At 36.7% G+C, this 1,153,433-nt stretch overlaps 4 protein-coding genes, 2 long non-coding RNA genes, 3 other non-coding genes and 4 pseudogenes across 13 annotated transcripts; 8 read left to right on the forward strand and 5 right to left on the reverse strand.

Moving 5' to 3' along the window:
• Positions 1-3,541: 3,541 nt before the first annotated feature.
• Positions 3,542-142,013, forward strand: GTF2A1 (general transcription factor IIA subunit 1). 5 transcript variants are annotated; one of them, XR_013485430.1, is made up of 14 exons: positions 3,544-3,972; positions 10,769-10,870; positions 26,907-27,114; positions 32,060-32,124; positions 33,942-34,026; positions 36,170-36,303; positions 41,945-42,265; positions 42,879-42,968; positions 47,916-48,293; positions 52,781-52,868; positions 80,657-80,815; positions 82,986-83,104; positions 137,489-137,635; positions 141,907-142,013. XR_013485430.1 is itself a non-coding variant. In XM_020976321.2 (9 exons), the coding sequence occupies exons 1-9, from the start codon at positions 3,943-3,945 to the stop codon at positions 48,021-48,023; spliced, it is 1,140 nt and encodes a 379-aa protein (XP_020831980.1). In that variant the 5' UTR covers positions 3,542-3,942; the 3' UTR covers positions 48,024-51,276. The 5 variants fall into 5 exon arrangements, 3 of the variants coding, with proteins under 3 accessions (XP_020831980.1, XP_020831979.1, XP_020831981.1); XR_013485431.1 differs by lacking the exons at positions 80,657-80,815; positions 82,986-83,104; positions 137,489-137,635 and having other exon boundaries at positions 141,907-142,009; XM_020976321.2 differs by lacking the exons at positions 52,781-52,868; positions 80,657-80,815; positions 82,986-83,104; positions 137,489-137,635; positions 141,907-142,013 and having other exon boundaries at positions 3,542-3,972; positions 32,063-32,124; positions 47,916-51,276.
• LOC144456349 (uncharacterized) lies at positions 4,459-5,479 on the reverse strand. The gene is made up of 2 exons (XR_013485432.1): positions 5,283-5,479; positions 4,459-5,006 (listed from the first exon to the last, which is right to left on the reverse strand). It is a non-coding gene; the product is annotated as an uncharacterized LOC144456349 (long non-coding RNA).
• On the forward strand, positions 29,324-29,468 carry LOC144456435 (small nucleolar RNA SNORA79). The gene has a single exon (XR_013485528.1). It is a non-coding gene; the product is annotated as a small nucleolar RNA SNORA79 (small nucleolar RNA).
• Positions 99,967-252,838, reverse strand: TSHR (thyroid stimulating hormone receptor). Its single transcript, XM_020976319.2, is given in 11 exon segments — positions 99,967-100,378; positions 100,381-101,633; positions 103,264-103,452; positions 125,570-125,647; positions 138,652-138,720; positions 142,449-142,526; positions 145,107-145,181; positions 148,654-148,728; positions 169,456-169,530; positions 179,004-179,075; positions 252,648-252,838. Coding segments are annotated over 11 exon segments (2,289 nt in total). The 5' UTR covers positions 252,818-252,838; the 3' UTR covers positions 99,967-100,223.
• On the forward strand, positions 214,155-215,435 carry LOC110200918 (ADP-ribosylation factor 1 pseudogene; annotated as a pseudogene).
• Positions 252,839-279,982: 27,144 nt separating the features above from the next.
• Positions 279,983-787,237, forward strand: CEP128 (centrosomal protein 128). Its single transcript, XM_020976328.2, is given in 26 exon segments — positions 279,983-280,194; positions 299,194-299,349; positions 302,703-302,850; positions 304,093-304,137; positions 304,139-304,180; positions 330,505-330,632; positions 331,826-331,946; positions 334,403-334,494; positions 337,445-337,517; positions 347,814-347,930; positions 384,671-384,757; positions 385,852-385,926; positions 389,549-389,654; positions 393,936-394,096; positions 411,604-411,954; positions 433,855-434,505; positions 437,293-437,457; positions 462,805-462,981; positions 468,244-468,315; positions 494,943-495,135; positions 688,210-688,259; positions 717,331-717,354; positions 746,532-746,609; positions 771,766-771,877; positions 786,543-786,637; positions 786,639-787,237. Coding segments are annotated over 25 exon segments (3,201 nt in total). The 5' UTR covers positions 279,983-280,194; positions 299,194-299,344; the 3' UTR covers positions 786,672-787,237.
• On the reverse strand, positions 381,710-382,474 carry LOC144456227 (ribose-phosphate pyrophosphokinase 1-like; annotated as a pseudogene).
• LOC144456452 (U6 spliceosomal RNA) lies at positions 689,561-689,667 on the forward strand. Its single transcript, XR_013485539.1, has one exon. It is a non-coding gene; the product is annotated as a U6 spliceosomal RNA (small nuclear RNA).
• Positions 744,310-744,421, forward strand: LOC144456485 (U6 spliceosomal RNA). Its single transcript, XR_013485569.1, has one exon. It is a non-coding gene; the product is annotated as a U6 spliceosomal RNA (small nuclear RNA).
• Positions 787,238-915,849: 128,612 nt separating the features above from the next.
• Positions 915,850-929,291, reverse strand: LOC110200915 (uncharacterized). The gene is made up of 3 exons (XR_002322337.2): positions 929,134-929,291; positions 925,810-925,929; positions 915,850-916,055 (listed from the first exon to the last, which is right to left on the reverse strand). It is a non-coding gene; the product is annotated as an uncharacterized LOC110200915 (long non-coding RNA).
• Positions 929,292-1,006,854: 77,563 nt separating this feature from the next.
• On the forward strand, positions 1,006,855-1,007,666 carry LOC110200914 (ubiquitin thioesterase OTUB1 pseudogene; annotated as a pseudogene).
• An 80,699-nt stretch (positions 1,007,667-1,088,365) lies between these two features.
• Positions 1,088,366-1,104,890, forward strand: DIO2 (iodothyronine deiodinase 2). Its single transcript, XM_020976325.2, is given in 3 exon segments — positions 1,088,366-1,089,388; positions 1,098,982-1,099,561; positions 1,099,564-1,104,890. Coding segments are annotated over 3 exon segments (1,056 nt in total). The 5' UTR covers positions 1,088,366-1,089,166; the 3' UTR covers positions 1,099,818-1,104,890.
• Positions 1,104,891-1,148,871: 43,981 nt separating this feature from the next.
• LOC110200913 (large ribosomal subunit protein eL43 pseudogene) lies at positions 1,148,872-1,149,174 on the reverse strand (annotated as a pseudogene).
• Between the last annotated feature and the right edge of the window lie 4,259 nt (positions 1,149,175-1,153,433).

The following is a 1,153,433-nucleotide window of genomic DNA, read 5'->3' on the forward strand; positions in this document are numbered from 1 at the left end:
TAGTCAGCTCTTAAAGTTGCCTATCTTCTTTGCCCTACTCCCCCAGCCTCCCCAATTATCTTAAGATCACAGATTTGTTGTAATTGTTGATTTCTTCCTTCTCTAAGAGTACCAATGACATCATGAACATGATGTCTTGATTTGCTCATGAACTGGATTTGAGACAAAGCTGTACAAAGTCATCAGCTTTGCTATCTCCTCCAAAGTCGTTGGGGTCCAGTAAAAAGACAAAGGTCAAGACAACTGGCAATGGCCCCTAAGATCACAGATTTATAATTGGAAGTGGCCTTAGAGTTCATTTAGTCTAAACACTTCATTTTGCAAATAAGGAAACTGAGGCCAGAGAAAACCAATGACTTTACACACAACTAGTAAATGTTGGGGGAAAGCTAGGTAGCACAGTGGATAGAATGCTGGGCTTGGAATCAGGAATCATCTTCCTGAGTTCAAATCTGGCCTCAGACACTTACTGGCTGCATAACCCTGGGCAAGTCATTTAACCCTGTTTGCCTCATTTCCTCATTTGTAAAATGAGCTGGAGGAAATGGCAAACCACTCCAGCACCTTTGCCAAGAAAATCTCAAATGGGGTCATAAAGACGAGGACACAACTCAGCAACAAGAAGTATTTGAGACAGGATTCAAACTCAAGTCTTCCTGACTTATCCAACATTCTATGCACAGAACTTAGCTAACACTAAAAATGATTTAATTCCACTGGGATAAGAATCCAAGATGTATTGTTTACCAAATGATTTTTGAACTTGTTATATACTCTGAATCTGTGGTGTGTTGGACAGAGCAATGGACCTGGATTCTAATCCTAGCTCTTCTATTCACGACTTTGTGACCCTGAGAAGGTCACTTGACATCTTCATGGTTTCATTTTCCTCACCTGCAAAATATAAGAGGATTACTCTAGATCTTTAAGGTTCCTTCTAGTTCTAAGTGCTATGATCTTATAGTTGATAATAGTGTTATATTTCAGATAATTTGCTACTCTGATTAGCTGAGATCAGAATACAATAAAACACATTCAATTACTCCTAGAAGATGATAGATGGGACTCAGGCTTTTGGGGAGTTCTGCTTCTGTGTAGTTCAGCCTTGCTGTGACCAATTAGTTGGGTAATGATTCAGGGGAGAGATTTGGAGAGTGATGAGAGTGAAGTGGCTTGGTTAGTTGAGTATGGATAAGACCTTAAATTCATAACCTTCATTTCTTCTCTTCAACGAGGTTTTTCAGTAAGTTTTCCCCTTCAGATCCCCACATTTTGTGATTTTTTTTCTCTTTTAAGACTGCTCTTGCTGATTCATTTAAATTTGATTTCATTTCTATAAAAATGTCATTTCAGCTTTGCTCAGTGCCAAATATGATCCTTCCCCCAATTCCTTAGATCTACTAATTGTATGATTCAAAATCATACACAATGATTAATAATATAATGTCATTGTGTAGCATTATGAAAAAAAAATCTGAGTTTGGTGGCTTTCTGGTTATTTGCATTCTGGATCAATGGGGCCTTTGACTTCTCAGCTTTAGGTAGAAGGGGAAAGTCAGGCTGTAGTGCTTCTACCCTAAACATTGTTTCTGTCTTCAGATAATCTAGGATTTTTACATAATGTCATTGTTTTCTTAAGGCAAATACCTAGTACTTAAGCTACAACTTAATAAGAATGCCAGTCTATGAGGCCATAATAATGACAATGTTCCTTTATATACAGTAGATTAATGAACCAGTCAAACATTTATTAAATGCCTACTATGTGCCAGCTAAGCACAAACGATGCAAAAAAAAAGATAAAACGTCCCCGGCTCTCAAGATTACAGTCTAATGGGAGAAGATAACACGTGAGCAACTATGTACAAACAAGCGATATACAGGATACATATGAAATAATGTACAGAGGGAAAGCACTAGAGTGAAGGGGAATCAAGAAAGACTTCCTGTAGAATGTGAGATTATAGCCAGGACTTGAAGAAAGCCAGAGAAGCCAGGAGGCGAAAATGATGAGGGACTGAATTCCAGATATGGAGGACAGCCAAGCGAAAACGCCTTGTCGAGAGACAGCGGATTGTTTGAAGAACCGCAGAGCTCAATGTCCCTGAATCGCAGAGTATTTTTTTTTGCGGGGGTGTTTCAGAGATAAGAAAACTGGAAATGTGGGGGAGAGGGCAGGTTATAAAGAGCTTTGAATGCCAAAACATTTTTTTAAGTACTTGCTGTAGGCCAAACACGGTGCTAAACAGACAAATTACAAAACAAAAAACAAAAAAAACCCCAACAAAGACTCCCTCTACCCTTAAGAGACTTTACATTCCAACAGGGGAAGACACACCGGGAAGAGGGGGCCTGGGAGATGCACTCTGGTCCCCCTAAAGTGATGTTGAGCAGTTCTAGAATGGGGGGGGGTGGAGGTGGGGAAGGAGTCGAGGTTGCTCACGTGGCTTAATAAACAAGAAATTATTTGGGGTGTAAATCCTAGAAATGTTAAGATCAGTCAAGATTGATATTAAGTGTCTTTTGATAATGCCAGAGAACTAAAGAAATTAATATTCCAAGCCAAATACGCCGGTAGAGTAACTGAGTAACTGAAATCAGATAGTCTGAAGCTAACACGATATTATTAGTAATCGGACTTAAGCCATATCAGACAAATCAGGTGGTCCGTGCACACACACATACATAAAGTAGCGACCCTCCCCCACCTAATTTAAAAATTATACAACCATAAGTGCACAAAACCCCAGACCCCGTTTCCTTTTGTGGAACCGCGTGCAGCACATATTTTCGGGAGCGAATAGGGCAGGAGATTCTTCCGGAGAAGCGCGAACGTGTTGCTCTGGCCGAGAAGCAGCAGCGAGAGCTCACACCAGGTGTGTCTCTCGGTTTCTGGAGTGATGACTCCGCAGATCGAAACTTAAGCCAGCGCCCAGCTCGCTGGGACAGGAAAGGGAGTCACGTGATCAATTAATCACTGGCCTACCCCAAGGCCAGAGCTAACAAGGCTTTAAGTGAGCGCCACTTCTGAAATTTCGCCCAGCTGATATGGCGTGCCCCTGGGGACTAGAGAACGGGCGGCCGATCCTAGACTCGCTAGCTGCTTCGATTGAAGCTCCCGCCTTTTCCTTCTGCCGGTTCAGCCGGGTTTTGTTTTTTTTATTTTTAACTCTTATCTTTCCAAAGTGAGAGACACGAAAAGAAACTTCCGCCTGGGTCACGGCGGAGGCAAACCACGTGACCCCGGCACGAGAGGCGATTGGGAGTGGGGGGGGCGGGAGTAAGTCGGTCAATTTCCCAGCTCCCCAGCCCCGGTTCCCTCCCCACCTTCGCACCGTGCTGAGACGTCGTCCGACCGCGAGTCACTTTGGCAGCCTCGCGCGCCCCCACGCGTGCGTGCACCCGGCCGCTCTCGCGGTGTCTCGCGCCGCCTACCTAACCCCCCCCATCCTTACTCCTCCTCCTTCTCCTACTCCGCTCTTTCCCTCCTCCCCTTCCCTCCCCTCCCCTCCCCTTCCTCCAGCCCCTGTCTCTCGACGGTGGTGGCTCGCGCAGCTCGTTGGCTCACTATATAAAGGAGAGAAGCGGGCGGAGAAGACGGCTGGTGGCTGCAGCCCGTGCGGCGGCGGCGGTAGCGGCAGCGCGGGGGGCGGCGACCGGTGGCGGTTTCGCTCCTTTGCCCCGGGCGGGGGGCGGGGAACGCTCCCCTGGACCCCCGGAGGGTCGATTTTTTTTTTTTAAGGGCGATTCTCGAGGATCTCAGCTCCTGGAGGACTCCCCCCCCTTCACCGCCCCCCCCTTCCCCCTACTCCACCTTCGGGACTCGATTTCATTTTTATTATTTTTTTTTAATCTCGGTGATCTGGTTACAGTCGGGGTCTCTTTTGTTTTTGTTTTTATTTCTTTTTTTTAATTTTTTTTTTTGTTGTGTTGTGTGTGGAAATGGCGAACTCGGCAAATACAAACCCCGTGGTAAGGATGTGACTCGGTGACCGCCGGCGGCGGCCACGGCCGGAGCTGGGTGGCGGCGGGGGCGGGCGCGGGATGGGGGCCCAGGAGCCTGAGCCGGGCTCAACTCTTTTCCCCCTTCCCCACCCCCACCCCCAGCCTCCTCCCGCTGTCGCCGCCGCCACCTCTTCCCGCCGAAGGGAAGACCTGGGCCGAGGGCGGGGGGAGGGGGGGGCTGGGGTGGAGGCAAGAATGGGGGGCTCCTGGGGGGTGCAGGGTGGGGATCTTTTCCCTCTCCAGGAGGGAAGGGTCTCGAGAGGGGTGGGGAGAAGTGGGGGAGACGAGAGTAGGTGGAGGGCTCTGAGCCGTGCTTTCAAGGGTTTAAGGAAGGCTTTCCTCAGATTAGTCACCACTCGAGCGAAAGAAGAGGCTAAAAACTTGAGAAAGGGGAGGGGACGGGGGCAGATACCTTCTCCTTCCGCCCCTTTCCCCCCAAAAAAAACCGCCATAAAATGCTTTTGGTGGAAGAGAGTTGGTTTTGTTTTAAAAGGTTGGGGGGGGTAGATTGGTGGTAAAGGGAGGAGTTTAGAAAGGAGTCCGATCCTCTGGGGCAACCGAAATCTATGGAATCCCTCCCGACAAGTGAGGCAAGAGAAGTGGCACCGGGAAGCCCGAGAGTCCCGAAGCCCGAGCTGGCCCGGAGCGGGCTCGTCCCGCTTGGCAACACTCAGCTGTTCGGTTCCCGTCGAGGGGGAGAAATCCGGGTCTTGGGGAAGAAGATTAATCTCCCAGACCCCGCCCCGGTCCAGTTTGCTGGGGGTGTGGGGGGGTGTTTCTTTTCTTTTTTTCTTTTATTTTCTTTCTTTTTTTTTTTTTAACGAGGATGCCTTGGATTAGCGCAAAGTGTGAGGCGACCTTTGAGTTTTGTGGTGGTTAGTTTCTTTGGAGCTGGATGGGGCCATTTTACGTTTTCAAAAGAAGGTTGAAAAGCACTTGTCCCAGCTTCTTTAGAATCGTTAAAATGGCGAAGGGGAAACAAAATCCCGTCATACCTTCGACTAGCAAGAGGAAAAAAAATTACATTGACCCAAGGCACCCCCTTTGCCTTAAATGCTGCCTTATTCCCCCACCCATCCCCGTGTCCCTTTTATTTTTTTGTTACTTGCAGTCACATAGGTTTGCAAAAAGCAGTCACATAAATAACCTTTGCAGTCACCAGTGCAATGTGATCCTCGATCCACCCGACTCTCCTTTATTATAAGACTAATAACAATAAAAAATGACATCCCCCTCCCCAAATGCTGCAAACAAACCCTCTCTGCCCAGGACTGTACCGTGGAGACTTGGCCCCCTTGTTTGCGACTCTCAGAGAGAGATCGATCCATCATGGCTGCTGCAGCTTCCCCTGCTTTTCAGTCCCTGCTCCTTGTGGTCCTCCTCCCTTTGGCTGCCCTGTTTATATAGAGCCATTGCGCTCTCTAATATAGACTCTGCCAGGATGGGAAGGTGCTTTTCAGTCCTACGTCACCGGCTCTCCATTTAAACACCAGATCAGGCTTTAAATAGTGAGAGCTGCGGAGAGCGAGGCTGGGAGGTGCATGCTCCGGAGTGAGAAACTGATTCGTGCACAGCATAGGTTTTTTTTTTTTCTTTCCTATGTGGCCTCTTCTTGCACTTTAATTTTGCGGCTCTTGGGTCCACTCTTTTAAATTGCTCGTCGACGCTGGTTTTTGGTGCTGTAACTTGTTTTTCTTTCTAGTTTTTAAACAACAGGAGTCTGGTCTTTCTTGATGACTTTTGTGTATTTTTTACAGAGGAAAGAAGTAAGAGGCCTCCTCTCTGCCTTCTCCTTCCTAGTACCCCAAATTTTTCCAGAGTATTTGGAGGTGGGAAATAGGACACATTTGTTATAACTTATATGGAAAATATAGGACAGGCTGTGTCCAGTGCTGCGTATTTTAGCATTTTTGGTTACAGATAACTTCAAAACATGTTTTAAAAAACCTGAGTTTATGTATTGAAAATTATACTTTTGAAATGTGGAAGAGATTCTAGGTTCCTATGGCAAATCATAAATGTAATTTGCCTTCCATACCTTTTCATTATGAATGAAGAGGTGCTTTGGAGTGCAAACACTGGATTTTAAAAAAAGTTAACAGACTAACAGATTGTTGAATTGATAGATATTAACATTATCCTTGTTACACAAGCAGTTTCAATTTATTTTACATTGTGTTTGTGTACAGGGTACTAAGTGTGTAGGAATGGATTCTGTCATTACCACTACCCTTAAATTTAGATGGACCATACAGGTATTTGTGCTTTATGTAATAGAAGAGTGTACCAACAACTGTGTACATAGAGTTTTTGTTAATAGAACCAATTATCTGAATTAGGGGAACTGATTAAGAGGAACTCTAATAATAGTTGACAATTACATAGCTACATGTATTATTTCATTTCATCCTTCTGACAGCTTTGTCAGATAGGAAGTACAAATATTTGTACTGTTTTATTAATGAGGAAACTAAAGTTCAGGGTTTCATTGCTAACAAGAATTGGATGGATTCTGGGCATGAGAGCTAGATTTGTAGACAAGATGACATTTTTTTCAAATCACACCTTTGCTACTTAGTATAACTGCAGCTAGCCATCTGTCTCTTCATCAGTAAGAAAGTTGGACCACATGACCTCTAAGGGACCTTTCACTTGTAAATCTGTGATACAATACAGCTTGCTCCCTTCTGTAGTAAATTATTTGGTAATGAAAATATTCACCCTCCAATTTATGCAATTGTAAAGTTTGGTTTTAAATATCTGGTTTTCTAAAATATGGTATATCTGTATTTGCCTGAAGCAGTATGTTTGATACAGTTTGTAGCTTTCATTCAAATTGACTAGGAAATGTCTTTAGAAATTATCCTTATTCTGAATGATCTCTGAAGTACCTGAACACTGATATTTTGAAAAACCTCTTTGGCATATGAACAAAGGCAGCTAAATCATTCTGGACAAATGTTCTCCCTCAAAAAAAATAGGTTCATTGAAAAGTATGTACAAAATGAAGAAGTTTATAATAATAGTGAAGAACTTTTGTACTGTTGTACTTTAAAAATTAAAACCATTTTCTAGGTCTAAAAGCTAAAATTGTCTATATTAACTAATTTATAATCAGATTTTAATATAGATGGGGAAATTATAATTTATAATTTAGCATACAGTTCAGTAATTTCTTCATATAATACAAGAAATAAACAGCCTCATTGTGATAATCTCTTTGTAGCAGGATTTTATGGTGAAAGCAGCTTGGGCAAAGGAAGCTGGAATTTAAGAAATTAAATCTCCATATATGTGGATAATACAGTAGAAGAGGTACCCAGAGTTGTATTTATGAGAATGCCTTATGTTGAACCAGTCCACATCCTTATCAAAGACGTTTTTTTCTAAATCAAGGGTACTTAACCATTTTTGTTTCATGTACTTCTTTAGCAGTCTTGTGAAACTTATGGGTTTTTCAGAATGTTTTTAAATCCACAAAATATAGGATTATAATGGAAGGCCAGTTATATCAAAAGTTAGACATTTCAAAAAAAGATCATATGTTAATCTCTCCTAGATGGCCTCTTGTGACCAATAATATTTGTAATTATACAATTAACAGGAATATTTCTAAACAGTTGCTCTGGGGGTTGCGTATGGGATAAAACTCCTGACCTTGGCACCATCAACTTCATGTTTTCTCTAACTTCTTCCCTAATCAAGTTTAAAACAACTAAAGGTCTTTTTCAAAAGAGAACCTTTTAGTAAGTTTAACAAACTGCCTTTGAAAAATGTGTGTGGAATATGTTGTGATGATATAATTCAGTTTCATATATGTAGAGGTGAAAAGGGACCTCCAGGGGCATCTAATCTAATCCCTTCATTTTATAGATGGGGAAAATGAGGCCTGTAGAGGATAAATGCCTAAGTCTGTGTTATAGGTGGATAAGCCAGTATTCAAACCTTAGACTACACATATAATAGTTTTTCTTCTGTATTATGCTACTTCTACTAATAATTCAGCTATTATATTAAAATAAAAGGACCTTCCACTCATACCCCCTGTTCTCCTTCCAGCTTTTGATTCTACATCTGCTATGAATGAATGAAAAAAACAAATCATTAAGTGCTTACTATGTGCAAAACACTGTGCTAAGTGCTGGGGAGACACACATAACAGTAAGACATCCCCTGGGTCACGGAGCTCACATTCTAACTGGGAAGACAACATTTGTTTAAAGTTTTAGCTGCTAGTCAGGTAGAAAGGTCCCATGGTATTTAGGATACAGCAGCAAATCAGATGGTAATGCCTCTTTTTAAATGTCATTTCCATTGATAAAATTGTCTTTTTTTTACGTTAAACCATTTGACAGTGACAAGGATTTTTGGTGGCTATAACTTTATATGCTGGATCTTCAGTAGCTATGGCAGGACCAGTTGCCAGGCTGCATCTCCATGTGTGTTGCTTCCCAGGATGATGGTTGTGAGCAGTGGGCTGGTGGAAGCATTGCTATTTCCAAGACTCTTGGGTTCTGGGCCTTGGGCTGTCTCCCTCATGGGTCTGATGGGAGATGATGGTCCAAGTGTGGTGCTGGTTTGACTTGTATGGTACATGCTACCACTTTTTCTCCCTCTGGGTGCTTTGCTGCTTCAGCTAGGCTGGCTTGCCTGCCCTTTAGAGGGCTAGGGAGGCACAGATGATTGGAAACAACTGGCCTATTTTCCACTGGAGTTGCTTACTAGGATGATGCATGTGAGGACCAGTTGTCTGAAGAGAGTCCCTTGAGAACAGAAACTGGGTTTTGTTTTGTTTTGCCATTCTTTGTATCCCCAGTGCTTAGCACAGTGTCTAGCACATGGTAGTGCTTAGTAAATGCTTATTGACCTGTACTTATCTGTCTGTTGGGTTAAAGTTGGTTAGTAATTGATGGTGGTGGTAGAGAGAAAGGAAGATGGGTCCCTTTTCCACAGTGGTTTTTTCCCCTCAGTGGTTAGAAGGGCTAACCTGTAAGCAAACCTGGTGGTTGGAGAACACTGCTGTTTTCCAAGGTTCTTAGGTTCAGAGTCCTAGGAGTAGTAGGTACCCGTCAGTCTGAGAAGATGGTCAAAGTGTGTCAGTGGTTTGTCTTGCCTGGTACATGGTAAATCCTGTCTGTTCTTCAGGCTACCTCATTTTATCCTGGAGATAAATTTTTCCCCTTCCATTTTTGCAAATGGGAAAATTGAGGCACAAAGTTTAAGTGGTAAGCTAGGCATCACTTCTCCAGATTTAAAACTCAGTGTTCCTTTGGGTTTGGGCAAGTGCATGGTTTTGAGTTTGTTCTGTTTTGTGCTTTCTGAATGGAACTTTAGTGTGGGTAAATTTGACTCCATGGATTAAAAGTAATTTAAAATTCAGTGTAGATGTTAAATGAAACTTCACAAAACAAAGATTATGTTCTAGCTGTCAAATACATTCCTGATCATTTTTTGAGTTGTACGTATCATCCTTGTCATATTCTGCATGGGGATACAAAAAACTATAAGGCATAATCCCGATACCTTGCCCTTCAGGGCAAATTGGACTTTCAAGAATTCACAACCTAGTTGTAGATATAGGATTTAAGCATAGAGAGTAATAATGTGAAGTTTAACATGTTTTATCTGGTGAGTGGTAGACTATTTAACATTTCCTAGCCCTTTCCTTCCATCTTTAAAGTGTTCTTCCAACAGTAAGCTTATGTGATTCCATAAATCTTTTGTTTGTATAATAGACAAAGGGCATCTGGGGTAGTTGATAGTGATCTGCCTCAAAGCCAGGAAGGCTTGGGTTCAGGTCTCACCTCTAATAACATCCTGGCTTTGTGATCCAGGGCAAGTCACTTGGCCTCCCGGTGCTGTAGACAACTTTCATAGAACTTAAATTTCAGAGTAGCTGCTCTCTTGTATTGATAGAGGTGGGTTTCTTTTAACCTTATGTAAAAGTGCACCAAATCCACAGGTCTGAATAGGGATTCTTGTTCCTACCCTTACACAGTAGGACATCAGAATGGTCACATATCCCCCAGGATTTGTTTTCTGGGATATTGGGACAATTTGGGGAAAATATGGCTGTCTTAGATTATGATACTATGTGCCTGCTATGCCCTCCTCTAAGTAAAAGAGGAAAGTGGAATTGATTCTGAGGTGTGTAGAAAAGGGCGTATACTTCTGAACACAAAGGGGAAGAAAAAAAGGCCAACTTGGAAGTCATTATGGGTGAAAGGGAGAGGGTAAGGTGTTAAAAGAATGGGAATCCAAACCAGGATGCCAAGTGGGGTTGGCATTGAGTAGTCTGCCTAAAGCTATCTGGAAACAAAGGTCAAGTGGTTATGCTTTCAGGCCCTGGGTCTAAAACCCAAAGGTCAAAGTGAGGGGCAGAGGCTGGCATGAAGCTTTGGAAGGTTGGGAAGGTAGGTTTTTGTGGGGAGAGTACACAGTGTCAAGGTAAAAGTAGAACAGTGACAGACACTAAATCTGCAAATTGCAGATCTGTTGTTGAACATCCGAATTAGTATTTGGCATTGAGATGCTAGAATTTTTATTGTTTGTACTGTTATGCAGATTACTTACGTGTTAATGAATTGTTTCAATTTAACTCTCAAAACACTTTAGAAGGAGACTTTACTGAAGGATTCAGCAAATAATCTGTGGGTGTAGAATTTACCCACTCTGTTAGAAATTTTATAAAATGACTACCACATTAAATCCAGTACATACTAAGTGAATTTATGTTCTTCAACAACTACTTTTTTCTTTGCAGCCCAAATTATATAGATCTGTGATGGAAGATGTCCTCAATGATGTCAGAGAAGTTTTTCTGGATGATGGAGTAGATGAACAAGTCCTTATGGAATTAAAAACAGTGAGTTGTCAATTGTTCAAAAACATTTATAATCACATCATAGTTTGCCAAACATATTAGACAGATTTTTACATTCTTAAAGGTGATAAGCCATTATAAATGTTAAAGTCATGTTAATATTGTTAAATGTTATATAAATAAATAAATGTTAAATATATCTTTGAAAAATGCTTTAATTTTCTGAAGGTTATATTGATGTTAAGGTGTGTTAAGATGTTATAGTTTGAATAACATCTCATAATTTTGATAGGGGGATTTTCTCTTTTTTTTTTTTAACCTAACTCCTTTCTAAGGTTTTATGAAGGTCAAGTGATATGTTTCTCATGTCTCTGTTCAATTTGGGTAGCTCTAAAATGAAGATTGTGATTATGCCTGGGCCATTTTCTTAGGTTTGGACAAGTGATATTGGGATATTTTCATTTAGCATTTATATATTCCTGCCAGTTGATAATAGTAATATGATACCAAATACAGGTTTTTTTTGCAGTATTATTTATAATTCACGTATCCTTAGCGCATAACTGACTGGTGAATGATGATATGCTGGCATGTGACATAAGAACATATATTCTCTATAACTGTCTTTATCTTGATGTATAAATACCAGTTCAGTAAACAAATTTATTCAGTTATCTATTATGTTCAGTGCATATGGTACTATTAGTTGTTTTAGGAAGTACAAAAATAATTGACATTGTTCTAGTCTGTTATGTAGCAAGTGAGGAATAGGGGCCGTAAGTTATTTTTTTTTCCCCCATAAGATGAATCTTATTTTTATGGGGTAGTGAAACATTTGTGTTAGTCAACAAGCATTTAAGTGCCTACCATGTGCTAGGAAGTACTGGGGTTTAAAGAATGAAACAGTCCCTGCTTTCAAGGGACTTGTGTTCTATCAAATGAGATAATAGTAATGTTCTTACCTGTAGTGTCTAGTACAGAGTATACACTATATAAATGTAGCTATTATTGAGAAAGATTATATGTATGCGTGTGAGTATAGATAAAGTAAATAGAGAATGAATAGTTAGGGAGGTTACCAGCTATTGGATCAATATGAAAAGGCTTCATGTGGAGGGTGGTGTTCAAGATGCATCTTGAAAGGAGAGGGATTCTGTGAGGTGGAGGTAAGAAAGGAATGCATTCCAGAGATGGGTCTGGCCAATGCAAAGGCACAGAGAAAGGAGATGACAAAGGGCAAGAAGGCCAACTTGCCTGCATCACAGAGGGTGGGAAGAGGAATAAAGAGCTTTAAAAGCTAAACAGAGGAGTTAATATTTTATTCTAGAAGCAGTAGGGAGTTAATTGAAAAGGAGAGTGATATAGGCAGATTGACTTTTAAGGAAAATGACTTTGGCCTCTCTGTGGAAGTTGGACTGGAGTCCATGGATTTAAGGCTAGGAGGCTGTTACAGTAAGCTAGGCTAGGAGTGATAAGGTTGAGTGAGAATGATATGGTAGAAATGACAAGATCTGGCAACTGCTTGAGTATGTGGGATGAGAGAGTTGATAATGCCAAGGTTACAAACTTGGGAGTTTGGAAGAATGGTGGTGCCTTTGACAGAAATAGGAAAGTTTGGAAGGCATGAGTTTTGATCTGTAGATACTGAACTTGTATTATATAGTATGGTACTTGTGGGCAGCCATCTCTATGTTCATGTGTTCATAAGACTTTTAATCAAGGAACTGGTAGTCATTTGAACCTTTGGTCTGTTAGGGGAGATTATAGAATGTCAGGCTCTGGCCTACTTGGGCTTCAGAGTTGGAGTGGTAAAGTTTGCATACAACGAGGTCAGAAAAGGCTGCTTAAAGGACTTACCATTGGGTATGCATTGCCTGTTTGTCTTTTTTCTGCCCACACATTGACTTGGGCAAGTAGGAGAAATTGAGAGTCTAAAATGGGGAAAGAGTCTAGCTTTCTCAGTCAAGAAGACAGCTACGTGAGTCAGCAAATTCTGAGCTCTTGAACTCATTTGTACCTTTTGTAAGTGCATGGTGGGGTGGAGAGAGTAGTTAAGTCAACATCATTTATTAAGCACTTACTGTATGGTTGGCAGTTGTGCTAAATTATGAGAATACAAATGCGAGCAGAAAAAAAATAGTCCCTGCCCTCAAGGAACTTACTTTCTAATGGGGGAACACAACACATAAAAGGAAACTGGAAAGGTAGGGAGGAGGGGAAGGGAAGAGAAGAGATGAAAGTATCCAACTCTAGGGTATTATACAAAAGGATCTGTAGAGTCTGGAGTATAGCCTCCTTAAAATGGAGGCTCTGGGAGAAACTAGCCAATCAGAGGGAAAAACTACAGGATTTGGAGGGTTTCTGGGAGTGGAGTGAGAGATTTCTGGGGCAAGAGTGCAGCCTGGAGAGGAATGAAGACATGGACTGGCCTGGGTACCCTCCTTTAAAATGGAGGTTTGGAGAAGGAACTAGCCACTCACAAGGAGTTACAGAATTTAAGGACATTGGTTCCTGAACCCCATCCTTCTCTATAGCAGAGTTTAAAAGAGAGAGAGAGCTCAGTCCCTGGAGCTAAGATCCTGTCACCTCTGGAGATGCTAGGCCTTAGAGATGAGACTGGGAGTAAAACAGGGGAGAATTCCTACTGGTCTTAGGGTACGGATTCTGAAAAAGACTATAAGTAACTTAGCCAAAGATTTCAGCTTAACCAGAAACTGGAGGCAGCAGAGAATCATGCCAAGCAGAGCAGCAGGCCCAATGAGCCCAACAGAGCAGTGCCCCTAGTCAAGACAATTTAACCAATGAGAAGCAGCATAGGGCTATCACAGGAGGACAAATAGGAGCTTTCCTTCCCATGTGCTTCCCCTGTGAGGACCTCATCTTGTGGGATCCCGGTACTTTTTTGGTTTCCTACTTAATGTTGTGCTGTTTTCAGTAATATGCTTCCTAAGTTTATGGTGGACAGCAAATAGTTTTTACTGTGCTGTTTCGTTAATTACTTTTACATTGAAATTATTTTATCTTCTTGCTCATTGTTTATTAAAAGGTAACATGTCAGTGGGAGTCTTCTGTTCTATATGTAGTTTTAGGAGTCCCAGACCTGACCTGTCAGTATGAGTTGGGGCTAGACTGTAAGGTCTTTAGAGGTAGAAGATGGTGAGTGGACTGATGAGAGTGAAGACAAACAATGGCAAATGCTCAAATTTCATGCAGATACTCGGTGGACCTGGATAAAAAATAGAATGGGCTTGTTTGAGATTCTTTAAGTATTAGCCCTGTTGTAGTAGTAGGGTTAATTCTTTGCATTAATACCATTTTCACATCTTTTAGCTACATTTTATAGGTAAATTTTTTTGGGCTTGAGTTTTTCTGAGTTATTTAATATTCAGTTCTCATAGCCTAATTCTCTTCATAACCTTCTGCTACATCTTTTTGTGAAGCCAAGGAATGATCTACTTCTCAGTTGGATTAAGGAATTTCCCTTATGGAATGAGAATTCATGTTTTATACTAGTGATACTCCAACTGTTGTTCTCCCCATCAAATTATCAGTCAATAAGCTTTTAATTGCCTGTTAGATGTAGGTGCTGTATCTCCAGTCTCTGAGGATATAGACTTAAATGAATCCCATTTAAGAAACACAACTGTCTAGCTTCCTTTTTTCCTTCTAGTCTAAAGCAGTAATACTTGAAGATACCTTCAAAACTGCCATTAGTGATATTGACTACTCTAGATGTTCTTGAGAACCTAGTATACTACTCTGATAAAGAAATTACAGGTATGAAAAAGCCACAGTGCTCTTTAACCTGTATGTATATTTACATATAAATGAGTTTGATTCTATAGGACGTAAATTCTTTGAGGAGAAGGGGATTATTTCATTTAAGACTATATTTTCAGAGACGAGAGAAACAGATTGCACAGTGGTCAGCTATAGATGTCTCCTTGTGTAGGACAGATGCCTTCATAAAATAGGAACTGTGACTTGATAGCCATAGATATCAGTAAAGCTTAAGCCTAGAGTTATCATGTGATAGCTATCATAAATATTCCCTTTCCCCCAGAACCACTATCAAGTACAGAGAGACCTTGTGTTTGGATACCTTCCTTAGCCATCCTCTCCTTAGTTTTTCCTTTTTTCCACCTAATGTCTCACTCCACTCCTTGTATCTCTTAATTTCACTTGTTCTAGACCTCATCCCCTTTGGGCCAGGCTCCCTTTGTCTTTTAATACAACAATTAGCTAATCAGATAAACCCATTATATCTTTTTGTTTGGGACCACAAATGTGCATTATTATAATAAGGCCCTTCTGGAAATAAGTAATTGTTTTGTATTTCTAGTGGTGGCATTGTTTAAATAATGAAAAATTATAAACAGGTCGAGATGAGGTTGTTATAATGTATCTCTGGAATTAGTCATATACGTGCACTTTAATGAAAAATTTATTCCTTCAAAAAGTTTATGTGAGAGCAACCAGGAACTCCATAAAGGCCTTAGCCTTATTGTGACAAAGAGTGGATTCTGGGCTTTTGAATGCCCTGCAGAGGGCAAATTATCTAAGGTTCTGTTGAAGTTGGGAGAGCTTTGAATATGGGCCTGATGATAGCCTTTCTCCAAGGACCAACCTAGCTAATTATGCAAAGGTGTTTTTTTTCCTACAGAAAAGATAAAATTACAAAATGGCCCACAGTCTATACAACTTTACTCTTTTTCTATAGTAAAAGTAGTAGTATCAAAGAAAGGGAGACAGACAAGTGAGAACTGTATAGTTTTTAAATTGTCTACAATCATTAATTTCTGCTACTCAGTGTGAAATTTTTGTCCCATTGAAGAATAGTGTTGATACACTATTGGAAGAACTGAATCACAGTGATACTGATTTTATTGCTACAAAGCCATAACATAAATAATTTACATCGTTTAAATGGAAGGATAGCTCACAGGCTGTCCTGAGAGGTGAATGAAAGATTTGGCAGAGTTTGGTCAGTCCTGTTCCTGAAGGCAATAAGAAATGTTACATCACTGTATGCTTGTTTATCTTGCCCAGCATTTCTTGTGTGAGTAAGCAAACAGACCATCCTGAGGATAAATAACAGCTTATATTCCCACATTGCTGCAACAGATGAATAAGTAGAGAAGGTCTAGGAAGAACTTAACAAATTCCTCTAAATTAAGCCATATTTACCGTGGTTCCAGTGCAGAGTTAGGTGTTGTATTTGGATGTGGTGTGTATAAATTACAATTTAAAATAATTGGTTCCTGATGATGGAAACCATTTCCAAACCAGCTGCCTACATAGGCTAATCATTAATAACATTTTTTGAAAAAGGATAAATATCAAAAAGCATATATTCCACACAACTACAGCAGTTTGATCTCATTAAAAAAAGATGTGAACTTTGCAGTATGGAAAATTATCAAAAGTACAGATATTGACTATCACCAGTTTTTTTTAAGTTCATGTGATTATGTAAATGATATAGAAACAATATCATAAGCAGCTCTCTTTTTCTCTTCTATGGTGTATATGTTAACATTAGTACAGGATATGAACTTCTTTTTAAAAGGAAGGTAGATTGCTGATAGACAACAGAACTACTTAACATGTTTCTTTATCAAGGAAGTATTAGAACTAGTAAAGCTAGAACAAACAGTTTTCCTAGGGAATTGAAGCCTCAGATAAGTGTTTTCTTTTCACTTCATTACTATTTTGAATATGTTCTAATTATGCCAAGTTGTCACAGCAAGTCAGCCACAGCACAGAAAGTGTCATCAAACAAACACCTGATCTTGTTGTCCAGTAGATAGTCAGAAATCAAAGGCAGTTATCCAGAATTACAGAGGACATTGAATAGTGGTGTTATCTTATTAAACAATAAAAAGCTGGTTGAGGGTTAAGCTGATGTGTACAATCAATAAGCATTTATTAAGTACCTACTATATGTGAGGCACTGTGTACAGAGCTCGGCAAGAGACTCAGTCAGCTAGGCCAGATCATTCTGAGAACGTTTGTAGATGAAACTAGGGGGATAGTAAGAAATTAGCATGAAACTAAATAGATCTGCTTTCATACCTATAGCTGTTCATTTTTATCAATGGCCATAATGGAATATATTTAGAATTTAATTATGTCAATAGCCAATGTATAGAGTATTTAGCCAGGTCTCCTCAATCCTGTGAATTATTGTTTTTTCTGTTTTTTTTTCCAACAAAAATGCAAAGGTTAATATTTATACATTTTAAATTTCATCGTTTTAATTTTAGCCCATCGTTGTAGTGTAATCTTTTGGATCTCATTGTTTTCATGGGTCCTGTTAGCTATACGTCCTAATTTTGTCATTTGTGTTTTTGATGAAAATATCATTAAAAGCTTTGTCAAAGCTATATGAGGCAGAAGGTAGATCCAAATGACACGACATAAACAAGTTCTTTCAGGTTGATACCAGTGACTTAATAATCTTTTGGAACAGTTTAGCTAGCTACCAGTCTACTGTACTATTTTTATCCATTCCACATTTATCCATCTTATTCACAAGGAAATCATGTGAAATAATATCAAATGCTTTGCTGCTTTATTTATATTAAGATTGTAACATTTCCCTGTCTGGTAACCCAGCAGAAAAAGAAATGAAATTCATTTGGTGTAATTTGTTCTTGGAAAACCAATATTAGCTTCTAATTTTCAGCACTTTATTTTGTAAATTTTCACATATCATCTATTACAAAATTTTTGACAGGCACTGAGGTCTTAACTCATTGGTTTGTAGTTTTCAGAATTCACTTAAGAATCGGGACAATCTTTATCCATTTCTCGACCTTAAGCACCTCTGTTTCCATAATACCAAAAAAAGATTGCCCTATATGGTAATTTTTTTAAATCTCTAAGTTCTCTGGAATGTAGTTTGTACATGTCAGGGAAATTGAATGTATTCAAAACAACCAGGTAAGAAGGTAAAAAGAGAAAACACCTGAAGCTTTAGTCTTAATATTGTTTCCCTCAATAGAATAGAAAGAAGGATAAATGTTAAGTAGTTCTGTTCTCTTTCCTGTTGTTGAACATGTCCTGGGGTATAGCATTCTACTATCCTTTAAAAAAGATCTTATTTTGTCCTTAACACCAAATAAAGTGGGTATTTCCATATATAAAGTAGGAGAGAAAAAGGGAATTTAACATGAAACTGATATTTCTGTTATGTGCAATTTACTTTTCTAAGTATATACTTTCAGTCTGCAGCTTCCAAAGCTGTCGTGCTTGCTGTACTTCTTTCTGGTCTTCTTTTCTGTTTTTCTTTTACTCTATCCCTTTTTCCTTTCACCCTCCTACCCTCACCCCATTGAAAAGAAAAACAAAAACAGTACCTTCATAATAAATATGCCTCATCAAGCAAAACAGATTTTCGAATTGGGTTCTCTTTCAGCATGTTGAGTCCATCAGCTTCTCTATCCAGAGATGGGCAGCATGATTCATCATCAGTCTTCTGAGATCATAATTGGTCATTGCATTGTTTAGAGTTCTCAATCTTTCAAATTTTTTTTCTGTACAATGTTATTATGATTATGTAAATTGTTAAAAGTTCTGCTTATTTCATTATGTATCAGGAAATAACATCTTCCCAGGTTTCTCTGAAACAGTCCATTTCATCATTTCTTATGGTGTAATTATATGCCATTACATTCATTTATATCGTGATTACTCTAGCCATTCTGCAGTAGACTAGCATCTCCATAATTTGCTGCAACAAGAAGAATTGCTATAGATATTTTTATACGTGGGGTGTTTTTCCTCTTTAATGTTTTTTAGCATATAGACCTAGTAGTAGTAGAGCTAGCTTAAAGAGTACTCACCATTTAGTGGGTTTGGGGGTATAGTTCTAAATTGCCTTCCAGAATGGCTGGATTAATTCTTAATGTGATTAACATTCCATTAGCATGCCTGCTTCCCCAAAGGCCTTTCAACAATTGTCATTTTCCTTTTTTTGTCATCTTTACCAGTACTATCATTTTCTTTTTGTTTTGTTTTGCTTTTTGCTAGGCAATGGGGTTAAGTCACTTGCCCAGGGTCACACAGCTAATAAGAGTCAAGTGTCTGAGGGCCGGGTTTGATCTCAGGTCCTCCTGACTCCAGGTCTGGTATCATTGGTTTCTTTAAGAATGACTGGGCACAGGCAACTTGTAGAATAGAACATCAGGCCTGGAGTCAAGAAGACCTAAGTTCAGATCCAGCCTCAGACACTTCCTATTTTTGTGACCCTGGGCAAAGTCATTTAACCTCTGTTTGCCTTGATTTCCTCAACTATAAAATGGGGGAAATAATAGTACCTACTTTGAAGGGCTGTTGTGAGGATCAAATGAGATACTAGTTGTAAAGCACTTGGCACAGTGAGTGGCACATAGTAGGCATTATAAATGCTTATTCTCCCCCCCCCCGGTTTCCTTGCCCTATCCATAGTATAAATGTTCTTGTCTTTTTTTTTTTTGGTGCTAGCTCCTAGTGCTTCTTGACTCAGCTATTCCTGATTATTCACAATGGTAACTTACTCTGATTTTGACTTTACCTAAATGTTGTTAATCACTTTTCTTCCCCATGCCTACAGAAATAAGATGGCAATATCAGGTTCAAGGAGATGTAGGTTTTCTTTTTAGAAAGCATGAGAAAGGAAAAATCATATGTACAATATATCTTAAAGTGATGTACTTTTTTCAGAGATTCATTCTGGAATTGATTTGGAAAACTGAATGATCTGGTTTTACCAAAGCGAATTGGAAATCATAACTTTTTGCCATGCAATTATCAGCACCCAAACCAAGCCTTTAACTTTTATTTAAATAATAAGCTTATGTATTATTTGCATGAAATTCAGATTTTGCAAAATTAGCCAGCAGATCAATACAAAAACATTTAAGAATATAAAGTCAAAACCCTAACAGGAACTATTAGGCCATTCCTTTTCCTGAAAAAATACTCTGGTCCCTATCAATCTCTTATTGCCAGAGGGAACTCCCTTTGCCTGGGATACCTCTCTTCTACTTATCTGTGTGACCTTAAACAAATCTTCTTTCTGGGCCTCAATAGTTCTTATTTGTAAAATGAGGGGGTAGTTTCTATAAAACTTCCATAGTGGATCTGTGAATCACACTCGAGTGTAGGAGTAGAAGTCTTTCTATGGTTCTCCATTTGATGTTCTTCTCAGACATATCTTGAGTGATCTCTTTTGTGTTCTTTCTCTCAGCTAGCTTTCAGCCTGGAGTCAGGGAAGTCAAGAATTCAAATCCAGCTTTAGACATTTATTACCTATCTAGCCAAGTCATTTAACTTATATCTGCCTCAGTTTCCTCAACTGTAAAATGGAGATAACAATAGCATCTGCCTCTCAGGGTGGTTGTGAGAATTAAATGAGCTAATGTTTGTGATATGCTTAACAAAGTACCTTGCATATATTAAGTACTTAATAAATGCTTGTTTGCTACCCTTTCCCCTTCTCACATTCAAGTCATTGTTAATAATATGCTTTAGACTACTTAAACCTACTGTGTTTCTTTGTGTTGTCCTTTTGAGTCATCTGCGGTATTGATTCTTCTGTGATGATGGTAATCCATGTTTTGCAATGTATAGCATCACTCAGAAAATATTGGTATTTTAAAAATAGGTTTTTATGAAAGGGATCTATGAAGGCATTGTGAAGTTTCCCAGATGTATTCCAGTTATTGAGTTTGAGCTCAGCTTATTGATTATCTGTGTTGTTGTGTGTGTATGTGTGTGTGTGTGTGTGTGTGTGTGTGTATGTATGTGTATACTGGTGGACTAACTCAATTGGTTGTCTATCCAGCTGCATTTCACATTTTGTCAATATATATCCAGAACCTAATAGGTACACATAGTAGGTGCCTAATGAATGTAATACTGATGAGTTCCTTTGGCAGTTGGTTGTCTTTCTGTTTTAATTTCTTGCTTGATGTTGATTTTCAGGGAATTTTAAAAGTTACCTTGTTGAAATCATCATGGAATTCTGTATCTTAAAATATGTGTACAGGTACAAAGATGCAAAGTTATAATGAGACAGGTTATCTGAAGAAGATTGCTTCTGGTAGTAGCCTTGGAGCCTAACACGAATCAGTAGTATGATAAAGCAATCCAAAAAGCCAATGTCATTTAGACTGCATTGAAAGGCGCATAGCATTCAGGATTTGAGGATTAATAGTGCCCCAGTGTTCTTTTCTGGTTAGATCACATCTGTAATACCATATTCAGTTTTGGACTCCACATTTGGAAAGGATATTGATGTGTTGGAGAATATCTAGAGAGGAGTGGCCAGAATGGTGAAGGGCTTGGGGATCATGCCATTCGGGGCTATTCTGAAGCAACTGAGGATGCCAGAATCGAGAAGACTTGGAGAGTAAGGGGCAGCTAGGTGGTGCAGTGGATGGAGCACCGGCCCTGAAGTCAGGAGGACCCGAGTTCAAATGTGGCCTCAGACCTTTGTCACGTACTAGCTGTGTGACCATGGGCAAGTCACTTAACCCCAATTGCCTAATTAAAAAAAAAGAGAAGACTTGGAGAGAAATGACAGCTCTCCTTTCAGATATTTGCAGGGCTGTCATGTAGACTGGGGATTGGACTTGTTCCACTTGACCTCATGAGGCAGTAGTAGGAATAGTACCTCAGAGTTGCCAAGAGGCAGATTTAGACTTGATGTTCAGAGGGGGGAATTGTAAAAATTAGAATTATCCAGAAGTGGAGTGGGCTGCCTTGAGAGACAGTGGTTCCTCTTGAGTTTTCAGGTAAAATCTGAGTATGTATGTATAGGAGATGCAAGTGTATTTGTAATAGATGTTCTGAGATTCTTCCAAACTCTGATAGTTGTAGAAGACTTCTTGTTGGAGAAGAGGGCCTTTAAAGCTGTTTCTGTTCTACTGAATTAATGTTTATCAATAACTGACATAGGGCTTTTAGAATCTCCATATCTTCTAGTAGTGAGACTGAAGAAGTGCTCTGCTGTTAAAAATGACAAAGTCTATTTCCTTTTAATGATAGTCTTGTGGATTCTCTCCACCCTTCCTCAGAATGTTTTTAAGTGTAGAAAATAAAATGTATAGAATTACAAAGGAAGCTGATTATATTGAAATGTAGTTAACAAAATATTTTTTAAAAGCAAACTCATGGCCCAGGGTAAGAACGGCTGGTCTAGACACAAAAAGATTTTAAAGAGATAGGAAGGTAGGCATGTGGGTCCTTTTCTTTTTGTCAGTGAGAATAATTAAGATGATTTAATTCAGTGTTTTTAAGACTTCTGATTTTTGAATTTACTGCCTCCAGAATGAAACAAAATTCTGCATGTATTTGGGTGGATCCAGCCAGTCTTAATTTCTTTTATTTGCATCATTGGAGAAACTGAGCCATTCTTATATTAATTTTTATTTTCTTCTTTGGTTTTATTTATGAGAATATTAACGTAAATATTAACATAAATTCCCCCAATAGTCTTATCACCTCCTTGGTGACTGAAAAAAGATCACATGTTTAAGAGCACGTAATATTTTTTTTCGTTTTTGTAAATGATTTTAAAGTTGTGTTTATTAACATCTTCATCCCATTTTCCTGCCACTATACCATATAATCTCTTGAAAACAAAAATTGGAGGGCACATAAAATGGACTATTTTTTGTATCTATTAGTGCGATGGTTTACCGTGGTCAAACATTGGTGAACCTTGGTATACATAGCCCGGCTAGCCCTTGGGAGATGCCTTATACTACTGGAAGCTTTTCTAGAACCTGCAGGCTTGGATGCTGCTGACATGTGCTACGAGATCCTTCAGTCAGACTTCCTGTCCTCTGATCAATCCTCTGAAGGACAAGCACTGTTACCTTTATTTCATAGGTGAAGGAAGCAACACTCAGCAGGGGCAGAGTGACTTTTCCAAAATGGCACAGCTAGTTAGAGTTCAGCTAATTGGGTTCCAAGTCTAATCCTATTTTACCTGCTCCACATTGCCTTCTTATGTAGTTATAGTAATACAATACTCTAGCTATTATTGTTCATCACATAGATTTTTGTTGGCTGGCCTTAAATTTAACCAGTTTTACCGCTGGTAACATTGTTCCTACAAGGCCAAGTCCCCTCAGGACAGAACTTGATCCAAAATTGGAGGTTATCCAAATCAAGCTTTTTACATGTTCTTTAGTCATGTATAACCTTATGTTACAATTTCCAAGATTCAGGTTATCTTGGAATAATAAAAATTTGTGTATCGGTAATTTTTTTTTGGTGAGGCAGTTGGGGTTAAGTGACTTGCCTAGAGTCACACAGCTAGTGTTATGTGTCTGAGGCCACATTTGAACTCAGGTCCTCCTGACCCCAGGGCTGGTGCTCTATCCACTGCACCACCTAGCTGCCCCCTAGATAATTTGTTCTTAACTGAGTAAATGATGCTTCCTGACCAGAGATGATAAATCATTTAAATGCTTTTTTATTTGCCCTGAGCTAAGCACTGAGGATACAAATGCTAGAAAGCAAAGACTGTACCTGCCTTGGAGGAGCTTAACAATGTTAATCTCTGGAAGGGGTGAAGAGAACAACACATGTAGGAGAGCTGAGAAAAGAATAGGAGAGTATGAAAGGGGTTGGAAATGATTGATAAGAAGTGAATGGAGACCTCCTTCTGGGTATGATAAAGTGAACTATAATCTTATTAATGATTATTGATTGGAAAAAATTTTAAATAAAATGGAAAAGCTTTTAAGTACTTACTATGTACTTATACACTGGGTTAAGCACTGAGGATACAAATACAAAAAGCAAGGTGGTCCCTGGTCCTGAGGAATTTACATTCTAAAAGGGGAAGGACAACACATAAAGGACCTGTGGCCTGGGAGAAGTATTTTGTTTAGGAAAGTCTGAGGGCTTGAAAATGGAGCCATTGAGCATTTAATTGACATGTCTTCTACCCCTTTACGCCAATGACAATATTGATTTTATTACTATTCCCAGAGCACGAGGTAGAAATCAGGAGGAAGTGGCAGTGTTAGCATGACATAAAGATGCCCCAGTATTAGTCTTGTGGTGGATCTGAGTTGGGCTATAAATGATGGAAGACTCTAATTACAGAATTATCTTGGCTCTTGCTGCTGACTCCTCCCTCAAAGGAGTAGTTCAGACCCTTTCTTTACTTCCCTTGCCCTCTAATTATGCTCTCATTCTCGAATCATAGCAGAAGACCTGGCACTCTGCTTCACCCAAAGGGTTGAGGTTGTGCAACATGAGCACCTTCGGTTCCCTCCCTTTGTTTCTCAAAATTTCTCAACTTCATATTCCATTTCTTTTCCTTTCCTTAGGTCACCAAAAGATCCTTTGATTCCCTACTAGAATTAATTTTCCTTTGTCCATTCTTGAACTTTTCCTTTTCACCTCTTATGGACTTTGTTCTAGCAACCCTTTCTTGTGTATCTTCAGTATTTTCCTCTCCACTGATTGCTTCTGAATTTCCTTGTTTCCTAATTCTTAAGGGGTGTGTGTGTGTGTGTGTGTGTGTGTGTGTGTGTGTGTGTGTGTGTGTGTGTGTGTGTGTGAAAATCTTATTTGACTTTTTTACCCTATTCAGGTACTCGCCTGTCTCTCTGCTTATGGAGTGTTGTTGTCTAAATTAATACCCAGCTTCTCTTCAGCCTCACTATGCTATTGAAACTATTTTTCCATCTCTCATCAATGACTAAATCCAGTGGTCTTTTTAAGATTCTCATTTTTCTTTACCTTTCTGTAGACTTTAATTGTGTTAACTCTCCCATCTGATAAAATAACTTTGTTTCTATTTGACTTTATAGATAGCACTGGCCTTTGGTTGTTCTGCTACTGTAATTGTTCCTTTTCTAGCCCCTCTGTTGGCTTCACATCTTCCTTACTCTTGAATATGGGGTTTTTTTAAGGGCCTGTCTTGGGTCTGTACTGTCCTCTCACAATTTCATTTACCTTTATATAAATGACTTTCAAATACCCTATTCTTTCTTCTTTCTGAACCTTAGACACATGTTACCAAAAACCTACAGGAAGTGGGTCTAAATTTCCAATCAGCACCTAAAACCTAAAATGCCCCACTTGGCATATCCTTTTACTTCAGATCTGTTGCTTGTCTATAGTATCACAATATATCACATCTCTTGTGTTCTACGTTTTGAGATTATGTTCCTTTTCACATTCCATCATTTGTTAAATGCAGGTGTTGCTGACTCCACGATATCTCCCTTTTCAATTACCTTTTCTCTTCCCACTTCTAATATCAGAATGGTAGAACTTATCTTTCTCCATATGAACTCTTGAAACAGTTTTCTAACTTCCACATTCTCTTTCCTTTTGCAATCCATCCTTCTTATGGCTACCAGAACAATCTTTTTCACACATAGATCTAGCCATTTCTCTATTTCTCATTGAATAAAATTCAAAACTCGTCAAGTGGCACTCAATACCTTCCCAAGTGGCACTCAAGACCTTTCATACTCTGGTATTATTATGTATTTCTACTGTTACCTTACTCAATCAACAAGTATTTATATTAAACACCTACTAGGTGTCAAGATACTGTGTAGGCACTTTGGATACAAATACAAAAGTGAGACACAGTCTTCCCTGCCCTAAAGCAGCTTGTGTTCTGCATTAGGGATGTACCGTGTTTTTTACAGATGAATACATTGTGTTTTGGAGGAGGGAACAGTCATAACTAGGGCATCCAAAGAAGGTCCCTTCAAGGAGGTGGCACTTGAACTGAACTTTGAAGGAAGCCAGTGTTTAGTAGAGGCTGAGATAAGAGCATTCTAGGCAAAAGAGGCAAGAGTTGAAATGTGTGTAGGGAAGAGCAAATAGGCCAGTTTGGCTAGAGCCAAACCAAAGCATTGAGAGGAAGTTAAATGTAATCATGACTAGAACATCTGTAGGCAGTTTTTCAGGGCTTTTAATTATCAGACACAGAGTTATATCTTGTCCTAAAAATAGTGGGTACTTGATAATGTTTCTTGAACAGGAGAGTGACATGGTCAGACCTATGCTTTACAAATATAATTTTGGCAGCTATGTAGAGGATGGATTGGAGAGCAGAGAAGCTAGATTAGAAGAGAGAGCTGTGAAGACACTATTACATCAGGCTGGGCAAAGTCTGGTAGTTACAGAGAGGATCACAGATGTGGAAGGTAGAAGGGTGGTATGTAATAAAACTAGGTGCCTGGAATAATGTTGAATCTCCATGCAAATAGAGGAATGAGGTTAAGTAGAAAGATGGTTATGTTTTGTGAAATTTGAGTAAAAATATGTGATGCTTTGTGAATCTTGTAATAATCTACTTTATGTACTGGTCTCCTTGTTTTTCTGTTCTCCTGTACTCTCCTTCCTCTGTGCCTCTTGTAGTAATCTGTTAATGTCTTATCTTTTTACTAGACTGAACGTAGGGACTAGATCTCATCTAAATTTCCTGTCTCTCCAGTCACCTAAGATAGTTATTTTGTACCTAGTAAGTCAGAAAATGTAGAAATGAAAGCTTACCTTGCAATAAACTTCTGAAGGCATAACTGTATTGAAGTATAATAAAATAACTGATAGAATCATTACTCTATATCTTTATGAGGTTTTACATGTTAAGTATATTGTATTGAAGGAGTAAGTAAATTATGCAATCTTATTTGAATTTTTTGTATTAAAATTACTATTACATGTTGGAACTAAAGAGGGAAAAATTTGAGTTATGTGTGACCCTTTCCTTTCCCAATAATGCTGAATAAATAGGACATTAACCTTTAATAATTTAGTTGTAGATATTTCTTAGAGAGAATGACCAAGAAATTACCAGTATGCTTTAAGGTTGAAAAAAATAAGATATCTTTTAATACAGTCAATAGATTTAAAACTCTAGAAGGAATCTTGGGGTCTATAGAGCCCAGCCCAGATGAGTTTCCCTTTTATCTCCATTTATTTGAAGAGTGTGAATCTGTAGTGTGACTATATTTATTGTTAGAATTGACAGTGTACTGTAGAAGTGCAGGGTATTTGCTTTTTTATTTTTCACTAGGTGCATTTAGTCTTTTTTCTTTTACCTTAGTTATGGGAGAATAAACTGATGCAATCTAAGGCAGTGGATGGATTTCATTCAGAAGAACAATATTTAATACAAGTGCAGCAGCAACAGCAGCAGCAGCAACAACAGCAGCAACATCACCATCATCACCACCATCAGCAAGCACAGCCCCAACCGACCGTGCAACAGCAATCTCAAACGCAACAGGTCCTTATCCCTGCATCACAGCAAGGTTTGTATGAAGTTGGGTTCAGGCTTTTAGATGTCATCTTTATTTTTTCCTCTTGTAGGAGAAATCAAATCTGAAAGAGTTAAACCAATCAGAGTTAAATGGTGCTTAGTGAAACTAAAAAATGGCATGGAATATTAATGTTGGCTGATGTCCCAGTTTCCTTCTTTTGGCTAGTTATGAGCAACTATCATAATGCCTTGCACTTAGTGGGTACTTAAATATTTGTTGAATCAAATTAATGCCTAGTCTTATTTCAATAGGATCAAGATTTAGAGGTGGAAAGGACCTTATAGATAATTTATTATTATCCAAAGATAATCTTTATTAGTCTAGCCCTTCATTTTATAGAGAAGGAAACTGAACCTCAGAAAAATTTATATGACTTGTTAAAGGTCATATAGCCAGTATATAACAGAACTAGGATTCAAGCCTACGTTTTCTGATTTGAAACTGTGACAGGTGAAATCTGAAATAACTGAGGATAGAAAAGTTTGAGCTTTGAAACATAGATTTATTAAGCTAATGTATGCCAATTGCATGACAAATCAGGACCAGGTCTATTCAGTTTGGCACTGGACCCCTGAATACAGGGGAAGATTTTTATGCGTTAAAAGAAAACAATAGGATATAAACCCGGATGCAAGATTAGGTAATCTGATTTCTAGTTAGAAGAGAGATTAGGGACTTTCCAAGTTGGGAGGGGGAGAGTAAATAGGTCCAACAATCAGAAATAAAACAGTTTTTTAAAAAGGTGTTGCTACACCTCCGGGGTGTCTTTATTCAGTTAAAGGAACAAGGAAGCAGTAACTGATTGACAGGTGTGGAGCCAGTTTTCAGATAAGACCTATGGGTTCCTTGAAATGTATAATTGTGAGAAAACTCCTTGCATCTATCTTTGGAGCTGACCATTTTTTCTGGTCACCATAAACTAGGTCTTCAGTTAAGGTACTCTAAGCAACAGGTAGAAGGAGTCCAGCGTCCCAGCAGGGTTCAAATAATGCAGTGAAGTTACTCACAGTTCCCATGATTGAATAAAGTTTTCTCACAAGACAGAAATTTGACTAGACCCATAATTGAATAGAAAGGGAACTGAGCTAGCTCCAGGAATTGAGTCACAAGTTGGAGTTAGGATGGCTCACTCAATTCCCACAATGTCCACAAAACTCAACGCTCATTCCATTACACTGTGCTCTTGATTGCCTGTGTAAATAACAAATTATTATTCCACACTTGAAATACCCCCATGCCCAAGCTATGACAGAAATAATTTAAATTTTTCCTTGGAGAAAGATTTGCTGTTCTTATTGCTCTGGTAAGTCAGTTACCTATTATAAGTCAGTTAACCTCTGGCCTTTCCTTTCCTTATTTGCAAAATGAGTAGGTTGGGATACATGATTAATAAGTTATATTTTATAAGTTCAGCTATTTTCCGGTACTTGGTTTCGATAAGTTGGGCTGAACTTTAATAACGAGATGTCCTAGTTAACCTTATGCCCTCAATTTATGTTTTCAGTATTTGCAACATTTCTTCTTAGTCTTTTTTTTTGTCAATGGTGAGTTTTATTGTGCTAAACTGTCTCCACATTTATTTGACTAACCACAAAAATTCTAAATATTGCTTCACATATTGCAGACGTATTGCCTGTTATTTATCTTAACCAATTCAGATATTAAAGCATGTGTTCATCCTAAGTCATTAAACCCCAAAGAATTTTATGTTAATGGAAAAGGTGTACAAATTTATAAACACCTGTGAAGCAATATGGTAACTGCACTTCAGAAGAGTGATGGCTTTATCAGTTTTAGGTAACGATTTAGATCACAGCACCTGTGGTGTTGTTTTTTTTTCCATCTAAGTCAGCTTTCCTGAATTGACTGTGACTGAAAAAAAATTTCACCTGGTGAGCTATCTTTTGGTGATGTATTTGACCTCAATTGGCTAACCTGGTCTTCAAGCAACAGTTTAGCTTGGGTTATACTCTGCTGTCACAGGCTTACATCCATACCAGATAAGGCTCCAGACTAGGACTTCAGCAGAGTATTTTAATGTAATAGGTAGGCTTAACAATCATTAGATATGGAGAAAATCAATTTATTCATTTGGAGAATTTTATTATCCTTAGTTTACTTAAGGATAGAGGGGATTTCTTTTCCTAAAACTAGTAATTTTCATTTGATAAGCTTGAAGATAATTTTCTGCTTTCTGGCTTGATGACTGTTCCTCCTATTGCCTAGAGCTCTGGCATTAGGATTTTATGTCATCATACATTAAAATATGACTTTCTTCACTCAGAGAATATTTGGGATAAATGGGTTATCCTCCTATTCTCTGCAATTTGCAGAGTCGAACACTTTAAATGTGCACTGCTACCACAAAATACTGGTTAGGAGTTAGTGGTAAATTTGAAGCTAGATGATAAGCCAAATTTTAAGATTTAAATGTCTTGATGTTTGACAAGGATATATTGCCAATGTTTAATGGTACTTAACTTTGGGCAGTAATTTTTAAAAATAAGTTTTTTGGGGCAACTGGGTGGCACAGTGGATAGAGCAGAACCTGGAGAACCTAAGTTCAAATCCGGCCTCAGATACTTGACACTTACTAGCTGTGTGACCCTGGACAAGTCTCTTAACCCTATTACCTCTCAAAAAACAAAACCAAAAAAAAAGTTTTTAAAGAAAAAAATAAAAATCAGTATAACTGATCAAGACATCAAACAAGTCTTGAAAATAAGTGCAGTGTTCAATTAAACCCCAAAGAATTTTATGTTAATGGAAAAGGTGTACAAATTTTATAAACACCTGTGAAGCAGGTGGGGGGTTGGGGTGTCTTCTCATATTGCTTCTTTTGATCCATACTTGTTCTTTATAATTTTGCAGCATTCACTTTTGGGGAGGGGGGGAGAGAGAGAGTGTATGTTTTCTTTCCATTTACATTATTGTAGTCATTGTGTATATTGTTTTCTTGGCTTTTACTTCACTCTACTTCTGTGTGTTTATCACATTCAGCATTTTTTAAAGCACAGTAGCACCTTTTAAAGCACTGTTACATTCATGGATCATGCTGTGTTTAGCCATTTCCAAATTTATGGGTATCAATTTTGTTTACAATTTTTTGGCATCACAGAAAGTGCTACTGTAAATTTGAGGGTACATGGGGAACTTTAGACAGTAATACCCTTGTTTCTAATATTCTCTTGCTGCTTATTCTGTTTTCAAACCTAGATAGAGCTTATTGTCACTGACTACTCTTAGATGATGTGGTAGGGCATGACTTTTCAGATCCATTCTTAAATCTCTGTCAGTGGTTAGATCTTGAATTATAAAGACCAAAACCCTATTTTTGTGTCTGTGAGGTATACCAGTATAAGTTATAGACTCTCAAGAGTTTGGAAGGACCTCTGAGCTGAAGTCCCTAAAGCATGAATCTTTACTACAAAATGTCCTTTATAAGTGCACCCCCAAGCACAGCTGGAAGACTTCCAGGGAGGAAGAGTTCGTTCATTTATAAGAGGCAGTCCATTTAACATGTAGATATTTCTCAGTTGCTAAGAAGTTTTTCTTTCTATTAAATCAGCATCTGCTTTTCTGTGGCTTCCACCCTTTAGTCCTAGTTCTGCTTTTTAGAACTGAACAGAATAAAGTTAGTCTCTTTTGCTACTTGACAGCTTGAAGACATCTGTCGTGTTTTCTTCTTCAGGGTAAATATTTCTAATTCAGCGGCGGGACTCCAAGCCCGGTTTGCTTTTATATCCAGTCTAGCTTGTCGGTATATTTCTTAAGTTTTGGTACCTGGGACAGGAAAAGATATATTCCGAGCAGATCGGAATACACTAGAACTACTCCCTTCTGCTGAGAGCAGGTGAACATATACACATTTTATACATGTGTGTTTGTGTATTAAAAGAAATAGTGACCAAGCTTCCACCAACCTTGAATATCTAGAATGTAGTTATTTGTTAGCTGAGAAGTATTGTAAGACCTCAGAGGGAAATAGCTATATTTTATTCCATAAGAGCTATACATATTTTATATTAGAGTTGGGACTTAGGCTTGTTGATAACATGAAGTGAGTGGACATAAAATCAGAATTGCATATGAGAATGAGTAAGGGATTGGGATTATTAGCAGATAAAATAAAGACTGAGTAATGATAGCTAACAGGGAAGAGACTGTAAGAATTGTAAGGTAAATAGTCCCTTTTATATAGCACGTAGCCGTTGTGGATCATCACTGGATAACTGCGTCATATAATAATAAATTTTCCTAATGACTTTGACTAATCAAGGAAAAGTTAAAAAAACATTTTCGATGTACCCTGTGCTATGTAAGAATGTAGGGAGTTATATGTACTGTGTTTTAAGCCTTTTTTTTTTTAATCAAAAAGGAGGAAAACTTCAGTTGCCTAATCAGTGCTTATTAAACAGTTTAAGGAACTCTGAAGAGGTCGTGAGTAGGAAAAAGTTTAAGAAGCCTTGGCCTAAATAGCTACTTTGGGCATAACACTTTATTCTCTGACAATGTTACACTATGTAAAATTAGTTATCAGATCTAAATTATTTTAGAATACTAATATTGCTGGACTGTTACTGAACTCTCATATGATTTTCACACAAGAATCAATTTTGTTGCCTTTGAGATTTGTGCTCAGTAGGAAAAAATTGATGTTTTCCCAGCTGCTCTGCAATACTAATCCTACTTTTGTTTTCTTTGACCACTAGTGCACATTTTTTATTGATGTTTTTTGAACATATTTTTGAGTAGGTGGGAAAATTATTGGTTTTCATAGTATGTTGATAAAAAAAATTATTTTTTTTTAGTACTTTGCCATTTAAAAATAGTGAAAGTTTTGTGGACACCTTTTAAGATTCCCTACTCTTTATAATGTTATTAATTCCTTAGATATGAGTTCTTAAAGCATAATTGTTTTTGTTTTATGTTTTAGCAGCACCACCTCAAGTTATTGTACCAGAGTCTAAGTTGTTACAACATATGAATCCCTCAAGTATGGTAAGATTCACAGTTAACATTTTGATCAATTATACCTCAACCTCCTTCTAAATAGGATATATATAACATGGTGATATAAATTGATATTAGTAAGAGAAAACAAAATAAGAGATAACCATTAAGGAATGGTTACAAATAGATTATTTTTTAGATTTAGCAGTGGATTATTATGTATATGAGTTGAGTTTTGAATTATATAATCCTCTTTGGCAGAACGTAAAATCTGACTCTTTATGGGAGGCGATAACTATTTCAGAAATTTATTTTTCATGTGTGTGTCTGTTGGGACGAGTAATCTAATAATTAACCCCAGAGAAAGCATGGTGGGAATTCTTTATTTTAAAATTCTGATGTCATCCAAAAGGGGTGTGTGTGTATGTGTATCCTTTGTCCTTAATTTAAGTTTATAAATATGCACTAAATTTTAGCAAACCCTCAAATTATTTTTGCGCCTAGTAACTACAGGTATGACTTTTTTTTTTTCATATTTGGAAGTAGTTGAATTCGCTTTTCAGCTAGCCTCACTAGCTATCTTTGATCCCACCTATCATTGTTTTCAGGCTACAGCTTTTTAGAAAGTGGTAGTGTTTAAGTGAGATGAATGGTAAGAGGTTATTATAATTGTACGTGCATACTTACACATGCATGCATGCATACATAAATACTCCTTATATGGTACGCTTTTGATTACTGTCCCATCTTCACCCCCCTTCAGATGTGAGTTCCTTGAGAGTAAAGATTGTGTTTTTGTCTTTATTTGTATCTCCCATGCTTAGCGTGTCTGTCACTGATAAGTACTTAACATAAGATTGTTAACATACTATTGGCTAATGCCTAAAGAGCTACTGCAAAGATTGTCAGACTTTCTAATTTTTTTAATGTGCTATTTCCTTGTTGAAATTCATAAAAAAGGATTATTTCCTAGTATTTTGTGACATAGATCTCAATTACAATATTTCTTAATACTCATGACCTTTCCTTTAGTGTTTACAATAAAATTAATTTAGGTACTCTTTAAGTTATAAACACTTCTCTTATTCTTGTAAATACAAAGACCAACTACCCATTCTCCTTGTCCAGCATACTATTTTTGATAGCAACCAGGTTGTTTTGTTGTGTTCATAGTGCTAACTGCTAACTTCTTGGAGTTTACCTCAAGATTGTGATGCAGCCATCTCTCCTCAGTCATTTGCTTTTCACAACTCACAGCTCAGTTGAATTTACCAAGACAATCTTTTTCAAATGTACATAATTTCCATTTCTAACTTTTTTGTCTGGCTTGGGGGGTTTTTAATGTGTGTTTTGTGAACCCCTTTTGGCATTTTGTTGAAATCCGTGGACCCTTTTCAGAAATGCAAAAAAGAGACTGATTATATTGAAATAGAAATATTAAAATATTTTTTAAAAATTTTCTGACTCAAGGTGAGTTAGATTTCCTGTTCTAGCTCCTTTGTCCTTTCTCCTTCCTTTTTTTCTTTTCCTCTCCCTTCCCGTCCTTTCAATTATAAGTATATGAACAGGTGTTATACCTGTACCCAGGAAAGGGAAATCTAGATGTTTTGAAGTATATTTATCTTGATTAAGGATCTTCTATCATGAGTTTAAATTCTTTGTGTCTTTAAATTTCTCATGTCTCAATAAAGGTCTTTGTTATTCTCCTCAAAATAAACTTGTTTTTCTTCCAGAAATAATCTTCAAGATAGATTTAACTTTGTCCATTTTTTCCCATTTTGGTTTCTTGTTTGAAATTGCTTTTTCTGTTGTTTGGTTGTGCATTTACAAGTTGAGACCTGATTTATTTTTACCTCCTCCCCCAGAGTGCTGCTGCCACTGCTGCTACCTTGGCACTGCCTGCTGGTGTTACTCCTGTTCAGCAGATAATAACTAATTCAGGTAATTCAGGTAATTCCAAATGATAGGTCTATTTGACATCTCAAAAAATTACACTATCACCTAGTCTTGATTGATGATTTTATGTTTTCATTTAATTAGGAGACTGCAAGTAATTGTGAGCTTTTAGTGCCTGTTATGCTTTCATTATAACATTTCATTTTTTCTCAATATAAACTGTTCATGGAAATAGCAGAGAAGAATGTCTAGCGTAGTATTGAGCACTAAGATCTGAATGTTTAGTTCTTTAGATTTTAATATGTTTTACCCTGTGTTGTACGTGTAAACCATATTTGTAAGTATGTAAACCATAGTTTACCGTATTTAGTGTTACTATTCCTGCTTAACTAATGTAAAAGGGGAAAAAAATTACACTGTATTTATTTAATCAGTGTCTGTCAGAGGCAATTTATATAAATACGTATATATAAAATTATGTGCGTGTATATTTCTAAGCATTGGAAGCATCCCCTATAAATTCATATTCTCCCTGATCCATGTTACGGCCTTATTGCATTTTGCCTGGTGCACAGGCAAATTAAATATTGGACCTGGAGTCAGGAAGAATTGAGTTCCAAGTCATTTAATCTCTGCCTTCTTCAGTTTACTCATCTGTAAAATGAGGATGATAATAGTATTTTTCCCGCAGGGGTGTTGTGAGGAACAAATGAGATAATATTTGTAAGGTGCTACATAGATGTCAGTTATGTTGGTATTATTATATATCATTATACGCAATAAGCTCTTAATAAATACTTGTTGGCTGATTTTATAGTATTTAAGAAACAAAGACATGTTCTTTTACCAAGGTAAGGCAAAGTACAAAGTATAGGATAGAGTTTTTGATTTGGTCAGGCAGAATAATAATGTTTAATATTTAGAGGTATACCCTTGGAGATGATATCTTCTTCAAAACTAAGGTCATATCTAGGGTATAACAAAAGGATCACATTCTTGGCCACATAGCTTTAAGGAATAAACGTTGTTAGTTTAGTATGCCATACAAGAGGCAGCATAGAGTAGACATCCTTGGTCAGAAAGACCTGGGTTCAAGTCCTACCTCTGGTACATACAGTACTGGTTATTTGAAGTTATTAAGCTCTCATGCACCAGGCAGCTTGGTAAGACTGTAAGTTGCAAAACAGCTGTCAATTCTGTTGTAGTCAGAGGAGATTTGGAATTCCTGACCAATGGAATCACCAGTCTGCTAAAATAAATATAACCATGTATGTGTGTGTGTGTGCGTACGCATGTACAATGGACAGGTCTGTTTCTAAAGTTCTTAAAAGTTTTCTCTTACAAGCATTTTCAATAATCCTGTCACTTTGATCTTACTTTTAATTTATGTTATTTAGGAAGAAGGGCTCACTTAGATGTCGGCCTAACTGTTAAGCTGTTAGGATTCTATTTTGAATGAAGCTGTGTTTCCACTCAACCCTCTAGTAGTCTGAAAAATGTACCTACTTCTAAAGTAATGCTAGTAGGATCATAGGATTGTAGAGCAGGACTTCAAAAGTTTCTAGATCCCTTCTCAGACTAATCTTTCCAAATGCATAAAATAAAGTTTAAGGTTTACAAAGAAAACCAATTACACTGAAATGCAGTTATCAGATATGTATATAGATATCACAGGCTGTAGGTTAAGAACCCCTGCTTTAGACATCACCTAGTCCAGCTTCTTCACGTTTCAGATGAGGCAGCTGAGGCTCAGAGGAGTTAAGTGATAAATAGCAGAGGTAGGATTTTAAAATCCAGTTTCTGCCTCACTGTAGATTCAGTCTCTTTAATAACTAACTAATAGAATAGACTCTGTATTTCAGTCAGCAGTTTGGATCCTGTAATCAAATCACACTCTTAATAAAGCCCTGTTGGAGGGCATCGAAAAGATGAAAACAAAAGAAAGTACTGTGTTTAAAGCAGCACTGGAATTTTAACAAAAGTGAGAAGGGGAAAAATATAAGAGAGAAGAGTATATATTAAGTATAAATGATAGCACTAAATTCAGTTTTGGGGCATATTATCAGCTAACTAGCATATTCTGAGAACTTTTCAGTGACGTCTATTCAGTCTAACTTGTGATATGCTGTAAAAATCATTACTTAAAAGGTAACTTGAGAGTAACTTGTTGTTGTTGTTGTTGTTGTTGTTGTTATAGGTCAGATTCTACAGGTAGTCAGGACTGCCAGTGGTGCCCAGTACATCCTTCAACCACAGCAGTCAGTGGTTTTGCAGCAGCAGGTTATACCACAAATGCAGCCTGGGGGAGTACAAGCTCCTGTTATACAACAGGTAAAAGAATCTTTAATAATAAGGAATACTATGCATGTATGTAGCGCCTACAAGTGGTGTTAATTCTCACTGGCATTAGAATTTAAAGATTATATTAGCCACCCTTCCTCATTTGGCATATAAAGACACCATGGCCTGTTCTGCTAAAGGCCTTGCCTAAGTAAAAGTAGGTTGTTGTAGCAGAAATGGAATTAGCTTGACAGGTGTCCAGAAATCCTTTTCCATGGTCTATGTAGTATGTCTCCATCAAAGATATAAAGGCAGGGTGGGATCCTTAGTGGCAGAAAGGAAACTGAGAGCCCCATGGCTTTCTTTTTGTCTTCAGACTAAAGTTTTAGGCACTGTAGAAAAAGACTATTCTTCACAAAGAAAAAATGTCACAATGACATTATGAAAATCTTCCTATGTACTGAGACTATATTGAAAGTTTTGAGATTCAGAAACACTTAGTATTCAATTCAAATAAATCTTAAATGCCATCTCTATTCAGGAGATTGTGCTAGGTGCTGTGCATATAAAGATGAAGAAGGTTAGAGGGAGAAGAAATTCCATAAATACTTACGATAAAATTTAAAGTAGATCAACTATGTGGAAAATGTCAAGAGTGGGTCTGTGAGGTTGAAATGGAGGAAGAAATCACTATTAATTGAGGAGATCTTGGAAAATTTCAGAGAAGGTAGTACCTGAGTTTGTCCTTAAATGTAGAGAATGATTTCACACGGTGAGAAAGTTAAGGGAATCTGATCCAGGTATGTAGGCAAATTCACGTAAGAATGAGATGGCAAGCCAGAATTGGGAATAATCCAGTTTGAGTAGAGTTTGAGCTGAGCAGAAATATACCAAGACCTCTATTAGGAAAAGAGCTTGGTGATATAGAGGCCAGATGAACATTTTCAAATTGTTCTTTTCCTGTGGCTTAAAATACCCTTGATTTCTCCTTGTTTTCTTCAAATTGTATGTCCTCATTACTGCTTCCCTAGATTATTGCAACAACCTCCTAATTGGTTTCCCTGCCTCAAGTCTCTCATCGCTCCAGTCCTGCCTACTTCTACTGTTAACCATTGCTTCCGAAGTAGTTTTCCTCAAGCTCAGACTTCTGGCTCCCTTAATCAGCTGAATCCAGTGGCATCCTATTGCCTCTAGGATAAAATATAAACCCCTTGGTTTGACTTCTAAAGCCATGCACAACATGGCTCCAGCTTATCATTTCTCTCTGCATTGGGCACTACCCCCCTTCCCGTACTCTCTCATTCTTCCAAACTGGCCTTCTCTCTGTTCCTCACATACAGCAAGCCATCTCCTCTCTTCATGTACTGGCCATCCACTATGTCTGTAATGCACGTAATTTCAGCAAGTAACAAGCATGTTTTATCATTTCAAAGCTTTGGCTTTCCTTATTTCATCGTATTTACAAAGCTTTATATGCTTGAATTTCTTATTATAATCTGTCATGTTGCTGCTGTATTTTTCTGTTTGGTTTTGTAAAACAGGTTAAGACTACAAGTTTTTAGTTCCAGATTTTCTCCCCATCTCATCCTCCTCCCACCCCAAGATGGTATGCATTCTGAATATCCCTTCCCCTAATCTGCCCTCCCTTCTATCATCCCCTAATTCTCTTACCCTTTTCCCTTCTATTTTCCTAAGGCTACAAGTTTTTAGATCACATATTTTAAATGGGGAGAAAAATACACTAGGTGATAGAGTTCTGAAAGAGTTCTTGAATTCTGGCTCGATAGCTGTCGGTTGAAGATGGTATTTTTTCCAGTCTTGTAGTGTTAGAATCTATCTTCTCTGTTTAATATGTGAATGAAATGTGCATGAATGTACACTGTTGAATTAATTTGGGGGCTGTTTATTTTGTTGTTTAAAGAACCCTCCTCCTTTAAGACGTAACTCAAGCACCATCTTTTTCTTTCTAAATTTTATTTGTTTTTAGTTTTCAACATTTACTTCTCTAAGATTTTGAGCTCTAAATTTTCTCCCACTCCTTCCACTTCCTCTTTCCCAAGACGACATGCAATCTGATATAGACTATACATGTACAGTCATATTAAACACATTTCCACATTAGTCATGTTGTAAAGAAGAATTAGAACCAAAGGGAGAAAAAACACAAAAAAGAAGAAACAGCAACAAAAAAGAGCCAATAGTATGCTTCGATCTGCATTCAGACTCCATTATTTTTCCTCTGGATATGGATAGCATTTTTTTTTCCATCATGAGTCTTAGAATTGTCTTAGATCCTTGTATTCCTGAAAAGAGTTAAGTCTGTCAAAGTTAGTCATAGCACAGTATTGCTGTTGCTGTGGACTGTGTAAAATGTTCTCCTGATTCTGCTCATTTCACTCAGCATCAGTTCATGTAACTCTTTACAGGTTTTTCTGAGGTCCACCTCATTTCTTATGGAATAATTGTATTCCATTTCATTCATACACCGTAACTTGCTCAGCTATTCCCCAATTGATAGACATCCCCTCAATTTCCAATTCTTGGGGACTACAAAAAGAGCTGCTATAAATAGTTTTGTACATGTGGGTCCTTTTCCTGTTTTTACGATGTCTTTGGGATACAGACCTAGTAGTGGTGTTGCTAGGTCAAAGGGTGTGCACAATTTTATAGCCCTTTAGGCATAGTTCCAAATTGCTCTGCACAATGGTTGGATCTGTTCACAACTCCACCGATTAATAAGTGCCATCTTCTTCATGAAGTGTTTCCTGATCTCCCTCAACTGCTAGTGCCTTTCTCCCAAAGTACATTGTATTTAATTGCTTACTATAAGTGTTTATTTGCTTCAAATTTATGTTCTGTAGGTACTTTTCATCTTTCCCATTAGAATATAAGCTTATTGCAAGTAAGAGTTTGTTTTATTCATGTACTTTGATCTCCAATACCTGGAAGAGAGTAGAAGCTTACTTATTGTTCAGCTGTTGACCCAAAGTAATCCTTAGGTAATCTTTAAATTTAAGCTCATGCCCTTGTCCCAGGAATTTCCTGTATTTTATGGCCAGATTCCCAGATATTCTGGTGGGAAAATGTGGATCTAGCAGATAATCTTGAGTATTCTTGTACACAATTGCTTTTTCTTCTATATTAGTTATGTGGATGAAGGTATAAAATGGCATGTTTATCAAATTTGCAGGTTCATAAAGCTGGAAAGGATAGTTACAGTATTGACTGTGAATCATATCCAGAAAGCTCTTAACAGAATAGGATGATGTGTCAAATTTAACATAATAGAAAATAATTAAGGATCATTGTAAAGTCTTAAATAGATTTTATACACACACACACACACACACACACACACACACACACACACACACACACACACATAGTTTGTTAAACTATGTAATGTGGAAGGTAGAAAAAGGAAACATGATGTTTAGCTGCATGAATAAATGCAGTGTCCAAACAAGGGAGGTTATTAAAGTCTCACTGCCCTCTACCATAGTCTGTACATATCTGGAATACTGTGTTCATTTTTAAGTACCACATTTTAGGAACCAAAAAGTAATTGGAAATTACAAAATTTCCTCTGTTTCCCTGGCAAGGTAGCTGCTTAGGGTCAGGCCCTCCCTCCATCTGAAGCCCTGAACTAGAACTAGGAATTGAATACAGATTAGGGACTAAGCCACATCCACTGCTGTAGTCTGTTGCTTTGGTCCATTTTGGGGGGTCTTCCTGAATCCTTGTGGCTTGTGCAGTCACTCACCTGGAGATCATTGGCTTTAGGCCTTGGTCCTTAAAGCAACCTAGACTGGAGTTTAAGCTAGTTCAGGCCTGTCTCCTGGGAATTGGCTGAGTTTTCTTATTCAGTCACCTACCACAAAGTCTAGGGTTTTAGATTTTGTCTCCTAGAGTGTCCAGTCCTAAGTTAGCACTGATCTCAGGCCCTGTTTTCTGGACCTGGTGTGTTATTTTATAGGGAGAAGGATCTTGGTTTTGGTAATTCTCTTTAATATGGCACTCTTCTTCATTAGGTGATATCATTTGTGCCCATGTGAATCACCAATACGGGTCTTACTCAGTCATGTTTGACAGTGGAATTTTCTCCATCTTGTTCTAAATACATGTCCATGGTGGATAGTAGACCTCACTCTATTGTTACGGGGGTGGAGCTTGATAAATTTTGGGCAGAAGATAAATATTTAGGAGTTTAACTTAATAGTGGTGTTAGGTCAAAACTGCAAATGGAAGAAAAAAGGGGGGGCGGAAGAAAGCTGAGAATAGTCATAGAAAATATCCGTTTAGAACTAAGAAGAACAACCACTGAAGAAAATTGAGGACAACGTAATAGTTAAAATTGTTAAACTTGAGGTGACAAGACAATAGGAAAGTTGCTTAGGATAAGGGAGATAGCATATTTGTAAAAAGTAAGTGAAGAAGGAATAAGACATTCAAGAGGAAAGAAAATGGGAATGATAGAGGGCACAAGCTCCTAGAGAAGATAGGAAGAGATTAAAAAAGTAAGTGCAAGTGGCCAAGTTTGCTTTTGCAAGGAAGAGGGCAACACGTCTAAAATATAACTCAGTATTTTCCCTCCCAAGCCCACCCTCATTCTAGCTCCTCCTATTTCTGTTGAATGGACCGCCATTCTTTCAGTCACCTAGGAGTCATCCTCAACTCTTTGCTCTTACTAGCCCAGTCTATATCAAATTAATTGTCAAGACGTGTCGGTTCCATATTTTGTCCCCTTCTAGTCATACCACATTCATTTTAGTATAGGCCCTCATCATCCCTACTACTGAAATAGCCTCTTCCCAAATCTCCCTGAATCTAGTTTCTTCCCTTTCAATCCATATTCCACATTCCTGGTAAATAGATATTCCCAAAATTCAGGTCTGACCCTGTCAGTCCCATGTTCAAAAAACCTCAGTGGCTTCTCATTTTTATTTCCACATTTTCCCCAGACTTACCTCTTCAGCTTGTCCATCTTCTCCTCCCTCTTTCTCTTTCTCGTCATCTTCATCTTCAGATGGAATGTCCTCAGCCCCATCGACTTGTAGCACCAAATAAACAATAAAATATAAATCCCCCTTTGGTATTTCTAATATTCAAAGCCCTTGATAATCCTGCTCCAGTCTGTCTTTCCCACAGTAAAACTGGTCTGCTTGCTGTTGCTTGTGTATAACTTTCCATTTCCTCCTTCCATGCCTTGGGTTAGCTGGTGTCCCCTGTGTCTGCAGTGCTCTCCTTTCCTGCCTTGTTCTATTTCTCATAATAATATGTGGCTCCCTTCAAAGCTCATCTGAAGTTACACCTCCTGCAAGTGGCCGTGTACTAGTTGTTAGTGTTTTCTCTGCCAAATCACTGTGTGTTTATGTATCTATTGAATTTATCTGTGAATGTATTGTGTGATACGAAGGAAGGGCAATGAGGGAGTTTCTGATAGATGTTTTTAATCTTTCCTGTAAAGTAGACTCATTAATTCACTGAGATTAAAAAAAAAAAGATGAGGCAAGGGGGCATACGGGAAAATACAGAGGAGGTTTGGTCTTGGGAATGTGAAGGAATGATTTAAAAGATTTCTGCGTAGCTCTGAGGAGCCAGTTGAGGTTAGTATAAGTTTGTTGTGGATCCAGGTATCTTGGATGAAATAAGTACAAATGAGGTTTTAATATTCCATTTCTTTGTGTGTCAGGTTTTGGCTCCTATCCCTGGAGGGATACCACCACCAACAGGTGTCATCATACAACCTCAGCAGATCTTATTTACAGGAAACAAGACACAAGTCATACCTACCACAGTGGCAACTCCCACTGCAGCACAAGCACAGATCACGGCAACTGGTCAGCAGCAACCACAGCAGCAGCCTACCCAGCCACAAGCTCCTTTGGTGCTACAAGTAGATGGGGCTGGGGACACCTCATCTGAAGAAGATGAAGATGAAGAGGAAGATTATGATGATGAAGAAGAAGACGATAAAGAGAAAGATGGAGGAGAAGATGGACAAGTTGAAGAGGTAAGTCTGGGGAAAGTGGAAATGAAAAAACTTGACTGATGATGATTTTATATTTTTCATATAGCCTATGTATAGCTTTCGTTTGGAAGGTCAGTATTTTAAAATGCTGATTACTTAGAGAGCAACTTGTAGAATAACATTAAGTTCTTCATAGAGCTATAGGATTGAGATGGAACTTGCTAAAATGAAAACAGTTAACATATCCTTTTCTTTGAAGTTTAGATTGCTATTCAACAAATTTGCACAGTGACTAAAGTGTATAGTGATAAGATTTATGGCAGTTAAATCATAACATTTATATCTACAGATGTAGTTAAAATACATCAGTTCCAACTCTTGAATTCATAGAATAGCCTAAATATGCAACTTCTGTGATAGAGCAGACAAATGATAGTGCATTGTTTCACTAGATTACTACAAATGAAATGAAAAGAAACCTTAGATAAACAAAATATCTTACATGTGAAGAATTTTCCTAGTCTCCCAAATTGCTGTTTTTGGCAATTAAAATCAGAGGTGTATACTTTCAGAGAGCTTCAGTTTGCTGAGTGTTAGTAGGGTTTAATGCTAGTAGTATTGATTGATGATAAATTAATATAAATATCTTTTATAGGAACCCTTGAATAGTGAGGATGATGTGAGTGATGAAGAAGGACAGGAACTGTTTGATACAGAGAATGTTGTTGTGTGCCAATATGATAAGGTAATGAATTTAACAAATTATAGGGATTGTTTGTATTGAAATTTCTTATCTTGCCTTTTTCCTACTGCTAATGCTCACCTATTTGATTTTTAAGAGAATAAAAGTAAAAAGACCTATTAAATTGGTATTGCAGTAGTATAAGCAGGTGGTAATGAGGGGTCTGTATGAGGTGAGGTGGCAGTTGTAATAAAACAGGGAAGAAGTTTAGGGAAACTTAGTACAAGTGGAATTTAAAGACCTAGTTAACTAGATAGAAGAGGAAAGTGAGAGAAGGAAATGCTTAAAGATGACTGTCAGGTAATGGGCAGTTAAGAGTGGTTGCTATGGACCAAAAAATAGGAGTATATTGAAGAAAAAAGAAGATTAGTTAGATTTTGTTGTTAATTTTTTCAGGTCCTACTAGACCTTCCAGGTGGAAATATGTTGGACATAGTTAAAAATACACATCTGGATAATCTGAGAGTTAATTTGCATACAAATGAAACCTTGAGAGTAGAGGAAATTTCCATAGTGGAGTGTGTGTGTAAAGGAATAAGAAATTGTTGGGGAGTACATTAAGGGGTCAAGAACAGATTAAAGAGCCAGCATCCAAGATAGAAAAAGCCCTGGAATGGTAGAACAAAGTAATATTCTTTCCCTAAAGCTAATAGAATAAAGAGAATATACAGGAAAGAGTTAGCCAACTGAGTCAAATGCTGTTGAGAGATCAGCAAGTGTGAAGACTCAGAAGCCATTGGATATGACTTTTGAGATATTTAGTAACCTTTGCAAGTATGGTTTCAGAGTGATGAGGGCAGAAGCACAGTTTTAAAGATTTGAGAGTAATTTGGGGAGTGAGGAACTAGAGACGTCATTTATTTGGTGCTCATTTCAGGTGCTAGGCACTGGGAGACAGTGATGGGGAAAAGTTAATGGCACTTGGGTGTAGAGTGGTCAAAGGAAAGCTGTTTTAAGATTAGGGATAGCTTGGCTGTGATTGTAGGCAGCTGAGAAAAAATTAGTAGGGAAAGAGAAATGCAAAGATACATGAAAAAGACAACAGCAGGAATAAAGTCCTGGAGGATGTTGAAAGGAATGGGATCCAGGGGAGCAGATGGGTGAAAATTAGCCTGCTTGAGGGGTATGACCAGCAAGGAAGTCATGTGGCCTATGGGCAGGCAGTTTACCTTGCCAGTCTTTGCCTGTCCATAAAGTGGAAATAATAATACCGTACCTTCCTCACAGGGCTGTAACGAGGCTCATGTGAAATACTGTATATAAAGTACTTGACAGACTTTAAAGTGACATAGATGACAGCTCTATGACCAGTAGAAAGGAGGAGATGATGGGTGAGGGAATTGAGGTGTGAGGACTATAGTAGAGGATTTGAAGGAGTGCACAAACTATCCTGGTCTTAGTTTTTCTCGGTTCAAAGCACATATATTGTGCATTTCAGAAACAAAAAACAAAACTTGAAGTTGGCTGCAGAATTGCAAATGTATTGTCAGCTTGTGGTGTAATAAAATATTGGATTTGAACTTAGAAGACATAGGTTTGAATTCTACTACTACCCATGACTTATACTTTCTGAGTCTCTTGGCTTTCCTCACACCTGAAATAAAGGGGTTGGATCATTTCTGGTTCTAAATCTTTTTGACAGTCATACTATTATCTATTTCAGAAATGTTACATGTATTTCTTATCACTATTTGGGAAAGAGAAATAGGGGATAAATTATTTTAAATTATATTTTAAATTTTCATAGATATATGAGCAGTTTTAAAATGTATTTGCTTGTTGTTATGCTTACTAGTGTTAATATAATGCTAACTTTCTATAGGATTTTAAAAAAGACTTTTTTGACTTCATTTGTAATTGATGTCCAACATTTGGTTTGTATTAGGATATTAGTTATAGAATATAGTCTGCTCTATTATGGTCCTGTCCCTTTCTTTTCTTACCTGGTGTGTTAGAAAAGTCGGTAAACCCATACAACTGAAGAAGCATAGAAATCTTCTAGAGTAAACTTCTCACTTTACAAATGAAGAAACAGGCCTAGGCTAGAAAGGTTGTGACTTACCCTAGTCGTGTAGGTAGGTAATGATAGCTAGGACTAGAATCCATGTTTCCTGACTCTAATTCCAGTATATTTTTCAGCTGTTCAATGAATTACACTACTGAGGTCAAATGTCTTTAATGTTTAGGTGTGTGGCAATCATTTCAGTATGTTTTGCTCTGCTTTAAGTTAATTAGGATACTTTCCTAAGTGTCAGTTACTGCAAACGTACGTGTGTGTGCGCCTCCCCTCTCTTTGGCCATTTCACTGATTTTTCCACCAGAGGGCACCCAGAAGTAAATGAAAGACTCATAGACTAAAATGCTTGGTATCATTTATATTCGATCAATGAATTAGACTGCTGAGGTCAGAAGTTTCTCATGTTTAGGTATATGACAATAATCTCAGTATATTTTGCTCTGCTTTAAGTTAATTAGGATACTTTCACAAATGTCTATTACTATACCTGCAATTGTGTGTGTATTTAATACATACATGCATATATACTCACAGCTAGACTAGAAATTGACTCAAGAAGACATAATAATAGAGAATATCTATTTGAAGAATTGTCGTGTAGAAGAGAAATTAGATGCTCTGAAGTTCAAGGGCAGAATTCTAGGCCCAGTGAGTAGAAATGTCTAGGAGTTCAATTTCTTATAAGAACATTGATGTTTCAAAAAGGGAAAAGGAGCAACCCTCCGTTGACTTTTTTTCACAACAATGCCATGTTGGAAGGGGATATTTTACAATGCTAATATAATTCTGGCTTGGAGTCAGGGCAGAAGGGTTTTTAGGCTTGAAAGGGTAAATGAGTAAAATGAGTCAGTCAGTTAGGGAGGTTGTTTGGAGTCGTCAAAATAAAGTTGTTTTAAGTAGTGTGGTAGCAGTCGTGGTAATGGAACAAATAAAGGACATATTGAAAGAAAAATGGACAGAACTTAGTGACTTTTTTGGTGACATTTTTGAGGTGCAGAAGAAAGGTAAGTGATTTAGTAGAAAATCATAGGATTTAGAATTGGGAGGGAGCTTTAAAGATCATTTAGTTCAATTCCTGCATTTACAGTTGAGAAGATGTTAGATGACAATGAGTGAAAATAGAACCAAATTTCAGCACCAGGTCATTTGGCTCAAATCTAGTCCTTTTTTCCTGTGATGCCTTCTGTGATGAAGCAGGAATTCGGTGGTCTGTGAACTGTAACTATTTCAACATAATTGGTTTTCTTTGTAATATTCTATATTTTTTGTGTGCATTTAAGGAGAGTCCTTCATCAAACTTCACGAAACTGGCAAAAAAAAACACATGCAAAAAAGTTAAAAACACTTGCTTTATAAGAAGGGCACTAAACTAAAAAGTCTGTGGATCTGGCTATGCTATTTAATAGATTTGTGCCTGAGGGCTTATTTTACCTCTTTGAGCCTCTGTTTCCAATTTCTTTAAATGAGGATTATAGTGCCTCACAGGGTTGTTATGAAGAAATTGTGTTATAAACTTGAATTAGAAGTGACTTGTTTTTATTTATTATGACTCCTAGGTTAGGCATAGTGACAAGGAACTGAAGTAGCATAAATACGTGAGATCTGTTTAATTTTTTAAATTTCTACTTCCTATTCCATCAACATTTTTATAAAAAGTAGTTTGAATTAATTGGTTTTAGATTTGCTTCTTTTATTTTCCTCCTCTGCTGAAGTAGTCATAGAAGATAAAGAAAAGTGCCCTCTTTTATTCTTTAACCCTAATTCTTGAGTTAATTTGAAGATAGCTATAATTTGCAGGAATTTAATAAAATACATTTAAATGAGGCAGTTGAAGAGCACCTAAAGATAGAAGCCTTATTCTACATTTAGGTGAGAAACAGATTATCATACACCCCTATTTTTGTGTGCAAGGTCATTTGTGAGAAAGCATTTGCCAGGCTGTGATAATACAGTTGGTAGAAAGCTTAAGATTGACCAATAAATTAAAAGCCTTATGAGCTATAAAATGAAGATCATTTTAGCATAATTGACTTTTAAAAAACTTATTGTTGCTTTTTGTTTTTATACCACACTACTTTTAAACTACTGCCCCTAGTGGCTTATGCTTAGTAGATTTGTGCCTGGGGGCTAATCACTTGACCTCTCTGAGCTTCTGTTTACATTTTTTTAAATAAGGATTATAGTGCCTCATAGGATTGTTGTAAAGAAAGCATGTTGTAAACTTTAAAGTAATGAAATGTTACTTGTATTTATTGTGGCTCCTAGGTTATGTATGGTGAGAAACAGATTCAACATAGATGGTAAAGATCTATTTGGTTTAATTTTTAAAATTTACACTCCATTAAAATTCTTATAGTAGTCAGAATGGTTTGATTTTAGATTTGCTTCTTTTATTTTCTGTTCTTATCATCTGGTAAAAATAATTATAGTCAGAACCCTTTCACCCTCATTTTGAACCCTTTCTTATTTTAAAAAATAAAGGCATTAAGCAAAAACCAACTAGACACAGTGGCCATGTTTGACAGCATATACTTAATTCCATATGTATAGCTCATCCTCTTCTCTACACTCCCTGCCCTCCCCCCCAAAAAAAAACACACACACTGAAAAGACAGGAGAGGTATTTATTACCAGTTCTGTGGGGATCTAGGTTATTCATTACATTAATCATGATTTACTTTTTTGGTGGGGCAATTGGGATTAAGTATCTTGCCCAGGTCACACAGCTAGCAAGTGGCAAGTGTCTGAGGCCAGATTTGGACTCAGGTCCTCCTGACTCCAAGGCTGGAGGTCTATCTACTGTGCAACCTAGCTGTCCCTCTATGATTTACTTTTTAAATGGAATACAGTGTCTTATTTCTCAATTAAAAAAATTCTTTCATCATTTCTTTGTACCTTTATTTTTGTCTTACCCTTTTTGTTTGTTTGTTTAGATCCACAGAAGTAAAAACAAGTGGAAGTTTCACCTCAAAGATGGCATTATGAATCTTAATGGAAGAGATTATGTATTTTCCAAAGCCATTGGAGATGCTGAATGGTGAAGAATTTCCTTTTTAAAAAAAAAAAATTTAAAAAAAAATAAGAAAAAGATTCTTAAAGCTGGACTGGTTGAAAACTTAGGACATATACTTCAACCAAAATTTACTTCTGCATGTCAGAAAAGTATGGTAGAAGCAAAGCTACTGGAACAAAGATTGACCATGACAACGTAGACACTACTTCAGACTGGCAAGCCATGGAACTGTAGCACCTGGCGTTGTTGGGAGCTGAATTTTTGTTAGGAACATCATAATTATCACTTCAACATACAGGTACCTACAGCCAAATTAGCATGTAAGGCTTTGTTGCCATCTTTCTCCCTCTAACTTGTTAAATCAGAAAATGTTTCTCGGAACAAATTGAAGGAACTCTTCCCTTTTGATAGAATGATCTGGAACTTTGTGTGTGTGTGTGGTCATTATATTGATTAAATTTGTGTGGGGGCTTTTTACAAAAGGGAAAGAATTATGGTGTTGAATTAAAATTCTCTTGTATAAGGAAGAGATTTAAAATTCTATTTGATAGGTCTTAAGTAATTTTACTTGCCATTCTCCCTCAATGATATTCCTTCTATATCCCTACCCATTCCTTTTCTCAGCATCTGATTAATAGAGAAAAGAATTTAATCAGTGATAATATTCATAGGATCATACACTTAGAGCTAGAAGGAATGTTAGAGGTCAGAACCTTATTTTATAGATGCTGGAATTTGAAACCAGGTCCTTGGCTGGATTTGGACTCACTCTTGCTGTTATACCACATTGCTTCCCAATTAGGTTACTTTTTGGAGACCACATCTTTATTTGACCTAAAATTTCATATGGGTACATCCTCTTAAAATTAAGTTTTTAAAATCTGTTCAGTATAATTCAAAAACATTTCACAGGAATTGAGAGGAAACAGTAGTGGTAAGTTTAATTTCCTTAGGGAGGGCCTATCTCCCTTTCCTCATCCTTTTTCCCCTTTTAAAGCCAAATTGGCACCTCAGGAATAGTTTTACTTCAAAGGGTACCATCTGATTGAAGTTGTATATACATGTGCAAATACATTGATTTATTCCTATAATTAGGCTGAAATTTGTCTTGGTGAACTTAATCTCCAAGCTTTTAGATATCCAGTGCATTTATTATAGTTGAGGATGAGGACACTGATTTTATTAAACAGCTTAGTTACTATAAAAAAGATTCTTGTGGTTATTGGGAAAGAATAGCAAAATTTGATAAAAATCTGATTGTCAAAGTTGAGGTAACAAATAAGTTTTTTTGACAAGTGACTTTTAGGTAAAACCTTTTTTTGCTTAAGTGTGAATGTCCTTCTTGTTTACATGATGGCCCTACTTTTAAAACCAGGTGACGGGCAATGTTAACAACCACTCCCGTTTGTTCAGCAGGAAGGAAGGCAGTGGGGTTTGGGGTTAGATTAGCAGTCACAATTCAGTGTCCCACCAGAGACTCAAGAACAATGTAGCTGAAGTGCTGTAATGTTTACTATGTCAGCTATTTAGGAGAGGATCAGTTGATATCATTACCAAACTGAAAGGACATTGTCTTGGTCTCTGTTCCTTTTGGATAATTAAAATTTTGTCATGGTTTTGGTTAACAAATTTCAAGTGTATTTAATCTCTTGTATATTTATTAACTGCTTTTCTTTTTCCTCTCCCATCTTAGCCTTCCTTTTACTTGCCTCTCAGTATATTTGCAGCAGTAGCTTACATGAAAACCTTAAAATTCATTGCAAGGAAGAAAACTGTGATGAGCCATTATATGGGTTTTTTACACCACTTAGATCTCTAAAATTGTCTACTCACCAGAGAGCCTAATCAAATTACTGCCCCTCTTGTCCTTGCTTATATGTTGTAAACCTCTATAATTATAAAGTTGTTTTCCAGTCACAATAATAATTAAGTGCTGTTTTGATGTAAAGATTTTAAGTATGATTTTTATTTTGATCTTTCTTAATTTTAGGATATAATCTAAGTCTTTTTTTATAAAAAAAGTTTGTTTTTAATTACCACTATGCTAAAAGCACATGTGATTTTTTTTTGGAGGTCATTTATATGCTGGGGTGGGTAGGGGAACCAGACTAGTTGTTACCCTAACTTTTTTTTAAACGTCAGGTAGTAAAGCTGCCAAATAGGTTTGTTTACCCAAAAAAGAAATCAGTCATCTATCTGGAAAAGTTTAGCAATGCTGCACACAATTGAACAAATGAAACCTTTTAGCTACTTAGCAGTTTTTTGGGGGGGGGTTCCTTTTTTTTTTTAACTACTGGAACCCACATTACAATATACTTATTCTCTTTTATGTCTTGGGTCCTCTGTGGTAGACAGATATCTTTTTTGTTCATATTAACAGCATTATAAACTGGCCTGTCACTATACTGTATTTTGTGATATGAATAACTACTGCTTTCAGAGTAATTTTTGGATTATTTTGAAGCAGGTTAATAACCATTTGTATTTGCACCTGTGTCTTACATATTAATTATGACATGCTTGGCAAATGAGGGATTTTGTTTTAATTACCTGTGAAGTTTTTTGAAAGCCAGTCAAACAAAATGACTTACCAAATTGTGCTCTTACATATTGCTACTTCAAGTGTTCCTTTTAAATCAGACTTTTCAATTTTATTTTGTAGCAATTTGCTGTAAGAATGTAGCTTGCTTACCTTTTATCGTACTTGAATTTTAATCATGGTTTTAAACATTGTAATTGAACAGACCATTTCATTAGGTTCCATAGAAATTGTCATTCCTTTGAAGAGGACAAGGAGTTCCCACTTTGAGTTTTAAAATTAATATAACTTGTTTATTTGAAGTAGAAGAAATAGTTCAGTATTAATATTACAGAGACAAGAGGTTTCAAAAGCGTTAAGTTTAGATTTGCACAGATGGTAACAGCACCTTTTAACTTGAAAAAATGGGGAAATATCTTTTAACATTAATCATCAGCTCTAATGGACATTTGCATAGCAACTGGATAAAGTATAAAAATTTGTGCCTTTCAGTATACAGATTCTTGGTTGGTGGTCATTTGAATAAGCCAGGCCACTTGAATTCCTGAGAGCACGTTTAATTTTTGCGGAGTTCCAAATGTATCTTTAAAAACTCTTAATGTGCAATTAATTTCTAAAATCAAATAAGTAAAATGTCTGCTATTGAGGGGAATAGACATATAAGGAACTTTATATTGGACTGTTATATTTTTAATGTTCAATTTTTGTTATTGCTAAGTAATTAAATTTCATCCTAATGTTACATCCATGTTGTCCCTTGCATTGAAATCGTAGGCCACATTGACATAGTCTTCTAAGCAATACATCATGATTTCAAAAGTACATGGTGATTTTACAGTGTGTTTTTTGAGGAGCATATTTCTAATATTCATTGTTCTTAGAAAACAGTATGAAAACATGATGTGTACATGTTTTCCTTTGCTAGAGTGTAAAATGAAAAATCAAGGTTTGGCCTTTTCTTTTTTCCTTTTTTTTTTTTTTTGGCCTTTTTTGGGAGTTGGAGGGGATGTAGATTCCACTCTGTTGAAAGTATTTCATGAATACCCAATAGCAATAATGTCACCATAAACCACTTCCATAGGGGAAATACTCATAATCCCAATACAGGAAAACAGACAAATAGGTTCCCATAGGAGTTCCCTTTTTAAAAATTAGCAATTTCTTCCACTTGAAATAAATTCCTTTATTTGCAGATTTCACACTGAATTTTTTTCGTTGTTGTTTAAAAGTTGTTGTGCAATGTTAATTGACCCTTTTTATTGGCATTTTAATTTTTTTGGCAGAAGCCCCTCATCACCTGCACCAATTTCAAATTAACCTGTTTCAGATTTCCAAATTCATTGGTTAAGTATAGGATTCACACACACAGAATTTTTGATTCTTATCTCACTATTATGCTAGGGAAGTGATATTTAAATTTATGTTCATTTTTATATAAGGTTGTTTTCATTTACTTTCAGTCAATTACTGTGGGTTTTAAAAAATTATTTTGGCTTATGCCTATTATGAAGAACAAAAGGAACTTTTTATGGGAGGAACTATTTTGGGTTATTTACACCTATAGTCCAGTGTGTATCAAGGTACCCATGGACTACAATATTTTTTTGGTGGGGGGAGGGGCTAATACCCTTTTTTTTGCTGTTCTAAGCTACAATTGTCAACTGCTGTTGTACATACTATTATGTGTACGGGGGTAAATATATTTATTATGTTTGTAAAAGTCATTCTGTACAATTACAGATCAAGGTTGCTCTTCTGTGATATACAGGATATTATGTTTCAAAGGCCATGCTTGGAATACAATTAGAGAACTTAGTATTTTGATGTACTAAGACCTATTTTAAGTTTAATATTTTGCCTTTGCAAAAACTTTAATTAAAGATGTTATTTAAAAAAACTAGTTTTTTTTATTTTGCTTGTTGAATAATAAATTTTATTTTGACACAAAGGCTACTACATGAAGTTATGTCCTTTGGTAAATTGGGCAGATACTTCAAGTGATGGTAAACGCAGTGAACCAATTCATGATGGGAAAATATAAAACCCAATGTAATTAGTGAGAGAGAACACCAACCTGAATAAGTAAGAAGTCTGTATTTACAAATACTGAATAATTTTTAAGTGTCTTCAAGTACATATTGAGCTTTAAAAATGGAACCATATTTAATGAATATGGCATAGAATCAAGATCTAGAACTGAAAGAGGGACCTAGGAAGGGATCTAGTGCATTCCTCTTTTTTTATAGATGGATAAATTGAGGTCCGAAGAGGGAAAATGACCTTACCCAATGTTTCACAGACACAGACATTGGCAGAACTGGGAATTGAAACAAGGTAGGGATTTAAAAAAAATGTTATTGATATCTTTTTATCCCTATATTTCCTGCTATGTCCTTTCCTTACTCCCTTCTGATAAGCCATTCCTTAAATAAGGAAGGAAAAAAAAGTTCTTCAGACCCAGCCAGTCTATCACATAAGTCTGGGGTTATGATACATAGTATTCTGCCACAGTGTACCCCAACTTCTGCAAAGGAGCGTGGGGGTTAGGGGAGTGAAGGGCTTCTGGGAGAGAAGTGTGAGAGCATCTTCTCATATCTCTGTTTATTATTTTGCAGTGTTCAATTTCAATTTTGTTCTTTTCGTTTACGTTGCTGTCTTGCCCCTTCCTCACTCCAGATATTGTATTGAAATGCCTTGTACCATTTTAAAGCACCTTTTTTTTTTTTTTGGCTATCTAATGGGGTTAAGTGACTTGCTCAGGGTCACACAGCTAGTAAGTGTTATGTGTCTGAGGCCAGATTTGAACTCCAGTCCTTCTGACTCCAGGGCCGGTGCTGTATCCATTGTGCCACCTAGCTGCCTCCTTGAAGTACTTGAGCTTGAGCATCTGTATTTAAGAGAAAATTTGTTTTCTTAAAACTTATTTACTCTTCTAAATTTGTTTATCCAATCTTTTATAAGTAACAACATCAATTCCAACTTGGTCTAAGTACAGTTCTACTGTATGACATTACATTTATGTTAAATGACAAGATTTTTTTTTTTGGTCATTTTATGAGTATGTTAAATACAGATCAAAAACTGGGGTTTTTACCATGAAAGTTTTTGTTACTTGGACCAGTATTACTACTTTCTCCTATCTTGGTACTCAGCAAAGTTTTGTCTTCCTTTAACATCCTCAGATATTGGTCCAGAAATCTGGATAATTCATTTCTCCAAATAGAGTTATAATCACATAATACTTAAACACTTCTGCTTTCCCTACCCTGCAAAAAATAACTGTCTTGCACAAAAAATGGTTTAAAAAGCTAATGAAATCACTTATATTAACCTGTTCGTGGGTTAGCCATGCTCTTGCTTTTATAATAAAAATCATTGGGCATGGTAAATTAGTCTCAAAAGTAATCTAGTAAGATTGAGGAGCAAGAAAAGCTTTTTGCAGAAAGTGGGTCTTTATCTGAGACTTCAAGGAATGTGGAAGGTGGAGATGAGGGGAGAGTTCCAGGCACTCAGGAGAGTCATTGAAAATTCCCGGGGTTAGGAGTGTCTTGTTTAAGGAACAGCAAGAAGGTAAGCGTCACTAGATCACAAATACATGAAAGAGTAAAGTGTAAGAAGACTGGAAAGGAAGAGTCAGGTAATAAAGGGCTTTAAAAACTGAACCTGATTTTATATTTGATCCTGGAGGTAATAGCAAATCGCTGTAATTTATTGAAGGTGGGGGGGAAGAATTATCAGATGGATGACTTTGGAAAGATCAATATAATAATTCAGTGAAAGATGAACTGGATTGAGGAGACAGGGAGACCAACTAGCAGACTATTGTAGTAGTTAAGACTTGAAGACATGGGGGCCTCCTCTAGGGTGGTGGCAGTGTCGGAGGAGGGAATGAGATGTATATGAGATGTTCTGAAGATTGAAACTGCAGGACTTGGGAAGTGATTGCATATGGGGAAGGGGTGAGAGGGAAGAGTTGAGGATGATGCCTAAGTTGCAAGTCTGAGTAATGAAAGCTGGGGGTATCTTTGAAACTAATAGGGAAGTTAGGAAGAGGGGGGAGTTGTTTGGAGGGGAAGAGAGATTGGGTGTTGGACACAATGAGTTTAAGATGTCTTATGAGATACTCAGTTTAAGTTGGAGATGCAAAACTGAAGGTAAGAAGAGAAGTTAGGGCTGTACAAATTTATCTGGGAATCATCTTCATAGAGATGATAGTTGAAGCCTCAGAAGCTGATGAGCTCGCTATGTGAAATAGTTGTAAGAGGGAGAAACAGTGCCCCAGGCCAAAACCTTGGGGAACACCTATGGTTAATGGATATAACCTGGGAAAAAATTGAGCAAAGGCTACTGAGGAATAGTCAGAAGTAGGAACAGGAGAGAGCAATGTCATGAAAACCTAGAGAGAAGAGAGTAATTGACAGTATCAAAGGCTGCAGAGAGGTGAAGGAGGCTGAGAATTGAGAAAATTTTTGGTCCTTAGATTTGAAAATTAAGAAATCACTAGTAACTTTAGAGAGAGTAGTATTAGTTTAGCAGTGAGGTCAGGAGCCAGACAGCAGAGTTAAGAGAATGAGAAAAAAGTGGAGGCACTGATTTTAGGATTTATTTAGGGTAACCTCAAGGGTTATCATGGAAGAGAGAAGAGATACAGTACCATTTCTAGTTGGAATAGATGGGTCAAGTGAGGATAAGGGAGACATGGACATGTTTCATAAGCAGTAGGGAAGTATGCAGCAGACAAGAAATTGAGGTGAGAGAATGAGGTTAATGGAGGGTGCAGTCTGCTGGACTAGATGGGATAGGATGGCCTTTATGCAGGTAGAGGCTTTTTGCTTTTATACTGAGAAGGGTCACATTTTCATGTGAGATGGGGTGAAGACAGAGGTAGTAGAAGGCAACTGAGTGATGTGAGATAAGTAAAATAACAAGCAAATGGTCTTGGGGTTTTTTTTTCAGTAAATACGGGGCAAGTTTCTCAGGTGTGAAGGTAAGGAGAGAGAACCATGGAGGTTTAAGGAAAGATGAAAAGTTTTGGAAATACTGCTATGATGAGTGGGATAGTGAATTCAGTAAATAGAGAGGTGCCACATTGAGGGTTCATTTGAGATTATGTAATATAAATTTGGTGGACCTGATCAGCACCAGCAAGTTTATTATTTTTTCCAATTTTCAGCAATATGTGAGTAGGAACAAATGTAGCAGATTGTGGGAGCAATCTAAGGTTGAGGCTTGGCAGGGCAATATAAGTGATAGGATATAGGGGCAAGGGATTCTAGAGAAGGATACAGTACAGAGTTGAACTGATTGACCGAAAGGTCTAAATGGGGAAGTATAGATTTGATGGCCTGGGAAAGAACTGATGGGTATAAAACTTGGAGGTCACCATGAGGACAAGGAACAGAGTTAGGATGTACAGAGCAGAGGAAGAGTGGAATGAAAAGTTATGATTAGAAGAAGGAATTTAAATGCCTCCTGTATAATCTTGTACAGTGTTAGGTGCTAGGGATTCCAAAACAAAAATTAAAGTTCCTGCCCTTGAGTAATTTGTATTCTTTGGGGCAGATAACATCAAGTACATTGAGTACTTTGAAGCGGGTAGATCCTGAAAGGTTTTGCGTAGAATACTAAGTTGAGCCTTAAAGAAGGCAAGAGATTCTCAGAGGAAGAGGTAAAGAAGGAGTGTGTTTTTAGACATAAAGAACTAAAGGCATTAAAGTGGAAGATGGAATCTCTAGGGAAGAGCTAGTTTGGCTGGAATATAGCTTGTGACTGTGGAATAATATAAAATTAGACTGGAAAGCTAGGTAAAGCCAGATTATAGAAAGTTCTGATTGCTAGCAGGGAACCTTTGAAGACAAAACGTTGGGACACCCATATAATAGCAAGAGATAAATGATGATATAGCAATGGAGACTGAGGAACCACATCTCTTGAGAAAACTGAGAATAGTGACACAAGATAAAAGGAAGATAGAGTATCCAAAAGAAGAGAAAATACTTGACAGTCAAAAGCTACAAACGGGTAAAGCAAAATGATTAAAATGTCATTGGGTTGAACAGTTAAGTGGTAATGATACCTTTGATTCATACTGACTGCCTAGGTCCTTACTGCCTGAAAGCCAGGTATGTTGCATTTCATTCTTCTGGGATTCTCTGGGGGCTTTTCTTAAGGGGGCTTTAGGAGTCTAGGCTCTCTACCATTGGCTCCAGCCCCTATCTGTGTTGCTTCCTCAATTGTAGGGATGGGTACCCTGCACTCCAGTTCCTTTTAGCCACTTAACAGTCAGATTAGCTTTTACAAAGAAATATTTATTTCAAAAGTATAATCACAAATATACAAATTTAACTACCCAGTGCATGGGGCTTAATTTTCCCCTCTGGACTACCTCAGTCTCTAAGGAAAGGAAGGGATTTAGACTTATAGTTTTACTCAGTTTCTATAGTAGCAGAGTCCCAAGTTTTCATGTACAAAGCTCTGTTGGGCTTATGTCCCAGGTACCCAGGCTTCTCAGGGCTTCCCTGTTGTGCTGGCTAGCTGGAACTCCTGGAAAGTACATTACCTCCAGTACTTGAAGCTAGGAAGAACAAATGAAACAGTAGAGAAACAGAAACACCTCCGACTCATTTGTTGGAGTCATGAGGTAAAAGGGCTCCCCCTACTACACTCCGATTCAGTACAGTAAACATTTATCAAGTGCCTGCTAAGTTCGAGGCACTGCTTTAAGCTTAGTATATAATTAATAAAAAAGAAACACGTATAGCCCACAATGAGGTTAAAATCTAAAGTGGGGGAGACAGCACACAAAAGGAGGCAGCAAGCATGGGGGACAGGACGCTAGGGGGAGTACTCATTGTGGGGTGATCTTATTTAGTAGTGATCTGAAAGTGTGCTTTGTGTCCTCGATTAGGAAGGCATTGGGAGGAGTTGGATACTCCATCTTCCAGGTCGCCAAACCAAGGGGAAAATTGTCCATGAAGGCTTGAGTGAGTTAGTTATAGTGGTGATGAGATTATCCTGAGAGGGGCATCTTGTTCCATGGAGTTAAGTTGATGGTGCTGTAGGTGAACTGTGTGTGATCTTTTCAGGTAGTTTCAGTTTCAGATATTCTCTGATAGTTTTCCAGAATTGTCTACAGATGTAGAGAGAGATATGGTAAAAGAATTATCTAGAGAATGTTATATACAAAACAACATCCTGTTTCTGATGTCCATCACCTGCAGTATCTTGAGCAAGTCCCTCAGTCTCCTTGGGACTCTGTTTCTTATGTTAAATGAGGACTAGATTGGGGGCTTTTCCATCTTTTTGCAGCTTTACATTTTAAGTCATGGAAAGACCACGTTACTAGAGGATGTTTGATATACCATTCTATATGGTGGACATCAAATAAAACTGAACTGATAAGTCATGAGGAGAGATGGTTAAGATCAAAGATTCATAGTTGTAACAACTTAGAAATTATCTAGTTCTCCCTCCCCGCCTCCCTTTTGCAGATGAGTTCAGGAAGTCACACAGATGATGAGTGGCAGAGCCAGGATTTGAAGGTGGGTCTCCTAATTCCAAATCTAGTGTTCTTTATACTGGTGAAAAAAACTGGATGTGAAATTATTTCAGAAGGTGGTGAGAAATAACTGTTGGGGGGTTTTTCGTGAGCATTACTCAGAGTATGTGGAACTTTAGAAGTCTTCACAGGATCATAGACTGAGAGCTGGTAGGAACTTGAGAGGCCATCTAGCCCGACCTTCTTGGTGTCATGTGGGAGGAAATTGAGGTTAAGTAGTTAAGAGATTGAACCTAAAGTAAGAAAGTGCAGAGGGGGTGATGAGACCTGAACCCTTGAAAGGAAGTCTCTGAAAGCAGCCCCCAAAAGAAATGAACAGAGTCTCTTCTAGAAAGGTACTCAGTGTATAAAGCAGCTAAGCAATAGGGCAGCCACTTTCTCCACCACAAAAGAAATGCCTAAAACAGAAAAGACTCATGAGCTCCCACTGACAAATATTTAAAACATGATAAAACCCTTTTCTCTTATTATACTGTACTGAGAAATAAGGAACACCAGAAAACTTTTGGGGTTTTTAAACAAATATTTTACCCCTTTGACCTGCACCAGCTGTACAACTCACAAGTCCAGATCTACTGCAAGCCAGGATAGGGTTTGGGCTTTCTTAGTCTTCATTTATAATATGCTCTCCTGAAAAGTTGCCATTGAGATCACCTTGTTCTGAACAACCAGCATCCAAAAACTCTCGTGAAACTGAATAAATGAATGTGTGAGTTTGCCACCAAGGCACTCGTTTTGGGATCAGTATTTGATCACCTACGCTCAGAGAAAGAAATACAAAGCAGAAGAGGCATCTAGGGCCCCGAGGCCCAGTTTCAGACATATGCTATAAGCAAGCACATATTCTCACTGTTACAAATGTGTAGTCACCATTGCTGTTAGGGGAGAAAGGGAGAGAGAGAGATTTCCTCCCCTCAATCACAGGAATTCTGAAAGAGGTATCCAGTGATTGGGGAATGGCTGAATAAATTATGCTATGTGAATGTAATGAAATATTATGTCATAATACTAAAGACTTTTGAAATTAACCACTGTGAATAACAATAAACCAAAAAAAGGTAAGAATAATAAAAACAGTAAAACAATCACTACGACAACAAAACCAAAGGCAACAGTAACAGCAAGAAATCCATTTTATGCATAGAGTAAAAGAAAATGGTCATAAAAGATCAGGAAAACAAAGCTGTAGTGGGTACTACTATGATAAAGACAATATACACATCTTTTGGAGTTAAAGGTCAATCTGTTGATGAGAGGAGTTATAGCTCCAGAAGATCATTTACTCTTTTATTTGTTTCAGCTTAGTTGCATTTTCTTTCCTTTTGCTCGTTTGTATACTTAGATAGCTAGACTTATTTTCAAAATTTTTTGAATAATTTTTTTCTAATTACATGTAAAAACAATTTTTAGCATTTTTTTTTTAACATTTTGAGTTCCAGATTTTCTCCCTCCCTTTCCTCCTTCCTGAGATGACAAGCAATTTGATATGAGTTAAACATTTGCAATCGTGCAAAATATTTCCATATTAGCAATGTTGTGAAAGAAAACATAGACTTCCCCCCCTTCCAAAAAAAAAAACCCATGAAAAAAATAAAGTGAAAAATAGTATGTTTCAGTCTGCTTTCATATTCCATGAGTTCTTTCTGTGGAGGTGGATAACATTTTTCATCATGGATCCTTTGGAATTGTCTTGGATCATTGTATTGTTGACATTAGCTAAGCCATTCACAGTTGATCATTGTATGATACTGTTGTTACTGTGTATGATGTTCTGATGCTCACAGGACTTGGAGGTGACTTTGTGAGTTCTTGGATCAGACGTCTTGGTTCCTACTTTGAATGGTCGTGGAGGAGTCCCTTGCAACTATTGCAACACACTTATGAAAAACAGCCGCTAATGAGATAATTGGCCCAGGCCTGAACATTTTTTTCCAGGTATATAAAAGTTGTTCATGCAGTGTAGAACCAAGGAGAAATGGAAAATGCCTAATTAGAAATCCTTCAAGTTGTTTTATATTTTGATGAGGTTTAAAGTAACAGCCTCCCAGCAGATTTTAACAATAGTTATGTTACTGAATTCTGTTTTAAGTTGTTCTGCTAATGCATAATATGATTCTTTATGTTTAGCATTTCACAAATTACCTGTTCCATGTTACACTAATTATACATTTCCCTTTTGGGGAAACCCTACATACAAGCCATGGTTTAAATTATAAGCACATTTTTCTGCAGGGTGCCAAGATAGGAGGTTATTATGTGAAGAGGGTGAATAAAAAAAGGGAGCCTAACACCCCTTTCATTAGAGGGTAGGTTCCCCTAGGACTAACCACAGTTCAACCACATACCTGGGTCTAGAGCAGACGTAGTCTTTAGTGGAGAATGGAGTGGTAGTGAGGCCCAGTAGTAGTTCTTCAATGTTAGAACTGCATGTAACCATAGGTTGTCATCCAGCAGTTCATGCTTTAAATCTTTCTCTGTTCTACTCTGAATATTTGCAATGTTCATTTTGGCTTTTAAAAAAGGGACTTTTTCTGGTAAAGATGGCAGAGTAAAAGATTTGAAGGGAATCACACATTTTCTTTAAAAAAAAATCGCCAAAGAGGGAGAAAAGTGACTTAAGAACCACATAAGAAAATAAAAATAATCTAAAATAAAAAATAAACAAAGTGGCAACAAATTACTGATAATGGGAAAACATTATGAACAAATAAAACTGTGTCATCACCAGAAGTGACCCAGTTGGAAAATGAAAAAATGTAAGAGTCATTCTTTGACAAGGTATATTTTTTTAAACTTAACATTTTTATTGCATTAATTTTCTAATATTTCCTTCTGCCCCCATATTCAGTCATTCCTTATAACAGATTTTAAGAAAGAAGAGCAATTCAGCCAAACAAAGCCATACATGTCTCATATCCAAAAGAGAATGCAATATTCTGTCCTTTATAGTCTCTAAACTCTGCAGCAAAAGGAGGAACTATTTTTTCCAACTTTTCTCTAGGTCAAGCTTGATCGTTATAATTATATAGGGTTTACCTTTATTTTATTGTTCTTTACATTTGCATTATTGTAGTCATTGTGTAGTATATATTGCTTTCTTGGTACTGCTTGCTTCCTTTTGCATCACTTCATGTGTTTTTTCATGCTCCTTTGAATTCATTTTCGTATAAAATCCTGCATTATCCTTTGTTTCTCATCGTGTCTTATGTCATAGTAATATTCTATTACATTTTTGCACCAAAATTTGTTTACTCATTCCCCAAATGGAAGATGTTCGCTTTGCCTCACCCAACTCTTACTGATGGCTCCAAGAAACTGTAGCATGGTGCAGCAGCCACATCCCAGTAAAACCACCTCAGCAGGTGGGCTAAACCAAGTTGAAGGTAATCAACAGGCCTCAGACCCATCAGTGAGTTAGGGGTTGTCTACCGCAAGCATGTGAAGACTTCCCCCAGTGAAATGGGCAGATGAGAACATTTTGTTCCCAAAATCATAAAGGCGGCTGAAGCAGGCTGTGTGGAGCACTTAGACCTTGATCAGACGTTGGAGATGCCAAGCTCATCCACTGGCCTCTTGTCTTGTCGCTGACTTTGATGACTCTGGAAGAGAGTGAGGCTGAGGACTTTGTGCAGCACTGTCTCATTTTAAATCCAACTCATATGTGAGTCATCACCCTGTGATGTCGTTGGTCCTCTTCGGAAATGAAGGATGAACAGCAACGACAGTGGCAGCAACAACGAAAACAACATTTTCAGTTCTTCGCTATGACAACAGATGCTGTTACGAATATTTTGATGTGTGTGGAACTTTTGTTTCTCTCACTGACTTCCTTGGGGTATATGCCTGCTAAAAGGATCTCTGGATCAAATGGTATGGATGTTTCAGTCTCTGTTTTAGCATAATTCCTGTGTTTTGGGCCAATTTACAATTTCATCAACTGTATATCAATGGGCATGTCTTGCAGCATCCCCTCTCAATATTGACTGTTCCATCTTTTGTCATATTTTCCAATTTGGTTGAAAATAGTTGGCAGTTCTTCTGAAAATTGTTGAGAGTTGATATCATTTAACCACTCATGCTTTGAAGAATGGTTCTTGGTCTTATATATTAGTATTGAGTCTCTCTACCCTTTCTGAGATATTTTTTTCCTCCCTGTGAGAATGATTCCCTGACTGCCTAAGAGTAAATCGTCCCATTCTTATAGTTTCCTAGTCTTTCATGCCCACTTTCCTCCACACTACTCCTGTGTTCTACTCCAGCCTTGCCCACCTCTTTCACTGTGCCTTTTTGTAAGGTCTGGAATTCCCCTGTTGGGGGAACCCTGTACCTCCCCCATGACCATGAGGTGTTCTTTTTATACCGAAGAAAGAGGCCACAGAGCTCTAGATTGATTATAAATAGTAGTTTAATCAATCATTATGAATATTTACAAACAGGGCAATCTTCAGTCTAGGGTGGCAGCCAGATCGTTCTGTGGATCCCTGCCAAAGAAGCCGCAAAATCCCCGTGGTAATTATAGAAAACCGACAAAGGCAGGAGGAGCTAGAGATTGCATTACTACTGATTGGTGGATATTTTTGGTTTATTGTTTAGTAAGGAGCTTGGGAGGAGTTAAGCCAGTATTATGCCCAAACATAAGTTTGTGTGTTGATCATGTACTAGTCATATATGGGTCACAATATTCTTGTTTTGGCTTTCATAGGTCATAGTATCTTAAGTTTTGACTCAGTGTCTAAACTATAATTCATTATCCAAGTTATGATGGTAAACAACTCACCATGTTTGGGCTTCCACCTTTCACAGAGTTTAAGTTTTTATGTCTTTTCACTTATTACTGTATTTTAGGGCTTTTTCCTAATATAAACCCTACAGTTTCAGAATTCCCATTCCATAGCTAACAAACTTACTTTTATTTTAGGGGTCTTTATTTCAGGCTCCTTTCTTACTTATGTGTAGCTTGTTTCATATATATTTGTTAGCGTATTTCATTAGATTATAAACTTTTTGAAGGTAGAGACAGTCTTTTGCCTTTTTTTGTATCTCTAGCTCTTAGCACAGTGCCTGACATCCTGTTTTTCCTGATGGGTCACCTTATGTTGCTGTCACTACCTCTTCTGAGATCCCCAACATCCTAGGGTTAGGATGTGAAAGAAATATCGTGAGGGATCTAGGGAAGCAACCTTATAATAAGATGTAGTTTGGGGGCAGCTAGGTAGTACAATGGATAGAGCGCCAGCCCTGAAGTCAGGAGGACTTGAGTTCAAATCCAGCCTCGGAGCAAACACTTGACACTAGCTGTGTGACCCTGGGCAAGGCACTTAACCCTAATTGCCCCCCCCAAATTTTTTTTTTGAATAATAAGATGTAGTTTGATCAGGTGAAGAGGTGCTTAATAAATATTTACTGAGATTGATTGATTCTCAAACTCATATAGACCCAAATTCTCAACATGACATAGAATCCTTAGCTACTCTCCTCTATTACTAGATGCAATTTCTGTAATACCAACCCTCTCCTTCCTCACTATCCTATATGCTGGTGCGTTGCTCTCCACTGCCATTTCTAGATACACTTTTTGCCACCATCACTCAGCCGTCTCTTTTCCTTTGAGGTTCACTTCATTCAAATTTATCACCTAATCCAGATCTTATTAGTTGGTGTCTACTAGGCCCAAGACATTTTCTTTTATCTCAAGGAGTTCAAAACCTGACTCTCAGTCTTCTCCATCTCAACTCCTGCCCTTATGTTAAGGTATCTGTTCTTGAAAAAATGAAGGTCAGCACAAGAAACCAGGGGACCCAGAGCAAAACCAAGTACGGCTAACCATTTTACCCAAAAACTGAACGGGGGCTGGAGACTGGTTCTAGCTAAAGCCCATTTCAGGAACTAAAACTGGAGAGATAAACTAAACAGAGAAACACTGATCAGTAGCAAAAATTGTTGCAAATGTGGAGATTTCCCAAAAAGGAACAAGTAATTCTACAGCTGACTCAGAGGAAAAAAATAAATTTTCCACAAGAATTATGAGTCCCTAGAAGAAATGAAACAATATATTTTTTTAAATGAGATAAAAACTTTAGAAGAAAAACTGGGAGAATAAGTAATCTAGAAGATAAAATGGTAGATCTCAAGAAATAGGCTCAGCTGGTGAGGTGTAGTCTCTGCTGCTGGGGAGCTAAGGGTCTCTTGAGTACGGGAGTTCTGAACTAAGGCGATTCAGGCATCCACATTAAATCTGGCAACAGTATGGTAAGTCTTGAAAGTACAGGGCAACTAGTTTGCTTAAGGAGGGGTAAACTGGCCTGGGTCAGAAAAATAGTGGGTTAAATCTGTGATGATCAATATCAGCTTCAGTCCATGAGTGGCCACTGAACTTCCAGTCTGAGAGAGAGAGGAGACATAATCTCAAAAAAGAAAAGAACTCTGAAAATTAGTAACACCAATTAGAAATCAATGACTATGAGATGGAAAGAAATATTGTAATAAAATTTTAAAAAGCTAAGATATCAGAAGATATTGAAAACTACTAATCTGGAAAACAGTTCAAGGAACAATAATTTAAAAATCATTGGACTCATGGAAAATCATGGTTAAAAAGCCTGGACTCGGTTTTAAAAAATCATAAATTAAAATCACCCAGGTCTACTAGAACCAGAGTGTGACGTAAAGAGAGAAAGAATTCACTGATCACCTCCTGAAAAGAACCTTAAAAGGAAAAAGTCTTAGGAATATCAAGGTCAAAATCCAGAGCTCATACATCCAAGAAATAAAAAATACTGTAGGCATCCAGAAAGGAATAGTTCAAGTCAGGATCACCAAAGACCTGGCAGCTTCTATTATAAATGGTGGAATATCTTGAAATACTATATTCCAAAAGTCAAAGAGGACCTTCTCTCTGTTGAGAGAAATAAGAGTGTGCAAACACAAAGAATGGGGTGGAGGAAGTGGGCATCAGATGAAATTCATCTGAAAAGTACAAAACAGGGTTGAATGTACATATACCCATACACATGCACATAAACACACGTGGAAATATGTCAAACTTAGCAGAGAAACAAGCAGAGAGAGAGAAGAGAATTATAAAGGAGGATAATACTGGGGAAGGAATACTTTATAATGGCCATTGTAGAACTTGGCCCTTGAGCAGTCACATTTAGTTTGCTAAGATTTGGAAGACAGTAGGAAATAGCTTCAGGGAGACTGGAGGCTGGATCACCTATGGCCATGCGATTAGGAGTAGCATTTTTCCTTTATATAGCTACAACAACTTAATATGTTTTAAATGGTCTGATTTAGCAGTTGCCAGGGATTTGTGTGGCATTTGTTTCTAAGGGTAAAAGTGACTCCTTTATTCACAGTTGGTTAAGACCTAGGGCTTCCTTCTCTCCTCCACCCTCCCAAGACCATGTGAATGGGAGAAACCATTTTGGGTCTTTAGCCTTCCCCTCCCCCCAAATCAATCAACAAACTTTTATTGAGCTGGGAATCAAACATAAAAATAGAACAATGACTGCCCTTAAGCAGCAGTTGCAGACACCTATGAAGATTGGTGTTTTAAGTGAAAAAGGCAGGCAACATCTAACATATGATAGAATTTTAGAGCTGCCAGAGATTTTAGAGGTCATTGAGTCCAACCTCATTTATAAATGAGGAATCTGAGGACCAAACAAGTTGGATTTCCCAAGATCATTGTAGTTAGATAATGGCAGCACCAGGACTCTCCTAATTGGGCACTCATTCCACTTCTCTTTGTAATGTTGGGGTGCTTGGGTGCTTAGGTTTGGGTGCTTGTACTTGGGCCCCAATTTCTCCCTAGCCTCAGAAACACTGTCCCTTGATAATCATTTAAGATCAATTGTGCCCCAGTAAGGGCCAAAAAACCTGAATTAATCTTTTTCTCTCTGAGTGAACTAAAAACACCCCTTCCTGTGTCAGCAAATTCCAGGACCAGATAGAGCTGATCAGTATTCTTCCTGTTTGTTATCACTGGGCCCAGGATGTCTGGGACCAGATACTCTCTTGAATAATGGGACTTTTCTTATCTTGAGTTTCAGTTGAGAACTGACCACTCCTTCACCACTCCCTAATCCCACCCTGAATCCCCTAGTTAGCATATTTGACATATGTTTTATTGCATTTTATCCTATGTAAACTTTACCTGTACCTCTCTAAGGTTGCAGGATCCTTTAAGAATCCTTGCCCACTGAAAAGCGCAACAATAAATCTTTGCCACCTTGAATTAAAGAATGCTTGAGTCTGTGAATTCATTCCAGACGACCTGTCCTGTACTCGGTCTTTGAGGGGTTTCAACCTCTCAGCCCGCAACATTTATGGCCCCCAACGTGGGGCTAGTCTGAAGTCTCAAGTCTTCGATTCAAGGTAAGCCTCCCCCCTCCTCTCGCCCTGTAGTTGGGTCGTCCCTCAAACACCTAGGAAGGCTTGCTGGGGCTGGGTTGAGCCTGCAACAGGCTGTAGCGGATTTCCCTCTTGACAAGGGACACCTTGTTGGGAACTTCTGCGGGGTTTTTCCTCCCTCACCAGGACGCTGGTCGAGGCAAGTAAACTACAGGAGCAAGTCCTTCTTTTTTTTTTTTTTTTTTTAAGGCTTATAGGCAAAGAGGATGGGCCGATCTCCCGCTAGGTTGTCTTTTATACAATTGGAGAAAGCTCATTCTCCAAAACCTTAAGAAAAATTTTTTGCATGGTCTCCATAAGATCTGGAGAATCACAAAAAATTGTCTGTTTTGGAGTATCCCTGTCATTATCATGTTATCTGTTCTGTGTTTGTGTGGTGTGTGTCCGTGTGTAATCTGAAACCCTTTGCAGCCAGGGCTCTGGAATGCCATTTTTTTTTCTTCTTTCTCTCCCTCCCTGATAACAGCAGCTTCAGAGGAGTGGGTGGATGTACATGGAATTATTCTCTTCTTCTGGGTTCGTTTGTTGGGCGTTCCTGGCTCTTTAATATTCTTTTGACATCAACTGCTTTTTCTGCTTACTTGTTTTTTCTATCCTATGTGGTGTTTACTGTCTTCAAGTGTTTCTAAAATCTCTTATTAATACAGGGTTATCTAGCCTCTTATTTAAGATATGCACAGAAGAGATTACACAATCTCTGGCCTAAATTTTTCTAATGCTTTCTCCACAGCATTTTAAATCCCATGAAGAAGATACTTGATGTATTTAAATCTTATGATTTCAGATATAAGGATACCAATGAGTGGATAGGTCTATCAACTTTTTTTTCAGAGGCTCAGAGCTTTCTCTCAGAGGTGATGCTTAGCAAGACTTAAAAGGTTAAGAACAATTTAAGTGAATATTTTATTTTCATCAGCAGGATAGGTTCCTTCCTATCACACCTATCCTACCAACACAGTCCTCAGCCAGCATGGATATAGATGGTATCAAAGAATCACCCAGGCCACCAGGCTCCATGTAATACTGGCATTGCAATGATATGCATTATTCCCTCAGAGTACGGAAGCTATAGTGGCAACTAAATTATACAGAGACCATCCTTTAGTTGATGAGTGTATACTCTTTGGCAAATTTTATCTGACCTTCAAATGATTCCCTATATAGAAGAATATTTGGATGCTTTATGTTTGCCAACACTTCAACTTCTTTCCTTGATTTTTTTCTTTCTTTACTGGACATCCTTGAGACGTTAATTTCCTTAATAATATTGTTTATAATATTCCCTAGATTTAACAAGAATGGCTTTTCCAAAGGATCCTTCCTCAATCTTTTAGAGTTTACAGTATTTATCCATGATTCTTTTTTTTTTTCAGGCGATTGGGGTTAAGTGACTTGCCCAGGGTTACACAGTTAGTAAGTGTCAAGTGTTTGGTTTGAGGCCTGATATGAACTCAGGTCCTCCTGACTTCAGGGCCGGTGCTCTATCTACTGCGACACCTATCTACTGCGACACCTAGCTGTCCCACATGATTCTTTTCTTAAGGCAGCATTATACATGAGTAGGTATGTGATCCTGGGTAAGTCATTTCACTCTCTTTTTTCTTAGTTTCTTCATCTGTAAAATGAGCAAGGCAATAACGGAATTCTGATTCTTGGGCCAGGTTTCACTCACATCCCATAATGTGAGGCAGGCCAGCTTCCTGGTGGCTGCAGCCTCCGTCCTCTGTCTCTCTCAGAGTTAGGGGTTCTTCATTGGTAGGGGGGTAAGGGTGGGGGTGGCTGCTGGACCAGGGTGAGCTCTGGCCCCGCTGCCTTGCTGCTCTGGCTCCGCAGAGTCCGACAGCGGGGGCACAACACATGCCCAGCCTGGGGCACCTCTCCGGGAGAGGCTGGAAAGGGTACCACTTCCCTTCTTATCTTAGATGTATTGATGTAGTTGTGCAGAAGCTTTTTGGTTTTAAGTAATCAAAGTAATCTATTTTATCTTTTGTAATTGCCTTTTGTTAAGACTACGTCTTCTACCCCAGATCTCTCTTTTTTTTTTAAGCCTCTTTCCCTTTAGGGTTTTATTTATTAATTCCTTTTTCTTAAAAGAAGCTAAGTTTGGAAAAGAAGGCTAAGCACAATTAGAAAATGCCTTTCAAAGTTTATTACAGCAAAGAAGGTAAAACAAGTATACAGACAGTTATTTTGGGTGGGTGGTACAATGATCCTGACTCGGTAGGGTAGGAACTTCAAAGTTGATGAATTAGGGTCCCTATGGAAAACATTTCCTAACAGAGCTATCCTAAATGGAATGATACCCTTCAGGAGGTAGAGGATGTCTCCTCATCAGAAGCATAAAAATGGAAGATCACTTGTCAGAGATGTTTATGGAAAGAATTATTAGTTTGCTCTGTGTTGGAGGGCAAGTCATGTTATCCAACATCTCACTTATTCATGGGCTTTGTAGGAATGAGGGAGGAAAGATTAAACAGTCTAATAAAGAGGGGAAGTGAACTTTAGAGGCTAGGCTCTCTCTTGACATAAGCCAAGGATTAGTACATAATGGTGCTTCAACTTCTGTTTCAGGAATTCTGGCCCTGCCAACCCCATGTCACTTCGTCAGATAGAGGTAGAGTAATTCATGAAAATATCTGTCTCAATACAAAGACAGATAGGTACTACTTAACCCTCCTTTCCCTTGAATTCTGAGCATGATAAACTGATGAAAGCTGTCACTGTCTCAAAGTGAAATTTCTCAAAGAAAATTAATCTTATGCTGAAATAAAACTGACTATTAGCTGTGTCTAGGGAGATTTAAAGTGAAATTTCTCAAAGAAAATTAATCTTATGCTGAAATAAAGCTGACTCTCAGCTGTGCCTAGGGAGATTTCCCAAGGGAGTTTGTTGGTTCTGTTAATGCTCAGTAGAACTGGATAATTGTAATTAGGGAGAGAAAGATACAGCTACTTGTTTGGTTAACTCTTGGGATGTTGAAAAACTGAGGGGCCAGTGAATCTTTTTTATGTTAATTTTTTTTAGCCATTTTCACGAAAGGGTTGAGTTCATCAACTATATGTAATTGAAATAAAAACGTCAGTCATCTGCTATTAAAAATTCAAGAAGAATTTGCCGAGTTATCAAGTGACACAGGTTTGAAACTTGAGTTTCCTAAAAAATTGTTAAATGAATTTTGGCTTGGGATTAGGACAGAATTTCCAACAATTTCTGAAATGGCCCTAAACATACTTCTGTCGTTTTGTGCTATGTATTTATGCAAAGCGGCGTTCTCAGCATTGATGATTGTAAAATTAAAATATTGATCAAACTCTGAAAAAAATGTTGAAGATGCTCTAAATCCTGCAGTATCAAATATTCTGCCAAGATTCAATTCTTTATATAAAAAAGGCACATCCATCTCATTAGTATGCAAATTTGTTCTTGTCTTTAATAAATGGTAAAATTATATATACATATATGCTAAAGATTGTTTTAAAATAAATTTCTTTATGATTTATTATCAGTGAATGTTTGATCTGCATACTTATTTTATATACCTAAATAAACTGGGGTTGCCTAAAAATTTCTCAGGTGAAAAGGGGCTGCGAGTGGAAAAAGCTTAAGAAGCACAGGTCTAAGTGGAGTAAAGTTTTGGGAATGGTCAGAGATCTTGAAAGACTGGACTTTGAGGAAAAAGGGAAAATCCCTAGATCTCCTCAATAGTTGGTTAATTAATACATTTCTCTCAGTTACAAAGCTAAAAATGTGTCTGAAACTGAATTTGAACTCAGGTGTTCCTGACTGCAAGCTTCATGCTCTATCCATTATGTATTCAGCTGTCTCCTGTGGAGAGTTTAGCAGCTTCTAGAACACCTAGTTTGAGGTCAGCCAGTCAACTGGCATTTATAGGTATCTACTATGTACTCAGAATTGGTGCTAAGCTCTTCCAATACAAAGAAAGTCAAGAGGTAAATTCTCAAGGAGTTCACATTCTAAGAGGGAGGAGAGGTAGACACAGTAGGCAAACAGTTATGTACAAACAGGATTTGGATTTTATACAGGGTAAATTGGAGATAATCTCAGTAAGGTACTAACTTGAAAGGGAAATGAGATATCAGAATTTCAAATTTAATGATGAGGTGTGGGTTCAAGTCTGGGCAAGCAGAGCCAGAGAGAACTCGGGAAAGAAAAATGAAACAGAACTGGCTCTGATGTCCTTTCTCCTGGTAGCCACACTGAGAACCAAAATCTCTGTGACACACCTCAGATTCCTTTGTGCCACCCCGTCTTAGCCTACAGTGTTATGCTGAGAAAGCCAGCCCATTCAGTACTGAAACACCCTCTCATGAAAAGTGACTTACTCTTGCTGTATTGTGGAGGGGACGAAGCTCTTGAGTATCTTTTTAGGAGTTGAGAACAGAAGGAGAGTGTAGGGAGGTGGTAGCTTTGGGAAATGCCTGGGAGGAGTGCTTGCTGCTTAATGTAACTCCTTTTTATTTACTTTACATTCCACTTTAAGTAAATTTACTTTACTATGGTATCTTGTAATTTATTCTGAATCTATCAGAGGACATTCAGTGGAAGGGGGCTCGTAAATCATAGACTGAAAGAGGGAACTCAGGTGCTGCTGATATTTCTTAGACTTTACTTCCATGTTTGTTAACTCCAAAATTCTTCTGTTTGATCATAATCTTTTATCATTCTGTTTTCCCTCTGCTTTACCACCCTTTACCCTGTTCTTTGTCCTTATCATGGGTATCTTTACACCTCAGTTCTTTCCCAGGCCGTAATCCCTGTACTGGCTACATTTTTCTTCCTTCCTTATAGTCTTAAACTCTTGGTGAATCAGTTCAACGCCATACTGCTACACTTGAGTCCCTTCCTTCCTTGTCCTACTGCTCATCATATTTTATGCAACTCCAGACTTGAATTACTTCCATCATCTGCTGCTGTCAGTCCTTCAAACTTCTCATGCTGTTGAATGGTATTGGAAGAAATCACAAAACTGTGTTGATGGATCTACTCTAAATGTATGTTGCATAATCTCTTGTATGGCAATCCTTTTGCATCTCCCTAATCATTCCTCTCCCAAGATTAGCTCCTCACTAGAAATCTTACAGTGTTGGAGATCATTTGGCTTTGATTTTGGCCTTCTCAACACCCTCAGCTACCAATCACACCCTTCTACTGGAGGGGCTAGAGGGTGGAGCAATGAACTTCTCCCAAGGCCTCCTTTTACCTAGGACTCATTTTCCCAGCTAGCCTTATTTAATATCAGCTACTACTTTGCTTGGGTGGGAATCCATGAACATCATGGCCCCTGACACCAGCTGATGTGGTTTGGGGTTGCTGGGAACCCCAAAATGTTAGGGTACAGGTGACATCTTCCTGGAATGAATTCATGCACTCAAACCATAGTTCCAGTCAAGGGCCAAATTCTCTTGTAAGGCCAATAGAATTGGGCAGGGTTTCTAATGAACCTGCAAATTGATGAGGATGGTGCTGATACTTATATAAAATGGGACTGTGAGAAAGGATCTGGGTGGGATTAAGGAGTGGTAGGTAATCTGGGGTGGGGGGGACAAGTAAAACAGTGAAAGGAATATCAATTAGGCTAATTAGATGATCTAGTTGAAGTTAAGGGCAATCCTGTATGTTAAGTATGTAAGTAGTGTGGGGGGTGGGGCAGGGGAGGGCAAGTATGAAGGTGAAAAGAGTATCAAGGAGGCTAATTAGGTGATCTAGGTGGGCTGGGGTGGGCCAGCCCCTTGAGGGAGGCAGAGGCGCCAGTGATCTGGGCTGCTGAAATGTATGGGACTGATTGCTTTCAAAGATATGGTCTTTTCCTTTTAGGGGTCCAGTTCCTATCACCCCATCACAGCTACTCTTTTGTTAGCCTCTCTTCCACCACTTTTTTTGAGTTTTCTTTTGTTAATTTTGTTCCTCCATTAGATTGTAAACTCCTTAAGGGCAGGGACTGTCTTTCTCTTTCTTATTTGTGTCCCTAGAGCTCCGCAGGGTGCCCAGCACAAACAAGGTACTTAATAAATGTTTATTAATGAGTCAGTTCACTTTCTGACTCACCACAATGGCTATTCCAAAATATCCTTAATAAACTCAAGCCTTAAATCCAACCCACTCCTCACTCTCTCACCTGAGGTCCTTAACCCATTCCTAACAAGAAAAAATGAAAGTCATTTACCAAGACTCCCTCTTTAATCCTTTTCTTTGTTTCACATTACTCAGATACCTTCCCTACCATCTCCTCTTTCATCGTGTCTCACATGGAGTTCTGGCTGAAGCAATCCCCTCTTCATTCACACTTGATCCTGTCCCATCCTGCCTCCTCCAGCTGAGGGCCCTCTGTATTATTCTATTTTTGTTAATTTTCAATCTCTCCTTATCTACTCCTTCCCTGCTTCCTACAAACACACTCATGTTTCCTCCATCCTTAAAAACCCTCACTTGATTGAATTATACCCGCTATTATCCTAATTTTCTTCTTCCTTTCTTCACTAAATGCCTTGAAAAACTGTTTACAATAGGTGCCTCTATTTCTCTTCTCTCTCAATTCTAAAGACTCTGCAAATTGGTTCTTGCCTCATCATTCAACTGAAACTGATTTTTCCCAAGCCACCAAGGATCTTTTAATGGCCTTTTCTCAGCATTTCTTAGCCTCTCTTCAGTCTTTCAGTTTTCATGATCCCAGGCTCTCCTGGTTCTTCACCAACTTAGTGCTCTCTGGCTTAACTCCTGCTTCTCAGTCTCCTTTGCTGGGTCTCCACTTAGGTCATACCCACTAAAGGACTGTACTACGACCTCTTCTTTGCTTTCTCACTTGATTTTATCAGCTCCTAACTGTAATTATTATTGTTACATAGATAACTGATGAGTCTATATATTATCTATCTAGCCCTAAACTCTTTCCTGAGCTCCAATCTCACATTACCAGCCGCTTCTTAGACTTCTCAAATTCTATGTCCAATACTAATGTACTGTTGGTGGAGTTGTGAACTGATCCAACCATTCTGCAGAGTAATTTGGAACTGTGCCAAAGGGCTATAAAATGTGCATACCCTTTGACCCAGGAATATCACTAGTAGGTCTGTATCCCAAAGACATTTTTAAAAAGGGGGGGAAGGGGTGTGTGTTGAGAACCTATTATTTGTACAAAAATATTTATAGCAGCTCTTTTTGTAGTGGCAAAGAATTAGAAATTAAGGGGATACCTATCAATTGGGGAAGGGCTGAACAAGTTGTGGTATGTGATTGTAATGGAATATCATTGTGCTATAAGAAATGACAAGCAGGATGATTTCATAAAAACCTGGGAAGACTTACGTGAATTGATAAAGAGTGAAGTGAGCCGAACCAGGAGAACATTGTACACAGTAACAGCAATATTGTACGATAAACAACTGTGAGTGACTAAGCCATTCTCAGCACTACAATGATCCTAGGCAATTGGAAAGTACTCAGGATGAAAAATGCTGTCCTCCAGAGAAAGAACTGATGATGTCTGAATACAGACCAAAGCATACTGTTTTTCACTTTCTCTTTTTTTAGTTTGAGTTTTCTTCCACAAAATGACTAATATGGAAACGTTTTATATAATTGCACATGTATAATGTATATCAGATTGCTTACTGTCTCAGGGAGGGGGAAGGGAGGAAGGGAAGGATAGAATTTGAAATTCAAGTCTTTAAAAAAAAGACAATGAATGTTAAAAATTGTTTTTGCATGTAATTGGGGGAAAATGAAATACTATTTTAAAAAGATTCCGTGTCCAATAAACATCTCAAACTCTTCATGTCTAAAATAGAGCTCATTGGGGCAGCTAGGTATCACGGTGAATAGAGCACTGCCCTGGAGCCAGGAGTACCTGAGTTCAATTCTGGCATCAGACACTTACTAGCTGTATGACCCTGGGCATGTCACTTAACCCTGATTGCCTCCAAAATAAAATAAAAAAAGGTCTCATTAATTTTCCCCTTCCAGAACCTCCTCCTCCTCCTAACTTCCCTATTACTTTGGAGGACACCATCATCCTTCCAGTATTCCAGATTTAACTCCTCACTTGAACTCACCCCACATATCCAGTCTGTTGCCAAGTCTTGTAATTTCTTCCTTCAAGATATTTCTTGTGTAGATCCCCTTTTCTTCACTCACACAGCTGCCATCCTGGTGCACATCCTCATCACCTCAAGTCCAGACTACTGCAATAACCTTCTGATTAGTCTCCCTGCCTCAAGTCTATCACCATTCCAGTCTGTCCTCTACTCAAATTGTCAGATTGATTTTCCTAATACACAGTTCTGATCATATAAATACTCCCCTCCCCCAATTCAGTAAATTCCAATAGATTTCGCTTACCTCCAGTGTCAAATATTAAATCCTCTATTTAGCTTTTAAAATCCTTCAGAACGTAGTTGTTCCTCCCTTTCCAGTCTTCTTACACTTTATTTCCACTCTGTGTACTCTATAACTACTCTGCCTTTCTAGGTTGTCCCTTGCATATAACCCTTCATTTCTTGACTGGATGTCCCTTTTGCATGCCTAGAATGTTCTCCCTCCTCACCTCTGCCTTCTGACTTCCCTGGGTTCCTTCAAACCTCATTACAGATTCCCTCACCAACTGGGAAGGCAAGCAATATGATAGCAATTATACATGTGAAATTATGTAAGAATAGCCATATTGAAAAAAAAATCAAGAAAAATAAAAAAAGAGAAAACTACATTTCAATTTGCACTTAGAGTTCTTCAGTTCTCTCTTTGGAGGTTGATAGCACCTTTCATCATGAGTCCTTTGGAATTATCTTGGATCATTGTGTTGATCAGAGTAGCTAAGTCTTTCACAGTTGATCATCATTACAAGATTACCAGTACAATGACCATCCTTCTGCTCACCTCACTTTGCATCAGTTCATATAGGTCTTCCTAGGTTTTTCTGAAACCATCTCTTTTCTTATAACACAAAGTACTCCATCACAATCATATGCCACAACTTGTTCAGCCATTCCCCAATTGATGGTCATCCCTTCAATTTCCAATTCTTTGCCACTATAGAAAGAGTTGCTATAAATATTTTTGTACACATAGATCCTTTTCATTTTTCTTTGATCTCTTTGGGATACAGGCCTAGTAGTGGTATGGCTAGGTCACAAGGTATGCACAGTTTTGTAGCCCTTTGGGCATAGTTCCAAATTATTGTCTAAAATGGTTGGACCAGTTCACAACTCAATCGATAGTTCATTATTGTACCTATTTTCCCTTATGCCTTCCAACATTTGTCATTTCTGATAGGTGTGGAGTGGTACCTCAGAATTGTTTTAATTTGTATTTCTCTAATTAATAGTGATTTAGAGCATTTTTAAATATAATTCTAGATAGCTTTGATTTCATTTGCTGAAAAATGCCTGTTCATATCCCTTGACAATTTATTAATTGGGAAATGGCTCTTATGTTTATAAATTTGACTCAGTTCCCTATATATTTGAGAAAAGACACCTTTATCAGAGAAACTTGCTGAATTTTTTTTTTATATGTAACTTCATGTCTATGGTCCCTTTTAGGTCAGTGTAGTTTCCCTGGTGATCTCTTTTTATTAGTTTTATTTTTGCTTTTACTTGGTCTGAGATCATGATTGCTATCATCATTGAAGTAGATTAGGTTCTGCTTTAGCCCTTTATTTTAATTCTGTATGTTTGACTTTCTGTTTCAGGTGTGTCTCTTCTAAACAATGTATTGTTGGATTCTGATTTCTAATCCATTCTGCTATCTGTTTTTATTTCATGAGTGAGCTCATCACATTTACATACACAGTTCTGATTACTAACTGTATATTTCCTGTCATCTTATTTTCTTCTGTTTATCTTTCTCTCTCTCTCTCTTTTTTTCCCTGTCTCTTCTCTTTCCTCTCTTTTTTTAAGGCAATTAGGGTTAAGTGACTCACCCAGGGTCACACAGCTAGTAAGTGTCGTGTTTAGTCTGAAGCCAGATTTGAACTCAGGTCCTCCTGACTTCAGGGCCAGCGCTCTATCCACTGTACCGCCTCGCTGCCCCTTCCTGTCCCTTCTCAAAAGTCTGTTTTACTTCCAACCACTGCCTCCCTTAATCTACTCTCCCTTTTATTATCCCTTCCCCTTTTTCCTATCCTCTTCCTCTCCTATTTCCCTGTTGGGTAGGATAGATTTTTATACCCAATTTAGTGTGTGTGTGTGTATGTTCTTCCCTCTTTGAACCAATTTGATGAGAATGAAGTTCAAATATTGCTTCCCTCCCCCCTCCATTTTTCTCTTCATGGTAAAGCTATTCCTTGTGGGCCTCTTTTTTTGTGAGATAATTTCCCCCATTCTATCTCTCCTTTCCTTCTTCTCTCAGTGCATCCCTCTTTCTCATCCCTTCATTTGTTTTAGATCATCCTAACATAATTGAGGCATGCTCATGCCCTCTATGTAGACTACTTCTAACTTCCCTAATAATGATAAAGTAGTAAGAATTACACGTATCATCTTCCCATGTAAGAATGTAAACAGTTTAACTTTATTGAGTACCTTATGATTCTTCTTTCATCTTTACCTTTTTATGCTTCTCTTGCATTTCAAAGTTAAATTTTCTATTCTGGTGTTTTCATCAGGAATGCTTAAAAGTCCTCTATTCATTAAATATCCATTTTTCTCCTGAAGGATTATACTCAGTTTTGCTGGGTAGGTTATTATTCTTGGTTATAATTCTAAGTCTTTTGGCTCCTGGAATATCATATTCTAAGCCCTGTAGAAGCTGCTAAATCTCATATGATTCTAACTATTATTCTAGAGAATATCAATTATCAACATCAGCTATCTAGAGAGAACATTCAGTTAACCATAATTCCTTTATTAGTCTCCAACTAAGGAAGCCTTCAAACAGTAGTATTTGAATTTAACTGATGTTCCAGGCATTAAGTGTCTACTATATGTCAGGCACTGGGAAGAAAAAGACAAAAAAGAAGTAGTCCCTGAGCTCAAGAAGCTTGAGCTGTGCTGGTGAAAACAACATGAATAGAGTAAGGGTGTGGGCATTAGGCACACCCGATATGTACACGTATATGTATATATATACATACACATATATGTACACACATATACCTATGTGTGTATGTGTGTATATATATGTGTGTGTGTGTGTGTGTATACATACATACACACACACACATATATAGGTATATATCCATACACATATATAACGTACTATATATATTACTGTAGTATATAGTACGTTAGTACATACATATATAGCACTATAGTACATAGTACATATAGTACTATATACACATCTGTATAATATATACATACGTAGTATGTACATGTACTATACATTTGTTGTTGTTGAGTTGTTTCAGTCTTGTCCAACTCTTCACGACCCTATTTGGTGTTTTCTTGACAAAGATACTGGAGTGGTTTGACATTTCCTTCTCTAGTTCATTTTACAGATGAGGAAACTTAGGCAAACAAGGTTAAGTGACTTGCCTAGGGTCACACAGCTAGTGTCTGAGGATATATTTAAACTCAGGTCTTTCTGTCTCCAGGCCCAGAGTTCTATCCACTTAGCTGCCCTGATACTATCCATAGATAAGTATATTTAAATATGATATATATATATAAAAGATAGATGTGTTATATAATATAGTATTTTATATATGTATATATGCACTAGATAGATGTTATATAGTATTGTATATGTACTGTGTACTATAGTATTATATATAGTACTAGATAGATGTGCTATATATAGCACATATATACATATACATACACATATACACACACAGTATTTACTTATCTCTATTCAGGTTGTTTTTACATTGAGAAGAGCTCAAGCTCTTTGTGGTCAGGAACTAATTTTTTTTTTGTCTTTTTATTCCTAGTGCCTGGCACACAATAAGCATTTTATTCCTGGGGAGTTCAATTAAATTCAGATGCTACTAAGTGTTTGAGGGCTTCCTTGGTTTCAAACTAACAAAGGAATTAGGTCTAATTGAGTAGTAGATAGATAGATAGATAGATAGATAGATAGATAGATAGATAGATAGATAGATAGATAGATAGATAGATAGATAGATAGATACTATATACATATATGTGTATACATATGTATATACACACATACACGCTCACGCATATACCTTTGAAAACTGTTTCTGGGTCCCCTACAGAGCATCATTAACACATGTAAGATACTTCTGTCTCTCAGACTCATTGTTTTCCCTCTGTAAAATGAGGAGGTTAGATTAAATGATCTTTAAGCTCATTTCTAAATCTAACATTCTATGACTCTCTATTTCCCTATTTCCCTACCTCAAAGTCTGTTTTTCAAGCATACTACTTTCCCAACTCATACTCCCACTGGTAGGTCTGGGCCTCAAAGTGAAGTTAGCTACATCTGCCCCCAGATGTAGAGGTTCTAGAGGACCTTGAGGGTTTGGAGATGAGGGCCTTGGTATTAAATACACCCATTCCAGACATGCCCATGCTTTTAGTAGCAAGTTTTGCATTTGGGTTTTTTTTTTCCCTAGTTTTCTTCATCTTGACTGAATAGAATTTAGCAAGGGCTTGATTTTCCAAGCATTTTTGTTGGGAATATCTTACTTGTGTTGAAGAGAGTGGATATTCTGAATAAAAAGAGTGCAAATGGATTGGATTTGGGAGTCATATAGCTAATCTGTTGAGGATGAATGGCTTCAAAGGAGCTATTCAGGACACTGATGTGGAGGGAGACTTTGGATTCAAATCAGGACCCCAGTGGAAAAAAAAAGTGTGAAATCAGGTAGCATGTTAACTCATTAGAGAGGACTACATTAAAAAAATCAGGTGGCAACCTAGCCTGCTCAGAGTAGTAGGTTCAGGTGTCTACCCTGTTCCTTTACCCTCCTCAACACTGTTGATTATTTGTTGGGTGTTTAGCCAATCTGTCAGGACTTCCTGATGAGCTTTAAAACACCTGGTGTGACTCACTCAACCCTGGCAGGAGGGGAGTTATTTTGCAACTAACTGGGCAAATTAAACTGGACTGATGTCATCTCCTCTTCTCTTTTCTCGCTGGAAGAACAAAACAAACTGTCAGTTATGCCAGTCACAGCTCTGCTAGCAGACATGAGCAAGAGCACTTTGTTTATCTATAAAATGAATTACAACCATTGGTTAGAGGCAGAGATAGAGCTTGGACATTGAAAGGCTGCCTAGACTGGTGTCATTGTTATATAACAGTACCGTGTACAAGAGAGGCTGTATGGTGTAGTGAATAGAGAGGAGGCTTTGGAATCAGGAAAATGTGGGATTAGGTCTTTTCTGTGGCACATACTGGCTATGTGACCCTGGGCAAGTTACTTAATCTCTCAGAGTCCCAGGCACTCTATGGCTATAAATTGCAGGTACCAATCTGCATTGTTCAGATTTTCACATTGGAAGTTCCTTAACAGCACTTCCCGTCTCGCCTCCCCCTTCCTTATTCCCCAGATGCCACAATTATGTGCATAATAATGTTTGTGTAAGCGTAGGAATCAACTGAGTCAGTCACTCCATCACACTTAATTTCTGATCCATTTACCAGGTGATTAAAGCTATTTTGAATCCATCAGTTAATCAAAGGTATTAAAGTAATTTAGGGTTTGTTATGACCTCTAGATCTTCTATAAAATAGCAATCCATTTTGGAACCCAGTGTTAGATTCTCTGTCAGCTGACAGGAGAGACAGTTAGTTCCAGCCAAGCCTCTGGGAGTAAGAAATAGGACCTCAGTCTTCCACCCCCTCCTTGACTAGAAGAGGACCTTATGAACTTTGAAAGTTGAAAGGATTTGGACTTCTCGTCCTAGGAGCATCCCCAGACCAGCTGATGACAGTGTCTACATTGGGAGACGATAATAATAATTTATATTATTTTTATATTTGCAAATTTTTTGTATAGCACTTTTATAACACTTTATTTAGCACTGACACTTATATAGCACTTAGTATGTGCCAGGCATTGTACTAAGCACTTTACAATTATCGTCTCATTTGATTCTCACAACAACCCTGGGAAATGGGTACTATTATTATCCCCATTTTACAGATGAGGAAACTGAGGCAAAAGTCACACAACTAATAAGTGTATGAGGCCAAATTTGAATACAGGCTTTCTTGATTCCAGGACCAGAACTACATCCACTGAACCACTTAGGTGTACTGAAGAAAGGTTGCTTTAGGATTCTACAAAGAGCCCAGCAGAAAACTACACCCTGCCTAAGGGAAACTTTATGAGTACTTCCTGAGAGGGAGAAAAGGACTTCCAGCAATCAGGCTCTGTGAGGTACTGCTTTGTCACATGTGCTCGCTAAGCTTGAGCCTACTTTCCCCTGTATTCGGTGTACTGGTGGCAGAATGTGTCGCAGGAAGAATGTTTTGAATCTACTGTTCTTCTATATCAGCTTAGTAAATACTCCTTTCTAACAGCTAATTAAGTCTGACCAACTAATATATATCAACTCACAATCAAGAAAGCAAGTATACCAGTGGGAGCTCATGAGCTACTGAATTAGAAAGCAATCCTAGCTCCTCTTCTGCATTTAGTTGAGTATATATGTATATCTCTTTTCCTTTCTCCTTTCCCTTTCCTTCTTTCCTCAGCTATTTGTAAAGCCTCATCAGACAGCCATTTTGCTCTCTTGCTCTTCTCTTTTTTTGGAATGTTTTTTGTTGCCGCTTTCTGTGCACTTTTGCAAAATTCTGTCAATAGTTTTTCAGGCACTCTGTCTACCAGATCTAATCCCTTAAATGTATCCATCACCTCCACTTCATATCCATGGGGGATTTGATTTAGGCCATACCCATATGGTCTGATGGTTTTCTGTACTTTCTTCAATTTCAGTCTGAATTTTGCAATAAGAAGCCCATGATCTGAGCCTCAGTCAACTCCAGGTCTCTTTTTAACTGACTGTATAGGTCTTCTCCACCTTTGGCTGCAAAGTATATAATCAATCTGACTTCAATATTGAGCATCCGGTGATGTCCATATGTAGAGTCACCTTTTGGGTTGTTGAAAAAGAGTGTTTGCTCTGACCAGTGAGTTATCTTGACAAAACTCTGTTAGTCTCTGCCCTGCTTCATTTTGTACTCCAAGGCCAAACTTACTTATTATTTCCATTATCTTTTGATTTCCTACTTTAGCATTCTAGCCCCCTATTGTTGACTGTGACATTTTTTTTGGGCATTATTTCTAGAGGATCTTGTAGGTCTTCATAGAACTGTTCAACTTTGGGCTCTTCAGCATCAGTGGTTAGAGCATAGACTTGTATTACTGTGATGTTGAATGGTTTGCCCTATATTCAACAGATATCATTCAGTCATTTTTGAGATTACATCCCAGTACTGTTTTTTTTTACCTTTTATTTACCATGAGGGCTTGTAAGGGAAACTGAGGAGGATAGCCCCCTGTGTAACCGTGTTATGACTTAATGGTGTAACTGCCTCATGACCTGACATAAAGATAAAATGGAGTCATCAAAGCGTGGCTAGGATCAAGGAGACTGGAACATTAAGTAACAACTAAACAATGTTACCTGGGAAACCAATTTATCTCAAGGAACATTTTTCTTGAGAAAAGCGTGTGATTGTCCAAGGAATTGATCACTCCTTGGACAATTACGCAACAAACAGGTAGTTGGAGCTCTGATCAAGCTCCAGCCATTGTTAGAATGTGTATGTACCCTGGATCTGAGTACTCACCAAGGAAATATACATAAAACAAAATATGAAGATTGTTTTTCCCTGGTTTACATGGATATAAAAAGGATCATTGGAAGGGGAGATTTTTTCTACTATGCAAAGTTGTAGTACAAAGCTTTGAATTTCTTTCTGACCATCGCAACTGAATTTAAGAACAAACACATTTTCTATCTCTGTTTCAGGAGAAGCCCAATCAAGAGAAATGAAATATAGAAGGCATTTACAGTGTCTGACACTTAGTAGGAACTTAATAAATATTTATTGACTGGCTGGAAATGAATACTTGTTCACTAAAAGTTGGAGGCTAACATGGATGGTTAAGCAATATTAGCCTATGGCTCATGTTGTAGAATAAACTCAATTAAAAAGAGGAACAGCTTATACTTGGCTCTATGATTGCTCTTTGAATGTGCCTACTAAAGGCCACCATGGACACAGCTGGCTGGCTGGTGATGTTGGGTAGGAAACACTAAAATGATAGGGGAGAGAGGAGCAGGGTCTTAATCTTCCTTGGAAGGGACTTTTAGAGAAGAATCAGGGCTTTTATAGCACTGATGAGTGAGAATTTGGTAGGTCTGACACCTGGTCTTGAATGTTTAGACCACCAGGAATACCTCAGGGAGAACCACCCCTCCTTTCCCTCCCCCAGTGTATTAGAAAGGCAAGCAAGGGAGCTGAATGCATTTCACAAATCTGCCGTTAAGTGGAAGTATGTGTCACATCTTAAGACTACTTAATGTGTTTTTTCCCCCAAGTTCCACTGCTTGATGATGACCCTTCAGTTGGCAGACACTTAACTTCCCAGAAGCACAGACTCTCAGACTTGACTGATTTTTTCTGAGTCAGTGCCAGCAATAAGCACCCTGTGACGCAGGTATGTTTAATATTTTCTTTTCCCCTTTAAAAGGTCGTTTGTGCCCTTTGACCTAGCTATGTACACTGCTAAGCCTATACTCAAAAAAGATGAAAGAAAGAGGAAACAGTCCTTTATATACAGAAGTATTTATAGCATCTCCTTTTGTGGTGGCAGAAAACTGGAAACCAAGAAGATGTCCAACAACTGAGGATGGGTTAAGTGGCGGCGTGTGAATATGGTGGAACACTATTATGCCGTAAGAAAAGAACAAACAGATGATTTAAAAAAGAAATTAAAAGACTTATATGAACTGATGCAGAGTGAAGTAAGCAGAATCAGGAGAACAATTTATACTGTAACATTAATTTTATACAAATGAACAATTTTGAGGATGTTTATAAAATGGTGAAGAATGAAATGTGCAGAACCAGAACAATGTATCCAATAACAACAATACTAGGAAAACAAACAACTTTAAGAGCTGTAAGAACTATGATCAATACAAGGACCATTCATAATTCTGGACTAGTAGACTGATTATGAAACATACTAGACATTGCAGAGAGGTGACAGAAGTATGGTACAGAGGGAGACATACATACACACATACACACATACTTGTGTACTAGAATTGAGAAAATTTGTTTTGCTTGACTATGTTTATTTGTCACAAGAAATTTTCTTTTTTTTTCTTCCCAGTGGGGTAAGGAGAAGGGGGGGAAGAAAATAGATTTATGTCATTTTTTTTTAAATAGGCAGGCAGCATGGTGCTGTAGTTGTGAAATGCTACGTGAACTTTCCAGTGAAGTCATTTTATTATTTGTTTTACTTTGTTGTGAGATATTGCATAAAGTGGGGATAATCTGAAAATGTCATGTAAAAGTGAAACATATCAGTAGGACTGGAAAAAAAGGGGGGAAAGTAAAAGGGTCTTATTAATCTTTTACATATCCCAGCAGGAGCTTGTCTATGAATATTGACTTGACTTTGGGTCAAAGGTTGCTGGGTCTCTTCTGTACATGGGCTGCCAAAGAGAGAATACACCTGTTCTATTTTGGGCCACAGTAACACTTCATCTATCTGAAACTCAGCTCTCTGGGTAATTTAGAATGAAACCAGAAACAGGAAATAAACAAAATAGGCCTTGGTACAAGAAAACAGATGTCAAAACTCCATACACTGAAGCCCTTTATTCTATAACTCAGATCCTGTTTACTTTTATTTTATACACAGTTCTAATAACATTGGTTATTTGGTTTCTAAACCCACAATAATTTAAAAGTAATCAATTAGAAGCAGGGAGAGGGCTAGCACAGGCAGGTTTACAGATAGCAGAAAGAAGTGACAGTTGCCAAATTGAAGAAACAGAAAAACTATGCAAAGTAGACACTATTCAAAAAGCATAGTAATCTGGGGGAGGACATTCAATATAAGAGCAAATAGCCTTATAAATTTAACGGGGAAATTAGATTACTGAATCAATTCACAACATAATGATTGGTTATAATGACCTTGAATTGTTAGGGAAAGTTTTAATTACATTCACTGTAGTCTTTTTAATGAGGTTTCCATCACAATGGTTTAAAATTAGTGATTAAAAGCTCCGTGGAGAATGGGACTGTTTCTTGGTGCCTCTTCTTTTTAGTTTGTATTTAAATATCCTAATTGTTATGTTAGGTTGAGTGAGAAAATGGGACTGAGGTTGAGCTTTGTCTGACCTTGGTGGCATCCTCTTTTTTTTTTTTTTTTTGAGACTGGGTCTCCCTGTCTCTGAGTATGGAAGTTCAGCGGCTATTTGTGGGCTGATTCCAATACTCTTTACCACAGAAGCTTTGATCTGCTCTGTTTTTCTGATCTAGGTTGCCTTATCCCCTCTTAGGCAGCTTGACAGCCCTCGGCTATTTGCCACATTGGTGCCAGACTTAGTGTGGACACCTGATCTGCTTTATCCTTACCAGAGTTCAGAACTTCCAAACTCACTTGAGCCATCCACCTTCAGCCTCCCCAGCTAAAGGGATTACAAATGTACAATGTCCCATCTACTCTTGGTAACATCCTACCTAAACAAATATAAAGACAGCTATTTCTTAAGCTTCCGTTGGCATGGAGTACTTAATTCTACCTTGGCTTTGATACTTGAACTTCTGCCTAATGTCTGTGGTAGCTTCCTTTACCTTTAGCAGGATAGTTTGACTGTATGATGGGCAAATAGGGCAAAAACCACATCCACAATTTTTGGAGCTCAGGCGATGAAAAAAGAAACTCCCTTGAGTAAATTGAGGATAGTTCCTTGGCTAGTATCTGGGTGCTGACTTCTAACCAGATGAAAACAGTCCAGAAGCCGTACCAGCTAAAATGACTTCACATTGTAGTTTGGGCCACTGAGAAGACCATACACATGCCAGAGGTGTGTGCTCATTGTTTCCATCTCTTCTTCAGAGGGAGGCTGCAAATGGTAAAAACAGGTAGATAGTCTAGTATCTATTCCTCGGTCTGGACCAAATAAAGTATTGGTCACTGTATTTCATTACTTCAGCGTTTGTTGAAACTATTAGCACTTCTCCTACCCTAGCTCCTTTTCTGGCAGAATGCTTAAGGAACAATTGATAAATCAGAGAAATATCTCAGGAGCAAGCTGAGTGAGGTGGTTCCATCTTTTATCAGGGGGTAAGTCTTGCAGAACTTCTTATTTTTACACACACACACACACACACACACACACACACACACATACCTTCCTATTGGTTTACTTAAGTAACATTTATGGTGACTAACCCTGACCACTCCTTTCTTTGAATCTACTGTGATGGATGTCTCCAGCTGAGATGGGTTCTAATGCTTGAATTTGGTGCTGGCCAGATAGTGAAAATGAAATTAAAGTTTTGTTTCTTGATCTTTAAGTTTTAGTCTCATTTTAAAAACTGTGGCCTTAAGAAGTACCTATAGAAAGGTGTATACATTGAAGGGATGTATCAATGTAGAGGAAAAAGTTGTTGGGGACCTGTTGGATCAGCCATCCTTGGCCAAACTGTAATTACAACTGGTACCCAGTTGCCTTCTAGCTGTTTGGAATTGGGGGTAATGGAATGGGGCAGAATGACTTAGCTTTTCCCCACCTAATGCCTGTCAGAACAATGAGTCCCAGGAAAGTGAGCACAAAGAATCACGTAACTGGATTGAGAAGGTGACTTTCAGCTTTTTGTAATTACAAGGGTTGGATTTCTGTTTTTCTAAAGTGACCCCCCCAAAAAAAACCCCCACTGAATCTTCCCTGCTAATCATTCCTGACAGAACAAGTAGATCCTATTGAGACACGTGCCTAGGTTGAGAAGATGACTTCTTTGTTGTTGACAGAATTAGGATCTTTTGAGTTCAAAACTGCTTATCACTTGAAAAGAATGTGTTTAGGGTGGGGAATGGAGCAGGAATTGTATTTCCACCAGCTCTTAGATCCAGCATAAATCTTGAAATACAGATGGTGTAATGTTGCCTCCAAACCTCCGGGGGATAAACTGAGCCACATTGGGAGTGCTAATTAATATGTGACTTGACAATGTAGCTTCTGCCAATGACAACTAGGATGATAACGACTTCTACCACCACCACGACTGTTGTTTTTGTTCAGTTGTGTCCGATTCTTCATGACCCCCTTTGGGGTTTTCTCAGCAAAGATGCTGGAGTGGTTTGCCATTTCCTTCTCCAGCTTATTTTACAGATGAGGAAACTGAGGTGAACAGGGTTAAATGATTTGCCCAGAGTGACACAGCTAGTAATGTCTGAGGACTGATTTGAACTCAGGTCTTCCTGACTCCATGCCTGGCACTCTATCCACTGTACCACCTAGTTGTTGCTGCCTAGCCGCACCACCACTGTTGCTGCCACCGCCGCTGCCGCCACCACTGAAGGCAGCTAGTTGGCTCAGTGGATAGAATTCTGTACCTGGAATTGGGAACATCTGAATTCAAATCTAGACTTAGACCGCTCTATGACCCTGGGCAAGTTACTTAAACTTCTGTCTGCCTTACTCCACTGGAGAAGGAAATGGCAAACCACTCCAGTGTCTTTGCCAAGAAAACTCCATGGACATCATGGTTCATGGGGTCACAAACAGTCAGACACAACTGAATAACAAAAACAACAACACTACTACTTTTATGGTGGGGCTTAAAAATACGGGTCTTATGAGCGGCCTCATTCTTCTGTCTAGCTCTCTTCTTACTAGAACAGAAACTCTGGATTCTTCTTCTCCTGCAGACATTCCACCTCGCTTCATCGGGAATCTTCCATTCCTTTTTAGTAGCTATAAAGGAAGTCCCATTCGGCCTAGGACAGGTATCAGTTAGTGATTCATTTCTGCTTTCTTTTCAGAAGTGTTTGCATTTCCTATATCTTTCTTGTTACTATGAGAAATAATTCATTTGGACCTCTACTCTATGCCAATCAGTACCAATCAGTTTGATATGATTTCATAGGGGTAATGATTATCAGTTCTATAGATTAGGCCCGAGTTCTATATTAGGCTGCAGATTGTAAATTCACTTGCTTAATCAGAGGAGGCTAACTAGAGGCCCTCCACCCTTGTTTTTCCTTGTCATGGTGACCAAACCCAGTGTGATGGAGGTGACTCAGTTACATGGAAAGTCCTCCAGCTTATTTTTGTACCTCTGGACCACTCTGTCTTGTCCAACATAAGCAGGTGACCATTTTATGACCATCTTACCACAACTTAGTCAATGGAGAATGCCCCATGCTCCACCCAACCCGAAACCCCCCTGTTGACATACCATTTCTAGCTGGTACATAATTTTTTTGCCTGTAAAGCAAGATCTATCAATCAAAGGGATTCTGTTCAGGTATCAAATTTGGTATCAAACCTTATAAAAATAAAGCCCTGGAAGAAGGGGGCATCTCTGATTGTGAGGAAGAGCTGAGGTCCACTTCATTGGAGGGGACCATGGACCCTTTAATAAAGCACCATGGGCTCAGAGTTCTGACTCAGTCTCTTTTACTATAGGTTGGACAATTTTAATCTCCACATTACTGTAAATGTTTATACTCTCAGCCTATAGAAGTAATTTTGTATTCTGGTTGTGTATGGTTTGTGGTTTTTTTGTTTTTTTTTTGAGTCAGGGTTAAGTGACTTGCCCAAGGTCACACAGCTGGTGTCTGAGGCTGGATTTGAACTCAGTTCCCCCTGATTTCAGGGCCGGTGCTCTATCACTGCACCACCTAGCTGCCCCATTGTGTATGTTTGTTAATGAACCAGTAACTCCCCCAATAGTCCATGTGATTGATACTTCTTATTAAATATTTGCTCCCTTCCTCAAGAAGACTGGATGTTTTATTCAGTGGAGGTTGGACCACCAAATGCCTTATTGCTTTAGTTTCTTCTTCTATAAAATGGGAATAATTATAGCACCTATCTTCTGGGTTGTTGTGAAAACAAAAGGAGATAATAGTTGTAAAGCTCTGCAAATTTTAAGGCATTATGTAATATTAATTATTATTATTATTGCCAAAAAGATATAGAAGACGCTAGCTCTTAATAGATTTGAGACACTCTGTTTTCTTGAACAATTCTTGTGAAAGAATGTTGAAACAGAATCTATTAATTATCTTCCCCTTTCTCTAGCATCTATAACCTTTTTGGTAAAAGCATAGGTTACTTTATAGAGCTAGGATAAAATTATAACAAAATTCATCTAGAGGAACAAAAGGTCAAAAATCTCCTGGCATTTAATTTTGTAAAATGGGAAGGATGGGAGCCTACCAGTGCCAGATCACAAACTATACTATAAAGCTGTAATCATCAAAACAATTAGGTACTTGTTAAGAAGTAGAGGTTGATCAGTGGAACAGATTAAATACATAATATACAAAAGCAAAAAAGCACAATAGCCTAGTGTTTGATAAGCCCAAAGATCTTAGCTATTGGGACAAGAGCTATTTGACAAAAACTAGGAAGTAGTCTAGCAGAAATTAGGTAAAGACCAATATTTTACACCATATACCAAGATAAGCTCCAAGTGTGTACATTACTTAGACATAAAAATTGACATCATAAACAAATTCAAGAAGCAAGGAAGAAATTTCCTGTTAGATCTGTGGGTAGAGGAAGAGTTCATAAGCAAACAAGAGATAGAGAAGATCACAGAAGGTAAAATGTGATTATATAAAATTTAAAAGATTTTGAATAAAACCAGTGCAGATACAGTTAGTAGAGAAACAAGTAAGTGGAAAAAAAAACTTTGCCGCAAGTTTTTCTGATAAAGATCTCATTTCTAAATAGGGAATTGGTTCAAATCTATAGAAATAAGAACTATTTCCTAGTTAATAAATGATCAAAGGATATCAATAGATAATTTTCAGAGGAAGCAATCTAAGCTTGAAATAGCCATCTGAATAAATGACCTAAATCACTATTAGAGAAAATAAAAATTAAAACAGTTCTAAAACTCTAAAACAAACCCATCAGATTGGCAAGGTTGATAAAAAAAGGAAAATGTCAGATGCCGGAGGGGTTGTAGGAAAACAGATATTAGTGCACATCTGTTGGAATTTTGAATTGGTCCAGCCATTCTGGAAAACAAGTTGGAACTCTGCCTCAAAAGATATTAAACTGTGCATACCCATTGACTTAGCAATATCACTACTAAAGTTGTGCCCCTAAGACATTAAAGATAGAGGAAAAGGACCCATATGATAAAAAAAAATGTGTAGAATATAGTGAGGTGTGTGTGTGTGTGTGTGTGTTAGCATGAAATTGGAAACTGAGGAAGTGACCATCAATTATGAAATGGCTGAACAAATTATAGTGGAGAGGAGGAAGGAGAGTGTACCAAGCACAGGGATAGTCAGAGAAAATACCAAAAACTGAGGGGTTGTTTGAGAAATAGCAAGGAGAAGGGTATCACTGGCTTGAAGATTATGTGGTGGGGATTAAGGGATAAGAAGACTGGAAAGAGGGAGTGGGGATGTAAAAGACTTTGAATGCCAAACAGAGGATTTTATATTTGATCCTGGAGGTGATATGAAGTCACTAGAGTCTATTGAGTAAAAGGGTGACGTGGTTGTACCTGCTCTTTATGAAAATCATTTTGGTGGCCGAATGGAGGATGAATTGGAGAAGGGAGAGAATGGAGGTAGGGAGACTCACCATCAGGCTACTGCAATAGTCCAATAATGAAGTGCTGAGGGCCTGTACCGGAGTGGTAGCAATGTCAGAGGAGAGAAAGGGGAGTATTTGAGAGTTGTCGCAAAGATGAAATTGGCAGGCTTGGCAACAAATTGGATATTGGAGGGTAGGGGTGAGAGATAGTGAGGAGTCAAAGATGACATCTAGGTTGTGAACCTGAGGGACTTGGACAATGATATTGCCCTTGACAATAACAAGGAAGTTAGGAGGCTTGGAGGGTTTAGGGGAAAAGATAACAAATTCAGTTTTGGACATGCTGAGTTTAAGATGTTTACTGAACATCTGATTCAAGATGTCTGAAAGTCAGTTAGAGATGCAAGATTCTAGGTCAGCAGAGCAGTTAGGGCAAGATAGGAAGATGTGAAAACTATCATCATAGAGGTATTAATTCATGAGAGCCAGCCCCTAGACTTTTATCCTTGATCCTATCCCCTCACACATTCCCTAGCAGATTGCCTCCACTATCATCCCCTTCCTCTTATATCCAAACTCTCTCTTTCTAAATGGTTCTATCCCTATTGCCTACACACAAGTATTTCTTCCCAGTCCTTAAAAAAGCCCTCAATAGTCATTACTATCCTCACCAGCTATCATCCTATATCTCTCCTGTCTTGAAAAAGGCTGGGGGCAGCTAGGTGACGCAGTGGATACAGCACCGGCCCTGAGGTCAGGAGGACCTGAGTTCAAATCCAGCCTCAGACCAAACACTTGACATTTACTAGCTGTATGACCCTGGGCAAGTCACTTAACCCCAATTGCCTAAAAGCAAAAAAAAGAAAAGAAAAAGGCTGTCTGTATTTATTACCTTTATTTCCACTATCCTACCTATCTTCTAAACCCTCTGCAATCTGGCTTATGACCTTATCACTCAGCTGAAACTATTGTCCAAAATTACCAGTGAGCTCTTAAATTGCCACATCTGACACCCTTTCTTAGTTCTCATCTATCATGTCTTCTCTGCAGCGTTTGAAACCATTGTCTCCTTCTGAGTATTATCTTTTCTCTGGGTTTTTATGATGCTATTCTCTCTCTTTTTTCTCCTCCTACATATCTGGCTGCTCCATCTCAGCCTTTTTTGCTGGGTTGTAATCCGTATCATGTTCCCTATTGGTGTATCTCAAGGCTTTACCCTGAGCTCCCTTTTCTTCTTTCTTGTGCTCTCTCAATTGGCAATATTATCATCTCCCATGGGTCTTATTAATATCTCTGTGCAAATGACTCCCAGAAACACACACAAATGCGTTTATGTAGATAGGTCTATATCTTTGTCAATATATCTATGTATGTCTTACCTCGCTCTCTTTTCTGAGCTCCAGTCCAACATCAACAAGTTAATGTACATTTTGACCAGGATGTCCATAGATATCTTAAACTCTTCATGTCCAAACTAGAAGTCATTATTTCTCCCCCTAAACCCACCCCTCTTCCGAACTTCCCTATTTCTGTCAAGAGCACCACTATCTTTCCAGCCACCTAGGTTTACAACTTTGGTGTCATCCTTTATTACTCACTCATCCCACATATCCAATCAATTACCAGATCTCACCATCGTCATCTCTGCCTTGCTCACATCTGTCCCCTTCACTCGTATAGCCAACACCCTAGCCTCATTACAGACATGTCCCAACTTCCCTTTCTGGTATTTTTTCATATTAATCCCTTTCACACACTCTAGTCATGAAAGGGAAGCCAAATTGGCCTTCTTTCTATTCTTTACACACAGCATTCCGTAGCTCATCTCTATGTCTTTGTGTTGGCTGTTCCCTGTGGGTAGTGTGCATTACCTCTCCACCTCTGCTTCTTGAAATTTCTAGTTTCCTTAAAGACTCTTCAGCTCAAATGTCATCTTCTGTATGAAGCCTTTCCTGGGCCTTCCCAATGTCAATGACGCCTCACTTCCTCAGGGTTGTATTGTATCTGTTTTGTGTATTTCTATATTTGTATATATTGTCTTCTGTCAAAAACAAGGTGTGAATATAAAGTTAACAAGACTGGATTTCATTTATAAATTTGTTCCAAAGTTACTAGTAAAGTAGCGGTTCCCCAAATGTTTGAGTGATGTACAGAATCACTGTATAGCCATCCAAGGGGATAACCTTGAAAAGGATTGTATGACTTGTTGCGCCTTTATTTTTAAAAAACAAAAAAAGAAACAAACAGAAGCGAACTACTTTTATACCGTGATGTCTCTGTGATTTCCTCAATGTGCAAACTCTTTAAACAATGTAGATCACAACTTATCCCCAACTTCCTATCATGTATGACTTTATTCATGTTTTCCCATTAGTCTTCCATGGATGGTCCATTAAAATCCTGGGTGGGGATAGGGCTGGGGGTAAGGGGAGAGAAAGTTCCTCCACATCTTCTGACTTTGTGTGAATATGGCAGTGGTGCAAGTGGACCATCTGCCGATTATCCCTTGCTCTAATTAAATGCAGCCCACCTCCTTTTCTTGTAATACAATTCTTTGATGATGGTAGCCTTTATATGGCTTCTCCTATGCAGTTCTTGGGTGTTAATATATTGCAGTCTTTTCACACCTTCCATGTGCCTTTCCAAAATTCTTCAGAGGTAATGGAATTCCATGACTCCGCAGTCACAGAGCATCACCAAAAAACTATTGGTCTTTAAAAGGTGGGTCCTTGGGGTCATCAAAAGCAGTGAACTTGCAGCTGATACCTCTTATAAACGTTGTCTCACCCTTTTAGAATGTGAGCTCCATGATAGCAGGGACTGTCTTACAATTCTAATGTCTTCAGCACTTCGTACAGTACTTGGCATATGCCAAGTGCTTAATAAATGCTTTTAATTCATTTATTTATGTACAATTTATGTACAAATGCAATCCAGCCAACTCTATTCCTCTTTTTCTGGCTTTTTTAGCTTCACTAACTTCTGAGTATGAATCCAGATCTTCTCTGTCTCCAAAGTACCTGTCCATGGTCAGGTTCTTTTTTCTTTGCTTAGTCATTATTATTTTTTGTGACTTATTATTCCATTTGCAGTATCTATCCAAGATAAATATATTCATGGACCAGATTTGTAGGTTTTCCACTTAAGTGTCTTGAAAATAGGCATTTTTCATCCATGTCTCCTAAGATTCTGTCCTGTATCATGTCTCCTGTCCTCTGTTCTCTTCTCCTTCTACTTTCTCACTTAATGACTTCACAAGAAGCTTGCGTGGGTTCAATTATCTCTATAATGAGGATTCCCAGATCTATATATCCAATCTTGGTCTCTTTCCTCAGCTTTAAGGGTCACATCACCAACTGCCTTTTGGATCTTGAACTGGATGTCCTGTAGGCATTTAAAACTCAACCTGTCCAAAATAGAAGCCATCTTTTCCTGCAAGACCTGTCCTCATCTCATTTATCCTCTTAACTGCTGAGCACATCGCTGTTCTCAGTCACACAGGCTCAAAACTTCAGGGTTATCCTTGACTTCTTCACACTCACATCACCTACAGAAGCTGTTGTTGAGTCTTGTTTCTACATTCACAACATCTCTTGATATACATCACCTTCTTTTCCCTTTTAAAAAATTGAATGGAATGAACTCTCCCATAAAATGGAAGCAGATAGCAGAGTGGATCAAAAATCAGAATCCTACAATATGTTGCTTACAAGAAAAACTTGAAGCAGAGAGACACACGCAGAGTAGAGGTAAGGGGCTGGAGCAAAATCTGTTATGCTGCAGCTAAAGTTAAAAAAAAAAGGGGGTAGCAATCCTTAGACAAAGTAAATTTAATTAAAAGAGATAAGGAAGGAAAATACAGCTTGCTAAGAGGTACCATAGACAATGAAACAATCCAATTAGAAGAGCAAGGAATAGTTTATCTGTCAGATCTATGGGGAGGGGAAGAATTCATGACCAAACAAGAGATAGAGAGCTTACAAAATGGAGAATAGATCATTTTGATCATAGTAAATTGAAAAGCTTTGGTACAGACAAAACCAATGTGACCAAGATTAGAAGGAAAGCAGAAAGTGATTTAGAGGATTTTTTTCATATGGCTACATTGATTTCTTCACGAAAAAGCTGCCTGTTTATATCCTTTGACCATTTATCAATTGGGGAATGTCTTATATTCTTATAAATTTGACAAAGTTCTTTATGTATTGGAGATATGAGACCTTTATCTGAGAAACTGTCTATTAAAATTGTCTCCCAATTTTCAAGTTTTTATGCCCCAGTATATGGCCGGTTTTTGTAAAGATACCATGTACTGCTGAGAAAAAGGTATATTTGTTTCTGTTCCCATTCAGTTCTCTCCAGATGTATGTGTGTATGTATATGGATGTGTATGTATATATATGTATGTGTGTATATATATATATGTATTTATACATATACACATATATATGTGTGTATATATGAAATTTAGTTTATCTGAGATTCTATTCACTTCCTTAACTTCTTTCTTATTTATTTTTGGTTAGATTTATATAGTTCTGAGAGGGGAAAATTAAAGTCCCTCACTACTGTCTATTCCACCTGTACTTCATCTAACTTTTCCTTTAAAATTTAGATGCTATAGCATTTGGTGTGTATGGTTTAGGATTGATATTACTTCATTTTCTATGGTACCTTTTATTGTAATATATCTCTTTATCTCTTTAAATTTATTTTAGATTTAAGTTTATCTGAGATCAAGATTGCCACTCTTGCTTTTTTTTTTTTTGCCTCAGCTGAAGCATAATAAATTCTACTTATTCTAGTTATTTTCTTTCTTAAGTTTTTGGATCTCTTTTTCCACTTGGTTTACTTTCTTTTCATAATTTTTTAAAATTTTCTTAGCTTCCTCTTATTTTTTCCTTAATTTTTATTCAACCTCTCATATTTGATTTTAAGCCGTTCAAGCTCTTCCAAGCACTCTTTTTGGACTTGTGACTATTTGACATTTTTCTTTAAAGTAGTATTGGCTTTTTTAGCTTCACTAACTTCTGAGTATGAATCCAGATCTTCTCTATCTCCAAAGTACCTGTCCATGGTCAGGTTCTTTCTCCTTTGCTTAGTCATTATTATTTTTTGTGACATTATTATAGTCAGGCTCTAGTCCCAAGGTGTGTGTGGGGAGGTGATGCCTCAGGCTTCAAGGTTTTTTTTCCCACTTAATAGCATTTTATTTTTTCTAGTTACATGTAAAGATAGTTTTCAACATTCACTTTTGTGAGATTTTGAGTTGCAAAATTTTTTCTCCCTCCTCAAGATGGCAAGCAATCTGATATAGGTTATATGGGTACAATTGTATTAAACATATTTCCAGATTAGTCATATTGTGAAAGAAGAATCAGAACAAAAGGGGAAAACTGCAAGAAAGAAAAAACAAAAACAACAAAAAAAGTAAGAATAGTATGGTTTGATCTGCATTCTGACTCCAGAGTTCTTTCTCTAGATGCAGATAGCATTTTCCATCATGAGTCTTTTGGAATTGTCTTAGATCATTTCATTGCTGAGAAGAGCTAAGTCTATCAAAGTTGGTCATTACACAATGTTGCTATTACTATGTACAATGTTCTCCTGGTTCTGCTCACTTCATTCAACATCAGTTCATGTAAATCTTTCCAGATTTTTCTGAAGTCCATCTGTTTCATATGGAACAATAGTATTCCATTACATTCATATACCACAACTTGTTCAGCCATTCCCCAATCGATGGGCATCTCTTTAATTTCCAATTCTTTGCTACCACAAAAAGAGCTGCTATAAACATTTTTGTATCTGTAGGTCCTTTTCTCTTTTTTAGGATCTCTTTGGGATACAGACCTAGCAGTAGTATTGCTGGATCAAAAGGTATGCACAGTTTGATTGCACTTTGGGAATAGTTCCAAATTGCTCTCCACAATGGTTAGATCAGTTCACAACTCCATCAACAATGCATTAGTGCCCCAGTTTTCCCACATACTCTCTAACATTTATCATTTTCCTTTTCTGTCATATTAGCCAGTCTGATAGGTGTGAGGTGGTACCTCAGAGTTGTTTTAATTTGCATTTCTCTAATCAATAGTGATTTAGAGCATGTTTTTTACATATCATGTCCTTTGACCATTTATCAATTTGGAAATGACTTATATTCTTATAAATTTAACTCAGTTCTCTATGTGTTTGAGAAATGAGGTCTTTATCAGAAACATGTGCTGTAAAAATTATTTTCAGCCTTCTGCTTTCCTCCTAATCTTGGTTGCATTATTTTGTTTGTGCTAAACCTTTTTTATTTAACATAATTAAAATTATTCATTTTACATCTCAGTGTTCTCTATTTCTTGTTTGATTGTAAATTCTTCCCTTCTCCGTATATATTATAACAGGTAAATTCTTCCTGTGTAAATCATGTACCCATTTGGATGTTATCTTGGTATAGTGTAAGATGTTGGTTTCTACCTAGTTTCTACCATGCTGTTTTCCAGTTTTCCCAGGTGTTTTAGTCAATTAGTAAGTTCTTATCCCAGAAGCTGGGGTCTTTCGGTTAATCATATACTAGATTACTATGGTCATTTACTACTGTGTCTTGTGTACCTCTTCCATTCCTTGTGTATGTATTCCACTGATGCGCCACTCTATTTCTTAGCCAGTATCATATAGTTTTGATGATTACTGCTTTATAAATAGCCAAAGTGAATTTCTTGAAGCACCAGGTCTGGCCATGTTATGCCCCCTATTAAATAAATTTTATCTCCAAGATAAAATATAAAATCTCATTTGGCACTTAGAGCCCTTCACAACTTTGTCCCTTTCCTACCTTTCATCTTCTGAAACTTTGTTCTCCTCCTAGTGCTTTGCAGCATAGCTGCACTGTCTGTCTTACTGTTCCTTGCACACACACGCCTACTCTGAGTCCTTGCCTTTTCGCTGACCTGGAATGCTCACTCTTTCCTCACCTTTGCCTTCTGGTTAGCTTTAACCCTCAGCTCAAATCCCTTTTGCAGGAAGCCTTTCCTGTCCCTGTAACCCTAGTCCCACCATACTGCCTTGCCCTCTGAGATTACTTTTGATCTAGTCTGTGACATGTTGTGTATGCACAGAGTTATTTGCATATTGTTTCCCTTATTAGAATGTGCTTGATAGAGGGCAGGTACAGCGTCAGCAGGGCCTTTCTTTGTATGCCCTGGGCAAGACAGTGAATGACCCATAATAAGAGCTTAAGAAATGCTTACTGATTGACCACCAGAGAGTTAGGCTGAATACATTTGAGTGATGATGACAATCATTAATAAAAACCAGCCTCATTATTTTATAGCCATAACTCATATTTATTTATTAGATTTCTGTGTACAGTTCCATTGTCAAAATTGGTAACCGTTTGATGTAAGCTCCCATACCTTCACGAGCTTATCAGAAAAACGATATGTAATTTACTATCACTGTTTTCACAAAATGACATTTATAAGTTAAACATAGGGTCTCTAGCTAGCCAAGGGTCATCATTTACAAGGAAAACAAGCAAGACCATTATTGGCAAAGGTAATTCATTCTTCCTAGTTGGACATTTGCTCTTGTGGTCTTTAGTTATAAAACACCCATTAGACACAGAAAAAGAACCCTGGAATTAGAGAGAGGAAGATTGTACAATTCAAGGCGATACATTTTAGAAGAGGGAGATTTAAAGCATGAGAAAAATGTAGCACAATCATTTTTAGTCAAGATTCTATTGTAGTCACATTTTCTAGGGCTATGCTTTAAAAGCACTGGTTCATATATTTAAGATGAAAACTTGTTATTTTATTGAGACGAGACATTGTAAAATATCACAGACAAAGAACGTACAACACAAAGTAACAATCAATTAAATAGATTTTATGTACTTGCTTGCCAGCTTGGGAGTAACTAATGATATTAGATACTTAGAATTTTCCTATTAAAATGTGAAAGTCTTCAAATAACCTGGCACTATGAAAATTGTAGTCAGATTTGATAGTTGCAAGTGGATTCATTTGGCACACTAACTTGGCACAATACAGTCCGAGAGCAACAAAAAACTTATATTTTATGTTAAGAGTTAATGAGCACAGAGAAAAAGATGACTTCTGTGCTTGGGGTCTTTCAGCAGAGAATTAGAGTACCTATGTACAGGCAAACAAAGTGACGGCATTTGTTGATAAAGATCCCTAAATTGTGGGCAATTATAGAATCTTGGTAAAGAGAAGAACACTTTTATACAAGGTCAACTATACCTGGTGGGATTTTTCAGGTTCCAAGGAGAAGCCAACACTATGTATAGATTTTTTAACATCATGGGTTTAGGCGGCATTGTTTACTCACCTTTCTGTTACTTTTTGATTTGGTTCAAATTTTGCCTCAATTTTTGAGGATATATTAGCTACTTGGACTGGGGATGGAGGTAGGATGGGAAGGCTTTGCGTGTCTCTGTATAGTGAATTACTCTGATTTACCATTATCTTTTACAATTCACATTATTCAATTAATGTGAGTACTTCAGGCCAAAAAGTTTTGTATGATATCTTTTTTGTCCTAACAGTCATAGAACAATTGTCTTCTGTAGACTAGATGCCAATTTAACAATTCGGATTCAGTTCAATTCATCATTAGAATCTTCCCTATCTGGTTTAGTAATCTTAAGAACCCTGTAGCTGAGGTGGAGTGAAAGGAAACCTGTACTCACCTGCCCAGAGCCCTCTGAGAAACAGAAATTTGGCTTAAAGGAAATGTGATAGTCTTGTCTTTTTTCTTTTCCATTTCCTTTTTGTGTGATTCTCTTGGATGGAAATAGGTGTCCGTAGGAGCCTCGTCATAGAGTCTTAGAACTGGAAAGGACTTCAGGATTGATCCAGTCCAAATACTTCATTTTAAAAATGAAGAAACTGTGGGTCAGAGAGAATTAAGGGACTTGCCTAAGGTCACACAGCCTGAGAGTGGTAAGGTCAGGACTAGAACTCAGGTTTCCTGACTCCTGATCCAGTGTGACTATTTCAGAAAGCAAATAACTTATATTCCCTTAGTCTAGGGAAAGGAGAAGCAATGAGAAAGCAGTCAGGGCTAAAGAGAGATGGCATTGGTAAAATCAAGTTAACTTTATCTTGTAGAAACTTAAAAAAGCTTTTCATAGGAGTAATATATAAGGAAAACTATGTATAGTGGGCCAAAGTGGTACTTTTGTGAGTACCATAACAGATACTTGTTGCTAATCAGATATGGTTTCTGCAATTCCATTCTTTTCTAAGACACTCATGAAGAAGATAGGCTTTTAGTCATAGAAACAAGCCTGCATTATTCTTCTGGGCAACACAAAATGATTGGATCCCTGGTAGGTCCTTGTAGAGATGAATAATGTAAGTGATTTCAAGGAGTGGCTAGAGTCAGAAAAGACATCTTGAAAAAGGTTCTCCCTCACAGCCCCATCCTCACTCTGTTATTCATTGCTCAAAATAACCACTCTCCTTATGGTCTTATGTTTTGACTTTAGGTTCAAGTCAGTTTCAGTTCTTTGTGGCAGTACAAAGTACCACAAAGCTAAAGCAGCTTAAAGGAGCATATAATGAACTAGGTGGCATCAGCCACGTCATTGGACGATGTCCAAGTGCAGACTCCACATCACTACAGGTGGCATCAGAAGTGGGAGGATCTCCACTGTCATAGCTCTACTGACTTTTGCTGTGTCCTCTTTAGAGAACTTTGTCTTCAGACTTGTTTCTGGAACAAATTAGTTGGGAAATCTCCCAGAGGATGGATCATTTTGCTATCACCTAAGTTTGAGATGTAATCTTAGTAATACTTCCTTGTTCTCCTAAGGTGATATCTTATGGGGAGAGATTAGGTTAAAGTCATTCATGTGCAAAATATATATTTATTTATTCATTGTAAGAAATGCAGGAACAGAAGGGAGAGGGGAAAAGTGTGGCCCAGAATTAGAATGCTTCAATTAGGAAATCAGGATTCTGTCAGTCAGATTACCATTATGAGATGTTGTAGAGTATGAGGATGAGTTTATAGAACTGTCAGTTTGCAGTCTACCTTGAGTTGGTTCTGCTTGTCTTTGGCCTGATGAACATTTTCAGATAGTTCATAGTCATCTTGCACATTGGCAAGAGCCTTCCCTGCCCCCCGACAACCTTTCTGGCCATTAATACCAATGCTATTCTTGGCGAGATTGTCTGCCCTCGGTAAACTTGAGCCTGGTGCTTACAGATACCAAATTTACTCAGTAGAATGAAAACATCTCGCCGGAAAGCCTTGGTGAAGATGGCATAGAGGAATGGATTGGCACATGAGTTAAGCGGGTAGAAAAGGACCAGCAAGATTTTTGAATTGCTAATAGTGATGAGGGGCTTGTTCATAACAGCTGACAAAGCATAGAAGGAAATTGGGGCCATGCACATGAAATCAGTGAAGATCAGCACAGCCATCCTCTTGGCAATTTTGGTGTCTTTGTCACCTGGGCTGTACTGGGGATTTCGGACAGTGATGTAAATTTTTACATAGCAAGCACAGATGATGATAAAAGCAATGATGTTCAGCAGCAGCACCACAATGATGTAGGTAAGAGCAAGGGGAGTCTCTGTGTCCATGGGGAGGCAGATACTGACTTTGACATAACTGCTGACCCCCACCAGTGGAAGCAGGGCTAGGAGGAAACAGCAAACCCACCCACCTAACATGATTATATATGCGTGCCGTAGGCGGATCTTCCTGTCCAGACGCATGGCAAAAGTGATGGCATACCAGCGCTCTAGTGTGATGACTGTCAGTGTGTACACAGACAGCTCACTGGCAAAAACGGTGAAAAATCCAGCTGTGTTGCAGCCAGAACCAGTCTGCCAGTCAATGGCATAGTTGTAATACTCAGAGCGGGTGTAGAGATCAACAGAAGCAATAAGGAGCAGGTAGATCCCCATACAGAAGTCAGCAAAGGCCAAGTTGCACATGAGAAAGCGTGGGACAGTGAGTTTGTAATGGCTGGTAAGGATAATAAACAAGACAAAGAAGTTGCCAAGGAGAGCCAGCAGGTTGACAAACCACACTATAATTCTAAGAAACTTATATCCCATTATATCTTCACAGGGATTGAATTCATCTGGCTCTGGGGAGCATGCCACGTCTTCATTTCCTCCACACACTGTATAGTCATAATGACTATCAAATGCCTGTATAATAAATTCTTGAGGGTTTTTAAGTTCTTGGCCAAATCCAATATTCTCATCCTCCTGTTCTTCAAAGACATAGTATTGGGAATTGCTCTGGAAATTCTGTCTTGTGGAGTCTTCCTCATACACTGCATTTGTGTGGTTCTGTTCCTCTGAAGAGTCCTGGTAGAAGGGACCATTCAAAGCCCTGACAGATTTCTTCTGGCGCAAGCTCTGAATGCTGCTCTGGTTGCACATTAGCGACTCGAGGATTCTGAAAGGCAACAGAGTTCATTGACTTGATTCTTTCTAGTGATCATCCCAGAAGGAAGATGAATTATGACCTCACCCCACCTGTTCTAACAACAAGTACAGTTTTCATTTTGTCTCATCTCTTAATCTGACTTCAACTAATTTTCCTGGTGTAGAGTAAACTATCTGGAGACTTGGCTATTCCTATCTATATTGGAGTTGAGGAAAAGCCAACATGGTTCACTTTAGGGTTCATCTCTCCCAAATGCCACCTAATTCATCTGCCACCTAAATAGATTTCCCTGATCCCTCCAGTTTTCCTGCTGCTGTTACAGCTAAATATGTCTTCCCTGCACAACTTTTCATTTTCCTATTTGATCCTGCCTCCATAGTTGGGCCCAGATTTGTCACCAGCAGGATAGATCTGTATAGAAGTAGGGCAGAGAGTGAGTACAGAGGAGGTAAGGAAGGAATCATGGTAAGGAAGAAAGGATGAGAGTGTAAGAGATACAGGGTAGATAGGAGAGGAAGAGGATAATCATTGTGTGGAGGGGGAGAGACTTACTCCTTTGAAGCATGACATATGGCCTGAAATTAGGATAGCTGCTTAGCTTGCTTTGAGGAATTAATCCAAATTGTTTGGACATTCTTCATCATGGCTGCTTGTCTTAAATGTAATGCCCTAAGGGACAGTGACCATGCCCATCTAACTTGCTTTGTATAGTGCTGTGTACAAATGAGCTGAATCAGGTGATGCCAACAAAAACGAGTGACATTCCATTGTGTCATGATAATTGCGAGGCAGTCACAAAGTTCTGGGCCTTTGATATCTCAATTGAAGATGAGCAGGTAGTCCAAATCTGTTTACTTATGACACTCATGTTGTCTCTTCTACTCACAGAGCACAATCTCAAGCATCAAGATCATAGTATCATAGCTTTAGAGCTAGAAGGGACCTTAGAGTTCATCTAGTCCAGAGGTTCCCAGACTTATTTGGCATCCTGCCCCCTTTTCAAAAAAAAAAATTACTCAGCGCAGTCCTGGAAATCTACTTTCTTTAACCCTTCAACGGTTTTTTTTTTTGAAATTTGCATCATTTCAAAACAAAAAAGCTTTTTTTAAAAAGATGCACCATAAATTTAATAATTTATTGTAAATTTGTGGGTTTTTTCCTGCATTGAAATTTTGATGATGCAATCTTGCATCATTTAACTATAGTATTGTATTATAAACAAGTCATTACATGCACATATTCCTGCTGATGCATGCTGGGCTTCTCAACAATGCACAGCAGCTCACCTGCCAACATTTGCTTTGTTAAGACCTATCAGCAGACTTGACTACTGATGGGTTATAACTTGTGTTTTTTGTGTTTATTTGGAAAATAATATAATCACTATGACTTTAACTCTTTTACACAACAGATGAAACATATACAAATGGTTTTTCAAAATTTTCTTCTCTTCTTTCCTTATGCTTCTGCTGCCCCCTTATTTTTATTCAATGCCCTCCAATTGCACTCAAGGCTACTACTGCCGGCCCTGGATGCTTCCAGTGCCCCCCAGAGGGTGTTATCACTCACTTTGGGAATGTCTGCACCCCTCTTTCTTTAGATAAGGAACCTGCAGGCCAAATTCATGCCACACACTTACCCTTTGTTTTTCTTTCTGTTCTTGAAAGCACAGCAGTGACTTGGATAGGAAAGGTCAGCCCGTATCAGGTGAAGGAAACTCAGAGAAAAGGGAAGCTTCTTAAGAGTCCAAGTATTTCTTGCTACCAGTTCTTTCAGATGCTCCAGACCCTTAGGTGGTAGGGCAGTAACACTAGTGTAAGAAATGTCCCTGTGAGTTTAAAAGCAGATCAATAAGGAGGCTTAGTTAGCAGGGAGACTCTGTGTGTGTGTGTGTGTGTGTGTGTGTGTGTGTGTGTGTGTATACATGTCTTTAAATTTTTTTTAATTAAGCATTTAACAGCCAATAAAAAGATAATATTTCCAAGTAAAAAGTAGAATAGAAAAAGAGAATTACGTGTGAAACCATGAATCTTTATTACTTGCAGCTTGCTTTAATATAGATATATATATATATATCTATATAGATATAGATATATATATATCTATATATATATGCGCATATATATTCACAGAAATGTCAGAGTTTGAGATTGGAACTTAGGTCTTTTGAGACCAAATTTCAAGTTTTTCAAAATCTGTTTTCCTAGCCTTCAAAGATAATCTATGGGAATCTGTGTTTGGCTGGGGATTTCACTTCTGGTTTCCCCAGTTCTTAGGCTGTTAACCTTCAACTCACTGGTCAAAGCTTTGAAAAGCCCATGTTGGCTCCACTCTCAAACTTCTCTTTTAGACCCCGAAGCTAGCTTCTTTCATCCTTCCTTGGAGATTTGAATGCTCTGACAGAAAGAAGTTGTGTCTTTCTATTTCTCCTGTCTCTCAGTTTTGCTCTGCCAAATTCTACAAGTTGGGTCTTTCAGCCACGCTAGTTTTTGAGGACTAGACACCTCTTTCCTCTGGGCCTTCAGACCACTGCCCTCCCCACCCTCTGCTTTAAACTCCACCACACCAATTTAGGCTTCTTTTTGTTGTTGTTGAGTTGTGTCTGACTCTCTGTGACGCCATTTGGGGTCTTCCTGGCAAAGATGCTGCAGTGGTTTGGCATTTCCTTTTCCAGCTCATTTTCCAGATGAATTACTTAATAGAATTAAGTGACTTGTCCAGGATCACACAGCTAGTAAGTGTCTGAGGCTAGATTTGAACTTAGGTCCTCTTGACTCCAGAGCTGACACTATCCACTGCACCACCTAGCCACCATCTAGGCCTCCTTACTCTGAGGCTAGTTCCTCCAGGCTAACTTGCTCTTTTTGTTCTTTTGTTGGAAACACCTGTGTTTTCAGATGGTCTCAGCTTCATCTCTTTACCACAGACTGATCTAAGTTGACACATATCACCTTCTCCCCAATTATTGGACAAGGCCATTTGCCCACATGTCATAGCTATGTCTCATGCTATAGAATTTTTTTTTTTAGCAAGGCAATTGGGATTAAATGACTTGCCTAGGGTCACACAGCTAATAACTGCTGAATGTCTGAGGCCGAGTTTGAACTCTAGTCCTCCTGATTCTACAGCTGGTGCTGTATCCGCTATACCACCTAGCTGCCCTTAGATTTCTTTTTTTTTTTAAAGCAGATAAACACATTTATTGAAGCCAATAGACCCTCACTATTTCCCTGCCAATCTGGCTGACCATGGCTTTTTTACTCAAAATACTACTGTTCAGTAGAGAATCTGATCAGTCAGTGCTAACATTAATACATTAACTCTTTCAGGTAACATATTTGCATTTTAGCAAAAAGCCTTAGGTTCAAATACTGATTCTGACATTTATTAGATAAGTAGCCATGGACAAATAACTTAACCTCTCTGAGACTGTGTTACTTTATCTACAAAACAAGGACAATGATACCTGTATTATCTATATCAAAGAGTTACTATGAAGTTCAAATGAGAAAATGTAGATAAAGTCTTTTAAAAACTTTACAATGCTTTACAAGTGCTAGTTATGTTAACCAGCATATTTAGAGACAGTACCCTAATTCTTTACCTCAGTTTCCCACCTGTAAAATAAGAGCTTGGATTAGAACACTTTGTAGGTCCTTTTCAGCTCTAAATCTATAATTCCATGATCCTATGAATTCAGATAATGTGTATTTTAGACACTGTGTCAGTCTGGAGCGAAGTCATTTTGGACAAGTCACCTTTTACTTCCCCCACTGATTATTCTATAAACACATGGTTCTATTAGGAAAGATCTCACCAAAGCAGATAAAGGGCAGGTGTATGGGTATCCCCTTTTTACATAATCAATCAATAATTATTTATTAAGTGCTTACTCTGTGCACAGAACTGTGCTAGGTGATAGAGAATCAAAGACAAAAATAAAACAGTTCCTGCCCTCAAAGAGCTTATATTTTATTGGGGAAAATGACAGAAACATTGATGATACCAAAAAGGCAATGAGAGTAAGTAATCTGCTTACACAGTAAGCCAGTAGTGGAGATATCTGTAACAAGAATCTGAGATTTGGGTTCTCTGGTTCAATATTTTAAGGCAGCTCATCCTTAAAATCTCCCGTCAAACACCAAAAGTCATTTAACTTAGAAAGATCCTTATGTATTGGCTCGCTGGACCTCAGTAAGAATCAGCTTTATGAATTGAGATGAGTCATCTAATCAGCTTTTGAATTTCTGTGACTTATACAGTATCTGGGACTTCCTTCTCTTGGGAAGAAATCTCTTCTACCTATAGAGGGCATAGACAGCACTTGTAGAGTGGTATCTATGACCTCCCCATGTTCTCTTCCTAGGATAGTAAACAATAAGGTTGATCAACTTAGAGAGTCCTTGAGCTGGGGCTGCATGTTTAAATTATGTAATTATGCTTAATAAAGATCACAGATAACTGACATTTAACCAAATTCAACTGGACATTCACAGCAGCCTCCCATTTTGTGTATTGACTCTAGAGTGTCACAATAGATCATTTTAACCTCCATTTTAGAATCCTCTAACAACATTCTGGGGGAAATGATGGAAGGCCAAAAAGCATGAGAAAGAAATTATTAGTTGAATATACAGGTCGCCTAATGCCCTTGAAAAGAGAGCTGGATTTGGAGTTAAAGGAGTTGAGTTTGAATGCCACCTCTACAATGTGGTACTCGTGAGACTTTGGGAAACTCATTTCACCTTTCATCAGTCAAATGAGGGAGGTCTGATTATTTGCTAGGCACTGTGCTAAGTGTCGGGGATACCAATACAAAAAGCAAGACAAAAATCTTCCTTCAAGAAGCTTACATTGAATAGTGTGGTGGAAAATGTTTGACAACCAACTCGCTCCTCCCAAATTATGCCAACATACTTTTAACTTTAGTCTGTATCATTAACATTTTCTCTGTTACTTTCTTAAGACTAGGCAATGAAGGGGGCAGCTAGGTGGTGCAGTGGATAGAACTCTGGACTGGAGCCAGGAGAACCTGAGTTCAAATCTGGCCTCAGACCAAACACTTGACACTTTACTAGTTGTGTGACCCTGGGCAAGTCCCTTAATCCTGATTGCCTAAAAAACAAAAAAAGAGTATTTTCAATTTTTGGGCAGCTAGGTGGCAAAGTGGATAGAGCACCGGCCCTGGATTCAGGAGGACCTGAGTTCAAATGTGGCCTCAGACACATAACACTTACTAGCTGTGTGACCCTGGGCAAGTCACTTAACCCTACTGCCTAGCCAAAAAAAAAAAGACTAGGCAATGAATAAAACAATAAATTGAGACTTCATTTGTAGCATTTGTGAGGTGTAAAATGCTCACACTGTAAATTTCACAATCAGCTCTCTGGCTCCAGCACACCCCTGATTATATTCCAATCGAAGAAAACAATACATATAAGAGAGTGGTGGCTAGGAAAGGGTGTTTTGGTCTTAGGATTTACAGGGATGTTAACTAGAGTAATAGGGCAGCCCACTGACATGGTCTTTCCAGAAGTAATGATAATGTTGATTTTTTTATAATTCTGTAATCAAAGAGGTAGAGATTATGTGGTTTTTCATCTTTGTATCTCCAATATTTAATCTATCTGTAGCTTTTGTATCTCTATATATGTGTATATATGTATATTTATATTTTTATATATGTATGTATATATTGTAAGTTCCCTAAAGGCAGAGACTTGTTTTTATATAGTACCTTGTATGTAGTAGACACTTAAAAAATTTGAATTTTTGAATTTTGTATTTATATATATATGTTATTTTTCCCCAATTACATGTTAAAACAATTTTTAACATTTTAAAAAAAGTTTTGAGTTCCAAATTCTATTCCTCTCTCCCACCTTCCCCTCTCCCCAAACAGTAAGCAATCCATTATAGTTTATACATAAACAATCATATAAAACATCCACATTAGTCATTTTGTACAAGACTCAAATAAAAAAAGAATGAGAGAAAGAAAAAAAGAGAAAAATAGTCTGCATTGAATTTGTATTTTTGAAAAGAGCTGTGATTATCTTTCTGATTGCTTTTAGGATTCCATCTAAGTAATGACATTTATTATTAAACTCAATTATTCAGGTGATTCAGAGAGATCAAAGAGGATGGTAACTAGGAAAAACTATGGGACCTTGGTAATAAGATCATTGGTGACTTGGAGAGAGGAGCTAGCTTCCTTCAGTGGAGTGGTCCACATAAAAGCCAGATTGCAAGGACTCAAGGCATAAGTGGGTGGTGAAGAAGTGGAGACAGCCAGCAAGTGTAGGCTATTTTTTTCTAAATATTTAGTAGTGAAGGAGAGGAAGGAGAAGGAATAATAGCTTGAGGGAGACAGGTTAAGGGAAGTTGTTTTTTTTTTAAATTTTTTAATTATAGGATTCAGAAAAAGAACTTTGTACTCCATGAGAGTTTGTCTCTAAAGAGTGTTGTGTACATAGGAAACAAAAATCCATCTGAGCACACTTCTTTTAGATTGAAGCTTAATGCATAGGTCATGGGAACCATCTCAAATTATATTGAACTGAAGTGAGTAGAATTATATACTTATAGAGAAAAAATTATACTATTATGTAAAGGACAAGATTGTCACTCATTCTGAATACTGTAAGGGAGAAAATGAACTGTTGATTTTTATTTTTCAGATGAGAACTAATAAAGAGTACAGAAAACTCAGAGAGTACAAAATAAAAATTTTTTAGTAACATAATAAAACTGTTGGAAATTAAATGTGCCATAAAATAGAATACAGTTCATTCCAAATAATTTTTTTGCTCATCTAGTGTACAGTTTTGGGTTATCGATGTCACTACTTTCCTTTCTCGGCACAAATAATTGGTAATTGACTTGTGTGGTATGTTCATTTATTTCAAAATAATTCTTGAGAACATAATATATGCAAGACACTGTGCTATATGACCTAGAGGATAAAAAGAATAATTATTTCACTCCTTGATCTTACAGTCTAGCAAGTAAAATACGATGAATAGAAACAACTATCATACGCGAAATGATGTGTATATGTAATAACAGAGAAAATTGGAGGTAATGTGGAATAGTTAAAGCATGCTGATTTGTAAGCACAAGACTTCTAAGTTCAAATCCTGGTCAAGTCTTTCCAGGTTTTTCTGAAGTCTTCCATTCCCCAACTGATGGGCATTCCCTCAATTTCCAATTCTTTGCCACCACAGAAAGAGCTGCTATAAATGTTTTTGTACATGTGGGTCCTTTTCCCATTTTTATGATCTCTTTAAGATACAGCCCTAGAAGTGCTAATATAAACCCCTCCATTTTTTTTTCTTTTTCGTTGTGCAGTTGGGGTTAAGTGACTTGCCCAGGGTCACACAGCTAGTGCATATCAAGTGGCTGAGGTCGGATTTGAACTTGGGTCCTCCTGACTCCAAGGCCGAAGCTGTCTCCACTGCGCCACCTAGCTGCTTTTCTGTGATCTTCTCATGTCAGATATGAAGGACCATGTTCAGTGGAGGGAGAGAATACCTCCATTTGGGGGATCAGGCAGGATTCATGGAAGACCTGATACTGAGCTGGGGCTTTGAGGAATTGAATTTTTTTCCTCTCTGATATCAATCAAGTAAATATTTATTACGTGCTTACTATGTGCTGCGCACTATGCTAAGCACTTGGAATACAAAGAAAGGCAAAACCAGTCCCTGCCTCAAGAAACTTATATTTGAATGGGGAAAACATAGAAATGATCAGGTACATATGATATATACAAAAGTGTATAGGGAATACCACTGGACTTAGAGTCAGGGGACCTGGGTTTTCATCTTGCATCCAATATTTACCAGCCATGTGACCTTGGAATTTAATTCTCTTAGCTTCAGTTTCTTCACTGGCAAGATGGATATAATAATGCTTGTACTACTCAGCTCATAGGATTGTTTTGATATTTTCAAGTACTTAATAAACCTTAAAGTGCTTTAGAAACAATAATAATAACAGTAGTTATAACAGCGAACATTTGTATAGTGCTTTAAGGTTTATAAAGTAATTTATAAATCTACTTAACTCATTTTATATTTAGAAATGTAACCTATTTAATGTGAGCTACCTGTGTGGCCTTCAGCAAGTCCTTCGACTTCTTGGGTCTCAGTTTCCTTAGTTACAAGATGAAGGGTTTGGACTAGGTTATCTGATGTCCCTTTAGATCTAAATCCTATGAATCTTCCACTCTTGTGGTGGAGTTTATCTCACTAGCTGCTATGCTTCTTACTCCCCATCCTTTGTCCCAATCCACTCCTCACCTCCATTCCCTACCTCTGGGAGGTGCGTCTATATCCCAAAGGGGTGGCAGAGCAATATCATATATTAAAAAGATATACCTATTTGAGAGGCTCAGAGGGCAGCTAGGTGGCATCATGGATAGAGTATCAGGTCTGGAGTCAGGAAGACTAATCTTCCTGAGTTCAAATCTGGCCTCAGACACTAGCTGTGTGACCCTGGGCAAGTCATGTAACCCTGTTTGTCTCAGTTTCCTCATCTGTAAAACGAGCTGGAGAAGCAAATGTCAACTCATTCCAGTGCCTTTGCTAAGAAAAAACATTAAAGCACTATTTATATACCAGTTATTATTAAGTGACCATTTAGCCAATGGGTACTCATTTGCATAAAATATTACACTTATTCAACTCCAGTATTCCAAAATACTCAGTAGGTTATAATGGCAAACCTTATATTTACATATATTGCAGTATAAGGAGTTTGGTTTTTTCCCCCCTTTGGCTCATAATTTATTGGTTGCTTTCATTGCCCTATAGCCAGGAAAACTCATATTTGAACCATTCAGTCCAGATATCATTACTATATATTCCTTGTGGCTATATGTTGTCAGAACGAAGGTTTCTGTGTCCTACTGTGGACCTCCCCTGCTTTTAAAACATTTCTGAAAGACATCTCTTCACTCTTTTCTCCAATATTTTTATGCATCCTCTCAGCTATCTATTCCAGTGTTTTGCAGTTTATGTTGTTCAACTGTTTATAGTTATCTTTGATTCTTCATGACCCTTGTGGGGTTTTCTTGACAAAGATAGAGGAGTGATTTACTATTTCCTTCTCCAGCTCATTTTTACAGATGTAAAAACTGAGGCAAACAGAGTTAAGTGACTTGCCCAAGATCACACAGCTAGTAAGTGTATCTAGGGCCAGATTTGAATTCAGGAAGATGAGTCTTCCTGACTCCAGGCCTTGCGCTCTATCCACTGCACTACCTAGCTGCTTGTGTTTTGCAATTACTCTATAGGATTGCCTCAGCCTTTCACTCTGCATCAGCTGTAGAACTCTGACAGAGGGTGTGTGTGTGTGTGTGTGTGTGTGTGGTTTAAGCGTCTGCTTTCTTTTGGGCTAAAATACTCTAGTTACATTCTGAGCAACATCATTCACTTGGCATATACCCAGCTTGGTGCCAGAGACTTTCACAGAATAAGGTCTCTTTGTTTCATACTTCGCAGTGCATTTTATGGTTGGTGAACTGTGTAGTTGGGCTGCCAAATCTGCATTGTGTGTTACCCCAGCAGGGACTTCTGCCATTCTTTATAACCTTTACAACACAGGTGCTCTGAGTACTCAGCTTGGTGTGCATGGAAAAGAAGCATTGAATTGAATTATATTAAATTAGATTAAAAGAGCTCTTTCCTTTGGAGTTTATTTTCCCTTTGTGTGTGGTCTTTGCCTTGAAAGACTAGGCAAAGTGAGGATAAACGCAACAGGGATGCTGACCTAAAAAGTAGATGATCAATTAAATTTCTTTAATTTTTTTAGAGGACAATTAATATATTTTTGGTAGAGCTGCAAATTTGTCCAGCCAGTGACTCTTGTTCACTAAACTGTGCATTCGCCTTGATCCGGTGACAAAACCGCTAGCCTCTATTCCAAGAAGATAAAATAAAAAAGAGAATGACCCATGTATTAAAAAATGGGCCGGCTAGGTGGTGCCATAGTGCACAGATCCCTGGGCCTGGAGTCAGAAAGACTTACCTTCCTGAGCTCAAATCCAGCTCCAGCCACCCACCAGCTGTGTGACCCTAAGCAAGTCATCCAACCCTGTTTGCCTCAGTTTCCCCCGTCTGTAAAATAGGCTGGAGAAGGAAATGTCAAACCATTCCAACACCTTTGCTAAAAAAAAAAAAAACTCCAAATGGGGTCACAGAGAGCTGGATACAACTAAAAAAAAACCAACAAAAATGTTCAAAAATATTCATGGCGTCTCCTCCCATAGGGCCAAAGAACTGGAAGCCCAGGGGGTGTCTATCAATACTGAACACATTATGGTATAGCGAAATAATCAATATTAGTGTATAGAAATGACAAAAGGGACAGTTTTAAAGAAACCTAGGGAGACTCGCAGGAACTGATGCAGAATGAAGTGAGCAGAACCACAAGAACAACCCACACAATAACAACACTATAAATACAAACAACTCTGAAAGACTTAAGGGTGCTGATCAACACAATGACCAACCATGATTCCAGAGCACCAATAAAGAAACATGCTACCCACTTCCTAACAGAGAGGTGACAAAGTCAGGATGCAGAATGAGACAAATATTTTTTAACAAGTCTAATTTGGGAATTTGTTTTGTTTGACTTTATGTATTTGTTACAAGGGTCTCCCCCCCACTTTTTTCTTTCCTTTTTTCTTGGTAAATAGTATTTTATTTTTTCCAATTACAGATAAGATAATTTTCAACATTCATTTTTTATAAGATTTTTAGTTTAAATTTTTTCTCCCTCCCTCCCTCTGATCCCCCTTCTCCAAGACAGTAAGCAATCTGATATAGATTATATATGTGCAGTCATGTAAACATATTTCCACATTTGTCATGTTGTGAAAGAAGAAACAGAACAAAAGAGGAAAGCCACAAAAAAAGTGAAAATAGTGTGCTTCAGTCTGCTTTAAGACTTCATAGTTCTTTCTCTGGATATGGATAGCATTTTCCATCATAAGTCTCCTGGAATTGTCTTGGATTGTTGTATTGCTGAGAAAAGGTAAGTCAATCATAGTTTATCATCACACAATATTGCTGTTACTGTGTACAGTACTCTCCTGGCTCTACTCACTTCACTCAGCATCAGTTCATGTAAGTCTTTCCAGGTTTCTCCAAAATCTTCTTGTTTATCACCTGTTCACAAACTAGTATTCCATTACACTCATATACCACAATTTGTCCAGCCATTCCCCAATTTTTAAATTTTTTTTTAAATTTTTAAGCAGTTAGGGTTAAATAACTTGCCCAGGGTCACACAGCTAGTTAAGTGTCAAGTGTTTGGTCTGAGGCCAGATTTGAACCCAGGTCCTCCTGACTTCAGGGTCGATGCTCTATCCACTGCGCCACCTAGCTGCCCCATTCCACAGTTGATGGGCATTCCCTCAACCCTCAGTTCTTTGCCACCACAAAAAGAGCTGCCATAAACATTTGTGTACGTGTAGGTCCTTTTCCCATTCCCATGATCTCTCTGGGATACAGACTCAGTAGTGGTATTGCTGGATCAAAGGGTATACATAGTATGATTGCCCCTTTGGCATAGTTCCAAATTTCTCTCCAGAGTGGTTGGATCAGTTCACAACTCCACCAACAATGCATTAGTGTTCCAATTTTCCCACATCTTCTCCAACATTTATCATTTTCCTTTTCTGTTATATTAGCCAATCTGATAGGTGTGAGATGGTGTCTCAGAGTTGTTTTAATTTGCATTTTTCTAATCAATAGTTATGTAGAGCATTTTTTCATATGACTATAGATAACTTTAATTTCTTCATCTGAAAACTGCCTGTTCATATCCTCTGACCATTTATCAATTGGTGAATAACTTGTATTCTTTATAAATTTGAGTCAGTTTTCTGCATATTTGAGAAGTGAGGCCTTCATCAGAAACACTTGCTGTAAAAATTCCCATATTTCTGCTTTCTTTTTGATCTTGATTGTATTGGTTTTCTTTGTGCAAAAATTTTATAATTTAATGTAATAAAATTAACCATTTTGCATTACAATGTTCTCTATTTCTTGTTTGGTAATAAATTCTTCCCTTTTCCACAAACCTGACAGGTAAACTATTCCTTGCTCTCCTAATTTGCTTATGGTATCAACTCTTTATGTCTAAATCATGTACCCATTGTGACTTATATCTTGGTATACAGTGTGAGATGTTGGTCTATGCCATACTATTTTCTGGTTTTCCCAGCAGTTTTTGTCAAATAATGAGTTCTCATTCTAAAAGCTTGAGTCTTTGGGTTCGTCAAATAGTAGATCACTATAATCATTTACTGCTGTGTCTTGTGTACCTACTCTATTCCACTGATCCACCACTGTATTTCTTAGCCAGTACCAAATAGTTTTGATGATTGCTGCTTTATAATCTAGTTTTAGATCTGGTACAGCTAGGCCACCTTCCTTTGCATTTTTTTTCATTAATTCACTTGATATTCTTGACCTTTTGTTCTCCCAGATGAATTTTGTTATTATTTTTTCTATCTCTATAAAATAATTTTTGGTAGTTTGATTGGTATGGCACTGAATAAGTAACTTAATTTGAGTAGAATTGTCATTTTATTATATTAACTCTGCCTATGCATGAGCACTTGATATTTTTCCAATTGTTTAGATCTGACTTTGTGTGAAAAATGTTTTGTAATTGTGTTCATATAGTTCCTGGGTTTGTCTTGACAAGCAGACTCCCAGATATTTTATATCGTCTATAGTTATTTTAACTGGAATTTCTCTATCTCTTCTTGCTGAGCTTTATTGGTAATATATAGAAATACTAATAATTCATGTGGGTTTATTTTATATCCTGCAACTTTGCTAACATTGCTAATTATTTCAAGGAGTTTTTTTTAGTTGATTCTCTAAGTATGCCATCTTATCATCTGCAAAGAGTGATAGTTTTGTTTCCTCACTGCCTAATCTAATTCCTTCAATTTCTTTTTCTTATTGCTAAAGCTAACATTTCTAGTACAGTATTAAATAATAGGGGTGATAATGGCCATCCTTATTTCACCCCTGATCTTATTGGGAAGACTGAGTGTGTATAATATTCTTTGAGCCAAATATGATGAGAGTAAGGTTCAAACAATACTCACTCCCTCCATTTTTTTCCTTTACTGTAATAGGTCTTTCATGCCTTTTCATGTGATATAATTTATCTCATTATGCCTTCCCCTTTTCTCCCAGTACAATCCCTTTCTTTTTTCAGCCTCTAATAAAATTTTTATATCACATCAAAGTCGAGTTATACGTACATCCTCTGTTTAAGTATACTCCTTCTTACTGCCCTAATAGAGATACAGTTCTTAAAAGTCACAAGTATCATCTTCCCATGTAGGGATGTAAACAGTTAACCATATTGAATAACATGTTTTTTGTTTTTCTTTCCTGTTTACCCTTTTATGCTTCTCTTGAGTTTTGTATTTGAAGATCATATTTTCTTTTCAGCTCAGGTCTTTACATTAGGAAAGTTTGAAAGTCCCTTATTTCATTCACTATCCATATTTTCCCCTGAAAGATTATGCTCAGTTTTACTGGGTAGTTGATTCTTGGTTGTAATACAAGGTCTTTTGCCTTCTAGCAAATTATATTCCAAGCCCTCCAATCCTTTAATGTAGAAGCTGCTAAGACCTGTGTAATCCTGACTGTGGCTTCTTGATGTTTGTATTATTTCTTTCTGAATGGTTGCAGTATTTTCTCCTTGAGCTGAGAGTTAGCCTTTGTACCTCCTTTTCCATTTGACCAATTCTATTTTTTAAGGAGTTGTTTTCTTCAGTCACTTGTTGTGCTTCCTTTTCAAAACCATTGACTCTTTTTCCATAATTCTCTTGCCTAACTCTCATTTCTGCTCCCAGTTTTTAAGTTTGTGTTTTGATCTTCTGTCGCCATAGTAGCTTCCTATGGTTGGGGCTCCTTTTTGATTTTCACTCATTTTTAAAAGTTGAGCTCTGCTCCAGGGGTACAAGGGGCATCATCCCAAGCTTCTTGCACTGGAGGCCAGAGACCTGGTCACTGGCTTTCTGTACTGGGGCCTCTTGGGCTAGCAGCTTGTCCACTGTGCTAGGGTGGTCCAGCCTAGTTGTCCCTGTTGTGCCCTGGTTTCTGGAGCTTGCAGTTTGCCTGCTATGCTGGGGTTGGAGGCCTTACAGATGGCCTGCTGTGCTACTAGCCTGCTGAGGCAGAACCAAGGGGCTTCGGTTACTCATCTGTGCTGTGGCTAAGAGCCTCCCATTGGCTTGCCCAGACACTTGCCTGTGCTGGGCTGTGCTTCCCTTTTACCCCAGTGAGACAGAACTTTGCTGAATTCCTTCTAAGTTATCTTGGGCTGGAAAATTGTTTCACTCCATCTTTTTGTGATTCTGTCACTGCAGAATTCTTTTAGAGGCTTTATTTAATGTTGTTTCTGAGGAAAACTGAAGAGAGCTCAGGCAACTCCCAGGCTTCTCTTCACCATCTTGGTTCCACCCTTTGCTCAATTTAATTTCAACATTTATTTGGTGCCTACTCAGAAGGCATTGTTTGAACTCACTGCATTATTTACTCTAGGTATTTATATAGTCAGTACTAGTTTAACAGAAGTTAAGTTGTTGTGGGCTGAGAGGTTGAGAGGCTGTGACCCCTCAAAGAGTGAAGTACATGGGTCATCTGGAATGAATTCACAGACTCAAGCATTCTTTAAGCCAAGGTGGCAAAGTTTATTGTTATGCTTTTCAGCGGGCAAGGATTCTTAAAGGATCCCGTAACCTTAGAGAGGTACAGTTAAAGTTTATATAGGATAAAATACAATAAAACATGTGCCAAATATGCTAACTAGGGGATTCAGGGTGGGATTAGGGAATGGTAAGGAGTGGTCAGTTCTTAAAAGAACATGCACTTCTTGTACCTACTGCACAGGCGTTTTACCCAGAGTTCATTAGGAAAAGTCCACAAGGGGGGCCACATGGAGGTGTGGTTTTAGGCCTGCTATGTCACTAAGTCAACCAGAGTTCAGGGTAACTGAGAGTTGTCCAGTCTGCCACCAATCAATGTCTTGTTTGACAAGATAGATGTAGGGAGTATACATATGTCTTAAGTCTAGAATATAGTTAATGAGGAGTCCAGGATGTAGATAATGAGGTAGGGCAGTAGGATAGTATAGTAGTGGGTAAGAATGTCTTTATGACCCAGTGCAAAGCCAGTTTAAACTAATAAATCCTTCAGGTGCTGTTTGGAACTGCACCAGGGAGAGAGATAAGGGTCTTGCTGGGGCCCACTCATGAGTAATTGCTAAGCACACGGTCCTTGGGCTGGGGAGAAACTGTCAGGGATAGTGTTTCTGAGGCTAGGGAGAAATTGGAGTCCAAGTACAAGCACCCAAACACAAGCACCCAAGTACCCCATCAAAGTGACTTGCCCAGGGTCACATAGCTGAATGTCTGAGGCTGGATTTGAACTCAGGACTTCCTGACTCCAGGCCCAGCCCTCTGTCCACTGAGCCATCTAGCTGCTTCCATATGGACTATTTGTGTCCAACCTGTGATACAGCCTTCTGAGTTTGTATTGGTCTGATCAGCCGCAGTCAGGCACACTGTACCTTAACCCTGACATAGTAATATCATTTTGATCTTCTTTAAGTATGAAGGACAACAGCCAACCAACTGGTCCTAAGCAGAGGTAGAATAATATTTTGCAATTTAAGAGGTGTTACCTGCTTCTTCCCTCCAAGTTTCCTTTTTTTCCCCCAGCTTCCCATGAGAAGTGAAATCCCCCAATTAGAGTCACATCTGTGGATTATATGACAAAGTGGATCCTTTTCTCTAAAAGATGTCCACTGTTCAAATGTGTATTTTTAAAAATTTATAGGCAAAAATATAACCCACACTGGGGAGCTAATTATTTTCTTGAGACTTCGAAGAACTGGACTGAGGTTTCAGATGAGCTATTTCTTACCATTTGACTTTAGATTAAGTATATTTATGCTAATATGGTAGCTCCCGATGGTAGCATTTATTTTTTAGGAAACACCTAAAGTGGCAATGTTACAAAATAGTAAAGATTAATTACAAGTTAAAGCAGGTATATTATTTTGAGACTTGTGGACATAAGATTATGAGGTGAACATGATATGAAAAAAGTAACAATATAGTGCATTAAAAAAACTGTCTTCAGAGTGAGGAGGTCCTGGTTCCAAGTCTGATTCTGATACATATAGACTAGGTGACCCTGGCCAAAAACATTTAAATTAATAGTGTTCAAGGAAATTCATTGAGACCATAAGCTTTAGACCAAACACTGATTTCCATTAGTAGAGGGAATTTCTTCACTGGGGTTAAGATTATAAATCCAGTGCTATACCCCAACCCATTCCACCCCCCCAAAATCATGGTATCTTGGAAGGAGCACTGGACTGGCCCTATTCTTGCCCCTACAGATTTCTTTACTGAACTCTCACAGAGACTACAATAACCAGCACTGGGCATCAGCCCTGCAGATTAGATGATAAAGAGAGAAGAAATGCTTCCAAAAATCCAGGGTTTAGTACAGGATGAGGTACAGGACATATGCATGGCAACAGTGGAAGGCAAAGGAGAGGGACAGGAGCATGATAAGGCCAGAATGAAGGTGGCTGCTGAAGACTAAAAAGGCTTTCATTTATTTATCTCACGATTTTTCCTTGGGACACCTCTAAATAGAACCTATTTCCCAAATAATAACAATAATAATAATAGCATTCATATTCTGCTTTAAAGTTTGTAAGTCATTTTTACAGACATATAATTTTCTTCTCACAACAACCCTGGGAGGTAGGTGCCATTATTAGCTCCCTTTTACAAATGAAGAAACCAAGGCAGACAGAAGGTAAGTGACTTGCCACAGTCACACAGTAAGTGTCTGAAGCCAGATTTGAACTCAGGTTGGTCTGATTCCATGGCACTACTTAGCTGCTGCATAGTATGCATAGATTTCTTCCAAGGTAATATGAAACCTCTGAAAGATTTCATTATAATTTAGATCTATAATTAAATTGTAAAAATCAGACTTTGTTTTGAACACGGAAGGAATGAAAAGAATAAAACAAGGGGCATTTTCACTTATCTTAGAAGTCAGTACTTTGAGACCCAGGATTTTCAAATTAGCCTCAGCAGATAAGTAGAAATGAAGTACAATGGTGTATCTCTAACAGAAAATCCAAGGACATGATTCTGCAGACAGTATCATTACTGTTTGTAAAATTAAGCCCATATCTAGGATTTTCAGAATTCTAGTGTTACAAAGGCAGCATAGGATAGCGGAAAGAACACAGAACTCTGAGTCAAAAATCCTGGGTTTAAGATTAATCATGGAGATATAAGCCAGTCACTTAACCTTTTTAAGCCTCAGTTTTTTTACCTGTGATAAAGGGGTAGCAATACCCGTGGTAAAAATCAAATGAGATACAATGAGAATGTCATAAAAATGTAGCAATAATGTTCTAAATAAAGGTGAGTAGGTGTTGTTATAGAAGGCTCATTTCAGTGTGCTTTTGGTGCAGCCACCAAATGCATCACTTTCAGAGGGAAAACACTTTACTAAAAATTGAGTGTAAAACTAGTTTGTTTATGGGAATTTAAGAAGTACAAGACAAAATGTGGTGGGAAAAAAATGGCATCAAACTCTCAAGTCAAATTAGAGGCTTTGTTTTGATAAATAAAATTAGACTACAGATCTCTGTGCTTTAGCATTAGCCTCTGCTTTAAATTAGTCTCTGTTTTCAAGAAATGACCTTGAAAAAGTATTTTAAGCCAAATGTGAAAATTTAGCTATTTTTGTTTATTTTTATAAATGACTGTGATGTTCTGTTTTCTTTACTGAATAATAAAGAGTAAGACACAATTTCCCACTTCTCTTTTCCCTTTGAAGGAATCTGAGGTTTTGTTATAATTTTAGCTGTAGGATGACTATTTCTCATATAGCCATTTAAAAAGTCAGTATCAAATCAAAAATATCTTTTCAGCTCTTTTCATATACAAGGCACTGGGTTAGATGCTGTGGAAGATACAAAGAAATGTAAGATACAGTCCATACTCTCAAGGAACTTGCATTCTAACTGGGGAGACAAGATATAACCCTGCAAAAACTTACTGAAAAGTATGAAAACATATGAAGATTCTGTAATTTCTGAAACTTAATTAGTGTGTGTACACCCTTTAGCCATAAAGATCACAACCACCTCTGTAACTCTGCCTGTAGGAATTGCTAAAGGCAAGAAATTCATCACCCTTCAGCCAATTGGGTTATGGGCTTCTCTAAATCTAGGTAGGCTGGTCCTTAGTGAAGAGAACCCAACCCATGGTATTATTTTTCTGTTCAGGACTCAGAAAACCCATAAAACCTCAGGCCTGGAAGTGATGTAGGAGGAAACAGCCTACTCATCCCGTAAATGTGAACCTTTTCTGCGATATTTCCAGACTAGTTGTTTATAAGATGTTTCACATTCTCTTTCTATTTTTTCATTCTTTCTATTTTGTTTTTATTATTTCATAGTCTCTCATGACTTTGCTGGCTTCCCCTTGCCCAATCCTGATTTTCAAGGAGTCATTTTCTTCCTTAAGATTCTGAATCTCCTTTTCTCATTGGTTGACTTTCTCTTCATAATCTTGTTTTTCTTGGATTTTTCTTTTTCTTTTTTCTTTAGTTTTTCCTCAATCTCTCTCATTCGGTTTTAAAAATTCTTCTATGAATTCATTTTGGGCAGGTGACCATTTGATGTTACTCTTTGGGGTAGGAGAGGATTTCTTTGCTTCCTCCTCTGAAGATGAAGCCTGGTCTTCTCTATTCCCATATTAACTCTCTGTGGTTAGAGTCTTTCTTCCTTTGCCTGCTCATTTTTTTTATTTGTAGCAGCTTTTTTTTCGTAATTACCTCTGGTCCTGGCATATGGGGGATGGTGCCTCTGGCCTCAGATCCTCCTTCAGTTCTCCCTTCTGTCCTGGAACCAAAACCATGACCTCCAGCCTCTTGTAAGTGCCCACAGCCAGCAGCGTCCTGCCCCACTGCTTCTGCCCTCACTGGGTGTGTGTTGGTTCTTTTTCATCACAGCACAGCTGGGACTGGTGCTCCTTATCAGTAAGGGTTTCCTCAATCTTCCCCAGCTCACACACTCACCTCCCTTCACTGTTTGGGAAGTAAAATTCCTGTGGCTGGGGCCAAGGCAGCCTCCCACCTCCCAACCCAGCTAACACCAAGGCTCCTCCTGTTGTTTAAGTGGAACTAGCCTGGAAGTGTTTATTCTTCACAGGGACCAAACCTCATCCTGGGATTTTTCTTCGGATCTTCTCTGATTGTTCCCAGGAGGACTACTATTCTGTCCCTACTCATTTATTTTACTGCTCTATGTTCACTTTGAGGCACTATTTTATCTTGTTTGTGGGGGAAGTCTGGAGAGCTTGGACCTACTCCACTATCTTCTCAGAATCTTCTTCTCCATAGGGATTTTGTGGCAAAGGTATTGGAGTGATTTGCTATTTCCTGCTCCAGTGGATTAAGGCAGAGGTTGTAACTTGCTCAGGGTCACAGTTAGTAAATGTCTTCCTGACTCCAGGTCCAGCACTCTATCAGCTGAGCCACTTAGCTGCCTCTATAGCCACTGCTGAAGAATTCATCACCTAGTGACTAACCTGGTGGTGGTAACTGAGTCTGTCTATAGACAGTTCTGCTATAACTTGACATGTGCACTCCTAAAAATCACTGCTCTGATAAAAACTGTGTAATTTAAAACTACAGGGCTTGTAAGAAAAATGGTATTAGGGTACATTCGAAAACTTCATCAATGACATAGGGAAAAAGACATAGGAATCTAACAAAAATCACACCCCTTAGTTAGGAATGATTAAGAAATACATCAATACCATAACAAATAGTAGAGGTGTTTATAGCTTTTGCTTGGCCTATGCTCGTAGGAGGGTAGCCTCAAGTGAATTGGAGGGGTGGGGGGGATTGGAGTGCAAGGATATAGACCAGCTCTCTTCTTTCAGAGCTCCTACTACACTTGAGCATTTAACTTGAAAAAGACATGAAGTTTGCTTTTTGAAGTAGGCTAAGGGTTGCTGCTTGTGAGTTATTGTGAAGTGGTGGAAGGAGAGTAATCTGAAATCAGATGGAAAGTTGAAATAGTAGAAGTGGACAAGTGTGGCTCATTATCCTCTTACTTTCTCTCATAGAAATCATGCATAAGCAAACTTGAAAGTTCCCTTATGCTCAAATTATTCCCTAATATATCAGTCAAGATGGAACACATTTGCCTTTTCAAAACAATGTAACAGCAAAACTGACCATACTGTGTTAGGCTGGTCCTTAGATAGCAGAGAATCTGTTTTTGTTGTTGTTATTGAGTTGTGTCTGACTCTGTGTGACCCCATTAGGTGTTTTTTTGGCAGAGATACTGAAGTGGTTTGTCATTTCCTTCTCCAGTTCATTTTACAGATGAGGAAACTGAGACAAACAGAGTTAAGTGACTTGCCCAGGATGACACAGCTAGTAAGTGTCTGAGGCCAGATTTGAACTCAGGTCTTCCTGATTCCAGGCCCAGTGCTCTTTCTAGTTACCCGGTGTTAACTAGTTATCTAGAGAATTTGTTACTAGATTTTAATTCAGCCTTCAAGTTTAGTAACTCTTGCAAGAGCTTGCAGTACATTGGCATATCCCTAGAGGATCCAAAGTCACCTCTATACTTGGATGATACATTCAAGTATTACTTTTTTGGAGGAAATTCTTAATTCTGGTTAATTAAAATTAACTTTGCTCCAAGAATTAAAAAAGTATCCCTTTAGATAGTAAAACACCTCTGGTATTATAAAACTAGGTATCATAGAAATATCTAAAAGTCTGCAGTATTTCTCAAAACAAGGAAATTTTCACTGCCAAATGCACTCCCCTTGTAACAAAATGCTAATAGCTGAAACTTGAAATGCAGTAATCTCTAAACCCAATGTCATTGAATCTAAAATGTAGCCATCTCAAAAATCTTATAACATTGAAGTTGAAATGCAATATTCCCTAAATCCTATAAGTTGATAGTCCTGTCTTCCCCCTCCATCCCCATCCCTCTTCAGCAGTATGGAATGAGATGTGGAATAATTGAGGTAAAGATGACAGTTAACTTAAAAAAACACCAAACCCTGATGCAACTTTTCTTGCTATCAGGAGCAAAAGTCACATTTTAAAAAAAAGCCTAGGGGGGCAGCTAGGTGGCACAGTGGATAGAGCACTGGCCCTGAAGTCAGGAGGACCTGAGTTCAAATGTTGCCTCAGACCAAACACTTGACACTTACTAGCTGTGTGACCCTGGGCAAGTCACTTCACCCAAACTGCCCCCCCCTGCAAAAAAAAGCCTAGAAATGAACAGCTCTTTCCCTGGACTCTTGATTTAGAATAATTTTTTAAAGCCAAGTAAATACACAAATACTCAAGAGTGAAATATAAAATCGTGTAATTAGAAGTCATTATTGGTCATCAAGTCATCTGACTTACACCAGAAGACTCTCAGTCATTCCCCTAATATATGCCACAGGAGGATAGCATACTTTTTTTAATGGTCATGTCAGGTTGACATGTTTTATCCAGATGTGCAATAACACACAGAACATTACACGTAAAACAATAACAGCATAACAACTTGTCCCAGGACTGTTTCTATCTGAACTCCATTCAATGTAAGACTAGAAGAACGAGAATAATAGTAATAGTAATTCATACTTATATAATATTTTAAGGTTTATAAAGCACTTTATGCCCAACCATTCAGAATCAAAGGCTTTTAGATTTAAAACTAAGCTCATTGGCCGTCAGTCCAACCTGCTCAACCTCCCCCACCCCAAAGAATCTTTACTATGGCTTAAGAGTCAGTGTGGCATAATGGATAGATAGCTAGTCTCAAAGCCAAAAAGACCAGAATCCACATCTGTGTGACCCTGGACAAGTCACCTCAAATTCTCAGTGCTCTAGACAATTCTTTATGAATGGAAGTTGCATTGGTAGGGGGAGTTTCCTCCTCTGGAAATTTCCTACAACCAGGTCCAGTCCTTGTCCCTATCCTCACCATAATATATCCCAAAGTTGTTATCTAGCCTCTTCCTGATTACCTCCAGTGGGGGGAGGGGTTTAACCCACTGCCTCCCAAGATATCCATTCCACTTTTAGATACTTCTAATTATGAGAAAATTTTTCCTTAATATCAAGCCTAAATTTATCTCTTTGCTAAATTTACCTGTTGCTCTCAATCTTCTAGGGCCAAATAGAATGTGTTTAATCCTTTTTCCATATGTTAGTCTCCAAATGATTGAAGATGGCTGTTTCTTCCCCACTCCAAGCTAAGCAGCCACAGTTATTTCAACCAATTCTCTTAGACTCCTGGTAACTTTCCTCTGGATGCCCTCCAGCTTATCAATGTCCTTCCTAAATCGTAGCATCCAGAACTGACCCCAAAAATCCAGACATCATTTGATCAGGGCAGAGTACAAAGGCACTATCACCTTCTGATTCCTGGAAGCTAAGACTCTCTTTATGTAAGCAAGATCGAATTAGCTTTTTTGGACTGCCACATCACACTAATGACTCCTGTTGTTCTAACTGTCCAGGCACCCTTCCCCTCTCCTTAAACTTTTTCAGACAATCTGCTGTCTAACCTTGTCTCCCCCATCTAGTATTTAGGAAGTTGATTTTTTGAACCAAGTGTGAGGTTTTACATTTATCCCTACTAAATTTCACTTAATATTGTGAGGTAGGTAGCAGTAAGTATTATTTCATATCACATACAAGAAACCTGAGGTTTAGAAAGAGTAAGTGACTTGCCCATGAACTAAAATGTTATGAAGCCTGAGCACCTGGATTTGGATTCAGGTTTTCTAACTTGATGTCTTTCCTCCACACCGTACTGCCTCATTTCCAGTATTTAGCTAAAGGTAATATAAACTACCTCTTTATACATGTGTCCTAGATCCCTGCCTAAAAACTAACTTCCATAAAGACAAGGACCAAGGCCTATACTTCTTTTTATTCTTATTCCTGACTAGTGCATTGTAGTTCATGATGATTGTTCATGATAATGGCAGACAATGATGCAGAGGCACCTAGTAGCGGATGGAGCACTGGCCCTGGAGTCAGGATGAATTGATTTCAAATATGGCCTCACATACTTACTAGCTGTGTGACCCTGGACAAGTCACTTAAACTGTTTTTCAATTTCATCAACTGTAAAATGGGGCTAGTAATAGCACCCATCTCCCAGGGCTATTGTGAGGATCAAACAAGATAATATTTGTAAAATGTTCAACATGGAGTCTGACACATAGTAGGTGCTTAATAAATGTGTGTTCCCTTCCTTTCTCTTGAATCCACATGGCTGTAGTGGCTTGATCGGGCACTACAGCAGGAAAGTTCAGAAACTCTTCCAATCTTAACATTCCAGGATAGAGTTTCTCCAAGGAAAATAACTTACCTGAAGAAACAATGCTCCTGGGCAGGTAGGTGGCACAATGGATAGAGCACTAGACTTGGAACCAGGAAAACTCATCTTCCTGAGTTCAAATCCAGCCTCAGACACTTACTAGCTAAGTGACCCTGGGCAAGTCACTTAACCTTGTTTGCCTCAGTTTCTCATCTGTAAAATAGGTTGGAGAAGGAAATGGCAAACCACTCTGGTATCTTTGCCAAGAAAACCTCCCAAAATGGGGTCATGAAGAGTCAGACGTGACTGAAAGGACTCAACAACATAACAAACACATTGAAGCCTAAATGATAGTTCAGCATATAACATAGCATAATAGTAGTTTGTCATTCATTATCCAGTAAAAAAACAGAAAAAAGAAAGAAACAACTCTTCTCATCAGTGACTACCATCAGTACTCTTCAACATTTGGAATCAGGTTACCTTTCTTTTGTTTTACTTACAGCAGGGTAGGTCCATTATATACTCCCAAAAAAGCATCTTCATCAATCATAGACAGATATTTGTTCTTATTTAAGTAACTAAGGATAAAAAAAACAAAGACATGTCTCAGGACAGAGAAGATTTAACTGCACCAAAAATACAGCACAGTGCTTGGGATAAAATGTTTTCTGTCTCTTTACTGGTGGATGCTAAAGGCTTTTATCTTTGCAAAGCAAGACCCATAGTACTTTCTTTTTTAAAAAACCTACAGACTTATGAGGAGAAAAGAATGAAGAATTTAAAAGCAATTTATCTAGCAAATAAATAATAAAGAGATCTGACAGCCATGGGTACCATAGATTTAGCATGTGAGTTCACTTGCAAAACATTTTCTCATTTTCCTCATTTCCTCAGGCCTCACTTTCCTGATCTCCAGAATGAGAGAATGGGTGTCCCTTCAAGCTCTAAATTCATGATTCTATGATGATGGAAAATTACTGCCACATAACGACCCCAAACAGATAAAAACAGCTAAAGAGGAAATGAGCTCGCAGAGATATCGGCTTGAAATACTGCCTCGTCAGATCATCCTGAGAGATTTAGTAAATGAGACTGAAAGGGGAAAAACAAATAGACAAATGAAATTAAATAAATCTGCCAGTATTTTTCTATAGTGATCTTATTTTCTCAGCAACAGTAGTAGAACAACTGCATTTAGATTTTGCCAGCTTGCTACCCAGTGTGGTGTGTGAGAAAGTAGAAGAGCCTTAAAAAGGAGAATTGGCCAAGTGAGAAAGGAAGTAGAAAACCCCACTGAAGAAAATACTCTTTTAAAAATAGAATTAGCCAGATGGAATAGGAGGTACAAAAGCTCACTGAAGAAAATAATTCCTTAAAGATTAGAATTGGGCAAGTGGAAACTAATGACTCTATGAGATATCAAAAATCAATCAAACAAAATTAAAAGAATGAAAAAATAGGGCAGCTAGATGGTACAGTGGATAGAGTGCTAGTCTATAGTCAGGAAGACCTGAGTTCAAATCCAGCCTCAAATGCTTACCAGCTGTGTGACCCCAGCAAGTCATTTAAGGAGGCAGCTAGGTGGCGCAGTGGATGGAGTACTGGCTCTGAAGTCAGGAGGACCTGAGTTCAAATCCAGCCTCAGACCAAGCACTTGACACTTACTAGCTGTGTGACCCTGGGCAAGTCACTTAACCCCAATTGCCTAAAAAAAGGAGAAGAAGAAGAAGAAGAAAATGTAAAATACCTCACTGGAAAAAACAACTGACCTGGAAAATAGATTCAGGAGAGATAATTTAAGAATTATTGGACTACGTGAAAGCCATGATCAAAAAAAAGAACCTGGACAGCATCTTTCAAGAAATTATCAAGGAAAACTGCCCTGATATCCTAGAATCATAGAGTAAAATAGTAATTGAAAGATTCTACCCATCACCTCCTGAAAGAGATCCCCAAATGAAAAGGAATATTACAGGCAAATCCCAGAGCTCTCAGCTCAAGGAGAAAATACTGCAAGCATCCAGAAAGAAATAATCCAAATATCAAGAAACCATAGTCAGGCTTACACAGGACTTAGCAGCTTCTACACTAAAGGATTGGAGGTCTTGGAATATGATATTCTGGAGGACAAAGGAGCTTGGATTACAACCAAGAATCAACTACCCAGCAAAATTGAGCATAATCTTTCAGGGGAAAATATAGATATTCAGTGAAATAGGGGACTTTCAGACTTTCCTGATGAAAAGACCAGAGCTGAACAGAAAATTCAATTTTCAAATATAAGACTAAAGAGAAGCATAAAAAAGTAAATAAGAAAGGGAAAAAAAAACGTTATTGAATAAGGTTAAACTGTTTACATCCCTACATGGGAAGATGATACTTATAACTCTTAAAAACTGTATCTCTATTAGGGCAGTTAAGAGTACACATAGAGGGTGTGGGTATAAGTAGACTCTGATGTGATGATATTAAAAAGAAGGGATGAAAAAAGGGTTGTACTGGGAGAAGAAAAAAAGTGGAGGCAAAATGGGATAAATTATATCACATGAAGAGGCATGAAAGACCTATTACAGTAGAGGGGAAGAATGGAGGGGGTGAGCATCATTTGAACTTTACTGTCATCAGATTTGTCTCAAAGAGGGAATAACATACACATTTAATTGGGTAGAGAAGTCTGTCTTGCAGTATAGGGAAGTAGGAGGGGAAGGGGAAAAGAAAAGAGAGGGGGCTGATAGAAGGAAGAGCCGATCAAAGGAGGCGGTGTTCAGAAGCAAAACAATGGTGAGGGGGAACAGCGTAAGAGGAAAAATAGGGTGGAGGGAAATACACAGTTAGTATGAATGGGATGAACTCTCCCATAAAACAAAAGTGAATGGCAGAGTGGATTAAAAACCAGAATCCTACAATATGTTGTTTACAAGAAACACATGTGAAGCAAAGAGACACACAGAATAAAGGTAAAAGATTTCAGCTGAAGTTAAAAAAAAAAAGCAAGGGTAGCAATCCTGATCTTAGACAAAGCAAAAGCAAAACTAGAGCTAATTAAAAGAGACAAGGAAGGAAAGTACATCTTGCTAAAAGGTACCATAGACAGTGAAGTAATATCAATGCTAAACATGTATGAATCAAATGGTATAGCATCCAGATTTCTAAAGGGGAAGTTAAATGAGGAAATAGAAAAACTATACTCATGGAGGTCCTCAACCTCCCCCTCTCAGAACTAGATAAATCTAACTACAAAATAAATAAGAAAGAACTTTAAGGAGATGAATAGAATTTTAGAAAAGTTAAGTATGATAGACCTCTGGAGAAAACTGAATGGGGATAGAAAGGAATATACCTTTTTCTCAGAAGTACATGGCGCCTACACAAAAACTGACCAAATATTAGGGCATAAAAACCTCACAATCAAATGCAGAAAGGCAGATATATTAAATGCATCCTTTTCAGATCATGATGCAATACAACATTCATTTAATAAAGAACCATGGAAAGATAGATTAAAAATGAATTAGAAATGAAATAACTTAATCCTGAAGAATGAGTGGATGAAACAATGAACCACAGAAACAACCAATAATTTCATGAAAGAGAATGACAATCATCAGACAATATACCAAAATTTATGAGGTCCAGCCAAAGCAGTGCTGGGGGAAATTTTATATCTCTAAATGCTTACATCAATAAAATAGAGAAAGAGCAGATCAATGAATTGGGCATGCAACTAAAAAAGCTAGAAAAAGAATAAATTAAAAATCTTTAAATACCTAGTTAGAAATCCTGAAAATCAAAGGAGAGGTTAATAAAATTGAAAGTAAGAAAACTATTGAATTAATAAAACTAATAGCTATTTTAGTGGGAAAAAACCCAATAAAATAGATAAACCTTTGGTTAATTTGATTTTAAAAAAGAAAGACAATAAAGTCAAAATGTGTACCTGATTTAGACATAAAGGCTGATACCATAGGCAAATTAAGAGAGAAAGGTATAGTTTACCTGTCAGATCTATGGAGAAGGAAATAATTTGTGGCCAAACAAGAGATCGTAGTACTAGATGTAAAATGGATAATTTTGATTATATTGAACTAAAAAGGTTTTGCACAAACGAAACCAATGCAATCCAAATTAAAAGGAAAGCAGAAAGTTGTGAAGTAATTTTTACAGCAAGTGTCTCTGACAAAGGCCTCATTTCTCAAAGATATAGAGAACGGAGTCAAATTTATAAGAATATAAGTTATTCCGCAATTGATAAGTGATCCAAGGATATGAACGGGCAGTTTTCAGATAAAGAAAGCAAAGCTATCTGTAGTTATATGAGAAAAATGCTCTAAATCACTATTGATTAGAGAAATGCAAATTAAAACAAGTCAAAAGGATCACCCCATTACTGTCAGATTGGCTAATTCGACAGAAAAGGAAAATGACAAATGTTTGAGGAGTTGTGGGAAAATTGAGACACCAGTACGCTGTTGGTAGAGTTGTGAACCATTTTAGCCATTCTGGAGAGCAATTTGGAAGTATGTCCAAGGACTATAAAACTGTGCCTACCTTTTGACCCAGTAGTACCACCACTTTCCTATAGGTGACTGGGGTTTTTTTTACTCTAAATACAGGGTGCCATAATAATAATAGCATTTATATAGTGCTTTAAGGATTGCAAGGCATTTTTGCATATGTTAATTCAGCTGATCATAACAATTTTGTAAGAGAGGTGCAATTACTATCTTCATTTTACAGATGAAGAAATTGAGACACAGAGTGGTTAAGTGACTTACCTAGGGTCACACAAGCAGTAAGTGTCTAAGTCAGGATTTGAACTCAGGTCTTTCTGATTTTAAATTCCATGCTCTATCTACTGCTCCATCTAGCTGCCCCATGGTAATCTTCCCCAAATACTCTTATCCACAGATCATATTTTACCATTTGCATTGAACATTGGAACGCTATAAAACTTCCTCTGTGCCATACAATCACTTGCATGACATTTATGTAGTCTTCCAAAGTGGAATAAAAAGGTAGATGCAAAATGCAGTGTAGGGGATATTTAGTGGAAGGGTATTTTTTTAAATAAATGACATATAATGATATTTGAAATAATAAATTGGAAAAGAAGAAGTGGAATGGTGCTTTCACATCATTATCAGTAAGAAGCTCTCATTAAGTTCCTAGAGCTTTATCCTGAGCAAGTTAGAAAAACACCTTCCTGCCTATGAAGTACCACCTGGGGCTCTCAGTCACATTAAGAGATTGGGCTATCATGTGCTGTAGTAGTCAATGAATGCCTTTCTGGTGCAAGGAGCTCTGTCTAAAGATAAATTTCATACTGTTTAGCTGTTCTCTTTGGTGGTCTGTGTCCATAGAGTTCTCTTGGCCAATGAGAGTTGGAGTTAAAAAAAAAAAAGATACCTTGGGAGAAACAAAAATTGGATAGGAGATATTATACAGAATGATTTTTTGGGGAAAAAAAATAAACAGAGCTCCAGCATAACTGCTGCACAGTCTTATTTTCCCTACTGTATTTTTTGGATTATGCACTTTACAGATCACATTCTGTTCCTGGGTTACTTCAAATCAGACAAAAGCAAGTGAATTCATTGTAGGCTGCTCTCTTCATTCTAATAGCAACAAATAAAAAACTGCTTGTTTTTTGTAGCACTAAAAGCCCTTGACTCAGTCAATAAAAACCTGGCCTGGCACAAATTAACTGGCATTAACATTTTTAATAATCTGCTTTCTTAATTCACCAGAAATCATTGTACAACTAAATAATTGCTTGTTCAATTTCACCACATTTTCCTCTGACATTTAAGATGCCCCTGGGGATAATGAAACTGGCTGATAAGAATTCTAGTCTGCCAGGAACACTGAAGAAAACTTCAAACTTGAAGAGCCAGCCAGAGTACAATAGAAGATAACAAATACCATTAGGAGATGGTAGCCAATTTTAACAGAGAGAAGTCCAGCCGTCGAGATGCTGCATCTCCAAAGGTCAATTCATTTTGATTATTTAAACCTTTTACCTTTCAAAATTAATTTGGTAATTTAAAGTAAAAATAAATTGATATACCTGGTTCTATTTTGAGTACCGATGATTCTTTCTTTTCTGTTATCTGGCATTTATTTCTTAGTAACTTCCAGAGCAAAGAAACATATACTCATACCCAAAAGCTTTATCAATAAGAAAAATTTTGTACAGTTAGGGAAAGAAGCTACGTAACAGGGAAATTTCTGCACTAAGATCTGTCAGTACTTCTCTCTCTTTCTTTTTTAATTGAATGTTATTTAATTTTAGGCCTGAATTCTCTCCCTTCTACTACCCACCACACCCAACACTGAGAGAGCAAGAAAAAACAACCCCCTTATAAACATGTATAATCAAGAAAAATTAATTTTGCAATGGCCATTTCCAAATATATCTAGGTTTAGATATGTTTCAATTTGCACTCTGAGTCCATTACCTCTCCATCTAGAGATAAGTAGCATGGTTCATTGTGAGTCTTCTGGAATTGTGGTTGGTGGTTGGGTTGGTCAAAGTTCCTAGATTTTTCAAAGATGTTTGTCTTTATAATATTATTATTGTATAAATTATTTTCCTGGTTCTGTTCACTTCACTTTGTATCACTTCACATGAGTCTTCCAAGGTTTCCCTGAAACCAGCTTCCCTGAAACCACTATATTACTTACATTATATGTATATATGTGTGTGTGTGTGTGTGTGTGTGTGTGTGTGTGTGTATACACACTTACATTATAGCCCATCATATTAATGTATCATAACTTGTTCAGTCATATCCCAGTTGATGGGTACCCTCTCGGCTTCCAATTCTTTGCCACCATAAAAAAGCTGCTACAAAAATTTTTGTATATATTCATCCTTTCTCTCTTTCTTTGATCTCTTTGGAGTATAAACCTGGTAGTTTTGTCACTGGGTCAAAGATTATGCACAGTTTAATAGCTTTTTGATCTGTAAGAACTTCTCCATTTTCATATGCCTTCAGAACATGATTGATTTCTGAAAATTCTAAGTTTAATTAAAACAGTATGATGGATCTCTAACCTAGTCACATACATATTCCTCCATCTCCATCATCTATTATTACTTTGTCTGAATCAGAAATTTTAGTAGACTGTATGGACAACCTGCTCTAAACTGGGGTTTTCAACAGAGGAGGATAGTGACTAACTGGTTATTGTCCAGTTCCATCAGGGACTGGACAATAAAAAATAGATTTAAATTCCAGCATTAGGAACAGAGATCAAATCTATGAGTAAGAACTTCCAGAGAGTGAGAATCCTTTAAGCACAGAAATAGCCTTTGTGGGAGAAGCTGTGATATTCTTATTCTATTTTTAAAGGTGATGCACACAATAGATATGGGTAGGTGGGATAGGTGGGTAGTTTATGCTAGCACTTCCCAAACTAATGCTTTTGTGATTGAATTATATTGATGGCACCTATAAATACTAGTTCAAGGTGGATAAAGTCAGAGTCAAAAAAATTGTGAAACTCAATAGGAAAAATGAAGCCTAATTTCATACCAAATAATTATTACAATACGTATTTGATGCATAAACACTTCACGGTGTTTTAGAAAAAACTCATCACTACAAATGACAATTTTCTCATGGAATCCTAGTCACATCATAGGGCTTCCCAGAGTAGTCTGTGAAACCCTAGTTTAGATGTAATCTTTTTGATAATGTCAATGAACGGTATAATTAAATTGTAAAGTGCCTTGAAGGTAGGTAGGGACCATGTTGGTTTTAATCTTTGCAGTTCTAGCAGCTAGCACAATTTCTTGCACATAGAATCATAGATTTAGAGATGGAAGGGGCTAGAGAAGTTATCAAAGCCCAATGTCTTAATTTTACAAATGAGGAAACTGCAGCTTAGAAAGGGTGGAGTGACTTGCCTGAAGCCACATTGATAGCAAGTGATTAAGAGTCAACATTTAAACTCAGATTCCCTGATTCCAAATGCAACATTCTTTCAACTACATCACATGACCTCCTTAATAAATGTTTGTTGTTGAATGAGTCTTTGAGGGAAGGGTAATCCTACTAGCCTGCCTCTAGCCCCAACTCCTCCCTCTTGATTAGACTTTATTGAATAGTGAGTCAATTGATTCAAGAACTCATAGGAAGTAGTGCTTCTCTATCAGCTTTCATGTAGTTGATCTCTTGAGTTATTTTTTAGACCCCATGATGCTGGTAAGTAGGTGAGTGTGTCTGTGTCTGTGTGTGTGTCTGTATGTATTAGTAACAGGCAGCATCATTAGCTCTGACTACAAGGTTGTTCTTCCTGGAGAAGTTCAAGATAAATTTCAAATCCAAAATGGAATTACACTATGTTCCCTGACAATTCTTTGATTGTGAAACTTGGGCTGGCATCTATATCGAACATGAGCCAAGGCAGGTTACTGAGCTTTCTGATGAGAATACTTCATTATATAAATATGCTTCCCCCTGAGAATACTCCTTATTTTGAATGTAAAAGAAACCTCGATTTTCCTTAATGTAGTCTGAACTAAAACTGAACTGTTGACTGGAAACTATGATGGTAGCAGAAATCAGTTTAACCTGTTAGGAAACACTACCCAACACAACAGTCTAGGAATGGAGGAAGTAGGGAGCAAATGCTTAAAGTTTTTGATGTTTTGAAAAAGCTTAAGATTTTAAAGTTAATCTCTGAAAAGAGATCTTTAGAGTATGCCCAAGGACTCTTTGAATTCTTACGTCGGGAAAAAGTATGTCTTTCCCAGGTATGTACTGTTCTCTACCTTCTTCTTCCTGGTGGTCAAAACTGGGATGTTTAATAAAGATCAGGGAAATAGTTAATGTGCTCACTATTCTGTTCCTAATCTAATGGTTTGTTATTTAATGGATAGTTTATGCCCTGTTAGCACATCAAAAATGGTGTAAAGTTTACCAAAATATTGATGTCAGTCAATAAATATTTATTAAGCACCTGCTACATGCCCTAATTGCACACTGTGTTAAGTACTAGGAGTACAAACAAAGAAAACTGTCAGGCATAAACAATGTATGGGAATTTAGGAGTAAAAATAGGTCAGGAAATCAGACACTCTAGTTCGCAAGGGAATAAGGACAAGATGATTGGCGGCAGCCACAAGACCTATTAAATTTATGGGCTCAAAGCTTGTTTTTCTGGAGAGTCAATTTGTTATGAGTTGTGAATTAAATTAGTTTAGTTCAGGTGAATGAATTTCTGTGGAGGTGGTCCTTTGTTATTATTATTATTATTATTAATTTCATGTCTGAGAGATGACAGTGTATGTGATTCCATGGGAAAAACAAAACAAAACAATATGACCTGGTTCTCACCCATCTGCAGTAATTTTCATGAATGTTCTCCCTAACCATCCTTCTGCTGCTCAGGAGTTAGTCCTCATGGTTAGTGCAGAGTCTGTTTAGCTTTTACTGCCATCAAGTTCTTTCATGATCCTAGAAAAGTGGATGTAAATGACACCAGACCTACCCATTTCAGCAAACTGGAACTAGAATAATTATCAAGTTATGCTGCTTCTTTTTTTTGAAGGTGTAGGGGAATGAAACATTGTTTAAATGGTAGATCAAATTCAAACCTTAATATATATATATCTGAATGTGCTTCTGCAGAATTTGCCAGATGATTGAAATGCTGTGTATTACCCTCCAAATCAAATTACAATAATAAACAGAAAGGTGTATTTACATTCATTTAAGCTCACATGTAGTCATAAAGCCAAAAGCAATAATGATGCAGTAAAAACATCAAGTGACTAATGTATCATTTCTCTCTTATTTCCTTCTCTGTTGCCTTCTTACCCACAACCCCTGACTTCGTCTGCTCTACTCCTGCCTTATAATGATCATTATCACCATCGTGTCATACCTTAGATTTATATAGTGCTTTTTTCAGTTGTTGTAGTGCTGAAATTTACAGGGAAGACAGTTTATCAAGAACTAGAAACTTGGAGAGATCAAAAACACAAAGACAAGCACAGTTGGATCCAAAATATAGATAGAAAAGAAATCATCTTCCTTGTTTCCTGTAATCAAGCCTGAAATTTTTACCTCTGAAATTCTTATTTAACCTTAAATTTATCACCTTCAGAGAATCATCTCACCCATACTTTCAGATCAAAAACACTGTTATTCTCACCTAAGACACATCTAAATTTGTCAAACTTTTGGCATAAAAATAACATTACTGTAGGAAATATGGTCAAATATTGCATAAGATATCTCCTCTTTATATTCCAGGCTGTTACCCCAGCTTAATGAGACAAGTGCACTTGTCTTCATAAAGGGTTTGAATAACCACTGGCTAAACTTTGGCTGGGGAGGGGGAGGTAGTTAAGCTGTAAAGCAGAAAGCTGCTGATTTGACAAGAGAAAACAAGTACAAACAGCTTGAATTTGAGCGAATATTTTGGGGGAAAGGCTGGGGGGCGGGGAGGGGGCTGATCCATTTCCTAGTTATTCAGTAATAATAATAACTAACATTTATATAGTACGTACTATGTGCCAGGAATTGTAAGTGCTTTGCAATTATTGTCTCATTTGATCCTTACAATAACCCTGGAAGGTAAGTGCCATTATTATATCTATTGGACTGATGAAGAAACTGAGTCAAACAAGGTTAAATGACTTGCCCAGGGTCATACAGCTAGAAAGCATTTGAGGCCAGATTTGAACTCAGGTCTTCCTGACTCCAGGCCCAGCACTTTATTTGCTGCACCATCTAGCTGCCTCAAGTACAGTATTTCTAGGTGACACTGTGACAGATAGGGGATTTCCTTACTGCTACAGTGTCCTTGCTGAGCAGTGAGGTACTTTCCAACAACAACCACATACTAATTATTGGGAGGGCATAAACATGTATAATCATAGCCTTCAAGAAGTTTGCATGCAAATCCCTTTCTTTCAAGAAACTCTTCATTTGGACTTTGGCTGATTCAAAACAAGCTGTGTGTGTTCTTGAAATGAGATTAGCCAGTTATCTTGGTAGAGTGGTAGTTGAATTACTCTGTGGAAGCCATCCCAGGAAGCATGCACCTGGAGGTTTCCAGGGACATGGTGACTAAATTCTTGGTCCATCTGTCTTCTTGTCTACTTCTAGCCATATGGTAGCTCAGTGTGAGATGGTTAGACATTCCTTTTACTGAGCAGGAAGAGCTGATGACAAAGTAGATATGTAAAAGGGAGCGACCATACCTTTAGTCTCTCTTCTTTTACCGCTTGGGATCAGGACTGCTTTGAGCTGCATCCTGAGGAGAGGATGCTTCCCTTCTTTCCTACAGCCTTCATCATATATATGTAAACCTCTACATGCATACAAATGTATAACTATTCCCTTGAGATAAAGGAACTTGGCCAATATTTCACTACTGGAGCATCATGATATGCATTGGTGTCTATTTAGAATTAGATTCAAGGGAAGCAATCACTTAAGTTGTTCCTTGTCAGTTTTCTTAAACCGTATGATATGGTCTCTACAACTGAGAGAGAAGCTTCTGACTTACCAAATCCCTCAGCCCAGCTGCCACGCAGGCCATGAGCCCATGGCACATAAAGCACATGTCTTGCCTAGGTGAGAGTGAGTCTCTTTTGTTTATTCTTGCCTGATCTTAGGCGGGTGAGTCTCTATCATAAGATGGCAGAGTCTAGGGTTGAAGGTGACCTATTGTTTGTAAGAGGTCTAGAGATTCTGGATCTTTTTGGTCAGAGCTGACTAGGGGCCTGGGGAGGAGTTCTCAGAAGCTGTCTTAGCACTCTTGAAGAAAATGACCACAAGTGAATGAGACCAAGCCCTGGGCTGGTTTGCCAAATTACATGGACCTTGATGAAAACGGGACATAACAGAGGTGGAATATAAAATACCCAATCAGCAGTCCTGCCAACTGCTTTATCTTCTGCTGAAGTTTAAGTATCAGCCTTGCCAAGCGACTGTAACAGTAGTTGTAAGCTACCAAATTCTGTTTTAAGTCATTGTTAATCCACACTGTGAATCTTTTGTGTATTTTAGAATCTCCTTTATATGTATGAAATTAAAGACTTGTCCCTGTACCATGCCTGATTTATATTGTATATTAAGTAGCTGTTTGCTTCCCACTTTGGGGAGATCTACAAATGAGCCACAATTTAAACTTCAAATAATTTGTTCTTGAGGTACCAAGGTGATGGTTTAGTCAGCTGGAGAGTAGAAGAAAAGGGAGCCTATCCTGCCTTCTCATTAGAGGCCAGGTTTCTCCCAGGACTGAACTCAATCCAGACCTCACTCCTGGGTTCAGAACAAAGTGGCTCCTTAGAGAAGACAGTGGGAACAGTGCCCCAAGGCTCCTGGGCCCAGCGATGGTCGATCAATGAAAGACTTGTATTAATTCAATGAAAAGCAAAATGTTTTGTTTATTTGTAGGGTATTATGTTTCCAGCTTGGGATCTTGTAACGTGCCTCCTATTCCAAGTGGCCACTACTTCTGAGGATGAAGAAAGGAGTGAAGACAGAAGCGCATAACAGCATGAATCTGCGTATTTGCAGCTTACGCTGGATTGTGGGGGAAAAGTAGGCTGTGACTTCATAGTCATTTCTGAGTCAATCAAGTACAATGTCTGCCTTCCTGAACATATCCTTAACCTTCAGCCTTTGATACTTAGTTGATACCCCTCTTTCTTGACCATATAGGGATAATCGATCTAGAGTTGTAAAAGACACCAGAGGCTGCTTAACTCAATCATCTCAGTTTATGAGTGATCAAACAGGGGGCCGAGAAGATTAAGTGGCATGCTCAAGGTCACGTCAGAATCATGATTGAACCCAGGTCCTCTGCCTCTAGCGATCTTTCCACTGTACCACACTCTGCTTCATTCCCCCCCCCCTTTAAATCATATATATGCACACTTACATATATAGAAATATTCCCTCGCGATAATGGAACTTAGCCCTGTGATATGCATTCATATCTGGTTAGAATTAGGGACGAGGCGATTAGTCATTAAATTGTTCTTTGTCAATTTTCTTAACCCAGATGATATGGTCTCTACCAGTGAGAGAGAAGTTTTTGGTTGAATTTGTTCATGAATCCTAATTAGATGCGGTATGTTATGTTCCAGACCCCAATATGTAATGAGATCATCATCTTATCCTCCATAGACTCCAGATGACTTTCTTGACTCTGGAGAAAAACAAACACTGCATTATTCCTCCTGGCAAGCTAGCTTTGCAGCTCTGATGTAAACATTCAGAGCCATTCACAAATAGAATGGGTTATTGTTTGTTGTTGCTGTTTGTCTGAGGTGTTGTGACTCGACTTCTTGCTTGGCTTGGGTCTCCTGTTTAGCTGCTTTATTTTGAAACCTGTCTTCTTTGCTCTCTATAAACCTTCCTCTTCTATTTCCTTTCTTCCTCACTCATCATTCATACTCTTGATCCCTATTTTTATCCGTATTTGATTTATTAACTTGTCATAAGCTTGTCTTTTCCTAACAGTTATATAAAGAAAACTCAAAAGCGTATTCACAATTCTAAGTTACTCTTCTCCTCTTTATTTGGGGACAGTTTTCATGACTAATTTTACTTACACAGCATCCAACTTTGTCCCATTGAAGGCATGTCCTTGGACCCAGGTAAAGCCATTATTATAGAGTTTCCTGAAAATCATAAAGAAAAGAAATTAGTGACCTGTGACATGTGATGTTGGTCACTTTCTCAAGGTTTAGTCTTTATTTCTCTAAGGTCAGAAAAATATAGAATGGCTTTCAGAGCTAGTTGTGGGTCATGCAAGAAAACTGATCTCATTACTTCATAGTCATGCACGTTTTTTTTTTAACTAAAAAAAATGCAGCTTGATTGCCCACTTTATTCTTCTGACTTGGCTTTCAATAACTAACCCTGTTCTCAAAGGATGAAGATTTGTCACCATAGATGATAGTCAAGAGTACATTGAAGGCATTGAATATGGTTTCCGAAAAGGGTTTACCAAAATGGTTTGAATACTGGAAATAATACTGATGTAATAATCCCTGGCAAATGGCTAACTGGCCACAACCTTCCTTCTGGGATTTTTAGTTCTAGTTTGGGAAGAGAAGAAACCAATGGGAGATCATCCCTCTGACTGGGCATGGGCAAGAGGAGGAACACAGAAGTTTTCACAAAGAGGATTGGCAGTGAGAATTGTGGAGACTTCATACGCAGAATGAGGAGAGAAGAAAGGAGAAGCAGCAGTGTTCCTATGTGAGCAGCATGATTGGAAGGAGCAGCTGGTGCCTTCCACATCTATAATTCCCTTCTTTTAAGACCACGAGAGATGACCTCTATCTAAACGGAAAAACTGGGACTTACAATATGACTGTTTGCATTTTGTTCAGTGCTTGCCTGAGAGAAACAAGCTAGCTGGTACCTATCCCACCCCATATTACTTCCATTTCTGTTTTTCTTAAATTTACTCTGTCAAATAATTAATTTTATATTATTTCTCACAAATATTCATGATTGACCCTGTCTTTATGTTTTTGAGTGCCCCTTTGTTTGTGTCATGAGGGCACAATGGGAACCTTGAAGAAGAAGGAGACCTTTCCTAGTGCAGGGTTGGGTGCCTCAGCCTCAGTCCAGTTTTACTCTCCAACTGGGGACATAAGTGGAAGCCATTTAAGAACTACCTTTTCAAGTGTAGGATTTTTATGAATTAGAGCCCTATTTTATAAATTTGCTTCAAACACAAGTCAATGTTACATTGAAATAAGTAAAGGGTGGAATATTCTTTTTTAATATAGTTATATGGTTTTGTATATTTGTTTATTTTTAAAGAATCAAAGAATTACAGAGTGGGAAGGGATTTCAAAGATCTAGCCCCTACCCAAAGCATGAATATTATCTACTACATTCCTAACAAGTGGGAATTCATTGTCCATTTGATGACATCCACTGACAAGGAATTTACTACTCTTCAAAAAAAGTTGATCTCAAGCAAATATAACCAAAATGTTAGTGAGATCTTAGGGTCACAGGATTTAGATTTGGGACCTGGGGGTGGGCTGCCTAAGGCAATACTGATGCGGTGCTTGGGTGCTTATGTTTGGGCACTTGTACTTGAACCCCAATTTCTCTCTAGCCTCAGAAACACTATCCCTGACAGTTTCTCCCCAGCCCAAGGACCCTGTGCCTAGCACTTACTCATCAGTGGGCTGCAGCAGGACCCTTATTTCTCTCCCTGGTGCAGTTCCAAACAGCACCTGAAGGATTTATTAGTTTAAACTGGCTTTGCACTGGGTCATAAAGACATTCTTACCCACTACTATACTATCCTACCACCCTACCTCATTATCTACATCCTGGGCTCCTCATTAACTGTATTCTAGACTTAAGACATATGTATACTCCCTACATCTATCTTGTCAAACAAGACATTGATTGGTGGCAGACTGGACAACTCTTAGTTACCCCTGAACTCTAGTTGACTTAGTGACATAGCAGGCCTAAAACCACACCTCTGTGTGGCCTCCCTTGTGGGCTTTTCCCAGTGAACTCTGGGCAAAACAGCTGCTCAGTAGATATAACAAGTGCATGTTTCTTTAAGAACTGACCACTCTTAACCACTCCCTAATCCCACCCTGAATCACCTAGTTAGCATATTTGACACATGTCTTATCATATTTTATACTACATAAGCTTTAGCTATTGCAGGTTCCTTAAGAATCCTTGCCCACTGAAAAGCATAGCAGTAAACTTTTTGCAGCTTGACTTCAGATTGCTTGAGTCTGTGAATTCATTCCAGATGACCCATTTTGTATTTTGGTTTTTTTGAGGGGTCCCAACCTCTCACCCTTCATCAATACTACTATTCTTAGCCTATACATGGATTTTTTAAAAAAAATTAAATCGCATTACTTTTAAATGAGCTCATGGAACATATAACAACCTAGGAAGTCTCATCTGCACTATTATTTCTTCCATTTCACAGGTGAGGGAATTGAAGCACGAAAGGGACATGTCTAAAATAATGCAATTGCAGAGCCAAAGTCAATATTTATTCTTTGTTGCTTCAAGCTCAGTCCATCTTCCTTGAATCTGTCACAGTGCTGTTTTGGGTGCATGGCTGGGAATAATACTTTGCTCTTCTTTTGTTCTCTGGATTCCACATAGAGAATGGTCAGGTTGATTACAACAGTATGCATTTAAGTAAGAACAAAGCTTCAGTTTCCTTATTTGTAAAATGGGAAGGATAAATTAATGATTTCCAAGGTTTCTTCCAGCTCTAAATCTCATGGTCTTAAGATATATGTTTTCACTGTGTTCCAGAAGTAAGAGTAATGTTGTAGTAATTTCTTTCCAATACTATGAAGAGAAGAGGAGGCTCCTGGACATTTGAAATACTCTTAATTTGACTTAAAACAGATAAGACAATAATAATAGTGGCTGGCATTTGTATAGTGTTTTAAGGTTTGTAAAGTACTGTATATACGTTATCTCATTTCATCCTCACGCCAACCCTGTGAGGTAGGTGCTATTATTATCCCCCTTTTACAGATGAAGAAACTGATGTTATGGGAGGTAGAGTGATTTGTCCAGGGTGACATGGTCAGTAAACATCTGAGGGAGTATTTGAACTCAGGTCTTTCAGACTCCAAATCCAACACGCTGTATTCACTGTGTCACTGAGCTAATAATAATAATAAATAATAGATAACAGAATCCAAAGGAAAGGAATTTTTCAAGTAAAGAAACAGGAGGGAAAGGTGAGGAATTTAGACTGAAATTTCCATTTCATCAGAACTATGGTTTGGCTCTTGTGTATGCTTATTTCCAGATGCTTGTAATTCTTGATTTTCCTTCCACAGGGAGAGAGAAAGAAAGGGAGGAAGAGAGAGCAGCAGCAGCAGAAGAAGAGGAAGAAGTGGAGGAGGGGAGGAAGAGATGGAGGATGGACATTGACAGCAAGGTAATTAGCTAGACTTCCCAGGCTTAGATTGGGTTCAGTTAAAAGGCATATTCTGTTAAAGCACTTAATGCTTCTGCAGAGGAGCTCTTTCCCTTCAAAAAAGTGTACGCTCCTCTAGGAGCATAAAGAACTAAGTTATTTTCCCCCTCACTTAATCTATCCCCACAGTTAGAAACTGAATTTCCCAGGTTTCAGGAGATTTTTTAAAAAAATATGCTTTTGATAACATACAATGAGCTTAGCCATTCTAAACCAAAAGGAGTAGGCTTGTGTAGCAGCACTACTGGGCCCATACAATGCGTACCCTTTCAGAAGCTTAACAAACTTCACTGGGGAAATGTGCCTTTGAGTTATTGAGCTGAAGTGTAATGAGTATATGGTATATGGTAATGAATTGAATAGAATGGTAGGGGTGACAGGAATTCAGCAGGAAGGACTTACAAGGTTAAGGTCTCATTGCACAGCCCTTGGAAAGCATTCACAGGAATTGAAGTTATAAAAGGGTTATCTGTAATTTCACTGCAATAAGGAGAAAAAGAAAAAACTATCATGAGAAAAAAAAATCAAACATTAAATGAACCTAATCAAGGTCTTTTGCTACATCAGTGCCCTTCCAGAGAATTGTTATCGCAAGCTAAATCGAAACTCATTTCTATTTTAATCCCATGGAGCCTCTGAAGTCAGGCAGTTTGCTTGTTGGGTCTGCTCCAATGAAGTGGGAATCTAGTAGACTGATCAGCACGGGGGAATCAATAACTTAAAATACAAAATTGTACTTTTCTTAAATAAGTGATAGGCTTATTAATTGACAAATTATCTAAGAAAGGCCAATGTTAGTGAATATTGAACTTCTCCAACTGTGCAATGACTATAAAAAAAGAATTGAAGAAAGGCAATAGGGTAGTTAAAATTTTTGAGGGTTAACCAGAAGTACTTTACTGGCATAACTTTGCTGGATACCTGGATCTTTGGAACTTCTGTAAGCCAATGAGATTTCTTGAAAATAACTTGTCCCTTTAATTTGACTTTTTTTTTTTTGGTGAGGTAATTGCGGTTAAGTGACTTGCCCAGAATCACGCAACTGGTGAGTGTTATGTGTCTGAGGTCACGTTTGAACTCAGGTTCTCCTGACTCCAGGGCCAGTGCTCTATCTACTGTGCCACCTAGCTGCCCCCTTGACTTATCCCTTTATATGGACAATGCCACACTGAAGCAGGGTATTCCATTAGTTCAAATAGAAGCCTTGGAGTTGCACTTTTGGCAACATCTTTAGATGTTGCTAGCTCCTCTTCAAAACTTGACCTGTGGACTTCTCTGTAACTGACTTTTCCCATTGGTACACTGAGAATCAGAACTATAAAATGCCTGATAAGGTTATAAATAGACAGACAGCATAAGGTAGGACAGAAATCAGAAGACATAAGTAGTCAATAAATGTGTTTTGGTTGGATAATGAATACCGACCTAGAGTTTAATCTCAGTTCCTCTAGATAGGCAATAGGATTTAAATCTGAAAGGGATCCTTGAGATTACCTAGTCTAGCCCAAATCACTCATTTTACAGAAGAGACTGACATCTAGAGTGGTTCAGTGATTTGCCAAAGGCCATACCAGTAATGGAGAAGGAAACGGCAAAACATTCTAGTATTTTTACCAAGAAAACCCCAAATAGGGTCGCGAAGAGTCAGACATTACTGAAAGTTCTGAACAACAACAAAGGCATTTGTGGAGTGCTTAAAAAGTTAGGAAGCACTTTATCATCTTATTTGGGCCACTAGGTGGCACAGTGGACAGAGTGCCAGGCCTGGAATCAGGACAACCTGAGTTTAAATCTGGCCTCAGACATTTACTAGCTGTGTCCTCCTGGGGAAGTCACTTTACCTTGTTTGCCTCAGTTTCCTCAACTGTAAAATGAGCTGGAGAATGAGATAGCAAAACACTCCTTTTTTTTTTTTTGGCAGAGAAAACCCCAAAAGGGGTCACAGAGTTGGATACAACTAAAATGACTGTACAACAACAGTGGTAATAAATAACAGAATCAGGATTTGAACCTGGATCCCTGGACTTTAAATCCAGTGCTTTTACCATACCACATTGCCTCTTACACACGAGAAAATGCAGACTGAAAAAATTTAAGAAATTTGACCAAGGTCACACAGCTAGTAACGATTAGAACTAGGACTAAATCTTAGGTTTTCACTCATTCAACCAATTTTTGAGTGCCCAGATCTTCTGGTCCAGGGTTCTAACTACTACCTTACTTGCCTCTTTAAATCCTATGAGACATCATTATTTAGTAGCCCAGGCTACAAAGGGGGGGAAAAAAAAGAAAGGTACAAAGGATTGTAGCTCAAGTTTGCATACAAAATTTTTGTGGTTTAGTCATTTTTCAGTTGCATCTTACTCTTCATGACCCCATTGGGAGTTTTCTTGGCAAAAATCTTGCAGTGGTTTGCCATTTCTCCAACTCATTTTACAAATGAGAAAACTGAGGCAAACAGGGTTAAGTGACTTTGGTCCAGGGTCCAGCTAGTGTATGAGATCTGATTTGAACTCAGGTCTTCTTGACTCCAGGCCCAGTATTCTATCTACTATGCCACCTACCTGTCCCAAGATTAAGTAAAACAAACATGCATGTGAAAATGTTCTATCAAGATTAAGGCATTATTACTACAGTTACTGCTGCAATCACTACTACTATCAAAACTACAGACAATATTTACAAATAGAGTTAGTGTGGTATGATACATGGAAGGGCTAGGCTCGCCTCCAAAAACATTATTACTCCTTTACAGACTGCTATCTGTATCAGAGGAGGACGTTCCCACTCTCCGGTGTCTCTACACTGATGAAGTCAGATGTCTTTTATATTTGTTATTAAGAATAATAATGATATAGATACCATGAGAATTCTGATCTTGAAAGTGTTTTGTGATCCTGGAATGAAAAGCATTTTTATATGAGGTGCAAAAGTTTGCCAAACAAATGTGATTTATGAGAATTTAGAATTTCAAGGTTCTGTTATCTTTTGGGGGAAAAATGATTTTTCTAATTGATATCTTTGGAGTCCATAACATCGAAAACTTATATGCATACTTACAGTATAAAGAACACATCAGCTGAATCAATTTTGGTCAGGTCAGGAAATATTTTAAGTCCAGTATTGAAAATCCCACTAAATTACATGGTCAAAGAAACCAAGATAGAAGTTAGTTTTAAGAAAGCATCACAAACATGCATTAAACATATGATACCAGTGACATACTATTGCTGCATCATTCATCTGTTGATTTTTGTTGCACAGATTTCTCAAAAAATGTGACATTCCTTCATCCCTGTTTTCTTCTTCCCCACTTCAGGATGTTTTCCCCCTCCTTCTAAATGAGTGTTTCTACTTTCTGAACTGGTTAATCACTGACCTACAAGTGCTTTCTGACAGATGGTTTCTGTGACTCACCTTCTTGCTGTTCTTTGTACACAAGATTCTATCTCCCACCTCCAGGCCTTTGCACAGGCTGTACACTCCTCACTTCCACTTGTTAATATCCCTAGTTCCTTTTACATTTGACTCAAATGTCACTTCGTACACGAAAACTTTCCTGATCCCCCATGCAATTAGTGTCTCTTGAAATTACGTGGTATTTACTTTATATATACGTGTATGTGTGTGTGTGTGTGTGTATTGTGTTTACTGATATGTGTACACATTGTTTCCTCCAGCTGGACATAGGATCCTTGAAAGTGGGCATCTTTTATTTTTGAGTTGATGTATTCTGCACACAGCACAGTGCCTAGGTTGTAGTAAATGAATGGTAAATCTTTGTTGTTTATTATTATTTTTTGTTGTTGTTGTGAATGGTGCTGTGAAATGTCTCCATTCAGAAGGGCAAGACAGGTTCTACATTTTCAACCAGATATCAAGTTAGATGGAAACTAACGTTCATCTGGACTCAGTGAGACTAAAGTGTGCTTATTGGATTCAGATTCTTTTTCCTTTGGTTTTTGTTTGCTTGTTAAGCTTGGTGGAGGAAGAATATAGAAATTATTTTTAATAATAAACCTATATTAATTTTTTTATTTTATTTTCATCCTTAAGGCACTGCAAAATCCTAAAATATCTTTTGAAATCATTACTATATCATGTTTCATTCAATCACCATTTATAATATCTACTTTGGACAAAGCATTTTGCTGGGAGGAGATACAAAGAAGCAAATCAGTCCTTCCCCTTCAAGAGCTACTAGTATAGATTTGGAAAGAAAGTATAAATGTAGACTTTTAAAAAATAATGATTTATGTATATATGGTATATATGGTAATTTTATAGCATTAACCTAAATGTTTGATTAGCTATAACTAATCTCACTCCTGATCCATAATAACTAAAAGGGAATTTAATCTTCATATATACTATATGGTCATTAGTAGCTTTTTTCACCCACTTGAATTGAGCAAACTTGATACCTTAAGGTAGGATTCTTCATTTAGAAATCCCATTTTAAGTTTTTTACTTTCTTCTAAATTACTCCATCAATGCCTAAGCTCAGTTTCTTAGTACTTGGGAAGTACTCTATAAATATCTGTTAGTTGATCATGGTGTATATGAAGTAAATGACGTCTTTGTCTCATAATACCTGCATTATAACGTATGCATTGTCTTGATGTGTTTTAGGGAGATAAAGAAGAGTTCTAATGAAGGAAGGATTACTTCTGATCAGGTTATCAGGATAAGTTTCATGGAAAAGCTGATTTTTGAACTGAACCTTGAAGGATGAGTAAGATTTCAAGTGGCAGAGAGAATAGGCAAAGATATTCTGGCCATACAGACGGTACAAGTAACTGTGTAGAAGTGGGAAAAGCACTGACACATTCATGCAACAATGAGTACTCTAATTTGGCTTTAGAACATAGATTGCCAAAGAGAGGTAGGTATGCTAAAAGCCACAGTGGGCTTTGAGTGTGTGTGAGGAAGACAAGGAGAGCTGAGAAAAGTCAGGAGTGGGGTTAAGGGACAAGTATCATCAAAGTCATTGAAAAGCTTTGAGCAGAGGAATGACATGACTAGATTAATCTTCTAACAGTCTGAAGGTTGAATTGGAGGTGGTTCAAAATGAAAAATGTATCTGTAGCATAATTTAGGCGTCAGGAGTAACTGACTGATTTTTTAAAAATTACCTTTTTGCTTTTTTGTTTCATATCCCTTAAGTGCCCTGGACTGTCTTTTTCTATAATACAGTGTCTTCTTAGGGATGTAGTATCTTATTGATTCCTATTTCCCCTAACTACTGTCTTAGAAGAAAAAAGGACTCTCTAATAAAGTATGGGGAGTTCTGACCTTATAATCATCAAGGATAGTCTTAGATATACCAAAGAAAGGGAAAACAACAGCTGTCATCATTAGATAAGAGCAACTCTATGACTATAAGCTGAACTGTCCCTGTGAGATATCACAGATCAAGCTGATCTCCAAGTGGGGTTCCTGTGCTATTACAGAGAATAGCTGATCAGGTAATGACTCAGAGGCAGAAGATTGGGGGGGCTATAAACCTGTGTTGTACCATTCCCAGCACATTATTTTCCTCTTGCACTCTGTAGGCTCTTAATTGAAAGTTTATTGAATTGGATTGAAAGAAGTGGTTCTACTATCTGGTGTGGAAATAAAACCTTCTAAAGCCGGGGTTCTTGATCTAGAAGCTACGGACCTCCAAGGGTGTATACAGGAATTTCCCAGAGCCAGCTCTGACAAGCTCATGAGAGCCAATCTCTACTTGCTAATTTCAGTGTGAATATTTACATATGAGATATTGGCAAACTACAAATCAGAGCTTAATTTATTGTTTGGTTGATTGTGTAGACTTAAGAAAATGATGGGGAAAAGTTAATAATACAGATTAAATTTAAAAACATGTCATGTGTATATTTTTTCCCATTGAGTAGATTGTTAAACATTTACCAGTATACCTTCGGATAGTTTTCAGGGAGATCTGTGACCTTGTTTGGGAAAAAAAATTAGTTCTTTATTTTCACTATCCTCTAAGTGAAGTTTAGCATCTTAATTTACAAACATTTTTCTAATAAGGGGTCCATAGGTTTCAACAGACAACAAAAGGAGTGCTTGCCACAAAAAAAGGTCATGAGTTCCTAATCTAGAGGCATATATATGTGTGTGTGTATACGTGTGTGTGTATACATGTATATGCATACATGTACACATATGTGTATACACATATGTATTTGTGGGAGGAAGAGGTAGCTATTAGGAGCTATTAACCTTTGTATAGATACACACGTGTGTGTGTGTGTGTGTGTGTGTGTGTATCTCTGTACAAACACAGGCACATGCACACACACATACACATATCAACCTATAAAGCATTTCCATGACAAAGGGACTAGAACTGTCCTTCTGCTCCTTCTACATACATTCCCTTCAGGCTTCATGTTGTCCATCTGTGACTTCTTTTCCCTTCAAGAGGGGTCTTAATGCTCATTTAAAACTGCTTTCATTTGGGTAAATATGATCAGGATTATTGGAGGGAGGGGAGAGAAGTGTCATGTGATTTGTCCCAGCCTTGTCCCTAGGGACAGCTCTCACCAAATGACAACATCGTAATCCCCCTGTAAAGAACAGAGTTTGCAATACTTACAGGAATTTTAAGAGAGGCAGGTCTTTTAGGGCATCAGGATCTATGTAAGTTAAGCTCTTAGTATTTCGAATTTCTCTGCAAAAGTTAAAATGAACAAGTTCACAGGCTGAAAAATATTGTGCTAAATAAAATACCTGAGCTCTTTCTTCATTAGCCACAAAACTCAAAGAAGGAAGACATTAAAAGAACCTCAGAGAAAAAAATGAATGACCTTGAATTAGGAGATAAGAATAACTAACTACTGGCAGAATTACAACAACAAATTGCTCTCAATTCAGGAAAGAGAGGCCTGATCATTCTTTACTGCCTGTGGGAGCTAGGCTGCTTCTTGGACCTGTACAGCTGGACCTGATTTTAGCTAAACTATGTTAATGGGAGACCTTTGTTTTGGTTGTATTCACGGTAATTTTTTTGTTTCCCTTTAGGCATAATTAAACACACACACACACACACACACACACACACACACACACAGTGTCTATCCCTATAGTGCTGGAGGTAGTGGGCAAATAGCATTATTGTTGTTTATAATAGCAACCAAAAAAAAGCAAAACAGCTTACTCAGGAATAGAAGGTTAAGTGGTCCCATTTGCTTCTGTAATATGGTCTGGTTTCTATAATTTGCTTATTAAATACATAATGAATAAGTCTGAAAGGTATTGACTTAGGAAGTGCTACGAATAGATCCCTTAGTTGATAATAGAAATAGAAAGAAGGAAGGAAGGAAAGAAAGAGAAAAGAGAGAGAGAGAGAGAGAGAGAGAGAGAGAGAGAGAGAGAGAGAGAGAGAGAGAGAGAAAGGAAGGAAGGAAGGAGGAAAGAAAGAGGAAGAAAGTTAAGCACTCACTATGATCCAATAATTTGTGGAAAATGTTTGGAGATACATCTAACTTTGAATTCTGTAAGATCTGATTAGCCAAATTGTAGATGATTTAGGTCCTTTCTGAATCCCTCTTTCTCAGGCCTTTTTCCTGTTAATTAGCACCACGAGCAGAAGGAAACTCTAGAAGGAGAAACTCAAAACTGGTGTCTTCTGCTGCCTGTCAACTGGCTAACTATAAAAAGATACTGAGTTATCAATTAATTAGTCATTTTAGTCCCATAACAACTAATAATCGAGAGTGAATTGTAAAGACTTATTCCTTGTGAACTGGCAGTCTATTTAGAAAAATAATGATCTCCACTGCCACACTCATTACTGGACTGTGACACTGCTGATCACCCTCTTCTTGATACTCTATCTATTCTTTCTAGGTTTCCGTGATAGTAGTCTATTCTAGTTCTTCTCCTCCCTATTGACCATTCCTCAGTCTCTAATGCTAGATGTTTTTTCCAAGTCATGACCTTTAGTGGTAGATGTCCCCCAGGGCTCAGTTCTGGGTCCTCTTGTCTTCCCCCTTTATACTATTTTGATTGGTAATCTCATCTACTCATATGGATTTAAGTATCATCTCTGCTCTAGAGTCTCAGATTACTTATCTAGCTTTAATCTCCTGTTCTGAAGACCAGCATCTGCACTTGTCCATCTCAAACTGGATGTCTTGTAGACATCTTAAACTCAGTATGTCCAAAGCCAAAGTTATTATCTTCCTTCCACACAGTTTCCACTTTTCTAAACTTCCTTGTTACTATTGAGGACATCACCATCTGTCCAGTCATCCCAGGCTAAAATCCTAGGTGTCATCCTTAACTCCGCCCTCTCTCTCATCCTTTATATTCAATCTGTTGCTAAGTCCTACCAATTTTACCTTCAGAATATCTCTCATAGAGGCCTCCTACTTTCCATGGATGCTGCAACAACCCTAGCACAGGCCTTCACCTTACACCCGGACATTGAAATGGCCTGCTGGTTGGTTTCCCTGCTTCAAGTCCCTTCTCACCCTAGTCTATTCCTTCCCCCATATGTCACACTGATCTTCCTAAATTACAGGTCTGATCTTGTCAATTACAGTGGACCCCCTGTCACCTCAAGGATCAAATAAAAAATTATCTGTTTAACTTTTAAAGCTTTTCATAACCTGGTCCCTTCCTACCTTTCCAATCTTCTTAAACTTTACTTCCTTTCATGTACTCTGTGATCTAGTGACACTGGCTTCCTAGCTCCTCCTTACGCAAGATGTTCCATCTCTGGGCATTAATTTTTAAAAGAGCTGTCACATGGAATATTTTGCATAAGTTGTTCATTAAATATATAGTTTCCAGTCAAGAGGGAACAGTACTTGTCCAAGAAGTGTTTAAAATTTGTTTTTTCTGTTTCAATATTCACAGTCTGAATAGTGTACCTGAATTTATTTGTTACAAAAGAACTCATCAATTATAGCTTGTCTAAGTTCAAGAGAATATGAATTTTAATAGTATAATAGAAAGTCTGTCATAAGCATACCACTGCTTCTTCAGAAAGAAACTACAGCTATCCCTTCCACATCATGACTTTCCCCATTGTGGTTTTGATATATCTGTTTGGCATAAGAAATTAAATTTTTTGGGAGTTTTGCAGAAGCCACAGACAACACACAAAGGCCAAGAGATGACACAGAAAAACTTTAGAAACTCAGAAATGCCTAAAATATATACATAGTATTATATAATGTCAACATATTTTGTCTTTTAATACCATAATAATTTAGACTTCTTCTCTGGTAGGCAGAGAGGGCCAAAAAATATTACATGTTTTTTCCAGATCACTCAGGGGGTGCCATACCCTTTGAATTTTCTTTTCTCTATTGTCTTTCTACCCTGATCCCTATGCCATCATCATATAACAGCCCTGTTTCTAAATGAATTGTGTTAGGTTCTGTGTCTTAATCGCTTTTTTCCCTTTAGTGACCCTGGAAAAGATAAATATATTGTAGTCCTTTGGAATGGAGAAAAAAACATCATTATTAAGAATAGCAATAGCAAAACCAAAACAATTGAGATTTTGATGATAGAAATTGTTTAGAAAAGGACTTGGGTAAAAGACATAGCAACTTTGAAACAGCAAAATATTGGAACTAGATGGCCAAGATTGTAGGGAGAAAAAATTGTGCAAGTTTGTCTTTCCTGTGTTCCAAAAGGGGTATAGGAGGAAAGGAGGACAGGGACAGAGGTGGGGAAAAAAACCAGCCTTTTTGTACACTCCCATGAGTCAGGCAGGACCTCTGTGTTCAAGGGAAGGTTTGTTGTGAAGTTGTTTCATGGGAGATGAGCAATCTGCTGCTCAGGTCATCCACCCTCCGGTGTGTTTGTGGGATTTTTTTTAAAGGAGCAAGACCAGAAGAATTGATCATATTAAGACCAATGACTCTATGGGATAATAGTGATTCAGAAACATATTAATCTATGAAATTCTGAAGGCTCTTTCAGAAGAAAGGCAGGTGAAATAGGTGAAGAGAAAATGATGAAAATTTGAGTCAAGCAGCCTCATCAAGAACCCCAGAAGGTCACTGGTTTAGAGCAACTGCTCATATGAAGAACATAATAGAAAAGAGTAATACGAGCTTATAGGCATCAGTATCACTTCAAAAAACAGTAAAAAGCAGTTGAGAAGAAAATAAATCTGCAGAGTTTGGTGAGAGATCCTTCTGAGTCATATCCTGAGAGCTTTTGTACATGAAACTAGGAAGTTAACAAATAGAGATGTGAAATGAAACAGATAAGCCAACATCTGTAAAGATTTCTTCTTATAAATACTGATAGTGGAACAACCCTTATCTTTGGACTGTACCACCTCAGTACTCAGTACAACCACCAGGCATGTATTAAGTGACTATCACATGCAATACACTGGGCTACCATAAGGGAATAAGGGAGTATTTAAAAAGGAAAAGTGACTCGACCTGATAAAGTACATGCAAAGAAAGGCCATACTAGAAGTAACATAATTTTAAAGGTACTCAAGGATTATTTTTCCAAAATTATGGAAAAGATCGGGGGCAATATTTTAACCAAACAAAGGAAACTGAGAAAGCATTAACAAGTATAGACTTTTCTACTCTCTTATTTCCATAAAATCTTTAAGAGGACATTATGGTTGTGTCAAGATTACCAGGATGGAAGCAGGAGAGGGCTTATTTCCTACCATAGAGCTGGAAGATGTAGAGAAGAAAAGCTCCTGTTATATCTGCTATTTATTTATTATTATTTTTTGTCAATTGATTTGTAGGACAAAATACCATCTTAAAAGTTTTCCTTCTATTATTTATATGTTAAAATTATACAAGAGTAAGTGACAAATGTAGTCATTGAGATACTTTTATTTATTGACTTCCGGAGTATTCACATCAAAGAAGGCAATACTAGGAACACAGAGCAACATGCTCAGGTAAATTGTTTGTCAGAGTTATAGAGGATGTCTTAAGCAGAGTACAAACAGAAGGTTTTCCTATCCATATCAGTGGTGAATTTCATGAAATGCTCTTTTTCACAAATGACATTAGCCAGTTCCTACAATGTTACAAAACTTCTCTAATTAATCTATTACTATCAGAAAGAGGTTGTTTTAAACATCCACAATAAAAAACAAAGTGGATGAAAAATTCATATTGCTCAGATTACAATAAATAGCTGGGCAGATGGCCCATTTATCTAACATCTATTTAGTATTTAACAGTCACCTATATAACTATCTATCTCTGTCTCAAATGGGTGTATATGTGTTCTCCAATAATCTGAATCATATACTTTAGCACTATACCTGTACGTATTTATCTGCTAATTTATATCTGTCTGTCTAGGACACATGATGACAGTGAACATGGTCTTGAACCAGAGATAATTACAATGAGGAAAATGGGCTGGATTACATTTGGAATTTGCAAAATACTTTAAGTGATTCTAAGCAATGTCTTTAATATCTATATTTTCCTAGTAATGCCACATAGCCACAAATTATGAAGCAGTCTGACCACAGAAGAATCAAAGTTGCAAGTGACTCAATAGGCAATGGAAAAGATATATGGTAACTGTGTTCAGGCCCTAGCCTATTAGTAATGATGATGTATGCAAGATGTAAGGTGGTATATTGGTGATGACATGGCAATAATAGGCAATAAACAGATAGCTTGAGACAAGATAGCCCTTGAAACACCAGAAAAATCAGAAGAAGATCTGTAGCATGTGAGGTGGATCCATTCGGGACAGTTTGCAGAAGATTATAAATCCCACAGTAAAAAATGTATAGAGGGGTTATAGTACACATTGGTGGAGAGGAAGTGCCCGTACTGATAAATTCACAGATCTATCAAAGTATTCAATTTGTAACAAATGGGCATAAAGCATTTGTGGAAATTCTATTTTGATAATGGAAAAGAATTATAAATATATAAATACATCTTATGGTAAACTATTATATGAGAACATGTATGTGTTTTTCAAAGTACAAAGTACTCCACAAATATGAGATAATACAGACAGCTCTATAATGTGACATATGCATTCCCTAGAAATAGTGCACTATGCAAAATTGAACAATAAAAACCACAGAACTTACAGGAAAAATATATTTGGGGCACAGCGTTAAAAAACTTCGTCAATAACATAAAAAAAACCAGGAACCTAATGAAAAATGGTAGTACAGTTTTGTCAGTGTTAAATGGTTAAGAAATACATAAATAATACACTTAACAGTCACTGTGTCCATGGCCTTGGTCTATTGCTGGTCCTGTAGCAAGTTGGGCAGGCCCCAACTCCATGCCTCCAGCAAAGGCTATGGTTGGGTAGGGCTAGTGGGAGTGGTTCAAACCAGCCCTTCCCCTCTCACGGCTCCCACTGTACCAAAAGAAATACAATAAATATAGTCCTTTACCTTGACAGAGAAATAGTTTGCTTGGATATTGGAAGGGTAGCACCTTCTGAGTCACTGTAAAATGGTTCAGTTTTCCATCTTCTTGCTTTTTCTCTCCCAGAAGAAATTGAACAGAAGCCAACTAGAAATTTGTATTTTGTTCAGAATGTTCCCTAATATATCAGTCATGTTTGAACAAATTCACTTTTTCCAAAACACTGGTTATAGTAGAATTGACTGTTTTATTAATGATGAAAACCAAAACCTCATACCTTAGGAGTTAATTGCTCATTCCAGTTAGAGTCCTATTACTTACTGGTATGATTTTAGCTTGATTTCCCAAGTGGAATGAACCGGTCAGTATGAATCTTAGAAATGGAAGGAACTTTTAGAAATCATTTAGACCATTTTTTTTTTATAGATGAGGAAACTGGGGTCCAGAGAGAAGAATTTACTTGCTTAAGAATTTGCTGTGTGATTGCTAAGTCACTGTCAGTGACTTGAAAAATCACAGAGATCAAAAAGGTGCCACAACACTGGAGATAGGCAAACGTCCCCAGTCTGAAAAGAAGGCAAGAGGAAAAATGCAGAGTAGAGGTCAATAAGCCTGGCTTCAATTCAGGGCAAAATTCTAGAGTCTGTTATTAAAGCGATAGCATGTGAGCATTTTGAAAGGTAAGAGCTTAGAGCCAGCAAGAGTTCAGAAAGAACATGACATACTAGACTCACCAGATTTTACTTTTTCAATAATATTACTACACTGATAATTCGGAGAAATACCACAGATGTAGTACACCTTAATTTTAGCAAAGCATTTGATTATACCTTTTACAATATTCTCATGGACAAGAAGGAAGCTAGATTTATTAAAAACTGTAATGAGATTGTTGACTGATTGAACAGACAGGAAGAATAGTTGATTTCCCTCTTCATTTCCCTCCTCTACTCCCTGCCCCCACCTTCACTTCTTTGGATCTTTCCATCATGCCCCCAAGAACCTCATCATTCAATTTGATCAAGATCAAATTAACCTTGGTACTCAGACCTCGGCAGTACCCTCTGCCCTTCTGATTGGAGGGCGGAAAAATAAGTTCCTCCCAAAACCTCCTTCTCTTCATTTCCTACATGGCTATACTTTTTTGGACTTCTCCATCATGTTCCTGTGCCAGGTAATTTCCCTCTTCCCCTCCCCTCCTTCAGCTTCTTTTTGTGTCTTGTCATCTCTCATTACATTATAAGCTTCTTGAGGGCTGGGACTATCTTCTTTTTCTTTTTGTATTCTCGGAATTTTGTGTTCCCACTTAGCACAGTGATTGGCACATAGTAGGTACTTAATAAATGTTTATTGAGTGAATAGTTATTAATGAATAGATGTCAACATGGAGGGAGGGCTCTGTTTGCACAATGACATGTTCTTTGTCCCGTGCTTTTCAATATTTCTATCAATTACTAGAAGGAAACATAGATAGCATACTTAAGGTTTTTCTTTTTTTCAGTAAGGGGAAGTATGAGGAAGAGAAAATAAATGCTTGTTAATTAAAACAATACAATTTAATTTTAAAATTTTGCAAATGGCACAAGTTAGAAGGGATAGTTAACATTCAGGACAATGAAGTCAGGATCTAAATATTTTAACAAGATGGAATCGAATGAGGTAATTTAATAGACATAAATTTAAAAGCCCTATAGTTGAGTCCAAAACAAATCAACTGTATAAATACAGACTGGGGAAAGGAATGGCTAAATAGTAGTTTGTCTGAAAAGGATTTGAGGATTTTAGTAGACTGAATGCACAGTATGAATCAACAGCATGACATGTTAACTAGAAAAACAATTAATCTGTATTAATAGAGTTGTAGAGTCTAGAACAAGGAAGGTGACAGCCCTGCTCTTCTATGTCTTGGTCTGACCACAACTGGAGTGTTGTATTTAGTTTTGAATACTACGTTTGAGGAAGGATATTGACAAACTGGAGTATACGCAGAGTGGAGGGATTAGGATAGAGAGAGGACTGGGAACTAGGCCATGCAAGGATCAGCTGAAGGAATAGGAATGGAGTTTATGCTGGAGAAAAAAGAGACATTGAGGATATATAATAACTATCTTCTAGTATTTGAAAGGCTGCCTTAAAGAAAAAAATTTAAATTTGTTCTGGTTGGATTCATAGTGCAGAACTGGGAACTAAGGAGTGAAAGCAATGGAGTTTTAGGGAACACTTTTTACTAATGAGTATTGTCAAAAAGTGGAATGAGTTACTTTGAGAGCTAATGAGTTTGCTCACACTGGACATTTTCTTTTTCTTTCTTTTTTTTTCTTTTTGGTGGAGCAGTCAGGGTTAAGTGACTTGCCTAGGATCACACAGCCAGTAAGTGTCAGGTATCTGAGACTGGATTTGAACTCAGATCCTCTTGACTACAAGGCCAGAGCTGTATCCACTGCACCACCTAGCTGCCCCCCGTCTGGACATTTTCAAATGGAGACTGATCAATCATTAGTCACGGATGTAGTAAGAGAGGGGTCCTGTTCTGGTTGGGATTGAACTAGATCTCTTGCAGTCTCTCCTATCTCCAGTGTTGTAAGATTCTGTGATTCCTTGTCCCCCTAAACCTATGTTTTTTCTTCTGCACTATGCTGAAAGGCCAGAAAATGGGTGCCTGCATTTGAATCTTGGTCTACAGCCAAGTAATCCAAGGGTTCTTAACTTGGGACCCATGAATTTAGTTTTTTAAAATAATATTTTGATAATTTGATAATTACAATGGAAACCAATATAATTGGTTTCCATTGTAATCTTATGTATTTTATTTTGTGCATTTCAAAACATTATCCTGAAAAGGGTCTGGAGCTTCACTAGACTGCCCAAAGTATCCAAGACATAAAAAAAGATGAGCAACTCCTGCCCTAGTCCAACATCTCAAACCATCTCAACTCACCTTATCCCAATTTCAGTCCACTAGAGAGGAATTGTCTACCTACAGAACAAAGCTTAAATGGAGATTAATCTTATCTAATCAGATCAGCTTCCTTTCTCAATCAAAAATAAGCAATTTCTGGTTCAGCCACTCATATCTAGTCTTGATTTCACAACACATAAGAGCTGCCATTGGGGGGGGGGAGCGGAGCCAAGATGGCGGAGTAAAAGCAGTGACTTGCTTGAGCTTTCTTCCAAACCCTTCTAAATACCTATTAAAAAATGGCTCTAAACAAATTCTAAAGCAGCAGAACTCACAAAAAGACAGAGTGAAACAAATTTCCAGCCCAAGACAACCTGGATGGTTGATTGGAAAGGTGTAATGCGCCAGGCAAGGAGAGGAGTGCAGTTTGGCATGGGCATGCAGGCCTCAGCAAACCTAGAGCAGGCCTCAGAGGACTGAATCACAGGCTGCTGTAATGGTTTCCAGACTTCTTAACCCATGAACACCAAAGACAACTTAGAAGGTCAGTAGGAAAAGACTGTTTCTGCAGTAGTGAGAGAAAAGCACAGGGTCCTAGTCCCAGTCCCAGTCCCAAACATGGCCCTAGGGCAGTAGCTGCCTCTGGAGTTTCTGGCCCACAGATGAAGGGGAATCAAGTGGCTGATCAGAGGGGGATTGTAGGGATTTCTTTGCTGGTGCTGAGGCAGGAATCTCTTGCTTTGCCCTTCTTGGATCTGGGTCACAGTCCTGGGTGGCAGTCCTGGGGCAAGGAGGAGCGCTGGCATGGTGGAGCTTGTGGTGGTGGTGCAAAGAAAATCCTCCTCACAGTTCCAAGACAGAAAAGAGTGCTTATGGTCACTCATAGACCAGAGCACAGGCCAGGAAAGGAGTAATCACCTCGCCCTTGATCATAGCACCTTGGAAGAACTGAAAATTTACAGGTCCCTAGAAGTATCTCTGAAAAACAGCTATGTGCACAAACCCCTGAAGCTTGGGACAGTACATTCTCCACATTGGAAGCAGACCTACCTTAACAAAGAGTTTAAACTCAAGTAATTGGCTGGGATCATGAGCAAGAAGTGCAAAAAGAGTCAGACCATATGATCTTCTTTGGTGACAAAGAAGATCAAAACATACAACCAGAAGAAGACAACAAAGTCAAAGCTCCTACATCCAAAGCCTCCAAGAAAAATATGAATCAGTCCCAGGCCTTGGAAGAGCTCAAAAGGATTTTGAGAAATAAGAGAAGTAGAAGAAAAACTGAGAGTGATACAAGAAAATCATGAAAACAAGTCAACAGCTTGCTAAAGGAGACCCCCAAAAATACTGAAGAAAATAACACCTTAAAAAATAGCCTAACCCAAATGGCAAAAGAGGTCCAAAAAGCCAATGAGGAGAAGAATGCCCTAAAAAGCAAAATTGGCCAAATGGAAAAGGAAGTCCAAAAGCTTACTGAAGAAAATACTTCCTTAAAAATTAGAATGGAGCAATTGGAAGCTAGTGACTTTATGAGAAATCAAGACACTGTAAAACAAATCCAAAAGAATGAAAAATAGAAAACAGTGTGAAATATCTCATTGGAAAAACAACTGACCTGGAAAATAGATCCAGGAGAGAGAATTTAAAAATTATTGGACTATCTGAAAGCCATGATCAAAAAAAGAGCCTAGACATCATCTTTCAAGAAATTATCAAGGAAAACTGCCCTGATATAGTAGAACCAGAGGGCAAAATAGAAATTGAAAGAATCCGCCAATCACCTCCTGAAAGAGATCCCCAAAGGAAAACTCCTAGGAATATTGTAGCCAAATTCCAGAGTTCCCAGGTCAAAGAGAAAATATTGCAAGCAGCCAGAAACAAACAATTCAAGTATTGTGGAAACACAATCAGGATAACACAAGATTTAGCAACTTCTACATTAAAGGACCACAGGGCATGGAATATAATATTCTAGAGGGCAAAGGAGATAGGATTACAACCAAGAATCACCTACCCAGCAAAACTGAGTATAATCCTTCAGGGGAAGAAATGGTCATTCAGTGAAATAGAGGACTTTCAAGCATTCTTGATGAAAAGACCAGAGATGAACAGAAAATTTGACTTTCAAATACAGGACTCAAGTGGAACATGAAGAGGTAAACAGGAAAGAGAAATCATAAAAGACTTATTAAGATTGAACTGTTTATATTCCTGAATGGAAAGATGATATTTATAACTCATGAGTCCTTTGTCAGTATTAGGGTAGTTGAAGGGGGAAAAAATTATATGTATGTAGATAGATAGATAGATAGATAGATAGATAGATAGATAGATAGAGGGCACAGGGTGAGTTGAAGATGAAGGAGTGATATCTGGAGAATAAATTAAGGGGTAACAGAGGATTATACTGGGAGAAGGAGAAAGTGAGAGGTAGAATGGGGTAAATTATCTCACATGAAACAGACAAGAAAAGGCTTATACAGTGGAGGGGAAACGGGAAGGTGAGAGGGAATGAGTGAATCTTATTCTCATAGGATTTGGCTTAAGGAGAGAATAACACACACATTCAATTGGGTATGGAAATCTATCTTACCCTACAGGAAAATAGGGGGGGAAGGGGACAAGAAAATGATAGAGGGGAGGGCAGAATGGAGAAGGGGGTAATCAGAAGCAAAACAGTTCTAAGGAGGGACAGGGTCAAAAAAGAGAATAGAATAAATGTGGGGGTGGGATAGGATGAAGGGAAATATATTTAGTTTTCCACAGCCTGACTACTATAGAAGTGTTTTGCATGACTATACAAGTATAACCTGTATCGAGTTGCTTGCCTTTTCAATGAGGGTGGGTGAGGAGGGAGGAAGGGAGAACATTTGTTACCCAAAGTTTTAAAAACACATGTTAAAAAAAATTGTTTTCACATGCAACTGGGAAATAAGAAATGTAGGAAATGGGGTATAGAAATCTATCCTGCCCTACAGGAAAATAGAAGGGGAAGGGGATAAGAGAAGGGGGGAGAGATAGAAGGGAGGGCAGATTAGGGGAAGGGGTATACAGAATGCATGCCATCTTGGGGTGGCAGGGATGGGTAAGATGGCGAAAAAATTTGGAACCCAAAATCTTGTGGAAGTGAATGTTGAAAATTAAAAATAAATAATTTTTTTTAAAAGCTTCCATTCTACTCTCTTCATAGCTCTCTTAACTCCTCTCCATACCCATATACATAGTATAGAAGGATGGAAGATGGCAGAGACATACAATTTATTTTTTTACATTTCAATCAAAGTTATTGAGCATCTACATGCTATAAAAGAGAAAAGAAATAGAAAACATGGTCCCTCTTGCCTAACTACATTGGAAAGAAGACTGGACTTTAAGACTTCTTGAACCAACTGGTTAATACTGGCTATTGGCTTATTCATCACAATTTTTCTGAACTTTTTATTCATCTGTAAAATAAGAACATTGAACTGGATAACCTCCAAGATGCCTTCTTGCTGTAACAACAACCATGCTGATGATTATTACAATTATTGTCATACAATTGTCATCATTGTCATCATCATTGTTACTATATTGCTTTAAAGTTTGCAAGGCACTTTACATAATATTCTCATATTTGATCCTCGTAACAACCTTTTAGGGTAGGTTCTATTTTTATCCCCATTTTACTTATGAGAAAACTCAGGCTGAGAGAGATTTAATGATTTACCCAGGGTCCCACAGTAGGTATCTAAGGCAGGATTCAGACTTGGGTCTTCCTGACTCAAAGTTAATTCTCTCTGCCCTGTGCTACCTACTTGCCTTTAACATTTACTTAATTCTAAGTAGGAAAACTCTTGAGAAAGCACCTGCTTGATCACTCATGCTGTACTTTATTAATCCTTTCCCATTATTTCCCTATCTTCTTATTCTGAGAAAAGAAAAGAGAGCTTTGCACAAGAACTTTTTAATATGTTATTCTGCAATTTTTCATCGAATTTCAAATAAAACAGAAATTTAGAGTGAATGTGAAACTGTTCACTGTCTAAGGGGCAGGGTTACTGCAAATCAGCAGACTAATTTGGCATATTTTGTTGATTTAATCAAACATCAGAGTCTACAGTCTCTTTTTCTTTCCAAATATCCATCCTAAACCCCAGGAAGAGCCAAGAACTAGCCTCTCGAGAAATCTACTTGCCCAGTGAAATCAGCATTGTGGCAGGAATATAATTCCATCAAGCCTGATGGTAAATTATAATCCTGGAAGCAGTGCAGTTGGGGAGAGAATAAAGGAGAACATATAGGAAAGGAGTAGAAAGAAGAGATAGAGTAAATCATTAGCTAGGGACACAACAATGAAGAAAAATGTTCTTTAGTGATATTGTTCCTCTAAATGGTTTAATTGACCCTGAATTGTTCCATTTCAGTTTGGCTTGGGTTGCTGAGTTGATGGAAGTAATGAAGTTGAACTGAGATTCCAGGCAAGGGCGGGGGTGAACTGAGAGTTAAAAAAGACTGGAACTAGAAAAAATTTCAGCACAAGACAGAATACACCAGGACTAGATCTGGGCGGAAGAAACTTGAATAGCACCTGCTCAAACAGTACAATTAGTCTCAAACTTTTATAAGCACTAGATAATCTTACAGTATCTTAAGGGGGAAAAAAAAAGTAAGAATGACTTTGGAAGTTGTTTTAAAAAAGAAACCAGCCAAAAGACCATTAGTTACAAAACGAACACCAAAGTCATTAACCAGGCACAGCATTTCTCAAATTTATGAACTTTGTTTTCCTTTTAAAACATTCTGTTCAGAATAGTGAGGTCAATCTGACCTTCGATATTCAATGCATGTGCATTCAATACATGTACAATTCAGTTCAATAAACATTAAGCACCTACAGTGTGCAAGGCATGACAACTTGTTTTTTTAAAAGGTGGTTTAATTTGTAACACCTAGACTATAAGAGTTCTTAGATGTATTTTAGGGAATTTTGGCATTAATTGTGCATTTTACAATTGAGAATGTTGAGAACCAAAGAAGTTAAATGACTTGGCCAAAGTCACACAGGTAATGAATGGAATAGATGAGAATTGAACCCAGATTTTCTGACTCCAAATATAGGGCTTTTTCCATTACACCATGGATACCTATTTGTTTTTTACCCATTGTGCAGAATACCTTGTACTAGATGCTGCCCCCCCCCAAAAAAAACCTCCTAATTTTAACTAATTGGAAAGAATTATCATGAAGTGGACTGACTACAAGTCAAAAGACCTGGATTTTAGGGCTGATTGCACCACCTACAGGTTACTGTGACCTTGGGCAAATCATGTCACTTCTTTTTTTGTTTGGCAAGGCAAATTGGGGTTAAGTGACTTGCCCAGGGTCACACAGCCAGTTAGTGTCAAATAATTTGAGGCCATATTTGAACTCAGGTCCTCCTGACTCCAAGGCTGGTGCTCTATCCACTATGCCACCTAGCTGCCTCTCATTCCACTTCTTGGAGTTATCTCTTTATATATTCAATGAAAAATAATAATAATACTTCTTATAATTATACTTCTTATGTCATAGAGTTGTTAAGATTAAATGATAAAAATGAGTAAAAAGCTTTGCAAGCTTTGGTGCTATATAAATGTTAGTCATTATTCATTCTTTAATATAATTTTCCAAGTGATGATATGTGTGTATGTACATATATATATCCAGACATAGCTTTAGTAAAAAATTAGAATTATAGAATCTTTGCTCTGATAATAGGAAGTTTTGAGTGCCGAATCTAATATAATGTAATATAAAATAACAAAATAACCATATAACATAGCATAATAGAATATTATATAATAATAAATGATATATAATAGTATAAGATAATATAGTATAATATAAAGGTATATAATATTATATAGCAGCTAGAGTAGAAGAGTAGAGAGGGCAGTATAGCATAGTGAATAGAGAGCTGGCCTCCAAGTCAAGCTGACTTGTGTTAGAGATATTTTGGCATAATCTGACTGTATGACCCTTGGCAAGTCAATTAGCCTCTCTACATTGCAGAGAAGGTGATGACCTGCATGGGGAGAGGGAGTTCCATATACAAATGAAATCACAAGTCTACTCCTTATCCATATATGTATATGTACATGTGTCACGTATGTATATATGTCAATGAATTAATTTTTGCATGTTAAAGGATTTAATCCATTATAAGCTCATTATAAATTGCAATTTTTCATTAAATTGTGTCACCTTACTTAATAGTACCATTTTACTTTGGTTTATTATATATGTATATAATAAATATAACAAGTAATTATGGTAAGCCAATAATGGATTAAAATGCTTTACCATACAAAAAATTGCTTAAGCAGATTTAATTTATATTCAAGGCATTTTTTTTTTGTCTCTTAAGCCTTGTTTTTAAAGAGTTACTGGTTTTTTGGGTTGGATTTCCTTTACTTCTCAGTAAGATTTTGAAAATCCAGAAAACCCCAAGAATTTCATGCATACTGTCTGAATTATCACAGATTTTGAATTAGTAGGGTTTTACTGTACTTTGATAATAACCACTGCCTGTTTGTTGTAGCACCAAGACTCCAAAGACATTATGTAACAGGAGAACATAAAATAATCATATAACCAAAGAAGGTATTTATAACTCAGCATGTCTTATACTTTAGCAATTATATAAACATAACCAATGTCAATTCAGGGAAGTTTACAAATATCTGGGTTTGGAGAAAAGATTCAAGGAAACACTTGCATTTGCAGAACACATTGTGAGAGAGATTGCATTTTAAAATTTTGTAAATCTCTGGGAGGGGTATTCACATTTTCACATTTAAAAAAAATTACTGGAATGAAGTTTTATATTCAAATCAGTAAATAGACATTTATTAAGTGTCTGCTATATGCCAGGCCTCAGTTGAACCCAGAATCTATAATTAGTTTAGTCCTCAGTTTTAAGACATTCAACTTAATTTACCCCAGATAACCACAGCACTTCTATATTGTATGACATGATTTATTCATTTCACCAAGGACCTAAAAAGTTATAAATCTCCTATTTATTAGTATTTTTCCATTCTAAAGCTGCTGCTGAGAACAATACCATTCATTTCATTAGCATGCAAATATAATTAAATCTTTATAGTATTGGGTCTTTCATAGTTTTGTAGGTTAGGAGATACAAATACCCAATTTTTAATGATTCTAAGTTCAAAGTATGGTGAAGCCTTCCTCCTGTACTCACAAATTTTTATACCTAAGCTATTCCCAGTCTGGGTTTTATATCCCTTGGGAACTTATTTTCTCCAACAAACATCTTCTTAATAAGTAAAGAAATTTGGTAAGCTCTTTACTCTTACACAATGTCTATTTTATTTACCTTTCTTCATTTGGCATATAAGCAACCAATATAGCTACTGAAACATCAGCAGGCAGTTTAAAAATGCTAGTAGTCCAAGGAATAATCGGAACCAAAAAGAATGGGTTCTGCTTGTATTTGAGGTCACAGAGATTTGAAAAAAAGGCTGAAGCAATGTTTGGAAGAGGCAGAAAAAAAACCCCAAACCAAAAACCCCAAACAAACAACTAAGATAAATTAAACATTTTATAAAATATGCTGTAAATAATAGCTAATATTTATGTAGCACTTACAATATGCCAGGCATTGTATTAAAGCACTTTGCAATTATTATCTCATTTGATCCTCACAACCCTAGGATGTAGGTGCTATTATTGCCCCATTTTACATTTGAGGAAACTGAGGCAAGCAGAGGTTAAGTGACTTGCCCAGAATCACATAGCTAAGAAGTGTCTGAGGCCACATTTGAATGAAGATCTTCCTGAATCCAGGCCACATGTTCTACCACTGAATATCCTAGCTACCTCAAAAAATGGTATAGAAAGTAGCATGATATTATGGATTTGGAGCCTAAGCATTTAGATTTGAATATCAGCTCTGCTCCTTCTTGTATAGGTTACCTTGTACAAGTCACTTCACTTTTCTGAGGCTCAATTTTCCAACCTGAAAAATAAGGAATTTAGACTAAATATACTTAAATATCCTTTCCAGCTCTAACTCCTATGCTTCTAATGAGAGTAAATTAAAGTGATTTTTTTAAAGTGACTAAGCTAATTCAAATGTAAGTTAAAATTCTAGAACCACCTCCTCAATCTCAGCAAACATTTCATAAAGGGTCCCTTTCCATAATAGGTTTCTTTGCAATGGAGACACTGCCTGTTTAAATATCTTTTTGATTCTATAAGCAATCTTATAATTGAGCATTGAAAGAACATTAAATGATTCTGACATTTTGTGTCAGGTGTCACAATAAGAATCTTGTCTGTGCCCTCAATTGAATTTTCAGATCCTGCATTTGCTCAGCCCATTCCTTCTTCCTGAAATTGTTTCCTTCTGGCCCTCCTCCTCCTTATGAGACCTTCAGTTACACGCATGCGCATACACACACACACACACACACACACACACACACACACACACACACATACACACACACACACCCCTACATCTTCCAGTTAAAAGTGATTTCTCCCTCCAATTTTTGATGGCATAGAACAAGGATTATATCATAGATGATAGAGTTTCAGAACATGTTTGTCTCAGACCTCAAAGTACTCCAAACCCTTTTAACCTAATGCACATTTTTTTCCTGGTATTGTTTGACATTTGACAGGCTTCATTTATTCTGAGAGGTAAATTACCTTCAATAGGAGTAAAAAAACCCCATGTGATCCTAGATTTAGAGCTGCAAGAGACTTTAGAGGTAATCACATGCAGTCCCTTCATTTTACATATGAGGAAATTAGGGCTTTTTAAGGTTGTGACTTCAAAATTTAAAAGAAAATTATTGAAAATTTTCCCCTGTGGGATCTTTAAGAGATGTAATACAAAAAGAAGCAGCAAATTCTTTCTAATGCCAGCAGTAAACATGTAAAGTTTTATTTAATCTTTTTTTTTTTGGTTAGGCAATGGGGTTAAGTGACTTGCCCAGGGTCACACAGCTAGTAAGTGTTACATGTCTGAGGTCATATTTGAATTCAGGTCCTCTGAATCCAGGGCCAGTGCTCTATCCACTCTGCCACTTAGCTGCCCCAATCTTGTTCTTTCTAGATAACTCTTGAACCCTGCAAAAAAAAGGAAAGTCCTGGTAATCTCATTATAACAGGCAGGCATGGAGAACTGGGTTGGGAGTTATGCCCCAGAGAATAATTGCTTGCTATCTAGGATTTGATGTTACAAATGCTAAGTGGATATGAGATTGAATGTTACCCAAGCATATTCTGCATTATGGGAAGAGAGACCATCTCTTTGCTAGATTTCTAAAAATTCTGCTTCAAGAAATGTTAAACTTACTATATGGTATACAGCTATTTTTAATAGCATAGTGATAAAGATGAAGCATAGTACCAAAGAAAGGTAGATTAGATGTGTAAGCCCAAATATTATTTGGTGCATTAGCTTCCCATGACTCATAGTGGTACAGAGGTATCCATGTGTCTTCAAAGATTTTGTCAGTGGAGTATAAGCTCTGACAGCCCCAACCTAATTAGAAACACTTTGAGTGCAGGTCTTCAAGTGAGGTCTGTCATCAGAGGACTAACCTAGTAGAGTACAGAGGCTCATTGCAACAGTTCTCAACCAGGTGAAGACCTCACTTTTAGGTCATGGCAGCTCATGAAGACCTTATAACTATATAGAAAGCTGATGTTCTGTCCTGAAGGATCATACTCAACTACAAAGTCAGAAAGCCTAGAAATTTTGTTTGCAATTATGCAAGACATTTCCATATTAGTCATTTTGTACAGGAAGATTAAAAAAAAAAGAGGAAAAAACAGAAAGAAAGTGAAAAATAGAATGTTCCAGTCGATCAATGTCAGTTCTTTTTCTGGAGGCTGATAGTATGCTTCATCATTAGTTTTTTGGGATTATCTTGGATCGTTGTATTGCAGAGAATAGCCAAGTCATTCATAGTTGGTCATCCTTATATTATTGCTGTTACTGTGTACAACATTTTCCTGGTTTTGTTCACTTCACTATGCATCCATTCATGTACATCTTTCCAGGTTTTTCTGAAATCATTCTGCTTGTCATTTCTTATAGCACAATAATATTCCATTACAATCATATACCATAGCTTGTGTAGTCATTCTGCAACTGATGAGCATCTTTTTGATTTCCAATTCTTAGCTACCACAAAAAAAACCTGGTATAAATATTTTTGTACAAATAGGCCCTTTTCCATTTTTTTTGAATGTCTTTAAGATACAGACATTGCTGGATTGAAGGATATGCTCAGTTTTATAATCTTTTGGACATAGTTCTAAATTGCTCTCCAGAATAGTTGGATCATTTCACAACTCTACCAACAATGCATTAGTGTCCCAGTTTTCCCACATCCCTTCCAAAATCCAACATTTTCATTTTTTGTCATATTAGCCACTCTGTTAGGTGTGTTGTGGTACCTTAGAGCTGTTTTAATTTGCATTTCTCTAATCAATAGTGATTTAAAGCATTTTTTTATATGACTATAGATAGTTTTGATTTCTTTGTCTGAAAACTGCCTGTTCATATCCTTTAACCATTTATTAATTGGGGAATGACTTATATTTTTATAATTTTGACTCAGTTCTCTATATATTTGAAAAATGAATCTTTTATCACATATATTTATAAAATTTTCCCCCAGTTTTTTGCTTTCCTTATAATTGTGGTTGCATTTGTTTGTGCAAAAACTTTTAAATTTTATATAATCAAAATTGTCTATTTTACAGGTTGTAATGCTCTCTCTAATCTTCTTTGGTCCTAAATTCTTCCTTTATCCCTAAATCTGATAGATAAATGATTCCATGCTCTCTTAATCTGCTTATGATATCATCCTTTATATGTAAATCATATACCCATTTTGACCTATGTTGGGGTACAGTGTGAGATGCTGTCTATGCCTAGTTTCTGCCATACTGTTTCCCAGTTTTCCCAGCAGTTTTTGTCAAATAATAAGTTTTTGTTCCAAAAGCTGGGATTCTGGGTTTATCATATACTAGATTACTATGTAGTTATATTTATTATAATATAATTTGTACCTAATCTATTCCACTGATCTATCACTCTATTTCTTAGCCCGTACCAGATTGTTTTGATAATTACCACTTTATAATACAGTTTGAAATTTGGTATGGCTAGACCACTTTCTTTTGCATTTTTTTTTTCATTGATCCCTTTGATATTTTTAAGCTTTTATTCTTCCAGATGAATTTTGTTATTATTTTTTCTAGCTCTATATAATAATTTTTGATAGTTTGGTTGGTATGGCACTGAATAAATAGATTAATTTAGGTAGAATTGTCATTTTTATCATATTGGCTCAGCCTACCCATGAGCAATTAATATTTTTCTAATCATTAGATCTGACTTTATTTCTGTGAAAAGTGTTTTATAATTGGGTTCATATAGTTCCAGGGTTTGTATTGGCAGGTAGACTTCTGATATTTTATATTGTCTACAGTTATTTTAAATGAAATTTCTCTATATTTTGCTGCTGGATTTTGTTAGTAATATCCAGAAATGCTAATAATTTATGTGAGTTTATTTTGTGTCCTGCAACTTTGCTTAAGTTGTTAATTATTTCTAGTAGCTTTTTAGTTGATTCTCTAGGATTCTCTAAGTATAACATCATATCATCTGCAAAGAATGATAGTTTTGTTTCTTCATTGCCTATTCTAATTTCTTCAGTTTCTTTTTCTTCTCTTATTGCTATAGCTAACATTTTTAGTACAATATGGAATAATGAAGATGATAATGGGCCTCTTTGCTTCATACCTGATTGTATTGGGAAGGCTTCTAGCTTATCCCCATTACAAATAATGCCTGCTTATGGTTTTAGATAAATATCACTTATCATTTTAAGCTCCATTTATTCCTATGCTCTCTAGTGTTTTTAATAGAAGTAGGTGCTGTATTTTGTCAAAGAGCCTGGAAATACTGGAAGTATTTAAATCAATTGTGTGTGTATGCATACATAAAACCAAAGATTAAACTTTAACCAACAGTATAAGTCAATTATGCTCACCATAATTTGAGACATTATCCCTGTTAAGTATTTGAGGATGTGGCTTGTCTCTAAGTAGTCCATTTTGTTATACTTACATATGAGTCATCTTACTCAAATTGTAGAATGAATGGGCCTCCAGTCTTTGTAGAGTTACATCTATGGATAAGTAGCTAAATGCCACAAAAATATAAAACAGAAAGGGAAATTAATACTTATTAAGCAAAAACATACTATCAGTTTATGGGTAACCTATGAGTCAAAAACTCCAGATATTATAACATGACAAATTTAATATAGGATATGTATGTGTATATATGTGTGTGTGTGTGTGTGTGCATATATCTGTACATATATATATATATATATATATATATACACACACACACGTGCGCATGCACACATACACACATACACACTTTTCTAGTAATACTATGATCTCTTATGCCAAGATCATATTTAGGTCTCATGAAGCACTTTGCTCTAAAACATTGATCATTTCTCTATCGGGGCAGAGGGATGTGGGGGAGGAAAGGGAGGGAAGGGAAAGAATATGGACCTGAAAATAAAATAGAATTTTTCTTACAAAACCCACTTCATGTAACATAATGAATTCTGTGTAGTTATCTGTATTTGGTGTATATCCCTGTACTAGAAAGTAAACTGCCTGAAGGCAGGGAATAAGTCTTATCTAACTTTGTATCTCCTATAGTGCTAAGCATAGTGCTCTGTATACAAATGATTTTTGATAAATGCTTGCTGTTGTCTTTTATTTGTATATCCATAATATTTTTTAAAATTATTTTATTTTTAATTCATGGAACAAAATAAGCATTTCCATAACACAGTAAAATTAAAAAAAAAAGATTACATGTGAAATTGCAGATCTACCATGTTAATTCTAGCTGGTCCTTCAAGTGCAGGCTGTGTGAGGTTTGTCTACTGAGGACTAGCCTATCAAAGTTCTGAGAAGTTCACTCATCACTAGAGAGTTGGCCACTGGGGTAATGATTTTTGATCTCAGCAGTTTAGAACAGTTTTCATCTGAACTGAAGAGCATGAGAGAATATGTTGGGCATCTGGGTGGTGCAAAGAATAGAGTGCTAGACCTGGAATCAGGAAGATGTGAATTCAGATCCAGCCTCAGATGCTTTTGTGTAGACCTGGGCAAATCACGTAACCTCTCTCACCTTCAGTTTCTTCATCTGTAAAATGAGGATAATTATAGCATCTTCCTCTCAGAATTGTTGTGAGGATAATTGAGATAATATTTGTAAAGTATTTTGTGAATCTTAGAGCGCTATATAAATGCTAGTTATTATTATTGATGGGTAGAGGACTGGTCTTAAAAAGTTAGGAAGATCTGGGTTCAAATCCTGCCTCTGACATGTACTGGCTGTTTCTCCGGGCATGCCATTTATTCTTTCAGTGCCACTCAAGCAATTCTCTCAGACTCTAAATTACTAATAAGTACTTAAGCTGCATCAATGGGAGCAGTTTTTATACCAAGAGTATCCTATACCAATGAAATCATACATCTGGACTCCTTCAACACACTCCCTCCCAGAGTTGTCACAGTAAAAAAATAGGACACCTTATTAAAGGAAATCAAAATAATGGGTATAATGTTTAGAACGAGAGGTAATATGTCTTAGTCGGCAGAGATAATGGTCTAGGAATAAGGATGACTTGGGGGTCCAGTTACCATCTCTGATATATACTGGTTGTGTGACTCTGGGAAAATCACTCAACCAGTGCCCTGGCCAGCTCTCCTTAAGTTGTAGGACAGTTGTCAATATACATTGTTCCAGGCATTTCCTCACTGGGAGATCCAAACACCAATGAAACTACAAGTCGGTAGTAACAACAACAACAACAACACAACAACAATATTTCAGTCTGATAGAGGGAGCTTAAGAATAAACAAAATGAGGGGAAAGAAACATAACAAAGGTACTTCCTGGACTAATTAGAAGAATAGCTTTTGGTACAACCTTTGCAATCATCTCTTCTTGATTTAGGATCACTGATTTAGAGCTGAAAGGTGCCTTACAGAGCACTGAGCCTAACTCCTTCATTTTAGAGATGAGGAAACTGAGGCTCAAAAAAGTGAAGTGACTTTCTGAGGGATTTAGCAAGGAATCTAATCTATATCCTTCCTCAAGAAGAGTACAGATTCTCTTTAAAGAACACTGGGGGCTAAGAAAAATAAAAAATTTAAGGTTTTAGTATCAAGGAACAAATATCCAAACAATCTTGTCAATAAAATGAAAGTTAATGATGATAACTGAAAAAATCTTCTCAACTCCCCTTTTGCAGTGGAAATGATTGATGCAGTAATCCAGATGATTATTTTCTAATGAGATGGATTTCTCTGAAATTCTAGAAATGTGACCACTAGCAAATGGTGCTACAGCTTCACTTTGACCTGTCTGAAGAGCGGTTCCATAGATAAAATCTTTAGAAGTGGAACATTAATTTTTGAATTCTTTTCATGCTGCTTATTATTGATTCCAATGATACTCTAATTTCCTTTTTGAATTGCCTGTGCTTTAACCAATCATCCTTTGATTTACCGGGTCTCATGATTAGAGTCCTTTGGGATAGGATGGGATGACAACATCATAAGATGCTTTAGAATTAAATATCATGTGGAGAGTCAGGGGAGATGCCTCAAGGAAAGGAGGGACATTAAAACACAGTAATTTCACTGTGTATAGATAGGGTTAAATTTGTGGATTGTTTAGGGTTTTGGTTTTTTTTTACACTGGAGCTATCATTTAATTGGAATAGGGAACTCCCAGTAAAGAAAATCCCTTTACCAACATAGAGTGGCATCTGTTCTGCAACTTATGGTTAGAAAGAATTACCCAGAGTTAAGCAACTTTGCCCAGGGTCACACAGCCCATGTGTCAAGATCAGGACTTGAACCAAGGTCTTCCTAACTCCAAAGGTGGCACTCTATCTCTTACCTCTACGGAGTAATAAATAAATAAGTAAGTAAGTAAATAAATAAATAAATAAATGCACACACAGACACACACACACACACACGTATATATACACATATATGTATATATGTGTGTGTGTGTGTATAGTAGTACAGTTTCTTTTTAAAGAGTAAAAACTTAACCTCCCGAACTTTGCATATTATCCTTAGCTCTAACCATTCACTGCTAACACATCTTGTTTAGCATCCTTATACAGTGGAAAGAACACTAGATTTGGAGTCAGAGACTTTAAGTTCAAATTCCAATTTGGTCATGTATTCTGTTCCACTTAACACAATTCATTTTACCTCTCTATGCTTCACTTTTTTTTAACCCATAAAATTAAGGGGGTTGAACTTGCTGAGCTTACAAGTTTCTTCTGACTCTAATCTTTTGTTCTGTGATTCTCAAAAGTACTGTCTATAGGGATAACTATAAAACTCCATCGTATTCCTAAAGAATAAAGAACCAATATACCATTTCAATAAACACTAGTTGTCCTTGTTGGTGTCATTGGTACCTGTGAGTTCCATTAGAATCTTCATGCATATGATTCTCAGCTTTAGTTATCTAACCCTAGTCTCTCTCCTGAGCTCCAGTCCCACATCACCAAATGCCTTTTGGATATTTAGGATTGGATGTCCCATAGACATCTCAGGCTCCAGTGGCTTCCCTGTTACCTTCAGGACCAAATAGAATTCCCTCTCTTTGGTATTTCACACTCTTCATAATCTGGCCCCTTCCCTACATTTCCACTCTTCTTGCATATAATTTCACGTGCCATACCCTTTGATCTAGCTATAACCATCTCTGGACCTTTGCAATAGGTGTTCCCCCTATCCCTGCCCTACCCTCCAACTGTTCTTGAAATGCTCTCCCATCTCACCTCTGTCTCTTAATTTCCCTGGCTTCCTTTAAGTCTCAGATCAAATTTTATCTTCAGGTGGAAGCCTTTCTTGTCCCTCTCAATTGCTACTGCTTTCCCCTTTGAGCTATCTCTTATCTACTCTGTATAGTCTTGTGTCGATCTAGTTATTTACATATTGTCTTCCCAATTAGAATGTAAGCTCTTGGAAGGCAGGGACCATGTTTTTGCATTTCTTGATATTCTCAGTACATAGTACAGAGCCTGGTACATGGTAAAGGCACAATAAATCCTTTTTCATTGATTGGCTGATAGCTCCTACAGGAGCTTTGCAGTTCTCTAGTAAAGAAAACATGGGACTACATACATCCCTAGTATAGTTTAGAGTAGATAATTCTAAATCAGGAAGATGCTGGAGATTCTGATATTAATCCCTCTAGAAAGGAATCAGTTCTCTTTTTATCCTTCAAATTCTTTTTCATTTTTGTCTTTTTGGGGTTTTTTTTAGGCAATTGGGGTTAAGTGACTTGCCCAGAGTCACACAGCTAGTAAGTGTCAAGTGTTTGGTCTGAAGCTGGATTTGAACTCAGGTCCTCCCGACTTTAGGGCCGGTGCTTTATCCACTGCGCCACCTAGCTGCCCCAGTCACATTATAAGCTTTTTATAACAAGAATGGAAAAATGGGTCTTTCTGCAAGTCAAAGTAAGCAAATGAAGTGATCAAGAGACCTGTTGCTAGGATTTAAGAGCTCTGATGTTTTTTAAAAAAAAATCTTTGCTTTGAATTTGCAAATTTAGAGCACAAACATATTGAAAAGAAATTATTTACCTTTTAGAACAGATAGCTCTTGCTTGGGAAGCTGCATGGATATGACTTGGATAGCTATAGTTTAAGGGAGCTTAAACAAACACTAATTTTATATGTTTATTTGGGTGAATTTGTACCCATCCCCCAAAGTGAATCCAAATTGGAAGTTTTCTTCTCAGTTTCTACCTTAAAACAAAGTGAACTAGACCAAGTATAAATTAAATCCTGGTGGTGGTAATACAGAAACTTTGACCTTTATGTTTTTGCAACTTTTGTGTAACTGATTGGGTTGGTAAAGGTAACACAACAATGTAACTCAACAGGACTAAGACCCATAGATGGACTTATTTGGAGTTTTTTGACTACTTAAAACTATAGTTTTTTAAAGAGCCTTTTCATACATTACTGCAATATTTAATTTTGTTCATCCATTTGTATAAGGTAATGGTTTCATTTTCACATGTTACGAACCATGATGTGTGTGATAAATGCCTAACAATGCTGGTGTTTTTTTTTTTTCCAGCAGAGTTGATTCTCATGACTCCACTTCTGAAACACTTGACTATTGGTCAATTAGTTGGAAGCTTGGAGTCAAATTTTATACATAGTCTGAGGAATGGCTAGTTGCTCCCTTTTACAACTTTTTAATTTTTTTTACAAGGCACTACTTTACCAAAAGAGATCATAGAAGTTTCTCAAACATTTTATTTTGACATATGAGTAGGGCTTTCTAAGATGGTTTCAGCATCTCCCTAATCTGAGGAGAAACATGGACTTAGATGACTTCTTGTCTATCTTCTAGTCTTATGAAGCTATTTTGTTTCAGAATGTGGGAGTTGAATAATAAGTTTACAATTCAAAATTTCCACATACACTTTGATAGCTCCCAGATTGTCTTTAGAAGAATTAGCCTACGCAATATTTCTTATCCATAGTCTCTGACCTTCAGTAAATAAGAGATGCATTTTCTCAATCCTTCTTTGAGACCAGGCATTTTATCATTTTTTCCATTTACATTGTAGTCATTACTGTATAGTTCCTGGTTCTGGTAACTTCCTCTGCATCAGCTCCTGTAAGTCTATTTATATTTCTCTAAATTCATCTTATCCCTGTTAACTATATATCAATGGGCATTGCCTCAGTCAAACTGAGACCTGGGAAAGACTTTAGCTTAAAAAGGCCAAGGTCTCTCTCTGCATCCGGGGCCATTTCTAGTTCTCCTGACCTATATCTGGCCCCTGGACCCAGGTGGCTCTGGAGGAGACTTTGCATAGCCCTCCTACACTTAAATCCGATTCACTTGCAAGTTATGACATCTCCTTCCTAATGTCATGGTCCTCTTTGAGAGTGAAGGACAAACAACAACAGGTTACAGTGATATTTAAATCTCTAAATTAACTTCTTTGTTGATGCACTTAAAAACAAAACAAAAAATGTATAATTTGTAGATGATGGACAGCATGGTTGTGGAAGGAAAGCAAGAGAAAACCTAAATATTCATAGCAGCATAGTGTACCACATAGATGTTAACAAGTGTTTCTGAGACCATCCTTTAGAGAGATGGGAATTCTATTCTGAAACTAAATTGGTTAGGAAGTTAGAGTCACTTTACAGGAGAGAGCAAGCTATCTCATTCTCTCCCTTTCTGTTCCCTTTTTTTCTCTCTCCTTGCTCCTCTTTAACCTTACAACCATTTTGTCTTTTCTCTTCCTCTAAGTTTCCTTCACCTTCTCCTTAATGGGGGGGGTGGGGAGGGAAGATTACAACAGCCTGCCTTGTTGGGAGGGGGAAAAGGTGCCCAGCCATATTGGAATTGCCGTATTCCATTTCCATCAGGTTATTCCTCCACCCCTCTCACCTCTCTCGCATTCAGCCAACTCATCTCTTTTTTCAGTTGTTTAAGGATGTTTGGAATTTGGGGCTTGGAGTTAATCTCAGGAAGCTATGCTGGTGAGGCAGATCTCACAGAAAGGAAGAAACAAGCATTTAGTAAGCTTTTACTATGTGCCAGGCACTCTACAAATATTATCATTTGTTCCTCACAACAACCCCGGGAGACAGGCGTTATTATTATCCTCTTTACAAGGATAATACAAGTTGAAGAAACTTGGGCAGACAGAGGTTAAGTAACTTGCTTAGAGTCACACAGCTAGTGTCAGAGGATAGATTTGAATTAAGGTCATCCTGACCCCTGGTTTAGTACTCTAGCCATTGAGCTACCTAGCTGCCTCCTAGAAATTAAAGATCATAGAGTCATAGACTGAGCTGAAAGGAACTTCAGGGCTATCTGGTCCAATCCCCTCATTTTTACTGAGGAGGAATTTGAGGCCCAAGAAACTTGAGTGGCCTTGGGGTCATACATGTAGTAGGTGACAGAAATTTAATCCAAGTCCTCTGTCTTTAAAGGCAGCACTGGGTCGACACTTTCATAAGCCCAAGATTTTCATCATCTGTTAGGAGATGGAGAAGATTTGGGGTGATTTTCTTTAGATTTCAGTTTCAATCTCCAAAGGCCTAGAAGTTATCATATAGATGTTTGATTAGAAACCTCATCAATGTTCCCATTCTGAGAGACCTTCTGTCCTCTCATCAGGATGGTATGCTGAGTGCAATGACCTCTAGAGGCATGGGCTAGAATAGATCCCGTATAATATGATGTGCTTTACAGGGGATTGATGACCAGGATTTTAGTAGAGAAAACAAATGCTAAGGTTTGTGCAACCAGGAATCAGTCTATTATCAGGAATTTACAATAATTAGAGAGAAGAGATAGCATAGGATTTAGAGATAAGTCAGATAAACCTGGAGGGTCAGTAGTGTCAAAAATCAACCCAAATTGTTGCGTCCTGCCTAAAAGGAAGTAAAATGTTAGGGTTGAAGCTAAGGGCTTTATATGAGTTATATCTTAATTAGTATATATATATATATTTAACAATATGACATTCCTTTCTTGCTTTCTTACAGTGTATCCCTATGCCTTCTAAATTACCTTTAACTCTAGTAACAAAGATTTCTGACAACATAACAGCTTTGTTGAAAAGTAGTAGGGTGGGGGGGCAATTGATCCTTTCACTCCACTTAAAATAACTAATGAAAAACTCTAGCCAGATAGCTTTATCAGGTGAGAAAATCTCTATTGAGTCATCAGTCAAAGGCATGAAACTGTATATCCTTGTCATGCCCTACAGATCTTCTATAAAATAGCTAGCCAGTTCAGAACCCAAATTTAAGTATCTGCCTGGCAGGTTTTGATTGGCAAGCTTTGATTGTAAACTCTTTGAGGTCAGAGAATATCTTTTGCCCTTTTTTGTATCCCTAGCATTTAGGACAGTGCCTAGCACATAGTAGGTGCTTAAAAAGTGTTTATTGAATTGAGTTTAATAGAGGAGAGTAATGAGGTGCAAAGCTGACTTCACAATTAAATGTGACCCAGGTGTCTTGCTATTTTTGTTATTGTTGTTCAGTTGTGTCTGACCCTTCATTACTCCATTTGAGGTTTTTTGGCAGAAATACTGAATTGGTCTGCCATTTCCTTCTCCTGCTCATTTTACAGATGAGGAAACTGAGGCAAATGGGATTATATGTATTGCCCAGGATCATGTAACTTATAAATGTCTGAAGGAAGATTTGAGCTCAGGAAGAGGGGTATTCCTGACCCCAGACACAGAACTCTATCCACTGTGCCACCTGGCTGCCCTGATGTCTTGCTGTTTCAGTGATTCATTTTTTTTTTCTTTTTGCATTCTTTGTGCTTCCTCTGCTAAATTCTTTTTCTGATGTCTCATTGTGAACTGGAGGAGATCCTGGGTTTTCAAAGACTGTATCAGCGGACTCTGTGCTCTTGTAGATTCTATCAAGCTAAAGAAACATCAGCTAAGGGCCTAGTGATGAATACTGTCTTTCATTTGAAGACCAATGTGGCTAAGCTCAGAGAGACTTGTTATCAAATTGGTCACTAACAGGAATTGTTTGGCCATAGGTTGGTGTATGCTGCATTGGTGGAAGGAATGCTCACATCAACAAAATAACAGGTCTTTAAATATTGCATTACCTAATAGACCTTGCAGAATATTCTTAAAAGTTAGCATGCTAAAATTTTGCCTTTTTTAAATTAAAATTTTAAGGAGGATTTGATTGGAATATGAGAGATGACTGACAGAGGGAGAAAATCTCTTTAGGTGGTAGGTAAAGGTATGAAAAGGATTGGAATGGTGGGAAGTGTACAGGTAAATGGTAGGTCCGTGGAACTGAGGTCATGAGTAACAGGGACCAAATAAGTTGGCTATGGAATACAGCATGCTTAAAAACTCTGCACTGTGATAAGAACTGTTCATTTGGGAGTGATAATTTAGGAAAGGATCATGTTATACTTGATTTATATAGTATTTTCAGTTATTTCACATGAAATATTTTATTTGATCTCTATAAAGGTAAATTGGGTGAGTATTTTTATCCCCATTTCATAGATAAAGAAAGCAAGACACAGAAAGATGAAGCAGTTGTTCAATGATAGCCAGTTAGTTATTGATTAAGCCTGGACTAGAATCAGATCTTCTGACTCCAAGTTCAGTGTTCTTTCCACAATGTATTCTCTATTATATTGAAAAGCCTGAAGCCTTTGAAACCACTCAGCCTCTGGTTACTAGAATTTAATTCTATCCATTTATCTGGGAAATTCCATTCATTTTAAGAGATACTGTGAAAGTCTAAGAACTAAATGAATTTGAATTCATTCTTAATTTTCAAAGTTAAGTTAATTGCAACTTTAAAAAACCTTAGAACTGCCATATATGTCTAGGCAAAATACGAAAGATGGGAACATGCAATCAGACAAATATTGTTAGATTTTCACAATCTTTAAATCGTTAGGAATAAGTAGTTTTGTGGGAGTACAGTATGTAACAAATAACTTCTTTGAATGTTATACAACTTTTTAAAAATGGTAAATGAAAGTTTATTCTTTTAATGTTAAAGTATAACTTACATCCTGGAAATGTTGGGCAGATTTGCAAATGCATCACTAGGGATGGTTTTCAGATGAGTCTCTGTGAATTTCCTATGGAGTAAAAAACAGTTGATCAGTTACAATTTTAACTCACCTGATTTATATTCAAGGAACATTTGTTAAGCTTAGTAGGCTATGATCAAGTCATTGCACATAGAATATTCTAAACACTGATCCTCATTACAAAAACATTAATAAAAAAACAGAGGATCTCCTTTTGTTACCATGCCTGACCTTGGTATTGGATTAGTTGCAAAGGCCTAACTTTTCAAATTCTGCAACATCTCCATCATACATCTGGGATTGTCGTGAGGTACCCAGCCACGCTCACTCCACTCCCACCTCAAGTCACTCTGTAGATTTTTCATTCTCCTAACCATCAGCGCTGTCTCCCATCCTTCTTTCCAACCCCAATTTTTTTGTCTTACCATATTCAAAGTGTAGCAGAAATAATAATAATTGATAGCGTTTATATAATACTTTAAGATTTGCAAAGTGCCTTACATGTTTTATCTCATTTAATCTTCACAGCAGCCTTGTGAGATGAGGAAACTGAAAGGATAATGGCTTACCTAGGACCACATATCTAATAAGTGTCTGAAGAATTTGAACTCAGGTCTTCCTGACTCCAAGTCCTACACTCTATTCATTGTACCATGTAGTTCCCTTCAAGCTGCCATGAATGCAGTTCTTTTAAGAATAGGGGCCGTCTTGTTTTCTAGTATTTGTATCCTCAGCACTTAGTACAGTGCCCGGTACATAGAAAGAAATTTTAAAATGCTTGTTAGATCCATCCATCTATCTATCATCTATATATCTAGGTATGTATCTATTTGTCTGTGTCACATGTAGCTCCATTCCTCTTGAAATCACCCTAGTTCAGGCCCTGATCTCTTCTCCTAGAATCCTGTAATAGCCCTTTAGCTGGTTTTCCCTCCTTCAATCCATCCCCTCTCCAGTCTGCTTTCCACATTTCTGTCCAAGGTGATCATTCCAACATGACCATGGCACTTCTCTACTCAAAACCTTCCAGCTCACATTACTGCCCCTGCCCCCTTCATATGCCCTACATTCCAGAGAAGAAGCACTGCTATCCATTGCCCACTCTTGTCGTGCCCTCTCTCATATTCTTCCTTTGTATATGGCATTTCTAATGCTAGGGATGAATTTTCTCCCTACCCTCCATCTCCATCAGTTGAAGTCCTTCTCCAAACACCATCTTAAACACCTTCTTCTTTATGAAGCCTTCTTTGTCACACACACACACCCACACACACACCCTCATGGGCACATTGCTTGAGCCTTTCTTTGGTACTTCACTCACACACCTTTGTCCCATAGTTAATGGCATGCTTGGCCTTCCTTCCACTAAGGTTGTTGAGAATGGAGACTGTATCAAATCTATCTTTGTATCCCATTGTGCCTAGCACAATGCCTTGAAAATAGTGGGCAATAACTAATATTTGTACATCTGAATTGAATTTAGCATTATTTTCACCTCAATTCATAGCTTTTAGTCTATTAGGTTACTATTTGTCATTCTACGTCACTGGGTTTTATTTTATTTGAACTCTGTTACTACAGTGATTGAAATGAATATAGAACCTGCATAATCAAAGAAGAAGCAGGACCAACCTCATTTATTTATGTGACCTACTAGCCTGCAGGGGAGTAAAGAAACAAATGAGGTTAATGACAAAAGAGTAGTTTGTTAGCTACTCAGAACCCAAGGTGTTTTATTATGAAGCATGATTCTGTCTTTATTGCCAGTCCAGAAATGCTACCAAATACTTATCTCAGCTTGGAGGTCTTTAGTTTAACTCACCTTAACTGGATCCAACTGGCAACTTGTTAGGTAAGAAACACAGTTTGTAAGCTGAAAATGTTTACAAAATAAAACAGTGCCCATTACAGAGAATTTAATGTAAGGCACCATTTAAGAGGGTGTTAATCTTCAAACATCCTCTCCCAGGTCTAACAATAGCTGCTTTCATACCTATTATTTCATTTTATTCTCCCAGCAAACTTTTGAATTAAAATGAAATAAAAGATTCCATTTGAATACCCATTTATTCAGTGATCAAATTCTACAAGCATTTATAACTATAGACAGACATTATACTAGATGCTGAAGATACAAAGATGAAATCAGATACAGTCTTTGCCCTCAAGGAGCTTAAAATCTAGGAGGGAAGATAAAACATGCCAAACAGATAGCTATAATGTAAATCATAAAAATACAAAGGAGAGGTTCTGGTTAATTTAAGAGGGAGAGATTACTACCAAATGGGAGGAATCCAGATAGGTTTCATGGATGGGGCGGCCCCTAAATTGGGCCTTGAAGGAAAGTCCATTAATAACAATAACAAATTGTATCAATATTAGTATCTGTATAGCATTTTCAGCTTATAAAGTGCTTTTCTGCCAATAGTCTTCTGAGGTAGATTGTGTCAGTGTTATTCCCAAATTATTATTCCCATATTCTAGTTGAGAAAAATGAAGCACACAGAAGTCATATGAATTGCCCTTTGTTGCAAAGGTAGTATGTAGCACAGCCACAACTCAAACCAGATCTTCTGACTCCAAGTCCAATGTTCTTTTTACTAGACCAGTTATCTCCAAATTTTTTTGATTGTATACCCCATCATCCAAAAATTATTATGCACTCACTCCTAATATGTATGTATGTAATTATTTATATATAAACTATGTACTCTGTATTCCTATAAATTGCAATGGCATCAGTGCTGGAGCTAAAAGACTTGTGTTCAAATCTTACCTCTGACACATCTTATCTATGTGATGTTGGGCAGGTCTCTTAACCTCTCAGTGCAATGATCAATTCTCAAGAGCCTTAAGTTATACAGCAACATTGTGCGATGATCAAGTAATATAGATTTAGCTCTTCTCAGCAATACAGTAATCTAAGACAATTCCAAAAGGCTCATGATGAAAAATGCTGTTCACATCTAGAGCAAGAACTATGTAGTCTGAGTGCTAATCAAGGCATTCTATTTTCACTTTAGTTTTTTTTCATTTTTCCCTCTTATTCAGTTTCTTCTTTCATAATGTGATTAATATGGAAATATGTTTTACATGATTACATATATGTAACCTATATCAAATTGCTTACCATCTTAGGAAGAGGAGAGGGGACAAGGGAAGAAGAAAATTTGGAACTCAGAAATGAATGCTAAAACTTCTTTACATGTAATTGGAAAAATAAAATACTATTTTTTTTAAGTCTCTAAGTTATAGAGAAGGTATTGCGTTGGTAGGGCAAGTTCTTCATCCAGGAGTTCCTAATACCAGTGAAGTCACAGGTCCAGTCCCTGTTTTATTTTAAATATATATATATGTATATATATATATATATGTACATGTATGTGTATATATGTAGTACTGTGCTAATAATTATATACCTTATAAAACTTATACAGAAATAGAAATGAGATAAAGATGAAATTATATTATGAAAATAAGTTGACCTTTATAGTATCTGACACCAGTGCCTGTGTCACAGTTAGGTAAAAACCCTCTTAAAGAGCCAACACTTGGGTTAAGAGGAAGCCAGAGGTAACAGGGGGTGTAATAGGGGAGTCTTGACATATTAATAAATAAAGAAGGTGGTGTGACTGTGTTTGAAACAAGTTTATAATTGGCTATTTTAGGAAGGATGGGATGTGACCTATGTTCTCACTCTCTCAGATCAAACATTTTCTAGGATCAGGCCTTGGCTGCTACTTTAGACAAAGCCATATATAATCAGGTGCCAGTGTACTCATTTCATTGTGAAACTGCCCCAAAAATGCAATTCTCACTGCCTAGACAAAGTTTGGGTTTAGTCTGTGCATAATAATGATTAACACAGATGGTCAGAACCTAATATCCAAACAAAGAGGGAAAGAGTAGAAGGAGGTGACAAAGTTAGTGTGGAATTCAGGACTGAAACTGAAAAGTTTCTTAAACTCTATTTGAGGCTTACAGTTTTAATGATGTTTATACTCTATCTTCCAAGTACCAATTTTTACAGTATAACTTAGTTTGCCAAAATACACACACACACACACACACACACACACACACACACACACACACGTCATTAACTAGGAATTTTTTAACCTGGGGCAAGAGGCAGGGAGGTGCCCTGAGTTGCTAGTGGGCTTGGAGGCAGAGCTAGCAGAGCCAGAGAGGCCTTGGGACACTAGTGTGAAAAATCAGTACCTAATCCATAAGAATTTCTCCTTAGCTTGCCTTTCATCTATGTACTCCTCTCTAGCCATAGGGAACCTCAAGACTGTCCAGAGCCCTCTTTACTCTCTCTACATGTACTTACTCTCTTGGTGATAGTATTAGTTATAGTTTCAATCATCTCTTGTTATATGACTCCTAAATCTATACATAATAGGGCACTAGAGATCAGTGTCTGCTGGTGGATATGAAATCCCTAATGCCTATTTATGCAAGCCCCTGCAAATGGAGCTCTACTTAAAATGACAAGACAAAAGTCTCCTTTCATCAGAGAAGGAGAGGAAGATGAAATCTCATCAGTGGAGAAATATGAGCAAAGCAATATACTCAGGAGAGGAGTCAAGAGAGACAGATAGAAACAGATTGGGGTGGAGAGAGAGAGAGAGAGAGAGAGAGAGAGAGAGAGAGAGAGAGAGAGAGAGAGACAGACAGAGACAGACAGAGAGAGAGAGAGAGAGAGAGGCGCTGTAGTGGCTATTGCTGTTACCACCACTGCTTCCCAACCAGGGAGGTTAAACTAAACAGAAAATGCTAATGCAGAAATGACTGTAACTGGTTTTGTTTGGAGAGAGCAACAGTGGTGACCTTGGCCTATCTCTCTCGCTGTTCCCCTTCCTCCCCCTACCCCCCAGTGTCTGTTACAAAGCTTAGTTCTATTTCTTTAAATTTTAGGCTGTTCACCTAGTCTCCACAAGCTGGTATTAAGATAAGACTGTGCTTAACTCAAGGCATTATTGGTTTGTATTTGGTTTCCTTAGAAACAGTTGAGAGGGAGGTTATGGTCAGCTGCACACCAAGTATAATGGAAGCTCTATTTCTAATTACTAGAGGGTTTCCCTGACTGGAGGCTGAAAACCAAACAAAGTTGTTTTGTTTTGTTTTGTTTTTTAAACTGAGAAATAGTAGTATAAAGTCCAAAAGCAGGGAAAGGATTAAGCCTTTTGAAATTCCCTTGGGCAAGGAATGAGCTAAGGTGTGGCATTAGAGAGTTGAACAGATGACTAAAGAGTTGTAGTTACTTCCCTCAGAGGCAGTTAGTAAACTCAGGCAAATCTGCCATTGTTGCATTTCCCATGGCAGGTTCAGGGGTTCCTGTCTACCCCTGAAGGGCAGAATAAAGGTATTGACTGAGGAAAAATCCTATCCACAGGAATCCTTGAAAGGAGCTGGAAAAGTGTCTGTCCTTAAATGAAGGTGGGGCCCAGATGAGGTTTACAGTAGTTTTCCTTTTCAGCTTTCTTGTTGTTCAGTCATGTCTGACTCTTCCTGACCCCTTTTGGGATTTTCTTACAAGGACATTGGAGTAATTCTCCATTTCCTTCTCCAGCTTGTTTTACAGTTGAAGAAACTGAAGCAAACAGGACAAGTGATTTGTCCAAGGTCACACAACTTGTGTCTGAGGTCATATTTGAACTCAAGTCTTCCTGTTACCAGACTGAGCACTCCATCCAGATCCCCGGCATTTGCCTGAGGTATTGGGCTCATTCCAGTATAATCCTTTTAACTGTCCATTCACTGCAGCCCCCACCCAGCCATTCTGTTACCTCCAACCCAGCCCAACTCTTCATTCTTTGTTACTTCCAGACCACCCCAGGCTATTTGATACTCCTAGATCATGTCCAGATCTTCCCACAGTTTTTCTGTATAAATGTGTCCATCTTTCCCCCATTAAACTGCACTGACTTACTAGGATCTTGCCCACCCCAACTGGTGTCATAATAAACTCACTACTTGGACTGAAGAAGGTTTGAGTGGTTGAATTCTTTCAAGGCAGATCTGCACCCTATGCCCTTGCATTTCGGGGTTCCCAGTACCCCTAGACCTAATATATTTTGGTTCCTAGCACCCCTAGACTGCAACACTTCCTCATGTCTCACTGGCAATAGTCTCATAATTAACTCTCCATACTTCCAGTTGCCTCCTTTCCAAGCCACATAGCTTCCTAAATCACAAGTCCAGCTGTATCAGTTCTCTATTTAAGAACCTTCAGTGGCTCCCTGTTCCCCCTAAAACAAAATTTAAACTCCTTAGCTTGGAACTGAAACCCCTTCATGAGTTGGCTGCAGCCTGATTTCCCTGAATTACTGCATCTTATTCTCTTTCACATACTCCACATTCCTTCCAAACTGGCAAAACATATTTAATGTTTTCCCAGCTAAGTCCAACAGTGTAGTGGTGCTATGACTTTTAAGCTGGGCTTTTACTCTCTCTTTCTGGTTTTCACTGATAGTTTGAGTCACTACTTCTTAATCACTTCCTGTATCTGCCCCTTCTGTGTGTGACTTTCTAGTAACTGCCTCATCTCCATCCTTTGGGCATAGCTTGGTTTTCCTTTATACCTCACCTGGGAAAGACAATGGAAAGGAAATACTCAGCTTGCTTACTATCTTTTCTCCACCCAAACTGATGACTCATTTGCTATGATGATCAGATTTACATATTCTACCAGTTTGGGAAAATTATAAAAGATGAGTACATAATTTTCTTTTGTTTGAGCCACAGCTAGGATTCCCCTAGGAAAAAATTTCTAATTACAAATCTCCCTCTCTCTTGAATAGATAGTAATTTACATTTTAAAAAAAATCTGTTTTTCCTTTAGGATGGGTTTGTTAGTCAACTCCAACTGCATAAATCCTGGGCCAGGATGATGTTCTTGAAGGGTCTAGAGGGGCATGCTGGTGTGAATTTCTGTTCTTACCAATAAGCTTCCATCTCTAGTACTATATATTCTGGGCAGCTCTAGGCGATGTTATGTTCATTTTTCATCTACTGTTTCCATGTCTTTGTATAGGCTGTCCTTTATGCCTGGAATGCTGTTCCTCCTCACTTCCTGTTAGACTTCTTACTGTAAGAAAGATGGTTTTTGAAAGTACAAAATCTAATCACAGATACGGGATTGATAATGAGATATGGGTAAAAATGTAGCCATACTATATGATCCCTTTATGGAGGTATAAAAAAAAATCCGTTGAGTGAATTAGAGCAACATGATAGATGAACAGTGATAAACTGTACTCTGTAGGTGACATTTAACAATTAGTCCAGGAAGAAGTAGAAGAGGAATTCAGATACTGATGGAAATGCATAGATGTTACTAATTTAACAATTAGTCCAGGAAGAAGTAGGAGAAGAGAAACTCAGATACTGATGGAGATGTATACATGTTACATAGACCGGTAACCAGTCCTGAGAAGTCATGTGTACACGGGAGAATGGAAGCACAGGCAGAACAAGTGTCACAAAGAGGGCCCAGGACTCTGCAACTGAGGCTATTTGGGCCGATAGGGCCTAAAGAGTGTCAGAAGAGGGGTTAGTTTGCTGAAACTACTTTACTTCCACTCCCTGCTACAGACCTGAAAGCAATAATCCTGTATTACTTTTTTTTCTCCCTCTCTTATGGAAACTTGAAAACTTTCCTTTTAGGTATGGTTTTTTAATTGTTGTTTTAGATGTTTATTTCTTTGTTTTAGATGTTTAGTTTTTCTCTACAAGCAGTATGGTTGGTCAATAATATTAAAGGGAACCGATAAAAAAGTGAAAAAAAAAAGTCATCTAGCAGTGCCAGATCTCAAGCTACACTACAAAGTGCTAATCATCCAAATGATCTGTACTGGATGAGCAGTTGAGTGATTGATCAATGGAATACATTAGATACACAATGTCACGGTCACCCAATATTTGATAAACCCAAAGATCCAAGCTATTAGGTCAAGAACTCACTATTCAACAAAAACTGCTGGGAAAACTGGAAAGCAGTCTGGCAGAAACTAGGAACAGACCAACGTCTCATACCATATACCAAGATAAGATCAAAATAGGTACATGATTTAGATATGAAGGGTGATGTCATAAGCAAATTAGAGGAGTATGGAGTGAAATTACCTGTCAGATCTATGGATAAGGGAAGTATTTATGAATGACCATTTAAGAGATAAAGAGGTTCATGAGAAGTAAAATGGATGATTTTGATTATATTAAATTTTAAAAGTTTTTGCAGAAGCAAATCTAATACAGCCAAAATTATAAGGAAATTAGGAAATTGAGGGAAAAATTTATATCAAGTTTCTCTGATAAAGGTCTTATTTCTCAAATAAAAGGGAACTGAGGCAAATTTATTAAAATAAGAGCTATTCCCCAATTGATAAATGGTCAAAGGATAAGAGCAGGCAGTTTTCAGAAGAAAAAAATCAAAGCTATCAATCATCATATGAAAAAATATTCTAAATCATTAATAATTAGAGAAATGCATATTAAAACAACTCTGAGTACTACCTTATATCTATCAGATTGTCTAACATGATAGAAAAGGAAAATTACAAATGCTGGAAGGGATGTGGAAAAATAGGTACACTAATGCGCCATTGGTAGAGCTGTGAACTGGTCAAACCATTCTGGAGAACACTTAGGAATTATACCTAAAGGGCTATTAAAACCACACATACCCTTTGACAGCAATATCACTACTAGATCTATATCCCAAAGAAATCAAAGAAAAAGGAAAAGGACACATGTATGTACAAAAATATTTATAACAGCTCTGTTTGTGGTGGCAAAGAATTAGAAGTTCATTTTCTTCTTTTTTTCTTTTGCAACGTGCCTAATATGGAAATATGTTTTGCACAATTTCTCATGTATACTGGGTATCATATTGCTTGCCTTCTCAATGGAGGTGGGGGCTAAAGAGAGGGAATTTAGAACTGAAAATAACAATTTAAAAAGAATAAAATATCAGAAGTTCCATGACTTCCAAAGCGAAATAAACTAATCTGATAAACCACCCTGAAAAACAAACAGTGTGGTTGGCCTGCCAACCAAAAACCAATGCTAATTGGGGTGTACTTAATAGAAAAGTATTTGGAAAGAGGCAACTGAGGGAAGAACAGCCTCAGAGAAGAGAGACCTAACACTGAGTTGTTTTGCCAGTGTGCTACCTTTGTCCAGGGGCTGAGAACTAAAAAGATAAGAGAATTACAGATCCTTCAATACAATTTCTTATAGCAGAAGAGTGGTTTTTTTGTTTGTTTATTTCACCAAGAGTTCCATTTAGATAATGAGTCATTATTAGGGCTGGGAGAGCCAAATAGAAGTAGATGAACAACCCTGCTCACAACTCTCCATCACTGCTGTGATTCAGCCACCACCAGGTGAGGCTGATGTGAAATAGAGTCTCTCCTGTCTACCTCACATTCACTCTGTTGGGGGTTAGGGCACCTTTCTATTCAAAGTAATTCAGACTGAGAGGGGGGAAAGCTGAGAGCTTCAGCAGTTAGGAGTTTATGGGAGCAGTACCCCAAATAATGATTGGTTGCCCCATCCTACTCCTGCTGCCCCTCAGACATATAGAGGAAAGCCCTACAGGTCTTTGAGTCCTGTTTCTGCTTCCTTAGAACCTTTACCCTAATAGTCATCCTGGCTCAAAGGTGTAAAGATTAGGAGCCACAATTCTTCTTTGCTTTTTATTCCCCCAGCTTTGGATTAAACAGGCATTGCCCAGGGTATTGAAACTGCCACCATTATCAGGAAGAGGAGATCCCTGACTAAAACTTTCCCCATTCTAGGAAGTAGCAGCTCGCATTTGGCAACAATGCCAGCCTGTGGTTAGCAAATTCAGTTAGCTGCAGAAACAGGGAATGGTAGCCAACCTATACTTCCTGCCATCACCCTCTCTTGCATAGATGTGCAGGAGTGAAGAGGGTTAGGTTTTGGCCTGAGCCTTCTAAATTTGATGCCTTCTACCCAGTTTAGTATCCTTAACACCCCCTAACATTCTTGACATCCCCTAAGTAAAAGTCCCTATTTTACCCTGGTCATCCTAGATCTTTCTCTGTCTCTTTTTCTCTTTCTCTGTCTCTGTCTCTGTCTCTCTGTCTCTCTCTCTCTCTCTCTCTCTCACACACACACACACACACACACACACACACACACACACACACACACACACTATTTTAAGTTAGAAGACAACTCATTCTCATGGATTAGTTGACATAGGATTTGGCAGTAAACATTTTTAAAAGCAACAAGATGTTCTTAGAAGCAGATTTCACATCAAATGTGAATATAGTGATATACCAAATCCAATAGAGTTGTGTAGACTCAGAGAGAGCAGCTATTTGAACAATTTCATCATTTGAATAATATATCCTGAACAAAGGAAGAAGGGGAAATGCCAAGGATATTCATCTAAGCTTATTTGTTGAATGAAGCTAATTAATATCATGCTCATTATGATGCAGCTGGGGACAGCTAGATAATTCCAATAATGTTAATGGAATTGATTGTTTGAATAGCTCCTGACTTTATAGGCTACATTTTGGCAATTAGCATTCTTTATTCAGGTTTGCTAAATTTCAGGTACTCTAGAATAGAACAGAGGGTTGAAAGGGAAGATTTTAGTTTGGGCCCAGTTGATATAAATTGACTGTTGACATAAATCTTTTGAGAGTAATTTAAGATTCCTTTTCTTTGTTCCCACTAGATATGGCTCTTAAATAACAGTCATTCAGATTAGATCTAACATCAAGAAGGGCAGGAGCAGAATTCAAGAAGGATTTTTCTTTCTAGCTAGATGATTTTATTAATATACAAAATGACTGACATAGACGAAATTTAGCCAATTAAATAAGGAATACACCCTATTTATTTACATGATCTTTTCTCTTGAAAGAATGCTATTTGGAGTCAGATGAATTGAGTTTTAATCTTGGCCGTGGGGCTCTGAGATCCCTTTCTGCTCTAAGTAGATGATAACTTTCATTCTAAGACCAAGGAATGAGAAAGAGAGATTGAAAGTCTCTAGTCCTAGGTCTGTGAGGAAACTAGTTGGTCAGATTATGGTTCTTTCCCCAGAGAGAGGAGGTAGGGATACTAGATGGCTAGAGTGACTGATATAATCCATAGTTGTAATTACTAAGGATCAAAAGCATAATATGAACTCCTGTGTGCATCTTTCTTTAGGTTACTGGAGAAAGATGATACAAATTGATGCATTCAAAGGTATCTAAATTGTACTTTCCCTTAATGCATTTGTAAGGTACATCAGGTCCATGTGTTTATACTTGAAATAGCCATAATGTTCAGTAGTAGAACAGATCAGTCTGAGTCCTGACACAAGTGGCCAGTTCCTGGCTGAACTGTCAACTATACTGTGGCATGTCTCAATACAGAATAAAGCAACACTGAAGAGAACATTCAGAAATGAGAGGGTAGCTATGTTCAAGTATCTGAAGGGTTGTCATGTGGAAGAGAGCAAAGACTTGTTATATTTGGCCTTAGAGGGAAAAATCAGGTGCAATGGGTGTGTTAGAAATGAGGCCTTAGAGACCCTCAGAAAACAAAACTAAGCTCGAAGTGAGTGAAGAATCATGTATTATGGTTCAGAACCAGGCACAACTCCCGAAAGAGAGTGCGCCAGATACAGAAGCAAGAAAAGTTTTATACTGTTAGAACTCCAGGACTCCTCCCCTCCAGGCCCGGATTGGTCCATTCCTTTCCAGGTTACAATTTTATGCGTCCACCCATCCAATGTCCCCTTGACATGCCTTGTCATACAATCCATGATTCGTTAACGAGACTCTAATTTTATGCAGGGTGTGTCAGTTAATATGATATTAGCTAGTTAAGCATGCTCAGTTCAAGAGGCCCATGCCCTTTGTCCTACTTAGGGTCTGTTGAAACAGGTTCTGCCCTCTGGACTGAAAAGCAGGAACTTTGGAGTCTATTTTCAGAGACTAAGGTCTTTCTCATTGGCTGCTCTTTTCCTCTGTTTTCCTGTTGTTGCAAGATTTTGCAAGCTTATTAAAACAATGTAACTTCTTTGCTGCTGTTCTAAGATGTCAAAGGTTATCTTAAACTGTGGGAGCATGATACCTTGTCCCTTATAGGTGGAAGTTACAAAGTAACTAATTTAGATTTTAAAAGCTTCCTAAAAGTTATAGCTAATTATATATAGAATGGGCTGCTCCAGGAAGTAGTGGGTGGGAGGGTCTCCCTTCAATAGTCAATAAACATTTATTAAGCATCTTCTATATGCCAGGCACTGTGCTAAGTGCTGGGGATACATATAGGACAATTCCTGCCCTCAAGGTGCTCACAATCTAATGGAGGAAGATAACACACAAAAGGAGGCCCAGAAGCCTGGGAGAATGGGGGCAAATAGTGAAGGGGAGAAGGTGCTGACATGGGAACTTGGAGAAGTCAAAGAATCTCAAGGTAGTGCAGCCAGCTGATAAATGATGAGATGCCTGAGCTGAGCTTTCTCCTTAAATGAGGCCTGTATAACCTGCAGCCAGTAGGCCACTTATGGCCCAGGATTTGTATGACACCAAAGGATTTCTTCTACATACAATAGATGTTTTCCTCTGCATTTTTCACAAGCCTCCCAAAATCCTTTGGTTCACAAGCAGCAAGTAAGCGATCTGAGGGCGGCTGGTTATGCAGGCCTGCCTTAAATGAAGGTTTGGCATTTATGGCCCCACTCCAGAGAGACAGATGGTAGTGATTTCGCACTGTCTTCCCTGATGAGGGCAAAGCTTATTCTTGAGAAATCTTCATTAGCCATGTGGTTTGGGTTGCAGACTAGGGAGAAAGAGGTCAGTCAGAAATGGAGTAGAATTACTCAAATTCGATCTCGTTAGTTTGGGAGTTCCCCACCATTGATGCAGATTGCAACCCATCTATGCCTGCTCATCCTATGTGATTATTTTTTATTTATTTTTGTTTTGTAATTTTAAAAATTTAAACTTAAATACAAAATGAGGAAAAAAAACAACACATTCCCATGTATACAGCAGACCATAAGAGAGGATGCAATATAAAACAAATTTCCATTTCAAGAAAACCTATATAATAAATACTCCACATTGTTTTCAAAGCTGCCTAGCTTTTCTTTGCTTCCTTCTTGATTTTCTTTTGTTCTATGCTCTGCACTTTTTTTCTTCTTCTCTACCCTAAAGAAGTCTATAATTAAATATGTGTATATACACACCCCCCATATATGTAAATACACATATATGTAAGACTATACTATACTCGTTTCTGTCATCTGTTTCTCTAAAGGTGGATTGCATCTTCTTTCATAGATCCAAGTCTTTCCATGTTTTTCTAAATCACTCAGCTCTTCACTTCCTACACCACAGCAATATTCCAACCCAATCGTATCCTACCTGAGAGACTGTCTATAAAAGTTTCCCCCCAGTTTTCTGCATTCCATCTATTCTTGGCTACATAAGTTTTATTTATACAATAAAATTTTAATTTAAAATAATTGAAATTATCCTTTTTTACACTTCAACAATGTTCTCTCCTGTGCTATAGTTTAAGGTCTGATATTGCTGAATCTAATTCCTTTACATCTTTTTTTCCTGGTTTCTTTGAAGTTCCTAACCTTTTGTTCTTCCAAATGATGAACTTTGTTATTATTTTTTCTAACTCAGTAAAATAATTTTTTAGTAATTTGGTATGACATTGAATAGATAGAATAGTTAGGTAAAATTGCCATTTTAAATATTATATTGGCTTTACTTACCCATGAACAATAAAATTTCTTCAATTATTTAGATCTGAGTTTATTTGTATAAAAAGCATTTTATGTTTATGTTCATATAGTTCCTGTGTCTGTTTTGGCAGGTATATGCTCAGGTATTTTATACTGTCTAGGTATTTTAAGTGGTCTAAAACAATATTGAGTAATATTGCTGACACATAGTGTAGTTTCTCTATTTTTCACTTTTGATTAAATCTATTTTAACTTTAATTTTGCCTGAGATTATGATTACTATCCCTGCTTTTTTTTACATAAATCCTATTCCTGCCCTTTATTTGATCTTTGTGTTTATCTCCCATTTTTATAATGTTTTCTGAAAGCAACATATTATTGAATTCACATTTTTAATCTGCTATCCATTTCCAGTTTATGGATAAATTCATCCCATTCACATTCTAAGCTACAATTATTTATTGTATATTTTTCTCCTTCCTATTTTTCCTCACCGTACTTCTCGCCCTATTTACCCTATCTCTCCTCACTCCTCTGCTTTACTTCTATCTGCTACTTTGCCCTCCTATTTCTTAACTTACCCACCCCTCTAAAAGTCTGCACATTATCCTCTTGCCCAACCCTATCCTCTTGCCCTCTTATTTCTTTCTGTATTAGGAAGACTTTTATACATATATAGGAATCACCCCACCATACTCAGCTCAGCCCAAGCCTTTCTTTCAAACTGTCCAAATAATGATAACAATCATAAGAGTACTGCTAATATTTTCACATATGTGAAGTAAACAACTTGATTTTATTGAGCTGATTATAATTGGTCTTTCATGTTTACCTTATGTTCTCCTGGATGTTACATGTTGAGTTTTCCCTTAAGTTCTGGGGGGGTTTGTCACAAAAACCTGAAAGTCCTTCAGTTTGTTAAATGTCCATTTTTTTTTCCATTCAGGATTATACTAAACTTTGCTGGGTAAATTACCCTTGGTCGTAACCCCAGGTCTTTTGTTCTATGGAATGTTCTAAGACCTATGGTCCTTCAGCATAGTAGCTGCCAGGTTTTGTGTAATCCTTATTGTAGTTTCATGATATTTAAATTGCTTTTTTTCTTGTTGATTCCATTATTTTCTCCTTAAACTGGGAGCTTTGAAACTTGGTTATGATATTCCTGTAAGTTTTCCTCCTGGGATCTCTTTCAGGTGGTAATTGGTGGATTTTTACCATTTCTGCTTCACCTTGTTCTAGAACTTCTGGGCAATTTTCCTTGCTAATTTCTTGGAATATTATATCAAGAATCCTTTTTTATTGTAATAATCTGACTAGTCTTATGTTACATAATATATTATTTCTCCTTGATCCATTTTCCAGATCAGTTGCTTTTCTGATGAGATGTTTCACTTTCTCTTCTATCTTTTCACTCTTTTGATTTTGTTTTATGATTTCTTGGTGTCTTAGAATATCATTAGCTTCCTCTTGCCAAATTCTAGTTTTCAAGAAATTATTTTCTTAAGTTTTTGATTCTCTGTTTCAAGTTGGTTGACTTTTCATAATTTTTTGGACTGCTCTTATTTTTTTTTCTAACTTTTCCTCAATTTCTCTTATTTGATTTTTAAAGTTCTTTTTAAGTTCTTCCCAGAACTATTTTTGTACTTGGGACCATTTGACATTTCTTAGTGAAAAAGGAGTGGCTTTTTTAACACCACTATCTTCCTCTATATATGACCCAGATCTTCTGTATCCCCATGGTAATTATCTATGGTTGGGGTCTTTCTCCTTTGCTTACTCATTTTTATTTGTTTATTTTTTATTTTATTTTGTTTTTAGCACCTGTTAGTCTAATCAAGTTGTAGTCCTAAGGTACAGGCAATGATTCCCCAAGTCTCAGGTCCTTCTTACTATTATTTTCTGAGATCTGTCTCGAGTCCCAACCTTGGACTCTCTTCTCCACCCCTGGGCCACGACTAGGGCCTCCAGCCACACTGTCTTGCAAATGATCTTTCTCCCTGTGTTCCCTCTGGTGGCTGCACACTACAACTGTCCTCTCTGCCTTGGAACTGAAACCAGAGACTCTACTCTCCTTTAAGTACCCATAGCCAACCAGGTCCATGCCCCTCACTACTGCACTCACTAGGTGTGTGTTAGCTCCTTCTCCCTGCAGCCACAGCCTGGGCCACATCTGGTTACCACAGCTGTGCTTGGCATCGCTTGATAGTGGAAGGACCTTCAATATTTTCCTACTTAACCATCAGACCTGGGTGACTAGGATGGTGGTAGAGCCCTTGAAAGTAATAGAAGTTCAGAAGAGGAGAAAGTTTGGTGGGAAATATAATGTTTTGGAAATGTTGAGTTTGAGATGTCTACAGGATATCTACTTCAAGATCCTGAAAAGGCAGTTGGTGATGGAAGTCTAGAACTCAGAATAAAGATTAGGAATGGATTTGTAGATCTGAGTCCTGTATAGAGATGCTACTTGAATCCACAGCAACTGATGAGATTACCCAGCAAGATACTTTAGAGGGAGAAGAGAATAGTTCCCAAGTCAGAGCCTTGGGGGATGCCTAACATTAATGGGGGTGAGCTGGAAAAAGATCCATAAGGAGAATGAGAAGGAATAAGTGGCCAGATAGGCATGAGGAGAACCATGAAATATTATTTTTCTCAATTTATTGACATATACTTCAATTCTCCAAAGGATCCATGACTCACTGTTGCAGATATTTCCTCCAACAGTGTAAACCAGATACCATCCATGCATTCTCATCCTGTACAATTCTTACCCATGTTTGAAGAAAATCCCATAGAGGATCTACCCCCCAGCAAAAAAGACCTTCTTCTAGGTCTTTCAACATTTCATCGTTGCAAGTCATTGCTGGTAAAATGTTGTAGTGTACTTAACACTTGCTGTGCCCCTTCTTCATTCCATTTGGGCCAGCACCAATTTTAATTCATCAGATACTGTTGTGTTCCATGATATTCCCAAATGTAATTCAGTTAATTCTCTTCTTCCTAATCAACTCTGGGCCTAGCTTAATGGTGCAGCCAGGTGCTACAGGGGATAGAGTGCTGGATCTAGTATTAGGAAGACCCAAGTTCATATCCAGCCTCACATACTTACCATCTGTATGACCCTGGGCAAGTAATTTAATTTGTCTCATCTCAACCTCCTCAGTTGTAAAATGGGGATAACAGCACCAAACTTTTAGGATTGTGAGGATCAAATGAGATATTGTTGTACAAACTTTAAAGTGCTTTATAAATGTTAAGCATTGTTATTTTGTGTACTTGTAGCATCCAGTTACTCTCAGACTTGTGTCTAGCGAAAAGATTTATAAAATATAGCCCCCATTCATAGTAATTCTTCCATCAAAATTATAGTTATGAAATGACTCACTCCCATGGCCCTAGTTAGCAAAACTCTCTAATAATAGGTTGGGGGATGGAGGTTTAAGCTCCCAGTCCTGAGCTAGAAAAGGTCTCTTTCTCCTGTGTGTCTCCCATTGCACCTTCATGATTGAATTGAAGGGACACTAGACAATGTAAAGACAAGGCTTCTAACAAAGATTTATGAGAAATAATATTAAATCTGGCAGATGCATTCTTTAACAGACTTTTTAAAATACACAATTAAGAGGAAGGAAGGGGGTGGAGTAGGGACAATTCATCATTGTTCTTCCAATGGGTTTGTTTCTTTCAGAGATCTTACTACTAGAGCAAACCTCTGTAATGAAAAAAAATGTAATCACACACCTCTCTACTTTTCCCTTTAGAATTCCTCTCTCATGGTCTTGAAGAAAGTAACCACAGACAGACACTAGCTGCTGTCACAGTCATACTGTTACCATTGGGGAACTGCCTCCTTTCCCTTCTGCTCACCTCATTCTTGAGAGTCTCAAAACTCCCACCATACCTGTACAGATAATCTTACATTAATTCCTTCTTTCTCCAAACTGGAAAGAACTACAAATCCCATGGTTTTTATGGCCTGTCCATCCCTTGCCAGAAGTTGTTATATAAGGATGAACTGGGTCAGTGAGCTGCCCATCCAATTGCTTGCCATAGTCTGGGCAATAGGCATTCATCATCTTCTTTATTGTGATAAAAACAGTATGTTCCATGAAATACTTTCTAAGAAAACAAGTCACTTTCCCTTTGCTTTGTAGAAGCTTTTTAAGACTCTAGGAAAGCAAAGTGTTGTTTATTCTTCTATATAATAAAAAAATAGAAAAGTCACATTTCAAATATTTTTACTATTAATGGTGAAGGCATTATTAATAATTTGGAGAAAAAAATTCACAACTACAGTTGCCTGGCTGGAGCGTGCCACATTGGTAGATAGACAAATAAGCTTTTAAGTTCTAAACAAGGAAAAGTTGATATGAAAATTTATATCTATCTATCTATCTATCTATATATATATATATAGAGATAGATATATTATATATATAAACATACAGCCCAGTGATGTAATTTTTAGTAATTTTTTTCTGACCATACTTCTTTTTAATCAAGAACAAGCAGGGAGGATATAACTTACAGTCAAAATGTTTTATTTGGATTCTGTCAAGGAAATGGGTGTATTTTTCAAATGCCTCTATTTGCAAGACATAACACAGAAATAAAGAGCCTACTTGCATAACTTCACTGATTGATTTTTGTATTTCACAGATGGGAGAATAGGATCTTTTTTGTTCTACAGTACTAACAGGAGTAGGGAGGAGGACCTGCTTACTGTCAGGGTGTCAGCAGATAGGGGTTTAATGCTCCAATAAGAACAAATAGAGCAAATTATTATTAGCATGCTTCATTTTTCCACAGGCATCTTGCATAGGTGCAGCTTCATTTTGCTGAAATTATATTAAAGCTTACTTTCCCCAACATCATTGTCTAAAGAATAGGGTCTTTACAAGATTTCTGGAATCCTCAGCATATTGAATTTCTATCTTAAATCATGGCTCCAGTTTAGAACTTGACATTATGAGCGTGACTGAATTGTACTGCATTGAAAAGGCTTAGTTGAACTTATTTGTGATAGCCCAGAAATACTTATTCTATTACTTACCAACCATCCAAATGTATCCCTGTGCCTCAGCTAACTATATTTTGTGGTCCTGCATCATAGGACCTGCTTTCATTGATTTCCTTTGGTTTTTAATATGTTTCTCAATGATCCAACAAGAATTTGAGCACCTGCCATGTATAAATCCCTCATTGATTGAGGGTGGTGGGGAGACAAGTAAGCATAAAATAATTTCCCTGCCTTCAAAGCACATACAATTTAGTTAGAGATACAAAACATGTTCAAAAAATGCTACATACAGATAAAACCAGGGACTTCTCACCTGGATCATTTCAATGATTTTCTAACCGATCTTTCTGATTACATGCTGTCCCCTGTCCAATCTACTCTTCCTGATAATACTAGATTAAATTCTTTTAAAGCACAGCTCTTATCATTTAACTCCTCTACTCAAAATGCTAGTACAGTGGACATTGGAGCCAGAGGAGCAAGGTTCTGATCATGGTTTTGCCCCTTACTGCCTTGTGACCTTGGTCATGTTGCTTGACCTCTCTGGGTCTCATTTTCCTGACTTGTAAATTGAGTACATTTGATTAGGTGATCTTGAGGGTTCCTTCCAGTTCTAAATCTATGGTCTATAATCCTATTCTCCTTCAATGACACTTCCTACCAAATAAACTGTTCAGTATGGAACTCAAGAATGAGAATTTAGGTTCCTTGAGAGAAATCAAGCAATGACTGAACATTTCACTTTTGTATTTGCACTCCCAGACATAATTTGCCTGCCACATAGAAACATATAAATGCTTGTTCATTCATTCAACATCCTCTACAATCTGACTCTGACCTAAATTTTTAGCTTTACCTCTTTCCTACTATTTGCTTTATGTCATTACATTGGATATTTCTAATTCTCTGGACATGAACTTCACTTTCCCATGGCTATGCCTTCATTCTGTATTATGCTCATTCTGCATGTCTGTAGTTCCTTCACCGTAATTTGTTTGAACCCTATGCAATTTTCAAGATCTGGCTCAAATATCTTTTCTGTGAAAACTCTCATCATCCTAATTTCCTATCATAGAGCCTCACATTTGCTTCTCTACCAACACTTAGCACAGCATCTGGCACATAATAGGTGCTTTATAAATGTTGACTTGAGTTGACCATGAATGGAGAACACTGAATAAAATGGCAGACTTTCTAGTTATGTTGGGTAGCTTTGCTGAAATTTTTTTCTTCTTTATTATAACTGTGGTCTTTGGGGTGGAGGTGGGGAGAGGATTAGAGTAGAAAATGTACATGATGTAAATATAAAAGATATCAATAAAGTTTAAAATTGTAAAAACCAAAAAAATGGCATCATAGGTATTATTTTCTTGGTCACTAATTATTTTCTATGATTCAGGAACACAAAATATAGTTAGTCTGATGCACAGAGGTCCATTCTGATGGCTAATAAATGATAGAATTCGTATGTCAGGGCTGTCCAAGGCAAATTCTGGCAAATAAGTTCAACTGAGCTTTTTAATCCCATACAGTTCAGTCAGTTTCCAAACTAGAGCTATATATATTTTCCTATGTGGCTATTTTATTGCCCCAATTAGACTGTAATTTCCTTATGGATAGGGAGTTGCCTCATATTTCTTTCCTATTACATTAGTGTAGATGAATCCTCTTATAGGCTTGGTCCACTATTAGAATGTAAGCTCCTAGAAAGAAGGTACTGTCTCATTTTTCTTTTCTTTTCTTTTGTCTCATTTTTCTATTGGCATCCCTAGTGGTTAGCACAGTACTTTGCATGTAGTGGGTACTTAATAAATGTTTTTTCCATTCATTCATACAAAATTTTTGTATGCCAAATTGATTATTTAACCACATAAATCAGTGATACAGAGCTGTAGAATACTTATTTGGACATATGGGCATCAGTGTAGGCTAAGAAAGATCGGAGCCGACCAAAGGCAAAAATGAAAGTTTTTGAGTATCTCCTACATGCAAGGAAGGTACTGGGTAGGTAATGTGAAGCATGCAAAGAAGAAAAATAGTTTACATTGATATTTATAATATATTAACATATTTATATTAAAGGCTTGCAAGGTTCTTACATACATTATCTCATTTGGTCCCCAAAATAGCACTATGACATAGGAGTTATTATGATCACCATTTTGTGGATAAGAAAAGTGATCAATAACATTCACATCCTACAACTTGCTTAGTCATTTCCTAAGTGATCAAATTGTATTTTGTTTCCATTTCTTTGCTACCACATAAAATGTTCTTATGAATATTTTTGGTGTCTTTACCACTTTGCTGGGTGTGAAGTGAAACTCAGAGGAATTATGAACTCAGAGAGTATTTCTCTGATTAAACATATATCATATGATCTGAGGAAAACAAGACTATAGTGTAAAGAATGGCTGAGCTATACAGAGCTACTCCTGGGCCTCAGTGGTCATTTCCTTCAGGTTGGCACAATCTTTCCTCTGTTGTTAATATGAAATTCTTCTTTTGAGAACTATTTGTTCATATCCTTTTCATGTTTTTTACTCACTGGTCTTATATATTGATATTAATTCCCTATATATCAGGGAACTTTTATCAGATGTTTATCAAAGATATTGGGTAGAATTTTTTTTTAATTTTTCTGAATTTACTACTTTCTCTGAGTTGTAGTAACAACTCATTATTTCATTATTGCAAAAGCTTTTCAACTTCACTTAATTAAAATTATTTTGTTTTCTCTTTTATGATTACCTCATTTTTTGCCCATGCTCCTTCCCCCCCCCCAAAAAAAAAAGAAAAAACCATAAACCAAGGCCTTTGCCCTCAAGGAGCTTATAGAATAATAAGGGAATTAAAGCTTAGAGGGGCAGCTAGGTGGCACAATGGATAGAGCACTGGGCCTGGAGTGAGGAAGACTCATTTTCCTGGGTTCAGATCTGGCCCTTTACACTTACTAGGGACCCTGGGCAAGTCACTTAATCCTGTCTGCCTCAGTTTCTTCATCTGTAAAATGAATTGGAGAACGAAGTGGCAAACTACTCCAGTATCTTTGCCAAGGAAACCCCAAATGAGGTCACAAAGAGTTTAACATGACTGAACAACAACTGAGCAACAGTAGAAGAAAGCTCATGGACTTGTTCACTATATTTTGATGCTCATTTGAAATTACAATGATACATACTTGTATGTATATACATATACATTTGTATGTGTATATATGTATATATGATACTACATAAAATATATGGAGGGACAGAATACAGAACACTCAATCTAAATAACTCAAGGTCCAGACCCAGTGTATTTACTAGGTGAGTTTTAGGACCTGATTATCTATATTCTTATTCCAACTTTCAACTTAATTTTTTCCCCAGTAAATACAGAAAGTTAAATATTGCTCTCAAGGAAAATAAACAGTAAATATACTAGATGAGAAGTCAAAAGACTTGCATTCTAGTATTGCCTATAATATTACTTGTATGACCAGTTTATTTCTCTGAATGTTAGTGTCATCATTTGTCAAATAAGTATTTGTTAAGATGATCTCTAAAATCCCTTTCATCTCTGCATTTCAGTTGGATAATTAATTTACCTGATGGTATTATCTGGGCTGGATCTTCTTGAGATTGTGTCTAGAAGCATGCTCTCCAAATATCCAAAGTAAAATTCATAGGTTTCATTCACTTCCTCAAAAGGCTAAGAAAGCATATCTGGGTACTATTTACTATTTTCTGTTTTATTTAACTGAAAGAGCCAGCAACAGAATTAATTATAGCTGCTTGCACAAGGAATTACTAGAGATATTCAAATGATTAACCACCGTTAAGTGGTTTGTTGTTGCTAAACAAAATAGTGAACATTATTTTTAAATGTACATATAAGAAATTAAATTAAAGGAGACAAAAATTCAACAAAGGAACCAGTAATGCCAACCCTCAGATTTCTATAAACAAATGAATAAGCAAGATAAACTAGGGATCCTAATATAAGGAAGCAAATTTTGCCTCACTAAGAGTTGATGGTATGAAAATCAAGTTTATAATATGGATTTGTAAGGGTATGCTGTATTCAAAAACATACTCTAGTACAGGACTTCTTAAACTTTTTCCACTCACGACACCTTTTCACATGAGAAATTTTTGCACAACCCCAGGTATATAGGTATATAAAATAGGTATACAAATCAAACATTTGCTGATAGTAAATTATAAAGAAATTTATTTTAAAACAAGTCTTTGGTATACATATAATTTCACCATTTATTAAAGACAAAAGTAAATTTGCATACTAATGAGATGGATGTGCTTGTTTATTTTTACATAAAGAATTAAATCTTGGCAGAATATTTGATACTGTAGGATGCAGAGCATCTTCAGCATTTTTCAGAGTTGATCAACATTTTGATTTTATTATTGTCAATACTGAGAATCCCACTTCACATAAATGTGTAGTACAAAATGGCAGAAGTATGTTTAGGGCAATTTCAGAAATTATTAGAAATTCTGTCCTAATCCCAAGCCAAAATTCATTTAATGATGTTGTATGTACAGTAAAAACACTGCAATTCATAACAGACAAAAGTCTCAAATCTGAGCTGAGGTTTTTCTGGCAGTGTTTATTGACATTGTGTGGTGTGAGGGCATGTGCAGCACAAAGCGCACATGTTGTGTGTTTAGAACCAAGGCTGCAGTGAAGTTGTGCAATGCAACATGTGCAATCACTGCCAGAAATACCTCAGATTCATTACACATTTGGTTGTGAATTAATTTTTGATCGCAGAGTGTTCAGAAACCTTTTACTGTTGCCAAATTTTTTGTGACTCCCACATTTGATTACATGACCCCATATAGGGTCTTGACCCACAGTTTAAGAAGGGCTGATCTAATGGATCTGTGATCTCATCAGTGTGGGCAATCCTTTCAATAGTATTGATGACCGCCCATCCACACCTTCTTATCTTTGACCTATAAATTCTCCATAGAAGGTCCACCCAATGTGCTATGGGCTTTCTTCTTGATCTCTTAACTCCATGTGGCATTGTGTGGATAGAGAGTGGAGCAAGAAAACTACACTTAAGTTATTCCTTGCTTTCATTACATGCCTGCCCCATCCCTTTCTCTAGTCATGCATTTGACAACATCCTTTACACTGCTCCTCTTTGAAAAGAAAACCCCCAAAGTGGGTCACAAAGAGTCAGGTACAATTGAAAAACACTAAACAATTACTCTCAGGCAATGTACTTTGTACAAGGGCTGTGTGTATATGTATGTGTGTATTTAGGAGATGGTAGCATTGGTGGCAATATTTGTTAGAAATTGTTGCATCAAAAAAATATATACCAGTGAATTTAACAAATAATAAATCATATGGCTTCTTATTTAATGCCAGAGAAAGGAGATGGGTTAGTAATGTAGTCAGAAGACTGAGAACCACACTGGTATCCATGAAATTTTAAGAGAAACAGATGAAAACCTAATGGGTATGTCCTCCATGGAGGATTTCTAAAAATACATACCATTACTTGTCCAAAAATAGAACAGCAGGAAACTCAAACCAAAACACTGAGTTTAAATGTTTCTATTTTCATAGATGATCCACAATTTTAGTTAAGAATAAGAATTTTATTTAATTTTTGTTAAGAATAAGAACAAAGAAATGAAAACACAGCTGGTGCTTTTCTTTATTGAAAGGGCAAGCCATGGGAGAAAGGGCAATGTGGTACTGAAAAATAAACAATTCTAAATTGGAAGAAACTAAAATGGACACTAATTTACCAGATTGTGAAGACTACCATTGAAATATTCAACAGGAAACATGATAGTAAACATAGCTGAGGGGCAAGTTTAACATTTAAACCAAATAAATATGACCAATATGGAATCAGTAAGATTGCTCCAAGAACTACCAAGAGAAGAGATGCTAATTCTCAGATATATAATCTATTATTTTCCTGGTCTCACAATGACTTGAGAATTGGTACAATGGCAGGGAGAAAGGACATACAGAAAAGTTGTAATATTGGAATATCATAGCTATCATTGAGCATCCATATAGATCATTGGATTATAGTGTTAGATTGGAAAGAGACCTTAAGATTATGTAGTCCAACCCTTCATTTTACATGTGAGGAAAGTAATGCCCACAGAGATAAAATGACTCATCCACAGTCACACAGAGAGTAAGTGGCAGAGCCTGAATCTGAATCCAGATCATCTAATTCCAAATCCAAATCTCTTTATAATATATCATGCTGTCTTCACATAGATATGATCCCTTAACAGGATCTTGGAACAGGGCTTGGAAGCGATATCTGACCACTGTAAGTCATAGTTTCATGCTTCCAAGTTAGAAGGGGAACCAGTAATACTGTAGACCTGGAGTTTCAAGGCCTGGTATTTAGTCCCAGTTCTACTACAAACTAGCTGTAAGACACTCTTTGACTCTCAGTGTCCTCACTTGACAAGTAAGGACATTTACTACTGCCAGAGAGGGTCGTTGCAGGCAACTAATGGGGCAAGGATGTGAAAACACTTTGAAATCACCGTGCCAAATTAAAATATCACTCCAATATCATGGAACTTTGGAGAAAAAAAGATAGTAATATAATGGTTTTTATAACTGACAGTACTATTCTTATCATCATATCACCCGTCCTCTTTGTTCTTTGAAGCATCAAGAAGAGATCAAGAATAAGGAGGGAAAGTAAGGATCTTTCAAATGGTCAGCAAATTGATTTTTCCTTTGTATTTGGAGAATTGTGAAAAGAACTAAAATTTCAAAGCATATATATATGTAGACATACACACACTATATCTACATCTAGCTATATAAATAATGACTTTCACAATTGTGGTGAGGAGGCTAGATATAGAAATATAATATGTGTAGATATATATGTGTATAGATGTAGATATGTATTTCATATCTATATATATCGACACAATCTATACTATACACACATACACATACATATACACTATATATACACGTTATGTATCTATATTTATTGTATTTGTATCTATATCTAGCTTCCTTACCACAATTTTAAAAGTCATTATTTGCCAGGGAGGAATACAGTCTCTCAGTTCTCTGCCATATGAGATGTGATCCCTTAGGAGGGAAAATCTTTGCAATGGCAATCTCCAGAAATCATTTAAGTTGTTAGTTATGATGAAGTAACCTCTAAAGCAACCAAAAAAAAAAAGGTCATCTACTGCTAAATGAAATGATTTACATGAATCTAACTGCACTCCTATCATCTTCTGGAGCATAAACATTTTTATTAAGGCCCCTAGACCTTAGTTTGATTTGTTTTTTTCTATCTTCAGGGAAACATGGTATTCGATGGGTAGGGGTAAGTTACCAAGTTACACTACAAGATAAAAGAGGCAAGATGATATGATGGTATACTTAGAGAATCCTAGAGAATCAACTAAAAAAGTACTTGAAATAATTAACAACTTATCAAAGTCACAGGATATAAAATAAATCCACATAAATCAACATTTCTATATTGCCAACAATGCCTAGCAGCAAGAGATAGAAAGATAAATTCCATTAAAAAAAATTCCAGACCACATAAAATATTTGGGAGTCTACTTGCCATGACAAACCCAGGAACTATATGAACACAATTACAAAACACTTTTCACACAAAGTCAGATCTAAATAATTGGAAAAATATCAATTGCTCATGGATGGGCTGAGCTAATATAATGAAATGACAGTTCTACCTAAATTAATTTATTTATTAGTGCCATGCCAATCAAGCTACCAAAAATTATTTTATAGAGCTAGAAAAGACTAACAAAATTCATCTGGAAGAACAAAAGGTAAAGAATATATTAGGAATTAATGAAAAAAAAATGCAAAGGAAAGTGGCCTGGCCATAACAGATCTAAAAGCATATCATAAAGCAGCAATCATCAAAACTATCTGGTCCTGGCTAAGAAATAGTGGATCAGTGGAATAGATTAGGTCCACAAGACACAGTAGTGAATGACTATAGTAATATACTTTGATAAACCCAAAGACTCCAGCTTCTGGGATAAGAACTCACTATTTGACAAAAATAACTAGGAGAACTAGAAAACAGTATGGCAGAAAGTAGGCATGGACCAACATCTCACACCATATACCAAGATAAGGTCAAAATGGGTACATGATTTAGACATAAAGGGTGGGTGATAACATAAGCAAATTAGGGGAGCAAGGAATAGTTTACCTGTCAGATCTATGGAGAACGGAAGAATTTATGACTAAACAGCAGATAGAGAACATTATGAAAAGCAAAATGGATAATTTTAATTACATTAAATTAAAAAAGGGTTGCACAAAACCAACACAACCAAGATTAGAAGGAAAGCAGAAAGGTAGGAAACAAATTTTATAGCAGGTGTTTCAGAAAAAGGCCTCATTGCTAATGTATTTGTAAGAATACAAGTCATTCCCCAATTGATAAAGGGTCAAAAGATATGAACAGGCAGTTTTCAGATAAAGAAATTAATGCTATCTATAGTCATATGAAAAAATTCTCTAAATTACTATTGATTAGGGAAATGCAAATAAAACAACTCTGAGGTACCACATCACACCTATAAGATTGGCTAATATGACAGAAAAGGAAAATGATAAATGTTGGGAGAAGATGTGGGATGGGATACTAATGCATTGTTGGTGGGGTTGTGAACTGATCCAGCCATCCTGGAGAGCAATTTGGAACTATGCCCAAAGGGCAAACTATGCATACTGTTTGATCCAGCAATACCACTACTGAGTCTGTATCCCAGAGAGATCATGGGAAAGGGGAAAAGACCTATCTGTATGCAGATGTTTACGGCAGCTCTTTTTGTGGTGGCAAAGAATTGGGGGTTGAGGGAATGGCTATCAGTTGGGGAATGACTGGACAAGTTGTGGTATATGAATGTAATGAAATACTAGTTTGTGCTGTAAGAGGTGATGAACAGGTGAATTTCAGAAAAACCTGGAAAGACTTACATGAACTGATGCTAAGTGAAGTGAACAGAACCAGGAGAGCATTGTACACAGTAATAGCAGCATTGTGCTGTGATCAACTATGATTGGTTTAGCTCTTTTCAGAAATACAATGATCCAAGATAATTCCAAAAGACACATAATAGAAAATGATATCCACATCCAGAGAAAGAACTATAGAGTCTGAATGCTGATCAAAGTATATTATTTTCACTTTTTTTTTTGTGGCTTTCCACTTTTGTTCTGTTTCTTCTTTCACAACATGACTAGTGTAGACACATATTTACATGATTGTACGTATATAACCTATATCAGATTGCTTGCTGTCTTGGGGAGGGGAAATTAGGGGGGAGGGAGAAAGAAAAAATTAGAACTCAAAATTTTATGAAAAATAATATTGAAAGCTATCTTTATAAGTAATTGGAAAAAATAAAGTACTATTTAAAAAAAAAGATAAGACTGATAGTTATTTCATTTTTAAAGTAAATGTTCTTCTCAGAAATAAGGAAGCACACACTACTGGTTATTGTTCTTGTTTTTTACCAAAAATGTTTCAAAAGAGTATTTTTACTTCAAGCACTTGTGTGCTACTCTCCTAGTATTCTTTTATGAGACATCCCTGGCAAACAGCATGTAAGGATAAGTGTTTTGAAGGATTTAGCCAGACAAAAAATGATGGGTGAGCTAGACACATTTTCAGAACTAGCTTCATATTCTTTATGTTTTCTGGCAAACTCTTTTTTTTTTTTTACCACCAATGAGAAAAAGTAATGCTATATTTTGATACTGCACCACATTTAAATCTGGTAACAAACTTGGAATAGGGCTAGATGGACTTTATGTACAATTTGGTATTTTCCTTTGAGAACAAGTTGCTTTGACAGTATATGCTAATGTCCCTCATGAAACAACTCCAGTAAAGTGGTTTTCTATTCAAATAATGATGAAGGGTAGAGCAAAGTGAAAAGATAAGGGGCCTCCATTCCACAGCTAGGAAGGCAGATTTCTTTCTTCCTTCAAGGAACATAATAAAATCCTGGAATTTTGAGTTCATAAATTTGGAAGTGTGTTAGAGCTAGCTCCTATCCTTTGAGAGAGAGCTAATTATTAAAATTCTAGTGTGAAAGTTTACACCTCAGAAATTAGCAAAGACTACACTTTACAGCTTAATTTATTATTTTTGTTGCATGCCTAGACTTAAGAAACTGAGGGAGAAAATGTTGATATAAGTGTGTTCTGCCTACATTTTTTTTCCTCTTACAGAGAGTTATTAAACATCTACCAGCACACCTCTGGATATTTCTGTAATAAAGGACTTCCAAGCACTTAAAAAGTTTTTGCTGTCTTGGGAAGGGGGTTTAGGAGGGAGAGAGAGAAAAAAAACTGGAACTTAAAATTTTATGAAAATGATGTTGAAAGCTATCTTTACATGTAATCTAACTTTTTAAAAAACAAATGTAAAACCAAAGGAAAATTTAAAAAATTATAAGCTTCTGACATGACATTCTCTAGCTTTTTGAATCTGGAATAACATATGATAGTGTCTATGGAAGCAAAGTATGAATGACTAAGAAACATGTGAAAAGAATTTTCTTTAAAATACACTTGGATTTCCAAATCAAAGAAAAATATGCTTTGCACAAAACTCACTTGCCAAAAACCAAAAACACTTAAGAAATTTTAAAAAATAGGACAAAATCTTTCATAGGTGTCTTATTTTGGCTTCTTCAGCCTGGAACTGGATCTGTATTCAACACAGGAAAAATCTATCAACTCCAATACTTAATAGTCCAAATGTTCTCACCTTGCTTCATATACAAACTTATACAGTGGCCATGGTTTTCACTTTTTCCCTTTTTTTGTTCCTGGTTCAGCCAGGAACTATTTTGTCAGGGTGGACAACCAAACCAGATAATTTAGGCTCAAAAAATACTTCACCTTTCACACACAGAACTCTGGCAACTATTGTAAAGGTGAATCCAAACCCATAAAGCCATTCAGATAATATGCCTGGGAAATAATAAGATCTCATTTTTATAGGATGCTTTTTTTTTTTTGGTGAGATTAGGTCTCTGTATCTTGCCTGGGCTGGAAGTGAAGGGGCCATTCATGGGCCTAATCAAAGTTGTGATCAACGTGGAAGCTTTGAACTGCTCTGTTTCCCAACCTGGGCCAGTAGGCCCCTTCCTAGACAAACTGGTGGCCCTTGCTCCCAGGAGCTCGCCAGATTGGTGCTAGGCAGTGTGGATACTGGATTGGCTTTAGCCTAAACTCAAGTGATCCACCAACCTCAGTCGTCTTCTTCTTCTTCTTCTTCAGAAAAGACTTCCCTTGGCAAAGCGATAGGGAAAACCCTTCATGGTTAACTCTATTTTCCTCCCCAGAAGTTCATCTCATAGTGCCTGCACACTTGTAGAACCACTTAATGGAGTTCCTCCACCAGAAGTGGAATCATGGGTGCTAATGCAGAACTTGCCTTAAGCCTATCTTCCCTCTCTGTCAGGTCTATGGCTTCAACATTTAGGGTGCAGCCCTCTCACTCCAGTCCAAAACTTTTAGAACAGCACCCAAAATGAATGCTTTAGTGACTCTCTAGGGTTCTTTAATTATACCATCATATCATCTGTAAAATGTGCTTTACCTATGCCTATCCTTTAATTTATTTTTCTTGTCTTCTTGCTATAGCCAACATTTCTAGTACTATGCCAAATAGAAGTGGGGACAATGGACCTCCTTGTTTTACCTCTGATTTTATTGGAAAGAATTCTAGGTTATCCCTGTTTCATGAGGTTTTCAACCTCAGTCTTCTTACCAGAAAAGGGCTATGTCTGGCATATCCAACACTTTTAAACTGAAATGCTAGTTTTACAAAATGAAGGGGCCTAGTATAGGAAATTGCAGTCCTGCTTATAAGATTTATTATTTTTGAAATTTTATTTATATGAGAATAGAAGCTGTGATTTTAATGGCACAAGGAATTCAAAGGTAAGGAAACTCCCTCTATCAATGCAGGTCGGTACCTTCTCTATAACTTATAGTCTTAGTAGCCTAGAGCATTGAAGGGTTAATTGGAAAGGGGAGGTTTACAACCAATGTGTGTCAGGAGAGGGACTTAAACCTAGGTCTTCTTGTCTCTGAAATTGGCTCTATATCCATTCTGCCACATTGTCTCTATCTGCATAAATATAGAGTATATACAATATAAAGTATATAAGTGCATAATATGTAGTAGAGAGTCCAAAGGAAGAACATGTGTGCATTTTATTTCTCATAATAATAAAAATTTTAACTAGAAAAATTATAAAGAACTTTTACAAATAATTTATAATAGCAATTGTTATATAATTTACATTTCCATATCATTTTACATGCTTCTGAAAAAGCAACATTAGATAGTAGAAAGAATTCTGATCATGGAGTAAAGATCCAAGTCTATCTCTTATATTTACTGTGCATGTGACAATGAGCAAGTCACTTAAGTTTTCTGAGCCTCAGTTTCCTTGTCTGTGAAAAGGGGATGAAAAAGAATATTATATTCATTGAACAGGATTGCTGGGAGGATCAAATGAATGGATGCATATAAAACACTTTAGAAACTTCCAAGTGCTGCATAAATATCAATTCTATAGTTAAAAAATGTTTTAAAATGCATCCTTTTGCATGCATTATCTCATTTGATCTTTATAAGATTGCTAATTGGATAGTGCAAGTATTGTTTCTGTTTTTACAGATGAGTAAACTATGTCTCAGAGAGCTTATACTGTTATCTATATCATGAATTCCATGAAGCCATTGTTGAATCAGGAAGAAGCTTTATCAATGACCTGGAAAGGCCAGGCATCCCACATATGTGAGAGCACATGTGTTGACAGATGCACACCTTTTTATTCCCTATTTCCCATTTTCCCATTGGCTGGGTACTATAGAGGTTACAGCCTATCAGAAGAGCCTAATTTCCCCACATGAATCTCTGCCCCTGATTACATCTCCTACTCCCCACAATTTGGCCACCCTGGCCCTTATTTAATTTTGCCCTTATTTGGTATGCCCACATCCCTTCTGCTTGGGATATGGATGTGTTAATCTATACCTAACCTCAGAACCAGTTTTTGCTGGTCAGTCCATTCACCCACCAATTCCATTTTTATGGCTTCCTTTCTTCAACTTCCACCCAGCCCCCAGACTGCACTCCTGTATAAATGAAAACTAGCCATTTCCCATACTCCCTCCCAGTCTAAACTGACTCCATGGCTGTCACATAGGCATTCAACCCCTGATTAAGTGATATGCAGAAGCAACATCCCCAACCACATTTTCCACAATCTCCCCTTTTCTTTTTATTTACTTTTTGTTGCATCTACATCTTAATTCATTATGTATTCTAGTTTTGATCATAATTAAGGTTCACCTCAGTCTCTTCACAAGGTATTATGCAACAACCTACAGCTGTCAATAACCCAGCTATCAACTGTCATGTCAAGGCATTTTATCAAGGCTGAATACTTAATTCTAAAATTCTAGGCCAAATAGCTCAATCTTATATTTGCATCTTACTACAATAACCTCAGATGTTCTCACATCAATCTTATTTGATAGATTTGATATCATTCTTACAATACTTATGATTATACAAATTTGCCATGAAAGAATAGGGACATAGCTAAAGTAAGGGGACAATGCTTCCCTAGCTTCATGTCAATTCCAGGAAGAAGTTGTATGGTGGCCAATTGCATTGAGCCAGGCTTAATGTCTGCCAGGTGTCATGGTGGGGAAACTGAGTCAGGAAAATCCTACCTCAGCCATGCAGAAAAGTCATTCTCCCAACCTTCCCATGAGAACACCCTCTGCAGTTCATAGATGGCAGCTCACAGACCCCTCAGAAGGTTGCTGGCATCATGGGTCAGTAACTCAATCAGTTTCTTGATAACCATACCTGGAGTTAGACTCAGAAAAATAGTTCATTAACAGCCCCCAAGATCTTGGATAGCAAATTCCCATCATCAGGTTTTCAGGTGAGACTATAATCTCACATTAGTTAGGGAACATCTCTAAAGTGAGCATGCATTCCTACACATATTCCAGTTCCTGATTAAATAACATCCTGAGTAAAATCAAATTTCCATTAAGATCATAAATTGCTACTCTAATAGATTTCATCTCTGTTTTTCAAGCTTATTTATCTTTCTCTAACTGTATTTAATCTGAAAGAATGAGACACTTTCAGAGATTGAATCTTATACATGTGAGAAGTTCAAACACTAATTCTAACCCTTGCTAGGCCATGGAATGAATTCAGACCAAAACAGTAAGATCTTCCCCACTTATAGCTCATTACAATAATTGCTTTAGTATTTTCTAAATTAAGTTTATTCATTTTTAGTTTTCAACATTCATTTCCACAAGATCTTGAGTTCCAAATTTTCTCCCCATCTCTCCTCTCCCCCCACCCCAAGACAGCATGCATTCTGAATACCCCTTGCCCTGATCTGCTTTCCCTTCTGTCACACCCACCCCCTTCCCTTATCCCCTTCCCTTTCTATTTTCCTATAGGACAGGATAGATTTCTATACCCCATTGCCTCTATCTCTTATTTTGCAGTTTCATGTAACATTTGTTTTTAAAACTTTGGGTTCCAAATTCTCTCCCTTCCTCGCTGCCTACTCCCCCTCCCATTGAGAAGGCAAGCAACTTGATACAGGTCATACATGTGTCATTATGTAAAACACTTCCATAGTAATCATATTGTGAAAAATAATATTTCCTTTAATCCTATCCCACCCCCCCATTTATTCTATTCTCTCTTTTGACCCAATCCCTCCTCTGAAGTGTTTGTTTCTGATTACCCCCTCCCCCATTCTGCCTTCCCCTCTATCATCTCCCTGCTCTCTTGTCCCTCCCCCTCCCTTTTTTCCTTTAGGATAAGATGGATTTCCATACCCAACTGAGTGTGTATGTTATTCCTACCTTAAGCCAGATCTGATGAGAATAAAAATGACTCATTCCCTCTCACTTTCCCCCACACTGTAAAAGCTTTTTCTTGCATGTTTTATGTGAGATAATTTACCCCATTCTACCTCTCACTTTCTCCTTCTCCCAGTATAATCCTCTCTCACCCCTTAATTTTATTTTTTAGATATCACCCATTCATCTTCACCTCACCCTATGCCCTCTATCTATCTATCTATCTATCTATCTATCTATCTATCTATCTATCTATTAATCTATACATATATATTTTTCCCTCCAACCATCCTAATACTAAAGGTCTCATGAGTTACAAATATCATCTTTCTATGTATGAATGTATACAGTTCAACTTTAATAAGTCCCTTATGATTTCTCTTTCCTGTTTACCTTTTCATGCTTCTCTTGAATCTTGTATTTGAAAGTCAAATTTTCTATTCAGCTCTGGTCTTTTCATCAAGAATGTTTGAAAGTCCTCTATTTCACTGAATGTCCATTTTTTTCCCCTGAAGGATTATACTCAGTTTTGCTGGGTAGGTGATTCTTGGTTGTAATCCTGTCTCCTTTGCCCTCCAGAATATCATATTCCAAGCCCTGCAGTCCCTTAATGTAGAAGCTGCTAAATCTTGTGTTCTCCTGATTGTGTTTCCACAATATTTGAATTGTTTATTTCTGGCTGCTTGCAATATTTTCTCTTGAGAACCAAGGAATTTGGCTATAATATTCCTAGGGATTTTCCTTTGGGGATCTTTTTCTGGAGGTGATCGTTGGATTCTTTCCATTTCTGTTTTACCCTATGGTTCTAGAATATCAGAGAAGTTTTCCTGGATAATTTCTTGAAAGATGATGTCTAGACTCTTCTCTGATATGGCTTTCAGGTAGTTCAATAATTTTTAAATTATCTCTCCTGGATCTATTTTCCAGGTCAGTTGTTTTTCCAGTGAGATATTTCACATTATCTTCTATTTTTTCATTCTTTTGTTTTTGTTTTATAATTTCTTGATTTCTCTGAAAGTCATTAGCTTCCAATTGCTCCATTCCAATTTTTAAGGAAGTATTTTCTTCAGTCAGTTTTTGGACTTCCTTTTCCATTTGACCAATTCTGCTTTTGAAGGCATTCTTCTCCTCATTGGCTTTTTGGATCTCTTTTGCCATTTGGGTTAAGCTATTTTTTAAGGTGTTGTTTTCGTCAGTATTTTTTTGGTCTCTTTTAGCAAGCTGTTGGCTTGTTTTTCATGATTTTCTTGCATCACTCTCAGTTTTTCGTCTACTTCTCTTACTTGCTTCTCAAAATCCTTTTTGAGCTCTTCCATGGCCTGGGACTGATTCATATTTTTCTTGGAGGCTTTGGATGTAGAAGCTTTGATTTTGTTGTCTTCTTATGGTTGTATGTTTTGATCTTCTTTGTCACCAAAGAAAGATTCTATGGTATGACTTTTTTTGCCCAGTTTGCTCATGTTCCCAGCCAGTAACTTGAGTATTACTCTTGTTAAGGTAGGCATCTGCTTCCAGTGTGGAAAATGTGGAGAACCCTGAGCTTCAGGGGTTTTGTGCAGCTGTTTTCAGAGATATTTCTGGGACCTATAAATTTTCTATTCTTCCAAGGTGGTATGATCAAAAGCAAAGTGTTTATTCCTTTCCTGGCATGTGTTCTGGTCTATGAGTGACCACATGCACTCTTTTCTGCCTTGGAAATGTGGGGATCTTGTGGGAGTGAAACCTACGCCTGGAGAGCTCATAAAGAGAAGGAGCAGTGGCCGCTCACGTGTTTCTTTTGCCAACGTTCAACACATCACATTTGGACCATGGGGAACATATTTGATAACCTCTTCAAGGGGCTCTTTGGCAAAAAAGAAATGCGGATTCTAACAGTTGGTCTGCATGCTGCAGGAAAGACAACTATTTTGTACAAACTGAAGCTGGGTGAAATAGTAACTAGTATTCCCACTATAGGTTTCAATGTAGAAACTGTAGAATACAAAAACATTAGCTTCACAGCGTGGGATGTAGGTGGCCAGGACAAGATCCGACCTCTGTGGCACCATTACTTCCAGAACACACAAGGATTGATTTTTGTGGTTGACAGTAATGACACAGAACAGTGAATGAGTCCCAAGAAGAATTGATGAGAATGTTGGCAGAGGATGAGCTTAGAGATGCTGTCTTATTAGTGTTTGCTAACAAACAGGATCTTCCCCATGCCATGACTGCAGCCGAAATTACAGATAAACTTGGACTGCATTCTCTTCGTCACAGAAACTGGTACATCCGAGCCACCTGTGCCGCTAGTGGGGATGGGCTCTATGAAGGACTGGACTGGCTGTCCAATCAGCTCCGAAACCAGAAATGAATCAACAAAAGTTCCTCTTCCCTCTTTCCTTCCCTCCCTCTTATTTCCTCCTATTCACCCTTTGTTTTACTCTCAAGTGGCAAACTGTGCTACTTTGTGGTACTGAGTGCCAGAAGCTGTTTTTCCTACCCCTTGTCACAATATGTATTGTACCATGCTGTCAATGTGGCAAACACAGGCCTGAAAACAGGTTTCTTATTTAATGTAAATAGTTTTTGTTTCCAATGGGACAGTTTCTGGCACTCCTATGCAATATTACTCAGCTTTTTTTATTGTAAAAAAAAATCAACTCACCATTTAGTACTGGGAAGGGATTTTAAACACATTGACACTTAGGTTGCTGGGGGTTAACATGCAGCAGCAGAGCCAAATGCTACTCCTGCTGGCTTGTGAGATTTGTGATGAGATCCATTTTGGTAGTTGGTTTTTAACCTGAACTCAGTGTATTTTTTAAATAGTAAAAAAATTAAAAAAGACAAGTAAAACACTTGAACACACAGAACAGAGAAATATGCTTAGTGTAGGTTTTGCAGTAACAACTTGAGTACCAGACCATTGTAATTGTCTGCAGTTTCTCTTTTGAAACTTGAGAAATGATGATAAAAATCAAACAAGTGATCTTTTGCATGGTTAAAATAGAGATCCATGTAATGCTATGTCTTTGGATCTTTATGTATTTCATAGAGTTTGTACTTGTATTTGTGCTCACATGGATACTTATTAGGAAAAAAAGCTTTGAGGTTGTGGTTCAGAGCAGGCTGCACATTGAGAGCATTAGATCTTCAGTCATAAACCGTTTATAACTAGAGTTTTCCCCCCTTGCAATTCAGGTCAGGCTGTGATTAGTTCTCCATCGCACTTGAATAACTCTTAGGAAGGACACAATTATGGCCGGTTATAAACATTGAAAAGAGCTTTCTGACATATTTGGACAACAAAAATCCAGCCTTTTAATTTTGGTCAAGTGTGTGGTGCTTCTGTTTGAAACCTCTCCACAGTAAGTACAGCCTATGTTAGCCCCAAAGCTTGGTGGAAGGTATTTCAAAAACACAGTCAAGAACACCAGGCATTTCTCTATGGTGTCTAGGTTTTGAAAGAAAATAAATTGAGCATTAGAGCTTGGGGAGTCATTCCATTCTAGAAGTATTTGGTCCTGTTTTGGAACAATGCCCCTATCTGTATATGTGAAATGTCCTTTACTACCCCTTCATTACTACAAGGGTCAGACTTGCCATCTGAAAAAAAAGTTCTTTACTTTTTTTTCCCTTTGTATTTTGATAAACACTGAAGAAGCTGGAGCTGTGAAATGTTATCTCGGGAAAAACTCAGAATTGGTTTGTTTGGTGTTGTGGAAAGTCTTACTGCTTCCAATACACAATTAGTAATCGACTGTTTTGTATACTCGTTTTCAGTTTTCATTTGGACAAACAAGCACTGTAATTAAAGCTATTAGAATAAAATCTCTGAATTATTTAAAAAAAAAAAAGGAAATGTGAGGAGGATTCCCTCTCCATCACTGCTACAAGCTGCACCATGCCAGCACTCCTCCTCACCCTGGGACCGCAGCCACCCAGGACTGTGACTCAGATCCAAGAATGGGCAAAGCAGAAGAATCCTGCCTCAGCACCAGCAAAGAGATCCCTGCAATCCCGCTCTGATCAGCCACGTGATTTACCCACCATTTCTGGGCAAGAGCTCTGGAAGCAGCCACCACCGTGGGGTTGCACCAGGACTGGGGCTGGGACCAAGCTCCTCTCTCATCAAGGTCCGACAGACCTTTTCTACTGACCTTCTAAGTTGTCTTTGGTGTTTGCAGGTTGAGAAGTCTGGAAACCACCATAGCTCCCCTTGATTCAGTCCTCTGAGGCCTGCTCCAGGTTCACTGAGGCCCGGTCTTTGCCTGCCTGGCCCAAGCTGAAATATGTTCCTTTCCCAGCCCAGCACAACAGACCTTTTCAATCAACCATCCAGGTTGTCTTGGGCTGGAAATTTGTTTCACTCTGTTTTTTTGTGGGTTCTGCTGCTGTAAAATTTAAGAGCCATTTTTTAGAGGTATTTGGAGGAGTTTGGGGGAGAGCTCAAGCAAGTCACTGCTTTTACTCCACCATCTTGACTCCGCTCCCTAATTGCTTTAGTATTACTACCTCCCTCTGGCACTGTTCCCATTTATTTGCAGATGTTGACTCTGTTTCTCAGAAAGCGTCCATTAAGACTAGTCCAAGGACACAACAAACCTAGAAAATACAAACCTAAGAAAACAAACTCAAAATTCACAGTAGATTTGAATGTAATTGTCATCAATATCAAATTATTACTTGTAACACAATTAGCTTGCAAACCGAAATTTAGTATATCCTTTAAAAAAATCACACCAAAGATTTCATGAGACATTTCTTCATAAAAGTATTTCCCTTTCTTGAAAACAGCCTATAGTTTCCTAATTACCACAAAATTCTTAGTTACCTAAATTCTCTAGTCAAAAAGGATTTTGTAATGAGCCATTTACTCAGTAAGAATTCCACAACATAAAACCCCTCCACAGGGTTGATAAGAATTACAAGGAGATTTTACACAGTCCTTTCTTTGCGTAATTACCAAGTTTCTTTTCACAAAAATACTTTTACAAATACTTGATTTAAACAATAACTCCAAGTAGCTTAGTTAACAATGTTAACTTTCATAAGTGAGAACTAAATAATTTCAGCTGAAACTTCCCTTTAAATATAGACAAAACTTGGAAGTTCATGTTTCTTAAATTACAGTACTTAAAAAAAATGTTACACCACAGGGTCAGATAGAATGACCTAACACTTTCCCAACCCATTCCTTTTTCTCTTTCTATGACAGTACAATTCTTAATCTAACAGCATTCTAGATTATCAGAAAAATTGCTTTTCTAACATAATAGGTGATACAATTGTTTATCAAATTACTCAATTTAATAATGTAACAATTCCTTATACGTTATATTTGGAACTTGAAACAACCTGTTGTCATTTTAAGTTTTTTTTTTCCTAATTCTGTAACAATGCAATTTCTATTCCATTCAAGAGTTAACCCCAAGTTTGTTGTTGCCCCACAATCACTCAAGTGTTGTAAGGCAGCTAGTGATTGTGTAGAAACAAACAACATTCTTTTGTAGCCAATTTTTAAGCATTTCCAGAAGAAAACTGGATGAAAAACTACATTTCCTTGCCTCCTCATATCAGAACTTTTAGCTTCATGAAGATTACCTGTAGGCAACTAGTAAGTATGGGCTATAAAAGTATGATTTTTCTAGCTTTAACTTTTCTTCCGTAATTCACTGATGGGATCTGGGCTCAAGCTGAAACCTTGTGCCCCTCACCTCTTCCTTATTCCCTGTGCCCGGTCTCCCCGTTCTTAGTTATCCTTAGTTAGTGTCTATTACTGGGCCAAATGCCCCCAATCACTTCCATCCTCGATCTTATCTTGGATTCCATTCAACCACTCTAGTCAACCCTTCAAGATTTTCTCAGGGCCCTCCTCCAGTTCATTAGTTTTTAACCTGTGCCTTCAGGCCCTGTCCTCGAAATACTTAATCCATAAAGAATTCTCTTTGTTCCATTTATCTTATGTCATAAAATCCTTCCTTGACCTATTTCTAATGTTTAACCCTCATAAAAACTTCTAAAACTATATTGTCTTTTTGAAGCATAACTCCCCAATATCAGAGTCTCTTAAGATTTTTACAATCCAAGAGAATTTTAGAAATATAAACAATTTAAAAACACAAACAATAAACTTCAGGTGACATCAATTGCATTTTCAGATTATAATATATACAAATGATTGATCTTATTACTTTTCATACTTTTAATACTTACATTAAATTAGAGAGATAATAATAATGCCATGTCTAACATATGCTATTGTGTTAAGCACTTTAGAATCATTATATCATTTTGATCCCATTTCAACAACCATTATTATTTTTCCCTTTACAGAACAATAAACTGAAGTGAACAAAATTAAATCAAATCAAATCTGGATTTATAATCGCTAATGATAAACCTTTTTGTTTGAAGTCTAATACTCTTAGCCCTTTAAAAGGAAATGTTCTCCACAAATTCATATGTTCCCTTAAAAACACACTTGGCAATAATTCCTGCTGTGAGTAATTCTCTTCCCTTTTTCCCCCTACATCCTTAAGAGTGTAATGCAGAACATTATTTTACTATTTTTGGTAGTAGGGCCCATTAAGCCATGGAAAGCAGAAATTACTGCTTAATCTTGCCCCAGACCTCTTTCCTCCTAAATCTAAACAATAGTGAAATGTACTCTTGCATAGCTCAGCACAGCCCATACCTCCAACGCAAATGGGTAAGAAAGCTTGCAATAATTGCTTTAGATAATTATGTTTATACCAGAGACCAGGACACCTGGTCTGGTTTGTGTGATCTCTGACCTGTAATGATGGGGTGCTCGGGTGCTTGTGCTTCTACTTGTGCCCCAATTTCTCCCTAGTCTCAGAAACACTGTCTCTGACAACCACTCCCCAGCCCAAGGACACTGTGCCTAACAGTTATTCATGCATGGGCCTCAGCATGACCCTTATCTCTCTCCCTGGTACAGCTACACAGAGCTGGGCTGCTCAGGCCCCAGCCCTCAGATCATGTCTCTGGAAGCCTCCCAATTCCTTAGTAAGTTCCTGTGTTGTGAGAAAGCTTTCCCTTGTTGCAGAGCATTCTCTCATCAAGACAGAGGGAGAGGGGTGTCCTTGGCCAGCCCAAGGACTCTTCCTCCTGCCAGACTCCAAAGATCCATCCCCCTCCCTGTCTGGTATATTCCCTGTACTTTCCCATCCATAGCCTCCAAAGACACCTGCGCCTTTGGATTACCTCATCAATGCTCCTGGCATTTCTTTCCCATGCTCTTTTCCGTATAAACCCTAGCTCGACCCCTGATTGGGGCTGCTTGATTTGGGTGTGCATACCCCTTGCAGCCACCCGCTAACAAATCCACATTTTAAATTACATCTGGGTCTCGCTCGCTGATTTCTCGGTACAACAAGAGAATGGAAAAGTCCAGTCTGCCTTTTAGAAGCTTGTCAGATAAAATAACTAGTCTCAGCATTCCACCCTCCAGAGAGTTAATCACTCAGCAATTTGAGTCAATGTTAACCGGGTGTAGTCAGTTTCCTCCCCAGGCAGAAAGCCTTTAGAGTTCCAATAATTAATTGAACAGCCCAGGAAAACATTTTAAGATTTTATATAACAATCTCCAATCACAATAACCAATATCATTATCATAGCCAAAACTTATGCAAGTTCAGATTTAATAAAGTCTTCCTACAGGTTTATCCTGAGAGGTGGATGGTCTTTTAACCTTTTATAACTTCACTGGTTTTCAAATCAAGCTACAAAATTTTTGTTTTCAATTTTTCTACCCAAAACAAAATCAAACTGCCTCACATTTTTCAACTCCCTGAAGCTGGCATAAAATCACCCAGAACAAACATCCAAGGATGGGGAATTTAGAGCACATGAGCTCTCCGCAGAACACTCCACCCCCACCTACTCTCAAACTATATATATACATTTTCTCTTTTTCCCTACCTATCATATTTTTGCTCAAAATCTTGATTTCACTTTCCTAATCTTTCAAACTCATTATTCAGACTATCTCCACTTTCCTTTACATTCTGAATTAAAAAATTATACTCACCCCAACTTGTCCTGCTTCTTTTCACCCTGTTAGAATCTGGAGAGAGTTAATGCCTGACAGTTTGCAAATCAAGAGAGACGTATTTTCCCCACTCTCTTCAGCTTTGATAATGATAATGCTCAAAAGACAGAAAAATCTTCTAGCTTTTTTTGTTTTCCTCTCCCTCAGCCCTTACTATCTTGGGCTGTGTGCTCTGGATCCTTATCAGTAGAGGCTGCTTAACGCTTTGATTTTTCCTTCAGAGAAAAATCTTCCTGCTTTCTCATTACTCTTTTACTTAACTTTTTTTTTCTTTCTGGAATCCCAACTTGGCCTGTGTTGGGCTCCAGAAAAAAATCTTAATCTCCCACCGAAAGCCTGAGGTTGGAGTTCTTTCCCAATGTTCTCTCTTTAATTACAGACCTTAGAAGTTCCTTAGAAGTTTTTCTGGCTGCATTTAAAACTTTCACACAAACATGAGACATTTACAAACACACATGCACACACACACAGACAGCCATCTTGACAAGACAAAGAGCACACAAATCTAATTTTTGTTGGCCTTTTAAAGTAATCCTGACTGGTCAAAAGAACCTTATTGTACACCAGTGCTGAACTTTTTCTTATCCTTACATTCCACATCTTCCCAGGGCCAAGGGTCTCATTATTGTCTCCCTAGAGCTTTATTCCCCCTCCTACCTCCTTCCCTAGGATTTCTTTTAAATATCTAACTTGGTGCTTATCTCCCTTTTGATAAGACCTCCCATGTGGATCTTCTCCACACTCCCATTGTCCCTGACTGCCCTGATATTTATTCAACCCTATACCTGTAGGATGTTACCCCACTGGCAAGGCAATACTTAATAGTTCAGTTCTCACCTTGCTTCATATACAAACTTACACAGTAGCCATGGTTTTCACTTTTTTCCTGGTTCAGCCATGGCTTCACTCATTAACTTGGTCCTAGGATCTTGAACCGTTTATGACCTGGGACACCCCTGACGATTAACGGGATCAGTGAAATCAACAACGGATGCATCTTCCCGTTCCTCAGTGGTCGCCTCTCCCTCAGGAGCTTCATGAATCCTGGATGATCCCTCTTCTGTTATCTATGTCATGAATTCTATGAAGCTGTTGTTGAATCAAGAAGCTTTATGGGAAGGCTGTGCATCCCACATGTGTGACAGCATGCTTAATTATGTCTCCCACTCATCACAATTCGGCCACCCTGGCCTTTATTTAATTTTGCCCTTATTTGAGTATGCCCCCATCCTCCCTGCCTGGGATACAGATATGTTAATCCATACCTAATCTCAGAACCAGTTTTCACTGGTCAGTTCATTCACCCACTAATTCCACTTTTATGGCTTCCTTTGTTCAACTTCCACTCAGTCCCCAGCCTGCACTCCTGTGGAAATGAAAACCAGCCTTTGCCCATACTCTCTCCCAGTCTAAACTGATTCCAATGCTGTCACATAGGTGTTCAGCCCCTGACTGAGTGCTATGCAGAAGCAACATCCCCAACTATATTTTCTACAAAGGACTTGTCTAAGATCATGCAGTCAGGTGGTCATAGAGTCAGGATTCCAAGCCAGGTCTTCTAACTTCAAATTCATTACTCTTCCTACTATATCACATGATATTTATTCTTAGGATGAATAATTTTCTACTTTTACTTAAAATCTATTATGAGTAATAATCCCAACCTATTTTATAAAAACAAAAAAGGAATTTCCCTCATGTACATATGCTTTTTCTGAAATAAAGGGAAAATTATTTTGTTTTTATTTTCATCTAAAGGGTAAAAATTTTTTCAGTGAAGTGAGCTTTTTTCCTCTAAGGGTTCTTCATTTTTCACACCAGAATGCTAGTGCCTGCCTTTCATTTGCAAAGACTTGGCTTCAAAAGGCCCCCAACCACATTCTATGCTAAGGCATCCCTACCTTAAGCTCTGCATTTCCAGTGCCATTAGCACTTGAGAACACTCTGCATCAACCAGTCTTCTTAAATCCCATGGCCTCAGACTAGCTCTCTAGAATTGTCTGAGGAGGAATGCACAACCCTGGCCCTTTTTCCGAAATGAATTTGGGTGTCTACTTCTTGAAGGGGGAAGACGATGAGATTCATATAGAGAGGTCAAGGAGAAGCCCATTATCTCAAGAACCACTTAAAGCCACTTTAGAAGACAATGAGATTCATGTAGGCTGGTCACTAAAATATCAAAACTCCCTGGGGGCCCCTCCAAACCTCAGTCCTGGGGTGAGCAAGGGAATACATAATACCGAAAACTCCCAGGACACCTCATCTCTCCACCCACTCAGGTTTTACTCTATAAGGATCCCTAGCCTCCCCTGGCTAGAGGGTGTCTTCCTTAAGCATAGGGCATCCCCCTTGCTGATGTGTCCTCCTTAAGTGGAGGATATCCCCATTAAGCTGAGGTCTCCTTTGATGGGCATCTCCCTTAAGGGGCAGAGGAAACTGCTTGGTGTGTTGTGTTGTGTGTGTTACCTCCAATAAATGCCTTGGTGTGGAGACTGAGCGAATTCTTTCAGTATGACCTTGTACCCCAACATTTTGGGGTGCCTCTTAACTTCATCATTGACCATACCTATTTCAAAAAATGAGTGGAGAGTTTTTTGAAAAAAAAATTTCTACAAGGCTAGAATGAATGCACTTAGTTTGTTCTTTCCAGGGCTTTCTAAAAAACAAACATCTATTCTCCACACTTTATGAACCACCTTCAGTTCTTGCTTTATGTTACCAAGATCCCTTCTACGTCTAAGTCACATAATTCTATGATTCCTTGCCCACTCCTGTCACAAGAACACATTTTCTTTTTTTTTATGAGTCAGTGTGTTATATAATTGTGAAAGAAGGAATTCAACAGCCTCTGAACAAATGAAAAGGAGTATCACAGAGTACAGTGGAGAAGTATGTGGTAAGTAAAAGCAGGTCAGCCAAAGAGGGACATAGAAGAATAAGAGTAAAAGATATAATCAGGGAAATGTAGGATAGAAGTTGAGGTGGTTACTTGATGAGGTATGATAAGCCTGAATGTTCTACTGATAACCTCAAGTTGTCAGGAGAAACCGAGGAAAGCTCCTACCTAGTACATTAGGTGTGATGAACTTATAGAAGGACACGAACCAGATTTATACAGGATGGGGCAGGTATGGATGAGTTACATACAATATACACATAATACAATGAGGGAACATGCAAATCAATGAGATCAGATCTGCTTCAGTGTTCTTCTATTTGATTCATGCTTTGTCTCTGTGACAAAATCAAATATCCTGTTGCAAGGTGGGATTCAGAATTTTTACAGTGGAGTATTAAACAAGTAAAGAAATTTGAATCAGCCATTAAAATGGCTGCTATTAGCAGATTATTGAATGAATGATGGTTCAATCATGACTTTTTCTAAGAGTAATTTTTGCTTTGTCTCAAGGTCTTCATTAGATGGGAGAGTTTGCAACCTTTTAAGGGAAAAAAGTTATTATGATTTTTTTGGGATATTAATTAATTAATTTTTGGTTTTCAACATTCACTTCCATAAGATTTTGAGTTTTAAATTTTCTCCCCCACCCAAGATGGCATACAATCCAATATGGGCTCTACATATACATTCATATTAAGCATATTTTCCCATTAGTCATGATGTAAAGAACAATTAGAACTAACGGGACTAACCATGAGAATGAAGCAAGAAAACAAAACAAGGAAAAGGAGAGCAAATAGTATGCTTTCATCTGCATTCAGACTCCATAGTTCTTTCTCTGGGTGTGGATAGCAATTTTCATCATGAATATCCTTGAGTTGTCTTAGATTCTTGCATTGCTATGAAGAGCCAAGTCTATCAAAGTCAGTCATCTCATTATGTAGCTGTTACTGTGTACAGTGTTCTTATGGTTCTGCTCATTTCACTCTGCATCAGTTCATATAAGTCCAAGTATTTTTTAAGTCTGACTGCTCATCATTTCTTATAGCACGATAGCATGCCATTGAATTCATATACCACAACTTGTTCAGCCATTCCCCAATTGATGGGCATCCCCTCAATTTCCAATTCTTTGCCACCACAAACAGAGCTGCTATAAATATTTTTGTACATGTGGGTCTTTTTCCTGTTTTTATGATCTCTTTGGGATACAGACCCAGAAGTGGTATTGCTGGGTCAAAGGGTATGCACAATTTTACTGTCCTTTGGGCATAGTTCCAAATTGCTCTCCAAAATGGTTGGATAATTTCACTACTCCACTAATAATGTATTTGTGTTCCAATTTTCCCACATCTTCTCCAACATTTATCATTGTCCTATTTTGTCATGTTAGCCAATCTGACAGGTGTGATGTGGTACCTCAGAGTCATTTTGATTTGCATTTCTTTAATAAATAGTGATTTAGAACATTTTTTTCATATGACTATAGATAGCTTTAGTTTCTTCCTCTGAAAACTGACTGTTCATATCATTTGACCACTTATCTTCATATCCTTTGACCATTTATCTATGATTATTTTTAAAACACAACTTTTTTGAGGAGCCAAACACCTGTGAATTGTGGAATGCCAATGTCTCTGAAGAATTGGTATATTATGAGTATAAGTAGTTTTGAACAAATTACCAAAAAATAAATGTACAAGAGAAGTGTAAAGTGTGTTATCAGATAAATATAGGAATAGAAAAGGTGGGCTAGTCACGTAATAAGAATGAAGGATACCAAATGGACAGCCTTGTGGTCCACTGATATGCATATAATGTCAAAAAGGCCCCAGCATGATAGGTAGACCCCCTGCAGATAATTTCTGGGCGTACCTGGACAAGAGTAGCACAGAACTGAGAAGTTATGGATAGGCTTCAGTCTGCATTAGTGGAGGGAGTACTTATATTTATGGGATCACAAATCTATTTTAGTTATCAAAGATTTATTAAATTACATACAAATACACATATATTCTGCACTAAAATATCATTGTGAGGCCTCATTATGGCTTGGATGTGACCCTGGATTCTCAAGGGTTATGGTAGTGTAACCTGAACTGTTAGTTCCCCTCAAGCTGGTAATGATGAAGATGGGATCTAGACCCCAAAAAGGAAAAAGCCTGGATTTTCACAAGGCCGAATCTCTGGATTTTGCCTGAGGCTATAATCCCATCAACTGGCCTTTTGTTATTGCCTACACCCAACCTTCCAATTCTATGTTACCCTTAACCAGCCTAGCCCTCCATGTGGCTCCAGGCCACTTCCCACCCTTAATCCTATCTAGGCTCCATTCTCCCTTGGCCCAGTGGTCCAGGTCCCTAGAATTCTATTACCTCATAGATTACTTGGCCACTCCTAGATCCCTCCCATAGTCTTTCTTTATATAAGGTCCACCTTGTTGTCTCCATTAAGGTGCTCTGATTCCAATCTAGCCACTGCTCAGATTTTTACAATTTAGCCAATAGCTCACTAATGTTCAGACTCCTTAAGGGTCTGCCCAATATGACAAATGTTCTAATAAACCTTATCTTTGGTTGAAAGAAGGCTTGGGTCAAAATCTTTCAGGCAGGACCCATTGTTGTGATTTTGGGGTTTCAGCACCCCTAAACCTCTAGACTTCATCAGTAAGGCTTCAAGCATGAGACCTATACTAGACTAGATAGCTTTTATCTGAGGAACAGTCTAGCTTCTTACTCTTAAAAGACTCATCTAATTCACTGTAGGGAGATGTTAATTTATCTTAAAATATTAGGATTCTTGTTAGTCAGGATTGGTTTATGCATCCATTAGTGATCCATCTGATCACAGAAATTTGAGGTAGGGACATGAGAGATCAGTTAGTCCACACTAAGAAACCGAGTCCCAGAGAGAATAATTTGTCTGCAGTCACATTGTAGAGCCAGCATTCAATCCTGAGTCTACTGACTTCAAAGCTTAAGCTCTTTCTATTCTATGACTTAGTTTTATCCCTCCTCAAAAGGATTTCAGAACTATATCCACTACCTTGGTTTGCAACTTTTCTCACTATATTTTCATGTGAGAGAAGAAAAAGATACTTTTTTTTTAAAGATAAGAAACACATTTGTACTGACTTGTCTCCATCAATCACTGCAATTTCTCAGTCTATTTATAGTTCACTGAATATAATCGACTTGCATGCTAAGAAGCATTATCAAATTGTGTTTGAAATTGGAGTCATCTGTATGGACAAAAGGTCTCCAAAAGTTTGCGGACCATTTCAATGGTTCACTTTTCAAATATGAGATCTTCCTGGGAGGTGCATACACTCCTTTTCTGTTGCTGTTGCTAGTCAAGTTTCACATTCTGCATACTAGAAAGGTCCCTTGAATGTTTTCCGTTAGGTACAACAATTATTGAGAAAGAAGTCGACTTTAAAACAACAAAAAAATATGGTACTGGACTCAGGATAACTGATATGATCTTAAAGCACACTTTGGTAGGTAAAAGGGGCAGGGAAACATGATTTAAGCTTGTGGCATCTGAAACATCTTAGAGAAATGAACTATACTATAATATTTGTTATAATATTAATTATCTTTTGTGACAGTGATGAGGTAGTAATGATGGACCCCTAAAAGGCCCTGGATTTTCCCACATGGCCAGGTCCCTGGTTCCCTAGGTCCCTGGTTAGTCTGGGGCACCTGGCCCTTCCCAGTTAATAATCCTTTCAACTTTGACCCTGCCCCACTCTCCAATTCTCTGCTACTTCTCACCTAGCCCATCCCTTCATTGTCTGTTACCTCCGGATTGCTCCAGCTGCTTCCCACCACTTTTACCCTGGGATGAAGGAGCCTGCTTAATGTCTTGTGTTACCCCCAATAAATGCCTTCACTTGATTTGGAGACAGTCTAAACAAATTCTTTCCCGATGACCTTGCACCTCAACATTTTGGAGTATACCCTGAACTTCAATATTAATACTCAAAGAAACTTCCAAGGACTATAAATAAAAGAGAAAGTTCCTTGTAGAGAGAATGTCCTATAGCAATAAAATCATTGATCTAACTTTTATCACTTCTATGCCTTTTTGGAGGGAAAAAAAAACCTAGATCTAAACCTATGATTTCATCAATGTGGATAAATCATGTAATGAAAACTTTCTCCATCCCATGAAGATTGTCAACTCTTATTTGTAATTGAAAGTATTAGGGAATTGTCTGTGGGTAATACAAGGTTAAGTGGCTTACCCAGGAGGATTTGTGGATATTTCAAGGAGTTTGCCTAAAATATAAAGGATAATAGCAGGGATAGTATGATCTATTAATGATTTTTTTGGACTTGAGCATGTTTGTAAGTAGGAACCAGTAGAGAGGTAGAGATTGAATATTAGAAATAAAGAGAGGATGACAGTAGGGCTATTGGAAAAGATGAGAGAAAATGGGGATCATCATAAATGTGGCTAAGTTGGCCTTATTGAAAAGAAAAGACTACCTCTTCACCACAGAGTGGAATAAAGGAGGAAATTATGGGATTTGATGTCAAAGTATTATCAAATGAAAATTTGAGAAGAGGGAATTTATGACTAATTGCCTTGGTTTTCTTAGTAAATAAATATGAAGTGAGGTACTTAGGTTAGAAAGAGTTGTGTGAGAAGCTTGAGGAAAGCTTCAGTTTGAATAGCCAATCATGAATGGGATACAGAATCAACTGGAAAGGAATAGAAGAATTGCCTTGTGGCTGTGAAGATTCAGTTGAGATAAGAAAGCACAAATTTGTAGGGGACCCAATTAATAAAATTGTGTTACTTCCTCCAGCTCCATTCAGCAGCATGTGTCAGAGTCCAGAAGGGGGTTGGTGTGAATAATACAAGGTTGGGGTTTGGTAAGGTATGTGCAGTGATAGGATAAGGGAGCAAGGAATTTGAGAGTAGAAAATAATTGATATTGTGAAGATGGAGCAGAAGCAATGGCCTGAGGAGTGGAAGGATTGGAAATTTCAGTGAGGGCAAAGAATAGGTTTCAGAGGAGTAATATATAGGGAAAAATAGAATGATAAGAGATTGCTTGCTTGGTGTTTGTCCTCCCTTCTGGAAGAGGACTATGACATCAGGGAGGTGATGCCACTACATGCAGGTGAATTGGATTTAAGTGAGGGAGGGCTGTGCAAAGTCACCAGCCTCACTTTCTCCTCCAGAGCCATCTGGATCCAGTGGCCAGATATAGATCAGGATGACTGGAGATGGCCCAGGATGCAGTGGGGGATGTTGGCCTTTTCAAGCTAAGTTTCTTTAATAGGTCTCAGTTTGACTGAGGCAATGCCTGTTCAGTAATCAAGGCTTAATAAGAAATGAGGCAAAGAATGGCCCTTTAAAAACAACAAAAACAACAACAGATCTGTGAAGGGAAGACCCTCAGGGTTTCTGGCCAAAACAAACAACTGCTATTTACATTCATGATAAGAGATGATGATTGGATAAAGGAATTTCAGAGTTCATAGTTGAATACTTGTGTATGATGGCAAAAATCAAAGATGTGACCATCCCTGTGTGTAGCTGATGTGAAGCAGGTTGAATAGAATGAGGAAAGTAATGGTTCTGATATTTGAGGGAATGTAATATGAGGGCAGGAGTTAATGTAGAGAAAGCATCTATGAGATGGGTACTGAACTCAGAGAAATGAGAGAGGATGTCCTAGGGGCTAATAGATAACAGCTATCAGGATGTATACAGGGTGATAAATTTGGGTAGAGTGAGAATCAAAGGCAAGAAGGTGGATGAGTAGGACAGCCTAGAAGTGATTTTATGGAGCAAGGAGTAGTCCAACTGCCCTTCTAGGATCTGTAGGTTGGGGGAGGGGTATTAGAAAAGGTACCATCAGTACTAGGAAAGATGGCCAAAGATGCATTCACTTCCATAAGATTTTGAGTTTTAGATTTTCTCCCCCTCTCGCTTCCCCTCAAGATGGTGTGTAATCTGATATAGGCTCTACTCATACATTCATATTAAGCATATTTTCCCATTAGTCATGATGTAAAGAACAATTAGAACTAATGGGAGGAACCATGAGAATGAAGCAATAAAACAAAGCAACAAAGGAAATGGAGAGCAAATAGTATGTTTCCATTTGCATTCAGATTTCATAATTCTTTCTCTGGATGTAGCTAGCAATTTCCATCATAAGTCCTTTGGAGTTGTCTTAGATTCTTGCAAAAAGAAGTGTTATTGTTGTCCAGTTGTGTCTGACTCTTCATGACCCCATTTGGAGTTTTCTTGGCAAAGATACTGAAGTGGTTTGCCATTTCCTTCTCCAGCTCATTTTACAGGTGAGGAAACTGATGCAAACAGGATTAAGTGACTTGCCCAGGGTCGCATAGCTAGTAAGTGTCTGAAGCCAGATTTGAATTCAGACAGTCTTCCTGACTTTCGGACCAGCACTTCATCCACTGTCCCACCAGGAACCTTCGAAATCATCTACTTTAATCTCCTAATTTTACAGATGGGAAATTGCAGGTGAAGTTACTTGCTCATGGTCCCATAGGTAGTAAATAGCAAAGACAAAATTTGAATCCAGGTCACTCAACTCCAACACCATTATTCCTTCTATACCATCACACTGCCCCTCTTTTTATTATACCAACACTGAGAATCTTATGCAAGCTCAGAATTTAAGGTTTGTCATGATAAAAGTCTTGGTGTCTCGATTCCTAACATAACATTTCTTCCTACCAAGAGTAAGGGTAGAGTTTGTGGGAATTGTTTTTGATCAGCTCCTGCAGATAATAAGATTCTGGCAGCCAGAATATGCCTGCAATAGAATTAGTTGATTCTCTTTATACTCCCTCTGCTGGGAGAATAAAAACTTTCTGCAGAAGAATAAAATCATCAACCCTCCAATAGGTAATTAAGCAATTTCTAGGCAACTGAATTGTAATAATATTAATAGGTTAAGCTAGAAGATTTTCTAGAATAATGAAAGATGTCAGGTAATTTGCACTATGGAATATGCTGGAACCAGCTGGGGAGAACCAATTGTTAAATTTTCACTGTGAGCATTTTTACACTTCTAAAATCAGTGAATGCTGCAAATCAGGACTTGAGTTATTATTGATTATTTGGTCTTATGAAAGTGATGGGGAAAATGTTAATAATGCTTATTAAACTTAAACAGGTACTGTGTGTACTTTTTTTTTGATAACTGGTTATTAAACATTTGCCAGCATCACCCCCCCCCCCAGATAAATAGAGACAAAAAGTCTTTGAACAGATTTTTCCAAGGGTGTGGAGGCAGGAGATAGAAAACGTCTTTTGCATATTCAAACAATATAAATGAGTTTACCTTGGGCCAAGGCTAAGAATCATTTGGAATTTGGACAAGGAAGAGAATCAATTGTCACTGAGCATAGGTTGACAAGTGTGGCTTATTAAAGAAAGAGCTGACTTCAGAACTAAGAAAACCCAAATTCAAGTCTCACCTCTGATGTATATTTGTAAAATTTTTGATAAGTTTCAGCTCCCTAATTAACTCTTCAACACTATAAATGGCACATATTTGTCCGTCTGCATTTGTAGAAGGAATTTCCTTACTTGGAGTTTCCTGTATCAATGAAATTACCCATCTAGATTGGAAAAAACAAAAGATAGTTCATTTACATTTGTTACATGAATAAGATAACCCCAAAGCTGCAGGTCTATAAGCTCCCCTCTATCTTTTAAAGGAAAAACATGTGTTTAGGTTTTTGTTGTTGTTGTTTTAAGAGAAGAGTAGAGAAATCTGGATCAAAATCATTTCATAGAAAAAGGGAATAGGCTTTTAAAACTTGGGGAAAAACTTATATGGGCACAAATTCCTTGATAATCTCTTAAAATTCTTTTGAAAGAAAATTCTGACCATAACTATTGTTGTTCAGTCATGTCTGACTCTTTGTGACTATCCATGGAGTTTTCCTGGCAAAGATACTGGAGTGGTTTGCCATTTCCTTCTCCAGTTTTATGCAGGCAGGAGTTAAGTGACTTGACCAGGATCACACAGCTAGTAAGTATCTGAGGTAGTATCTGAACTCTTGTCTTTCTGACCCCAGGCCCAGTACTCTATCCACTACACCACTTGGCTGACCATGACTACATCTACGTAAATACCATGGAACAGAATTTAGATCGTTACCTAGACAAAGGTCAAAAGGGGAGAAAACTTTCACCTGAAGTAGACAGATACTTGCTGCAAATATGTTTTTAATTCTTGTAGTTCCATTTTCCACTTTATCTTACGTGTGTACACACTGTAAAATATAATTATTTCTCTTTACATTAAACCAAGCAATAATTAGTAAATATTTATTGAGAGCTATTGGACTATGCTGTGGGTCCCATTCAAGTAGTCTACCTAAGTTTATTTTCTGGCCATGTTAACAATGCTGAAAAAGGTACATCTCTAAATAATAGATGAGGGAGGTGACAAAGTCTAAAACCTTGGGACAAGGAGATGTATTAGGAGCTGAAATATAGGGCCCATATATAGAAGAGCCATTTCCCCCTGAGTTTATGACATATTTATGTCAAGAGAAGTGGACAGAGTAGAGAAGTGGAAGTACTTAACAGGGGTAGAAATGGAAGGAGTAAAGGAATGTGAGACAAGGGTTATGATCTAGGATTATAAACAATATTAATCATTTATCCAAGGTACTTTTCAGGAGAAAATCAAGCTCATACAACATCTAGATCTTTTTTTCCATTCTCTTCATCTCCAACCCCCTTGACATCATCTCCTACTCCCTCCTCCTTTTCCCAGTCCTTGACAAAGTAGCCCTTCTGTTTGTCAAAGCCAAATCTTCGTGTGCATTTGATCCCATTTTTTCCCCATCTTCTCCAGCAGATTGCATCTTCAGTCGTTCCCTCTCTTTCTCAATTTTTTAACTTCTTATCAACTAGTTCCCCCCACTGCCTTCAAAAATACCCAAGCTTCCCCATCTTTAAAAATAAAACAAACAAAAAAAACCTTTCTCTAGACTCCACAATCTCTTGAAGCTATTGTCTTATTTCTCCTCCATTCTCAGCTAAACTCCCTAACTATCTATACTCAACTATCTCCATTTTTTTTTCTCTCACTAACTCTGCAACTCCTTGCAATTTGGCTTCTGACTTTGTCACTTAACTAAAACCACTCTTTCCATCATTACCCAGGCTTGAAGTCAAGATGACCTGAGTTCAGAATGGGCCTTAGATACTGTCTGTGTGACCTTGGGCAAACCACTTAAACTTCTGACTCAGTTTCATCATTTGTACAGTGGGGACAATAATAGTACCTACATCCAAGGGTTGTTGTAAGCATCAAATGAGATATTTGAGGGGCAGCTAGGTGGTGCAGTGGATAGAGCACTGGTCCTGGAGTCAGGAGGACCTGAGTTCAAATGTGTCCTCATACATATAATACTTACTAGCTGTGTGACTCTGGGCAAGTCACTTAACCCCAATTGCCTCACCCCCCCCCCAAAAAGAGATATTTGTAAAGCTCTTAGCATGGTGCCTGGCATATAGTGGGTGCTATAGAAATGCCGGTTATTATTATTATATACTTATATTATTATTGCTAATAATAACTAGTCCTATATAATCTATATTATAATTATAAATATCATTAAGTATATATTAATATACATATGATAACATATTAATATAATATAAAGTACATACTGTATAGTTCATGTTAATATATAGGTATTATCACTTCTAAATATATTATAAATCAGATAATCTCTTAATTGATAAATCTGATAATCATTTCTCACTCCTCATCTTTCTTGACCTAGGTATTGCATTTGACAGCCATGCCCACTCTCTCCTCTCTGGGTTTTCATGGCACCAGGCTTTCTTTGTCCACCTCCTACTTCTCTGACCATTCTGTCTTCAGCCTCTTTGGATGGCTCCATATTATGATCCATAACTCTGGATATTACCCAAAGTTCTATCTGTCCTAAGAACTCTGCTCCTCTCCCTCTCTCTGCTCTCTATCTCTGTCTCTCTGTCTGTATCTCTCTGTATACCTCTCTCTCTAACTCATCTCTTCTTGATTTCACCATCATCTCTATGCATATGACCCCTAGATCTACATATCTGCCTCTGCCCACCTTTTTTTTTTCCCAATCTATTTCTAGTTCTGCCCTCTGGGACCAAGCAGAACTAAAATCTTATAGGGCAGCTTAAAGTTTGGAAGTTTGCGTGCCAGCCATATTTGCATAACTCTTGTCAGATGATCCTCAGTGATAAGACACTTGCTGCAAGGAGACAAATTAGGAGGCTGCTGTAATAACTTAGGTGACAGGTGATGAAGGCCTCCGAGTGGCACTCGTGAGAGGAGGGAAAGTGTCAGATGTGAGAACTGTTATAATGGTGGAATCAGCAAGCTTTAGCAGCTGGTTGGCTTGAGGGAGAATGAGGAGTGGGGGATCGTACTGAGTTACTGGAAGGATGGCGGTCCCTTCAACAGGAGTAGGGAAGTTTTGAAGAGGAGAAGGTTCGGGTGGGTGGGAGCATGAGTTCAGTTTTGGACACGATGAGTTTGAGATGGCACAAAAGATAACCCAAGTAGGAATCTCCATCAGCATTTGGTTGTAGGGGAGGGGACCTGAAGCCTAACATTATATACTTTTGATTTTCAAATATATGTTTATCTTTCCCCAGAAATCTCATCTGAATATTTTTGTGCAACTTAATATGTAATCAACAGTGTGTTATGATGAGAGGTGCTATTTAAATATGTAAATGATACTTATCAATTTATGAAGACATTCATTTTTCAAAATAATTGCCTACAGTGAGGTTCAGATCATTTTGCTGTGTGGGAAAAGTACTTTTTAAAGCTTTCAAGGTGCATAAAACAATTACGTGGTCTGCTTCACAATGAGATAGAAATTAATTTGTCTATCCACAATGCATAGCTCTAGCTATTCCAGGCATACATTTCCCAATCTTTAAAGGAATTGGTTCTTGTAGCACAGGTCAGGATTGTGTACATGAAAAACAATGCAATTTCATTCATTTACTTTATTCAAAAATTCTGCTTACTATAGAATCCTATCAGGAACAGAAAATAATACCTCTGGCCAACAAAAGATATATAACATTGATGTTTTAAAAAGACCTTGCTAACAAAGGACTTGAAACAAAATGAGTATCCATTGATTGGGGAACGGTTGAATAAACTGTGGTATATAGATGAAATAAAACAGTTTTTTGAAATAGAAATGATTCTGTAAGAATGAGTCATTCTCCAATTAATAAATGGTCAAAGGATATGAATAAGCAGTTTTTCAATAAAGAAATCAAAACAATTTATAGACATATAAAAAAATGCTTTAAATCATTATTGGTTAGAGAAATGCAAACTAAAACAACCTTGAGGGGCAGGTAGGTGGCGCAGTGGATAGCGCACCGGCCCTAGATTCAGGAGGACCTGAGTTCAAATGCGGCCTCAGACACATAACACTTACTAGCTGTGTGACCCTGGGCAAGTCACTTAACCCCATTGCCCAGCTCCCCCAAAAACAAATAAAACAACCTTGAGACATAATTTTATGCCTATCAGATTGCCTAAAATGATTGAAGGAGAAAGCAGGAAGTGTTGAAGGGGATGTGGAAAAATTGAGACACTAATTCATTGTTGGTAGATTAGTGGACTGATCCAACCATTTTGGATAACAATCTGGAATTATGCCCAAAGAGTTATTAAACTGCCTATACACTTTGACCCAGCAATACCACTACTTGGTCTCTTTCCAAAGATACCTTGTAAAATATTTATAGCAGCTCTCTTTGTGGTGGCAAAGAACTGGAAATTGCTGAGATGCCCATCAGTTGGGGGATGGCTGAACAAGTTGTGGCATATGATTGTGATGGAATAATACTGTGCTATAAGAAATGATGAGCCTGATGATCTTAGAAAACAAGGATAGACTTGCACAAAATAATGAAGAGTGAAATGAGCAGAACCAAGAGAACATTGTATACAGTAACAGCAACATTGTTTTAAGAACAACTTTGAGGGGCAGCTAGGTGGCGCAGTGGATAGAGCACGGGCCCTGGATTCAGGAGGACCTGAGTTCAAATCCAGCCTCAAACACATAACACTTACTAGCTGTGTGACCCTGGGCAAGTCACTTAACCCCATTGCCTATCCTAAAAAAAAAGAAAAAGAAAAAGAAAAAAAAAACAACTTTGAGTGATTATGTCACTTTGACTTATTATAAATACCCAAATGAACTACAAAGGACATATGAAGGAAGACACTATTAGCATCCAAAGAAAGAACTGATAAATAGATATATAGAATGATTTCACATATATATATATATATATATATATATATATATATATATATGCATATTTGTATCTAACGGCAACTATCTCTGGGGGAGGGAAAAGTAGAGGCGAGGGAGGAAAGATAAAGGAAAAAAGAAATTCACTTTATATCTTTTATATATTTAAAAGGAATAGCAAGTTGTACATAATAGATTTGCTGTTTTATGTGCAATCATCTTTTTCAAAAAATATACTATGTTATGGAAATGCTGGTTTTATTCCATAAATTAAAAATAAAATAAGTAAAAAATTTTAAAATATTAAAAAATAGAAATGATGAATACAAGGAATTCAAGAATCATGGGAAAATGTGTATGAACTGATTTAGAATGAAACCTGAATAATATATACTGTATGTACTATTTTTGCAAGGCCTTTTCCTCCATTAAAATATGATCTCCTTGAAGATTTTGTCTTTCTTTGTATCCCCAATGCTAAGCACAGTGCCTGGCACATTTAAGTTCTTGATAAATGCTCATTGATTGATTTCAATAATTACAAAATAAATGAAAAGATCACTAAAAGGAAACCAAGCCTTGAGTTATTGAAAAAACAATAATGACTCTTGAGAACAAATATCCCTTTTCCAGGCAAAGAGGTAAGGAACTACTAGGGCAGAATGTTGTATGTACTGCTATCCTGAATTCATTTACCAAGTGTGTTTGATGAACTGCTTTTCTTTTTTACAAATGAAGTTTTAATTTGGGGCTATGGGAGGGGTGGCAGAGTATGTTTTCAGAATTGACTGTGATATACAGACAAAAGATGTCAATAAAATTGACCTGGAAAAAACAGACACAATGCATTTTAGAAGCAGTGGTAGAGTTAATAAAAGAACAAAACACTTTAAAAAAAAGATTAACATTAATGGCTTTCATTTCGACACTGTTTGATGAAACCAATTTCTTTCTTCACCTTTTCTCTTAAAACAAACTTATGCCATTGAACTTTTGAGCTGAAATCTCTAAAGAAAAATATGCAGGAGCTCTTGAAGTGTATCCAAAATCTCAAGGCTTTTTGTAAGTAGCCACTTGTTTGAAAAATAAGTATTTCTTCCTACACTCCAGCGATCCTTGCTATGTTCAGTGGTTTACAGCTTCGGTTAAGTGTTAGCATCTAGAGGAGAGCATAGGATGAAAGTTTAGGAGCCCTGAGCATGCTGGAAGACATGACTATCTCTGCAGAATAATTTCATAGAAAAGCTCATCTCCTGGAACAAGCTCATGACTTTTGGTTTATGTGCACATTTGGTATTGCTTGGGAGAATATCATGATTTATTGACCAAAAAAGCAACACATAATTTAAAAAAATATCTTTGGGTTTAGATAAAATGAAAAAAAAACCCTGCTTAGTATGTGGAAATACCTGTTGACCTAACTTACATGATAAAAGAAAGTGAAAGCTTGTTTTAGGCCTCCTTACCACAGAATTTGAGGGTTATTTCATTTTCCTGTTACTGTATACAGTGTTCTCTTGGTTCTGCTTATTTCACTTTTCATTATTTTGTGCAAGTCTATCCTTGTTTTGCTAAGATCATTAAGCTCATCATTTCTTATAGTATAGCAGTATTCCCTCACAATCATATACCACAACTTGTTCAGCGATTCCCCAATTGATGGGCATCCCCGTGATTTCCAGTGCATCAAGTTCCTTCTTCCCTATTATTAGATTATCTGTGACTTAGTGATTTGAAGAATAAGTAGTTATTAAGCACTTATTCTGTGTGCCAAGCACTGGGGATAGAAACAGAAAAGTGAGACAGTCTCTATTCTCCATGAAGCTGTTGTTTTTGTTGTTCGTCCTTTGTACTCGACCAATCACATCACACGGGTGATGTCTTGACCTGGGTGAAGTGGATTTAAGTGAGGCAGAGCTTCGAAAAGTCACCAGCGTCACTCTCTCCTCCAGAGTCATCGAAGTCCAGGGGCAAGACTAAAATCAAGACAACATGAATTCAGATTCTAATAAAGAAGAGGGTTTGACTGCAGATTACACAGCAAAGACCACTGGTCCTCAGGATGCAGCAGTAGGATGGATAATAGGGCTCAAGGGTCTGGAGGGTTCAGCAGAAAGGTATATGGATGAGTTGTGAGCTCATTCATCAATGCCTGCACTTTGTTGTTGAAGAGAAAGACCTCCTTTGTCACAGGTTTTGTCAATTGGAAAATTGAGAAGGACAAATTCACAGTGCAGCACCAATTCTGCTGCTCCCAAAGCTCGCAGCTCCCACTGAGGAGAAGGCCGTGACAGCTAGCAGATGATACAACTAAGGCCTGGCCTGGTTGCTGCCACTACTACGTCCAACGGATAGGATGGCAGGCTGCCATTACTCCCACCAGCTGCCATTTGATATGATATGATATCATATGACATCATGTCATATGACACGTTGGAAGTAGCATCCACCAGCTATTGATAAACCTGTAAATTCTGTAAATTTTGCTTCAAGAAATGTTACTTACTATATGGCGTATAGCTGTTGTTAATAGCATAGTGATAAAGATGAAGAATAGTGCTAAAGAAAGGTAAATCAGGTGTGTAAACCCAAATATTATTTTGTGCATTAGCTTCCAATGACTCATAGTGGTGCAGAGGTATCCATGTGTCTTCAAAGACTTTGCCAGTGGAGTGTAAGCTCTGACAGGCCCTACTGAATTAGAAGCCCTTTAAGTGCTTCTTACAGGGAGGTCTGTCATCAGAGGACTAATGTAGTGAAGCACTGAGGTTCGTTGCAGGACAGTTCTCAACCAGGTGAGGAATTCACCTTTTGGCCATGGCAGCTCATGAAGACCTCATAGCTAAGGAAGGCTTTGTTCTGTCCTGAAGGAGCATACTCTGTATTACAAAGTCAGAGAGCTTGAAAATATTTTTTTTGAGTTGTTGAAAAAACCTTTTTTTGCAGTTACGTAAAACTTTCCGTATTAGTCATTTTGTATAGGAAGACTCATATAAAAGAAAAAAAATGAAAGAAAGAAAGCAAAAAATAGCATGCTCCAGCCAATCAATATCAGTTCTTTCTCTGGAGGCAGATAGTATGCTTCATCATTAGTCCTTTTGGATTGTCTTGGATCTTTGTATTGCTGAGAATAGCTGAGTCATTCACAGTTGATCATTCTTAAATTATTGCTGTTATACAATATTCTCCTCCTTCTGTTTAATTCACTGTGCATTAGCTCAAGTAAGCCTTTTCAGGTTTTTCTGAAATCATCCTGCTTGTCATTTCTCATAACACAGTCATATTCCATTACAATTGTATACCACAACTTGTTCAGCCATTCTGCAATTGATGGGCATTCCCTCAATTTCCAGTTCCTAGCCACCACAAAAAAAAAGAGCTGCTATAAATATTTTTGTATAGATAGGTCCTTTTCCTTTTTTGATATCTTTGGGATATAGACGTAGCAATGATATTGTTGAATTAAAGTATATGCTCAGTTTTATGATCCTTTGGACATAGGTCCAAATTACTCTCCAGAATGGTTGTATCAGTTCACAACTCCACCAACACTACTCTTCCCCTCCCAAATTGACTTGTTTTTTGACTAGGTAAAAGAGGCTATTTTTTTGAGTAGGTAAAAGAGGCTATTCTTTGCCTCATTTTTTACCTAGCCTCAATCGCTGAATGGATGTTGCCTCAGTCAGACTGAGATCTGAGAAACACCTTAGCCTAAAAAGACTAAGGTCTCCCACTGTATCCAGGGCCAATTCCAGTCGTCCTGATCCCCGTCTTGCCACTGGACACCGATGGCTACAGAGGAAAAAGTGAGGCTGGTGACTTTGCACAGCCCTCTCTCACTTAAATCCACGTTGCCTGCAAGTCATGCCATCACCTTTCTGATGTCATGGGTCTCTTCAAGAATGAAGAACAAACAACAATAACAAACCTGATAAGGTTTTCCTACAGACAGGTTTGCTGCACTCCCTCATTTATAAGGCATTCTACTAAGTGGAAATATCTGTTAAACAACACTTACTCATGGTATATACAATGATATTTAACATTCTTGATGAAGACACTAGAGATCCATAAAAATGTTCATTGCCTTCTGAACCAGCCAAAATATTTAGTAATGTTTTAGTGGTAAATTATCATTGTTAATGATAATGATGATGAGCATAGGAGGTATAAAGGAGATTCTTGTGAGAGGTTTTATCGGTAGGGATCAACACCTTTTCAGCAACTTACAGGGTTGCCTTAGAAATTTGCTTGGTCACTAGAGGGTTAGGTAATTTGTTCAGAGTCATAACCATTGGGTACTAAAGGAAGGAATTGAACCCAGGTCTTCCTGGGCCCTTGCCTTAGAGGAAAATAGATGGTGCAATGAATAGACTCCTGGGTCTGGAATCAGGAAGACCTGCCTGAATTCAAATCAAGCCTCAGGCACTAACTGGTTGAGTGATGCTTGGCAAGTCACTTAACCTCTGTCTGCCTCATTTTCCTCATTGGCAAAATGAAGGCCATAATAGCACCTACCTCCTAGGGTTTTGTGAGGATGAAAAGAGATATTTATAAAGTGTATAACACAGTATCTGGCACATAGTAGGTGTTTAACAAAAAGCTTATTTCCTCCTGATTCCAAGGCCAGCTTTCTATCTATTTCTCTTGACTGGCAAACTTTACTGCACTTTATTTAAGCAAAATGTGGTATTCCACTCATGGCAACTCCTTTATTTAGAACTTTATACATAGTAGATGCTTAATAAATATTTGTGAAGTACTTTAAAAACCTTAAGGAGTTTTGTAAACTTGCATTATTTGTCAAATGAATTTGGATTAGACTATCAGATTAGCCAGAATCCAGCTTTTTTCTAACCATGCTGGACAGCAGAAAATTTCCTACAGCTTTGAGTTTGGAGTCACCTTTTTCTCCGAAGAACTAAAAGTTCTCTCTCTTCACTATAGGCCTCTCATAAAGATAGGAGAAAACAATTTTATGCCCATTTTGTGAATTTTAAAAAAATATGTAATGACTTGCCCAAGGTCACATGACAAATCAGACTACACTAGAATTAAAGTCACCTGATTTGCAATGCAGAACTAAAGCAACATATATAATTGCCACTCACATAGTAGTAAAAGAGTGAGTTCCAAGTAAGCAGTGCACAGACTAGGAGCAGTTTACTTTCTGTGGCCTCAAGCATCTGTTTTTCCTTTCCCACAATTTTCTCCCTTCCCGGGATAAAGGAGGAAGCCACTTTTTTTTTTTACCTGATCTAGGTACAACTTAAAAGAAGAAAACAAAACTCAAAACTATACTATATTTGGCAACTTCATTGTTTACCCTTGAACCACCTGGTTTCTTTTCCATAGAGGTAATTTCTCCTACACTAAACACCTTCCATCGTCACAGAAACCTATAGTGGCCAGGGTTTTATGGAATTCTTTTGAGCTTTATGTGGTACATTTCAGAATTGCTGGCTTTGCTTTCTTGGATTCCAAGCACTAGGAATGGCTGTGAAATGGCAACCTCATCATGCTCTATGGGAAGGCCAGCCAGCATTTGATACAGGGATCTGGGAAATCAGAAAACCCTGCCAGGTTTTTCAGCCAAATTTTGACACAATACAGATATGTTTTTGGTAGAAATTTTGTGGGATCTTTTGGGACAGATTCCTATTTGGTTCCTAGTCTCTTCGTGGGGGAGAAAAATCCCTACAAGAAGCTAAGAAATTATTTTTAAAAACAACAAAAATTTGGCAAATGCCCTGTTCTCTCAATCAAACTTACAATCTTCAAACTGAACAGCTGTTTGCCTGGTCACTGCTTGGATTTCTGCCCTTTACAAATTGATGTAATAAACACACCAAGGCTTAAAATCAAGACAAATCTCACAGAATCTCCGATCTGTTACTGTTTTAGGATAGGAGTGAGGAAAAAGCAACTGCAAAGTATACTCTTGGTTGATATGAAAGGAAGAATGTTTTGGGGTTTTGTTTATTTTGTTTTGTTTTTGTTTGTTTTGTTCCCACTGGTTCTCATGAGGCATCCAGTCTCTACTGGATACATAGTCTTTGATTGGAATGTAGTCTGTGTTAGAAGAATAATCTCTATTAAGACATTCAGTTTCTGTTAAACATTGCTTGATATTGTTTCACTAGCTCTGTAGCTGCTGGTGTTCACTGCCATGTGAACTTCACATATGGACATAGAATTTCTTCCTACTTCTAGCTTCCAGCTTCAGCTGGGGTACTGTCAAGAGTGTGCTTGACCAGTGTTCTTATTGCTTAAAGCCCAGAGGCATTTCTACTACACATCATGGAGAAAAACGAAAGCTCTTACACCCCAAATCAGTCATCTCACTAAGGCAAAAAAGCCTTCAGTGAAGGAGCTGAAGTGGAGGGACCTATTGTAGATGACTTTCTCAAGTAATTCACCCATGAAAGGAAAGAGAGATAAAGAACAATAGTTATGGAGCTAGATAGAGTATGGATATAGGTATGAATATAGATCAAGTAAGGGTTTGTTTTTAAGGATGGGGAAGACATGGAGCTGTTTAATAATAATAGCAGCTAACTTTTATGTAGGGTTTATGTGCCAGGGACTGTGCTAAGTGCTTTATAATTATTTAATTTGATCCTCACAACAATCCTGGGAGGAAGATGCTATTGTGATCCCCATTTTACAGATGAGAGAACTGAGACAAAAAGGTTAAGTGACCTGACTAGGGTCATATAGCTAATATCTGAAGCCATAATTGAACTCTAGTCTTCCTGACTCCAGGGAGTATGTGTGGGTAGGACCCACACGTGGAAGGGTAATACCCTTCTAATCCTACAGAACTGTGGGTATCTTTTGGTAAGGTTCTCTGCCAGGTATGTGTTCTCTGCTGGATTGTGGGCATGGTATATAGTTTATGTTAGGTGTTGCCCCATGCTGGTTTTGTGTGGTCATTGATGGACAGGGTTCTGTTGATCCAAGGTCACAGATGGTTGCTGCCATGTTTGGCACCACTGGGCATAAGATTGTGAGGCTGTAAAGGCAGCTAGCTTACTGGCCTAGTGGATAGAGTGCTAGACTCTCCTGCAGTCAGGAAGACCTGAGTTCAAATATGATCTCAGACACTTACTGGCTGTGTGACCTTGGGCAAATCACTTAACTTTTGTCAGCCTCAGTTTCTTCAACTATAGAATGAATGAGGATAATAATATTTACCTCATAAGGTTGTCGTGAGGATCAAATGAGATAATATTTGTAAAGTACTTAGCATGTGCCTGGCACATAGTAGGCACTTACATGCTTGTTTCCTTCCTCCCTTTTCTCTGTTTCCCACTTATGGTTTCAGTTAGAATTCTCAGATGAGGTACAACTTCTTCCTCATAAGAGGAAAAGTGGGCCATGCCATCTCTTTTTTAGCTTATGGCTGAGAGGCTATAGGGTTGTTGTTTTTTTTTGAAAGTCAAATCTCTCACACACTAGTCATTGCAATAGGAAAAATCCTTACCAGCTCTTTTCTCTGCATGAGGAGCATTTTCAGTTGTAAGAAATTGGTTATGATAGGTCTTTCCTCTCCAAAAGAAAGTCTTACTCCTAGGTGCAAAGTTCTTTGCAATACAATAGTTGGTCATCTAAATGACATTCTTAGTCATTCAGGCTATAAGTGTTTGAAGCCCTTATCTGACACAAGGTTAGAAACTATTGTTAACTCTCTCCTTAATATCTAATTACCAAACTCTACCCACTCAGCATCATTTTAGAGGATTCCTCCTCCCCAACCAACTTCAGAGGGATGTGAAGGTCTCACCTTTTCCCTCTCCCTTACTCATATTTACACCTGGTTTTCTAAACCAGTCCAGTGGACAGAGTGCCAGGCCTGGAGTCAGGAAGACATCTTCCTGAGTTCAGATCTGGTCTCAGACAGTTGCTAGCTGTGTGACCCTGAGCAAGTCACTTAACCCTGTTTGCCTCAGTTTTCTCATCTGTAAAATGAGCTGGAGAAGGAAATGGCAAACCACTCCAGCATCTTTGCCAAGAAAATCCCAAATGGGGTCATGAAGAGTGAAACATGACTGAACAACAACAAAATTCTCAACCCCAAGATTCTTTCAACCTCCCATAGGAAAAAAAGGGGGGGGAGAAGGAAAGATGGAATGACAAAAAGCCTTAGGTAGAAATTTTGATGTTTTGCTCTTTCAAAACTTTGTTTCAAATTCTTCAGGCTTTGAGTTATACTTTACAAGTATCTACACTCGAACCCTAAAAGCACATAGACATGAGTTAATAGAAATGGGTTAGCACCACAGAACTTAACATTGGACATGGTTCACAAAACACTTTATAAAAATCAAATTTTTGAACTACTAACTTGAAAAATAGTTCATATTTAGTGATATGTATGAAGTACTTATTCAAAGCATGGGACAAATATAAGGTAATCATCACAATTCTATTTAAAAAAATTCCTGCCACTATCAAGGTATCTTTTCATAAACCTTCAAATAAAAATACAAAGAAAATCCTTTCATATTGCTAGCTATCTAGATACTAGTTGAACTATAACTGTATCAGTTGTTATCTCTGATCGATTTTTCTCATTTCCCCCCCAAAAATCTGCCAAAAGTCACATGAAATTCTAAAATTAATTACTCATATACTCAGGCTAAAACTACATGACTCTGAAACAATTAATTGGTCATTTCAGTATAATAACTCAAACTTTTTAAAAAATCATTTAAATCAAGTTCACTGATTTGATAAAAAAAAATACAATTGGCTCATTATTTTACATTTTTAATAGATTTTGTTAATATCTTTTTTTCACATTGACAAAATTTCTACTTGTATTTTTCTCCCTCTCCATCCCAGAGAGCTGTCCCTTAAATATTTTTTATTAAAAGAAAAAGAGGAAGATGGAAAAAATGCCACAGAACCTATCAGTATATTTTAAAAATCTAATTCATTCTTTAGGTAAATATGGAGAGCCAGCACCTCAATTACGTCCTTATCTCTAGCTTACCACACTGAGAATTTGAGTGATTTCCCCTTCCATGAAATGAGGATCTCCCTCTCTCCCTCCCTCCCTCCCTCCCTCCCTCTCTCTCTCTCTCTCTTCTCCCTCCCTCCCTCCCTCTCCCTCTCTCTCTCTCTCTCTCTCTCTCTCTCTCTCTCTCTCTCTCTCTCTCCTCTCTCTCTCTCTCTCTCTCCACACATCCTTACCTACATACTCAATAATCCTTTCAGCTGTCCTTTCATTGTGGCTCTGACCCAGCCCCAACTATTTCCCACCCTTAATCCCATCTATATTCCTTCTGTGTTACCTTCAGCTATTGGCCAGTCCTTGATCCCATCCAAATCTTCCCACAATCTTTTTCACTATAAAAAGAGGTCAGTCTTGTCTATGGAATGCACAGATTCTTTTTTTTTTAAATTTTTTTTTTTTGCTTTTAGGCAATTGGGGTTAAGTGACTTGCCTGGTGTCACACAGCTAGTAAGTGTCAAGTATTTGGTCTGAGATCAGATTTGAACTCAGGTCCTCCTGACTTCAGGGCCAGTGCTCTATCCACTGCGCCACCTAGCTGCTCCCAGAATGCACAGATTCTTAAAATCCCACCTGCTTCTATTAGCAACACAATGAACTTTGTCTCTGACTGAAAGAAGGCTTGAGTGGTTGAATTATTTTGAGGCAGACTCATGCCTTTTGCCCTTGAATTTCAGGGTTCCCAGCACCCCTACACTGCAACACTTCCCTCTTGGGAAGAATCAAAATCTCCTCAGAGGGGAGTGGGTAAAGGAGACTAGAGATATCTTTTTGTACCTCCCTGTGAACCACATCTAGACAGACCCATGTGTCCACATGGGCAATCCACACCCTATTCAAAGAAGGAGGTATGTCTTCATTCCTCTCTAGGCTCCACTCCTCATTCTCAAGACAGATTTTCTCCACCACACCCTCAGTTGGGTACCTCCTTTCAGCTTCCCTTATATATTCTATCTTCTCCCATTGAAATGTAAGCTCCTTGAGGGTAAGGGGTGTCTTTCTGCTTATATATTTGTATTCTCACAGCTTAGCACAGTGCCTGGTACATACGAAGTAATTTAATAAATGCTTCTTGACTTACTGTAAGTCATGGAATACTACAGTTCGAGAATTAAAATTATGAGCCACCCAAAGGGCAATGGAGAAGAGCATGGTGGACATGAGCAGCCTGCTATATACTACCAATAAAGAATTCTACAGAAGTGGCATAAAGAATCATCAGATATATTTCCTGTTACCTGAAGATAAGACAAGAGAGTGATGTAGGGAGAGTTGGGGATAAGCACTGCATAACGTAGAGGCAACTAGGTGGTTCAGTGAATAGAGTGCTTGGCCTGGAATCAGGAAGACCTGAGTTCAAATGTGGCCTCAGACACTTACTAGCTGTGTAACCCTGGGCAAGTCACTTAACCTCTGTTTGCTTTAATCCACAGGAGAAGGAAATGGCAAACCATTCCAGTATCTTTGCCATGAAAACCCCATGGATAGTATTGGTGTGCTAATGGTCCACTAAGTCACAGAAGAATCGGACACCTCTGAACAACAACTGGACAATCTGCATACTTCATTAAATCCACACAATGAAGAAATGAAATGAATAATCTCAAGCAAACTGAAGACAGGGAGATCCCTTTCATCGTGGGGGCAGGATAGGGTAGGGTCAGGGGAAGACAGGAATCTATTTACATTTTATGGACAAAGTAGCATCTTAGTTGGCCCTTAAAGAAAGAGAAGGATTTCAGTAGGCAGATAGGAAGTGCCAATGGGAATATTCCCAAAGATTAGGCTGGCCAACATGGACCACACTCTAGGCATTCTTATGGAAATTGGAGAGAATAATCATAGATCTTTTACAGATTCCACTTCTTTTCAGAATATAAACTCACATGCATAATATTTTCAGAAACTGGATTCTAGGTTCTTTTTGAAAAGCAACTCTTTCCTTTCATGTGATTTGTGGCTGTCATTTGATAGTACATATAGAGAACCAGAGAGGATGGTAGAAGGGAAGCTATATAAGATAAGGAAAGAGATGATGAGCAGTTAGGTAGCCTAGTGGATAAAGCATGGGAGTTGGAGTCAGGAAGACTTGAGTTTGAAACCTGTCTCAGACACTTACTAGCTGTGTGGCCCTCAGCAAGTCACTTAACTTCTGTCTCAGTTTCTTCATTAGTAACATGGGGCTAACAATAGCACCTATCTCCCAAGATTGTTAGGAGTATAAAGTGAGTTTACATACATAAAGTGCTTTGCAAACCACAAATGGACATACTATTATTAGGTGAAGAAGGAAGAAAAGGAAAATAATGATGAGGAGGAGGAGGAGGAGAAAGAGGAGCCTGGCTAGCATGCTGGTTCCTCTCCATCCTATCTTATTTAAAAGGGAAATACCTGGTTATGATGCCAGCCCTATTTTGACTCCCTATAATCCAGAAATGAGATCAAATTCCCTGAATACAGGGTTCTCAAAACACCTAGAAGAAAGTGAAAAAATCAATATTCTAAATAGTTTTTCTATGAAATGTCAGACTTAGTATATTTGAAACATTCAAAGGATTAGTTCAATCTTTCATTGTTCAACTGAATACTTATTTTGCATAAATGTTGTTGTTATTCAGTCCTTTCAGTCCTTTGTGTCTGACTCTTCATGACCCCATTTGGGGGTTTCTTGGCAAAAATACTGCAGTGGTTTACCATTTCCTTCTCCAGCTCATTTAACAGATGAGGAAACTGAGGCAAACAGGGTTAAATGACTTGCCCAGGGTCACACAGCTAATAAGTATCTGACTCTAGGCCAAGAGCCCTATCTACCGTGCCACCTAATTGTGCTCCCCATCCCACCCCAAACATATCCTATCTGCATAGATGCTAAACTTATTCCTGGGTAAAAGGACGTATACACAAGAAATGGTATAAAAAGGAGGTGGACCAGTTGTGTAGCAAGATGGAGAGATAATAAATGGGACAGCCAAAATGTTCTTCTAGTACTCTCAGCCTGTTAAAACACCTCGAAGCAGGGATTTTTAACCTTTTTTGGGGGGATATAATGGATGTTCTGGTATTCTACCAAAGCCTAGGGATCCTGTCTCTGAATAATGTTTTTAAATGCATAAAATGAAATACGTAGGATTATAAGGAAACCAATTATATCAAAATGTAATTATCAATTAAAAAAACATTCTCAAAACTTAGATTAAGAATCCTTACACTAGAGCAAGACCTATAGCATGAAAAGGCATTAGCTGGGTTGCAGTGGGCGCTACTAAAGTGAGGATCAATATAAAGAAGATCAAAGATCCATTGAAATATTGGACTATTATTATTATTAGAGACTTGGCCTATTTGGGGGTAGTTGGAACAATCAGGATCTTGTACTAGGTCTGGGATTCCCAGTTCCTTTCCTCAACTCTTCAAAAATATTTTCTGTTATGAAGAGCCCTAGAGAGTAGACTTTACTGCCCCAGGCTAGAGCACTTGAGCCCACTCTATGCTGGAATTTATGTTTTAATCTACCTTCTATATCTGCTGCTGATTCTAGATCTGTAGACATTCACTGAGCTCACAGTGCAATGACCCACAGTACCAAAATTTTTCATCTCTGAAGCACATTAATAGGGAAACATAAGGATGTAGGGTTCACAGAAATCTCTTTTCTCTGTTATCTTTGAGATATGTGATCTAAAATAATTTGGGCAGGAAAACATTACTAATAATACTGATTAAAAGTTTAAGTAGAGTAAACCCCACTGATTCAGAAGAGCTAAACTCTTGTCTAAGTTTCTCCCTAAAATGTGAAATAATTTTAATTCAATTACAAGCATCTTGAGAACAGGCAGCAGAAAAGGGAATTTCCCTTTTAGGTGACATAGGATAGAGAAGAATCAGCACTTTAACTAGAATGCACCACCATTCCTATTATTACACATACTGTTTAGCACAATGTAAACTTAATTGTCTGTTGAATTGAATTGATGAGTGTTCATCCATTTAAACTAAAATATAAATCCGTTATTGCTTCTGATCATTGTAGGTCATCAGCCATCCCTTTGAAACTCCATCCTGATATCCATATTAGCAATGGGATATCTACTTATATGGAGCAAAAGGACCCAGACCTTTAAGGACATGTCTAAAATATTCAAAATTCTGAATTTTCAGAGAACAAACCCCCAAGGATTTGCTGTATGATATAATACTATTTTTCCTTGAGACAATTAAGTTCACTTCTCTTAATGGTATTATGATATTAGAGGCCACATTGGAGAAAATTTCAGAGCTAGCAAAAATCTTATTGGATCCCCAATTGATAAATGGTCAAAGGATATGAACAGGCAGTTTTCAGAGGAAGAAACTAAAGGTATCTATAGTGATGTGAAAAAATGTTCTAAATCACTATTGATAGGAGAAATGCAAATCAAAAAGACTCTGAGGTACCACATCACACCTACCAGATTGGCTAACATGACAGGACAATGATAAGTGTTGGAGAAGATATGGAAAAATTGGAACACCAATACATTGTTGGTGGAGTTGTGAAATGATCTACCATTTTGGAGAGCAATTTGGAACCATGTCCAAAGGGCTATAAAATTGTGCATACTCATTGACATAGCAATACCACTTCTAGGGCTGTATCCCAAAGAGATCATAAAAATGGGGAAAAGACCCACATGTACAAAAATAGTTATATCGGCTCTTTTTGTGGTGGCAAAGAATTGGAAATTGAAGGGATGCCCATCAATTGGGGAATAGCTGAACAAGTTGTGGTATATTAATGTAATGGAATATTATTGTGCTATAAGAAATGATGAGCAGGCAGACTTCAAAAGACTTGGAAAGGCTTACATGAACTGATGCAGAGTGAAATGAGCAGAACCAGGAGAACATTGTACACAGTAACAGCCACATTATGGGATGACTGACTTTGATAGACTTGGCTCTTCACAGCTACACTAGAATCTAAGACAACTCCAAAAGATTCATGATGAAAATTGCTATCCACACCCAGGGAAAGAAATTTGGAGTCTGAATGTAGATGGAAGTATACTATTTGCTCTCTTTTTCCTTTGTTATTTTGTTTTATTGCTTCATTCTTGTGGTTCCTACCTCTAGATCTAATTGGGAAAATATGCTTAACATGAATGTATATGAACAGCCTATATCATATTGTGTCCTGTTTTGGAGGGAGGGATTTGGAGGGGGAGAAAATTTAAAACTCAAAAATCTTATGGAAGTGAATGTTGAAAACTAAAAATAAATAAATTAAATTTTAAAAAAATCTAATTGGACTGATAACATTAAAAAAAAAAACAACCACCCAAAACCATTGCCCTAATTTTCTCCTAACCACATATCAAGTGCTTATACTGCTAGTGTTGGATTAAGTCACTTGGAAGCTTTGGCTAAATTTGAAGATCACACCCTCTATGTGTTATTGTCTAGTCTAGATTTGAATGAATAGAGTCAGAAAGATGTGGATTCAAATCCCACCTTTGACTTTCGCTAGTTGTGTGGCCATGGACAAACCACTAAACATCTTTAAGTCTCAGTTTTCTCTTCTATAGAATGAGAGAAATACCTGGAATGTCTTCCTCACAGAGTCATTGTGTGACTCAAATAAAATAATGGTTATAGAGTGCTTCACAGATCTTTAAATGTCAGTTATAATGATGATGATGATTCACTATAACATATGAGTTGACTGATCACAAAATAAATACCTATGTACTAAGAAGAATGGAATTTTCTAATATGAAATAATAACTACCCTACATATAGCACTTTAAGGTTTGCAAAGTGTCTTATATATTGGCTGTCCCAAAAATCTTAATGCAGTTTCAAACTTCAAGCTCTGACTAAGATTTTTATGATCCTGGGCAAGTTACTTAAGCATGTTTGCCTTAGTTTCCTCATCTGTCAAATGAGCTGGAGATAGATATGGCAAACCATTCTAGTTTCTTTGCCAAGAAGACCCCAAATGGAGTCACAAAGAGCTGGACAGACTGAAATGACTGAACAACAACAAAAGACTTTCGGGACATCCTGAATTGCTTTATTTGATCCTAATTATAGCCTATATGAAGCATGCAGTACAGTTTTTATTAGCTCCATTTTACAAGTTAGGAAAATCAGGATCAGTGAAGTTAAATGATTTGTTTATGGTCACATAACATTAGGGGAAAATTTGAATTTAAGTCCCTCCTGGCTTCAGGGCTAGTGTTCTATATATAACTTGCACTATGTAACACTATTTGTATACATGTATGCACAGTATTATTAAAATATGTACCTTGTTACAACCTCTTCACTGTCACACCCTAAGCAGCTACCTTTTCCCCCTTCAGTTCCAACACTGCTGGGACCTCAATATACAGGAAATTTACCATTTTAGTTATGGCAAATTTCTCCTTAAAATACTAATTGAGAATTTTTTTTAAAAAACCCAGAAAAATCTATCAAAATAGCTTCCTATTCAAAGCACAGAAAGTCAGTCCTGTAGTCAAATGGTCAAACACTTCGATTTTTAGAAAATTTTCTAATAGTAATTAACCTTTACTGTTAGGCAACTAAAATATTAAAGCAACCACAAACTCATGATCTTTATAGAGAAAATTTTCCAATAGAAACTTTTATGTAAATTTCTCTGACTAGCTTTATTACTTCACCTTATATTGTTTGTTTTTTTATATTTTCCCCTGACACAAAACACTGAGTTCAAACCAATTTTAGAAATTGGTGGGGTTTTTTTTTTAACTGCTAGACCCTTCTGTTTCCAAGGGCTAGTCTCCATGTAACATTTCAACATTTTTATTCATTGTTTTGAACTTCTGTCAAAGAACTGCTGGACATTTTCCAAACAGATTAAATATGTCTATCATCATGTTTCTAATTCAGTAATTTTTTACATATGGGTACCAGATGCATTTTCCCCCCATTTCATGTCTTTGGAACTTTAAAGCAACCTGTAACCTGAACCATGAAAAGATTTAAGTGCAGACGCTTAGTGGACGCATCTTTTTTGGCATTACAAAGCATTCTCTGCTAAACAACAGTTTTCCATGTTTATACACACACACACACACACACACACACACACACACAAGTTAAAGCTAGATTAACAATAGTGTTCCAAAGAAAATTGTTGGAATTTATTCATTAAACATTATTTGGTACAATAAAATATGGAAGCTAGTACGACCAAAAATCAGGACTGAGAGCAGGTAAACATCATTTCATTAGAAAGCACGTTTCTATTTCCACTTAAACAATATTTTACCTTGTTTTCTATTGCTGATAACCAAACTACCAACCTGGAAACTAGGGTGTCAACATTACTTTTAACAAAGCCTATGGATAGTTAGACATTCTTTGAGCATCGGGTGTTTCTCTAGGATTCATTTGTTTCGAGTGTTCAAGCACAATTTTGAAAGTCAATAGACTGGTTAAGCTTGGGTGCTTGGGTTTTGACAATCCCCCTCCTCATCTGACCCCTTCATAACAGATTCCCCAGCCTTGTTTTTGGTTAGTCCTATTGGGGAATGGGCTTTCCATTATTCCTCATTCTTTTCAGTTATTCCTAAATACCAGAGTTGTCCTCTTACCGTGTCCCAAGTACTCACAGTGTTTGAGTATTCTGAGGGAGGCTGGGAATGAAGTGGATGTCCTTGCAGGTAACTCGGAAGTCACCCTCTTGGTAGCACTCGCAGAGCCGGGAAGGGCGCTGCTTGCCTTCCAGGATTGTCCGCAAAACCAGCAGCAGCACCAGAAGTGACAGCTGGGACTTCCCCATTTTCCACTACTATCTCTATTTCTTCATCCCACTGCTCTTCTGCAGCTGAATGAGAAAGAGGACAGCGTGGAGAGGGAAGGAGGAGGAAGAGGAGGGAGAAGAGTTGAGGAAGAGGTCTCTGGAAAGGCAGTGAGCCTTCCTTCTCACCACCAAAGAGGTGAGGAGGTAGCTATTCTCAGGATTCCGCCTCCCTAGTCTCTTAAACTAAAGACTTCGTACTTCCTCTCCTAAAGACCCCCAAACACCACCACTCCTCACTCTTCTCTGGCCCTTACTCTCCCACACCGGCTCCAATATCCTCCTCCTGGCTTTAAACATCCTTTGCTCTTTTTCCAGCTATCACTCGTCCCTCTTTTCAAACTCCCCCACGATCTATCTACAAACCAAGGCTCTTCTCTTCTTCTTGTTCTTTTTCCTGCTCATGCCCCCACCTCTCGCGCCCCGGTGCCTCTTTCCTATAAGTTATCAGACCCTGGTCCCAACGAACATCTTTCCTCATCTTCCAGGCTCCCTTGGACACTCTCCTCCTGGGATCCACCCACACTCTGTGCTCCCAGGAAAAAAAAAATCCCCTTACCTGATTTCCGAGATGACTCAGTGTGGGAGCCGGACACTACCTTGACCAGGGAGGGTAATTGATCTCTTGGAAGAAAATGTTTGTATCTTGCTTTTCCAGACTGTCCTAGAAAAGCATCTTCTTGGAGCTGGCAATGCACTGGGCTCCCAGTTTGGGAAAGCACGGGTTGCATTCAGAAGAGCGGCAAGATCTCTTTAGAGTGCATCTTAACCTAATCAGACATTTCTAAACGGGAATAGAAGACTGTGGAGCTCTAAGCTCTAAACTCTAAGAAAAGCGGGATGAGCCCTTTAGAGATCTCCGGCAAGCAGTGAATATTGCAGTTAGGAAACTGGGACTCTGGCGCCATCTGTAGGCAGAAACTGGAAATGCATAAACCCTGGCATGGAAATCTGAATCCCTAGGATCCCTGAATATGGGATTAGGAAATGGAATGAAACTTTGAGCTTGTATTCAACCCACTCATTTTATCAAAGAGGAAATTGAGATCTTGTGGCCTGTTTCACAAGTAGCAGAACCAAGATTTGAATCTAAGGCTGTCAGACTTCAAATCTAGTGACTTTCCAAGTATTCAGTCAATCATTCTGGTATGGGGGGAAAGTACCAGATTTGGTTCATATCAGTTCTGTGATTTGCTACCTGGGACCTTCAGCGACCTCTCTAGGCCTCAGGTATTTAGCAAATGAAGAGTTGAATGGGATAAGCTCTCAGATCCCTTCCAGCTTTAAATGTATGATCTGATGGAGTCTCTTGTAAGTTCTAGCCCTGGAACAATATTCTATTAACTCCAGAGTCCCTCATTATGTCTACAACCAGCAGATGCAAATACACTGTAGACCCTGGAATTCCCACATTCTAAGTAATAAACAGAAACACCACCCGACAACTAAGTGGGGATGTTTTTTTCTTTCTTTTTTTTTAATCAGGAGCACTAGCTACTCTTCAGACAGCTCTCCCCTCTGCCTTTCATCTATCTGTTAGCAACAACTTCATTCACATCAGGGTCAAATGAACCTGCCAGAACAGATGGAATGTAAAATTTCTTGAGTCCTTGCCTCCGAGGAAAAATCTTGATCTTTACTCACCAAGACTCCTTTCTACTACTTAAAGCTTCTTACCCATGGTTCAGGCTTTTGTTATGGAAAAATCCCAGATTCTGCTATTTTTTTTATTCCTCTTTGGGAAGTTAATAGAAACAGGATGGCTTCTGAGGTGCTTTTCAGCTTTTGACTCGGGATTTATAAATCAGTAACTATCATTTAGTTCTAGAGCTCCCAGGTTAGATGAACCTGACAATTCTGAGAGGTCCATGCTTTTTGTCGCTTCATCTTTCCCATTTCTACTTAGTTTACTAGTCACTGTCCTTCTCTGTGGCTTGCCATTCACAATAAAGAAGAATAGTAGATGAATGAATGAACCTTTGAAACTTAGCATTCACCATGTTATTTAAATTTCATTTATTTAATTAATTTTTAAAACGGAAACAAAATTTAAAGAAAAGAGATAAACTGTGAATTTAACATGCAATCTCCCAGTAAGAGAACATGGAAGGGAACAGGTAAACATTCCCATGAGTCCTCTCACAGAAGAAGTCCAGTAATAACTAGACATGTCTCTTACCCAGCCTCAGGATGTTCTATTGGGTCATGGCAGAGAGGTACCTACAGTGTAATTCTCAGGGATGGATTAATGACTCCTCTAACTCTGCTCCAGTCTCCATTCAGTCTCTCTTATTCCCTCACTTGAATCAAGCATGGAGAGTCTCCATAATTTTCCTTTTCCCTTGTGGAATCCTCCCTCTACTAAGAGCTTTTCTTTCTCTTCCCTTTCAGATGTTCCAGGAGCTCAGTGAGGACTTATCTTCTGCCAACAGAAGTTACTATCTGCTGTCTAGCAGTGTTACTATGATCTGTGAGCTGTATCTATAGAAGTCTCCACAGCTGAAGTATTAGGAATAAAGTGTATTGCTTCAGGGTTCTTCTCCCCTTCTTTGACCTGGGTGTTGGGTTACAAAAGAAACAGATCCTTGTTCACTTGAAATGTCTGGTTTTGAGATGTTGTCTGGGTCAAAAAGCCTTTGCTACTAACAGGTGGTCTCTTTTGCTTAGAGTTTATTGAACTAAGTGCCCAATCACTTTACCTACAAGGTCCCATCAACTCACCTATAGGAAATAAATAGTTGTGGTGGATTGTCTTTTCAGGGTCGCAGACTATCTCTGTGGCTATTTTGTAAAACAGCAAGCAGCCTCCCCACAAGTAGGTAGGGAATAGCTTTCCATCAATTTGCTAATTTGTGGGCCACAAGCACCAATATTTCTTAGCAGAACTCTATTTGTTGCAGGATTTGGTAATGGATTTAAGAATCATATCGTCATTTGCTTCTGTCAGAGCTCTTCTGGGCTAAGATTAGAGGCAGGTGGTAAGCTCCTTTTAGTTCTCTCTCAGTCAAGAGACGTAGTGGTTGTCATTGTCTGCAGTCAGTAATGAAAAACTCTCTGACAGACAGTGGTTCAGAAACAGACGTGTGTTCCTCTTCCTTCACAGAACAAAAGATTCTGTTGTTTTCTGTAGTTCCACCTCTGGATGTAACAAGACTAGACCCAGAGACAGCACCTCTTTTGCCTGGTATAGCTGCAGCGACTCCTAGAAATATACTGGAACCAAGAATTCGAAAGCATGAGGTGTACACACCCAAATACCAGCAGCTGGGTATAAATCCTGTGGCATCATTCCTGGTGGAATAGTATGGGTATCCTTGAAAGCCACATAATACCTCTGAGACTTTTGTTGTGGTCCCAGTGTCCCTAACATATTAGCAGTGAGCAATTGAACGATTCAGGTTGTAGGTCCCCTTGATATAGTTTTCGATAATAGCGAAAGCTAACATCTGTTGAATAGAATGCTTTCAAAATCTCTGCCTTGGTCTGAATGGAACCTGGCAGGAAATCCACATTGAGACATACTCCTTACCTAATACTGTAGAAACTACATTAACTTTCTGGTTTCAGGTTGATTATGCCTGTGCATACCTAGAGAAGTGGCCAGACATCATATGAACATAGCTTAAATTCTTATTATCACTTTACAGAGGCAGGAAGTCAATACAGACAAGTTCTAAAGATTTGCTGGTGTCTTAATTTTCCAAATATGCTACACCAATTGTTAGTACTTTATTTTGCACATAACAAACACAAGTCTCACACTTCTTAGTGACATGTGCAGCCATCTTGGCTCAGTAAAATATGTTTTAGCTCTAGGGTCCTTTCTTGACCCATATGTCCAAAGTTATCATGTAAAAGTTTGATGATCACAAAATGATATGCACTTGGGTAAAATTACTTGTTTCCTGGCACTATGTGTGGGCTAAGTGACAGTCAGTTTCTTAGCTCCAATCTCTGTCATTGTCTCACAAGTAAGATGCCTTTAAGGGACCAGCACTTCTATGTAGGTTTGTATGTAGACCTTGAATGTAGGCTTTTTTAAAAATCTTTTATTACTTTTCATAGTTTTTTGTCAACCATCTGCATTCACCATCAGTCATCCAAAAACAAGTGAGAACAAAGGTTGATTCAATAAATCAAGGCACACAAATAGCACCAGCAATCCTTTTATGCAATTCCAAGGTTTCTTTCTTTCAGATCCCACATGGGACCCACCAATTTTTCCAAGAAACAATTCATCATCTTGCCCCTGTCTAGTGTGTGTCAAACCTTTAATAACTGTTGTACCCCTGGCTCAAATCCAGGAGGGCAAATGTGTAACTCTGAGAAAATTCCTACCTTGAGCTTCCTTTTGTGATCCACAAGGAGGTATATTGTCTGGGTCCTGCTTACAGGCAATACTTCTATGTGCAGCCTAGGGGGTTTAGCCCCTGCTTGATATACAGGTGAACTATCTCTTTCCAACCTAAGGGATCTAGCTTCGGTCCTTCTCACAAGTGAGCTATTCTTCTCTGATACAGTCTACTTAGTTACGCCCATCTTATAGATGACGTTTCTCTTTCTGTATTAGGGGGCCCAGCCCTTTGTTTAACCATTATCAGAACTTTCACGTCTGGTATAAACAATGTGAAATCAGTGTTATCCAATGAAGTGCCTGATTCTGATGAGTAGAATTTTGCCTCAGCTTTCCTGTGGTTCTAGCAAATCAGTGTTCTGGTTTCTTGCAATAGGGATTAGTTTCCTTAAAATGCAACAAAGCTGTCCCAGGAACTTGACTGGCTACTGCCTCTCTTATATAGCTTTCTGATCACCTAAGGGCACAAAAAATAGCTTCCTTTCCACCTTGGTGAATTTATGAATTCACCTGAGTCATCATTTCTTTTTCTGCTGACTACTACTACTACTGCTACTGCTACTGCTACTGCCACTACTACTACTACTACTACTGCTACTACCACCAGCACCACCAAACATTTTTCCATATTAATATACTTTATTTATTTTAACATTCATTTAAAAAAAATGTGTTCCCAATTATCTCTCCCTCTTGAGCCCCTCCCCCAGCCATTGAGAAAGCAAGCAATATGATATCAATTATATATGTGAAGTCATGCAAAACATATTTTCGTATTAGCCATGTTGCAAAAAAAAAAGCAAGAAAAATAAAGTGAAAAAAGTATGCCTCAATAAGAGCTAGCATTTATATAGTGCTTACCACACACAAAGTACTTTGCTAAGCACTTTACAAGTATTATGTCACTTGATTCTTACAACACTGGAAGGTATGTAGTTATTAAAATCATTTTACAGTTTGGGAAACTGAGGCAAACAGAAGTTAAGTAGAGTTATATGGCTAGTAAGTGGCTGAGACTGCATTTGAACTCAGATCTTCCTGACTTCAGGTCCACAGCCCTATGAACTCCCTCGCTGCCTCATGCACTTAGGTAAAGAGATGAAGAGGCAACACCCAGAGAAGTTAGTGTTTGAGCAAAGTAAACTTGCTTTCGTGAGCTGTTCGGTGATTTGTAAGTGCCTCATTTGATCCCAGGCCAGCTGGATGACACAGCGGATACAGCACCAGACCTGGTATCAGCAAAAGTTATCTTCCTGAGTTCAAATCTGGCCTCAGACACTAGCTGTGTGACCTTGGGCAGGTCACTTAAACCTGTTTGCCTCAGTTTCCTAATCTATTAAATGAACTGGAAAAGCAAACGGCAAACCACTCCAGTATCTTTGCTAAGAAAATGCCAAATAAGTTATGAAGAATCAGACACAACTGAAATGACTGAACAACAATATTTGATCCCAACATCAAACCTAAACAGGGTGTTAGTTTTAAGCTCTCCCCTAAGAACAAGTGAGAAGCTAAGTGTATGTTTAAGCTTGTGCCTTAACCCTTGAACTATGTTACCTTTCTTCAATGTCACAACTTTTCTGCAGTTTTCCTCCACTTCCAAGGGAGGATTATAAATCAATTTCCTAGTACTGTCTCCATCTGGAATTTTTCAGGGATTTTTGAAGGGTCAAATGGGCCTGGTAATTCAGAGAATCCTTTTAGGATTCTCCTGAACTTGCCCCAGTATACACTGTCCTATAAGTCCCTCCCCCTTTACTGAGTTCTTTAATACTTTTGTAATATCCCTTTCTGTAAGCACAATGTCTCCACTAAAGGTCAGTAATCTCCTGTGGATGTCAACACTGATAAGGTGACATCCGTTTCAAATGCAACCCTCATATTTTTAAAATACTGATATATAATGCCCATATTTGATCACCAAAGGAAAGTCAACTAGCCATGCAATCTTACATTATACAGATATCATTAGTGTTGTTTGCCTTCGTTTTGGAAGAGGACCAATGACATCACAGAGTGAACTGGATTTAAGTGAGGCAGTTAGACAAAATCATCAGCCTCATTCTCTCCTCCAGAAACATTGAAATCCAATGGCAAGACCAAAGCCAGGATCCTTGGGTGATAGCCCAGGATGAAGTGGATGACCTTGACCTTTCTAAATTAAGATCTTTTCTGGGCCTCAGTTTGTCTGAGGCAATACCCATTCAATGACTAAGGGCTAGGTAAGAAATGAAACAACAAATGGCCTAATTTATCATCACAAAACATAAAGCAGGGCTGTAAAGCAATTGACATGTAGCAATAGCAGCCATAACAATGACATTCTATTTGTACATCAACAAGCCACTTAATAGCGGTGTCACCATTAGCACCTTGTTAAATAAGAGGGGTTCGTATACTAATGCAACCTAGAGGTGAAGTAGATTACTGCACAGAAAGACTGAAAATAAAAACACAAAATAAAAGCAAAGCAAGAGAAAACCACAATTAGAAACATCATTCAAAACAAAAATCAAACAAAACCTCAGTGAAATGAAGAAAAATAAAACAACAGAAAGGAAAAAAATATGCATCAAAAGGAAACAAGATTGCATGTCAAAATTATAAATCCAGTCAGCAGCAAATTAAAACTATAAAATTCAGTGAGATAACATTTACATCACACTGTAAGATTTACAAAGTATTTCATGCATGTTATCTCATGTGATCCTCATACAAACCTTGGGAGTTAAGTGCTAATACCATCTCCATTACTCATATTAGGATCTTACTAGCTGGGCAAGTCACTTCACCCTGTTTGCCTCAGTTCCTCGTCTATAAAATGGGCTAGAGAAGGAAATGGCAAGTCACTCCAGTATCTTTGCCAAGATAACCTCATATGGCATCAGGAAGAGTCAGACATGAATGAACGTGGCAAACACCATGCTAAGCGCTTTACAAATATTATCTCATTTGATTCTAGCAACCCTCCGAGGTCAGTGTTACTTATTATCATCCCAATTTTACAGTTGAGGAAAATGAGGCAGAAAAAGGTGAAATGACTTGTCTAGGGTCACACAGCTTGTAAGTGTCAAAGACTGGATTTCAATTCACGTGTTTCTGATTCTAGGCCCAGTATTCTATCCACTGAGCCACCTAGCCTCCTAATAAGCAACATTTCCATCCAAAACTAGTAAAATGTTTAATTCAACTCTAAATTCAAAGCAATCAAGAAAAAAATGAAATAAGACAAAGATGAAATTCAAAACTGATCAAAATTAAAATGTCTGTAGTTTAGGTATCTACAATGCTTACAGCAGTAATGCAGTCTTTCTGAAGCAGGGAAAATGAATTAAAACAGTATGCTCACTCCCAATAAAGAGGGATAATTCAAAAAACATCAACAGAATAGGATCCACATGTGTAACAGTGTATTTGTAAGGGGTTGCTTGTATTTTCATCTGTTGAACTGCTACAAAACAGAGGGGTGGGATTCTCAGTCTGTCTTCTTTGGCCCTTACCTCTGGAGTGTGGGAATTGACAGTCTTTTTTGGCCACTTTCCTCCTCCCACCAGAAGTGACCTTGAAGGGATGAGTATTCATCAACTTCCCTAGTCACAATAATTAAGTCTATAAATTAGAAGCTGCTTTTATCAGTTAAAGGTGGAAAGTCAATACTAATTAAACAGAAATGTAAACAACCTCTAAATAGAAGAGATAAACTTTGAATTTAACATGCTTTTCTGGTGGTAGAACATGGAGAAGAGGCAGCCAGGTCTGCATCAGTCCACTCAAAAGGCTGTTCCATCAGGTCCTGATGGATAAAGGTGGCTGTAGCAGAGCTCCTGGCCAATAGCTCAATGCCAGCCAATGTCTCTATGCCTCAGTCCTATTTTCAAGTTCCTTGTCTCTGTCTCTGTTTTCAACTCTGTCCACTCCCATTTCTCGTTTTGTATATCTGTATCTCCCCATCTTCTTGTCACAAACAAGCAGTGTCTGTGACTCTTTCTTTTTCTTTCTCTCTGTGTATCTCAGTATCTTTGCTTTCTCTTTTGCCTATCATGGCTGATTTCTCCTTCCTCTTCCCTTTTGGATAAAAGAAGACTAGAGGATTGAATAGATAGAGTTGGGGCCTTTTATTCAGCCGGCAGAAAGTGGTCTCCTATAGCCTGCTACACAATCAACCTGGATAAACTTAAGGTTGGAATAATTACTATGGAATATTGCTGCTTCTGTTTTTATATGAGGGTGATAGGAAATTTTTTTTTTTGCTTTATCAAAAGATATTTACTAAGCTTCTCATGTTTAAGTCACTGCGCTAAGCAGTAGGGGCACAAAGAAAAAGAAATTACATGCTTCCTGTCATCAAGGAGTTTATTGTATGAGTAGGGAAGAAGATAAGACCTATATGTAGGTAAGTTGGCATAATATTATGTAGATTGTGATAGACACAAAGGGGAACCAGGCAAAGTGCTATGAGAAATAGGAAGAAGGGATCACATTCGAGGTGGAGGAAGGGGATATATCAGAGAAGGCTTTATGGGACAGGAGGCACTTGATGCCATCGGTGGTGAAGAAATAGGTATAATAAAAGAAATAAGGCCTGGAGTGTATACTAAGAATAGTAAGGAGATTGAGAAAGAATAGAGCACAGTGTAATAGTTCAGTTTTACTTAACTTGCCTCACTTGAATCCAATTTATGCTCAAACCAAAAAATATCACCTATACCATTTTACCATTTTTCCATTTTTACTTATCTTGAAAAGTGATGAAGCAGCAGGTGTGAAGGGAGCTATAGTCACCAGGTTGCACACAGGCAGCCCGGGACATAGGGTCGTCTTCTCACTGTAGTAAAGCAGTAGGGGAGTTGGCAGCCCCCTGAGTGTCTGAGCAGCCTTTTTAAAGGACTGCACTGCTCTCTTCCTGACATGAGGAAAGGGCTAGAAAAGGTGCCCTAAAAATTGTTTGCTTCACCAACCTAATCCTGGCCTGCTTACTGCAGCAAGAGGGGATCCTACCCTGTGGTTGAAACACAAAATACACAAAAACTTTTGTGACACTGAGGTCCTTTCTCAGTAGCTCAAAAGAAATGTGAGACATCTCCATCCCAAATGGATGGACTATTTGCACCTAACCTGGGGTAGAGCCTTCTGAGCTCGTATTGGTCTGATCAGCCACAGTCCAACACATTGTATATTGACCCCAGCATAGTGATGTCATTTTGATCCTCTTTGAATATGAAGGACGAAACAGCATATAATAGTTGAAGGGATGGGGAGCAACAAAGATTCAATTTCTTTCAAGGGACTGAAAAAACCTGTATCTTAAAAAAAATCTTTCTGCAGGGTTTCTTCTAAAGACTTAGTGTCGCTTTAAGCTATGTAAAGCTATTAAAGCTTCAAAACTGCTCTAAGCTTTATTATTATTTATAAAACTGCACTGTTTATTAATCTTAAATAGTTTAAAATTGCACTAAGACTTTGGGAACATTCTGTACTTTTGCTAGCAGTATTAAGTATCATAGTAATCTTATCATATTGAAAATGTATCTGCCCCAAATAAAAATATTATTGAACTTTTTCAATGCCTTTAATATGTATACATTTCCATTAATACTATGTATTAAACTTCTTTATACTTTGTACCATCAAAGGAAATATGTATTTAAAGATTAGCAACAAAAGAATAGATGAGCTCTAAACATATTACAAAATGTTATGTCATTTTAAGGGAATGTTCTGTACTTGAAAATTTTTAGAAATATATCTTAAGTGTGTATTTACAGAATGCTTCACCAGGCTCTTCCTACGATGCAAAAATTAAGACCTACTCACTGTCTGCATAACAACTCATGTTTTCATAGAGCACAATTCTGTAAGATTTCTTCTTAGTGGTACTTTAAGGTAGGGAGTACAAGGACTTTTGTCAATATTTTAGAGATTAGGAAACTGGGCCCCAGGGAGACTAAAGAGCTTGTTCACTGGCACAAAGCTAATATCAGAGTCAGTTTTTGAACCCAACTCTGCTGACTTCTGGTGCAGGGCTCATTTCATACACAACACTGCATCAACTCATAATTTAGTAAGGAGAATAGACAGTACAAATCAAGAGATAGTTACTTTTCTGGGAGAAGGCTTTTTGGTGGCTGACCTGGGCCATAGGAAAAGTTTTAGTACTTTCTCTTTGTCTCTGTTTCTCTCTCTTACAGTTGTTCCCCTAACTCTACTCCATCCTCCCTGTACAGAGCATCTGTCATACTTCACAATAGAAGTATCTGACATAGGCTTGTTTGGCACTTGGCTTTATCTCATCAAGGGAGAAAATGTTAGGGTATATATCATGCTAAATCTGTTCATCCTTGTTGGAGGGAAGGGGTAGCATCATGGATGTCTTATGGTGACCTCCTCACAGCACATGAAGATGCCTCCTCATTGTATTGTCTCCACTTTTGTCTCTATTCAACCCAGCCAGATGCAGTTTTCTGGATCAAAGATATCACTAAACCAGTGAATCCTAGGATAGCATTGACTTTCTCAATGAAGTGGGAGGCTAGACCATTCACTATGAATGTAGGGAATGGAAATGTGGACAAGGGATTGAAGTCAGTGGGAAAGATGTGAAATCGTAGAAAATCAGATAGGGAATCAATGAAGAAAATAGAAGGATTGACAAGCAATATTGAAAGCTCAGCTGATAAATTTGCAGTAGGTGAAATCAGCACAATTTTTAAACTTTTCCATATGTGCCCAGCAGCCCAGGAGCAGAGTGTAGAGTAATCAAAAGGTCAGGGTTACTTATGGTTGAGGTCAGAAATGGTGGGAGGTCAGAGGAGTGAGTGACTTTAGAGCGTTATCTAGTGAGTCATTGAACTGGCAAACTACAGACTATAAACTAAGTATAGAAGCAATATTCTTTAACAGATTGATGGCTCTTTGAGTACATCAAGTAGGTACTCCCTCCAACTGCACAATTTGTAACTGATTCACCTCTTTTCATCCTCTGTGATTCCTCCCTTATCCTCCCTTGAATTCTACACACACACACACACACACACACCCCAAAAAACTTTCTATTTTCTTTTAATGTTACATCAGCAAGTTAGCAGTTGGGCTACTCCTCCATAACCCCTCGGTGTCACAAAGTGACTAGCTGATATCATTTACCAACCATATATTTCCTAGATCTTATATTCTGTACTGTTTTTATACACTTCATCATTTATAATATGCTATTGCTTTTGTATACCCATCATGGCTGTTTTGTCTGTATGAGCACAGGGTCATATATTGAGAGCTGGAAGGAACTTCAGAGGTCACTCTGTCTAATCCTCTAATTTCATAAATGAGGAAATTGAACCCAGAGAGATTGACTTGCTAAGGTCGTTCAGTTAGTAAGTGGCAGAACTTGGATTTGGTCCAGTCAGTCAATTTGCATTTATTAAGCACCTACTATGTGCTAGGCTACACTTTATACTTGGAGTTTAACCTTTCAAAGAAGTCTAGAGGGCAGGAGGTTAGAGGGAGAAAGATCTGCTTAGAATTTGCCACAACCCTCAATCTCTCCAAGGAAAAGGAAGAAATGATACTCTATTTGAAACTACATTTCCCACAAACACATGCAGCCAAGCCCCATAAACTTTTCTTTGCCCAAAGAAATCCATCTCTAAAAGCCTGCTGTCTACTGTTTACTTCTTCCAATTGCTGTGAATATCTGTTGGAAACAGATTTGCTCCCTAAACTCTGTTCTAATACTTTTATTTCCAAAAGGCCTTATTTCCTAAAACATATTACCTTAAAAATCATCTCCTGTGTCCTATTCTTCTCCTTCTCCTAACTTCTCCCATCACATTCCTTCCTTTCTCACCACTGTGATCCCTGGTTTCCCTAAACTACTGCTAGCTGCCCAGTTGAGGCTGAAGAGGGTGCACTGATCTGATGTAGGGATTTTAGAGATTTTATTCATCTGCAATATAGCCTGAATTGGGAAATTCTGTTTTATACTATAGCTTTCCCCCCAAAAAAGCAATTTAAATCCATATATGTAAAATTGGTCTTATTTTCCCTTCTTTCCCCATCCTTCCTCTCTCCAACCTGGAATACTAATAAGCAGGAAAAAAACCCAAATGTTCTACTCATTTCTAAAATTAACAATCACCAAAGTTAGAAACCATTTCCTCAGGAAGTAAGATTAATACCAAGATGAAACAGCTGGCAAATACCAACTTATTGGTTTTAAATGCTTATTTCTCCTAAATTTGAGTTCTAACCAATGCAAAACTACTTCAGACCAATAAGAGTGGACCATAGAAGACAAGTATGTGGTAAAAGAAACAGATGGTGCAAAATTAGAGCCAAGTACAAATTTCTGCTTCAGTGAGACTAAAGGCACTCAATGCCTTGAGCACAGCAGATATCTTGATGGGAATTGTGTTTTCCTGCACTAGTAGCCTGCAGACTTTGATTCATAGGAGAGAATTTTACAGTTTAAAGCTGGAAACTTAGAAGTTATCTAGCGTCATCTGCTTTTCTATGTGGGGATATTCTACAACATTCCTAGAAGTTGTCAGGGTCTGTGCTTGAATACTTACAAAGTTGGGGGACACAAGGCCCTTACAAGAAAGGGAGGCCTCTGATGAGTATGTAGTGTCAAAAGGCTTAGGCTAGGCTAGTAGACCAGCTGTAACCATGCCAAAAAGAAGGAATGCACAACTACTCCATTCTTCAGCAATACTCAGCTTATGTGCTCATTTCCTTGTTAATCCTTGTTAAGTTCAAAAGAGTCTGAATAGTACAACACTTTCAGAACTTCTCTCTAATTGATTGGTTCGCTATGCCCCCTTCCCAAGCTCTTGGAGAAAATCTATTTTCTCTCGATCTTAAACCATGTACTCACAGAGATAAAAATCATGTTAAATGGCCGTGTAATTTAAACAGGCTAAGATATAAAAGAAGTCAAAGGAGAAGAGAGAAAGAGGGCATCTTACTTGACTACTTACTGAGAGAAAAGGAGGTGTAAGAACTAGATAAAAAGGAAGAAAGAATAAAAAAAGAATAAGTAAGATTCTGAAGCTAGAGAAAAGGGTAATAATATACAAGTAGGATTGAGCCTGATGGTGAGGGGAAGAGAGCCTGGGGGAATAGGGTCACCTTAAAGTAGAATAAGCAAAATATGAAATAAAATAAACTTGAAGAGAAAAAGTACCATCTTAACAGAAGCAGAACCACAAGAAAAAATTCTAATTCTGAAACCCCCCCACAATGTTAGAGAAAATGGACAAAACATAAACTAAACTCTATAACTTTAAATGTGAATGGATCACACAATTCAATCAAATGAAAGAGGCAGACTGCATAAGAAAATAAAACCCCACAATCTGCTTCCAATAAATACACTTAAATAACAGAGATGTTCACAGATTAAAAATGAGAGGCTGGAACAAAATTTAAATACAACAGGTGTATCCATAAAAGAGTTGCAATGATGTTATCAGACAAAGTAAAAACAAAAATTCATGATATAAGGAAAAGAATCACAGACAATAAAACAATATTCATATTAATCTTATATTCTTTCAATGCTTTAGTACTTAAATGAATAAAGTAAAAATTAACTGAATTATGAGAACACATAGACAATAATACAATAATAGTGTTTTTCAGTGCTGTCTGACTCTTCATGCCACTATTTGAGGTTTTCTTGGCAAAGATACTGCAGTGGTTTGTGATCCTCTTCTTCAGCTCATTTTACAGATGAGAAGACTAAGACAAACAAGGTTAAGTAACTAGCCCAGGGTCACACAGCTAGCAAGTGTCTGAGACCAGATTTTAACTCAGGAAAAATGAGTCTTCCTGACTACAGGCCCATACCCTATCCACTGCACCACCCAGCTGCCACAATTATAGTGGGACATTTTAATGTCTTTCTCAGTTTAGGACAAATCTAACAAAAAGGGGAAGACATGAAATTAAACAAACTTCTAGAGATTTATGGCATGTTCTAAATTGGATTGCTAAAGATCATATTTCTCAGCACCACATGGAAGTTTTACACAAATCGACTACGTAATAGGGCACAGGGATACACTAGAAGCTTTCCCAACAAATATAGGAGTTCAGCAAGGATACTTTGTACCATCACTGTTATTTTCTATAGTTCTAGAAATGCTAACAAAAGCAATGAGACAAGAAAAGGAAATTGAAAACATAAAGAAAGCAAAGAAAAGCCAAAACTATTTAATCTTTTTGCTGATGACATATTGGCTGTCTTACTTAGGAAATGTTAGGGAATCAGCAAAAATACTAACTGATGCAACTAATAGTTTTTCAAAGTCACAGGCTGCAAAATAAAGTTTAGAAAAACCAGCAGGACATTTCTATATAGTAATAACAAAATCCAAGAGGCAATAAAAATAGAAAGAAAAGTCCATTGCAAATAACAACAAAATGCCTGCAGTTTGTGGGAAAACCTACAAAAGCACACATGAGATGTATTGATACAGTTGCAAGGTGCTCCTTAAAGAAATAAAGAACGCCTTAAATAGCTGAAGTATTTAGTGCTCATGGCTTCAATATGCCAATAAAAATAACCACACTATCAAAATTAACTATATTTTAATTGTATACTAATTAAACTATCAAAGGGATACTTTACAAAACTCAAGAAGACACTAACAAAATTCATTTGGAGAAAAAAAAATCTAGAATATTAAGGGAAATAATGGGAGAAAAAACATAGGGATGAAAGGGGACTCAGACCTCAAACTACTATAAACCAGTAGCCATCAAAATTACCTGGTATTGAGGAGCCAAGATAGGGTGAAAGCAGTGACTTGCTTGAGCTCTCCCAAACCCCTCCAAATACCTGTAAAAATAGCTCTAAACAAATTCTAAAGCAGCAGAACCCACAAAAAGACAGAGCTCTTTTCTTAAAAAGTCTTGAAGCCATCATCTAGATTTAATTGGCTCCAGAGACTAAAGACTCAGGATGTTGAAATAGTTTCCTAGTTGCCTGACTACAAAAGGGCCAGGACCAGAGGACCTCTAGCTTTGCCCTAAGGCTTCTTACTGGCCAAACCTATATTGAATGGTCCAGGGAAGCTGTAATTAGCTGAATTAATGCTGTATCTTGGATGAATATCCTTTCCCTGCTATGGCTAAGCAAATCTCCTTTTGCTAACAGTTAGATGGATTATGAGTGCCTTTATTTCATTCCAGTATCAACACTGAGGAAACAGACCAGCGTCCATCAGGCCTGGTCTACTACATTGAAAGAGGATCACTTTTTTTTTTTGGTGATGCAATCAGGGTTAAGTGACTTGCCCAGGATCACACAGCTAGTAAGGGTCAAGTATCTGAGACTGAATTTGAACTCAGGTCTTCCTCACTCCAGAGCTGGTGCTCCATATCCACTGCGCTACCTCGCTGCCCCGAGGATCACTGTTATATCATGATAACCAAAGTTGGACTTTAGTGGAAAAATTTACATTTATATAGAGCCTATGCTTATATACCTTTTTTCATACATATAATTTAATTGGGGTGTCCAATCTTTTCTAGAGGAACTTTAAAAACAGTTTTTTAAAAAAATCTGGCTCTAGAGAGCATGATTTTTTTCAAACATGATTCAACTAAAATGTCTCCTACCTATCTGGGAAATGAATGTTTCAATTCAACCCCCATAATAACCATGTATTGTTCTAGTAATCAGCAGAACAAGCTACTAAAGTTACATAGAAAACAATTTTCAACCTCCTCACCTCCAATTGTATACCTTTCATATTGTGGCAGATGCAGAAAGAAGAAAGGATGAATTATTTTAAGTACAGCCGACTGTTTTTCTGCACTTGACTTGACCCTAACACAAATATCCCTTTGTATATATGTAACAACACAAAAATATGAGTGGCTATAGACTATTAAATTCCACTCCTTATTTTTGAAACATTAACGGTAACATAAGTATCAGAAAGTGTTATTTGTATGTGCATTATAATGGTTCTAATTTTTTTTAGGCAATTGGGGTTAAGTGACTTGCCCAGGGTGACACAGCTAGTGTCAAGTGTTTGGTCTGAGGTCAGTTTTGAACTCAGGTCCTCCTGACTTCGGGGCTGGTGCTCTATCCACTGTGCCACCTAGCTGCCTCAAAAATCCCCATGTTATGATTCTGATTTTTCAAAAGGCACTTTGAAAAAAGTAGAGATCAATTTTTTTTCCTCTTTTATCTGAGTTTTTCAGCTTCACAAAATTGTATCTATTGATGCTATGAACAATGATTTAGTAGCAGGATGGTTAAAGAGAGAAGTATGTTTTAGGAACTTTGGGACACAGCTTTTTTTCAGGAGGAACATGGGTGTAGGAGTTTTGATGCGAAGTTAGTTGAAGAGATCAGAGATAAGCAGGTAGTATATCCTGATCGAGAATTTTCTATTTACAAAAGTTGGTTGGGTTGTTGGTTTTCATGCTCTGAGAGAACCAAAATGACATTGCTATATCGGGGTCAAGGTACAGTGTGTCCAACTGTGTGGCCGATTAGACCAATGTTAGCTTGGAAAGCTCTACCACAGATTGAGTACAAATAGTCCTTATGAACATTTGGAGTGGAATTGTCTCTAAATTTGCACATTCACATTTTTTTTTGAGCTACTGCAATTCTGCTTTACTCACAAAGCACAGTGCCTTCTTTGAAGTGAGCATGCCATGCTGGGCAGTCCTGTGCTGGTGTCTTTCATGTCTTACAATTAATTCCAAAGTTCTTCAGAGAGACCTTGAAAGTGTCCTTGTATTTCTTCTGACCTCTGTTTGAGTGCTTGCCTTATGTGAGTTCTCTGTAAAATAGTCTTTTAGGCAAATGTATGATTGGCATTTAAACAACATGGCCAACCTCTCCAGAGTTGCACTCTACAATAGAGTTTGAATGCTTGGCAGTTTAGTTTGAGAAAGGATCTCAGTGTCCAATACCTTATCTTGCTAAGTGATCTTCAGAATCTTCCTAAGACAATTCAAACGGAGGCAATTCAGTTTCCTGGCATGGTTCTGGTAGACTGTCCAGGTTTCACAGGCATACAGCAGTGAGGTCAGCACAATGGCTCTATGGACCTTCAGTTTGGTATGCAGCCCAACACCTCTTCTCTCTCACACTTTCCTTTGGAGCCTCCCAAACTCTGACCTAGCTCTGGCATTGTATGCATCAATGTGAGTTGGAAAGGATGCTACCAAGGTAAGTGAACTTATCCACAGCATTCAAAATCTCTCCATTTGCTGTCACTGATGATTTCATGTATGGATGGTGTGGTGCTGATATAGAACATCTGTTTTCTTGGTGTTAATTGTCAGGCCAAAATTAGCATGAGTGGCAGAGAATCAATCCATACTCTACTGCAACTCAGCCTCAGAGGCTGCATTGAATTCATGTATGAACAAAAGTCATGCACCAATTCTCACTTGACTTAAGTCTTGGCTTGTAGCCTTTTCAAGTTAAATAAGTTGCCTTCAGTGTAGTAGCTGAACTTGATGCTGTTTTTATCCTCTTTGTTGCTTTTTTTTTTGATGAGGCAGTTGGGGTTAAGTGACTTGCCCAGAGTCACACAGCTATTGAGTGTTATGTATCTGAGGCTGGATTTGAACTCAGGTCCTCCTGACTCCAGAGCCAGTGCTCTATCCACTGCTCTATCCACAGCTGCCCCTGTTTTTATCTTCTTTGAAGGCATACAACAACATCACTGAAAACATCATGCTGAAAAGCATGGGAGCAAGCACATAGCCCTGTTCTTCTCCATTGGCGATAGGAAAAGTGTAAGAGCATTGTCCTTTATCCAGAACCTGTGCAAGCATGTTTGTCATGGAACTTTACAGAATTATAATATTATGCATGAGAGACAGTCTGGCATGTGGATAGAGAGAATGTTGTCTCTGACATACACTGGCTATGTGACCCTGTGTAAGTCAGTAAACAGCTTCTCAATGTTCCAAGTAACTCCAAGAATATGTTGTAAAGCAGAGGTTCCAAACATGTGCTCTGTATTGCTCCCAGCAACACTTCTGCATACTGTAGAACCAGATTAAAATGTAATTGGGAAATACTTAACAAAATAAATAAAAATACAATAATTTTTAAAATTATATTTAATTTTTATTTTCAGTTCCTCATTCTTTCCCTCCCTCTACCTTCTCTCCCACCCACTGAGAAAACAAGACACATAATATCTATCATACATATAGATAATTTTAACATGTTGTTTTCTAAGTCACTGTGTGGCCCGCAGGGATCCTTATGTACAGTTTAGTGGCCCTTGTTTCTGTCTAAGTTTGACACCGTGTTGTAAAGCACTTCCAGATCTGTATTGGTTGAGGGAGTTTACTCACTGAGAGTTGCTTGTGCCAATTAAATCATAGGTCCAGACCTTCTCCCTTACCAACTCTTAAGAATAATACAGTATTTTCTGATAATTGGCTTCAAACCTTGTTAAAAAAAAGTTTTGTTACAATTTTTTTCAATATACCCTGGGAGTAACCCTCAAAGTTAATGATGGAAAGGCATTGTTTGGCTGAAGGAAAGCACTAGCTAAATACTTATGTCTCTAGCCCCTATCTCATGTGGGCAGACCCATTCTATTCCCAACTCCTCCCTTCGGATGTGACATTCCTTCTATTTACCAGAAGGTAAGAGTAATTTCAAACCTTCTCTGGGAATCAGAACTATGGGATGGAAAGTTGCCCAAGGGCATTTCTCTTGCATCTACTTACAAGTCACCTTTCTCTAAGAGTGCTGACTCATTTGTGTCCAGTAGAGTACTGAGCTTTTCCCTATGTTTGGGGAGCTTTAGTAATAGCTATCAATCAAAAATTCTCTTTAGTTCTTCCCCAGATGGTGAAAAAAATCCTATCAAATCATAAAGAGAATCTCCTCTCTCTGTGTAAGGCTGACCATAACCTCCCTCTCAACAGTCTTTGAGTGAATGAAATATGTAAAGGCCAGTAATACATTTTGTCAACTGTTGTTTAATCTTAATAGTAAATTTTAGAGACAAATGCAGAATAGACTTTGAAGAGACAGAAATAAGCTTTGGAACAGATACACGTTCTTCCTGGAGGGAGAAGGAAGAAGGAGAGAAGACAACTGTCACCACTGTAATTCTTGGCAAAGACAGTTACAGTCTTTCTGCCGTGGCTTCAAATAGCCTGAATCCCACAGCTACAGTCTTTTCCCATCATACCATCCATCTGCTTCTCTCCTCAGTGCAGTAGCTATGGCAATAACAGCAATAGTAGAGACAGATGTTCCCCCCTCATACCTCCTCTCCTCCTCTCAGTTATTGTATCCCAGAGAGACCTCAGACTCTCCCTCTAGTAGCTCCCATGGTTGAAGCCATTTGGTGCAGAGATTCCGTCATCTTGGGGGAAAGTTCTAGAGCAAGGGTGGGTAACCTGCAGCCTTGAGGCCACATGTGGTCCTCTAGGTCCTCAAGTGAGGCCCTTTGACTGAATCCAAATCTCACAGAACAAATCCCTTAATAAAAGGATTTGTTCTGTAAAACTGGAACTTAGCCAAAAGACTGCACCCAAGGACTTAGAAAGTGACATGTGGTTCCCCACCTCTGTTCTAGAGCACAGAGATGGTGGCAGGGTCTGGAGATAGACCCTTGTTTCCATATACAATGCAGCTATGATCTCTTTTGCTCATTGTGGTAGCAATTCCCTTTCAGACCTTTGTCCACTTTTCAACACACTTATATATTCAAATCACATGAAAGTTTTTTCTCTCTTTTCTTTTCTTTCCTTCAAGTTGTGAGGAGATGGGGATTGACATTTCCTGGGGCTGACATCGCCCCAATGATCTTTGGATCAAAATATGCTGAGCATTCCTCTCCTATCCTGATAACACTCATCTTAGCTTTATTCTAACTCCTTGCCTAAATGGGAGCTATATAAAGAAAAACAGTTAAGCAAAAATAACTGATTGAAAAAAAAACAAACCCTGAGGCTGACGGCATATATAACATCCTGCATCTATAATTCACCAGTTCTCCATCAAGTGGAGACTAGTGTGTTTCTCTATTCTTCAGGATCAAGATTGGTCATTGATATTAATCTGAGTTCAATTGGCTTTTTAGTTTGCTTTCATTTATATTATTGATGTCTTTGTATTTGTTGTTCCCCTGGTCTTGCTTATTTCACCCTGTATCAATTCATACAGGTCTTTACTTGTTTTTCTGAAATCCTTGTATTCCTCATTTATTGTAATAGTAGTTCATTCTTGTCATACACCACAGTTTATTCAGCCACTTTATAGTCAAAGAGTATCAACTTTGTTTCTAATTCTTTCCTTGAAAAGTGCTGCTGTGAATATTTTGTAATAGATGAGGCCTTCTCTTTTGTCTTTGACTTGTCTGACATATACCCAGAAATACAATCATTGGGTAAATGGGCATGAACAATTTAGTGACTTTTCTCATATATTTCCACATTGGTGGACTTTACAATTTAGGTTGACGTTACAATTTTCTCACATAGTTCAACACTGGTGACTTTACTTTTATGAAATAATTTGACTTTGAGACTAGGTCTGACCACATATTAAACAACCAAAGGTTTAAGAACAAAACCCACTGTTCAGGTGTAGAAATGGGGGAGAATGGGAAGAACTTTTAGGATCTCAGAGTGAGAGGGATTTTGATACTCAAAATACTAAAACAAAGTCTCAGAAGTGATGCAGATAAAGCTGCTCAAGGAGCAGCACAGTGTGATTTTCTTTTTTTTTTAAGTACAGGTCTTCAAGCCTGGACAAATTTGCATTAGGCTACTTGGAGTAGCATTGTACTAGGAGTCAGGATCTGTGGTTTCCTTCTTAGTTCTGTCACTAGTTAGCTTCACTCCATTCTTTTGTTCTTAAAAGATTTACTGATATATTTTATTCCTATATGTACTTCATTTTCCAATATATATTTCCTTCTTCCTCACCCTAAAAGCCATTCCGTACAATACAATAAAAAAGAGGAAAGCATATCCTTTTAAACTATATTTATTTTTCTATTTATAGTTTCAAGACCATTCTCCTCAAGAGGACAGAAGCAAATTGGAGTTTAATGGTTCCGTTTGCTCTCCGTCATCTGTTAAAATTAACATCTACCCTACAGCAGTGGCCTTCCTTTGTCTTTTTTCGTGATCCAAACATAGTTAAATTAAATCTTTTGTTGTTCTTAGCATTAGGTTTTTGGAAGTTGGCCAGAGTGAGGCGGGGAGCCTTCGTCATATTGAGCTATTATGTTACTTTATTCTTGGGTTTTATTCCATTTTCAGTTGAAATATTTTAAAAAACCTTTTGATGTGATAAGCATCTCCTAGTACATAGGGAATTTTTTTTTCAAAATTCAAATGAAACAGTTTCCTTAAAGAAGATGAGGTTCTTCAGAGTATCACCTTGTAGATCATATTGTAATGATGGTATTGAGCTCAGAAAACTACAGTGCTTCCTTAATGAAGTTCATGGTCATACAAATCAGATTAGTATGGTAATCCTTATAGTTAAACCAGATAGATGAGGAATGTATATTGCTTAGATTATGAAATATGGCTAGATGGGCAGCCAGTTGAATTAGTCTACTTCAGATGGACAAATAGCTGAGTCAGAACTTGAATAGGAGTGAGGTAGCTTGGATGACATTTTGGAAAATGCATAGCACTTTCAGGGATCCCAAGCTGCTCTTGCAGCCAAAGCACAACTTTGTCACATCAGTTTTTTCTCTATACTGGCTGTGAGTCATGGAGTACCATAATTTCAGAAGAAGAAAAAACAGAAGTGATCCAAGGGATAATTGAAAGGTGTATGGTGGATGGTACTCTGCAGCACATTACCAGTGATAATTTGCATTCAGCAGGAAGCATAAAAGACACCATCAAGGACAAGTATTATTTTTGGAAAAGGAGGTTGGGCAGTCCCATAGTCATAGTGACAAGGACATCCTGGGATGGCGTAAAATGCAAAAAAGAACCCTGAACAGGGAGTCAGAGGCCTTGGGCTCTAGTCTTGACTCTGTTACTCCCTGTAACCTTGAGAAAGTCACCTCCAAAAGTGCTAGATTTGGAGACAGAGTCCAAATGCTGGATTTGCTACTTATTAGCTGTGTGACTTTGGGCAAATTTTTTTAAGCTCTCTGGGCTTCAGTTTCCTCATTTGTAAAATAAGAGGCTTAGACTAGTTCAATGGTGTCAAACTCCAATAGAAAAGGGGACTGCTACTCCATAAGGATCCCTGCTGGTTGCATAATTAGAAAACCCACATATTAACGTTATTTATGTTTTATTGTATTTTTATTTATTTTACTAAATATTTCTCAATTACATTTTAATCTGGTTCTGGCTGCACTTTGGAACGTTGTGGGCTATCTTTGATACCTCTGGACTAGATGACCTGTAAGGTCCACTCCAGCCCTATGATAACAGATAGATAACTTAAGTGTTGCCATGGTGAAAGATGATAAAATGATGAAATGAGTAAAAATAATGAAAGAGTAAAAAGACCCAGCAGACAAGCTTTCCTGAGTTGAGTAGATTCATTATGGAATATTTGTGGAAAGATTTGAACAAGAAATGTAAAGGATGAGAAAACATGATGATGTTCCAGTATCTAGAGTTTGCCTTCTGCCCCACCACTAGACCCTTAAGACTTCACTAAGACTTTCAGTCTGCCCTACAGCAGAACTTTCTTTCATGTGTTGGCCACCCCCTGACTTTTTCTGTTTGTTTCCCTAATGCTTAGTAGCATAGTAGTTGCCATACATAGTACATAGTACTCTTGATAAATGCATTTTTATTCATTAATTTAAAACAGATAATTCATTTGGTTAAAAAGAAAGAAAAAAATCACTTAAAACAATCAAATGTTTTTTACTTTTTGGTTGATATAAAATTTTTATGTAAAGAACTACCAGGATTGGAGGCTGTATGGTATATGTATAGCCTATATCAGATTGCACACTGTCTTGGGGAGGGAGGGGGAAAAATTTTAAAATTCAAAAGCTTATGGAAATGATTGTTGATAAATCAAAATACATTAATAAAAAAAGAACTGATTGTGGGAGTCTCAGATCAATTTGAGAAGTTTCCTAATCAAACTCATAAATTATGGGGTAAGGGCCACTGTGGTGCACCTCCTGGCCCACATATACACATTTCCGTGTCTTCATACTGATTAAGTTTCAGAGATTGGTTCTCCTCTTGAGAAGTGGTTGAATAAGAATCACCCCTCCCTGTGTTCTGTAAAATTTAGCTGGTCACATACTGTTGCTCTCTTTAGGGCTTTTTTTTTTGTCTCTTCTGCTTTATCCAGAGCATAGCAACTAGGAGTGAGGAGAAAGGGATTTTCTCCTTTGCACAGCTCCAGGAGAATAGATGGCAACTTGCAGCTGAAGCACATGGCAATAGTTTATATACAGCCTGAAAGGAGAAATCCTGAGGGTAGGCTTTCTCAATTTAACAGAGGATAGAAACTGGGTTACTTCAAAATTTACAATAGAAGCACATGGCAGAAGCAGAATGTATGCTTCCCAACTGACTTGATTGGAGAGTCTCAGTTTTGTGCTTAATGACTGATTCCAAGTTTAAGAGTTCTTGAGTCAGTGTTCAGTTTCCTAAAGCCTATATGTGTTGAATATCCTTCTCTTTTATGGATGTTTTGTTAAGTGGGTGTCTCACTTTGTTCCAGTATCAAACATGAACTCTGGCCATGAATGGCCTGAGTTGGGCCAACTTCACTACAGGGTCTTACCTGGAGGATAAACCCAAGTTCATTCCCTTTTGTGGGGTTAGCGAGGGAGACATAGGTTGTTTGAAAGTTCTATGTGTTTCTGTATCTTTTTAGGGATTTTTGTAGGGGCTTTGCATCTTTTGAGGTTTTTATGGCATAAAACAAAGGCTCTCAAATATCAACACTCACACTGTACTTTGTAAGCTTATACATAACAATATTAATATCTAGCATTTATACAGAACCTACTATGTGCCACGCATTATGCTAAACAATTTACAAAGATCTCATTTTAATCCCTTTAACAACCCTAAAGAGGTAGGTGCTATTATTATCTCCATTTTACAGTTGAGGAAACTAAGACAGAGGGAGGTTAAGTGATTTGCCCAGGGTCAGCCAATGAGAAAGTATCTGAGGCCTGATTTAAAGTCAGGTCATTCTGACTCCAGGCCCTGAAGTTTTACATAAAGTGGGGACCTCTTTTACATACATTTGGGGAAATCTAGAAATTTCTCCTTTATTCAGTTAGCCTCCTTCTACCACATAAATTTGCTTCCTCAGGTCTCAGGCTTTCATTAACAGGAAACACTGGATTCAAGTTTTCTGTGCCTTAGAAAGTTTATAAAATACAATAATCCATAAATTAGCCTCTCATTTCACTCAGGAGCCCTCAGGTCCAATGGGGGAAAAGAAATCCTTTCACTCTGACATTCTGAGAGTGAAAGCCCACTCTCCATATCTCTCCTATCTTTCACATATTCTGTCAGTCCTCCCTTTCTCCTCCTCTCCCTTTCAGGAGTGTGATGGAACTAGCTCCTACCCTTGGGGAAGCTAATTTTTCAAATTTTAGCAAGTAGTCACACCTCTGAAGTCAGCAAATGCTGCAAATTAGACTTTGGTTTCTTATTTTGTTGATTGTCTAGACTTAAAGAGAGTGATGGACAAAATGTTAACACAGATTAATTTTAAAAGTGTGTTCTGCCTGTATTTATTTTCTTCTTCTGGGGAGCCTCTTCCCCTTTCCCCTTCAGAAATAATGAAACATACAACCAGAAACAGTTAGGATTCATCTATCTAGTCAGCATTAGTATAATTTAAAACGGTGGATTTAAATGTAATTTTAAAGAATATGAATACTTTAAAGACTAGGAATAAACATCTACCCAGTTAGACAGATTAGAGAGGAGAGAGAAAATACTATCACTGCATCTGTCAGCATGAGTTACTGTAAAGATAAGTTCATAGTCAATGTCTCCCCCAGGCCTCAGCTGTTCTAACTTGGGTTAGGGCAGTAGTGAAATCCAGGGGCTCTGAAACTGCAGCTAGGGAAGCCACCCCTATTCTAGTCTGTCTCTCTAACCCTTATTTTGTCTGCTTACTCTTGTGTATTTGAATCAAATCCCCATATTCTGATTGTCACATGCCCCTTGGAGCTCATCACTCTGCCATAGAAATATCTCCAAAGTGGTTCAGACCATGGAGTGAGCTGGATCTGCAGTAAGGAAAACCTCAGTTCAACCAACTTCAGACACTGACTAGCTGTGTGGCCAGGCAAGCCACTTAATTCTGGTCTGCCTTACTTTCCTCATCTATAAGAAGGGTATAAAAATAGCACCTACCTGCCAGGGTGTCAGGAGGATAAGATGAGGTGTTTGTTAAGTTGTTTGCAAACTTTAATGTGCTACAGAAATGCTAGCTATTATAATTATACAACATGTTCACAGGTAAGTACAAATAGTAAATTTCTTTATATCCTCACTTACTAAATGTTTATTAATGACCCACTGATTCAAGAGTGGCAATAACAACTGAGGGAAATGAGATGACTGCAGTCTTCAAATTATCAGGAAAGTCTTCTAGAAGATTAAACTTGAGCTGAAACTTTAAAAAAATAATATTTTATTTCCTCCCAATTACATGTAAAGAGAATTTTTAACATTCATTTAAAAAAAATCGGGTTCCAAATTTTCTCACTCTGTTACCTCCCCGCCTCACTGAGACAGTATGCAATTTTATATAGGTTATACATGTGCAATCATGCAAAACATTTCCGTATTAGTCATGTTATGAAAGAAGACAAAGACCCAAAGCAGGGAAAGACTGAAAAAAATAGTGAAAAATAATATGCTTCGATCTGCAGCAATCAGACTTCTTCGGTTCTTTCTCTGGAGGTGGATGGCATTTTTCATCATGAGTCCTTTGGAATTGTCTTGGATCACTGTATTGGTGAGAATAGTTAAGTCATTCAGAGTTGATTATTGTACAATATTGCTGTTGCCGTCTACGGTGTTCTCCTGGTTCTGCTCACCTCACTTTGTATCATTTCGTGTAAGTTTCAGCTGAAATGTTAAAGGCGCTGCATCTTCAAGAGGTCGAGGTATGGAAGGAGAGTATGCCTGCTATTTCTGCACAAGGGATGCTACTTGTGCAATGATACAGTGGCTGGAGCTGGAGTATCATAGATGGGGAACCGGAAGAAGGTTGATTGGTTGAAAAAGAGTGCATGAGAGAAATTAACACTTAACCAAGTCTGGAAACAAAGGTGTGATTGTTTTAGATTGTGCTGGACTTTAAAGACCAAACAGAATGATGTGTATTTTATCCTACGGGCAATCGTGAGTCACTGAAGAAGTAATTCGGGGTTAGTGGAAAATGCAATGAATTGAGAGCCATCAGACTTATGGCTAGTTCATGATCCTAAGATTTTTGGCTAGACCTAAGATACCTAATACCGTGTGTCCACATCCATCACTGCTGGACACTGGGATCCTCAATCAGCACGAGTATAAGAGCATGAGAAACCTGCACCACCTGTCGACGTTACTTCAGATTACTATCCCTCTCAGGCTGCTGGCCCTTTAAACCAAATTATCAGAAGAGGGAAGGGGAAGGACGCAGCCGGGACAGCTGCCTGACGCCTTACTAGGTCGTGGGACGCGGGTACAAGCTTCTAGGCTTCTTCCGGGAAAGCCACCGGGTGGCTCCCCTGCAACCCTTCCTGGGACTTGCAGTTCAGTTTCTCTCCTCGGGTTCTCTCCGTGGTTGGTCCGTCCACCATCTCCAGCTACATGGACTACATCTCCCAGAAGCCCACGGGGCGGCTGCGGGGGGTCCGCTTCAGCCTCCACGGCTGGGCGGCTAGTTCAAGTTGCCATAGCGGCCGAGTCTAGGGAAGAGGAGAGTCAGTTGCGCCGGCTGCGTCTGGTCAGTTGCAGCTTTTTGCAACGGCTAGATAGGAGTTAGAGATGATTCGGCGCTGAGGCCTCCAGCCCTCTCCTTTCTTAGGTAAGTGCCACTCCCCTTCTCGTCTCTGTCCTCATCCTCCCACCCTAACCCTGGGGTTTTTCTGGGCCTTGGTCCTCAGGATATTGGGGCAGGGGGGTCGAGAGGAGGGAGTCCTCAAGCCAGGGGCTGTCAGCCACGTTACCCAATTAGGTCGCAGCCTGGGGAAACGGACATGAATTTGTTCTTTGGTTGCATTTACAGACTCACAGTGGCCCACAGAGTGTCAGCAGCTAATAGCTACTTTCTCCTCTTTGGTCAGACCCACGTCTCTTGTATTGCGTCCCCTTCTGGGTGCCGTGTTGAAAAAAGGGACATGGACCAGAGGAGGGCGGCCAGGTGGGCAAAGGGGCAAGTGCTTCCGGACTGGATACCATACCCTGGGGGTTCGGTCGATGACTGCAGTCTTCAACTTTTTGAAGAGCTATTATGTGGAATAGATCAATCAGCAAGCACTTATTAAACGCCTTCTGTGTGTCCAGCACTGTGCTAAGTACTGGGGTTGTAGAGAAAGACCACTCCTCCCCCCCCAAAAACATATGGTCCCCTCTCTCTAGGAGCTTACATTCTAATGCAACGCCACGGTGTACGAACACAGCTGTACATATTATAAGATATATAGGGTGTCCCAAAAGGCTTAGAGCAGTTTCAGGCTCTCGGTTACTGTTAAGACTAATTGTAGTTGGCCTTCAAGTCCATTTCAAGCAAGACCTTAAAGCCTGGCATGTCTTTATGTTTGAAGGTTAGTTTCAGCATAATTGGACATGCACTTGATGCGATTTGTACGGTACTATCTTAATACCATTAAGAGCTTAAAACTGCCCCAAGACGTTTGTGACATCCTGTACGCCAGAGTTAATTCCAGAGAGAAGGCACTAGCAGTGGGAAGGAAGAATGAGGAGTGGGCGAAGGCATTTTTCAGGGTGTACGATTTCAAATGAAATCGGATTAGAGTGCTCTCCTTGGTCCCAGTAGGCAGAACTATAAGTTTTAAGATTTAGAGCAGAATGGGATTTTAGAGATCAGCCTTTTCATTTTACAGACAAGGAAGCTGAGGCCCAAGAGAAGTAGAATAACTTGCCCAAGGTCACACATATAGAATGTGTTGGATTTGATCCTCTGATTCTAAATCCAGCACTATTTTCACAGCACTCCTGCCTATTATCCAAGTCCATGGAATTTCTTTCCATGATACCATGGAGATCTAGTTGAAAATTGCAAAAGTAAATCCAGGCTTAATGGAAGGAAAAACTTCCCTATAATTAGGGTTTTCCAGAAGTGGAATGGGTGACCCGGTGGTCTTGATGACCACTTGTCTGGAAATGTTATAGAAAGTGTTCTTGTTCAGGCATGAGATGGAATACAGAGCCCTACCTACTCTATAATTCTCTGTATGTGTATTTGTGGAAGATTTGGTGCCTGATGGAATCTCCATTGAGAAAGTCACTGTAAGGCAGACGCCTCCAATACTTGGATGTGAAAGTCTAAAGTTGTCATCAGAATTGGGCTATTATACACATACATACATACATACATACATACATACACACACACACACACATACAAACTCTAGAGGACAACTAAGTATTAATGTACAAGACGTTTATTTGAATTATTTTTCATTTTTTTCTAGAAGTTGGGGAGGGGAACCCTAATTAGCTATATTATTGGATTTCTGTGAGTTGGTTCTCTGGATTTATTTCCTTTTTAGTTTCTAATAGGTGAACCTACTGGTGTCAGTTACTTTAAATGAGTGGTTTATAGCTTATCCCATGATTGTGTGTAAGTGGATGAAGTTTGTATGGTTTTCACCTTTCTATTCTAGTTAACATTTCTTGTCATAAATTTCTATCTTAGTGCCCTTTTGTAACTTATTTTAATAAATGTTTCATTCCTTATTTCAGAAAAGGTTGCAGATATGTTTCCTGATTGATATTTATGTAGGCAAATACTAATTTTTCAGATACATTCTATTAGGCCTCTTGCTGATTATAGTCTTAGAAATGTACAAATGTTATTCAGTCAGAAGTTAGAAAAGATTCATAGATCCAGAACCTACAAAAAACAAGGTCAGGTCTAAGAGGAATTAGATTTTCCTGATTTCAGGAAAAATAAAAAAATCAGCCTAGAGCTCTAGTATTATATTTCTTTAGTTCACGGACATCCGAGAAGCATCTCTAGAACCAGTCAGCTTATAAAACATATATTTTTTTCATTTAAGGGTGGGATAGAGTGGGGATGTATGGTTAGTTTATTGGCAAAACTTTTATGTTATTCAAGTGAGTGACTTCAGGAGTGAGAAAAAAAGTCAAAATCGGAAGAATCATATTCATTTGCAGTATTAGTTTTCTTTAAATCACAAGATTGACATATAGTATAATGGTGTTGAATGTATCACTGTACTTTAGGGATGTGCTACCATGCATACCATATAATATTAAAGCAAATTGAATAGGTTGAAGAAATTGCAATTATGTACCATCAACGTGTAAATTTCACTTTTGTCACTGTAGAGGATACACTTTGGCCTATGTGCTTGTGAATAAGGATTTGCTGGGTAAGCTGATTGTACACTTGGATGACTTCAGTATTCTTTCTGATCTCGGTTATGTTCATTTTAACAAACATTTATTATGTACTTACTATATGCAAAGTGCTATGATAGGAACTGATGAGGAATAGGGGGTGGGGTGGTTAGGGAAGGTATACACATGGGAAGGAAATAAGGGCCTTGTTCTCATGAACTTACAGTATGTCATGTGTATGAAGAGAGTAAGTTAACTTCATTATTTTAAAAACTTTAAAGTTCTAGGTGTCTTTACCTCTTGTTTTATTTATCTGTAAGTGGTTTGGGAAAAGTAGAGGGGCAGCCAGAGTTCATCAAACATAGGCTGTTTACCCTGACCCTCATGGTCCTGAAGAAATGATAGAAAGGAGAGGTACGTTTATAAAGAAAGTACTGATGTCAGAGGGGAGCACTAAGGAATTTTGGGGGTTTGTTTTGTAAGCATGTTTTCTGTTTGGGTTTCTGAAATGTTTGCAAATAACAAAACATATATTTGCGGGAAGGAAGCAGTAGAAACTGGACCTTGGAAATGTAGTTATTTTGGGCTCATGAATGATTTTATTCACAGATAAGCCTTGTTAAAATAAAATCTACTCCACAAAAATCCAGACCTTCAGAATTGAAACATTTTACATAAGAAAAAAAAGGTTTATTTGAATAATGCATTTTTATTAAAGGCATAATGGTGTAGTGGAAAGAGCTTGGAGTCAGGAAACAGGGTCAAGTCTTGTCTTAGGTACTTAGCTGTGTGATCTGGGATAAGTCACAACTTCTCAGTGCTTCAGGCTCCTTTTTAGTGAAATGGGGATAAAATGTAAACTATTTTGAGGAAATTACTTTTATAAAACTTAAGACTCTGTGTAAATGTATTATTTCTTAAATTATTATTTAACTTCAGGTCAACTTTTTAGGAATATAGTGATTTTAAAAATCAAGCTATTTGGGTACAAATGACTATCATTTTTCTCACTTATTATTTTCACAAACTCTTTGAGATGTTAGCACTATCAGTCCTTAAATTATCTTTTAACATTATCCTGAAAAGGAATAAATACTGTAAGAATTTGAGGTATTTATACAATGATCAAATTTAACATGAGATACAAATGTATGATCTGTAAATAGGAATTCTCCAACTTCTGTCTAGGCTTATTGCTATACTTTTTTTTTTAAGCTTTTTGTTGAGGCGATCAGGGTTAAGTGACTTGCCCAGGGTCACGTAGCTAGTAAGTGTCAGGTGTCTGAAACCGGTTTTATTGCTATACTTTTTTTAGCCAGTGATGATATAACCAGTAGTATAGAGGGAATTCAAATATACAAAGTCTATCTTTGGGCCTTTCTTATAATCATATCTTTGAGGTTATGGGTTCAGTGATCATATCCATGTAGATACCCTCAATGCTTCTACTGAGCTCTATCAGCAGTTGTAATACACCTCTATTTAATTGTCTCAAAGTCAGCTTAAGTTCAGCATGTCTACAATGAAACGCAAGATAGTTTCCCTGAAAACCTGCCTTTGCTTCATATTTCCCTGTTTTTGTTGAGGGCATTGTCATCTTTCTAGTTGACCATATTTGCAGGCTCCGAGCTACCCTCTACTTTTCACTTTCCTTCCACTAATTTATCAGTTTTCATCAGTTATTGAGTCTTGTTAATTCTACCTTCAAAGGATTTCTCACATCAATCTCCTTTTCTCTAGCCATGTGGCCACTACCCTAATTAAGACTCTCATCACCTTTCACCTGGATTATTGCCTCTAGATTGTTCTCCCTTTTTTTAGGTTCTTCTCTCTCCAATACATCCTCCACATAGCTACAAAAATGTTTTCCATAAGGTACACATAAGACTATGACACTCCTCCACTTACGAATCTATAGTGGTTTCCTGTTATACAATAAAATATAATCTACTTAGCTTGACATTTAAGCCCTTTAGACTTAGACAACCTTTAAATAGATTTGGACAGCCTTTCTAGACTTATTTCACACTACATCCTTTTATGTGCTCTGAGGCTTAGGGAAGTAAAATGATTTGCCTAAGGTCACACTGTAAGATGTCAGAGGACAGATGGTCCCTGGACTCTTAGTGCTCTTAATGTTGTACATTAACTTATCTGGATGTCCATTGGTAGGAATATCTATTCAATTCAACAAGCATTTATTATACATCCACTATGAGGGAGGCATTATTGTGCTTTGGAAAATATACTGGCTCTGGAGTTAGAGTACCTGGATTCAAATCCTGCCTCTGATACTTTATCCTTGTGTGCCCTGGGGCCAGTAATACTAGCTAGCATTTGTATAACGCTTTGAGCTTTGCAAAGTGCTTGACAAACACTGTGTTGCCTATTCTCTGCAGAACAATCCTGGGAAATAGGTGCTATTATTATCTCATGTTACAGATGAGGAAATTGAGGCAGACAGCAGTTACTTGCTCTGGGTCACACAGGTAGTGAGTATCTGAGTCCGGATTTGAAGTCTTCCTGACTCCATGTCCAGTGCTCAATCTGCTAAGCCACTTAACTATCATTTAATCTTCCTGGGTTCAAGTTTCCTTCTCTATAAAGTAAGACTACATGGTCTCTGAGTTGCCTCCAGCTTTTGATTTGTGATGCTGTTTCCTGTTCACTTTGCTAGGCACTGGCTATACACAGACAGCAATCCCCAAAGTTTCTCCCTTAAATTCTACTGGGTGGAAGCAGTGCATACACAGTTCAGTCAGTACAAAGTAATTACAAAGTGATTTTGAAGAAGAGGGCTTCACAGAGGAAGTATTATTTGAGCCGGCCTAAGGATTCCACTAGGGAAGAAGGGATGAGGGAGAGCAGTCCGCAGCCTGGGCAGTGACAGGGAGATAGGTGATTGGAGTGTCATTTATGAGGAGGAGCAAGGCATTCTGTTTGCTGGAATGGAAAATGTCAATGGAAGTAACAGCAGGAAGGATAGGCTGGAGTTAGGTTGTGAAGGGCTTTATGTGACTAACAGAAGAATGAATATTTGATCCAAGAGGCAATAGGGAGCCACTGGAACATTTGGAGTAGGGAAGTGAAATAGTCAGATGTTTACTTTCAGAATTCCACTTTGATTGCTATGTAGAGAATGAATTGGGAAGGGATTGGGATGAATTGGGATAGGTAAACTTTGGGCCAGGGAAAATAATTAGTAGTCTAGATGAGAGTTGATGAGTAACCCAAACAGGTCATGTGAGACACAGGGAATGACTACCTCCAAGAGGGGTTGATTCTATCTTTACAACAAGATTTGGCAACTGATTAGATATGGGGGCAAGGGAGAGGGAAGACTCGGAGATGACTCTAAGGATGTGAAGGTGGTTGATTGTTACCCTGAACAGAAATAGGAAAGTCAAGAAAAGAGTTGATTTAGGAAGAAATATGAGTTCCATTGTAGATGTCTTGATATCGAGATGCCTGAAGGACATCTAGGTGGGAATATCTGTCAGACATTTGCCTACCTGTAAATGCATAGATTTCTGCATTTGGGCCTTAACATGTATCCTTGTATGTTGTAGAGAAAATATGTTAGAATGTAGAGCTGCTCTGAGTCATGGTCTTCTTGAGGAAATGCTGCATTGAGAAGGTATATTTAGATTAGAATGTATAAGATTGGATAGCTGGTAGCAGGCTATCCAGATTTGAGTAAATGCTTAATGGTAAGAGAGTGAGGGACAGTAAGGATGTTTCCCTGCATGGACAAAAAGGCACATTCATCACAGTACTGAGGATGGGACCAGTTGGTAGGGCGTTTGGCTAATTTAGAGTTGAAGGGAGTATAGTGTAAATGAATGACAAGTAGTAGGGTAAATGCAAATGACTGTAATAAATCAAGGTAGGGTCCTCTTGGTTAGTCAATTGCAATTACTCTTAGGTTTAATGCAGTTGTATTTTGAACATATGCACTCAAATGGATCTGTGATCCCATGAAATGTTTATAACTTTGTTAATGTCCCAGCACACAAATAATCAAGTATTTTTATTACTGTTGTGCAGCTGAAGCCATTTCTTTTGGAAACAATTTGCTTAGAAAATTTGATCGAGGCCAAATGCTCTAACGATGACTTCATCCTAAGAACAAATACTTTTTGAATGACTGTTAAGTGCAAAGCACTGTGATAAGTTCTCTGAGAGACATACAGATGTCTAAGACAGTTATCCTTTAGGAGGTTGTAGTCAACTAAAGGAAACAATACAGGAACACAAATAGTTATTATATAAGGTAGTTATATAATGTGTGTTATTTGAGTTTTATGAAAAAAGTGCTAGAGTAGTTCAAAGGAGGGAGTGCTATAAGGATATAGTAAGTTCATTTTTGACTGAAGTGATCAGAAAAGGCTTCATAAAGAAGTTGGCATTTGAGCTGTGCCCTGAAGGATTAATAAGATTTCATCTAGTGGAGATGGAAGGAAAGAGGGCCCAGAAATAGGGAGTTCCAGGAGTAGAGAACAATGGAGGTATGGAACAGAAGATAGAGGTATAAAGGTATAAAACGTATTCCTAGAATGGTGAATGAATTAGTTTGGCTGGAGTGTAAGTTTAATGGGGCCTGGATTGTGAAGAACATTGAATACCCAGTTGAGGGGATTGGACTTTATCCTCTAGTCTATGCAGAGTCATTCAACAAGTTTTGATTAGGGAAATATTGTTGTTTTTCATTTATTTCAGTTGTGTAAGACTCTTTGTGGCCAACATTTGAAGTTTTCTTGGCAAAGGTACCGGAGTGGTTTGCCATTTCCTTCTCCAGCTCATTTTACAGATGAAGAAATTGAGGCAAATAGGTTAAGTGACACATCTAGGATCACACAGCTAATAAGTGTCTGAGGCTGGATTTGAACTCAGGTCTTCCTGACTCGAGGCCCAGCACTTTATCTACCTAGCTGCCTATGATTAGGGAAATAATATTACTAAAAAGATACATAGGGAGATTAATCTGGCGAAGATACCGTTGATAAATTGGAATAGAGAAGAAATTGAAGGTAGGAAGAATACTTAGATGCAGTACTAGAGACATTAGGCATGAGAGCCTAAACTAGGATTGTAAAGGGTGACAGATGTGAGAAAAACTGTTGAAAAATAATTCTCAGGACTTGGTGGCTGATTAGATGTAAGAGATGAAGGAGAAAGAAGGCTATCCACTTGGGGTTAATTGCTGGAAGCCTTGAAATGTGTCAGGTTCTTGGGTAATAACACTAAAAGAATTTCATTATAATCATACTTATGTTTTCCTCAACTTCTGCTTTTTGTTAGTTGAACTTGAAAATATACTCTTCAAGTTGTTTTTTGAAAAGGGAGGAAAGAAAAGGGAAGGGAAAGAATGCAAAATAATGAATTAGAGAAGGGACTGTGCAGAAAGGGGCTGGCATGTCATGAAACTCACCTGAACCCAACAAAGTGGGATTGCACACAGAGAGTTTGGTATAGAAATACGTTAAATTCAGCAGAGAAATAGGCAGAAACAGGGAGCGTGGAGAGTGGGGTTTAAGAAATCGAATGGAATTGAGGAGGGCATAGAAACAAAACAAACTTAAATTTTGGAAGGAGAATGGTAGAAGGGGGCTCAATAGCAAAGAAGAAAATGTTAAGAATCAGTGATTAGGGTCTGAGGGCAGTGGAAGTTTACTGTTTCAATTGTAGATTACTAGTGTTACATTATATCCCTTTTCTTTTATCACCTTCTTACTCTCCCTTGCTGTCCTTACAAATAAAGGAAAAACTATATGTTTTTGATTGAGGGAAATATATGATTAACAATAAAAAACTATTAATGTTAATGGATGAACTTACCATAAAATGGAGAGAGGAACAGAATGGTATAGAAGGGAGAATCTAACAGTATGTTGTTTACAGTAAATATTCTTGAAACATAAATATTCACAGTTAAAATGGGGGAGTAGAGTAGAATTTATTGTGGTTCAGGCAAACTAAAAATATCAGGGGTAGCCATCATGATCTCAGGCAAGGCAACAATAAAAAATAGACATTGTTAAAACAGCAAAGTAGCCAAACTGAATCATCTTTAAAGGCTCCATAGAGAATGAAATAATGTCAGTATTTATTAAATATATGCCAAATATCCCACAAGTTATCTTTTAAGTACTTAAAAGAAAAGTTAGTTAAAGCATGGGGATAACAAGTAACACTATTTTAGAATCATTAGATTCCCTAAAACCGTGATAAAAAAAAAGCTTGTCAATTATATTTCAAGAGATACCATTGCCATCCATCTGAAATTACCTCCAATTTTCCCTGTTCATAGTTTGTATATACTATATATAGTTATTTGCATGTTTCCTCCATTAGAATGGAGCACATTGAGGGCTGGGGCAATTTTTGCCTTTCTTTATATTCCCCACTACAGTGCCTGGCACATAGTAATTGCTTAATAAATTCTTGTTGACTGATGAAAAAAATCATAAATGAAAATTGCCCAGATCTATTAGAACAAATGGGCAAATTAAAGATAAAAAGAATCCACCATTTACCTCCTGAAAGGAATCTGTAAAAGAAGTCTCAGGAATGTCAAGCTCCCATATTAAAGAAAAAAATACTATAAATATCCATGAAGAAGTGGTTCAGGCAAAAAAGGAACTTTACTCAGGATTACACAAAACCTGGCAGCTTCTTCTATAATTAAGAGAAGATATTGGAATATAATATTCCAAAAGGCAAGAGATAAGGATTTATACCAAAAATAAGATCCAGCACAGCTGAGTATAATTTTATAGAGGAAAAAAATGGATCTTTAATGGAATAGAGCACTTTTAAACATTCCAGAAGAAAAGACCGTAGTTGATTAGGAACTTTGAAATATGGAAATTTGAAGTGAGGAACTTTCAGATAATTTGAAAACAAAAGTGAAAAGAAACCTAGAAAGGTAAACTTATTTCAGCATTTAGAGGGAGCTTTATGATGATGATGTTCTAACATTCTTGTGGAGTGAGAAGAAAGAAGTATGAAATAACTACCTTCTTGTACTCAAAGAGTATTGAGGTACTTAACTAAGAAAAATAATGTCCTGGAGGTGGATTGACTTGATACTGAGGATTTGAAGAGAGAAAGAATAAAAGGACTACTCTAGTGTTCAAAAGAGGAAGGAAGGGATAGAACTTGCCATTTCTCATAATGAATTCTTGAGAAGATGAATATACAGACATGGAAAGGGGTAGGGACAGTATAAAGTTGAAATGAACTTTACTATTATCTAAAAGGGACAAAGTGAAAACACACACACACACACACACACACACACAAAGAGTTTGGAATAGAAATACAAATTGAGATTGAGGGAATGGGATGGAATTAAGAGGTGGAATAATACAAAGGACAGAATTGTCACAAGTAAAACATATTTCCTGATCCTGAGTGGGTTGGGAAGTAAGAGAGGAGGAAAAAACAATAAAGAATGTAAGGGGATACTTTAGCTTGCCTCTAAGGCAATTGAGGAATTGCTGAACAAACTAAGGCATGTGAATATAATGCTTTTGTTTCATGAGAAATTATGGAAGAGATGAGCCTAATGCAAAAATGGGGTGAGCAGAGCCAGGAGAACAATTTATACAAGGACAGCAGCATTGTGTAGAAAAAACAACTTAATTCTGATCATTGCAGTGACCAACTATGTCTCCAGAAGACCCTTGATGAAGCATGTCACCCGCATCCTGACAGAGAGGTATTGGACAAAAGGTGCAAAAAGAGACCTATATTTTTAGAAAGGCTATTGTGTAGATGTGTTTAGGTTGACTATACTTACTTGCTACAAGTCTTTCCCCACCCCCCTCCCCCTTTCCATTTTAAATTGGGGATAGGAGGTGGGAGGTGCTAGCAACAGTGATGCCAAAAAAAGGAGTGAGTTTTTTCAGCACTAAAAAAAAAAATCAACAGAAGAGATCAAAAAGAAGTTCAGAAGCAAGCACAGACAAGCAGGACAGTTTTGAGAGTAATAATTAGAATTTATTGTACATTTTAAAATAGCAGGTGGTATAAAATGGTTTCCCAGTTTCACTCAAAATCTTATTTTTTATTCTCTTTGTGTGGAAATAGTCCTTTTTGGTATTTAAGTTCAAAATAAAAAAAAGATAATTCAAACAAATAGATTAGATAGTTTAATCTTTAATAATTGATGGGTCAGAAAGAACAAATTATAGAAACAATATATAATTTCATCAAAGCAAAGGACACCATAGAAATAAGATACTAAAAATTTTAGGGTGCAGCCAAAACAGTTCTTAGGGGAAAATTTATATCTCTGAACACTTTCAACAAACAAAAAGAAAAAGAACAGATCAATGAACTGGGAATACAACTACAAAATAAAAAACCTTGAAAAGCAACAACAAAAAACTTCAGTTAAACACAAAAATAGATGTTCTGATAAATAAGAAATAAATAAAAGTGACATTGATTTTTGAAAAAATTAATAAAATTGATAAACTTTTAGCTATTTTGATTAAAAAAAAGAGGAAAACCTAATTATCACTATCAAAAATGAAAAAAAAAACCACCTTACAACAAATAAAGGGGAAATAAAGGAAATGATCAGAAACTATTTTGGCCAACTATGGATGCTAGCATAAGTAAGAACATATGAAATGGATGAATATTTTTAAAAATATAAAATACTCAGAATAATTCTAGGACCATTTGGATTTACAATTAAATTGTATTAAATACTTGAAGAATTCTAATATATAAATCATTATTGAAAATAGGAAAAGAGGGGATCCTGCCAAATTCCTTTTTTTGAAGCAAGTATGGTTTTTATGCCCTAACGAGGGAGATGCAAAACGGAGAAAGAAAACTATAGTCCAGAAATGTTACACTCAATGGTGACCAAACTGTTTCCTGATTAAAATGTAATTTGGAAATGTTTAACAAAATTAATGTACAATACAGTTTAGATTATGTTAATTTGTGACTTTCTAAGTCCACTGCACTGGCAGGGATCCTTTTCTGTTTGAGTTTGACATCATTGCTATTGACCACTATCCCAAATGAATAGCAGTATAAAAATGCAGGATAAAATATGATCAAAGAGGCGATAGCAACATAATGAAAAGATTATCTACTAGGACCAGGTTGAACTTATAACAGGAAACGAGATTTGGCTCAACTATAACTATGATAAACCATATTAATAACAAACATGATAAAATTCACATGATTATCAGTAGATGCAGAAAAAACTTTTGATAAAATACAGCACCCTTTTTAAAAATTAAAAACATCAAAAAACATTGCAATAAATGGACATTTCTTTAATATTGTAAATAGTATCCATCTAAAATCAAGGGCTGCCATTATCTATAATGGGGAAATGGTTGAGGTTTTTCCAGTAACATCAGGGTAAAGCAAAGATATAATTTGTTACCATTGTTATTTTATATAGCTCTAGAAATGCCACTGTAGCAAAAATATAAGGAAAAGAAATCAAAGGAGTGAGCATAGGCAAAAAAAAAAGTTATTTTTTTTTTGCTGATGTGATGGCTTATTAAGAGATCTCTAGAGATTCTATTAAAAATTAATTGAAAAAAAGCTTTAAAGTAGTATGTGAAATAAACCCCAAAATCATTAACATTTTTATATATTATGCATAAAACAAAACAAAAAGAATATAATTCAGAATAACTATTGAATATATAAAGTATTTCATTATCTACTTTAAGAGTAATTATATGAACACAACTGTAAAATATTTTTGCAGAAACAGATTTTAAATAATAAGAGAGATATTATTTTCTCATGATTGTGCCATGTCAATACTATCTAAAATAATTTTTGGTGGCATACCAATGAAATTGGTGAACAGTTACTCTATAGAGTTAGACATAATAGCAACATTCGGCTGAAAAGAGTTTCAGAATCTCAAAGGAAATAATGAAATTAAGTAGGAAGGAAGGGAACCTAGCAGTATCAGATCTCAAACTATACCATAAAGCAGTAATCACCAAAACTATTTGATGCTTATTAAAAAAAAATAAAAAGGGTGATCAGTGGAAGAATGTTACATAATATCCAGAAGCAATGGAACATAGTAGGATAGTGTTTCATAGATCCAAGGACACAAATTACTGAAGTAAGGGTTCACTTTTTGATAGAAATTGTAGTTTGGCAGAAATTAAGTTTAGACTAACAGTTCACCGAGACCTAGATATAAAAGGTCATAGCTCAAACAAATTAGAAGATAAAGGAAAGAAATAACTTTTTCAGTTCTGGATAGGGGGGTAGTTCTTGATGCAAAAAGGTACAATGAAGATACCAAAAGGTAAAACGGTCAATTTGTTAACATAAAGTTAAACATTTTTTACATATGTTAACGTGTGAAGAGAAGTTGTTAACTGGGAAAAAAATCTTTGAAGCACATTTCTCCGCTAAAAATCCAATATTCATGATATGTAGGGAATTGATTCAAAATTGATTCATTTATATGAATAGTCTAATCACATGCTTCTTCACCAGACTTTTCTCTAACCCTTGATAGCCTAATTCCTTAATGGTTGTCATGCTCCCAACCCCTCATCCTAGTTTTTCTTAGTTTTTGTCCTACAAGTCACTAAGCTGAATCTATCCTTTGACCAAGCAATAGCAGTTCTGGGCATATACCACAAAGATATTAAGAAAGCAAAGGGCCTATAAGTACAAAAATAACTATAACAGCACTGTTTGATAGGAAATAATTGTAAACAATTGAGTGTCCATCATTTGGGGGGGATGGCTGAACAAATTATGAATATTATGAATGTATAAGCATAATGGAATATTACTGTATCCTAAGAAATGATGAAGGGGATTGATTCAGAGATATTTGACAAGACTTGTATAAAGTGATGGAGACCGAGTAGAACCAGAACAATTTATACATTTATACAACATTGTAAAAGAAGACAATATTGAAAAACTTAAGAACTTGATCACTAGAATGAACAACTCTAAAAGACCAGTAGGGAATATTTCCCAGTTGTCAACAAAGAGGTGATGGATTAGTAGTATAGAGTGACATATAAATTTTCAGACATAAACCAATGTGTAGATTTGTTTTGTTTGCTTGTTATAAAAGGGAGGCTCTTTTGTGGAGAGGGGTAACAGTGGGGAGGAGTAACAGTTAAGGGAATGATATTAATGGTGATGTCCATCAGTTCATATGCCTTTATGCTTCTCCATGTTCATGTTCATTTTTTACAGTACTGTAATATTCTATTATGGTTATATGCCACACTTAAAAAACATTCCCTAGTGGATAGGCATCTCTTTAAGTTTGGCTCTTTGGTACCACACACCAAAAAAAATGCTGCTAAAATATTTTGGTGCATATGTAGACAAGAAAAAAATTATTTGTACAAAAATATTCTGAACAACACTTTGGAATAGCAAAAACTGTAAACATACTAGGTGTCCATTGGTTGGGAATTGGCTGAACAAATTAAGGTATGTGAATGTAATAGAATATTATTATACCATAAGAAAATATGAATAATTTGAAGAAATATCAGAAGATTTATATAAAGTAATAGCAAATGAAAGGAGAACTAAAAAATCATTGCATGCACTGATTACAACAATTTAGTCAAAGACAACAATAAGGCAACTATTTGTATTAAACAATTCATTGTAAAAATATGAAAAGATCAGGGAAAAAAATCACGGTATTAAGATCAACATAGATATCTTTTGGGGGTGGGTAGCTTTCATTGCAGACACGTACAATTAAAATAAAACTTGATACTTTGTTAGTGGTTGGATTTCAAATATTTAAACAGTTTCATTCATTAGAAGGCATTTTTTTGAGGTTAGTAACTTCAGGATAGATGTAGAAACCAAAAGTGTAATTACTTAACTTGGCCTGGTCACCTTTTGTGAATTATTATCCTGATGTTTAAAGCTTATCTATGGTAGAACAGCTGCTAATTGTTTAAAAATGGCTTCTAAGGAAGAGACATGAGAATCAATAAATTGCTTTTCTTCCATGTAAATGTGTGTCATAATTGAGACAATCTAATGATTCTTTAGGTTAGAACACAAAAGAAGTTGACTAATGTTCCTCAGATGGAGCTCATTGTTATTCCTATAGCAAAGTTAGGTGATAATCTCATTTTCTCTGGTGACTGTGATCAGGGTGACATGTGGACATTAAGTTCTTAGAAGGAACAAATTGTTAGGAATTCATTATTTGGACTGGAATATATAGTCAACTTTATAAGATTCATTAAGAGTATAGTAATATTTATGACATTAAAATACAAATCTGTCAGGTATAATTGAACAAAATTTTATTGTAGTATGTTTGCCTGCATTTTTTAAAAGACCCTAGAAAACTAAGAGATAGGTGACCTTGGAATAAATGCCCTAGCCACCATATTGTTTTTACATGTGGACTAAAGTATAGAGTTAGGGGTGGGATTTAAAAAGGAGAGGAAAGAGTGTAAGCAAAGAAGCTAACTTCAGCTGTTGGAAAAATCTCAGCTATGCTATTTTTTATCAGTTAAAAGATTCACAGAGTAACACTAAATAAGCATTGAAGCGCTGCTTAATGAACATTACTTGAAAAACAGAAACCACAGCTACTATGAAATCACCAAATTGTATTATATTACACAGTTGATCTGATATTTTCAGCCAACTCAGCTTATTTGCTTGTAGATCTGGTTAGCTGTTGAATGACTGGCAACTAGTAGATGACTCCAAATTTGAAATTTACTCAAATGTTAAATATGTAGTCTGAACCAGCTTTGTAGAGTTAGGTATTTATTTAACACTCCCCCTCAAACCCCCCAAACCAGAAAACTCTATTCTCTTTAAATTATCCCCTCCCTCCGTTATCAGTCATTAGTTTGGTCATTGGATTGATTAGAGTTCTTTAGTCTTTAAAAATTATTTTTCTTTGCAATATTTTTATTATCTAAATTGTTCTGGTTCTGATCTCTTACCTTGTCATTAGTTCATATAAGTGTTTGCAGGTTTCTCTGAAACTATACCTTTTGTAATTTCTCATGGTATACATTATTCTATTACATCCATATATCATGATTTGTTCAACCATTTTAGTTATCAGGGATCCCCTTTGTTTCTAGTTCTTTGCTATAACCAGAACAGCCTCTATAAAGGTTTCTTGTACATAAGGGTCAAGGGTCATTTCCCTCTTTCTCTGATCTCTTTGGGATATAGGCCTGATGCTGTTATTGCTATGTCAAAGAGTATGCACTTTGGGGGTCATAATTCCAAATTGCTTTCCAGGATGACCAGGCCATTTCACAGCTCTAATAACAGTACATAAGTATGTTTATTCTCTTAGAGCCACTCCAAAAGTCATCCATTTTTTTTTCATTTTTGCCAGTCTGATGTGTGAGATGTAGCATTTCTATAATTATTATTGATTTTTAAAATTTTTTCATATGAGTGTTGATAGCTTGAATTTCTTCCTTTGAGAAATTCCTGTTCATACTCTTTGAGCATTTGTCTGTTCTTATAATTTTGAATCAATTCGTCATATAGAGGTAACTTGTAAACTGATAGTTACCTGGCTATTCATCTTCCTTTGATCTTACAATCATGGATTTTATAGCTAGAGGTGATTTCAGAGATAATCTAGTCCAGCTCCTTTGATTTAGAGTTTAGGAAACTGAGACTCAGAAATAGCAGGTGGGAGAGCTAGAATTTGAATTTAGGTCCTGTGCTCTAAGTTTAATGTTCTTTCTGCTTCACCATCTCACTTCTTATGTTTCGTAAGCTGTCTTTAGAGAAGGGAATAAAGGAGCTGGTGAAGTTGATTTCATGTAGTAAAGGGCAGCAGTGAATATCTTCTTATGAAACATTTAGTCATGTTACCATGCATTGTTTATGATGAGTTTAGGTAAATAGATAATTGACGTTTATTTTTAAGATCCATTGCAGAGAATAAAGTAGAGAAATACTCTAAAGAACTTTATAAGATATTCTAAACCAGGTCAACTAATAACCTGATACTCAGGGAATTTGGTACAAAGTAGGATAGAAATAAATGTTAGAAATTGTTGTTTGGATTTAAGACATGTTACAGTGGATCTGTGATCTCAGTGAAGTGGGTATTCCCTTTATCTCTGCAGATCATAACCCACTTGTGTCCATCCGTTCTGAGCAACTGTAGTCCGTGTCCCATAAATCCTATACAAGAGATCCACACCATTTACCTAGGGTCTTCTTTCCATGATTTTGATGTTGTGAGAATATCAGTTGAACACATGAGGTGTCTATTAGTCATACCTTATTCTTGCCATTTGACCAGTGTTATTTTATTTTTTGATCATTTCTCCCTTTGATGTCCTTACCACTGCTTCTCGTTTGTAATTCCTTGTGTACATGCCCATCACAGTCTAATGGGGAAATAACATGAGATAATTAAGAGGGAAGGCTCTGGCATTAATGGAGATTAGGAGAGGCCTCCTGTAGAAATAAGATATTAGCTGGGGCTTAAAGCGAAGCCAGAATGTGGAGATGAGGAGGGAGAGTCTTTGGGAATAACCAGTGAAAATGCCTGGAATTTGGAGATAGAGTGTCTTCTGCATGGGAGAGCAAAAAGGCCCATTTCACTGGATTATAAGAAACTTGGAAGAGAGTAAAGTGTAAGAATATTGAAAAGGAGGGGACAGGTTATGAAAGGCTATGAATGCCAATGGGAGATTTTATAAACAAATCTACATTTTTGCTAAATCCAAAAACATATGTTTCATTCTATATCTTGAATTCATTACCTCTCTGTCAGAATGTGGGTATTTTGCTTCATCATTGGTCCTCAGGAATTATGGTTAGTCATTTGGTTCATCAAAGTTCCCAAGTCTTTCAAAGTTTGTCTTTACAGTGTTGTTGTTATATAAATTGTTCTGATTCTGCTCACTTCACTTTGCATTAGTTTATGCAAATCTTCCCAGGTTTCTCTGAAACCATTCCCTTTGACATTTTTTTTATAGCGTGATAGTACTTTATACACCATAATTTGTGTAGGTATTCCCCCATTGATGGACATTTTAGTATCTAGCCCTTTGCCATCATAAAATGAGTTGCTATAAGCATTAGTCTTTTTTTTCTTTTTAAACAAAAAAAAATTAATGAACTGGGCAAACTCTATCAACAAATGTAAACTGCTATGTTTGTGAAAGAAATACTAAAAACTCAGAAAGACTCAGAAAAATATGTAGGTGTGAGTATAATTGTGAATCTATTATATTCAGCTTTAAAAAATTTTAAACTTAAGGTAGTAAAACCAACCCTGCTGCTTGCTTTTGTGGACTTCTGAACTACTTTCTCTCTTCTGTCTGTTTTAAAGATGCTTCATTGATGCATTGATACCCTACCCCCCTTTTTTCTTTGCCTTTTTTTTTCTATCACTATCAGTGCTTTCTGGGTCTCAGTTAACCAGTGTTTTTAGTGTCCAAATTGCCTGATGGTGTTTAAAAATCAAAAACTTAACAGACAGTTCCTTGGTTCAGTAAAGATAATGTAGAAGTCCATGTTGCTTCTTGTTACACAGGAGCCACCACTGGAGGTGTTTGGGGCTTCAGCCTCTAAGAGGTTCACTCTTGATCTGGCCAGTCAGAAGCACGGGAAGACAGATTTGGAGGGTTAAATAAGAGTTTATTCTTATTCTTTTCTATCTCTGTGGGTTCCTGATAATGGGAGCACCAACTCCTGCAGGATCCCCTAAGCAACCTTCTCGAAGGGGCCAGTGAGAAGGGGGAACAACAAGCCCTATGTCTCAATGGGGGCCAGTTGAGACGCGCACAGCATTCCAGCTTATGCACTCCCCTAAATTCCCCAAGACGCAGTGGGGGCCGGTTGCAGCACACACACATGCATTTCTCTTTGCATTCTCCAAATCCCCAGTGGAGGCTGGTTGAGGCAAGCACATTCACAAATCTCAAATGCCCACTCACTGAACAGTGCTCTCTTAATTTATGGAGAAGCACACAAAGAAGGCAGTTTGCTAACAATAAGCTCACAGGTTAACTTTAGCAAAATCATCATGACTTAACACAGTGCAAGCATAGTAAATATTAAATTATGTCATCCCTGTATATCACCGTGCAGTTGCAGTTAAAAACTGTTTACATGCCATGAGCCTGGGAACTAGAGATTGTTTTGGCCATGGATCCTGGAAACTGTTATCTAAAAAATCATAACAAAATCCACCTTACTTACACTCCTAGTATTTATTTTATATTGTTCCTGAATCCTTCCTGTGGTCTTGGTTGCACATTGTTGATGGAGTTGTATAAAAGAGATGGTTGGACTCTTAACACCAATGACAAGCAAATAATTCCTATTTTAGTTGTGTTTGGGTTCTTAGGTCATGAATCTTAGGTGCTTGAAGTGCTGTGACGTTTTCTGAATGTTCCACATATTTGGTGCCCTTTCCCCACCATCTTTATTTTATCTTTCTACTTGGCTTTCTCTACAGGTTTACCATCAGATCCAGGACACAGAGCATCCTTCATTTGTTGCTCCAGATTTTGGAATTAACAGTTGCTGACCTTTTGATGCGTACCGGTGAATCTCTCATGCTGGAAATCATGATTCTTCCTTACTAAAAGTATGCAGTCTTTAGTTGTATGAAGTAAGATTTTAAACATTTATCTATGTTGCATATCACTTGAATGTTTAACATCTTGAATCTAATTAATGTTATCAAGTTTATATTGTATTTTACAGTATAAAATAATAAAATAATTTTATAGTATAAAATAATAAGATGCTTGGATTTAAATTTAAATTATAGCAATAAGAAGATGGCTATATAAAAATCTGTGATTATCATTACTTACCAATTGTTAGCATAGTAGGAATTTAGTTTGAGAACTGCTTGGAGGATTCAGATGAATGTGTACGTTCACTGGTGTGCTAGAGAAGAGCTGATTATCATTAAAAAATTTACTGCCTCATGGAAAACTACAATAACCCAAATATGTTTAGTATGATTATTTGTCAATTCACTGTCAATAGTTACAGTAAAACCAGAATATTTCCCCCTCTGCCTATTTCTTGAAATGAATTTAATTTTTAGAATTGTGATTTATCAAAATGAAGATGAAATAAAAATGGTCAGTAGGAGCATGTTTTATTAAGGATTATCTAAGATCTCATAACTATATTTATGAAAGGAGGAAGATAAGTATCATTGACTTTTTTGAAGTCATTATTAAAATTTAGCAAGGACATAGCATCCAGGATATTTTTATTGTTTAAGGAAGGTATAATAGTTATTACTTGAATAAGGGCCTGTTATCTGATATTTTAAACTTAAAACAAAGTTAAAATGGGTATGTGTGTGAGATTATAGATTACATATGTATTAATACCTTTCATATTCATCAACTTTTATTAATCTTTAAGACTTAGCTCCACTTTTACTGAAGTTACACTGACTATGGAGTTACATAGAACTAAGAGTCAAAGCTAAATAGAATTTCAATTTAAGATTTCTTCCATTACCATTTTCTCAATTCTAAAAAATGCCATAATGAGTGAAAGATGATTTTAGATGGTATTGTACATGTTTATAGGAGAGGTGGCCATAAAAGGAGAGAGACAATTTTTGAGGCATTATAATATTTACATTTAGGATTTTCTCTCTTTTCAAGTTGTTTGGTTTTTAAGCACCTTTGTATCATTCTGGGAAGGACCAAGAAAATGGTGCTGTTGAGCTCAGTGCTAATGGCTTCCCACAGAGCATTAAGGAGCTACTGAAGTGGCTATAATTCTGTACTGCTTATGGGGGAGGAAGGAGATAGGACAGGGAAAATAATTGACTGGATAGAGAAGTACATACCGATTCGCCATCACTCCAGCTGGAATGATAAGGAGCTAGATATCTCTTCAATTCTTTGTCTCGACAAAAACAAAACAAAAAAAGCATATTCTATTTAGAGAAGATTTGTTTGCAGCATGAGTTGCTATCTTAAGGCAGTTTTTTTAAAAAAAGTAGAAACATAAGATTTAGAATTGGAAGGTACCTTGAGATTACCATGGATTACCCCCTTATGTTGTAGTTGAGGACCCAAAGACCAGAGGGAGGAAGTGATTTACCAAGTATTACACAACTGGTAAATATCAGAGGTAGGATTTGAACTTAGTTCCTCTGACTCTAATGTTCCTTGTAACACAATTTGCTACCTTTCTATGGGAAATTTTGGTGAATGCTTTTTTCTTTTTCTTTCTAAAATTTATGTATACTGGAATATATAAAGAGGACTATTTGCATTTTTTTTTTTGGTGAGGAAGGGGAGGGGGGAATAAGAGGATGGAATGGGGTTATTAATCTATTATTCTACTGTTCTTTCTATATTCCTTAGAATTTGGTTGACTTTGTCATTGATTCTTTGTAGAGATCACTCAGATATATTTTTACAATTACTTAGTGGTAACACACAAATCTTGCATTAATTTATATGATTAAATTAATCGATTAATTAATAATTAATTTTATATGAGTAAACTTTTTTGTTTATTTTGTTTATTTTCGTACCACCTTACTCTGAACATAACCCTGGGTTGACTCCCCTGCTAACTGAATCATTCTTGTTACAAAGAAAAAAAAAGGGGGGGAAATAGGTAGGTCAGCAAAACTAAATGACATATTAACTGAGTTTGACAGTGTATGTAATGTTTGACACTGATAATCTCTCACCTCTGCAAAGGAGAGAATGATGGTCATTTTGTCTTCTATTCTCTGGGGCCAAACTTGGTCATTACAGTTACCCAAAATTCAGTTTTGTTTGTTTTTTGTTCTTTGTATTTATATCACTGTATTCATTATATATGTATACAGTATGTTTGTGTATACACACATATATAAATATATATATATATATATATATATATATATATATATATATTATATATATATACACACACACACACACATATATATATTTCAGGTTCTGTTTTTTTTCTGTTCATAAAAGTCTTCTCATGCTTTTCTGAAATTTTTATGTTTATTTCCTGTTATTCCATTTCTTGAAGTCCAGTAATAATTCTATTACACTCATCTACCACAATTTACTTAGCCATTATATAATTGATGAGCATCTACAGTATTTTATTTCTCACTGTTTGCTACCACAAAAGTACTGTTTTATTAAATTTTAGTATCTATTCCACTTTTTAAACATATTTTGGTGTGAAAAAACCTTTCTTTCTATTCTTGGCTTACTTAGTATATGTCCCTGGCAGTGGTGTCTACATGGCAAAGAGAATGGATATTTTAGTTACTTTTTTTTTCTTTTTCTTTTTGCTAGGTGATGGGGTTAAGTGATTTGTCTAGGGTCACGCAGCTAGTAAGTGTCAAGTGTCTGAGGCCAGATTTGAACTCAGGTCCTCCTAACTCCAGGTGCTTTGTCCACTGCACCACCTAACTGCCCCAATTTTGGTTACTTTCTTAGCATAATTCCATGCTTTCTAGAAAGTTGGACCAATTCATAGTTCCACTAATAAGTACTGAATTAGTGTGCTTGTATTTCTAGAGCCTCTCCAACCATGACGATTTCTGTCTTTTGTTATCTTTGTCAGTTTGCTGAGTATGAGGTGAAATCTCAGAGTTTTTTGACTTGCATTACTCTTGCTGTTAGTGGCAGAGATGTGAGATAGTCATTCATATGTCTCTTAATAGTTTGCCATTCTTCTTTTGAGAATAGTTTATTCATGTCCTTTGACTTCTTTTCTGTTGTAGAATGGTTCTTGGTCTTACAAATTTGTGATAGATTCCTATATATTTGAGGTATCAGGCATTTATTAGAGATATTTGGTGCAAAGATTTTTCCCAGTCAGCAACTTCCCTTCTTGTCCTAGTACAATTTAATAAACTGTTCTTCTCCTCCTCCACTTCCTCTTCTTTCACTTCTTGCTCCTCCTTCTTCTTCTCTTTCTTCTTCTCCTTGTCCTCTTCTTTCTCATTCTCTTTCCACTTTTTAGAAAGAGTTTGAAGACAACAATGGCAGAATCATCCAGTGAATCAGAATACTACCATCATGGTCGATTGGATAGGCGGAAGCCTCGCACTCACCGACACCATGCTACAGATGTCACAGCAAAGATCCATACCTTAACAAGTACTTTACAGGTAAGTTCTCAAATGGTTGTATATAATACTCTTTACATAGGATGAGTCTAAAGTTTATTTTAAAACGCTGTATAATGGAAAAAGAGCTAGCAGTTGCTTATATAACTTGGAATTGAGATTTTTGTTTATAGTAAAATCCACAGACACCATTTTTAGTACTATGAATAGCTACTGGGATGATATGACTCTAGGCTAAATTATGGTGAGGAATCTGGCTAAGAATTAATATTAGGTGGGGCAGTGGAGCAGTGGATAGAGCACAGGCCCTGGAGTCAGGAGAACCTGAGTTCAAATGCGGCCTCAGACACTTAATACTTTCTAGCAGTGTGACCTCGGGCAAGTCACTTACCCCCATTGCCTAGCCAAAAAAAAAAAAGAATTAATATTAGGGATGGGCAAGTTTTCTGTCCCTCATTGAGAAAAAGCATGGGAAAAACTGAGAGGATGGCAGGAGGACAAAGCCAAAGAGAAAGAGAGGAGGTAATAATTATACTTTATTCTCATTTTCCCACCACTGTCACCCTATTTTTTTTTAGAAATGGGCTTTGACTTTTAGTTGTTTGTACTTTTGCATATTAATTCAACAAATTTAAGTACCTATTATGGTTAAGATACTGTAGTGGGTTTTAAAGGTGATTTAAGCATAACTAAGACATAGTCCCAGCTTTTTAAGGAGGGTAATTTAGGGGCAAAATATGCTTCAAGGATCTTTGCTTTTGTTGCTATAGGTGCTTCTTTTTCAGAGGTTGTAGGAACTCCCTTCTGTAAACACAATCCCTCTACATCTTAGTAGATGGTCTTTTTGACTATTTTTGTCTGAAAATTTCATCACCCAGCAGCCAAACTTCTGGTGATGTGCCTTTTGGATCTTAGGCTGGTCTTTGTATGGAGACATACAGACTGTCACTGGGCTTGTATTCAAACCCATTCTACTTTGATAGGATCTGTCATAGCCTGTACTCTCCTGGCATAGCCTTCAAGGCCACAGGGTCATATTCATAAGATAGGCATTAGAGCAGTTTTTTTGGGAAGCTGGAATAACAACTTAGAATTTAAATTCTGGGTCTGGTTCTTAATCAGTAAAGGAGGTAGACATGTTTTTGTCCCAGACTGATATTAATGTTTAAAACATAGTATAAATTAATGAACTAAACATTTGTTATATTATAAGATACATGTAGGAGTCAGTAGTTATGGAACACTATTTGGGAATAATTAATATCATATAGTTTCTTTCTTAAGGATACCAATCGAAACCTCCGACAAGTTGACCAGATGCTGGGACAATTATAGAGATTATAGCAATGAACAGACGGAAGCCATAGAAAATGTGAGCAATTTTTAACATCCTTAACTTTTATGACTGTTTTTCTGCCTCACTTTTTATATACTTAGTTTTTCAGCAAAAATCCAAAAGAAAACTCATATGGTGAAAACAGCCACTTTTTGAAGGCTCTATGTTTTAATATTGGGTTGTTTGAATTTAGATGACCATACTAGATTTTTTGTAACTAGTATATGGATTAGATACTTTTGGATTTTTTTTTTTAAAGCAAAGAGGTTTGAATTTAGGACATAAGTGAATCTAAGATGTGAATTTGTGTTTTAGGATGCTTCAGTTGAAGACTTAAGAAAAGTCTTCTGGGTGAATAAAATCCTTTTTTTAAGTGTTTTGCTTATTTTACCTTTGGACTTGTTCCATCTGAAATTTACTAACATCTTTTGCAAGCTATTGGATTTCTAATTAAATGTGTTCCCCATTGTCTACTATATCGATTACATATTGCATTAGAAAGATTACTATTATTTAAATCTTAGCTGTTATTTATATATTTATTCTGTACTGAATTACCTTATAATATGTAAGTAATAAGTCATACCCTGTTATTTTCTATCTGGAAAAAGCAATAAAGAAGTCATCATTTCTTTTTAGTAATTGGGGAGCTAATTGTGTCAGTACTGGGAAGATAGTCTATATTCACTAGTAACTTAAAAAATACTTTCATTTAGAAAATAAACCTAGACAATTATGTGCTTATAAGGTTTTCTATAATTTTATTAGCAGAGGGAGTTATAAACCTTTATAAGTTTAGGTGATTAATAATGTCTTTAGGTTTAATTACCTTATTAATGATGTGAGGTAGTTATTTGCTTTTCTGTTTATTAAGGGGAAATGAGGATTGGCATTAGCTGGTTTACTGCAGAACAACCTTTCTTCATTGCATGACCCTTTAGTTAAATGGTAGATTATTTCTGTGGCAAACTATTTATTTTGAATTGGGAAGTTGGGGATTAAAATTAAATGATGGGAGAATGTTTCTTCAGTTGAGCACTTTCAATAATAAAAGAGTTCTCTAGCTGTATTAGGTCTGTTTTCCAGTCCTGAGTTTTATGTTTATTGGCTGTGTAATCGCTTAGCCTTTCTGCCTCTATTCCTCATATTTAAAATGGTGTGAACAACATACTTCCATGACCTATTTTTCAGAGTTGTTTTGAGGAAGGTGGTTTATAAACTTTTAAGATAATAGAAAAATGCAAGTTTGTAAGATCAAAGACTTGGACTAGATGATCTATATGATCCTTCGAGTTAAAGCTTAAAGAGACCTTGGAGATCATTCAGTTTTACTAATTGGAGAAATGGAATGGCTTTCCCTAATAGACTGTGAATAGCACAGTTGAGTTTTCAGCCCACATGCTTTGATTCTACTTCTGTCCTGCTTGTCTTTTATTTTTGAAATGTCTTCTGTTATCTTTTTATTGACGTGACACTTAATAAGAAAACTAATTTAGGCTGTATTGATATTTTTATTATATTGGCTTGGCCAATCCGTAAGCAATTAATAGTGCTCCAATTGTTTGTGTGTAGAATATTTTGTGTATAGAATGTTTGTGTATAAGGTATTTTGTAATTATTTTCATATAGTTTCTGTCTTGGCAGACCTCCCAAGTATGTTATACTTTCTCTAGTTATTTTAAATGGAATGTCTCTTTCTATCTCTTCCTGCTGGATTTTTTTTTTGTAATACACAAAAATGCTGATGATTTATGTGGGTTTATCTTGTATCCTGCAACTTTACTGAAGTTATTTTGATTTGTTTTTTACTTGACTCTCTAGGATCCTCTGAGTAAACTGTATCACGTGCAAAAAGTTGTAATTTTGTTCCCTCTTTGCCTATGCTTATTCCCTCTATTTCTTTTTACTGTGTTGCTGCTATACGTAGCATTTCTAGTACTTTGTTGAATGGTAATATTATAGCAGAATTTTTGCTTTACCCTAATCTTATTGTAAAGGCCTCTAATTTTATCCCCATTATATATAATGCTGGCTCTTGGTTTAAGATAGATACTACTATTCATATTGGAAGCTAGGTGTCACAGTGAGTAGAATGTTGGACCTGAAGTCAGGAAGACTTGAGTTCAAATGTGACCCTGGGCAAGTCTCTTAACCCTATTTGCCTCAGTTTCCTCATCTGTAAAATGAGAAGGAAATGGCAAACTATTCCAGCATTTTTTAAGAAAACCCCAAATGGAGTCATGAAGAGTCAGACAAGACTGAAATAACTAAATATTAACAACAGCAATTCATATTTAGGAAAGCTCTGTTCATTCCTGTGATTTCTAGTGTTTTTTGACAGAAATGGGTGTTGTATCTTGTCAGAAGCTTTTTTCGCTTTGGCTGATATAATCATATGATAGTTTTCCTGATACTGAACCAGCCTTGCATTCTTCCTGTAAATCCAGCCTTGTCATAATGTATTATCTTTGTGATATGTTGCTATAGTCTCCTTGTTAATAATTTATTTTACATTTTCTGTCAGTATTTGTTGGAGTATTGTGAACAGTTAATTCCAGTGCTATAAAAACTTGTTGAAAAAATAGGAAAAGAAGGGATCCCACAAAACTCCTTCTATGATACAAGTATGGTCTTGATACCTAAACCTGGGAGAGTAAAAATCAAGAAAGAAAACTATAAACTAGGGATTTGTAAACTCCGGCCCAAGGTCCAAACCTGGCCTGCTGTCTGTTTTTGCATGGCTAGCAAGGTAAGAATGGGTTTTATGGCTTTGGACCCTAGACTATAGTTTGCTGACCCCTGGTTAGTTAGCAAAGTGGTTTTCTTTCTCTGCTTCTACTCCTCTTGGTTTAGCTATCAAAACCATTTTCCTATCAAAAGAGGTGTTGGGTAGAACCCCTTCTGTTCCTGTTTTTTCAAATAACATATAGTACTGGAATTATTCTTTAAATATTTGGCAGAATTTTCTTCTAAATTCATGTGACTGTGGTGTTTTTTTTCCTTTGGGAGCTCATTTATGGCTTATTCAATTCTTTTTTTCTAAGATTGGATTATTTAAGTTCCCTTTTTTGTTCTGTTAATGTGGACAGTTTTATTGGCATATAACTGGATGGAAGTTTCTGATTATTTTATTTCTTCATTGTTCATGACTTTTCCTTTTTCATTTTTATATTGGTAGTTTGGATTTCTTTTATTAAAATCAAATTAGCTAATGGTTTGTCAATTTTATTGCTGTTATCTTTTTTTTTGAAAAAGCTGGCTCCTAGTTTAATTTATTAATTCAAGAGATTTTCTTTTTTGCTTTCAATTTGGTTCATCTCTTCTTTGATTTTCACAATTTTTGTTTTTGTGTTTACTTGAGGAGTTTAATTTATCGATTTTCCTAAACGTATTTTTTTTTTTGGTTACATACTCATTTCACTGATCTCCTCTTTGTCCTATTGATGAAAGATGTACATTTTCTCCTAAAGACTGTTTTTGCTATATCCTTAGAATTTTGGTATGTTGCCTCATTGTCACTCTCTTTAATGTAATTATGATTTCTAAGATTTGTTCTTTGACCTACAGATACTTTAGGATTAAGTTATTTAGTCTCCAATTAATTTTTAATTATTTCATAAGTAACTTTTTATTAAATATAATTTTTATTGCATTGTGGTCTGTAAAAGATGTGTTTAATATTTCTCCCTTTCTGCATTGCTTGTGAGGTTTTTATGCCTTTCTTAGGTCATTAATTTTTATAAAGATGCCATACCTGAGAGGTAGGTATACTCCTTTCTATTCCCTCTCAATATTTTCTAGAGGTCTGATATCTGAATTTTCTAAAAATTCCATTCAGATCTTTATCTTAATTCTAGTTTATTTTTAGTTTAATTTATCTGTATCTGAAAGGGTTAAATTTGGGTTTCCCCAGTACTGTCATTTTACTCTCTCTTTCTGTCTATAACTCATTGTAAGTCATTGCTCACAGTGACTGGCGTATTGTAGGTGCTGGATAAATGCTTTTTTGATTGATATTCCTGTCCAACACACATAATAAAGATATTCTAACTGAATACTCATCCATCTGTATATTATAATTTTGGAAATTGGTTTTTCTTGTGTGAATTTTTGCATGGTCTCTCTTTTTTGAGTGGCCATGAATCTCATTGAGGAGACTTTATGGTGTTCTAAGGTGTGATGCTATCAGCACAAACAGGCACCTCTGGACAACCTCACTGTTTATGAGTAAAGTCTTCCAATTAAACTTTGTACAGGACATAATCTACAACACTGGAAAACACCTTTGTTGAGTATTTGGTTTTATGCTTATTTTAAAAAATAATAATGATTTTGTTTTTATAGGGCAGTTACTTCTCGGTATATGATCTCTTGTAACAAAGGAAGAGTTAAGTAAAACTAACTAATGATGTGACTTAATCTGATGATATAGACCACATTGTAAATCTATCATCCCTTCTTTTCTTTTTTTAAAATTTATTTATGTATTTTTATTTTTCAACATTCACTTCTGTAAGATTTTGAGTACCAAATTTTCTCCCCATCTCTCCCCTCCCCCCACTCCATGATGACATGCAATCTGATATAGGCTGTACGTATACATTCATATTGAACCTATTTTCACATTAGTCATGTTGTAAAGAAGAATTAGACCAATGGGAGAAACCATAAGAAAGAAAAAAGAAAAAAAGAGAGATCAAAGAATGTGTTTCGATTTGCATTCAGGCTCCATAGTTCTTTTTCTGGATGTGGACAGCGTTTTCCATCATGAGTCCTTTGGAGTTGTCTTGGATCTTTGCACTGCTGACAGGAGATGAGTCTGTCAAAGTTAGTCATCACACATTGTGGCTGTTACTGTGCACAGTGTTCTCCTGGTTCTGCTCACTTCACTCAGCATCAGTTCATATAAATCTTTCCAGGTTTTTATGAAGTCCTCCTGCTCATCATTTCTTATATTGCAATAGTATTCCATTACATTCATATACCACGACTTGTTCAACCATTCCCCAACTGATGGACATCCCCTCAATTTCCAATTCTTTGCCACCACAAAAAGAGCTGCTATAACTATTTTTGTACATGAGGGCTCTTTTCCCATTTTTATGATCTCTTTGGGATACAGACCTAGAAGTTTTATTGCTGGGTCAAAGGGTATGCACATTTTTGTAGCCCTTCGGCCATGGTTCCAAATTGCTCTCCACATTGGTTGGATCATGTCATCCCTTTTTTGCTAAAAGGAAGGTGTTTTATTATCTAGTGTCTGTGTCTAATATTTGTTATTAAGTATAATTAAACAGCACAATGCTGCTTTTGAGTAATGCTTTCATTTACATTAATGTAAAACATCATTCATCTGATTTTTGCTTGTTTCATTTGCATTACAGGTCTTCTTGGGTTTCTCTGAATTCCTCATATTTGTCCTTTATTATATCTCAATAGTATTATATTGCATTTATAGATCACAATTTGTTTAGCCATGCCCTAACTGGCATCCATTTTGTTTCCAGTACAAAAAGTACTGTTGTGAATATTTTGTATGTAAGGTTATAACTTTAAAAAAAATTTATTGTGTTTTTATGTATCAGTGGTTCTAAAAGGTCTTAATGTATGCTTAGGAGGCATATTTTGGAAGAATTTTTTAGGGTTACATTTTATTCTACTAAATTAAAATCGACCATTTCATTAGAAACATTATTAAACGTCAATTCAGACAACAGTGCTTCCTTAATTATTTTAATTTGAATTAATTCATTTCCCTACCTAAAGTATCATAACGCTTCTTTAACTTCTTTTTTTTTTTTTGTTTTGATGAGGCAATTGGGGTTAAGTGACTTGCCCAGAGTCACATAGCTAGTGAGTGTTATGGTCTGAGACCGGATTTGAACTCAGGTCCTCCTGACCCTAGGGCTGGTGCTCTATCCACTGTGCCACCTAGCTGCCCCTCATAATGCTTTTTAAGTTCTCTGTGCATGTCTCCATCTAGATTCTTTGTCCATTTATTCTCCTTCACATTTCCTCATATGATCAAAATGTATATTTTGTTCTTGGTCTCCTTTTTCGTTAGCATTATTTCAGAAGGCTCTTTCCAGACTTTTTTTAGTGTTTCTGATTTTTGTCCATCTTGATTTCTTTGTAATAATGTTACCAATGTAATGGTAACATTCCATTACCACTATTTAACCATTACCCTATTGTTGGCTAATATATATTGTTTATAGTTTTTTAGTAATTACGTGTAATGATGCTATGGAATCTTTGATCAGTTCCTTTTGTGGCAGATATTGTTTTTAAAAATGTTGTAGGATTATGTGCTAATAATGGAATTATTACATAAGAGAGCATGGTTATTTTTTATAACCTTTTCATTTATTGTCAGATTGCTCTTCAAAAAGGTTATAGTAGTTTGCAATTCCATCAACTAAGAATGAATGATTCTCTTTCCAAGTAACTCCACCAGCATTGTTTTGTTGATTGTTATTATTTTTGTCAATTACATGCATATAATGGGGTATATCAAATTTATTTTAATTTTCATCTGTGATTATTAAACTGAGCCAAACTATTCTTAACAGTTTATGTTTTTGGAATGTACAAGTTGAAAGCTTGGTCTAAAATATATAACTGAAAATTTGAAAAATAAAGCAAATGTTGCAAAAATGTTGTTTGTAAAACAAAATTTATATTAGAAAAAAATGGAAAGAAGTATTATGTATTTGTAAGAGGAAAAAATGTGTAAAGAGTTCTCAATTTATATGTACCAAACAATTTGATAATTAAATTTGTAAAAGAAAGATAATCAGCAATACAAGAAGAAGTGAAATTAATAATTATAGTAGGAAATTTCAACATGCCAAAAAGAGTTTGGGAGGGATTATTGACATAAATAAAATTACAGAATTAAAAAAAAATTGAATTGTAAATAATTGAATTAAAAATACAATCAGGATTTGATTTTTCAAAATAAAAATAAAATTGACCTATATTAGCAAATTTAATAAAAAGAATATATTCACGTAAACAAATTATGGAGAGAAGAGGACAACTCACAGTAGATACAAGATAAATCACAATAAGTACAAAAAAAATCAACAGAACATGAAATGAATACTTTAAATAGACCAATTTCAAAGGAAGAAATAATAGAAGTAGTCAAAGAATTGCCATGCCAAAAAAACTACCTGCTTGAGGCAGCTTCATAGCAGCATTTTTTCAGATTTTTCAAGAACAAATAATCCTTGTTTTAGATTGATTATTTGTAGTGTAGAGTAAGATGGAACATTTTTAAGCTCCTTTAATGAAACAGATATGGTACTGATTTTAAAACTAGGGAAATATAACATGAAAAATATAGATGAATTTTACTAGTGTATATAAATATAAAAATATTCCAGTTCTTCATTGCCAACATAATTGGGCATTTCCAGTATAATGTCCTATAGACATATCCAATTAAAATGCCCAAATCAGTTATTATCCTTCCTTTCACCAAACAACCTATCTTTCTAAATTTCCTAGTTCTGTCAAATGTATCATCATTTTTCCAGTCACCTACAACCTCAAAGTTGTCCTTAATTCCTCACTCTCCCATGGATTCCATCAATCATTTACCAAGTCTGGTTGATTTTTCATAAGGTCTTTCAAAATTGAGGGGTGTGGGGGGAGAGAGAGAGAGAGAGAGAGAGAGAGAGAGAGAGAGAGAGAGAGAGAAGAGAGAGAGAGAGAGAGAGAGAGAGAGAGAGAGAGGGAGGGAGTATGGGGTGGGGTGGGGGGAGAAAGAGTATGAGTGTGCAGGTAGCAGGGAAGAAGCCAGTAGATAAGGAAAGATTGAAGATTAGAGAGAGAATGGAGATGCTAGAGGGCACAGGCAGTTGCCTGGAGAAGATAGGAAGGGGTGGGATCAGTGTGTACCTGGAGGGATTTCCCTTGACAAGGAGAAGGGCTACCTCTGAGAACAGAGTGAAGGAGGACATATTGGAGGGATATGTCTGAGTGATGTGAAATGACGAGTGTTGAAGAGAGAACTCTCAGTGAATGGCCTTAATTCTTTCAGTGAAGCGTAAGAAAAGATTGTAGGTGGAGAAGGAGGGAGGGAGTGTTGTTGAATGCCTATGGTAGAATGAGCAGGTTTGGAACACCTTTTGGGGAGAGCTGGATAGCAAATTGATTAGGAAAGAATGAAATGTTTTTCATGCTGCAATGATTTGAAATTAGATAATGTAAAATTGTAGAAGCACAGTAGTGTGATTTCTCCAGCTTCATAGCATGTGAACAGGAGTGAAGGAGGTGGATGGTGAGAGTAACACAGGGTTGGAGTTTGTCAATATGTGATCAATGATAGGATAATAAGGATAAGGGGGCAAGGGAATTGAGGTTGGGAGATAGTTCAGAGTAGTGGTGTCAAACTTAAGTTGAAATGGGGGCCCCAAAACTGTATATTAGGATCCCTGCAGCCTGCATAGACTTAAAAAAAATCGCACACTACATATCTATATCTGTCTTTATCTCAATGCATTAAAATCAAATAGGAACTGCATTTTAAACTGGCTTGGGCTGTGGTCAGGTGTGTTGTGGGTCATAGACATGTGTTTGACACTTCTGGTTTAGAGTTAAAAAGATTCACTAAAGGGTCAAAATGATGAAGGAAAGATCATATAGCTAATACAGTGGTGATGGCCTGGCAAAAAGAACTAAGCATGGAGGTAATGGAAGTAATTGTGATGCTAAAGAATAGGATTAGGGGTCACAAGGCATGGTGAAAGACAGAATGATAAAAAACTATACTGTTATGAAATTATTTGAGTTCTTAAACATTTGGATTACTTGTGAGTGATGACAAGGTCAAGAGTGTGATTATGTAGCTGAGGTACAGTGGAATAGGTCATAAAAATGGAATAGATTGAGGAATTGTGATGTTAGGGTATTTTGTGGGGTAGCTATATATATACATATACATACATATATATATATATGTATGTATGTATGTATGTATATATATGTTGAAATCCCTTAGTGTGAGGACAAGAGATGGAGCAGAGACTGATCCAAGCACTATGCTTATTGAAGAAGGAAAGAAATATCCTGAGGATGTCTATAGATAACGGCTACCAGGATCTGGATTGTGTGATGTATTTGCATAGGGTAAACCTTTAAGGATGTGAAGTTGCCTAGTGAAGGCTTTTGAGGGAGAAGCAAGGAAGATTTCATTCCCTGCCCCCCTCTCTATTTTATATATGTTTTGTTTTTACATTAAAAACATTTATAGATTACTCATATTTTGTGAGAGGTTTCTTCTAACAAGTAAAACAGTTAAATAACGTTAATAATACAGTGACCTTGTCTGAAAGTTCATGTAACCTTTCACATCTATAGTACCTCCACCTCTCTGTTAAAAAAATTAACCTGAATCTATTTTCTCTCCCTTTCACCTGGGGGGAAATTGGGGTAAAAAGAAAAAAAAAGGGCAAATTTCTTTTAACAAGTATGCATAGTCAAGTAGAACAAATTCTCTCTGTACGTAAAATTAGGTATGTCCCTCTCTGCACTCTAAGTCTGTTCTCTGTAACAGATATCATATTTCATAATCAATCCTCTGGAATCAAGAATAGTCATTATACTGATCATAGTTTATAGCTTTTAAAATACTTTGTTTTTATTGTGTTATATAAGTTATACTTATGTAATTGAAAGGATTACGTACTGCACATATTCGATTTAGGTTGGGATCTCAAGATATAATGACACGTACTCAGGATAAACTTAACAAATAATCACATTTATTTACAATGATTAATAATGATTAAAAACCACACAAGCAAAAAAGATAACAATAACATTCAATGCAATAAGTAATAATCAACATAAAGAAAAGTAGGAATAAGAAAAGAAAGGATACACACTCACTGACCAGGTGAGCTCAAATACCTAATAGACGGAGGAGACTGGAACCCTGGTTCCCCAGAACACAAAGAAGGCCGTGCACACGGTCCACCTCCGGCAAAGAATTTGTGTCCCTGTCTTTGCAACCAAAGTCTCCAAAATCTCCCTTTCCAATGACCATTTTTATATCCATGTAAACCAGGGAAAAACAATCTTGATATTTTTTTTTGTGTACGTCTCCTTGGTGAGTACTCAGATCTAGGGTACATGCACATTCTAACAATGGTTGGATCTTGATCAGAGCTCCAACTACCTGTTTATTGGGTAATTGTCCAAGGAGTGATCAGTTGTCCTTGGACAATTACACGCTTTTCTCAAGAAGAATGTTTCTTGAGACGGATTGTTTTCCCAGGTAACATTGTTTAGTTGTTACTTAATGTTCCAGTCTCGTTGATCCTGGCCATGCTTTGATGACTCTGTTTTATCTTTATGTCAGGTCATGAGGCAGTTACACCATTAGGTCATAAGACGGCTACACAGTGGGGCTGGGGAGGATCTATCCTCCTCAGTTTCCCTTACAACTTATTGTTTTGTTTATTCCATTTTTCATCGGTTTATAAATCCTCAAAATTGTTTGTTCTTGTAATATTGATTAATTGTAGAAATTGTTTTGTTTCTGATTACCTCATTCTGCAACAGTTCATATAAGTCTTTTATTTGTTTTTAAATTATGTTTCCTCATTTTTTGTTTTCTCATTTCTTACAACATAATAACATTTAATCACATTCATATACTACAATTAATCAGCTTTCCCTCAGTTATTGGAAAGCTTCTTAGTTTCCAGTTTTTTGTCATCACAGAATGCTCCAGTAAACATTTTTGTGCACAGAGGACCTTTTCCTTTTTCTTTGATCTCAACTGGGTATAGAATTAAGCAGCAGCATAGCTCAGTCAAAGGGAATGAATGCCCTGATTGGCAGCTTCTTATGTTAAATCCTTAATTGCCTTCAGAATATTTTTTACCCATTCACAAGTCCACCTACAGTACATCAACATATCTGTTATTACCTCATGCCTTCTAGTATTTATCAGTTTTTTATTTTTGTCATCTTTACCAATATGATGAGTGTGAGGCAGAATATCGGAATTGCTTTAATTTGCATTTCTCTAATTAGTAGTGATTTGGAGCATTTTTTTTTTGGTCACGGTAAATAACCTGAATTTCTTCACATGAGAACTGTTTGCTCATCTCCTTAGACCATTGATCAGTTGCTGAGTGGCTCTTTTTCTTCTAAATTTTTACATCATTCATTTATTCATTCATTTGTTCATTAGAAATGAGACCTGAGCAAAGTGAACTCCCCCACCATGACCAGTCAGTTGGGTATGAGAGGAAGTGTATCCCAAACTGAAAAGAGTGGCAAGGGCAGTAGCACTGTCAGGAGGGAGCCATATCTCAGTAAGGTCCTGAAGATGAAAGGAGTGAGAAAGAGGTTTAAGGTGAAAGGAAATTTCCAGAGCACAGTGGGCAGGGCAGGTAGATCTGGAGTGGTACATTGCAGTTAGGAGTTGAGTGGATAGGTATGAGGGAGCTGTGGGGTTTTTACATGGACAGCTAGGGTTCAGGATCACTGGAATGTGGTGAGTGTAATTGGCATATAATTGGGCTATTGCTGGGTCAAAGACTGTGTACATTTTTATAGCCCTTTGGGCATAGTTCCAAATTGCTCTTCAAAGTGGTTGGATCACTTCACAACTCCACCAACAATGCATTAGTGTTCCAATTGAAATTATTTATTGTTTCTGTGATTCATTCTTTTACCCACTCATTCTTTTTTTTTTTTTGTAAATAATTAATGTATTTATTTTTAGTTTTCAACATTCACTTCCATAAGATTTTGAGTTTTAAATTTTCTCTCTCTTCTCCCTGCCCCTCCAAACCTCCTTCTGGCCAGTTGTCTGACCCCCTTATTGTCTGTGGAGTTTTCCTCTATGGGCTGAGAGCTCTGGAAGCTGCCCTGCTCATTCAGTTGTCCCTTAGTCCTCTTGCTAGCTTGCTGGGTCACGGCCTGCGCTAGACTGCGTTCCACTCTCACCCCGGTAAGACAGATCTTTCTTGCCTACCTTCTAAGTTTTAATGGACTTGAAAATTGTTTTACCCCATCTGCCTTGGCTCTGCCCCTCCTTTGATCATACAGTTTTAGAAGCAGAGCTAGGAATATGTTGAGGTCAGGGTGAAAATTATTACGACTATACAATTAGGGGAATATCTGGAATTAGACTTGTAATAAGCAGTGTTTCATTGTTCTAGTTGTCAGTTCTTTATACCACAGAGGGGACCATCTAGGTAACTAACATTCTGAACTTTCCTTGAATGCCTAGTTAGCCGTGTGGTTTTTGGGAGCCAGATATTCTTGCTTCAGGTGCCTTTGGACTCTAGGCTGACAGTTAAGAAATTCTGTACTGATAGCCTTGATGTCAGTTTCTTTACAGAGAAACATTTCAGAGTTCTAGTGAGTGCATGAGGGAAAGTTTATATTTCAAGCGTTTCTATTGTACCTTTAATGGATAGTCTGTATAGTTATTAAATACCATGTAGTTAAGGAATATTAATTAAATTGTTTCTGCTGATGCTGTAATGCTGAATGATTTGAGTCTCTGTAAATAATTTAACTGCCTATGGATTTAACTACCTATGAAGGGAACAGTGTATATTCTTTTGTTAATGGTGCAAAACTGAATGTCCTTAAGAAATATTATGAATATAAAAAATAAATTAAGCTTGTTTCTTTCGCAAGGGAAACTGCTATTGTGAAAGTCTTGTTTTGAGTGTAACAAAACCCCCAGTATCCTTGATTCAGTTCTTAATTCAGTCCCTTTTAAAGGCAATAATTGACCACAGTATTGTAATGTAAATTGAAACTTTTGAGAATTGTCTTAACACATTACTTTGCTTCTAATTAAATACTCTGATTTGAATTTCCATTTTGAGCAGCTGGCTGGTGCCATCTGGTATAAAACTTTGAAAGAATATTTAATGTTAAACTGTATAATCCAGATGTTTCTTTTTATTGTAATGGGCTTTGTGGTGAAGTATATTTTTGGTGACATCCTACAATGATAATTATCTGGGGTACTGAATAGTCACTTTTGTGGTCTAGTAGGTGGAGAAAATACTGTCTTTGTAGGCCATTATTACCATTTGTTCTAAAATTGAGCATTTCTATTCTGCATAGTCATTATAGGTAACAGAAACATTATGGGTAAGAAATAATACTTAAATTAAAAGTTTGTATGTTCTGTTAATGATTTCTCAAGAGTGAAAAATACCTCAGATCTTTGAAAAAGTACATCTGTTAATTTCTGAGTTTATTTAAAAATAATAGTTTGTATTTTTTAGCACTTTAATGGTTACAAAGTACTTTGCAAATATTGCCTCATTTGAATCCCCACAACAATCTAGTAAGTTAGGTGCTGTTGTCCCCATTTTAGAGATGAGGAAACTGAGGCAGAAGGAGGTTAAGTGATTTGCTCAGGGTCACAAAACTAGTGTCTGAGGCCAAATTTGGACTGGGGTCATCCTGATTCTAGGTCCAGCACTCTGTCAGTTGTACCATCTAGCTGTTTCTATTTGCTTGATATTCTGTAACTCTGTGTAAGTTGCTATCAACCTGAATCTAAAGGCCTGTTTTATAGAATTCTGTATTTAATTCATTGACCTTTTATTCCTCATTAAATGTTGCTATATATTACTGTATGATTATAAATGGTAGCTATAGCACCTTAAATGTTTTTATTTTAGAACAAATTTCACTTTTCAAAATAAATTTTATTTTTCTGTTCAGCAAAAAACAGACCCTTGTTACAAGTATAAATAATCAAGGAAAATAAACATTCATATTGGCCATGTCTGTATACATACATGTGCATAGATACATACATGCATTTGTGTATGTATATGTGTGCATATGCATATGCATGCATGTGTTTATATGAATGTCTATCTATTTATCTATGTACATCTCTCTGTCTGTCTCTCTCTAATATGTCTCATTCTGCGCTTGGTATTTCATTCTGTCAGGAAGTGGATAGCATGTTAAGTCCTCTGGAATTGTGATTGGTTATTTTGTTGATCAGTGTTCCTAAATCTTTCAAAGTAGTTTGTCTTTACTATACTAGTCATTATATAAATTGTTCTCATAGTTCTGTTCACTTCACTCCATATCAGTTCATGTAAGTCTCCTCAGGTTTTTCTGAAACCATCCCCCTCATCATTTCTTAGAGCATAATAGTGTTCCATTTCATTTATATTCCATAACTTCTTCAGCCATTCCCTAACAGGTAGTCTCTCAAATTCCAGGTCTTCACCACTTCAAAAAGAGCTTTTTATGTTTCTCTTGACTCCTCTTAGAACTAAAAAGTTGCTATATACCTCTGGACTTTTCATCAGGAATCCTTAGAAGTCCTTTATTTCATTTAAGATCCATTTTTTTCCCTTGTAAGATTATACTCAGTTTCCTTTGTAGTAGTGGCTGCTAAATCATGTGTAATCCTAAGTGTGGCTCTTAGGTATTTGAATTCTGGCTTTTTGGCTGCTTGCTACATTTTTTTCTTTGACCTGGAAGCCCTGTATTTTAGGTATATTAATCTCAGGAGTTTTTGTTTTGGGGTTTCTTTCAGGAAGTGACTAGTGGGCTTTTTAAAAATTTCTACTTTGCCCTTTTATTTTAAGAGGTCTTGGAGTTTTAAGATTTTAAGTTTTTTTTCTTTTCTATGAGATAGTTTTTATTTTCATCTACATTTTCAGTCTTTTGGTTTTGTTTTCATTTTTTTTGAGGCGTTTGTTGCTTGGATAAAGTTTGTACCTCTTGTGCCAAGCTATTAATTTCCTTCCATTTTTTTCCCCGTAGTTGTCATTTCTTTTCCATTTCCCCCCCCTAGAGCTCTCATATCATTTTGTAAAATCAAATAAATAAATAAGAAAAAACCTAAACTCTTCTTTTTGAAGTCTTTGTTTCTTTGGTTATTTATAGTTGAATTTGTGCCAGACTGTGTTTTTCCTTTGAGGCTTTGCTTTTAAATATTTTGTAGCAATTCTCTCTTCTGGGTTTGTGTATTGAGTGTCCCTGTCACTGTAATAGTTTTTTGAGATGGGATAGTTTTTTCCTCATGCAGCAATGCCACCCCTAGGTACAGGACCCTCTTTACTCTACCCTAGATCTATCACCAGGGATCTGTGGAGTGAGCAAGAAAGCTGCCCGTGGGCATTTCTTTCTGTAGCCTACACAAGGTTAGGCTAGATCTGGAGCCACGTCTTGTCCTGGAGCACACACAGCCTTTCCCTGTGCTGGAATGCTCTTTGTGGCCACACCTGTTCAGAACCCATGCCCAATATCTGCAGATCTCTCTGTTCTTCTTCTTATAATGACCTGGGCTGGAAAAAAAAGATTCCCTGTGATTTTTTTCTCCTTGGATTTCCCATTCAGGATTCTTCTTGGTCCATTTTCTAGATCTGCTTGCAGAATCTGGGGGAAGAGGGTAGCTTACTGTACTTATTCCTGTTTTGCTTCCATCTTGGTTCCAAAACATTGCTATTCACTCATTTTTTATTTGTGTCTGACTCTTCATGACCTCATTTGGGGTTTTCTTGGCAAAAATACTGGAGTGCTTTGCCATTTCCTTCTGTGGCTCATTTTACAGATGAGGAACTTAGGCAAATAAGGTTAAGTGACTTGCCCATGGTCACACAGGTAGTTAGACTCTGAGGCCAGATTTGAACCAAGGAAGCTGAGTCTTCCTGATTCCAGGCTCAGGACCCTTTCCACTGTGCTACCTACAACCCCCCAAAACATATTTTACTTTAAAGTACATGTTTAATTTGACAAATAAAACAAAATATGCTTAGGTTGTTTTTTTGAGTAGGATGATTTAATTAGCAATGTTTGTGTGTTTCTTGACTCTCCTGTAATGCAATGCTTGTTGTTAAGCACATTTTCCACTTAGCATCTTTCTTCTTGTTTAATGACCATTAAAAATCTTTTTTGGAGGTATTTTTGAATCATCTTAAAACAAATGTGAATATAAACTTTGTATGATACACTTAAAACTTGAATATATGGATTTTCCTAAAAAAAGGTAAAACTTACTTGAAAACTATACCTTGCTATGAGGAAAGAGTTTACTAAATTCAGGGAAGATGATTGAGTATTTGTGTTTCTACATACTAGCATATGGATGGAGTTTTGCATACACCAATAGGAGTCACTGATCTTTTAGTAAATTAAATAGCAACAACTACTGTTTATAGCATTTTAGCAACAGATGGTGGGCAAAAATGTGCTAAAAATCATAATCTTTCATTCTTGTTTGATTTCATGAAAGGTTAGTATTATGGGATTTTTTCCTTAGTTTTAAAAAGATAGAAAAATAGATTGCAAAGAATAAAAATATTAACTATAAAATTTTTACATTCAGTTTCTTCTAAAATCTTTTGCCAGATTAACTTTTGTATTAATAGAGAAATAGGCCTTGAAGGGAAGCATACAAAAGTAAACATGAATGAACAATGATAGAAGATTAAAGAAGGATAAACTGCTTACATTCAAATATGGTAAAATCATACATGCGTCCCTTTTGAATCCTATTATCAAGAGTAATAGAGGGAGTTCAGTTAGACAGAGCCTAGTAATTTTATGTTGTACCTTGAAGATCTTGAGAAAGAATTGAAAGAGAAGGGAAGAGGAATACATTGAGAAGGGCAGTGGGATAGGGAAAGGAATCTTAGGAAAAACTATATTACATAGAATATGAAGGCAGAACTGTATATAAATAAAGAGGAGGTGGGAGTAGCTACGAGGGTAGAATTTAACTCTCATCTAAACTGATCAAAATAAGGAAGGATATATACACCATTGGGTACAGAAATACATATTATTCAATAGGAAACTAGGAGGGAAAGGGGAAGAGGAGAGGGAGAATTAGAGGGAAGGTAGATTTTTACCTTTTTAAAAATTAATTTATTTTTAGTTTTCAACATACTTCTTTTTTTTAATATAAATTTATTTACTTTTAGTTTTCAACATTCACTCCCACAAGTTTTTGAATTCCAAATTTTCACCCCATCTCCCCCCTCCCGCCACCCCAAGATGGCACGCATTCTGAATATCCCTTCCCCTAGTCTGTCCTCTCTTTTGTCTCTCCCCCTTCTCTTATCCCCTTCCCCTTCTATTTTCCTATAGGGCAGGATAGACTTCTGTACCCCATTTCCTGTATTTCTTATTTCCCAGTAGCATGTGAAAACATTTTTAAAACATATTCAACATTTACTTCTACAAGATTTTGAGTTCCAAATTTTCTCCCCATCTCATCCCTCCCCCCACCCCAAGATGGCATGCATTCTGAATACCCCTTCCCCCAGTCTGCCCTCCCTTCTATCACCTCCCCCCGCTTCTCTTATCCCCTTCCCCTTCTATTTTCTTGTAGGGCAGGATAGATTTCTATACCCCATTGCCTGTGTATCTTATTTCCCAGTTGCATGTAAAAACAATTTTTAACATTTGTTTTTAAAACTTTGGGTTCCAAATTTTCTCCCTTCCTTCTTTCCCACCCATCCTCATTGAGAAGGCAAGTAACTTGATACAGGTTGTACATGTGTAACCATGTAAAACACTTTCATAGTAGTCATATTGTGAAAAACTATATTTCCCTTCCTCTTGTCTGCCCCCCCCGTTTATTCTATTCTCTCTTTTAACTCTGTCCCTTCTCGAAAGTATTTACTTCTGATTACCCCCCCCAGTCTGCCCTCCCTTCTATCATTCCCCCCTCTCTTATCTCCTTGCCCTCTATTTTCCTATACAGTAAGATAGATTTCCATACCCAACTGAGTGTGTATGTTATTCCTTCCTTAAGCCAAATCCGAGGACAGTAAGATTCACTTATTGTCTCTCACCTTTCTCCACTTCCCCTCCACTGTAAAAGCTTTTTCTTGTCTGTTTTATGTGAGATAATTTACCCCATTCTACTTCTTCCTTTCTTCTTCACCCAGTATAATCCTCTCTCACCTCTTAATTTTATTTTTTAGATATCACCCCTTCATCTTCAACCAACCTTCTCTCTCTCTCTCTCTCTCTCTCTCTCTCTCTCCATACATATAATTTTTTTTTTCCGGGAGGGTAGATTAAAGGAAGGATTAAGGGAGGGAATTCTAAGTAAAACAAACTCTAAGGATATACACAAATATTTATGGCTCTTTTTGAGGTGGTAATGAATGGGAATCAGAGGGAGTGCTCATAAATTGGAGAATGGATGAACAAATTATAGTATATAAATGTGATATAATATTGTGCTGAACTGTTACGTGTGTAATAAGTTAACTGTGATTCCAGAGGACTAATGATGAAACATACTATGAAACATATTACTTACGTCCTGATAGAGAGATGAAGGACTCGGAATGCAGAGTGAGGCAAATATTTTTTGGCCATGGCTAGTGTGAATATTTGTCTTTGTTTCATTTGAGTTATGGACCTATTAGTGGTATTGTTGGGTCAAAGGCTAATGCATAGTTTGATAACTTTTGAGGCATAGTTCCGAATTCCTTTCCAGAATGGTTGGACTAGTTCACAAATCCATTAACAGTATATTATTATATCTGTTTGCTCATATCCCTTTCAGCATTTGTCATTTTCTCTTTCTGTTGTCTTAGCAAATCTTATGAGTGTGAGGTGGTACCTCAGAGTTGTTTTAATTTGCATTTCTCCAATAATAAGTGATTTTAGAACATTTTTAAAAATATGGTTATTGGCTTTAATTTTTTCCTTTGAAAACTGCCTGTTCATATCACTTTAACATTTATCAATTGGGGAATGGCTCTTACTCTTCCAAATTTTGCTCCGTTTCACTTGTATTTTGAGAAATATGAGACCTTTATCAAAGTGTTTCAAAGATTTTATTTTCCCCGGTTTTCTGCTTTTCTTTTTCTTTTTCTTTTTTTTTTTTAGGGAGGCAATCTGGGTTAAGTGACTTGCCTATGGTCACACAGCTAGTATCATGTGTCTGAGGCTGGATTTGAACCCAAGTCCTTCTGATTCCAGGGCTGGTGCTCTATCTACTGTGCCACCTAGCTGCTCATCCTGCTTTTCATTTAATTTTAACTGCATTATTTGGGTTTTTTTTGGAGGCAGTTGAGATTAAGTGACTTGCCTAAGGTCACACAGTTAGTATCATGTGTCTGAGGCTGGTTTCGAACTCAGATTCTCCTGACTGCCTGGCTGGCACTGTATCGGCTGCATTGGTTTTGTGCAAAAACTTTAGGAGCAGCTAGGTGGTACTGGGGCAGCTAGATGGTCCAGTGGATAGAGCACTGGCTCTGGAGTCAGGAGGACCTGAGTTCAAATTCGGCCTCAGACATATAACACTCACTAGCTGTGTGACTCTGGGCAAGTCACTTAACCCCAATTGCCTCACATGAAAATAAAAAAAACAACTTTAAAATTTTATGTAATCAAAAGTATTCCACTTTAACTCTTCCCCTCTGACAGACCAATCTTCCACGTTTCACTGACTTGCTTTTGATATCACCATTTACTTATAAATCATATACCCATTTTGAGCTTTTCTTGGTATATGATATGAAATGTTGATCTTTGTCTAGTTTCTTCCTCACTACTTTCCATTTTTCTCATCAGTTTTTGTTGGATAGTGAATTCTTGCCTCAATAGCTGGAATTTTTGGGTTTATCAAACACTAGGTTACTGTGCTTATGTCCTTCTGTGTATTTTGTACCTAACCTGTTCCATTGGTCAACCACTCTATGTTTTATCCAGTATCACATAATGATTACAGCTTTGTAGTATGGTTTGAAATCCAGGATTGCTAGCTTCCCTCTTCCTTCTTATTGAAAAAAAAATTGATTCCCTTGATATTTGTGACCTTTTGTTCCTCTAGATGAATTATGTTATTAAATTTTCTGGCACTACAAAGTAATTCATTGGTAGTTTGATTAATATGACACTGAATAAGCAAATTAATTTAGTTATTATTGCCATTTTTATTATCTTGGCCCAGCCTACTCATTAGAAATCATTATTTTTCCAGTTGTTGAGAGCTCTCTTTATTTGTGTGAAGAGTGTTTTGTAATTGTGTTTATATAGTTCCCTGTGTGTGTCTTGGCAGGTAGATTCCCAAGAATTTAATACTTTCTGTAGTTACTTTAAATGAAATTTCTTTTTCTGTCTCTTCCTGTTGAGTTTTGTTCTTACTATATAGAAATACTAATGATTTGTGTGGGTTTATTTTATATCTTGCAAATTTACTGAAGTTGTTAATTGTTTTAACTAATTTTTTTAGTTCTCTCTCTAGAGTTCTCAAAGTAAACCATCATTTCATCTGTAAAAAGTGATAGTTTTATTTCCTTATTGCTTATGTTTGTTCCTTCAATTTTTTTCTTGTCTTATAGCTATAGCTAGCATTTCTAGTACAATGTTAAATAATAATAGTGATAGGGTACATCCTTTTTCAACCGAGATCTTATTGGAAAGGCTGCTAGTTCATCCCCATTACAAATACTTCTTACTCTTAGATTTAGATAGATACTTCTTATCATTTTAAGAAAATCTACATTTATTCTTATGTTGTCTAGTGTTTTTTCAAATAAAAATGGATGTTTTATTTTGTCAAAAGCCTTTTATGCATCTATTGAGATAATCAGGGAATTTTTGTTTTTGTACTTGATATGGTCAATTATGCTTATAGTTTTCCTAATATTGAACTAATTCTGCATTCCTGGTATAAATTCATTCATAGTGTATGATTTTTGTGATATATTGTTATAATCTCTAATTGTTAGTATTTTATTTAAAAAATTTGCATCAATATTTGTTAGGGAAATTGGTCTGTAGTTTTCTTTTTTCTTTTTAAAAAATTTTTATTTTTTTTTTAATTAATTTATTTTTAATTTTCAACATTTACTTCCACAACATATTCAAAATGTTGTGGAAGTAAATGTTGAAAATTAAAATTTTCTCCCTATCTCATCCCTCTCCCTGCCTATGGTTTCCTTTCTCTGTCTTGGCACTTCCTGGTTTAAGGGGTGTTTGTGACTGAGAAGGAATTTGGTAGGACTGATTTTTTTCCCTAACAATTTATATAATATTGGAATTAATTGTTCTTTAAATGTTCAACAGAATTTATTTCTAAATTTATCTAGTCCGTGTGTGTATGTTTAGAGAGTTCATTTATGACTTGTTCAATTTCTTTTTTCGAGATGTTATTTAAGTATTCTATTTCTTGTTCTGTTTGTCTGGTCAATTTATATTTTTGTAAATATTCATTCATCTCATTTAAATGTTACTTTTATTGGCATGTAGTTGGGCAAAATAGCTCCTAATAATTACTTTTATTTCATCTTCATTGGTTGTGCCTTCACCCTTTAAATTTTTGTTACTCGCAATTTAGTTTTCTTTTTTCTTTCTTTTTTTTACATTGAATTAGCAATGGTTTATCTATCTTCTGGAGCTTTTTAAAAAAACAGCTCTTAATATTATTAATTCACTGTTTTTATTCGCCTTTAGTTTTATTAATATCTCCTTTGATTTTCAGTGTTTCTATTTTGGTGTTTAATTGGGGTTTTTTATTTGTTGTTTTTTCTAGTTTTTTTTTTAGCTACATGATTAATTCATTGATTTATTCTTTTTTTAAACTTGTACTGATAAAAGGGTTTTAGAGATATGAATTTTCTCATAAGTATTTCTTTAGGTTCATTCTACAAATTTTGAGTTGTTGTCTCATTATTGGCATTGTTTTAAATATATTATTACTGTTTTAATGGTTTATTTGTTAACCCTCTCATTATTAAGAATTAGGTTACTTAGTTTCAAATTAATTTTTAATCTATGCTTCAAAGGCCCCTTATTCAATGTAATTGTTATTGTATCATTGTCAGAAAAAGTTACAGCTAATATTTTTGCTTTCTGCATTTGTTGGTGAATTCTTTATGCCTTAATATATGGTCAGTTTTTGTGAAGGTGCTATACGTAGCTGTCCTATTCAGTATTTTCCAGAGGATTATCATATCTCACCTTTTTAAAGTTCTATCAATCTCCTTAATTAAAAAAATATATTTTATGGTTAGATTTACCTATGTCTGAGAGGGGGTAAATTGAGGTCCCCTACTATTATAGTTTTACTCTTTCTGTAATTCATTTACTATGGTACCTTTTTGAAAAATTAGTTTGCCTGATTATCTCTTTTATTTGCATGTATTTTTGCTTTTGCTTGTCTGAGATCATAATTTCTATCCTTACCTTTCTTTTTAACTTCAGCTGAAGCATAATAGATTCTTCTGCTTCAGCCCTTTATTTTAATTCTGTATATATATTTTTGTTTCAAGTGTGTCTCATAAACAACATTATTGGATTCTGATTGCTATCCTGTTCTGTTTTATGGGTGAATTCATCCCATTCACTTTCATGGTTATGATTGTTAACATGTATTTCCTTCCATCATATTTTCTTATACTTCTCTTTTTTACTTTGTGTCTTCCTCAAGTCTGTTTTGTTTCTGACCACTGCCTCAATTAATCTGCCCTCTTTCTTATCCCTTTCTGTCCCTTCCTCTTAGCTCCTTTTCCTAGTATTCCTTGTTGGATAAGATGAATTTCTGTTCCCTACTGTATGTGTGTGTGTGTATTCTTCCCTCTTGGAACCAGTTCAGATGAGAGAGAGGTTCAAGTGTGGCTTCTCCCCTTCTCTCTTCTATTTTTGTGCACCCCATTTATGTGAGGTAGTTTCTCCTCTATTATCTCTTTACTCCTTTCCAAGTGCATCCTTCTTTCTCACCCTTCCATTCTTCTTTTGAGATTATCTGAACATAATAGAACCATACCCATCCACTCTAAGTAGTTTTCCTCTAACAGCGCTAGTGATGATAAAATTCCAAGGGCTTACATATATCTTCTCATATAGGAATGTAAGCAATTCAGCCTTCTTTAGACCCTTATGATTTCTCACTCCTGTTAACTTTTTTATGTTTCTCTTGAATCTTGTGCTTAGCCCCTGTTAGTCACTAAGAGGTTCTGCAGGTTCGGAGAGATTGAGCTGCTGGCTTCCCCTTCATATTGATCAATTACCCTGGTTTATTCCATATAGGCTTATGTGCAGGGCTAAAGGTTAGAGCTGAATCCCTACTCTTTTACTGGGCCCAGAGCTATACAGCCAGGTTTCTGGAACTTCTTCCTTGCTCCTTATACAGATAAGGCCCTGCTCCCACATAACTACTACCACTCCTATTTTCCCTGAAACTGTGACCTGGGACTGGTCAGTGGGTGACACAGCTGCCAGATAGCATCCGTTCCTGCTCTGAGTGCTACTGTAGGACTCCCTGGGATCTCTTTCTGTGCAGGTGTTCAGTTCTCTTACTGTTGCTGGGTGCTGAGCTGCTCTTTGCTGCTACTGTTGCTACTTCAATTTGTAGATGTATTGTAGATGTATTGTTGCCCCGCTCCCCAGCATAACCTTGACCCTGGTGTCTGCAGACCTTTCTTTTTGTCTTTCTAAGCTGCCCATGGATGGAAAAATGACTTACTATGATTTTTTCATTGCTTTCCCAATCAGAATTTGGTTAGTTGTAATTTTTAGGTCATTGTGGAAGAGGCTGTGGAGGAGCTAAGACAAAAAAATGCTTATTCTACCATCTTGCAAACATTTCCTTTTTAACTCCCTTTTTACTATCTTTTTCATCTCTAATTCTTTTGCAGTTCTCTCAAGAAAACCTCTCCCACTTTCTCTCTGGCCCCCTTTCCCTTTTTTTTTTTGTGTGAACTAGTCAGTCAATAAACATTAGGCACCTACCCAGGCACTGTATTAAGTGTTGCGTATACAAAAACAGAAAGGACATCTTCCTTCCTCAAGGAGCTCACAATTAGATGGAGGAGATAACAAGCAAACAAATATATGCAAACAAGCCATATACACGATAGCTGGGAAATAAAAGTGGGAAGGAACTAGAACTAAGAGTGGTTGGGAAAGATTTCTTCAGTTAGGATTTTAAGGTAGTCAGATATTCCAGGCATAGGGAACAGCCAAAGAAAATGCCTGGAATAAAGAGATGGAGTATCTTGTTCCTGGAATAGCAAGGAGGCCAGTGTCACTGGATCAAAGAGAACATTTTGGAAAGTAAGGTGTAAGAAGACTCAAAAGGTGGGGGAAGACTAGCATAGAAAAGGTTTTCAATGCCAAAGCAAAACCAAACAAAAACCCCAATAACACAAAAAATCCCCCCAACCAAACAATTGCTCCCTCAACCCTTAATACAAATGAACATAAAAGTAGTATTAGGAAGAATACCTCTATTGGAGAAAAAGGAAAGCCTTGAGTTTGTCTGTTGCATTTAACATGAAAGAGAATCATCTAACCCTAAGTGACCTGAAAGCACCTAGGATTTCCTTTAGAATTCCCATAAAAGTCTCCGTCTTTGTACCTCCTCTTCTACTCGATTTTTTTTTGCTTTTCTTAATTTTTTTTGGAGTGGCCACTAGTGTTGTAACAGTATTATTTTCTGAGAATTTTTATTGTAAATGCATAGTGTTTCATTCGCTCAACCAGTAAGCATTCATTAAGAGCCAGGAACTGTGAATAAATGTACAATGAAACAATCCTTACTCTCAAGGTCCTTACATTCTTTTAGTGAAGACAATAAGTGCACATATAAGCTTATGCAGAAAAAAATATAACAAGAGTAGATACAAAATAGTTAAACACAGGTAGTTTGAGAGGGAAGGTACTAGCATTTGGAAAGGAACGGGAAAGGCTTTGTGAGGAAGGTGGTACTTGAGCTGCATCTTCACAGAGACTGTTGATGGAGTGTCCTGTATAGGTCAGGAACAGAGACAGCCACTTTGATTGGACCTGAGTTCAGGGTGGGGAGTAACATGTAACAGCACTAGAAAGATGGATTAGGGCCAGGTTGTGAAGCATTTTAAAAGCAAAACTGAGAAGTTTATATTACAAGCTGTAAAGGGCCACTGGAGTTTATTGCCTAGTGAATTTGCTTGCTCAGCTCTGTGCTTAAGGAGATCCCTTTGACAGTAGTTTCTTTCTGGAATAGGGAGACCAATTAGGCAATGAGACCAATTAGGCTGTTGCAGTAATCTATGTGATAAGTGATGAGGGCCTGAATTAAGATAAGAATTGTATGAGTAGCAAAAAGGGGTTGAATATATGTATAATATGTGTGTGTGTATGTATGTGTGTATATACATAACATATATATATAATTTATATATATATATATATACATATATATAATTTGTGTGTGTATACATGCGCACACACACACACACACACACACATACATATTTAGTTTATGTATCTTGGATACCAAATCCTTATTTGAGAAATTTGATAGAGACATTTTTTCCCTCATTTGACTACTTCTCTTCTTATTCTTAGTGCATTGATTTTGTCAGTGCAGAAGCTTTTCAGTTTCATATAATCAAAGTTATATATTTTGTCTTTTGTAATTGCCTCTATGTCTTGTTTGGTCAAGAATACATCTGCTATCCATAGCTATGAGAGGCATATAATTTCTTTCTCTTCTAATTTTTTTAATACTATTATCTTTAATGTTAATGTCGAGTATCCATTTAGAATGCATTATGGAATATGGTGTAAGCTATTTGTCTAAGCCTAATTTCTGCTAGACTGTTTTCTAGTTTTTTCTAGCAGTTTTTTTTAATCAAATAAGGAGTTTTTTTTTTTCTCTAGGTAATTTATTCTTTCTGCTTTTTCAAATACTGGGTTATTGAGTTCTGTTGTTTCTAATTCCCCCTTATCTGTTGTGTTCCATTGACCTTTCTCTTTATTTTTAAACCAATACCAGATGGTTTTGATGAATGCTGTGTTATAATATAATTTGGGGTATGAAAATATGATTTCCCCTTCATCCTTACTTCTTTTTATCATTTCCCATGTTGTCTTTTGTTTTTCCAAATGAATTTTGTTATCATTTTATCAAATATCTATTTGGTAATTTGATTGGTATAGCATTAAAAGTGTAAATTAATTTTCTTAGTATTGTCACCACAATTGATTCTTTTTAATGTCTAGTTAAGAAAAAATTCAGTGCCTTTTGGAATTGTTTAGTTTAGCAGAAATAGTGAGAATGCTAAACATGGTAAAAGAAACGTATACATTTTTATGAGGGGTGGTAGCAGGATAGAGTAGGTTGGAAAGGACCAACCTTTACCATTCTCTAAGAACATTTCTAATCTATTTTCAACTGGCATTAGTTTTTAAGAACTTTCTATTAGCTGTTCTTATTTTCATAGTAGAACATTTATTTGAAAAAAAATTTTGTGGTTCAAATTTTCCCAAGAATTAAGGTACTTTACAAAGAGCAAATTAAATCTCCATCTTGTCTATTCTAGTCTTTTTGTGTTGGGAAGTTATTTAAAAGGGAATAAAACCAACTTTATTTTTTAATGCAGTTAAGAGAGACTTTGGAGCAATCAATAGGGCAATTAAGGAGTCAACGTTTATTCAGAAACTCTGAAATAAGAAGTGCTTCTCTTTCAAGTTTGTATGTAAGTGACCTGGATGGCCCCCAGTGTAACAGGTAAAAATTTAAGAAGTTCTAAAACTTCAGGTTAAAATTTAATATTGTTCTAAGTCAAGGAAAACTCTCTTTTGGAGTATTATCACATAAAAATTGTACAGGCAAAGTATCAGATGATACTGTTGTTGAGAGTGCTAGAGATTTTTTTCCACAGTGCATTATGGAATATATTAAATTGGAGCTGTTATAATTCTGTGAATATGATTGTTACAATCCACACACTGCACAGAATTAAACCTTGTAGAACTAGAAATATAATTGTCACTCCTCCTCCCCTTACTCCCCAAAAAGACAACCCAAACTCTACATAGTCCAAAAGCTAGAACTGAAAGACTTTTTTGGGTATGGTGTCTTTTCTCCCAACATGGTAGAAAATGGGGAAATTGGGCTGTTGGAGATGGCTTTTAGCAACTTTCTATATACATATATATGTATATATAGATATACACACATATAGTTTAGTATGTCTATAATTGTTCTTTAAACATTTTCTTTTGCACCAAATTGAGCTTCAAGTGAAGATTGTAGTTATCTGTCTTTTATGAGTAGAGGTGGCTTAAAAGTAGAGGTCATCACTTCCTAATGATTTTATTGCTGCTTTTCAGCATTAGAACAAGAATGGAGGCAAGTCCTAGCAGCCTGCTTCCAGGCAAGGGAGTCAGTTAGTTTTTAAATTGTGATTTTAGCTGGGCCACTACCTTGCTGTAGATGAATGACTTTCATTGGTTATTTTTTCAAGTCTCTTCTAGTTGTTTTTTTTTTATTGTTTTCTTGGTAAAGTTATTCAGTCGGTATCAATGTCTAAGGTTTTACCTTGGCTAATGAATTTAATATTTGTTGACTACTATAATAGTCATATTTCAAGGAAACATACAAGTGATTTTACTTCAGTTTTCTTTTGTATCATTTTCTAGAAAATTTAAAAGAAAACAAGCTTTGTATCAGTGACTAATTCTAATTCCAAAGTATTTATCTGTGTCATATCTTTTTGGAACAAAATTGTAAGTTATCTTGTATGGTGCTACTGTTTTATTAGGAGAATGTTAAAATTGGACTAAACCTGTACTTGGTTAGGAGTTTATGTGTGTGTGTCTGTATGTCTGTATGTATTTATATGTTGATTAAATTCAGGATACTTGTGCTCATGTTGCTTTTTTTTTCCTCTTCATTTTTCTTTTCAATTGTAAAGATAGCCATCAACACTTCTGGCCTTCCTCACCACTCAGGGACTCCAGAGAACCACAGGGTTCTAGACTACACAAGTCTAGATCGACTTGTGTCCGGTTTCTTGATGAGCCAGATGATTTGGCCCAGGTATTGTGTACTAGGAAGTAATCTCTGTCCCAGTATTTCCTCTTACCTTAACACAAATGATTGAAAGTTGGGCTTTACTCATGTTTAATCCCAGGTGCCTTTGTTCTCTTGACCATGCATTGGTTTTCTGTCTCTTTGGTAGGTATTGTATTTTCTATCTGATACTTGGAGGTGAATTCTGTTGGATCTATTTTTTTCTGTTTCTCAAATAATTCCTCTTTCTTTAAGTCCAGCCAAATGAGTTGATCTACATTAACATTGGTTTGTTGTTGTCAGGAAGTTATTTTCTTTTATGTTTCACTCACTTAAATTTTCACTTTCCCCCCCCTGAGTTTTGAATCAATAGAAACAGTAATAGATGGTGAAGTTTTTTCTGAATTCAAGTAGGGGTAGAGAGGCCACCTGCATATAGAAAATGAGAAGATACCTTTTTTTTTTAAAAATCAAGCCTCTTTGTACGTCTTTCAGTCTTTCCATTAAACCTGAGATTCTTTAACATTTCCCTTAGTAGTTTAATTAATTAAATAAAAAAGGGCAAGGCAAAGGCTGTGATCTGTCTTTTTGAGATCTTTGTCATTAGAATATTGTGAGTCTTGGCTGTGAATTTATCTCAAGCTGCTTAGCTTCAGCTGTTGGGTGTTAAAAACACAGGACCCAGTAGACAACAGAACAAAAGACATTACAAAGCTGCTCATAGGAATTGTTCTTATGCTAAATAATGTTTTTTTAGTTCTCAACTATATTAGAATAAAATATATAATGCATAAGCATATATACATACATATATATGCGTGTATATATACATACATACATACATATATGTATATATATATATATATATACATACACATACAGACACACAGTCATCCCAGTCATCCCTTGACATTTGCAGGAGTTAGGGATGCAGGACCCCCATGAATATGAAAAACAGAGAATAACTGTTGGCCCATCCCAAACCTTTATTTTTAATAAAAAAATTCTTATATTTAACACATGAAACAAGCAAAATAAGCAAAAAAAAATACTGCAGTCATAAAAAAGCTGCAGTTTCTGCATGAAAGAGATTAGTATCTTGCACACTATGCAGAGTCTTTGCAGCCACAGATGTAGGTGCAGCAATGCTTCACAGATTTCCTTCTCCTACAAAAAGCTCAAGATATACAAATATCACTCTGGAAGAAACTCACATGAATGAATCTGAATGAGACAAAGAAGAGGAGTTCCCAAAGAGAGTGCATAGCTTGTAGTTCTTTAGCGCACTGAAACTTTTAACAAAACTGCTTATAAAAAATTTATGTATATATTCTTATGGTAGTAAATGATAAAATAAATTAATAATATACAGTATTTATTCACAGGGCAGCTCGGTGGTGCAGTGAATTAGAGTGCTGGGCCTGGAGTCAGGAATATTTATCTTCCTGAGTTCAAATCTGGCCTCAGACACTAGCTGTGTGACCCATGGCAGGTCACTTAACCCTGTTTGCCTCAGTTTTCTCATCTGTAAAATGAGGTGGAGAAGGAAATGGCAAACCATTCAGTATCTTTGTCAAGAAAACTCCAAATGGGATCATGAAGAGTGTGACATGGCTGAAAAACTACTTATACAACAGGATGATAAATTTTTGAAAGTTTTGTTACGACTGCAGTTTTCCATAGTACATTGCAAATCTCCAAAAATTCCCATTTAATTATCAGTGGCTAATCCGTGAATAACCAAAATGGAATGTGTAACCCGCAAAATGTTGAGGGAGGATTGTATATAGTTGAAACAGTAAAGAATCATATTTTTGTATTACCATGGTAAAATGCAAGTGTTTGGTTTGTTCCTCTCCACCAGTATAGTGAAATAGAGAAAAAAAAACAGATCAAAAGATTGGGGTTTGAGTCTTAGTTCTGCTACTAATTTACTGTGTGGTTTTGGACAAGTCACTTTCTGTCTCAGATTCTGCATCTACAAAGTAAGGAGGCTAGACAAGATAAGCTCTAAGGTCCTTTTTCTGTTTGTGTGAATTTTGGACAGTTTTGCTTTTCACTTCCGTTTTTTATCTTAAATCTATTTTTAGGATTTAGAAGTCAAGAAATGATGTCTTAATTGTTATTAAGATTGGAAGTTAACTTGTAGCAAAAATATGCTATGGGCTCAAGTAAAGCATGAAAATATTTTAGTTGTGAGTTCAGTTTTTTTAATAAGATATTTTCATGTTCATTTTGTTTAGTGTTTTTTTTTGACTGCTATATTGACTGCTGCTTGCCCCACATGACTGTTTTTAAAAGCTGTTTTTACTTAGTGTTTCATTTCTTCTTTGCGGTATAGAAGTTTAGTTCATTCTTTCTTGAAGATGAGTATTATTATCTTTAAGCATAATTAAATGGTATAAAATTATTCTAGCCTTCAGTGAATCTGGATGGGTGAAACTAAACTGACTAGGGTTGTTTGTTTGTTTGTTTGTTTTTAGCTGCATTCATTGCACCAGTCTCTTCGAGACCTCAGTAATGAACAGGCTCGCCTTGGAGATGACCTCAACAGAGAGCTTTCAAGAAGAAATAGGTAAAAGCAGAATTTATTTTTTATTTTAAACATGATTTTGTGGAGAAATAAAATAGACAACGTAATTGACATACTTGCACAGATTTTTGAAATCTTGTATTTTTTCCGAGGACTAGCCTGGTTCAGTTTGGAGAAATTGATCAGCAGATTGGCTGTAGGGTGATGAATTTTTCAGCCATATCAGCTCCCAAAGACATGGAGACAGAGTGATCCATGTTGATGGGCAGAGAGGTTCATTGCTTATTTTCAATAACCAATGAACATATAACCATATATGTAATATAATAACCAATAACTGTCCACTCCACTGAAATCATGGTTCTTTGTAGTATTGTAGTAATTCATGTTTTATTAATATGCAAAGCTCAAGACACTTTGAATAATCTTTATATACAGATTTAGTCATGTTAGTCAGTCCTTTGCTCATAAATTGAAAGTGTCATTTCCTGTTGCGGTATACAGTAAGGTCCATTCATTTATTCATTCATTCATTATATATTTATTTGTTTATTTTTGGGCTAGATTTCAAGACCCTCCACAATCTGGTGTAACCGTATCTTTCTAGATTTACGGTATTTCCTTCCATACATTTTAAGCATCAGCCAAATTATTTATGTTCCCTGAACATGATCTGTGCTGTTTCACCTCTCTACCTTTTATTTTTGTTCTTCTTGGAAGATCCTCCCTTCCTATCTTTGACTTTTGAGTTCTCATTCAACTAAAGCCCAGCCCAAATGCCACTTCCTTCATTTCTCGTGCTCCACCCATGTTAATAACTTTCCCTCTAGGACCTTATCTATCATTTTCTTTTGAAATTCTAATATACTTATTTAATATTGTGTATTATGGTTAACTGTCTGTGTTATCTGTCTAGTATAAACTTTAAGAGAACAGGGACAATGTCTTGTCTAAACAATGTTTCTGCTGAAGTATCTCTCATAATCCTCTGTACATAACAGCAGTTAATAAATGTTTGATGAATGAATGAATGCATTTGGAGTTGAGCGAAGTATTTGCCCAATGTTTTAAAAAGACATTTTACCATGTAAATAATCAGTAAACTTTTATTAAGTACTTCTTCTATGCCAGGTACTATGCTAGGTGTTGGGGATACAAAGACAAGAATGAAAACTGTCCCTGCCTTCAAGGAAACTTACAGTGTAACTAGGGGAGACAACATATATGTATCCAATCATATATACAAAATAGATACAAGGTGTTGGAGGGAGGGAAGACACTAGCATCTGGAAGATGGATGGAACTAGGCAAAACTTTAATGTAAGAGGTGTCTCTTGAACTAAGCCTTACAAGAAATGAGGGATCCTGCGAGATGAAAGGAGTGCCTTTCAGGACAGCTAATGCAAAGGTACATTGGCAGGACATGGAAGGTATACGTGAGGAGCAATGAGAACACACATGTACACACATATGCATGTGGGGAATTGCCTTATACGAAGTCAGATAAGCCATCAGTCTGTTATTTACAATCTTGACAGAGTTCCCTGGGGACATCAAGAGTTTAAGCAAGTAGTGCAGGGGTCATATAGCTAGGATGTGTCAGGGTGGAATGGAACCCAAGTCTTCTTGACTACAAGGCTTTCTCTTTATCCACTATGCCATGCTGAATTGTACTAGTATTTAACATAATTATAATATTTTTTTTTGAAATGGGAAAGGGAAGACAGTTTAATAATGAGACTTAGTTTATCGACTTGTATACATATATGTGTGAATGTAGACATGTGTATTAGATGAATGGACTGGAAAAAATTCACAATAAACACTAACTATTGAATTACATTTTCTGAGTTTCTAAGGTCTTAAGATAGATGACCCATTTTCTTTCTTTTTTAATAATAAATTTATTTATTTATTTTTAGTTTTCAACATTCAGTCCATAAGATTTTGAGTTCCAAATTTTCTCCCCATCTCTCTCCTCCCCCCACCCAAAGACAGCATGGAAATTGATATAAGCTCAACATATATATTTATATTAAACCTATTTTCACATTAGTCATGTTGTAAAGAAGAATTAAAACCAATGGGAGAAACCACAAGAAAGAAGAAACAGAAAAAAAAAGAGAGCAAATAATATGCTTTGATCTGTTTTCAGACTCCATAGTTCTTTTTCTGGATATGGACAGCATTTTCCATCATGAATCTTTTGGAATTGTCTTAGATATTTGCATGGCTAAGAAGAGATAAGTCTATCAAAGTTAGTCTAGATGACCCATTTTATTCCTTGAGGTCTTTTTGTAGTTTTAGAGAATCAACAGAATCAAAATTCTGAATTCAAGCATGACATTTTCTTGGTCCAGAATGTTCTTCTAGTCTTTCTTTTAAATATATTGAAAGAAAATGACTATTTTAAATATAAAGGACTTGGGGGACATCTGGTTTAAGCAGTAGTATAATTAGATAAGCTGAGATTCAGAAATAATTTAACTGACCTGTTTAAATGATTCTCTTGGCTATAGGAGTAGTAGGATCCAACTTTCATGATTCATTAAAAAAATCTGTTGAGCAGTGGGACCTTATCTTACCTAGAATTTAAGAACAAATTTCTTTTGAAATATAGTGAGTGAATTTTGTGGGTGAGTTGAAATCTAGTCTCCAGTTGGACTTTGTTTATATTACAAGTCTTTTTTATGTTGTGAATATAAGTTTCTGATTTTTATTTTTCATTCATGAACACTTGAATTCTCATTTGATGCCTAACCTTTGATTATTAATGGAGTTTGCTGCCAAAAGTGAATACTATACTATGATTATAAGAAACAGGACTTAGAACAGTCTCAGTTAAAATTCAAATATTTGTTCAATAACTTTTTTCTTAACCTTAAAATTGCCCAAAAGAAAGGTATTTGTATCACTAAAAGTATATTTTAGTAACTGTATAATTATTTTTCTATATATGCAACTTAAGATTTTTTTTCCCCTTCTGTTCAAGGTCAGATGCACAAACTAAAAAGACTTTGGAAGAATTATCTGTGAGACTTGACGAATCTCACAGACAAGATACAGTAAGAACTATTAATTTAGAAACTTTTGTTTGAGAAGTGGGCCACAAAGGGAGGATTGTACTTTCAGTGTATGATGTAAAAACAGGTTATTGAAACTTAACATATCTTCCTAATATAAATTGTACAAAGGCTTAATTATAGGTTCTGTGAGTTTTTTTTGGGAATTGAATTTTATTTTATTTTTCAGTAAATGAAAATCTGCTTTCTTCCCCTCCAATGGAAAAAGCAAAAGCAAAACAAACTGCTCTAGTTCTGTGATTTGTTAATTCCAGTTGAGATCAGTATGGAGATTTTCTAGCTGTTGTACTGTTCTGTGTTTATTATTTCATGTAAGTAAGTTACCAGTGAAGAAGATTCAGTTTTATTATTTGAGTTACTACTTTTTCAGAGGCTATACCTATTTATCATGCTGTTTGTCACTAAACGAAATGTGCTTGGAAAGACTGTTGAAAATATTTTTCTCTGATAATTTGAAGTAATGATAGTCCTGCCATTCAATTTCATATTAGTCAGAAAAATAGAGATTTTTCATCTACTTGGTTTTTCCTTTGTGGATAGTTAGGGTGGAGTTTTTTCAGGTTATTATCAGTTTCATTTAGGTGAGAATATAGAATGTTCCAGAGGCTTAAGGCAATGAGTACAGGAACATGTGGAAGACTTCACACTCTATAGAGTGTTCCTCTTCTGTTTATATCCTTCCCTAGGCATCACATTCCCTGCCTAGCGTAGTGCAGAGGAGGCGCTTGACAAATCCTCATTGATTCTCCATCAGTTGACCTGTCCAGTGTCACATGGCTACTAAGTGTTTGAACTCGATTTTGAACCCGTGAGTCTCCTGATCCTAAGTCAAATGTTCTTTTTAGAGAGGCAGCATGGTTAAGTGCATTAGAGGTGGGAAGACTTGGGTTCCAATCCGCCCTCAGACACTTACTAGCTGTGATCCTTGGCAAGTCCCTTCACTTCTTTGAATTCCTTATTCATGATTATCCACAGAATACTAGTAGCACCTAATTACAGGCTTTTTATGAGAATCAAATGATGCACTTTGCAAATCATTAAGCACTATACAAATGTTAGCTGTTACACCATCAGTTGCCCTTTTAATTATAAGCTGCACAGTGCTATACACAGTATTTTTTTTTTTTGCTGAGGCAATTAGGGTTAAGTGACTTGCCCAGGGTCGTACAGCCAGTAAGTATCAAATGTTTGGTCTGAGACCGAATTTGAATTCAGGTCCTCCTGACTCCAGGGCCAGTGTTCTATCCACTGTGCCACATAGCTGCCCCTATACACAGTATTTTTTAAATGAACAATTATTTGTGATAATTAATAATCAATATTTTGTCCTGACACCACAGGGGAAATTTCATTTCGTTAGTTGGCTAGATTTTATCCAGTGTAGTGGAATATGAGTGCATATTAAGCTTGATCGTTCATGAATGAAAACAAAAATCAGTGTTATTTGAGTTTTCTTCAAGAGGAGTCCCCCCTTAAATTAAAAATGCAGAAATCAACTCTGCTGTTTCTGGAAGGGTCAGTTATTAGCAGGCCCTTAAGAATTCTGTCAGTTCTACACTGAGCGATAACATTGTTGTTGGGAAGATTAGAGCAACAGGATATAAAACAAATATTTTTTTAAGTGGTCATATCTGCAATTTTTGTTTAAGAACGCAGGAATAAACATGCTGAAAACTAGAGCACAATCCAATAAACAGAATCCTGCTGTTGAAGATTAATCCTATAGAAGTAGCTGCCTGCTTTGTTTTCATTTAGCTGCATGTCAGTAACACTAACTTTGAAGCTGCTCCTCTTTTCATGTCTTTAGTTGCTTTATTTTGGTATTTGTAAAACCATATGAAAAGATTTATAGCTTTTATTCCCAATTAATAACGCTGATAGGTCCTTCATAGGAAGAAGTACTAAAATGAGACACTGTGTTTGCATTTTACACGTTTCTTACCTAAGCATTCTTAAGAAATTCACAAAATGAACAGTGAAAAAGGGAATTTTGTGAAAGGCTTCTTCTTTTGGGGTACTATGTATTCTAGAGCAGGGTTAGCACACTGTACTCACATGCAGCCTGCTGCCTGTTTTTGTACAGCCCAGTTAAGAAGGGTTTTTACATTTTAAAATTTCACTATATTTTCAAATGTAAAAACTCCTTTTAGCTCACAGGCTTTACAAAAAGAGGCATCTTCTGGATTTGGCCTTTGGGCTGTAGCTTGCGAACCTCTGTAATGTTTGAAATGTCATGATGTGTCTGAGTTAGGCATCCTCCCTTTTGGACTATTTGTTTGTGGAACACTCATTGGATATTTAAAATTCCATCAGCCAAGTATCTTATTTAAACTTTAAGAATAATCCATCATTGCAGTCAAAGACTTAATTACTGTTGAAGCCATTGCCATTCTTGCAGTTATCCCAGTCCTCAGCCCTGGTATCCTTTGTAACTGACTACTCCTTCTCATTCACATGGTGTATCTCTTCCTTTGCCAGATCTGTCATTCTTATCTGCTCAACGTGCCTCAGATTCCATCTACACAGCTTTAATTCAGGCACCCATCCCCTCTAGCTTAGACTATTGCAGTAAACTCCTCATTGGCTTGCCTGCCTCAGGTCTCTCTCTACTCAATTCCATTGTTGCTCAAGTGAGTTTCCTAAGACATACACACGTCTGACCCTGTAGCTCTTTCTCCACATCTGTCAATGGCTTCATCACCTCTGGTATCAAACATGCACTCCTTTGTTTGGTATTTAAAGCCATTTACGACCTGGCCCCGGTCTGCCTCTCAGACTGTTACTGTTGTTACTCTTCTTTGTACACTGTGTAGTCTCTTCATTCTGGCCTTCTTACTGCTTCTCATACGTGGCAGTCTCTTTCCAGTCTCTTTGCTTTTGCAATGGCCATCTCTCTTGTCTGGAATGCACTTCGCTCCCTCCTGTGACTTGTTCTTTAAGACTTAGCTGCTGCACCAACTTCTACATAAAGGTAGGTGCTATCCCCCCCCAGCCATGGATAAGAGCATAGTGCTCTGCTCTGCCTTATCCCAGATCAGCTGGTATCTTTTTTATATATACTTTATATATACTTCTAGAATTATATACGTAGAGTTGGAAGGGACCTCAGGGGTCATCGAGTCCAATAACTTCGTATCACAGATGAAATTGAGGCCTATAGAACTTAAGTGCCTAAATGCTTGTTTGCTTGATTAATGAATTTTAATAGAAAAATTAAGTAATTTAATGGATGGAAGCTAGTGTCACCTAATGGAAAGAAAACTGGACTTAGAGTTAGGAGATCTTAGTTTGAATCTTGCCTCAGATACTTACTATGCTATGTGATCATGGGGAAGTCACTTAATCTTTTAGCACCTCAGTTTCTTCATCTGTAAAATGGGAACAATTTTATTCGTGCTCTGTTGGTTGCTATGAGGAAAGAACTTTGCAAAATTTAAAGTAGTATATATAAATATGAACAATATCAGTTATTAATTAAATATCTTGATTTATCATTGATATTCTTGGGACTGAAGTGATTCTTTGAGTAGCATAAAAGAATAGTTACAGTTTTATTCCTGATGGGACCTATCAGATACCTTCTTTTGTATTTTATGGTCTTAATTAGAGCAGCTAATATGTTCTTTTTATTATACTTTATTTTGAACATTGATCAATAATCTCTTTACTTAGATCTAGTGGAGAGATTCTCCCTTATGGAAAACCCCTGCTTCTCTCCTTCTTCCAGTCCCTTCTTTTTAGCCACCATTAGAATATAAACTCCTTGAAAGCAAAGACTGTCTTTCTGCTTGCCTGCTGAAAATATTTTTATTTGATAATAAAAAGTACTGATAGTCCTGCCATTCAATTTCATATTAGTCTGAAAAATAGAGATTTTTTCATCCATTTGGTTTTCTTTTTGTGGATGGTTAGGGTAAACTTTTTTGGGGGTTATTATCAATGTCATTTAAATGAGAGTATAAAATGCTCTTATCAGCCCCCATTAGAATATAAAGTCCTTGAAAGTAGGTACTATCTTTCTGCTTGTGTTTTTATTCCCAGCTTTTAGCACCAGTATGTGACACATAGTGCTTAATAAATGCTTGTTGACTTATACAAACAAGGCCAAAATAAAGAACGAGGGTAGCAGACCAAACTAGTATGACTTCCTTTTTTATTTACAGGGTAATTAGTTGTACAAATCAAGGGGATGCTATAGATATTGCTTATCTAGATTTTTAACAGAGCATTTAATAAAGTTTTAATATCATTAATTAAATTCGGAACTTGTTGAATGTATGGACCCTAAGATTAGTCATGAATAGTTCAGTATCATTTAGGAAGGAAGCCTCAGGGGGAATGCATCAGGATTTTGTACTTGACTCTGAGCTGGCTAACCTTTTTTTTTTCATCAATACTTGGATAAATTTATTGATGGCATTGTTTTTCCAACTTTCAGATACAGAACCTAGGAGGGATAGCTAATATGCCAGATAAATCAAGAATCAAAATAATCTTGACAGGTTGGAATATTGGACTGACTGCTAGGATGAAATTTAATAGAGATAAATGTAAAATCTTACATTCATGTTAAAAATTAAAAAAAAAACACCTTCACAGATATAAGGTAGTGGAGTTGTAGCTATGTAGTAGTTCATCTGAAAAAGATCTGAGGGTTTTAGTAGACTGCAAACTAAGCACGTCAACAGTGTCTTATGGTGGCCAAGACACCTAATGTGAATGTAGTCTGTATTAGGTGAGACATGGCTTCTAGGGTTGAGAAGATGATAGTGTCACTTCCCTCTGCCCTTATTCAGGCAACATCTGGAGTATTTTGTGAGGCTTCACCTTTTAGTAAAGACTTTGATAAGCTGGAGAGCATTCTGAGGAGGGTAGCAAGGATGATGAGAGGCCTTGAGTTCATACTACTGAGGAATGGTTGAAGGAAGTGGTGATGATTGTACCAGAGAAAAGAAGGTTTAAGGAGACATGCTGGCTTTCCAAGTATTTAAAAGATTGTCTTTTGGAATTGAGATTAGTCTTATTTTTCATGGTCCTAGAAGATAGAATGAAGAACAATGTGTGGAAGTTGAAAAGAAGCAATGTTAGTTTTAATACAAGGGAAAAATTTTTTTCAGTTAAAGCTGTCCAAAAGTGGAAGGGCTGCCTTGGAAAGTAGTGGGTTCCTTTTTGCTAACAGTCTTCTAATATAGGCTGGATGTGCACTTGTTTAATATGTTACAAAGGTAATTTTAGTCAGGTACAGGTTAGATTAGAATACCACTGAGATCCTTCAATTCTATGATTAGCCATAAACAGACTTTACCCATCTTTGGGCATCTACTTAAAATAAATATCAAGTTCAATCTAAAAATTGTGTAATTCTTTGTCCCTTATGCTACCTCTTTCTGACACTTTGAAGAGGTGGTTGATGCATGGGACTGAGGACTATTTTGCATTTTTATCTGTTTTATTTAGAGTTATATTCTCCCAGTGATGTTACTTGTACCTGGGAAGTATAATGCGCAATATAATCTTAGAAAAATCAAAATTCTAAGTGACCCAGAGGGCAATGGAAAGACTTGTGGTACATTTAAGTAGGCTGTAGCTTATTACGAATGATGTTTTGAGGGCAAGAAGTGGCATAAAACATATCAAGGGCATAATGACTAGAGAAGGTGATGGGCCAGTATTCTATCCAGGGCTAGACATAACAGATGGACAGCCCAGATGTTAACTGGTATTCATGAAATATTTAAAGACCTGGAGGAAGGTCTCTAGAACATTTGGTAGATCTACTGTCAAGGATTTATGGAAGGATATGGACAAAAATCATATAAGATAAGAAAGAAGGGTTAGATTGTCCTAGTGGAGGGAGTCTTCACTCAGATGAAATTAGTGATGTATCAAAGTATTGAAATATCTCTAACAGGGATATATCACATAGTATTTAAAACAACATACATTGTACTGTAGAAAAACATACAATCAATTTAGATCCAATATTTCAGAAATTTAAGGCTTAGAATGAAGTACCAAAATAAGTATCTTTCTCCTTCAACAGAATCCTTACCCTATTTATTTAAAATTTTTTTATTAGCTCAGTCATAAAAAACCCAAATATATAACTACATAAAGAACAAAAAAGAAGGTACATCTGAAACAATGAATTTCTGTAGTTTATTTTTTAAAAAGTATGTTAAATTTAACAAATTAGTAATAACACTGCCCTATTTGTATCCTCTTCTGAATCTCCTTTTGTTTTCAAAATGCTTTATTGATGTTCTTCCTTCTTTCCTTCCTTCCTTCCTTCTTTCTTTCTTTCTTTCTATTTTTGGTCTTTTTTTGCATCTCGATCTCTTCATTGTAACAAACGAATATAGCTCAGCAAAACACATCACCCCATTGGCCGTATGTGAAAGTGTCTGTCTCATTCTGTATCTTTACACTCTACTTTCTTTGTGAAGGGGCAAGAGGCAACTTTCATCATCAGTTTTCGAAGTCATGAGACATCGATCAGAGTTCTGAAGTTCTTGTTTTCTTTTATATTATTGTAGTGATATAAATCACTCTCTTGTTTTTGCTCATCTTATTCTTAACACAAGTATTTATTAATTGCCTATTTGTGGCAGGCATTGTACTGGGAATAGGAGGACAGACAAGCAACGTTGCCCGTGCTTAGATGACTTACAATTCAATGGGGGAAGAATATGTAAGCAAGTATTTACACGTAAGGTATATGAAGCATAAAACGTAGAAAATCTCAGAGAGATGGCAGTAGCATTAATGGGAATCAGGAAAGGTTTCTTGCAGAAGATGGAATTTTAGCTGAGACTTCCCAGAAGCCACAAAGTGGAAACAAGGAGGTAGAGGAGGGGCCAGGTTTTAAAGGGTTTTAAAAGCCAAAGGATTTTGTATTTGATTTTGGAGTGTTGAACAGGGGGTGACGTGATCAGACCTGTGTTTGAGGAAAATCATTCTTTATCAGATCATACACATTTTCCTGAATTTCCCTTAAGCCTTCATATTCATTATTTCTTTTGGACTAGCATTTGCATTATATTCACGTGCCAAAATTTGTTTAGTCACTCACCATTTGATGAGTTTCCATTTTGTTTCCAGTTATTTGCTACAAACATTTTTATAGATAATGAGTATTTCTAGAGGGATAATTTAGAAATGAACCAAAAACTCTAAAAAACTTGCCAGCCACCGCTAGCAAAAACAAATCCTTAGAAGACAAAAATTCAGTACACTTGGTGTGAGTATCTTGTTTGTGAATTGTATGGCAGCCACCGTGTAAATACACATTAATTCTAATTTGTGGTTACTTAAATTTGTTCTGATTTCGTTTGCTTAACAGCCTTCTTCCTTAGGAAAAAAAAATGCAGTGAACATATTGTAGCCAGGGTGGGAAATGAGCTGAGGAGTGGGAGTTTTCAGTTGTTTTCATCTTGTAGAATGATGAGTTTTTGGAGATCTTGAAGTCTGGGGAAGTAGCCCAGTAAGAAATGATGAGATGAATTCTCTGGGTGCTGTCATTAAATTGTGTAGTATATGCACCTCGTACCCTTAACAAGTAGAGGGAGGAAAGAGCCCCAGGGGCAGAGAGTGGTAGGAAGGTATGAGTTTTTTGATATCATCTTACGAAATGATGAGTTTCTTGAGACCATGAAGTCTAGGAAGGTAGCTGAGTGAGAAGAGATGAGATGAATTCCTGGGCGATACTGCATTTAAAGGGATCATGATGGGAACTGGGACCTGTGATTTCATTGGTATGAGGAACTTCCATGTGACAAAACTCCTCTCTCTAGCAATGTGAGTCAGAACTTTCTCAGCAATTAGAATTTTAGAACGTTGCTTGGTGCTGCATGGAGAGAGGAAACACTTGCCCAGGGTCATATAGCCAGAATATGTCAGAAGCAGGACGTGAAGTAGGGTTTTCTTTGAGACCAACTTTCTATCCACTATGTCATACTTTGTAAATCATAAAGAACAGTTTAAAAGTAAGCTATAATTAATTTATCAATAACAAATAGTTTATTACAATTCTAATGTAGTCTTGAGGATGGGAATTAGTGGGCAATGTCTGAAAGAGTTTGTTGGAGCCAGATAGTGAAGGTCCTAGAATCTTAAAACATGTTCTGCTTTATTCATTGGTCACTGAGTACTCATTGAAGTTTCATGATTGGTGGTGTGACAGGAACTGAATGTGGTTTTTAAGGAGATTGTTTTGTCAGCATTGTGTGATATGAAAGAAAGACTAGTTCCAGTACACTGAGATAACTTTTAGCTAATATTTTATTAGTCATTTTGGGGAAGAGTCATGTAGACATGTCCCTAACTGCCATGAGTGGTACTATATTTCTTCATTGGGGTCAAGAAGAATCAGTAATATCTTCTTTTTTTTGTTTGTTTTTTGTATTTGTTCCCCCCCCCCCCCCAAGCAATGGGGTTAAGTTACTTGCCCAGGGTGACACAGCTAGTAAGTGTCAAGTGTCTGAGACTGGAATTGAACTCAGGTCCTCCTGACTCCAGGGTTGGTGCTATATCTACTGCGCCACCTAGCTGCCCCAATATCCTCTTTATATGACCACTCTTTCAGGTAGTTAAAGATTGTGTTCGTGTCTCCTTTCCTCTTGGTTAGTGATGCTTGTTTTCTTTATTCATACCATATGATCTTGTGATCCTACCGACATTTATCTGCATAACTTTTTAGAACTTTAGACTTTGTTAATTTTTTTTCTGTGATAAATTTTTAGATTCTAGCTCAGAATAAAATAGAAATGAATTAAAATGGGCTATGAAGTTTTGAGCATTTTGTTGTATTATAGCAGAGATTTCTTTTAAGTTTTGTTAGCACTATACCATCAAGCAGTTCAATGCCTTTCAATAACTGGAAGAATAAATCATCAAAACCATCTCCTTTATTCAGATTCTGATCCTTCAGATGGTGTGAGGGTTAGTTTTTCTTTTAATAGGAGGCTGAATAATGATGCCAATGAAATGAGAGTAGGTTTGTCATAATCTCACCTCTAGTGAGCAGACTTGAATTAGAGAAATAGGAGACTTTTATATTGATTTCAGAGGAGTACAATTAAGTAGGCAGCTAGGAGGCACAGTGAATAGAGAGCTGGGCTTGGAGTCAGGAAGACCTGAGTTCAGATATGACCTCAGACTCTTACTGGTTGTGTGGCCTTGGTCGAGTCACTTAACCTTTCTTCAACTATAAAAGGAGCTGGAGAAGGAAATGGCCAACCATTTCGATATCTTTGCCAAGAAAACCTCAATAGGGTCACGAAGAATTGGATATGACTGAAATGATGGAACAACAACATAACTAAAGTCTTTCACTTTGACTTTTCAATGTATGTTGCTTTTGCCCTTATATTTTATTTTTAACAAATCAGTGAAGAAGAAATTGACAGGGTTATAGTTTATTATGATGACATATTGCTCATAATTATCATGTAGAGACCTGCCTTGATCATTTGTGTTCTAGGATAATGAAAATAACTACAGGTAGCAATGTGGCACAATGGATAAAGTGCTGGGCCTGGTGTCAGGAAGAGCTGAGTTCAAATCTAGCCTTAGATGCTTACTAGGTATATGACTCTGGGCAAGTCATTTAACCTCGTGTTTGCCTCAGTTTCTTCAACTATAAAATGGAGATAATAGCACCTACCTATGCAGGGTTGTAGTGAGAACTGAATGAGAAAATATTTATTAAGTATTTAGTGCAGTGCCTGACACATAATGGGTTCTATAGAAATACTATATAATAACAAAAATAATATTAGGTACAATTATTACATAGATTATATAGTATTTATTATATTTTAATCAGCTAATTGTAAGAGTATAATTAATTCTGTATTTATAATATATAATTGTAGAATAATTTATTATTGTTACCATGTATTAATTTACCATTAATCTTCACAGCAAATTCAGTTATTTTTTAAGTTCACTAGAGGGAGCTCTTTCCTAGTATATTGCATTGAATTGTTGACTCATCTTTGCTATGATTTAATTTCTGAATTGTTTGTGTTCTTGCAATCCAGATTTAGAGATGACAGTTATTCACTCATTTTGATAACTTTTAGCTAATATTTTGTTAGTCCTTTTTGGGAATTGTCATTTAGAAGCTAGTATCACATGCTACCCTAAATATCACACACATACCCTAATATTTTCATTTAATGGTATGTTTGTGTCGTAATTTATAGAATACACAGAACACACTTTTTTTAACTTAGTTACATTTGTATGTCACCATTTTTGTTTATTACTGTCTAGGTTTCAGAACGGGTAGAGAAGCGGCTTCAAGAAATAGAGAGAGTGATGCATAACGAAAGACAGTTGGTGGAGAGGCGTCAGGAACAGTTGGGGCTCATGTCCTTACAGCTGCAGGAGGTATGTGAAAAATGTTTCATTCTAAGTGAGTTTTTTTCTTGTTTGATTATTTGGTCCTTATCAGAACATGGTTGTTAATAGTTATGTTTGAGTTGTTATATGTTGTATGTATGTATTGGTAGTTCAGATGTGGCCTCAGGCATTTAACTGGCTATGTGTCCCTGGGCAAGTCATTTAACCTCTGTCTGCTTCAGTTTCCTCATCATGAAATGGAGACAGTAATAATACCTACCTCCCAGGGTTGTTGTAAGGATCAAATGAGTTAATAATTGCAAAGTGCTTAGCATAGTGCCTGTTACACAGTAAGCACTATATAAATGTTTAAAAAAATCTTGCTGTTTGAGTCCTGTTAGTGGAGGGAGACTGGCACATGTTACTGTTATCAGGCTGGTTCAAAATGGGAATGATCAATCTTAAACTATTTTCAATAATTAATGCATAGTTTCTGAATGCCAAGTAGATAATGAAATTGCTTGCTTAGTGTACTTAAAAACTGTTTGCTTGTAGTTAAATTCTATCTATGAAATAGAAAAAGTATAACACATTTTACTTTGATAAAAGTAATTTTTTTTACTGGATTCTTTTAAATAGTAAGCTCTCCATATGCACTTAGGCATTGAATACTTAAGTCTAACCACATAAAAAGCTTATTTTTGAGTATTAGGAGACACTTCCAATTGAAGATCGATCAGAAGTGACAATAAAATCTCCTGAAATTGCATTTATAAGTCCGTGGGAAAATCTGACTTGGTTTCCTAAAATTCATTTTCTTGTAAAACCATTTGCGAAACATATCTACTTCATAAAATGCATAGTTAACAGTTACATCTGAAAGGCTATTTTGTTGAATGATTAAATACAGCACATGGGTTAGCCTGTTTTTATGCATTTTTGCTCAAAACCAATTAGGTCTGGAAAGCTGTGAGAATAATGCTAAGGAGACAATTGTTCTTTTTGCAAAAGAAAATTAGAGAAATTTTCTCCGACTTATTTTCTTTGCTCTTTGGAGATTGCATAAAATTACAAAAGAAAGGCAGAGAAGGATTGATTCCATCCCTACATTTGAAAAACCAGTGAGACTGAATATTTGCATTGTAATTGTCAATTTGACCAAGCATTTGAGCTATGACTTAGAATCCCATCTCTGACAGTATAATAGAGGATCACTGTTGGTAAAAATGTTTAATTTCCTATTTTGTCACTTTAATATAAGTAGTGACCTATCTACTTTCTAAAAGTGGTTTTGGATTATACTGTGCAGTGGAAGCTGGGAAGGATTAATTTAGGCTGGTGTGTTTTTATGACTTCCAAGGAAAAAGGCTCAGACAGCTCCAGAAAGGTCATATTTAAGGAGAGTAAATACTGCTTTTACATATAAAACACAAAATGATAAATTATAAATACATTTATATGTGTACATAGATATTAATGATAGTGCACATTGTATTTTTCATCTGCTACTGATAGAGCACAGAAGAGGGAATATGCTTTTAAGTGAGTAAAGGGAGAGGTTTTCAATATTTGTTTCTGTTGTTGTTTGCATACCTTAAAGACCATTGATGAGATGTTGGGATAGAAATGGGGGCTAAAGTACTTTTCTCTATTTTCCATATGACTATGGAAGTAAACAGTATTTAATGGTAGGCCTATGGGGAGATTTAACCAACAACTAAGTGATTAGATAGTGTCAGTCAGTGATGGCAGGGCACCTTCTCTATGTTCTCTATATTGAAACAATATTAAAATCATATTGAGAGAAAAGGAAAGAAAATTATGTATTCAATGGAGAATCAACAGAGAATTGTTACAGAGTTCTTTTTGGTTTTCTTCTTGGTATGTTATTTGTGAAACGTCATGCAAATGATGACAGAATTTGAGTCAGGTGAAGAAATAAAACATGAATAATGAAAATACTGCAACCATGCATGCCCCTGCTTCCACATTGAGTATGAGCTCCAAAGCTATGAGATATGCCTCGAATGTTATAATCCAACCTCATTTGGCAAATAAATATTTGCCAGGTACACAAATTTAAAAGGAAATAATCTATTAGCATTGTTTAATGTTAGGTATTGAGTCATAGAAGTTCTCTATTTAGAATAGATTTGTGCCTTAATACAAAAGTAACTTCTTTGCATTTTGAAGGATTATTAATGTTCATTCTAAGTAGGGAGCATCTGAAGTCATGTGGAGAAAATGGCCTTATGAATATTTGGAATGAGGTAGGGCAGTGAGTTGGCATAGTAGATAGAGCACGCTGGACTTAGAGTCAGGAGGACTTATGTTCAAATGTGGCCTCAGACACTAACTAGCTGTGTGATCCTGGGCAAGTCACCCTTGTTTGCCTCAGTTCTTGATCTGTAAAATGAGCTGGAGAATGAAATGGCAAACTACTCTGGTATCTTTGGCCCAGAAAACTCCAAATGGGGTCATGGAGAGTTGGACACGACTGAAATGACTCAACAACAACGTTACCTTTCCAAAAATAAGAAACTGACTTTTTTTTCCCCTTGCTAGGAAAATATGTTATAAAAATCTGTGGAATGGTTTGGAAAGTACAAACTTTTAGTGAATTGTGGCATTTTAAGGTTACTAATAAGGTATTAGAAATTTTTGATTAAGAATTTGATTTGGGAAGTCAGAGAAATCTTGCTGATGAGAGAATTGCGAAGATGAAGTTTGTGAAAGTGGATTGAATGATATAACAAAGCCAATAGGCCATTTTGGCTCCTTTACTTTGTCTTAAGTTGAAACATTTTAATAATGTAATATTTTAGGATTGCCTAAGCAGCAAGAAGTTGCTATACTTAGAAGTAGTTTGGTTTAAGCTTGTCCTTGCAAAAAGCTACAATTATCTGTTAATGTTTTCTGTTCTTCAGTTGTTCTAAGGGAAGTGATATTCCCTCATTCTACCTCCTTGGCACCTTACTTATATAAATTCTCTCAACCTTATTCCCATTTTTTTTCTCAGTAGGGGTTTGAACTTGAACTCTTTCTTTCCGTTGCTTACTTTTTCTTTGACTTGGAAATTCTGGATTTTAGATATGACATTCCTAGGAATTTTCATCTTGGAGTTTCAGGATTTTTTCTATTTTCACTTTATCCCCTTGTTCTAATATATCTTGGCAGTTTTCTTTTATGATTACCTGAAATATGATACCCAGGCTCCTTTTTTTTGGTTAAGACTTTTGGGTAGTTCAATGATTCTTCAGTGATCTTTCCTTGATCTCTTTTTCAGGTTAGTTATTTTTGATATGAGATATTTTTCATTTTCTTCTATTTTTTCAGTCTTTTGACTTTGTTTTAATATTTCCTATTGTCTCAAGGAGTCATTGATTTCTCTTTGTACATTCTAATTCTCACAGTCTGTTACTTGTAAGGTTTATGTACCTCTTGTGGCTAAGCTGTTAATTTTCCTTCCAATTCTGCCCTCTGTATCTCTCATTTCTTTTCTAATTCTTTCCCCTGAACTATCATTTAGAAAATAATGTTTAACTCTGCCCTCCCCCCCCCGAAACAGCTTTCTTCATGTTTTTTTTTTTTAAAGGAATTCTGATGGGTCTTGTGGCTAAGCTGTATTTTTCTTTGCAGCTTTGCTGGTAGGTGTTTTTGGAGTTATCTTCTTCACTTGGTTATGTCTTATGTATCCATGGTATCCTAATAGCTCTTTAGCTTTTTGCTAACTCATTTTTGAAGTCTTACTTCCCAGATTGAGACTTTGTGCTAGGGCTAGGCCTGGCACACATTTGGTGGGATTGTCATAACTTTGTATGGTTCTACTCTGACCCATCTTGTGTCCTGCCATAATGTTCTCTGGGTTATGTTGTTTAAGGGCAGCCTGAGCCTAGAAGCTGCAAATATTTATCAGACTCTATGTGGTCAGATGAAAGGTAGGCATGATCTGATTGCTGCCCTCCTGGGCCTTCTTGGCCTCCACCATTGCAGATTTGACCCTAGGTGGAGCTCCTGTATACAGTAATTGCTCCAGCTCTGTCAGAGATATGGAAGGTTCTACAATGTTATCTCCTTACCCCTTTAATTCCCCTTTCTGGGTCAGAGGGACAATAGATGACTCCTTGTGGTTTCTCCTTAGATTTACCAGTCACTACTCAGTGTGGTGTTTTGAGAATGTTACTGGAGTAGTTTGAGGGGAGCTGGGTTGTAATGATTCTCCTACTCTACCATTTTGGTGACTCTCACCTACTTTGTTCTTTCCATTTAATACACCGATTTTCCAAGAAGAGAGGGGTAGAAGTTGTTTCAAGTTTGTTGTTAGGATCGTTGAAGTATAGACTTGAGGACAACTTGTCAGGGATGTAGATGGGCTAATTCTAATAATTTACCTTTATGTAGTGTTTTGAGGCTTTGAAAACAACTTTCTTACAATAACACTGTGAGATATGGAATACAAGTATTATCCTCAGTTTACAGATGAGGAAACTGAAGCTCAGAAATGTGAGGTCATTTGACGGAAATCATACAGTTAGGTTATCATAGCTGCAATCTGTACAGTACAGTGTACAGCCATCATATGGTCCAGTGTTCTTTCTACTATACCAAAGCTTCCTCATGCGTTATTTTATTTGATCTTCACAGCAACCGACTGTAAAGCCTTGTTCAGTTCTAAGATTCTTTGATTATCTGAAAGCAGTGGGATTCTAAAGATGAGCAGGGACAACCTTAGATATGGGAGGAAATTTGCTTAGCGTATTGTTTTTCCATGAAGAAAAAAAAGCTGGGGATTATTAGCTTTGAATTGATATCATGTGATAGGGAATTGTCATGTAAGCCATATTAGGATTCTTTCTGTTCTTTAAGTCCTTTATTTATGATTTACTTCAAATAACCCTTCACTTTATGGCTTCCTTATCTGAACAGAGTGAATATAATTTTTCAAAATATGTATTCACAAGGTGGTGATGAATCCTAAGATGTATTATTGTTTGACACTCACAATTTTATGGCTTAATATAATATTAGTGTGGGATTTGAAATGTTTAGATTAAAAATATAAATGCAAAATATTATTTTTTCTTATAGACTTCCTCTGTGAATGCATAAATACTAAAATATATGCTTCAAGGCATTTTGGGCCAGATGGACTTTTAAATCTTCAACATAAAATGGATAAAACAGTTGGAATTTAATCAGAAACCCCATGCATACTATACACAAACATGACATAGCCAAATTTTACACATGTTGTTCCCAAGGAGAGTTTTTTCTGTGTTTTCCTTTATAACTGAAATGTATTTAACCAACTATATACTGTTCAGCTCTACTTTCAAATCCGTTTCCTTATTTAGGAGTTTTTTGGTTTTAAGTAGAAGCAACAACTAGATAATGGCCTTTCAGCCTAATGAGTGCTAGATTTGACTCTTGTCTTCCATACTTACTGCCTGTTGACTGTGAGCATGTCAATTTTTCTTCCTCACCATAGTTTTCCTCTTACGTAAAATGGGAATAATAATACCTGTATTAACCTCACTGGGTGATTATGAGGCTCAAATGAGATAATGTAGGTCATGTACTTTATAAATCTTAAAAAGCCGTATAAATGTCACTTGCTATTATTGTTATCAATAATTATAAATGCCATTTGGAATTCACAAGCCTGAAATTCTTAAAGTATGGCAGTGAAAATTAGAGACTGAAAGCTTTAAGCTAGAAGCTGGAGGCCAACTTAAACCAACTGATAAAGGAATACTTATACCTAGGTGCAAGACACATAGATCTGTGACTTTGGACGTCAAGAGCCCTCCTGGCATCCTGAAATTAAAGCTCAACGCAAAATTAAATTAAAATGAAAATTAAATTAAAGCTCACCTTTAAAGCAATTAGCAATTACACGGCACTGATCTTAAACATACACTTTTGGCATTATAATGTACCGTGACAGATTTGGAAAGCACCGTAACAAAAGCCTATGCAATACTAATGAAACACAGAAGCTTTCATGCTAATGGAAGAATGAGTATTTCCTTATCAAAAAAAGAGGGAGAGAGTTAATAGATGCTTTCAGAGCAATGATAAGCAGGTTAAAAACTTTCAGAATACTTTTGGAACAGATTTTACTTTATTGAGCAATAGAAAAGGTTGATGATAGGTACATGCCACTGGACTTGTTGAATGTTACCCAAAGTGGTAAACACATGAAATAGCTAAGATAAAAGAGCAGAATTAAAAAGACCGACATGGAAGACATCCAAATGAACACTGCTAACCTGCTGACAAAGACGTGCAGAATAAATGGTAGAATCCTGCAGATTTATTTATGGAAATACAGGGTTTTATGATGGTAAATCCGGAGCTAGTCAGTGCCACTAGTAAATTTAGGAATTATCCTTTAGGATAATTCACTGAAACTGCAGAACCTATGCATTACTGTTCTGTACATTTTTGTACCTACAGAATATCTGATGGTTAGTATACACCAGCATCTCACTATCTTTCATTAAGTAGCAGATAATAATTACAGAGCTCAAAATATCCTGGAAAAGTCAACATTTAAACTGTAATGGAACTAGTACATTAATACAGACTGGACTATTGCTCAAAATTGTCTGTACATCACAATGAAACACGAAACCTTATGAGCAATGTTTAATAAGTATTACCATAGCAAATACTCTGAATCTCCAAGTTGTATGAAGTGAAAAACTTTTAATGTATAGAGACCTAGCAGAAGAAATCAAAACTGTGTAATACTAGAGGAAGGGATATATTATGCCCCCTTGCCCAGGAAATGCTTTCAGGAAGTCTACAGAAGATGAATCTATATCCTAACACTTTTTGTATTCTAAATGTTTGCTCAGCTCTAAATAAATGGATAGATGTTAGATCTGTAATAATTTATCAGAGGAAGCTAATTAACTAAATGGAAGGTAACTATTGTGCTTTCCTTCCCCCCAAATTTTCTTTGGTGCACTCTTAGACACAGAATACTGTGCTGAATACCATTGACTTGACTTTGTAATAATTTCTGATGTTCATATTCTGTGAAAGAGGTTGATAATGATTCTAGGATTTTAATCATTGGATCTTCATAGATTTTAGATTAATTTTGTAGTCAATAGAAGGTTCCTTTACTGAAGTAAGGGAATTTTCAGGTACTTCCCACAGATTTCTTGGCTTCATCTTCCATGCATCTGTAACAATTCCCTCAGGGCCAGGGTTTCAAATTAAAATTTAGCTGATAATTACTCAAGTTTATTTCTTTCAGGAATATTTGAATCATTACAGGGGAAGATATTAAGCAATTGGAAAAGTTGTAGACAATGTTTTTCCTCCTTCCTTCCCACCTCCAATCCCCAAACAAAAAACGTGGATGCCAGTAACTGCTGACCCATGTTTTTACTTTCTTATTTCTATAAAAAAGTGTTTTAGGCCAGAGAGTCACTAATCAGTAGAACAGTCCTCATAATATACATTAAATGTAATGTGCTTTTATGTATCCCCTTTTAAACTTCCTTTTACTCTCTTCTGTGCATTGTTTTAGCCTGCCGTTGATATTATTTTGTGGTCTTTTAAAAATCACTGTACATTATTCTTCCCAATAACTTTTCCAGTCATATAGAAGCCTGCACTGGTAACATTTAAGTACAGTCAAGGAAAATAAATCCATGTATTGGCCTTATCTGAAATGTAGATTTTTAGCATCTCTATTTGATTACTTCTGTGCCAAGGGGTAAAATGGGATATTTTCTTCATGTGATATACACTTTCTGAAGTCACGATTGGTTATTGCTTTGGTCAGAGTTCCCAAAAGTTTCAGGGTTCTTTCCCTTCATCTTATTGTAGTTATTGTATAACTTTTTCCCCCAATGCTATTCACTTCACTCTCCCTTAGTTTATAAACATTTTCTCAGATTAATATTCATCCTGTTCATAATTTCTTAGAGACTATTAACATTCCATCATATTCATATTCCATCGTTTGTTCAGACATTCTTTAATTGATAGCCCCCATTTTATTTTCAGTTCTTTGCTTCAACAAAAAATACTGCTGTAAATATTTTGTATATGTGAATCCTTTCCTTCTGTATTTGAGGTAAGACAGGTCAAAATGTCAGTTTACTGACATTTTAAGGTATAGTTCCAAATTAATTGAACCAGTGCATAGCTCTACCACCAATAGTGCCTTACTGTGCCTATCCTCCTATAGCCCATCTAACAATTTAAATTTTCCTTTTTGTCATCTTTGCCAGTCTAGTAGGTATGACGTAGAACCTCAGTTATCTCAGTTTATTTTATTATTTGTTATTTGGAGTATTTTTTCATGTGGTTATTGATAGTTTGCATTTCTTCTTTAGATAACTGCTTGCTTGGTTCTAATTTTAGTACATGGCGTACAGTGTCTAAGCCAGCGGTTCTTAACTTGAGGTTCATGAACTTATTTAAAAAAAAATTTGACAATTGTTTTTTAGTATTTTTCAATTATGATTAAAAAAAACCCCACATTATTCTGAGGTGTCCGTAAGCTTCACCACCTCCTAATGGTGTATATGACACAAAAAACATTAGGAACTCCTGGTCTATTTCTGTTATCTCTGTACATGCACCTGTGTCAGCATCAGCCCCTATTTCTCTCTCTCTCTCTCTCTCTCTCTCTGTCTATTTATCTGTCTATCTGTATTTGTCTATCTCTCCCTAGTGTAGCTATCAGGAACACATTTCAAACAGGAGTTTGGTAGGTTCCCTTCTTTCCCTATTTTTTTGCAAACAGTTTACCTAATTTTATTTATTTGTATTTTGTGAGGCATTGAGGTTAAGTGACTTGCTTATTACGTGTCTGAGGCTGGATTCGAACTCAGGTCCTTCTGACTCCAGGGCTGGCGCTGTATCCACTGGGCCACCTAGCTGCCCCTGAATGTTATTTTAAAAATTAAATTTATTTTTTAATAAACAAAAATCTTTTTTTCTCTCCATCCCATCTCACTTTTCTCTTTGACCAAAAAGAAAAGAAAACAAAACTCTTAAATATGCATAGTCAAGTAATTCAATTCAATTCTGTAAACATTTATTAAGTGCCTATTATTAGCCGCAGGAACTTACAATTTAACGGGGGATGACAACACAGAAAAGGAAGCAGGAAAGAGGGGGGCCATCAGGGGTTATGGGGCACTTGGGGTTGGGGGGATGGCATCATATCCTGTGGAGTTCAAACTAAGCAGAGTTGCAGATGGAAATTGAAGAGTTAGCTAATTAGCAAGCTAATCTTTATTTTGGATGTTTTAAAAATTAAATTCTCGATATAATCCTGAGTCCATCACCTCTCTCTCTCGGGTGGCAGGTAGTGGATGTCATCTTAGGGCCTCTGGAAATCTGGTCAAAGTTCTTGTAATTTTAAAATTAGACTTAATTTTTTTCTCCCTCCTACCCTCCACCCCTATTGGGAACTGGAGAAGAAAAAACAATCCTTTTAATAATTGTTTGCAATCAAGCAAAACCAGTTCCCACGTTGTCATTGCCGTGTCTAAAAAATAGGTTTTTCAGTCTGAATCCATTACCTCTCTGACAGGTTGTGGGTAGCACGTTTATCATGAGTCATCTGGAATTGTGATTGGTCATTGCATTGATTAGAGGTCTCAAGTCTTTCAAAGCTGTTAGTTTACCCTGTTTTCACAATTTTATGAATTGTTTTTGGTTCTCCTTACTTAACTCTATCAGTTCATATAAATTTTTCGAGCTTTCTCTGCAATTGTCCCTTTCATCATTTCTTCCAGCACAATAGTATTCCATTACATTTATATACCATATTTTGTTTAGCCATTCCTCAAGCAATGGGAACCTTCTAAGTTTTTATTTCTTTGCCTCCACATAAGCAGCTGCTGTAAATATTTTCATACGTTTAGGATTTTTCCTTCTTTCTTTGATCTCCTTATAATTCAATTAACATTGTGACCCTTTTCCTTGTGAAAGCTCTGCATGTACCCTTGATCTTACAGATTGTCCTTAGTTCCATTGCCTCCCCTCTTCATTTCAGTTCCTCCCTATCCACTGGTTCCTTCTTCATGCATTCTCTGTGCATCTCTCTTGCTCTCTTGTCTGTCAAAATGCTTGTCTCATTCTGACCCTTGAATCTCTCACCTCTCTGTCAGGAGGTGGCCAGCATGCTTCACCATTTGTCTTTTAGAATCATGGTTGGTCATTCTACTAATCAGCATTGTTAAGTTCCTCAAAGTTGTTTGTCTCTACAATATTCTTCTTCTGGTATAAATTCTTCTCTTGGTTCTGCTCACTTCATTCTGTATCAGTTCATACAGATCTTCCCATGTTTCTTTGCAGGCATCCCCTTCATTGTTTTTTACTGCTTGATGGCACTCCATCCTATTTTTATGCCGTAACTTGCTTAGTCTTTCTCTAATTGATGGGTACTCCCTTAGTTTCTAATTCTTTGCTGCCACAAACAAGAGTTGCTGTAGATCGTTTTTTATTTTCTTATTTTCTTTGATCTTTTGGGAGTATAGAACTTGTAGTGGAATCTCTGGATCAAAGAACATGGACAGCCTTGGTTTTTTGGATATAGTTCCAAATTACTTTCCAGAATTGGAGGATCAATTCACAGCTCCACCAGTAATGCATTCAAGCATACTGAAGCTTCTTTTATCCTTAAAAACCTTCTCTAGACCCTATCATCCCCTCAAGCTATCATTCTGTATCACTCTGTATCATTCCTTTTCTAAGTCTAACTTAGAGAAGAAGCTGTCTGCATTTCATTTTCTTTATTTCTGCTTCTCACTATCTCCTCAATACTTTCCAGTCTGCCTTCTAACCTTATCCCTAAACTAAAACTTCTCTTTCCAAAATTGTCAATAATCTCTTAATTACCAAATCTGGTCTTTTCTCACTTCTTGTTTTTCTTGACATCTCTATTGTATTTGGAACTTTTGACCACTGTCTCTTTTCAGTACTCTCTCCATTTCCCCCCCCCAACATCATTGTTTTCCAAGATCTTCCCCAACTGCTCCTAAGTCTCCTTTGATGGCTCATTATCTATTTCCAGCTCTGTAATTCTGGGTGTACTTGAAAGCTGAGTCCTGGGCTTGCTTCCCTTCTAAGCTTTCTTATTTGGTGACCTCATTAGTTACCATGGATTTAATTATTATTTTTATGCAGATGACTCACAAATCTTATATCTACCCTGAGACTTTTTTCCTGAGCTCTAGTTCTATATCACTGATTGCCTATTGAATGTTTCACTCCGGTTGTTTTGGTGACATCACAAACTCAGAATGTTAAAGATTAAAACATGGTATCTTTCCTTCCAAAAACCTCCTGTCTAATATACTCCTCTATTTCTGTCAAGCCACACTATACCTACAAGTTCTCAGGGTCCTAACCTCAGTGTTTTCATTGATACCTCATCCTTTTCCCCATATATCCAATTATTTGACAAATCTTGACCTTTTTACTACCACAGTGTGTCTGCCCATATAGCCTAGAGTAGTTCAAGTCCTCAACCCTTCTCACCTGGACTATTGTAATAGCCTACTAATTGATCTCCTAGCCTAGTCTCTCCTCACTCCAATATATTATCCACACAGTTGCCAAAATGGTTTTCCTTAATTGTATATCCGGCCACATTACTCCACTATCAATTGAACTCCAGTGTCTTCCTATTGTCTCTCAGGCAAACTATATACTCCCTATTTAACTTCTAAAGCCTTTCGTAATTTGGCTCCAGGCTATCTTTCTAACTTTGTTATTCTTCTCATACAGCACTTATGACTAAACTGGTTTTCTCTTTATTCTCCTTAATTCCTTTGCATTTCCTATTCCCAGTTACTGGAATGAACTCCTGCCTCACCTTCGCCTCACAGAATCTCTCCTTCATGTTGTAGCTAGAACTCCACTTTCTACTTTCTTTTTCCTCCTAATTTGAATAGCTCCCTAATTACTTTAAAAAAGAAAGCTACTTTGAATTTATTATGTATGTAGTCACATATAGATGCTTCTATATGTACATGTATATGTGTGTATTTTCTTTCCTGATAATCTACATGAAGACAGGTGTTATGTAATTTTTTAATCCTTATATTTCCACCTCCTTACAGTGCCTGGCAGATACTAGTTGTTTAATAAATGTTTGTTGATTGGTTAGCTTTTCCCTTAACTGTTTAAATGCTCTGTCACTCTGTGCTTATATATTAAGTATTGACATTTCATTATCTGGGGTGCCTTTAAGCACTCTCATTTTTTTCCTTCATTTTTTCTGAGATCATGCTTTTTTTCCCTTTATACACACACATATGTAGAGAGAGGGCACAAAGTGAGTTTAATATATATATGTGTGTATATATGTATATATGAGAGAGAGAGAGAGAGAGAGAGAGAGAGAGAGAGAGAGAGAGAGAGAGAGAGAGAGAGAGAGAGAAGGCACAAAGTGAGTTTTGCTGGGTAGGTGATTTTTAGGTGATTCCTCCGGAACATCATATTCCAAGCCCTCTGATTCTATAATGTGAAGCTGCTAAATCTTGTGCTATCCTGATTGTGGTTCCACAGTACTTGAATTGTTTCTTTCTGGCTGCTTGCAGTATTTTCTCCTTGACCTGAGAATTCTGGAATTTGACTATAATATTCCTGGGAGGTTTCATTTTGAGATCTCTTTTGGGAGGGGATTGGTGGATTCTTTCAATTTCTATTTTACCTTCTGGTTCTAGAACATCAGGGCAGTTTTCCTTGATAATTTCTTGAAAGATAATGTCTAGGCTCTTTTTTTGATCATGGCTTTCAGGTAGCCCAATAATTTTTAAATTATCTGTCCTGGATGTATTTTCCAGGTCAGTAGTTTTTCCGATGAGATATTTCATATTGTCTTCTATTTTTTTCATTCGTTTGGTTTTATTTTGTAATTTCTTGATTTCTCATAGAGTCATTAGCTTTCATTTGCTCCATTCTAATTTTTAAGGAATTATTTTCTTCTGTGAACTTTTGGACCTCTTTTTCCATTTGGCCAGTTCTGCTTTTTAAGGCATTCTTCTCCTCATTGGCTTTTTGGACTTCTTTTGCCATTTGGGTTAGTCTATTTTTCAAGGTGTTATTTTCTTCAGTATTTTTTTGGGTCTCCTTTGCAAACTGTTGACTTGTTTTTCATGATTTTCTTGCATCACTGATTTTTCATCCCAATTTTTCCTCTACCTCACTTACTTGATTTTTAAAATCCTTTTTGAGTTCTTCCATGGCCTGAGACCAATTCATATTCTTTTTGGAGGCATTGGATGTAGGAGCTTTGACTTTTTCTTCTTCTGTGTGTATGTTTTGATCTTCCTTGTTACCAAAGTAAGTTTCTATAGTTGAGTTTTTCCTGTTGTTTGCTCATTTTCCCAACCTATTACTTGACTTTTTAACTTTTTGTTAAAGTAGAGCTCTGCTTCCAGTGTAGAGAGCATACTATTCCAAGCTTCAGGGATTTTGTGGATCTGTTTTCAGACACTTGTAAGTTTTCAGTTCTTCTAAGGTGGTATGATCTAAGGAGAAATATTTACTCCTGTCCTGGCCTGTGCTCTGGTCTGTGAGTGACCACAAGCACTCTTTTCTGTCCTGGAACTGTGAGGAGGGTTCCCTCTTCACTGCTGCCACAAGCTCTGCTATGGTAGTACTCCTTCTTGCCCCAGGGCTGCCACCTAGGACTAAGTATGGGCAAAGCAACAGAGTCCTTCCTCACTGCTAGCAGAGACCGCTATAATCTCCTTCAGACCAGTTATTCTATCCCCTTACCATCTGTGGGCTGAGAGCTCCAGAAGCAGCCTCTGTTGCTGCCACTTTTGATTCAGTCATTCCCAAGATCTGCTCCTGATTTGCTGGGACTGGGGCTGTATTAAAGCTGGGGCTGGCCTGTGTTCCTCTCTCACCCAGGTCTGACAGACCTTTCCTACTGGCCTTCCAAGTTGCCTTTGGTGTTTGTGGGCTGAGAAGTCCGAAAACCACCACTGCTGCCAGTGATTCAGTCCTCTGAGACCTGCTCTGGCTTTGCTGGGGCCTGGGCTGTGCTGGTGTGGTCCATGCTGGACTGTGCTCCTCTCTCAGCCGGGTGCACCTTTTTGTCGACCTTCCTGGTTGTCTTGGGCTGGAAATTTGTTTTACTCTGTCTTTTTGTGGGTTCTGATGCTCTAGAATTTGTTTAGAGTAATTGTTAAAGGTATTTGGAGGGGTTTGGAGGAGAGCTTAGGTGAATTCTTGCCTTTACATTGACATCTTGGCTCTACCCTGAGATCATGCTTTTTAACCTGAAAACCCTAAATTAGTTTTTGGCACCCTTTTTATTTTTCCTTGGACATTTCTTAAGAGAGCTGGGCTGTGATGTAACCTGTCTCTACTGGAAATGACATTTTCACAATCAAAGAATTTAAGGAAAAGTGTTTTGAGTTGTCCCTCTATTCAGTTCCATTGAACAAAAAACATTAAATCTTCTTTGGAAGACTTGGAATTCATCATGCACTGCTATCTGCATCATTGGAAGAAAGACTTACATGGAAGAGATCATGGCTTCCATGAGGTATTGAAGAATGAGCAAATTTCATATGAACAGAAAAAATAAAAAGCAAACCTAATGTTCACATGTCTAGGCAAAAAAAAATACGCAAGCTTTGTTGAATCACATGATTTGGGGATGTGCCTGACTCTTATGCAAAGTATTTCCAAAGGAAATACCTTTTATAAATGTAAAATGACAGCCTGAAGGAATGTACTGACAGTTAGAAATATGTCAATGAGCCTGCTTTCCACAAATCCTTTATGTAGGTCTTTTTGATTTTTTAGCGGGGAAGGGGTGGATTGATATATGTGTATATATGTGTATATGTGTATATGTGTGTATATATATATATACACACACACACATATATCGATAAGGAGAATCTTGCCTGCTGATTCTCTTCATTAATATTAATTTTACCTCTATATTTGAAAGTAGTTTATGAGGAAATCTAGTTTACATTTTGAAGAAATTCCTCTGGAAATTGAAGACCATAATCTTGATGAAGTGATGATATTTTCTTTATCAGCCAACCCTTTTGATTGAATTCCTAAATCCCACTCCTTGAATCTTCTACATCATATTGCAACCTCAACTATCCCTTCTCTGTTTAATCTTCAATCTCTCCCCGTCTAGGTTTTTTCCCTCAGCTATCTATAAACATGACCATATTTCTTCAGTCTCTAGAATGACCCCAATCCCACCATCTACAGTAGTTGTCATTCTGTACTGCCCTTCCCTGTCTTACTCAAACTCTTTTGAAACAGTCATGTATCCTCTGTGTCTCCATTTCTCTTCTCACTGTCTTCTAATAGAAAACTTTTACAATCTGGCTTCTGACCTTATCACTCAGCTGAAACTGCTCACTCCCAAGTTAACAATAATCTCTTAATTGCCAAATGCAATGGCCTCTTTTTAATGCTCATCCTTCTTGACCTCTGCAGCATTTGAAATTAACTACTCTCTTCTGTTGCATACTGTCTCCTCTTTGATAGTAGTTATACTTGTGAAATCACGTAAAACACATTTCTATATTAGTTATATCACCAAAAAAAAGCATAAAAAAAGAAAATGAGAAATTTATTCTTCAATTTGCGCACAGAATTCATCATTTCTCTTTCTGGTGGTCAGATAGCATTTGTTTGTCATGAGTTTTTTGAAGCTCTGTCCCAAATTTCAGCTTTTTTTTTTTGTGCTCTGTTTTCAGAGCTAGTTCTGGGAGTCCCCCAAGTTTTCAATGTTTCCAATGTAGTATGATGTGGGGAGAGGTCCTCTCTTTGTCTGCACTCTGGTCTTTACCCCAGGAAGGGCCCCTACTCTTCTGCAGCCGTAAGTTACTAGTGCTGCCCTCAGTGACCAGGGCCCTTGCTCCATTGTGACTGACCCCAAGTGCTCCTTTCTGCCCTGGGACTGTGACTCAGAACTACTTATGGGCAATAGAGCTGCCAGTTAGTGCCAGCTGTATCCAGTACCAGCAAGGGGTCTCCTGTAATCTCTTTCTGATCAGTTGTTTGACACTTTACTCCCTCTGGGCTGAGAACTCCCAAAGCTGCTACTATTGCTGCTGTGCTGCCCCACCACCTCGTGAGTGCACTGCAGACAGTCCTCCACCCTGGTGTGTCAGACCTCTCCTGCTGACCTTCTCAATAATCTTATGGTAGAAAAAATGTTTCACCCTAACCTTTTGTTTGTTCTGCAACTCCAAAATTAGATTTGAGGCATTAAAGTTGTTTTCAGGTGAACGTTGGAACAATTCAGCTGGGTTTGCTGCCTGCACTCTGCTGTCTTGCACCACTCATCCTTCTAGTAAACTAAGTTCTCAACCTCAGGGTTCCTCATTCTTACCCCACATAATAACCAGGTCTTGTTTCTAGCTCAACAGCATCTCTTACATCTATTCCCTTCTCTTATTTTGTATTCTCCACCACAATAGCTTCTTCTTTGGTGTCCTTGCCTCACGTCTCTCTTTTGTCCACTATATTTTCCACGTAGCTTTCAGAGTGATCTTCCTAAAGCACAAATCTGATCATGCCACTCCCCTTCTCAATATGCTACACTAGCTCCCTATGACTTTTATGATCAAATGTAAATTCCTTTGCAGGCATTTAAAGCATATTACAACTTGGCTTCTTCTTATCTTTCTAGGCTTCTTATACGTTAGTACTTTCTAGGTCCTCTGTGGCCCAACTTTGGGGGCTTCTTTAATCTTACCACATGATACTCTCTCTATCTCATATCCTTGCCTTTGTGTCATTGACTGTCTTCCATGCCTAGAATGCTGTCCTTCAGCACCTTTGACTTGTAGAATGCTGACTTACCTTAAAAAAGTAGCTCAAGCTCTGCCTTCTGCATGAAGTCTTTCCCTGGGCTGCCAGTGCCTTCCTTCCCTAAAATACCTTTTCTTCATTTTCTATGTGTAATACCTATATACATGCACATACACATACATATGTATACAATACGTATACACACGTGTGTGTGTATACACACATGTATAAGTGTATATATACACACACTTAAGTACATGTTTTATCTATTAGAATGTAAATGTGAGGGCAGGGACTATTTGTCTTTTTTTTTTTATCTCCAAATGCTTGGCACAGTGCCTAGAACATCTTAGTGGACTGATACATACTTACTGATTGATTGTTCCAATAAAATACTAAATTTTCATCTCATATTTTATTGAAAAAACATAGTAAAGGGTAAATAGTAATGTAGTGAATTAATATATATTTGGCCACTAGTCGTCAGTATGAAACCATAAGATTTGACTCAGACAGGATTTAGTAAAATATCTGTGTGATTGTAAACCTGAGTTGTAAAATGTTTCTTTGTAATTAATACATACTTTTGAACCTCTAGGTATTTGGGAGTTCTCTTGAAAGCAATGTAGGTAAAAGTTCTAGCATCTTAAACAGCTATTTAATATTTTGACATTTAAAAATTTATTTAAAAGTTACTTTGTATTGTGTTTAAAGATTATAATATAAACTATATTTCATCTTAAAGCTGTTTCGACTCTATTTAATAGTTAAACTATAATTTTTAACCAGAAGTGTTCAACATTTGAAGAAAAGGCTTGTTTCTTTCTCTTGGTTGACAGAATATTGTCTTTGTCTTGGTCATTATTTGATTGTCTTCTTTTAAAAATTTTCCCCCCAAATCACCATTTCAATGGCTTTTGTAAGGCCCTGAAAGGGGGATTCTTAACCTAGGGCCTGTGAACTTAAAAAAGAAAAACAACATTTTGATATTCTCTGCCTTCATTATTACTTCTCTAAATTAATTTTAAATGAAGTTTCTATGACGTAGTAGCATGTAAAACCATCTGAGAGCGTGTTCAGTAAACTTTTTTGAAGTTTTTAAAAGTGTTTTTCCATAATATTTATTAAATTTGGTGTGACTTGGCTATTATCTTTTGACAGATCATGTTTAAGAGTTGTGACTATTGAGGATTTCAGAATAGTTAGGATTCAACTAGTTATATTTGAGTAATTGTAGAGATTCTGGGTGGTTTTTGCCCATTGTCATATGTATGAAAAGTTTTCAACATTTATTAAGAACTTAACTGTGTTGAGTATAGTGCTAGTGTGCCAGTCACTTAAATATGGGGACTGAAAGAAAATGAGACACCTGTAGACCATCTAACAGTTATAAAAGAAAATTGATTTAGCAGTACGCCTGGAAAAGAGATGCTTTTCCTTCCCCTCCCTGCTCCCACTTTCCTGTCACCTTTTATGAAAGACAGTTCTTTCCCTCTTTTTATTAATTGTTTCCCCAGTGCTTATCACAGTGCCTGACACATAACAGGTGCTTAATACATGTTTATCGTATTACATTGGAAAGGATATTCAGCAGCTATAGTTCATTGATTTAGTTGAGTGCAGCATACCTACTTCTGCATTGGGTATAGTGGTACAGTTCAGTAGCCTGTGTCAAGGCGGGACAACTGACATCTCCTAAGGTGAAGGTTCTTAGGTGACCAGGAAACCACACCGTTGGCTCTGATCTTATTCTCCTGGTCCAGTTAAGTGTTGAGCATGGTTTAAAAACCATTTAAGGAAAAACCAGCCTTTATAGGTAGACTTATGACAGCTGGGAATTAGGTAAGATGTAAAATTCAGTTAAGATATGATCCTCTCTGTTATGGAGCTTATGTTCTCCTAGGTGTTTATGATACAGAACATATTTTTAATATTTGTGCATGTTCATAAGAGAGTCTCAGATTGCTATGTTAGATCTCAGGTGGGAAAGTTCAATACTGAGTGCAGCAATTAAGGAATGCTTCATAGAGGAATTTGAATGCCGTTTGAATTGCATTTAAAAGGAAAGGTAGGAATGGAAAAGAGGCCATAGCAAAAGCATGAAAATATGTGAGTGGGCTGCTTGTCTGATGGGGCAGAGTATAGTTTAGTTTGACTAGAGTGTAGTAGAGTGCGTGAAGGAAAATATTATGAAGTAAGACTGAAAAGATAGGGTGGCACCTAGTGGTGGAAGGCCTCAAATGCCATGTAAAGGAGTTAGAAATTTACTTATGTCATAGGAAGTCAAAGACTCTATTTGCTACCTCAAATTGCATTTATCTCTGTTTTGCTATTTTACCACCTAATCAAAAATATATTATTCAATTTATTTTGTTATGTGCACTCATTTATTCATGGCACCATTCAAAACCACTTAAAAAATATCTTTCCATTGTTATGAGTTCTTGTGCAGACTGTAGTCCTTGCAAGCCTTAACAGATGATCTTCATGAGTTCCTCTGGTCAGAAAACATATTTACCTGGTGGTGAACTTTGCGGTCATTGAACTTATCTAAACTTTATTTGACTTTTAGGAAATTTGAGAGATGAGAAACACTTGTAGCTTGACTGGTCCTTAGAGGACATATATATACATAGCTTATATCTGGGCCCATTCCAGAAGCCTTCTACTAGTGGAACATCTAACTGTTAATACTTATCTGGCATAGCCTTTAAGAACCCAGGATCACCTTCACCACATTATTTTATTTTATTTTATTTTCTGAAGCATTTTATTTTTTTCTAAGTTTTTGTATTTTATTTTTCCAATTACATGTAAAAATAATTTTTAACATTCATTCAAAAAAGTTTTCAGTTCCAAATTCTCCCTCTGCTTGCCTCTCCCCTCTTTGCCCTCCTTGAGAAGGCAAGACATTTGATATGGATTGCATATGTAAAGTCATGCAAAACAAATTTCCTTATTAGCTATGTTGTGAAATAAAACATGGACAAAAATCCCCCAAGAAAAATAAAGAAAGTAAAAAAAGTATACTTGGATATGCATTTAGACACTATCAGTTCTTCCTCTGGAGGTGGATAGCATTTTTCATCATAAGTACTTTGAAATTGTCTTGGATCATTGTATTGCTGAGAATAGCTGTCATTGATAGTTAGTCACAGTGCAATATTGCTATTACTGTGTACGGTGTTCTCTTGGTTCTGCTCACTTCACTTCACGTCACTTCATATAAGTTTTTCCAGGTTTTTCTGAAAGCCTCCTGCTCGTTATTTCTTATAGCAAAATAATATTCCATCACAATTATATACTACAACTTGTTCAGCCATTCCCTAATTGATGGGCAGTCCCTTCAATTTCTAATTCTTTACACTTCTACCACTTTAAGAGGAATCATTATAATAGTGTCAGTGTTAACTTAAATGGAAAATATCTTAATGATGCTTCTTGTATAGCATCATACATAAATGGTTATTTTAATATTGTTAATGATAAAACATTGATGAAAAACATGCTGCCTCTGTTAAGGAGCTGCTGAACAATAACATTGAATTTATTGAATTGAATTAATGGTTTTTCCCAAAGAGGAAAATCTTTCTGTCTCTACCTTGCTTACATCCATGGCAGAATTTTATCTTAATATCCAAGTATTGTCCCATGATTATGAATTAATATTTATTGAACAACTTCTGAGTGAATAGTAGTAGCATGAACACAAAGAAAGTACTTTTCTACAGATAAACTTATTTATTGGCTCAGTATTATTTTATTAAAAAGTAGTAGACAAAGAAAAACAATAAAACCACATCTTCTGCCTGAACAATGAAAGATGTATTAACAGGAATTTTCCTTAAAAGAGCTTTAAAACTTTAAAAGTTCTAAATTACATTTCCATAATTTTTTTTTTAAAATTTAAAATGCATTAACTCTAATTCAAGTTTCCTGTTGCCTGATGTTTGAAAGTCAACTAGTGGGTTACCTAAGCCATTTCTGACAGAGGGTGAATCTTTTTTTTTTTTTTTTTGGAGAAAGAGAAGGGGACACTAGTGGAGTATCCTAGGGGTGCTAGACTGACAGCTTTCTCTTTTTGATTGTAAATGTGTTTAAAAGGAGCCTTTGAAAAATGATCAAGCTATGGCTCCTTATTGGGTTCTTATTTAATTTTAGTTGCAAAAATTCTCATTGTATAAACACAGTTTTTTTCCCCTCTGAGAGTAATTGTGTTTTACATAATACTCATTACTATTAGCACCTTTAAATGGAAGATGTTGTAACACTTTGCATACAATAATTAGTTTTATAGTTATCTATTTTACAAATTGGCAAAGTGAATACTACTTTTTATATATAAAGATGGACACACTGGCAAAATGTGAATGGGGCATGTGCTTTTGAGTTGTTTTTCCAGTAACAGTAATGGATCTGTGCTGATTCATCCATGGTCTCTGGCTAGATTCTCTTTGTGGGCAGTGTTATGCATTTATGGGATAGCTAAATTTAAGGTGGTAGACTTGTGGCTAAGGAACAGAGCAAATTTAATTGGCCCACACAGAGATTGAACCCTAACCATATCCTTCTTAACGTGGTGCTCCAACCAACTTAGATAACCAGCTATAAACTTGTTAAATAAATAGAATAGTGGAACACTATTGAAGATTGTACATTCATTTAGTTGTGGGAGCTGAATAATAATTGAATCTGGTAATATTCTCTGTCATCATGAGAATTAGTATGAATAATGACTTAGCTTACAGATACCTATAAACCTATTGAGAGGTTAAGGGCATTTAAGCTTTATGTATAAAAATATTTAGACTATAGACCTGTGAAAGCATCATTAAAGGAAATAGTTAAAGATTAGAGAGGCCCATAGTCTCTAAACTCTTATAATACTACTATAATATGTGATTTTATATATTTCCTAATCTTGAAAGATCTACAAGAATATCTACATGTTGTGATTCTGCTAATCATAGATTATTCATGTCCCAATGGAGAATATTTGTCAGGAGCCCTTCTTGAATTTACTTTCTACTTTAATACATCAACAATTCTCATGATGTTTTGATGGCAATAATCAATACTAGGTTACACATGGACTCTTATTACATAATCTTGCTTTTACTTACTAATTTCTTTCAAGAACAATTTTCTATTGGCATATTTTCCTTCCATGGTCTTGGCTCAAAGATAACTTTTTTTGGACAATTTAAGTAAAAGCCACTCAGCTGTTTTTAAGTTAGATATGGGGTTCAGGAGATTGGAGAGAGAATGTGTTTTCTGCTCTAAAGAGCAACATAATTTTTTTTGTTTTATTTTGGTTTTTGTTGGCACAAATTACTTTAAACTGGATGAACTTTAAAGGCTGAAATTTTCCGTGACTTTAGCCCTCACTTGAGGGAAGAATCTCCTGACTTGACTTAGGAAAAATATGTCATTTGGAAATTTTCAGGACTTGGGAGCAGCAAACACATATAGAATCACAGAATTCTTAATATTTTAAAGGACCTTATTGAGTATATCTAGTCCATTGCTTGTTCTAATTCAGGAATCTCCTTTACAACAGTATCCTTTATTAACACTGTCAGTAAATAAAATGCTGCCAAAGATTAAATAAACATATTTAATGTATATAAAATGCTCATAGTGGCATAACTATATGTTTTACATGTTTGATAGTTTTGTTACTGTGGCAATGTTCCAAAAGGAAATTTTAGAGATATATGAATACGTGCCTGCCTGCCTCCTTCATTTCTTCCTTCCTTCCTTCCGTGCTTTCTTCCTTCTTCTTCCTTCTCTCCCTCCTTTCCTTTTTTCCTCCCTTCCTCCTCTTTTCTTTTCTTTTCCTTTATTCCTTTTCTCTTTCGAGTCAAAAGGTAGAGAAATTCCAGAAAGAAGGTATCTTGATTCTCTAAACCAAATCATTATTACTTTGATACTCAATGACTTTAATGCAGAGTTGGGCACAACTTTGGGATGATGGCAAAACTTAGATTGGAAAATATAGTTTAGACTTGAGAAATAGAAATAGTACACAAAGATTCAGGAGCCTCATCAAGATATATTTTACTTTCTGAAGGGAGTTGGAAGATTTGGGACATGATGCTCACTGAAGAACATCACAATACTGGAAATTAACTACATATTAACAGACAGAAAATAATTGGTTATTGATAAGGCAGCCCTGCACATGTACAACATATGGCCTGTGGGCCACCTGCCAAAGGATTTTGGGAGGCCTACGAAAAATGTAGGGATGCCACTATGCCCTCTCCTGCTTGTCATGTGACCCACATGGCAACCAACCATCATCAGTCTGTCTCTAGTCTAACCTATCTGCAGCCTGAAGAAGTTGTGCAGGTCTGTTGATAAGGCATTGATATTAGAATCAGCTACATGCTTGCTAATGTTAGTTGCCACTGTCATGGAAGATATTTTCTGTAAGGACCAAAAAGGTAGAAGAATTCCTTTTAGATGATGAGGATCTAGAGGTACCCCTATTTGTTGATGATAAAGAGTTGATTGCATCAAACTCCAGAATGGCACAGAATCTCTTTAGTTAGATTTGTGATTATGTAGAAGAGCTTAATATATAGAAAAAAACCTTGCATATAGAAAAGAATAAATGGATATAAAATACCCATTATGCAAACTATGACATGCAGTTAAATGAGTTAGTATGTTAACACATATCTGAAGCAAGCATTGCACGGGGACAATAAGTTTGTCCCAGAATTTAACAGGAGGACAAGAATAGGCTTGTTTGCATTTAGGAAACTATGTAGTCCTTTTCTTCTTCTTCTTTTTTTTTTATTAATTTATTTTGATTTATCAACAATCACTTCCATATGCTTTTGAGTTTAAAATGTCTCTCCACATTCCTCCTCACCATCCTCCCCAAGACGGTGCACAATCTGATGTAGGCTATACATATACATTCCTATTAAACATATTTTCACATTAGTGGTGTTTAAGTAAAAATTAGAACCTATAGGAGGAACCACCAGAAAGAGGAAACAAAACTCAACATAAAAGATAAAAAAAATAACAAATAGTATGCTTCAATCTGCATTCAAATTCCGTAGTTCTTTCTTTGGATGTGGATAGCATTTTCCATCACGAGGCCTTTGAAGATGTCTTAGATCCTTGTATTGCTGGGATGGGTTAAGTTGATCAATATTAGTCATCTCACAACGTGTATGCAGCCCATCAGTAATTTTTTTTTAATGGAAAGGTGCACATATTAATAACAATTTTTTTCTTTAAGATTTAAATATTCCTTGGGGATTTTCCATTAAGGCACTGTGCTGTTGCTATGATTTTAAACGTCTTTAAAGACAATATGAATGCCATAGCTGAGCTCGTGATAGCTTTCTATGTAAATAGCTTTTAAAAAGAAATGGGCTCTATATAGGCAAAATAACCAGTGAAATAGATTCATTGGCATTTCATTTCCTCCCTCTTTCAAAAATGCTCTTATTAGGTCAGTTTTTAATATAGTTCTGAATAGCTTGATCTCAGGAAATGGGCCCCAAAGCCTAATGCCAGTGCAAGAAGGATAGTAAATGAACTAAGATTTTTAAGAAAATGAGCTGTATTTTCTGTTTAATGTCTTAAGTAAAGGCTTCTTCTTGAGTACCACCTGTTCTTTTGTGAAGCATCGTTGAGTTGTCCCATTGTACCTTTGCAATATCCTGATTTAGATTTGCTTTCCTTCTTTCTCTTTAATATAAGATAAAAATAAATATGGTAGATCAAGGTGATTGAACATTATGGGGCTGGCATGTTTATGTACGTATGTGCAGATGCAAGGAACGTCAGGAACCAGGAATTGTATTGAAAGATGGCTATGATTTTTCTAATGAGCATGAGAGAAATTTAGTATCTTCATTGTAATTTCCCTTAGTTCCTAGTATAGCATGCCCTGCATACAATTATTTTCAAGAATTATTGATTCTTTTATGAATAACATGGAAACAGTGGTACATCTCGTTAAAAAAAGGAGTTACTTTTTTTTTTTAAAGGTGTGAAGTAGTGTTCCAGGGTAAAGAGAAAACTTAGGCATTGTAGTGTAACATTTTCCAGGCTGGTTCCTGTTTGTATGTTCCACGTGATAATGACTTGGTCTACAGAGAAAATGTTGATACTAGTGATTGTTTTTTCATTACATATCAAAAGTACTTAATATGTATAACAGTTTGGAAGTATACAAAAACCTACTTAATTTTGTTTGGTTTGCTCCACAATTTTCCCTATCTCCTTGATTTCAAGGACATTCTTAGACTTCTCCCTTCTCACCGGAGTAACATTCGTGAGATCCTCAAATATGTTTCAAGTTCAGGAGTATTCTGTCCTAAATTAATTTGAGAAATGCTAGTATAGTGGCCTCTTTGCTGTTGTACAAACAGGACACTCCACTTTTGGCCCTGAGCATTTTTTTTTACTTTCTCCTATGCATCGAATGCTCTTCCTCCTCATATTTGCCTGCAGCTTTCCCGGGCTTCCTAATTGTCCCAGCTAAAATCCCATCTGCTAGAGGAAGCCTTTTGCAATTCCTCTTAATTTCAAGGCTTGCCTTCCCTTTCTTTTTTTACTTTCAATTTATCATGTATGTAGCTTGCTTATACATATTTTTTTGTTGTCTCCCCCATTACATTGTGAGTTTCCTGAGGACAGGGACTACCTTTTGACTCTTTTCGTATCCTCAGCCCTTAGCAGAGTATCTGGCACAAAGTAGACACCTAGTAAGTGTTTTTTGTTTATTTTTTAGAAAGGATCCATGCAAGAAGTATTAGAAGGATTAGGAAACAGAAATGAAGGAATATGGGTAGGTAGATAAATAGATAGAGAGGTAGATAGAAAGAATATTAAATGCTTACTATGTACTAGGTGATGTTTTAAGCACTAGGAAATACAAGTACAAACATGTGAGATAGTCCATGACCTCAAGGAATTTACATCCTAATGGGAGAAGACAAAATAAAGGGGTATTAGAAAGAAGAGGGGATGACCCACTAGGAGGACTCCAGGGATATGAGAGACTTCACATTAAGAGTTTTAGATTAGATGGTAAAGCATTAGGAAGAGCAAAATATCAGAGATATAAATTTTTTTGTAAGTTATAGATATTATAAGTTATAGATATATAGACACATTTTATAAGTTATAGATCAGGAAGTAATTATATTTTTTAAAAAATTAAATGTAGAATTCCTTGAAATAGAGAACTATAATAGGACATTTAAAATATAAACTGATTAAGAAAAAAAATTCCAAGTAACCTTTGTGGAATACTCAAGACTTGCCCAAAGATAAATTATGAAAAAAAAATCATATCTCTTTTGAAAAAAAATCTTTCATTCCCCATTTAGTCTGCTTCTTTTTCTTACCACTCCATCCCCAACCCCACTGAGGAGCAAAGGGTTTGACTCAGAACACTAGGGTACCAAGTTGTGGATGAGCTGGGGAGAAATGAAAACCTAGTCACAGGCAAAAGGGAGGCACTGTGGATGAACTCTATATCCCAGATACGTAGGGATCATAGGGTCATCATTTTAGGAACCTTAGAGGTCATTTAGGCTAATCCCCTGATTTTGTCATAGATGAGAAACTGAAGCCCAGAGAGTTGAAATGAATTGCCCAAGCTCCCATGGTAAGTGGTATATCTTGGATTTGAACTCAGGTCCACTAATTTCCAACCTTTGTTCCTTCTTTCCTTGATTACTTCCTTTATGGCCAAGGCAACAATCTCTTTTATGCCAGCACCAGAGACCGTGTCCTGGAGAAACTACTGCGCTCTGGCTTTGCTCTCCCACAGCCCTCCCTCACTTAATCCATTCACTTGCATGTCATGGCGTCACCTTCCTGATGTGAGGGGCCTCTTTGAGAACAAAGGACAAACAACAGCAACCTTATTAGTGACAGCTCCTTTTGTAACACTATTCCAGGAAAGGCCCAGCCATGCTGTACTTTCTTCCTTCCTCTGTAAGCACCTCCTCCATGAGTTTCTTCCCTAACTGCTTCCCCCTCTGTATGTGTCCCCTGCAGTTCTGGAACCAAGAATGATCCAATCAATTCGGCCATTCTGCCATTATTCCTGGATGGAGTGTGTCATTCTGATTCCTCGCAGCACCACTCAGCATACCTGTAATTTTCCTGAGCAATACATCCCTCTCTAGTTCCCACTTCTCTTTGTATACTATATATTCCCCCGTTAAAAGGTAAGGTCCATAAGGATAGGGCCTGTCTTTGCTTTTGTATTTGTATCCTCATCCTTTGATCTAGTGCTTAACACATAGTAAGGGTTTAATGCATTTTAAAAAATTATTCCTTCAAGATCATAACTCTTTTTACTCTACCATACTATGTCTTGGGTCAGGGATGGGGAGATCAGAAGAATGGGGAAGGGAAGCTGTTTACTAGCTGGATGGGGAAAGAGGGACTTATGATCAGGTGTGAAGAAGTTGATTACTGATGTCTATCCCTTAGCTCCCAACTAACAGCAAATTACTGTTTATATGAGGGAAAGACAACCAGATGACACACTATGTATTTGTTGTTTTTCAGTTGTTTTCAGCTGTGTTTGACTCTTTTTTTTAACCTTATTTAGGGTTTTATTGGCAAGGATACTGGAGAGGTTTTCCATTTCCTTCTCTAGCTCATCTTACAGATGAGGAAACTGAGGCAAACAGGGTTAAGTGACTTGCCCAGGGTCACACAGCTAGTAAGTGTTATGTGTCTGAGGCCGGATTTGAACTCAGGTCCTCCTGAATCCAGGGCCAGTGCTCTATCCACTGCGCCATCTAGCCACCCCCCCCCCCAAAAAAAAGTATCATTAAGGTTAGGTTATCATCATTATTTTGTTTTTTTTTTGCATATGTGTTCTGATCCTAATAGGTATGGGAGTTACAGAGTTTCTGGGAACATGACAGTGTTTATATACATTCCAGAATACACAGTCAGCATGCCCTAGCTGTTTTACGTGTATGTCTCATCTAAGAGCAACAATATTATGGACTTTCAGGGTAGCAGCAATTTTTCTTACTATATATTTCTCTGCATGAACTTTGTAATTTTAGCCATATGTATTAGTCAACAAGCCTTTATTAAGCACTAAGTGTTAAGTCCTATGCTAAACACTGAGGATACAAACAAAGTCAAAAACAAGGTCCCAGCCCTCAAGGGGCTCACATTTTGTTGGGGGATGACAGTAAACCAATAACTGTTTTAATATACATGCAAGAAATAAATAGGTAAATGGAAGGCAGTCTCAGAGGGAAGGCACTGGGGTGGGATGGAATGGACCAGGAAAGTCATCTTGCAGCAGGTCAGATTTGAAATGAGTCTTTACATAGACCAGGGAGGCCAGGAGGTGGAGGTGAAACAGGAGAGCCTTCTTGGCCTGAGGGACAGCCAATGAAAAACCACAATGTCAGGAGATGGAATATTTTGCCTGAGGAACTATAAAAAGGCTGATTCTAGGTCAGAGGATATGAGGAGAGGAGTAAAATGTGAAAAGACTGGAAAGGGAGGAAAGGGCCAGGTTGTGATGGGCTTCAAATACCAAGCAGGATATTTTATATTTGAACTGGAAGGTAGTAAGGAATATGTTTGAGAGTCTTCTTTCCTTTAAAAAGCATTTCTTTTTTGACTTCAACAACCATGGTTTCCCCATAAATGAACAGAAAAAACAGGCAGGCATATGGTCGGGGGTGGGGAGAAGGTACTAGCAGCTAGGGCATCAGGAGGGGTCTCGTCCCATATAGGATATAATGTTTGGGTAGAACTTTGAACGGGAGCAGGCATTCCAAGAGGCAGAGGTGAGAAGGAAGTCAGCCTGTGTAAAAACATGGAGATGAGGGATGGAACTTTGTCTATGGGGAGTAGCAGGTTCAGCTTTGTGGGGCTGACGTGTGCATAAAATACTCCTGACTTGGTGTTTGAGGAGGACTAGCACCTTTGGTGAGGGCTTGCTAAGCCCTTTTCAGGGTTGTTCATCCACCTTTGGTGTCTACCCTAGGTCTTACCTGTGTCACAAGAAATGGTACCATGTGCAGTGGCAACTGCTCGCTAAAATGTCCTGACAGACAGGCAAACCAGGTGGAGGGTACCTGATGGGCCTCAAATCCTTTGGTGGGTTAGTGGGGTGTCTCCCCTAAGCATGTGAAGACGTTGTCTGGCAGAAGGGGAAGATCAGAACAATTCCTTCAAACAACCATGAAGGCAGCTGAAGCAGGCTCTGTGGAGGACTTAGAGCTTGGTTAGACATCAAACACACCAAGTTCATACACTGCATCCTGGGTCATCGCCATTTGTCTTTTGTCTTTGCCACTGAGCTTCAATGACTCTGGGAGAGAGAGAGAGAGAGAGAGAGAGAGAGAGAGAGAGAGAGAGAGAGAGAGAGAGAGAGAGAGAGAGAGAGAGAGAGAGAGAGAGAGAGAGAGGGCGCTAATGAATTTGTGCAACTCTGCCTCTCTTAAATACAATTTATACACAAGTCAAGATATCACCCTGTGGTGTCATTGGTCCTCCTCAAAAAGAAAGGACAAGCAACAATAACAACAACAACCACAACAACCATGACACAAAAGTCTCCTTATCCTTGAAGTTTATTCTTGCACTGAATTTGTCACACTGGAAGTACACTCAACTCTTTCCTTTAATTGGCTGATTGCTTCCAGAATCTCCATTTTAAGGAAACTGGCCATTCTTCACTGTATGTGAGTCTCTCTCTGGGATGCCCCACCCCTTCTTTTTCAGCTGACTTTCATGTGTTTTCCTCTATTAGAATGTAAGCTCCTCGAGGGCAGGTATTGCATTTCTTTTTGCTTATATTAAATGCCCAGTGTTTAGGATTATGCCTGTCACAGAGTAAATTCTTAATAAATGCTTTTTGATTTGATTTAATTTGTATAATAAATCTGGAAATGTAGGTTGGGTCTAAGTTGTGAAGGACTTGAAATGCTTAACCAGAAGAGTTTGCATTCTATCCTAGAAGTAATAGAGAGCCACTAGAATGTTTTTGAGCAGAGGAATGCTCTTACACCCTTACAGACGTCTGGAGGTTGAATCAGAGAAGGAAGCTATTTAAGGAAGAGTAATCAGTTAGGAGGCTATTGCTAAGTGTAAGTGAGGTGGACCAAAATGGGGGTAGTGTCAGTAGATCAGTCAGTGGAAAAATGCAAGAGATGTGATAAAGGTTGAAATGGCAAGATCTGGCAAGTGATTGATTACATGATGGGAGTGAGAGGGACGTCAAGGCTGACTCTGAAGTTGTGAATCGGGGTACCTGGAAGGGTGGTAAGATGGTAGATCCTTCAGGAGAAATAAGCAAGTTCAGAAGAGGAGTGGATTTTGGATGACGGCTAATGAGTTCTGTTTTGGACATGTCGATATGAAATGCTTAAATAGGTAGGTGGTGAGGCAGAACTGGTACTTAGGTGAGAGGCTAGGTATATAAGTCTAGGAGTTATCTGGATAGAGATAATTGAACCCACGGGATCTGTAAGGTCATTAAGAGAGATTGGAGAGATCTTAGAATCTTGTAATTGTGAGATTGATTTTTGGAGCAGAAAAGTACATTTCATCATATTATCTTCTAGCCTGTTGGTTTTTTTTCCCCTTTTGGATCCTGATTCTTCCATCCAGTGTATTAGCTATTCTACTTTGTTTTGTGCTGCCTGTAAATTTGATGAGCAGTTTATAGGTATGTCTTTATCTAACTCGTTGGCATAAACAGCACAGGGCCAATTGTATATACCTGAAGCATTCCACTAGAGATGTCCTCCACCTTGAAAATCAAATCATTAATAAGCAGCTACGGGCCATTCAGCCAGTTCCAAATACTCCTAAATGTATTTTAACTCATCCTATGTCTCTATATTTTTTCTACAAAAATAGCATTAGATACTTTGACAGATGCTTTACAGAAATCAGGTTGCCTTGTATATATGGGGTTCCTGTGATCTACCAGTCTATTAAACTGTTAAAAAAAGGAAGTAAGATTTGCCTGTCATGGCTTGTTTTTGGGAAGCTGTGCTAGCTTTTTGTGATCAGTGCTTCTTTTTTAGTTACTCAATGACCATCCCTTTAGTAATGTTTTAGAATGTTATTAGGAATTGAAGTCAAGCTCACTGACCTGTAGTTTAAAGCCTGGTCTCTTATCTGTCTCCTTTTTTTTTTTATCTGCCTCCTGTTTTGAAAATTGGGACAATTTTTTTTTATCAATCTCCTTTTTTTTTTTTAATTGGGACAGTATTTTTCCTCTTTAAGTCTTGTGGAACTTCTTCCAACTCTCCATGATATGTCAAAGACAAATGACATTAGTTCACATAAGTCACGTACCAGTTAAGTCAGTAACAAAAGGTGCATCAAAGACAAACTTCATTCACTTTGCAATTTTGACTGGTGTTGTTTGTTTTTGGTTATTTGATGATATGGATTGACTATATTGGGAATTAACATAAATATTTAAGAGTAGGAACCATCCATGTAGGAGGTATCTTAGAATACTGGAATTAGAATCAGAATGACCTGAATTTGAATAATCCCTCCTCAGACACTAGCTGTGTCACCTTGGGCAAGTCATTTAATATCTCTGGGTCTTACTTTCCTCATCAGTGAAGTGGGGATAATAATAACGCCTATCTCACTGGGTCATTGTGAAGATCAAAATGAAATAACATATGTAAAATGATTTATGAACCTTACATGTTAGCCACTATTATTGTTGTTGTTGTTACATTTGTTTAAAAAATCTATTCCAGGGGCCTTTGACTTTTAACTTCCAAGTTTCTTAGTTTCTGAACCCCCTCTCTTGACTCCAGATCCCCTGGCTTATTTTTACACTCCTGCTTTTGGTGACTGATACTAGAGGGTGTAAGAATAGATTAGTTAGTGATCATTGTATGGCAAAGTTAATTAGAAAATACTTTATAGAGGAGGGGGGTGTTGAGCTAGTCTTTGAAGTATTTGGATTAGCAAAGAGGAGGGCCAAAGAAATTCCAACTAGACTGAACAGTAAGATCGAGGGCATAGAGGAAGAAACCAGCTCTGATCACGTGAGGGAGACAGTGATAAATTTGACCTGTTAGAAGAGATGAATCGGATTGAGGAGTAAAAGATGTGAGATGGGGCCAGTTGATGGAGGGCTTTAAATGGATAAATACAGTAATTGATGAAATATTAGAATGAATACTATTCACTAAATTTATAACTCATGAATTTGCACCATATAAACGTTAATTTCTAAAGGGAAAAAGGTTGAAGTGGAGTTGGGAAAAATAGGAAAATCTTGTTGCCAGTGATCGTTAATTCCTTGACTTGACTCCATAAAAAGAAATGGATTCTAAACCATGCAAGAAAAACAGGTTAGAGCTGGAGAAGTGTGATGAATAGGTAAAATAGGAGAAGCCTGGGTGTTTATATGTTTGGTAATGCAAGTAGATACGCATGAATGAAGAATATATGTGACAAGGAGCATCCATAATAATTTTTTGAGAAAGTGCTCAAAGATTTAAGGTCAAAAATATTCTTTGTAGGATGCAGAAAAGGAGAAGACAAGCAAAACTAGGTTATTTATGCTATATGAAAAATACGAGAAGTAACAAAAATCAGAATAAGTTAATGCTATCTCAGAATTATAAGGGGATAAAAAAGGCTTTTTATTCAGGCACTTGAAGGGTAACATATTTCCCTTTGGTTTTTGTTTTGCTTATTTATGGAAACTTTTAATTTTTTTCTCGTTTAAAATGCACTGTATAATTATCTGCCTCCTTTGAAAAATCTGTGCCCTTTTAAAATCATGTTCACTTTTGGATATATCTCTCCTTTCCTCACCCAGTAATCCTTTCTTTGTAACAAGGATTTAAAAAGAGAAAGGAGAAAAAAGTTTAGCCAAACCAACACATCAATTACCTTTGACTGGGTCTGCATGCCCCTAATCTTCCACTTCTGCAGTGGAGAGGGAGGCACTTTTCTTGACTCTTCTTTAAGACTGAACTTGGTCATTATAATTACGCAGCACTCAGATTTGCCTTCTTGTTTCCCCACCCCATACCCCATCTTTTTTTTTTTTGTTATTGTAGGAATAGGAATTGGATTGGTATACATAATTCCCAGGTGAAGAAACTCATTGCAGGTTGGCACCTTCTCTGTTACTTGTAGTCTTAAAGAGCTGCCTAGAGGAAAGGCTAAGTGTCCTGTCTTGGTTCTCATAGTCAGTATGTGTCAGCTGGCTTCAAGGCCATCTCTTTATCATACCATGCTGCTTCTTATGAGCTGTTGTAATGATTATGTGTATTTTTTTTTGCTTTTACTTCTTCACTACATCAATTCATGTAAGTTTTCTCATGCTACTCTGATAATACATATTTGCTCTTTCATATGACAGAGTCATATTCCATGCATTCATTTAACCCATTCCCCAGTTCTTTGCTTCTGCAAAAATACTGCTCTGAATATTTCAGTATATGTAGCACCTTTCTCCCCTCCCTGTTTGGAATCTCCTTGATATCTCTGGGTCAAAGGATATGGACATTTTAGTTGCTTTCTTAGCATAATTCCACATTGTTTTCCAGGTCCAGCAAAAGCATAGCTATCTTTATGTAGCCCCTCCAACATTGACAGCGTCCATCTTTTGTCATTAAGCATTAAAACAGTGTCTCTGCCAAGAAAAGCCAATGGGGTCACAGAGAATCAGACATAACCAAAAAACAGCTCAGGTGTGTTGCTCAAGCAGTGGCCCTTGTTTGATACCTCTGCTCCACAGAGCTACAGTTAAAAGGTGCAAGACTCGCTTCATCTAATGGAAGCCTCAAACAATTGAGGAGCCCTGACCAGTACTCGTGGGAACTCCAGCATTTAGTCTGTATTTTTGCCTTTCATCATGTTGGGATAAACTCAAGAAACCTCATGTGAGCAAGAAATGTGGAGACCCACTCTGGAACAATGTCTGGAAGCCAGACATTTTTATCTAACTTATATAACATGAACAAGTAAAAATTGGTTTACAAAAAAAAGTTGCAAGTTAAAAGTGGTGACTATTATAAAGGAACCTGACTGAAAAGAGAGGAGATAGGGTCAGCCTTGTGATTTTTCTTGATGGCCTCAGCGAGGGTGGTGCAAATGTTGTATTTTGGGGCAGTGCTTTGTGTGGTGCTGTGTTCGTGACTAGGACAGCTTCAAAACAGACACAATAGATATGAAAATAACTAGACCAGAAAAGATTCCATGAGGAAGGATGGAATAAACTGTGGTAGCTTCAGCTGACAGGAGTTGTGATCTGTGCTATATGACAGATGGTAGCATAAGTATTAGTCATGTTGTCCATTCCAATGGCTGGTGGGTCCCATTACATTCCCACCAGTACCCTTCAGTCTACTTCTTTGGCCTGGGGCTCTTTGTAAACTAGAGCAAGGTCAGCCTTCAGTCTGTCTGCAACTGAACTCACTTTTATCTCCACCAGCACCAGGTGATATAATAGGGTAGGTCTTTGACTCATCAGTGTCTTCCTAATCTTTTTCCATATTGCTGGCTCTGCTTATAAGTTATTCACTAGAATATCAAAAAATCTTCATTCCACCACGTCCAATATGGAAAAGTTTTGTTTTTTCTCCCCATGTTACACCTTTAACTTTTAATTCCTTCTAGGCCTGTGAAATCACAGAAACTTTTCTGTCTCTTGAAAATACTACATCCCTGGTGATACTCTCTAGTGCTGGAATTCCTTTTTTCGTTTTCATTCCCTAATACCTGGAAGTGGGGATGAGGTGGGAGAGGTTAGCATGCTTCTTGTTCCTCATTACCATTTTCAGAACCTCTATGAGTTTTTATCCAGTAACCTCTCCATTCACACATATAACCTTATTCAGATTCTAATGACCTCTCTGCTGACCCCCCAGGTCATTCTCTCCTTTTTCCTTAAGGAGTTCAATAACTAGCTCATAATAATTTTTACCCCAGGTCTTACTCTGTCTTTCTGGAATTCGATTTACTGTTGATGTCCCTTCAAATATTTTTGCAGCCAGTTTATCAATTTCAGTTCTAAAGATCTGTCTTGTTACATCACTCACCTTAGCCACATACAGGGATGGTCCTATCTTTGGTTATGTCATCAGCCATAAGGATTCCACTTTCATTGTCCATAACTCTGAAATTTCTCCCTCTGATCTTGAGCTTCTGTCTTCTCTGGATTTCTGTTCAGTTTTCACTGCAGCCCCTTGCTGCTTTGCCAAGCTCTGGATTTATTTTCCTTTCTTTAAAATCTTGACCTTTTAGTTAATCAGTTCAAACTTACACCATCCTTGACCTTTGAAACCCTTCCCTTGTTGTCTCATTACCGATCATCCCTTTGGAAAGTCCTCCTGCAGACTGCTCCCACAATCCATCTTGCTGGTTCCTGCTTGAGTGCTGTTGTACCTTGCTGCGGAGAATTGTGCAGCTGTGTTGACTGGGTCTACTAACAGTTTGTTTTCCAGTCTTAACTAGGCCCTCATCTTTTAACAGCCCTTCACTGCTTCCTCAGTCATTAGTTCTCTTCCCCATTCTCACCTTACTACCAGTTCCTGCCAAATCACTTTGCTTTTTAGAATTTGTATGTATCTTGCATTTTTTAAAAAACTGAGAACATGCTGTATTTTCTTAGTATAACATAAGCTTCTTGAGGAGAGGGCCGATATTACATCTCTTAGAAATTTGTATCTTGGACATGCCAGCGCAATGCCTGGCCTATAGGAGGTGCTCAGTATGTATATGTTTGCTGACTTGTTTTCCACCTTACGATTTTCCTTCTTATCCTAGCTACACTGATTTTATTCCCGCAGATTATCAGAATCTAAGTAAGTTAGAAACTTACTACTAGTCAGAGTTGTCAGATTATTAATCAGATTAGGTAACTAATTGAGTCACCTTTATTTATTTTCCTCTAATTTTAAATGCTTTTTTATGTTTAAGCAGAGTGTTTATCTATAAGATAATGGGACTAATTCCATGTTCCAATGGGTGGAAAAAAGCATGCTAACAATTCTGTCTTAATAATATATGCTTAAGAACCTCAACCAGGAATTAGCCATTCTGATTGTATCTGGTTAGGTTGCTTTTATGTCCATTTACAAACTTACTGCCTAAATAAGTGAACTTTTTACTCGAGTAGGCTCCATTATGTGTAAAATATGTATGTGAAAGATGAAAAGACAATTTTAATGGAAGATAAGTTGAGAAGACCTGGAATCTTCTAATTTAAATGAGCAAACAGAAGAAGAAATCAGAGAACTCTTGCAAAATCATAGTTTATTATTATATTTATGTATTTAGGTGCATGCAATTTCAAATTGTTATTTGTTGTTGAAGACCTAGTTTCTTTTGAATCCATATTTCTTCACACACATTCAGATATATATATATATATGTATATATATATATATATATATATATATATATATATATTATGTATATATATGTATATACTTACATACACACATACATACATAGGTATAGGTACATATGTATGTATGGATATATACAATGTGTGTGTATAGGTATGCATGTATATGTGTGTGTGTGTGTGTGTGTGTAGCTATAGCATCTCTTGAAAGTGCACTCAGGCTGTAAGAGCTGTGGGCAGGAGCATTCTCCCTTGAAATCTTTTGAAATTCTGAAGTATGTCTAAATTGCTTGCAAGAAAAGATAGAAAATAAAACGTTTTATTTTAATTATTTAAGCAGTACTTAAGCTTAGTCCAACTGAATGTGTAGCTAAACGTAATAATTTCTAGAGAAGAAAAATAAATGATAAAGATTCAGATCAGGAAAGGTTGTTTCTGATGACCACATCTCTAGGAATTGAAAGAAAATTATTTACTGCTTAGTTTGCAGATTGTGTACAACAGAAGTATCCATGTATTCCTAGTCATCTATGCCTTTTCTTAGTAAATACTACTGACTTTAATGCTTGAATATATATGGAACCAAACTCTGATAAATATTCATTTTGTCCTTCAATTCAAGGCTCTGAGGAAACGGGATGCTGAAGCTAGTGAAAATGAGGAATTGATGAAAGCTAAATTCAGACAATCTGAAAGCGAAAAGATTAAGGTAAGAATTTTAAAGCCTTTTTGATTTTTTGAAGAGTACCAACAGTTAGTTAAGACAGTGTCTGCTCAAGACCCGTGTGCTGAGATCATTGGCTGGAAGAAAGCACAGCTCTTATTGAGTTGCGGATGTAGATAGATTCACTTGGTTAGGTAACAATGTCTGTAGTTTGAAGAGTTGCCCTGGTCTCCCAAGCTGATCTTGGGGGAAGATATGCTTGTCTCCTGGTTATCGGGAGCTGCTGCTCTTGTCTGTTTTGTAGTTGAATTAAGCATTACCCTTGCATAGTGAATCAAAGAGTGATTCTGCCTCAGATATAGGAATGGCTCTTTGAAATTTTAGTGCTTTATGTGTATTTTTTAAGCATAGAAGGAAGGTCATTTAATTATGAAAATAAAACAAAAATTCTCAGAAACAACAGGAATTAAAGACTTACTCTGTGCACGACACTGTTCCTAGACACAAGAGATATAAAGAAAAAAATTAAAAGAGCAGTCCATACTCTTAAGGAGCTTTCGTGATTGCTGGGCTTGACTGTAGTTACTGGGAAACATATTTATTCCTATTACCTGAGTTTCTTTTACCTATTACCAGATTTCTTAGTTTGAAAAAGAGTACAGCTATTCATACTTGGTAAACTCTTTGTTGTTGAAGGTTCAGTTGCTTTCATGCTAACTTATCTCAGTGCTCTGGGTTATGTCTGTGAATGTGTGGGTGATATTGCTAAGAAAATCTGAAAACAGGAGCATTTTTACTTTGAACTTAGATTTTGGATTAGCTGCTTTTATGATGATAATGTTGTAAAGAAAGGAGGAGATTAAAGAAATGCATATTAAATGGATTAGTTATAGCAGCCTTTATTCTAATGCCCTTCCATGTGATTAAATTAAAAAAAAAAGTCTTGAGGTTTTTTTTTTTAGTAAGCAATTATTTGTATTTCTCACAAGCAATTTGTTCTTACCTCTAGATTTGGGACATCTTCTGAAAGCTTTTCAGTTTTTTTCCCCCCTCCTCTTATACTATGCCAACAATGATTTAGTTCTCTGTAGTTCCACTGAACCTTCAAATTTCTTTTTTATCCCTTTTTGAAACCTTAGGTTGAGCAGGAGTTGGAAACATCCCGAAGGCTGTTGGCACAGTCAGAAAGCAGTCGAGAATCACTTTTACTTCAGGTAAATCTATGTAAGCTATGAAAATCTTTTACATTAAACTGTGATTGAGTCTCTCTGTACTATTAAGTCCTTTAAAATAGGTGAACAAACAAACACACTTGGTATCCTTAGACTTCTCCCCCTTGAATGTATTAGCATGCATAAGCATATGATGGTTCAAGAAAATTCAGAGTAAGCTGGTAAAAGACATAGGCTCCTACTGTGAGAATGTGTCTTGCTGATTACTGCTCACATTTATTTCTACTTAACATTTCTTCTTGGGATAGGAAATGTAAAAGTAGACTGGATCTATTTGATAAACTTTTCCTGGGAGCTTAATATTATTTCAAGAGGCAGTGAAGAATGAAGGAGGAAGTAAAAGATATAAAATAGACATGTATAAGTTGGGGTAACTTTGAATGCATCACTATGTTAAACTCAACTTTTCAGGTGCCACTTGCCCTCTTTTAAGAAAGATAAGCCTTAATTTTTAAATGTTACATTTTCTAGCCCATTTTTTTCCATAATGAGAATTGGGCTCTTTTTTATATTTAAAATTCAATAACTTTAAATAGCTGTATTAATTTCATTGGGTATGAAATGTGCTTTTCTAATTGCTTTTCTGTCTGTGTTTAATACCAATGGTAATTATACTATATTGTGTTATGAGTTATATATTACATAATATTCCATAAACATTAATGCCAAATGTCATCACTGTAGAAGAGGATTGTTATATCTTAATAGCAAACCTAAAAATATAGTACAAATCCTTGTCATGGTGGACAGTGTTTAAAATGTCAATTGATTTTTCTGTGATACAAAGACCATGTGAAACCAGTGTTACCTTGCAGGGAATTGAAGAAATGGTCCTTACATTCCCTCTTTATTCCCTTTCTTGTTTTCACTTGTTAAAAATTTAAATTGGAAAGTTTATACTTGGTATCCAAGTCTGTGATGGTATCATTAGAACACTGGTCATCACTGATTTGCATTTGTAGAAGTAAGAAATTTAGGTCTTAAGGCTATTTCTGTGCCTATAATTCACCCTTTTTTGATGACCAGTCAAAACTTTTTTTATTATATATTTTACTGTTAATTACTCTACAAGCATTTATTGAGCACCTACTATGTTCCAACACTCTCCTATGTCTCTTGTTCCCTGTTCTATGGAGCTTATGTTCTACTGCAGTATCTGCAAAATAGATATAAGGAAATTTTTGAGGAGGAATAGACAAGTAGCTGGGGTGGGGGTAGAAATCAGGAAAAGTCTTATGTAGAAAGGGGTATTTGAGCTGAATCTTGAAGAAAAGTAGGAATTCTATGAGGCAGAGAGGAGGGGAGCATTTATTTCAGGCAAGGCGGATAGCCATTGCAAAGGCCTGAAGATGGAAGATAGAGTGTCAAGACTGAGAAACAATAAGATGGTCAGTGTGGCTGGACTATAGAATTCACATAAGAGGAGTAACGTATAACAAGGCTGCAAAGATAATTGAAGCGAGGTTGTGAAGAGCCTTGAATGCAAAAAGGAGGAATTTATACTTGATCATAGAGGTGATAGGGAGCCAATAGAATTTTTTTTTGAGTAGGAGAGTGATGTAGTAAGACCTACATTTTAGGGAAACCACTTTATAAGCTCTGATGAGGATGGTTGGGAGCAGGGAAGAGTCTCAGGGCAGAGATGTTATAGAGAAATCTAGAGCAATACAGAGATGTTATACAGAAAGAAATAGGTAGATTTGGCAATTTGGTAGATAAAGGGGGTGAGGGAGAGAGAGCAAGAGCAAGATTGAGAGGGAGAGAGAGAGAGAGAGACGGAGGGGAGAGAGAGAGGGAGGAAGGGGGGAAAGAGCTAACGAGAGAGAGAGAGAGAGAGAGAGAGAGAGAGAGAGAGAGAGAGAGAGAGAGAGAGAGACACACACACAGAGGGAGAGAGAGAGGGAGGAAGGGAGGGGGGAAAGAGTGAGCAAGAGTGAAAATGAGAGAGAGGGAAAGAGAGCAAGAGTGAGAGAGAGAGAGAGAGAGAGAGAGAGAGAGAGAGAGAGAGAGAGAGGGAGAGAGAGAGAGAGAGAGAGAGAGAGAGAGAGAGAGAGAGAGAGAGAAGCAAGCTGAGGCAACTCTGTGGCATAGGTGATAGAATGTTAGACTTGGAATCAAGAAGGTGAGAGCTTGAATCCTACCTCAGATGTTAATTAGCTGTGTAATCCTGGGCAAGTCATTTAGCTTCCGGCATCCTCAGTTTCCTCATCTGTAAAACGAGGAAAATAATAGCAGCTACCTCACCAAGTTGTTCTGAGGATCAAATGAGAGAACACATGTAAAGGACTTGGCAAACACTGAAGTACTGTGTAAGTGCCCACTATTGTTATTATATCATTATTAAGAGTCAAAGATAACATCCCAAGACTGTAAACCCGGATGCTAGCAGGATGGTGGTGCCTTGAATGGTGATAACGAAGTGTTGAAGAGAGGTGGATTTGTGAAGAAAGATGAGTTCTGTTTTGGACATGATGAATTTGAGATGCCGATAGGACAGCTTGTCCAAAATGTTCCCTAGGCAAGTGGTGCTGGTGGGACTGGAACAAAGGAGAGAGACTAGGACTTGGATCTCTGCTTAGAGGTGATGGTTGAATCCATGGGAGACAGGGGGTGGAATACATCTAGTTAAAAGTTATGTTGTGGAAGAGGTTCAAAAAAAGGAGCTGAAAAAGAGTGATTAGACAAGCAGGAGAGACAAGAGAACACCACACTAAAGGTTGCATACGTGTATCTAGTTATGCACATATGACTATAAAATTACACATGCTATACACACATATATAGCATAATGTATACATATTCATTTCAGTAAATATTATATTTTTAGCAAGCAATTTGTTTTCACTGTATGGTTTACTTGCTTTATTTTATGTCTCCTGATAATCCTGTAAGCTAGGTAAAAAAAAAGTATTTATGATTCCTTTTTTATAGATGATGGAGTCAAGACTCATCAAGGTTGAGTGACTCATCCAAGGTCATACAGTTACAGAGCCAGGAATGGAGCCGAGGTCCCCTGACTTTAGGTCTAGTGTGTGCTTTCTACTACATCATTTGTAGTGGAATCTACTTTGTAAAGGGACTATAAGGGAGTCTGTAGTAAATCTCTTAATTTAGTAATCACTTGTTTTATACAGAGCAACACTCTAGGTGCTATAGGAAAGATACCAAAGAATTGGAGAGATTAATCTTTAAATTCAAAGTGCTTTTAAGCTAAATAGATAGCTAGGACATCTACAAATATAAGAGGAGAAAGTATAAAAATTATAATACAAACAAAAGTCTTACATAGGGATGAATATTGAAGGAAAGGCAAAGCTTAATCAAGGGAGACTTTCTAGAACTCAGTGTTTATGGCATGATAGACATAGGTTGTCAAAGAGGAAGGAGAAAGGCAGTTTGTATACTGGTAAGAGCTAGGAAGTTAGGCAGGGTACAATAAGGAGATTGAAGAGAAGAGAGCATAGTGAATGTTAAGAAAGGAGGCTGTGTAGTTCCTTTGAAGTAGACCTTTTATATACAGTTGATAATAATTTATGAATTTAGGAAATTTCTTTTCTGCTTATGGAGTTTAATGAAGTATGTTGTTGTTTTTGCCTGCATTTAGATAGAAGACCTGCATGCTCAGCTCTTGACATATCAAGCACCACAGATTTCTAGACAACAGAAAAACCAACAGAATGAGCATGGAGATGACAGGAGGCTTAGAAGAGGTATACTTTGCATTTAAAAGCATTTCTCCTAGGGATGTTTGTCTGCAAAACAATCTCTATTCTTTCATAATGGTTGTTTTTTGTTCTCTCAGTTCCTATCCTAACTGCCACCAACAGGCAGGTAAGTCCAAGAGTTCTTGGCAGGGTTATCACCACCCCGAATGCTTGCAGCCAGCGCCACCAACTTCCACCATCAGGGCAGGTAATTCAGCTTAGCTGAAACAAGGAGACACCCTCAGAGAGAGAAGAGGACATAAGATGTTCCAGTTAAACCACTACTTCCTGCAGATCCCAATGGAGATAGCCTTGGGAATAGCAGCGTTCTTAGCCCACATGTGGCAGCCATCATTAAGGAGGCAATTCCTGTGGAGATGTGGGCTAGCAACTGCTTTTGTGGGCCTTGGAGGCACAGAAACAAAGATTCAGAAAAGCAAGTTCTTGACATCAAGTACTTGACATAATCAAAATGGTATAGCATCAGAATGGACATAGCTTTATCAATGAATGTGGCATTATTAAAGAAGAGGTATTATAATCTGTTTTTTAACTACACCCTGAGGACCATGGTACCTTTTCATCTGACATACTGATGAAACCTCCTGTGTGTGTTATCTCCTCCATTAGAATGTGAGCTCCTTGAGAGACTGTCTTTTCTATAATATCTCCAGTGCTTAGCAAAATACTTTGCACATAATAAGTGTTTAATAAATGTTTTTTCATTCATTCATTCATTCATTCATTCATTCTCTTATCAACTTTAGGTAGTGGGCTCCCCAACAGATTATGATTCACAGGTCTATCTTTAAACCTTACTAAATGGTCTCCAAGTTGACTGCTACTTCTACATGATCTTTTATGTTGGTTTAGGGGGTTAGGGGGTTCCTATCAAGGAAAGCAGCATAACTGGTCACTAAATCTTCATCTCTCCTTGTTCAATGACTTGAACTCTCTATTATGCCATATATAAAATGATCCTTTTTTCCTGTCATTTCTCCTCACCTCCCATTCCCAATCATCTCCCCTACCCCTCTAAAGGATTATAAGAACTAGGGGAAATCCAAAAGTAGCTTTTATTCAGGGAATATTTGAGTTCCTTTGTCTATTAAAAATATCAAAGCAAAATGTCTGTGAAGAACAAAGCTTGATAAGATTCATCCAGTAATTTAGAGGTCAGCTGTCTGAAATTCACTCGCCATATAAAAAGGAAGGTTCATCATCAATGGGTTAGCCTTTTGGTGAAAAATTCTTTAGCTGTGGTGCCCCATGAAATGAAGAAGTATTCAAAATGACCTCAAGTCTGGTGTACATACAGTGATAATGTTGGAGTGGTAGAAAAGGAGGCAGCAAATGCTAAAAATACAGTCTTTAGATACTCTAGAAACATGAATTTTTGGTACCCTAAATGCAAGATCTTTGTATGCTTGCCATTGAATTGGTATGCTGTTGGAAGAAATGAGCCATCTTAATGTTTTCCTATCAATAAATTCAGAAGACATGAAGACCTTGTAGCTGCGTGGAAAGGTAGAACAGTTTCTTTTCTGAGAAGCCAATGAAGAAATTGGCAATATTGATTTTATTGTGTACTGAAAGGCAACATGAAACATCATTTCATAATACTACTGGACATCTTGCCTTGCATTGTTCATGGTGAGACCCCCATGAAGATAATTGCAGGTTACGTATGCATTATGACAAAATGGCATATGCAAAAACCAAGTACATGGTGAATGCCTGTTGTTTGGATTATGATATGCAGCTGGATTGGTAGTCCATTGAATTAGTTCTTAAATCAATTCTTGACAGAATAGGAGGAAGAGGACAGGCTGAATTACATTTTGAAAATTTCAGACTCTCCCTGAAATACTTGATAACAGCAACCACAACCAAACCAACCATATTCTCCTGGTGATGATTTATGGCGTGAGTTACGTGGCATAACAACCTTGTAGGAATATGAATTACAGGTTAGAAAGTAGTGGAGATAAACAATGATGCTGCTTCTTTGGAACTTCTAAAAGAACTATTTAAATGACAGAGTTCGTTGACTCTGAGTCTATTTCATTCAGGTAAGGTATGAGTGAAATGGTACAGTAAAAAACCTTGGTGATCTGTTTTTTATAATGTGTGCTGCTGGACTATTTCTGTTTTCTTGGTCTGTGGATTGCTTTGATAGAGGTGCTATCCACTCTAATGTAGTAAAATGGTGCAATCTCTCATGGGCATTTCTTTGGCTCTGATACTCAGGGGAGCCGGCCTCTCCATTATAATTCAGTGCAGCCAACTGCACCTACACCCTTTGTCTGACTTGATAGAGCATTCAGGACTTGGAAATGCATCCTCTTTGTTCAGTCAGATTGGGCTCCAAGCTGGCTCTTCTCAGGGGTTATAGGAAGGATATTTACCATCTTTATGATGTGTGGAAAACATAAATTGACTAAGTGGGGATTTTTTCTGATAGGATTGTTGACAAAAGAATCTTAAAATTTTTTTAACCGTTTCACTCTCATATTCTTTTTAAAAGCACTATCGTCCTGGCTTATTTAAAAAATAGTGCCAAATTAAATTTGCTGTAAAACTCTCCTGGTTTAGATCAGTGATCATAGAAATACAAGTCATAATAAAAGATTTAACAACACCAGTTGATTATTTATATTGCAAAAAGAAATTTCATCATGTGAACTTCAATAATAGTCCCTTGAGTGAAATAGTTGGGTTGCAGATTCCCATTCAGCTGAATGGGTAAAAGACACAAGTAGGGCTTAGAGGAGACTAGGATTTTGCTGTTAGAAATCCCACTAGAGAAATTTTAGCTTTCGTGGTTTAGTAGCGTAATGTAATGTTCCTCAAACTGTACTGCAAGGAATCCTGAAATACTGCAAGTTTTTTTTTTTAAATTAATTTAGGCTGTTAATTAATAGGCATTAAGATACTAGTTTTAGGGTATTTTGGTATGAGTTTTGCCAAAATATTATTTAAACTGAAGGGTCCTACCACTGTGGAAAAGTTTGAGAACCACTGGCCCAGGGCATCCATTTTGGATCAACAAAGGATGCACACATTCTTCCATTCCATTCCTCAAAGAGACAAGAACTATGTATTTTATTTTATTTTATTTTATCTTATTTTATTATTTTATTTTATTTTATTTTATTTTATTTTATTTTATTTTATTTTATTTTATTTTATTTTATTTTATTTTATTTTATTTTATTTTATTTATTTTATTTTATTTTTGGCTGGGCAATGGGATTAAGTGTCTTGCCCAGAGTCACACAGCTAGTAAGTGTTATGTGTCTGAGGCCGGATTTGAACTCAGGTCCTCCTGAATCCACTGCGCCACCTAGCTGCCCCAAGAACTACTAAGTGGAAACATCTATAACATCATTTTGAAACAGATGATGAATAGATTAGAACCATAAAACATGGGAGAATGGAATAATTCTTAAAATGCAGTTGTTGCTCATCTCCTCATAAAATCCCTCTCTTCCTTCAGGATGTAACTGAAACACGATCTTTTATATGAAGTCTTTCCTGAGAGCCCTAACGGGCTTCCTAACTATGCTAGAATGGGAAAAACCCAATGGCTTAGTGAATAGAGTGCCAGACCCAGAGTCAGGAAGACCTGAGTTCAACTGTGGCCGCAGACACTTACTAGCTGTTTGACCCTGGCCAAGTCACTTAACCTGTTTACTTCAGTTTGTTTATCTGTAAAATGGGGATAATAGCCTATCTCCCAGGGTTGTTGTGAGGATCAAATGAGATAATAATTATAAAATGCTTAGTACCGTGCCTGGCAATAGTACGCCCTATGTAAATGTTAGCTATTGCTGTTGTTGTTATTATTGTTACCCTATATCTATTTTATATTTATTCCATATATCTTTATTATGTGTGTTTGTCTTACTCGATGGGCTGTAGGTACCTTTGAGAACTGGGCTTGTTACCTTCTTCTTCTTCTTTTTTTTTTTTTTGCTGAGGCAGTTGGGGTTAAATGACCTGCCCAGAGTCACACAGCAAATGAGTATTATGTGTCTGAGGTTGGATTTGAACTCAGGTCCTCTTGAATCCAGGGCCAGTCCTCTCTCCACTGCGCCACCTAGTTGTTCCTGTTTATTGCCTTCTTTATATACCTTTATGAACTGGCACATAATGGGTCCCCACAAATGTTTGTTGATGGATGATAATTGTGTCCACATTCTTCTGTGTATAAAGGATCTGCATGTTATGTAAACAACACGTTTATACATTGCTTACATGTATAATTATGTTTTGTCTTAAAAGGGGCTGAGAGGTCTGATCAGGAGAAACAAGAGCTGGAGAAACAGATCTCAGAGCTGAAAGCCAAGCTGAACCACAATGTCATGATGTCTGAGGTACAGGAATTGAAGCGATGCATTGAGAGAAAAGACAAGGAAAAAGCACAGTTAGAAGAACAAACAGAGGTGACTTTGATATTTTAAATTTAATCCCTAAAACCACAGTGTGTTCAGCAAAATTGTCTGATGGACTTAAAAGAAAATTAGGAAATCAGGATCTTTTTCTCCGTAAAGGTAACCCACAAAAGTCTCTTCTTCCTCACTCATTTTATAGTTGAGCAGCCTTTTCTTTCTTCTTTTCCCAACTTAAATGTTGCTATTCCAGTAGCAGTTACTTTTCACTTTGAAGATCTAAGTGATCCACTCCACTGAGAAACTAGATGTGTGCCAATGCAATCTTGACTTCTGGGAGAGTCTGTATGATGGAATGTGGTAGTTCTCTGAACTTATTTACAATGGATCAGAATAAAACTTCAAATTGAAAGATGCTTCTCAAATCCATCAGGTTCAAGTAGTTTTCACTTGGAAAGAAGATTTTGGTCTGAAGGGAAAAAAAATGCTAAAATCACCCTTTCAGAGTAATTTCCCACCTGTCAATCTTGTATTGGCACACATCTAGTTTCTCAATGGAAGGAGTTGCTTAGGTCTTCAGAGTGAAAAGTAATTGCTATCGGAATAGGAACATTTAAGTTAGGAAAAGTTCAGAAGTTACAGTGCAGTTTTAAGCTACTTAAACTTAATAACAAAGCTATTAAAGCCAAATTACACTAACTATTGTTGTTATTATGTTAGTTATATAATGTGATATCTAATATAATTATATATTATATTAATTATTAAATATATTATATTAATATAGGGACACCCTGTATTAATCTTTTATTGCTAGGATAGACACAATAGTTATAAAAAAGTATTAAAATCAGAATAAGAAAAGATAAATTGGAAAGAAACGCTTCATTTCTATTTCAGTTGAATAATTAGGATAGATCAAATGTTGATGTCCTATTCTAGGGGTGGGGAACCTGCATCCTCAAGGCCACATGTGGCCTTCTAGGTCCTTGGGTATGAGCTTTTGACTGAGTCCAAGTTTTACGGAACAAATCTTTTTATTAAGGGGATTTATTAAGGAAATTTAATCTTTGAAGTTTGGATTCAGTCAAAAGGCCACACTTAAGGACCTAGAAGGCCATATTTGGTGTCTAGGCCACAGGTTTCCCACCACTGTATTCAGAGAAGCATCTGTCTAGCTTAGTATATATTTTTGACAATACAATTGTCCATTGTAATTTTATTGAGATGCCATATTGAGGGATTTCAAAATTGAAAACAAACATATATCTTGGGACTTACTAAGTATTGAAAGCAGTTAATTTATGCAACTGGAAAGAAGTATTTTTGTTATCATCCTTAGAGTTTGCATTTTTCTGCTGTGTTATCAAGGAATTATGGAAAATATCTTTTGGATTGTGTTTATGAGTCATTCTAAAGATATGAAATATTTATATTCCTTACATAATATATTCTACTGTATTTAATAAATAGTTTATTAGAAATAGTGGTAGACCCAAAGCATTTTAAATTGTCTTGTCAGGTTGTTTTGTAGGCTTTTGTGTAGCTAAGAAAAGTAATGTTTTGTAAAAATGTAGTTATTTTTCTGAAATAAAAATTTTGTAAAAAATGTGTTAGTAACTGTCAAGGGTGGACAAATCCCTTTGCCCGCTGCTCAGAATCAGGTGCAGATTTTCTTTCTGCTTGTGAAATAAGCTAAAAAAGCACTCTTGAGCTGTCTGTTATTTGATTTTTCAGTTCTTAATTATAGCCTCCTGATTGCCTTCTTATTCACTGACCCTGGATTTTTCCTCTGCCTCTTGCTTAATTATCCTTTGATATACAGGGATAGGAAGAAGTGTTGGGGTCATGATGGGAGATTTTGGTTTGGGGTAATGGATGTTGAGCTTTAATGGTTTTCTTTTATTATATATCACATATTATAATAATTACATATATTATGCATGTGTGGATACATATATGGATATGTATGCGTATCATACATACTATTATATATTAGATAGAGAGACTCAAATATTGACTTAGGTACTTTCCCCACGTATTTTTCATTGAGCTTATAATCCTTTTCAAGGGTCTTCCTCTTTGGAGAAGATGAAAAATGAACTTTTCTGTGGCATTTGAGAAGTACGTCATTCTTTTTTTCCTGTAAGATTTTATTAACTCCTTTTAGTTTCTTCTTAACTCCTTTTAGTTAGGATTTATTGGTAATTCTTTACTTTATTAGATTTATTTCAAATTCATTGAGGGCTTTGATTAGGTTTCATGTAATTTGCAGACATAGTGAAGTTCCTTTATATAGCTTTGTGCCCAAGTTGTTAAACTCTCACATTTTAATTTAAAAGGAAAAGCTAAAAAAAAAATGCACCTGGGATTATCTCTCTCTCTCTCTCTCTCTCTCTCTCTCTCTCTCTCTCTCTCTCTCTCTGTCTCTCTCTCTCTCTTTTTGTACAAGCTAATTTTTAAATAGTACAAACCACACGACAGATAGGGGTCATGAAATAGACAGGCTACTGCTTTCTTATTCTTGAAAGCTGTATAATTTTTAATGCATTCTAAGACCTCGCTAGCTTTTTGTTTTTCTGCCTCAGCACCCTGTGCTGGTGTGAGTACTCATTAAAAAAATCCGAAGTCATTTGATCCTTGTATCCCAAACAAAACAGCTCATTGCTAATGGTATATGATTAGTATATTTTTGAACGATTATTGGAGGAATTAATAGAGATTCATTCATTTGAGAAATATATGTTGAATGTTGTATATTTTTTAATTTTTTAATTGATTTATTTTGATTTATCAACAATCACTTCCATAAGCTTTTGAGTTTAAAATTTTTCTCTCCTTCCTTCCTCGCTCCCTCCCCAAGATGACATGTAATCTGATATAGGTTATATGTATACATTCCTGTTAAACATATTTTCACATTAGTGATGTTGTAAAGATGAATTAGAACCAATAGGAGGAACCACCAGAAAGAGGAAACAAAACAAAAGAAAAAAATAGCAAATAGTATGCTTCGATCTGCATTCAAACTCCATAGTTCTTTCTTTGGATGTAGATAGCATTTTCCATCATGAGACCTTTGGAGATGTCTTAGATCCTTGCATTGCTGAGAAGGGCTAAGTTTATCAATGTTAATCATCCCACAACGTGGCTGTTACTGTGTACAACATTTTCCTGGTTCTGCTCACTGCACTCGGCATCGGACCATACAAGTCTTTCCAGGTTTTTCTGAAGTCTGCCTGCTCATCATTTCTTATAGCACAATAGTATTCCATTACATTCATATACCATAACTTGTTCAGCCATTCCCCAGTTGATGAGCATTCTCTCAATTTCCAATTCTTTGCCAGCATAAAAAGACCTGCTATAAATATTTTTGTACATGTGGGTTCTTTTCGAATTTGTATGATCTCTTTGGGATACAGCACTAGAAGTGTTATTGTTGGGTCAAAGGGTATGCATATTTTTATAGCCCTTTGGGCATAGTTCCAGAGTATTGTATATATTGTACCTATGGTAGGTAACTGTGGGTGATAGGTGGGTTTTGTTAAAATCACATGGATTTCTAGAGCGATTGTACACTTTAAAAAGGACCTTTAGGGGCAGCTAGATGGTGCAGTGGATAAAGCACCAGCTCTGGAGTCAGGAGGACCTGAGTTCAAATCTGGCCTCAGACACTTGATACTTACTAGTTGTGTGACTCTGGGCAAGTCACTTAACCCCTATCACCACACCAAAAAAAAAAAAAGGATCTTTACTCAGTTACTAATTGTAGTAGTTTTGGTTAGCCCGAAATGCATAATAAAATATGAACAATCATTTCACACTAATGAAGACTGTGAAAGTTAAAGTGGAACTTACCTTTGAAATTTATCTAAGACCTTAAATCAGTAACTGTGCCGAACATACCAAATACCTCAATACCCTTATTCTAAACTCAAGTTGAACATCATTAACCTTGATAAGCTATTTGTATTCCAAAGAATTCCAGGCATCCTTGATCAATGATTCTATTCTGATTTAATCTCTGCTGACTTCTTACATCCATTTAGTCAGCCTTCCTGAAATAAACTGATATTTGACTTTTAGGTTCATTGAAGAATGTTAAAGGAATATGGGCCATGCTAACTGATAATTAAATGACAACTGACATAATTATTCACCAATAGAAAATTATTATTCACTTTCCAGAAGCTGGTACTAAAAATTTGGAGAGTCACAGGGGAAAGAAATAATATATAACAACTGATGACTATGGTGATTAATGCAGTGAAAGCATTTGGGCAAGTTTTTTGCCATTACTTTTTTCTTTAATGCAGAAGTAATTTTTTTTCTTTGTAGTATCTTTTATTTTGTAATCTGATGTATCAGCTGCTTTATCTTATACCACATTTAAATTTATCTTGTGTTTGGGCATAAAAGAATCATTTTGTTTGGATGTTAGGGTAGTGATTCTATAAAAAAGAACATACATGTTAATACATATGTAAATATTTCCTTTCAAAAAAGAAGTTCCCCAGTGGATTTTAGTTAAATATTTTCATAGAAACTTAGCATTGAACCTTAGTACAAACAACCAAACGTGCTTAGCAACTCATATTTATAGTCTAAGTAGTCAGTGTCAAGGTAGAATGTGTTTTGTATTATTATAATATTATTGTAGCAATAAAACTTTTTTAGTCCCTCTGATATTCCATTAAACTGAAATAAAACTTGGTAGAAAACAGTATTCAAAGCCACATCTATTGTCTAAGCGTTTTACATCTTGAATTTAAATGTATCTTAAGATCCTTAGCTGATGAAGGAAAAAGTAAGAAAGACAATATCTGCCATGATACAAATGAAAACCATACAAAAAAGCAGCCAACTTTAATTAATTAACAATGACCAGTTTTGCTTACCTTTTACCATCAAGAAACCTGTCAGATACAAATCACTGTTAGTTGGTTTTGCTTAACTATTTTTCTTGGTTGTATGGGATAATTAATTTTTGAATGGAGATAGAGAGATAAAGGGTAGAAAATGAATAAGAGGAGTGATTGATATAAAGTGATTAAAAGCAAAAGGTAGCAATAAAATTTAAAAGCAAGGTCTATTCAGAGACCCTGATTATTTTAGTTGCAAAGGCCTATTGTGCTCTCATTTTCTTTGAAAGACACAGAAAACAAGTTAACTTCTATTTTATTTAAGTACATGTTTTTAAATCTACCAATAACTTAGTAATTTTTAGGAGAAAACAAGATTGAAAACTCTCAATAGTAATACATAGATAGATACTAAAACAGATGAGATCTGGCTGCTTTACTGTCTTTAACATTGGAGAAAATTAGTTAAGTTTAACTCCTTGCCCCAGTTTCTTCATCTGTAAGACTGATGACAGGAATTCTATGAAAATGAAAACGGTCAAAATTAGGAAATACTTCTATTGGTTAGTTGATGTCATCCGCCTAATTCTTGGACCCAGAGATTTGGGAGAGGTCCTCTTCTGTGGTTCCCGTGTACTGAGATAGCAGAAAGGGGAGCTGAACTGAGTATTTTTGTTTTGTTTTTAATTTGACCCTAAATTTTAATGAAGCTTTTGCTCTTTATTGGTCAATAAAGAGAGGTAAATTACTAAGCACCTGAAGGCAAATAAGCAATCATCTCTTCAATTTTCCTTCTCATTTTCCCACTGATTTCTAAGTTCAGAATTATTTCTGTTCTATGCTCCTTACTGATACATATAAAATTGACTTTTAAAATGGTTACCTATTTCTTTAATTTTCTGAGGATTGTTTGCTCATTAGTAAAACAACAGAATATTTGTACTTCTTTAGTTTAACAGTAAGTAGTGGTAGTTTTTAAATAAAGTTACTATAAAGATGAAATTTAACTGAGAGAATTATTATTAAAGGACTTCCTAGGAGAAAAAAAATCATGCCATGAAACAAGATAGTGATTTTTCAGTATATAAGTAAATGATAATTACTTATTTCTTGGCTACCAAAAATATCACTAAAAGAAGAGGAGTAGTTTTTGGAATAAGCAGAATTTAATTGTTCATGCATTATTCTGACAGACTTTATAGCTAACTTATCTTTAGAGTGACTTTAGTCTGATAGCATATCATCTTAAGTAGGAAAATAAATTGTTTCTCTGTGTTTGTTTTTAGGCAGCTTTCCATTCCTGCATAAAAAGAAATGAGATTTTATATAATATAGTTAATGGGTCCCTTCCCCAAATAAACAAATGATGTGTGATTTCTTCTGTGTAGGAAATTCCCTGTCCCTGCCCCACTACTGTGACTTATGATAAAGGCCTAGGGAGTTACCTGAGGTGCGTAAAAGCTGTGTCTTGTTCAGAGTCGCAGAGCCCAGGATTAAAAACCTGAACCTCTTGAATCTAATCCCAGCATTCCATCCTCTTTGCTCCAAACTTTTTTGATCACATACTTTTATTAGTAAAAAATATTTTACCATATATGTTAAATATATATATTTATATAAATATGTATAGAATTTATATATTATATAGTTTATTGCTATATGAATATATTGTTTATATCAAACATGTAATAACAAATTAAAAAGGATGCAATCAAGATGAAATGAACATTTAAAAATAATTTTTATTTTATTCATTGTACAAAACCCCTTTTTGCTCTCACTAAAATGATATTAATATTTTATAGTGTTTCAATATTTTTTAAAAAATTTCATTTTAGGGAGCAGGTAGGTGGCTCAGTGGATGGAGCACGGCCCTGGAGTCAGGAGGACCTGAGTTCAAATGCGGCCTCAGACACATTACAGTCACTAGCTGTGTGACTCTGGGCAAGTCACTTAACCCTAATTACCTCCCTCACCAAAAAAATTCATTTTACCCTTTATTAAACCAAGAAATTTGAAGGTCTGGTTCCAAGTTTAGTTCATTTTGATACTTGATTTTCCTGGCTGCCAGAGCTAAAATGACAGCTCCCAAAGCTACTTAGAACTAGATAAAAGAAATTAACTAGTGGAGATACTTACTAAATCATGATCCTCTTGTTAACTGTGTATGGGGGTGTGTGTGTGTGGTAGATAGCCTCTCTCCAAAATATCCCTTACTTTGGACCCTGCAGAGCCAGTGGAACAATTGAATTTAATAATATATATTTTTTAAAATTTAGAAATTAAGAAACACCAAAACCCCCCCACATATTTCCACATACAATGTAGAATAAGGGAAGAGGATTGTACTTGAAACTGTCAGTTTTTATTATATAAAGCTTATTTTTCTTTTCAGTATATAATAAACTCAACATATAAATTTCAAAGTTATCTTGTTTGTCTGTGTTTCTTTCTGGCTTTCCTTTTCTATTTTTTTTTTTGTGGAGGAACTGCAAACAGATTCTGCTAACAGATAATGAATTCTGTTTTAGACATGTTGACATGTCCAATGATTAATTGGTGATGCAGACCTGAATCTCAGGAGAAACTAGAGATAAATGAATTGTTTTGGCAGTCATCTTCACTGAGATGATTGAACTCATAGAAATTGGTGAGATTGTGGAGTTAGAGATTTGAATGAGAAAAGAGATGACTGCCCAGGACAGAATTCTGGGCAATAGCAAAATAAAGGTTAAGACCTTTTATTTCAAGTGAGATATGTGAAGAACAAGGTGACCAACTTTGCTGGGTAGTAGAGTGCAGGAAGTGGTTTACTATAAAATGAGGCTGGAAAAAACAAGTGGGATTAGGTTATGAAGAGATTTAGATGCCAGAGGAGTTTATATTTGACCTCAGCAGTAATAGGGAGCCACTGCTGTTTACTGAATAAGTGAATGTCATATATCTACTTTGAAGGAAAATCACATTGGCAGTTATGTAAAGTAAGCATTCCATTACATTCAAGTAATTTTGAAAGAAGAATATTGATCAGTTTTTCCAACCTTTTTTTGTTTGTACATTTAGTTGCTAAGATTTCTTTCTAAATCAATGTTTTTATGGTGTCCTAGCACCTGAATAAGGGAAAGAAAAAGAGAAAACACATGTACGAGGCTTATCTGTCCAAATGAGAGCGTTCCAAATCTGTGAATGGATTGTGATAGAGATTTGGTAGCCTCTGGAGTGACTTTCAAGTTTTCCATTTTTGTATAGGAAGGCCCAATTTCTGAAATATGTTAGGGATGATCCCTCCTTTTTGGAAGTTACAGAATGGGGGTTAGTGGGGAGCAGTGTACCTCTGCTTGCAGATGAAGGCTTTAGGATCTTGCGTGAAGTAATTATTTGAGGGCAATGAGACTGGATATGACAGTGTTTCCAAGTCTACTCAAGGTTGTCTAACATAGGGAATTTAGAGGATTTTGTTTATGATCTAGGTGCTTTAGTATTACTTTTGTAGATACATAAGCAGTTATAATTGGGAAGTAGGGGGAGAGCGTCTTGGCTGACTTTAGGAAACAAAAGAAATCAAGAAACAATTAAAATTATGTAGACATGCAGGAGAGTAGTTAATTAATATAAATATGAGTTTTCTCAAGAAATTCTGGCAAGTGCCAGGAAGATGGCTTTGGGTTGTTTTCTGAAGTCAGTATGAAAGACCTCTGATGGAGGTGTTTAGAACTTTTCCCCTTGGGATCCTACATTTGAATGCTAAATCATATTTTATAGGGAAGGAGGAAATAAACTTCTGATACAAAAAACCCTTTTGTGGGAAAAAAGGCCCCAATTTTGAATATTATGATGTACAATATTGTATATGAATTAGATATCTTATAGCAAGCAATATCATTTCATTTGCATTCCCCAGAGAAAAAATGGTGCTTCTGGTTACAAAATTCTAAGAAGCAAACATATCTTTGTACACATCAAAATAAACTTCATGAACACCACAAAATGGACACCATGAAATGAATTTTGGTAGTTATAATTTAGTATGCCCTACAGCATTATTCAGAGGAGATTGGAGAGGGGAGAGATGTGGGCCAGGGAGAATCTAATAGTAAACTCAGTGTTGCACATGTGTAGTTTCTCATCTCTAAAAAGAAGAGAGAGAAGTAGACTTTCTTGGTGGCTTAGTTTGATCATTATAATCATAATATTCACTTTTATTTTTTTGTGTTGTTTTTGTTCTTTCCATTTACACTGTTTTAGTCATTTTATTGTTTTTCTAATTTAGCTTACTTCACTTTGCATCAATTCATAATTTGACTTCCCCTGAATCCCTGTATTTTTCATATTTATCATCTCTTATGGCACAATAGTATTCCATTACATTCATATACTACAATTTGTTTCTCTGTTCCCCAGCATCTACTTTGCTTCTGGTCTATCCTACAATAAAAGTTATGGCCATAAATATGGTTTCTCTAGGATCTGTCTTTCTCTCTTTTGAATTTTTTGGGTATATGTCTTGCAAGGGGATCCCTGGGTCAAACTATATGGACTTTTTAATCTCAGCATTAGTGTTGGGCCAGTATATTTCAAAGAATGCTTCCATTTGTTTGGTGGTCTTCATTTCCTTTAATTATGTGATCCTGATTTCTTTTCTCTAATTTATGTCCCACATAGTCAGGTGAAGGGCAACCCTTACAGTCTTATCCTCTGAGACGTCATTTCCACTCATTTTAGTAAAATATTATTGTTTGAACCTACTTCCCCTATTAGAATAAAACAGTCTTTTCTAATAATAGCATAACAACAATTCTCTGCTAACTCTCATTCCCCACTTCCTGGTTTTTGAGTTATATTATCATCAAATAGCTGACAGAGACAACCCTCCCCTGTTTGGAGGAATACTAGGCAGACTTGAAAGCCAATGCCCATGGCAACCTCCTTCTGGCCTTCAAGTAGGATGAAAAAAAGTGGATGGGCCCTTTTGGGTTTCCTTCATGTTGAGGTGGATTGTAAGCCATATAATGGGTTCAGCAGGTCAGATGATTTAGGAGTAGGTGTGCTGAGGGGAAGGAGTAGTTGTTTGTTTTTTTTTTCCTGGGCCTTTGATACCATCACTGAAGGAAACTCCTTCTGTAAGTATAGATCAACACCTTAGTTTTCTAAAGCACTGAGAGACTGATTGATAGTGTCTGTGACCTTAGTTGCTGTAGTGTTAGAGCCCTGAAAAATTAAGTGACTTGCTCAAGGTCTCACTGCCAGTATGTCTGGAATTCAGGTCTTCCTGACCCTAAAACTGGCTTTGTATCTATTGTGCCAGTTTATGAATGGATGGCCTCTTTTAAAAGCTCCTACAGACATTACAGCTTTGAACACAGCGGCTTATAAGTGAAATTGAAGCAGCTTCTAGTATATGAGTAATGAGGTTCTTTCATTTCCATCAAAAATAGCTCGCCAACCAACCTCATCTGGTCAGAACAGCTTTGGACATTGGACAGTTCCAGATTCTCTCATTGTGCTTCTCAGAGTTAAATATCAAAGTTGAAGGAAAAGTGCCATTGTAAGAAATTAAAGAGAATATAAAAAGTGTTTGAAATCCTCATGCAACAGTCCTGTTTTCCCTTGTGAGAAGCTAAACCATAAGTGTTAATTATATGTCCTTTCTTGTTTTAAGTTTTAACATAGAGAAGAAATGTGTATTTAAACTACTCTGTAATAGTGAGCATAACATTTACGAAAAGGAAGTTATTTTATTTCTTCAAAAAAGAGACGAATGTGTTTAATTAATGGAACATTATTTCCTGTACTTTTGCTTACATTCAATATAATTTTTCATTAAGAAATATAAGGAGACTGTACTTCTATGAACCAGATATGTTCTCCCAGGATTTCTGTAGAAATAATAATTTGTAATGACTGAGAGAGGCTATAGAACTCAAAATTTGGGACATATATCCTTCGTGCGTTTCCTGGAGGCATCAAATAGAAGGTGATATAATCAAAACCAGTGCAGTAGAAAAGTTGAAAGGTTAACATTAAAGGAACAATTTCTGTGGAATGGTAAACATAATGACTTCTGATGTTTTTTCAGACTGCTTTGTACCATGTTAAGAGTTTGAATCCATCTTATAGTTTATTTAATATTTGTCTTGCTTTGAGTAAAAAGAATTTGGGTTTGCTTAAGACATCTATCCTAGCAAATTTTATTTACATATTTTATTCTGAATTAGACCTAAGGATTTTAAAGCTGTTGAATGTATCATTATACTTCCAGTCACCTCAAAGTCCTCCTTGTATCTTCTCTTTCTTCCCTGACACATAGCCGATCAGTTGTTGAGCCTTATTGATTTTACTTCCTTAATACCTTTCCCTCTATTCAGAGGGCCTGTCAGGGAGGACATCATTATTTCCTGTACTATTGTATCATTCTTATTACTTCAAGTCGCTCAGTTCTCTAGTCTGTCCTCCAGATAGCTGCCAAATTAATATTCCTAATACACAATTCTGACCATGTCATTCCTGTGCCCATAATTTTTCAGTAGCTCCCTGTTACCTCTAGGATGAAATATAAACTCAGCTTGGCATTTTATGTCCTTCACTTTTTGTTTCCCGTTTACCTTTCAGGGCTTATTTCATGTTACTTATTTTCACTCTCTCTGTTCCAGCCACATTGGCCAACTAGGTCTTCTCTGTCCTTGACATCTCATTCACTCTCTCAAGTGCCCTTGCAGAGACTGGAATTAATTCCTGCCTCACTTTTAAAATCCTTTGCTTCTTAAACTCAACTTACATGCCACTTCCTATGAGAACGTTTCCTGTTTCCCCCATGTTGTTAGGTCTCCCTCCCCAAATTATTTTGCATATATTATCCCTGTATATGTTGTTTTCCCCATTCTCTCCCTCTGTTCTCTGACTTAGCAGAATGGGAGTTCTTTGGTGAAGGGGCTGTTTTTCATTTTAGTCTTTCTGTCTCCAGTACCTAGTTCATAGTGGATATTTAAGAGAGATCTGTGGAATTGAATTGAGCTGAGGAAAGGGGAATTTATGTATAATATCAATTATTTATATTTGTATATGAGACTCAGATTTCTAAACTCTTGTTTTTGTTGATTTTTGCCTCACAAAAAAGGCTTTCCATAGAAAAAAAAGCCTTGTCTTTGACTGTCTGGCTTTGAAGGACATGCTAGATTTTGTTCTATCAGTAATTTACAGAATATATCTATTAAATTGAGATTCAAGGTTCTGTCAAGTGTATTCTTCCCATTGTAGAGCTGAGATTGTGAGAATTGCTTTAAAGGTATCTCACCTGAAATAAGTTCTTTTTACTTAGGAAAAGCAAGTTGATTTTAATTTTTTTAAATAAAGCATTTATTATGCTTTTATATAATAAGCATTTATAGTGCTTCTTTCCATCTTTCTCGCTTTTGTGCCTGCAGTGTTCCATCTCTGCCTCTTGAAATTTAACTTGCTTACTTTTTTTGTATTTATGTATCTATCCTGATACATTTTTACAGGTCATACAACTCAACACACCCACAAACCCAACAAAATATAATCCTTGAAAACAGTTTAGCAAAATTAGCTAACAGAGAGAAAAAGGTTTATAGTACAAGTCACCTTCTGTTTTTGTTTTTTGATGTTTATTAACAGAAAGGAAAGGCAGGTTTATTCTTTAACTTTAATGATTTTGTAGCAGTGTTTTCAATTATATTTGACTTGAGTCTTTTTTTTGTGGTCACTTAATGCTACTTTAAGCTTCTATTCTTATTAAACTGTTACTTTTCCTGAGTATAAAGAAATGATTTCAAGTAAAATACTTTTAAAGCAATTCCCACAATTTCATTTCTACAGTGGGAAGAATATACTTGAGAGAACCTTGAAACTCAATTAATAGAGGTGTTCTGTGTATTGATGCAAGGGAAAATCCAATTAAGTACCTCAAGGCTGGGAGGTACAACTGTTTTAGAAAAAATAGGATTGTTGTTATTGGTATATGTATATTTTGTTTCATTTTTCTTCATACAGTCTTCTTGTATCTTACCGAATTCTTCATAATTGTCATTCATTATTGTCCTCATTTTACCTCAAAAAGTTTCATTGATTTTCCTTTGTTTTAACATCGTTGCAAGTTACTAATGACTTCATTTCCCTTCACAGCCTTCCCTTGTAATAAAGTAGTACAGTTGAACAAAATAAATCACTGTGTTGGCTCTGACAAATTGTGCCTCATTACACACCTATGCTTGTCAGTCTTCTGAAGTCACTATCCTTACTGTCTTTCAAGGCAGACCACAAATGACAACTCCTCTTTGAAACTTTGCTGGATTCCTAAGCCAGAAATGAATTCTCTTAGAAACCTGTTTATACCTCTGCATTATATCTTCCACATTCTGTTTTTAAAGTGTATTTTATACACTTTTGTGAGCTCCTTGAAAGCAAGGAGTATTGGTTTTTTTTTTTTTGCCTATTGTATAAAAGCTGAAGGACAATTTTAGCATGATCTCCTGAGCCACTCTTCTGGTTGATTCTCTGTGTCATTCCCTATACCTAGCAGGGCTTGAGGCCCTTCGTTTGTCTTTTGTGACATATTCAATCCCCACCTTATGAGAAACAATAAAATGAAATGAAAAGAAATGAAGCATAGGTATAATTAAGCAGCAGTGAATGAAAAAAAAGGAACAAATTTCAAATGGCAGGTCAGAGGGAGGATTACCTACTGAACAATAAACAAGAACTTTCAATTATGCCTAAATTGGCCCTTATCTATCAAGATAAGATCCATTGATCTTTATTGCTTAAATTGAATTCTGATTGAAAAAGAACCAGCTTAAAAGATATCTTACTGCTTAACAATGCATGATCTCTGGTTGCTTTTTGTTTTCTCCTAGTAGATCACATTACTGATTTTATTTTATCCCAATTAAGATGTCATGTTTCATTCTCATTTTCCAAGTGGTACCAGGAACTACACCAAAGCTTTTGCAATTATTCTATAGGTCTTTCCTTTTGCCTCTTGTATTTCCTCTATCCATTCAAGTCACATATTTTAAAACAAAAAACCCAAAAATGTTAGGAAAAAAACCCCTTCAAAATGTCACCTGATTAATCATGTTCTCAGCTGAAGACAATAAGAAAGCTACTTCTTGTAATTCTTCTATAGTATATCCATTCAGCTGTATACATTACTATTGGGCCTTTGATGGAATGGCAGTTTATTGTAGTGGAAGGATCTTTTGATTTAGGATCAGAATATGTAGACTTTATTCCTGGTTCTAACACTTAATGGTTGAATGACTTTTGGTAAACCATTTAGCCACTCTGATCCCCAATTTCTTCATCTGTAAAATAGGGATATTAATACTTATGCTATCTACTTTGGAGACTTATTGTAATGATGATGATAGCTGACATTTATGTACTGTTTCATGGTTTTCAAAATGTCTTATCCATTCCATGCCATCTTAAATGTGACCTCACTTCTGTCTGAGTTTGATTTTTTTTTTTTATTAAAGGGGCCATTCCTTGACTCACTTCTTAAACGGGCCTAATCACTGAATGGGCATTGCTTTAGTCAAAGTGAGAACTCAGAAAGACCTTAGCTTAAAAAGGCTAAGGTCTCCCACTACATCCTGGGCCATCTCTACTTGTCCTGATCCATATCTGGCCACTGGACATTGACTCTGAGGAGAAAGTGAGGCTGGTGACTTTGCACAGCCCTTCCTCACTTAAGTCCAATTAACTTGCAGGTCATGGCATCATCTTCTTGATGTCATGGTTCTCTTCAAGAATGAAGAACAAATCACAACCACACCACAATCTTAAACGTACTCCTCTAAACAAGATATTTTCCATACATACACAAGTCAAAATTATACAAGATTCCTTGATGAAATTAAAACAGGGAGATGTTTGCTTGCCACAGGTATTTACCACTGTTGTGGAAGGCATCCAGTTTAGACAGTGAAGGTTTCCAGATGTTCTAATTTGCAGATCATCCAAGTTATAAAACCCCTAATAGCTTGAAAGAGTCTAATTTAACTGCCAGTCAGGAAAAATCAAGTGGGATAATAATAATGACAATAATTGACATTTACATAGCGCTTTTAAGGTTTGGTAAGCATTTTACATATATGATCTCATTTGATCATCACAACAGCCCTGTGGGGTAGATGCGGTTATTACCCCTATTTTACGGATGAGTAAAGTAATGCTTGAGAGAGGTCCAGTGCCTTGCCCAGGGTCACATAGCTTTAAGTATCTGAGGTGGGATTTGTATTCCCTTCTTTCTGACTCCACATTTAGTTTTCTGCTCAGACTATGATGTGCATTTAAATGGACACCTTATAGAGCTTATAAATCTTTGTATTTATCTTTGAAAGTCACCGAAATTGGACACCAAACTGGGTTTATTTGAACAAGGAAGAAGAAAGCAGGTTGGACCGTTTTGGGGAACTTCAGCTATTTCAATTACCACAAGCTTCTCGTTGAAACACAGGCCTAAGTTTAACATGAATGTTCTTCTGGCATTGTTGTATTTCTGAGAGTCGTGGAATGTTGTGATTTTTGAAGAATTGAAATTCAATTTCAAATTTAAATTAACCCAAAAGTTACCAGAGAGTTGTGTGATGGATGTGTCATTCTTCTTTTTTTTTTTTATGATGACCTTCTGAGTCACTTCGGCTTAGTTTATTAAGAGAACAAAGTTTTTCTTCAATCTTTACCAATGTGTGTTTTCCCTCATGTATCACCAACAAGAAGGAAAACTTACATTGGTAAAGACTGAAGAAAAGGTTGTTTTTCCTCATGTATCATTAACAAGGGACAGCCAGATGACACAGTGGATAGGACACTGGCCCTGGAATCAGGAAGAATCATCTTCCTGAGTTCAAAGCTAGCCTCAGACACTACCTTTGTGACCCTGGACAAGTCACTTAACCCTGTTTGCCTCAGTTTCCTCATTTGTAAAATGAGCTGGGGAAGGAAATGGCAAACCAGTCCAGTATCTTTGCCAAGGAAACCCCAAATGGGGTTATGAAGAGTCGGACAGGATTGAAAATGACTAAATAACAACAGTCACAAACAAGGAGGAATTTTTTTTATTATCTAGTGTACTGTGTGATCTATAGCAGCAAATATAATCATCTCTACTATAAAGTAGTTATCTATACTATAACTTTATTTATAAAAAACTACACAAATAGTCTGGGTGTCAGCTGATATAGTAAATTGTTCTCATTTCACTGTTATCTTCTTTATTTTGGTAAAGAAATTATATAAAGACTGCTGAATGGTAAAGTTCATCCAAGACAGAAAGCATTTGGAACAAAAGCAAGGTAGTCAGTTATGATTCTTATTACAGCACCCCACAAAATGCTGAATGTCTTATCAAATATTAGTACTGGTTTTTTAGCTCTCATTTTAAATTTGCCCATCTTGACAACTGTTTCTCAATTTTCTATTTGCTTTGGGTACTAAAGGATTGGATCATCTCTTCCAGGCTCAGATTAGTTTAGCAAACCTACTTAATACAAACTCGATGCTTAGAAAATGGATCTTATCTTCAGGGCATTACTTTTTAATTCTTGGCACCATTAAAATCCAAAATATTATTTTAATCATGAGGGAAATTATATTCAGGATATTTTTCTAAGAAATCTTAAATGACATAGACTTGAGACTTCTGGCCCTGATATTTGACAGGGAAACTCAGTAAATGTTGACTATCATGTCACCTCTCAGAGGCCCCTTTCAATGTAGATGATATTTGTTATATACATTATTACATGTCATTGTTTTATAACATATTTTTATATTTATGTTATCTTTTTTATTTTGCTATGGTTGTGTAATTTTTCCCTCATATTTAAATAAAAAATACTGTAGAAAAATAGTATGCCAACTTCATTCTTAACTTCCCAATTCTTTGCAAATACTAAAGATTTTAGTCATAATTTAATAATGATCTTATTTGCAAAAGTGACTCTCTTAACTGGGATTAAAAAAAGCCCCTAAAAATATGAAGAAAAAACTTATTCTATTCTCCTATAATGAGAATAATAGTCTAAATATATTTGGATATATTTATTAAATTTATTAAAATATCCATATTATTAAAAACCAACAATTTGTATACTTCAGGTTCATATCTCAAGTTTTAACCTGACAGCAACTTTATTTCAAATCACAAAAGTTATAAACAAGTTTCAAAATGAGCATTTTAATGGACCTTGATTATGATGATGCTATTGTAATTATCTGTCACTTTATAATTTTAAAGATTTTTGTTTAATTTTAGTGGAAAGTGATGTTTACCCAATATGTTAATAAAATAGTTCTTTGTCAATTTGACAAACTTTATACCACTGAGATGAATTCACTTGGGTAAAGCTCAAGGTTCTTTAGTCACACAGGTTTTTTTTTTGTTTAAAAAAGTTTTTATTTTAGTCAAGCCCCATTTGGAGCCATATGCATTTCAATTTTTTTCCTCTTACATATAATAAAGAACTTGGATAATCACTCCCATAAAATAACTATAATTATAAATATAGTACGTGTAAAATACACTGAGAAAAGTTAGAAAGCTTTATATTATTTAAAGTGATGACAGAGATCCTGAACAGGTATAATTTCCATTTCTTAATTTTAAGGAATCTATTTTTACATGATGATATGCTGAAAACTCTTATTGATAAATGACTTTTTAATTACTAGGCTTTAGCATCTGACCTAGAGAAGAGGGAGAGACAGCAAGTGCGGATGTTGGAACAACTTACGGAGATTCAGAAACGATATGAAGAATGTGAGAGTGAACGGACACGTGCTAATTCTCAAGTCAGAGAGCTGGTCCAGCAAGCAGAAGAGTCTACCAAGGAAGCAGAGAGATATCTCAGTGAATTCCAGCGGTCTGAGGCCTTGAGGCAGGACTTGGAGAAGAAGAAAGAAGAGTTGAGAACAAAGGCTCAGGAATCTGTCAGACAGTGGAAGCTCAAATATAAGGCTTTAGAACGAGACTTGGAGAAACAGAACGAGGCAGTTCTGCAACTTACAGAAAAGAACCATCAGGTAAAAGGAAATAATTCTCTCTTTTTTAAGTTTAAAATTTTACTGCTGTATTTTGTACTTATATTACCTTCTTTTGCCCAATACATCTCTTCTTTTCCCTCCTAGACAACTCAAATTCTTATAGAAAGAAACAACAAAAGAATAGTTTGACAAAACTAACCAGTGATTCAGCCAAATCAAACAATATATGCAATTTTCATAGTCTCCAACCTCTTCAAGGAAAAGAAAGCAGTTTGTTCTTATATCTCTCATTTGAGGCTAAGTTTTGGTCATTATAATTTCATAGCATTCAGTTTTGATTTTGTTGTTATTGTTCTTTCCATTTACATTTTTCTTCTGGTTCTGCTTGCTTCACTTTGCATCAGTTCATACATCTTCTTTTATTCTTCTGTAGTCTTCATCATCATTATTCTTTTCAGTACCATAATTTGTTTAACCAGAGGATGAATCCCTAGGGAGAAATTTTTCTCTTTCCTTTGATTTATTAATCATTAATCATTTTATTCCTCTTTTAACAACTTGATATTAACTTACTTTGCAGTTAGCTTCAAAAATATTTATCCTCCATTCAACTTTAAAACCCAAAACTCAAATTAAAAAAATCCCTTTTTCCTGTTAAATATGATCTGAAATTTCCTCATAGATTTTAAAATGGTTAAATTGTATTTTAGAGCTTCTTAATGTGAGCAGTCTGTGAATTTGTTTTTTTTTTAAATTTGATAGCTATATTTCTGTTAGTTTCCTTTGTAGTCCTCCATATTTTATTTTTTGAATTTAAAAATATCCTAAAAAGGATTCTGTGGGCTTCACCATGCTTCTAAAGGGATCCATGATGCAAGAAAGGTTTAAGAAGCTCTGTTTTATGTACTTCTGTATCATCCTTCACAAGTTGGTTGAAAAAAATTTTTTTAACTATAGTGTTTACTTCTGAGCCTATTCCTGGCAGCAACTACTGTGGCTTGAATAAAATGTGTATGTGACATTTGCAATCTGGCTGACTGGCCAACAGTGTCAGATGATAAACTCCTTAAAAGTTTTAATGCCATTTTTACAGTATTTTAAGAAAGAGTTTTTGTTTAATATATGTACCTCACATAATTTTTTCCTCTTAAAAAATCATTTATTTCAAATCTATTTTATGCTAGTTTTTTTCTCTCACAATTACATATTTTGAGCTAATTGAACCCAGATGTTTAGCACAAAGACAAGAAAATGATGATTGATTTCCATCCAGATTTAATATTTTACTTAGCCTTTGGACCTCCTTGTCACTTATGTCAAGAATATTGTTCCAAAAGAATGATCAATTATCAGTATTTGTTGTAGATTTAAACAAATTCCATTTGAAACTGTATTTATGGGATTAAATGCTAATTTAAAAAAACCTGATAGGTGCTTCTTGCTAGAAGTGTGAGCTTTCATGGAATGGCTAACAAAATATTCATTAGCTGTTGAAGGGGTAGTTTTAATTTTTAATAAAAATTTACCAGACAGAGTGAAAGTGAAAAAATAGTGATTTGGCACACATCATGAGATGCTTAAATGCCCCCTTCCCTTTTGTGATTTGATGAATTCAGTACACATTTGGACAGTGGTTTTCCCCATGTTTTTATCTGCTTCTGTGAGTCTTCTTCCAAGATGTCCAAGTTAATTTAAGGAATTATAGTGTAAACTGAATAGGACTTCAGGGGTATGGGTCCATCTTGAAATTCTACTGTGGATATGACCTAAAAGTAGCTTTAGGTCAGGGAAGGGAAAGTTGAACCCAGAGCCCTCTAGACATTTTAGATGTTGGAGGTAGTTTTGAAAGGAATATTCTCACCAATCCAAATGCCTATTTTTTAAAAATTAAAACTGTAAACATAACTACTCTTCTAATGCTATTGCTGTAATTTTTATAGCTCAGTTTTGCAAATGATATAGCAAAGAAGTAGTTAAACAAGTATCAGAGATAGGGAGTGCCACAATTATCAGAGCAAGTCATACAATTTCTCCTTGTAAAGACTTAAGAGTTTTTATAATAAGAGGGAGTTAGAAAGACAGGCAATCAGAAATAAAGAAATAGGACATACTTAAAAGCAATTTTAGTGTTCAATATACGTATCTATCCATTTATGTGATTTTGAAGGGCTTTGAAAATAATTTTTAAAGTACTCTCCTGCTTCACCAGATCTTTTCTTGAAAAAAAAAAAGAAACCCACAAAACATTTGAGTTAGTTCCTTTCTCCACTGCATCCTTTCTCCCCATCCCCCAAAAACTTAGAAACAATAATTCTAAAATCACAGTCTCAGAGTATGGTTGAAGTCATATATAGAAAAGAAAAAGTTAATTGACACACAAATATGAATTGAATACCATTTTGGGGTCTTTTAATGTAGCTAAGTTACAAATCCTGAAACTAGAAGTTTTATGAAGGGGAAATGGACACAACTTTTGCAAAAGAATTCAATTGTTACTGCCATAATACTGCTCCTTTTTTCTTTTTACATGCCATTTATAATTGCCTGATATAATTTCTGTTTTAAATTTTCATTTAAGAGCATACAACGTTGGAAGACTCTTTGTCTTTTTTTGTTCTTTAAGAAAATCTGATTCATTTCTCAAGCTTCCCCTTTTTCCAAATCATTTTTCAACTTATAATGAACTTGACAGGTCATTGTGAAAAGCATTCCCTATTAAGCTGTCTATCTTTATGGAAGAAGGGAAAAAATTAGTGGCATATTTCCTTTAAACCATGTTTGCATACTAGAAGTTAGACATTTAGATTATTTATTTGGGGAGAACTTAACAAAAATACATGAATATAAATTGTGCAGCTTAAAACACTATAGATACAATCATTCCAGCCATAGATAAACTATGATATTCATTATTTGGATTTTGTTTTTTTATATGGCATTTAAAGCCTTTGTATGTACCTTGCAAGAAATAAAGGATAAAATTTTAAATTTGAAGCCTGATTGGACCTCCCACTTATCCAAGCATTTCAAAACATATGCAAAGTTCTATTTGAATTTGGATTATGGGAAAGCACACATAACTGTATTTTTTTTTCTGGTGAATTGATAAAACAATTGACTTGCCAATGTATTGAGCCTTTTGCTTGACTGCATTTGACTTCATAAATCATAGAATTTAAGTACTTTCCATTCCTCATCTCAACTCTTTTTTATTAAAATGAAATCTGAATAGCTTATACTTCTGCCACACCTGGAGGAAATGTTATATTCTATCAGTAAAGTACATTTTTGTTTTTTGGTTAAAAATATCTTTTAATGATTTATTTTTTCTGTATACATAACCACTTCGTCCACTCCAAATTCCAGATGGAATCTTCCTTTTGACAAAGAAAAACAATTTAACACAATTGTCTGACACAGAGACAATGCTTGACAATGTTCTTTCCTTCAGATCCTCTGCCTGTCAGTGTGAGGAAGGAGATACATTTCATTATCTCTTTTCTAGACCCTTCATTAGTTTTTACAGCACTCAGAGTTCAGCTACTTTTTGGTGATCTTTGTGTGTATTATTCATTTCTCCTTATTTCACTCCCCATCAGTTTATAAAAATCTTTTGGTGTTTCTTTGAAATCTTCATATGAATAGTTTTTTAATGAATAATAGTATTCCATTACATGACCATGCCAGAGGTTTTTCATCTATTCCTCAGTCAATGGACACCCACACTGTTTCCACTTGCTATCTTGAAAAAAAACTTCCTTGAATATTTTGGTAAAATTGGACCTTTGTTTTGCTGTTTAAGTTCTTTAGGTTATACATCCATTGGTGAGATTTTTGGATTGCAGTGTATGGATACTTTTCGTGTAATTACAAATTTGAATATGAACAATTGAACTATTTCAGAGTTCTACCAACAAAATAGATGAGTGCCTTTCTTCTCTTAGTCCTTCTTATGTTTCCTGTTTCTATCTTTCTTCATTTTCTCCAATTTGTGTAGTATGATAAGTCTTAATTTCTATTTCTCTTTTAGTTAACTGGAGTGTGTTTTCATGTGGTCATTTATAATTTGCAATTCTTCTCAGCAATTTTATTTAACAACCACCTGTTTGCTCATATCCTGTGGCCGCTTTGGGGAATGGCTCTTGGTTTTATAATTTTGTGTTATTTGCCTGTATATTTTGTATACCAGATTTGCATTCATTCTTTTTAGAACTTGACAGTATTCCATGTTTTCTATATTGTTTATGAAAGTGATTTCAGGGGCAGCTGGATGGCACAGTAGATAGAGCTCCAGCCTTGGAGTTAGGAGAACCTGAGTTCAAATCTGGCCTCAGACACTTGACATTTACAGCTGTGGGACCCTGGACAAGTCACTTAACCCTGATTGCTTCATCAAAGAGCAAAAAAAAAAAAGAAAAGAAAAGAAAAAAAAGAAAGTGATTTCATTTGGATAGACCATGCTGCTGATAAAGCAAATTGGCCAATTCAACTGAAGTATTAACTAACACCCATTATATGACATGCATTGTGCTTATGTCCTCTAGACACAAACCAAAATTGTAGGGCAAAATTGCCCTTATGGAGCTTACATTCTACTGGCATATGTCAACATGTACATAGGTAAGTCAGTACAAAATATACATAAAGTAAATGAAAAGAAATTTTGGAGTCTGACAGCATATCAAGAATATCATACTTGTTGACTGTTATGCACTTCTCTTGATTCATATTGGGGTAAATGATAGCTACTCTAAAAGGTCTAGAAAGCATAGCTAAGAATTATAAAGTTCTGGGGAAAAAATTAAGATCTTGAGGTAGAGGATTCAGGAAAGGCAGATTGGGTAGTGAATAGCTATCTTAGAAGATGACATTTGGACTTCTGGGCCACGGCTTAAAATATAGGGATGACATACTCTTAACAAGGTTTTGGGTGTATCTAACCTGGGCTGGTCAAAAACACACGTGAGATTTTAAAATGAAAAGGAAGGAAGAGAACAAAAACTTGTATGTATCTGTGAAAAGTCTGGTACTACAGAGATTAGCAGGTACACAAAAGAATAGAAGTAGCAGAAGAGAGGATCAGTAATTTATAGGAGACAATACCCAAGAATAGAGCTTGGTCTCATACCTCTATACAAATATACAAAATATGATTAATAATCAGGGTGAATGAGAGATCCAGTGCAAGAAAGCAAATTTGACATTAATATTAGTGAGATTTGATGTGATGTGGGACTTCAATGATATGGACATCTGGGTCTCTCATTGCAAAAAGTAGAATATCTGATGTATTTGTGTCTTGCCTTAATCCTTATCTCATCCTTCAGAAGGCAAATTGAGTAGTAAGGAGAACTGCTATTCTGAATGGATTTGAGTAACAAAAAGGAACTATTTAGTGATACAGAAATGAGAGGGAGTTGAGGGGTCAGTAAATACTATGCCAGCTACAATGGTAATAGAAAAGAGGAAAATTGAGCATAAATCTGACATATCAATTAGATTTTATGGTAGTGACTTTCAAAGCATGAAAGAAGTGATGGGTAGGATTCAGTGGCCTAATAGGGCAAGTTGGCCCCAAGAAAATGGGAAGTTCTCAGCAATGAAGTACTAAAACACACACAGAAATCATTTCAAGGAGGAAGGAAAAAGTGAGTGTCCTAAAGACACTTGTGTAGAAGCCCAGGAACTCATGAATTAGCTCATTGTAAAAGAAATATCACAGAATAACAGCGTTGGAACAGACCTCAGTGGCAACCTAGTCTCACCCTTAGCCAAAAAGGAATCCCCTTGGCAATGTATCTAACAAGTGGTCCCTTTGAAGACCTTCAGTTAGGGAGAGCTCACTTCTTCCAGGAGCAGTCCATTCTACTTTTGGATAGCTCCTCTTGTTAGAAAGTTTCTTCTCCACACCAAACCTAAATTTGCCACTTTGAAACTTTCACTCATTGATCTAATCATTTTGGCTCATGGCAGCCTTCAGATGCTTTAAGGTAGTTATCATGTTTCAGGTCTAGATCTTTCACTTGATGTTTATGTGACATGGACTCAAGGCCCTTTATCATCTTATTGTCCTCTTCTATACTCTCTCCAGCTTATCAGCATCCTTCCTAAAATGTGGTACCCAGAACTGAACATGGATTGTAGTAAATAAACATGATGGAGTACTATTGTGCTATAAGAAATGAGAAAATAGATGATTTCAAAGAGACAGGGAAAGACATTTTTTTTCTACCATCAATAGTATTTTATTTTTTTCCAATTACACGTACATACAATTTTCTTTCACTTTTCCATTTAAAAAAAATTATTTAAAGTTTTGAGTTCCAAATTCTATCCCTTCCTTCCTTCCCTCCCCTGTCCCTGAGACGGTAAGCAATCAGATATAGGTTATATGTGTGAAATTATGGAAAACATTTCCATATTAGTCATTTTTGTACAAGAAGACTTGAATAAAATAAATAAAAGAAAGTAAAAAAAAACATGCTTCAGTCTGTATTCAGTCAATATCAGTTCTTTTTCTGGAGGTGGAAAGTGTGCTTCATTATTAGTCCTTTGGGATCGTCTTGAATCATTGTATTGCTGGGAATAGCTAAGTCATTCACAGTTCTTCATCGAACACTATTGCTGTTGCTGTGTTCAGCATTCTTCTGGTTCTGTTAACTTTAATATGCATCAATTCATGTAAGTCTTTCCAGGCTTTTCTGAAATCATCCTGCTTGTCATTTCTTAAAGCATAATAATATTTCATTACAATCATGTACCATAATTCATTTAGCCATTTCCCAATTGATAGGCATCCCCCCAATTTCCAATTCTTAGCTACCACAAAAAGAGCTGCTATAAATATATTTGTATAAACAGGTCTTTCCCCTTTTTTTGAATGTCTTTGGAATATAGACCTAGCAGTGGTACTGCTGTTTCAAAGGGTATGCACAGTTTTATAGTTCTTTGAGCATAGTTCCTAATTGCTCTGAAGAATGGTTGGATCAGTTCACAGCTCCACCAGTAGTGCATTAGTGTCCCAGTTTTCCCACATCCTCTCCAACATATAACATATTCCTTTTTTGTCTTATTAGCCAAACTGATAGGTGTGAAATAGTGCCTCAGCTGTTTTAATGTGCATTTCTCTGATCTGTAGTGATTTTGAGCATTTTTTCATATGACTATAGATAGCTTTGACTTGTCTGAAAACTTCCCGTTTGACCTTTGACCATTTATCAATTGGGAAATGACTTGTATTTTTATAAATTTGACTCAATTCTTTATATATTTGAGAAATGAGGCCTTTATCAGAGATATTTGTTGCAAAATTTTCCCCACAGTTTTCTGCTTTCCTTATAATTTTGGTTGCATTGGCTTTGTTTGTGCAAAAACTTTTTAAATTTTATACAACAAAATGATCTATTTTACATTTTGTAATGCTCTCTTTATCTTCTTTTGTCCTAAATTCTTCCCTTATCCATAAATCTGATAGATAAAGTAGCTCATATGCCTTCTGCCACTGTCTCTTTCTTTACTCTTGTCTCACATGATGAAGTGGCCTTATTCCTTACCAAGGCTTGCCATTTTGCTTGTTCAGTTATCCCATTCCATTTACCTCTGTCATCTCCCCTTTCACTTATTTTCAACCTCTTTCTGGCTACTGATGTAGGGTTGTTTTAGGTAACCTACTGCCTGTAAACATGCCCAAGTCTCCCCCATCCCTGAAAACACTCTCACTTGATCCTTCCATCCCTGCTAATCATTATCCTATATCTCTTCTGCCCTTTGTGGCTAACCTCCTTGAAAAGATCATCTTCACTTTTTTTCTTCTCACTCTCTTAACCCTTTATAATCTAGCTTCTCACCTTATCGTTCCTTTGAAACTTCTCCCTCCAAGTTACTAATGATATCTTTTTCTTCTAGATCATACTCTCTAACCAGAGATGATCTTCAGGGTTTTTCCTGGGCTCTTTTTTCTTCTTGTCGTCATTGTTGCATCCTTATCATCTATGTGTGCATCCCTGGAAAGTATGATATGGTATGGTTATTGTTCTTCATTCTTGAAATGGCATCACTATGTTAGAGTCAAGTTCAGTGTTACCAACTGGCTGATTAGGCCAGTACAAGCTCAGAATGTTCTACCACTGGTTGGGCACAAATTGTCCATGTGAATATTTGGGGTGGATTCTCTAAATTTGTACATCTTGTGTTTATTTTGAGCTACTTCAATTCTGCTTTGCTGATAGAGCACAACACCTTCTTTAACGAGGGCATGCCATAGTGGGTGATCCTCTGCCAGTGTTTCCCACGTCATGCATTCAGTTCTAAAGTTCTTCAGAGAGAACTTGAGAGGTCCTTGTATTGCTTCTTCTGACCACCATGTGAATGCTTACTTTGTGTGAATTCTCTGTAAAATAGTCTTTTAGGCAAGTATATGTTTGGCATTCGAACAATGTGGCCAGCTCATCAGAGTTACGCTCTCTCTGTAGTAGAGTTTGAATGCTTGGCAGTTGAGTTTGAGAAAAGACCTCATTGTCCAATGCCTTATCTTGCCAGGTGATCTTTTATCTGCAAATATTCCTAAGACAATTCAAATGGAAGCAAATTCAGTTTCCTGGCATGGCGCTGACATACTGTCCAGGTTTCACAGGTGTATAATAATGAGGTCAGCCCAGCTGCTCTGTAGATCTTCAGTTTGGTAGTCAGTCTAACACCTCTTTTCTTCCAAATTTTCCTTTGGAGCCTCCCAAACACTGAGCTAGCTCTGGTAATGTGTGCGTTTACCTCATTATTGTATATACATTCCTGGAAAGTATACTGCCAAGGAAAGTGAACCACAGTATTCAAAACTTCTCCAGTTGCCATAACTGATGGTTCCACATATGGATGGTGTGGTGCTGGCTGGTGGAGAACGTTTGTTTTCTTGGTGTTAATTGTTAGGCCAGAATCAGCATGAGGGGCATACTTTGTTGCATCTCAGCCTCATTTGCGACCATCGCATACTGGCTCTCCCTCCACTTTAAGCTTGTAGACCTTTCAAGTTAAATAATTTACCATCAGTGTGGTAGCTGACCTTGATGCTGTTTTTATCCTTGTTGAAGGAGTATGGCACCATCACTAAAAACGTCATGCTAAAAAGCATGTGAGGGAGCACATAGCCCTGCTTCACTCCGTTGGTGACTGGTAAAGCCTGAGAGCATTGTCCATTATTTAGAACCCCTGTAAGCATGCCTTCATGGAACTGGCATACAATACTCATGAACTTCTCCAGGCAACCAAATTTTGTGATGATCTTCCACAAGCCTTCACAACTGACAGTATCAGAGGCCTTGGTCAGATTGACAAATATTATTGCTGTATATAGACCTCTGTTCTGCTCCTGGCATTTGTCCTGGAGTTGTTGGGCAGCAAACACCATGTCAGCCATTCCTTAGCCCTTTCTGAAGTCATGCTGCTCTCAGGTAGATGACCGTCCTCCAGGTGAAAGATTAGCCTATTAAGGAGGACTCCGGCAAGAATCTTGCTGGCAGTAACAGAGAGAGGCCTCTTCCTCTTCCCCTTCCCCCCTCCTTCCTGTGGTTGTCACAGGGAAGCCTATTATCCTTTTGCTTTATATAGGTGGACAGTGAAGGCATCCTTGATTTTCTGGGGGAAAATCTCTTCTTGCCATATAACCTGAATGATTTCACTCAGCTTTTGTATGATCAACTAACCCCTTGTCTTGTAGATCTTTGAGAGAATGGAATTAGCCCCAGGCACTTTGATTCTTTTTTTTCTTGTCTGTAGGTTATTAAATTAGAGACAGTTGTGAATGTGCTGTGTGTCTATAAGTGTCAAGCGCTGAAGATAACGAATGCTGTAAACTGTCATTGGTTGAATTTGCATAATTTTCATTCTTTGGAGTGATAATGATCGGCAAGTTCACCCCCTGCGGTCAGCCTGTGTATTCCTTAGGGACTGGAATTTGGGCATTGTCTAAAAAGTGTTGAAAGAATGTGGACTTGGTTAAAGCTCTTTGGTACAAAGCACTCAGAGGCTCTTGAAAGGGCAATTCTTGATCCTCCTCAGGAGCTCAGAGAGCTTTCTAGAATTGGGAATGTGGACAAATGGGCCAGCTAGTAGAGTGACGGACTTTGGGCTTCTAATGTGTAGGAATTCTTAGGTTGCTGGTTTCAGTCTAACTGGAAAAAAGATACCCATAATTAGCAGGCAGCTAAGTGGCATAAGGAATAGAGTCTTGGATGTGGGTTAAAGAAGATCTGAGTGTGAATGCTGTCTCAGACACTCACTAGGTGTTAACCCTAGGCAAGTCACTTAATTTCTTTGTAATCTTAGATCTCTCATCTGTAAAATGAGAGTTGAACTTGATGGTCTCTAATGCCCTTCCCACTCAAAATTTATGATCCCAATTTTGATCTTTGCTTCAGTGAGTAGAGTGCTAGTCCTGGATTCAAGATGATCTGAGTTCACATCCTGTCTCAGATACTTATTGTGTGATTTTGGGCAAGTCATTTGATTTCTATCTGCCCCAATTTCCTCATACGTAAAATGGGGTAATAATGGTACCTACTTCACGGGGATGTTGTGAAGATAAAATTTGATCATATTTATAAAGTGGTCTGTAAACCTTCTGTAGCTAAATAAATGTCTCCTCCTCATCCTCCTCTTCTTTTTTCACTTCTAATTCAACTTTTTCTTCCTTTTCCTGTCAATTTAGGAATGAATCTCACATGAGATAAGAGGTTATTTCCTATAAAAATATCATTAATTTCATTTTGTGATATAATTCATTGCTTGCCATGTCCAGTACCTTATGAATCTTTTCTGGGAGAAAGGGATCATGGTCTCTAGATGTAAAGTGTTTGAGCAATCTACAGTTCTTTGTCCTTTCTCATTTCTTAACCCTGACCCATATTTTTCATTGTCCCTGACTGTTCTCACATTCTATCTTTTTCTTAAAATTTCTGAATATTAAAGTATATGGTGATTTAATTTGGAAGGTCTCATCCAGGTCTTAGTAGAATTCCTCTATCTCTTCTTCTACTACAATAGATAGAATTCAATGCACAATGGAATAGCTTTCTTTTTTGCAAAAAGTTACAGTAACCACTGCTTTTCAGGATGACCAACTGTTGCGTAAAATGAGGTTTTTAGTTGCCTTTGGCCGAAAGATAAAAATAATTCTGTCAGCTCCTCTGTTTGCCTCTTCAGGGAGAGCCTGTGAGCCATCATTCCATTTAGGTGTAATTTTTTATTTCTGGTTTCATTTAAGGTGAGAATTATAAAAATGGATACAGTTCTGTTCCTTCAAAGTATGAATTTGCTCCTGTTCCTGGCAGACTCGAGAATACATTGTTAGGATTTGTGAATGATTGGAAAAGGAAGCAAGGATCACTAAAAACTGGCTTCACTTTGTTCTTTTATACTCATGAACAGAGGGAGGTGCTGGAATTAAGAGGGATTGGGAAAGGCCTTTCCTGCAACAGGTGAGATTTTAGCTTGGACTTGAAGCCAGGAAGTAGAGATGAGGAGGGAGAGTATTAAATGAATGAAGGCCAGCCAGTGAAAATGCCCAAAGAAAAGAACTAAAACAACAGAAGAAGTTGCAGAGCCCTATTTTAGTTTAATGTACAGCAAAAATTCCTAGTAATTAGCTCTATATAAAAGAGGAAAGAGTCTACTTTGGAAAATTTAATCCTGCCTCCTTGGAGGTCTTCAAATAGCAGCAGCCAGATGACAACATATCTGTAAGAGATTCTTTATTATGTAAGGGTCAAACACTAGGTGGTATCATAAGTTCTTTATAGTTCATAAATTCTATATATTTTTCTCTCTGTTGATTAGGCTTTAATTTTAAAACTCATTTTTTCCATAACAAAAATTTACTTCTTATCTTCCTACTTCTCCCAGGACTCATTGGAAAAAAAAAAAGGAAACCTTTGTAACAAACATTCCTCTTCAAGTATAACATTGGTCATCACACACACACACACACACACACACACACGTATATATGCATATAGATACATACCCACACCCATACACACACTTAATTGATTAATTCTGTACCCTTAGTTCCTTGCCTCCCAGTTGGGAGTTGGGTAGTATGCTTCATTAGTTGTCTTCTGGAATTGTGGTTAGTCAAAGCTGACCTCTAAGATTTGAGATTTGAGTCTCTCAAAGCTATCTTTATAATGCTGTTGTCATTCTATAACTTGCTGTCCTTATTCTGCTCACTTCAGTTTGCATCAGTTCCTAAAAGTCTTCTCATGTTTCTCTTGACACACAGTAATATACAATTACACATTTATATACTGTATTTTTTTTCAGCCATTCCACAGTTGATGTGTATCTCCTTAATTTCCAGTTTTTTGCCACTACAAAAAGAGCTGGTAAAATATACGTGTATTTTTACATATTGGCACTTTCCTTTTTTTTTTTTTATAAAACAGATGTAGTTAGAATTTCTATTGCCTTTGAAAGTTTTGAGTTAAGGATTTTATTTCGCATTTATTAGGGTTATGATCTTGCTTTTTTACTGTAATGTCCAGCAGAATGTTATCTAAGCTTACAAGAGATGATTAAATTTATATACAGTTGTCTGGTAACAGAGTTCCCTTTAATTTTGTTGGCTTTATAAAGTACAAGGTTGATGTTAGTTTCAGTCTTTTTAGCACTAGTAGCTGGGCACTATCTCAAATATAGGCCTTTTGTGGAAGAACATGGACCCTCTGTGAGTTGGGGGGAGGGGAAAGGCCTATTATTTTGGAGGAGGAGAGGAATTTTCTAGAATATTAATATGTATGTTACTGTGTTTGGGTTCATCCCTAGCCTCAAAAGGATGTGCGAAGAAGGAATCCACATCCTAAAATATATCCACATGTCTCTTATACAATGACAATTTAGTTAATGAATCTCCTGAAAATGAAACTTTGGTATAAAAATTTCAAACACAAAAACAACTATAAAATTATGTAAAATACAGATTTCTACATTTGGAGCAGTGACTTAATTCTGTATATGAACTAAGGTCTTCTATATATTTCAGTTCAGTTGAAGATGAATGGATTCAAACTAAGATATGAAAGGTACACCAAGAGGAGATTAGAGATAGGGAATCTTCATTCTTTATAATATGGCTTAGGGTTGATGTTCCAACTCCAGTTCTAACCTTAATCCTGCTATTTCTCTCCCCTGTATCCCAACAATAACATGTAATACGAGCCCATCCTCCAATTCCTTCTGACACCTTTCCTGCTATTTTTGTTAGTACCTAAGGTTTTTTTTATGCTGTAACTTCTTCCCTCCTCCTGACTTTCACAAATGAATTTCTTCTATAGTATTTTTGCTTTTGATTATGTTCTTGATAAGGAAGTATACCATTGAGAATGTCCTTCTCAGTAATAAAATTATCAGAATTGCCATTTTCTCCATGTGTCTTTAGCTGATTAATTTACCTTTGTTGCAAAAATCAAGTTTACTGGTTTTCAGAGAAATATCATATTTGGGGCTAAGAAGTTTAGGACAAAGGTGAAAATGGTGTGGGTAAAGGTAATATTGAATTTTCTTCACAAATTCATTCTTTTACTAAAAATTTCCACTCCAGTTGTTTTTTTAATCAGAAAAATACCTGTAACAAACATTTTCTCCCATAAATTGTGTCACTTCTGATTATAGCAAAATGTGTAATTTTTATGACATCTTAAAAAAAATAATATAAGAAGAAAGGTTATCCTGGAACCAAATGGTGTTGTAGTCACAGGATTATCTAGAATTCAGACCTTTCCAAATAACTTCAGTAGTGTCCTCTTACCTTAAATGAATGAATGAATGAAAAGTCATTATGAAATATCCACTCTATACAAAGCAATGGGGATGCAATCTTCTGGCATTTAGTTTCGTTTTGAAGGCATATGCTTATAGGTATTTTTGTGATTAAAAATGAATTATATTCAGTTATCTGAATGGCCAGTGTGTTCTAAGTGTGTTTGAAATTTGTTGCTGAACGGTTTCTTGTACCTTCAAATTTTACCAGATAATACTGGGAAGTCATGCTAGTTTTGTACAGTAATTTCAGTTTGGCATCATCAAATTCTCTCAAAAAACTAGAAGATGTAAGCTAATTTTCTTTTGGCAGTTGCCTCAGTCAGTTCATTAATAAGAGTTGTTGGCTTATCTAAGCAAGGGATTAAATGCATAACCATCAGCAGCTCCTGTAGGCAATAAGTATATAAACTAAACCTTCCTTAGCTCAATATAACTAGCTTATTCATAGTTCTGGAACCTGCTATGATGATTAATTAATAATGTGTGATTAGGGAGAGAGTGGAGCCAAGATGGTGTGTTAGAGGTAACCCAGTTGAACTGTGGAAATAGCTACAAACAAAGCCTCAAAGAAAAAACTGAAAAAAAATGGGATTGATACAAAAAAATTATGAAAAGGAATTAACAGCTTGATAAAAGAGGTGCAAAAAATTCTGAAGAAATAACACCTCAAAAATGGATTTGTCCAGTGATAAAAGAGGCAAAAAATTCACTGAAGAAAAGGACTCCTTAAAAAGCAGAATTTGCCAAATGGTAAAAGAAAAGAGGTACAAAAATTCAGTGAGGATGACTTCTCAAAAAGCAGAATTGGTCAAATGGAAAAGGAAGTACAAAAGCTCACTAAAGAAAATTATTCCTGAGGGGTGAAGCCAAGATGGCGGAGTAAAAGCGGTGACTTGCTTCAGCTCTCCCCCAAACCCCTCCAAATACCTGTAAAAAATGGCTTTAAACAAATTTTAGAGCAGCAGAACCTACAAAAAGACAGAGTGAAACAAATTTACAGCCCAAGACAGCGTGGATGGTTGATCGTTAAGGTATATCATATCAGGTGGGGAGAGAAGTGCAGTTTTGTGTGGGTGTGCAGGCAAAACAGGCTTCATTGAACCTGGAGCAGGACTCAAAGACTGAATCGCGGGTAGCTGTGGCAGTTTCCAGACTTCTCAACCCATGAATGCCAAAGACAACTTAGAAAGTCAGTGGGAAAATTCTGTGACTGCAGTGAGAAAGAAGTGCAGTCCCAGCCCTAGTCCCCAAGCTTGGCCCTGAGTCAGTGGCTGCTTCCAGAGCTTCTAGCCCACAGACTGAGGGAAAATTGAGTGGCTGATCAGAAGGGGATTACAGGGAACTCTGCTGGTACAGGATTCTCTTGCTTTGACCAACTTGGATCTGAGTCACAGTTCTGGGTGGTAATCCTGGGGCAAGGAGGACTGCTGGCATGGTGGAGCTTGTAGTGGTGGTGAAGAGGCAGAAAAGAGTACTTGTGGTCACTTATAGATCAGAGCACAGGCCACAAAAGGAGTAAACACCTTGCCCCTTATAACACCTTGGAAGAACTGAAAATTTACAGGTCCCTAGAAGTATCTCTGAAAACAGCTGCACAAAACCCCCAAAGCTTGGGACAATACATTCTCCACACTGGAAGCTGACTCTACCTTCACAAAGAGTTTAAAACTCAAGTAATTGGCTGGGATCATGAGCAAACTGTGCAAAAAAGTCAGACCATAGAATCTTTCTTTGGTAACAAAGAAGATCAAAAGATACAACCAGAAGAAGACAACACAGTCAAAGCTTCTACATCCAAAGCCTCCAAGAAAAATATGAATCAGTCCCAGGCCATGGAAGAGCTCAAAAGGATTTTGAGAAACAAGTAAGAGAAGTAGAGGAAAAACTGGGAAGAGAAATGAGAGTGATGCAAGAAAATCATGAAAAACAGCTTGCTAAAGGAGACCCAAAAAATGCTGAAGAAAACAACACCTTAAAAAATAGCCTAACCCAAATGGCAAAAGAGGTCCAAAAAGCCAATGAGGAGAAGAATGCCCTAAAAAGCAAAATTGGCCAAATGGAAAAGGAAGTCCAAAAGCTTACTGAAGAAAATACTTCCTTAAAAATTAGAATGGAGCAATTGGAAGCTAGTGACTTTATGAGAAATCAAGACACTGTAAAACAAATCCAAAAGAATGAAAAACTAGAAAACAATGTGAAATAAATATCTCATTGGAAAAACAACTGACCTGGAAAATAGATCCAGGAGAGAGAATTTAAAAATTATTGGACTATCTGAAAGCCATGATCAAAAAAATATCATCAAGAAATTATCAAGGAAAACTGCCCTGATTATTAGAACCAGAGGGCAAAATAGAAATTGAAAGAATCCACAGATCTCCTCCTGAAAGAGATCCCCAAAGGAAAACTCCTAGGAATATTGTAGCCAAATTCCAGAGTTCCCAGGTCAAGGAGAAAATATTACAAGCTGCCAGAAGGAAACAGTTCAAGTACTGTGGAAACACAATCAGGATAACACAAGATTTAGCAGCTTCTACATTAAAGGACCACAGGGCATGGAATATAATATTCCGGAGGGCAAAGGAGATAGGATTACAACCAAGAATCACCTACCCAGCAAAACTGAGTATAATCCTTCAGGGGAAAAAATGGTCATTCAGTGAAATAGAGGACTTTCAAGCATTCTTGATGAAAAGACCAGAGCTGAATAGAAAATTTGACTTTCAAATACAGGACTCAAGTGAACATGAAGAGGTAAACAGGAAAGAAAATCAAAGAGACTTATTAAGATTGAACTGTTTACATTCCTGCATGGAAAGATGATATTTATAACTCATGAGACCTTTGTCAGTATTAGGGTAGTTGGAGGAAAAAAATTATATGTATGTATATGTAGATAGATAGATAGAGGGCACAGGGTGAGTTGAAGATTAAGGGTCAAATCTGGAGAATAAAATTAAGGGATGAGAGAGGATTATACTCAGAGAAGAAGAAAGGGAGAGGTAGAATGGGGTAAATTATCTAAAAAAAAAAGAAAAATCTCTTACAGTGGAAGGGGAAAGAGGGGAAGGTGAGAGGGAATGAGTGAATCTGATTCTCATAGGATTTGGCTTAAGGAGGGAATAACATACACATTCAATTGGGTATGGAAATCTGTCTTACCCTACAGGAAAATAGGGGGAGAAGGGGACAAGAGAGCAGGGGGATGATAGAGAGGAGGGCAGATTGGGAAAGGGGTAATCAGAAGTAAATACTTCTGAGGAGGGACAGGGTCAAAAGAAAGAATAGAATAAATGGGGGGCAGGATAGGATTAAGGGAAATAGAGTTAGTTTTTCACAACATGTCTACTATGGACGTGTTTTGCATAACTGCACATGTACAACCTATATTGAGTTGCTTGCCTTTTCAATGAGGGTGGGTGGGGAGGGAGGAAGAGAGAAAATTTGAAACCTAAAGTTTTGAAAACATATGTTTAAAAAAAATTTTTCACATGCTACTGGGAAATAAGAAATACAGGAAACGGGGTACAGAAGTCTATCCTGCCCTATAGGAAAATAGAAGGGGAAGGGGAGAGAGATAGAAGAGAGGACAGACTAGGGGAAGGGATATTCAGAATGCATGCCATCTTGGGGTGGGGGGAGGGGGGAGATGGGTGAAAATTTGGAATTCAAAAACTTGTGGGAGTGAATGTTGAAAACTAAAAATAAATAAATTATATATATTTTTTAAAAAAATAAAAAAAATTAGAATGGAGCAATTGAAGCTAGTAACTTTATGAGAAATCAAGACACTGTAAAACAAATTCAAAAGAAAGAAAAATAGAAAACAATGTGAAATATCTCCTTGGAAAAACAACTGACCTGGAAAATAGATCCAGGAGAGAGAATTTAAAAATTGTTAGACTTTCTGAAAGCTATGATCAAAAAAAAAAAAGAACCTAGACATCATCTTTCAAGAAATTATCAAGGAAAACTGCCCTTATATTTTAGAACCAGAGGGCAAAATAGAAATGGAAAGAATCCACCAATCACCTCCTGAAAGAGATCCCCAAAGAAAACTTGTAGGAATATTGCAGCCAAATTCCAGAGTTCCCAGATCAAGGAGATTGCAAGCAGCCAGAAAGAAACAATTTAGATATTGTCACTGTCACTCAACATTTAGTGGTTTCCATGTTAAAGGATTCTAGGGCTTGGAATATTATATTTTAGAAGGCAAAGGAGCTAGGATTACAACAAGAATAATCTACCTAGCAAAGCTGAGTATAATCCTTCAGGGAAAACAATGGATATTTAATGAAATAGAGGACTTTCAAGCATTTCTGATGAAAAGACCAGAGCTAAATAGAAAAACTGACATTCAAACACATTACTCCAGAGAAGCATGAAGAGGTAAATATGAAAGGGTAATCATAAGGATCTCAATAAAGATAAATCATTTACATTCTTGTATGAGAAACTTATCATCATTAGGGTGGTTTAAAAAGATTTTACAAAAGTTAGAGGGTATGGATATAAGTTAATTATGTTGGAATTATTTACAAAAAAGTGTGAACGAGTAGGAAAGAAAGATGTGCTGGGAGAAAGGAGAAGGCAAGTTAGAATGGAGAATAGTTTCACATAAAAGAATTGTGCAAGGAAGAGTTTTACAGTGGAGAGGAAAAGGAGGAGGGGTGGCACATGTATGTGTGTGTGTGTATGTATGTGTATGAAGTCTGCCTCAATAGGGAAATTAAAAGGGGAAGGGGATAAGAAATGAGGGGGGAGATGATAAAAGGGAGGGCAGATTAGGAGAGGTAGTGGTCAGAAACAAAAACAGACTTTTGAGGAGAGATAGAATAAAAAAAGAGAGAAGGAAAAATGTATGAAAATAGGATGGAGAAAAATACACAGTAATCATAACTGAATGTGAATGGGATGAGCTCATCCATAAAACTGAAGTAAATAGCAGAATGGATTAGGAATCAGAATCCAAAAATATGTTATTTACAAGAAATACACTTGAAACAAAAAGGATACACACAGAGTTAAAATAAAGTGCTGGAACAGAATCTGTTATGCTTCAGCTAAATTTAAAAAAAATACAGTGGTAGCAATCATGATCTGAGACAAAACAAAAGCAGAAATAGAAGTAATTAAAAGGAATAATTAGGGAAACTAAATTTTGCTGCTGATGTAGCAATTCTGGAGAACATTTTGGAACTAGGCCCAAAGGGCTATAAAACTGCATATCCTTTGATCCTACAATGCCACTACTAAGTCTATATCCCAAAGAGATCAAAGGAAAAGGACCTATGTGTACACAATATCAGATTTTTTTACAGCTAGTTTCTCTGATAAAGCCCTTATTTCTCAAATGCAGATAGTTTTTGCTTTACGTAGCTGGACTGTTCCATAGACCTTCATATAAAGCGATTTTTACATAATAAGAATTTGCTTGTGAATGTGGGGTAGGGAGGCAGAAAGGGGGCTGTAGACCTGTGGGGGGGGAGGGCTGACACATGATTCAAGGATACAAGGGGGCCTTAGAAAGAGAAATGAGCATAGGAAGAACACATGGGGTTTGGGGTTTAGCCATGTAGGGGCCTGGCCAGAGCTAAGAGGAAGAGGGCAGACAAGTAGGGCCCAGACAGGGCACAGATAGGATAGGACTATGACCTTTGGGGGGCTAGTGGCAGACATATAGTACCAAGCATGGACAGATGGAAGACAGACACGTGGGGCTAGACATACAGGTAGATAGAGTGGAGCAAAGGTCTCCGCTATTGGTTCTGAAGGTCTCAAGCTGAGTTCTCATTCAGAGGCAGTGGTGGTTCCTGTGTAAGTCTGTTCCTGTTCTTTCACTTGGAGGTTTCGTTGTTATTGTTGTTGTTGTTGGGGAAGGATGATTGGGAGGCTGCAGAATGGCTCAGCTGAGGAGCAGAGAGAGAGAAAGAGAGAGAATAGAGTACCACACATTAAAGTTAACAGGTGTTTTTTTTGAATGCAGATTTCTTTAAGAATTTTTTATGTGAAGTTGAATATGCATAATGCAAATTTGTGTAAATGAGAACTGTATGTATGTACTGAGTATAGAGGTGAGCCATTCACCAGTTGATAAATGGTCAAAGAATAGACACAGGCAGTTTTCAGAAGAGAAAATCATATGAATATAGTCATATGAAAATTATTGATTAGAGAAAGGCAAAACAAAACAAAACCATCTTACATTTATCAGAAATGACAAATGCTGGAGGGGATGAGGGAGAAATAGGTAGGTTAATAAACTGTTGGTGGAGTAATGTACTGATGTAGCAATTCTGGAGAACATTTTGGAACTAGGCCCCAAGGGCTGTAAAACTGCATATCCTTTGATCCTGCAATGCCACTAATAAGTCTGTATCCCAAAGAGATCAAAGGAAAAGGGCCTATATGTACAAAAATATATAGCAACTTTTTGTTGTGACAAAGAATTGGAATTTGAGGGGATGCTCATCAACTGGGGAATGGCTAAACAATTTATGGTATATGATTGTGATGGAATACTATTGTACTATAAGAAATAATGAGGGGGATGGTTTCAGGAAAAAAAAAAAGCAAACCATGGGAGCAAACTAGGAGACTGTAGTGCACAGTAACAGCAATGTTGTAATGATGATGTACTGGGCTACTCTTGATCCATATAGTTATCCAAGACAATTCCAGAAGGCCCATGTTGAAAAAATGCTGTCCACCTCCAGAAAGAAAACTGATGAACTTTGAGTGTAAATTGGAGTATAATTTTCTCACTTTATTTTCTTGCTTTTTTAAAAAATATGGCTAATGTGGAAATATATTTTGCGTGATTTCACGTGTATAATTGTTCTCATATTGCTTGCTTTCTCAAGTGTGGAAGAGAGTATGGGAGGGAGGGAGGGAATTTGGAATTTACAATTTAAAAAAGAAAAGAATGCTAAAAGTAAATACTAAATTTTAAAATGTATGATTAAATTTTTATTTTTCTGCATAGTTGGTGCTTTTTAATTTGGAACTATGCCCAAAGGGCAATCAAATTGTGTATACTCTTTAATCCAGCAATGTCACACTAGGTCTATATCTCAAAGAGATCATAAAAAGGGGAAAAGAACCACATGTATAGAAATATTCATAGTAGCTCTTTTTGTGGTGTCAAAGAATTAGAAATTTAGGTGATGTCTGTCAAATGGGGAGCGGCTGAACAAGATATGGTATATGAATGTAATGGCATACTCTTGTCCTATAAAAAGTGACAATAGGTACATTTCAGAAAAACCTGGAAAGACTTGCATGAATTGATGCTGAGTCAAGTGAGCAGAACCAGGAGAACGTTATACACAGTAACAGCAATGTTGTGTGATCATCAGCTGTGAATAACCTTACTTTTTTTCAGCAGTACAATTCCAAAGGACTCATGATGAAAAATGCTATCTTTTTTACATTTTTTCCCCCTTTTGTTCTGTTTCTTCTTTCACAACATGATTATGGAAATATACTTTACCTGACTGCACATATATAACCTATTTAAAATTCTTACCTTTTTTAGAGAGGAGTAGGGGAGGAAGGGAGGAAATTCGGAACACAGTTATTAAAAAATGAATGTTGAACCTTGTCTTTATATGTAATTGGAAACAACAACACACTATTTAAAAGTTAAACAATAAAAAGATGCTTTCAGTTGATTTAAAAATGGCTTTTAAAATGTTGACCATGAGATAGAAATCTTGTTTATACTATTAATTTTGTTAGCACAGGATCTATGAAAAATTATACAGAGATACACTATAGCCCAACTTCTGTTGAAAATTTTCACAAAACCCAAGTTAATAGGATTCTAATTAAAGAGATTTTTTTGCTCAGTGAATCTTATTCATACAACTTTCTTAGTTTTGTTGGCCACTAGTGTCAGGCTATGGCTGAATCTATTCATTGTGCATTTCTTCTGTTATTTTTATCAAAAATTCTTCCATCAGCAAGTACTAGTCATAAAATTATGAGGAGGAAGGGAAGAAGTCTAAAGCATTTTTGTAAGTGAACATTTATTGCTCTGGGAATAAATTTAATTTTGTTGTAGAATAGCCTATGTCAAAAAAATTTAAACCAATTTTGTAATATTTTTCTTTGTTTTTAATTTGCTAGATGCTGAAAGAGAAAGATGACTTGAAGGGTCAGCTTCACTTAGCTTCAGGCCGGATTGAAAATCTTCGACAGGAGCTTAATGACATCATAACCAAGCGTGCTAATCAGGAAGAGGAGCTTCATTGTAAGGAGAGGAAACTTAATGACATGAAGTGTCAGCAAAAGGACCTGGAGCAGGAAGTCAGGAACCTCAGAGACACCGTACATCAATTGGAAAATGAATTGCAAAAGCAAAGTAAGGTGCATAACCAGGTAAGTACTGAAAAAGAGCATCTGGAGAAGGAAATTGCTGATATAAAAATTTTCCGAGAAAAAGACAAGGAAAAACTTTTTGAGTTCCAAGAGACCATCAAGCAACTCAGTTCATCTCGGGCAGAGCTTGTTATCAAAATGGCTGAAGAAGAGCGAGCCAAGAAGGAGGCACTTAAAAACCTTTCTGATGTCAGGAAAATGGAGGGATCTAACCAGGAGGAAACAAGTACAGTCATCAGGCAGTTAAAAGTAGAAAGAGATGTCCACCAGAAAGAGCTGGCAGATCTCCGGACAGAATTACAGAGCATGAAAGCCAAGCATGATCACAATATTCGAGAGCTGAAGCTGCAGTTTAAACAAGAACAGAGTGAAGTTGAGAGCCTCATTAGATCCCTGAAGGTACTGGTGCAGAATTGCTGTGATAACTGTAATAGGAATTTTTTTCCTAGTAGTCCATGAAATTAATAAAGTGTAAGCTTTCAGAGATCATTCTTTATTCCAGAGACTGAAGAAAAGATCAAACTAACAATCAAGAGAGCTTATTCTTGTCTTTTCAGCTAGTGTTGAAATGAATTGTAGCACTCACTTGGGAACACCTTCTACAGAATACAGAAACCCTTAAAAAGAACATTTAGCTATTTTAGGAGTTCAAGAAGGGTGGAGGTAACAGTAAGAGGTTGGACCTCAAATGTGTCCTCATTCAACATTTATGGCCTCTTAAATGAAAAAAAGATCACAGACTTGTTAAGTTCATAGCTCCTATATCTATATTCCTTATTAACATAGTAGTGACCATAAGAAGTCAGCCTGTAGGCTTTGTGGAAGAAATAACCAGAACAAACTCATTTTGAGTTTTATCTTTCAAAATTTTGCTGGGTAAATGCTTTATTGTGGGATTATTGTATCTCATTGATGGAAATACTTGCAGAGAATGATAGTTATAGCATGATTGACATGTTGGAGAACCATTTCAGAACATGAATCTCATTAGGGTGATTAATTTACAGAAGTTACTTTTTAATTGCTCCTTTTATTGTAAAGCCTTTTAAAAATTAGTAATTCTCTGAAAGGCAATGGCTACTCTGTGTTTTGAGTACAATACAAGTTTAAATGTATGCAAAAGTCAAGAAAGACTTTGTCATATTCCACAATTCTGTGTGATTCAAGAGGAAGATGTCTAGTAAATATGGAATTGAATTCGTTTGGAAAGAAGACTCCAAAGTTGACAAATTGAACAACCAATATGGATGTTTATGAGGAGGTAGGAGCTCTGAAAAGCTCTATTAATTCTGAACTTGAGCTTCCATTTGAGTGAGATCTATTACCTATTATGTCCAATCTGGAGAGTTCATTATAATATAAATATGTTAAAGTAAACATAAAATCACCAAAGCTAGATCTTTGAGGCAATAGCCTCATAAAATTAAGAAGTATTATTTAAAATTAATTTTTGGACCCCACAGAATTTGATCCTGGCCTTGTAATTTGCTTGACCACTTAGTATTTCTTTCTGTAAAATAGGAAAATTACTTGTCACCTCCCTTTATGATATGTTGTGAATTCATGTGGAAAGTAAGGACAGTAAAATATTTGAAATTTCAAATAAGAAAGAAATTATCCACATGGAAAGCTTCTTAAGGGTTTTGAAATGGAGAGACTGACACTTGAGGGCATGGTACATCTAGTCGGGAATACCAGTGTGAGAATTGAAAATTGAACTAGAGTGAGAATTTCCAGTTCTTTTTCTCTTAACATTCACTAGATGTTTGTTTCTTCTGACAAGTAACTACTCTTCCCCATCCATCACCATTTTTTATTTATGAAATTAATGGGAAAGGAATAGAGAACATAGATACTATGGGAAATTTATATACTGACATGTGCAAGGACTTTTGGTAGGAAACTGTATATACGTATATATACATATATACATATATATGTGTATGTATATATATGCATATATATACATACACACATACGTATATACATACATATGTATGTGTATACATATATATGTGTGTGTATACATATATGTGTGTGTGTGTGTGTGTGTATATATATATATATACATATACATATATATACACACACTGTATATAGGGTATGAATCTTTACATTTGTTTTGGGGATATTCCCATATTGCATGTTCATTGTAATTACTGGAAAATGGAACTTTATTTAGTCTTGCAAATTGTGATGTACTTAATCTTCTCTATCTTAGCAGATTGAAAATATTTTTTTCCATCCAATTTAGTATCACCATTCTCATTCTTTGATGTTTTTAAGACTCAGTGAAATGCTCTTCATCCAATTAATTTAAATTTAATTGAAAATCAGACAGAATCCAGTCATGATTTGTTTCTTGTCTTTACTAAAAGTACTGCCTCATCATGGCATAGAGGAGGCACCCTGGGTTTTTGAAGTCTTTGGCAGCAGAGGACAAACTTTAACAAGTTCTACCAAGTTGTAACGGGTTTTTAGTACTGACTTGGAACTGTATGGCTGCCATCTAAATACTAGCCTATATTAATTGGGAGGTGCCTATGTATCTGTCACAGGTCTGGCTACCATGTGATGAATTTCTGGTCCCTAGCACCTTGCAAAGTTTAGCTTTTGAAACATAAAGGACTTATAGTCTATGTTAGTGGAAGGAGTGTTGATGCTGGTGAAGTCATGAACCCTTACAGTATTTTGAAGTATGGTGACAGTCTTTTAACTGCCTCCAATTATATATCTTCAACAAAATAATTGATGTAATCAAAGTAAAGATATGGCATCATATTGTACCTAAACTTCTTAGAGGACTTATAAGAAGTAAGAATATGGTATGTAAACTTGATAATCATATTGGATTATTTTTTGCTAGTAAGAGACATTTTATTTGTAAGTTTATTTATTTTCTTGTATCACAAGATTATATCCAAAGTTTCAAAGCTAGTAAGTGTTAGAGAAAAGAATTGAACCCCTAGTCTTCTGGCTTTAGTGCACTTTCTACAACACCATGTTATCTTTTAATGTGTGTGTGTGTGTGTTTATACATTAAGAAATAACTAAAGACTTTTAGTGCCTTTGTCTATTGGTAGTATTTTTAAAATATGATTTCTGTGTATGCTTTAAAATTGACTTGGATTATTTTAAAACACTTTACCTGTTGAAGTGATCTTTATCTTATCCTCCTTTCATCAGGCAGAAAATTTGGAAGACAAAAACATGGCAAAAATTCATCGTTGGCAGATGGAGAAAATAAAAATTCAGTGTGAAAAGCTGGCAGAAGAGTTAGCCCACCAAGAGGATGAGAACTCAAAACTCAAGCGAAAATATCATCTTGTGAAACAGCAATTGGAAGATAAGGTAAAGAGAAGTCTGTATTCTACTTTTCAAAATTAAGTTGCCTTTCTTTTTCTTTGGTTCAAGTGGTGAAATAAAGAGTTGAGTTCTTAACTTTAGAAAAATAGTTGTGGGACCAGGGCAGATAAGTTTTATTGGACTTTATGATTCTGTACCTTTTAACTACCAGTCAGCATCTTTCAGAGCCTTCAATTTAAATTTCTGTTGTCTCTTAAATTATTTTTAAAGACATGAAAAAGTCCTGTTGAGTGAGATCCCATGAGTGAGCTAGGCACTCTGAGTAAATGCTGTAATGTAACTACTCATATATCTAATCATATGTTCAATGTAACATAATAAATCTATAAATAAATGTATATTGAATGTATCATCTACCTCAGGCATTGTGGGAAATGTAAGACTTGATTTTTGCCCTCATGGAGTTTATAATTTAGTTGGGGCAATGAGAGATGTGAAATATCAACTAACAGCATAAGGCAATATGTGATAAATGCCTAGTAAATTGTACTGATAGTTAATGCCACAGAATTTTAGTATAAAAAGGGAGCCCTATATTTTATTGTGTTCAAACTTCATATAAGGTATATTTTATTATTTAATTTATGTTTTTCTGTTCTTAATATCATCCAATATGTGCTTCTAATCCATCATTAAAATCAAGGAAATAAGGCATTAGGTAGAAATCATTATGACAGTAAGTGTAATTTAACTTCTGTGTCATACTTTGTTTTACCATGTCTAATGTTCATAGCTATCTAAATACATCTGTTATTGTGGCAATAATGCTAACTTTCCTGACTTTCTCAAAATTAAACTGCAAGCCAAAAAATTTGTTTCCTTTTTTTAAATACCATTTCCTTGTTTGTTTCAAAGAAAGAGAAAAATTCAATATCTGAAAAATTAAAAGTACACTTTACCATTGCTGAAATAAATGTTTTATCACTGATTTCCATTTTTGACATTACAGATATATTCCTTTTTATGTACTTTTATAGCTGGGAGTTTTCTTGTCACTACAGAATTTTAAGAGTTAGGGATTGAGGCTGTCAAAGCTCGATGGTTTGCTCTTGATTTTCTTTGTAAATGGAGCAGTAAGGTTACATCTAGAATCATAATTAATAGATATTCTAGAAATCATTTATATCTGGGATGTTTTATATATATGCCTGCATATGTAAAATCTGGGATGAAATTATTTATGTCTAGGATTATATATAATATATGCATATATTATATCTTTATATTTGAAAATAAAATGTCATGTAGATGTGCTATATGTACTTTTAGCAAATTTATCTTTGTAAAAATGTTATATTTACGCTAACATTAATTAGGTTACGTTCTGTGAACACATGCTAACTGACTGTACAGTCAGTCAGTAATAATTTACTGACTGTTTATTAGATGTTTAACATTGTACTAGGTACTTATTAGAAGAAACCTGTGCTGAACTGCAAGAGGAGGCCAGAGATATTAATAATTTAATCTTCTGCTACATGTAGTTCACAGTAGACATAAGCACCAATTCAGGTACAAGTTTAGTCAATCAACTAGCATTTATTCACATTAAACACCGAGGTGCCAAGCGCTATCCTAAGTGCTGAGGATACAAAGAAAAAGTAAAAACCGGCCCTGACTTCAAGGTCCTTATATTTCTATTGGAGGAGCTATTGTAGGCGTACATTTGTGTACACATGTGTGTATATGTATGTATGTGTATGCAGATATACATATGTGTATGTACACAAAAATACATATAAAGTAGATATAAGGTAACTGTAGGAAGGATAGCTTGTCTAGGAAAGACCTCTGCAAAAAGTGTCACTACATTTGAGTCTTAATGAAAGCCTGGCCTTGAAAAACTCAGAGGTGAGGAGAGAAAGTGGGGGGGAGATCTCCTGTTTAAGGGTGTATGGATGGGAGATTGAGCAGCATATAGGAGCAGCAAGTAGTTCAGCATTGCTGTGTTGTAAAGAGAGCAATGGGATGGGAAAGATTACCTCCTATAACTGTAGAATTAGATCTGGAAGTCACTCCACATGCTATCGTTTTTTGGTTGAGGAAAGGAGGCACAAAGGTTAAATGGACCTGGCTGTGCAAATTTTATGTATTTAAAAACATGACCCTGAGAAGGGGTCTGTGGACTTTACCAGACTACCAAAGCAATCCATGACACATGAAAAGGATAAGAACTCCTGCTTTAGTGTCAGTGTTTAGGATGGATTGGAGTGGGGAGAGATTTCAGACAGGGAGACAGGAGAGAAGGGAACAGATGTGAGAGATGTTGTGCAACTAGACATGACAGGATTAGACATGTGATTAGATAACTGGCTGACTGAGAGAAGTCAGGGATGGCATTGAATCTGTGAACCTGGGTCACTAGAAGGATGATGATTTCTTCAGCATAAACAGGGAAATTAGAAGAGGAGTGAGTTAGGGAAAAGAGAATGACCTTTTCCTCTACATTTTTCGTAGGCTGCCTGAAATCCTTTGGCAGGCCACAGGTTGTACATGCCTGATCTAGTAGATAGATCTTGATGATGTATAAACCTGGGAATAATCTGCACAGATATTTATCAGTGAACGTACAGAAACTGATGAGATCACCAATTGAGAGAGTATAGAGAGGAAAAAAAGGGAGTCTGGAACAGAGTCGTTTACAGCCACGTTTAGAGGGAGAGACAATGGATAAAGATTCAGGAAAGGTGACTAAGAAGAATGGTTGGCTAAATAAGAGGAAAACCAACAGAACAGTGTATTGAAAATTGATAAAGAATAGGAATTATCTTGGAAGAGGTGATCCACAGTGTCAAATGATGCAGAGAGGTCAAGAAGGATGAGAATTGACTAAAGGACTTTAGATTTAGTAAGAGGTAATTGGTAACTTTGTAGAGAGCACTTTCAGTTGAATCCTGAGGTTGGATGTTTGTGCAAGTAGGTAGAGCAGGAGATTGAACGTAGACTTGGAGTCAGGAAGACTTGAACCCTGGGTAGGTCATTTAATCTTTATACCTCAGCTTCTGCATTTGTAAAATAGGGAAGATAATGGCATCTGATTCATAGCTGTCTTGTGAGATCAAATAAGACAAAATACGTAAAGTCCTTTGCAAGCCTCAAAATACCATAGGAAAAATACTGTTATCATTATTGTTATCAATAATAAATCAAATTGCATACAGTTCGGAAGATGATTAGAGGAGAAGATGTGAAGGCACCAAGGGTAGTCAAGTATTTCAAGGAGGTTAGTTGAGATATCCTAGATAGTGGGGATGTCAGATATGGTGAATTTTTTCCCTAAGATTTCTAAGAATAAGGAAACTTGTAGGTGGCAGACAGCACAGAAGGAGCCTTCTTTCTTCCCTCTCTTCCTCTTTCCCTCTCTCCTTCCCTCTTTCATCTTTCTTCCCTTCCTCTCTTCTCTGTCCCTTGGTCTCTCTCTTCCTTCATTCCACTTATCTTGGCCAGGCTGGAAGTGCTGTATCCACTCGTGGGTCTAATTCCACTGCCGAGCAGCATGGAAGCTTTGACTTTCTTAGTGTATGAATCGGGCTGGTTTGCCCCTTTTTAAGCAGTCTGGTGCCCTCCATCCCTTACCCCCATCTCAAAGGTTCACCGTATTAGTGCCAGACTTAGTATGGTCACCCTCTTGCCACCGCACCTGGCCTCATAAATCTTCCAATTAAAATATTTCCCTGACCACTTCTCTCCTTCTGTCTCCCCTAGAATGTAAGGTTCTTGAAGGCAGAGACTGTCTTTGCTTTTGTATTTGTATTTTCTAGTGTTCCATTTTCTAGTATTTGACACATGATAAATAATAAATATGTTTTCACTCATTCCTTCATTCATTCACTGGTTTATTCATTCACATGTTAGGTAGTGTAACTTAAACATGATGAGCATTTACATAATTCAGTGATCACTAAGAAGCAGCAGAGGCCCACTGAGAACTCATATGCTTTCCCATTATTGGAGGATTCATGCAAAGTTAGATGCCTCCTCCCAGTGAGATCATGGCAGTGATTCTTGTTAGGTAGAGGTTAGACCACACTATCTCTGAGGTCTTTGCCAGCTTTGAAATTCAAGGGTCCCCAACAACAAGAACTCCTGAAATTCATTTTTAATTAAAATTTTTTTTTCACAATTTTCTTGTAAAAGAAGTGCAAAGAATTTAAATTCAAAGAACAGTTAGATACTATATGATATTTCGAAAGAAAGGAGGGAGAAAATCTCATGGGTGAATTTTATTTGTAATTCTGACCTACTTGATTGAAAAAGCAGCTTTTTATAAGCCAGAGATGTCTAATTAACGTGGTAAAATTCATGGACCTTCAAGAAATATTTTCTTTATGTTGCTTTAAAAAAATACCATCTTATTGTTATCATCTTGCTCTATTATTTTGATGATATTCTTCACTTTTGATTTTTATTTCACATCATGAGCCACCTTTGGATTTGCAAACTGAGAAAAATGTTGTATCCTCATCAAAATTCCATTGTACATCAGCAGAAGTCTGACTCCTTGGCACAAGATCATTGTTAAGGAGTATATGTACACACTTTACTTCCCTATTTCGTAGTGATATGTGGGAACAAAATGCATTTTTCTAACATCCAAGTTTTTGCTTTGTCATAGGCTATTTTTTGGTTTATCTCGCCAAAGAGAACAAGTATTATGCATTCTACAGAATGTTCACATTATGAGTTCGTGATTTTTACTGTTGGCTGCTTAATAAAAAACTGTTCATGAAATGATGCTGAGATTTTCTCCCATCTTTAGAAATTTGTTCGACTCTTGTTTCATAGCTTAGAATAAAGGGAAACATCACAGAAGCTAGATCTTTTAGTTTAGTTCAGACAATGCCGTTCTCATATTCATGTTTTGACTCTGTCAGAGGGCATTCCTTTGAAGACTTGTAACACCACTTTTTCTGCCAAAAACCCTGGGTGGTTTAGTGTATTTGGGATTTGATTTAAAGTGAGAATGTCAGGTTTGAGTCTCTCAGCTTTTTACTCGCTGACCATTGTTAAGTCATTTCATCTCTCTGAGTCTTAGTTTTCTCATCTGTAACAATGGCATCATGACACTTGCTCTATCTACCCCAATAAGATTATTGTGAGGAAAATGCTTTGCAAACTGTAAAGTGCTGTGGGACCTACTATCATTACAAAGGATCTTATGTAAATTAATTTTCTATAGCAAAATTTTAAAAATTTTAAGTTTTTTCTCAAGGGAATATAGTACCTGTAAAATGCCACTAAAATGGTATCCTAAATTTGTGGGTTTTGATAGCATTGTTAGTTAATAAAAATAATGTTGAACTATAAATCTTGTTATTTATTTACATATTTTGATATGTTATCTTTTATAAAATGCAAATTGTATGCTACATTGGCTTATTTAGATAAAATAAGACAAAGTAGAACTCAAAAGTGAAGAAACTAATAAATACTTCTGATAGCTTTGTTTTAAATGTAGCCCTACATTTTAAAGATTTCTGTTATTTTGAGTGGGGGGTGGAAAAACACCTATATGACTTGCTTGTATCATTTGAAAATCAAAAGTTTTTAATTGAATCATTTGCTTATATGAGAGGATATCCATGTGTAGTGGCCAGAGCTCTGGAGATTTAAAATTTCCAAAAGAATGAGCAGAAAAATTAAAAAAAGAGAGAGAGAGAGAAGGCTAATACCAAGCATTCATTTGAAAATTTAAGCTTCTAGACCATTACTAGACAGACTGTTTTCATACTTTGGTTGTAAATATAACTTCATATTTGTCCAGGGGTTACTTGGGAAACAGATTTTCCCCTTTTATGGGAATCTCACTAAAATGTGAACCCTGTTATATGGTAATTTCCTTTTGATTTACCATCAAACAGAATGAAAAGCTTTTAAAATTATAACTGATTTGCACATTTTACAATTGTATCATTTATAGTAAAGGCATCCTGGTATATAGTGAATAAAGGGTTGATTTTTGAGTCAGGAAGACCTGTGTTCAAGTCCTACCTTCAATATATGCTAACTGTGACTGTAACACAAATATTCTCTCAGTTTACAAAGGAATTGTCTAAGGCTGTAAGTTATATTTTGCCCACCAGCCCCGAGGAAAATATGACCCAGAACAAACCACTATGAAGCTTGGCCCACCCTTCTCCCAGTCCCTGGCTCCTACTGTTCACACTCCTTGAAGTGAATCAAGAGATTCCCCTAGGTGGCACAGTGGATAGAGCCCTGGAGTCAGGAGGACCTGAGTTCAAATCCAGCCTCAGACATGTAACACTCACTAGCTGTGTGACCCTGGGCAAGTCACTTAACCCCAATTGCCCTCACCAAACCAAAAAAAAAAAAGACATTCCCCTTAAGGTGGTTCACACCTAGGCCAGTATCTTAATCAGTTTTGGACCATTCATACCCTAAGCAGGCCTAAACAACATAAGGCCCTGCCAAAGGATTGGGAAAATATGGGGTTGTCACTGCACACTCTCCTGTTTGTCACATGACCCGTAGCCACCAACCATCATCACTGTCTCTAGTCTGACCCATCTGTGGCCCAAAGAAGTGTACAAGTTGTGCGTGTCTGCCCTAAGGCAAGGAAGTAATTGGTCTCCTCCTTCCACCTTCTGACCTATTGCTTCCCTGTCCCACCTGGAAAACCGTTCCCACCAGGCCACTTAGTCATTCCTTCCCATGGCCTGGGCATCTCCCACCTGATAGAGTGAAAATGAAATCAAAATCAGATCTAAAACACAGTTTCCTTTTCTTATTGGTGTAACTAAGGCAATCAGTTGAGCCTCTCTTAGTCTTTGGGACTCTGGGACACTTCTGGTGAGTCATGTGTGGGGCTCAGTGCAAAAGGATTTGGAGTTTTAAAGAGACATTGAAGTAACTTGTTCCCTGTGATGGTAGCAGGGGGAGTGACGTCTATCAGGAGGCTTTACCACTGAGCCAAGAGGAGCAGCCCACACAGTAAACTTTAAAGGGAGAAACAGCTTCTGCCCTCAATCTTTTCTTTCCTCTGTCTGGAACATGTATCTTAGAACCCTCTGTCTTGGACCTTTCATGATGGTGATGGAGGTTGTTTTCCCGTGTGCTGCCTTGGCAAGCCTACGCCCCTGGCTGGTCCTTTTGCTTTGTGTTTCTTTCCCTGAGTGTAGGTGACCACGCAGTGATCCTGAGATGGATGTTTCCAGCCTGAGGCAGCCTCATGCATTGGAGAGGTCAGGCGCCACTCAGGCCCTCAGCATCAGTTGCGAGCAGAAGGGTGGCCCTGCAGCTAAGGCAGAGCTTCTCAGAGGAGGTGATAACTAGCTGCAGGTTGAGCCCAAGCCTTGTCCTGGCTTGCCAGACGACATGGACCTTGAGAGAGTCGGTTGCATAGTGCAGAACCAAGGTGAAAGTGAAATATCAATGTAAATATCCCACTAAGTGTCCCACATATTAATGTTTTAAATAATGTTTAAAAAAATTAAAAATTAATGTTTTAAATCCTTTGGATTCCCTAGAGAATTTAATAGGACTTACAGGTCATTTTGTCATATTTAAGACTTTGTCAATACATACCTTTGAGTCTTTTTTGTCATAAGCTTTTCTTTTGAATATATGGGAAAAGTGCTATACTTTATCAAATCTACATTGTATGTTGAGTGCCTTTCTATCTCCTTTTTGACATAACCTAAACATGAGCCGAAGCTATTTTTTGAGTAGTTTTCCTTGGAACTGTCGGGTGGGTGTAAAAAGAGACAGAGAATGTGAGAAAAAAGACCTCATTCCCTTCCCCCACTTTTTTTTTTCTAGTCCAAGTCTCCTTGAACTGAGCCTAGGTTCTCAAACATGTGCCTAGAGCCTCTTATTTGAGGAGGATTAATGTCTTAGCTCCCCTGTATCAGCAGGGGAATCTGCTGTTATACTGAGGAGGGTATAATGAGTTATTGCTTTAAAGCTAAAATATTCTCCTGTTTTTCTTTGGATGCCGGTGATTAAGTAGAATGCTACTTAAGTAAAAATTCCCTTCCTCACCACTCTCAGCTCCCTCATTTCCATTCCCACTAATCCTTGCTCTTCTCTTTCTGCTTCTCTGTCCTTTGCTGTCTTTCTATTCTGTCACATATTTTTGAACCTCTTCTATTCTTAACTAACCGACCTTTGGATTGCACCCCTTTGATAGTATAATGCCAGCCGCTTATTTCCAGTACTGTCCCTACTTTGTCTCATGACCAACAGGCAGAATGAAAAGTGGTCTATACTTTGCTCCTACCTGTCACTTGCAGACCTACCTCTGTCACCACAGCTCTGCAACCCCACAATCTTTCTTCCTTTACACTTCATTCTCTCCTGACCTGTCACTCAAGCCAGTTCTTAGTAGCAGTTATATACCAGGCCCTGGTCATTCTACCTACTTTCTCAAGGAGAGAACCCAGCTCGTAGTCTTCCTTTCCATCTTAACATGTTCCTGTGCCCTCATACACCTTGGCTTCCTGGTTGCATTCAACTCAACAAACATTTCTTAAGCACTTATTGTATGTTAAACATCATGCTAGGCTCTGAGAATACTAAGACAAAAATGAAGTAGACTTTGTCCTCAAGCCATTTAAATTCTTTGTTTTTTTTGAGGGGAAATACCATGTACATAGAAAAGAAAACAGAAAATATGTGCTCTCTCTGTATATATACATATATATGTATAAAGAGACTTAATAAATAATCTTTGGGGCAAGGATACTATTAACTGTTGTATCAGGATAGACTTCCTGTAGGACAGGGCATCTGAATTGACCTTTGAAGGAAACTATGGATACTTCAAGGCAGAAGTGAACTGGGAAAGCATTACAGCCATAAGGACAACTTGTCCAAAAATATGAAGACAGGAAATGAAATGTAATATTTAGGGAATAGCAACCTGGCCAGTTTGGCTAGAAAATTGAGTGAGGTAAAGATATTAGTGTGCAATAAGCCTGGAAATGTATGTAGACTCAAGCTAGATTATGAAGGGTTTTAAAAGCCATACAGAAGGGTTTGCATTTTTATCCAAGAGGTGAGAGTGAGTTACTGAAGTTTCTTGATCAAGGAGTGATATGGTCATCACACTATCATTTAGAAATATCAATTTAGAAGCTGTTTGGAGGCTAAATTGGAGAATGAAGGCAGGGAGATCAATTAAGAAGGTGTTCTAGTAGTCCAGGGATGAGACGATGAGGTCCTAAACTAGGATGGTGACCATGTGAGTGGAGAAGAGGGGATCAATGTGGGATAGATTGTGTCTTGACAAGAATTTGCAACTGATTGGATGTGAGAAATGAGGGAGAAGGAAGAGTCTGGGATGATTCCAAGTTATGAACCTGTGTGACTAGAAGGATGATGGTACCCTCGGCAGAAATAAGTTGGGAAGAAGATAAGAAAGATATAAAAGATCATTAATGGATTCTGTTTGGGTTATGTTGAGTTTGTGATGCCTATGGGCCATACAGTTAGAGGTGACCAAAAAATATGCAGTTGGTGATATGAGAGGTGTTCAGGAGAGAAGGCTAGGTATGTAGATATGGGAGCCATCTGCATAGAAATGGTTGTGAACCTGTGGGAGCTGAGATCAACAAGAGAAAACTGAGAGAAGAAAGGAAAGTCAAGACCAGAACCCTCTATTATACCCATGAAAAAGAAGTGTTACAAGGAAGAAGGAGAGAGCAATATCATGAAAATCTGTCCTCCTTGGAGAGTATGCCTATTAAATGAGGCTGATTGTCACCTCCTTTGACCATAACTTGTACTTTCTCTCTAACTCAGACACACAAGAGAATGCTCCAGCTTTTGATATCGTTATCAGCAAATGCTTCGTCTCCATAAGCCACAATGCTGACATTTCTCTGTCTGACTATAACCTTGTATTCTCCTATGTGCCTTTCTTTATTTGGCATATAAACACCAGTATAGCCAATAAAACATCAGCGGTTTAAAGAATGCTAGTTATCTAAGGAATAAACAGAACAGAAACACATTAGTTTTGTTTGTATTTGAGGTCACACAGATTTGAAAAGGAAGGCTGAAGCAAATGTTTGGAAAAGGCAAAAAAATGCTAAGGTAACTAAAGAATCTTTTATAAAGTATGCTGTAAATAATAGATAATATTTATAAAACACTCCTTACTCTCATCATCAACCCTCCTCAAAATTTCAATTTTAAAATGGCAGAATTTTAGCTTGCTTACTTTTAAGAAAGATTTCATTAGGTAATGCTGTATTTAAAGATCTATTATTTTGTTGATGTCAGCATTCCTCCCACTAATGCAGCATACCCCATCCTATGTCTGAACTAACACATTTAGAAATATGATTCTGGGATATGATCCTCCCTGCCCTCCACTGTGAGGCCATCTTTCTTTGTCCTAATTGATTCCCTATCCCATTTGTCACACAACTATTCAATTCTTCTCTTTTCCTCAAACTTCCTATGCCACCCCTCACTTACTCACTTTCGGCTAAGGGCCTCATCTCATATTTTACTGAAAAAAATCAGTGCTGTTTGCTGAGAGCTCCCTTTTTCTCCTTCCTTCTCATCTCCCATCCTTCTGATATCATCTCTCCTTTTCATTTTTCCTTGTGTCCCCAGTGCTCAGTACAGTGACTGGCACGTTTGGAGTTAGCACTTAAGAAATGTTTGGTGACTGATTAACCTCAGCTTTTTATTCTCTACTTGCTTTGTTTTTTTTTTTCCCTAGTGATACTATCTAGGTATTTGGCCTGCCTTGTTTATATGAATTCTGCCCGTCTGTGATTCAGGTATCATTTGCCTCAGGTTTTTTTCCCAAAAATTATATTCCCTGGGGGCAGCTAGGTGGCACAATGGATAGAGCATCGGCCCTGGAGTCAGGAGAATCTGAGTTCAAATCTGGCCTCACACCAGACGCTTGACACTTACTAGCTGTGTGACCCTGGGCAAATCACTTAACCCTAATTGCCTTGACCTCCCCCCGAAAAAAAGTAAAAAAAAACTTGTATTTCCTTCTCCCAACCCCATTAGAATATATATGCTTCATCACTATATGGTCTCTTCCAATTGTGGAAGTATTTCTTTGACTCTTATGTTTGCACTTCAAAATATCTATTCTATTCTTGCCTTTTCACCTGGAATGCTAGGAAGTCCTCTCTTCTGTCAGGAGCTTTTGACCTTTGGAAAGACTATATGGATGACTTTAGAATACAAACATCATATGAATACGTATTTATGCAGATTGAAGCAGGTTTATACTTTAATACCTATTTAGTTTTGTTGAAGATGGCTTTGGGAAAGAAAGGCTTTATTTTTTTCCCTTAATTGGCATCTGTAATTGTTTCAATTTTTAATCGTTTAAGAAAGATTGTTAACAATTAAATGACAGGAAACATCCTTAATTGGTCTACTCAGTTTGACAAAGGGTAAGAATTATTGGTCTAAAGGGCAGCTAGATGGCGCACTGGATAGAGCACCAGCCCTGAATTCAGAAGGACCTGAGCTCAAATCCAGCCTCGTAGACATAACACTTACTACCTGTGTGACCCTGGACAAGTCACTTAACCCCATTTCCTAGCCAAAAAAAAAGAGTTATTGGTCTAAAATTAATCAAAATTTGCCACTTTCTCATAGATTCTTAAGACTTTCCAAAGAAACACTAACTTTATGCAAGCGAAATCATTTCAGTAAAACCAGTCTGTCCAAAATGATGTCTGTTCAGTGAAAGCTTACACGTTTCCTTTGGGATCTTAAGTGCTCGAGAAGCACCATTTTATTTTCAATACAAGCATTAAATTAAATGAAAACATTTCTCTACACACCTTAACAAAAACATTACATTAAATAAGATGCACTCAAACTACTGAATACATCATTAATTTAACTTCTCCCTCACTGAAAACTAACTTTAAAAAAGGCAACATTTCAATAGTTTAGCTCCACACCATCTTGCTATTCATTATACTAAAGGAAGGAGTTTGGAGCCAAGATGTGGGGGGAAGCATTAAAATAAAGTTAAAGGTCTGCAGTAGGCCCAAAATAACATAATTCAAAATCATTTTTGAACTCTCTGATAATACAGCTAGTTAAAAACTTGCACATATCATCAGAAAACTTTAGTGAAATTATTATAGCAAATAAAAGTAACTTTCATTTATAAGCTTTAAATCCATAATGCTACCTTCAAAAGGCAAATTATCTTGAACAAAATACTATCAAGGACCCATTTACCTAACCAGCTGAAGAACATTCATAATACTTACATGAGCATAGGTGACTCAGCTTCTAGGAAGACACAGTATTAATGCACACAGGCTATAAACTGCATTACTAGTTATTTTTAGGGTAAAAGAGAGAGAGAGATGGCATATATTACAGCCTATAGGAAGCTTGAAAAGGATGTATTATCAAAAATTAACACTCATACATATCAAAATATCTTTATTATAAAGGTCAAATGGATTCATATGACAGGTGAATGCTATTCACATCACCACTTTTTATTCAAGCCTGTTATTTAAGACATGTTAGCTTTTGTCAAAGATCAGCCTTTTAGTAATGAGAGGATGAAAAATTATGTAAAGCCAAAAGCAACTGCAAAAGCCATCTTGCCCAATTCCGTATTTGTTATTTAGTTGTTTTTCAGTCATATCTTATTCTTTGTGATGGGTTTTCTTGCCAAAGATGCTGGAGTGATTTGCCATTTCCTTCTTCAGCACATTTTACAGATGAGGAAACTGAGGCAAACAGGCTTAAGTTACTTGCCCAGGCTAACACAGCTAGTAAGTGTCTGAGGCTGAATTTGAACTCAGGAAGAAGATTCTTCCCATTCCAAGCCTGGCATGCTATCTACTGTCCTACCTACCTGCCCTTCAGTTATATATACTGGCGAAGAAACTAAAAGAAATTGATAGGTACTCAAGAGTTTAGATCAATTTGCTAAGCTATTTACAAATTTAGCCTATATGTCTCCTGACTCTCATAATCAATTACTAAGTCTTTTACTGGACATTTTCATTTGCTTACTATATGAACAACATATAGTAAGATTATTAGTGTAATCTCCTTCCCTAATTCATGCTATGTGGTGATTCTATGCCTCAGTTTACTCAGAAATAACATAAGCCTCCAACATGTGTCTCCTTATTCACTCCAAACAATGTTGTAAGAAAAAAATAAGTAAAAATACTTCAGCCTTTTGATCGACACAAAGCCAAGATTACTCCTAGAAACATTTAACCCTTGCCTATGTATTTGAAGAGCTCTAGATCAATTGTGATTTAAAAAAACCACAATGACATTCAAATAAATTGCTAGTTTTAACCAGTCTTCCCCTTCCCCCAATAATAAATATATTTGAGAGTAAGAATGACATGTTATTTTATTCATAACTGTTCTGTGCATGATACTCTTTAGGTAGTGTCTTGATTATTAAGAGGTATTGTCTCCCAGATAGAATCCCCCTGTGGGGACATCTAGAGGGTATAGTCCAGACTAGCAAGATGACAGAGAGAACTTCCTTGCATTCCTGGTAAAAAGGCCAAATAGAATATTTTGAAATGCAAACATAGGAGCCAAAGAAGCATAAGTGAGCAATTGGAAGGGACTATCATAGTGATGAGAGGCCTAGGGCCAAGAAGACTCATCTTCCTGAGTTCAAATCTGACTCAGACAGTTACTAGCTGTGTGACTATGAGCAAGTCACTGTTTGCCTCAATTTCCTCACCTATAAAATTAGCTGGAGTTGGAAATGACAAATCACTCTGGTATCTCTGCCAACAAAACCTCAAATGGAGTCACAAAGAGTCTGACACTACTGAAATATGACTGACCATATAGTGATGAAATATATCCATTTTAATGGCGGGAGGAGAGAGGAAGCATCTTTCCCCTCAGACTAGTAATGACTTCAAAGGGCATATAGGGAGGAAATAAGAAGAGAGCCTGAGAGTACTTTGATCCAGCTAGGTAGTGCAGTGGATAAAGCTCTGGGCCTAGATTCAGGGAGAGCTGAGTTCAAATATAGCTTCAGACATTTATTAGCTATTTGACCTGGGCAAGTCACCTAACCTCTATTTGTTTCAATTTCCTCAACTCTAAAATGAGGGTGACAATAGCACCTACTTCCCAGGATTGTTGTGATGCTCCAATGAGGTATTTGTATAGTGCTTAGCACAGTGCCTGGCACATAGTAAATTTTATATAAATGCTATTTGTTATTATTGGGATTATTATTAATAGAAAAAGGAAAAATGAAGGAAAAAATACATTAAGAAAGACAGGAGAAAGTGGGGATGCTTATTCCCTACTGTAATTAACATATTGGAAAAGAAGACTATACAAACATGGAGGAAAGAGTTTGGGAAAGGGGCTACATATGAACATCAATTTCATAGTAAGTGTCAAGTGTTTTGCTCTGAGGCTGGATTTGAGCTCAGGTCCTCCTGACTTCAGGGTAAGTGCTCTATCCACTGCACCACCTAGCTCCCCTAGACTAATATTCTTAATAAATATTGATGCAAAGCATTTATGTAAAATATTAGCAAAGAGTCTATAACAATATAGTGAAATGATTTTACACTAAAACTAAGTAGGCTTTATGCCAGGAGTACAAGGTTGGTTCATTATTAGGAAAATTTTAAATGTAATTGACAAAATTAATAGCAGAAACAATAAAATCACATTATTTCATCGAATGCAGAGAGAGGTTTTGTTGAAATACATTTTGTTAAAACACTAAAAATCATAGGAATAAATGGATATTTCTTTGATATGATAACTTCTAAATATTAAAAGCAGAATTACATGTAATGAGGATTAAACTAGGTTTTTTCAATAAGATCAGGATAAAACAAGACTATACATTATCATTAATATTCTTTCCCCAGTGCTAGAAATGCTAGCTATAGCCATATGACAAGAAATTAAAATTGAAGTACTAAGCAAAAGGAAACAAATTTGTCACTTTTTGTATGTGTTATGATGATCTGCAAAAAGAAACCTTGGGTTAACTAAAGTTAATTGAAATAATAATGTTAGCAAATTAGCAATGTATAAACTAAGTCCACACAAATTCTTAGCTATCCTATATAATACCACGCAACCCATCAAGAATAGCTAGAAAGAGGAATTCTATTAAAATAACTATAGGATATGTAAAATATTTAGTAGTCCAATCCAAAACACACTGTATTCTTTACAGAAAAAAAAACAAAACAAAAAACAAACCTGTATCTAAATTAGTGAAGGGATAGAAATTTCTCATGGTTGGGCCATGCCAATATGATAAAAATAAAAGTAATGACATTATTACCTAGATTTAGATATTTTGTACCATGCCAATCAAATGACCAAAGGATTACTATAAAGAGTAAGGAAAAATAATTGCAAATTTTGTCTAGAACAGGAGTTTGCAGACAGTGGCCTCCTGTTTTTATATGGCAGAGGAGCCAAGAATGGTTTTTAAATTTGTAAATAAAGTTGCATTGTGCTTTTTAAAATGTAAAAAACATTCTTAGCTCCAAGGCCAGGAATTGGGCATTTGGAAAAGCTGGTAAGCAGTTTGGCAGAAACTAGGATTAGACTATGATCTCACATCAAATACTACAGTAATCTCCAAATGGTAACATGTACTAGATACAGTCAAACCATAATAAACTTATAGGTATAATGAAGAAAATAACTTGAGTTCATGACCATAGATATATGATACTAAGTTCATAAAAATGTAAAACACAGTTTACATAAAATTGTAAAGTTCTTGAACAAACAAAATAAATGTTAAAATTAGAAAAGAGATGAGAACAGGGAAGAAATAACTTTTTCAGCAAGTTTTTTCTGATAAAAGTTTTATTACTAAGATATATAAGGAAGTGAGTTAAATTTATAAGAATAATCCGGAGGATTAGTGATGAACCATGATACTCCTTCTTACAGAGAGGCTGATGGACTTGATGCAAATGAGACATAGATTTGTGGACCTGGCCAATGTGGCAATATATTTTGATCGACTACATATATTTGATACGATGTTTTTTTTTCTTTTGAAATTTTCTTCAATAGGAGTAGAGAAGTTGGAAGGGGAGAAAAATAAATGCTTTGTTAATAGGAAAAAATGAAGTTAAAATTTTTTTACAAGAATAAGAATAAGAATCAATCCCCAATAGGTAAATATTCAAAGGATATGACTAGTCAGTTCTCAAAATCTAACATAATAACTATGTGAAAAATAACTATAAATCACTTACAGGTAAAGAATTAAAACAACTGTCAATATCTACTTTACTTGTATCAAATTGACAGAAATTGTAAAAAAGGAAAATAACATTTATTGAAAAGGCCATTAAAAGAAAACAGACACTCTGGTGCACTGCTTGTTGAACTGTGAATAGGTCAAACCATTCTTGAAAGCAATTTGGAACTATGGCCAAAAAGTTACTAACTGGTGCATACTCTTTGACCCATTGATATCACTATTAGACCTCAATCCCAGAGAAATTAAAGAAAAGGGAAAAGGAACCATATATCCAAAATTTCCTAACATCTATTTTTGTTGTAGCAAAGAGCTGAAAAAAAGAAAGTAGGTGCCAATTAATTGGGGACTGGCTGAACAAATTATGGGGTAAGGATATAATATAGTATTATTTATTGTACCCTAAGCAATGATAGAAGGGGTGGTTTCAGAGAAAACTGTGTAAATTTGCATGAACTGATGCAGAGTGAACAGAGCAAAACCAGAATAATCTATGCAATTACGATAATAATATAAAGAAAAAAACTTTTTTAAAGATTTAACTCTGACCCATTCGATGACCAACCAGGAGTCCATTGATCCAATGATGAAACATGCTTCCATCCTCCTAACAGAGGCCTGATAGATTCAAGGTGCAGAATGAGACATACATTTTTGAACACAGCAGGTGTATGGACTGTCTATGCTTACTTGTAAGAATTGCCTTTTTTCTCTTTTTCTCTTATTCTCTTGGGTTTGGTAGGGAGAAGGGAGCTATTAGTAGTATTTCCAGAAAAAAATAGAGAAAATAAAAATAAGGTCATTGAAATACTTTTAATACACTCTGAAGAGAATAGAAGGAAGTGAGAAAGAAACAGACAAGTACGATATCTTTGAAATTATGCTTTATAAAAGCAAGTCATTTGAAATACAGAGTGACAGCTTTACATAAAATCCTTTTTCCTGTTCTGATTTTTTATGGAAATGTTCATGGAGATGGTATTTGTGAAGTTAAAAAACCAAAAAACAAAACAAAACAGCATAGAAATAGAAAAACAAAAAGGTGTTAAAGTGGGGGGGCAAGCAGTGGCAGATATCAACTTATATTACAAAATGGTAATCATCAAACTATTTGAGACTATCTTAACAAGAGGAAAAGTGGTTCATTGAACAAATAGTGTTCAGTAAACCCAAGAGTACCAAGTATTTGAGTAAGGACTCATTATTCAACAAAAAATGCTAGGAAAGTCGGAGAGCTATCTGGCAGATAGTAAGTTTAGATCAATATACCACAATACCATATGCTATATACTACAATAAGCTACAAATAGATACATGTTACAGAAATAAACTGTCATATTTAAATTAGATAAGATACTGAAGAAATACCTTCTGCAGCTATGGATGGGGGGGGGCGGTTTAAGTTAAAGAAAAGGTAGAGATGATCCTAAAAGACAGAATGAACAATTTCCATTACTTAAATTTTAAAAGTTTTGCATAAATAAAATTGATAAATTTAGACTTGGAAGGAAAATTAAGTGAAAAAAAAATCTTTTCAGAAAAATTTTTTAACACCTGTTACCCAGAATATATAAGGAATAGATCTAGCTATTAAGAAGAACTATTTTCCAATAGATATATGGTAATAATGATGATGATGATGATGATGATGATGATAATGATGATGACGACAATGACCAGGCATTTCTCAAAAGAAGAAAGACAAGCCACATGAAAAAGGAAAGATATAATTGTTGGAGGGATTATGGGGGGACATGTATCCTAAGTATTCTGGTAGAACTGCAGAGTGGTCCAGCTATGCTGGGACACAATTTGGAACCATTCCTGAAAAGTAAAACTCAAACTAAACTAGAAGTCCTTAACCATTACTTAATATAAACCCATTGAGATCAAAGAAAGTAGGAAAGGATTGATAGGAATGAAATTATTTGTAGCAATATTTTAAATTCTGTCCATGAACTGGAAATGAAGTGGTTTTCTAATTGTTGGAAAATATAGGAACAAATTATGGTATAGGAATATGAAGGGATATTGTTGTGCCATTAAAAAAAAACAACTAGTAAAATGACAGATTCAGAGAAGCCTGGGAGTAGTTACATGAACTGATACAAAATGGAGTAGCAGCAGGAAAAAATGTATACAGTAACTACAGTAATGAAAGGAAAACTATTATGAAAGACTTAAGACTGTTAATTAATGAATACCATGTCAGTTAGGAATCTGAAAGATTAATAGTAAAACATATTTCCTATTTCTTAGCAGAGAAATGATGGATTTAGATATATTTTCATTCATGACCAACACAAGAATTTGCTTTGACTCTTCTTATTTGTTATAAGGGGCAGCCTGAGGAGGGGAGAAATGGAGAAAAGGGTGCGGCCTTGTGTGGGAGAGATGATGGGACAATGATAGCGATACAAAAAAAAAAGAGAGAAAAGAAAAAGAAATGTATCAATGAAACATTAAAAATATTTGGAGAAGAGACTGGAAGTTCAGAAAGTGGACATAGACAAGCACAGCAGTGTTGGTACTATGAAGTTAAATTTTATTTGTACTTTAAAAAACAAGCTGTACATAATAAAGAATTGCAGTTTCATATGAAAAAGATGTGACTAATTACTTTCCTGACCAAGAGGAATTAGTCTACTTGACTATTGATGAGAATTTAAAATAATTCCCATGGATCTGAAGTCATGAAGCATGAGAAAATTAGCAAGAAAATGAGAGAAAAGAAAAGAAACAAAGAAAAAAAGTCAAAGAGAGAAATGGAATACATTTCAGGAAGCCATGTAGCAGAATTTTTGATAGGGAGCTGTCTTTGTTGAGCATCTACCTTCCTGGCTTATTTAACATGCAGTAGGACCAGTAACCATTTCAGATGTGAGTAGAGGTGGAGAAGAAACAGCAAGAGTAAGAGGAGAACAACTTGGAGGAATTTGGCTTAGGGTTAAACAGTCCTGTAGTCTTCAGTAATTCATGGCCCATCCTCTAATTGTGCTTGACTAGAGAAAATGCAGCTTTAATAAGACCCTGATGATAGAGGGAAGCATTCCTATAAACCTTATTGAGATATAGCATGATATTGTTGATGAATTAATTTTAATAGTAGTGATAATAGCTACCATTTATTATGGAACTTTTAAGGTTTGTAAAGTACTACATAAATATCTCATTTGATCCTCACAGCAAACAACTTTGGGAGGTAGGTGCTATTATTGTCTCCATTTAATAGACGGGGAAATTGAGGCAAACAAGCTAAGTGACTTGCTCAAGGCCACACAATTACTAAGTGTCTGGGGCTGGATTTGAAATCAAGGCCTTCCAGACTCTAGGTGCAGTGCTCTATAATGTGCTACTTAGCTTCCAAGTTATCAGGAAAAGGTTAAATTATGTCTAGTATACTACTTGCTAAGGTAGAATAGCATCTAATTAATTAAATTCTCACAAAATAGTTAATTTATCTAGATATCTTTAATATCCAGAAATTCTCAGTCTCAGATCTGATTCCTGAAGTTAGAGTATACATGTCAGAGAACACATGTAGGTTTAAGTATCATTTAGAGCAGCTGAGTGGCATGGTAGATAGAGTGTTAGATCTGGAGTCAGGAAGACTTATCTTCTTGAGTTCAAATCTAGCCTCAGACACTTTCTAGCTGTGTGACCCTGGGCAAGTTAGTTGACTCTGTAAAATGACCATCTGTGAAATGGGCTGGAGAAGGAAATGGCAAACTGCTCCAGTATCTTTGCCAAGAAAACCACAAATAGGGTCACAAAGAGTCAGACATGACTGAAAAAATCGACTAAACAACAATTTTGTCAAGTAGATGGCTTGGTGGATAGGGCACCAGGCCTGGAGTCAGGAAGACCTGAGTTCAAATGTGGCCTCAGACACTTGCTATCTGTGTGACCCTGGGCAAGTCATTTAATCATATTTGCCTCAGTTTCTCTATCTGGAAAATGAGCTGGAGAAGGAAATGACAAACTGCTTTAGTATCCTTGCCAAGAAAACACCATATGGGGTCATGAAGAGTCAGACATGACTGAAATCTACTCAACAACAACAACAACAACAACAACGTTATGGATTATTATTGCAGAACACTGGAATCAGAGTAGAAGACCTCATTTTGAATTTTGATACTAGATGTTTGACCCTAGGTAAGTCATTTAACCACAATGAGCTTCAGATTCTTAACCTTTAAAATAGGGATAATCTTATATATAGTACTTCACAGAGTTGTTGTTGGGAAAGTGTTTCGTTAACCATAAAGCATTGTATGAATATAAGTTTCATTATTCTTAATAACAAATCTTTGTACCTGTGTTCTATTGAAAACTTCTGGGCAGACATTTTAGAAGTGTCATTATTTCTTTGGCTTATCCAGTGGAGCAGTCAGTTTCTTTGGACATTTGTTCACTGTCTTATTTGTTATAATATCCTGAAAATGCCGATCTGTTATGTAAATGTAATGTATGCTTAGTAAGTGCTACTTGAATGAAGAAATCTAGAAATGAACAAGTCTAAAAATGCCACAGTAGTGAACTCCAAAGATGAATCAGTTCAAGTATTTCATCAAAACTGAAAAGAATTTGGTAGTTGGAAGAAGAATACAATTGGAGTTGGCTCCTAGTTAAAGAATAACTCAAAGTAACAGTAGTTGTTTGGCAATAAAATCAATATTTTGACCCTAGCACCTAAACAGTTCTTGAAATGATATTGTATTTGGCTTTTAGTTAGATATGAAGGCTTGGAGTATGTGCTGTCTTCTAGGGCCAAAGGCCATTCTGTTGTCAGAACCCATAATGGTAGGCCATTTTCAGCAGGCAGCAGGCCTTCCAAGCCAAAATGTGATTACTGTTTGTGACAGGTAGTGATGCTGAGAGGAATGTAATCACTATGAAGTCTTGGCAGGTCAAAACGTAGCCCTGCCAGATGGCAGTTCATTTCTGTCATTGTTACTCTGCTTTTCCCAGTTTCCCACTGGCTTTGGAGTTGAACCTCTTGGTTTTCTGAACCATGCTCTTGTTCACTCCACTCATGCCTGCCTCTGGTTTTGGCCTGCTTGTCTGATATAAGATCATAGACTCACAGATTTGGAGTTTAAAGAGGTGTAGATCATCCTTCCTAGGCTGTTATTGTTATGATTTCTTTCCCCTATTGGAGGAAAGCCTAATTTGCCTCTGCCTTTGACCAAACATATAAGTATGTGGAATCAACTAAACAGCGGGATGGCCAGGTTGCTGCTGCTTTGATTGTGCTGGGACTTTGCTGTTATCTGGCCACCTCTTCTTGTCGTGGATCATTGATGAATTTCGATCAAATCAAGAATACTAGTATTTAATCGATTTCAATACATTCTCTACTGGATTAAAAAAATAGTTCATTCAGGGCACATCTTAATTCTAATTTCAGGGTTGCATCAACGATGACAGCTCTCTGTTTTGGTGTTCACATGAAAACAAATAGACTTTTACAAATCCAGGTGAACCCAACTATTGCTTAGAGCTTAGCAAATATAAAAATAAAAATAGAAATTTGTTAGTCTAGGACCTACTAGTCTACTGCTACCAAGTCTTGTTGATTCTACCTTCTTAGCATTTCTTCATCTCTTGCATTCATCCCTTCTCACCACTCACATGGCTACCAACAGAGTATAGTGTTTTATCCTTTCTTCTTGAACTATTGTAATATCTGAAAACTTTTTTTTCCTTTTATTTTCTGGGGTAATTATTTTGTTGTCATTACCTGATCTCCATATTTACTTTTTAAAATATTTCTGTTTTATGTGGTATTCAAAACAACCTCTTCAGTTTTCATTGTAGGAATTCTTCAAAAGACTATTTTATTGAAGATCTACTTTTTTTCGTGAATGGTTAGGCTCAGGTTTGCAAGGTACATTATCTTGGGTTATGTCTTGAGCTCTCTTGCACTTTGGAACATGATTCCTTTTCTCTTGTAGTTTATGGTGGATGCAGAATAATCTGATCTTCTTGATATTTTTCCCCTTGTATTTGAAGGTCTTCCCTCTGGTTACTTGCAGACTTTGTCATTGGAATTGTTAGACTTAATCAATATGAGTCTTAGAATTTGCAGCACAGTCCCTCCTCTCACCCCTGCTGATCCATGTATCGAATCACATATCGGCACATGTTCCCTGTGTTCAGAAGTTCTGGACAGTTCCTCATATTATTTCATAGATTATGGTATTCAAGTTTTTGTCTTGTCATGTCCTGGCAAATCTTTATCCCTTAAGTTGTCCATACAATCCTGTCTTCAAGATCAATATGTTTTGCTTGAATAGATTTCCTGTTTCCTTTTAATATTATTGCTTTTTGCTTCTCTTCTTTCAGATTACCTGTTATTTCTGTGTGTTTACTCTCTCTTTACTACTGTGTTTATTGCTGTCATCATTTATTCTCTCTTTTGTTTCTTTGGTAAGATTTGCCACTATGGATTCAAGTTTTTCTTTTCTGCCAATTATCTCTGCTGTGTGGGCCATACAGTCTGCTCTCACAATTCTTACTTATCTTTTAAACCATTCAGGAACATTTTGCTGTGGTTCCATGCTCTTTTGGGATTCATAGCGTCCTCTGCCTTCTCATATATTGATTCAGTTTCTTCTTATGTCTTGCAATATTTATTCATTGATTTTTGAACTAAATTAGCTGATCTAGAGCCCAAGGAGAGAGGCAGAATTGAATTTTGTTTCAGCCCTGCCAAAGCATGGCAACTGATGGTAGAAGGGATGCTGAGTGTGTTAGGGGTTAGAGATTAGCTTTATCAGCTCTTAGTTCATTGGATTTTTGCCTTATTAGGTCCCTTAGTGTACTACTAGACACTGGAAGAAGCTAAAATTGCTTTATTTCTTCCATACAATTCCTATTTTGGAAAGGACTGAGAGGTCATGAAAGTGCTTAGTTTTTCATCTTGTGGGCCACTTAATCTAGAAGTTCACAGTAGCTTTCTGATTGGTCTCCCCAATTCTACTCCTTCTTCCTCTGCAATTGATCCTCCACACAGCTGTCAAAAATCTGGAAGTACAGGTTTCAACACGTCATTCACCAGCTTGAGAATCATTGGTGGTTGTATGTTGCCTCTAAGTATAAACTTCAAATTCCTATTTTTGCCATTTAATTTCTTGTCTAATCTGGCCCATCTTACCTTCAGCATAGTGCACATAGTAGGCACTTAGAGTGCTTTTTGATTAACATTAAATAAATATGGAAAGGCAACATGATCTGGGAGCAGCTGAATATAATGGATTGAGATGAGTCTTTATTCTCCTTATGTTCTCTACACTCCATCTAGTTCAGCCTCCCTCCTGTCTACAACATTCCACCTCCCACCACTGTACTTTTACATAAACTCTTCCCTATCACTGAAATACTTTCCTTATTCCCTGTCACCTCTTTGAATTCATAGTGTCCTTCATCATAACTAAGTTTGGGTGGTACACATAATGTTTAGTTTCTTCTTATCATTTCCTCTCCACTCCCCATCCCCCATATAAATGAATCAATCAGTAAACCTTTTTTTTTTTCACCTGCTATACATGTGAGACACTGTGTTAGGCACTGGGAGTATAAAGACAAAAGCACAACAGTCCCTTCCCTCAATAAGCTTACATTCTAACAGGATAGACAGTATGTATCTAGGTATGTTCAAAAACACATACAAAATGATCCAAGGTAACCTTGGCCTGGGAAGGTACTGGCTGTGAAGAGCACCTGGAAGGGTCTCATGCAAAAGGGGGTAACTTGAATGAAGTCTTGAAAGAAATTGAGGTGGGAAGAAAGTACATTATAGGCATGAGGTTGAGGTTGGGTGCAGTCAATGCATAAGCAAGGAGATAGGATATTGAACATCAAGAAGCCTAGTTTTGGTTTGTTTTGTTTTGTTTTTGTTTTTGTACTGTTGGAATGAATATAAATTGGAGAATGCATAAGACTGGCAAGGCAGGATAGAGCCAGGTTGTGAAGACTTTTCAATGCCAGACAGAGTATTTTATATAATGATCCTAAAAGTAATGGAAACTACTGGAGTTTATTGGAGAAAGGCATGATAATTGTGCTTTAGGAAAATCGCTTTGATGGCTATATTGAGGACTGATTGACATGGAGAGAAACTTGAGGCAGGGAGACCAAATAGGCTCTTGAGTCCTGAATTAGGGACTTTGTGAGTAGAGACAAGGGGATGGATGTAAGAAGTGTGTTAGAGGTAGAAATGACAAGATTTGGCAACTGATATCCAGGTAGCACTGTTTGTAATCCTTAGAAGTAATTGCCTATAACAGAAATAGGGAGATTTGGGGGTGGGGTGGGTTTGGGGGAAAAGATGAGTTTTTGTATGTTGAGAGGGATACATAGATAGAGATAACGCAGTTGTTAAGCATTCACTATGTGCTAGGCACTGTGCTAAGCTCTGGAAATACAAATACAAGCCAAAAACCTATTGGTTCAAAATGTCCAATAACTACTCGTGGGAATCTCTTTCCTTAAGATATCATTCTGAATTTACATTACCATCTTGGTTCTATCACATTCCCGTGACCTCAAAATATTATAGGATTTCTATATTTGAGAATTTAATTGAACTTTTCTGTTTTGCACAGCGTTGATGAGATAAAAATGGTAATAGATTTATTTTTTTTTTCTTGGAGAAGTTAGGGGCTAAACATACAAGCTCATTTAGGATATTTATTTCCCTCTTTGTCTATTTTGCCTAGTCTCCTAGGTTTTAGAAAGGGTTTTTTTTTTCATAAATTTAAAGCCAGTTTTGTGGTATCAGCTTTTGCTGTTCCATTAATGGAAATGTGATTTTAATATGGTGCAGAATTTCCTTTCAACTACTCTCCTTTCCCCAGACTTCCCTTGGTAGAATAATTACCACATTTCTACCTTGCCAGATACTCAGCTCATCAATTGCAAGCTGTCCTACTGTTGAACTCTGAATAACTTTTCCTCAAATAATGAATAGGTAGTATATTTATTTTGGTGTGGTAATGAGAACAGTAATTTCCCCCTCCTATCCCATTTGTGGATTTCATACCAATTCATAAGTGGTTTTTGCCATCATTTAATAACTAACTTTTATTTTTGTTTCTCTTCTTCCTTAGGAAAAAGAGCTAAGCAATGATGAAGAACATTTAAGGAAAATGGAAGAAACCAGAATACAGCTCAAGGACCAACTGCTTTCTATGGAGACAGAACAGGAATCCATTTTTGACATGTTAGGAAGGGAAATTGATGCAGCTTGTGAAATCTTCTCCAGAGACTCTTTGGATAAATTCAAAGTAATTATAATTTCTTATTGTGTGCCTTAGCTTTTCTCTTTGTTTCTTACTGAGTGATTTTACTGGGTTTTATATATATTGTTGCATATTAGTCCAATTTTTTTTGTAGACAATTTATGAGGGAAACCAAACCAGGAACCCTTAATTTTTAAAAAATTAGGTGACATATCTTTTTGCAATGTCATGAAATATACTATTTCTTACTGAGTTGTTAAGAGATGCTTGATTATGCCACTTAGTTACCACTACTTTACTATAAAAAGAAAAATAGTGATTCCTCTCTCCTTTTGACTTGACCTTCAGTGGTGACAGTAATACAGGCCAACAGAGAGGGTTCTCCTTGGGACTCACGAAACTTGAGTTCTGATCCTGATTCTGCAATTCTGTGAGTGGTCACAGGCACTGTACTTCAATTCCATTGTACTTTCTTAATACATTCATTAAAAAGCCATCTTGTAACTTAATCATGTTGTAAAGCCCTTGGGAAAATATGTTAGAATGTATATGCTAGGAAATGTTTTGAGTTATTTGAAGAAAATATGCTGTGTTGTTCCCAAGTATCATTATTACTGCATATAGCTAAAAACATTGAGCTTATTTTATGTGCAAATAACACTTTTTATGATTGTCATTGACCATTTTACTTTTCTAATTTAGCAGCAGACCTGTAGGATAGAATTGTAGATAGAATTGGAAATAATGTTAAAGACTGTCTGGTCTAATCCCCTCATTTTATGTCTAGTGTGAGGCTATGACAACAATGGGTAAGAATAATGAGTCTTATTTTTCAGTGCCTTCTCAGTCCTTCTTTTTTTATAGAATCACAGAAGTACTGATTTGAAAAGGAACTCAGAGGTCATATATAGTGTCACACCTACCTAAATTATGAATTCTATCTATGACATTCTCGTTGGCTAGTTATCCCACTTCTGCTTTGAAGACTTCAAATACAAAGAGAACTCACTACCTCTGAGACAGCTGATTCTAAACTTTTGCTTAATTTCAATTGTTTGAAAGTTGTCCTTTATGTTGAACTGAATTCTTCCACATATTAGACCTAATTTGCCCACTGGAGCCAAGCAGAACAAATTTAAACCCCTTTCTACAAGACAGCCTTTCAGATAGTCAAAAATTGCTATCCTGTCCCCATAAGTTTTCTCTTCTCTAGGCTGAACATTCCCAAGTGCTTTCAACTGTTCCTCGCATGACGTAGTTGGAAGACCCTTTACTATTCTAGTCAACCCTTTTCTGAAATGCTCTAATTAATCTATATTTCTTCTAAAATGTAGTGCCCTGAACTGAATATAATACACTTTTATTTAGCTCTTTCTTTTATATTTCTTTTCTTTCTTGTCTTCCTTCTTCTAGTTTTTTCCTTCCATAAGAATAAATGGTTTGGGGAAAATAGGAATACAATTTTTTCCAATGAAAGATAATTTAGCTTGTGCAGAAATAATTCAACATGCTTTATCAAAACAGTATTTTTTTTCTTTTTAAAAGAAATCAGTATTTTGTTTGTGAAAGTAGTAGCCCAAATCTCCCTTGGAAAGTAGTTTTCCCTGTAAATTAGTGTTTGTTAATTCAGGTCAGATAACTGTTAGGCTTATTGTAATTGTCCTTATTTGAGACATTTGTTATTCTAAAAGTATCAATTTCAATTAGTATCATGTATCAACAGTGCCATCCTTGTTTATTTTTAAGCTTGGAATTTTAAGATTTCCCATGCACCAAATATTTCTAAGATACCTAAAACTTATATTAATAATTATAAGCCATCAAGTCATGTGTTGATACAGGATCATAGCTCTAGGGTTGGAAGAGACCTCAAGCTATCTAGTACAACCTTTTCATTTTACGTATGAGAAAATAGATTCAGAAAGAATAAGTGACTTGCTTTAGGTCACTCAGGTAATACATGCCAGAACCAGGATTTGTATTCATTTCTTTTTGTCCCAAGTTCAACAGAGATTGAAGACTAGAGAAATGTCACATAGGGGAGAAAGGGAAAGAAAAGCATAACTGAATACTTGGAACAAAAATTTTTTATTCTCCCTAAAGAGGAGGGGGCTTAATACCCTGAGGAAGGAGCAGCTTCTTATCCTCCACAGATTTATAAATTAGAGCTGCAGAAGCTATCAGCAAAGATATTTCCCAGGAAGAGTCATTTGAAGAAGAGAAACATAATTGTGATTTTGGAGACTCCCTGAGCAGTACTACTGAGGCAGCTCATAAATCCAGAAGTTGAAGGGACTTTAGAGACTGTTTAGTCCAATTCACTTTCTAAATGGGGAAACTTACTTCAAGGAAGGTTAAGTGACTTTTCTAATGTCACATGGTACTATGCACATAATGGAGAACCTACTAAGACATGTCACATTTGACTGCACAAATGATACTATTAGAACCTAGACCATATTGCCAAAGATCTTGTCCATCATGGACAAGAATGAAAAACCATTGGGTCAGGAGTTGTGCTGTCCTTGCTGTTGTGCATTGAAGGTAAGGTATACAGAAGAGAAAAGTTAATTTGGGAAGGGAAGAGTTGGCTAAGAGCAATTTATCTAAATATTTCATGATAAGGTATGAAATATTTTACCATATTCCAAAACTGGCTTAAATTTACTTGGTTTCCAGAAATGATTGTAGTTTCTTAACTCATGTGGTCAAAGACTGTGTCTAAGTTACTATTGAATGTAAATTAGAAAGAACGGGAACCTAGACAAACAACAACAAAATGTCTGCAGCACTTTTTTAATTATTAATTAGCTCATTTCATCAACCATTTTTTATAGCATGTTTCTGGTAAACTTGAAAAAAAAAGTGCCCCTAACAGCTTTTGCTCAAGATCATTAAAGGAACACTAAGTATAATTGATCCTTTGTTTTTCCAGCTTGGAGTGATGTAGCATGGGAGAAGGATCACACGGAACCCTTAGGGAAAAGGAATGACTTTTTTCACTTTAGCAAGCCTTTGTAATTGATTCAGGAATTGTTGTTGAAATCTCTAGTCATTTTATATATTAAAGAGAAAGTCACTGTGATGTGGGATGGATGGTCTAATAGATGAAAAACAAATGAGTAGAGAACAATTCTGGATAATGTCCATCTTGTTTTTCCTTCCATTTTTTTCTGTCTCTAGCTCCCCATATTGGTTATTTATTCCATTTGCTAAATGTACCTAGCATTTAAAACCTCAGGGCACATATAACAATAAACAACTATCATTATAAAACAATTAGGCAGATCTCTGAATTAAAGATTTATAATTCTTGTGGGCTAAAACTTCTTTAAAGATAATGCAAAAAGCGCATATAAATAGATGATTTTTTTTGTGTCCTGTCTTAGTACACTCTTCTCTCTCCATTTAGCTTGTCTGAATCATTCACTAAATGGTACTTTTGTATTGGTAGTCATTTTCCATACATGTACAGTTCCCCAAATTAGACTGTAAATCTCTGGCTGTTAAGAGCTATATCTTAATCTCTTTATAGACCTAGCACGTATTCTGTATTATTATTGATGATAATGCCTTGATTAGCTGCTGAACATATATAAAAATCATAAAATAATAATCATACCTGTAGGCAATTTGTTTTTCTAACTTCAGTACAGGAGGCTGTTACTAGCTTTTCTTAAGTGATTGATTAATTTGCATGCTCTATTCAAGGTACTTTTTAGTAAGAGTATTCACTATGTTATTAAATAATTCCTATTTCTCAAACAGCAGAGTCTTGAAACTTGCAATTTATTTTGGAATCTAAACTTGGAATTTTGTCTGAAATGGGAAACCATTTATTAAGGGGTCAAGAGAAAGCTAAAATGTATCAATATAGCATAGTAGAAATGGCAATATTAAGTAGTAAATGCTAATATAATAGTCTGTAGTTGTTTCCTCTAAAGATAATTTTCTGAATTAGCTTTCTTTATCAGTGGAATGACTCAAATGACATATTTGAGTGACCAAAGCTTTTGAAACTCCTTTACTGATGTTGTATAGTCTCTACCAAAAACCAAAATTGTTGGAACAAAGCATAGTAACATTAACTGCAGTATAGACAGAATGTACAGTGATAAGTGTGATATTTATTCACTTAGAAAGTAGTTTATATTTTAGGACAAGTAGTACTTCACCTTGATTTCCTCTTTATTACTCATTACCATGCCCCTCTTTCAGTTGTCACCAGTTTTTTTAATAGTACCTAATTAGAATAGGGCTAAACACTGGGATAAAACAACCATTCATTCTCTTCAGTTGTAGATCATTTGCTATAGTTTATTTACATGACATAACACAGATCAATTTACTTCATTTTCTATTTATAAACTCTGATTATGTTCTAGTTAGAACCAAAAGAAAGAAAACAATTATAAGTGTATTCATTATCATACTTTATTTCTAACTTTGTTTATATTTTCCCTATTTTTCTGATGCCATCTTGCACCTACGTAGACTGCCAAAGGCTATTTTCTTAGCTTATGAATGTTTTTTTTAATCATATAATACTTACCTGATACTTAACATATAATTTTTAATGATGTCCTTATTTATTTGCTCCTTATTCATAGATTGAAATTCTCAGTTAGTTCTTAAGTTCTTACTGGAAATACACTGAACAAAATACATTTTCTTCCATACTCCTCCCTTTTCTGCTCTATATTTCTTAATCTTTAGCTGGGCCCTTCCTTGACTTTCTGATTAAACGAACCATTCCCTACTACATATCTTAAACATCATGGAAACCAACATATGGATTACCAAAATAGAATAGTTTTTTTCAAACTAGAATTGCAGTCTTTCTCCTTCCAAAAGTACAATATTTCATTTAATAATTATTCTTGCCTGGAGTATTTTTCCCTTTTCTGTAAAAATCACCCCTATTGAGCTTCTGAAGATTCATCAACCTCTATAAAATCCCCAGGTGAAAACCTTATACTGCCCTAGTAATGCTGCCCTTGGAGTATGAATGGTGAAAGCTGATATAGTGGTTATAGGTTTGTATTAGGGGCTGTAACAACTACAATACACGAAAATTGATTATTAGCTAGATTTTTCTTTCCTCTGTTTGAAAGTAATGATATTCACAGATTGCATGGGAATTATTTGAGTCAATTTTTAACTGACCTAAAATCAGTTCTTCTAAAAAACAAATCCTTATGTCTAAAATCTAAGTCTTTCAGTAATATTGAAGATGGTTCTAATCTATATGTTTATTTTTAAGAGAAAGTGAAGAAACTGTCTAATCTGTTTTTTTTTTCCCTCTAGGCTATTTCTCCTATAACTGATATGCACCATGATGTGCGCCATGACCCACACCGTTGGTTAGCAGAAAGTAAGGTAATTACTAGTTTAATAAAATTAATTGATTGATATCCCAAAATTAATAATATTGCAGTGCTTTAAATGTTCAAAGCATGGGGATACTATCTTGTTATATTCTTTGTTAAAATACCTCACATTTGAATCCCATTTTTTTTTAGTGATTTTGACAAGGTTCTGGCCATTGAGAAGATAAAAGAAGGTATATCATTCTCCTTTGCTGGAGAGATGGGAGATCATGGGCATAGAATGTTGCATGTATTGTCGCTTGCTTTGGATATGTGGGTTGATTTTGCTTACCTTTTAAGAAATATTTTTAAAAACTGGAGAGATGTTTTGTCAGTGGATAAATATCTCTTCTCAGAGACAGGAAAATCTCAAGTCTTTCCTTTGACATATTGACTGGGTGATTCAACACAAGTCACTTAAACTCTCAGTGCCCCAACAAACTCTCTATGCTGATAAGTAGCACAGCAGTTGCAAATCGATGTTGGTAAAGGAGTTATCTCGTTGGGAGTTCAATGTATCAGTGAAAGGACAAATTAGATTCCTACTTCTCTACCACAAATCTTTGTTATGAGGGAAGGCAGGATAGAGTAAAGTATAACAATAAAATTTTTTCGAAAAAGAAGAAAGTTATATATTATATTTTTTAAGTTGGCTGTTTCTTTTTAGAATTTTTGTGGTATATTGAATGTTCATGGTTGGTTGTAAGGTCAGGTACAGGATAGCAGAATATCAATGTTGTCTTAAACCACTGAATTTTTCCCATGTCACTTCTTAAAATTAAGGATCAAAGCCTTTTGGATTTTCATTTAGTAGAGTGCAAATACAAATGGAAGTAAACAAAGGACTAAAATGATAGTTTTGGTGTTATATAATGTTTGGCTTAGGTGGAATCCTTTGAACTATCTACATGTATTATATCATGGTTATAGGTAAAGGGGAAAAAAGGTATTCCAACATTCCAACTTGATGACAGTTGAAGGGGTATTTCTCATACTCTTTTCTCCAAATTTATGTTTGTACACACAGACACACACACACACACGAATTGAAAATCTAAACAAACTGAAATTAGTTAGGCAGTCACTCTTGCCTCAATTCACCTGTTACCTTGTGCTTTAAGTATTGATTTAAAAATCATCTAAATCTTTCATGGATGTACTAATTATATATGAAAACTTTGCAAAATTATTCATAGCCCATATTAACTATTTCCCTTAGAAATTTAGATCTTTAAAGTTCATATCTTCAGGCTTCTTAATATTAATTATAGTGCTCTATTGTCTAACAGTTTTAAAGTTAAGAAAAAAAATTGTTTTTATTACTTACAAGGTGTTTTTTGGATTTTTCTTCATTCTTCCCTGAAGTTGCCTTATCATGGTGTTGAGATGACTTAGGTTCATAGAATCATAGATAATAGATTTAGAGTTGGTAGGGATGTGGAGTCATGAAAACTCACATACTATTGAGACAACTAAACAACAACAAAGGGATATTAGAGATCATTGACTCCATTTTACCAATAAGGAAATTAAGGAATAGACCTCAAGTGACTTGCCAGGACCACACAGCCAGAAGTGCCTGATGTAGCATTTGAACCTGGGTCTTCCTGATTCCAAGTCAAGTATTCTGCACACTTTAAGGATATGCCAGTAGAGTATAAGCTGTGGTAGGTCCTATTGTGTTGGGAAAAGTTTGAGATATGGATCCAGCCACTGTTTGAGTAATAGACTAGCTAATTTGAGGTGAGGGATTTTTTTTTTTAATCAGAAGGTTTGCTACCAAATGGTATAACTTTTTCTAAACAGTCTACCACGGTATACAGAAGTAGTAATTTTCATTAGAGGGTATACCTAGATCAATGAAATTATAGATCCTTGAAATATCCATGTATAAAATTTGTTATTTTAATTATCTCCAGAGTGCTTACAAGTTCTATGTGATTGTAAAAATACCCTTTTCTCTATTGTCCTCAAATTGTTGATTCCAATAACATGAACACATTTACCGTCTAACTTGTTTTGAGTTACAACCTTTCACATTTTGGAATAGAAAGCTTTCGTTGCTATTATTTATTGAAATGTTAAGAAGAGGTGACTGTGATCAGTATATGGCTTTTTATTTTGGAACTGTGTAAGCCGTTTTTTATCTAGTATCTTTAATAGGATTGAACATGCTGGTATCAAAATATGTTTTAATGCTTTATGAGATGAAACTGTTTATCTACAGAATGAAAAGGTCATGACAGGCAAGAAAACCTTAACCAGATGACTGAGGAAGAATTGAATGTGTTTACTAGAAAAATAGGTTTAGGTTATTGAGAGGTTATTTTTTAATTCCTTTTGACTGTAAATGAATAGTACTATAAATATTAGAGATAAGATTTCAAATCAGAGGACAAAGACTGTATAGGAAGTGTACTCACCATTCAAAGAGTCAGTACTGACATCCTGCAATATTAGAAGGACCTTTGAGGCTGTTCAGTAATTGTTTTCATAAATCTGCCAAATGAATTCTTTCTTTTAGTGATAAGGCTAGATAAGGTGGAGGGAGTTAGTGTCAGTGTTGAATTGTGGGTATCCATAGGACAAGTTAGATCAGGAGGAGCTAGACTTGGCCATAAGATACAATGGGTAGAGCAGTGTATTATTTGGAGATTGTAACTAGTGGTGGAGGGAGAATGGTAGCAAATTTATATAGATTAAAGGACCAAGAGTTGCTATGAGTTCTGAGTAACTCAATATATCCAGTTTGTCAGGCCAAACTGGAAGATGAGGGCAAGGTCTGGTTTCCAAGTATATCTAAATTTTGGTTTTCAAATATCCAGGTTGAGTGAGATGGCACTGGTAGAAGTGTGGACAGGATGTGCAAGTATATGTTGTTGTTGTTGTTTGTCCTTTGTTTTTGAGGAAGACCGATGATATCATGGGGTGATGTTTTGACTTGCTCATGAATTGGGTTTAAGTGAGGCAGAATTGCACCAGGTTGTCAGCCTCACTCTCTCTTCTTGAGTCATTGAAGTCCAGTGGCAAGACAAAAGTCAAGACCACCGGTGATGGCCCAGGATGCAGTGGTTAACCTTGGCACCTTCATTATCTGACCAAGCTCTAAGTGCTCCAGAATGCCTGCTTCAAGGCCTTCATGGCTGTTAGAACAAATTGCTTTCATGTGCCTGTTCTGCTAGGCAGTGTGTTGCTCAGAGTAGACATCCCCCTATGTCACCATTGGTTTTGAGGCCTGTCAGTTACTTTCAACTTGATTTAGTCTGTCTGCCAAGATGGTTTTACAGGTATATGAAAAGGATGGGGAAGGAAGGATTATTTTCTATTCAGAGGCCCAGATTGGCCCCAAGGAAGCAGAGTTTAATTTAGACTAGGAAAATGAGAACAGCATGTAGGCATATCCATACAACCAGGCTGAGTATTGATAGTAGGATAGGTGCTGTTACTTTCCTTTTCTCTAATTCTGATTTGCCATTTTTGCCATTCTGATAATTTATTCTGATTTGCCGTTTTTAGCCTGGGGGGGGGAAATGACCATTAGTATTAAGAGGACAAAAGAAAGTGAATCAGTCCGATGCCTATTTCCTCAGTCAAGTTCTTATCTCATCTCAAGCAATATTGTAAGTCAGTCAATAAACACTTATTAACCACCAACTATGTACCAGGCACATGCTGGGAATACAAAGAAGGACAAAAGATAGTTTCTGACCTGAAGGAGCTCACAGTGTAAATGGGGGCGACAACAGACAAACAACTATGTACAAACAAGCTCGATACAGGATGAATAGGAAAAAAATAACCAAGAGAAGGTGCTGGAAAGAAGAGGGGTTTTGAAGGGCTTCTTTTAAAAGATGGAATACTAGAGTGACTTAAGGAAGCTAGGGAAGGAAGAGACAAGAAAGGAAAGCGTTTAAGGCACGGAACATCACTGAAGAAAATGTCTAGAGCTGGGAAATGAAGTGTCTTGTTTATGGAATAACAAGGAGGCCAGCATCACTGAGTTGAAGAGTACATGGCAGGGAGTAAGGTATAAGAAGATTGGAGAGAATGGAGGGGATTAGGTTATGAAGGGCTTTGACACCAAATAGAGGATTTTGTGTTTGATCCTGCAGGTGATAAGGGAGTGTTGTGATAGAAATTATGAGAGCCTGTATTCCATGCAAAATCAGTTTATTAGTAATTCTAGCAATTACCAAAAAACAGGGCGATTGCCTCTTAAGAACTAAAGACAAACTGGGGGTTTGCAGAGCTTAATTTTATAGTCCTAGAAGAGGAACATAAAAGCTACAGAATCTTGAGAAACTTGTTTTGATCTGTTTTTGATTGGCTAGAACAGGACAGAAGCTTGCAGTTAGGCTAGGTATATCCTGGAATGTTTTGTGGTTAGCTAACCCTGTTGCCAGTACTTGAGTTGTAAGCGTGTCAGGGCATTTCAGGGGCATAACAATCATCCAAATGGCCATCTAATTGGTCATAGCATTACTGCAATTATTTTGATATCATGGTATTATTGAACTAGCTGGAAGGTGAGATAAGTGTGATTGAGAGTGTTAACCTACCACAATGGTAGGCTTACTTAGAGTTAACTTAGACTTACTTAGACTTAACTTAGACTAATTTAGACTAGTTTAGACTTAGACTGTCACAAAATGAAGAACTGGCCATGCCAGCTCATCTCTGCAGGAGTTCAGTTTAGCTGTAGGAGTTAAGCTCTACAAAAATGAGGAACTTAATCTCTCACTTTGGTAATTATAAATCTCTTAACCTAAAAGGTAATGAGAATTAGGCCATGTAAGCCTAATATAATATAACAGGCCATATAAATCAATAGAGTAATCAATACTAACTTAAGAATTGTTTCTTTCAGTTACCCACTTTGATCCTTGAGGATATCAATTTCTCATGGATCACTTAAGCGAGCTATCAAACTATCAAATTTCTTCAGTTGGTTCAAGGTCTTTATAACAAACTGTCCCAAAAGGTCCGTTTGACTTTACATGGCTAGAATCAGGTGTCCAGTCTCCACTATCAGGTCTTTCCAAAGGCCTCAGCTTCTAAGGTTAGTGATCTAAAGTATTCAATAGTTACCTCTCTTACTTATATCATACCAGACTGGAAACATTTCTTAAGGTGATATGCTGCAGAAGCTGTCCTACTAATTCTAACCATCATACAATTATTATTTGTTGAACACAAACCTCTATTCCTTTTCCATTGTGTTCTTCTAAAGAAAACTTTATAGCTAATACAGGTAATGGCTCCATAATGGAAACCAAAAGCCATGTCCCCACAAATTACACATCTCAGTGTGAGTTTAGGTTTAGGTTTAGGTGGTTGGTAGTTTTAAGATGAAATTTCAGGAGTCTTGAGAGTTTCAAGAGGCAAATTCTTTAATAGATGAGATGAAGAGACTCAATTGTGGCTGGAGGCTGAAGAATTCATAGTTGGTTGGAAGTCTGGAAGTGTCTTCAAGCAGGGACGTATTTTCATGTATCTTCTAGGAGAGTGGAGAGACTCAAATAGTTAACTCAAATTAACTTATACATTATAACTTATAAATTAAATGGTTGTTGTAGAAATACTAGCAAAAAATGAGACATTTATAAAGCTTGTAAAGAAAAAATTAACTCTAAGTTAAAACATTAGACAGAGGCAGCTGGGTGGCACAGTAGATAGAGCACTGGCCCTGGATTCAGGAGAACCTGAGTTCAAATCTGGCCTCAGACACATAACACTTACTAGCTGTGTGACCCTGTGCAAGTCACTTAACCCCATTGTGTAGCCAAAAAAACCAAAACAAAAGCAAAAACAAAAACATTAGACAAAGAGGTTTTGACATGGTGCTTCTGGGGGGGATCACCTCCATATAGAAAAGGTTCAGCATCATGAAGTAGTGTAATTTTCTTAGTAGTCATTTTAGTGAAGAATGTTTTACAAAGGCCACAACAGTAATTCATACAAATCCACATTAAGAGTATACAACCAAGATCAAGAAGAACCCATTTTATCAGAATGCTAAAGATACCTCTTCCACAAAACCAAGACCATATCCAAAATAACCAAGAAGAGGTATCCCACCATGAGTCAAAACCAGTTGCTGTCACATGAATTTTGTATGGTTGAATAGGAATGACTTCCCATGGATGAGCATGAGTGTGATGGAACTGTTTATACACTCAACATCCATAGGGTCCAATGACTTTAGCGTTATACAAAATCCACCCCTTCTCACCATGGCAGTCAGTGATAGAACTGTAACCTTGCCACATATCAAGAGAAGTTTAAACTGGAGAGGAAAGAACTATAGGTAGCATTGCTAAAATTATTATGAGAGGAGGGAGGTTTGCATGCCACTAAGATACAAAATAGTATTATTAGGAAGATAATGCCTATAATAGGTATCCAACCTTTTGATCAAGGAATTATTCTAAAAGGATCGACACAGGGGGTGGGGGGATTTTGTACTTCTTGTTACAGGGGTAGTAGCTAATGCAACCTGGATCACATTGTTTGAGCAAAGGTTAGTTGTTTCCAAACGCTATTAAACCATCAATGATTTGTTATTCCAATCAAATGTTCCTGAATTATCAGTGTAATTTAGCCACCAAATAATTCTTGCCCTTGTGTTTGAGCTGCTTCTTGTGTTGTTGTCATTATGTTTTATCCAAAAGACCTTCTAGGTATTATGCTTCCATATCCTTCCTGTGGTGGTTGACAGCTGCCACTATCTCTGCCTTGGTGTTGGGATTGGATATGACCAGAGATTTTAGTATTACTGCCTGCAGGAATTGGATAACTAATACTTTGGTCAACTTCTACAAAAGCTCCAGTTTGTCTTGTATAAAAACTTTTCCTTTGCCACGATAAATATGTCAGACATTGATAGAAAACCTGGAGAGATAAAAGGCAGTAACAGCAAAATTGAAAGAACCCAGGAAATTTGGGTTCTGGCCTTCCTCTATCTCTCCTACATTGTGATGCCAAAGAGTACAAGGCCTAATGCAAATGGCATGGCAAAAATTATCCATTCTTCTCTGGGTGTTTGGGTTCTACCTCCCTTATCAGAACAGTTAACACAACTTCTCAGAGCAGTAGATAAATTGTTTCTTTCAAGATCCACTGGAGTTTATTGAGTTGGAAGAGTGATGTTGTGGGAACGGAGCTTTAGGAAAGTTACTTTGGTGATTTTCTGAATGGAAACTGGATTAGAATAGGTACAGAATAGAGGCAGAAAGACTCACCAATAAGCTTTTGCAATAATCCACTCATGAGGTAGTGAGGTCCTGCATCAGAGTGGTTACAGTAAGGAGATAAGGGAATGTGTTCAAGAAATGTTGCAGGCCTTGGTAACAGGTTGCAAAGGGGAGTGAGAGATAGTGAAGAATTTAGGATGATACCTATGTTGGGAATCTGAGGGACTGGAGGATGGTGTTGCTCTTTATAGTAAGAAGGAAATTAAGAGTGAGAGAGGATTTAGGGGGAAAGATAATGAGTTCAGTTTTGGAGATATTGAATTTAAGATGTCTACTGGATATACAGTTCCACATGTCTGAAAGGCAGTTGGAGATGCAAGATTGGGGGTCAGCAGAGAGATTAAGGCAGGATAAGGTAGATTTAGCATAGAGATGGTAATTAAATCCGTGGGAGCTGATGAGATCAGGAAGTGAAACAATATAGAGGGAGAAGATAAGTAGGCCTAGGATAGAACATTGTAGAACAACTCCAGTTAGGGGGTATTATCTGAACAAGAATCCAGCAAAGGAGGCAAAGATGGAGCAGTCTGATAAGTAGGAGGCAGACCAGGAGAGGGCGATATCGTTTTAGTCAAGTCCAACTCTTCGTGACCCCATTTGGAGTTTTCTTGGCAAAGCTACTAGAGTGTTTTGCCATTTTTTCCTCCAGCTCATTTTATAGATGAGGAAACTAAGGCAAACAGAGTTAAGTGACTTGCCCAGGGTCACACAGCTAGTAAGTGTCTGAGGCAAGATTTGAACTCAAGAAAATGACTTTTCTTGACTCTGGCCCGGCACTCTATTCACAGTGCCACCTAACCACTCATTTTTGTTTTTTTGTTTGTCTTCTCCATAGCTTATATAGCTTATATGTTATTTCAGTATCATAAATTTCTAGAACTCTAGAGTTAGACAGATACCTTCATTATCATTTACCATGACCCCCTCATTTTAAGTATGAGAAAATTGAGGCCCAGACAGTTGAGGTGACTTGACCAAGGTCACAGAGCAAATTAGTGGCTGAAAGAAGGCACAAAGATGCTGTCACTCTTTGGCCTGGTACTCTTTGCTCAGTCATTAATTTATTTATTTATTTATTTTAGACAATCAGGTTCATGCTCAGGGTCACACACCTAGTAAGTATATGAGGCCAGAACTCAGGTCCTCCTGATTTCAGGGCCTGTGCTGTGACACTGTGACCTCTTGCTGCCCTTAATGCTGACATTTTTAATGTACATTTTGAGTTTGATCCCAGCTATAAATCTTAAAATCGTTTGGATAACAAAGACTCTACAGAATTCTTTTGTTTTTGATCGTACACTATTTCAGATCATCTCTGCCACTGTTTCCCTGCATTTCTTCAGTGCATTTGTGTACGGACCAATCAATACAATATGTTGCAATTTCTTTCTATGAGAATAGGTAATTTAGAATAGGCTATAAATGTTGTAATTTTGAATGTATGGCTTATGGGGAAGTAATTTAATAAGTCATTCCCATGAACTTCATGTTGAGTGGCTCTGATTAAGTCACTAAGCATTGATTCAGTTCAGTTCTGTAAAACAAAACAAAATGAGCTAAGTTTCTGCTGTGTTCAGAGTACTACAAAATTTGCATAAGACATAAGATGTCTAACATCATGATTATCAGAGTCTAGTAGGGGAACAGGACACACATACAAAGTGATATGGTAGAAAGAGCACAGGATTTGGAGTCTGGAGACTTGGGTTTGATTCCAAAGTCCAATACTTAATGTTAGTTATGCCTTTTAGCTTTCCAGAGCCCTTATTTCATCATCTGCAAAGTGTGGATAGTAATACTAGCACCACCTGAAAAGATTGTTGTCAGGAGAGTACTTCATAAGCTTGAAAGTACTATGTAAATATAAATTTACAAAGTACTGTTTAAACATAAAGTACTCTATAAGTATGTGAATATAATTTATAAATTGTTTTTTTCATATAAAATTTATATATAATAAGTTCATTAGGAAAGTACAGCAAAATCCTATCCTGGTGTTTCTTTCCACTTTTGTAAAACATCAGAATGATAAATATTCTTCAGTTTAACTAGGATATTGTAAATTAGGTTAAGCCATTCAACAAATATTTATTAAGCACTCATTGCATATAAGGCTAGAAAGTGGGGGAAATAAAAAGATAAGACATGATGTTTATCCTCAAAACTGCCTATATGTAGCACTTTCATTGACTTGGAAAAACGTGTACAGCTCTATTTAGATAAACTATTTATGAAAGTATAGCCTCATTATTTTTGCAGGCTATTTAATTTGTCTGTTATAAACAGTAATGTAGAACTATAAGGAATTATGTTTATATTTAGTTAGATTTAAATACTTTATAGTTTTGAAGATGCTTTTTCAAAAAAGCGTTCCACATGTACATGTTAGGATTATATTAGGTTCTTTGTTAGAAGAAAACATGGAAGTTACTGTATTCAATGATTATAGCATATCTTTTTTTTTTAAGAAAAAAAAAAGGAGGGGGAAAATCATAAATCCAATCGATACATCAAAAATATCAGGCGATATATGCAGTGTTCCACACCTATGTATGTCCCACCTCAGCAAAGTAGTTGGGGGGTGACGTTCTCTCACATATCTTCTTTGGCGCCAAGCTGGTTCTTTGTAATTTTGAAACATTCATTTTTGATTCTTTGTGGTGGTTCTTTTCATTTACGTATTTTGTTCCCTTTTCCTTTTAAGACAGTACTATATCCCTATAATTAGTGTTTCTTGGTTTTTACTTTTAGGCAACCCTATACTTACAGACTCCCTTCCCTTCCCGTTAAACCTCCTTCTTTCATTTGTCAACCCTTTCCCTGGTTTTAGAGTTTTATCTGACTTATTAATTCCTTTTTCTCTCTTCCTTTTATTTTAATTGTTCTGCTCTTTTTTCTCTTTCCTTGTTTCTGTCTTAGGTAAGTGGTTAATTCAGAATCTTCCCTTCTTGTATCCCCTCCAACTTCTTTTCTTGGTTAGTTATTTTTCTTTTTTTCTGAATCTTTTTCTAAAAAACATTTTTTAAACCTTATTCTCTTTATTAATTCTCTCTCCTGTCTGTTCTAATTTTTATTCTTTAATTCATGGTCTTTATAATTATTTATTCATTCTTAATTTCTTTATATTCCTCACAGAATTAAAGCATCTTAAGTATCAAGTTTACATTCCCTAATCTGTTTCTCCGTTATTGCCTTGTAGGTCTTACTGTCTTGCCTTTGTTTTTTGTTTTGTTTTTTTGGGCCTCTCTTAGAAGTATCAGTTCCTGGGGGACATAATGAGGTAGAAGCATTGCTCCCTAGTAGAAATTTTCTCATGTCAAAAACCATTCAGTTCAGTTTTATCTTCTGCTCTTTCCTTAATCATTTTCTTTCCCATTTGCCATGGAATCTTCTCCTTGAGTGTAAGCCTTCCCACCCTTCTGGATAGCAGTTGTTCACAGGAGTGTAGATTTCACTTTTCCTCAGATAGGATGTTGTCTATGGAGTCACAACACTCTCTCACAAATGGTGGTTTCTCTGAATACCAAATGCCTACAGATTAGGTCCCTACATTGTTAGCTCCCTTTCACCCATTATAGCATATAGCTCTCTTCCACGGGAGTGAGTGCCCAACTGGATACCCTTTCATCAGTGAGTTGGGATTTCCCCTTTTCTTTACCCTTGATTTTCCTTTGCCACATCTCTCATTGTCCCCAAACCCCGCTTCTTGCTGAGACCATACTAATTCTCTTCATTTCATTGTTTATCATGGACTTCATTAGGATACATCACATTCTTCATTATCCCTTACCTCCTTTCTTCCATTTAATACAACATCTCATTCTACAATTCCATTCAAAATACAAAGCAAGTTCCACAAAATCTATTTGCTACTCACTGTTAAAGGGAGGTGCTGGATTTAATCCATGATGTTTTAGGTCTGCTCTTCCACTGTCACTTCTTGTTTCTTCTTTATTCTCTTGTTTACTTTTAGAAAGAAATCTCTTAATGGTTCCTCTGTTTAATTTCTTTTAGACTAATAAGTGTCTTTCTCTTTCAATTTTTTTCTTTTAATAATTCCTCTTGAAAATGTAATTTTTTTCAGTACTTGTGTTTTCCTTGTTTGTTGTACTTATTTACCTTTCTGGCATTTTTGTTGTTTGAAAAGTTTGCAAGTCAAATTTTTTTTGGTAAGAATGCTTTAAATGCCTCTATTTTATTGAACATCTATCTTTTTTCATTGATAATCAATTTCGGTTTTACAGGGTATTTCATTTGGGTTTCACCTGGGGCTTCTTTGATTTTTTGGAATATATTATTCCATTCCCTTCTGTAGTTTCTAGTGGATACAGAATAGTCTTGTATTATTTGAATTTCATTGTCTTTATATTTGAAGATCTTTTTTTCTAGTAACTTGCAGAATTTTTTGTTTCTCTGATCAATAGTTAAATCTAACTACTTTGTGTCCTAGAGTTTGAACATTTAAAGCATCAAGTTTCTTGGAGGCAATCTGGATTTTTTTCAAGTCATGCTTTATATGTGTGTGTGTGTGTGTGTGTGTGTGTGTGTGTGTGTGTGTGTGTGTATACATATATATACACACACACACATATACACATACATAGATATATGTGCGTGTGTGTGTATATATATATATATATATACGTATATATATATATACGTATATATATATATACGTATATATATATATATACATATATATATACGTATATATATATATATACACACATACATTGTATATATGTGTGTGTGTGTGTGTGTGTGTGTATAAGTTCTATGCAGTTTCTGTGATAATTTCTTCCTTTTTGGTAGTTTGACTTGTCATATTCTCCTGGGAGGCCCATGATCCTTGAATTATTTGTATACATCTTGTCTTTTCAAGATCATTGTGTTTTGCTTGAATAGAAATCCTGTGTTTGTTTACTATTATTGCTTTTTGCTTCTTTTTTTCAAAATCTAAATTGTCCTCCACTTTGATGTATTTGTATTTTCTCAACATATTTTTTTGCCCTGTCTTGTACTTCTTGTGATAGTATAACCACTGCAGATTCACATTTTTATTTTCTGCTGTGTATTTCTGCTGTACAGGAAACAAACTGTTCTAATTGCTCTAACATCTCTCAAGATTCAGATTTCTCTCTTGAACCATTTTGGAAAATCCTGCTTTGGTTCCACATTTTCTTGGGAATCCACAGGGTTCTGTTGCACCAAGTTTTTCAGTTTCCTTCATCTTCCTTTCTTAGTTTATTAACTTTCCAGTTCATTAATCTGTTTGTGTTCTGGGTTTTTAACTGAGTTTTCTTCCTTATGAAATCTTTGGTAATTTCAGACTTTTTGCTTTCTATACTCCTTTAGCTCACTTTCTGACTCCTTCACTTCTCATTATAATTTCATCCCAGGACCTTTACCCTCCAGGTCCAAGATAGAATCTTTAAACTATGTCAACCTTCTACCACATTGGAGAAATTTGTTTTTCACTGGCTTTAGCTTCTAACCTAAGTAGCTTCTTGGGGGCTGACATGGGGAGAACAGGGCCTAAATGAATTCAAACAAATCTTTCCTTCAGGTGCAGTATAGTTGCATAGACTAGCCCCCAGTCCTAGCTCTCTCCACTCCTTAGTTCTCTGTCTGTGCTAAGTCAGCGTCTGCTATTTTTTGCAGACTTGGGAGATGGCAGAGTGGGCACTGGTACCCTGGGCAGAGTTTCTGCTGCCTTGGGTTTCCCTCACCTGTGTGCCTCCCTAGGCTGAAGGGAGTGTGGTGGTCTAATCTGACCACTTTCTCTCCTCTGCAGGTAACTGGGAAGGGTTGGTAACTGCTGCTTAGTGCATCAGGATGCTGGGGAAGGGCAGACTGCAACTGGAAGGAAATCCTGAAAGGGGTCAAAACAGAAACTGACGGGTTAGTTTATATTCCTTGTTAGAGGGTGAAGGCTTGTGAGAGAGGAATGCTGAGTACATTAGGGATTCACATTTACTACTTAAAAATTCAGAAGATTATTACCTTGTGGAGCTTGCTTTCTTGTTTCTTTTTAGGCATCTAGTTGGCTAGAGTGCTGGGCCTGGAGTCAGAAAGACCTAAGTTCAAATCTGACTCAGACACTTGCTAGCTGTGTGATCCTGGGAAAGTTACTTCACCTGTCTGCCTCTGCTTCCTCAACTGTAAAGTGGAGATAATAACAGCATCTGCCTCCCAGGGCTGTTATGAGGATCAAGTGGGATAATATTTATAAAGTGCTTGCCACCATGTCTGGCATGCAGTAGGTGCTATATGAATGTTTATTCCCTTCCTTTCTCTTTGCCCCCATCCCCCTCACCTTGTCTGAAGGAAATAGTTGCAATTGCTTCACCTCTGCCGCTTAATTTTTCTCTCTCTCTCTCTGAAGAGTTGAGAGGAACTAGAGATAATGTCCATTCCTCCATCTTCTTGGTTATGTCGCAAAAGAGTAAATGATGAAGTCCCCAGATGCTTCTATTTCCAGATGTCATTGTATTGATTCTAACAAACCTTGGAACACTTCAAAATCCTCTCAGGTTTATTCATGACCAGTCAAAGAAGGTTGATCTGATAACGCGTGAATGAAAAATCAAGTTATGATATTGCAGATAGCTGGACAGCCCTTTTAACTAATTTATCAGTTCATATATTATGGACAAATATTTTAGATTGATAATGAAACAGACCAAGAACTGAAGAGGATAATGAGATAAAGCTAGACAACATTTAGGACATTGCAAAAGAAGGCAATAGAGATAGATGTATGAAGCCTGCAAGTATGATGCAACATGGTACCAAAGAGTACTTTTAGAAGAGAAATGGTATAAAACATATCATCAGGGCTATATCTTCATGGAGAAAGATGTTGGCCAGCCACATAAAGGCAAACAAGGGCAAAGAGACAAATAATCTTAAGTCCTCTTTCATGCCTGCAAAATGAAAAGGACCTAGTGGAAGACTGCCAGTATGTTGGTTATATCCTCTTGGGAGGGCTTAATGGTCATTTACATGTATTGCCCAGGATACGGAACTGTATATGAATTGCAGTCTACACTATGAATTGCAATAACAATTATTATTGTTATTATAATCATAATTACCATTTATATAGAGCTGTCTGTCAGGTATTGTGTTAAGTGTTTTATAATTATTATCTCATTTGATCTTCACAACAATCCTGGGAGGTAGGTTCTATTGTGTACACATGAGGAAACTGGAGCAAATAGGTTAAGTGATTTACCCAGGGTCATACAGCTATTAAGTGTGTCAGGCTAGTTTTGAACTGAGGTCTTTCTGACCTCATTTCAGTGATTTAAGAGATGTTTGAAAGTAATAGCTTAAGAACTAGAGTAGACAGTTTTAGTTTAGACTTAATTCTGATTCTTAAGTTAGAGCAGTATCTTTTATTTTTGTATCTTCATATGTTTTCATTTCTTGAGTTCTAAATATTTGGATCAAAATCATTATCATTAAAACATTGTTCTTTGGAAGAAAGCAGTACATAGAACAGTAGAGTTGGATCTTCTGGAGCTAATTTAGTCCATGATAATACTTCTTTCACATTTTATTTATTTCTCATAATCAAGTTAGTGCTGTTTAAGCTAATGAGTTAGTAGTGGCAAACTAATTAGAGATGTGTTGTAAATACAGTTAATGATTTTAACAACTTACTATCTTCTTGTAAGCATGTATTGTTGTAAACTGTCAGCTAGAAAGTTAAAAAAAAATCCTGTCCTGATTTAGAGATTCTTTCTAAATTTTTATTTAATGATACTTGCTGATTGCATATGTGATATGTAAAATTATCTTGGGAGTAATTAACAGAACTTATGTTTACTTTGAGATTAATAGCCCTGTCTTTAATTATCATTTAACTGATATTATTGTTTTGTAATATATTTTGATTTGCTTCCTTGAGAAATTTTTAATGAATACACAACTATTTTTGAACAGCATAATTTTCTTAATTGATTATTGGTTGATTACATCTTACCATGAGGAGATGAGCATGGTTTATTAGATTAATACAATATTTTTAAATACTTCTATTAATGGAGTCAGGGATTCACAAGGTATGATTAAAAAATAAACAGATCATCAACAAATCTACCTACTGGCTGTTTTCAGTCTCTACCCATTCAAACCTGTAAGAGCCATGAATTAACAATAAAATTTATTGATTTTTCTATTGTCTTTTTTGCCTTTCTGTTGGAGGCCTTTCCTGGTTCCCTTTTTTTACAATCCCTCCCTTTTCAGATCACTTTCCATCTACTTTGTACATATCTTTTATGTACCTAGTTAATTTTTTTGCTGTCTCTCCAAACCCATTATAATGCAAGCTCCTTGAGAGTAGGGTCTCTTTTTTCCCCCATATTCTTTGTATCCCTAGGACTTAGAACATTGCTTGGCACATAGTAAGTGTATAATAAATGCTTGTTGATTGACTTTCACAAATTGCTCCTAGTTCTGCTGTCTTGAACCAAGTGACACCAAGCACTTCCCATTTGAGAGGCCATCAGATGCTTGAAGACAGCTATCATTTCTCCCTTCTCCATTAATCCTTTTTTCCAGGCTAGCCATCTTACTAGTTCATTCCGCTGAAGTTTAAATGACATGATTACAAGGCACGTCACTGTCCTGATCAACTTCCTCTGGGTGCTCTTCAGCTTATTGATATCCTTTTAAATATCTGACACATGGAGCAGAGCAAGATGATGCCCTCCTTTGTATTCTCAGTGCTTAGTACAGGTCTTTAATACATACCAAGTATTTAATGAATTGTTGACTGATGGCTTTATTATATACTTTAAAAAAATCATTGTTACTTCCCAATGATTCACCCCTACCCCACCCAAACTACCTCCTTTTATTTTTTTTTAAAGTTTGGATTAATAAAAACAAAGCAGCACATTGGCCACATTTGTTGTTGTTGCTATTGAGACGGGATCTCGCTACCTTAACCAGACAAGAAGCCCAACTGCCGCTTACCAGCCAGTTCCCATTGCTGATCATCATGGAAGCTTTGATCTGTTCTTTTTCTGACCTGGACTGGTTCTTCTCTCCTAAAGTCCTGTAGTGCCTCCGCTTCCATTCAGGGTTTAGTTGGGATGGACTTAATGGGAACGTCTGATAGAAATTTTAGCCCTACTGCAGCTTAGGACTCCTGTATTTAAACTATTTACCAATTGTAACCTCTCCTAGTGGCAGGAACTATAGGCATGTGGTACCATACCTGCTGAGTATCTACTTTCTTTCCAGTTGTTTGTCACTACAAAAAAATCCTCCTATAAGTATGTGTGTATACATATACACATACAAAACACACACACACACACACACACACACACATATACGCATGCACGCATGTATGTATTTTGTGCCCTCTGTCATTGAACTCCATGGGGTATATGCCTAAGTATCTCATCTCTCTTAATATAACCTAACATCACATTGCCTTTTTTTTTTTCTGGTTGACATTCTACTCTATACTGTTGAAATCTATTAAATCTGAATCTTTCTGCCCTTATTTTCCCATTTTGTGAAGCCAACTTTTTAGACAGTTATAATTTTTTTTTAATTCATCCAGGTTAAATTTAATTTTACTATATTCAACTCACTGTTATCAGGATCTTTTTGGAACTGTGATCTGAGATGTCATCTGCAACTTTCAAAGGAATTCCATTTATGCCCTTACCTAGTCATTAATAAAAACATCATATAAATAACACAATATGATGAGTCAGATCTCTGGGGCACTTCACTATAAAATGCCCTCTAAATTGTTATCAAAACATTGATGACTTCTCTTTCGGTTTTTCCATTCAACCAGTTTAGATTTCTTGCAACTATGCTAGGATGTAGCCACATTGATCCATCTTTTCCACAAGTATAGCATGAGAGTCTTTATTAACTGCTTTGCCAAAATCTACATGAGCCATATAGCATTTCCCTGATCTAGACTAGTAACTGTCAGAAATGGAAATGAGATTAGTCTGGCATGTTAAACTGTTGGTGAGGATGCCTTACTAACTGTGATCTATTTTTTGAGATCTTCACTAACACTACCTTTAATACTGTGTTATAGATTTTTTCCCAGGATTTGAAATGAAGTTCATTTGCATAGCTGTGTGTATAGGATGTGCCAGGTATGCCTAGACACACCATAAAGTCTCAATGGCATCTTTTACATTTGTATTTTTGTAAGTAAAGTGTAGTTGTTAATATTAATAATTTAATTTAGTTAAATCTAAGTTTTGTTAATCCTTAGATTCTTCAATTTGTGAATGTTGTCTACCTGAAAGAGAAAGGGGACTATATGTGCCAAATAGGCCAAATCACAGCCAAAATCTCAAATACCCTTTTTTCTCTTATCCCAATGTGGACAAGACAGAAGCCTGTGCCCACAAGATCCAGTAGTAGTGTTGCTTCTTCACCCCCAGGCCAATGGACCTTTATCTAGCCTGTGCCTTGTAGTAAAGGAAAAATATTCCATAGTAAACCACTTGAATAACTGCCTTTGCAGGTACTACAGTTGTTGCCTCCTTAGCAGAAAAAAAAAAGTCCTTACTAGCCAAGTATTATTTAATATATGCCTAATTAGAGTAGGTGGACTTCAGAAAAACCTGGAAAGACTTAATGAACCAATGCTGAGTGAAATGAGCAGATCTCGGGGAACATTGTACACAGTAACAGCCATGCTGTTCGATGACTAACTTTGATAGACTTGGCTCTTCTCAGCAATGCAAAGATCTAAGACATTTCCAAAGGTCTCATGATAGAAAATGCTGTCCACATCCACAGAAAGAACTATGGAGTCTGAATGCATATAGAAGCATACTATTTGCTCTCCTTTTCTTTTGTTGTTTTTTTTTATTGCTTCACTCTTGTGGTTCCTCCATCAATTCTAATTCTTCTTTACATCATGACTAATGGGAAAATATGCTTGTATAAGTAGAGCCTATATCAGATTGCACGCCATTGTGGGGAGGGGTGAAGGAGGGAGGGGGAGAAAATTTAAAACTCAAAATCTTATAGAAGTGAATGTCAAACTAAAAATAAATAAATAAAGAATTTGATATATATATATATATGTGTGTGTGTGTGTGTGTGTATGTATATATATATATATATATATATTTATTTATACCTAATTAGCTCTTGTAGGGCAATGTATTTTGTTTATGTTTATATATTTTATGTTTATATTTAGCTATAGACTAGCAGATTGTCTATTCCTATCTGCTTTTGCCATATTATCATAACACTTCATCTTTAACTTATGGTTTAAAAAAAATTTCTATCTACGTGTTTATGTGTTACTTCTTCTATGTACATTATTCCACTGTGCATCTATTAATTTTCAGCTTGTTTATGCATCTTTTCAGTTTGCCAAAATTGTTTTGAAGTATTTTCTGTTTTAAATTTCTATTTCACCCCAGTGAAGCTCAAGGTATTAGAAAAGCTAATGAGGCCAGTCTTTTGGTCCATCATGCAATCCTGAATAATGATATTTAACAACTATTTCCTGAGATAAAGCTCTGTGGAATGCCCTTCAGTAGTGTGCTCCCTCAGGTAGATGGAGATTAGGTAAATGAGAAACTGTGCCTTAACCTTTCTCTGCTTCAGTTTCTACATTTAAAATATGAAAATAGCAGCATTTACTATCAGCTTACTTTTTCCAAATTATGTGGGGATTAATTAGTCAAATTTCTTAGAGTTTTTTTTTGCAGTTAAGAATAAATAGTAATATAAATAATTGAATAAAATTACTTATACAGAGATTATCATTTTCTGAATGTGTTTAGATTTGTATTTGAATGACATGGACATTTTAGTGTTTGATTTGTAAATTTTCTCACTTGTTCATTTTAGTAATTACATTATAATAGTGAAAATGGATAATGCTGAGCTTCTAAACTCTCTTGTTATTTTTGGGTGGGTTCATTTATTCTCTGAAGTTTGGGACTTTCAAGTTTTGAAAAATTTCCGGGCATGGAAATACCAAAAAACAGAAACAAACCACTACCACCACAACAAAAAGGCAAAGCAGCCTGCTGGATGGTCACTACTACACTGCATCTGTCATAGTAGTGGAGAGCAAGAAGCTTCTTCTTTAAGAATTTAACTGTGTCTCATTCTTAATTTAACAATAATTTACTGCACCTTCAATGTATGTAGAGTATTATAGCAAATGATATGCTTATTGGGTATATATGCCCTTGAGGAGTTTTCAATTTGACTAAATTGTATTATCATTATTCTGAAAGGAAGTCTTCAAGCAATAGAAAACTATAATTTACTTGGTTAGTCTTTTTCTTAAAAGTATGAAGAAGATGTAAGCACCGTGTGTCAAGCAGCATAAGGTAGCTTTATTATATATATTTAGAAATGACATTTTAAAGATTTCCTCCCTTTCTCAAAATATTATTATGTTATTTGCTGGTAGTTTTGAGAATATGTGGAGGACTGATCAAGGTCTATCTCTTAATAAAAAAGATCTATCTCTTAATCTTAATGCCGCACATAATCATAGAAGGGACCATAGGCCATCTACTGCAGCCCATACCAGGATAATAATCTCTTCTACAGCATCCCCAAAGTGCCTTTGCTGAAAGATCTCCATTGAGGGAAGCTCACTCTTTCCTGCTGCAGCCCATTCCAGTTTGCACAAGTTTTTCTTTACATCAAATTATATACATATACATATATATGTATATGTATGTGTATGTGTATATGTATGTATGTGTATGTATTTATATCTATATGCAACTTCTACTCTAGTTGCAGAATTAAAACTTCTAGTTCTCCCATCTGGAGAAAAATAGCAGCATTTACATGAAAACAGCATTATTTACTATCGCTCACTCTCCAAAAATTGTATGGGGATCAGTGAGTCCAAGTTCTTGAAGTTACTATTTTTTAAGCAGTTATACTGTATACAACTACAAAGTGGTTTAAACAGTGATTATTATTTTCTGGATGTGGTGTTTAATTTGCTATTTAAATGGTATGAACATCTTAATGTCTGATATATAAAATCTCTCACTAGTTCATTTTAGTGGTTCATTACTGTGCAGAACAAGTCTAATTCTTCTATCACTTGATAATTTCAACCACTTAAAAATACACCTTAAGCTACCATGTTCCACTTAAATCTTTCTCTTCCAGATGAAATATTCCTAGTTCCCTACCTGATCCTCACATGGCATATTCAGCATAATATTCATATTCTTCTAGATATTCTTCAGCTTGTCTATATCATTGTTAAAAAGCGATAGCTGGAACTGAACATAGTAACTAAGATGGATCTGACCCCTGCAGAGTATAGGGAAACCTTTGCCTCCTTTTTTTACTCTGGATTCTTCTGTTAACACAGATTATATTAGTATTAGTGGTTTTGATTGCTATTTGATATTGTTGCCTCATACTGAGCTTGCAGCTCACTAAAATTTCCACTTCTTTTTTAAAAGAATTATCATCTATTCACACCTCTCCAGTCCTATAATTTTAGTTATATATTGTAAATTTTTCTTAAAATCCAGATACAGAATCTTACATTTATCTTTGTTGATTTTCTTTTTTTAGGTTTGCAAGGAACTTTTAAAAAGTCTTATATTTCTTTTATTAAAAAACCACAATCACTAATCCCCTTAGTCTTCAATGCCCCCCTCCCCCCCAAAAAACAAATTCACATATTGACTATATCTGAAAATATATTTCATTCTGTATCTCTAGTCCATCGCTACTGTGCCAAGAGTTGAAAAACATGACTGATATTCAGGTCTCTGGAGTTGTAATTGGTTACTTCTATGATGGTAGTTTTTAAATCTTTCATAATTGTTGTTCCTTACAATATTGTACTCACTGCAAATTTTTCTTTCTCCTGGTTTTGCTCACTTCATTCTTTATCAGGTCATACAATTCCTATTAGGTTTCTCTTTCCTTTTATGTATGTAAGCCTAGTAGTAGTTTTACTGAGTTAAATGTATGAATTGACTTTTCATGTAGAGTTTGAAATTCTTTCCCAGTACAGTCAGAGCAATTCATAGTTCCAATAGCAGTACATTTGTGTGTCTGTCTTACAACAGTCCCTGTAGCAATTGTTATTTTCTTTTTCTCCTCCATTTTTGTCCATCTGATAGGTGTGAGGTAGAGCCTCAGAGCTGTTTACATTTTTATTCTTTTACTATCAGTGACTGGAGAGTTTTGATATATGGTTGTTGATAGCTTGCCTTTCTTCTTTTGAAATCTACCTATTTATATCATTGCCCATTTACCTATTGGGGAATGACTCGTATGGATTCCTTATATGTGTTGGAAAGGATAACTTTATCAGAGAATTTAAATGCAAGGGAAGCAGTTGATCTAAAGCAGGGGTGTCAAACACACAGCTGGTGGATGATATGCCCAGTTGCAGCCCAATCAGATTAAAATGTAATTGCGAAATATTTAACAGAGTAAATAAAAATACAGTAGAATATCAAAATGCTAATATGTAGTTTTGAAATAAATATGCAGGCTATAGTTATCTTCTGATGGTTGATCCATTTCTATTTGAGTTTGACATCACTAGTCTACAGGACTAAGAGTATTTAAAACAACAACAAACCAAACTGAACTAATAGGGAATTGGTGTGCTGAGGCTTGGCAGTATTTTCAGTATCCTTTGGGAAGTCTATTTTGACCCAGCATTAGTACACTGTTAAATGCAGAATTGGAGGGTAGACATGCCTATTTTTACCAATTACATTAAAAAAATTTTTTTTATAAAGAAAATCAGCCTTATTAAATTTTATGCTACAAAATGATCTCATTTCATTGCATTCCATTCCCAAACCTGAATAACTGGCCTAGCCTAAGTTAGGCCTGTCTTGAAATACTATGTCAAAAAAAGGAAGTGAGGTTAGTCTGACAAAGTATGTTATTGATAAAACTATTCTGACTCTTTGTAATCACTCTTTCCTTTTCTAGTTTTTTATTTATCATCCCTCTAGTAAAATATTATAGGATTTTGCCAGAAAAAGAAATTTACTGACTTTTTTTTTTAATTAGGATAGCATTGACCCTTTTATAGTATTGGGCCATCTCTTCCATTCTCCAAGATCTTTCAAAGATTAGCAATAGATGCACAGCAACTATGTATGGTTGTTTTATCAAGATCCATGGAAGTTATTCCTTCAGGTGAATTTGAATTCACTAGTGACAGCTAAAATGCTGTCTTACCATTTCCTTATTTGTTGTGATTTTCTACTATTTGCTAGTCATTTGAGCAACTAGGTGGCACAGTAGATAGACACTGGGCCTGGAGTTAGTAAGATTCATTTTCTTGAGTTCAGTTTGGCCTCAGATACTGGCAGTGTGCCCCTAGATTAGTCACTTAACCCTGTTTACCCCAGTTTCCTCATCTGTAAAATAGCTGGAGACAGAAATGGCAAACTGCTCCAGTATCTTTGTCAAGAAAACCCCAAATGGGGTCACAAAGAGTTGTAAATGACTGAACAACAACAAAAACTAGTCATTCCATCAATTTTTCATATTCAAAGAGTAAAACAGATGCAAATAAGATCTTAGTTCAATGCAATTTTATTCAAAAATATTTATTAAATACCTACTATCTTCAAGATAATGTGCTATTATCGGGAGATATGATGGCAAAATAGAAAAAAAATTCCAGTTCTCTTAGCACTTACATTCTTTTCGGTAATACATGTAAACAGAAAAGTAAAAACAAGAGAATTTAAAGGTGAATTCTCACTGTCTTCCTTTATGACTTACTTTATCTATCTACCCTCAGAAACAGGTCTGTCTTTTTTTTTTTTGTCTTCTCTTGCTCCTAACATAGCTTTAAAAAAAATTCCTTTATATTATTCACAGAATTCTTCACCATTTTGGGCTTTGGTGTTATCAACACAATTGTTCAATGTGTGTTCCATTTTATGTATCTGGTTTTGTATAGTCTTTGTATGCTGTATATTCTTTGTATATGTACTCATATATCTGTGTGTTATTTTCAGCTGCAATTATTTGTCCTTGCCTATCTTTGCATATCTGTACATGTGTTAAAAATTTGTATTGGTCAGTAAGTTCTCTCTGCACACATGTTGGTCACTTTAGGAAGCTCCCATTTTTCTACCTCAATAGAATAATTTCTGATTGAAACTTCAACATTCTGTTATTTGGTTTCCCATTTCTTTTGGACCTTCTTTCTATTCAAAATGTTTATCTATTGTATTCTGTCTTTTTAAAGAAATGCTTTGGAATCTATTGTCTCAGAATCTAGTTTTTGAGTCAGTCTAAAACTTGGCTTTTGTTTCCACCTCTATCATGATATATCTCTTTTGGAACAGTCATTTATCTTTATGGATCTTGACTATCATTTCTCCCACAGAAACCATTTCCTCCTTCTTGGTAAAAGTAACTCTAGGGTGATAGTATCCTCCTCTTCCATTCGCTTTTTTAAGGATGTAACTATCTTTAAGGTAAGCCTCAACTCTTCAACTTTTGAAAAAGGTGAATGTACAAGCAGAAGTCTAGATAATTGAAGTCTTCCCTTACTGCAATATCCTGCTGCTGTGCCATCTAATTCATCTCTTCATCCAGTTGACTTTAGTAAAGGAGACCATGATTTCTAGCAGCAGTACCCTGATCTTGAATCTCTATCATAAACCTTTCTGATTTCGTGAAATAGTCTGTACAACTCAGGCATTTGCTTGGTGCTTCTTTGCTGATGCATTGTTGGCTTTCTTTGGGATGTCAGCCATGGAGGACTTTTTTGTTCTACCCTTGTATCTTCGATATTTCATAGGATCTATCCAGAGGTAAGCCACTCACTGGGTGTGTACGTGTTATCATCCTTTACAATTGCCAGGTGAAGTGATGTCTACTTATTCCAAAAAATAGTTCTGCATGATTTTGATCTTTTTATCATTTGTTTTGTTTTGTTAGTTATATAGATTTTAGTTAGGATACATTCCAAATCTGTTACAGTCCATTTTACATTTCTGAAGGTAGACATTCTGTAGATATTATCTGCTTTAAACATGTGCTTCCCATTTAGCTGTGATTTCAGGATTCCAGTGCCTAACATATTCAACCACAAACTTCTTGATAGAAGTATATATGTGTCCCTTCATCTATTCATTTTATATGACTTACAGATTCAAGTTCAAAGCTTTTAGTCTCCATTTTTTGTCATACGATAAGGATATTATGCTTACCCAGTCCAAAAGACATTCCACAAGACGGAGTTGTTTGAATTTTTCTTTTTGGAGCTTGATGTATATTAAGTATCAAGTAACTAAATAAAATGTTTTGATTTGAGTCCTTTAATTTGGAAGCCATACTTCATTTTATTTAGGAGAGATGATAATGATTTAAGGTTAGGCAGAACAATAATAGATTTCACTTGGCCCTTTATTGTTCTTCTTGTTATAGAAAATTGTTCTTTACATCTTGTTCATTGGAATTTAGCTAGCAATGGTCTTAGGACAATTTGCTTTCTTGTTATTTGCTTATATTTAATGTTTGTGAATTTTCACATGTGTATGTAAAATGACTGGTTTTAGTAGTTTAATTAGTGCTTTAAAAGTAAGCTTATCTTTTGTACACTTGCTGAAAACATCTTCAGAACAACTCTGGTAGTAGACCAAATGCCAAGTTGATAGGTATTTCATCTGGTTTCTTCATGATTTTAAAGGTCTTTCTATTTTGAAATCCTTATGTTCCATGAAGCTGGTAGAATAATAAGTATTTTGTATGTCAACGTCTTTCACAAACACTGTTCTCCAATTTATATAGGTCAATGCTATATCCAGTCAATTATGGGCAGCAGTTCAGAGTATAATTATGTTCCAGTTCCAGTACGATTTATTGGTTGAGTTCTCAAGGGATTTTCCTCTGTCAGTCCACGAAGACAGCAAACTTCTAATGGGTGATTCTAGTTACCAGTTTATGTCTTGCTAGGTCCTAGATCTTTATAGACTTGCAGTAAAATGTGTTGCACAGTTCCTCTCATTTCTATACATAATTTAAATTGATCACTAAGTCTATGCCCCCAAAGGGGGGAATCTTCCTATAATTTCTGGTGTCAATAACCTTTTCTTAAACTGCCATTCTCATTGTGGCAGCTGTTTTGTAGTGGTTAAAGTTCATTACAAAATGGTAATGGAGTCAGAGCCTTCCCTTTTCTCCATTTCCCATTTTTAAGAAAACAACAGCTCATTCAAACATGTTGTGTTTCAGCTGTTATAATGAATATAATGAAGTGATTACATTATCATTGCTATTGATCAGGTATGAACTAAAATAACAAATAGTCTTAAGAAGAGGAGATAGCCTATTTGAAAATTTAATTATTTCAGTCTTATTGGGTTGTAAAATTGTAGTTATTTATCTGCCTATTTTGAAAATGAATAATGACATCTTATTTACATAATAAAATGAAAATATATAGAAAGGAAAGGAACGAGTACTTATTAATCATCTACAGTGTGCCAGGCACACTGCTAAACACTTTACAAAGATTTTCTCATTTGAGCTTCACAAAAAGCTTGGGAAGTAACTGTTCTTTTTATCACTGTTTTTTACAGTTGAGGAAACTGAGGCTTAAAGACATTAAGTAACTTGCCTTAGGTCACACAGTAAGTGGCTGAGACTGTATTTGAGCTCAGATCTCCCTGGGTCTAAGCCCAGCAGTTGTATCCAGTGTATTATCTACCTGCTGGAACTGAGCCTTGAAGGATAGGTGGGATTTCTGTTTAATACTTAATTTTGGTAGACTTCCAAGTACAGTGTCTTACTCATAAAAATGCTTTGTTGGTTTCATCATAAATATATGTACATTTTTGGTTATACTTTTTCTTAAATTTTCATAGTATCTATAAGGATTAAGTTTCAAAGTTTTTAGCTATAGCTGACACCCAGGCAGTATACATGTCAGAACTTGATCAACATTCACAAAGGTCATAGCAAATTGATTTGAAGAATAAAAAATTGTGGCTATGCAAATCTTCGATAAGATGTACAATTACGTTCACAAATAATATACTCTTTCTTGACAAGGGAAATTATAGTGCTGATAATTCTATGGAACATGAAATGCTATGTTCAACATACTTGATTTCCTCATAGAAACTCCTAGAGTTATGAAATACACAAATGCAAAGTACAAATCCAAGGCCTATATGACTTAAAACTCTGTACCTGTTGTGTTTTTCTGTTCAAATTTAAAATTTCAGATTATTAACGCTTTTTCTTTTTTAAAAACAAAATTGCTAACTTTTGTTATTTATGTTCAGGTCACATGGTTGTATTTAATTTTTCTAGATGTTTTAAAAATGTTATTACTTTTTAGTGTATTTTATTGGTTCCTTATACTTATCTTTTCAAGACTAAGCTTCAGTGGCTCTGTGAAGAAGTGAGAGAGAGAGAGAACAAAGAAAAAAAGCTGAAGCAGCAGCTGTTATTGTACAGACATCAACTCAAGGACATGACTCAAATGAAGGAGTCTGAGCATCAATCTCTATTTGACCAGATAGAAAAACAGGAGCAACTTCTAGAAGAAAGCCATCGAGAAAGGAAAGGTATGTTGATGGCTCTAATGGTAAACAGATAATACATCTATGTTCATAGAATCTTAGGATGAGAAGGAACCTGAAGAAGCTATTTTCATCATTCCACTGACTGCACTTAGGAATTTTAAAACAATTCTTTGTTCATTTTATTTTTTATTAATTACCTGTGCATCTTTACCTTGATTCATTGATGGATTCATAAGCTTATTGGCATGTACACTCCATCCACCATGCAGATTACAAGCCATGTATGCCTCCTCATCCTTGCCCATTCTTGTTCAGGTCTTTCCATAAATCCTCTACAAATGATCTATCCCATGCACTGGCACAATATGTAGGCTACCCTTTTGATTGTGCTTCATACTCACTAAATAAACAACTCAACTCAATTTCTGGTGTTTTATGGCCTTGATGATGTCCTATATGCCACATCTCATATGCCGTTCATCTTAAGTAGTTATTAGTTCCCTGACTATCTTTTTTCACTCTCCTTTTAGGCATCTACCAATTTGTTTCTTTTTAAATAGCAGTATTCTATGATTCATGGCATCATAGGATAATGCTAATCTTAAAGAGATATTAGTGAGTATCTTAGGATCTTTGAAAGTGGTGCATAATTTCTGAAATGCAATCAAGTCTGACCTCCTTTTCTGGATGTGGTTTATCGTCTGCCTGTAGTACATATGTAAGATAAAAATCCTGAAGAGCTAACTCAATTGCCCAGCTATTTAGTTGCAAGTTGTAATTTGGGCAACAAACATTTTCTATTTTTTTTTTAGTGTAGACTGATCTCTTTAAATGACTATGAATTTCATTGAAGAGGCTTTATATTGTTCCAAAGAGCAATGTGATTAAACCAATATTATCTAGATGTAGGAACATTCAGGGAACTTCCTCTTGAATAGAGATTCCTCTTTGGAATTTATACAGGTCATGGCAGGTGAGCTTATATCCCCTGTTTTATACTTTCTTTGATGTCAGTATTCAGCATGGCATTGAACAAAGTTATTTTGGTATTTGTATCTGTCATAAATTCTTATGATTTTTTTTTTACCTATGGTGAGATATACCTTATTTGGAGAGGCATTTTAAGTTATATTTTTCTCCCAAATCAAATGCTTTTTTGAAATCAGAAAAAAACAAAATAACATACCCCAAACCTCAGATAGAATGGTATCATATATTTCTAATTACTTCCTTTCAGTTAAACATTTTTTAATACCTACTATGTGCAAAGCACTGTGATGTATTCTGGGAAAACAAATTAAGAAATGAAAGTCTCCACCCTCAAATGGCTTATAGTCTACTGGAGTAGGGGGGATATAATATACAGACAATACAAGGTAATTTGGGGAAAGAGTATTTATAGCAGGGGTGATGAGGAAAGGCTTTTATTATGAGATGATTCCCAAGGAAAGCCTATAAGATAAAGATTCTAAAAGGTAGAACTAAAGAGGAAAAGCACATTCCAGCATGGCAAATAGCTTATGGAAATATATAGAGATTTGTTGGGGCAGAGCCAAGACGGTAGAGTAAAAGCAGTGACTTGCTTGAGCTCTCCCCCAAACCCCTCCAAATACCTGCAAAAAATGACTCTAAACAAATTCTAGAGCAGCAGAACCCACAAAAAGACAGAGTGAAAAAAATTTCCAGCCCAAGAAAACCTGGATGGTTGATTGGAAAGGTCTATTGTGCCAGGCTGGGAGAGGAATGCAAAGATCAGGCCTCAGCAAACCTGGAGCAGGCCTCAGGGGACTGAATGACAGACAGCTTTGGTGGCTTCCAGACTTCTCAACCTGAAAATGCCAAAGACAACTTAGAAGGTCAGTAGGAAAGGACTGTGGTGAGAGAGGAACTCAGTCTGGCCGCAGTCCTGGTGCAGACGTGGGGCCGTGGCTGCTTCTAGAGCTCTGGGCCCACAGATGGAGAGAGAATCGAGTAGCTGATCAGAGGGGAATTTCAGGGATCTCTTTGCTGGTGCTGAGGCAAAATTTTCTTGCTTTGCCCATACTAAGATCTGGATCACAGTTCTGGGTGGTGATCCTAGGGTGAGGAGGGGTGCTGGCATGGTAGAACTTGTGGTGGGAGTACAGAGAGAATCCTCCTCACAGTTCCAAGGCAGAAAAGAGTGCTTGTGGTCACTAATATACCAGAGCACAGGCCAGGAAAGGAGTAAACACCTTGCCTTTGTTCATACCACCTTAGAAGAGCTCAAAATGTACAGGTACCTAGAAGTACTCTGAAAACAGCTGCACAAAACGCCTGAAGCTTGGGACAGTACATTCTCCATACTGGAAGCGGACCCCTATGATAACAAAGAGTTTAAAAGTCAAATAATTGGCTGGGATCATGAGCAAACAGTGCAAAAGAAAAGTCAGACCATAGAATCTTACTTTGGTGGCAAAGAAGATCAAAACATACAACCAGAAGACAACAAAGTCAACGAGCCTACATCCAAAGCCTCCAAGAAAAATATGACTCAGTCTCAGGCCATGGAAGAACTCAGAAAGGATTTTGAGAAGCAAGTAAGAGATGTAGAGGAAAAATTGGGAGGAGAAATGAGGGTGATGCAAGAAAGTCATGAAAAACTAGTCAACAGCTTGCTAAAGGAAACCCAAAAAAATACTAAAGAAAACAACAACTAAAAAAATAGACTAACTCAAATGGCAAGAGAGGTCCAAAAAGCCAATGAGGAGAAGAATGCCTTAAAAAGCAGAATCGGCCAAATGGAAAAGGAAGTTCAAAAGCTCACTGAAGAAAATACTTCCTTAAAAATTAGAATGGAGCAAATGGAAGCTAATGACTTTATGAGAAATGAAGAAATATAAAACAAAGCCAAAAGAATGAAAAACTAGAATATCTTATTGGAAATATCTCATTGGAAAAACAACTAACCTGGGAAATAGGTCCAGGAGGAGATAATTTAAAAATTATTGAACTACCTGAAAGCCATATCACAAAAAGAGCCGAGACATCATCTTTCAAGAAATTATCCAGGAAAACTGCCCTGATATTCTAGAACCAGAGTGTAAAATAGAAATGGAAAGAATCCACCAATCACCTCCTGAAAGAGATCCCAAAAGAAAATCTCTAGGAATGTTATAGCCAAATTCCATAGTTCTCAGATCAAGGAGAAAATATTGCAAGTATCCAGAAAGAAACAATTCAGTTATTATGGAAACACAATCAGGATAACACAAGATTTAGCTTCTACATTAAGGGATTAGAGGGCTTGGAATATGATATTCCAGAGGGCAAAAGAGATAGAATTACAATCAAGAATCACCTACCCAGCAAAACTGGGGAAATCCTTCAGGGGAAAAAATGAACATTCAGTGAAGTAGAGGACTTTCAAACATTCTTGATGAAAAGATCAGGGTTGAATAGAAAATTTGACTTTCAAATACAAGACTGAGGAGAAGCATGAAAAGGTGAACAGGAAAGAGAAATCATAAGAGACTTAATATGGTTGAACTGTTTACATTCCTACATGGAAAGATGAAATTTGTAACTCATGAAACTTTTAGTATTAGGGTTGTTAGAGGGAAAAAATACATATGGATGGATAGATAGATAGATAGATAGATAGATAGATAGATAGATGGCACAGGGTGAGTTGAAGATGAAGGGGTGATATCTAAAAAATAAAATTAAGGGGTGAGAGAGGATTATACTGGGAGAAGGAGAAAGGGAGAGGTAAAATTGGGTAAATTATCTCACATAAAACAGACAAGAAAAAGCTTTTACAGTGGAGGGAAAGTGGGGGAAAGTGAGAGGGAATGAGTGAATCTTATTCTCATGAGATTTGGCTTAAGGAGGGAATAACATACTCACTTAATTAGGTATGGAAGTCTATCTTACCCTACCGGAAAATAGGGGGAAGTGGATAAGAGAGGGGGATGACAGAAGAGAGGGCAGATTGGGGGAGAGAGTAATCAGAAGCAAACACTTCTGAGAAAGGACAGGGTCAAAAAAGAGAATAGAGTAAGTGAGGAGTGGGATAGGATGAAGGGAAATATAGTTAGTTTTTCACAGCATGACTACTATGGAAGTATTTTGCATGACTACACATATATAACCTGTATCAAGTTGCTTGCCATCTCAATGAAGCTGGGTGGAGAGAGAAGAAGGGAGACAATTTGGAATCCAAAGCTTTAAAAACAAATGTTAAAAATTGTTTCTATGTGCAACTGGGAAATAAGATATATAGGCAATGGAGTATAGAAATCTATCCTGCCATACAGGAAAATAGAAGGGGAAGGGGATAAGAGAAGGGGGGTGTGATAGAAGGGAGGGTAGATTAGGGGAAGGAGTATTCAGAATGCACACTGTCTTGAGGTATGGGGAGAGGCAAGATGGGGAGAAAATTTGTAACTCAAAATCTTGTGGAAATGAATGTTGAAAACTAAAACTAAGTAAATAATTAAAAAAAGGAATGTATACAGGATAGAAGATGGAATACTGAATTTGGTGAAGTTAATATGCTAATTTGACCAAAATATAGAGTATATAGGAGAAATGTGAAATAAGGCTAGAACTGAAGGTTGAAGCCTGATTGTGGATGTCTTTAAAAGTCAGACTGAGGAGTTTGTATTTTATGCTGGAGGTAATAGGAAGTCAGTAAAGGTTTTTGAGTTGGGGAATGACATTCCCAGACTTGTGGCTCTGGAAGATTATTTTGGGAGCTGTATGCATGATAGAATGAAAAAATATGGCTGGAGATAATACCAACCAATTAGGATGCTGCTCTAGTAGACAAAGTGACAGGTGATGAGGGTTTGAATTAGGGTTATGGCTGTGTGAGTGAAGAGAAGAGAGCAGATTTGAGAGATGTAATGGGTTGTGGAATAGAATCAGTAAGATGAGACAACTGGTTTTGCAGACTAAAAAAGAGAAGAGTCAAGGATGACTCTGAAATTGTGAACTTGGGTTTATGTGAGAATAGTAAGGCCCTCAACAGAAATAGGGAGATTTGGATGGTGGGTGGTTTAGGGGGAAAGATAAAATTTATCATTTCAAAGATGAAATTCACCATATAGTCTATTTTATTTAAGATACTATTGGAACCTCTTTATGGAGATGTTTAGCAGGATGTTGATGATTTGAAACGGGAGTTCAGTAGCAGTATTAGAAATTGAGGGAATCATTTGTATAATGATGGTAATTGAACCCATGATGCCTGATGAACAGGCAGAGTGAGAAAGAGAGAGGCCTCTTGAGGGGTAGGAGATGAAAGTCAGTCAAAAGAATCTCAGAAGGAATGGTTAGGTTGGGGGAAAATCAGGAAGCCAAGGTAGGAGAAAGTATGTAGGAAAAAAGCATATTGTTAACATAATTAAAAACCATGTAGAGGTCAAGAAGGGAGAAAAGACTCTTCATTGGACTTAAAAATTAAGTTAATCTTGGCAAGAGTGATTTCAGCTGAGTGGTGATGCAGAACAAAAACAGTAAGGGGTCTTCAAGTGAGTGGATTTTGGGTTAGAGAGGTACTGAGAATAGACCTCTCTTTTTAGCAGATTGTTGGTAGAATGAAGCAGGGAGGAAAGAGAGGCCAGAACAGGAATGATCAATTAGGAGATTCGATAGGTTTAGAGAGAATGGAAGTCACCATGGGGATGAAGAACAGATTAAGTAGGAGTGAGAGATAAAGAATGGGGGATTATGATCAGAAAGGAATTTCAGATTTCAAGATCATGGAGGTTAAACAGTTATGCATATGTAATAGTGAGATCTAAGATATAACTATACCTGTCAGTTTATTTTATTTCCAATTTTGTCTACAAATTACATTGGGATAATTTAGCTAAACTGGATCCCACTCCAAGTTCTTTGCATACCACATCTCTCAATTGCTTTTTTTCTTACTATTTGGGAACCAATATTGCTTGTAATTACAAAACAATTAATTTAATTTATATTTTTCAATAAACAAAAATACATTTTCTCTCCTCATCATCTCTCCCCCATTGGAAAAAAAGGAAAAGAGAAACAAAACACATAAAAATCTGCACAGTCAAGGAAAAAAAATTTCTGCGTGACCATATCCAAAAATTAAATATCTTATTCTACACTCTGAGTCCATTACCTCTGTTATAATGTAAATAGCATGCTTCATCATCAGTCCTCTCAAATCACGGTTTTTGAGTTGATTAGTTCATCCAAGTTGTCTTTACAGTATTGTTGTTAACATATAAAGTTTTCTCTTCATTCTGCTCACTTTACTCTGAATTAGATCATACAAGTCTTGAGTTTTCTCTGAAACTGTCTCCTAATTTCTTGCAACACAATAATATTCCATTACATTCATATATTATAATTTGTTTATACATTCCTTAATTGATAGGTACCCCACCCCTTTATTTCCTATTGTCATCACAAAAAGAGCTGCTATAAATGTCTATATTTTTATTTGTCTGTATAGAATCATTTCCTCTCCCTTTAATGTTTTTGGAGTATAGGCTTAATAGGGTTATCGCTTTATCAAAGGGTATACACAGTTTATAACTTTTGGGAGGTAGTTCACATTACTTTCCAGAAAAGCTGGAATAATTCACAGTCCCACAAACCATTCATTAAAGTGCTATTTCTCACAGCCCCTTCAGCATTTGTCATTTTCCATGTTTTTTTTTTTCTGTCCCTCTTTGCTTGCTGGTGTTTGTAGTCTACTATTAGCATACCCTATGATGTTTTGCAAATGAGCTTTTACTCTTAATTTGAGACTTCCTTTGGGTTCTACATGGTAGATATTCATTGTTTCTGGCATTGTCTAGGATCATTTGCTATCCTTGTTTTGGCAATTGTTTTGTTAAAGTTAACCATGAACTTGTATTAGAGTCAGTGCTTTTCCTTTTATCCATCTCCTATCGTTCAGAATACAAGAGCTTGTTTTCACAAGTTGCATTATAGTTAATTTTACATGCACTATCTGCTTACCTTTATTCTTTCTTTTAAATAAATATTGATTTTGACCTTTAAACAATGAATGATACAGCTTAACAGCTTACTCTGAAATGATTATGAAAATCTCCAGTTTTATTCTCTATGTTAAGATAACGCAAATTTCTCTTTTTTATGGGTGATGGAGTATTCATAACTCATTCTGAGTTATCTATAGACTTTTAGTTTCTTTGATTTTTTTTTGACCACAGGACATGTTTTCTAACATATTTTGCTATTATCCTGGGTGCCCTCTTTCATACTGAAGTCAGAACATCAGCATGTGTGTTGACTTGGTTTAGAAGCTCCTGTCAGACTCTTCATAGAATTTCTTAACTTCACTCTGCAATAGAAACTAGCACATAATTATCTTAATTTTGATGTTTATGAGTACTTAAAGATGATGAGCAATTTCCCGTGAAATAAGGTATCTAATTTTCAGAGAAGAACCTGTGAAACATCTTTCCATTTACTTGTAACTAATTTGTCTTTTAGTGTAAATGATAATAAGAATGTCAAGTTTTTGTGTGATTAAATTTCTTTATTGTTATGTCAACTTATTGGTGACTGGTTAAAAATTGCGTATAAGATTAATATCATTTATAAATTAATGTTTTATTTGAATAAGAAACATTGATTATCACTATCTGTTCCCTCCTGTGCCATTCTACCACCATCACTGCAAGGACATAAGAAGGCTGAATATGATTGAAGGATATTTTCTGTATTTTTTTTCTGTCTTTGATGGGACATCATGGCACAAAGAAATTAATCACTTTCTGGTATTTTTCTTTGGATGAAATATGCTATCAGTTTCAGAGAACTGATAAATTTGTAGATGCAGATAATTCATACATATTTTTGTATGTAGCCACTGAGGGATTTTTTGTGTGTGTGTGTGTGTGTGTGTGTGTGTGTGTGACTATGCCTATTTGTTACAACAATTTTTTTTTTAAGTAGGTGGGGAGTTGGAGGGAGCAAATAAATTTCTGTTATTTTTTTAAAGTAGAGAGATAGGGGGTTGCTACAAATGAGAAATGTTGCATGTACTTTCAGACAAGGTTATTGCATTATTAGAGACTCTCCCACAAAATGGAAGTAATCTGTAAATGTTTGTAATGTAAAAATAAAACAAATCAGTAAAATTTAAAAAAAAATAGAATCTGTCAGAGCTTTTGCCCCATTGGCATTACCTTTAGGTATCTGAATAGTATTTAAAGAAAACATTCTACTGGTATTTTTAAAAAATTGCTTTTCCCGTGTACCATCCTTCCTATACCTCCACTAGAACACACACATATAAAACACATTCCCATGATTAAGAAGCTCTTTGAAGCAAAGTATACCAATACATGAATCATGTCTGACAACATGTGTTTGGTTCATTTTACTCTTGTAGTACACTAGCTCTATTGAGAAGAAGGAGCAATTGTGATTGGTCAATGTGTTGATTTGAGTTCTGTTTTTAGTTTTGTTGTTTTTTTCTTTTACCTTTTTGTATATGAAATTCTCTTGATTCTTCTGACTTCATTTTGCATCAGTTTATATGTTTTCCTAAATTTTTCTTAGTTCTTCACATTCTCTGTGCCTTGTCATTATGTATTCAACCATTCTTCACTTGACAGAAGTCCTTTTTGTATCCAGGTTCTTACTACCACCCAGCCCCCCCAAAAAAGCTGCTGTAAATCTTATATTTGGGATGTTGCCTCTATCTTTGAAGGAGTTAAATTTCCAGCAATGGTCAAAGGGTAAGAAGAATTGAATCATTTTTCTAACATATTTCCAAATTGCTTTCCAGAACTGTTTGCACAGTTTGATTTCACAAACAATGTATCAGTCAGTCACCTAGCATTTATTAAGTGCCTACTACGTGCCAGGCATTGTTCTGATTGGCTCTAAGGATACAAAGAAAGGCAAAAAGGACTGCTTGCCCTGATGGAGCTTACTGTCTGGTTTACCAGTGTGTCTCTATTCTTAAAGCTCCTTCAACATAGATTATTTCCCTCTGTGATAACTCCTGGATGTTAGGTAAAATGCCAGTTATTTTATATTGCATTTCTTTTGTTATTAGTGATATGAAGTGATTTCATATGTTTGTTCTTCATTTGCATTTCATCTTCTGAAAATGGTTGTAATGTATGAATGATCACTTATTTATTGGGAAATGACTTCTATTAATTAGGGCTATTTCCTACCTATCTTGAATATCACACCTTTTTTCATATGTATTTGATATGAAGATTTTCTCTTCTTAATTGTTATTCTATTTGCATTGAATTAGTTTTGCCAAAACCTTTATAGTTTCATGTAATCAAAGTTATCTTTAAAAAAAAAGCTCTCCATCTATTGTTTGGTTATAAATTCTTCCTTAAACCATGAATCTAAAACATATATATATATTTTTTGTACAATAGAATATAACATTTTTGAACTGGTATTTCTATAAAATAATTTTAAAAGGGATAAAAAACCAAAAATGGTTTAATTGAACTTATCATTATTGGACAGGCTTTGTGTATTATCTCATTTCAAAAATATTTGGTGAACAGCTCCTTGGTTCATTGCTCTCTGAGTCACATTTGCTAGTATTAACCTGGAAAACACATTTTGATGTTTTTGTTCCTTCGTCAAATCAATTAATCTTGCTAACTTTTGTGTTTTAATTCAGTGAAATTTCTGAGTAGTTCATAGGTGTTGTTTAAGTTGAATATTCAACAGGACTGATTTTTAGCTCTTAAATATCTGAGGTACATTATAATTCAAAGCAGGAAGTACTGTTTTACTTAAAATATAATAAAAATATAAAAAACAAATAATATGGGAATACTATTTTCTTTGCCTTTGCCCAGTAAATTCTTGATAACATTGACTGACTTAAGTTGAAGAAAGTGTCATAAAATAGCATTCTACTGAGGAAAACTAAACATATGAAGAATTCTTTTTATATTTCATAAATATTTCATTTCTTTTTAATTTTGGGAAGCAGAAGTATTGAGTTCCCTTAAGTGCCACTTGGAAATTGTAAATTTTAGTAGTGGAGTCAAAGATATAAAGCACTCACAAAAAATAAACCCAAATGTTTTTAAATGTCAGAATATTCCTTATGTTCCATTGTCAAAGTGAAATGCTGTGATAAGGTTTTTTGACAAAATGTTATATAGTCTCAATATAACATGCACCAATTTAAAATTAATTATTATAAATTACATTTGAAGCCTGAAAGGTTATGTGTTAAAAAGGAACAACTTTGGACTCAGGAAGGCCTTGGTTCATGTCTTGACTCTGACTCATACATAACTGACTTTGAGCAAGTAAATCACTTAACTTCTTGGTTCCCTAAGCAGCTCTCAAAGAGTATAAGTTACAGATCCTTTGCTTGTTTGCATCTTTTTCACCCTGGGTACTCCCCACACAAATGAAACCACAGATCCAGAGCAAACAAAGACAATATTCTCAACTTATTTTTTTAAGCTTATTTTAACTTATTTTTAATTAATTTTTATGTAAGGAAACTAAGCGGTTATATGATTTGTCCATTTAGAATATATAAAATTCTCAATGAGGAAGTGACTAAAGACACTATCTTTTTAATTCCTAGGATATTTATATTCAAATTTATAATTTTGCATGTTAGTTTGATGTGTCAAAGCCCTTATGATTCAGTGGCATCTATTTCGTTCTTTTTTTATGTCAGTTAAAAAGCAATTCCTACTTTATGCTAAGTACAGTGCTATCCACTTGTTGTTATCTGGGGATACAAAGAAAGACAAAAACACCTATCCTCAAGTTGAAACATAGAGGAGATAACAAGCAAACAAATAAGTACAAACACACTATATATAGAATAATAGGAAACACTTAACAGAAGGAAGGCACAAGAATTCAGACGGATTGGAAAGGCTTCCTGTGTAGAAGGTGGGATTTGAAGTGGAACTTGGAGGAAGCCAGGAGGCAGAGTTGAGGAGGGACAGTGTTACAAGCATGAGGGACGCTCAGAGAAAATGACTAGAGCCAAGGGTTAGAGTGTCTTGTTTGGGGGAACAGGCAGAAGGGCAGTGCCCCATTTTACACTTCAGTTTATCATCTGTAGAAGGGTAAGACACTCTAAGAAAGGATATTTAGGTGACGCATACTGAACTTATGTAACAACAATTGGGATTACATTGTTTTGTTCATAAAATGATTTGCCACAGCATTCCTTTCAATAGTGTATTTTGCTAGTCAATTTATTAACTACTTTGCAGCAGACTGAACAAGAGTTAGGGAGGTTGGGAAGCAAAATGAAGGTTAAACATTAGGAAACTGTTTATAAGAAGACTTATCATAAATGAAAGCACAACTCTCTCAGAAATTACAAGGTAAGTATATAATAAAGTATTGTTTTATTTACTTATAACTTTTGAAATATATTTTTTTACATAATAGAGGGTTCATCTTGTAAAATATTATGAAGTTTACTGTTTGCAAGAAATGTCACCCTCAGCTCTGTAGCATTCTAGCATCCTCTTCTATCATTAAACTAACTGAACTATGATAGCTGTCTTCTAGCCATGCTCTTTGCACCTGTTCTCATTACCAGATTGGTTGATTTGGAATGACTTAAATGTCTTGAATCCTGTTACCTCTGAGCTTTTCTGAACTCATGAATTTTGGCTATTATATTCTGTTTTGTAATACTCACCCATGAGTGCGTCACAAAGTATTCTTTATCATGTGAATTCTAATAAATTGATAAATTAATTGACAATTTTTCCCCATTTTTATGAAGGGAGAAACAAGATAAAATGGATTTAAGATATACCTGGAAGGATTTAGATAAGATGTAAGGAAAAGTTTGAAACTCAAAGATACATCAGCAATTGAAGTAATTTTCTATGAAAATCAGGATTGCTTTCATGGAAGCTGTTCGAAAGAAGGAATGAGATCCAAGATAGTTTATTTGTATATTGATCATATGGAATAAATGAGGCTTGATAAATAGAGAAAAAAGGTTTTTTTTTAAAAAAACATCTTTACTTAAAATAGTAAGATTGCAATTTTTGTAGCTAGTGGGATCTACTGTGTTCTATGGACACTTTGAGAGAAATGAAGGGAGGCCTCCATCCAACATGTTGGACAGAACCCTCATTGGGTTACTTTGGAAAAACAATATGGACAAGAACTGTATAAGAGGGGCAAGTATGGATTCCATGTAATCTGTATCATCAGATATTGATAAGATTACAGATGCATTTCAGTAGAGTATTTGAATAGTTGTATTACCTTTACTCCTATGTTGCAGGTTTGTGAGAATGATCACCAGGGGCATGGCCATTTTCCTTTAACCAATGTGGCAAACTTATAGACTCACTCTTAAAGGTTGTAAATGTAAAGTTCTTTATATCGTGAGTGTTAGGAATTCTGTGGGTCATAGCAGGTACCCAGACCCATACTCTGTCCAGTGTGGTCCTGGGCAAAAAGGAGTTAAATCACACCCCCACTGAAATTAGGGAAATTTAAGGCAACTAGTGTCAAACAGAGAGCTTGAGCCTAGAAGAAAAACTCTGATGAACCTGGGCTTTATAAGCACTTTCAAAAAGCCCTTTGATTTCATTACCCATTAACATCAATATTCACTTCACTGAAACAGATCACAACCCCTCCATAGTTAATAGTTGCATGAGTTGCTGTAGTATGGTGTAGTGGATAAAGTACCATAGTTGGAGCTAAAATAACTTATTTTGATTTTTGCCCAAGTAGATGTGATTACGGACAAGTCACTTAACAGTTCTGAGATTCAGTTTTCTCATCTTTAAAATGGGGGTAGTGACACTTGAAATATCTACCTCAAAGAAGAAAGTTTTTGGAAACTTTAAACCTACGTAAGTGTGAGTTTTCATCATCATCATAACCTAGCATTCAATCTTTTGCTGATGAACCTAAAGAGAATCATATAAGTGTATACCACTGGCAGCAGGGTTTGACTTTTGATGTTGGTGGGGCTAGCCATACTTTTGTTTGCTGTTTGCACAAATGAGATAAGTGGACAAAGTAAACAACTGGGAAACTGGTTGGGCTTCTCAAGCCTCTTTCCACCTTAAAGAAGCCTAATGCTTTATGGGATTTATCATACATATACTACTCTGTAAGACCAGAATACCATTTTAGTAATGGTGAATACCTTGATGAAAGTGGTTCACACTTTCTTTTCTGTAATGAATACCTCCCTCCCCACTCCCGTTGCCAAAACAACTCAACTCTTACTTCATCTATCTGGTTTTCTGATATCTTGGACTTTGTTCCCACCTCTATTTCAGGGTACCTTTGTGCCTTTGTATTAGTAATGTTTCAGTTAAAGTGGAGAAGATATAAGGGGAACATGATGGTTGTCATCAAGTATTTGGAGATCTGTCCTTTGAGAGGCATTAGACAACTTCTCCTTGGCTTCAGAGTGCAGCACCATGAACAGTAATGGAAGCTGAAGAGACATATACTTGTCACAAGGAAAAGCTCACTAAAAATTAGAGCTATCCAAAAGTGGAATGGATTGCCCCCTGAGGTGGTTTGTTCTTCACTAGAGTTTTCCAAACAAAGGCTAGCTGACTGAATCTTGGGTATTATAAAATGAGTTCTTGTTTAGATATAGATTAGACTAGATGGCTTTTATATTCTCTTCCAACTCTCAGATTCTGAATCTCAATTCTTAAGTAATCAGTACTCAGGCATATGAGCTTGGGCCCTCTTAGCATCACATTGAAGTTCAGATGTCCTGTCTTAGTTGAAGAATGAGCCTCTGAAGTCATAAATATTTATATTTCAATTCCCCTATTCCTTAATGCAGATGTTAAAATTACATTAAGAAGATTAACAAATTATGTGTTTTTTGAAAAATATGGTTGTGTGATGAGCCTGTTTTGGATTATTTTAATCTTCTACCCATCCATATCTCAACCTGGAAAAACATTTGAAAACCAAATTTAATTGAATTATGTGATTGAATGTATAGCTGACTTTAATTTTCTTCTTTCCTGAGTGCAATCTGACCTGAGTATCAGGGAGAACTAACTCAATTTGTGTTTGGGATTTTGTGTTTGGTCAAATGGATTTGCCCTAAAATTGAAACATAGTCATGAATAATTCATGAATGCTAACATGTGATGCTGAATTATAAAATTGGCATATAATCTTCAATATTTTAAGCATATATCTTCTGTAAGTTATCATTTAAGTTTATTAGCAACAAATTAGCCAGAGAAAGCTGTTCTTTCCTTTTATTCTTTGCTCAGATATTTTGATGGCTTGTGACCTCATTCATGGGACTACTCCCTTCATTAATGAAGACAGCCCCTGTCATCCTATATAACTCTTATCCATGTTCTCTTTAAGTCTTCTATAAAGTGTCAGCTCCAGTGTGCTTTAGAGCCTTACTAATCCGTTCTTTTGTCTCTTTGATATTTTTCTTTTAGTAAATCAAGTTCCTAATCATTTCTTAATTATCAAACATTAATCATTTCTTTTATATGTAGAAAATGAATAATTTCTTTATTTTCAATACCTGTCTGATATAATAGTAGTAATATCTGACATTTATGTAGCGTTTTGAAGGTTTACAATATACAGTATGTAAAAATAAATCAAACGTGTTTGTCAAATTTCATGAGTTACTGGCAAGATTAGTGCCTCTCTACTTTAGCTACACATAAAAAAATTAGGGAAGTGTTAATACGTTGAAAATAAATAACTAAACTATGGTTAATGTATGAGAAAATCCTTTCCTTCTCCCACCTAAATCCTATAAAACACTAGGAGAAAAGGAAAACTTGTTCCTAAATAGCATGACTTCAGATATTGATTTTCAGTGCCCCTTTGGCCTAACTTACCTGTATTCCTTTTACAAATTCTAACAGGACATCTACAAACACCATATGACAAAATAACAAATCAGCAAATATGCAGGAGGAGCAGTTTGAATAATCTTGTTAGTGTTGATTACATTTTGTTCAGAGCATTCTGGGATTAGGTAAATATGTTTGTCTTTCCTAATATTATACTTATGTATTCCATCTTACAGTAGCAGTATTTAAACCTATTAGGTTTTTCCTCATCTCACAGTAGCAGTCTCTGAGAGCTTCCTTATTTGTTTAGGGACCCTATAATACTCTTAGTAAAGATTCCACTCCCTCTCTGTACTATTATTAGAATGTTTTCTCTAGTGTGCCTGGTGGAGGAATAAAGGAAAATTTAAACAACCTAAACTTTAAAAGCTAAAAACAAAAACCAAGTAATGTAGAATCAAATGATCTGGATGGTGGGGAAAAAGCCCAGCCATAGTACTTCCAAATTGTCCTCAGCTATATACTTTATAAATCAGAATCTTCCATGTTCTCCACTATGTGGAGAACAGCTATGTTGCTTTCAGATGATATTAATAACAATGGGAAAGAACAATATATAACTTGAATGATGACCTATGTATTTAAATCATGTTATAGGTACAGGGTTTCAGAATACATTTCAGTGTTGCTTTGTTTTTAGAGGAAATTGCCTCTCCTTCTTCAAAAGAGGGAAAGAGATGATTTTTTAAAAGTTGTCAAATCCTTTTAAACCCTGTTATATTTATTTATGCTGCCCATACCCCAAGATAAGTTAGAAACAATGAGTGAGAGTAAACCTAGAGCCAGAGAAGTTACTCAGGGAGGCTATGTCATCACGAGGTCTCAGTGAGAGCCATAAGATAGAAGTGGAGAAGGACAAGATTTAGGATAAAAGTTTGTTACCTTTAGAGCAAGCCTTTTAGAGAACACTTTGGAAAAGGTGGGTAGCTTTAGAGTGGGGCTATTAGAAGTTAGTGGTTCAGGGGGATGGGAAAATAAGGGAGTGGTCATTGGGAATAGAGAATTAGGGTTTAAGAATGACAACCAAGGGTTGCAATTGGAGGGGTATGACCAGGTGGGAATTTATTAATCATTGATAACCTAATATTGTCTCAGGGAAGTTGGTCTAAAATAAATAGGAAGCTATAAGGAATGAAATTCTAAAGTCTCAAGAAGAAAATACTGTAAAAGTCCGCAGCAGAGAACAAAAGAAAACCTAGAAGGAAGCACAGAAAAGCTGGGTAGCTTTGAAAACAATGTGTAGTCTGTATTATGTAGGTTTTATTGAAATGATAATTTGTTTTATATTGAATCCACTCTTATGTTCTGCTGTGTATGTGGAAATGTTTTTTTTTCTCATTTTGTATTTAAGTTTAAAATGAATAAAAACTTTACAAAAAAAAAAAGAAGAAAATATTGTTATATAGAGGAAAGGGAGGGTTGCCTAAAGAGAATCATTGATACTAGAAAACTCACTGACCAATTCAGATTTTAAAAGATGTACAGAAAATGCAAGCAAGGGCCATCACCCACAAATGTACCACTTCTACTTACATGAGCTCTGAAATTTCATTATCTGATTACAATCTGTTGTCATTCCACCCTTCCCTCTGCTATCAACCCAGAAATCTGTTCTTCATCTTCATGTAGGTATCCATTATGCCAACCAGAAGTTCTTTCATAGGCCATCAGCTTTGCACTATAGCCTTCTCCTTCTCTATCTTATTCCCTGGTGAAGCAGTTCAACTTAATACTATACTGTTCTCTTGAGTCCTTGCAGCTCTTCCCTTTCCAGATGTCAGATTTGGATTACTCCCACAATCTTTCACTTTTACTCTTGTGCTGCTGAATGAAGGTAGAGAAAAATCATGAAACTATGCTGCCTGGAACTACCACAGATTTATATCTCACTTGGGCCCTCACTACCTTGAGGCAATCCTTTTGAATTTCTCTAATTGACTTACTCTCCCACTCACTACAGCAGCTTTTCCAAACCTTTCATCCCTCCTCCTACCCTCTCAGTTTAAAACCTTGCCTCAAATTTAACTGAAAAATTGAGGCCATTCTCTCAGTCTTCTTTTTCTTTCTAAATCTCATCTTTCAGAGATTCCTTCTGCCACCATTTGGTCTTTCATCCCACTCCTACATGCAGAAGTAGCCCTTCTCTTTGCCAAGACACACCCTTATATATTCATAACTGATATCATTCCATCCTCTCTTTTTTCATCATATGTTTAAGGATATTTCTCTGATCTACTTAACCATCCCTAACTTCTCTCTTAACCTCCAGTCTCACATCTCCAACTGCCTATTAAAACATCTTGAACTGGATGTCCTACAGACATCTTAAACTCAACATATCCCAAACTGAACTCATTTTCCCCCCCTGCAAACTCTCACCTCTAATTAACTTTCCTTTTACTGTCAAGGGCACCACTGTCTTCATAGTAATCCAGGCTTTTAAACTAACTCCTCACTCTCACACCTCCGATATCCAGTTTGTTCCAAAGTGCTGGGGATTTTACCTTCATAAGGTCTTTAATGTGCGTGCCTTTCCTCCTCTGACACTGCCAGAACCTTGAAACATTACCTCATAGTGGGAATATTGCAGTACTTTTTAATGGTACTCCCTGCCTCCAGTGTCTGCATTTCAGCCCATCCTCCATTTAGTGGTCAAATTGATCTCCCTAAAGCATGTCTGACAGTGTCACTTCCCATCTAAACAACTCCAGTGGCTCCTTGTCACCTCTTGAATCAAATATAAAATTCTCTGGCTTCCAACTCTCTTTGTAACCTGCCTGTTTCTTAGCTTACTAGTTTTCTCATACCTTGCTCACACCCATGTACTCTGCCAACCAGTGACACTAACCTTCTCAATGTTGCTCACACAAGACACTCCTTTACCAACTCTGATCATTTTCACTAGCTATCTCTTTGGCCTGGAATTCTCTCCCTCTTTCTGTCTGCTTCCTGGCTTCCGCAACTTCTTTCAAGTCCCAGTCAAAATCTGCCTTCTGGAAAAAGCCTTTCCTAATCCTTTTGATGTTGTTAGTGCCTTCCCTCTCTTGAGTGTCTTCAATTTATTCTCTTTGTGGTTTGTTTATACATAGTTGTTTGCATAAACTGTGAACTCCTTGAGAGTAAGGACTGTCTTTTGCCTTTCATTGTATCCACAGTGCTTAGCACTATGCTTGGCACATAGTAGGAGCTTAATAAATGATTAATGACTGAATATTGGCTCCTGCCTGATTTTTCTTTGTTCCCTTGGAAATTTTCCTTTGAAGGATTCATGATCTCATTGATGTGATGTGATGTGATTGATTTGATGTGATTTTTCTCTTCACTGGGGCAAGGAAATTGCTTTCCTAAAATCTGGTTTGCATGTCAGATTATGCCTGACAGAATACTCTATTTTTCCATAAAGTTCTCATCGTTTCTACCTTAGTAACCATTTCCTTAATTTCTAGTGCAATCAGATCCAGAATGGCAGTATTCCTTGTTGTTTCTTGCACCTTTTAATGGTTGAGATTATCATTAAGGCAAATGAAAAAATATTTAAGATGTTCCATGTTTCAGGGAGGAAGAGAAAGGGGAGAGAGAAGTATTGGGAGAGGGAGAGAACACAAAGAGGAGGGGGGGGGAGAGGGAGATAGGTGTCTCGCCACATCAGTCTTAATCAGTTAGTATCATAGTCAGTATTCCAGACCAGGTTTTCTATCTACAGATTTAGTACTAGATTTATTTTGCCTGAGACATTTAGGAGCTGTGTGACCTTTAATAAGATATTCCATTCCATTCAACTTAACAAACATTTATTAAGCACTTAATAGGCAAACTGGGCTCAGTTAGGTGCTGGGAAAACAGAGATGAAAAATGATAGTCTTTGCCATTAAAGGCCTTGTAATATTCAACTTCTCTGAACTCCTTTTCATCATCTTCTTCTTCCTCCTTCTCCTCTTCTAGTCTGAAAGACTCACTTGGCCTGCTGAAGGATTAAGTGACATTCCCCATTAGGTTGTAGTAGACATAAGACTTCAATCCTTGTCTTCTTTGTATAATATTTTTCTTACAACAACCCTGTAGTCAGTATAAATATGTAAGACCTAAGAAAAAAGCGAAGTAAAATGATGCAGTTTTAGAAAAGCTTGTTTAAAAAGCCTGCTATATTGAACTTTATAGTTATTAGGAATATGCAGTTGTTAAGAAGTGGAGTGACTTGACTGTGATCACACATTTGGCAAGTATGTGAAGTAGGGATTTGACCTGGTTCTTCTCAATGTTTGTCCATTAACAATTCATCTACTGCACCATACTACCCTACTAGCTAATAGGACCATTGTGAGGATCAAAATGCATGTATAGCAATGAAATGTACATTATTATGCTACAAAATTGAGAGTTCACATTGCACAATGGAAAAGAATTCTGGATTTGAATGGAGGGTACCTGAGTTCAGATCTTATGCTTGCCATTTACTAACCTCTGTGGCCTAGGGCTAATCACTTAACCGTGTAAAGAAACTTCAGGGTCCTCATCTGGAAAATGAAGTGATTGAACTAGATAATCTCTAAGGCCTCTTCGAGGTCTAAATCGGTGACATATGATACCGTGTGATAATGCCTTTGGAAAGTTATCACTAGGTACTTATCTGTGTTCTGACAGGCCAACATGATAGAGTGATACGTAGGCATTAGAGGACAAATGATCTGCTTAAAATTCAAATATGTCCTTGTCAAAAGAATGGTCATGTTTGAGAAACATCTTTATATGACTTGTTCTCTTCATCAAATGAAGGCAAAAGAATGATGCAAAGGAATACATGAACAAAGACTAAAGTGAACATTCTTCCTCGTTAACTATTTTAAACTATAATTTTTCAAATGTCAAATGTGCTTAGAAGAAAATGGTGTAATGCACCTTAGAGACGTTTTATATTTCCATCCTGATAAATATCATTCAAGCTATAATAGCTGCATGAATGTAGGCCAGTGGCCCTTGGCAATGAGAATTAATTCTTCACCAGAACATAAAAAAAACCAACCCTACACTGTCATTTGCTCTTTCAACAAGTCCAAAATTGCTAATCATATGGCCAATCATAGCTGACATACGTACAGAAATGGGGCATTAAGTACTATAAGAACAGCGCCAATTCTTGCCACTATGGCCTCCGAATAGCCATCACATGGTGGTTTAAATTTCAGTCCCTATTGACCTGGGCTGGATTTCAGCTCATGAGAGAAAACGTATGAAAATTAAACCTACTATGAAGGAATATATTCAGAAGTAGAAAATATTAACCAAGAAATAAAATATGACTAATACCTAGTTCTAGTTTGATTTCTATAATAATTTTAATATTTTTTTTATAACACTATGGTTACCCAGGTAGTTTTTAAAGAAAATATAACTACTATTTAATAAAGTTTTATTTAGGTCTATACAAATCACTTTGTACTGAAACTCAACAGTCCATTTCCCCTCTCATTTCTTCTGTTACAATGATTTCTTTTTTTAATTCAGTGGAAGTAATCGACATCATTGAACCCCTGAACTAACTGGCATTGGTACAAAATTAAAGAGTAAAATAGAAGGAGATTTTTAAAATTAATCAGAATCTGCAAGCATGAATTCTATTATACTTGGCACCACTCCTTGTCTTTTTACAACACACACTAATTCCTAGTCATGGAAGTTACTTGTGATTTCTGTGGGTCTTAATGATAATAGTTAGTACATCTGCTTCTGCCATGAACGCTTTCCCATGTTTGTTTCATGCCTGTTTTTTCAACAAAGAAAAAACAGATATATTACCATTTCTGCATTTATATAGGCCTGGGACAGTTCATAACAGCTCTTACCGATTTTACTAGTGCTGTTCCCAAATGTTTCTAAACAGTCAAAATTATTTCCTATATATATATGTGTGTGTGTGTGTGTGTCTGTGTGTGTGTGCGCGTGTATTTGTATATTTATGTGTATGTGTATTTGTTGTGCTGTATTGTACACAGCATTATGTGCTATAGATCGGATGCAAGAGTTCAAAGTAAGAGTAAAGTAGCAGGAAAAGAAATTTCAGATGAATAGCTACAAAAAGGTAAAACAAGCCTGAGAGGCTGAGGAATCACTTAGAGAGAACAAGCTTATGTCAATCATTGAAAAATGCATTTGGTTTTTTAAAGCCAATGTATCACACGACCTAGAATTAATTAGCTGTGACTTCCTTCTGCTATTTTGTAAACATATATTCATAACTTAGACTAATCCTATACAATCCCTACAAGCTCAGGAATACAATTACCAAAATAAAAAAATAAACAAAGTCAATTCACAACAAATAAGGGAGAGATTAAAAGAATTATCAAAACCTGCTCTATACAGTTTTATACTAGCCACTTCAAAATTTAAAGGAAAATGGATGATTACCTGAGAACATGATATAGAGCTTTTAACCCAGTCTCATGAAATAAAACTAAACAAGGTATAAATAAGAACTACTAAAGGAAAACACTGTGTTCCAGACAGATATCTGGATCAATCATATCAAACTCTTAAAGAGAAATTGATTGCTACACAGATTATCTTTGATAATTGAGAAAGCATTTTACCAAACTCTTTTTAATGTTTTTGAGACAAATATGTGCCTAATCCCTAAACCAGAGAGGGAGAATACAGACAGTACTATAGCTCACTATCACAAATGAAAATTTATGAAAAATATTAAATTAAATCCTTGCAAAAAATATTACAGCTCTATATCTCCCAAATTTTGTACTGCGATAAAGTTGGATTTGTACCAGGGGTGCAAGAATGGTTTAACCCTAGAAAAAATTACCGTAATCACAGTAACAGCAAAGACAACATAAACTACTTGGATATATCAAGAGTTAAAGAAAAAGCCTTTGACAAAACACAACACTAATTTATGCTAAAAACCTAAGAAAGCACAAGCAGAGAAGGACCATTTTTCAATATGATTTTTTAAAAAGTATTTGTTTCACTTCCTCTGGGACTACTCCTGCAACTCCCAGTTCTCCTGGCATGTTGGGTCCCTAGAGCAATAACTCTTCCACTCAGGGATCTAACCCTGACACCTAATACTGTGGCTCACAAGCCCCACCTGAGTGTTCCCCATTAGCAATTAAAAAAATTGAATTTCATTAGCTTATATATATGGGGTTTATTGGAAAGTAGTAACCGAAACGATTGGTACAAATTCCTCCAAACTGTGGCACACTTTGCCCTTGAGTACACGAGGTCCCTGGGGGGATGTAGTGAGGCACATGTATAGGGAAAATGAGTGGCAAAAGGGCACTTCCTTATTCTTTGCCCTGGATGCCCTTTTCTCCTTTCATGGAGTTTCCCCCTGGGTTTTATCCCTCTGTTGGCCTCTAAATGTTGGTGGCTTTCTGGAGCCCACAGTTTGCCCTTCATTCTTCAAGAGTCACAATGCATGCAGCTGCTACTGTCCTTGAGTGATTGTCTTTCTACATTGTCATTCAGAGGTTTTTCTCTGTCGTCAGCAACTACCATTCTAGTGATTATTTTTTTGCCCACTTTTGTTTAGCTGTTAGAGACAGTGAAGATTCAGTCTGTCACTGGGCTCAGTTACTTTTAGACCTTCGAGCTGCTGCCCTGTTATCTCTCCCAAGCTTGGAATGCCCACAATGTTGCTGCATGGCCATGTCTTTCTCCAAGTTGCTGATTGGTCACCTCCTGACTCTTGTGGCTATTGCTATAAGCTGTAACAGATTCTACTATAAACTCCAGTCAGCAGTGGGACCTCTGTTGTAATTCTCTTAAGTTTAACAGGTCACCTGGGCCCTTTCATCTTGTCTCAGAACAAGAAGGAATAAATACAAAAGAAACAGAAACATCATGAATAAGTGAAGCATTGATTAAGTGTTTATTATATGCAAAACACTGTGCTAAGTGCTAGGGATACAAATAGAAAAGTAAGACAATTCCTGTCCTCAATTCACATTCTAATGGAGGAAATGACATGTATGGAAGGTTATAGGTGCAAGTCAGATAGAAAAATCCCACTGTCCCTAGGGTACAATAGAAAAAAAAATGGTTACCTCTTCTTTAATGTCATCTCCATTGACAAAATATCATTTTTTGATATTGAATATTTGATGGTGACAAGAACTTTCTCTTTCTGGATCTGAAGTAGATATGGCTGTAGAAATTGCAGTGGCAATTGCCAGGCTGTATCTCAGTGCTGTTTGCTTCCCAGGATGGTTGGTGGCTGTGGGCACTATGCTGTTGGGTTTAGGGTCCTGAGCTGTCTCTGTTGGGGTCTGAGGGGAGATGATGGTCAAGGCCGGAGTTGTAGTGGTGGTAGCTTGACTTGCTTGGTGGTGATGTCTCATGTTTCTCCCTTGAGTGCCTTACTGCTTTAGCTAGACTGACTTGTCTGCCCTGTGAATGGCATTTGATAGAAATGGATAGCCCCATCTCCATAGAAGTTGCTTCAGTGGATGATAATTCTGAGGGCTGGGCTGGAAGCAAGAGCCATGATCAGGGTTTGGAGGAGGGTATAGCCACTCCTAGGAATCTTGTACTTACCTATCTCTTAGGGGCTTTTGATCAGCAGTTGTTGCTTGTGGTGGGAAGAGGGATGGGTCCCTTCTCCTTTTTCACTATGATTTCTCCCCTCAGTGATGGCTTTGAGGGTTAGGCTAAAAGCAGGTTTGGTAGGTTGGGGGGGGGAACTGATTGCTAAAACTCTTGGGCTCGGGGTCCTGTCTCTTATCAGGGTCTTAAGTATTAAGTTCTTATCATGGTTAAAAAAAATAAGTTGTTTTTCTACTTAGTAAGTCCATGTTCACCATAGCCCAATGCAGAAGATTAATGTAACATAGATAATCTCAGAGAGCCGGTCATGAGGTAAATGCTACTTTGGGTAAAAATCTAAGCATTTGAAAAACTGATAAATATTTTCTTTGTTATTTAATTATTATAAATTCATAACAAAATCTATATTATTTAATTATTAATAGTTTTCAATTTTATCAGTAGTTATAACATTTTAGCTCTCTTCCATGATTCTAAATGTTTCTGTGGTTATCTTGATAAATAAAATCAATGTAGGGGGTAGAAAGAATCAAAAGCGATTTTAATGTAAACATCTTGTTTTAAGGCAAACATTTCTAGTGTAAAGTGTGTGTTTATATCTATATGTTTTAACAATAGGAAAGAAAAAAAATGTAAAACACAAAATATGTTTGTGTTCCAGTGAGAAGCCAGTTCTCTACTTAAATCTGCTACAAGGCACTTTTTCTACTCTTGTCCTTTTTGTTATTCTGGAAGGAGGCAAAATTGAAAGCTTTGACTTAGTTAACTATGAGGACCAGGTGCATTAATAGATGCAAAAATTTGCTTGATCCTTCAAGATGTTTTTAAATTCAGAGAATGAGTAGGGAAAAAAAGTAGCACAGATGATTTTTGTGCCTTAAAGTTCTCTCCAAAATGTTTAAATATGTGTGTATATACACATATACATACATATGTGTGTTTCTCTCTTTATATGTATAAACACATGTAGAGTATTTGTGTGTTCTGCCAAAGGCTTGCTATTTAGTTTCCTCCTCCAAACTCACCCCACACTCTCCCTTTAGTATTTCATATAGGCTTTCTCTGCTTGTGCATGGTAGACTTTGATGTCTGCCATGAACTGAATTGGAGGGCTGCATTTTCTCCTGAGGCTGAGGTTGTGCCCACAAAGCTTATTTTAAAAAAGTTTTAATATAAATTGATCTTTTTTCATCTTAAACCAGTGTGTCCTTCTTAACTTCTTTGGGGGGTATTTTCCCCCTTGAGTTAAATTGTAACCTAATTTCTCTTGTAAGTCTTAGAAGAACTATGTGAGGTAAATGTTAGACGGAACATAATTATTATTTGGCCTAATGTGCATATCTACCTGTAAATTGATCTGAACTCCATCACAATGGTATTGGACCTTTCATTTTCCATGTGTCTATAAAAATTTCCAGTTGACTTAGCATCTTATTCCATATGTTTATTATTTTTCAGGGACCATTTACAATTTCAGTATACATTTAGGTGCTGAATTTGCAAATATTTAGCTTGTTTTACTCTCCTCCATTGACCTAAATAACTTATCTAACTTGAAATGTTCTTGAGAATGTTTGTGTGTTCATCTGCTTGTGTCCCAGGTAATCAGAACATCATTCTCAGTGATTTTTCCTTTTGCAAAGTTTAATACCTTAAAAGAAAGTTTGTGGCGTTGTTGGTTATATAGCTGCAATCTTTGATTCTCTCTTTCTCATTTCTTCTTCCCCTGTCCTAGACTCTCCCTACTACCAAATGACCATTTGCTTTGAGACCTTTCAAAATTGTCCAAATCCCTACCTTTCATATTTATCTCCTTTTTTGAATTTCTTCTAGCTTAACTGAACACTCAATATTCCTCGAACCTGCTCTCTCTTTTCTTGTCTCCTTACCTGGTTGCCCAGGTCTGCGATGAGCTCATTTCTTCATAAAGCCTTTGCTTTTTCAGATGAAAGGCTCTTTCTAGCCCTGAGTATCTTATTACACTTCACACTTCTCTTTAGGTGTTTATCATGTTATATATTGTCTTGTAGTTATTTTGTGTGTTGTTTGCCATATTTTACCTAAGCCCCTATATATCATAGAGTAGCAGGGTCCTATTTATCTTGCTCTTTTCTCCTAATTCCTAAAATAGTGGGTTATATGTAGTAGCTACCTAATAAGTAGTTAATAAATTTAATTTTTTTTAAGTTGTCTCTAAATTTGTGCTAATGAAAGGATTGGCCTTTCCTAAGCACTATTCACAGTATCTTGTCTTTCTAGTAAACATATTGAGGGAGCATGACATTACATTAGATACTTTCTGACAATTCTATTCTAATTCAGACAAGAAAAAGAACCAAAAGTATTTTGTATAGAAATCTATGAACAGAGTTCTAGTTTTAGGGGTGTGTGTGTGTGTGTGTGTGTGTAAAGAAGCAGCTAAAGTAGTTGGTGAAGTGATGATTCTTTCTGCCCCCTGTTAGTCTCTATGGACAATAAACACTGAAAGAAGTAATATTTTAGATTTTAAATCCTAATTATTGGTTTTTATTTCAGCATATTTTTATAGGAAATTCACTTTGTAGTTGGCTACTGTTAGTACCATTCCTTAGCTGCTAAGTTAGCAAGGAAATATCAGAAAGACGAAATGAAAATAAAACAAAACAAAAACCGATGACAGGAATAGATTAGTTCAAGGAAAAGAGAAAGATTAAGTAAAGAGATGGAGATTAATTTATGAAGAGTTTAATTGGAAGATGTGATCTTTTTTTATTTGGTAGTAATGTGTCCACATTAGTATAGGACTGGCACCTGTTTTATTTATAATGGGCTGGTTTCCTTTAAAGCAGACTGGGAGGTTTTCCTTGATTTTGGTGGGCCTCTGAGGGGTCTAGGACTTAGATTATTATTTTGGATTCCTTGTCTCTTGAGGCATAAAAGGCTCAGCTTGATGGAATTCTGTTCCCTTGGGGAGACGACTTCAGGACCCAGAGTTGCCAATTGCTCTAGTGGCAGGAAGCGATATTTTATTTGAATTTTATTAGGAATTGTATTCTTTTTAATCTTGTCACAGAGTTATTTATTAATTTATTTGTTTTTGCATTTTATATAGTCCACAGCACTTTATTGCATGCTAACCTCAAGTCTGAATCTCTGGATTTGGCTGAGATAGTCCTGACTTTGAGGAGGAAGGGTGTCAGCAGGGGGAAAAATATATGTACATGTTTTATGTATACATATATTTTTGTGTATATATACACACATTTTATACACACACACATATACTCACACAATACTTTCTTGAAAAGGTTTTAGATGTGATCATTATGAACAATTCTGTTTTAATTCTGACAAATGGTATTGATGATTATGAGGGAACCAGTACTTCTATTTTTCTCTTCCCCTTCAAGCTCTTTGATGCAGGGAAAGCTAGGTCCAATTGCTTTTTTTTTTTTTCTTCTTGGCTAACCTCTTTAGTCTCCCGGTTTTTGAACTTGACCTGGGGCAGCTTAGGCTTTAAATGAACAGGGACTGTTAAGGCAGTTCCTGAGTTCCAGTGAAGGAGGATGATCAACTATTTTCCTAGAACTCCTGGTGTCTGGATTTGATGGCAGCATTTAATCTTTAGATGGATTTATGGTTTATTTCTGGAGGTTTGAGATCCCCATAGTCTGGAAAAGTTTATGATTTCTCAATGTTCTCATGATCTTCTTTATCAAGGTTTTCCTCCCTCAGGGACAATTTCTTCTCCCCATACCTCCATGATAACAGGCCTTTTCTGACATCTCCCTGCTGCTTTCTTATGCCATTTAACAAATGTTTATTGATTGATTGATTGACAGAGGCTTAAATGAGATGGTAATCGCTTCTAACCATCTGAGTTAACTAATCTTTTAGTCTAAAATTCTCTGTCACCACCATAGCCTATAATACAGAATGGCTTAGACTCCCAAATCTTCTGTTGCCCACATGGAATGATCCAAGGATTGTAGAGGTACTAATTGTAGGTTTAACTTTTTAATTTAAATTTAACGTTTAGTGTGGTAAAAGGAGGGTTACTATACAATACTTAACACCTTTAGAATGTAAGGAATCTTAAGGGTAGAAGTCACAGGGCTAAAAAATGTGAATAATATGGAAATATCCAAGGAACTGGGCAGCTGTCTGGTACAGTGGATAAAGCACCAGGCTTGGAATCGGGAATCTTTGAGTTCAAATCTGGCCTCAGACACGTACTAGCTGTATGACCCTGGGCAAGTCATTTAACCCTGTGTGCCTCAATTTCCTCATCTGTAAAATGAACTAGAGAAGGAAATGGCAAACCATGCTAGTATCTTTGCCAAGAAAACCGCAAAAGGGGTCACAGAGGGTTGAACATGACTGAAACAACTGGACAACAAAATCTTAGGAACTGCTTAAACATTGGAAGGATCGATGAATCAGTTGCTAAGCGGAGAGCTACATTTGGTTCTCATATTTACAAATTTCAAGAATATGTAGTTTACTTCGGCATGGAGTTTTTTTTTTTAATTATAGGGCTTGCCTCATGAAAGACTATAGTTATATGTCTGCTGTCTGAGGATTAGCATAGTTAGTTTAAAAAGATTCATCAGTAGTTTGGCTACAGTGTGATATTTTTTTAACCACAACAACTCTTGAAGTCCATCTGTTAAGTTATGGATGAGTTGTGACCTGTGTTGGCGGATGTAATACTCACATGAATGAGATTATAAATCCCTGGGGTAGGCAAGTATTAGTGGTTACAGGTCAGCCTGGGAAGCTTGCTGCTGAAAGCGGATATTGATCAAGAAATGGACACCGCAAACAAGCATAAGTAGAAATCAGCATAGAGAGTGATGTTTTATATAAGGGAGTATATGGCAGGCAGCTTAGTGTAGTAGGAATAAACTGGGTTTTGGCATTATTTACTAGGTGTGTGACTTTGTGCATGTTTCTTAATCTCTCTGGGCCTCTTTTGTTTTGTTTATAAATTGAGAGAATTGGAGCAACTACTTAAAGCCCTAAGTATGACTCTGTAGCTATGATTTAATTTTACTGATTAACTGTTCAGAAAATATTCAGATATCATGAAAGTACTAGGTCTGGAAAGGTTGTCAGCAGATCATCTTGACTAAAAGCTTATGACTTCTAAGTAGACAGTTTAGCTTCAGTATAAAGCACATCTATTAACTTACTCACTTGTTTGGTAATTGCCCCAGAGGGAAGGTGAAGAATGGGGAACATAGTAGACTGGAGAGGGATCACAAAAGGAGCTTGAGTACTTCCTATGTCTGCTTTGGATTAAAATGATGGGGCTAGTAGTTTGTTCCCTCCCTTTCCAGCCTCTCCCCTGCACATGGACCCTAGCTTTCAGTTAGCTTTACTAGATGGGCTGTTGAGAGCACTAGAGGCAAATCTGGAGCTTTAACATCCCCCAGTGCCTGAAGAAATTTCATTTTATATAAACTAAGGGTCATCATTATACAAAGAATCCTGTTCATGACTATAAGCTTTAAAATTCAGAAAAAAAGTCTTTATGACAAAGATTTCTGTAGGGCTAAAAGCTTTAGATTTGCTGCAAAGTAAACTGTAAGATAAATTGAGAATGCTAGTATTCAGTTTTTACATCTAAATTAGTCTAATACATCTCCAAAAGTGTTATGATGGAAAATGCTATCCACATCCAGAGAAAGAACTATGGAGTCTGAATGCAGATAGAAGCATACTATTTGCTCTTTTTTTTCCTTTTGTTTTATTTCTTCTTTCTTGTGGTTCTGCCTCTTGGTTCTAATTCTTCTTTACAACATGACTAATGTGAAAACATAGTTAATAGGAATGTATATGTAGAACCTATATCAGATTGCATGCCAAATTGGGGAGGGAGGAGAAAAGGGAGGGAGGGGGAGAAAATTTAAAACTCAAAAGCTTACGGAAGTGAATGTTGAAAACTAAAACTAATTAATAAAATTTTTTTTAAAAAATTAAGTACTAGTTGAATATTAAATTTTTATTCTTTTGTATTTTTGTCCTCAAAAGATATTTTCTCTCATGCTTTCATTTTAAATTATATTTTGGTAGAAAAGAATTACTTTAAGCTAATTAAAAATTTGCTGTATGTTCTTAATTATTATATAAAATCAAATATAATAAAAAAAAGCCCCATCTTCGTAAAGGATATTTCCAGTATGAAGTGTGAACCATTTTATGCCTCCCATCACGTGAGAAAGGCCTAAAACCTGAATTGCCAATTAGGAGAGACGTTTTGGCCTGCTCTGAGTTTAACCTACCCTGTGTGCTCTGGCAGAACAGACGTGCTTTGCTTTGTTCTCAGAGTAAATGCAAAATGCCACTTCCTCTGTCAGCAATTACAAAGTCAGATGAAGCTGACCAGGAGCATTCTTCTGTTTATGACTACCAAAGACAAGGAGCCTTGAACCAGACACTATCTTGAAAAATGGGACTTTTCTTATATTTTCTTATGTTATATCATGATAATGATAAAAGAAACACAGACATCCTGTATCTATGATTTCAGTTGACATCTTGACATTCTCTTATCTTATTGTATTTACAACCTATCCCATTAAGAAATCCTTTCTCATGTTATGGTTAAACACATATGGAAACTATAACTTTGGGTTGACACAGGCATCCTGATTGGGATTGCTCTAAGCGTATGAAAGGTCTTCTCTAACTTGTTTACCTCTGAGTTCAGAATTATTTTCTGACTCCATCATGCGTGATTTTTTGGCTTAATGAGAATAAATAAGCACATGTACAGCCTGATTCTGTGTGTTCCCGGTTTAAACCTTTGGTAAGGTGAACCCCATTCTTTTTGTTCTTGAACAAACCTTTGGTAAGGGAGAACTTCTTTCTGTGTGTTCTTAGGACAAACCTTTGGTAAGGGAGAACTTCTTTTCTGTGTGTTCTTAGGACAAACCTTTGGTTAAGGGGGAAAACTGATTTCTGTTTGTTTCTTTGGACCAAACCTTTGGTAAATGGTTGCCAGAAGTCACAAGGCTATTTTAAAAATTTCATGTAGAAACTTTAACTAAAACATGGTCTTCATTTTAGGAATAAGTACATTGTACAATTATGTGTTAGTGAATTAATTTTTCTTTTTTTTTTAACCTGTTTCATTTAAAATAATGTAACATATATTCTTATAAGTAGCATCATTTTTTCACAGAATACCAAAATTGGATCCCGTGTAATACCCCCCCAAAACTGGATCCCGAATAATACTCACAGAACTGAACTCTCTGACTTTTTGCTGCCCAACAGGCAAGAGAGATCAACACTAGCTACTGCATAAATATGTATATAATATATAAATCTGTAAATCTAGAGGCCAGCCTCCAAACTTAATTAAGCTGGTTCTCTGAGGCCCAAAGTTCACAGACAAAGCTGTTACTTTAAATCTTTTCATCTTAAAAGGACTCACTAGACAAGAGCAAGGGTTTTTGTCATTGTTGTTTTTTGTTTATTTACATTTTGATAACAGTGTACACACACATATGAATGAGTGAAAAAAATTTAACAACTTGCTATGTGTGCAAAGCACAGTGCTAAGTGCTGTCCTTTTCTCACAGAACTCACATTATAATGGGGAAGAAAACATACATGCATGCGTACATACACATATACAAATCTGTCGGTATATATGTGTGTGTGTATTTTTGTCTGTATGTGTGTATGTTCCAGTATATTCTAACTTCTCAGAAAGCTGTGTAGAGCTGAAACAAACACTTGCAGTTAGCTCTTTTTCATCTGCTCTCAAACAAATTTGGCAATTCTTGTCTCTTCTGTGAAGTGGGCTTTGTAGGCCCTTCCATTGCCTCAGCCAATTAAGATCTTAAAATTAGTCTTTGAGAAACTCTGGTCATGATTCCAGGAACATAAGGGCCCCACTTTTCATTTAAGGAGATGAGAAATTTTCAGTTTGGCCAGTGAACAAAGCGAGTGTGATAAACAAGTGCTAAAATCATAATTAACCCTGAACATGTGAATGCAGAAAGGATGTCAGCGTTTTGTGCGCCTCTCCACTCCTATGCTAGATTTCCCGTGTAACTTAAAAATTGTGGTTCATCGCCTTTACTCCTTATGATAGTTGTTGGTGCTTAGCCCAGAAAGTTACATATTGAAAAATCGATGAAACAGGCGACGTGTTATTCTGCCTCAGGGAATGATGCTCCTTACCGTCCCAGGGTTTGGAACATAGAGTTGGTGGCTCAAATAGGAATGCCAGTTCAGATTAAGTTCTTACTTTAGAGAAAGACTGATTCTTTTTTGGGGGGTGTTATCATTTGAGGTTTAAAGTAGTATTCTCTTTTCTTTAGGTTTTTTTTTTTCACCCTACTTGAAAACTATCACAGCAGTCCCTGTAGATTGCATTGTAAGTAGGCTTTAGCCATTCTGAAATGCAGTTCTAAGTTGACAGTGTTGTGTGCACTTTTAAAGAAGGAATAAAGCATTTTATATTTGATTATTTCCTTACAAAAAGTATTTTCCCCACCTTTGTTTACCAGCTAAGAAATTGATCAGAATGCCAGAATTGACATTCCTATTCCAAAGAAAAGGGTGTTAAGAATTGATTTTCTACTTTTTCCTCATTATTTTCCCATATATCTTAGATTTCTAGGTTTATTTCTTTTCCTTTTAAAAAACAGAGCTACTGGAGTCAGACTGGGAAGAACCGTTATTACTGATACATTATTGGAAGTGTACACAGCATTGTAAAAATACAAAGGAGCACAGACGGCTACTTTAGGATCTGGTATGGATTGCTGCTATCACTATAAGAGTTAAGCCTTCAGATTTGAGACTTCTGAATTGCCCTTGGCTTCAAGAGCTTGAATCTGACATCTTCAAGGAACCTTTACGTACAGCTTGACACGTTGCCCATTTCTGCTAAGCCCTAGGCTGGCAGTATTTTGCTCATCTCCCTTGACAGTTTCCTGGCTGTGTTTTTCATATACAGAAATGGGCAATTTCTTCCACTGGGCTCTCTCATAAAGCTAATAGAAATATCTGTATTGTTTTCTATACCAATGATGGATGCTGTCTTCTAATATCTTTTAATTCTTTAAAGTTACTGTTTCCCTTCCAGTTTTCCGGGCCTTTGAAACCTCATTTTTACTCCAAGTATTTTGTGACTGGGGATAGAAGAAGTGATCATAGTTATTAGGAAGTACCCTATTTTTTCTACTTTTTGTGTCATTTGCTACCTGTTAGTGAACTTAGAAGGACTTCCAATATTTTTTAATTAGTTCTCTAGTTCAGAAAACAGATGAAACATTTCTGTCAGGTCATATCCTTGTAGTCAAAATGAGGTTCTTCAGAAATTCTGCATGGTGTTTCAGGCTCACACATAATCTTTGACTTCTAGAAGGCATTACTGCTAAACTCCCAATCCTCAACACTCTTACTAAAACCATCATATATCTTTTAGATATCTATATATCCATCAGAACAGATATTTGTAGTCAGAGTAAAGTTACAAGGGAATTCAGCATTGTGTTACAAGCTCCCTTACAAACCTTCACTTATAGAAGGCATTAATAATATTGAGTTCCCAGCCCTCAACTCCATTACTAAAAAACAGTATAATGACACAAAAATAATTTCAAAAGGGGTGGAAATGGAAAAGGTTGCATGAAATAGCCCTGCTTCCTCTACCAGATGAGGATTGCCAGACTACTCTGAGTAGTGGCTCTAGACACTTGTTTCACCTTCTGTTTCTGTTTGTACAGACGTGGTCTAATACAGGAAAACTCACGACATTTACACTAGGCCAGTTCTCTTCTGGATTCCTGAAGTAGCTTGTTGACTTTCATCATCATCATCATCATCATCGGCTTTGTTGTTATTGTTCATATTATTGCAAGCATATGTTAATAAGCTCTCATCTGCTAACTGATTTTTCTTGACTCCCATTTTAACCTGTTTATTGTTGTCACATGAAATGTCCTCAAATTCCTCTTGTCCTTCTCCTATGTGAAAAAAGTATAAGGACCTTGCCATGTGTGGTCATTTGCTGCTGGTCCCAGCTTACCCAACCTTTTCTCCCATTACTTGCTGTCATAAACCTTTCGTCAGGTTGGTCTTTTAGCTGTTCTTGGGCTAGTCTCCTTAATTACTCTATTACTGTACCATACTCATTGTCAAATGCCTTAGTTAATTCAGTTCTCTCACCTAGAATTTGCTTCCTTATCCTTTCTGCCAGTTATAATTCCTGCACTTACCCCAGAGTCTAGCTCAAGACCTATGTCCTCCATAAAGATTTGATTTTATTACCTTTAATACCTTCATACTAAAGTGATCTTCTCCTTTCCTGAATTCCTTTAGCATATGTGGTCTGTAGCATATAATTCTTTTTTTTCCTGCAAGCTTTTTTTTAATTGTCTTCATCCTTTCATTTTATTTATTTATTTGTTTGTTTGTTTGTTTATTTATTTGGGTTTCTTTTGGGGCATTTGGGGTTAAGTGACTTGCCCAGGGTCACACAGCTAGTAAGTGTCAAGTGTTTGGTCTGAGGTCAGATTTGAACTCAGGTCCTCCTGACTTCAGGGCTGACGCTCTATGCACTGCACCACCTAGCTGCCCCTGTAGCATATAATTCTAAAATATAATCATATGCTGTATTGTAGCGTTTGCCTGTCTTTAAAAAAAAATATGTGTGCTGTATGTGTCCAAGTAATTTCTAAGTTCATGGACAGAGTATTGTCCTATGTTTTCCTTGTGATGCTAAGCTTACTGTAGTTACTTAAAGCAGTTTTTGAGACTGTATTCTTCTGAAACCTGGGTTTCCATGTGATGTGAATAGGGATTTTATAAGGAAGTTTCAATCTTAGTAATGTTTTCCTTCTAAAATATTACATATGAACCTGTGATATATGAAATACTTATTATATGTAGCATTTTTTTAAAAATAGGAAACTAGACATCATTATCTCTATTTTGCTTCAAAGCTCCTCAGACTGTCATTTAACCAGATTTATTTCATATACCCAGATCACTTGAACCTTCACTTATAGATTCCCTCAACATATTTCAAGCTTCAGAGTGCCTCATGCACAAATTAAAATGGGAAGCACTGATAATCAATGGTAATTGACCTTTACTTTAAGAACTTTACATGTAGAAGTCAGACATTGGGTTACATAACACCTTCAATAAACACCATCCTTGCCCTGAAGGAACACATATATGAGCATTTACGTTTAAAATCCATATTATCGCTACAAGATTTTGTTAAAATTGTTTCTACCATTCTTCTCCCTCCTATGTAGCCTAGGTTTATACTTCTTTTTCATTACTCTGATTCCTTTTGGGAAGTGCTAAAAAGGATAAATGTTTGCTCATAATGCAAATGCAGCACAAGATGTGTTTCTATAATTTTCATCTATGAACCCTCTGATTTTTATGCGAGGCATTAAAATTGCTTGGCATTTTTTTCTTTTGAGTAAACATTTTGATGAATCAATAAGTCAACAAGAATTTATTAAGTATCTCCTGAGTATCAGGCATTGGGGATGGAAAGACAAAAATGAAAGTCCCTGTCCTCAAGAAAATTGCATTCTGTCGGGGAAGACTGTACATACACATCTAAGTAAATGCAAAATGTGTATAATGTAAATACGAGATAATTTCAGGTGGGAGAGGGATGCTCACTAAAGCTAGAGCGACCAAGAAAGACCTCCTATAGAAGCTTGTGTCTAAGCTGAATGTAAAGGAAACTAAAGACTCTTGAGATGTGCAGTTGAGGAAGGGCAGTGCCTTCCCTCATTGGGGAACAGCCCGTTATCTTGTATTGACAGAATGGGAATGATATGAAGACTTGCTAGTGAGAGATCTTCCCTTGGTGCTGAAATCAGGACAGATACTGCAAGCTTCTACTGTATACCTTGCTTTCTTGTGAATTAAGTTTGTTTTAATTGAATTGTGTAAAGACATATTGGTGACCTCCTCTGACTCTTGTTACCTTAAAACATATACTTCGATCTGCATTCAAACTCCAGAGTTCTTTCTTTGGATGTGGGTAGCATTTTCCATCATGAGACTTTTGAAGATGTCTTAGATCCTTCATTGCTGAGAAGGAATAAATCTATCAAAGTTAGTCATTGCACAATGTGGCTCTTACCGTGTATAATGTTCTCCTGGTTTTGCTCACTTTGCTCAGCATCAGTCCATACAAGCCTTTCCGGGTTTTTCTAAAGTCTACTTGCTCATCATTTCTTATAGCACAATAGTATTCCATTACATTTGTGTACTACAACTTGTTCAGCCATTTTTCAATTGATGGGCATCCCCTCAATTTCCAATTCTTTGCCATCACAAAAAGAGCTGCTATAAGTATTTTTGTACATGTGGGTCCTTTACCCATTTGTATGATCTCTTTGGGATACAGCCCTAGAAGTGCAATAGCACTTTCTAATAGTATTTTGAAGATATAATGAAATCTTTTCAATAAAAAATCCTGTAAATATATATTTTCATAAGTTTATTTCAATATGAAATATAATATAATCATTATGTCATCTTTTAAGTAAGATATTACTGTATATTACCTGAATTTAAATAACTGTAATTTATTTATTTATCCATTCATTTATTTATTCATGTTTTTATTTATTTGTTTGTTTGTTTGTTTGTTTATTTTTGGCTAGGCAGTGGGGTTAAATGACTTGCCCAGGGTCACACAGCTAGTAAGTGTTATGTGTCTGAGCCGGCTTTGAACTCAGGTCCTCCTGAATCCAGGCCAGTGCTCTATCCACTGTGCCACCTAGCTGCCCCAAATAACTGTAATTTTCGATCTTAAAATTTGACAGAGGATCATATCTCTAGAATTAGAAGGTGCCTTAGAAGCCATCTAATCTAAACCTGCCTGTTTTTTAGATATGGAAATTGAGGCGCAGTGGTTAAGTGAGTTGTCCAAGGTTATAAAAGTAGTAGTAAGAATAAGAGTTAGGATTTAAAGCCAGTTTCACTGTTTTCAGAGCCAGTGCTTTTACAACACGCCTGCATTTTTCAAAGGTGTCTTGGTTACATAGTATCTATTTGCATGCAAATATTCTAAAGCTGGGGATCAGTTTTATTTATTTTGCATTTGGATAACTCATTGATTCTGAAGTCTTATTGATGCATTTTGTTTTTATGTTTTAGCCATTTATAGATATCTTGCTTCCCCCCCCCCCGGCATTTTCTTGTAATAAGTTAAAAAAAACATGAACAAGTCAAGCAAAACCAAAATACCAAGTGACAATAAATGCAATATCTCCTCCACTCTATAACAAAAGAAGGAAGCTATTTTACCTTTTTAAAAATGTGACTCTAACCAAAACATTTTTTCTCAATTTCTAAGATGATTATGTCCAAAAATTAGTGACTTGAACACTTAATAGTTATATTTACCCAGTCAATGTTGCTTTAGGTATGGTTTAACTTTGGAATAATAAAACACATTTTTTTGGTTTGTTTTTTACCTATTAGTGCTTTACAAAGGCTTTCTTACCTTTGTTTCATAATAACAGCAGGCTTCATCATTGTATGCTTTCATATTTTGTTGAGCACAAATAGCTTTTTGCATAAGATCATAAAAGAAGTAAAATTATAGATTTGAGAGGCAGCATGGCACGATAGATACAGGGCTGGCTTCAGTCAGGAAGACCTGGATGCTACCCCTGATTCTGACACATACTTGTTGTTTGACCCAGGGCAGGTCCCTCAAGCTCTCAGTGCCTCCAAGGCAAGTCTCTGAGGTTATAACTTGCAGAGTAGGTGCTGACCAGCTTTGGTATAGAAAGCTTTTCACCAGAAGTTCCCTATATCAATGAAATCACACCTCTAGTTAAAAAAAAAAAGATTATGGTAATAAGATTGTCTGTTTTTGTTTCTCTGATGAGGTCGTGGATCACATTCAAATAGTGCATTATAGATTCAGTTTGTACGACACAGGTTTATATTGGGTGTTAAGAAAATTTACCCTTCTCTTCCATCTCTTTTCTTGGAACTGATGCTTCAAGCATTCATCAGAGAAGTAGCTGCCTTTTACTTTTCTTCTTCTTACTTTGCTTCATCATGTGAGAATGCCAGGCTCCCTAGGTCTCTAGCACCTGGAGAATAGAACCAGACAGGGCCAAAACCAATCAGTGTGTTGAATGACTTCGTTGTACCTACACTGTCAGTTTCCTCAATAGCCGATTGTATATAGCTTTATTTATTGCCATTTACATTTCCAGGGTTTGGCTTTATTTACTGCCATTTACATTTCCAGGGTTTGGATTCGTACATAACTCCTTTCCTTCTCCACTCTATGGGCAGACCTGTGCATACAGAAACATAAGCACATGCACCATAAAAAACATGGCACCATATTTGAACACTTAAATTTTTAAATAACTCTGTTTAGAGCGCTATTAAAAAAAATTCTTTCTTTGGCACCATTCTCACCTAGAGTGGTATTCTCCTCATCACCAGCAAAGGAGCTACTTTTATATTATGCACAAAAAAAAGGGAAACATTTTTATAAAGAATATTTCAAACGTGAAATCATGAGGCTGTTTTAAAAATTTCACATAAAAGCTTTAACTAAAACATGATCTTCATTCTAGGAATAGGTACATAGTGCAAATATGTGTTAGCAAGTTACTTTTTCTTTTTTTTAATCTCTGTTTCTTTAAAATAATATGACCTATGTATTCTTATAAGTAGCTCCTTTTTTTCATGGAATACTAAAATTGAATCCCATGTAATACTCTTCCCAAATTGGATCCTAAATTAGATTCACAGAATTGAACTCTGACCTTTTGCTGTCCAACAGAGCAAGAGAGATAAATACTAGCAGCTGAGGAATTAAAAAAAGGGGGGGGAATGTAGCAATGAATGGCTAAGCTCCAATTGCTTTTGCAAGATTTAACAAGATTTTCCTTGTAGCCAAGTCTTAATTTTCTTTATAAATAGGGTAGACACAGGATAACTAATAAAACACATTAAGTAACTCCCCCCCCCCCAAAAAATCTTGTGAGCATTATCTGTGTCCTTTACTTAACACATGTAAGAGATGCTAAGTGGAAGTATATTTATGAATAAGAATATTTGACAGTCTTTTTCTTCCTTTTGTTGTTGTTTAGTCATTTTTCAATCATGTCCAACTCTTTGTGGCCCCTTTTGGGGTTTTTTGGCAAAGATACTGGATATTTGCCATTTCTTTTTCCAGCTCATTTTACAAATGAGGAATCTGAGGCAAATAAGATTAAGTGAGATTAAGTGACTTGCCCAGGGTCACATAGCTAGTCTTCCTGACTCCAGGCCTGGTACTTTATCTAGAGTGCCACCTAGCTGCCCGATTTTCTTTCTTTATGCCATTGGTATTTACCAGATATCATAAAAAATTTCCTCTCATTCATCTTGTTATTCTCACATAGATTTTGCTACTGTTTTTAACATTTTCTTATTAATTTTGACAACTTGGAACTACTTTTTGAGTGTAACAAAATGCCCAGTTTTTTATGAAATTGCTTTGTGTCAAGTTGAGATTTGACTTTTGAGTTGTTTCCAGGTTGGTCTAGATGTGAGTTGGCAAAATTTGTAGGTAATTCTACAATTGAAACCAGGAAACTGATATATTGAGAGTAGGAGGTTTTCTGTTGGCCATGAATGTGATGGATCCAGTAAGTTTTGGGGGGATCCCAAGTCTGAGGAAGAAGTACACTGTGGCAACCTTGTTTTGTAGTATTTTGACAGTATTATCTATGTGAGAGATTAAAATTAGAATGGCTAGGATGTTTCTGGTTGAAGTGGATTGGTTGACAGAATTTTATGAGAGCTTGAGAAGCTTTGCTGATTAGGATTATCATTTAATATGGTTGTTAAAAAGCCCCAGCATTGAAATTACCAAGATGTTGCAGCAGAAAATTGATAGTCAATTAATAAACCATGCAGGGAATGTGCCAACTGTATTTTTGGTAGCTTACTTAAATCATAATTCTACTATACTATGATTCTATATGGATTGTTTATATTCATATAGTATCTTGAAGCAATTTTTAAGTACAAAGGTATTCTTCACAACAACCTAATTAAGTTGGTGGCAGGTCCTAAAGTGAGAATTATCTTTCCTCATTTTCTTATCTTCTAAATTAAAAAACTTTTAAGTTATGATAATAAAGTCTGAAGTTTATTACTAGAAAGCATGCTTGAGAATTATTGATTATGATGTTGTTAAATGGTAATTCCCAAAGATTACTACCTAAATGTTAGAGTGTTAGGACTCTGTGGAGCAACTTTAATTCCGTGAGCTTTGGTATATTAACAGTATATGTGTGATCAAATTAGGTGATCAACAGTGAATTATATCCATAGGCAAATAAATAGATTAGAGCTACTGTGTTGTTTTTACTCTGTTTTCAAGTACAGTGTATTTGAGAGCTATAGCTGCTACTGTAACTCCATTTTTAGTTTGCTATTCAGATAGTCTTTTAGCCTGTACCTGTTTCAAAGAGAACTAATTTCTACATGTGTTGTAATTCTGTGCAGTTATCATTGTTATTTTTGTTGTTCGTCCTTCATTCTCAAAGAGGACCAATGACATCAGGAGGGTGATGTCTTGACTTGCAAGTGAGTTGGATTTAAGTGAGGCAGAGCTGTCCAAAGTCATCAGCCCCAGTCTCTCCTCAATTCATCAGAGTGCAGTGGCAAGACATAGGTCAGGACAACTGGCAGTGACCCAGGTCTTTTTAAGCTAAGGTCTTTAAGCTAAGTTTCTCTGAGGTAACACCCATTCAGTAGTTAAAGGCTAGGTAAGAACTGAGGTAAAAGATGGCTGACTTTGCTTGCACACAAGAATCAGGCAGAGAGGGAAGACCTTCAGAGTTTCTCCAGTTATCATATTATAGTATTGAAACTCTCATATATGTATGTTATCATATCACATACATCAGACTTTAGTACGTATTTTAAAATTATTATTTTCTTTTGATTAGGAAGAAAAAGGGCAGATAATAAAGCGTTGATTCAATGTAGCCATTGGAACAATCTGCTAAACAGATTCATTGGTTTTATATATAGTCTTAGGGCTACATTTAATGTGATCCAGAAAAACAATAGAAAAGTGAGTCTTGAAGGAGAGAAGGGGAAAAAATAGCCAGGTAGTTTCTATTGTTTGTCAGAGGAACTGTTTTCTTCTCAGCTAACTCACTTTGTTCTACCAGAGAGAATGGATGTTTATTATATTTGGTAGGTTACTGAGATTTATTTAATGTGCCAGAGTGAGTAAGGTTTTGTTTCTAGCCTGCAATTTAGGAACACTTTAAAGTGAATCATTTGTGTAGTTAGATATTCAAATGCCCCACTGTTATAATCACCTTACGACATGGAAATTGCTCTGTACAGAAGGTTTATGAAATTTTGCATGCTGTCAGTTCTAGTTATTCCATATCATTTTGTGAAAATTTAAAATTCTGTTTAAGAATAACATCCAATTAAAAAGTCAATAGAACATACATTACTTACCAGGCACCCAGAAGATTGATATGTCACCTTACTAGGGGATTAATCAGTTGGTCTCTTTGGGGGTAAAAAAACCCTTAAAATTATAAGTGATTTTCCATGCAACATATCCCAAGATAACGTGTCATGGTATATTCTTTGTGGCACAGTGAAAAAACCATTGGATTTATATTCAGAGCTACTGGGTTTGAATCCTAGCTCTGCCCCTGACTCTTTCAAGACCTTGGACAAATGACTTAAGCTTTCTGGGCATTGGTACCTTTCCAAATCTAGAACTATGGTTCTTTAATCCTAAGGTAACTTTGTGGACTGGAGAATTGATAGTGCTACAAATAGATGAGATTCTGATTTTGAAAACATAATTTCAAAAGTTCCTTAATATAGGAAAGATAAAATTTGTGCCATTTATTGTCATGATTATGAAAAATTGCTACTAATGTATCATGAACATAAACAATTTTAAAAAAATGTCAACAGCTGAACTGTCTTTTCTTGAGTGCATTGGGAGTGAGAGGCTTGAATATCTGTATCTTACAATATTAAAATATTTTTAATTCCTTTCAGAGTAAGTGCTTAATGTTCATCAAATTATAGATAATTGAAGGAAACTTAGAGATAATTTAGTCCATTCTGATGTCCTTCCCTGCCCTGTAAACTTTTACAGATGAGAGAATTGAGGACCAGGGAGATGCCATGACATGCCCAAATTCACTATGCTGCCAGTTAGTTGCAGGACTGGGTCTAGAACCTATACCTCCTCAGTACCAATTCATTCTTGCCTAAAACTCTGGTATTAATTCTGTTCTGGTATTCACTGTATTCTGTGGAATATGAGGGAGTCAAAATCATCAGCGTGGTAAATAGAGAGAAGCATCTCTTTCAGGACAATGGCAAGGAAACCTTTTCTTAATGATGGTACATTCAGGGGTGGGGAACCTGTGGTCTCGAGGCCACATGTGGCCTTTTAGGTCCTCAAGTGCTGCCCTGTGATTGAATCTAAACAAGTTGTTCTGTGAAGTTTGGATTCAGTCAAAGGGTTGCCCTTGAGGGTCCCATGTGGCCTCTAGGCAGCCGGTTCTCCACTCCTGCCCTATAGCAATTCATTTTACATAAACAAACTTTGTTCAGTATACTTGAGATGATGGTTAGTACTGTAGTCTGGAATGATCTGAAGTTTCCTGGAAAATGTGGAATTTGAGCTAGAGCTTAAAAGATGATTAAGATTTGTGTAGACAGAGAGGAACAGGTTGGAAATGCAGCATATCTCTCCCTCTCCTATACCCTGTGTATCACATTCAGGTTCCCAGTAATACCAAACAAAAGAAGTTCTAATTAATTGCACAATATTTCTGGGCAGAACATCTGACCTGTATTTCTCTCCTGTGCTTTTATCAACCTGCCTGACCAATCCAGAAGGAAGTCTTGTTGCCTATTTTTACTTTCCTCTTTGTATCGTAGCCTAGAGCAGTCCTCTATGGCTCCTAAGGTCTTTGGTCCATAAATTAGAAACTGACGTTCTAGAGAAAATCCTAAGCCACTATTTTGCTATTTCCTTATATAAAGTGCTTCCTCAACTGTAAAGAGCTATGTAAATAACAGTAACAATAATTGTGATGCTAATTTCTTTGGAACCCACCTCTTACCTCTAGCACTCATTCACTTGCTCAGTCAACAATGATATTTGTTAATCCCCTCTAGATACCCCCAAGAAAAATGCATATCCCTTTGAGAAGTTCACCACAGTACAAAAGCTAAAACAACCAAAATATTTGGAAATTTTATCAGACTTACTAACTCTTATGCAGAGTTTAAGCTATGTTGTTCCTATCTCAAGAGAAGTTTGTCAAATGTGATTGTAAAAGTATGTTAGAAGATATTGATCTTGAGGTATTTGGACTAGTATGTATTGACATAGAAAAATAAGATGGTGAAACTAATGAAAAGAGTAAACTTGGTTTTTCCTAATTCTTGATTTCTACTTATTATTCTTAATACTGTTGGTTCAATCTTTAAATGGGAAGAGGAATTGAATGAATTCCTAAAATCTGGTACATGACAAATAAAACTTTGTCTTCTTGGGGCAGCTAGGTGGCGCAGTGGATACAGCTCCAGCCTTCGAGTAAGGAGGACCTGAGTTCAAAGGTGGCCTCAGACACTTGACATTTACCAGCTGTGTGACCCTGGGCAAGTCATTTAACCCTGATTGCCTCACTAAGAAAAAAAAAACTTTAAAAGCGAACAAACAAACTTTAATATTCTTTGAATAACAGTGTGGTTTCTAGTCATATTTTAAAAGTCAGCTAAAAATTTTGAGCAACTTAAGGCCTATCTTGCTCTTATAGGTACAAAAGCATTAGTTACTCTACTGAAAATGATTCTATGAACACTTATGCAATATGTATGAGGAATACTGTATTGGTAAAATTATCCTAGGGTAAAATAAAAGCCAGCATTTGTATTTCCCTTATGCTTCTAAACCAGATTAGAGTTTTAAAAATCCTTAAAATTCTACAACCTGAAATTTAGGAGTCAAATTTCTTTCTGATATCTTAGAAGCTGGGTACTGTATGTGTTCATGTCTCTTATAAGTATATTGGTCCTCATTCAGGCTGTCAGTACTCTTTAAACTCCTTAATAAGATTAAGTAAAGCAACAAAAATGTAAAATATGTTTTCCTTTTATTAAAACTTTTTTAAGTTTCATGTTTTTAATCTTAGGCATTGAATTGATATTATAATCTAAATCCAAGTATATTTTAAAATAATCCTGTTTTCCATTAAATATTTTCCTGGGTATCTTGGTTTGTTTAAGAAAACAAAAAGCTACCATGTCTAAAAATCAGGACCATTGCACTTTAAGTAGAAAAATCAGTTTGACAGGATTTTCTAAGTCTAATTTTATGAGCAATAGTTAGCAGAGGAAAAAGTATGTCATTAAAAAACAACAACAATCTAGTCTTAGATAATTCAGAAATCTTATTTCAGGACATTGGTTTGAAAATAGCTGCCGGATAAATATTAAGTTAGAATGCCCATGACCTAGTGTTTAATGCCACACAACCTGTTTTATTGTGTAACGAAAATAAGAATCTAATTCATCAATAAGATGCTTTTTTGGTATAGCTTAAGAAAAGTCATTGCAAAGCATGGTACCTCTGTAGAAGTCAACATAATTAGTAAAGGCCTTTATAGTTTTACTTCAGGAAACTTTTAGCTTTGTAAAATTCAGCTGCCATCATTCATGAAATTGATCCATGACACTTAATTATACAACCTAAATTCAGAGACCCTACTTTTATGGAAGAGGGGGGCAGAGTGGAGTTAAGGCTTAGAAGTATGCAAAAGGCCAAATTTAGCCAATTTGTCATTATAATGCTAATGATCATTGTAATAACTAATTTATGGGCTGCTTTGGAGTTAAAAAAAAAGTTTTCTCATACCTTTGTTACTCTCAGCAGTCCCCTGAATTAAGTAGTTGGAGGGCACAGTACCTAAAGTCAGGAAGACCTGAGTTCAAATTTTGCCTTAGTTACTAGGTGTGTGATGCTCGGGCAAGTTATTTAACCTCTGTCTCCCTCCGTTTCCTCATCTGTAAAATGAGGCTAATAATAGCACCTCCCTCCCAGGGTTGTTGTGGGGATAAAATGAGTTGAGATAACAATTCGTAAAGTGCTATGTAAATGTTAGTTATTAGTGATAGCTGTCTTTGATACCTAACATTTATATTGTGCTTCCTGTGTGCCAGGCCCTGTGCCAAGTGCTTTACAATTATTATCTCATTTAATCCTCACAGCACCCTGAGAGAGAGGTACTATTAGTTCCAATTTAGATGAGGAAATGGAGGCAGACAGTGGCTAGGTGACTTATTATTATCCCCATTTTAGAGATGAGGTAACTAAGTCAAACAGTGGTTAGGTGTCTGGGACAGGATTTGAACTCAAGTCTTCTGACTTCATACCTGGCACTTTAACTCTAGCTGCCATCATCACCATCATTATCATCACTATTTTTTGTTGTTGTTGTTATCATCATTACCATTACTATTAATTCCGTTATAGAGATAAGGAAATGGAGTCTCAGAGAGTTTAAGTGATAAAAAAACCTAACAGTTTAATGAATAATGGAGTATATTTTGGAACTGAAATTAAATGTTACCAGAAAGGGCTCCAATAATAACTTTATTGAATACATACAGAGCATGTAGGCAATGCCTACATTTCCTTTAGGCTAGTCTTGATATCATAATTTGCAGTTAGGTTCTCCTCTATTGTAAATGTATTTTGTGTTTTGAAAACTGCTGATTAGATTGGTTAAATTCAACCAGTATTTATTGCAAAATAGTGTTCATTGCTGAAAAGGTTGTAAATACAGTACTTTACCCCAGGGGATTGATTATCTAATTGGGGAGTTTAAGAATAGAATAAAAAATTGAGTCTAGTAAATTTAGGAAAGTGATACAAGTTTTAAAAGAGGAGAGAGAGGAGAAGACTGAGAAAGATTTAGGTGGAGAGAATGAGAAGCAGAGACAGAGAGGGAGAAAGATTCTACTTTGTAGGCATTAAAATATCCTCTTGCTATCAGCCTATGGTGAACCCTTTAAATGTAGTTTAATCCATAACCTGAATTAATTTACCTATAGGATCTGTTTACTAGATTTGTTTCCTTTGGGGATGCATGAGATTATGATTCTGTTTAACTAAGTTTCTTCAATGTTTATGACACGAAAGGAAGTATGGGATTATGAATTCAGTAAAAAAAAAATATACCCTAAAAGAATGTATGATATTACAATATGTAAAAGAATTTATTTCTATGTCACTCTGACATAATGTTGTCTTTAAAAAGCCTCTTTAGAATCCTAGTCTTTGTTTTGGGTTATTTTTTTCCTACTTCCTGAACCTGTACTTAAGCATAATAAAACCTAGGTTTTTGCCTCTGTAATATCTGTATTGTGGTAGATTTTTTTTTTTTTTGGCCTCAGTAATTTACCACCTGCAAAGAGGAGATATTTCTCCCTTAACCGAGCACTGGGCTTGGAGTCAGGAAGACTGGCCTCAGACATTTACCAGCTGCATGACCTTGGGCAAATCATTTAACCTGTTTGCCTCAGTATCTTCATCTGAAAATGGGGATAACAATAACAACTACCTCTCAGTGTGGCTGTGAGGATCAAATGAGATAATAATTGTGAAATGCCATGGCACATAGTAGGTGCTGTGTACATCTTAGTCCTTGTTATTATTGCTTCCTTCAAATGCCTCCACTGGAGTCATAACTCTGCTCCATTATCTTCCCTCCTTTGTCTTAAACATTAGCCAAACTTGTCCCAGACCAATTCCTGAGGATGGGCATCATGGGTAACCATTTGATTCAATCTCTCCTCACCTTTAGTGAGTCACAGAGGTGTCTTTATCCCATTTTCCTGGCTATCACAGCGTAGAAGACTTTTCCTTTGTCAGTTTTTTCCCATGTCTATAAATATACAGCAAGTCACTTAACCTTATTTGCCTCAGTTTCCTCATCTGCAAAATGAGCTGGAGAAGGAAAAGGCAAACTACCCCAGTAACTGAAAGATTTGGACAATATTGAAAGGACTGATCAATGACAAAAAAATGCATAGTCTGCCCTCAAAGAACTTAAATTCTATTTGTAAGATATATAGATAAGCAAAACTATCACTTACCTCTCTATTTCCCCTAATTAAATCTACTTTCCCTTTTTACCTTTGAATCTCCCACACTTTTTCATAATCTCCTTGACCAGATTATCATATATCTCCTAATCACTTAAGTATGGCTGCCTTGGCTTTTTTTGGATCCTCTTATTTCTCTACATTCTCTTGGTAATTTGATGAATTCTCATAAATTTAATTATCTTTACACTGATGATTTAAAAAATCTGTGTATCCAGCCTAATTTATCTCCCTAGTGTCAGTCCTGATCACCAACTGCCTGTTAGATTTTTCTACTACAATACCCAATCAGTACTTTTAACTTAACATTTCTAAAACAGAACTCATTGTCTCCATTTCCCTTGTACCTCCTATACGTGTAACACAGAACAAACCTTCCTCTCTTCCAAACATTTTTATTTATTTTGGGGTACCATCATTTTCCCAATCACCTAGATTTTGTTAAATATCAGTGTCATATTTGATCATTCTGCTCCCTTGTCCTTCACATCTGATCAGTTGTAAAGTCCTGCCTATTTTACCTTCACAGAATCTCTCACATGCATTCCCCTTTTTTCTACTCATTTTCCTACTTCTGGTGTAGGGTCACAAATTTGGAGCTGGAAGGCATCTCACTCCTTCCTTTTATAGATTAAGAAATTGAAGCCCAAGGAGCTTAAATGATTTCTCTAAGGTCACATCTCATCATTTTTTTGACTAGACTTTTAATACTGTTAGTCTACTAACTTGTCCGTAGGTGTCCTCTCAAATTTATCTTCCACATAGCTCCAGTCACGTTTCTTGTTGTTGTTCATTCATTTCATTTGTGTCTGAATCTCCATGATCCCATTTGAAGTTTTCTTGGAAAAGATAACTGGAATGGTTGGCTATTTCCTTCTCCAGCTCATTTTACAGATGAGGAAATTGAGGCAAACAGGGTTAAGTGACTTGCCCTGGATCATATAACTAAGTAAGTGTGTGAGTCCAGTTTTGAACTCAAGTCTTCCTCAAGGAATGTTCTATCCACTGTCCCACATACCTACCCCTCCAATCTTGTTAGTACCTGTTAGTCCCTTACTAAAAAATTTGTACTTTTACCCTGTTGCCACTGAAATAAAATAGACTCACCTACCTGGCACTTAAGGACATCCATAATCTGGTTCCAATGTATCTTTCCTCATTTGTTTCACATTAGAGCCTACAACCATAGGTCTAGAGCTAAAGGGACCTAAGAGACCACTTAGGCCAGTCTCTTTCTTTTATAAATGAGGAAACTGGGGCCCAATGAGGTTGTGACTTGCTCAAGGTCTCACAGTTAGTGGTAAAATATTCTGAATGCATCCTTCATTCTAGTATAACTAAACTGCTAGTTCTTCCCCAAAGTTGCTATTCCATTTTTCCACATCTCAATTCACACTATTTTCCCTTAAGATGAAAAAAAAATCAATTTATCCTCTCCAATTTAATGCCTCAATTTCAAATGCTTCTCCAAATGAGTGATTTATTTTTTTTAGTAAATCAGTGGGAGCCTCAGAGAGTCTATATGCAAAATTTACACAACCAAATGAAATTGACTAAATGATATTCTTAACAGCCAACCATGACCATAAGGAGGATTGGAGACAGTGGTGCTATGAATTTTTTTAAGTCTGTATACAATTTGGGACTGGGGATGACTAAGATGGCTTTCCAGCTTTTTACTATTGTGCAGGAATAGCTCTTTTATCACATGTGCTGATAAGTTTTTTTTTTCTTTACTTCTTGGATCCTCTATGGCAGGGGTTAGCACAGTTTTACCTTTTCAGAATCTCTCACATCCATTTCTTTTTTTCTACTCACATAGACAGTATGCATCTAGAGCCAAAAGGCAACCTCAGACCATCTATTCCCTTTCCTCCTTTTATTGATAGGAAATTGAGGGCTAGGAACTTTAAGGGACTTCCTCAAAGTCACATCTCATCACCTTTTGGCCAAGTTATATTAATACCATTAGCCTTAACAGGTCTGTATGTGTCTTCTCTGATTCATCCTCTCTGTAGGGAGTCAAAGTGTAATGTTATCTCCACTTCTACATCTATGCTTTGAGAATTTTCAAAGTGTTATAATTATTTGACAAGGTGAGGAAAAGAGAAATAGAAAATAAAGGAGAGTCTCACTCATCATTCCTGACTTTGAGTCTCTTTTCATAGAGAGAGACCCTTGACTCCAATGGCCTGGATTGGTCTCTGAGGAATTTTTCCCTAAGAAATATGGTCATGAGCTTATATAAAGGACAGCTGTGCCAAAGTTTGTTCATGACCTGATTTTCTACTTTAACTCAACTCTCCTAAACTAGTCTCTAGACTCTAAAGCATGCTATGTGCATGGTAGACACGTTAACCATCACTCAAGCCTTTTATTTACTGTTTCATATATGTGTCTTGTGCCTATAGGTCAGCAGTCATATATTAGTGAGGCCAGAACAGATCCTAATATAGCTATCTCTGTGCTTTTGCATAAACCCATTGCATGCCTGGAATACATTCCTTTGTCATTTTTGCCTTTCACAGTTCTGATCTTTCATCAAGGTTTCATCAGCTCAGGTTTAAATTAATTCATAAACCTTTCTCGATCCCTCCACTGCTTACTCAAATTACCCTTGCTTTTACTTGCCTGGATACGTACAGTATCTTAACACCTTGTGCTTCTCCCCCAGTAGACTGCAATCACTTAGTGGGCAGGAACTGTTTCATTATGTCTTATCAGAGCCTCGCACAGTGCTTTACATTTGGAAAGTGCTTGATTTTATGGATTAAATTAGCTTTTCTTGGCTAACTTGAGAACCCTTTTCCATATATTTTTCTGGGGGAAAGTATGTTCCAAATTTTAAAGAACTGACTGAGAAATCAGTGTTTATAATAAAACCTACTTGTAAGTTAGGGACTATCTGTACACTATTATTAATCTTTTTCTTCTGAATATGTTTGTATATGTGTGTATATAAAGGATGAGAGATGTCTAATTCTTGTTTTGTAAACACATTAAAACATTTGGTGAATTTGTTAAATTTCTTCCAAAGGTTAGAAATCATGAAACTTGTTTTTTTGTTTAATGATCAAAAAGAAATTCCATACAGCAAAATTGGATTTCAATTGAGCTTTCTAAGACTACCTTAAATACCGTTAAGTGATAAAATCATTTTTGAAAATGTATAAAGTTTTGATGTCATTAATGGTTCCTTTGGAACAGAACATGACCATTTGCTATTTATTTTATGATATTTTCAGGAAAATACTGCCACACAGATGTAATATAGAGGTGTGGTTTGTTCCTCTGATGCTACTAAATGATAACTATAAATGCTTTTTATGGTATGACAAGAAGAATAGTAGTGGCATAAAGGCAAATTGATCATTTTGGATAGTTATAGAGGACTTGAAAATGAGGCTGAGGAAATTATTAAGCAGGTTCTTTTGAGAAAAGAAAGGGCAGCCTATATGACAAAGGGCCAAATGTGTATTGTTCTAACAATTTTACAGCATTTGGAATTTGAAAAATTTATGCTTTTACAGTGGTTGCTGTTGGTAAGAGTTTTGCAAAGTAACATAGTCGATTATGTAGACAAATTATTTTGTTCAAAATCAAAGCTACTTTGAGACCTGGGGACTTGCCAGATTTCTACCCTATTACTTATATTCTTACTTCTCTGCTAAAATTTGTTCTTGTGTTTGAGGTGACTTCAGATATTCAGTTCAAATTCTCTGCTTCAGAAAATCCCATAGGAATTTTGGGGAATTTCACTACAAGAGGGTGGTACAGGTTATGCTATATACTCTAGAAACTGCGTGAGCTTGCTAAAACAGTGTCATTGGTGTGGCAACATTCTTATTTTTATAATCATAGATCCTTAGTGCTGAAGCACTAAAAAATCTAAATCTAGCAAGTTGCCTGTTTTTTGTGTGACCATGAGCTAAGAGTGGTTTTTATATTTTAAAATACAATAAAGATTTATCTTAAAATATAAAAGACATATTTAGCTTGTAGGCTGCACAAAAATAGGGAGCTGGCTGGATCTGTCCTGTGGAGTTTTCTAACTCCTATCAGACTAAACCCCAAATTTCCTGATTTTCTAGGTGTTTCCTTACTATACTATACTTGCCTTACTTTATATTTCTCTCTACTTTTTCTATTGATAACAACATATTTTAAAATGGGACAGAGGTATAGAATCTACCACCTATATTTTACCTAAAGAATGTACCAACAAAGGTTTTTCTTCCAAACCACATTAGAAACCAAAGTTAATCATTTGAAGAATTTTGCAGTCACCAAGTGGGATGTTTTTTAGGAAGGAGAACCAAACCAAAAGCTAAAAAGAAACATTAAAATAGTGCTTAATATAATTTTTCCAGACTATAAGCTTCATGAGAGCAAGGAATATAGTTTATTCAATTTTGCATCTTCCCTAGCATAGTACTCTTTATGTAGTATAAAAGTCTTTTGCGTTGTGTAACTCTCCTTTGGATCCTTGGAAATATTAGTATTCTGAAAAGACACTGATCTTTTCTACCTCTATTAGAATGTAACACATTCTCATTTTGTACTTTTCAATTGCTTAAATGTATGTACATTTCTAGGTTTTTATTGACTCCAGTGTTTGTATAACAATATTTGTGCTCAATTTCGATCTTTTAATCAGGAATTCTTGAAGTCATCCTTTGTTAGATTAAAGGTCCATTCCTCCCCCCTCCACCCCACAATGTGACACTCAGTTTTGCACATTAAATTATCATTTTAAGTCATTATTTTCTCTCTTGTAGAATATTGCATTCCAAGATTTTCTTTTGATTACTGTAATTGTGCCTAAATCTTTTGTGATATTGACCATGATTCTTGGTACTTGAATTGAAGGTTCTGAATTTTAACTCTTGCATTCCTGAATGTTTTCTGTTTGAGGTTTCTTTTGGAAGGTGGTCAGTCTGTTCTTTTTTTCACATCGCCCTCTAGTTCTAAACTGGGATCTTTGGTTTTATGATTTCTTGAAAAGTGATGTCCAAGTGTCTTGTTTGGTTATGGTTTAGTTTATTTCTCATCAGTGTGTTTTCCAGGTTATTTGTTTTTCTTTTTTCTTTTTTCAATCTTGTAATTTTAATATTTCCTGTTATTTTATGGAGTCATTGAGTATAGAAGTTTGCTCCTTTTTGTTTTTTTTTTTCAAGGAATCCACCGTGGTTATGTCTTCCAACATTTTTACTAAGCTATTGATTTTCCTTTAAGTTTTTTCCTCTTGAACTCTCATTTCATTAATATTTTCATTTTTAAAAATTAATTGTTTTGGTTCTTTTACCTACTGTAGTTATTTTTTTTACCAAATCTTTTTTTTTTCCCTCTGAGGCTTTGCTTGTTGTTTTGGGGTTGCTCTCATCTTCTTAGATTTCCTCTTGGGCTCCATTTAACCTGTAGTATGTCTTCATTGTGCTTGATATTTGTTTTCAGCATTAGTTGTCAAATTGAGATTTTGTTCTGAGACTATTCCCCTCTAACACTCTTAAAAAAATGGATAGACCTTGTTTGGTCCTGCCCCCTCTGTAGTCTGAATGTTATTACTGCTGCTGATTTGGGTGAGGTGGCTAATGTTAGGTCCAATATCTTGTCTTATTTCCAAGTTTATATCTTGGTTTCCTGGTAGTCTACTGTGGGCTTTAACCTTAAATGGTCTCTGTCGTCTTATTCTTTTATGATTCCCAATTTGTAAGTGGTTCAGTTCCCCTTTATGGTACTGACATGCCCCTTTGTGGTGTTGAAGATCATTCTTGAATCAGGCCTGCTCCTGAGCACCCTGGTACTGGGGCCCAGGCATTGAACTGATTGTTTCCTTCTTTGACTCTTGATATACCAAGGAGAGCACATGTAGGCCTTCGTCACCCTTGCTATTACATATAGAGGTTGATTCTGTCCCACTTTCTGTTTTGACATGTTAGAACTTTAATCTGGCTTCAAGTCCCTAGTCTCTAGAGCTCACACTGGCTTGTGACTATCTTGGTTTAGAATATTGGGTGGTTTTAAGTTATTTGTAGGAGCTTCTGTTGGCTCTACTGTCAAAACTCCTTTCCTCATCTTGGCTAAGATTACATGTTCACATGAATGCTTGCTCGTTTCCATGGCAGGGCTCTTTTCTTCATCTTATTCTGTCTTATTGTATGTCTCTTGGCAGGATTGAGAAGATTAATTTTATGTCTTTTCAGTTTTCTTTATCAAAGGATAAAGATCATTTTGTATTAATTTTCCTGGGATTTGTGTGGAGATTCATCATTCTTTAAGATCTTTCATTTTACCATCTTAAACTGAAGTCTCATGAAGTCTATCTCTTTGGTATGGTTTTGTTCTCTCATTTTTAAGAGAAGAAAGAAAAAGGGAAAGGAAAAGGAATAATATTTTAGGTATTAAATGAGAAATAATTAAGATGAACTTACTATTTCATTTAAATGGGATTTATCTACTGAAGAGTAAACAAAAATGAAGGGATAGGTATCTACTGATCTCATTTTTATCTGAACTGAAAGGAAGGTTGAACTTATATACATGTGCATGCACATACATAAAGTTTTGTGTAGAAATAATCTCAAAAGGAAAACAGAAAGGGACAGGGAAAGGGTAAAGAGAAAGTATTAGAATAAAATAAATGGAGTAATCCTCATAGTCAATAAAAGGATGAGAAAAGAAGTACTAGGGTATAATCTTAAAAATGATGGAATGATACCTGTTTGAATCCAAGGCAAACCATTTAGCATCATAGTAATTCAAGTCTATATTCCAACCACTATTGTCAAAGAGGTCAAAGTTGAACAGTCCCATGAAGACCTACAACATCTTATAGAAATAACACCAAAAATGATGTACATTCATCATAGGAGATTAGAATGCTAAAGTAAGAAATTAAGACAATTGGAATAACAGAGAAATTTGGCCTTGGAGTACAAAATGAAACAGGGCAGAAACTAATGGAGTTTTGTTAAGATAACTTGCTGGTCATAGCAAATACTCTTTTTCAGCAATCCAAAAAAGCAACTCTATGCATGAACATCACCAGATAGTCAATACTGAAACCAGATTGATTACATACTTTGCAGCCAAATGTGGAGAAGCTCCATACAGTCCGTTAAAACCAGACCTGGAGCTGACTGTGGTTCAACTCATGAGCTTCTTATTGCAAAATTCAGACTTAAATTGAAGAAAGTAGGGAAAATCAGACCATATAGGTCTCACCTAAATAACCTCCCTTATGAATATGAAGTGGAAGTGATGAATAGATTTAAAGGATTTGATCTGAGAGATAGAGGGACTAGATAGATAGAGAAATAGAAGAACTGTGGATAGAGGTTCACAATACTGTAGAGGAGACAACAAAAAACATTCCAAAGAAAAAGAAGTGAAAGAGAGCAAAATGGCTGTTTGATGAGGCTTTACAAATAGCTGAGGAAAGAGAAAAGGAGAAAGGGGAAAATATACCCAAAATCTTGGCAACTGGTCCCATCATTTCCTGGCAAATAGAGGGAAAAGAAATGGAAGCAGTGTCAGATTTTACATTCTTGGGCTTGAAGATCACTGCAGATGGTGACTGTAGTCATAAAATTAAAAGACACTTCCTCCTTGGAAAGAAACCTATGGCAAATCTGTACAGCATACTGAAAAGCAGAAATGTCACCTTGACAGCAAAAGTCAGTTACTGTGAAAGCTATGGTTTTTCAGTAGCAATGTATGGTTATGAGAAGTGGAGTATAAGGAAAACTGAGTGACACAGAATTAACACTTTCGAACTGTGGTGCTGAAGAAGACTTGAGAATCCCTTGGGCAGCAAGGAGATCAAATCAGTCAATACTAAAATCAATTAATTCACACTATTTACTGAAAGGCCGGATACGAAGTTGAAGACTAAATACTTTGGCCACATAATGAGAAAACAGGACTTATTATTAGAGAAGACCTCGATGTTGGGAAAGATTGAAGGCAAAGGAAAAGGGAACAAAGAAGATGACATGATAGATAGTGTCATGGCAGCAATGAACATAAGCTTGGGTATATTTTGAGAGATAGTGGCAGATAGAAGGACCTGGTGTGTTATTGTCTATGGAGTCACAAAAAGTTGGACACAAGTGAACGATTGAACAGCAACAGAGTTGGGGAGGTAATAGCCAGAAACAAAACAACTATGGGAAACTTGATCATAATGGGTAGAGTGAATTTAAATGAAAGAAAGAAATTATAAGAACTAGAGTTCAGGTTCTAGGATTGATGAAGAGGGGCGAGTGAGTAAGAACAGACCTCTTGTGATGATAATTTTGATACCTCTACTTAATTTAATCAATATTTATTTAGTTCATTGTGATTTAATGGGTATCAGTGAGTATATTAGTGAATTAAGCAGAATAGAATTAAAAGTAAGATAATTATGTTAGTACTGTTAGGATAAGAGTTATGAATGATTAATCTACCATGTATTGATGATTATATTAATTGTGTTTGATTTATCAGATTCATATTGTTAGCTAGGTCTGTCATGAAAAGGTAATAAGAGTGCAGTTGCTACATTATTAACACCTTCCCTCCTTCCCCTGCTGCCCAAGCATAGTGCTTGTAATGAGGCTCATTTGCCTCTCCACCCTTATGTACCATTGCTCCCTACTCCCTAGGAACCTTTGCTTTAGAACCACAATTTCCTTGGACCCTAGGATATTGGTCAAACATTATGGTCTTATGACCTGTGGAAGGCCTTGAGATGTTGTTGGCAGGATCTTATGACCTTTGGAAAGCCTCTTCTGAGATGCCCTGCAGTTGATGGCCTTTAGTTGATGACTTGTAGCTAATAACCTGTGAAGGCTTGCTGACAAAGTGGTATTGATTAATGGACATTTCCCTTAGCTAACCATAAGATTTCCGTGCTTCTGGAATTGACCAATCATAGAATTATACTGCTTATTCTATTTTTGGCACTCCCTCAATGGTTATAAAAGCAGTTTTTCCTTGAGTGGTCCCTAAGCATGAGAAAGGTCTTGTACCCAATTAGTTAAGAGGCAGCCGGTGTCCCTAATAAACTGAACATGCTTGGAGCTCTCCTCAAGTGACTTTTGTTACAGATTGCAATTTTGTGGTCCCCACTCTTTAGTTATTGATTTCAAATGTTGATTTGCATTCCTTTTGTATCTCAGCCCCCTTGTTTGAGAAGAGTGAGTAGGAGGAAAAGAATGAAAATGTATATGACGTTTGGATGAAGGGAAGTATATCAGTAGTCATTAAAGTTAATGTAAATGGTATTAATGCAACCATAAAAGAGAGGAAAATAGCAGAATGTATTAGAAAGCAGAATCTAACAGTAAGTTATGTAAAGGAAACACACTTAAAAGAAAGGTTCACACAGTTTAATTGAGGAGCTAGAGCACAATTAATTATACTTCAGTTGAATTTTTTAAAAGCAGCAGTAGCAATTAATCTCTGAAAAGACAAAAACAGGCATGCTAAAAATCAGGAAAATTGTAAAGGTATCATAGATAATGAAATAATAACTATACATAATACTTGTAGTGGTGGTACATCTAAGTACATGAAAGAACATGAGATGCAGAAAGGTTAAATAACTTGTTCAGGGTCACCCAGCTAACTAAATTCCGAGGTAGTATTTGAACTTAGATCTTCCTAATCCCGAGTTGGATTTCCTTTTGACCACACTTGTGCCCGTCACCTTGTAACTCACATATACTTATTAAACATTTTATGAAGAGTTGAAGGTGACAAAGATAAGAAAAATGTTTTGTTTTTCTATTTCTGTTAACTTTCTCCACTTGTTTTGACTTTAGCATTTTCTCTGTCCAGTCTTAAACTCCAAGCAGGTTCCTGTGATTCAAAAATGAATATACTCACCCTCTGTTTCAGGAACCTAGAACTTTTATCAGGGCACTTTGCTTTTCCTATATCTCTTCCCTCATCCTCATCTTTTCCCTTTGTCTTTTGAGCCTACTCCTATCTCTGACATCTTCTCTAGGTTGTCACCTATGACTAAAAACCTCTAACCTTGTCACCTTGGCACAATTTCTCCCTTATCTTACCATCCCACCAACCCTGTTGTCCCCACTTACTACTTTGCCTGAGCTTACAATATTATGCCTCTTATCTTTTTAACTGGGCCTCAGATTTTATCAGCATAGAAAACTTCCTGTGAGGAATACCAGTACAGACTTGGCAACTTCTCAATGCTAAGGCTGTCTCATTATCTGTTACACTCTACTACCCTATTATCCCTATATTAGTTCTGTATCTTTAAATTTTCTAGTCTGGTCCAGTACTTTTAATTTAATATAAGGATTTTATTTGTATGGTTATCTTTGTAATTATTTTTCTTTTCTCTGTTGTCAGTATTAGTTCTCTCAGATAATAACATGCTAGTTGGGCCACTATACTGGTTTATTTTTCTTTATTTTAAATTATTTTTTATTCAAATCACAATAACTAAACAGCTTTGGATTACTACTTCTTTTGTGAGTCCCTTGAAGTTATTAAATGTTTCAATTTTAATAACATGCTTAATATCAATATCTCAGAGTTCTAAATTCAAGCACAATAAAAACTCTTTAACTGCAGTTCCAATTTTTAAGTTTCCAAAATTGTATTATGTTTAGAGATATGGCTCTAGATCTGTGATCCTATGAAAAAGGAAGTTGCAGTGATGAATGGTATTTTTTCTCCCTTTTGATGAAATTCGCTAAAAAGCCAGACTTTTTCCCAAAGGCTTAGTAAAAAAATGTTCTTATCCTTTAAAATGATTTAAATTCTTCCATAAGCAGCTTTATCTTAGTTTCATTTTTTCATCTTTTTTCTTAACTATTTTTCTAGAAAATTTTTAAAAGATACCTTATATACACATGGATGATATGTACTTTTTAGCTTTGCAAAGCCCAGAAGCTTCAGAATTTATTAAAACTATTGCTTCTTTTAATTTGTCAATACTGCTATGAGCACTTTGAGTTTTATAACATTTCTCTGTTTAATGGTAATTTGAAATTGAGATAATATTGCTAAATAGTTTTAGGTAACAGAAGGTGATCTCACCCATAATATAACAACAGTTTGTAATTTAAACTATAATTTGTTTTAATATGTTACTTAAGTTCAAATCCTATCTCTGCCACTTACTAAGCCTTTGACCTTGGACAAGTCAATTGGTCTCTCTGGGCCTCAGTTTCCTCATATGTGAGATGAGATTGGACCAGAGACCTATAGGAGTTTGCTTCTAGATCTACATCTATGATGTTATAGTCAAGAATGTACTGTTTAACAACCAGCTATATTAAAAACAAAACAAAACAATGTATATGCAACATACTTATAAGATTAATCTGCATTACTAACATTTTCTCTATTACTTTAAGGCTAGGCAATCAACAAAACAGTAAACCAAGCAAATCCCAATTTGTAGGTTTTTCCTATTTCTGACATATAAATGCTTGCATTAAAAAAGCTCCAGCACACTGCTCATTATATTCCTGTGAATTTTTCATAGCATTATTTTTTTTCTAATAGGAATGGAAGATGAGCATTACATTATGTGTTAGTTTATATGTGTATACCAGTATTGGTGTTTTCACTTCTTTGTGGTAAATATTTAAACTATAGATCAGCATCATATTAATCCATCAGGACAGAGGGTTAGGCTTATTGATATCTAATATCACTTTAGAAGTCTTGTCTTCTATAATTCTGTAATTAAATTTATTTATATATTTGTAAATGTAAATTTGGGCAACTAGGTGGCACAGTGGATAGAAATCAGGAAGACTCATTTTCATGAGTTCATTCTGGCCTCAGATACTTACAATGCTGTGTGATCCTGGGCAAGTCAATGAACCTTGTTTGCCTCAGTTTCCTTATCTGTAAAATAAGCTGGAGAAGGAAATGGCAAACCACTCCTGTATCTTTGCCAGGAAAACCCCACATGAGGTCATGAAGAGTCAGACACCACTGAAAGAACTCTAAACAATATGTAAATTTGCTTACTAGTTGACTAGTAGTTCCTCAGACCTACAAGTTCCTCCAGTCTACTAGTTCTTCTAAGCTGGTGTCTTCAATTTCACATAATGCCATTCTTTAGGGTACCATTATAATAAAAAATGAAGATATAGCAAATTTAAGATTATAATAAAGAGACTATTCAGAACAGTGGTGAAATATGGAATGCCACAAACCAGATGCTATTTCAGTGGGATTAAAGGAAGATAAAGATGTTTGTTTGCTAAGTTTGTCCATAGAATGTTATCTTGAGGTGTAGTCATTTTTGCATTTGGTTTGATATTTGAGGGTCAAGAACAGAAATTTCGAGAGCCAACTTATGTTCATCTGGATTTTAGTTTATTTTAACTATCAGAAAAATTATGGTTTAATGTTGGTTTTTGGTTGTTTATACTTGACTTTAAAGAGCAATGAAATGTTTTTGTAATGATTTGTTTGTGTATGGGACAGCCAGTTGCCATCTACTTTTACTTTTCATTATTGGATCTGAATTGATAATTATCAACTAAGCAAAGAATACATTAAGTGAGCTTAATTTAAATATTTCATTTTACATATTAAATTTTAATGTCAAAATTATTTTGTCTTAAATTAACTAAATGACTCAAATATTTTTTAAATTTTATTTCTTCTTGAAAAGATTTAGTAATAACTGCCCTCTCTTTTTAAATCTTTTAGTAGAGTTAGAAAAAAAATTCTGTAACAAAGGGGAGATAATAAAAAGAACAAATATTTTTAAGATGTGCAGAGCCAAAAGGAATGTTGGCCCCCAGACAGGCCACAAAACTGTATGAAGGCAGGCTTTATCAAACACTGTCGAGAGGTTTAGAGGTGCTGGGACCCCAAAATAATGAAAGCAAGAGAGGTAGGTCCTGCCTGAATGAATTCAATCCAAGTCTTCTTTCAGCCAAAGACAAGGTTTATTAGAACATCTCTTAAGTGATCTAAGCATTTGTATCGCTAACGCAAGCAGGGCAGATCTTAAGAATTTGAGCAGTGGCTAGATTGTAAGAATCTGGTCAGTGGCTAGATTATAAGAATCTGAGCAGTGGCTAGATTATAAGAATCTGAGAACCTTAATGGAGACAAGATGGACCTTATATACAGAAAAACTGTGGGAGGAATCTGGGAGTGACCAAGTAGTTTGGGGTGACTGGAGGAGGGGTCTAAGGAAGATCTGGATGAGTGTGGAGAATGGAATCTAGATAGGATTAAGGATGGGAAGTGGCTGGGGCCAAGTGGAGGTAATATGGGAGGGCTAGGTAACAGAATTGGGAGATTGGGCATAGGTGATAATGAAAAGCCAGTTGATAGGATTATAGCCTCAGGTTAATACCAGAGATTTGGCCAGGTGGGAAAGTCCAGGGTTTTTCCTTTTTTGGGGTAGATCCTAAAGGCATGATCTTTTCCTTTTAGGGGTTCAGATCCCATCCCCATCAGTGTTAGAAGGAACTTTAGAAGACTTCTAATTCATCCTCCTTCTAGATGTAGACATCTTCATAGCAGCCCATTCAAGCTGTCATCCATCTTCCCTTTGAATACTGTGGTTGCCCTGAACCTTATCTGTCTGTATTCTAATCCTAAAAATAGTATGAGTAACTCATTGATCAGAGTAGGTGAGGTGAGCACCACCTAAATGCTTTTATAAGACAAATAATTATCATCACTGAGGGAGATTAAAGAATGATGATTGGTGAATCAGCTGATTCAAATTAAATCAAAGTAGCAGTTTGCAAAGATCTCTAAGCACTTTGCTGACAGAATCTGTTAATTTTTTTTTCAAAGCCTCATGAAGTCAACAGAGGTAAATTTCCCCTCTTTTCCAGATGTCTACTAACCTTCCACTTTTCTTGGCTCATTGTGGCATAAAGCTGGTGCTGGGTTCTCAAAGGTTTTTTAACCATAGCACGAGCTCTAGAAGATTCTGCCAAGATGGAAAGACTTCAAGTGTGCTACTGATGATGGCCCACATGTCTCTTTTCATCTTGGCTGGTACCGTGTAATGAATATTTGGACTAGAGAAACTCTGAAAGACCATTCTTTATGTTTTATGTAGTTGTGATCTGCCTTGGTGAAGCGAGTATCCACACTGACAAAATATAGATCCTTAATATATTTTCCAGGTATAGAAACAGTAAGGATAAATGGGAGTTTGATTATATTTTAGATACGAGTGGGGTGCAATTCAAATGCTTAAAATATTTTTTGTTAGGTTTGCCTTTTTTATGAATGGAAGACGTAGAGAAATCCCCGTTTCCTTATTCCTTTTAAAGCAGAAAGACAATTTACTTGGGAATGTTTCAATATTGCAAGTCCCATTTCCCAGGTTTGACTGCAGTCTTATAAATGTTGTTCCATCGTTTCACTATCTGACAATTAGTGACTCCAGTTTGGGATTTTCTTGGAGTGGTTTGTCATTTCCTTCTCCAGCTCAATTTTATAGATGAGGAAACTGAGGCAAACAGTGTTAAGTGACTTGCCCAGAGTTACACAGATAGTAAGTGTGTGAGGCCAGATTTGAACTCAGGAAGGTGAGTCTTCCTTCCTTCAGACCCCGGGCTCTATCCACTGTACCACCTAAATACTTTTATAAGACAAATAATTATCATTGCTAAGGGAGATTAAAGAATGCTGATTTCAATTATTTTTAATCTGCTACCTCATATATGTGATATTTATATAGTATTTTATGGTTGACAGAGACTTTACATATACTCTTAATACTGGTAACAGTCCCCTAACAATAGTGAGCATTTTAACCCAGCTGTAAGCAAATTGCTACCAGTATTACCTCCCTTTAACAAACAAGGAAACTAAATCTTTGAGAGATTAAGTTTTTTACCTGGGTCATATAACTAGTAAATATCTAAGGCAGGATCTCACCCCGTATCCAACACCCAATTCACTTCATCATGTAACCTCTTCTGAGAATGTTGTTAAAAACAAAAACTGTAAGCTTATACATTTTTTTGTAGTTGGGGGGAAAAGGAGTAACGCTGTTTTTAATATGACAAAAAAGGAGCAAAGAGCTTGGGGGGGCAGTAAAGGCAAGATAAGAAAAATTGATGGAGCTTAAGGAAAATAAAAGCTTAGAGTTAAAAACTTAGTTAAAGACTTAGAGTTGAAAGACTCTGGGTTCCGGTTCTGAGTCTCCTTAATAGCTCTGTGACAGCAGGCAAGGCAAGTTAACCTCTCAGACCCTCAGTTTCCTCATCTCCAAATAATGATAATAATACTTGCTATATACTTCCATCATAGAATAGTGGAGAGGATTAATCAGTCAATCAAAAAACATATACCTACCCAGGCACTAAGATCAAGTGAGAGGGAAAGAAAAGTGCTCTCTCTCTCTCTCTTTCTATATATATATATATATATATATATATATATATATATATATATATATATAATGTATATATATATATAGTATGTATGTATGTATATGTGTGTGAGAGAGATTGTAACCGTAATAGTTTAGATAAATGTGAGTTAAAAGAATAACCTATTGTGAGTTATTGTTATATCTTATTTATATAGCATGTTAAGGTTTGCAAAGCTGTTTCCTCATAGATTCCTCTGAGACAGTATAGTTATGACTACTGTTTTACAGATTTTAGTGAAATGACTTCAGAGAGATTTTTTGACTTACCTATTTTTGTGAGCAAATATCAGAGCTGCAACTTTAAACCATGTCCTCTCACTCCAATAGGACATTTACATATGCAAAGAAGGAGCTGAAAGGACATCGTAGAAGATATCAGTAGTAACAAGAGATAGCATTTTCCAGATGAACAAGGAGTTTATGTTTTATGGTCAATTTAGTACAAAAAAAATTTTGCTATATACATTGCAGAGTAAAAATGATCATATAATTCAGATATAATTCAAATATAGATTTCTATTCTGGTTCCAAATAATAGCATTTATCAAAATATATATTTTTGTAGATGGAATAAAATAAAAATAAAAATTAAATTAAATTAAAAAATAAAAGAGTCAAAATACTTTTTTTGAACAATGTAGTTTTTCAAGGAAGTTTAAAGGTGAATTAGAAATAGTTGTTTCAGAGAAAAGTGTAATTCAACAAAAGGCAAGGTAAACAAGTATAATAGATATTAAATTATTTTTAAAAAGATGAATGTGTAAATGATGGCTGAAAGTACACCTCTTGCTGTCTTGCCCCCACACTCAAATCCTCTTAGTATTTTCTAGATGGAATATCAATGACTCAAAATAAATGAGATCAACAAGTTAAGTCAACGATAATTTTTTTAAAACTCTTATTTTGTCCCAGGAATCTGGAAAATGTTGGAATCCAAATACAAACAAGAAAAAAAAAACACTGAGCCTACCCTCAAACAACTTACATTCTAGTGAGGAAAATTTCTTTTCACATTCATATTTATTTTTCATATATCAAAAGAAATTTAAAAGGGTTATGAGAGTAAAAGCCAGTTCAGGTCTGTCTATCTGTTATTTGTTTATTTTTTCCTTTTAGGCAATTGAGGTTAAGTGACTTGCCCAGGGTCACACAGCTAGTAAGTGTCGAGTGTTTGGTCTGAGGCCGCATTTGAACTCAGGTCCTCCTGACTTCAGGGCCAGTGCTCTATCCACTGCACCACCTCGCTGCCCCTTATCTGCCATCACTTGCTCTTGCTCTTGGTTTCCTGAGCAATCTTTTGTGACCATACATTTAACTAATTATATCCCTTATGCTGCTTCTTACACATAGGTAGGTTGTCACTGAAATTATGTCACAATCTCTTTGGAAAGAGGAGATTCCCCTTGACCTTTGAAATGTGTAACCCTAACATCACTAAATATACTTTTAAAAAAATTGTTGAGGAAAGATTCTGGACTAGACCAAGAGAAAGCCTATGCTGGAGGCAGCACGGTCATTAAGGGTATGATTTAGGGTCCTTTTGTAAGCTATCACAGGAAAAGGAGATACTAAAAGAAAAAAAAAGTCAGATAATACTACTACAAAAAGACAATTAAGAGAACAGCAGTAAATACCCATATAACTACTTTATCAATAAATGTTAATTGAATTCATACAGGCTACCTACATTCCTGATTACAAAGGTTTAACATTTTGCTTCTAAAAGGTAGATGAGGGTTATGTTAATGAAGAACCAATTTAATTTTTTAGCCAAACCTCTGATTTCATTAGTGTAGGGAGCTCTGGGTAAGAAATTTCTCTACCAGTTTTAGTTTTGCAAGTTAATCTTAGAGAGTTGCCAGGGACCATGAGAAGTTAAGGTCACACAGCTAGTTTATAACAAAAATTGGGCTTGAACTCCGGGCTCAAAGGCTAGCTCTCTATTTACTATGCCAGACTGCCTCTCAAATTACTAATTACTAACTGTATTTGATAAAGAAAATGGGAAGCAAATCTGGTTTTTAGAATAGCACTATTATGCATCTGATTAGATAAGATGAAACATGAATCAAGCATATAGACCAGAGGTTCCCAAACTTATTTGGCCCACTGCCCCCTTTAAAAAAAAGAAAATTGCTCAGCATCTCTTCTCTCCCTACACCTTCCTCCCCCCCCCCCACTGGAAATCAACTTTCTTTAAACCTTTCATGATTTTTTAAAAATTTGCATCATTTAAAAAAATTAAATTTTTTTAAAAAATGATGCATCTTAGATTTAATAATTTATAGTAAATTTGTGGATTTTTTCCAGCATTGAAATTTTGATGACACAATATTGTGTCATGTAACCATATAGTACTGTATTGTAAATAACTCATTGCACGTATATATTCCTACTGATGCATGCTGGACTTCCCAGAAATGTGTGATGTGCTCTCCTGCCAGCACTTACTTGTTAAGATCTGTTGGCGGACTTGACCTCTAATCAGTTATAACTTGCATTTTGTGTGTTTATTTGGAAAATAATATAATCACTATGACTTTAACTCTGTTAAGTAACAAATAAAACATGTATAAATGGTTTTTCAAAATTTTCTTATCCTACTTTCTTATGCTTCCACTGAGTCCTTATTTTTATTGAACATCCCCAATTGCACCCAAGGTTACTACCACCCTCCTGGATGGTTCCAGCACTCCCTGGTGTGGGGGGTGTAGTATCACCTACTTTGGGAACCTATGATTATAGACCATGTTTAAAAAATGCCAGTGATTGCTCTTAGAAGCTGATGGGATGACATGAAATTTAGCAGTTAAGCCACTTGTGACTGTTTTTTCTTGGCATATTATCTATGACTTAATTCAGGTAAATAACAAGTATTATATCATTGATTAAATTGAAATAATCAAAGATTTATGGAATAAGAAATGTAGTCATACTCTAGGGAAAAAATGTATAGCTCATTCTTGGGGGGGGGTGTGTGTATGTGTGTGTGTATTTCAAGAATCCATTGTGATTTGTATATTTTTCTATGATGGCACTCCCAACTACCTCATTTGGGTAACCTGGTGGGGTCTTATAAAAAAAAATCATCATCTGGTGGCAATCCCTTTCTAATTATATAAACCAGGTCTTCTTAAACTTTTTTCATGGGTGACCCCTTCTCCATTTTAGCAGCTTTAATTGGTGTTGAGTGGCCTGAGGGCATGTGTAGGGCAAAGTGGGCATGCTTTGTGTTCAGAACCATGGCTACAATGAAGTTGTGGTGATGCAGCATGGACAAGCACTTCCAGAAACACCTCGGATTCATTAGGCGTTTGATTTTTAATTAATTTTTGCTTATGCATTTAGAAACCTTTTTCTGTTGGCAAATTTTTCACGACCCTATATGGGATGATCTAGAGACTACATGAAAGACATATAGTTTATTACTTGGCTCCCAAATGAAGACTTTCCTGCTTAGTTGGATCTGCTAATGTTTACACACCAATATAGCCTTCAGGTATTCAGGGATGATTTCGGTCCCTAAGGATGTGTCTAAATTTGTACAGATTTGGACATTTGTAGTAGAGGAGACATACACACACACACACACACAACACACACACACACACACACACAAACATGTGCAATACACATATATGCATACAACATATGTATCTTTCACAGATTTAAAAAAAGTTTTGTACTTCTTGGTAATACATTTCTAAAAAATAAAAACGATTTTATCATTTTTCTCATGCAAAAGTGTTTCTGGCACTTCTTGTCCCAGTTAAAAACCAAGGTTAGGCTCTACTTCAGTTCTTGTACTGGAGGACTCTGAGCCGCAGCTCCTGGCTAAACCTTGTCCTCGTTGTCTTCAGATCTCTATGTCTATACACTCACCTAGGTAGGACTGGACTGAAAAAAAAATGACTAACATGATTTTTTTCCCCCTTAGAATTCCTGATTAAGGCTTGGTCTGGTGCATTTTGGGGACCTTTGTGGTATAAAAGTCATAGGGAAGATCTCAGCTATATTCCTTAATTCATTTCTACCATTTGTCTGGTCTCTTGTTGCCTTGTTTTAATGAGATTTTTAATTTAAATAAAATTTATTAGTATACTTTTAGAATCATAGTTGTACAATGAGAAGTACATTCATGTTTTATTAAATGAATGGTCAATAAAGTACTTTATTATTTATGGATGCAATTATAAACAAATTATGTTTCTGTTTGTTGATATTAAGAAAAGTTTTAGTGATGGTTTCTAATTTTCCTATGATTTTTCTTAGTTTCCACTTTCAAATATCTTGAAGTAGGATTCAGAGCAATTAATTCCATTGTATATCTTATTTTCCCCTGCTGAATGTAGGAAAAACTGGTGAATAGGCAAAGGATCATAGGATTTTAAAGTGGGAAGGCAAATTAGAGTCTTTATGTAAGTCTTTATCTTTATGTAAGTCTCTTTTGCAGATAGTGTTGGGTTTTTTTGGGGGCTCCCCACCCCAGTATTATTTCTTCAAGTAGAAAAGCTTTGAAGGGACAGAAAGTTCTAGACCTTGAGATGCAAAGCCACATTATTTTTTTTTGGTAGCAGGATAAACATATGTGTGTGTGTGTGTGTGTATATGGTGTGTGTGTGTGTGTGAGTGCGTGCATGCGTATGTACATGTACACATATATGGGTGTACATATGCACAAATACATAAAATGTTTATACATATTACGTATATAAATATTAACTATACAAAGAAATAGTCTAATTAGATTTTGGTGAAATGTGATTCAGTATAAAAGTGCTAGCTTTTGGTTTTGATTAGTTTTCAAAAAGAATGATATTTATTCCCAGATGGTATGGTACTTTAGAATTAGAAAATAAATATGCCATTTTGAGAAAACATAAGCTGTTCATGGTCAGTGAACCTAATCTCTTGGCTCAGTAGTCTTCACTCTACAGGTAGAGGTCAAAAAATCATAGAAAAGAATGGGACAGTAAAATCTATAATTGATGTGTCTGGGGTGGATGAGAATGCATTTAGTAGAATCCATTACTGAAGTTGGAAGTCTCTGGGGAGTGTTAACTTTAAGGGGCATTTGGTTTGCATGTTTTGCCTCAGTATTTCTCTATTGTACCTGAGCATTTAACCCAAAAGTGCTCATTTTCTTGCTTTTTTTTCTGTTTGACAAAATATTAAGGTTTTGATCCATATCCATGCAAATGCCTCCTTTTGTTGAAGATAGATTTCAACAGTTGTTTTACTTAACTGTATAAGCTTTCATGATGTGATTAATAGTATTAAATATTTACCCACGTATTATCTGATTCAGAAAAGTCTAGAGCCCCTACTTTTCTGACCCTGTTTCCTTCATTTTCAAATATCATGTGATCCAATGTTATTGGGTTGCTCAAATAAAAGTATGTACAAAATGTTTTGTAAACATTACTGCATTAATATAGTCAGTTTATATATATATATATATATATATATATATATATATATATATATGCATGTGTATGTAGGTATGTATGTATTTATAACAGTTATTTCATTAAAGATGTAAAGACCTTGAAGATGCAGCCCTGCACAGTGAATAAAGGATTAGATTTGGAGTTGGGAAGATGCGAGTTGAGATTCCCCCTCAGACACTTAGCAGCCTTGTAAGTGACCCTAGGTGAATTATTTAAACACTTTGTGTTTCAAATTGTTATGATCTATGGAATTTCTACAGAAGTTCTCCTTCCTTGCTAATAAAATAACAGATGTTTCATGTATTGGGATAAAGATTTTAGACTAATTGCCAAAGAAGAGCAAGAAAAAACTTATGGATTTCTTTAAAGGTACTTTTCAGGCAACAGTGCCTATTACTTAGATTATTCAATTTGTAATAAATGCTAAAGATTTGCTAAGTTAATACATGGTAAACAGAATGCACCCCCAATTAACATTCTCCAGTGACTAAGTAGTATAAAGCCATACTTTATCATTGGCAGTCACAATATTTCAAGGTCAGAATTTATGGGTCATCACTTTGGAGTAAATCTCTTGTTTTTGCCTTTACCAAATGAGAATTGTGAAAGGTGCTTTCAAACCTCAAGTACCTGTCAACTTTGATATGTGAGGATAATTTTGAGGATTTAAAATTCTCTTTATTCTGTGCCCCTCCTATTCCTTCCTCAAAAGTCAGAGGGGGAAAAGATTACTATATGGATAATACAATAAGAAGATCAGTGGTTTGTGAACAGTAAACCACCAAGTGACATCCTGTATAATCAATCACGCTTTCTTCATGGCTCATTAAATTAAAACATCCGATTTTCCCTGTTTGCAAAAAGAATAGTGCATTTTAGTTAGAGCTTTTTTATATTTAGATTATTTTGGGTTTGTTATTGTGAGATTGCTGGCTTTGTTTTGTCTACTTTGTCTATTTTGTTTTTAGAGATGAGTTTTTTTAAATAAAAATAAATTTGAATAATATTTATCCTTGAAGAACAGAAAATAATTTTGTGTTTTCTCTCAGTGAGAGAGATGGTGGTTTTGCATGTGCTGACTAGAATGTAAACTTTGGAAGTTGCTAAATTGGTAAAGGATTGGTCTTCCTAAAGAAATCATGTCATTGAGGATATTAGGGAGAATTCCATAGGGTATCCTAGTTTCTCTAATTTTTTGCTTATTGGACAGTTTTTCTAAATAAAAAGGAGAATGTAGATCAAGGGGGAAAATCTAGTTAAATTTGTCTATCATAACTAACTCCTTTAATTCATATTTGTTGCCCTATACTTATGTTATCTATATAGAAGTTACATTTATTATTTTCTCTTCATTTTTATTCAATAACCCTATTAGCATTATAGGTTCTCCTTTTGAATACAAGTGGTGTAACAGTGGAACGACTGATTTCCTTACAATTCTTGTGTTCTAATTGAAATTAACTGAAATTTTGTCTATTTCTTCTTTGATGGAAAAAATATAAAAAGCCAATCAAATTTATCTTTTCCTTAGAATATGGACTCAGAGTTAAACAAATAGGAGTAGAAATTGGAAGTCAGTCCTTCGCTATGAAATTGACTGATACTATTTTTTCCTCTTGAGATATTAGGCTTTCAAGGTGTCTTAATTAATGGATTGTTAAAAAACAAAACAAAACAATTTACACTGTGTCATGTTTATCTAAGCATATATCTCAAGGACCTGCAATAATTGGTGATTGTAAAGGCTGAGTTGTCAGTAATCTTTGAAAAATTGTATAGAGGTAGAATAGAGAGGAAAAAATGAAACCAATTTTCAAAAAAAGAAAGGCAGGGAGGGGAAGAGAATGAATCTTCTAACTGTAAACTCTAGATCTTGATTTAATTTCTGAAAGGATTATAAAAGTTATTCAGGAGATCATTTCTGAGCATTTAGAAAGGCAGTCAGTGAGCACTGAAAGTTGACAGATTGGAATTTTTTCATGCCTTATCTTCTCTGAGTCTTAGCCATTCTCTTCTTTAAATCCTTGAAGGCTTTCCTACATAGGTCTGTTAATATTTCATTATTTTTGCTAAATATTAAATAAATTAGGAAATTTAAATTTAATAAGGAAGATGATGCCCTATACTTTGTTTTAAAAACCCCCCTCCAACAACTGCACAACAGAGTGGTAAGAATATCTAGAAGACAATTTTAATGGAAGAAACCTTTCCTTATTCTTCCCCTCACCTAAATAAATGCTAATAGTCTTCCTAGCAGATTACCCATTATTTATCTACTTAATAGATGAAATATTTATTAACTTTATATTTATTATACACACATATGTTTATTTTTTCCATTAGAAAAGTTCATTGTGATTAGGAATCATTTCGTTCTTTGTACTTGTATCCTCAGAGCCTGACACATAGTAGGGAGTAAATAAATACTTCTTGCTTACTTGATACTGATATAAGGAGAAAGATAAAGTTTAAATAAGACACAGGATCTTCTTCTCATGGAGTCTAGGATGAATTAACTGGAATTATTTGGTATTCTAAGGAGGGGGGCAAAAACATATATAGCTTAATGATTTTTCTGTATAACTGAGTTAAACCTTTAAAGGACCACATTTTAATACTAACCATTTTTTAATGACAGTCTTTTGTGGATTTAGCGATAAAATGTGATATGGGAGAATGTTAGAATTCAACTCTACTATTTGTCCTTTATTTCCTTAGAAAAGTCATTTTCTTCTTTTTTTCAAAAAACTGGGACAATTTACTTTTTTGCCCTGCACGGTTTTCATTTATGATTTCTTGAAATATAGCTCTGAAACCTCCCCCCCCAAAAACAGGAAAAAAGCCAGTTGTGTTTCAAATGGAGCTATTGGACTGTACCTTTAAATTCAAATCACCCTGGCCTTCATTGAATGGTCAGTAACAGCGCCCCACTGAGCCTCAGTGGCTCCTTGGGTTTTGATGACTTAGAATGAGTGTAAATAACAATTGTTTCCTGTTCTGGCCAGAAACAAGAGTCTTCCTCTCTCATACTGATAGTTTTTTTATGATAAATTAGGTCACCTTTTTGTCAGTTCTTACATATCCTTTAGTCACCCAATGGGCATTGCCTCAGACAAACTGAGACCTGGAAAAGACCTAATTTAGAAAGGCCAAAGCCAGCCACCCACAGCATCCTGGGCTATCACCAGTCATCTGGACTTTTGTTTTGCACTGGACTTTGATAACTCTGGAGGAGAGAGTGAGGCTGATGACTTTGACTTGCTCTGTCTCACTTAAATCCAATTCATGTGCAAGTGAAATTATCACCCTCATGATGTCATTAGTTCTCTTCCTGAATGAAAGATGAACAAGAAAAATCACCATACTTCTCTGAACCTCAGTTTTCTTATCTCTAAAATAAGAGTCTAGATGACCTCTAAGATCTTTTCAAGTTCAGATCTAAGATTCTCAGAAATCGGTTTGAATCTTGGTTCTGATACTACTCTCATGACCATGGACAAATCACTTAACTGGAACTTAATTTATTCATCTGTAAAATCAGAGGGTTTGACTAAATAAAATATTAGGTCCCTTCCAGTTCTAAAGCCCAAGTTCTCCATTAGTATGACTTCTACTAATGCTGATAAAAAAAACTCTTCCATGCTTTAGTGAATGGTTTAACACATGCAAGTGGTCTAAAAAATTAGCTACACTGGTCATAGGACAGCACATATTTGAGCCCATACTCTAAGCCTTTCCAACTTGGTGGTATCTGAGAGATCTTCTAATCTGCTGATAAAATCTTGAAGAAACATGGGATGGCCTTCATGCTTAAAAGAGACACCAGAACAGGACTTTTATGGGGAATTAAATCACCTATACAGAAAATAACTCAGGTCATTATTACATTTGTCATTTAGTTGTAAATGTGGCTGTAGATCAAGATTTGCTACCACTTAGCCTTGGTTAAGTCATTTACCCAAGGTTGTCACCCAAGACCTCAGTTTTCTCATCTCTAAAAGTAGGCAATTGGACTTTGTCACCACCAATGGTACATAAAGATTGTAGAAACAATTAGAAAGAAGTATCTTTGTCTATGCATTTATAAGCATTAAATGTATAATATTTTTGAAAATTCTAGAATAAATAAATTTTGCATTCACCAAAAGCTTTACTTGAGAAAAATCTGTAGCTTTTTGTAATTCTCAAGCATTTATTAAACACTAGCTACGTGCCAAGCACTCTGCTAAGCTCTGGAGATACAAAGAAAGGAGAAGAAAAAAGCCTTTTATCTCAAAGAGCTCACAGTCTAATGGGAGAAGCAACATGCATAAACCATGTACAATGAGGCAGGATAAATTAAAAATAATCAACAAAGGGAAGACAGTAGTAGTAATAAGATTTGGAAAAGGTTTCCTACAGATATAGGAAGAGTTTTGTATTCTGGAACTACATATAGTTTACCAGCACCTGCCATGGTAGAATTTGGGAAGTATTTAATTTGGCAACCATTGATTAAATACCTACTGTGTGCAAAGTACTGTCAAAATTTTACAGGCTTCATTAACTTAACAAATATTTCTTGAATGCCATCTATGTTTAAGTCATATAAACATAAAACTGGATTCTTCTAATTCTGAAATACTAGAACTAATTAATGGCTGAAAGAATAGATGATGTTCAGAGATGAATTCTTTGAGAAAATAACCACACAGTTATGCTGCTGTTTAATGTTTGTTTATTGTTTTTACCAACTATATGACAAATGTCATGTATAACTTTGAAACTTCATAAGTGCTCATCAGAAAACATACATAATAATTGTTAACAATAATTGCTCATTAAAGACTTCTTCCTTTTAATTTGCATTGGACTAGGTGAGGACACCAAATGGATTTTTACTGGGAACCATAACAAAAAATATTTTCTGGTTTTGTTAAATTAACCATATGCTTGTTATTGTGGTAACTGGTAGTTATAATATACTCAAAAATTAAAAAAATAAAATCACTTGTTTCTGAATCCTGGTGTCATATAGAAGGAGGCTATAGAATATAGAGGAAAGAATACTGAGCTTGTACTCATAAGACTTAGTTCAAGACATAGCTCCAACAATTGCTGTTCATTTCCATGGACAAGTAACAACCTCTCTAAGGTTACATTTCTTCAGCTGTAAAAGAGAGATAATATTCGTAATGCTTATTTCACAGCATCGGTGTATTGAAAACTCTCTGTAGATGTAGAGTGTTGGAAAATTATTATAACTAAAGCACACTCCTATACTTGTATTCATAGTCCCATCTCCACTGTCCACCTCAAGCCTTTCTATATCAATTATCCTCCTTATCTTGTGTTTTCATTCTGTTATTTCATTGGTTCTCCACACAGTGTTTTATGGGTCTCTGCTTCTAGTCATTGATACTACTTCAAACCTGTTTGTTGTTCTTTGGTCTTCTCCTTCTGAACTTGAATACTCATTCCTTGTCCTCCTCCTCCTTATTGTTGTTCTTCTTTTCCTATTCTTGTTTTCCTTGATTCTTCTAGTAAACTTACTAATCTCATCACTGGATGGTTTTTGTAAAAAGTTAATTTTTTTTTCTACTCAGGGGATGATCCTATGAATTAACCAATGATATTATGTAGCATGTTTAGGTTTTTAGTTTATATATATCACACACACACACACACATATATATATATATATATATATATATATATATATATATACATGTATATATATATATATCCACACACACACATATATATATATGTGTGTGTGTGTGTGTGTGTGTATGTGTGTATGTATATGTATATATTTGTTATTCCTTGCCATTCCTTTTCTTTCTTCCTCCATGGGGATTGGGTCTTTGAGTTCCCTGGTATAAGTCCTCTCTGGTAAGGGACTTTTATCAATGCAGGTCAGCACCTTCTTTGTGATTTAGAGGCGTAGAGCCAAGATTTCTTATGAGGTTTGTGAACTTTTAAAAATATATTTTTTTCATAACTGTATTTCAATATAATTGGTAATCTAAAATATTTTATTCATTTAAAACATTATTCTAATATGGGATCTGTAGGCTTCATCAGATTCTCAAAAGGGCCCATTACACAAAAAAAGTTGAGCACTTGTTTTAAAGAGTTATTTGTTGACCTAAGAGGTTAAGTGACCAGAGTCACACAGCAAGTATGTATTAGAGATGGGACTTGGTATCAGATCTTCCTAACTCAGAGGCTGGCACTTTACTGTGCAATCTGTCATGTATACTATAAGAGAATTTTTTTTATGAAAAAATGGGGTTTGGTGCTGTTGTGGATGTGTGAGATTATTTGAAGACTAATCTCTAGATAGGTGAGGCATTGATATATTGTATGAAGTAAGATAAAATATGTTTTTCTACAATATATCTTTACAGTATTAACATGAGGTGTATGCTATTTAAAAGGTGGGGGTGGAATGTTATATACTTACTGATAAACTAGGAATATGAATTATTCTTGCGATGAGTATTCAAGTTCAGGAATTCAAATTTTCCACATCTCTATATGGGACTTTATTTTTTTTTTTTAATTTTCATTATTGAAAGTACTTGTGAAAGTTCAGTAAAATTTTATTGTGCTATTAAAGTAGATCTATCTTAGGAGTTTTTCATCTGTGTCACATAGTTTGAAACCTTTCTGGCTGATATAGGGCTTTATACTTTGGTTTCTCACTTATATAAGTAAACATACCTTAAGGCTTGTTCAGGTAACTGATGACAGTAAGGAGATTATGAGTCACCTTCAAGTAGATTATAGTCAGCTTTCTGTTTTCCATACAAAAGATGAGTAGCATCAACAAGAATAGAATTATGAGATGCTATGTTTCAGCCCTATAGACTTAAAAGAGCCAAGCAAGTAGGTAGCCCCAGAGTTTTGGAGTTTCTTATTGCCCAGATGGTTATTATGGTTTACCTAAACTTTCCCTCTTCTCTTCATCCTCTCCTTCATAGACCTTTTGTACCTTGTAAGAAACATTTCTTGGTGTGTGACAACCAGGCACCTCTTTTCTCAGATCGCATGTCACCTCCTTGGTTGATTCACTTAGCTACCTCAGACTTTTTTGGATCCTAGATTTCATCATTCCCTAAGCCCTTCCAAAGTTCTGCTTTTGCAACCACTGAAGTAAGTGCTTTGGTGGTTGATGTTTGAGATACTTGGTACCCTCATCATGAGCTTCTACTACTTAATTTAGTCCTCATGCTGCTTAGGTTTCTGCCCATATTTGGAACTAGGCTTCAAAATCCAGATTGTATAACAAGTGAAAGATGATAAAAATACACAGGGAATCTATTTTTTTTTCAGTATGTTATGAAGAAGACCCCAGACTCAGTTCTGAGGACGGGTGTTTCAAAAACTTTTTATTGAAGAGGTTGAAGTGCGTCCTTTCGATTTTCGAGAGAAGGGGGCACACCTCCTTGGAAGGAAAGAAATGTGCCCGGTAAAAGAAGCCAGAGCAAGTTTTATAGTTAGTAATTGCCTAACTCCTCCCTTCTCGATCAGGATTGGTCCTAATCCTTCTGGGTTACAATCTTCCTTATATGCCCCACCTCTAGCATACATTAAGTGCCTAGAATTATGTTATCACTCCCGCCCTGGACTGAGAAGTTAGCCTGTCTGTGCTGATTTCTTATCTACTTATGTGGAAACTTTTTCATTTCTCACAGTTCCTACTTTTTTTTTAAAGTAAAGATTTGGTTTCCACATCTTCCCAATTTCCTTATCCTCTAATCTCCTTAACATAATTTGGCATTCTTCATCACTGGGGAAAGTCTCACTGATCCTGCCCTCTGAACTCCCACTTGGGTCCTACTTGGATAATCTTTATTGAGGGATGTCTCTATCAGTTGTGCCAGTCCCCAAGTGCGTGGAACTATGCAACATCCTACAGCAGTTAATACTCCTGAATGCATACAGCCATTCCTTTCCATTTGCCAAACCAGGATTCTAACTATCCCTTTAATTAGTTATCTATCCAAGAGTTCTCTGCCAACTCCTCAGCTAAAGTGGTTAAACCTTGCAGTGCCTTAATGATGGTTCTGTCTGGGGCTGTACTGCTGGGCAACATTTTATCAAGGGATTTTGGGGACTTAAAACAATATGGGGGAAGGAAGGGAGGAATTGACCGACAAAATGACAAAGTAAAAAGGGGGCAGTCCCCTTGTTAAGTACAGATACAGAGACCCAAAAGTAATGATAAATTGTCCATTTAAAGCTTCAGAAGTCTCTTCTCATACAGCTTTCCAACACGCTGGACGTCATCTGCTGAAGTCCTCTGGTCCAAGTGCTGTTCAAACAGTGTCCAGCAGGTTGTCTTCTTGTAGAGATCCTCCTTCTTGTGTCCACTCTCCTACAAGATTGGTCTCAACACAGTTTTTAAATTACCTTGCCAATAACCAGGGCAAATAATGAAAGTTAACTCAACCTCCATGTCTCCACTATTACAAGGTCAAAATTGGAACCTTGGCCAATTGCCATATTTTAAGAAACTCACGTGAGAAAAGTTAGAACCTAGCCTTACACTCTGCATTACTTCTAGTTTTATACCTTGCATTAATTCAGTATTCATTCCTATTCATATTTCTCCAGAAGGAGGATGAGATTTCACTAAGGAATTAATAACAGACTCCAATACACAGTAGTTAATTTAAAACCAGTACACATCAAATACTAAAACAATCCCAACCTCTAGTCATGTACAAATAAATTCTTTCAAGGCATTTATAATATAAGTCACATGCTATTCTTCTTTTAACATTAATTGTATCAAACTGAGACAACTTACAACTTTAACATTAACTATTAACTAAGTAACAGAATAATATCCTAATTCCACAATCTCCTGGCCTAATTATCCTCATACCACTATGAGAAATTAAAGGATCCTGACTTACACAGGAGTATACTAGTAACACATCAAGACTGAATACTTAATTCTGAAGTTTTAGGCCAAATAACTTAATCTTATACTTGCATCGTAGTATAATAACCTCAGATGTTCCTGCATCAATCTATTTTTTTAATAGATTTGATATTTATGCTTATAAAACTTATGATTATAGGAATCTGCCATGAAAGAACAGGGAACAAGTAAGGGAACAATGCTTGTTTACTGAAGATAGACATGGGTAGTGGCTGAAATATGGCAGAGCCTTAAACTACCTGAGTAGCCTGTCACCATGGGCATTCCACAAGAGTGCAAATAACTTGGAATTAACATACCTTAAACATCTCAATTAAAGTAAGTTTCTTTTCCAAATTGGCTTCCTCATCCTTCATCATTTTACCCAAGTCTTTCTATCTTTCTCTGAATTCTTCATATTCTTTTACATACCTGTACTATTACTGGTTCAATCATACCTCAATTTTTGGTACATATTTGTTTCCAGATTTTTGTCATCATAAATAAATGCTGTCATGAACATTTCTATTTACCATGACTCTTGCTGTTTTTAACTTCTGTGAAATATAGTCCCAGTAGTGAGATCTCTAGCTCAAATAGTATGATTAATTTGTTACCTTTTTAAAAACTTTTCTTATGTAATTTCAAATTGATTTCCATAACAACTGAACCAATTCACAGCTCTACCAATAGTGAATTTGTGCATATCATCCTATATCCCCTCCAACAATAAATTTTCCTATCTTGAAGAATTTTGATAGCTTGATGGGGATCAGGTGATACCTCAGTGTTCTTTTAATTTTAATTTTAATTGATTATTGATTAATTTGAACATTTTCATGTAGTTCTTGATAGTTTATATTTTTCTTATAATTTTTTAATGTCTGGCAACCATGCTTCTGTTGGAGTGTGTGTGTTTTTTTAAATAATCATATAGATTTGTATCCTTTTTCTGTGGATTTTGAGTTTCAGATGTTTGTCGGAGATACAGAATTTTTCTGAATTTATATCATCCTGTGTCTGGCTATAAAAATTTTTCCATACGTAATTATGAAAGATACAGCCTTCTGATTTCTGCTAATACATTTATGGCATGGTTTTTTTATATGTAGATCTTTTATCAATTTGGAATTTATAGTGGTATAAAGTGTTATATATTATTTTCTTCTTGGCTTCCTTTCAATTCTCCCAGCAGTTTTGTGAAGCAAGGAACCTTTCCTTGAGTATTTTGTGTTTTTTTTTAAACACCAGAAAGCTGTGAATATTTATTTCAGTATCTGCTTTGTTTTACTGACCCACTTTTAATTTTTTATCCATTTTTGGTTAAGTTTGATTAATACTGCTTTTTTTTAATATAGCTTAAAATCTGGTAGCTCTAAGCTCCATCTCCTTTCTTTAATTCCTATTGTCCTTTGATGATCTTTACCTTATCTTATTTCAAATGATTTTTGCTATTATTTTGTATTAATTTAATGAAATTTCCCTTGCTAATATATTGACGTAGCCTAAATCTCTAGATTAATTTGGATACTCTACTAATTTTTACTATATTGACTTGGCTTAGCCATGGACATAGGACACAATATGATATATGATTATGGGAGATATCTCTAAATATTTAGGTGTTTTATTTTGATAAAATTGTTTGTAGTTATCTTTCCCTTTTATGTGTCTTGGTAAGTTAATTCCCGGATATACTTTTCCCAGTTAATTCCAATACATGTTAATTACCAGATAATGGCTTTTGTTGTTATATTAAATGGAATTTCTTCTATTTCCTTCTGAGTTTTACTAGTATTATGCAAAAAGGCTGATGAGCTTGGTGAATTTATTTTGTGCCCTACTACTTTCCTGAAGTTATTAATTGTCTCAATTAATTTTTGTTGATTCTCTGAAATCCCAATAATAAATCATCATATTATCTGAAGATAGAGATAAGTTGGCTTCTCTTTTGCCTGTGTTATTCCCTTGATTCCTTTCTCTTATCTTATTGCAGTACCTACTATTTATCACGTTATGTTCAATAAACTGAGAGAGAATTGACATCTTTGCTGCTTTTTCTTGGTCTTGTTGCAAATAACTCTAGTTCTTGGTATTAGATAGAAGCTTTTGATCATATTAAGAGAAGATCATTTTATTTCTGTGCTTTTTAGTGTTTTAAACATGATAGATGTGTCATATTTTCTGGAGGGCTTTTTTTTGGGTATCTGTTGGTATGATCTTGTTATTTAAGAAATTTATTTTGTTATCCTTGTGATTAATCGTGGCTTTTCTAATGTCAAAGCATCCTTAAATTCATTGGGACATGGATGAACAAATTATGCCATATGAATGTAGCAGAATATTACTAGGTGGTGCAGTGAATAGAGTGCTTACCTTGGGGTCTAGAGGACCTGAGTTCAAAATGGCCTCAGACACTAGCTACGTGACCCTGGGCAAGTCATTTAACTTCTAGTGTCCTTAGTTTCCTCAACTATAAAATTGGAATAATATTAGCATCTACCTCACACAGTTGTTGTAAGGATCAAATGAAATAATATTTATAAAGCCCTTAGCACAATACCTGGTACATAGTAAACACTTAATAAATACTTGCTCTCTTTCCCCTTCCCCATAAAGAATGAAGAATATGCCAAATCAGAAAAATATAGAATGACGTGAATGAAATGATACAGAGAAAGAATCAAAATATCAATGTATATGATGACAACAACAGCATAAATAAATATATAAATTCAAACTGGTCCTACTGGATTTTTTTTTGCATATATTGCTATAGCCTCTTTTCTGAAGTTTTCTTCAACTTTTTGTGTCAGTATTCATTGATTTATAGATTTCTTTCTCTATTTTACTTTCCTTGGTTTGACTATCAGTAACATATTTGCCTCATAGAAAGAGTTTGATACACTGCCCCCTTTCTCTATTTCTGAACATTTTCAAATTATTTGTTCTCTAAATGCTTGGTAGAATTCACATATAGCTTCCCAACATCTCTCATATATTCTCTTTACTCCCTAGTCATATAAGCGTAAGTCTTCTGGTTGGTCTTCTTGCCTCAGTGGAATCTTTCCCGACTTCAATCCATCCTTCACTCAGCTGCCAAAGTAATTTCACGTCAGTAAATTCCAGTGACTCCTTATTAGCCCAAAGATAGAATATTAAATCCTCTGTTTGGCATTTAAATCCCTTCACAACGTTGTCAGCTTCCTGCTGTTCTGGTGTTCTTACAATTTATTCCTCTCCGTGTATTCTGTGATCTGGCAACTCAGCTAACTTGCTCTTCCTCACACTATAGTTCCTGACCCACTTTTTGCATGCTGTCCCCTATGCCTGGAATGCTCTCCTTCCTCACTGTTGTATCTTGGGTTCCCTGACTTCCTTCAATACCATTGAGGTCTAATCCTCTATGGGAGGCTGTTCCAGAGTTCTCCCTTCTGCCTATGTGGCTGCCTTCCCTCTGAGATCACCTTCCATCTATTTTGTATGTACAAGTTGTTTGCATGTTGTTTACACAATTAGAATGTGAGCTACTTGAGGACAGGGACTGTGCAGTGTCTGTCACATGGGAATCATTTAATAAATACCTATTAACTGACTGACTTGTACATTCATTGTGAGACCAAAGTTTGAGTCTTCCGCCCCTCTACCACATTCCCCGCCCCCCCCCCCCGCTTTGGGAGTCTATCTATAACTTGCTGAATTTCTTTTTCTACAGTCAGCTTCTTTCAATTGTTTATACCCTGTCCTGTTAATCTGAGCATTTAACATTTTTGTAAATATTTATGAACTTTTAGATTTGTTGGCATATAATTGTGACATTTTAGTGTCTAGTAATTTTATTTATTTTTTCCTCCATTCTTTTTTAATATTGTCTTCTCATTTTTGATTTTGATAGTCTGGATTGTATATGTATATGTATTTATTTAATAAAGTTAGATAATAGCTTATCTATTTCTTGGTATACATATAACTAATTCTTAGTTTTGTTTATTAGCTTATTTTTTGTTTATCTTATTTTTTATTTTTAGAATTTTCTATAATTATACTTCTTTGGGGATTATTAAGTTGCTATTTTGGGGGGTTTTTTTAGTTGCATGTTCAGCTAATTGGTCTTTTTCCTTTAGGAAAAAGATTTAAAGGGCAGCTAGGTGGCACAGTAGATAGAACTCCAACCTTGGAGTCAAGAAGACCTGAATTCAAATCCGACCTCAGACACATGACACTTAATAGCTGTGTGATTCTGGGCAAGTCACCTAACTCCAATTGCCTCACCAAAAAAAAAAAAAGATTTAGAGATATACATATTCCTGTAAGTACTGTTTTGGTTCTATTTCATAAATTTCAGTGTGTTGGCTAATGCATGTGTGTGTGTGTGTGTGTGTGTGTGTGTGTGTGAGTGTGTGTATCTATAGACATGACTTTTGGGGGGAGTTTAAATAAGATCTAAGTTGTTTTTTCCCCCCCATGTCCTTGTCATTTTCCCCTCCTTTATTTACTTTGCTTATTGATTTCTTTGCAGTTTCACAGCTATGTGTCCTATAGCATGAATATCCTTTTGATACATTTGGTACAATCCAGCTACATTTTTGGTCTTTGCTCTTTATAGTCCCATTTCTTCCTCCTTTGAGCACTTCTGGGACTCTGATGTTAGAGTTCAAGAGTGATGATTCCACTGTCCTCGATGGTAAAAAAAAAAGTTTGTCCCAGTATTTTTTACATATCTTTTTTAATTTTTCTTCTCTTCCTTATCCTCCTTCTATTTTCCTTCTTCGGTACCCATGAGAGGACTTTGCTTCATGGGCTCTCTTGGCAGGTCTTCTTTAAACTGATTTTATCCTCTTCTGCTTCTCTGCTTTAGGAAGTGATACCAACTCATAATCTTCCATCATCCTTAACTATAAGATTCTATACTGTTTATGGGCAGCTAGGTGGTGCAGTGTGAGTTTAAATCTGGCCTCAGGCACTTACTAGCTGGGTGACCCTTGGCAAGTCACTTAACCCTGTTTTCCTTACTTCCACATCTGTAAAATGAACTGGAGAAGGAAATGGCAAACCACTCCAGTATCGACCAAGAAAACTCCAAATCGGATCACAGAGCTGGACACATTTGAGAATGACTGAACAAAAACAAAACGATATTTATATTTTAAATCAATATTGTTGTTGGTTGCCATCTCTCTTTGATTGGCAAGTACAACATTTTCTTGGCTCTTGTGGTTCTGCTGTTGTAGTAGATTTAGAGTGCTTAAACTTCAGTATAAAACCGTTGTAATCAGTGTCAATGGAATTTCTTACATCTATTTGATTAGTCATGCTGATTACATATTTGAGTACTTCAGGACTTATTTATTTGAATTTTATGCCATATTTTTTCCTTGTTCTTGCTTTTTATTCATTCTGATTGTTTCCCCTGAGAAATCAGTGTTCTAAATGTACATTTATATCCATATATATACATATATATGGATATCACTTTCATTTACATCTATATCTATCTATCTATATCTATGTGTGTGTGTGTGTGTGTGTGTGTGTGTGTGTGTGTGTGTGTGTGTGTGTGTGTGTATATATATATATATATATCTCCACATTTTCCAAATATGTATGGAAAAGGACTGCACCTGTATTTAATTGGTATAGCGAGAACTCCCAGATGAGGAAACACTTTTGACCAGGGGTGGGGAATCTGCGGCCTCATGGCCACATATGGCCCTCTAGGTCCTCAGGTGCAGCCCTTTGACTGAATCCAAACTTCGCAGAACCAGAGAACAGTGGTTAGAAAGCTGGTCTCCATTAAAGCTATGAAGGCAGGGTTCAAGTTCTGTCTCTTGGTTGTGTAATCTTACTTCACCTCTTTGTGCTCTATACAACTCTCTTAAGACTCTTAAGTTGCAGAGAAGGCATAGACCTGTATTGGTCAAGGGCAGGGGTGGTTACCTGTGTTCTCGAAATGCTTGTGGATTGTTTAAGGTCTCTCAAATGCCTAGCTTATGGCTATGTTATGTAGGGTTTAAAGGAAATGTCTCTTGAGTAGTCTCTCAAAAGAAAGTACATAAGACATAGTGGATTAAGAGCATTAAAAAAAATGGAAGCATATGGGATTTATTAGAACTTCACTTTCAATGATAGATTTTCATTGATATTTTAATAACAAAGTCACTTTTATCACAGAGATGTGTGGGTATGAGGAAAAAATGCTAGTGAATCCAATTTTGTAGTCAGTTTTTGATGATGCCACTAAGTTATCTTAATGTATATTAATCTATATATTTGTTTTTGGTTATGGTATGGGTAGATTTATGCTACTTCTTATCTAAGGAACTCTGTGTTTGGAATTATAAATCTTAGTCTCTGTAAGCCATATCATTGTTTATATGTTCTTTTTCTCTATGTGGTATTTATTAAATTAGAACAGTTTCTTATTCTTACAGTCTTTTTAGGTAGCAGTCTAACAGAGTTTTGCTTTCATTTTAGAAAGGACAATTATTATTAATAATCTAAAAATTGTGTCTCATTTATAGAGAATAGCACAAACCTGCAACATAAGAGTAACAGGCTGGTGGTGCTGTCGTGTTAGAATTATAGCATTTGTGCAGAATTAGCTTAAATTGCAGGTTATGACATAGGGGCTGCAAGCACTATGTCTAATAATATTATTTTTACTGACCTAGAAAGTGCATTAAGGCAGTAGGTGAGGTTATTCTGGTTTTCTTTCCAAAATTTTTTTCATGTCACAAGGTCAATTTTTATTCTATTAGAGTGAGAGAGAGGGAGAGAGAGCGAGAGAGAGAGAGAGAGAGAGAGAGAGAGAGAGAGAGAGAGAGAGAGAGAGTATAAACACACATTTAGCACTTACTGTTGCATCACACTTTCAAAATAGACGTCATCATCATTTAAAAGTTTCCTAAGTTCTCTCTCTCTCTCTCTGTCTCTCTCTCTCTCTCTCTCTCTCACACACACACACACACACACACACACACACACACACACACATATGCACACATATGCACACGCACACACACACAAATGTAATACATATGCAGTGGTATGCAGTGGTATATACAGTGTAGTTTTCAATATAATGCTTAGTAATTTCTAATTTAGTTGTTTTAAAATGTTTCTACTTTTTAAAGACCAGTACTCCTACTGACTGAAATCAAATGCTTTTTATTATATACTATATAATGAAAAATATTGTATTTTGAAATGCTTGTTTTCTTTTCCCATAGGAGTTTTGCAGTAGCATCTTTCCTGAGTAGCTGGCTATCACTTTGAAACAGAATACTTTTGTTCCATAGTTTTTGAATATATAACCATATACATGAGTTTATTTGAATGTATGATGTGACACAAAATTGTTTTCATATGTTTTAAGGAGACAAATTTTATTAAGCATCTGTTATATATTGTGCACCATTCTAGGTGTTGGGGATACAAAGACAAAAGGAAAATATCTGCCTTCGTGTAGCTTACATTCTAATGGGGGAGACATATTCATATGTAGGTATATGAAATATACATATGTACCTATATATGTATAAAATACATGTAAAGTAAAGATAATCTTAGATGGAAGGCAGTAGCCACTGGGGTTACAAATTGGGGAATGGGACTAGGAAAGGTTGCTTATAGGAGGAGATATTTTATCTGAGTGTAAAAGGAAATCAGGATTTCCAAGAGGCAGCGTCTAGGTTGGAGTGAAATCTAGGTATGGGAGGCAGCTAATACAGTGCATACAGAAGGGAGATGAAATTTCTTGTGTGAGTAACATCAAATTGGCCAATATGTTTGGGCTATAAAGTATGCCTAAAAGAGGAAGTGATATAGGGAAACCAGAAAAGTAGAATGTGGCTAAGTTGTGAAGAGCTTCAAATACTGAGCAGAGAAATTTATGTTTGATCCTAGAGATCAATAGACCCCAGGGGAGGTTAGTAAGTCTTGAGATGGTAGTACGACTTTCATGGCTATGTAGAGACTGGATTGAGAAGGCGAAAGACTTGAAGTAATTACAAGGCTATTGTGATAGTTTGGATGAGAGGTGATGAAGACTTGAACTGTGTTTATCAGTGTGTGACTGCAGAGAAGGGGATGTGGGAAAGCTCTTGTAAAGGTAGAAACTGTAAGATTTTTCCCTAATTAGATATTTTTGGCGAGTTGGAATAAGGAGTTGAGGATGACACATGAGTTGCAAACATAAATAACTGAAAGATGGTGGTACCCTTGACAGTAATAAGGAAGTTCAGAAGAGGGATCGGTTTTGGGGAAAAGATAGTGAATCCTGTTTTGGATATGTTGAATTTAAGATGCCTACCACTCATTCAGTTGAAAATGTACAATAGATAGTTGGTGATGAGCTCAGAAAATAGACTATGCATGCTTTTCTGATAAAAATATCACACCAACTGGGAAAGTTTACAGAGAAAAGAGAGGAAGGGCCATGAACGAGGGTATATCTACAGTTAGTGGAGATCTAACATGGATCTAACAAAGAAGTCTGAGAAGAAGCAGTCAAACAAGTAGGAAAAGAACTAGTGTCACAAAAACCCATAGAGGAGACAGTAAACAGAAGGGGGTCATTAGTGTCAGAAGGAAAAGACGACTGGATTTTAAATAGATAAACTCACTCACTCACTCTATCTATCTGTATCTTAAAGTATGAAACAGATATTTATTAAATGCCTTTTGGGTTCAAATCCCAGCTCCCACTCAGCCTGTGGAGCCTCAGTGTCTCTCCTTTGTAAAATAAGGATAATAATACTTGACTATGCACCTCAGAATGGCATTAAGGAACATGCTTTTTAATGTTTAAAATGAACTGCTAAATAGTATCTATGGTTTTAAAAATTAAAAACCTTAAAATATGTTAGTATGATGACAGTAATGCTATGATTTTCTGTCTACAACCTAAATCCGTAACTGTGGCAGAGTGACTGGGGCTTTGCCCTAGGGCAGCAGCAGTTCAGGAAAACATTTACCCTCATTTAGAACTGTAGGAAACACTGATAGCACTTAAATAGCTGCCAAGTGGTTTACTCCTTTACCCACCAAAGTGACCCTTATAGCTGCATGCCAGGCAAACTCTTAGTGGGCCCGGCTTCACTCTATCATCCCCTACTGATGCTTGGGTAATAATATCCCTGTGTCCCAGAGTCTTTTTCTCCTAGGAACAGGGTGATATCTCTGCTTCTTATTCAATTATCTCCCCCCCCCCCCGAACTAATACTAAAAATTTAAATGTGTGCATATTTCATTCATTATGTTTGTCTTTTTTAAATTAAAATGAATAGGTAGTTTGACTTTTCTTTGGAATCTGTGCTCGGTTCCTAAAGTGAGAATATTTAAGCAGTTGTCATAACCACTTAGTTTTTTTTTTTTCCCAAACTTTTAATTTGGTGGTTTTCTTTAATTTTTCTGATATCTCTTCTGATATCTGTTGCTATCTCAAGTACAATTGTAAAGAAAAGTAATGAAACATAAATTCCTTGAGGGCAGGAACTGTCTTACTTTTTTATCTGTATTACCAGTGCCTAACATGACTTAATATATAATGATTGATCAGTGATTCTTTTTGTAATGTTTCCTTTCCCTTCACTTATTTGGCCCATCACTATCCCCACTGTTTTCTCAGTTTTCTTGATGCAAAGTCTAAATGTTAATCAACCTTTCCTATGCCTCCATTTCTCCTTCATTAGCAAAATTGTTGCTGGATTTTGTCAGAGTTTTCTCAGGAACGTGTCTCCAGCTAAAAAGTTGTTGGTGATCTTTTTAGAGTTTGACTCTTATAATTTAGCTGTCAGAAATGATCTTCTCTGATGTTTACGAGCTCGTCCATCTTCTTAACATCACTTCTACATCTTCATCCTATCAAATACATTTTTAGTATTTTTCTGTGTTCAAATGTTTCCTTATGCTTTATGTTAATAATTTCAAATATACTTCAAACAAAATGTTAATAATTTCAACTATACTTCTTGCTCACTTGGGCCAGCTATTTCAGATAAGTGTAATATTGAGGCCAAATATAGATTTGATCCATATATATAGCGCCATTAATTTCTGATAGAGAAAAATAATTTTACCACCACAAGCTGAATCTTTAAGCCTCACGAATGAATGATTTTACTCCATAGGTATACAAGTTACTCTCATTATGAAGAGAAGAAAGAAAAACCCAACAGCTCAAAGCATTTTTTAAAGCAATATTATCATTATATACCAAGAACAGAACAAGGTGAATGAGAATATGTATTATATATAATGCATATATGTAATCTATATCTATATATTTATATGTATAGGCTAATATAGTTCTTCCATAGCTTCCCTTGTGCCAGAACAAGGCTTTTATTAAACAACTAGCCTCTGCCCATTTCCCTTGATGCCTTCAGATTGTCCATTAATCCCTCGTCTTTCATCTTACCACCCTACTGTGTTGACTACCGATTTCTGTTGACTATCTGATTTCTCAGGCAGCCCTTTTTTGACATATGTGTGTATGTATTTTTATATATAGGTAAATATCACATTGCATATCAAGGAAGATGCAAGTGTTCATTCCATTACCAGCTGCCCTCAACCATGACGTCTCATTAGGAATTACCCTTCTTTTGTTGTTGTTGGAATGTAGTAGTGGTTAATTTAAAAATAAATAAATATGTAAACTATCTGTGTCCAAGAAGTGACACACTGAGTCTCTTAAATGGAGGAAGCTGGCAATTCTTCTCAAAGTCAGATAATGGTATTGGGCCAAGGATTTGCTTTGATATATTCTTGATTCTTTGGGGAGTATAGATGAACAGCTGTCTTTCTGATGTAGCCAAGAGGAAATTTGCTGACAAGCATAAATATGAATAGAGCAATAAAGCACATAAACAAAAAAAATGTTGATTCAAAACTTTAAAAGAGTCAAATTCAATTTCCTGTCTCTATCATTTTCTATATCCCTTAACATAATTGTTCCATAGTAGCCATGCCCATAAGCAGTGTCAGACCAAAAATGGCAAATTACATTTTGAAACTTGTAGTAGGTGAATTAAAAACAAATTAAGTTTTAATTTCTTTCCTTCATCTTTTTTCAAGATCTAAATTATCCATTTAAAGTACTATGCCTGGGTGATAGCTATTAAAAACTTGGAGTATAAACAAAATAAGGAGACAGGATGTTCAATGCGTCTTCCATCTTAACTTGGGTTTTTATAGGTACATTTTATTGTCCTGCATACCATTAGGACGTGTCACCTGTTATTCTTCTTGGTTACAAAAGGCCCTTGTTCTTTCTCAGAAATGACCCTTGGCTGCCTTGATGAAAAGAGTTTCAGGCATCTTTTCCCCTCCCTTCCTTCCTCCTATAAAGCTTTTTTAAGGTTTGTTCTCCATTATTAATGTATAAATCACACACTCTGAGAGGAGATCTCTTTGTATCATTTCTCTGGAAGAATTTCAATTTCTATTTTTAATAGTCAAGAAAAATATAATACAGAAATAGATTTCCCTTGTTTGACCAAAAAAAAAAGATTCCACCATTTAAAAAAATAGTTCTACATATTCTTAGTAAATGAATTGGTTTCCAGCTAGTCAAATTTGGCTGGATAATCTATTCAGTATATCTGGTTCAGTTCTGTTTACACCACATTAGGGTGAGACCAGGACAGCTCAAAACAGGAAAGGTCTGTATAGTATCCTTTGGTGAGACCCAGGTCCAGTAAAAAGAAATGGGGATCTGGATGTTAGGTGACGGCCAGATGAGGGGAATTTAGTAATACTATAAATATTAATTCTGGTCTTTTTCTTGGTCACAAAAAGTTACATTTGAATTTGCTTTTCTTTTGATTTTGTTTTTAAAATGCTAATTTTCAAATTTCCTTTTAGATTCAGGTACAGTATGACCAAATTTAATATACTCCAGAGAGAACTTATGGCTTTCAGTATTTAGTTTCTGAATAGTTAGACAGTTAGAAGGGAATGAACTTCATAGTAGCAAGAAAGAGTGAGAAATCTAGTTTCTCAAGGATTTTGAGGGTCAGGGGAGTAAGGTTCCAGTCCAGAGATTTTAAATTGATGTCAAGGACTTACTTTTCATCCAAGTTGATTAAAAGCCACCTGTAGTTAGCTTTATGGAGAAGGAAGATTGAAAAATAGACTTGAACATGAATGAATTTACTTCTTCAAACTAAGTTTTGTCAGTATTTGAGGATTCTCCTACTTTATAATGTGGATTTTCTTCTTATATCTCAACAGCTGCTTAACCATGAAATCTAACTCTGACTTGTGTAAACACTTAAATGAAAGTTCTATACATATGCCTGTAATAGTCCTATTTCCATGTAATGACTGTTAAATGTTTTGGAAAGTTTTGAGATAGACTAGGGTTCTTCTACCTTCAAATCTCATTAATTGAATCACTGTAAAATACATCAGAAGTATTTAAAATTGGCTTAGTGATGACTACTTTGCAACTATTGCAAATTAATCAGTAAATATGTGTCAGCTCAGAAAAGGGCTTGTGGAAGAGACATAGACCTGGGAGTTTGCTACCACAGAAGCCACTGACTAGGGGGAATAACACCCAAACCATTTGTAGTAGGCCAGTCTTGACTGAGGCCATTCTAGTACCTTGGGTTTGAGGGTAGAATGAAATAAGACACTCAAAAGTACCTTTCTTGTTCTAAGTCTGCTGATCAGAATCCTCAAGGAAGATCTGGAGCTCTTTGTGCCCTGGCCCTTTTGTCCTTCTTTGGCCAGAGGAAAATCCAAATCAAATGGACGAATATCAAGAATCATTGAGGATTAGAAAGAAAAACAATTTGTTTAAATACTGTTCTACTTTGAGTATCCTTTTGATTATAATTTTGTTGTTTTATTATAAATACTTTTCCACTGAAGTCCTCTGATACCTCATCATCATATAGAGGCTGTTCTGGGTTTTTAAAGGATATGCCAGCTCTGAAAGTTCCTAGAAGCTAGAAGAACCTAGAGTAATGGTCCAGTATATAGATGAATTATCTATCTATTTCCCAAAGACCAGCCTAGCTCAATTAGAAAGGCCCATTACTAGAGTATCCTCACAATGATAAAAGTCTTAGCATGGCCCTTTGCAATAATCAAACACCAACTACCTACGAGTCATAAAAGTGTTGCAATCTATCAGTGGGTGACCTGCTTAACCAATGAAATCAAAGCACACTGATTTATAATAATTATAATTATGTTTATAATCATAACTTGTAATCATCATATATATAAGAAGCCAAAGCAGCTTGGCTTAGGGGGAAATAAAAAAAAGACTAAGTGGAGAGGGAGACATTGAAGATTAGAGATAGAGTGAGGATGCCAGTGAAAGGGCAATCTGCTTGAGAAGATGAGAGGGGATGGGGTCAAAGATACAGGTAGAGGGCTTTACTTTGGCTAGGGGAAGGACCAACTTTTCATTAGAAGCAAGGATGAAGGAGGAGATAGTGGAGGAAAAAGTTGAGGTGATGTGAAATGAGGAGGAACAGGGAAGAGGGAGCTCTCAGTGAATAGCCTCTTGTTTTCAGTGAAGTATGAGGCTAGGTCCTCAGCTGAGAGGGTAGAGGAAGGATACTATGGGAGACTTGAGAAGGGACAAAACATTTGGAATAGTTGCTGTGGTAACTGGAATAAGAAATCAATTAAGAAGATATAAAATGATTACTTTGCTGCAGTGAGGGCCTGATTGAGATTATGTAACATTGGTTTGTAATGGAACCCAATAAGAATGATTTTAATAATTTTCCCCAGTTCCCCTGAGCAGCACATGAATAGGCGTGAAGGAAAAAAGTGGTGGGAGTGATCCAAATTTGAGAGTTGGCACGGTATGATCTGGGATAGGACATGGGTTAAGGGATTTGGGAATGTAGGGTGGTATAGAGCTGAAATGGTTCACCAAAAGAGTTGAGGAAAGGGAGGAGAATGCAGGAGTGAAAAATTGGGAAAGAAAGGAGGGATGGAAAAAATGGAGGGTTAGGGTCAATAAAGGATAAGATTGATATCTGGAAGGGATGTTTGAAGTCACCTAGCTCACTCCCCTACATTTTTAGATGGAGAAATAGTGGCCTAGAGGCCTGCCTATGGTCATGGAAAGATAGTAAGTAGCAGTCAGGATTTGAACTCTGGTCCTTCTACTCCAATTCCAGTGCTCTTTGTACACTGCCAGCCAGGGCACTGCAGTAGGAAAGTAAATCGATTTGAGCCAGAACATAGGGTTAGTGAATGTATTGAAATAAGGGTAGAAGTCTGGGTTGAAGCTAGATTATAGAGGGACTTTAACACCATATATATGTAGCACTTCTGGAATACTCTTTCTGACTTCCATTCACAGTGATGAATCAGTCCTCAGAGAGGAGGTACTAACTCAAATTCTAGTTACCCTGTGGTTCTGTACTGTTTAACATAGTAGCTCCTGAGTCCCCTCCAGTGTGTCTGCATTTGACAATCAGCCAGTAGGTATGATTTGTTCTAGGCAAAGACATTTACCAAGATGGCAAGGTGAAAACAGTACTTGCAAAACATCCGTTCCCACCTCCCAGAAATCCTCTTACACAATGCACACAGCATCAGTGGGAATAATAGGCATGTACATAGAGTCTTGTGGTAGTGAGACACACATGTGCAGAACATGTATGGCCAAGGCTACTTTATTTTTGGAATTACTGATCCTTAAAGTCATTTCTCTCCTGTGGAATCCTCACAAAATCTTTCCCACCTCCATGTCCTTAGGCAAAGTATTTGTGCGATCCTTTCCATAGCTCAACTGTCAATTGAGAGAACTAACTGTTGAGTTCATAGTTGACAATCTGGCTCTCCTCTGCTACGCAGGCATCACGCTCCTTGAAACTGCTTCCGTCTTTAGTCACTAGCTGTATCCATATGTGCCTCAAACTCTCTCAAACTGACTCTCTGACTGCTGATTGGGTTGTCTCCTTCTGAGGAAGAACTCTGCTGGTAGATACCATGATCCATGGTGGGAGGAGGAAAGAAAAGTATCTTTTACTCCCTCCCCAAAAGGGAAGAAGTGATCTCTTCCCTAACTGTTGGCTCTTATTTCAGTCTCTCAGATTGCCTTGACTCTTTCACTGTTTCTAAGGCTTGACTATTTAAAGTCCTTAATGGGTCATGGCTGATTAATCTTGGTCATCAAGTTTTCAGGCTCATTCTGATCCTGTCAACAAAAGCTGTTCCATTTCAGGAAAGGATCAGTGGGTGTTTATATCTTGTTACCACATTAAAATCTGTCATCAAATCCAATGGGAAAGTAAGGAAAACTTATTAAGCACCTCCTTTCTGCCAGGAATTGTGCTAAATTCTTTGCAAATATTATCTAATTTCATTATCACAACAACTCTGTGAGGAAGATGCAATTACCATTCCTTTTTCATAAATGAGAAAACTGAAGAAGACAGGTCTAGTGACTTGCCCAGGGTCACAAAACTAAGTAAGTGACTGGGGCTGGATTTGAACTTAGGCCTTTCTGATTCAAGGCCCAGTGTTCATGGCTACATCAACTGAGCTGGAGGGGTGGGGGACAATCCCAATATAAATAAATAAATTTATACATGTATATCTGTATCAAAATATAGAAAGAAATAGAGCTATATAGTATGAAGCCTCATTTTTGCCATATTAAGGTTTCCCAGATTTATTGAATTCTGATCCTATCCCCCTGCATTTTTTTAAAACCTTGTTTTTATCAAGCACTAATTTTCATGGTTTTTAATCCACAATACATTGGCTTCTATTTCTGAATTCTCTTTTTCTGAGTTCCATTGATCTATTTCTCTATTCTTTTTCCAAACCAGACAGGTTTTGTAATTATTACTTTAGAGTACATTTTGAGTTTTGGTGATCCTATTTTCCTTTGCTGGTTTTCTTCTTCATAGTTCATTATATTCTAGTCTGTTTCCATTTGAATTTTGTTATGGCTTTATTTAATTCTATGAAATAACTTAGTGATATTTTGATTGGCATTGCATTGAATTTACTTTGGGAAGGATTGGCATTGTTACTGTATTTGCTAAACCTAACCATGAGCATGGATGTGCCTCCATATTTTTAGGTCTTGGTTTCTGTCAACATCATTTTGAAATTGCCTTTGTTTAGCTAGCTTGTTAAGTTAGTGGGCAACTGGGATATGTTTTCCAGTTTTTGTAAAAACTTTTTCTATCATTTTCACTTGATTGTTTGTAGTGGTATATAGCAATGCATGTGATTTTTATGGCTTTATCTTTCATTTATTACCTCCATTTTTTGTTGTCATTGTCTATTGTAGATTTTCTAGGCATAGAATAATGAGATCTGAAAATGCCTATATGTTCACTTCTTCAATGCCAGTACTTATCCGTTTAATTTCTTTTTCATGCTTTATTGCTATTGCTAGGACGACTAAAATTGTATTAAATGGGAATGACTAGATTGAGCATTCCTACTTAGCAGTGTTTTAATGGGAATGCTTTTATTGTTCTTCCACTGTATAAAATATTAGTTTGAGGATTCAAATAAGTGATTTTTGTCCTATTATGTAAATAGCTTCTTATTCCTATTTTTAAAATATTTTAAATAGATGAGTGCTTTGTTTTTTATGAAGAGATTGCTCTGAATTTAATGATAATGTAATCTTTATTTTTCCTTGTTTATATAATTTATTATATTGATGCCTTATATTAAACCATCCTTAAATGCTATAGATAAATTATAATTTATCATGTGTTCTATTTCTATTTCATTTAGTATTTTTGTGACTGTATTCATTAATAATGTTGATCTGTAGTTTTCTTTTGGCTTTGTCTTTGTTTTAGAGATCAACATGATATATGGCTTGTAGAAGGAGTTGAATTGTTAATATCTTTATCTTTTATAATGGCCTATGTCGTATAGGAGTTATTTGTTCTTCAGAACTTTGGTAGAATCTTATAAAATTTGTTTTGAGCTGTTGTCTTTTTATTTTTTGTGCCTTTTTATTTAATTTTTATCCTGTCCTTAATAATCACTGGATAAAATGGTCATTTCCATATGTATTGAAGAGCAGGAGAACATTATATATGAAACTGTGACTATCCATTATTTTTAGATTGCTTTTAAGGTCAAGATGTAATTTGCAGTGTTGTCCTGCTTCTCTGTCATTCCTTATGACTTTCCTTCTATTCTTCTCCCTTTTGCAGGGAGGAATCTGGGGGAGATAACTTACAACAATCCCTTTCTGTTCCCATTTTCTCTGAACTTTGCCCATTGAAGAAAAAGATAGAGAAAAGAAAACTTTTGAAGTGAATAAACATTGTCAAGCAAAACAAATTACCACATTGATCATGTCCAAAAATGTGTGTCTCATTCTGAATTGTCAGTCCATCACCTCTATGTCAGGCAGTAGGTAGAATGCTTTTTCACTGGTGCTTTGGTGTTGTGGTTGGTCATTTCCTTCATCAGAGCTCTTAATTCTTTCAAAGATGTCTTTCTTTATAATGTTATTATTATATAAATTGTTTTCCTGATTTTGTTTACTTTATTCTGTATAGATTGGCTGATGTCTATTTTTTACAGGACAACACTTTAATGATCTATCTGAGCTTGTTTATGTAGGTTGTGTGTTTCTTATTTTGTTACTTTGGGTATTATGTACTTTATTATTATTAACAACAACAATAATAATAGCTAGTATTTATGTAGTGCTTTGAAGTTTTCAAAGTTTACATATGTTGCCTCAGTTAATACTAGCAACAACCCTATGAGGTAGGTGCTATTATTATTTCCATTTTATAGATGAGGAACCTCAATCTAAGAGTGGTTAAATGACTTGCCCAGGGCCATACAAATAGTCAGTATATGAAGTAGGATTGAAACTCAGGTCTTTTTGATTTCAATTCCAGCACTCTATCCACTATGCTACCAACTATTAATAACCATCAATTTCTCTAAGATTTTCAAATTGTTTAGCATAGATGTGTGTTTCCAGTAATCTTATTATATTGTTTCCTTGTTATTTCTCCTTTTGCATCCTTAATTTTGGTATCTTGAGTGTTCTCTCTTCTTTAGAAAAAATTAGACTTCCAAAACGGTTTATCCATTTTGTTTGTTGTTTTAAAGCCCTATTGTTTGATTATTTTACTTTTGATAGTATTGATATCTGTTATGTTGTTTATTTTTCCTTTATTTCTTAATTTTCTACTGAAAGCCCAGTGTTTATAGCTAGGTCTCTAGTAGTTTGCTCCATTTCTATGTTTTTTAGGTGTATACTCAATTTGTTCATTTTCTTTCTTATCAGTTTTGATATTCAGAGCTATGAATCTGCTCTTGAGAAATGATTTGGCTGTGTCACATAGATGTCGATATGCATTATCTTTATTGAAATTACTATTGTTTTATAATTTTATCTGATACCTAATCATGTAAGCAGTTTTTTTGTTTCCTTGTATTTTATTTAATGCATCATTTGTTAGTTAAATGTCATTATGATCAATATATATATGTATATATATATATATATATATATATATATAATCTTTACTTTCCTTTATTTCTCTATGCCTTCTAGAACATATTATGAAAGAGTGATCTTGTTTATTCTTCTAGTCAATTCAGTGCCTAACTCTTCCTGTATGCAGTATTTGTCCAAGATAGATGAACTCATGAATTGTCTATGGATTGTTCATTAACTTCATATCATAGTCAGTACAATAAGTATTCTTCATCCATTTCTTTTTTAATGTGTAGTCACTTAAGGTAGACTTATTTGAATGATTATAAATCAAATTTGGGGGGCCTTTCAGTGTTTCAGGTCTTAATTTAATTCACACTATGTCATCTGCAAACAAGGGTGTTTGGAAAATCTAATCCTCTATAAGACATACTCTGCTTAATCTCCTCCATGAGACTGGTAAACAGCACTGAACTGGACCCAGAATTTAACATGAGGGCCATAGTAAGCTGAATTGGCTCTGGGAAATTGTGTAATTCTTTTAATGATGCCAAGCTTTTCCCTAACACAGAAAGCCACCTTTTAAAAGTCAGTATTCTTCTGATAATGATATATGACTGTGAGATTTGGAATTACAATCTTAAAAAAGTGAAGTTGAGCATCATCCCAAAGGAATGGAGAGACAATATAGTAGGCATGACCAAGATGCAATACATTACTAAGGTGACATTATGCAAAGAAAAAAAAAGTCCAGTAAAGGAGCTTGGCAGAAAAAGCATGACTGGGAAAAAGTGAAGCAAATAGAGTAAAGTATTCATTCAACCTGTGGATGGCTCACAAGTTCCATTGTTATCGATTCAATGTTAAGGCCCTTGGTTAATTGGGTAGACCCTTGTGGTGAATTCTTATGAATATGTGGAAGTGAGTGGTACCAGATGGACAGAGATGAATGGCTATTGCATTGCATTATTAAAGAGAATACCCACATCAGTAAGATCTCAAACTCATTGAAGTATCATAAGATGAATGGTTTGTAGGAAGGGAAGCATTAATCACTAAGAGCTAGCATAGATTCATTAATAAGAGGTCATACCAGAATAATTCTATTTCCTTCTTTTCAGAGGTTATTAAATTAGTACATGTTGAGAGTGCTTTAGACATAGAGGACAGACACAGAAAGTGCAGCCCATTTTAGCTGAACATTCAGTAAACTCTCCTTTGATAAGCATGGAGAGATGTTGGCCGAATTGGGTCAAGTGGATTTGGAATTTATGAAATGACCAGTAATATAATGATGTCATCTTGAAAAGAAATTACTAATGAGATGTCTTAGGATCTGTCTATGACTCTGTTTAACCCGCAATCTTTATCATTCACTTGGTTGAAAATATAGATGGTATGCTTATCAAATTTCTAAATTAGAGGAAATTGAAATGAATAGTTAACACATTGAATTAGAGGATCAGGATTCAAAGAGATCTCAACAAGCTACAATACAGGTTTATTAGATTCAGAGTTGGAAATGGTTAGAGATGATGTAATCCAAACTGGAGCCCAGAGAGATAAAATGGATTTACCATTGAATGTCATAGCTGGGATCTGAACCCAGTTCTTCTAATCCCAAATTCAATGCAGTCTCTATTATGTCATATTTACTCCCTTCTGGTTTGCTTTTTTTTAATAAGATGAAATTTAGTAAGTATAAATATAAAGTTCTGTTTGGGGTTAAAAAATGATTAGTGAAAAGCATCATTCATGTCCAAAAAACCCCTGCAAGTTTGGGTAGATTATGAATTCAGTATGAGTCAGTAATGTTCTATGGTGGCCAAAAGCCCTTAGGTTATATTAATAGAGGTATGTGGTCCAGAACAAAAGAAGAAAAGAAGAGATAATCTTGTATTGTATTCTTTTTTTTTTCCTTAGGGGTTAAGTGACTTGCCCAGGGTCACACAGCTAGTAAGTGTCAAGTGTTTGGTCTGAATCCAGATTTGAACTCAGGTCCTCCTGACTTCAGGGCCTGTGCTCTATCTACTCTGCCACCTAGCTGCCCCCAAAGGGGTATTTCTAATGCAAGGAAAAACTACCCAAATAATCTAGTGTGTTCTGCCTTGGTGAGATAACATCTTGAATATGATGTCCAATTCTGAGCTTTAGATGTTAAGAACATCATTGAAAATTGGTTTGCATTTGGGGGAGAGGCTTAAATATCATCCTTTTTGAAGATTGGCTGAATGGATTTAGGATGTTTATACTAGAGAAGGGACTGTTATTGGATCTTTTTAGCTTTCTTTATGTTTTTGAAGAGCTGTTGTTTAGAAAAAAAATAATTTGAATTTGTTTAGATCCAGAAGCCATAACAAAGTGTAATAGACAGAAGATGCAAAGAGGTGAATTTCAGACCAAAATAAAAAGGAAAATTTTCTAACTTTGTTACAAACAGGAGGAACATATAGTCAGGCACCTGGCTATGCTGCTGGTCTATTGGGTAAATTACAGTAGTCTGGAGGTCATTTCTCTTGTTCAAGACATTAGAGGTGAAAGCTCCAAGAAGGTAGGCCACAGTCCTCCTTTGAACAGAGAGAACAGATTGATCAGGAAGAGCTTGATAGAAAAATCAAAGAAGATTATTTTTATGTTTTTATGTATTATTATTATGTATAAAGAAAGGACCTCTTTTAATGTAAAGAGGTCATTAAAGAATCAAATGAAAAAGGACCTTGGCCATGCTTTGGCCTAAGAGCTGGACAGCACTTCCAGCCCTGTCTCTAGCTCTTTTAACAGCAGTGGCCCTAGGTGGGGTATTCAGAAAGTTCTAGAGCCACCCAGAACTTCTGTGTCCAATGATACAGTCAGTTCTGCTGTAGCTTGACGTGTGTGTTCCTAAAAATAACTGAGCTTTGCAAAATCATGCAATTAAAATCTCACAAAGTTTATGGGGAAAAAATGGAGTTACAAGAATAACACTGAAAAATTTTCTCAGTGACAGAGAAAAAGATAGGAACATAATAAAAACTGTAACATAGTTTTATATATGTTGAAAGGTTAAGAAATACATGAATACTACCGTAAATAGTTGTGACTGTCTGTGGCTTCGACCTGCTTCTTCTTGGTCTGTTCCCACATAGCCCATATTGGCAAAATCAAAAGCTACAGGCCTTAGCAGCCTACAGCTTCATGATCTAAAGTATGGTAGAAGGTGAGATTTGTGGGTTTCAGATCAGTTCTCTTCTGCCTCCAGTTCCTACTGTACCAGGATATATTGAACAGATATGGCACTTTACCTTGAAGAAGACCTGAAGTTTGCTTTTCTTTCCCCCAAAACATTTATATGGTGTTTCCTGTGTGCCAGGCACACGGCTAGTAAGCTAAATTTGAACTCATCTTCCTGACTACAGGCCCAGTGAGCTTCAGAAAGGTTGCAGCTCATAAGTTATTGTGAAGTAATGTAATTTTCTATGTTCTGTTTCAAATTGACCCCTATATCAAATTCATATTTTCAAAACCAGAATTACGGCAGAACTGACTGTCTCAGAGTCCCTAATGCCATACATGTTACAATAAGCAATGTTCTACCTCCAAATCCAGGATACTTGAAATACCTGAGAAGGAACAGAATAAAAAGTGCTTCACTAAAACACATCAGTGTGCATATTGGTTTTATTATTGAGAATGGGACCAGGGATCATGTCACAGGAATATTTGCTGTTCATAGGTTATATATGTGTGGAGTTTGATAAACAGATGAAACTGAGAAGACAGTGATGCACATGGACAGAGGACAGATTGATAATCAGGAGAGAGTAGCCGTTGATGTGTTGGCCTCCAGGAGATTCAGCCCTTCTGGAATAGTATGGACACCATTCGCAGTCTGATGTGTATCACCTATACACGTGAGGAGAAGGTCCAAGCTGCAGTGGAGAATTTGCAGCCTTGAGGCCACATGTGGCCTTTTAGGTCCTTGGGTGTGGCCTTTTGACTGAGTTCAAGTTTTATAGGGGATTTGTTCTGTGAAGATTGGATTCAGTCAAAGGGCTGCAGTTGAGGACCTAGAGGGCCACATGTAGCTTTGAGGCCACAGGTTCTGCACCCCTGCTCCAAAAAATCCTGACCCTAAGGCAGCTTGCACCATTGCAGGTGCTCCAGCTCTGGTTCCTCCCAATGAAACAAGGCAGTTCTCACTGTGGAACTTTAAATCTCATTGAACAAGATATTGTATTTCCACTGATGATGGGGATAGGAAAGCAAAAATCAAGCACTCCTCTGTCAAGGCTTAACGTATCGATATCTCTTAGCCTTTGAAGGCTTTGAGATTGCAAATTGAGGTATCTCCAGCTGAATTTTGACAGCAGGAATGTTGTGAGTTCAGTATTTAAGCTTAGAGAAATATCTCTTTTTGTCTTGTCCAGAAAGTATAGTTTTTACTAACTGCTGAGAGAAACGGCAAACTAGTAATGCCTAAATAGGCAAGAATATACCCAGTGCTAAAATCCTGCCTTCACCAAACCTACAGCACTTTTAAAAAAAAATTTTCTCCATAAATCTTTGGCCAGTCTGGTGACTTGCTTGTTAAATGCTTGCTTGATGGCTTGACTGGTTCTTCAAGAAATCAGGAAATAGGTTTTTACAGCTTAGTCAATGAGAAAATTTAAAAAAAAATTCTCAACTTAAAAAATAATAAATAAATTGAGTATTTCCATATAAATGTTATGACAGAAAGATTATACATGAAATTACAAATATAATATTTATGACTTTTATGATAAATTTAACATAGAACTTTTAATGCTGTCTTGCCTCTATGTGCCTTCCTTTTGTTCTCTGCTGTGCTCAAATTAAAAAAAAAAACTTCAATAATGCTCTTTTCTTGCTACTCTGTTCTGTTTTTTTTTTTTGATGAGGAGAAACACTGTCACTACCTCCCTGTCCCCTCAACTGTCCTTTAGGAAAAAAGAAAACAAACCCTTGCAGTACATATGCATATTCAAGCAAAATAAAATTCCACATTAGCCATGTCTGAAAATGTATGTCTTATTCTGAACATTGAGTGTATTGACTCTCTGTTTAAATCTGGGTAGCATTCATGCTTTTCCACTAGTCCTTTGGAATTATGGTTGGTCATTGCATTGATTAGTTTTTAGGTTTTTCAGAGTTGTTTTTCTTTACAGTGTTATTGTTATTGTGTACATGTTTACCTGATTTTGGTTAATTCACTCTATATCAGTTCATAATGATCTTCATTGGTTTTTCTGTTCACTGTCCCTTTTGTAATTTCTTTCAGTATATTCATTATACCATAATTTGTCCAGCCATTCCAAATTGATCATCATCTCTTTAATTTCTAATTTTTTGGTATAATAAAAAGAATTTCTATAATTTTTTTCCCTAAAAATGCTTCCTTTTCCTTTTCCTTTTGTCTTTTTGAGCTATAGTGCTAGAAATAGTACACACAATTTGCTGACTCTTTGGATACCTCTGACACATAATAGCTGTGTGACTTGGAGCAAGTCACTTAACTTCTCTTTTTTATTCTTGATCTGAAAAATGAGAGAGTTGGACCCAGTGGCCTCCAAAGTCCCTTCCAGATCTAAATCTATGATTCTGTGATCCAATAGTTAGTTCTGTTTTTTTTTTAAATGAAAAGAAGAAATTTTTAACTTCCTTAAACATGTTTGTCTTTTGGGAACTGGTTATATATGATACCAATTCATTGAGTAGCTGTATTAAGCTACTTAAATTTATTAAAAAGACAGGAGTTGGAAGGAAATCTAGAAAATAACTTTAGGTTAAAATTGGAATTTTGTCTCTGAGGAGACCAATCCCTAGATTCATTTACAAAATGTGGATAATATTTTATATCTACCTCATATGTGATGAAAGCATTTTATTAACTTTATGTAGTGGAATAACTGAAGAAACAATCTCAGCTATATGATTTATTAGCAAAACAAGCATAATAAATGGGTCAATGGACTCCTCAGTCAGTCCAAAGATCTTAAATTCAGAGTGAGCCGGATTTTTATGTATTAAAAACAAGTAAACAAATAAGACCAATTAATTAAAATAAAGCAACTAACCAGGATACAAAATTAGGTAATTTAATTTCTAATTGGAGGAAAGAATAGCGATTTTCCAAGTTGAGAGAGGGAGAGTAAACAGGTGCAAATCCCTGAAATCAGAAAAGGAAGTGTCCTTCTTCCCCTGAAGTGTCTGTATTCAATCAAAGGAACATGGGAACAATAACTGATCAGTATGAGGCACCTTTTCGGATAAGACATATGGGTTGCTTGAGACGTGTGTTTGTCAGAATACTCTTTGCATCAATCTTTGGATCTGACTGGGTTTCTGGTCAGCATGACCTAGGTCCTTAGTTAAGGGTCAACAGGCAGAGGTGGTTCAGCTCCCCAGCCATGCAGGGCTAGGTTCAAACAATGCAATACATTTTTCTCACAATTCCCACAATTGAATAAAATTTTCCCACAAGAGAGAAATTGGACTAGACCCATAGTTAAACAGAAAGGGAATGGAGCTAGATCCAGAACTGAGTCACAGTATGGAGTCAGTATGGTTTACCAAATTCACATAATTAGCACAGCACAAATAGGAAGTATTGTTATTATTATGAAATTTACTTTGAAGAAGAAAATCAGTAGTTGGGAAGCCTACATATTAGTTTTACGTATTAGGTCCTTAAAGATTCCTATTTATAGAATAAAAGTTTGCCAGGAGATTATCGAATGCTGCTAAGCCTTATGTTGTTTTTAACCATACATAGTAGAATAGTTGTGCCATAAATATTCTTGCTTTTGATATAAAATGTGATATTGAAAGGTCCAATTCCAGAAATTAGCCAGAGGAATTTTAGCAAGCAGAGAGTGTGGAATAGTGGAAAGTGTTGGCTTTGGAGTCAGATAAGACTGGGTTTCAAATTCTGCCTCTTTATATTTACAGGTTGTATAACTATGGACAATATATAAGCTCACACATAAGCTCCTCTGGCTCCTCACCTATAAAATGGAGATAATAGTAGTGTTCATCTCACAAGGCTATTAGGTGGAGCAAATGAAATAGTATTTTTAATATAATATTTTAATTTTCCCCCCAACCACCTGTTAAAACAATTTTTAAACTGTTTTTAAAAAGTTTTCAGTTTCAAATCCTATTCCTTCCTGCTCTTCTTTTCCTCTCCCTGAGATGGTAAGAAATCAGATATAGGTAAAACATTTCCATATTAGTCATTTTGTACAAGAAAACTCAAATAAAACAAAAATAATGAAAGAAACAAAGTGAAAAATAGTATGCTTCAGTAAAACAATATCAGTTCTTTCTCTGGAGCAGATAGTATACATCATCATTAGTCCTTTGGGATTGTCTTGGATCATTGTATTGTTGAGAATAGCTAATTTATTCACACTTCATCATACAAAATTACTGTTACTATACACAGCATAGTAACTGGCTCTTCTCACTTTACTTTGTGTCAGTTCATGTAAGTCTTTCCAGGTTTTTCTGAAATAATTTTGCTTGTTGTTTCTTATAGCACAATAATATTCCATCAAATCATATACCACAGCTTGTTTAGCCATTCCCCAATTGATGGGCATTCCTTTCATTTTCAGTTCTTAGCCACCATAAAAACAGCTGCTATACATATTTTTATACAAATAGGTTCTCCCCCCTGCCCCTTTTTTGGATGTCTTTGGGATATAGACCTAGTAGTGGTATTGCTAGATCAAAGGGTATACACAGATTTATAGCCCTTTGAGCATAGTTCCGAATTGTTGGATCAGTTCACAACTCCACCAGCAGTACATTAGTGTCTCAGTATGAAATAGCATTTGTAAAGCACTTTGGAGGCCTTAAAGAACTATATTTCGGCTATCTTTGTTGGTATTACTTTAATTTCTATTTTTAATGAGATGTAAACAGTTCTTTATTTTGACAGTAGGGCATACTTTGAGTCCATCTTGAGTTACGATACCTGTGGTAATTTGAGCAATGAGGATGGCAAGCATTGAGGCCTATCACTCCATATGAGAATGAAATAATTTTTGTGGTAAAATAATTTGTGGGGTCATTTTTAACTTAAATGATTATCAGATTATTAAGACTGAATGTAGTTATTGTATCCCAGATAGGGAGAACACTGTGAGAGAATTGTCATATGGCTATAAATATGAGTAAAATAACATCATCAGTAATAGGAATTTGTGTATCTATAATTGCCCTCATAGAATGCATGATCTGGACATTCATGTCCCCAAATCTACAATCATTATTAGTCCTAGTGGATTTAATTGTGCCTTCAAATATACTCCTAACTCTATGACTCTGAACAAGTAATTTCTCCAGATTTTTTTCTTGTTCTGAAAAATAAGGAAGTTGCACTCGATGATCTCGAAAGCCACTTCCAGATCTAAATCTAGGAATCTATGATCCTTAAGACGATATACAAAGGAGTTCACATTTTCTTCAACTAGCTGCCAGTATTCTTCATTTGAGGCTACATATTAATATGCTGCAACATAGCTTTGTTTCTCTTGAAAATGATTTGAACTTAATAGGTCTTCTTATGATTTCACCTCAGTTCCCTTTGAGATGCTATCTTGCCACGATTTCTCAGCTCTCCTATAATTGACAAACCAAGACAATAGGTAGCTAATCCTTGAATTATCAAAGCATGGGGCAGGCCTCAGTCTATTTTTAAATTGTTGGTATGTATCTAGAGAGAAAGCATGTCTCAGAATTTTCGTGGTCTAATTCTCTTTGCCCTTAGAAAGTCACTCATGGAATTATAAAAACCATTACCCCATGTTAATCTTCCTATCTCCTGTCATCTTGCTACTTCATTTATTTGTATGTTAAGATGTGTAAAAATGAGCTTTGGGGAGGTTGGCAGGGCAGATGGAGGGGGTATTGAGATGAATAAGGATTAATTCTTTCAACCTAGCCTAAGATATCCATCACAAGAGTGAGATGAGCAATGAAGGGCTTATTATTGTATAATCAATAATACAAACCCTTTGGTTAAAGGTATAAATGAAACCCCCCCTGGACTGTACCCATGGGTTACCGTTTAGCATTCTTAGATAGTGATAATAAATGAGTTTGACCAGGCATTTTCCTTTTTGACTCAGGCAGCTATCCCTGGAGAAATAGCCCATAGGAAAGCAATTTTCCCTGTCTAGATTTACTGTAGTTGAAGCTTTGCTAAAATCACTGTCAATCTTGGCATTCAAGTCTCTTAAAATTATGTCATCTAATGGATCATTTATAATATACATTTCAGAAAGCTGTCAAATTGTTATAGACACTGAGTAGCTCAGAAGCTTAGTATTTGATGTTTATAAAAATCTGTTGTGGATGGCCCACCCAATTATATGACTTAAAGGGTCTAAAATCGTGGGCATGGGAGAATTAATTTTTTAAAATTCAAATCTTTCATGCTTTTTCTTCTCTATCCAGAGATATTCCTGGATAGAGCTGAGATTAAGGACAAAAGTACATCAGTTTTCTTTTTTGAAGATTAAGATTTCAAGATCCCAAAGTAATTGTGTTACCAGTAGCACCATGGTTGGACAGGTGTAACTCATCTGGCCTATAATGCAGTATATCAACTATATTCTTTGATGGGGTAGATTGGGGAGAGACAGAGTATTTCTGGACTTTCTATTCTAGTTTACTTGGGGAGAGATTGTATTAATGTCCAGATGCTGATTGTTTTCTATGCTTGGTGAAAGTGGGATTAAGTAAACAAGCAGGGTCAACCTGAAGGACCAGTGTCTTAGGCAAAATTTTTGGTTTTCTAAGTCAATATGCAGCCTGCAAGAGTCTATTTCTATTTGAGTTTAATTTCACTATTCTAAAAGACCTTTCACCATTTAAAAACTTGTGGAGCTTTTATTGGATAGCTCTCTTAGCATGGACAATACTGAGGAGAAAAGAAGGAAAAAACCCATATGTGCTAGGGCCAGCATTTCCCTGAAGTAGTATTTTTTTTCCCTTTCATCCACAACATGTAGAGCCTTTACTTAGAAGAAGACAAAGCTGCCCTGACCCCTGCTTTCCTGACAGAAAAGGGTTACCTAAGGGCATAAAGGCCCCAGCAAGTAAAGTCAAGATCTCTCAAACTTGTAAATTTCTGAGGCCATCCAGGTAATGCAGCAACAGAAGTGGTAGAGTGGGACTTGGGGGATAAATCCTTTCTACCCACTCTATCAAATACATTTCCTTTAAGGACCGTACTCCCTCCTTTACAAATCACCATCAGGGAGTTGACTGTAATGGGAATTCATCTTTATGAGGCCTGTTACAACTAGTTTCCACATGGGTAGTGGGAGTTCCCAAATTTCTACCCATGTCTACTGTCTCTCTCTCTCTCCTGTCTCATGGCTCTAATATCAACAGGAACTGGAATCAATAGGTCAGAGACCATAGGGTAGATTCCTGGCTGAGGCCTGTCAACTCCCACCCCATTCAGGGAAATCCCTTCACTTGTGCAGTCACCAACTCCATTAATTACCCTGGGACTTTCATGGTAAAATCCCTGAATGCCTAGAACTCAGTCTCTAGCTGCTGAATTCCCAGGCCCGGTTTGCCTTCAGTCTCGTTGTGTCAACAGTCCAATTTATACAAAACGTCCAACAACAACCAGGGAATTCTGGACTTGCCTCCTGGACAGCCTTCTTGAGCATCTCCTGAGCTAATCATGCTGCCCAATGGGGATCCTGTTCCCTTTCCCATAGAGAGGACTTCCATAAACAATCAAGATAGTTCTTTTGACTAGGAGCTATACAGTGTCCTGTCACTAGATCATGCCAGCTTCTGTATTCCTCAGGTTCTTCCCCTCCCTCAATTATGATGTGAGCCACAAGGCATTTCATCTTATCTCACCCTGCTAAAACTAATCCAGATGTTAGAGACAGCTCTAATGTCAGCAATCTCTTGGTTCGGGTTTGATGAAGGGATGAAATAAGGCACTCATGAGCCATTAAACAGTTAACAAAGAAGGCTTTACAATGTCATGCAGCAGATATGTGATAAAGGTGTAGTGGCACTTAGCTTCTGTAGTCGAGGTCTCCTCTTGTCTTCATATGGAAATATTTCTGGTTGTCAGAACAGAATATGTTGAAGGACATGGTAACTTGAGTGGTCTTCAGAAATCTACCAAGTCTGAGATGAGTAGACTTCATGTGGCTGGTATGTTTTGTGACTTTAGATAGCTAGGAAGCTGAGTCAGAGAAACTCAGGCCAATGAGGCCTTAGGAACAGCTGTGACTTCTTTTAGGTAAAGCCTCCCCATATTGTGGTTGGGAAGAAAGAAGCCATGTCAGGGAAACACCCTATCACACAAATGATCTCTTAAATGCAAAATCTGCTGACCTTTCTCAATCTTCCTCTTCCTTGACTTCTTGCAGTAATGGTTGACACTTTTTATCACTCTCTCCTCTCCAGTTTTTCATGGCACAGTTCTCTTTTGGTTGTGCTCCAACCTTTATGGCTGTACCTTTGCTTGATCATGATCAATCTGTCCCCTACCCCTCTAAACCCTCTCCCCAACTGTGAATGTATCTAAAGGCTCTTTCTTGGGCCCTATTCTCTCTTTTATCTCTCTTGGTGATCTTATCTGTTCTCATGGAAGACTTCTATATCTGTATATTCATCCCTAGGCTCTCTCCTGAGCTTCAGTCCCATATCATCAACTACTTATTAGAAATTTCCATTACAAAAAAACCCCAAACCAAAACAAACAACAGCAACAACAACAAAAATGTCCATTGCGCCTTCTGTAAACATCTCATACCTAACGTGGCCAAAATAGAACTGATTTCTTTCCACCTGTCTTAGTCAGGTATGTTCTAGCCCCAAATACAAAATCTGGATCTAGGGTGACTGAATCAATGAGGCAAGCACCACTACTATGACCACCACCAAAAACAATATTCTTTTACTGATTTTTAAAATACCTAACAAAGACACTTAATAGACAGCAAATTTCTCCAAGTTACCACCCATAGGCATGCAGCTAGGTCAAAAATAATACCCTTTATAAGATTAAACAGTTCCTCATATCTGAAGAAATACTCTCCCTTATTAATATCTGTTTAACATAAGATTTCCCCACTAAAGCAGGCCTTCATGCATTCAGCCAATCTGTGTTCCAGGTATCCCTGACTGAGGGCTATGCCTCTGCTTTAAATCATTAATATCATACAACCTAATTAGCCCCTTAGGACCCAATACATTGGCAGAATAAATAACTCCTAAAACATGCTCCCTTCCCAAATAATTCTACTTCCTAATTTTCCTATTTTTTTGAGGGTACCCTGTTTTCCAGTCATTCAAGTTTCCAACCTCAGATTCCTCATGGATTCCTCATCTGCCATATCCAATCAGTTATCCAGTCTCATTGATTCTTCCTCTCAGCATCTCTCCTGCCTTTCTGCTCACATGGCCGCCACCCTAGTTGAGGTTCTCATCATCTTTCAGATGTGCTACTCTAATATCTCCTATCTGGTTGCTTTAATTCTCTACCCTTTCAAATCCATTTTTCAAACAGCTGCCAAAGTGATATCCCAAAAGCACAAGCCTGACCATGTTATTCCACCTCAAAAAGCTCTCGTGGCTTCCATCTATACCTCTAGAATAAAATACAAATTCCTTTTCTTTGACATTTAAAGCTGTTCACAGTTTGTCTTCAGCCTCTTTCCCAAATGTGTTATCTATAAGTACCTTTCACATACCATATAGTCCAGCTCTAGAGAAACTAGGCTACTCATTGTTCACACACTTGTAATTGTTGTTGTTTGTCCCTCCTTCTTGAAGAGGACCATGACATTAGGAAAGTGATGCCATGAGTTGCAAGTGAATTGGATATAATTAAGGGAGGTCTGTGCAAAGTCACTAGCCTCACTTTCTCATCTGGAGCCATCTGGGTCCAGTGGTAAGACATAGATCAGGATGACTGGAGATAGCCCTGGATACAGTGGGAGACCGTGGCCTTTTTAAGCTACCACCTATCATCTCTATGCCTTTGCTTAAGCTTTTCCCTATGCCTTGAATACATACCCTTGAGTTAAGCTCATGTGCCAACATCTACTTGAATCCTTTCCTTTTCTGCTCACCTGTTAGCACCCCCTCCATACTTTGTATATCCTTTATACCTGTTTTGTGTTTACTTATATGTATACCTACTGTACCACCACCACTCTATCCCATAGAATAAATGCTTAGGAAAGCAGAGACTTTCTTTTTTGTTTTTGTGTAGGTACTTTAATAAATGCTTGTTGATAGGTTGAAAAAGAGTGATAACATACCAAACCACTAAGTCTGCCCTAAATACCCTGCTTGGAATGAGCCAAGTCCTCATCATCTTCTCATTTATCGGATTTTGGAAATCTGTGTTATGTAGTGAGAAGAGCACTCCATTTGACATGATGAAACCTGTGTCAAATTTGGGAACTGGAGCCTTCTGAAACAAGTCACTTATCCTTTCTGAGGCCAGGTTTCCTTATCAGCAAAGTGGGGATAATGATTATTAAACTACTTTCCTCAGAGTATAAAGCTGTATACAAATGTGATTTATTCTTCCACTGTCTCTCAAGATGAGACAGGGTAATTAGGAAGTACTGAGCACTAGGAGCATCTTTTTAAAGCCCTGCCTTGATGAGAGGTAGATCAGTTTAGAGTTATTCTAGAGGTGAGTTGGTGTAATAGGAATTTCAGTAATTCCTATTCAGCAGTTCATTGTCATTGTTGTTCAGTTATTTTAGTCATGTCCAACTCTTCATGACCTCTTTTGGGGTTTTCTTGGCAGAGACACTAGAGTGGTTGCTTTTTTTTTCTTCTCCAGATCATTTTGCAGATGAGGATAAAGTGTTTACATACAGAGTTCAGTGACTTGCTCAGAGTCACACAGCTAATAAGTATCTGAGGTAGATTTGAACTCAGGAAGATGAGTCTTCCTGACTCCAGGCCCAGCATTCTATTCAGTGTGCCACCTAGCTGCCCTCAGCAGTTCATTAGGTACTTATACAGATTACTGTTAGGCATTGGGATATATAACATTTACGAAAGACAGCATCCTTGCTTATGGTCTTATAGTCTGGTCAGTGCAAAGATCTTGTATTGTGCAGTCTTCCACCATACTTTTTACCAAGGTACTAGTACCATATTGTTATTTTCTAGAGTTGTTTCTGATGGGTTTGCACTAAGTTGTCTTCTCTAGGTATGACCTAGAATTACAGGGTCAAAGAATTTTAGATCTAGAAAGGACCTTAGAGGTCATATAACCTTCTCATGCTACAGATAAAGAAACTGAGTTCTAAGAAGACTAACCAATTGTACAAGCCAGTTAATGGAATTGAAGAGATTTGCACCCACGTGGCCTAATTCGCAATTCTAGGCTCTGTTCTTTCAGATTTTCATCACTAAAAATACTGGCATGACTGATGATTGATAGTTATGTATTTTAAAGGCAATGGATTGTAATTTATGGATTTCTTAATTATAAAAAGGGAGTAATTCTGGACTTGAGAAATCGGTGCTCTTCAGCTCACTCTCTCCTGAGCTAACTTTATCCTGGCTATATTGATCTCTTCAGGGGCGATTTTAGCCTATGACTCTAGAGTTGCCAGGAACTATGATTTTGGATGTGATGCTGCCAGCCTTCCCCAGAGGACTTTCTTATAGTTCAAGGGTATGTTTAGAAATGAATAGAAGCTCTATCTTAGGACAGAGATATGAGAATGCAGGAAAGATAGATGCTACATTTGTAGAAAGGTAGTTTCAGCTGATTCCTCATTTAAACTGTCCATTTAAAAATAGAGAATAAGTCCATAAATCTTCTCATCTATTTATGGTCCCTAATTAAGCTTGCATGTAGTGGTTAGTGGTATTAAGCATCCATACATTTCTCTTTGGCAATTAAGATTCTCATTAATACACTTTTGAGTTCATCAGCATGTAATCATCTTGTGTTAACCTTCATGTCAGAGGCTGTCATCTGAAAGTCCAGGGTGCACTTTAGGGGATTTCTTACCTTTATCGCTCATAGCCCCAACCCAGATAATCTGTGAAACTTATTATATGGCAGTACCCAGTTGTTTGGCACCGAGTCCCCTTGCAAACATACAATTAATAATAGTAATAACAATAAAAGCATTGTATAGCGCTTGGAGGTTTACTAAGCATTTCACAAACATTATCTCATTTTATCCTCACAACAACCTTGGGAGTTGGTGCTATTGTTATTCTCATACACTCCATTAAATTCAATGTATTAAATATTTATTAAGTACCTCCCATGTGCCAGGCACTGTGCTAAGTATTGGGGATACAAAAAGAGGCAAAAGGCAATTCCTACCTTCAAGGAGTTTACAATCAAATTGGGGAAACAACATGCAAATGAATATATACAAAGCAAGCTATATCCAGATGAGGAAACTGAGGGAGGTGTGCTAGAAAATATTTAACCACCAGATCTCTTAGGGGAAGGGAGTGATATAGGCATGACATAGTTTTAAGTTTAATGCACATTAATGATATTTTCTCCATCACTTTCTTAAATTTAGGTAATTGACAGCACAATAAACCAACCCTGATTTGTAGTTTTGTTGATTTCCAAGGTGTCAGTGTTCACATTGAAAGTTTAACAATCAGATCTCAGGATCTGGTTTGAACTAGCTTCAGCACACCTCTAAAACTCAGGCAGACGTAAGTACTTTACAAAGTTGAATGCTATGCCTAGGTTCACAAAGATAGTAAGTTCCTGAGGCACCATTTGAACTCTGGTTTTCCTGACTCCAGCACACTATCCGTTGTGCCACCTAATTGCCTATTTTGGAACTCTACAAAGAAAAATTTTGTTTATGGGTCAACAAAAGGAAAATAGAACTCTCATAATATGTATTATAGAAAATGAATATACTCACCAATGAGCAGCCCTCTCCTTAGAGACTTGTATAGAGTCTTAGTCACTTTCAGCCATCATCTAGGGTTGCCTGTTTTTCCATAGCCCCTCAGTAATGATTATTCCCTTCTCTCATCATCTTTGCCAATTTGCTAGTGGTGAGGTGAAGCCTCAAAATTGTTTTAATTGGTATTTCTTTTATTATTAGCATTCTGAGTATTTAGAATTTCCTTTGAGAATTTCTTTCTTTTGAGAACAGTTTATTCATATTCGTTGACCTCATGTCCATTAGGGAATGGCTCTTAGTCATGGATGGATGGATGAATTAGTTCCCTATATATTTTTTATAAGAATTCTTTTTCAGTGATATTTGATGCAAATATTTTCCTAATGAAAAGTCTTCCTTATCTTAGAAAAGGATTTTATTTGTGCAAAAGCTTTTTCTATGACTCAGTTTCATGGAATCAACATTATCTTGTCTTTTGTGATTTTCAGAGAAGATTTGAAACAGCTGCTGTGAGGAGTATGTTATTCAATCAGGGAAGAATGAGAGGATTTCTGAGCTGCAATAAAGGTGCAGTTTAGATTGAATAATACAAAATTAGTTGTTGGGCTGGTTGTTAGGATTGTGTGATTTCCTCCATGGACATTTAACACTCCAACATTAGGAATGGTTTATGGAGAAAGTGGATGGTGGAAGTTGACCCAGGTTTTACTGTTGTCAAGCTTGAGTAGAGCATTGAACTAGTTAAGCATAGGATCCAGACCATGAAGAAAGTAAAGTAAGGCCAAAATAGGATTGACAAACTTGGGAGAGTATGGAGGAGTGAAGGAGCTAGGAGTCATAATGAGGAAGAAGAATAGGATTATGAGGAGTGAGCAGAGAAAGGGATGGAATACCAGGAGATGATGATCAGAGTAGAGAATTTCAAAGTTCAAGATCATAGAAGTGTCACAGTTTTGTATCATGGTAAGGTTTAGAATGTGACTGAGGTAGCAGAGGTAGGTTAGAGTAGTTCAGAAAAACTAGGAGGTCAGAGTTTTCAAGAAGACATAAATGTGAATTTTAAAGTAACTAAAGATAAAGACAGTTTCTCTAGACAGGAAGGCTGTGAGGCAGGCACTATTCTCCTTGAGAAAAGACAAACATCCTGTTCTTGTTCCTTGTTTAGTTGTTTTTCAGTTGTGACTAACTCTGCGTGACTCCTTTTGAGGTTTTCTTGGCAGAGATACTGGAGTAGTTTGCCATTTCCTTTTCCATTTCATTTTACAGATGAAGAACTGAGGCAAACAGGGTTAGGTGACTTGCCTAGGGTCACATAGCTAGCAAGTATCTGAGGTCAGATTTGAACTCAGAAAGATAAGTCTTCCTGACTCCAGGCCTACTACTATATCCACCTAGCTACCTAACAAGCATCCTAATTTGATAATACAGAGAGCTGCAGGGAACTTTATTTATTTATTTTTTTATTATTGTTGTTGTTGTTGTTGTTGTTGTTTTAGGCAATGGGGTTAAGTAACTTGCTCAGGGTCACACAGCTAGTAAGTGTTATGTATCTGAGGTCAGATTTGAACTCAGGTCCTCCTGAATCCAGGGCCAGTGCTCTATCCACTGTGCCAGCTAGCTGCCCCTGCAGGGAACTTTACAAGATAAGCAGTTGCTGAGTTATAGTGGAAATAGAAGAGTCTAAAAGTAGCTCAGCACTGGAAAAATTAACAAGAAATGAATGAAAGTGTCTGCTAAAGAAGGCAAAATTTCCATGGCATGAACAGAGTATGAATGGAAGAGGAGTTTATTAAGAAAGTAAGGGTTTCAAGAGAGCATAGTACAAGTGGAGACAGAGGAGAATAGGGACTGAGGAGGTATAGGGCTGTTGTGAATAAGAATAAGAGTTTGGAGTAAAAGAGCAGGAGACAAGTGTTTTCATCTCAGCAAATCACAATGATAAGAACATCTAGAGGAAAAGAAGTTTGTCTAGCCACAGGACAGGGGAGGTAGTCTGAATCAGGATTAGTACAGGTATATCTGACCTGGTGGCATTTGGGAATTTTGGGTGCTTAAATTAGCTACTGATCCTGGGTTTTGGGGGACAGGCCACTGGTATCTTCTTTATCTTTTCTGGGTTTATGAGGAACTGTGACTGAGAGCTGGAAAAATCGTGTGGTAATAAAGGGCTCTAGTCCCAGGAAACAATTTGGTGCTTTTTTGTCACTGTCTACTACAGTCTTTTGGAGCTATAGTTATGGCCGAGGAACTTTGATGGTTCTCTCTCTCATTGTTGGCACCTCCCCTATCATCGTCTTTAGTGTGTCCCATCTACTTGGTTCATATAGTGGTAGAAGTGTGAGTGGATGCTGATTTAATAGGTGATAATGTTGGGCTATTTGTTGTAATAGAGAGTAGAACAGGTATTGTCTGAAAATATTGATGGCACCTAGGAGATAAAACAGCTTCTGATCCAGTTTCACCCTGTGAGGACCCAGGGGCCATAGCTGGATTCAGGACTGTAGAAGCAAGATTAGTAACAACAGGACTTTTTCCTGTCTCTTGGTAGTGCCTCTTTTCTTTTCAGTGTTCTTACTTATAACTGGCAAGTCCAAAGGCTGATACCTATTTTCTCTCAGATATGTGAGTAGTTTACAGTCCACTGAGTAAACTCCTCTTGGTCTGAAGCCGACAAGGTATTTCTGTGGTTTCTTAAATCACTGCTAGTAGTGTCCTTTAGGGCAATAGAGTGGAAATATTCAAATTCCTCTAGTCTCATGCCTACCTCATCTGGGACAGTTTGGATAGGTGGGGCCAAGACACAAATGTCCTCAAGTGATATTAGGGAGAAGAAGGGAGAAGAAGGGTCAGTCGATTGTTGTCTTTTTTTCTTGAAGAGGACCAAAATGACATCACTATGTTGGGGTTAAGGTACAGTGTGTCAGACTGTTGCTGATCAGACCAGTACAGTCTTGGAAGGCTCTACCACAGGTTGGGTACAAATAGTCCATCTGAACATTTGGGGTAGAGATGTCTCTAAATTTGTGCATCTCCTACTTCTTTTGAGCTACTGCAATTCTGCTTCACTCAGAGAGTACTTTCTTTGATGCAGACACACCATGCTGGGAAGTTCTTTGCCAGCATCTCCTATGTCATGCAATCAATTCCAAAGTTTTTCAGAGAGACCTTGAGAGTACCCTTCTATCACTTCTTCTGCCCACCATGTGAGCACCTTTCTTGCATGAGTTCTCCATAAAATAGTCTTTTAGACAAACATACATTTGTCATTTGAATAACGTGGCCAGCCCCTTGGAGTTGTGCTTTCTGCAGGAGAGTTTGAATGCTTGGCAGTGTAGCTCAGGAAAGGACCTTAGGGTCTAGTACCTTATGTTGCCAGGTGGTCTTTAGAGTCTTTCTAAGACCATTCAAATGGAAGTGATTCAGTTTCCTGCCATGGCTCTGCTATACTGTCCAGGTTTCACAGGCATACAACAATGAGGTCAGCACAATGGCTCTGTAGACCTGTGGAGCCTCCCAAACACTGATCCAGCTCTGGCAATGCATGTTTCAATCTCATCATCAATGTGTACATCCCTGGAAAATAAGGTAACTGAACTCATCCATAGTATTCAAAACTTCTCCATTTACTGATTCCATGTATGGGTGTGTGGTACTGGCTGGTGGAGCACCTGTGTTTTCTTGCTGTTAATTGTTAGGCCAAAATTAGCACAGGCAGCAGAGAAATGATCCGTATTTTGTTGCATCTTACCTTCAGAAGCTGCATTGAGTGCACAATAATCTGAGAACAAAAAATCATGCACCAACTCTCCCTCCACTTTAGTCTTGGCTTGTAGGCTTTTTGAATTAAATAATTTACCATCAGTGCAATAGCTGACCTTGATGCCGTGTTTGTCCTCATTGAAGGCATCTGACAACACCGCTGAAAACATCATGCTAAAAAAGCACGGGAGCAAGCACCCAGCCTTGCTTCACTTCATTGGTGACTGGAAAAGCACAAGGATTGTCCATCATTCAGAATCCATGCAAGCATGTTGTTGTGAAATTGATGTACAATACTGATGGGCAGCTCTCTGGGCAACCAAATTTTGACATAATTTTCCATAAACTCATGATTGACAGTATCAAAGGCCTTGGTCACATCAATGAACATGGCTTACAGACCTATGTTGTGCTCCTGGCATTTCTCTTGAAGTTGTTGAACCAGGGAAGGGAAGTGGAGGGGAAGGGAGGGGAGGGAAAGGAAGGGGAGAGGATGAGAGAAGAAGGGAGAGAAGGAAAAGGAATCACCACCAAAAAACTCTCTGCAGTGAAAGCTAATTTTGAAAGTGAATCTTAGAAGGTAAAAGTGAGATAAGATAAAAATATTGCATTATAATTATGGCTGCATGTATCTACACATAAATTAAATACATAATTTGTCTCAGGCTGTCATGTTTAAACTGTCAGATTCCTAAATCCTCTGATCTACTACTGTTAATGTGCATAATGTCTGTGATTCCAAGATGAATGCTGAAAACCCTCAGTTTTTTACTCTATGATTTTCTATGATATTTTATTTTTAGATAATGGAATTAGAAAGTGTGATCCTCTGAAAAACTTACCCTGTTTTTAAAAGTAAAGATCTTTCCTTTAATTTCGATTCAGATCAGAGTAATCATTCTACTCATTATATAGAATTGGAGTAGACTATAGAAGTCATTTAGGCCAACTCTTAAGAAGCAAGCCATGAATTTAATCTATATTTCCTTTAAGTCTTCTTTTTTTTTTTTGGCATTTGGGGTTAAGTGACTTGCCCAGGGTCACACAGCTAGTAAGTGTTAACTGTTTGGTCTGAGGCCAGATTTGAACTCAGGTCCTCCTGACTTCAGGGCTGGTGCTCTATCTACTGTGCCACCTAGCTGCCCCAATTTCCTTTAAGTCTTACAACATCCTTATCTGGCCTCTACTCAGAAGACTGCAAGTGGTGGAGGCTCACTATCTTTCAAAGAAAACCATTCCATTTTTGGCCAGCTTTCTCCATTTTTTAAAAATAGTTTTTCAACTAGAAAAACATACTTAAATTTCCTTCAAATTATTGACTGGAAATCTTTTCTGCTGATTTTGGCAAGCATATAAAGTACCTTCATAGGTAATGTATACCTTAAAGTTAAAATTTTAGTCGTTTAAATTCAAATGGACAATTAGTGAATTAATTTGATTTATTTTAATTAATTGATGTAAAGACTTGGTTTCCTGACTGTGGCTGCTAAGGAATTTAGGGAGTTATGATTCTGAAACAAAGAGGGAACAAGTGAGTTTTCACCCCACAATATCCTGTGTTTCTTCTCCCATGGACTATATATCTTTTGAAAGTATTGATGTTTCTGCTTGTATTTATTTACTGTTGCTACAATTCTGATATAGTTTTTGTCAATAGCCAGTGTTAGCAACATTAGCAAATAGAATGAATTACATTATTTAAGATTTAATTCTATTCTTAAAATAATCTAAGCAAAATATATTAAAATTTTCATATCCCACTATTATTAGGGTCAAGATGTAACTTTTATGTACTGACTTGATTTGTCAGAATGAACTGATTGTTATTTTTATGAAGAATTAGGGAAGTCTTTCATGTGAATATATTTTTATGCTGCAAAGCTATTTAGCCAGATTGTGCAATCCTTGGAAGATGAATTAAAGTTTGGCTCTGATCCTGGAATAGTTGAGAGAGAATTGCCAATGTGCAAAAGAAAGGTTAGTTTCTCTTCTAATTTAGTTTGCTAATTTTGATTTAAGAGTTGAGTTTTGTAGAGAAGTCTGAATGATTTCTTGTTGAAGATTCTATAGAGCTGTCATTGTCAAAATGTGATTCAAAAACCTGTAGGCATCCCCAAACCCTTTCAGGGCATCTGTGAGGCCAAAACTACTTTCATGATAATACTTAGATGTTTTGCTTTCCAATAGAGTAAGTATTAACAGATTTAACTCACATTTAAAATGAAAAGCTTTTGGAGGACAAGTTTTTTAGAGTACAACAAATTTTTAGAGTACAACAATTTTTTAGAGTACAACAGGTCTCAGGTTCTGAGACCTGAAAGTTTGAGAACTGAAGGTGCAGAGGAATTTCATTCTTATGTTTATAGGTTAGATTATCTGAGACTCCTTCCACTTCTAAGAGTCTTTGAGTATGTGTTGTTTTTGTTGTTGCTGTCCAGTTCTTTCGGTCATGTCCAACTTTTCATGACTCCATTCAGGGTTTTCTTGGAAAAGATACTGGAGTGGTTTGCCATTTTCTTCTCTAGCTTATTTTACTGATGAGGAAACTGAGACAAACAGGTTTAAGTGACTTGCCCAGGGTCACATAGCTAGTACGTATCTGAGGCCAGATTTGAACTCATGAATATGAGTCTTCCTAACCAGTGCTCTATTCACTACGCCACTTAGCTGCACTTGTATGACTACATGATTAATAATTTTTTGATTTACTACTATATTTAGTTAACTTTTTTGTATTTCATATCCATATTAAGTAATGATATTGGGCTGTGATTTTCTTTTTCAGTCCTAATCACAATTTGGGAATCAAAATCAAAATTAACCTCCCAAGAAGAATGAAGGAACATTAACAGCTTTCTCTGTTTTAAAAAAAACCCCGGCAACAATAAAAACTGTGTAGAAGGGGGAAGAGGGAGGAGGAAACCTACTAGGATTTAGTTGTTCCTTAAAGTTTTGTAAAAATTTACCCATATTTATCTGCCCCTACTGCTTTTCTACCTCCATGTTCCCTGTAGGACTTAGGAGCTACAGAGGTTAAAATCTGTTTATGCACCCCAAATCCCTACCACCTGCCAACCACCATAAGTATGAGAAGTGGGATAAATTTTAAGAATAAGTTGAATAAATGTTCATCGAATCATTTAGAAGTTGCATAAGGTCCATAAAATACTGGTACCTGTAAATTTTAGGTTTTTATTTTTCCTGCCCCAGACTGGTGATTTTATTCTTGGGGGTGGGGTGGGGAGATTCCTCAATGAGGAAAATCCCTCTATCAATACATATCAACTCTTGAAATTTAGTCTTAGAATTGCCTGGACCACTGAGAGGTTAAGGGATTTGCCCAGGGTCAAATAGCCAGAATGTTTTTGGGCGAGACTCTGAAGGCATCTCCTAATGCTCTCTAATGGGCCATACCATGCTGTCTCTTCATGGTCATCATAAATACAGTCTGCTAAAACCCTAAGCCAAATATTATTTGGTTCTAAGGATTATCGCTTTTAGACCATATACTATGCTTTACATTAGGTAGCTAGATAGACAGATAGATAGCTAGAGATACATACATATATATATATATATATATATATATATATGCACACAGATACATATATACGTGCATATATACCTCTGTGTGTGTGTATATATAGAAATGTATGTATATTTATATATCTATACACATATCTATCTATACATATATCTATATGTATATGCATGTATTTGGCTGACTCTGGCCCTAGCCTTTCAGGGCCAGACCCGTTATATTTTAACCCCCTCATAGTTCTCTGATGCCTTGAAAGCTTTAGAGAGATGTCTCTTCTTTGCCATTGGCTCAAATCCCCTCCCCCCATCCAGTGACTAGCACTCAAGTTCCAGTTAACCACTTAATATTGGTTTAGCTTTCACAACAGGATATTTACTTCAAAGATGTAGTACGAACAGATGTACAAACATTTCCCTGAACAGCTCTGGGATGTAATTCCCCCACTTCCCTATACCGCCTTAGCATCTGGGGAAGAGGAGGGCATTTGATTCACAGATTAGCTCAATTTCTATGTGGCATTTGTCCCACTAAGTTCAAATTCATAAACTTACTGAACTAGTGTCCTTTTCTCAGGGCTTCATTGCCAGGCTCACTCTAACACCTGGCCTCCCAGATCCCTATGGCTCAAGCTCCTAGTTAGAGACTTTGTTCCAGAAAGGAAAAGGCCAGAACTCTACGTCCATTTTGCAGGCCCTCTTTGTCTTACTACAAGATGTGAGTGAAGAAATCCGTCACCCCTAGAAGCAAGTGTACAATTGTGTTGTACACAGTTCTAACTATACAGCCAATAGGGGGGAAAAAGTCTCTTTCTATTGTAGGTCAATAAAGAATGTACAGTCATTCTTCATGTCTCCAGTCTCCTGGAATCAGGTCCCCCACAAGTCTTCCAGGTAGATAGAATCTACTATGGTAACAGCTTTACCACTGTTTCCATAGGCAAGTCTTAGCAAATGTCAAACTCCAATTATACATATGTAAATATACATTTTGGTGCAGTACAGAGTGCAGGGCCTGAAGTGTAGAAGATTCATCTTAATGAGTTCAAATCTGTCCTCAGACACTTACTAGCTATAAGACCCTGGGCAAGTCACATAACCCTGTTTGTCTCAGTTCCTCATCTGTAAAATGAGCTGGAGAAGGAGATGGTAAACCACTCCATTATTTTTGCCAAGAAAACCCTAAAGGAGGTCATTGTTCATGACTAAACAATAAATATATACATATATATTTCTTTATTAGTACATGACTCAGATCTTATGTCCATTTCATGATGAGTTGCTATGTTTCCCCATTAAATTTTAATAGCCTCAAAGCCAAGGACCTATAGTCCAGAACTTTACACATAATTGATATTCACTAAGCATGTGTTGTCCGATTGATTTAGAAGCTCTAAAATGACATGCAATCTATATACAAGGATCACTTTGTTCAACACTGAAATGTAATTAGCCAAGATAAAAAATGCCACCTGTTTGTCAAAGAAAAATATTAATACTCTACTCTTCATTTTAGTTAGAAGTCATTTTAGTCACATGTCTTCCAGAAGCAATTTCTTGAGGGAAAAGTCAAGTCACAATATGTTAAAAAAAATTAGTTTGAGATTAATATTATAGAACCACTGACACTACCAATACTCATTTAATCTTCCACTAGAACTACCTAATTGCTTCCTAGGCCAAGGCCCCCTACATTTAAAGAGCTTTCTCTAGGATATCAATAGCATAATCCTTTCAGAATGAAAGAGAGGACACCTCCCTTGTGTGGGTTACAGTCCAGTCCCATTTGGAAATAAGTAAGAAGACTATGGTCTTAACTAGATTAGATGTACTTTTTATTTTGTGTTTCGATTTCCATCCTTAGTCCTGTTTCTATTGGAAGGCATTTTGTTCCTTACCTACTTTGTACAATCTAAGGCACAAGCCTTGAAAGAGTTTTTAGACTGGAAAATTTATTTCTTAAGTCCTCTCCTTGGAAGGTGAAGTCTGTTTAAGAAGGCCCCCAAAGTCAGACATCTCTTCATTTCCCACCAGACTGTCTTCCTCTGGACTTCTCTCTCATGCTCCTGTAGTGGGATACCTTCTCTGGGTACCTTCTTCATTTATTCTCTTTCCCTATCCCCTTTTCAGCTTCGTTGGATTGTAAAAGTGTCCAGGGCAGAGACTGTCTTTGTCTTTGCCCTTATTTATGTATTCCCAGCACTTAGCACTGTGCCTGGCACTTAGTAAGCACTTCATGCATTTTTATTGACTGATTATTAGAGAAACAAGAAGGTTTTTAATAAGCTTCCACATTCTACTGATTTTCAATATTAGCACCCAATTGTTTCAAATAAAAAAGAAGAAAACCATAGCATGAATGAAACCATAGAAATAAACTTTTGGGAGGACCCCAAGGACAATACAACCACAAACTTTAAAAATGAAATGAGGAAGTTCTAATCGAATAACTAGCTGTTTTCCTGTCCAGTACGATTCATTTGTAGAGATGTCTTCTGCTGCTTACCATGTTCTTCACCTTCTGGCTCTTCTAGAAGAAGGTATGGATAGATCACCTGTGTGATCTATAAACATTTACCCGCTTTCCTTTCTCAGACAAGGATTTTATTTACCAATGTAATTGTCTTCATCCTCTCTTGTGTTTTTCTTAGTGTTGAAGTCACCAAAGATCACAACATACGGTGCCTTAGTATGGAAATCAAGGTCTTTGTAGAATTTCTCTAGCTTTTCATTTGCAGCAGATATTAATACAGAAGTACCCATTCTTTCTGATCTTTTTGCTTAGGCTCCCGATGAGTCCTACAAGGTGAGATGACCACATATCTCACAAAATGATGGGTGTTGTTGCCTTTCAGGTATACAAGGAAATGTAGTGGATTGAGTGCTGAATTTGGAATCAGGGACCTGAATTCAAATTCTGCTTTTGCTAGTTGTCCTCAAGTTTCTTTGCTTGTAAAAATCAGGAATTAGACAAGATAGCCTCAAAAATCCTTTCTAGCTCTAGGTGATATGGGGTCCTATGAATTTCTTTGTTTGCCTCAATAAATAAAATCTGTGAGTTTGTTAACATCTTCCTTTTGTTTTCATTTATCTTGACAATAATAATTATATTGATGTGTTTCAGTTCTTCCAGTAGTATGTCACTTTATTGGCCACCAGACCAGAGGCCCTATAATTAATTTAATGTTTGTGGGTGGTCAAAACAATATGATTTTAGCTTCCTTTGATCCCTTTTCTATTGCTGCACTATTGTCACTGTGGAAGTTACCCAGGATTGAAGGCCATTTAAAAAATATTTCTTTGATTAATGGATTGTCATGGCCAAAGAATTCATCCCCATTCTATGGGTTGGCCCTTGGATAGCTCACCTAATCTTTTACCAGGACCATAATTGAAGCTTTTCTAACTTATACAGCCTGCTGCAGTTTTACTTTGCTATTATAACCTTTAAAATCCCAGGGTCACCTCCACACCATATTGTAACACTTTGGTATGAGTTTGTGGTTACCTAATGATTCTGCCTTGGCAGCGTTCTATGCTTCCACTCTCCTGCCACCTAAGGACAGAGAATTATTACCAAGTTCCTAAACCCTTGCAGAATATTCCCAACTGGTCTGGTAGACTCTGGTCTCATTCCTGTAATCCTTCTTTTACAGTTATTCTGGATTGGTTTGGCAGCTAGATGCCCAGTAGATAGAGCACCTGGCCTAGAGCCAGGAAGACCTGACACTTCTTACTTTGGCGTCAGACACTTGCTATCTATGTGACTCTGAGCAAGCCACTTAACCTGTTTGTCTGTTTCCTCATCTGTAAAATGAAAGTAATAATAGCACCTACCTTGTTGTGAGGGTCAAATGCGATAATAGTTGCAAAATGTCTAACACAGTACCTGGTACATAGTAAGTGCTATTGGCTATCCTTATTGATTTTCTTTTTACATATATCTGGTCGTGTCATTCCTGTGTTTAAAACTTTTTAGTGGTTCCCTGTTTCCTACCAAAGTTCATATTCCTTGACCTGGCATTTGCTACCCTCTGCAGTCTGGCCTCCCTCTACCTTTCATACTGTATCTCATACCATTCCCCTTTATGTACTCTATACTCCAGCCAAGCTGGACTTTTATTTCTTTTATTTCTTCCATTTATCCTCTCCGGCTTTGCTGCTTCTTTGCCTTTGCTCATGTTTTCTGTACTTGTAATTCAACTATCCCTCCCCATTCCATCCAATCCCCATCCATTGAAATAATATTTGTTGTTTAAATCTCATTTCAGGCATCCCTTTTTTCAGGAAAGCCTTTTCTAATCTCCCTAGTTAGTCTTAGTCAGTCTCTTCTTGGACCTCAGAATGCTTTTCACCTCTTTATTTTAATATGTACTTATGTGTGTTGTATCCGCTACTAAACGGCAAACCCTACGAAGATTGAGATTGTTCCTTTTTTCGACTTTTTACCTCACTAACACCCAGCACTGTGCTCTGCCCTCTGCCCATATTTAGTTAGTTATCAAAATAAAGGTCAAATCCCATTGCAAAAGACTATCATAAAGAAGAGTCACATATTAACAAAATTGCTCCTGTCTCCCAGAGAATGGTCCTTAGAAACATGTTTTGCTCATCAGGGTACTTATTGTACATATCCACACATATATGTACACTTACATGTGTATGTTTGTATTTATGTATGGCACTCAACAATATTATATGACAAATTTATTTTTTGCTATCTGTGGTAGAATAATCTTCTGTAGGAATAAGTGATTATGTTTATTTTCTCTAAAACAGGCTCTCTAAAAGGCTTTGAGACAGACTGTTTATCTTTTATCCTCACAGATTGCAGCGATTATTGTTCCGCTCCCTCCACTCATTCCTTCATGATTTATCAACCACCTTAATGGATCTCAACTGAACTCCAAAGCTACCACCAAAAGAAAATAATAGTTCATGTTTAGATAGTGCTATATGGTTTAGAAAGAACTCCCCTTTATCACAAGGCTCTAAGGTAGGCAGTGCAAACATTATTTTCCCCATTTTACAGATGAGGTAACTGAGCCTCAGAAGATTAAATTACTTGCCCATGATCACACAGATAATAAATGATGGAGCCAACATTTGAAACGGAATCTTCTGATTTCCACCCTAGTCAGTACTCCTTCCATTATGCTATGCTGCCTTCCTAAAATAATGGCACTACAAATAGAACACCAAGCTTCAAAGACAGGTTTATTCATGGAGCCCACACATTACTCTTCCTTTCTTCATTAGATTCGGAATCCTTCTTTGTACTTGGTGAGTCGCTATGGAAACACTGGGCATCAGCTTCTTCGTCTTTGAGTCCTATGTTAGGGGAATATGATCTCTAATAATGCACTCTTTTAAACAAATTTCATTCCCCAAAACAATATATAGTAATACTTGTTATAAAGTGTTTTTTAAAAAACCTCTCAATAATGAACGTGTTTAAGGAAGACAAAATCACATGTTGATTTTTCATTATAATAAATTATTATAAAATTGCAAGAATAAACCTCAGCACCTATATCAATGGGGGAAATTGTGACATTTAAATAATCTTAAACTTGGATGATCATCTTCTCTTATATATTTTTCTTTTTTCATCTTATATAAAAACCCATGCTGCTCTCCATGGAACATATTGGTGTTCCTTGCTTGAGCAACTCTCTTTTGGTAACTTATCCCATATGTTTGTTAGCCTTTGCATAAAATTGTTTTGTCTGAACTCAGCTTCTGAACCGTGACTTATGTGTATCTGCCAGAATGAAGATCATTTGAATTATGTTTGTACAGTAATTTCATAATTGTAAACACTTTAGTTATCGCACAGCCTTATTTGAAGTTAAAATAAGTTCAACTCTAGTTCTTGGAAATGGATAAAAGTTTATAATTTTAATATATATTTGGTTTTTCTGTTAGAAACCATGTTCTAGATCAGCCTATTCCATTTCAAAAGGGAACAGTGAACATTATTCATATTACATAAGGTTGTATATATCTGAAAATATGGAACTATATCCTGTTAGTAGATTCTCTTTCTTTTGGGAGAGTGGGCAGCTGTCATTCAAACCAATTGTTTCCTTCCTTCCTCTATGTCATTGTTTAAAAAGTAGTCTTTCCAACCTCCTGTTAGGGTTATTGAATTTAGGAAAAGCTGAAATTTATAGAGGCTATTGCAGATTTGTTCCCAAGGCTTTGGTGAGTCAAACAAGCCCAGCATATAGTTAACATGGTACTGTAGTGTCCACTGTGCTTTGACCACTTGTGGCTATTCTAAGTCTTGTGTCAAAATTCTCAGGTAACAGCAGTGAGCTAACCACCTTGTTGGCTGACTAACTTTTATTACATGTATCCTATAGTTGTCCTATAGCTTATTGGAATTCCTTCCTTTGCCTTTCTTTCTGGTCTAATATGCTGTATTTCTAAGATTTTATTATCTGCTGTGTTTTGAGCCATTTAGACAAATTGTTCAGTTCAGTAAGTATTGAAAAAATTAGGGGGCTATTCTTTAGAAAACCCTAATTGTATGCTATTTTCTTTTCCCCATGAGCTAGGCCACTTATGTTTTTCAAAAGATTAACTGAATTTTATGTCCAGCATTATGCTAAGCATATGGTGTAGGGCACTGCTCTGTCCTCATTTTTTATAAAAAATAATTATTCTCCCTTTTAAATCAATATGCAAAATAATTTTACTTTATATTTTATTTGTGAAATTTAGAAGTTCATCATAATTTCATAATATCCAAATAAATTTTAAGTATGTAACAGATATGTTTATTTTAAAGCCTTTACCATTGTTATAATATGATATATATGGGAGGCGGAGCCAAGATGGCGGAGTGAAAGCAGTGACTTGCTTGAGCTGTCCCCCAAACCCCTGCAAATACTCATAAAAAATGGCTCTAAACACATTCTGAAGCAGCAGAACCCACAAAAAGACAGAATGAAACAAATTTCCAGCCCAAGACAACCTGGATGATTGATCAGAAAGGTGTATCGCTCCGGGCTGGGAGTTCAGCGCAGCGTGGCGTGGACGCACAGGCCACAGCAAACCTGGAGCAAGCCTCAGAGGACTGAATCGCGGGCAGCTGTGTAGGTTTCCAGACTCCACCAATGCCAAAGACAACTTAGAAGGTCAGTGGGAAAAGTCTGTTTCTGTCAGTGCTGAGAAAGGAAGAGAAATGAGAGTGATGCAAGAAAATTATGAAAAACAAGTCAACAGCTTGCTAAAGGAGACCCCAAAAAAATACTGAAGAAAATAACACCTTAAAAAATAGCCTAACCCAAATGGTAAAAGAGGTCCAAAAAGCCAATGAGGAGAAAAATGCCCTAAAAAGAAAAATTGGCCAAATGGAAAAGGAAGTCCAAAAGATTACTGAAGAAAATGCTTCCTTAAAAATTAGAGTAGAGTAATTGGAAGATAGTGACTTTATGAGAAATCACGACACAGTAGAACAAATCCAAAAGAATGAAAACTTAGAAAACAATGTGAAATATCTCATTGGAAAAACAACTGACCTGGAAAATAGATCCAGGAGAGAGAATTTAAAAATTATTGGACTATCTGAAAGCCATGATCAAAAAAAGAGCCTAGACATCATCTTTCAAGAAATTATCAAGGAAAACTACCCTGATATAGTAGAACCAGAGGGCAAAATAGAAATTGAAAGAATCCACAGATCTCCTCCTGAAAGAAATCCCCAAAGGAAAACTCCTAGGAATATTGTAGCCAAATTCCAGAGTTCCCAGGTCAAGGAGAAAATATTACAAGCTGCCAGAAGGAAACAGTTCAAGTACTGTGGAAACACAATCAGGATAACACAAGATTTAGCAGCTTCTACATTAAAGGACCGCAGGGCATGTAATATAATATTCCAGAGGGCAAAGGAGATAGGATTACAACCAAGAATCACCTACCCAGCAAAACTGAGCATAATCCTTCAGGGGAAAAAATGGTCATTCAGTGAAATAGAGGACTTTCAAGCATTCTTGATGAAAAGACACAGAGCTGAAAGAAAATTGACTTTCAAATACAGGACTCCAAGTGGAACATGAAGAGGTAAACAGGAAAGAGAATATAAGACTTATAAGAAATGTCGATTTTATTAAGAATTATACTGTTTATATTCCTAAATGGAAAGACGATATTTATAACTCATGACTCCTTTGTCAGTATCAGGGTAGTTGGAGGAAAAAAATTATATGTATGTATATGTAGATAGATAAGATAGAGGACACAGTGAGCTGAAGATTAAGGGGTCATATCTGGAGAATAAAATTAAGGGATGAGAGAGGATTATACTTGGAGAAGAAGAAAGGGAGAGGTAGAATGGAGTAAATTGTCTCACAAAAAAACCCAGAAAAGTCTCTTACAGTGGAAGGGGAAACGGGGGAAGGTGAGAGGGAATGAGCGAATCTTATTTTCATAGGATTTGGCTTAAGGAGGGAATAACATACACATTCAATTAGGTATGGAAATCTGCCTTACCCTACAGGAAAATAGGGGGAGAAGGGGACAAGAGAGCAGGGGGATGATAGAGAGGAGGGCAGATTGGGAAAGGGGGTAATCAGAAGTAAATACTTCTGAGGAGAGACAGGGTCAAAAGAAAGAATCGAATAAATGGGAGGGCAGGATAGGATTAAGGGAAATAGAGTTAGTTTTTCACAACGTGTCTACTATGGACGTGATTTGCATAACTGCATATGTACAACCTATATTGAGTTGCTTGCCTTTTCAGTGAGGGTGGGTGGGGAGGGAGGAAGACAGAAAATTTGAAACTTAAAGTTTTAAAAACATGTTTTCAAAAAAATGTTTTCACATGCTACTGGGAAATAAGAAATATAGGAAATGGGGTACAGAAGTCTGTCCTGCCCTACAGGAAAATAGAAGGGGAAGGGGATAAGAGAAGGGGAGAGAGATAGAAGAGAGGACAGACTAGGGGAAGGGATATTCAGAATGCATGACATCTTGGGGTGGGGGAAGGGGGAGATGAAGTGAAAATTTGGAACTCAAAAACTTGTGGAAGCGAATGTTGAAAACTAAAAATAAACAAATTTATATTAAAAAAATAAAATAAAATGAGAAGAAAAAAAGACTGAACAAAAAGGTAATCCTTTAAGAGTTATTATTAAACCCTCTTATGAAATTACAGAAACAAGCTGGGGTTAATTCAAAAGAATGAAAATATTTTTCATTTGTAATCATTGGCTCCAGTGCTGTTGGATACAGACATCAGACTTTGGAAATGGGTGAATGAATTCTGTTCTAGAGTGTACCAGGGCGGTGATATTTTTTTAACTTGGCTCTCAGAGACTTCGATTAATTATTATGGCAGGGCAGCTGGCTAGTGCAGTGGATAAGAGCACTAAACTTATAGTCAGGAAGACATAAGTTCAAGTTCTGCCTCAGATTCTCACTGTGTGTTCTGGGCAAATCATCTGTGAAATGGGAACAATAATAGCATGGGTCTCACAGGGTTGTTGTGACAATCAGGTGAGATAATATGTACAGCACTTTGCAATCCTTAAAGTACTATGTAAATGCTAGCTATTATTAATATATAGTTAATAACTAATGAACAGGTGAATAATATTATATATTATAAATATGCATTGTAATATGTTAATTTAATATTTAAACCATAATGTTAATTGTATTTACAATTCTTGGTGTTTATAATAATATTAATGAATTTTAATAATACATCTTAAAAAATAATATGTATGTATACACATGTATATGTATGTATGTATAACCATGATAACATTATTAATGAGATGGGTAGGTTTGTTTTGTAGTTCAGAGTTGCTAAAAATGTGGTGTTACTTGTTATTGTTACTCATAATTCTTCTTTCAACCACTTATTAAGGTCACAAATTTGTATTTATAATTATAGCGGAAAATCCTGTCTAATATATAATATTTTGAATTCTTATCATAAGGCAAATATATTAAATATTTTTATTCAGATGGAGTTATACCAATTGCATCCTGATTGGCTATGGCAAATAGTTTCTTATCCATTGATTTTTAGAAATATCGAGGTCATTAAAATAAAATTAGAATTGCTTTTATGTACCATTCTAGTGACATATAAACAGGTCTTTACTTTTACCTATTTCATTTGCAAGACATGTTATCTTTTATGTTAGGAAATGCTCAAAATATTGCTTTGTAAATTTGTTATTGCTATTTCTAATTTTATCAGAAGTGGAGTGACTTCATCTTTTTGGGTAAAGTTTGAGGCCCTTTCATTGATCGATTTATTTAGAATACTCAGCATAAAAAATATCCACCAAATATATGTTTCTGTTGGCAATTTTTCTTATAAAATGAATTTGCTTCCTCTTTGTTGCTATCACTAAAAAGAATGGCAAATTCTGCCTTTAACTCAAATATCCTTGGATGTACTTTGGCATGAGAAAGCCAATGGGTTTTGCAATAATGTAAAAGTACCTTGTGCTCTGGCACAATATTGTCATAAAATTAAGCAGAACTTTCTTTTTAATATACTGGGTTTTTAAAATCTCCTCAACCATATTTCTCAATATGAGTGATTGTCAGTGAAACATTCCATGTGTTCAGTAGGCACCTAATGATTATTTTTGAACTTAAGTTCAGTGGTACTATAGATCTTCAGCTGGAGTAGACATCATGATCACTCATTCTATTCCCATTCCTATTACTGTCAGATAAAGCGGTATTATTCTTGATCTCTGTGCTCTAGAACATACTTACTACCCCCATCAAAGTTGTCACCCTAATGAATAAATCTAATTTCAATGCCTTCGCATAGTCTATAGGATAAAATTCAGGCTTCTTAACCTGACATTCAGGGCCTCCACAATATGACTCTAACCCATTTTTTATAGCTTTATTTCATACTACTCACCTTCAAACACTCCGTGTTCCAACCAAATTGATCTACTAACCATTTCTCATTCTCACCTTGTCCTTTCCATTCCATGCATCTATATACAGTAGCTCCATTTCTGGAATGTTCTTTTATGTCTACTTTTGGAAATTCTTCTCTTCTGTCAGTGTGCCCAACTCAACTGTCAATTCCTCTACAAGATCTTTTCAGATCCTTAAAGCTAGAAATAATCCTTCATTCTCCAATCTCTCATGCCTCTCCTTTTGACCTTGCCTGAGTATTTTTCTGATACTAAATTGCATTATATTTATTTGTGAACCTTTCACTTCCTTAATTGATTATCTCCTTTATGATAGGGGCTGACTTTTTAATATTTATGTGACTAATATCTCAAAGTGTGTCTTTCATATAGCAGGTACTTAAATATTTGTTGCATGAAAACTTGTTTATCATTTAATACATTAGAAAACATGATTCGCTCAAGGTCACAGCCAAAAAGTGCTGAAAAGAGAGCCACTGCTTAAGTCTTCTGTTTGCTATAATAGTGGTTTTTTTCTGCTATGCTACAGTGGTCTAGTCTAGATCCAGTAAGCATTAGTGAGTGCTTAGGAGGGCAGTGATGTGACTGGTGTTTCAGGGAGATTAATATATCATGGATATGTATCAGAAGAGTAAAAAGACTGGAAGTAGGAATGATAGGAGACATTATTCATAATTTAGGCAATAAGAACTTAAATTAGGGTAACAGCAGTGGAAATGAAAAAAAACAAGATCAATATTAGCCACATTTAGAAAGAAGATTGGAGAGGACTTATTACCTGAAGATATAGGAGTTATGGAGGCAAGCAAGACAACATTTTTAAGGGCAATAAGAAGGTATGCATGGGTTTTGACCTATACCAACTGGACAAAATGCTCATATTGAGGAGATCATAAGTGTATCCAAAAAAAAAAAGGGAGATTAACTTAAATGGGAAAAAGAAGGTCTGTTTCAGGAAATAAAATACAAAGTTGGAGACTTGTTGGTCAGGATAGGAGGGTAGCATGTAATTTACATAGTGTTATGAAAGTGTAGAATAGACCAGGCAGTAAGGAGCCACCATTGTTTCTTGCATAGAGATGTCACAGTGTTTTGGAGAGATTGTTTTGGTAGTTTAATGTAGAGGAAAAACTAAAGGCACCTAGAAGGCTACTAAAGAAGTCCAAATATGAGATGATGAGTACCCAGACTACATTGACTATCATAGAAATTATGAAGAAGTGAACACATTAGACATTGCAGGAGAGTATTTTGTATAATTTGGTAACTTACAGGAAGTGGGAGATATTAGTGGAGTAAAAAATAGGTTTAAGATTATGAGGCTGTGGTGACTACATACTCAGGGTAGTTATGAAGAGAAAATGAAATAGTTGATACAGCTGAGGGGCAAAGTATTATTAACATAGAAATAATATAAAAAGGAATTGGTTAGCATTATATTTTTTATTATTTTATTCTAATTTTTCTCTACATTTTATTCCTTTTTTATAGATAATTTTTTTTACAATTACATGTAAAGATAGTTTTCAATATTCATTTTTATAAGATTTTGATTTACAAATTTTTCTCCCTCCTTCCTTTCCCTCCCTCTTCCCCAAGATGTCAAGCAATCTGATACAGGTTATACACATGCAATCATGGAAACATATTTCTACATTAGTCATGTTGTGAAAGAAGAAACCGAATGAAAGGGAAAACCCACAAAAAACAAGTGAAAATAATATGCTTCAATCTGCATTCAAACTCCATAGTTCTTTCTTTGGATTTGTATAGCATTTTCCATCATGAGTGTTTTGGAATTGTCTTGGATCACTGTATTGTTGGGAAGAGCTAAGTCAGTCATAGTTGATCATCCACAATGTTACTGTTACTGTGTGCAGTGTTCTCCTGGTTCTGTTCACTTCACTCAGGATTATTTATTTTTACTTTCTATGCAAATGGGATTGCTACTTTCAAATATTTTAAAGCAGATTAGTAATTGGAGCAGTATGCCTTTTTTCCTCTCTCTGGAAAACATGAATCCAACTGCCCATCAGGAATCTTGCTAGCATCAGTACCCCCAAAAATGTTTCCAGCAAAAGAATGCCTAAGACATGTATGCAACAAATAGACCATAAATTTTAGTAGCAGTATAGTTTTCCATTTGGAGAAACTTGTTTGTCCCCATGGCATTTTTTGTTCCGGAATCCAGGAGATGGAACTACTTGGATCTCAAAGGATTGTTAATCTTAGGGATAACTTCAAACAAAAGATTAGCATTTACTTAGTCACCCTTGCTATCCTTTCATTACTATAGTTAGTCAGTTAATAAGGATTTGTTAAGCACCTACTCTGTGCCAGGTACTGTACTAAGCACGGAACAAAGAAAAACAAAAAGACAGTCCCTGCCCTTAAGGAGCTCACAATCTAACAAAGGAAACAATAAACAACTATGAGCAAACCAAATGCCTATGGAATAAATAGGAAATCATCAACAGAGAAAAGGTACTATGTAGAATTAAGAGCAATTGGGGAAGGCTTCCTTTAGAAGATGGGATTTTAACTGAGATTTGAGAGAAACCAGAGATATCAGGAGGTGGAGATGAAGAAAAGCATTCTAGGCCTGGTGAACAGTGAAATGCCTGGAACCAAGAGATGGAATGTTTTGTTAAGGAAGTGTAAAGAGGCTCCGGTCACTGGATCAAAGAATATATTGGGTGAGAAGGGAGATGTAAGGTTTAAGAAGATTGAAAAGAGGGGATAGAAATAGAGAATGAGGCTGTGAAGGATTTTGAATATCAGATGATTTTATCTTGAATCCAAGGAAGCCACTGGATTCTATTGAGGGATATGTGTGTATAATATACATGCGTGTGTGTGTGTGTGTGTGTGTGTGTGTGTGTGTGTGTGTGTGTGTGAAGAGAGAGAGAAAGAGAGTGTCAAACATGAGCTTTAGGAAAATCACTTTGCAAGGATGGAGTGGGAGTTACTTGTGGCAGGCAGACCAATCAATAGACTATGCAGCAGTCCAGAAGTGAAACATAAGGGCCCATAGCAGAGTGGTGGCAATATCAGCAGAGAGAATGGAACATATTCAAGAGATGTTACAAAGGTAAAGTAGATGGGTCCTGTCAATTGATTGGATATGAGGGCATGAGAATAGTGAGGAGTTGAAGATAACACCAGGTTTGTGAGTCTGAGGGGCTAAGAAGATTGTGGTGCTTTCAATAACATGAGGGAACTTTGGAAAGGAGGAAGCACTTGGTGGGGAAAGATACTGTGGGACATCAAGTTAGAGATGTCTAAGGGACATAGGTAGTAGTATTAGGGAATAAAGTTGCTGGAATTATTAGCAAGGTACTTTGGACTTTAGAATTTAAAATGTTTTTTTTTTCTAAATTCTTCTCTTGGTTAACTAGTTCCATTGTAGTAAGAAAATTCTTACATTTTCCCATTCCTCTGCTAAAGAATTTTTATGCTGTTTCCTCTCTTTCAGCTCAGAAGTTGTTTAATATATGAATATCCTGAGTATAGGTAATTAGACCATTATGAAGGAATTCTTTCTTTATCCTTTTTTAAAAAAAATTAAATATGGTTACAGTTTGACATCATTTAAAAAGAAAAAAATCTGATATTGATTTATCAGTCATAAACATAGCTCCCCCCCAAAAAAACCCCCCAACAATCCATTAATTAAATATTTGCTTGACTGAGAAAAATTTCAAGGTCATATGTGTTACAACCTTTACATTACCTTCTGTTCATGTTGTATCCGATAGGCAAGTTATGATAAGAAGTTATAATAACTTCTCAGTTATTGCAAGGATTTTTTGCTTAGTAAACATCTGTATTGGATAACTTGCCTACATTGTTTTGAACAGTCCTAGACATAATAGAAATTTGAACAGTTTCTACTGGTGGGCAGAAATATGTGGATTTAACTGAAGTAACTGCCTTTAGTTTGGGGAGTTGGATTTTTCAACTATCTGTGTATAATTAGGCAAATATGTTTGTATTAATGCACTGTGGTAGCTTTCTCGGGGGGTTTAGTACTTCCCTTGTGGTCTTCTTCTCTATCCCAACTCTGCTTTTATACTTGGGGACTTCAGTTTGTATGTTCATGACCCTTTGTGAGACCTTATTTCCCAATTCATCACGATTCTCAACTCCCAAGATCTCTTTCTACCTCAGCCACATGTAAAGATGGTCATTCCTTCATTTCGTCATCAACCACAAGTATTCTGCCTCCACCATCCTTAACTGAAATAATAGTCTATCTTTCCTTCGCCTTACCTCCTTTTAAAACAATTCTCTTTCATCACCAAAACTTGCTGTTACTCTATCCTCCTTGCTTTCCAAGACCATCAGCTTTGTTCTGACCTTATTTTCTTCATTTCACAGTCTTGACCTTATAGTTAATCAGATCAATTTTCCATCATCTTACTACTGTTGAGTCTTATTGATACTCATCTTTTTTTCAAACCCCAACCCTGGATAACTTCCACCATCAATCTATTCATCTCTTGGGATGTATGGGATGTTCAGTGAAGACTAGTACCTGTGGTGTGAGGGCTTGCTAAAGCATTTTTCAGGGCTCTTCATTCACCACTGATGTCCACCTCCACCCAACTCTCACTGGTGGCTCCAAGAAGCTACAGCATGTGCAGTGGCCACACCCTGGTAAACCATCTCAGCAGACAGGCTAAAACAGGTTGAGGGTGACTAACAGGCCTCAAACCCATTGGTGAGTTAGAAGGATGTCTACCACAAGCATGTGAAGACTTCCTCTGATGAAATGGGCAGATGAGAACAATGTATTCCAATTGCCATAAAGGTGACTGAAGCAGGTGCTATGGAGTGCTTAGAGCTTGGTCAGACATTGAAGACACCAAAGTCATCTACTTCATCCTGGGCCATCACCAGTCATCCTGACTTTGGTTTTGCCTTTTGGACTTTGCTGACTCTGGAAGAGAGAGTGGGGCTGATGACTCTGTGTAACTCCACCTCACTTAAGTCCAATTTATGTGCAAGTCAAGACATTACCCATGATATCCTTGGTCCTCTTCAAAAACAAAGAATGAACAACAACAATTCACTTCTTATGTACATGCTGCCAAATACTGGTGAAGGAAGTCACATAAGCGTGTCGACTGAGTACACTACACATTTATATTATGTAGTTTCATATGGGATGTAGCTATTGTATTCCAATCCTTTACTCTTCTGATTCACTTTTTCCCATTCCTCCTCATTCTCTGTTCCAAACCTTTTATCTCTTCAAGCTCCCCAGACAAGACCCTGCCTCCTGAGGAGAAGAACTTGCCTCTTGCTTCGCTAATAAAATGGAGGCCATATGTCAGGAGCTCTGTCTTCTTTCCATCTCTGTCCTTTAGCCACCTTTACATGATCTCCTGCTCTTTCCTCCCTTCTTATAGTCTTAAAGAAGTAGTGTCCCTTCTTGCCAATGCCACCCTCTCTATGTGAGCCCTTGATCCCATTCCCTTCAGTCTCCTCCAGAAATGTGCTAATTTTTTCCTCCCTACTCAATACTTTTCAGTTTCTTTTTTACCATTGGCTCCTTCTCTACTGCTTACAAAGATGACTAGATCTCCCCTAACCTTAAAAAAAATGATAATTTGACTATACTGTCACCTTAACTTATGGTCTTGTATCTTTCCTTCCTTTGACAGCCAAATTCTTTTTTAAAAAAGTTTCCATTCTCCTTGCCTGCACTATCTTACCTCTTCTTATTCTGCTTGCAGTCTACTCTCCATCTTCATCACTAAATTGAAACTGTTATCTTCCAAAGTTCCCAAATCTAATGTCCTTTTCTTAATCTTCTTTTTTGAGCTTTCTGCATTATTTGGCACTGTTGATCAACCTCTCCTGCGTACTTTCTCTTCCCTAGGTTTTCATGACACTACTCTTTCCTGATTCACCCATTTTTCTGGTAAATTCTTTTCAGTCTCCTTTGCTGAAATATCATTCGTGTTCTATCCCTTCACTGTAAGTATGTCATAGTTCTCTCTCCTGAGCCTTCTTCACTTCACACTCTACACTTTCTCTTCAGGGGCATAGGGTGTGTTCAGGGAAGACTAGTACCTCTGGTGTGAAGGCTACTGAGCCCAGGGGTTGCTTTCCACCTTTGGTATCCACCTGTTCCACCTAACTCTCACCTGTGGCTCCAAGAAGCTGTAGCATGCACAGTAGCCACATCCCAGTAAACCTTTTCAGCATATGGGTTAAACCAGTCTGAGGGCAACCAAGGGGTCTCCAACCCGTTGGTGACTTAGGGGGGGTGTCTATCCCAAGGATGTGAAGACTTGCACTAGTGGGCAGATGAGAAAAATATGTTCCAATAGCCATGAAGGCAGCTGAAGCAGGTGCTGTGGAGCACTTAGAGCTTGATTAGACTTCAAAGATGCCAAGGTCATCTACTGCATCTCAAGCCATCATGAATTGTCTTGATTCTGTTCTGCAACTGGACTGTGATGACTCAGGAAGAGAGAATGAGGCTGACAACTTCATAAAACTCTGCCTCACTTAAATCCAATTTACACACAAATCAAAAGACATCACCCATACCATTTTACCCTTTTTACCTATCTCAAAGTCCTGTGGCAACAGGCAAGTGATAAAGCATCAGGTGCAGATATACTGGGAGCTGTAGTCACAACTCTGCACACAGGTGGCCCAGGCAATAGGGTCATCTTCTCACTGGAAGCAGCAGTGGGATTCAGCAGCCCCCTGGGTGTCTGAACAGCCTTTTAGGGATCACACTGCTTAACTCCTGGTTTAGGGAAGGGGCTAGAAAAGGTGTCTGCTTATCCAACCCTGGCCTGATTACCATGGCAAGTGGGGATCCCACCCTGCAGTTGAAACACAAAAAAAATGCACAGGAACTTCAGCAAAGATGATTCCACTTACCATTGGTGCATGGAATATGCACATACTTGTAGACAACACAAAATACAGTGGGCCTGAAACAGCACTTGTTGCAAGAGAACTCAGTAGGTTCGCATCCAAATAGCATCCCGGAGTGAAACAAGGGTAGCAAATGAAGGCCAGCTTACTGACATCTGAGCTGAATACATGTTTTTCTGGAGTGACCATAGTGAAGGAGAGTACTGTGAAGCTGGTGTAGGTTTTTCAATCAAAACTATTTTAGTAAACAAGTTTGTATGCCCACTAAAAGGAGTGAATGAGAAGCTCATGAAAATGCTATTGCTGCTTACAAGAAAATGCCACACCATCATCTTCAGTGACAATGCTCCCACCATGACAAACCCTGATGAGGTCAAAGAAAAATTTTATGAAGACCTAGAGACCCTTGTCATCAATGTGCCCAAAGAGTATAAACTTAAAATTCTGGGTGACTTTAATGCTAGAGTAGGCTCAGACTACCAGATGTGGCAGAGAGGGATGGAGTTGGAAACAGCAACAGCAACGTTCATTTACTACTGAAGACTTGTGCATCTCATGACCTTGTCACCAACACTGTCTTCCATTTACCTAAATGTAATAAAACTTCATAGGTGCACCCTTGTAACAAACATTGGTGTTTAATAGACTACATGATTGTAAGGAGAAGAGACAGACGGGATGTGAGAGTGACAAAGACAATGTGTGGTAAAGGCAATGTGTGCAGCAGAGTGCTGGACAGATCATAGATTTATCCTCTCCAGCTAAATATTCACATTCAGCAAAAAAGGTGATCCCAAGGCAAAATAACTACCGGAATAATTAGTGTCAACAGATTAGAGCTCTTCTCTTAGAAGGAACAGTTTGTGGCCAACTTGGAGGGAAAGTTGAGCCAACACACAGTTGGCAACAGTGGAGCAGAAAAGGAGTGGTAGCTTTCAGAGATTTAGTGTATAGCACCGCATTTGCTCATCTGGGTCACAACATTTGCAAACATCAAGACTGATTTGATGAAAATGATGGGGAAATTCAGAAGCTGCTAAATGAAAAATGAGAACTCCACAGGGTTTACCAGAGTATAGTTCATCAATCTCTAAGAAGACAGCATTTAATTCCATCAAAAGTAAAGTACAAGTGGTGCTTAGAGAGATGCAGGATTCTTGGCTCAGTAAGAAAGCAGATGAAATTTGGTTTTATGCTGATAGTAAAAATCCAAAGCACTTTTATGATGCCCTGAAGGCTGTTTATGGGCCACAGACCTATGATGCATCTCACATACTCAGTGCTGATGGAGCTACATTGATTAGTGATAAGCACATGACCCTAGAGAGATGAGCTGAACATTTCCACAGTGTTCTCAACAGACTGTCATCAATGAGTGCTGAGGCCAGTGACCATTTAACTTCAGGTTGAAGTCAATCTCTTCTTAGCTGAAGTTCCAACTGAAGAAGAGGTTTTGAATGCCATTAGGCTCCTTTCATGTGGCAAAGCACCTGATGCTGGTTCTATTCCAGCTGAGATTTACAAGGTGTGTGTGTGGGATTCCATTGCTCATACAAAAGCTGACTGAAATTTTCCAGGTTATATGGCAAGAAGAGGTTATCTTCCAGGAGTTCAAGGATACCTCCATTGTCCATCTCTATAGAGGTAGAAGAAATAGATAGTCCTGTGACAATTGGGCGGAGGAGGTCTCTTTCAGTAATTGCTGGTAGGATTTTTGCCAGAGTCCTCCTTAATAGCCTGATCCTTCACCTGGAAAACGGTCACTACCTGAGAGCCTATATAGCTTCAGAGAAGGACAAAATCAAAACCAACACTTTCTTTTCTGGTGACCTCGTCAACTCTCCTGATTTCAGCTCATCTCTTTATAAACAATTCCCATTTCTTTGTAACTAGCCCTATACTCTCTCCTACCATATGGACCCACTATCTGTTGGGCATCTCCAATTTGTCATACTTCAGGCATCTCAATCTCAACATATCTAAAGTAGAACAGCTTTTCTTTCCCTACAACCCTCCCCCCCCTCCAATCTTGCTGCTTCCCTTGAGAACATCATTAACCTTCTAGTCACCAAGATTTTCAGCTTCCAAGTCATTATTAACTCTTATCTCTCCCTCATCCTTTTGTCCAATTAGTTTCAAAGGCTTTGTCAGTTCTGTCTCTACAGTAGACCTCACATCCATCCCCTTCTCTCCACTTATACAGCCACCACCCTAGTACCATCACTCATCACATCACCTGAACTATTGTAATAGCCTTATTTGTCTCTCTCCTCTCCCCTGTCCAATTCATCTTCTGTATAGCTGCCAAATTGATCTTCCTATAGCAAAGATCTGGTCATGTGATCCTTTTGCTCAAGAAGCTCCAGTGGTTCACTTTTGCTTCAAGGAGGAAGCCTTTAATGCCCTGTACAATCTTGATCAAAAATACTTTTCCAGAGATATTGAATACTACCTTCCTTCACATGTGATATTTCAGCCAAACCAATCAACCTCTGTATGCTTCCTTCTATCTAGAGATCTAGAATGTTGCTGTATACAACATTCTTTCCATCTCTCATCCCTGTGTTTGATAGCCTGCTCCTCGTGTCTGGAATGCACTGCTTCCATATGTCCACTTCGTAAAATCCCTAGTTTCCTTTAAAGTTTAGCTCTAGCACCACTTCCTATAGGAAGTCATCTTCCTAGTTAGGGAAAGGTTCCCTCTACCCAAAAATTACTTTATAACTTCTTTCCATATGTTTTGTCCTTAAATTTCTGTATACATTTACATTTTCATTTCCTCCAAAAAAAGGGAAACTCTCTCATGTGTGGCGCCATCTGAGTAAAATCAAAACATGTAATTAAATGCATTAAAAGCCATCTTAAATCAACCTCAACTTTTTGAGCATCTGCCCAGGACTTAGTATTCCCAACACATAGTGCAATACTAGTCACCCAGTAGAAGCTTAATAAATATTTGTTGAATGAATGAATGCAACATTTATTGCAAAATATGAGTCTAAAAAGAATGAGTGTCAACAACCCCAAGTTGTGGTTTTTGTTATTTACTCAGTTTCTTACAAAAGCTGAGGTTTGGGTTTTTTTTAAGTGGGTTTTTTTTCCCCCTTAATGTTGTAAAAGAATCCCTCAATGTAAACAGATGTGCTGACAACTAGTAAGACACCATGCAACCATAGGATCCAGAGTTGGAAAGTAGCTTTAAAGATTATCTGTACAATTCATTTTACAGGTGAGGAAACTGAAGCCTAGAGAAGTCAAATGATTTACTCAAGTTCACCCTGAGTACCAAGTAGCAGATTGGGATTGGAATTCAACTCTTGAGTTGAAATTTAGTATTCTTTCTGTTTTCCTCTGCCATCTCATTTTATAGTCCAATCACCTCAAAGACCTGGGTCATCTAAAGGCTACAGAAAATTGAAAATGCAATTTTTTTTTCTTGCCCAGCTGCACTTACTTGACCATAGACCTAATAGTTTTGTAACTGTTTTTTTTTTTTGTAGAGTTACACTCATGATTTTGCCAAAAACGTGGGTAAGGTTATTTACAGTGAACTGCTCTGTAAATGAGTATATTAACTAGATCTAATTTTCTTTTATAGTCTAGTGCCTCATAAAATAAGTGCCCACTCTAGTTTGCTTGCAAAGGCATGGTGATTTTTTAATATAGAATACAAGGACATTATATTTTAAACCTGTTGCTACATGGATCCCTGCCTAGGGCAAACTTGTCCAAATCATAATGAGATATTCACCCTAAAGACAGTATGGAGAGTTCTTTTTGATTGATTAGAGAAAGCACAAAGGTCAGTGTTCACATAGGATCCATCTAGAGCTGGATTTAGTTGGGGAAAATACAGATAATCTCACGACTCCATGAGAATACTAAGATGTCCTTGGAGGTTTATTGCATTCTTCAAAAACTTGTATGTGTGGTTAAAATAAAAACATGATTAATTATATTAGAAGCACTCTTGGATTGATCTACTTTAAAATCAGTTCCAACCTTTTGAACATCTACCAGGGTACAAAGTTTTATTATTATCAGCTATAAGCCAAAGAAATATCAGAGCCCAAGTTACAGACAGATTGAATGAAAGACACTAATAAAAAATTCTCAAATTATACTTACTTAAAACTATATACATACATACATATACACACATGCACACAGATACAGATGGAGAGAGAGAGAGAGAGAGAGAGAGAGAGAGAGAGAGAGAGAGAGAGAGAGCCAGAAGGGAGAAATACCCAATCATTAGGCCTTATTCTCTACACCAATGTTTCTTAAACTTTTTGTCTCAAGATCTCTGTAAGTTCTTAAAAATTTTTGACTATGTCCCATCTCCCCCAAAGAGCTTTTGTTTGTGTGGGTTATATCTGTTGATACTTACTTTATTAGGAATTAAAACATTGTAGCATTATAATAAAAATAGTTCTGACCACACAGACTTCCTGAAAGGATCTCAGGGACCCCTGGGGTTCCCAGATCGTACTTTTTGAGAACTACTGCTCTAGATTTCATGTTACTGTCTGTGGGACTTCTCCCTGACTTAAGGATCTTAAAATAAGATTCCTTGTCTTTGTGACATTTCCAAATGCTGTTTCCTACAGGCCTTGGGAGGACCTGTATCTTGTGCAGATAAAAAAGGGGCTTTGTCAGGATATTAAGAATTATCTTTATCCTTTGAATCTGAGAAAATTTTTTTTTATTATTTTATTCAGTAAACTTTTGAGTACCTACCATATTACATACTGCTAGAGTAGTATACTAAGTGCTATGAAAAGATAGATTAAATAAAGCACAGACGCTGGCTTCATGGAGCTTATGATTTAGAAGGAAGATAGACACACAAATAACTATCATCATATAGAATAATACATAGAATCCTAAGAGTGGTTTATGAGGTCAGAGGAAGGAAGGATCATTTCTAACTTACATATGAAAGGTAGCTTCTCAGGGAAGTTATATTTTGTGAAAGAAGAGCTATTAAAGAGAGCTGTAGAACAGAGTAGAATATTCTGTGTGTTATGCCAGGTACACAAGTGTTTTGGAAGTTCAGAGGAGGGAAAGAGAAGTTCTGCTTTGATGTGGAGAATGAGAGGTAATGATCAGAGAATACTTCTTCCAGGAGATGGAGCAGAAACTGGACTTTGAAGAATGGCTAGGGTTTCAGTAACTTGAAATATTGAAGGTGGGCAAGAATAAACCATAGATTCAGAGCCAGAATAGACGTTAGCAATAAAGGTGAATGTACAGATGATGAAACTGAAAACCTCCTCTTCAAGGGGGTAGAAGTGACCTAGGTCCACGTAGACTTCTTTCTTCGTTGATTTTGATTTTGAATTTTAAAACATCTCTTTGGAGGCAGCTAGGTGGCACAATGGATAAAGCACCGGCCCTGGAGTCAGGAGGACCTGAGTTCAAATCTGGTCTCAGACCAGACACTTTACACTTACTAGCTATATGACCCTAGGCAAGTCACTTAACCCCATTGCCTAGCAAAAACAAACAAACAAACAAAGAAACATCTCCTGAGGCAAGAAACTAACTCATGGTTTGGGGATGAAGGAAGGGACTTAGAAGAATGGAGGGGGTAATAATTGGGGATGGGGGAAGGAGAGAAGAGGCCATCTCATGGAGGCTAGGGCAGTAGCAGCTGCAGCAATGGAGCAGATAAAAACAGCTGAAGACAGTTTTGTCATAGTAATTTCACCTCTCTAAGCACAGAAGTAGAGGTGAAAGCTAGAGAAACGAGCTGTAAGATTGCTTTGTATCAAGTTGACTTGCTCATGTGACTACAGTGTCACTGAACTGAGCAGTCTGTTGGAGGGAATATGGAGAAACTGATGGTCTTTTTCTGCCTTTCCTGTACCCTATTTCAGCTGGAGTGTAAGTTCTCAGAGTTGAGACTCTGTCTTCATTCTGCTGAAGCCTGAATTTTATGAACTTAATCTTACTTCTCATAAACTTTTGTGGTTGACCCAGACATGTATTTCCTGTATCCATTGTTTTGGGGCATGAGTGTTCAGAGACAACTTTGGAAGTGACCCAGGAGAGAATGATGTTTTCTATCTGGAAAGCATCTATGAGGGTCAAGATGAGGTCAACAAATTATCACGGTTCCATTCGTCAGGGAAATCATACAAAGCCTCCAGTACTCTCATGATATGAAAAGGTTACATAGAATACATAGGAGATATGGGCTGTATTTAATTCTTAAGAGCTTAGGTGTGTTAGGTCCTTTAGAAAGAATCAAGCTTTTTAAATCAAACTTCCTGTAATTGAGGAGACCAGTTAGGAAGTTATTGAAATAATTCAGATCAGAAATGATGAAGGTGTAAACTAGTCTATGCATAGAGAGAAGGGAACTTCTTGGAGAAATGTGGGTGGGTAGAGTGTACAAAACTTGACTACTGATTGGATGTAAGCTTCAAGAGAAGAGTCAGAGTTATGCTGGTTGTGATTTGGGTGAGTAGAGGAATTTTGGTGTTGATGCAAAAAGGAGTATGATGATGGCCACCAGTGTCAGAAAGCTGGAAGGAAATGAGGGAAGATGAGTACTGAGAATGGACTATTGTTTTTAGTCCTTAAGGGGATTCCTGGTTACCTTTGAGGAATTGATTTCAGTAGAGTAGTAGGTTCAAAAACCAGATTGTAAGAGGTTGAAGAATAGTGAAATGGGGAAGCAGAAAATATGTGCTATTTTTTTTCCCTAGTAGTTTGGCAATCAAAATAAGGAATGATATAGTATGTTAGCTTGAGGGGATGACAGTGTCAGTTGAAACTTTTTTTTTTTGTTTAGTACAGGAGTGACAGAGGCATGTTTATACACAGCAGAGAAAGAGCAGCAGATAGAAATTGAATATAAGAGAGAAAAAGGTCAAGGAATTTTCCTGGTAGTGACAATAGAGAGTAGGTGAAAGGTTGTAAGTTAAGAAGGTCGTTTGGTAAGGAGGAAGGCCAGTTCTCTCAAAGACAGTTGAGAAGAGTAAGGGTGAAGATGTAGGGGATTTGGAACACAGTACCATGGAAGGAGCCCTGAATCTGTAGTTGTCCTACCTCTGATGATTATTACCTATGAGGCTTTAGGCAAGTCTACTCATCTCCCTCTGCCTCATCTATAAGATGAGGGACTTTCATTAGATGACCCTTGAGGTCTCTTTCAGATCCAGATCATTATAAGGTCTTGGATTAAAGTGGAGAAGACCCTGATTCCAGTATTGAGAGAAGAGTAAGAATGACTTGTTGAGTTGTGTCTGACTCTTCATGACCCTATGTTGAACAGGTAAATATACCCACTATGCCATTTCTTAGGAAGGAGACACAGGAGGGCTTCTAGCATCTCTCTCACTAACGGGTTTGCTTTTGATCCAGTCAGATAGGAAGAAAGGAATGGAGTCATAATAAGAGGTTAAATAAGCTTACTTTTTTCTACTCTAGTCTTCTCAAAGGGAGTTTGCTGATAATGGGAGCACCAACTCCTACAGCATTCCCTAACAATCCTTCTCACAGGGGCTGGCGTGAAGTGGGGCAACTACTCCTCATCCCCATGGGGTCAGTCGAGATCAACACAATTTGTGCACTCCCCTAAATCCCCTCAAGCCTCAATGGGGGCCAGTTGAGGCAAACACACAAATTCACCCTCCCAAGCCTTAATGGGGGCTGATCAAGGCACACACAGCATTCCAGCCTGCACATTCACCCCATGGGGGCCCCCACTCACTAACCAGTGCCCACTTGCTTTATAGGGCAACAGACAAAGAAGGCACGTTGCCAGCAATAGCCTCACATTTTACATCACTTCATCCCTATGTCTACTGCGACTGCGCAATAGAAACTGTTTTGAACCATGATTGTGAGACCTCATATCTAACACCTGGGAAGTAGAGATTGTTATGGCTATGGATCCTGGGAAGAAAACTCTAAGAAAGAATAACAAAAAATCCTCTTTACACACACTAAAATTCACCTTACACCTTATTTCGGGTTTTCTTAGCAAAGATACTGGTGTGGTTCTCTATTTCCTTCTCTCTCATTTTACAGAGGAAGAAACTGAGATAGAGTTAAGTGACTTGCCCAGGGTCACACAGCTAGTAAGTGTCTCAGTTTGGATTTGAACTCAGGTCTTCCTAACTCTTGACTTGGAGCTCTATGTGTTGTATAACCTAACTTTCCAAGAGTGACTTAGCAATTGTTAATTTATGCAACAAGGATCTGGATCAGGCAACCCAGAAGGACAAAGTGATCCTAAAAAGAGGAGAGGTTCCAGAGTGATGGCAGCAGAGAGAGGATTTAGAAGTGGCAATGGGGAAATGAAGTATACTAATTTCACATCTCTAAAATGGGGGAGGGAGGAGACCATAGAATTGATGACCTCTAAGATCCTTTCAGTCTCTAAAATCATCACCCTATGAACTGTGATGCTGAAATCTTCTCCCTGGCCTGGTATGTATATGACAAGGGGAGGAAGCAGGGAAGAAGAGACTGTGGGGTCTTCCAGAAGAGCTAGTCTTTTGTGAAGATGAGAAGATGAAAAGACTGCATGAAGATGAGATCAGAGTAACAGTGAGCTTAAGGATTTAGGAAGGCATCCAGAGGACCCAGTAGAAAGGAAGTTGTGGGGATTTTATGGCTAAAATTGAGATAGTAAGGAAAGGTATTGGTGAAAATGGTTGTCATCTTAGATCCCAGAGGGTAGTGGAGCAGAAGGTGAGATTTACTATGGGATGTGGGAATTACCAGTTGATCAGGGTTTCTACCCTCAAAGTTGTAGTGATAACAGAACATATCACCATATGAACACTATATGTTAACACCTGTGGCACATTTTCTCTCTAAACAATAGAGTCCTGGAGATGGAGGAGGAGGAAAGTTTGGGTTGAGCTTCAGGGCTTGTGGATACCTGGGGATCAACTTCTCAGCAGCAGTAGAAACAACAATTCCATGTCCTCTCCCTAAGATTCTGTATGAGGCCTAATGTCTAGCCTGTGGTGTTTAAAATCTATTGTTGACACTGTTTATTCACTGTAATCTTCACTGTAATCTTTTTTTTCCCAAAATGTCTCATTTTTAAATTTGATATTCTATATTTTTAAAATATAGTATAGTTTAGTAAAATGCACATAAGCTGAAACATGCAGATTTAGAAACCAAAAAATATTTTTACAAGGTGTATTTGCATTGTTCTAAGTGCTAGAAATGAAAAAGTTTTCAGTAAACATTCACTATTTAAAATGACAAATATATCAATTCTATATTTCTAAAAAATTAGAACACATGCCATTGAAACCTTCTGCTTATTATTCAAGTGGAAAGTTACCCTTTAAAGATTAGCCAGATCTGTCAAACCACCATACAGCTCTATAACAGTATAAACTTCTCAACATTTTTCGATCTTTGCAATATAAGCATTTTAGTCAATTATCTTACTCTTGAAAACTGAACTGTCTTCAGTAGTTCTGTGCTGAGGAGTTCTTGATCATGGTTTAAAAGCACATGCAATTTGAGGATGGTAAATGTATTTTTATTTGAGTGACTTGGAAAAAAAAGCTTAAAGAAAATTGAATGCAGTTCTTTGTATGAGACTTTCATTTTTTGCCTGGTATAGTTATCTCTTTACTTCCATTATGTCTAACACCTGGGATTCTAAGTGAACAAAGACCTTTTCCTGATTTTGATTTTAGAACTTTTTTGATGAAGTGGTGAAATTCTTGCAGGTGTTGTTACTTTTCAAAAATCATTTATTTTTCTCTTTGCTTTTTCCTTAAAACTTCCTTTCTGAATTGAAGCTATCCTCTATAACTTTGTCTAAGGTGTTTGTGCATTATTCTTTTATTTTAGTCTAAATAAATATTGTAAATGCATTAGCATGGCTGTAAGTCTTCCTGACTCTGAGGCCAACTCTCTTCTCTCTCCTACACCATGCTCTCTGCCATAAAATATATGATTCATAAAATGTATAATTAAATCTACATATAAATGAATGGTTCATGAACCTGGTTCACACTTTCGGTTGTTAGTCACAGTTCTAAATTGGACTTGCACTAAGTAGTTTTATTAATTTATTTACAGTATGAAAGGACAAGGGTAGTCTTAGTCTGAGAAATCATAACACTCTAGTTGCTGTATAGAAACCACCTCACCCTTTTTATCTCCATCTTCACCCATCTCCTGCATATCCCCCTTCAGTCTGCCATGTTCCATGCCAAATGACCTGAAGTCAGATAGGCTCATGCCTTTCCTCTCCTTGTGAGGAAGGTCTATTGAACCAATACTGGCCTGTGGCCTCCATTTCTCCTGTCCTTTTGCAAAGAAGCTCAAGGATGGACTAAAATCAAAGAGAGATTGATAGAATATTTAGAGGTGGAGAGCTAACAGAAACATTGGGGCGTTGCTTGGAGTAGAGGAGAAAAGAAAAAGAGTCACACTGGAGAGTTTTGAATACAAGACCTGGAGCCCAACAAAAGTCCAACAAAAACTGGAGTCCAAAAAAAGTCCAACAAAAGGAGTGGGAGGATCTCTGTTTTATTCTTGATTATTAGGAAATCAGAGCTAAGAATCTGTAGTTGGGCTCAGTAAAACTGGTGCCATCATGTTTCTTTGCTCCCACAACTGAACTTCATCTATTAAGCACTGATTACCAGTTCTAGCAAATCATCACTCTCCTTCAGATATCTTTCTATAGTTCCATTTTCTTTTATTTTATGAAATTAGTATGCCATTATGAATCACAGACATTTGTCTTTAATAGTTAAAACATGGAATAGTGAATAGCTAAAACAGCCTACCTCAGATTCTTGCTAGGGATTTTGTTGAAGTTTAGAGGTTTAGGAGTGCTGGGACCCCAAAATCACAATGTGCGGTTCCTGCTCAAATGAATTCGACCCAAGCCTTCTTTCAGGCAAAGACAAGGTTTATTAGAACATCCGTCACATTGAGCAGACTCTTAAGGAATCTAAGCATTTGTATTGCTAATGCAAGTGGGCCAGATGTTTAGAGTCTGAGCAGAAGCTAGATTTTAAGAGTCTGAGCCCCTTAATGGAGACAAGATGGACCTTATGTACACAAAGACTGTGGGAGGGGTCTAGGAGTGGCCAAGTAGTTTGGGATGACTGTAGGAGGGGTCTAAGGAAGATCTGATGGGAGTGGCCAGTAAACTGGGGTGAACAGAATATCTGGGACCTGGAACATGTGGCCAAGAGAGTATGGAGTCTAGATAGGCTTAAGGGTGGGAAGTGGCCTGGAGCCATCTGGAGATAGATTGGATATAGGGATAACGAAAGGCTAGTTGATAGGATTATAGTCTCAGGTGAATGCCAGAGATTTGGCCATGTGAGAAAGTCCAGGGTTTTTCCCTTTTGGGGTCCAGATCCCATCCTCATCAGTTTGACCATCAGGTCTTTTAACATCTTTATGCCCCAGTTTCCTTGTGTGAAAAATGAAAGGGGGTAGACTTGATGGTCCCTATGATACAAATCTATGGTCTTATTATTAAATTTTATTGCCTAAATCTGGAACAAAGTCAAATGAAAAAGCCAGGGGAGTGGGGTGAGGTGGAGGGTATGAAGCCTCACAATTTTGGAGTTCTGTTTAATTGGGAAAGGAGTCTTTTAAAAATGAAAGAATGTCATGTCACTTAAAAGGGTGTTAAAAAAAATTCTTCCCATGGTTCTCTAGTTGAGAATCTGTGTCTTAGGTGAACTGCACATGAGCTAGCACACATTTGGCCTGTTATCCCTTCTGTGAGCACATATTCTTTGCTCTGTTTTATCTCTGCTTCATTCTTGATGCCAGGCATTTCTATTTCCATGACTTCTGTCCTTATGTTGCTGCCTTATGAGACCTGAACAGCTAGGGAGGGGAGATGTCACAGCATGTGCATACCTGCCTGTGAACCAGCTGAAAGCCAAAAGATCTTATTTTAGACTTCTTGCCTTGGGATATCATAACAGTCACTGATGGGAATTATTTTGGAATTAGTAAACAACATGTTATATGATGTGATTCATTTTTCAAAGGGCAAATTTTCATGTATGAAAAAGTAAAACTTAAAAATAATGAAGAGTGTAGGTTATCAGAGTTAAATATGACAAAAGTGGAGTCTTTGAAATGAAAACAATGACTATCAAAGGAAATCTGGAATTGTCCTTAATATTAATCTTGAGCATAAATGAGTTTAAGCCATTTTTCATTCTCTTTACCCATTTTCTCATGAGTATGTGCTAAATGTAGTAGTTTACTGCTAAAACTCTACAAATAGTTTTCAGAAAATGTGTTTGACCTGTAGGTTTTGCTTTGGACCTGGCCATTTTATCTGTCATGTCTTTCTGTGCTTAATCATCTTTATTTCCTACTACCAATGCCAGTGTTTCTAGACTTAGAAAGCATAAACCAGCTCCTTCTGAGTTTCTCAATAGAGCTCTTTGTAAAACAGATAAACTGGGAGGATGACTACATATGCATTAGTGAGTATTCACCCATAGACTATTTTCCATTAGGCCCTACGTGGTTTCTTCTAGAACAAGGATTATTAACTCTGTGTGTGTGTGTGTGTGTGTGTGTGTGTGTATGTATGTATATATATATTATGTGTTCTGAACCCATTTGGTAGTCTTGTGAAACCTATGAACCTCTTTTCTGAATACTGTTTTTAGATGCATAAAGTGAAATATATAAGAAGCCAATTGTACTGAAATACAGGAATCAAAACTTTTTTTAAAGTTCATATTATGAACTCCTTTTCTAGAAGATGGATACATTGAGCACATGCCTCTTTTGTTTCTTTACTGCCGTGTTAGGTAAAGATTTGTTTATTACCTCAGACTTACGAATACCATCCTAGGAAATGTAAATGTAAATAATAAATAGTATTTGTGAATGTAATTTATAAATGTAAATAGTATTTGCTTAAAGATTCCTAGGCACACTCCATGTTCTGTATGAAACCAGAAAAATTTTAAACTCTATCCCCATTTCTAGAGGTTAACCATATTGTTACACCTATGTAAAGTGGCCATCTTAATTAACAAAGATGGGAAAAGCAACTATACTAAACCAAGTATAAACACAACAAAACACAACAGCGTGGTTATGAGGGAAGCAACCCCGTACTGAAGGTGGGCATTTCTCAAAGCGTCTGAGAGAGAGATCTTTTTGATACCAAAGGTGCAGGGAAATCGTGATCCTTGTTATTGCCAAAGAGGGCAACTGAAGGAGCATCAGTGACTATATACATTTTATGAGAATAAATCTAACAGGCTTCAAAGGCATCATTGGTGAATATCTTAACAAGAAAGAGGCTAACAAGCTTTTGCAAGCAATAGTCCACAGCAAGCCACATCTTTACTATCACAAAATTGACTAAGAGATATAGACAATATAATATCCCACCGTGCTGTGAATATTTTAAAAAGTGGTTCAGTAGAGCAAAACAGCATCTTAAAGGTTATCTTTCAGCAAGGCACTTCCCACGCATGTGTCAAAAGCAAGAGATTCCTTGAAGCATATAATAGAGACAAATTTGTTTGAACCTCTAAAAATATCAGGTGAGGCATAGAACAGGAATATGTATCCTCTCCAGAATTATTGAACCACTGTCACAAAGGACAGCCAGCAGACAGTTCAAGTCAGAGTAAGGTCCTCTAGATATTCCTTTACGCCCTGGACCATTGCAGAACCTCCAAGAAGATAGCTTATAGGCACTCAAAAGAATTTACCCTATCTACACAGAAAACCCCACAAAATTAAACTAACTTAAGTGTATAAAAGATAGAAATGGCAAGATTTCGCAACTAATTGGGCATGTAGGGTGAGGGACAGTGAGGGGTGAGGATTAGGCTGAGATTATAAACTAGGGAAGTTACTAGTTCTTTTGACAGAAATAAAAATAATGAAATTTGGAAGAGGGGCAGATTTTGGGGGAAATAACATTACTTCAATTATGTATCTGTTAAGTTTGATACATCTCTGGCACATCTAGCTTTAAATGTCCAATAAAACATTAGTGATATGGAACTAAATCTAAGGACAAAGGTTTGAGCTAGACATATAGATATAGGAGGAGGTGAATGAGAGTAACGTAGGATAGGCAGACATGGATAGGGATCTGGGTCATTGGAACAGCTACGTTAATACATAACTTTATTGTAGCATTAATTAGTCATGGGTGCTGAGCGTGTTTGTCTTGAAGAATTTATCACTGGGTGGCCAACCTTTGAATTGATGAGTCTGCAAGCATAACTTGGCTAGTCCTTAGCCAATAGATAACAGTTCATCAGATTTTACGGATTGGTGGCATGTATCAAACCTTATGTTTTGATGAGGTGGCATGAATTCAAGAATCTATAGCCCCCTTCCTTATCATAATGAGGCATTAGATTAGGACTTGAATGGAGGACATTGCCACTCATGAGTACAATCTATATAAAACTAGATGTAGGTGATGCCATTTGCATTTATTCCTGAAGTATTCAAGCAAGAAATGCGTGGCTTTCCCAGATATTTTCAAAGTGTGCTATCAAATTAATAATAAAATTGATAAAAAAAAACAACAATAATAGCACTAAATAGGTTTTTAACCTTCTGAAAGCTTTTCTCCTTTATGGTCCTCAGTTTTCTCATCTGTGTAATGAGGAAGGTGAAGCAGGTGATATAAAGGCCATTGAGCATTTGAAATTGACATGAAAGAAGCTAAAATATTTTAATGATTAAAGGTGGGAAGTCAGGCCAACATGATTAAGACCTTAATTCTCTCATAAACTAGTGTTTTGATTTTAACAGACCTTTACAACCTTTCTTGCAGTTTCTATAGCTCAGTCTGCATATGGTGTTTGTGATGGTAGATTGCACAGAGCAATGTCAGCGTGAAATATTCATTACTATCGTGCTGGAGAAACTAAAATAAATTCAGACATCTTACTCACTTGTCCCCCTAACAGCCTTCTGAAAATCTTCCCAGAATTCTTCAGTATATCCAGGACTTTCAGCTATTTAGTTTTTTAAATGCCTGTACCAAGGAAGCAAGTCTTTTGAATTTGAAGTATTGCTTTTAAAAAGTATTTTTTTTAAACAAATGCTTTCTCATTTCTTACCTTTTTGTGCTTTTGACTTGTAAAGAGAACTTTGAAACATAATAGGCACTTAATGAACACTTGTTGGTTTATTGATTTGATAACATTACACGAACTATTGAATATGAAAAGGGGGAGGGAATAAAAAAACTGAATGTGAATTATGAGTTTTATCTAATGAAGTTTCTTATAATGTTGCTCCCCATTGATAGGAATGGGCTTGAAAAGGCCAACACCTGATCTTTAATCCTTCCAAAACCACATATATAGTTTGTTCTCTGGTTAAGCAGGTGTTGCTATTGTTTGCATAGCTTTTCTTAATCTGAGTTTCTGCCTTTAATCTTCCTAGGCAGTTTGCACATGAATTAAAACATTCTCTCTCCCCATGCACTTCTGTGTGGCTTCCTTACTTCTGTCATTTCTTAGCAATTGATTCTCTTGAGTTGTGCTTCTGCAGCCCCTTGTAGAGTTCCTTCTATTCACCTTCCTTATAGTTTTTCACTTTGGTTTAACATATGGCAGATGGTTATATATTCCATTTTTGTCCATCCTTTCGATGCATTCATCCTTCCAAAGCTGAGCCTCAGTGAATTTAGCTTGGAGACAAGGGGATTACCTACTTCTGCTCCCAATACGTGATCTTTTCTTGATAGCTCATGATAGAAATGGTTCGAGGATGCTACTGATAAAGCTAATCACAAAGTGTAGTGGTATCTGTTCAACAGTATGCAGCTAGATGACAGTGGATAGAGTGCCAGGCCTAGAGCTGGGAAGACTCATCTTCCTGAGTTGAAATCTGGTCTCAGACACTTACTACTTGTGTGACCCTGGGCTAGTCATGTAACCCTGTTTGCCTCAGTTTCCCCATCTGTAAAGTGAGCTGGAAAAGGAAATGTCAAACCACTTCAGTATCTTTGCCAAGAAAATCCCAAATGGGGTCACAAAGAGTCTAATACAACTGAAAACAACTGAACAACAACAGTAACAAGTTAAACAATGGGATCATAGTCACTTGTGTTTGTAGACTGCATATTCACTTTACTAATATTGGCGTTGGCTTGGATTTTGATGCCAAAAACTGTGGAGTTAGCTTCTCTAGAGTAGAAGTCACTACTTCTTAATGACTAGCCTGCAAGTTGATGGGTAGATGTTATACTTATAAAGTTAAAAAGTTCCATATTATCAAGTTCTTTTTTTTTTTACTCAGTATTCCTCTATTATAGCAAAGTGGAAAATAGAGAATATCTTCTCTGACTTCGTTATTATAAAGTTGAGTAGACTGAGACCTAAATAATAACTTGCCGAAGGTCATAAAGCCAGTTGGATACAGAACCAGGAATGCTACCCATGTCTCCTGAGTCCTAGATTAGTATTCTCTCCACTCTTAATATGTTCCTTTCTACATTTTTAAAATTCATTCAGCATTTTACTCACTCGTTCAACAGACATTTATTAAGTTCTTATTCTGTGTAGAATTCTGTGCTAGGGAGATACAAAGTCAAGAAAATGCACAATCTGCCATTAGAGACCTTACAGTTTAGTAGTTGGGAATGAGACATAAATATAAATAACTATGATACACAATATTATATAAAAGTAGAATAGTGAATTGTGAAATGAAGTGCTCTATGAAGGGTAAGGGGGAAGACGGTTATGAACTGAGAGAGTCAAGGAACTTAAATAACTTAAATAACTTTCTTCATAGTGACAAATTGTTATGTGTGTATGCTTCCTAAGTATGGTTATTGACATATTTTAATTTCTGACCAAAGGCCCCACGTACTTTTTTAGAAACTTTCAAGTCTGTTGAAGTGAAAGTATTCCAAGATTCTAATGTAGACAATTGTCATTGAACATGATGAGAGGTGGAACAGGGAGGAAGACCTGGTTATTCAAATATTCCAGTAAGAGAGAGAGCACCACATAACATCTTCCACTAAAATCCTACATCAGTAACTCATTGTGGTTTGCAGGTGACTGTAGTTTGTCAAAAGCTATTCCAGAGTAGTGTGAGCTTTGGCAGCCATTACTAAGCTAGAAAGTCCTTGAATATGGGTCCAGAAACAGACTGTTTCTGTAATTCAGAGATCAATCTAGTGAAGTTGGTACTGACTCAGAAGGTGGCAGGCTGATGGAAATTTCTGGCCACAACTTAACAAGACTATTTGTCAATTTATAAAGTGGTGATGATCTGTGCTAATAAAGGGAGCCCCACTGAAAAATCATGTAACTTTTAATTTAAAGTATTTGAATAATGAGCACCCTATATCATACGTGGATTACGAACTTTTAAACAACTAAATTCCATACATTAATTTTAAAACTAATATTATTCCCAGTGTTTTTTAAATCTGTGACTTCTGAGAAATGGTGATGAGCTCTCAAAGGCCATGCCAGCAGAGTACAAGCTCTCTAAAGTTCTACCAAGCTGAAAGAAAGGCTCCCAGTATAGGCCTAGCAGCAAACTGCTAGGAACCTGAGGTAAATGAGGCTTACTACCAGAAGTCTGGCTACCAGGGAATGATTTTTTTTTTAATTGCCAGTAATGCATGAAAACTACCAAGGTGAAGAGGGCTTGTAGTATAAATAGGTGGGAGAAGCTCTTGCTTCACTGGAATTGCAGAACCTTTGGAGCAGTGAAGCATAAACAGGAAACAGTAAATTCTTCATGGTCTTACCAGGGTTTTGCTTCTGCCTGTTATATATGTCTATCAATTCTCTTAACCCCCGTTTGCATCAGCTTCCTTACCTATAAAATGCAGATAATAATTGCACCTTCCTCCCAGGGTTGTTGTTAAGATTAAATGAGATAATATTTCTAGGGATAGCTAAGTGGGACACTGAATAGTCAGGAAGCCCTGAATTCAAATTTGATCTTGGACCTTTACTAGCTAAGTGACCCTAGACATCATTTAGCCTCTGTCTACCTCCATTTCCTCCATTGTAAAATGAGGATAACACTAGCACCTACCTCCCAGGGCTGTTGTGAGGATCAAATGAGGTAATATTTGTAAAGTGCTTAGGACATTTTTGTTGTTGCTGTTGGTCAGTCATTTCAGTCATGGCCAACTTTTCATGACCCCATTTGGGGTTGTCTAAGCAGAGAGACTGGAGTGGTTTGCCATTTCCTTCTCCAGCTTAGTACACATGAGGCACTTAATAAATGCGTTTTTCCATTCCAAGTAGTCGTTAGTTAGACATTTTAAAAAATCACCAGATGTACTTTCACACTTGCATAACTCTCACAGCCATCCCTTCTCTTGTGAACCTTGTATTTTGTTGCTTGTTTTTGCATGTCTGCTAGAGTCAGAACAGTGTAGTTGAGAGGCATTGAGCTATAGCAGAAAAAACACTGGACTTAATATCACAAAATCTAATTCTAGTTTCATCTCTCTCTTTTACTGTGTGACCACAAACAAATCACATAACTTTTCCGAGCCTCAGTTTTCTCGTTTGTAAAAATAGATTTAATAATATTCACTTCACAAAGCTGTTGTGAGAAAAACACATCATAAGTCTTAAGATGATATATAAATGTGATTGAATGATAGTATTAGAAAAAAGAATATTAATATGACATTGATGTCATTCAGTTACAAGAAAATAAGGATCGAAGATGAAGTGATCCTGGAGGGTCTTTCAGGTTCTGAAAGTAATAGATTATTGATCCTGTGAAAGTTTACTTATCTTCCATCTTATTTCTAGACTTAGCTGAGCATTTTTGAATTCTTCATTTTCTTCCCTTTTCCTTTAGGTATCTGACCTTGATTTCCTTTCCATCTTCCCCATATATTATGTCAGTTGGAGAATTCCTTGATAATAATAGTTTTAACTTTTTTCAAAAACAATTAAAATAAGTGAAATTCATGATGAGTATTTGATACACAAAGAATGCTTTTGTGTCAGAATATGTTGTAAAGAATACTGAAGTTTTACGGTTACTACTATGCATAACTTCAAGATTACAGGCCATTATTATGCTAGCAGGTGTTTTTATTTCTATGCTTTTAAGAAGAATGTTTACTGTTTTTTGAGATCTTTGAAATATTCAATATTCTTTTATCAATTGACTTTGAGTGATACTTGAAATGAAGCTGTAATTTTGTCAAGATGTTTTTATTTTTAAAGAATCATTATCCAAGATGCACTGAAATTAGCATTAAATTGAATTATCCCTATATTTCATCTTGGCACTTTGCACTAGATTTCACTGCTGATTGACTTGGCCAGAATCCATAATCTGTAATTAATTTTTCCTTTGCGTTCACAACTCAAATACACCTTAGATTCTATGGAAGGCATAAAATGAGCTGCCACTTCTAGTTAGAATGTTACTGGAATTAAAAAAAAAACTTAATATGAGGCAGGTGTATAGTATTAATTATTTTTTTTTAATCTTCACCCCTCATATATACCAAAGCTGAACCTAAAAACAAAAGTGAAAACTGTTTAACACAAAACCAGGCACATTGTAGTTCCTTTAAAACATGACAAGGCTTTTCAACATTTCCTAGGCATCTACTGAATGTACACAGCTAATGACAATGCATTATATGATCTCTGTAATGCAGGCATATTGAAATACTGAATACTGCACCTTTTAATCAGTACAGTCAGACACTCTGGGTAGATTCTGATCTATTCCTTTGCTCTTCTCTAATTCTCTAGGCATAATGATATCAAGCTGGATATTATTAACCTTTATTGTCTGTCTTCCCGGGTTGTATCTATGATCAATACATTCTTTCCACTGGAATATATATATATGTGTGTATATGCACACATGTGCACACATACACACACACATATATACACATACATACATAACAATTTATCCTGTCAGTCAACTAGCATTTTTAAAGTGCCTGCTGTGTGCTGGGCACTATGCTAAGTACTAGGGATACAAAAAAATGCTCTGCTCTCAATCTGCTCATAATCTAATATGCCAACACCTATGTACAAACAACTATGTACAAATGAGCTTTATACAGGATAAATTTGAGATAATCTCAGAGGAAAGGTATTAAGATTAAGGAAGACTGGAAAAGGCTTCTTGTAGAAGGTGGGCTGTTAGCTGAGAAATGAAGGAATCCAAGGAGGCTAGAAAGCAGGGATAAGGAAAGAGCAAGAGTGTGCCAGGCATGCGGGACAGTGAGTAAAAGTGCTTTTGGTTGGGAGATGGAGTGTTACTTTCAAGGAACAGCAAGGAGGCCAGTGTCACTGGAACATAGAATATATGGAAGGGAGTAATATGCAAGAAGATTGGAAAGGTAGAGAGGAGTCAGGTTATGAAGGGTATTGAAAGCCAAATAAAGGCTTTTATATTTTATCCTGGAGGTAGTAAGGAGCCATTAGAGTTTATTGAATGGGAGGGAAGAAGGGAGAAATTGTTGTTGTTCAGTCGTGACTGACTCTACATGAGATTTTTGTCCATGTGGTGTTTTTTCTTTTTTTTGGTTTTTGTTTTTGTTTTTGTTTTTGTCAAAGATACTGGAGTGGTTTGCCATTTCCTTCTCTGGTATGTCTCCATTTTACAGATGAGGAACTGAGACAAATAGGGGATAAATGACTTGTCCAGGATTACACGGCTACTAAGTCTTTGAATTTGAACTCAGATCTTCTTGATTCCAAGCCCAGTGTTCTATCTGCTGCACCACTAGCTGCCCCAGGTGCACAGGTGGTAGGTAGGGTATGTCCTATATCTATTTTATTTGTGCATAGCTATTTGCATGTTATTTTCCCATTATATCATGAACTTTTTGAGAGCAGGGACATTTCTTCTTTTTTTTTTTTTGTATCACCAACTCTTAGTACAATGCTTGGCATATATTAGATACTTCTTGACTTATATGACCTCACTCTTTGAAAATGCTATTTTACTTTGCCAATGATTACATTAAGGTTATCTCATTTGGTTAAAACATTTGTTATTGTTAAAACATAGGTAGTGTTAATGAAAAGCCCCAGCCATGGGCTTGAATCTTGGATAGAGGGACCAGTGAGCTTCTCTGTCTCATAGTCCTAGTCTGTATACCATATAGTCACTTCCAAAATATGTCCTATTGTTAACAGGAGGGATAAGGCAAGAAGGCACAAGAGCATGAATTGTTTGGTACAGATTTCCTCAGTATTAGTGTGATCTTATCACACCAAAGACTATATATTACTGTGTTGTATATGTTGTATTTTTTTCTATGCCTTTTATCTATTTGAGACATTTAAATGATTTAATGGGTTTGGAAATGTTTGTAGGAAGAGAAGGCTGCTTAAAAGTTAACATTTAGTCCATTTATTTCAAAGCAAGGCTAAAACAAGTAAGCAGACCTGGAGGTCAAAGAGGTAGAAGTTCGCTTAAAAAAAAAAGTCATCCCATGTTAGACTGCATTAGGAACTAGTATTTATGTAGTCCTTTAAAGTTTGCATAACACTTTATAAATATTATCTCATTTTATCATCAGCCCTTGGAGGTAGGTGCTAGATGGGAAAACTGGGGAAGACAGAGGTAAGTGACATGCTTGAGGTCATACAGCTAGTATGTATCTGAGGCTGGATTTAAATTCAGGTCTTCCTGACTTCAGGTGTTCTATCTACAGCATACCTAGTTGCCTATAATACAATGGTCTCAGGATTCTATTTGAATACATGAACTATATTGTTTAATAGAAAATAGATGGCCTTGTGTATTAAAATGATCATTGAACTAGGACTCAGCAGACCTAGGTTATTCTCTTAGCTCTGTCACTGTATGGTTGAATGACCATGGTCAGGTCATTACTTGAGATATAAGGAGATTCAATTAGAGAGTAATAATAATAGCTGATACATACACACAGGAGGTCTTAGTGCATTTTGAAGCTGCAGTAGCTTAAAGATACACTAACTTCCTCTGTCTGTTAAAACTATTAAAGCTTCAAAATGCACTAAAACTTTGGGACAACCGTGTGTGTGTGTGTGTGTGTGTGTGTGTGTGTGTGTGTGACACACACATACATGTATGACTTTAAGATTTACAAAATGCTATGTACTTTGTAAATACATATATCAATGTAATATGTACATATTATATGACTTTTAATGTTTCTTATAGTTCTGTGTATGTATGTAGAATGCACATTATATATTTGTGGACATATGCATATGTACATACATGTGTTGAAATGAATTTTGTATATGTATATGATGTCTATGTGTATAGTGTGTGTGTGTGTGTGTATACATATGGTATGCAGTGCTTTGATGAATAATGTTGCAGAAATATTTCAAAAATCAAACCATGATAGAATGTTGAAATTTCCAAAATGTTGGAAATTACGGTTGATCCAGAATGACAGTTTATCCTTCAGAGTTTTCTTTCTCACTCTAAATGAGGGCAAAGGGTAGAGTTCCTCCTCTCTCTCCTAAAAATCTGCTGGGACCTGCAGTCCTGGACATGTTCTATTAAATGTAAAGATCTTAAAGCCTTTTACAGGTACAGCATAGAGCAGCCAGGTGTAAGTTTCAGAATCATTGAGTGGTTAGCAGTGGTTATGCTCTGTGTAGAATTTGACTAAGGCGTTCACAGTCCTTTATTTGTTCATCCTTTTAGTGTACCTTTGTGTTTGTGTTAAACCTTAGAAAAGTCTGGGAATTCTGTGTAAGTCAGTTGTATTACCCCAGTTATCTGTGTACTGAAGTTTCTATCTCTTCCTTTGACAGATTGAGAATAGTCTTATACACTTTATCATAAAGAAGTTTTCATCCCTGAAGTCTTGCCTGTAGTTTTATCCCACAGTTTCTGGGTATGCTCTCTGAAAGCACTGTGTCCATCACTTCTTCTCTTCAGTATCTTTTCTCTTCTCTTCGATTCTTTGTCTTAGCAGAGGTACCACTGTAGTCATTGTGTAGCTTATATCTTCCCACTGTATATCTAAGATAGCTGTCCCTTAGAAAGGAGGGCTATAATTATTGTGTTTTAAGGCAGCTTAAAAAAAAAGTTCATTTATACATATGTAATATATAATAATATTAATATATAATTATATAATATATGAATAATACAATACAATAATATCTAATGATACATATATGTGTGCACATATACACATATAAATGTATGTATGAGTGAAAAATATGGGCTGGTCATGTGAGAGATAATCAAAGGATCACTTGCATTCTATATACTATATTCTATATACTAATGTTAGAAGAAACTAATGAAGGTTCCCATCATATTCAGTAAGGCCTTTGTAGTGAAATTTGATGAGGACATTAGAGGATACTTTCAGAATCTTTAGGAATAAAAATAGATGGGTTGCAATTGGTATCATTGGAGAGAATTCCAATATTGATAAGATCACAGACTCAATATCATATTTGAATATTTTAAAAGTTTGAGAATTATAATTGACCTAAAATCCTTAAAAGCCTTAATTCTCATTGCAAACTGGGTCAAAGAGTGAAGTTCCTCACTTGTGCCCCACTCCAATTAAAATTTTTTTTTTGTTTAAATTCCTTGATTTGTTTGTCTATTCATTCTTTCTTCTTTGTTTATATCTCTTTAATAAACTAGTTGTAGTTTCTTGTTCAAACGTGGCTAGTATCTCAGAGCTTCTTGTATTTTATATTTGAGTTTGCATCTGAAGTTATTCAAAAAAGTTGTTGTTTGAGATATGAACTTTTGATGTCTGATGTAAACTTCCAGACCTGCCTAAGCCTTAGGGATTAAGCAGCTAGTACAGTACATTCTGTTTCCCAAACAAAGATAACAGTTTCTGCTTTAGGGACTCTAAACAATGAGCATTTTCCTTTCCTTTCCCTATTTTATAAGCCTAAAGTCCCTCCCTTTCACCTGTCAGTTATGATTATCTGCACTGCTCCAAACTAATGCAAATAAAAGAAGCTGCTGGTGGAGAAGGGAATTTTAAAGCGTCTTCCAGGAGTGTGATGGGAAGGTGAAAATTGATTCAATCGTAATGCTGGTGGTGGGTTAGAAAGCCCAGCCTCTTTGAATGTGCAGATGAATTATAAAAATACCATTCAATTCTGCTTCTGTATTTTGCAGTTTGTGAGGATCTCCTTAGAATGTCTGGTGTCATTTCTGCACATTCCAGGAAGTGCTACAAGCTTGAAAACAAAGAAAAAAAAGTCAAGCTATTTTATTCCTGAATTCTGTCACTATATCTGCAATGATGAGCTCTGGAAAGGAGGGCAAAGTTAATTAAATTCTGTGAAAGTGAACCAAATAAACCTTTAAAGGTAGAGCTAATACTAGGTTGTCAGTTGTTAACATGACAATTTGCTAATAGACTAGGCAGCTGTAATCAGTATTAAAAATTCCTTGAGTCTTTTTATGTTTTACAAAAGCTACTAATTAAAGAAAATGATGACCTGTGAGACTAGCCATGACAACTATTTACAACTGAATGTAAGTAACACTGAAGAAAACATTAGTTTTAAAGGTTTTGCTTCCATGTATCTTATGCTTATACACTGGAAATTGTTGCATTTGAATATACCTTACCTTCCAATTCCAGCTGTATGTTTCTTAATATCTATCGCTTAAATGAGACATGAATTTTTAATTCTCATTAATAATATAAGCATTAACACTAAAATCTCAATCTGGTCTTGATCACCAGCAGAGTCCTGCTAGGCTTGGAATTGGAATTTGTCATAATTGGACAAAATTAGAAACTGTCATGAAATACTGATCAGCGAAACAAAAATTTTCATGCTATGTAATCCATTTGTATGAGGATATTTATTGTGCCGTGTGGTACTTCTCAAAAAAACAATTTATTTAATTTGTTTGCTAAAATTTAAAAGTCCTCTAGATGCAATTATAGCAGTACTATTATGATTTTGAAGGTTTGATGAACAAAAGATTTATAATTGTCTTAAGTATGTTTGCCTTTTGTATAAAAAAGGAAACAGATAAGAGTATTGAAGGTGAATGAGAATAAATTAGTCTTATTCCTAAACATTTGCTGTTTCAAATTCTTAACTGTAAGGACAATTACTTTAAGATTAGGGAAGAATTTAATTTGTTTAAAATTAATCCTATTTTTTGAGTTTTTGTTTTCGTTTGTGATTCCATTGGCCTAGGAACTCATGGTGAGGAAGCTAAGTCTACCAAAGTGCATTGGCAATGGTTATAAAACTTGTAGTCTTAGAGAACAGCCTAGGACACTGAGATAGTAAGTAACTTTCCCAGGGTCACATAATCAGTATGTGTCAGAGGCTAGAATTGAATAAAGGTCTACTATTCTCAAAGGCCATTCTTCAGTACCCTTCACTGCCTGTATACCAGATATTTAGATCTGTGAGTCATTGGCAAAGAAGTAATAATTAAATTCTTGAAAGATAATGTAGATTAATTCACCAAGAGGAGTGCAAAGAAAGAAGGAGTAGGGGGATGGACCTAGGATAAAACCTTGGGGTATATTCACAGTTAGGGAGCCTAATATTAATGATGAACCAGCAAAGAAGATGGAGGAGTCATTAGATAAAAAGAGAACCTGAAAAGCACACAGAGCAGAAAGGACCAGGAGAGAGAGTGGATGATTGTCAATATCAAATACATTAGATAGTTTGGGAAGTGTGAAGAATAAACAAAGGCCATCAGATTTGTTGATTAATATCATTGTTAACTTGGGAGAGAACAATTTTCATTAAGTCATGAGGGTGGAAGCCAGATTTCAAAGGATTGAGAAGAGAGAAGAGAGAAAAATGTAGGCATTGAGTATAGACAGCTTTTTCAAGGGGTTTGCCTGAAAAATGGAAGAGATATTTAGGACAGTAGCTTAAAGGGATGGTAAGATGTAGTTAAAGGTTTGTTTTTGTTGCTGCTGTTATTGTCGTTGTTGTTTGTATTTTAAAGATGTTGTTTGTATTTAAAGAGAGCATGTTTGGAAGTAGTAGGGGGGCAGCTAGGTGGCACAGTGGATAGAGCACCGACCCTGAAGTCAGGAGGACTGAGTTCAAATCCAGCCTCAGACCAAACACTTGACACTTACTAGCTGTGTGACCCTGGGCAAGTCACTTAGACCCAGTTGCCTTAAAAAAAAAAAAGGGAAAAGAAAGTAGTAGGGAAGGAGCCAGTTGTCAGAGAAAGGTTGAAGATGAGAGGAGAGGTATTGATTGAACTTGCAGTTTTCTGGACGAAATGGTAAGAGATAGCATCAAGGGCACAAGTAGAGGGGTTGGCCTTGTGAAGGAGTAGGGGTAGCATTTATTGGAGATTGGGGGAACAGAGTGAATGGGGGAATGATGTCAAGGGTTTTGAGATGAAGAGAAGGGAATAAGCGGGAGCTCACATCAGAAAGCCTCAGTTTTCCCACTACAGTAAAAGGCAAGCTCCTCAGCAGAGATTGGGGTGGAGGTGAGGGTGAGGAGGGACATGATGGGGAGGTGTGGGAGGCTTGAGGAGAGAAGTTTTGGAATAGCTTTTGTGGGGGGCAAGTGATAAAGAGAATAGATAGGACAGGAATAAAAGGATTGCCCTGCTACTGGGAGGGTCCTATTAAGGTTGGATTATATGAATTCGTATTGTATCCAGTTAGCATGGTTGTAACACTTCCCCAGCTCTATTTAGCATCATGTAAATAGGGGCCAAGGAGGCAGATAATGAGAACAATCTAGGGCTAAGGTTTAGCAAGAGATGGACAACAATAAGACAGTGGAGTTGGGACAAAGTATTTGAGACTAGAGTTCAGTAGAAAGTTGAATTGGCTAACTATAAGGTCAAAATTGGAGGGGAAAGAAAGTAAAGTTAGAGCAAGGATAATAGCTTGAAAAATTAAAGAGGAATAGAGAGGTTGGAGATCTCAATGAGGGAGAAAAATAGGGTTATGAGGGGTGAAACAGACTCTTAAGGACAAAAAGGATAGCTAGATAGAATCTTTTTATACCTGCTTAATGAATTCATCCTCTCACTCCCCACAATGGCTGTTCCCATGGCAGTCTCTGCCTCTGTCCTCTTAACTGAAGACCTCACCTCATACTTCATTGAAAAAAAAACCACCATAAAACAATTTCAGACTTTTTACTGAGAGCTCTTTCTTTTCCTCTTCTCCTGTCCCGTTGCTCAGACATCTTTCCTCCATTGTCTCCTCTATCACTGTCTCTTATGAAGAAATGACCTTTATTTTTCCAAGGTAAATCCCTCTACATGCATCCTTGATTCCATATCTTTTCCAGCACATTTTCCCCTCTGTCATATCTCCACTCTCTTTAATCCTATCAACTATCTTCCTTACTGTCTACAAACATACCTGTGTCTTCACTATTCTTTAAAAAAAAATAGTCAATTGATCCCAATATCCTAGTTAGCTATTGTCCTGTATCTTTCCCCCCCCTTTCTTATCCTTAGCTAACATTCATTTTTCAATTGAAATTGCTTTCATCAAGGTCACCACTGATCTCTCAAATGCCAGATCTAATGATCTTTTCTGAGTCTTTATCCTTCTTGACTTCAGCAGCCTTTGACACTGTCAGTCACTCTCCTCTGGATATTCCCTAAGTTTTTATGACCTTGTTCTCTCTTGATTCTTCTACTTGTCTACCTGTTCTTTCTCAGTCTCTTTTGCTGGGTCTTTACATTATCAGTAGTTGTCCTTCAGCCTTCTGTCCTGGGCCTTCCTTTTTGTATTCCTCTGTTCTATCTCATTCAATGAGTTCATCAGCTCCTGTGGGTTAAATGATTATCTCTATAAAATGATTATCATATCTGTAGATCTAGCCCCAAATTCCCTGCCAGGCTCCAATCCTGAATTACCAAATGCCTTTGGGACATCTCAAATGGATGCCCATAGGCATCTCAAACTCAACATTTCCAAAATTGAAGTAATTATATCTCCCCTTCCTCCAAACTCTCTCATCTTCTTAACTTTCCTGTTACTATGGAGGACACCACTATCCACCTAATCACTTGGACTGTCTTCCTTTACTCCTCAGTCTCACCCCACATGCCTGCTCTGTTGCTAAATTTTGCCGTTTCTACTTATGTGAAATCACTCATATATATCCACTTCTCACTCACCTCCTGTTGCAGGCATTCATCAACTCTTGCCTGAATTGTTGTTATAACCTTCTATTGGTCTCCCTGCCTCATCTCCTACTTCTATTCCAATCCATCCTCCACACAGTTGTCAAAATGATTTTTCCTAAAATGCAGATCTGAGTATATTTAAATGTTTCACAATACTCAGTAAATTCTAGTTGGCTCATCCAGTAGAATATAAACTCTTTTCATGTAGGGGGTATTTTATTTGGTATTTTATTTATTGCATTCTTATCCCTTACCTAGTATAGTAGCTAGTACATAGCAGGAATTTAATAAATACTTGATTGGTTAATTATTTATAAACATTTCATATCCCTAATCTCATTTAATCCTCACTACAACCTTGTGAGATAAATACTACAGGTCTTAATATTATTCTCATTTTGTAAGTGAGGAAACTAATATTCTAAATGGTAAGTGTTAGATATGGGGTTTTTGTCAGGTACTAAGTAAGAGCCCAGTTTTTCTGACTCCTATTCTGTTGCTCTCTCTGCTATACAAGTTATCTATATCATTAAGCTTTCTAAATTTCTTGTTGATTAAATATTAAGCTTCCTTAATATTTAATATTAATAATAGTATACTGGAATATACCAAGGACCTCACCATTTCAGATTGACTAGGGCATTCTTAGGATTCACTTTATTGTCTTGAATGGCAGATAATACTGACAAATCCTGGCTTTAAGATTTTAATCTGATTTCTGACTGAAGCCATCCAAGTTTAGGACAGGAAGTGCTATTCTGTCTCAGAATAATGGAAGACGGAAAACTGAGAGGAAGAATGATTCACTGTCCTGGGGACTTAAACTCAGAGGACTTACCATAGTTTCATAGTATTTATGTATATAAGGTTTTTATTTTTTCTTTTGATATTTGGAGGGAAGAAAGGGGAACTAGATCTGGGCCTGTGAAAACTTTTGCAAACAGTGATAACAATGTATTCTTGGATTCAGCAGGATAATCTAGTCTATCGGTGGATCTATCTATCTATCTACTTCTTGTCTATTCAGTCTTGTCTCCCAGGTGTGCAGATGCAATTTTATTTCAGGGCAGTGGTATACAGCATTTGGGTTTTGTTTTTTGTTTGTTTTGATTTGTCTGTTGTTGTTTGACAGCACATTGGGATAAGGACAATCACATCTCCCTCCCTTACTTGGATCCAACCCAGTTTCTCTCTTCTGAAGGAATTAAAACAAAGCCTCTTTCTCATAGTACTTACTGTACTAATCTTAAGTACTTTCAAAATAAACATATTTGCATTACAGAAAGACTATAAATCTTGTTTTTAGCTGGAGTATCCACCATAAATACACACTGCTTTCACAATTTTGCAACATTCTACTTCACTCAAATATCTACCGTAATTGGGAAGGACTGGACTGTATCCCTGGTTATACAGTGTGTTCTTTATCCCCCTTTGAAACAGGATACAATATCCAACGGAACAAGATAATTTTATATTGAACCATTGTGTCTCCTGCCTCAGCATTTTGTTATCCAACCATTAACACATGATATACCAGGGTCCTTCAGATAAAAAAATTAATATATTAAAAAATTATATTGATACTTTGTTTCTCTATCTGTGGCCAAAAAGCTAGCAATACTTTCCATGTTTACATAGGATGCATAGAGACTGTCTTTTGGTTTGCTTACTGTATGTAGCTGTTGTGGCTTTTTGTAACTCTCCAAAAGTTTTAGTCCAGCTTTAAGCTTTAATCGTTTTACAAAGGTTTAATGGCTTAAATGAGCCTTAATACGTTAAAATTGGACAAAGAGTTTGGGGATACCTTATACGGTATAGGCAATATGTTGTGAGCTGATGGAAGATAATTAACTCAGTGACTGCTTTTATTTCTGAGTTGCCAGTGAAAATCTGGAGCTATTTATAGGGTGTCTTTGGTGGGCATTTTCATGTGATTTTTACCTTCAGGCTTATTGTCATCATATAGCACAACAAGAATGCAGTCTTTTGCATAAACCAGTACCTAGGTAACTGTTATGGAACTGGGACATGAATCTTGCAAATGGGACAGTTTTCTTTACTTCTATTCAAGTGTTTTCCATGCAATAGCTGCATGCTAGATCAATGTGGTCTATGAGCCAAAACAGCTAAAAATGTGTGATCCAAGCTCACTGGCCATTGATTTCACTCCTAATTACAAATTCAACAAGATTGCTTTCCTTCAAGGGCAGTACAATTTAGGCCTTATCAGGAGAAGCCCACTGCCCAGAAAGGGGAAGGTGATAGATAGTCTCTCTGCATTCTGCCCTGGTCAGACTGCATTTGGAATATTGTATTCCATTCTAGGCACTCCATCTAGGAAGCACAATGATAAATTGGAGGGGGCAGCCAACAAGGTCTCAAGATCATTAATGCCATTTGAAAACTAGGTGGAAAATCTGATGATATTTTTACCCAGGAGAAGAAGGGGGTAGTGGTAATGTTTTTCAAGGGCTATCACTCAGGAAGAAATTAGAATTTTATGTTTTGTCCCCAAGGGCAGAAGTAGGAACAGTGTGGTAAGGTGTTTTTTGTTTTGTTTGTTTTGTTTAGTTTTTATTTTGTTTGTTTTTTGTGAGGCAATTGGGGTTAAGTGACTTGCTCAGAGTCACACAACTAATGAGCGTTATGTGTGTGAGGCCAGATTTGAACTCGGGTCCTCCTGATTCCAGGACCTATGCTCTATCCACTGCACTAGCTAGCTACCCCCAGTATGGGAAGTTTTTTTGCTTTTAATTAATTTATTTTGATTTATCAATGATCACTTCCATAAGCTTTTGAATTTTAAATTTTTCTCCCCCTTCTTCCCTCCCTCCCTCCCGAAGACTGCATGCAATCTGATATAGGCTATACATATACATTTTCATTAAACATATTTTCATATTAGTGATGTTGTAAGTAAGAATTAGAACCAATAGGAGGAACCACCAGAAAGAGGAAACTAAACACAACAGGAGAAAAAAATCACAAATAGTATGTTTCTATCTGCATTCAAACTCCATAGTTCTTTCTTTGGATGTGGATAGGATTTATGAGGCCTTTGGAGATGTCTTAGATGCTTGTATTGCTGAGAAAGGTTAAGTTTGTCAATATTAGTCATCACACAACGTGGCTGTTACTGTGTAAAATATTCTCCTGGTTCTGCACACTTCACTCAGCATTAGTCCATACAAATCTTTCCAGGTTTTTCTGAAGTCTGTCTGCTCATCATTTCTTATAGTACAATAGTAGGGAAGTTTTAAAGAGACATATTTAACCCATAATATCCTTCTAGGTAGAGGATCCAGAATGGGCTACTTCATTTGAGGTCTTCAAGAGAATACTGGAAGACTACTTGCTGGGATTGTTGTAGAAAGTATTCTTGGTCTGGTATCTCTTGGACTCCATGGCCTCGGGATTTTCTCCAGCTCTGACTATGATTTTATAGTGACATGTGTGTAACCCTTTAAACTTTGGAGAATACTTTCATTTATTTCAAGAAATCATTTGTGATGATTATACCCAACTCAGTTGCAGTCTCCTAGACAATAACATTATTTTAATAATACTGTTCAGAACTCTTTTTTGGATTCTTTTGAGCATTCCTACATAAAATAAGTTGAATAAGACTGAGTCTGTTTTATGATGCTGCTTCATTACAGTGATAAAGAGGAATAGGTCATACAGCACCATGGACTCTAGCAAAACTAACCATACAACCATGAAATATACCTTCGAGTAATTCAGCTCCTCATAACTTTAACACTTGCATCGTAAATTTCAGAGCCAGCTTTACCAGATGCTTTGTGAGGTTAATGAGCTTATTCTTTTATATTGTTTTCCTTGCTATCTGGTCTCTGCTGGGTATACTGTTGATATTCTATAATAAGCATTTTCAAGTGATTCTGGACAGTATCTTGCCAGTGTCTGAACCAAGTGAGATGCTATAATAGTTGTCTTAGTGTGCCTTCGTGAAGACAGCAATAATCCCCTGGTGTGAAAAATCTTGTTGTATCTTCTTGATTCACGTATATGCTGAAGAAAAGACTCTCAAGGTGCTCTTTACTATGCTTGAAAACATTACTAGTCTTCTTTCTTCTGACTGTTGTACTAGCTTAAACGTGTAAGAAGTGCCAGACTAGGTCAGAACTGTGTTTTATGCACCCCATTTTCACTTCCTGATGATAGAAACAATGGTTATTTTATTGGCTAAGAGGGTCTTTACCCAGTATAACATTGACCTCAAATGGTTACGGATGCGCTGTGAGTATCCTAACTTCCCTTTAGGCAACCTATTATGGATAAGTATCCTCTATCAATTTACCTAAATGATAGGAATGTATTTAAATTTTCTTCACTAAATGTTGATATGATCCCCAGATATTCTTATAATCTTTGTATGGTCATATCTGTTTTACAGTATTGAAACATTTATTTAGTCACTAAAATGTCATTATTATTTCTTCAATATTCTTTGATGTCAGGGAGCCACTTTTGCCCTTCAGTAGTACCATATTTTCACGACATCTCACCTCCTATGTAATGAGAGGTGAGAAATTAATCATCGTCCTTTGTTGACTTAGGGAGGGGAAAGGAGAAGAGATGATGCTTCTAATACTGGGAAAGAGGGTGGGGGGTGGGAGAAGGGAGTCCAGGAAATAACCAAAACTAATTGAGGAAGGAGGAAAGAAAATCAAGACAAATACTAATCAAAAGCAAGATAAGTGGATCTGCCAGAATGAAGCTAGATTAAGAGATGGAATCCAGCAGTCAGGAAGTCAGAAGATAGTTGAAGTGCACAAAGCTTGAGTGGTTATGAGTAATACAGGTAGTTGAATGAGGCGGGGGTAGTGTTGGTGGTGTTTGGGGAATGAGAAGACTGACTTCTCATGATTTCTTTTATTTCTTAATGAAGCTGTTCTGCTGGGCCTTGGGACACATACACATGTATTTGTTAATGTCTTGCCATATATGCTTTTTTTATTTGAGGTTATTCTGCTGTTTGACAGCTTTTAAATTCTTCCATTTACTATAGGTACTTGCTTCTAGTCACTTCATTTCAAATAATTGATTCACATCAGGCCTGTCTTGGTAGTATAGTTAGACAAGTCTCTCTTGGATTGTCTTGGAGAATCAGTCACTGAAAGTTCTCACTGTAATCATAAGAAGTAATCTAAGAATGAAGAAGGCTATGTTTGGGGGTTGGGGGGAAGGGTATTGTCACAGATTTCTTCATAGATTTCTTCGTTTTCCGTAAGTGGTAGCAGAACTGTCTTTCACAACAGACTTTTCAAGAATAACCAACCTCTTCTAAAACCACTGCAAGTAAGTTTAGTTATAACAGTACTTTATGAGAGTTAGTAAATGTTACATAGTAAAGTAGAATGGTTGATAGGTAGCTAAAAATGAATATTTATGAACAAAACTGTAGAGACAGTGGCAGGTATTATGCTGAAACTCTCCACCAACAAAGATACTTGTTTGGGTTATTTGTTCTCAGATACTTTTTTACTCATCAGATCAGCTTTAAATAAGTCAACTATTCATTTTGGCATGACACATACCATGTCTAGTCAATGTTTACTACCATTTCCCATTATTCATGGCAGATAATGCATCCATTGGTCCAAAATCTGCCATTTAATAGAATGTCTAATGGACACAAGCAAAACTAGTCCAGCATACTGAGTGGCTGTCTCAAAGTGATCCAAAGATCATATTGTTTTTCATTTCATTCTGTAAAATATTTTCACAAGTGCCAGCTTAAAGTCAGGCCCTCATCACATGTAACCTGAACTATTGGGATAGCCTTGGAATTGGTCTTTATATTTCCTGTTTTCTCTTCTCCATCTGTCCTTCAAATTACTGATAAAATAATTTTTCTAAAGCACAGGTCTAACCATTTCCTTGCTCAAGATTCCTCAATGGCCTCTAGGACAAAATTCCAACTCCTTAGCCTGTCAGTTAAAGTCCTTCACAATGTGATCCCACATTGAATTTTGAGACTTATTTTACATTGCATAACTTTATGCATCCCATATTGCAGCCTTGCTGCTCCCGGAACTCAACATTCCATTTCCTGCCTCTTACTAGAGTAGGCTAATACTCACCTCCACCCAAAAGGCATGAACTTCAAGATTTTCCTCTGGGATAACTTTCTTGGTTCCGTAGTTATTAGTTTTCTTTCCCCTTCAAATAATCTTGTATTTGCTCATTTCTGTAAACATCCTATTCCCTGGTAAAAATAAAAGTTCTTTGGCATCAGAGACTATGTGTACATGAGGGTACAGAGGAGGGAGGAAAGTATGTGTTATTCTCCAGGTGCCTTGCACATAGTAGGGACTTAATAAATATATGTTAATTTGAATTGAATTGGACCCAGTCATGCTGTGGACTCTCTCTCTGGCTTTGTTGATAGTTATAGTTCCTTCATTTTTAGATTCTATAATAAGACTCCATTATATTTAATTTATGTAAGTATTATCTTTCCCTCCCTCTGGCCCCCCAAAATTGAACATTTAAAAAAATAAAACTTCTTAATAAGTATGTGTAGTCAAGTAAAATAAATTCCCACATTAGCCATGTCCAAAAATGAATGTTTCATTCTGCATTGTAAAATCATCATCTCTCTCGAAGCAATTGAGTAGCATTCTTCATCACTGGTCTTGGAATCATGTTTGATCATTACACTGATCAGAGTTAATCTTATTAAATTAATCCTTCATCTTAATCACTTCCCTCTGAAGTTATCTCCAATTTATTCTCTGTATATCTTATTTGTATGTAATTGGTTTGTATTTTTTCTCCTGCAAGACTGTGAATTCCTGGAGAGCAGGAACTGGTTTTTTTGCCTTTCTTTGTATCCCCAGCACTTAGCACATTAACAAGAATATAATAGGCATTTAATAAATGCTTGTAGTTTTAGCCTTACTATTAAGACTTTAAAAATTGCTCATTTTTACCCTGTTGTTTTTATTGTATGAATTATTCTCCAAGGTCTGCTCACTTCATTCTATATCAGTTCATACATGTCTTTTCAGCTTTCTCTGAAACTGTCCTCTTCATTATTTCTTATGGCACAATATTATTCCATTACATTCATGTCTCATAATCCCATAATTTATTCAGCTATTCCCCCAATTGATGGGCAACCCTTAGTTTTATAGTTCTTTGCCATTATAGTTACTATAAATGTACATATGTGTCCTTTTCCTATTTCTTTGATCTCTTTGGGGATATAGGTGCAAAGAATATAGGACATAATGGGATACAGTGGTATACCTGTGTCAAAAGTAAAGTTGTGTCAATTTAGTACTTTTGGGGCTGTAGTTCTGAATTACTTTCCAGAATGTTTCTATCAGTTCACAGCTTTACCATCCGGGTACCTCTTTCCCCATAAGACCTCCAAAATTTATTATCTTTTTTTTTTGGGTTCATCTTTGCCCATGTGTAAAGTGGAACCATTTTGTTCACTAGTTTCCTAAAATACATCTAGCTTTTGATCTAATTTGGACTAAAAGTGGTAACATGGTTATTTATAATTATACTCTTAATTATAATAATTTTATGCCTGAGTACTAAGGGTTTAAGAAATCAGAATGGACTAATGGAAATAAAGTAGTGTGTTTGAGGAGAAAAAGAGAGACACCTTACCATCCTATTATTTTATTTATTTTGATATTCTGTGGGAATTTGTGCTTGTGGAAGAACTGTGGGTTTATTTGCTATGGCAAAATATATTTATGTTCTCTTATTTAAAGGGCATGAGAAATTGTAGAAAGCAATGAGAACCTATAATGAGATAAAGTTTAGTTGTTTTTACATGCATATATAATTTGAAAGCTTTATAGAGTACATAATATAACCACCAGTTTGTGCTGCTTATTTTATTTTTATTTTTTTGCTCCTGATAACACCCTATGTGGGACAGATCTGAACTGTTGCGTTAGCATCCTAAGTGATATCTCTAAATCCAATCTCTCCTCTCTCTAAAACATACTCCACACAGCTTCCAAATTGATATTCCAACAGTTCAGATTTGACCATGTCATCCCTCTTCTCAAGAAGCTTCCATGGCTCTTCCTCTGCCCACAAAATAAAATATATTCTCCTCTGGTTTGCATTTAAAGCCCTTTACAACCCGGTTCTAGCTTATCTTTCCAGGTACACTGCATTACGCCCCTTCATCGATTCTGTGCTCCAGTTAACCTGATCCGTTTCCAGCTACACAACACTCTATCCCCATTTACCTTGCTTTTTTTGCCTTTGTACAGGCTCTTGCCTAGGCCTGGGATCCTCCTTACATCCACCTCCTTGACCCTCCAACTTCATTCACAGCTCAGCTTAATGCCATCTCCTTCAAGGCATTGTGCTAGGTGCTAGGGATACAAAGAAAGGCAAAAAACTGTCCCTGCTCTCCAGGAATTCACAATCTATTGCAGACGACACCATGCCAATGAGCTACATACAAATAAGATACATAGAGGATAAAATGGAAAGATAACTTCAGAGGAAAATTATTAAGATGAAGGATTAATTTAATAAGATTAACTGATCAGTGTAACAATCAACCACAATTCTAGTGCCCCTCCCCTCTGTATGTATGTATATGTTTATGTGATACATGTATGTGTATGTATGTGTGTATATATGTATTTACTTACTTTTGAATGTGTTGGGTGTCAACTTGAGTAAAATGCAAACTCTTTGAAGTCATAGACTGTCTCACTGGCACCTAGAATAGTGCCAAGAATGTAGCAACTTTTTAATAAGTGCTTGTTGATTAACAGATTATTAATGCCTGTGCCTTATGGATAAGGAGATATAGATGAAGAGAATTTAAGTGATTTTGGCAAATCATTCAGCTCACAATTAAAAAGATGGTACTATGAGCCACTCCCACTCCTTGGTGAGTGTTAAGATATCACTGCAATGAAAGATGAAGTCACTGGAGAGCAAGGTGTTTTTAATTTGGAAATGCTTTGTGGCTTGCCTGAATTTTATGTTAAACTGAATATGCTGATAAATCTGAATAAAGGCATCAAGGATATAATATTACATACAATATGTAAACTTGAAAGGCAGCTTAGTATAACAGAGGCCTGGTTTCAAAACTAAAAAGACCTCAGTTCAAGTTCCACACCTGACACATACTTGCTATATGAACTTGGAAAAGTCACTTCTAGCACTTGGAAAAGTGCTCTAGGCAACTCCGTAAGATTATAAATTGTGGAGAAGTCAAGAATATCAGTAGAGGGAGTTTATTTCTCTGGGAGTTCCCGATGCCAGTGAATCACTGTGCAGTCCATAGCATAGCCCTATGTCTGAACTTAAACATTTAGGGAATAAGATACTGTGATGATGAACAGGACTAATAAAATTTGAGATTTTTATTTTAAACTACAACTGATCCAAAATATTCTTGCATTTCTGCTGCTACAGAGTGGTTATATATGTGTATATCTAGATATAATATGTACGCGTGTGTCTGGAGCCACTGTTCAAGTACTGCTTCTAGCACATACTCTGAATACAAACAAATAATTTAATGTCTTGGTGCCCCAGGCAATTCTGTAAGATAGTTGCTGATCTGCTTGGTGGAGAGAGCTTTCCCACCACACTGACGAAATGACAGGTTTACACTCTCCTCTTCCACATGCCCTCCCCAACCCCTCCACCAAGTATAATATTTCAATACTTCATTGATTCATGACTGCAATAATGTATGTAATTATGCAATAAGGACTGCAGGTGTAACCACTACGGGGAACAACGGGTAGAAATTTAAAATCAGCCACTTTATTCCTAAATAAATATTAATCCTCTAAGATTTCCCTCCCAACCATGTCCGAACACATATAACAGTGTTTCATTTACTTTTATTTCTTGATAACAAATGATGTATTAGGCAAAGGAAGGAATGTGATTTGTTGGTTAATTTATGAGATTATAAGTTTAGGGCACGCACACCAGATTCTTTGGATACTCTCCAGGAAAGACCACTATGGCAGTAGTGAGTGAGGATATAATAAGCACAGATGGTGTAGGGCCAAATGGCATAGACAGTACAGAGTTAGTGTTATTCATCGTTTCAGTCATGTCCTACTCTTTGTGACCCCATTTGAGTTTTCTTTGCAAAAATACTAGAGTAGTTTGTCATTTCCTTCTCCAGCTCATTTTATAGATGAGGAAACTGAGGTAAATGGGGTTAAATAACTTGGCAAAGGTCACACAGCTAGTAACTGTCTGAGGCCAGATTTGAACTCAGGTATTCCTGACTCTAGGCCTGGTGCTCTATTCATCATACCACTTAGCTGTCATACAGAGACAAGCCATGGAAAGGGGTACAGAAGTACACTGTGTAGGAGCAGGAGATGGTGTGGCGAAGGGAGACCCAGATAGTGTGAGGAAGAGGGGATTGGAGTTGGGAGTCTTCTAACAGCATGGTCCCTTAATAGATGGAAGAATTCTGACTCACTTCCGGGAGCCAAGTAAGAAGTAAATTGCTCTCACTCTCCCTTCTTGACCTCTAAAAACCTGGAAAATATTGCCCCAGGAAAAAACCTGGAATAGCTGAGCCAGCAGAAAGATGAGGTGCAGCAGTCTTGTAGCCTGAGAAATTTAGGGGATTATTGGGAAGGTCCCCGTTACCCTGGTGGAAGGGGAGCAATACAGGATGGGAGGCATCCCAGAAAGCCAGCGGCAAGCCCCACCTCAGCAAACCAGGGGGAGATCCTGAGCCCCAGGGTGGTGGAGCAGGCAAGCACCAACACCAGGATCCCCCAAATGCCTTGGCACATCAGGGAATCAGTAGACTCCAGCTCAGAAAACCACCACGTGCACCAGGGGGCAGGCTTTCTCCAGCAGCCAAATTCTTCAGTGCTTCAGCACAACTCCAGGAGACATAGCTCCAGGCTGGCAAACATGCTCCAGCAGCTAAACATTTGAGTGCTCTGAAAAAGCCCAGGTGAGCAGGTATCCTTCCAGGGGCCAGACTCCTCACCCCAACCCTGAGAGCTCCAGTGTTGCTGACCCCAGTTCAGCACCAGGTAAGCTGCCAGATCCCTACAGCCTCCAGCTGCCAGTGCCTGAGGCCCCAACTCACAAAGCCAGTGACCAGGTTTGTGGCCCATAGCACAAGAAGCTTGGGTCAGTGCCCCCTGTGCTCCAGCTCAACTTTAAAAGCCAGGAAATTGGCAAACACCATGAGCAAAAGGGAGAAACAGACGATGACCATAGATATTCTTACTATGGGGACAGAGAAGAGCAAAACACAAATTCAGAAGAGGACAACATTGTCAGTATTCCCACATCTGAAACCTCAAAGGGGAATATGAATGGGTCTCAAGCCCAAAAAGTCTTCTTGGAAGAGCTCAAGAAGGACTTTAAAAGTCAAATAAGAGAGATAGGAGAAACATTGGGAAAACAAATGAGGAGTATGCAAGATAGAGTCAGTAGCTTGGAACAGGAAGGACAAAAATTGACTGTAGAAAACAAGTCTTTAAAAAATACAATTGGCCAAATGAAAGTAAAGTACACTGCAGAAAACAACTCCCTAAAGGGTAGAGTTGGCCAAATGGAAAAGGAAGCACAAAAGCTAATGGAGAAAACAATTTGTTAAAAATTAGAATTAGGCAAGTGGAAACTAATGACTCCATGAGATATCAAGAATCAATCAAACAAAATCAAAAGAATGAAGAAGTAGAAGAACACATAAAATACCTCATTGGAAAAACAACTGACCTGGGAAAATAGATCTGGAAGAGATAATTTAAAAATTATTGGTCTATCTGAAAGCCATGATCAAAAAAAGAGCCTGAACAGCATCTTGCAAGAAATCATTAAGTAAAATGGCCCTGCTATTCTAGAACCAGAGGGTAAAATAGTCATTGAAAGAATCCAAAATCACCTTCTGAAAGAGATCCCAAATTGAAAATGCCGAGGAACAATATAGCCAAATTCCAAAATTATCAGGTCAAAGAGAAAATACTGCGAGCCGCCAGAAAGAAACAATTTAAATATCATGGAACCACAGTCAGGATTACACAGGACCTTGCTGCTTCTACATTAAAAGATTGGAGGGCTTGGAGTATGATATTCCATAAGACAAAGGAGCTTGGACTACAACCAAGGAGCAACTACCTTGAGCATAATCTTTCAGGGGAGGAGATGGACATTCAATGAAATAAGGGACTTCCAAACCTTCCTGATGAAAAGACCAGACCTCAACAGAAAATTTGATCTTCAAATACAAGACACAAGAGAGTCATAAAAAGATAAATGGGAAAGAAAAAAAAAACATGTTATTCAATAAGGGTAAACTGTTTACATCCCTATAAGGGAAGATGATTCTTGTCACTCTTGAGAACTGTATCTTCATTACATTTAAAAAGGGAATACATAGAGGGTGTGGATATAAGTTGACTCTGATGTGATGATAAAAAACATCTAATTAAGTGGTAGAAAGGATTTATACTGGGAGAAGAGGAAAGGAGGAGGCAGAAAAGGGAAAATTACATAGCATAAGGAGGCACAAAGACCTGTTACAGTAGAGAGAAAGAAGGGAGGGAGGTGAACATTGTTTGAACCTTACTCCCATCAGATTGTCAGCATTTGTCTGAGATTTACGTATCATAGAATCAAAAGACACTAAGAGCAAGGCCGAGATAGCTTCCCTTGATTTAGCACATATTAGCAGGATGTGATTTTTGGTTAATATGTCACACAGTTTGTAAATTATGCCCCTTTAATCTTTGGGATGATTTGTATGTGACTTCTGGATTCCCCTTTGTAATCTTACTTCTTGCTACTGCTACTTTATACTGGCTGCTTCTGAAGTTACAATACTGACTAGAAGAGGGGAGGGTGGTAAGGAGGATCAGAACAAGATACAATTTTAACATGGAGCAAGGGGGAGGTCTCAATTTTTGTCATTCATTTTAATCTCAGCCTTCGCATGCCAGTACTTGCTAGAGTTACCATCAGAGTCTTTTCGTCAGCATCATACATTACAGTTTCACTATTTAGCTTCAGATTTCAATTCAATTCAACAAGCCTTTATTGAAACCTACTATGAAGGCACTGTGCTAAGTGCTAGGTGTTCAGAGGAACTAGCATTATGTTGAACCAGATTTCATTGTTGGCAGGAAAATGGAAATCACGAAGGTGGTCAAAATGGAATATCTTACCAACATTCAGCTTACATCAAGAAACACCATTGCTTGTTGATTGATTGATTGATTGAATGACCAAGCAAAGAATGAAATTCACCTTTATTCCCTTTTGGATTTATCCAGAGGCCACTAGGATGAATTGGAAAGGAGGGTGTAATTCATTTGCCTATCTGCATTAGAAGAGGAAGTATCCTCACCAGTAGCTCCCTATACCAGTAATATCGCAGGTCCAGACCTAAAAAAAAAAAAAAGAGAAAGAAAAAAGAAAAAGGGGAGAGGAGAATGAGCAACAGCACCCTACCACAGAATGCATGTGTGTATATGTGCACATTCTCTCTGTGTCTGTCTCTGTCTCTCTCTCTCTCTGTTACACACACACACACACACACACACACACACACACACACACACACCCCCATACATACACCATATACACACCATGCACACACAAAATTGAGGAAGATAAAATTTCCCAGAAAAAAAATTGGTGAGGACCATACACTTAGGAGATTTTATTGTTGGAATGAATGGAATAATAGGAGAGAAATTCACCTGCTCTGAGACAGAAGACAAGGTAGCTTTGTGTTCATCCTCTGACCTGCTGGGGACATGGGATCAAGTCCTAGTACTGTTACAAAGCAGAAACAACCTGTCAGTCTCAGCTTTAAAACTCCCACCTTGGTGGTGGGTTAAGAACTAATGCCAATCTTCCGTACATGGGGATGAGGCACCTTGAATCTCATTGAATTCAGGTTATTGCCAACTTAAAATTGTGCTTGATTGTGAGGGCCAAATCCAGGCTGGATGTATGAAAAGAGCAGTATTGTTTCATGCAGGTACTATGTAAAGCTCATCATTGTCGTATCTGTCTCTTCTTCTGGTCACAAGCCTGCCTCTGGTTCTGAAAAATGTCCTTTTTGACTTACGCTTGGAGGGCACTGACATGGTTCCTAGTTAAGTATATTCCTACCTTCTCTTCTTGCTTTGTGAAGGACAGTGAAAGAAGGTTGAATGGTTCCCAGAGATGATCTCTCATGCTACTTTCTGACATCCCTCTAGTCCAGAAATACACATGGAAGGAGGAAGTTATATGGCATAGTTTACAGTGCTGTTGTCTTTAGTGTGTAAGATTTGTTGGCAGGACCATGTAAATTGCTAAGGTTGTCAAAATGGAATATTTCACCAACATTCAATTAACATCAAATAAAACCATTGAAGGAAAAATAAGAGCTGTTGCTTTGAGTACCTGCACTTGGGGGCGTTACCACATACCCCAAACAGACAGTAGGCTTTAAACTACTCATTTATTCGACAATTTGGGATGTGTCTGCAGAGCAGCATGTTGTTTCAGTGTCTGAGACAAACCACAAAGGATAACCATACTTTTGGAATGTTGTTTTTCCTTCTAACCTGTGTTTTTGGTAGTGGGGTTGGATCAGAAACCTATAACTCACTATGGGAAGATTTCAAACACACCTAGTTTTGCACCAGTGGGTGGCAGCAGACTGGGCCGAAACTAAAATGATTTCACCACTCATAATAGTTAGGACCATAGAGGCTAATGGCAGTATATGAGGCCCTTGCCAAAAATATATTTTCTTGCATTTTATAATATGATTTCTTATTTCCCATAGAGTATTTTGATTTTATTGTTGATCTTGGGTGGTCACAAAACATAAAAGCCAAGACACATGATTTTTTTTAATAGTTTGGACTTAAGCAAGGGTTTATTATAATAGTATTCACTTTTTACTGGTCTAATAAAAGAGGAAGAAAATGTGCTGACAAATTTTATACTGTAGCTCAGAAATTGTTCCATTTCTATGGTTATCATCATACTTTTGTTCTATGTGCTGTACGAAGGTGATAAGGTCTAGTGAAAAGAGTATCTGACTTCCTTGGAAGACCTGGGTTCAGGTTCTAACTTTGCAGACAAATGGCACCAAGGGGAAGCCATTACTTGTCTTTGAAATGGGATTGATAGCCTGCTATGATTGTGGTTGGAAAAATGTTTTATAAAGTATAAAATGAATATGAATTGCCATTTTGAACATACTTTGAAGAATACCTTTTCAGCTGCCTGGGTATTTACCTTCTATTTTACGTATCTAGAGACTGAATCTGTTTGATGCTACTCCTCGTTATCAGTCAATTTCGTATGGTTACTCGGTATCTGTAAGCCTTCTCATTATATTTTGATATTGTCAGTGCATAAAATAAGCTAGATAATGGTCCCCTCTCCAGTTTTGGAAGACATGAGAATTTATTTCATTTTTGATGATTTGAAATGTTTTGCTATTTCAAAAGAAAGTTGAAAGGGAAAAGGATGGTGGCCTCCTAATTAGGTTTTCATCGATTGAAGTTGATCATTGTTTTTAGTTGGAAAGTAGAGATTCATTGCAAACAGTCTAATGCTCCCCAGTCTTTTGTTGCTGGCTTGGTTTTATATCATCCTCTGGATATATATGACTGGTAGACATTTACTTGTTAGAGAAAATATTTTATGTAGGTATTTTAAGAAAATCAAGTCACTATTAGAAATTACCCTCCATAATCTTATATATAACATTATTCACCTTCTCACTTTCTGTGTTCCAGCCAAACTGGACATCAAATTGTTGTTTTTCCTTTTCATCTCTCTGAACCCTTCCCCAGACAGATTTCCTTGCCCAGAAGGCACTTCAGGCACATTAAGTACATACTCTGTATCAGAGCCCTCCAGATGTTGAAACCTTTCTCTTTCTTCAAAGTCCAGCTCAGTCATTACTTTCTCCATGAAATATTCCCTGAGTCTGCTAGCTAAAAGTGATGTCTGGCTCCTCAGTTTTCCCATATCCTTTTGTCTCAGCATTTCCTTTGTTCTTTTATGGTGACTATTTTTGTTGACACCCTTATACTTTTAAAGTATAAGCTCCTTGAGAGCAAGACCTGTGTCATTAATCATCTTTTTAGAATTTTGTATGCAATGGACAATACATGTTTACTGAATCTTAATCAGGTTTCAAGGCCGTAGTGTGGGGAACATCCCAGAGTCCCCAAAAGAAAGCTAAAGAAAGGGCACAGATGCCGTCACAAACTAGGTTTATTGCCATTTCTCATTATCTCAATAGGAGTGCTCATGCTTGGGCCTGCTTACCTGGGAAGCAGCTCTGTTTACTAGATCTGTGGATGTAGACAACTTATTTAAAGCTAAATCTTAGCTTCTTCATCTACTGACACAGCTAGGTGATAGCAGTGCATAGAGTGCTAGTCCTGGAGTCAGGAAGATCTGAGTTTCAATTCAGCCTTAAACGTTTGTATGTCCCTGGGCAAGTCATTTAACCTCTGTTTCCACAATTGTAAAATGGGGATAATAGTAGTATTTACCTACCAGAGTTGTGAGGTTTGAATGAGATACTAATTGTAAAGTGCTTAGCATAGTACCTGGTACATAGTAAGGGTTATATAACTGTAAGTCATTACTAGTAATAGTAGTAGTGGTATCTAATGGATAAAATAATGCCACCTACTTCCCAGAATCATTGGTGAGCAGCTCAGGTATAGTGATGAGAACGCTGAATTGAAGTTCTAGGACCTGAGTTCAAATTGATCTGTTTTTTATTACCTTAAGGAAGTTACTTCATTTTTTTGTGTTTTAGTTTTCTCACCAATAATTCAATTCAAGAAACATTTATTAAATATCTGTTATGTGCTAGGCACTTCACTAAGTGCCTGTAAAATGAGGAAGTTGAACTGAACAATTGCTAAGGTCACTTCCAGCCTGTGTTATGTAACATAAGGAATATATAATATGGAAAGCAGACCTGATTTCAAATCTTGTCTCAGACACTTACTAGCTGTGTGATCCTGGGCAAATCACTTAACCTCAATTTGCCTCAAGTTCCCCATCTGTAAAATGGAGATAATGCTACCTAGGGCTGTTGTGAGGATTAAATGAAATAATATTTGTAAAGTGCTTTATACATCTTAAAGGACTGTATAGATACTAGTTATTAGTATTGTTATATAGAGTTCCCAGCATTATATATATACAGGTCATATCCTTGTAGCCACAGTTACTTTTCTAATAAACAAGATTTATTTCCCTTAGTCTGTGACCTTGAATGTCAGCTCATGGGGATGGTCCTCATTTCTCTTAACCACCCTGAATACAGGAGCCACCCAAAAGCTAGGCCAATGATGGCCTATATAAGTTAATAAAGAAGGTCATTGAAATAAACCTTTTCCCAGTAGTCACCTCTTGAAATATTTGAAAACGCCTTGGGGTGACACAAAATCAAAATTGGCCATCACCGATAAAGGCAGAACAAGCAGGCGCTGACTCCTTTTCTTCTCCATGATGCTGGTTGCCATTCCTGTTTCCTGTTCTGTTGTTGCACCTGCCATCATTGATATGCTTGATGAACCTGTTCAAATAACTTTCTCCTCTCTAATTGGACCACAGATTGCTGTCTCCCATACTTTAAACTCTACCTTCCAAAGAAGAAACAAGTTGTTGGCTCAGGTATCTATATGCATAGTCATTCTGGTTTTTCAATACCCATTTTGTTGGTTGTTGGACAATAATCATTTATCAAACACTGTGCTAAGTGGTGGAGATAGAAAAGAAAAAAAAAATCCCTGATTTCAAGTGGAGCTCACAGTCCAATGGTGGAAAAAGAACATTCAAATAATTGTATTGACTAATATGGAAATATGTTTTACATGATTGCACATCTATAACCTATATGAAGTTGCTTACCATCTTCGGGAAGGGAGAGGAAAAGGTAGAAGAGGAAGAATTTGGAACTCAGAATTTTTTAAAATAGAATCTTAAAAATTGTTTTTATGTCTAATTGGGAAAATATTATTTTAAAATACCTATGTATGAACAAAGTATATACAGGATAAAGTAGAGATAATTAGTTAAGGGAAAACACTAGCACTAATAGGAATCAGAAAAGGCTTCTTGTAGAAGGCGGAATTTTAACAAGGAGTTAAAGAAAGGTAGGAGATGGAGATGAAGAGGGACAGAATTCCATGGGGAGATAGTCAATGAAAATATACATTTGGGAGATGGGGTATCTTGTATGAGAAAAAGCAGGGAGGCCAGTGCCACTGGATCTCACATTATATGTGGGAAGGGATGTAAGGTATAAGAAGACTGGAAAGGTAAGATGGAGCCAGGTTATGATAGACTTTTTAAGCCAAACAGGTTTTTGTATTTGAACTTGGAGGTAACAGAGAGCCATTGTAGTTTATTCAGTAGAGATGGGATGGTCAGACATGTGTTTTAGGATAAATACTTGAGTGGAGGGTGGATCGGAGCAGGGAGAAATTCAAGGCAGGAAGACCAATCAGAAGTATGTCACAATAATTCAAGCATGAGGTGATGAGGACATGCACCAGGATAGTGGAAGGGTCAGAAATAAAAGGGAGCATATAGGAAAAGCTGCAGGCCCTTACAACAGCTTGGATATAGTGGATGAGAAGGAGTGAAGATTCTGGGATGACAACTCATATGTGAAGCTGTGTGCTTGATAGGATGATGACATCCTTCATAGTAACAGGGAAGCTAGGAAGAAGAGAGGGCTTTAAGGTTAAAATGATGAGTTCAGTTTTAGATATACTGAGTTTCAGATATTGATAGGATATCTAGTTGGAGATATCCAGGAGGCAGTTAGAGATGTGAGACTGGAAGTAGGAGAGAGGTATAGACTAAATAAGTAGATCTTAGAATAAGAGGACCCAGGACAGAGTCCAGAGGTAGTGGGTATGACTTGGATAAAGATTAAGCAAATGAGACTGAGAAAGGGTTTGGCTGAAAAGAGGTAAAAAAGAATGAGGATTGAAAAAAAGCATTTAGATTTGTCAATTAAGACATCATTGGTAACTTTGGAGAGAGCATTTTCAGTTGAATGATGAGATCAGAAGCCATACTTCAAAGATTTAAGAGAGAAAAATAAGTGGAGGCACCAACTGTAGATGGCCTCCTCGAGGAATTGTTTCTAATTAATTAATTAATTTTTAATTTTCAACATTCACTTCCACAAAATTTTGTGTTCAAAATTTTCTTCCCATCTTTCCCCTCCCCCACCAAAGATGGCATGCATTCTGAATACCCTTTCCCCCAAACTGTCCTCCTTTCTATCGCCCCCCCCATCCCCTTCCTCTTCTGTTTTCCTGTAGGGCAGGATGGATTTCTATACCCTATTGCTTGCATATGTTATTTTCCAGTTGCATGTAAAAACAATTTTTAACATTCATTTTTAAAACTTTTAATTCCAAATTCTCTCCTTTCCTTCCTCCCTCCCCACTTACCCTCATTGAGAAGGCAAGCAACTCAATATAGGTTATACATGTATAGTCATGCAAAACACTTCCATAATAGTCATCTTGTGAAAGACTAATTATATTTCCTTCCATCCTATCCTACCCCCCCTTTTTTTCTATTCTTTCCTTTCACCTTGTCCCTCCTCAGAAGTGTTTGCTTCTGATTACCCCCTCCCCCAATGTGCCCTCCCTTCTATCATTCCCCCCTCTCTTATCCCCTTCTTCCCTATTTCCCTGTCAGGTAACACAGATTTCCATACCCACTTGAGTATGTATGTTATATCCTCTTTAAGCCAAATCCAATGACAGTAAGATTCACTCAATCCCTCTCATGCCCCCCTTCTCCTCCATGGAAAAAACTTTTTCTCACCTCTTTTATATGAGATATTTTACCCATTCTACCTTGCCTATTCTCTTTCTCCTAGTACAATCCTCACTGACCCCTTAATTTTATTTTTATTTTTCAGAAATCATCCCTTCATATTCAGCTCCTGTACCCTCTGTCTATATATATTCCTTCCAACTACCCTAATACTAAGAAAGACCTCATGAGTTGCAAATATCATATTTCCATGTAGGAATGTAAACAGTTCAACTTTAATAAGTTCCTTGTATCATAAAAAGAATTTGGTAATACTCCTTCCTCGCTTATTTTCCAAATAGTATATGTAGTATCAGTTTTAAGCCCTCTGATCCCTTAATGTAGAAGCTGCTAAATCATGTGTTATCTTGATGTGGCTCCATGATACTTAAATTGTTTCCTTCTGGCTGCTTGCAATATTTTTTCCTTGATTTGGGAACTATGGAGTTTGGCTATAATATTCCTAGGAGTTTTCTTTTGGGGATCTCTTTCAGGAGATGATTGGTGGATTCTTTCTATTTCTATTTTACCCTCTGCTTCTAGAATATCAGGGTAGTTTTCCTTGATAATTTCTTGAAAGGTGATGTCTAGGCTCTTTTTTTTTTTTTTGATCATAGCTTTCAGGTAGTCCAATAATTTTTAAATTATCTCTCCTGGATCTATTTTCCAGGTCATTTGTTTTTCCAGGGAGATATTTCACATTGTCTTCTATTTTTTTCATTCTTTTGGTTTTGTTTTATAATTTCTTGATTTCTCATAGAATCATTAGCTTCCATTTGCTCCATTCTAATTTTTAAGGAAGTATTTTCTTCAGTGAGCTTTTGGACTTCCTTTTCCATTTGGCCGATTCTACTTTTTAAGGCACTCTTCTCCTAATTGGCTTTTTGGATCTCTTTTGCCATTTGGTCTAGTCTATTTTTTAAGGTGTTGTTTTCTTCAGTATTTTTTGGGGTCTCCTTTAGCAAGCTATTGACTCATTTTTCATTATTTTCTTTCATCACTCATTACTCTTCCCAATTTTTCCTCTACTTTTCTTACTTGCTATTCAAAATACTTTTTTTCAAGCTCTTCCATGGCCTGAGACCAATTCATATTTTTCTTGGAGGCTTTGGATGTAGGAGCTTTGACTTTGTTGTCTTCTTCTGGTTGTATGTTTTGATCTTCTTTGTCACCAAAGTAAGATTCTGTGGTCTGACTTTTTTTGCACAGTTTGCTCATGTTCCCAGCCAATTACTTGACTTTTTAACTCTTTGTTAAGGTAGGGCTCTGCTTCCAGTGTGGAGGGTGTACTGTCCCAAGCTTCAGGGGTTTTGTGCAGCTATTTTCAGAGATACTTCTAGGAACCTGTAAATTTTCAGTTCTTCCAAGGTGTTATAAACAAAGGAAAGATGTTTACTCCTTTCCTGGCCTGTGCTCTGGTCTATGAGTAACGACAAGTACTCTTTTCTGCCTTGGAACTGTGAGGAGAATTTCCTCTCGACTGCTGGCCCAAGCTCCTCCATGCTAGTGCTCCTCCTTGCCCTGGAACTGCCACCAGGACTGAGACCCAGATCCAGGAATTGGCAAAGCAAGAACTCCTACCTTAGCTCCAGCAAAGAGATCTCTGCAATCTCCCTTTGATTATCTGCTCAATCACCACACCACCTCTGGGCTGAGAGCTCCAGAAGCAGCTGCCACGGCCACCCCCAGGGTTGCATTAGGGCCAGTGTTGGACCTTGCTCCTCTCACCCAGATCCAACAGACCTTTCCTACTGACCTTAGTTGTCTTTGGCGGTTGTGGATTGAGAAGTCTGGAAACCACCACAGCTGCCGGTGATTCAGTCCCCTGAGGCCAACTCTGGGTTTGCTAGGGCTTTGTTTTTGCTAGTGTGGCACACGCTGAACTACACTCCTCTTCCAGCCTGGTGCAACAGACCTTTCCCATCAATTATCCAGGTTGTCTTGGGCTGGAAATTTGTTTCACTCTGTGTTTTTGTGGGTTCTGCTATGCTCAAATTTGTTTAGAGTCATTTTTTCAGGTGTTTGGAGGGGTTTGGGAGAGAGCTCAAGCAAGTCACTGCTTTTACACTGCCATCTTGGCTGGGCCCCTCCCCTCCATTTTGGCTCCACCCCCCCATTTTAAAAGAGAGGAGAGACATAGGATAGTAGAAAGCTTTTTGAGGATGAGGGAGTCATGGCATGTTAGTAGGCAGTAGTGAAAACAGACAGGGAGAAAATGAAGATTAGTGGGAGAGTTCTTAGGAAATGAAAGATGCAAAGAACACAGCAAACATCATTTAACATTTAGCCATCTTGTTGCAAATGTATTATGCTTGTAGACTATAATGGAAGCTCTTTTTAAGATTACCTTAGCAAAATTGATGTGAAAATCAGTTAGAACGCTCCAGTTTCTAACAGTATGTCTCCCTTCTCTTCTTACATGGGGTTCTTTTTCCTTGAGAGATTTTGTGCCATTTTGGGTTAGTACCAGCTTATTTCAAGTACTGGGTGCTACCCAATGAAAATACACAGGGTTATTTCCTTCCTAACCAAAACTTCTTTCATTAACAAATGTTGATGGAACCACTTTTAGCTACACCAATTTGCATGGCCCTCCACTTGATGTTTGTATTGAGCCGCAAATCAGAGAATAATCAAGAAAAACATGCCAATAGAGAAAAAGATAGGAAAGTAGCTCCTTAGCTTTTATGCAGTTCTCTTGCATTAAAGATTGTGATGAAGAACAAACTAAAACACTGTAATAAGTGGCACTAATTGCCTTTTTTTCCCCAACTACTTTGTTATATAAGCTCATCTGTATCCACAGAACACATCTGGGGTGTTTCTTCTCATGTTTCCATGTACGGTGTCATATTTACTTTTCAGCAGTACCTTGTCGCTTGTATTGGAGCAACACAGATTAATAACACTTTACATCATTCCACATGTGTGCTCCTGAATACTACACCTAGTAATTTAACAATTGCCTATAGCAATAATGCATTGGAAGTTGTAAGGTGACGTTCATTTATTTAACCAGGAGCCACTTTCAACCCCACACTTTTTTAAGTCCCTGAGGTTCTGGTGCAATGGAAAGTAAGCTGGATTTGGAGTCAGAGGACCTGGTTTCATATCCTTTCTTTGCTATTTATTACTGACACCTCTAGGGAAGTCACTTTATCTCTCTTGGCTTCAGTTTCTCATCTGTTAATGAAAGCATCAGACAGAAAACCTCCAAGTTCCTTTCCAGTTCTTAACTCTATGATCTTCCTGGGGAATGGGCTGTGACTTAATCACTTCCCCATTATGACATTTCATCTTCTACCTCTGCACCTCCATTCAGGTGCATTCCCCCATGCCTATAATGTTCTCCCTCCTCACTTCTGCCTCTTAGACTCCCTAGTTTCTATCAAGTTTCAACTTAGGTGCTTCTTCTGAGGACTTTAATGAATCTTAACCTAGTTTTATTGGAATTTTGATTGAGATTTCATTGGTATAAGGGATTGCTGAAACTACCAATGTAGATCAACACTATTTCTGCAGCTTGTAGTCCTAATGATTTTCCTGGGACAACCTGTAGTAGAAGATGAAATGAGTAGTCCAGAGTTACACAGTATTTATCAGAGGTGAGACTTGAAGGCCACCTGTCTACTACTTCAAGCTGCCTCACCACATTTACTTTGTATTTGCTTTTGTGTATACATATCATGTCCTTTTAGTAGACTGTAAGCTTCTTGAGGGCAGGGACTTGTTTTACGTAGGCCATTTTATCTACAGCGCTTGGCATAGTACATTTCCCATAGTAGGTACTTAATTAATGTTTATTGAATTATTTAATTTATATGGCACAGGGCTACATATGTGGAAGTTATAAAAGATTATAAAACATATTCCCTGCCCTTGGAGGGCTTAAGTCTAGCTGGGGAGTCAAGATATACACATATGAAAAGTTAAGCAACAGTATGAAGAATGATTCTTATTTTAATGAGTATATTGGAATGCTAATGATGTTAAATCTTTAAAATATGATTACAGTGAACATCTTTGTTTTGAAGAGATCCCTAAGCTCCAGATAATAGGCCTTTTATTTCAAGCATTTTTTTGTAAAACAAAACAAAACCCAAACATTAGAGTATAACAGAAGAATTTAGATACCTTTCTGGAGAGTTAGTTGTAATACATTTTTAAATTAAGTTTTTTTGTTTCAATGAATAAAAACTGATTTTCTCTACCTCCCATCTTCTCCCTCTTATTGAAAGCAAAAGCAAAAGAAGATAACTTGCAACAAATATGCCTAGTGAAGCAAAACCAATTCCCATATAGGCCATGTCTCAAAAACATATCTTAGTCTATACTTTGAGCTCATCACCTCTCAGTCAGGAGGTAAATAGCATGTTTTGTCATTGATGCTGTGGGGTTGTAGATAGTTAATGTGTTAATCAGAGTTCTTACATCTTTCTGGGTGGTTTGTCTTTTTATTAGAATTTGACTGTTATCACTTATCCCCTTTTTCATTCATCTGGACACCAGTTGAATTTGATTCCATTTTAAGGAAAAAGATGGAAGGAGATTTATGCTTTAAGATGCTTCAGTTCCCCAAATGGATCTATGATCCCCTCAGGGTGGGTATTCCATCCTGTGATGCAGACCACAGCCCATCCATACCTACCCATTCTGTTCAACTCTTGTCTATATTCTTTGGTAAATTTGACCATCATGGTGATGATGGTGATGATGACAATAACAATAGCTAACATTTATATAATGTTTGCTATGTGCTAGGCACTGTGCTAAATGCTTTACTATTATTATCTCATTAATTCCACACAACAACCCTGGGAGGTGTTAGTATTATCATCCCCATTTTACAGATGAGGGAACTGAGGCAGACGGAAGTTAAGTGACTTACCCAGGGTCACGCAATTAGTGAGTGTCTGATATCAGATTTGAACTCAGGTTTTCCTGCCTCCAGGTCAGGTGCTCTGTCCACTGTGCCACCAACTGCCTCTGATAATTCATCCCTCTGTGTTCCACCTTAGCTCTCTTCTATACACACACACACACACACACACACACACACACACACACACACACACACACACAGACATAGTTGGTCTAACCCAGCTGCCTTTCTCTACTTTGCTTTCTTCCATGCCTCTACATTTACTCAAGAAGCACATCCAATCCTGACATGTTAGAGTCCAAATGTGGTGTCTCCACTGTCCCTGATGGTGGGAAAAAGTTTGTTATAAAATCCCTACAGATCTTCTACATCTTTCTTTTGCTAGTTATTCTTTGCCCTGGGAAAATCATTAGGACTACAAGCTGCAGAAATAGTGTTGATCTACATTGGTAGTTTCAGCAATCCCTTATACCAATGAAATCTCAAAGTTCCAAAATCAAAAGTCCTTAGGATGACTTTACTTAATTGTGTTTTCTGACAAGTTTTCTTTAAACTTGTTTTTTCTTCCCGTTTTATAGCTTCTACCTGTTATAGCTTCTAACTCAATCTTCTACCATCCTTTTTCATAAATGTTTACAGGCTAGTTTATATTCCAAACTAAAGTTATCCTTTGGCTGTCATATTCCTCTGGCAAGTAGATAAGTGTTTACTGACTGAGGCAGATTTTAGACTCTTTTGATCTCATCATGGCAATTGAAATATATTGCCTAATTTCTCAGCAAAGATGTTATAATCAATGTCAACATCCTTTCCTGTACTATTTTTCTTATTTTGGGGGGATCAATAAGTTATTTAAATAGTTCAATTGGGAGTGGTAACACTGCATAATTTTAGCATTTTTTTTTCATTCTTCTACTTTCACACATGGGAAGTCAATTACCTTTTTCAGCCTCAGTTTTCTCATCTGTGAAATGGAAATAAATATTATGGTTGTTGTGATCATTAAATATGTAAAATGCTTTGTAAACCTTAAAGTATTAGATGAAGATTAGCTGTTATTAGTTTGTGTTAATTTTGAACTTTTCTCTAATAAGTCAGTGGTCTGAGTATTCATAGACAACTGATTCAGAAATGACTTCTATATTATTAAGGAGTTATTTTCTGTCCATTAAAATATACTTCATTTAATTTTTCCAATGTTACTGAGTGTTCATCACATCCAGAAACTCCCTGTTTGTTCTCAGAAGTATTAATGATGTATGAGGATGAGGATTCTTTGTTCTATACACATCTTTGTCCCTCTCATTCCTTATTCTTGAATCATTTTTTTTCAGTATGTTTTTCAGCATCCTTACCCATGCCTACCTTTGCATAAGAGTCACCAAGCTATTATCAGAATATGTTTTGATTTAATATGTTCTTCATAGAATTTCTCCATCATATATGGTATATATGGTATATAAAAACTACAATTATTTTGATGGTTTTTTTTTTTTGCAAATATTCGTCTTAAGTACTACACTGTGAAATTTCCAAAGATCCTTGCAATATTTCTTGTTGCCTTTGGACAGACAATAATACCAATGCTGCCAGTGCCTTTATTTGCTTCTCCAAGGAGAACTATCCCTTTAGTTGCCGTTGCCTTTTGTCTTTTGATTTAAAAACACCAGCTGTTAAATAAAAGCTTAAACTAACACTTGGCCATTGTTCCTGTTGGTGTTTCATTCCTAACAGCTGATCTCTTAGGGTAATCTGCATTTTCAAGACCTAGAAGCAGCCTTGGACTCCAGTAACTATTTCATAAGAAAGAGACTGAGAAAGTACATAAAATTTTCAGATTTCCTTCTCAGAAAGATCAGATCTCAGTACCCCAAGATTAATAGTTCAGATGAGTGGAACATCCTTGTACCCTTTACTCGTTGATTAGATTTCATCTGGAAATTTCCGCATTTACACATAGTAGGTGTTTAATAAGTGTTTATTGAACAATTCAAGTGTGGCTAAAAGTTGCGTTTGTGCATTAAACACAGTTGTGTATGTTAAATTTAGGTCCCTTAGATTATTGAATGATTATTACAAAGCCTTACCATGAAAATGTATAAAAATACCAGGAGTTGGTACATTGGTCACTTTTCTTTCACGCAGCTTTAGCCTACAGAGCTTACGTGATCTTGTCACAGCCACCTAACCCTTAAGGTTATCTTCATGCCATGATGAAGGCCCTACAACAGACCGTGCCACAGTGTTGTCATTTACCTTACTTTTCTGATCGATAGAGCACAATTTATAGGAGGTTTCATCAGAAACATAAGCAAGAGGTTAGAGAACAAGGACACCTTTTGTATCTCTCCGCCTTCATGCTTGCTACCCCCTTGTAGTTCCTTTAGCCAGAGAGCCTTAAAAGGTCATGTTCACTTCTGAACTGTGTGTCTCCAGTAATTCTGAAATGCCACTTCTGGTACTTGTTGGAGGGTTGTTATGGCCATCTGCTCAGATATTTGAAGGGCAGTCATTTGAAAAAAGAATTAGACTTGTGCTGATTTGCCACCGAGGGCAGAATGAGGGCACTGGGCAGAAGTAACAAAGGCAGATGTAGGCAGCCTTCTAGGAGAATTGGTGGGCAAACCTCCTAATAATTAAAACTCTCTGAGAGTTTGATGGGCTGCTTCCAGAACTTCCCTTTTGTTCAAGGTGCCCACTTGTCAGGAATATTGTAGGCATTGCACTAGATGACTTCTCAGATGCCTTCCAGCTCTAAAATTCTCTGATTCTGTGAAATAAGCCATCTTTGGTATGTTCTTTGCTGAATAGCATAACATTGCCTTACATAAGTATACCACCCACTGAATTACTGTTTCCTGCTACACGTAGTGTGGTGCCCATAAAAATTTGCATTCGTCTTTCTGTGACATTTGTTGAATTTTTGCAAGTTGTATTTTTCTTTCGTGTGGCATAACATCTTAGTGAGCTATATCAATCAGCAGAGTAAGGTAAATGCTAATATTTTAATGTGTGCTGCTGTAGGTGTTTCTTGTTGGTTTCCATCCAAGTTCTGACTCAGCCCAACCCTCTTTAGTTTGTGAGATCTAATAAGATCACAGCACCAGGTGGTGTAGCTGTAGGCAGCAAATACTCTGTGCCAAATAGATTTTCCTTTATAGCAAGTTCATAAAAGAATGTGGGGCACTGAGGCACCATAGCCATACTTATCCTAGGTCTTTTTGGTTGAGTGCTTTCCCCTTTTAACCACTGATTTCTATAAGATGTTGCCAACTTCTTGGTCAGATGTAGCTTCAATGATTCCCACTTTTTTTGTAGGAAGTGATAATTATTGTGACTCCGATGTTAAGGTGGTGTTTCTTATTCCATTAATAGATTCACTTTCACCCCCACGCATCATTCCAATTAGCTGTAATATGGTTATTAAAAAAAATTGGCCCTGGAATAGAACCTGGCTAGAGAAGTTGCATTTAATGAGCAAATGGTTTGTTTCTAATTTTCTTTAGAAGAGAATTTTCTTTTTTCAAAAGAGATATTTTGGGCTATTTGGAAGTTTAGAAACAGTGATCTAAGTAAATAAAACATTTGTGTTATTTAAGATCTGTAACCGAATCCTAGTGAATTCCATGGTGTCTAGAGTCAAACTCTTCTTCCAGGATCATTCAGCTAATTGTTCATTCTTGATATACTGAATTCGGTTCAGATGTTTAAGTGCCTACTATGTATCTGTTATTTTGCTAAATACTAAAGATATGCAAAGACAGAAAAATGACAGCCCCTGCACTCAAGGAGCATACTATCAGTGGAAGAGGGAAAAAGGGGGAACAATACATATATACATTCATAACACACACATATATACATACATACACACAAAAGTACATGCATGCATGCATACACACATTCCTACGTATATATACAAGTACACACATGCATTTGCACACACATATATACATACATACACAAGTATACACCAAATATATACAGATAAGTGCCAGGTAATTTTGGAGAGAATACTCTGACAACTAAATAAATGGAATCAAGAGATAAAGATGGAAAAGTGGAAAGAGCACTGAATTTAGAGTCAGAGACCCTTAGATTCAAATTCTGCCTTGCTCTTTACCTTTGTGATCTAGGGCAAGTCACTCCACTTCCAGAGGCCTCATTTTCCTCATTTATAATGTTAAAGGGTTGGACTAGTTGACCTCTGAGATCCTTACCACTTCTAAATCTGTCAGTCTAAGAAGATCCTTATACAGGAAGTGACACTTGAGCTGAGCCTTAAAGGAATATAGAGATTCTGAGAAACAGACTTAAGTTTGACAAAGCTTCTCTGACTCTCATCATTTCACCAGTTACTTGGACATCCACTATTCTCTTACTTCCCCAGCTTGGCTTTTCTCACATAGTAAATGAAATTGGATTGACAATAAGGGGTAACTAATTCTTTTGTTATATTTAAGGGTTATTTTATCTGTTTTGTTATAGATCTTCTGGAGAAGAATCAGAAAAAAGACGAAGAAATGGAATATCTACAGGTAAAGCCACGAATTTGACAGCATTTTGCCTACTGAATTATTTATGCTTAAAACCCATTATGTATGTGCTTTTTTATTAGTGCTATTAAATCTCTAGAATGTTTTCACATACAATATACTATGGCAATATATTGAAAGTTAGAGTGCTGGACACAACAAAATCGATTTTTCTGCCATTTGGGGTCTATTTAGGTGGAATGTGAAGGTAGAGACATCAGAGGGGGGGAGTCTGGTCTCCAATTTCTAGAGCAACACAAAGACCTACTGTGCTTGGTAACATTTGTGATCTGCATTGCTGGAGGTGGCACTGACGCTGACAAAACTGTGGTTCCTTCAGTCGTTGAGGACTTCATCCAAGTTTTTATTTAGCCCAACTATCACCATCCCAAAGAGAGCCTCTTGAGACTCTGATATACAACATAGAGGTTGGTGACATTAGGAAGTGAGACCTACTTACCCTCAAGGCCCTTTCCCCTGAAGCAGGGATAATAATAGGAGATAAAGCCTTAAAGCCTATTTGTTTGAATAAAGGGCTCAATTATTGTGCCAGGGCCATGGCTATGAATGTCATCTGCTACTCAGTGTCAGAGAATGATGAGATGTGTGTATTTAATGCTACATCCTGTGACATTTCCAAATACACCATATATTTACTATCATTTCTCAAACCTGAATGTTGTGGTGTTATAATCACCATTCTTACCAAAAGCCTTAATAGAAGTTTTCACTTAGATGAGTAAAGGAGATATTAAAGAGCTCTCTCAAATCTCTTTCATTTTACCCTGATACCTCTTGCAAAAGGGCATCTCAAGTGCCTGTGTTTATTAATGGAAACATAATAGGCTACCTCACATGATAAAACCACCCCGAGCAATGTCATGTTGTGGATTAAGAACTTAAAATCATTTAAGTTCTTCACATGCCTGAAGTCAGCCAGGACATTTGGAAAGAGGGTTCTATAATGGTCCACTCGTGCTGAGCAATGACTGATGAGGTGGTTGAGAAACAAATCCTGGAGCTGATGAATAAAACCAGATTGAGTGTAGAGTTAAAAGACAAGGGAAGAATGCCGAGATTTGTCACATGGTTGTTTTAGTGATTTATCCTCTGTGTATGTATATGTGCAAGCTCAAGCAAAAGAGTATAATTTTGTTTAACTAGAAATAATAACTATTCAATATTTTCCCTTATATAAAAAGACAAATTCTTTTAAATATCTTGAATCAGAGTCAGATAGAGGAAAGCCAAGGACCCCGTGGTGTTCCACTCTGGTGCCTAGAGGAATATCATAGACATACCTAGTGCTTGCTTCAGCAGCACATATACTAAAATTGGAACGATACAGAGAAGATAAGCATGGCCCCTGCACAAGGATGACATGCAAATTCGTGAAGCATTCCATTTTTGGGGGATAGCTAGGTGGCTCAGTGGATAAAGCACTTGCCCTAGAGTCAGGAGGATCTGAGTTCAAATCTGGCCTCAGACACATGATGCTTACTAGCTGTGTGACCCTGGGCAAGTCACTCAACCCCAATTGCCTTGCCCCCCAAAAAATGCTGGGGGGAAAAAAAGAACATACTTGATTCTTTCCACCCTTAAGAAATTAACATGAATAATTTATATTGTTATGAATAAATAACAAAGTCTTATTTACCTCAGCAATGTGTAACACAAAAAGTATTCAGTGTTTTGAGGAGCATTCTGGTTATTGTTTAGAGCTAGCCCTTGGAATGGCGTCACTTAACCTTTTCAAATGCTTACCTTCTCAGAATAGGAACTGAGTTGGATCCAGGTATCTCATCTAATTTAATAGCGTATCCTGCAGCTCAGACATTCAGAACACTTGCCAGCAATTTATTTCGCAATGGCCATTAAGTGGAATAAATGCTTATTTAGGTGTTATAGAGCCTCAGTACACTGGACACATAATCCATGGGCATTTACAAATGTATAGCATCTAGGATGTTGTCTAACAACAGACTAGCAGCATTAAGTGTTGACACTTAGTGGCAATTAGTGTTTGATGTTAATCCCTGTAAGGAATGTTAAAGTATTAAAGAACCAAACAGCTTTTAAGTTGTTAAGGAACCTAATACCTCCCAGGGTAGTTATATAGCTTATCACTAAGACAGATTTAAAAAATAGAAGCTTTCTACTCTTTAGGCTTTTCATAGAAAGGCTTGTTATTGTTTTTGTCTTGGAACAAACTTGTATTTTCATTGGTATTTTGTTGTTCAGTTGTTCATTCATGTACAACTCTTCATGACCCCATGGACCATACCATACTAGGCCCTTCTATCCTCACTTAGATAGAACTTTGATGAGGAGATTCCTCTTCTAAGGCAGTTAGTCACCTGTTTTGCAAATTAAAATCTTAGAGACAAGACCATTCATGGAAAGTACCCATGTTCTTGAATCATGTCTTCTGTATTTAGATATAGATATTTATAAATATGTTATATAACTATATGAAAATAAACATATAATATATTAAAATGATATGTATAATATGAATGTATAAGTAAAATATATATTTATATAAAATATAAAATTTAGATATAAAATAGATGATAACCATTTAAGTAATTCATTGAATAATCTAGTAAATTGGTATCATATTCTCTTAGCAGAATTGGAGGGGGGAAATAAATTTTGGATAATAGCATATGTGTGACTATATTTTTGTTATGAAGGTTTTATTTTTCCTTTTTTAGTGGAGTAGAGAGGATGGATGGGAGAGAAGGTGACTTTTTGTTTAATTTAAAAATTTTTTTTAAAAGTATAGAATTATAGCTTAGTGGTTAAGAACTTTGAGATTTTAGTCATGTCTTTGCCACTGACTCACAGTATAATCTTGGGTGAGTTGATTAAATTTGCTATGTTTGCTTTCTCATCTATATAATCAAAAGCATAAAACTTCCTTGCCGAAATGTTTAGTGTGGATTAGGTTATCCCAAAAGCCTTAGCTAAATACTTTATCATAATTTACAATGTTGGCAAACCTCTATTTATCTATACTAAAGATGACTTCATTCACCCATTGTTATTTTTCCTTTTATCATAATTGATAATAGACTTTCTTTTTAAAGGCATTCTTGCATTAAGATGCTTCAAACCTACTAAGTGTTTAATCCAAAAGAAAAGATTGCTATTTAATGAATTATTTTTTCATCATTTTCTTCTCCCAAAATATCCTGAGTCTGTGGACCCTAGCAATGTTTATTCAGTAAAAAATTTTTTTTAATCAAATATTTTTATACTTCTCTGACAATATTTATCTCTGAAGATGCCTCACTGCTACCACCACCACAGTTTTTGTGCTATGACCTAAAAATATCTATATTTAATTTCTCCTTTAAATTTAACTGGTCTTTAAAATTAAAAGAAAAATCATAGTTATGTAAAAGACTATTAAGTGAATTTACTAGGTAAAAATGAATCTCCAGTCAACATTTTGGAGTGGGTAATGGGAATCGATGGCTTGAAAAGCTGAAAAGGAACAAATGGTGAAAAAAACCCTTATTTTCAGTCTTCTGAGGCATCACAAACAATAGAGACAAACAACACACAGCAGAGTGATTTTACATTGCTGCTTATAATTATAAGAATTCTTCATTGGAGCCCAGCATTGTCTGATCATTTTTGTGGCATTCATTTACAGTTATAATGTGAGTCTATTCTTCTTAGAATCTTATTGTCTTTGATTATAAATGTGTTGGTGTGGTATCAGAATCCTATTTGCATAAGAATTTGAGATACATGGAAACCAGCAATTCCCTACTTTAGCCTCTTCAGGTCAACCCAGGATGGAGCATAAACATGAAAGGTGGTTCATTCTCCCTAAATTTACTATAAATGCAAATAAACACTCTGAATGTTTTTTATTGCATGCAGCATATGATGTTTTTAAAACAAATTTTGTCTAGTAAGTAGATTCTTCCTTTCCCCCATTTCTCAATTTCTCCCCACATTGCTTTGCAAAGTACATGCATGGAAAACCCAGCCAAAAGGGTTAGCATCATCTTTAATTGGTAAAAAATGTCAACATGCTCATTGCTGACAGCCATTAAATACAGGGTGTCTGCAAAACATATTCAGTTTTTTGACAAAAAGGTTTGTCCCTCCTTTTATGCCAATATGGCTCTCTATTCCAGAGTTGTTTGAAGTAAGGATATGACTTTCTGGTTATGAACACATTTTTCCCTTGCTCATTTTCCTCTTGGACTAGTCCTTTTTGCTAGCTTTGGCCTAAATCACTTGCTACCCCATTCTGAAAATTTGACTGGTAAAAAGACCATATCTGCATCCTGAGGGTTCCCATTTTAATAAAAACCCTAAAGTTGGCTTTTCAGCAACATTTTGCAGAAGGGAATATGTTTCTTTGGGCAACTACTACATCCAGCATGATAAAGGAAGGAATATGTGTGAGGCATGGACTCTAAAGCAATGAGACAGATTGATTTCACAAGGCACAATATGAAAAGAAATCAGTCTCATTGCTTTGTAGTCACAAAGAACAAAAAAACATTTCAGGTTTGGGACCCATGATTTGAACGCGATATGGTTGCCTCTGCATTTTTTTCCTCTTCATTTTACTTTTGCTAGTATTTTCATTAAAAATGGGTAAGGAATACATTGTAAAGAGGGAAATAAGGTTCATATTTTAAGATATACTAATGCTTTTTAAAATCATTCTAGAAACTAGATTCTTCTTTAAGCACTTTTTTGCCATGCTAATGGGCTCTCTCTCTCTCTCTCTCTCTCTCTCTCTCTCTCTCTCTCTCTCTCTCTTTCTCTCTCCCTATACATATATATATATATATATATACACACACACATACACACACACACATATATATATATATATATATATATTTACTTTTTAAAAAGTTTTGTCTTTAAAGCAAGCTAAGAGCCTTCCATTTGCAAGGTTTTGTTAGTTAGATTATTTAATTTGTTATTTTTAGATACACTAGAAATGTTGAGAGAGAGAGAGAGAGGGGGAGAGGGAGAGGAAAAAGATTTCATGTATCCTTTGTTTGATTTGTGCCCCATGAAGATGGGATAATTAATCAATTGACAAATCACCAAGCATTTGTTAAGGGCCTCCTGCATTCCAGGAAATGGGTTTGGTACTTGGGAAACAAAAAAGATAAATGAAATAATCCCTGCCCTCAAAGAGGGATTACATTCTCTTGGAGGAAACAACAGTTCAAATATAGTTATGTACAAAAAAAAATGAAAGGTGATTTTGGAGGAGAGGGCAGTAGCAGCTGGAGGAGTCAAGAAAGACTTCATATATAAAGTAGTGCTTAAGTCTAGAAGGTTCAAAGAGGGACATGCTTTCTAGGCATGGTGGCAGCCAGTGTAAATGGAGTGCAATCTATGAGAAATTGAAAAAAAAAAAGCCCATTCCCTGTAGGGAAAGGGTATATTTGGAAAGGCACCAGATTATAGGCTGTTGCGATTCTTTGGCTGATAGTACATCTCATCTTAATGTATGGGTATTTTAGTAGAGACTAGTCTGCAAAGGGAAATCCAGGATGGATTCACATAAACCTAAGCAAGAGAAATCACTAGGGAGAATCAATGATGTGGGTAAATGAATTGGACTAACATTGTTAGACCAGACAGTTCTGCTATTTCAATGTGTCTGAATTTCCTGGTGTATAGCCAATTGCCAGAAGCTGAGAATAGCCTCAAAACAATTACAAAGCTGTTGTTTATGGTTTTGAAGGACTCAGGGATGTCAGGCTACTGAGCACCCCTAACCAGTATTCTGAAGACCCACATGCCAAGAACAGTGAATTGATATCAAGGTTGGACCTACTCTAAATGAAGACATGAGAGGAGTGGAATCCTGTTTTAGTTTTGAGATCCAAAGGAATTTGGACTTAAGTAGGAAAGATCTAGAACTCCCTCAGACACTCTTATTCACAGAGTCTGTTTAGGACCCCTACACTGAGCAATTTGAAATGCCAAAAGTGAAAACTGTCTTTAAGGGTTCATTCAAGCAGGAGAAGATCCTCCAAGGTGAGTCACAAATATTCCTTAACCATGCTGGTCCAGACTTTTCTCTCTGATTATTATCCCAGAAGCCTTAGGCCTCCCGAGTAATACAGTGAGGAAAGAGAAGGAGGGTGAACATAGCTAGGTTATGTTTCTAGAAACATGTGGTTGCTTGAGGCCTATACTGTTGATTCAGGCAAACAAAATGGAAGGTGATTACATTGGCGTTTGGGAAAAGGGATGGGGTAGGTAACAGGATGTTGGATGTCAAGGCTAAGTGACTTAGTGTCGTATTAAAATCTCAATTCTAGAAAGGCAAAGAAGTTTGCCAAGCCTTAAATTTGGTATGAGATCAGCAGTAGGTGAAAGAACCTCAGCAATCTATAGCAGGGTCAAGCAGGGTCTCAACCAATTAGATTTTCACACCTCAATTTACTACATCAGGAGTCCTCAGGAGAACAAGGAACTGAACATAATAAAATGTACTTCACTTGAAGTTTTAGTGATCATTAAATTTTATTACCCTATTTTACTTGAAATTTGCAACTTAATTTTAAACCAAAATTTATTGCAAAATAAAACTTGAAAATAGAAACCCTGAAAATATAGTATCCTTCTGGCTAAAAATACTCAAGTTGAATAACAGAATTATTTTCTATTAAGTATAGAAATGTGGTTGATTGTTTTTTTTTTCCTCTCCAAAATATGAAGCAACACATTTCTGGATTCACTGTCCTTATGTATTGTCTTGCTTTGATTCAATTAAAAAAGCATTTATTAAAAGTCTTCTATGTACCCAAAGCTTCTTTTAAAAGCTAACATTTATTGTTTGGGAATATTTTAAGACATTGCTCTTTACTGATGATTGATTTCACAACATTCAATTGTAGCCAGTGCCAGAAGGCTCATTTGGAACCTGCTCAGGGTGAGCCATAATTATGCAAAGCAAGAAACTAAAATGCCCACAACCTTTGTTTCAGAGACTCCAGCAATAAGCATGTACTTTAAGGAGGTCATTGACAAAAAAAGATAGCTTTTACATAACACCAAAATATTTTTAGTAGCAGTTCTTGTGGGAGCAAAGATCCACAAACAAGATGATGGAAAATGGATAAACAAAATGTGTCATGTGAATGTAACCTATAAAAATGTGCTATAATGTATATAATCAAAATGTGTCATGTGAATGTAACCTATAAAAGTGTGCTATAAAAATGATGAATATTAAGAAGCATAGAAGACTGAAATGAATTGCTACAAAGGGAATTAAGTATCGCCAAGAAAATAATATGCACAATTCATACAACAGTATAAATGGAAAGAACAATTACCAAAAACCAATAGAAAAAATGTTGTAGAAATCAGAGTGCATAACTGTGGCACATTGCATATCAAATCAGGTGGGAGTCTTTTGGATGTTGTTTTGCTTTTGTTAAATTCCTCTTCTTAAATTTTTTTTAAAAAAATTCTTTGTTTTAAGGTGTCACTCACTAGGAAGCAAAGAGGATAGATTTAACATTCTAGCTCTATTATTGCTCAGATTATTTATGTACTTTTCTGAACTCCCTTCTATTCTATTTCTATTTAATGATTTTTTCTTTTCTTTATTTTTTTCTTTTCAAAAAACATCTTTTTTCCCCTCTTATTACCCCCAAATCTTCTCCTCCAAAAAAAAAAAGTCCCCTCTTGACAACTCAGCATTGATATATGAAACAAATCTGTGGGTTGGTTGTCTGAAAATGTGTGTCACCTCACTGTCAGATAGTGGATAATGTGCTCTGACATTCTCTCTTTCAAATAATGATTGCTCACAGCACTGGTCATAATTTTTAAGCCTTTCATACCTGTTTTCCTTTCCAATCTTTTAGTCATTGTATCAATTATTCCCCTGGTTCTGCTCACTCCACTCTGCATTAGTTCATACAAGTTGCCCTAGTTTCTTTGCTCTGCCTCTTTCATTGCTTCTGAATTACCTTCACGTACCATAATTTATTCAGTCATTTTCCAATTAATGGACCCACATTTTGCTTCCAGTTCCTTGCTACAACAAAAAGAGTTGCTGTAACTATTTTTGTGAGGCAGTTAGATGGTTCAGGAGAGAAAGCCTGCAGTCAGGGAGACCTGAGTTCAAATTTCACCTCAAACACTTACTAGCTGTGTGACCCTGGGTAAGTCACTTAACATCTGCTTTAATCCACTGGAGAAGGTAATGGCAAGCTACTCCAGTATCTTTGCTAAGAAAACCCCATAGTTAGTATTGGCATGCTATGGTCCATGGGGTCATGAAGGGTCAGACACGAAACAACAACACTTTTTGTATATTTGGCTCTTTCCTTTGTTTTTGATCTCATGCCTAGTAGTAGTTTCGCTGGTCAAAGGTCATGCAGATCAGCACCTGTTCTGCAACATGAATCACAGAGCTGCCTAGAGTACTGAGCTTGCCCAGGGTCATATAACTGGATGTGTCAAAGGTAGGACTTGAATCCACATCTTCCTAGCTTTGAGGCCAGCTCTTTACACTCTATTGCTTCTCTTCTATATTTATATCAATTTCCTATTTAGCTCTCCTCTTTTTACCAATCCCAAGCCACTATCTCTGGCTTTTAATAGTTTTTTTCTTTCTTTTTATTCTTTTCCTCTCTTTCCTTCCCCTTCCCTTTCCAATTAAACTTCTGAAATTGAATTTTGTTTTACTTGCACTATTCCATCCCTGACTCTAATCTCCTTCTTATACTACCTATCCCCCTTCCCTGTCCTCACCTGTTTCCCTGTTGAATTTATTATATTTCTACACCAAGTTCTTTGTGTATTTGTCTATGTTCAGTCCTCCTTTAATCTAATTCAGAAAAAAGCAAGTCTGTGAGATTCCCACTGCCTGAACCCCTTCTTCCATGTTTTTATGTTCTTCTTTGTGCCCTATTTCAGCAAGTTCTTCCCCCTACTTTTTGTGTTTTCCTCCCTCCCTTTTCTCCTGTCTTAAAACTAGCAAAAATCAATCCAGGTTCTATGTTTTATTCTCTCAGAAATATTAAGATTTGGAAATTTGGTCTGGTCTGGTCTTTTCTCCAGTAAACATTTCATTGTAAATCAGCCCCTTCCAATTACTCAAATAAATTTATTTATCTTTCAAGATTTCTCTGAACTTCCATGTTTGCATTTCAGAGTTTCTCTTCTACTTTTCCTCAAGAATGTTTGCAGTTCCTATACTCTGTTAAAGGCCCATTTTCCTTTTATAGGATTATATCCAGTTTAAGTTATTCTTGATTGTCAGCTTTCATCTTTTGTCTTTTGGAGAGGGAGTCTAGCTGAGATAAAGGATTAATAGCTATTTCAGACTCAGGATCACTTAGGTTCACATCTTACCTGAGGAAATTAAATTGATTCTGTATCATTTTGTAATCAATTCTATTCTGTAATTGATCATATTCTGTATGACTGCCCCATTTTGTATGATTGCTTAATCTATATTTCTTTGTCTATAAGCTAAGTTTAATAGTTGAGCCTTCCCCTCTGAGTTGGTTTAAAGTTATAATTAAAGAGAAAAAAATATTATCTGCCATGCCTCAAGCTTCTAGAAAAGTTGTAGAACAGCTGTTTGTTATCTTTAAAGTCCTACAAGCTGACCTAATATATTTCCATAAGCTGTATTGTCTGCCCTTGCTTGTCCTTGTGTAATTAAGGAGGGTCTTACCTCTTTCCTAGGACCCAGGGAGTCTACTATCCATGGTCTACTATCAATAGCTTCAGGATGCAGATGGGTCCTATTAATCAATCAATCATTCCTCAGTGACAGAGAGGGGTGGTTATTGGCCCCTATTTAGGTGTCCTGCTTCCTTTGATGTAACCAATCATGTAGTCCCCACCATCTTGATGCTATTAGCCCTGTAATCAATTGCATTGTTTTCCCTATCTACCCAGTTCTGTTATTTGCTCCTGTGCCTATTAAAAGGAGCTGTGCCTCCTCCTCTGGGTCATTGGTCTAACTGAAGTAGCCATTTGACCCACTTTAACAGGTTCATGCCCTACTAATAAACTGATAAAACTAGGAATTCTGTGTCTCAGTTTACCTTTATTAAATCCTATTGAAACATACTTCTTACACAAACTGGTTATGTTATCCCAGGGCAAGTAACATATCCTCTCAGTGCTAATCTGTATTGGTAAAGAGAACTTCCTCATCTGAGAGTTCCTGATAGCAATGAATGCTACGTGTATCTCTATCCTTTTCCGAGTTTTTCTTCATGAAATCTAAAATTGCTGCTCCATTTTATGTGATCATAATTGTTCCTCTTTGCTACTTGGACTCTAATGACTTGAAGCATTTTTTTCTGGCTTTGACTATGACATGTCTGACCACTTTCACTTTGGGGTTTCTTGTAAGATATGATCAAAGGATTCTCTACTTTTTTTTGCCCTCTGGTTCTAATACATATGAACAGTTTTTTTCCCTATGATTTATTTAAATACAGTGTCCAGGTTTTTTTTTATTTAATCACAGTTTTCAGAAAATATGATGGTTCTTGAATTATCTGTCATCAACCTGTTTTTGAGGTCTTTTTTTACAGATATATTTTGTTTTCTTCCATTTTTTAATTTTTTGACTTTGTTCTACAGCCTTTTCTGTTGTCTCATGGTGTTATTGAGTTCTGATTTCTCTGTTCCGATTTGTAAGGAGCACGTTACTTAAGTAGTCTCTTTTTCCTTTAAGCTACATATTATCCTTTCAATTTTTTCTTCCCAGACTTTTTTCATTTGTAAGTTCATTTTTTAAAAAAAAATCTTTTGCTTCATTTCATCTCACCACTTATTCTTTTGACAAGCCATTTTACCCCCTCAGAGGCTCTGTTTTATAGCTGTGATGAGGTTAATCTTTTCTGCGTTTTCTACTTGGGGCTGCTCTGAAATCATTGTGCTTGGTGTTTTCTTTTGTCTACTCATATTTTTGTCCTCAGTTCTTGGATTGGGTTTTTATGTTCTCATCTGTCCCCTCTGATACTTTTTTAATAGGTTGAATAGGGCCTATTTGGTCTTTATCTTCCCCATCTGCCCCTCATTAAAAGTGCTGAATTTGCTTCAGATGCATTGGTGAGAACTTGTGCTGACTTCATTGAAATATTCCTTCCATTAGTCTCTGCCTACATCATACTATCATTTTATACAGTTTTGGACCAGGTGGAAGCACTTACATCTGTTTCTTTATTGTTGGTCATTCTGGGCTCTTTTTCTCCATTTGCTGAAACTTATATGGGAGAATTTGATTTCTCTATGGTCTTTCAAACAGCCATCTTAATTGGAAGTATGACCTATATTTACTAATTTTACTGTGAAGCATCATTTCTACAGATAATTTTTGTTTTTCATCCATCATGTGCCATATCTGCTCAGAATCTATACATATATAATTTAAAACTATGAGATTCAAATGAGTGTTTCAGTAAAACTAATAATCACCAAAATGCAATATTAGACTTACATATTCTTACAGAGCTTTCCTATGTCTATACCAAACCTTAGGTTAAGCATTCATTTCTTCATTTCACCTTCAGACAAATACTGAAAATTTGGAAGAAATAATATGGATAATACCTAATAAGCATAAGAGATCAAAATTGGGTACTTTTGATTTAAAATGTACCTTTTTGTTATTTTAACAAAATCATAAAACAGAAAGTGAACACATCTAGTCTCTTTGTTTCATAACTTTTTTCCTGTGGCTTTCTTTTGATCTATGTAACATTTCAAAGCCCTCCTTTGAAAGGGAATATATTTGCATCACCGCCAGATTATATCTTAATTCTATACCATTAGGTGATATTTGGGAAAGAAAAAATGATTTTATGGGCAGTGAAAAACTGATGAATCAGTCTTCCTAAGTCTTACAGTTTTAAAATAAAATATTAAAAATAAAAATCTACTGTTATCCATTTAGTCACTTAACAAATATTTATTAAGACTATGTAATTTTTTTGCCTTTCTTTGCATCTCCAGCATTTAGCACAATGCTTGTCTGTGTAATCAGCACTTAGTAAGTGCTTGTTGGTTGATAGAACTTATTGACTCCAGGCAAAATTGCACTTAAATTAACCCTAAAAGATAAGAAGGAATGAAATGAGGTAAAGGAAGAAAGCAAAGTAAGGATTCATCGGAAAGAGATTCTACTGTATTTTACCTAGATTATCCCATTGTCTCATAACCCTTGTAGTAAGGAAGTTCTTTAGAAAGCACATTTTTGTTTTTTTTATTATTCTGCACTTGACAAATATCACATAATATGAACAATTCCGTATACAAATGATAGAAAAAATAGAATGGTATACCAAACTATGAATATCTGTTGTATATAGCTTATTTTAAAAAATATAGAGTAAATTTAACACTTTAATTTTAAAGCTGTTCTGCTACTTTGTCTCCCTCTGAACTTACTTTTGTTCTTTTCATTTAAAATTGTTTTCAGAATCTCATTCATTTCTTTCTTTGATATAACTTTTGCTGTCCTCATCCTCCCAATTATAATTATTATTATTTTTACAAATCTCCCTTTCAATAAATAAGCATATTCCGACAAATGAATGCACACATTAGCTACATCTGAAGATGTATGTCTCATATAGAACATTGAGTCCATCATGTCTCTATCAGGAAGTCCTTCATCATCAGTCCTCTGGATTCATTACATTAATCATAATTCTTAAATCTTTCACAGTTGTTTTCCTTTGCAATGTGGCAGTCATTGTGTAGATTATTCTCCTAGTTTTGAATCCATTGACAAGTACTCACAGTTTTTCCAACCCTGCCCTTTTCATCATTTTTTTTTTCGGGACTAGTAACAGTCCATTACATTAATATGCCATAATTTTTACAACTATTTCCCATGGACAAACTCTTTTTTTTTGTTTCCAATTCTTTGCAAAAACAAAAAAAGTGTTATATTTTATGTGTATGTATATATAGAACTACATATGTATGTAATTATGTATGTATATATGTGTAAATCTCTTTCCTCTCTATTTCACCTCCTTGTGGTATAAGCCTAGTAGTGGTATCATTGGGTTGAAGGGCATGCTCAGATGTATAGTTTAGTGACTTTTTGGTAGAGTTTGAAATTTCTTTCTAGATTGTTTGGAACAATGCAAAGCTCCATCAGTAATGCATTAATGTGCCTGCCTTACCCTAGCCCTTCCAATAATGGTCATTTTTTCAGTCTTATGGGTGTTAATGGAACCTCAGAATTGTTTTAAATTGCATTTCTTTAATTAGTGATTTGGAGTAGTTTTTCATATCAATGCTGTTGGTTTGGATTTTTTTTTTCCTTAAAAACTATCTGTTCATATTTTTTGGGCGTTTATCTATTGGGAAATGGCTGTCATTCTTATACACAGTTTAATCTTTTCCCTGTATATTTTATCTTTCAGAGTTTTCTCAAACTTGTTGGATTTGTGTGTGTATATATATATATATGTATATGTATATATATGTATATGTATATATATGTATATGTATATATATGTATATGTATATATATGTATATGTTTATGTATATATGTAGAGATACATTTTCTTTCAGTAAGCCAGCTCCATTCAAATTTTACTTACATTGATTTTGTTTGTGTAGTAACTTTTTCATTTTATCTACTCAAAATTGTCCGTTTTATCTTCTATGATCCTCTCCATCCTTTATGTGTCTATATAAAAAAGTATCTCTTTTCTTGATCCTCTAATTTGTTTATGATGTGACCTTTTATGTCTAGGTTAAATATCCATGTAGAGCTTATTATGCTAAATGACTTGAGATGCTTTGTCAGTTTAACCTCAACTTCTGCCAATTGCTTTCCAGTTTTCCCTGAAGTTTTTGCATAACTGATTTTTTTTACTCTAGTAGTTGGGGTTTTATGGGTTTATTGAACATTATGCTCCTTTGTTCAATGGCTTCTACATGTTCTTTACCTGATCTGTTTCAGTGATGGAGTTTTCGAATTTAAATCAGTACCAAATAGTTTTGTTGATTATGGCTGTGTGGTATATTTTTCAATCTGGTATTGCTACCTCCTTACTTGTGTGTATGATTTTTTAAAAATTTCTCTTGAGATTCTTAAACTTTTTGTTCCTCTAGATGAACTGTGTTATTTTTTTCCTAATTCTATAAAGCTGTGCTTTGGCAGTTTGATATGGTAGAGAATAGGTTTAGATTATGTTGTCACTTTTTTATATTGGCACACCCCAACTATGAGTAATTAATATTTTTCTATTTAGGTCTGTCTATTTCTGAAAAGAATATTTTCTAGGGGCAGGTAGGTGGTGCGGTGGATAGAGCACCGGCCCTGGAGTCAGGAGGACCTAAGTTCAAATCCAGCCTCAGACATATAACACTCACTAGCTGTGTGACCCTGAGCAAGTCACTTAACTCCATTGCCTAGCCAAAAGAAAAGAAAAGAAAAGAATATTTTCTAGTTGAACTCCTGTGCTTCCTGTATTTGTCATAGTGGGTATACTCTCAATCAAATATATGCTTCCTTTTGTTATTTTGAATGGAATTTTTCTTTCTATCTCTTCTTGCTAGGTTTTGTTGTAATATGCAGAAAATTTGATGATTCATGTGCATTTATTTTATATCTTTGATATTCTGCTAAATTTGATTATTTTGTGTGATTATTTTACATTATAAAACTGTGAAGTAATTTGTTTCTATTAATTTAATTGAATTTCTAGGATTTTTCTATGTAGACCATTGCGTCTACTAATGTACAACACAAACTCCTCTCCTACTACAAATTAAACCAGTTTCATCTTTTCTTGGCTGTCTTAGAAAGGAAGAGTACCTCTTCATTATAAGCCATAGAGCATCTTTTCATAAACTAAGGCTATTGTTATTAAACTTTTTCTTCAGCCTACTTTCATCCAGGTTATATTTATATGTGAAGTTAAATGTTGAATATCCACTGAAATTTTAATGAAAGCTTTCCTAGAGAGGAACGGAGTTCTTCTATCGTTTTTTTTTTAGCTTCTCAAAACAGTCTGATCACAGTTAGAATAGTGACCCAGGTATTAGTAATTTATTGGTTCATGTAATATGACATATTGCTAACAAAAAAAGAGGAATGGACTTAGAAACACCATACTTTTTTTTTCAATTCTTTTTTACAAGCATTTATTAAGTGCAAGGCACAATGGGAGGTCTAGAGCTATAAAGGACAGAAAATGAAAAAGAGTCCCTACCCTCAAAGAGCTCACAGTACACAAAGGAATACAACAAGTAAACAGATAAGTAAGTACAAGAGAATTTGATGAGGGAGTATTAACTAACACCTAGGAGGATCAGGAAAGGCTTCCTATAGGAAATAGCACATGAATTGAGTGCTGATAAAAGTTAGGAATTCTTAAGAGGTAGAATTGAAGTGTGAGTGAGTGCAAAGTGGGCCAGCTTATGCAAAGGCAGAGATAGAATGTCAAGTTCCAAGAGCAGCTAATCGTCCAGTTTGGTTGGAATGTGAAGAATGAGAATGGGCATAACATGAAATAATTCCAGAAATGTAGGCTGGAGCCAAATTGTGAAGGTCTTTAAATATCATCTTGGGGCATTTGTATGTTATCCTGAATGTTCTTGAGCAAGGGAGTGACCTAGTCAAAACTGTGTTTTAGTTAGGCTATTTTGGTACTGTGTGGAGGAGGAATTAGAGGGGGTAGAGGCTAGAAACAGGGAGAGCAATTAGGAGGTTATAGCAACAGTCCAAGCAGGAGGTGATGAGGGCTTGAACTAGGGCAGCTGCAGTGTTGAATTATGTGACTAGATGTGGGCGACTGTGAGACTTTGAAGTCTTGTTGGGAGAATATGTGCAATCCAGAATTCTTTCAAAAAAATCTTTTAGATGCTTTTTCCATTTTGTACCTTGATTTCCTTTCTGCTTATTCATCATATTTTAATGAATAAAATAGGAAGAATTATTCAGGGCTTCCTAAGCCTTTTCTTCTCCGGGGTATAGCTTTTCATGAAATTCAAAATGTTTTACTAAAATAAAAGGCAAAATTAAAAATCCTTCAAGAAAATGAAATTATAAAGCTGTAAATGAAAATGAAAAATGCCTAATAAGTTATGTAATCCTCCCCTTCATTCTTTTCAGTATCATTAATGTCAAAAAACATTTTAAGGGCTTGTCTGCTCATGGCACTGTGCCAACTGTCAACATGTGATATTTCCTTATACCCTATTGTTCTGGTCTATTAAAAAGAATATATCCCTAAAATTGGGGCTCTGGTTTTGTACTTTTAATAGTTAGTTGCTTACTAAAATAGCTTAAGTGGAAATTTGGTTAATAATGATTTAAGGTCCTAATGAATTATTATATATATAGATAGATATGTATGCAGGTACACACACACACATATCTATATCATCTATATCTATATATCTATATCTATATCTATATCTATATCTATATCTATATCTATATCTATATCTATATCTGTGTCTGTGTCTGTGTCTGTGTCTGTGTCTGTGTCTGTGTCTGTGTCTATGTCTATGTCTATGTCTATATCTATATCTATATCTATATACACAGGGTGATCCAAAAGCCTTAGGGCAGTTTCTGCTCTAAGAATAGTTCATAGGGAAATATCACTTGTTGACAGTGTTTGGTACAGTGCCATGAGCACATAGACCCTAAAAATGTTTTTGATAATAATGATGCTGAAAGGTATAGCAGAGAGGACTTATTAGGCATTTTTCTGCAGTTTCTGCACTAAGACTTTTGGGCCACCCTGTACATTATACATATCTACATTTAGAGCTGATCCCAGGCAAAATTGTCAATCAGGACCCCTCCCTTTTCCATTCTGTGCTACTTCCTACTCACTTCCCTCCCCCAATGGCCTGCTGTGCTCACTTGCTGCAAGTTAATCTCCCTTCAGACAAAAACAACCCTTAGAAGTCATAAAAGATTGGTATTTTGGGGGGAGTGGGGGGTGGTGGTCTTAAATCTGTGATTCATTGGGATATACTTGGAAAAGCAGTTGAATCAGAGGACCTGATTTTAAATCCTTTCTCTGATACTTCCTATATAACATTAGACAAGTTGCTTAATCTCACTGGGCCTATTTCCTCATTTGAAAAATGAAGGGGTTGAACTAGATTGCTTCATTTATTTCCCTTCCTTCTCTAGGTCTCTGAGCCTCCATTTTCATTAGTGTATCAATCCAGATCTGCAGTTACAGTCTTAGAGAGTTGCCTGTAGTGTCCCAATAGAGTTAGACATTAGAATTCCCTTGGGGTCCTCCTTTTACAAGTTAAAATTTAAATGCAATCTAAAAATTAAAAATATTTCTAGTGGTGGGGACTTCAGATATTTAGTACGTAATAAGAGAATAACAAATTTAAAGATTGTAACTTTCTTTTTTTCTTTTTTGTTTTTTTAATTTTATTAATTTATTTTGATTTATCAGCAATCACTTCCATATGCTTTTGAGTTGAAAATTTTTCTCCCCATTTCTCCCCCCCAGCCTCCCCAAGACGGTGCACAATCTGATATAGGCTTTACATATACATACCCATTAAACATATTTTCACATTAGTGAAGTTGTAAGTAAAAATTAAAACCAATAGGAAGAACCATCAGAAAGATGAAACAAAACTCAACAGAAGGTAAAAATAAGTTAGCGATTCGACTTCCATAGTTCTTTGGAGGTGGACAGCATTTTCCATCCCGAGGCCTCTGGAGATGTCTTAGATCCTCGTAATGCTGAGTAGGGTTCAGTTTAACAATCTTAGTCATTGTATAACGTGGCTGTTATTGTGTACAAAGTCCTCTTGGTTCTGCTCACTTCACTCAGCAAAAGTTTGTAACTTTCTACAGAGGCATTGCGGCTTAGTGGATAGAGTTGACTTTGAAGTCATGGTGGACTGGGTTCAAGTGTCTGACTCTGAAGAGACACACTATGATCCTAGACAACTCAGTTAACCTCTCAGTGCCCCAGATGACTCTCTAACACTAATTTGCATTAATAAAGGCAGTTTCCTCCCCTGGGAGTTCTATATCTGTGATAAAATCATAGACCCAAACACTCCCCACACCCCCACCAAAAAGCAAACAACAAAAAACCCCACAAAGATTGTCTAATACAAGAATTCTTATGTATTGTGTCATGAATCTCTTTGGAAGTCTGATGAAACCTATGGACCTTTTCTCAGAATGGTGTTTTAATATGCATGTAATAGAACATGTGGGATTCCAAAGGAAATAAATTATATTAAAATACACGTATCAAAATATAAATAACACAAGTACACAGACCCAGGTTAAGAACAACCCTGTATGGTCATCATGGTGATTGTGGCTAACTTTCAGTGACATGTCTGACACATTTACTTCAGGCTTTCTTTATTTTATAGCTTTTAGAATTTTAGCAGTAGTTCCTTCTAGCAATTATGATGAAAACAAGAGAGTTGAGAATAATTTGAGTTAAGTATATTTAGCCATTACCATTACCGTTTACTTTTAGGGATGAGGGGCAAATGTTTCTAGCTAACCCCAGAAGAACACACACACACACCACACACACACACACACACACACATATATACACGCACATACACATATATATGTATATATACATATACATATATATAGTATTCATTTAAAAATTCTTAAGCAGGCACAATGCTTCTTGAAGGAAAAATCAGGAATAAGTTTGGGTTTTTTGATTTTGAAAATTGATGTGATTATTACATTATTTACTCAGCCACCATGACTCAGCTGCCTTCTCACCCTGGAAACTCCCTCAGTTGCCTATGAATTTCTCACTCTTGAATATTCCTCTGTTCTTATGGCCTGCTCTTCCCAGGGGTGAGTTTCTCCTGAAACTTCCATTTTTGAAGGGCCCAGGTCAGCCATACTTCACTCCTCTGTTTCTGACTCTCTGAACTGCACTACTATGCCCCCTAACATAGACCTTCTTCTCCACCCCTACTTTTCAGCTCCCTTATATGCGTTGTCTTCTCCCATTATAAAGCATGCTCCTGGAAGGCAGGGCCTGTCCTATTTTTAAAGTATTTGTATCCCCAGCACTGAGCACAGTGCCTGACACATATTGAACACTTAATAAATTCTTGTTGACTTAACTTGACTGGACATTGTCATTAAATTAATATTACTAAACACTTACTATATACTATGAGAGACCCTAAGCCAAAGATAAAACATAATCCCTTCCCTCAGGGAGTTTATAATCTATTAAGCATGTTAAGATATGTACAAAGATGTGTATCGTTCAAGTTAAAATATGGTACAAATAAATAGGAGGTTTACAAACCAAAGGAGGGAGATCAAATGAAGGAGAATTTATTCCCAATTGGGAAAATAAGGAAAGACCTCACATGCCAATATAGATGTATTAAAAATTAGTATAATTTTATTAGTGCTTCTTGTGTTTTATGTAATAATTAGTATTTTGAGTATTTTCCATTTTCTTAAAATAAAACAGCTCTTCCACCTTTTTTTCTGGGCACATCTATTAAACAGCTGAAGCTACTGTTTAAACTTCCAACTTGGGAAGATGAGAATCAATCTCCTTTGATAAATGAAAATCAAGCTCAATTTGAAGATAAAGCAGTTAAGTATTTTATAGATAGAAATATTTAGCATATTTAGGAACTAAATACTTTAAAACATTCTTTTCCATTTCAGGGCATTCAGGGTAAGTTTGTTTTTAGTTATGTTAATAAGTATTTGGAGTTAGAGGACCTGGGTTCAAATCCCACCTCTGTCACTTACAACCTGTATGACCCTTGAGTTGGCTTCAGTTTCCTCATTTGTAAAATGATGGGGTTGGAAAAAATGGCCTCTTAAGGTCTCTTACTGCCCTAAATTTGTGTGCTTATTTATATGTACACTCTCTCTCCCTCCCTCTCTGCCTCTCCTCCTCCACTTTCCTTTCCTCCTTGCTCTCTTCCTCCTTCTCCCTTTGCTTGTTTCTCTCCCCCCCATGTTCCTCTCCTCCTCTCTCCCTCTTCTTGCTCACTCTTCATTTGCCTCTCTCGTCACCCTTTTTTTCTCAGATAAAAGTACAGTCAGCTCTTGATTATCTAAATACAAGTCATCTTAAACCCTTGGACCAGCTTTTCCCTCTTAATTTTCCCTGTTGTTCATACATTTATGCTCATATATTCACAGAATGCAAACTAATCCTAAACCAAATTTAAGATTAAGGAAGAGAAAGCTACTGCTACCTAAAAACAAAGCAGACAAAGCAAGCTATGGCTTATGCCAAAGATCAATACAAATTATTTAAAAATGTGCTATTTATCAATTAATGGTATGATTATCATATCCCCATTAAAGCAGATAATTGAGAGCTGGCAGGCAGTATATTAGAAATATTTAGCCATCAAATGAAATGAAACATGAGTTGGGAAAAAGACATTAGAAGATTGAATGTAATTCTTATAATAGCTGTGCTTTAGCTCCTAAAAGTATTCTGTAAACACTTCTGGAGGTCAGGTACAAGATGGTTTAACTCAGTTTCCCAAAGGTAAGTAATTTATTGCCAAAGAGTGTCTTACACATATGCCACTGGATGACCCCAAAGCACGTAGGGCAAAATACTTTCCAGTCTGCAATCCAATGTGGTGGATAGAAAAATGGAACTTGCTAGGGAATCAGAGAACATGTGTTCTATCTGTGAAACTGACTACCTATCTGAACTCAGGAAAGTCACTTAACCTCAGTTTTCTCATCTGCAAAATGAAAAGACCTAACTAAATGGTCTCTGCATTTCTTTCCAACCCTGTATCTGTGAACCTATGAACTGGTATAATTCTGCTTTCCATTGGGGATGGGGTGGAGAAGAGGGAGTAGAATCTGTTTAGGATAGTTCTCTACTAAGAAACCTGAGATATTCTCTGTCTCTCTGTCTCTCTCTCTATCTCTATCTGTCTGTCTCTCTTTCTCTCTCTCACTCTCTTTTCCTCTCCCTTCACCCCACACACACACTATAAGGATACTCAGAAGGTATTAGCTCCAGGGAGTCTTCCATGTAGCCAGCTGTTCAGCCCCCTTGGTGAAAATCAGATGAGCGTAGTTTTGTCAACTTCACAATGAAAGCATCCTCTATTGCTTTTGTACAGATTCATAAATCAGTCCTTAATCATCATGGTATTATGATTTGCATAGGTTTTCAAGGTATATTTGGAAGATGTATGTTTCCACTCTCAAACTAGAGACCCTTACCTTACTTCTAAAATGTAAATGCCTTTTGAAAGAGTTGTGTGTGTGTGTGTGTGTGTGTATTTTCTAAAGTTGGACTCCTGCTGCCCCTGCCAACTGAAGCTGCTCTTCCTGAGGCAGTCATTCTGCAAAATTGCTATAATTGTCACTCGTATTGCCCCTAACCACCACCACAATCTTTATTATATTTTCAAATATTCTTTGCTTGTTCCCTAGTCCAGATGTCATTCATTTGAGAGAACACCCTTGAACAAGTGCCCGAATGCCTATTACTGCCAGTATGGTTTCAGTGAGGAGTTGGACATTTCCAAGAGAAAGGGAGTTTTATGTTCTTTTACACTTCATTTTGTTTGAGGCTGAATCATGAGCACACACCTACACACCAGATGTTGCACATGGGCTTTGAAGGAAGAATCCTTGAAGCAATTCTGCTGCATTTAAAGGAAAATGAAGATTCAGAGGACCTTTTCGCTCTACCTCATAATCTAAAATAGCAAAGTGTGCCTTTGATCTCTTTGTTGTTCAGTTGAAGTTTGGTGGTTCATGTGAACTTTAATTAAAGCTCTTTAGAGGCTTCACCATCTTTCAGATCTCTCTGGTCATAGTGATAGAGCTTCTTCTTCAATACCTTCCTCTACATTTCCCGCCTACATTTTTTTATAGGCAATTGGGGTTAAGTGACTTGCCCAGGGTCACACAGCTAGTAAGTGTGTCAAGTGTTTAGTCTGAGACTGGATTTGAACTCAGGTACTCCTGACTTCAGGGCCAGTGCTCTATCTACTGCACCACCTAGCTGCCCCCCTACATTTTGTTTTAATACTTGATGAAGGTGCCCTTTCCCCTTTGGGGCACAGAGCGCAGGGAATTTTCTTGTATCTCCTCCAAAATACTTCAAACCTGAAAGTAATGGCAGGAGAAATCTCCAAAGAAGACTACAGGGTTTTACCAGTAGTGATGTTAAGGTGCTAGGAGCAGATGGCCCACACTGTGAACCCATTCTCTACCTCTCTGGTATTTTTTTTTGCCTCTATATTTTATCAAGGGCTGTCATCCCCACAGTAAAAGTGGAGTCAGATAAAGAGATAGGAAAATATACTAGGTGTTCACTTAGGTCCTGGGTATGAATCACTCTGGTGTTTCTTATCAAGTATTGAGAAATATCATGAATACCACAGAAAGCTTGAAGGGGTTTTTGAGATGATCAAATCCAGTTTGCCTTGGTTTAATGATGAGGAGGAAAAAAAAAGACCAAGAGAGGTTAAACGACTTTGAGTAATTGTAACATTCTTAATTAAATTCTATCTAGAGTAACCTACCATTACTAGCCCTCTTTTTATCTCTGTTTTCAAGAGTTCAAGAAAAGACAAAATTGGGAATTATTTTGATATAGAAGCTAACTATATAACTCCAATTTTTTTTTCATTGTTTAAAAATATACATATTAACTCCATATAGGAATTTTGTTAACTTTCTATACTTTTAAACTTTGGTATCAGTGTAGATAAGGTAAATGAGCACCTGTAATCATCCACCTCCCCCCTCCTCCCCATTCAGAGAGTACCTTCTCTGGTAATGCCTTAGTTTATCCAACTGATATCAGTGGTTCCTTTTAGTTGGGTTTTCTTTATAAGAAAATATTAAGATTTTTAAAACCATTGACTTAATTAACAGTTGTAGTTTCTGTTTCTGATTTTTGCCAATCTCTATTTTATTTTGTAATGCTTTAATTTCATACTTGTATTATGAGACAGTTTTTGAAGGGTACAGTTCTAAGAATTCAAGAAGTATGAGCAGCAACCAGTGTGAAAGGTACCGGGGTTGTGAAATGGGTCAATAACCACTGGATTCAAGGGTTGCTTAGTAGTTGGACAAAAAGTATTTTAAAGGGGCAGCTAGGTGGCGCAGTGGATAGAGCACCGGCCCTGAATTCAGAAGGACCTGAGTTCAAATCTGGACTCAGACATATAACACTTACTAGCTGTGTGACCCTGGGCAAGTCACTTAACCCCATTGCCTAGCCAAAAAAAAAAAAAGAAAAAGTATTTTAAAATTTAAGTATTGGGAGATTTTGAAAATGTCTTCAGTTTACTCAGCCAAAGTTTCCATTTTAAGGATGAGAAAACAGTTTTTGACTTTTAGTAGGTAAAAAGCAATTTTGCATATAGAACATTGATTGTCAACTTAATCTTAAACCAAGTTTTATTTTTAATCTCTTGGAATAGAAATTCTTTTCAATATTTATAATATCCTCAGAATTTTGACATACTCTGGAACTCTCAGATTTTAAACTGATGTTTTTGTGATGGTAAGTTCAGGTTCTTTTCTATTTAAGATTTATACTTTTCAGAAAGTTTGAAAATAGCATTTGAATACTAAGCTTCATAACTGGTGTTATCATTTTAAAAATGATTTAGAAGTTGTATGATTAGAGATGAAAGTTATTGGATTGTTCAGTTAAAAGTAGCTAAGAACAGAAAGTGTGTATTACCAATTTGTTTTTATATCCTTTATATAGGACAAGGATGAGTAAAAAATTATTTTATAGGTGGTAAAGGGACAATTTAAGGGATGATTTACAGCAACTATTCCCATGGAGGTATAAACACACAATATTTCATTAGGATTCAATTACAGTAGAATACATGCAGGTGTATACTCCATGCAGGAGGTTTGTATGCTTCTAAAATGAATGCTGTATAACTTCTCTCATTGTTGATATTTCCCTTTTAATATTAGTTGTCCATTAAAGCTTTTCATCTTTATTCAAGTTTCTAGAATCCTCAAGTATCCAATCATGGAATTATGAAGTTTGAAGCAACCTTAGCTTTCATTTAACTTGAGCCTTCTATTCTTGCAGTGACCTCCTTCACAACTTCCTTGACAAATGGTCAAATTCTCTTTGGACACATCATAAGTAAGGCAGCCATTGTGAAGGAGTTCAAATTGTTTAAAAAAAAGTTTTACTTATTTTTTCCCCAAAAATGGACCACCTTGCTTTTGCCCTTGAAAGGCATAGGAGATAAGGCTCTTCCTGTCTGTAAGATAGCCATTTAGATAACTGAGGCCTGTACTAATGTGCCTCCCAAAGAACTTTCTTCAAGTTCCACATCCCAGGCTCTTTAACTGATTGTCATATCATTTCCAGATCAGACCATCTGGTGACCCTCCTCTGTACTTGGTCCAGCTGCCCTTTCTTGAAATTCCTTGTATTTGGAAGAGTTGGAAGTTCTTGTTTCATTTTTCTGTCGAGTGGCCCTTTGTTCTATTTGTTTGTGTTCACAAGTCTGTATCTGATTAACTCCCTTGTTTAGAGTAATCTGCCAGGATTTATAGATTCAGTCCTTAAAAGGACCAATTAGGTTCACTTTGTCACCTGACTACAGATTGCATTCCTAACCCCAGGTCTGCAAATCAATGTCGTTATTGTAATGGGGACCAAGGTAAGAGACTGTGAATGGATCAAGAAAAAAAAAATCGATTATCATTACCAGAAAAAAGCGTTTAAGAAGCATTGCCTGTTGTTGGTGGATTACTGGCTTTATGGCAGCATTTTATCATGACCTATGTTATAGGACCTGCCAAAAATATGTCCTCTTCACTAGATGGAGGGAAACTCAAACTTCGTTCCTAAGCCTGTAAGATTTGTGTCTTTGGTAGATAGTGAATGGTAACACCGAGAGGATTTGTTACGCCCCTTCTTTTCTCCCTTATTTTGCAAAAGAAAGCCAAAGACAATGTATTACAATAGATGCATTGGTCTCCAATTCCGGGTAACCTGGTTTCAAGTCCTGTTTCTGATTGGTACTAGCTGTATGGTTCTAGCCAAGTCATTTTGCTTTTCCGTGCACAAACTCAAGACTAAATTGTAAAGTAGTTGCTAATCTCCATTTTTACATTTATAACCCCTTACCCCACTTCCACACCGCAAAACCCCCTACACCAATGAAATCACGTTGTTGTTGTTCAGTTGTTTCAGACACTTCGTGACCCCATTTGGGGTTTTCTTGGCAAAGATATGGAGTGGTTTACCATTTCCTTCTCCAGCTCATTTTATAGATGAGGAAACTGAGGCAAAAAGGATTAAGTGACTTGCCCAGGGTCACACAGCTAGTGCATGTCTGAGGCCAATGGCGGCCAAGAACCAACTTGTAATTTTATTTAGAAATCCATTGCTAAATGTTGCATATTAACAAACAGATATTGAAAATTAAATTCACTGCATCTGAAGGCATTCTCTGTTGACCTTTTAACCTCATTTAAATTATTTAGGCTTATGTACTTAAAAACATGATGTGTATTCCTTTGTACAATAGATCTATAATTTAACCAAATGCTTAAACAATACTAACACTATGCATGGCACATTGTTTGAACTTGTCTAAGCTATACTGAGTACTGCCAAATCGTTTATAAAAGTTTTTGGGTTTGTGAATAAACAGAGATAATTTAGTAAATACCACCACTTTTACGAACAACTAGGTTGGCACAGACTCGGGGCTCAGGGCCTGGAGTCAGAAAGACTCACCTTTTCGAGTTCAAATCTGGCCTCAGATACTTATTAGCTGTGTGATTCTGGGCAAGTCACTTAACACCTGTTTGCCTTAGTTCCTCATCTATAAAATGGGGACACACTGGAGAAGGAAATAAATGGCACACCACTCCAGCATCTTTGCCAAGAAAACCCTATGAACAAAATCCATGGGGTCACACAGAGTCAGACACAACTGAACAACAACAATTGCTTTTATACTGTACAAAAATACCTTTTTGTTTGTTTGTTTGTTTGTTTTGGGCTAGGCAATGGGGTTAAGTGACTTGCCCAGGGTCACACAGCTAGTAAGTGTTATGTGTCTGAGGCCGGATTTGAACTCAGGTCCTCCTGAATCCAGGGCCGGTGCTCTATTCACTGCACCACCTAGCTACCCTCAAACGACCTGTTTTGAATCATCTCTGGGTTTCCATTTTAATTAGTTTTCTCCTAAGGAACAGCAACCTACTAATGCTTGAGAGAGTTTAAAAGTTTAGGGCCACAATGAGATCATTAATATTTTAGGCCTTTCAAAATCAACATTTCCTATGAAAGTGTGTCTAGTACCCTGGAGATTTGTTTCGATCATTAGTGAGCATCAGTGGCTCTGGTTCAGCCCACATAGGATAATTTAAGCAGGATTGTACAAAGATGCACCCTGAATAAGACCCCCTTTGACAGCATCCAGAAATTCCCTTGAGGCATCATATACATTTATTGCAAAGCACTGAAATGTGATATTACACAAATAACTAATGAAATAGCATTTATTTTATGAAAATTAAGGTTGTTAGATGGAAGAAAGAGGACAGCACTTAAAGCATAAACAGTAAGATGAAATCATGTAAAATATGCCTGCTTTATCAATAGCTTTTCCTGAATTAGTTGTAAATTTTAGCCATGCACACATGCATGTATACTTAGAAGAGGAATGTATGACTCCATTTTCTGACCTGTGGCTTGGAGGTTAGAATGGGGGAAAAATATAACATACAGAAAGAACTGTTATAATTTTGTTTTGTGTTTTTTTTAATGGGCCTAGAAGGATCCATTCTCTCCATTAGCAAGGACAGAGCTTTCTTTGCTCCCAGTATCTTAAGCATCCTTTGTTGTGTCTTTCAGTGCTAGAATGGATTTGGACCACTTGATCTTGTCAACCTTTCACAGAGTTTGTTCTAAGAAAAACAAACGAAATAAGTTGTGTGACCACGTTTTAATTTCTCTGAAGCTGGCTTGACGTGCATTGCATGGAAGTTACAGTCTAGAACTGGCTCAATTTGGGAGCTGGGGTGCCCACTATATATACCTTTTCAACAGGGGCTGATGTTACTCCACTTCCCAACAGAGGAAATCCCTCTTCTACCAGATCACCCGCTTCTCCTCCTCCCCACCCCCCAACCATACCAGACCACTCCCAGCCTTGGGCTATATAGGCAAAAGAATCTATCTCCATCCAATCTTGGGCTGCTTCCAATGCAATCTCATTATCAGTAATGTCCTTCTGAAGAACTTTGGAGAAGGGGACTGGGGGATGGAACTCTGAGTCTCCAAGATAATCATTTTTCACAATGTTTAAAAGAATGAACTAAATGAATGTAAGTATTATCATTTCTGATCATCATTAGTCTTTTGTCCAATGCTATCATTTGGGATCCTATTTACTCTCATCTCAGACATCATTTTAGTGAGTAGTTTTGTAATTTCTTAGCCTGCAGATTATTAGGAGAATTATAAAAGGGGAAGAGAACAACTATAGGTTGACACAGTAACAGCTGAACAGTAAGGGAGGATAGAGAAAATAAACAAAATAAAACATGAAAAACCAACACAAAAACTCATATTCCAGAAGCCTGGGCCCATTTAGTATAGTGGTAAATATAATTCAATGTGCCTGGACCTCTTCATCAATTAATGTATATTTCAGCTCAATAAAAATTATTACAGTTATCCAAAAATAAATTGAGCTACTCTGATTGCTGATATCTTCAAGTAGAGACTGGATGACCACTTTGGCATTGTGTAGTGGAAGATTCTCCTGATTCTAATGCTCCAATTTTTCTCTTGTTCTTCCTGAAATTTCCCCTAAGATCAAATAAATCTGATTAAATAGGGAGATAAATCATTCATACCTCCACAGGCCTTTTCTTTAGTATTTGAAAGGGAAGAAAAATGGAATGGTTTAGACTTTCCTGAAGGAAAAAAAATAATGTATGTAGAATTGTATCTCACCTCATTTATAAACTAGACTCCAGACCCTTCCCTATCCTTTGATTCTCTGTTCTTTGGGAAATCAACAGTTTACTGAAAGAGCAAGAACCCTATCCTATGTCTTATTTGTAACTATCAGTTGAGCCTGGAAGAAATTGTGTCCATAGCTATTGAAAACTTCTCTTTCATGTTGTCTTTTTAAACAGTTTTTGTTATTTGTCTCTAAACCATAATCTCTTTGAAAAACTGTATGTTGCCACTGATTCATTAAGGAACTGATCAGCCACTTTTGACTGTTGTCCATTGGTAATCCTAAAGAGTTTATTTGTTGTAGTTTCCAGTGCCTTTCATACGTTTGTTTTCATTGGTAAAGCTTCTATCTGAGCTATAAGCTGCTTAAAGTTCACAGTTCCCCTTATTTTTATACCTGATTGACAGCAACTAATAGAGACTTGGAAAATCCTGGGATTTAGGCTTTGCTTGACCAAACTAAAAGTTAAGGCTTTTCCTTAATTGGACCTTTGGCTTTGGAACATCCACGTTGTATAATTACAAGTTGCAACTACCTTAGTATGGCCCATATATATGTATCATATTTAACATATTTATAATATGGATATATATTACATATGCACATAATGTATATATATTTACATGTACTTATAAATGAAAAAATAATTATATGGAGAGATTTCTCCTACAAATATGTGCTTCCCAAAATTGAACCTTAAAATGAAACACTGAAGCCCTGTGGGAGGATCACTGGATTTGTATTGAAGGATATGGGTTAAAATCTCACTCATCACATGTGTGATCTTGGGAAATCACGTGAACTCTCTGGGCCTCTGTTTCCTCCTCTGTTAAGTGAACAGGTTATTCCATCTCTATAAACTATGATTCCTATGAAATCAGCTGCAAATAGTTTATTTGAGTTAGGGCTTAGTTGTCTGTGGTGACAGTTAATTTGAATATAATTTGGTTTTTTCTTCCCTCATTTTTTTAAACATCTTTCAAATATTGATATTGATAAATATTGAAGTCAAAAGGAAATTAAATCAATTTGTTATATGGAATGAATGAAGTTTTCTAATTATACATTGTGCTTTATTTGCAGGGCCGTGTATGTGCTTTAGAAAGGGTAAGTTTGGAACATTTCCCTTCTTTCTTTTTGAATTATTCCTGCTTCTTGATATAGCTTTCAGAGAACTTACAGAAAGGAGAAGATCAGGAAAATATTTCTAAAACCTCACCTAAGCAGCAATGGGAAAAAGTGAACTAGATTTTAAGTGAAAGGTATGTTGATACAGACTGAGAAATTTAAAGCATATTTGAGAATTTAAGGTCATCTCAGGATTAATTATGCTGAAACTTTAAGGATTAAACTATAGAAGATCTAAGTGGTATGTATTTAAACCAATGAGAGTCTCTTTCACATATTTATATATCTCACAACTTCCAAAAGAGCTTGGTTGAATGGAAAATGAGATCAGGTTTCATTGTATAGTTAGAAGATCAAGTTCTCAGCAATTCATTTTTCAAGTAGTTTTTACTACTGATTCCAAAGGAGGGGAGGCAGGGGATAATCACACATAAGTAAAACTGGTAGATCATAGAGTTGTTATTCAAAGATGTGTTATATAATTTTTAAAAAAATCTAGCACTTGGTTGTTCTTTTCTTTCTTTTTTTTTTTCAGCCAAAGACAAGGTTTATTAGAACATCTGTCATATAGGGCAGACTTTTAAGGAGTCTGAATATATCTGTGAGCTATTGGCTAGATTTTAAGAATCTGAGCCCATGGCTAGATTATAAGAATCTAAGCTGTTGGTATTTTCTTAAAGTAAAGCAAAGTTAGTGGGCCTAACAATCAGTGTTGCAATAACAGTGCATGGTAGGAAAAAAGTGAGAAGGAAAGAATAGTTTGCAAGTAGCAAAGCAAGTCTCAGTTACAAGTGGATGCGAAATTTTGGTAGTTATTAGGTCTGACCCTGCTGAGAAAATAACACACTCATTGCATTTGTGATGAGCCCTTGGGAGATGTCCTGGCTTTTTAATTTTGTGTCTTTCTTGAAAGCATTGGTGCCCTTCCGTATAGATATATTTCCTTTAAAATTAGGGAGCATTGTATTTAGCCTTTTATGAATTCATTTGTTTTTAAAAACCTAAATAAAAAACTATTTCAAAGATATGTTTTATAATTTAACATTTGCATGAGAACAACTTGAAGGGAAATGTTCCTAAGCAAAGACCTAGATCAATGAACCAACTAACCAACCGATGGATGTGAAGATGTTTTACTGATGTTTGCCTTTCTTGTTTGCCATTCATTGCTAGGGTCAAATGGAATTTTAAAATCTTATTCTTAAGGCTTTACCTTAGGAATTATTAAAACTTTAAATAGTTATCATGAGAAAAATAAAATTTTTTAAATGGATTAGTTTTTTTTTACCACGATCATTTGGTCAAGGTGTATTTATGGATACTTCAATTACTGATGATTACTGTAAAACAGAAGCATAAAAATTAAAATGCTTGGTAATTATTTTAATGCTCCAACATTATGAAATCATTTAGCTTTGTATGCCATGTTAATGGACATATGTAATGCATTTAGCGGTGTATTCAGCTGAATGATAGGTGTTTTGTGGCTCCTAGAATCACAGACCCAGGGTTCTCAATAGGCTCTTGAGTTAATTCATTGGCTCCTGCCAACACTATAGCTAGCGTATAAAAAAAGTTGTCAATACTATTTAAAAATTGCTAATTGGTCAGACCAAAGTTGGGGAAGTAAAAAATATGGAATCTTTAGTAATAAAAATCTGTACAAATCTGTAATGGAAGCTACCTGCTCTATTGAAATATCATTTCATCAGGATCACTTATAGAAGTAGTCCGGTGAGGTCAGTGGTATAATAGGCTCCAAAAGCAAGATGATCTTCTCCATATAAGCTAAGCTCTATTTGGGCCATTTCTACAATCATTGATGCTTAGGTCAACTCACAGACGGGCCATTACAATGCATTTACCTAGGAAAAGGAGTCATAGTTGGTACTGGTCGATAGCTGGATTGACATTCATCAGGTACAGTGTGAAAAACACTGGCACTAGAATTGGAGGGCCTATGTTCAAATTTTCCCTCTGCCACTTATCTACCTTATATGTGTGATCTTGGCTAGGTCACTTAACTTCTCAGGGTCTTACTTTCTCATCTGTAAAAGGAGAGGATTGGACTAGATGACCTCCGGGCTCCTTTCTACCTCTAAGTCTATGATCCAATTATTAGATGGCTTGTGAAATCAATTTCAGCTCCAGATGTGTGAGCCAATAAGCCTATTAATTCAGTTCTCCATTTCTCAGTTCTCCAGTCAATGTAGGAGTAATATGGGGAGATCAGCCCTATAGCTAAAAAAAAGTAAACTTGAAGGCAGCATACACACACACACACACACACACACACACATATATATATATGTATATACATACATGTGCGTGTATTGTCTTGAATTTCATATATTATATCTATATATACATATATATGTAATATCAATCAACAGGCTTTTATTAAATGCCTGCTATATGCTTATTTGTATCCTCAGCATCTAGGTACTGTCCTAGGTTCTAGGAATACTAACTAAGGAATGAAATAATCCCTACTTGTAAAGACCTTGCTTTCGAATGGAACAGACTTGGAGAATTTAGAGCTGAAAGGCATATGATGTCTCTTGCAGCTAGGTGGCATAGTAAATAGAACACTGGATGTAGAGTCAGGAAGACCTGAGTTCAAATGGCTGTGTGACCCTGAGGAAGTCACTTAACCTTTGTCTCCTCTGTTTCTTCAACTGAAAAATGGGAGTAATACTACCACCTACCTCACAAGGTTGTTGTGAGGACCAGAGGAGGTAATATTCTTAAAGCCCTTAGTGTAGTGCCTGTCTCATAATAGTACTTAATAAATGCTTGTTCCTTTCCCCTTCCAAATGTCAAAAGATTTAGAATCCTTCTCATTAAGCTTAACTTCTGGAACTGTCACTAATTAAGGCATTCTAAGCAAGAAATGTACTGAAACCAAGCCATAAATATAACCTATTCCCTCTCCTCAAGCTAGTTATTCCTGGAATAATAATCTTCCATAAGAATGTTCCATGCCTAATCCACGGAACAATATTATTGGAAATTGGTCAAACAAATATTTATTGGACACTGTGATAGATCTTGAGGGGGAATACAAAGAATTATAAAAAAAACCCTTTGATTTCAAAGAGCTGGCAGATTAATTGAGGAAACAAAACATATATATGAAAAGTAAACTAACAGTACAAGGCAGTAGATGATAAATGCCAAATGAATGATGCATATGATAAATGTGGATTGGAAGTGAGGAGAAAAAGAGCATTGTGGGCTCAGGAGTGGCCCAGAAGGCTTCAAGGAAGAAATGGGACTCGATCCAATTAGGAAAGTACATGTTGGATTCATATAGGCAGTAAGGAGGTGGGACTGGTGTGAGCATTAGACAGAGATGAAAATTATACAAGTTGTGTTCAAGGAAGATACAGCACTTTTGACTAGAGGTGAGAGTGCATGTTGAACAATAGTATCAATTCTGGTTTTTTATATAGTATTTTCCTCACTGAAAGCTCAGCTCTGGATTTCTCTCACCATATAACTCCTCTGCTTCTATTCACAAACTGCTGAACACATCTTGAGGAAGTCTCACAACTCTGTTGACTGGGAGCATTACAAATTCACATTATCTAGCCTCACCTGGACCCTTGTTTTCATTGATCCTTAATTTTCAAAGAGGACCAATGACATCATGGGATGATGTCTTCACTTGAGTGTAAATTAGATTTAAGTGAGGCAGAGTTGCACAAAAGTCATCAGCTTCACTTTCTCTTCCAGAGTTAACTGGACCCTTACTGCAGCAAGGAAGTCCTTTTATTTCCCCGCAATTGATTCCGTATTTCATTCCTCTCAGAAGCTGTCCCTAATCTTTTCTTCCCTATTCAAGCTTTCTACTCTTCACCTTTCCCATTCTCTCTCAGGTGAGGAGTTTGCCTCTTACTTTACAGAGAAAATTGAGGCCATTCAACAGGAAATCCCTCTCCTCACATTCTCTCCATCTCAAACACTCTTGACATTATCTTACTTTGCCCCTGTCTCTGACAAAGAAGTAGCTCTTGTCCTTGCCAAGACCAATCCCTCTAGATCTAAGTTTGTTCCCATCCCCACCATCTCTCTAGCAGATTGTATCCTCATTTATCCCCCTCTTGTCTCTCAAATCTTCAACCTCTCTGCATCTACTGATTTCTTCCCTGCTACCATCAAAACTGCCTAAGATTTCCCCATCCTTAAAAAAAAAACTTACTACAATGAGACATCCCGCCATCCCTGCTATCATGTTAAATGTCTCCTCCCTTTCTCAATTAAACTCCTTGAAAAAGCTGCCTACTCTTGCTGCTTCTATTTTCTTTCCTCTCATTGACTCTTCAACTCTTTATAGTCTGGCTTTCATTCTCATCTCTCAGCTGAAATTGTTCTCTCCAAAATTATCATTGATTTCTTAATTGCCAGATCTAATAGACTTTTTTCAGTCCTCATCTTTTTTTGACCTATCTACTGGATTTGACAGTGTTAACTACCCTCTCCCTTTGCTCTGGGTTTTGATGACATTACTCTCCATTTATTTTCCTCCTGCCTATTACTCCTTCTTGGTCTCCTTTGCTAGCTCATGATCTGTATCACATACCAACTGTGAGTGTCCTCCCAGGTTCTTTCCTAAGCTCTTTTCTCTTCCCCCTCTACACTCTCTCAGTAAATTCATCAATCCTATGAAGGACTAGGCTGATGGTAGGAATGAAATAAAGGAAACACCAGAAGGTGGAGAACTTCTTTAGAGCATTTGAAATGTGATTTGATAAAAACAACTTTGGGGCCACATACCTATGTAAAGCACTGCATGTACTGTCAATGGCTATAATTATTTGCATAGTTAGGGATACTAATAGTGCCTTAAGATGTTTTCATGAGCACAGAGGTAAACCTGACCCCTACTCAGTCGGAAGACAGATCATTCTGATAGTCAGAAATGTTCTTTGTAGGCTTGTAGCTCAACCAGTGATTCAATTAATAACAAAAACTTAATTCCTGCTTTCAGCTTTGATTTACACACCAATGTGGCATTACACATTTCTGTCTTTCCACTTTTCCAACACGTCTCTTGCTGACCACTTGGCAAAAGGCATCTTTTTCCTAGAACTGATTTAGGCACTTAGAGAAGGATTGTCAACACTGCTTCTGTCCCTATAAAATGTCAGATCCTAACAGTTCACGGCATAAGAGATTCCTACAAATGTTACTAGTCTGTAGAAAGGCACCTGTATAGGAAACTGCACAAAATTCTATTGAAATTATAGGCTGAATAAAAATGTGGAACCTTATGTCCTTTGTCTAACTTAACAGTTGCTCACACTGTTGTTGTTTTTTTAAAAGAACCTCGAACAAGGGTTCTTAACCTGTGGTCTGCAGGGTGCCTGAATAGATTTCAGGTTGTCTGTTAAATTTTTTTTAATAGTTTGATAAGTATATTTCAGCATAATTGGTTTCCTTTGTAAGTGTGTATATACACACACACACACACACACACACACACATATGTATACGTATATGTATGTATGTATGTAGTATGCATTTTAAAACATTACTCTGAGTGAGAAGAGATCTGATTGCTTAATGAGACTGCCAAAGGATGACGAAAAGTCCAACGAAAAGTTAAGATCCCCTGACCTAGTTTATTGTTAGCATTGTCTGCCAAATTCTGCTAAGTAAGCATCACTGTCTTGGTGAATTAGCCACTGGGGAAGTAGAGTCAGTCCTTGATTGCTAGAACATTGTTTACTAAATTATTACACCAGTACACTAAATAGTATACTAATGGCCTGAGATAATTAATGTCCACAAAGTGCCTGACTTATAACCTAAGAATAGCAACTTCTTGGGAGCGAGTTAGTTAAATGTTAATAGTTTGGAGCGTTCAGAAAAAAAATGTTCCCTATAGTAGATTTGTACTAACAGCTTGCAAGAAAACTTTCATGCTATGTGAAACTTGCTTTTATGTCTTTACAAAATCCAACTCAGCATTCCAAAACCAAAGCTCAAGCAACGTTCATCCCAAATTTGCTCAAGTCCTATGAGCCCTTTCATTGAAGTTGTCTAAAAGATACAGTCAAGTTGGCTATCCACCAGGTGAAACTCAGTAGATTCTGCTCGGTTTTGACCCAGAATCAGGTGAAGCTCAGCAGTTTTGGCTACACTTCATTGTAAAATTTTGGATCCGTTCAAACTTGACACTTCCTGGGAACCCATTCAAACTGAAACCGGAAAAGGGTTTTGCACAAACCCCATGCTCACCAAATCTGCCAAGTTTCCCACTGCTCTAATGTTAGTGTAACTTCTGTGTATTCGCATTGAGGGCAAACGGAAACATCCTCATGAATCTCTCATGAGGGATCTTGTTTGAAACAATCCGGACATTCTCCCTTTGCCACCTTGTCCCCAAATACAGAGCCTGTATTCTGTATTTGTGAGTATGAAATGTGTGTGTGTGTGTGTGTGTGTGTGTGTGTGCGTGTGTGTGTGCATTTGGGGGTAATAGGGTCATTTTCAAGGAGTTAATTTTCTAAATATTATCTAAGACATGTGGGTTTTTTTGGCCAAATGACAGAAAAGGTGATAAAGTAAGATTTTTTTTTACATGGAGTTGTGATACTCTAGCAAAATTTGATGGCCTCTTTTAAAAATATGACACCATTAATGGCTTCTTTCAACCTGAGAAAATGAATTGTTTCATCAAAGTCTGTCGGAATGCTCCTAGATGTGGTAGGACTAGAAAAGGTATCACTGAGAGATTATCTAATGAATGCAGCTTCACCCGCAGAAGAGTTTAATGTCATTGAAATTGCTCGGTGTTTGGGGGTCAGTCTGACAGCTTCATATTTGGTAGCTGATAAGTAGCTATGTTGTCTATCTGACTCCTTGGCTGGATAATATGTTTTATAGTCTTGTTCTAAATACTATCAATAACACTGTCTGTTCTCCAGGTAAAATGCTGCTATTTTGTATTTTGGGAGTAATGTGAGTGAGTGTTACAAGTTACAAGAGACAGAACCTTTTTGGAAAGCGTACTACATAGAAAGGATGTTTCTTGTTCTCTGAGAGAAAATATCTGGTAGGAAGCCTCAGATTAATCAGCTGTACCTTTTTGGAGAAAGATATTGTCTTTTATAGAAAAAGGGGAGGTATTGTTAAAATATGGTACTTTTGGTGAGAATCCAGGCAATAAAATTTAGCAAACGTATTAAAATCTTACTGTGTGTATGGCCTTGTGTATAGGTCTTGGGGACACAAGGAACATATGGTCTAATGGTGCAAGCACTGTGCAAACAAATAGATGGTGATGCAAGGTAGAAAGTAATAAGGGCAAGAGAAAGATGCAGAAAAAAGTGTTACAGGAGAATTTGAGGAGGAAGAGATTGCTTTCAGATTAATGTTTAACGTTTCCATACTAGCTCTTACTGGAAGAAGTGGTTGGAAGAATCATGATTTTATAGAGTCTAATGTCAGTGGAAGTACATAGTAACCTGAATAGATCACAGTCCTTATTAATGACTGTGCTCCCTCCAACAGTACAGAGGCTCTATCATAAGCCTTATATGCTGTGGACTAAACTAGGGCCATTAGGTGGCACAGAGGACAGAATGCTGAGCTTGGAGTCAGGAGGAGCTGAGTTCAAATTTAGCCTCAGGCACTTAGCTGTGTGACCCCGGGTAAGTCACTTAATCTCTGTCTGCCTCAGTTTCTTCAACTGTAAAATGGAGATAATAACAGTACCCTATATCACAGGGTTGTTGTGAGGATGAAATGAGATAATTGTAAAAAGTGCTTAGCACAACACTTTTCATCCTGTGCAACTCTTGCCCGTGTCTTCCTATAAATTTTCCATCCAGTGTGCTGGGAACTTTGTCTACTTTTCTCAACATTATGGGGGTACCATGAAGTACATGAGTTAATGGTTGATTATTGGTCTTAAAGGAAATGGAACCATGCCTTCATTTTAAATGCTTTACTGTGACTCTTTACAAACTGTTCAAAAATCAGAGACTTTATCTGTATAGAATTATGGTCTATTAGAGTTAGAAGGGATCCTTCTTACTAAGTGTTCAAAAATCAGAGACATCACCTTCATAGAATTATTATAAACTATTAGAATTAGAATGTATCCCTGAAAAAGAGAATCTAGTGATTTCTTCCATTTTACAGTTGAGGAAACTGAGGCCCAGAAAGCCTAACTGACTTGCCCAAATCCAACGTCTTACTAATAGCACAGGACTAGAACTCAGGTTTCTGGATTCTTAGTTGATGCTTTTTCCACCACATTCTGACTCTGCAGAGGGTGAGTAAGAAGAGATCCCAAGATACCATACAGTTAACCAGTGAATAATAAGTGGGAAGGAAGAAAATTAACCTCATTTGTGACCTCTGTTTCAGAAGTCTGAAATAATGGTAGGTACTACTCAGCTGAACCCTCTTGGGTTCCTGAAAGGAGAATATACCATGAAATGGTTTCTAAATGGACTTTAATAAACCAACCTCATTCTTGCGTGTTCTTTTTGAGATTGTTTAAGAATGGGCTAGAAGCTGAGCCTCTATTTCCACTCTACTGTGAACTCTTTATGTGACACTGAGTACCTCACTCAAGTAATTTCATTTTCTGCGTCTGGAAAATAGTTCTGATACCACTTACATGTGGGGATTGTCAAGTTTGTTTAGGGCTTTTAATCAACTTTGATCTCAGATGAAAAGCTAGAGAGAGTGTAAATTGTTACTATTAGCATTATTAATAAAAACCCACAAAGTGGTTTAATGTTAAATAATTAAGGGAAGAATTCTAGGCTATCACTGTCCCAAATGTTTTATATTTCAGTGTCAAATGCTGAAAAATTTAAAGACAGGCTTGTCAAACTAGCCCTTTCTTCATTATTCTCATTTAGGTCTTGCTTTTGAGATTATTTTTGTAGCTCATTTTTGTGGTCTTCCACAAATTATCTCCTGGAACCTCTCTGGCTTTCCCCCTTTACTGGCATTTTCCATCATTGACCTTCTCCTGACCCTTGACCCATCCATAGATATAAACTCAAGAGCTGAGACTTGCTCACTTTTTTGTCTGTGGATTTGTTGTATAATAATTATACAGCTAGATAGAGCATTGATTAGAGCACTGGCCCCCCCAGAGTCAGTAGGACCTAAGTTCAAATCTAGCCTCAAGCACTTACTAGCTGTGTGACCCTGGACAAGTCACTTAACCCTGTTTGCCTCAGTTTCTCATCCATAAAATGAGCTGGAGAAGGAAATGGCAAACTACTCCAGTATCTTTGCCAAGAAAATCCTGTCATGAAGAGTCAGACATGACTGAGAAAAAACATCATTATATTCCCAGTATCTAGCACCAGGCCTTACTTGGAGGCATTTAATATTAGTTGAATTGAACTGAATCAAAGAGATAAAATTTCGGCCAAGTGGACACATTATAATATAATTTGTATAATCAACATTAGGTTGTAAGAGTAGATTCTTAAAGTACTTTAAATGTGCCACCCCATCTTGCAACCATACTGTATGACCTTGGGCAAATCATTTATTTAACCTTTAGATTTCCATTTTTTTTCCTTCAGTAAAATACTGGGAGCCTAGACTAGAACACATTTTAGATCCCTCCCAGTCCTAAAGCTTATTGTTCAGTTGTATCTGATTCTTTGTGACCCCACGGACCATAGCATACCAGGCCATTCTATCCTTCACTATCTCCTAAAGTTTGTCCAAGCTCATGTTCATTGCTTCCATGACATTATCTGTCCATCTCATCCTCTGCCATCCCTTTTCCTTTTGCCTTCAATCTTTCTCAACATCAGAGTCTTTTCCAATGATTCCTGTCTTCTCATTATGTGGCCAAAATATTTAAGCTTCAGTATTTGACCTTCCAGTGAATAGCCTGAATTAATGTCTTCAAGTATTGACTGATTTGATCTCCTTACTGTCCAATGGAGTCTCAAAAGTCCTCTCCAGCATGACAATTTGAAAGCATCAGTTCTGTAGCACTCATTTCCTTATTGCCCAGGTCTCAGAACCATTCATTGCTACTGAAAAAACCACAGCTTTGACTATAAAGGCTTTTATAAGCTTTGTCTTTGCTCTTTGGCTCTAAAGCTATGACCCTTTAAATTCCCTTATTTTTTCTTACATCCTTTTCCTATTTTGTTTTGGCCAGAAACTCTGAGGGTCTTCCCCTCCCAGGTTGATTATTTTTTTCCTTAGGTAAAAGAGACCATTCTTTGCCTCATTTCTTACCTAGTCTTAATCACTGAATGGGAGTTGCCTCAGTCAAACTGAGGCCTGGGAAAGCCCTTAGCTTTAAAAGGCCAAGGTCTCCATTGCATCCCAGGCCACCTCCAGTCCTCCTAATCTATATCTTGCCACTGGACCCAGATGGCTTCCGGAGGAGAAATGACTTTGCACAGTCCTCCCTCATTTAAATCCAATTGACTTCCAAGTCATGGCATTATCTTCCTGATGCCATGATCCTCTTCAAGAATGAAGGACAAAACAACAACAACATCTAATTTAAGCCTAACTGTACTTTGCTTTATCGGAGTTGTTCACATCTCTCCCCTCTAGGCAAAGTGCCAAAAAATAAAGGTGCTCTGCTGAGAAATGAATTGTCAGGTTTTGACAGAATAGGGGAAAGCTTTTATGCTGATTCTGGAGCTGGGTCTGGAGCAGGAAGTGCAGACTTAGAAGTTTATGCCAGTGGTGAAGGAGCCATTCCTGGTTTCCTGTACTGTGACAGAAAGGACTTCCAGTTCTCTGAGGATTTACCATTTCCACACTCGAATTCTTTCTTAGGCCCCTGCTGATAGGAGTGGTTATGAGGTTCCATGAGGGAAATCATTTTCTAGTCTTCCCTGAGCTATGTTATGGGAAATATATCTCATTTCTGAATTCATGTGGTAGGTAACTGCTGCTAAGATATGTTTACCACAATGCAGAAATTAAGGTAAAAACCCAAGTTTTATTGTTATGCTCAAGCATAACGTTCAGGCTTCAGAGAAAACAATAAACCTGAACCACCATTAGGATTCTAACAATTCCTCTTATAGGCCAAATTACTGTATATTAGAGTGACAGAGAAATAGTTCTTTACATATTATAATCTTGTTCATTCCTCTTAGGCTGTAAAAATTAAAGAAAAGATAGATCCATATCCTGTGTTTCCTTCAATGTCACAGAAGTTGAACAAATTTAAACAGTCATAATCTCATGCATAAACAAATCTATTTAAACAGACTCTATAGGTAAACTAAGTCAGGCTACAGATTAAACTACATTTAGAGGTTTCCAAATAGGCTTATTGAACCAGAAGATTTATATGTCACCAATGAGTCAGGGACATTTAAGATTCTTCCTCTGACTTCTTGTCTAAGGAATGTTTAAGGCTTTAAGTATATTTTCACATCCCATAGGGTAGGTTTTGTGCAGATGAGGTCAATATTAACTTTCAGTTAACCAGTACTTGAAGAAGAAATCAAAAACATAAGCAATTCCCATTATAGCAAATTCCGTTGTGTTAATGACATCAATTACTATATTTCTGTACCTGCAGAGAGAAGCCTTGTATTTATCCAGACATTCATACTGGTATCTTATAATAGAATTTGTTGTTGTTCATTCATTTCAGTCATGTCTGACTCTCCATGACCCCATTTGGGATTTTTCTCGGCAAAGATACTAGAGTGATTTGCTATTTCCATCCACCACTCATTTTATAGATTAGGAAACTGAGGCAAACAGGGTTAAGTTACTTGCCCAGTGTCACACAGCTACTGAATGTCCTGAGGCCAGATCAGTCATCCTGACTTCAAGTCTAGCATTGTGTCCACTGCACTGCCTAGTTAATGTACAATAGAATGCCATCCTTTAAAGCAATGAGTTGGAAAGCCTGGTTCCTGGATTATTGATGACCTTCCAACTGACCTTCCAGGTAGAAGTACAAGGAGCAAGTCACCCCCAAATGAAATTATTAATTGCATTTCCATCTGCATATTTGAAGGTACATTTAAAAAATCCAAAATATCTATTTTAAAATAGCCACAACAATGGTTACTTGCCTAGGTAAACTCTCCATGATACTTGTTCGTGTCAAGTAAATATAATAATTCATAATAACTAGTATTTTATAGCACTTTAAGGTTTACAAATGCTTTACAAACATATCTCACTTTAACCTCACCACAAACCTGGGAGGGTAGGTATAGTTATCTCCATTTTACAAATGAGAGAACTGAGGTACACAGAGATTAAATGATTTACCCAGGGTCACACAGCTGGTGTCTAAGGCCAGATTTGAACCCTTCCTCTCTCTGGATCTAACACTTTATCCACCCTGCCACCTAACTTCCCTAAAGTCTGTGAGGCCTTTTGCCTTGCCAATGTGATCCATAGATAAAAGAACTTGAGAAATATTGTTCTAAGGGCTCCCTGCCCTTTGTAAATCTAATTCTTTGACATTAACATGGGTGAAATATTTTTACAAAACACTTATATTGAATGGTGATATATGCCATGTGCATAATACATGAACATTTTCAGTAGTTCTGTCCATTTTATAATTTCATGCCTCTCTACTGTCTGGTTGTAAAATTGCCAGTTTGATTGTTGCAAAGGATCTTAATTATTAGAAGTAAAAGAAACCTGATAGATCTGTTCCCAGGGTCCTTGAAACCTTGGCTAACGCCTGACTTTCAGAAGGACATGTAAGAGCTATTTCTTTGTTCTGGCTTTCAACCAACCTACTATAAATTGAACATTCCGACTCTCGTTAGACCTAATCTTGGTCTTACCCTCTTTGCAGTTCGTCATCAAGTCCAGGGTTCCTCTATGCAGTATCTCTTAGATTTCTGTCTTTCTTTTCATTTGCACAGATGACACTTCATGGTTATCTCCTGGCTCAGGGGTGGGGAACCTGTGGCCTCGAAGCCACATGTGGCCCTCTAGGTCCTCAAGTGTGGCCCTTTGACTGAATTGCTGATTGTTCTGTGAAGTTTGGATTCAGTCAAAGGGCCACACTTGAGGACCTAGAGGGTTACATGTAGCTTCGAGGCTGCAGGTTCCCCACCCCTATCCTAGCTGGTCTTCCTGCTTCCAGTCTTTTTCTGTTCTAAAATGCTTTTAAAATGTCTGTAAGAATACTTTTCCTCAAACACTCTTTTAAGAACCTACAGTGATTCCTGTCATACCAAATCTAAACCCCTCTGCCTAGCATATCAAGATCCTCCCTCCTCCAACTGCCTCCCTCACCCCTTATCTTTCTAGCACCTTATAGCAGTCTATCATAGAATGTTAATTATGTGACTGGTGTGTGCATAGGTCCCCTTGGTGCTAGGGATATAGATACAAGGGAAGAAATAATTTGTGCTTGCAAAAGACTTTACATGGAACAAACTTGGAGAACTTAGAGCTGAAAGATTTATGCTAGTTTGCACAGTAGTTAAGAGAAGTCAGAAAGACTTGAGTTCAAATTTGGCCTCAGACAGTAGTTTTATGACCTTGGCCAAGTCATTAACCATTGTTTGTCTCAGTTTCTTCATTTGTAGAAGGGAGATAATAATAGCACCTACCTCAAGGTTGCAGTGAGGATTAAATAAGATAACATACACATCACTTTTCTAACTTTAATGGACAATATAAATGCTAGGTAGTATTATTATTACTTAACAAAAGAACAAATGTGTTTTTCAGCACAAATGGCACAAAGATAGACTATGTCCTAAGCCACAGAGAAAGTATAAGGAAATATAAAAAAGCAGAAATTATAAATACATCCCTGACAGACCGTAAAAAAATGAAAATAGTAATTAATACAGGGAACACAAGAAAAACATACAGACCTTAGTGGAGGCTTAAAAATGGCGTTCTGAATAACAGACAGATCAAGAGTGGAAACAATCACGATGTGAAGGAAAATAATAACCGTGATAATACAGAACCAACATTTCCGAGACAGAACTAAAACAGTCCTTGGAGAAAAAACTATATCTCTGAGAATATACATTAACAAAATAGAAAAAGAGTATTAATGATCTGAATATGCAGTTAGAAAAATGGAAAATCAACAACTGAACCTAAAATAAGCCCACAGTAAGGAAAACTTGAAAATTAGAACATAGAGGCAATTATAAATGCTTTAAGCGTCAGAATAGAAGGAAGCCATTTCTGACTTGAATAAAAAAAGTGAGATCAGGGAGGAAGCAAATTTAAACCGGACTCTAAACAACAGATAAAATTTTTATGAGTAGAGATGGACAAGAGGAAACTTTTCAGGTAAAGAAAATTGCCTGGGCAAACGCAAGTAGGCAAGGAAATGGAAAGCATTTTGAGGACATGATTACAAACTTTTCATACCCTCTAAACCAGCTAGATGGCGCAGTGGATAGATTGCTGGTCCTGGAACCAGGAGAACCTGAGTTCAAATCTGGAGAGAAACAAAGGAAGGCAGATCTTTCTGGGCTGGTGTCTTGCATTAATCTGACCAAAAATCCACAACTGTTTATGACCTTCAACTCAAGCCACAGAGAATTATCTAGTTAGGAAATAAAGATATGGGGGAAGGGGGATATCAAAGAAAGAAAGCAACTGAGGAAAAAGACCATCAATAACATAACTGGACCCCAAAGAAATCCAAATATAAAAAGCACCCCCTCACATACAATAGAAAGCTCGTTTGTTTTTGAGAAGTATTTGAGAAAGCTCAGTTGTGCTATCCTAACTCATCCTCAGTATTGTGGAAGGAGCAGTTAGTTAACTGAATAGGAGTCAAAATTAAAAAGTAGGAAAATTTTCCAGTTCCTTCTAAGTCAAGTCTTCTGAGTATGATTTCATTATTTTGTTTATTGAGAATGCCCAGAGACTGAACAGGAGCACAGTAGTAAATTCCAGAGTCAAATGTAAATGGATTTTGGATTTTTTGATGTTTTCCATCATCCATGTCATTGCTTCCCTCCAAGACTACCGTAATGGAGAGTCAGCTATAGCATATTGCTCACTCTCAGTCAAATAATTTATTTTCATTCATGCATCCAGTGGATATTCTTAAACTACTTTTATGTCTATCATCATAAAAATTAGTGATAATTTAATAGGACTTCATTGTGTTATGAATTTGCTTTGCACAAAGTGGGTGTTCAATAAATATTGAATGGATGAATAAAATCCAGGAATACAAAGATACTGGGATACTTGAGGGCATTGCTCCATTTGGGAATGCTGATGGACCAACTAGAATTTATTGCCATTTCTTCTTTCTCATGTGATATTCAGTGTTTCATGTTTTTATGTGCCCTGTAATTATTATGAGGGTTCATTATTAAAGAATTTTTTTTTGTGCCAGCTGAGACATATTTCCTGACTGACAATCCCAAAAGTTAAGGTTTTGTGAAATCTTCTCCGATTTAAGTCCTGAGCATTACATGCTTTCTAGTGTTTTCTGTACAGTATTTTTTAATGTCCAAAGTCATGTGTTTTTTGGCCACTTCAAATTTCTTTGTGTCTAATAAAGCCCTGCAGAAGTTGCCATTTTACTGAATTTGTTAAAATGCCTGAGTGTCCAAGTTCAAAGTTCTAAATTGTTTTGGCAAGGGCCAGTTCAGTTTCAGGCCAACAGTGAGTCCACAAAGCTTCATTGTTGTCCCTTTGGACGAGTGCATGGTTTCTACTTAGCAAAACTTTCTAGCAATTTAAATTACAGGGAAAAGCAATTGATTGTTACAAATGTTAGACTATCTTGACTGTTGAATCACTGTGTCAGCTAATTTTTTTTTCACCTACTCCTTTTCATAGTGATTCTCAATTAAAGGGTAATTCCTGAACTGAGAGACTTTCCTTAGAAGTATGCATGTATACACACACACACACACACACACACACACACTTAAAATAATTTATGCCTCTCGGCCTCTACTATTTATTCAGTACACAACCTAACAGTTTATATTTAAAAAAAAATGCAGGTCACCTTTCACATTACTTCTTAGAGGTGAGGCTGTAAGTAATTGCCTGCAAAAATGTATCACTATCACTTTAAGTTGTGTGTATTTTTAATATCTGAATATGACCCTTTAGTGGCTATTCTTGAATGAGAACTTACTTTTTCTATAGTTTAAAAACTTCTTCCAGCATTGATTTAAGCTGTCTTAGAAAAGAAAGAAGTACTGTTCATAAACCCCCCCCCAGTATGTTTTGTGTGTTGAAAGTTATTAAATATGAAACCAAACTTTCAAAGTATATACAGAGTTGATTTGATTTATTTTTACATTTGGTCTCAAAGCCACAATGATAAAAATAAAAGACCTAGCCTGATTTTTATTTCGATCTCTTCCCCAGGACAACACTTAACTAACTGCCAATCAGTGGAAACTCATACATAGGAGGATTAACTGTTCGCATGCACTTCCAACATCAAAGTGCTGGGTATAGGGTAATGGAAAATGAGTAATTTGTTTTTATCATTCTCATTGAGAACATAGAACATCTCTTAAAATAAATAATCCTTTGTTTTAGAGACACCAAAGATTTATAGTGTTCACCACACAAAACAGTGTGCTTTTAAGTAAATTAACACGGACCCTATCTCGGGCAGGAAAACTGGTGTTTCTGGCATTTATCAGTTTTTATCAGCGTGGTGTATCAGTGCTGAACCCTCTGTTCCCTGTTAAATAGCGAGCAAACAGGCATGATTGCTCTCTTCAGGATTACTCGTAGGCATTATGGCACATCATTTGCTGGTTTCTGAGAAATAATTAGCGTACTGAATTGCACCCTGTGTCAGGTGTTCCAACCATGCTTTTGACTCTTTTGTTCTGCATGGCTAAACCTATCTCTTTTAATAAAGAAGAGCAGGCAGGGCTCTTAATGATACAAATATGATACTTAATCCACAGCAAAGAGGTTATTGCACATGACAAACTATTTTTGGTCAGATTCTATATGGGTCAACTAGGCTTTTATTCCTCATGTTCTTCTCTGTAACTTAGTCATTACAATGTTTAACACTTTGGTTTCCTATGCTTTCCTCTCATTCTCCTTGCTTTCCCAGTTTTCTTTTTTCTTTTTCTTTTTAAAATAAATTTCACATATATTTAGAAACATTCTTTACCTCACCAAGACAAAGACAAATTGATTTTTAGAGGCTCTGCCATGTTTTTTCTTTTTCTTTCTTTCTTTTTTTTTTAATTCTTGGAGATTTTTAAAGATATCTTCTGTTTTCACATATCCCAGGTTTCTCCCTATACCGTCACCTACCCTGTTTCCAAAGAGCCATCCATCCCTTATAACAAAAACATTTTCTAAAAAGAATAAGAGGAAGAAGAGAAAATAAATCAGGAAAGCTGTTTAATACATTGAAAAAAATCTGAAGCTAGTATGCAGTGCTTCATACCCATTCCAGACCCACAATCTCTGCAAAGGAGCGAGGAGATACATCTTCCCTTCTTTGAGCTGGCCAAGTTTTGAATTCATTGTCTCACTATGTGTCATTTCCTCATGTTTCTGATCTCTTACTTTTATTTCTGTTTTATCTTTGGGGGAAGAGTAAGTTCTATAGTATGACAGAAAAGCATTCCGAAAAAACCTGGCCCCTTTGGAGTTCTCAAACCTCCTTAAAGTTGTAGGTCTGGGGAGGGAAGAGGGGTGGAACAGAGAGGAGGGTGAAGAGGAGAGGGGGTAGAGTGAAAGCGTGTCTGTCTCAACTGCTGCTTAAACCAGGGAAAAAATCAACAGGATACCCTGTGCCTGTATTTGGAAATGCTTCTTTCAGAGACACAAAGTGACATATAAATAGTGTTTTTAATTTGACATGGCCCTCACCCAAGAAAACAAATATAGCCTTCATTTTGTTATTATTTTTTTCCTCCAAAATCAATAGCTTTGCTGTCCTTCCCAAGGCAAGAGAACAATTTTTCTGCCCCGTGTCAGGGCTGTAAGTATTGCTAGCCACCAGGCCCCCTTTATTTGTTTATGCTACAGTTAACTTTCTCTTCAGGAAAACTGTTGTCTCTTTCATACACCTTTTAAATGCAGACAGATCCAGGCACAGCATGTGGTAAGAAGAAATAATAAACCAAGCCACTCATCACATATCGAAGAATAGGGAAATTGTAGACTCTTTAGATGTTAAGGCAGTGAAGGACCAGAGAGAATTAGTCCAAACCATGCATTTGGGAGATGAAGGCCCAGAAGGACTTACTTGCCCAAAGTCTGCACAGCTAGTTAGTGGCAAGAAAAGAACTAAATGCAGATCTCTGGACTTCTAGATGAATTCTCTATACTGTATACCATGCAAAACCCATTTGGATGAGCACAGTAATACCACCTTGATTGTTTTACAGTTTTTAAAGCGTTTCCAGAAACACAGAACATATATATGAGTACTAACTACTACTTGGTGGGACTAGAGCTAGGATAGATCATTTAATGAAGGAAAGATTTAGCTATGACCTTTAGAACATTACAGCACAGCTGAGAATACCATAGTGGACAAGCCTTGGAAAGAGAACTTGATAATAGGCTTTTTAAAAGGGAAGAGAAGAAAAGAGTTTTAATTGTTGCAGAGCAATTGAGAAAACAAGTGATAACTTTTTTGGTTACCTACATAGAAAAGAGTCAAAGGATCCACTCTCTGCTCAGCTCTGTTTTAATTGTGAGTCTAAATTGTCATTGTACCATAATACCCTATCTTTGAATTGTCTTCAGACTTTATGGGAAGGCTTAGTGATTTTATTTTTAAAACACAGCTAATAAATTACAGCTATTAAAGCAATATGACTTTTAGACCATCCTGTGTTAATAATAGCTAACATTTGTAAAGAATTTATTATGTGCCAGATATTATCCCAAGTGCTTTTCAAACATTATCTCATTTAATTCTCACAATAACCCTGGGAGCTAGGTGCTATTGGAGGCAACTAGGTGGTGTGGTGGGCAGAGTACTAGGCTTAAAATCAGGAGGACCTGAGTTCAAATCCAGCCTCAGAAACTTCCTAGCTGTGTGAACTTGAGCAAGTCAGTTAACCTCTGTTTGCTGGTAGAGAAGGAAATGGCAAACCACTCTAGTATCTTTGTCAAGAAAACCCCATGAACAGAGGTCCATGGGGTCACAAAGAGTTGGACACAACTGAATAATAATGATAACAATTAGGTGCTATTTTTATCTCTATTTTACTATTGAGGAAGCTGAAGCAAACAGAGGCTAAGTGACAGGGTCACCTAGCTAATAAGAGGATAGATTTAAACTTAAGTCTTCCTGACTCTGGACCCAGCTTTCTATCCATTGTGCTACCAGTGGCCACCATAAAAAAAACCCCTATGGAGGCATCAATCTACTCTCATTTCTTATGGTATAACGCATCCCACTACAGTATAATTAAAATACAGAGAGAATAATAATACTTTATATTTCAACCAATAAAAAGACATTAATCAACCTGTGGTGTGATGGATGCTGAAAATACAGAAGCAAAAATCAAGCAATCCTTGCCCTCCAGGAGCTTACATTCTTTCAGGAGAAACATGTACATATATGAATAAGTACAAAATATATTCAAAGTAAATAACAAAGTAACAAGGAAAACACCAGCAACTGGGGTGATCAGGAAAAGCCTTCATATAAGGCTTTGTTAGAAGGAAGCTAAGGAATTCATTCTGAGAGGTGGAGGTGAGGATAATACTTTCTGGGCATGGGGACAGCTTTGTGAAAAGGCAGACAGATGAAAGTTGGAATGTCATATTTGAAGAACAGAAATTACACTAGTTTGACTGTAACTTAGAGAAAATGGAGGGAGGAATGGGTAGAGAGTGGGCTGGAGAGGAAGATAAAATGGAATAAATCTAGAAAGGCAGTCTGGAGCAGAATTGTAAAGGGCTTTTAATTTCAAACGAGTTTGTATTTTTCCTAAGGCAATAGGTAGTCACTGGAACTTTTTTAAGCAGGGGAATGATGTGGTCAGATTTGTACTTTAGGAATATACCTTCGCAGCTATATGGATTTCGGTTACAGGAGGGTTTGGTGATCTTAGGCCTATTAGGAAACTATGGTAAAAGTCCAAGAATGAGATGATAAGAACCTGAATTAGGGTGGTTATGGCTTGACTACAGTAAAGGGAGTGGATCCAAGAAATTATTCAGGTAGAATTGACAGGGTTTGGCAACTGATAGAATGGGGGGTTTGAGAAAGAGATAACTGGGTAATTGGAAGGTCAGTAGTTACTTCATTAGAAATAAGAAAGTTAGAAAGAAGGGTTTGGGTAAAAAAAAAGAAAAAGAAAGAAGGGTTTGGGGCAGGGGCAAGGAGGGATGAGTTCTCTTTGGGGATTTGTTGATCCAGCTGATATGGTCAAATGGTATGTTTGAATAAACAGTTTTTAGAAGAAGAAATCTAAGCTGTCAATAGCTATATGAAAAATGCTTTAAGTCACTAATAATTAGAGAAATGCAAATTAAAGTAACTCTCAGGTTCCACCTCACACCCATCAGATTGGCTAAGATGACAAAAAAAAAAGGAAAAAGAAAATGACACGTTGGAGAGGCTGCGGGAAAACAGATACTGTGCTATGCACTGTTAGGGGAGCTATGAAACAGTCTAATCATTCTGGACCTATACCCAAAAAGCTATTAAACTGGGCATATTCTTTGGCTCGGTAATACAGCTCCTAAGTATATATACTCCAAAGAGATCAAAGTAAAAGGGAAAGTGTATGTACCAAAAAAAAAAAGTTATAGCAACTCTTTGTGGTGACAAAGAATTGGAAATTGAAGGGATATCCATCAAATGGGGAAAGGCTGAATAAGTTATATCATATTAATGTCATGGAACACTATTGTGCTGCAAGAAATGATGAAAGGATGACTTCAGAAAAAAACCTGATCAGACTTGTGTGAATTGATATAAAGTGAGGTGAGCAGAAGCAGGAGAAAAGTTTTTACAACAGCAATATTGTACAGATAATCAGCTTTACAGACTTAGTAACTAATCAACACAATGACCAACTGCTGTTCCAAAGAACTCCCTTTCCCTTCTCTTCTCTTCCCTTCCCTTCCTATAAAACAATTGATTATTTTTAAAACAGTGGGGGAGGATAACAAAGCTAGCATTTAGATTGCATTCTAAACTGTGCAAAGTATTATGCATTCATAATCACAACCCTGCGAGATAGATGCTATTGCTATCTCTGTTTTACACTTAAGAAAAATGAGGCTAGGGGAGATTAAGTGACTTGTGTTGGGTCACCTAGCTGGTAAGTATGTAAGGCAGAATTTAAACACCCAGCACATATTCGCTATGCTACCTAGTTGCCTCAGTGTGTCTGAAGTAACTGACTTGGCTAACTAACTACATGTATAGTGGTACACTCAACAGAAATAGAAAAATTTCCTTCATATTGCTGCTCTTTCTCTTCTCTTAGTGGAAGCAAGTATAGAAGAAGAGTCAGAAAGGCGAAAGAAATTCTTAAAGTGACAGGGATAGAACCCTCAAAGTGGACAAACTCCTCACAATATCCCAAAACTCATCTTTGTGTTCATCCTGTCCTTCCCAATCTCCCTCACCCCACTGGTTTTTTTTAATTAAAAATAACTTTCCAGATGCATCATAGAATTTAAACAAACAGTTCCATTATTGAAAAACAATCTGTTCAAACAACAGTTTGAAATTAAAATCCTGATTTGTGTGTGATCTGTGATTTATTTGCCTCTCACTTAAGGTGATAGTTGGAATCTGTTTTTCAGTTTATAGGATTACACAGAACTGAAAAGAACCTTAGGGCTACTCTAAGCCAGTCCTTATTGAACAGGAGTCCCTTCAGTTCTGGCAGATTCTATGTATCTATATGAAAATATTAAATAATTTCCCAAATGGGACTAATCCATTTAGTAGGATCTAAGTTTCTGAGTGGGGAAAGGCTCTCTTTCCTTTTTTTGTTTTTGTATCACCAGAATCTGTTGAGGTGCCTTACACATAGTTAGCACTTACTGAATGTTTTTTGAATTGAATAATAGCTACGAAGGCCTATTTTATTCAACCTTTTCTCCTTGCTTAGTGTAATATTTCATGCTATCTCTCACTTAATTCATTAGACCATAGGATCATAAATTTAGAGTACAGTACAAAGTCACCTTAATGGCCATCTATCAACCCCCTCATTTTATGAATAACAAGCATTCTTGAATTTGATATTCAGTCCCTTTCTTGAGGAAACAGTCTGAATGAGAAATATTGTGTCCTCAGAAGACTAATTCTATTATTTAGACATTTCTTCTGGACTTCAGTCTAAAAGGAACAGTTCCAATGTTTTATTGTTTGAAATCCTTTTTATACATTCTGATGTCTTATCAGTTTGTTAGTTGGTCTTTTATTTTTAGCAACATTAAATATATATATATATATATATATATATATACTTCATATCATTCTTATTCTCATCTTCTAAATGGAAGATAGCCTTTTAGATCCCCATTCTTTCACAGACCCAAAATACAAAAGGCAACACTGGTAATTCACTTTGGGCACTGAAGTAATATTAGGGAACATGTACCCACAATACTGGTTTGCCAACCTGTTCGCAATGAATGCTTGGCTTGACTCCAGCAAGTGTGTTGCATAGTTTGGGTGAAAATAAGGCCCTGTGGAGCTGATTCAGCTGTGTTGTACTTAAATCAGCATTAACTAAAAAAGGTTTACAGTATATTCTCTTAATGACCTCATCCCTGTCCTCCCTGGAGATGTGTTTACTCAGGTCCCTTCACCACCTTTCCATCATTTGTCAGGGAAGTTTTGCATCTGATCTCTTTCCAAATTAAACTCAAATGCATTTTGAAACTTAAAAATAACTAAATCAGTCCAGATCTTTGCTTACTTAATATCTGCATAGTATTTTAAAATACACGAATAAATTTTTTAAAAAATTAATAAACTCTTGACTTTTCTTCTCAGACTTAAACCTCTGGACATAGTTGATTTCAATAACACTGAGTAACATGATGTGGTAATGGGAAATGAAACTTATGAACATTTCTCCGCTGGCAAAGAGAAATGTGCTTTTCAAAAACATCCATGATCACAGTGATCGTTTTGACTTTCTATATAAAAGGCAAAAAAAGCAAAGATTTCCAGTATACTTTACTCTAATTCCAAACTGCTACTTTTTACACTGCCATGTTATATTTATTCACTTTGCTACAATCTGGGCACAAGAAGAGTCTAAGGGAAAAATCATGTTATACCTCCTCTGAAATTGCTGGGCTCTGTAGCAGTTTGGTTTATGTTGACAACTTTAAAATAATGAGTCTGGCAGCTGCTTTTCTGTCATTGCTGACAGATATGCCTACCTCCTGTACCATGTGTTTGCTTTTAAAAATAAAGTAAAAAATACCAAATCCTTCTCAGGTTTTAATGTAAAGCTAAGACACACTGACCAAATTAGGCTAGAGCTGCTCAAGCTTAGAGGTAGCCACTGTCTGCCTACTTGGAGATACTCAATGAGTTATTATGTATTCCTGTAGGAATTTAAAGGCTCAATGGAAATAGTACATATATTGAACTGTCTTTTTTACCAAGAATAAATTAACATGGAGAAAATGAATGGTGGAAAGACAAACTTGTTTGTAGTTATTCATTTTTTCAGCTGCTATACTTATCTAAAGAAGCCTAGTTGAAAGTGTGAACACTCCATCACCAGTGCTGAATTTGGAGTCAGAAAGACATTGGTTGCACTCCAACTCTAGAAACTCAATAGCTATGTAACCCTGGACAAGTCTCCTTAACCTCTCTAAGCTTCAGTTTCTTCATATGTAAAGTGAAGATGATAATTTGTAAAATGGTGAGAATAATTAACTTTAATAGCTTAAAACTTCCCTAAGACTTTTGGAATACGGCATATGTGTTACTACTAACTCACAGGATCATCGTGAGAATTGAATAACAGAATACAATATCAAATGCTTTTCAAGCCTTAGGGTATGGTACAAATGTCATTGATTATTATCATCTTCATCTGAGACTGCTTCCTGAACATGAATAGCAATAATTTTAGAATATGGGCTGTCATTGGCAGGAATGAATATGAAAAAACAAACAAAAAACCTTGGGTAAAGAGCGGACTTAGTGAAGGGTTAAACTAGAGATTAGGATATAATTAAAATTGTGTTGTTATAAAATCATACTATATTTGATGAAGAAAAGGGAAATATACAAGATATGAAGAGAAAAAAGAGGAGAAAAAGATTTAAAATGAGTATTCTGAGAAGATTTTAAAATTTAATTTCCTCTGATAAATAGAAATTGCTTTCAAGAGGCCTGGTGGCAGGTCCGCCACACTTAATGGTGTTTGCTGTGCAGCCATTTTTGGGGGGTCGGGGCAAAGATTCTGGAGTGGTTTGCCATTTTCTTCTAGAGCTCATTTTACAGATGAGGAACTGAGACAAACAGGGTTAAGTGACTTGCCCAGGGTCTCATAGCTAGTAAGTGTCTGAGGTCAGATTTGAACTCAGTAAGGTAACTCTTTCTGACTCCAGGCCCGGCCCTTTATCCACTACACTACCTAACTGCCCGCTTCATGATGTAATGACGTTCTTTTTCTCTATAATACAACAGCTTTAATGTCCACAGAGAGGTCAGGTAAGAGATCCACTTCCAGAAGTGTCATCACCATATGGGTTTTTCAATACCTGGAGTACTTAACTAAAGTTAGATATTTAACTGTGTCTACATAGGCACAGATTAATGAGATTTTTTTTTTGTATATAGGTCTCCATGGATTGCTATACACCGGTTCCCAGCTATTTATTTTTTCCCTGGGGTTCATGTTGACTCCATATCAAAAGTAAACATGAAAAGAAATTAGTTTTCAAAGAATTTTTAAATTGAAAGGGCTCCCAGAGGTCATCTGGACCAATGCCTCCCTGAAAGCATGAGTAATATAAGAATTCTGTTTAATGTTCTAGTCTATAAAGTCCTCCACCCTGAGCATATAAAAGCCCTAATTTTCATGCCATTTTCTCTACCAAATATGTAACAGTGTGAACTTCATCACTAATTTTTTTAAAGCACTAAATTTGGAGTCTTGTTTCCTGTTTTATAGCCAGAAGGTTCAGAATTGGATATTTTTGTTTCCTCTTCTAACCTGAGAACTTCAGCCCTTAGAACATCTAAGTAGTTACATTAACCAAATGTTGTAAGTCATAAGCCCATTTCTCCACTCCTTTTCTTTATTTTCACTTTTAATGAGAAACTATCTTGTGATATTATATGAAAGGGAACTATCTTAAATAAACCATTAAACATACTTGTGGATTACTGGGCTAGTCTATTTGTAGACTTTTTTTTTTAAAGACAAGCACTTGCCTTTTCTTGAAATGAATTTCTTAGTTGTTTTTGGTTTTTTCCAAGAGAATCTTCAAACAAGTATGAGCAGAAGAGTTTATAGAAATATACCCATGTCTAGTTTTATGGTATTCTCTGAATCTGCATTAGGAAGCCTGCCAGGTGAGCTAATATATACAAATCATTATAGCACCTGTGAATTTCAACAACTCACTAATTTCAGACTTTACTCAGTTCCTAATGGATATTTTTTCTGGAGCACTCTTTGAGACTTGCATGAGGTTTGATCAAGACTTAATCTAAGCCCGAGACTCCATGCCAAACTCTAATTAAAATTAAAGTTTAGAACTCAGATGTGTCTGTCCTCAGGTTATAGGTCAGAGTTGTATAGTTAAACACCCTAAAAATATCATACTAAAAACCAAATTTGCTCCAATAGACCCTCATGGTGAACTCTGAGATTGGAATCCCTTGAAAGAACAACTTTCATTGTGATTATGCTGATAAATTAGGCAGTGCTGTCTTCTTTGCTCATGTCTGCTACTTTGCAGTTTACTTGGATGCCCTGGCATTTACGTATACATGTTCATTAAATTAATTTTCAGTTAAGCATTTATTTCAAGTGCTCATATGCCTTTTGTATGTCTATGTGTCCTGTGTCCCTGGCTCAAAGAGAAGCTCCTTAAAGAAAGGGATAGATAGATAGATAGATAGATAGATAGATAGATAGATAGATAGTTCAAGATATAGCCTTAAACTAAGTTCAAGATCCCATGACCAACTCTAATTAAAAAATTAGAGTGTAGGACTTAAATGTCTACCTTTAGATTAGAGACCAAAGTTGTATGAACACCCTAAAAATACAATGAAAAGCGAATTTCCTCCAAGAAATATTGCCTAATGGTAAGATCTGAGACTGAAATATATACAGAAATGTGTGTGTGTGTATATATATATATGTATATGTATATATACATATATATATATATACATATATACACACATATACACACACATGCATATACACATACATACATATACATATAGGAGGGTATGGAGAGGGAGATAATATCTCTCTATAGCATTTGGCTTCTGTGAAGCCAAACTTCACAGAACAAATCCCCTTAATAAAAGGATTTGTTCTGTAAAATTTGGATTCAGTCAAAAGGCTGCACTTGAGGACCTGGAGGGCCACATGTGGCCTCAAGGCTGTAAGTTCCCCACCCCTGCAATGGGCAGATTGATTAAAATAGAGTGATGACTAAAAATGAATTTGTACTAGTTTTGAAAATGCAAAAATATTTAGAAATAGTACATAAAATAGTCAAAAACATTAAGTGTCTAAGCCTATGAATAGAAAGAAAAGTAAAAGACATTACTGTTCTCAATGAGGTCACAGTCTAATGAGGGAGACAATATGTAAAAATGATGTATGAGTAAACTATATACAGAAGTAATTGGAGATAGTCCATAGAAGGAGGGCACTAGAATTAAGAGGGATTGGGAAAGACTTCCTGTACAAGGTGGGAATTTAGCTTGGACTTGTTGGAAACCAGGAGACAGAGATGAGAAGAGAGAACATTCCAGAAATGGAGGACAGCCAGTTAAAAATGCCCAAAGTCCTGCCAGCTTCAGTAGTACATATACTAAAATTGGAATGATACAAAGGAGATTATAAGATAGCCTGTGTTCAAGGATGATACACAGATTCATGAAGCCTTCCATATATGGAAAGGAAGGAAGGAAAGAAGGAAGGAAAAAAAAAGAGAAAGAAAGAAAAGGTATAGAGTTAGGAGATGGAGTGTCGAGGAATAGCAAGGTGGCCACTATCACTGGATTGAAGAGTATGTAGGAATTGAGGATGCATGGGTATAAGAAAAGTTGGATAAATGTTATAACTGAAGCAAATAGTAAGCCTGAAAGTCAGTTGTAGACACAGAGATGAATAAATAGATTTAATAGAGAAGGGGCTGGGGAGGTTTTTAAGGTTCACGAGAAAATGCAATTACTTGAATATATAGGCCCCAAACAAAATATCTCACACACACACACACACACACACACACACACACACACACACACAGAGCAGCAGCAGCAGCAGCATGTGGAAACAATAGATATATAAATTTTTATATCCTTTCATCCAATGAATTGAAAATGTTGTAGAAAAAAATGCTTGTTTAACGTGCATAGTTATTATAGTAGAGAAAGGGGCAGGATACTTTTACCCTTACTCTGAGTAAAAGGAGTTTTGGATGTGCTCTAGAGTACTTCCCCAGATTTCAGAGTCACTTTTGTGCTGAGGAGAAAGAGTAGGATGAGGAAAGAGATTTCAGTGCTTTCAAGTTGTAGGCCTCCTCCATTTATGAGCACTGTGTTGTTAACCGCTTGAATTCTGTTTTCAGACCCATCTTGCATCTTTCACATGTAAATATAACACTTAAGAAAACCCACAGTTTTTATCAATCATCTAAATATAGCATACATGGTATTACTGTTGAATTCTGAACAGTTTAGCCTCACTCATCTATCAGTATGTTATGTGACAGAGCACATTCAGGAATCTGCCCAGTAGGTAGAGCCTGTGCAAATCCAGAAATCATTAGTGCTTTTCTAAATAGTTGGAATAGCATTAATAGTAATACATGTGTCAAGTTCCCTCCAATGTTAGTTAATTAGAATAAATAAAAGATCGAACCTCCAAAAAATACTTGTATTCAGACTTTAGAAAGGGGCCCTTGGGTAGGAGCCAATCTGACTGTGAATGAACCGTAACATAATGGCTAATAATAATAACTGACACTTATGTAGTACTTGGAAGTTTGCAAAGCATCTTGCATATATTATCCCACCTGATCCTCACAGCAACCCTGGAAGTTAGGTGCTATTATTACCTCGATTTTACAGATCAAGAAACTGAAGCTAAGAGAGGATAAGTGGCTTGCCCAGAGTCACCCAGCTAGTAAGTGTCTTCAGGCAGTGTTTGAACTCTGGTCTTCTTCACTCCAATTCCAGCACACTCTCCACTATACCAGCTAGCTACTTTGTGTCTAATCTGACATAAATATCTTTTTACAGATTAGATTCTCACTTACCTGTTTAATTTTCAGTAGTGTTGCTATTTATTTATTGAAAAATTTTAAGGCATATTCTACACATTACTGTATATTAACTTTGAAGTGACTTTCAGATAATTCTTTTCCAAGTCATTCAGAACTTTGTGAGATTTGAACCCTAATGCTGTGGAAAAATGGAAGATTTTATATACTACCATTGATTTTGTTAGTTACATAATTCCTTAGTATTTAATTTTGGAAAGCTTTCTTTTTCTGATTTTGTTTTTGAGTTCCTGTCATAGCACTGACATCTTAGCACAAAGAATTGATGAGAACGACCTCTTTCTAATGGCAACATTTGATACTTAAAGAACCTGTAATGAGCTCTGGGAATAAGTAACTGCAAACTCATCTCTTTCTCAATGATAGCTTTTCGTTTATTTATGTTGGTCAACTGTGATTGCAGGTTTGTAAATTAATATTCATATGAAATGCTCTATAGAATTTGTTGTGGTATACAAGCAAAAAGAGAGTCTCTGTATCGATGACAGTCATGTAAATTCATTTTGGAAACTGAGGGAAAGGAAGTTATTTCTTCTGGTATAAAGAATTACTATACATATTATATGTAGATAATAGTTGCTTTTAATGCGCTTCACATCTACCTCTGTGAGTATAACAGGATACATCCCTCATTGACAGTGGTACAGCTGATATTACTACTTGGGACTTGAAAAGCATTGATCAAATTTTTATGTTTGGTTTCCTTATGTTTTATTTTTCAGAGTACCCGAGTGGCGTTGGACCATCTGGAGTCTGTTCCAGAAAAACTGAGCCTCCTAGAAGATTTCAAAGACTTTGGAGTAAGAAAGTCTTGACTTGTCTCTTTCAGTCTTTTCACCCAGATAAAAATACTTGACATCTTCCTGATGTGCAGAACAGATTTGGGGAGGGATGGAAGGATGTGGGGGAAGGGAGGAACCAAGAGACCTGGGGAACAGAGATAATGAAATTTAGCCTCCAGTAGTCATACTTTAACTGTGCTTCTTATTAAGTTTTTTTTAAAAAAGACATGCATGAGTCATTGATTAAGAATTAGAATTTTAATAAAATAGCCCTAGAAAAATATGTATTCTACCATAATAGTTGATTTAGCTTTCAGGGTCAGATTCACTGAGAATTTTCTGAGCCCAGATAGCATGAGTTGGTTACAAGTTATTATTACAACAGGTGCCTTTTTGAATACTGATGATAATTTCCAAGTTGACATTTTTAATTACAGATAGGCAAGCTATTCTTTGTTTTAGTTATCTGATGTCTAGGGTTTCCCTGTAGTATGCTCTGTGAAATGAGATGCACTTAGGACCTAGGATTTCATATGTCCCGTGCCACTTATTGATAAGACTCTGACCACAAAGCTTTTAATTGTGAAGTCAATTATTTGTGTATATTTATCTATTAACATTGGTTAAAAGATAATTAAAGAAGAGTGATATAAAGAGGATAATCCTTTCAATCATCCTTAAGTCCCTAGTCTATACAATTTCTTTTTAATGTCTTATGTCCACATATGTAACAGTAATGATAGCTATTTTGTGATTATTTGACAATGGGTGTTTGCCAAGATTCACAATGGAGGACAATATTTTCTTTTGCATCTTTTGCCATTGGAAGTGAAACCCATGAAAACAGAATGACATTGTTTAAGGACTCTTGAACTCTGAGTAAGTATTTGAGGAGACAATAGAAGGGAAATAAGCCTGAACCCTCTCTTATAAAATTATCAGAATCCCAATATAATACTGTCTCCAAGGATCATGCTATAGTGAAACCACCTTTAGATTAGGCCTCTTATTATTTCAGGAACTAATCAACTTTGAATAGGATCTGGGGTGTTAAAAATAGTACTAAATCTTAGATTTAAATCAGTTTCTTGTGTTTCTCTTCTTTTGATTATATATCTTAAATATACAAATCCTTGTAAAGTGAATATAGACCTCTCATCAGTATAGATTTATTTTCAATCTAACTCCTACCAGGCCCACAGGCAGTGACAGGTAGCTTTTTAGAACTATACTTCTCCTCTTTTTTCCTCCTCAACTGTTAGAAGATGATTTTGAGACCCAAGGACAATCAACAAGACAAGGTGTTGGAGACACATAACCCTTGACTTGAATGTTAATTAGATATTTTATTTAGGTGTGTGTGTGTGTATATCTCATAACTTTTAAAATAAGTTTGAACAACAATTTCATCAACTTACTCTTCTCTAGAAGTCTACACTAAACCCAATTTAAGAATGTAAACAGCAGCAACATTCTTTTACTATTCCCAAAAATTGTTACTGAGCATTGCTTATGGGAAATGAGACTGTCTACATGGATGTTTTATTCATTTACACACAAATATTCATGTGCAAACATTGCTCAGGTCTATAATACTATAAAACATATTATTCAGGGTTAGGATTCTCATTTTCTAATTTCAGCCAGTAGAGTTAAAAGCTTTGAACTTTTTATTATTCAGTTGTTTTTCAGTCTTGTTCAGCTCTTTGTGACCCTGTTTGGGATTTTCTTATTAAAGACACTGGAGGGGTTTGTCATTTCCTTCTCCAGCTCATTTTACAGATGACAAAACTAAGGCAAACAGGGTTAAGTGATTTATCCAGGGTCACACAGCTAGTAAGAGTCTCAGACCGGATTTTAACTCAGGCAAATGAGTCTTTCTTTATCTACCGTACTACCTAGTTGTTCCAGCTTTGAGCTAGAGGGTTCTAAAGTACAGTAAAATTTCATATATATATATACATATACATATATATATATATATATATATATATATATATATATATATATATATATGTATATGTATGTGTGTGTATGTATGTATACACACACACACACACACACATATGTACATTCTCAAAGTTATATCCATACAATGCCCAGAAAGTTTAATTTTATTGAAAAAGGGAAAAACAATTTTTCAACTGGTTGGTTGGTATCATGAAAGCTAACTCGTTCTTTTGGCACCTTATGGCTATAGCTTACTACTAAAATATGTCAAGTTGTGAGGGCAATTATAGTAATGCCTTCCATGTGTATAGTACTTTATAGTTACAAAGGTCTTTATATATGTTATCACACTGGATCTTTACAACAGCCCAATATGGCAGTCAGTGTAAGAATTATTGTCCCCATTTTACAGATGAGGCTGGTACTAAAACTCTGTTTCATGCTCTTTCTGCTACATGGCATTGCCCTTAGTGTAGAATTGGGATTAGACACCTAACTACTTCTTTCAAAGTGAAGTGACATGAAGTTTGAAGCGACCTTGTTTCAATAAAAATAAATATGTGCTATTTTCCCTTCCCCCACCCCACCCCACACAGGCTGAAAGAAATTTGTATGCACACGGGCACATATGTGTCTGATAATAACTATTTCGTGTTCAATCAAATTATATATTAAAATATATAGTTTATTCCTTAGCCAGTGCTAAGGGGCTTAAAATATAATCTGCGTCTAATATGATGAGAGAGAGACACAGACAAAGAGAAAAATAGAGACAGAGTGGTATGGAAAGAGCAAACTAGATTTGGAATAAAGAGACCTGAACTGTAGTGTAATGGAAAGAGAAAAGATCAAGAAGCCAGTTAACTCATGGGCTATAATCTCAGCTCTGCCACTGACAGCTTTGTGACTTTGGGTAAATCACTTCCCCTCCCCTATTCTCAGTTTCTGCATTTTAATAATGAGGATATTGGGATAGTTAACCTAGAGATCTCTTCCAGTACTATTATTTTAATTAAAACCTACTACTTAAAAAAAATAATATGCTATGCTCCTAAACTTTAAATATTGGGTTTGATTCATCTGAAAATGAGTCAGACTTAGTGGTCTGAAAGGTCATTAAATTTGATTTATAAGTAAAGAAAAAAAATTATATGATTCTGCAATCCAATGTAGAAAACTTTGATCATTATATCAGTAATTGTTCTTTCTAGCTTCTAGAATCATTTGTCTTCTTTTTATTCAAGTTGTAAATTTCTAATCCTCTGAAGTTTAATGGAGTTTCCTATGTTATGTCCAAACAAATGTAGGCAGAAAAAACTCCCTTGAAGTCACTCAATTAACAGTATCACCCAATGCTTATTGTATCCATGAAATATAGTATACAGTAATATGATGCTTTACTCTTACAAAACACCTTGAGTAATATTATCTAATTTGATCCTCAAAACAGCCCAGTGAGGTTGAAAAAATAAGCTAGAAACATTATAGCAGTTTCTCGCATTTCAGCAGGCAACTCTAAGATTATAAGTTGCAGGGCCAGTACATATCTGCTTTGTTATAAGGAAATTTCCTCAATGAAAGTTGCCTATCCCAATGACATCACAGATCTAACCCAAAAGAGTAAAGGGTTGTTGTTGTTTTTTTTTTTCTTTTCTTTTTTTTTTTCTTCTGCTCAATGAATGTTAAGAGAATAGAATGGGTAGAGGGTCCTGCCTTGGAATCAGGAAGACCTGGTTTTAAATCTGCCCTCAGACACATACTAACCATGTTACCCTGGCAAATCACTTAACCTTGCAATAACTTACCAAGCAATTCCCTAAATAAATTCCAGAACATTGTTAGACTGAGTTTGAACATTGGGAGTTGCCTACAGCAATGAGATCATCGTAGTTCTGGATCTTTTGTTACTGTTGTTTTAAATCTCTCACAAGGATAATCACCATAATGCCAGAGTATTATTTGAAAAAATAGCAAGGGTATATGCCAAATGCTTTAGTATTGTTAATCACCTTTGGATAAATCATTACTAGATTTAAGACTGGAAACATTTTGTTTTTACATTTGGAAGATGACAAGGGGCACTGAAAAGTGATTATCTCTAGAGAAGATAGGTATGAGGCGAGTAATGCCTATTTTCTTTTCCACAGTGACATCCAAGGTGATAATTTCATTCCTCCTTTTTTTTTCATAGCAGAATAAGGTTTTCTTCTAGGTGCAAGTGCTCATGATAAGTATTTTCTGTTTCATAAATGTACTTTTGTTGTGTTTTTAGGTTCTTATTTTTCTTCCATGAGCTAGTTATTATCATCCAAAACAGTTTAGACCTTTTGCTGTATTTCCAGGATTTTTGTTGTCCAAGGGATGTGATTGAAGGAAGAGATGCTAAGTACAAAGAACTTGTGGATTCTTTTCAGCATCAACTAGATGACTATAGTCACAGAATCAAAAAATTGAAAGTAATGGCCTTTATTTTCCTTTTTAATTTTTGAGCATCGTTCTTTTTTCATAATTACAGCTTCCATCCAAATGGCTCCAACAAATGTTTGGGTAGGAGAAGTTCCCCATGGAATAGAAAAAAAGATATGATGGGAAATGGTGGGGTAGGGATGTGGAAGGAGCTTACAGAATTGTGGTTGGAGATTGAAACAAGCTTATGCCATCATTTGGGCATTAGATTATTGCTGGGTAAGAACTGATTTTGTCTAGGAAGGTCCCAGGAGTTCATGGGACTAGGGAAAAGCTGGTCCATTAGTTAAGTCAATAGTATTAGTAGCAATACTTCTCCCTGCCGCCCCCCAAAAGCATTCCCCTATTTATCCTACCCACACAAGTTCCCATCAAGTCAAGGCATACCTAACCTTTGAGTAAATCAGAGTCCTGGTGTCATTCATTCTACTCTCTCTCAGGGCATGGATCCCATCTCTCATTCCTTTGTTATTATTCCGGTGCATTGACTCAGCAGGGTAAACTGGGAAACTTTAGAGTCTTTGTCTAGAGATGCCTTTATCCTAACTTACAGAATATATTCCACCTGCAATGTGGGTGACACTTTAGCATGATGTGGTAGACTGGGTGCTGGACTTGGAGTTAAGAAGGGCATGGTTCAAATCCTGCCTCAGACTTACTGTGTGACTCTGAGCCAAACACTTAGCCTCTGTTTGCCTCAGTTTCCTCAGGTTGGACTCAAAGGCCCCAAGTGTCTCTTTTAGTTCTAAGTCTATGCTCCTCTGAACAACAAATCATAAGTCATTTTTACCTTAGCACATATATGTGTGTATAGAGACCCTAAGTCATCTCAGAGCCGCTCAGTCTTTTGTAATATTGCAAGCCACCACATTGTATGCATGTTTAAAATAAGTACAGACACATCCATTATAGTCTTAACAGTTATTACAATACTAGAAATTTTTTCTTCTGCTTTCAAACTGAACTTGAATTTATTGTTTTAAATCTAATTACAACTTTCATGTCCAAAAAATTGTCCCAGGCATTTCTAAGAAAAACATACTATTCCTCCTAAACCCCAATTGAAACCTAAAATGAATTACTAGAAATGACTCATATAGTTATTAAAAGAGGGACCTGTGATCTTGTGTCCTTTTATCTTCTTTTCTCCCAGAATGGTATCACTTGGATTCATTCCTGACAAAACCTGCCTTAGTTGATATTATGGAAGTGTGCACAATAGCCCTCCAACACATCCCTCATCGTTTACCTCAGGTCCCAATTATCTAAGGCTTACAATTATTTCACCTTTTAAAATTAGTTCCTTTCCTCGCAATCTCTGTACTGCTCAGACAATGGAAATCTTCCCGAGCCTCCCACCTATCTTACTTTCTTTGGAAATCCTCATAGAGTCTAAGGCTCAGTCTTTAATCTGGGAAAATATGGTTTCTCCAAAGTCACATAGATACAACACACAACATCTTAGGTCAATAGAGGTCTTGATGTAAATGAAACATTTAAAACCACATTATTTTCCAGGAGTTATTTTTGAGCTCAGATGACTCGGTGCTATCTGGTGACACCCAGGTTGCTGTAAGTCAATGCAATTTCCATAACAACATATGGCAAAGTTGAACATGTTCAGCAAGTAGAGTGATCTTGACTAAGTTTCATTTTTAAATGAGGTTCACAGCTGATGGAGGGAATGTAACGTGGTTTATAAGAGAGACTGACATTCAGTAAAATGAAAAGCGTTTGAAAACCTTACGAGTAGATTTGATGGTCTGAATGTGGGAAAAAAACACAAAGAAGACGTCAGAGCTGTATTTTCCCACATAATAATACTTAGGCGATTTTTCGTTTTTGAGCAACATCCATAATTAGTAAATACAACATACTTTGTTTATGGCCACGCTGTTAGGCGTCTAGCTTGACACGGGCGAGCCACAACACTGCTATCAATCCCTTTGTGTCGGTTTTGTTACAGCCGGAGAGGAACATCATTATGTCTCCTCGTCACTGTTCGTAATTGCCCAATCAGCCCAAGCCCGTGTGTTTTCAAATCCAGACTGACTGAAAGGACAGGCGCAAAGAATCCGGCTTCAAAAGGAAGCTTGAGACTAGGCCCCTAGTGCGGATGATGCATCTTGCCATCTTGGGCAAGGTCTAAGAAGTATCTGCTAGTCATAGTCTAAGGAATATTATCCGAGGGTAATCATTACCATTGCCAAGGAGCCAGATCACAGCAAAGGTTTAATGGAGCTGCTTCTGGAGAGTAAAACAAAGAAGTTACCTCTTTGTCAAATTAGTTCCTAAAAGACATTATTTCAAGATGCATCTATTTCTCCATATTATGCTAGGGCATGGAATCTGAGAAATGGACGACTGAAAAGACTCCAGGATGCTAGAATAACTGGAGACTCTGGTTTTACAAAATTAGTTTGTATGGGATAATTTCACCTAATACTCTTAATCCTACCAGATGACCTGTGCAAGTATGATACAGTATAGGAGAACCATGGGCTTACTCTTTCTTTTTTTAATACTAAATGTCAGACTCTAAATAAAGTATTTTATTTTGTTTTCTTTTAAAATGAATAAAAATAAAATAAAATAAAATGAAGAAAATATTATTGGGAGTCCTACCAGTTCAGAGGTTAACCTCCATAATTTTTATTTTATTTTTCTCAGAAAAGAAGGTCATGATTTTGCAGTCCAACATGAGAAACTAAAGGGATGAGAAGCAGAAAGAGGACAGCATTTGCCGTTAGAGAATCAGGGTTCAAATATTTGCTCTTGTATTTGGTAGCTATGTGGCCTTGGGCAGATAAATTTCCCTGTTTTAGTCTCAGTTTCCTCATTTGCCCAATAAAGTAATTGGACTGGATGATTTGTAAGGCCCCATCCAGCTCTAAATCCTATGATCCTCTATGGCATAGGTAGTGTTTTCTTATTATTATTTAAACTGTTAATCCTAAGGTCTTTAATGAGGGGAAAAAAATTAAACTGCACTAAGATTTTTGGGACACCCTGTATTTGAAGTTTATGAAATTGGAAGAGACAAGATATTGTATAAAATGAGCAGCCGGTTGCAAAAATATTGTTGAAGAACAGCAAAACTTTTTTTTTGACCATGTCTTAAGATGAAATCATAGATAGACTCTTAGTAAGGAACAGAGTGCATCTCACAGAGATTAGGAAGTATATCTCACAAGGACTGAGTGACAGGAGATTCAGCAATCTGATCAGGAGTGCTTTGAGTTAAAGTATGATGGGAGGAGGAAAAAAAAACAATATAAAATTGTAAAGTGAAGTGTTTTGGAGAACAAAAAGCATGACATAAGCAGAAGAGTTAAGGAGAGCACCTCCAGTAATTCACAAAAACAAATGATAGGAGAAGAGGTTGGGGACAATTCTTAATGCCTCAGACTCTAAACGACACTGAACAGAGTATATAGTTTAATAAAATAATAAAATCAACTCAAAACTATGGGACAAGACTATTGGAATACAAGTTATGCCTGGGATATGGCAACGAGAAGAGGATGCATTTTCTTATATAGTAGAGATCCAAGAAAAAGCAAAAGGATAGCACTGCATGTTAGGAAAATATGCGCTTGTATGAACACCTAAAAACTTGGGAGCTGAAGCAGAGTAGAATGTATTATAGGAGATTAAAGGAGAGAGGAATAAAAATGGTAGTGCTATAGGAATATACTACAGTCTACTTGGCTGGATGTAAGATGTAAGTGATATTTCCCTAAAAATATTACAAAGTTAGTTTGTAAGTAAGATGGGGAGGGGAAGCTTTGCTCTACTAGAAGCTTGAACCTACTAAAAGCAAAACATTTACTAAATTCTATATTTCTTTGCCAAGTTTAATCTCTTATTTTTAAAAAAGAGCTCCTATTGTAGACATAATTGATGACATTTAATGGCTTTCATTGACCTTAGCATGGCCAACAAAGTAGGCCTACTTGGTTTGGAGAAAACAAGTATGATGGGAGGAACAGTAGAATAAGATTCCAGTAATGTGTATTTAGTTCTGTCTGTCATTTAACAAGTATGTGATCTTGGGCAAATAATTCTCTCTGAGCCTTAATTTTTTTTTTCAACCTGCAAAATGAGATCACACTTCTCACACTTCTGTCATTCATGACTTTAAGTCAAAGCAATGGGAACTTAGGGAGAAAGTTTACCATATCATTTTAGATTTTTAATAGTTATGAAAAAGAATACTGGGCATAACCAGATATGCACTGTAGACTTCAGGAAAGCACATGGCTAGGGGAAAACTATTCCAGAGGAAATAGGAGTCTCTCAGGAATAAAATTTGGACAAGATAGATTTTTTAAAAAATCACAAGGACAACATACGTCATGCCAGACTATGCTCTTTTCTGTCTGTTTCATTATTATATTATTACACTTTATATTATTCATACTCTTATATTGTTATTGTACTGTATTTCATCTTATAAGTTGAAAGTCATGACTTTGGAAGAGAAAGTAAAATTTGGCCTTTTTTTTTTTAAAGCATTACCAGACTTGTAGATCAGGAGAATGACATTCAGATACTACCAAAGTATTTTAGCTAGGACTTTGAAAAAGTCTCTAACTGTTCTTTTGGACAAAATGGAAAGCTGTGGTTTAGAGGTTATTGCCAGACTCAAATGATGGTAGTTAATGGATCCATGTCAACCTCCTGGCAGAGGTTGCTCTAAGGCTTTTTCCTTGGCCATGTTCTATTGAACTTTTTGTCACTTACAGAGATGAAGGCATAAGTGTCAGGGTTGTCAAATCGATAGTTTACACAAAGCTGAAATGGATAGCTGATCCACTTGTTGACAAAACTGGGATCTCTAAAGGGTCTCTCAGTGGACAGTTGACTAATTCCAAAAATATGTATTTCATCATGATAAACTATAATGTCTTAAACCTTGGTTCAAAAATTAACTGAATAGGTATAGGAAGGAGAAGACATGGCTTGACATTAATTCATATGAAAAAGACCTATAACTTTTAGTAGACTTCAAACTTAACATTAATTTTTTTTTGGGGTGAGGCAATTGGGGTTAAGTGACTTGCCCAGAATCACACAGCCAGTGAGTGTTATGTGTCCGAGGCCAGATTTGAACTCAGGTCTTCCTGACTCCAGGGATGATGCTCTATCCACTGCACTACTTAGCTGCCCCTCTCCCCTTTTTTATTTTTAATTTAAAAAATTTTGAGTTCCAAATTCTCTCCCTCCCTCCAGCCTCTACCCTGTCCACTGAGAAGGCAAGCAATATAATATCCATTATACATGTGAAATCATACAAAACATATTTCCATATTAGCTATATCACCAAAAAAAGCAAGAAAAAGTGAGAAAAATAATACTACACTTTGCACTCTGGCAGTGGAGAGCAATTTTTATTATGTGTCCTTCCATGTTCTCTTGGATCATTGTGTTGATTGGAGTCTGAGTCTTTCACAGTTAATCAACATTATAATATTGCTTTTACTTTGTCCAGTGATCTCTTGGTTCTGCTCACCTCACTTTCTATTAGTTCATATAAGTCTTCCCAGGTTTTTCTGAAACCATCCTGCTCATCATTTCTTATAGTTACAATAATGTTCTATCACAGTGACATACTAAGCTTGTTTAGTCATTCCCCAATTAGTGGACATCTCCTCACATTCTAGTTCTTTGCCACTACAAAAAGCTCCTATAAATATTTTTGTACATATAGGTACTTTGCCTTTTTCTTAATTTGGGATACAGACCTAGTAGTGATATTGCTGGGTCAAAGAGTATACATAGTTTTATAATTCTTAAGGCATAGTTTTAAATTGTTCTCCAAAACGGTTGAACCAGTTTACCACCAAGGTATTTCAGAGTTGTTTTAATTTACATTTTTCTAATCAGGAGTGACTTAGAACATTTTTCATATGATTTTAAATAACTTTGATTACTTCTTCTGAAAACTACCTGTTCATATCCTTTGACCATTTATCAACTGGGGACTGACTCTTATTTTTATAAATTTGGCTCAGTTCTCTAGATATTTGAGAAATGAGATCTTTATCTGAGAAATTTGCTGCAAAATTTTTTATATTACCTCATTGTCTATGGTGCCTTTTATCAAAATGTAGTTTCCTTGAATATCTCTTTAAATTAGGTCCATTTTTGCATTTGCTTTGTCTGAGATCATGATTGCTACCCCTGCCTTTTTTACTTCAGCTGAAGTATATTAGATTCTGCTCCAGCCCCGTGTTTCAACCCTCTGTGTGTCTTTCTGTTTTAAGTGTCTCTTGTAAACAACATAATGATGGGTTCTGATTTCTGATCCATTCTGCTAACCACTTTTGTTTTATGGGTGAGTTCATTGCATTTCCATTCACGGTTATGATTACTATTTCCCTCAAACCTAGTTTCTCTGTTTATCCTTCTCTCTCTCTTTTTGTCTTGTCCCTCCTCTAAAGTCTATTTTGCTTTTGACCACTGCTTCCCTTAATTCACACTCCCTGTTAGTATCCTCCCACCCTTTCTCATATCTCTTTCCCCTCCTACTTCCCTGCTGGGTAAGTTAGATCTCTTTACCCAACTGAGTGTATATAAATTTTTCACTCTTTGAACCAGTTTAGATGAGAGTAAGATTCAAGTGTTGCCCACCTCCCCCGACCCCATTTTCCCCTCCATGTAAAAACCTTTTGCATATCCCTTTTTTGTGAGATAATTTTCCCTATTTTTCCTTTCCCTTTCCCCTTCCCCTTTTTCTCTCCTCTTCATTTCTTTTAGATCAACCCAACATCATAATTCATGCCCTCTGTCTACATAGACTTCTTCTAACTTTCCTAATAATAAAGTTCTTAGGAGTTTCACTTATTTTCCCATGTAGGAATTTAAACAGTTTAAGCTTATTGAGGCTCTTATGATTTCTCTTTCATAGTTACCTTTTTATGTTTCTCTTGAGTCTTGTATTTGAATGTCTAATTTTCTATTCAGTTCTGGTCTTTTCATCAGGAATGCTTGAAAGTCCTCTCTTTGATTAAAAATCCACTATTTCTCCTGAAGGATTATACTGTTTTGCTGGGTCTGTTATTTTTGGTTATAATCCTTGTTCTTTGCCTTCTAGAATATAATATTCCAGGCACTCTGCTCCTTTAATGTGAAAGCTGCTAAATCTTGTGTGATCCTAACTGTGGCTCCACAATATTTGAATGGTGTCTTTCCGGCTGCTTGCAATATTTTCTCCTTGACTTGGGAACTCTGGAATTTGGCTTTATTATTTCTGAGATTTTTTTCATTTTGAGATCTCTTTTAGGAGGTGATTAGCAGATCCTTTCAATTTCTATTTTACCTTTTGGACCTAAGATATCAGGGCAGTTTCTTGTATAATTTCTTGAAATATGATATCTAAGTCCTTTTTTTTTTTTGATCATGGCTTTCAGGTAGTCCAATATATTTTAAATTATCTCTCCTTGATCTGTTTTCCAGATAACATGTTTTTCTGATGAGATATTTCACACATTCTTCTATTTTTTCATTCTTTTGGCTTTATTTTTACTGTTTCCCATGGAGTTATTAGCTTCCACTTTAACCAGTTCTTAATTTTAAAGAATGATTTTCGTCAGTGAATTTTTTTCTTCCTCATTTACCATTAGGCTAGTTTTGGTTTTTGAAGTGTTATTTTCTTCAGATTTTTTTTTTGTTCCTTGTTTACCAAGCTGTTAATTCTCTTGTCATATTTTTTTCTTGCATCATTCTCATATCTTTTCCCAATTTGTCCTCTACCATTCATGGCATTTTCTTTAAGTCTTCCAGGAATTCTTGTTGGATGTGGGTTTATCATTTTTTTAAGGCTTTGTAGCTGTTTTCACATTGTTGTCTTCTTCTGAGCTTGTGTCTTGCTCTTCCTTGCCACCATAGTGTGGTGGGTTTTTTTGGTCTAGTTCTTTTTTTGTTGTTGTTGTTGTTATTGTTTACTCATTTTTCCAGCCTATTTCTTGACTTTGAACTTTACGCTCGAGTTGGGCTCTGGGCATCTGAGAGTGGTGAGACACTGTCCCAAGCTTCAGACATTTTCATGCTGCTGTTTTCAGAGCTAGTTTTGGGAATCTAAAAGTTGTTGGTGCTTTCAAGGTGGTGTGATCTAGGAAGAGGTGTAGTCACTACTATCCTGGTCTTTAGCCAGGAAGGCCCTCTGTTCCCCTGCAGCTGCAAGTGTTCATATTCCTCTTCATACTAGAACTGTGACCAGGACCACTGCTCCCTTGTGCCCAGCCACAAGCTCTCCTGTTGATCCTGAAACTGTGACCTAGAACAGCATATGAGCAGTTAGAACCAGCTGCATCCAGTGCCTGCAGAGGTCCCCTGTAATCTCTTTCTGACCAGTTGTATGGCCCCTGCCAGGGGCTGAGAGCTCCTGGAGCTGTTGAGAAAAGGAAGGTTACATGGCTGCTGTTACTGGCCTCCAATGCCCACAACTGGTGCTGCTGCTGCCTGTACTCCAACATTACATGTCTTAAAGTGGTGTATAAACATAAGATATTGTATGTGGCAGCCAAAAAATCTAATTAATTCATAGTTTTCATTGATGTAAGGATAATGTCCAGAATGAGGGAGATTGTAATTCTGCTCTGGCCTGGGTGAAGCTATGTTTAAACTAGAATATTGTATTTAGTGCTAGGGCACCATGTGTGAGAAGGAATGTTGGTGGGCTTGAGCATGTTGAGAGAAAGCAGCCAGGATGATAGCTTCTGGAAAAGAACAGTGTTTAAGTATGGAGAAAGTATTGTCTTCAAGTATCTAAAGTGCTATCATATGGAAAAAGAATCATACAGGCCAGAACCACATCTGAAGTGTGGAAGATGCAAAGAGGCAAATCTGGGCTCAATATCAGGAAAATCTTCTGAATAATGTGATTCTGTCTTAAAATAAAGTAGGATAAGATAGCCTCTACAGGACCTTTCTAACTCTGAGACCTTTTGATTTTATAAGTTTCAGAGATCTGTTATAATCTTAATTCTGTATAATTTAGATTCCTACTAATATTATACTTGAAAAACAATCACTATATTTCTATTGATAGAACGGTAGCTGTTAGAATAACTGAGCACAACCAACTTTGTTATGTTGTTGGTGTTGTAAGAAGCCAGTGAAACATTTGATCCAACCAGACTGCTTGTGTAGTGAAGGGTGAGCAGGAAGTGAGTGTTCAAGTCTCTCTTAGTTCATGAGTTAGAGCCAGCCTCCTGCTGTTTGCTCCCATAGTAATCACCATAGTAAAAAATGATCAGATTTCTAGAAACCTGTTTAGATTCTGAATTGGAACCAAGGACCACAATGACTGAGAGCATAATGTAATATTGTACTAAGTTGACTAGCTTGCTAGGCAAGCCTTATCTGAATATCCATATTATGAATCAAAGTAAAAAAGTACATCTAACACAATATTTTCTCTTTCTGTCTGTGGACAACAGAAACATTTCATAGCTTCTCTTTAGTCAGGACTAATTGAGTTTTTGCACCACATATAGCCTCTCCTTTGTTGTCATTGCCATTTTAACAGAAGAGTACTAATCTGATTAACAAGCTATAAGGAAGTACCTTTCCAACCTGCCTTTTCTAGTTCATATCTGCACAAAAAAATACAACTTATTGGCATTCTAAATAAAACCACAGACAAGTTATTTCTTTCCTGTTCTATAAGGAAAGGAGACATCCTCTATACCTAGAATATATCCTTCCTCACCTAGTATCTTCCTTTTCATTATACTCATCCTTCAAGCTCATCTCAGTTACTTCCTTAAGAATCAAACCTTATCTGATCTGTTCAGGCAGAAGTAAACCCTCCTTCCACAGGTATTCCATAACACTTTGTTCATCTCTCACACTTTTATCTTAACCAACTGTAGATTATTCTATAACTTCCACTTTTATCAAACCCCAACCTCACCTTATTCCCTAAACTTTCATTAAATTACTTTACTTCCTGCTTTACCTGAGAAAATATAGGCATGAATGTGAACTACTCCACTCTCCTCCTCCATACCTTAAAACCATTGTAAGTCTTCACCTATGGTTTCATTCCTGTTGCCTTAACTAAATGCCGGCACTCCTCCCTGCCAGAGCTATCTTTTCTATCAGCCTCTGATCCTTTGGAATACTCTCTTCTCCAGTACATTGTTCCATTGATCACACCCTCTCTTGCATCATCAGTTGCTCTACTATTGACTCATTTCTATCCTCCTATAAACTTGCTCAAAACAAAACAAACAAAAACACTTTCCCAGATACCATTTCATGTCACAGCCTCACCTCATTCTTCTCTTCCATTATAAAACTTCTTTTAAAAAACAGATTCTTTCCTTCCTTTTCTCTCTTTTTTTGCATATTTTATTAATTTATCTTGATTTATCAACAATCACTTCCATATGCTTTTGAGTTTAAAATTTTTCTCCCCCTTCTTCCCCACCTCCCTCCCCAAAACAGTGCACAATCTGATGTAAGCTATGTATTTACATTCCTATTAAACATATTTTCACATTAGTGAAGTTGTAAGTAAAAATTAAACCAATAGGAGGAACCATTAGAAAGAGGAAACAAAACTCAACAGAAGAGAAAAAGAAAAGATAGCAATTCAACTTTCACAGTTATGATTGCTATCTGTGTCCTTTTCTCCATCCTTTTTCCCCCTGTTCATGCTTTTCTTTCTCCTCTCTCCCTTTCCCCCCTCACCAGTACTTTGCTTTTGACCATTGCCTCCTTCAGTCTCTCCTCCCTTCTATTTCCCCCCTCCCCCCTCTTTCCCTTGGCCCCCACTGCTTCTTCCCTCCCTTCCATCCCCCCTCCCTTTTCTTTCCCCTTTTCTCTCCTACTGCCCATAGGGCAAGTTAGATTTCCATACCTAACTGATTATGTTATTCCCTTCTTGATCCAAATCTGGTGAGAGTAAGGTTCAAACAATGCTCACCCCCCTCCCTTCTTTCCCTCTATTGTAATAGGATTTTCTGTCTTTTCCTGTAATGTAATTTACCCTTGTCTGCCTCCTCCTTTCTCAGTACATTTTCTAAGATCAGATTGATCCACTTATTTGGATCCCAGTCACCCAGGCTGGAATTCTCCAATTCATCTTTAGTGCCTTTTTGTCACCTCTTCCCCCTTCCTAATCGAAACAGTTGCCAAGTCCTACATTTATGAAACCTCTTGAATTGCCACCTCTTTTCTGCTGCTATTACAATCACACATACTGCTTTTTGCTTGAGACATTATAATAGTAGGGTCTTCCTGGCTCCATTGTCGCCCCACTCTAATCCGTTCTTTATAAGTCCTGGCATAAATATCACTTATAAGTCTGTGTCCTAAAGAGATCATAAAAATGGGAAAAGGACCCACACATACAAAAATATTTATAGCAGCTCTTTTTGTGGCTAAGAATTGGAAATTGAGGCGATGCCCATCAATTGGGGAATGGCTGAATAAGTTCTGGTATATGAATGTAATGGGATACTATTGTTCCTTAAGAAATGATGAGCAGGTGGACTTTAGAAAAACCTGGAAAGACTTACATAAACTAATGATCAGTGAAGTGAGCAGAACCAGGAGAACATTGTACACAGTAAAAGCAATGATGTGTGATGACTGACTTTGATAGACAGCTTTTCTCAACAATGCAACGATCTAAGACAATTCCAAAAGACTCATGATAGAAAATGCTATACATATCCAGATAAAGAACTGTGGAGTCTGAATGCAGTTCAAAACACACTATTTTTTCTTTTCTTTTTTTATTTCTTCTTTCTTGTGTTTATTCCCTTTGATTCTAATTCTTCTTTACAACATGACTAATGTGGAAATATGTTTAATATGATTTTATATGTATAGCCCATATAAGATTGTATGCTGTCTTGGGGGAAGAGGGAAGCAGAGGGAGGGGAAGAAAATTTAGAACTCGAAATCTTACAGAAGTGAATGTTGAAAACAAAAAACAAATAAATAAAATTTAAAAACAAACAAACAACTAAGATTGTGGCAACTGATACCATCACTTCCTGACAAATAGAAGGAAAAGAGATGGAAAAAAAAAAAGTCCTGGCATAATACGTTGTTCTAATGGTCACTCCTCAAGTTATGAGTTTCCAGTGGCTGCTCATTGCCTATACAATAAAATGTGAATTCTTTTACCTGAGATCCAAGACCGTCTACAATCTGATTCCAATCTACTTTTCTAGCCTCACCTTACTACCCCTTTTCCCCACTATATTCCATGCAAAACTTTTCCACCTCCATATTTTTGTTTATGTTGTTCCCTTAGGTACAATGCTCTTTACCTCATTCCTTCTCTCTCTGCTCATTGAAACCCTACTTTGAAGATCATAGATTTAAAACCAGGAGGGACCTCAGAGACTATCTAAATCAAGCCCTTTAATGTTATGGCCAGCGCTTCTTAAACTGTTGGGGTCGTAAAAAATGTATCAGTAGCAAAAGGTTTCTGAACGCACACAACCAAAAGTTCATTTAAAAGCAAACATGTTAATGAATCCAAGGTGTTTCTTTCTGGCAGTGCTTGCAGGTGTTGCAGCCTTGGTTCTGAACACCAAGCCCTCTCCAAGCCCTCGGGCCATGCAACAGCACTGTCAAAACAGGAAAAGGGGTCCTGAGTGGAAAAACGTTTAAGAAGCCCTAGACTAGACAAGGAAAGCGACTCAGAGAAATTAACCTGCTCCAGTTCAGGAAGCCTTCCATTGTCACCCTTTTTTCTTAGTGTATTCATTTCTCCTTCACTTTCTCCTAGCTCTTTGTACCTCTCTCATATACTGATCGTGTTTTCATTTACATTTCATACAAATCATTTTATGCCTGTGTCCCTTCCCTAACTAGAGTACAAGTTCCTTGAAGGCAGAGATCATATGTTGTTCACCTTTGTTATTTACTCACTTGTAGCATAACGCCTTCAGGGTATAGAAGGCACCGAAATGTTTGTTGAATCATTCTCAACTTTTAACTGTTTGGATAGTTTACTACGTTTGGAAAAAAAACCCAGCTGTTTTATAGACCAAAATGAATCGTGTACGTGAGCAATGGCTGACAATGGCTTCTATAGTTCATAAAAACAAAAGAACGCTCTAGCGTAGTTTGTCATCCGTCCTATATACGTGTACTTAGTACACGCAGGAACACCTGTAGCTACGTTTCATAGCTCCTAACTGAGTTATGACAAGAGAGGTTTTTTGGCTTTGTTTTTTTGTTTTTGGTAATACACATATGGGGTCCATCTCAGAATAGTGAACTAATTTGGAGATTCCCTCATTATATTATAAAGTGTTTAATCCAGACAACCATAATGTGCCTTGCTTTTAAAAGTTGGAACTTAAAGTTGTCTATATGGCAGACTTTTCTCTGTTGTGAAGTTCAGCCCTATCAGTTGGTCAAAAAAGCATTTATTAAAGTTCCTACATGTGCATGATGCTGAATACTGTAACTTATAGCCAAGGTAATACAGTGATGAAGGACTTTATCTCAATAGCATGTTATAGAATAATGATTGTGTTTGTATACACATATGTGTGGTACCTTTCTCTTCCATTTCATGATTTCATTCGGTTCAGTCTACTGCATCATTTCAAGAACAGTGGATAAGATACCGTTAATGAATGTCTGCATCAAGTTATTGTACCATGAACTTATCAAAAAAAGTAAAGATTGACAGCAATACTCTCATTCAAAATAATATACATTGGGGGAAATTTTAGGTCTCTGATGAACCTTATCCCCTTTCAAAGATTGTATGAATAAATAAAACTCATTGGGTTTATAAGTCATTTAGTGATTATATATTATTGGAATCTGCTATCCCCAAAAGGGTGCTTCAGACCCTTTTAACTCTCTTTAGGCCACAAGTAGTTTCAGGCCATTGTAGATTAGATAGCCTCTCATGGTGCCAGAGTGTAGAAATGATTTAATGGAGGGAGGGAAAAATATTTATTAAGTGCTGACTATATGTCAAACACTGCTCTAAGTTCTAGGGATACATATGGGAAATGAAGACAATCTGTTCTCAAGGACCTCACATTTTAATAGTTGGTGACAACACATGTAATAGGTTTTAGCTGCAAGTCAGATGGAAAGGTCCCATGATCCTTTGGGTATAGCAGCAAGGCAGATGCCACTGCCTCTTATTTAACGTCATTTTGATCAATAAAATCTTATTGCCTTCTATTGGAGGATTTAAAAAGTGCTTTGGTGGCTAGAAATTTCTTTTCCAAGTCTTCAGTAGCTGTGGCTGCTAAGAAGATAGAGGATGAATGGCCTGAAGAGTAAGTTGCCAGGTTGAATCTCCACATAGATTGCCTCCCTGGAGTATGGTTGTACAGCCCAGACTGAAAGCAGAGCCAGTGGTCTGTGGGGGGCTGCTATTACCAGGACTCTTGAATTTGCCTGCCCATTGGTGGCAATCGGTTAATGGATGGTATTGGTAAGTAGAGGGAATGGATGACCCCTTCTCTGCAAAGACTATTCCCCTTGATGATATCTATAAGGATAAAGGGGGGAGGGGAACTGCCATTTCCAAGGTGCTTAGACTTGGAGTCCTGGGCTATCTCCACAAGAGCCCAAAGTGAGATGATGGTCAATGGGCCTTGACCAACTGCCATATGCTACCTCCTCTTTCTCTCTCAGGGCTCCTTGTTGCTTTAGCTAGGCTGGTTTGCCTGCCTCCTTGGTGTCAGGTAGTGTTGGTGGTCTTAGGCCCCTTTTCTACAAGTGTTGCTCCCCTCTATGACTTCTACAGAGGCTATCAGTCTGGGAGGTCCTGCTGTTCTCAGGGTTCTTGGGATCACCTGCCTATTGGTGGCAGTTAAGGACCCTTGCTTGGAAATTAGCCCTTAACAAGGCAGAATAATTTTCTCCTTTAAATGATATTCAGCGTATTGATAAGATGCTTCATTTCCCACATACTGGCATTAGTAACATGACTCACATTGTGATTTTTTTAAAAAGTAAGGTGAATAAATACTGAATTCATTTGCCCATCATTAATATTTCTGGAACATCTCCATATGTAGAACTACTCTTTTACCTTGTGTGTGACTAATTATTAAGGTCACATGTTTTAATCCACTTGACATACATTGCATCAAGGATGTCACTGAAAAGAAATATGAAGGGGAAAAAATGAAACTACTGTTTTAAAACAGCACATTTTTAAAAGGAGCATGACAATGCAATATGCTTATCATAGGAAAGATAACATATTTGTAACTTCAGTAGCAAATACTAGAATTGGGGAAGCAGAATAAATTTTAGCTTGTAGCAGGATGGAATTTACTTTTCCACCTTCAGGAAAAGAGGCATTCATTCAATTGCATATGTTAACATCACCTAAAATTTTATAATAGCCATATTGAGGCATTAATTTAAAACATTTGTTACTCAATTATGTGTGTTTGTGTAAAGATAGTGATGAAAAGAGTCAGAATTTCTTTGGATTATCATAGATTCATAGATATTCGAGAAAAAGTGGAGCAAACTAAAAGTTTATTATGGTTTTAAAGCCAAGCATTAGGAAGCAAAGTCACAGTGAATGACCACTTCTCTAAACAGAGAAAAAGGTTAATAGAGAGTTGCCCCTCAGCTGTCATTAGGACTAAATTTATTGACTACTTAAGAGGAGTGACCAAACAGTTGTCTGATGACTGTCGAATTTGTTTCCATTAGTACGTATAAGTGCCCAGAGGATCAAAGGAAAGTCCAGAAGGAATTTATCTCATTATAAAATCTAACAAGATTAACAGTGGAGTGGATGTGACCCTGTCTCCAAACCTTAACTAGCAGCTGGAACATATAAAATGTGTAAAGGAGTCTATATAAAACCTAAAGTCCAGGATCCTGGCTCCATTATTATTTTGGGAGGAGAGAAGTTGTATACACTTGTCTCTTGCCTTACTTGCATGATAGGCCACTGCTCATCAGAGTAGGAGACTGAAATGGTAAAGGAAGAGATTGTTACACCACTTATCCCATCATTATCATAAGTCATCTCACCACCTTTAATCTATTTTATTTCACAGGTGAACTACACTTAGTGAACAAGATTTGACTTCTGAGTTGGCAAGATATTGGGTCTTAGATTTGGAGCTAGAAAAGACCATGGCGATCATTTAGTCTAATCCTCTTCATTTTATAGATGAGAAAACAGGGGCATGCAGTATAAGTGATTTGCTCAATGTCACATGTTTAAGGTGGCTAAGCTAGAATTCTGACCCGTGTCATCTGATTCTAAATCCTCCTCCCCTTGCTAGGCTAAGGGACTTTTTTGCATTGCTTAACATAGTTATGCCTGGGGTCCAAACTCAGACTTAATATATAAACGAGGGTCTATCCCAGAGAGCAACTGAATATTTGCCTTGTGGTCTGTGGTATGGGCTGAACCTTTAAAAGGCTGGGAGAAAACAGCAGTCACTTTATGTCCCTAGAAATTCTAACATTGTGGAAATTTGACCTGCCATCTTTGTAAAGGTAGCCTGACTCCCACAGGTAGCTAAAAATATGTATCTTAAATTTCTACTTAGGGAAAGGCATTTGCCAAAGCTATATTTATATTAAGGAGGCTTAAGAAAAGTTTCAGATAAATTCTATTATAATAGAGATGCAGCTAAAGTTAATTTTAATTTTTCTTCAGTCATATCAAACTCTCTCATACACACACAAAATAAATTGGTGTGACTATAGTTATTGCAATTGGTTTTTTTAAAAGTTTGTTTACAAATTATGTACCATAACTTATACATGTAAATTGGTATTGTCCTTTTACACAGTCACATTGGAAAGCTTTATGTGATGCTACCCTTATTTAGAATGTGTCTAGAAGTTCTCTTTTTGAAATTGCTATTAGAGCACATAGCATGTTCTGTTCATTGTATTGTGTTCAGTCATTTTTCAGTCATGTCTGACTCTTTGTGACCCAATTTGGGGTTTTCTTGGCAAAGATACTGGAGTGGTTTGTCATTTCCTCCTCCATCTTATTTTACAGATGAGGAAATTGAGGTAAACAGAGTTAAATGACTTGCCCAGGGTCACACCACTAGTAAGTGTCTAAGGCCAGATCTGAACTGAAGGAGTTTTCCTGACACCAGGCCAAGCGCTCTATCCGTTGTGCCACTTAGCTGTCCCTATTCTGTTGACTCTCTTCTGTCAGCTATATTCTGTGTTGAATTTAAGCCTTATAGATACTTATAAATATGTAAGTACTTTAGGTAAGTGGTCATTTAAAAAAAATAGTTTCATTACATTATAGTCTGAGGCTATATAAATACATATATAGTGTGTATATACATATATATATATATACAGTATACACATATACATACATACATACATACAAATGTGTATGCATGTACATGTACATGCACACACACATATATGTACACACATATATACATATGAAATGACCTGGGAAAACAACTCTTAAGTGCATGTTTTATTAATTTTGACAATGTTGTTGTATGTTCTTCCTTTAGGACATTTAAAATTACCCTTAACCTTAACTATTTTACCTAGAAGCCAAGAATACCATGACTCATGTAAGAAACCGGACTGACAATTTAACTCTATTAGTAGTATTCCATATGAAAGCATTCTTTTTATACGTATTATAAAGTCTAGAATAAAAAGCACTTGTGTCTGTAAAGGTGTTCACTTTATGTGGGGTTTACTCTGTTCTCTGGCCACATGTTGTTGGTCCCAAAGGGGCTAGGCTAAAGTATATAGGTGGATCAGGGGAAATCCATCAGTACTGTTGGTAAAAATCACTCAGCACATACATTACTTTTACTAGGTCAGTAGTATTGTCTTAAATGCAACCCAGAACATTCTTATCTGTATTAGTGTAAGTGGTAAACAAGTATTTGCCATATGTTTATGAGATTGCTGAATTTGTATTTGGGGTGTATGGCATAAATAGTTCAAGCATTTGGAGGTTTCATATGCCAAGTAGTAAAAAATATTCTAAGGCCTGTATAGATAGATTAGAATCATAAAATGTTAGTCCCAGCAGGAATTTCACTTACTCTACAGATCAGGAAATTGGAATTCCCATGGGATTAATTGGTTTACCCAGGGTCACACAGTGAATTGGTGGTAGAGCCAAAATTAGAACCCAGGACTTTTGTTTACCAACAGTATTCCACCCATTAGACCATATGGCCTCATTAATACTGACTGTATCTGGAATTAGTCATTTGGATTAAATAAAGACTGATCAAGAATGAAAATAGCTAGAAAAATTCAAAGTTGTAGTCAAACTTTCATCTTTTAATTCATGTATTCTTTTATTACTGCTTACCTCTTTTTTTCTTCATTGTGAGAGGGGTCAGTATGGAGAGGATGGTGACACTTTCGTAACCTTTCACATTTCATACCAGGGCATATATCTTGTCAGTGATTAAACTCCATTTAGTCTCTTCCATGCTTTTCCAGGATCAAAACCAATTAAATGTCAGGAACAGAATTGTTTGGGTTATATGAGTGAATGTTGTTTTAATTGAAAACAAACAAATACCTTGTGTTTTCTGAGAGGATTTTTAAAACACTGATTGCCAAACATCCTTATCTGAGGTAGCTGTTCCAAGAATTTTTTTAAGGGTCCATTTTAAAACAAACAAAAGTTTATTTTTCAAAAGTAACACTGCAGTATATTCAAATTTGTTCTGAAAATGCTTCAGGAATTAATGTGTGTGTTTCTCTTTAGGGTCGGTAGGCATAATTGCTTTTATTTTTGTTTAATTGTGGGAAGTAGCAAGAACAATGAAATTACAGGAAATTCCTTAGGAAGATTCCATCAGTCTGCTTCTGAGAACATATACTCTAGTTAATATAAATCATTACTACTTAGAATATGATCATCCTCATTCATCTTTAAAAATCAGGCAATCACCCAGTGAAAAATGTTATTTTGTTTTAGGAATGATACTTTATTTCTTTCAACAAGGACAGGTAGGCCATGACTATTTTGCTATTTTTATCGTTTGGTGGCTACTATTCACACATCTTCACTTATTACCATGTACCCAGAACAGAAGCACAAAGATCATTGGCTTGGGAGTCAGCAGGTTCTAGTTTTGGCTCTGGTTCTTACTATCTGGGTGGTCTTAGGCAGGTCATATACCTTCTCTAAACCCATTTTTTCCATCTGTAAAATGAGGGATTTGGGTTAGTTAGATGATCTCTGAGATCACTTTGAGTTCTAACATCTTATGACTTGTATTTAATCTAAATCCACATCCCTCCCTCCCTCTCTCTCAAGTCCTATATTTACAGTTACATGAATGTAGATTTCAGAACGAGAGTACTTAGGTTCACATCTAATATCTGATGCCTACCACCTGTGTGACCTTCGACAAATCACTTAAATGTCCTGTGCCTTGGTCTTCTTATCTGGAAAATGAGTTGGTTGAACCAGATGGCTTCTGAGGTGTCTTCCAGCATGAGAACAATTATTGAGCCTTTATTTCCCCTTTTACAATCCTGTCTCTATTTTTCCATGATCATCTATCTTAGTCTCCCAGAATTGAATCTTAGGACTCATTTTTCACTCCTTTCTTCTTTATCTTCCCCTCCTGCCAACATTTATAGTCTGTCATCTTGCTTTGACCTTCTTGGCAGCTGATTGCCCTCTTGCTTTCCATCTCTATAATAAATACTCCAGACCAGGCCATCATATCTTCATATATCTAGACTACCCAGCAATAGCTTCCTTGCTTCTATTCTCCCCATTTCAATCCATTTGAGCAAGGCTGCTGGATTATCTTCATTGTCCCCCTTCATTGTCCGCTTACTATGTATCATTTTAATATGTTGCTTGATAAGGTTTCTTAAGTAATTTTATGCAATTGTGTTTTAATCTTAACTAGATCATATATTCCACAACAGCCAGGAACATTTTTTTAAAAATGCTCTATAGCTAATGCACATTTAAATATTTTGATTCATTATATCAAGTATTATTAGGTTTCAACTTATTGTATTTAATTAAATTTGACAAGCAATTACATAAAGCACCTTTTATGTGCAAGGCACTGTATTAGGAGTAGGAATTATAATCTGCCTTTAGTTCTAGGAAATCAAAAGAAAAAAACTTTTTTAAGAGAAGGAGTACAGCATAAAAATGCACAATATCATAAGCTTAATATAACTATGGTGGCTGACGATACTTGACTGTCAGGTGCAAGAATTTAAATTCTCATGGTTTATAATTTTAGAACTTAAGGAATACAGCTAATAAGCCCTTTACTATGAAACCATGTAGTCCAGAGCCACCTACATTAAACAGAGGATTGGTTTCCTTTCTATAACTCTAAATAAATAAACCCTTTGTAAATCTATCCATATCTCTTCTGTCAGTAGAAGGTGAAGATACTCTAATTTTTAAATGCAAACATGTAAAATGTAAACATGGTTATACCTACTTGTTCATGTTATGGAACAGGAATAATAAATGAATTTAGAATTCTTTTATATCACTGATGCTAAAAGTTAAAGTTAAAACCTGATTTATAGGCTAATCATGCTGCATCAGGTTTTGACTGTGTGTGGTTGTTATGTTTGGGGAGGACATAATTTTACCTATAGTATGTATGAATCTCTGTGATTAAAAAAGCTCAACTTATGACAGGATTCTGCTGTGCTATGCATCTATAACAAGGTTCATTTTCATTCTTGGTAGTCTGAAAGAAATTCAAGTACTTTCAATTTTGTGATTATTCAACTGAAATTGGGCTTTGCTGCTTTCTCTTAGGTTAGGAAAACAAATGTGAGTCCTCCCACTGATCAAGGAGAAGGTTTCCCCCCAGGTTGGAAAGAACGTAGCAGCACCTTCCAGCACAGTTCATGTCTTTCACAGGCAGACCGTAAGTAATGAAGAACTGTACACATATTTTCTGCTTGAGAAAAATTCAATATGTAGAAATCTAAAATTTCAAAATTGATAAATTAGGAAGTAATTATTCATATCACCAAAGAATTTTTTTATTTGCAGCTGTTTTTCTATATATAGTTAATTTTCCTAGTACTAAATAACAATAACAATAATAATAACATCCAGTTTACAAAAATACTTACATCTGGTTCCTCTTTTGAGCTGCATCACATTTCCAGAAACTGTCTTTAAAAGGATCGCCTTAAGGGAAACCCTCATTGTAAATGCACTACTATTTTTCATATAGCCAGAAACAGTTCAATCAATAGATAAAGGTGTCAAGAAGGCAATATTCAGCAGTATCGGATGATCAGAACAGGAAAATGTAAAGCATTGAAGCATGCATACTTTTATTTATATACAAATGAATTGGGAATCAGTAGACCTGGCTCAACAACTAACTGGTTGCCGTGGCCTTATATAATTCACCCAACCGCTCCAGGTCTCCCTTTCCTCATTTGTAAAATGAGAGAGTTAGCAGAGATCATCTTTAAGGTATATTGTGGTTCCACAATTCAATGAGTCTGTTTTTTGACAAAATAAAAGTCAGGGGACTATAGATTTGGAGTGTTGTATACACTCTAAGATGTAGTTACTTTGTTGGTCAGTTTTGCTTGTTCTTTGTTTCAAGAGAGGGTTCTGAGATGGGGGAGTATGCAGAAAATAACTCAACTATTTTTAAAAAAGCAAAAGCATCAATTAAAAATAAGGAACATTGAATTCAAAGTTCCTCAAAACGCATTTTAAATTTCAAAAAATTATGATTTCACCCAAATCATCAACAAGCAAGTTTTCATTTTGAATAGATTTCCGGAGGTGTTCACTTCAAGCTGCGACAACGGTTAATACAGATAATCAACCCTGGCAATTTAAAATGGATTCTTTTTTCAGGATTCTTGCTAGAAAATCAAATCTGATTTTTAAAAAATCAGCATTTTATGGGAAATCCAGATGGATTGGCAGAGTGAACCCTCCCCCAGCATGGTGAAACTGTACATTAATGTTACTGCATAAACTTGTGGAGCGCTAATCACAGTAATCTTCACTTCTGATAACATAGAGTATATACATATTCACCTAACCGTCTTCTCAGGGACTGTGTTACTGCCACACACATTCATTCATTTATTCATTCGTTCATTGTAAAATGAACGCCACTTTAGATTTTAACACTTGTAAACGGAATGAATATGCTTTGTCATTGAAAACACTATGGTGTAGTGGAAAGAGTAATGAACTTGGAATTAGAAGAGATTTGAATTTGAATCCTGCCTCTATAACTTACTAGCTGTGACCATGCATAATCACTAATCCCCAGGTTTCCTCACCTGTAAAATGAGGAAAATATTTCTAGTAGCTATTTTATGATGATGTTATGAGAATTAAATATTATAATGTAAGTATAGCAAGTATATGAGAATTTTCCATTTAGACAGGATTGCTAACACTAGCACCCTGATTTACTTCTCCATCTTAATATGTCTGATAATATTTTGCAGTTTCTCTCAGCCTCAGGCTAATTTTCATGACTTTGTCCTAGTCACCAGTGTTGATGAAGGGAGTTGGAAAACCAAGCTAAGATGAAGGTGATGGTTTCAGAAAAAAATTGAGAAGCTTTATATGAACTGATACAAAATGAAATGAGCCGAACCAGGGGAACAATTTATACAATAAATACAATATTGCAAAATCTATCAGTTCTGAAAGACTCAGGATCCGATCAACAAAATGACCAGCAACAGTTCCAAAAATTTCATGATGAAACATGCTCTCCAACTCCAGATAGAGAAGTGAGGGACTCAGTGCCAATTAATGCATATTTCCTTTCTTTTCTTTTTTCTTTTCTCTTCCTTTCTTTTCTTTCTGACATGGCTAATGAAGCAACTTGTACATGACTATATATGTATTTGTAACAGGCTTTATTTTTCTTGCTTTCTCAATAGATGGGGGAGGAGAGATGGATAGGATTTAGAACTGAAAATAAATTTTAAAATTGAATTTAGAATTTAAGAAAAAAATGGAATTCAGTCACCCAAACTTGTGCAGGAATGGGGGCTAGGGTCTGTCTGTTAGGAGAAGGGAATCAAAGAAGCTACAGAGCTGTCAGAGAAAGAGCTTTTGTGCACTATCTTGAGGGGCCTGTGGGCTCCACAAGGAAGCAGGAATAGTTTTGACTACCTTGAAGCACGTTAGCTCCATCGCAAAATAGCCAAGGAACTAGTGGAAGCTGGTAGCAACAAGAAGAGGTAGAGAGTAGTTTTTTCTTTTTTTTGTGAGAGTAGTTTTAATGATAATGGTAGTAGCAGCCCAGAAGAATGGAGCCTTGAACCTTTGGCATGTATAGCCTGGGTGACCCTCAGATTCACATAGACTAGAGTAAGAGAGAATAAGGTCATGTGAATTTGGAAAATGGAGGCAATGGCAGCAGAGAGTGATGGAGTGCCAAAGGGAAAAAAAGGGATTGTTGAAGCTCAAGAACCACGGGACAGACAAGATCAAAGATTAATGAGATGCAGCCATGAGGAAGAGCAAACTGGGACTTTGTCCTTTACTAATACTCTTAAGTCGTGTACTGTGAAGGTCCAGGGGAAAGGAATTTACTCTGTAATGACTCCAAATTCTTGTCCTGCTTAGAGGAGGGAAGTTTAACTCTATAAACCCTGTGCTGTAAATCCCTAAAGGAGGCAGGGTCTACCAGAAGGGAAAGTTTCCGCAGGCTTAGGAAAGAAGAGTCCTGTCCATATCCCTCATTGTATATAATAAACTTGTTCTATGTCCCATGCCTTAATAACCTGGGACTCTTGTAAAAGATCTTTGGTCCTTAGGAACTAGAAACACACCAAATTCAGCTATTCCCAGAATTCCCAGCAGGCAGGGTATTGGTGGAGGGGGTGGGGGGAGTGAGGAGAAAGGATGAACCAAAGAGTGTTAATTATTTAAAAAGACTTCCAGGATTGAACCTGGGTCTAGTTTGAGCCCAGAACTTCAGTGCTGGGCCACATGTAACTCATACAAAGTACATATAAATGTCAGCAGTGTATAAAATGTTGGCATCAGAGCTGTGAAATGAAAGTCAATTCAACACATATTAAGTGCCAACTCCATGCCAGATACTATTCTAGACACTGGAACATGTGTAAGTATGAGCTTAGTCAATATCCATTCTTTAGATGTTATGCTCATTACAAATGTTTATAATATTTATAGTCTTCCCTCACTAATATGTTTAATTTTCCACAAGTAAAAGTATGAAGTTTAATTTGTAGCTGCCATAGTAACACATGCCTGGTTTATCAAGAAACTATGTAAAATGAAAACACTTATGTAATATTTGACATTTTTCTTGTGTTCATTATCTATTATGCTTAAAGCATTTTATTTTTCAACAAATTAAAGCTTTCAGCATCTTTGAGATAGAGACATCTTTATTAAATTCATTAAACAACTTGGTAAAACTGAAGCACAAATAATTAATTTTCTTTGCAGGTGATGTAGCATGTTATACTGCAAAGGTGCACTGAATTTAGAGACAGAGCATCTGAGTATGAATCCAAGCTGGACAAGGTCACTTGGTGACCTTGACCAAGCTACATTAGCATCAATGGGCCTCAGTTTCTTTATGTGTAAAATGAAAAGATTAGACAAGATGAGCTTGCAGATCTCTTCTTACTCTAACCCCTGTGAGCCCATAAGTTTTTAGGAAATCCTGGAATTTAGAACAGGCTTTCACATTTTGGACAATTGATTTGAACTCTCTATAAACCCATTCTCTCGCTAGTCCCATGTTAGAGTTAGCTTCTTAGAAAAGCAGAGGACAAATTTACAAAACTTCTCCTCTGGGGCGAAAGTCTTTTTCATTATATAGTGATTGGTGTTGCAATAGAATTTGAGTTGTGTTTTAATAAGAATATAGACATACCACTTTCCCTAAAGACCCTTCCTAGTGTTTGAAATGAGGTGTGGAGATCATAGAAAAGTCTGATAGCAAAGAAGAAATATAATAGTTAAGGCCAAGAATGTCAGCAGGGTGGTTGTTAAACATAATTAGGAAGCTATATATGATGAAAGCCAGAATGTTGAATGTATTGGAACTGTCTGTAATTGGAACAGTTAAAGGATCCTACCTGTAGTAAAATAAGGTATTTGAAATTACTTAATATCAGTTTTGTGTAAAAAAAAAACAATTCCTCGGGGACACATAGTACCTTTGCTAGTGGCAGTTTTATGTTGTTTAGAAAACAAAGTATTTCTTAGAAATTATGTCAGTGCTCAAGGAATATACAGACAATGGAATAAAATAGAAAACTCGAGGAAATTTCTTTGCTAGAGATTTAAGCAGGCAGCTAGGTGGATAGAATGCCAGGCCTACAATCAGGAAATTGTTCAGTTATATCTGACTCGAGTCATCGTGACCCCATTTGGGGTTTTCTTGGCAAAGATACTGGAGTGGTTTGCCATTTCCTTCTCCTCCTTTTTTTACAGATGAGGAAACTGAGGTAAACAAGGTTAAGTGACTTGCTCTGGGTCATTGGAAAATGACTGACCCTAGACCAGCATTCTATCCACTGTACCATCTCCTGAGTTCAAATCTGGCTTCAGATGCTTACTAGCTGTGTGACCCTGGGTGAGTCACTTAACCCTGTTTGCCTCAATTTCCTCATCTGTAAAATGAACTGGAAAAGGAAATGGCACCACTCCAGTATCTTTGCCAAGAAAACCCCAAATGGGGTCATGAAGAGTTGTACATGACTAAAATATGAATAAACGAATTCTCATTCCATCCATTATCTGCATGTTTTCTCTGTCAATAGATTTATAGTTTTTATTCCGACAATATTGAGGTCAATACATAAAGATTTAAACTTGGGAAATGTGTATCAAAGGTGCTGGCTAAGTGGACAAATTCTTTACCCAAAGATAACCCTAAGCAAAGGAATTTTGTCTTTCCAATGGAAGGAATGGTGACTTCTTTCCAAGCAGTTCATATAACTAAAGATTCACTATCTTACTTAATGGTCTCTAGAAGTCATTGAAGGTGAGATGTGCTTATAAAATAAATTTCAAATGGTACAGCATTTTCTTTTGGATAGCCTTAATGGTGGCAAATCTTCGTCATTTGGAGGAAAATTTTGATTTTTGGAAGCAGCAGAGTCAGTTTTAGCTAAGACTATTGAATAAGGTGGGTGAGTAAGTTGAATAATACCAATTGGGGTCTAAAATTCAATATTTTTAAATTTTGCCAAGATGGCTTGAGTTGGACCTTTACTTGTAATAAGTGATTAGAAAAATGCTGTTAAGGGACTTTAGAGAAAAAAATGTGTTTTGTTTTTTAGATTTATAGGCAAAACAATAATACCATTTTGCTTTTTGCTTAATGGATCCATTTCATGAATTGCTTTTCTCTAATTAAGATATGTTTTCCATAGGCAACCATTTACAGGATACCTTGAGACTAAGTTTTCTGTGCTAAATATATGCCCTCAGAAGGAAAGAAATTTAAATGGGAGGAGGAAAACATATAAGTGAGAGCATAATTTGGACAAGAAGAAATGTATTATAATGTATATTGTAAAATCAAACTGAAGAATTTAGCTTTAAAAAAGCTATCTCCTGGTTATTAATTTAAAGAAACCACAGTCACAACCATAAGCTGTATTGGTTTCTTTCTTTTGACTGATTGATCTTGGAATTTTTTTCCCCTCCTATGTTGTATGCTGGCCATCTTAACTCAAACAGAGATTCCTTGTTTATATTGCTTATCATTCCAAGATCTTGAATTGAAATTGCTCCTAGAAGGTTTATTGCTTTGAGGATTAACCCTGAGTTACATTTGAGAATGAGATAGAGGATTGCTTCTGGGGCAGAGGAGGAAAAAAAGCAATTTGTTTTTTACATGTCATGTATTTGCCAGCACAGCATTCACATGATGAATTCTGAGTTTTCTGTGTGGTTAGATTTGGTAAACCAGGTTGAACAAAATTAGAATTATCTAGAATATATATTTATGTCCTTAAATAGAAATAATGCTATCTGATTTATAAACTGGTTAGTTTAAGGAGACCTCAGCTTTCTGGTTTTACTAACAATCTCTAATAGACTCATTGATTGGTAAGACCTAAGTTTCTTAAAAACCACTGCCTAAAGCTCTAAAGCTTCCATGCCAGAATATATGCTCCTTAAAGCCAGGCAAATGTTCATTTACATATCCCCGCACAGTACCAGCATATATAATTGAGTCTCAATTAATATTTATTGAATGAATACGCCAGATGAGCATCACAGACTTCCAGTGTTGCTTGTGGCATGCCAAAGGATTTCAGGCAGCCCATGAAAAAGGTAGAGGATCCTCTACATTTTTCCACGAGGTACCCAAAATCCCTATGGTGTGCCTGCAGGCAGTAAGCAGCTAAGTGGCCTGTGGGTTGCAGGTTGTACAGGCCTCATCCAGTCCAAAGTTTACCTGACCTAGAATTCCTTCCACTAAGTGATTTGAAACTCAACTCAAAGATCTCCATTGTCAGAGAATCCACTACCTTCGGATGCAGCCCATTCCACTTTTAGATAGCCCTCATTGTTAGGAAGGTATTCTTCACAGCAAGCCTAATCTAGTCATTATGCAGCATTTAGCCCTTTCTCTTAGTTCTTCTCCTTGAAATGAAAGAGAAAAGTCTTTGGAGCACTATATAAGATTGTTATGATGAAGACTTCATTTCTCCCTAGTTTGTTTTTAATATTTTTTTTTATTTTTTATTCTAAGTTTAAGCAACACAAAAGATCATTTCCATATATATCTAGAGCACAGCGGAGACAATTCCAAATGAAAGCAGGAATTTCCATTTCATACCCCTTTTTTTTTTCAGAAAAAAGTAAATCTTAAATTCCATATTATGTTCAAAACTGTCTTTAATGTGAGATAATTTACCCCATTTTACCTCTCCCTTTCTCCTCTCTGTATAATCCTCTCTCACCCTTTAATTTTATTCTCCGGGTATGACCCCTTCATCTTCAACTCACCTGTGCCCTCTATTTATCTATCTCTCTATATACATACATATCATTTTTTTCCCTCCAACTACCCTAATACTGACAAAGATCTCATGAGTCTCAATAACATCTTCTCATGCAGGAATGTAAACAGCTCAATCTTAATAAGTCTCTTATGATTTCTCTTTCCTGTTTACCTCTTCATGTTTCCCTTGAGTCTTGTATTTGAAAGTCAAAAATTTCTATTCAGCTCTGGTCTTTTCATCAAGAGTGCTTGAAAGTCCTCTGTTTCACTGAATGTCCATTTTTTTCCCCTGAAGGATTATACCCAGTTTTGCTGAGTAGGTGATTCTTGGCTGTAATCCTATCTCCTTTGCCATCCAGAATATCATATTCCAAGCCCTCCAATCCCTTAATGTAGAAGCTGCTAAATCCTGTGTTATCCTAATTGTGTTTCCACAATACTTGAATTGTTTCTTTCTGGCTGCTTGCACTGTTTTCTCCTTGACCTGGAAACTCTGGTTACAATATTCCTAGGAGTTTTCCTTTGGGAATCTCTTTCAGGAGGTGTTTGGTGGATTCTTTCAATTTCTATTTTGGGGGGGCAAGGGGAGTCTGGGACCGAGCTTTTTGCTCATCGTGGTCACAGACTTTTCCTACTGACCTTCTAAGTTGTCTCTGGTGTTTGTGGGTTGAGAAGTCTGGAAACCACCACAGCTGCCCATGTCCTCTGAGGGCTGCTCCAGGTTTGCTGAGGCCTATTTTGCCTGTGCGCACACACCGAAGTGCATTCCTCTCCCTGCCTGGTACAATAGACCTTTCCAATCATCCAAGTTGTCTTGAGCTGGAAATTAGTTTCATTCTGTCTTTTTGTGGGTTCTGCTGCTTTAGAATTTGTTTAGAGCCATTTGGAGGGGTTTGGGGGAGAGCTCAAGCAAGTCACTGCTTTTACTCCACCATCTTGGCTCTGCCCCCAGGAGTAATAATTCTTAAATCCTCTCCTCTTAACCTGTTTACAAGTCAGGTTTTTTTATCTTCTACCTTACAGTTTATTTTTTCAACTAATGTTTTTGCTGTTTCCAAAAGTCATTGATTTCTGTTTAATCTATTCTAATTTTTAAGCTGTCTCTTATCTGCTTTAAGCTGTCTCTAATCTAAGCTATTTATTCTCTTTCCAGTTCTTTCCCCTGGAGTTTTATTTTACTTTTTGTCTTGCTTAATTTCGTCCAGGTATACACACACACACATACACACATGTGTGTATGTGTATGTGTGTATGTATGTATGTATGTGTGTGTGTATATATCTATATATCTATATATCTATATCTATATCTATATATTTATATATACCCATATATATGTATACTTTCTCTCTCTCTGTTTCTCTCTATGTAAATTGTTGACCCTGAAAACAGAGTTTGTTCTAAGAAAGAGACAAATGGATTAGGGCTTGTGTCTGTGTTTTTATTTCTCTCAAGCTGGCTTGACTGTATTGCATGGGAGTTACAATCCAAAACTAGGCCACTCTCAGGGAGCCAGTCCAGAACTGGCTTGATTTGGGATTTGGAGGTACAGGGTTTTATGCCCTTCAAAGAGTAGGTGTTCCCAAGGGGTGACAATCAACTCTGATTGGTCAACACACTGGGAGGTGGGCTATATTAAAATGAGGTCTTGAGTAGATGATTTAGGTCACTTAATCCTGGTACAATACTTTTTCAACAGGGGCTGGTATCATTCTATAATAGGGACAGAGGAAATACCTGTTCTATCAGACCACCCCCAATCTTGGGCTATCTAGGCAGAAGTATCTGTCTCCACCCAAACCTGGGCAGATTAAATCAATTCAGGCCTGAGTTGGCGTTTGACCAGGATAAGACTCAATGCAATCTTATTATCAGTAATATTCTTCTGAAAAACTTTTCAGAAGGGTGCTGGCTCTGGGGGAAGCTCTGAGAATCATTTTTCACTACACACACACCCCACATAAATAAATCCATTTTTTTCCCCTTTGAGTCTGCTTGCAGTTGATAGGGAATTATTAATTATTCTAGGTTAGATTTTTGGGTGTCTCTGGATGTATTATAATTTCATAGTGATCCATATTTTCTTGTGTTTTCTTACCTTTCCGACCTCAGTTCCTGAATAGGGGACCAAGCTAGGACTTGGTCCTAGCTCGACTAGGACCAAGCTCAACTTCCTACACTTCTTTTGGTGGGTGGTTGACTCTTGGTTTTGACCTGAGGTGCTTGACTGGGTTGTTCTACTAACCTCTGCGTCCAAGGGTTGGATGTCCCAGTATTATTGAGGTTCAGAACACTGAATCTTTAGGGCCTTTTATGGCATCTCAAGACAGCATTGGGAACCTCAGAGCCCCTGAGTCTGGTCAGGCCTGTCCTGAATACTGCTATACCACTGCATGGCTGCTTCCACTCTCCAGGGCTTACAACATCCTTGCTTTGACATTATGTAGCCCTTTGGTCTATTTTAAGGAGAAGCTTCAACTCTTGCTCCTCCAGATTCGGAGCCTTAAAGGCTATATACATGCCTCAGGCATATCTCTGGTTGCATGAGGAGTCTTGCCTGAAAAAGCAAAATCCTTGTCTTAATTGCTGAATGCTCACAGTTTGATCTTTTCCTGATAATTCAGCTTTTCTAGAGCAATAAATATGGAGTGATCTGAGTATCTTTATCCTCTCTGTTGACATCCTTTAGGACCCAATGAGTTGATACCATTTGATTAGTTAAGTCTCCTTACTGCCTCATTGAGAATGTTCACCTATGACAGCAACAAGGTGCGATGTTACTATTATCAGGCATTCTTCCTCCTGAAGTTCTGCTTCCTCTACATTACCTTTTCACCGCTCCAGCCATTAGACCTAAAGGTTCATTCTGATCCATTGCTACCAACTACCTCAAGGTTGTTTTTTCTGCTTAATTTAAAAGACACTGTCCAACTGTTGTTTTCTCCAAAAGAATCCTTAAAACTCATTAATCATTTTAGAAACCTATTTTCCTTCATAGGATTATGTTCCTCTTGGGTTTTTTTCCCCCTTTCTTAAAATTTATTTTAAGATACTAGAGTCATTTGGCATTTTCTTCTCCAGTTCATTTTACAGATGGGGAACTGAGGCTAACAGTGTTAAATGACCTGCCCAGGGTCACACAACTAGTAAGTATCTGAGGCTGGCTTGAATTCAGGTTTTCCTGACTCTAGGTCCAGCGTTCTGCCTATTGAGCCACCAAGCTGCCCCTTATTATAGTATAAATTCATCTTGTAGTCAGGCTATTTTCCTTTGCTTTTCAGTATGTCATATTCAGTTTTTTCTTTCATTTCTTGTTAATGAAGAATAGCCACCTGCAGTTTAGACTGGAGTTCTCTTCCTGGCTTATTGTAGTCTTTTCTTTTGAACCAAGACAGCCCCGTTTCTCCTTGAATTAAACTTGGGGTTCTTCTATTGACATTTTTATGGATTCTATCAATCTGTTCTTTGTTCTCTGATTTCAGTACTTCACAGAAATTTTCTTTCAGGATTTCCTGAAACATAGTATTCAAGCTTTTTGTTACATTATGTTTTTCTGGGACACCAATGATTTTTAGAATTGCTCTTCAGGCCCTGATTTCCAGGTCAGCTGGTTGATAAAAGACATTTTATGTTTTCTTACAGTTTTCCTGTATTCTACTTTTGCTTTAATAATTCTTCTATCACTAACTTTTTAAAGTTTTGTTTCCTCCATTTTTTTTGGAATGTCTACAGACATGCTAATCTTTCTGACTTTTATTCTAAGACATAGTTCACAAAGAAGGAAGTTGTTGGTCGAGCCCACTGCCACAGAAGTTATCTCCTTACTCCATTCCATCCTCTGCTCAGCTTCCAAATTAATCTTCATGGAGCACAGATCTGACCACATCACCCCCAATTCAACAAGCTCCAAGGGCTCCCTCTCACTTCTTTTTTGTCATTTAAAATCCTTTACAACCTGGCTCCCTCCTGCCTTTCTATTCTTACACCTTACTCCCCTCTATATACTCTTCAGTCTAGTGACATGGGCCTCTTTGCTATTCCTTGAAGAAGACTCTAACTTTAGGCATTTTCACTGGCTGTTCTTCCATCCCTGGACTGCTTTCATTCTTCATCATCTCCTGGATTCACTGGCTTTCTTCAAGTCCCAGCTAAGATTGTTTATTCAAAAAGCAGCCCTTTTCTGATTCTCTTTAATTCTAATGCCTTCCCTTGATTGATTACCATATTTTACTGCATAATTGTTACAGATTTTGTGACAAATTTTTTTTTGGCAAAAAAGTGGGGCGCAAACATTATGTGAACTTTTAAAAATCTGTGCTGGTATTTCTTGTCTTTTAGTTTCTGCCAGTCTCCCACCAACTTTTCACTGACTTAAAATTGTCTTTCTGCAGCTCTGTTTCCATGTTGTTCAGGGAACACAATCACTTTTAGCTTGAAGCCCAAAGATTGGTTTTTATATTTACCCATAATCAGAAAGAAATGCTTTGCATGTTAATGCATCGCTGGCAGACAAACTGTGCAGTTTAGCTAGGTTAGGAAGATGCAAGTCTCACACTATCATATGACTTACTCATGGCAGCTTCACCTGCTCCCACCCCTCCCCTTGCTCTTCATTGAGTTGAGTGACAATACTGGTTAGTACTGCAGCACTCTAAACAAACCGCACAAGTCAGCTTTTGGAAATATACTGACAATGCAAGTGTGCTGAGGATTCTAGGCTCACGACTTGCAATGTATGAGAGATAAATGCATATCTGTATGTCACTGGTGAATACGTTGCTGCTGTGTTTGCCTTTTAAGTGGTGTCACAAACAGAATTATACCATGCAATGATTATGCGATGAAAGGTTATAAGCCAGTTTTTAGACTGAAAAAACAGGATGTGATGATTATGTGATGGTGACGATTATGCAGTGAAATACAAGTATCTCCAGTTTATTCTGCATGTATTCTGCTCTACGTAATTTACATGTTGTCTCACCCATTAGACTGTGAGCTCCTTGAGAGCTGGGACTATCCTGTGCTTTTCTTTATATCCTGAGTCCTCTGCACAGTGTCTGGTATATAGCAGACTCTTAATAAAGGCTTATTAATTGACTGCCTGACTTTTAAACCCTTTCTCATTTTGGGAAATCCTGCAATGTGCAAAAAGAATAAAGTAGTTATTATGTCATATCTCCCAGACTGAATACCGAACCAAGTCTTGTACACGTTCTTCCCGCTCTGTCTTGGAGAGAGGTAGGGCTGTCTTGTTCATGCAAACACCAGTGGACGGAAGAGAAACTCTCCACTTGTCATCTGGTAGATACAAACCCCTAAATCAAGCTGGCCTCCTACATGTCTTCGTGAGCATATCAGGCCTATTTTCTCTACCTAAAATCCTGACCAAACAAGGCTGTTTTACCTAGTGAATTAATTCACCCTTCTGTATTAAGCCCCTTGTCAAAATGTAACAGAATTGAAGAATGGAATTTATGACCATTGGAGATACAAAGGAAATAGGAAAACACTGAATAATTTGTGGTCTCTGAAATGATCCAACATTACTGAAAGTTTGTTTTAAATAGCCATTTATGTCAGGTTTTGTAGCTCAGGTCAGTTCAAGAAAAGGTAGGGTCTTCTTGCCAGTGCGAGAGGAAGAAATGTAAAAATTTTTAGTTTATATTGCATTGGAAATATGAAGACAGAAATCCATTATTTTGAGCCATAATCTCTACCAAATTTATCCTGGCTGGTTATAAGGTATGGCCTGAGTTCAGGACACTATTTTAGGAAGGTTTGGATTCCCATACCTTCAGTCTTTAGACACTGGGAGCATAGTAAGGGGAGACATATAATGTCAGCTTTTGAGACTGTCATATTTAGCTTTTATAAGTGGAGACTAACCTCTGGCCTCTGTGCATAGCTCCTTTCAAGCAACCAAGAGGGAGAAAGAGCCCAGAATGGGAACTAAAACACTCTTCAATGGGACTAGTCTCTGCTTAAGTGAAGTCTGTGGTTTTCTGATGACTTCTGGAGTCCCTCAGATTGAAATCCTTTTTCAATGAGGCTCTTGGTCTCACAAAACCAGTTTTTTTTTTAAATGAAGCTGAAAAAAAAAAGAAGCCATATTTTATGTGAAGGAGTTTTACATTAAAAGGTTACTAGAATAGAAATAAAGGAGGCAGCAATCTCATGTGCTTCATTTTGACATTTTAAAAAGCTAACATTTGAAAAGAGCTTTATTTTTGTTCATTCCTTAATTTACATTGCTGTAGAGTGGGGGAAGGGAGAAGCACATAAATACATCTGTAGGTATGCTTTGAGGATGATTAAAAGTAGCACTTTCCTTGTCTCAGATGGAAAAAATGCCTCTCGGGGCAGGTAGGTGGTGCAGTAGATAGAGCCCTGGCCCTGGAGTCAGGAGGACCTGAGTTCAAATAGGCGCCCTCAGACCAACCACTTGACATTTACTAGCTGTGTGCCTCTGGGCAAGTCATTTTACCCCAATTGCCTCATCCAAAAAAAGGAAAAAAAGGAAAAGAAAAAAAGAAAAAAATGCCTCTGAAGCATTAAGGCCAGTATACTTGTTTGCATTCTGTCCATGACTTCCAGGTTCACAACAATAATTGTCTATAAAGAGAGAGTTTACCTTCTTCCCCTCAGTGGTATGTACTCTCAAACTTGGTTTGCTTATTTTTTTGGGGGGGGAGGGGAAGAAGTGAGGAGGAATATACCATGTAAAGCTTGCAAAGGTTTGGGATAAAAAGCTCAGTCTTCTCTTACTATTAAAAAGTTCGATTTGTTCCAAATAAATATCGAAGCTTTTTTATAATATATAACCATTTTTGTTTATCTTTCCAACTTTTATAGCCATTTATGTATCTATATGTTAAAATATTTTATTCTGATTTATTTTTGTGCATGTCTTTCCCCCCTGCCTAGAAGATTGTGATTTTCTTGTCTTTGTTGTAGTCTCAGCACCAATGGCAGTGTCTTGAACACAGTTGCTACTTATTAATGTGTGTTAAAATTAAATGATTTGTTGAGAGGAGTGGGATCTGATTTTTTGCGACTAGCAATAGAAAATTCCCCCATGAACATCTTGTAACAATTCCATGCAATATATTTTATGTAAGAGAGAGAGAGAGTACTGGGCAGAAGGGTTGAAGACATCATTTCTAGTCATGGCTTTGACGCTGTGTGAATTTAGGCAAGTCACATCATCTCCCTGAGCCTCTGTTTCCCCACCTACGAATTATTTTTATTTATAAATCATCCACTAATGATTTCTGAATTCCTTCTAGCTGTAACATGCCATCATTCTTTCTCTGTATAATATTTCTTTGTCACTGTATAACAGCCAAGCAGAAATTCATTCTTCCAGTCTCAGAACTTTAAAAAGTGATCGCATTAATAACAAGTGTACTAAATCATATTGCAAGCTGATTAAATTAATCCATATGTTGAAGGATCATTATGAAGGTAAGTTCTTTCTATAGGAAAATGAGCTTAACTTGTTGTTTAATCAACCCCTTGATCGTGAGCGGTGTTTTGGTTTTTCATCTCCTTTCACTGAGGTTTGTTTTTGTCTTTTTTCTTCTTCCAGCATATATCAAAAAGATGATTCCTTTGGATTTGATTTCAACCAAGGAAGATGCCACAAATGTCATCATGAATGGGATAAGATCACAAGCCAGAAAGGGAGAAACTCGACAGCAACAAAAATAAAATGTAATCGAGCTCCTCTCATTGAGGGACCAGTGTTTGAAAAATAATAACATAGTTATTCTGGCTACAGTCCGGCCCAGCTGCGAACTAACAGACCAACCTGCATCTTCAGCTCCTCAACAATTGCCAAACACTGACTGAAATTACAGCACAGTTGGTTCTTGGGAATGACATAAGTTTAACCAAACAAAACAATATGTACCATTTTGGCTGATGGATGGGGTGAAACTCCATGGCAAACCTTTGCTCTTTCTCATATGTTTTCTTTGTTCAGATTTGGTCAGATCACATTTCCCTGACCAAAGCTTGGAATTACAATAGAGTTCTTTCAAAGGTTACAAGCTAAAGAGTAGGAAGTCCATTTGGGCCAGCACTTACCACTAATTTCAATTTGGATAACATTTTTACAAAAGTAATTTTTTAAAAATGCTTTCTCCCTAATAAATTATCATGTGTTATAACATGTCATGGAGATAGGCATATATCAAGAAGTCCATTAGTAAATGCCCTATAACTATGTCATGTATCATCTTGGCAATCTTTTACAATAAACATCTTTACAAGTATTTTTAATGCAGTTGTCAAATCATTCATTTTTAATATCATTTAAAAAATTTAAACATTACTGGACTCTAATGCATTGTCAGGAATTCATAGCACAATTTATTTACTTATTCATACTGTTGCCAAAAACTCCACTGTGATCATTTTGGTCCTTTCCTCTCCTTACTTTGATCATCAAACCAGCATAGAGATTGGAATCTCCTGTGCCTAAGGAGATCTCACTTTGCACAAATTCTACTTGAGTTTAGTGGCATCTGCCTTTTTGTTTTTTGAGCAATTCCAGTTATAGTCAATGCCAAATTCCCTAAGGAATAGTACAGATGTTGAATGAGCTTTTACAACATGGTGCTCACCTTCACTTACTCACATACCAGTGGATATAGCCACTTATGTGGGGTTAGAAGCCACTTGAAAGACCAAATCCAGAAATGATTCCCAAAGGATTCTGCACAAAAACAAAGAAATAAAGCAACACAGTTGTAATGTTTCTTTACATTTTTGTGCATATTAAGATACTTGTTAAATGCCATGCTTTATAAAAATTCTCTTTTCGCTCATATTTTGCCTTTTGCATTTGAATATACTAAAGATGGTGCTAGTATTAGCCATTTATGGACTTAAATGGGTACGGTTGCTACCATGGAAAGCTAAAGAGCTTGGTTTCAAAAAAAGTCCGATACTGTATATGATTTGAGTATGTGTTTACATGGTAAATATCTACATATATGGATTATATATTTACATATATATATATATATATTTGTACATGCAAATGTTTATATACATGTTATAATAACTTTAAACTGCACCAAGACTTTTATATATGTATATGGTAATAACCCAGGTATCGTGAGAGTTATTAATATTTCATTAGATGTTCCGAAAACACCAAAAGTATTTTATCACTTGGGATCTCCATATACATCAGGGAAGCAGGGGATGAGGTGGTTCCTGGAGGAGGGAGGATGGAAATGTCTAGAAAGTCTATTTTTTTGAACTAGAAGATGAAAGATGAGTGAAGCTACAGTCTCCCCATGTGACTAATGTGGAGTTTGGAAGTCATGAAATCGACTATCATTGATTTGTTGTTGTTGTTTTGATTGAAATCAACTTCAGTTCACAATAATTTTGGGAATCTGTTCTTTTAAATTAGATCAGGCCATTAAATATGCAGCTTTAAAATACATAGGATCATAGATTTAGAACTCAAAAAGTCAACTAGTCCAGGCCTTCAGTTTTATACAAGAGTCAGCTGAGTCCCAGAGATGAAAGTGACTTGCCTATGGTCACATAAACAACAAATAGCAGTACGGTCAACTATTTTGATTGACAGAATCTGGAAAACTCAGGAAATACTCTCTATTGACCTTATGGCAATGCTGCGCCATGTTGCTGATGATTATTATGGTGAGAACCCTTCAGGATAATATTTTTTAAGGTGCAAAATTAGTAAATATGTTATTGAAATGCCTTATGCTGTTGTTGTGTGAATGAAAGTATGGGACCTTGAATCTGGAACACACAACAACTTCAAAGTTAAAATCAACAGTGTGAGTAAAATTTTGTCAGAAATGTTTGGCCCTCTGTCTTTATAGAACCGAGTCCAGGAACCTGTCTCCTCAGGATTTTTCCTATCTCTTTCAGTTACCATAAGCTTGAGTAGGAAATCACAAAGGAATGCTAAGGAAACATTAATAGTTTGATTTATATGTTTCAAAGCCAGAAAATTTTTCCTTGACTCACCCCCTTTGGCACCAGAGCCTAAATTTCACGTAATATCAGCCTCTTCTGAGATTTTACTAGCCAGCCGTATTACTTACATTAATGGGGCAAAATAAGAGATGAACCTGCAATGCATGTATTGCAAGATTCAATTTGGAAACTGACCTTTTTGGTTTAACAGTTTGGATGCCTGGCCATCTTTCTTCCTAAGTATGCTGAACTCTCATTGAAGATGCTAAAAGCAACAGAAAGGGGGTGGAAAACACAGCTGGGAGAAATCTGGCTTGATATTTTTTCCCATTGGCAGAGGTTGCATTGTTTCCTTTGACTAGTGTCTGACTTGAAGGTTGAAACCCAGTTGGTTACATAACATTTTGTGCTTCCAATTTCCCGGAGACATCAGCTTGCTTCCTTTTTCTTTCTTTTTCTTTCTTTCTTTTTCTTTCTTCTTTCTTTCTTTCTTTTTCTTTCTTTCTTTCTTTCTTTCTTCTTTCTTCTTTCTTTCTTCTTCTTCTTTCTTCTTTCTTTCTTTCTTTCTTTCTTTCTCTCTCTCTCTTTCTCTTTCTTCTCTTCCTTTTTCTTTTTGTGTCTTTTTCTTTTTCTCTATTTCTTTAGTATTTATAATCTCTATATTTTAAACTCAACACTAAGTCACACACTATAGCATAATAAGTATTTTTATGTCATTTGATTTAAAAATTACTTAGTTATCAATTACCCCATCTACTCACTTATGGATAAAAATAGCTTGATTTTCCTTCATTTCTGCTCCTGTGAGCTATGGAATGTAACTTTCCTTTCTGAGTTTCAGTTAAATTGTATGTATGCATCTACTGCTTTTGAAAAGCATAAGACAAATGTTGATTCATAATTATTTTACCCTTTTCATCAAGCTGCTCACAGTTAAACCATGGTGTTTAAATGAAATCAAACACAGATGCTGAATGAATGAGTGAATTAAATGAACAATAACAGTTATTAAGTGTTTACTATCTACCGACCATTGTACTAAGCACTGGTAACACAAATACAAAAGTAACACAATACATGTCTTCGGGGAATGTAGGAGATAAAATATTTACAGGAATAGTGGACAAGGAAGGGCGCTTTGGTCTGGGGAGTCAGAGGGAAGATGAGTTGATCCATAGAGTAGCCTATCAAAATGCCCTTCTCAGAACCAGTAGGGTTATTGATTGTATTACTTTGCCCAGAGAAGGAGTAAAAATGGGATCATGGAATCATATGGTTTGTTAACAGATGACATTTTTAAGTGGTTAAATATAGAATTCTTTTATTCTGAAACTGTACTGTAAGTTCTTATATATCCAATACTTGCCAAGAATATGGGCGACCATTAAAAGATTCCATTTATGAGACTGTCCTCTTGGAAGGTTTGTATGTCTTTCCTAAAAAAGCCTTTCTAAAGTGTGTAGTACAAATCAATTAGAAATAAATTCAATGTGGCCCCCATAGTCCTTATACTGGAAGGCATTCATTTCTACAGCATCTGGATTTTTTCATATCAAAATTAAATTATGCACCTTCAAGTATAATGTCTGTTATGTAAAGCTGTATACATGAAAGCATTTCTCACAACAGTTTATGTGTATAAAAGCCTAGCTATATTTCCTTATTTAAGAAATAGTGGTTAAAATCAAGGACATTTCCACTTAGTTCCAATTCTATATAAAACATCACATATTCAATTTAAGATTGAATCAAAATAGTTATATTCAGAGGTAGTCTCGCAAATAAGTTTAAGAAAGGCCTTTCTTAGTCTTTTACTTATATCAATCAATAGACATGCTGTAAATACTTAGTATGTGCCAAGCACTATGCTAAGTACTAGGGATACAAAGACAAGAGTCAAACAAGGAGCTTACATTTTAATAACAAAGAAAAACATGTATAAATATGCATATTTCTAACTATGCACTGTACAAATTGCATGCACAATTTATGCAAAATACAGGTAGTTTTGAGAGGAAGAACAAGAATCAGGATAGCTTTGAAGTGACTATGAAAGGTTTCATGTAGAAGAGCTGAGAAGAAGGATTCCAAGAGGTTAGGAAGACTTACATTCCAGGCATGGGAGACAATCGGTGTTTTATAACAAAACAGACCAGTATGCAGTGAAGAGAGCAACCCTTTCATAAGCTCAGGATATTTAGAACTGGAAAGGCCATTAGAGATCACTGTGTCCAATCCCCTCATTTTACAGACTTGGAAATGGAGGTCCATCAAGGTTAAGTGACATGTCCCAGTAACAGTTAGCAAAGCTTGGATTTCACTCCCAATCTTTTGTCTACAAATCCTGTACTCTTCCCACTATATCATGCCATTACTCACTTTCTAATCCCATGTCACCCATTGTATTATCTTCATTTTTGGTGGTGGGGGGCTGAGTTTGTTTTTGTTGTTGTTTTGGTTTTGCTTATCACTAAATCCTCCATGAATCCATTGATATCATTTATAAAGTGACACTTTATTCCCTTAAGATATTTTTATAGAGGGGCAGCTAGGTGGTGCAGTGGATAGAGCGCTGGCCCTGAAGTCAGGAGGACCTGAATTCAAATCCGGCCTCAGCCCAAACACTTGACACTTACTAGCTGTGTGACTCTGGGCAAGTCACTTAACCCCAATTGCCTAAAAAAACCCAAAAAACAAAAACAAAAAGAGATATCTTCATAGAAAGATATGGAAATGGAGACTAATTTATATAATATAACTATACAAGAATGACTTTCCCCAAGCCCTACCCAAGAAAGTATTATGGTTCTTGTAGGGAAACCTTTCAGTTTATCTTTGCACTGTGCTTAAACTCATATAAACTTGAAGTAGCAGCTATTTGGATTTTGCCATCTGTGCAATTCATGTAGGACAAACTAATTAGAAAACCAGTGTCATGGGTTCTTTACATCCCTTCAGTGTTTAAAACACAAGGAACACTTCTGTGGCTGCCCGTACAAAAGCTGGAGATCTTTTTTCACCAACACAGCTTGATGCAGACTTGTGGTACCAGTTCGTGTGATAATTGCAGATGTGAACTTACCTGCATTGTTCTATGGAAGCATAAACTAGATTTTCAAACCTAGCACATCGCAGGAGAATAGTGGAAGCAATATATAAGCAGGTGACCCTCATCTTTCAGACTATAGAAAGGACTTAATGCCTTTGACCATGTTGGCAGTGAAAATGAAAAAAAAATTGTTACTGTAATCAAAATAGGGAGACACCCAGCATTTATCATCTGTACCAGTAACAGTAACAAGCTATGGTTTTAAAAATTAGAGTTGTGAAACTCATTCCCTGGTGTTGCAGAATGAGATGCTCTGTTTTTTGTTGTGTATGTGTGTTGTGTCAGATGCCAAAATTTCAATGTTACAAGTAGCCATAATTGGTTGTGGGGTGGTTAGGAACAGTTGATCCCAAACATACATACTTCCAAGTGTACGTACCATCATCTTTCTACAGATTCACATGAACATTCTCCCGTTTTTTTGTCTTTGCAGTAAAACGTTGCCAATAGGCATTATTTAAACAAAAAGAACAATTATAAGCAGTTTCTAAAAGAAAAAGTTAAGTTATATATGTCCTTTCAGCTGTAGAGCTTTAACAAGAAAGAAAAACAAAATGTAGGCCTGAAGCAATATTGTTTTAACAGTCTTTGAGGATATTAAGTTGCTAACAGGTCAAACATTACAATTGAAAAATAACACAAATATTCTGTAGGAGAAGAGAGTAAAATTAAATGTTTGTCAGTTGGTCTTTAGAAATTTAGGAATACTAACAGATGAAGAGCTCATTTTACTCTCCTCTCCCTTAGAATAACATGTTTGTGTTACTTTTCGATTGTAATGCTTAACCAGAAATCTACACTGGCTGATAGAATACCCACGTGGACGAAATCACAGATCTTTTGAAGAGTCTTTTGGTCACTAAATGGAGTTCCCACCTGAGGGCTGATTTAATCTTTTCTTAAAAACTGGTTGCCTTTTTAAGTAAAATAAGTAAAAATAACAAAGATTTTGAGTCAGGCCATTAAAGGGCTTGATTTTTAATTAAATCACATTCCCATCTTTTTCAGAGACTCTAGGATTTAGAGCAGAAAAGGACTTGAAGATTAGGCTGGAGAGGTTAAATGATTTGTCCAGGGTTATCCAGGTCATAAGCAACAGATCTGGGATTTATATCCAAATTAGCCCTGTGCCCTTGCAGGAACCTGGAATTTAGCAACCAGGTGTACCTATGAAGCAGTTAAACCCAATAATCCTCCAATGTGAGTATAAAACAAAAACTTGCTCTGTGATATTTGGAAAAACAACTAGCTATGAATCCCTAGCCTCACTATCTCAGTACTGTACATCTGTTGCGAGTTTTGTCTGTCCTCTCTCATCATCCTGTTTTCTTTTTCTCTGCTTCATTAATATGTCATTAGTTGGCCAAGTCTACAATATGGTCACCATATTAGAAAGTGTGTCTGTATAGTCAAGAAATCAAACAATGTGATCATGGTAATTGTGGGGAATATTTGCAACTGGTTTACTCCTTTTAATTGTTTTGGAACCTGATCATTTTGTTCTCTTATGTCAGAAGCCATTCCTATTACCAACTTCAATTCCAAAGGGCCATTACAAAAATGTCCATTGGTAGGTAGTATTGGAAAGATACCTTTTTCTCATTCCCTTTCCTGGCTCCTTGGGTTTTATTTTTCTGTTCTCTTCCTTGTTGTTTTTTTTTAATTTTTCATACTAGTTATCAGATCACACACTACAAAAGTATTATTCAGTCTCATCCCTAGGGTAACAATAATTGCGGTTTAGATTTTGTTTGTTTGTCCATTGTTGCTGAGCACTTAGCTGGATAAAGGAATGGAAGATGGCAAGGGCTCTGTAAAATGATATAAGGCCAGAGAAGTCTGTGTTGCCTTCAAGAACAAAAGTTTTTTAACTACCTACTTGAAGGAAAAAAGCATGGTATCACTTCTTTTTGTTTGCTACATCATTCTGGGCACAAAGAGTAGTAACACTGTATAGCTACTTCACTTGATGGGGAGTAGAAATATATGTGTGTGTCTTGTTTTGTTGTTTTGTTGTTTTTTCCAGATGAATTTGCCTTAAACCTTGACTTCCCTGAGCTACTTGCTGGCAGCTGAATCTTTATGCAAAATGATTTCATTTCAGATAGCTTTTCATTCTGGGTGTCCTGTATTCTGTCGTTTTGGGTTTCCATTTTAACAATATTATTGTTAAGCTGGTACTCAGTGAAGATAGGACCTGATTAATGATTTGGTATCCAGAGTCTTTCCATCCTCCATTACCTCTTGTGAACCTCATGAAATGAGTTTCCAGAAGACAAACATCCCTCAAGTAAAACCCTAAGGAAAGCCCTCTAAGACACTGGCTTTGGAGAACACTTTTTGAGAAAAGTTAGTCTGCAATCAGTCAGAAGCCCAGGACTTATCGCCTTTCAAATTTTTTTTTGCTGGGCTGAGCAAAATGGATGCATCAGTTCTAATGAGGCACTTCCTGCCCAAAGCGTCACTGGCAACACTGCCTCATCACAACAGCTGCAGGCTTGAAAAACCTCATAGTGTTGGCCAAGGTTCACTTTGTGCTTTGACTAATACAGCAACCAGTGAACCCAATGTGCATGGTGGAAATATTGTTGCCCTCTTTTTCCAGTGGAGAAGGTGTTTGTGAGACTGGACTAAATGTATTCAACCAAGAGTCATAGCACCTCTCAGTTTCAGTTTTTAATTGTATGTGAGCTATTGATTGACTTTCCCATCAGAGGAAGTTGGTGAGCAGCCACCTGAGTCCTGGAGCTAGAGTCAGGATGACCAGTGTTCGAATTTGACCCCAGATACTTACTAGCTGTGTGACTCTGGGCAAGTCACTTTAACTTCTGTTCTCCTCAATTTCCTCCACTGTAAAATGGGAATAATAGCACCTTACTTCTGGAGTTGTGAGGATCAAATGAGATATTCGTAAAAGTGCTTTGCATTGTGACTGGCACAGAGTAGGCACAATAGAAATACCTATTCCCTTCCCCTCTCTGTATCTAGCCAAAACAAAGCCATTTCATATGAGTGGAAAGGAATACATAAATAGCATTCATATGCTGTATAGTTCATCATTTGATCACATCATTTGAGCACATCATCCCCAGGGTTAGAACCATTTGGCTCAAATACTTTGCTTTTGTTTTGAAGTTATATTTAAATTACATCATTTACATTTGGTGTTCTTTCCCTAGTGTGCCTAAGTTACTTATTTCAGGCCATTGAGATAGATATCCAAGTGATGATTTAAGATACTTCCAAAGAAGCTTGATTTACCACCGTGGAAGATCACGTTACTGCTATGTTGTTGTTCAGTCCTTTTTCAATGGTATCCAACCCTTAGTGACATAATTTGGCATTTTCTTGGCAAAGATACTGGATTGGCTTGCCATATTTTCCCCTCCAGGTCATTTTACAAGATGAGGAAACCAAGGCAAACAGTGACTTAACTGACTTGCCCAGGCACTCCCTCATGCTGTCTCTCAATGTCTACGCAGGCATACACACTCTCCAGACAATTGCCCTTTGAATATGTGTGCATATTCAATTGACTATTTATAGGTACTGTCTGATGCTGGATTTGAACTTAAGAAGATGAATCTTCCTGATTCCAAGTCCAGTGCTCAATCCACTGTGCCACCTGGTTGTGTCCCACTTGTCTGCTAGTTTCAAGTAATTTACTTACCAGGATTATTTCACCCTCTTAATCTGGTAACAGGATAAATAATTAGAAATGGGACCTGGAATCATGTATTTTCCACACATTCCAAATAATTACATTAGTTTCTGATTAGCTGGAGGGGTGTAATCTTTGTTCCTGTTGTCTACTTCCACCCCTAAGGAATTTAGGTCCAATCTAAATGAGAGTATTTCTTTAAAAAAATTACTAAATTTATATCTCCTTTTTATGTCTAAAGCTTCCGCTTTCATTGAGATTTGACAAAAGTTCTAATAATTTACATCTCTTATAGCACCCACTCTTCTCTCTCTGGCCCCACAAGGACTGATAATTTCTATGTGCAGATTCATTTGGAATTATATTTTAAAGGTATTGGGTTTTCTCCTTGTGGTTAGAATTGACAAACTACGAATTATTTCTCAGAAATTAAGTTGTTTGTATTACCTGTTTAGTTAGTGTAAGCCAACCCAAATCCATGCAGAATTTGTAGTATCAATATATCTTTTTTTTAAACATTTATTTATTTATTTTTTGTTGTACACATTCACTTTTATAGGATTCTGAGTTTTAAATTTCCTCACCTCCCCCCTCCCACCTCCCCAAGAAGGCGAGCTATGTGATATAGAACATTCATGTACAATTATATTAAACAAATTTCCACACTAGACACGTAAGAAAAATTAGAATGGAAGGGAAAAAAAACCATGAGAAAGAAGATACAGAAAAGAAAGAAAATAGTGTGCTTTGATCTGCATTCAGGCACTATAGTTTTTTCTTTGGATATTGGTAGCATTTTCCATCATGAGTCTTTGTAATTGTCTTAGATACTTGCATTGCTGAGAAGAGCTAAGTCTAGGAATGTTGGTGATCAAAGAACAATACTGTTAAAGTGTAGAAAGTTGTTCTGGTTCTTCTCACATCCTTCAGCATCAATTCATGAAAGTGTTTCCTGGTTTGCCTGAAGTCTGCCTGCTCATCATTTCTTAAGGAACAACAGTATTCCATTACACTAATATACCACAACTTGTTCAGCCATTCTCCAATTGATGAGCATCCCCTAATTTCCCATTTTTGACCGCCCCCAAAAGAACTGTTCTAAATATTTTTGTACATGTGGGTCCTTTTCCCATTTTTATGATCTCTTTGGGATGCAAACCTAGATGTGGTATTGCTGGGTAATAGGGTAGTACCAATATATCTTAACCTATGCAAGAACTTGTCTCCATTCCTGACAATACATTATTTTATGGAACAGAGAAACTTTAATATCTTTCCTGCCACACAGTTCTTGGCATTATTTATTGACAACAGTATGATAGGCCTCATTCAGAGAGTACTTAGTCCTTGCTCTCTACTAGCTTAAATACTGTCTCCAAAAAGGGATGGGAGGAGAGAGTGCAGGAGATAAATGGTCTACTTCTTTGGGCTGGAAAGCAATTAAATTATTTTGGTTCTCCTGAAAGTATATGTTAAAAAATCATTGCTTTATGATTCTGGTTATATGTTTTCTAAGTGGGGATTGAGATAATTACTTGCAGCTTGTGTGACCATACAAAGAAATTTTATTGCACATACAAATGTCCACGTTGGAAAGTCTCCATGCTGTTGAATCATGAGTTATGCCGACTATCGCCTAAGTATATTCATAAGCCTCTGCAATAAGATTTCAACTCTATCCAAAGAAATGTCATGTTCTTTTGGTTAGAAATATTTTCCAAATACATGTTATATGACAGAACTTAATAACCTTATCATTTAAAAAAATATAAGTATCCTACATACAATGTACTGTTACAGTTCCTTGATCAAACATATACATTTAAATAAGTATCTGCTTGGTAATTCCCAGTTACCAGTTGTACTAATATAGTTCACAGTTTGAAATTGATGCAAATAGCTATTTGCATGCTAAAATTTCATTACCCTTCAACAGTTTGATGTTCATTGCTATTTTCTGAGGAGCTATTAAAAATGAACCAAAAAGAAAGCACCAAAAAATTATGTATATTTGGATGACATTAAAGCATACAAGAAGACAAGTCAAATCATTGTTGGCATTATTATATTTAGTCTCTTCAGAGGGGAGATACTATAATACAGAGATACCTTTGAAAAAAAAACCCCAACATTGTGACAAAAGGAATTAATGCTTATCTTTTAGTAGTACTATGCTACACTATAAGAACCCCTGAAATATATGGCTATATTACATATAATATTGTAATATAATATATGCAATATTAATGTATGGTAGGTAGAAATATGTATATATTATAGATGATAATGTGTAATACATTGATGACATACAAAATTATATAACATAATATAATGAATATTACAATGAATAATATAATGTAGATTATATCTAACATTTATATGATATATATAATATGATAATGTGTTTTTATATGTTCTGTATATATAATATGTTACCTCTCTGTTAGGAAGTATGTATGCACATATATGTGTAAATAGTCAACTGAATATGCACATATATTCAGAGGAGAATTTCTGGAGTATGTATATGTCTGTGTGGACATTGAGAGACAGCATGATGGAGGGGATAGCAGCTAGGAAGACCCAATCTCAGGTCTTACTTATGACACATACTGGTTGCATGACCCAGAGCAAATAACTTAACCTCTCAGTGACCTACTTAGGATTATAAATTGCAAAGCAGGTACCATTCTGGTTTGTTGAAGGGAATTTCCTCAGCTGGGAATTCCTTATGCCAGTGAAATCAATGGGCCTCTCCCCATCCTACCACATATTTATGTATATATGATGTAGCTCAACTCAGTATAAAGAAACAATTCCAATTAGATGGCATTCTTACCATCCACCTTAATCATGTTAATTCAATTTGCATCTTATGGTCAAGTTGGCCACAGCTACCAATGGATGTATCGTGATATGTTTCTAGTCACATTAGTCTTCACCAGTGTAATATTGGTTTGTTTGTTTGTTGTCTGAATCCTTACTTCAAACACAATCCTAAGGAAGACCTTATCTTAACTATGTGACTACTGGATCATATAAGTTGCTCCCAAGGTCAGAGTTTATCCAGAAGCTGCTTTGAATGAAATATTCAGTGTTTAGGTTCTTTTTCTTCCATATACTGCCTTGAGTTTAATGACATGTGTTTATGCTTTAATATGTGTATTAGTATCAACTTCATTCTGAAATTCTCACTTTAGAGCCGTCTTATTTGTAAATTTATGAGCGAGCTATACAAAGATCATCTAGCATTTTCTATTCCCATTTTATTTAATACTTCTTTTCCCATGATGTTTTCACTCTAAAACAGGGTGGTGGTGGTGGTGGGTGTTGTTGTTGTTGTTGTTGTTGTTGTTGTTGTTGTTGTTGTTGTTTTTAAGAAAAAAACTTTGGGGGCAGCTAGGTGGCGCAGTGGATGGAGTACTGGCCCTGGATTCAGGAGGATCTCAGTTCAACTCCAGCCTCAGACATATAACACTTACCAGCTGTGTGACCCTAGGCAATTCACTTAACTCCATTGCCCAACCCTGCCAAAAAAAACCCCAAAACCCTTTGGAGGGTGTTGTGGACCCCTTTATCAGTCTGGTGAAGCCTACAAACCTCCTCTCAGAATAATATTTTTAAGTGCATAAAATGCATAGGATTACAAAGGAAACCAATTATGTTGACATATGTAGTTCAGGGGAAAAAGGACCAGGTAGCTGCTGCAACTCTTCCTTATTTCTCAGATCTTTGCATGAGGTTGAAGGTGTACTGAGGCACCAAAATCCCTATCCTCTCAGAACAGAGAAGAAAGAGGGGGAAAAAAGATAGAGCTAAAGAGGAATTGAAAAGAAAAGGAACTGGACAAGAATAGAGGAGGAATGAGTGTTCCATCCTCTCCTGCAACCCCAGTAAGTGGCAAGCAGCCAGCTTCTTCTTTAAATTTCTGTCTGCCCTAGCAAAGACAAAATATATTCTTCTTAGGAAAACCTCTGCCTAAACCATAGCAGTTGCTGTTTTAAAACAGAAAAACAATAGTAGTTTTAGAAGTAAGTAATGTGCCTGACAAAGGGAGAAGGTTAAGCAGGGAAAACATTACTCATGACTCTCCTTTTGAAATCTTTTCTCAGGAGCAAAAACTCTCAGGGGATACTAACATTTAAATGAGGAATAAATCCTTACTGAAAGTAAATTAACCTTCTGCCCACCTTCAGAGGTAGGATTCCCTCTTTGGGTGAGGAAAAAAACTGAAGAATTTAGAAGCTTCCAGCTGCAGGTTCAGCAAACATGGAAACAATCTATGATCTACCAGGTTCTCTCTGGAAAGTTGAAAAGAGGCTCTGGATTAATGTAAATCAGCTGGATCTTTTACATAGTTAAAAGTTCTGTGAGTCAGTGGCTCTGTGGGCTCATTTGGTGCAAGTCATTATCGTAAGCTAATTAAAATAATAATAATCGAAGCCTGAGGGATGGGTTTTTGAGGATACCCCATCATACATTAAATGCACAGGTAAAAGACTAGGTGGGTGGTGCGTTTCCATTTTATGAGACTATTTCTTGGAGTTCTTCCTTCAAAGTAGTTAAGCTTTCTAAAACAGCCAGAAAGAATGACTGCCTCTATCGAATGACCTGACTTAATGAGTAACCAAATGTCCAGTTCCAAAAGCTGTTACTTGTGGAAAGCAGTGGGGGGTTGGGGGGAAGCTCTTGTAAACCATAAAACCATAGCATAATTTTTCCAGTGTGGGGAAGGCAATAAATTTGAAAGTAATGTAGCATTGGAATAAATGGTTTTTAATAAGTGCAGCTGTTATTTTCGTAAGACTTACAATATATCAAATTCTAGTTTTCTGTTTTGGAAATGTGTTAATTAGTTCACTTGTTTTATTTAATTTGTATCTACACTGGATTTGTTTATGATTCTTCAACTGTATGATGTGGTTTTCTATTAACCATCTTTACATGATAGAAATGATAACAATGTGCTTTTTGTCTTAAGATTTTTTAAAATGTCTATTAAAATGTGAAATAATGAGAGATGCTTGCAAACAATTGCATGTCCTTAACTAGATTCTTTGGTGCCTAATTCGGGTCTATAATGGTTAGCATCTGTGATAAGTATGCAGGCCTTAATTCCTCAGATGGTGGAAATGAAGCTCATATTCCTATTGCTGCAATTGGTTTAAGTGCAGATTGTCAATAAAATATATACTCAGTTTTTTAAAAAACATTTTAGGATGAAATGTAAAAAAACCAAACAAACCCTGGAAAGCAGGTATCAGATTGAAGGTAATTTTGGTAACTTTAAGCACAAAGCCTATATAGATCTCCAGACCTTTGGTTACTCTTTGGTTACCTAGAATACTTGGGAAAGTAAATGTTTTAATTACTTGATTTCTGGTTCCCTGGATAATCGCTTTTTATCTCACAATTTGTGGTTGAAAAACCTTTCTAAAATTCAACATTCTGATTGAATATTATGTGGTGAGTGTTATCAAGCCTTTCCATGATGATTCAGGACTTATAGTAGTTCAGGGTCAGGGTGTAGTAGAAAGAACATTGATCTTGGAATCATAGATAGGATCTGGGTTCAGGTCTCTGCCTTGACACTGTCCTGGGAAAACTCTCTAAGGCTTATTTTCCTCTGACCTACCCCACAGAGAAAAGTTAGTCAACAATCATTTATTAAGTGCTTACTATGTGCCAGGCACTGTGCTAAGGGCTGGAATGTTTTATAAACTTTAACAAATTTAAGTAATTCTTGAGAGACAGCATAACATAATGGATGAAAGGCCAGCTTTGGACTCACGAAGGACTGAATTCCAAACCTGCTTTTGATACATACTAACTATATGAACGTGGGCAAGTCACTTAAAATTTTAATGGCCCCAGGCTACTTACCCTCTGAGACTATAAATGTTAGGCAAGTACAACTCTTTACTGGTAGCCAGAGTTTCCATGTTAGGGGTTTCCAGAACCATTGGAATGAAAGGTATGAACAATCCAAAAAAATATTACTTTTTGCACTATAAAATCAGTTCATATGTTATACATTTTTATAGGGCATGGGCTCTACAGGAGATTTAATCTATCAATAAACAACACATTAATGAGAATCTCTCAGGGTCTCATCTTTTGAGTCACTGTGAGGAAACTAAACCTAATGTAAAATATTCGTTGTCTTCAGGAAGCTAAAAGTCAAGTTTGAGAGTCAAAAATAGCACCGGAGAAGAAATTAGATAATATTCAAGTATCAAATTGTGTTCCTCACCATTAGTGTGATAGAAATACCAAGAAAAAGTCCAGTGTGTGCTGAAATACTTCAAGTGAGATGGCCTTTATAGGTTGGGTAGGATTTAGCTGGTTTGAGGAAAAGGTGGGATTGCATTATAGGCAGAGGCAATAGTGTGACCAAATTTATGGGTACAGGAAAAAAATGTGGTTTGTGTAAGATTTCAGGAAGGAAGTGGCCCCTGAGGTGTGGTGTGAGTAGTGTGAAAGATGGATTGATAGACTAGATAAGAGGCTATTACAGTGGTCCAGTTTAGAAATAAGAAGGTTCAGAATGGAGGAGGATGACAATAGGAGGGGAAAGGAAAAGAGGAATGTAAGAGGTATCTGTGAGGTAAAACTAATAGGTGAGATACTGATCAAAAGTGTGTGTGTGTGTTGTGGGGGTGGGGTGAAATTAAAAGGAATGATAGGAAAGAATTAAAGAAAACCCAGATAATTTGATCCTGACTGGTAAAATGGCAGCCTAATCAATAAAACTTAACAAATACAAGGGGAAGAATGGTTTTGTTGTGTTTGGGTTTCATTGGGTTTTGTATTTCGATGAGAGACTGGGATCATGAGCTCAGTTTTGAACCTGTAGAGTTTTAGGTATGAATAGCAAACTCAGGGCACAAATTCTAAGAGATAATTAGAAATATAAGACTAGAGGTCTGAGGAGAGATTGAGGATGGAAATACAAATTTTGGGGCCATCTGCGTAAAGCCAGTAATTGGAGCCATGAGAGTAAATGAGATTGCTAGGGAAGAAAGTGTAGAGAGATAAGAGGGTTGAGGACAGAGCCTTGGGGAGTACTTATATGAAGGAGGAAGAGAAAGAACTAGTAAGAGTAGTTACAGTGGAAGGAGAACTAGCACAGAACAGTATCATGGAAGCTAAAGAAGGAGATGAGACTATTAAGGAGGAAAAAGGGGTGATCAACAGTGTCAAGTTCTATTCAGAGGTCAAGGAGGCTAATAGCTGATGAAAGAACTATAAAAATCATTGGATTCTGTAATTAGATTACTAAAGATGTTGGAAAGAGGGTTGGGGGAAAAGCAGATGCAAGGAGTTGAGGTGTGAGTGGATAGAGACTAAATGGAGACCATTTGAGATTTCTCTTTCTAGAATTCGGAAAGAGGGAAGAGAAAAGGATGAAAGCTTTAGACCCTAACAGAGTCAAAAAGTTTGTGTGTGTTTTGACTTTGGAAGCTAGAGAAGATCACAGCCAAAGTAGGATGAATGTTAGTGTACAAAAACCTGTGTCATGGTTAAGGCAAGAATGGAGCTCAATCTACAAACACACGCCCTGATTCCTTAGATGCCTGTGACATATGAGACGCTTTCTTTCTAGAGTGTCCAATGAATATTCTTTTGTTTGAACGTTATCTGGTAGAGATAGTGGGTAAAAAATGACCCCATGTGGCACTCCAGAACACCTCTTCCCTATTTGCTATTATTTGGCAGAAGATTTCAGGAAGTGGAAAGTTGGTAACATCACTTATATGACCCAAGTCATTGAATTGCTCTTTCTGGTTTTTCCTCAAGCCTTGAATTTACAGAATGATAGACTGAGTTGTAAGAGTAATCCTATAAATGACCAAGGACCTCCTTTATGACCTCAGATAGTCATGCAATCTTTGCTTGAAGACCTCCAAAGAGATTACAACCTCCATCAGCAGCCTATTCAAGCCCAATTTGGGGTTCAAACCCACAAGGTACACTTTTAGTAGCATGTTTCACAAATGAGTAGAAAGAAAATGAGTTTTAGCCAGAGCTATTATCCAGAATCACCATGGAGACAACAGTATTGAAAACAGAGAGGAAAGCTTTGAACATTGTTGCCAGATGCAGTATGGTAAAATCAAAACAGTCATGTCTGAGGATCATAAGAATGGGGTGAAGTCCCTCTTCTCACACTCATTATAGTATATGACCCTGGGTCAGTCACTTTTATTTTAGCCTCAGTTCCCTTATCTGTATAATGAGGATTCTTGATTTAGTCAAATACGTGAGGGACATCATCATCACTCAGTCCCCTTCTTTAATACAGTATTTTGTGTTACATCCTAAAAGCCATAATACAGGTCTCCCACTAGCCCCCCAAATACCCCAAAGAATCCAGGCATGCCCATGAACTAGCCATCTTTGAAATTGTGTACCAGCACTGATCTCAGTGTTAATCTCCCTCTAAATACTTTCTCCTTTCTGACTCAAGTGTGGATGGTTTCCAGAGTTCATCTCTAGTACAGGCCTTTAGCACCTGTTGCTAGCAAACAGCTTTGGAGTCATCCTCTACTCCTCACTGCCCCTTATCCTATATATCCATTTACTTGCCAAATCTTCTGGGTGGTACAGTGGATAGAGTGCCAGGTCTGAAGTCAGAAAGCCTGAAGTTCAAATCCAACTTCAGATACTTTTTAGCTGTGGGACCCTGGACAAGTTATTTAACTTCTGTTTGCCTCAGTTTCCTCATCTGTAAAATGGATATAATAATAGCACCTACTTCTCAGAGTTGTTGTGAGGACCGTATGAGATAATAATTGTAAAGTGCTTAGCCCAGTGTCTGGCCCATAGTAAGCACTATGTAAATGTTTGCCATTATGATTGCATTATTATTATTACTATTAATCCTACCTTTACAATATCTCTTGAACCTGACCCCTTCTCACTACTCACAACTATCATCTTAGTTTTGTCTCTCACCAGCTTTCGTTAGGACTTTAGCAATAACCTCCTTGTCTAAAATCTCTCCCTCCCCTACCTATCTCCCACAGAGCTGCTAAAGAAATAGTTCTAGGGTACTCCAATAGAAAACTACTTTCAGGTTGACATCAAATGATTAATCTGATTTTTGGGTCTAATCAGTGACCCAATTCCAATCTGCTTAACTGTACGTTAGTACATTTCTGAGCATCAAGGATATCATGAGAAACTTTGTCAAATGCCTTGCTGAAATCTAGTTAGTCATAGCATTCCATATATATATTAGTCAAGTTACCTGTAAAAAAGGAATTATTTTGGCATGATTTTTTAGTGAGTTGACACCAGCTTTTACTTATCAATTTTTTGTTTCTAAGTATTCAGAAATCACATGTTTAATAGTCTATTCTAGAATTTTTATGAGTAGTTATATCAAGCTCACAGCTCTATGTTATTAAGAATATGACAGGGTCCTATAGTAGATGGAGAGAGAGAGTTGGAGTCAGAAAAACCTGCATTTCTATTCTTCCTCAAACATATAGTAGGTGTGTGAACATCAAGATAGCTTTTCCTTCCTTCACCTTCAGTTTCCTCATCTATAAAATGAGGGTGTTGAACTCAGTGACTTCTAAGTTCCCTCTGGCTCTAAATCTCTGATCTTTGGTCTTCCCATTTTCTTTTTGAATATCTATACAAAGCTTACCAGTGTACTGTGCACCTTCTCCATTCTGTAATATCTGTGAGTATCAATATCAAACATCTATGTAGCATCCATATGCACAATTATTTAAGTAATCAATTTCCTTGCCTTAAAATGTAATTTATCCAACCCACAGATAAACCATGTGTACCATATTGGGCTTTTAAGAAAAATGAGGGTTGAGGTGTGTACATGACTTTTTGATAACCATGATCTTCAATTCTTTGGTTCCATTGCCAAAGACAGAATTCTCAGTATTTAAGATCCAGCAATGGTTAATTCTTATATTATTTTACACAAAAAGATAAGTAGACATAGACAGAAACATAATTCTGGCCAGCCACATTTCTAAAAGTTGCAAATATCAGATATCAGAGATGTGGGAAGACCTTCATGTTTTGGTTTAAGATGAATTAAAACAAGCACCCCACTTGTAGAAACAAAGATTATTCTGTCTACTGTGTGTGATGGAGCATGACCTTACAAGGTCACTGGCAACTGAAGACAGAAGTGGAAAAAAAAGGTGTTCGTATCTAGTAGCCTTACTGAGAATCTGGGTCACACTGTGAAGAAATTCCAAAGGTAATGTGATAATATGAGATGTCTACTCAAGGGCAATCAGTGGAAAGGTTCTGGATCAAAAATAACTGCATAGTTGAGAACTCTGAGAGGACATTCAGTACACCCCCACCCAGACAAAGTCCTAAGAAGGAATGAGTTGGTAGTGTGTCAAGAACTCAAAAGATACAACTTACTATGGTATGATTTCACTATCTTAAAGCTGTATTTCATTACACTTTCTAATTTATTACAGTAAATAAGAATTTCAGAGAATGCTATGATTGGTCTCAGGACAAATTCAAGGTGTTTTTTTTTTTAAATTAAATTCAATAAAGCAACTGGATTTTATTTAGTTGTTTTGGTTTCCAGTAGACAGTCTTAGAGCTCTCTAAACTCAACTAAATGCAAGTAGAGAATAGTTAAACTAAAAACATTAATTGAGTATGGGACCTGGAATTCAGGTTAACTCCAATTCCAGTAAATACCATTAGAATAGGAAAATCTCTATATAATCAAGACTGCTAAGCCCCATCAGATTACTCTTTTGTCTTAAGTGATGTTGACTATAACAAAATTTCATCCCAACAAAGGAATGAGAACAGTTCTGTGGTCTATTATAACAGAATTTGACATCCAGTTGTATACTCAGCAAGCAAATATGATGTAAAAAACCAAAATTCTTCCAGTTATTTTCTTTGCAAATAACATATGTTTATTCCATATGCCAGTGTGGAAAGTTAGGAGTGACATTTTTTTTCAAGGAAGAAAAAAGCAGTTTTAAGGCATACCAGAAAAAAAATTGAGAGAGACAGAGACACAGGAAGAAAAGAGAAAAGGAAGAAAGAAGAAAAGAAAAGGAAAAGGAGGGAGAGAGACTAGCCAATTAGAATCTGAGTAGAAATGTAGGGGGAAAAAAGGTCAAAATTGGAATTCATAATTCTTTGAAGGTGCTTAGTCTCAAGGGAGTTAGGACACCTGAATTTTCAAATTGGCTTTGTTCCCTTTCCAGCAACTTGTGGTTTGATGCTAGGTGAATCAGCCAGGGTTCCAGGCTTCTTTCTGGCCTGCAAAAACTCAGCCTGTGCCCCTAGAACTAAACCGGTCAACAGTGCATAGCTAGAGGGAGTGGGGAATCTGCGGAAGTATTTTAGTATAGCTATATGCAGAGACAGAGAGAGTGAGAGGGAAGTCACCAGAAAAAGCAATTAAAAGAAAAAAGAAGCTACTCCTTACTGTCAGGTTGGGTCAATGCAAACACACACACACACACACACACACACACACACACACACACACACACACACACACACACACACACACACACACACATATGCACCAATAGACACTTTTGGGGCATGGAGATCCTAATCCTGTCTGAGAGCGGCTGCTGCGCAGAGAACTCTTCAAAGACAAGGGGGCAGTGAGGTAACCAGGAGCCAATCAGCGTGAAGGTGGATATTTGAACAGAGGGAGAGGGGGCATAAAAAGACTAAGGATTTTTGGCTTCTCGGTCTCCTGCCTGCGTCTTGAGAGAAGGGGAAACTGGCTGTCGTTGGGCTGAACTGCCTCCTACTAATCGGGGCAGGTATTTTTCAAATGCAAGAGAACCTGAGAGGTCAGGTGAGAAATGGGGGTCAAGTAGACAGAGGCCATTTGCATTTTTTTTGTCTGTTTCAGGTTTCTTGGTGGGGGAGCAAGTGAAATTCTAAGCCTGAGTACAGCAGGGGTGTGTTTAGTTTACATTCCATTATATTACACTTGTTTGTGCTGCACCTGCTTTGGGGTCTGTAATTGATAACCTGATCTCACAATAAAAATGAGTGGAATGTAAGTCTGTCTGTCCTGGGTCGCCGCCCTCTCCCCACCCCTTGATATTCTGGGACTCATGAGCTGGGAGTGACTTGTGCCACTCTGTCCGACCATTCTCAATACTTCTGCTCACTAGCTCCTTGGCTGGGGTATAGTGAAATTAAGGGAGATGCTAGATCCGAAAAATGCTCTGAGCTTCTTTCTGAGGAAGTCACTGAGGGAAGGCAACAACTATTATTACTATTCTTCTTACCATTCATTCATTCTATCCAGGAACCTGTTTTTAATGGAGGATGAGAAAATATAATTGTCTTCTGCTACTTCCCAACTTTCTCCCCACCCCCATCCCCCAACCCAACAAGAAGAGATATCCAGCTGCTTAAAGCCACTTACGTCAGCTTTGAGTTCAAATTTATTTGGCTACCCACATTCATTGGTTCCAATAGGGATGCTTTAAACTGGATGTTTATGCCAACCAAGGCTCTGTCGTTTAGAAAATGGGGGGAATGGCATCATTCTCTCTTCTCTCTTTCTCACCTGCTGGGGGGAAGAAGGTATGACTTATAGTAAATGCCATCAATCTGAGTTCCAGTGCTAACCCCCTGCTAAGAACTTCACAGTGCAATTTGATTAGGGTTAATGATTAGTACTTAAGTAGCTGAAAATGTAGCTGCCCCCCACTTAACAGTTTACTGGAAAGTATCAACACCTTTCCACCTAGATGGTGAAGTTTGAAAGTGGTGAGACCATGATGTGGTATGCTTAGCTGTTGGCCTTTTCTCAGTAAAGATAAGAAGATTCAGATGTGGTATGTTAGAACAAGAATGGCAACTCGCTTAGATCTGTTGATTAAATCTGTATGTTTCTTGGGTTCACCTGAATTTTCAGTTTCCTAGCCAGTGTCTGATGATCTCAAGGGTATGACAAACCTCTACTTCCCTGTGATCATTCTCAGAATTAATAGTAAGTGACTTTTACTTAATAGCGCCTACATTGAGCTTTAAGTGGAGAATATTAAGAAGTCAGTAATCAGATGTCGATAGTCTAAATAGAAGATGGTGTGGTTGACTATAATTTAGTCTATAATTATATTATGACTAAATATTTCTTATTACACAGATAGTACCTGATTTTTTAGGCCCTTGCTCTTTAGAAGTAAGCCATTGTGAAAACTGGGAGGGAAATAGCCCAAAGAAGAAGAAAGCCCTTCCTTCTCAACTTCTACTGTTTGGTGTCTCTGTGATTCTCTGTCCCCCTTATTCTTGATCCAATAGCTGCTACTTGGGACTGCCTGCTCACTTTGGATCGGGAGGGGATGATAATCCCTGCAGCTAGCTGTTTATATCTCACCACCACCCCTGCCCCATGTTACCCAGAACTGGTCTTCAGCTGACTTGATTTCTTCATCACCCACCCAGAAAACCCCATTTCTTTGGCTCAGTATTGGGGTAGACCAAGTGTGATTTTCTTCTGAAATGTGGAAAAAATCTTAACTTCAGCACTTTGTATACAAAGGCCTACCCTTCAGGGCCTCTGTATGACTGTTTTTCTCTGCTTGGGTAAAGGATAAAAATAAAAGTGGGTAAGGAAACCTCTTCTTAGTCATTGTTGGTTCCTCCTTTGTTTACCAGTTGTGAGAGAGAAAAAGAAAACCTCAAAGGGGCTCTGTAGGAGATTATATTTGGATTTTGCTATGGATTAGGGAAGGAGAAAAACTAAATCCTGGTCAGAAGCAACAAGTGATGGCAATAGAAAGAGAAACCAGCAGCCAATCCCTAAAACATTCTGAATAAAAGAAAGCTAATGATGAGGAAGCTGCTAGAAAGTCTTAATCTGCTTCTTCTCCCAATCCAGCCCCTCTCCCCCATCCCACTCTCAGAAGATGATAGAGGGGCCGCTAGGTGGTGCAGTGGATAGACCACTGGCCCTGAAGTCAGGAGGACTCGAGTTCAAATCCGACCTCAGACCAAACATTGACACTTACTAGCTGTGTGACCCTGGGCAAGTCACTTAACCCCAATCGCCTAAAAAAAGAAAAAAAAAGATCAGAGAAGTACAAAACTGGGAGAATCCTTAGATTCTCTCTGATCCAACTCCTTCATTTATTTTCTTATTGGATTTTATTTTTTTCAATTAATGAGTATTTGTTTTCACTACCTCCCAGCTCCAGAAAAAAAGAAAAAAACAAAACCTTTGTAACATCATCTCTCTGTTAGGATGTGGGTAACGTTATTTATCTTTGGTCCTCTGGAATTACGGTTGGTCATTGTGTTAATTGGGGAACTGGAAACTGACTTGGGGGTGGGACATCAATTGGAGAATGGCTGATTAAAGTATAGTATATGAATGGAATGAAATATGATTGTGTCATTAGAAATGATGAAATGTATAGTTTCAGAGAAACTTTGAAGACTTGTATGAACTGGTGCAGAGTGAACAGAATCAGGGGAATAATTTTATACTATAATAGCATTGTAAAAACAACTTTGAAAGACTTAAGAACTCTGTTCATTCAACCCTTTAATTTTGCTGATGAGGATACTGAGGTCCAGGGAAATAAAATTGCTTTCCTGAGGCCATACCTTCCCATAATAAGTACTGGACCTGGGAATTCAGGCTGTCTGGAACTCTAGCAGAGGATCAAGGACTACCACCACGCTAGTGACTAGTTACTAGGGGCAGGAGAGAGAGAGGAAGAATGATGGTGTTAGGATAGAGGAAGATCTGCTCCCTTCTTACTCAGGAGATAAATATAGGGGTGTAGAAGGGGGAAGTGTTGTGCTGGATTTCCCAAATTAGAATTCTGACTTGATACCCTTGGTAATCAAAACCCAGAACATCAATAATACTCTATTCTATTTCAGGTACATTATAGGTTAAATATGATTTTGTGGGCTGACCTGAAAACCTCACCACTATATATGAGATCAGTTCTAGAGAGAAATGTACTACAAATTCTGAGCAGCTGATTTACAGATGGACTTTGGAAATAAAACTAAGTTCATACATTGGGCACTGATTGTACAGAGAAGGAGTATGTTTAGTTTAGTGCAAATAATCCTAGACTTTAAATGAGGAAATTTAGGCCATAGTCCTAATGTTATTGCAAATTATCTGTGTAGCTAGATATATGCTACATACCTCCAAATGACATTTCCAATCTTAAGAAAACAAATTGTTCTTTTAAAAGAAGGAAGCTTTGCAAAGGGAACATTCTTTGTCACCCCATGAGTCCCAATTTTCATTTAGAAAAAAATATGGCCAACACATCTCTGTAAGACTCCTTCCAGTTCTTTGATCTTTGGAATGTGAGTATTTGAATACAGACTAGTGACTCTAATCTGCCTATTTGATTCTATTGTGATATCTTGATGTGCAAGAATCTCCCAGATGTCCTACTACCTGAGTAAAAGTGTGGTACTTTAGAAAGAACGGGTCCACTTACTTTTTCAAATGCTCCTCAGAAAGGGCTCTTTAAATGGCTGCTTATTATAGATGCCATAATACAATTTTAAACAACTTTTTCTGAAGAGGTAAAGGACCACTAAGGCAGAAAGTTGTATATGTTTTCGTTTTTGATAACTCTGCTGTTTTTGCTGAATTGGTTTATTTGTTACAAAGAAGCTTCATTCTGAAAGGTGTATCTTGCCAAAGTTAACAATAGGTCTGAAATAGTGGCCCACAAAACTCTGTAGTGCAGTCAAACCATATTAAAGTGTAACTGGGAAATGTTTAACAAAATAAATATGAATACAATACAAAATAGATAATAGAAATTGGTAGCTTTCTAAGTTAGTATACTGCCACAGGGATCCATTTCTATTTGAGTTTGACACCATTGGTGGATTAAAAATTTGTTATTGTCATGTCTGACTCTTTGTGACATGAATATGTAAAATCCTCAAAGTCTCCTTTCCACCAATTGCTCTACCTACTTAGCAAGAAGAGTATAATTGAAAGCTACAAGGGCTCTGAAGGGACTGCTATTTCTCCCCAATACATGCTGAGTAAAATCTTGAGGGCCAAAGTAATTTGATAGTTTTCTTAAAGTACCGGAGAATGTGACCAAGTCCTTCAGCCAATCTGAACAGACTTCCTGGAATACCTAGGGAGGTGCTTTGATTTTGTTCAGAACTTGTGAATTAAGATGGATTCTCACCTGTTAATATCTCAGGGCTAAATGACTGAGATGTTTTTACTTGATACATGTATCAGTGCTAAATGAGGCTCTGTGACTTTGATCATACACTTAACATAAATGCAAAACATTATGCTAATAAGAATAATTATCTTTTCCTGCTTACTGTTGTCTCTATATGTTGGTTCATTGATGTAGAGATGGAAGGTAACTTGGAGGTCATCTAATCCAACCTTTTAACTTGATAGATCATGAAACTAAGTCCTGGAGACTTGCCCAAGATTGCATATTTTGTATAACAGGATTTGAACACAGGTACTCAATCTAAAATCCAACACTTTTTTCAATCCCATCTTGCTTTCCTATTTATATACCTTAACGTGCCTGTAACAGTTGCTTAGTCATTTCATTTGGGCCCCACTTTTCATGACTCCATTTGGGGCTTTCTTGGCAAAGATATTGCAGTGGTTTGCCATTTCCTTCTCCAACTCATTTTACTGCTGAGGAAACTGAGACAAACAGGGTAAAGTCACACAACTAGTAAGTAAGTGTCTGAAGCTGGATTTGAACTTGGGAATATGAGGCTTCCTGACTCTAGACGGGATGCTCTGTTTCGATACCTAGCTACCCATCTATAAAGACATGACCACATAATTATATCTACATATATCATCAACCTATATCACAACATCTATAGAGGGGGAAAAAGATTATACGTACTTATCTTTCAGCATTTCAGATTTATACCTCCCTGCTCACAAAAGAAATGGTTTGAAGCATTTTATAGATCCCCAATTTAAAGTCATAATAAAATGTTTAGTCATATAATGCAAAAAGTTCCCATCTAAAGGGAGCTTTCCTTCTCTTGAGTTTCGATAAGGAAAGGGGATCCTCAGAAGATACCTTTGTTGCAACAGCAATAGTAAGGAGGCACTGTGCTGTAATATAAAGAGTTCTGGACTCAAAGTCAAGAGATTTGGGATAGAATCTTGTCTCTGGCATTTACTAGCCAGAGGCAAACCACTCAACCCCTGAGAGATTCAGTTTCCCATCTACAAAATAGAGACAGCAATATGTACCACCTGCACCATAAGACTATTGCAAGGCAAGTACTTTGGAAACTTTCAGGGGTGGCATAAACTGAGTTGTAGTTGTTGTGTACTGATATTTGCCTATTTAGATTCTACAATATGGAGCATTTGCCCAGAAATAAATTACACACTCTTGGAGGGTGAATGCAGAGGTTTTTTTCTTTTTTAAAGTTTTATTGATTCCTTAAAAAAAAATATCCCCACTCTTCCCCTCCAAGCTTGCCCTGAAAGGTTAAGTTTAAAAAAAAATTCATGTCAACACTATTGGAGAAATATAGGTTGTTTTATATCCATTTTATAGATGAGGCACAGAGAGATTAAAGGACTCGCCCAAGGTCACACAATTCCTGGTAGATGACAGAGCCTCTAATGAGAAAGTAATTTCTTGATTGCTAACCAAGAATTCTTTCCATTGGCATAGGTATTTAGTGCTCACTGGCAAGGCAAAGAGAAGAAGCTAAGTTGGCTCTTCTGAAGAAGAGAATTGTAGATAGTGACTAATATTGAAGATGAAAGTATTTTCCAGGTCAGTTGACCCAGGTCAGACTTGTTTCCTTCCCTGACCAATTTTATCTCTGCTTGATTAAGATGTGTTGTGTAAGTGGCTGGGTATGATAACCTTGGTATGCTCTGTGTAACATGCTATTTTCCACCCGTCATGAAGCTCTCTGGTGCATTTACACTACCAGTCTTTTTTACACACTGTTTATTTTTGACTCCTAATTTATCTCTCAGGTATTTACTCAGTATATAAATATTAAAGGATACAAGGCACAATGTGACTGACAGCAGGCAGAAGGAGAAACTTGCATCCTGTTTATCCCTAAATTGCCAAATAATGTAAGAAAACTCTGTCCTAAGCAAATGCAATAGGCATCAGAATTTTTAGCTGAGAAGTTGTGATTACAATACATCAACAGCATTATTTCTGGATTGAAATTTTGTGATCCATTTCTCTCTTTGAATGAACTTTGAGAATCCTTTTCCCTTTTCCCTTATCAAATTTATGGCCCATCCAGTAACAGAATAAAGAAAGCTCTATACTTCCTTTATTACTCAACCCATACACATAGTAAAAGCAGTTAGGTGGTGTAGTGGATAGAGCACTGAGCTGAGAATCAGGAAGACTCATTTCCCTCAGTTCAAATGTGGCCTCAGATACTTTTTAGCTGCATGACCCTGTGCAAGTCACTTAACCCTGTTTGCCTAAGTTCCTCAGCTGTAAAATAAGCTGGAGAAGTGGCAAATGGGACTGAAAAATGACTGAATGACAAAAATATGAATAGTTAGCCTAATCAGCATATCAAGAATGGGAAAGTCAATATGTTATTCCCATCCAAAGAGCAAAATTTTAAAAAAAAGCAATTTTATTCATGTCTTGATTTCTGGTATACTATCTCTTCCCATTGAAAATTCCCCTGGCGCAAAGAAAACCACTTAAGCAAAACTGACCAACAAAAGACTTCATCAGAAAGCAAATGCAACATTCCACACCAGTAGACTCCCACCTCTCAACTAAGAAGAAAGTGTGTTGCATTTTCTCTTCTGTCAGATCAGGGTTGGTTATTGCAGTTAATTTGAGTTTTGCTGCTTTTTTTAAGTGTTGTTTTCCGTTGCACTGTTGTAGTCATTGTCTACATAATTCTCCTGATTCTGCTTATTTTCACAGTATCAGTTCATACAAGTCTTCCCTTATTTGAATTTCTTATATTTGTAGTTCAAAGAAAAAATACACATAATTAAATTCAACCATTCAGAAAACTTGGTATCAAAATGATTTTTTTAAAAAGAAATGATGATATTTGTAGAAAAGCAGGATTTAGAAAGACCATCTTAAACTACACTTTTAAATTACACTACTTAAATTTTCAAACTTAGTCTTTAAAGGGAATTACTTTTATCTCTTGTTCCTTCTAAAATCTTTGAGGTAATATTTAAAAATATAAGGCGGATTGTCTTTCATAAAGTCAACAAAGAAATTGTGCAAAGGTCTTTGGAGGAATTGGAATTCCACTTGATTTTAGATCCTTGAGTTATTTGGGAACAAAATACGTGGTGAACAACATTCGTCTCTCACTTTTCATTGATGAAAGACCCAATCGGAATCAGAAATGCCAGAAGATTGGCATTGTTTCTGATGACAAACCAGTAGGTCAGTGGTGTCATACTTAAATAGAAACTGGGACCACTAAGCTAAAAGTAAGGATAGCAGCTGGCCATATGTTGATGTAGAAAACCACTTATTTACATTTTTTTTAATGTTTTGTTAAATATTTCTGGATAACATTTTAATTTGGTTCAAGCTGGGTGGGTCTCATGTTTGGCACCCCTGCTTTAGGTTAGAGAAGCACCTTCATGTATCTAACATTTCTAATGTGTACTTCAAAATTGAATTTTGCAGATAATCAAGCTTACCCAAATTCAAATTCAACAAGCCATTTTAAGGGTTTGTCTGCTGTATTCAAGGCATTATACTAGGCACTGGGGATACAAAGATGGGGAAAAAAAATGACCCAGTTCCTGTCCTCAAAGAGTTTACAATCCAATGGGAGTGAGGAGTGGAATACAACATCTTTCTGCCTCTTTCTCTTTCAACACATACATATGAGGATAATAGAGTGTGTTAAAGTTTACAAAGATACATTCATTATTTTACTTGAGCCTCATAGACCACTCTGTGAGGTGGGAATTGTTATCCCTACTTTATAAATAAGGAAAAAAACTTGGGTTAAAATATTTGCCCATGAGGGCAGTTAGGTAGCATAGTAGATAAAGCTCCAGCCCTGGAGTCAGGTGGACCTGAGTTCAAAATAGGCCTCAGACACTTGATGCTCACTAAGTGTGTGATCCTGGGCAAGTCACTTAACCCTAATTGCCTCACAAAAACAAAACAAAAACATTTGCCCATGGTCAAAATGTTGGAGGTGGGCTTAGGTTTAAACACAAGTTTTCCTAATTCCATGTCCATTCCATCCGTTATGTTATGCCATGTTCCTTCTCTACATAGGACACAAGATAGAATGTGATAAGGGCAAAAGAAAGCTAGAAATTGTTTAAAATTTTTTTTTAAATTTATTTTTATTTTTTTTAATATGTGTTTTTAAAACTTTGAGTTCCAAATTTTTTCCCTTCCTCCCTCTCAACCACCCTCATTGAAAAGGCAATCACCTTGGTACAGGTTATAGATGTGTAGTCATGCAAAACACTTTCATAGTAGTCATGTTGTGAAAAACTAAGTATATTTCCCTTCATCCTATCCTACCCCCCCATTTATTCTATTCTCTCTTTTGACCCTGTCCCTCCTCAGAAGTGTTTGCTTCTGATTATTATACTCTTCCCCCAATCTGCCCTCCCCTCTATCAACCCCCTGCTCTCTTGTCCCCTTCCCCCCTTATTTTCCTGTAAGGTAAGATAGACTTCCATATACCATTGTGTATGTCATTCCCTCCTGAAGCCAAATCCTATGAGAATAAGATTCACTCATTCCCTCTCACTTTCCCCCATTTCCCCTCCACTGTTAAAGCCTTTTGTTGTCTGTTCTATATGAAATAATTTACCCCATTCTACTTCTCCCTTTCTCCTTCTCCCAATATAATCCTCTCTCACCACTTAATTTTATTTTCCAGATATCACCCCTTTATCTTCAACTCACCCTGTGCCCCCTATCTATCTATCTATCTATCTATCTATCTATCTATCTATCTATCTATCTATCTATCTATTTTTTTCTTCCACTCCTAATACTGACAAAGACTCATGAGTTCATGAGTTAAAATATTCTTCCATGCAGAATGTAAACAGTTCCTTAATAAGTCTCTTATGATTTCTCTTTCCTGTTTACTTCTTCCATGTTTCACTTGAGTCTTGTATTTGAAAGTCAAATTTTATATTCAGCTCTGGTCTTTTCCTCAGGAATGCTTGAAAGTCCCTTATTTCACTGAATAACCATTTTTTACCCTAAAGGATTATACTTAGTTTTGCTGGATAGGTGATTCTTGGTTGTAATCCTATTTCCTTTGTCCTCTAGAATATTATATTCCATGCCCTGTGGTCCCTTAATGTAGAAGCTGCTAAATCTTGTGTTATCCTGATTGTGTTTCCACAATACTTGAATTGTTTCTTTCTGACTGCTTGCAATATTTTCTCCTTGACCTGGGAATTCTGGAATTTGGCTACAATATTCCTAGGAGTTTTCCTTTGGGGATCTCTTTCAGGAGGTGATTGGTGGATTCTTTCAATTTCTATTTTGCCCTCTGGTTCTAAAATATCAGGGCAGTTTTCCTTGATAATTTCTTGAAAGATAATGTCTAGGCTTTTTTTGATCATGGCTTTCAGATAGTCCAATAATTTTTAATTCTCTCTCCTGGATCTATTTTCCAGGTCAGTTGTTTTTCCAATGAGATATTTCACATTGTTTTCTTTTTTCATTCTTTTGGATTGTTTTACAGTGTCTTGATTTCTCATAAAGTCACTAGCTTCAATTGCTCCATTCTAATTTTTAAGGAAGTATTTTCTTCAGTAAGCTTTTGGACTTCCTTTTCCATGTGGCCAATTTTGCTTTTTAAGACATTCTTTTCCTCATTGGCTTTTTGGACCTCTTTTGCCATTTGGGTTAGGCTATTTTTTAAGGTGTTATTTTCTTCAGTATTTTTTTGGGTCTCCTTTAGCATCACTCTCAGTTTTTCCTCTACTTCTCTTATTTGCTTCTCAAAATCCTTTTTGAGTTCTTCCATGGCCTGGGATCAATCCATATTTTTCTTGAAGGCTTTGGATGTAGGAGGTCTGGCTTCATTGTCTTCTGGTTGTATGTTTTGATCTTCTTTGTCACCAAAGTAAGATGATATAGTCTGACTCTTTTTGTGCTATTTGCTCATGATTCCAGCCAACTACTTGAGTTATAAACTCTTTGTTAAGGTAGGGGTCTGTTTCCAGTGTGGAGAATGTACTGTCTCAAGCTTCAGGGGTTTTGTGCAGCTGTTTTCAGAGATACTTCTAGGGACCTATAAATTTTCAGGTCTTCCAAGGTACTATGATCATGGGCAAGGTGTTTACTCCTTTCCTGGCCTGTGCTCTGGTCTATGAGTGACCACAAGCACTCTTTTCTGTCTTGGAACTGTGAGGAAGGTTTTCTCTGTACAGCCACTACGAGCTCCACCACGCCTGTGCTCTTGCTTGCCCCAGGACTGTCACCCAGAACTGTGACCCAGATTCAAGCAGGGCAAAGCAAGAGAATCCTGCACCACCAAAGAGATCCCTGCAATGCCCCTATGATCAGCCACTTGATTCCCCCTCAGTCTGTTGGCCAGAAGCTCAGGAGGCAGCCACCCCAGGGCTAGCTAGGGGCATGAGGCTGAGACCCCACGCTTCTCTTTCACCACTATAGAAACAGACTTTTCCCACTGACCTCCTAAGTTGTCTTTGGCATTCGCAGGTTGAAAAATCTGGAAACTGCCACAGATGCCCACAATTCAAGGCCTGCTCCATGTTTGCTGTGGCCTGCGCACCCATGCCAAACAGTGCCTCTCTCCCAGCCCGGGGTGATATACCTTTTGGATAAACCTTCCAGATTGTTTTGGGCTGGAAATTTGTTTCACTTCATCTTTTTGTGAGTTCTGCTGCTTTAGAATTTGTATAGAGCCATTTTTTATAGGTATTTGGAGGGGTTTGGGGGAGAGCTCAAGCAAGTCATTGCTTTTCAAGAAAGAGAGAAATTTGAGAAGGGAGAAATCGTTTGGGAAGCAGAAGGAGGGTTAAAGAAGGCTTCATGAACAATAATATAGTATGTAAGTTTGGATGGCAACAGATGGAAATTGCAGGAAGGGAAGAACTCAATTCCAAATGTGGACAGCCAAAGATAAAGAGCTCAGAGGTCAGTTTTGTTATAACATGGAATATGTGAAGGGGATATGTGAGAACCAGACTGTTCCCCTCACGTGTGTGTGTGTGTGTGGTGTGTGTGTGTGTGCATGTGCGCATGCATGTGGGTGTACAGAGAAACATCATAATGTAGTAAATAGAAATCTAGTCTCAGGTGCAAGAAGGTCTGGATTCAAGCCCCACCCCTAACACATAGTGGCTATGTGATCTTGTGCAAGTCACTTAATCTCCTGATGTTACAAGCAACTCACTAAGACTAGAAAATGCTGACCCTCATTAGTAAAGTGAGTTTTCTCACCAGAGTTCTATGTACCAATGAAATCATAGGTATAGTGCTTGTCCCTAATCATGTTGTATACCCCCAGTAGGATGTATGCTCCTTGAGAAAAGGAACCGCATCATTTTCATTTTTATCTCTCATCCCCACCACAGTGCTCTGTACATAGCTGGTACTTAATAAATGTACATTGAATTGCTTAGAAGATAATTGACAATCGCTGGCTACTTTCTAGTAACGCCACTTTATAACAGTTTTTCTGTAATGATCTTCAGTTCATACAGTGGGATAATGAAAGGTGAAATTGCCTTAGTAATTACATCCTTGTACTTCAGTAATAATCCTTTTGGAGTCATCATCCACAATAGACCACTGTCAACTCTGTAATGAAAAATATTGTTGCAAGTTTCTAGTATATTTAGGAAAAATATATAACTCCATTAAGATGAATAAAGGGGGCAGATGTGGCATGTTCTTTGAGATCTAAACTTTAGCATTAAAGGGTTTACCTATAGTTATCGATTATTCTGATTCAGATTTTTTAACAACTCAATTTATATCCATTTTGCTCGCAGCAGAAATAATGAGGTGTTGTGTTCATTTGGTAAGAGGCATGTTAAGTTTAAAACTGCAAAGAAGTTAGAATTTTTTTTTTTACTTTTGAAGAACCCAAACCGTTTTCTTTCTCACAATGGATGTATATCTGAAGATACACACACAACACACACACCCCTTTCTTTCTCTATACAAGTTCCCGAAAGACTTAGTGCAGTTGTATGTGCCTTAAAACTTCCAGGAGCCAAGATGGTGGAGAAAACAGTAAATCACCTTAACTCTTCCATAGTCACCTCCAAACAACCATAAAATAGTGCCACAAAACAAATCCTAGACCAGTGGAACCAGGAAAAAGCAAGGTGAATCCCTTTTATCCCAAGAAACATGGAAGATCACCAAGAAAGGTCTATCTCACTTGAGTAAAAGGGGAAAGCAGTTCAGGACAGAAAGCATCCCAGCAAGCCAGCAGCAAGACTCACCTTAGCAAACCAGCCAGAGATCTTGAGCCCCAGAGTGGTGGAGCAGGCAAACATCACTACCAGGATCACCCATGTGCCTTGGCATAGCTAAGGGAATGGGCAGACTCCAGCTCTAAGAACTGCCACATGCATCACGCCGCATTTCTAAAATATATAGTAAACAGAGTCAAATTTATAAGAATACAAGTCATTCCCCAATTGATGAAAGGTCAAAGGATATGAACAGGCAGTTTTCAGATGAAGAAATCAAAGCTATCTATAGGTATATGAAGGAGTGCTCTAAATTACTTTTGATTAGAGAAATGCAAATTAAAAAACAACTCTGAGGTACCTCCTCATCTATCAGATTGGCAAATATGACAAAAAAAGAAAATTATAAATGTTGTAGAGGATGTAGAAAAATTGGGACATTAATGCCCTATTTGTGGAGTTGTAAACTGATTCAACCATTCTGGAGAGCAATTTGGAACTATGCCCAAAGGGCAACCAAACGGTACATACCTTGGTCCAACAATACTACTTCTAGGTCTGTATCCCAAAGAGATCATAAAAAAGGGAAAAGGACCTACCTGTGCAAAAATATTTATAGCAGCCCTTTTCACGGTGGCAAAATATGGGAAATGGAGGGGATGTCCATCAATTGGGGAATGGCTGAACAAGCTGTGGTATGTGAATGGAATGGAATACTATTGTACAATGAGAAATGATCAACAGGCAGATTTCAGAAAAACCTGGAAAGACCTGTATGAACTGATTCAAAGTGACATGAGTAGAACCAGGAATACATTGTATCAGCAACATTGTGTGATGACCAACTATGAATGACTCGGCTCTTCTCAGTAACACAATGATCCAAGACAAGTACAAAAGACTCATGAAGGAAAATGCTATCCACATCCAGATGAAGAACTGATCAACCCTGAATACAGATCAAAATATACTTTTTTCCCCCCACTTACTTTATTCTTTTTCCTGTTTTTTTTCTTTTGACATTTTTCTTCTTTCACAACTGTGACTAATATGGAAATATGTTTTACATGATAGCACATGTATAACCTATATCAAATTGACCGCCATTTAGGAGGAAGGGTAGGGGAGAGAGAAAAATTTGGAACTCAAAATCTTGTAAAAATGAATGCTAAAAATTGTCTTGACATGTAGTTGGGGGAAAAACAAAATAGTATTAAAAAAAAACTGCACTAAGATTTTTTTTTTGCACTCTGTATGTATAACTGTGGCTTCCTGTGGTCTCCCCTATGCTTTAGTGTATGGTCTTCTTGAGTTTTTGTGGCCAGACACTTCATAATCTGGTCAGCCTCATGATGAACATGTGCAAACTTAGCTAGGCTGACCTTTGACTGATAGACACACCAATCTATTGTGTCTAACCATGTCACCTCCTTGCTTAATAAACTCTAGTGGCTCTCTATCATCTCTAGGATCAAATACAGAATTCTCTGCTAGTCAAAGCCCTTCTTAACTCCCCTCCACCCCATACATATTTTTGGTTTTCCTACATTTTACACTGTTCCTCTTTCTTCTCCCTCTGTCTATATGCTTCAATCTAGTGACATTAGGCTCCTTCCTGTTCCACAAAGAAGACAATCCATCTCTCAGCTTCAGGCTTTTTCTCTGCCTGTGTCCCATACTTGGGATGCTCCCCTTCCTCATTTCTATCTCTTGACTTTCCTGGCTTCCTTCAAGTCCCAAACACTGGCTTCTTTCATGTCTCAACTAAAATCCCACCTTATAAAAGAGGTGTTTCCTAATCCCTCTTAAGTATACTTCCTTTTTTCCTGTTAACTATTTCCTTTATGTCCTGCATATAGCTTTTTTGGTACATATTTATTTGCTTGTTTTCTCCTCCATTAGATTATGAGCTCCTTGAATGTGGGGACTGTCTCTTGCCTTCTTTTTATATCCCCGGGGCTTAGTACAGTGCCTGGCACATAGTAGGCACTTGATAAATGCTTATTGACTGACTGTCACATGGGACTGTCACAGTATGCTAGGACTTGTCAGAGCATGTATTTTGCTGTTATAGAATTATGAACTCAGAGTTACAAATACATCATGATAAGATACGTGAAACGAGAATAATGAAGGATTTTTTTTTCTTAATTACAAAAAAGAAAACAAAAACCCCATAGCTCTTAAACTGGCTTTTCAAATGTGAAACTCAATAAAACAATTCATTTCAATAAACAAGTTTGCATTTTTCAAAAGTAGCTAACTGTCCATTTGTGTTTAGAATAAAAATAAAATATTCAAATAGTTTTATTGATAGTCTTTTCATCTTTATTACCTCCAAATTAGGTCACATGTTCATCAGTGACTTGATTTTTATGAAATGATTTCACTTGTTTCTATCTAATTTTAGATCACTGGACATATCATTAGAGTTTACTATGCCTCATGGTTTGAAGCACATAAAGTGATCTCAGAATCACAAAGTACCAGAATTTGAGAGCTGGGAGGGGCCTTAGTGGGCATCTATTACAACCCACACACAAGAGGAATGCCCACCATAGTATACCAAACAAATTATCATCTGGGCTCCACTTGCAGAACTCTAAGGACCTCTAAAAAGAATCTATCATTTCTTGAGGCAATATTAAATCAGTCTAATAATGAATTTTGTACACAGCAATAAAGGAAAATCCTTAATATGTTTTCCCCTTGAATGCTTTTAAAGTAACCTTTCAACAGTCACCTTTTGTGTATATAAGGTAAAAAGCCAACATAAGTTGAGTTTCTGTTAACACATGACTGTGAATACATTCCCCAAATGTTTGGAAGATGAGTTTGGAAAGGGCAAGAGTAAATAAAAAAGCATCAGCAAACTACCCTTTTAAAAAAATATGCCCTACTTTAAGGCAGTTCTGTATGATTTTTTAAAAATGTAATATGTTGTGGGTTGCCTGGCATTTTTAAATAGTGGTAGGAGAAACAAACATTTCTGATGGAAAGATTTCAGCAACATTGCCAAATTTAATGCTAGCTTACCTTCCTTTGTTTTTGCAATAAAGCACAGTCAATTTGATTATTTGAATCTGGGTTAACTATTTGGTAGCTTATGTAGAGGATTTTAAAATAATCTCAATTACTCTGTGGCATAACAGAGAATGATGACCTGGGATTTTAAGAGGTTTGGGTCTGCCACTCACTCACTGTGGGACCTTGGTCAATTCACTTAACCTCTTTAAAGTGATATATAATATTTGTGGAAATTTTGTGGAAATATTAAGTTGGCTAATGTAATGGTATAAAAATAATTAATAAAATCTATAATACAATAATTTCTAATCTCTAGAGTTTGACATTTAAAATGTGAAAACTATTTGAAAGAAATGAAATGCTCTTTCAAAACAAGGTATAAATTTTGAAGAATTTAATGGAACTGCTGTGTAGAAATCATAACTGAGCCGATGGGCTGCAACCAAGTGAATGCTTACAGAGAGAAGACAGCACACAGCAGAACCTTGGTGATGTCCATGATCAAGGTCAGGAGATTGATTATGATCCAGCAAGAAACCAAGAATAAGGGGGCAGCTAGGTGGTACAGTGAATAGAGGCCAGTCCTGAAGTCAGGAGGACCTGAGTTCAAATTCGGCCTCAGACTAAACACTTGACATTTACTAGCTGTGTGACCTTGGGCAAGTCACTTAACCCCAATTGCCTAAAGAAAAAAAAAGAAAAAAGAAAGAAAGAAAAAAAGAAACCAAGAAGGAGGTCTCAGACAAGTAACATGAGAACCAAGAGAAACCAGTGTCACCAAAACCGAGGGAAAAGAGAAGGTTGTCAACAGCATTAAAAGGAGGTCCAGTGGAATAAGTGCTGAGAAATGGCAACTGGATCATAGCATTAGGAGTGTGCTGATAACCTTGGGAGGAAAGGGAAAGGAATAAGCATTTATATAATGCCTATCACCCACCACGCACTGTGCTAAGTGTTCAATTGTCGTTGTTGGCAAGTATCTCATCTGATCTGCACAACAACCCTGTGAGGTAGAGGCTATTGTTGTCCCCATTTTACAGTTGAGGAGACTGAGGCAGACAGGTTAAGTGATTTGCCCTGGGTCACACAGCTAGTAAGGCCAGATTCAAACTCAGTTCTTCTTGACCCCAGGCCCAGAACTCTATTTTCTTTGCTACCAGCTATCTCTGGAAAGAGGCTTTCCACAAATATTATATATTGCTTTCCCCCCAAAATTTAGCACACAACTTTTCATAGCTTCCCCTTTACCTTGGCCTACCCTCTTCTTTTCTCTGAGATATTTTACTTTTCTTTATTTTGAATCATTTATACATTTAAAGATTTTAGTATCTTTATTACAACAATCCTTTGACTTTTCCTTGTTTTCTTTTGTAAAACAAAACAAAAAAGATACTTTACCCTCATTTCCAAACATGCCTAACCTCTGCTCTGCTTATGATCTTTTTTATTTAAAAGTCTTTGATAATTACTGCCTTATAATTTGAGTTCTGAAACTGATTTCCTCATTCATTCTTATTCCCCCCCTACACACCCTTTCTTCCCTAGAAAGTCTATGTTTTTTGGTCCCCCAACAAATTTTCTTAAAATATTGCCTAGTTCTATAAAAAATCCTTTTAGTAGTTTTGTATAGCACTGAATCTTGAATGTTGTAATTTTTGTGATATCATCAGTCAATCAATAAATACTTATTAAGCACCTATTTTGTGTCAGGCCTGTACCTGGGGATCCTGTTTCCACTGGGGATTCAGAAGGAATTCACAAGACAGTCCCTGCCCTCAGAGTATGATCTCGTTGTGATCAGTGAATATTTTTCAAATTATTTACCATTCTTTATTTCTTTAAAGAATGTTTTGTAAGTGTATTTGTATGACTTAATTGTGTATAATAGATCAATTCTCAGATGCTTTGTGCATTTAGTTTTTTTGAAAGGAGTTTTCATTTAAGTGACTTATTCAGGGTGATACAGCTAATTGGTGCCTGAGCTTTGATTTGAACTCTGGTCTTCCTGACCCCAAGTCCAGTATTTTATCTACCATGCCACCTAGCTGCCTTTCCTTATTCCTATTGGAATATCTGAAGTCAAGTAAAAGCTTTTGAACAAGGAAACGATTTGGCCAGACTGTACATTAGAAAGACTATTTTGGCAGCTATGTGAAGGATGACTTGGATAAAGGAGAGAATGGTTAAGAGGCTATTATAATTGTCCAAGGGAGAAATAAGGACCTAACCTCCTGATGGAGGTTGTGTGAAAGCAGAGGAAGGGACAGATGAGAACAATGTTATAGAAGCAGAATTTTAAAAAAACTTGGCAGATTGGATTGGGGGAGGGGAGAATGCTGAAGACAAGGGAAGAATTCAAGATGACTCTGAGGTTGAAAGAGTTGGTGACTGAGAAAACAGTGATGCCAAAATCAGGAACTGGAAGGAAGAGAAGATTTAGAAGGAAAGATGATAGCAAGTTCAGTTAGATCTGGGAGATATCAGCAGAGAGGTGATAACTGAATCCATGGGAATGAATGAGATCGTTAAGGGAGAAAAGAGATGACTGCTGAGAACATAGCTTTGACAGGCACCCACAGTTAGGGGCAGGGAGGAAATGAAATAACAAAGAAAATGGATTAAGAGATCTAGGAAAGAGAACTGTCATGTAAGCCAAGAGAGGAGAGAGTATAAAGAAGGAATGGGGAGTCGATAAATCACCAAGCATTTATTATGTGCCTACTATGTGCTGTGAGCCATATGAGGCACTGAGATATAAAGACAAAAATGAAATGATCCTTGTCTTTTTCCACATTCTATCATGAAACTTAGATTTTGTCATGGAAACACACACACATAATATAAAATATTTGTGGGGGGGTGCAGTAGCAGCCGAAGTAATTAGGAAGGGCTTTGTGCAGGAGATAGCAATTGAGCTGAGATTTGAAAAAAAAAAATAAACCAGGCATTTGTACAGGAAGAGATGAGGTGGGAATGAATACATTCCAGGCTTAGGGAACAACCTGTCCAGGGCACAGAAAAGGGAGACAGAATGTCACATAAGGGGACTTAGTTCATGACGTTCAGTTTTGCTAAATTGTAGAGTGTGTGAAGTTGAGTAATATGTACTGCAATAAGCCTGGAGACAGAGACTTGCAGGCAAATGCTGAAGGACTCTAAATGTCCTAGAGACAATTGTGAGCCATTGGATTTTAGCCCATAGGAGTAACATGATGACTTTGGCAGCAATGTGGAAGATGACTTGAAGAAAGAGATTTGAGGCAAGAAGACCAATTAGGAAGCTATTACATTAGTCCAGGTGAGTGGTGATAAAGATCTGAACAAGAGTAATGGCTGTGTGAATGGGGGGGGGGAAGTAAATGGATCTGAGAGAGCATACTTATGGTGCAATCCACAAGACCTGGCAAGAGATTGGCTATAGAGGGTCAGAGAAAGAAGAGGTAAGGCTGTGGACCTGGATGCCTTATTGGTGTATTATGCTATAAAAAATGATGAACTTGATGATCTTAGGAAAACATGGATAGACTTGCAGGAAATAATGAAGAGTTAAATGAGCAGAATGAAGAGAATGTTGTATATAATAATAACATTGTTTTAAGGACAACTTTGAGCAAATAAGTCATTTTGACTATTATAAATATCCAAATTAGCTACTAAGGACATATGAAGGAAGATGCTATCTGCATCCAGAGAAAGTATTGATAAATAGGAGTATGTATAGAATGATTTTACATACCTATACATATTTGTGTCTAATGGTAGCCATCTCTAGGGTGAGGGAGGAAGAAGGGAAGAAACAAATTTACATGATAGTTTTATTATATATTTAAAAGTAATAGTAAGTTGTACATAATCAATTTGCAGTTTCATTGCAATCATTTTTTATTATACTGTATTATAGAAATGTTTGTTTTATTCCACAAATTAAAATTAAATAATTTTTTTTTAAAAAGAAAGGGGAAAAAAAAGAAGATGGTAGTGTCCTTGACAGAAATAAGACACTTAGACAAAAGGGATGGTTTGGGATGGGGGGCTATAAGTTGTATTTTGGACTTGTTGAATTAAGATGCTTGAGGGACAACCATGAGAAATGTTCATTAGGCAGTTGGTGCTTCAGGACTAGAATTTCAGAGGTTAGAGCTCAGTGTTCAATGATATAGACAGGTTAAAGAGGATAAAGACAGAACAAATAAATGATTTGGGAATTAAGAGGTCATTGGCAAACTCGATGGCCATAGTTTCAGTATTGTTGCCCAGTTACCAGATAGATGGTTATCTAGTTTTTCTAGATTGGCTCTAGAGCTACTGAAGGATAGAAAAGTAGCTACATCAAAAGAAAAAAAATAGCTATTAAGTCTTTTTTTTTAAGAGTCAAAAATTAAAATGATCTATATGTAGCCAGTAAACTCAGAACTTCTTCAGGATTTTTGATTTCTAGATCATCTGTGGCATGGTAGTTGGTTCTTAATTTGAAGATTCAATGGGAGCATAGGCACTATAAAAGGAAATAAACCTAAAAATGGAGTGATTTATTGTGCAGCAGAGAAAAAAAAAACAATGGATTTGGAGTCAGAATACCTGTGTTAAAATATCAGATCTAAAATCTGTTGGCCATCTGATCTTGGCAAAATTGCTGTCTGAACTTGGTTTACTCTACTATAAAATGGGAATAATAATACTTGGACTACCTTCCTGTCAGGGTAAGGATTAAATGAGATAACTAATCTGTCAATAAGGATTTAAGTACCTGCTATGGGGCCAGACTTTGTATTGGGCATTGAAGACACAAAGATAAAGATGTATCCGTCTCTGCTGAAAGGAGTTTATATTCTATGTTTATATTCTATTCTATCAAGGAAATAACATGTACATAGAAAAAAAAATGGACATATTTTTGGGCCTAAGGGGAGGGAAATGTAGAAGAGAGAAGGGAGAGAAGAGACACTAGTAGCTCAAGGGATAGGAAAAGGGCTTATGTAAGAGTTGGTATTTGACTGACCTCTGAAGGAAGCTGGGCATTTTAAAGAGATGTGGGTGAGGAGGAAGTGGATTCTAGGATGGGAAACAACTCATAGGCACAGAGATGAGCAACAGAATGTTGTGTTTGGGGAACAGCAAGATGTAAGTTTAGCTGAAACATAGAGAGTGTGAAAGGATGTAATATGTAATAAACCTGGAAAAGGAGTCTGGAGCTAGCTTGTGAAGAGCTGCATGTGCCAAATATAACTTGTATCTTATTCTGTAGGCAGTGGGGAGACAGTGGAACTTTTGGAGCAGGGTTCCTTTAGGAGAATCACTTTGGCAAAAAATGGTTTGGAAAGGGGGAGAGATGAGACAAGGAAGACCAATTAGGAAGCTATCATAACAGACCAAGCACTTTTCTCTTTTGTTTTTTTTCTTCTTTCATAACATAACTAATATGAAAACATGTTTACATGATTGCACATGTATAAACCATATCAAGTTGCTTGCTATCTTGGGAAAAGGGGATAGGAGAGAGGGTGGGAGAAAAAATTTGAAACTCAAAATCTTACAAAAACTGAATGTTGAATTCTGCAAGCTAAAATGGCAGAGTAAGCAGTAAATCGCTGTAACTCTCCCATATTCACCTCCAAGCACCCTGAAACAAATGCTGGAACAGCAGCATCAGCTAAAAGATGGGGTAAAACAATCTTTTAGCCCAAGAAACTTAGAAGGTCACCAGGGAAGGTCTGTCTCACATGGGCAAAAGGAAAACTCAGTCCAGGAAAGTAAGCATCCCAGGAAGCCATCAGCAAGCCCCACCTCAACAAACTAGTGGGAGATCCTGAGATCCACTGTAGTGGAGCAGGCAAACCCCAACATCAGGAACCCCCCACATGCCTGAGCATAGCTAGGGGAACAGGCAGACTCCAACTCCAAGAAGTAGCCCCAGGCAACCAGGCAACCTCCAGAGGCCAGACCATAGGTGCTTCAGTGCAGCCCTTGGGAAACACAGAAATACCCCACCAGTCTTGGCACATGCCAGCCACCTTCCATCCTACCCCCTCAGTATAGCACCAGACACGAGGGGCCCCTGTGGGCCTCAGGGCAACATCAGTGCAGCACCAGGTATGCAGCCAGGGCCTACAGACCCTGGTACAAGAAGCCTGAGGCAGTGCCCCTTCCACCCCGGCGAGCAGGGCTCAAATTTAAAAGAAAGGAAAAAGGCCAAAAAAGATGCAAAAAAGTCAACAAAGAATCTCACCATAAAAAGTTATTATTGCCTTCCCAGCAATACAAGGATCTAATACATCTCCAAAGGCCTCGTGATGGAAAACACTATCCACATCCAAAGAAAGAACTATGGAGTTTGAATGCAGATCAAAGCATGCTATTTGCTATTTTTTTCTCTTGTTGAGTTTTTTTTCCTCTTTCTGGTGGTTCCTCCTATTGATTCTAATTTTTACTTACAACATCACTAATGTGAAAATGTTTAATAGGAATGTATATGTATAGGCTATATCCGATTGTATGCTCTCTTGGGGAGGGTGGTGAGGAGGAAGGGGGAGAAAATTTTTAAACTCAAAAGCTTATGGAAGTGATGGTTGATAAATCAAAATAAATTAATAAAAAAAGAGTTCAGAAGCAAAGAAAAAAGTTATTATGGTGACAGCGAAGATCAAGACACAAACTCAGGAGAGGATAACAGTGTCAAAATACCTATGGGCAAAACCTCAAAGAAAAATTGAAAGTAGTCTCATACCCAGAAAGAACTCATAGAAGAGCTCAAAGGGAGATTAAAAATCATATAAGAGAGGAAGAAGAAAAATTGGAAAAAGAAACAAGAATGATGCAAGAGAATTATGAAAAAAAAAGAGCAGCTTGGAAAAAGAAAACAACTGCTTAGAAAGTAGAATTGGCCAAATGGAAAAAGAGATACAAAAATCCACTGAAGAAAACAACTCCTTAAAAAGTAGAACTGGGCAATGACTAATGACTCAGACATCAAGAATCCATCAAACAAATTTAAAAAAATGAAAACAAAAATAGAAGAAAATGTAAAATACTTCATTGGAAAAACAACTGGCCTGGAAAACAGATACAGGAGAGACAATGTCAGAATCACTGGACTACCTGAAAGCCATAACAAAAGGATGCCCTGGACAGCATCTTTCAAGAAATTATCAAGGAAAACTATTCTAATATCTTGGAACCAGAGGGCAAAATAGGCATCGAAAGAATCCACTGATCACCTCAGGAAAGAGATCCCAAAATAAAAATTCCAAAGAACATTATAACCAAATTACAGAACTATCAGGTCAAGGGAAAAATACTTCAAGAGGCCAGAAAGAAACAATTCAAGTATCGGGGAGCCACAATCAGGATTACACAGCATTTAGGAGCTGCAACATTAAAGGATCAGCGGTTATGGAACATGATATTCTGGATGGCAAAGAAGCTAAGGCTACAACCAAGAATCACCTACCTGGCGAAATTAAGCATAACACATCAGGGGGAAAAATGGTTATTCAATGAAATAGAAGGATTTCAAGCTTTCATAAGGAGAGGACCAGAACTCAACAAAATATTTTGATCTCCAATATAAAGACCCAAGAGAAGCCTAAAAAGGTAAAAAGGGAAAACAAAGCATAAGGGACTCAATGGAGCTGAACTGTTTACATCCCTACATGGGAGATGATACTTGTAATTTTTAGAAATTAAAGCACTAATAGTACAACTAGAAGGAATGTACATAGACAGAGGGTACAGGTATAAGGTGAATTTGAGGGAATGACATAAAAATAAAGGATGAGAAAGAGGATTACAGAAGGAAGGGAGAGGTAGAATGGGGTAAATGATATCACATGAAAAGGCATGAAAAACCTATTACAGTGGAGGGGAAGATGGGAGGGTAGAAATGGGCATCACTTGAACCTTATTCTCATGGATATTGGCTCAAAGAGGGAATAATATACACAATCATTTGAATATGGAAATTATGTTACCCAACAGGGAAGTAGGAGAGGAACAGATTATGTAAAGGGGAGGAGGGGGACTGACAGAAGGGAGCGTAGATCAGGGGAAGTGGTAGACGGAAGCAAAACAGTGTCAAAGAGGGAAAGGGTGAAAGGAAAGAGAACAAACAGGAGGAAAAATAGGATGGAGGGAAATGCACAGTTTATAAGCATAACTGTGAATGTGATTGGGATGGACTCTCCCAGAAAATGGAAGTAGATAGCAGAGTAGATCAAAAACCAGAATAAACGTAAGGGGCTGGAGCAGAATCTATTGTGCTTTGGCTGAAGTAAAAAAAAAAAACAGGGGTAGTAATCCTGATCTCAGACAAAGCAAAGACAAAAATTAAGAGATAAGGAAGGAAACTACATCTTGCTAAAAGGTACTCATACACAATGAAGTAACATCAATACTAAACATATATGCACCAAATGCATAACATTTAAGAATTTAAAGAAGTTAAGTGAGTTACAGGTTCATGATCAAACAAGAGATACAGCATTACAAAGTGTAAAATAGATAATTTTGATTAAATTAAATTTAAAAGCTTCTGTATAAACAAAACCTAGATTAGAAGGAAAGCAGAAAGTTGGGGAACAATCTTTACAGCCTCATTTCTGATAAAGGCCTCATTTCTCAAATATATAGCAAACTGAATTTATAAGAATAAATGGCCAAAGGATATGAGAAGGCAGTTTTTAGATGAAGAAACCAAAGCTATCTATAGGCATATGAAGAAGTGTTCTAAACCACTTTTGATTGGAGAAATGTAAATAAAAACAACTCTGAAGTACCACCTCACACCTATTAGCTTGGCTAATATGACAAAAATTGAAAATGATAAATGTTGGAGAGGATGTGGGAAAATTGGGACATTAATGCACTATTTGTGGAGGTGTGAATTGATCCAACCATTCTGGAGAGCAATTTGGAACTATGCCCAAATCCAGCAATGACACTACTAGGTTTGTATCCCAAAGAGATCATAAAAAAGGGAAAAGGACATATGTGTGCAAAAATATTTATAGCAGCCTTTTTTGTGGTGGTGAAATATTGGAAATGGAGGGGATGCCCATCAACTGGGGAATGGCTGAACAAGCTGTGGTACGTGAATGGAATGGAATACTATTGTACAATAAGAAATGTTCAACAGGCAGATTTCAGAAAAACCTGGAAAGATTTTTACACACCGATGCAAAGTGAAATGAGTAGAAACAAGAATACATTGCACACGGTATCAGCAACATTGTGTGATGATCAACATGAATGACTCAGCTCTTCTCAGCAACACAATGATCCAAGTACAAAGGACCCAGGAAAGAAAATGCTATTCACATCCAGGTAAAGAACTGATGAACTCTAATGCAGATTGAAGCATACTTTTTTCACTTACTTCATTCTTTCTTGTGTTTTCTTCTTCTTTTTATCTGTGTCTTCTTTCACAACTGTGACTAGTATGGAAATATCTTCTACGTGATAGTGCATGGATAACCTATATCAAATTGCCTACCATTTTAGGAAGAGGGGAGGGGATAGAGGGAGGGAGATAAATTCGGAACTCACAATCTTGTAAAAATGAATGCTAAAAATTGCTTGACATGTAATTGGGGAAAAAAGAAAATACTATTAAAAAAAGAAAAAAAGAACAAAAATTAATGTTGAAAACTATCTTTACATGTAATTGGAAAAATAAATGCTATTTACCAAAAATTTAAAAAGGAATATAAAAAATAGATCAAGCAAGTGATGATAAAGACCTGTCATAGAAACCAACTCAAATAGTTCTCATCTATGTGATAATCACAGGCAAAAAACGCAATGGTTACTGAATACTTTCTTTTTTCTTTTTTTTTTTGGTGCAGCAGTTGGGGTTAAGTGACTTGCCCAGAGTCACACAGCTAGTGAGTGTTATATGTCTGAGGCTGGATTTGAACTCAGGCCCTCCTGACTCCAATGCCAGAGCTTTATCCACTGAGCCTGGTTACTTTCAAAAAATAAGTTTTGTTGTATATTTTTTGTTTTTAAAATAATATTGATGCATTTTTATAGTACTTAAACTTTCTAATGATATTTGTTCCGTAGAATTCTTTTGTAACAAAGAAGAATAGCTCAGCAAAAGTAATGCAGTAGCCATGGAAAGCAATCTACACCTCATTCCACTAAGTCCATCGCTTTTCTGCCAAGAAGATGGCAGCATGCTTGATTATTATTTGTTTGAACTCAAATTTGGTAATCGTGGTTCTGATATCTTTCATTATTGGTGTCCTTTTGTTGTGGTTATTGTATAAATTGGTTTCTTTATTGCATTTACTTCAGGCTGTCAGTTCAGATAAGCATTCCCCAATTTTTTTCTAACTTCATATGCAGCATTTCTTATACAACAATAATATTCTCTTATATTTATAGGCCATAATTTGTTAGCCATTTTCCAATTAATGGGCATCCCTTTTGTTTCTGGTTCTTTACCACTAAGAACCACTGTTGTGAAATTTTCTTTTTGTATATTTGGAGTCTTTTTCTTTGTTTTTGATTTACTTGAGTACAGGCCCAGTAGAGTTATTTCTGGGTCAAAGGTCAGTCCTTTTTCATCATGTCCCTATTTGGGGTTTTCTTGGCAAAGATACTGGAGTGGCTTGCCATTTCCTTCTCCAGGTCACTTTACAGATGAGGAAACTGTGGCAAACAAGGTTAAGTAATTTGTCCAGGGACTCATAGCTAGTAACTAAGGATGGATTTAAAGCCAGATCCTCCTGGCTCCTGGACTGGTGCTCTATCCACTGTACCACCTAGGTGACCAGTATAGTAATTTTTCTAATAATTTATTAGCATACCTATCTTCCCTCAGTCCCTACATGATTTACAATTTTTGTGTTTTACCAGCTTTACTACTCTGAGAGCTTTGAGGTGAAACCTCAGATTTGTGTTAATTACTATTTTTCTTATCACTACTGATTTGGGGCATTCTTTCGTGATTATTAGTTGGCTTCTCTTTTGACACCTGCCTATGCATGTTCATTGACTACTTCTCTATAGGAGAATGACTTTTGTAGAGATACATATACAAATTCTCCCTAATTCTTTTTAACATCAGACTTTGATATTTACTCTGAAGATTTTTTTCCTCATCAAAATTGTCTCTTTTTATTCTAGCTGCATTGATTTTTTTTTTGCATAAAAGCTCTTTAATTTTAGGTAAACAAAATTGTCTATTATATTTTTTATGAGCCCTATATCCCTTGTTTGGTAGAAAATTCTTTCTATATTTGTGAAAGGTACCTCCTTCCAGTCTTGAATTTTTAAAGAACAATAGGTCCCTTTTCTATTTTCACCATATATGTATATAGAGCTTACTGTGCTAGATGGTATAAGATGTTGGTGTAAAACAAATGTCTGCAAAACTACTTTCCTTGTTTTCCCAGTTCTTTTCAAGTAATGGGTCCTTCATATATATATATATATATATATATATATATATATATATATATATATATATATATATATATATATATATATATATATATATATATATATATATATATTTTAAGAGAGTGCCAGGTGGGATACATCCATTCTTTAGTTTCAGCTTCTCCTTTCATTTGGCCTGAGTTTTGATCTTTGTGTTGAACCTCTGCTATTGTGTGTGTATTCTCTTTCAGTGATATTGACCAAGCTACAGTTGCTGAGATGTGAAATTAGGTGATTTAAAGATTCATTTCTGAAGTGCAAGATATGTTCCAAGGCTTAAAATGATATGCTTTGGGGCATAAAATGATTTCTTGCTGGGGTCAGGCAAAAACAATGCTGTCATAAGTGAGTCTAAGCAAGGTAGTTGGAGAAGAATTGTGTTTTCCTTAGTCTGTACTTATGCTTTCTTTTTTCTTTGTTTTTCTGAACCTAGTTTCAAGGCAGGAAACTAGCTGTGTATTGACTATAGGCTTATTGTGGCATGGAGACTAAGTTATTCAGCATGTTACAAATTGCTTTCATCAGTTCAAAGACCAAATTCTCTTCTTCTTCCTTTTTTTTTTTCTAAAGTAATTTTGCATAAATGTGTTGTGCTAAAAATAAATATAAAACCTCTGGTGGATTTTTGGTTGAATTGGTTTTCAATTATCCATGGTAATGGGGTAGAAAAAGAAGCAGTTAACCCTTGAACATCCGGTTTCAAAGAAGGGGGGAGCATTGGCACATATGATAACTGAAAAGCGTAGATAATTCACCCAGGACAGGGAAGCTTAACCTGGGATCCATCTTCAGCTTGGATAACTAAGAGCAGACTGTATTTTCAGTGTCATTTCCCTCAACAGCTTTCATCTGAGCTATCAAATAGAAAAAAAGGGGGAAAAAGGGAAATGACTGAACTTTACCTCTTCTGCTGGTTTCTTCTTATCCCTCTTTGAGTTTTTAGGCCAGCAGTGAAATGGTCAGAAAGTGGCAAGAGAAGCCAGGAAGCAAAACAGCGGATCTGGGTTAATTTACAAACTGAATAAGCCCCTCAATAAATAGGAAATTGGCAAAGATATCTTGGAGGTGCCATGATTCCTTTAGCTCCATTGTGGCAGCATCATTTGAGCTGGCTTGGGGGACTTCCACATACTATGGATAAACACAGTCATTTCCCATAGCTCCCATTTAACACTATAATTTAAGATTACACAGCCCTACTTGCCCTGCATACATCCTCCTCTGTGTTGAGTCTACAGCTTTGCTTGAGGCCCTGCCAACATTCTCTCTGAATGGTGTGTTAGTACAGTGTCTTACATTCTGTGACACGTTTGTGAACTTGTAAATTTGCCTCAGGAAAGAGCCTGTCTTCTCTCTTTCAGTCTGCCCAACTCTGTCCCCACTCTGATTACCCTCACCCCATGACCCCCACCTTCTCCAGCTTTCTTTCCCCACTTCATCTCTGTCCATTAGTGGCACCCCAGGGCAGGAGTGGAGTATAGGATCTAAGGAGCACATAGGTTTGCATAGTAAGCAACCTAATCCCTCCCTGAGAGATCAGAGAAATCCAAATTCTAATAGGGAGTGAGGAGTTCACCAGAGAGCCAGAACTGTTGAAAGGCACTGTGTCAGTCTTTTCCCTGAGGAGTTAATTAGCAATTTCCATCTCTAGTTGCTATCGAAAGATATGCAATTGCTCTGTGAAGAGGCCAGCATCCAAAGTGAATAGAGAGGCCCTGCAATTCATTTATTGTGGGAGGGCTTTCTGATTTATGAACCCTTGAAGTACTGGATGAGATAAATGAGAATCTACTTCATATAAAAGCTTCACGCCAGTGTGGGTTGGAGGTTCCCATCCCCACCCCTCCCATCCCCAACTTGAGGGCCCACTTCTGGCAATCTAGCAGCCCCCTTGGATTCATCTATGACCAGTGAAGATGCCATATGTGGAAAACCTCTGCTATATGAATGCTCTTCTGAGTGTCAGGGAAATTTTTGAACGTACTGTACAGAAGACGGTTGAGCAGTAGAAAAGACCTCTTTTTGTGCCAGAGGTTCAGATCACAGCTTTGTCACTTATTACCTATGACCTTGGGCAAGTGTCCTCACCTCAGAAATTAGGTTCTTTTCAGCTCCAATAAGCAGTACTTTTCTTTGGAGGCCCAAGTCTTTTCCCTTAGGAGTATGTCCTTGAAAGTGTAAGTGAGGGAAAATGTGATTCAGTTTGCAAGAATTCATTTTTACCACTTTTAGGAAGACCTCTGTACACAGAGAACTTCCTATTTGATTCCCAAACATCAGTTGCTGTCTTCTGTCTTGACATACTATGATCAAATGCTTATGTTCACTTAATGTGATTATGGTTTGGACTAAGCCTTTGGATGCTGGGTGGTAACAACTCCTTTTTTTCCAGCTTAACTTTGATCAGATTCTTTAAAATCATGTAGTCTATAAATCAAGGAACCTCACCAGTTGGTTGCATGTGTACTGGCTTGTGAACACATGTTATTTGTAATAACACTTTCTATTTACAGCACCTTTCATCTAAGCCTCAGAAAATACTTTAAACTCTTCACTTGTTAATCCATACTGCTCTCTTAGGGAGCTGACAAAGATTAATCCCTGATTTAAAATGGGGAGACCAAGGCAAGAGATGAAGATAACTAGGTCAAGGTGATAATGTGCCATAGGGAGTTTGGGGAACAGAATTCACTAAACCCCAGTTAACTTGAGTGAGGATAGTAACGATAAAATGCTGTTCAATTGTTTATCAGTCCTGTCCGACTCTTCATGACCCCATTTGGGGTTTTCTTGGCATAGACACTGTACTGGTTTGCCATTTCCTTCTCCAGTGCATTTTACAGATGAGGAAACTGAGGCAAACAAGGTTAAGTGACTTGCCCAGGGTCACATAGCTAAGGGTCTGAGGCCACATTTGAACTCAGGAAGATGAGTCTTTCTGATTCCAGGACCAGTACTTTATCCACTGCACCATTTAGCTATCCGTATAAAGTGCTCTTCATCCATAATTCCTTTTTGTTTCCTTCAATATTTGTTTTGGGATCCAACCATTCTTTAATCAACTTTGTGTTTGTCTCATCCAGTGAGGTGTGAATCCTCTGCCTGAAATAAGCTTCAGTTCAGTCTCTTAGATTGGGTGAAATTATAGCACTGTACATTTGGAGCTGGAAGGGACCTTCAGAAGTCATTTAGTCCATTCTCCTTATTTTATAGATGAAGAAATTAAGATTCAATTTAATCCAGGGAAGTTATGACTTGCCCATAGTGACACGGGGAGTAAGAATTACAGGTAAGATTTGAACTCAGGTCCTCTGACTCCAGAACCAGAAAGTATTCTTTCTATTGCACCATATAGCCTATGAAATAGGTCTATTGGAATTTTATATAACAACTAAAAATGAAGCAAATGCTATTTATTAAATTCATTTACAGACACATGATTACTACCATTAATAGTGAGTCATACTCTTTCTCAACTATACATGGAATTAAGTTAGAATCTAGTGAAAGGTGAATTGGACATGGTTTGTTTCAACTGCATATGTGGCTAGATCATGATTCAGAGAAAGATTATGGAATTTATCTCTAGAGATCTTGAAAAATAGAAAGATAAGTGTTTGATGCTGATGGTTTAGTGATTATCTGCCTGGAAAAGAAGGGATCTCAAGGTTTCTACCAGCTCTAAGATTCTATGATTCAAGCCATGTACCCCAATTAAAATCTTTAATGAATAAGTTTGTGTTTTTTTTTTGGCTTCCTTTAATAAGGGGAGAAAGATGATTGGAAGAGTTTTCTTTTTAATTGGGAATGCATGCTCCAAGTATGTAGGAGCTGGTATGCAGAAGGAGGAGTGAAGTCACTTGGAATAAAGTTAGTCTGCAATCATTTGGTGATAGTGCCAGTTTTTCATGAATGTATGTATGCTATAGTTGGCACCGTGGATAGAGTGCCAGGTGTCAGGAAGACCTGAGTTTGAATCTAGCATCAGACACTTACTAGCAGTGTGATCCCCTGGGCAAGTCACTTAAACCTGTTAGCCTCAGTTTCCTCATATGTAAAATGAGATAGAGAAGGAAATGGCAGACCACTCCAGCATTTTTGCCAAAAAAAGCCCAAATGGGGTTATGAAGAGTTGGACACGACTGAAATGACTGAACAACAAATGCAGATTTTTTTTTTGAATCAAGCCATAATTTCACTTTAAGTGGTATTGAAAGATGAAGACATTTGTGGAGTGCCATGACCTCCTGAGGATGTTTTACATTGATGCAGGTAGGCTATACTATATTCTTCCTCTGCTGCTATGTCAGGGATAGGTTATTCTAAAATGTGAAGACCTTCTGATTAAAGTATCCTAACTGATCATGGCATAGAAATTGCATAGCAAATTCCCAGTTTGGGACCTGATGGAAGGTTACAGATAAAGAGAGAATGGGTGCTTTGTGGCTCCCACCTTTTTATTATAGCTGTTTCAGCAGGCTTCTTATATGGTTGACTTGATTTTTCCTCCCAGGACATACATTATCTTTGTCTTTACTGTATAGTAGATAAGGTAAAAATGTACTGCATTGGCCACTTGAATTGACAATTTAAGAGTAACGAGAGGCAGTTGGTATTGTGGGCAAGCAATAGATTTTGAGTCAGAGGACCTAGGTTTGAGTCCTTGCTCTTCTACTTCTTGTGTGATCATGGACAAAACACTGCCTCCGGGGACTTGTTTTCCCCATCTATAAGAGAAAGAGCTTGGATTCAAAATGACCTCTTAGGTCTTTTCCAATGATAAGACTATGAATCTGTGATCATTGGTATAAATAGTACAACAGAGAAGAATAATATACTTAGCTTGATTCACTTAATTCCTAGCAACAAGAGACACTGTACGATACAGTAGACCACCCTTTCATCCAGGAATTCATGGTCAGGCATTTGAATGCTGCCTTTACTATTATCCTATACTCTCATACTCCTTTCCTGTAGCAGCACATTGGTCCACAACCATGGATAATTCCCAGAGCTTGCCTAGAAGCAACATGCAACTGTGAAGACCTGGTCCACCACAGATAAATGCTGTCTGATTTCAACTTGCTGCTGCTCAGCAAACCTCTTATTTGTTCACAATTAATTCAACCACTCAACAAATAATTAGTTAGGGGCAGGGGACAATGTGATAAAAAGCACAGCAATAGAAAGCATCAACCACTTTAGGGTAGTCACAAAAAAGAAAGCTAGATTTAAAAGTAGAATAGACCTGAATCTGGATTTTTATGATGTACAATTATCCCTTCCACATTGCAACTTTCCCTATCATGGTTTCAATATATCATGGGTTGGGGGCAGCTGGGTGGTGCAGTGGGTAGAGCATCGGCTCTGAAGTCAGGAGGACCTGTGTTCAAATCTGGCCTCAGACCAAACACTTGACACTTACTAGCTGTGTGACCCTGGGCAAGTCACTTAACCCGAATTGCCTAAAAAAAAAAGGATAAATCATGGGTTGGAATAAGAAATTAAATGGGAATTTTGGGGGAGTTTTGTGGAAGTCACAGAAAAAGTTTAAGAAACTTAGAAATGAATAGAACATACATGCAGTATTGTATGATATCAACATATTTTAACTTTTAATATTATAATAATTAAAACTTCTCTGGTATGAAGGGAGGCCAAAAATTTTTATGCATATTTTCCAGATTGAGGGGGTGGTGTGCCTCTAACCCCTACAACGTGGAAGGGATACCTGTACACAAGTGTAGGAGGGAAGGGAGACAACAGGGCAACCCCTTTGGGGAAAGAGCACAGGTTAGGAAATCAATCAATCAATTAGTATTTATTAAGTTCTCAGTACTGGAGATACAAATACGATGAATGAAATAATTCTTATTAGAAAATAACTCTGAAGCTGATAGTCAAATGAATAGTCACAGGTATAAGGAGATCTCTTCAGGTACCAAACCTCTTGACTATTTTAAGAGGAACAGTAAATCTAAAGATTTTAATTACAAAAATAACATGTTTGGGAGTTAAGGGTGTTAAGGATCATTCTTTTTTTTTTTTCTTTTCTCTTTCTTTTTGTTGAGGCAATTGGGGTTAAGTGACTTGCCCAGGGTCACACAGCCAATAAGTGTCTGAGGCCATATTTGAACTCGGGTCCTCAATCCAGAGCTGGTGCTTTCTCTATTTTGCCACCTAGCTACCCAACTAAAGCTCATACTTGAATATAATATTTCAAATAATTTACCTTCGACCCTAGCAGATGCCCTTGACACCAACAAAGGTCCTCCAAAAACTTTGAATTCGTTTTTGCTTTAGTCCCATGACAAACTTGGGGTTTCATTTTAAACATGTGGGACATGGATTAAATGTATAACTGGTGCCATTGGTGATGCTGGAGTGTAATTGTTGGATCTCAGATCTTCAGCATACAAAGAAGTGGTTCTCCAACTTTTTCAGTTGGCAGATCATTTCAACAGGACCAAAAACTGTAGTTTTTTAAAATATTATAATAATTAAAACCTCTCTGGTATGAAGGGAGGGCCAAAAATTTTTATGCGTATTTTCCAGATTGAGGGGGTGGTGCGCCCCTAACCCCCACAACGTGGAAGGGATACTTGTACACAAGTGTAGGAGGGAAGGGAGACAACAGGGCAACCCCTTTGGGGAAAGAGCACAGGTTAGGAAATCAATCAATCAATTAGTATTTTGTATCAAGGTATTATTTATTTAAGGCCTGATAACCTGCTGCTCGTGAATCATTATAATAAACAAACTACCACAACCAAATCTAACAGAAATGTAGCATTTTTGGAAACAAAAGTAAATAATTAACAAAAGATAATTGGCTTATGATTATTTATAATGTTTTATTAAACATCATAAGTAATTAATCCATGTCAGAAACTATAGTCATCATAGTGTTACTGATTTCTGGCTGGAGATCAAGTCCAGCACCCTCATTTTATTTTATTTTATTTTTTTAAGTTTTATTGAGGACTCAAACCAAAATCATTTCTGAATGTAATTCTCCCCATCCCAGTGACTTACCTTTTTTTTTCAAACCAAGAAATTTAATTTTAAAAGTCAACAAACACTATGACCATTTCTGATAGTTTACATAACAACACATGCCCAAGGTCCCCTACCTCTCCAAAGAAAGGAGGGAAGTGTGTTTTCTCTTTTCTTCTCTGGGTCCAAGATTAGCATTTCAATTACATGGTGTTTAGCTTCATTTTAACGTTCTTTCCATTCATCTCATTGTAGTTACAGTGTATATATTTTTCCCCAGACTATACTTAACTTCATCTGCATCAGTACCTACAAGTCTTCCCATGTTACTTTCAATTTCTCATATTTATCTTTTCTTATATTTCAGTAATATCCCATTGCATTCCTATAACAAAATTTGTTCAACCATTTCCCAGTCAATAGGCACATTCTTTGTTTCTTTTTTTTTTACTACCACAAAAAATGCTTCTACAGTTATTTTGTCATACATGGGATCTTTCTGTCTTTGATCTCCTTCAGGATATAAACCGACAGAGGGATTTTTGTATCAAAGGATATGATCAGCGTAGTTGCTTTTCTCTTATAATTCCAAATCATTTTCCAGCGTTGGACCATTTCACAGTTAGACTGACAGTGAGTTATTGTGTGCATCTTTCTGTAGCTACTCTAAAACTGAGTAGTTTTTAAATAAATTATTTTGATGTCTTATTTTTTACATTGCCAGTTTTCCCCAATATCTCTCCTTTTCTCCTTTCCAGAGAACCATACTGTATAAAAATAGTTTTTAAGACAAAAGAACAAGGGAAAAAATCAACAAAACTGATTAATACGTTGAAAAAGTCTGAAAATATGTGTAATGAGTTAATCCTAACCCTTACGAACCTCCCACCTCTGCAAAGGGGTGAGAGTGTCTTTTCATATCTCTTCTTACAAGCCATCCTTTTTTTTTTCCAATCTTGCAATATTTAATTTTGATTTGTGTGTCTTTCTGTTTACGCTGTTGTAGTTATCATGCATATTATTTTCTTCACTCTGCTTACTTCATTTTGCATCAGTTCATTTAGATCTTTTCCATGCTTCTCTGTATTCATAACATTCAACATTTCTTACACCACCATTGTATTCCATAATTTTCATGTACCATAAGTAGTTTAACCATTTCCTAAGCAATTAGCATCTACTTTACAAAACTGAGTATTTTTACTTTTTTCACCTTTGCCAATGTGATGTCTTGTAAAATACCTTGGAGCTTTTTTAATTTGCAATTCTCTTGGAGACATCTATGGTTCTTTTGAAATCTATTTGTTCATATTTGTTGACCACTTGACTATTAGGAAATGCTGCCTAGTCTTATACATTTGTGTTAATTCTGTAGATATCTTGGAGAACAAGCTTATATCAGAGATAACTGATGTAGAAAAAAAAATCCCTCCTGAATGGACAGTTTTCCTTCACATTCTAGCTGAGTTGATTTTGTTCATACAAAAGCTTTTAAATTTTTGTAGTCAAAATTGTACCCTCATTTTACAGATGAAGAAATTGAGGCCTAGCAAGGTTAAGGGATTTGTACAAGGTCACACAAGTAGGGAGTGGCAGATTCTGGATCTGGATTAGAACCCAGGCCCTCCAACTCTAAATCCATCATGCTTTCCACAAAACCACATTGTTCTCACTTTTTAATATTACTGTTAATAGCACAAGAGACCGGCCTGGGCACAGTCCTCCTGGTCCTTTGAGAAACTTAATGCCTAGAGCTATCCTCCCCAGCTTCTAGCAAGAGGACAGAGAAGCTTTATTACACATCTGAATACTTGTTATGTAATACAGGAAATCCCAAAAAATGTTCCACCAAGACTTTTGGAGACCCCCCCCCCCTTTCTTTTGGCTAGGCAGTGGGGTTAAGCCCAGGGTCATACAGCTAGTAAGCATCACATGTCTGAAGCCAAATTTGAACTCGGGTCCTCCTGACTCCAGGACTGGTACTCTATCCACTGTACCATCTAGCTGCTCCCTGCAATACCCCTTATAAGGCTCCATAGCCTAATCAGAGGAGGTAAGGATGAAATTAACAAAAATACTTCTCACAAAACTTTTGTCATATAGGTGCTTCAAAGGGACAAATGGCTTTAAGCTCCCTTTTCTAAGCACTCTCTTTTACATAGGGTTGTATTCGCTTGCAGTTACTAAGAAACAGAAAGGCCTTTGGAGAGCAAAGACTCACACCTTGGTGTCCTCCACCAGCTGCTAAGTGCTAAGTAGCACAGGGTGTCCTCTTACACTTGTATGAGGAGCAGCTCACATTAGACCAAGGCGTTGGGACAAGAATTTGTGATATCAGAGTGGAAAAGGTCATTGCATTTTGTCCTGAGTTGGAATGGAAAGCAGGAGAATCTAACAAAGAGAAAATTTAATTCAGTTTTATGAAGATCAGGTGATCCTTAATTTAATTGGAGCTGAGAAAAAACCTATAGCATTTATTTTTGATGAGTTATAGGGGAATCAGACACTTTTATTGATAATCAACATGAGGTTAACAATATATTCATGAGCAATCCTTCCAGAGTGCCTTGACCTTTGAGAATTCCATAGAGCCATAGGGGGGGCTTCTGTATTCCCCTCCTCCATGTTCCTACCCTGGTGAGAATTTTGTGTGTGTGTATGCCTTGGAAACATCACAATTACCCTCTTAAACCATTGCAGTGAAGCCTTTTATCACATGATGTACTGAGAAAAGTAGAAGAAACAGGAGTTGGCTGATTTGAACAAAATGAATCTTAAAATGTTGATCAGAGAGTAAAATTGCGGTCAGATTACACCATTGAAAGGAAAAGAACTGTAGTGAGAACACATTTGTCACCAGATTAAAAAAATTAGGTTTTCTTTCTTTCTTTCTTTTAATGCTAGAAGTTGTTGTAACAGGATGTACCAAACCTATATCAAGTGATACAGTTTAAATCAATGTACTTAGTTTCAACAATGGACATTTATTAAGCCTGTGGAGAATCTGAAGGACACAGGATTAAAGTTGCTCAGAATACATAAGCAGGGATGAGTGAGGCAATTTTGGATTATGAGATTTGAAATCTTCAAGCAATCAACTCAAGTGGGTGATGGTAAAAAATGATCGCTGCTGGGTCACTTTCTGGTAAAGAGTATGTGTTTTGTGATTGAACTTTAACAGTGATGTGTGGAGATGATGTTGCATGGTTAGTAGGACTTGCTGTCTGAGTTGTTTGTTTCTCCCTATAGTAATATTTTTGTTTGTGTTGTGTCCTCTTCCATGAGTGAAGATGCATATTTACTAGTTGATTATTAGGATTGTGATTTCTAAAGTATAAAAACAGGGTGGAGCTAACTGACCTCATTATCTTCTTTGGCCTGAAGATCAACATATTCTAACCAATTAGCTAACTAGTCACAGACTACATAAGAAAGGAGGATGGTCCATTGGCATGGGGATTCCCAGGGTACTCAGCTTGTCTTCATTATGCTGCATTCTCAGGGGGTGGAATATTGGCATGAACAGTACCCATGGGTTGGTCTGGGGCTGGTTACAGTGATCAGTTTGAGTGGAGGCAAATGAGAAGAAGCTAGGTGGCACAGTGGAGTATCAGTCCTGGAGTCAGGAAGACTAATTTTGATTTCAAATCTGGCCTCAGACACTAGCTCTGTGACCCTTGGCAAGTCATTTACCAGTATTTGTCTCAGTTTCCTCATCTATCAAATGAGCTGGACAAAGAAATAGCAAACTACTCCACTATCTTTGCCAAGAAAACCCCAAATGAGGTCATGAAGGGTTGGACATGATTGAAACAACCAAACAACAAAATGAGAATATGATGGGAAAGCGTTGGGATCATACATTTAGAGATGAAAGGGACTTCAGAAGTCATCTAATCTAAAAACCCAAAGAAGTTAAATGACTTGTCTGATGTCACAAATATCTAGAATTAGAGCCCTCATAAGATTAATTCACCCAAGCTCAGGTAATTGAAACAAGGAAGGACTCATGATTATAGTGGATTCTAAGCATGTGTGTGGGAGTACATGAAACTGACTCTAAAAATCCTCGGTTTGAAAGAGAGGGAAGCAGTGTGGTAAAGAGCACAGACAAGGCAGAGTTCAAATCTCAACTCAGATGCTAACTACTTTGACAATAGGCTTATCTCCTGGGTCTCAGTTTTCTTGTTTGTCAAAGGACTATGTTAGACTACATGACCTCTAAGGTCCCTTCCAGCTCTGTATCTATGAGTGCTAGAAATGTGTCTTAAGACCTGACAAGAAGATATCTCATGATAGATCATGTATAAAGATTTGTTTTCCATTTGACATGTTTTTTTTGTGATATTGATAGGTTAAAATGGTACAATATTAGCAAATCTCTATATAGCCTTTTCAGTGAGGCTGACTCCACCTCTACAAACAGAAAGCTCTGTATGCAGTGCTCACTATTGCAATCATGTCACTCTAGATCACTGGAATATTCAGAAGACTTGCCACTGTGTTCCTACAGGTTCAGGTGTCATGATCCAATGACCTTTGACCCAGACATGTGGCAGAGTAGGAGAGGGCTCAGGAGGTTTTATTTTTAGGGATGCAAGTGTCACTGATCTTGTGACACACACAGATACGTCATGGCCTGAATCCTTTTCATACCCTCTGGGTCCAAGACATCGGGCAACTAGAAGTGCTACCCAGCATTCACAAGTTCCCCAGATATGAGACACAGGAAGAATCCCCCAGGAACATCAGGCTCACAGACCCCTGTGCTCTTTTAATATCAGACCAATTTTGAATTGTGAATTGTGCTTAACATCTTTTAAGCAAATAATAGTCCTGAAAGAACCTCAGTCCAGTCTCTTTATCGTATGGTAACTATTTCCTTTTCAAGGGAGCTTCAGAAACATGCTGTCAACCCCAGAATGCTGGGCTAGGTTCCATGACTGTTTAATCCAATTATGATTTGACAGCCCTGAGTAGTCTTCCAATTCATTTCTTTTGCCCAAAGATGCACATGGATTCTAAGGTGACTGAATCTTCCCTGGATAACTTAGATCATATCTAGGAAATCAGAGAAACACATAAAATGCACAAATGAATGAGCAGGTGGGGAACAAGGTAGAGGAATATGGACAATATGTGGATCAGAGGTACCTCATGTTTCCTGAATATCCCCACCTTGTGTTGTAAAGGTTGGCCCTGGTAAAACAGAGCAGGGGGCCCCAGATAATAACATTATCTCTTCCACTGGCATCCATTCCTTGTTTGGGATGTTTTTGTTCCTCTCTCATTAGTAATGGCACCTCTAGTTGATGGCTCATTACATGGTTGGCATGACTTTATTTGATTCCATGCAGTGAACTGGACACTGTCTACCTCTCCTAAATGTAGCCAGTAAATAAGCATTTATTAAACCTCTACTATGTACCAGACACCATGTTAAGCACTGCATGAAGAAAGTTAAAAAAAATAGTTCCCACTCTCAAAGGAGCTCACAATATAACGGAGAAAACAACATGCGACCAACTCCAAACAAACAAGGTACACACACACACACACACGCACACACACACACATACACACACACAAAACATTGGAGATAATCAATAGAAAAAAGCACTAGTACTAAGGAGAATTGGGAAAGGTTTCTCACAGAAGGTAGGTTTTTAGTTGAGACTCGAAGGAAGGCCAGGAGATAGAGATAAGGAGAGAGAGAATAAAGGGACAGCCAGTGAAAACACACAGAGCTGGGAGACTGGGTGTCTTGTATGAGAATAACAAGGAGTCACAGGATCTGGATCTTGGAGTACATGACAAGGGGTAGGGGCAGGGGAGCATGAGATGAAGAAGATGGATTGGAAAGGTAGAAAAGGTCCAGGTTATGAAAGACTTTAAAAACCCTATGGAGAATTTTATATTTGATCCTGGAGGAAATAAGGAGCCATTGGATGAGGTCAGAGGATGACATGGTCAGACTTGCTTTTGAGGACAATGCTTTTGATAGCTGAGGGAGGATGGATTAGAGTAGAGAAAGACTGGAAGCAGAGAGACCAACCAGAAGGCTAGGGTGGTAGTCCAGGCATGAGGTGTTAAGGGCCTACGTTAATGTGGCAGCAGTGTCAGAGGAGAAAAAGGTATGTATACAAGATATGTGTTGAAAATAGAATCGACAAGACTTGGGAAAATATTGGTTAAGGGGGAGGGAGAGAGTGAGATATTGAAGACAACTCCTAGGTTGTGAGGCTGCATCATTGGGAGGATGATGGTACCCTTACTGGTAGTAGGAAAGTTAAAAAAGAGAGGTGGGTTTGTGGAGAGATTTTCAATTTTGAGCTTGTTGAGTTTACGGTACTTACGTACCATCCAGTTCAAAATGTCCAATATGCAGTTGGAAACACTAGACTGAAAGTTAAGAGAGGAGTTAGGGATAGATAAGTAGGTCTGAGAATGATCAGCTTGGAGATGCTAATTGAATCCATGAGATCTGCTAAGATCACCAAGTAAAATAGTGTAGAGGGAAAAGACAAAAGGCCCTAGGACAAAGGGAAGCAGCTATGGTGAGTATTCATACCTTTTTTTTTTGACATTTCTAAACCTTTTCATCCCTATATATATGTCCCATGGTCCCATGGATTAGGAAGCTCTAAAAGAATTGCCCTTGAAGCAGTTAGAACCTCACTGAGATTATATAGCATAAATTTGTAGTAGAATTGGCACAATTTCATGATTTTCTATAGTTTCCTTGAGCAGCATGTGAGTAGGAATGAAGGTGGTGAGAACAAGCCAAGCTTGGAGCTTAGCAAGACAAGATTGGCAATAGGATAAGGGAGAAAAGGGACTCAAAAGAAGAGAACAGTGTAGAGTTGAACTGGTTCACCATAGGGTCACAATGGGGAAGGAAGAAGAGTATAGAGAGGACAGAGTGATGGCCTATGAAAGAACTGAGGGATCAAGGGATTAGAGATCAGAGTGAGGATGAACAATGGGTTTTGGGATGGCAAGGTAGACAACAGATTATGATCAGACAATGGAATCTGAGTTCATGAACAAAAAAGGGGCCAGTAGTCTATTTTCACCACTGGACAAGGGGTATTTGGCACTCTGAACCCCACCAAATGTTGCTTGAGAGAGAAGTATTTAAAAAGAATTTTCAAGTACATGAAGTATCTATGAAATTTATAGTGTTCAATATTCAACATAAAAGCATGAAAATGGCTTCTACAAGTCAATACAGTTATCCTTAATGATAACCCTAATTATCCGAGGTACATAGGATGGAAATGGACTTAAAAATTAATATCTGTTTTAAACCCAAAAGCACTTGTCACATAAGCCACCAGGAAAAAATAGAAGTGCCTAAGAGTACTCCTAGGAAGGTTACTTTAGAAGAGAGAATAAGAAAAAAAAAAACCTCTCAGAATATTTGCGTGTTTAAGCCCTGGCTACTTCTTCCATCCTATTCTTGACATTTGTCCTGTTTTCACATCTGTAACTCTGTGATCTTAGATTTGGAGAGAACGCTGTACCTTCTGCATTTCAAGCTTTATGGGCCAGATCTGAGTCACTGGATGTGTTGTTCTTTCCTTTTCTTGGCACAAATCAATTTTGAATCATGATAGTTCTTCCCTATTAACAGCTCCCTCCTCAGTCCAGCCAGATGTGAATCAATGAGACCCACCTATAGTTTTATTGAGGCTAAGTGAAAGAGCTCAGTTATTCTGCTCTCTCTATCCTCCCCACCCCATTCCAGTTAGACATAATCTATTATCACTTGTAGATAAAATATTGCCAAGGATAGTTAAGCAGTAGAACTGATATGCAGTAGGATTATTCTTGACATTTGTTTTCCTGAGAAAGAAACAGCTTTGGAGAAACAAAGTTACTCTCCCAAAACCATATGACTAATTAGTGACAGGGTTTGAACTAGAACTAGGAGTGTACTGGTACCAGCTCACAGTGGCTTTTGAGAGATGATTGTTAAATTTCCTTTGTGAACATTTGCATCTCAGAAATGCTACCAGTTAGGGTGTGATATATTGTTTTGCTGATTTTCTGAAGAAATTCTGGAAAAATGTTAATAAGGACAAAACTTTAAAGCATATTGTGTACATTTTTTTTTCCCAGAGAGCTGACTGTTCATCAGCATAACATTGAATAGAACCCAGGTCTTCTAAATCTAAAAACAATGCTCCTTCCAATAAATTACACAGTGCTCCTCTGAAAAGTGAAAATTACCTTTCTTTAAGCCAATTTTCATGGGGTATCATTCAGTAAACATTTTTAAGTACTTACTCTGTGCTAGGCATTGGGTTAAGTGCTGGGGATACAGCCCTTGGGGACATCACAATCTAATTGGGGAGATACCAAGCAAACAAATATGTAGAAACAGCTAAAATAAGATAAATAATTAACAGAAGGAAGGAATTAGAATTAAGAGGGATCAGGAAAGGCTTCCTATAGAAGGTGGGATTTTACCTGGGAATTGAAGGAAGCCAGGAATCCAGAAAATAGAGATGAGGAGAGAAAAACATTTCTGGCATGGAGGACGGCCAGAGAAAATGGCAGAGCCAAGCAAGGAACAGCAAGGAGGTCAGTACTACTGAACCAAAGAATATGTAGTAGGGAGTAAAATGCAAGAACTGGAAAGGGGTGTGTGTGTGTGTATGTGTGTGTGTGTGTGCGTGCCTGTGTATGTATGTGTATATGACAAAGAGATAGACAAACAGAGACAGAGGTAATAAAGGTCTTTCAATGCCAGAGGATTTTGTTTTTGATCCTGGAGATAATGAAGGGAGGGCGGGGGAAGAGGAAAGAGTGGAAGGCACACAAAAGAAATTAAGTTTGTCATTGTCCTTAATTGGAGTGCAAAAAAAAAAAGAAATTAAAGAAAAGAAAAAAAAGTAAAGAAAAAAAGAAAAAGAAAACAGTGAAAGAATCTGTGACCAAATCTGAGCCCCTGAGTCTATTGTCCAGTGTTGGAATGATGGTCATGCCCCCATCAGAGATAAGAAGCTAAAGAGTCATTCTTAGAGGATGTAAATTTAATCCTTAACCTGAAAACTGCTAGCATTTACAAGGCACACTAAGCCGTTATCTATAGAATGCAGCCAAATGAGCGTATATAAAACCCAGAAAAAAATCATACCATTGAAAAAACAACGAATTTTATATAAAAAAGCCACAAATGGAGTAGAAGGTAGGAGGTTCTCAGAAGGACCTTGTGAAAGGCATTGGGAAAAGAGCTTTTGTTAAATTTACATTGGGTACAGGCACTTAGGTGAATGCAATTCCACACTCTAAGGCTATCTCTCAAAAAAATCCAAGAATAAGTTCAGGCTTAAAAGAAAGAGTGAAAATAAGAACATACAATTGTGTGCTTAAGTTAAATATAAAAATATATAGCCAAAATGCAAATTAACCAAAGCATCTATTTGTATTATTTGTGTAATCCTTGATTTCTCATTCTCACTCACCATACATATCCAATCCTTTGCCATATTTTCCCCTTCTAATTTCACAACTATCATATCTATATCCCCTTCTCTCCACTCACACAGCTAATACTCTAATTCAGGTCCTGGATTGTTGCAGTAGACTTCTAATTGGTCTCCTTACTTCAATCTAATGAGTCTTTCCATATCATTCCACTCTAATCTCCATTTAGCTTCCAAAGTGAATTTCCTAAAGTTTAATTCTGACCATGTCACCACCCCCTCTACTCAATAAATTTCAATGACTCCCTATTATTTTCAGGATCAAATATAAATTTCTCTTGAATTTAAAGTTTTTTGCTACTTGGACCCTTTTTAGTTTTTCAATCCTCTGGTACCCCATGTATTCTATAATTCAGTCACATTAGCCTACTTGTTCCACACCACACTCCATCTTCCTTCTCCTTTGCCACACTACATCTTGGTTAGTATTGGATATCTACCAGGTTAGGATGCAGAGAATGAGCAAAATAAGCACTATTATAGTTTTAAAAAAATTTCTTGATGCCATTTTAACTTTCTGGGTTAAAGAATGCTTAATAGCAAAAACAAAACAAAAAGAAACAAGCAGCGATCGGGCATCTCTGAAGGCTGGTGTCACCATAAGGCTGATGATGATGGAATCCAAACCTTCTGTTAATATTTTATGGGCCCTAAGTTGTCTTCTAGATTTAAATCTATGATCCTATGATCTTCCCATACTCTTTTTTTTGTCATAAAAAGAAACACATTCTAGAATTTGCAATAGAAAGATACATAAGTAAAATAAAGTGATTATTTTTCAAAAAGAAAACTTTAGTCAGTATGTAGGAAATAGGGGCTGGACATGCAATTTCATGGTATAAGGGACTTTGGATAAGAAAACTCTGCATCCCAATTCAGACCAGCACCTTCCCTACAATTTACAGTCTTAGAGAGATTGACTTCACATAGTCACAGTCCATTTGTGTCAGAAGTCAGGGTTAGAATCCATATTTTCTTCTTTTGGAATACTTCTTTAGGATAATGTTATTTACTAGCTATTCTCCATAGTCCCTTGTCAAGCTTCTTGTACTCCTAAAGAATGAGGTGAGATGTATGTCCTGATGTCAAGATGTAGTCTTGTAACAACAAATAATTCAGATTGATGCAGCTTTGTGATCTAAGACTGTAATAAAGGTTTCAGTTTCTTTTGTGTTAATAATGATGACCCAGTGAATTTCTCTCAGTTTGTCTACGTAATCATCACAATGGATTATATTAAAATTTAGTACACATATACCAGGTTGGGAACCCTTGTCTTAGTGAGGGTTATAGGATTAAAAAATATAGAATCTGGATAAGTGGTATGGGTTGAAGCTGACTTCACTAAAACTCTCTAAGTAGGTCTGGCTGTTGGCAGGTTAAATACATTGCTGTTCATATTAGTATGTGCCACCCCACCCCTACTTTTGGTCATATTATACTTGTCAATCAATGAGCATTTATTAAGGGCCTGCTATGTGCCAGGCATTCTATCAAGTGCTGGGGAGATAGAGGCAAAAACCAGTTCTTACTCTCCAAAGTAATGAGAAAATCAAAGCATTGGACTTTTTAAAGGAGTTTAGCATGAAAAGGAAGAGGGATGGAGTGGTATAGCAGCTGGATGGGCTAGAAGGGTCAAAAGAAAGAAGCCTTAGAGGATTAGGGAGATGAGAGCATTTTATAGGCAGATAGAAAAGAGCAAGTAGAGAAAGAAAGATTTAAGATTCTTAAGAGACAAGAAACCTAGCACTTCTTGATCTAAGTCTAATGCTTTTCAATTACCCTGTTTTGACCCTTTTCTCCATTAAATTTTTTTTTATTTTGAATTCAAATATGATTGTTCTTGCATACTTAATTTCCACCTTTACTATGCTAATAAATACTTTGCTTTCTGGTAATGACAATGCAACATTTAATATGTATGTTTTAACAAATAAATTCACTTCTAAATTTTATGTATGTACGGATGTATTTATTTTTGCCTTCAAAGAGCCTGGGGGTGTGGCAGGGTGGAGAGGAATGTCCTGATCAAGACCTAGCCCTGTAATAACAAATAATTCAAAATGATGCAGCCTTGTGGTTGAAGACTGTAATAAAGGTTTCAGTTTTCTTTGAGTCAATAATGGTAACCCAGTGAATCTCTCAGTTTGTCTACATAATCATCAGAGTGAGTCATATTAAAATTTGGCAACTGTGTACACAGAAATAAGCTAGACATTGAGGTATGATGAGTAGAGAGTTAGAGCAGGTGGAAGACCTCCCTTGGGGGAAGGGGCAGAGGGGAGGAGAGTCAGAGAAGGGAGGCCCTTTGCCAGAAGTGAGACAGCTAAGACAGTCTTGATGATATATTTTGCAGACTGGAGCAGACAGGAGCAGGCGGTGGGGGGTGGAGAACTATATGTGAAGTTAGAGCTTCAAACTACAAGAAACGATGTCCTCATCTGTAAATTTTGGTTTGGGGATCACTGTCTGAAGGGATAAATTGGATTGGGATTTTAATCAAAGAAATAGGGAAGGGAGTAAACATTCATATAGCTCCTGCTAGGTGCCAGGCACTGTGCTAAGTGCCTTAAAATTTTCTCTTTTAATCCTCACAACAAACCTGCAAGGAAGGTGGTAATGTTATCTCCATTTTACAGCTGAGGAAACTGAGGCAAACAGAGATTAAAGTGACATGCTTGGTGTCAATAAGTGTCTGAGGCTAGATTTGAGCTCGGGTCTTCTTGACTCCAGGCCCAAATTTCTATCCATTGTCTTACATAGCTGCCTCACAAAAAGTAAGGATGCTATTCACATCATGTTTTTATTTGTGTTTAGAGACCCACCTTCCCTTTACTTTAAAATCTTACCTATGTGCATGCTACCTAGGTCAGATTATAATACTGTAAAATATGCAGCCAATCCTGTCATTCTTATGTACTGTAATTGGTACATATCCATCTCATTTCAGATGTTATTTCTCTGAAAAGTCTATGCCATTTAAAAATAAAAAACCCTATAAAAGGTCAAGATATCTAGATCTGCATTTATGTCTCATAAGCCATTCTGCAATAATCAGATAGGGTATAAATCTATCTGCCAAAAGAAACTTTATTCAGCAAGCCCTTAGGAGTGAAATATGTAGGGAATTGTTGCTTAAACACTTGAGGTGTAAGGGGGGGGAAGAGGTACAAAGGAAGGAGAAGTGATCCTTGTCATTGAGGAGTTCATAACCCAGACAGGGAGGGAAGAGCTTAAGCATGAAACCAAGACAAGTAAATCATAATGTAATACAATTGTACTTACTAATTTTAAATGAATGTCTGAATGAAAAAGCATTTATCCAGTCTTTACTATGGGTCAGGCAGTGTGCTAAGAGCTGGAGGTACTAATATGAAAAGCACAACAGGTCTCTTCAAGAGGCTTATACTCTAATACTTTCTTAGTCAAGGCTTTCCCAACTATGCCAGCCCATAATGATCTTTGTTAAGTGGGGTATGAACATTAACAATTTTCCTCATTCACGTGTTCTGTTTCTCAACTGGCTATGAGATCAAGGACCATGTCATAATTCTTTTGTATCCCAGCTCTGTGCTGGGAATATAGTGTTCCATAAATATTTATTGATTGGTTAATTAAACTAGAAAGTTAGATAGGCAGAAGCCAAATAAAGTGTCCTAGCAAAGAAAAGTAAGGGAATCATTATAATCGGGTGATTGAAGCCAGAAGAGCTTCTTGGAAATTACAGATTTCATGGAATTAGACCTAGGTTGAAACTCAGACGCAATCTAGTTCATACCGATCTTTTAAAAATCATTTCTTTAAAGACCTAGTGTAGTCTAGTTCAAAAGAATAGTTAGAAGTAATATTGTCTAGTCTATTTGTCCAAACATGCAAGAGGGTGGAGTATAGATTCCTCAAGCCCACCAGCTATGGGTTGTCAAATTAGTTTTATATATAAATTCTTTCTTTCATAAACCCAGGGGGAATGAAAAGTGGAGATCATCTAGAGCCAGAAATGTGAGTCTTTTGACCTGAGACTTGTTGCCATTAAAAAAAAAGCAGCTTATTAATTACCTTCTTTCCATCTTCAACCATTTCCAAAGTTTTGATATTGCAACCTGCAGCAACAGATGATTCCGTTAAAAAGATATCGTCTTTCTATTTAAAATTCAAGTTTTGGCCCTTTTTCTAATTTCCAGATTGACTTCCAAGAGATTGTGAAGCCATCTGTTTGTCCCCAGAATAGGTAACAGTCATAGCAGTACAACCTGCCTCTGGGCTGTTCGACCTCTGGCTTTCAGATATGACCTGGATGGAGGTCACTGACTTTACCCATTAGTTACAGTTCCCTGCCCAAAGATACTTTCGTATCTTCATGGGCACTGGCAACAAGGAAATAAATTGTTTTCATATTCCCTTTAGTGAATGGATCTTCCAACACTGAACTAGATTGAAACAGAGAATTCACTTCGCATAAGTCACAAACTGGTTATTTCAGCTATTTCTTCTTACTACCAGCTTGAGGTACAGCTGTGCCACAGGAAAGGCTATAATAGCAGTATGGTACAGTAGAAAGAAGAGTGAATTTGGAGTCAAAAAAGAACCTGGGTTCATATCCTACCACTTGCCATTTGCTACTTTTGTGGCCTTAAGCACATTGCTTTACCTCAGTTACCCTATTTGTCAAAATGAGGGAGTTGGACTAAATGACCACTAGGGCCCCTTCCAGCTGTAAATCTGTGATCTTCTGATCTCAGAGTTAATCTTGCAAATCCTAGCAAAATTTGATCGTAAGTTAGTAACCTATTATACTTTTTCTGTGTCACTTTAACTGGGTTGGGTTAAGCATTAGAACTGTATTTCATTGGTATAGGGAGCTCCTAGGTAAGGAAACTATATAATCACAGTTTGATGGCTTCTAACGGTCCTTGAGAATTACCTAGAGTACTAAGATTAGGTGACTTAGCCAAGGTCACACAGCCAATATGAATTAGGGGCGTGTGTGAGGGTGTGTGTGCGCGTGGATTGCAAAACCAGGCCTTCCAGGACAGCTCTCTATATACCACCCTAGGATACCTCTCTTAATTTGGTTGGTTATGATGAAGTCATAGTTAAAGATTTTGTTTCCCTTGGGGTAAAACAGTTACTTTGATCACCAACTGTACTTGTAAGCTTAGTCAGCCACATTTTGAATATGCACCAGCATGTTATAATGTAAAAAGTGCTGAATTAGTATTGGAGGTTGTTCAGTTGTGCCTTTTCTTTGTGACCCCACTTGGGGCTTTCTTGGCAAAGATACTGGAGTGGCTTGCCATCTTCTTCTCCTGCTCATTTTACAGATGAGGAGAGTGAGGCAAATAGGGTTAAGTGACTATCTAAGGCTGGAATTGAACTTAGGAGGATGAGTCATTCCAATTCCAGGCCTGGCACTCTATTCACTTGGCCAGCAAAGTCACCTGTGTGACTTTGGGCGAGTCACTTAATTTCTGAGCTAGCCTCAATTTCCTCATCTGCAAAGTGAAGCCCTTTATGGTCCCTTCTGGTTCTAGATCTTTGTTCTTATGATCCCATGTTCTATTATTTGGTCCCAAGGGTAAACCAGTGAGAGAATGTGGATAGATGCATGAAAATACTTTCTGCATTACTAGAAGCACAACCCAAATACAAGCTTACTGATGGTAGCTCAGCAGCGCCTTCATATTTATGTATGAAAGACAGCATGAGAAGTATCCAGGTTGTGGGGAATCAACATTTACTTTGAGCACCTATTATATTCAAGGCCCTGAGCAATCCTTTCTGTGAATCGGTCATGGAGCTTCATCATAGTATATGCTTCTTTTTGAGTGCTGCACAACTTTTGGAGATGGCATTTTGAAAGATGGGAGGGTAATTCCCATTCCCAGAGCCCTCTAAGTAAATAATTAATAATAATAATAATAATAATAATAATAATCATAATAATAATCTGTGTAGTGAGTATTTGTTGTTTAACCAGCCTCAGTCACCCCCATTCATCTAATTATTCCATGTCTGGGGATTACTGTGGGACAAGCCTTCTCCTTCATGTTATGAAACTGACTCTGACACTTGGATGTCTACTCTTGGGTGAGTGGTAAGTTATGAAAGACTATTCGTTCTATGGATTGTACTTCTGGAACAAAGCCTGGACTTCTGGGATCTTTTTAGTTTATTTGTCTTTCCAGGGCAAATTTTCCAATAAGCCAACATAATCAAATTACATGCAGCTTGAAAGACATTCTACCACACAGTTTGACATTTTAATTAGAACTTTAAAGAGATAATAATCACTGCCCACAAATTCCCTAATGTTACCTAGAAATGGGTCAGCTAATTAGGATCCTCAAAAGCCACTGCCTGCACTGCTTTTTAATTGTTTTTCCAAACTACCATCACCACATCTTTCGGCCTTCAAGTAGACCAAATCAAACAAACAGTAGGGAAGGTTCCATTCTCTTTAGCCTACAGAAAACCCAAAGCTGCAAGGCAATAAGTCTGTGCAGATAATTTCAAATGTATGTTTCATCCCAAATAAGGTGTTTTTCTTTCATTTCATTGAAAAGTACATACCAGTTCAGCTCATCTGGGAGATCCATTAGGGATCCAGTTCACCTGGTCTCTTTGATTTTATTTTTCCATCCATATCTTTTGGTTCTTTCCCCTTTTCCTTACTGGGGACTTTGTAAACAGAATTATTAATGGAAAGCCCCACCAAGGAATTTTTCGAAAGTGCCCCAACAACATTAAATCTTTCTAAATGGATCTTTACAATTGGAAGGAAAAAAAGATTCCATGTATTATTGAGAAACAAAGGGACCTAGGGTGTGATAGCAATTCAAGAAATGAAGTCTGCTTTATTGGGAGGATTATGTGTAACAAGATGCTAACTCGCCTCACCATGCCTGGCCCCTCCCTCTCTCTTGGGTCAATAAACAAAAGTGAATATGCGGTAAATGTTTGAGTTGTTTGTACAAAACATCTATGTATTTTGACACATTCAAGAGGGAGAGGTTATTACTGCAGTCCAGAAGACGCTTAGGGAGTACAACAATATGCTACTCTTTCATTTTGAGAAAGAAGTTCCCTTTTTTCCTCAGTTTTGGTCCCCAGCGATCCAGACAGATTGGCATTCTCACTGTTTCTCACACACCACATTCCATTTCCCATCTCCAAACCATGCTTGGAACACATTCAACTCCACCTCATAGAGGCCTCTTCTTCTTTCACTCACAACCAAGCATCATCATCTGCATAAAGCTTTTCCTGATCCTTCCCTGTCCTTTATCTGTTAGCACCAGTCCTCTAAAACTGCCAGCTGTTAGCATCCTCCATCCCAGTCTACTTATTATTTAACTACGCTGTATATATTTGTACTTATTCAAACCTGGCTCTCTCCTGAAGATGTGACATCCCTCACCATCTTTTCTAGCATGAGTTACACTTTTATTCAAATATTTCCCAACTCACTGATAGTAGTGCGGTATTAGGATATTCCTTGCTCCCAAGAGCCACTTCTGAGATCTCTACCACCATCACATCAAAGATACTGGAGAAGTTTGCCATTTCCTTATCCAGTTCATTTTTCAGATGAGGAACCTGCATTGCCCAGGGTCACACAGCTAGTAAGTGTCTGAGGCCAGATTTGAACTTGAGTCTTCCTGACTCTAGGCCTGGCGCTCTATCCACTGTGCCCCCTAGCTTCCCACATAACAAATGTTATTTAAACTAAATAGAAGTAAAGGTACTTTGGTTAGGGCAAACTAGATTTTATATCAGAAAGGACAAGATTTCACATAGTAGGTCTACAGGTCCACTCCTAGATAAGTAAAGCAAATAGCCATCATTTTCTAAGTTAGAAGTGATTTTGATTTGGTCTAGTCTAGAGGTAGCCTAAATTAAAGTCTGAATGCTGACTGGGAAAGATGGAGAGAAACTAATTCTAAACACAGCCAAACCTCTCCCAAGCTAATGTCACAGAGTTGAGGATCTCTTGTATTCAGGGAAACACTTCGCACTATAACATTTCAGGAGGTGATAAGGGTTGAAAGACCGTCTGGAGCATTTAACTTTAGGTATGACAAACCATATTAACTATGGAAAATTTCTAATAGTATATCTTCCCTTTATTGAGAATTTTTAGCTCCTTCAGCATTCCCTCTCATGGGTGAGATCCATTAGGAATTTCCTTAGGCATATAATATAATTAGGAGATACAGGTGCAGCATAGCGTAAATATGCATGTCATTTGTGTAGGATTTCCATTTTCCTACATAGACCGTGACCCAAGAAAATTTTATCTTTGTTTCATGAAAAGCCAAGTGTTATAGTGGAAAGAACACTTGATCAAGCTGTATTGTATTGGAAAGGGGACTCAGAAAACTTGGGGTTCTGGTCTGTATTCTGCTTCTTCCTTGATATGCGATTGACTTGGGACAAGTCACTTAAACCTCTCCAGGTCTCAGTTTCCTCCTCTGAAAAATGAATAGTTATATTTCTAAAGCTTTTTCTGTCTGTAAAAGTCTATGAATGCTAGATTTTTTTCTTACATCTCCCATTACCTTAGTAAATGAATCAGAAGGAAGAAGCACAATGATTTGGGCTAGGGGAAGATGGGATGATGAGCAGTTGATTTAAGTATTTTAGAATAAGATCACTTTGTTTCCCAATATACTATGCTTGAGGCAGCTAGGTGGCCCAGTAGGTAGAGTGCCAGGGTCTGCAATCAGGAAGGCATCTTCTTGAGTTCAAATCTGGCTTTGGACACTTAATAGCTGTGTGACCCTGGGCAAGTCACTTGATCCTGTTTACCTCAGTTCTTCATCTGTAAAATGAGCTGGAGAAGGAAATGGCAAATTACTCTACTATCTTTGCCAAGAAAACTGCAAATGGGATCACAAAGAATTGGACATAACCAAAAGGACTGAATGACAACAAAATAATGCTTTTTTAGTTGGAGAAGCATTGAACAATAAAGCTGGTTAAATGACACTTTTTCTTGAATGCATCCTTGTTTACCTTGAGTAGTAGTTGTTAAATCCTCTTAAGTTACTAAGAAAAGCATTACTTCCATTCCTAAGGCTATGGAAGGGAACAGTTAGGATACATGCTGGTCTAAAGACATAAAATGATTTTGCTGGCTTCTCCAGCATTCTTTCATTCATATTCATGCATTCATGATAATTCAGGGCCCTCTCTAAGCCAGCTCCAGTTTTTGAGGTCACAAATGCATTGTTTCGTATTTGTATGTCCAGGTATTACAAGTCATCTATATATAGTAGGTATCTAATAAATGCTTATTGAATTTCATTTAGCATTAGCAACCATTTATTAAGAACATACTATGTGCAATTCGTTGTGCTAGATGCTGGAAGAAGTAGAAAGGAAAATTAGACATACCCCCTTACTGAATTTATTATATAAAGGGAATGATGAGGCAAACACACAAATAAATATACAGAAATGAAAATTAAGACATGATATGTTTAGAAATATCAGAAAAATTGCTTTCTGCATTGTTTTACATTTTGAAATTCTCAACCCTGCTCTGGTTCTGGATCATCTTACTTATTGAAAGACAACTTTTTCCTTCACCTTTTTTCTCTCTCATCTCCATTTTTCTCATTGAGACTCATTATGAACATTTCTTTAGGCTAAATAGACCTGAATCCTCTCTATAGCATGACTCGCTACATCAGGGACTTTGTTTCAAAAGAGAGTCTGTTTTGGAGTCCATTCTTAGGGGATTATCTCTGGAGGCACCAGATAAGTCTTGAAACAAGTTTTCCCTGTAACACAATCCTGAGGTATGGGATCCTGAGGCCGTTCCAGTGTGTTTCTTAAAATAGATACCTGTTCTTCTTATTCACCTGGGTGCAGAAGTGAAATTACATGACTTCGTACCTGAAGGCAATTTGTCAGCTATACATCAGGCTGTCTTACCCATAAAATGTACAGGATGAACTGCTACCTGGTAAGCAGAAAGTTGGAATTCAGAGGGAAATGTAAACTTGCTTTGGTTATGGTTTGAGTGGTTCCTCCTTCTGCAAAACAGTATAATTTGCTGAATGGCCTGTCCTTGAGTTGTTAAAGGGATCCATTGAACTCTTGTTTTCATGTTGTGATTTTATTACAGTATCTTTTCAACATTGCAATTGAATTTTTAAAAATTTTATATCATGTTTATTTCCAAAAATACGCCTCTCTCCCCTACCAGCAAGCAATCCCTTGTAACAAAGATTTAAAAAAGAAATAAAAAGCAGTTCAGCAAAACTAACCAACCAATCCATTATGTATGTGCAATATTCATATCCAAAGTTCCCCACCTCTTTAGTGAAGAGATGGAAGTGCATTTTCTTGACTTTTCTAGACTAAGTTTGGTAATTCAGTCAAACTTTTAAAAAATTGTTCTTTCTCTTTACTTTATAGTCACGTATATATTGTTTTCCTGTATACATTATTTTCAAAGGAATTTAAAATGAACTCTGTATTTGGTCATTAGGAGATGCTAGGTAAGGGAATTTGGTCATCTCAATCATTGCCATGTGAGAGTTGTACTTGTAACTTCTGCTGTGTGTAAAAACAAAGACCAAGGATGCTTCCTGCTTTGTTCTCTCCCTGGCAGGCCACCTGGCTTCTCTACAACTTACTATAATTCCTTAGGGGAATGAAATCTCACTTCTCTTTGAAGGTTCTGGCTCCAACCTCATCTGTGAAAAACTTCCATGTGGTCAGAGATGCAATTATAATGTGACTTGACAAAGAAATTGAGATGCAGCCTCCATTGCAATGTTGAGGATTGAGTTCAATGGATTTCTTTCCCCTCTCCAGTTTCTCATGGCAGCCTTTTTGGTATCTAGCTGTGTCATTTGGCACCAAAAGCCGAATAGTGATGTTTCAGCTTCAAAGCGCTGAGGTGCAAGCAGATGTTAGGTGTTTTCTTCCACTTTAGGCAAGAGCCTTTGTGCCTTCTGAATCTTCATCTTCATTTTCTATCCATCACTATATACTTTCTACCCACCAGCTAATGTGTTTGTATACATATAACAATGAATGCTCATATGCATACTCTACCTGCCCTGCACAGGGACCCTGTCTTTTGCTATTAATAGTAGTTTCCTTTTGCTCTAGCTGTTCTCTTTCTTTTCCTCTACAGACTTGCAGTTATATTCTTCTATCCCTCACCTTTGTTTCTCTTTCTCAAATTCTTTTCACCACCCCTCAGGTCTCATGTTTATTAATGGATTAACTCTCAGAAAGATTCTTGGGTACCCTGAAGTTTGAATGAATGGACTTCCTTCCTCCTTTCTTTCCTTTCTTTCATCCTTGTTTCCTTCCTTTCTTCCTTCCCTTCTTCCTTTCTTCTTTCCTCTCTCCCTCCTGCCTTCTCTCTCTCTTTCATCATCAGATGATTTTTCTTGGCTGTAGTACCCCAAAAAGCCATCTACAATGGCACAGTGGATTTGCCACATTGGTAAAGAGTTACCACCCTGATGAAATAGCACATGTTTTGAAGTGTTAAAGTCCATGGTGAATGCTTGCAATATGTTAGGGTTCTTAGAAATATGGGCCCTCTACTCCAGTCTTTTCAGGAAGAGAAGTGGCACAGTACAGTGGCATTCCAGCTATTTCACCAAATACAGTTGCTCATACTCTTTCTTTATATTGTATTTTATGAGCTGAATATCTGAAATTTGTACTCTCTTAGGATATCTGGTAGGAGGAGAGGATCATACATTTTAACCACAAATTTTTGGAACAATTTTTTATATATTAACTGAATATTATCTGAGGGAATAGAAAAATATCCAACATGTATCCCCCAAATGAGTAGAAATGCAGAAGTTCTAGAATATGTACACACACATACATGTATATGTAGACATGTATAAATGATACACATATGTGGACGCACATATACACATATATCCAATTTCATTGTCTTCATAGTGGAAAATGTACATTCTAGAGCTTTACAAGGAAAGGGAATAGACTTATGATTTCATTGACTTAAGGGACTCCCAAATGAGGAACTTCTCATTACCAATGTAGGTTGGTACCTTTTCTGAAACAGAGTCTTAGAAAGTTGCCTAGAGCACAGAGAAGTTAAATGGCTTTCCTAAGATCCCATAGCCAGTAAGTTTCAGAGTGAGGCCTTGAATTCAGTCCAGTTCTTTATCTATTATACCACACTGTCTCTAATTACAAGATTTTATATAGTTTTATTAGATTTAGGGAAATTGCTTATATTGAGTTAACTTTTTTGGTTGTTAGTAAGAAATTAGCTAGAGCAATCAGACAAAAGTTGACTCACCTTAAGTGCCCAGAATCACCTTTCTCCCCTCCCCACCAACCCTACCATAAGGCAAGCTGGTTACAACTGCCCTTTCCTGATGTAAGTGGCAGGGTCAGAACTCTCTTCTCTTGGCCATCGGCTGAAGATTCATAAATCAGAACAGTCTGGGCAGGAGAGCTAGCCAGTGGTACTTGGCCACTACTTGGTACCTTCCTAATACCATCCATTCTGGGTGATGTGGGCATGATAGAAAAGCCCTCATTATAATATAGTATGGAGAAATGACTTCAGCAAAAGGTACAGTGGGCAGAGCTCACTCTCCTCATTACTATGGTCTGTCCTGGGCAGAACATATTTCCACACTCAGAGCACCGAGGATTGGCCCACCAGAATGGTGATAATCAGATGGTCAGGACTAAAGTTTCTATGTATAGAGAAAACAAGGCTGATGAAATAAGTGGAAGCCATCAGATAAACATACTTGACTTCACGACAGCAAAGGGGAAAGGTAGTATTTGTCCTCTGCATGTGTCCATGAGAAAGACCAGTATCTAATCTCATCTCTGGCTCATGATCAAAAGCATGTATTACATCACCTGCCTGTAACTTCCAGATGCTTAAAAAAGTAACTGGCTGTCTGGGTCAGATGCCAGTGTTTCCCTAGTTATAAAATTTAGCACCAGTAAATTATTCCTGTTCATATGACCTGTGCCTTGGAATGCTGTTGTTCAGTCATTTCAGTCTTGTCTAACTCTTTGTGACCCCATTTGGAATTTTCTTGGCAAAGATACTGGAATGACTTGCCATTTACTTCTCTAGCTCATTTTACAGATGAAGAAATTGAGACAAACAGGGTAAAGTGATTTTGTCCAGGGTCACACAGGTAGTAAGGCCAGATTTGAACTCAGGTCGTCCTGACTCAAGACCTGGCCTTCTATCCATTGTACCACATAACTGCCCATGTCTTGGAAAATATCATGTCAATGTAGTTACTGACTTTATGAAGCTAAGTAGTGCAGTTAATAGAGTGCTGGACCTGGAGGGAGGAAGAACCTGAGACAGAACCTGCCTAAAACTTTACTTAATTGAGTGACCTTGGGCAAGTCACATAACCTCTATCTGCCTCAGTTTCCCCATCGGTAAAATGCAGATAAAAATAGCCCCTACCTCTCAGGGTTGTTGTGCAGAAAAAATGAAATAATTAATATTTGTAAAGTGCTTTTAAACCCTAAAGCATTATGTAAATGCTAACTGTTATTTTTATAATCAGTAAGGCTGAGATATCTGATCACATGTTATAACCTAGATATAGAGTACTTTCAGAGATTCTTCTGAGATCCTTTATTCACTGAGGTAAGGGAGAAGAGGTGAAAGAAGACCCTAAAAAGAAAACAAAATGAAGTTTAGAATAGATAAATGAGCCTCAGATCCAAATTTTTCTCCCACCTCTAACACTAATTGTGTGATCTTAGAAAAATAATCTATAAAATGAGGTTTGACTAGATCATTTTCAAGGTCCCTTCTAGCTTTCAAATTCCTGATTCTAAACCAACACAGTATCAATTTTCCTAACATTTCTGGTGGGTGGGTGGGTGGGGCTGAGAGGGATGGCACTAAGTGCAAGCAGTATTCATTTTTCTTTACTTTTCTACTTTGAAGGATCCATGATTTCTTTAGTGTGGGATTTCCTCCTCTGACACAGATTGCAACTCCTCTATGTCTCCTCATCTTATGTGATTCTTGCCCATGTTTTGACCAGAGGGGATCTAGCTAAGTCTCTAGACACCTTCCTTTTGTTCTTACAATATCTCAGCATTATTTGGGTAATTGTCCACGTTTTATCTCATTCTTGGCACATGACCAGCCCACCTCTTTATCCAGTCATACCTATCCTCAATACTATCTCCTACTTTGTTTCTAATGCACAAGGCTTTTCTTGCTAACAAAATATAGCCTACTTATATCTACCATGCATTTCCATTGCCCAGCTGATTATTTGTAATTTAAATTATATCATTATATGTTATGATTTGTAGCCATATACTAACACCAGAAGAATTATTTTTATGAGTACAATAAGTTATCTAAGTGTTATAAGAAGTGTGATTTTTATAAATGGGCTTTTGTAGCAGTGAGAAATTAAGGATCACTGAAAACACTGCACAATTATCAGATGTGGTCCAAACTGATCGTGCCTACTTAATTTTAGGCTTTGTAATCTCTGTTCAATATAAATGAACATACACAATATTTCTTTGTGTGTATGCATACACACACACACACACACACACACACACACACATTTCTGGCCTAATTCAGTAGGTAGATCATCAAGCTGTATATCATAATCAACAGAATCATCGAGTTTGTTTCTCTTATGTGGATAGAAAACACTTTTCTACTTCACACATACTCGGTCTCCTTGACAAACAGACAGACATGGTAGCCAATGGCAAAATTTTTCTAGTATGTAAGCTTGTTTAAAAAAAAAAAAGAAAACACCACTACCAGGGAATATGACATAAGTTTTATGAGCAGCACTGCCTCTCAACACAGAAAAGCAGGTGAGGAGAAAACAAGCCTACAGAGAATTTTATGTGAGACCTAGCTAAGCTAGCATTTCCCAAAAGGGTTCATACATAGATGAAACTGAATGGAGAACAGAAGATGTAAAATGGAATAGCTTGCCAGTATTTTAATAGGAATTAATTTTTATCAACAGTAATAATGGAACCACCACACTTGGATTCTATAACCTTAGTATCCTATGTGGGGAGGTATACTTCAAAAGATTAACGTACCTGCCTATATATAGACAAAAGTCTGTACTGGATGTGATACTAATTTAGAGATACTTAGGAATGTATGGGCTGGGGGGTAGGTAGGTGGCCCAGTGGCTAGAGTGGCAGGTCTGAAGTCAGTAAGACTCATTTTCCTCAAGGCAAATCTGGCCTCAGACACTTGCTAGCTGTGTGACCCTGGGCAAGTCACTTAACCCCAATTGTCTCAGTTCCTCATCTGTAAAATGAGCTGAAGAAGGAAATGGCAAACCATCCTACTATCTTTGCCAAGAAAACTCAAAATGGGGTCACAAAGATTCAGACATGACTAAACAACAAAGGAACGTATTTTTAAAATTGCTCTCAAAAAAGAGAAATAAGGAAACGGTAGATAGCAACACATGCATGCATTCAGAACTCACACAGGGCAAGTGCTTATGTGCTGGCCTGAAGAAGCAAAATAAGGACACTCTCTAGGTCTCTCTTAAGAACTTTGGAATTGATTGTGTGGTGTGGGAGACACTGGCATGGGACTGTCCAGCATGGCGTGCCCACGTCAGAGAAGGTGCTGTGCTTTATGAGCAAAGCAGAATTGAAATAGCTCAAAAGAAACACAAGATGCACAGATTTAGAGAATCCACCCCAAATGGTCGCATGGACTATTTATGCCTGACCTGTGGTGTGACATTCTGAGCTTGTATTGGTCTGATCAGCCACAGTCAGACCCATTGTAACTTGACTCTAACATAGTGATGTCATTTTGGTCCCCTTCGAGAACAAAGGACACAACCACCACCACGTAATTGGCCTAAGAATACATGAGAAAGGAAGAAGGCTTTCAAATTAATTTCCTATAGAAGACTCCATAGTTATGGTTACTCTACTGAATGAATTTGTAGAGTATGAAATCTTTGGTTTTTTAGGACTGGTTTTTCTTTATCTAAAAAACTATTCTCAGGGCAGCTAGGTGGTGCGGTGGATAGAGCACTGGCCCTGAAGTCAGGAGGACCTGAGTTCAAATCCAGCCTCAGACCAAACACTTGACACTTATTAGCTGTGTGACCCTGGGCAAGTCACTTAACCCCAATTGCCTCCCCTCAAAAATAAAAAAAATTAAAAAAATGATTCTCTGTCCTAGCCTTGGCTGCTTCTACTACCTTGTGGGTGCTCTCTCCTTTCTGCTCTATTCGTTTTCTGAAACTTCCTCTATCTTAGATTGTCTGTGCCCTCCTCCTTCCTTGAATATTTGTCTACAATGATAATCCTGTTCTTGATCCACTGAGTACTGATGTCAAGTGAAGTGTTAAAAAGGAAGACATATGTTCATCAGAAACATTTTTCATCATTACAAAACACATCTTGCATGAGGTCCAAACAAAAGAAGGATTTCACTGATGGTGAGGTTTTCCAAAAACTCCTTATTTGCAGAGGTTATTGTACTAATTAACATTAAGCTTTGGAACACTAATCCTAAAGTGCCTCCTCAGTGAAATCCACAGTGATGCCAAAGAGATCGTTCTAATTATGTTGTTTTTGTTTGTTTTGCTGCATCAAGTTTAAATTTTTTCTGTCATCTGAGACATGACATGATGGATAGAGCACCAGCCTTGGAGGCAGGAAGACTTTAAGCAAGCAGCAATGTAATATAGAGACAGCCGTCTCACTTTGTCACTTGATTGTTCTAAATTACCTTGATGGTGATTCTGGAAGGCCAGAAAATTGAAAGTAAACCCAAAGTAAGGACCCTGTTTAGGGGCAGCTAGGTGGTTCAGTGGATAGAGCACCAGCCCTAGAGTCAGGAGGACCTGAGTTCAAATCTGGCCTCTGACGCTTGACACTTACTAGCTGTGTAATCCTGAGCAAGTCACTTAACTCCATTGCCTAGTCAAAAAAAAAAGACCAAAAAAAAAGTGCAACTTTTTGCATTCTTGCTAGAAAGGAACCTATTTGGAAATTCCTCCCCTCTAAATTTTCAGAAACTAGTTCCTGAAAAAATTAGAATACGCATGGTGGCAAGCTCAACAAATTTACTATTGGAGAGAGAATCCCTGTGGAGGATGGACCCAAATCATAATCCACAGAAGCTTGTGTTTCAAGTAATACTCAGAACTAAATTAATAGCTGATGATGACTAGAAACCAGAATCAATGTGTCACCTAATAGGTCCACACAGGCTCCAACAGGCAGCTTAGGTCCTTAGGTGGGGTATCCATTTACTCTGCTAATATGGTGTACTGCTGTCTTGCTCTCCCTCCCTTCTGGGAGGAATTGATTGATAATGAATCCAGAACCTCTCAACTACTTTCCACTCATCCTTGAGCCTCTCATTTTGCATGTGGTCAGTCACAGAGTACCAGGCATAGCCAGAATCTCACATTGCTCCATAGGCTGAAACTATAAAAGGGCAGGAACAGTGCTGATGCAACTTCTGGGTGTGGCTCTTACCTCTGAAGCAGCCAATTCATTGCAAGTCTGTACAGTTTCATCCACAATGTACACAGAAAATTCAAGAAAACAGTTTGGTTAAGTTTAGGGGAGAGCCCACAGTCCAAGTATTTTGTAGCGGCAGCAATGTTTTATTGAACGCTGTAACTAGGCTGTGTGGGAAAATATAGGGATAGAAACTAGACCCTTGATTTCATTGGTTATAAGGAACTCCCAGGTAAAGAAACCATTCTACAAATGCAAGTTAGCACTTTCTCTACAACAGTCTTAGAGCAGGGGTCACCAAATTCCTGCCAATGGCCAAATCCTACCCTCACCCTTGTTTTTGTATAGGGAGCTAAGAATGTTTTTTACCTTTGTAAATACAATAAAAATTATTTTAAAATGTTAAAACCATCCTTAGTTTGAAAGCCATACAAAAGTAGGCTGTGGGCTAGTTTTGACTTTGGAGCCTGACTCTTGGTCATAAAAGAGTCATCCACAAGACTGAGAAATTAAGTGATTTGTTCTGGGTCATTTCAGCCAACATGTGTCAGAAAAGTGGTAAGGTCTTCTTTGCTCTTAAGCCCTATTTCTCTATCTATTTCACCAGAGGCATCAAGGTGGTACAGTAGATTGAGAGCTAAACCTGCAGTGAGAAAGACGAGTTCAAATGTGGCCTAAGACAGGGAAGATAACATTAGTTGTACGATCCTGGATGAGTCACTTAATCTGTGTTTCAGTATCTTCATCTGTCAAATGGGAATGTTAATAGCATTTACTTCCCAGGTTTGTTGTAAGGATAACACGAGATAATATTTGTAAAGCCCATTGCAAATTGTAGGTTGTTAATTATTATTTTTATTATTATTTATTATTGTTATACCACCTATGCTCCTGAGACCATTGTGTTCCATAATTCACAGCTATAAGGAATCAGTGGGTGAATCTTGGTGTTTTCAGTGTATTGACACATCACAGAAGACCTTGGGAACATGGAATGCATTATGCAGTTTCTTAAATGCCATCCAGCCTGCTCTCTTACTCCTGTTCTGTTTTGGCCCAGTTCATCAACCCTTTGCAAGGTAGGTGTACTGCAGAACTGACTCAATCTGCTATTCATTCAGTTAAATGCCATAATCCAGGCAGTAAACATTTGTCACTTAGCACATCTCTGACTGTGAGCAAGACACTTAATTTCTCTGTGCTTCGGTTTCCTCATCTGTAAAATTAGAGAGCTGAACTAGATTCCTTCTCAGGCCCCTTCCATAGGATCAGCACTCTGACCTTTATTATTCTGCAATTAGGCAAATTATTAGACCAATCTCTTCTGAGTGGTCATAGAGCTTACTGAGTAGGACCTGCAAAATTCTGGGGCTTGATGCAATAAATACAAGATCATCTACAAATGGGAGCATCACTACCTTTACAGGATCCTTCTTCATTTGGACTCTTGTGCTAGGCATTCTCCATGACAGTGACAAATACCATTGGTGAGTATTCCTGTTGTATGCATTTATTGATAATCAAGGGAAACTTGGAGGGCTACTTTGATTTGGCAACCATGATAGCAATAGTGAGAGAAGTTATGATGGTCAACTACTGACTTGTCAGTTTTTTTTTTATTATTGGTTGGCCCAGAGCTGTGATTTTATTGGTGAAGAGAACTTCCAGTGAGGATGTCCTCTCTATTAAAGCAGATGTACAACTGGTTTTTGCAAGTTGTAGTCTTAGATTGTTGCTTCTTAACCTGGTATCTGTGAACTTAAAAAAATAGTTGGATGACTGCATTTCAATATAATTAGTTTTCTTTGTAATTTGGTGTATTTAACGTTAAGCATTTGAAAAATATTATTCTGAAAATGTTTCATAAATAGAACTTGACTGTAGACTTTTCTGATTCCGAAGGTGGCCATCTATTCATTATGCTATCCTGCTTTTTGGTCAGGTAGTTTATGAAAACTAAACCTGCAAATTTATATGTCATCATTCTTAGCCTTAGGATGATAAGTTTCTCTGTTTTAGAGGTGCTAGCTCCTGCTTCTTATTATCATCTTGCTTGCTATGTGTTCTTCTTTCACACTGTTTCCTGCTACCCACCCCTCCTCTTCTCAAGGTCTGCTTTTTTCTTTACTGCATAATTCGATTCTATCCCTGTGATATCCATGGTGAGGCCAAGGTCATGGCTTCAATCCCATACAAGCTTGCTACTTTCTTTGTGTTCCAAGACCACAGTTGCAGTAGAGTGTTGCTCAGTACAGATCCATCATCACTATCAGAAAAAACACCTCAAAGGGCATGCCCTCATAACAGGTATGTCAGTAGTAGTTTCTTTATATACAAAGGAAAGCATAACCTTAGTATTTATTAGAGGCATACTGACGAAAGATGATTTATATGGGAAATTGGCAGAGTTGGAGACTGCCTCATGGTTTTCATAAACACTAGATTCACTTTAAAAATTCCCAAGCTGTAGGTTTAGGAGGATATGCTAAAAAAAAAAAGTTACCTAACAGTTCTTGGCAAAAAGTAACCTTCGTTGGTCACACCCATCCTATTCTATATTTATTCTTAGTACACAGGGCTAATGAGATAATCACACCCCAGGGTATTACTGGTTGGGATCTGCAAATCTCCTAAATGTGTAATTACCTCACAATAACTCTTCTGTTTATTACATAAATATTTTATTACATAAATATCATTAGAACATATTTTTATTGTTCATGTTATACCAAAAATATGCATTTTTCTATTGAAAGCAAAGTTGGCAAGAAGAAAGCCAAACATTCTGTTTTAACTATATGTTCAAATTGGGTGATCAAATATGGACCTCAGTGCTTATGAGCTCACATCATCCATCTTTTGCCTTTTCATTTCCATGCCTTCAGAGAAAGGACCACCTCTGAGGACATGTCAGTGCAAAATGATGGAAATAGTTTACTTCAGAGCTAGGGCTCTTCTAATACTAACTCTTGCATGGGGGAAATGCTAGAAAAATATGCATGCATTATATCCTACACGGAGGAATGTCATATTATGTAGACAATGCCTTTGAGGACCTGTGATTTGATTCATACAGGCACTCTCTTCAGTGGTGCAAATCACAATCCCTCCATGTCTTACTGGATAGTTTAATCAATCAAACAACATTTTACTAGGCACTACCTTAAGCTTTGGGTACAAATACAAAAGCTAAATAGTCCTGGTCCTCAAAGAGCTTGCATTCTAACAGGGGAGATAACATGCACATGTATAGGTATTGCAAGGTAACCAGGAGAGTAGAGGAGAGAAGACCCTAGGAGCTGGGGAAATCAGGAAAGGTCTAATATAAAAGATGATGCTTGAGTTGAGTCTTGAAGGAAACCAGCAGTTTCAAGAGGCAGAGGTAAAAAAAGAAGTGGGGGGACTGCATGACAGATTTGGAACTAACCAGGGCAAAGGCACAGAAACCAGAGAGGGAGTATTGTGCATTAAGAACAATGAGAAGTCTAGTTTGGTATTAATAAGTCTTTCTCTATCCTTCCAAATTTGCCACCTTACATGTAGCGCTTTCTACATTCTAAGCGCCCAATAAACATTAATTAAATTTCTTAAATCACTAGGTGGCCAGCTCTCTGGTGAATTTAGCTTGCTTAGTCCTCAGAGACAAAATGTATAGGTTCTTATTAGGCCTGCCCTTGAAACCTTTTTTTAACTTGGAAAAGATCTGTTAGAACATGTGTTCTGTTGGCATGGGATCATTACCATGAAAATGATAAAACATGGGAAATTGACTTCAGTAGAGGATACATTAAATATTTGTATTGCCTTTGGCCATGGTAACCCCTGCGCCTCATCATATAGGTATACACACAGACATATGTGTATTTGTGTATACCTGTACACACATGTACAAACATAACTACATGTGTACATATGTATATGATTATATGCATATTACATATATACAAATATACTCAGCATATTTATTTAAATAATATTTACATAAAATTACCTCAGATAGAAAGCTCATGGGGCTCTGTATGTAAATAGAATCTATATCTACCAGACTTGCGCTTGCTAAAATTGATGGTTCTAGATATATGCAGATGTATATTGCAGATAGTAGAAGATGAAGATTAAAGCACTGGGTTTTGTAGTTAGTCATCCCCAGAATGTCTTCTGTACATGAAACTATATAGTTTTATATTCCAAAATTGCTTCCTTCTTCCCCCATACTTATTCTAGACTCTGATTCTCTCAGCGTCTGATATGTGCATGCTCTATCATCTCTGAATAATAGAGTAATTAAAACTATAGTGTAAATAACTGATCCTCTTTCCTTCTCCTACCCCAATATTCCAGGCCTATTTGGAAAGGAGACTATGTAAGTGAATATATAATTGGTATTATTTCAGGTGTTGTTGGTCAGGTAATTTGGGGGGTGAAAAGGTATTTGCAGAACTATATCAGATAAGGTTTACCTCATTTTACCAGGGTTATAGGAATCTGGGTGTAGTTAGAGATGTCCTATTAGTGTCCTAGTGTCGTAGGATTTGGAGCTCTGGAAGAGGCAGATAGATGATATAATTCATCAAGCACTTAGTATGGGACCAGTGAAATTACTGCTTTTAACCTTGTCGTTTTAAAGATGAAGAAGCTGAGGCTTAAGAATGATAAGTGACTTGCTTAAGGTCACATGGGTAAAAAATAACAGGTATAAGCGGCCTCCTGCCCCATCCATTCACTCCCCTTTACTTCCCACAGCTGACTTGAGAAATGCTTTTCTGATCCCTTCTCTTGAGAAACTTCTTCCTTCATTCTAAATCCCTTTGTTCTCCTCAAGTTTGGACTGTGACTCACTTGATGGTGTTGGGCCCAGGCATGGATTTCTGTATTATGGCCAAGGTCAAAGCGGTGAACTTTCCTAGGAGCCCAGCTGTAGCAAGCAGATTTTGGGTACTAGCATCAGCCTGGGTAGATGACAGTTGACCAGGGTATGTTGTTTCTTGGAAGCTGAAGTTAGGATAGAGGATGTGACCTCTCCATCTCTAGGCAAACCACCGACTAAACTCCATTTAGTATCCAGTTAAGTGCTTGTATATAGTAAATATGTAGCAGCTTTGGTGAAATGCATTCAATAATTTGACTTCTTGCCCAAGACACCCTCAAAACTGAGGCTCCTATGGACCATTTCTTATCTTTATTTTATTTTATTCCACTTTTTTATTTTATTTTATTTTTTCCAATTACATGTACAGATAGTTTTCAACATTCATTTTTATAAGATTTTGAGTTCCAAATTTTTCTCCCTCCTTTTCTTTCCCTCCCCCCTCTCCAAGACAGCAAGCAATTTGATATAGGTTATACATATACAATCATTTTAAATATATTTCCACATTAGTTATATTATGAAAGAAGAATTGGACCAAAAGGGAAAAACCATGAAAAAGGAAAAAAAATCCCAAAAAACAAAAAAAGCAAAAATGGTGTCCTTCAATCTGCATTCAGACTCTATAGTTCTTTCTCTGGATGTGGATAGCATTTTCCATCATGATTTTTTTGGAATTGTCTTTGACCATTGTATTGGAGAGAAGAGCTAAGTCTGTCATAGTTGATCATCACACAATGTGGCTGTTACTGTGTACAATGTTCTCCCGGTTCTGCTCACTTCACTCAACATCAGTTCATGTAAGTCTTTCCAGGTTTTTCTGAAGTTCACCTGCTCATCATTTCTTATGGAACAATAGTATTCCATTACATTCATATACTACAACTTGTTCAGCTATTCCCCAATTGATGGGCATCCCCTCAATTTCCAGTTCTTTGCCACCACAAAAGAGTTGCTATAAATATTTTTGTATGTGTGGGTCCTTACCCTTTTATATGACGTCTTTGGGATACAGACCAAGTAGTGGTATTGCTGGATCAAAGGATAATGCACAGTTTTATTGCCTTTTGGGCATAGTTCCAAATTGCTATCCAGAATGGTTGAATCAATTCACAACTTCATCAACAATACATCGGTGTCCCAATTTTCCCATATCTTCCCCAACAATTATCATTTTCCTTTTTTCTCATATTAGCCAATCTGATAGGTGTGAGGCAGTACCTCAGAGTTATTTTAATGTGCATTTCTCTAGTCAATAGTGATTGAGAGCTTTTTTTTCATATGACTATAGGTTGCTTTAATTTCTTCATCTGAAAACTGCCTGGTCAATATCCTTTGACCATTTATCAATTGGGAAATGACTTGTATTATTATAAATTTGGCTCACTTTGACATTTTTTGGAGAAATGAGGTCTTTATCAGAAACACTGATAGTAAAAATTGTTTCTCAGCTTTCTGTTTTCCTTCCAATTTTGGTTGAATTGGTTTTGTTTGTGTAAAACCTTTTTAATATAATGTAATCAAAATTATCCATTTTGCATTTGATAATGTTCCTCTTTGCCTATATGGTCAGAAATTCTTCCCCTTTTCATGGATCTGACAGGTAAACCATTTCTTGTTCTCCTAATTTGCTTATGGTATAACCCTTTATATCTGAATCATGTGCCCATTTTGACCTTATCTTGGTATATGGTATGAGATGTTGGTCTATGCCTAGTTTCTGTCATACTGTTTCTCAATTTTGCCAGCAGTTTTTGTAAAATAGTGAGTTCTTATCCCCGAAGTTAGAGTCTTTGGGCTTATCAAACAGTAGATTACTATAGTCATTGACTTTCTTATGTACTTAACCTATTCCACTGATCCACCATTCTATTTCTTAGCCAATACCAAATAGGTTCAATGATTGCTGCTTTATAATATAGTTTTAGATCTGGTATGGCTAGTCCACCTGCCTTTGCATTTTTTTTTCATTAATACCCTTGATATTCTTGACTTTTTGTTCTTCCAGATAAATTTTGTTGTTATTTTTTTCTAGCTCCATAAAATGATTTTTGGTAGGTTGAATGGTATAGCACTGAATAGACAAATTAATTTAGATAGAATCATTTTTATTATATTAGCTCACTCATGTATGAGTAATTGATATTTTCCCAGTTATTTAGATCTGATTTTATTTGTGTGAAAAATGTTTTGGAATTTTGTCCATATAGTTTCTGGCTTTGTCTTGGCAGGTAGACTACCAAATATTTTATATTTTATTTTAAATGGAATTTCTCTTTCTACCTCTTGCTGCTGGACTTTGTTGTAATATATAGAAATCTTTCTGACTTATGTGGGTTTATTTTATATCCTCCAACTTCGCTAAAGTTGTTAATTATTTCAAGGAGCTTATTATATTATATTTTTTTATTATATTATTATATCATATTCTCTATAATTCCCTAAGTGTACCATTATGTCATCTCCCCCCTTCCTCTTCTTCTAGTACAATCCTTTTATTCATCCCTTAAATTGTTTCGTATCATTACATCAAAGTCAATTTATACCCACACCATTTATCAATGTATACCCCTATTAGCTGTCCTAATAGATATACAGTTCTTAAGAGTTACAAGTATCATTTTCCCTTATAAGGATGTAAATAGTTTAATCTTATTGAATAACTTTTTTTTTCTTTCTTGTTGACCTTTTTATGTTTCTCTTGATTCTTGTATTTGAAGATCAGATTTTCTGTTTGGCTCTGGTCTTTTCATCAGGAAAGTTTGAAAGCCCCCTATTTCATTGAAAATCCATGTTTTCCCTTGAAAGATTATGCTCAAATTTTGCTGGGTAGGTGATTCTTGGTTATAATCCAAGCTCCTTTGCCTTCTGGAACATCATATTCCAAGCCCTCTGATCCTTTAATGTAGAAGCTGCTAAGTCTTTTGTGATTCTGACTGTGGCTCCTTGATATTTGAATTGTTTCAATTCAATACTGCTTGCAGTGTTTTCTCCTTGACCTGATAATTTTATAATTTAGGTACAGTATTCCTTGGAGTTTTCATTTTGGGATGTCTTTCAGGACGTCATCGATGGATTATTTCAGTGACTATTTTACCTTCTGGTTCTAGGATATCAGCACAATTTTTCCTGATAATTTCTTAAAAGATTCTGTCCAGGATTTTTTTTTTTTATCATGGCTTTCAGGTAGTCCAATAATTTTTAGATTACCTCTCCTGAATCTATTTTCCAGGTCAGTTGTTTTTTCCAATGAAGTATTTTACATTTTCTTCCATTTTTTTCACTGTTTTTTGTTTTTGTTTGACTGATTCTTGATGTCTCGTAAAATAATTGCCCAATTCTAGTTTTTAAAGAATTATTTCCATCCATTAGCTTTTGTGCCTCCTTTTCCATTTGGCCAATTCTACTTTTTAAGGACTTGTTTTCTTTAGTGATTTTTTTTCTATTTGGCCAATTGTGTGTCTTAAGGAATTATTTTCTTAAGTCATTTTTTGTCCTTCCTTTTCCAAGCTTGCATAACTCTCATTTCTTTTCCCAGTTTTTCTTCTACCTCTCTTACTTGATTTTTAAAATCCTTTTTGAGCTCTTCTAAGAAGTCTTTTTTTTGGGCTTGAGACTAATTTGTATTCCCCTTTCAGATTTCACATGTAGGCATCTTGACATTGTTGTCTTCTCCTGAGTTTGTGTTTTGACCTTCCCTGTCACCATAGGAGCTTTCTATGGTTAGGGCTCTTTTCTGCTTTTTACTCATTTAAAGCCTATTTTGTGACTTTTTAAAGTTGAGCTTTGCTTCTGGGGCACAAGGGGCATTGTCCCAAGCTTCTTGTGCTTGGGGCCAGGAGCCAGGGCCTGGCTTTTTGCTCAGGAGCCTCTGATGGTGGCAGCTTGCCCACTGTACTGGGGTTGTCCAACCTAGTTGTGACTGTTGTGCTGAGGGTTCCTGGACTAGCAGTTTGCCTTCTGCACTGAAGATGGTGGCCTCACAGCGGACCTGCTGTGCCACTAGCTTGCTGAGCCATCAGTGAGGGGCCTTGGTTGTTGATCTGTGCTGTGGCTTAGACCCTCCCACTTGCTTGCCCAGACACCATCTTCACTGGGCTGTGCTCCCCTTTTACCCGAGGGAGATGGACCTTTCCTGAAGTCCTTCTAAGTTAAGCTAGAAAATTGTTTCACTCTCTCTTTTTGTAGTTCTGTTGCTCCAGAATCGGTTTAGAAGCTTAATATGTTGTTTCCAAGGGAAACTGGGAAAGCTCAGGCAACTTTCTGGTTTTTCTCTGCTGTCTTGGTTCCACCCAACTTTAGCTATTCTTTTTGTCATCTTTTCAGAGTCTACACCTTTCAGAGGTTGTTGCTATGAACTAACTTGGTGTAAAGGGAATGGCTATCCTTTCTCTGCCTCCTCTCTTTAACCCTAGTTTAGATAAATGGAACTGGGGGTATTTGTTTCTTGTCTGTGTTGTTTATCATCAGTTTCAGGTGGTAGTCCCCATAGATATTTGGGATTTCAAGCCATAGTGATCTTGTTGCCAGGATTGTATGTGAGGTGGCCCAGGCAGTCAGACTGGGACCTGGGTTTCTGTTCCATGGGAACCGAGCTAATCTGTGAATCTAATCCCCTTCTCTCTCCCAGAAACTGAGGTACAAGATAGGTGAAGGGAAGGGGAAGTTTTATCCCATGTGTTGGGGGTAAGTTTATATATTTTTAAATTATCCTTTGAAATAAATATTCCTTTTGTAAAAGCTCCCCTGTGTTATAAAATTTTTTTAGCAACTTATTTTTACAAAAGAGAGATACTAATAGTTAAAGGTAGATAAGAATGCACTGCAAATATAATATTTTTTTTTATAGATTTATGCTACCAGTTCTGGCATAAATCTCAAAAATGGCAAACTTCACCAAAGATAATAGTGAAAGGTTTTAAAAAGCATTGTTTTATATGTTGTTTTCACTTTTCTATTTCCCCAATTTATCAAGTACTTCCACAAGCATCTGTCTCTTCTCTTTTCACACCAGGTTCTGTGACATCCTTGTTCTTTTCAGAATGGAATGTTCCAAACACTAAAACAATCAGAACACTTCTTGGGGAGGGAAAAAGAAAAAGGTCCAATACCAGGATGTTTGGGGAATTACTTTTGCCGTACTGAATTTGATTGCCATCACTTTAAAAGAATGACAGTCATCTCTTGTAAGTACAAATTATCCAGCACATAGCCCTCAAACTCCTAATTCGAAATAGCAAAAGAAAATCAACAATCATATATACTACTTTATGTCAGAGAAAGAGATGTGATGTGAAAAGAGTTGCAACAGGACAACCTAACCCTGGGAGACTTCATGCCCCCTCCCCTTCCTCTTGCTTGGGTGACACACTGTGTACTAGGGATGCTCCAACTGCACAAATAAAGGGAGATCAGGCCAACATCCTGGAAGGGAAGGGGGAGGGCATCACCCTACTCCGATAGCTGTTTGCCAAGTTCTAGTTAACCCAGTTACAGTAAAGCCATTGTTGCTTGCTTAGTGGGGCAAACCTCAAATCTACATGGCATTCAGAATGGTGAGATGGCTGTCTCCACTGCCTATAACTATGATTCAATAGTTTAAACCCTACTGTGGAGCAGAAGAAAAAACCAAAACAAAACAAGGGAAATGGATTTTATAGCAATGAGAAATAGAGCAAGTTCCATGTTATAGCCAATTCCTCTTGATTTTAAGGACTAAATAGCCATTGGATCAAAGTGATGAAGTGGTTTAGATATTCATGCCCTTCAAGACAGAAGACATTCATTGCCAAAGGAAATCCTTCTGTTAAGTCTTAGAAGTTTAACAACAGTACTAAATGGAAAACAGAATACAACTGGCTAGCTTGAGGGTTTAAACAATACAAAAGGGCTAGTGAGTCTACTGTCCTAATGCAGTCATCTGGGCTGCAATTTGAAGTTGGCAGATATAAAACAAACATTATTATTGTTATTTAACACTTCTTACGCACAAAGCTAGGCATCTAGATGAAAGTCGTGTCTCAAAACAACTTGAACCAGTTCACCAAAGAAATACTGTTGGTCTGAACAGCATCAAAGTACTGAAATGAAAAGGAGAAAATATTAAATCATATAAACTTTAATACAGATGATTTCAAAGACCTGAATGTTATTAAGCCACTAGAAATACACAAAGCTTTGAGTGAATTTCTTCATTTTTCATCTAAATATATGACATTGTATAGATAGAGTCTAAGATATATAGTCAGACTTTAAAAATAATTTGATGCCTACTGAACTGCGATGAGAAGGTAAACTCTAATCTTATTCTAATCTCGTGTCTTCTACTCCTAAACACCTACCTTTAAGCATGAGACTTCAACATTCATATTGATTCTACTTCAAACTTCCTAACCAACCAATACCTCATTCCATGATCTTCACCCTCACTGTATCTCAGTTACACACAGGCATTCATCATAATCCAAAGGTATGTATAATGATTTATTAATTAAAAGCCGACATTCTTCTATCTGACTCTAACATTCTGTCATTAATAGTGAGCATTTATGAAAGTGCTATCACTTTAAAGTTTGCAAAACACTTTACAAACATTTCATTTTCCATTCCATAGACAAGATATTCCATCTCTCAGTTCCAGCCATTTTCTCTGGCTGTCACTCATGCCTCTCCCTCCTCATCTCTGTCTGCTTGTTTCCTTCAAGCCCCAACTAAAATCTCTCTTCTACAGGATGTCTTTCCCAATATCGCTTACTTTTAGTGCCCTCTATTTCTAAATTACTTTCTGTTTATCTGCACCAAAATTGTTTGTCCATGGGTGTTTGCTTGTTGTCTCCCTCATAAGATAGTGAGATTCTCTAGGGCAGGGACTTTTTCCTCTTTTTGTATCATTAGTGTTTAGCACAGTATCTGGCACATAACAAGTGCTTAATGTTTGATTAATTGCCCTTGACCTCATTCCCTTCCATCTTCTCCAGCAGAGTGCATCCTTGGTCATCCCATTTACTCTCCAATCTTGGACCTCTCCTATCTGCTGCTTCCTTTTCTACTACCTTCAAACATGCCTCTTTCCCTCTTCCTTAAAAAAAAATTTCATTAATATTATTATGGTAAATTTTTATTTCTTTTTATCAATTTTTCTTATTCAAGGCTCAGGGCCATTCCTCCTACAATTTTTCCTCAACTAAAAACCTGTCCTCTGTTAATATTAACCTCACTTGATCAAAACCTTACTCATGAAATAATAGTGTTAAGGGAAAAAGACTTGTTATTCCTCTGACAAAAGCTGAAGGGGAGTTTGAGCACCTCAAAGTGATGTAGTTATTTGTTAACTCCCCTAGTTGACTGTGTAAGGAAAGATTTCCTTGACAGCAGATTTCCTTATTGTCTTGGTGACATGTAACTCTTCCTCCAGTCCATCTATTGTGAAATTTCTAAATGCAATTTAATCTGTAACTTGACTCAGTTTACCTATAGAGTACATTTAGGTTTCTTTCCTTAGGGGATCTTTGAGATTATGACTGTTTAAGTTTTGGCAACTTTTATGACATTGAAGGAAGCATGGCATTATGAATATATCTTTTCTTTAACTTTTGTGGCCTAAGAGGAATGTATAAGATTGCATTATGTAAAAGAATTATTTCTCTGTTACTCTGACATAATTTTGTCCATAAGAGGCCGTTTTAGAATCCTAATCTTAGTTCAGGTTTAATATTTTTCCCTGAGGCCTGACCCTCTACTTAAGCATCATAAAATGTAGCTGTTTTTTAAAACCTCTATAATTTCTATATTGTAGTAGAATTACTATGGCAACAGTTATCTCCATGAACTCAAAGAGGAGATATTTCTTCCATAATAGTATCCTCTTAAATTCCCTCCTATATCTCTCTTCCTTTCCTAAACCAAATTCCTAGAAAATGTTATTAATACTTGTTCCTTCTATTTCCCCTCAGTCCTCAACCCTTAGCGATAATGCTTCCTGCCTCATTATTCAAGTGAACTATTCTCTCCAAAATTACCAGTGATCTGTTAAATCTGGTGGTCTCTTCTCAGTGCTCATCCTTTTCGACCTATGTGCTACCTTTGGCACCATCAACTACCTTTTCCTTCCTCCTGGATTCTTTCTCTTTTCTTTCTAAGTTTTCATTATGTCACTCTCTCTTGGTTCTACTTCTACTTGTCTACACATTTTTCTTCAGTCTCCTTTGCTAGGTGTTCCCCAAGGTAGTTTAATGGTCTGCTTTTCTTCTCCTTCTTTGTGACCCTATCTGTTTCTTTGGTTTTAATTATTATCTCTATGCATATGACTTATAGATGTACATATTCAATCCCAGAGTCTATCTAGGCTTCAGTCCCATATCACCAATTCCAAATTAGATTCTCAAACTTAAAACATCCAATAGACTTCATTATGTAATCATCTTTCCCCCCAAACCCACTGCTCTTCCAAGCTGCTCTTCCAAGGAGAACATTGTACACAGTAACAGCAACATTATGCAATGATCCAATGATCCAAGATAATTCTCAAAGACTCATGATGGAAAATACTATCCACATCCAGAGAAAGAACTGTGGAGTCTGAATGCAGTTCAAAGCTTATTATTTTTGTTCCTCCTATTGGTTCTAATTCTCCTTTACAACATGACTAATGTGAAAATATGTTTAATAAGAATGTATATGTAGAGCCTATATCAGATTGCATACCATCTTGGGGAGGGGAGAGGAGTGAGAGGCAGAGAAAATTTAAAACTCAAAAGCTTATTGAAGTGAATGTTGAAAACTAAAAATAAATGAATGAATTTTAAAAAAATTTTAAAAGTGACACAAAAAACTGTTAAAAAAAGAACTTTGAAAAAAATGAAGTATCTCCATTGTATGGGTATGTAAGGTAAGATTTCTAATTAAAGGTTGTCTGAAAACAGCTTATTTTTTTAAAAAGCTTACTGTTTTCATTTTTTGTTTTTTTTTCTTTCTCATGGTTTTTATCTTTTGTTCTGATTCTTCTTTCACAACATCACTAATGTGGAAATATGTTTAACATGATTGTATATGTATAACCCATATCAGATTGGTTGCTGTCTTGGGGATAGGGGAGGAGAGAGGAGGAAGAAAAATTTGAAACTCAAAATCTTTATAAAAATGAATGCTGAAAAATATCTTTAATTGTAATTGGAAAAAAAATAAAATACTATTAAGTGAGGAAAAAAAGGATGGCTGAAAAAGTACAGGTGGGAAGAAAAAACAGATAACTGCTTATTCTGTTTGAAAGACAGAGGCAGCCAATCAAAGGGGGCTACTCTAGCCATTTGGAAGGGGATGCATCAGGCTCCATCACAGGCAAACTAGACATTCTCAAAAGGCCCCTCCATATTGCCCCTGTGCCAGAATTGAGAATGCCTAGAAGCCCTTGCTACAATTTATTTTTGACTTATATGATACCCTGTATCCTCATTGATTGCAGCATTGGCCTGTGGTCACCAGAAAGACTCCATCTCATGGGGAGATACTTTAGTACATAGTTAAATCTATTTTGGAAATCCATTTTATCCATGCTGTACAAATGAAACCCAATTTTTCATCTTGTACAACACAAAAACTTTCTTTTATTGAACAAAGACTTCATGAAGCCTGAAAGAGATCCATTTTCTCACTGTTAAATTCACATAGAAATCTAGAACTGCCAAACTTCAGGTTTCAGTGTCAAGAAAATACCATCAGTTATTTTAATGATTTGCCAAAGAGCAGCTATACTACAATTAGGCACTAATTCTGACTAATAAATCTAATAAGCAGGTTAATTATTAATGTGCATTAAAAATTAAATTTCCCATATCACCTTGCCCATAAGATTTGCATGATAAGCATTACAGGAAAGATCACTTTTCTTCAGTATATTCTCTGAAAAAAAATTGAGAAGCTTCCATTAATTTTCATCTACAAGGCCATACTTAACCTCTTCTAAATAGTGCCTCCTACAAAGAAGAGAATTTTCCTTTTATTTACTGTCCCTGTTGTATAATTTATTAAAAATTTTTTTTTCAGTTCTGTATTCTGTCTCTCTTACTTCCCATTCCCCCTGCCATTGAGAAAAAACAAACAAACAAACCCTTCTTGCAAACATATGTAGTCAAGCAAAACAAATCTTTGCATTGGCCACATCTAAAACAAAAACAAACAAAAGTCCTTCAAACCACATTTTGAGTCTGTCACCTCTCTGTCTGGAGATTGGTAGGACATTGCATCATGAGCCCTCTGGAATTGTGGTGGATCATTGTGTTGATCAGAGTTACTAAGTCTTTCAAAGTTTTTTGTCTTTACAATATTTTTGTCATTGTTTAAATTGCTTTCCTAGTTCTGTTCACTTCACTCTTCATCAGTTTGTAGAAGTCTTCTTAGATTTCTCTGAAACTATATTCATCCACAAGTGTATTTTGTCACATTTGTATACCATGCTTTGTTTAGTCATTTCCCAATTGATGGATACTCTCTGTTTCCAGTTCTTTACTGGCATAGAAAGAGCTACTATAGATACTTTTATGCGTATGAGTTTTTTTTCCTTTTTGTTTTGATCTTTTGGGCATAGACCTAGTAGTAATATTATCCTGTTGTATTAATTTCTTGACAAAGACTTGTTATGGTGGCGTAGTCTAATCGTAAGATAATAATACCTCCATAGCTATTTTAATGCTTTATGTGATGAAAAGTTAGCATTTTACTTTCTTTTTAAATTTTTTTAAATCTTTTATTTTTTAGGCAATTGGGGTTAAGTGACTTGCCCAGGGTCACACAGCTAGTAAGCGTCAAGTCTTTGGTCTGAGGCCAGATTTGAACGCAGGTCCTCCTGACTTCAGGGCTGGTGCTCTATCCACCTAGATGCCACCTAGCTGCCTCAGCATTTTACTTTTTTATCACTCCCTCTCCATCAGACCCAAAACCAATTGCACATCTTTTTGATTTTCCCCCCGCAATTAAACCTATTATCCCCAACATCATTTTGGTGGCCAGGGTTTTGTAAAATTTATGGAAAGTCCTTTTTTTAAAGTTTTAAATAGTTCAGAATCTTCTCTGTCTGTTAAATATGGATTTTTTTTTCTCCTATCCCAATTGTATTTCTACCTTGAAGATCCTTGCCCTATTGTCCAAAGTGTCTAATTGACATGATATCTCCTTTCTGTACTTCTCAGCGAACCAATATGTTGCCTATTACCTCAGTACTGTTCAAGGACAGTTGGTGAACTTTTATTGGTGCTGTTTCAACAAAAGGGGGACAGCTAATGTGCAAATGTATTTTCTAACAAAACATTTAGAGTCTAGAAAAGTTTCCATGATTATAATCCTTTCAAAAAACTTCCAAATGATTCTTTTAATAAAAAGTTTAATATAATAAGCATGATGATGCTTACTCTAAATTCTATCGAAATAATTTTTATTCCCCTCCATCCAGAATGGATATGTTATAGGCAGAGGAAGATGTCAACTTTGAACCTGTGTGTACAACATTTCTTGCCAATATATCTCAACCCTGACCTGAAGGGAACTCATCTTTGGTAGATAGAACAGTCTGTTATCAAATAATTACTCTGCAATTTTTCTTAGCATCCCTAATATAACAAATAATCCTTTGGGATTTTTATCTTGTACAGTATGTTGAATTCACTCGTGATAGATTTTTGAATATCTGAATGGCCTAATTTGCTCCTATGGAACATTAAAAATGATATTCCCTCTTTTATGTAATCCTTTACTCCAGTTGAAATTAGAAGGTCCTATTTTTTAAAAAAATTTAAGAACAGTACTATATGCTTAAAAACAAAAACTTGGGAAAATTTTGGTGGGTCTAGACTGAGATGAGTTCAGGAACTCTCAAACTCTAAACAAGTTCCTCCAGCTTGTTAGTAATTAGTTGTTTACTCCAGATGGTTTAATTTCTCTACACCTTAGTGTTGTTGTGTGTAGAGAAAGCCTGATCAAGCTGGCTTCTTGGAATCCCTCATTGAAAATTATAGAGTGAAAGGAGCTAGACCCTCTGAGATTTCCTTGCTATAGACAGCCCTCAGAGGGGGCAACTTTACCTCCCCATATGGGCTGGCTCTTTCTCTGCCACCTGTGGTCTTGAAGAGTGGCCTAAACCTTGGAGAGGTTAAGGAAGTAAAGAGGTTAAGGGTCACCCATCCAGTACTATTAGAAGTAGAACTCGAACCCAGGTCTTGCTGACTTTAGGGGTAGTTCTCTATTCATTTTACCAGTTATTGATTCAAAGTCACTAAGCGGTCATAGTCTGTTGCTGTGTGATCAGTGATTAAAGTGGGGAAAATGGTTCAGAGAATCATTGAAATGGACAGATGTTACTGAGGCAACGTGGTAGTATTACTGACATTTAGGAACCTTTCAATCAAGTCCAAAATGCATTACTTATTTTTTTTAAAGTTACATGTTGAATTTACTATTCACTTAAAAATAAAAGCCACCTGTACAATTCCCTTTCTGTTTTTTTGTGTATCTGGAAGTGACCAATATATGTATATAATCATATTTTTAATGAGTAACTTTTAAAGAAGAAAAAAAAGGAGAAATTTCATCTACGCTTTTGAAAAATCTATTGTCTCACCCCAAAACTGTTGGTCAATGGGTTTTAGGCCCTTTTTTCAGATAGGACAGCTGATTGGCCCCAGACATAGGGGGAGGGACCTAGGAATTGAAATAAAAATCTCACTTTGTCCTATGTCCTAGCAATTATTACTCTTCTCTTGCCTTTTCCCAGTTAATTCATGACATCAGCACAGCTACGGAGCTCTCTAGCTAAAGTAAAACAGACAAGCACACTGACTCACAGACATGAATCATTTCTACTATTCGATTTTCTCTTTGAAAATTAGTATGGTCCGAGCAGTATAGAAAATAAGGCACAAAATTGAAATCACCATAATGCTAGAGGTATAATGCCAGCTTCTATTGGACAGAAAGCCAATTGTTAAATTTCAGTGTGAGCATTTACACCTTGGGAGTTGGCAAATGCTACAAATCCGAGTTTGGTTTATTGTTTTTTTTCAAGTCTGGCCTTAGACACTTGACACTTACTAGCTGTGTGACCCTGGGCAAGTCACTTAGCGCTGATTGCCTCAAAAAAAAGTGATAGAAAAAATGTTAATAATGTAGATTAAACCTAAAAGTATAGCCTGCATGCACTCCCCAACCCCCATCCTGAGAGCTGGTGTTAAATATTTACGAGCACGTACTTGAGTGTAACTGAGTTCAGCTAAAATTTTGGTTTAAGAAAACTCAGAGTAGCTCAACAAAAATTGACTTTTCTCATTTTTATTTATATTGATTTCTATGGATTTGATGCTCATGAATACATGCATACCAGGGCCAATTTGTTGCTTCCAATGTAGTGGAAGAATGAATTCAATTTTTAGGATTCTATTTGAAAAGAATATAGTTCCCACCAACCCATACTATTTTTCTTTGTTTTGTTTTGTTTCTCAAGTGTACTGAACCTGCACAAACTAGAAGCCTACATAGGATGCTTGTCCTTTAGCCTTGTAAGTTAAATAAGGAAAACAAGGTAGAATATAAAAGAGATTATAAAATGGGTAGACATGCCTCCAAAAAGGAAGGGATGTTGCTTTTTCCATTTCATTTTTTCCTTCTCTTCTCTAATACTCCCCTTTCTCAAGGGAAAATCTATAATACAGTAGTGGATCTAAGTTCTTAGATGAATTAACAATAACAACTCTTGTTTCTGTAGTGCTTTAAGATTAAGTAGCATCAATATTATTGTCCTTATTCTGCCTGTGAGGAAAATGAGACTCCATCCCCCCCAAATCTTAAGTGACCTCTCCAAGGTCACAAAACTCATGTGCATCAAATTCTGGGTTGAAATCTAGGTTTCTCTTTCCAATTCTTTCCATTATATTGTGCCACTTCTCCCTTGAAAATGAATCATATGTCAATTTAAAACTGGCATTTTTAGTAGCACATATAAATATTTGGGTAGATATCTGTGTTACTAGATGAAAAAGAAAGCCATTTGAGGGCAGTGATGGTTTTCTTCTTTGTCTCTGAATCCTTAGCATCTAGTGCTCTGCCTGGCAGATAATATTTGTTTAATGAATGTTTATTGAATTGAATTGAGGTTATAAAGACTCATCTCTTCTGCTCTTAGTTTTTGAATTGGATCGAAATTTTATTAGTGCCAGTGGTCAACTTGAATAAAAAGAATCAATTGTCCTCTTGGAGTTAAGAAGAAGAGAGATCTGTCCTTTGTGCTTAAAACTTGTATCTCTCCCAGTACCTGCTGTAATACTTTGTACATTAAGTGTTCCTTAAATATTTGTTTTGTTGAGAACAAAGGGAAGGAATTGTTCAGAAGATAACTGTATTCCAAATGAAAGAAACCATTTGGAAGACAAAAAATAGGGATTTCTCTTGTAATTCGACAGGCAGTGGGGTGGGGGTAGTCAAAAGAGCCCTGGACTTAAAGTCGGAGGACCTTGGTTCTATTGCCAGCCCTGATATTACTTGTTGGGTGACATTGAGAAAAATCACTTCACCACTCTGGTCCTCAGGCTCCTCCTCTATAGAGTAAAGGATCTGTATTATACATTCCCTACAGGTCCCCCTCAGCACTAGTGTTTTGTGATTCTGAGAACCAAGTCCAGAATAGTCCACAGAGCTGTATGTGAACCTTTTACTTAAGCATTTCAGGTTAACTTTAATACTTTCTAAGACAAATTAGAAAAAAAACCTAACTCCATATTGAATGGAGCATGGCTTGGTTTCTGCTGCAGTGCAAGAATTCAGTCTGACCATTCAAACAAACATGTGTTTTCATTCCCTGCTAGGCTCACTATGGATGATAATACTGCTATCTTTCCACAGTTTCTCTTTCTCTCTCTCTCTCTCTCTCTCTCTCTCTCTCTCTCTCTCTCTCTCTCTCTCTCTCTCTCTCTCTCTCTCTCTCTCTCTCTCTCTCTCTCTCTCTCTCTGTCTCTGTCTCTCTCTTTATGATCCAAGCTTAAATAGACACTTAAAATATAAATGGAGGTAGCATTGATAATATGAGGGGGCTTTTGTTTGAGATTCTGAAGGTGGTGGTGGTACGTTGTTGTTTTTTTTTTTTCCCCAGGTGAGAGAGACAGGGATATCGGGCATGTGAATAGCTGTGTTGGAGAGACTGGAAGGAGAGAGCAATGAATGTTAAGTCATGGTACAGCAGGCAGAGAAGGCAATGCAATAATGTTCTTTCTAAATTTGCTATTTGGGAGATTGTTAAAGGAAATCTGCTTAATGTGAGAGCAACGAGGTGGACAGTCTTAGCCATACTTTTATTAACATATGTGCACCTCACAAAATGCATTTTTGAAAATGCTGGCAGATAGCTTTTTTTTTTTTTTGTAAAGAGAATAAAAACTGTAGAGAGCAGTTTTTGGCAGCAGCAGTTTTTAAATTGTACTACAGATTAGCTCCAAGTTACAAAGAACCCTTCCTGAGTCAGCTAAATAGTGGAATGAAGTTCAGCAGAGTTGGTTCAGTCCTAGTGGGTAACATAATAACTCAGGGAAAGTTGATTTAATCCATTTGGGCGATAGGACAAATGTTTTGATTTCACCTTCCTATTTTAATAGGGTGGCTGTGTGAGGGCCTGCTGTGATTAACAGTGCTTTTGTTGTGCTTGTAGGAAGCCCTTCTCCTGGCAAAAATCCAGTGTCCTTGGGAAAAATGATCTTCTCATAATTCCCCTTAAACAAAAGTAAGTGGGGCCTCTGGTTTGAATGGATGCTGCATTTCTAGATTCTCCCCACCCTTACTTCCAGGGGCAACGTGATTAAGCATGACTAGCTAGATCTTATCATAGATCTGCCATTAACTTGCTGTGGGGCCTTGGGCTAGTTACACCATTGAGCAAATGGACCTCCCAGGACTTAATATATACTTTCCTACTGGAATTTTCCAAGCCAGGGGTGCTTATGATATTTTGGGGGACGAAGTGGAGGTAGGATAACTTTATCAGACCTGTGATTTCACTGGTTTGGATAACTTTTACAGATGCTGATGGGCACTTGCTCTGCAACATATGATCTTAGAGAGCTGTTTGAAGGTGCCAAAAAATTAAGCAAATTGTCCAGGCCCTCCGCCAGGATGTGTCAAAAGTGGTACTTGAACCCATGTTGTCCTGAATGCCCTCTGCCTAAGCTTTCTATACATGTTATGTCACATTGTACTTCACATTCTAAAGTATTGAAAAAATAAAATCTGTTTATTTTGGAAATTTTAGGATCACTATTGGCTTGATCAGTATTTCCTTGACCTTGAACAAAGGAATAGAATATCTTGGACATCTTTTAAGAGTGAAATATTTTGAAAATAATTGAAGTCAGCTTTCAAATAGGAGTGTTTTAAGCTGTACAAAGTGTTGTCATAGGATCATAGGATTAAGAGCTGGAAGGGACCTTACAGTGTAGTTGAAATCCCTCCTTTTAAAGCTGGGGAAACTGAGGCTAAGAGAAATTGAGAGGCATAGATTCTAGAAACAAGGAGGTGACAGTCCTGCTATGTTTTGTTCTAGTCAGGTCACATTTGGAGTATTATGTTCAGTTCTGGGTACCATATTTTAGAGAGGATGTTGCTAAGATGGAGAATTACCAAGATGGTCAAGAGCCCTGATATCTTGCCACCTGAGAACTGGTTGAAGGAACTGGATATATTTGGCCTGAACAAGAGAAGACTCCCTGGGGATAAGATTAGCTTCCTTCAAGTATTTTAAGAAGTACTTTAAGGAAAAGGGATAAACTGACTTTGATTCAGCCAAGAAGGCTGAACTAAGAATAATGAGCAGAAGTGGCAAAGAAGCAAATTTAGGCTTGATATATAGAAAAAAAAATAATTGGAGTTATATAAAAATAGAATGGCGGCCTCAGGAGAGAGTGAATTTCCTCACATTAAAAGCCTTCAATAAAAGGCTAGATGACTACCAGTTGGATATGGCATATAGGAGTGTCTTTTGGAGGACAGTATGGGTTAAATTTGATGGCCTCTGTGGTGTCTTCCAATTCTAAAAATCTGTAATTCTGCTATTCCTTGCTTTGGTGAAGTGATTTGCCCAACATTTGTGTACAGCCCAGTGAATTAGGTTGTGCAGGTATTATTATTGCCATTTTACACTTGAGGAGACTGAGACTTAGATGATTTGCTTATGATTACACAGCCATTAGTGTCTAGGTATGAAACCAGATCTTTTAACTCCAAGTAAAACATTCTTTTAGCAAGACTGATCCTTGGCTGTACCTTCACAATACTCTTCTCAAGAAGAGATGTTTTAGTAGTCTGTCTGTGATCTGTAATCAACTTGTGGAATTCTAAATCCAGAAATATTCCAAAGTGTATACAATCACCATACAAAGAGCCCTCTTAACAATGTATGAGATCTTTTAGGAGTCCGCTAGATGGTGCTAGAGCCTACTTCTGTATCCTGGTACATCAAGGTGATTGGATTACAATCCAGTTTCTACTGAGACATTTCTGGAATTAAACAAAATACCAACTGTAGTGGTTGGAGTGATTTGAATTTGCTTTATTTTCAGTACTAAATATCAATTTTGTAGTGTATATCTTCCCTAATTTGTATTCCTTCTAATTGTATAGACACCACTTAGAGGGGTGAAAATTAGGGAGGCACTCACCAGGTTGGCATAGAAGCAAATCTCCACCTTCATCATAGCATGAGTAATGCAATTTTCATTGGGCATAGGATCATTTTTTATTTGTGGAAAGCCCTTTAATTCACTAAATGTGGTTGAAAGCACAGCGGACAGGAGACTTGGTTTCTTTCTATCTTTAGTTCCACTACTGATTGATTCACTATGGGGAGAGGCACGGAACTGCTCTGCGCCCTAGTTTTTCCATTTAAAAAAATAGAAATAAAATGTGGGCCACTTCACTTCAAAAGGACACTCAGAAGATGAATGGGTTAGTGTCTTTAAAAGTACCATATGAGTGTTGGGGAAGTAGGGCTATATTAGTTTCAAGAACCAGGATTAAAAAGTTATGAGGCCCACAGATTCTGCATGGCCCACAAAATTGGCATCAATGACCATTCTGTGCTTGCCATACTTACTTTTTAGTCCTTACTCTTTGCCAGTTCTTGCTCGGCTTCTACTGATCTCTATCTCCATAGGTTAAGGTTGAAAAACTACCATTGTAGAAAGAAATTAGTAGATATTTATGGGCACAGTTATAAGTTTCTTAAAATAGGAATTAATCCTGTCTTCCAAGTTGCTCTATTGAAATTAAATAAGTATGTGTTCTATCGTGATGAGAGAATGTTTCTAGGAGAAAGACTGGTAGTCAGTAGGTATTGGTCAAGGGGGTTAGATTAGATGGTCTTTAAATCCCTTTGACTACTAAATACTGTGATACTAAAGTAAGGTTTTCAACCTTCTTTTTCTTCAGTTATGTTCACTTAGCTCTATTTAAACTCTTTTAGTTTGTACCCCATCCATACCTTCTCATTGTGTGTGATTCTGGTCCACGTCCTCCAATAAATCCTCCTTTAAGAACCTAGAAGTCGGCCTGAAGGCCTTCCTCTAGGTAGTCCAATGAATAGAATGCTGGACTTGGAATCAGGACAACCTGAGTTCAAAGCCAGCCTCAGACACTTACTAGCTATGTGACCCTGGTCAAGTCACTTAACCGCTATCTGCCTCAGTTTCCTCAACTGTAAAATGAAGGTTATAAGAGTACCTATTTCTCAGGTTTGTTGTGAAGATCAAATGAGATAACATGGGGAAAGCATTTAGCACAGTACCTGACACGCTCTTGTTTAGTCATGTCTTAACTATTTGTGATCCCATGGACCATAGCATGCCAGGCTCTTCTATCACCCACTGGTCTCTCAAAGACTTGGCACATAATAAATGCAGAATACATGCAAAATAAATACAATTTGGGGAGAGAGGGCACTTAAGAGCTGGGTGATTAGGAAACTGAGATATGTATGTATTTGTATGAAATGTATATTATCTCTAACTCAGGATATCACTATATATTTTGAGATTTTATAGAGTGATAGATCTTAGTCTGTAACTGCATGTAGTGATATAGGCAGGTGTAGTATTTAGGGAATATGGACACCATATATACATATATGTACCTATGTATACATATAAATCACACATATGTATGTGTATATATGTGTATATGTATGTATATATGTCCCCTAATTACCTTATATTTAAATGCTTTGTATTTATATTGCATTTCTTTTATATTGAATGCATATGTAGATGTTGTCTCTTCTAATTAGAAGCTAAGTTTGTAGAGAGCAGAGACTATCTTTGTATCCCCAGCTCCTAATTCAGTGCCTGGCACATAGTAGGTGCATAATAAATGCTCATTTATTGATTGATATATTTGCTCCCATTATCTTATTCACATTAGCAACATATGTTTTTTTCTTTTCTACTGGGAGCACATAGAATAATGTTTATTTTTATTATTAAACTATACGGCTAGAGAAGCCACTTTGTTACCTCTCAGCAAGTGAAAAGTATCTTTCTTTACCTTCTAACCTGAATCTAACAGGGCAGGTATGGTTACCTTACTTGCAAGTAGCAATCTTAAACCTTCTGTAATATTCTGCCTTTCTCTCTATACTCTCTTATTTCAAATGCACAATTCATCCAAGGTATGAGTTCAAGTCAAGAAACATTTGTCAAGAAGCTTATCTGTGCAAGACACAAAGAAACACAGATGAAAAATGATGCATTCCTTGCTCTTGAGGAATTCATGGTCTAAGGGGAACACAGACAAGTATTTAAGATGAATATGAAAGAGACAAAGGAGAGAGATAGACAAAGTATCCTCTAGGAAAATCTGAGGATCAAGGCTGTATTTGAGTTAGAAGAGATCAGGGAAGGCTTCATAGAGGAGGCGGTATTAAAGCTGATTGGTAAAGGAGGAAAAGAAATATTTAATAGGTAGAGATGAGGAGGGAGTATATTCCAAGAATTGGGGATGGGCTATGTAAAGTTAAGGAAGCAGGAGATGCTGGGTCAGGATCAAGGAACATCTAATTATCTAGTTCGGCTGGAATGTAAAATGAGTAAAGGTAAAATAAGACCGGAAGATAGGCTGAGCCAAAATTATGGAGGGCCATGATGACAGACTAAAGCGCTATGAGTAGTTCTTGGATCATATTCTTGCCATGATTTTGTTTCTTGGCTTTCATATCACCAAACATTTCAATTGCTGCCAAAAAAATTTAGCCAGTTATTTGGTTATTTTGTCTACATGAATACCAAACATATTTGGAAAATTATTTTTTTAAAGTTTTTTATGGTTGTTTGGAGTTGTGTTCTTATAAATTCAGTGTGTTGCTCAGCTATATGTGGTTGTCCTGTATGTGCATGTATAGATGTATGATTTAGAGTTTCAATCAATCAATAAGTATTTATTAAGTACTATATGCAAGGGTAGCTGGGTGGCACACTGGGTAGAGGGCTGGACCTGGAGTTGGGAAGACTCATCTTCCTTTGTTCAAATCTGGCCTCATACGTTTATTGGCTGTGTGACCCTAAGCAGATTACTCACCCCTGTTTGCCTCAGTTTCCTCATCTGTAAAATGAGCTAGAGAAGGAAATGGCAAACCACTCAGGTTTCTTCCTCTCCTTCTCCCTCTCCCTCCTTCTCCCTTTGCCAAGAAACCCTCAAGTGTGGTCACAAAGAGTTGGACACGACTGAAATGACTGAACAAAAACAGCAACAGCTATGTGCTAGGCACTCTGCTAAGCAATGAAAATATTAATAAAATGAAACGATTTCAACTTAAGAGCATACATCCTATTGGGGGAATTCTTTCTATCTACATATATCAATACCTACGAATAAGGGAGAAGAAAATTAATACAAATAAATGCCAAGTAGTTAAATGTAAGTAGTTAAATGTAAGGTGGGGTGCACTAGCACATGAAGGGAAAAAGATGAGGGAACAAACATTTATTAAGTGCATACTGTGTGCCAGACAGTGTGCTAAATAAACACTTCACAAATATCTCATTTGATCCTAACAATAACCCTAGGAGATAAAGTGCTATTATTATCCCCACTTTATTGTTGAAGAAATTGATGCAGACAGAAGTTAAGTGACTTGCCCAGGGTCACATCAATATTAAGTATCTGAATTTAGATTTGAGCTCGGGTCCTCTTGGCTTCAGATCCAGCATTCTATCCATTTCTGATAAGGAAAGACCACATGCAGAAGGTGGTGCTTGAGCTATGTCTAGACAAATAGAAGCATGTTATGAGGTGGAAATAAAAGGGGCATTCCAAGAATGGGTCAATGGGTGCGAAGGCACTGAGATGGGGAACAAAGTGCCACTTATGAGGAATAGAAAGAAGCCCAGTTTTTCTGAATGGCAAAGTACAGGAGGGGTAGTGACAATGAAGCCAGAAAGATAGATTAAAGCCAGGTTGTGAAGGATTTTAAAACTCAAAACAGAAGAGTTTATGTTTGATTCTAGAAGCAATAGGAAGCCAATTAGTATTTAGTTCCTGACAGCACCTGGCACATGTGGGAGCCATTAGTACTTCAGGAGGAGGAGTGTAATAATGATGAACGTTGAGAGCCTGGACTTTAGAAGGGAAATGGGTTCATCTTTCCCAGATTTTAATATTCTCTTGCCACAGGAGATTTAAGTTTTGAGGCAGATTTGGGTCTTCTGGAGGGTTGACCTTTGCTGTGTGTTAAAACAATGCAACAACAAAAATTCAGGTCCATAATAAGAGAAAAAGTTACACAGTTTCTTCAGATGAAGGCAAGTTTGTTCAGAACAACATGCTGATAGACTGAGTAAAAAATGACACATGGATTAAATTTATCTTTGAAATACACAATTTAACTTTTAAATGAAGGGGAAAAATGCTTGGGGCAGAATGTGTTTTTGGTTTGGTTAAAGCCTAAACACCATGAGCTTCTCTCACTCCCTTCTAAGGCCCATATGCACTTGGTATATCCATGAATTGCAAAATGAAAACTGACGGAGCAGGACAGGATTGTATAACTTAACAGAATTGTTCAAAATTTCTCTCTTGGTGGGTCAACAGCTTTGGCCACCAGCAGCTGCTGACTTCCTGGCAACAGAGTGGGAGGAGATGAGGTATGTAAGGAGGCATGTAAGTAAGTAAGGTATGCACAGTCTAGAATGTTTATTTTTCTTAAGCCTTTTCTAAACTGATCTGCAAAAGTTATGGCAAAATGGGCAAAGGGGAATTGGGTTACGGGATTGTTAGATGTGACCAAGAGAGCCACATGAAAGATTGGGAAAAATTGATAAGGTGAGATTATGCCCAGTGTGTCTTTGAAAGCTAGAAGTTAAGAGAACATTGAGTAAAAGTTGGGCTAGCAGTCAATAGACAAGAATTGTCTCTCACAGAAACCTGAAAGTCAAGAAGAAAGTCTGTTTAGGCTGGTCAAACAGGATGAAAGAAGAAGATAGAGAAGACCTTGATGCTTAGGGAAAACGTGCTTTAATAAGCAAGCCTCAATAACATTCTTCTTAATGTATCAGGAACCTGTGAATAGCTTTCTTAGATATAGCTGACCCAGAACCTAAAGACCCAGGGTGCTGCAATATAACATTTTACCATAGTTTCTTTTTCTTAACACATTTAAAGAAGAATTAACCAGATAGGTGGAAAAGCAAAAATGGCAGGAAGATATTTCATAATGCTCCTAGGTACAGAATTTAGGAATATTGTGGTTATTATTTTGTACTTTAAACACACAAAAAGAGAGAGAGAATATTTCCATATATTCAGAATGCAAAAAGAGGATTCTATGTTAAACTGTCACTCTCTACTTCATACCACTTGCTATTTGATAAAAGTATACATTATGCATGTACTTTCAAAGCTGTCCTACTTGTCTGTGCTTCCTTCTGAACTTCTGTGCATGTAAACAAATATCACAGTGGCCCTCTTTCTTTGGCATTACTATTACTTAGACTCTTCCTATCCTCCCATTAAAAACAGTAAAATAAAAAAAAAAAGAAAAAGAAACTTGTAACAAGCATAGTTAAGCAAAATGAATCCATAAGGCCATGTCCAAGAAAGTATCTCTGCATCTTGTGTCTGTCCTCCTCCCTGTCAGTAGGTGCATAACATGATTTATTGTAGGCTCTCTAAAGAGAGAGTCATTCTGATTCGATTTCCCTCTCTCCTTTAAAAAAATCGTATGAGACAATAGTTTAGCTTTTAAAAAATCTACTGTTTTCATCTGTTAAATAGTTTTTCTCTTTCCGATTTTATTTCTCTGTATTTCATATTTTCCTTCATATTATTTTATTTATTTTTTTTACTTTTCTAGTTTTTTTTGGCTGCATGTCAAATTCATTGATGTTTCTCCTTTTTGTTAATTGAAGGGTTTAGAACTATGTCATTTCCCGTAAGGACTGTTATACATACATCCCCAAAATTTGGTATGTTGTCTCATTGTCATTTTCTTTAATGAGATTATTGTTTCCATTTTTTTTGGCCCACCAATTCACTAGGATGAAATTATTTATATTCTAGTTGAGCTTGAATCCTTTCTTCAAATGTTTTTTATATATCATAGTTATATTGCTTTCTTCTATGCAAATGATTTGATATTTCTGCTTTTCTGCATTTTTTTGAAGATTTTATGCTCCTTTTTTGTGAAGGTATCATGTATAGCTTAGAAATATGTAATTTTCTTTCTATAGTAATTGGGGAGAAAAGAAACTGTCCTTGGAATTTGGTTGGCCCAAATGCTTTGGTTGATTTCAGTTATTTTCACTCCTCCTCTGAGGCATACAAGGCCTACACTAAGCGAGCTGGTGGAACCTTTAATGTATCAGGAACCAGTGACTAGCACCCAGAACCTAAAGACCCAGGCTGCTGCAGAATGAATTTCTGACCTCATGTTGCTGATTGCCATTATGAATGTAATCGCAAAGTGGAGTAATATTTTATTTAAATTTAAATAATTATATCTTTTTATCCTTTGTTATTAATAAAGGACTTTTCATTGCATTTTTCAGTGAATTTCCTTATTCCCTCTGAGATTACCCTCTGTTTATGGTGTATGTATGTTGTATAGTGGTTTATGTGTTGTCTTCTCTATTCAAATATGACCTCCTTGAACTTAGTACCATGTTATCACCTTTCTTTTTGTTCCCAGGATTTAGCATAGTCCCTGGCTTATAGTAAACACTTAAAAAATACTTGTTGACTAATTAACTGCTCCACAAGTGCTTCAAACCTGAATAATGGGGCTAACCCAAGGTAGAGCTGATACAGCATATTTCATTTGATTCTCATTCAGCAAATGCCAGAGAATGAACTATCATACCTAATTTTTCTAAAATTCTTTCCAGATCCTTAACCAATTTTTGTTTTGGTTGTGATTATCTTTTTTATTAGATTTATTTAGGTCTTAAAAGAGCACAATAAGGCCCCTATTGCAGTTTTGTTATCTATTTCTCCCTTTAATTTGATTTACTTTTCCTTTAAGTATTTAGAAGCTATGCCATTTAGTACACACATATTTAGCATTGATATAATTTTATTCTCTATGGTGCATTTAAGTATGATGTAATTTCTATGCTTATCTCTTTTTACACTTTATTTTTACTATTTCTTATCTAAGACCACTATTGCTTTTTTTTTAGCTTGCTTAAGGCATAATAAATACTATTCCAGTCTTAATTTTAGCTCTCTGTGACTCTTTATAGGAAAAGTATGCATTTTGTAAGCAATATATTGTTGGATTCTATATTCTAATCCATTCTGCTTCTCCCTTATGTTTTATGCATGAGATCATCCTTTTCTTGTTCATATTTATAATTGTTAATTTCTTTTCATTAGCTGTTATCTTTTTCTTTTCAGTGAAAATAAAAGTAGCGAAAGGGAACAAATGTGAATATTAATAAATCTATGGTGGAAGTAGTCTTCTCATACTCCATGTGACCTTTCTTTCTTTACCTTGTCTAGATTCTGATTATGGATTCTTATACTTTTTTTAGTTTTAATCTCACCTTTGTTTGTTTTACTTGGATGCATTCCCTCCCCAATTCTATCTTCCCTCTTTAACTTCCTTTTCCTTTCTCATTTTCAGGTCCTGTTTCTTTGTTGACATTAATATTTTTCTACAACAAAATGTAGTGCAAAATAGTGCACAAAATATATATATCTTTTGGTATATTCAACCACCCTTTGTTCATTTATTTTTATTTTTTAAAATTTTTTTTAGGCAATTGGGATTAAGTGACTTGCCCAGAATCACACAGCTAGTAAGTGTTAAGTGTTTGATCTGTGGCTGGATTTGAACTCAGGTCCTCCTGACTCCAGGGCCGGTGCTTTATTCACTGTACCACCTAGCTGCCCCCCACTCTTTGTTCAGTTCAGATAAGAGTGATGTTCAGAAGAGACCTGTTCCCCTCTGGCACCTCTTCCCCATTGTTTGTATCATTTTTCTTGAACATTACAATTATGAGAGACAGTTCCTTTTCTTCCCTGGTGTATTTCTTTTTCCCTCCCTTTTCTTTCCTCTCTTAAAATTTTCGATACAAAACAACTAGCTCAAGTTCCTTTGTTTTTCTTGGGTTTCAAAGTTCTACTCAGGTCTAGCTTTTTATTAGGAATGCTTGATTATTGTCTATTCCCTCTATAAGATTATATTCTATCTTGTACAGGATATATTTTTTATTACTAGTCTTTTTCTTTTACCTTGTGGAATGTTTTATTTTGAGACTTTTTAGCCTTTTTCATATGTTGCATGATAGGGCTGTGTGATTCTGACCATGATTCCTGGGAACTCGAATGTTTCGTTTCTCACTGTTTTGGGATTTTTGCTTTGACCTGGAAGCTTTAGAATTTGGCTGTGATATTCTGGTTTTTTCCCCTAATTTTTAAATATAATATTTTATTTTTCCCCAATTACATGTAAAACCAATTTTCAACATTCATTTTTTAAAAATGATTCCTAAATATTCTCTCTCTCCTCTTAATCCCCTTCATTGAGAAAGCAAGTGATTTGATGTAGGTCATGTATAATCATGCAAAACATATTTCTATATTAGTTCAGTTGTAAAAGAAAACATAGACCAAAATAAAAGCCCAAGAAAAATTAAGATAGTAAAAAAAGTATGCTTTCATCAGTATGCATACTCCATCAGTTTTTTTCTCTGTGGATGGATAGCATTTTTCATCATAAGTTCTTCAGAGTTGTGTTGAGTCATTGTATTGCTGAGAATAGCTAGGTTATTCATAGCTGGTCATCTTACAATATTTCTGTTACTGTGTACAATGTTCTCATTTCACTTTGCACCAGTTCATGTAAATCTCTCCAGGTTTTTTGAGAGCCTCTAGCTCATCATTTCTTATATCACAATAGTATTCCATCAAAATCATATACCACAAATTGTTTAGCCATTTCCCAATTGATGGGCATCCCTCAATTTCCATTTTTTTGCCACCAGAAAAGAGCTGCTATAAATATTTGTGCATAGTTCCAAAATGCTTTACATAATGGTGGAATCAGTTCACAACTCTACTAATGGTCTATTAGTGTCTCAATTTTTTCCACATCTTCAATATTTATCATTCTACTTTTCTGTCCTATTAGCTAATCTAATAGGTATGAGGTAGTACCTCAGTCTTGTTTTAATTTGAAATTCTCTAATTAATAGTGACTTAGAGGATTTTTTTCATGTAGATATACTTGGCCTTGATTTCTTCATCTGAAAACTGTTCATATTTTTTGATCATTTGTCAATTGGGAAATGGCTCTTATTTTTATAAATTTGACTCATTTCTCTATATATTTGAGTGATGAGGCCTTTATCAGAGAAACTTGCTTCAAAATTTTTTCAGAGTTTTGATTGCTAACTGTATTTCCCTCCATCCTATTTACTCTTGTTTATTCTACTCTCTATCTCTCCTTTCACCCTGTCCCTCTTCAAAAGTGTTTTGCTTCTGACTATTGCCTCCTGTCTCTCCTCAAAAATGTTTTGCTTCTGACTACCACCTCCCCCAATCTGTCCTCTCCTCTATAAGCACTCCCCTTCTCATTTATCCCCCTCCCCTCTTACTTTCCTATAGGGTAAGATAAACTTCTATACCTAATGAATGTGTATATTATTCCCTTTAGCCAATTCCGATGAGAGTAAGGTTAAAGCATTCCTTGTCAACTCCCTCATCTTCTCCTCCACTGTAATAGCTCTTTCTTGCCTCTTTTATGTGAGATAATTTACCTCATTCTACCTCTCCTTTTCCCTTTCTCCCAGTGCATTCCTCTTTCTCACTCCTTAATTTATTCATCCTATACTTGTGTCCTCTGTCTATATAAACTCCTTCTAACTGCCCTAATGAGAATGTTCTTATGAGTTACAAGTATCATCTTCCCATGTAGAAATATAAACATTGTAATCTTATTAAGTTCCTTATGATTTTCCTTTTCTGTTTACCTTTTTATACTTCTCTTGAGTCTTGTATTTGGAAGTCATATTTTCTATTCAGTTCTGGTCTTTTCATGAAGAATGCTTGAAAGTCCTCTATTTCATTGAAGGTCAATTTTTTCCTCTGAAGCTTTATACTAAGTATTGCTGGGTAGGTGACTCTTTGTTGTAATCCTAGCTCCTTTGTCCTCCAGAATATTATATTCCAAGCCTTCTGATTCTTTAATGTAGAAGTTGCTAAATCTTGTGTTGTCCTGACTGTGGCTCCACCATACTTGAATTGCTTCTTTCTGGCTGCTTGCAATATTTTCTCCTTAACCTGAGAGCTCTGGAACTTGACTATAATATTCCTGGGAGTTTTCAATTTCACATCTCTTTCAGGAGGTGATTAGTGGATTTTTTACTCTCTGGTTTTAGAATATCAGGGCAGTTTTCCTTGATAATTTCTTGAAAAAAGGCTATTTTTTTTATCACAACTTTCAGGACGTCCAATAATTTTAAGATAATCTCTCCTGGATCTGTTTTCCAGGTCAGTTATTTTTCTAATATGCTATTTCACATTATCTTCTATTTTTTTCATTCTTTTCATTTTGTTTTATTGTTTCTTGATGTCTCATAGACTCATTAGCTTCCACTTGCTCAATTCTAATTTCTAAAGAATTATTTTCTTCTATGAGGTTTTGTACCTCCTTTTCCATTTGGCCAATTCTATTTTTATTTTATTTTATTTTTTTGGTGAAGCATTTGGGTTAGGTTACTTGCCCAGAGTTACACAGCTGGTGAGGGTTATGTGGCTGAGGCCACATTTGAACTCAGGTGTTCCTGTCTCCAGAGCCAGTGCTCTATCCACTGCGCAACCTAGCTGCCTCCCCAATTCTATTTCTTTCATTTTGCCTACTTGTTCTAATAGACTTGGGATATTTTCTGTTATGGTTTCTTAAAATAATGACATTCTTGTTTGTTATTCAGTCATGTTTTTCAAGGAGACTGACTTCTCAAATGATCTCTATTTGATCTGTTTTTCAGATGAGTTGTTTTTGATAGTAAATTTATATCTTCTTCTTCCTCCTCCTCCTCCTCCTCCTCCTTCTCTTTGCACCTTGTATCAATTGCCTGGGTTCTGCCATCTAGGCCTAAAAAGAACAGGTATAATTCTTCTTATGTGACAGTCTTTCTAATACTTAAAGATAACTGCCATCTTCATCTTAAATCCTCTCTTCTCCGTGCTAAACAGTATTTGTTCCTTCAACTGAATCTTCAGATATCATGAACTAATGCCCCTTCACCATCCTGGTTGCCTCCCTCTAGATGCTTTCTAAGTTGTCAATGCTCCTTCTGAACATTGTACCACAAACTCATTACAGTGCTCCAGATATGGACTGCCCAAGTCAGAGTATAGTATGAGCACCACCTTACTCCTGGAAGATATTCATTTTTTTAAACTTTTTTTTTTGGCTTTTTGGTGAGGCAATCAGGGTTAAGTGACTTGCCCAGGGTCACACAGCTAATAACTGCTAAGTGTCTGAGGCTGGATTTGAACTCAGGTCCTCCTGAATCCAGGGCTGGTGCTCTATCCACTGAGCCACCTAGCTGCCCCAAGATATCCTCTTAATGAAGGCCAAGATCACATTAACTTTTTTGACGGCCACATATCATTACTCACTTATATTGAGGTTTCAGTGCACTAAAACCTACATGGCATAATGTAGCTGTTACTATGTACAATGTTCTCCTGATTCTGCTCACTTTGCTCAGTATCAGTTCATATAAGTCTTTCCAGGTTTTTCAAGTCTGCCTGCTTGTCATTTCTTATAACATAACAGTATTCCATTACATTCATATACCACAACTTGGTTAGCCATTTCCCAACTGATGGGCATCCCTTCAATTTCTAATTCTTTTTCAGATAACTGAAACATGCCTCCTATCTCCTATTTGTGATGGTGACTTTTTGAACCCAAGTGTAAGGCTTCACATCATTTATATTTAATTTCCTTTGATTAAATTCAGCCCAATTCTAGCTTGTCCCGATCTCTTTGGACTCTGACTCTGTCCTCCACTGTGTCACCCAACTCTCTCAGCTTTTGTCATCTGAAAATTTGATGAGCATACCATCAATGGTTTTAACTATGTCATTGCTAAAAATGTTGAACAGGGCAGGGCCAAATGAAGATGCCTGGGGCATTCCACTTGGAATAACCAAGGAGATGAAGTATGTCTATTATCTAGAGTATGGCATGAAGTTAGATAGACAACTTAAAAAATTTGTCCAGCAGTTCACAAAATAGATAGACAATGATTTGGTCCAAGACTTACAGAGAAAAAGGAGAGTAGGCTAGATTGGCTTCAGGAAATTTCAGAGTTCTTTTAGTGACTCCAAACTTCTTTGAGAAATAAGACCCATCTTTTTAATATGAATCTTTTACTAGTAGGCACTGAATTGCTTCATGGCCAATCACTCTCTTTTCCTTGAGACTTTCTTCTCCTTAGGTTTTTATGATACTGTTATCTGAGTTCTCCTCCTATCTGTCTAACCACTCTCCATTCTCCTTTGCTGGATTTTTATCCAGGTCATGCCCACTAACTTTCAAGACTCTGTACTAGACTGTCTTCCCCTTCCCCATCTACTGTTTTGCTTGGTGATCTCATCAGCAACCATGAATTCAATTATTGTCTCTCTCTGGATGATTTTCAGGTCTAATTTTCCATCCCCAACCTTTCTTCTGTCTTCCAGACTCTCATCTTCAATTGCTTATTGGACATCTCAAACAGGATGACTTGTAAATATCTTAAACTCAGTCCAAAACCTAATTGATTGTTCTCCCTTATATCCTCCATGCTCACTTCTTCATAAATTTCCTATTACTATTGAGGGCAATACCATCCTCCCAGTCACCCAGGTTCATAATCTAAGTGTCATGCTAAACTCCTTCTTTTCACCATAACCCTATATTCCAGTCATTTGACAAATTTAACTGTTTCTACCTTCACAACATCTCTCATATATCTTCCTCCATCCTCCCTACTCAGCCCTCCTCTGACACCGATACCCAGACTAAATAGCCTGTTGGCTGGTTCCCTTGCCTCAAGTTTCTCCCCACTTCAGTCCATCATCCACGCAGCTGTCAAATTATTCTTCCTTTTTAAAAAAATTATTTATTTTTAGTTTTCAACATTCACTTCAATAAGACTTTGAGTTTAAAAATTTCTCCCCCTTTTTCCCCTCCACCCTCCCCAAGATGGCATGTGATCTTATATAGGCTGTACTTATACATTCATATTAAACATTTTCACATTAGTCATATTGTAAAGAAGAATTAGGAGGAACCACAAGAAAGAAGAAATAAAAGAAAAAGAGAAAGCAAGTGGTATGTGCTGATTAACGTTCAGACTCCATAGTTCTTTCTCTGGATGTGAATAGCATTTTCCATCATAAGTCTTTTGGAGTTGTCTAAGATCCTTGCATTGTTGAGAAGAGCTAAGGCTATCAGAGTTAGTCATCGCACACTGTTGCTGTTACTGTGTGCAATGTTTTCCTGATTCTGCTCACTTTGCTCAGTATCAGTTCATATAAGTCTTTCCAGGTTTTTCAAGTCTGCCTGCTCGTCATTTCTTATAGCCCAATAGTATTCCATGACATTCATATACCACAACTTGTTTAGCCATTTCCCAACTGATGGGCATCCCTTCAATTTCCAATCCTTTACCACCGCAAAAAGAGCTGCTATAAATATTTTTGTACATGTGGGTCCTTTTCCCATTTTTATAATCTCTTCAGGATACCAGACCTAGCAGTGGCATTGCTGAGTCAAAGGGTATGCACAGTTTTATAGCCCTTTGAGCATAGTTCCAAATTGCTCTCCAGAATGATTGGATCAGTTCATAACTCCACCAACAATGCATTCGTGTTCCAATGTCCCACATCTTCTCCAACATTTATCATTTTCCTGTTTTGTCATATTAGCCAATCTTATAGGTGTGATGTGATACCTCAGAGTTGTTTTGATTTGGTTTTCTCTAATCAATAGTGCAAATCATTCTTCCTGAAGCAGAAGTTTGACCATGTCCTGCCCTGCTTTCCTCAAGCATGAGGAGGGGGAAATGGGATAATTATTTTGCCATATGCCATGTGTGAAGAACTGAGAAAAGGCCAGTTTGACTGAATCACAGGGTGAAGGAGGGTGGATAATGTCCAATGAGGTTGGAAATAGAGATTGGGTTGGATTGAGTAGAGCTTTCAAAGCTCAACAGAAGGATTTATATGTTATTCTAGAGATAATAGAAAGCCACTGGAATTAATTGAGTAGAGACTCACATAGTCAGATTTATTTTTAAGGAAAATTAATTTTGCAGTAGTGTGTAGTATGCAGTAGTATGGACAGGAGTTGGGAGAGACTTGAGGTAGAGAGGCCAATTAAGAAACTGTTGCAAAAATCTAGATGAGAGTTGATTAGGACATGAAAAAAGGTGATAGATGTGTATGTGTGGGGAAATGTGGAAGATACTGTGGAAACAGAAAAAGATTTGGCAACTGTTGCAATGTGAGATGAGTGAGAGTGAGGAGTCAAAGAAGATACCATATCTGCTAACCTTGATGACTTGAAGGATGCTGGTACCCTCACCAGAAATAGGGAAATGTGGAAGAGGGTTGGGTTTAAGGGAAAAAACAATAATTCCTGTTTTGAACATGCTGAGTTAGAAATTCTTACAGGAGATACAGTTTTGATATGGATAAGAGGTAGTTGTTGACATGAAAGTAGAACTTAGGAGACTGAATTAGGGCTAGATGTATATATTTGGCAGTCATGTACATAGAGGTGATAATTAAACTCAGGGGAGCTAACATCAACTGACAGAGTATTTAGAGAGAGGAGAGGAGAGGGTCCAGGACAGAGAGAGACTTGGGATCACTCACTAATGGCATGAATGATGTTCCAGATGTTGAAAAAATTAATACTGTACTTTGCATTTTAAGCAGAAGTCCAAAAGAAAAAAATTTATTAATTTGATATTCTAAATCCAAATATTTCTGAAAATGTTCAGACGGGCATGCCATTGAACACATCACTCTACTCCAAGACAATTTGAGGTAACATTTACTAGATCTTGATGAAGAGAAAGGTCATAGTACTCTTGAAAATACTTTGGGATTAATATCTTACTATATAAAATAGGGCAGTACTCAATAACTTTTCAATTGCTTTCTTGACCGCTCTCCTCAAGGATCCTCTAGAGTAATCAGAAGGGATCAATGCCTTAATCTTTTCTGAATGGAGAAGAGGGCACTGCCCCTAGTTAGATCATAGACCAGTCACTTCAGAAGGTGGAGAAGAGGTACACTTTACTAGACTGAGATACTTTTTGTTCTAAATTTGGTTTCCATAATTAGTCCCTCATCCTAGGTCTTGTTCTTAACCTTTTACAACATCTTCTTAAAGGGTAAAGTCTGGAAAGTGTTTTAAATTAGAGAAAACATGTAATATTTTAAGTTGAACTAGAAAGGAGGTCATTAATATGTTTCCACAAAGCAAAGGAAACTTGCTGGTGGTTGCCAGACGTGTTGGAAAACTAAGAGAAATCAGTGTCATGAAAACCTGGAAGAGAGTGTATTCAGGAGGCTAGGACGATAAACAGTGAGTGTCCTGCAGAGTTCAAGAAAAATGAAGACTGAGAAAAGTCCATTAGATCAGAAAATTAAGAGATTTCCAATTTTGGAGAGAACAATTTCTGTTGAGTGATAGGGTCAGAAGCTAGATTACAGAATATATGGAAAAGAGTGAGAAAAGAGGAAGTGGAGGCAATGCGTGCAGGCAACTTTTTCTAGGTATTTGGCCAAAAAAGGAAGGTGAGATCTAGGGTGCCAGCTAACAGGGATGTCCCCTAGTGAGGGTTTGTTAGTTTTTTTTTCTTTGTTTTAGGTTGAGGGAGAGGCATGAGTAGATTTTTAGGTGGTAGGAAACAAACCAGTACTTAGGGAGATTTCTTCTCTCCTACAAGATTATGGAGAAAAGGGGTGTAAAAGTGATAGTAGGGAATATCTACTGGAGAGTTTGGTAAGAGACTCTTACCTGTAGAGGGGTTGGCAAGGAGAAGGCCCAATTCTTCATAAGAAATTGGAGTAAAGAAAAAATTAATAGAAGATGATGTTCCGGGGTAATGAGATGAGAAGGAAGAAGCAGCTTATGGTGAATGACCCCAATTTTCTTGGTAAGATATGAGGCAATGTCTTCACTTAAAAGGGTATGAGAAAGGGATGATGTGGGAGGCTTGATGAGAGAAGAAAAGATTTGGAATAGTCTCTGTGGTGAGTGGGATAAAGAAATCAATTAGGTAGCAGAATTGCATTGCTGTGATGAGAATCCTACTGAGACTAGGTAACACATCTGTAGTGCACCCAGTTTACTTCAGCTCTCCTCAGCAGCATGTGTGAAGAATGCAGATGGAATTAATCCAGGCCTGGGGTTTGGCAAAATTTGAAGAACAAGAGGAAAATGGAGAAAGGGATTCATAGTTGAATGGAGTGTATTTTAGCTGAATTTAGGGTTTGAGATTGGGAAGGGAGGGGAAAATAGCCTATCTTTCCAGCCTTGTACTCCCCTCCATGAACTCTAAAATCCAGCTACATGGTCTTGTATGCTGTTCCTCACAAACAGCACTACATTTACTGACTTTGTCTTTTCACTACCATTCCTGAAATGCTTTTCCTCCTTCCTTCTTGCTTTTTCGGTGCTCTTGTTCACCCTTCCTTCTCCAAGAGGACCAATGACATCAGCGGGTGATGTCTTGACTTGCAAATGAATTGAATTTAAGTGAGGCAGAGCTGTGCTGAATCATCTGCCCCTCTCTGTCCTCCAGAGTCGTTAGAGTCCAGTGACAAGACAGGTTAAGACAACTAATGATGGGCCCGGGTGCAGTGGGAGACCTTGGCCTTTTCAAGCTAAAGTCTTTCCCACATCTTAGTTTGTCTGAGGAAATGCCTATTCAGTAGTTAAAGACTAGGAAAAAATAGAGACCTTCTTACTTTCTATGCTTCCTTCAAGATTCAGCTATAATCCCACCTCTTACAAGAGGCCTTCCCTCTGAGATTAACTTCCTTATATGCATTTTAACTATAAATTTAAATAATTATACCTAATTACTTACAAGTCTCTCACTCTTAGAGGCAACTAAGTGGCATAGTGAATAAAATGCCAGGCCTGGAGTCAGGAAGACTCAAATTCCCAAGTTCAAATCTGGCCTTAGACACTTACTAGCTGGGTGACCCTGTGCAAGTCACTTAACCCTGTTTGCCTCAGTTTCCTCATCTGCAAAATGAGCTAGAGAAGGAAATGGCAAACCACTCCAGTGTCCCTAAGTGGGATTATGAAGAATCTGACACATGAAGAGGCAGACACCACTAAAAACTAATGAACAACAGCAACCCTATTTAGTATGTGAAATTCTTTAGAGCAGGGGTTGTTTTAGCCTTGTTTTGTATTTCAAGCACTTATCAAAGTTCCTTTATAGATAAACGCTTGTCCACTAAGTGACTGGCAGGATTGACTGACATTTCCATCCCAAAATTGCTGTTCAATCACCTACTCAGTTAAAACACACACACACACACACACACACACACACACACACGTGCACACAGACACAACCACATGTTAGTAAGACAGGCAGGAGCCCAGAAGAAGAAAACTCAAATCTAGCTGAGTTCTTCTCTACTACCTAGGCATAGTCACTATGATGAGGAGGTGGAAAAAGGCCAGCCCTTCTCAATCCCTCACTGTAAAGCTACAGGATGCTACCTGGAGTATCAGAGATAAAGAGCTCCAGCTATAAGCTGTCTCTTTTTTGACTGATATAACACCTTGACCCTACCATCCCCTTGACATATTCATAATGGGGAAAGATCATAGGATCACTTGGGGGTTGCCACATCCTCCCTAAATGTCACATCCTTTGAATGCGAGGCCAACGTATAGCTAGAAGGAGACCCCTAAATTCCCGAGTTATGTCCTGTAACCTAGAAGGGCAATGCAGAGCATGAATCTATTAAAATATAAGTAGATAGAACAACAAAAATGACAAACCAAAACTGAATGTTGCAGATTATAATAACCAACCTTGCCCCCAGAGTAGTAATATGAATTAGTACCTTCCTCTCTACTTTGCAGATGTAGAGGTTCAGAGGTGTGGCATACTGCATATGCTGTTGTATTTGGCCGATGTGCTGGTTAGTTTTGCTGAACTGTTTTTCTCTTCTTTTTTGTTATTTATTATTTGAAATGTCTCTCTGGATAGGGGGAGGTGGATGTGGATGGATATATTGGTAAATGAAGGTAATATAAAAACAAAGTATATTAATAAAATTTAAAAAAAGGAATGTATCAAACTTCTTAATTTACATATTTAATGTCCATATTATAACATCTGACAAAACAATAATAATAAATATTAAGCTAGAAGTAGCTTATTTTATATAGTTTCTAATAATATACATTTCTTAAGTTGTGTTACTAGTTTATTCAGTGGGATTTGGAAGAAAATGCTTGCTGGGAACCAGGTATTATAGATTCCTGAGATATAAACTTGTGGAAGAAGAGACAGGCTCATTTAGGAATTCTTGAGTTCATATGTGTTCTATCATTTTAAATAGTTTATCTGCTTTGAAAATGCCCCCCTCTGCCTCCAATACTGTTTGACAGCCATAGTATGTGTAACTAGTGGAGCACTATGAGATTTAATTAAACATTTATGAGGGGCCTAATAAAACATTCTATCTCCTGATTCGACATTTTCACTCTCCCCCATGCCTTGAATGTTCCCTTACCCCATCTTATCTCTGCCTTCTGACTTCCCTGGCTTTCTTCTAGCTAACATCCCACCTTCTATCAGAGACCTTTCTTGATTCTCCCTTAACGCTAATTTCATGCCTTCTCTCTAAGATTACATCTAATTTTTCCTGTACATTTCTTGTTCGTACTTAGTTGTTTGCATTTTGTCTTTCTTCACCTCCCCAAAAACCTATAAGGTCCCTGTGATCAAAGACTATGTTTTGTCTTTCTTCATAACCCAAGCCTTAACACAGCGCTTAGGAATTTATTGTTGTTGTTGAGTAATGTCTGATTCTTTGTGACATCATGGACCATAGCACACTAGGCCCTTCTATCTTCCATTATCTTTGAGTCTGTCCAAATTCATGTTTGTCATTTCAATGATACTATCTGTCCATCTCATCTTCTTCCATCCCCTTTTTCCTTTTGCTTTCAATTTTCACCAACATCAGGGTCTTTTCCAATGAGTCCCACTTTTCTCATTATATAGCCAAAGTATTTAAGCTTCAGCTTCAGTATTTGACCTTCCAGTGAATAGCCTGAATTGATTACTTTAAGTAATGATTGATTTGATCTCCTTAGTGTCCAAGGGACTCTCAAAAGTCTTCCCTAGCAGTACCACAATGTGAAAGCATTGATTCTGTGGTGCTCAGCTTTCCTTATAGTCCAACTCTTACAGCTATACATTGCTGCTGGAAAAACCATACCTTCGACTGTCTGGACTTTTGTTGGCAAGGTGATGTCTCTGCAGTATGCTGTCCAGATTTGCCATAGCTTTCTTTCCAATGAGCAACCATTTTAATTTTATGGCTGCAGTCACCATCTGACCAAAATCTGATGCTGCTTCCATTTTTTCTCCCTCTCTTTGCCAAGGAGTGATGGGACCAGTTGCCAAGATCTTAGATGTGAAGCTTCAAGCTAGCGTTTACACTCTCCTCTTTCACCCTCCTCAAAGGCTTCTTAATTCCTCTTTACTTCTGTCATCAAAGCGGTATTATCTGCATATCTGCAATTGTTGATATTTCTCCTGGCAACCTTAATTCCAACTTTTGATTCATTCAGCCTGGCATTTTGCATGATGTACTGTGTATAAGTTAAATAAATAAGATCACAATATACAGCCTTGTCATACTCTTTTTCAATCTTAAATTAATGTTTTCCATGTTTGATTCTAACTGTTGCTTCTTGACCTGCATACAGGTTCCTTGGCCTGCATACAGGAGATGATCTGGTACTCTAGTCTCTTTGAGGACTTGCCACATTTTATTGTGATCCACACAAAGGATTTAGTATCCTTGGATACTGTCCTTTGGCTGAATCACATTCTGCACCAGGTCTTGTTTTAACTGATTGTATAGTACTTTTCCACCTTTTGTTGCAAAGTATATAATCAATCTGATTTCATTATTGACTATCTGGTGATGTTATGTGTAGAGTCATTTTTTGGTTTGTTGAAAAAGGATGTTTGCATGACCAGCAAGTTATCTTAACAAAACTCTGTTAGTCTCTGCCCTGCTTCATTTTGTATTCCAAGGACAAGCTTGCCTGTTATTCCAATGAAGTAGATGTTTTTTTCTTTTTTTCTGGAGCTTCCTTGCTTTCTCCATAATCCAGTGAATGCTGACAATTTGGTCTTTAGCTCCTCTGCCTCCTTGAAAACCAGCCTGCTCTTCTGTTAATTCTGGATTCATATATTGCTGAAGCCTGGCTTGCAGATAATCTTAAGCATAACCTTGCTGGCATGTGAAATAAGTGCAATTGTTCAGTAATTTGAACATTTCTTGGTGTTGGCCTTCTTAGAATTGGGATGTAAACTGATCTTTTCCAGTCCAGTGGCCACTGTTGTGTTTTCCAAATTTGCTGGTATATTGAGTGCAGCATTTTAACAGCATCATCTTTTACAGTTTCAAATAGCTCAGCTGGAATTCTATCACTCTGTTAAGCTTATTGTTAGCAATGCTTCCTAAGGCCCACTTGACTTCATTCTTCAGGATGTCTGGCTCCAGATCAGTAACCACACTGATTATTATGTGTTATTGTGGTTATTGTGATGATAAGATCTTTCTTATATAGATCTTTTGTGTATTCTTGCCACCTCTTCTTAATCTCTTCTGTTTCTATTAAATCCATACAATTTTTGTCTTTTATCGTGCTTATTTTTGCATGAAATTTTCCCTTGTTTTCTGTGGTTTTCTTGAAGAGATCTCTCGTCTTTCCTATTCTATCATTTTCTACTATTTTTTTGCATTGCTCATTTAAGAAAGCCTTCTTATTTCTCCTTGGTGTTCTCTGGAATTCTGCATCATTTGGATGTATCTTTCCCTTTGGCTTTCCTTTTTTTCCTCAGATATTTGTAAAGTCTCATCAGACAGCATTTTGTTCTCTTGCTCTTCTTTTTTCTTAGGAGTGTTTTTTGTTGCTGCCTCATGTACACTTTTGTGAACCTTTGTCTGTAGTTCTTCAGGTACTCTATCTCCCAGATTAAGTCCTTTAAATCTATTCATCACCTCCACTTCATATTCATGGGGTTTGCCAATTAGATCATACCTACATGGTCTGATGGTCTTGTTTTAACTGATTGTATAGCATTTTTCTACCTTTTGCTGCAAAGTATATAATCAATCTGATTTCATAATTGACTATCTGGTAATGTTCATGTGTAGAGTCATTTTTTGGTTTGTTGAAAAAGAGTGTTTGCACGACCAGCAAGTTATCTCAACAAAACTCTGTTAGTCTCTGCCCTGCTTCATTTTGTACTCCAAGGCCAAGCTTGCCTGTTATTCTAATTATTATTATTATTATTTTTTGGTTAAGTGGTTTGTCCAGGGTCACACAGCTAGTAAGCATCAAGTGTCTGAGGCTGGATTTGAACTTGAGTCCTCCTGACTCCAGGGCTGGTGCTTTATCCACTGTGCCACCTAGCTGCCCCATATTCCAATTATCTTTTGATTTCCTATGTTAACATTCAATCCCCTATGATAAATGTGGCATCTTTTTTTTTTTTTGGTATTATTTCTATAAAATGTTGTAGGTCTTCACAGAAGTGTTCAACAGCACCCAAAGAGATCAATACACTTGGTGGGAGCATAGACTTATGTGATTTTGATGCTGGATGGTTTGCCTTGGATTCAAACAGATATCATTCAGTCATTTTGGAGATTAAGCTGCAGTACTGCTTTTCTTACCCTTTCATTGACTATGAAAGGTACTCCATTTCTTTTAAGGTAGTCTTGCCCACAATAGTATATGTAGTGATCATCTGAATTAAACTTCCTCATTTGTATCTACTTAAGTTCAGTGACACCCAAGATGCTGATGTTTAATCTTTCCATTTCCATATCCAGCTTACCTTGGTTCATAGATCTTACATTCCAGGTTTCTATGCAGTATTCATCTTTATGGCACTGGACTTATTTTCATCACCAGATGCATTCACAACTGAGGTTCCTTTCGGCTTTGGTGCCGCCACTTTCTTAGCACTGGAGCTAATTGTGGTTATCCTCCACTCTTCCCCAGTAGCAAGCATATTGGTCACCTTCTGACCTGAAGGGCTGATCTTCTGATGTCATTTCTTTTATCATTTTAGTACTGTCCATGGGGTTTTCTTGGCAAAGATACTGGAGTGGTTTGCTATTTCCTTCTCCAGCAGATCGCCTTTTGTCAGAACTCTCCACTATGACCTGGTAACACTGCATGGTATAGCTCATAGTTTAACTGAGTTACTCAAGCCACTTTGCCACAATAAGTCAGTCAGTGATCCAAGGAGAAGAATTAGGACAGAGCAGATACATAATAAATGCTGGTTGATTATCAGGTGTACAGTGCTAGGTGCTGGGAACAGAAAGATACTAACTGAACTGTTCTCACCCTTTAGGAGATTATCTCTTCTCCTAATGGGTACAATGTGTATATTGGTAAGGAAATTCCAAGTATATACAAAGTTACATAAAATAATTTCAAAAGGGAGAGAAAACTACTGTTGGGGGATGGAGGTAATGAGGGGACTAGGACAGGTCTTGTGTAGGAGTTATCACTTGAGCTGTGCTCTAGAGCAGGGCTTCTTAAACTTTTTCCTCTCATGGCTTTTTTTTTCATTTTGACAGGCTTCATTGGCATTGCGTGGCCTTAGGGCATGCGTAGTGCAAAGTGGGCATACTTTGTGTTTAGAAACAAAGCTGCAGTGAAGTTGGATTGATAACCTGCAAGTGCTGCTGGAAACACCTTGGATTCATTACCCATTTGATTCTGAATTATTTTTTGGTCAATTGTATGTTCAGAAGCCTTTTACCATTGCCAAATTTTTTTATGACATGACCGCATATGGGGTTGTGACCCACAGTTTAAGAAGTGTGGAGGAAGGAGCTTGAGATTCCTTTGTGAAATACTGGTAGAAATGTGTAGTCGGTAGAAAATGGGCTCTCGAGATATTTGGAAATCATCAGCATAGAGATGCTAGTCATAGCCATGGGAAGTGATAACATGACTGAAACAGAGTGTAAAGAAAGAAAAAGCAGAACAGCTAGGTGGCACAGTGGATAGAGCACTGGCCCTGGAGTTAGGAGGACCTGATTTCAAATGTGGCCTCAGACATTTGACCCTCACTAGCTGTGTGATCTTGGGCAAGTCACTTATCCCTGATTGCCTTGCATCATGAGAGAGAGAGAGAGAGAGAGAGAGAGAGAGAGAGAGAGAGAGAGAGAGAGAGAGAGAGAGAGAGAGAGAGAGAGAGATTGAGAATGAGGCTCAAAATAGAACTTGGGAGCCCACCATGATTAGGGAGTAGAAGATGGATGATGATTCAAAGACTAACGACAACACAGGTTGGAGAACCAAGAAGGAGAAAATTCATGGAAGTAAATGAAAGAGAGATTGGTTGGGAGTTTGTATCAAAAGCTTCAGAGAAGTGAGATAGAATGAAAACACAATTGTTTAGAAAGGGGAGAGGGTAGAATGTCAGTGGAAGTATAGCATGAAGATGGCTAGAGAGTAGCCCTTAGTAGAGTGGGTCTGTATTGGGCTAATTATGGAGAGCCCTCATCGATTAGGAGTGCAAGGGCCCAGGACTGGACATGACCTCCACAAGATGTGTCAGGCAAATGACTGAGTCATGAACATTTATCAGAGTGGTTGGCATGGTAGCAATGCAGGGCCTGGCCATTGCTGCCTGAGATTACAGCCATATCATTCTTCAGGAGCCTATATTTAATGATCAATGAAGATTATTTAAAGAAATGCTTTAACTGTGCAATACATTACTGCAGGTTGCTAAACTTTAGCATCTACCCAGAAAGATAGGATCTGGTGGCTAGAGGCTTGCTCTCTGTCAGAAACTAACAGATGACAAATTTCCATTGTATTCATATGTATTTTATGTACTTCTATGTCCATGTTTTCTTACCCAAAAGAATGTAAGCTCTTTGAGGGCAGGGGCTATTTGTTTTGAATCTTTATCACCTAGCATGAGGCCTAGACCATAGTAGGTGCACAAATGCTTGTTAATTAATTAATAACTTAGATGAAACTTGGGAATACAAATATAACAGTGAAATAGACCCTACTCCATGAGCTTACATTCTAATGGTGAATTAATAGTGAGGGGTGATTGCAACTCCATAGTGTTAATTTTGATACTGATCTTAACTTTGCCATAATTTCTCAAATGCTTTGCAAACAGTCCAAAAGGAGTGATTTTGCCAAGCAAGTTTTTTTTTTATTCTTCTTCTAGAAGATGATTTCTTGAGAAATGACATAATCAAGATATCAGAGTTACCTGTGATTTTCAAGGGCAAACCATTTAGCATATGGATACGTATTTGATATATATTTACTGGTTAGTGCTAGAGAAAGACTTGTCTTTTTCGCACTATCGGATTAAGGAGAAGTGTAGTCTTAGCAAATGAATATTAGAATTGTGCTTTCTTCTAATTATGAGCCACTAATATGAAAACACTGGCAGCTAAACGTTTTTGAGTAGCCACTATCAGCTGTTTCCTTCCTGTCAGTGTGTTGCAGATTGAACATCAGATGAATCCAGTGCAATTCCTACATCAGAATCTCTGAAGGCATGAGGAAACATCCTTGAAAAGTAAATAACAAGCAGAAAGGGAGCAAGAATTTTGCTGTGTTTAATGTTATTAGTTACAGTAAATGCCTTTGACATTTCTCTTAAACTTTTGCCATACTTTCCCTGTGCAATAAGTAAACGATGTTTATAAAATTCCTCTGGATGAGGTTTCCCCCATATCTGCTCAGTTAATAAAATCAAATGCTTCTGTCAGGTAATCAAAGACAACACAGGAGTTGTGGCTTGGTTCTTGTCACTTTTCTCATCTAAAAAGACAGAATATCACGATTACCATTCTACAACTGCCAGCAAAGCCCCACCGACTTTTGGTCAACCCACCTGCTTATGAAGACTATTGAGTTTTGTAGATGAAGCATGTGGTAGGATCATTTAATGACAAAATTAGGATACAAAAAGTTATCTATAGTCTAGAACAAGGGTTCTTAAACTAGAGTCCATTAATTAAAAAAAATCAATAACTATATTTCAATATAATTGATTTCCTTTTAAATTCTATGTATTTAATTTTATGTATTTAAAAACATTATTCTGAGAAGGAATTTCTAGGTTTTAGCTTGCCTGCCAGAGGAGTCCATGAAATTAGGAACTCTTGGTCTAGTACAGTGGACTGAATCAAGATGAAATGTGATAAATGTATGTGAAAAAATTTTGAGTTTTTAAAAAATTGCATCATAAATGCAAAAAGGGGACAGAATGACTAGTCATCAATTTGCATGGGAAAGATCTGATCTTTTTAATGGACTTGAAATGCCAGGTGAGTCAATGATATAGCAGCCAGAAATAGCTAATGTGATCTCAGGTTGCATGTAGAAAGGCATAATTAAAAAACAACACACAGAGGAAGACATCATCCCAATTTACTCTTTAGAAAGAACACTTTCTAGAATAGTGTGTTAGGATCTCTTTCAATTCATTTTAAAAAGCGTACTGGCCACCTGGACAGCATTCAAAGGAAAGTTATTAGATTGGTGAGTGTCTCTGAGGCCATGGCCTATAAAGATTAATTTAAGCTACTGAGAATGTTTAAATAAGCAAGATCTTAGTATACACATGATAGCTTAAAGACCTGTCATTTGGAAGAAGGATTAGACACATCCTACTTGGCCCTAGAGGGCTGAAGTATGGTGATCTGTAGAAGAGGCACACTTAGGGTCCAGGTAAGGAAATATTCCTAATAACTGGAACTCTCCAAAAGAAAATGGGTTGCCTTGAGGTACAGTGAGTCTCCCCTCACTAAATATCTTCAAGTGAAGTCTTGTGAGTAAGATGGGGATGCTGGTAAGAGATTTCTTATTGAGGTGTAGATTGGACTGAATGGCTTCTCTTATACCTTTTAGCTCTATGATTTTTTTCCAGTATTATTTGTTCTAATATCTTTCTTATGATGTTCTATTCAGTATAATTTTATTGTTAAGTGCATTTCATAGTATCATAATTCTTCAAAAATTGGAATTTCACCTGTGATGTATATAGTAACTCAATTAAATAAATGTGCCATTTATAATTCTATAATTGTGCTATAGCCAAAATTTGCTGCTCTATAATGTAATGTTTTAAAAAACATTGGTGTTAGAAGCAGTTAAGTAGTATAATAATGATAATAATAATGATAATAATGATAAGCTTGATAGAGATTTAAGGTTCACCAAGCACTTTACAAATATCTTATTTAATCTTCTCGAGACCCTAAGGGGTGGGAACTCTTATTACCCCCATATTACAGATGAGTACCCTGAAGCACAGCGAAGTTTTGTGATTGCCTAAGGCCACACAGTAAGTAAGTTTCTGAAGCTGGATTTGAACTTCAGGATTTGTTTTTAACTCCATGACCAAGATCTCTCTACTGTCCCACTTAGCTGCCTTACTACACATTAGTATAGTGTGTCGAGGGCTGGACTTGGAGACAGGAAGTTTTTGAGTCATTTTTTAGTCATGTCCAACTCTTCATGACCCCATTTGGGGTTTTCTTGCCAAAGATAATGGAGTAGTTTGGCATTTCCTTCTCCAGATCATTTCACAGATGAGGAAACTGAGGCAAATAGCCTTAAGTGACTGGCCCAGGCTTACACAGTTAGTAGGTATCTGAGGCCAAATTTGAACTCAGAAAGATGAGTCTTCCTGACTCCAGGCCTAGTACCCTATCCACTGTGCCATCTAGCTGCCAGAGATAGGAACACTTGAGTTCAAATCTTGCATATTACTTACCTATGTGACGTCAGGTAACTTAAGGCCTGGAAGCTTTGTTTCTTCCTCTGTAAATGGGGATAGTAATAGCACCTACCTTATAGAGTTATTTAGATATTTGAATGAGATATTTGAAGTGTTATATAAACACTAAATTGCTCTGTGAGTGCTAGCTATCATCATCACCACTACCCCCATTGTCATTATAAAATAGGATTATTATATTTGGTGATATTTTTGCTGCACTTGAAAGTATCCAGAGAGGAAGCATGGTTTAGAGTGCTGTACCAGGAGTTAGTTAGGCCTGACCTCAGATCCTGCCTTTTATACTTGTGTGACCATGGGGATGACATTTAACCTTTATGAGCCTGTTTTCTTGTCTGCAAAAAGTGGACAAAACTTGTCATCTCACAGAGGTACACTTAAGGTATGTAAAGTGTTTTTGAGGTCTGAAAGTGTTATATAAATATCATTGATTAGTATTAATATTAATGTTTTAGGGAGCACAGTTTGATCTGCAGAATGTCCAAGTCCATGAAGTAAACATCATAGAAGAGCAGCAGATTTCTGGGCTATGGGAGAGAGACAAAGTAAGTATTCATTTCAAACATTTATCAAGCAACTACAATGTATGTAAAGTGTGGTAGAGAGATGAAAAAATAACACAGCTGTTGCCCTCAGATGCCTTATAGCCTAGTTGAGAGAGTGAAGAATATTAGTAAATAATGTAATAATAGTAAGAGTGTTATTTAAAGTCTAAGAGAACATTATGGGAGAAAGGGATGTCTTTGCAAAGGGAACAAGGGAAGATTTTTACATAATAGTTGGTGTCTGAGTTGGGTCTTGAAGGAAGAGGAGCATTTCAATAATTGGAATTGTTAGAAGAATCTGTTGGAGGAGTAAAAATAGCTCAGACACGTGTTCCTTCAAATCCATTGTAGGGGAGAAGATACGTTCACAAGAGATATCTACATTTAAATAATAGTGGTAGAGAGTATCTGATTAAGTACTATGACGAATAATACAGCCAATCTGTGGACTTAAATGATCAGGGAATGTTATGGGGGGTCCCCAAGAAACCTTAGTGTAGTTTTAACCTTTAATTGCTTAAGCTTAGCTACACATTAAAACAATTCAGAGATTTAATCCAAAGCATAAATGTGGAAAATGATAGAACCAGTTTAGATGCTCACCATAAAGTATAGGTTAATAACTACAGATAGTTAGAAACTGCTGCAACATTCATAAGATATCTTAACATAGATATGAAATAATGGGGGCCTGGGCTCTAGTAATGGCAGTAAGATTGGAAAGGAAAGCACACATGAAAGTACTTTAAAGGAAAGTGTGATAAAACTATGTTTTACTCTTTGACTTTTTCCTTCTATTTATCCCCCTATATACGAAGATGACTCCAAAGTTTCAAGCTTAGGTGATAGGAGAACTTAGTGGCATAGACAGACATTAAAAAAGTATGGAAATGAGAGCCACTTGGGAAGGGAAGATGGTTTTGTTGATATAAGTTAATGAGAAATCTAAAAAGAGAAATCCAGTAAATGCCCTTTGGAGATTCCAGTCTGGAGCTCTGGCAAGATGTCTTGGCTGGTTAAGTAGAGGGACTGTATTTGTGTTAAAGTCATAATTGAAACCATGAGGATATGAGAGTGTTCACTTTTGTTTAGAAAGGGAAGAACTAGAGAGTTGGTGGCTGAGGCTTAGGGATTCTTCAGAATAGAGGTCAGGTAGTGGGGAGGAAGAAAGAAGTCAACGAGAGAGGCAAGAAGTCAAATTATAAGAGGGCAGCCAGGCAGAATAGTGTATTGAAAGTCAAAGGAGAGTTTGAATTAGGAGGTAGCTAACATCAAATATTACAGAAAATTTTAAGGAATGAAAACTGAATAAAAGGTCGATTTTTCAAAATGGAAGCTATCAGTAGGTTCTGAACAAGTTTCAGTAGAAGACATATGTCAGTAAGCAGATTATAAAGTGCTTAAGGGGAAACAGGCAGCAGGTATAGACTTGTTTTTAAAAGTTTGGAAGTAAAAGTGATAAAGGATTAGGATTGTAGCTAGAGGCAGGGAAGCATGGGTAAAGAATGTTTGGGCAAAGATTTTTTTTCAAAGATGAGGAAAGTATCTGAGTATTTGTAAATGGGAAAGGAATGAAAAGGAAAATACTGGAAATGCTAGAGTGTGTGTGAGCAAAGAACCCTTGGTAGATGTAGGCCAATAAACCTACTATATGTTGAATAATAGTAAAATGCTATTATAGCTGTATGTGATATATTTACAGCCTCATATAATGCTCTTTGGTATTCTTTGTATATGTAAATGTTCATATTTGTTGATGTTTAAGTTATAATACAAAAAGAAAAATAAGAAAATAGAAATATTCACTAAATTAAGAAAAACATAGGCATGCAACCTAAATAATTTGCATACAAGCACAAATAACTGCAATAACACGACCTAAGGTATTCTAAACTGAGTTATATTGTATATTAGAGGCGTATGAAATTATACAGAAATTTTCCAAAACTTGGATCTCAAAGCATAGTTTCAGTAGTACAAGCCTGATTCTCAAGTTTTCTCCCCTTGATGTTAATATATATTTTGAAAACATTTGCAACAAGGGGTAAGGGATGGGGCACATGTAAGTACACATGACACTATGACTGAATTACTCTATGGCTCTGTTACTAGTTCTCTTGTTATATACACAAAAATACATTGTGGGGAAAAAACCCCATACTTTTTTTTCCAGTACAAAGGAGTTTATTTGGTTAAGAGAATTTTCTCATCCAGGAGCTCCCTATTACCAGTGAAATTACAGTTCTGTGCCCCATGCCTATCCTATCTTTCTAATGAATGAGGATGTATGTTTAGTTTGAGGTCTAAAGCAACAAATGAATAGTATGTCCACCAGTTGAGAAATTTGTAATATTGGTTACATAAAGGAATTGAGTAATGTTCATTTAGCGTCAACCAAACATTTCCTTAATAAACTTTATTATGTTTATATAAGGTCTAGCTCTAAAAATGCCCACAAGGTATTATGCTGTGCATATATGTATATATTTTAAATGTTTATTTTTAACTGTATATAGTAAATTTCTCCTAAAAAGCTTTCTCTAAACAATGTTTTTGGTCGCTTTATATAGTCTTTGATGCTGACTGGTCATACGATATTATATTGATGATAGCCAAAAGATAATTAGAAGGAGAACAGAGTAACAGACCCACCCATCTATGTAGGCAATAATGGAAATAATCTTGCAGGATTTCCTTAGGGCAAAGGGAAGAGATACTGAAAATCAGGAGGGATATGTCACCCTGTTTTGAAGATGAAGAAATCTAATTAAATTAAGTTACTGGAGTGTTTTGCAAATAATATTGCCTGTTATAGACAAAGACAATATAGAACTAGTATTTCCTTAGAGTTTAGATCAAATGCAAAGAACAAAATATTCATTTTCTTTTTGCTTATCCTGTGAATGCCAATCTGTACAATTAAATTTAGTATTGTAAACAAATTGTGATATATAGATGTAATGGGATATTATTGTGCTATACAGTGAGGAGATAGATGAATTCAGAGACATGGAAAGGCATATATGAACTGATTCAGGATTGAATAATGTATTAGTATAACAAATTATAAAAAAGAACAATTTTGAGGATTGTTATTAACTGATGAAGAAAAAAGAGCAGAACTAGAAACAATAGCATTTTAAAAACAAACAAAAAAAACCCTTTAAATGCTGAAAATTTTCTATCTTCTGATCAATGTAATGACCAGCCATGATCCCAGAGACTGATGACAAAACTTTCTTCCTCCCCTCCCCTTCCTTCCCTTTTCCTCCCCTTCCCTCCCTTCTCCTTTTCTTTGCCTTCCTTTCCCTTCCTCCTTTCTCTTCCTTTCCTTACCTTCTCTTTTTCTTCCCTTCCCATCTCCTTTTTGCTAATAGGTTGGAGGAAGGAGGGAGAGAGAGTAGATTTCTATTAGTTAAAAATTAAAAATAACTGAACAAAGCACTAGGTATTAAAACATTGTTGACAGTGTTTTTATAATTCCTTTAAAAAGTTATTTACATCATTAAAGTGGCCTTAGAAGGGCTGCACTCAAAGGTTCTTCAGTTGGAGGGTTTACTTGTCTGCACTCTCCCTCCCCTGTATCTTGATGATGTTTTTCAGTTTGGCCCCTCTCCTGAGTTGGGACTTGACTTTTTGTTCTGATGCACTAGTGAGATGATGGATCACAGAGGACAGGACATGGAGTGGCCTGTCCTTGAGTCCTGCATAGGCACAAGAAAACCATTAAGATGGTTGGGAGAAATAAACAAACTGAAAAAAAACTTCTTCCAGCTTTAGCATGTCAGAATAATTTCCTGGTGTCACTGAGTAAAAAATCTAGAAATGATGTTTTCCTTATAAAAATCATTTTCAATTACTGAATTTTATTGGACAAATTTAACATGGCAATTAGCAGCCCTGTTTCCTTTAAACAGATGTGATTGCGCGTTTTCGTAATTGTTGGCAGAAATACCTACATGAGGTACAGGCGTTTAAAAAAAATGATTTATGTGTGAGGTCCTCCCTTCCTCTGATGGCAGCAAAAACTTCTTCTTAGGCTGAGGAAGCAGCAAAATGACAAGTTCTCCATTGCTTCCAGGCATCTGGAGAAGTCTGATGCTTCCTTGGTAATCTGTGTCTAGTCTCTAATCTAACATTGGACATCCAATTGAAAACCTTTCTAGATTGGTAGAACCTCTAAGAGCTTGTGTCTCATTAGTCAGCCTTTGAAAACCCAGCATCATTTCTGTACCATAATAAGGCACCAGAAAAGGACCTTAGTTCGCTTTTATGTGTGTTTAATAAGTAATAAGAGCTACTACTAATTCAGGCAATTAGTTCAGAAGACACCAAGAAAACATGGCCATATTTCAGGCTAGAAAATATAGAGAGGCTTCTTAAATTGTGGAAAACCCTGTGTGTGTATACATACATACACATGTATGTATATGTATATGTATATGTATATGTATATGTATATGTATATGTATATGTATATATGTATATGTATATGTATATGTATATGTATGTATATGTATATGTATATGTATGTGTATGTGTATATGTATATGTATATGTATGTGTGTGTATCTCCCTTTCCTTAGTTATTCTTTTTCTTCCTCTTTCCTTTCCACAGACTCCTACACCACTCTATTTCCTTTTGTCCCTCCTCACTACCTTCTCTTCCCATTCCTTTTTTTCCCTCTCTTCATGCTGGCCTATTTCCTGTTTTTGTTCAGAGGAGGTAAGAGTAGTGATTACACAGTATCCCATTTATCCTTTCAATCTACACCCCCGATAATTAGGGAGTGAAAGCAATGATTACATACTGATTAAGAAAAAAAGAATGTGGGAGAATTGCTATTTAATCATGACCTTTTAAAGATTCCTTTAGAATTTGACATATATTGAAAAAGTTGAGCCTGATGTACAGAATACACAATATATTTGCATAGGTTATTGATGAATAGTTTGGTAAAATTCATGTCAGAAGTGGGAGGCATTTAGCTTTGATTTACCTTTGAAAATGAAATGTGCCCCATTCTTGTTCATGCTGGTCTTTTCCTTAATAATATGATTGTAAGCATCCAAACACACATTTGTAGGTAGAATAAAAGGGATTTTTTTTAAGGACAACAATTATACAGGTACAGATTTCTTTTGGAGAAATTCCAAGTTAATGTTGCTTCTATTTATACCTAGCCTAGTATTCCTGGAAAAATAATCTTAGGCTGTATCTAGATGGTAAGGACTAATGTCCATATAGACAAAAATGCCTTATGTTCATACACGCATTTATTTTCATTTTTCATATGGCAGTTAGATGATACAGTGGATAGAGCATTGGGCCTTGGGCCAGGAAGACCCTGTGTTCAAATCTAGCTTCAGATATTTACTGACTTTGTGACTTTGGGCAAGTCTCTTAACCTCTCTTTATCTTAGTTTCCTCATCTGTGAAATGGGGATAATAATATCATTTACCTCCCAGGGTCATTCTGAGCATTAAATGAGATATGAGATAATAATGCAAAATGCTTAGCACAGTGTATAACACATATTAAGTGCTACATAAATATTGATTATTATTCTATAGAGAGAAATATAAATGGATTCTTTTGTTTTGAAGTTTGTGTGGTGGGGAGGGAAAGATCTGAAGAATAAGGACCAAATGCATGCACTTGACTATAAACCATTCTTATTGGTTCTGTATGCTGGTGGTTGACTCATATGTAGAACTCCCTCGGTATTTTGTTGTTAAGTCTAGAATTTCAACTTTTGGGACATGTGATGCTATTAATAAGACATCAAGGATGAAATCAATTTAAACTTGGAAATTTGACTTCATTGTTTATGTTTCTGATGACCAGTAGCAATGGTATGTTTCTGGGAATATCAAGGAATATCAAGTTGGTACACTGTGGGACTAGACAAAACATATGTGGGGCTCATTTTTATCATCTAAGAAATGGGACAGTCATATTTTCCATGTATTACATTACTAAGATAGCTCAGAGAATTGTAGTTATGGTTAATGAGTCAGTATAACAAATGAAAATCATTCTGTAAAATACAATGTATTTTAGGGACTATTTAAAAGTCTTTTAACACAGAACTTTCAAAGGCTTCCTTCCTTCCTTCCTTCCTTCCTTCCTTCCTTCCTTCCTTCCTTCCTTCCTTCCTTCCTTCCTTCCTTCCTTCCTTCCTTCCTTCCTTCCTTCCTTCCTTCCTTCCTTCCTTCCTTCTTTCTCTCTTCCTTTCCCTCTATTTCTCTCCCTCTCTTCCCTCTTATTCTTTTTTGTTTTTTCTTCCTTTCTCACTCTAGTTTTCTTTTTCCATTTCTTAGTCTTCTTTTCCTTCTTTTTCCCTCTCACTTCTCTTCCCTCCCCTCCTCTCATATTCTTCCTCTCCCCCTTCCCTCTCTTCCTCTTCCTCTCTTCATCTCCCTTTCCCCTCCCTTACCTTCTTCCTATTAATCCCCCAAATTACTTGATGTCCAAATCATGTAAGTGGACTTATACCCACTTAAACAAAGGATCAGTAGCACCAAAAGAAAGAAATGTGATGTGCCAAAGATCTTTTCAATAAGTAAACAATTCCATCTATGCTTTCAGATTTTATTTTTACACAGCGTGTTCTGCTGTTGGCAACCATTCTAAAAGGTTACATGGAGAAAGAGTTAATATTCTATTTTTCCTTGATAGTTCCTTTACAGTTAGATCAATTTCCTTTTAGATCAATTTCCTTTTCTGAGACTGTGCTATTTCTATCTGGTCTTCTGATGCTTTGGATTTTTATATTTTTTAAGTACTCTTCTATTTCTTCTGTGTTTTCACTTCTGTTAGCATGTAACTGTGCACAACGGGATCTATTTATTCTTTTTTATCTGGTCTTGTGATTTTACTTCATTCACTTGCTATTTACTGATTTGATTTTCTGCTCCCTTCTTTTTGATCAGATTAGCTAAGGGCTTATCAATTTCATTAGTCTTTTCAAGGAACCCATAAATCATCCATAGAGAGTCTTCCCAATGAAATGAATTTAGGTGGTATAGAATAAAATGTCACCTGGAGCGAGGAATATCTGAGTTCAAATCTAGTGACAGATACTTCATAGCTATGTGATCCTAGGCAAGTCACTTAACCTGTGACTGCTCTAGTTTCTACATCTATAAAGTGGGGATAATAATAGGATAATAATAATAATAATAATAATAATAATAATAATAATAATAATAATAGCATACCTTATTGTGAGTTTATCTCACATGCAAGTAATAAGAAATACCAGTTATCTCTTTTACATTTGTGGTGGCTGGAGAAGAATTAGTACATTTTTCAGGTTGGATTTCTGGTCAGTCATTGAACTGGTTAAGGAGAAAAGAAAAACACTTTGGTAGTATCAACACAGTAATGCCATGATAGTTTTATCTATATCATATCTTCTATGTTCAAAGCTCTCTGACTTCAGCCATAGTGGTGGGAACCTCTGTCGATCCAACTCCTCAATTAGGAAATTGTCAAAATATCTTGGCATCCCAAACAACAGGGTCTCCCTCAAGTGCTAGAAAATTACAGGGCAAACAAATTTCAAAAAAAAAAAATCAACTAGGAATGCCCCTCAGTGGGTGATAACTGTTTGGGTGTCTGTAGTAGAACTACTGATGATCAGGAACTCACCATGACAGGCACATTCAAGTTTTGCTAAGTCTTTATTCCAAGTCTTTTGAAGATATGAATAGCAAAAATGTGATTGACTTCTGTCACTGTCTGTGAGGCCTAAGTAAGTCCTTATTAACAATGTGCTTGTACTATTCATGAACTTCCACTTTTAATGAGAGTTAGTTAATACATTGGATTAGACTACTGGCTCAAAGATATTTTGTTTGTATGTGCAAGGGAGTATTGATCAGGGCACCCTTGATCAGTTGACACCCTCTCCTAATGGTCCCAGAGAATGTTAAGGGCAAGTAACAGATACAATGAGATGATAAAGTTTTTACCACATTTAAAATTTTAGGAGATCACTTTTCACTTTGTAAAAAGTGTGGTGCCTTATGAGACTCACACCCTGAAGTTATTTGAAGGTTATAAAGGGTGAGAAATTGGGAGAGGCCCATTCAATGACTGTAAGTATGTATTTTTACTTGCTTTTTTTTTTTTAAAGGAGATTCCTCAATTAAATTTGGTGGAATTATAAGGCCACTAGCTATTGGCTGACTGAAGGACCAGTTAAGTACCCAGTGGCTGATAAAAAGTGAACTAGCCAGTTATGCAGAGACACTCTCTAAGTACTCTCTTGTAGTTGAAAGATTATAGCCAGCTATAGAAGAACCACAAAGCTCTTTGGAGAGTGTTATTCTTTACTTTTTTCCCTTCTGCTTCCTCCAGAGGTGATGAGGAGAGGAATTTCTTTCACTTCTCAATTCCTCCATCAGCAATGTTATCTTGCAATGGAAAAGCTCACCCAGTAGGGAGATACTGTCCTCAGAAGAGAGGGTTCTGAAGTCAGCTGGATCTCAGTTTGATCCAACTGGTACTGTAGTGGGGGGTGAGGCTAGCCTAAAGGAGGTGACTATTTAGGGAGAAGAGGCAAAGCATTGCATGTATGTCTCAAAGGGCCTGAAATGTGCTTTTAATTTTTTTTAATTTTTAAATAAAAAAAAATTTTAGGCAATTGGATTTAAGCGACTTGCCCAGGGTCATACAGATAGTAAGTGTCAAGTGTTTGGTCTGAGGCCGGATTTGAACTCAGGTCCTCCTGACTTCAGGGCCAGTGCTCTATCCACTGCACCACCTAGCTGCCCCTGAAATGTGCTTTTAATAGAGCCATGGCAGAGGGCGGTGTCTACCAGATCTCGTTGTGTACCCGAGGAGCCCATACTGGGAAGCTCTGCAGGGTACCTAAGACCAGTATAATCTCTGACATCTGGTCACAACTTGTTAAGGCTGTGCTAGGAGAAGAGGCCAAATCTTGGTTGGTGATTGTGGAAAAAGAAGATAGAAATGGGGCTGAGGCTTGCATGGGTGTTCATCCACAAGAAGATGGATGCAGAAGCCAGGGACTATGGTGAAGAACAGAGCCTGTTCCTAGCCACTCCTTGTAGAAATGAGAGAAGACAGCAGCAGTGGGGATAGAAATAGGCAAGGATTGCTCACTCCATCCATGATAATGGGACGGTTAGCAAATGGCCCTGTTGCAAAGTTCCAGTCCAAGAACTAAAGATATGAAGACATGGAAGAAAACTCCAAATATAATGAAGCACTACTATGAGTTAAGGGAAACCCCAAAAGAAAACCTAGAATAAGAGGGTAACACTATAATAAATACAAGTAGTGCTTTCAGTTGGGGGTGGGGACAAACTATGGCTTGGCCCCAAGGACTACAAGAGTATCTCAAGAAATAAACCAGTGCTTACTTAGCACAGTGCCTGGTACTTAATAGTTACTTAATAAATGTTTGTTAACTGACTGATTCAAGAGATTCAATAATGAAATAATTAATACTTTTGTGGACCCCAAAAGTGATGAAATGATGCCTATGTGGGGAAACATGATGTATCCTATTTCCATTGCTGGGGAAGGGGAGGGCACAAGAATTCGTTAAGTCCCCACTATGTGCCAGGCATAGTGCTAAGCATTTCACAAATAGCTCATTTGATTCTTCTGACAATCCTGTGAGATAGGTGCTATTGGGGCAGCTAGGTGGCTCAGTGGATAGAGCACCTGCCCTGGAGTAAAGAGGACCTGAGTTCAAATCCAGCTTCAGACACATGACACTCACTAGCTGTGTGACCCTGGGCAGGTCACTTAACCCCAATTGCCTCACCAAAAAAAAAAAAAGAATCAGAGATAGGTGCTATTATTATACCTATTTTACAGTTGAGGAAATGGAGACAGACAGAGGTTAAGTGACTTGTCCAACATCACACAGCTAGTTAAGTATCTGAGATGGTATCTGAACACAGATCTTCCAATGCACTGCATAGATGATAATGGTAATTTCCAGTGCTAGAAGTGGAGTGAAAGACATCACCAAAGACATTCGTGACCAGAAAAGTATATTGACAGATCACATAGTGAGGCTTGAAAGTGGTAAATGTAGTCCATCTGTTAATGCTAATATCTTCAAGATATTAAATGAATCAGAGGGTGACCTCCCACAAATCTTTTGGATCTGTGGATGATTTATAGTAATAAATACATAAAATTGGCAGAAGACTTCTTGATCATGTAGTAAACAAGGTAGAGGACTAGATATTTTCTCTGATCCCCAAGACCTCCCAAACATCTCCAAAACAGAAATCATGCCTCAAAAATAAAACAACTTCAGCTGTCTAGGACACCCAGATTCCAAAAGAAGTTAAAAAACAAACAACCCGTGAACTAACACCCTACCCTAAGCCCACCCCGTACTTCCTCACCCCCCACTCCCACTGTACCTGCAGTGAACTGACAATGAGACTTCACTTACAGAACACATGTACTTATGAAAAACAACAACAAAAACAAACCCCATGGACTTGACAAGTTGGCTCACAACAAAACCCATCCACATACTCTGGTCCTACCCCCTCTTTCCAGAGCTATGGAAATCCTGGCTCCAGGCTGTGGAAGTTTCTTCACATCACAGCAGATAGCTGGTGCCATATTAGTGCTCCATGGGAAGAAGGGTGGGGCTGCAACAGGCAGCCACTGCCACAGTGGGAAGCAGTCTGTGCTGCATGAAGCCTCTACAGAGGAAAGGGCAGGGCATGAGTCTGGGCTTGAAATAGAGCTTAACACCCTCCCCCCACCCCCAGCCTTGGAGACCCAAACTATGGAAATCAACCCTGTAGTACCAGTATGGCAACGCTCTCAACTTCCTATGCCCAGTCAGACAACTGAGAAAAAGAGGAAGTGGTAGAGGAGAATGTGTATTTCCTCTGCTAAGCCTGAGGGAGAGAGTGCTGCATTATGCTGGGCCAAGTTTTGTCCACTCAAAAGTTGCTTGGGGCACAGACCTGGGCTGGTAAGTTATGAATTGCTGGTAAGGGGAAGATTCTGAAATGCTTTGATATTCAGCCCTCAAGGAAACCATTTTTGGAGGGTAAGCATTCTGAAGGTGAGCAATAGGGGAAGAAAATAAGGGGAAAAAAGATTGAAATTACCAGAGATCTCAGGAAGAAAAAAGTCAAAGACTTTGAACACAAGCAGATAAATCAACAGGCAGAATATTATCCATATAAAGAAATAAGGGGCTCAAGATCTAGTAAATAAGTTTGGTTATCTATGAATAAAAAAAAAAGGAAAATGATCCAATACTTTTTGAGACAGAGCATCCTGTGGAATGTAAGGAGAACATGCAACTGCAACTCACTGTTTCTGAGTGGCTCAATAGAGAAGTGAGAATTATAAGGGCAGAATTCATTGTAGGTATAGCAAAAAATAGTAGGTAGAATAGAAAAATTGGTATCTACGATGGCGAGTCTCACCAAAAAAAAAAGACAGAGAACAATAGATTGGTAATGCAGATAGAAGTGAAGAACAATTTAAAAGAGGAGAGAAAAACCATGACACCAAAATAAAATGTACTCACTATCCAAGCAAAACAAAGTGATCTCGAAGACAGCCTTAGATGATAGGTTTCCCAGAAGAACATGACAAGATGAAAAACTTGAACACCATAATGTATGAAATAATACAAGAGCTGCCCACAGCTTCTCAACATAGAAATGCAATACCAATTGAAAGAATTCATGGCTTGCCTCCAGAAAAAAATACAAGACTCAGAAGTCCATCACCCATAGTGGTTAAATTTAACAATTCAAATCAGAAACAAGTTATGCAAGTGATCTGGAAAAGATTTTCAAATACAAAGGAAAGGAACTTCTAATAACACAAAACTATTCTGTACCCATCAGAAAATACTGCAGGGAGTGCAATAAAGTGTTGTGAAGAGCAACAGAACTAGGAGACAGCCCAGGGTGACCTAACCTGCAACTCTGACGTTAACCATAAATGAAAAGAAATGTTTATTCAATAATAATGTAGCGTTTGAATCATTTTTTAGAAAGAAAAGAGATTGTTTGCTTCTTTGAACACCCCAAACAACAGAATTTAAGGAAAAATGAATAAATGGATATCACTGTGCCGTTAGGAATGATGCATCTGATAAATACAGAGAAACCTACAAAGTTCTATATGAACTGATTCAGAGAACCGAAAAATATACAATGTACACAATAGCTACAACATTAAAATGTAAAGAACCATCATGCCTCCAAAATCAAAAGTGAATATAACAAAATTGCAAAGATTAAAGAGGGTTCAAATGAAGAGGTATGAAAATCACACCTACATTTGCTATTTGTAGTACTTTCATGGAGGTGGGAGATCTACAGGTGTTACACTTTTCAAATGTTTTCTTTTTTTTAATTTATTTTTAATTTATGGAATAAAGCAAGCATTTCCATAACATAATATAATAAAAAGATGATTGCACATGAAACTGCATATCTATTATGTACAACTTGCCATTTCTTTTAAATATATGATAGTTATGTAAATTTCTTTTCCCCACTTTATTTTCTTCCCTCCCCTACCCTAGGCTGCCATTAGACACAAATAGGTATGTATATGTAAATTTATTCTATACATGTTTTCAAACGTTTTCAAACTTTTTCAATGTATCAGTCAGTTGTGCTGATTTTTTTGTTCTTTAAAAATGGGATGGGTCTCTGTGAAAGGTAGGCAAGACATACTTAGGATAACAATGATGATTTAAGAAACAGAAGATATTAATAAAAACTTATTTTTAAAAATGGCATAGGATAGGAACATATGGGGTGGAGGTGAGAATAATAGTCAGCAACAGTGGCTGGGGAGTACCTACATGGAGATCCAAGATCATTCATGTCTTCACATATTCTCATCATGTTGAAATCTAGGTGTGTTGGGAACCCCAAAATTCAAAGGCAAATGACATGAGTTCCACCTCAAATGAATTTGACCCAAGCCTTCTTTCAGCCAGAGATAAAGTTTATTAAAACATTAGTTGGGATGGGTGAGAATTTAAGAATCTGCACTATTGTGACACTTGAATTGACAAGTGGGTCAGATTGGATCTGAGCACTTTAATGGAGGAAAGATGGATCTTTCATATAGAAGACTGTGGGAAGAGAGAAGGAAGGAGTCTAGATTGAATTAAGGGTGGGAAGTGGCCAGGGCCATCCAGAGAATGAAGGGCTGGGCTAGATTAGAGGTAACAGAGAATTGGAGGTTTGAGCGTGGGGCCAAAATGAAAGGCCAGTTGAAAGGATTACTGGAATGGGTTGATGCCATGCCAGAGCCTTGGCCATGTGGGAAAGTTCAAGGAGAGTTGCGGGGGAGGGGTTTCCAAGTCCCATACTCCATCAGTGTGACCTATATTCTTAATCTAAGGTATATTTCCTAATTCAATCCTCTTCTTAATCCAAGTTTCTAAAGTTTATAGAGTATAACCATATTCAAAACATCATAAATATTTATAATTACAGTCACAATTCCTGCATATTCTACCATATTATGCCATCAATTGTTTGTGAGGCTTTAGCATCATCTGAATAAATGATGTCATTTTAGGTTGTGTTACGAGAACTTCTTTTATCAGTTATGGGTGTATTGTGATTGATTTTCAATATTATATTCTTCTAAAGGAGAGGCACTATTGCATAATGGAGAGAATGCTTCATTTAGAGTCAAATTCTATTTCTCATACTAGCTGCTTGACCCTAGCAACTTACTTAACCTCTTATCAGGTAAATTGTAGACAGGTTTTAATCTTCATTAATGAAGGGAATTTTCCATACCAGGAGATTCTCAACTTGATGAATTCACAGGTCATTCATGTCTTTACATATATATAGTAGTCCTTGTCTTTTTTTAAAAAAAGACTATTATTAAATCTATAAACAGAACTTTTATGGTCTTTGAATAGATGTGCCTGATATGATTTGCATGCATTATGACATGATATTTTCCTATATTCTACTGGTGGTGCTGGTTACTGAATAGCTATTGATTCACTGGATCATGGCATCATAGATTTGGCGCTGGAAGGGAGCTCAGAGACCATTTAGTCCAATCTCCTCATTTTACAGATGAGAAAAGTGAGGTACAGAGAAGTTAAGTGAATTGCACAGGATCACACAAGTAGTAAACATTAAGGGTGAGATTATAGGTGGAATTACATTAAAAACATTTCTTTTAATTATTGGGCCTCCCATAAGCCTTGAAGTAGCCAATTTAATGACAACTTCTAGGGCAGAGGTAGAGTTACACTACCTGAATTGCTTTAACCTTAGTAGGATCCCAGTCTCCTCAGCAGAGAATGATGGTGTCATGTTGAAAGTAAACTGGAGATATTTAACCTGGAGCTGGTATAAGTATATAGAGCACTTGACCTCTGTGTCAGATCTGAATTCAAAACCAGTCTCAGATACGTAAAAGCTTGGTGACCTTGGGCAAATCAACTAATTGCTCTGCTTCAGTTTCCTCATCTATAAAATGGAGATAATAATAGCACTTACCTCTCAGAGTTAAGAGGATAAAATGAGATATTTGCAAAATGCTTTGCAAATCTTAAATATCAAACCACTCTGTAAATGCTAGCTATTATTCTTGTTCTGCCTTCTGCTTGGCCACAGAGGGCAGAATGGGGAGCAAAGGGTAGAAATTGAAGAGGCAGATTTAGACTTATTGTAAGGAGAAACAACAACAACAACAATTCCTTAATAATTAGAGTTTAAAAAAAAAGAGAATAGTCTGCCACAGGACATGTTAGATTCTCCCTCATTAGAGGTCTTTAAGAAATGATAGATCATTCTTTGTTAGATATGCTGATTCTTATTCCAGTACAGATTGAACTGGATGACCTCAGAGGTCCTGTACAACATTGGGATTTTATGATTTTGCGATTTCTTTTAACCAATTAAACAGGCTGGAGACAACCAGATATTCAACATGATAAATCCTTATTGCTGCAATTTTTTTTCTAGATAAACCTTCACCCTCAAATTACTGTGGAATGTAAACTAGAGTAAAAATGAATTAAAAACAGTAACATTTCATCATAGTGCCCCCTGGTGTGCATAGCTGGTTTGACTGAATGAATAAAAATCCCAAAGACATTAACTTGACATATGGTAGCAATAAAAAATGAGCGGCCTGCACAGGTGTACTAGTTGTAGTTTAAAACACAAATCACAAAGAATAGACCGTCTACCCTGTACCACTTGGTTTGTCTTGAAATTATTACTGTGCCCTGTTTCAGTGACTGATCCCCACCCATTATACTACATAAAGCAGCTCATGATGTTTGGGATGGGTTAGGAACTCACCTCAAAATAGGCCAGTCGTCCCTTCTACCCCTACCCCACTCAGCGAAACACTGGCAAGAAGAAGAGTGTGGAGATAACATTTCCCTCCCTCTCCCTCAAAGCACAGTGAAACCAAAGAGCATGGGCAGACAATCTTAGTCAGGGTACTGATAAAAGTATCAGTACACCTGCTTCTTCCTTGTCTTGTGATATACTTTTTAAGGGGGAGGCTTTCTTGAGGTTTTGAGTAATTATCATAGGATTTTAGAGCTAGAAAAGATCCTCAAGACTAATTAAAGTGTTTTATGGGTGAAGAAACTACACCCAAGAGTGGTGACAGAATCACAGAAGTGGAAATCTGAGAGGGACCTTAGTGGACATGTAGCCTGACCCATATGTAAAATGAAATTATAATATTCCCCCAAATGATCATCCAATTACTTCCTGAAGACCTCCAAAGAGGGGAAATAAACCATCTCTTGAGGTCATTTTTCAATAGTACCAGTTGTTAGCAGTTTTTTTTTCTATCAATGCCTAAATTTGTTTCTTTCCAACTTCTACATTGTTCTTGATTCGGCCCTTTGGGGTCAAGCAAAAGAAGCCTTATCCCTCCTCCACAAGACAATTTTTCAGCTACTTGAAGAGAGCTATCACAATTCTCCTCAAGACTTCTCCTTTTTAGGCTAAATTTCTCCATTTCCTTCCACAGATCATTCTATGACATAGATTAAAGGCCCTTTGCCATCAACTAAACACACTTGAGGTTATCAGTGTCTTCCTTAAATTACATCTCCCAGAACTTTGTTTACTACTCCAAATGTGGCCTGATATATCAGGGCATAGTAAAGTCGAACTATCACGTCTCCATTCCTGAAATCTATTCTCCTCTTACCTGACCAGGGTCATATAGTTAGTTATCTGTTAGCAAAACAAGGATTAGACCTCAGAGTTACTGATGTCCAGTCTAGAGTTCTTTTCACAATACACAGCTACCTTAGAGGCTATGTTGAAAACCATGGCCAGTGGCCCTACTAAAAGCTATGAATTACACATATTCTGTTCTTTCCCGAATGGGTTCCCCTGTCCATTGAAGTGTCTCCCTTTGTCCAAGGTTTCAGTGCTCTAGCTGACCCTAAATAAGTCTACCTTAGTTTGCTCTGAAGCTTAATTTCACTTTTCTCACTCCTTATTAAAACCTGTTTCCATTTGTTTCATTCCTTTGGGTCCTCTCTTCTCAGTTAGGGGGCTGATAAAGGAATTAATGTTAATGTGATCGCAGATAATGATGGAGCCATGTGTTATACCTCCAAGCTAACCATGAATTTTAATAGGGATTTTGGAGAGTTGTCCATTAATTCAAAGGAATTGTAAGGGTAGAGACCTTCTTTCACCCTTCAGATATATATAGTGATTACTACCTCTACTTTCATGTAGAATGATCCCTAAATGAATTTCTGCTACTTGTACACTCAGCACCTATGTTTTAATTCTGTAGTTCATTTGTGTCTATTCTTTCTTTCTTTCTTTCTTTCTTTCTTTCTTTCTTTCTTTCTTTCTTTCTTTCTTTCTTTCTTTCTTTCTTTCTTTCTTTCTTTCTTTCTTTCTTTCTTTCTTTCTTTCTTTCTTTCTTTCTTTCTTTCTTTCTTTTCTTTTCTTTTCTTTTCTTTTCTTTCTTTCCCTGCCCCAATCTGTTGCAAAGGAAAGGGGATTGTAGAAGGCCTTAAATGCCAGGAAAAAGGAATATATAGTTTGTTTGGTGGTGAAATCAGTGAAAATTGTCTGTCCTCTTCCAATGCAACCATCTCACAGGAGAAACAGGATCAGTTTGGTGTATATATTACACCCTAAGCAAGAAGTAATAAGGTTTTCACTTGGGCAGTTGCAATGGCAGTGGAATCACAGAATCTCAAGATTGGGAGTGACTATTGAGGTCATCTCGTTCAACCCGTACTCAAAAAGGAATCTTCTCTATAGTAGGTGGTAATCCAGCTCCAATAATGGGGTTCTAGTGGTTAAGGCAAGCTGCAATTATTATGATTTTTTTTTACATCAAGCCTTTCTACAACTTTCACCCATTGTTGATAGATCTTTTGTCTTGGATAAAGCAGAATAAACCCTTCAAATATTTTAAGAATGCCCTCAAATCGTAGAATCTGAGAGCTGGAGGATCTGATATTATTTAGGCCACTGGGATGGGGAACCTGCAGCCTCTAGGTCACATGTGGCCCTCAAGTGCAGCCCTTTGCATCCAAACTTCACAAAACAAATTCCCTTAATAAAAGGATTTGTTCTGTAAAACTTAGACTTATTCAAAAGGCTGCACCTGAGGACCTAGAGGGCCACATGTGGCCCCAAGGCTGCACGTTCCCCACCCCAGATTTAGCCCAAATTATATTTAGCATCCTTTTAGCATCCTCAGTTAATGTGTGAAGACTTCTAATGAGAAGGGAATCCAGGAACAATTGAGGCAGCCCATGCCACTTTGGGATGTTTCTGATAGTTCGGATACTTTTCCTTACATGAAGCCTAAATCTACCTCTTTGTAATTTCTACTCATCACTTCTTGTTCTGCCTTCTGGCGCCACTAATTGTCCTTCCTCATGACAGCCTTTCAAATATTTAGAGACAGCTATTATTATGTCTTCTCTAAATCTTCCTTTCTCTAGGCAAAACATCCCAATACCTTCTAATAATCATTATTTTTCATGTTCTCCAGCCTCATTACCATCTGGATTGCCCTATTATGACCATGCTCTAGCTTTCTGTATCTTTCTGAAATGTGGTGCTCAGAACTAAATTAGCTCCAGATGTAGCTTGACCTGAGCAAAATATAGCTGAGCTATCGCAACCCTCATTTTGGAAACCATAGTTTAATTTATTTTTAATAATTTTTATAAACAACATAGAATATCAATATAAGTAATTAAAATTATTGTGAAACTATTTATATGTAAATTAATTATAGTGCATAAAATGTCATAACTTTTTAGTCACCATGAGAACTTTTTTATTTGTACCTTCTATCTCATATGTTTTTATAATTTTAAACTTTTAGTTATTCGAACTTGAAAAGCAACAATAAATTTTAACATTTCCATATACAAAGAACATAAAAAGGTTATGTGAAACTGTGAATCTTATTACTTGTAACTTGTTTAAATATATATATATATATATATAAATATATATATATAAATATATATATATATATATATATATATATATATATATATATATATATATATATATATATACACATACACACACACACCCAATTCCTTATATTAGTTCTAAAAATGTTTCACTTAATCTACCTCATCCTCTAAACTCCTTTTAGATCTCTTCTGTATATTTTCTTTAAATCTCCATTTAAACTTTTTTATTCCTTTTTTTTTAGCATCACCATGTTTGGACTCTGCCCCAACAAAACCATTGTAGCAAGTTAAATGATCAAGTAAAATAATTCTATACATTGGTTGTTGGCTAAGTTCAAAACATATGTCCCATTTGGCACCTCTACTTCATTATTTGTCAGGAGGTAGAAACTATACTTCATCCTCAGCTTTTGGAAGCATGGTTGGCTATTGCACTGGCCAGAGTACTTATGTCTTTCAAAGTTGTTATTCTTTATAATTTTTGTATATTGTGTAAATTATTCTTCTGGTTCTGCTCATCTCACTCTGCATCAGTTGATAAAAGTATTCCAAAGTTTTTTGAATTTGTCCCTTTTGTAATATCTTACAATTATAACATTCCATAACATTTATATGCTGTAATTTGTTCAGACTTTCTCCAATTAATGGTCATCCTTTTAGTTACAAATCTTTGTAGGTCTAAGTTCCTAATGGTGTTATTACTAGGTCAAAGGATATGCATAGTTTAATGATTTGGGAGCATAATTCAAAACTGATTTTCAAAATGATTGGACCAATTCACAGCTCTGCCAATAGTGTGTTTACTGTGCCCTTCCTCTTACATCCTCTCCAACAATTTTCATTTTCCTTTTTTGTCATCTTCGCTGACATGGATCTGAATTATAATCTTAGAGTTGTTTCAATTTGCATTTCTGTTAGTAATCTGGAGCATTTTTTTAATATGGTTGTTGATAGCTTGCTTTTCATCTTTTGAGAATTGCCTGATCATGTCCTTGGACTGTTTAGCTATTTAGAAAGTCATTTCTTTTTATATAATGGGATACATACACACACACACACACACACACACACACACACACACACATCAGTTCTTTAGCCCATATATCTTAGATATCAGATCTCTATTATAGAAGTGATGTAAACTTTTCCTATTTAACTATTTCTTTGATAAATTTAGCTCCATTGATTGTTTTACAACATCTTTTATTAGATTTTCTGTAATCAAAACTGTCCATTTTACCTCCTGTGTTCCTCTCTGTACTTGTTCCCTTATTTATAGCTATTTCTCTTTCCTTATCCTTTTGATTTGCTTATGATGTGACCTTTATATCTTATTTATACATTTAGAGCTTATTTTGCCATATGTTGTGAGATATTTTTCTTAGCCTAATTTCTTTCAGATTGCTTTCCATTGTTTCCAGCGGTTTTTAATAGAATTGTGAATCTTTACTGCAGTAGTTGGTGTCTTTGGGTTTATTGAACCCTCTGCTTACCCTTACAAGGACACTCTCAAGGTCTTTCTGAAGAACTTTGATATCGATTGTGAGGCATGGGAAACACTGGCACAGGATCATCCAGCACGGTGTGCCCACATCAAAGAAGGTGCTGTGCTCTATGAGCAAAGCAGAATTGAGATAGCTCAAAAGAAATGTGTGCAATGTACAAATTTAGAGACATCTTTCTCCCAAATAGTCATACGAACAATTTGTGCCTGACCTGTGATAGAGCCCTCCAAGCTTGTATTGGTCTTATCAGCCACAGCTGCAAACACTGTATGTTCACCTTGACATTGTGATGCTATTTTAGTCCTCTTTGAACACGAAGGACAAACATTAATAACATTCTTTTGTATGTGATTAATTGTGGCAGAATGATTATTTGGGGTGCAGCATCCACCTGAATAGAAGGAATGGAGACACATTTCAAGTGCAAAAGCCAGAATCATTTATACACAAGCATGTGAGGAACAGTAGAATTTAATCTGCTGTTCCAAGATTGAGGGTTTAGAGAGTGGTTTATATGGTTTTAAAACAAAGAGAGGCAGGAGAATAGGAGGAGTGCAGAGTACCTGGAACCAGAATGTTTGTGTAAGCTCTGTCTGTTTAGGGCCAGTTTGAGCCAGCCCTGTGGTTGCTGACACAGCAGAGGTATTCTGGGTTCACCTAGTGGACACTGCAAAGGATCACTGGCATGTCAAACTCTAGCAACCCTCAGTCCACTTCCTGATTGGCTGACTTTGATTCTTGGATTATTTCAGCCTCTCCTAGATAATAAGGGTGCTCAAGCAAATCAAGGTAAATAGCAAAATCATTATTCATTACATTTCTACATATTTTATGCACCTAAGCCATCCCATTGATAAACTTTTCTAATATTTTAATCAATACTGAATAGTTTTGATGATTATTGTTTTGTGATATGGTTTTAGATCAATAAATTATGAGTAACTTGAAGGCTGTGCTTAGCACAGTGTCTCTCACATATTAGGTGCTTAATAATTGCTTACTGACTGACTGATAGACTTACAGCTAGATCTCCTTTCCTATTGTCTTTTTTTCATTATTTTCCTTAAGATTCTTGACCTTGTCTTCATGAAGATGAGTTTAAAGTAATCCTATGTGGTAGTTTTATATAGTACTTATAAATTAAATTAATTTAGGTTGTGTGCTCATTTAAAAAATTATATTGGCATGCCTCCATATGAGTGAAGCCAGGAGATCCAATGTAATATTGTAGTTTTCATTTGGCTCTTCTGGTAGGTGAGCTCTCAAATATTTCATACACCCCAGTTATTTGAATAGAATTTCTCTTTCTACCTCTTCCTGCTGGGTTTTATTCATAACATATAGAAATGCTAATTATGTTGTGAAATTATTTTATATCCTACTACTTTGACGGAGTTACACATTTTCCAATTAATTTTAGTAGAATTTCTAGGGTTCTTTAAGTAGATGATTATATCATCTGCAAAAAAAAAAATTCTACTGCCTATGCTTATTCCCCGTGATTTATTTTCTTGTCTCATTTGTAGCATTTCTAAAACTATGCCCAATAACATTGGTGATTATGGACATCCTTGTTTTTAACCTCACATTATTGGAAGGGCCTCTAGCATTTCTACATTATAGATAAATTTAGCTCTTCCTTTTAGATAGGCACTATCTATCATACTAGGGAAAGGTCTATTTATTCCAATACTTTCAAGTATTTTTTTTAAAGCAGAAATGAGTGTCGTATTTTATTGAAAGCTTTTTTATGTCCATTGATACAATGTAGATTTTTCTAATTATTGTTATTAATATCATGTATTATTTTCATAGTTTTACTAATACTGAACCAACTTTGCATTTGTGGTATAAATCTAATGTGGTCCTAGTGTATATACAATCTTTTTAAAGTGTTACTGTAGCATTTTTGCTAGAATTTCATTTAAATGTTTCAATCTATTTGTTAAGAGCATTGGTCTATATGGTTTTCTGTTTCTGTTTTGTTTTATAGAAGGAATGTGTTGAATCTGTTCTTTTTCTTTTCTGCAAATAGCTTATATAGTACTAGAATTAGGTGTTTTATGTATATTTAATATAATTCAGAAGTAAATCCATATGATAGTCTTTTTTTTTCTTTTGGTGTTCATTTATGGCTTGTTTAGTTTCCTTTTCTGAGATTTTTTTTGTGATTCTAGCTATGATTCACGGTGCTTGACATCCTTTCTTACTATTTGCAATATTTCTTTGAGAATCTCTAGATTTTAGCTATGACATTGCTGGAACTTTTCACTTTGGTGTTTCCCTGGGTGATCAGTGTGGCTAGTGGATTCTTTCTGTCTTTACTTTGTCTTCTGATTCTAATAATTTTGTGCTATTTTGATTTGTGACTTCTTGAAATATGATATTCAGCCTTTTAAAAAATAGTAGTTTTCAGAAAGCTTATTATTTGTGAATTATCTTCTTCAACCTGTTTATTATTCATTTATTCTCCTTCCAATCCTTTCCTCCAGAATTCTTATTTTATTTAATTTTTATCACTTCATTAATTCCAGCCAGTTTTGAAGTTCTCATGACCAAGACAGTATTTTTTCTCAGGTTCTGATTATAATTGTGGAGTTACTCTTTTCTGGGTTTATAGCTGATGAATCTCTTAACTCATTGTATATCTTCCTAGAGTTTGTTTTCTTTATTTATACTTTCAAACTTTGTAACTGATTCACATATTTTTTTTAGTCCAGACCTAGTCTGTGTACCCTCCTATCCTAAATGGGGCAGTCATGCTTTGTTTGTTCCTGACCTGGATTTCCTAGGCATTTGTTGCTACCTTCTACCTCTGCTTATGTTTATTTTCAGAGATGTAGAAGACTTCAGTGTCTACCTTCCTGTGACCTCTGTGGTCTAGGTGTTGCTTCTGACATATCACAAATGGCCTTCCTTGGTCCATATGGTTCTATGGGCTTCTGTCTGTACCCCACCCCCACCAACCTCCTGTTCACTTCAGTTCAAGTTGTCTTTCTTGGAAAGATGCCTACTCCACAGCTCACCTCTTGGCTGTGTTTTGCTCAGCTCTGGCCTGGATGAAAAAGCTTACTACTGTTTCACTTAGGATTTCTTGATCATTATTTGATCTGGTGCCTTTTTATTTTTTAGATCATTGTAAGAGTGGAAGAAATGGGCCCATTTGTAACCCCTCATATTGCCATCTTAACTGCTCATTCATTTTTCAACTTGTATGGTATACTGTCCTACTATTTTGCCTTGCGTTATTTCATAAAGACCTTTAAAGATTTTTTTTATATTTCTTGTACTTACCAGTCTTAATTGCATTATATGAAATACATCACAATTTGTTTCTTATTGTTGGAAATTGAGATTGTTTCCAGGGTTTTGTAATTACAAATAATGTTGCTATGAAAATCCTTGAACAAATAGGTTTTTTTTTTGTCTGAGCAAATAGCTTATTTTTGACAATGCTTCCAGGAATATTACCCAGAATGGAATTATTGAGTCAAAGGGTATAATAATTTTTTGTCATGCACTGCCAGATTGCTCTCCAAAAAAATTTGCAAGTTTTCAATTCCACCAGAAATGACTAAGTGTTCCTGTTTATGCATGACCTTAACATTTCATAACACAACCTTTCATTTCATTGCTTTTACTTATTTTTGCCAATTGAAGGGTTTGAAGTGCTACCTCAGGATTTTAAAATTTTATATTTCTTTGATAGTGAAATTGGTAATTCCTTCAAGTGATAACTAACATTTTCTGTTGCTTCTTTTGAGACTTGCCTTTTCGTTTACTTTAACCATTTATCCCTTGTGAATGAAAATTACATTAGTAAAATTTAAGTAGGTCTATATAACATAATGTAATAAATATAATATATTTAGCTTTTAAAATTTTATATATCTTTTTCCATAACATTTTCAGCAGTTATTGTTTATATTTTCCTTTCAATTGTATATGTACGGATATGTACATATACATGGAGATAGAGAAGAGAGAGAGAGAGAGAGAGAGAGAGAGAGAGAGAGAGAGAGAGAGAGAGAGACAGCCTCTTTACCAAGTTTGTCATCTATTTCCTAAACTCATCCTGCCTTTCTTCCTTCTGCTTGCAAGGTCATATGAGCCCACAACAAAATAAAACTACTTCTGTTTCTTCATTTATGGAATAGAAAGGAGTGATATCACTTCACCCAAATTCTCTCCACCATGATTTTCCTCTTGTGGTCATGGATTTCTTCCCATAAGTATATCTTCTTTTTCTGTGCCACAAATATGGTATACATGGTCCCATTTTTATCATAAGACATATTTCACCAAGTTTCAGTGAGGCACAAGAGGCTACTTGTGTAAAACTCTATTTTTATGTTTTTATCCATTTTCTGCACGTTCATTTATAGATGTCAAAAGGCATGCATTTTATTACTTACTATCCTTGATCTTAGATACTGTCTCATGCATTACTGGTCCTTTCCATTAAACATAAAATTTCCTATGCTATACACATTCCTCATGTGACATCTATCTCAGTGGATATACATGGAAAAGGAGCAGACAGATGAGAAAAATATTGTGAAAGTAAGGGGTATGATGGAGAGGAAAGAATTTAAGATAATTCTGATGTGAGATTGGTAGACTGTAGTGATGTTGATAGCACTGATAGAAATAAAGAAGTTAGCGGAAGGGAAACATTTGGGGGGAAAACAATGAGCTGTGCAACCTGGGGCAAGTCCCTTTGCTTCTCTGGCTCTCAGTTTCATTATTTCTAAATTGAATGAGTTAGCTTAGATCAGTGATTCTAAGATTTGGGTTTCAGAACCCCTGTACACAGGGGTCTTAAAACTGAGGACCCCAAAAAACTTTTGTTGATGTAGGTTATGTCTATTGTTATTTAATATGTTAGAAATTAAAATGGATAAATAAAAAAATAATCATTTCATTTAAAATCAATAGTAACGAACCCATTACATATTAATACAGCATTTTAAAACGAAAATAACTATATAACTATATAAAACAAAAAAATTAAGGAAAATAGTGGCATTGTTTTGCATATTTTTCAAATCTCTTTAATGTCTCGCTTAATAGAAGACAACTATCTCATGTCTGTTTCTGCATTCATTCTTTCTTGATATATTGTTTTGGTTGAATTATATGAAGAAAATGCAGCCTCACACAGATATGTAGTTGGAAAATGGATGAATATTTTATTACATGAATAACATTGTAGTGTTATTATGAAAATAGCTTTGACCTCACAAATCCCCTCAAAGAGTTTTTTCATCCTTTTCAAACCCCCAAGGGTCTGTAGATCCTAATTTAAAACTGCTAGCATAAATGAGTATGTGTATGTGTGTCTGTGTGTGTTGGGGTAGAGGAGGATGTGTGTGTGTGTGTGTGTATATACACACACACACATACACATGTGTATATATATATACATATATATACAGAGAGAGAAAAAGAGAGAGAGAGAGAGAAGAGAGAGAGAGAGAGAGAGAGAGAGAGAGAGAGAGAGAGAGAGAGAGAGAGAAGATAGATATGAATTTGAGGTTCTATTAAGCTATCCTGGTAGAGATATCCAGATGATAGTTGGAAATATGGTTCTAGGGATTTGCAGCAAAATAGGATGGTGAAGGAAAGATAATTGAAAACACAGGAGTGAATGAATTTACATGGAAAGAGAGTAGAGGAAAGAGAAGAGGGACTAAAGTAGCACCTTCAATTGTCATCTGTATTTAAGGGATGGAAGTAGGAGAAGGAGCTAGAAGAGAAAACAGAGAAAGAGTAGCCATAAAGGTAGTAGAAATGTGAGAGCATAGTGTCTCAAAAGCCAAGGGAAGTAAGAGTATCAAGAAGTAAAGAATGACCCAATATATCAATTAATGTAAAAAATTCAAGGAGAACAAGGATAAGAGTAAAAATTGGAACAGAGATTATGTTGGTACAAGGAATGCTCAAATGAGGAAACTCCCTCTTTTTAGCCCTTTCTCTATGCTATATAGTCCTAATGAGTTGTCTTAAGCACTGAGAGGCAAAGTGATTTGTTTTCACAATGATTATATACTAGAGCTAGTGTGTGAGCCAAAGTGTTCTCAACTCCAAAGCCAGCTCTTTATCCATGACACCATATTGCCTCTCAAGTGGATTTCTTGATAAGGTAGCTATTTGGGACCTTAGAGCAGATTCAATAGAAAAGGGAGAAATGTAAGCCAAATTGCAAAGGATATAGCAGTGAATTTTGCTGAAGATGAGGAAGCATTCAATTTAGACTTCTTTTTAAAGAGGTTTAGTAGTAAGTGGTTAGGGAAAAAGAGATAGGATGGTAGTTAAATGTGTTGAGAGAAGGTAATTTTGGGATATAACATCTCTTCACCCTTCCCTTCCTTAGGCCTTCTGCCCCATGGGGGTATGTTCCAGTTGATATTGCAGGAAAAGCTTGGACGTGGCTTGTCTGAGGAGGTGGATAACTGAGAACTGAGCTGTTTATAGAGAGAAGGGAAGGAGCCAGTAGAGAAAAACACATTGAAGTTGCATACAGAAATCATGAAAACGTTAAAGGAAAACTAGATCAACGGATGGAGAAGATATGGGATGGAGCAAAGGGCAAAAATGGAAGAGGGCTACCTCCTCTAATATAGGAGAAAAAAGGAAATGATCAGTAAGGATGTAGAGACTTTGGGGAAGGAAGAGGAGAGTTGAGAAAGATTACAGGGTTTCAATGAAGTCATCTTGTTGATCGTGATAGAGGAAAGGCGACAAGTGTAGCTGTGAGGGCCCAGTTGAGGTTAGATAATGGAGTTTTACAGTTGCTGCAGTCATCTTAGTTTTGTGATTTCTTCTAGCCATATTCAGGCATTCAGGGATAGATGCAAGGAAAGTAGGTTGTAAGAGTTGCCCAAGTATGGGGCTTTACACAATGGAAAGCATGAAAGTTCTTGAGAGGTTCTTGACTTTTTCCCCCCTTCATATGTACTTCATTATTCTATTTTCTAGTTTTGCAAAGTAATCCTTTGGTAGTTTGATTGATGTGACATTGAAGAAGTAAATTAATTTAGGTAAAATTGTCATTTTTATTATATTGGCTTATCCAACACACGAACAGTAACAGTATGAGATCTCAAACTGTACTATAAAGCAATAATTATTAAACCAGTTTGGTACTAGTTAAGTAATAGGGAGATATAATAGTAGAATAGATTAGTTATACAACGGACAGAAGCAAATGTACCTAATAAGATAGTACTTGATAAACATAAAGAATACAGTTACTGGGATAAGGACTTACTTTTTGAGGAAAATTCACCCTATAATTTGGGAGAAATTAGATTTAGATAAAAGCCTTATACTTTGTACATAGATTACCTCCAAATGAGTACATGAGCTAGATACAAAAGGTCACATCATAAACAAATTAGAGAAACATGGAAAAAAATAACCTATCAGATCTGTGAATAGGAGTAAAGTCTGTGACCAAAGAATAGAGGGGCTCACAGAAGATAAAATGGATGACTTTGATTACATAGTTAAAAAGTTTTTGCTGAACAAATCTAATCAGCCTAAGATCAAACAGGATATAACTAACTGGAGAAAATCTTGGCAGCAAGTTTCTCTGATAAAGATCTAATTTCTAAGCTATATAAGGATATGATTAAAGTTTATAAAAAAAAAGCCATTCCACAATTGATAATGGTCTTATGATATGAACAGATAGGTCTTGAAGGGAATAAGCCCAAGCTATTTTTAGTCATATGAAAAAATTCTCCAAATCACTACTGCTTAGAGAAATGAAAATTAAAGCAATTTTGAGATTCCCCCCTGAAACTTATCAGAGTGACAGAGATGAGAAAAAGGGAAAATGCTAGATGTGAGAGGCATTATGGGAAAAACAGGCATATTGATACATGTTGATATACTTGTGAAATGGGTACCATTTTGAAAAGCATTTTGGAATTATACACAAAAAGCTACTAGATAGTCCTTTGACCCAGCTATTACCGTTCTCTTCTAAGGCCATACACAAAAGTCATCAGTGAAACAGGGAAAAGTTTTGTGTATGTATGTATATATATTTAGAGCATATCTTTTTGTGGTGGCAAAAGCTAGAAACTAATGGAAAGTCCCCATCAATTGAGGAATGGCTGAATAAATTGTGGTATGCTAATGTGCTGGAGCACTATTATGCTATGAGAAATGAAAAAATAGATTTTGAAAAGACACGAAAAGACTTGTATTATCTGATGCAGAGTGAAGTGAACAGAATTCAAAGGATGATTTATGTGATAATGTCTTTATACTATAACTATAAGTGTAAGGGAAGAATTTTGAGGATTTCTATAAAAAACTGATAGAAAATGAATGAGCAGAACAAGGAGAATTATATATCTACATCTGTACTTATATCTATATAGGTATATAATTCTCCTAGTGTGTATGTGTGCATATATCACACACACACACAGAGACATATAACAAGATATAGATATATCACAACAGTGTTGAAAGACACAACTTTGAAAGCTGTGGGAACCATCATCAATATAATGAGCATTCATGAATCCAGAGGATCCATGTTTCATCATGGTGATTAATTTAGGGTGCTGAATTAGACATAGATATCTATATCTAGTGTGTGTATACATTCGTATCTATCCACATATATGTCTCTATTGTATATAGATATGGGAATTTGTTTCACTTAGCTATGTATAATCGTTGTAAGAAATTAGTTTTAAAAAATAGGCTGTGAGGTAGGAAGGGAAAGAATGTAGATTTATGCTAATTTTAAAAAATAAAGATCTAGGGGGAATCCTATAGATGTGAAACATTGCATGCCACTTTTAGGTGAGGTAACTGTTTTACTAGTTTCACTTAACTGTTTTACTTCATTTGCAGGAAACCCTACAAAATGGGAGTAATTTTTCAGTAAAATAAAATTTTTTTAAAAAGGAAGTTCTTGGGGTAGGGGGAGGATTCAAGTGTGGGGAAAGAGTACATTGTTGAAATGGTTGATTGGTTAAGATTGGGTAGAGAGAGAAGTAAAGTAAAAACAGGGTTAAGGAACTAAAGAATATGCAGGAATAAAGGTACTAAAAGTTAGAATGACTGAATTGATGAAAAAGTCCTTATTAAATTCTTATTATATGCTGTGAAAGTTGCTAAGTTCATGAGAGAGAGAGAGAGAGAGAGAGAGAGAGAGAGAAGAGAGAGAGAGAGAGAGAGAAGAGAGAGAGATAATGAGTGTGTGTGTCTTTGCTCTCAAAGAGTTTATATTTGAATAGTGGAAAATTACACAAAAAGAGAGATTTCTGGAGAAAATTCGGATGGGATTGGGGCAGGATGAGAAGTATGTAGTAGGCTGGAGGCTGAGTTAGATAAAGTAAAAGCACACCAATCAAAGCCTAGGGTGCCAAGGGCAGAAGTCTTGGTTCTAGTGTAAGTAGCAAAGTGTGACCACCATGTAGTAGAGATGGCTAAGAATTGCAAATAAGAGCAAATAAAAGTTTTTAAAGGAATATGACATAGGACAGGAAACTGTTATAGGAATATAGTAAAAGGACAGGAAATATGGTAAGAGAAGGACTGGATGACCTAGAGATCTCTTCTGATTCTATAATTCATGGAAATTCAGATATCAAATCTCAGAATAGTTTGGTGAAGTCATGTGAGTACTAGCTTAAGTGAAGTTGAGAAGAAATAAAGGTCATAGTAGTTGAAGAATCCTAGAGTCCAGGATATTTTGAGTCATCATTGCAGATATTTAAATATCTGAGGCTGGTAGCAAGGAAAGGATTGGAAAGAAAGACTGAGTCAGGTTTCAAAATAATTTAGAAAGGTCAAATAACCTTTGTAGTTAACCTCAGATGCTCTTAAGGTTAGTAGATGTCAGTGACCAAAGTTCAAGAAAGGGTGGCATAGTTACCTGGCATTAGTGTCAAAGGAGAGGTTGTTGAGTCATCCTGGCTGAACAAAATTCTGTAATGGGGAGTGGAGGTAGGGAGAAAGCAATATTCTGCTTCCTTTATCAATTATGACTGGGAAAAGAAGTGGCCAGCACTGAAGAAAGATATGAGAGATATGGACTCCTTAGGGGAAAAGCTAGGTGGTTTAAGTTCATGCAAGGTGGTGGAAGAAGGGATGGAGGATGAAAGAAGGCAGTGTGTTTAATAATGGATGTGGTTACAAAGTGAAAAGGGTGTCTGAAGAGGCTAGAGACGGGGAAGAATTTGTACTGGGGTGAATATAGATGAGAATATGGGGGAGTTGCAGCTGGAAGAAGTTTGTGTGGAAGGTGGTGGGTCTGTTCAGTCCACCAAACTGATTTGGAAATCTTTTAAATCAAGTTTCTGGTATTTCCTGCTTTTATTCCTATGATGAATTCATTAAGTATGATCTTCCCTCTCTACACCAGTTGGAAAACATTTTTTTCCTTTGTTTTTCTGATCCAAACTGGCATGAAAAGCTCAGGAGTATAGCTTCAACATTTGAAAAGGGTTTTAAAAGAAAGAAAAAGTAAAAACCTATTTCATACCTAGCAGATGTAATTTTAAAATTCCTAAAGCAGGATTTAGGTCAGTGGTTTGGGTCATTTCTTATTTCACCCAAACTGGGTCACCCTGCTCTAACTGTGCAATCCAGAGGAATCAAAATTATGTTAGGTAATAAAAATTCTATAGCAATAGAAAGCTGGACAAAAATCTGCCCAACGTTTTGTGCTCTTAAGTTCTGCTGATTTCAGCAGGAGTTAGAATATTAGTACTGAGGACAAAGGTAGGTCCACTGACTGTATTATCATTGAAGGAGAAATGATATTTTGAGAGTGTAAAATAGAAGCACTAGTGGTTCTGGCTCAGTCTGACAAAACTATGCTAGAGATGGAGCCTTCATATTTGATGGAAGCTTTGAATACAAATATGTATAAGCTGGAATAGAGGACCATTCAGACAGGACAGTGACTCTTCAAAGAATGACCTTGATATTCCTAGTACAGTTGGGTATATGGATGGAAGTGCTTTGGATAGACTATGGGGCAGAAGTTTATTATAAGGTAACAGGGAGAAGAGGTGCTGCAGGCTGATGGTGGAAGTGACCTTTCTGTCTGCCAATTTATGCTAAGATAGAAATACATGGGACATACTCCAGCAAGAGTCAGGAGTACTGCTTCCCAAGTAAGGGCTTCACCACAGAGCCAAATCTCCAGTTTTGTTTGGGATGATATGGAACCTTCACTCAATTGCTTTTGATGAATGGTGAAAATATGTATGAAGTATGTAAATGATGTGTTGATGTATATATATCCCATTTGTTTCCCTCAGCATACCTTGAATTAATACTTGAGTTTAGGGTATTATTTGCTTTAGTCATTTAATTAACCTTACAATTGCAAAGGACAGAAACAGTGTGGTATAGTGGAAATGCCACTCAATTTAGTTGAAAGGTTGGAATTCAAATCCTGACAAGGCTACTTACCCTTTTAGATGGCTCTTAATGTTAGAAGTAGTCTCAGACACAGCCTAGCTATCATGAGCAAGCCATTTAACTTCACAATTTCCCAGGTGGAGCTCTAAAACTGTTCTAGACAGGTTGCTGATTTGTAGTACCCTGCACTGATGCAATTACAGGTTCAGCCTGCCCTTTCCCCACAAAAAAACCCCAACAGAATTGAAGGGTGTCTTCTTCATCTTAAAACTGGCAGAGCAGGGACTAGCATTAAAAAAAAAAAGAGTACATTTTATCACAGCGCCCTCCAGACTATATGCTATACACATGCGCAGACATATGCACACACACACACATGCTCACACACATTTGCAAATGTGCCTTAGTATTTCCCTCCCATCTAGAACCATCATGGTGTGATTGTTTGTTCATTATTCATATAAAAGTGCCTAGCGGTATAATGAGGTACTTCCAGGAAATAGCAGGTATTTATGGATATACATTTATTCATATGTGTAAGTATCATATTTATTTTTGTATCAACCATATAAATTAACAATGGCAATAAGTCTAAGGCCAAAAAAATCAGCTTATGTTTATAGATAAATTACCATTTTCACAAAAATGGAAACTGACTCACAGCATGAACACGGCTTATTTTTAGACTGCTAATGTTCACTGCCATCATTTCCATCATCAACATGTTCCTGGAAGTATAGGACAGGCCAGTGAATATTTTGTGGGATAGGCAACGACTTTGGGATTCTTGGCTAATTTTGTTTTACTTTACTTAAATTTGTATTATTTTTATGTTGCCTTCATTTTCAAATATATGCTTTCACCTTCCCCTGACCAGGGTAACAAAAAAAAAGAAAGAAAGGGGACAAAGTCCAGCAAAACCAAACAACATATTAACTGGTTTTGGAAGTATATACAATTTCCCTTGACTGAGTTTTTATCTGTTGTTGAAGTTTTTTTTTTTTGACCTGTTATGTATAATTCTCAGAGGGTTTGGAGGTAGAATGTTTAGAAATCCATTGAAGGAAATTCCCTTTGGTGGCACATGGTTGAGAGAATCTGTATCCTGACAACTTCAAGTGAAACAACTAGCAGCTGACTGATCCTCTCCTGGACAGAAGAAAGTCATTTATATCCCTGTGATTCCTGAGGGTGACGGGAAAGCAATGACTCTTCACTTGCTACCTTGTTACTATTTTATACATCTGTTAGAGAAAAAGTCTCTACAAGGTGAATATCACAATTAATTCTTAGAGCTTTACCAGATATTGGTGTCTAGTTTCATGCCATGTACCATCCTCCCCTCTTTCTGCCTTTCTGAGGTGCGTTGGGAGTCCTGGTATAGAAGAGATTGTAGCTAGTGGTCCATTCCTACCTGATCAGCAACTAATATATCTCAAGCTATTACCTGTGAAGCTATTGACACTACTGCCCAAGGAAAATCAAAAGAAACTCATCAGGGGACTGGGGACCTCTCTCAGTTCACTAAAGTACTGAAATTGGTATCTTCAGACACCTACATTGACTACACAATATTAGCTTTTATGCTGAAAGGCCAATAGAGCAGTAAACTCTATATCTTAATGATATATATGTATATCTATCTATCTATCTATCTATCTATCTGTCTGTCTGTCTGTCTGTCTGTCTGTCTGTCTATCTATCTAGTTAGTTTTGTGTCTCTTCTTAAGGCATATAGCAACGATTTTTTCTTTTTTTTTTTCCTTTGGCTAGTCAGTGGGGTTAAGTGACTTGCCCAGGGTCACACAGCTAGTAAGTGTTATGTGTCTGAGGCTGGATTTGAACTTGGGTCCTCCTTAATCCAGGGCCAGTGCTCTATCCACTGCGTCACCAAGCTGCCCCCGATTTTCTTTTAAAAAAAACTTTTTTATTGATTTTTTTTCATCATCAGAATTTCTCTCAACATTCCTCTCTGTCTCCTTCCCAGAGAGCCATTCCATATAACAAATAGTATTTTTAGAGGAAAAAGAAGAGAAAATATAACAGCACAACCAATCAATACATTGAGAAAGCCTGGAAACATATGCCATGGTCCATATTTATGGACTTGCCATCCTAGCAGAAAGAGTTGGGTAGGGCTGTCTTCCTACATTTCTTCTTTGGGGCCATTCTTGTTTGTAAAATTTTACAACATTAACTTTTGACTATTTTTGTTGTTCTTTCCATTAATATTGTTGTAGTCATCGTGTATGTCATTTTGTTGCTCCTGCTTACTTCATTTAGCGTCGGACTATGTAAGTTTTTCCATACTTCCCTGTAGCAATCAAATTTCTTTTTTTTATAGCACAGTCATATTACTATACCTCTATGTACTGCAATTTTTTTTTATCCACTCTGCAATTGTTTTCATTTCAGCAATTCAACCAAAATTTGCACAGTACTGCAGGAGATACAAGGTTTAGATAAGACATAGTTCTTGTCATCAAGGAACCTGTATTCTAGTAGGGGGAGAAAACATGTTCAAGTAATTATAAAGTATACAATGAAACATAATAAGTACATTAGTGAAGAGCAAAACAAACCAGTTGCTTTATAGTTTCTGAAAGCTTGAGAGAATGAGTGAGTGGACTTGTTTTCATGGAGTGGAAACAGTTATTAAAAAGTACCTTTTTATAAATACGGAGGGTGGGGGAAATAGTCCATAATGAGATTGATTTAGTTGTAAATCGACATAAAAATATTAAAAATAACCAAAGCTCAAGGGAGATATTTGAGAGAAAGCACACATATTTCCAAGACTTAATGGTTTGTGAATTGGAGTGTCATTCACATGTATGTCAGTATTGCCCTCTGCTTTCTTCCTATTAACAGTGTTTTCATCATAGTAAGGAGTCAGACAAAAGTAAGGAGTCATTGCAGTGAATTTGCTGCTTGGAAAACAAAATGGCTATGTGAATTCTTTATCAATAAAAATAGCCTAAATTTGGCCTAAAAGAGTCAAACTGACATTCCACATTTATCATAAGAATTTTACAGGAAAGTGACTACTCTGTATTGTATGACTCTTTAGGACTAACATAAGGCTAAGCCTTTTATTTTTTTCTAGTATGTATTCTCAACTCTAGTAACAAGGTCAATTACCATTTCAGCTACATACGAGATGATAGAAATCAGTGGGTGTCAGTGGATAGGTAGACAAAAGATATGAACAGTTATCAAATGAAGAACTGCAAACCATTAACCAGCATATGAAAGACTGCTGTGAAGCACTAATAACAGGAGATCAAATCAAAACAATTTGATTTCATATCACACCTGAAAAAAAATGGCAAAGGCATGAAAAGACAATGACAGTTAACATTGGAGACATTGTGGAAAGATAGATATATCAATGAAGTATCAGTAGAGTTATGATTTGCTCTAACCATTCAGGAAAATAATTTGAAATTCTTCTAAAAAGTGACTAAAATTTCTATACCTTCCACTCCAAGATCCCAATGCTAGGCATATACCCCAATGAAGTCAAAGACAAAAAAGTTCCACACACACTGAAATATTTATAGCAGCATTTTTTTTTGTGGTGGCAAAAACCTGGAAACAAAGTAGGTGTCCATTAATTGAAAATGGGTAAACAAACTGTGGTACATGATTATAGGATGTCCTGAAAGTCTTAGTGAAGTTTTATGCTACTAAAGCTTAAAGCTTACAAGGTGTCCCAGAACAGTAAAAAAAAATATTACTGTTCTGCAAGAAACGAAGAATATATCAAATTCAGAGAAGCATGTCAAGGAAGACATATAAACTGATACAGAGTTAAGTAGAACAAGGAAATAATATATACATAGTTTTGTTCAGTCATTTTAGATGTGTCCAACTCATCGTGACCCCATTTGGGGTTTTCTTGACAAAGATACTAGAGTGGTTTGCCATTTTCTTCTCCAGCTCTTTTTACAGATGAGGAACTGAGGCAAACAGAGTTAAGTGACTTGCCCAGGGTTACATAGCTAGTAAGTGTATGAGGTAGGATTTGAACTGAGGACTTCCTGACTCCAGATCCAGTGCTCTATCCATCCATAGTTATTACTATAATATAAACAAAATGATACATGAAACTCAATTCTTTGTACAATTATAATAATCAAATTTGGCCTTGGAGAAAAACAGAGAAAATGCACCTTCTTCCCTTCACTGAAGAATTAGAGGACTAGAGGTATGGCATACTACATACCCTGTCAGATGTAATTGCTGTGTTGCTGAACATTTTTTCCTTTTGATTTTTTAAAGCTCTTTTTTTAAAGGACTCACTGGATGTAGTTTGGAAAAGGAAATGGATGTATTCAGAAATGAATATAATGTGAAAAACACAATACAAGAAATACATCTAATTAAAATTATTGGGTTTTACCTGGCAATTCATAACAAAGCCTGAAATAGCTAGATATGTATGTTTAGTTAACGTCTTTTTGAGATTATGAATGTCTAGGCAGTACAATGGGAATCTTAAAACTTGAGGTCTGAGTTTGTACCTTTGAGAGATGAAGAAGCTGCACCATTGAAAATGTTCACTTTTGACTAAACACATTTTAAAAGGTGGAAAATATCTCTTCCTATAATGTTAAATATTATTTATTTAATAAAAATAATCAATCATGGTTTTAAGAACTGGACAAATCTATAAGACCTTCATTCAGTACATTGACTAGAATTTTATTGAGTTACAGGAAATGGTTCAGTTAGGGTACACACAGACCTTAGTGTCTGTGATTGTACAGAAACACAAATAATGAGTGTGACCTACATTTGTCTGAATTTGTAAATAATATGTAGTAAAGTCCTTTTGCTGAGGAGTTTAAGGTATTTCTGACTTGTGGAGGGTTTTATGGTAACTTTTTTCCTGTCATTTCTCTGTATCTAATGTTGAAACAAAAATAGAAAGTTATTTTAAGGAGGAATTTGCAACCAGTAATGGCAGTAAAGTCTTCTCATTGGGCTTTTTTGAAAAAAAAATCAATAAATACAAATAATTGAATATGTGAAGAATAGAGGATTGGGAATTAAATTGTGAAATTGTTATGTACAATTTGATTTTTAAATTTGTATTAACAAAACAGCCCTGATTGTTTCCTTTTCTGAACTTCCTCCTGCTTTCTTTAGAGTATTTTAAATGCTTAATTTATGCTCTTCTCTTCTTTTTTTTTCATCATTACTCACCAGCTCTTCCTACTTCCCCCCTTACAAACCTTCCCTATAAATAGAGTTAAACAAAGTAAACCCACACATTGGCTACACTGTCTAGGTCCCCATTAGTGTGAATAGTGAATTCCTTGAAGTGGTCACATGTGTTTGAAGTCACTATTTTAAATTATAATTATGTAAAATATGGAAATTGGTTTCAGCCCAATGGAAATACATAGCGTAAGTTCAAATAAAGCCACCACTTTAGGGGATTCATTATTGTCACTTATCAGGACCTCCCTGTATGTATTTCATTCTGTGATTCTGGTTCAATACCTCTCTGCCTTAGAGGCATTTCGTCATCAGACTCCTGAAGTCATAATTAGTTACTGCAATTATTTGAGTTCTGATGTCTTTCAGTGTTCTTTTCCTCCATATTATTTTGTTCATTGAGCAAATTACACTTATGGTTCTGGTTACCTAGTAAGCTTTCAACATAGGTTCTCAATTATAAGAAGAAGAAAAAAAGAAGCAATCAGTGGCATTTATGGTTGCAAAGATTTCACAGTGCAAAATGGAAGGCTTGATAAGCAGAGATCTGTTGAGAATGACTTTTCCTCCAATGTATATTCAGAAAAGGTGCTTTATGGCTCACATCCTCAAACAAAAAGCCAAGGGTAGCCGAATGTTGTAGCATCCTCATCCTAAGGTAGTTACCCTATAGTTTGAGCTTCTTGTTTAGGATCACAATGCGTAGTAGATACCATAAACCTCAGTTTATGCTATAGTTGTGTTCATGAAAATTGATATCTAAATTGAATTTTGCCAAGAACAAAAAAAGAATGCCACAAATATCATTTGACTGGTCAGAGTATGGTTACGCTATGTCCTCCTTTGTCTTTGACACTTCTGTTGTTCAGTCACTTTTCAGTTGTGTCTGATTCTTTGTGATCTCATTTGAGGTTTCTTGAAAAAGACATTGGACTGGTTTGCCATTCCCTTTTCTAGCTCATTTTACAGATGGAGAAACAGAGAAAAAGAGATGTTAAATAACTTGCCCAGTTATTTTAGTGGGTTTTTTCCCCCTTTGGCTACCATACCATAAGTTGATTTATGTTAAAGTCTCCCAAAAAGCCCTAATCATTACCATGAACTGCCAGCTGTTACGTTTTCCCTCATTTTTATGAGTGAAGCTGATTTTTGAAACCAAGAGTAAATGTGCATATTAGTCCCCTGTCTTTGTAAATGTAAGCTATCCTTCTTGGTGCTATCTGCAAATTTGATAGGCAGGTCCTTATCTGTAAATGATAAAAACAATATTAATCAGAATAGGTCCAAGAATAGATCCCTGGATTGTCCCACTAGAGGCTGCCTTCTAATTAACATTGAACTAATAATATCTACTGTTTGGATTTGGCCCTTGAATCAGTTCATGATCCACTTAACTGCGTATCTTTCCTTCATTTCTACAACAATAGTGAGAAACTTTGTCACAGGCTTTGGGAAAATCTAGATTAAAGGATACATACAACTTCCCCTGATCTAACAGGTGTATATTGGACATTTTCTTCCTGTTTGACCTAAACTCTATTTTAAATCTTAGCAGGTTGCTTAGAGTGTTCCTCTAAGACCTTAGCAGGTATAAACAGGCAAATGAAGCCATAACATTTTGTTAGCAAATACAAACAACATAAATGCATGTATATACACGTATACACACATATACACATATACACATACATCTACACACATACACAATACATATACACAATATGCATACACATATACCTATACCTATACCTATACCACAGTAATAGTAAAGAAATTTGATGACTTAGGCAATAAATTTAGCTATTAATGATGATATTGATTTACCATTATTGGAGATATGCAAGGCTGACAGGTATGAAAACTAACTTTGTAGCAGAGTCATTTCATAGGCTTTAGAAATATAAAGGAAAAGGACACTGGAAGAAGGCTCTTTCTAGCCAGGTCTGTTTTAGTCAAGACCAACTGTACCAACTTGATAGCATATCTGAAAAGCCTTATAATTACTGGCTAACATGGTATTATTATCAGAGGCAGTATTGCAGAATGGATGGCAAGTTTGCTTCAGCATCAAGGAAACTTGTGTTTAGATCTCACCTCTGTTACCTAGTGATTCTGTAACCCTTAGAAAGTCATTTAACCTATAAGTGCCCCGAGGCAACTCTCTAAGAGGACAAAAGGCAGAGTCCCCTACCAAGCTTGTGCTTGTAAATGCTTAACAACCAGCATTCCAAAAACACAAGACACACTTTAAAGTTTAGTTTGCATTATTAACATATTCTCCATCACTTTAAATCTAGACAATCAACAAAACCATATAATTAACTCTAATTTGTAGAATTTACCAATTTCAGAAGTATAAATGCTCACAAAGATAATTTAACTATCAGCTCTTTTGAGCCAATCAGTGTTAACTGGCTTCAGCACATACCTTCCCTATGCTAAATGCAATCACAAGTCTGGTGCAAAAATATATTATATTTCATCATTTCTACTTTCCCTTGCCCACTCCCACCTCCCCTTTAAGACCTTTATTTTGCTTTCTCCCCATATCCCAGAAGTTCATGCCAAAGAAAGGTGGCAGTCCATGTCGGTATTGTGGGCTGCTTCCTCATCTGAATCACAGCCTACCAGTGGAAAGGTAAATTTCCCTCAGGAAGATGTTTCTTTTGAAGATCTTTGAAAATACAATGAGAGAGGTTTAGGATTTTTTTTTTCTCAAGATGAAAAAGGAAAGAGAGTATTAAAAAGGGAAACCTCATGAAAAAGAAAAATAAATGGTATGTAATAATTCAGAGTAGTTATAGGAAGCAGAAAATATTCAGTGTACCTCAAAAGTGAATTTACACTGACTATTTGACAGTTATAGTTGGTAAACCTCACTTTTGAGATACCATGTGACGTTAACCCATCTATTTAATAAACTTTTATTGATTTTTAAAAAATGATCTAGAACTCTTTGTTCCTCTCTTCTCCCTGGCTGAGAACCATGCCTTATAATAAAAAAAAATTAAAAAGGAAAAAGGAGGAAAATGAGGGGAAAAGTTAATGAAACCTAGCAATGAAATGAAAAGGCTGCTGTGATATTCTGCACTTATTGGTACCTCCTGCCCTTAATCTCTGCAAAGAAGCAGGGGAAGATGTCTTTTCATATCGTTTTTTTTAAGGCCAAACTTGTTCTTTATAATTTTGTAGCATTCATTTTTCAATTGTTTTGTGTTTTTTTTTAATGTACATTGTTGTAGACCTTATGTGTGATGTTTGCATGTGTTGTACACCAAGACCAACAGAATGATTAGAAAGAAGAATGGAAAAATTGATGTGAACTGATACAAAATGAATATAATGAGAGCCAAGAAAATAGTGCTAGCTCATCTTGGGCCATTATTCTGAAAAAAAAAAGTTTTTGGTGATGTTTGAGGGTCAAAATCCCTAGTCCTTCAACTACATAAAATCCTCCTATGTTGGAAGCTACAAATGATCATTCTGCTTCTCATCATGACTTTTGTATATGAAGTTTTTTTTTCTGTTGCAAATTTCTTTTCTAATGGACTTTTAAAAAGTCTAGTCTATTTTTCTTATAACTAGTGTCATTTCAGGCCATTGAGGCTTTGGTGGAGATTGTGGTTTGTTTTCTTCATTTTTTTCCCTCTTATTTAAAAACAATTTTCTCATTTCTTACGTGTACCATTTCCTCTATGATTGAATCTGAAAGGAATTCATGTCACTTTAATTATAGGAGTCACCAGGAGGCTTCACAACTTTCTTTCCCAAGAGAAGTGGAGTAGCAGCTGGTGCTTACATGAAGTTCAGAGGCATTGAGATGCTCTCATTCTCCTATGAGGGGGTGTCCTGTTAGGAATTGTTTGTTTACCCTGAAATTGAATGCCTGGTCTTAGTTAAGTGAAACCTGATGAAAAGAGATGGGATGGTCAGACTGATGTGTCTATCCTTTTTATTTTTCTTAGCCTAGTATGTGAGTTTCCCATCATAGACTTCTGTTTGTGGGTGGTAACTGTATGCCTTTCCTTTTACTATCTAAAGCAAGTTTTTTTTTAAGAAATCACTTTGTTTTGTAAACAATCAGGCTGCTGTGTAACATAAGAGAAAAAAGCATATTTTTTCTTATTTTTTAAGGGGAGATTTTAAAAAAAAATGATAAGCCTTGGATTTCCAGTGAACAGCCATTCTACAAAATGCCTTTAGAAACTGAAGCATCTCTCTCTCTCTCTCTGGAGAGGAGGAGCCCCTTTTTTTGGCTGCTTACCCTCAGATCAAGAAGACATCCCATCTGGACAATTCTAATTTCTTGGTGACTCATCTAGACCTGGAGAATCTCAGTCCTCAAACACCAATCAGTGCTCAAAGGCTGATGCAGTCAAGGAACCCAAAACAAAATGCAAAGTTACATAATACTCCTACTGTTAATCCTGAGAATATCACAAGTTACAGTCAACAAACCATTTTCAGGAACATACTTTTCTTCCTTACCCATAACATTTGAAGTAGTAGTTCTCAAATTATAAATGTTATCCCATAAAGCAAATGTGTGTTGGTTATGATTTAGAGCAAGTAATATATGTGAAGAGTTTGTTGTGTTCTTATTTTCTACCACTATGTTTGTATAGACACGTGTGTATATATATATATATATATATCCCAAAAGGAAAACGGGGGGCAGTTATCAGAAATTTAAATACTAGCAATTCTTAGTCCTATTAAAAAATAGAATGGTGGACTACTCAGTGAATGGATGCAGACATTACTTTTAACTTAATGGAGGCAGAATGGTGTCTTTAAAAGAATGTTGTATTGAATCATAAGACTTAGGCTCTAGGCTTTAACTCTGCCAACCACTAACTGTATAACTTTAAACAAGTTACTTAGTCTTTCCATAAATGTTCATTGCTTTGTGAATTAGAATAGTAAGAACCGTCTTACCTACTTCACAGGAATGTTTTGAGGATCCAAAGAGAAAGCTTCAGTTAAATGCAAAACAATTAGTATAACAGACATTTATGTAACATTTTAAAGTTTGCAGAGCATTTTATGTATAGTATTTCATTTGAGTGTCATAATGACCTTGTGATGTATTACTATTCTCATTGTATAAAAGACAACTGAGGTTCAGAATGTTAAGGGCATATAATTAATGATATTTTTCCCCCCTGAGTTGCCATTCCTCCAAATTCCCAGTTTATGCAGCAACTAGATTCTAGAATAAAAATCTTTTATTTTGAATGGCCCAGACTTAGCGTCTGTGTTGGAAGGCATCAGGAGACTTCTGGTCCAACCCCACCTGACTGAGAGTGTACTCTATAATACTCCAACTGGTAGTCATTCTAGACTCACAAGGAACTTACTTTCTATCAGAACAGACACTACATGGATGTGAAAAATTATTTATAAAGTAGATGCAAAATAAACACAAGGTTGTTTAGTAAAGGAGGACACTAGTAGTTATGAGAATTCTTTCTACTTCCTTCCCTTCCTTTTTCCTCTTAATTCTTTCTTTTCAATTCTTTTACCTTTTCATATCTTAACCATTCTACTGGGGAAATAAGGTAATAGTTTGCATGTCTCACTAAAGTGCTTTTCAAAAAAATGATTGTCTCATTTTCTTGTAAATATTTCCACTTGGGGAAGTTCTCACTGTTTCTGAGAAGACAAATCTTGGTATCTTTTGACTAATGGAAGTATTTATAACTTTTGGCTGTCTCATTCTAAAGAATGTTCTGGGATATGCTAGAGAGAGAATATAAAAACCTGCTGTCCCTCTTTCCATTTCTTGATTAAGACATGACACTAATGCTATGAACCATCTGCTTAACATTTGAGGCACCAAGTATTTTTTATCTTAAAGGGTATCCATCTGTACTTTTAAATACAAGTAAAAAAAAAATCTACAACACAAGCCTGAATCAGGTCAAGTTAATGAGGGTAAGAACTTTGAGGTATAGTAGCAAAAGCACCAGAAATTAAAGGAATGTTACCCTTCAGGATATTGAAGTGATATATCAATGGAATATGTTATTGTGTTGAACTTCTTGGTTTTGCTAGTTTCTTTGCATCTAGCTCCTCAGTCTTCAGTGGTTCCTATGTGCTACCCAAGAAATTCCTATCCTCCCTCCTCTACTTTCCCCCTTCTCATCTCCCTTCCTCTTCCTATCCTTGACATTTGAAGTAGAAAATACCAGGGCTGAAAACAAATGACTAGAAAATTAAGAAAGGGATACATAAGCAAACTTGATTGAGAAGTCCCTTTGAGGAATTCTTTTATCAAGTAGATTCATTGGAGAAGACTGTGGAGATTGTTGTTGAAAGTTAGGTATATGGATGGACATGGGAAGAGAATAGTCCTAGACTTAGGGAACATTGATTGAATTGAAGGTTTCCACATTAGAGCTAAGAGGCAAACAAGAAGAAAAACGAGTGGATGCATTTTCCTGGCATGATACCTTACAAATTTGTGAATGATGAAAGAGAATGGAAAAAAAAAGGTAATTTCATTTTGAGGGACATAAGCCTATGATTTTATTGGTATAATGAACTCCAATTATGCAAACAATTCCTTTGTCACTGTCTTAAAGAGTTGTCTGGTTCACTAAAAAGTGAATAGTTTGTCCATGGTCACATACTTAGTATGTGTGAAGGATAGGACATGAACCTTGGTCTTCCTGACTGCAAGGCCAGCCCTGTTTCCACTATGCCCCACTGCCTCTAAACTGACATGATAAATTGGAGTCAATAGTAGGACTTTGGAGGCCGGAATGAGGGATGTAGATTGAATTCAAAAGTGATAGCTCCAAGAAGGTTTTTAAAATGAGAGTAGTTATTTGGGCAAGTATGTTCTGGGGTTCTGGTTTGAATCTAAAAGTAGTATTGCGCATTAATATGAAAATTACTTTGGGATCTCACATTTTAAGCATAACAAGGAGATCACATTTATGTCTGAATATGGAAAAAGGGACAGCAGGTTTTGAAATATTCCCAAGTTAATACCAGCACATTATTTAAAGAAAACCAACACTGATTTTTTTAACTAATCGTTTTGGTGAGACATTCAACATTTTATCTTATTTTCTAGGCAGACAGATGATGGCATGAAATGCTACTGAGAGAACAAGGGTTGTTCTGTTGTGATTCCGAGCCACATTTCTGAATGGGGATTACAGTCAGCCAGTGAGACCAAGCCAACTGCTGAATGATTGTTAAAGCAGAAAAAAGGCACATCAGCCAATTTTCTTGGTAGCTGCAGAATGAGCACTGGGACTGCTGGCTAGGAATGGGAACCAATACCCTCGTTAGGCAATGGGGGCGGGAAGAAGGCTCTCCTTTGTGGCAGAGGCTGCGTCTTGAAGAGTTAGGTACACTTGTGAATGCAGTCCTTACTTTAAACAAAGTTTCAAAGAACAGTTGAACTGGTCAGAATTTCAAAGGCACCAATTTGGCACACCTCAAGTTTTGTGTGCTTCTTTGATTGGCCAGAGCTTTCACGCACTTATATCTTGCCCATTAACTTTTTGTACACTGAAAAAAATGTGTTGTGGATGAGCATGAAAACTCTTAATGTATTTAACCAAGTAGACATTTGGTTGCATAAATTTAGTGTGATATTTGCAAAATTCTCATATATTAGCCTTTCCTACAATGTGAACCCTTAGAACCTAGAAAGACAAACATGCGATTATGAAGAGAAGAGTAGGCATGTGTTACTCTTCCATTGGGAAAATGTCTTGTGATATGTGTGTGTGTGTGTATCCAGGTATAAAACTTAAACTAAAATAAATAGAAAAGGGAGATGCAAGAGAACATAACTACTATAGTTATATCCAATGTCTTGAGCTTACACAAGACAGGATACTATATATGGAGGTTCTCAAAGTGGATGATACCGCTGCCTGAGAGGGGCTGGAACAATCCAGGAGTGTAGTAGTAGCCTCCAGTGCAATTGGGGGGGGGTGTTGAATACAAATATGGGAGCTGTGGAAGCATAAGGAAAGAAGAGAAGGTAAGAAAATTTTGAAAAACCTTTCATATATTTTTCATCTGTTGTGCAACAGAGTTAAAGTTGCAGGGATTACATTATTTTCCAAATAAACATACAAAAAGCAAGTTATAACTGATCAGTGGTCAAGTCCACAGTATTAACAAGTAAGTGTTGGCAGGCAAGCCTGTTGCAAGCGCATTGACGAGAAGTCCAGCATGCATCAGCAGGAATATGCGCGTGTAATGACTTGTTTACAATTCAATAGTATACAGGTATATGATGCAAGATTGCATCAACAAAATTTCAATGCAGGAAAATACTCCTCAAATTAAAAAAAAAAACTATTAAAAGGTTAAAGAAAGTAGATTTCCAGGGGGGCACTGAGTAATTTTTTTGAAAGGGAGGCAGTAGGCCACAGAAGTTTGGGAACTTCTGCCCTATACTCTAATCCAAGGGGAAAGGAGTTATATGAGAACCTTACCCTCTTTCCAAAAATTCAAATTATGAATGGGTGATAATGACTAAAGAAACTGAGGTGACCAATCTGTAGCCCAAATCAGTTATTAATTCATAGGGGGATGTAAACCTAGTTGCCTTTTCACATTCCTCTGTATGTCTTTTGAGAGATTTTTGGACCTTGGGGGAGAGGCAGAGTTCCTTATCATGTTGGAGGTGGGATGAGTAGGAAAAATAGCTCTGCCATGATGAGATGAAATCTCTGTGAAGTGAAAAATGTCTGTTTTATTACAAATGTCTCTGGGAATATGCTTTTTCTAACCAGAGGAAGGGAACTTGTGGCCTTCTAGGTCCTTGGGTGCAGCCTTTTGACTAAGTCCAAGTTTTATAGAACAAATCCTTTTATTAAGGGGATTTGTTCTGTGAAGTTTGGATTCAAAGGGCCACACTTGAGGACCTAGAGGGCCACATGTGGCCTCAAGGCCACAGGTTCCCCTCTTAAAATGTAAGCTCCTTGATTGTAAGAACTATCATTCTACTAGTATTTGTAATTTGTATTTCTAGTGCTTATCACAGTGTTTGGCATGTAATAAATATTTAATCACTGTTAGTTGACTGATTTACCCAAGGATAGAGAGGTAGCTAGTGGCAAAGTCAGAATCTGAACCCCAATTCTTCTGATTCTGATCAAATGGTTTTTTCCCCATATCATGTTATTCAGATTAGGGGATTCCAAAAAAAAAGTGTTAAAGCTAATTTACTAGGGACTACTTTTTAGAATTGTTGAGAAACTTTGCCTTAAATTCATAGCTTCAACTTAAGAAACGAAGAGATGGTCAGTTGATCTGTACCTCAAATCTATACGGATTTGAGCGAAAAGACTGCTATCTTATTGAAATTAATTTTTTGCCATTATAGCACAAGTTCAAGGTCAGTCAGAGGTGGAAAAAGAGTTAGGTTTTTTATTGTAATGGTGGGTCCCACTGGAACAGGCCTTGACCTGTGTCAGTAAAAATACCCCCTTTTCCTACTAAAACAAAAGAGATGAATTTGTGCAAGGTACCTCATAATTCTCACCATTTGCTGGTGTCAGGCACGTCTGAAAGTTCCCCACCCTCCTTATAAACACTAGCTCCAGAGAAGGAGAGAATTTTTGACTTTTACAATCATGATGCAGTCATGCTTTGAGATCATGTAAGAAATGCTGCAGAAGCATAAAACATTATTACTATCATTACAGCAGTAATGAGTATGATTATGTGGTTTGGGGGAGCTGAGGAGGAATGGCTGTTAAGGCAAAATAAGCTTTACACCCTCTATGACTGAGTGAAAGTTTCATTATCAAGAAGCCAAGTATGTTTGTGTGTGTGAATGGAGAGAAATGCATATTGCAATGTAACCCTTGAAAAATACAAATCCATTTTTAGTGAAAGTGTATTCAGAAAACAGCATTCTGTTCTGTGCTATTTAAAACTCAGGCACATTTTTGTATTGTTCCAATAATAATGTGTTGGTATGCGATATGCTCTCCCTGCATAGCCTCTGAGCAGGGCCAGTCCTAGGGAAACTCATTGTTAAATTAATAATGGTGGGTCAAGCAGTGGGTATTTCCCCACAGCTGTCATTCAAATTCTTTTTGGGAATAATAATAATGGCAACCGTTATTTTTGCAACATTTTAAAGTTTGCAAAGCAGTTTACTATATTGTGGGTCCCCAAAGTCTTAGTGTAGTTTTAGGCTATTAATGTTAAAAACTGCCCTAAGACTTTTGGATCCCCTTTTATTTCCACTGATCCTTAACAACTGTTGGGAGCAGGTAGTGTGAGTATTTATTCTCCTTCATTTTACATATAAGGAAACTAACGCTCAGAGATGTTAAGTGATTCCAACTCCAGCTCCATACCCTATGATAAGCTGCCTCTCAGCTCAGAGCAGGAAAAGGAATGGTACAGATATAGGAGAAGTAAAGTTTGTCACCAGTCTCACCTCCTCCTCTCCTCCCTCCCCCTTCTAAATCCCTGGTCTCTACATCTAAGTTTCTGAGGCAATACTCCACTTGGGGTATAAAAAAGGGTTGCCCTAAGTTCAAGGAGTTGTTTATTTTTGTTAAGTTGGAGAAGTGAGCAGTCTCTTTTGTCTGTTTCTCATCATTTAGTAGTAAATGCTCTATAAATGGGGAGTTAGTCCATTAGTTTCCCAATATAGTGGAGGAGTAGAAAGTTACCATATGTACAAACTATATGCTAATGAAGTTTGCTGAAGATTATAAATACGCCTGTCTTGGTTTTAGATGAAGAATAAGAGCTTGAACATTGCTTTTGTGGTTCTCTTAATTTCTTCTGTATGGAAGATATATATTTTTTAATCTGGCCCTGTAAAGAATATCCCATGCCAACCACCAGTGATCACACAAGTACCATCATCTATGGATCCACCAGCTCATGGGGTGACTGCGGCAAACATGATGGCCTAGCTTCTTTTGAAAAAAACTTTTAATATTTTTTAAATTTATTTTTGAATTCCATTTTTACCTTTTATTCAGCCCTTTCCCCACCCACTGAGAAGGCAAAAAAATGATACCCAATACATATGTGTAGTCATGCAAAACATATTTTCATATTCGCCATGTTGCAAAAAGAAAAAAAAATGAAAATAAAGAAAATGAAAAAAATAACAACAATACCACACTTTAAACTGCTTAGAGTTCATCATTTCTCTCCCTTTTGAGGTGGATAGCATTTTTCACACTGAGTCTTTGGAATTGTCCTAGATGATTGTGTTGATTAGAGTGCTAAATCTTTCACAGTTGATCATCATTACAATCGCTGTTGCTGTGTACAATATTCTCCTGGTTCTTATCATTTCACTTTGCATCAGTTCATATAAGTCTTCCCAGTTTTTTTCCTAAAAATATCCCTCTTGTCATTTCTTATAGTATGTTAGTATGCCATCACAATAATACACCACAATTTGTTCAGCCATTTCCCAACTGATTGGCATTTTCTCAATTTTAATTCTTTGCCACAAAAAAAATGTTGCTATAAATATTTTTGTACATATGGGTTCTTTGAGGGCAGGTAGGTGGTGCAGTTAATAGGCTGTGAGGCCTGGAGTCAGTAAGACACATCTTCCTGAGTTCAAATCTGGCCTTAGATACTTACTAGCTGTATGAACTTGGGCATGTCACTTAACCATGTTTGCCTCAGTTCCTCATCTATAAAATGAGCTGGAGAAGAAAATGGCAAACTACTCCAGTATCTCTTCCAAGAAAACCCCAAATGCAGTCATGGGAAGTCAGACACAACTGAAAAACAACTTAACATAGGAATGTGTCCTTTCTCTTTTTCTTTTATCTCTTTGGGATATAGACCTACTAGTGGTATTATGGAGTCAAAGGATAGGCATGGTTTCATAGCCCTTTGGGTATAGTTCCAAATTGTTCTCCACAATGTTTAGAGTAGTTCACAACTCCACCAATAGTGCCTCAGTGTCCTAATTTTTCCACATCCTCTCCAACATTTGCCATTTTCATTTTCTGCCATCTTACCCAATGTTATAGGTGGTACCCTTAGAGCTGTTTTAATTTGCATTTTGCTAATTATTAGTGATTTAGAGCAAATTTTTTCCTAAGATTATTATTACCCTGATTTTGTCTTCTGAAAATTGCCTTCTCATATCCTTTGACCATTTATTAATTGAGGAATGGCTCTTATTTTTATAAATTTGTCTCAGTGCCCTATATATTTGAGAAGTGAAACCTTTATCAGAGAAGCTTGCTGTGAAAAAAAAATAAGTTTCCTGCTTTCCTTCTAATTTTGGCTGCATTTTGTTCTATTTATGTAAAAACTTTTAAATTTCATGTAATCAAAATTAGGCATCTAAGTGGCACAGTAGATTGAATCTGGACCTAGATAGACTCATCTTCTTGAGTTCAAAGCTGGCCTCAGACATTTACTAGTTGTATTACCCTGTGCAAGTCACTTAAGCCTGTCTGCCTCATTCAGTTCCTCATGTGTAAATGAGCTAGAGAAGGAAATGACAGACCACTCTTGTATTTTGCCAAAACCCCCCCCAAAACGAAAAGGGGTCATAGATAGACACAACTGAACAACAACACTCGTCATTATCCATTTCACCCCTGTGATCCTCTCTATCTCTTATTTGGTAAAATCTTCCCTTATCCATTGATCTCTCAAGTAGTTTCCCCCCATACTCTTCTAATTTACTTATGATATAGCCTTTATATCTAAATCATGTACCCATTTTGACCTTATCTTGGTATGTGATGAGAGCTATTAGTCTATAATTGCCTAGTTGCTTGACTTTTACATGTTACAAATACTGTTCTTTGAAATTGCTTTTAATTTCCTTGCCTCTCAGCTTTGCTTTGGACTTGCCAGCATTTTAACTGGTAAAATGACAACATATGATATGTTGCCTTTATCCCCAAACCTATGCTTTGGGATATTTGAACATTAAAATTGATTGAGAAGGAGTGAGGGAAAGGAAGGAGGAAAGCCTTATGCATTACATGGCTGGTATTGCAAATGACGGCTCCATGTTCTCTTGACCTTGAGTGACCATCTGTGAGACCCTACTATCTTACATATGCAAGACACTATGAAAGTACATACAAGTAAGCATCGCAGTTTTTAGCCATCTGATTGTAAACTCCCTAACCAAACAAACTCAAAGCCAACCAAAAAAAAAACACAACAAAAAACAAACACTGTCACAAAAAGAGAGTTGGAAAGTGAGGAGAAGAGTATGAAAAGTATCTGTTTAGGGGGTAGAAAGTGCAGTGAGGCAGGAAAGGAGAAGGAGGAGCCTGGAGAAAGGGTCTAGGTAAAGCAAGGCTAAGGTATTTCCTAAAATGGTCTACAGAAGGGCAATATAACAGGAAAGTAGAAGAAAGGTGATTCCAGAAAGTCCAGGACCCATCCCTTTGAGCAGATAGTTATCATCTGTAGAGTGGTAGCTCCTTAGGAGTCTTACAACTTCAGTGCAGCGAGGTGGCATAGGGGATAGAACAATGGCTCTGGAGTCAGGAGGACCTGAGTTCAATTCCAGTCTCAGACACGTAACATTCACTAGCTGTATGACTCTGGGCAAGTCAGTTAACCCCAAATGCCTCCCCCCCCAAAAAAAAAGGAGTCTTACAACTTATAAAGTGTTTTTAAAACATTTAACAAAGACAATATATTTTTTTTTAATTTTATTTATTTTATTCTGAACTTAAGAAATAAAACAAGCATTACCATAACATAGTAGAATAGAACTAAAGATGATTGTACAAGTTGCTATTCCTTTTAAGTATATAATAAAGTTGTCATGTAATTTTCTCTTTTTTTTTCTTTTTTCTTCCCTCCCCCCCTCCACCTAGAGGTGGCTACTATTAGTCACAAATAATATGTATGTATATATGTGTGTGTGTGTATGTATGTATGTATGAAAAATCAGTCTATATGTATTTCTTTTTAACTGTTCTTTCTCTGAATGCAGATAGTGCTTTCCTTCATATGTCCTTTGTAGTTAATTTAGGTGTTTATAATAGTCAAAATGACTTAGTCTCTCAAAGTTGTTCTTAAAACAATATAGCTGTTAATATATCCAGTGTTCTCTTGGTTTTGCATATTTCACTCTTCATTGTTTTGTGCGAGTCTATCCATGTTTTTCTAAGATCATAGAGCTCATCATTTCTTATAACACAGTAGTATTCTGTCATGATCATATACCAGAACTTGTTCAACCATTCTCCAATTGATGGGCATCTCTGCAATGTCCAGTTCTTTGCCATCACGAAGAGAACTGCCATAAATATTTTAGATCATATATGTTATTTTCCTTTTGCCCTAATCATCTTGAGAAACAGACTTAATAGTGGTATTGTTGGGTCAAAGGGTATAGACAGTTTCATAATTCTTTGGGTTCAATTTCAGATTGCTCTCCAAAATGGTTGGATCAGTTAACAGTTTCACCAATAATGTAGTAGTGTCCCAATTTTTCCAAATCCCCTCCAACATTTGTTGCTTTCTTTTTCTATCATTTAACCAATCTGATAGGTATAAAATGATATCTCAAGGTTGTTTAAATTTGTATTTCTCTAGTCAATATGATTTAGAGCATTTATATGGCTACAAATTATTTCAATTTCTTCATTAGAAAACTGCCTGTTCATATCCTTTGACCATTTATCAACTGGGGAATGACTCATATTCTTATGGATTTGACAAAGTTCTTAACATGTTTGAGATATGGACCTTTATCTAAGAACTGGTCTATAAATTTCCTTCCACCCCCACCCCAATTTTCTGCTTTCCTTCTGATCTTGGCTCTCTTTGTTTTATTTATACAAAACCTTTTTAGTTTACTGTAATCAAAATTGTACATTTTATACCTCACTCTGCTCTCTGTCTCTTGTTTATTCATAATTTTTATGCCTATCCATGAGTCTGATGGGTAATATGTTCCATGTTTTCAAATTTTCTTGTAATCTTTCTTTATATCTAGGTCATATATCCATGTTGATCTTATCTTGGTAAATGGTGTATGCCCAACTTCTGCCAGACTGCTTTCCAGCTTTCCCAATAATTTTTTTAACTAAACAATGAATTCTTATCCCCCAAACTTAAAACTTTACACTTGGCAAATACAAGGCTACCATATTTATTTGCTGCTGTAAATTGTATGTCTACTGTGTTCCACTGATCTACCTTTCTATTCCTTGGCCAGTACCATACAGTTTTGATAATTACTGCCTTACAATTTAAGATCTGGTACTGCTAAGCTACCTTCCTTTAAATATATTTTTTTCATTATTCCCTTTGATATTCTTGACTTTTTATTCTTATAATTTGTTGGTAAGTTAATTGGGATGGCATTGAATATATAAATTAGTTTAAGTAAAATAGTCATTTTTATTATAATGGCCTGCCTACATATGAACAATTAATGTTTTTTCCAGCTATTTAAATCTTATTTTATTTGTATATTTTATACTGTCTAGAGTTATTTTAAATGAAGTATCTCTTATCTCTTCTTGCAGGATTTTGTTTGTGATATATTAGAATGCTAATGATTTATGTGGATTGATTTTACATTCTGCTACTTTGCTAAAACTATTGTTTCAACTAACTTTTTAGTTGAGTCTGGGATTTTCCAAGTATATCATTATATCATCTGCAAAAAGAGATAGTTTTATCATTCTTTATTCCCTATTCAGATTTTTCTATTTCTTTTCTTTCTCTTATTGCTTTTGCTAGGATTTCCAATAAAATATTGAATAATATTGATGACAGTGGGCATCCTTGTTTCACTCCTGATCTTAATGGGAAGGCTTCTAGCTTATCCCTATTAAAAGTGTTTGCTGATGCTTTTGGGTAATTTTCTTTTATCAATTTAAGAAAAAAAATTTATGCCTGTACTTTCAAGTGTTTTTTTTTTAAATAGAAATGAGTGTTGTACTTTATCAAAAGCTTTTTCTGCATCTGTTGATATAATCATATTTTTTTACTTTTATTATTGATACAATCAATTATGCTAAGAGTTTTCCCTATGTTAAACTAGCCCTGCATTCCGAGTATAAATCCTAGTTGGTTACAACATATAATTTTTGTAATACATTGTTGTAATCTTTTAGCTATTTTATTTAGCATATTTGCATCCATATTCATTAATGAAACTGGTGTATAGTTTTCTTTCTCTGTTTTTACTCTTCCTGCTTTAGGTAACAGTATCATATTTGTCTAATAAAAGGAGTTTGGTAGGATCCCTTCTTTGTCTAGTATTCCAAATAATTTATTTAACATTGGAATTAGTTCATCTTTAAATGTTTGAAATGTAAATCAGTTGGTCCTGGTGCTTTTTCCTTAGGAAGCTCATTTATGGCCTGTTCAATTTCTCTTTCTAAAATATGTGTATTTTGATATTCTATTTCCTTTTCTCCTAATCCAGGCAATTTATATTTTTGCAAATATTCTTCCAATTCACTTAAATTGTTAAATTTATTGGCACATAATTGGGCAAAATAACTCCTTGTAATTGCTTTAATTTCACCTTCATTAGTGGTATATCTACCCTTTTCATTTTTAATACTAGTGATTTGGTTTTCATCTCTCTTATTTTAAATAAAATTAACCAAAGGCTTATCTATTTTTTTTCATAAAACTACCTCCTAGTTTTATTTATTAATTCAATGGGGGTTTTTTTACACTCAATTTTGTTAATCTCAATTTTCATCTCTAGGATTTCTAATTTAGTGTTTAATTGGGGATTTTTAGTTTGTTCTTTTTTAGTTTTTTAATTGAGCACCCAATTCGTTGGTCTGTTTTTATTTTATTGATGTAAGCATTTAGAGATTATTAGAGTAATTCCTCTAATTACTCCTTTTACTGTACTGCATAGGTTTTGATATGTTGTCTCATTATTGTCATTCCCTTTAGTGAAATTTTTTTTGTTTCTATGATTTTTTCTTTAACCCATTCATTCTTTAATGAAGAGAGTATTACTATTTTGAATAAAGAAATTCCTTATCAGAGGACTTGAAAAATAGTACTTAGATCAAATCCACTTAAATGGAGACCAACATTTCATAATAAATACTGAAAAAAATTTGATTAGGACTTTTTCTTGGAAAAAAACCCTGAAAGTCATAAACTTATTTTGTATTGGTTTGATTTTGAGTCTCCCTCTGATAGTGATTGTGTGGGTAAGTCAGTCTCTGAATGACCCCAAAGGACCCTCTAAGACTTTAAAGGTACAGAAGAGGTGCTTATCTGCATTGGCAGAGCAAATTTCCTCACTGGGAGTTTCTTCGCCAATAAATTAAATCACAGATCTAAATGAAAACAAAACCCAATCCCAACCTTTGATGCTTGCACAATGAATATTTGAACAATTAAGATATTTTGTGTGTGTATGTAAAAGACTTCCAGATGAAAAAAAGCTGGTAGGAACAGCTAAAATACTGGATTAAAAAAAAATCATTATTTAAAAGACCTTCACAGGCTAAACTACTGAATGAATCTAACTACTGATGAACCTAATAACATGAAACTTTATAGAGATCCATGTAAAGTCTTGTATTTTGATTAAAAATCAACTTTATAAATACAAGAAAAGGTAGAAGTGGAAAGATGTGAAAAAATATGAGAATTTTAGTAGGATTCCCAATATACAAACCTAGAAGAGAATTACCTTAATTCGTTTACAAGCAAAACCTCAAGGAAAATCTGAAATTGATAAAAGCAAGAGTTGAAAAATGAAAATATAAATTAAGTAAGAGCTCTAGAGGAAAGAATGAGAAAGGAAATGAGAGCCTTAGAGAAATAGAAAGGAGAATGAATAGATTGGTTCAGGAAGTGTAAAACCTTTCTTTAGTGATGGACTTCTTTAAAAATAAGTTGGGCCAGATAAAGATCAGTTACTCCTTGAGATTACAAGAATTATTAGAACAAAATCAAAAGATTGGAAAAAAAACAGTCAAAAATGTAAAGCAGCACCTATCAACATACAACTGACTTGGAAAACAAGTGAATGAGAGATAATGTAAAAACCATGGGACTATATGAAAATTTCATTAATCAAAAGCCTACATAGCATATTTCAGGAAATAATGGATAAATAATTTCTAAACCAATTAAAACCAAAGGGAAGAGTAAAAATAGAGTCTACTAATCACCTCCTACTAGAAACACTCAAATGAAATTTCCAGAAATGTCATAGTCAAAATTAAGAAGTTCCAGATAGGAAAAAAAATAATGCAAACAGACAAAAGAAAGGGGTAACATAGCAGGCGGCCACAGTCAGGATCTCAAGACCTGGCAATTAGTACTAGAAAAGAGAGCAGAGCTGAAGTTATGTTCTTCCAAAAGAAGAAAAGGAGAGGCTAACAATCAAAAATAACTTATCTAGCAAAACTAATGATAAACTCACAGGGGAAAAAAATGGCTCCACAATGAAATAGAGAACTCCCAAACATTCTTGTGAAGAAACCAGAACTGAGTAGATACATTGAAATGCAAACATCAAAATCAAGAGAAAAATTGAAATCTAAATACAGTTGAATAACTGGAAGGAAATATGTGATGATGTGTTTACATTCTAATAGGGAGAGAAGAAACAAGTGCCTTCACAGAACCCAAATGTCTCCAAACATCATAGCAAGAGGAAGCAAGACTTATGGCTTAGGAGCAGTTTTGTTATATTTTGATGATCTTAGGAGAAAAATAAAAGGGAAAAAGGAATATAATAGGGAAGGAATAAAGATGCAATGTTGAGAACTTATTATATCACATAATTGGGATACCCAGGAAGAAGACATGGAAGAGAAGGTGAGAGAAAAGGCTAAATATGAACCTCAATTTCCTATGAAACCAAACAAAGTTGAATGCACAGACATGTCCACATGCACATATTCCTGCTTTGATGTAGAAATATACTACACTCAAAAGTGAATCAGGTAGGAAAATGTAGAGAGAGAAGGTGAATAGGAGGGAGAGTATATTCAGGGACAAGTTAGTCATTAGCAGAACAAACTCTAATTTCAGAGGATAGCTCCTAAAGTAGGAAAGAAAGTTAAGAAACTGCTACCTGGATCAAAGGAAAAGAAGAGGAGCAGTGGAGTGGAAGACTGCACTAAATATAACCTCGTTAGAATGTAAGCTCCTTGATAACAGGGACTTTGCTTGTTTTTCTATCCCCAAACTTAGCACAGTGCCTCATTTTGCCTACAGGGCAAAAAATAAGCCCTTAATAAATTATTTTTCATTCATTCATCCATAAGTTTGAATTTGCTTAATATAAGGGCATTTGCACATGGTAATAGAAATATAAATATATGTAATATAGTAATATAAGGGCATTTATACACAGTAATATAAATAAAGGATTCATTCCAATTAATCACATGCATTTCATCATAGATCCAGAGCTGGGAGAAACCTTATAGGACATTTCCACCCAACCCCCTCATTTTATAGAGGAGAAAACTGAGACTAGAGAAGTTAAGAGACCAACCCAAGTTCATAAAGGTACTTGGTGTCAGAGGCAGTGTGTAAATCCATGTCACATAACTCCAGAGTTAGTGTTCTTTCTACTATACCACTCTACCTACTATTTTGTCAGACATTTTGATACTAGTGGTAGCAATGATATAGAATATATATATCTTCCCAAATGTGGAAGATATGTTGTACCTTAGCAGGGTAGGTTTTCTTTTTTTCCTTTTCTCTAGGCAAAGTAATTTATTGCTTAAAGAAGGCAGTGGGCAGGACTCCTACTGTTTTGAGTGGTGTCCCCACCCAGAGATACCAAGGCTACACACAGCTGTGACCTAGATGGCAACACCCCAACTTCCAGGTGATGAAACTAGGATTATAGCCTTCTCATGGGCCTGGCCCAAGACCAGGCCCTGGCTTGTCTGAAACACTGCCACTATCATCTTCTCATCAACCACTGTCCCTCCTGGAATAGTGATAAGACGATCAGAGCTGTCCCAATACTTTCTAATCCCAAGATAACTTTGTTCCCTGAGGATTTGTTTATAGGAGTATGTTGATTTACACACCTGACTATATAGAACATAAGATGCTTTTGGACCATAGTAATTTACATGTTCCTTTTCAAGGATCTATTATCCCAAGTAAGTTGTACTTGTTATTATCATTATTATTAGTTATTTACTATTTTGGTTGAAGAAGATTCAATTGGCTGTACTCTTAGCTGTCACCTACTACTAGCTCTTTTTATCATGGATAATAGTGATCGTTACTTTTAAATTTTCTGACAAAAAACAAGCCCCTCCTGAAAGGAGTCCAGTAAGGTTTGCCTATAAGTTTTGTTTTGGCTCCTGAGTTAGTGCTAGGCATTATTCATGTAATGAAAGACTGGAATTAGGGATGGGAAACATTTTATTTTTAAGTGATATTTCCATTAAATTAAGAATTGAGAGACTATGCATACCAGCTGGGATAATATTTCAAGGTTTTTTTTTAATGTTGGAAATTTAGGGCGTTAACTGTTCATCAATGGGGGTCAGGGTTAAAAAAATGCCCTGTGAATATCATTGCACAATTGTATAATGCAGGTATGTCCTAGGGGTTCAGAGCTTTCTCTGAAGCACTTAGCATTATTTACTATGGAAAGCAGGTGACTAGATTGAATAGACCACTTTTTTGTTCTAGGCTGACACATTTATGTTGTTTCTGGTTACATCTGAATTTTCTTTGGCTTCCTTGAAACCAAACATCATAATGATCAAAAAGATAAAGAGAAAGAGATTGCCTAAGAAAGAAGGTGAACAAGGAACTGGAATGATGAGGTTCTGGATTTGAGGGAAACTAGTAACTTACTTCCTGAATGACAGCTTCTGGTACTCCAAATAAGATGAGGGTGTACCTGTTGATACAGGTTGAATAAAGAATTTCAAGGAGCTTTTCTCAGAACTGAATGTTTGTCTTTTACATAGCCCAAGTATTTGCCAGTTCTTGCCAACCACAGGCCAGGATACCTACTGCATTGGTCCTTTTCTCTGCATGCCTTATTGTTTTCCCTTAGCCAAGTAACTGAATAGATATGACAGAAGACTAAAATCTCAGCCAAGAACAAGTTGTGTCATAAGTTGACTTGAAGAAAGAATACCTACTTAAGGGAAGCATACTGAGGGATCACTTTTTTTGTTATAGTTCCTTTTCCTCTCCCCTGTACAACACTGATTTTTATTCATCAGGATATTATACAGAATAGGGATGGAAATATCAAGCTAGGTTGGTTTTTGTTTTCTTTTTAATCCTACCAGCTAAACTAGGTTTAACTATATCATTATAGTACTTGAAGCACTTAAAGAAGCTCCAAAGTTTGTTCTGAACTTTGGTAAAAGTAAAATATGACCTTTCTGAACATCCCTTGAATATTAAGTTCAAAATAAAGGTGGTTCTTTTTTTTATATTTATCAATATCAAAGTAACAGTGTATTTCAGAGTACACACAAGTAGATGCTAGTGTCCATGTAGCAAGGGACCTATATAAATAGGCCTATTCAAATGAGATACACCCTCTTCATTGATCCAAAATTTGGAAAACAGTAATTAAGGATATTTATAATACAGTTACCAACTGGTTTTTAAGCAGATACACCCAACAATTTTGTTTTTATGAGGCATAGAATTTTCAGTGAGTCTCAATTTCTCAGTACGAAGGATTATTGATAAAAATGTATTGCCCAGAGTTCACTGTGTCCAGGGCATCTCCAGTCATCCTGATCTATATCTTGCAAGATGGTTCTGGAGGAGAGAGACTGGTGACTTGGCACAGCTCTCCCTCACTTAAATCCAATTCACTTGCAAGTCATGATATCATCTTCCTGATGTCATGGTCTTCTTTGAGAATGAGCATATTTTGTGATTTCTTCAGAAAGGATTGTGTTTTTGCCTCTCTTTGTATCCCTAATTCTTAGTTCTGTGCCAGACACATAGTAAGCATCTCAGAAATGTTTATTTTCTGCCTGAAAGCATGATGTATTATGTGACTACATGGCACAGTGGTTAGAACGCTGGACCTGGAGTCAGGAAAACTTGAGTTCAAAATGTTTGGGTTATGAAGGGCTTTGGATTCCTTTAGACTTGGCCAAGTTGCCCATGACAAGGCCATTCTTACATCAAAACATCCAATTAAATTCCCACATTGCTCAGAGAGATGCTGTTGGAACAACAGTCGTCCTACAGTTGTGACTATAACTCTCAATTAGCTCGCTGATCAGCTTGAAACCTTTCCTTGTCCATGCAGTGAGATTCTCCCCGAGAAACCCAGACCAGCTTTGGATTCAATTCAATTACAGTCAAGTCAATTTTTTTTTAGGCAATTGGGGTTAAGCGACTTGCTGAGGGTCACACAGCTGGTTAGTGTCAAGTGTTTGGTCTGAGGTCAGATTTGAACTCAGGTCCTCCTGACTTCAGGGCCGGTGCTCTACCCACTGTGCCACCCAGCTGCCCCCAGGATGAGACTAAGTGGGATGTACCAAAAGTCTTTCTGTGTATTTAAGCTTTAATAACTTTAAATAGCTTAAAATAACCCTGTATTCCTATTATTCTTGCCTTGTCTTTGAACTTTGCCTTTATATGTTCTGCTCAGGACTGCTTTCATCAGTAACTTGCCAAAAGGCCAACAGCTATCTTCTTTCCCTCAATCTCCACCTCTTTCCCCTTGGACATAGACATATACAACACTGTATGCAGAGTGACCTGGCCTCTACCCTTCTTTAGGCCTGTCAGAGTCAGGCAAAGAGTGCTTCTCTTGTGTATGATGCTGTATGAGTACATGGACCTAGGTGCTCTGAGGCAAGTCTTTGCTTAGCTCTTTGTTCTTTCTCTTGTATTCCAAATGACTAAGATCACCAGATAACTCACTTTTTTTTGCGGGGGGGGGCGGCTGGGCAATGAGGTTAAGTGACTTGCCCAGGGTCACACAGCTAGCAAGTGTTATATGTCTGAAGCCGGATTTGAACTCAGGTCCTCCTGAATCCAGGACCTGTGCTCTACCCACTGCACCTCCTACCTGCTCCAGGTAACTCCCTTTTAGAAAGCTGAACTTGTTACTGTATGGTACAGAGACATCTAGATAGTGAGTAAGATATAGCCTCTGTGAAGACTTCTCAGTGTGGTGATGAAAAAACTGTCTCGAAACTAGACATAGGCTCTGAGAGAACACACAGGCCATAAATTTAAATTACCTAAACCTATAGGAATTCAGCCCTAAATCCCTTCCTAATTGTCACACCACTGCCACGTCAGCACTAGGTTGCTAAATAAGGACATGCATGCTTGGATGGGCTATACCCTGTTTCCTTGTTCTTTTTCAGCGCCTAGCATGTAAGCCTGCCTCCCAGCTAATGGGAATTAAGGGGTAGTGGTGGGTGGAGGTTTGTTTGCATTAGGGTATATAATGTCATTTTGCTTTCTGGGCCTAGCCTCTCTCCTGCTGGAAGTGTACCTGAGGAGCAGAAGCCCCTTCTTGTGAGATTGTAATAAAAAGTAACCTTTGCTTTCACCTTGAAAAGTCTCTGAGTTTAATTTGGGTTAGGGTCGCTTGCCCACACAATAGTAACACTATATACACCCTGCCATAGTGCCTAGGCCAACATTGATGAAATGTAGTCACCCTAGCCCCATACACAATATAATGGGAATGGATTAGTGAAGTTTTTAAAAAAAATGCTTTCATGTGTTGGGAATTTCTCATATAAAAAAACAAAACCCTGGATATTGTCATTGCTCTCAAGAATCTTTCACTTTGGTACCTTGTTATGCAATCGAATGAATCTGGAATTGAAACCTCTTTGGGAATAATGCATGTAATGAGCTGAAATAAAACTGGACTTGCATGATGCAACTATCACCTAGTAAATCAAACAGAAAATCCTGAGTAAGGGAAAAAACCCACCAAAGCCAGCTTACCTTGTGTTAGTGATTGTTGTGTTCCTAGCTTCAACCCTCAGGCTAAGAGAAACACCCTTTGACTTTTTCATTTGAAAATAGTGGTATGAATAACAAGAATTAAGGTGAGGCTCTGAGTAATAGTAATTCTAGGACCTCTAAGGGAAACGTTCCTTCTGGGGAGCTTTGTCATGAAAAGGTTTTATATGACTGTGACCCATCTGAGATACAATTCAGTAGAAATCAGTTCTTGAAATTTTACCCAATCCAACCAAACATTTAAAATATATTTGTATATATTTTAATTGGTAATTAATTTAATTAGAAGGGACCTCTGAGATCATAGGTTTGGAGCTTCAAAGAGGCCACTTAATCCATCTTCCTCATTATAGATGAGGAAATTGAAGACCTGGGAAGTTAAGGGAATTCCCTAAGGTACAGATAGGAAAAAGCAGAAGTGGAATTTGAAACCAGGTCCTTAGATTCCAAATCCAGTGCTCTTTCTAGTGTTCCTCAACCCATACCTAGGACTGAATCCCCTCTATGAACATACAACCTTTGAAGACAAGGCAATTACCTGTCAATAATTTGCTTTTTGACAGTTTTTTTTTTCTTGAAAGTTCCTTGCTTCCCCTATAGCAAAATATATTCTTGTCCCATTTAAGCCACTTTCCCCTCTTATGTCTTATATTCTTCCTCTTTTAATACCTCCTCTTTTTACTATTAACCAGTTATTTTTAATTGCATAATTCATATATGTCTTAGACTTGACTTTTTATCTTTTTCCAGTTGTTTTGTCGTGTCCAACTCTTTGTGACCCCATTTTGAGAGTTTCTTGGCAAAGACAGTGAAATGGTTTGCGCCATTTCCTTCTCTAGCTCATTTTTCTGATGAGGAACTGATGCAAACAGAATTAAATGACTTGCCCAGGGTCACTCACTTAGTAAGTGTCCAAGGCTAGATTTGAACTCATGAAGATGAGTCTTCCTGATTGCAAGCTCAATGCTTGATCTACTATGCCACCTAGTTGCCTATCATTTCGCTTAGTACCTACTACCACAGACCTTTCTGTAACCTGGTGATAACTCTACCTATAAGTTCTCTCCTTTCCCAAAGTACTTGTGGTCAGTTTTCAGGCCTCTGCTAATTGTATGCCAGGAGAAATAATGCTACTAGCCGGCACAGAACTACTAAAAATGAGACTATATTCAGTTTCTCAATACAAGCAGTAATACATTTGAACAGGAAGTACATTGTAATAGAAAGACCAATGGATTTGGATTTGGAAGCTCTGGGCTTGAGCCCCAGCTCTATCTACCATTTGCTCACCTTCTAACTGTGGGCATGTCACCTAATTTCTTTGAAATTCAGTTTCAACATTCAAGGAATGAGAACAACCTATTTTTCTTATATTATTTACCTTATAGTGTTATTGTGTGAATAGTGCTCTTTAAACAGCAAGACATGAAAAAGTGAGCTTTTATTTGATAATAGGAACTGCCATTTATAAACTTTGAGATTTGTAAGGCACTATACAAAAAAATTCACCTTTTTAACAGGAATATTCTCTTTGTGATACAATATGTCTATGAGTCATGAAATATCATATCAGAAGAACAAAAATTGCTAGTGACCTAAAAGGAAATGAAAATATATATGGTGGATATAAGTTGCTGCATTATTACCAAGAAAGACTTGAGGGTGAGAAATGTCATAAAAGACAAGTAGGATCAGAAAAGAAACCAAGTTAGCCTAGGTGTAAGAATAAGGAAACAGTAGATTGATAACTTAAGTGCTACACTGGTAACCTCAATATTAAAAGAATGGCTAGGCTTTAAAGGGTTGATAGAATTCAAAAGATTAAGAAAATGGAGGAAACTATTCCACATGTGTTGTTCAGTCATGTCCAACTCTTCATGAACCCATTTGGGATTTTCTTGACAAAGATACTGGAGTGGTTTGTTATTTCCTTCTTAAGCTCATTTTACAGATGAAGACCTGAGGCAAACAGGGTTAAGTGACTTACCCAGGGTACACAACTAGTAAGTGTCTGAGGCCAGATCTGAACTCAGGAAGGTGAATCTTCCTGACTCCAGGCCTGACACTCTATCTACTGTGCCACCTAGCTGCCTTATTCCACATTCCACATGGTAATAATGAAGGTCCAGGTTGGAAAAGGCTGATGAAAGAAGTATTTTAAATACTGCTATTTAACCTCAGTGCAGTAATCCTTTTTATAGATTATGAAATGTTCCTTTATCATGCTTTCTGCAGAAACAATTTTAATCATCCTGGTAGACATAGGACCTTAACTACAATTCTGTCCTCCAGCAGAAAACCTCATCTCCTACTTAAATGAACATTAGATCATAGATATAGAGCAGGAACGAAACTTTGAAGCCAGAAAGTCCAGCTCCTTCATTTTACAAATGAGAAAAGTGAGGTATAGAGGAAGTCACCCAGGTTCACATGTCTAGTAAATGTAATTTGTCTTGTAAGTATCTGAGGCATGATTGAACCCAGGTCTTTCTGACTGTAAGTCCCATGTTATTCTGCTCATGCTATTCTTTGAGGCTAACCATAGCGAAGTTCCTAAACATCCATTCTTCACATTTCAAAACTTCTCTTATCTTTTTGAGATAGGCCTAGTAGTGATAGAACTTGAGTCAAAGATGGTCAAACTATTTAGTTACTTTTTGGGTAAAATTCCAAATTGCTTTCCAGAATAGTTATACTATCCACAGACCCACCAACAGTGAATCAATAGACCTGTTTTTTTAAAAGCCTTTCAAATATTTATAATTTTCTTTCCATACTCATTATATTATTCATACTCTTTATATTAATCCAGTATGACCTAAGCTTATTTGTAAGCAGTAAGGAAGGAGGGAGAGACTGAATTTGAGAATGCAAAAAGGAATAATGGAACAAGTTCTCTGATGAAAGGGAAGGAAATGGGATTGAAGGCATTAGCAATTAGGTTTTAACCCTTCTGACACTGGGGAAAAAAGGAAGACAAGAAAGACTTCAAATGGAATACAAGACAACATATCCCAAGGCAGTTCATTTTGGAGAAAAACTTTATGAACATAAGGAAGTTAGGTTTTCCATGAGAACTCACTGCATAGCGTACATCAGAGAATTCATATTGGTGAGAACCCTTATATATGTAATGAACATGAGAAGCCCTTCTACAAGGCTACTGAACTTATCCAATATAAGAGTTCATACTGGAATAAAGCCTTTAACTGGAATGGCCTTTTGAAGGGAATGAATATGAGGAATAATTTCATCCAAAGCACACTCTGAAATTCAGAGAATTAAAACTAACGGGAAAGTCTGTGAAGCAAGTCGCTGTTCAGTTTCCCACAGAGACTGTTCCAAACATCTTCTCTCCTCAAGTTCCCAGGCAACTTCCCTCCCCCTTGTCCTCACACTGACACTTAAACTATTCACTGACAAAATTGTGGCAATCTAAGCAGTTTTTTCTCTCTATCCCAATCCTCAAATATTCTTGGAATCATCACTGATTTTCTTCACCATCCTTTCAGTTATAGAGGAAGAAATCATCTTATTCTTTTTAAATGGTAAATTCTCTTCCTCCATACTTAAGCCAACCTCTAGCTTGCCCTTTGCCCACATCCTACTAGATGCTGAGGGTTGAGTGGTGCCGACCATGAGAAACCCTGCCTCAGCTCACCTCTTCCTTGGATAGCACTTGGTGTCTCTCTCCTACCATTCTTCCCCAACCATTTTCTCTTCCCCATCCTCTTCAGAGAACTCAGAGCATGTGTTCCAATCCAATCACTGGGTCCACTTCCCCCTTTCCAATGGAGTGCCTGGGGCCTGCCAACCTATCAGTTGAGGGACAGTAGGGAAGGTACTCTCAGCAATTCAGTAAACAATTATAATTCTTCTTGTAAGATAGAAGATAATCAAACATTATCATCTCCTCAGGTGAAGAACCTCTGGGCCCTGTTATCCAACCTATGACAAGTGTTATCCCTCTTAATTAGAATTTGAACTTCTTGAGAGCAGAGATGGTCTCACTTTTCAATTTTTACCCCCAGGACTTATCATAGTTCTACAGTATTAAGTGCTTAGTAAATGTTTTTTCATTCATTCATTAAAAAAACAAAGACAAAAACAAAACCAAACCCAATTCCCCCCCTCCCCCAAAAAATTACTTTCTCTTGAGCTTGCTATCCTTTCAAGTTATCATCTTATATCTTTCTTCTCTGCTAAACTTGTTTGCTAAAGTGTACCTTACCTCCCTCATTCCCCAACTCCCTCTAATCTGGCTTTTGTCACCACTATTCTCTCTAAAATTGCAAATGATTTCTTAATCACCAAATTAAATGTCAGTCCTCATCTTCCTTTATCTTTCTACAACAATTCAACACCATTGAATACCATCTACTTTTACATTCTCTGTTCTAGAAAGTTAAGTAAAACTGTTCTGTCCTGGCATTCCTCTGCCCATAGACAGTGAAATAGTCTGGACAAGGCAAATAGACTTGATTGCCTTTGGGAAACTATGTATTGCTTTCAATAAACCCATACCTCTCCCTGTGAGGGCCATCTCCAATTGTTCTGATCTCTACCTTGCCACTGGACCCAGATGACTCTGGAGGAGAAAGTGAGGCACAGCCCTCCCTCACTTAAATCCAGTTGACTTGCATGTCATGGCATCACCTCCCTGATGTTATGTCTGCTTTGGGAATGAAGAAGAAACAACAACCTTTGTGAGGAGTAGTAGGAGCTACCCCCTTGGGGACCCAACTGGAACTAGCCAGTTGGGCAACACAGCTCCTTCTTTATTTTTTTCCTTTTCTTTTCTCTTCTCTCTCTCTCTCTCTCTCTTTCTCTCTCTCTTTCTCTCTCTCTCTGTCTCTCTCTCTCTCTCTCTCTCTCTCTCTCTCTCTCTCTCTCTTTCTCTCTCTTTTCTCTCTCTCTCTCTCTCTGTCTCTGTCTCTCTCTCTCTCTCTCTCTCTCTCTCTCTCTCTCTTCTCTCTCTCTCTCTCTCTCTCTCTCCCTCCCTCCCTTTGTCCCTCTTTCTTTCCCTTCTCTTTCCATATAGGGTATCTTACCCTTACCAGCAGTCTCTCTACCAAAAAGAAAGTAAATTTTGAGTTCTCATTGATCGCCCAACAATAGGTCCTAGGCTAAGCCCCACTTAGTCATTGTTTGGGCCCTGATTGGCTCAGAGTGAATGTAAGTTGCAATTCTTTCTGTTTTGGCCAGAAACCCTGAGGGTCTTTCCCTACCAGAATCCCCTTTCCACTTTTTAACTAGATAATTGAGACCATTCTTTGCCTCATTTCTTACCTGAATGGGTGTTGCCTCAGTCAGACTGAGACCTGTTAAAGATCTTAGCTTCAAAAGGCCAAGGTCTCCCACTGCATCCAGGGCCATCTCCTGATCTATATCTTGACACTGGACCCAGATGACTCTGGAGGAGAAAGTGAGTCTGATGACTTTGAACTGCCCTCCTTCACTTAAATCCAATTCACTTGCATGTGATGGCATCACCTTCCTAATGTCATGGTCCTCTTCAAGAGCAAAAGAGAAACAAAAACCAACCTCTCCCTGTGAAGTCAAGCTTTTTGAATATCAGTATTCTCCTGGTGTTGCTGTATGGAGGTCAGTCATGAAATACCATATCTGAAGAACTAAAAGTGCAGGTCACTGTATGGCATTATAGAGGACCGTGTTTGTTGGAACTGTGCTATCGGGTAATACCAATCAGTACTGTGTGGGGCAGGTGGCATAAGGACTGTCATTAGAGAAATGTCTGACTGTAACAGGTTGTGGGCCAGTCATAAAATGTAAGTAAGAAATATGGGAAAGACAGTCTGAATGCTCCATTGGTATCTATACAGCAGCAAGAATTCTCAAGGCCCCCCAGTATAACTTGCCCTTTGGTGAAGGATTTATTGAATGATACGGAAAAGAATTGTACAGAACAAGAAGGCATGGAGGAGTTGTGATTTGTTCTCTTGGAGGGATTATTTACATCAATGAGATGACGACAGCAATGATAACTAACATTTATATATATAGTGTTGAGGTATAAAAAGTGTTTTACAAATACAGTCTCATTTTATTTTCACAACAATTCTGGGAAGTAGGTGCTATTATTATCATCGCTTTTTATGGATGAGGAAGTTGAGACAGACAGAGGTTAAATGTCTTGCCTAGGGTCATACATTCTAGTAAGTTCTAAGGCTGATTTGAACTTGTGGTCTTCCTGACTCCAGCTTCAGCATTCTATCCCCTGCATGACATAACTGACCCTAAAATCAAAGACAGCAAAGCATCAATTACCAACTATATCTATCTAAGATGCAGTCTAAGAACTGAAGGATTTTAGCACCATAAGACCATTTCCTGGATAGGCATCCAGAAATTACTCACTGCCCCTGAGTCCAGTTCAGCGTTTCAGTACATCTGGAGTTGGGAACAGCCAACTAATTTAGAGGAAAGGAAATAATCAGAATGTTCTCGCCAATATCCCCTGCTTTTTAAACCATGTATTATGCCCAAAGCATTTTGTTAAACTTTTTGCTGGGCAGGCAATTCTTTCATAAATCTTGCTTGCTTAGCAAGCATGGTAGCATTTAACAAATATTAATATTTATGATTATTAATATAACCCCTTCCTTGCAATATATTCATTGGACAGAATAGTTGCTTTCATATCATTGTAACTTTGAGCATTTGTGGAAACAAAACCTGTCTGGTCACAATACATAACGTGTAGCACTTCAGTATTTACAAAGTATTTTGTGGTCTTTGCCATTTGATGATCACAACATGAGGTTGGTGCTAGTATCCTTATTTTATAGAGGAGAAAACTGAGACTGAAAAAAAAAGTTAAATGACTTTCCTAGGTAATAACTACTGTGTCTAATGCAGTATTTGAACTCAAGTCTTCCTGATTTCAAGTCCAATGTTCTACTCACTCTAATACTTAGCTTACTGAAGTCTCCAGAAAACTCATTTAGTAACAGGATCACTTTGTAATTTACTAATCATATTTAAAGTGATATTATATACACATATATGTATATATATAGATAGATAGATAGATAGATAGATGATAGATAGATAGATATAGATATAGATATGGATGTAGGTGTGTGACTGTCACACACACATATATGTGTATGTGTGAACGTATTATCTATCTATAAATAAATAAATATTTATACGCACCCACACTCAACCTCTGAAAGCTCTCTACAGAGACAAGACAAGCTGCTAATATCTACTAGCTATACATGGTTGTCTTGTCTAGTGAATAAAAATCAGTGGGTTTACTGAAGAAAGTGCTCCTAAATGGAATATGAAATTGCTTAGTAAGGCTGTGGTTAATCATAATAATTATAGTTAGCATTTATGTAGAACCTACTATATGCCAAGAACTGTCCTAAGTGTTTTACGAATATTATCTCAAAACTCTGGGGGCAGGTGCTATTATTATCTCCATTTTACTAGTAAGGAAATGGACAAACAGAGGTTATGTGACTTGCCCAAGGTCACACAGCCAGCAAGTGTCTGAGGCCAGATTTGATCTCAGATCTTTTTTACTCTAGAGCAGCTGTGTGGTACAGAGGATAGAGCACAGGAAGACTCATTTTCATGAGTTCAAATCTGGCCTCAGACACTTACTAGCTGTATGACCCTGGGCAGCTCACTTAACTGTTTGCCTCAGTTCCTTATCTATAAAATGATTTGTAGAAAGCAGTGGCAACCACTCCAGTATCTTTGTCAAGAAAACCCCAAATGGGATCAAAAAGAGCCTGGGACAACTGAAAATAACTGAACAACAACTTCCTTTCTCTAGGTCCAGTGCTCTATCCACTGCATTACCAAGCTGCCTCTATTGGAGAATTTCACTGAAACACAGTTTATGTGGCAAAAAGGGCCTGAATGAAGTTGTTGACACCACAGGGAGGCATGAACAAATATAAAATCTACTATGGAGATTGGATGACAAGATAGTACAATGGGGCAGGTAGGTGACACAGTGGATAGAGCACCGGCCCTGGATTCAGGAGTACCTGAGTTCAAATCCGTCCTCAGACACATAACACTTACTATCTGTGTGACCCTGGGCAGGTCACTTACCCCCATTGTCTAACAACCTCCCCCCCCCAAAAGATAGTACAATGAAAATGCTTTTTGAAGATAAGTCAAGGATTAAAGGTTGCCCTTTTGGTTGGGAGGTCAGTGATTTCATCAGTATGAAGAAGTCTTATGGTAAATTCCCTCCACCAAAGCAGATCAGGCAACTCATCCACCTTCTTGAAGCAGAGAGGTTGCGTGAATTGCCTGTGGTTATATAACTAGTGTACAAAGTATGACTGAAACCAGGCCTTTCTGACTTCAAGGCTAGCCCTTCTTCCGCTGTGCCCCACTGCCTTTCAGATGCTCTTAAATTATCACAAAACCTTACTTTACTTTTCTATTAAGTCCATAATAATAGACCACAAGAAGATTATCCTATGGGGTTTTCAGTCCATAGAAACACATAAATAACCTTGCGTCTGTCAATAAAAGAAATAATTGATTTCATTGCTTCACAATTATTTTACCTTATGATTTACAAATGATTGTTGTCTACTTATTTTTTTTAAGTGCCAAATAATTGGGGATTAAGTACAGTCATATTTTCAAATGGTTTAGCAAATTGGGAAATTATTGTATAACATCAATGGTCAAGTAATACATGAAAAATATTTAGTCCATAATTCCATAATTAATCAAGAAGACGTATAATCAATGGAATATCATCTAGATTTAACCTTCAAAGAAGAAAGAAAAGAGATACATTACATTTGTAAAAGATGTATCCTTGTTATCTGGTAGAGGTGTATTTGCTTATCTTCTTTTAGGAAGGAGAGGCTCTTGATCTGTAATTTTATTTAAAGCTCTTTACACATTGTGGCACCTAGGAGGCTCAGTGGATAGAGCACTGGGTCTGGAATCAGGGAAACCTGAGTTCAAATCCAGCCTCAGACACCTCCTAGCTGGGTGACCCTGATTGCCTGACAAAATGTATCCACTGGAGAAGGAAAGGGCAAACTACTCCAGTGTCTTTGCCAAGAAAATCCCAAGTGTGGTCATGAAGGGTCCAAGAGGAATGAAAAACAAGTGAACAACAAAATTTACATTTTCTCTGCAAAGTCAGTTCTGGTGTTTGCTTCTATATCCAACCGGCTATAATTAAAATCTGTCGTTTAGCAAAAGAGCAACAAGGTGACACAGTGGATACAGTGCAGGGCCTGGAGTCAGGAAGACTTATCTCTTGATTTGTTGAAATGCAGCCTCAGACACTTACTAGATGTGTCACCCTGGGCAAGTCACATAACCCCATTTGCCTCAGTTTCCTCATCTGTAAAATGAGCTGGAGGAGGAAATGGCAAAGTACTCCAGTATCTTTGACAAGAAAACCCTGAAAGTGGTGACAAAGAGTCAGAAATGACTCAACAACAACAAATAACAACTCTTAATGAGAAATATTTTAAATAAAACTTGAGTTCTATAGATATGTATATGCTTCAATGTTAATAAATTTAATCAGGTCATTTCATATTAACACAACACTGATAATTACAGTTAGTAATACCTTCATGTTTATTCTGGGTAATAGGAAATACCTTCTTTCCCCACTCTCCCATGATTATTAATACAAACACTGAGCATGAATATTTTCTGAAGATAATAATAACAGTAATAATAATAATAAATGTTTATATAGCACTTTAAGGTTTGCCAAACATTTTAAATATGTTATTTCATTTGATCATCACAGCAAGCTTTGGAGGTAGGTGTTAACATTTGCATTTTACAGATGAGGAAACTGAGGCAGATTGAAGTTAAGAGAGTTTCTTAGAGTCATATAGCTATTAAGTGTCTGAGGCAGTATTTAAACTCAGGTCTTACTGACTGTAGTTACCACAGTCTATTTACTGTGCAACCTCATTGCCAATTAATCTTTATCTCCCACAAGAAATAGGCTTATATAGGATTTATTTTATTAGTTTAAATAAGAATTTCCCAGACATAAAAGATTATAAATATTGAAATTAGTTGTGGTACATTATGTAAAGTGGAACTACAATCTATTTTTCTTCCCTTTAGGAAAGGGTAGATTGGTCTGAGATATTGTAATAGGTATTATGTTATAGTATATTAGGAGGAGAAGGAAGAGGGGATTTCTCGAGGTCAATTGTTTCTTTTTAATTTAATTCATTTTTGTTACATTTTAAGTTGCAAGGTCAGTTGTTTCAATAGAAACATTTGTGTGTAAGGATCCCTGCAGGCTGTATATCGACAGTTTTAAAAATGTAATGTTATTTACATTTTATTGTATTTTTATTTATTTTGTTAAACATTCTGCCGTTCTATTTTAATTTGGCTTGGCAACACTTGGGGATTAGGAGTTTCGAGGGCTGCATGCTGCCAAAGACATGTTTGACACCTTTGCCCTAGGTAATCTCATAAAACGTGTTATTCTTTGATACTTTTTTGTTTCCATTATTTCTAGGACTAGGATTCCCACTTAGTTTTGTCCAAATATATAAGGCTGGGTTCTTTGGATTAAGGAAGGATCTGGGCTAAAATTTCATTTAACTTTGATATAATTCATAATAAATACTAAAGATTTTCTCTATGTCTACTTTTATACTTCCCTTTGTTTAATCTTCCTTCTATGTTAGCATATTATAATAATATTATATTAACATTATTACATAATAATATAAGAGAGTCAGCTATATGGCATCAGGAAAACCTGAATTCAAATATAGCTTTAGGTACTGGCTAGCTATGTGACCCTGGGCAAGTCACTTAACCTCTGTTTGCCTTAATTTTCTCAACTGTAAAATGAGAATAATTACAGTACCTACATTAAAGGCTTGTTGTGAAGATCAACTGATATAATATTTCTGAAACACTTGGCATATAGTAGGCACTCTATAAAGGTTTTTCCCCCACCTCCATTATCATGCTTTCTATTTATACAGTCTTTTACAGTTTCAAGATGCTTTCATATATAATATGTCATAGAGGTGGTATGACAGTGGCTAGAATATTGGACTTGAAATCAGGAATAGCTGGGTTCAAATACTACCATTGACACTTAATAGCTGGGCAATCCTAGGCAAATTACTCTGAGTCTCAATTTTCTCACATGTGAAATGAAAATAAAATAATTAATACCTACTTCAATGGGTTGTTGTAAGGCTCAAATGAAATAATGTTCATAAAGTATATTTGTATATAAGTGTCAGTTATTAAAATTGTAGACTTAGAGATGGAGGTTTTCTACATGGAACCCTGTCTCATTTTATACATGAGGAAATTGAGGCCCAGGGGAGTAAAGGGACTTGCCCGATATTACACAGGTAGTAAATGGCAGAGTTGGGATTTGAACCCAGTTCTGATTCCAGATCTATTGATCTTTCTATTATATTATCATAAACATTTTGACAAATTGGAAGTAGTTCTAACTACTTCCTAATTTTAACACAAACACTGTCCACATTTAATTTATGTAGAGGCTGAGAGAAGTTGTGGCTTGTCCAAGGTCACATAAATAATAATCAGATGAGCTTGACCAATACTGAGATATTCTTATGCTCAGTCCAGGGCTTTCTCTACTGCCACAATTCTTTCCTTCCTTCCTTCCTTCCTTCCTTCCTTCCTTCCTTCCTTCCTTCCTTCCTTCCTTCCTTCCTTCCTTCTTTCTTCTTTCTTTCTTTCTTTCTTTCTTTCTTTCTTTCTTTCTCTTTCTTTTCTTTCTTTCTTTCTTTCTTTCTTCTTTCTTTCTTCTCTTTCTTTCTTTCTTTTTCTGTCTTTCTTTTCTCTTTCTCTTCTCCCCCCCCCCTCTCTCTCTCTCTCTCTCTCTCTCTCTCTCTCTCTCTCTCTCTCTCTCTTACCTTCCTCCCCTTCCTTTCTTTTTCTTTCTCCTATGATTTTATTCATAAGGTTATCTGTGTGGGGGCAAAATGCCTACTACCAATGCAGATCAGCACCTTCTTTACAACTTACAGTATTAGATGTATGGGGTACTTAAAGAAGTCAATGTGTATCAGAGGTGGAGCTTGAAACTATGTCCTTTTTACTTGGAGGACAACTTTCTATCCACTCTACCATGGTATCTCTACCAAACTAATATTTGATTAATGTATTAAGATAATCAGTGAATTTTTAGTTTTGGTGTGGTTTATCCACCATGAGTATCCATAAGAAAATTGGGGAAAAAAAAGAAAATTGGGAAACGCTATCCCTCCTCCCCCCTTTTAATCTTTCTTCTCATCAGCCTCTTGCCCTTCTTCCCATACTTTCTTATCCCCATATGTGTGCTGCCCTCTCCCCCATCCCACTCTTCCCAACATCCCCAGTTGCAACCTCTCTGTCCTTGGATAGATGGCCATTTGCTGGGTATGTTACACTAGAGATTCCTTTCATGCATGGTTTAGCCTAGATAGACATTGAAGAAGTCCCTTCTAATCTTCAGATGCAGTGATTCTGATTGTTCTCATAGTTAAGAATCATAGGTCATAAATGGCATTTCAGGTCCTTTTCATAACAGAGCAAGGTGATAATCTCATTCACATTAAGAACTTAGTGCCTTAATATGTCATCTTTTTCAGGGCTAGACTGACTAAGGAGAGGAGTGTTTATGCTAAAAAGGTTGGGGAGAATAGAGAGGTGAGAGTGATCTCTCACTTATGATGAGGTTTCTTTCAGTTTATACTAAGAAATCACATTTCTTGTCTCTGCAAAATATGGACAAAAGAAACTCTCCCTTTCCTCAACTCTATTGATTGCCACCTTTAACCACATCCATCCATCCATCCATCTATCTATCTATCTATCTATCTATCTATCTATCTATCTATCTATCTATCTATCTATCTATCTATCTATCTGTTTGTCTGCCTGTCTCTCTTGCTGTCTGTCTGTCTATTTTGTTGTTCAGTCATTTCAGTCATGGCCAACTCTTTGTGACTCCAATTTGGGATTTTCTTGGCAAAGACTGGATTGGTTTGCCATTTCCTTCTCCAGCTCATTTGATAGATAAGGAAATAGAGGCAAACAGGATTAAGTGAGTTGTCCAGGGCCACACAGCTAGTAAGTGTCCAAAGCCAGATTTGAACTCAGATTTTTCTGACTCTAGGCCCAGCAATTTATGTACTGTGCCACCTAGCTGTCCGTGTGTGTGTGTGTGTGTGTGTGTGTGTGTGTGTGAAATCAACAAACACTTATTAAGCACCTACTATGAGCCAGGCACTGTGCTAAATATTAAGGATACAAAAAAAGGCAAAAGCAACTTCTCTCCAGGAACTTACAATCTAATGGAGAAGACAATATGAAAACGCCTATGTACAAGCAAGTTATATTAAGATAAATTGGAGATAATATGAAAAGGAGGGCACTACCATTAAAGGAGATTGGGAAAAGCTTCTTGAAGAAGGTGGGATTTCATCTAAGACTAGAAGGAAGCCAGGGAAATCAGAACGTAGAGATGGGTAGGGATTGGGCACAGTCCAGGCATGGGACACATCCAGTGAAAATATACTGGGATCAGGAGATGGAATACCTTATTCAAGGAACAGTAAGGAGGCTAGTATTAATGGATGACAGAGTAGAAGGAGGGCAGCAAGGTATAAGAAGACTGGAAAGGTAGGAGGGGGCTAGGTTATGATTTTTTTATTTTTGATCCTGGAGTAATAGTGGGTCACTAGAATTTAATGAATACAGGGTGTTGGTGGATGGACACAGTCATACCTGCATTTTAGGAAGAACAAATCGTTAGTTGAGTGGAAGATGGCCTGAAGTGAAGAGAGATATGAGGTAGGTAAACCAACCGGGAGGCTGTTGCAATAGCCCAGGTGTGAGGTGAAGATAGCTTACACTACTGTGGTGGAAGCATCAGAAGAGAGAGGGGATCATATAGAAAAGATGCTGCAAAGGTAGAATTGATAGGACTTGACAACAGATTGGATATAGGGGATGAGAGAGAGAGAGAAAGTGAAAGTGAGAAGTCAAGGATAACACCTAAGTGTTGAACCTGAGTAACTAGAAAAATGGTGGTAGAAAGATAATGAAGGAGTAAAAACAATGTTTACTATGTATAAAGTACTGTGCTAAGTGCTGACTGGCAATACATATAGAAAAATAAGTCAACACCTGTTCTCAAGGAGCTCACATTCAAGTGGGAAGATACCACCTATGGAAGCTTTCAACTTCAAATCGTATGGGAAAGGTGCCATAATCATTAGGATGCAGTAGAGAAAATAGATGTGAATACCATAGATGTCTGAGTTTGTATATACCCACATATATACATGTATGTATATATGTATATATACGTGTATGTATATATGTATATATACACATACACACATTATTTTATTATTTCCCAATTGCATATAAAATTAATTTTTGAGTTCCAAGTTTTTATTCCCTTTTACCCTTCTCCCCTCATTGAGAAGGCAAACAATATAATATCAATTATACATGTGAAGTCATGCAAAACATATTTACATACTAGCCATATTGCAAAAGAAAACACATGCAAAACTCCCCAAGAAAAATAAAGTAAAAAAAAAGTATGTTTCAGTTTGTACTTAGAATTTGTCAGTTCTCACTTCGAAGATGAATAGCATTTTTTCATCATGGGTCCTTTGTCTTGGATCATTGTGTTGATCAGAGTAGCTAAGTCTTTCAGAACTGATAATCCTTGCAATACTACCATGTACAATGTTCTAGTTCTGCTCATGTCACTTAGCACCAGTTCATATAAGTCTTCCCAGGTTTTTTTTCCCCAAAACCATCTTGCTCATCATTTCTTATATCATCATAGTATTCTATCAAATCATATGTCACAATTTCTTTGGATATCCCCCAATTGATGGGCATCCCATCAATGTCCAATTCTTTGTTACAAAAAAAATGTTGTTATAAAGATTTTTGTACAAATAGATGCTTTCCTCTTTTCTTTGTTTCTTTGGGATACAGATCTAATAGTAGTATTTCTGGCTGAAGAGGTAGGCACAGCTTTATATGCGCTTATAGTACTCTTTATTCCTGTGCTTAGTAGTATTTTTAATAGGAATGAGTGTTTGGTCAAAAGCTTTTTCTGCACCTATTGATATGACAATATGAGTTTTGTTGCTTTTGTTATTGATAGGGTTAATTATGCTTATGATTTCCCTAATATTAAACTAGTCCTGCATTCCTGACATAAATTCACTGGGTCATAGTGTATGATCTTTGTGATATATTGCTGTAATCTCCTTACCATCATTTTATTTAAAATTTTTGCATTGATAGTCATTAGGGAAATTGGTCTATAGATTTCTTTTTATTTTTGTTCTCCCTGTTTGAGATATCGAAAACCATATTTGTGTCACAAAAGGAATTTGGTAGGACTCCTTTATTTTTTTTCAAATACTTTATGTAGTATAGGGATTAACTATTCCTTAAATGTTTGGTAGAATTCACTTGTAAATCCATCTGGTCCTGGGGATTTTTCCTTAGGGAACCCATTTATATCTTATTCAATTTCTTTTTCTAAGATACCATTACTTAAGTATTTTATTTCCTTTTCTGTTAATCTGGACAGTCTTTATTTTGTAAATATTCATCCAGTTAACTTAGATGGCCAGTTTTACTGGCTTATAATTGGGCAAAGCAATTCCTAATAAATTCTTTAATTTCATCTTCATTGGTGGTGCACTCAAATCTTTTTATTTTTGATACTGGTAATTTGTTTTCTTCTTTTTAAAAAAAAAGTTGACCAATGGTTTATCTACTTTATTGGCTTTTTCATAAAAGCAACTCCTAGTTTTATTTATGAGTTCATTTTTTTTTAACTTTCAATTTTATTAACCTTTCCTTTGGTTTTCAGGATTTCCATTTTGGTGTTTAATTGGGGATTTTAAATTTGCTATTTTTCTATTTTTTTAGTTGTATACCCAATTAATTGATCTACTCTTTCTCTCTTTTATTGATTTAAGCATTTAGAGATATAAAATTTTCCCTAAGTACTGCTTTGCAAATTGCTGTTGTAATTCTCTTAAATGAACTTATTGATTGTTTGTATGACTTAACTCTTTGACCCATTCATTCTTTGTCATCATATTATTTAGTTGCCAATTAATTTTTAATCTATGCTGCCACAGCCCTTTGTCAAATGTAATTTTTATTGCATTATGTACTGAAAATGATGCATTTAGCATTTCTGTTTTTCTGCATTTGTTGGTGAGGTTTTTATGTCCTAATATATCATCAGTTTTTGTGAAGGTGCTATATACAACTTAGAAAAAGACACACTCCTTTCTATTCCTATTCGGTTTTCTCCAGGGGTCGATAGGATTTTGAGTTCTAAATTTTCTCTCCCTCCCTTCCTATCCCCTCCTCCAGATAGCATGCAATCTGATAGAGGCTATATATGTACATTCATATTAAACATATTTTCACATTAGTCGTGTTGTAAAGAATTAGAACCAATGGGAGAAACCACAAGAAAGAAGAAACAAACAAAAAATAAAGAGAGCAAATAGTATGCTTCCATATAATTCAGACTCTGTAGTATTTTGTTTTGTTCTGTTTTGTTTTGTTTTTCTAGATGTGGATAGTGTTTTCTGTCATGAGTCCTTTGGAATTTTCTTAGATCCTTACACTGCTGAGAAGAGCTAAGTCTGTCAAAGTTAGTCATTGCACAATGTTGCTGTTACAGTGTACAATGTTCTCCTGGTTTTGCTCACTTCACTCAGCATCAATTCATGCACGTCTTTCCAGGTTTTTCTGAAGTTCACATGCTCATTATTTCTTATGGAATAATAGCATTCCATTACATTCATTTACCACAACTTGTTCAGCCATTCCCCAATTGATGGGCATCCTCTCAATTTCCAATTCTTGGCCACCACAAAAAGTGCTGTTATAAATATTTTTGTACATGTGGATCCTTTCTCCTTTTTTATGATATCTTTGGGATACAAACCAAGAAGTGATATTTCTGGGTCAAAGGGTATGCATCATTTTATAGCCCTATGGACATAGTTCCAAATTGATCTCCAGAATGGTTGGATATATTCACAACTCCACCCACAATGCATTAGTGTCCCAATCTTCCCACATCTTCTCCAACATTTATCATTTTCTTGTTTTTCATGTTAGCCAATCTGATAGGTATGATGTGGTACCTCAGAGTTGTTTTGATTTACATTTCTCTAGTAAATAATGATTTAGAGCATTTAAAAAATATAACTATAGATAGCTTTAATTTCTTCATCTGAAAACTGCCTGGTCATATCCTTTGACCATTTATCAATTGGAGAATGACTTGTAGTCTTATAAATTTGACTTACTTCTCGATTATAGTTTAGAAATGAGGCCTTTATCAGAGACACTGGTTGTAAAAATTACTTCCCAGCTTTCTGCTTCCCTTCTAATCTTGGTTGCATTGACTTTGTTCATGCAAAGACTTTTCAATTTAATGTAATCAAAATTATCCATTTTGCATTTCATAATGTTCTATATCTCTTGTTTGGTCATAAATTCTTCTGTTCTCCATAAATCTGACAGGTAAACTACTCCTTTCTCTTTTAATTTGCTTATGTTATCAACCTTTATATCTTAATTGTGTACCAATTTTGACTTTATCTTGGTGCATGTGTAAGATATTGGTCTATGCCTAATTTCTGCCACACTATTTTCCAGTTTTCCCACAGTTTTTGTCAAATAATTAGTTCTTATCCCTGAAGCTGGAGTCTTTGTGTTTATCAAGCAGTAGATTACTACAGTCATTGCATATTGTGTCTTGAGTACCTAACCTATTCCACTGATCCACCACTCTATTTCTTAGCCAGTAACAAGTAGTTTTGATGATTACTGCTTTATAATACAATTTAAGATCTGGTATGGCTAAGCCATTCCTTTGTATTTCTTTTCATCAATTCCCTTGATATTCCTGACCTTTTATTCTTCCAGGTGAATTTTGTTATTATTTTTTTCTAGCTCTATGAAATAATTTCTGATAGTTTGGTATGACACTGAATAAGTAAATTAATTTAGGTAGAATTGTCACTTTTAATTTATTAGCTCAGCCTACCCATGAGCAACTGTATTTTCTCATTATTTAAATGTGACTTTATTTGAGTGAAAAGTGTTTTGTTATTGTGTTTATGCAGTTCCTGGGTTTGTCTTGGCAAGCAGACTCTCAAATATTTTATATTGTCTACAGTAACTTTAAATGGAATTGTTCTTTATATCTCTTGGTGCTGGGCTGTGTTAGTAATATATAGACATGCTGATGATTTATGTGGGTATATTTTATATCCTGCAACTTTGCTAAAGTTGTTTATTATTTCAAGTAGTTTTTTAGTTGGTTCTCTAGGATTCTCTAAGTATATCATCATATCATCTACAAAGAGTGATAGCTTTGTTTCTTCTTTGACTATTCTAATTCCTTCAATTTCTTTTTCTTCTCTTCTTGATAAAGCTAACACTTGTATAATATTGAATAACAGTGGTGATAATAGACATCCTTGTTTCACCCTCATTTTATTGGAAATGCTTCTAGCTTAAACCTATTACATATAATGCTTGCTGATTGTTTTAGATAGATATTTCTTGTCATTTTAAGGAAGACTCTATTTATTCCTATGCTCTCCACTGTTTCTAATAGGAATGAGTGTTGTATTTTGTCAAAAGCTTTTTCTGCATTTATTGAGATAATCATATGATTTCTGTTAGTTTTGTTGTTTGTATGGTCACTTATGCTGATAATTGTCTTAATATTGAACCAGCCTTGTATTCCTGGTATAAATCCTACCTGGTCATAGTGTATTATCCTTGTGATAAGTTGCTGTAATCTCTTGGCTAATATTTTATTTAAAATTTTTTGCATCTATATTCATTAGGGAAATTGGTCCATAATTTTCTTTCTCTGTTTTGGCTCTTCCCAGTTTAGTTATCAGTACCATATTCGTATAATAAAAAGAATTTGGTAGGACTCCTTTGCCTATTTTCTCAAATAGTATATAAAGTATTGGAATTAATTCATCTTTAAATGTCTAATAGATATTTGTAAATCCATCTGGTCCTGGAGATTTTTTCTTAGGTAGTTCATCGATGACTTATTCAATTTATTTTTATGAAATGAGGTTATTTAAGAATTTTATTTCTTCTTCTTTAAATCTGGGCAATTTATATTTTTGTAAATATTCATCCATTTCACTAAGATTGTCAGATTTATTGGCATGCAGTTGGGCAAAATAGCTTCTAATCATTATTTTAATTTCCTCTTCATTGGTGGTAACTTCACACTTTTCATTTTTGATACTGGTAATTTGATTTTCTTCTTCTTTTTTTAAAAAAATCAAATTACCAAAGTTTTATCTGCTTTATGGTCCCCCCCCCCCCATAAAACCAGCCCTTGGTTTTATTTATTAGTTCAATACTTATCTTAATTTCAATTTTCTTAATATCTCTTTTGGTTTTCAGAATTTACAATTTGGTATTTAATTAGAGATTTTTAATGTATTTTTTTTCTAGCTTTTTAAATTGCATGCCTGATTCACTGATCTCCTCTTTCTCTGTTTTATTCATGTAAGCATTGAGACATATAAAATTTCCCCTAAGAACTGCTTTGGCTGCATCCTATAAGTTCTAGTATTTTGTCTCATTCTTGTCATTCTCTTGGATGAAGTTATTGTTTCTATGATTTGTTATTTGACTTATTCATTTTTTAGGATTGTATGATTTAATTTCTAATTAATTTTAGCTTATCTTTCCATGGCCCTTTATTACATATAATTTTTATTGCATCATGATCTGAAAAGGATGCATTTAATATTTCTGTCTTTTTGCATTGGATTGTGAGGTTTTTATGCCCTACTACATGGTCAGTTTTTGTGTAGGTGCCATGTATTCCTGAGAAAAAAGTATATTCCTTTCTATTCCCATTCAGTTTTCTCCAGAGGTCTGCCATATCTCACTTTTCTAAGATCCTATTTATCTCCTTAACTTCTTTCTTATTCATCTATGGTTAGATTTACCTAGGTCTGAGAGGGAACAGTTGAGATCCTCCACTAATATAGTTTTACTGTCTATTTCCTTCTGCAATTAATTTAACTTTTCATTTAAGATGACGTCTAGGCTCTTTTTTGATTATGGCTTTCAGGTAGTCCAATATTTCGTAAATTACTTCTCCTGGTTCTATTTTCCAGGTCAGTTGTTTTTTCCAATGAGATATTTTACATTTTCTTCTATTTTTCATTCTTTTGATTTTGTTTTATTGTTTCTTGATGTCTTATGGAATCATTAGCTTCTATTTGCCTAATTCAAATTTTTAGGAAATGATTTTCTTCAGTGAGCTTTTGTACCTCCTTTTCCATTTGACCATTTTTGCTTTTTAAGGAGTTATTTTCATCAATGAAGTCTTGTACCTCTTTTTCCATTTGACCAATTCACTTTTTAAGATATTATTCTCTTCAGTATTTTTGTAACTCTTTTACCAAACTGTTAATTGTGTTTTCATAATTTTCTTCCTTAACTTTCATTTCTTTGCCTAATTTTTCTTCTACCAGTCTTACTAATTTTGAAAATCAAATTTTAGATCTATTATGAATTCTTGTTTGCCTTGTGTCCAATTCATATTTTTTTCTTTGCAGCTTTTCTTGTGGCTGTTTTGACTTCATTGGCTTCTGACTTTGTGTCTTGATCATCCCTGTCATCACAGTAGCTTTTTATGTCAGGTTCTTTTTTTGTTGCATGCTCATCTTTCCATTCTACTTCTTGATTTTGAACTTTATGTTAAAAGCAGGCTGTTATTCCAGCATGGAATAGGGAGCGGCATGGTTCCCAGCTTCAGGCTTTGTCATGCTTATTTTTAGAACTAGTTCTGGTGGTTTGGAAGTTTTTGGTGCTTCCATGGTGGTGTGATCTGGGGAGAAGTGTGGTCACTGCTGTCTTTGTCTACACTCTGGCCCTTAACCAGGAAGGTCTCTGATTTCTTTAGATTAAAATTCATATTGATCCTTAGGGTCTCTACTCCATTGGGACTGGAAATGATGTTGTTCCTCAGGGTCCTTGCTCTCTTGGGACTGGAGGTGATACTGCTCCTCAGGGGCCCTGCTTCCTCTTGTCCAAAAGTGCTTCTTTCTGCCCTTGAATTGTGACCCAGTCATGGTTGGTGGCAATGGAGTTGCCAAATAGTGTCTGGTCTCATGTCAAGTGCTAGCACAAGTGTCCGCTGTAATCTTTTCCTGACCAGTTGCCAGGTCCCCTTATTATCCCTGGCTTGAAAGTATCCAAAGCTGTTGTTGCTTCTATCACCATCACCTAGTCCCACTAGTGATGTTTCTTCCATGTGGTCTCTGGGTCAACTTCCATTTGTGTCACAGATCTCTCCTTCTGATCTCCTAAATTTTCTTGGACTGGAAGAATGTCTCACCCTGACCTTTTGTTGGCTCTGCCATTTCAGAATTCAATTTAGGGTGTTACTTTAAAGTTGTTTGGAGGGGAATGTTGAGTACTTTCTCTACTCTGCCCCAATATCATTTCATTAATCTCATTTCAGCTGATAAAATTATATCAGTTTCTAATATTGAAACATTTGACAGTGCAATGGACTTTGGAGGCAAGGTATTCCTTTTGGAAATCTTCATTTGTTTTGGCTACAGCACTGGCAGAAGCAGTTGCCAGACTATATCTCCATGGAGATTATTTCCCAGGATGTTGTCTGGGGGCACTGGGAATTGAGAAGAGCCACTCTCAATATGCCTCCATCCCCCAGTAAGAATACATTTACATTATTATGCACTTCTTTTTTGGTTTTTTGTTTGTAGTGTGTGGGGTTTTTTGTGTTGTTGTTGTTTTTTGTAATTAATAATAGGGTTTGTACTTGATCTGTATTTGATGGGTATAGGGAACGACCAAGTCAAAAAAAAATCTTAGCAAGGTGTTTGGGGAACACTAAGAGATTAAGTAATTTATGTATGGTCATGTCTTTTAGCTATGTTTCATATGCATCCAAGGCAGGACTTGAACTCAAATCTTGTCCTTTTACCTATCATGCTGCCTTCATATCCATACTGCCTCTAAAGAAAAACTCCATTTATAACAGTAATAAAAATGAAAATCAGTATTTGGAAAATGGCTTAGGTAGATGCACCAGTAAACTTGAAAGAAAAAAAAGACAAAATTGACAGAAATAAATGCAGATCTAAATAATTGGAAACATTTCAGTGTTTGTGGATAGGTTTTGTATTAGTAAAAAGAATAATCCCCAAATTTAATTCAATACCTATCAAAATATATTTTAACAGAATTCAATAAAATAATTAAAATCTATTAAAAAAAGAAGTGGGCTAGAAAATTAAAGAAAAAAATTAGGAAGGAACACTTACTCTCCCAGATTTTAATATCTATTATAAAATAGTCAGCATCAGAATTCTCTCTTTCTAGGCAAAAATTAAACATATTAGTCCAATGGAACAGTATAGATATACCTTTAAATGTACATACAAATTACAGTCAATCCTCAACATTCACATGTTTAATTTTTGTGACTTCAAGCATTTGTATGATTTTATTAGCAATCTTATTTCACTTTCCTATAGGCAACCTAAATATATGCAACTATGTACTACAGAGAAAAAAAATGAGAGATGCAGGGCAAGTTTGTGGAGCACCTGGTCTCCTACTAGGTCCTTCACTGGTCTTGATCACCCTACCTTTTAAAGAGTTTTCCATGTATTTATTGCATATTTTCATTGTTTACCTTTAAAACTCAAGTTTTGGGGAGATGGAATCAAGATGTCAGAGAAAAAGCAGTGACTCACCTGAACTCTCCCCCAACCCCCTCTGAACAACTTTAAATAATGCCATAAAACAATTTCTGGAGTGGCAGAACCCACAAAGAGATAGGGTAAAATACTTTTCCATCCAAAAACAACTTAGAAAGTCAACAGGAAAACTCTGTTGCACCTGGGTGAGAGTGGAGCACAGTCTAGCACAGGCTGTGCCAATAGACTGGGTCTCAGCAAACCAGGAGCAGGCCTTGGGAGTGAATGAAACAGTAGCTCCAGCAGCTACTTCTGTAGCTCTCAGCTCACAGATGGTAGGAGGTAAAAAAATTACAGGGGTCTCTTTGCTGGCACTTTGTTGTTTTTGCCCATACTCTAATCTGGGTTGGAGTCCTAGGTGGCAGCCCCATGGTGAGGAAGAGTAGTAGCCATCAGAGCCTGAGGCTACAGCAGAATAGGGACCCTCATCACAGTTCCAGGGCAGAAAACAGTGCTTCTGGTCACTCACAGGTCAGAGGAGTGGTAACCACACCTCTCTCATACAAGCTTGGAAGAACTGAAAACTTACAGATCCCTAGAAGTATCCCTGAAAATAGCTGCACAAAATCCCTGAAGCTTGAGACAGTACACCCTCCACCCTGGAAGCGGAGCCCTGCTTTAACAAATAGTTAAAAGTCAAGAAAGAAATTGGAAAAATGAGCAAACAGAAAAAAAAAATTCTGACCCTAGAAAGTTGCTTTGGTGACAAAGAAGATCAAAACACACACTCAGAAGATAACAAATCAAAGTTCCAACATTTAAAGCCACAAAGAAAAATATGAATTGGTCTCAGGCCATGGAAGAACTCAAAAAAGGATTTTGAAAATCAAGTAAGAAAGGTAGAATAAAAATTGGGAAGAGAAATGAGAGTGATTCAAGAAAATCATGAAAAAAAAAGAGTCAATAGCAAGCTTGGTAAAGGAGACAAAAAACCCCCCCAAAAAAACCACCTAAAAAAACGGAATAGGAATAGGATGAATGGTAAAAGAGGTACAAAAAGCCAGTAAAGAGAAAAATGCATTGAAAAGGAGAATTAGCCAAATGGAAAAAGAGGCACACAGATTCACTGAAGAAAAAAAAACAACTCCTTAAAAAGTAGAGTTGGCCAAATGGAAAAGGAGGTTCAAAACCTCACTGAAGAAAATAATTCTTAAAAATTAGAATTAAGCAAATGGAAGCTAATGACTTTATGAGAAATCAAGAAACAATAAACAAAATCAAAAGAATGAAAAAATAGAAGACAATGTCAAATATCTCATGGGAAAAGCATCTGACCTGGAAAATAGATCCAGGAGAGATAATTTAAAAATTATTGGACTACCTAAAAAAAAAAAGAGCCTAGATATCATTTTTCAAGAAATTATCAAGGAAAACTACCCTCATATTCTAGAACCAGAAGGTAAAATAGAAATTTTTAAAATCTACCAATCAGCTCCTGAAAGAGATCTCCCAAAATGAATATTACAGCCAAACTCCAGAGCTCCCATGTCAAGGGGACAATATTGTAACCAGCCAGAAAGAAACAAATCAAGTATCATGGAACCATAGTCAGGATAACACAAGACTTAACAACTTCTACATTAAAGGATCAGAAGGCTTGGAATATGATATTCAAGACAACAAAGAAGGAAGGTTTGCTACTAAGAATCACCTACCCTGTAAAACTGAGTATAATCCTTTGGGAGGGAAAAAGGATATTCAAGGAAATAGAAGACTTTCAAGCATTCTTGATGAAAAGGCTAGAGTTGAATAGAAAATTTGACTTTCAAATACAAGACTCAAGAGAACATATAAAGGTAAACAGGAAAGGGAAACCATAAGACAATAAGACTGAACTCTTCACATTTCTACATGGGAAGATGGTACGTGTAACTCATAAGAACTTTCTCATTATTAGGGCAGTTAGAAGGAGAATATATAGACAGAGGGCACAGATGTGAGTTGAATATGAAGGGATGATATCTAAAAAAATTAGGGTGAGAGAGAGGAGTGCACAGGGAGAAAGGAAAAGGGAGAGCTAGAATGGGGTAAATTATCTCACATAAAAGAGGCAAGAAAAAGCTTTTATAGTGGAGGGGAACATGAGGAGGAGTGGGTGAGTGAACCTTACTCTCATCAGAATTGGCTCAAAGAACCAACACACACTCAATTGGGTATAGAAATCTATCTTACCCTACAAGAACATAGGAAGGGAAGGGGATAAGAGAAGGTAGGGGTGACAAAAGAGGCGGCAGACTGGGGAGGTGGTAGTCAGAAGCAAAACACTTTTGAGGAGGGACAGGTAAAAGGAGAAAGAGAACAGAATAAATGGGGTAGGAATAGGAAGGAGGGAAATACGTTTAGCAATATTAACTGTGAAAAATTTTTGAAACAAGTTTTTCTGATAAAGGCTTCATTTCTCAAACATAGAGAATTGAGTCAAATTTATAAACATAAGAGCCATTTCCCAATTGATAAATGATCAAAAGATATGAATAGTTTTCAGATGAAGTAACCAAAGCTATCTATAGCCTTATGAAGAAATGCTCTAAGTCATTATTGATTGGAGAAATGCAAATTAAAACAATTCTGAGGTATAACCTCGTACTAATTAGATTGACTAATAGAATAGAAAAGGAAAAGTAGAAATGGAGGAGATGTGGGAAAAATGAGACATTAATGCATTATTGGCAGATTTGTGAATGGATTCAATGATTCTGTAGAGCAATTTGGTACTATGCCCAAAGGGCTATAAAACCATGCATACCGTTTGACCTAGCAATATTACTAGGTCTGTATCAAAAAGAGATAAAAATGGAAAAGGACCTATATGTAAAATATATATATATATATATATATATATATATATATATATATATATATTATATATATATGTATGTATATATATATATATATATATACACATATATATATATGTATGTATATATATATATATATATATATATATATATATATATATACACACATATTTATAGCAGCTCTTTTTGTGGTGATAAAGAATTGGAAGTTGAGGGGATGCCTATCAATTGGGAAATGACTGAACAAATTGTGATAATTTATTATTATGAAGGAATACTGTTGTGCTGCAAGAAATGATGAGCAGGATGTTCTCAGAAAAACCTGGAAAGACTTATATGAGCTGATGCAAAATGTAATGTACTGTGTCCAAAGTAAAAGCAATGTTGTAAGATGATCAGCTATGAATGACTTAGCTATTCTTACAATCCAGTGATCCAAGATAACTCTGAAGGACTTACGATGAAAAATGCCATCCATCCCCTGAGGAAGAAGTGATGGTTTTTGAATGCAGATTGAAGCATACTTTTTCCTTTTTTAATTTTTCTTGATTTTTTTTTTTGGGGGGGGGTCTATGTTTTCTTTCACAATGTGACCAATATGGACATATGTTTTGTATGACTACACATGTATAACCTATACTGAATTGCTTGCCTTCTCAATAAAGGCTGTGGTTAGGAAGGGAGATAATTTGGAACTTAATGTTTTAAAGACTGTTAAAAATTATTTTTACATGTAATTGGGGAAAAATAAAATACTAAGGAAAAACTCAAGTTTTGTGTTGCAATCATATCTCCAAAATGTAGTGTAGTTCTTTGGGCTGTAAGCCCAAACATGCAAAGTCAATGATATGGCTTAGTAAGAAAATAAAGGTGTTAGATCAATTTCATGCCAGACAATCTGCAGCCTAATTGACCAGCTGGTTAGAGACATTGAGTTTGCTGATCCCATCATCAGTCCCAGCCTCAAGGTTAAATGACTCACCTCTGCTATGCTCCCACATTTTTGAGACCTTTAAGGATTGCAAACAACTCATGAAACAAACATTGCTGATGGATTATTTCAAGCAGATGTATCTTTCCTGATTTCTAGTGCCATCCATCATGCATGTGAGACAGAGTATCAGAGGTGATGTTAAGTCCTCAACACACTAGGCATCCTCTGATAGCAGCAATAAAGTTCCAAAAACTTCTCCCTTGCTTTTCAAAGGGTGGCCAAGTACAAAGGTTTTATAGCAGTACAGTATATGGTACAATGCCCTCACAGTGCCATCTGATACAGCAGAAGGTAAGATGCAGGTTAAAAAATGTTTTAGTTTTAAAATTTCCTTTCCTATACAGTATAGTACTCTAGATTTCATGTGTTCTGAAAAGTGAATATTGTCTGAAATCTTTTTTAGATGTTAGCACAAAAGTTCACAAGATTTAGGTAATTACTAGTGAGAAAAAATATGTTGCATGTTGCTAATTTTATTTTGTGTACTGTGTTTTATGGGTTATTTTGTGGCTCCTGTGTTAGGAAAAGTGTGTGTTATCAGAATTGTTTTGTTATAAAGAATTGTATGTAGAAAAGCTTTTTTTTAAGTCATCTCTAGTAAAAGATTACTCTAGTAAAAGATTTTGGTAGTTGTGGGAACCTAACACCCTATTTCACATAAGTTCAATGTATCAACATTCATGTTTTTTACTTTCATACCTAGGAATATTACCCCCACAAAAATTGAGGATTGACTGTATGCTATTAACAAACATATTTAAATATTTTTGATGTCTCTCATTAATGTATTTCCTCTACCAGTTGACTGCAACCAATCCATGTCTCTTCTCCCTGTTCATATTTTATAATGCCTTTCCATAAATTCTCCATAAATGATATATCTAATGTACAAGAGATCTTCCCTTAAAAAAATTGTGGATACCAGTGTAGTATCTAGATGTCTGTTATTTCTCATACTTTTTGGCAATCAATAACTATTGTGACTATACACACACATCCTTATGTAATTATATACAATTTATGTTGCAAAAACATTTGAGTTTCAAATGTAGTAATGTAGGTATAAGCAATTGATGTACATTATGGGTAAATAATATCTATAAAAATGAAAATTCAGTCTGTTTAAAGATGGTGGCAGAGGAACCTCAGCAGCAGAAGCCATAGCCACTGGGAAGTGACTTCGAAGGAGTTAACTGTTGGCCTACGATGAAGCCACCATGGCCCAGCAGGACCGAATTCAGCAAGAGATTGCTGTTCAGAATCCACTGGTCTCTGAGCACCTGGAGCTCTCTGTGCTGCATAAGGAGTATGCAGAAGACAATATCTATCAACAGAAGATCAAGGACCTACAGAAAAAATACTCCTATGTCAGAAAGACCGGGCCCGATTGGCAACTGCTTCTACCAAGCCTTTGGGTTCTCGAACCTGGAGGCTCTTCTGGAAGACAGCAAGGAACTGCAGAGGTTCAAAGCCATCTCTGCCAAGAGCAAAGAGGACCTGGTGTCTCAGGGCTTCACCAAGTTCACAAATCATGATTTCCACAACACGTTCATGGACCTGATTGAGCAGGTGGAGAAGCAGACCTCAGTGGATGAACTGCTGGCCTCCTTCAATGACTAGAGCACTTACAACTACCTTGTGGTCTACCTGTGGCTACTCACCTCACGCTACCTGTAGTGCGAAAGCAAGTTCTTTGAACACTTCATCAAGGGAGGACTGAGCGTCAGGGAGTTTTGTCAGCAGGAGGTGAAGCCCATGTGCAAGAAGAGTGACCACATCCACATCATCGCGCTGGCGCAGGCCCTCAACATCTCCATCCAGGTGGAGTACATAGACCACGATGAGGGCGGCACCACCAACCCTCACGTCTTCCCGGAGGGCTCCGAGTCCAAGGTGTATCTGCTGTACAGACCGGACACTACGACATCTTGTACAAATAGGTGGGACAGCCCCGGCCCTGCCCACTACTGTCCACCAGTGCTGGGGCCAGTCCTGCCCCTCCCCCAGTTAACAGGCGTTTTTTTGTACGGAGGTTTTTTTGTAGTTGTAAATGGTAATATTTCACTCCCCTTTCCTGTCCCTATCACCTTTGACCTTGCATGTTTTATTAAAGAGGATGCTGGTGATGAAAAGAAAAAAAAAAGAAAATTCATTGTTGGACCATACATTTAGAGATAGAAGGTACTTTCAGAGTTCAAAAAAAAAATCAGCTACTATCTGATTGAGTTGATCCTAACATGGTTTTCTTCTACAACACTACTGAGCATGTAATTATTCACTTTTGTCTCAAAGACCTTCAGAGACAGGAAACCCCCTACTCTCTCAGTAAGCCCATTCTCCTTTTATAAAGCTCCAGTTGTCAGTAAGTTTTCCTTACATCAAACCTCAACCTGACTCTTTGTGATTTTGATCCATTATTCATAACTTTGCCCCTGAGGCTAAGCGGGGCACATATTATTCTTTTTCCTTGATAGAGTCTCTCATATACTTGAAAACGATTGTCATGTACCATTCCTCCCAAGTCTTCTATTCTGCGTGTTAAACATCTCCTCTTAACTTCAAAATATCATCTTAAAATTTGCCAGATTAATTTTGCCAATCAAAACTTTTGACCTTAAGATATGTTCAAAGAATAACATATACTCAAAGAAATATTAGGTTCTGCTCCAATGACTCTACATGTAGAATATATAATACACCCAGGGGATTGTGTGTTTTGGGGTTTGTCCTTCATTCTGCAAGAGGACCATGACATCAGGAAGATGTTGCCATGACTTGCAAGTGAATTGGATTTAAGTGAGGGAGGGCTGTGCAAAGTCACCAGCCTCACTTTCTCCTTCAGATCTATCTGGTTCCAGTGGCCAGATACAGATCAGGACAACTGAAGATGGCCCAGCCCTAACCTGTGAATCCTGTCTTTGAAGATCACATCATCAGTTCTCCAGGCAGGGAGAGAGATTTACAACATGCCCCATTGTACAACCTATGACCACCAACCTTGCTTTTCACCTCTTGCTCAGTAAATAATAATCATACCCACAGAATTATTGCTACTGGTAAGTTTGTGACGATGTGCTATCCTATGGCTTCAAAGAATCCCTGTGATTTCAATCACAGGCTGTCTTGACTCTTTGCTTCCTTAACTCCATCTATGTCAAGATGGCCTTTAATCCCCTAAGTGAAAGATGACTCTTCCTTTGACCACCTCTACAGCTTCTATTCAGGGTTTTAAAGGCCATTTTGGAAATTTTAAAGTAAAATAGAAGAAATTAGATCTACTTTCATACTCCATCCCAAAATGCTGATGCATCTAGTATTTTTGATGCATTTATAATTTTATATTTACTATTTTAGAGAAAAATGTCTAGCATCTAAATTTTGCCATGGAATCCCTATTTGCATTACACAGATCGCTGTATTCTACAATCAACAAACATTTATGAAGCACACACTATGTGCTAATATGCTGTGCTAAGTATTGGGATACAAACAAAAGGTAAAACACAGGTCTTGCCCTTGAGGGCTCACAGTCTAATAATCACAGTATATTGTTTGGGAAACAGTGGTATGTGAGTAAATGATACATTCTGAAATTCAATGCAGAGCTAAATATGGCACTGGCAGAAAAAATGAAAACAAATGTGAAAGAACTGGGAAGTAACTACTCCATTCTAGAGTTGATGGAGATAAAGCCCAATAAAACCTGCCCCCAAACTGCTTCTCTAACCTCTTTGGACATTACTCCTCCTTTCATACCTGACATTCAGTCAACCTTTTCCTTTCTTGGTTCCTTGAATCCAATACTCAGTCATCTATCTATCTTTATGCCTTTGCAATGTTTCCCACCTGCCTGGAAAGTGTTACTTTCTTGCCTCTGCCTCATAGGTTACTTTCTTCCTTTAAATTCACATACCATTGCCTACATGAAGCATCTCCTGATTCCCTCAACTACCAATGCCATCCCTCTCAAACTACTCATTACTTAACTATTTTGTATACATTTGTATTTGTTAATCTTATATTTATGCATCCTCCATTAGAACATAAACTTGTGAGTTGGGACTGTCTCCTCGTTTGAAGTACCATCCCCAGTATCTAGCACAGTGTCTGATATGATTGTAGGACATAGAGTGACATGTACCCTAGATTTTCTTTAAGTGGGTTCATAAGAAAGATAAGTAATATCTCATGGACTAAAATTCTTTAGAGGAGGGCAGCCTAGGAAGGACGGGAGATAGTCAAGAATGAGATTCTGAAGACATAAAGGGCAGTAATTCTGGTAAGGAAGAAAATATAAGATTTGTCTAAAGAGACATATGTAGTTGCATAGGGAACTCGCTAACCAACATATGTTTTAAAACAAATGTACAGAAGATGGAAGCATGACTTAGTGCCAGAAGATGAATATAAGTGTGGCACTGTCCTATACAAATTGTGTTAGAAGTTCTAGAGGTCAGAATGAACAGAGGCTGGCAAGGGAAACGTGAGACAATACAAGGGCTACTTTAGTTACAGTGGGAGCAAAAGGAGGCTCAGAGAACCGACCTTTAATGGGAAGGAATTGAGTGATAGTTGGCAAACAGTGGAGGGAAGAGCTGATCAATTGTTATTTCTGTTTTCTCAACCAAAGAAAATGACATTGATGCTGGAAATGATAGAATAAAGATGAATAACAGGGAGTTGCTACCCAAGATAAGTAAGAAGAGAGAGTAAGAGAGCACTTAGTTGCCCTTGATGAATTCAAACCAGATGGTCCAGATGAGCTACAAGAATTGGCAGATTCTTCTTCTTAGCCACTCTGAGTGATATATGAAAGATAATGGAAAATGGGAGAGTATCCTATGATATGAGAATGACAAATGTCATAATCCCACCTCCCAACTACCTCCCTCCACCAAAAAAAGAAAAAAGAAAAAAGGAAGAGAACAGAATTTGTAATCTATAGACCAGTGAATTTGACTTCTACCTCTGGGAAAATCCTTAAAAGGATCATTAAAGAAATTGCTGTTGAATACATAGGAAGCAAAACAGTAATTACAAAGAGCCAGCAATGCTTCACTTCAAATGAATATCATTTTCATTTTTTAACTTGGACACACACACACATACAACCCAAAAGAAAACAAACAAACAAAAAAATCCTTGGTACAATATAAGAAGGCATGGATAAACTGCAGTTAGTTTGAAAAGAAACTGGCAGTTTTGGTGGACTACAAGGTCAATGTAATTTAGCAGTGTTACTTGGCAGCCAAAATTTTGCACTGCCTTAGGAGAGGGAGAGCTTCCAGAAACAGGGTGCTGATGTCCCCACTGTACTCTGCCCTCATCAGCTTTCATCTGGAATATTGTGTGCATTTCTGGATGCCGCAGTTTGAAAAAGGACATTATGAAGTTTGAGAATGTCCAGAGGAGGACAACCAGGTTGGCAAAGTTCATGACGCATAAGGATTGGCTGAAGGAACTAGGAAAGTTTACGTTGGAGAAAGGAAGATGGGCTTAAAAGTGAGAAACACAATAGTTGTGTCCAAATATTTGAAAGGCTGCCTTTCAAAGGCAGGGTTAGAGTTCTGCTATTTGAACCTCAAGGGCAGAACCTGAAGCAATGGAAGCCAAAAGTTGAAAAGAGGCTAGGTTAGATTTTTTAATGTAAGGAAAAACTTTTCCAACTTTCTACTTATCCCTGAGTAGAAAGACTCTCGTTAGCTTGAGAGGGAGATAGGTTCTCCTTCCTTAGAGGAAGAACTTTTGCTAGATGACCACTTATCAGTTGTGTTATACTGAGGATTACTTCATGTAGGGGTTGGACTGAGGTCCCTTGTAACTCTCATTGATTCTGATTTATTTTTAACAAATAGCATGTGTGTGTGTGTCTGTGTGTGTGTGTGTGTGTGTGTGTATGCACACACACATATATATATATAAACTAGTGTATACTTATATATGTGAGAATATATATGCACACATATGTGTATATGTATATTTGTACACATAACATATAAATTTATACTTCTATATTAAGATAATTTATAAGCAACTACCTGTAATTAATAGCTATAACTTTAAGACCCTCACAAAATCATAAAATCCCATTTGTAGCCTTCAGTTCACCTGAGTTGCTATGATGTGTTTGGCAGGTCACCCTTCATTCGAAAATCTTGTTTCATGATTTTGTTTTGCTAGGTTCAAGAGTTACCTCAGAATTATTCCAAGACCGTTTTTTCCCCAGACTAAATGTTTCTTACCCTTCTCATGATAGCAAGTATTTTCTTAGTGAATTATGTTTAGGATATGGGGTGATAGCACTCAGATAATGCTGTGTCCAGGCATTAGTATACCTTTAGAAGATTTGAAAATCTACTTCCTAAAAATTTCACTCTGTTAATGTTGAGTGGATGCTTTGGGTCTTCATTGTTATAAAAGTGATGTTACATCACTACCATTTTCAGTCTCTTTCTACTCTCCCTTTCCTAGGCAGCAGGGGAAATAGCTTCACCAGCTGGAATCTCAGATCTTCTACAACCAAAAGTAATCTTTTCTTGTGATACTGAGCCCTCTCTATCTTAGGTTTGTGGTCCCCAAAGAGAAAGTACATAGTGATTAGCACCTAGTAAGTACTTAATAAATGTCCTATCTATCCTTTATCATCTACCCATTTACCTACCTAGATTTTCCCAGATTATATTGGGCCTAGAAGACTTATCACATATCCCTTGAGTAAATCCAAAAACATTTTAGAATTTAAAAAGGCCCTATGAAATTAGTCACCTTAACTTTGTTCTATCACATAGGGGGTAAGTTACTACTATTGGTGATTCTATATGTTAGATTTAGCATAAATCATAGAGTGATAGATTGTAGCCAAGAAACCTAAATTCAAATCCTAGCTTTGACACTTGAAGGATATGGACAGGGTATGGGCTGGTCACATAGCCACTTTAAGGCTCAGTTTTCTGGTCTGTAAAATGGGGGTAATAATGCTTAAACTACATGCCATATAAGTCATTCTGAGGAAAAGTATTTATAAATTTTAGATTGATATATAAATGCAAGGGGTTTTTCTTTGTTTGTTTATACATATGGCTTCACTGGTATGGGGAACTCCCAGTGTAGCTATTTCCATCCCCACTCCCATAAATGAGTTATTGCTATTTAATAAGAAGTTAGGAATTATTATCATTAAAATTTTAAAAGAACACAAATAGAATAAACCAATTGGTTAGGATTGTTTAGGTTTCGTTCTAGACTAGAGATAACCCCTAGACTTGTCTTTTCTTCATTTAAGTTCTTAAGTACCTAGTTAGAATGTCAGAAGTAAGAAACACAATGGAGATTTTATCCCTTGTGAATAGTTACTTTAAATTTTACCTTGAGAATATACTGCTGCCTGTCAGATGGTAGGAGTCAACCCCAATAGCTGCCCCATTCATCCCTTAGAGATAAATGGCTGCTAAGAGGATGGATGAATAGGGAATCCAAGACAGAGGAATTGTGCAAAGCCACTGAATAAAGAATGTTGAGTTACATGCATTTTTATTTTTAGTTTCCCTGGTGAAAGCCATAAAGTAGTAAGTGATAATATCAAGAGTAGTTCAAGAAAATATTCTGCAAATGATAGTATGAAGAAAGAAAACATTTTATTTTATTTATTTTCCCCTGGTAAGTAATAACATTGGAAATCATGGAAATCTTGGGCAGAGATTCATCATTTCATCCTGAAAAACTCTTTGCCACTTTCATTTATATGCTGATGAATTTAATACCTTTTGGCCTCATTTTTATTTTTTTTAATTTTTTTATTTTTATTTTTAAAAAATTTTTAAAGTTTATTTTGATTTATCAACAATCACTTCCATATGCTTTTGAGCTGAAAATTTTTCTCCCCCTTCCTCCCCCCCCCTCCCCAAGATGGTGCACAATCTGATATAGGCTTTACATTTATATACTCATTAAACATATTTTCACATTAGTTAAGTTGTAAGTAAAAATTAAAACCAATAGAAAGACGAAACAAAACTCAACAGAAGGTAAAAATAAGTTATAGCGATTCGACTTCCACAGTTCTTTCTTTGGTTGTGGACAGCATTTTCCATCCTGAGGCCTCTGGAGATGTCTTAGATCCTTGTAATGCTAAGAAGGGTTCAGTTTAACAATCTTAGTCATTGCATAACGTGGCTGTTATTGTGTACAAAGTCGTCTTGGTTCTGCTCAATTCACTCAGCATCAGACCATATAAGTCTTTCCAGGTTTTTCTGAAGTCAGCCTGTTCATCACTTCTTATAGCACAGTAGTATTCCATTACATTCATATACCACAGCTTGCTCAGCCATTCCCCAATTGATGGGCATCCTCTCAATTTCCAATTCTTTGCCACCACAAAAAGAGCTGCTATGAATATTTTTGTACATGTGGGTCCTTTTCCCCATTTGTTTGATCTCTTTGGGATATAGCCATAGAAGTGCTTTTGCTGGATGAAAGGGTATGCACATTTTTGTAGCCCTTTGGGCATAGTTCCAAATTGTTCTCCAAAATGGTTGGATCATTTCACAACTCCACCAACAATGTATTGGTGTTCCAATTTTCCCACATCTTCTCCAACATTTATCATTTTCCTGCTTTGTCATGTTGGCCAATCTGATAGGTGTGATGTGGTACCTCAGAGTTGTTTTGATTTGCATTTGTCTAATCAATAATGATTTAGAGCATTTTTTCATATGACTATAGATGGCTTTAATTTCTTCATCTGAGAACTGTCTGTTCATATCCTTTGACCATTTATCAATTGGGGAATGGCTTGTGTTCTTATATATTTGTCTTAATTCTCTACATAGTTTAGACCTTCCTTCTAATCTTAGTTGCATTGGCTTTGTTTGTGCAAAAACTTTTCAATTTAATATAATCAAAATTATCCATTTTGCTGTTCATAATGTTCTCTATCTCCTGTTTGGTCATGAATTCTTCTGTTCTCCATAGATCTGATAGGTAAACTATTCCTTGTTCTCCCAGTTTATTTATGGTATCAGCCTTTATATCTAAGTCATGAACCCATTTTGACTTTATTTTGGTATATGGTGTGAGATTTGGGTCTATGCCTAGTTTCTGCCATACTCTTTTCCAGTTCTTCCAGCAGTTTTTTTCAAAGAGTGGGTTCTTATCCCAGAAGCTGGGGTCTTTGGGTTTATCAAATAATAGATTGCTATAGTCATTGACTACTGTGTCTTGCATATTTAACCTATTCCACTGATCCACTTCCCTATTTCTTAGCCAGTACCAGGAAGTTTTGATGATTGCTGCTTTATAATACAATTTAAGATCTGGAATTGCTAGGCTACCTTCTACTGCATTTCTTTTTATTAGTTCCTTTGATATTCTGGACCTTTTGTTTTTCCAAATGAATCTTGTTATTATTTTTTCTAACTCTATAAAATAATTTCTTGGTAGTTTGATTGGTATAGCACTGAATAAATAAATTAACTTAGGTAGGATTGTCATTTTTATTATATTAGCTTGGGCTACCCATGAGCAACTGATGTTTTTCCAATTATTTAGATCTGATTTTATTTGTGTGAAAAGTGTTTTGTAATTGTGTTCATAGAGTTCCTGGGTTTGTTTTGGGAGGTAGACTCCTAAATATTTTATAATGTCTACAGTAAGTTTAAATGGGATTTCTCTTTCTATCTCTTGCTTTTGGGCTTTTTTGGTAATATATAGAAATGCTGATGATTCATGTGGGTTTATTTTATAGCCTGCAATTTTGCTAAAGTTGTTTATTATTTCAAGTAGTTTTTTACTTGATTCTCTAGGGTTCTTTAAGTATATCATCATGTCATCTGCAAAGTGTGATAGCTTTGTTTGGCCTCATTTTTAGATGAACATCATTGGGTTATTTGGATGTTAGCAAGAAAAACTAAACTTCTGAAACACTTTATTCAGGATGTTGAAAGGGGGGTTGTTTCATTGTATTTCACTGTAATGGATTAAAAAACTAGAAAGGATACACATTTATCTACAGGAATCTTGTCTTTTATGTCTGAGATGCATTTTACTGTTGCCTGGAACCTATAATAAAGCTTTTATCTCTCCCTGTGTTCATAGCTGGTTCTGTTCATGCATTTGTAGCAAGTGAACACTCCACATGACTCAAACCTAGGTGCTTGACTATTCATTTCCTCCCTCCTTTGAGATTAGGGGTCACAATTAAATACAGAATATGAGAAAGAATCCTTTTCTTATGTGGTAGAAATCAAAGCTATCCATTGTTATATAAAAATGCTCTAAATCACTATTGTTTAGAGAAATACAAATTAAAACAACTCTGAGGCACCACTTCACACCCATCAGATTGGCTACTATGACAGAAAAGGAAAATGACAGATGGTAGGGTTGTGGGAAAATTGGGACACTAATTAATGCATTGTTGGTATTGTGAATCTATGCAGCCATTTTGTAGAATGATTTGGAACTAAGCCCAAAGGACTATAAAACTGTACATACCCTTTGACCCAGCAATACCACTACTAGTCTATATCCCAAAGAGGTTAAAAGAGGAAAATGACATATATGTACAAAAATATTTATAGCAGCTCTTTTTGTGGTGTCAAAGACTTGAAAATAGAGGGGATGACCATCAATTGGCAAATGGCTGAACAAGTTATATGATTGTGATGGAATACTATTGTGCTAGAAGAAATGATGAGCAGGATGCTCTCAAAAAACCTGGAAAGACTTACATGAACTGATGCAGAGTGAAGGGAGCAGAACCAGGAGAACAGTAATGTAGTAATATAGTAATGTCAATATTGTACAGTCAGCTGTGAATGACTTAGCTATTCTCTGCAATACAGTGACCTTAGACAGTTCTGAAGGAATTAAGATGAAAAATGCTGTCCATCTCCAGAGAGAACAGATGGATTTTAATGCATATAGAAGCATACTTTTAAAAACTTTATTATTTTTTGTCTGTGTTTTCATTTGCTACATGGCTAATATAAAATATATTTTACATTACTGAACATGTGTAATCTATGTCAAATTTCTTGCCTTCTCATTGAGGTGGGAAAGGAGGGTAGAAAGGACAGAATTTGGAACTCAAAATTTTATTTTATTTTATTTTATTTTTAATATAAATTTGTTTATTTTTAGTTTTCAACATTCACTTCCACAAGTTTTTGAGTTCCAAATTTTCACCCCATCTCCCCCCTCCCCCACCCCAAGATGTCATGCATTCTGAATATCCCTTCCCCTAGTCTGTCCTCTCTTCTATCTCTCCCCTTCTCTTATCCCCTTCCCCTTCTATTTTCCTGTAGGGCAGGACAGACTTCTGTACCCATTTCCTATATTTCTTATTTCCCAGTAGTATGTGAGAACATTTTTTAAAAAAAACATATGTTTTTAAAACTTTAGGTTTCAAATTTTCTGTCTTCCTCCCTCCCCACCCACCCTCATTGAAAAGGCAAGCAACTCAATGTAGGTTGTACATGTGCAGTTATGCAAAACACATCCATAGTAGACATGTTGTGAAAAACTAACTCTATTTCCCTTAATCCTATCCTGCCCTCACATTTATTCTATTCTTTCTTTTGACCCTGTCCCTCCTCAGAAGTATTTACTTCTGATTACCCCCTTTCCCAATCTGCCCTCCTCTCTATCATCCCCCTGTTCTCTTGTCCCCTTCTCCCCCTATTTTCCTGTAGGGTAAGACAGATTTCCATACCCAATTGAATGTGTATGTTATTCCCTCCTTAAGCCAAATCCTATGAGAATCAGATTCACTCATTCCCTCTCACCTTCCCCCATTTCCCCTTCCACTGTAAGAGACTTTTCTGTTTTTTTTTGTGAGATAATTTACCCCATTCTACCTCTCCCTTTTTTCTTCTCTGAGTATAATCCTCTCTCATCCCTTAATTTTATTCTCCAGATATGACCCCTTATTCTTCATCTCACCCTGTGCCCTCTTTCTATCTATCTACATATACATACATATAATTTTTTTCCTCCAACTACCCTGATACTGACAAAGGTCTCATGAATTATAAATATCATCTTTCCATGCAGGAATGTAAACAGTTCAATCTTAATAAGTCTCTTATGATTTCTCTTTCCTGTTTACCTCTTCATGTTCCACTTGAGTCCTGTATTTGAAAGTCAAATTTTCTATTCAGCTCTGGTGTTTTCATCAAGAATGCTTGAAAGTCCTCTATTTCACTGAATGACCATTTTTCCCCCTGAAGGATTATACTCAGTTTTGCTGGGTAGGTGATTCTTGGTTGTAATCCTATCTCCTTTGCCCTCTGGAATATTATATTCCATGCCCTGGGGTACTTTAATATAGAAGCTGCTAAATCTTGTGTTATCCTGATTGTGTTTCCACAGTACTTGAACTGTTTCCTTCTGGCAGCTTGTAATATTTTCTCCTTGACCTGGGAACTCTGGAATTTGGTTATTATATTCCTAGGAGTTTTCTTTTGGCCAATTTTTCTTTTTAGGGAATTCTTCTCCTCATTGGCTTTTTGGACCTCTTTTGCCATTTGGGTTAGGCTATTTTTTAAGGTGTTATTTTCTTCAGTATTTTTTGGGGGTCTCCTTTAGCAAGCTGTTGACTTGTTTTTCATGATTTTCTTGCATCACTCTCATTTCTCTTCCCAGTTTTTCCTCTACTTCCCTTACTTGCTTCTCAAAATCCCTTCTGAGCTCTTCCAAAGCCTGGGACTAATTCATATTTTTCTTGGAGGCTTTGGATGTAGGAGCTTTGACTTTGTTGTTTTCTTCTGGTTGTATATTTTGATCTTCTTTTTCACCAAAGTAAGATAATATAGTCTGACTCTTTTTGTGCTGCTTGCTCATGATCCTGGCCAATTACCTGAGTTTTAAACTCTTTATTAAGGTAAGAATCTGTTTCCAGTGTTGAGAATGTACTGTCCCAAGCTTCAGGGGGTTTGTGTAGCTGTTTTCAGAGATACTTGTAGGGCCCTGTAAATTTTCAGTTCTTCCAAGGTGGTATGATAAAGGGGCGAGGTGTTTACTCCTTTCCTGGCCTGTGACTACAAGTACTCCTTTCTGTCCCCATAACTGTGAGGAGGGGCTCCTCTTCACAATCACTACAAGCTATACCACGCCAGCTTTCCTCCTCACCCCAGCACTGCCAGCCAGAATTGTGGCCCAGATCCAAACATGGGCAAAGCAAGAGATTCATGCCTCAGCACTGGCAAAGAGATCCCTGCAATCCCTCTCTGATCAGCCACTGGATTCCCCCTCAGTGTGTGGGCTGGAAGCTCGGGAAGCACTTGCCTCCCCCAGGGCCACGCTCTTGGGGAATGGAGTTGAGACCCCGCCTTCCTGTCTCAGCACTGCAGAAACAGACTTTTCCCACTGACCTTCTAAATTGTCTTTGGCATTGGTGGATTGAGAAGTCTGGAAACCTCCACAGCTGCCGGAGATTTAGTCCTCTGAGTCCTGCTCCAGGTTTGGGACGCCCACCGCGCTGCACTGCGCTCCCAGTCTGGCGCGATACACTTTTCTGATCAATCATCCAGGTTGTCTTGGGCTGGAAATTTGTTTCACTCTGTCTTTTTGTGGATTCTGCTGCTTCAGAATTTGTTTAGAGCCATTTTTATGAGTATTTGCAGGGGTTTGGAGAACTCAAGCAAGTTACTGCTTTCACTCAGCCATCTTGGCTCCGCCTCCTGGAACTCAAAATTTAAAAAAACAGTTTAAAATTGTTTTTATAAGTAATGGGGAAAAATAAGATATTAAAAAACAAAAACAAAAAAAAGAAAGGCAAGGAGAGATGTGAGACTGGAAATTAGCAGGGAGGTTGGGGCAACATAGGTAGATTTGAGAATCATCAACATATAGATGATAATTAAATCCATAGGAATTGATCAGATCAGCAAGTGAAGTAGTACAGAGACAGAAGAGACCTCAGTACAGAATTCAATGAGATATCTACAGTTAGAGGGCATGATCTGGATGAGGTTCTAGCTAAAGAGACAAAGAAGAAGTGGTCAGAGAAAAGACTATCAAGCAGTAGAGGATGACTAATAGTATCAAAAGCTGCAGAGGGATTGAGGAGAATGAGGACTGAGAAAAGGCTGTTGCATCTGGCAACTAAGAGATCATTGGTAACTTTGGAAAGAGTAGCTTTGGTGGAATGAGGAAGTCAGAGTGTAAAGGGTTAAGAAGGGAATTTAGAGGAGAGAATGTGGAGGTACCTATTGTAGATGGTCTTTTTAAGGACTTTGGCCACAAAGAGCAGAAGAGCTATAGGATGATAGCAGGGAAGGAAGGATCAAGTGATGGTTTTTTGTTTTTCAGGATGGAGGAGACATGGACATGTTTTTAGGCAGTATTAAATGAGGCAATAGACAGGAAGAGATTGAAAATAATTGATAGAATGAGGATAATAGAGGGAGCATTCTGTTGGAAGAGTAATATGCACTTTAGCAAAATAAAATCACTTGAGAACTGAAAAAACTTATTTTTATTTATAACTCAAAAGGATTCATGAAGGATTCTTTTTCTTGTTTTTTTTTTTAAAAGTCCTTTCTGTAGGTTGGTATTGGAACAAGGCAAATTAGGATAGGCACATTTGTATCATATAACATGGACATTCTTTATGGAATCTGATTTCTCTTTTTAGAGGCAAGAGAATTCAATGGTTAGCCATTGCCATAGGGATTTTTATTGCTTTCTAAAGGTGAAGTTAAATAGATTCATTTAATACCCTATGGAGGTTATGGATAGACGTCAATTACTGTAGGATGAGAAAGTATGGATGAGCTTTGATTTTGCACTTTTAAAGGTATACTCCAATGGATGAGATCACAGAACCCTCAAAGTTGAAGGCAAAATATTTTGGAATGTCAATCTAGTTCTGTCATCTGGGATCATAGAGCTTAATTTGTAAGAGAACTTAGAGACCATTAATTCCAAACTTTTTATTTTATAGATGAAGAAACTGAGGCCCAGACTGATTAATCATGGTTCTAACCTTGTTTGAAAGCAATGTGAAGGAGTAATAGAGAAAGCGACATAAGAGTTAGAAATAACTACATGTTATTCATGATGCTGCCTTTAAATTACTGTGTAACATTTACTTTTAATTTTTTTAAAAATAAATTGATATATTTTGTCAAACTTTTTTCCTGAATTTTTGATGTAATCATGTGATTTAAAAATTTTTGTTATTAATATGATATATTAATTTTCCTAATAGTGAATAAATCTGCATTCTTGGTGCAAAGACAACATGGGAAATAACATATAAAGTGTTAAATATGTTGCTGTGCTCTTTGCAAATATTTATTTAGTATTTTTGTCTGTATTCACAAGAAATATTGGTCATCCTTTTCATTTAAATTATCAATGTTCTGGCATATCATTGGGGAAGATAGTTTTTTATAATATCCTTTATTTCCTTATCATCTATTGTGAATTCTTTTGTTAATTTTAAAATTTGCATTTCTCTCTCTTTTTTTTTTACCAAATAAGATAGTTATTTGTGCATTCTATTAGCATATTAAAATGGTTCTTTATTTTTCAAGTCAACATTTTTCCATTTTGTTTAATGCCTTTCAGAATTTCTATTTCTCTGTTTATTTGGTTTTTATTTTTTATTTTCTATATTTCTAGTTTCTTTAGCTGTATGACTAATTAACTTCTTTCTTTTGTGGATGAAAGTTTTTAAAGAAATACAATTCTACCTTGAGATTGCTTTGTCTTCTTCCTAAATGTTTTTACATGTTATCTCATTGTTATTAAAAAAATAAAATTGTTATCATTTTTGATACCTCCTATAATCTTTCTGGTAATCTGTATTATAAGAAATAGTAACCTCTTCCTTTTTTCTCATTTCTTCCCTGGCGTATTCCCTTTTCCCTCCTTTTCCTTCTCTTAAAACCAACAAGACAAATAAAACAAAACAATAACCAGGTCCTGAATTTGTCTTTCTTTATTTCTTCTGTAATTCTGTGTATTAGGGAATTCTGAAGGTTTTTTCTAGTCTCTCTCTGTTAGAATGTAAGTACTTTAATATCATTTAGCTCTTTTTAATTAACCTAATAATAATTTATTTTTTTCTGTTTCTCTTGTGTCCAGTATTTGGTTCAAAATTTCTACGCAGTCCTGGTCTTTTTCATCAAGAATCCTTGGAAGTCCTCTATTCTATTTAAGGTACATTATTCTTTGTGCTTCTCACCCCCAACCCACCCCTACCCAGAGGACTATATTCACTTTTTCAGGATGTTATTCTTGGTTGTAAGCCTTTTTCATTTGCCTTTTTGGTATATTGTATTCCAAGGCTTCCTCTCTTATTTTCAGTGCAGCATATTCTTACATTAATCTTATTGTGGTTCCATGATACTTGAACTCTTTTTGTATGTTGCCAGGATTCTTTCTTTGATGTGGAAGTTCTGGATTTTGGTTATAACATTTTTTGGGTATTTTCAATTTAGGGCTTCTTTCATGAGGTGCCTGGTGGATTTTTTTTTTTATATTTACACTTTGCCTTCTGGTTTTAATAGATAGGGGCAATTTTCTTTTATGATTCTTCAAATATGGTATCCAGGTTTTTTGTTCTGTTACGGTATTCAAAGGGTCCAATAATTCTCCCATTATCTCTCCTCAATCTGTTTTATAGGTCAATTGTCTTTGATGGTAAATACCTCCCATATTCTAATTTTTGTAGTCTTTTGCCTTTTTTTTAAACATTTCTCATTGTCTCAAAGAATCACTAAATTTTGTTTGCACCTTTCTATTTTTCTGGGATTACACTATTTTGGTCATGTGTCTTCTATTCCAAGTTATTTATTTTCCTTTCAATTATTTCCATTAATTCCAATTTTGGTTTTATAATCTCTTGCATCATTTTCCCAGTCTCTTCTTGGATTCCTTTATAGTACTGCCATTTCTTGCTCCTTATGTCCTATTTGTACTTATTGTAGAGTTACTCCCTCTTCTTGGTTAACATTTTTGGCTTATCTTATCCCATAGCATTTCTTCATTTTATTTCGTGTTTTCTCTTGTCTATTTGTACCTTCAGCTTTAATCTTGACTTGGAACTTTTTCTGGGGAAACTTTTTTGCTTCCCTCTGAACTCTTAAGCCTCAATTCTATATCTCCTCTGTAGTCTGGGAGAGGCTGATGGGGTTGGAACTAGGGCTCACACACACTCTCTGCCTCTATCTCTGATTTCTGCCTATGTCTTCTGGCTGCCTAATGTAGATGTTGGCTGAAACCCAGTCTCTGTCTCCTCTCCCTTGTGCAATCACCCACTGGAGTTGGCATTGTCTCCTGCTGTGGCCCTGTGAAGCCCCAACCAGACATTAGGGACAGTGCTGGCTTCAGGCCTCTTGGAGCACCTTGAGGCACCTCTGCTTTTTCTTTGTCTTCTTGATCACCTCACCTGCTTCAACAACCAAATATTCGAGTGCCTTTGGTCATTCACCTACTGTGAACTTGCTTTGTTTTCTGTTCAGGGTAGCACAGGCTAGGACTGAAATTAGGGACCTTTAAGCTGTCTTACTCAACCATACCTGTGACCAGAGTTCCTGAAGGCTTCCTGAAGTCTTTTGCAGTATTTTATTGGATAGAGGTACTTAGTGGTCTTTCCCTTTGAGTTTACTGAGCATTGTTTCATCTGGTGCTCTTTTAATCTTTGCTAGAGAGTTTCTTAGGGGTTCTGGGATCATTTGCAACTTTTCATATTGCCATCTTTATCAGAAGTTTATTTGTGTTACCTAGAGTAAGTCACATCACTTCTGAGGGTCTCTTCATTTAGAAAATAAAGTGAGCCATTCAGATAATCTCTAAAGTTCCTCTTAGTTCTCACTGTCTAGGATTCTAGAAATGTTCATCATCAAGTGTCTCTCCAGGCTGTAAAAATGCCAGCTGGAAAATGGAAAAAGGTAACTCATCCAGGTATTTGGTCTAACTGACATTTTCACTTTTCATTTTGTTGTGTAGACAGAACCCTAGATTGCTAGGTTTAGTGTGGTTCCTCAGTTTGATATGATGATAATGGCTCCATTTTCTCATATTCTTTTTTTGTTGTTGTTGTTTTCTGATATTGTTTAAGTAAAGATTTCAACACAGCTACACTATCTCATCTTCTATGGTTCTTCCTTGTCCTTCCATAAGTCCATCATAGATATTTTTTTCCCCCTAAATCATTAGCAAACTTCCTTTGGGCATTTTAATATTTTGTGGATACCAGTGTTAACACTTTTTTTTCATTTCTTAATCACTACATAAAGAACTAGTTCTTGTTTCTGCCATGCCTTGGTAATATTGTTTATGCCACTTGTATTCGAGTCATCATTTGCTACTGTGGCATAGCCTACTTACATCCACCATATATCTCTCCTGCACCTGCAATTTGCAATTTTGACTCCTTAGAAGTTGTGTTGTTTTATGGTATTAATGATTTGAAGTTATAAGGCATTACTGTGAGACTATTGGCATTAGGGAGCATTTTGGCATTGTTGGAAGGGTTTTGAAATTTCCAAATACCATTTAGAGTACTTTCTTGCTCCTATTCAACTCACAGTCCAACTTATTGTCCTTTTACAGTTTTCATTCAAGATAGATTATCTCAATTAAATGCCCTGCCAATTGAATATTGTAATCATGGCAATAGACTTTGGTTTTGTCTTGTGTGGATTGCTAGGACAATCTCTTTTAAATAGCTATGGGTATCATTGAGGTGATCATGCAGTTTTCTGTGGCTTGGTTCAGTCAGAAAACAGGAATATTTCATGGAAATCCCATTTGAGATAAAGATTTTGACTTAACCTCTGATCATTCTGCTACTATATACTCCAGTTCATCTAGCCAAATAAACATATAGAAAAAAATAATTGAAAATGGACTGCATTGGAAGTAATAATATATGAATAATATTTACTGTCAATTGATCACAATACATACATATATAACTTTACATATTATAATGTGTGATATTTTGTTTTGTTTTTGTTGATTTATTATGGCAAACTGTTATCATCAAGAAATTATATTGATGTTAATTTCATAACAGCATTATTGAGATTCCCAATGTATCAAAATGAACTATTACCAAGATAGGAACTTTCCTTAGAAATAAACTCAATGCTGTTCAGTTTCTAAGGTCAATTTGAACATCTGGTGAGTCTGTTGCTTTCTTGAATAAAATGTCTGATTCCTAAAGCGCTCTTTTTCATTAATCTTAAATGCTCAAAAATGCTATAGGTTAATATAAAATCATACTCTGTGTTAGATTTAAAACAAAGTTTTAGCTTTCTTTACTCACAGTAGGAAAGTGAAATTTCTAGATAAAGTATTTTAATATAGAAATTCATCTATTTTCTTCTCTCCATGTATCCTGTAATGTTCAATCAGCGTGGTACTGTGACTCACTAGGTTAATCTCCTCCATTCGTGAAATATTTCAGTGCCCACACATTTTCAGTTCTCATGACTTTCTTTTGTTCTGATGTTTGAACCCATTATGTTTGCTATTCATCAGTGGATTAGGCAAGACTATACCACTTTATGCTGTAGTGTCTTTCATTACAAATCATTTACTGCACTTTTCCCTCCCCCTAATGCCTGGTAGAAATAAGTAACAAGACAAGAATGGAGGAGACAGAAATCAAGATACATGCATCCTTTAGAAAGGTCCAATTGCCAGGGGCAATCTGAAAGAACTAGCCAGTGAAGAGGGAGAAGATTAGAAATGGCCATTTCACTTGGTGGATCCTTTAGAAGAGAAGATCATGGAGCCAAGAGAGATATGACATAGGGAAAAGAACAAGAAACCACCAAGCTGAATTGCTATTTAAGTGGGTTAATTGTGCTAGGAGTATGAGCACATTTTAGCAAGACTTGGCCTGGATATATGCAGGGACTTTCCCCTGCTAGGGCAGTGTGCAAGTAAGATTTAGTTTCTCATGGCAAGAGGTAGTAGTAGACTGGACAGGAAGTTTTGCCAAGGAATAGATGTCTTCATGTTTGGTTCTAAAGAGAAATGGCATGATAGGGTAATCCACACTCTAAGAGGTGTGTGAGAAGAGACAAAATCCTACTCTGTCCTCTGGTTTATCAGAAGGAATTTATGGACTGGTTGTACATATAAGAGGTTTTCCAAAGAAAAGTTAACTTCATGGAATTAACTTTCTAGGGTATGGTAGAAACAGATTAAATTGGAATGATATAATAATATAGTAATAGGAATATTTAAATTTATCTGCAATTGAAAGTCATGTAAGAATTCTCCCATGTTTAAGTGAACAAAGTGGGTCTCTGAATCTCACTCAGCTCTCCTTTTCTTCTCCCTTCCCCTTCTGACTTGGACTGGAAATGTGAAGGACTGAAACTTGATAATACAGTGTGAACTCAGAATTTTTAGGCCAGTTCTGAAATTCTTAGATGGTCAGATTGTTCTCCTGTCATCTTAATGTGAGGCTGATCAGTCCTTTACGAATATAATTTTCATTAAGACTTTGCTTTAAACCAAAGGGCCAAAGACCTATAAATCTAAACATATTATAATAGCTTAAATACTGATTTGAAGACAGAGACACACTGACTGCGGCTGCTGTTTCCTGCTCCCTCCCCCAATGGTATTTTAAATAATCACTCACACTAAAACACAAACATTTGCTTGAGATGTTACAATTTGGGGGTCTTCCCCCTAAATATCAATTTGCTTTTTTTTTCTTCCCCCACAGGGACCAAACCCAGGAGCTAGTGGTGACCCCCCTCTTAGAGAATCAGGAGTGAAACTGAAACAGCCTGATTGGCAGCTGGTGCTCAGCACAGGTACTATAACAGTGAGTTCACATTGGCATGGTCCCTGGGCTTTGTTTTTGTTTTGTTTTGGTTGCTGTTGGCTTGTTCAGTCCTGACACAAACCCAGTTAGGGAGGAAAAACCGACCAAAGAATCCCTGGCAGCCCTTTGGGCGACTTTCGGTTCTGTGGGTGCCAGCAACCGTGAGTTTTGAGAGGTGATGATGTAAGGGTTGAGCTTCTATCAGGCTTAGGATAGAACAGGGTCCAAAATCACCAGGTTTCTCCATTTATGGTTTAGTGACAGGAAAGAGAAGCAATCACAAAAGAGAATCACAGGAATTCAGGCTGTAAGGGACCTTAGGCATTATTTAGTCCAACTACTTTATTCTACAGTGAAAGAAACTAAGGCCTAGGGAGGGAAACACTTTCTCCAACATTATTCAGCTAGTAAGTAACATATCCTCTGTCCACTGAGAATAAAAAATTGTAAGCCTCGTCTCTTTGGTTAGTTCACATAGGCAACCCCCCCCCAAAAAAATAAAACCTGGTTACATATTTTTACTGATAGCTGCTTTATCTTTCTTCATTAATATACAAAATGTGAAGTTATGCAGACTTACATCTTGCGTTGTCAACAAATAACATATATTCATAAGCAACCAAAATTGTCTTGTTTTTGGAAATGGTCTGATCTATTTTTTGAATAATATTTGCATCTCTTGGCATGAATTTTCAAGGAAAAGCTTTTGCTAGACACTGATGCTCAGAACGCAGAATAGACTATTGGCTTTTCCAAATATATTCTAAACAGGATAGAATTACTTTTATTGCATCCCTTCAGAGACTTTCAAAAGGTCCATTGGTACTTGTAGGCCAGTGGCTGTCCCTCCTACTGAGACCACCCAACAAGCCATGGGCATTAATGACTGAATTATTTTGACAAAAATTATTATTTTAGAATAGAAACTTAGAAGTGCAAAACTGGTCCATAAATAACTCCTTTAGTGATAGGGACCTAATTCTTATACTTTCTAGCAAATATGTCTTTCACAATTTGATTAAATTAGGCATTCCGGCATATGTGTCTCATGGAATGGGTTCCCAAGGACTTTGCTTTGTTTGTTTAAAATTGATTTTTTAAAATGCATTTATTAATAGTTTTGTTTCTCTATCACCTCCATTTCCTAATGTACCTCTCTCCATAACTCCCAGAACGTCATCCCTTACAACAAAGAATAAAAAAGCAGGGGGAAAAGACAATTCACAAATGTACACAAATGTAAGACAATACAATTATAAAAATTATCTTTGGAAACACATTGGAAATGTCTGATATTATTTGCAGTGTCCCACATTTATAGTTCTGTACCTTTGTAAAGAATGCTGTAGAAGTACCTTTTCATATATGTTTTTTGGAATCACATGCGGTCATTATAATTTCATAGTATTCAGTTTGTTTTGTTGTTCTTTGCCATTTACATTGTTGTAATCATTGTAGATATTGGTTCCCTGGTTCTGTTTACTTAGTATTGGTTCCTATACCTTCTTATGCTTCTTTATAGTCACCATTTTTGATAGTACAGTAACATTCCATTACATTCATTTGCCAGAACTTGCTTAGTCACTCCCTAAGTCGGTGAGCATCTACATTATTTACAATTCTTTCCTACTACAAAATATGTTGCTATAAATATCTGGTATAAATAGTATATTAGTTTTTAATCACTGAATTTATGGCATATTTCTCACAGGGGAATCTCTGGGTCAAAGGGCATGCTCATTATTTTTAGAAAGTATGTAGTTTTTTTAAAGAACTTTTGATGAAACATAGTGTCTATATTGCCTATTTAGACATGATTGCTTAATTCCTGATACAAATAAGTACAAGTGAACTTAATGTTTATCTTTGTGTCAAGGCCAGTTATTTTTATAATTGTATTATGTTACATTTGTGTACAAAAGTAGGCTTTCAAATAGCTTTTACACATGTGGTTCAGTGGAAAGAGCACTGCCTTTGGAGGCAAAAGACCCAAGTTCAAATTCTACCTCTGACAATGTGACTAAGTTATTTCACCTCTCTGGGCCTCAGTTTCCTCATCTACCAAATGAGGGGGTTTGAACTAGATAGCCTCAAAAACTACGATATTAAGATCCTCATAATTATCCCTGAGAAGTAGACAGGTTTGGTATTCTCATCCCCATTATAAAGAAGGATCAGAGAAGCTCAATTCTAAGGGACCTCAGAGGTCATATAGTTCAATCAATATGTGAGCAAGAATCTTAACAAGTGGTTGCCCAGCCTCTGATTGAAGAACTCCATACCAGAGGATTCATTACCTACCAACAAAACTCATCATTTTTCTGGACAGATTTTTATAAAGCCAACTGATTCCTTTTTAACATAGACAGTTACTTTTGTAGTCCTTTAATCTGTCTGGGATTATAATCTGTAGTATCTCAAAATATCAAGGGAGATGTTATTCTTGTATTACTCTGGGATGACACTGAAAGAGGAAGTATTAGGGGAAATACAAAAACAAAAATAAACTTCTCTTGCTTTTTCTAGCCAGATTTTCAGACTGATTATTTATGGACCCTTGAGTTTGGCTCAGTACTGAGACTCTTGGGTGCCTTGAGAAACTTGAACTTTGAACTTAGAGGATTTCAACAGATTCAAATAGCAAAGAAAACTGAAGGATACACACATCTCTAGCAATCACTGGCTATAGAAGGGATAAACCCATCTTTCAATTTTGAAGTGCCACCAAATAATCCACAGGAAGAGAATTGGCTTGTGTTGGGATGCCAGCTTCACTCTAAAGAAGTTCTTAACAATGTTTTTCAGGGACCTTTCTGTGCCCTGCTCCCTACAATAACAATTTTCTGAACCTTTTTTACTCCTGATAAGCACTCAAAAAATGAATTTAATTAAAATCCCTTTTATCTGTTATGCTGAAAACAAGGAATTAACGATATCCATTAAAATGACTATTACGTTCATGTCAAATGGATTTCAACACCCAACTAAAATGATATGAAGCAAAGCTGTAATCGTGTGAGGCCAAATTTGGTGTGTAAAATTATACCCCCTTCAAAAAAACCCCCAAAAATTATTTTAATCTCAAAATGCAATTATCATAAACGTCAGTTAAATCTTCTCAAGACTTCTTTCTGTTGACCCTAAAGAAATAAGTGAAACTATTAAACACTCAAACTGAGAAATTCTTCATTAACCCCTCTATTGCTAATAGACACTGGTTTACACAAGAAAAAAGTAGGAAGTATTTAAGAGTATCTTTGAAATGAAGGGAAGAGTGGAAAGGAACAAACTTTTATTAAGCAGCTGTTTTGGGCTAGGCACTGTGCTAAACATTTTATAAATATTTTCTTATTTGACCATAACATAAGTAAGATTGCGTTGTATTTAAAACTGCAGAGCAAAAGACACACACACACACACACACACACACACACACACACACACACACACACACACACATGCACATTCTCAGTTGAGTTGTCCCAGAAACCAAGAAAAATAATGCTTCTTGCAAAAGTCAGTGTATTGAAAATGAGGGCACCAGCAACTCTGTACTATTTCCCCCATAACCCCTCCATTACTTCCCATGCTTTCCCAAACTCTACTTCTAAAAAAGTTTCTCAGTAACATGAAATGCTTTAAGTCTTATTGCTCAGAAGTGAGTAGGTATTGTCAATCACCTTTGAAGCACAAGGCATTAGAGTTCCCCCACCCCACTGTGTTCCCTTTGATTTTAGACAAAAATCATTAAACAGTCCAAATTCCAATTTTCATACCACAATACGAAAGTGAATGACTCAGCAACCTCAGAGTAGTTATGACCCTATTGTGAAATTGCCCACTTTGTTTTGAGATATTTATAGTCCACCTTGCAGTTGTCCAGCATAATCATCTTTGTAAAATAGACTTTGTTTCTTATGTATCACCCCATTTCCACCTCTTTCAATTTGGAGGTCAACTTCATTTCCTTCCTTATGCTTAGTGCATCTTCTGACCAAAACTTCTCAAAACCTAAAACATGTCTTGGCTCATTATTGCCTACCAAATAAGCTTCCAACTCTTTAGCATGGTACTCAAAGCCCTTCTTCATCTGCTACCTTCGCAGCCTTTTTTCACACTGCTTCCTTCTAGAGTCACCATAGTCCAATGAAACTGAACTGCCTTCTATCCCAGTTTCCTTCCTACATTGTCCTATATCCGTGCCTTTGCTCACATCATTTCCTAAGCCCATCAGTGTACCCCCAACTTCCTCTGCTAGTTGAAATCTCTATGCTTATATAACATATTACATGAATATTGTTGTTCAGTCATTTTTTATGACTCTTCTTGACCCCATTCGGGATTTAATTGGCAAAGATACTGGAGTGGTTTGCCATTTCCTTCTCCAGCTCATTTTACAGATGAGGAAACTGAGGCAAACAGGGTGAAGTGACCTGGTCATAAAGCTAGTAAGTGCCTACAGCCAGATTTGAACTCAGGAAGATGAATCTTTCTGACTCCAGGCCTGGCACTCTGTCCACCTTTAAATATATAACCCTATGAAGCTTCCCTGATTCCCCCATCCAGGAATAATCTTTTCTCCCTTAGACCATTACATAGCACTTGTTTTGTGTCTTTCTTATGCTTTTATTGTGTACCATTTTCAACTGAGTACAGGAGCCATGTCTCATGGAGTATTTGCATGTTATTCAATGCTAGTCATAATGCTACATGCCTAGTTGGTTCTTAGTAAGTGCATGTTGATGTTTATATTCACCCTCACCATCATTATTATCATCACCATCACCATCATCATCATCATCATCATCATCCTCTTCATCTTTGTACAACTCAGTACTTGATCTTTCTTTTTTTTATTTTAATTTTTAGGCAATTGGGGTTAAGTGACTTGCCCAGGGTCACACAGCTAGTAAGTGTCAAGTGTTTGATCTGAGGCCGAATTTGAATGCAGATCCTCCTGACTTCAGGGCCAGTGCTCTATCTGCTGTGCCAATTAGCTTCCCCTGATCTTTCTCTTACTGCCTGGAAAGGTCTGGTACACCTGTTTGAATATGTCATCATACAATTATTTGTTCTTAGCAAATACCATAACCAAACCTTTAATACCCTTCCCAGCTGTGAATGTACTATCAGTTTCTAACTTGGTCTAATCCTTAGGAAGAAAAACTCACACCTTTATAACTGGTAGGGCTTTCTTACAACAATTCTAATGAGGTATTATCATCTCCATTTTACAGATTTATGAAGATGAGGCTCAGAGAGTTTGTTATCTGTTCTGCTGAGCTTTGATTCAAGACTTGAACCAGAGTCTGTTAATTGCATTTCCATTACACTCCACTAAGTATAAAGCTAATTCTAACTTGATATCTAGATATCTACTGAATATTTCTGCGTGGGTTGGCCCTTTTGTTCATCTTTCATCTCTTTTGTTATTTTCTACTTACCTTTTCCCTACCAAGTAAATTATTTTGGCCTTTAATCCAGGCTGCTATTTTTATACTAATGAAACAAAGTCCTTTGTTGTTGGATTGATAGGGTGGAGTCAGAAGTTGACTTCCTGGATCCTTGAACACATTTTAGGAATTTCTTTCTGGAGACATCATTGTTATTTGTACTTGATAATAAGCCTGCTGACAGCATTACTACTCTAAATAATGCCAAAGAGTCTTATTGGAACAACAGAGCCTGCTGTCACTGGATTCTGCCATAGAAGTCACGCACTCTATGCTCTTAGACTAAACTGAAGGTCTCTAAGAGCAGATGAAATAAAGATAATTCATATTTCCATTGTGCTTTAAAGTTTGCAAAGTGTCTGATGGACATTATCTTCTTTGAGCATTATAGTGACACTATATGGAGGGGTAGTACAGGTATTTTTATGCCCCATTTAATGGATGAGGAAACTGAGGGCCAAAAAAGGTTAGGTAACTAACCCTTCATCAAACAATTAGTGTCACAGGTAGGATTTGAATCCAAGTCTTTTTGACTCCAAGTCTGTCATGGTAGCAGCCACTACACCACTCTCATATGGAACAACTAAGTGGCACATTGGATAAAGCTTGGGCCTGGAATCAGGAAGGCCAGGGTTCAAATCTTATCTCAGATACTTACTAGCAGTATGACCCTGAGCAAGCCACTTAACCTCTGTTTGTCTCAGTTTCCTTATCTGTAAAATGGGTATAATAATAGCACCTACCTTCCTAAATTGTTGGGAGAATCAAATGAGACGATAATTGTGTGGGGCAGCTAGGTAGCAAAGTGGATAGAACACTGGCCCTGTAGTCAGGAGGACCTGAGTTCAAATCTGGCCTGAGACACTTAGTAGCTGTGTGACCCTGGGCAAGTAACTCAATTCTGATTGCCTACAAACAAGCAAAAAAAATCCCCAAACAACTCTATGTGCTTGGTACATGCTAAGTACTATGTAACTGTTAATTATGATTATGATGACCATGTCTCATTTTCTACATAACTGGAGTTTTTCATATTCCTGGCCTCTGTTGCATTAGTATAATTTCCAGACCATACTCATAATATAAATAAGGTTCTAGAACACAGCCAAGCTACTTGAAGTAAAGGAACCTGAGTGCAATATAGCATTTCTGGGTAGAAGGTGAAGAGAAGAAGAGAGACAGCAATAAGAATGCCCAGGGAGCTTCTCCATGGCTGCTGAGTACATGGAAATGCATAGCATGGCCACTCTAAAGCCCCACCTTCCTAACTGCATCCAGGCTGTGTTCTGTCAGAGAGTACTATTTGCTGATAGCCCATCTTGGCAGACAGTAATCAGAGGCAGGGTGGCTCATTCTGAGCAATGTTCAGTAGCCATGGCTATAAGGACTAATTCCACAATGTGAAGCATGGGCTTCACATGCTCACTGTTCTTTTTCTCAGCCCTATTTCAGTGTGTATATTTGCTTATGGTTAAAGTTCAAAGTTCCTCAAATAGCTATTGTCCATCAATGATCACCAGTTAATAGCTGTGGATATTTCAACTTGTAACCTAAACAAGATTTATTATGTCTGTTCTTCTTAAGAACCCATAGAAACTCAAAAGGTGCTCCCCTCCAGTCCCAGTCAGAAAGTCTTTGTCTCTTCCTGTTTGTTTTTCTCTGTCTCCTCCTCCCCTTCTTTTCAAACACACATACCATTAAGAAGAAAGGAGAAAACAAGCATATTTTTTTCATTTGACTAAAATTGACAAACAGCAATTTAGTGAGCTAAGGGCTTTTAATAAGATGAAAGCTATTATTTAACTAAACAAACCAGATATCCCTTGGCCCAATTACAAACAGCTCCAGATATTTGCTATGCTTATTTTCTTTACTTCATCTCTAATATTCATTAATTCACAATACATCTTTGGAAATAATTTGGTCTAACAACTAGGCACCAGGAGCCTAGGTATTACCTAAGTAGGTTTTCCAAAACTCTATCCTAATTAAAAATCTTAACTCCCTTTCAACTTTATTTTTTATTTTTTTATCATTTATTTATTTATTGATGAAGCAATTGGGGCTAAGCGACTTGCCCAGAGTCACATAGCTAGAGTGTTATGTGTCAGAGGCTGAATTTCAACTCAGGTCCTCCTGATTCCAGGGCTGGTGCTCTATCCACTGCACCACCTAGCTGCCCTACAACTTTACTTTTTTAAATAATGAATTCCAAGTGTCACATATTTACTGTAAATAGAAGCTATTTAGGAAAATTAATTCTGCTTTGCACAGTGATAGACACAAAGCTAGGTGATAGTTTGCTTACTACACATCTATGAATTAAGTAGAATGTAAGCTCTAGGAGGATATAGATTGTCTCATTTGTAGTTTCATCCCAGTGCCTAGTATCATGCCTAAAGCACAATTGACATTTAATAAATGCATGTATTCCTGGCCCTCCTACTAGTGTTGCTTCATGATTTTGGTCACGTGATAACTTTTTCCTTTGTTTCCTTTGTTTGGGGAAGTGGTAGCTAGGTGAAGAGTATTTTGGTTTGGAAAGCCTTTGGTATAGTGAGTGGAACAATAGGGCAGTCAGTTGATATATCCTGTCCATAAACAGTAGTTTTACTGTTCAGTCATTTTTTAGTTGTGTCCAACTTTTTGTGACCCTGTTTGGGGTTTTCTTGGCAGAGATACCGGTGTGGTTTGCCATTTCCTGAAACAAACAGAGTTAAGTGACTTATCCAGCCAGTAAGTGTCTCAGGCTAGATTTGAACTAGGTCTGGCACTCTATTCACCGTGCCACGTAGATGCCCCAAACAGTGGTAGTGTTGATTTAATTACCATTTCCCAGAATAAGAATTATAAGAGGTGATGCTAGGTTAGGAAATGGCCTCACTGGAAGTATGGGGGGAGAGGTGGTCAAGATATGGTGAGGTCTTTCCAAGCAGGACAACTGACTTCCAGAGCTGGAGTTCCAGGTCTCCTTTAGGGCATGGTCTCTGGAAGACTGGTGAGAAGCAGCAAGAATATTTTGTGTCTGGATATAAAAGTCTTTAAACAATGTTGCCAAGAGGAAGTTCTTACGTGATAGAAAAGTAATCTGATAACTCATCTTATTTCCTGAATGGGTACAAGAACACAGTGAGTATTTTTGGAATCTGAAAATCTAGACTGGTCTGACATAGACTTTAAGAGCTTTTAAAAGTGTAATTGTTTTGAAGTATCCATTTTCCCTTACTTTGTAATAACATTGAAGGTTTAAATAAAGAAGTACCCATTTTATTCAGTGTCTATTATACACATATATGAGTGATAAGTCAAGCTTTGAACTCCAGGTTTTCACCAGAATCCTAAAATTCTTGCCAGATAGCACTCAGACAAACTTGTCCTTTCACCAAAAAAAGTTTTATCCCTTAAAAGCAAATGTCTGTCAACTTTGCATTAATACAAAAGTCTCATCAAAAACATTTCCACAGGTGTTTACTCCTTTCCTGGCCTGTGCTCTGGTCTATGAGTGACTATAAGCACTCTTTTCTGCCTTGGAACTGTGAGGAGGATTCTCTTTTCACCACCACCACAAGCTCCACCACGCCAATGCTCTTCCTTGCCCCAGGACTGCCACCCAAAACTGCGACCCAGATCCAAGCATGGGCAAAGCAAGAGAATCCTGCCTCAGCGTCAGCAATGAGATCCCTGGAATCCCCCCTCTGATCAGCTGCTTGATCCTCCCTCTGTCTATGGGCCAACAGCTCTGGAGGCAGCTGCCCTCCTGGGGCTGTGCCAGGACTGGGGCTGCCCAAGCTCTTCTCTTACTGTAGTTCAATAGACCTTTCCTACTGACCTTCTAAGTTGTCTTTGGGGTTTGTGGGTTAAGAAGTCTGGAAACCAATATAGCTGCCCGTGATTCAGTCCACTGAAGGTATTTCCTCTGATCATACCACCTTTGAAGAATTGAAAATTTACAGGTCCCTAGAAGTATCTCTGAAAACAGCTGCACAAAACAAGTGAAGCTTGGGACTGTCCACCCTCCACACTGGAAGCAGGCCCCTACCTTAACAAGGAGTTTAAAAGTCAAGTAACAGCCTGGGAAAATGAGCAAACACACAAAAAAGTCAGACCATAAAATCTTACTTTGGTGACAAAGAAGATCAAAACATATGACTAGAAGAAGACAAAAAAGTCAAAGCTCCTACATCCAAAGCCTCTAAGAAAAATATGAATCAGTCCCAGGCCGTGGAAGAGATCAAAAAGGATTTTGAGGAGTAAGTAAGAGAAGTAGAGGAAAAACTGGGAAGAGAAACGAGAGAGATGCAAGGAATCATGCAAAACAAGTCAACAGCTTGCTAAAGGAGATCAAAAAAAATACTGAAGAAAATAACACCTTGAAAAATGGACTAACCCAAATGGCAAAAGAGGTCCAAAAAGCCAATGAGGAGAAGAATGCCTTAAAAAGCAGAATTAGCCAAATGAAAAAGGAAGTCCAAAAGTTCACTGAAGAAAATACTTCCTTAAAAATTAGAATGGAACAAACTGAAGGTAATGACTCTATGAGAAATCAAGAAATTGTAAAACAAAACCAAAAGAATGAAAAAATAGAAGACAACGTGAAATATCTGCTTAGAAAAACAACTGACCTGGAAAATAGATCCAGGAGAGATAATTTAAAAATTATTGGACTACCTGAAAGCCAAGATCAAAAAAAGAGGTTAGACATTATTTTTCAAGAAATTATCACAGAAAACTGCCCTGAGATCCTAGAACCAGAGGGTAAAATAGAAATGGAAGGAATCTACCAACCACCTCCTGAAAGTGATCCTCAAGGGAAAACCCATAGGAATAATAGCCAAATTCCACAGTTCCCAGGTAAAGGAGAAAATATTACAAGCAGTGAGAAAGAAACAATTCAAATATTGTGGAAACACAGTCAGGATAACACAAGATTTAGCAGCTTCTACCTCAAGGGACTAGAAGGCTTGGAATATGATATTCTGGAGGTCAAAGGAGATAGGATTACAGCCAAAATCACCTACCCAGAAAAACTGATTATTCAGGAGAAAAAAAAATGGACATTCAGTAAAATAGAAGACTTTAAAGCATTCTTGATGAAAAGACCAGAGCTGAATAAAAATTTGACTTTCAAATATAAGACTCAAGAGAAGCATGAAAAGGTAAACGGGAAAGAGAAATCATAAGGGACTTATTAAAGCTGAACTGTTTACGTTCCTACATAGAAAGATGATATTTGTAACTCATGAGACCTTTGTCAGTATTAGGGTAGTTGGAGGGAAAAGAAATACATATGTGTGTGTGTGTATATATATATATATATATATATGTGTGTGTGTGTGTGTGTGTGTGTGTGTATGTATGTATGTATGTGTGTGTGTGTATATATATGTATGTATGTATGTGTATATATATATATATATATATATATATATATATATATATATATGTAAATTATTTCACATAAAACAGACAAGAAAAAGTTTTTACAGTGGAGGGGGAGATGGGGAAGGTGAGAGGGAATGAGTGAATCTTATTCTCATCAGATTTGGCTTAAGGAGGGAATACCATACACACTCCATTGGTTATGGAAATCTATCTTACCCTACAGGAAAATAGGGGGAAGGGGATAAGAGAGGGGGGAATGATAGAAAGGAGAACACATTGGGGGAGGGGGTAATCAGAAGCAAATCCTTCTGAGAAGGGACAGGGTGAAAAGAGAGAATAGAATAAACAGGGGGTGGGATAGGATGAAGGAAAATATAGTTAGTTTTTCACAACATGACTACCATGGAGGTGTTTTGCATGACTACACATGTATAACCTGTATCGAGTTGCTCGCCATCTCATTGAGGGTGGGTGGGGAGGGAGGAAGAGAAAGAATTTGGAACCCAAAGTTTTAAAAACAAATGTTAAAAATTGTTTTTACATGCAACTGGGAAATAAGAAATACAGGCAATGGGGTATAGAAATTTATCCTGCCCTACAGGAAAATAGAAGGGGGAGGGAATAAGAGAAGGAGGTGGTGATAAAAGGTAGAACAGATTAGGCGAAGGGGTATTCAGAATGCATGCCATCTTGGAGTGGGGGAGGAGAGATGAGGAGAAAATTTGGAACTCAAATTCTTGTGGAAGTGAATTTTGAAAACTAAAAATTAATTAACTAATTAATTAAACAAACCACTTCCTTAGTAAATGGCTCCATTTATGTAACTTGGAAGCAAGGATGGTTGAGAGACCCTGAGGAGACCCTGCCAGGATTTGAATCTGTGAATTTTAGATTATAACTGATTCACAGTGGATTCTCTGAAAACTAAATTTTTCTTTTTGGCTATCTTTATTTTGCTAGTAGAGGAACTAAATCTTAACATAGTCCAATCTATAGACGTATCATGAATTTTTCAGGTAGAATGATCGGGAATTCATCCACTAATCAAGAGAAAGTAATGAAGAGTAACTTTTTTTCAATTCTGGAATTTGAATTTGCCCACTCCCGGAATTTAAACTTAATAGTAATTTATTAGCCTAAAAATAATGGTGATCCTTCTAAGAAGATCATATTGCATAAGAAATTTTCATAATTTAAGATAAAAAAAATTATCACAACTCACTTCTGGGTCAGGTGACTACTAACTAGATATGTTCTTTAATCTCCCTTAACTTTCAAAAACTTCTTAAAAGTGTAATTATTTGCCAGTAGTACATCAATTTTCAGCTGTCTCCACAGGCCAAGATGCCAAAATCATAAAGTAAAACTTATAAGTCAATAACAGAGAATGCTTATCTCTAATACACAATGCACAACTCAAACCACTGACACATTCTGGATCTACTCAATGACTTCTGTGCTGCCGCTATACCCCTAGCCTCACCCTATTGTGCTATGGCAACAAATAGGAAACCTCAGGTTTATCTACCCTTTTGCAGAGGAGGCAGAAGAATAGAAAGAAGAGAGCATACTTTTCCTGGAGTTGCAGTGTTGAACCAACAAACTAGAGAGCATGGGGGTCTGAGGCAGGACACCAGCACACATATGGAACTGCACCAGTCCTATCCCCCAAGAAGTCATTTTTGGGTCAGAAAAAAAGGGTGGTGAAAAATGAATTCCCTAACCCAAGAGGAGACTGAGATACTTTGAAAATTCAGCTCCAATGGCATCCACCCATTAGAGGAGAAGGAGTCGAAAAGGAATTATAGAGAAATAAAAGGAAAAATGCTAAAACCAAAGATCTCAGGAGGAAGGAAACTCAGTTAAAAACTCAGAGGACAAACCAATAAATCAATAGGGAAGATATTATAATAGAAGGAAAGGTGATTGCTAAAACATCTAAATGAGTACAAATATCTCTAAATATTATAAGACAAAGGAAATTGAACCAGTACCTAATGAAACAGTGAACCTTGTGGATTTCAAAGAGCATGGAATCCCACAGCAGGATGTTCTAACTGGCTTAAGAGAGAAATCAGAATCTAGAAAGAAGTTAAAACAGGATAAATGGCAGAATTTATGACATATCACAGAAATAATAAACAGAATCAAAGAACTTAAATTCACAGTGGAGAGTCTCTCTAAAGAAGTGAGAGAGAGGACAATTGATTGAGAATACAAATATTCTGGAGTGAAAGACAATCTGGAAAAGAAAAGTAAAAAGCAATAACATTAAAAGAACACATGATTTCTACGTATGGGAAAAATTATAAATACAATTGGGAAGAAAAACAAAATAAAACCCTCTGTAAGAAAAAAATTGGGTTTATCAGAGTTATTAAATTCTAGAGGAGTTTATTTCTAGAGTGTTTTTATCTCTTGTTACCTTCACAGGGACCAAATTTGAAATATTGTATAGTTTGGTATCATTGGTGACTGCATCAGTAGATGGACCAACAGGCAGGCATTAGACTTTGTTAATACATGTATGAGAGAACTTCAAGGAATTTTCAAATGCAATATTAAGTGATTTTGGTTATCTAGTAAAGGGGTTCTCCAGGTCTTCTCCATCTAATAGCAAGTAGTCCATGTACTTCTTCCTTGTGGGAACAATGCCTATAATCACTCAATTACATTTCATCACTGACATGTTATGATCAGCTGCCTTGCCTGCTATTGCATCCTCCAGACCACTGGATCTTACTATCTGCTCTGCATGCATGAACTTGACCACTTTTCCCCACTTCTGCTTTCTAGTACTGGAAACACAAATCAATTAGTATTTTCATTGCTACTAGAAAGAGCATTTTCCCACCCAGCATCCCTATGACTTCCTAAAATAATTCACCCTCCCCTGGTGACCCCTCTCTTATATGTAGTCTCAGCTAGATAGCTAAATGGTGCAGAAGATAAAGTTCTGGGCCTGGAATCAGGTGGACCAAAGGTTAAATCTGCCTTCAGATACTTCCTTAGCTATATGACCTTAGGTAAGTCACTTAACTGCTATTTACCTCAGTTCATTGACTATAATAATATTATCTACCTCCCAGGGTTATTGTGAGGATCAAGTTAGATAATATTTTTAAAGCATTTAGTACAATGCTTGTCACATAGTAGGTACTATATAAATGCGAGCTATTATTATTAAAAATAAAGTAAAAATACTTAAAGAAGCACAGTTTTTATTTAGTATCTAATATATAAGTGTATGAGGGATAAGCCAAACCCTAAGATCTAGGTTTTTACATAATAGCTATGATTCTTACTACTACTACTACTACTACTACTACTACTACTACTACTACTACTACTACTACTACTACTACTACTACTACCTAGCATTATTTTTAATATTAATGGTTAGCACTTATTTGTCACTTATTACATGCCATTATTGTTGTTATTTATTACAGCTTCTTGATGGTTTGGACTGCCTTGCTTTGATATTTGTCCCTTGAGCATTTAGGCTAGCACTTGGTACTTAGTGATACTTTTTACCATCACTCATGTAATTAACAAGCATTTAGTAGGCACTTATTATGGGAAGCACAGCTAGGTACCAGAGATATAAAGAAAAAAAAAAAGAAAAAGTACCTTTCTCAAGGTGCTTATGCTTTTTTTTAAAGAAGCTTATAACTGTGATGTCCAGACCCATCAATACCTTCTGATGATGTCATTATGTTAGGAACTTGTATTACTTTGGGGGAGATGACGTGTATGTGTATAAATGTATACAAAATATATGCAAGACATATTGGGTGGAGGCAGTAATATCTGAGAACAGCAAATGCCTGATGCCAGAGGTGATGACTGAACTGAGCTTTGAAGAAATCTAGATTGCTAAGAGGCTGAGGTGTAGATATAGCTCATCGTGGGCATGAGATTAGCCTCTGCAAAAGCATGGAGATGAAAAAATGGAAGGTTGTGCATAAGGAACATCAATCAGGCAAGTTCGAGTGGATTGCAGAGCTCATGAAAGGTAGTGGTTATATGATAAGGATGTCTTCAGCCTTGTCATACATCATTCCCTTTCACACAATCTTTAGTAGCTTGGAATCACATTATGAAGGATTTTAAATGCCAAATAGAGAAGACTGCATTTGCTATATAGCCTTTGGCTCAGTGCCTAGCATATAGTTAGTGCTGAATAACTAACTGCTTATTGATTGGTTGACCCTAGAGGCAATAGAATCATCAGAATTCAATGAACAGGGAACTGGAATTCAATGATTTGATGAGATCTGTGCTTTGCGAATATCACTCTGGTCGCTAGGGGTTAGATGAATTAGAGATGTAGGAGGGGGTTTGATTAGAAGGCTGTAACAACAGTCTTGATGAAGACCTGCACTAGGGTGGTGGCAGTATAAGTGGAAAGAAGGTGGGGATGTTAGATATGATGTGGAGGTAGAAATGACAAGAGTTGGCAATAGATCGATTGAATATTGGGTGGAGAGTGAAGAGTAAAGGAGGACTCCAGGTTTGAGATTATGGGTAGACTGAATATTCCACATCTAACTGCTATAACCAACATGACTTCACACTAATGTGGTTAGTACATTATAACCAGCTGCACTCATTTGTCAGCCTATCTTTCAAGAGCAATCTGGTTGTCTAGTTTTAAGACTTTGCTCTTCACTGTACAGTCCCAGGTGAAGGTGGATGTTTGTTGTACCACAGATGACATTATCTCTTCTTGAAAATAATTTCTAAGGACATATGCATGCATGGGCACACAAACATACACACATTCTACTACCATGTCAAAAAAAAAGAGGAGAAAGTAGGTTAATTAATCACTATAACTCTGCAGAAAACTTTGAAAATCCAGGTCAGTAGTATTATTAAATAACATAGAAGTGTAAAATGAGCATATTGAATTAGAAGAGCTCCAAGATTCAGTTCTAACATTCTGTAATTCTGTCACACACATTAGAAGTTAGCTGATAAGTACAATGATCTCAAGATTAACCTGTCAGTGAAGAGGGTTATTCAAGTTAAAGTATTATCTAGTCACTTCTTTAACACAAGAAAAAGAGAAAGGTAAAAAAATAGTCTTCTTTAGATTAACTGCCCCCCCCTTTATTTTAGCAGATTCAATAGGTCTGATGATTAGTGGGCTTAGCCCAAATTCTGAAAATTCAGTTTCATTGTCCTATTGGTTGACCTATTCCTGCTAAATCCTCCTAAATGGAGGAACTTAGTTTCTAAATGTCCAGGTTCATGTTCTAATCATCTAACCTCTCTTTGCCCAAAATTTCTTTAGGATTCCACTTTCCTATTCTTTTTTTCCTGAGAAGATGCATATTTCTTCCTGAGATGTGGAAAAATAGATCTTCATTCCTTCCTTCTTTCCTTTCTTCCTTTCTTCCTTCCTCCCTCCCTCCCTCCCTCCTTCCTTCCTCCTTCTTCCTTCCTTCCTTCCTTCCTTCCTTCCTTCCTTCCTTTCTTCCTTCCTTCCTTCCTTCCTTCCATTCTTCATTCTTTCCTTCCTTCCATTCTTCATTCTTTCCTTCCTTCCTTCCATCCTTCCTTCTTTCCTTCCTCCCTCCCTCCCCCTCCCCTACTCTCTCTTTCTCCCTCTCTTTCTTTGTCTAAACTCATCTGAGAATAGCCATTTCTAGCTTGATCTTTAACCAAATAAAGGTTAGGGAAGTCCTAACTTCCCTAACTTCCAAAATGTCACTGAAATCTTTAGTTCTAGACCTCTAAGGTATCAATTCTTCACAGTTCAGGTCTCAGGCTATCAAATGGATCAGCCCAACTAGTAAGCAATACCCTCTTTCCCCATGATTGCCTGTTTTATTATTAGATTGTATTGTAACCTGTGTCCTTACTTGCCTTATTATCTCTTCTAATTGTAATTTTTCTTTTGGACCCTGAGTGATGAAGGAGAACAAAGGAGATAGACAAGCAGCTGGCAAGTAGTTTTTTTTTTTGAATGTTCCTCACATATAAGAAAGTTATTTCTTCTCTTCTCACTGAGAGTTTAAATTAGGTCTCGCTTGAAATGGATCATGAAGCCCTGTCATAGAATATAGAAGAACACAATCTTGAAGCTACAGCATCTAGAATATACTTTACATATTCCTTCTGCTGACTTTGGGGACTTACTCTTCTTTTTAACCTAGATTTTCACTGATTTTTTTTTGTTTTTGCATCAACTATATTTCATCTTGTATCCTCCTACACTCTCCTGAAAGTCATCCTATATAACAAAGAATTTTTTTAAAAAAAGAGAAGAACAAATTCAGCTAAGCCAATCAACACATTGAAAGTCTGAAAGTATGTCCTGTATATCAGTACCTGTACATCCTGAGCGCTGTAATGAAGAGGGTGATGGAGAGAGATATCTTTTCATATTTCTTCTTTGGCATCGAACCTTGTTGTAATTTCATAGCATTGAGTTTCAATTATTTTTGTTGTTGCTCTTGTTCTTTCTATTTCCATTGTTGCAGTCAAGTACATTGTTTTCCTGACCCTATTTCATTTGGTATTAGTTCATAAAATTCTTTTGATGCTTCTCCTATTCATTTGTATTTGTTGTTTCTTCTGCATAATACTTTTCTGTTACATTAATGTAAGACAATTAGTTTAGCCATTTCCCCAAATTAATGGAAGTTTACTGTGTTTCTAATTCCTTGCTAAAAAACAAAATCAGAAAGCATTTTTAAAAAATGAGGTCTTTCTATTTTGTCCAAGCTGAAAGCATAGACACTACTCATGGGCCCTGTCCTGCTCTGCTCATCATGGGAGATTTGACCTGCTCCATGTCCAACCTGGGCTTCTTTTGCAACTCCTTAGGCAACCTGCTACCCTTCCCTCCCTTTTCACTTCCAGGGGTTCACCATATTTTTCGTAACAATGTTTAGTTTATATCATTGCAATATAAAACTCCAGGGCTCAAGAGATCTCTCATCCTCAGCTTCCTTAGCAGATAGAATTACAGACGTATGCCATCATGCCCAAGAGCAGAAACATCTATTAAGGAATCGCCATGTGGCAAAAACTGTGCTAAGTTCTGGGAATACAAGTACAAGCAAAAAGAGATAGTTCCTGCCCCGAGGAGCTTGTACTCTGATAGGGGACAATATAACTTAGAAGAAAACTGAAAAGTTGGTGGGGTGATGGTGGAAGGGGAAGTATCAAAGCAAGGGCATGGTACTGAAAGAAGTCTAGAGAGTCTGGAGCAGAGACTAAAGAGTAATGAAAGAATTAACATGGCTGTCCTAGACACTTTCCTTAAAACGAAGGCTCTTAGAGAAACTGACCAGTCAGAAGAAAGGGTTGCAGGACTGATGATCTTTCAGGTTAAGAAGGCTGCTATGGCATGATGGAGAAAAAAGTCAGCTATCATTCTCCCTGCCACCCCTAATCTTCTCTAGGCTAAACATTCCCAGTACCTTCATCTAATCTTTATATAACACATACTCAAGGCTCATCACTATCCTGGTTGTTGTCCTCTGGACATTCTTCAGGTTATCAATGTACTTCTTGAACTGTGGCACCCAGGACTGACCACAACACTTCAGATGAAGTCTGATGAAAAGACAATTCAGTAGGATTACATCACTTCTCTAATGCTGGAAACTATATCCCTCTTAATGTAGCCCCAGATTGCTCTAGCTTTTTGACTAAAAATCACACTGCTAACTCCTATTGCACCTGCAGTCCATAGAAACCACCAATCTTTTTCAGAACTACTTAGTGACAATGTTTCCCCCAGATTGTAGTGTTGAAGTTAATTTTATTTTGGCACCAAAGGGCAAGACCTTATATTAATCCCTCTTGAATTTCACCATATTAGATTCAGTACAACGCTCTAGTCTTTCAATATCCTTTTTTGATGCTAACTCTCTCATCCAGTATATTAGTATCCCTCCTAGCTTTGGGCCATCTGCAGATTTGATGCATGTCTTTACCAAAGTCATGATTTAAAAAAGAACGAAGACTAGCCAGGTTGGAAATGGAGCAGGTCAAATCTCCTGCACTGATCAGAGTGGAATAGGGCCCTTGAGTAGCACCTCTACTTCTAACCCAGGCAAAAAATAGAGAGACTCAGGCTTTTAAATAAACAAACAAACAAACAAACAAAAAACCCTACTTTTTGAGTTGATTATTTTAGTCAAGTCTTAAAGGGGAAAAATGGAGAATTCAGGTGAAAGAGAAGAGACTTGACCCTTCTCAGAATGCCAGAACAGTGTGAATTGGAGGAAAAATGGATAGAAAAGTACTATTTTTCAATCAGAGCTAAAAAAAAACTGAGTCTTCCTGAAAAGGAGGGAGCTGGATGCTCTGGAGACTAAAAATGTTATTTGTTCTTCAAAGAATGACAACAATGGAGCCACAGAAGTTATTGGGTAAGATATCATTTAGTAAAAGTCAGAGGAAGAAGAGAAAAGTAGTTAGTGGTTCCCTTTTCAGGGGCACTGAAATAGCTATTTGTTGACTGGATAACAACAATAGAGAGGTCTATTTTTCATTAGTCTTCTTTGAGAATGAAGGATGAACAGCAACAAACACCTTATCAGCACAGGTTGTCCTTTCACTTAAAGGCCCCTAGCAGCCTGGAGCAGAAGTGTTCTTCCAAGCCCCTTTACTTTCTCCTCCAGCAAGGAGGTCATCCTATACTTAGGACACTGATAAAAGTTACTTGGTTGTGGCAGAAAAATAAACATTGCACACTTAAATGCAAGTCACTGAATAATATTCCGTGCCCTCCATACTAGTTGAGGTTCTGTTTTTTTTTTTAAAGTACTTGTGGATGTTTACATCTCAAACCTAAGTACCACTTCAAAAAATCTATAGATGATTATCACTTCTTAACTATCTGAGAATCTTACTCCTCTTCTGGTCCTTTACCCCTACAGCTATATCCACTTCTACTTAAGCTTTGATCCAACCTCATCCTTGTTTCATTCCCAACCGACTAATAAATTTTATGCATATTTGTCTTAAGTTTTAAATGTTCCACTTATCTCTTCTTGATAACTTTGTCTTGTCAACTACCTTCTTCTTCTTTTTGAGGTTCTACTTCTCTCTCCTGATTACACTTCCCAATTCTCCTTAATCTAATTTCCTTAGATCTTTTATGTCCTCCTTAATTATCCTTAGTTTTGTTCTTTTTTCATATTAGAAGTAGAATCTAGATCGCTATATAGGAATGGAGATTATTTTCATCCAATTTTTTCTCATATTTTCCTAAATTTTAACAAATTTCTCCTCACCAAAATCAACCTTTGACTTATTTTGCTAGTTCAAATCCTGGCAAATTATCTACCTTAGAGGTGTCAAATTATCTGGGGCCGTAAACAGCCCTGAGTATTTTCTGAACCCATTAAGATATTAGGAAATGTTTATTAAAATAAATAAAAATACAATACAACATAGGTAATGCTAATTATATGATTTTCTAAGTCAATAGTTTGCCTGCTAGGATCCATTTCTATTTGAGTTTGAAACTACTAAGCTCCATGGTTTCTTGTCCTCAGGAAGAATTACAATTCCAATCATACTCTTTTCTACTTACTTTCTCATAGCTTTCTGGTTATCCTTCAGCTTGACATTATAGATATGGTAGGACTCAGTTCAAATGCTACATTCAACAGGAGTTCTTCCCAGTTACCAAAGTTACTAGTGTCTTTCCTTCTAACCTTGTGTTTACTCTGTATAGTAAGTATAAGTACACACGTATTTGTGTATAAGCTCCCAAAAGTTCCAGATTGTTTGATGTTTGTTTCTATCCTTACCACTTAGCAAAGTGTCTGAGGGCTGTAAGGGCTTAATAAATACTTGTTAATTGATTCATTGATCAGGTCATATCAGAGTGGGACAATTTTCAATTTTATCATGAACACAGTGCTTCTTTGCCTTGACCATAGGAGGTAATAAATAAATAAATAAATGTTTGATGAAATAGAATTGTTCAATTGTTAATACAGTCTAAGTTCACATTGGCTGCTATGTCACACCATTAATTCACCTTGAGTTTGCACTAACTAGGTTCCTTTTCACATGAATTGTATCTAGTCAGATCTTCTCCATCTTGTACTTGCATATTATTTTTTGGGAGGGTTTTGACCTAAGTTTAAAACTTTCCCTGTCTTCCTATCAAATTCATTTAATTTGACTTGGCCTATCATTTTAATCAGTGGTAAAAATGTTGGACCAAGGACTACTGATCCCTGGGATCTGCCCTTAGAAACTTCTTCCAGATCTCTCATCAGAGACCTTGTAAAGTTTCTTGCCAAAATTGAGGAGTACTATGTTGATGGCATTCACCTAACCCACCAGTCTGGTAACCTGATAAAAAGGAAATGAGGTGACCTGTTCTTGACCTGTTCTTGATGACATCATGTTGGTTTTTAGTGATTACTTCTTTCTTATGTGCTCATAAGCCATCTCTTTAATAATACTTTATAGAAATCTGTTAAGAATGAGTTAAGCTCATTACCCTGCAGTTTGAAGAATCCTACTATCCTCTTTTTTGAAAACAGAGAAGATATACACATATCTTCAGCTAGAGTTGTATATATTCTCTGTTTTTGTTTTTCTCTAGAGATGAGTGGTGACTTGGCAGTCATATCTGCAATTTCTGAAATCTGGTGCCTATGCCTATTAGATTGAAGTCTCTAGGAAAAGCGAGTGGCTTTCATGCCCTCTCTAGTAATCTCAGATTCATTTCTTTCAACTAATATTTTTTCATCCTCACTAGTCTGAAGATCACTACCTTTGGCAGAGGGGAAAAAAGGGAGGCATCTCTCTTTCATCCATTGTTATAATTTCAACATCCCTGAGTAATGTCTCATCCCTTCTTTGAATCGGGATCATAAGATGATTTAGAGTTATATAGGACTTTAGAAGCTATGCCAGATAACCACTTTGCTTTTTTGTCTGGTAGGTGAGAGGGATGCTATACACATAGTTCACTCGATTTTAGCAAGGTCGTCTAGTCCAACCAACTCATTTTACAGATGAGAAAATGTAGACCCAGAAAGTTCAAATGACTTTCCTGATGTAAAAGAGGTAATAAGTAGCAGGGCAAGGATTCAAGTTCAGGTCCTTTCACTCTGAATTTTAGGTCTTTTTCCATTGTTCCACACTGATTTGAGTAGAATCTTTGAAATTTAATTGCAGAATATAAGAGAAACCTAGAAAAGTAAAAATAAAAGTTTGAGCAATTTGAAAGCGTTAAATGATGATTGAAGTAGAGACAAGATTATTGACCCTTCAGAATTCCACCATTTTCAATGGTCAAAGCAAGGACAAAAGAACAAAGGAAGATAAAGCTTAGCATCTGTCAAGTTTTTTTCTTTCCTTCTCTCTTTCAAGAGAGAAAAGAAAAGGAGTAAAAAAGGAATACATAATGGAAGGAATGTGGATGAAGGAGAAACTTATTATTTGTGATAACTAGGCGCAAAGAGATTACACAAATGTGCTGGCAGGGTTGGGGTGTAGAGAGAGAGACAGACAACAATGTTGGGCTAGATGGAAAGGGTTATGCTCAGACTATTACAACTCTAGATATCTAATGTTAATTTCATTTCCCCCCTCTTTCTCTAGCTTCCTTTTTTCTTGTAAATAAAAGAGAAGAGAAAGGGCACTGTGCAAGGAGAGGAAACCATATAATAGCTTACTATGGAGAGAAAAACAAACTGTGAGTGGGAATGGGATTAACTGTACCATAAAACAGGACAGTGACAGAATGAATCAGTAAGCAAAACCTCACAATATGTTGTTTACTAGAAACACATTTAAAACATAAAGACTCACACTGAGTTAAAAATGAGAGGTTATTGTAGAGTCTATTATATCTCAGCTGAGTCCCCAAACAGCAAGGATGGCAATCATGATCTTTGAGAAGGCAACAGTAAGCAGGAAAAAGAGGAAAGTAGTGAAACTTCATTATTCTAAAAGAACCACAGATGATGAAACAATACCAACATTAAATACATATGTAATTACATAGAAATACCTAAAGGAAAAGCTATTTTAACTACAAGAAGAAATCATAAAACAACAATTGTTGATGTGGAAACAAAATTCTAGGCCCTCACAATTTGTAATTTTAGAGCGTGACTTTGCTGAAAATTGTAAAAGAGTATGCATAAGCCCTGTATGTGCCAACATAGCAGTTGTACACATCCTGTTTTTATACCACGAGTTCTCAAAAATTAACCACAATGTTTGTTCTGTTTATGAGAATGTAGGATAAGAGGGTTGGAATTGGATGATTCCTAGAAATGTGCAAATATCTTCTTAATGGTTTGTTCTAGAAAGAACCTGAATATGGAGCCTGTTAGCATAATTTTGGCTCAGCTTTTTCCTCCCTTTCCAGTTGGTTGAATAAAGAATAACTTGACTCAGCAAAGAATTATAGAGAATTCTCCAATATCGGTTACTTCAATTTGGTCCCTTTGGACTTAGACAAACTTAATTGAATGATAAACAATAAAATAAAAGATATTTATATTATTATGGAAAACTTAGATATAATAAACACCTGGAAGTTCCTGAGAGGAATCATAAGGCATATATATTTCTCAGCTTTTTACATGATACCATTACAAAGATTCATCATGTTTGGGTATGTGAAGAATTCACAAATAAAGGCAGAAAAGCAAAGACGTTAAATATGTTAAAGATCACAAACAATAAAATTATGATCAACAAGTGGGATTTGAAAGGAAGATTCATACTAAAATAGTCTGATTCTGAAGAATGAGTAGGTCAAAGAACAAATCATAGAAATGATAAATAATTGTGCCAGAGAAAATTATAACAATAAGACAATATCCCAAAACTTTCAAGATGCAGCCAAAGCACTCCTTAGGGGAAAGTTTATATCTCTAAACACTTTCTTCATCAAGGAGTGAAAAAAATATTAATAAATTGAGTTTGGAATTTTAAAAAAAATAATGAACTGACAAATTAACCCCCTCAATGAGCATAAACATAGAAATTCTGAAAATTAAAGAAAATACAAAATTAAATAAAAACTGGTAAAGACAACCTTAGTTAATTTGTTAACCAGATTTTTTCAAAGACTGTGAAAAAAACATTATTTAACTTGATAAAAGAGAAAGGAAAACCAAATTATCAAAATAAAAATGAAAAAGTATAATTAACTGCAGATGAACAGGAAATAAAGGAAAGTATTAAAAATTATTATTTCCAGTTGAAAGCTAACCGACTACAACCTTGCTTTAAATATTAAATATTTATAGAAGTATAAAATAGTAAGATTAACAGAATAAAAATAAAGAATTTAAATAAGTTACTCTCAAAAACAAAAAGTGAAAGTTTTAATTGTACTTCCAAAGGCAGGAAAGAAAACTGTCCAGATAGACTTACAAGTGAATTTTATCAAACATTTACAGAACAACTAATTCCTATGTTATATAAATTATTTGAAAAAGACAGATCATAAAATCATAGCTATACTGTTGGAAGGGACTGACTCTAGACTATCATATCCAATAGATGAAAAAACAGAACCAGAGAAGTTTGATCTTTTTGCTCCAAGCCACAGCGCAGTGCCAGACACATAGCCGGCACATAATAAATGCTAACTGATTGATTGGTTTGTTTGATAAAAGTTATAAGAGTATTAAGTGTCAGAGCTGGGATTTGAACTCAGGTGCTATGACTCTAACTTCAGTGATCTTTCCACAGTGTTTCACTGCCTTTTTCTCTAAGACAAATATCAATTGATTAAGAAATCAGGAAGACATAAAGCAGGGAGAAAAAGTGTAGACCAACCTCACTAATGAATACTGATGAAAATATCTGATTAAATAATATTACAAAGACATCGTATTCAAATGACTATTCATTTATACTGGATTGGATTTATATTGTGAGTAAAGGGATAGTTTAACAATAAGGATATTATAAATATAATATATTAATAAACAAAAATACATGCTTGTATCAACAGATACATAAAAAGCCATAGACAAAATGAAGTACTAATTTACATGGAGAACACCATCTGACAGGTATAGGAATAAAGAAACTTTTTCTTAATGTGATGAACAGTATCTATCTAAAACCAACACTTAGCATTATTAGTAATGGAAAACACTAGAAACCTTTACAAGAAGATCAGAAATAAAGCAAGGATTTCCATTGTGTGCACTATTGTTTGATATAATTCTAGAAGTGCTAGTAATAGTAGATGAGAAGAGGAGTAAGTAAGATGAGTAAGTAAGTAAGCAGTAAGACGAGAAAAGGAAATTAGAGAATGATTAGACAAATGACAAAGAGGACAAAAAATTATCTCTCTTTGAAGATGATAAAATTAAATGAAAAATGTAATTGAAACAATCAATATCTCTAGTCAACTACCAAGATATAAAATAAACCTACAAAGAAATTAGAATATCTGTATATTATCAACACTTTTTATCTGGTTCTATGATTTTATCAGTCCATGGAACTCTCAGTTAAGGAGATACTTTTTTTTGGGGGGGGTGAGGTAACTGGGGTTAAGCGACTTGACCAGGGTCATGCAGCTAAGATGTGTCAAGGCCAGATTTGAACACAGGTCCTCCTGACTCCAGGGCCAAAGTTCTATCCATTGCACCACCTAGCTACCCCGGAGCTACCTTTTCTGAGAGAAATAGATGAGTGCTCTGCACTATAGTTTTACAAGGCTGCCTAGGACATGGAAAAGTTATATAAATTAATTGCTAAGGACCCCACAACAAGAAGAGTCTCAGAGACTCTCTGTCCATTATACCATACTTCCTAAATAATATTTGTATCCCCAGTACCTAGTTAAAACAAATGCTTCTTTTATGCAGGAATGAATTATGCTTTCAGATTCTTAGCTTAGTGTCATCTTTGACTCTTTCCTTTTTTTCTGAAGCTCCTAAATTTAGTATGCCACAAACTTTTCATGTCTTCATTTAAAATATCTCTTTGGCTTATTTCTCCTTTCCGTTCCCACTATTCCAATATAATTGTCTGTTTGGATAATTGCAACAATTTCCTAGTTCATCTTGCTACTTCTAGGCCTACCTCTTGTTCCATCCTATACGTTACTACCAGGCTAATCTTTTTGAAAACTTTGCTTTGGGGTGGGGGTGCAGAGCCAAGAGGGCAGAGTAAAAGCAGTGACTTCCTTGAGCTCTCCCCAAACCCCACTAAATATCTGTAAAAAATGACAACAAATTCTAGAGCAGCAGAACCCACAAAAAGACAGAGTGAAACAAATTTCCAGCCCAAGACAACTTGGATGGTTGATAGGAAAGGTCTATTGCACCAGGCTAAGAGAGAAGTACAGTTCAGTGTGGGCCACAGAGGCAAAGACAAGGCCACAGCAAATCTGGAGTAGGCCTCAGGAGACTGAATCATGGGAAGCTGTGGTGTTTCCAGACTTCTCAACCCACAAAGGCCAAAGACAACTTAGGAGGTCAGTGGGAAAGGTCTCTCAGACCTGGGTGAGAGAGACCTAGTTGGGCCCCAGGCCTAGCTCAGGCCCTGGGCAGAGGCCGCAGCAGCAGTGGTTACTTCCCGAACTCTTGGCCCACAGATGGTAGGAATCAAGCAGCTGATGAGAGGGGGATTGCAGGGACCTCTTTGCTGGCACAGAGGCAGGATTGTCTTCCTTTGCCTGTGCTTGGATATGGGTGGGGGTCTTTGGGCTAGAAGTAGTGCTAATGTGGTAGAGCTTGTGGTGGTGGTGGTGGTGAAGAGAAAATCCTCCTCACAATTCCAAGGCAGAAAAGAGTGCTTGTGGTCACTCATAGACCAGAGCACAGGCCAGGAAAGGAGTAAACACCTCTCCTTTGATCATACCATCTTTGAAGAACTGAAAATTTACAGGTCCCTAGAAGTATCTCTGAAAACGGCTGCACAAAACAACTAAAGCTTGGGACTGTTCACCCTCCACACTGGAAGCAGACCCCTACCTTAACAAAGAGTTTAAAACTCTTTGTTAAGGTAGGGGCCTGCAAACAGCACCAAAAAAAGTCAGACCATAAAATCTTACTTCATTGATAAAGACGATTAAAACATAACCAGAAGACAACAAGGTCAAAGCTCTTACATCCAAAGCCTCAAAGACAAATATGAATTGGTTTCAGGCCATGGAAAAGCTCAAAAAGGATTTTGAAAAGCAAGTAAGGGAAGTAGAGGAAAAATTGGGAAGAAAAATAAGAGTGATGCAAGAAAATCATAAAAAAAACAAGTCAACAGCTTGCTAAAGAAGACCCGAAAAAATACGAAAGAAAATAATACCTTAAAAAATAGACGAACCCAAATGACAAAAGAGGTCCAAAAAGCCAATGAGGAAAAGAATGCCTTCAAAAGCAGAATTGGCCAAATGGAAAAGGAAGTCCAAAAACTCACTGAAGAAAATGCTTTCTTAAAAATTAGAATGGAGCAAATGACTCTATGAGAAATCAAGAAATTGTAAAACAAAACCAAAGGAATGAAAAAAATAGAAGACGATGTGACATATCTCATCAGAAAAACAACTGACCTGAAAAATAAATTCAAGAGAGATAATTTTAAAATTATTGGACTACCTGAAAGCCATGATGAAAAAAAGCCTAAACATCATCTTTCAAGAAATTATGAAGGAAAACTGCCCTGAGATTCTAGAACCAGAGGGCAAAATAGAAATTGAAAGAATCCAGTGATCACCTCTTGAAAGAGATCCCCAAAGGAAAACTCCTAGGAATGTTATAGCCAAATTTCAGAACTTTCAGGTCAAGAAGAAAATATTGCAAGCATCCAGAAAGAAACAATTCAAGTATTGTGGAAACACAATCAAGATAACATAAGAGTTAACAACTTCTATATTAAGGGACAGGAGGGATTGGAATATGATATTCTGGAGGTCAAAGGAGATAGGATTACAGCCAAGAATTACCTACCCAGCAAAAGTGAGTGTAAATGGGGAAAAATGGATATTTAATGTAATAGAAGACTTTCAAGACTTTTTCTTGATGAAAAAAACAGAGGTGAATAGAAAATTTGACTTTCAAATACAGGACTCAAGAGAAGCATGAAAAGGTAAATAGGAAAGAGAAATCATAAGGGATTTATTAAAGTTGAACTGTTTATATTCCTATATGGAAAGATAATATTTGTAGCTCATGAGACCTTTCTCAGTATTGGGGTAGTTGGAGGGAATGTGTGTGTGTATGTACACACACATATATACATATTTATGTATATATATACATATATATATACATATATATATATATATATATATATATATACACACATAAGAGGGCACAGAGTGAATTAAATATAAGGGATGATATCTAAAAAATAAAATTAAGAGATGAGAGAGGATTGTACTGGGAGAAGGAGAAAGGGAGAGATAGAATGTGGTAAATTATCTCACATAAAAGAGGCAAGAAAAAGCTTTTATAGTGGTGGGGAAGAGGAGGGAAGTGAGAGGGAATGAGTGAATATTATTCTCATTGGATTTGGCTTAAGGAAGGAAAACACACATACTCAATTGGGTATGGAAATCTATCTTACCATACAGGAAAATAGGGGGGAAGGGGATAAGAGAGAGGGGAATGATAGATAGGAGGACAGATTGGGGTAGGGAGTAATCAGAAGCCATACTTTTGAGAAGGGACAGGGTCAAGGGAGAGAATAGAACAAATGAAGTGGGATAAGATAGAGGGAAATATAGTTAGTCTTTCACAACATGACTATTATAGAAGTGTCTTGCATGACTACACATGTATAACCTATATCGAATTCCTTGCCTCCTCAGTGAGGGAGAGTGGGGAGGAAGGAAGGGAGAGAAGTTGGAACTCAAAGTTTTAAAAATGAATGTTAAAAATAGTTTTTACATGCAAGTGGGAAATAAGATATATAATAAGCAAAGGGACATAGAAATCTATCCTGCCCTTCAGGAAAACAGAAGGGGAAGGTGATAAGAGAATGGGGATGATAGAAGGGAGGACAGATTGGGGGAAGGGGTATTCAGAATGTGGATCATCTTGAGGTGGGGGAGGAGAAAGATGGGGACAAAGTTTGGAACTCAAAATCTTGTGGAAGTGAATGTTGAAAACTAAAAATAAATTAATTAATAAAGAATTCAAAAGAAAACACAACTTTGCTTTCAACATATTGCTCTCCTGCTCCAGAGCTTACAAAGACTTTTATTCCCTTCCACATGAATTCTAAACTTCTAGGCTAGATTTGAAAGGGCTTCTGGCTTTGAAGTGTACTTATAGATTTAATCTTCCTTTTGTAAATGTATCTGACACTACTCCCCAAAATATACCCTTTACTCATATTATGCTCTTAATATTGTGAAAAGTGTAAATAGTGTGGCAAAAAATGGCACTGGGATGTGTATCAGGAGTTGAGTCCACAGGTGCATTCAATTCTACTTTCTCTCGCTAACAATGCTGTGTGACTGTGTAAGGCATTTAATGTCAATTTTGTCAACTGTAAAATGAGGAGTCTGGCCTATATTACCTTCCAACTCTAACGTTCTCTGATTAATCCCTCCCTTTTGTACTATCTTCCAAATCCTACTTACATCAATCTCACCTCCTCCATGAAAATTCCTCTGTTTATTCCAGTCTATACTCCACTTTCCTGTGAGTGTGTTTTTTTGTACTTTCACCCTGATACTATATAGTTTAGCACTTAATTGAACTCTAATTATTTTTACCGTATTAGTTTTAGATCCTCAACTAGATTACAAGTTACTTAAGGTCAGGAGTAACATTTTATACTTCTTTTGTATCTCTCGAAGTGTAGGTGGTGCTTCTCATTCCAACTTCAGTGTTCTTCCTGCTACACCATGTTGCCTGGAATTGGGCCACATGTCCTTCTTATACCCATTGCTCATGGCATACAGAATGTTCTGAGGTTAGTTTTTCAACCACATGGGTTCATTTTTCTTTCTTGGAGCATGTCTCTACTTTTGAATATTCTCTTAAACTATATATGGTTTGATGAGGTACCACATATAAAGCATTTTGCAAACTTTGAAGTACTATTTAAATATGATTATTATTATGCTTTGTTTTTATAATTTGCCTTCATTCCTAAAATTTTCCTTAATTTTGCCTTGTTGTTGTTTGTCCTTCATTCTCAAAGAGGACCAATGACATCATGAGGCGGATGTTTTGACTTGAGTGTGAATTGGATGTGAGGCTGCAGAAAGCTGTCAGCCTCGCTTTCTCCCCCAGAATCATAGAAGTCCAGTGGCAAGACATCTCTCCTGTATACTACAAAACCTTATTGTCTGAGGGTGGAGTAGGAGGCATTGTGTTTGGCAGGTAGTGTTCTATTATTATCTGTATGTTTAGAACTTAGCCCAATGTCTGGAACATTGTAGGCACCCAATAAATGTTTTTTTGTTAATTAATTGATTGATTTGTAGGTTTCTATTTACTCTGGCATAGGACAGGATGGGATGAGGTCGGTAGGGGGAAAGTCTTCTCTGTTATCTCTAGCTATACCCTTTTTTCCTACACAAAAGTTGACTAAGGGACCTGCTAATTTCTCATTCAGTGTCTAAGATAAGCAAAGTCAATTAGACTTGTAATATTCTTGATTTTGAGCTAGAAGGATCCTTGGAGATCATGTACCCCAATACCCTCATTTTAGGAGAAGCAATTGAAGACTAGTAACATTAAATCACTTGCCCAAGGACACCCGAGTAAATAGCTCATGACATATAAAGATACTATTTTTAATGCCAATATTTTATCTTCACCACATTTATCTTCATCACAAAATGGTATTGGCAGACAAGAATGCCTTTGTGTTTCTCATAATCACAAAAAAAATACCAATTTTCCTAGATGGGACAGTTAGTAACAAGACCATGTTCTATTAGTAATGTCAGTTTTCTATTAAGAAATGCCAATTAAATGGTTACTTTTCTCATATTCTACTATACTCTCAGTTAAATAAGTAGGGCTAAACTTCAGCAGGAGGGGCAGGTCACTAGCAGGAGCAATTGGCCTTACCCATCTCAATATGTCTTCTACCATCCTCCATCTTGCATGACTGTGAATAAGGTGATCTGCAGAAGCATGTAGCTTGCTAGTACTGGGGCATGGCCCAAGGATTATGACTTGGAAGGGAGTGGTGTGATACCAGGAATACAAAGGCGACAGCAGCTTGGCCTATTCAGTTGCTTAAATGGTATCTGATAAAAAAGAAAAACAATACGCATGCTCATCTGTACGTGCAATACTGTTGATAGACAGATAGAAATGATTTGCTGACTATGTACAACAGAAGCAAAAGCCAGGCACTATAGTACAGCTTTTCTCACTATTGATGGTAATGGGAAGAGTATTGGTATTGTTTATGTTTGGGACCCTTGAGGAAGATTTGCCTTTTGAAGAAGGTTATCCCTTTTTTGTTTAATCCTGCTAAATATACTAAATCCAATTATACATATATACAGATATATAGACATAGATAGATAGATATAAAACAAGTATGCATATGACCCCTGGTTTAGAGGAGTTTCTGACATGCCCTAATAAGTAAGTGACATGGAGCCATTAAGCGACAAACCTGGAATTGAACGTAGATCTTCTAACTCCAAGTCCAATACTCTTTTTAAAAAAATAATTAATTTATTTCAGTTTTCAACTTTAATTTCCACAACATTTTGAGTTCCAAATTTTCTCCCCATCTTGTCCCTCCCCCTACCCCAAGATGGCATGCATTGAATACACCTTCCCCTAATCTGCCTCCCTTCTATCACCCTTCTCTTATTCTCTTCTCCTATTTTCCTGTAGGGCAGGATAGATTTCTGTACTCCATGGCCTGTATATCTTATTTCTCAGTTGCATGTAAAAACAATTTTAAACATTTGTTTTTAAAAATTTGAGTTCCAAATTCTCTCCCTTCCTCCCCACCCACCCTCATTGAGATGGCAAGGTTATATATGTGTGGTCATGCAAAACAATTCTGTAGTAGTCACATTGTGAAAAACTATATTTCCTTTCATCTTATCCCACCCCCTTTTTATTCTATTCTCTTTTGACCCTGTCCCTCCTCAGAAGTGTTTGCTTCTGATTATCTCCTCCCCCAATCTGCTATCCCTTTTATCCTTCCCCCCTCTCTTATCCCCTTCCCCCCTATTTTCCTATAGGGTAAGATAGATATCCATACCCAACTGAGCATGTATGTTATTCTCTCCTTATGCAAAATCCAATGAGAATAAGATGCACTCATTCCCTCTCACTTCTCTCCACTTCTTCTCGAGTGCAAAAGCTTTTTCTTGTCTGTTTTATGTGAGACAATTTACCCCATTGTACCTCTCCTTTTTTCCTTCTCCTAGTATAATCCTCTCTCACCCCTTAATTTTATTTTTTAAATATCACCCTTTCATCTTCAACTCACCCTGTGCCATCTATCTGTCTGTCTGTCCATCCATCTATCTATCTATCTATCTATCTATCTATCTATCTATCTATCTACACATATAATTATTTTCCTTCCAACTACCATAATACTGACAAAGGTCTCATGAGTTACAAATATTATATTTCCATGTAGGAATATAAAAAGTTCAACTTTAATAAGTTCCCTTATAATTTCTCTTTCCTGTTTACCTTTTCATACTTCTCTTGAGTCTTGTGTTTGAAAATCAAATTTTCTATTCAGCTCTGGTCTTTTCATCAAGAATCCTTGAAAGTCCTATATTTAACTGAATATTCATTTTTTCCCCTGAAGGATTATACTCAGTTTTGTTGGGTAGGTGATTCTTGGCTGTGATCCTATCTCCTTTGACCTCCGGAATATCATATTCTAAGCCCCTGGTCCCTTAATGTAGAAGTTGCTAAATCTTGTGTTATACTGATTGTGTTTCCATAATATTTGAATTGCTTCTATCTGGCTGCTTGCAATATTTTCTCCTTGATTTGGGAACTCTGGAATTTGGCTATAATATTCCTAGGGGTTTTCCTTTGGGGATCTCTTTCAGAAAGTGATAGGTGGATTCTTTCCATTTCTATTTTACCCTCTGGTTCTAGAATCTCTGGGCAGTTTTCCTTGATAATTTCTTGAAAAATAATGTCTAACCTCTTTTTTTGATCTTGGCTTTCAGGTAGTCCAATAATTTTTAAATTATCTCTCCTGGATCTATTTTCCAGGTCAGTTGTTTTTCTAAGCAGATATTTCACGTTGTCTTCTATTTTTTCATTCTTTTGGTTTTGTTTTACAATTTCTTGATTTCTCATAGAGTCATTAGCTTTCATTTGCTCCATTCTATTTTTTTAATTTATTTTTTTTAGTTTTCAACATTCGCCTCCATAAGGTTTTGAGTTCCAAATTTTCTCCCCTTCTTGCCCCTACCCCTACCCCAAGATGGCATGCATTCTGAATACCTCTTCCCCTAATCTGCCCTCCCTTCTATCTCTTCCCCCTCCTTTCTCTTATTCCCTTTCCCTTCCAATGTCCTGTAGGGTAGGATAGATTTCTATACCCCCTTTCCTGTATTTCTTATTTCCAGTTACATGTGAAAACAATTTTTTTAATATGTGTTTTTAAAGCTTTGAGTTCCATATCTCCTCCCTTCCTGCCTCCCCACCCACCCTCATTGAAAAGGCAAGCAACTCGATACAGGTTATACATGTGCAGTTATGCAAAACACTATATTTCCCTTAATTCTGCCCTGCCCATTTATTCTATTCTTTCTTTTGATCATGTCCCTCCTCAGAAGTGTTTGCTTTTGATTACCCCTTCTCTAATCTGCCGTCCCCTCTATTGTCCCCCTACTCTCTTGTGCCCTTCCTCTCCTAATTGCCTATAGGGTAATTCCATACCCAATTGAGTGTGTATGTTATTCCCTCTTTAAGCCAAATCCTATGAGAATAAGATTCCCTCATTCCCTCTCACCTTCCCCCACTTCCCTTCCACTGTAAAATCCTTTTCTTGTCTGTTTTATGTGAGATAACTTACCCCATTCTCCCTCTCCCTTCCTCCTTCTCCCAGTATAATCCTCTCTCACCCTTTAATTTTATTCTCCAGATATCACCCCTTCATCTTCAACTCACCCTGTGCCCTTTACCTATCTATCTATCTATCTATCTATCTATCTATCTATCTATCTATCTATCTATCATTTTTTACTTCCAACTATCCTAACATCCATTTTAATTTTAAAGGATGTATTTTCTTCAGTGATCTTTTGGACCTCCTTTTCCATTTGACCAGTTCTGCTTTTTGAAGGCATTCTTCCCCTCATTGGCTTTTTGGAACTCTTTTGCCATTTGAGTTAGTCTATTTTTTAAGGTGTTATTTTCTTCAGTATTTTTTGGGGGTCTCTTGTTGACTTGTTTTTCATTATTTTCTTGTATCATTCTCATTTCTCTTCCCGGTTTTTCCTCTACTTCTCTAAACCCTTTTCGAGCTCTTCCATGGCCTGAGACCAATTCCTCTTTTTCTTGGAGGATTTGGATGTAGGCGCTTTGACTTTGTTGTCTTCTTCTGGTTGTATTGTTTGATCTTCTTTTTCAACAAAGTAAGATTCTATGGTCTTACTTTTTTGCACTGTTTGCTCATGATCCCAGCCAATTAATTGACTTTTAAACTCTTTGTTAAGGTAGGGGTCTGCTTCCAGTGTGGAGGGTGAACTGTCCAAAGCTTCAGTGGTTTTGTGCAGCTGTTTTCAGAGATAGTTCTAGGGACCTATAAATTTTCAGTTCTTCTAAGGTGGTATGATCAAAGGTGAGATGTTTACTCCTTTCCTGGCCTGTGCTCTGGTCTATGAGTGACCACAAGCACTCTTTTCTGCCTTGGGACTGTGAGGAGGATTCCCTCTATACCTGTGCCACAACCTCTGCCACACCAGTGCTCCTCCTTGCACCAGGACCACCCCGAACTATGACCCAGATCCTAGCACAGGCAAAGGAAGAGAATCCTCCCTCAGCACCAGCAAAGAGATCCCTGCAATCCTCCTCTAATCAGCCACTTGGTCCCCCCTCCATCTGTAGGCAGAGAGCTCTGGAAGCAGCCACCACCCCAGGGTTGTGTCAGGACTGGGGCTGGGACCAAGCTCCTTTCTTACCTATGTCTGACAGACTTTTCCTACTGACCTTCTAAGTTGTCTTTGGTATTTGTGGGTTAAGAAGTCTGGAAGTCAACACAGCTTCCCATGATTCAGTCCCCTGAAGCCTGCTCCAGGTTAGCTGAGGTCTGGTTTTTGCCTGTGTGGCCCATACTCAACTGTCCTCCTCTCCCAGCCTAGCGCAACAGATCTTTCCAAATCCAGGTTGTCTTGGGCTGGAAATTTGTTTCACTCTGTCTTTTTGTGGGTTCTGCTGCTTTAGAATATGTTTAGAGCCATTTTTATGGATATTTGGGGGTGTTTAGAGGAGAGCTCAAGAAAGTCACTGCTTTTACTCTGCCATCTTGGCTCCAATATCATAACATAGCCATGCATACCACAATGTGGCTTTGTAATTTACCTCAAATACTGCCACCTTTGCAAATGTAGTAGAAGAATTCTTTGTAACAATCTTTGATTTGAATGGGGAGGTAAGCATCCCTTGTGTCTTTCACAAGTGCCTTTTCAACTGAATAGATGAAAATCAATTTTATATGTTTTCCTTGGCCAAAATTCAGGAGTCTGTACTTTCCTTGCAGTTAGTGACTGTGTTCAAAAATAGTTAGTAATGGGACTGAAGAAGAATTTATTGTTTCAGCTGAAGCATAAAAAATAACTCCAAATCTGATACCAGGGAATTATCTTTGTTATAGGAAAACCCCAGCAGCCTAACCTGGGAGCACCCAGGGAGAAAACTCCTCACTTGGCCTCTGAGGTAAATAACTCTTTCTCCTCCTCTCCTTCTCCCTCTCAAGTTATGAAAACACCTGCAACTGTCAGCCACTTAAAGTAATGAAAGGGATTGTGTTTGCTGCAACAATATTTGTGTTGCTCTGACAATCAGATATGCATGTCAGTGGAATTGGTTTGATTGCATACATCTGGGTAAAGGGCACATAGGTACAGGGATGGGAATTGGACTTATAATTTCATTGACATAAGGAACTCCCTCCCAAATGTGGAAACTAATGTTGACACTCCTGTTTGGTGATTCTATATGTGTGTGTATCTTGTGTACTTGTAAATATTATGTGTGTGTGTGTGTATATTTATAATATATAAAATATATTCAATTTGTATTTGTATATACTATATATTTTGTTATGTGTATTATATATTTGTATGTGTATATTATATATTATATTGTATGTGTATTATGTATGTATGTATATATTATATATTATATTGTATATATTGCATATGCAATATATAATACATACAGATACATACACTATTTAGATGTGTGTATATTTTAATACATATATGTACTTATATATATATATATGTATGGGCAGTAAGGATAAAGCACTGGGCCTGGGGTCAAGAAGACTCATCTTCTTGAGTTCAAATCTGGCCTTAGACACTTACTAACTGTGTGACCCTGGGCAAGTCACTTAACCCTGTTTACCTCTGTTTCCTCATTTAGAAAATGAGTTGGAGAAGGAAATGGCAAATCACTTCAGTATCTTTGTCAAGAAAACCCCCAATGGGGTCACAAAAAACTGGACACAACTGAAACAACTCAACAAAAAAATATATCTATACATATAAATGTACAAAGATGTAGTCTATTACAAGAATGAGTTAAAGTAGAGGAATAAGGACTTAACTTGTGATTTTTTTTTCCTGTGTGTAGGGAACTTCTAGAGGAGGAAAGTCCTTTTACCAAAGCAAGTCCCTACCTTCTCTTCAATGTTCAGTCTTCAAGAGTTCTATCTGTAGCACTGAGAGGTTAAATGAATTGTTGAGCATCTCACATAGCCGCTTTCAACTGAGGACTTTATGATTCTGAACCTAGCTCTTTATCCAGTGACTTTATAGCTATAATGTCTTTACTTTAAGAGGTATGATGTCAATGCTGTTGAAATTTGTAGCAATAGTATAGAAATCTATCTAGAAGATCTGTTTTTATAGTGTGGAGGTTTACCCTTTAGCCTGGAACCTGGCCACAAAATTGTCCTTATCACTATTCATTTTTAAAAAATGAATATAAATTGAATATAAATATTTCTAATTTGTTTTCACTTCTAAACTATTAATTCTGTTAATGTAGTTCCCCAAGAAATATATTTCATGATCTTTTCCTTCATTCACTCTCATTTCCAACAACTGATTTCTCTAGCTCTGAAACCGCAGACAAAAGAAATAAGCAAATGAAGGATTTTCTTGACATACTGGATTAAATTTTTCACAGCTATTTGAAAATATATTTTTATACCATGAATAGGCCTCTTGTTTCACCCTTTGTTATATTCATATCAAGTAGGTTCAATAATATTAGAACCGTATGGCCCTAATCCACTTTATTTATGAAGGCGAATGAGTTATCGGGCCTGATCATATCAGCTGTGGTACAAGTAGCCCTACCATGCTGGGGTGGTCAAATTATTTTTTTGAGAGTACCTGGATTGGCTTAAAAACTGCCAGTGTCTAAGTCAATTTATAATGTCAGCTACTTCTATAACTGTAGTAGATGATATTCTGTCCTCTGTGAAAAGAAACAAAACCAACAAAAATTAGAACTCTTTGTACTCTGTAAATATTTGTTGATTTGATTGCCTTAACTAAAGGCTGGAGTAGTTGACCTCTCCAGGGCCCTTTCAAACCTAAGATTCCAGCATTGTGTTAGCATACAATCAATTGTTGGGCTTTATATAAAAATAACTAGGCATTTGTCTGGTAGCCTAGTAACATTTACTTTTAAAAGTGATTTTGTGTGTGTGTGTGTGTGTGTGTGTGTGAGAGAGAGAGAGACAGAGAGAGAGAGAGAGAGAGAGAGAGAGAGAGAGAGAGAGAGAGAGAGAGAGAGAGAGATGGAAGGGAAGGAAGAAGATAGATAAGGGACTGCTACCTCTGAATAGTTTGCCTAATGGCTTAATTATGGACTTATTAATAGTAATCAGTTAATATACTTGATTGCTTAATAATTTGCCAAACCTGCCTTAGGTAATTGTCCAAACTTGCCAAAACAAGGTACAACCAAATGAATCTATAAATGGAATAGATAACACAGATGAGGTAGTTATTCCCTTAGAAAAGTTTATTTCCAATAATAACAGCTATGGAAAAGGTACAGAGATGCTAGTCTTGCAGAAAAAAAAAGATTCATAGATATTTTTTTAATGTTGATCAGTCTTTTCAACTTCTTATTTACGAAATGAATTTACCAGTATTTTTCATTGAAATAAATAGTGAAAAGTACTCTTCCTCCTCAAACTACCATGTATTTATCTTTCTGTGCATATATTGTATCCCTACATGGAATGAAAGCTCTTTGTGGGCTGAGACTGTCTTTAAATCACTACCACTTAGCACAGTACTTTGCATGTTAGTAGTACCTTGCTTATTGAACTGAGTTAAATTCAATTTTCCTCCATGCTTTGCTTTTCTATGCTTAAATATTATCTTCTACTTAAATTTGGGCTTTTCTTTTTACCTCTATGATCTTAAATGAGCATAATAATAATAAATAAGAACTAACATTCATATAGTGCTTACTATGTGCTAGACACTATGTATTACTGTTTGTTATCTTATTTGATCCTCACAACCACTCTGAGAAATAGATGTACTATTATTCTTTCCATTTTAGAGTTGAGGAAACTGAGGGAAACAGAGGTCAAATGACTTGCCCAGGGTTATATAAATAGTAAATGTCTGAAGATAGATTTGATCTCTGGTCTTTCTGACTCCAGGCCCAATGCTCTATCTGTTGTACCACTTAATTGTACCATAATCTACCTCTTTTCTTTATTAAAGTCATATCCATTTTATTAACACAGAATCACAGACTCCTGCTTTTTCTGGTGGGCCAAGAGCCATCTTATGTTATTTGAATGTTCTTTTCTTTGCATTTGGAAATTTGAGTCTGTTTTTTCTTATTTTCCCTTATTGCTCATTTTTACATTCCCTCCCCTCTCTTGGTAGTTTCCCTGGGGGCTGGATCTCAAAGCATCTCAGCCTCTTCCTATGCCATGAAATTCATAATTTATCAGACCATGTCTCTGCTCCACATAATTTTTGGGGTCTACAAGACCTTCCCTATATACTATGTTTTCTCCTATTCTTTCTCTTTTTCTATTCTCTGGCTTGAGTACGGAGTGCTGCCACACTGATGCTATTGTAACCTCAGGTGATTTCTGCCATTCGGAATTTGGATCGCTGAAGCTCTGAGAGTTTAGGGTATGGGATTGAATTCTATTTGAAGTCCAGACAGACATGTGCCCTGCCCCTTTCCCTTTGTTACTTTGCAGCACAGAATGCTGTCATAGTGACTGACTATGAGGTCGTCAGCAAATTTCTGCAGTTTGGAACTTAGATCTCTCTTGCACTGGAAAGAGGGAAGGGAGATTAGTATATGGGGTTTGGTTTTGTTGCAACCCTGTGGGTAGGGTGGCCAGTGTAGCAGAGAGGTTGTGAGGATCCAAGAAAATGTATTATCTTCCACCTTGTTAGTTATGTGCCCTAGAACTTGAATCGCCCATTCTCACAATTTTCAAGTTAGCTTAGTGGCCATCTAGTTTCACCCATACTTCAAAAGGAATCTTCACAATAACATATCCAACACGTAGTCGTCTAGTGTCTATTCAAAGACCTCCAATGAGGGAGAATCAACTACCCTCCAAGGCAATCCACTTTTGTATAGTTCTAGTTGTTAGGAAGTAAATTTCCTAATATTAACCCTAAATTTCTCTCTCTTTCTCCCTCTCTCTCTCTCTTGCCCCCTCTCTCTCTGTTCCCCTCTCCCTTTCTCCTTTCTCCCTCTCTCCCTCCCTCTTAAAAAGAAGTAGAGGAAAGGGAATAAGCATTTATATAGCACCTAATATGTTCCAGACACTGGGCTAAGTATTTTATAAATATTATCTTATTTAATTCTCACAACAACTCTGCAAGTTGAGGAACTGAGACACAGTTTAAATTATTTCCCCACGGTCACACAGCTAGTACATATCTGAGGCTAGATTTGAATTTAGGTTTTCCTGACTCCAGGCCCAGCACCCTATTCATTACACAGCCTATGAGCCTCAACAAATAATACATGGTAGAGCACATCACTGACCAATGTTACTAGTTCTTTTCCTTTTATATTCTTTTATACCTTTCCCCTTTTCTTTTTTAGGCATGATGTCAAAGGATATGAAATAAGAAACAGTTCTTCAGATTTATCCTTTCTTAATATTCTATCATAAAATATACAATCAATAGCTGGATTTTTTCTGATGAACATGTAGAAATCTGGCTTCACTTTCAGCTTTTATGAAAAGGGTAAGTATAGTTTAGTGGATAGAGTGCTGTACTCAAAGACAGAAAGATGAAGTGAGTTCAGGCCTTGCTTTTGACATATGCTGACAGTGTGACCACAGGTAACTCATTTAAATTTCCTGTGGTCTGGGCCAGAAGAGTCAAATAATCAATGCAAAACTACCTAGTGAAGTCTTAACCAAATTAAAATGTAATTGGGAAATGTTTAACAAAATAAAATATGATAAAGTATAGATAATGTTCCTTTGTGGTCTTCTAAGTCAATGTGGAGAAATAAGGATCTGTTTCTAGTTGAGTTTGATACCATTGTTCTAAGATTATCAATTGCAAAGAAAGTACCAATCTGCTTTGGTAGAGTGCATTTCCTCAATCTGGGCTTTCTTGCTACGGATGAAATCACTGGTCCAGTCCCATCCCTATACCTAGTCCTTATGAAGAGAAAACAGATGAATGAAGCAGATTCAAGATAGTTGCAAATTCTGTATACTTTGTCCTATAAATGTAGCCTGAGCTTTTTTTTAATCTTTTGTTCTAATGTTGTGGAAAATTGTAATATACGTTATTAAAGGCTTTACAGTTAGCTAAAGGGTTGGGTGGGAAGAATCAAGAAAACAGGAAACAAAGAAAAATGCAGATTGTTACAAACTTTGTAATCATTCCTGTTTGGTGACGTTTATCTCCTCAAATGTTTATCTTCTCACTCATTTTTTATTTCATTTTTATGTGTCTCATAAAGTTGGATATCACTCAATGTTTAGATCTTTGGTGTCTGAACATGGAAAGCAGATTGCCCTGGCATTTTTATATACTTTAGGGAAAGCAAGTCATTTTCATTTATTGTGATTTATTATTTGAATGTTTTTCGATATGGCAAAAACTACTTACAAAATTTGATATACATACAAATATAGCTACACTATACTCTGATAATGACAAGGAGAACTCAGCGCCTTTTTCTGAGGAAAAAAGCAGAGAACCAAATGAAGGTACTCTCCATTTACAAACAGGGATAGAGACTGGTATATTTTCTGCGTACTTATAACAAATTCACATACTTAACCTCATCTCAGGCTTTTTGTCATTCATTCTTTTTTTTTCCTCTGTCTGATTCATTACCCACCCCCATCCATTCACCACTTTATTAAAGGGGTATGGAATAATCAATAGTTGAAAAGATGCAAAATAACTGATTGGGGAGAAATAATTACCTGTGTAAATTGTTAGGTGATTGTAGCATATGGTAAATATTTGTGGAGGTTATAGAAAGAGAAGTTAATGTGTATCTTAATGGGACTTTACTTATTGGGAGATTTCATTGATAGAAAAGGAAAATTATGCAATTTACCATAAACAAAACAATTATATGGTAATAAAGCTTATTTTCTTCAGGAAACCTAAAATAATAGATCTGCATATCTTATTGATAAAAATCTTCTTCCTTTATATTTCTGTCCTAGTCTTCATATTCTTATGACATAATTGGTAATTTCCTAGCATACATTGCAGTTTATTGCATTCTGGGATATATGCAAATGAGTAAACTGAGACCACCTCATATTTTAAAAAGTAATCTCACTCTGAGTCAGCATGTGTACTGCATACCATTAAAAATGGATGGAAAAAAGGAAATGACTTTAGTTCAATAATTTATGAAAAATGTTACAGTTTTATTATGTGTCTGTACATTTTTGTAACTCATCACTGAAGCGCTGAGGTGCTAAGACAAAAGATATGATTCTAGCACAGAAATAGTGGGGATAAATTTTTATTCCCCCTCTCTTCAGAATAGTATGGTAGATGAATGATTGGCACTTGTCAAAGAAGTAAACATTATGTACCAATAAAACCAACAAAACATTTGAGTAATATATATGTGCAAGGCATTGTTAGTTGTCAAGGTACAAAACAAGTTTAAGAGATGATGTCTGCTCTCCAAGAGCTTACAATCTTTTTTAGGGGAGACAAGACATATATAGAAAGAGAAAAAAAATGGTACACAGTGGTTTCTTCCTATACAGTGTAGGTGCAGGGCTGCACATAGTAAGTACTGCATAAATGTTGACTTACACAATCAGGCACACAGCAACGCAGGGACTAGTCTCTTCTTTCTTCCATTACTATACTGTTGGCATGATCATTTGGAAAAGAGGAAGATGGTTAACAGATACCGCAAATAAAGTTGTTTATCACTCAATGTTTAGCTCTTTAGTGTCTGGACGTGGAAAGTAGATTGTCCTGGCATTTGTATATATAAATTAGGAGAATCATATCATTTTCATTTTTTGTGATTTATTATTTGAGGTTTTTTTAATATGAAAAAAAGAAAACTACCTACAGGCAGAGTTATGCTTGGGTGTGGACTGAAGGTAGGAATAAAGGAATTGTGCTCAGGGCTTCAGAAACTCTATTCTATGAAGCCTGTTTATTTTCAACAGTCTGTAGGTCCTCTGAAGAAAGAAACTGTCCAATTTTAAAGGGACAACTAATATGTTTTTAAATCAGGATCTTATTGATGGAGTTCTCAAGACCTCAGGCATTTAACAACATAGCCTAGCACATAAGACTTCCCCTACAATGACCACAACCCAGGGGCACATATAGATATAATAAAAGCTGCCTACAAATAATAGATCCTTGTTCTGAACTTTGATGAGTGTTTTCATCTGTCTCAGTCTCACCTTTCAAAACAAATAGCTCTAGAACAACGATAGAATGGATCAACCTGCCAAACCTGAGTTTCTGAGTTCTGCTTATCCTTTCTTTTCTCTGTTGTTGGCAGGTAAACTTGGAGTGTAAAAAACTTTGGTTCATTCCTCAACTCCATTTTGAATAGCTGCTCATTAACACTTCCACAGCTCAACTGCCTTGGATCTTTTTATCTTGTGCAACCTGCTCATGTTACTGATGAAGAAACTGAGGCCCATGGAGGTGAGTGGTTTGCTCAGGGTCAAAGAGTGAGGTGCAGTGCCTTGTAATGTGGGGAAGTAAGGAACTACTACAGTCTTCAGATATGATGGCTGAAATAACCAGCTGAAGCTCACATGGTAAATTCACTGGTGTAGAATTGGAATTTTGAAGGACCTATTTTCTAATTATGACTCTACATTCTGAATAATATCCTTGCTCCTGTTACTGAGGGTTTCTATTGCCTACTACAAGAGAATACTATAAGAAAAATGCTTCACAGAGCCAATGTTTTTTCCTTCAAGAACGTTCCTAAATGGACACGGTCAATGATATTAACCTATATGTATCAACTCTCTATGAGGAGGAAAAGAGAAAGGGAAAATGAATTACTTTGCTCCCCATTCCTTGCTATTATTGATAGACTATGTCATGGTGAAACTCTAAACAAGCTCTTTCATCGTGTATAATGACTTTGTGGTTACTACGAGGAGGATATCTATTAAGAAGGGATCTACCTTCCAAGGTAATGAAAGTAACATAACAAACTTCTTAATAGAGATTTTTGTTAAGCTGTTACAGATATGCACATGCCAAAATGAAAGAGTTTTATTCTTGTTTCCTTATCCATTGAATTCCACCGTTTCCAATTGGAATCCAGGGTTGCTTTACAGTTGCTATTCCTTTAATTCCAGAGATCCTAAATCCTTCAGCAGTAGTCTGACTCTTTGGATAAATCCCCTGCCCTTGATATGTCTCTCTACTGTTATAATCTCTATCTTCTCTAGAATTCAGCCACGTACCAACCTGGTCAAAACTTAAGACTTCACCATCTCTAAAAACTGTTCAACTACCCAAACTGAAACCCCTGAGATTTTCTCTCCCACCACAACCTATTACTCTTTCACCTCTCAAACTGTAATCTTCCTTGAAAATATATTCTTCATCTTTCATCATGGCCCTTTATTCCTCCTTGTTTTCCAAGCCTATAACTTGTGTTGACCTCACTTTCCTCCCTTCTTAGTTTTGACCTTATGATCAGCCATTTACAGTAATACCTTCTCTGCTTTTGGATTTTCATAGCTCTTGTCTATTGTAATACCTGGGTAACTCCTGTCGTCCATTTCCTTTGCCCCTATGTTTGAGCAGCTAAATGCTACTAAAAAAATAAAGTAACAGTGATTGGGTCAATTACCAGTTTGTGCCATCTAACACCAACTGGTCCTTCACTGCTTCATACAAATCCTTTATATTTGCTCTCTATCACATTCCTGACAACACATGTTCCAAACCTCTTCTTCCTCTCAAGCCCTCATAGCCTTCTCATCATTCAGCATAATTGTGTCTTGGGCTTTATTGCAAATGTTGAGGCCTTCTACTGTGAGTACACTCAATACTAATCCTCTACACCTTAGGGTCATATATGACCTCCCAAATCCAATGGCATTTTTTTTTCTGTTCTAATGCTCCCTGACACTGTATCATTTGACACTGTTTACCTACTCCTTCTTAAGGTCTGCTCCTTCCTGGGTTATCTGGGGCCATATTCTTGACATTCTCCTACTGATATCTATATTTTTGCTGATACCTCATCCTCTTTCCATTGCTTAAGCAGTGCTATCCCCCAAGTGTCTGCCTGGTCTGTCTCTTCAATAATTCCCAGATTTTCAGTGGCCATATCTATGGAAATAAACAACCAAATCTCTATCTCTACTCCCAACATCTCTTTATGGCTTGAGTTTAAATCCAACAATCATTTATTAAGGACTTAGTATATCTTAGTGGTAGATCATGGTGTAGTGAATAGAGAGCTGGTCTCAGAGTCAGCAAGACTTTGGTTCATGTCCTGCCTCTGACAAATACAAGTGGTGAAATCCTGCTTATTCAACTTCTCAGTGTTTTTTTTTTCTGCCAACTCTCTAAGACTATTAGGTGCTAACCTGTATTGGCAGAGGGGGTTCTCTGAGTCCCTATACCTAACACTATTCCTCTTGTATGCAAGGCACTCTACTAGGTGCTGCAGATTGATGAAAAACAATAGAATTCCTCCTTCTTTGAACTTCCAAACTAATGGTAAAAGGGCAATGTAACATACATAAATAGGCATAGTTCAAGCTAAAGTGGTACAAGGTCAAGGACAGATCCAGAGAAAATGCCATCAAAAACAAAATAATTAAGAAGGGTTATTTTCAGCTTGGAAATGGAGGAGACCAGAGAAGGTTTCAAAGGAAAGGGACCCTTCAATATCCTTTAAAAGAGCAAGATTTCAACATACACAGACATAGAGTTCCAGGCATGGAAGATGGCCCATATGAATGCAAAGAGGTTGAAGGTTAAAAAGGTTAGAAAGGTTAAAAAAAAAAGATCAGGGCATAGTTGTCAGTCCAGTTTGTCTAGAATGTTGACTTTGTGAAGGGGAGTCATATGAAGTAAAGCTGTAAAGGCCGATTAGAGCCATAGTGTGGACTAAATGCTAGGCTAAGGAATTACCATGCAACATGAAGGTACTGATGGTTTAGGTTTTGAACAGTGAGTAACCTCTATGTTGTGACCTATAAAATTGAAGATTTTGGTTGTTTTTTTTTTTTTTTGGTGAGGCAATGGGGTTAAGTGACTTGCCCAGGGTCACACAGCTAGTAAGTGTCAAGTGGCTGAGGCCGGATTTGAACTCAGGTCCTCCTGATTCCAGGGCTGGTCCTCTATCCACTGCACCACTTAACTGCACCTAAAATTGAAGACTTGGAAACATCAAGTCACATAGACTGGACTCTTTTCTCTCATTTACTGATATTCCCTACTGCCTTGTAATCAATTGCTAGTTCCTATAGATCCCTTCTTGGCAATATCTCTGACAGTATCCCTTCCCCCCCTTTCCACTTACATTTTATACCCCCATGCCATGGAGTTATAGATATCATCTAAGTCAAATGCATTCCTTGTGGTTTGTTTTTTAAATAAATCAAATGTTAAACTGCTTCAACACAAAAGAAAATTAATGAGATTCAAAGGACTCATTGTGGCCCATGAACAATTAAAAAGGCACAAAGAAGGCCCAATAGCCCATTCATTCCAAGGATGAGGAAACTGGGGCATTCAGAAAGATGAAGTCACTTGTCCAAAGCCACATAGCTAGCAAGCAGTAAAGTGGGCATTTGATCTGAGCTCTTCTGATTACAATTCCAACACTTAAATCACTCTTTCCTTTTTATCCTCATTATTTGGGTACATGTCATTCTCTGACTGGGCAGCTCAATAGTGCAGTGGATAAAGTGCCCAGTCTGGAGTTAGGAAGACTCATCTTCCAGAGTTCAAATCTGGCCTCAGACACTTACTAGCTGTGTGACCCTGGGCAAGTCACTTAACCCAGCTTGCCTTAGTTTCCTCATCTGTAAAATGATTTGGATAAGGAAATGGCAAACTGCTCTGGTATTTCTGCCAAGAAAATCCCTAAGGGGGTCATGAAGAGTCAGATATAACTAAAATGACTGAATGACAATGAAGAATCTTAAAAAGTCATAATAGCTTTATTGAGAACAGATCATTCCAGACTAGCCTAATTTCTGTTTTTGACAGGGTAACTTGTCTGATCAGGGGAATAGAGTTTACCTAGATTTAACCTAGGAATTTGAGAGTCTTCTCATATTCTGTAAGTTGACAATGTAGACAGATGTGGCCTTGAATATAGCACAGTTAAGGGAATTTGGAACTGAATAGTCATTAATGGCTCAATGTCAACTTGGAAAGAGATTGTTAATGGAGTGAGTATATCAGAGAACTGTTCTTGACTGTATTTCGTGCAATATTTTTATCAGTTATTTTAGATAAAGAATAAGTGGTATGTATTGTAGACCAGGCCTAACTCTGGATAGAATAGTAGGTTAAGGCTCAGGATTGAGTTTTAAACTCTTTGTTAAGGTAGGAGTCTGCTTCTAGTGTAGAGAATGTACTGTCCCAAACTTCAGGTGTTTTGTGCAGCTGTTTTCAGAGATACTTCTAGGGACCTGTAAATTTTTAGTTCTTCCAAGGTGTTATGATCAAAGGTGAGGTATTTACGCCTTTCCTTGCCTGTGCTCTGGTCTATGAGTGACCACAAGCACTTTTTTCTCCCTTGGAACTATGAGGAGGATTCTCTCTTCACTGCCACTACAAGCTCCACCATGCCAGTGCTCCTCCTTGCCCCAGGACTGCCACCCAAAACTGTGACCCATATCCAAGTGCAGGCCAAGCAACAGAATCCTGCCTTAGCACCATAAAAGAGATTCCTGCAATCCCCCTCTGATCAGCCACTCGATCCCCACTCCATGTGTGGGCAGAGAGCTCTGGAAGTTGCTGCTACCCTTGGGCTGTGCCAGGCCTGGAGCTGGGACCAAGCTTCTCTCTCACCCAGGTCTGACAGACCTTTCCTACTGACTTTCTAAGTTGTCTTTGGCATTTGTGGGTTGAGAAGTCTGGAAACCACCACAGCTGCCTGAGATTCAGTCCCCTGAGGCCTGCTCCAGTTTCGCTGAGGTCTGGTCTTTGCCTGCAGGGCCTGTGCTGAACTATGCTCCTCTCCCAGCCCAGTCCAATAGACCTTTTCAATCTACCATCCAGGTTGTCTTGGGCTGGAAATTTGTTTCACTCTGTCTTTTTGTGAGTTCTGTTGCTCTAGAATTTGTTTACAGTCATTTTTTACAGGTATTTGGGGGATTTGGGGGAAAGCTCAAGCAAGTCACTACTTTTACTTCACCATCTTGACTCTGCCCCTAAGCCTCAGGATTGAAATGAAATAAGATACTCATAGACTGGTCAACATTTACTTAACAACAGCATGGAAAGGATACTCAGCAAAGATACAGCACTAGTTCAGTTAGATATAGATCCTCTCATCTCCATATGGAAATGTTTCTGGTTAGTAATGTGTGTTGGGTCAAATGGGTATGGTGACTTACTTGCATCTCAGTGGGACATCCAACATGGGACCCTGGCTCCTTGTAGACTGGTCTTTTTGTGACTTAGGTTATCAAGAAGCCCTATCAATAGTTCAAGCATTAATCCCATGGACTATTCCAAGGGGGCAAAGATTCATAGCTCTCAGGGAAAGGAAAAACTTGTCTGGTGGGCCAGGGAGCACTGAGTGAGCAATGATCCAAAGTGCTTCTCATAATCAAGTGACTCGCTGATTCCATGAGGAAAGTAGGATATACCAGCACTGATCTAGCATATCCTCCTGATCAGGCACATTTCCATATGGAGACAAGAGGGGCTACATCTACCCAAACCAGTGCTTTGTTACTGTACATATGCCAGAGTCCACTAGACTGGTTGCCTAGGTAACTGACCATTCTGCTGCCAATGCTTGCATCACTGCTCTCCCCACTTCCTGTTTGATGCTTGGGCCCACCACAATGCCAGGGCTTAAGGACTACCGTAATTCTGTGTTAGGGCCTGTGGATGATGCTACTGCTATATACGATGCCAGAGCCTGATTACTACCCTCTACCTGTTTAAACAGATTTCCAGCCTTCTAGAGAAAAAAAAATATTAACTGCTTAGCTTACCTGCCAGGGACCAATGGTGGATATTCCTTCTACCATAGAATACCTTTTAAGACGAATAACTGTAGGAATAGTTAATAAATTGGATGGTGAATTCAAGGTCTATAAAATATCTCAGAATCTTTAACAATCAACTGAATTCAATAAAATGAAATTTTATAGGTATAAATATAAATTTTTACTTTTGTGTTTAAAAAATCAACTTCAAAAGTATCCTATGGGATAGATCAGTGAAAAAAGTGAATGTAAATCTAGGTTTCATTAAAATGTTTATGTCCAAGACAGAAAAGGTGTTTATCCTACTGTATTCTGCCCTGGTTACACCAAATATGGAGTTTTGTGTTCAATTCTAGGGGCCACATTTTAAGAAGGACATCAGCAAACTACTCACTGTTAAAAGGTGGACAACTGAAGTGATGAGAGGCCAGGGTACCATGTTATAGCAGCACAGGTTGAAAGATAAAGTCGGGTTAGAGGTGGTAGAGAGAGAGCCAATATGTCAGAGTAGCTGGAAGAAGTACAGCTTTAGAACTCCTAAAAATATCTGGAAAAACCACTAGATTGAGTCTTGATTGGGAAAACCAAGGAAAAAATAATGGTGAGTCATATTTCTACGCCAACTCATCATAGGGAGATAGAGGTCTATGGATACTGGGAATGGATTTCCAGTGAATGGTACCATGTGAAGCTTTCCAGAGTATGGTAACTGAAAAAGTATCAAGGTTGTACATCAGTGCAAGAAGAGCTCCCAGATACATATATAAGGACCCTGATCTTGTATAGGATATAGGACCAGATGTCAACTGGAACTCTGCCATTCACTACCCAGTCCTGGATCAGACATCCAGGACAAACTCAGGAGGGGATCTGTACCCAGGGTTAATGCTCTATGGTTAAAAGTGGTCATGGGCCCTAGTCTGTGTACCAAAAGCAATTAGTAGCTTCTGGGCATGGTCGCTATTGTAATCTTTAGCCCAGCAGAATAATGAGGGAAGGAATTTCAGACCAAAGAGAAGCCAGCAGTTCTATCAATCTGAACCTTCAGAGCTTTCTAGCTCACTAAATCTAGCAGCAGTCTACTGCAACTTTCAGCCAGTAGCAAGCCAACAGGAATATTACTCAGACCAAAAATGAAGATAGGAACTTGCAAAGTTCAGAACAAGATGACATTGATCAGACTTTGTCCTGGATTGAACCACTTTGGGAGCACTGAAGGCTTGCAAGTTCCCCAAGCTGTCCCTGAGATCACAAAATAACACCACTCAACAGCCCCAAGAAAGCAGGAGTAGGACCTTAGAGAACCACAAATGCTCAGAGCCCAGTATGAACATGAAAGCCAAAGTAGAGAAGTAGGCTGTAAGAATGAACAAAGAAAAAAGAATCCCATCATAAAGAGGTATTATGATGATAGGGAACCTTGACACCATCTTGAAGACAATGCCTACAAAACATTTACAAAGGGAAGCCTCAAAGAAAAACATAGCTTGGGCATAAGTAGAATTCCTCCAGGAGATAAAGCAGGATTTAAAAAAGAATTAAAAATTATTTAAAAAATTCAAATGAAAGCACTAGAGGGAAGAATGGGAAAAGAAATGAGAATTAAGGAAGAAAGTTTTTAAAAGAGAACTAAGTTTGGAAAAAGAGGCACTCGACATTATTAAAAAACCAAACAAACAAACTGAGGATGGAGCCAAGAAAATGGAGTCAAGACAGGAACTCACCTGAGCTCTCCTCCAAACCCCTCCAAATACCTTTAAAAAAATGACTCTAAAGAAATTCTAGAGCAGCAGAACCCACAAAAAAACCGAGTGAAACAATTCCAGCCCAAGACAACCTGGAAGGTTTGCAGGAAAGGTCTGTTACAATAGGCTGAGAGCTCAGAGCAGGCTGAGCCAGTGCAGACTGGGCTCCAGCAAAGCCAGAACAGACCTCGGAGGACTGAATCACTGGCAGCAGTGGCAGTTTCCAGACTTCTTAGTCCACAAATGCCAAAAACAACTTAGAAAGCTGGGGTGAAGAGGAACACTAGCATAGCAGAGCTTGTGGCAGCAATGGCGAGAGGACCTTCCTCGCAGTTCCAGGTAAGAAAAGAGTGCTTGTGGTCACTCACAGACCACAGCACAGACCAGGAGAGGAGCAAACATCTCTCCTTAGATCATATCACCCTGGAAGAAATGAAAACCTGTTCTTAGAAGTATCTCTGAAAACAGCTACACAAAACCCCTGAAGCTTGGGACAGTTCACCCTCCACACTGGAAGCAGAGCCCTACCTTAACAAAGAGTTCAAAAAGTGAAGTAATAGGCTGGGAAAATGAGCAAAAGGAAAAAATAGAAACTTGCTTTGGTGACAAGGAAAATCAAAACATACACTCTGAAGAAGACAAAGTCAAATCTCCTACATCCAAAGACTTCAAGAAAAATATGAGTCAGTCCTAGGCCATGGAAGAGCTCAAAAAGGATTTTGAGAAGCAAATAAGAGAAGTAGAGGAAAAACAGGGAAGAGAAATGAGAGTGATGCAAGAAATCATGAAAAACAAGTCAACAGTTTGCTAAAGGAGACCCAAAAAATACTGAAGAAAATAACACCTTAAAAAATAGACTATACTAAATGGCAAAAGAGGTCCAAAAAGCCAATGAGGAGAAGAATACCTTAGAAAGCAGAATTGGCTAAATGGAAAAGGAGGTCCAAAAGCTCACTGAAGAAAGTAATTCCTCAAAAATTAGAATGGAGCAAATGGAAACTAATAACTCTACAAGAAGTCAAGAAATTATCAAACAAAAGCAAAATAATGAAAAAAATAGAAGACAATGTGAAATATCTCATTAAAAAAACATCTGACCTGGAAAACAGATCCAGGAGAGATAATTTAAAAATCATTGAACTACCTGAAAGGCATGATCAAAAAAAGAACCTAGGCATCGTCTTTCAAAAAATTATCAAGGAAAACTACCCTGAGATTCTACAACTAGAGGGTAAAATAGAAATATAAAGAATCCATTGATCACCTCCTGAAAGAGACGACAAAACCAAAACTTCCAGGAATATTAGAGTCAAATTTCAGAGTTCCCAGGTCAAGGAGAGTTCCCAGGTGTAAGCCAGAAAACAAAACAAAAAAACACCCCAAACCCAATTCAAGTACTGTGGAACCACATTCAAGATAGCATAAGATTTGGCAGCTTTCACATTAAAGGATTGGAGGGCTTTGAATATGATATTTTAGCTGTCAACGTAGCTAGGATTAAAACCAAGAATCAGCTACCTAGCAAAATTGAGTTTAATCCATGAAAGGAAAAAATTGCTATTCAATGAGATAGAGGAATTTAATGCATTCTTGGGAAAAGACCAGAGCTAAATAGAAAATTTGACATTCAAATACAAGACTCAAGAGAAGCATGAAAAGGTAAACAGGAAAGAAAAATAATAAGGGACTTATTAAAGTTAAACTGTTTACATTCCTATGTGGAAAGATGATATTTGTAACTCTTAAGACCTTTCTCATTGTTAGGGTAGCTAGAAGGAATATATATATATATATATATATATATATATATATATATATATATATATATATATATATGTATACACACACACAGAGGGCACAGGTGTGAGTTGAATATGAATGGATGGTATCTAAAAATAAAATTGAGGGGTAAGAGAGAGGAATGTATTGGGAGAAAGAGAAAAGGTGAAATAGAATGGGGTAAATTATCTCACATAAAAGAGGCAAGAAAAAGATTTTACAGTGAAGGGGAAGATGAGAGGAAATGAGTAAACTTTTCTCTCATCAGAATTGGCTTAAAGAGGAAATAACATACACACTTAATTGGGTATAGAAATCTATCTTACCCTATAGGAAAGTAGGGAGAAAGGGGAAAAGTGAAAGGTGGGTGATAGAAGGGAGGGCAGTTTGGAGAAGCGGGGGTAATCAGAGAAGCAAACACTTTTGCAGAGGGACAGGGTGAAAGAGAATAGAATAAATGGGGGGATGGGATAGGATGGAGGGAAATATAGTCTTTCAAAACATGACTATTATGGAAGTGTTTTACATGACTACACATGTATAACTTATATTGAATTACTTGCCTTCTCAATCAGGGGTGGTGGGGAGGGACGAAGGGAGAGAATTTGGAACTCAGAGTTTTAAAAACGAATGTTAAAAATTGCTTTTTACATGTAACTGGGGGAAAATAAAATACCAAATTAAAAAAAAATGAAAGACCAAAAAACAAAAAACAAACTGAAAATTAGAATGGACCAAGTAGAAGTAGGTGACTCAGTGAGACAAAAAAATATTTAAATAAAGTTGAAAGACTGGGAAAAAAATAGAAGAAAATCTAAATTATCTCATAGCAAAAACAACTGACCTGGAAAGCAGATTAAGGAAAAAAGAATTTAAGAATTATTGGACTACCTGGAAACTACTAAGAAAGAACCTAGACATAATATTTCAAGAAGTTGTAAAAGAAACTGCCCAGATCTTTTAGGACCAGCAGGTAAGTAGAAATAGAAAGAATCTACTACTTACCTCCTGAAAGAAATGCTAACATGAAAACACCCAGGAATGTAATGGCCAAAATCCAGAGCTTCCTGGTCAAAGTAAAAATACTTCAAGCAGCAAGAAAAAAAAATAATTCAAATATCAAGGGGCCACAGTCATGATCGTATAAGATCTAGCAGCTACCACTATTAAAGAAAAGGTTTGGAATATGATATTCCGAAAGACAAAAGATATTCCAATGATCTAGGCTTACACCCTAGATTAAAATTGCCCAGCAAAACAGACTATAAAGCCTACAGGGGGAAAATTGATTTTTAATGAAGTAGAGGACTTCCAAGCATTCTTGATTAAAAAAGGCCAGAGCTGAGTAGAAACTTTGAAATACAGATTCCAGAATCAAGTGAAACCTAAAAAAGGTAAAAATGAGTCAAAGAAATAGGGTCATATAGCTTGGAGAAGAGAAGAATTATCAGTGGAGTGGGAAGTGGTAAGCTATTCTTAACCATTGTCATGTAGAAAAGGAATATGACTTCATCTATTTGAATATAGAAAGAAGAACAAAGATCAGTGGATGGAAGGAGCAGAGAACTTTGGCTCATGATAGTGAGGAAAAAAAAAGACGAAACAAAACACCCAACTTCCTAACAACTAGGGTGATCTAAGAGTGAATAAACTCCTTTAAATTAGGCTACTTGTCACTAGAGGTCTTCAACCAAAGGCTGGATGACCACTTTATGAAGATGTCTAAGAAGGTATTAATTTGATTGCAGACATTGCCAGTTCTTAATTGTGTATCTCTGGGCAAGTTTTATGAAAAGTTCTTTGTAAGCTTTAGAATTCTATACAGTGAGTCCCAAAAGTGTTAGTGTAGTTTTAAGGTATTTTACTGCAGCAAGACTTTTTGGATGCCCTGAATAAATGTGAGCTACTATTACTCTTGTTCTCCGAACATAGATCCTCATCTACTGTCGCTGACTGGCATTCTTCTTCCTCATGTCTCTTTTTCCATACAGTCTCTTTTGCTTTTCAATATCTGACAAGAATGCTAAGTATCTGTCAAAATTATAACACTTATGTAGTGCTTATTACACATTACTTGGAGCTAGGCTATGGAGTTATGTTACCTTGTCTCCCTTAAAAAAAAATCCCTTTCCTTGTTACATTACTAACTTCAATCCTGCTATCTTTTAATTCCCCTTTAGTCTGATTATGTCTCTTCTCCCACTCTATTTATGTATGTAGCATGTGCTGCCTCTTTTTCTCACTACAAATAATCCTTACACGAAAATAGATGCACAGAAATACATTTCTAGCTCATTTCTCACCAACGTCCCTGAATGGACACATGATTTTGTAGGATGGGTGATCATTTTTTCTCTCTTATTTACCGGTTTAGTAACACTTCTCATAGCAAGCACTGGATTTTAAGTTAGCTAAGCAATTCACCCTTTCAAACATCAAGGAGTTTTCTAATGCAGTAGCCAGTTAACCTTCTGCTGCTTCTTCAGTCCAAACAACTATGAGTAAAACATTTTTTCCCCCCAAGGGACAAGAGGAATATTTGAACAGTTTTCCTTTCAATCTTAGCTGGAATCAGGGAGTGGATGTGAATACTAAAAAGAAAAGAAAGCCACATTCTTACATGTCTCTCATTTAAGGTTAGGTTCAGGGTTGAATTTGGGCAAAGGTTCAGGTTGATTATTCTTCTTTATGCAAAGTTTGCCCATCCCTAATAATTAACCCCAATTACAAGTAATCCTTCCGGTTTTCCTTCAGAGGACCAATGTTTCAATCAAATTGGGTGGAGTAAATCAGTTAATTAATAGCAAAAACCATGATTTTGTTTGCCAGGAATGTTTTTTCCAAAGATTTGATTTAAAAAAATCTATTGACTGAGATCCAGACTGATTTCCTCAGTCAAAAGCCTAATGCCTTATATTTAAAGAGGGGATTCCACAGACAGAGCTAGAGTGCTTGAAAGAAATATTAACTAGTTGACCATCAACACTTACAGGCCCAGACATTTGTACCTCTATCATACACCTGGATAAACTGAGGCACAGACAATTCCTACTTACTCACATAGGCAATAGTGCAGCCAAAATAGAAGACTCTGAGACTTTGGATGCAGAATAGCAGTCAGAAAACCCAGGTTCTAATTCTATTTTTGCCGTTAACTACTTCTGCAACCTTGGGAAAAATCTCTTAATCACTCAGGTCTTTTGTTTCCTCACCTATGAGCCATTATTGAGGCTTTTACAACCCTGACATTCTGTGATTTTTTTTTTACTAGCCTATGACACCTGTTTATGGAGATAAATATGAAATTGCAAAGTTTCCTAATACTATTTAGGGTCAGCTAGGTGGCACAGAGGATACAGCTTGGATCTAGAGTCAGGAAGACCCGACTTCAAGTCTGGCCTCTGAGACTAGGTATTTGACTCTGGGCAAATCACTTAAACTCTATTTGCCTCAGTTTCCTCATCTGGAAAATGGGGATAAAACAACAGCACTTACCTCCAGGGTTGTTGTGAGGATCAAATGAGATGATCATTGCAAAGCGCTTAATGTAGTGCCTGACACATCGTAAACACTCTATAAATGTTAGCTATTGTTAACTATTATTATTACTATTTAACTTTTGTAGAAGATGAATAGATATTTGTCCTATGGATTTTGAAATTTGGGTGGATTCATACTTTAGTCCTTCATCCTGATGTTGAAAAGACTACTAGTTTTCCTTTGGATATATATTTTTAGAATCTTTAAAATATGACTGAGTTATTGTGAAGAAGTGAAAAATTTTTATACTTGATTCTTTTGTTTTCACTTCAGTTCTAAAAAGTACTTGTTTGGCTAAGTGTGTGTGTGTGTGTGTGTGTGTGTGTGTGTGTGTGTGTGTGTGCTTGCATTTTGCTCCTAATTTTTTAGATGCCATTAACTAATGAAACTGAAATATATTGGAATTCACAAATACTGCTTATCATACCAGGAGTCCAAATTAAGTCAATATATTCATATAGTACTAGTAAACAATTGGTCTGAGTAATTTAGGTGTAAACAGAAATGTGATTTATGAATATGGCATTTGTTTGCTATTACTATTTGAGGGTGATAATGAACATGTATATATTATGTCAGCAAAGATATGTATTCTGGAATATGGATAGGAACCAGACTTGTCTTTACACTGCTATAATGTACTCCCTCTACCAATGCAGATCAGTTTCCCTGGAAGGATTTAAATGACTTGTCTAGAATCACATAGCCAGTATATATCAGAGGTGAAACTTAAACCCAGGTCTTTCTGGCTTTGATACTGACTCTTTATTGTTCATGTGAAAACTCAATAGAATCATGGGATCTTGAGAAGTTGTCTTCATAAACATCTTTTTAGCCTTAAACTTTTATGCTCTCTAGTGAAGTTTTTATAACTTTCCTGGGGAACTTACCCAGGAGGTTAACCTAAAAAAAATTCATTAAAAAAATCTAACCTGAATTTTGTTGTTGTTGTTGTTCAATCCTATTCCAGCCTTAGAAGAAGTAGAGAATAGCTGATTAGCTTCATTTTTATGGATGTTTAGCGTCTGGAGAAGATCAGCCCTTCAGCCCTTACTAGGAGGAACTTTTCCTTTATTTCTTCAGTGGCATGGAGCAGTGTATACCACATTCTATCGCCATGCCCAGTGCCTATTATGCTTAATGCAGGGGCTCTTAACCTTTTTCTTTTTCAATATCATGGACTCCTTTGGCAGTCACGTAAAGGCTATAGACCCCTTCTCAGAATAATGTTTTGAACACATAAAATTAAACACACAGGATTACAAAGGAAACCAGCTATATATTGAAATAATCAAAATATTTTTGAAAGTTCACGAACGCCATGTTCATAACTTAAAATGCAATCCATTTCTTATAAGGTACTGTAAAAAAACAGTAAGAATGACCTATTTCATGTTCAATTGGAACATGGTCTGGTGTTCTCATTGAGCTAGATTGAAACAGATTAGAGGAAGGAACCATTTCGAAGTAAAGGCTATTTTTAACTTCTGTTTCTCTTAGTCTGTGGCTTTGAGTAGGTGGGTGATAAAAGAGGAGAGAGTATGTTGAAAAGCTCAGCTTTCACTCACCTTCAGAAGAGACTGGGCAGTTGGTTTCATTTCCTCTTTGAGTGATGACTTTATCTAGAAGTGATTCACCCTGTGCATATTTTCCACAGCTCCCTGTTTTCCTCCTCTATTCCCTACTCCCTGTTCCCCATACATGCCTATATTTCATGTGTATATGAAAATTAAAATAATAAAATCCTAGGGCCTCAAGTAAGGTTTAGGTGGCTTAGGGGTGGGGAAATGGCCATCAGTTTAATTCCAGGCTAGGTCAATAATGAATGAAAGCTCTTGTCTTTTAACAGCTGCTCAGTGGCCTATATGAAATGAGGTGATGGATACAGTCCAGTTCCTGGTGGACAGCTGTCTTCCTCACAAAAACTGTATAACAATTGGTATTAATTGGCACTCTTACTGGCAGCCTCAGCAGGCATGTCAGTGAGTAACCTCTTGCTCTTCCTTATCTACTTTTTTCCCCCCTAAGTCAGAGGCCCAAGATCCAAATCCTCCATCTTCTAATTAGTACCTATATGTGTTCAGATAAGAAGTAATTTCCTATACCAAGCTTTAGTTTCCTCATCTTTAAAAAGAGGGATCTCTTCCTACCCTTTTCCCTCTCTTCTACTTGAGTAAATGTCTTAAAAATGAGTCAAAATAGCTGAAGAGGGTGAGATCTCAACATTATAGTATCTGTCAGAGCCTGCAAGGGGCCCCAAAAAGTCAGCTGGAATTTAAGGCTCTTATCTCACACAAAGATTGCCTTCCTTATCCCAGTTTCTTTTCTAAAGGTGTGTCCAAGTTCATCTGTTTGGTTTCTGTTTTGTCACATGATTCTAGAAGGCAGGGACCTTATCTTATTTGTGACGTGGCTGAACCCATATAAAACTCCAAGTGCCTGTGTATTTCATTTTTAAATTTTTATTGATACTTGTTTTTACATCATGTTAATTTCCAAGTACATCATTACCCTCTCCTGCCCAGTAAGCTGTTCCTTGAAATAAAGATGACAGGAAAAGAGTGAAAAAAATCAATTCATATCAACCAATGGACTGTGTCTGACCGTATGTACAACATTCCACATCCACATAATCTTCCAGTGCTGCAGTTAAAGGAGAGATAGATTGTTTCAGACTTTCTCCAGGACCAAGATTGATCATCATACTTCTGCAGTATTTGGTGATTTTGTTCTTTTTGTTTATATGCAGTCATTTTGTGTATTGTTCCACTGGTTCAGCTTTCTTCAATCTGCATCAGTTCATCCAAAGCTTCTCATGCTTTTCTCAGTTCTTCACATTCATCATTTTTCATGGTGTAGAAATATTCTATTACCTTCTCATACCATAATTTGTATAGCTGCTCTCCAATTGATAGGCACCTACTTTATTTCTAGTTCCTTGCTGCTAATAATATGGTGTATGTGGGAACTTCCTTTATGCCTTTGAACTCCTGTTTTCAATAATAGTAGTTATTGGAGAAGTTATTGATACTTCATTGCACCCCCATCCTGGGCCAAGCTGGAAGGGACCAGAGGAAGAAAGTCAATTATCCCGTAGAGAAAGAGTTAGCTCCTGGTTAGTGCCACTCCAGGAGCCAAGAGGACAAACATTCACCCAGTAGACTGATGACTAGCCTGGTCTTTGTGTGCTTTTAGCTAAGGTTGAAGGAGGAAAGAAGGGCCAGCAGTTGTAGCATCATGGGAATTTCCTCAGATTCTTTTGAGGAGGAAAACCATCTGAATTTCCTTTAGCAATGCATCCTAAGACCTCATAAAGGAGCCATCTCACTGGCACACCTGCTATTTTCCTAACCAGAGGGAAGCACTGACTGTGCTCAGCAGTGTCATACCCTGGAAAAAAAATTGTCTTGGATCATTCCCCCCCCCCTTCCGTATTTAGTAAAAAGCCTAAAGCATTTTGCCCAAGGTCCCTTCCCCTGGAATTAAAAACTCTGAGTACAGGATTGTGAAGGGAAATGCAATCCATATGCCTCACATTTGTTTGTATTTAACTCATCAAAATGTTCTTTGCTAAGACTACTTTGATCCCAAGAAACTTTATAAGTCTCTTTAATGATCATTGGAAACCTGAAGCAGGAAGCTCAGTTGGGCCAATATGAACAGAAATGAAATAAAATTAAAAAGTGTCCATGAATGTCAGAGGGTAAAAGTATTAAGGACGGCCACCTTCAAGCCAAGGCTCTGGTTCTTAGTAGAGATCCATGAGATAATTGAATACAAAAAAAAAGGTAGGATTCTGAACTGGGAAAATTACATAATGCTAATTCCACTAACTCAGAATCTAGGGGCCTCAATGATTCATTCACCCATCTGTGTAATGGGATTAATCAAAGTCATCTACCTTATGGGTCTGTGCATGCATTAGTCACTTAGTGGGTATAAAGTTCTTTGAAGATTAAAGTGCTATTAATAAAAAGCATATGGAACTTCTGAATTGGATGCTGTACAAGTCACAGCCTTGGAGGAAGAGCATTGGTGGAAGGACCTGCCTAACCCTTAGGTAAAGCAAATGTAGTTCCTTAGCCTTAGGGCTTATTCATTCATTCAGAAAAGGTAGAAGAACGCTAAGAAGCTTCCTGACTAAGAAGTTTGTTCTCCCATATTTTTCTTGACACCACAGAAATTTCCTGAATTACTCTTCTGACCCGAGGGCAGGGGGAGGTGGAAGAGAGGTGTTTGCATGTGTTGGGGGGTGGGGATGAGTTAAGGTGAAACAAAATAGAGATTCTAGAAAATGGTAATCCAGACAAAATTCCTCATCTGGTTTTGTCATTTGAACCCTGAATTTAAAGAGAAAACCTTTCCTGATTTCCTACCAATCACTCTCTTCAGTTTACCGTTTCTAAACACACCTCCCCTCTCAAGCTCAAATGAAAGGGAGAAGCTGCCTTTCTGCTGTGTTTTGTGAGTTGGAGTCTACCGAAGGAGGAGGAATATTTAAGTCCAATCATAAAGTAGAGGTGGTGTCTGAGAAGAGGCATGATTTAGTGATTAGGCTAGAGAATGGAGGAGTTACATCCTGGGTTCCGTCCTCAACTTGGCTCCTGCCTTCCACTGTCACTACAGGCAAGTGCTAAGCAGCCTCTCTCTGCCTCTCTGTTTTTCCCACTCCCCCTTCTCCTTCTGTACTATGTAAAATACCATTTGTAGTCTCTTTCCTCCACTCCTCTTGTTAGGACTTTTTTTTTTTTTGGTAAGGGAGGCTGAAAATGTGGGGGAGGGGAAAGGAAGAAGAGAGACAAAAATCATTGTTGTCTTTTTAAAAGCACTATAAATATAAAATAGTATACTCTTGCTACCTACTAGTATCAATTTTGGGTAAAAAATATTGTCTGATTTCTTCATTTGCCCACACAATGATATACTCCTAACAGATTTAAGCTATGGTATCCTTCCTGTGTCTGTGGAGATTAAACAGGAGCAAATGCAGAACCCAATCTGCCAAAGGTCTGGATGCTCCTCTCAGTTCACATCTAAATCAATGAGAACTCTGTACATGGAGAAAAATCAGGGAATACCCTTTCAATTAAGGTTTTTCTCTCTGCCCCTTCCCCCAGTGTTTGTACTTGCTACTTCTTCTTCCAAGAAAACATATTTCCTAGAGGTGGGCTGTTAGGTCAGTGAGAAAGAACACTATGAAAAGGGTGGGGTGATAAGAGTTGGGCCAAAGGGCTGCTTCTGACTTACATAGCCAGGAGGCTTAATAGGAGATTCTGACTGTAAAACCTGTTGATATGGTTGGTACCTCAGACCAACACTAACTGCACCTAGAATTCTGAAGACTTAATTTGAAAAAAAATGTATAAAGAATGAAGCAAGCTTTCCTTAGGGGACAAAATATTCACATAACGCCTAAAAGAGGTAGCAAAAATGTAGATCTTTAAAATTTCCTTATTTAAAAAAAAAGAATTCAGTTGTCCTTGTGACATTAAAATGCCAATCAGTTTTTCAATGGAGAGTTTGACTTGTATCTGCATGTAGGCAAAACATGATTAAAAGAAGCTGTCTGTTTCTTTCTGGAAGAACTCTTTCTCTTCCTCATTCTTCCCCCCCCCTTTTTTTTTTTTTTTGCTCTGGGGCTTCTGCATTGAAGCTTAAAAGGAAATTATTTTTTGTTTGTTTGTTTTGCACATATAATCTAAGATTACCAAATAGTCTATGTATTTAAAACACTTTCTTCTCCCACCTTTACTTTTCTATAAATGTAAAGAAAATTACATGAATGATTATTTTTTAAAAATCCCAGGTAACAAACTGGATGAATGAAAAAGGTAATTTGGATTGTTAGTAATTCTCTAGAAAACTGCTGAACATTTACAGGAAAAGGAGAAAGGAAGTTCTAACATTGGACTCCCCTCCCCAAATCCTTTGAAAAAAATACAACCCCCCCCAACAATGGGGTATCATTGCTGTATCCCTCTGCAGGTCACATTCAAATTCTTTCCCCTAAATTTGAAAGCATTTCCTGAAAGCAGTCAAAGGTATTGAACATTTTTTTTCTCGTCTCTCTCTCTTTAAATAACAAAGCAAAATTCTACCCTCCCCCCTTCTCAAAAAAAAAAAGTTTTCGAGTTTTGCTTCTCTATTCATTGCAGTTCTGGCCAAAGTAAAGCCCTCTTTCTCAATGACGTCAAGATCTTTACCAAGATTAGGCTTTCATTTCTCTATTGCAGCAATTAGCCAGGGAATGTATAAAAGGCTTCAGGGAAACAAACTGGGCTCTAGAGAGAAGCACTTTGCACCACAGACAGATAGCAAGGGAGGAAAAGATAGAGTGAGGGAGAGAAAAAAATAGAAGGACACACTCGGAAAGGGACTGAGGGAGAGAAAGAAGGAGAAAGAGAAACAGAAAGTTGTGTACAAAGAAAACAGCCCCCTTATATTCTAAGCACTATTTTAAAAAACCAACCAACCAACCAACCTGGAAGCCCTTGTAAGTTCAGAAAAGAAACGGGATAACCTGAATAATTAAGACAATGAAAAGCTGAAATTAATTTAGGAATGTGTACTTCAATTTTATAGTGGCTGGGAACTGAAAGTGCAGCAGTGTCTCTCTTTAACGGACTCAGGCTACTGGATCAGGGACTTTTTTTTAACATCTTAAGTTCTGGGGGAAAGTAGCAGTTTAGAGTTAAATGAGTTGATGGGCATGCTCTAACTGCTGGATTTGAGAAGCTGACTGGATTTTGCCATTTCTGATCATTTGAAAGAGGTGACAGTTTAGGTTTATTTGCAATCTTAGTTTCTTTTCTTTTCTCCCCCCCCCTTTACTACCATCTCCTCCTCTTAACACCCCCCTCCCCTTTCCCTTAAATGAGGGTGCAAAAGGGAAACCAGAGAACTCAAGCAAAGTGACTAAGGAGGCGGAGAAGATGGGTCTACTCAGCATAGACTTGTTGATTACACTGCAAATCCTGCCAGGTTTTTTCTCCAACTGCCTTTTCCTGGCTCTCTATGACTCGGTCATCCTCCTGAAGCACGTGGTGCTGCTGCTGAGCCGGTCCAAGTCCACTCGTGGCGAGTGGCGGCGCATGCTGACCTCAGAAGGGCTACGCTGTGTCTGGAAAAGCTTTCTCCTGGATGCTTACAAACAGGTAAGTTGGGACCAGTCATGCTTCTTTCCCCTTGGTCAGAGGCACTGGGATAGAACTTTTGGACCTGGTTGGGGGTGGCTGAGTGGATTGTGGGCTTCACTTTGGGTACATGGGCGGGGAGAAAAAGGGAGTGCGCTAGCTCATTCTCTAACATACCTTTCTATATCTCAGTTTAACTTGGATGAGACGGCTCAGTAGAAATGAACATTTCAATGCTACCAGTTAACTAGTTTAACCAGCTAGGAACCTACATTGCTTTATGTTGGGTGGTTTTGTTTTTGGGCTGTAGATAGAGGTAGATAAGCAGCAGCATTAAAAGTCGAAGAAATCTTGGTATTTTAGAGGGTGGAAGACAGAAAAAGAAAGAACTTTGAAAATATCAGATGGGAACATCTTCAAAGAAGTAGCTTGTTAAGGCTAGCGGGTTTTGGCTTAATGGCAGCCCTGTTTAGGATAGCAGTGCAAAGTTAAGTTAAACAGACCCATTTGCAGATGCATGCATCTATTGAGCCAGATTAGGGCCCTTTGAAGAGTGAGGAGTGTAACCCTGTCGTTTTGTTTTGATTTACAACAAAAAGGTTAGAATTGCTGACAGAAAATTTAATTTTCCCTTTTGAGGCTGTTTAGAAGCTTAAAAAGTAATCTTTTTTGTGTGTGGGTGAAGCAAATAAGATTTTAATAATCCCTTATGATTCAAACTTTTTTTTTTCCTAAACATGCATCCCTCATAGAGAGAAATAGTAAACTAGGTCCTCTTTCACTTACCTGCTGAGATTGAGTTCAAGGAAGGCTTTTTTTTTCTGGGCTACTAGAGATGATACTTGCTTCAAATGCTGGAAAACCAGCTCTTGAGCTGATTGTAGGTGTCAGCAGAATCCTTGAACTCAGAACGTAGCAGGCAATAAAGAATCTTGTGGTTCTTTCTTCTTCTGTTTTATCCATTTGTCCATTGGATTCCCGAAGGCCCCTTAGCCGTAAGAGGAAAGAACTCCTTTTGCAAAGTTGGTTGTCAAAAAGCAAGATCTTGGTTTCCCCATACAGTGTTATGGAACCCCACTGCTGTAGGGACTGGAGCAGGGGGCCCCTGGAGCAACATGGAAGCTGAGTGTGTAGTCAGGGAGATAAACTGTTAAACAGTGCTTTAGAATATAGAGATAGGAAACAAATGAAGGATGAAGGGAATACAATATCAAGACATCCCCTGAGGTTTGTTGTGCTACAGAGAAGGAGGTGGAGAAAATAACTTCCAGTCACAAAGCACCTATTCTGGTTACATGTGAAACCACGTGTGGCTTTCAGGGAAAGAATTTGCTTTAAATTGGGAAAGTCTATTCGACAGCAGAATGCCAGAGAAACTGGAACTAGTTCCTCTCCCAAATACTTAAACCCAAGTATGAACTTAGACTCTGGGAGAAGAATGTCTATTTGACAGTAAAGAATTAATTCACTTCATATTCAAAATTTATGAAAATGCAGAGGAGTGAATCATTTCAACTTCACTGAATTCAGAAGGATCATCTCTCTCTTTTTCACTGTATATTAAAGTGGGCAGATATATTAAGGGGGGGGGGTGCCAGGAGTTTGGCTTAGGTAGTTAAAACTATTATTATTTTTTTTGAAAGACAATTGATGTTTGTCTAAGATTATAAAAAAAAAGCACACCTGCACCTGCTTGTAGAATTTGTTTTCTTTGCAAGTCATCTCCCAAGTACAAACGTCATTGTGATGTGAAGTATTTGAGAGGGTTATTGCCCCCCAGCAGCAACTAATGGCAAGAGTTCAGAACTTTGAAATCCTAAATTAAAAAAGAAAAAAATGCCCCCTCTCTAAGTTTTCCATTGTGTTGCAATATTTTGTTATTTATATTCCTGGAATTGGGAAAGATGAGTAATTTGTTTCCTCCTTTGCATATGGTTTGTGTATTCTTTCTAGTGCTTCTTTGTTTATGTCTTTTGATTGTTCTCTGAGGATGCTTGCTGATGATGCTAACTACAGTTTTTGCCCTTCATGTTTTACATGAAACCTACCACAGGAAGAGGCAGAGCAAAGTGCTTACCACCGGGGCATTTAATGAATGCAAACAGTAAAACAAAATGTTGGGTAAGACTGGTCTGGTAAACACTGGCTTTCTCAGAATGTGTTAGGCATGTTTTCAGTGGTGGTGGAGGATAGGGTGTTCAGAGCCTCTGGAATGGGTAGAGTGAACCTCCTTCACCTATTGTCATCTGTCCCAGCTTTTTGGTGTAGTCATGTCTAGGGGTACTTGGAGATGTTCTGCTTGAGATGGCACCCCTGTGTTTCATAACAATGACTTGCATTTTTTTTTCTGGGATACGACCTTGAAAAGCTCCCCCTACTTGGCACCCAGAGGAAACCTTTTCAGATAATGAGGTGTATATGTGTGACAGGTAATTTTTCAGCTCTGTCCATGTTATTGAGTGTCATATATGTAGATGCTTGGAACACAAATATGTGAATTATAGCCTCTGTTTGCTTTTTCCCCCAGTGGAGGGAAAATATCACCTCTTATTGGACAAATTGAATAGGATACAGAGTAAATTTAGGCAAGATGACTGTAAAGATACTTTGGTTCAGGCAGAACATCCATAATACATAATCTTGATTAAAAAGGTGTATACACACACGTACAATTTTATGACATCTCAATATGAATAAAGCATTTAAAAAACTGAACTTCTTCAGCTAGTGCATGAGCCTAATGAACAATGTATCCTTGTGCTGAAGCACAGAGACACAACCAGTCTCAAGCTAACCAGTTCAGCCACCTTGTCCTCACCTAAATGAAGTGCAAAAGTCAACAAACAACACAGATGCTGACACACAAATTAGCTTTCGCACTATTAGTGCTGAAATGTCACAGAAAATATATTCATTTCAACATATAATTTTGGTTTTAAAAATGTCCTCTTAACACTCTGCTTCTTCACTCACCCTAGGCCTTCTGACTAGTTTCTACAGTATGCTGAAAAATAGTTTGCTTATGGAAGAAACAGTCTCATAAGGATATAAAGAGCTCTTCAACCAGAGTTTGTTTATAAATTGGACAAAACACTAGGAAATGATAGAGGCTTAGAGCTTGAATTTTGAAGTATTAATTTAAAAAAGAAATAATTGAACAGCAGTGAGGCTGAGAAGGATTAGTGTACTGGTTACTTGTTATTCAACCCTGTTAAAGATTCCAGCTTATCTGAATTTAAATGGTTAAATCACACAGCATAATAATTATTTGGCCACATTCGTAAGGGCATTGATGTAGCCTGGTGATTTTGCCAAAGAATTCCAAACTTCCTAATGGATAATAAAGCCATTTTCAGTGCCTTGATCACAAGAGGTGTATGTGAGATTCTGCCCCTCTAGCCCCTCCCTTTTTGTTTCTTTGCTTTTTATCATAAGATTAGGTGACATTTTGTCCATGAAGCTTTTCCCAGGCTGTGGAAAAGAGAGAACAAGGTTAGTAGTATATGCTCTATTTCCAGCTTGTAGTTTATGAATAGGTCTTTTCTTTTTTTTTTCCCCTCTCTTCATTTTGCAGTCCACATGCTAAAGCAGCACTAATGCTCCCCCCCCCCCCCCCGGCGCTAAACACATATCTCTAGAAGGCAATCCTATCATTAAGGGAACAAGATCTAAATATGTATTCTGCAGATATATCTACATATATGTACTTACGGTTATGCCATTATGGGTACCCAGTTTGAAGGCATTACATATTCCTGAAATTCAAGTATTTTCCCACAATTCATCTTTATTCTTTTGTTGTTGTTACTGATAGTGTTGTTTTTTAAAGAGTGAACAATGAAAATAATGCAGGTGAGATAGAAATTGGTAATGGCAATATTAGATTCTGCATACATACTATTCTGAGCCTCTTCAAATAAAGAGATCCTTTGGGAACATTGGAACTGGAAGACCAATTAGTGGAAATGATGCCTCTTGTGTTTGGGCATTAAATACTGGGCAGGGTTCGTTTATGGAGTGGCCAGTGTTGGCATGGAATGAGGCACCGACCTAATTACTCTTCCACAAGAGTGAAAAAATGCCTTTTGAATGCCTCATTGGCAAATATGTCTCATTAAGGACAACCTTCCCCCCCCCCCAAACAAATACAAACCCTCTAAGAAGGAGAAATGAAGATGATAGGTAACTTGTGGCCAGGAGACTTTCTGTGCCACTGTGGGAAATTAAAGTAAATTTAGGAAGTACCAGAGGATGACTTGTTTTTGTCGAATTGCTTTCTTGCAGACTTAAATGATATTATGGGATTGGATTTATCTTGTTTTTTAACTCATGTCACTTTGGTCTCATCAAAGAAGAATCTGCCCTGGGGAAAAGAGATACTCTTCCATTACTGGAACTAATGATTCCAATCATAGGATTACAGATTTAGAGCTGGAAGGGATCATAAAGCTCATGGAGTTCAATGTCGTTCATTTTACAGACAATGAAACTGAGGCACAGACAGATTAAAAGATATGCACCCAGGCTGACTCTTAATTAAGTCTGGAGTCTTGCACACTCCACAATGCTGCCTGTCTTCCAGTTCTATGGTCATATAATAATATGACTTCCACAACTGAGTATGGAGAAAAAAATCCTTCCATTCATGGCATGTATCATAGAGGAAACCAAATTCTCTCTGTCACAAAACCCTGGAGGCTTGTCCCGTGGTGTTTCTGAATACCTGGCAGTCAGTTTGGGCTTCCTCATAGGGCAGTAGTTTCCTTCTCCCTGAAGACCCTCAAAGATTGGGTGACCACTTACTACCAGATGTATTCTAATAGAGATTCTTGTGGTGTTAGGCACTGTATTGTCCTAAATAGAGACAGAAAACAAACACAGTTTCTTCCCCTAAGTAATTTCCGTTCTGGATGGTTGACGTTTTTTAATTCTGTGAATGAAAATGACCCATTAATGTATGAAACTAGCAACTCTGTAAGTATGTGTTCAATAAGACTCAAAGAATGTTGACCTGTACTGGTAGAGGGGTTTCCTAAACCAGTGAAATCACAGGTCTATCCCCTTTAATTTAAGATTGTGTTTGAAGACCCATTTATATGTTAATGTCAAAGGGAGATGAGATTTTTTTCCCCTGCTGGATTGGATCATTTTCCTTCTCCTGGTTTTTAAATGTTTAAGATATTTGCTCTGGAGACTAAAGATTATTTATGGTTTATATGTTTTTCTCCTCCCCACTTTTCTTTTTTCCTAAAATATTGTCTCCATAGGACAGTCTGCTTTGCTTTCTTTGATAATATCACTTGGTGATGTAGTTCACATTTATTCAATGCTTTTCACTTGTTATTTGGTTTTCACATCATACCTGGGCTTCTGCCTTTAGTAAACTAGATGATATTCAGTATCAAACCTCAGTAATTACCAGAATATAATCTCAGTTCAGACTAAGGTTGCCTTGTCATTTTATATGTTAATACTTAATGTGTTAGAAATAATTTGAAGGCAGTGAAGCCTAGAGGTGTGAATTTGAACCCACGTCTTCTGATTCCAAATCCAGTATCCTTTCCACTACTGCAAGCTGCTGTGGCTACCAAACAGAGCAAAGCTAATTGGCCCACAAAGATATCAAATACCTGACTTTGGCCTCATTAGCACTATGCTCCAACCAGCTGAGCTAGCCTGGCAGAGAGGCAGATTGTTTATAGCAAGATTCTCAAAGGGAGGGTTTTAGAGGTTCCCATTTCTCCCTTGGTCACTAGCTGGCTAGGTGACCTCAGAAAGAGTGTTTGCCTGCCCACTACAATTAGGTAATTATACTAACCCTAGGGCAAGTGTCATGATTAGAAAGAGATTTCTTTTCACTGACAATTTATTGTTACTAGGAAGTGCAGTGTTAATCTTGTGCAACTGGACAAGGAATTTAAATGATGCATTGTCTTTCTTGTCACTCCTTATTTTCATCCATATAATTATGCCACATTTAGAAATAATTCTGCCTCTGAGTTCTACTTTGTCACCAGCAGAAAGCGAGGACACAAAACTTTCCCAGGGAAATGATCCCTAGCTAAACTGTCATTGGCAATGAAATCAGACTGATGGCACAGTTGAAGACCTTGTGACTAATGAAATGTTCTTCAGGTATGCTTAGGTTCCAGTCACAGAGTCAGAGGTCCCTCTTAGAAAGACCACACAACTTGTTCATGGGTGCTAGAAGTGACTTAAAACTTAACAGTTTGTGGGCTTTCCCACCCCCCTTCATCATGGCTAAGGATGTAGCTCTGGAGTCCAGGAAAAGGTTTGCTCTCACTATATTCATGTCGCTCTAGGGACATCATGGGTTGAGTCGGTTCTGATGCAATAAACTTTCAGGGATTTAATATCCGCAAAAGAATTACATGGGGTGATACATATGTTGTCTAAAAGCCTTAAAATATGCGCTCCTTGAGGGCAGGGATAATGCTCTCATCTTTCTCTGTCTCCATAGCACTCAGCATAATGCCTAGTACAGATGGCAGCCTCAAGTTTCCCCAACTACATTATTAGCACCTGCCTTAAAGTGTAGTTGTGAGGATCAAATGAGAATATTTGTAAGCCATGCTGAATGCAGAAGGTGCTTAATAAATGCTTCTTTCCTCCTAAACGTTTGACTAAAATTGAATTAGAACATAGGTAATAACGAGAACCCTAAATCTGCAGTGTTCCTCTTTAACCAGGTCATACAGATAGGTGGGTGAAACAAGAACACTAAACCCCATGCAAATCAGCAAAATATCTTCTAAACTTAATTTGAAATTTGTTCTCATTCATCTACCCTTGGCACCTATCTTCTCTAACTTCCACTAAATCCCTCCTCAATGCCTTCTCGTGGTGTCAGGGTGACTTGGGTTTTCAAATGTCCTGCCAACATAGTACAAGCCTTAGCAAAGTGGAAAGACTTGGAGAATGGGTCCAGCTGCAGACTGTCAATCAGAGACCAACTTAGAGCTGTTCACAATAGGTTTATCAAAGAAAAGGTAGGACACCAAGTTATGAAAGTATCTTCTCTAATCTATGAATAGAGAGGTTGTGGTTTCCTTCTCTGGAGTACACCATCAATAAAGTCATGGTAACCTGATAAGTAAATTTCCTCCAGTATCAAAATTATCTCATCCAAAGTAGCTTATTAAATTATGTATCTTCAGCTCACCTTACAAATTAACCATTTTAACTAGAAAAGTTAAGATACATGATTTCATCATTTAATTTAATTAGGTTTACTTTTTTACTTAGCTACTTAACAGGGGAAGAAAACAATCTAAGCAGGAATTCCTTTAGTTTCTAATTATGTAAAATAGAGATAGTAATATCTACTATGAACCTGCCTGTCTCTATTCTAAAGTAGAATATTACTTAGTTCTGCCCTTTATGCAGTAAAAGTGAGTTCTAAATTGAAATTTGCCAAAAAGATTCTTAAACAGCATGCATAGAGCCTCAGAATTTGAATATACCAGTTTAGATTGTAGAGGTTTTTTTTTTAAATTCTCCTCCAAATGACTTCAATTAACACCAGCATTACCTCCCTAGCATAAATGAAGGCACATTCAAGTGAGACCCATTATAAGTGTTTTGTAGTATGAAGGGCACTATATAAAAAAATCAATTGTACTATGGTAACTTGTCCCTGATGTTATTGGCTTTGATTAAACCATTCTAGGGAAAGATCCAATTTTACTTATCCAAAGCTAAAGTAATTGCCTCTTTTATATTCTCTGCATTTTATTATCAGCCAATATATCCAAGGGTCCACAAAATTCCTTTTGATTTTTTTTAAAGCATTTGTAACTAAGTGTCTTTACCGAATGGGTCTTCTTGCTGTCCTTTAAAAAACTCACTTCCATATCCTTTGTGCAAGCCAGAGACTAACTCCTAGGAACTAAAATTTTGTGGTTAGAGAAGAAGGGAAATGGAGGCAAGAAAGGGGATGAAGGTACTAAAAATAAGAATGAGAGGAAAAAAAAGAACACTGGAAACTTCATATCCAAGGACGGGCTTTCTCTGGTATTATAGAGATAGGGTAAATCTCTTTTTCCCCCCACTCACTTGCTAGACAGGGCTTTGTTAGCAGCTAACACTCATTTTGGAGATCTCTTAGTGCTGTTGTGGGTTGTTCAGTTCTTTTATAGTCAGTAGGGTTTAGCTTGGAATTATTTATAAGATATCCTCCAGAGTTATTCAAGTCTTTGTGTCAGATATTAAAAGAAAAAGAGGAAAAAAGAAAGGAAACTGTTCAAATATTTGATGCCATGCCCCTCAAGTTACAAAGGAAGTCTTGATTTTGTTATCATTTTTCTGATTTATGCAAGATATAAATTTATTAAAGGTAGGAACATTTCATTGGTAAATATTAGAAACTTTACCACAAGAATGTTTACTCCTCCTGTGTGTTCCCCCAACCCTATGCTTGTCCTTCCCTCAATCATGGAAGTGAAGGTCAAGTAAAACTCACCTGTAATCTCCTTTTAAGCCACTGTTATGTTGAAGCCTTAATGTAATCCTAAGGTGTAAAGAGACATTGCTGGAGAAAAAACTGTGATTAAATTTCTGTCATCCCAGTCTTGTAGGACCAATAGCTTGTCCTCAGACAGAATAAAGTGCATACTTGAAATGAAAGATTTGTTATTACTCTCTTAATAAACAATTATTAAGCAATTATTTAAAACAAACTTATTTTTTTCGAAAGTAATCCAGCATTTGCATAAATTGTTTTAAAATTAGCTGTGGACAATTAGGCCAGGAAGGTAAGTCTGATTTCAGCGTAAGAACTCTGGGAACCTCAAAATGGATCCAGTCAATTATGCTACTTTTTTTGTTAGTTGATACTGAATGAATCAATTTGGGCCCTAGGTCATTGCTGGATGCCATGTTTTCTAGAACTTTGAACTGAGAATCCAAAATTGGACATTCTTTCCTAGCTTTTCACTTTGCCAGCTGGCATTCTACTTGAACTTGGGCAATTCATTTTAACCTTTTTATGTCATGGCTTTGAAATGGAACCAATAATTCACTTATGTAACATGCATGAAGCATTAGCATCTAGGGAAGTAATGGTTACAAAGAATACCAGCCTCAGTGCAGCAGATAGAAATTACTGGAGAGTGAAGAAGTTATTTATGATGCATTTATAGAAGCATCAGTGATGAAAGTCCTTGGATTAAAAACAACTTGGATTCAAGTCCTCCCTCTGGCATAAACTGGCTGTGGAACTCCTGGGCAAATCACTCAATCTCCAAGTGTCGAAGGCAACTTTTAAGACTTTAAGTTGCAGAACAATTGCTGATTTACATTGATTTAGGGAGGGTTTTGCCCCCCCAGGTCCTTATAATGAAATGATTAGTCTAGCATACCTTACCCTCATAAAAATTGTAGTCCTTATATAGGACAAAAAGTAATTTTAAAATCAGCAATCATTATTTTCTAAACTAAGTTTACTGAAATCATTGTACCTTATTTTGAAGAAATGTAATGTAGCCTTTTTTTTTGAGCTGATTGTGGTTACTTAGCTTACCAATTTGTCCTCCAAGTTAAGTCTATTTAATGTGGGTTCTTCCCCATCCTTTTTTTTCTTTCTTTGATATCAGGTGAAATTGGGTGGAGATGCCCCCAATTCCAGTGTAGTCCACATTACCAGAGCTGAAGTTGGGAATGGTCAACAGAACAATTCCAAGTGGAAGAGATTTGATGGAGGATATGGAGCTGAGTGCCGTCTCCTGGATTTTGCCAATCCTGAGCGTCCACTGGTTGTCAACTTTGGTTCAGCCACTTGACCACCGTTCACAAACCAGCTACCGGCCTTTAGCAAGCTGGTGGAAGAGTTTTCAACAGTGGCTGACTTCTTGTTGGTCTACATTGATGAAGCTCATCCATCAGATGGTTGGGCGGTGCCTGGTAACTCCCCTGTGTCTTTCGAGGTCAAGAAACACCGGAACCAGGAAGACCGCTGTGCAGCAGCCCATCAGCTCCTGGAGCGTTTCTCCTTGCCGCCCCAGTGCCAGGTGGTGGCTGACTGCATGGATAACAATGCCAACATAGCCTATGGGGTATCCTTTGAGCGTGTGTGTGTTGTGCAGAGACAAAAAATTGCTTACTTAGGAGGGAAGGGCCCCTTTTTCTATAACCTTCAGGAAGTCCGACTTTGGCTAGAGAAGAACTTCAGCAAGAGATGAAATCCAGGTTAGCTGGAGGAATTTCTGAGTTGCATAGTGCCCTATTAAAAATAACAAAAAAGGAAGGGGGGAGGAAGAGAAGGATGTACCGGATCCACAATTTCAACTGGATCTCATTTATTCCCCCATTGCTGGACAGCAGTTTTAATAGCCATCTCAGAAGAATAAAACCATCCCTAACAGACCATCACCACTTCCCCTACCAAACAATAACAATGATAGTAATAATAATAATGATAATACCTGCCTAACCAATGACCCCTTGTTACCTTTCTCTTTTTGAAAAAGAGCCTAAGATGAGCAGGAAGAACCTGTTTCAAAGTCTCCATCCTGACTTGAGATGGAATTAAACAACTGGTGCTTGCTTTGGAGAAAATGGGGGAAAAACATTCAACCTGCCCTAGAGAAATGCCAGGGACAAAAGACTCTATTAGAATAGGGATTATTATCTTAACTTTCTCCACCATGAATAGAAGACTGTTGGTAAATCCCTAAATATTTGTTTGTAGTGAGTCTTGGGGAAAAAAAGGAGGGGTGTGGTTCACATGGTGGTTGTCCTGGTTTTTAGAGTGTTGGTGTCATCTCTGGCTTTATCTTTCAGTATGCACTGCAAGATGCTGGCCGAAAACATCCAAGAATACTCAGGATATTTAGGGGTACTTTCTGAGGATCTTCCCTCACTTTGGAGGGTTAGGGTTATTCTCTGGTCAAGAGGTGAAATAGTTGTAGGAAGTACACTGGACTTGGAGTTTTATTTCCTGAGTTAAAATTCGGACTATCATTTACCAGTTCTGGGATCTTAGGCAAATCATGTAATATTCTTGGTCCTCAGTTTGCTTTATATAAACTGAGAGTGTTGGATTGGATGATCTTCAAAGGCCCTTTCAACTTAAAAGCTCTGTAATTCCTCTGAAAATGACAAATAAGGAAAGAGAAGGCTCAAAGATCAGGTGAGTACAGAGAGTTTTACTTTGAAGCTACAGAGAGGGTAACTAATTAGTTAGGAATAGAAACACATACCCACACATGAGTAATTCTCCAGGCCAGAGAAAATAGTTCTGCTAAAACCCATCTGAGACCCTATGAGTGGGAAATAATTTCTTTATCCTATAATGAGAGAGATATAGAAAGATGAAGGGTGGCTTTGCATTTTTTATATAAAATAATTTATTTACCTTTTTTTGTGTGTTTTGAGTGGGGGAATAAATGAACCATGATACCTCACTAGGCATGAACTAGTGCCATAGGTTACTCTGTGGTTGCAACAGTGACAGTTGTTGAAATATTACATAGCGCCACTCATTCCTTACCGTGGAATACTTGTTGGTCTCTGTAATGAAGTTCCATATGTTGAGCTGAAAACAGTTTGCTCATATTTCATGAATCATCTCAGCTGCCTTGTGGGGAATGATTCTCTGGTTGCTCAACTACTATATAGCCTTATTGTCCCTCAAAAGTAGGTGAACTATCAAGAATGATGCAAATACACAAACATGGTTTCCTAAGAAACATAAGCATCAAGACAACAAGCATTTGTTAAGTGCCTACAATGTGCCAGGTACTTTAATAAGTGCTCGAGAAGGTAAGAGACAGCTAGTTGGGGATGAGTCCCATCCAAATATATCAGAGCCTTTTTACAGTGCAATCCACAATGACACTTTGGGCTTTGGTAGAACAACATTCCCACATTTACACAGATTTGAAAATTGGATCTGTCTCGGGCCCCCTCTACCAAGGGCTAGTCCTTAGAAGTACCCAAAAGACTTTATATAGTGTAGTCTTCTGTACCACACTGTTATGTGCCATAGGTGGATTTTTATAAAACTGCCAGGTTATATAAAACATTTTGAGAAGAGAATTATCAATTTTCTTGAAGGTCAGACTTTAGAGAATATTTAAAGGCTAGTTTATAAAATAAAATGTGAACAGAATTTTTTTTTGTAATTTTGAGAAATTCAAATGTCAGTATATGTCAATATTTATGGACATAACTCTTAGTTATTAGTAATTTTAAAGGAGACCAACACAGAAACAACACTAAGCTCAGGTGACTGCATCTGAAAATAAGCAAGAATAGGAATGGATTGCAAAAGACAAACTCATCATCCCATTGAGAAAAGCCAGAAACTCAAAGTACTGAATTTGAATATCACAAAAATAGAGACTATCAAAATTGGAAAAAGAAAATCGGTACTGAAGAACAGCTCAAACTTTTTTTCCCCTGCCAAGTTATCTAAACCAGGTAGCTTTTTTTGGTGTTTATATACATTACCAGAATAGGTAAATAGAATTGCAGAACTCTAGTTATTTAATGAACTAGTAGTAAATAACATATATTTAAAAAATTAATATTAAATGTTTACAGAATTTTTTTCACTTTGAATTTTTTTTTGCATCAAAAATCATCGGTTCATTTGTCCAGTTTCTTTGTTTTTCAGAATGGGGTTAGGATTTATACAGTGCCTTTAAAGAGATCTTATAAAAGTCAGGGGCACCATGTGAGTGATATTTTCCTTGAAAGTATCTTGTTTTTTCCTCTATATACAGAACTGGTATAGTATGTCAGAGAAGGTGGGGGGAAGGAAAGTGAGATTACAAGAAGGCAATGTTCATTGTCCAGATAAGAGTGGAAGAAAATTACTTCTGTGTTCTAGTTTTGCTACAAGTATGTAGAAGGAAGTGCAGACTATCGTAGGTGAGTCCTGTTGCAGAGGATGAGCAATAGGGAAACAGCAATGGAAGTTAGTAAATGAAAGTTATGCCAAATATCAGGGGGAAAATTATTTTTAATGGGGAGATACATCCACATAGAGCAGATTCCCCAAGGAAGAGCATGGAAACCCTACTATTACACAAGGGTAAAAAAATGTAGCTACGTATAACACATGTCACACCTCTTAACAAGCATGACCCAAGGGGTTGCTTCTGTCTGTATTATTATTCCCCATGTTTACAGAACATACTTCTGATTCTTGCCACAGTTTATTTTCAAACATCCTAATAATCCTCTGGGAGATAAAACATCATCTTTTTGGTGCTAATCTTTCACATGTGTATGTATATATACATATGTATATATATGTATGTATACACATACTGCCACAACTGTGATTTGGCATCCATTCTCTCATCTGATCATTTTCTTTTGACAGGCCACGTTTATATGGGGCTCTCAGTTTAAATATGTTAACTGGATTAGCTTGTATACCATTGAAATAGTTTTCTAGCTACTTAAGACTTTGTTAGAGGCTATGGATTCATATTTTATTCAATGTTTCAAAGGTTTATGGCTTGGAACTATTCAAAACTTACTTTATTACTTAGAGGATTTGACCAGGACTTTCTCAAATGGGCATGAATAAAATGTCCATCAAGTACTGGTGGACATACTTAATACAATATTAAAATAGCTCCTGACCTCACAACAGGCAAACAGATTAGTAATAGTCATCCAGCTTTGCATATTTGAAGTGATAGTGATTTAGCTTACATGGCTATCTTTTTACCTGGTTTGAATTTCCACTACTGTGTCTTCACATGCTCCTGATTTTGGGCACCACTGCTTTTTAAACATTCTGATCACCTGGTAAAGCAAACCTCTACTCTACCTAATCATTCCCAGCCCTGATAATGTAGAAAAGACCCTTATTCTGTCCCTTCCAGATTTCTGCTCTTAGTCTGGGCTCATAGATGGAATAGACTTAGTGATTTTCTATAGGCATCAGAGAGATGGTGTTAAAGATGATCTCTTTCCTCTTGGAAAAACTTGTAGGATTTGGTTAGGTTCCTTCTGTACGTACCTTCTATAGACCATGGATATGGAGACCAGTCCTACTTGTGGGATGATAGTAAAGGATGAGGATCTTATCTCCTGTGAACCTAAGGAAGATTTCCCTCTTTAGAGCTGAGACAAGTTTGATCTCTGATTCGTGGGTCTCAGAACTGAGTTCGTTCAGAATTTCATGTTTATTTGTGAAGGCAGAGATTAAAAGTAAGCTCTCTTCTACAATTGAGGGAATGGTGAAAAAGTCAAACATTTAGAGTTCCTTAGACTTCTGACCATGTCATCTTTCTCAATAGTGGTGGTTGGCAGTGAGGATCTTAAAAAATGAGACTGAAAGTCCCAGCTGAAATAATTGTTTTTGGTTATGCCTCATCTCCTTCCTTAAACTTAAGGAAAATCAAAACCATTTTACTCATATTTCATAGTCCCACTATTTCCATATAAATCTCCCACTCTGTGATGGGAGTTTCCTTCAAATTGCAGAAGAACTGTTCAGGGGAAGGATAGGGGAGAAAGGAGCTGGGAGAGTGAAGAGTTGTATGGTGAAGACCCCATATCCTAACTCAGTGGAGGTAGGAAAAAAAGTCTTTCTCAAATCACTCCTCAAAACTGTACTGCTAAACCTAAATGGGGCAGACTGGGTTAAGAATCAGTGGTTTTCTGACACCCTGGTTATCTGTCATTGTCAGAAGCAAGGTCTTTGAGCAGACAGATGCTGTTCTATTCTGAAAAAAAGACAATTAATAAAAAATCGTTTCTTACAGAGATTGAATAAGTCTCTTCATGGAGTAGTGCTAACTCTGGGCAGCAGTACCAAGAGTTTTGGGGAGTTTATTATTTAGTGATTAGATGTTGGAGTCTATACACAGGTTTAATGGAGTCACTATTTGGCTCCACTAATCATAACAATAATTTAAAAAATGTGAACAAATAAAACATAAGCAAATTAATGAAAGAAACCCACAGAGAGAAGTTTCACAAGTCTTGGGCAGGCTACATCACTGGATGACATTGTTTCAATGTGATTGGGGGTTGGAAGCAGCATTGAAGACGTATGCATTCAATACTACAAAACCAAAGTAATGAAAGGTATTGGGTAGGGAATTTTGGCCAGTGTTGTTCAGTTGTGTGTCATGTAACCACAGTCCTCATAATCACTAGCTCAAGCCTTTGGGCATCTAAAATGGGAGACCAAGCTGTGGAAGGGCTGCCAGTGTGCAAATGATGGCCCCTAACAAAAGAGTCAGTCACTCCGTTAGAGGTTGGATGTAGTCACAGTGGCTTGCTGCTCCCTGCCTTGGAGTCTTCTAGCAAGGAGATTAATTTGGTGTATGATATCATGAGGACTTGGCAAACATGGTGAGGACACAATTGTATGTGTGTTCGTGCATATTTGTATGTGTGTGTCTCTGCTTATCCATGGTGGAAACAATTGCTTTGCAGAATGTCAGCAAGAATTGTGTTACAATACTGGTGCTGAGTGGAATGTGTGCTTTAAAAAAATTCCTTGTATTTTAATAAAACCTAAAGAAAGAAAATATGTGAATCTTTTGTGATGTTGTTTTAAAATTACTACCTTGGCCTTTCTCCTTTCTGGACAGCGCTCACAGTTGAAAACTAATCCAGAATTTGGTGGTTTGTACCTTGATATTTATGGGCAAATATCTACTAGTGTCAGATTAGTTTAATCTTAACTTTTGTTTGAGAATCTTCAAGGAAAGCAAACCAGGAGAGCTCAAAAAACCAAAACCAAAAACAAAACCCAAACAACAATAACACTCCCCTCAGATGTTTTTCATGTTCCTGAATGAGTCACAAGCCAGGAAACTAGAGATATTAACTTAACCATTGATAAATGCAGTGTCTAATGTAGTAGATGCAGGTATGAAAACCTAGGCTGGAAGCCCCTCCCCCCAGACCCTCCTGAAAAAAAAAAACTTAGTGGGTGATACCAAACAGGTCCTTTAACTTCTCTGGGCTTTGATATTCTTGGCTGTACAATAGGGGGGCTGGACTCCATTGACTCTGAATTCCCTTCCAGCTATAAATCAGTGATCCTGTGACTTCTGTGAGCCTTGGTTTCTACATCTGTAAAATGAAATGAATGAGAAATTCTCTACATTCTAGGTCTAATGTCTAACATTCTATCAAAGGAGCAGTTGAGTAAGCCTGTAGATTGTTACTCTTCATTGGCTAATGACATCATAATATGATCTAAAATAACTGAAAGAAGCTAACTAGAGATAGTTGATTTAGGGAGGTGGCTGCTTGTTAAAATTCAGACATATATTTATAACAAATATTTGTATATATTCTGCCTCCTAAGAGAGGCAACAATTGGTATTTTTGGACTGGGTTTAACTTGAGATAGTTCTGTGAAAATTTAGTCATTTTAAACCCCTGTATTTTAAAGATGATAGAAAATGCGTGTGTGTGTGTGTGTGTGTGTGTATGTGAGCATTCATTCAAGTTATTGTTAGCAGGAACTAGTGGTCTCTACAAAGAAGTAAATGATACATGGTCCCTATCTTGAGAGGCAGTATGGAATAGTGGATAGAGAGCTGATGTTGGAGCCAGAAAGACCTGGGTTCAAGCCTCACCTCTGACACATACTAACTGTGATTTGGGGCCAGTCACGATCTCTCAATGCTCTATGTAACAGTCTCTAAGACTATAAATTGGAGAGAAGATGCCTATACTACATTGATAGACAGAATTTCCTCATCCAGGTATTCCTTATATTAATAAAATCACAGGTGCATTCCTTGCCCCTAACTCTGCCCCCAAAGAGCTTAAATAGAGTTAAATAACAATGCAAGATATGGCCTATGGCAGTATATGATTAACTTCTTGAAGGTATAGATATAGTCAATATGTGAAATTAGTTAGACAAAAGTAAGTTTCTCCCTTGAGTAAGCAAAGGCTAGATGACACCTAGAGATGTGATCTTTTTAAAGTATTAATTGGACAATATGGCCTCTGAGGTTCCTTCCAACTCCTGAAGGTTGTAAGTTTATGGAAGTAAAAGATCACTGTGGCTGATGATGTCAGGGTTGGCTTCATTCAGGAGTTGGGACTTGAAATCAGCCTGGAAGGATAGGGTAAGATGTAGATAGATGAGGTGAGAGGACATTCAAAACGAGCATTTGCTGAGTCGCTATAAGTGAAGCCACTCAATAACCCTTCCCAGTATTCTGGACGAAGACTGGGCTCAGAGGTGTATAGCATCTGTGAAGGGTTTGCATCATCTGTTTCAGCATATGTCCAAAAAAGTCATCTACTTGGCAGAATCGAACAATCAGCCAATCCGTCAACAAGTAAATATGGAATGGTTAATATGTGCAAGGCACCGGGACATAAAAGATACTTAAGACATGATTCTTTCTCTCTAGGAGCTTGTAGTCTAGTGGAAGATGTAAATATATACATATACATATGTATATAAGAGGATGTAAATATATATTATATATAATCATGTATATACAGACATACATGAAAAGAATTCTCAGAATGAGACAGTAGATAAGTATCACATGAATAAACTTTGCAGGTATTTAGAGTAATCAACCAAGCAGATATTAAAAACCTATTATGTGGTAGAAACTACATTAGCTTTTAGAAATACAAAAAATGAAACAAAAATGACTAAATAGTTTCTGTATTTGAGGAATGAGAATTTCATTGGAAGAGAATACATATAGATTATTCCAAAAGTCTTGTTGTAGTTTCAAATTTTAATAGCTAAAAAATTCACTGAAACTTTTGGAACACTGTATATACATACATATGTACAGAGGCAACTAGGTGGTGTAGTGGATAGAATGTCGGGCCTAGAGTCAGGAAGACTCATTTTCCTGAGTTCAAATCAGGCCTTAGACACTTATTAGCTGTGTGACCCTGGGCAAATCACTTAACCTTGTTTGCCTTAGTTTCCTTGTCTGTAAAATGAGCTGGAGAAGGAAATGGCAAAACACTCCAGTATCTCTGCCAAGAAAACCCCAAATGGGGTCTTAACTGAACAACAACAAATGTACATATATGTGTGTATCTAATATCTGTATAGTCATGTGTGTGTGTGTGTGTGTGTGTGTGTGTGTGTGTGTGTGTGTGTGTGTAATAAATAGAAGTTACATGGGAGGCACTAGGGACTGGAGGGGGGAAGGCTTCATCTAGAAGGTGTAACAACCAGAGTTTTGAAGGAGACATAGGCTTCTAAGAGCTGAGCTTGAAGTGCATACTAGGCACGGAAGACAACCAGTGTTAAGGAGCAAAGGTGAGAAAATGTGAGGAAAAGCAAGAAAGATGGCTTGGCTGGACTGTAGACTATGGGAAAGAGAGTAATGTATGATAAAGTTACAAGGAAAAGTTGAGGCAAGGCTATGAAGTTCTTTAAAGCTCAACACAGTGTCTTATATTTGATCCTAGAGGCAAGAGGGAAGCACTGAATTTACTGAATAGGTGAGTGACAGAGGAAACTGAAGACACAGAAATTCAGTGACTTGGACTAGGTCACATTGTGAGTGTCAGCGTCAGAATCTGAACACAGAAGCTCTGACTTGAAGCCCAGGACTCTTGTCACTGTCCCATACTTCCTCATATCAGCTGCTATCTAGTCACACCCACTCACATCTTATATTTTTGAAGTTGATTTTTTGGGGAATACAAGTGGGATTTTTACATTTATACCTGTTTATTTCATTCTCTTAGATTCAGCCCCATGTTTTAGCTTGTCTCACATCCATCGTATTAGTTATTCCTTCTAGCTTCCTGTTAAGAGCAGATTTGTTAAATGTACAACACAAACTTTTGCCCATCACTGAAAAAAAAATATTAAATAGCACATGACTGAGCAGAAAGCCCTGAGGCACTTCAAAAGGGACCCTCCAAGTTGACCCTGAACCATTAAATACCACTATTTGAATCTAACCATTCAACCAGTCCTAGAAAAGTAGTTTACCTTTCTCTAAACCACAGTGGGCTTTGGATTCATCAACTGAAAATGAGAGATTTGAAATATGTGACCTCCAGGATCTCTTCTACCTTTAAATCCACACACAACACTATTACCCTTCCAACTTTTGCACTAGAACAGCATGATAGAATTGGTCAAAGGGTTTGTTAAAAATCTAGATAAACTTTCTACAGTATATCACTTTGACCCTATCAGTCAAGTAACCTTACTGAAAAGAGAAAGTGAGATTGGTGTGCAATGTTATTTTTGCTCTTTCTTTTGGTATGGTCTGAAGAAATATGTAATTAGGATCAACGAATGTAATGGTTTACCAATGAGCTCATTTCTAGTTGAGGTGATGAGAGAGATAGAGGAGAATACACAAGCTTATAGGAATCCAGATTTATAACTGAAAAGGATATGAATGTCTTTTAGTCTAACCTCTTCATTTTATAGAATAAGAAAGTGAGGCCTAAGGAGGATGTGACTTGGCGAGGATCACAGATAGTAAATATTATTGGCAGGATTTAAACTCATGTTCTGACTTTAGTGTCAGTACTTTTCCCTTGTACTAGAATTAAGAGAGAGAAGAGGGAACATCCTTGTCCGAGGAAATGCTATGAGCATATACATGGAGATGGGAGAGCTAATGGTGCCTTTATGGGACAACGAAGAGACTAGTGGCTAGAGTGAAGGGCGCACTAAATCTCCTGTGGTTTTACCTATATTTGCTTATGTGGCCCTGGGAAAAGGTGCCAATTCATCTTTCTAATTGGAAATAGTGGCTCTCATGTAAAGTTGGTAGAAGCACTAGCCTTTAAATACTCACTTTTTTTCACTCTCTGTCTCCGTCTCTCTCTCTCTCTCTCTCTCTCTCTCTCTCTCTCTCTCATACACACACACACTCATTCTTTTTTTGTTCTCCATTTGACACATATATACACACACATTCATGCAAACATATAAACATTCTGTGAGAGAAATTCTGTAATAGTTTTGGCAAAAATATGTTCTATAGGTACAGAGATAACATAAAGATATGGTAAAGAATGGTAAATGTTGGCAGCATTAATTAAATTTGGGAGACCCAGTATTACTCTTGTACCCCAGAAAGCAATGTTTTTTTAAATGTGAAAAACCAGACCAAACTACTATTGTTTGACAAGTTGCTATATACCCTTTTAGAGATGAGTTTTCAGGTAGTCCTGGTCTCCACAGCAGGATTACAGATTGTTATTAAGGCAAACCCTAGGGACATATAAATCCCTACCAAATTAGAAAACTTCAGGATATCTGTCTTTGTCACTGAAATTTCTACTGTACTCAGAGAAGTTATATACAGCTTAGAACTGAATTGTCTCTCTCTTTCATGTTTGTTATTTTATCTCCTACCAAATTGCAAGCTCTTCAAATGTAGGTAGATTGTCTTATGCTTCTCTAATCCCCTTTGCCCTGCCATTGCCCCAGTTCTAGGCACATAAGAAACAGTGCAAGGTTCAATAAAACTTTGATTATGGATCAGGGATACTGATTAGAATCCCTGACAAATCCCCAAACTACTTTTGTAACTGAAAGCCAAAAACTGACTGTAGCCCCTACTATGACTTGTCAGGGCCTCAAAAGCTCTAGAAAACTCAGCTCACCAAACATAAGTGCCTATTTTGTGCAGAGCACCATTCCAATTGTTGGGGCAGAAGAAAACTCAGAATGACCTAGTCCTGCCCTCATGGGGCTTAAATTGAGGAATATGAGATGACCATAGTAAAAAATAACATATGACAAATATACCAGAGCATTGTTCAGCCAGACTGAATTTGAGAAATTGTGCGGAGTTAAATGAGCAGAATCAGAATAACTTATACTAAAATATAGACGCTGTCAAAACAAAACAAAAAGAAAAACCCAAACAATTCTGGAAGACTTAAGAACTCTGATCAACTAAATAATCAACCATAATTCCAGAACACTGATGACAAAAAACACTGCCTGCCTCATGACTGAGAGATAATGGACTAATATATGCAGAATAAAAAGCACATTTTTGGAAATGGCCAACGTGGGAATTTGTTTTGCTTGACTATACTTACATGATACAAGGAAACTTTTTATTTTGCTTTTCATTGTTCTTCTGTCTGTCTCTCTGTCCTTTCTTTTTTTCCTTCCTTCCAGATAGAAGAAGGTGGGAAAGGGAAAAAAAAAGTTTGATAATTTAAAAATAAAGTAAATGAATGTGATTCTGATTAAAATGAGGATTTGAAAGATTACAGAAGATCCTATATCTCCTACATATAATACAGTAATAATCTAAAAAGTTCACCAGATTGAAAAATGCTTAAGAAATCCAGTGAAAACATTTGTACGCTCCTTTATTCAGCCCAAGCCTGCACAAAAAGACAGCTAGAAACTGCAAGTACTAAAAGAATAGTCTTGTTAGCAAAGCCAGCCTTAAGTCAAATGAAAAGGATGGAAGCTACAGAAGGGATGGAAACCACAACAACCCCCAGGTACTGTTTACCCTATCCAAATATGTGGGAGTAGGCACAGCCTAACCCTGGCAAAAGTTTCAAATCAGGAACTGAGTCTGGAGATACAAGTAAATAGAAAATAATTCTAAACACCGTGAAGAAATCTTGTGGGTCAAGATAAACCCCCCCCTCCAAAAAAAATTCTGAATGAGAGAGGCAGCAGCACAGCCTTAGGAGAAAAAATCATCTTGACCATATGTGCTGACATATGGAAAAAATGACCCATGAGATTAAAAACAAAAAGAAATATGAGCTCTGGAGGAAAAAAAGATAAAAGGAGAATAACTAACACAGAGTCAAAGATAGAAAATCTCACTAAGGTAATGAATCATCTGAAAATTAGAATATAGAACACAATGACTCCTAGGCAACAAGAAATATTAGAACTAAATAAAAAGATTGAAGAAATGGAAGAAAATAGAAATGAGTTCTTATAAAAAACAAGTGTGTTGGAAAATAATTCAAGGAGAGACAATTTAAAAATCATAAACTCCCTCAAAATAAGAAAAAAGTGCTGGGATACCATATTTTAAGAAGTTATAGATGAAAACTGCCTAGATTTAGAATAACAAATCTCAAGGTCCCTTCCAATCCTCAATTGATCTAGCCCCACCTCCTCATTTTATGGATAAGTAACTGAGTTCCAAGGACAGCTAAGTGGAGCAGCGGGCTTGAAATCAGGAAGACACATCTTGTTGAGTTCATATCCTCAAGTGCGTACTAGCTGTATGACCCTGAGCAAGTCACTTAACCCTATTTGCCCCAGTTTCCTCATCTGTAAAATGACCTGGAAAAGGAAATGACAAACCACTGTAGTATCTTTGCCAAGAAAACCCTGAATGGAGTCACAGAGTTGGACGTGACTGAAAAGACTGAACAACAACAATGACAACTGAGTACAAGGGAGGTTAGGTGATTTGTTCTAGGTCGCACAGGTAGAAAGCATAACAGGTAGAATTTGAACTCAGGTCATCTTATTCCAGAGCTGGGGCTCCTTCTATTTCTGGAGGGCAAAGTGAAAACACAAAGAATCCACCAGTTTGAAAGAAATCCCAATGTGAAAACTTTCAGGCATATTGCAGTCAAAATCCAGTGCTTCCAAGAAAAAACAACAACAAAAAATTCAAATATCAAATAAATGTAGCCAGAATCTTATGACTTGTCTTGTGTATCAGTAGTAGCTGTCCAAACTTAAGCTAGCAAGATGGTATTAATCAGTGGTGTCAAATTCAAATAGAAAAGGGGGCCGCTAAACCATATATGAGGATCTGTGAAGGCTGCATTTTGACTTTATTTTAAAATGTAATGTTATTTTTATTGTATTTTTATTTATTTTGTCAAATATTTCCCAATTACATTTTAAAATGGTTTGAGTCTCACTTGGAGCTATTGTGGGCCACATGTGGCTTTCAGGCTGTGTGTTTGATACCTATGGACATTGTAAACTTATACTGTAAATGACTGACCAAATGTAAGAGGGTTATAAAGTGATCATTTTACTTGGCTTATAAGAATACAATAGTCAGACACAGAGAAAAGATACATGTTGGCAGTTTTGGTTTAGTTGAGTTATGTACCAATATCTTCCCTTGTCTTTCAGGTACAACAAGCACAGAATGGATAATTCACTTATTCTCAGAAGTTAAACATCTGCCTATTTCTTTTCTTTTTAGGGTCAGTGGGATACTAGGGATCACATCACCAATTAGAAGACTACACATGAAACAACAACAACAACCCTTTCATACCCTAGCTACCTCTATGACAGGGACTACTGTCCATCAGCATGCCACAACTTCCAGTGTTTTGTAAGCCTGTTAGCTCTATAGTCTAAGGACTTCCTCTTTGAAATTCATTCTACACTGCAGTCTAGGCTAGGAACTTTCCCCTCAAAATCCTCATTACTCATCTGGATCCTCTTCCTTCTTTGTAAGGTGCATAGGCCTGACCATAGTCTACCAAAAATTGGCAGCAACCACTTCAAAAGCCATAAAATCATGGAATACAATATTCCATAAAGAAGACTAAAGTCTTGCAACCAAGAATGACTTACTCTGGAAGATTGATTACAATCTTACATGAAAAAAAAAATAAACTTTTAATGGAATAGAGAACTTTCTAATATTCCTAATAAGACCAGGAGAGAGAAGATATTTTAAATTGCAAGTATCAATAGGTAAAAACATTTTAACAATGATTATAAATAGTCTCATATATAAAAAAGGGACAAATAACCTTTTAAATTCCTAATGTCTTTAAGGCTCAGGGGGAACAAAATAAGACAGAGATATTGAAAGAGGCTTTATTAGGTATTGATGGGCTTGGAAAAACAAAGAAAATGGAAGGAAAGAGGTATATGTGATGAAAGAAATCAAGGAGTAGGTCGAACTTATGTCTCAATAACTGGGGTACACGAGAAGAATATGTAAACATGAGGGAAGTAATGGCCATCGTTTGGACCTTACTCTCTCCAGAACCAGACAAAGGAGGGTGGAACAAACATATAAATGCACAAAGAGTTTGGTGTAGCAATACATTAAATAAACAGAGATATTGGTGGGTGTAGGGAAAGTGGAGACTTTTCTGAAGAGGGATGGAAATGTCTGGCAGACTAAAAGGAAAGAAAAAAAGTATATGAACTAGTGGTAGGGGTCTGGGCAAGTGAAAGAGAGGCAGGAAAGTTGAGTAGAAGCATATAGCTTACATTTGAGAACACTAGTGTTGACCATATTTCTTGTTCACCACCTACTATGTGAAGATGAGTCAGGGCACAAAGAGGAAAAAAAAGCATACAAGGATATACTGGAGTAAAATATAAAATTAGCAATCATAACAGTGCATATTAACAAGAAACAAATTCATCTATAAAAGAGGATGGCAAAATCCAAGAGTATGTTATTTATAAGAGAGATGCTTAAAATATAAAAATTTATGCAAAATTAAAATAATGGTCTTGATCAAAAAACAAGTTCAAAAAAGTAGGTATAACAGTCATAAACATAAATATGGCAAAATTTAAAATAGAAAAAATTAAGAGGGATAAGGAAGGACACTGTATTATACATAAAGGCACCATTGACAATGAAATAATATCAATACAATATGTGTGCATCAAATGGCATGGCATCTAAGTTCGTAGAGAGTAAACTTAATAGAATTGGGGAAATATATAGTAGAACTATAAGAGTTGGGGACCTCAATATGCTCCTTTCAGACCTTAAATCTAATAAAAATTAAAAAAGAAAGAAGTTAAGGACATGAATAGAATTTTAGAAAGGCTAGATATGGTAGATTTCTTCTGTTTAGTGAGTGGTAAAATAAAAGAATATATGTGATTTTCAACTGTGCATGGCTTCATTATAAAAAACTGACTGCATAGTAGGATGTTATAACAAATGCAAAAGAGTAGAACTATTAAACCTATATTTTACTGACCACAATGCAATAAAATTATAATCAACAAAGTTTCTTTAAATAAAATATTCAAACTTAAACTGAGACTAAAAATTTAATCTTAAAGAATTGGTGGGTCAGAAATAAGTAATAGATATAATAGATAATTCTATCAAAGAAGTGTTAACTGTGAGACAACATACTAGAATTTTGGGGATTTAGTCAAAGAAGTTCTTAGGGGAAAATATATGTCCTCAAACACTTTCATTGACAAAATAGTAAAATAATAAATATTGTATGTGCAACAACAACAAAACTAGAAAGTCAACAAAAAAACTACAACTGAACACCAAAATAGAAAATATGAAATTTAAAGAAGAGATTATTGAAACTGAAAGCAGAAACCTTATTGAAATAGGAAACTTAAAAATGATCAAATAAGTTTCTGTAAAAAAGGCGAGAGGATGGACACGAGTATAAAAGTAGAGATGTTGGTCTCAGTATTGAGAATTAGCCCCTCTTTCTCTCAGATTAAAGGACAATAAAGTTGGTGAAAATACTGAGAATATTTGGGGTAGAGAAACGGAGGGAAAAGGAAGCACCTCAAAGCTGGCCTTGGTTTTCTTGGTGAACTACTATTGTATGAGAGGAATTGGGTAGGAATAGCTATTGGTGGCAAGAAGAAAGACGAGAAGGTTGGAACAGATTGCAGTAGGGAATATGATAAAGAGCCAATCAGTGTTGGCTCTTCGGTGTTGATGGCCTAGTTAAGATTAGACAATATAAATTTGCAATATCTCCAGTCAGTATAATTACATGACTTCCTCCAACAAAATTCCACAGCTTATGAGTAGGATCAGAAGAGGTGGATAGTGGGGTGGGGAGTGGGGGCGAAGGGGAAGTATCTAAGGTTGAGAGTTAGAAGGGAATGAGTGACAGTATAACACAGAAACAAGGGATTCAAGGGTAGAGGACAGCCTAGACTGCAGTGTAGAATGAATTTCAAAGAGGAAGTCATTATAGTGTTAAGATAAAAGGATGATAGAAAGTCAAGGGCAGAGCTGAAGGCCAGGAAAAGTTGTAGTGACTACAAAGAATGAATTCAGGAGTGAGTGAGGTGCTGGGGAAGGTGGAAAGACAGGAGGTGTTGTATAGGGGTTTCTAGGTGAGGTATAGGTTGAACTAGAAAGATAGTCTCTTAGATCCCTGCTGACTGAGATTATCTGATCCCTATGTAGTTGAAATTTCTCGAATTAGAAAATAAATGTTGCCTGTAAAATGCTAGAATTGCAACTTACCTGCTTTATTGTTGTTTTGTTTAGTAAATCTACATTTTTTCCCATGAGAAAAATTAAAATAAAATGATCAAATAAATATACTGTAAGGTAATCTTTTTTTTTAAGTGGAAAACAAAATGATACTAATATTAAAATACAAAAAAGAAGAATTCACAACAAATAAGGAAATTATCAGAAACTTGTGTTCAATTACATGCCAATAAATTTAAGGAGGAATGAAGAAATGAACTGGGTGAATGTTTACAAAAATGTATTATATCCAGAATAACAGATCAAGGAATAGAAAATTAAATAACCAAATCTCAAGGTACTCTTCCTCTGCTCTGATACTGCCACCACCCTGCTACAGTCTCTCATCAGCTCATGCCTGTTGCAAGAAGCTACTTGCTTCCCTGCTTCAAGCAGTTACCCATTGCAGTCCATCCTCCACTCACCTGTCAGATTGATACGCCTAATGCAAAAGCTGACCAACTCACTTTCTAGACAGTAAACTCCAGGATACTTCCAGGATCAAATGTAAAATTCTTTCTTTGACGTTCAAAGCTCTTCACAACCTAGCCCCCTCCAACCTTTCCAGTCTTCTTACACTTAACTCCCTCCTACCCCACCACCATGTACTCTATGATTCAGTGACACTGGTCTCCTTGTTATTCCTCGAACAAGACATCCCACCTTTAGACTCCTGGCATTTTCAATGTCTGTTCTTTTGTCTGGCATACTCTCTGTCTTCATCTCTGCATCCTAACTTCCCTGGCTTCCTTCTAGTCCCAGCTTAAATCCTACCTTACGACAGAAGCCATTCTCTACCCCCTTAATGCCACTGCCTTCCATCTGTAAATCATCCAATTTGTCATGCATATGTCCTGTTGGAACAGAGTTGTTTTTATGTTGCCTTCTCCATTAGAATTCAATAAACATTTATTAAGCACCTACTATGTTCCAGGTAGTGTGCTAAGCACTGGACATGTAACCCCCTTGAGAATGGTGACTATCTGTTACCTTTCTTTGGACCCATAGTGTTTTGCACAGTGCCTGGCACATTGTAGGTGCTTAATAAATGTGTATTGACTGAATATACCCATTTAAAATATATATAATATACATGTGTGTATACATATCTTAAGCATAGGAATTAATATGCCTTTCCTTAGTATGCTGAACAAACATCTTCCTAAAATCAAGAACCGACATCATCTGTAATGGTCTAGAGGTCTTTCTCATAAGCTCAGGGGTAAAGGAAGGATATCTATTACTACATTATTTAATATTGTTCCCAAAATAACCAGCTATATATAGCAAAAGACAAGAAAAATTTGTAGCGATAAGCACATACAAAGAGAAGACATTGGTATAGCTTTTTGCAGACAATATGATGGTATATTTAGTGAACCTTAACGATTCAACTAAAATTGATTTAAACAAGAATTTCAGGAAAGCAGCATGCCATAAAATAATGATACACAAATCACTAGCTTTTCTGTGTATTACCAAGAAATACAAGAAGTAAAAAAGAGAAAGAGAAATTCCATTTAATATTACTACCAGACATGACATACACAAGAGACAGACCTAAGTAATGGTGGAGATAATTTTTGCTCATAGTTGGGCCCTGACAATATATTTTTAAAAAGCCAATACTACCTAAACAAATTTATTCAATGCCAAAACAATTTAAATACCAGATGGTTACTTAACGCAGCTAAAAATAAATCTGAAGGAACAAAAAAGTAAAGTATTTCAAGGGAAATATTGGAGAATAATTGGAAGAAAGGGGGCCTAGCAGTATTAGATCTCAAATTGTGCTATAAAGCATTAAGACTATTTGATACTAATTAAAAAATAGAAAAGTTGACCAGTGAAAAAGAGTAAAATTGTAATCCAGAGGTAAACAAACATAGTACTATATTGTTTAATGAACCCAAAGACTCCAGCTACTCACCATTCAACAGAAAACATGGGGAAATCTAGAATACAATCTGATAAAAATTTGGTTCAGACCAACGTCTGTCACCGTATTTGTCAATAAGCTCTAAATCAACATATTACTTTGATCAGGGATTATATATGTGTGTATACATATATGTGTGTACATATGTGTGTGTGGACATGTATGTATATGCATACATATATACATGCCTGTCATGGACTCCTTTCATCTAGAAACCTCAGAATGTTTTTAAATGCATGAAATAAAATACATTGAGTTACAAATTAAATCAATTATATGTGTGAGGAGGCTTGCCTGTGCATTTCTACATCACCTAATATGGATGTACCTTGCTTCCTGAATTTTTCTACAGTGTAAGTATGAGTAGTTTTTGATTAGCTATATGGCCAGGTTGTGTCTTTAAAATTGGCCTAGACTGAGACCATCTCTTTCAAACTCTTTCAAACGCCCTCTTTCCTGCTATGTCCAGATGGTGAAGATCATGTGCATGCTCCATGAACTGAATGTGAAAGGGCAATATCTCCCCCCACAACCATTCCCATACCCCAGCTCTGAGAAATGGGCCAAGGTTTCTGTTTCTGTTCTGTTATAGTTATCCTTTTCAATTTTAGGTATGAGAAGTGATTATAAGTGGGATGTTGCAGCCAGTCAGCTTGGCATGGAAGTCTGTAGAAGCCAGGGTGTCTGAGACTTGAGCCCAACATGAGGTTTGGAGTTGAAACTTGGGACTGTGTTCTACAAGAACTGAGCTAAGCTATGAATCTGATCCCCCTTACCCTCTCCAGAGACTGAGGTAGTTCAGGGGGAAGGATTAGAGGAGTAAATTTGTATAGTTGTGATCATACCTTTGAAATAAATATTTCTTTGTAAAAATTAATCTGACTTAATAGCCAAATGGAGCTAGCTTACAGAGGAATCTGCCCTACACTTGGAAGAATATCATTGGAAGGGGATAAAGTCAGAGAACATAAATACTGCAAATCCTCTTAAAGGTACTGGAGAATTGTGTGTCTGGTGGGGAGAGGAGTGAAATGTAATATACCTGGCCTTCAGACAGTAGTAGGTCAGAGTGATAAATGTTATATATTAAAATACAGTTTCAAAATATTTTTTTTTAAAACTGGTTCACAGAAAATAGAAGGGGAAGGGGATAAGAGAAAGGGGGGTGACAGAAAGGAGGGCAGATTGGGGGAAGGGGTATTCAGAATGTATGCCATCTTGGGGTGGGGAGAGGGGAGAGACGGGGAGAAAATTTGGAACTCAAAATCTTGTGGAATGATGCTGAAAATTAAAAATAAATTAATCAGTTTTTTTTAAAAGCTCATAGACCCAGAATAAGAACCCCTGTCATAGATATAAAAGGTCAAATCATAAATCGATTAGACAATGATAAAAGGAGATATCTTTCATAACAATGCATAAGGGAAGATTTCTTGACCAAACAAAGGATGGAAAGGTTCACAGAAGAAAAAAAGGGACAAAACACCCCTTTTCCCAATCCCGATCAGTACAGCTAAAATCAGAATGAAAAGTTATCTGGGAAAAAAAATGTGGAGCAAATATCTTGGATAAAAGTGTGATGCTTATGTTATATGAGAAATTGATTCAAATATATGAGAATAATTGTTGGTGGAGTTGTGAAATGATCCAACCATTTTGGAGAGCAATTTGGAACTATGCTCAAAGGGCTATAAAAATGTGCATACCCTTTGACCCAACAATAGCACTTCTAGGGCTACATCCCAGAGAGATCATACAAATGGAAAAAGGACCCACATGTACAAAAAATATTTATAGCAGCTCTTTTTGTGGTAACCAAGAATTGGGAATTGAGAATTGAGGGGATACCCATCAATTGAGGAATGGCTGAACAAGTTGTGGCATATGAATGTAATGGAATACTATTGTGCTATAAGAAATGATGAGCAGGCTGACTTCAGAACAACCTGGAAAGACTTATATGGTCTGATGCTGAGTGAAGTGAACAGAACCAGGAGAATGTTGTACACAATAACAGCCACATTGTGCGATGACTAATAATGATAGACTTGACCCTTCTCAGCAATACAAGGATCTAAGACGTCTCCAAACGCCTCACGATGGAAAATGCTATCCACATGTAGAGAAAGAACTATGGAGTTTGAATGCAGATCGAAGCATACTATTTGCTATTTTTTTCTTCTGTTGTGCTTTGTTTCCTCTTTTTGGTGGTTCCTCCTATTAGTTCTAATTCTCCCTTACAATATCACTAATGTGAAAATATGTTTAGTAGGAATGTCTATGTATAGCCTATATCAGATTGTGTGCATTTTGGGAAGGGAGGTGTAGAGGGAGGAGGAGAAAAATTTTAAACTCAAAAGCTTATGGAAGTGATTATTGATAATTCAAAATAAATTAATTAAAATTAAAAAAACCCCACAAATATATGAGAATAAGAGCCATCCCTCAATACATTGATAAATGGTCAAGGGACATGAACAGACATTCTTCAGGAGAAAAGCAAGCTATCATAACTATATAAAAATTGTCCAATAACTAATAATTAGAGAAATTCAAATTAAAACAATTCTAAGGTTACATCTAACACCCACCAGATTGGCAAAGATGACAAAAGAGGAAAAAGACATTTTTGGAGGGGATGTTAGGACAGATACACTTCTGTATTTTTGAGGGGGTTTTGCTTTTTTGGTGAGGCAATCAGGGTTAAGTGACTTGCCCAGGGTCACACAGCTAGTAAGTGTAAAGTGTCTGAGGTCACATTTGAACCCAGGTCCTCCTGACTCCAAGGCTGGGAGCTCTATGTACTGTGCCGCCTGTATGCCCTCACTTCTGTATTTTTGGTGGAGCTGAGAATTAGTCTAGCTATTCTGGAAAATAATTTCGAACTATATCCTCAAAGTCATCAAACTGTGCATAATCTTCAACCCTAGTGATAACAAAATAGAACATGTACCCTAGAGAGATAAAGAGGGAAAGAATACATGTTCAAAATATTCATAGCAGCACTTTTTGTTTTATCGGGGAACTAGAAAATAAGGGAGTATCTAACAATTGGGAATGGCAGATCAAATTCTGGCCTATAAATGTAATGTAATATAATTCTGTCATAAAAATGATGAAAAGGATAGATTTAGAGAAACTTTGTAAGATTCATATGAATGAATGCAGATGAAGTGAGGGAGACCTAGAGAATTGGGGGGGGAGGGAAGGGGGGAAGAAAGGAAAAAAGGGAGGAAGAGGTAGAGAAAGGAAGAAGGGAAGGAAGGAGGAAAGGAAGGAGGAAAGGAAGGAGGAAAGGAAGGAGGGAGGGAGGGATGGAAAGAAGTGCAACTAATATTTATATGGCATTTTACATTTTGCAAATGACTTTACATATACTGATTTTATCCTTACAACCACCCAGGGAAGTAGGTGATATTATTATCCTCATTTTTACAGATAAGGAAAACTGAGATTGCAGGAGGCTAAGTGGCTTGCCCAGGGTCGCACTGTAAGTATTTGAGGCAGGATTCAAACTCTGGTCTTCCTGACTTCAGGCACCCCCTCAGTTATTTCTATCCACTATACCAGAGCTAAGGGATGGCTCCTTTAATTAAAAAAAATTAATCTGGGTGGGGAAGACCTTCAGGGTCTCAGGGTCTGGAAGAGGACAATGACATCAGGGAGATGATGACATGACTTGCAAATAAATTGGATTTGAGTGAGGGAGAGCTGTGCAAAATCACCAGCCTCACTTTCTCCTCCAGAGCCATCTGGGTCCAGTGGTCAGACACAGATCAGAAGGACTGCAGATGGCCCAGGATCCAGTGGGAGACCTTGGCCTTTTTAAGCTAAGTTCTTTCAGAAGTCACACTTTGAGTGACGCAACACCCGTTCAGTGAATAGGCCTGGTTAAGAAGACGGCTCTGAAGAAGAAAGTAAGGCTGGTAATTTTGCACAGCCCACTTTCACTTAAATCCAATTCAGTTGCAAGTCACATCATCATCATCTTCCTGATGTTATGGTTCTCTTAGAGAACGAAGGACAAACCACACAACCCCTATGCCAGCTTGTGTAACAACAATAAATGGCAATTTATGGCAGGTAACATAAGTGTTTAGAGGAACGAGAGAGAAAACCTGGCTGGGAGTAACAAGGGAAGGTTTATAGCTGCATCAGAGTTGCCTATTGAAGGATTGTCAGACCTAGGTTCAAGTCCCATTACTGACACATACTAACTATGTGATCCTCAGCAAATCAGTCAACCTCTTAATGCTCTAGGCAACCGAGACCCTAAGTTGCAGGGAAGGTGCCAATCTATTCCGGTAGAGGGAGTCTCCTATACCACACAAACATAGACCTTAACCCCTCTCCTATCAGAGTTTACATGAAATAATGATACTCGTACTGGTGAGTAGTCTTCCCCCTCTGCGTGGCTTGTTTGTACGTATATTTTTTTTTATTTGTTGTCTCCCCAACTAGATTGTGAGCTCGTTGAGGGCAGGGGCTGTCTTTTGCCTCTGTCTGTATGCCCAGCCCTTAGAAATGTGGCTAGCACATAATAGACACTTAAATGTTAACTGACTAAAAGGAGACCTGTGCAGTCCTCATCACTTCTGATATTGCCCTGGGCAAAGACATAGAGTTGTTCTTCATGTTGGGAACATCTTTCATAGCTCCTTTGACTTCCTCCGTTGCGTCACTTTTGTTGTAGCTCTCACCTCCATTTGCCTTCAGCAGGTGTTCCCAATCGCCTTTTCTTCTTTCTCTTCTATAATGTATCTCTCCATGCAGTTCTCCTTACCCTCTAGGACATGGTGGTTATGGACCAAACTGCTTCACAGCCTCCTTTTGCCATGCTTTTCTGTACTCTGAACAGTTCTCCTTGGTCTCCAGCAGATGGCATCAGATATACCTTTCTTCCCAGAGTGCATTAAACCTCAAAAAATGCACCTCAATTCTTCCCCACCCCTGGTCCCTCTGCTTCTGAAGCATTCTTTTACACTGTGGTTCTAGATGCAGTTGTAATGGGGGCAATGGCAGCATCTACTTGGCAGAGTTGATTTATTCAAAGTACTTTACAAACTTTAAAGCACTATATACATGTGAATTATTATTATTATTATTATTATTATTATTATTATTATTATTATTATTATTATTATTATTATAGAATAAGTTCTTAGAGCCCTGTGGTACACCATGTCAGACTTTCCTCCAAAGTAACATTAAACCATTTCTCAAAACTTTTTGAGTGTGATCTTCTAACCAATTATGAATTCAACTTTACTATTATCTAACCAACATCTATTCGTCAAGGATACTGTATGAGAATATGCTTTGCTGAAATCCAAATATATGATAATAAGAACACAATATACATATGAGTATTTATAATAGTACATACATATATCATATATATGTCTAATAAGAATATATATACACATGTATCACTGTAACATTCACAAAATACTTTTCTTGGGGACATGAAGCTAGAAAGTTTTAAAGACTCGGGTCTTTTGACACCTAGACTGACACACTTTACATTACATTGTACTATCAGTCTAATAATCCTATGAAAATGGATATGAGGTCAGTTGGGCACCTCTTTCATGACTCAATTCTTTTACGAAGATTTTATTTCTCCAATCCATTCTCCACTTAGCTGTCAAATTCATCTTCCTAAACATAGATTCCCCCTTCCTTCCTCAAAACACCTAGCATCTTCCTGTTACCTCCAGGATAAAATATAAAATGCTCTGTTTGACTTTTAAAATCCTTCAAATCTGCCCCCTTGTACCTTTCTAGTCATTTTCTGCCCCTATGCATTCTGTAATTTAGTAACACTAGCCTCCTTGCTTTTCCTCACACAAAACCCTCTTGCCTCTAGATTCTTGTCATTTTCAATGGTTCTCTCCCATGTTTGGAATTCTTTCCTTCCTCTTCCCTGGCTTTCTTCAGGTTTCAGCTGAAGTTCCACCTTCTTCAAGAAGTCTTCCCTAGTCCTCCTTAATCTCAGTGCCTCATATATAACCTATGTCAAATTGTTTGCCTTCTCAATGAGGGGGGAAGGGATGGATGGAGGAAGAGAATTTGGAACTTGAAATTTAAAAAAAAAATGCATGTTAAAATTTTTTTACATGTAATTGGAAAAAAATAAAATATTTGAAAAAATATCTCAGTGCCTTCCCTAAACCTACCTCGAATTACTATTCTGTTAATATCTTGTTCATACATAACTGGTTTTATATTCTCTCCCCTATTAGACTGTGAGCTTTTTGAGACCAAGAACTGTTTTTTTTTTCTTTCTTTGAATTTCAGTGCTTAGTACAGTGCTTGCCTGGCACACAGTATGCACCTAATAAAGGCTAGTTGACTGATTCGTATACACTTATCTATCCTCTCTCTAAACAACTTATATGGAACTGATATTTTGTACCAAACATTCACGATCAAATAAGTACTGTCTTTTCTGAGTACCTCAGTTTAAAAAAGCCACTGACATGCTGAAGCACAGTCAAAGGAAGGTAACCAGGATGATGAGCTCACTTGAGATGAGCTCATTCAAGGATCATTTATTCAACTACTTCACCAGCTGGGTATGTTTAGCCTGGAGATGAATTCAGGGCTTATATGATAGCTGTCTTAAGATATTTGAAGGGCTGTCATGTGGAAGAGTGATTGCACTTGTTTTACATAGCCCCAGAAGGCAGAGGTAGGAATAAGAATTTCAGAGAAGCAGACTTTACTTGTCAAGAAGGTTTTTTTCTCCCCTTCTCATCAATCCAAAGATGTCCCAAAGTAGAGTGGGCAGTTCCATGAGAGATCAAGTTCCTCAGTCAAAAATGGAGGTTCTAAAGCAGAGGCAGAATGGCCAGCTGTTATGAATATTACAGAAAGAATTCTTGCTTAGGAAGTGGCTAAACTAGATGTACTTCCGAGTGAGTTCTAACTGTGAGTTACTAGAATTACATATGCTCGCAAGTCTTAGTTTCCCTACTAGGTTGGAGAGTCATAACTAGGGCAGAGCAACTAGGGCTTTGGTCAAGGGAACAACAGTAAGGGAGAGGAAAGCTATTGCTACTTCTTCCCTGAGATCATCCATGCACCTTCTGGTTCTTTGTCAATATGTGCCCCTACTTGGGGGCTATGGAGGAATGTGACCCTTGGAGAAAACAAAGGACAGAGTCATAGACAATATTAGGGCAGAAGGAGAAGGGATGCCATGCCTCTCTCGTCTCACTCCAATAATGACACCTAAGATTAGTATAGCAGGAAAAGTACTGGTTTTTGAATTAGAGGACCTAGATTCAAATACTGCCTCTGATACTACCTTTGGGACTTTGGGCAAGCCACCTAAATTACCTTGGCCTTAGTTTCTTTATCTATAAAATGGGGGAGTTAGATTCAATGAGCTTTGAGGTCCTTTCCAGTTCTAGTTTTATGATGCTTTTCCATTCCCCAATTTTGAAACCCCTAACTCTCTCCATACCCTTATTTCTATCTAATTTGGATCTTCTTTTCCCAATTCCTATTCCCCTTTGTCCTTGCTTTCCACTATGCTCTCTTGCACTTGTTTCTACTGTTAAAAACAAAACTGCCCTTTCATTCTAGATCATGTCACATTCCTTCCAGTGCCACTCCTAGCTTTTCTTCTGAAGTCATCATATCTCCTGGTACTCTTCCAAATGCTCTATTGATATCTTTGTATCTCTTGATGCAAAGAATAAGGAGTTGACATACTCCTTGGTTCCCCTGCCAAGGTTGAATCCTCCTGCTAGCATCTTCCTCTTCAAAATCCACTCTATTGCTTCACAATTCTTAAAAAAGTTTTTATTCATTTTAAACAAATATAAAATGAGAAAAAAAAGAACATTTTTATGTACACAGCAGAACATAGATAGAAGCTTCAATATAAAATTTTGTTTTCCATTTCAGACAGTTTACTTTTTTTTGTTGGAAAAACTATGTAGTAAATACTGCACGTTGTTTTCAAAGCTACCCAGCTTTCCTGTGCTTCTTTCCAAGTTTTCTTTTGTTCTCTGATGTGCACTTTTTATTATGTTTCTCCCACCTTGCCCTAGAGAAGGCTACAGTTAAACACAAATACATACATGTATATCTATATATACACACATACACACATACATATATATACATATAAACACATGTACATATATGTAAGACCAAACTATACATATTTTTGTCCGTTCTTTCTCTGGAAGTGGTTAGCATCTTCCTTCATAGGTCCAAGTTTTTATGTGTTTTTCTAAAATATTGCTTCAGAATTCTTGTTTCTTTCATCCAGAGGCCTCCAAGTCACTCCCTATTCTTCCTAATTATTTCAGTAACTTTTCATGGTGTTGGTCTTCACCACAATCCCAGCTCCTTTCAAACACTCAGAACTTAACCTCCTCAAACTCTATGACTTCTGTCTTCCTTTTATCTCAAGCAATCATAAGAATGGTCATAAATTAGACATCTGTACTCTAACTCCCAACCCTGTTCAATTGAATTTGCCTTAGGTACCAGAAACCCTAACTATGGTTCCTTACACACACACACACACACACACACACACACCCCTTGGTCAGTCACTGGATAAACAATGGACTAGATCCAAAGTGGAATTAGAAAATGAGAATGGGCTGGATTGCATTTAAGAATTTATATAAGTGTTTTAACATCAGTCTTTTGGCAGGATTCAGACTCAGGTTTTTTGCCTTTAAACCCAGTAGAGTAACCATTCTACCACACTGTTTCTCAATTACTAAGCAGATCATTTCAAGACATCTGGTGGAACATTCTTAGCATTTTAGGTGAGCTTCTAAGGAGTACATACAGGAGGACATGGACAGCAGCCCCATAGGATAAAATGTAAGGCAGGAATCCACAAAAATCACAAAGAATTATTGACATTATTAAAGTGGCACCTAGTAGAGAACTAAAATTAAGGTAATAGTGTGGTGTACTTTTTACATATAGGTTGTATGAAGCAACAGAGTTATTACCCAACCATCCAAACATCCTCTTGACATAGGCAAAGAGAAACAAAAACTCATTTTACTGCACCACAGGCAATTTCAAATTGGCATATGGCATGCCTGCTTGTCCCAGTGGCCTTCTGCAAAATGTCCTTAAGAGTTACATTATAACTTCTGAGGAGTGATCAATACCTGTTAAATGTTATCAGTGCAACCAAGCCACTGCAGAACAAGTCTATGAAGAAGATTAAGAGGGGTCATGAATCCAAAAGGAGGACACTTTTGATCTGTGTTCTTAGGAAAAACTGTTTTATTACCTTGAGATAAAAGATTGGGGCTGGATGTACAGATCTGAGAGTCATATAGAACACTGGGCCAGGAGTTGAACCAGAGTTCAAATCTGGTCTCAGACACTTATTAGCTGTGTGACCCTGGGCAAGTCACTTAACCCTGTTTGCCTCAGTTACTCATCTGAAAAATAAACTGGAGAGGGAAATGGCAAGCCACTTTAGTATCTTTGCCAAGGAAACCCTAAAAATGGGGTCATGAAGAATTGGACATGACTGAAACAACTGAACAACAACTGATTAATTGTCAGGTGATTATTAAACCCATGGAAATCAATGGGGTTACAAACAGAAAGTGAAGAGAGAAAGAAAAAGAGGGCCAGGAGAGAACTTGGGGTAACATTCATAATTAGGGGACATGATATAGATAATAAGACAGAAAAGGAGAAAGAGTCAGATGCATAAGAGGAGAACCAGGAAGAAAGCAGGCATAAATGTCAGAGAAATGTCCGTTGTTATCACTGCAGTTCACTCTCACCGTTTCCTGGAAGTCACCTTCTCCTTGATGCTTTTTCATGTAGTTAATAACCTTTACATTTTTTTGGTCAATAAACACTTACTAAGCACCTACTATGCATCAGACACAGTGCTAAGCTGTTTGAGAGACATAAAAAAAGGCAAAAGACAACTCCTGTCTTCAAAGATCTCATAGTCTAATGGGAGAAGACAACAAACACCTAAAAAGAAGGTAAAAAGAGGGGAGGAGAAGACACCCAGCATGGAAATGATGAGATGGCTACCCTTCCCTCCCGCTTTCCCCTCACCTTGAACAGAGGATCTGGGAGGAGCTCTCTGTAATCTACCCTTCACCCTTTCCAATTACAGGAGGGGAGGAGGGGCCACGTGGGCAGAAGGCAGCCAGGAGGTATGTTTCAGAATAGTTTTATATCCAGATACTTGAGTATGAATACTGTTTCGAGGTATAAAACTTTTAATTGGCTTAAAAACCATTTGATTTCTCTATTTATTAATGGACTTAAAACCACTATTTAACAAATGATTTGGCAATAGTTATGTTAAAAGTCGACATGCTAGCATGACATCACCAAACCCCAGCCTTTCTTTCTCCAAGGCTACATTTCCACAGGTAGCTAAGAGTGGCAGTGGATAGAATGCTAGGGCTGGAGTCGGAACGACCTGAATTCAAGTTCAGCTTCAAACACTTACTACCTATATGACCCTGAGTTTGAATCCTGCTTCACGTACTAGCCATTTGACTGTACTACAAGTCACTTATTCTTAGCCTTAGTTTCTTAAACTGTAAAATAGGAATAATTATAGCACTTACTTCACAGGCTTGTTGTAAGAATCAGATGAAATAATATATGTAAAGCACCAGTGCCAGGCATATGATTAAGAAATGCTTTTTCCTTCCATTTCCTCTTCTCCCTTTGGATATGTGATAAACCAACTCCTGGGAGAGCCTGTGAGCCACCTATCTACCTTTTTGTCTTCTAGTTTTATTCATAATGAGCATATAAACAGTGAGGTGATTCAGCCAAAAAATGACAAGTATCTTATTATCTACCTACTATATGCCAGGCCCTGTGTTTTGCACTGGGGATACAAAGAATGAAATAATGCCTACTTGCAAAGAACTTCTATTCCAATGGGGCAGATATATAACAAGGGCATATCTAAATACACATATATACAAATACACAATAAAAATATGGAAAAGAAATGAAAGAAATACAAAGTAATTAAATGCAACATAATTTGGGAGAGAGGGCACTAGTGGATATGGGGGTCAGGAAAGGTTATGTGCAGGAGGCAATGTTTAACCTGCGTCTGGAAGGAAGAGAGGGATTCTATGAGGTAGACCTCCTCTAGTAGTAGAGTGTCCACCTGTTGGTTATTGAGCGAGGACTTCACATTCAGTGTACTTGAAGATAAATGAATATTTATAGAGCCTTTATAACTTGGCAAAACCTGCTCGATTTGACATGCTGTTGGATAGTCATCAAGAAGCCTTGTTTTACCTTTATGCCATAATGAGACATTGAAATAGGTTTTTTAAGCTATTGCATTTTGTATGAACAGCTAGGTGGCGCAATGGAGAGAGCATTAGGCCTGGAGTCAGGAAAACCTGAGTTCAAATCTGGCCTCAGAGACCCTGGGCAAGTCGCTTAACTCTGTTTGCCTCAGTTGCTTCATTTATAAAATGAAAAGGAAATGGCAAACCACTCCAGGATCTTTGATGAGAAAACTCCTAATGGGGTCACAAAGAGTCAGGCACAACTGAAATGAATAACTAACAACATATTATTATTACTACTTTTAATAATAATAACAACAATAATAATAGCTAACATTTTATATAAAGCATTAAGGTCTGCAAAGAACTTTATATACATTATCTCATTTGATCCTTACAATAATCCTAAGAGTTAGGTGCTATTATAATCCTCATATTACATATGACGAAATTGAAGGTGAAATTAAGCGACATGCATACAGTCAAACAACTGGTGTCTGAGGCAGGATTCAAACTCAGGTCTTCCTGACTACAAGTCAATTTCTCTATCTTCTTTTTTTAAAGTTTAATTTGCATTACTAACATTTTATCCATCACTTTCTTTTTTTAAAAATTTATTTTATTTTTAATTTATGCAATAAAACAATCATTTCCGTAACATAGTGTAATAATGAAGATAATTGCACATGAAACTGCAAATCTACTATGTACAACTTGCTATTACTTTTGAATATACAGCAAGGTTATCATGTAAATTTCTTTTTTTCCCTTTTTTTCTTCTCTCCTTCCACCGCACCCTAAAGATGGCCACAATTACACAGACACACACACATAGACACAGACATTCACACAGGCACACACACATAAAATTATCTTAAACATACTCCTACTTATCAATTCTTTCTTTGGTTGCACATACTGTCTTTCTTCATATGTCCTTCATAGTTAATTTGGGTATTTATGATAGTCAAAATAACCCATTCACTCAAAGTCATTCTTTCCCCCTCATTTAATAGTATTTTTTTTCAAATACATGTAAAGACAGTTCAAAGTCATTCTTTTTTTTTTTCAGTAATTAGTTTCTGTTTTATTTAATGGGATTACTGTGAAGTGTTTTTATTTGAAAAGATATATAGCAAATATATTTGGCTTTTTAGTCATGGTTCCAAGTGGAAAGTTAATTTTTTTTTTTACTAAGAATGTGGAGCAATATAAAGTGTTTGAAAATGTACTTTTATAACAGCTTTAATTCCAGGGCTTTAATGAGAACCATCAAAGTCACCCTTAAAACAATCTTGCTTTGCTAGCTATGTGATCCTGGGGAATTCACTTAACCCTCATTGCCTCACCAAAAAGCAAAAAAAAAAAAAAAAGGGGGCAGTTAGGTGGCACAGTGGATAGAGGAGGACCTGAGTTCAAATATGGCCTTAGACCAAACACTTGACACTTACTAGCTATGTGACCCTGGGCAAGTCACTTAACCCCAATTGCCTAAAAAAACCCAAAGCAATATTGTTGTTACTGTATACAATGTTTGCTAGGTTCTGCTCATTTTGCTCTTCATTATTTCATGCAAATCTTTCCATACTTTTCTAAGATCATTGAGCTCATCATTTCTTACAGCACAGTAGTATTCTATCACATTCATATACCACAACTTGTTCAGCCATTCCTCAACTGATGGGCATCCCCATAATTTCCAGTTCTTTCCCACCACAAAGAGAAACTCTCTATCTTCTATAGCACCAACCTTTCTGATAAGCTACCCTATAGTACTCAGTGTTAGGTGATTCCATGCATACAGCACAGAATTTGGAGTCAGAAAGACCTGAGTTCAAGTCCTTAATATTTACTAGCTGTGTAACCTTGGAAAAGTCATATAATCTCTCCCAACTTGTTTTCCCATTCATAAAATGTGTATAATAATAGCATCCACTTCACAGGGCTGTGAGTATCAAATGAAATAACACATGTAAAGCATTTTATATACCTTAAAGAATACAGCTAGGTCCCCATCAGTGTGAATAATGAGTCTGAGGAATTCACACTCAATACTTCCACTGGTTCCACTGAACCAAGACCATATTTTACATAATTATGACTTCATGAATGAATTATGATTTCAAACACATGCAACCACTTCACAGTATTATCTACACAAATGTAGTTCTAGCTGGGACACTAGTTATTCTGCTTTGTAAACGTTTTCACTCATTATATTTAATCTCATAAATATCCCTAGGAGGTCAGCAGTAGCATCTTCATCTGTCAGGAATAAAATGGGAACAGGAGCCCATAAAGCTAACTGGTTTACCCAGTTGAAGAAGTGGCAGGTGTGACAATTTTATCTTGCACTTGGGAGACAGATTAAAAATTTTATTTTAGACAATTTTTTAGATTTCAAGGAAATAAAAAGGGAAAAGAAGCAGTCTATCATTATATTAGCTCAATTTCCAACCTTAGGTTAAGACCTAAATAAGATATATTGAAGGTCAACAAGAAAGCTAGGTAGCACCTCTAGAAAAATCCAGATAGGAAATGAGGCTCCAGACAGAGCTGGAACAGATGAATGTGGAAGTTTAAAAACCTGAAGAATACATAGGTAAATCATCTCTGCTGTTCGTATTTACATAGAATCAGACAGAATTTCAGAGTTGGAAGGGACATCAACTATCAATAGTCATCTCATCCAAACCATATCTGAAAAAAAAAAACACCCTTCTACAAAATTCCTGAGAATATTCCTACCTTTACCTAAAGACCTAAAATAATTGGATACCCACTGATTTCTGGGGCTGCTCATTTCACTTTTGGATAGCTCTAATTGTTAGTGAATTCGTTCTTCCTTTAAACCTTAGGTTGCATCTCTGCAACATTCATCCGTTGTGGTAATAATGAAAAAAATAAAAAGAATTAGAAGGGAAGAAAATCTATCAATATCAGATCACAAATTATACTACAAAGCAGTAATCATTAAAATGATTTTGAGATACTGAAAAATAGCGTTTAACCAGTGGAACATATTAGGTACAGAAACATATGAGCATAGTAGCACAGTGTTCAATAACACCAAAGACCTTAATTACTTGGGAAAGGTCTCACTATTTGACAAAAACTGCTAGGAAAAGGTGAAAATTAAATCATAGGAATTGGGCACAGACCAACGTCTCACACCATATTCCAAGATAAACTACAAATGGATATGTGATAGCCATAAAAGTTGACATCACAAGCAAATTAGAGCAGTAAGGAAGAAATTACACTTTGTATTTATGTGGGAGAGCTCATAACTTGAGTGACAAAAAGGATCACATAAGATTAAAATGGACAATTTTGATTATGTAAAATTGAAAAGTTTTTACACAAACAACTGTAACATTTAAAATAAAAAGAGAAATAGGTAACTGGGAAAACATCTTTGTAGCAAGTTTCTCTGACAAAGGTCTCATATCCAAGATGAAGGAAACTTTATAGGACTAAGAACCATTCCTCAATTGACAAAGGGACAAAAGATATGAACAGGTAATTTTCAAAGTAAGAAATCCTAACTGTCATCAACCATATTAAAAATGTTCCAAATTGTTAATAAATGTAAGAATGTAAATTAAAACAACTCTCAAGTTTCACCTCAAACTCATTAGACTGGAAAAGATGACAAAAGAGGAAACTGATAATTGTGGAAGGGGTTATGGGAAAACACACACTAAATAAAGCACTGTTGGTGGAGCCATTTACTGACCCAGCAATTCTGGAAAGGAATTTGGAACTATGTCCAAAAAGTTATTGAAATGTGAAAACCCTTTGGCCCGACTATACCAGTACTGGGTCTATATCCCAATGAGATCAAAAAGGAAAAGGACTAATATGTGCAAAAATATTTAGAGCAGCTCTTTCTGTAGTAGCCCCAAACTAGAAGCTGAAGGAGTGCCCACATGTTAGGGAATGGCTAAACCACTCATGGTGTATGAATATAATGGAATATTATTGTGCATAATGGTATGTGGCATTTGTTGTTTGTTTTCCCCTTGGTTGGGACCTGGGATTTCATCACTCTATGTAACTTCTGATTTGGACATTTTCTATATTAATGCATTTCAGGAAGTGGTCTTAATTTTAGTGGTCTGGAATACTTAGAAGTTAAGTGAGTTGTCCATGGTCACACAGCTAGCACATATATCAGGAGAAGAACTTTGAACCCAAGTCAATCTTATTCTATTCACTGTACCAGTCTGCTTCCTTCAAATGTGAGAAATATCCATAAAACTCTCTTTCCATCTGTTCCCACCACATATTGGGAAGCTTTTCATTTTGCATGAATCTTTATGGGAGCAAAAAAATCGCAGATTTAGAGTTGGAAGGCACCTCAGATCATTTAATCTACCCTCATTTTGCAGAGAAAGAAGCTGAGGCCCAAAGAGATTAATTTGATTCCTGGAAGACAGACAGGTAGTAACCGATAGTGGTAGACTGAATCCAAATCCTCTATAGGCTCAAATCTAGGATTTTTCCACTAAGAAATTATTCCCACTATACCATGCAGGATGCTTCCTCTGTAGTTTTATTAACATCATGGAAAATTTTTCTTGACAAGAAAAATCTTGTAACATGATAAACCTACTTCAAAGGTCATAGTTGAAAAGCTACTCATTTTATCTATAAGCCAAAAGCCTTCAAGGTTACAAGTAATCAATTCCTTGGTGTAAGTTATTGTTAAAGAGGTTAAAGTGAATTAGACATTTAGAATTATGTTATAAGTGAGAGGCTTTTATTACATTCACTAAACCTTATGGGAATCTGTTTTTTGACTTGTGACTGATTCACTCCATAGCTAGAAACATAGATACATAGGAATATCCAAGTGTGCATGTATGTAGTTATATAGACATGTTTCTATATATAACTCTTTGTGTGTATACATATACGGATATACAGGAATGTCCTGATAAATATTTGACAAGCAGTTCTCAAAAAATATGCACAATACACTTTTTTAAAAATCTGCATTATTAACCTTTTGTCTATCACTTTCTTAAGTCTAGGTAATCAACGAAATAAGATAGCAAGCCTCACTATGTAACATTTACCAATTTCCGTGGTATAACTGCTCCCATTAAAAATTTAACAATCAGTTCTTGCAAGCTGGTATGAACCGGCTCCAGAACACCACTCTGAGTATATGTATATATGTGGCCATATCCACAACCACGAACCCTAATGACCAATCAACTTCTACCAATAGGCAGGTAAGCCCAAGATCCTTGGAAACAGCATCACCTCCTAGGTCACTGGTTCTGATTGTAACCTCACCCTTGCAGCCATAGCTCAGGCAGGTGATCTTTGCATAAATGTGACCCAGTAACTTTCTCTGTGGATGCTCTAACCTCTGCCTCCTAAGAAGTCATAGCTACTGAAGACCCAGAAAATAAAATTCTAATTACTAAAAGCCTTGGCCTTATAAAACAGAATAGAAACTGATGTGATTTTGTTCACGGAAATTCCATTAAAGATGATAAATCACCGCTTGTTTTGCTGCTGCATGGTAAGAACCACAGGGTCTTTCCATCTGACTGCTAAACTCTCCTATAAATTCCACCTGTATCTATTAGAATGTGAACTACTTGGGTACAGGGACTACCTTGCTTATATATATATGGGTATATATATATATGTATATATATATATACACACACACACATATATATATATACATACACACACACACACACATATATATATACACACACACACACACACATATATATATACATACACACACACACACACACACACATATATATATATACACACACACACACATATATATATATACATACACACACACACACACACATATATATATACACACACACACACACACACATATATATATACATACACACACACACACACACACACACACACACACATATATATATATATCCCAGCACTTAGCATGGTACTTTGCACAAAGTAACTGCTTAATGTTTTTCCCCCATCATTCATGCATTTCATTGGTATATACATAAGTCAGTATGTATATATGTGTGTGAGTGTGTATATGTTAACATATATATCTATATCTATACGTGCATATATACATACATACACAGAGATGTATGTGTGTGTTTGTGTGTGTGTATGTGTGTGTGTGTGGTCATCTCCACAACCACTAACAGCAATTGGCCAGCTAATACCAACAGACAAATAAGCCCAAGATCCTTGGGTTTTATCTCCTAGACTACTTTCAACCTGACCTTTCAACTACACATAATCTTCATTTTTGGAGATTTATTTCATCATGGTAATTATAATCTCTGTGTTTGTGTGTGTATGTGGACTGGTAAGAGACTAATAGTTTTATCAACACTGGGCACCCATAAAATAGTAGAGAGTTGTCTAAAAAAGGTCAGTGTGGTTATACAGGGAATTAACTGGTCATCTTAGATTTTTTTTTTTAGAAGACAAGTTTGGAGAATAATAAACACAGTGACTAAAACAATGTAAGTGGAAATGAGAACAATCAAAATTAAACTGGATGTGGCATAATTATATTGATCAATCCTGCCACCATAAAACAGATGAGAAAACATACCTCCGTCTCTTCATAAAGTTAGAAGACTGCGGGTATAGAATACAACATATCCGGTCAGATTTAGTTGGTGTGTGTGGTAGTTTGATTGACTTGCTTTTATTTCTCTTACTTTTTTTTTCTTCGTTCTTTATAGGAATTCATACATAGAAATTATTTGGAGATGAAGGTGATGTTAAATCAAAATGTATCTAGATTGGCAAAGATGACAAAAGTGGAAAATGATAAATTGTTTGGGGGGGGGCTATGAGGAAGCAGGCATACTAATGCATTGTTGGTGAACTGTGAATGGATTTGGGCATTCTGGAAAGTGATTATAATGCCCCCCCCCAAATTACTGACTATACATACCCTTTGAACCACCTATCCAACTACTATACCTATATCCCAGACAAATCAAAGACTAAAAAGACCCATATATACATATTTATAGCAGCATTTTTGACAGTAGTCCCAAACTGGAAGCACAAGTGAGTACTTACCCAATTGGGAATAGCTAAACAAGTTGTGCATTATAAACTTAAAGGAATATAATTATTCTATAAAAAATTTATGAAATTAACAGTGTTAGAGGGAGGTAGGAAAACCTCTATGATCTGATGCAGTGTGAAACAAGCAGACATACAATTTACACAATGAAAACAATACTATACCACAAAATTTTGAAAGGCTTTAGAACTTGGATCAATGCAATGGCAAACCATGAGGTTAGAAGACTGGAGATGAAACATAATACCTCCTGCCAGAAAAGTGATGGACTGAAAATCCAGAATAGGAAACATATATTTGGACATGAGCAAGGTGGGAATTTGTTTTTCCTGAACTGGACATATTTGTTATGAGGATTTGGCTTTTCATTTTTTCTAACCATTTTATAGGTGGGTACAGTGTAAAGGATAGATAATACCACAAAAACAAAATTCTGGTAAATGATAAAAAAGAAAGATCAATAAATATCTTAAAAGATTTGTGTAGAAGATGGAAGCAAGGTCAGATAAATAGAATGAATAAAAAAATAGAATAATCTCAGAAGAATATGCCAGGAAAGCTATAGCTCAAAATGAGCTAGTGAATGAGGTAGTGAATACTAGTGATAATCAAAATGGATTCTTCAACTATGTTGGGGGAAGGAGTAAGATTAAAGATGACTCCTATTTAGAGTACATTGGAGGATAAAATTAACAGAAAGAAGCTACTTTACTGTACTTTCCTGCAGCTACTACTACAGAAAGTTTACTACTAAACTTTATTTTCTATTTTTGTTACAAAGGATAATATGTCTTAAGACTAGGAAATGTAGAACAAAATGACTGAAAGGGCATTGAAACCTAGGGAAAGTGAGATGACGATAAGTTGCCCTCAGTGATTCGAAATCACTAAGTGTGAATGAACTATTTTCCCTGGTCTGAAGGAACTTGTAGATAAAATCTTTGAACTCCTGTTGGTGATCTTTGAAAAAAAAATCTTAAATACTTGTTGGGAAATGTCATGTCAAACAATGTCTCAATAAATATTTGAAAAATTTTAAGAAGAGGAGATGTAGCACAAAAAATGGAATTGGGCAAATGTGGTTCTACTTCCACGAAAAGAGAAAGGTGAATTCTCCACACCATGTGAGTTTGACTATAATTACTGAGAGGATTCTAAAACATACTATTAAAGATAGTATTTGTGAGCACTGAGAAAGAGAAGCTAAGATACAGTCATAAGTTCATCAAGAACAGGTATTGCCAGGCTAATTTCACTTTATTTTTTTAGATAAGCTTATTAAATTGGGGATTAAGACATATTATGGATATAAGATACCTAAATTTCAACAAGGTATTTACAGAGTTTCTCACGGTATACTTTTGAAGACGTAGAGGGAATGATAGTAGAGCTATATGGATTCAAAACAAGATGAATGCATCTTCCTCAAAATTAGTGATTAATAACTTGACAATAACCCAGAGGGAGTCCATTAGTGCAGTACCTCAAGGATTTGTCCATGGTTCTGTTTTGTTCAGCATTTTTATCAATGATTTAGATAAATTTACCAAATTTGCAAATGCCTCAAACTGGGAAAGACAGCTAATATGCTAGATGCAAACCCAATAGCTTATGAAATTTTGCTGTATTATACAGATTACCTGAATCTAAGGAGATAAATTTTAATAGGGATAATGTATATTTGGGTTCACAAATGACCTTCAGAAGTATAGGATGGGGAAGGCATAGATAATAGTTTCTGTGAAAAATGGTGTACAGGCTGTGGTAGATTGAGATATTAATAGAAGTATCAAGATGTAGCAGAAAAAAAATGAATGCAAACTTATGCTGAATCAATGGAATAATAGCATCCAGAATCCTGCTTATGAATGGTATTGTCCTCAAAGCATCAAGCCTCAGAGTACTACAGAGTTGTCCAAACGGGCTCCATAACCATTCAAAGAAGTTTGACCTACAAATCTACACAGGAAAAGAAAAGTACATGAAGAATGCCAGTTATCAGACTATGATTTGCAGTTGACTGGACGGCCTATTGAGGTCATCCATCAGTACATTTGTCTTGGACAGATGCTACAAGTGGACAATGAGCTGAGTCTAGAATTGAACAGAAGAAAGTAGTTTGAATTATATTTGAAAACTGAAGAATTTTCAAGTTGTTCCCTGAAACAAACATCCATTTGCTTATTCTTTTGGAAACTAATACTAATCAATAACACATATAGATTATTAAAGTTTGCAAAACAATTTACACAGGGGACAGCTAGGTGGCATAGTGGATAGAGCTCTGACCTTGGAGTCAGGAGCACCTGAGTTCAAATCTGGCCTCAGTTACTTGACACTTAACTAGCTGTGTGACCTTGGGCAAGTCACTTAACCCCGATTGCCTAGCCAAAACAAAACAAAAAACAATTTACACATATTTCTCATTTAACCCTCACTACAATGTCATGAGGTAGGTATTATTATTATCCCCATTTTATAGAAGAGGAAGCTGAGACTGAGATCAAGTGACTTGCCCAGAGATATACAACTAGTTATCCGAGACTAGCCCACTAATTACACTAGGAAGGCAGGATTCAAACTCAGATCTTTCTGACTGTAAGTTCAATGTCCTATCCAGCTATCTATTATAGATTATATGTCTGATATGATTCATATAATACTATAGTCTCTACAGAATCAAAATTGTGGGTCACCCAAAGGCAATGTCAAGACATGCTACATATATGTACTGTATATATGTAAATAGGCACATACATGCATATACCTAAAGAATTTGGTGCAGAAATATATTAATCTGGGATACAAGTTGGACTGCACAAAGAATAGAGAAGGAGTTTAAGGGGAGGGTGAAATTGGGAAAGAAACAGTAACATGTGAAATGAACTTCAACACAAGAGGGTGACTCACAAATGAAGGTATTAAAACGAGAAGGTAAAAGTATTTGAACCAATGATAAATTTTTGGATGAGTGAAGAGAGATGGGGCAGAACAATGGGACCAGACTGCTAAAATTCTTTCTAGATTTTTAGTGTGAGTTATATTTCTTTCCTTTTTCTATCTTTCTCTAGTTTGTAATGAGGGGAACAGGGGAAAATTGAGGGAAAAGTATAAGATGGTATGATGGAGAGAAAAACACAGTACACCATAGTAAACATGAATGTGACCAACCCCCAGCCAAAAAAAAAAAAAAGAATAGCGCAGTATCGTAGAATCTAAAAATGTGTTATTTATGAGAAGCACATTGAACTATAAAAATCCACCTAGAATTGCAATGAGGGGATGGAAAAGGATTTATAGCCACTCTCATTGAGAGGGCAAGCAACTCGATACAGGTTATACATGTGTAGTCATGCAAAACACTTCCATCTCGGGGCAGTTTTCTTTGATAATTTCTTGAAAGATGATGTCTAGGCTTTTTTTTTTTATTATGACTTTCAGATAGTTCAATAATTTTAAAATTATATCTCCTGAATCTGTTTTCCAGGTCAGTTGTTTTTCCAGTGAGATACTTCACATTGTCTTCTATTTTTTCATTCTTTTGGTTTTGTTTTATAATTTCTTGATTTCTTTTTTTTTTACTTTTTAAAATTTTAAATTCTTTTTTAATTTTTAACATGTGTTTTTAAAACTTTGGGTTACAAATTTTCTCCCTTCTTCCCTTCCCACCCACATGTGTAGTCATGCAAAACACTTCCATAGTAGTCATGTTGTGAAAAACTAAGTATATTTCCCTTCATCCTATCCCACCCCCCATTTATTCTATTCTCTCTTTTGACCCTGTCCTTCCTCAGAAGTGTTTGCTTCTGATTATCCCCTCACCTAAACTGCCCTCCCCTCTATCAACCCTTTCCTCTCTTGTCTCCTTCCCCCCTTATTTTCCTGTAGGGTAAGATAGATTTCTATACCCCATTGTGTAGGTTATTCCCTCCTTAAGACAAATCCTATTAGAATAAGATTCACTCATTCCCTCTCACATTCTCCCATTCCCCCTCCACTGTAAACGCCTTTTCTTGTCTGTTTCATGTGAGATGACTTACCCCATCCTACCTCTCCCTTTCTCCTTCTCCCAGTATAACCCTCTCTCACCCCTTAATTTTATTCTCCAGATATCAACCCTTCATCTTCAACTCACTCTGTGCCATTTATCTATCTATCTATCTATCTATCTATCTATCTATCTATCTATCTATCTATCTATCTATCTATCTGTCTATCCACACATACATACAATTTTTCCCTCCCACTACCTTAATACTGACAAAGGACTCATGAGTTACAAATATCATCTTTCCATGTAGGAATGTAAACAATTCAACCTTAATAAGTCTCTTATGATTTCTCTTTCCCATTTACCTCTTCCATGTTTCACTTGAGCCTTATATTTGAAAGTCAAGTTTTCTATTCAGTTCTGGTCTTTTCATCAAGAATGCTTGAAAGTCCCCTATTTCACTGATTGACTATTTTTTCCCCTGAAGGGTTATACTCAGTTTTGCTGGGTAGGTGATTCTTGGTTATAATTCTATCTCCTGTACCCTCTGGAATATCATACTCCTTGCCCTCTGGTCCCTTAATGTAGAAGCTGCCAAATCTTGTGTTATCCTGATTGTGTTTCCACAATACTTGAGTTGTTTCTTTCTGGCCGCCTGCAGTATTTTCTCCTTGACCTGGGAATTCTGGAATTTGACTACAATATTCCTAGGAGTTTTCCTTTGGGGATTTCTTTAAGGAGTTGATTGGTGGATTCTTTCAATTTCTATTTTGCCCTCTGGTTCTAAAATATCAGGGCAGTTTTCCTTGACAATTTCTTGAAAGATGATATCTAGGCTCTTTTTTTGATCATGGCATTCAGATAGTCCAATAATTTTTAAATTCTCTCTCCTGGATGTATTTCCAGGTCAGTTGTTTTTCCAATGAGATATTTCACTTTCTCATCAATTTTTTCATTCTTCTGGATTTGTTTTACAGTGCCTTGATTTCTCATAAAGTCACTAGCTCCCAAGTGCTCCATTCCAATTTTTAAGGAAGTATTTTCTTCAGTAAGGTTTTGGACTTCCTTTTGCATTTGGCCAATTTTGCTTTTTAGGGCATTCTTCTCCTCACTGGCTTTTTGGACCTCTTTTGCCACTTGGGTTAGGATATTTTAAAAAAATTTTTGGGGGGCCATTAGGGTTAAGTGACTTGCCCAGGGTCACACAGCTAGTAAGTGTCAAGTGTTTGGTCTGAGGCTGGATTTGAACTCAGGTACTCCTGACTTCAGGGTTGGTGCTCTATCCACTGTGCCACTTAGCTGCCCCTAGGCTATTTTTTAAGGTGTTATTTTCTTCAGTATTTTTTGGGTCTCCTTTAGTATCACTCTCAGTTTTTCCTCTACTTCTCTTACTTGCTTCTCAAAATCCTTTTTGAGTTCTTCCATGGCCTGGGACCAATTCATATTTTTCTTGGAGGCTTTGGATGTAGGAGCTTTGTCTTCATTGTCTTCTTCTGGTTGTATGTTTTGATCTTCTTTGTCACCAAAGTAAGATAATATAATCTGACTCATTTTGCTCTGCTTGCTCATGATTCCAGCCAATTACTTTAGTTATAAACTCTTTGTTAAGGTAGGAGTCTGTTTCCAGTGTGGAGAATGTACTGTCCCAAGCTTCAGGGGTTTTGTGCAGCTGTTTTCAGAGTTCCTTCTAGGGACCTGTAAATTGTCAGTTCTTCCAAGGTGCTAAGATCAAGGGCTAGGTGTTTACTCCTTTCCTGGCCTGTGCTCTGGTCTATGAGTGACCACAAGCACTCTTTTCTGTCTTGGAACTGTGAATAGGATTTGCTCCTCACTGCCACTACAAGCTCCACCACTCCAGCACTCCTCTTCACCCCAGGACCACCACCCAGAAGTGTGACTCAGATCCAAGCAGAGGCACAGCAAGTGAATCCTGCACCAGCAGAAAGACCCCTGGAATCCCCCTCTGATCAGCCACTCGATTCCCCCTCTGTCTGTGGGCTGGAAGCTCAGGAGGCAGTAGCCGCCCCAGGGCAGAGCTTGGGGAATGGGGCTGGTACCCCGTGCTTCTCTCTCACTGCAGACACAGACTTTTCCTACTGACCTTCTAAGTTGTCTTTGGTGTTCAGTGTTGAGAAGTCTGGAAACCTCCACAGCTGCCCACTATTCAGTCCCCTGAGGCCTGCTCCATGTTCACTGCAGCCTCTGTGCCCGTGCCAAACTGCGTTCCTCTTCCAGCCTGGCGTGATATACCTTTCTGATCAACCATCCAGGTTGTCTTGGGCTGGAAATTTGTTTCACTTTGTCTTTTTGTGGGTTCTGCTGTTTAGAATTTGTTTAAAGCCATTTTTTATAGGTGTTTGGAAAGGTTTGGGGGAGAACTCAAGGAAGTCACTGCTTTTACTCTGCCACCTTGGCTCCACCTCACTAATTTCTTGATTTCTCATAGAGTCTTTAGCTTCTATTTCCTTCATTCTAATTTTTAAGGAAGTATTTTTTTCAGTGAACTTTTGGACTTCCTTTTCCATTTGGCCAACTGTACTTTTTAAGGCATTCTTCTCCTCATTGGCTTCTTGGACCTCTTTTGCCATTTGGTCTAGTCTATTTTTAAAGTGTTATTTTTTTGGGTCTCCTTTAGCAAGCTGTTGACTTGTTTTTCATGATTTTCTTACATCACTCTCATTTCTGTTCCCAGTTTTTCCTCTACTTCTCTTACTTGCTTCTCAAAATTCTTTTTGAGTTCTTCCATGGCCCGGGACTGATTCATATTTTTCTTGGAGGCTTTGGATGCAGGAGCTTTGACTTTGTTGTCATCTGGTTGTATGTTTTGATCTTCTTTGTCACCAAAGAAAGATTCTACTCTCTGACATTTCTGTGCTGTTTGCTCATGTTCCCTGCCAATTATTTCACTATTAAACTCTTTGTTAAGGTAGGGCTCTGCTTCCAGCGTGGAGAGTGAACTCTCCCAGGCTTCAGGGGTTTTGTGCAACTGTTTTCAGAGATTTTCAGTTCTTCCAAGTTGGTGTGATCAAAGGCAAGGTGCTTACTCCTTTCCTGGCCTGTGCTCTGGTCTATGAGTGAACACAAGCACTCTTTTCTGCCTTGGAACTTTGAGGAGGATTGTCTCTTTACTGCCACTACAAGCTCTACCATGACAGCACTCACCCTTTCCCTGGGACTGTCACCCAGGACTGTGACTCAGATCCAAGCATAGGCAGAGCAAGAGAATCCAGCCTCACCACCAGCCAAGAGATCTCTGTAATCCCCTTCTAATCAGATACTCGATCCCCCCTCTTTCTGTGGGCCGAGAGCTCTGGAAGCAGCTGTCACCCTGAGGCCAGACCAAGCTCTTCTCTCACTGAGGTCCAACGGACTTTTCTTACTGACCTTTTAAGTTGTCTTTGGCATTTGTGGGTTGAGAAGTCTGGAAACCACCACAGCTGGTTTCCTGAGATTCAGTCCCCTGAGGCCTGTTCCAGGTTTGCTCAGGTCTGGTCTTTGCTTGCAGTGCCCATGCTGAACTGCGTTACTCTCCCAACACAGCAAAATAGACCTTTCTGATCAACCATCCAGGTTGTCTTGGGCTGGAAATTTGTTTCTTTCTGTCTTTTTGTGGGTTCTGCTGCTTTAAAATTTGTTTAGAGACATTTTTACAGGTATTTGGGGGGTTTAGGGGAGAGCTCAAGCAAGTGACTGCTTTTGCTCTGCCATCTTGGCTCCACCCCCAAGACTTATCATTTTTTAAGTGAATTAAAAAAAAACAACAGGGGTCACAATCATAACCTGACAAAGGAACAGGAAAAATAGACATGATTAAAGGAAATAAGAGACACTACACAGTTTCAAGGCATCGTATATAATGAAACTATATAAAATTCTTAACATGCATTAATAGAATGCCCTAGCACTTAAGTATTAAAAGAAAAGTTAATTGAATTACAGAGAGAAATAAATGATATATCTGTAACATGGGAGACCTTAATGTGTCCCCTTCAGATATAGACAAGTCAAGGTAATCAAGAAAGAAATTATAATACCTGAATATATATTTTTTTAAGTTTAGAAACCCCAGTGTGATCCTGACTATGACTCCATGATATTTGAATTATTTCTTTCTGGCTACTTGCAATATTTTCTCTTTGACCTGGGTGCTAGGATATTAGGGGAGTTTTCCTTGATGATTTCTTGAAATATGATGTCTAGGTTCTTTCTTGCTTATAATGGTTTTCAGGTAGTGTAATAATTCTTAAATTATTCCTCCTTAATTTGTTTTCCAGGTCAATTATTTTTCTGATGAGATATGTTTCATTTTCTTCTATTTGTTCATTCTTTTGACTTTCTTTTGTTTCTTGATGTCTCATGGAGTCAATAGCTTCCAGTTGCCCAATTCTAATTTTTAAGGAATTATTTAATTCAGTGAGTTTTTGTGCCTCCTTTACAATTTTGCCAATTCTACTTCTTTTCTTTAGTTAATTTTTGTACCTCTACTCTTTTAGGTCAATTCTGTTTTTTAAGATGTTATTTTCTTCAGTACTTTTTTTTTTGCATCTCTTTTAACAAGCTATTAATTCTCTTTTCTTATTCTTGCATTACTTCCATTTCTTTCCCCAATGTTTCCTCTACCACTCTCCAACTCTGATCTCTTTCCTTCCCTTTCTCCCCCCACTCCCCCTACTCTTTCTTTCTCTGTCTCTCCCAACTCTTTCAGGAATTCTTGTTGGACTTGTGTCCAATTAGCGTTTTTCCTTTGAGGCTTTGTTTATAGCTCTTTTCATCTTGTTGTCTTTTTCTAAACTTATATCTTGGTCTTCCTTGCCACTGTAGCAGTTTTCTGTTTTTTCTCTTCTCATTTTTCCAGCCTGTTTCTTAACTTTGAACTTAATGTTAATATTGAGTTCTGCTCACCTGGGCATAAGGGTTGAGGCACTGTCCCAATCTTCAGATCTTTTCATGGTGCTAGTTCTGGGGGTCTACAAGTTTTTAGTGTTTCCAAAGTGGAGTAATCAGAGGAGAAATGTGGTCACTGCTCTTCTGAAGGCTCAGGAAGGGCTCCTGTTGGCCTTCAGTCACAGGTTTTAGTGTTCCTCTTGGCCCTGGAAACTGTGACCAGGTCCCTTGCTCTCCTGTAACCTCAAATGCTAGTGCAAATCTCCACCTTGGAACTGAAACTAGGGCCCCTGCTCCATTGTGACCAACCACAAGCACTCCTTTCTTCCTTGGAACGGCAACCCAGAATGTCTCTGGGCTGAGAACATCCAGAAGTTGCTGCTGCTTCTATTCTGGCCTCCTCTCAAGGCCTACTGCTGGTGTTGCCAAAATGTGGGCTTTCAGCTAGCCCCTACCTTGGTGTCGTAAACCTCTCCTCCCCACTTCCTAAGTTTTCTTCAGTTGGAAAAAAAAAAGTCTCACCCTGACCTTTTTTTTTTTTTTTTGGCTCTGCCACTCCAAAATTTGATTTGAGGGATTATTTTAAAGTTGTCTGGAGGGGGACATTTACAGAGTTAAACTGAGTTGCTGTCTCTAATCTGCCTCAAACAGTAAGTTTTCAAAAGATAAAATAGAAACTATGAACAATCATATGAATTTTTTACTTATCATTAATAATAAGAGAATTGCAAATTAAAACACTTTTAAGGTTCTACCTCATAGACGTCAAACTGGTAAGGTTTACAAAAACAGAAAACGACAAATATTGGGTAGACTATGGAAGGAAAGGAATACAAATGTACTATTGGCAGAGTTGTGAATTCATCCAATGATTCCAGAAAATAATTTGGAACTACAGCCAAAATGTCACTAAACTATATCTACCCTTTACCCTAGAAATACCATTGCTAGTTATAGAATGAAGCACATTTTTATACATGACCAAAGTGCAGATTTCTTTGCTTAATTATATTTATTTATCACAATGGAAGACTTTCATTATTGGGAAGTGGCAGACTGAAGAAGAGTAATGGTAATAAAAAAAGAGGAAAAGACAGGAAAAATATCAATAAGCTATTAGAAAATACATAAAGGAGAGCAGAAGGGAGATAAGAAGAAGAAACAAAACAATCAGGTTGGTATTGGCATTGCTGTATTAAATTGAATAAATGCTTAACAAAATACATGATATAAATTTATCAGAACACCCGTTTCACTAGGCTCTTCCCACAGGGACTAGAAATAGTATTAAATTATCTTTAAGAACTAAATGGAATGTTGTCAAAAAAAGACAGTTGGGAGTGACAGTTGCAACAGTTTTGCTATGAAGTTCTTCTCCCTATGGAGTCATGGAGAGTATGTATTTTATCTTTGATCTATGAGGTTCTATGAAATTAATAATGGAGAAGAGGGAGAGCAAAAGAAGGTAAGGAGAAGTTTCTTTCTTATGAAGACTAAGATAAATATGATACCGTAGGAGGAAACGGCAATTTGCTGTATATTCCTGTGATGGCTGAAGTCAGAACCAAAAAATAAGGTTAAACATAACTTATTTCTTAAGACAATGAATTTAATTACTTTGAGAAGAAATATGAATAGAATTCTTGAAAGACTAATCAGTATCTGGAATGAACTGAATGGAGTAACTATGTTTCTGAAACTGAAAAAAAAATCATCTGTTACAGTATAGGTTTGAAGTGACTACAGTGATTCTCCCTTTTGAAATATCTATGTTTTGTTTTATTATTAATTTCATTTGTTAATAAATTGCATGTGCAGCAATTTCATATATTTTATTTATTTATTTAATCATAGGAGATTAAGGGATTTAATATATAAAGGTATGAGTAACTTGGGCAGCTAGGTGTGGATAAAGTGGATAAAGCTCCAGGCCTGAAGTCAGAAAGATATGAGTTCAAATTTGGCCACAGACACTTACTGAGCAAGTCACTTAACCCCATTTGCCTGAATTCCTCATCTATAAAATGGGGACAAACTGGAGAAGGAAATGGCAAACCAGTCTAGTATCTTTGCCAAGAAAGTCCTACAGACAATTTCATGGGGTCATGTAGAGTCAGACATGATTGGATAACTGAATGACAAAAAATGAGTAACTGCTATTAAGAGATATTTCTCTAGTTTATTTATACATAAAATTTAAAGAACTGAGAAGGGACATTGAGCCAACTGATTAATTAATTAGAAAGAGATTGTACTTTTACCAGTTAAAAAGAAAATAACCAAACATACCTCTGGATTGCTCTAGGGTTTGGAATGATAAGATTAAATACGGGAATGATTCAAGCAGCAGGCTGAGGGGTGATGTACAAGTGAATATGGTCAACCCCATCTATTTTATGTGTGCCTGATGTTGAGATTTTAAAATAGTTTTTGTTCTTTCTTTCCTAAAGGTATTTTCTCATAGAATTTAAATTTATACTGTCTTGTCAGTGCTGATGACAATTAATGACATTAATTTGCCTGTCTTACTACTTAGAATAATAGCTAACATTTATAGAGCCCATACTATACGCCAGGCACTGTGCTAAATGATTTACAATTACTATCTCATTTAAGGAAAACAAACCTGTTGTGAGGACAACAACCCCAGGAGGGAGGTGCTGTCATAATCCCCATTTTACAGATGAGTAACAGTGGCAAACAGTGCTCAAGTATCAAGGGCCCAGAATCACACAATTACTAAAGGTCTGAAGTTGTATATGAACTCACACCTTCTTGACTCCGGGCCCTGTGCTCTATCCACTGCACCACCTAGCTTATTTGATGCATATTAAAGGCATATAACTATTAGTTCATTGTTTACAACATATTTCATGATTAGTTTAGAATGATTGATTTGCTAAATATAAATTTTGCATTCTCATTATTTTAAAGAAGGCTATTGATATGCTTAATAAGTAGTATACTATTTTTTGGATTGTAAATGCATGCATGTCTCCTAATTTTAGGAGTGGCCCCAGAGAATAAAAGGACATTAGAAGACTATTCTAAAGAAAAGTCAAAATATTAAGAAGTTACACAGTAATTCCTCATAATGTTAGATCTTGGGAATCTAATCAGGTAGTATTCTGTGAATTACTTACTTTTTAGAGGCCTGAATTTAGAGTAAGAGGACCTGGGTTCAAAAATGATATTATTATATTTTACTATGAATGTATGTATTTAAAATTCTAACTCTGACACTAACCATGTGACATCAGGCAAGTCACCCATCCGTCATCCACAGTTTCCTCATGTGTGAAGTGAGGGGCTTGGTCTAAATGACCACTGTGCTCCTAGTCTTACGATGTTTAGTGATAAGGAACAGTTACAGGGAAATTCATTAATCATCCCCCCTTATGAGGAAGAGTTACTTCAGAAGTTGAAGGTCAGGTGTCTCCTGATAGAAGATCCAATGTTTTTCTACTTCACCAGAAAAAAAAAATGGTTTTTGCTGACTTCTTGCTAATCCGGGCCACAATGTCTGCCCTGCAGTGAGGGGGAGGTAGAGGGGCTTGACCGAAGACCACTGAGAAGGAGAGGGCCTGAGGGTCAGAGTGCAGTGAGAAGGTCCTTTCTTCAGTTTTGTGTTTGTGGGCATGGGGAAGGTTAGGTCAGATTTAGCCATTGGGAGTGAGTGGGTAAAGAAGGTTGAGGCGATGGGCTCCCCACAGTACTAACTCCCCTAGGCAATGCAGTGTCCAGTGAGACCTGGATGGGTGGCTGGCTACAGTGAGTTTCCCAACTGAACTCTTTAGTGCCTAGTGGGTGCCGTATAAATATATAATTATTTGCATAACGTTTGATGATAGAAAGGAAACATAAACATAATAGATGGCTATCTATTGGAGAATGGCTGAAAAAACAACAACTGTGGTCTATGACTGTTTTAGAATATTACTGTATAAGACACCATGCATATAAAAATTCAGAAATTTAGGAATATTTGTATGAACTGATACAGTAAATGAGGAGAGCCTCGGGAACAATTTACACAATGACCAAATAATGTTTTTTTTTTGTTGTTTGTTTTTAACAGAATGAATGACTGCATGTTATGTAGTTAGGAACAGTAATTTTTTTTTGTTTATTCCATAAATCAACCCATTTATTGTTGGACTATGGGCTACAGATATGTGATAAGCATATTTTTCTGGTCTTTCAATTCCTTCAGTCTTCTGATGGCAGATTTGACTGTGACTGCAGAGTTGGTATTGCAGGTCTATGCACCACCACCTACTATCTACATACAGGATCCATGATGCCAGATACCCATCGCAGGTCTCTTCATTTTGGTCTTGCTACAGAAGGAGCTGGCATACTTGGCGTGATGGCTAATTTCAATTTTCTTCACCATTTTTTTGAGGAATGCATCATAACGTGTTCCATATTTACCAACAATTCCGATCTTCTTGTTACGTTTAGCCATGTTACCAGTTGTGGGGCCAGAGCTTGGAGAGGAAAAGGAACAGTAATTTCAAAGGACTAAAGGTAGAGAGGTGGTACACTCCTTCTCAGTAGGTAGGCAGTAGACTATAGTTAATAATGTTCAGTTCTTTGACTTTACTGTGCTTTGTTATAAGGAAGTTGAGATTCTATGGCAGCAGGGAGAGAGTCATTGGGAAGGGATAGCAATGTAAAAGAAGTGTGCCAGTACATATACATTTTAATAACAAGTTATACCAGACTAACTAAAGTTGCTTTTTTATAGTCTTACTAGACTGGTAGATCAGGAAAAGATGTAGAGACACTTCACCTAGATTTTTATTTTATTTTGTATTTTTAAATTTAATTTTGATTGTGAATGAACAATTATCAATCAACAGAAATATTTCATGTTACAAAGAAGAACAAAATAATTATTTAAGAAATTGTACACTATAAAATACCCTTGGGATGTTGTCTAACTTTTCTTAGCCTTAGTTTCCTTATATACAATATGGTTATATAATATCTCACAGGGTTGTTGTGAAACTCAAATGAACTAATATATGTACAGTGTTTTATAAACACTTTCAGTTTGGCTGCATCCCACAAATTTTGGAAAGCTCTCCCATTGTCATTTTCCTTAATAAAATTACTTATTTTTTCTGTGTTGAGTTATTTAATTATTGTTTGAGTTATTATTAAAATATATGTATATATTAAAGATGGAAGTTATATTTATATATATTAAAGTTAAATATATGTATGTTTATATACATTAAAGTTAAGAAGGAAGTAATTAAATGAGCCTATTTGTGCCCACTTACACACTTTTTTTCTTTTGTTCATTTAAAAACGTTTACTTGTATAGTTAAGTAAAAGGAACCCATTAGATATATCTGAAAATATCTCATTTAGTCCATTATATCTCATATAGCACATTACCACTCTGCCAAAAGGTAAGAGGTAAATTTCATTACTGGTCTTTTGAAGTCATGATTGATTGGTTAGAGTTCTGAGGTCTTTGAAAGTTTGATTACTGTGGTCATCATGTAAGTGGTCCTCTTCATTCTGCTCATTTTATTCCGTATCAGTTCATACAAGTCTTACATAGCTTATAAGCAAATGCAGAAAAGCTGAGGTTTAAAATGCACCTTTGTCAGACCATAATGCAATAAAAATTACATTTAATATAAGGCTATGGGAAAATTAATTGGAAACTAAATAGTCTAATCCTAAAGAATAAATAGATCAAAGAACAAATCACAGAAACAATAAATAATTTCATTAAGGAAAATGACAATGAGACAACATTCCAAAATTTGTGGGATGCAGCCAAAGCAAAACTTAGGGGAAAATTTATACCTCTAAATGTGTACATCAATAAAAAAGAGAATGGGTGGGTCAATGAATTGGGCATGCAATTAAAAAAATACTAGAAAAAGAACAAAATAAAAATCTCTGATTATACGCGAAAATGGAAATTCTGAAAATGATAGGAGAGAGAAAAAGAAATTGAACTCATAAATAGAACTAAAAACTGGTTTTATGGAAAACCCCAATAAGATAGATAAACCATTGCTTAATTTGATTAGAAAAAGAAAGAAAACCAAATTCCTAATATCAAAAATGAAAATGGTGAATATACCACCGATGAAGAGGAAATTAAAACAATTATTAGGAGTTATTTTACCCAATTACATGCCAGTAAAACTAATGATCAAAGTAAAATGGAAGAATATTTACAAAAATATTAACTGCCCAGATAAACAAGACAAAATAGAATACTTAAAGAACCCAATTATAGAAAAATAAATTGAATAAATCATCAATGAACTCCCTAAGAAAAAATCCACAGGACCAGATGTATTCACAAGTGAATTCTACCAAACATTTAATGAACAGTTAATCCCAATACTAAATAAGCTATTTGGGAAAAAATAGGCAAAGAAAGAATTCCCCCAAATTGCTTTTATGGTTTTGATATCTAAACCAGGCAGAATTAAAACAGAGAAAGAAAACAATAGAACAATTTCCTTAATCAATATTGATACAAAAAATTAAATAAAATATTAGCAAGGAGATTACAATAATAAATTACAAAGATAATATACTATGACCAGGTGGGATTTATACCAATAAAGCAGGGATAGTTCATTATTAGGAAAATTATCAGCGTAATTGACTATATCAATAATAAAAACAACAAAAATCATATGATTATGTCAACTAATGCAGAAAAAATCTTTGACAAAATGCAATACCCATTCCTATTAAAAACACTAGAAAGCAAAGGAATCAATGGAATTTTTCCTAAAATAGGTAGTATCTATCTAAAACTAGAGCAAACATCTGTAATGGAGATCAACTTGGAGTCTTCCTTATAAGATCAGGAATGAAGGAAGAATGTGCATTATCATCACTATTATTCAATATTATACTAGAAATGCTAGGTATAGTGATAAGAAAACAAAAAGAAATTGAGGAATAAATATTAGCAATGAGGAAACAAAACTATCACTCCTTGCAGATGATAAGATGGAATACTTAGAGAACTCTAGAGAATCAACTAAAAAAAAACTAATTGAAAGAATGAACAACTTCAGTAAAGTTGCAGGATATAAAATAAACCCAAGCAAATCATCACCATTTCTACATATTACCTACCCAGCAGCAAGCAGTAGAAAGAGAAATTCTATTTAAAATTATGCCAGACAATATAAAATACTTGAAAACCTACCTGCCCAAAACAAACCAAAGGATAATATGAACACAACTACAAAACACTTTTCACAGAAATAGAGACATCTAAAAAATTGGAGAAATATTAATTGTTCATGGGTAGACTGAGCCAATATTAAAAAAATGACAATTGTACCAAAGCTAATTTACTTATTCAGGGCCATACCAATCAAACTACTGAAGAATTATCTACAAATAGTAACAAAATTCATGTAGAAAAAAAGGGATTAAGAATATCAATGCAGTCAGTGAAAAAAATGTGCTATTACACACATTACAAAGTGATAATCATCCAAACAATTTAGTGCTAGCTAAGAAATAAAGTGGTGGATCAGTGGAATAGATTAGGTACACAATGCGCCATAGTCAACGACCATAGCAATCTAGCATTTGATAAATCCAAAGATCCAACTGGTGGGGTAAGAATTCAACAACTGATAAAAATTGCTGGGAAAACTGGAAAACAGTTTTGCAGAAACAAGGCATAGGCCGGTACCTTTTTAAAATTAATTTATTTTAATTTATCAACAATCACTTTCATAAGCATTTGAGATTTAAATTTTTCTCCCCCTCCCTCTCCACCTCCCTCCCCAAGATGGTGTGCAATCTGATGTAGGCTATACATATACATTCCTATCATACATATTTTCACATTAGTGATGTTGTAAGGAAGAATTAGAACCAATAGGAGGAACCACCAGAAAGAGAAAACAAAACAGAATTAAAAAAATAGCAATAGTATGCTTCAATCTGCATTCAAACTCCAGAGTTCTTTCTTTGGATGTGGATAGCATTTTCCATCATGAGACCTTTGGAGATGTCTCAGATCCTTGCATTGCTGAGAAGGGCTAAGTTTATCAAAGTTAGTCATTGTACAACATGGCTGTTACTGTGTACCACCTTCTCCTGGTTCTGCTCACTGCACTCAGCATGAGTCATAGGCCAGTATCTTACACCATATATCAAGACAAGATCAAAATGGAGAAATGATTTAGACATAAAGGCTGATATTATAAATAAATTAGGGGAGCATGGAAAAATGTACCTGTCAGATCCGTGGAGAAGCAAAGATTTTATGACCAATCAAGAGACAGAGAAGATTACAGGCAATGAAATAGATAATTTTGATGACATGAAATAAAAAACGTTTTGCATAAACAAAACCAATGCAGCCAAAATTAAAAGGAAAATGGACAAATGGGAAGATTTTTATAGCAATTTTCTCTGCCAAAGGCCTCATTTCTCAAATACATATGGAACTGAGTCAGATTTATAAAAATAAGAGTCATTTCTACTTTATAAATGGTTAAAGGCCACGAACAGGCAGTTTTCAAAATTAGAAAGCAAAGCTAACAAATGTCATCTGAAATGCTTTAAATTACTACCGATTAGAGAAATGCAAATGAAAACAACTCTAAGATGCCACCTCACACTTATCAATTGCTAACAAATGATGAATGCTTGAGAGGAAGTGGAAAATTGAGACACTAATATATTGTTGGTAGGGTTGTGAACTAGCTT

This window comes from Phascolarctos cinereus, unplaced genomic scaffold, assembly GCF_003287225.1.
Source record: "Phascolarctos cinereus isolate Bilbo 61053 unplaced genomic scaffold, phaCin_HiC Scaffold_3;HRSCAF=262, whole genome shotgun sequence".
In the NCBI taxonomy this organism is placed as follows: Eukaryota; Metazoa; Chordata; class Mammalia; order Diprotodontia; family Phascolarctidae; genus Phascolarctos; species Phascolarctos cinereus.

Excerpts from the sequence above, each read along its gene's own strand:
- GTF2A1 (XM_020976320.2), top strand. The coding sequence starts at position 3,943 with ATGGCGAACTCGGCAAATACAAACCCCGTG. Across the intron at positions 27,115-32,059 it reads TATCCCTGCATCACAGCAAG|CAGCACCACCTCAAGTTATT; the intron begins GTTTGTATGAAG and ends TTTATGTTTTAG. Across the intron at positions 32,125-33,941 it reads ATATGAATCCCTCAAGTATG|AGTGCTGCTGCCACTGCTGC; the intron begins GTAAGATTCACA and ends CTCCTCCCCCAG.